The sequence below is a fragment of the Zootoca vivipara genome, chromosome 5 (genome assembly GCF_965207765.1).
Source record: "Zootoca vivipara chromosome 5, rZooViv2.hap1.1, whole genome shotgun sequence".
NCBI classification, from domain to species: Eukaryota; Metazoa; Chordata; class Lepidosauria; order Squamata; family Lacertidae; genus Zootoca; species Zootoca vivipara.
In genome coordinates, this window is record NC_142588.1 from 84,403,997 (window position 1) to 85,557,429 (window position 1,153,433).

At 44.0% G+C, this 1,153,433-nt stretch overlaps 1 protein-coding gene and 1 long non-coding RNA gene across 5 annotated transcripts; both read left to right on the plus strand.

The window, feature by feature from the left end:
* Positions 1-28,299: 28,299 nt before the first annotated feature.
* NAALADL2 (N-acetylated alpha-linked acidic dipeptidase like 2) lies at positions 28,300-813,162 on the plus strand. 4 transcript variants are annotated; one of them, XM_035134128.3, is made up of 16 exons: positions 28,300-28,357; positions 70,348-70,411; positions 204,895-204,975; positions 435,269-435,767; positions 499,156-499,426; positions 510,154-510,273; positions 554,641-554,791; positions 620,678-620,821; positions 630,752-630,844; positions 633,789-633,994; positions 638,789-638,917; positions 666,752-666,898; positions 706,617-706,712; positions 763,998-764,091; positions 770,398-770,596; positions 803,644-813,162. In XM_035134128.3, the coding sequence occupies exons 4-16, from the start codon at positions 435,277-435,279 to the stop codon at positions 803,840-803,842; spliced, it is 2,340 nt and encodes a 779-aa protein (XP_034990019.3). In that variant the 5' UTR covers positions 28,300-28,357; positions 70,348-70,411; positions 204,895-204,975; positions 435,269-435,276; the 3' UTR covers positions 803,843-813,162. The 4 variants fall into 4 exon arrangements, with proteins under 4 accessions (XP_034990019.3, XP_034990018.3, XP_034990015.3 ...); XM_035134127.3 differs by lacking the exons at positions 28,300-28,357; positions 70,348-70,411 and adding an exon at positions 196,765-196,836; XM_035134124.3 differs by lacking the exons at positions 28,300-28,357; positions 70,348-70,411; positions 204,895-204,975 and adding an exon at positions 282,287-282,983.
* Positions 363,284-376,960, plus strand: LOC148685761 (uncharacterized). Its single transcript, XR_015949898.1, has 2 exons — positions 363,284-364,378; positions 364,426-376,960. It is a non-coding gene; the product is annotated as an uncharacterized LOC148685761 (long non-coding RNA).
* Positions 813,163-1,153,433: the final 340,271 nt, after the last annotated feature.

Below are 1,153,433 nucleotides of genomic sequence, written 5' to 3' on the forward strand. Positions count from 1 at the left end.
AATTGGAAGAATAGCCACCATTTAAATTTAGAAAGGAGAATTCTGAGTTGCACTTTTAGAGCAAGTTTGACTTGGCTGTTTAAATTTTGTGCATAGACGATGCAGTCAGCAGATTGCAGCCCATGGAAAGTGGATTTTAAAAGATTTCAAACCTGTGACCTTCCAGATGTTATTGGATGCCCTAGTTGGGCTTTGCATAGCATTCCCACAGTGGTGTCCAAACTTTTTTCAGAGACGGCCAGATTTGATGAAGTGAAGTGGGGGCCGACCAAATTTGTTGACCTTTTTTTTAGGACTGAAGTTGTTGAGCTTCTTTTAGGATTGAAGTTATTGTGTGGGTTGTTTTTTTTAAAAGGATTTTTACCCCAGGAAATAAACTCCCACAGGGGCCAAATTAAACCAACCGGTGGGCCGGATTGGGCCCCCGAAACGGACTATGGACATGCCTGCTAGAACCATGAATCCATCTGCACCCTTGTTGTGCACAATGGCTAGGACAGAAGGCCTGGGGGTTAAGCAAATCACTCTATTATCCACATCATCAATTCAAATGAAAGAAGCCCGAATGAGCTGTTCAAGCTAACCAACAAAGTGGCCTGGATGAATCCCATAATATTTGCAACAGCACAGCAGAGTGGGCCCTTCTCTGAGTGCAGCCTTGCTCTCAAAAACCACAAATTGAAGACTTCAGGGACCTTCAAAGCTTATAGTGATCATTTACCTCATAGTGACTGGGTACAGTAGTTAGTTTCTATTATAACATTTCAGAGTCTATTTTCTCTCATCAAGGTTGCTTCAGGCAACACACAGGTGGTAGGTACTCCTTTTCCCTGCTCCCATTGGAACAGTTTAGCTTCTTTTCTAGTCCATAACAGCTCATTCCCAAAGTGTTGTTCATCTCAGTTACGTGCTCTGGCTGTCATACTAGAACACAGTTGGAATTGAATTTCAGGCGGGTCCCATATCACCCACACAGTTTCCTCGGGCAGCTGTGCCTGTTGGGGCCCAATTGGCCCCTGTCTGATCTTTAGGCCTATTTCTCCCATTTCAGACCGCCATTTTAATTCCCACAATGCCCCGGAGTGACAGTACATTGGTGCCACTGTGAACAACTAAAATAGAAGCTGCTTGGCACCAGTCAGGGTTGTGAGGTGTGGTACCAGACTGCAATATGCAGAGAGAAATATGAAGTGTACAGTTGGCCCTGCAATCAGGAATATATTTGTTTGTGAAATATATTTGTGGAAAATATTGTGAAAGTTCTGTGAAAACTGGGGCATTTCTGAGAGCTGTGTTCCCATTCAGTTCCCCCCCTGGGGGGGGGAGTAGCTAGGCAGCAATGTTTTGAGGAGTGCCCTGGCTTCTGCCAAGTTCGGCGGGCGGCAAGGCCAAAGTAGCAGAAGTGGATGATGGCAGGGGGTGGAGCAGGAGGCGGTAATTCCAATTTCACCTCAGGTGGCAATACGGAATGGGATGCCCCTGTGAATGACATGAAAGGCTTGGTTTTCAGTATCACACATGCCCCCCCCCCCCGCATGCCCGCCGGGAGATAGGTTAGGCTGAGGGAAAGCAACTCTGATCCTGCGGCTGCACTACATCAGCCATTGGCCTGATCCAGCAAGCTCTTCTCATGTTCATATGTTCTCACTTTGATGTGTGCTCCTACTACACTATATGCAAAATTGAAGCTAGTCAGATCTCTATAGCTTCCTTTCCTTGCTGGTGTCACCCAGAACTGATTTCTAAATCACGGTGATGCCTGCTTACATTACAGAACTATCTGTAACTCCCAATGGAGATATCTAAACTCTTTCTCTTTCTCTCTCAAATTCTACAAGGTTAATCAATGCCCATGCATTAAATTTTCAAGTAATATATATGTGGCACAATGTATCATGATTGCTGGTATTTCATTTGTATCTGGGCTTCTGCCTGTTTGTTTGTTTTTAGAAGTAATATTTTTTTAAAAAAAGAAAATTATCCTCTCACGTTTTGCAGGACTTGTCAGACTTGCTTCCAATGCTACTTAGGGGGAAATTTCTGTGCTCTGATTCTCAAGGGCTGCAGCCTACAATTCATTTGTCTGCATTTGTCAAATATATGTTGTCCAGAGAAATAAGGATGTCCCAAATCTTTGGATTTCCACTCCAAGGTGACTGTAATTGGGGAGTGGGGAGGAACAGCCATGTGAGGCTATCATCAGTGAGCAATTCATACTTGGTGAAACTTTACATCTTCAGCTTAAGGTCTATGACTCATGGAAGCCTCGTGAAAAAGGCATCTGAAATGTTCCAGCCTTGCACTGTCTGTTTGCAAACTAGGCCATGAAAATCACACGGAGGAATGAGTTGTCACCGTCTTTCCCCTTCACTCCTAATATTGCACTAAAACAGCTTCTTGGGTTTTTGCTTCTTTTGGTAGATTAACAAGACTTCCCTGGGATCTATTAATGTGTCATATGGCATTATTTTCCTTCATTGTCTGATGCACCTTAACTCTCCACTATATTCTATTGACAGAAGCTCCAGGGCGCTTTCCCGTTTTACTGCAGCCCATATACCACTGCGATGGCCATCCAGATATCAGCACAGCTTGGGATTCCATAAACTCTATTACCCATGATTTACTTGGTGTGCTTGGAAGTTTGGTAGGCAGGAAATGGAGGAAGGTAAAGCGGAGTGGCAAAACGGTGCTGCGACCATGCTCTCCACCCTCTAGAAAATCTAGATGAGTGAGAGGGACCTGCAACAAAATGTTCATGTTTAGAGTTCCAGCCAGCCATACTGTTATGTACTGAGCTGAATCCTAGAACAATAGGATTCAGAATCAGCAGTCTGATTGGTCCGCAGGAGCTACCCAATCCAACTCCAGGTGGAAGTGAATCTGCAACCTGATTGGCCTGCAGGAGCAGCCAATCAGGCGGCTGGCAGAAGTGAATCTGCAACCTGATTGGCCTGTAGGAGCAGCCAATCAGGCTGCAGGCAGAAGTCAATCCACAACCTGATTGGCCCACAGGTGTAGCCCTGAAGTAGCCAATCACGCAAGGCCCATTGTGTAAATAATGTATATAAGCAGATGGTTTTTGGGAAAAGAACCATTCTTCTCCTCTTCTCCTTGATGACTACCGGTATGAGCTGAATAAAGAGCATGGAATTCACTCTCGACTCCCGAGTATATTTCAATTCTATTCCACCTTTATCCAACATAACATATATGTAGCGTTCTGTGGCCACTGAGAATGTCCAGTTCTCACTGGGCTTTATTTTTTTTCCGGAGGGGGGGGGCTTTTCAGTTTCCCCCCAATATTGTTTCTACCACTGAAAACCTCCCTTGTTTCTTCGCAGTAGCCCAATTTGGGTGATGCATCCATCACATTTGGCCACTGTTGAGAACAGGATGGTGGACTAGGTGGGCTATTGGACTCTTATGTACAGACCATCTGTGTTTAGGGGACCTCCTTCTCATTCTGTTGAGCGAGGCTCTGAAGTTGTGTCTCAGTCCCTTCTGGACAACACCACTGAATCAACTCAGGAAGAGTTTGGGCTGAGAACAGATGCTACGTCTCTAGTGCCATTTTGATGAAGCATTCACCATGCCTCCATTTCCCCTCAAGACTGAAGAGAGATTACAAAATTGGCATGTTGAATTCTCCTGCCCCCCCTCCGCCTTCATTCCCCACCCCCTCCCATCCCCAATTGATTTCTTTACGAGTTAATATATCTGGCTATAGCTAAGCACTGCAACTAATTTCTCATATGTTTCTTTCCTTTCCTTTTCTGCTTTTCATTTTCACCTTCAAAAGAATATTCCCTTTGCCCGCACAATGGAGATAATTAATCAGTCAGCTGCCTATTTTGGAGAGAACAATAGCTTTTGCTAAAAATAGGCAACTTTCCGGTGAGCAGAGGAAATTGCAAAAATCTTTACATTTGCCTTTCACAGAGCTCAAGTGAGAGTGGGCAAAGCCATTTTGCAAAGCTGACACCTAACTTTAAAATCCTCATTTGAACTCATGCAGGGGGTAGAGGTTGGTTGAAAATTGCTTCTTCTGATGGAACATTATTTATTTCATCACACATGTGATCTTCAATTTTGCTTCTGAGTTGATTAAATTGTGATTTTTCTCCCTTTCTTTCACCAACCTGGCACAATCCCCACGGCATAGGCAGCTGTATAAAGCCAGTAATTATTTTTTCTTATAACCATTCTCATGAAAGGTTTAGTCTAAGAAAGAACTTTATTGTCTCTTTGAAAAAGGGATGGGTAATTCTGACAATTTCAGTTTCTCTCAGTTTCTCATTTTTTCCCAATCTCATGTTCAGTTGCCTGCATTTCCATTTCTTCTTCTTCCTCCTCCTTAAAAAAAAGTTCCCCTGAAAATTAATCAGCCTTTTGGTGTGAATTTCTCCTGTTATGTGCAAATGTTTGTATGCAATTTTGAGTAATATGCACACATTTGTAAAGCAATTTCCACCATACCTGCCAAGTTCCGGCCTGAGAAATAAGGGACTGGACCAGAAGTAGCAGACCGGAAGTAGCGCTGCCGCCATTTTGGAACTGGGCGGAGCATGCTCAGAAGCGACTTTTGATGCTGCTTTGCCCTGTTCCAAAATGGCCGCCACACCAGAAGTCGCGCTGCAGCCATTTTGGAACTGGGTGGAGCATGCTCAGAAGCGACTTTTGCTGCTGCTCTGCCCTGTTCCAAAATGGCCGCCACACCAGAAGTCGCGCTGCAGCCATTTTGGAACTGGGCAAAGCAGCATCAAAAGTCGCTTCTGAGCATGCTCCACCCAGTTCCAAAATGGCTGTCGCGCCAGAATAAACCGCGAAAAAACAAAAAAAAATCTGTTTTTTTTTCGGCTGGGGACAGCCGGAAAAATGGGGGTTTCCCGGGGAATACGGGAGACTTGGCATCTATGATTTCCACTCACAGCGCTACAGTTCCCAGAGTGGTTTGACAGTTGAGCCCTCTTCCCAGAGAACTATGGAAATTATAGCTTTGTGAGGGAAATATGGGGGTCTCTCAATAACATTGAACTGCAGTTCCCAGGATCTTTGGGGGCAAACCACGACTGCTTAAAGTGGTATGATAGTGCTTTAATTGTACAGTGCAGATGGGGCCAGACTGCGAAGACCTGAGTTCACATCTCCAATATGGCCCGATTGCAATATTACCCAGCTTGGCTGAACTATATATATACAACTGAGAGCATAAGTGTAATGAAACACAACCTTTAGCTTTACATTAGAGATGCAAACCATCTTAGAAGGAAGTGGTGCCTCTACTAGCATGAGCTAGAAACCAATAAGAACATGATGTGTCAGACCAAAGGCCAATTAACTCCAGCATCCTGTTCTCATAGTGGCCAACCAGATGCTTATGGGAAGGCAATATGTGGGACCTGAGCACAACAGTGCTCCCCCCACTTGTGATCCCCATCACCAAAACCCATCAAAGGAAAGAAGCATCCAGCCTCTGCATGATTGCTTCTTCTCTGACTTCTGTGCTAATCTGTCACAAACAGAAGCAAAACCTGAAAGTTTCGCCAGCACCTCACTCCCCTGCCAGAGTAAGGAGGGTCTGTGAGTTGCCCTGGGGTTCCAACAGATTATATCAACAATCCTGCTCGGGGGGGGGGGGATCCTGGGGAGGATGGAAAAGGAACTGGGAGCAGCCCATTGCGTGCCATTCTAAGGGGAAGGACCATAACTCATGCGGAAGGTGTGAGGTAGGGATGGAAGAGGACTCTGCCCATAGCTGCCAAGTACCCCGTTTCCCCCGGGAAACCCCGTATTTTCTTCCCATTTCCCGTAGGTGTCCTGAATGGCAAAATATCCCGTATTCCCCCGGATTACAGAGCTTCCGGACATGTGTAGAAGCACTTCTGGTGCTGTGGACATTTTGGAAATGGGCACAGCGGCATCGGAAGTCGCTTCTATGCATGTCCGGAAGTGCGTAGAAGCGACTTCTGGTGCCGCAGCGCTGCTGATCCCGGATTTTTCAATCCGGAACTTGGCACCTATAGTTGCTTTCCATTAACATAGACAATGCTAAGCATGGATGGTCCCACCCATGACAAGGTGAGGCAACTGCCTCAGGTGGCAGGATCCATGGGGGCAGCAGATCTGGCCTCCAAAGAATGTATTGCCCGCTACTGCAGCCACTGTCACGGTGACAGCAACAGCTGTGGCACACTCCTTCGAGGATGGACCTGCCGCCTCCTTGGCAGCCTCCTGGCCCAATGCCCCCTCTACAATAGCCTCTTGGTGAATAGGAGGCACCGCTGGTCTCCTCCCACCCTTGTTTCCAGTGTAGATCTTCACTCAGCCATTCTTCCCTAGAGGGTGGGGAGAGCGGTGCCATTTTGTGATTCATCTCCAGTGCAAAAACATGTCTTGGGCCACCTCTGATGCTAAGCTAGATGGACCAGTGGTCTGACTCAGTATAAGGCAGCTTCCTATACACCTATGGTCTGTTCGGCTCTGGTACCAAGAGCACTGGTGAACTACCGTGCAGTAATGGGGTTGTTTGGCAGGGGCTGGGGGTTAAATTTGGTGACTGCATTTGAGGGTTTAAGATCATCGATGTTCCTCTGCTCAGTTTTTCAGTATTTAAGATAACAAAGATAGGTCTGTGATTGTTGCCTGCAAGTGGACTTCAGGTGTGCTTTATTGAGTAAATTGAGGATTTAAAGACCATAGGATCATAAGAAGTGCCTGGTACTGAGTAGGTCTCATTATTAGTCGAACCAACTCTGTATGTCTGAACTGACTAGCAGTGGTTCTCTAGGATCTCTCCCAGGGTGGGACCTGGGACCTTCTGCATGTACTGAGCTACGGTCCTTCACCATAGAAGATGATTGGGGGAACAGCTTTGGGAGAGTATATTCATATGTGAACATCAGCAGGATGCTGGGTGTATTTTACAAAAACAGGTCAGGGATGAGAATGGCAGAGCACATCCAAGTTATTCCAGCAGAACTCTTCAAGTAATATCACCACACTGAAGACTGGAGCAAAACAATCATGATATTATTATTACTGCTCACTAACCTGACATTATTCATCCATCACTCCGTGTGTATGGACCATTGCTAAGTACAGAAATCACAACAGAATATGCAATGTGGTGGGAAATTACTTGACGACATCACAGGGCAAATTTCATTGCACGGAAAGAGACATCAGCATGTAAACAACTGCCTCAGCTGTAAATTAGAGCAAGACCTGGCTTGTTCGCTACTCAATGATTCCTCAAATAATTCTAATTTAGCCAAGAAAATATTCCAGATGACATCCTCTCTCTTTTAACACATTTCAGATTGAAAATGAGGAAAACTAAACAAATGAATGGAAATGGCTTTGCTCCATCATACAGAGTTCATATTCATTTTTTTCTTTTGGAAAATGATTCTGAATGCAGCTCCTTCCCCAAGCAGTGAAGAATTTAAGTTTGCTTTGTTTACATACCATTTTCGTGCAAATTATCTCACAGTTTAAACCAGGTTTCCTGCACACAGACATGCGCGTGCACACACACACACACACACACACACACACACACACACACATGGATGTTGTTTGACTCCAACTTCCATCAGCCCCAACCAGCATGTGTGATCAGAGTTAAGAGTCCAACATCTTGGGATGCCATTGGTTTAAAATAATGGTTCTCAGTTAAATAGAGAAATGGCAAATGATAAATAAAACTAGCAAGTGAAGGAACTATATATGGCCACTGGAAGAGGCAGTTCCGGCAGAGGAGGTCCCAAATAGCACTCATTCCTGGGTGAGCTGGTCACTATCTCACCACTTCTCGAAATAGCAATTCTTATAGGATTAGATAAATTAATGGGCAATAAGACTACCAATGGCTACTAGCCGCCACGTCTATGTACAACTTCCATTGTTGGAGGGAGTGTGTCACCGTTTACAAGTAGCACAAGTGGCATTTTTGTGCTTGCCAGTTTCCCACAGGCATTTGGTTGTCCACTGTGAGAATAGAGTGCTGGACCAGATGGGTTTTGGCTCTAATGCCTTTGCCCTAAGACTTGGTGGTGGAGGGAAGAGGGCACATGCCCAGAGCTGGCTCTACCATTAGGCATGCTGAGGCAAACAACTCCATCCCTCCTCAGCAGGAGAAAAACTGAGATCCTTGGAAGTCTTGCCTTGTTCACCAGAGCTCAAGGTCCTGAGAGATCACCCTCTCCATATATAACAAGAGCCTACCGAGTGGTCTTCAGAGGTCTTCCTGTCCCCTTGTCCGCCTTCTTCTCCCGAACTGCTTTGACGGCAGAGCGTTGCACAGGATTTTCCTGACAACACTTCCCAACTTGCGGTGATGGACGGGAAAGGGGTTTTAATGATAAGCCTCAGCCCACACAGAGCAGCACTTCTTTTCTTCTGACATGTTTCGCTAGTCTGTGGAGCAGCCCTGGACCTGAGCCAGCTTTGTCTAAGCTGCCATTAAGTTAGATATTGAAAGTTCTGACAGACACTTTAGACATGATATGAAGGATAAGGATCAAGGAAGGCTTGTGCTTATTAGGTGTGTAATAGAGAATGAACGGCTTGATGGGAAGTAAGAGGGCAGTAAATGACATGCTGCAGAGTTTATAAGAAGACTTCCTTGGGAGGGAACTTTCCCCATTTATCTGATTCTTTTTCATGTTTAAAGGTACCCCTGACCGTTAGGTCCAGTCATGGATGACTCGGGGGTTGCGGCGCTCATCTCGCTATACTGGCCGAGGGAGCCGGCGTACAGCTTCCGGGTCATGTAGCCAGCATGACAAAGCCGCTTCTGGCGAACCAGAGCAGTGCACAGAAATGCCATTTACCTTCCCGCCGGAGCGGTACCTATTTATCTACTTGCACTTTGATGTGCTTTCAAACTGCTGGGTTGACAGGAGCAGGGACCGAGCAACGGGAGCTCACCCCATCGCGGGGATTCGAACCACCGACCTTCTGATCGGCAAGCCCTAGGCTCTGTGGTTTAACCCACAGCGCCACCCGCGTTCCTCTTTTTCATGTTTATGTAGTTCTAATCATAATAGACATGATCCAGGCAAAATTAAACACACCACTACTGACTTGTTGGGTCTTAACCCTATGATTGTCTAAGATAAGAAGATGAGCCTGCTGGATCAGGCCAATGGTATGTCTACTCCAGCATCCTGTTCCCACAATGACCAGCCGGATACCTATGGGGAGCCCCAAAACAGGATCTGAGCACAGCACCTCTCTCCTCACTTGTGATTCCCAGCCACTGGCATTAGAGGAATATGCTCTCCCACTGAAGTTGATGGGGCTTCTAAAAGTGCTTAACTCAGGATTGGGTGTGCTTGAGGCTATTACAATATTAAAGTGCGTTACCTGACATAAATGGGGTAGCCTTCATGCATTCATCAGGGCCCTGCAGAGCTCTGGGCCACAGCTAAAATGTGGCAATCAGCTCTTACAGTGTTACTGAAATAGACATGCAGAATGAAAGGGCAAATGAGAAAGGAGGAGGAGGACATTTTGGCAGTTCCAGAGAATGAAAAAACAAGAATAAAGAGGCAAGTCTCAAAGTGCTGCTGGGGCAAACGTTCATTCCATCTCTTCACTTACTCTCAGGCAGAGCTTTCCAAATTGTGTGTCGCGACACACAGTGTGTCGGCTGCGGTTAACCTCCGGTTTGCTAGCAAAACTGAATTACTGTGTTGCAAAGTGATGCATGTCTAAAAAGTGTCTCATCAACATGAAAGGTGTGGAAAACTCTGCTTTAAGGCTTGCCTCTTCTAATATTAAAGGCAAAGAATGCTGCAGCAGTAACTCTAAGTAGTACAGACTTCTTTGAGGGACATTTATACATGTCAGGATCTGAAATTTTGGAGCTGGGAGTACTTTGGGAACAACCAGGGCCGTCTTAAGCGCCCCTGGCGCTGTGGAGCAACGGATCCCTCCGGCGCCCCCTCGCCCCGTTTCCCAGCACGGTGGGCGGGCGGGTGCATCGTGGGCGCGCAGGCACAGCACGGTTGTCGAACCGGCAGACCAGGCGGGCGCAGCTCGCGGCGCCCTCCTGGCGGGCCGGCGCTGTAGTGCCCTGCACCACCGGGGGTCTACCTAGAACCGGCCTGGGAACAACGTATTCCCTTCAGTTTCCCACTCTTGCAGATGAAATGACACCTGCATTGCCCTTTGGCAATGAAAACACCCTCTAAACTGGTATTTTATAGTTTGGGACCCCAATATATACTTCCTCACTCTTAGATCTTCTTTGGAGGTCCTTCTCCAGGAGGCCTGGAGAGTGGTGACAAGGGAGATGGCCTTTTCAGCAGTGATTCCCCATCAGTGGAATGCACTCCCCAGTAAGGTCTGCCTGGCACCTTCACAAACGATTCCTGTGGCTGTTATATAGTAGAGGAGTTGTGTTGTTTTTATTATGGTATAATGCAGAAGTGACTAAAAAGGATTAATAATAGCAGCAGCAGCAATAATAATAATAATATCCAAAACATTAATCTAGAAAAATAGACATCCTAAAGTAATTTGTAAATAGCTTACATATGAACCTGGGCATGCATTGACCAGTGTGGTGCAGAGCAGTGGACTCGTAATCTGGTGAACTGGGTTCGATTCCCCGCTCCTCCACATGCAGCTGCTGGGTGACCTTGGGCTAGTCACACTTCTCTGAAGTCTCTCAGCCTCACTCACCTCACAGAGTGTTTGTTGTGGGGGAGGAAGGGAAAGGAGAATGTTAGCCGCTTTGAGACTCCTTCGGGTAGTGCTAAAGCGGGATATCAAATCCAAACTCTTCTTCTTCACCAGATCTCATCTCCACAGGTTCTGTATTTCATAGGGCTTCATACAGGCTTCAGTGTATAAATTTAAGTACACCGGGCAAAATTAAAAAGGACCACATCAAACGTACTTATTCTTTTCATTGAAGACACCAATTGGGTTCTCAGATTTTGTTGGTGCCCTATTTACATTTCAAAGAGACACAGTGTATCCAAGCAACAAGACGATCCCTAATTAGGACCCCCATAAAGTTTCCTTCCTCCATTTGTGCTTCACTTTCCAGGCTGAATCGGGCTGGTAAGAAAACTTTCCTTCCTTCTGGCACATTTCCTGTGACCTCCAACTTTGAGCTGCTACTCCTCTTAATGCCTTCATGCGATCCTAGGGAATTTGTCTAAAAATATTCCCTTCCTTCCCAAATCTTCCTCTAATGGTTTTGTTATACTAATGAAGCGATTAGGTCTCCTTCTCCTTGCTGTGGATGCTATTAAACCAAGTGGAGATATAAAGCCTGCAGGGAGTACCCTTCGGGCAAAACACAAAATGGCCATTTCATGGGGGCAGTTGACTTTCTTCATCCTTGGTAATTTCGCAACTAATTTGAAAGCCAGGCCTGAACCGCATGTGATCCACCAGGCCAAACATGCCTCTGGTTATAAACCAGCTTGCAACCTGCTAATCCCACTGGCTCCTTGGTGCTTTGCAGAATTGATCTCCAGCCAATAATGGCCTACCACCCTGCAGCTATTTTGGAATTGCGCGAGAAGTGCATGTATCTCATGCAATAAACAACACGTCAAGATGAATTCAGTTTCCTTTGTGATACAAGAAGTGACTTCCAGATGTAAGGACGCCAACACAGATCTGTGGCTTTTCGTTCCTTAAGCAAAACCCAAATTGCAGCTACAGATTCAATGTCCTGAATAAAACAGCACGCTTCCAAAGAGTTACAGAGAACCTTGGGGGGGGGGGGAACAGATAAACAGATGCAACACCTTGTTGCAACACTTAGGAACATTGTAAACTACCATATACTGAGCCAGATCCATCTTGTTCAGTATTGCCTGCACTGACTGGCAGCAGTGCTTCAGAGTTTCAGGCATGGATTACCCCCAGCCCTACCAGGAGAGGCCAGAGGTTGAGCTTTTTGGATGCAAAGGAGGCACCCTACCACTGAGCTACAACCCTTCCCCTAAACATGCAAAAGATCTTTTGGAATTAAACATAGTCTACTGTAGTGGGGTAGGAGAACTGAAAATAATGCCAGTATATTTCACACTTGGCAACCAACACACCCCTTTGGTTTCAGATAGTACAAGTAAAGGGTAAAGGTAAAGGGACCCTTGACCATTAGGTCCAGTCGTGACCGACTCTGGGGTTGCGCGCTCATCTCGCATTATTGGCCGAGGGAGCCGGCGTATAGCTTCCAGGTCATGTGGCCAGCATGACAAAGCCGCTTCTGGCAAACCAGAGCAGCACATGGAAACGCCGTTTACCTTCCCGCTGTAGCGGTTCCTATTTATCTACTTGCATTTTGACGAGCTTTCGAACTGCTAGGTTGGCAGGAGCTGGGACCAAGCAACGGGAGCTCACCCCGTCACAGGGATTTGAACCGCCGACCTTCTGATCAGCAAGCCCTAGGCTCAGTGGTTTAACCACAGCGCCACCTGGGTCCCTACAAGTAAAGGGACCCCTGACCATTAGGTCCAGTCATGACCGACTCTGGGGTTGCGATGCTCATCTCGCTATATTGGCCGAGGGAGCCGGCGTACAACTTCCAGGTCATGTGGCCAGCATGACAAAGCCGCTTCTGGCGAACCAGAGCAGCACACGGAAACGCCATTTACCTTCCCGCCGTAGCGTTACCTATTTATCTACTTGCACTTTGACGTGCTTTCAAACTGCTAGGTTGGCAGGAGCTGGGACCGAGCAACAGGAGTTCACCCTGGTTGGTGTGCCGCGGGACGCTGGTTGGTGTGCTGGGAGACGCTGGCGACGAGAAGGGCGATTTGCTGCCCTGTCATGTGACTGGCGACCGCCATTAGGGGCGCTGACCCGCCGGAAAGGAAGCCGGCCAGGTCACGACGGGGGCGGGGCGAGCGCAGCTCTCAACAGCCACCACCGCGGCTGTTTGTCTCGCTCTCGCTCCTCTTGCTGGCGGCGCCCGGGAGTTTTTGGGTCGGCGCGGGAGTGAGCGGCCTCTTCGGCAAGGAGTCCTGCAGAAGGTGAGGTGCTCTTCTTGCTAGCCCAGGGGTTGGCAACCCGCGGCTCCGGAGCCGCATGTGGGAGCCTCAAAAGGGAGCCTCACCAAGATGCCCCAGCCCACACAGACAGGGACCGATCGGAGGTTGGTCCGTCGTTTGTTCCCTTCTGCTGCAGAAACTCCGCCGCCGGGGCTGCGCGCACGGGGAGAAGGCGGCGAGTGGCTCCGCCAAGGACATAATGCAGAACAGACCCGCAAAGGAACCCCTCAACAGTCTTTTGCCATTAAACTCCAACTTTTACACCATGCACTTTTTGCACCTGTGTGTGTAATGATTACGTCTCCCCTCCAAACTAAACTAAATATAGGGCGGCACAGAGTTGGTGTGCCGCGGGATTTTTTTTCATAGAACAAGTGTGCCGTGGCCCAAAAAAGGTTGAGAAACACTGCTCTAGGCTCTGTGGTTTAACATACATGGGTAGATGAGTCTGAAAAGCCTGGGACACAAATTTACCAAAAGTAATATATCTACCATTAACTCTGGAATTATATACTTGATTCTGTCCAAACTAAGCTTCACAGGAGGCTTTTGCTCTAGAAATGCCAGTAACAGCTAGAGGAGCACCTGAGCAGTACTTGGATCACGGCGAGTAGAAGTAGACGTAAAGAATCCCTATTTTGCACCAGGGGGAAAGGACTGCCTCTCACAATATGAACCGACCCAGACTCCGCGATCATCATCTGAGGCCCTTCTTGATTTGCCTCCTCTATGAGAGGTCCAGAGGATGGCAACAAGAGAAGAGGACTTTCCGGTGGTGGCTCCCTGATGGTGGAATGCTCTTCCCAGTGAGGATCGACAGGCACCTTTGTTACACATCTTCAGGCACAGACCTTCCAAGTGCCCCTATTTATCAGGGACAGTCCCAGATTTACAGAAGCCATCCTGGTTTCTGATTTGATCCTGGAATGTTCCGCTTTCCCTCAGGACCCCCTATTTTCATTGGATGATTGTTGGATGGTATGGTAGGGTGTCCCTATTTTCATCAGAGAAATGTTGGAGGGTATATTGGCACCAGGCAAAAATACCCCCTTTATCCCAGGCCTTTAGGTAATTAGCTAATCTATGGCCTTTCAAACTGTGTTTTTGTTTGTTACTATGTTCTGGGAGTGAATTTCACAGGGACAACAACCTCCTGCCCAAACCCCATGGACTTGATACTACTCACACAATGTCCACAACTGTAAGTTACTTTTAAAAGGGGACAAATTAAAAGCATTCGCAGAATTAACAACATATCTAGTGTGGACCTATATATTTTTAAATCTTAGAATAGAAAATGCATATGCACAATTGTGTTTCCATAGAAATGAATAAATAAATAAACCAAAACATTGGAAATAAAATGAATTTTCTGGACTTTTAAATGATCAGGAAACTATGTTAGGAGTCGAATGAACAAATCAGAAATTCAGCCCTCATGAGAACCACACCTCCACTTGGGCAGATAAATGTCCCACTAAATGTGAAAATAACAAGCAAGGCTTTTCCATGTTCCTAGTAAAGGACTGGCGTCTCTGTCAAAAACCTGTACTGGAAGCAAGATAAAATGCCTTCTCCACCACAATGGTAAATCAAATTATGGGACACAGCGATTATGTCTAAATTGACAAACTATGTGCAGGTTAAGGAAGACAGAAAACGAACTTTTTATTTGAAAAATGGGCACCTTTTATTCAATACTAGGATGCCACATTGTAAATGGATATAGGACAAGACAACTGTTTTGTCATGTTATAAGATTGATTAGCTGATATATTTTTTATTTTCCTTCTGTTGTCAGAAAATTGCAAGCAGGGTATATATGCATGTTAACTCTGAAGAAAACCCTGCTGTGTTCACAGCAACTTGCTCTCTCAGATATGTGTGCCTGAGATTGTAGCCTGAGCCTATGAATAGTTACTCGAAAGGAAAAAATAGATGAATCTGTCAAATTTGGTTTCTCTCGGTTTCTCCAAGTTTCTATACCAGTTTGTGACTTTTATTTTTTACAAGGTCCTCATGAAAACCCGTCAGTGCTTTAGTGCCCATTTATACTCTCACACACTTTTCTTCATGCAATTTTCCCTAATATATATTAGTTATAGAAATATTTACATGCTGCTATAACAAAAAAAAACTATCAGAGTGGTTTGAAATGGTGATATATCTATGTATAATAAAAAATGTACAATTTTTGAATCAGGCACCATTAGCTAAGTATTATAGAATATTGTCTTAATCGCCTGCATAAGCTTGGTGGCATAGAAAAGTTTTCAACATGAATTTAAATGTCAAAACATAAAATGCCAGCTGAAATTCTCCTGGCAGATTATTCCACAACACTGGGAGAATGACACATAAGGCTTGGTTTCTTGTTGCTGTCAGATGACCCTCAGCAACTCAAGGGATGACCAGTGATGCTCCTTCTGATGATCTCAGTAATATAAGATTTCAGGTGGTCCTTAAGGCACCCTAGACCAGGCATCCCCAAACTTTGGCCCTCCAGATGTTTTGGACTACGATTCCCATCTTCCCTGACCACTGGTCCTGTTAGCTAGGGATCATGGGAGTTGTAGGCCAAAACATCTGGAGGGCCGCAGTTTGGGGATGCCTGCCCTAGACCTAAGTTGCTGAGGACTTTGTAAATCAATACAAAGATATCAAACAGAAGTGACAGGGTCACATTTCCTGTCCCTCTCCTTCTCCTTCTTATTAGAATTTATATACCACCCTATACCCTGGGGTCTCAGGGTGGTTCACAGAATAAAATCAAGATATAAAACCACAAAATACCTAATAATAATAATAACAATAATAAACCCAATAGCCCCTCCCCCAAAAGAACACATTTTCAAAGGGCATAGGATGTAAATCGGAACAGCCAAAGGCCTGGTTAAAAAGGAATGTTTTTGCCTGGCGCCAAAAGGTGTATAATGAAGGCACAAGGTGAACTTCTCTGGGGAGGGCATTCCACAGATGGGGAGCCACTGGAAAGAAGGCCCAGTCTCGTGTTGCCACCCTCTGGACATCTTGAGGAGGGGGAACACGAAGGAAGGCCTCAGAAGGTGATCTCAGGGTCCGGGTAGGTTCATATGGAAAGAGGCGGTCCTTGAGGTATTGCGGTGCTGAGCCGTTTAAGGCTTTATAGGTCAAAACTAGCACTCCGAATTGGGCCCAGAAACTTATTGGTAGCTAGTGCAGTTGGACCAGGATCGGTGTAATATGCTCAGACCATCATAGTAAGGGTCATCTTGTGCACATTCAGCATTACACACTTGGGGGGGTATTAAAAAAATTAAAAAGGGGGAGGAAAAGAGTTGAGCGTCTGTCAAAAAAAGACTTTGTCAATCCCACCCACCACTGAACCCAATGTGTTTTGATTTTACACAATTTTAGCTTTAGGCACGATCGCTGGAACAAACCCCCAATGTTAGTACTAAAATGTCACCAGAAAATTCCCAGCTACTCTCTGTGTACTTTATGACTCTGTGTACTTAATACTTTTTTTCAAAAGCAATTCACTGCTTGATAAATTGTTGTCTTGTACTGCACACTCTCGCCCATTATATAAACGAATCAAACAATTTAATAAGCTCTTCAGCACACAAAGGCTTCCTGTATGAATTAAGCTACAAACATCTCTTGTTGGAACCAAGAAAGAGTCTTAATGTACAATAGCAACACTCTTCTATAACCCATTCACCTTTGCAGTAGTCTTAGACACAGGAAATAAAATAACACTATAACAAAAATGAATTGAGGATGCTGGAAATTACTAAATGACCCTCATTACCAACCAGTATCAGACTTGAAGAAGAGATTAACTCCCTATGGGTTTGTCACAGAACCCTCCTGCTTCTCTGTTTATCTCAGCTCATTTTCAAGTTTCATTCCAGCCATCTGGAATCACAGTATGTCTCCAGTTACCAGCCCCAGATCTCATTTAAGACCACCATTTTGAAAGGAAGAGGAAGAGAGAGGACGATGAGATGGGAAAAGGATTCACCTTAGAACAGATATCATTTCCCCTTCCCAGCTCAGCTTCAGCCTTGCAAACATTTTATTTATTTTGATGGTTATGTAAAATATGTTTTCTGCCAAGGCCAGTGCTAAAGAAATCACGTGGGACTCAGACTCTGCCATGCTCATCTAAATAGCAATCACCAAAGTGTGTTTGAAATTATAAGGCTTTAATAATAGCTCAATTGCTTTAGACTGCATTAGGATGAATGAGTCAGACTTGGAAGCGTTCGGGGAAAAGAAAACCCCAGCAGATTAAATCGGCTAAGCTGGCTTTTAATTTTGGCTGGGAAAGGGAGGAGTAGGGGAGGGAGCAAATTGAGACCTGACACGAACAGATGCAACTCTAATAAAGTTGACAGAACTGGAGTCACTTCTACCAGGCTGGCCTCCTAGGTCTTTCCAGGAAGTGATTATGCATGCCACCTAAGCGGTGTAAGTGCCAATATTTGTTCCCTGATGCATGCAAATATCTCTGGCTGGTGTTTAAAAAGAGAGACTTGAACCAATCCATTTGCCCCAAGGAATTTGTAAACGCTTATGATGCAGTTCGTTTCATGTAAATTACTCTGAATTGAGAGAGAGAGAGAGCAAAATGCCAACAAGAAAGTGGGGAAGTGAGAGGGGATTTTATGAATATGTGGTGGGGATGCCGGATGGTCAAAGACTTTTGGAATATAGTATATGAAGAAATGAAAAAGATTTTCAGATTAACCTTCCAAAAGAGACCAGAGGCTTTTCTGCTCAGAATCCTGAACAAAGACTTACCTGTTAAATATAGGAAGATCTTCTTATACGCATCAGCTGCAGCCCGGTTACTAATAGCAGCCAGGTGGAAAGGGGACACAGTCCCAACACTCAAAGAGTGGCAAAATAAATTGTCAGACATGATAGATTTGGCTCAATTAACAGATAATTTAAGGGGAATCACAAAACAGACGTTTGAAAAAAAAAGGGGGATGTGTTTAGGAGATACCTGCAAGAGAGTAACAGTTATGACGCAATTTCCATGGCAGCCTTAGAATGACTGGCTTATAATGTAATATCACAGTGTACAAGAGTTGTTGGTATGATTGGTTTTATTGACGTACAAAAGAGATCATAAGAAGATGAGGAAAGTATGTACTTTGCAAAAAAAAGACGAGTTGTGCTACGGGAGGTGACGGGAAGTCAACAGTATAATAACAATATAAATTAATCTGTTATTTTTGGTTTGATGGTTAACTTTCATTTTAGTTATTTGGTTTTTGAGCTAATTGTCTTGTTAGCTTGAAATATTTGTTTTGTTTGTCTTGCTTTTTAATATCAATAAAGTTTATTTTTTTAAAAAGAGAGAGAGAGCGAGAGAGCAAAATGCAAAGACTCGGAACCTAGGAAACTACAGGAGAGAGAGAGAGAGAGAGAGAGAGAGACTCATAAAAAAACAATCTGCTGCCTTACCAGGAAAATCTAGTCTTGTCCCAGGTTATCAAAAATAGTCCAAGGCAATATGAGTCTGACTGACATAAGAGCAGAAGTAAAGCCTTGCTAGAGCAGACCTTTGGTCCAGCTATTCTCACAGTGGCCATAAGAAGCCAAGAGTCACTATTCTCACAGTTGCCTATAAGAAGCCAAGAGTCACGACCTCACCCCACAGAAAGTAGTATTCAGAGGCATGCTGACCCTGATCAAAGCAAGCACCTTTTCTTTTCTTCTAGTCCTTTCCCCGTGAAAACCTGCTCTTTAAAGCTGGATCGGAGTTAACGGTAATCTGTGGAAAAATTGAATTGATGCTTACTCTGATTAAGTGCTAAAGAGTGGTTTTTGACAGGCAAACCTCAGATCAAAAAACAACAATGCTCCGACATGCAGCTTTAAAGAGTAAAAAAAGCATGGTGTCAGTGTGATAAGCCCTTACTAATGACAAATTTGAAGACAAGCACATTTCCCAATTATAGTTTGCGGGGGGCTGCAATTCTAAACAGATGTAAGTCCTATTGAATTTAGTGGGGCTCACTTCCAGGTAGGTGAGATTAGAACTGCAGTCTAAGGCCATATCCACCCTTACCTTTTGACCGTCTGCTCTGTGCTTTAAAGCTCCATCTCTGAGCACCTTTTTTAAAAAAAAATTGCTACGGAGCTTCCCCCACAAAAACCTGCTCTTTATAGTTGAATCGGAGCAAATGGCAATTTGGTTTTTCCATGGATTGCTGTTTGCTTTGATGGAGCTTTAAAGAGTGGGTTTTCATGGGAAAGCTCTAGAGCAAAAAATAAAACAAAAGATTAGTGCTCAGACGTGGAGCTTTAATGTGTGGACCATGCCTGGAAATTGCAGAAGAAAGGTAAATGTGAATAAGCCATAAGCCAAGAGAACTGGAAAGTTGTCAACTGGTTGGATTTCAATGTCCCTTCTGACTCATATACAAAATATTGAAACAAGCTGTTTTTGGTTAATAGCTTCTTACATCCATTTTGTGTGGCACCATATGGATTGCTTTCTCCTCCCCTCTCCTGGTTGCCACAAGAGAAGGATATAAGCAGAATGGGTTAAGTCCACTTAGATGTGATACAAAATCAGTGTCTGAGCCCTTTAATCAACGAAGAGGATTTTGTTTTACCCAAATAAAACCATAATGGCTACTCATAATATTAAAAGAACTGGCACTTGAGGAATGAAGGAGTCCGTTTGCGCAACCCAGCTGCAAAATAGTAACTAAATTATTAAATCATTGTTGAGATCCCACATCTAAGTGCACCTTGCAAATGTTACATATGGATGAAACCAGGCACTCAAGTTTTCTTTGAAGGCTGCAGTCCAAAGCATGTTTTCTTGGAAGTAAATCCCACTAAAACCAATAGGCCTGTTCTTCCAAGGCTGCACTTCCGCTTGTTAGAGTAAGGTAAACAAAGAAGCAATTTGTCAGGGAATATGAAGAATATATTTTGCAAACTTTAAGAAAAGGGGTTTCAGTAAAAGGTAAAGGTAAAGGACTCCTGGACGGTTAAGTACAGTCAAGGGTGACCATGGGGTTGCGGCACTTATCTCACTTTTCAAACCGAGTGTTTGTCTACAGACAGCTTTCCGGGTCATGTGGTCAGCATGACTAAACCGCTTCTGGCACAATGGGACACCGTGACGAAAGCCAGAGTGCATGGAAACGCTGTTCACCTTCCTGCCACAGAGGTACCTATTTATCTACTAGTCTGCTTACAAACTGCTATGTTTGTAGAAGCTGGGACAGAGCAACAGGAGCTCACCACCGTCACACGAATTTGAACTACTGACCTCCCAATTGGCAAGCTCAAGAGGCTCTGTGGTTTAGACCATAGCGCCATCCACATTCCTTAAAGGTTTTCCGTATCCATTGCTAAAGTGTGTGTGTGTGTGTGTGTGTGTGTGTGTGTGTGCAAGGGAGAGAGAGACAGAATAGGGGAAAGGTGTTCCATGATTAGTAACAGGAGACTGACACGAAGGTCTTACCTCCCAACAGGAGACAAATATATACAAAATGAGAATCTTTCCAGTACACCTGGAATGAGATGGAAAGTATTAAAGGCTACATTTTCTGAGATTATGGTTGCACAATCTACATGGCATAAACTCTTGAAGGACTAGAACAGGCATCCCCAAACTTCGGCCCTCCAGATGTTTTAGACTACAATTCCCATCTTCCCCGACCACTGGTCCTGTTAGCTTGGGATCATGGGAGTTGTAGGCCAAAACATCTGGGGGGCCACAGTTTGGGGATGCCTGGACTAGAACATATTTAAGTCATTAGACTTCTGCTGCTGCTTCTGCACCTGTCTTTTCCAGTAGGCCTATGTGTCACTACGTAATATCCAACCTCTGTCTCTCGCTCTAGTTCGAGAGCTTCAGTCATGGCATTTTCCTCCTGTCCTCTCTCTCCAGCATTCACACTTCCATGTTGTTGTTTAAAATATGGATGGTTCTCTCCATTAGATTTCCCCACACATCAAAACTGATTTGGGTCCCTGCCGCCAGTGATATTGGCATAGCTGCAAAGTACCCTGTTTTCCCCGGGAAACCCCCGTTTTTACTTACCTTTTCCTGGTGGTCCCCCGTATCACTTCGTCTCCCGTTTTTCTCTGTTATTTTCTCCTGCCAGCGGCCATTTTTTTTCTTTCTGATTTGCCCTTCTATGGGCACAAAAAATGGCCACCACCGGCTTCAAAAGTCGCATCTACGCATGTCCGGAAGTGCATAGACGCGACATCCGGTGTCAGCAGCGGCCATTTTTGGTGCCCATAGATGGGCAGAGCGACACGGGAAGTTGCGTCGACGCACTTCCTGACATGCGTAGAAGCGACTTTCGAAGCCGGCGGCGGCCATTTTTGGTGCCCATAGAAGGGCAAAACGACACCAGAAGTTACGTTGACGCAACTTCCGGTGTCACACGGCTGCCGGTCCCGGATTCTGCAGTCCGGGACTTGGAAGGTAAGGATATTGGACTTCCAACTTTCATGCTTGAATGCTGGAAAAGAGAATGTAAGTGTGAAATGACAACACTTTCTACTCCTAGCAGAGGCTGTTAGTGGACCCTACCTTTCTCTCACAGAGACCAAGACCAGTGTGTCACCATGCAGGTTAAAGGACTGCAGCTTCAGGAGGCCCCCTTCTAACCCCAAAGCAACAAAAACTGTGGTGCAAAGTTCAGGTTCTGCATTGTCAAGGAGAGAGAGAGAGAGAGAGAGAGAGAGAGAGAGAGGAATTTAAAAACAACTATCAAAATTAAGTCTCTTTGTTCCTGAACCTTTCTTGTAAAATCCACATTGTTTTTTCATACCAAAATAACACCACAGGTCATACCAGGACTATTCTCCTCAACTTCATTCCCTAGTGCTAAAACAAGACAGCATTTTTCTTTTTTTCAGGGGAACTTGAAAAGGGGTGAAAACATTCACAGGTGGTGTTTCTGTTGCTGAAGCAACTGAACTGAGGTATTCCAGTTTGCTAGTACAGTTGCCTTGGCAATAGAGACGTACACCACACACACTGAATTAAAGCAAGTTCACAAGTTTAACTAAGGCTTTCGTTTGGGCTCACCTGCAGCGGCAATACTATTTTGGCCAAAATCTGGTTGGCCACATAGTTCTGTGACATCTTCACATTCACTATATGATCCCCAACTGGTTGGGAAAAGCTAGGGAAGAAGCAAGCCATGGTGATCTGGAAAAAGCAGTAGCAGAGAGGGAAGCAAGAGCCATCAATAGCTAAGAGCCGTAGCCAAAACAGGAGCGGGAGATATTGTCAAGTGTTTTGAAGTTTGGTAAATATTTAATTGACCAAATTGAATTAAATGATTTAATTTCAGCTACAAGCCAACTGCAAGTGACCAAGAATTACCTCGTGAGCTGCAGGTGTGATGAGCATTTTCAACAACTTTTGATAGATGCAACTGAGTTTGCAAAGGTATTAGAAATGCAACACAACTTTTGAGACAGATCAAGTTAGAAAAAGGGAAAAGGGGAGGAACAGCAGTTTGACTATGAGGCCCAAGAAAAGGCACCACAAGGTCTAAAGTAGAAATTCAAAGTCGGTTTCTGTTATGATATTTTGGTCATACCATCTGTTGAAGAGAAATTTCAACAACTACAATATAGTTCCTTAGCTTCCTGTATACAGTATCAACAACAACAAAAAACTACTGAAGATGTACTTAAGGCCTGCAAGAATTTGGAGAAATCATTGCTGCACAATGGATACAAAATACTGATGCTGAAGATATGTGCTATGAACTTATAGTAACAGCTTGAAGACTCCCAAAGTCTATGCCAGGGGTCTGCAAACTTTTTCAGCAGGGGACCGGTCCACTGTCCTTCAGAACTTGGGGGGGGGTTATATTTTTTGGGGAAAATGAACAAATTCCTGTGCCCCACAAATAACTCAGAGATGCATTTTAAATAAAAACACACATTCTACTCATGTAAAAACACCAGGCAGGCCCCACAAATAATCCAGAGATGCATTTTAAATAAAAGGACATATTCTTCTCATGTAAAAACACACTGATTCCTGGACTGTCTGCGGGCCGGATTTAGAAGGTGATTGGGCTGGATCCGGCCCCCGGGCCTTAGTTTATCTACCCGTGGTCTATGCTGCCACGAGGAGGGGTGTGTGCAAGTAGTTAGTTTTGCCTATGGCACAAATAGCCTGGCATTGGCATTCTCAGTATTGCTACCTATATTTATGGTACATCTAGACTCTAGAGAATTAGGAGAAAGGTACAAAATGTGTTGGATTCAGACTTAGTGGGACTACTCTAAGTGTGACTGACTTTAGCATGTTGACTCTTAAGTATTACTAAGCCTGGCTCCAACCCAATGCTTTTTTTTAAATCATAACTAACTTAAACCCTATTTATTTCAGTGGGTCTACCCTCAACATTACCAAGTCTGGATCCAGCTCAGTGAAACAGGATCAATGTGCCTTGACACTGTGCCAGTTAATCTTGCACTCCTGTGATGTAAATGTCCACAATTATATATGCATGTGTAGATCCAACAATTAGAAAAGACCTTCTAAAAACTCTAAAATTCAGCATGCATCAATAGCAATTAATTAAGTCAGCAACAAGATTGCCCAGCCACCCAAGGCTGTATGGATTATGGCATGCCTTTATGCTATGAAATGTTGCACTTTTATTGCTTAGCCACAACTTTCTTAATGTCAGTATGTAAAATTTGATCTTGAATCCAATGAGCCCCATTATAATACAGTCCACTTGTATGAAAAGGGTTTCCTCAAGGCAGATTAATGACTTAGTTCTACTTGAAAGCATTTTGTCATTCACTCTGTCCTGAGTCTGCAATTCATTCTCCACACAAGCCAGAGTTCAGCAAGTCACAGAAAAGAGAAAGAATTATCAGTTTAGCTTCCCTTCACTCAAGCGATGGTTAGGATTATTGACCTTATGAGGACTAGTAAGTTATGTCATAAAACCAACCCAAAATGAATTTGGAAGCTTCTCCTGTATGTCTCCCTTTCCTTAGCAACACCCCTTCCCCAATGATTAATAAGGAATCTGTCTCTTGCGCACGTTTCAACAAAGGAAGCCCAGAAATCACTTAACTGAGCAACTACTGCTGCAGAGACCTCATAAAACAAAGCCCTTTGCAGAGTATTGTGCATGCCTCTTCCCTGCTGGCCCTCGCTCAATGGTAGAAAGCACATAATTTGCATGCAAAATGTCCCAGGTTCAATCCTAGAAAGCAAGCGCCCATCAGTGTTGATAATACGGAAGTAGATGGGCCAGTGCTCTGAAATGCTATGAAGCAACTTCCTATAAACCTGTGTAATTGCCTGATCGTTGTTAACTTTGATTTTACGCAAGCGCTGAATCGAGAGAATCAACAACACTGCTTAGCAAAGACTGGATATAGTCTGACCTCCGTGAAAACTTTGTGCAAGCAGCCCATGATAAATGCCCAATAAACAGGTCACCAGGAGGAGCCTGGGAGTTTCAAACAGCTCTGCCTTCCTTAACAGATATGATCTTATTTATTTGTGCAGTAAGCGATTGGGAGAGCCCAACAGCTAATCAGGATACAAGAGAGAACTCAGTTTCCTCTACTTCTTCATATTAAAAAAATATTTAAGGTACCAAAAAAGGAGAAGGAACTAGGGAAGAAGTGTTAAAAACCCAACTAGACTGCAAGCAATCAATCGACATCTGGCAGGCTCCATGTTAACAGCTAATAGTGCAGGTAGGGTAGCTTCCCTATTAGCATTTGTAGGGTTTTTGTGTGTGTTTTCAAATCTATGTCTATCCTCATTATCAACTGGATGGCTAATTGGTTCCAGATGAAAAAAGAAACACTGTCTTTCTTGTTGGCATTCAAAGATATTGTAGGGGAGACAAATTACAACACTTTGCAACTCAACTTAGCGATCCACCAGCTGGTGGATTCTCTCCAGCTGTTTTTGGGAACAGGGACAGATAAATATTGTAAAAGCACAAAGGGAAGTTACATAATTGACTTGTTTCACCAAGAAGTTGCCAAGACTTATGGAGCCATTTAGGATTCGATGGGAAACAAGGCTCGCTCTGCCACTACAGGTGTTCGCTTAACATCATTCAGCTAGGAAAACTGTGTTCCCACCAATTCAGAACAGGCATTTTGCTTCCTGAGTCAGACAAGATTTGTCCTTCCCCATTCCACATGCAGAAGCCAACCAGAATGGCATCCTCCACCACATCTGAATCAGCAGGCTAGTTTAGAGGGCCCAGGACATGCCATCTACCATATAGTTTTCTCCAACAGTGGGGGACAGCCAGGGGGCATTATTGCCCAATGGACAGAGAGCAGCTGTTTCTTCAATTCTCACAATACACAGGTTATCCAATGAAATTGAATTGTGTCACATTCAGGACAGGCAAAAGGAAATAAAAGTCCAAAGTTAAGCCTATGGAACTTGCTACCACAAGATGTGGTGATGCCCAACATCTTAGATGGCTTAAATAGGGGGCTAGGGCAAATAGGATGACGTTATCAATGGCCACTAGTCAACAAGGTTGCATGCTAACTCCGGTATCAGAGCCTGTATGCCTCTGAAAACCAGTTGCTGAGGAAGAACAGCAGCAGGCTGTTGCACTCATGATTGGCTTGTGAATGTACCATGGGCTTCTGTTTGGCCATGGTCACTGTGGGAAACACTGGCCCATTGACAGCTATGAGTCAAGAGAAAAAAGCCAAGGATCACAAACTAAGGAGGTAACCACACCATACATGTTTGCTACCTGGTCCGACCCAGAAGACCTTATAATTCTTCATCAAGAGGATCCAATGGGCATAGGGTTGCCAGACTCAATAGAGGACAGCACTTCTGTGCCTTTAATTGCCATGCTCTCTTTTGAGTCTGGAAACCTTAAAGAGAAACCAGCAGACCCTTTGCTTGGAAATTAAACAAAGGGTCTGCTGGTTTCTCTTTAAGGTTTCCAGACTCAAAAGAGAGCAGGGCAATTAATAATAATAATAATTTATTATTTATACCCCGCCCATCTGGCTGGGCTTCCCCTGCCACTCTGGGCGGCTTCCAACAAACATTAAAATACATCAAATATCACAGATTAAAAACTTCCCTAAACAGGGCTGCCTTTAGCTATTTTCTAAATGTCAGGTAGTTGTTTATCTCTCTGACCTCTGATGGGAGGGTGTTCCACAGGGCGGGAGCCACTACCGAGAAGGCCCTCTGCCTGGTTCCCTGTAGCTTTGCTTCTCGCAGTGAGGGAACCGCTAGAAGGCCCTCAGCGCTGGACCTTAGTGTCCGGGCAGAACAATGGGGGTGGAGATGCTCCTTCAGGTATTAAAGGCACAGAAGTCCTGTCCGCTATTGAGTCTGGCAACCCTACATGGGCAGCCAGGATAGACAGAACCCAAGAAACATTTATTGCCTAGGGCAGGTTCCACCTGTAACCCTTGCATCCTTAGCACAAAGGAGCAGTGTTACAATTCTCAGTGGGTTAATGATACAAGACAATGTTCCTTCAACGTTCTTAATTTGGCCTGCTTGGGGACTAAAATGGCAATTCTTGTCTCAGTTGGCCACTGACTGTAGGTGATGTACAGTCCCACCAGCAAAGAAGATGCACACAAAGAGTTGCTCCCAAACTGGGTGAATGTTTTATTTAAAAGCTTACATGGCTTGCTAAGGAAAAGGCTAGAATGTCCCAATGGCTCCATTCTCTGTGTTAAAAAGACAATGACCTGCAAAGTCTGTAGGGTGTAATTTACTTCAGAGGACAGATAAGATGCGGTGCTTGTAGCCTGTGATTTTAATGATTGCCTAAGAATGGGTCATTTTGACAAGTAGCAAACAAACCCAGTTCAACTAAACATTATCCTCCGGTTCTCAAAGCCAGGCAGCATTTCATCTGATTATTTCAGAGGCTGCATTTGCCATTTAAGAGATCATGGGCAGGCAAACTAAGGCTCATGGGCCGGATCTGGCCCAATCGCCTTCTAAATCCTGCCTGCGGATGGGCCGGGAATCAGCGTGTTTTTACATGAGTAGAATGTGTGCTTTTATTTAAAATGCATCTCTGGGTTATTTGTGGGGCATAGGAATTCGTTCATTCCCCCCCCCCCAAAAAAATAGTCTGGCCCCCTCAAGGTCTGAAGGACAGTGCCCCTGCTGAACAAGTTTGCTGACCCCTGCTTAAGATGAAAAGGGGCTGTATACCTGTTTTAAAACCAAAGGCTTTTTGACATGCAGATAAGATGTGAACAGACAACAGAATTATCTGTTTGTTCACTTAACTGTTTATGCAGCATATTATTCATTTATCCCAAATGCATTTCAAAGATCCACAGACCATTAGAACAGTTAGTATGATCTAGACTTGGTAGAAGGCAGCTTTCTCTATCCCTAGGTGGAAGGCCTTCCTTAAGCTTTCCTCATGTCCTCAGGGGGAAACAAAGGCCCCCACAGCTCAGTGGCCAAAGACCCGCCTTGCCTCATGCTCAATCCCAATCTCCGAAAAGATTTGCCTGCCTGAAACCCCGAGAAGCCGCTGCCAGTCAGTGCAGGGAATACTGCTTAACATGGGCCAATGGTCTGATTCAGTACTGCATAAGGCAGCTCCTAAAGCAGAACCTCTTTTTGGCAGGCACCTGGTTAAGGGCGCAGGAGCAGCAGCAAGAACAACAACAAAAAAACTCCCCTTTCTCAGAAAGAAAAGGAGTACAAATGTAATTTCTTTCTGAGAACCTGGCATATAGAATACTATTCAAATTACTGTTTGTATCCTTTGAACCATTTTGTGTACGTGACTCATTCTTTTTCGTTTTTATTATTTATCATTGCTTTATTCCTTTTTATTTTTTCCTTATTTTTGAATATTTTTCTTATTTTCTTACTTTTGAATATTTGGAAGTAACGTTTAATTCATGCTTTCTCTGTTAATTTTTAAAAATGCAATAAATATAATAATATAAATAAAAATTAATAATAAAAAACTCCTCTCGCTTTCCCTTTCTTCCGCAGCTTATGTTTTCCTCATTCCTTCCCTCTTTTTTTCAAACCGGTCCCGTTCTTCGCCCTCTGCCCTCTTGGCACCGAGATGTCACCATCTCGACCCGCTCTCGCTCCTCTCCGCGCCCTCCCTCGCCCTTTGCCGGGCCGCTAATGCCAAACTGGGCGCTTGATCCCTTGTAATAAGCACAAATCAGCTACCGGGAGGATGGAGGGAGCGAGGGAGGGAGACCGAGGGAAAGCCGCCCGCTTCTCTCTCACGCCGCTTTACGGCTGCTGAAAACCCCCCCGAGAGAGCTCAGCGCCGCCGTACAGCGCCCAGGCTCCCTCCTCTCCCAAGGTAAATGGATCCGCCGCCGAGAGTGGGGGGGGGGAGGGAAGGAGGAGCGCAGGCGAGAGCTGGTGGGCAGAAAAGTTGGCCAAGTCGCGGCAAGGCAAGGCAGGCGCGCGGGGGCGCGCGCGCAGGTAGCGGCTCGCGAGCTGCGAGGCGCCAACCCGGCAGCGGAGAGCGAGAGCGCGCGAGGAGGGAGCGCGCGTAGGCGCCGCCGCCGCCACTCTTCCAGCCCAGCTGCCGTTCTCCCAACACTAAGCGCTCCCCTCTCCCCTCCTTCCTGTTATCCCACACACACACCCATCTTTGCCTCGCTTTCTCCCGCCCTGCCCGTGGCCGCAATGAGCTTGACCCGGCTGTTCCAAGTAAAACGGGGGTGGGGTGGGGGGCGGTAGGAAGGAGGTTGCGGTCAGAGTTCAGGGCAGCCACGGCAGCAGCGGGAGCTGTTTTGCAGTTGGGAAAAGGAGAGGCTTTATTATTTGCAACAAAAAAGGGGGGGGGAGGCTCTGGCCGGCTTCCTGCAGCTAGAGCGAAAGGGGACCACGATGCAGGCGAAGGAAATGTAAAAGGAGGGGTCCCTCCCCCCAGAATAACCCCTTAGGGTCCCCATGTCGCCTCTCTTGAGACTCGATCAGTGAAGCGCGCTGCAAAATGCCATGCCCGTTTTGCAACGCTGTTGGCAAACCCGCGTGCGGTTGTGTAATAACCCGGAGAAGGCTGCGGACGGCACCGATCGGCTCTGGACAGCAGTTGGTTGAGTTCCCTTTGCAAACAAAAGTCGCTCCCGTAGGCAAGAGCTAGGGGATGACGGCAGGAGGAGGGGCGCGCGCGCGCGCGCGTGTGGAGCTTTTTGTTGTTGTTGTTTAGTCGTTTAGTCGTGTCCGACACTTCGTGACCCCATGGACCATAGCACGCCAGGCACTCCTGTCTTCCACTGCCTCCCGTAGTTTGGTCAAACTCATGTTCGTAGCTTCGAGAACACTGTCCAACCATCTTGTCCTCTGTCGTCCCCTTCTCCTAGTGCCCTCAATCTTTCCCAACATCAGGGTCTTTTCCAAGGATTCTTCTCTTCTCATGAGGTGGCCAAAGTATTGGAGCCTCAGCTTCACGATCTGTCCTTCCAGGGAGCACTCAGGGCTGATTTCCTTAAGAATGGATAGGTTTGATCTTCTAGCAGTCCATGGGACTCTCAAGAGTCTCCTCCAGCACCATAATTCAAAAGCATCAATTCTTCGGCGATCAGCCTTCTTTATGGTCCAGCTCTCACTTCCATACATCACTACTGGGAAAACCATAGCTTTAACTATACGGACCTTTGTCGGCAAGGTGATGTCTCTGCTTTTTAAGATGCTGTCTAGGTTTGTCATTGCTTTTCTCCCAAGAAGCAGGCGTCTTTTAATTTCGTGACTGCTGTCACCATCTGCAGTGATCAAGGAGCCCAAGAAAGTAAAATCTCTCACTGCCTCCATTTCTTCCCCTTCTATTTGCCAGGAGGTGATGGGACCAGTGGCCATGATCTTGGTTTTTTTGATGTTGAGCTTCAGACCATATTTTGCGCTCTCCTCTTTCACCCTCATTAAAAGGTTCTTTAATTCCTCCTCACTTTCTGCCATCAAGGTTGTGTCATCTGCATATCTGAGGTTGTTGATATTTCTTCCGGCAATCTTAATTCCTGCTTGGGATTCATCTAGTCCAGCCTTTCGCATGATGAATTCTGCATATAAGTTAAATAAGCAGGGAGACAATATACAACCTTGTCGTACTCCTTTCCCAATTTTGAACCAATCCGTTGTTCCATATCCAGTTCTAACTGTAGCTTCTTGTCCCACATAGAGATTTCTCAGGAGACAGATGAGGTGATCAGGCACTCCCATTTCTTTAAGAACTTGCCATAGTTTGCTGTGGTCGACACAGTCAAAGGCTTTTGCATAGTCAATGAAGCAGAAGTAGACGTTTTTCTGGAACTCTCTAGCTTTCTCCATAATCCAGCGCATGTTTGCTATTTGGTCTCTGGTTCCTCTGCCCTTTCGAAATCCAGCTTGCACTTCTGGGAGTTCTCGGTCCACATACTGCCTAAGCCTGCCTTGTAGAATTTTAAGCATAACCGTGCTAGCGTGTGAAATGAGGGCAATTGTGCGGTAGTTGGAGCATTCTTTGGCACTGCCCTTCTTTGGAATTGGGATGTAGACTGATCTTCTCCAATCCTCTGGCCATTGCTGAGTTTTCCAAACTTGCTGGCATATTGGGTGTAGCACCTTAACAGCATCATGTGGAGCTTTGGGCGCTGTTAAACCGGCCGGAGCAGCATCCCAACGTGGGCTGGGATATCCCAGCAGAAACAGTCTTCGCTTGCGACGATGTTGAAACTTTGGCGTGGAGCACTTGACTCCCAACCTCGAAAAGCCCAGCAAAACTTCACGGCAGGAAGGGCGGAGACTGGAATAGGATACATGCGCCCTGTCCGAACCAGCGTGAGGTTAGACTAGCCACTTGTGCGTCAGCAACAGGGGAGGGAAAAAAGAACACAGACTTGCTTGCGCTAGTAGTTTAAAAATTGGAGAAACCTCTGCAATGTAAATAGAAATACGGGGCACTTCACCATAGTGGGAAAGGCTGTGTGCCTGCTCAGTCTGCTGTCCAAACCCCTGGATCTCAGATTTTATGCTTTCTTGCACCAAACAGCTCTTCAAATCCTCTGTCAGCTATGACACATAGCAGTCCTCCTAAGCACAAACATATAAAGAGTGCTCAGAAGTAAGCCCTGTTACATCCAGTTTATGCCCAGGCAAGCCTGTACAGGATTGCAGCCACAGTGCCAATTAAGGACATAATAAGAGCCTGCTGGATCAGGCCAGTGACCCATCTGGTCCAGCATCCTGTTCTCACAGTTGTTTGACCTGTGGAAAACCTGCAAGCAGGAACTGAGCACAGGAACACAGGTTCCTCCTCTGGTTTGCAGCACCCAGTATTCAGGTGCATGCTACCTGAGCCCCTGGAGGCAGAGCACAGCCATCGGTGAACTTCGGAGTAAACTTACATGGGCTCAGGTAGTAGGGGTCATGCTAAGGATGCTTATAGTTCCACCCTATGCTAAGTGCTCAGAAGTAAGGCCCACTGAGTTTCACTTCCCAAGTCAGTGTACAAAGTATTGCAGCCAACTTTTGAATGAACATGTAGGGCTGTGGAACTTGAGGGTCGTTTAGTCCACCCCCCTGCAATGCAGGAATCTCAGCTAAAGCAACCATGGCAGATGGCCATACAGCCTCTGCTTTAAAACCTCCAAGGAAGGCGAGTCCACCACCTTCTGAGGGAGTCCCATTCCACCGTTGAACAGCTCTTACCACCAGAAAGTTCTTCCTGATGTTTAGTTGGAATCTCCTTTCTTACTTGACGGCAAGTAAGTCTGTGTATTTGGAGGAACAGCAAGTAATTATAAAGCCCCTATAATAATAATATAATAAATTTTTATTTATACCCCGCCCTCCCCAGTCAAAAACCGGGCTCAGGGCGGCTGACACCAACAGAACCACAATAAAACATAAAAACAATTAATTAAAATACAGATTAAAATACAGTATTAAAATTTAAAGTGCAGCCTCATTTCAAGTAGGCCATAAATCCAAGCCATGAGGGAGAAAAACACAGGGGTCAGGCTGAGTCTAACCCAAAGGCCAGGCGGGACAGCTCTGTCTTGCAGGCCCTGCGGAAAGATGATAAATCCCGCAGGGCCCTGGTCTCCTGGGAAAGAGCGTTCCATCAGGTTGGGGCCAGTACTGAAAAGGCCCTGGCTCTAGTAGAGGCCAATCTAGCCATCTTATGACTCAGGATCTCCAGAATATTATTATTTGTGGACCTTAAGGTCCTCCGCGGGGCATACCAGGAGAGGCGGTCTCGTAGGTACGAGGGTCCCAAGTCGCATAGGGCTTTAAAGGTCAAAACCAGTTCCACCCTAGCACCTTAAACCTGATCCACCCAGCACCTTAAACCTGATCCTGTACTCCACCGGGAGCCAGTGCAGCTGGTAAAGCACTGGATGAATGTGATCCCGCGGCCGGGACCTGTAACACACCTGAAGCACAGTAACTTGGAAGTAAGTGCCATTGAACTTGGTGAGGTTTGTCTCTGAGCAAATGTTCATAGGATCATGCTCTGGGCATGCTTACATTGGAGTAAAAACCATTGAAATAGATTGAGTTTGCTTCCTAGGACTGGGGTGTATAGCATGATCTGTGTCTTTCTACAGCACAGGTAACCCTTAGAACCCCATTTGTGATGGGGGTGGCAGTTATTTCTGTAAACAAAATCCCATTACTTGTGAGCCATGTGCTTATGTTGATTAAGTTGGTTATACATGCTGCCTTTTTATTGGTTTTATGAGGGCTTGGAGTGGCTTGGCCCAGTAGCATTGACCTTAGAGAAGCTGAACATAGATGGTCAAAAATGATGTTGTACACAATGTGAGAGGAATAGCAAGGTTTCCAATCCGATGCAAGATTACTTGGAATGTCTCATTGAGTTTCATGGAGTTGTTCCTTAAAAGGGTATCCATAAGACTACAGCCTTGGGGATAATCCTAGGGACTGATCCCTGGGGTGAAGCTTAAGATGCAGTGGGTCTCCAGTTTAGCTGGTGTTCCGCCTCTAATACTAGCTTAGCCAAAGATACAGCAGCTAGCTGAACCAATGCCCGTGTAAGTCCCCAAAAAGTATGTACTGGGGAGGTACAGAGTGGGGGCTTAGGCTGGATTCTAAGGCAGTTTAGTTCAGCCAAGTGACCTGGCAACCCAGCACAGAACACTATTTTAAAAGCTTGTTTTCCCTCTGCCAAGCTTAGAGCAGCAGCATTGCTGTTGATCAGAATTTGACTCCGTTATATTAAGTTTTATACCAGCTTAATTTACACCTGCTATGCTTCATGTGCATAGGATTGCTCCCTAAAAAGTGCTTAACTCTGGATCATGCTCATAATTGTTTGAAACCTCCATATCCGAACCCTATTTACTGCTAAATTTGTTTGCCAATTACACCAACTCAGCAAACTGCTTGTCTGGTTCTCACTGTTGCATGCTATATTAGATTCAGATAAAACTGGAAATTAATTGTTGTGACATTTTTATCTGCATAATGTAAATAAATGGTGATTCATCCTACACAAAGGCGTGTTACTCCTTTTTCAAAAATCAGCTTGATTTCCTTATTTTTCACTGGATCTTAAATGCTGTCCTGAATTCATTAAAATATTGCAACATCGCCGGTAATCTACAAATAGTCTCTATGTTAATATGATTGGTGGGGCTGTCAGCGTGGTTTTTGCTTTATTTTTTATCCTCCAGGCCTTCAGTTATTCATCCAGAAAGGTATTTAATTATTTGTTTTCAGCATGTTAGGGCTGTAGCTTTTAAATGTATGTGCAATTAACGGTGAATAGATAATGAAGGCTTTTTCAATTGAAGATTTTGTCGTGAATGTGAATAAATTGAACTGTCCAATACCTTTTTTTCGGAATTAGATGAATAGCCTGCCTTAACCTAGTGGCACGGGGAATGTAATGAGAGTTCATATTGTAATGCATAAAGGCTTGTTTCTTAAACTGTGGTAATGAATAGCTTGCATATTGCAAGAAAGCAGGGTAGGTGGAATGGTCTAAGCCACGGGGGAACAGAAGAGGCTGGTGCCCAGAAAGAGAGGGGAACTAAGGAACTGAGAAGGCAGCATGCTAAAAAAAAGCAAAGGAAAGAGTATCAAAATGTGGGGTAGATCATGGAGGGCTGCATAGGAATTATAGTGAGGGGAGGAGACTTGAGAAGAGATCGAAGGATTATAGTTGACTGATCAAGCATCTGCATTGTATTAGAAAGTTCTTGTTTCAATCCTGGGCGTGTTTAAGTAGGGCTAGGAAAGACTCCCTTTCTGAAACCCCAGAAAGCTGCAGCTCCTTATTGTACTAAGCTAAATGGGCTAATGTATACGTATACTACATGATATCAACAGTAGACATACACAGAGTAGATCTATTTAAATCAGTGAATATTTAAATTACTGCAATCTATTAATTTCAATGGGTCCACTCTGACCAGTGCCGAATATCACCCAATCTTTCATGTGTTGAATAATAGTTAAAATCTGCCTATCCATCTTCCAACTTTCCAATATATATCTTTCCAATATATAGATTGGAAAGTCGTTTGTTCATTTTTTTTCTATGCACTTGGACACCCCTTAATATATTGTCACCAGATTTCACATGGTGCTTCCTGATACTGAGAAACATCTATTGGCCTGTTTAGATACCATCACATGCCATTTTCAATCAAGATGTTGGACTGGAAAGAGTTACTTTAGGGCTAGACTAGAGATGAATTTTGCAATCTGCACAGGTGCAGACTGTTGGTGTCTCGTTAATAACGTTAGCCAGCTTCATTGCATTTAGTCCTTACATTGCAACTTAACTGAAGCCAGGAGTGAGAGTCACAATTACCAGACACACCTGGGCTTTATTCACTCACTGATGTGGGTGATACCAAAATGATTCAACTGCTTTCATAACGAACAGAAAGCTGACATTTGGTATGTGTTTGGATTCTCAAGCAACTCTGAAAAGGGGGTGTTTTATACGGTATCTTTTGCCCAAGACTTAAAACATGGCTTTTACCACTTTAAAGAATTCCCTTTCCCACGTTTTACCATTCCTTTTAGGTAAAGGGTAAAGGGACCCCTGACCATTAGGTCCAGTCGTGGATGACTCTGGGGTTGCGGCACTCATCTTGCTTTACTGGTTGAGGCAGCCGGCATATAGCTTCCGGGTCATGTGGCCAGCACGACTAAGCTGCTTCTGGCGAACCAGAGCAGCGCACGGAAACGCTGTTTACCTTCCCGCCGAAGTGCTACCTATTTATCTATTTGCACTTTGTGTTTTCGAACTGCTAGGTTGGCAGGAGCAGGGACCGAGCAACGGGAGCTCACCCCATCACGGGGATTCGAACCCCTGACCTTCTGATCGGCAAGCCCTAGGCTCTGTGGTTTAACCCACAGCGCCACCTGCTCCCTACCATTCCCTTTACCACGTTTTAAATTCACGGAAACCTTTTTCATCCCAAGAGTCACATTCCCTCTGGGGGAGCTTTCTAGGAGCTACATTCCACTATCCCACATCCAAGCAAGCAATATGAAGACAAAGTCTTAAAAGTCTAAAGACAAAAAACGCAAAAGAACTTGAGGAAGACATTGAACAGGGCGAGGGAGGGGTGTGGCCCGGAAAGAGAATGTGTGGCCAGAGCAGGGAGTGCATGTAAGTAAGAAGGTGGGCAGGTGAGGGCTGACCCAAGGCAGAGTGAGCTTGGTGGGGGTATCCACTCTAAAAGACCAGCCTCCACAATTGGTGATCTGCTGAAACCTATGGTTTGTGAAGGCCCATGAACATAGATGGAACTCCATAATAGCAACCCAGACTGCATCAGGGACCATATGAGTGCAACAGTTCCCCGCTTCCCAACCAAACTCTTGGACTGGTGAAGATGATGTTATCCAGGACTGCCTTTATGCTTTCAAAATGCAAACTATATGTTGCCAGCGAGTGGGGGGGGGGGGAGAGAAAAAATATATAGTGTGCCAATATCAGTCTGTCATACACAGCAGCAAGTGCCTTCCTTGTGGCTAAGGTACTTATAGCAGGTTTAGATAAACTTTATCCGCAGCATGAATTTCCAAAGCAATGTTAGTGTTTATTTACATATACATATATATAATTTAATACATGTAGGCAATCCAGAATTTCTAGGAAATGTCCTCACCCCCCTCCCACTGTAGTCTCATCTACTGGAACAAACATTTGAAAACACAGCAATATTACTTTGAGATGCATCTTGCATCAAGAAGACAGATTATATATATATATATTGCCCTTGTAAATGCCTCCCACTTACAGGAAGTCTGGGTGTTCAATTGCGATTTTTGGTACTTTCTACAAAAAAATGCATGATGCAAACTCAGGTGTAGTTTTTGGGTTGCTTTTTTTAAGGATTAGGGATGGCAGTAGCTTATGCATGTTTACTCAGAAGTATTTCCCACATTTTCAGTGGGAGCTACTGACATTGTGTGTACAGAACTGCAGCATTATTCTTGCATTGTGAATAAACACGTTTGCCAGTATTTACTGCCTGACAGAAGAATTCATGTGGGCAGTGAAAGATAATGAGAAGGGAATGTCAAGGTGAAGACAGCTTGTTGTTGTTTAGTCATTTAGTCATGCCCAACTCTTCGTGACTCCATGGACCAGAGCACGACAGGCACTCCTGTCTTCCACTGCCTCCCGCAGTTTGGTCAAGCTCATGTTCGTAGCTTCAAGAACACTGTCCAGCCATCTCGTCCTCTGTCGTCCCCTTCTCCTTGTGCCCTCAATCTTTCCCAACATCAGGGTCTTTTCCATAGAGTCTTCTCTTCTCATGAGGTGGCCAAAGTATTAGAGCCTCAGCTTCAGGATCTGTCCTTCCAGTGAACCCTCAGGGCTGATTTCCTTCAGAATGGATAGGTTTGATCTTCTTGCAGTCCATGGGACTCTCAAGAGTCTCCTTCAGCACCAAAATTCAAAAGCATCAATTCTACGGCGATCAGCCTTCTTTATGGTCCAGCTCTCACTTCCATACATCACTACTGGGAAAACTATAGCTTTAACTATACGGACCTTTGTCGGCAAGGTGATGTCTCTGCTTTTTTAAGATGCTATCTAGGTTTGTCATCACTTTTGTCCTAAGAAGCAGGTGTCTTTTAATTTCGTGACTGCTGTCACCATCTGCAGTGATCGTGGAGCCCAAGTCAGCTAAGTTACTGCAAAGGATGATATATTATTCCAGATAGATAGATAGATAGATAGATAGATAGATAGATGTGTGGGGTTTTTTTTTTGGCGGGGGTGAGTCTACACGATGCCTGAGTCCCCTCTAATTCCTGACATCCTGGATCCAGCAAAGATTAGCATCTAATGGAGGATTCAATTGTTGAAGGCAAGTTTCTTTGTGAGATAGTTGCGGCCTAAGTACCACCTAACTATGTCCGTTAGCATAATGGAATTCCAGCTGACGCAGCATGATTGTTCTGTTTCAGGCTGAAAGCGACTTTATAAATGGCTTGTTCTTGCTGTGTTGAAATGTAAACATAGGGGATGGTGGAATGGTTCATTTGTCTGTTAACTATGTTTTTCATGCAAGTTGTAAGCATGAAGCTCCCAGATTGCTGGTGTCTAACACGAAGATGGACAGGTGTTCCAAATGTGTTTGAGGACAAAGTAACAGGGGAGACAGTATGAGTATCCTGCAAAGGCACCCTATTGGTGACAGTGTTTTTGATGGTAAAGAAACAGAGTCAGTGTCAGGAAAGGTTTCTGATGGGAACTGTGACAAGATAAACCCGGAAAAAGCCAGGATGCCAATGGATGGGTCTGACATGTGGGTTGAAACATCACGAGGCAGGGAGCATAGATTTTTCCTGGGGCAATGCTTGCACATAGTACTGAGGCCTGATGCCAAGGTGATTTTACTCACTATAGATGTTGAGTGCAGTGCAGTATGGGAGGAAAATAAAGGTATTTTCCAGGGCTACCCCACTGCAGAAGGCTCTGATACGGAGTCTGCTGGTGATGCTAACACTGAGGTGAGTTCCACTGATACAGTGGAGGAAATGTACCAGATGTGCAGATCAGGAGGAGCTACAAAGGGTGAAATTTCTACCAGGTATGTTCAGGAGTTTGCTAACACAGCTGTTGCAGATTTAGCTGTGGTTAGTGGCTCAACACAGGTCTTGAAACCCGGAGTCTTGAAAGGGGTACAGGGTTTGTCCTCAAGGGACGGGAAACCAAGCCCAATGGCTGTAAGGGTAGACAGTGATTCATCAGAGAGAAACGAGGCTAGGGTTCGAGCCCCAACAAAGCCAGATGTGAGACTTCATGATAGTCAGAGGGGTCATGACACCAATACTAGTCAGAAGTGCAAGATGGGAAGGCCCAAGGCTAATCCAGTTGCAGGTAGTTCCAAGGGTGGAATGGGAGATACAGGAGTATACCGTGTGTATGACATCTGTATGGTTGTTGCAGTTACACTGATGACTGCAACACAGTTCATGAATCAAGGGGAGGATGTTGGAGATTCATTCCCCGTGTCTGCAGTCATGGGATTGTTGTCTATCATATGACGGTGTATGTTTTCATTCCACAGAGTGGGAAGTGACGGAGACAGGATGTTTGTGTTACTGTGTTCCGTGAAATGAGATTATTGTCCTTTTTTGTTTTTTGTGGGGTTTTTTTGCTGTCTGATGCTAGAGAGAGTGGGAGCCATGTTGCAGTGCTCCGTGTGTGTTTATATGTAAATAAAGTAGATTAGCCAAATGCTGAGTTGCTGAGGTCTGTTACGCAAACTGCGAACACTCTGCGGATCCCTGAGTGTGCTGATGTCTGTTGGCATAAGTCGCTGTGATGTTCAGGCAGAAGAAAGCTTTTAAAGCTCCTGAACGATTGACCAGGAGGGAGAGAACATGCCAGTCGGGTATGTGTCTCTGCCAGGGTCCTACTCGTGTGTAGGACGACTCCTAACGAGCATAACAAAGGAGGTTGTTCTGTGCTTCCCTCACCTGGCTGGAACTGAGGAAGAGAAAAAGGAGGTGTGAGAGAGAAAGCTGGGCTAGAAGCAGGAAGAAGCCATAGAATGAAAGCCGTGCTTGATTTTTGCTTGATTTCAAGGCTGTGACTATGGGAGAAGCAAGACCTCTTGGGCCGTTAATGCCCCTCCTACTTAGGCTCAGGTTGTATATATGTGTAAATAAACCATATATCCTAAAGACACCACAGTCTCCGCTCTCCTTCATTCAGGAGACTGAACCCTGGGTAAGTGTCTGGAACCCCTGGAATCTCTCACCGATCAGAGATTGGGGTGGCAGGCAACAACACACACACACATTCTTCTGTGTATAGAGTAAAGCAGTTAAGTGCATGCTTAATTTTAAATATGTTGCTCTGTTGAGGATTATTGCTTATTAAAATTTCACCACACTGAAAATGGCCATCCGTTGACTGACATGAATTGAGGGAACGGTGAGGAGCACTTTGCAAAATACAGTACTTGCAGGTGCTGATAAAAAAAACCAAATGATTACAGTCGATAAAGGAGGACACAGAAGGTGTTATTTGTTATTTGTTTTTTGTTTTTTAAGCCAGCAGGGAGTTGTTTTTCTTATGGAAAAGACATATGGACTGGCATGGGCATAGAATGTGAAGGAATTAATACCGGCTTGTAACTTATATGATTCCCATCAGGCTCTTACAGGAAGAATGAGCACTGGCAATGTGTCCAGATGGAACCCAGGAAAGAAGGGTAAAAAAAAATCCCGAAAGACACTCAGTGGGATAAGGAGCTAGGACCTTACACTGAGTTTGATGACTTCATCTAGCCATGGGTGTGATAAGCATAGCTGTCAACCCTCCCCTTTTTTTTGCGGGAAACTTCCTTATTCCAAGCCACAGCTGTCAACTTTCCCTTTTTTGGGGCTGGGAATTCCCTTATTCCAGCGCCGTTTCCCACTGCTATCCTGGATTGTTAGATATACCGTAGACTGTCCCTGGGACAGGTGAGACTGCAGATCCCTTATTTTCAAATCCAAAACTGGACAGGTGAGACTGCTGATCCCTTTTTTTTCAAATCCGAAAGTTGACAGCTATGGATAAGTATTCTGAATGCGCCAACCAACCTTGTGTAAGGTTGGCAATAACTGGTAAGAGGTTCCACAGCCCCAGTTAGGTGGGTAGGTAGAACAGTCCTTAGATCTACCTTGCAGGTGTTTTTTTTAAGTTGCAGATTCATGTGATCCTTTTCATAACACAAAGTTCTCATGCAGTAGGTAAAGTTGGCCCTGTGAAATTAGAGAAACGTGTTTTGTTCATGACTCAGTGTATCTTGGAATGGCATCATATTGTGAGCTGAGCCAAGATAGAATCATAGAATCATAGAATCATAGAGTTGGAAGAGACCACAAGGGCCATCCAGTCCAACCCCCTGCCAAGCAGGAAACACCATCAAAGCATTCCTGACAGATGGCTGTCAAGCCTCTGCTTAAAGACCTCCAAAGAAGGAGACTCCACCACACTCCTTGGCAGCAAATTCCACTGCCGAACAGCTCTTACTGTCAGGAAGTTCTTCCTAATGTTTAGGTGGAATTTTCTTTCTTGTAGTTTGAATCCGTTGCTCCGTGTCCGCTTCTCTGGAGCAGCAGAAAACAACCTTTCTCCCTCCTTTATATGACATCCTTTTATATATTTGAACATGGTTATCATATCACCCCTTAACTTTCTCTTCTCCAGGCTAAACATACCCAGCTCCCTAAGCCGTTCCTCATAAGATATGTGTAGGGATATGTGTAGGGATATGTGTAGGGATATGTGTAGGGATATGTTCCTCATAAGATATGTGTAGGGATGTGAACATGGGCTGGTCACTCAAAGCATCCACAAAACCATGCTTAAATCCGCTACCTTATATAATACAATTTAACATAGGAGTGACAATAGAATATTTGTCAGCTTGTTGACTAATTTGTTGATCCAAATTACAGTGCTACTCACTCTTTGCACTTTGGCTACTGGCATCTTGAGCTTAGTTGCCCATGCAGTATTCTTTCAAAGACTGATAAAATACAGGAAGGCGAGAAGTGGGGAACCACAGTACATTCTGCTTTATTTCATAAAGCGATAAGTTACAGGACAGAAAAGGAAAGCACTGTTTCAAACCAGGGCTTACAAGCAGGGCAAGGCAGTTTTCCGCTCAACGGCCCTGATTCGTATTTTCTTCTGAGGTCAAGCTGAACCCAGCACTTTCAAGCACTGCGGCAAATAAGTTACTGGAATATACTTTTGTTTTTCTATCCATTTTTATGTGTCCTCGGCAGACTATTTGGAATGTCTTTGGCTAGGTGGAAATGCAAGCAGCATTAGGGAGGAATGAGAGAGCTATGAATAAGAATCACGAAACTGCTTCTTGACATATACTTTTGACAAGCCGAGCAGAAATCAAGTTGAAAGGTGAACTCAGATAAGCTGTTAGGTGCCTCGTATGAATTCCTCACCTCCTCTCTGGAGAGGGTTTTTAGCAGCCATAGTAAAACAGAAGGAGAAGGTCACTGAGATAAATGAAATGTGCCGGGGTCATCCCAGATTGCTAAGTGATGCTGACATTTTTGTGTTCTGAGCTCTTAAGATCATGAGGTGGTGATTGGAGAGGGCTGATTGTACAGGGACGTTATGCAGAAGACGGCTGAAACGAGCAATGGGAATGACTTTTCAAAATGGGATTGACGAGGGCTAGTTGGCACATTGCGTTCAAACGAAAAGTGAAAAGAATTCTTGCTGAAAGACTAGAGATGGAACATGCTAAATGGGTTGGGGAAGAATCCTTTGTAAACAGATCAGTTCTGACTCTGGGTTAGGGTCACTGTGCTCCCAAGGTCTGGACACCTGAGCTTCTGCTGTAGCTGTCTCTGCTGCTTTGTACGACCTGTTATACACCTGGGTGTTTTGTTTCTGTTCTGAAAGTTCAAGTCCTGGGTATTGCTGCACAGGCACAGCATAACCAGGGAGCCTGGGAACAGGAGTGGACCTTGGCAATATGCTGCCCTGACCACTGAACGATGGCCACTCCCACGAGCCTCATAAAAATGTTTAGATTATTGTGAAGACAGTATGGGACAGATGTTATGAGTGGCACGACCCAAAAATTTGCCTATCTCTGGCTAGGATGCTGGCATCTGTTACGCAGCAAACTTCAAGCCTGGACTATGAGGTACAAGCATTTCCCATTACCAGTTTCTTCTTACTTCCTTCACCAAGTTTCTCTGGAGAAATAGCTAAAATGTCTGTGATTCAGATTTCTGTAGCAATTGGTATGTCTTGGGTTACTTTATGCCAATCTCTGGGGGTCCCCTATGCTATTTTGGGGTACAATAGAATCCCCCGTTTTAATGGGGAAGGATACTAATATTTCCTTTTCTAATTTTTTGTTACACGGGCGGCTTTATGTTGTATTTTTGCCCATTTCCAGTTCTCTAGTTCAGCAGGACATGCCGTGCTAATTTCAGTCCCCTTGCGAGTGAATTGGTGAGACTTCAGCATCTTAATATTATAATACAATGCAATGATATGAAAAGGAGGTAAAATCCTAGCTGTTAGGATGCAGCTTGTGTCCTCCTCCCCACTGCAAAAGGAGCTGTGCAAGGCATCCATTAGAAAGACAAAATTTTAAACCCCCTGCTGAATAGTTAGTGGTTAGGAAGGGATTACTCTGACAAACCTCTAACTAGATATCTACCGACATAATATAATTAGTGAGGAATGGGATTCCCATTTGAAGAAAAACCACATGTGTATTAGTAGTCTTCATGTGGAGTCGAGCATATTTTAGCTGTCTCTTCTCTGTGCTTGTTTAAAGGTGTGGTTGCTTTGCTAAGAACAGTGCAAGAGAAAGTTTATTTCACCATATGTTCCTGTCTTTACCGTATTCACCATGCAAACTGTATCGTTTTGTTCCAGTAGCAGCATTTTTGTGTAAGGAGGCGGCTAGGGAAGATATACACAATACATAAAAAAAATTGTTCAGAGAGCAAAAGACAACAGATGGTTTTGCAGAGAACCCTTCAGCTGTGTGTGTTTGTTTGTGTGTGTGTGGTTGTGTGTTCAGATTGGTGAAGTTGTACAGGTATCATTTTCCTTTCATAAGTACCTGCTGAGTTTCTGGTATGGGTGGTGTGGAGACTTATGGCATACATACAAAACAATCACACTTCTCTGAATTTTTCATTGAATATATGGAAGCAAAATTGATTTATACTCCCAGTTTTTGCCCTGATGGTACTCAAAGCAGCTTGGAGATAAAAAACAAGAGCCACTAAAAAACAACAACAGAAAAATCAAACATTAAAATGCAATTAAACATTGATTGAATTAAAACTATAAAATATATAAGATTTGTTTAAAACATACCAATAAGTACAATACAAACAGTACGGCACCAGCCCTTTAATTAAAAACAGTCCTCCCCCCCCCCAAACCTGTTGGAGCCAGTGTGGTGTAGTGCAGGCATCTCCAAACTTCGGCCCTCCAGATGTTTTGGACTACAATTCCCATCTTCCCCAACCACTGGTCCTGTTAGCTAGGGATCATGGGAGTTGTAGGCCAAAACATCTGGAGGGCCGCAGTTTGGGGATGCCTGGTGTAGTGGTTAAGAGCGGTAGACTCATAATCTGGGGAACCGCGTCTCCGCTCCTCCACATGCAGCTGCTGGGTGACCTTGGGCTAGTCACACTTCTTTGAAGTCTCTCAGCCCCACCCACCTTACAGGGTGTTTGTTGTGGGGGAGGAAGGGAAAGGAGATTGTTAGCCGCTTTGAGACTCCTTCGGGTAGTGATAAAGCGGGATATCAAATCCAAATTCTTCTTCTTTCTTCAACATCCAAACCTAGAGATTCTAGGGCAGGCATCCCCAAACTTCGCCCCTCCAGATGTTTTGGACTACAGTTCCTATCTTCCCCGACCACTGGTCCTGTTAGCTAGGGATCATGGGAGTTGTAGGCCAAAACATCTGGAGGGCCGCAGTTTGGGGATGCCTATTCTTAGGGCTTGGACCTTCTGGTGCCTTCTGGATGCAACACAGATGCTCTAGCACTGAGCTACAGCCCAACAGTCAAAAGAACAGTCAGCAGAAGGGGACACGGAGTGACTCCCAAGCCACACTGAGATTCCTCTCCAGGAGGACTATTGTTGACTATTGATCTCCATTTTTTAAAAAAAGATTCAGAGAGTATTTAGGTGTGTGCAGGGCCAAGCTGCAAGGGAAGCACAACCTTTGTCATCCATTTAGTCAGGCCAGCCTGGCTTTGAAACACTTAAAATATTAAGCCTGCCTTTTGCTTCTGGAAAACCAGGCTGATGGATTGACACCCGCAAATTGCAAAACATCACACTAACAACGATTTGCATTGAACCGCTGCCTACATTAAGTTTAATTGGCTTTACAGAGTACTCCTTTCTTTTCTTTTTTTTTAAAAAATAACAATGCACCAAGAAGTTGAGCTGTAGGGGAGACTTGTTCAGCATAGTTTAGCTTCTTCAGTCATTATGAGCGGAACAAGATATTAGGCTGGCAAAGGAGGATATCTGGAGGCAGCCAATATGATAGGAGGGGTGAGACTAGCATTTTTCTACATATGATAAGCCTCAGTAATAGGGAAGGATGGTGAGAGGTATTCTATGGACAGAGGCAATCCTGTAAGACCCATTATAAGGGAGCCACAATAATACACAACTAGGAATCTAGAGAAAACAGATTTATTTCATATCAGGAAACCAAGAAATAAATTGGCCAGGAATTGCTTTGTTGGTTGGTGTTGAAGTAAATGGGAGTACCTGTGTGCCCTTGTGTTCCATTCATATTAATGGCCCTCTTGAAGGCCATTAATATGGCCAGGTGAGTTGTAGGGCTCTTGTGCACAGGGTGGTTATTTGTGCAAAAAAGAGGACACAGATTTGCATGCAAGTTGCAAATGCTAGGCAGTGTGGTGCTAAGTACAAAGGATTCTGCTTGCACAATGGGACTTCCCCCTTCTTCTCCCCTGCCACCCTATAACCCTCCCTAGACGGTTGGAGGAACCTCCAAGAAAAGTTTTAGAGAATGCACTTGCTGTATTCAAATTGAGCACCATGTCCACAAGAGCAGAAAAACCCAGAAAATGGTTCAGGTGCATCTTTCTCCCCACCCCACCCCAGTTGATGGAATAAAAAATGTACATACATCAGCGACTGCTGTGCTTACTCAGAGAGAAGGTCTTTGCACCTCTGTTCAGAATGGAAGGAAGGGGGCCGCACATCCAGTCATAGGAGCTAATTCCTAGGGGCCAAAGTCCCTTCAACCTCCCCAATAAAATATTTGAGCTCCCCCCACAATTGTTGGGCATCGATTCAAATTGTATGCACATGTATGCAGGGTGGGGGGTTAGCTGCCTCCCCAGTACAGTGGTACCTCGGTTTAAGTACACAATTGGTTCCGGAAGTCTGTAGTTAACTTGAAGCGTACTTAACCTGAAGCGAACCTTCCCATTGAAAATAATGGAAAGTGGATTAATCCATTCCAGATGGGTCTGCGGAGTACTCAACCTGAAGCGTACTTAACCCGAAGTATGAGTGTAATTGGTTCTGGAAGTCCGTACTTAACCTGAAGCGTACTTAACTTGAAGCGAACTTTCCCATTGAATGTAATGGAAAGTGGATTAATCCGTTCCAGATGGGTCCGTGGAGTACTTAAACTGAAAGTACTCAAACCGAAGCGTACTTAAACCGAGGTATGACTGCATTTTAGATTCAGGTAGGTAGCCGTGTCTCTCAGGTGCTACTGGACAATTTTTAATTTTTTTAATTTATTTCCCCAGTATTTTATTCAAGTTGGCACCCCTGCATCCAGTGAAATGTGGGTGTATATGAACTCTGTTTGTTTTTTTCAGTGTAGGAGTGGCAGAGCCGGTGCAAAAAGGAACTGAATGTGGGGAGCAAACCATGCTGATTTTGAGGATTTTAAAATAGGGATGTTATACGGGTGACATAGGAGGAATTGACAGACGGGTGCACGGGTGGCCATGCGGGTCATGTTAGTACCACATGTGGACATATTTATTTGTTTACTTTTTGCATTTATATCCCATCTTTTTTTCAAAGGAGCTCAAGGTCCCTCCTCCCACTTCTCACTTAGTCTTCACAACAACCCTGTGAGGTAGGTTAGGCTGAGAGGCCATGACAAGCCCAAGGTCACCCAGTGAGCTTTAGGTCTGAGTGGGGATTTGAACTCTGGTCTCCCAGGTCCTAGCCTAATGCTCTAACCCAGGCATCCCCAAACTGTGGCCCTCCAGATGTTTTGGCCTACAACTCCCATGATCCCTAGCTAACAGAACCAGTGGTCGGGGAAGATGGGAATTGTAGTCCAAAACATCTGGAGGGCCGAAGTTTGGGGATGCCTGCTCTAACCACTACACCACATGGGCTCTTGTAAATGAACAAAGAAATGGGCCCCCAAATCATTACAATGTTAGTGGTTTGCCTTTGCAATTGCTAGAGATGAACTGCAGCTTTATTTCAGGAGCTATTATTTCGTTCCCCCAGCACACACACCTTTCGGAAGAATTTTTTTTCTTTGCCGACATCCCTTCGAGAGTTTCCCCTCCCCTAGAAATCATGAGAAAGTTGGGTGTGCTTTTCTCTTTGTAAATCATTGTCCTCCTTCTCAAACCATACATTTTTATGAGTAAATGTATTTTAAATGAGTTTCCCTCCTTGTAAATAAATATTGAAGTCCATTCACTACTGTGCTGTAATATCTAGATGCTTATATAACTTTTTAAAAAAGGCAAAAAGTAACCACTTCACTTTGGCCTTGCTTTGTAGTCAGGCATGGAGATTTTGAAAATATAAATTTGTATTAAATTGGGCCATTAGCTTTGAAGTTATGAATATTTAAACTTGGCAATTTTGCACATGCATATTACATGGGCTGGTTTTTTTTAAAAAGACACATTTTTCTAATACAGCCTCTTTTACTTCTAATGCTCCTAAGATACATTTAAAGAAAACATTAAATAGAAATGAATGTTGGCTGGAAAAGCTGCTATTAATGCTGCAATTAGTCACTGCAAACTAAAATGACAAACAATAATTTCAACAGAAACAGAACCTATATTTGGGGATTACTGAACGATGTATTTTTTTCATTTGGTTTTCTTTATTGGAAGGAGCAAACAAACACTTGAGCAACTGGATGTATTTGGACATCATGATAAATCATGGTTTATTGTGGCAATAATGTACCCAGGTGAGCCTCAGGGCCACAGACTCCTTGCTCTTTTTTCCAACTTAACTGACACAGCTGCACGGAGATGTTCAGAAGCTTCCCTTATTATTATTATTATTATTATTATTATTATTATTATTATTATTATTATTATTTTAAACTGCTACTTGTCATGTCATCTGTGTTAGAAAAACACTGGGGCCTAATTTGAATAGTAGAGTGTCTGGCATCTGGTGGGTGGGGCTTTTGTGTTCTGCTCCGGAATCGACCCCTCCCTTTGGGTGTTCAGTTTAATTCAGTTAGAGAGACCAACTATCATTCATGTGGTTTTAATTTCTCTCAGACAGTATGCTACTGTGTTACAACTTTCTTTATTATTAAAGCTTTGTTTGACATATACTTGAGCCACTTACTTGGCTGAATGAAAAGAAACTCAACTGAAGAATGCTGGAATATTCTAAACTGGGCAAATGGGGGGATATTATCAGTCTGACAAAATCACCCCACCCTCCACAACAATCTGAACCCAAGAAACCATGGTCAGTACTAACTGTGGCTGCTTCAAATGGGGGCAGAGCTTCCGTCAGCACTGATGCAGGATTCCTGTTTCCCCACAGAATGGCCCTATAGGTTTGATGTGGTGTCATGATGTGGTGTCATTCCCTTGCTGTCATTGCTGAGTAAAAACAGGCTGTGAAGAGTGGACTGATTAACCTAGACATTAATATAATAACATATTGCCCAATACCTACAGGTCTCAGGGCAGTTCACAGGATAAAAATGGGATACAAAACCACAAAGTACATAGAAAAACAACAACCCAATAACCCCCCCTAACACCCCCAACATAGGATAGGGCATAGGTTGTCAATCAAATCAACCAAAGGAATGTTTTCGCCTGGTGCCTAAAAGTGTGTAGGACTTCCGGCGATGCCGCCATGGTGAACAGCGGATCCCACGATAGCAGAACAGCGGATCCCAAGCATGCAGTTAATTAAGGATAATCTGGGAGTTATTATCCTTGCAAGCCCCCCCCCCCCCAGGTTGGGAGGGAGAGCTTTCACTCGCAGATCATCCGATAACTGCCTCTCACTCCGATGAAATGCAGGGGCAGGGACGCAGAGTGCCTAGCACTGTACGTATTAGAAACTCCCCAATGTGGTCGCCGTGAGTGGAGGTACTTCTGTTTCTTTTCAGATGGATCTGCATTTGAACTTAAGAAACAGACGTGGTCTGGATAAAGGAGAAAGATGACCTGCTAAATGAATCAGCCACTGAGTGCCAAGGTTTTGATCTGGAGAGGACTCTCGTCAGAATTGGATTGCTATGTAAGTGAAGGGGAGCTCCAATAAACAAGAGGGGAAGATTCGAGAGCAACAGAAGCAGACCTCAGAACACCCCAAGCAGGCTTTAGAAGGCACAGTCCATAGAATGATTTCTGCTAGTCCCCAGAGGAGGAGGAGATGCGTGGTGGTGATAGGTAATTCCCTACTGAGGGGAACAGAGGGAGGACAAGAATGTTTTTATAGCAGGTGCTGAAAAGAGTACAGTGAAGAGTATAGCCTGCTGGATCTCAATAGGCAAGAAGTTCCAAAGTGCTGGTGCTGCCACAGTAAGTGACTGAGTTCTTACCTGTTCATTCCACATAGCTCAGTTGTAGAGCATCTTCTTTCCTTGACATCTCCAGACAGGGCTGAGAGGTACACCTGTCTGAAATCCTGGAGAGACCCTGCCAGTCAATGTAGACTATATTGGCTAGATGGACTTGGTAAAAGGTAGCTTTCTATATACCTAGGTAAAGGGACCCCTGACCATTAGGTCCAGTCGTGACCGACTCTGGGGTAGCGCACTCATCTTGCATTATTGGCCGAGGGAGCCGGCGTATAGCTTCCAGGTCATGTGGCCAGCATGACAAAGCCGCTTCTGGCAAACCAGAGCAGCACATGGAAACACCGTTTACCTTCCTGCTATAGCGGTTCCTATTTATCTACTTGCATTTTGATGTGCTTTCGAACTGCTTGGTTGGCAGGAGCTGGGACCAAGCAACGGGAGCTCACCCCGTCACAGGGATTCGAACCGCCGACCTTCTGATCAGCAGCCCAGGGAGTATTTCTATATACCTAGAAATATACCTAGGTATATTTCTATATACCTAGAAATACTTAAACAGTTCCCTTCCATCTCTGTTCAATCTGTATATTTGTAAATAATCCCAATTACTCCGAAACCTCTGTAACAACAACAACAACAACAACAACAACAACAACAACAACAACAACAACAACAAGAAAAATAGTCTCTTTGTAGTAAGCACCACCGCTGGAACTTCTCATTGATTGAAGAAGTGGGAAGCACACAACACTTCTGATTTTTTCACAGTGCCAAAGGGTGTGCTGTATTTGAGAGATGGGATTTCCCTGCAAATTTCACCAGCTGAGCACACTTCCCCCCTCCCTCCAATTTAAGTCAATCTGACAGGGAGAGTTTTAAAAAATGAATTGGATAAAAATGACAAACTGTCAAGATATGTAGATACTCAGAGCTAAGCTTCCCTATAATGTATGCATGCACTCAGTTGGAAATAAGGGAGTATTATTCTATGTTAGCGAGTTTTATTTTACTTTATCCCACTAGTTATGAAAAGCGCAGAACTGCTAGTCAATGGCTGCAATAATCTTAGACCCGTAACATTGAAAGACTCCTGTTCTGTATAGTGTTCTCATTTCCTCTATTTTTAGGCTCTTTTAAAAAAGTGATTCCTACTTCCATGCCTAGTTGAAATATTTTTCTATGTTGTGAGAAGCTTGACATGCGGCAATGCAGGATAGAGCCTTTTGGGTGCCCCATCTTTGGGATGACCTACTCTTACAAACCTGAGTGGTGCTCACCTGTGGAGACATCTGGGCAGGGCTGGTCAGCAGAGGAGGATGACTGGGACGGGGCTGTGGAATTAGATTTTGGGGAGGGGCCCAGTGGCTTGGGAGATGTTGGTCTAGATTACAGTCTCCAGCTGTTTTTGGACTACAACTCCCATCTACCCTAGCTAGCAGGACCAGTGGTCAGGGATGATGAGAGTTGGAGTCCCCAAACTGCTGAAGACCCCAAGTTTGGGACACTCTGATCTAGATGCTGATGAGGGGCCAAGTTGGTTTTCAAGCAAAAGGCCTATCTCTGTATCATCGAGTGTCCTGATAGCTGTTTCTGTATCACACCCTGATATCTGTATTGAGATTGAAATATATGCATTAGAATGGCCTTTACCTGCTTGATATTGCCATAGTTTGTAGGTGAGAGTAATATGAATCAGTTTCAACTGGCCTTGTGGTTGGAGAGGACTTGTGCCGTCAGATGTCATGATAGTGGGTGATGTGGTGGGGTTGCAACGCTCGCCGAATCTCCCAATAGCTGAGTCACCAATGCTTACTGGGAAGGGGAGGGATGCATTAGCAAGGAGTTTTGTACAGTGCAGATGCCAATCAAGTGCTCCTAATGGTGTGATTGCACCACGGTGACCATGCTGATAGTTCTTCCTCATCCATTGAGTTGGGACCAGTAAATTAGGGTGGGGAACCTTCTTTTCAGCCCAAGGGCCTCGTTTTCTCATGAGCAACCTGGGGCCCAGTTGCTATTGGTGAGTGGGGCCAGATGCAAAAGTGGGTGGAGCAATGAATGCAACTCTTACCTTTGAACAGCTACACTCCATCTGCGCAAAAAACGAGATGCTTCTGCAGGCTTGACTTGCACATATCCAGGCAAGCAAAGGGCACCATTAAAATTCCAGGATGAATTCCAACCACACAAAAGATCTCGAAGAAGGTGCAGAGGGTTTACCTGGGCGAGAGGTTCCCTACTCCTGCATTAAGAAGGTAAAGTGTCCTTTAGAAACCCCCCTTCCACAATAGGCCACAGTTTAGGCTATGTTACAGAGGCTTTGGATTGCAAGCTGGGTATCTAAATTCAATGCCAGCCATCTTCCCAGGGAGGGTGTCTGTCTGATGTGAATCCCCTAGGAGAAGATGTGATAATTCCATGCATAAATAATAATTTGCAATTAGCTTTTTAAAAACAAAAACGAGGATTCATTGATCTGAACATGGATGCCATAGTTGTAAGCAGGCCCTGGAGGATGCTAACGATTTTATAGCACTCTTCTCATGCTGGGAATATAAAAAAACAAAAGCAAAAACGAGTCCCCTCTGACATGCTCATCTTTTGTTTTATACCATGAAAGTTGTCTCCTGCGTTCTTGCTTCGGGATTTACTGGCACCAAATAAAAGTTTGGAGATTTGGAGAGCTGGATTTAGGGTTCAGCTGCTGGAAAGGGATAAGACGTAGGAGCGTTAGGCAATGAAATAAACCCCCGAGGGGGTGAAACAATAAATGTCTTTTTCTACAGACACCTGCCTGGAAGCACAGAAACAGCAGGGTGGTTTTTAATACTGTATGGGGAATGTAAGGCCCAAAGTCAGGTGCGCTTGGGGATGGAGGAGATAATCTGGTTTGGTTCTCGTCTTGAACCTAGCTAATTTCACATTCCAGAAACGGTATGCAAAGCGAGAGGCAGCTGTCAATCAACATTTGCACTAGACTGAATTTTGCAGTGCAGTTCTCCAACCAAATGATGTGTACAGATAACGCATATATTCAGGGGAAGTGTGCATTAACGTGCATACATTGGTAGAAAATAACATACGAAAATGCTTTATATTAGCAAAAACAGCTTGCAAAAAGTGTATCTATTCTGAGAAGCACATACCAAAATGCTGATGAAATTTTCTGATGGTCACAGACTGGTGCAGAAATGTGACAAACTGATTGGAACGTGTCCTTGAGCTGTGATAAAGCCTCTTGCTTATCTTGATGGAGGTAGGTGGGGTGTGTGCATGCACGCACACACACACACTTTTCTGAGATTTGCATGGCTGGAATGTAGCCTACTCAACAAAGGTTGAAAGGAGAGAGGGCTTGGTAGAATCAAAACTATTGGTGATTAATTTATGTTTATCCTAATGCGATGGAATGAACGAAAGTTCGAAAGAGGCGATGGAAAAACGTGGCTGTCACCATCTGTATAATCTACAATCTACAACTTTTTTCAGTATCCTATTTGGCTCTGATATTTGTGCTGGCTGCTATGGCGTCTTACAGACCCACATTTGATTTTTATTTATTTTTTCATTCCTTCATGAAATACTGGTGATTCCACTCTGTTCACAGTCCATGCCATGAATGGAATGACCTCATAATAAATTGCCAATCAGATTGGACTGTGCAATTGTAAAAAGAAAAAGACAAAGACAATGCTTTGGCAAGAACCTGGCAGAGGTAGGGGAAGGGCACAGCCAGGAATATTAATTGCAGGTAGTTTACAGCCAGATACTGTGGATGGGATGCAGCATTTCCGTGCACTCTGGCTTCCATCACGGTGTCCCGCTGCGCCAGAAGCAGTTTAGTCCTGCTGGCCACAGGGCCGGCTCATCGTAGACCCCCGGTGGCGCAGGGCACCATGGCGCTGGCCCGCCAGGAGGGCGCCGCGAGCTGCGCCCACCCGCTGGCTGACCGGTCCGCCGCGCAGCAGCGCCTGTTGCACCCGCGCGGCGCCCACCCGCCCATCCGCCCATCGCGCTGGGAAACGGGGCAGGAGGGCGCTGGAGTGATCCGGCGCACCACGGCTCCAGGGGCGCTTAAGACGGCGCTGGCTGGCCACATGACCTGGAAAACTGTCTGTGGACAAACGCCGGCTCCCGCGGCCTGAAAGCAAGATGAGTGCCACAACCCCATAGTCGCCTTTGACTGGACTTAACCATCCAGGGATCCTTTACCTTTACCTTTTTACTGTGGGTGGTTACCAAGAATAAAACTACTTGATACTTTAAATGTGTGATTGCACATAATATGACTTGTTTTGTTGTTGCTGTTGTTTAAATAGGAGCTATGGGAAACATGATCAACATTAGGACCTTAGGGAGGGAGAGTTAGCCCTATTTACCTACATGCAAAATTTGCACAGAACAGAAATGGTTCACCCTTAGGACACACAGAGCCTTGTTCCTCTGTGAGTGAATGTTAGCTGGTGGGAGTAATCTGCATTCTTGATTTTTGATGATACTTTGATTTTCACGATTCAGACTCAGCAATGCCCAAGGACAGTTTTAACTTTCCCAGTTGATCCCGATATACCCAGCTGATGACCCATACATTAAAGAGAAACGCTTTTGTATTTTTATCCTGATTTGACAGAATGAAAAGGTGGAAAGAACCCTCGGTAAAAAAAATTCACCATCACCACTATCTCCATAATCTCTACTTCAGTGAGCTTCATCCAAGTGCGAAAATGAAAAATTTTAAGCTGCCAAGCATCAGTGGCAGGCTAAAATGAAAAAATTGCAAGTTACTAATGGCAGTGCCTCCTAAAAAAATTGCTAGCCAATTTAGCATTGTTTTGTCCAAGGTCACGCTTAGGTGTGTTGTTTGTTTATTTTATTTTAGGCATGAAGAGCTGAGAGTAAAGAATTGGCAGCAAAGGTTTAACACTCAAGGTTATCTAATGTCTAAGATAAATGCTGCTTCTTGGTTTATTTGCTTAAAATTGGGCACGGGGATCCTTTCCCCAGCAATGGAGAGTCTGTGCTATTCTTTATGGTAATGATAAAGTCAATGGAACATAAAATCTGAAAGGGAGGGCAAGGAGGGAAAGAGAAGGGAAAAAATCTGACTTATGCCTCCTAAAGCAATATTTCACCTTCACAATGGACATCTGATAATATATAACTGATCACATCATGTAGAAAGTGCTGCTCTTTGAGCCAGTGGAGAAAGTGATGGCCCACTCAAAATAACAAAACAGATCCCGGCAGGCTTTTGCTAGCTAAGTGCTTGAGTACCTAACTCTGCCTATCAACAGTGCTCCTGGTGCAATTGAAAATGCTTAGTTTACCCTATAAAACCTCAAGTTGCTTTGATGCTGTGTGCTTTTGGAAATCACCGTCCTCACCGTCTCATCAGAATCACCAAGATCAGCCTTTTGCAGTGGGCTCCAGGATCCAGGCAGGCACACACACCAGAGATTTGTCTCCAGCAATCACTCCCCAGATTTGGAATTCAATTTCTTTCAGAAACCCACATCTGATTTTCATTTTTTGGCAATGCTAATATAGTCTTTATTTTGTGCATTGACATCCACAGGGGTGCAGACATCCCCCCCTCCAAACCACAGATTTTCAGCCTTCATTTTAAAGGTTCAGGCCCAGAACATTTCTCTCATCCAGGTATGAGTGAAGCCCACAGCTGCTTAGCTCAGAAATACATTCTAACCTCATCAGAAGAGATTATTGTTGGGTGTCTTCCCTGACCATTTTGTCCGGAAGATGTCTTCCATCATCTGGTCACCTCACCTCATAAATGATGTTGTAAAGCTGGAAAAGGTTAAGAAAAGGGCAACCACAATGCTCAAGGGAGTGGAGAAACTCCTCTTTGAGGAAAGGTTATATCATTTGGAGCTTTTTAGTTTACAGAAAAGCTGTCTCAGAAGCAACATGACAGTGGTGTATTCACCTATGCAGGGTTTGCACAAAGTGGATACAGAAATGTCCCCCCCCCCCCACAAACATTTTTCTTAACACTAGAATGTTGGAAGATTCACAGTGCATAGTTGAAGTAGGGAAATTTGCTTGCATGAGAAGTAGTGATGGCCACCAATTTGGATTACTGAGAGGATTAGAGAAATCCATGAAGGAAAAGGCTAAGTTCTCCCTCCACTGTTGGAGCCAGTGTGCCTAATGCCAGTTGCTGAGAGATACAAGTGGAGAGAGCACTGGTGTTCTCAGGTCCTCCTTGTAGGCTTCCCATAAACATCTGGATATCCACTGTATGAACAGGATGCTGAACTAGATGGACCACTGGCTGGATGCAACAACTTATGTTCTGTGGGACAAAGAGACTTGTCCTATATACAGGTGAAACTCGGAGAATTATAATATCATCGAAATTTGCATTTATTTCCGTAATGCAACTTATTATTATTTATTTTTCTTTTAATTTTTACCAATGCTTTCTTTTGGAAATTCCACAGTAATAAAACAAATAGTTACAATAATACAAAAATAAACAAAAATAAACATTGCTATTGCATTTCATTAATTACATTCCATTTATAATTGACCTGCCTAACGACAAATAATTACAATTACAACAAATAAAGGCTTGACATATCTTGCTTTGCATGTCATGCGTCTATCTCATATATTGGTTTCACCTTTTAAGTTGCATTACTGAAATAAGTGCACTTTTCAACGATATTCTAATTTTCCAAGTTTCACCTGTAGCTTGAGAGCACCATCTGGGGAAGGCTGCTTTCTATTATGGCAACCTATATAGGTGAAACTCGGAAAATTAGCCTTTGTTTGTTGTAATTATTTGTCATTAGGCGGATCAATTATAAATGGAATGTAATTAATGAAATGCAATAGCAATGTTTATTTTTGTTTATTTTTGTATTACTGTAACTATTTGTTTTATTACTGTGGAATTTCCAAAAGAAAGTGTTTGTAAAAATAAAAATAAAAAAATAATAAGTTGCATTACTGAAATAAATGCACTTTTCGACGATATTCTAATTTTCCGAGTTTCACCTGTACATGCAATCTCAACAAGTCTTTGTTTTTGACTGGCTAATTTGAAATGGAGAGCTGTCTCTCTTTTCTTCTGCATCACCTGCGCCTGTAAACAACTTCCCCACTCCGTTACTAACATGGTTTTGACTTCTAAGATCCGATGAGATCACAGCTTGAGGGCTTTTAATTTTCCTAGCTGTCATATAATATAGCATATCAAGTCAGTTCAGCAGCCCTAATCTAATGTGCACTGCAATGAAACTTTCAACACATCAATCAATATGTATTAAAGTATATTTAAAACTGGTGTGTGTGTGTGTGTGTGTGTGTGTGTGTGTGTGTGTGTGTGAAGCAACCTCCCAGGTAGTACTGGTCTCTTGACAACTTCTGTCCTTTCCTTTCCATGTTATTTTATCTTGGACCAAAACTATCTCTTAAAAGTTTTCCACATTTCTTCAGACTTGCGTAACTTGTCTTCAGTCGTTAGATCATCTGGATGCCAGCAGCTTTCTTCCTTGCCAAGGAAAGTCCTCGCCAGTTCGTTAGGTTAATCGGCTGTTGCCCTCGTGGAAGAATAAAATCATGTATCCACTGACCCAGCAAGGCACATAGAGAAGGCTGAGCAGACAAGAGAATATGAGAGTTCAACCTCCATTCACTTCCTGTCCTGTCCTTTCAGTACTTTTTGATTTCCTCCATGTCCCCATCATTGTTACATAGTGTTAACCCAAACCTCTTCCTCGCGGTTCATCTAATACTGTACATAGATCTTCCTGCAATCTTGTTCACACTTGCTTTACTATGTAGATTCTACATGCTGTAGAACTTGCAAGGTCCCCATTGACTATCAGTTGTATTACTGTGAGCAGAGACCCCCTCCACACCCCTGTTCCAAAATGGCTTTGTAAATAATGTTGCATAACAGAATTACAGAAAAATGTCATGCGTTGTCACTACAAAATATGACATTGGCCTAACTGCACTGGCTACCGATTAGTTTCTGGGCCCAATTCAAAGTGCTGGTTTTGATCTCAGATTGATGAGCCCCATCTGCCCCAGGGTAAAATCTGCATTTGCCGCTCTGCTTGCCTTTGCCTCTGGCCCCACCCACAGTGACATGAGGCCCCCAGAAGGCTTCACCAGAAGGAAGTGTGGCCCATCAGCTGAAAAAGGCCACAAGCCCCAGTACTACACTCTGTTTTCTTGCAGTCTCATTTTCCAGATGGTTCTTCATGAAGCCTGCAGCCAAAAAAACCAAAAACCCCTCCGCATTCTTTTAAAGAGGTCTATCAAGCACATCATTTGACGAGCCCTTGACTGCCACACATTTGAGGCAGAGAGACAGAAAACTGTGTCTACAGAGAGCGAAGTAGAGAGAATTAATAGGAGGGAATATATGGTGTCGAGGGAAAAGGTTAAGCAGATTCATGAATGCAAAACCAGAAGGAGAAAAACGAAAGAAAACACCCCCACATTCTTCTTAAGCTAAAGCCAGCCATGTAAGTTAAATCGCATACAAGCATGACTTTTTCTCTGAGACGTCTCATGGATGGGCATGTCAGAAATTTAGATGTGTCCTTTGTTAAGATAAATGGTTTCAGTCCCATTCGGAAGCAAAACATTTGGCTATGTTGAAGAAGCCTGTAATCTTTCTGTGCGGAGGAGCTTTCACCAACCTGTTGTCCTAGGGTCAAACATGACTTCAGATCTGGGAGTTTGGCCGTGACATAATTACTAGCCCAAGGTGAAAACCTTTCTTAGTACCTGGCAATGTAGACACTTGTAACTTAGGACTGATGTAGTGTAATGGAAACATTTAGAGACTTATGAATTTGGGGAAACAGAGATGGTGTCAGCAGGTATTGGTATCGTCAGGCATCTGCTGAAGGGCCGGGTGCTCAGAAGGGCCCACGGCCAACCACTCTGGGTCCACAATTATTGGGGCACCAGCTGACCCTGCTTGCCCCTTTCCTCCCTTCACGCATCACAGCCATGGCATGGCATTGCATCTGTGACTCACTTCCAACCCGGAAATAAGCTGCTGAGCATTCCACAGAGGTTGGTCACCATGTTGATACTACTACTAACCCGACAATATTTTATTTTGATATGATGCTGATACTGCTAGTCTATTCAGCAAAGCCCCACTGAAATTAATGGCCCATGATTTTCAGTGGGCCTACTCTGAGAATGGTTTAATGCAAACCATGACAATGAATTTTTTATTATTATTATAAGATTTCGTATCCGCTCTTCACTATAAGGTCCCAAGATGGGTTACAACAATGTAAGAATACAATATTCAATTTAGTTAAAATCTGTTAAAATCCGTTAAAATTTACAATAAGAATAATAGGATGGGTCCTAAAATATAGGATATTAGAGTTGGAAGGGATCTAGTCCAACTCTGCAATGCTAAAGCATCCATGACAGATGGCCACCCAAACTCTGCTTTCAAATCTCCAATGTTAAGTTTGTGGTCTATTAAGACCAGGGGTCCCCAAAGGCCCAATCGCCTTCTAAATTTGGCATGTGGATGGTCCGGGAATCAGCATGTTTTTTACATAAGTAGAATCTTTTTATTTAAAATGCATCTCTGGGTTATATGTGGGGCATAGGAATTCGTTCATATTTTTTTCTCAAAATATAATCCGGCCCCCCACAAGGTCTGAGGGACAGTGGACTGGCCCCCTGCTGAAAAGGTTTGCTGGCCCCTGATTATGACTCTTAGATCAGGTTTCCACAACCTCGGCCCTCCAGATGTTTTTGGGCTGCAACTCCCATAATCCCTAGCTAGCAGGACCAGTGGTCAGGGGTGATGGGAATTGTAGTCTCAAAACATCTGGTGGTCCTGACTTAGATCCTTTTCAGATGTACTGCTAGTAAGCCAGATGTCACCCATCTTATATTTGCCCATCTGGTTCTTCCTGCCTACGTGCAAAACCTTTCATTTGTCCCTGTTAAATTTCATTTTGTTAGTTTGGGCCCAGTTCTCCAATTTGTTAAGGTCATTTGAATCCTGATTCTGCCTTCTGGGGCATCAGATACCCCTCCCAGTTTGGTGTCTTCTGCAAATTTGATGAGCATCTGCTCAATTCCTTCACCCGAGTCATTTATAGAGATGTTGAAAAACAATGGGCCCAGGACAGAACCCTGCGACACCCCACTTGTCACTTCCCCCCTGGATGCTGGAGAACCATTAGTGAGCATTCTTTAGGTTCGATTAGTGAACCAGCTACACATCCACCTAACAGTTACCTCATCCAGCCCACATTTTACCAGCTTCTCTGCAGAAATATCATTTACCTCTGGTCCCAAAGACCAGAGTAAAGGGGGGTGCACCTTCAGCTTAACTCAGGGTACAATGAAGATGCCCAACACCCTTCTGTGGGGAGAAATTCCTAGTGATGCCATCTAACATCCGCCCTGGGTAACTTGCTCCCTAAAAAGGCAGAAATCATGCAGTCATAAATCTCTTATAACACCATTGTGTTCTAAGTGAAGTGCAATACTTACTGTAGCAGCTACAGTAAGTGGAATCAGATCATCTGTCAGTAAAAAAAAGAACTACTTTCCCCCTTTTCAGATGTCTGCTGTTTTATGTCTGTTTTTCTGTGTTTAACATATAATGAGATGGTAGAACACACAACAGTTTTTTATATTAGTTGTTTTCTCATTTTAAGCTGTGGCGAGATAGTGAGGGATGTGTATATAGTTTTTTCTCGTGTGTGGAAAGATGCAAATAAATGGGTGAAGGAACTAAAAGCTGCAGCAAATTCTCCTTGTTGAGCTTGGAATCAGGAAGAGTGAAACATTCATTTATATAAACATGGAGGACAAAGTATAGGAGTGGAAGCAGGGTAAACAGCTCATGTCTATGCAGAATTTATCTTATGGCAAATGTTTCCATCCCAGTGCTCTGATGCAGGTAGCTTGCAGTGGTGTTTAGTAGATATTTGCTGCCCTCAGTGGAATTAAAGTTAGCTACCATGTGAACCTCCCAGGAAGAAAACAGGACAGTTGCTTGGTTAGACTGCATCCTTTTCTATATTTCCACTTTCTTTCCTCTCATTATTAGTCTCATGAAAGAATCCCTGTTATCCAACCTTTAACAGTGGTGACTTCCCCCAAATACTCCTGGGAATTAGAGTTAAGGGTGCTGGGAATTGCAGCCCTGCCTTAAGAAACTACAATTCCCAAGATTCTTTGGGGGAAGCCAAAAGATTTAAAGTGCTTTAAATGTATAATGTAGATATGACCTAGATACCCAAACAGAAGCACTCCATGAAGCAATCTGTTGCAGGATTCTTCTTCTTCTTCTTCTTCTTCTTCTTCTTCTTCTTCTTCTTCTTCTTCTTCTTCTTCTTCTTCTTCTTCTTCTTCTTCTTCTTCTTCTTCTTCTTCTTCTTCTTCTTCAGAATCACAGCCACTGGTCCCCTGTAAGAAAGTGACTAGACTATTTCTGAAAATTGTCCTTATGGGTAAAGCAACCCACCAAAATCTCACTTGTGGAATACCGCAAGGCTCTGTCCTCTTGCCCCATGCTTTTCAACATCTATATGAAACCACTGGGAGAAATAATCAAGGGTGTTCATCAGTATGCGGATGATACCCAGCTCTACCTCTAATTTAATTTGGAACCAGTGAAGGCGGTGAATGCCCTGTGTGAGTGTCTGAAGGACGGCTAACAGACTGAGATAGAATCCCAACAAGACAGAAGTATTGTTTCTGGGGGGACAGAGGGCTTAGGGACTGCTTGGACCTGAATGGAGCAACTGTACCCTTAAGGGACCAGGTGCACAGCCTGGGAGTCATTTTGGACTCACAGCTGTCCATGGAGGCTCAGGTTAATTCTGTGTCCAGAGGAGAGCTCTATCTTGTATGCCAGCTGAGATCCTACCTGCCTGCGCCCTGCCTTGCCACAGTGGTACATGTTCTGGTTATCCCCCGCTTGGACTACTGCAATGCACCCTACGTAGGGCTACCTTTGAAGGTGATTTGGAAACTCTAATCCAGAATGCAGGAGCTAGACTGGTGACTGGGAGTGGTCATTGGGGCCATATAACACCTGTCCTAAAAGACCTACGTTGGCTCCGAGTGCATTTCCAAGCACAGTTCAAAGTGTTAGTGCTGACCTTCAAAGCCCTAAATGGCCTTGGTCCTGTATACCTGAAGGAGCATCTCCACCCCTATCAATTAGCCCAGACACTGATGTCCTCCTCCCAGGGTCTTCTGCTGGTTCCCTCACTGTGAGAAGCAAAGTTACAGGGGACCACGCAGAGGGCCTTCTTGGTAGTGGCACCCTCTCTGTGGAATGCCCTCCCTTCAGATGTCAAGGAAGTAAAGAACTACACAACTTTTAGAAGACATCTGAAGGCAGCCATGTATGGGGAATCTTTTATTGTGTAATGTTTTATTATGTTTTTATATACGTTGGAAGCCGCCCAGAGTGGCCGGGTCAACCTAGTCAGAGGGGCTGTAATGTGAGCTGGAAGCCTCACAGATGAGAGAGGCAGTGTCTTTCGTATCCCATTGCAACCTTCCTGCTTTGCTTTATGATGTTTACATTGAAAACAGGTTTTGGGGACAGAGATATGAAATCATCAGATTTCGAGGAAAGGATAATAGAGTTCTGGCTTTCTCTCCCGAGACATGTTTTAAGCAAACCCTTTACGTTCCTCCTGAGCTTTTGATGATGGAGTTAGGAGATGGTGTTACATTTGGAAGCAAGGACCAAATGGCAACAATAGCATCACGTCATCAAGATTGACTACACCGAACGTGCTGGATGGGGAGAAAACAGATAAAATACTAATCCTATCTCATGGGATTTCACTCCCTGCTGGAACTAATCTCATTAAGTTAAAACCACCTGAGGCTTAAAAGAGAGACATACAGTGCAGTGAGAAATTATATTTATCCCAACCCAGAGGAGGAGGGAGAAGGGTGCAATTTATACCTTCGTTTTGACATTGCCAGTCTTGAATTATCAGGTCGTTTGTATCCCTTGGGAAAGTTATTGTATCATCAAACTGCACAATTATGTATCTTATCTAAACGTTGGTTACCTGCCTGCTCAATTTCATGGCTTTTCTTTTTCTTCAACCTCCTTTGAATTGATTTCTTAAAGAAAATAAATGATTGGGAACCTAACGCAAGCAAATGGCAATTGATGTCTTGGAAATAAACAAGGCCCTTCTTTCAGAGTTAGAGGTAACCTTTCCTCAAGTGCAGACACTAGTGCGAGAAACGCTTTCTCACTGGATGGCAAGTCCTTGAGAGAAAAGAGAGGATGGAGGGAAAGGAAATGCCCTGCAATATGCAATTATAATGAGCTTTTAGACATTTTTTAAAAGGAAATGGAACAGTAACCTGTAGTTTGCATTCATTATTTAACATGTGTTATCATAGAATCATAGAACTGTAGATTTGGAAGGGACGCCAAGGCTCATCTAGTCCAACCACAGCAATGCAGAAATCTCAACTAGATTATCCATGACAGATGGCCACCCAACCTCTGCCAAATCTTCAATGAAGTAATCTTTACCCAATCTCCAATGAAGGAGTCTTGCAGTCTTCCACTGTTGAGCACCTCTTGCTGCCAGAAAGTTCTTCCTGGTGTTTGGTTGGAATCTCCTTTCTTGTAACTTGAAGCCATTGTTTCGGGCCCTAGCCTCCAGAGCAGGAGAAAACAAGCTTGTTCCATCTTCCATGTGGTAGCCCTTAAGATATTTGAAGATGGCTATTGTATTTTTTTCTCAGTCTCCTCTTTCCCAGGTTAAACAATGCCCAATTATGTCAACCATTCCTCATAAGAGTTGGTTTCCAGACCCTTGATCACCTTGGTTGCCCTCCTCTGCACACGTTCCAGCTTGTCAACTTCCTCCTTAAATGGTGGTGCCCAGAATTGGTATTCAAAGTGTGGTCTGACCAAGGGAGAAAAGAGCGGGACTATTACTTCCCTTGACTGGGATACTATACTTCTGTTGCTGCACCCTGGAATAGCACTAGCCTTTTTGCTGCTGCACCACACTGTGGACTCATGTCAAGCTCGTGGTCTGATATTTCTGTTCTGTAGTACTTGGAGGCCCAATTTCCTTCATTTTTATTTTATTTTATTTGGTAGGATTTCTGTCTTCTGATGAGCAGGATATACATAATGGTAGTTGTTGTTGTTTAGTCGTGTCCAACTCTTCATGACCCCATGAACCAGAGCACACCAGGCACCATAGCTGCCAAGTTATCCCTTTTTTAAAGGGATTTTCCCTTATGCTGAATAGGCTTCCTCGCGAGAAAAGGGAAAACTTGGCAGCTATGCCAGGCACTCCTGTCTTCCACTGCCTCCCGCAGTTTGGTCAAACTCATATTCGTAGCTTCGAGAACACCGTCCAACCATCTCGTCCTCTGTCGTCCCCTTCTCCTAGTGCCCTCAATCTTTCCCAAATCAGAGTCTTTTCCAGGGAGTCTTCTCTTCTTATGAGGTGGCCAAAGTATTGGAGCCTCAGCTTCAGGATCTGTCCTTCCAGTGAGCGCTCAGGGCTGATTTGGTAGTAAGTATTGATTATTTATGTTGCACCATCAACATACATGATCCTTTACAAAGACGAAAGGTCTGAGGAGCTTATAGATTCCAGTTCAACACTGGTAATGATGGAAATAATTTCCACCTCCCTTTCCCTGATCCAGTTCAATTATTTTCCAGCCAATGGAGGCTGGTACATTAAGGCATATGGTCCCCTGCTCCACCAACCCTTGCCCTCTGTGTGCCTCCCAACTACTCACCTTCTTTCTTAAAAAAACCAATCCATGGGGTGGAACTGCACATCAGGTGCCACATCCTCAGTCTTAGAGTTGACCTTGTAGGACTCAGCAGGGAGGAGGATGGGGGAGAAAATAGTGTTATTTGGCTCTGCCTTCCTTGGCTTTGGCTCCAGCTGCTGTTGACCTCATTGTCTTCTGCCCCACTGGTCCCAGTGGGCACCAGCCACCACTGTTTCCAGCTCAGCCACATTCCAGTTTCTGGAGTTCTCCATCAAAGGGCTTCCTCCCTTTCTCCATTACTGCTCCGTATCCTTCGACCCGAGTGATGCCATTTCTCTCTCCTCATTAAATCCCTAACCATCTTTTCCATATAGCCTTGGGCACAAGGTACTAGTTCTTACATCCCATTGCAGGGTTGGCCAGCATGGTGGCCTCAAGATGTTTTGCACTACAGTTCCCACCACCCCGACTATTTGCCATACTTGTGGGGCTAATGGGAGTTGAGTTTCAGCAATGAATTAAGGTCACCATGTTGGCTTCTCCTGTCCTATTATAACTAACGAGAACTAACAAGTGCAGCCTTCCACAACAGCCGTTCCACAACAGCCGTTCAGCTTGTTTGGACTAAAACTGCCAACAGCCCTGGTGGTCACGGTGAATGGGACTGATGTAAGTTGTAGTCAAAATGTCAGGTTGTGGAAGGATGGAAAATTGCTTCTATGTCTCATCCACTATGTTTCATTTTCTTCTTTCTTTTTCCTGTGTCTAATTTTAGGGTGGGTCACCTCCCCACCATAGGCTTTTTAAAGAGAAGACCTGTTGAAATTAATGAGCATCTCTTAGGGCACATTCTTAATGCTAGAACTGCGGGGATGAGCATGTTTGGATGTGATGGATCTTTGGCTGCATCAGCCAGGCGTTGCCAGTGTAAGTCCCTAGCTCAGCTGGAGATATGCTGGCCCTCATCCCAGCTCAGCCTGGGCTCACAGGCTGAGCTGATCCAAGCCTGGAAGACCTGAGGCTGCTAAAAGCCCTGAAAGAGGGCTTTCTGGAGGAGTGGCAGGGGTAGGACCATAGATGAGACTTAAGCTGGATCCTGTCTGTTCAGCTTGGCAATGTGCCCTGGCAACCCTTTGTTACGGTAGTTAAGCACATGAAAAGGGTGCTGCAACTCTTATTTTCAAGGCTCGTTCTTTCCTCTGCCAAGCTTAGGCTCACTCCTGAATGGAGTTTTGTGCAGTCGTACCTTGGTTCTTGAACAGCTCAGTTGCCAAACAAATAGGCTCTCGAATACCACAAACCCAGAAGTAAGTGTTTGCGAACGTTTTTCAGAAGCTGAATGTCCGACGCAGCTTCCGTTGAGTGCAGGAAGCTCCTGCAGCCAATTGGAAACTGTGCCTTGGTTTCAGGAGTCGGGCAGACTCCCGGAAGAGATTAAGTTTGAGAACCAAGGTACCACTGTATCCCATGCTTAGGATTGCTTCTTAAGTTAGGTCTATTAATTTCAGTGGGTCTATGCTAAGTAAAATCTAGCTGAATAACACCCTTAGACTGTTAGCTTGTTTTGGGCTTTGTAAGCACTATGAAGAGTTATGGCACTATAATGAACAATTCTGTGGTACAAACGATAGTTTGCAATTACATATGAACTGACAAACAATGGTTTGTTCTTGTTCTCCAAACAAGGAACTACAAGCAGGGTTTGTTCAAGTAGTGCCAAACAATTAGTTGGCATGGGTTTCTGAAAAATAAGTCATGTCAGACTAATCTGATCTCATTTTTTGACAGAATTACAAGCCTGGTAGATGAAGGGAATGCTGTGGATGTAGCCTATCTTGATTTCAGCAAGGCCTTTGACAAGGTGCCCCATGATATTCTTGTAAAGAAGCTGGTAAAATGTGGGCTAGACAATGCTACCATTCAGTGGATTTGTAACTGGCTGACTGACCGTACCCAAAGGGTGCTCATCAATGGCTCCTCTTCATCCTGGAGAGTAGTGACTAGTGGGGTGCCACAGGGTTCTGTCTTGGGCCCAGTCTTATTCAACATCTTTATCAATGACTTGGATGATGGGCTTGAGGGCATCCTGATCAAGTTTGCAGATGACACCAAATTGGGAGGGGTGGCTAATACCCCAGAGGACAGGATCACACTTCAAAATGACCTTAACAGATTAGACAACTGGGCCAAAGCAAACAAGATGAATTTTAACAGGGAGAAATGTAAAGTACTACACTTGGGCAAAAAAAATGAAAGGCACAAATACAGGATGGGTGACACCTGGCTTGAGAGCAGTGCACGTGAAAAGGATCTAGGAGTCTTGGTAGACCACAAACTTGACATGAGTCAACAGTGTGATGCAGCAGCTAAAAAATCCAATGCAATTCTGGGCTGCATCAATAGGAGTATAGCATCTAGTTCAAAGGAAATAATAGTACCACTCTATTCCGCTCTGGTCAGACCTCACCTGGTGTACTCTGTCCAGTTTTGGGCACCACAGTTCAAGAAGGATACTGACAAGCTGGAGCGTGTCCAGAGGAGGGCAACCAAAATGGTCAAAGGCCTGGAAATGATGCCTTATGAGGAACGGCTTAGGGAGCTGGGTATGTTTAGCCTGGAGAAGAGAAGGTTAAGGGGTGATATGATGGCCATGTTCAAATATATAAAAGGATGTCATATAGAGGAGGGAGAAAGGTTGTTTTCTGCTGCTTCAGAGAAGCGGACACGGAGCAATGGATTAAAACTACAAGAAAGAAGATTTCACCTAAACATTAGGAAGAACTTCCTGACAGTAAGAGCTCTTCAACAGTGGAATTTGCTGCCAAGGAGTGTGGTGGAGTCTCATTTGGAGGTCTTTAAGTGGAGGCTTGACAGCCATATGTCAAGAATGCTTTGATGGTGTTTCCTGCTTGGCAGGGGGTTGGACTGGATGGCCCTTGTGGTCTCTTCCAACTCTACGATTCTATGATTACAAATGGACTGCACCATAGCCTTGGATGGAGGGGGAAGAGAGAAAGCATGAAAGATTAATAGTAATGGAACCTCGTTACTGCAAAGTAACTTTTTCAAAGCAATCCCCTTTAAAACACACTGAGTTAATAGTTGGCCTGTAGGGGCAATAATTAGTCAGGAGCAATTGTAGACCAATTAAAGTAATGATAAATGAGAACTTGAAACCCATCCTTCTTGTCTCAGCTTGATGGCTTGCAAATTTATTGCTGAAAAGGGGGGGATGTTAAGTCAACCCACTGAAGCATTATTACTGAGTTACTAGAGTAAAAGGCTGAATAAAGCATAATTTGACTGCTTGGAGAACTAATCTTTCTTTTGATGCCAGAAGAATGTCATCTCGGTATGGTTCAAGCAGTTTGGGATGGGGCACCTGGCATATTCAGCAAATGTTCTGTAATTTGAAGGGCATAAAATCGCAGTCCTTGGAAGGAGCCTGGAGTCTAAAGGCGTTGCAATTAAAAGCCGCTTTGGAAGTCACCATTGTGCCAGAGCATTTGAACTTCCAAGTGCAGTGGTTTTGAGAGCTTCCCATCTTTTTGGGAGTCCTTTCCTCAGCATTGCATCTGCAGAGGAACCCTGACATGCTGCAGAAGGCTCTGTAACACCTTCAGTATACCTGAAGGAGCGTCTCCACCCCCACCATTCTGCTCGGACACTGAGGTCCAGCGCCAAGGGCCTTCTGGCGGTTCCCTCGCTACAAGGAGCCAAGTTACAGGGAACCAGGCAGAGGGCCTTCTCGGTAGTGGCACCCACCCTGTGGAATGCCCTCCCACCAGAGGTGAAAGAGAACAACAATTACCAGACCTTTAGAAGGCATCTCAAGGCAGCCCTGTTTAGGGAAGCTTTTAATGATGGATTTCTGTATTTTAATTTTAATATTTTGCTGGAAGCCGCCCAGAGTGGCCCAGAGTGGCTGGGGGAACCCGGCCAGATGGGCGGGGTATAAATAAATAATAATTATTATTATTATTATTATTATTATTATTATTATTATTATTATTATTATAACACACTCTGTATTCCTGGTAGCCACCTCTCCCCTTACATCCCACCCCAGTAGCAATGCACTACTTGAACATTTTGATTTCCCTCAGATCCTCATTTTCCCCCAATCTTAAGTCCAGTCCTCTTAAGTCCAGCGTGCCACCAAAGCTGCCTAATGGTATAATGCAGGCACATCCAACAGGTAGATCATGATCTACTGGTAGATCACTGAACATCTGTGGTAGATCACTGGGTTCCCCCAAAGAAGCTCACCAAGTTTTGCTCCCCTCAAAAAAGCTCAACATTTTTTCCTCTTCCTAAAAAGCTCAACAACTTTGACCTGAACCCCTAAAAAAATGGGCCTTCCCCTTCCTTAAAAACTCAACAACTTTGACCTGAACCCCTAAAAATGGGCCTTCCCCCCTTCCTTAAAAAAAAAACTCGGAACTTTGACCTGAACCCCCCAAGAGCTGGTAGATCACTGCCAGTCTTTAACTCTGTGAGTAGATCACAGTCCCTTGGGAGTTGGCCACCCCTGGTATAATGTATGTATTTAACTGTGCATTTAACTGTGTTTTAAGTTACTTGTAGACCTCCAAGTAACAAGCAACTAATTATAAAAACAATAATAATACATTGTTATTATTATTATTATTATTATTATTATTATTATTATTATTATTCACAATAAATTAAATTGTAGCCTGTGGTGCAATGGTCAATGCATCTGGCTGTTAACCAGAAGCCTGGTGGTTTGAGCCCACCCTGGGACAGCTGAATTGCAGGAGGTTGGACTGCATGACTCCAGGGTTCCTTCCAACTCTACAGTTCTATGGTTCTATTGACTAAATTATTTTTCATTTCATTTAAAAACACTTACTAAAATCCACCAGGGTTTCATTGCATTCCCCCTCCCCCCAATATTCTTGTTTTTATATGCAATATCTCAGAATACACACATTTTTGCAAATAATTTCCCCCTAGTATAATAGATTTTCTTTTCTTTTTTACTATTTTAATGGATTTAAGGCTCTACTCTGGTGCAATGGTTAAGAGTGTCATACTAGGACCTTGAAGACCAGAGTTCAAATCCACACTCAGCCATAAAGCTCACCCGGGTGACCTTGGGCCAGTCATTGCCTCTCAGTCTAACCTCCTCACAGGGTTGTTGTGAGAATTCAGTGAGATGGGGGTGGGTGGGTTAGCCATGTATGTCAGGGGGGGGGTCTGTCTGGAAGGTGAAATGTGATCAAGTCTCTCTCTGGCCTGGGTGGAGAGAGGTATGTGCAGAAACCTCTGATTTTTTCCATGGCTGGAATGTAGGTGAGCATTCAAAGGTAATAATCATAGAGTTGGAAGAGACCACAAGGGCCATCCAGTCCAACCCCCTGCCAAGCAGGAAACACCATAAAAGAATTCTTGACATATGCCTGTCAAGCCTCTGCTTAAAGACCTCCAAAGAAGGAGACTCCACCACACTCCTTGGTAGCAAATTCCACTGCCGAACAGCTCTTACTGTCAGGAAGTTCTTCCTAATGTTTAGGTGGAATTAAAACCATTAAATGTCACTTTTGCTTCCAGCACCACCCACCAATGGCATGCAATGCCTAGAAGTTTCCCAGTGAGGAAAAGGGTCTATTTCCACAGCTAATAATTTGGATTTGTAAATCAAAGATACTTTGCCGTAGGAAGCATACCAGACTAGTGTTTCAAGGACTGCCACCATACCACCTCTAGATTAGGCATCCCCAAACGCGGCCCTCCAGATGTTTGGGGACTACAACTCCCATCATTCCTAGCTAACGGGACCAGTGGCCAGGGATGATGGGAACTGTAGTCCCAAAGCATATGGAGGGCCGAGTTTGGGGATGCCTGCCCTAGATGGTTGTATACTACAGAATGTCCACCTGATCACACAGCAACCTGCAATTTCTCTCTGTGTGACAGAGTATGGACCACTAGAATCACAGTGCATCGAAGGCTGTTCTTGTTGTGTGGATTTGCTCTCAGTAATCACTCATAAAAACAATTCCAGGTGGAAATATAAGCTCCCCCGATAACAAGCGAGAACAATGAAAACCCACATACTCCATCATAGCCAAACGGTTTTGGCAGGCAGTTTAGGAATCATGATAATACCCAAAGTGGCTAGGGAGAAGGAGGCTCAAACACCGATTATTCTTCAAGGAAGGCTGTCCATTCCTTGCAAATTCTGAGCAGCAGGTCAAAGATCTCATTTCCTGCAGCAAAATTGCTTGCTGAGTAAGATAACTTACACCCTAGCAAAATTGGTGGAATTGGGCCAGAAGATAATCAATGTCCGGTACTATTTACCTTTTTTTTTTTTTTACATATTGCTTTGCGATTTATTTATTTATTAGGGAAGGAGGAGATGGGCTTAGAAGTAGGACACAATGAACTAGGAATGGAAATTGACAAAAGGGCAAGGTGGGGTTTTTTCCCTACATCAAATGCTTCCTCCCCCTCCCATAAATTAGGGGTATGGGAGACTAAGAGTGAACGAACAGAAGGGGGGGGAGAAAAAGTGTTAGAGTGATCTTAACGCAGAATCTCATTAAAGCGGCTGTCAAGAGTCCTTCTATTTTGCCATCACCTCCTCGATTCCGTAAGAGGCAACTGTCGTCTTGAGTGAGTGTCCTGCCAAGGAGGCATTTACAAATAAATGAAAAATGTCACAATTGATTTGGCTCCTTTTGGAGTACTTTGTGTCAGCTTTGTCACAAACTGTCTTTGTTACTTTCCCTTTTCAGATTTCTCAGGTGGACGTGGGAAAACAGCGGATGATGGTTCCGGACCTTTGCCATCCGGCCCAGGGTAAGATCTGTGTGCCTGACTTTTTGCTCCCGTCTGTGTAACTGTTTGGGGACATTGTTCAGCCTTTCTCCTGCTTTCCCTCGACTCCTCCGGAAGCAACCAAAGAAAAGCAATATTGTCTGTAACGATGTTAGTGCGACATTCCCTAGCAGAATGTGACCAAAAGGGAATGGTGATCATGTTTCATAACATTCCCCGCTCCAATTTTGAAGTGTTACAGGTAATATTTAGGGGACGCTACAAACAGCAGCTGTTTTGTTACAAGAAATAATAGAACAGGCTTTCATATTCCTGTACGTGTAATTTCCAGATCCTCAAATCTAATCCTTGGTAATTCTTTTTATGGTGCATTTTCCTATAGAAAATTTTTCTGTATGTTTAATTCCTTGGAAATAATGCAAAAAGCGCACACTGCAACTTTCTTGTTCTTTTTCTTTTAAAAAGTTCTTTGATAAAAAAGGGGAAAATATTATTACATAATTGGTAAATTGGCTTTTACTTCTGTAAGGCATCTCAGGAACTAATCCGTTAGGCTTTAAACATAAATAATAAAAAATCCATGATATAATAGCATTGCAATGTAAATGAAATGCCCTCAATATCAAGACATTTCCAATAAAACAGGGTTGGTGAACCTTTTTCAGCCCAGGGCCAAATTGCCTTGTTGTCAGTCTTTTGGGGGCCACATACCTACAGTAAGCGTGTGAAGTAATGGATGTGACTTTGACATACAGTAGGCTATATTCCAGCCACATATATCAGAGGCTTCAATACACTACACACAGACACCTCTTCATCCAGGCAAATGAAAAAGACATCATTGCAGTTTAGGGATACATTCCAGCCAGGCAAAAGCACCCAGAATATGTTGATTTCTTTTTGATAACATTGAAGTAAGTTGCCCAGACGGATCTCCCTAAGAACACAACTGTCTAGACTTGTCAAATTTCAGAGGATGGCGTGACCTATGGAGACCCTCTACTGGTGACCTCACGGTCTCAGGGAGGGCACTTGTTTGGATATGTAGAGACAGATCATTATTTTAGGTCCTTAAATTTCAAGAACATGAATTAGAGCTGCGTGCCCATTTCTTTGAAACGGAGAAGATCAGAAATCGTTGGGGGTTTTTTGTGTGGGGAGAGAATAAAATCTTTGAGAAATTTTGGCCTGTAGTTCTGCTTTGAATTGAGCTTGGAAAGGAGTACAGGTCCTCAAGGAGAAATGCTTGCCAGCAGCCTGAGCTCCACATTGGGAGACCAAAACTAGTTTCTGAACACTTTTCACAAGCTGCTCCACCTGTGCCCTGAGATCTTCTGGCTAAGGTTGGATGGAGAAAACAGGAGTGGTGGCTGCTTTCTTACTCCCTGGGTGCTGACACCATTTGAATCACTGTGAAACGCTGACCTGGGGTTTTTTTTTGGGGGGGGGTTGTGTCAGGTTTCCTTTACATTGATAAGAATAAGGTTGTCAATGGCTACTAGCCATGATGGTTGTGTCCTTCCTCCATGCTCAGAGGTAACATTCTTCTGAATACCAGTTTGCTAGAAATGGTAGGAGGGAGAGTGCATCTGGTTGGCTACAGGTAATTTTGCTAAATTGGGTCCTTCCTAACAAGAGGGCACACATTGCGGTGTGACCTGGCAACCAGACCCTGTGTTGTGGGTGGGAACATTTGGATGGCCACAACACCCTATTGGAGGTCCCTCGATGCTGGGTGCAATTAGACCAATGGGATGCCAGCTAAATTCTATCGAGGGACCTCTATATAAGCCCATGCACGTGTCCCTGAGCTTCCTCTTTTGGGCCAGTGCATCAGAACACCCACCCACCTCTCACTATGTTTAGGGCTTGCATGCTTGACCTTGCTATGCCATCGTCTGCCATCTGTCATTGGGACACGGACACAGCAAGAATTTCCCCCTCTTGACTGAATGGCTGGTGCCATTTGGGTTTTGCCTGCCGCGTAGCAAATCGTCACAACTTGTAAGGTTGCGAATAGGCTCTGGTTCAGGTGATAGGGATGGGGGAAAGCTCTCGCTATCCCTATGCGATGGGTATTCCATTAAAGGAATCCAGGGACTCTTACCGAGGGCCTTCTCGGTAGTGGCACCCACCCTGTGGAATGCCCTCCCACTAGAGGTCAAAGAGAACAACAATTACCAGACCTTTAGAAGGCATCTCAAGGCAGCCCTGTTTAGGGAAGCTTTTAATGTTTGATGTATTTCTGTATTTTAGTGTTTTGTTGGAAGCCGCCCAGAGTGGCTGGGGGAACCCGGACAGATGGGCAGGGTATAAATAATAAATTATTATTATTATTATTATTATTATTATTATTATTATTATTATAGGTTGGTCAACCCTGAGAGGGGTTGTGCCCTGAGTCTGAGTCCAGGGGGACATCTGGCCGGTGGACTGGCTTAATCCTGCTTTTCACTATGCCGGGTGTTTACCCAAGGCTGACCTATGGTGTGCCGTGGGTCAGTGCTGCCTGCAAGGGTTCAGGGAGCTAGTCGAACCAGAGCCTATGCAACCACTCACTTGATTGTAATCAATAAAGTTGTGGCTTGTTGTTGTTTAGTCGTTTAGTTGTGTCCGACTCTTCGTGACCCCATGGACCATAGCACGCCAGGCACTCCTGTCTTCCACTGCCTCCCGCAGTTTGGTCAAACTCATGTTCGTAGCTTCGAGAACACTGTCCAACCATCTCGTCCTCTGTCGTCCCCTTCTCCTAGTGCCCTCCATCTTTCCCAACATCAAGGTCTTTTCCAAGGATTCTTCTCTTCTCATGAGGTGGCCAAAGTATTGGAGCCTCAGCTTCATGATCTGTCCTTCCAGTGAGCACTTGGGGCTGATTTCCTTAAGAATGGATAGGTTTGATCTTCTTGCAGTCCATGGGACTCTCAAGAGTCTCCTCCAGCACCAGAATTCAAAGGCATCAATTCTTCAGCGATCAGTCTTCTTTATGGTCCAGCTCATCACTACTGGGAAAACCATTCATGGATCACTGCCTTGTCGTGGCGAAGGGGCTTAAATAACTTAGAGAAGTTATGTTTTGACCAAACGTGATCCACCTGGAGAAGGAATTGGCAAGCCACTCCAGTATCCCTGCCAAGAAAACTCTATGGACAAGTTGTGGCTTAAATTCTGCCAAAAACCAAACCAAAAATTTGAGTCTTGTCTGAAATTATTTAGGGGTGGTTAAAAGGTCTACACACGCAACTCCCAGATACTTGCAAATATTACATGTGTTTCCTTGAAAGCTGCTTTGAGCAACTCCTTTGTGGAGGGGGAAGTGTGATCTAATGTTTTAAAATGAAACAGATATCGCTGTTCCACATGAGAGCCTGGATATTCAATTACCTATTCTGTGTTCTCCCTTTTTTGGATGGGAAAATTTGAAAATTACGGCTGCATTACTATATGTTCATTTACCTGAATTCATTCCGTATTCAAAAGCACATTCTGTTTCAGTTGTAAAATGGAGATTGAATCAGCGCATGGTCAGTGGGTTTAATTAGACGACACTTTAAGCAATTAAGATACTGCCTTTCCATAGATAAGTTGAAAATATTCTTATGTATCCAGTCTCAGCATGGGGAATATGTGGAGCGGAAAGACATGGATATTGTGATCCATACTTTTGAGAATGGGCTTTCTATAACTTTAATGTAATCATATGCCTTTTGCATCAAACCAGATTGTTGTAAGGAGGCGTGGTCTTCGTTGTGTAGTTTGTTGTTTCCACGTAAAGTGCCTTGTGCAGAAGGGTGGCAAACAAATTAAAAATGAAATGAAATGAATTCCATCAATTTAAATTTTCTGAAGAGCCTAAAATATGCTCCCATTGATATTAGCAATGTAGTAGCAACAGTGTGTGATTTATTTCTGCATGTTGGGTGGATTAACTCATCTGGGAAATAGTGCAAGATTTTATTAAAGATATCCACTTCTGTGGAAACTGGATTTTCTTTACTTTTCCTCTTCCTTCTCCATAAGCTTTTCTCTTTATATCTGTTGAATTGCAAGCCTGTGAGCAGGGCCTGTGTTGTCGATGAAAGCTCACGCCAATAATGCATTTTTTAGGGGTCAGCCACACTTCTGCTTGACCCATGCTTAGAAAGCACATGTCCAATTAGTTTTCCACTTGAACCACATTTCCTAGGTATGAATCTGAGTGGTTTTGCCTGCTCTTTCATGCTAAATTGGAACAAACTGCAATCCATGAAAAGCCTGCTTACCATTTGTTCTGATTCACCATTAAAGATCGGATTTCCTTGCAGGAAGGTGGCAGGACCAATGGAGGTGTGGAGAAGCCTTTCTGGCCCTGACAGAAGGTGCTGCAAGACTTTCTGGCCCTGCTGGCACAATACATGTCTAACCAGGGCACTGACCTGGCCCTCGGATTATGGGTGCTCAATGGCACCCATGATTAATGTGATGTCATGGCACTTCCAAGGCTTTGCGGGGCCTTGGAAGTCATGTCTGAGGTCTTGTGAGACCTCCAATGCAACTTCGCAGAGCCTTGGACGTCACCTCGGAGGTCATGTCAGAGCCCTGCGGTGCGGGTGCCGAGCACACACAAAAATACAGTTGGCGCCAGTGTTTATAACACTATGATAGCACTTTAAACAGTCATAGCTTCCCCCAAGGAAACCTGGGAACTGTCATTTGTTAAGTATGCTGAGAGTTGGTAGGAGACCCCTGTTCCCCTCACAGAGCTACAGTTCCCAGGTTCCCCTTGGAAAGAGGTTTGATTGTTAAACCACTCAAGAAATTGTAGCTCTGTGAAGTTTAAGGTGGTAAGATATTGCTTTAAATTTATAGTGCATATGGGGTCTGTGCTGGTTTTGAAGCAGTAGACTAGCACGGCTACCCCTTTAGAAATATTGATGATGATGATGATGATGATGATGATAAATAGTTGTTGTTGTTCAATATTATTAATTCATCTAAGCTTTTAGAGATGAGGAGAGAAGAACCTCTGTAGCATGAGCAAGATAGTGCAATCCTATATTTGACTGGACTTGTGCTTGCTTGGAAGGAAATTTTATTGAGATAAATGGGATTTTGCTTTCAAGCCCCTCTGCTTGGGACTTGCGTAGCGGGGTGCAAGCCGTTGCCGCAATTGCTGAATTTTTAGATTGCTTATTTGATCTTCTCAATTAATGCTCATTTTAAAATGCTTGTTCAAGTATAATTTTTAATTGCTCATAAAATGAAGTTTAAATGCTTTTATGGCAACAATTTGGATTTAACAGTCAATTATTGCCTCCAAATAAAGTGTTAATAGGTTAGAGAGAACCACTGGAATGCTTCTCGGTAGCTTGAAAAAGACTGTTTGGAAGAGGATTCCCTTGGTAGTCAGAGCGCATCTCTTGCAGAGAACGATGCCCTAAGTGGCATGTGCTATAAATCTGTTGTGTCTACTTTCTTGTTTTATTTTTTGGGAAAGGCAGCACTCACAAAATTTCAGGGATGAGAGCCACGCCTATCAAATGGAACCTTTTCAATTGTGGTGAGTAGAAGATGACCAGAACAATGCAAAGGGGCTGGAAAATATTTAGGCATTGTGTAAGCAAAACTGCCCAATTGAAAGTAATGTGTATAGACTCCAGAGGGCCTTTTGGCAGAGCCTCCCTAAATCCCAAAACATGTCCAGGTTGCCAAATGTAAGGAAATCTTATTACCTTCTTAATTCAGTTCCTTGTCAGTTCTGACTGCATTTCTGCATCATAATCCACTGGCGCCCTTGTTCCCTTTACCCTTCTCAATGAGACTAAACATATGGAAGCCATCTCCAGCTGCCTCTCCTGTCCCATGATTTCCATGTGTCTGGGACAGGGCGGATAGAACAGGCTGCAGGCAGCAGGTTGACCTCAAAGGGATAACCTGAAGGGTATTTCCCTCACTTTGGGTTGCCGTAAGGACAAGGACAATGGCCTCGGTCCAGTATACCTGAAGGAGCGTCTCCACCTCCATCATTCTGCCCGGACACTGAGGTCCAGCACCGAGGGCCTTCTGGCGGTTCCCTCGTTGCGAGAAGTCAAGTTGCAGGGAACTAGGCAGAGGGCCTTCTCGGTGGTGACACCCGCCCTGTGGAACGCCCTCCCAACAGATGTCAAAGAGGAAAACAACTACCAGACATTTAGAAGACATCTGAAGGCAGCCCTGTTCAGGGAGGCTTTTAATGTTTAATAGATTATTGTGTTTTATTTTTCTGTTGGAAGCCACCCAGAGTGGCTGAGGAAGCCCGGCCAGATGGGTGGGGTATAAATAATAAATTATTATTATTATTATTATTATTATTATTATTATTATTATTATTATTATTATCCCCTCTAGTTGTTGTGGATACTTGAGTGTGGAACTGAGTTGACTTGAGTGTTGGGTGAACTAACATTCCCCATGCATGGGGGAAATTGTGGTTCTCCAGCTGTTGTTGAACTCCAACCTCCATCAGCCCCAGCCAACATAGTCAATTGTCACCATTGATGGGAGTGGTAGTCTAACAATGTCTGAAGGGCTGCAGGTTCTGTACTTCCGTTCTTTGCCAATGACCTAGGTGGAAACTGGGTATTTGGGTCAGCCAGGTGATGCGAGAGCCTAGGTGGTGACTATCAGCTGATGAGTGCTAAGTGGGTGTGTGGGCTGAAACTGTTTTTGTGAGGGTCGGTTGGTGCCAGAATGTAGACCAGGCATCCCCAAACTGCGGCCCTCCAGATGGGGATGCCTGATGTAGATCATACTGCCTGGAGTTGTAAGACTGCTGGTGCATGGAAATGGTATGTGTGCACATACCCAGGAAATGATTATGAGCTGGTCATCAGCTAGGTGGCTAGGGGTGGGGGTGGGGGGCTGGAAAAGGCTCTGGTCAGAAACTCTGAAAAGTCAGTGCTGTTGCAAACAGCCCTGAGCTAGATGGTCCAATGGTCCTTCTCAGTATAAAACAACTTCCTATGTTCCATGATAGACAGCATGAAGATGGAAGGCACAGAAGGTTATAAAACTACTGTTGTGCTCTGCCTGACTACAAAACTGCCTCAACAAGCTACAGTTGGTTTTTTAAGAGTTGTGATTTCATTCTTTTTAAGGGACTGCCAAATTTCAAGTTATAAAGATAAGATTTGTTTCTGACGTTGAGTCTTGGAACTTAATGTGGAGCTCAGCATTGGGTATGTAGCGCATTTGTTTTCTCCAAAGCCAATTTATTTTAAATCTCAAGAGATCGGCGTTTTCCTTGTCGCACATTAACAAGGCATGTCCAAAAAGCTTACCTAAAGACCATTAAGATAGGCATTAATCCACTTTATTTAAATGTGGTATATTTGTCAATATTGAATGTTGGTTTTAACCAGTGAAGGTTTTTTATGCAAAGTTTATTAGGGTTTTCACAATATTACCAAAAAACAAAAAACCCTCCACAGTTCCTTATTCCCCCTTGCCCTCATACATTGTTGTTGTTGTTGTTATTATTATTATTATTATTATTATTATTATTATTATCGTATTTTCATTTCTGATCTTCCGTTGTTTGGGATGTTATACAGTGCAGGTTCATGTGCTCAAATAAGGGTTAGTATAAATGAGTGTCAGTGCTCTGCTTGGGTCCCAGAGTAGCAAGCATTAGTGGTGTTTAATTAATACTGCCAAGTTACAGATTGTGCCCCACTGGATACACTTGCAGACCTTGGTACTCAAATGTCAGTGGCACCCTGTGCAATGCCAAAATCTGGCACCGCCACCTCTCACCTTCTATTGGACAAATCGGTCGTCTTCCCCTACGTCTGCCTTTGCTGGGTAGACTCCAAAGGACCACGTCTGAAAGGATGGCAAGGGAAAATTTGTGATCTGGCTCTTTCCAACCATCTAACCCAGCACAGCAGGCTTGTTAGAAGTCAAACTAACCATTATCATTTTTATAAGGTATGGTTCCCCATATATCAACTGGTGTCAGGGACTGGCCCGAAGAGAAGGAATGGTGGAGAAGAGGGAGAAAGTATAGATTTAGAACAGTGGTTTGCAGAAGGTCGTAATTCAAAAGCTGCAGAGGGAAGAAGCTGGGAAATATTGGGGGGGGGGGTTTGAACAGGAGCAGGAAGAGGAAGCACCAGGGGGGAGACAGCTGACAGACTCAGTGTCTTTAGGCAGCATTCCTGACCCCCCCTCTCCCAGCACACGGTGTGTATTGAGAGTAGTAGAACAGAAAGCTCAGAGGCAGAAAGTGCGATTAGCCAGCGCAGGGATGAGGTAGAATAGATGATATGGAGGGGGTGGGACTTTACTTGGAGCAATGCCATTATCTAAGAGAGACACCATTTCTACGTCTCTCTCTCTCTGTGAATATTGAATAAAAGACTGGTAAGAACTCTTCTTGTTTTTCTACTTATTGGCTGCCCCCATGGGAGAGACCAGATTCCCCGAAGTCTTGACAACTATGCAAATAGAAGTGAAGTTAATGTAAGACCTCTTTCCCCTCATGCTTACTTATAGAGAGGCTATGTCATGGATAGTTGATGCCTCGGTGATGTATTCAATGATTTAGGTACTTGACAGTGTCCTCACTCAATTATTTATTATTATTATTTGTGCGTGACATAAGCATGTAACACTCCATAGGTTTCATTGCTATTGGTCAATGTTATTTCACTACAAAATTAATAAAATATTCAAAAAGAAAAAAGAACAACCATGAATCTGGAGAAATCCCCATTCCTTTTTTCCCCATATAATTTTTATTAATTTCTTTTTTAACACAATATTTCCAACATACCAATAACAAACAAATAAACTCTTTGTTCTGCTGAGCTCATGATTTCCCTCCATCCCTTTAACCAGTTTTTGTTTTCAAGTCTTTATATTGCACTTTCTATCTCCAACCTCTGACCTTTATATCCTTATAGCACACTCTATCTCAGGCATAGGCAACCTTGGCTCTCCAGATGTTTTGGAACTACAACTCCCATGATCCCTGACCACTGGCCCTGTTAGCTAGGGATCATGGGAGTTGTAGTTCCAAAACATCTGGAGAGCCAAGGTTGCCTATGCCTGCTCTATCTCATTGGTCTAGAAAGTTTTAAAGTTTTTAAAGTTTTTCATTGCAGGATTTATTTCAATCCCACTAGTGTCTTCACATTTTTTCAATAATTATTCATATACTCAATAAATTTACTCCAGTCTCTTTGAAATTTTTGGTTGTCTTGGTTCCGGATTCTGCCTGTCAGCTTGGCAAGTTCCACATAGTCCATCATCTTTGTCTGCCACTCCTCAATCATTGGTAATTCCTGTACTTTCCACCTTCGGGCTAATAAAGTTTTTGCCGTACACAAATATTCTTTGATCTGTCTTTTCAATGAGAAATCCCCATTCCTGCATCATGTGTCTCACTTGTTATAGGGTATTACTAGTGGGAGGCATGGGTACTAATTGGTTCCAAAGTAATTGGATATTACTTGGTTATTACTTGACCCCAAAAATGCACTCCAAATCTCTTGGAAGCTTGTCTTTTTATGCAGTTAATAGAGCAGGGTTTGAAGGTTTGAACATGCAGAGCCCCAATTCACCGAGACAGCTTTTTGTATTGCCTCCCATCACTCAAGGCTGCCCATTTTCTTCCCCATGTCCACTCATGATCTCTGAGATCAAACACCTTCTCAACCCATGCACCGTTTTATTTCCAGCACCCAAAGTACCATATAGTAACAAACTCAAGAACCTGAACACCAAAACAGGAAAACAACCAAAAAGAAGAAAAAAGCCATAGCCAAACAGAATTAAAAGCTTTGTTATAGACTAGAGTGCTCAGTCTCTAGATAACCTATTGTATTTTCCAGTTAGGAATTCAGCTCCCATAAATGTTACTCTGCCATGGGCAGCAGAACATCTGTATCTCTTTTAATTCAGCCACTGTTGCAACATGCCTGTAACCATGCTAGATATTTCTAGAGGTGTTAGTTGGGAAAGATAAATTGCTATATCACAGGTTTAACTGATCAACACATCTTCTCGTTACTGCCTTTAGTCATCATTGCACATTCAATAATGTCCAAAAACATTATCCATAAAATAGCAGTGTGTGATGCCACTTATAGTTGCAACAGCAGCAGCAGCAACAACAACTAAAAAAGGAGTTGGAGAACAAACGAATGCCCTCATGCTTAATTTAATAAGGCCAATTTTGTAAAACGTGGCTTTAAACGCCATGCACTACTGTAGGTTCAGACAAGCCTCAAGCCTGTTGGCATCCATTTGTCTCGGGAGACAATGGACGAGTGCACTTTTGAGAGTGAAGTCAAATCATCAGAGAGTTACAGCGCCTGCTGTGGCTGTAGAGACCATTATGTTTTGTTGCAGCTGGGGCAGATGAAAGTGTCCGATTGTTCTGCTGCAGATGCACTCTCTGCGCTTCTACCAGTGCTCATTCCTCCTCTGGTCACAGCTGTGGATGCATGACATAACTGTTTTATCTCCGGGCCTTCCGGTCTACCGCCAGTGCTGATCGGCGAGGAATCCTTGAGCTCCGAGGTTCCTGGCACTGTGAGGGAGGGGGAGCCGCAAGAGCACCACGGATTCCCAATAAAAAACCCCAGATTGAGCTTTCTGGGGATGTGAGAGCTCGGCTGCTCCCAAAAGTGACTCCTCTGCTCTTTTAAGAGCCCCGAGAGTGAGTGAAGTGCAGAGTCACGGGCGCCATTTTTGAGCAAATCGCTACCCTCATAGAGCAAAGCTCTGATGCCTAAAATCTTCCTGATGCAGCACATGTAGAAGATGTTGAGGTGTTGCTCCTGGTGGTTGTAATTTGCCCATGACTGATTTCCATAAAGTAGCATGGAAGGAGACTATCATTTTGTGAAGCACAGGTGGGCATTGGATCATTTTGAGCTGTGTGAAGAGTCCTTTTCAGCTGATGAGATCAAAGGCCTTCATCAGGTCTATGAAGGTGATGTACAACAGGGGTCTCTGCTCTTAGCATTTCTCCTGCAGCTGGTGCAGTGGGAAAACCATGTTGACCTCTGAGCTCTAAAGCTGCATTATGACTCAGGATAGACCCAGTTAACAAGTGACTGTAATCTGTGGAGAACTGCAAGGGCAAAGGCTTTCCTCAGGTACTCAGCAGGGAGATTCCATGGTAGTTGTTTCAGTCATGGCAGTCACCTTTGTCCTTGCAGATGATCACACTGCTGTAGTCATGCATGTCTTGCAGCACAGCTCCTCGTTCCCAACACTGCAAAAGGAGGCCATGGAGGTGTGTCTTGAGGGAGGAATTGAAGCCAGCTTTCAGAACTTCTATTGGGGCTTTACCACATGGCTGAGAGTTGATGGTGTTCTTCAGTTTGTTAAGGGAGGGTGGGGGACACCCAGCTCTTCCAAGATGAGCAGAGTCTCGAAGCTGTTGGTTGCTGTGTCAGAGACCATGTTTCCCTACAAGGACTTGATAGTGCTCTGCCTATACCGGTAGCTACATCTGCTTGCTGCGGTCTATGATGATTCTCCCAATGAGGTTTTCAGCGGGGCAGTTTTTCTGACACCTGGTCCAAAAGCTTTCTTCATGCCTTCGTTCATTTTTGCAAGTGTAAGGAGCAAGCTCTGTCACAGCTTTAGCCAGTAGTCATTGGCCCATCATCTGGCAACCACTGGGCTCCTTGCCTTTCTCTGTGCAACGAGCATCTTTTCATATGGCACACACTTGTAGTTCACAAGAACATCATGCCTTTCAGCAATAACAGACTCCACGTCCTTTATGCCGGCTCAAACCAATTGAGGATCTGTTGCTCAAGACATAGCTGTCTTGTAGTTGCCTCTTTGATGCAGTTCCACCTTGCTTTGACACTATTCCCGAGGCAGTCCAGTAGAACTTGCTCAACAGAATGAGAGAAGCACTCACAAAAGCTCAGGTATGACTGTTCTGGCAGTGTTGATTCAAGGCTGCACTTTCTGCTTTGTGCATAAATGATGTTTTGGGTGTGGACTAGCTACAACAGCTCTCTGTAATAATGCCTCTACCTCCTAGCAGTCTGCTCTTCTGGGCTTATCACTTCAAAGGAGCACAATCCATCACAGGTAGTTCAAAGCTTCTGTGATAATCTGACAGTTCATTCTTCCCCATCACTAGAATCAATGTGTTGGAGGGCATCCTCCCCCCTGGAGCTGAAAAAAAGCACCTGCCTGGTGAGATGTGGTGGTAATTCACATCTTGCCTTTTGCCTGGACAGAATAACATAGTAAGAAAATCAGGAGAACTCTGCTGAGTCAAACTGAAGGCACATCTAGTCCAGCAGTCTCTCTTCACAGTGCCTACCTAGATGCCTAGGGGGAAGCCCACAAGGAAGACATGAGCACAATAGCACTCTCTCGGTCACGTTCTGCTCCTTTCTCCTTTCCTCTTATTCCTTCTCCCACCTCTTCCATGTATCACCCACCCTACACCATCAGGTTTCAGCGCTGGTTACAACAACTTACAATTCAATGTTAAAACCACTTAAAACAAATCACAGGCACAGGAATAGGAATAGGCATACTGCCTCTGAAACGAGGAAGAGTGGTGGGCATCACCCGCCCAGGAACCCCCCCTCCCCAAGGCTTGGAGGAAGAAGAGTTAGACCCAGGAGAGTGGTGGTGGGATACTGGAGACCGGTAGGAGAAGGGAACAGGCTGGGAGGTGGTAGAAGCAGGAAGCGTGAGAGTCAGAGAGTTGGAAGAAGAAAGCTGTTCAAGGACAGGATATGTGTGCTGAGGGTCTCAGTGTGAGCACAGACTCTGAAAGAGAGGAAAGGACAGGGAGAAATCAGACGGTTTCAGTTTCATAGCAGCGGGCCAGTCACTCCAGAGTGAGCTGTTCTCCTCCTCTCACACAGGGAACACAAAGAGCATTGCACATTCCTGAGCAATGGACCAGACAGGCCCAGAAGGTTTTTCCTTCTTGTCATATCTTATATCTGCTTGGGAGAAGAGGGCTAGAGACAGCAGTCCCAACAACGTCTTCACCAAGGGCAGTTTAGTCTAGATCAGGCATCCCCAAACTGCGGCCCTCCAGATGTTTTGGCCTGCAACTCCCATGATCCCTAGCTAACAGGACCAGTGGTCAGGGATGATGGGAATTGTAGTCCAAAACATCTGGAGGGCCAAAGTTTGGGGATGCCTGGTCTAGATGAACTCTCTTGTGTTCTGCTTTTTCTGTATATAAAAAAAGCTGATTGCACTTTGACCTGTGGATGAACCTGCTTTTCTGACAGCCCTGACAGAATGAATCACAGTAGAGGCTAGAACTGCCTCAGAGATCACCGGTCTAGAGCCTAATTGTTTGCAGGTGTATCAATATAGATATATTCAACAGTTGCTGTAGAACATTGAGAACAGAGTTGGACTAGATGGGGCCTTTGGCAGCATGTTCTTATGTTCTTTAAAAGGTAAAGGGACCCCTGACCATTAGGTCCAGTCGTGACCGACTCTGGGGTTGTGGCGCTCATCTCGCTTTATTGGCCGAGGGAGCCGGCGTACAACTTCCAGGTCATGTGGCCAGCATGACTAAGCCGCTTCTGGCGAACCAGAGCAGCACACGGAAACGCCATTTACCTTCCCACCAGAGCTGTACCTATTTATCTACTTGCACTTTGACGTGCTTTCGAACTGCTAGGTTGGCAGGAGCAGGGACCGAGCAACGGGAGCTCATCCCGTCGCGGGGATTTGAACCGCTGACCTTCTGATCACCAAGCTCTAGGCTCTGTGGTTTAGTGAAACACAAATGCCATGACGTGTTGTTACTTGAATTAACATTTTCAAAAGTGATACATAGACAGGCTTACTTAAAAAATAAAATTGTGGAAGGCTGCAGTTCTAAAGACACCACAATGCATCATCTTAAAAGGGCCTATAAGGCAACACAATATTTTCCTCAAAAGAGGTAGCTATTTATTTTGCTGTAGAGCATCACAAGTAATTAAAAGGAACCCTAACGTAATCCTTTAGCATTGCATATTAATTCCAAAGAGGGGTGAATTAATCTTCTCTGATTGCATGGTAATTCACAGCTCACCATGGTAATACTAGAAGACTATAAATTAATCTTGTACAATAATGTAGGGTCTGCTCACACCCAGCTCTTTAGATCGCAAATAAATAAAACTCTAAAGGGTGGAATGCTATGCATGCTTGTCTAGGAGTAAGAACTATTACACTCTGTAGGGTTTACTTCTGTGTAGACATTTGTAGGACTGCACTGCAAATGGACTGCTGGTTAATGGACTGGTGGTGATCCTGGCAGAATCATAGTTCATAGAATCATAGAGTTGAAAGAGACCACAAGGGCCATCCAGTCCAACCCCCTGCCAAGCAGGAAACACCGTCAAAGCATTCTTGACATGTGCCTGTCAAGCCTCTGCTTAAAGACCTCCAAAGGAGGAGACTCCACCACACTCCTTGGTAGCAAATTCCACTGCCGAACAGCTCTTACTGTCAGGAAGTTCTTCTTAATGTTTAGGTGGAATCTTCTTTCTTGTAGTTTGAATCCATTGCTCCGTGTCCGCTTCTCTGGAGCAGCAGAAAACAACCTTTCTCCCTCCTCCATATGACATCCTTTCATATATTTGAACATGGCTATCATATCACCCCTTAACCTTCTCTTCTCCAGGCTAAACATACCCAGCTCCCTAAGCCATTCCTCATAAGGCATCATTTCCAGGCCTTTGACCATTTTGGTTGCCCTCCTCTGGACACGTTCCAACTTATCTGTATCCTTCTTGAACTGTGGTGCCCAGAACTGGACACAGTACTCCAGGTGAGGTCTGACCAGAGCAGAATACAGTGGTACTATTACTTCCCTAGATCTAGATGCTATACTCCTATTGATGCAGCCCAGAATTGCATTGGCTTTTTTAGCTGCTGCATCACACTGTTGACTCATATCAAGTTTGTGGTCTACCAAGACTCCTAGATTCTTTTCACATGTCTGCTCTCAAGCCAGGTGTCACCCATCCTGTATTTGTGCCTTTCATTTTTTATTTCTTTTTTTGCCCAAGTGTAGGACTTTACATTTCTCCCTGTTAAAATTCATCTTGTTTGGCCCAGTTGTCTAATCTGTTAAGGTCATTTTGAAGTGTGGTCCTGTCCTCTGGGGTATTAGCCACCCCTCCCAATTTGGTGTCATCTGCAAACTTGCTCAGGATGCCCTCAAGCCCATCATCCAATTCATTGATAAAGATGTTGAATAAGACTGGGCCCAAGACAGAACCCTGTGGCACCCCACTAGTCACTTCTCTCCAGGATGAAGAGGAGCCATTGATGAGCACCCTTTGGGTACGGTCAGTCAGCCAGTTACAAATCCACTGAATGGTAGCATTGTCTAGACCGCATTTTACCAGCTTCTTTACAAGAATATCATGGGGCACCTTGTCAAAGCCTTGCTGAAATCAAGATAGGCCACATCCACAGCGTTCCCTTCATCTACCAGGCTTGTAATTCTGTCAAAAAATGAGATCAGATTAGTCTGACATGACCGATTTTTCAGAAACCCATGCTGACTTTTAGTGATCACAGCGTCCCTTTCTAGGTGCTCATAGACCGTTTGCTTAATGATCTACTCTAGAATCTTTCCTGGTATTGATGTCAGGCATCTTGTTTGTTTTGGCCCAATTGTCTAATCTGTTAAGGTCATTTTGAAGTGTGATTCTGTCCTCTGGGGTATTAGCCACCCCTCCCAATTTGGTGTCATCTGCAGACTTGCTCAGGATGCCCTCAAGCCCATCATCCAAGTCATTGATAAAGATGTTGAATAAGACTGGGCCCAAGACAGAAGCCTGTGGCACCCCACTAGTCACTAGTTGAAGTGACAATATTTATCTGTAATGGTTCTCATAAACAAGCATCCTTGCAACTATAACCCCTTGGAGAAACATTTTAAAGTAAAGGCTTAGACCATCTGGCCATCATGACAGATAAATTCTAAATTAAAGTCAATGGGACTCACAGCTACTGGTGATTTAGAGGCATGGTGCCTTCATTCCTGGAGGCAGCTTAGAAACCTTTCCTTGTTATAGGATTTGCTCAACTCCATGATCATTTTGGTTCTCCTTTCTAACTACACAATATCCTTTACAACATGTGGTGGCCAGAACTGTACATAGAATTTCAAGGGTGGTGTTTGTTTGTTTTTACTATTGATTTGCATAAAGGCAATCCAATAGGCATCATCTACCCTTACCCACAAAATCCCTTCCCTAATGATTCCTAATTTGGAGTTCACTTTTTCCACTGAGCTATTTACTGTAACCTCGAGGCCTCTTTCCTGGTTAGTCACCACCAACTCAGACTCCATTAGTGAATTTAGAATTTCTCTGACCCAAGAGAGAGAGAGAGAGAGAGAGAGAGAGAGAGAGAGAGAGAGAGAGAGAGAGAGAGAGAGATTCTACTTCAAACATCCTTTCATTATTAAAACTGTACATTTATTATTATTTTCTACTTACTCTTCTTCAGACAATTACTGATCCATAAAAACCAGATGCAAGATGGTGATTCAGGGTGTGGAACAAATTGCTGCATACTGTATATTACCTGCATACTGTAGGCAATTACAACTTTATACCCGGGTTACTGCATATCAGGGATTACCTTCCTTCCTATGCTGTCAAACAATTAGGAATCAGAAAAATCTAGTAGTATTACCAGCAACCTTTTGGTTTGCCTTTAAAAAATAAAATCCTTTAATATTTTATCTGATTTTTATTATAACCTGAAGATGAACTTCCAGATTGTGTTGAGTTATATCCAGTGAAGTTGTCCCATTAGCACAAAGACCTCTGCCTGCACACAATGGGACTCTCTCTACCCCCTGTGTTGCCCAAAATTTCTCTGGGTCTTTCCCCAACCGGGCATATTTGAAGAGCACACAGGAAGAGGAGATAGAGAGGAAGTCCTGTGGCGGAGGCAGAAGTCCTTGACTAATGGGACAAATTTGATGGATACAACTCTCAGACTTTTGTCTTCTGTGAAATCCAATTACAGCCTGAGGATATGTGGGCACCCCAAGAAACATTGCTTATTGTATCGAAACTCTTCATTTCCTTGCTGCAGGACACCTTGCCCCTAATCCACAGTTTCCATAGCAGCTTTTGCTCCATACATAAATTTCTGTTGTTGAGAATAGGCTTGTGAAACATGGTCTCTTCTGCTGATCTTAAAAAGGCCTGTGCATCTATGAGGCAAAACAAGTTACCTAAACAGGATTTGATGTAAGCTTTTTAAGGCAGGTTGAAGAGTGATGTAGCTGAGTCTAAGGACATTCTAGGCATCTCTACTGGCAGGCTGATGCAGTAGCGCCTATGGGTTTCCAGAGATATTTTGGGTTGCCCTTGTGGACCCTGCTTAGGAGAAGCAGGATCTTCTGTATAGGCCATTGGCCTTCAGTTGTGGGTCAAGACAAGTGGGTCACACAGCATCCTAAGGTGGGTCTCACCAGTAGCATTATCATGTTGCTGCTGGTGGCAGTGGTGGCGGTGGCAATGGTGATGAATCTTGTAAGCAAAAGGAAAGGGGATGGGAAAAAATAGTGGAGGAAAGTTAAGGAGAAAGGTGGATCTCATCTTTGAGTTTGGAGGAAAAGGTGGGTGCCATCTTAAAGTCCCCTAAAGGGACCCCTGACCATTAGGTCCAGTCGTGATCGACTCTGGGGTTGCGGCGCTTATCTCGCGTTATTGGCCGAGGGAGCTGGCGTACAGCTTCCAGGTCATGTGGCCAGCATGACAAAGCCGCTTCTGGCGAACCAGAGCAGCACACAGAAACACCGTTTACCTTCCCGCTGGAGCGGTACCTATTTATCTACTTGCACTTTGACGTGCTTTCGAACTGCTAGGTTGGCAGGAGCTGGGACCAAGCAACGGGAGCTCACCCCGTTGCGGAGATTCAAACCGCCGAACTTCTGATCAGCAAGTCCTAGGCTGTGTGGTTTAACCTACAGCATCACCCGGGTCCCTTAAAGTTGAGATATAGTTGAGATTATTTATAAATAATAATAAATAAATAAATAAATAAATAATCTCAACTAAAGTCCCCTAGTTGAGATTATTTATTTCATTTGCATTCCGCCTTTCCTCCAGTGAACTTCAGGATGTATACAGAACATGACAGCATAAGTTATGCCCACAGACAATGATAGGGAACATGCAACTACCACTATCCATGCACATTGGCCATCAAATGGAGCTGATAGGAGCTGAAGTCCAGAAGAACGTGGGAGGAAGGCAAGCACCTTATCTCTGTTGTATTGTAAGGGCTCCTTCGTTTACCCAGAGCTTGGTATCAGGAGCCCTTCAGCAATAAATACAAATAATAATTACTGTCTAATTAGACAAGCCTGGCTAAACAATTAGAAGGCTCGATATTTTCAAACAAAAGGCACCCAGTTAAGGAATTGAGAGGGGGGGGGAGAGAGAGGCTAGCTTTGGTGTTGAATTTGGCTCATAAGAATTTCTCGAGAGAAGACATTGGGGAAATGAATGAATGAAGAACTTCTCTTTATTAAAAAAGATGTGCCTGATGAAGTTAGTTGTGTGGAGTAGTGTGTATGCATGTGAGGGATGTGGGAACAGATGTTGGAAAGAAGGCAGATGTACTGGTTGTCTCTTTCCTGTCCTTCTGGAAAAAAAATCCCCCCATCTTCTGCTTGAAAATAAAAACCAACCATATGTCACAGTAGGAAGCGAGAGGAAACAGCTGTTAATCCCTGCAGATTTGCCTCTCACAGCATTGCCCAGAGTCGGGGGGGGGGTTGTGTTCTAGTGTAATAGAAGTCTTCTGTGTAGGAGATAGCTGGTTCATATTAAGAAATGAGAACTGTTAAAAGTAGAAGTTCTTGCCCTTTAAAAGTCAGATTATGGATGCTCCAAATTGGGATTTAAGTACATTAACGGATTGACTTGGAAGAAACCCAGTGATTGTACAGTCTTATCACCTTGATGTATAACACATTTCATAACACAGGGCGTAAAGCAAAATGCCCAGGGAACTCGTAGAACTTTCTAGGAGTCTCCAATGTGACTAATAACATCCCTTCTGCAGCACACAAATTGCTGCTGTTGTTAAAATTTATATATCGCCCTTCCTCCAAAGATCACAGGATTGTTTGCAGCATAAACCACATTTGGGACTGGGGTCCAGGTGCCTTGACCAGCCTGCTTCTTCTTTATGGGGGTGGTACTCAGGCGCATACGAAGTAGCCTTAATATTGAGTCAAACCAATGCTCCATCTAGCTTGGTATCAATACTGGCAGCAGCTTTCCAGAGTTAGAGAAGACTGAATTGAGGTGGAATCGATACCTTTCAGCAAGGGGGGGGGAGGATGAACACAACCCTTTGACATCTGCTTGGAGGATCTGGCTGACCAACCCAGTGCTGGATTTGTGTATAAGCTAAACAAGCTATAGCTTAGGGCCCCACTCTTGGGGGGGATTTAAAGGGGGGGAACCTGTATTAATTGTTACCGGTAGGTAGCCATGTTGGTCTGACGTAGTCGTGAAAAATAATAATTCCTTCCAGTAGCACCTTAGAGACCAACTAAGTTTGTCATAGGTATGAGCTTTCGTGTGCATGCACGCTTCTTCAGTGTATCTGAAGAAGTGTGCATGCACATGAAAGCTCATACCTATGACAAAGTTAGTTGGTCTCTAAGGTGCTACTGGAAGGAATTATTATTTTTCAAGGAATTATTCAAGGAATTATTTCAAGGAATTATTATTTTTCAAGGAATTATTATTCTTCAGTGTAGCTGAAGAAGTGTGCATGCACACGAAAGCTCATACCTATGACAAACTTAGTTGGTCTCTAAGGTGCTACTGGAAGGATTTTTTTCTCTCGACTGTATTAATTGTATCCCCCCCCCCGGACTGTATTAATTGTATTTCAGTTCAACAATTACTTTGATAAAACACATATTTTGTTATATGCAGATGGCTTTAGACACCTATTAGGTCCATAAATTACCATATACATGTAGCATATATTCAACACAAAAAACCAGCGACAATTTGTTGTTGACAAAGGGCAGCTGGACATATAAAGGGCCCCATCACCTTCAGTAGCTTAGGGCGTCATCAAACCTAAATCCGGCCCTGGACCAACCCCTTTCTTCATACATGTGGTTACAGTGGTTAGGATGGTGGAATCTACTAGTTTCTCTAATTTTCTCATGGATGCAGTCTTCAGTTGAGTTGCCACATTTCCACATCAGTTCTGCTAAGTCATAAAGCGCTGGTATTAGCACAACTGTACCAACAACCTCTATGTTTCTAGGCCCAATTCAAGGTGCTAGGTTTAATGCCTGCATTTATTTATTTAAATGTTTATAGTCTGCACCTCATAAAAGTATCTCTGCATGCAAGATACAATAAAAGCAGTAAACACATGCATAAAATAATAATGATTAAAACCGTCAGTAAAACACCAGTACATACTGGTTGATTGAAAATAGAAATTCAGATTGTGAAGGCCTGCCTAAACAATACAGTTTTCAGAAACTTTCTTTTTTAAAAAAGGCAGGGATGGTTTCTGCCAAAGCTCTGCTGCCGGGGAATCCAACAGGGCAGGACTCTAACTCCTATCATCCAGCATGACTGAGGAACAGGGATGATGGGCCTTGTAGTTCAGCATCATATGGAGGTCCAGAGGTTCCCCAGTCTTCCTCTAGAGGGATACTGCTGGTGAACTGGTCTGGTGGTCTAAAAGAACCATAGATGCCAGACGATTGAACACTCGCGTGTGGAAGGAGATTGCTCTAGCAAAACTGGGATTCAGTTTTACTGTCTTGCTTTAAAACAAACAAACAAACAAAAAACCCACGATTGAGCTCATTTTGTTGTTAAGCAGTGAGAAAGCAATAAAAAGCTTTATAACCATTTTCAAATTGCATTTGAACCCAGCTGGAATTAACCCGAGACCCAGCCGGGAAGTTAAGGTGATGGTCCATTTTTGCAAAAGCCTAATTAAAAGGCCTTTAGGGGTGTGCAAATGTGTGTTCAGTCTGGAGAGTATGCCATTCCCTCCGTCAATCTCACGTAAAGCCAAGGGTGCCTTGAATATTCCCATTAGAAGATCGCATTGGGGGCTGCTGCAGAAGAGACGTTTTATATGAATTAACTGTGAGCAATTTATAGGTGGCATCTGTGCATTAGTTCATTGGACTGATGTCAGTCCTGGTCTGGAAGGAATAGTTTATGGCAAGCTACGCTGCAGAGCCAGCACAGAATATTGAAACTGTAATTTTTGTGAAGGGTTTTTCTTCTTCTTCTTCCCCTTGGCAAATGCAGCACTGAGCTGAGAAACGGACACTAAGAAACTCTGCTTCAGTTCTCCCTGCCTTGAGCATCGGGAAAGCTCTCTCTCTCTCTCTCTCTCTCTCTCTCTCTCTCTCTCTCTCTCTCTCTCTCTCTCTCTCTCTCTCTGCTTTTTAGACTGAAGACTTATGGTGCCTTAGTGCAAATCTATTCTTTATCCAGAATGATAGGGAAGGAAGAGTTAGCAAGCTGAATTGGTTCCCAAACATAACCTGTTCAGATCTCAGAGTAAAGGGTTAGTTCACACATACATGTCTATCCCTTCATTTCCACCTGCCTGATAGCTTAGCAGTTGAATGTGTGCATTGACTCCATTGAATAAGATTTCATTGGAGCTGACACTGGGTGATATAAAAGGATTTGTCTGCAGCATTAGGTGTGTGATAGTCAAGTCACTACTTGATGGTGGACGTGCATGTCTGAACCCGTCACGAGTGTCCTCATTAAGTTGCTTCTTCGAGTCTCTTTGTCGTCGTCACAAATCTAATGCCACAGGCAGACCTTTCATATCACCTCTAGTGCCTTAAACCAGCGTTTCTCAACCACTGTTCCGCGGCACACTAGTGTGCCGCGAGACGCTGGCTGGTGTGCCGCGACGTGCCGCGATGAGAAGGGCGATTTGCATTGTCACGCTGACCCGCCGGAAAGCAATATTTCTCCTCCTCTTTCCCAAAGCTCAGTGCAAACAACTGAAGGGTGGTTTTAGACAAACTTAAAGAAGCTGGCTGGATGAGCTCAACCTGAAACTTGCTGAGCAAAGGATTGTGCTGGCAGAGAAATCAGCGGCTTGTGAAGCCTTATTACAGGAGATTGCAACCAACACAGCAATTGGCAAGTGTTTCTTACAGTCATAATTATATAGTCAATATAGGGCGGCACAGAGTTAATTTTTTTAAACTTTTTTAATGGTGGTGTGCCTCGTGATTTTTTTCATGGAACAAGTGTGCCGTGGCCCAAAAAAGGTTGAGAAACACTGCCTTAAACATAAAAGACAGTCCACACATTCAAGTTGCCTGCGCTCAAGGAAAAAAGCAAATATGGTGTGAATCAGCCCCTTAAGCTTCACCATCCAACTCAGCCAGTATAGTCAGTTAACCAAAGGTGAGGAATTGTTTTGTTTTTGCAATGTGGATGCCCAGAGCTAATTTAGTTCTACAATAAAACTAAGCGTTAGGCAGTGCAACGAGTCATTAATAACAATATAAATTCATTATTGGCCTGGGCCAGAATGAACTGACCCAATGAAAAGCTTTTAATCCAATTACCAGCCATCCAAATGCTCTATTCCCTTGTGGTACAGTCATTTTTTAGTTGATTCGTGGCAATTCTGGTTAAAGTGATAGAGCTGAATGGTTAATGAGTCCTTTTAAATGTCACACCATCAATTTCCTTCCCAGAAGGGTAAACTGAAAATTCTGAGCTACCACAGAACCACAGTGTAATTTGGTGTCCGTGAATGTCTTGCTTCTACTGTGGAATTTACGTAACCCAAAGTACTTTAAAAAATGTGCAGGACATTTTAGATGTCAGACCAGATTACATCTGAAGGAGCAGGAAAAAGGGAAAGAAAGACTGCTTTTAAAAGTAGGTGAAGTAATAACTCTTCAAATTGTCACAAAATGGATAATGACTGCACACCAAAGCTTTTGCATGTGTAATTTATGGGAACGAATCTACCAGAGTCAATTTAAGGAGTCTCATGGCAAATACACAACTAAGTAGAGAATTTATTACTGAGAAGAAGAAGAAAAAGCCTTCATAAATGTTGCAGATTGGTTCAGGAAGTGTACGAGGAATCATGGGCCAGAGCCAAAGTTGGCTGAATCACATCCTACCATTATAATGAGAAATCAGAAGGAGTGGTATCCTTGTTTGATGGTTAGAAAATGTCCTAAATGATGCGTTTGTAAAGGGTGTGGCCCTTAACAGCTGAGCAACATTTTGGAACTTGAGTGAAAATAATGCATATTAAACTGAAAAAGTTTTTGGTTTCTTGGACAGGGTCAAGGTAGTTATAGAGATTTCCATATTGCAAACTACGATGCTGCTGTTGTAGATAGGGCTATTGCCTTCATTGACATTATGTACCGTTTGTGACTCGGAGCGGCCACCGGGACCACATAACACCGGTCCTGAGAGATCTACACTGGCTCCCAGTACGTTTCCGGGCACAATTCAAAGTGTTGGTGTTGACCTTTAAAGCCCTAAACGGCCTCGGTCCTGTATACCTGAAGGAGCGTATCCACCCCCGCCGTTCAGCCCGGACACTGAGATCCAGCGCCGAGGGCCTTCTGGTAGTTCCGTCGCTACGAGAAGCCAAGTTACAGGGAACCAGGCAGAGGGCCTTCTCGGTAGTGGCACCCACCCTGTGGAATGCCCTCCCATCAGAGGTGAAAGAGATCAACAATTACCAGACCTTTAGAAGGCATCTCAAGGCAGCCCTGTTTAGGGAAGCTTTAAATTTTTGATGGATTTCTGTATTTTAGTATTTTGTTGGAAGCCGCCCAGAGTGGCTGGGGGAACCTGGCCAGATGGACGGGGTATAAATAATAATTATTATTATTATTATTATTATTATTATTATTATTATTATTATTATTATGCCTCCTTATTCCCCCCCCCCCCCGTCCTTACTTCGTTGAAAGAATTTGTAATCAGTTTTCAAGTCATGGAAATGTGTGGCTTTCCGTTTGTACGCATGTGGCAAATGATGCTCCAGCACATCATCCTGGGTGATGAAGGTTAGGGGTACCTGAGACCCCTCTTGATGTTGTTTGACCTTGGCTCCTATCAACATCAGCTGGCATGACCCAATGGTCAAGGGATGGGATAATGGTTCTTGCATATCAGAATAGGGGACAAAGAGGGATGTGCAAGCATGTATAGAAGGTTGCCTATTGAAAAAGTTAAAACTGATATTCATTGTTCTGCCCACTTTTGCCTTAGGCCATGCCCGCCACTGATATGAAGCCCTTGGGTTGTTCCTCAGAAGAGAATGTGGCCCCTTGCTCTGTGAAAAAGATTCCCCACCCATTTGCCTGAAGACAGTGTTGCAGAATGTGTAGGGAAAAGGACCTTGCAAGCCCTCCTCCTTCTTGGCAGCGGCGCGAAGTGTAGAAAAAGTCTCTCTAAGTGACACAACAGATGACATACATTATTCAAATATAAAATTCCACTGGTGTCTCGCTGCTTGGGTTTTTATTCTGTTATTTTTTATGAGCAGGGTATGAAGAGGAAAGTGTAATAAACGTTTGTGCCTGTGTGGAGGAAAGGCAGCTTAAAAATTCACACTTAAAGGAAAATAAAAATAAATAGATCAACTGGACCTTAGTTTTTGCTTCCCGCTGTTGTTCCCACAGGGAAGAGGTGCTGTTGTCACATAAGACAACCATGAAAGCATTTTTTTTGTGTGTGTGTGTGGAGGGGGGGGGACCATTCTCCTAAAGTGCTATTCGAAAGTTTCTTTGGCACGGTTGCTTGAAAAGTGTTCTTTTTTTTTTTTTAAATAATTTTTTATTAGATTATTATACAAACAAAACAAACAAGACATACAGTATATTTTCTGTCCCTTCAAATACCCCCCACCCACGAGTCCACCTCTGCCACCTGTGGCACCCGCTGGTGTTGAGAATCAAAGGGGTCCATTATAAGACTGGGTTTGACCTCCCCCCTCCTCCCTCCCCCTCGTCCCCCCCCTGCCACTGAGAGGACAAGGACGGAGGGGTTCTGGGGGCAGGTTTCCCCACAGCTGCTCCTTTAAACACAGTACCCATAAAAAATACAAACGAAAAAAAAAAAAAGAGAAAAACAAACAAACAAAAATTTAAAAAAAATTCCCCATTCTTATATTCATCACATTGTAATTATGACTTCCTCAGATCTCCTCTTCCTGGTTTTCCTGACTACTCTAATTATTTATGGCGTGTTTTCTAATCCAGTTCCAAATCTTATCCTTATAATACTAACTTAATCCTCCTCCTTCTTCATGCTGCCCCCCCCACAAGTCCCCTCCTGCCACAAGAGGAACCTGCGAGGCGCAGCACTTCAAAGGTTCCACTTTTGTGTCTGGGCTTCCCTCCACCCCCCCCTCTCCTCCCCAGAGCACCCCCTGCCACCAGGTGCTTCTGAGCCAAGAGAGGGGGAAGGCGGCCCTCCATCCAAACACTTATCTGAACGCAATCATATTAATACAAATCTAAAAATTGTTTCCTAAGCCATTCTTCTACCTCCCTCCAGAAAACTAAAGTTTAAAATCTATTCGCTCCCCCTTCTCCTCCCGATGTCCTTCCCCCCCTTGAATCAGCAGTCCTTTATCAAGCCAAGATTTCAGAAACCGTTAATCAATCACCAAAATACTTTTTAACTAAAACATTTTTACCCCACACCCATTCTTTCCCATTTCCAGATCCAGGCCTCTGTCCCCCCCTCCCTCTGCCTTTCCTTTCCCTCGGTTACCCATGCCCAATTTTTAGCCCCTCCAAAAGCCCTCTTTTCTTCAGTCTTTAATTCATTTTGTTGTTCTTGACAGCTGTCACTTTCCTTTTCAAGTCCTTGTTGTTCTTCCTCCAGGTCACCTTTTTTATAATCCACCTCAGTTTTTGCAAAGTCCAATTCTTGTTCTTTACTTTCAGGTAGGCTTTTCACCTTGTCCTCTATGTCCTGCTCTTGAATCAAAGTCTCTGAACATATTAAACTGGAGTGTTGCAATGTCCTGTGAATGTCCTTCAAAATCTCTAAATAGTTCAGAACTGACTCTTGGAAGCTTGATGAATACATTGTTTTCATTCCTTCTAACCACAAACTAGCAGGAGATTAGGAGGTAGAGCACACTGGAAATTTCCATTCTCACACGCTTTCCTCCATCTTGGTTATTCCATCCATTGTCTTTAACTTTTCCACAAAAAATCGACTCTTAGGTCCAAATGCTTATCTTTTAATAAAATCTTACAGCCAATAAAACTTTGAACAAATTTTTACAAATTTCCTTGTCTTTTAGCAATTTTGACAGCTTTGACAGCTGTCAAATGAAATCTTCCCTTTGTGCACTTACTGATCCTCGGGAGGTAGCGGCACCGGGATTTGTAAAGGGATACAAAGTCTTTGTTTCTTTCAGGTACTAGAGACAAAGTATCTTTTTCGGCTTTGGCATGTTTAATGCGCCTCTTATTCAGCCATTAGGAAGAGATCGACTCCCGTTTTTAAATCTCTTCCGATATTCCAAAATTATTAAATTTAGAGTCCAACAAGTCCCCACGAAGATTTCACTTACTTTACGGATGTCTTTTAAATTCTTGGGAGAATCTGCCGCTGCCCGGTAGAAGACTCGGGGCTTCGCTCTGTGGAGGTTCCGATGTTGACCAAAATGGCTCCCGCGACTCCAACTCCGCTGACTCTCGGGGACTCTACTGGGTCCCCGGGCAGCAGAGGAATCGCAAAAACGGAGCCCGCCGGTCTCGGAGCCTTCGGGACGCTCGACCCGAAGTTCTTGTGGGGAATCCGCGCGCCCCGCGGAATTCCCCCCCCTCCGCGATGCCAGGGACTGCGGAGCTCACAGTCCCTGCGTCTTCTTTGTCCGACGCGGCAGACCGGAAGCCGAAAAGTGTTCTTTTCATTCTTCTGCACTTTTGCCAAAGTCTGTTTCCCAGCTGGTGATCACAGGTGGATGCATTGCTTTGTGGGCAAAGAAACCCCAGAGGCATTTTGCCGTTTGGAAAGTGAAAATATGTGTTTCTTCCACTGCTGCCTTATGATTCATAATCCACATCATCACACAGGAACATAGCAAACTGCCTGATACAGAGACCGATCATTGGTTCGGTCTGTTTTCCGTACCAGAGCTCAGCAAACTGATTTTTGACGCAAGCTCATGTGAGCAGCCCAGTTTAGGAGAGGGGAGGTAGCCTTCCTGAGGATGATGTTAAACATTTGGGAGTCAGAATTCTTGCTGATCTACTACAAGTTACTCAGAGATTGACTAGTAAATCCTGACTTACATTGTGCACCTCACACCCCTATTTTAAGGTAATTTGTCTCCAGGAAAGAGAGCTGCTGTTGATTGCAACCAAAGTATGAAATATAAACAGACCAGTAGCTGAGTTCTATGGGCCACTTCATTAAATTCAAACATAAACAGAACATGAAGAGGAGAAGCTATTGATGTGGGAGCTAAATAACTGAATATCAAATGTCTGCAGCTGCCAGCGCCTGCTTGGATAGGGGAGGCAATTTCTCTTGCCCTCCCAACCCCAGCCTATTTCTGAAGGTTAGTGGAGGTGCCTTGCTGCATCACCGAGAGCCCTCAAATTCCAAGTGGATGATGAGGCAAGCTCACAAAGGTGACCATTATGCTGCTCCCTTCAAACCCTGATCTGCAGGCCTTCTGTTGGCTTCAAAGTGGCTTTTCTGTGTGTATAAAGTAGTTCATGTTCTAGGTTGGCCTAAATCTGCTTTATTGTCACAATTTACTTTTCTGTTTGTTTTACATTGCCACAAAACACTTCGATTGCCACTTTGGGGGCACCAAAGACTGTGGCATGCATTTTTTTATTTTTTTGCAGGAATAGTGATTGCCTCGCAAACATCATAGGCTTTGATACATGGTTGTCGGACTTATTTGGAGATTTTGTTAAGGCTTAATCCTTAACGTTTTTTTTTTTTACAAGTTAATGGCAAAACTCCCATGGATTTCATTGGGACTATGATTTGCTCCGCTGAGATTTTAAAAAGTAAACACTTATTGGTGCTTAAAGCGAAATTGTCGTTCCATCCTACTATGAGCATTTTAATTGCTTTACTTCTCCATGCATCAAGAAAGGAAAGCTCATCTCCAGTGAAGCAAATATTTTGCACCTGCTTTTATTTTCTCAAAGTTAATTGGAGTGGTACCAACTTATTCTTGGGGGGGGGGTGGAATCATAAACAAGAAACATTGACCCAATATATTTCTGTTTATTAACTATATATCTATATTAACTGTGCTGTGCAGTTAGCAAATAATTGAGATTTAAGAGTACAATTTGCATTAAAGGAGATCTGTTAAAACCTGGGAGGAAATATAACGACTGACTCTATTATTGCTGTAGATAGAACAACATAAAAGATAAAAATTAGCCCAATCAGTTGCACATTTACCAATCTTAATACAGAGTAGGTTTTGGTCTATCTGAATGTGCACTTGCGTGGCGATACCCCGATCCCTCCCGAAGTAATAAAGACACAGGACACGGTGAATAAGGTTAATGGGCATAAAAAGGCCACAACTTTATTGGTTATGGATGTAGAGAGGTATTGGCTTAGGCATTGGATCTAACCAACTATATCCGACTCCAGCCCGATGTGCTGGCTGTCTGGGAAGGGTTAACCACCGTTGGGTGAGCCCTGCGATGCAGATCAACTAGGAACTCACCCTGGGGCAACCGATAGGGGCTGTGCCTTAGGCCCTCACCTACCACGGCTTCAGACATGGCCACGCCTCCGGACTCCTTAAGGGAGTACCCTTCAGCATTTTGGGGGAGGTGATGGCAGCAACCTCCCCCTCACCGGTAACCTTTCAGAGATAATCTGGGGGGCAGGAAGCAAGAGACTGAGCCCCGGCCACACGCTCATTCAAATCAGTGAGCCATGCCCCCCCATGACGTCCAGATTGGACGCACCAAGGAGTGCCGTGCCCGGGGCACAGCCAATGGCAAGGGGGATGGCAGCCATCCCCACAGCGTGTGAAGGGCTTGTGGTTGCCCGCAACCTCCCCTCCTGCTATGCTGGAAGGGACTTTGTAATTCAACCTTGTATTCCCCCCCCCCCATCCTCCAGTAATTTATGGTGAGACGTTTTATCCCCATCCACTGTTATCCTCAGAGCAATACTGTGGCATAGGCTATGCTGGATTCAAGTGACTAACTCAGTGTCACTTGGTATCTTCCCCTGCTTACCCCCACCCAAATCTATTCTTTACCTTTGACATTTCCCTCTCTTGAATGTTCACTTTACATATATAATGTGCATTCAGTAGAGAAAGCAACAGAAGGAGGATTTTACCAAAAAAGAAAAGAAAAAAGTGGGGGGAGGAAAATGTAATGGTATAATTACATGAAGAAATAAAATGAATGCAAGAAAGGGAAATTGTTCTCTTAATAGTTTGGGTTACATAGTTACATAATGGCTCACTTGCTTTTAAAAGGATGGAAGAAGACGAGTGTCTGCTTGATAATAAGAGTGCTCATTTTGCAACTTGACAAAATGCCCCCAATGATACTGTTCTGTTCTGGAATGAAATAAATAGAGCCTATTCCAATGAGCTTGAAATGTAATCAGCAATCCACGGAATAAAATGTGTTGTGCTTGTGTGAAAGTGAAAGAAACAGAGAGGGAGGGAGGGAGGCATAGTGACAACATTCCAGCTGACTGTTTCTTTCAGGCAACTAATGAGGAAAACTAAATGTGGGTCTACCACCACTGCAGGGATGGAGGAGAAATTAGTTTCAGTTAACATCTGAGTGCACACCTATCTGATTCACGTTTCCAGAAAGGAGATGCAGATTGAAACACAAGCTATCCTTCAAAGTTAGCCTGTATCTAAATTTTGTGATGCAGCTCTCCGACCAAAGAGCGTGTATAAAAATAAACATATTAGGGGAAAGAACGGGTAAAAGTGCATATAAAAGTGAGTGTAACATACAAAAAATGCATTGTTTGGGGAAATAGCTTGCAAAAGAAAGTGTATATTAGGCAAAACTGCATACAGAAATGTGCATATTAGAGGAGAAAGGCACACTAAAATGCTGTCAAAGTTGCAAGAGGACATATTTTGTAAAAATAAACAAATCGCAAACTGATGCAGCATTGTTGCAAACTGAATTTAGGGTTGGGAAGAAAATTAGAAACCAAGAAAGAAAGGGGTGGCAGGAGAAAGAGAGAAGGGGTGACTTGGCCACCTTTATCTCTGACCTCACTCACTACTGCTCACCATCAACATACCGCAAGGGAGGGATGGGATGGGATGAGCAGCTAATTCTTCGTTTTGGTCTCGCTAGCACCTAATCATAGAGTCCATTTTATTCCATTGTGTCCCATTCCATGGTATCCCAATCAACTGTATGTATTTTGTGCACACTTTTTCAAAAAAAATATTATTGTAATCACCAGTAAAATATGCATTCTTTATGCTTTATTTAAAAAAAAACCATTCATGTATTCCAAAATCCAGAAAAGTGTATTAATTCATCTGGGCATTGTGTTTTGATTTCCAGGCAAGTTTGAGAGTGTCAAATCAGGCTGTTTGGCTATGAAAATTAGACACACACCCCCAAAAAAACCCTTCCCTATATCTACATACATCAGATTTTTCCTGATGAATGCTGTCCCACCCCACAAAAATTAGTTTCCTAATCCTGCCATAGAAGGACATAGTGGGCTGGATTCAACAGTTGTGCTAGTGGGAGCTAGCACTATAAGTCCCGCTAGTGCAGTGGGACTTACCCCCTCTCTTCCTCTTGAGCTCTCCCCAATTCAGCCCTTGGGAGGTTCAAGAACCCCAGAACAGTGTTTGGGGAGAGGAGAGGAGGGGAGAAGGGAAGGGAGGGCCGTCCACCTGGCAAGCAGAAATGCTTGCACTGATGGAAAAGAAGAAGAAGAGGAGGAGGAGGAGGAGGAGGAGGAGTTTGGATTTGATATCCTGCTTTATCGCTACCCTAAGGAGTCTCAAAGGGACGCGGGTGGCGCTGTGGTCTAAACCACAGAGCCTAGGACTTGCCGATCAGAAGGTTGGCGGTTCGAATCCCCACAACGGGGTGAGCTCCCGTTGTTTGGTCCTAGCTCCTGCCAACCTAGCAGTTCAAAAGCACTTCAAAGTGCAAGTAGATAAATAGGTACCACTACGGTGGGAAGGTAAACGGCTGTGTGCTGCTCTGGTTCGCCAGAAGCGGCTTAGTCATGCTGGCCACATGACCCGGAAGCTGTCTGCAGACAAACGCTGACTCCCTCGGCCTATAGAGCGAGATGAGCGCCACAACCCCAGAGTCATCCGCAACTGGACATAACGGCCAGGGGTACCTTTACCTTTAAGGAGTCTCAAAGCAGCTAACAATCTCCTTTCCCTTCCTCCCCCACAACAAACACTCTGTGAGGTGAGTGAGGCTGAGAGGATTCAGAGAGGTGTGACTAGCCCAAGGTCACCCAGCAGCTGCATGGGGAGGAGTGGGAAGCGAACCCGGTTCACCAGATTACGAGTCCACTGCTCTTAACCACTACACCACACTGGCTCTCCTTATGATGGAAGGACCATAGTAATGTGAGATTCAATTCTTCCACTACCTGGACCCCCCTCCATGACACATGCTCTTGTGCCCTCGGAGATGTTGACTGTGACATTTCTTTATGTGGAAAAGGAAGCATAATATGCATATTTCTGACCTCACTAATGAGAGTTGAAAAAAAATCTATTTTTAAGATGTAACAGAGGTGCTGTTTGTAAGGTGAAGAAAGCGGCCAGCTGGAAGAATGGTTTAACGGCAAGTGAAGCAGGTTAACTGGACTGTATATAAGAAATGATGTGGCTATGCGAGGAAATGATGATGATCAAATATTCGGAACAGGAGCCTTTACCTTGACCTATTAAATTAATTTAGTTTGATATGTAATAATTTGGAAAATTAATAAAAATAATTTGAAATATATATATAAGAAAATAGGAAATATCCTTAAAATGAGTCACATCATTGGTCCACCTAGCTCAGCCATTGAAAACTGTTCGCCAGGGTTTCAGACAGGGGATGTTTCCCAGCCCTATATGGGCTTGTTGGGGATTGAACCTGAGACCTCCTGCAATACGAAGCAGATTCCCCAACCACTCTGCTGTGGTGCTTCCAAGAAAGTGACTTTACTTTTATTTTTTTAAAATATATTTTTATTGAGAAATTTTTTATAAAGAAAAAGAAGAACAATAACAATAACATATCTTACCATATTCAAACATTCAAAACATCCACACAAGAAAAAAGAAAACAAAAAATATTTACAAATCAAAATAATAATTAAATCTAACTTCATTTCACTCATGGACTTCCTCGTGCCCCCCTATTTAGCGATTCATTGCATATCCTTTCTCGCAGGTTCTATTCATATTTTATGTCCATCATTACCATTATCCCCTTTTCTTTAAACTTTAACATCCATTATGTAATTCTAATCTATATTTTAAAAATCTATCCCTTAATTCTCAACCTGCAACATGCACAATTGCTTATATTTCTCTTCATATATCAATTTTACAATATTTTTTATAATACATTCTAAATTTCTTCCATTTTTCTTCCGTCTTCTCCTCTCCTTGGTCGCGTAGTCTTCCGGTCAGGTCAGCAAGTTCCATATAGTCCAACATTTTCATTTGCCATTCCTCTACTGTAGGTATCTTCGGTGTCTTCCAGTATTTTGCTAACAATATTCTAGCTGCAGTTGTAGCATATAGAAACAGATTGGTATCTTTAATAGGTAATTCTTTTACCACCATGCCCAATAGAAAGGATTCTGGTTTCTTAATAAACGTGTTTTTTAACACCCTTTTCAATTCATTATAAATCATTTCCCAGAAATCCTTAACCAATGGGCAGGTCCACCACATGTGATGAAATGTCCCTTCTGCTTTTTTACATTTCCAGCACTTATTATCATAGTTATGGTAAATCTTAGCAAGTTTTACTGGTGTCAAATGCCATCTATAAAACATTTTCATCATATTTTCTCTTAAAACTGTACATGCAGTAAATTTCATGTTCTTCTTCCATAACCATTCCCAATCCTCCATCATAATATTGTGCCCCACATCTTTTGCCCAATCTATCATAACTTTCTTTGTCTGCTCATCTTTCAATTGCCACTGTAGCAACAAAGTGACTTTACTTTAGGGAGGCATACTCAGATTTTATGTCACTGGAAGCCTGACACTTGTAAGAACCTTAACATTTTATTCCCAGGCCATTGATACTGGGGAAATATAATCTATCCCCTCCTTTTGCAGTAAGAAATATCTTTTCAAACATTTCTATTGCTTCTTTTATGAGAGGCAAATTTTCGGATGCCTGCTGCAAAATAAATAAAGCTGTCCTCCTAAATTAAAGGCACTATTTAAACAAGGAAGAAGAAGAAACTTTGCTGCAGTAGAGATGATGATTGGCTGTCATAGCCAAGGAGATGGCATCCCATTGAAATGAAACAATAATCATTTCTACCTTTCTTGGGACTTGGAAACTATTACTTTAACCTCTCCACAGATGTATTATCACTAACAAGGTCTCCTGAGAGAGATGGCAAAACTGCTAAGCTATCAACTCAAGAGCTGAATGGCTACAGTCCCAAAGGCTTGCTTTCCTTTGAAATTAGATGGGGAAGAGTTGAAGAAATATAACGCAATCTGGGGAAGGAACTGCAACATAATTCCAGTGGTCTTGGGAGCAGTCACATGTAAGTAGAAAAAGACAGAACATTAACCCAGAGCGTCGGTCAAATCATAAAACACTTGCACCCAAGTTCACTGGCTTTATGTTTTCACTACATATATGTTGCTCCAGAGTCTGCCTTGTCCTGATCGGTTTATTGCGCTCCTCAACTGCAAGGTAGGCTTCCTAACAATGGCAATCTTCTCCCTGCAATTTGGTGGTGGCAGCAGCAAGAGATGCAAGCTCCCTGATCTGTTTCTTTGGATTACCGCAGATAATGTATGATGCACAGTTGAAATGTGGGGTTATATTTACATGAGCAGTTTTTTTATTATGCATCTCTCTCTACAGAGAGAGAGAGAGAGAGAGAGAGAGAGAGAGAGAGAGAGAGAGAGAGAGAGAGAGAGAGAGAGAGAGAGAGAGAATGGAACCTCGGTTTACGCCTACTTCCGTTTACAAACGCTGCGGACCCGGAAGTGTTTACATCCAGGTTCTGCAGTGTTGGATGCGCAGAAGCGTTCTGCACAGCTTGCGCATGCACAGAAGCAATCTGCGCAGCGCGTGCATGCGCAGAAGCGTGCCTTCGGCGAGCGAACGCCTCCACAGAACAGATTGCGCTCGAAAACCGAGGTACCACTGTACTGCCTCCACCATTACAAGCTCAAAACAAAGGCTGGGATAATTACAGGACTGGAGGGGATTGCAAAACATCTTTTTTCCAAACCATCGACCATGGCTGTAAAGAACATTGAGCTGCCAAGGGCAATGGTCCCATCCATCAAATGTATGAAGTGCACTGATCAGATTAGGAGGTGCAACAGACTTTGAGCTCTCAAATTTCAGCAGGACCCTATGGGATGCTAAAATTTGGCACTCCCACCACCTCTCACGCTTCGTTCTACAACATTGTTGTGGCGCCTCCTGCAGGGCAGCACTCAGTGTGGTCAAACTGGGTCATGCTACCCTAAAACCGCCTCTGCAACAAAAGATAACCCAAGTTAACACGCTGGATTCCAGGAGCCCAGCGGCTAGAGGGAAGATGTCCTACATGCTACATCCCTTAGGATGCTTCTCCTTTGTCAACTGAATCACAAATAGGTTCAAAGTGGAGGTGTGCTACATGCTGACAATAGGTTGCTGCAACCCTAGTGGCTGCGTGGTACTTGGCTGCAGCAGCTTTAAGGGCAGCCCCACCTAGAATGCATTGCACTACTCCAGTCTTGAGGTTGCCAGTGCCTGAACACTGTTGTTCAGTCCAGGGACAGTCATAGCTGGGTTTGTTCTTATCATGTAACACCCACCTTGTTAACTCAGTTCCTCCTCTGCGGTATCGTTCAACCCACACTTAACTAGGCCTGACGAAATGGGTCCTTGCCTCAGAAGCTCATGAGTTAGGTTCCACGGAATGATTTTTTTTTTTTTTACCACCACCCCCGGCCTCAGTAAGATCTGATAGCCCCTTTCAAAGATGACAAAGCTTAGCAAATGATTGTACATTTCAGCACCTATAGAAATTAGCTACTTGATGCCATTAACCTTGGTTTGCATTCCCAGTTCTAATAACTATCTATGTACACACATGAGGCTGCAATTTAATCAATGTGCCTTAAAAAGGCAATGGACTCCTCTCCTCTTGGCAGCTGTGGCTTTGCCTGGCTGTCAGAATCTTTCAAGAAGGATTAGACAAATTTACACCGCTGGGGGCAGCAGTGCTGCTGTAAATTGCAGAAGGGGCAGGGGCTCCTGTGCTCAAGGCTCGCTTGTTAGTTTCCCATAGTGTGATGGTTGGTGTGTGCTCTTCGCAATAGGCACCGTCTGCTTACTCAGAGAGATAGTTACAGTTCTTTATTTTACATATGTACAACAGCACAATACAACTTATGCATCCGAATCCTCCAGTGTCGTATTCGGGGAGTGGCTTCTTCCTGCTTCTCCTCCAACGTAAGAGACGAGGAAACCTCATGGGATGTCTCTGATCGCTCCTCTTTAACCCTCTCCTTTGCTGGGCCGAAGGCACAGGCACAGGCTCTCTGTGCTCCTGCTCTTTCCCCCTCTCCCTCTTCCATCATTTCCTGCCCGTCCCCTTCTGACTGTTCCCGTTCTGACTCTTTTCCTCCCTCCGACTCAAAGGTGTTCCTTGACAGTCCCGTGACACACAGGCACCTGTAAGAACAGAATGCTGGACTTGATGGCCCATTGGTCTGATCCAGCAGGCACCATTTTCATTTCCTTTACAGGAGCAATGGGCTAAGTCATGGTGTTTCCACTGAGGTCGTGGTCATTTGCCAATGTTGTTTGGGCAAACAGCATTTAACAAGACTCAAATGACCTGTCAAGTTGCTCAAGTTAGGCCAAAATCAAAGATTAGTTTTCAGTCAAACATCCACAAAGCCTGTTATGTTACACTGGTGAATGAAAGACTCAGTTCCAATCCTTCCCCCAATGTATGCCTGAGCTGGTTAGTAGACCACTTGGGTGTAATCTGTTATTGCTCTAATAGTGTGCCCACAGACAACAGGAGACTTGCTGCTATTAGCAAGCCACTGCATTCTCTTTTTTATGTCAAGGCCTGTGTTTATGGACCTGGAGAAACTGAATTTCCCTAGGTATATGGCTGTGTGTGTGATTTATGCAGTCGTTGGTCCTGCTATTGGCATCTCACTGAATTTGGCTTGCTGCAGCCACCCAGCCTGATGAGAGCTGCTAGTTCCTTGCCCTCCAACACCTGAGACAGGAAAATAAATAACATGTGTTTTATGCTGGGCGTGCAACACTATGCTAAACCACCTCTATGAAAATGGTGGTGGTCTTCAGGAATACTGTCTGAAATTCAGTAAAAAAAGGGGGGGCAGAGAAGCAGTTTCTCAGCAATGTTTCAAAAGCCCATTTTGAGATGTCTTTGATATTAAATTTCAAAGACCACTGCATTTTAAAGAATGCCCCTTGCAGTTTCCCAAAGAAACTCTAGCATGGTTCTAGATTCAGGTAGGTAGCTGTGTTGGTCTGATGCAGTTGAAATAAAAATTCCTAATGTTTAGGTGGAATCTTTTTTCCTGTAGCTTGAATTCATTGCTCCGTGTCCGCTTCTCTGGAGCAGCAGAAAACAACCTTTCTCCCTCCTCTATATGACATCCTTTAATATATTTGAACATGGCTATCATATCACCCCTTAACCTTCTCTTCTCCAGGCTAAATATGCCCAGCTCCCTAAGCCGTTCCTAATAAGGCATCGTTTCCAGGCCTTTGACCATTTTGGTTGCAGCAGATGGGTGATTGACTCAATGGATATGGTAAACCTGTTGACGACTGTTAATGACTGCAATTAGTCCTACAGGAAAAAGCAAGGGATAGTACCATATGCAGATGACCAAAAATAGCTTTAGCATTCGTGCTACTGGACATTTTTTTAAATGGCATGGTTATTGAAACAAGCAGGGTTTTTTTTTAATAAAGCAAAAAGGATGTTTCCAGTCGTGTGCATGTCTGCAACATGAATCATTATCTGCAGGGGTAGCCTGACCAGTATTTAGCAGCAAGTGAAAAGTATAAGTGACTTGGCCCCATTTGTTTCATTCATAGCTAGTAAATAAATGAGTGACATGAGTTCCAAATGTTATACATTCATTTGCTGTTACTTATTTGAAACTTCTATAGTTTCTCTTAGCAACCATGCGTAAGTAACAGAGGCCATGCGTAAGTAACAGAGAGAATAGGTGTGTGGGAGAAGCATGGAAAAGGAGATTGACAAGGCAAACTCTCCAATCGCCAACTTAAAATGCATTTTGGCAAAGCGGCCAACATTCTGATAAGATGTCTTTCCACATAGAACCTTTCAAACACAGTAGCAAAAGAGATGCTTATTGAAATACTGAAAAGTGGAAGATTAAGGCTTGTTGTGAGTTCTTAGAGCACGTCTATACTCTGTGTTCCTGGATGCCTGTGTTTCAATTAAAGTTGAGAGGAAGGTGTCATAAAGTAGCTCCTCCCACATGGCTTTTTCAAATCAGGAAGCCTGCTCAGTGTTGTAGAAATTGCTTCCTGGCAAGAAAAGGAAAGAAACACACCAACCACAACCCTCTTACTACAATAAGGCAAGCTCAAGATGGGAACCCACAAAAATTCTAAAGAAATTCTCACACCCCCTGAGAATGAGATAGAAAAATGAAAGCTTCTTTCACATAGAAAAATCAATATTTTTAAAAAAATGGAGGGTGGATTTTGACACAGCATCAGCTTGCAGCTTTGCAGGGTTCAAGCATAGTGTTACTCAACATGCTTTTGTACACAAATTTTTCTACTAAACTGTTTGCTCTTGAACCACTAATGAAATTATTAGGTGCGCATGCGCACATCACAGTCCTTTGAACTGTATGGACCCCCCTCACCTATTCTCTACTTTTCCTTTGCTCTTTTGTTCCTGGAGTTCTATTGTTCAAGTTCTCTTTTATTTCTCACAATCAACACATTCAATTTCTTTTTTTTGCCTGACTCTTTCATGTCCCTTGTGTTTTTAATTAACATTTCAAAATCTCAGCTTCTTTCGCTTATTTTGAATAATCCAAACTCATCTGCATTTCAATAGCACACCTCTAAAATTGTGCAGGTTTCATATTAAACACCAATTAACATTTTTTCTTTCTGTGCCTGGAAATGGCTTAGACTCCCTGAAAAAGTTTAATCACAACTCTTACATTCATATGGCACTTAAAATATTTAAACAAAGGGCATTATAGGTGGAAGAAATTAAAGCCAAATAGCTAGTCTGTGCAAGGAGTAATAAATGTGTTATGTTAAGCATAGCTGTATTATTTATAATGACATAGTCCAACTATAGTACATTCTTTAGGCAGATATACTGCGATTCTCTGAATTTTTTTTCTAAGCGTATCCAATATCTTAAAAATATAAACTTTGGGATGAATCATCTTAAACTAATTAAGGGATTAATTTTAATTCGGGAAGAAGGAAAGAAAGAAATATAATGTACACCTCCAAGCCTATTTCATTTCAACTACCTTGTAGGTGGTAGCCTTAACTATTATATTCTTGGCAAATGAAGACTCTTGGGCTAAGACAATAGCTTTAAAATATTGCCTTTTTTTGGCAGTGGTTGGAATGAGTGGATGCTGGACAAATATGTAAGATAAGAGAGGAAGGAGAGAGGGGAAGGTGGCATTCCAAACATTGCCTTCTCCATCCTGTAACCCTTAGTTTATTTATGACTTTGATCCTAATTACCTGCAGCATCATTCGGTAGCAGGATGATGGGACACCACAGGGTACTTGGTATACTTGCACAGAACCATGTAAATTCCTTAGTTCCCATTCAAAGCATTGTGGTCAGAATGAGAGGAGGCAATAAAACTAGACAGTCCAAAACACCAGGTTGTAGCCTCCCCTTCCCCATCTTGCACCATCAGTTCCAGAGAAAAAGGAACACACAGATCAAGGGACAAGCTTACTGTCAGGAATCGCTGACCGCTGCCCCATGTGGCAAAGCATATAACTACAGTTTTGTGCTGGTTCTGCCTGGCCATTCACTCCTCCTGGACAGGAAAGAAGAAGAAGAGTTTGGATTTGATATCCTGCTTTATCACTACCCGAAGGAGTCTCAAAGCAGCTAACATTCTCCTTTCCCTTCCCCCCCCCACAACAAACACTCTATGAGATGAGGGGGGCTGAGAGACTTCAGAGAAGTGTGACTAACCCAAGGTCACCCAACAGCTGCATGTGGAGGAGCGGAGATGTGAACCTGGTTCCCCAGATTATGAGTCTACCGCTCTTAACCAGTACACCACACAGAGTATTACATGGCTTCCTGTCTGTGGTGCTTTGCTCAAGTAGCAAGGTCTGTTGATCAGAGTCTTCTGTTTCTAGTCTTGTTCTTTGTCCTAGATTGTTCTCTGGCCCTGCCTTGTGCTTTGTGCTCCAAAGACCGACTGGAGAGATGGTTGGCAGGAGCCCTCTCTACGTGGTCCTTGCTCCGCCCTCCAGCCAGCAGTCGATTGGCTAGCCCAGGAGAGGGTGGAGCAATGGCCAGCAAGCAAAAAGGGGGTGTCACCCGGGCTAGGGAAGCCTGCGCCGTGTCACAAACCCTGCCCGCCGCTTTAATGGGTGAGCAGTAATTCTGATCCTAATTGTTATTTGGTACTGACTCCTAGTTCCCGGTTTGCTATGGGCAGCTAACCACAGCCCAGCCTTGAGACTTTTCAAGAATACAGAATTCTTCTTCAAACTTAGATATTCAGGGCAAAGCAAATGAATAATAAATGTTGTACAGTGGTACCTCAGTTTAAGTACACAATTGGTTCCGGAAGTCTGTACTTAACCTGAAGCATACTTAACTTGAAACGAATTCTCCCATTGAAAGTAATGGAAGGTAGATTAATCTGTTCCAGACGGGTCCGCGGGTACTTAAACTGAAGCGTACTTAACCTGAAGCGAACTTTCCCATTGAAAGTAATGGAAAGTGGATTAATCCATTCCAGATGGATCCGCGGAGTACTCAACCTGAAGCGTACTTAACCCGAAGTATGAGTGTAATTCAATTCTCTATGTGGGACAAGAAGCTACAGTTAGAACTGGATATGGAACAACTGAGTGGTTCAAAATTGGGAAAGAAGTACGACAAGGTTGTATATTGTCTCCCTGCTTATTTAACTTATATGCAGAATTCATCATGCGAAAGGCTGGACTAGATGAATCCCAAAACGGAATTAAGATTGCTGGAAGAAATATCAACAACCTCAGGTATGCAGATGACACAACCTTGATGGCAGAAAGTGAGGAGGAATTAAAGAACCTTTTAATGAGGGTGAAAGAGGAGGGCGCAAAATATGGTCTGAAGCTCAACATCAAAAAAACCAAGATCATGGCCACTGGTCCCATCACCTCCTGGCAAATAGAAGGGGAAGAAATGGAGGCAGTGAGAGATTTTACCTTCTTGGGCTCCTTGATCACGGCAGATGGTGACAGCAGTCACGAAATTAAAAGACGCCTGCTTCTTGGGAGAAAAGCAATGACAAACCTAGACAGCATCTTAAAAAGCAGAGACATCACCTTGCCTACAAAGGTCCGTATAGTTAAAGCTATGGTTTTCCCAGTAGTGATGTATGGAAGTGAGAGCTGGACCATAAAGAAGGCTGATCGCCGAAGAATTGATGCTTTTGAATTATGGTGCTGGAGGAGACTCTTGAGAGTCCCATGGACTGCAAGAAGATCAAACCTATCCATTCTGAAGGAAATCAGCCCTGAGTGTTCACCGGAAGGACAGGTCGTGAAGCTGAGGCTCCAATACTTTGGCCACCTCATGAGAAGAGAAGACTCCCTGGAAAAGACCCTGATGTTGGGAAATATTGAGGGCACTAGGAGAAGGGGACGAAGGGGGCGAGGTGGTTGGACAGTGTTCTCTAAGCTACGAGCATGAGTTTGACCAAACTGCGGGAGGCAGTGCAAGACAGGAGTGCCTGGCATGCTATGGTCTATGGGGTCACGAAGAGTCGGACACGACTAAACGACTAAACAACAACAACAACATGAGTGTAATTGGTTCTGGAAGTCCGTACTTAACCTGAAGCGTACTTAACCTGAAGCGAACTTTCCCATTGAAAATAATGGAAAGTTGATTAATCTGTTCCAGACAGGTCTGCGGAGTACTTAAACTGAAAGTACTCAAACCGAAGCGTACTTAAACCAAGGTTTGACTGTATAGCTAGTGTGATGTTAAACAAACAGGGTACTAGTAGGGCAGAGATTGCCAGGCACTACATTACAAGTTTGCAAATGTGTAGTCTTATCACACACAAAAATCAAAATGCAAAGCTCAACCTCCCAACTTTCAGGATCAGGTGGGCACAACAGGCAGTCTGTTGCATGAGCAAAGCCTATTCGGCTGTTGGGCTTACATCATTGGATGCCAGCTGGGGCATGTGGGTGGCACCACATATTGAATTGCTGGCATCTGTCTCTCTCAGGAGACGGTGGAGCAGTGCATATTTAGAGTTGAAGTCAAACTTCTGTGACGGTAGAGATCGATATGGGAGAGAGTTGTTTTGTTGCAGCTGGGGCAGATGAAGGTGTCTAGTAGGGCTGGGCGATACCTGGTTTTCAAGATCACGATATATCAGCAGCTAAACATCACAATAGCTTGATATCTTGATAGGGTCCCACTGTACCTCCCTGCAGCAGAGGAGGGTGCATCGTGTTTCCCTGTAGCTGCAGAGGGAGGGCCTTGCCATGCCTCCCTGCAGCACAGAGGATCTCATCACACTTCTTCACAGCAGAGCGCCTTGCCACACCTCCCCATGGTGGCAGAGGGTCCTGCCATACCTTCCTGCAGTGGCGGAGGGTGCATCGTGCTTCCCCGCAGCAGCAGAGGGCCTTGACAGGGCTCCCCATAGTAGTGGAAGACCTTAACATGTAAGGAAGTAGTAGATTTAATTTAAAAAAAAATAAACTTCCATTTAATATATTTAATATATTTTCAACTAATTCAAGAGTAGTTTAAATGATTTGCTAGTCAAGTTTCACCTGCTTTCCCACTCTTACGAGGAATCTATGCATGCATAAGCTCCACTGAGTTCAACCAAAGTTACTTCTACTTTCCTGGGAGTAAGCCTAATTGAATTTAGTAGAGCTTGCTTGTGAGTAGACATGCAATTGCTCGCACTGACAAACACCCTCCCCATCATTCTCACATAGTACCCAACCTCCCATTTCAGCATAAGGCAGCCAGATATATCTTCTCCCCTCCATGCCCCCCCACCACAGAAGCCCCCCCCCCAAGCCCTCAACTCACCAGTCTCTCCCTTTTTTTATCAAAGGGAGGGAGGGAGGACAAGAGAAAGTATGAATCTGCTTCCTTTGTTTCTAGATGTACACCCAGAAAATTGTTTCCGTTTGATTCAGTGCACTCCTCATTTTGCACTTCTGACACCATGTTTTGAGGCAAGAACTGTGTCTGAACATTTGAGAATCATGAAGTCCAATGGATAATGCCATAGCTGCCAAGTTTTCGCTTTTCTCACGAGGAAGCCTATTCAGCATAAGGGAAAATCCCTGTAAAAAGGGGATAACTTGGCAGCTATGATAATGCACTTCCGATCCCCTTTTGGCTTGAGAGGAGCAGAACTGAAAAGTTGGTGTCACAATTCACAAACAAATCAAATTCCTCCAGCATACCTGCTGCCTAGCAAGTGCTCATTGGATTGCAGCCTGAGCAGTCTTACTAGTTTAGGGAATTCATAAAAAAAAGAAGAAGCCCGCAGTAAGCAAAGCCTAGCACAGTGAGTATTGCACTAAGCATTAAGAGTCTGCTTCCAGTTAATTATAGATAATGCTTAAGGGCCTTGATAAGTGATGGTTTTGTTGTTGTTGTTGTTGTTTTGCTTCTTTTGCATATGTACATCTGTCTTTCCATATACCATCTACGCCGCAGCAGAGAACAGCAGACATCACTGTTTCATTAAGAAATAGGGAACAACGAAAGCAAAACTCTTTGCCTTCTGCTGATTTCCATTCCTCAAGGCCTTAGCAAGATGAATCGGAGTTCCAGGTTGCAAATCACAGGGGTGGGCCAGGCTGAATAAGAAAGTTGTAAATAATCGTCCACTCTTAACAGGGCTGATTAAAATAGTGTCACCTTTCTACCCTGACCTGCTCTTGTCCTAAATCACTGTGATTGTTTTCTGTTTGTGTGTGTTTCCTTTTTTTCTTTCTTTCTTTTTTTTAAAAAAAGACCCAAGTTAAAGCAACATCCTCATGCTTGCAGCAAATGCCTGAGCTGTAGGGGAGCCATGCCAGCTAGTTCCACCTCAGTCGTGTGGCATCTTTATCCCTGCAGACATTTGCATTGTAGGTGTGCATATCAGAGCGATTTGACCTAGGCCTTCTCCCAGCTCATTCATTGATTGGACACTGAAACTACTCTTCCTTTTTTTGTGAACCTATCTGACAGTGCCATAACCCTGAAGTCCAGCAATGACCAGGGCCACTGGCTGCAAAGCATGGCCTGTATCCCTGCTTTCAGCCTTGTATTTGTGATCAGGGGACCACTGAACCTGAGGCTGACTGGCAGGAGGCTGCTGAATTGCATCCCAGAATACTAGGGCCTACAGAACCAGCAATGGATACTTCCCCCTGGACCCGAGGAACCAGGCATTTTGCAGACTACCAAGCCAGTCCAGTGGTGAAGGGAGCACACCTGGTAGGAGGTAAGGGAGCAAAAGAGAAGTATCTATCTTTACGACACAGAATTATCCAACAAAGAGAGTATAGTGTGGGAGAAGTGAACTGGAAGTCGAGACTTGAAAGGTTTCAGTTCACCTCCAGCCCCATCACAGCAAGTTACTCACTGGGAGCTCTCCATGGTGCTGGAACAAGCAAGCTGTATTTTTTATGCTACAGTATTTCCTATGCCTAATGGACTCCTTTCCAGCTTCTTCCCACACCAGAACAGAACATGCAGTGTTGATAAATGTCTCTCTATTCTGGTGGCTTTTTGGTACTCAATAATAAGAAGAATGCTTGCTTATTCCTTTGGTTGGATAAGTAGCATTATGAAGTTGCTTCAACAAAGCCTGGGACAAAACTCTGAACTTGCAAAGTTCTGGCTGAATTTCTGGGGTGTCTTGGATAAGACAAAGGGAGGAATATTTCACTTGACCTTTGCAGCTGCAATGGTAATAGCAAGGCTACTTCAGAAAGTGTTGGATTCTCCTTCATTGCAAGTTTTTTAACAGGGGTTTGATGGTCATCTGTCAAGGATTCTATAGCTGTGACTCCTACATCACAGGAGGTTGAACTAGATGACCCTTGGCGTCCCTTCGAACTTTACGGTTCTATAAAAATTCTAAAAGTTTCTGCTGACCCAAAATGTTTGGTGACACTTCACATAATGGTTAGTATAATATGCAGTTTGAAAATGTGGGGAGTTGGACTTTAGAAAACCCTATAACACTCAAATTGAAATCTGAGCTGAGCACAGCTTTAGACAATAATTTGTGCTGTGATTTAATGGTCATTGCTACCAAAGAAAAAGACATGTAAATCTCAATCTGAAACACTTGATGAAAAGATGCACGACTGCTCACAAGGAAACGCCAACTACTACTGTTTCCCCTCATCCTTTGAAATATGCAAAGTTATTAGAAAAGAACTTCTAATAGATTTCAAGAACTGGGGTAAAGAGAGGCTGGTGGAAGTATATAATTATGCCAGATAGTTAAACTGAATGGTTTTGTGATGCTGATGAACAAATTGCTTGCTCTGTAGACATGCTTAAGGACAACTGATTATCCTGGATTCATTAATATTCTTGTCAAACTTGCTGAGATGTATAATATTGATAATCTCATCACATGCCTGCATTTTGTATCAGTTCCTTGAAGACAATGCATCATGCCTTATGCCATAATAAATGTTAGCCTTTAATGTGCCACAGTAATCCGAGTTGCTTTTCTCCCAAGGCAGAACTTACACTTTAAACCTGAAGCTCGCCTGGTGCCTTCATTCCATATCTTTAGGCATCAGGCAAAAACATCCCTCTTCTCCCAAGCCTTCGGCTAATTAAAAAAATCTATGGCCTTTTAAACTGTGGGGAGTATTGTTTCTGTTTGCTATTATATATTTTTTGTGTTGTTATGTTGTACACTGCCCTGTGAACTTCAGATGAAGGGCAGTATAGAAATTTAGTAAAGCAAGCAAGCTAATGACCTTTTTTTGTGATCTCTGAATTCAGCAGAGGAGGAAATGAATCAATAAAAAACACAGGGTGGGATCCAGTGTTGATTGTCTACTGATGAAAAGGAAACCACCAGCGGAATGGGGGAAAGAGGCCACTTCCAGAAAGCCCCAGATTGAGGCCTCGCTATGGGCTTGAGTCCTGCTGGGAGTGAGATTAAAAGCATGCTAAATAAATAATAGCTGTGACACTTGCAAGCTCCGAAGCCCTGCTAAAGTAGAATGCAATGATGTAGATATTCTGCTTTAAGAAATCCATATATGAACTCTAAAAGGAAGAGTTTCTTTCTTTTTCTGCTTTTTATTTTTGCACTTTTGATAATGGGCTACCCCCCACGCCACCAAATCAGTATGTGGTAAAAGGTCTTTGATTTATTTCATTTTATTGCACATGAACATATGACACTTTTTAAAGCAACCACAAGCCTCATATGGCCCAGTACTGCTTCTTCTGACTGACAACGCTTCTCAAGATCTCAGACAGAATGTAGAGGGTGAACCTGGGACCTCCTGTTTGCAAAGCATGTGTTCTGTGTCTGAGTTATGGCTCCTCCACTTGGTGAAGCATACATTGTTTTCAGTGCTAAGGTGAATGTTGAAAGGTTTCTCTCCCCACCCCAGTTTTAATTTTGGCATGGTTATTAAGGGATTTAATGTTCCCTATGTGTGTTTTTTTGTAGTTGCCATGGTAGTGCATTTTATCAGCCTCTTTCTTCCTGTGACTGTCTGTTTGTGTATGGGCATGCACACACATGGTTTCCCTTCCTGAACCACACTTACTAGAGCTCAGGCTTAGGTGACTGGCTGATCTACTGTCCCTTCTGGACTGCTTGTATTCTGCACATGCTCAGAGGTGCTGTTTTCTCTGCTGAAACACACAGGGTAGAATCTCGATCTGTGACTAAATTCATAGATGGATCTTTATCTCCCTACATCCATAGCACACACACAATACAGGGAATGCAGAGTATTAAGAAAGAAGGAGAAGAAAATGCACCACACATATTTTGCATATACTCCAGCCTTCCTGAGATAGCTGCCCTGGTGAGTTATACACCAACAACAATGGGGTCATGAATTCAAGATACAGTCATACCTCGGTTTAAGTACGCCTCGGTTTGAGTATTTTCAGTTTAAGTACTCCGCGGACCGGTCTGGAACGGATAAATCCACTTTCCATTACTTTCAGTGGGAAAGTTCGCTTCAGGTTAAGTACGCTTCAGGTTAAGTACGGACTTCTGGAACCAATTACACTCATACCTCGGGTTAAGTACGCTTCAGGTCGAGTACTCTGCGGACCCATCTGGAACGGATTAATCCACTTTCCATTACTTTCAATGGGAAAGTTCGCTTCAGGTTAAGTACGCTTCAGTTTAAGTACAGACTTCCGGAACCAATTGTGTTTGTAAACCGAGGTACCACTGTATGTGTGGCAACAGCCTACTGATATCACCTGTCACGAGCTTATATTCACTAAAGAGCTCTCTCAGGGCCAATGATTGCACACAGTGATCAGTTGCACATAGCTTGTCCCTGATTTTTCTTTTCTTTTCCAAAATAATGCAGCCCAAGGCAGAAGTCTTCTACCCTTATTATGCCTCCACCCCACCCCACCCCCATTCTTATTCCCCACTCCTTCCATTTGACCTCCTTTGCTCCATCTCCTATGCACCCAATTACATGCACAGAGCATCCTCTGATACAGTCATGAACGGAGACACAAAGATCTACTGAAGCTGTCTACAGACATATTTAGGTTTTGCAAAAGTGCTGCATTTACAGATGTAGCAAGGAACCTGTGACCCTGCGGATGTGGATGCACTCAAACTCACGTCATCCCTGACAAATTGGCCAAGCTTTGCCAAGGCTCATGGGAGTTGAAGTCCAGCATCCTCTGGAGGGGGAACAGGCTCTCCATCTCTGGTATGAGAATGCACCTGCCTGCTTCTTCTGTGGATCATTGTTTGAGCTAAGGAGGCTGAACTTTGTGGCAGAGTGCGGAACTGAAACTGGGATGCTCAGAGTCCACTGTATTATACTGGTCCTTCTGGAAGGCTACTCAGAGAAACAGAACTCAACAACTTGAAGTCTTCACTTAAATTTGCATGATTCCCCAGCAGACCGCTATGTAATCACCGAACTCTGCTGTGTAATCTCCGAGAGGTGTCCTAATCTTAATCACTGACTTTCTCTGCCTGTTTTGGAAGACTTAGACTGTGTGTGATAGGGAGGGGAGGAGGAAGAAAAGAAACGAGCACAAGTGAATTGGATTTAAGCATTGGCGACCTTTTCTGACTGGCATATCAGATTCATTTTTTCTCTCCTGGTTTCTGCATTGTGCTACGTTTAATTTCACATTGCATATTCTTTCTTCATTATATAGCCCTGGTAATAATGCAAAATTACATTTTTAATTCCCAGTGATACCTTAATCTAACATTGCATTTACCTCTCTCCTTAACTAATCTTCTGCCCTCCTGAGCAGACTTGATTAAAATTGTTGCATTTATTAAAAAAGAAATGGCCCAAAATAGATCAACTTGAATATTGCTATGCATAGGACCAAGCCGCCCTTATTAAGGTTTGCTCAGCATGCAGAAGGGTCTATAAGCACATCATCCTGCGTTACCTGCCTGCAGAGAGCACCAATTCGCACATAATTTGTGTGTGTGTGGTTTTATGTACTTAATGGATGATTTACAAGGATCCTGTTACAGCCAGACTGCACAATCACAGGGACTGCCTGAATGCTTAAACTTGCCAATTCAAATATGCATCGACTATGGGGGTCCAGATGAAAACTAGAAGCAGCACGGTTTGAAACAGGTTGTCCTGTAGAAAAATATGCAGCCATTGTTCATTTTTTAATGGTTACTACTTCCTGTGTATGGAAACAAGTGCAGAATTTTAGGGCAGAACCACACCATATATTTAAAGCACATCCAATGCACATTTAATAATAATAGTAATAATAATAATAATAATAATAATAATAATAATAATAATAATAACTGCTCCCTACATCAAATGGGGGGTGCCTTTTGCATGGTCGCATGCAGCCCCCCGGATCCCAGTGCGGCTCCTGGTAGTTTGGGCTGGCTTCATCCTCCCCAGGCTGGATACCTGGAGGTCTCCAGCCAATCACCCAATCCCACCTGGGGAGGTGTTTCCAGGGGATCAGCCAGGTAAGGGGAGGGACCGCCCTGCCCACACAACAGAAGGTGAACCTCACCTGCGAAGCGGCAGTTGGCTCCAGAGCTTCTCCCACCCTGCCCTCCCTCAGTTAAGTCTTCTTTTGCAGGTTAACCTCTTCTCCACAGGTATGCAGGCGCTGCTACATCATGGTCATTGTTGAAGGGCCAGAAAGGAATTTTCCTGCATTGGCAGGTTTTGCCTTTCCTGTAGCAAAATGTCACAACTTTGGCGGTTTCAGGCCTTGGGCGGAATCCTTTACTCTATCTCCCTAAATGGGGGGGGCGTGAAGCAGTGAGCCACGCCCCCTTTGCGGTGGTGATCTCGGGTTCCCCGTTAAAGGGGTCTTGAAGGAAAGCATTGGCCATATGCTGAGAGGTTGTCATTGCTCTCCCCTCCAATGGCGGCAAAACCGGGGGGGGGGGCTCTCTGCTTGAACATATGTTCTCCAGAGCCAGCCCAATCCCCACACATTCTGGATAACCCTGATGTCTCTCAGATCCCTGGCTGGGGACTGCAAAGGTTAAACGCCCAATGCCTGAGCCAAGGTCTCCCTACATCTGAATCTTAATAAATTTGTGGCCAATTTTAATCCCATAGCACGTTGTCTTGTGTCATTATTCCACTCAGGGGTCGCCTGGGGTTTGGGGGACTCCGCCTGTCCTAATAATAATAATAATTCCTTCAGTAGCACCTTAAAGACCAACTAAGTTTTTATTTTGGTATGAGCTTTCGTGTGCATGCACACTTCTTCAGATACAGTACAGTACAGCACAGTACAGATTCAGGTACTGTATCTGAAGAAGTGTGCATGCACACGAAAGCTCATACCAAAATAAAAACTTAGTTGGTCTTTAAGGTGCTACTGAAGGATTTTTTAAATTTTGCTTCGACTCAGACCAACACGGCTACCTACCTGTAACTAATAATATGCCACAATCTGACTGGGTTGTTCCTCTGGGCGGCTCCCAACAAAACATTAAAAACACAATAAAACATCAATCATTAAAAACCTCTCTGAACAGGGATGCCTTCAGATGTCTTCTAAAAGTCAAATTGTTGTTTATCTGTTTGACATCTGATGGGAAGTGGTCCGGGGGGGGGGGTCCACTACCAAGAAGACCCTCTGCCTGTTTCCTCAAAGAACCCTAGGAACTGCAGCTTGCTAAGGGTGCTGAGAATTGGAGCTCTGTGAGGGGTAAATTACAGTTCTCAGGTTTCTTTGGGGAAAGTCATATGCTTTCGGTGTGCATTGTATGTGCTTTAAATGTATTGGTTAGATCTGGCCATCACTGTATCCAATATTAATAGTAAACACTCTAGGTGAGTGCAGCCTTCCCCAACCCAATTCTCTCCAGGACCACAAATCCTGTTATGCTGGATGATGGGATGATGAGAACCAGAGTACAAAATGTCTGGAGCACACCAGGGTGTGAAAAACTGGACCGTGTTTCCCAGCCCAATTTTCCTTTGAGGGGGGATTGAAATTTGAGGCTCATTTCACTCTTGACACTTCATAAACAAAGAAACAAAACGTATAGTCTGAGTCAATCCCCACATTACGTGCAGAATCCTTCTTGTCAAAATGGAATAACCCAGTTGAAAATGTCTTGCAATGCCCTCCTTTCACCTTTGCTAAATCAGTCAGTGCTCAGAGATGGGCCTGCAGGTTATAGACAATGATGATGCTTGTGGAATTCCCCTGCAGCCAGCCTATCACATGGACTTTGCTCCATACGTCAATATGGTTTTAATGCCCTATTATTAGCAGAAAGATAAATGCTGTCTAGATCCTCTCTGCTCTGAGGGCCATAGAATACTGGGTGCATCCAACATTGTGACTTAGGCTCAAGGGCAGGTGGGATTCGATTGAGTGAAAATGTTGCTGAGTTTACTTCTAACAGCAAACCTTCTGCATGCTGCTGAATATAGGGGAATGTGGGAGATCCACTGGTGTTATCCCTGCCAGTGGAAAATGTCAGAAAGCCCCCAAACAGGGAATGTGAGGACCGAGCTGAACCAGCCTGGGTTCCTCTGATTTCTGAGTTGGCCTCACAGAGGGTGCCCTATTGCTGTGCCAGCCTAAAGTTGATGCAGGGATCAGGCCCAATCTGCCTGCCCTCACCTTCCATCATTGTGACAGCAGCAGGGAATTTAGACTGCTCTGTTAATTAACCAAGGCACACTTGAGCCTCTCTCACATTTGTGAATTACTCCTATAGATAACAGGTTTAGGCCATCATGATTGAAAAAAATAGAACAGTAACAAGCAGCTTTCAAATTGGCAAGATCAAGTAAGTGAAGTAAAATCCTCATGCAAACTCTCATTTATATCGATGTAGAAAATGGTGCCAAGTTTAATTTGTACTGCTTTGCCCTGCAGTTGGAGTTCTGCTTCCTATCTTTCTAAAAAAAATTGGTCTAAAATGTGCTAAAACATTTAAGTGGATCATCAAAATAGCAGCAGGAGCAGGTGTTTATGGAGTTGCACATTCGGAGCAGTGCAACAGGGTGCCAGTTTCAGAGGTCTAGTATACTGGAGGTGATGGAGTTTGGTTTGGGGTTGCAGCTAATAAATCCTGCAGACCATTGTAGCCATGGATATTGCATGCAAAGTGCATTGAGGCTCAAGTAAATTTTTAGCCAGATTTCCAGCCTTCTTGATTCTAAAAGAATTTGTGTGTGGAATAGCCTCCAGAGATGGGCTTAGCAAAGCCTGCAGTTACCATGGTTAATGTTGAATATTTGCAATTTCCAGTCCTTGTCTGGAAACCTGCATGGCAAAAGCATAGAACATTCCGAAAAAACTTGAGACTCCCAGAATGGGGGGGGGGGGGATGTCAATGCAGCCAGCAACTGAGACAAGGGAAATAAATGGCTTCAGGACTTTGGATAGCTCCAAGGCTGGTAAAAAAAGGTAAAGGTTAAATACCCCTGACAGTTAAGTCCAGTCATGAACGACTCTGGGGTTGTGGCGCTCATCTCGCTTTACTGGCCGAGGGAGCCGACATTTGTCCACAGACAGTTTTTCTGGGTCATGTGGCCAGCATAACTAAGGCAAACTCTGGTTGTGCTCTTATCGGATGGGATCCTTGCCTTTGGCAGTTGCCTTTGGAAATCCCCACAGTGGACCATTCTGAGGAGAAAGGCTAAGTGACCTCCTGGATTGTGTGTGGCCCCACTGTGGTCACTTGATCCAAACTATATCATTGCGCCAGTTCCAGACTGATGCAGCAATTTGCCTGCCCTCGCTTCCCACCTTGAGCAACGTGGCTGCTGATGCGGTGGCAGTTCTACAGATCCACCATGCTCCGTCACTTCCCAGCTGAGATTTGAATCATCCTGACAGAGGTATACAGTCATAACCCATTCTCTCCTAGTGTATGTGTGCATGCCAACTGGGCAAAGTTTTCTCTACTCACACTGGGTATTTCCCATTCCCCACATTGTTCAAAGAGGCCTTCTCCCTAGTAATTGTGTTTGGGATTGCTGCCTCGGGCCTCGACCTCTGTGGTTGTTGCCTTGGCAGGTAATATTCCAGCTCCCTCTTACCTGTGTCCACCGCACAGCTGTACCTTGCACACGATTTCACATTTCTCAGCCTGTAGTATTGCTACTGTCATCCTTAATCCTTTTCTTTTTTTTAAGAGAAATGGTATCAAAAGAGAATGTGTAAATAGAGCTCATGAACACATGGCAGGTTAGCTATTTACTGCCTGCACTACCTTGTCCGTCCCTATAAGCCCATTTAGAGACACAACAGCCTGCCATTCCCATAGCCTGCGCACACACTGTTTGCCCTGAGTATCCACAATGTAATAACGCAGCCTGTCCACACGCTCAGCCTAACAACAGATCCCGTCTCTAGCAAGGTGGGTCTTCCTTTCTCTGTGCCGCGTCTTCCCCCATCAACATGCAACAGCACACAGGCCTTCTTGTCCTCAGGCTCCTTGCACTGCCAGGAAGTTAATGTTTATGAGTATTCAATTACATCATAGTAGTTCAGGAAGTGGCCTGGCAGGGGGTGGGGCCATCATTGCAACTCAGCCAGTGGCTGGAATGGGTAGGGACTCTGCACTGTTGAATACTTGTTGGTTTTGAACTATTTGTTTTTATTACATTTACATCCCCCTTTCCCCCTAAGGAGCAGAAGTTGGAAAACACCCGCTTCTCATTTTATCTTCACAACAAGCTTCTTGTGCTAGGATGAGAGAGAGAGAGAGTGGCAGAAGTATTTGTATCATTACCAAATTAGTATAATGGCTGAGCGGGGATTCGAATCATGGTCTCCCAGGACCCAGGCCGAAACCGTAGCCTAGAGGTCACTGGCATGGCACATGTGGTTCCCACAGAATCCCCGCCCCACCACCTCTGAACTTAGGCTTCAAACAAGTGTTCTGTTGTAGCTAATAGGTTGTGTCATGTTATGGGGGGGGGGGTGAGAGAGAGAGCAAATGTGCTCACAAGCCTAGAAAGGTTGGCTCCAGCCACTAACTGTTGCTCAGCGCTGCAACCTAACAGCAGCAGCAGCAACAACAACAATTTTATTATTTATACCCTGCCCATCTGGCTGGGTTTTCCCAACTACTCTGGGCAGTTTACAGCAGGGGTCAGCAAACTTTCAGCAGGGGGCCGGTCCACTGTCCCTCAGACCTTGTAGGGGGCTGGACTATATTTTTGGGGGGAAATGAACAAATTCCTACGTTCCACAAATAATCCAGAGATGCAGTTTAAATAAAAGTGCACCTTCTACTCATGTTAAAACACGCTGATTCCCAGACCGTCTGCGGGCCAGATTTAGAAGGCACATGGTTTGGATCCTTGTGGAATGCCCTCCCTCCAGATATCTTCTAAAAGTTGTGTAGTTATTTGTCTCCTTGGCATTTGAAGGGAGGACATTCCACAAGGAGGGCACCACTACCGAGAAGGCCCTCTGCCTGGTTCCCTGTAACTTTGCTTCTTGTGGTGAGGGAATCAGCGAAGACCCTCAGAGGAGGACCTCAGTGTCCAGGTCAAGCGATGGGGGTGGATATTCTCCTTCATATGTATTTTTGACAAATACTTATGGCCCCTCCTTTAATTCATCCTTCCTGTTCATGAAAGCCACACAAGGAACTCAAGCAACTGCTTGACTAAAGGCCAGTGCCTTAAAGGAGTTGTGTGGCTTGTCTGCTGTATTTATACAGTTGTTGTTGTTGTTGTTAACATAAAAAAATGTGGATTTTGTTACACAAATTGTGGGGGTTTATTTTGCTCTGAATGTAAACTCTGGATTATTTTGCTAAGTGAGGGAGAAGGAAAACCCAAACACTTACATCTCTTCACAATTTAATTAGGAAACAGTGCTCATTTCAAACCATTTAGTACATTTAGTACAATTACCAGAATTAATTCTGGGACAAAGCCTAACAAACAGATAAACAACATAAAAAGGAAACAAAAGAAGAAAAGAGTGTGGAATTAATGAGATCAGCGCTAAAGATAGTTTCCATTTTGTCTTGGGCTTTCTTCGTCTTTGTCTTCCCTCTGTCACTCTCAGTTTGGGTGACGGAATGAAAAGGTACCCCTTAGAATTTAATTCAGGGAAGTTAATGCAATATGGTCAGAATCTCTATACTTTAACCTATATCCATTAATTTCCCTGCATTTTCAGGGTCTTGGTCAATGGAATTATATTTTGCTCCACGGATTTTGATGTGGGGTTCTTGTGGAATTTAGTGTTATGGAAACCCACTCTGGCTTTGGGCTTCCTTTGTTGTTGTTTAGTCGTTTAGTCGTGTCCGACTCTTCGTGACCCCATGGACCAGAGCACGCCAGGCACTCCTGTCTTCCACTGCCTCCCGCAGTTTGGTCAAACTCATGTTCGTAGCTTCAAGAACACTGTCCAGCCATCTCATCCTCAGTCGTCCCCTTCTCCTTGTGCCCTCCATCTTTCCCAACATCAGGGTCTTTTCCAGGGAGTCTTCTCTCCTCATGAGGTGGCCAAAGTATCTGATTTCCTTCAGAATGGATAGGGCTTCCTTTAGATAACATCAATAAAGCCTGAATCACCCAACTGACCTATCAGAATACGCAAATTTCTCATGAAAATGGGGCTCCCAAAATCGAGCCCCAAGAGTCCAAGGACATCTGGAGGACCACAGGTCCTCTACCCCTGGAGGAGAGACATGAAACTGTATACATAGGTGGTATGGCTCTGTTGCAGCGATGATGCTGTTGCCCCACACTAAATAAACACTTCGTTTTCCTGATGGCTTAGCAATCACTTGTGCAATGCTTGAACTTCATTTTGCAGTCCAGGCCCATCTCAAGTCTAAATGATCAGGAGAGGAATAATACGGCCCTGGATTCTGGGATTTCATGACATTGTGTTATCTTCCCTTCTAAGGCAGAGGTGGGGAAATGTTTGCACTCCACGGGCCACTCAAAGATGGGTTGGGGGGGGGGGACTGCTACTCATCAGCCACCTAATAGCACAATGACATTCAGCAACTGGGCACTTTGAAGTTCTTGTGTTGAGATTTCAAAGCGCCACACAAAGCTAATCCAGGAGGATCCATCTCTGCCACTCATCAGCTGAAGAGCTTGCTTTCTGCAAGCATTTGGGGCAGGGGGGAGTTCTTCACCTGATCCAGCAAGCTTTGGCTCTACCACCCATCAGTGGGTGCCTACTTTCCCGTAACCAATGGACAATCAGCATTGCATTTTAATGTTCCTGTTTGTGCCTTGGCAGCTACATTTCTACCTGCCCTACACCTGGCATGACATGCAATGTGTGGTGTCAGGCAGGTGGGTGTGGTTTGAACCCCGGTGGGACATGTTTGGCCTGCAGACCAGAGTTTCTCTTCCCACCCCTTGCTCTAAACTAGCACATGCATCTGCAAAAAATGTATCACTTGAATATAACCAGCACTGTTTGGCTTTGTGGTTTCATGAACAACACACCCTTTTCAGTTCTTGCATGCGAGTATGTTTTCAGTGCAAATTTAAAAAGTAAGAAATGGGATAGATACCGTGTTTCTCACATTTTAAGACATGCCTATAAAAGAAGCCATGGCACGATTTTCATGTGTTGAAAAAATATAAGACATACCCCGAAAATAAGCCGTAGTGCTAAGTGCAGTTCTGGAGGGCCTTGCCAAAACACCCAGCAGCGCGCGCCGCGTGGAGCCCCGAGCCAGAGGGACCCAGCAATGCCCAGCAGCGTGTGCTGTGTGGAGCCCCAAGGCAGCGGGACCCAGCAACGTCCGCAGCGTGTGCCGTGTGGAGCCCCGAGCCAGCGGGACCCAGCTGAAGCACCGACAAAGCGCCCGGCAGCGCCGCACAGAGCACCCCGAGCTGCAGGAGGAGGATTCAAAGTGCTACAGAGCACTGCTGGGTCCTGCTGGCTCGGGGTGCTCTGCGTGGCGCTGCTGGGCACTTTGTTGGTGCTTGAGCAGCAGCAGCAACTTACCGGTTAGTAAAAAAAAAAAAAGACACCCCCCCAAAATAAGCCATAGGCTTATTTTCTTGAGTAAAATAAATATAAGACGGTGTCTTAAAATGTGAGAAACACGGTACTTCTATTCATCCAAGGGAGTTGTTTCCTGGGAAAAGAATGCATATGAATTGGATCGGGGGGAATTTAATTAAATAAGTCAGCAGAGGCATCACTAGGGGTTGGGGCGCACTGGACGCCACACCGCGAGGGCGGCACTTACCGCGGGGTCTGCAGTGCGCTTGAGCCATGCATCTCTCCTGGGAATGGCAGCGTGGGGCTTGCGTTTGCCTGCCGCCTCCCCCTCAGCTGCTCTAAAGCTGAGGGAGAGGCAGGGGGGGTGGACTCCCTGCAGGTTCGGTGCTGCTCGAAAAAGCAATGAAGGCCTTCAGAGTACCAGAGCAGAGCACGGCTCGGGCACTGGGATTCTGGCACTGGGTTTCTGGCGCACCCTGCCCTGCGGTGTCTCGTCCCGCCCCCGCAGGTGCCCATGTGGCTAGCTGTGCCACTGTAAGTCAGCTAGTCACTGTTCTTTTGCGTCTTAAGCATTTGCACTCTTTCCCCACCCCCACCCGCATTCAACCATTTTCTTCCCCCCCCCTGCTTTTTTATCAAGCAAACAATAATTTGACACATTACCATGATGGTCAGGTAATCAGAGGCTGCTACGTGAGTCGTTTGTCAGACGGCAATCAGAGCAATGTTTAGTTTAAATATTCAGGAAGTAGCAATCAAACATAAAATAGGCAAGGATAAAAGAGAATATGCATCAGGCAATTTCCAGCTAAACTTTCAGGTAGCAAAATGGGATTTCTCAATAACTGCAGCAATCTGGAAACAAAGTTTTCAATTGTAAGGTAACTCAGTGATGTTATGAAGCAGAAGATGCTCCCCGACATGTCATACATTTATTTCATGTTGTTTAGTTGGGAGTAATAGGGGATCAGAATAAAGGGCAGGCTTCATGCATGCTTCTTTTCTCTATAATTCCATCACTCTGTCTCATCTGAAGGTTTGAGAAGCGGTAGGAAATTGCCTTCTGCATCCCAAAGCATAAGGGGAAAGCATATCTTTGGGGAAGAGTGATGTGCATCTTCCAATAAGAAGACTGAGTATGGTGAGAAGTAGGGGTGTTTGAAAAATATAGTTCTGTGAGTTCGAATGTAAATGGACCTGACTTGCACCTCCTGAATTAACGTGAGGATTGGAACATAATTCTGAACTGGATTTTGCTCATCTCAGAATTTTGCAGTATGGTTCTCAGCTCAAGAAAAGTACCATGAATGCATTTTGATCACAAAGTATACTATTTAAATATGTATTTTATCTCAATATATATTTAGATAGTGTACTGTGTGATTAAACTATGTATATAAATATGATTTTAATGCACATTTGTTAAAAAAAAGAAAAAAGTAACATGTTAAAGCAGGAAGGGATAGACTTATAAATAAGCATGTGCAAGATTTACCCTGACCAGAAAAATACCAACCTGTCCATTCCTAGGTGAGAGGAAGCACAGGGTCTGCATGTGTCCAATCTGTGTAACATCTGAAGCCACTCAGAGTGAGTTGTTGTCTTGGAGGTGGAAGAAGAAGAAGAAGAAGAAGAAGAAGAAGAAGAAGAAGAAGAAGAAGAAGAAGAAGAAGAAGAAGAAGAAGAAGAAGAAGAAGAAGAAGAAGAAGAAGAAGAAGAAGATTATTTATATGCTGCCCTTCTGACTGAGTTGTAATGACCTTTCCTGCTACACCCCACACTGGGACGCTAAGGGTGTCACAAAACGGTGGTGACTTGGTTCTTTTGAACTGTCCCATCAGTGCAGGGATTTCTCATTCTGCAATGGAACATTATTCCCCTCTCCTCTCTCCGTGTGTCTCCTAAATTTGTTCTGCGGGATTCCCCCAACCTTCCGGAGCAGAAGTTCTGGCAGCATAGGGTGCACCTGGGGGAGTGAAGAGGAGGAACGTTCCATTGTGCTAACAGTAATCCTTGCATGAGCACAATTATTTAGTTGACTTAGTCCCAAGTGGGCCATAAAATGCAAAACCAATGTTTTTCACAAAGGTTGCCGTGCTAATTGCATTAAGGGTTCATCAGGTCTCAGCAGCAAGAATGGCTCAGATAACAAAAAAGAAAAAGAAACTCTTAACCCTGTCATTACATTAAACTAAGCTGAGGATTAATTTGCAAAATACACAAAGTGGAGAATCAATTCAAACATATTAGCCAGAAGTGAGAATATTAGGTTTCAGCAGGGTCATCACCATACATTCCACCTATCATAATTGTTTCAGGGTTGGATGGCACCATTCTATAAAATTCCCATTTGGATGGAAAACGTGTTGTCCTTAAAAGACTTGCCATGCCACAGTCTTAAACAGCACTGAGTAGGTGTAGGTATCAAGGGTAGGTCTTTAAGTGTGGGTTTTGCTGACAATTATCTAGGCTTAGCAACCGACAGAGTGTTTATTTGAAGAACAAAGGGAAAAACAAACCAAATTTACTGTAAACTGGAGTCTGGACTGAAGCAATTAGAGATGGTAGTCTCCTAAGCACACTCTCACCTAGCTCATTCCCTCTACTCTCCATGCTCTTCCTTCTCCTTTCTCCAACTGGCAGAATGACCCCCGTTCCCCACTGCCATTTATTGATTTTATGAATTGCTTCCTAGGAAACATCTCAGTTATTTAACACTAAAAGCACAAGTAAAACTATTTCACATACGATAACAATTTCACGTCCAACACAGATACAGGTTAAGATTAAAAAAACCCCTCCTTCACTTAAAAAATAAGAGCCTGGTGGATCAAGTCAATGGTCCATCCACTTCAGCATCCTGTTCTCACAGTGGCTACCCAGATGCCTATGGTAAACCCACAAGCGGGACCTGAGCACAAGAAGTCTCCTCTCCTGTGCTTTCCAGCAACATATTAACATATTCAGGATCATGCTGCCTCTGATAGAGCACAGTCATCATGTCTAGTAGCCTCTGACAGCCCGATCTTCCATAAATTTGCCCAATTCTATTTTAAAGCCATCTAAGTTAATGGCCAACAATAAGTTGGTGGCTATCACTGCATCCCAAAGGAGCAAATTCCATTGACTATGCACTGCATGCAGAAATATTTTCTTTTATCTGTCACAAGAAGCAGTGTTGGCCACCAACTGGGATGGCTTCAAAAGAGAGTTAGACAAATCCATGGAGGATAAGGCTATCAGCAGCTACTAGCAAGGATGGCTATCTTCTGTCGAAGTAGTGCAGTGGAATCACAGCTAAAAAGCTTAAATCATATATATGACTTAAAAAAAAAAGTCCAGTAGCACCTTAGAGACCAACTAAGTTTGTTCTGGGTATAAGATTTCGTGCGCATGCACACTTCTTCAAATACACAGAAACAGAAGTCACCAGACCCTTATATATAGTGGGAGGGTGGGGTGGGGTTTTCCTCAGAAGGGTAGTGGGAGAGGGGTGATTGACTCATCGGGTATGGTAAACCTGTTGACGACTGTTAACGACTGATTAGTCCTACAAGAAAAGCAAGGGATAGTATGCAGATGACTTCAGCATATGTAATGAGACAAAAATCCAATAACTCAGACAAGGTCTCTCCATAGTTTTCAGTTTAGTAATAAGTTGTAATTCAGCAACTTCTCTTTCAAGTCTATTTCTGAAATTCTCTTGTAATAAGACAGCTGCTTTGAGATCCTGTATTGAATGTCCTGGGAGATTGAAGTGTTGTCCTACTGGCTTCTCTGTCTTGTGATTCCTGATGTCAGGTTTGTGTCCATTTCTCCTTTGGCGTACGGTTTGGCCTGTTTGTCCAATATCGGAAGCTGAAGGGCACTGCTGGCATTTGATGGCATACACAATGTTAGGAGATGAACAATTAAATAGGCCTGACATATATATATATGACTGACACTCTTCTTTGGAAATTAAACCAATGTCCAGCTTTTAACATTCAAAAACTTTACTTGCAGAAACTTGTAGTTATAGATGAATCAAAACATAATATTTACAGTCACATGTTCATCCAAGCAGGGGCTTACAGCCTCTTCTTCTAACTTCCAAACAACTGTATTTTCCTCTCTTTCCAGAGCTCAGCACTCAACCTTCTGTATCTCAATTAGGCCATGTTTTGCAGCTCCAATGAGAGATTTCCACTTTTACCTTCTCCTGCAGCTTTGTTCTCTTTCTTTCAAGCAGAGAAGATGCACTCCAACACTCTATTCAACTTACCAGTGTTCACAGTGGATTCTGAAACACAGCCACCTTGTTTCACATAAAATGGAGTCTCTCCTTAGAAACACCCAGTATGACCAATGACAGCCAATCACATGAGAACTACTAGACAGCTCTCTTGAATTCAGTTACTAACCAATCAAATTTAAGCACATCATAATGCATATAAGCATTTACAATTTCAGTGAATTAAATAAATATACTTAACATGTTCTACCTCCACTGTTGAAGACAATATGCCTCTGAATACCAGGTGCTGGGAATCAAAAATAGGGAGAGTTCTGCTGTATTCAGGTCCTTCTTGCAGTCTTCCCATAGACATCGCACTGATCACAGTGAAAACAGGAGTCTGAACAAGATGGGCCTGATCCAGTAGACTGCTATTATGATTTTATCTGGAAAGATTTAGGGACATGTTATAATTAGAAGGAGTGGTGCATGGCAAAAAAGTGCTTGTGCAAAACACCCTTCCCTGCCTTGGCAACTGCTTTTGCTACTGTCTATAAAAAATTAGCATTGTCCTTTCATGAAGCAAGGCAGAGGAAGAGCAAAAGAAATGAAAGCAAATGATGGAAGGCATCAGCAGACTTTTTCTTCTTCTTAAGGGAGGGGGTAATGCCATAAAACCTGACACTTGTTAATTACCTAGTTGAAGAGTGTTTAACAAATGGGTAGCCAACATTCTTAATGGGTGCTTGACAAAGGATTCTGAAATGCCATTGCAGGCAGTACAAAATCCCATAAGAATGAGTTTCCAGGAATAGGTCTAATAGCCGAGGAACAGTAACAGACACTTTCAATTCAATTAATCATCTAAACAATGGGAAGGAGGATGGGATGGGGGAAGAGAAGATAAAATAGAAGTTAATGTTTCAGCAGAAAACTGCCTGCATAGAGCTACAACCCTGAAAGAGAGCCATTGTGAAATCTGCCAGCCATTGAGGGCGAGGGTTTCCCCCCCCCCCCGGGAGAAAAGCAGCCAATTGGTTAATCATGTGACCTCATACTTCTCAGCAAATATCATTAACTAAATTGACCCACAACAATAACAGAAGAGAGAGAGAGAGAGAGGAGTAAGTGGCAGACTCCAGATTACATCAAAACCCAAGCAGGCAATGACAACAGAGATAAAAACTTGGGCAACGCACTCATTTGGGCTGTGCACTTGTAATCTTCGACAATTATGTAAACCTAATGTCAGATGATGGGGCAGCAATTCTTTACAGGGAGCTGCAAATATATTGTTGTTGTTTAGTCATTCCGGCTTGGGATTCATCTAGTCCAGCCTTTCGCATGATGAATTCTGCATATAAGTTAAATAAGCAGGGAGACAATATACAACCTTGTCGTACTCCTTTCCCAATTTTGAACCAATCAGTTGTTCCATATCCAGTTCTAACTGTAGCTTCTTGTCCCACATAGAGATTTCTCAGGAGACAGATGAGGTGATCAGGCACTCCCATTTCTTTAAGAACTTGCCATAGTTTGCTGTGGTCGACACAGTCAAAGGCTTTTGCATAGTCAATGAAGCAGAAGTAGACGTTTTTCTGGAACTCTCTAGCTTTCTCCATAATCCAGCGCATGTTTGCTATTTGGTCTCTGGTTCCTCTGCCCCTTCGAAATCCAGCTTGCACTTCTGGGAGTTCTCAGTCCACATACTGCCTAAGCCTGCCTTGTAGAATTTTAAGCATAACCTTGCTAGCTGGAACTCCATGGACAAAGACAACAGGCAAATATATTAAAGTAATTCAAAAAATGGATTTCTGAGAAATGCCATTCTTCATGTGAGGTTATCCAATGAAGCTGAACAATGGAAGTTCCAGGACAGACAAAATGAAGAACTTCTTTTCTGAAGTGCATAGCATGATGACTACCGAGTTGGATGCCTTCAAAAGAGGGTTAGAAAAATCATGGAGGAGAAGGCTGTTAATGATGGCTTCTAGCTGCAATGGCTCTATTCTACTTCAGCAGCAATATGCCTCTGGATAGCAATTGCTAGGGTTTATGTGGGGAGAAAGCTCTTGCACTCAGATCCTGCTTTGAGGCTTCCCGTGGGCATGTGTTTGGCCACTGAGAGAGAGAACAGGGTACTGGATTATTATCCTTACTATTACAATTGATTACCCACCTTTCACCCTAAGATCCCAAGGTAAAGGGACCCCTGACCATTGGGTCCAGTCGTGACCGACTCTGGGGTTGCAGCGCTCATCTCGCGTTATTGGCCGAGGGAGCCAGCGTACAGCTTCCAGGTTATGTGGCCAGCATGACTAAGCTGCTTCTGGCAAACCAGAGCAGCATACGAAAACGCTGTTTACCTTCCCACCGTGTTGTTGTTGTTTAGTCGTTTAGTCGTGTCCGACTCTTCGTGACCCCATGGACCATAGCACGCCAGGCACTCCTGTCTTGCACTGCCTCCCGTAATTTGGTCAAACTCATGTTCGTAGCTTCGAGAACACTGTCCAACCATCTTGTCCTCTGTCGTCCCCTTCTCCTAGTGCCCTCAATCTTTCCCAACATCAGGGTCTTTTCCAAGGATTCTTCTCTTCTCATGAGGTGGCCAAAGTATTGGAGCCTCAGCTTCAGGATCTGTCCTTACAGTGAGCACTCAGGGCTGATTTCCTTAAGAATGGATAGGTTTGATCTTCTTGCAGTCCATGGGACTCTCAAGAGTCTCCTCCAGCACCATAATTCAAAAGCATCAATTCTTCGGCGATCAGCCTTCTTTATGGTCCAGCTCTCACTTCCATACATCACTACTGGGAAAACCATAGCTTTAACTATACGGACCTTTGTCGGCAAGGTGATGTCTCTGCTTTTTAAGATGCTGTCTAGGTTTGTCATTGCTTTTCTCCCAAGAAGCAGGCGTCTTTTAATTTCGTGACTGCTGTCACCATCTGCAGTGATCAAGGAGCCCAAGAAAGTAAAATCTCTCACTGCCTCCATTTCTTCCCCTTCTATTTGCCAGGAGGTGATGGGACCAGTGGCCATGATCTTGGTTTTTTTGATGTTGAGCTTCAGACCATATTTTGCGCTCTCCTCTTTCACCCTCATTAAAAGGTTCTTTAATTCCTCCTCGCTTTCTGCCATCAAGGTTGTGTCATCTGCATATCTGAGGTTGTTGATATTTCTTCCGGCAATCTTAATTCCGGCTTGGGATTCATCTAGTCCAGCCTTTCGCATGATGAATTCTGCATATAAGTTAAATAAGCAGGGAGACAATATACAACCTTGTCGTACTCCTTTCCCAATTTTGAACCACTCAGTTGTTCCATATCCAGTTCTAACTGTAGCTTCTTGTCCCACATAGAGATTTCTCAGGAGACAGATGAGGTGATCAGGCACTCCCATTTCTTTAAGAACTTGCCATAGTTTGCTGTGGTCGACACAGTCAAAGGCTTTTGCATAGTCAATGAAGCAGAAGTAGACGTTTTTCTGGAACTCTCTAGCTTTCTCCATAATCCAGCGCATGTTTGCTATTTGGTCTCTGGTTCCTCTGCCCTTTCGAAATCCAGCTTGCACTTCTGGGAGTTCTCGGTCCACATACTGCCTAAGCCTGCCTTGTAGAATTTTAAGCATAACCTTGCTAGCGTGTGAAATGAGCGCAATTGTGCGGTAGTTGGAGCATTCTTTGGCACTGCCCTTCTTTGGAATTGGGATGTAGACTGATCTTCTCCAATCCTCTGGCCATTGCTGAGTTTTCCAAACTTGCTGGCATATTGGGTGTAGCACCTTAACAGCATCATCTTTTAAAATTTTAAATAGTTCAGCTGGAATATCATCACTTCCACTGGCCTTGTTATTAGCAGTGCTTTCTAAGGCCCATTTGACTTCACTCTCCAAGATGTCTGGCTCAAGGTCAGCAACCACACTACCTGGGGTGTACGAGACCTCCATATCTTTCTGGTATAATTCCTCTGTGTATTCCTGCCACCTCTTCTTGATGTCTTCTGCTTCTGTTAGGTCCTTACCACTTTTGTCCTTGATTATGGTAATCTTTGTACAAAATGTTCCTTTCATATCTCCAATTTTCTTGAACAGATCTCTGGTTTTCCCCATTCTATTGTTTTCCTCTATTTCTTTGCATTGCTCATTTAAGAAGACCCTCTTGTCTCTCCTTGCTGTTTTTTGGAAATCTGCATTCAGTTTCCTGTATCTTTCCCTATCTCCCTTGCATTTTGCTTGCCTCCTCTCCTCCGCTATTTGTAAGGCCTCGTTGGACAGCCATTTTGCTTTCTTGCATTTCCTTTTCCTTGGGATGGTTTTCGTTGCTGCCTCCTGTATAATGTTACGAGCCTCCATCCATAGTTCTTCAGGCACTCTGTCCACCAAATCTAAATCCTTAAACCTGTTCCTCACTTCCACTGTGTATTCATAAGGGATTTGATTCAGATTGTATCTTACTGGCCCAGTGCTTTTTCCTACTTTCTTCAGTTTAAGCTGGAATTTTGCTATAAGAAGCTGATGATCTGAGTTACAGTCAGCTCCAGGTCTTGTTTTTGCTGACTGTATAGAGCTTCTCCATCTTTGGCTGCAGAGAATATAATCAATCTGATTTCGATGCTGCCCATTTGGTGATATCCATGTGTAGAGTCGTCTCTTGTGTTGTTGGAAGAGAGTGTTTGTGATGACCAGCTTGTTCTCTTGACAGAACTCTATTAGCCTTTGCCCTGCTTCATTTTGAACTCCAAGGCCAAACTTGCCAGTTGTTCCTTTTATCTCTTGATTCCCTACTTTAGCATTCCAATCCCCTGTAATGAGAAGAACATCCTTCTTTGGTGTCATTTCTAGAAGTTGTTGTAGGTCTTCATAGAATTGGTCAATTTCACTTTCTTCAGCACCGGTAGTTGGTGCATAAACTTGGATTACTGTGATGTTAAAAGGTCTGCCTTGGATTCGTATCGAGATCATTCTGTCATTTTTGAGATTGCATCCCATTACAGCTTTTGCCACTCTTTTGTTGACTATGAGGGCCACTCCATTTCTGCTACAGGATTCTTGCCCACAGTAGTAGATATGATAGTCACCCGAACTGAATTCGCCCATTCCCTTCCATTTTAGTTCACTGATGCCCAGGATGTCGATATTTATTCTTGTCATCTCATTTTTGACCACATCCAGCTTACCTCCACTCATGGTTCTTACATTCCAGGTTCCTATGCAATATTTTTCTTTACAGCATCGGACTTTCCTTTCGCTTCCAGGCATATCCGCAACTGAGCGTCCTTTCGGCTTTGGCCCAGCCGCTTCATCAGCTCTGAATCTACTTGTACTTGTCCTCCGCTCTTCCTCAGTAGCATGTTGGACGCCTTCCGACCTGAGGGGCTCATCTTCCAGCGTCATAACTTTTATATGCCTGTTGTCTTTGTCCATGGAGTTTTCTTGGCAGGGATACTGGAGTGGCTTGCCAGTTCCTTCTCCAGGTGGATCACGTTTAGTCAAAACTCTCCACTATGACCTGTCCATCTTGGGTGGCCCTGCATGGCATAGCTCATAGCTTCTCCGAGTTATTCAAGCCCCTTCGCCACGACAAGGCATTGATCCGTAGCGGTATCTATTTATCTACTTGCACTTTGACATGCTTTCGAACTGCTAGGTTGGCAGGAGCAGGGATCAAGAAACGGGAGCTCACCCCGTCGCGGGGATTCGAACCGCCGACCTTCTGATCGGCAAGCTCTAGGCTTTGTGGTTTAACCCACAGTGCCACCCACGTCCCAAGGTATGTTGCAAGCTAAGTGGGCCTTTGGTCTGATCCAGTGAGGCTTTTCTTAGGTTATTATATTGTATGTTCTCCAGATGGTTCTTTTACTTGTGAAATGTATAGTGTTGGGGAGAGCTTGTTGATGTCTCATGAGGTTCCCACCTTAAGCTCATGTCTTATCCTCCATCACAACATGTGCCTCAGGTGCATCAAGTTAGTGTTTCCAATAAGAATAAATGCAGCCATTAACTTACATGGGAGGAATGTAAAGCAATGCATTCAGGGACAGGGATAACTCTCTTCCTTGGCTCTTGTGACCTCAGTTGTTAATAATCCAGCCTGCTCCTGATTCTGCAGAGTCTCATCTTTACATAATCTACTTTAGTTTATTAAATTCATTGACCACAACCAGCAGAAATCCGGGAATGCTTTATAGAACAAGAAGTGAAATAGAATGAAGAAAATACAACTCTTGGTTCAGTTTCTTCAGGGGAAAAAAAAAAAGATTAAACTGTTGAGAGCTGACTGTTTGTTAACTGGAGAAATCGTCTGCTTCAACCACAGTCCCGGTCCTCCCACACTGCTACGATTGCTGCAGAACAAGTAGAAACCTCTTGATGAAGGCAAACTGTCCCCTTCTCCAGGATCATCTCAGCTCCCAGGCCCATCCGAGGTGACAATTATTTCAGGAAAGAAACCTGGGGCTATTCAAGGCAGAAGAGGGCTTTATTCTGATCTAAGTAACACACAGGGTCATTTTACATCGTTGTGAATGTTGCTCACAGAAATTAAATGCAATCAAATGATTGGCTATTTGAAGGTAAAGGGACCCCTGACCTTTTAGGTCCAGTCATGACCGACTCTGGGGTTGCGCGCTCATCTCGCATTATTGGCCGAGGGAGCCGGCGTATAGCTTCCAGGTCATGTGTCCAGCATGACAAAGCCGCTTCTGGCAAACCAGAGCAGCACATGGAAACGCCGTTTACCTTCCCGCTGTAGCGGTTCCTATTTATCTACTTGCATTTTGACATGCTTTCGAACTGCTAGGTTGGCAGGAGCTGGGACCAAGCAACGGGAGCTCACCCTGTCACAGGGATTCGAACCGCCGACCTTCTGATCAGCAAGCCCTAGGCTCAGTGGTTTAACCACAGCACCACCTGGGTCCCGCAATTGGCTATTTAATTCCACATAATTAATAGCATCATGTGCATTTTGGACATGAAGGGTTTTTTTTCCCCTGAAAGGAAGGGTGCCTGTACTTGTGTTCTTTAGTAATTGGGTGCCTGGAGGCCTTGGATTCATTACAGTGGGACTGAAGACACAACACTCCATCATTCTTTCACTGGGTGTACAAGAAAGCATAAGATCACAGCCTTTTGCTACCCAGGGAAAAGGAAGACACTTGAGAATTCAGAGCTCTGCCTTTGTTTCTTACAAGACCACTTTACAACCGAAGGTGCCTCATTTTATATCAGCTGTAACCAGTATACTTTCTTTTTTCAAAAAAAACAAACCACCAAACAACCGCAGGAACAAAATCTTGAGGCTGAAGTCTGTCTCAGTGAAAAACTGGTGGTGGATGTTGTAGCAGAAGCATCTGATACACCCAGCTGAATCACATACTTGTTTGAAAGGAAACCTGAAGGACAAAGAAACGAGGAAAAAATTACAAAGCTACTCCGCTTCTTTAGTTTCATACTCATGTTATTCTCCAGTCTGCAAAACAAAATCAAAGGGAAGGAGAGTGTCTCATTTAGAATGTGGCAGTGAAGGGTGAATCGTTTATTTTTTACTTACCGTAGCTCAGTGGTAAGCTCATCTGTTAGCTCATCTGTTTTGCATGCAGGTTCGATCCCCAATATCTCAAGGTGGATAGAGGTCCCTATCTGAAACCCTGGAGAGCTTCTGCCAGTTATCATGGAGAATTCTGAGCTAGATGGTCCAATGGTCTGACTCGGCTTCCTACGAAGGCTATAAGGCAGCTTACCATTGACAGACAAAGGAAAAAGATGGGACAAAGGATAGCAATTTGGCTGGAAAGGGGAGGTGGGTGGGGAAATTTTAAAAAATTTATCTTAAAAACCACTGTAAACAGTTAAAAACGTTAGTAGGATTGGAATAACACTTGTAGTTTAAGGGTGAATTTTGGATATAATGGAGATGTAAAAGATTATAAAAGATGCAGGAGGAAATGTTTAAAAATAGGACCCACAAAGGGGAGGAGGGACGTCCAGGAGATTCTTTGAAATCTTGTTTTTATGTTGTATGTTGGATATGTGATTGTAAAATTCTAATTTGAAAAACCAAATAAATAAATTCATTAGGAAAGGGGAGGTGGAGCTCTTGGTGAAAGAATAGCTTGTTTCTCAATGAACACTAGTTCGCAATACTTGTTGAGTTGTGATCTTTCTCTTTCATAAGAACACAGTGACACCTCCCAGCAATACCTCTCACGTAAGGAAGAGAGGATGTTCCCTATCTTGTTCCTTGACCATTCCATGGCTTTGATCTGCTGTGCATTCCATTCTGGTCCAAACTGGAGAAACTTGCAGGCTTCACATAGGGGCACTGTGAGAAGAGGGTGCTGAGCTAGATGAAGGGCTCTTCTCACTGTCCTAATGTAAGAAGTAGTTCTAGAATCAGAGCAAGTACAGGTTGCTTTGGACTTTGGTCCATCTTCATCTCTCTCACGTCCTTCACCTTAGATGCACATGTAAACATTGACTGATGTGATCATATAGATGATTGCCTCAGGATTATTTTCATGCAGTGTCTTATTGATGGGCACATCTGCTCCTGCACATAAGTAAAACAACACAACAATGAATCATGATACAGGGCATCTCTATCTCTATCTCTATCTCTCTATGCAAACACTAGCATGACATTTGATTTTTTGGGTATGTTGTTTTAGCACTGCATATGATGATGCAAGCACTGCCGTAAAACACTACTAAAAAGAATTTTGGTCCAATTTTGCCTGCAATCAAATCAAGATGGTTTGCTTTTCTTCTCCCTGAGCGGGGAAAAATCTACACACCAAAAAAAAGGGTTCTCTTCTTTAGTTTCCCAGTTTTATTCCCCTGTCTGCAAAATGAAATCAAAAGGAGGTAAGCAGAGGGCAGAAAAGTTATGAAATAAATGAAAGAATGGAAAGCAGCAGCAAACTTCACATGCACAGTGATTTATAAAAGATGAAGAAATACAAAGGCGCATTCCTCATGCATCATCAATTCCACTTCAGAAACAAACCAGGTTTTTTTGAGACTCCAAAACCTGGAGAGATATTCCAATGAATAGAATTGCAGAAGCTAGTTTGGACCATCCTTTTGCTTCAATGCTCTAACTAAATCTGCAGCAAAGAGCCATCAACACCTCTCCATTTGCAGATTTAATAGAGGGCTTACTGTATCTACATTTACTTTTCCTCCATGCTTTCCAGGCACAGTCCATGCTTTAAAGTGTGCCTGAGTGCCCCCACTTCTTCTTTTTTGCTCTGAAGTTTTCCCCTCAAACACCCACTCTTTAAATTGAATTGAGGCAAACAGCAATCTGCAGGAAACTTAAATGGTCATTTGCGCCGATTCAGCTTTAAAGAGCAGGTTTTCACAGTGATACTCCAGAGCAAAAAAAACCCACCAGTGTGCTTGAACACAGAACTTTAAACCACAGGCCTATGCCTGGAAAAAGCGGGGCAAAAGATAAGTGTGGATGAGCCCAGAAAAACAAATAAGAGAGTGGCTATTGCATTCCCTGTATTAACAAAGTACCTTGCTTTCCATTCCATCCTACCCAAGGACATTTTCAGTATTTCAGTGCAAGAAATAAATAACAGCAAAGACTCAGCTCAGAGAAGGTACAAAAGCTGGTCTCTTTAAAACAACTGAGAGGAACAGATTTATTTTATTTTTACCTTGTTGAGAGATGAATACTGTTTTCTCTTGCCTGTCCCCCTTTGAATGTCTTATCAATAAAACCCACCCTGAGGAAACAAAGGTAAAATTGAATTACCTTGGAATAAATGGATTAATTTCTCAAGCAGAGTAAAGGACTGATGGGAGGGTGGTAACGATGAATATTTGTTTTCCATGGAATTGCATCATCACTGCAAATACATACAGAGTGACTCCATAATAAAGCCCCCTAATGGTGAACAGTTGTCCTTTTGAAAATTCAAGTTCCATGTGCATTTCTTTGGTGGAGCAACAAGCTGGTTCCCTAAATCAGCCTCCTCCAAACTGGTGCCTTCTAGGAGTTTTGGACTACATCTCCCATCAGCCCCAACCAGCACAGTCAGTGGCCAGGGATGATATGATTTATAGTCCAGCAACATCTGGGGCACAGATTTGAAGAATGTGTAGGTAGAGAACAGACGATGAAACATCCTGAGATAATTTGAAGGTTGCCTTTTCGGTACGTGTTAAGACAGGGTGGGTTTTATTGTGGGTGGCTGTTTTTCTTATGTGAAAATGTTGCAGTGTTCTATCATGTTGAACCTTATGGTTGTGATGAAGTCCAAATAGAAGATGCCCCCAAGTACAGGCCATGGCCCACACCCCTCAAATTAGGTCAATTTGAAAGGCGGGTAGAATATAATAGATCTCCTGCACCATCCAGTGCTTTTTACAATATAAAACATGCATAGCTTTTAAACTCATCTCATCTTATGGGAAACTAGGGCCACCAATGAGAATGAAAGATGATCTTTTCACTAAATCTACCCAAGTATATTGAAGTTCCACATGGTTCCCGAGGTCACCCAAGCTCAGGTTTTATACAAGCCAGTTCTTTGTAGGGGGTGTTGGGTGGCCTGCATTCAGACCAATATGGTATTATTACATTTCGGTCCATACATGGCCTCTTTATGTGGGGGGACACATAGCTACTTACCTTTCTTCAAATGTACACTTAAAACATTTTCTTACATAGGCATGTGCATAAAGGGTCAATTTGGTCCATCTCCATCACCTCATTTTCCAGGGAAAATAGATATGCAAATCAGGCATTTGTGCACATGGCTAAACACGTGGAACCATTGTAGATATGCAGCATGGTGGAGGCAGACTTTATTTGTGTATTTATTCAATGGAATTTGTATACCACTTAAATGTAAAAAAAACTCAAAAAACCACTGGGAGGTTTTCATGTGATATGCTTTAAAACCAGTGATACAAATCGGAGTTAAACATAAAGTCACTAGGTTGGAGAAGAGTGGCTAAAATCCTCAAGCTCTTGTGACACTGCCACTCAGAATTCAAAATTCCTGCAAATTGTGGGAGGTCCTAAGCGTTGATCTGTTCCAACAGACACCAAGTACTGTAGTGGCTGGGCCTGTCTTCTCTCCTGGTGAGGGCCTGATCAATCCTATATAATAAAGTCCCTGTGTCTCTGCGTCCAGTCCCTGTGTCCCTGTGTCCGCGCTAATGCACATGTGCTCCACGGACACAGGGACTGGACAAAGAGGCGGGACGTACACACACACGCTCTCTCTTCCCCCCCCCCTCAACCCTCTGCCTCCCGTTCCCCTGCGGCGGCGGACCAAGATGGCGGCATCGGGCTCCGGGGCCGTGGCGGCAGGAGCCCGGTCCAGCTCCCGCCACCGCCACCACAGGCCGTGGCCCCGGAGCCCGCCGCCGCCATCTTGGTCCGCCGCCGCCGCCTCCTGACAACCCTACCTGGCCCATGGGAGGAGCGGCGGGGCCGCGGCCTTCCCTCCCTCTCTGCTCTCAGCTGTGGGACATAACGGGAGAGCGCTTTGTTTAATTGCGTTCCCAGCGCACCCCGCGGCCGAGCGTAGAAAGGGGGGGAAGGCCGCGGCCCCGTTGCACCTCTAGCGCCCATTTTCTAAACGGGCTGAATGAGACTAGTAACTTATAAAACCCCAATAAGATCCCTGTTGAATCAAACCAAAGGCCAATGCTTTAACGAGGGGTGGGTGGGTAAACTAAACTTAGCATCCATGTTTCAGTGTGTGCTAGTATTCTATTTCCAACATTGTACAATGTACACACCACCGTCAGTTGGCATTTGGCAACATATGGCTGCAACACCATGCACTGTGCTACAAGTTTCTTATCTAGTGTTGTGTGACAAATAATTCTGCACAGCTTGTCAACGATGACAGTTGAGGTGGGTTTTTTTCTTTTTTCTTAGATGCCTTGACAGTGCTTGTATTAAACAGCCAGAGCCCTACACTCCATTAATTTTTTGTAAAATGAACTGCCTGTAACTTGTGGTTTCCCTGATAGTGGCAGCAGTGGCGATGGTTGCAGGCTAATCCTCCGCAGTTGGTTGGTTTGGTTTAGTGGGAGCCTTCAGTCGTACGACAGGTAGCAGATCTTTCTCAACAGCTAGCGCAGGGACTTCAGGGCTAAAAATTAACTGTGATAAGCAAGAAGTAATTTTCCTAGAACAGAGTTGTTGTTGTTTTTAAGAACAGCAGTGAACTCTAAACTGGTTTATTAAATAGAAAGGCCACTGTGGGCTTTGTTTATTTTTTGCAAACAGCCTGGGTAATTGATCTTTCCCAGTGGAGCATAATCCATCATATATACCAACAGCAAACTCATCCACTGACTGAGGATCCTCATGTAGCCAAAAGAGCACCATCAATGCTCAAAGGTAGGAATCATAGAATCATAGAGTTGGAAGAGACCACAAGGGCCATCCAGTCCAACCCCTTGCCAAGCAGGAAACACCATCAAAGCATTCCTGACAGATGGCTGTCAAGCCTCCGCTTAAAGACCTCCAAAGAAGGAGACTCCACCACACTCCTTGGTAGCAAATTCCACTGCCGAACAGCTCTTACTGTCAGGAAGTTCTTCCTAATGTTTAGGTGGAATCTTCTTTCTTGTAGCTTGAATTCATTGCTCCATGTCTGCTTCTCTGGAGCAGCAGAAAACAACCTTTCTCCCTCCTCTATATGACATCCTTTTATATATTTGAACATGGTTATCATATCACCCCTTAACCTTCTCTTCTCCAGGCTAAACATACCTAGCTCCCTAAGCTGTTCCTCATAAGGCATCATTTCCAGGCCTTTGACCATTTTGGTTGCCCTCCTCTGGACACGCTCCAGCTTGTCAGTATCCTTCTTGAACTGTGGTGCCCAGAACTGGACACAGTATTCTAGGTGAGGTCTGACCAGAGCAGAATACAGTGGTACTATTACTTCCCTTGAACTAGATGCTATACTCCTATTGATGCATCCCAGAATTGCATTGGCTTTTTTAGCTGCTGCATCACACTGTTGACTCATGTCAAGTTTGTGGTCTACCAAGACTCCTAGATCCTTTTCACATGTACTGCTCTCAAGCCAGGTGTCTCCCATCCTGTATTTGTGCCTTTCATTTTTATTTGCCCAAGTGTAGTACTTTACATTTCTCCTGTTAAAATTCATCTTGTTTGCTTTGGCCTAGTTATCTAATCTGTTAAGGTAATTTTGAAGTGTGATCCTGTCCTCTGGGGTATTAGCCACCCCTCCCTATTTGGTGTCATCTGCAAACTTGCTCAGCATGCCCTCAAGCCCATCATCCAAGTCATTGATAAAGATGTTGAATAAGACTGCAGGCCTGAAAGAACTCCAAGTTTGGCAGAAGCATCTGGAGGGTGCAGTGTGGTGGGGAAAGATACAGAATTGCCCTCCTGACACCAGCGTCTGGTCGGGGCTGGGTCAGGACAGGGTAGTAGTGATGTAGTGGCTGCACAGATTTATCAGTGGAGCCGATGCAGCACAGCTGCCCATCTATCTGCACAAACCTGACCTTGCCACCTGCTCACCCTGCCCCATCCCTATCAGTGGCAACATTAGGGCAGCCAACATTGGCTGATCGCCAAAGAATTGATGCTTTTGAATTATGGTTCTGGAGGAGACTCTTGAGATTCCCATGGACTGCAAGAAGATCAAACCTATCCATTCTGAAGGAAATCAGCCCTGGGTGCTCAGTGGAAGGACAGATCCTGAAGCTGAGGCTCCAATACTTTGGCCACCTCATGAGAAGAGAAGAATCCTTGGAAAAGACCCTGACGTTGGGAAAGATGGAGGGCACTAGGAGAAGGGGATGACAGAGGACGAGATGGTTGGACAGTGTTCTCGAAGCTATGAACATGAGTTTGACCAAACTGCGGGAGGCAGTGCAAGATGGGAGTGCCTGGCATGCTCTGGTCCATGGGGTCATGAAGAGTCGGACATGACTAAATGACTAAACAACAACAACATTGGCTGCCAAGTTCATTTCTGGGCCAAATTCAAGGTGCTCACATTAAAGCCCTAAATGACTTGAATCCCAAATATATGAAAGATTGCCTCCTTCACTACAGACCCTCCCACGACCACCAGAGGCCTTGGTAGTTCCACCTCACTACAAATTTTGAGATGGTGGTAGCCCAGGAGAGAGCATTCTCTGAGGCCGAACCTAAGTTGTGGAATCCCCTCCCTGCAGAGGAGTGTTTGGCTTCTTAACTCTGCAGCTTTTGGCAAATGCTGAAGACATAGCTCTTTATCCTGGCCTTTGACACCCGAGATGTGTTTTTTCCAGAGCCCACTCTATTCCTGTGATAGTAATCTGTTTTAACTGTATTTAAATTGGAATTTTAAATGGTTGTAATCTGCCCTAGGATCTGAGTTCTGGTGAGTTCTGGCTGAAAAAAGAAGCCCTGGAAATAACCCGTAAGGAAACTGCAGCAATTTAGGTATAAAACGCAGCAGGATAAGGGGAAACAAGGAAACCGGGGAGGGGTGGAGGGGAAGTTTACATTTGTTAAAAATATTGGGGGAAACCATATATGTAATTAACTGATGAAAATCAAAATAAAAATTTTAAAAAGAGGAAACTGTAGCAATTTACTTGAGTGTAGCTTGTTCTACAAATGGTGCATTATAAATGTAGAATGAGAGTAACTTATCATGGATTTCCCCATGGTTTCCCCCAGGACTACTGCTCCCTTCATCCCTGACTACCCATTCTTCCTGGGGCTGATGGGAGTTGGAGTCCAACAACAGCTGGGGGAAACCATGTTGACTACAGCTGAACATCCTCATAATCTGCTTTGTGTCCACCTTCTACTTTTCTTCTCTGTAGAGAATTCTGACAAGATATTCATAGCCTAGGAAATACGAAATAACAGTCACATGGAGTGTATGTCTTACGCATTGGTATGTTTATCATACCAGATTTTACAAACTTCAAAGAGTTTCTTCCTTCAGGATGTCAGGTCTTCTTCTGTTGCTGCCCAGTTTCCATGGAAACACGGAAGTGGTAGCTGTGCCCACAGCTGAAGCAGAACTTTGTTTTCTAAAAATATTCTAGGCAAATCTGTAGATTCTGTTTAAAATATTAAGTACTGAACATTAAATTCCTAGCATTTTTTAAAAAAAATAATGCAAAAAATCTCTGATGAGATGTAAAGACTGTTAGTCTGTTGCAACAACAACAACAAGAAATCTGCCAGCAGTTCAAAGACCTACAAATTAATTACACTCCCCCTCCCTAGAGATGTATATTTCATCTCTTTTGTCTCCAAAGTAGGTGGCCGAGGCTGGGTTTTCCTACAAGAGGCCATGATGGTCACCACCTCGGGTGACTTTAAAAGAGGATTAGACAAATTCTTGAAGGAGAAGGCTATCATAGGCTACTAACCGGAATGGCTACATTCTGTTTCCACTGTTGGAAGTTTCTCAGGACAGTACTAGTTGCTGGGAATCACAGGTGGGCAGAGTGCTGTTGCATCCAGGTCCTGCTTGCTGGGTTCCCATAGACATCTGGTTGACCATTGTGAGAACATGATGCTCTACTAAATGGACCACTGGACTGATCCAGCAGGACATTCTTATGTGTTTCACTTGTTGTTGTTGTTGTTGTTGTTGTTGTTAAGGCATCCCCAAACTGCAGCCCTCCAGATGTTTTGGCCTACAACTCCTGAAATATACTCGGTCCCATGATCCTTAGCTAACAGGACCAGTGGTCGGGGAAGATGGGAATTGTAGTCCAAAACATCTGGAGGGCCGAAGTTTGGGGATGCCTGTTGTAGTTGTTGTTGTAAGATGGAGCTCATTTGGATTCATTTTAGTAAATGTTGCACTTAATGAACAAGGCTGTTTTACATGGATTTTGTCTTTTGGTCCATCTAGCACAGGCATAGGCAACCTTGGCTCTCCAGATGTTTTGGAACTACAACTCCCATGATCCCTAGCTAACAGGGCCAGTGGTCAAGGATCATGGGAGTTGTAGTTCCAAAACATCTGGAGAGCCAAGGTTGCCTATGCCTGATCTAGCATCACTGCAGTGACTGGGAGAGGCTCTCTTAGTTTTCAGACATGGGGCATTTTCAGTCCTACGTAGAGATGCCAGAGATTGAACCTAGGAATTCTGCATGCAAGACACAGTTTCTCTACCACTGAGCTACGAGCCTTCTTGTGACTTTCTTAAATGGAATATAAATGGTTTTAAAAATAAAACAGAATAGATATCTCTTCCTGAAAATGCAAGTATGGAGTTATGCAGAACTATCTACTAGGCTTGTAGAAAGATAGCATTGAAAATGAAGAAGAGCCCACTACCCTGTGAAGTAGAGAGAAGGCATGTGCAAGAGTGACCTAAGAATTGGGCTCTTGTGGATCCTAAATTACTTAGGTGCTCTTGATATTTTTACATGAAGTCTCATAAATTAACTCATTAATCAAGCATTAATGGCCTAGTCAAGGCAGATGTTGAATCCAGCTGCTAAACATGGTTTTAATGGGCTTTCTCTCTCTTTTTTATAGAGCCAATTAATTCCAGTATGATGTTATACTCTTAAGGGGGGAGAAATGTATAGTGTTTGTCAGCCGGGGAAGACAACAGAAGCAATTTCTGAACAAGTATTATTTAATGACTTAAGGTTTGTTAGATTGCCTATTAATTCTTGCATTATTCTCAGAGAACAGGAATGTAAGTCCTTAGAGCGGGCCTACCAGGCAACCCTCATGTATAATTATCACAAGTTTGCTACCAACTTACTCTATGGAATTCACACTCATTCCTAAACATTCACTGTAAGCTGTTTAACACATTCTCAAGTAGTCATGAGGCTTATTGCCTTGAGCATGCAATGCAACAATTCATACTGAAATGCAGTTGTTGACAGCATGGCGGGGTGGTGGTGCTCACCTGATCTCCTGACAGCAGAGTCACAGCTGCTTACTGGAAGATAGAGGGGAGAGGTGTTGGGGAGGTTGGCATGGTGCAAACACACCAGCAGGAACACTGAAGTGGCTCCGCTGGTGTGTTTGAGCCACACCAACCTCACCACTGCCTCACCCCTTCTCCTCTCTCTCCTGATTAGCAGCAGCAGCAGCAACTCAGATGTTGGGAGGTCAGGGAAGTGCTGGTGCCCCTCTGTGTTGTTCGCTGATGCCAAAATGCCTTTACTTTCCCTCAGGCTTCTTACTGTACATATGCTTTATCTGCTCTGGAGAACTCTGCCCAGAAATTAATAGGCTTTACAGTGGTACCTTGGTTTACAAACACAATTGGTTCTGGAAGTCTGTACTTAACCTGAAGCGTACTTAACCTGAAGTGAACTTTCCCATTGAAAGTAATGGAAAGTGGATTAATCTGTTCCAGACAGGTCCGCGGAGTACTTAAACTGAAAATACTCAAACCGAGGCGTACTTAAACCGAGGTATGACTGTATAAGGACTAGAGAATGTGGTGAAGAACTTATGGTGAGTTTTCAGTAACTTTGTATTTCAAAATATGCCACAAAAAACATATAACATTTGGGTCAAATAACACGGTGCAAGGAGCTCACTTTAAAGCAAACATTGTTTCATAGCTTAGTTGATAGCTCCACTGTTGAGATTCTGTTACTTGATGAACCGTTGTTGTTGTTGTTGTTGTTGTTGCTTTTAAAAACTAAACCAATGGTTTTATTTGCAAATTTTGTTAAAAATAATAATTACCAGCCAAATGCTTGTTTCCTCCTCCCTTCTGGCATAGCTAAATATGCAATATGGTGCCCACACCCACATTTTGTGTGAAGTGTTAGGGAAGAATTACAGCTCAGTGGTAAGGGACATGCTTTGAATGCAACAGTTCCAAGTTCAATGCCTGGCATCTCCAGATAGGGCTAGGGGGAAAAACAACAACACATGCCTGAAACCCTGGAGGACTTGCTGCCAATCCTGATTTGCTTGCAAGGTTTTTATACATACACCATCCAGTTAATCCCACTTTTTTCCAGTGTGTTTCCAGAACGCTTTGCTAACCGCAAAAGGTCTGGTTTGGTTGTTGCAGTTGATTTTAGAAAGTGGTGTGCTGCGCTAGGGCAGTGGTTATCAAAGGGTGTGGCATACCACACTGATGTGGCAGGAGAGGATGGCAAAGCGTGGCAGGAATTTTCAAGACCAATCAATATTTTATTTCAGGAATCATTCATGTTCTTATATACCTGCATTGCTTAATACTTTCTGGGTGCCCCATGATCATGTTATAAAGTAGTTGTGTTTCGTTAGCTGTTTGTTTTTGTTTCCCAATGTATTTCTTATCCATAAAAAAAAGTTCAGTGTGGGTGAGCGAATTTTTATTCTGAAAGTGTGACCCAGAGCAAAAAGTTTGAGAACCTCCGTGCTAGGGTAACTAAGCCCTTTGATTCACATTGTTATTATTTATTCACCCTTCACCCACAAAGTCCCGGGGTGTGTAGTACCGATTTAAAATGCAGCATTAAAACAGCTAAAGCAAATTACAATCACAGGGATATGTTGAGTCTTAAAAATATACATCTCCACTTCCAAAGGCCAGGGTTAAGAGGTACATCTTTAGCAAATGACAAAAATTGTATACAGTGGAACCTCGGTTTATGAACACCTTGGTTTACGAATTTTCGGTTTACGAACGGCGCGTACCCATCTGGAACGGATTAATTCACTTTCCATTACTTTCAATGGGAAAGTTCGCTTCAGTTTATGAACGCTTCAGTTTAAGTACTCCGCGGACCGTCTGGAACAGATTAATCCACTTTCTATTACTTTCAGTGGGAAAGTTCGCTTCAGTTTATGAACGCTTCAGTTTATGAACAGACTTCCGGAACCAATTGTGTTCATAAACCGAGGTACCACTGTAGTTGCATACTCTCCGACATTTATCCAATGAAAATAGGGGTGTCCATAATAATAATAATAATAATAATAATAATAATAATAATAATAATAATAAATACCCCACATTGTTTTACTGTGCAAACCTCCAGCATAAGCTTTGATCCGTCATGCAGAATAGTGAGTGCTGAAGGCAACCATAGTAAACAGATGACAGCAACAGACAGCAAGCAGAGAAAGTTGAACGGGATTGGGACCTTTCACTTATGCAAGCTGCAATCTTGACAATTTCATGAGGATAGGACTCATTCAGCAGCCTGTGGGGCTTGGGACAAATTCATCTGGGCCCAGGTGGACAGAGCAACTTAATTAGGCATTCATATTAGGGCAACAATGGATGGAAATAAAATGGAAAGAATTACACTTTCCTCCCTATGGAGCAGTCTAGTAAAACCGTTGAATTGTATAGGTCTTTGATTAGCCTTAATGGCCCATTACTGGCTCGGGAAGGGAGGCATAATCGCAAATACACTGAACTGAACAGGCCTGATCAAAGGGCAAGAACACAGCAAAAGATTGTTAAACGAATCTGCATTTACATTTCTGGTGCGGAAGATCAAAGGCAAAGGCATAGATTACGGGAACCTGTCAGGCTTGCAGGCTTTCGGGCTGAAATAAGCCAAACAGAAGAGGCCAAAAGCTCTGCTACAGCTACACAGAGCAGAGCTGCAGACATTCATAGCAACCTAATTATAAGTCCATTTTCACCACATGGGCATATTCAAACGAAATGTGTGTGCTGTATGGAATGGGCTTGGACGAAGTTGCCTGGCGGTTGCTCTCTCCTTTGGCTTCTGAGGTGAGAATCAGGCCTGTTGTGCATTGCAGAGGACTGGACCATAAGATTCTTGGGGTCCCGTCCAACCTTACACTTCTAAGTGAGAGGAATGGCATGTAAATGGCTTGTGGGTGTCAGACCTATGTCACCTATGGAAGCTGTCAGTAAGTACGTCTTCAAAAATCAATAATAATAATAATAATAATAATAATAATAATAATAATAATAATTTATTATTGATACCCCGCCCATCTGGCCGGGTTCCCCCAGCCACTCTGGGCGGCTTCCAACAAAACATTAAAATACAGAAATCAAACATTAAAAGCTTCCCTAAACAGGGCTGCCTTGAGATGCCTTCTAAAGGTCTGGTAATTGTTGTTCTCTTTGACCTCTGGTGGGAGGGCATTCCACAGGGTGGGTGCCACTACCGAGAAGGCCCTCTGCCTGGTTCCCTGTAACTTGGCTTCTCGTAGCGAGGGAACCGCCAGAAGACCCTCGGCGCTGGACCACAACACATGAGGGATTGTTTGATCTTCCTGTTCACTTGCTTTTTTCACTAGCCTAACCACTCCTACAGTGAACATCCCCTCCTCTTCAACATGCTCACTCCCCCCCCCTTTTCTCTCAGGATTGGAGAAGGGCAGGGGCGGGCCGGCCCTGGTATTACCACTGAGGGGGGTGACAAAATGCCGGGTGGCACTCACCACAGGGCGTGCAGCGTGCTCAAGCCACGTGTCTCCCCTGGGAGTGATGCGGTGACTTGGGCACACACAGGCTCCACGCTGCCCCAAACAGTCCACCCACTGCCTCCCCCTCAGCTGTAGGGTGGCTGAGTGGAAGGAGGCAGGCAGACTCATTGGAAGCCCCGTGGAGCATCCTGCCCCGGCTTGCTCTGCCCTGCAGGCAGCTGGCTCTGCCCCTGCGGGTGGCTGGCCCCGCGCCATCCCAGGCGCCCAACTGGCTTGCTCTGCCCCTGGAGAAGGGAACTCCATAAATTGGAGAGGGGTGTCACTACTGAAGAAACCCTGTCCTATGTGCCCATAAGTTTAATAATGGGCCCGTAAGCAGGGCCTCTGAAGCTGATCGCAAGGTCTGGGCACTTCATATTGGTGCGAGTCAACTTTCAAGTAACTTGGTCCCAACTCATCAAGGGCTTTAAAAGTCATAACCAATAGTTTCAATCATGCATGGGAATTAACTGGCAACCAGTGCGACTGATACAATATTGGAGCAACGTGCTCTGAGTCCTCTCCACAACTTCTGCATTAGCAGCCGCATTTTTCAAGAGCTGACGTTTCCAAACCATCTTCAAAGGCATTCTCACCCAGAACACATTGCCATAGTCTCGTTCTACTAGTGCCCGGGTAGCTGATCAAAGATCCAGTGTAGCAAGACTGGGCCGATGCTGTGTGCCGGCAGAAGCTTTTAAAAGGCACTGCAGCTGCATTAAATGAAATCTACAGTGGTACCTCGGTTTATGAACACAATTGGTTCCGGAAGTCTGTTCATAAACTGAAGCGTTCATAAACTGAAGCGAACTTTCCCATTGAAAGTAATAGAAAGTGAATTAATCTGTTCCAGACAGTCCGCGGAGTACTTAAACTGAAGCGTTCATAAACTGAAGCAAACTTTCCCATTGAAAGTAATGGAAAGTGAATTAATCCGTTCCAGGCGTTCGTAAACCGAAAATTCGTAAACCGAGGTTCCACTGTACAGCAGCACCGTCCTTTCCCTGGCAGTGCGATGATGACTTTAGGGGTTGCCCACCTAGTTGGTTTCAAGCAGCTCTACTTTTAAAGTAGGGGGGGGGAAGGAGAGGTGATCATTCAATGCTAAGAGGATTTTGTTGAGTAGAAAAAAGACTGTTAATGCACATGTTGCTTTCAAAGAAAAAAGAAAATAAGGAGTCAAAGTGAGGCTAGATCATTTACTGCAAGATTAAAGTGGTTACCATAGGACCTGCTCCTATTATATGTTAGGGTTCAGGCATACTAGCCTTTATCGCTTTTGACTACACTCCTCACAATAAGACGTGGGAGGTCAGAGTGTGTTCGCCATCCTTTGAATCAGAATGTTTCATTACTCTGGGCCATTCTTTGCCAAAGTGTGGAAATGGGTTTACCTTAATGCTAAACACGCCAGGGGTGCAATTCATCTTTCAGCCGATGTCAGCAGCAAGAACTGGCTCTCAAGTTAGACTCTTAATGTATAGGTCACGGGTTCAAGTAGCTACTATGGAGGTGCACTGCTCAAGCTGCAGGCTTCCTCTTAAGAGTGCTGCTGCCCACTCACCACCATCATGGCAACCTCTTCTTTTCTTCATAGACGGGACAAGAATGTTGTGATTTCCTTGACTGTTTGCTTTCCTTGCTCGTTCTAGCTTCAGACACTCTTGACTGTAGCTGCAAAATGTGTGAGGGAGAGCAGGAATGAGCAGCTGGTACCTTAGCCATCATTCTCAACAGTTCTTCTTCTTGTTGTTCATTGAATCATAGAATTATACAGCGGTACCTCGGTTTATGAACCCAATTGGTTCCGGAAGTCTGTTCATAAACTGAAGCGTTCATAAACTGAAGTGAACTTTCCCATTGAAAGTAATGGAAAGTGGATTAATCTGTTCCAGACGGTCCGCGGAGTACTTAAACTGAAGGGGAAGTGAACAACTGGCTTCGCAAATGGTGCAAACAGGAACGATTTGGATTCTTAGATCACGGTCTGCAGTTTCTTGAAGATGGACTTCTGGCAAGTGATGGGCTGCACCTCACAAAATTTGGGAGGAATGTTTTTGCCATGAAACTCAAAAACCTCATCAGGAGGGCTTTAAACTGACTTATGTGGGGGAGGGAGACAGTGGTCCTGAAGGTAGAAGTCTATCAAGTTCTGAAGATGATCATCCAAATGTCAAGGACCAAATGGAGCAAAAAGCACGCAGACCTAGTGGTGAGAAGAAAATATCCTTAAATAAGAGACATGGGGGAATGATAAATGGTCTTCAATGTCTGTATACTAATGCACAGAGCATGGGAAATAAACAAGATGAACTTGAGCTCTTGGTACAGCAAACTGTTGTTGTTGTTTAGTTGTTTAGTCGTGTCCGACTCTTCGTGACCCCATGGACCAGAGCACGCCAGGCACTCCTGTCTTGCACTGCCTCCCGCAGTTTGGTCAAACTCATGTTCGTAGCTTCGAGAACACTGTCCAACCATCTCGTCCTCTGACGTCCCCTTCTCCTAGTGCCCTCAATCTTTCCCAACATCAAGGTCTTTTCCAAGGATTCTTCTCTTCTCATGAGGTGGCCAAAGTATTGGAGCCTCAGCTTCACGACCTGTCCTTCCAGGGAGCACTCAGGGCTGATTTCCTTAAGAATGGATAGGTTTGATCTTCTTGCAGTCCATGGGACTCTCAAGAGTCTCCTCCAGCACCACAATTCAAAAGCATTAATTCTTCGGCGATCAGCCTTCTTTATGGTCCAGCTCTCACTTCCATACATCACTACTGGGAAAACCATAGCTTTAACCATACGGACCTTTGTCGGCAAGGTGATGTCTCTGCTTTTTAAGATGCTGTCTAGATATGACATAATACTAAATATGACATAATAGGCATTACTGAAACCTGGTGGGATGAGTCTCATGATTGGAATGTACAAATAGAGGGATACAATCTATTTCAGAGAAATAGACCAAACAGGAGAGGAGGAGGAGGAGCGTTATATGTCAGGGATGTGTATACCTGTGAAGAGATCCAGGATTTAAAACTTCAAAGCCAAGTTGAGAGTATCTGGGTCAAAATTAAGGGAGAGAAAAATAACAGTGATATCATTGTGGGAGTTTACTATAGAAGCCCAAGCCAAACTGAGGACACAGATGATGCCTTCCTGGAACAGATGACCAGGCATTCAAAAGGAGGTGAGATAGTAGTAATGGGGGATGTCAACTATCCTGATATTTGTTGGATGTCAAACTCAGCCAAGAGCATAAGGTCTCACTGGCCTTGCAGACAATTTCATTGTCCAGAAAGTGGGAGAAGCAACAAGAGGATCAGCCATTTTAGATCTGGTCCTAACCAATAGTGATGACCTGGTTAGTGGGGTAGAAGTGGCAGGATCATTAGGTGGGAGTGATCATGCTCTTCTGGAGTTTATTGTTCAGCGGAAAGGAGCAAGCAAGCATACTAAGACTCAAATCCTAGACTTTAAGAAAGCCGATTTCGGAAAACTTAGGGAAACGCTGGGTGAGATCCCATGGACAGAAATACTAAAAGGGAAGGGAATTCATGATGGTTGGGAGTTTGTTAAAAGAGAGATATTAAAAGCACAACTTCAGGCAATACCAATGAGACGGAAACATGGAAGGTGCCCAAAGAAGCCAGGGTGGCTATCTAAAGAACTTTTAACTGAGTTAAGATTTAAAAGGGATATGTACAAAAAAAATGGAAAAGGGGGGAAATCACCAGAGAGGAATTCAAACATATAGCCAGCACGTGTAGAAACAAAGTCAGAAAAGCTAAAGCACAGAATGAACTCAGGCTCGCCAGAGAGGTTAAAAGCAACAAAAAGGGCTTTTATGGGTATGTCCGTAGCAAAAGGAAGAACAAGGAAACAGTGGGGTCACTTAGAGGAGAAGATGGTGAAATGCAAACAGGGGACAGAGAAAGGGCAGAACTCCTCAATGCCTTCTTTGCCTCAGTCTTCTCCAAAAAAGAAAACAATTCCCGACCTGAAGAATATGGAGCAGATGATTCAGCAGGGGAAACACAGCCCAGAATAAGTAAGGAGGTAGTACAAGAATACTTGGCTAGTTTAGATGTATTCAAGTCTCCAGGGCCAGATGAACTACATCCAAGAGTATTAAAAGAACTGGCAGAGGTGATTTCAGAACCACTGGCAATAATCTTTGAAAATTCCTGGAGAACAGGTGAAGTTCCAGTAGACTGGAGGAGGGCAAATGTTGTCCCTATTTTCAAAAAGGGGGAAAGAGAGGACCCAAACAATTACCGCCCAGTCAGCCTGACATCAATACCAGGAAAGATTCTAGAGCAGATCATTAAGCAAACGGTCTGTGAGCACCTAGAAAGGAACGCTGTGACCACTAAAAGTCAGCATGGGTTTCTGAAAAATAAGTCATGTCAGACTAATCTGATCTCATTTTTTGACAGAATTACAAGCCTGGTAGATGAAGGGAACGCTGTGGATGTAGCCTATCTTGATTTCAGCAAGGCCTTTGACAAGGTGCCCCATGATATTCTTGTAAAGAAGCTGGTAAAATGCGGGCTAGACAATGCTACCATTCAGTGGATTTGTAACTGGCTTACTGACCGAACCCAAAGGGTGCTCATCAATGGCTCCTCCTCATCCTGGAGAGTAGTGACTAGTGGGGTACCACAGGGTTCTGTCTTGGGCCCAGTCTTATTCAACATCTTTATCAATGACTTGGATGATGGGCTTGAGGGCATCCTGAGCAAGTTTGCAGACGACACCAAATTGGGAGGGGTGGCTAATACCCCAGAGGACAGGATCACACTTCAAAATGACCTTAACAGATTAGACAACTGGGCCAAAGCAAACAAGATGAATTTTAACAAGGAGAAATGTAAGGCACTACACTTGGGCAAAAAAATGAAAGGCACAAATACAGGATGGGTGACACCTGGCTTGAGAGCAGTACATGTGAAAAGGACCTAGGAGTCTTGGTAGACAGACTTGACATGAGTCAGCAGTGTGATGCAGCAGCTAAAAAAGCCAATGCAATTCTGGGCTGCATCAATAGGAGTATAGCATCTAGATCTAGGGAAGTAATAGTACCACTGTATTCTGCTCTGGTCAGACCTCACCTGGAGTACTGTGTCCAGTTCTGGGCACCACAGTTCAAGAAGGATACTGACAAGCTGGAACGTGTCCAGAAGAGGGCAACCAAAATGGTCAAAGGCCTGGAAACGATGCCTTATGAGGAATGGCTTAGGGAGCTGGGTATGTTTAGCCTGGAGAAGAGAAGGTTAAGGGGTGATATGATAGCCATGTTCAAATATATGAAAGGATGTCATATGGAGGAGGGAGAAAGATTGTTTTCTGCTGCTCCAGAGAAGCGGACACAGAGCAATGGATTCAAACTTCAAGAAAGAAGATTCCACCTAAACATTAGGAAGAACTTCCTGACAGTAAGAGCTGTTCGGCAGTGGAATTTGCTACCAAGGAGTGTGGTGGAGTCTCCTTCTTTGGAGGTCTTTAAGCAGAGGCTTGACAGGCATATGTCAAGAATGCATGACAGATGGCCAGCCAACCTCTGCTTAAAAACCTCCAAGGAAGGAAAGTCTACAACCTCCTGAAGTAGTCTGTTCCACTGTCAAGCAGTTCATACAGTCAGAAAGTTTTTCTGTATGTTTAGTCGGAATCTCCTTTCTTGTAAGTTGGAGCCATTGGTTTGAGTCCTTACCTTCCAGAGCAAGAGAAAACAAGCTTGTTCCCTCTCCCATGTGACCACCCTTAATATATTTGAAGATGTTGTTGTTGCTGCTATAATTTATATCCCACATTGTCCCTAGAATGGGACTCAAGGCGCTGGGCTCTCAGGGGTGCCAGGTTGAGAGTCCGGGGCCCAAGAGTTGAGTCTGGGGAAGAGCCCACCCATTGGTTGGACTGCTGCGCCGGGCTCTTCTGCTCTGGGTGGCTCTGTGCTGTGAGTTTGGGGGTGACCAAACCAGCAAGACACTGAGGCAATCGGCCGGCTCTGCCCTCCTGCACGCCTCGGACTAGCCAACCTGGAGGGGGGGGCACCAGGCAGAAGTTTGCACCCTTGCGCCGCATATGCTTAAGACAGCCCTGCATGTATAGAAACTCATCTTCTGTACACCCATTGCTCCACCCAATGTCTACCTCTGGCTTTTCCCACTGGCATGTGGCCCTCAGAAGGCTGCCCAGATGGGAATGTGGCCTTAGGCTGAGAAAAAAAAATCATCAACCCATTATAGAGTATTTGCATAGTTGAGGTTGTTCCAGAGATGAGTATATTCAGTGGCTGTTCATGGATTCTTTCCTAAATTAGTGTGGGGATGTATGATTTCACATATTTGGCAATCATTGCAGATTGCCTCATAGCAAACACCGACCAGCTGTCAGAAGCATAGTTTGAGGAATAACTTTGTTACACCGCTGACAAGTATCAGATGAGGAAAGCGCACTATTACTGTAATGTGCCTCTCCTGATGTGTGTCAGCAGTGAGTCAAAACAGCTTTGCAGATTATTTTGCTAACATGATGAGAGGGGTCTTGAGTCACCAGTGTGACCAGCGTTTGATTTGCCAGGAGCAGCACAAGTTGCTTTGATGCGGGTTGCCGGTGGGATATGTAAAACACATATACGGCACATCAGATTCTCTGTATGAAGGTTTCTCTTCTTGGACAGCTGGCTTTTGCTCTGACACAGGGCAGACACACTTAAACAGCTTTCTTGGGAGATGGAAAATAGAGATTCAAAAATGGTTTGTCGCAGAGAAGAGCTGCTGAGAGTGTGAAGCGCAGAAGAGATAAATAGGTTGAGTTGGAGGAAGAAGTATTTTGGATGTAAAAGCAGCAGAAGGAGGAAAGTCTTTTAAGAGGGCAGGATAACTGCATAACCCCTAAAGGATTGATTTTTTTGCAGAGCCAGAGAAGGCTGTATTGCCATCTCTTGGTAGAAGCAGAGAACTGCTGGATTTGGCTGGGATTAGTAATTTGCCCATGGCCCCAGGAGTCTGTTTGCATGTTGGGATTGCCATAGGTAAAAAGGTAAAGGACCCCTGGGCGGTTAAGTCCAGTCAAAGGCGACTATGGGGTTGCGGTGCTCATCTCACATTCAAGCCAAGGGCGCCGACATTTGTCCAGACAGCTTTCCAGGCCATGTGGGCAACATGACTAAACCACTTCTGGTGCAATGGGACACCGTGACTGAAGCCAGAGCGGTACCTATTTATCTACTTGCGCTGGCGTGCTTTTGAACTGCTAGGTTGGCAGGAGCTGGGACAGAGCAATGGGAGTGCACCCCATCACACGGATTTGAACCGCTGACCTTCCCATCAGCAAGCCCAAGAGGATCAGTGGTTTAGACCACAGCGCCACCTCCTCCCGCGATTGCCACAGCAGCCGAAGGACAGCCTACTGTAGTAACCCTGAACTATTCTACTACAGAAGGTGCTACTGAAGGAATTTTTTTATTTTATTCTACTACAGTCTGCCTGAACTATCAAGCAACAGCAGGAGTCCTTGATCTGGGTTCATGTTGATCTAAGAAAACATGGCCTAACCTCATTCAGGCTACAATCCTGAACTGGTGTCTGCCCAGATATTACTGAACTCCCAAATTGTCTTGCAGTCCCACAATGACTTTTGATGCTAAAAACAGGTCCTTAGGCTTAACTCTGCTCAAATAGAATGCCTGAAGCCTGTTGATTGCTGTAGGCTGTGCCATAAATAGATATTAAAATGCACCCACCTTGAATCAGAACTGGAATTATTTCCTTATATGGTAGAAGATGAACTTTAGTCAACATTTTGTACCCTCTAATGGTTTAATAACCCACTGAACGTTAAAAGAAATGCAAGGAAGTAAAATAGTTTTGCTGGTGGACTCATTTCCTGAAACAACTTGCAGCCTACAGCACATTTTGAGTGGCTTAGTTATAAACCTCAAGAGATACGGATCCAGTCTTAACTACTCAGTACAAACTGTGCCACGCTCTAATAAGTGCAAAGGTACTGTATGTTTGTTGTACACTTTTTCCATTCACTACTCCTTTTGCAGCTTTCTCAGTTGGTAGCAACTTTTTCTTTCTGTGCCTTCCCAGTCCCAGGAAAAGAACTGTGGAAAAAGAAGGAACTACTAGGATGCTAATTATTATCCAGATTTGAAAACTGGCCTTTTAGGGTCACACAAAAGCATTGTTCATGTTGACTTTCATTAGTTGCACACTAATCTCTTTCAGTGATTGGGGTGGCGGGAGGAAGTAAAACACTGTCTTTGAATTTTTGCATGTGAAATGATATAATTATAGTTTTATAATTATAGTGATTATTATAGAGCCAAGGGGGGGGGGGAGAAATGATTTTTGTCTCCTCCATTTTTCTTAATGATCTCCGAGTACAACAATAATAAAAAGAAAGCATGATTTCCTGCATCTTGAGGAACATGAGAAGTGATGCATTTTCGCCCATTTCAAATATTTATCAGTCTTTCCTAGACATGTTGTATATAAAAGTAATGAATAAAACACGAGAACAGCAAAAGGGCCATGTTTTAATGCATTACACATGAATGCTCACAGTTGCAGGAAGAAATAACTGGGCCCTGCATTATTTAAGGAGATTCCCCCCCCCCTTTCCCAGGGATGGATCATGTCGGATTTGCTCCATTTATGAGTCAACTTCCTGTGGCCGGGAGCTATTTTGCAACTGCTTTAAGATGAGATTCTCTTTGGCTTTGCAGTAGGAAGCTGTATTTTTAATAGCCAATGAGAAAGCATGCTTATATTCAAAACAAGATGCAGCCAGGTAGAGCTGAGTGCTAGAATTGAGGTCAGCTAGAATTATATTGTACTGTATATAGACACTCTGCTGATAATCATGTAGCACAGGGCCTTAGGCGCAGCAGTAGAGCACACACAAGCCTACAGCCCCAGGTCCAATTCCTCACATATCCAGTTGAAAGGATCAGGTAGATCAGTGCTTCTCAACCTTTTTTGGGCCAAGGCACACTTGTTACATGAAAAAAATCACGAGGCACACCTGGAAGAAAGTTCCCCTCTGCCGCTCATTCCGGCGCCCCTAGAAGCAGCGGCTGCGGCTCCAGCGCGCTCGTCTCCGCTAGCCTGAAAGGGAGAGGGGCTTCGGAGGATCCACCACTTACGGAGCTTCCGGACGAACGGCGACAAGGACAGCTCCGTCGGAGGAGACGACGAGGCAGTGGAGCGCGCTGCCATCGCCGCCACCGCCCCACATTCAACCACCGCACCGCAAGCGAGCGCGAACTTGCGAGAGGTGGGGTTGGGGAACAGAGCAGCGCCGGGCCATCTCGCGAGAGCAAGCGGCGAGAACAGTTGCCCAAAAGGAGCCCCTGGGAACTGTAGTCCTTTCTCTGGCTCCCTTTCCCTCAACGGCGTGCGGGGGTGGCGGAAGTGGAGCTTTCTCTCGTCAGCCAGGTTTGCGCTCTCGCGAGCCTTGAGCCGAGGCTTCCGGCTGGTGAGGGTTTGCCATTGCCCGGGAAACAAGCCGCACGTCACGGCACACCAGCCAGCGTCTCGCGGCACAGTAGTGTGCCGCGGAACAGCGGTTGAGAAATGCTGAGGTAGATGATAGGAAAGACTGTTGCCCGAGATCCTTGTTACCAGTTGCTAGTCAGTCAGCTGCTGCCGAGAAGGCCTATGCGCCGAACCCCCTCGCCGGCGTTGCCAATAGATTATGAGATGAAAGGGTACAGGGGTAAAGCAATCCCCACTCAATTCCTTACGCCTTAAAATAAGCCCCTCAATTCTGGGCTTCTCAGTAAAGAGAGTCCAGCTTTTGAGCTTTCGTGGCCTGATCTCACAAACACTTAGGGCTATTTGAATGAACAACCTCTTGCCTACAGAACAGCGACTCCCTCAGAGATCCCCACTGTATCAGTCTGCCATATCACTCTGGCAAACTTGTGGCACTCTAGGTTTTCACCATACTGCCCTTCCTGTGTGACTCTAGGACACAAACTATCCCTTTTTCCTTAGGTACGTTTTGCCCTTTTCTGAGTCTCCACCTCTGTGAGTTTTAATACGCTGCTGGAATAACCAAGACGATACTCTTTGGCACAAAAAGAAGATGAATTTTATTTTCTTGAGAACATAGGTTTTTCTTTTCTTAACGATGCATAAGTTTACAATCTTAGTTACAGTTATACATTAACTCTGCCAGACTTTAACTTCAAGTTATCCTAAGCCTAGCCTAAACCACCACTATCCTGGCCCCACACCCTTCTTCTTCCCTCTTCGTCACCACACTCCCCCTCTTCTAACTGCCAAACCTTTTTAAACCGGGCACCGTCCCGCCTCCTAAAGATGTGCTCTCAATGAAGCTGGAGGTGGATTAACTCTTTCTAATCCAGGGTGTAATAAATCTTCCATCCTGGGGCCAATCCATTACAGCCTATTCTATGCATACCCCTTACTTACCTTCAGTGCCTGAGCATTCTAATGGAAGCCCTTCTTTGCAGTTTCAAGAACCCGGGTACAAGTTTACCATTTCAGTGAGAACTAGACCTAGGGCCTAATGCTACCATTCTAGACCTGAGACTTTATTGCCCATTCCTCCCTCTACAATGGAGAATGGAATAGGTTTGATGGGAGAACACTCTGGCACTCATGTGGAACATAATAGATTCTCAGTTTGCCTGACTGCTGGGCATGCAACACCTCTTGATCTGCATTGGGTTAAGCTGCCATACTTCTGGTGGGGGGCAAAATGATTGACAAGACATTATGGGCTGTAAGTGCATAGCTGCCAAGTTTTCCCTTTTCTCGCGAGGAAGCCTATTCAGCATAAGGGAAAATCCCTTAAAAAAAGGGATAACTTGGCAGCTATGTGTAAGTGTAATACTTTTGCAAAGTGCTTCTTTCTTTCTTTCTTTCTTTCTTTCTTTTTTACAAGTAAGTGGTATATAGATTTTGTTAAACAAACAAGCATATAATTGCTTTAGAAATTAGTAAAGGATTCAGGGTGAAATCTGTCGCCACACCAGTGGTTGCAACACAATTGCAACAGGTTTCGGCTTCCTGTCCTCCCCACTGCATCTTCCTGAACCCACCCCACCAATCTGATCTAGAAGGAAGAAAATCCCATGTGTGCAACTGGAAGTCTGTTGTCCAAGGGGGATGTCGATATGCAATATCACCCTCGGCGCTTGCACCGATGGTGCTAATACTCTCATTCCTTCATGTAGCTGTTTGATCCTGCAGCTGCAAATAGCAGTCGAGTTTCGCAGGATGGCTGGAAGCTTTCGGTTCCTCTCGGTATTTAAGGACAACTTCTCTCTGGGCACAAATCAAAGATTAGTCATAGTCAGTGCTTATCAGCCATTCTACAAGCTTATCTACAATCCTGCCAGTTAGACTTGGAATAATTCTCTGTTTCTCTCTCCTTCCCGTAACATTTGAGAAGACCCTATTTTGTGTAGTTCTGCCATTTCCATCATGTCAGAATAGAAATTTAGTGAAGGTTAACGGTAAGGAAAAGAAAAGAAAAGGAAGGAATTTCAGCTTCTGAATCCCAGGACAGCCTTCTGCCATTAAATCAGCGATTATTTACATTACAATGCAGTAAAAGAAAGAAAGTTGTTATGCACTCTGTCCCAGCTCAATTTTCGCTATTACAGCTTTTCTTTTTCCGTACGCAAATGCAAATATAATGATCCCACACTAGCAATTAAGCTTACCACTTCAACCAAGTACACATCTTCTCCGTGAAGCGAAAACTGGGTTTACGTATTCACTGCTACCAAAGAAAAAGGGGAGATACAAAACTTTCACCCATCCATCTTAGATAACTTTTTTTTAAAGTGTGTGAATCTGTATTTATTGCAAGCTCATATATTATGTATAGCAGCTGTGCTCTGATCATGATGAAGGGAGGGCTATAAAAACTCTGACATATATAAAGGAAATAAATGCTTTTGTGGTATTGGAATCTTCCTCCAGTTATTTGGCAGTATTATTTTCTACATGGTATACAAATGGTACCCATGTACATTTTCCTGATTTTATGTGTCCTCCCACCAATTTTTTTTTAGATGCCTTCACTGCCAGAGGAAGCAGGCTTCTGAATACTGTTTGCTGGGAACTGAGTGGGGAGAAGATTGCTACACTCAGGTCCTGCTTGTGAACTTTTCAGGGGCATCTGGTCAGCTGCTGTATGAACAGGATGCTGAATGCTGGATTAATAATGCTGGATTTGATTAGAGTTTATTAAATACTTACCTTTCCTCCTGTCTTTCCAGGCATGCCCTGTGCTTTAAAGCTCTGTGCCAGAACACCTTTTGGTCTGGTTTGGTTTTGTTTTGTTCCAGAGCTCTCCCCATGAAAAACTGCTCCTTAAAGCTCAATTGGAGCAAACAACAATCTGTGTAAAACCTGAATTGACATTTGCCCCGACTGAGCGTTAAAGAACAGGAATTCCACTCCGATTTCCATACAATAATAATCTGGTGGTCATGCTGATAAATACTTTGACCTTCTGCCACACACACCAGAGGTAAGGGAGTTGTGACATATAGCAGTATGGATTTGGAGGTTTTCTATCTTAATAATGTTGCATTATTATTATTATAAACAATTGAACTTCGTCAACTGTATCTCTCTCTCTCTCTTTTAAAGCAACAGTTTAAACATTCTTTATTCTGTAAGCAAAAAGAAAAAGAAAAAAAGCCACATTTTCTTGGGATAAATTTTAAATTGGGCATTTAGTAAACAGCTCAGTCATCTGGTTGAGCCGCTCACAATACCTTGTTTGTTTCTTTCCCTTTCAGAACTGTAGGTCTTTGGTTCTTTCATAAGAGCTGTTTGCCAAGTGGCCCGAAGCCATGGAGAAATTACTTTTCTGTGAAAGCTGCACCTTTGCAAATAGCATGTGAAATTACTAAGATGTATTTAGTTAAAACAAGTGCAGCAACAGCAAAAAGTGACGGGAATAAATGAGAAGGGAAAGAAACTCTCCCTTTCATTTCCTATAGGATAAGAACAGAAAATTGTTCCAAATTTTCTTCTTCCTTCCTGCATTTTTCCATTAAAATGATGTTCAAACGTTTGGCCAGATTTGCCACCCAATTTTCACCCTTTACTCTTGCTTTTAGCCTTCATACCTTCAACTCTTTGGGAATCAATTGCACAGCATGTAAAATAGGACTTAATGGGGCAGAGAAATAGGTCCACACCCGCCATAATCCCAATTAAGGGGGATTTCATCATAACCTGCATTTCATCTTGTTCCTAAATAGGCTTTTTAAGGCTTTGAGGCCATGCCGGTCACTGCAGAAATGTTTCATCTGCTTAACAAGATCCCCCTCCCCCCCGCCCTTGATATTTTAGCAATTTGACATTGGAACATTACATGGAAATGTGCTTCCATCTTTGATTCTGTCAAAGGAAATGTAGAATTGGAGGGGGGGCAACTGGATGGAATGGGAAATCCTTTTTAAAGTAGTCATGCTTAAAAGAAATGAAGTGGCTTAGGAATCAAATTAGCCCCTTTTTGGCATAAGGTTTTCTTCTTCTTTTTCCTTCCAAGGAACAATTCTGCATTCAGGACTTTCCATTACCTTGCTTGGAGGGAAGTGAACAGCATAATGTTGTTGGCAACTTTATCTGCCCTCTCCCCTCTACCCCCCACTCTCTGAGTACACTGATGATACTTCTCCTCAAATCTCCAAAGGTATCTGACAAGGCAGATTCAGGTTGTATAGGGGTGTATTTAGACATAGAATCATAGAATCATAGAGTTGGAAGAGACCACGAGGGCCATCCAGTCCAACCCCCTGCCAAGCAGGAAACACCATCAAAGCATTCTTAACATATGGCTGTCAAGCCTCTGCTTAAAGACCTCCAAAGAAGGAGACTCCACCACACTCCTTGGTAGCAAATTCCACTGCCGAACAGCTCTTACTGTCAGGAAGTTCTTCCTAATGTTTAGGTGGAATCTTCTTTCTTGAAGTTTGAATCCATTGCTCCGTGTCCGCTTCTCTGGAGCAGCAGAAAACAATCTTTCTCCCTCCTCCATATGACATCCTTTCATATATTTGAACATGGCTATCATATCACCCCTTAACCTTCTCTTCTCCAGGCTAAACATACCCAGCTCCCTAAGCCGTTCCTCATAAGGCATCGTTTCCAGGCCTTCGACCATTTTGGTTGCCCTCTTCTGAACACGTTCCAGCTTGTCAGTATCCTTCTTGAATTGTGGTGCCCAGAACTGGACACAGTACTCCAGGTGAGGTCTGACCAGAGCAGAATACAGTGGTACTATTACTTCCCTAGATCTAGATGCTATACTCCTATTGATGCAGCCCAGAATTGCATTGGCTTTTTTAGCTGCTGCATCACACTGTTGACTCATGTCAAGTCTGTGGTCTACCAAGACTCCTAGATCCTTTTCACATGTACTGCTCTCAAGCCAGGTGTCCCCCATCCTGTATTTGTGCCTTTCATTTTTTTTTTTTTTGCCCAAGTGTAGTACCTTACATTTATCCTTGTTAAAATTCATCTTGTTTGCTTTGGCCCAGTTGTCTAATCTGTTAAGGTCATTTTGAAGTGTGATCCTGTCCTCTGGGGTATTAGCCAACCCTCCCAATTTGGTGTCATCTGCAAACTTGATGGGGGATATTGCATGGGGGATATTGCATTGATATTACATGGGGGATATTGCATTGATTTTCTTGAACAGGGCTTCTTCCCTGTTTTCTGAGGTTCCTGTCATGCTCCCTGTTGTGTTATGGAAGTATAGCTTTTTGACTGATATATCAGCACATCGTACCGTACCATAGCTGCCAAGTCTCCCGTATTCCCCGGGAAACCCCCGTTTTCCAGCCGTTTCCCGCTGGCAGCTCGGATTTTAAAAAACCCCGTAAATCCCCGGGATTCTTACCGGCCCGGGGAGGCTCCTTCTGCGCATGTCTGGAGTCTCTGGACATGCGCAGAAGCGTTTTCTGGCGCTGCGGCCATTTTGGAAATGGGCAGAGAATGCGTAGAAGCGACTTCCGGCGCTGCTCTGCCCAGCTCCAAAACGGCCGCAGCGTGACTTCCGGTGCCGACCCCGGATTTTTTTCAGTCTGGGAGTTGGCACCTATGTACTGTACTAAATTTCATTTGCACCAGTGGGCATGGTGTGAGTCGAGTGCTGGATTTATGTATAAGCTAAGCAAGCTATAGCTTAGGGCCCCACTCTCTTGCCCCCCCCCACTGGATGTACATTTCAAAAATATAAGATAAAAAACAATTAAAATAAAACCTACATACTGTACAACAACAGTGTTTTGTGTTGTGTTGTGTAGGCTCCTATTTGTTATGTGCCAATGGCTTTAGATACCTATTAGGTCCATAAATTATCATATAGCGTATCTTCAACCCAAAAAACAGTGACAATTTGTTGTTGACAAAGGACAGCTGGACATTACCTTCAGTAGCTTAGGGCCTCATGAAACCTAAATCCGGCCCTGGGTGTGACACAACAATGAATGCCATTGGTTTAGCTGCCAAGTATCCCATTTTTTGCGGGAAACCCCCAGATTTTAATCTGTTTCCCGCTGTTCTCCCAAATGGAGAGAAAAATCCCAGAAATCCCCCAGATTTCCTAGAAACCAGCTGTCTGCTGGAGTAGATAAGCATTGGGCTGTACCAGGGAGAGCCAAAATTGGGCTCTCTAGGTGATGTTGGACTACACTTTCCATCAGCCTCAGCCACCATGGTCAATGGTTAAAGATTACGGGAACTGTAGCCCAAGAATATCACACTGGCTACCCCTAGGCTAGATTACTTAGTGACTTAGTGATTTAGGATAAAGCAGCTCCATTATTCTAAAATATGTTCACATTTTATTATGCTAGTAAGCTAGTACGTTAACACTACTTATTCTATTGATGTAAAGAGACCCTCAAATGTGGGAGTGCTGGAAATGTGGCTCTTGAAAAGAGTACTGAGCATTCACTTTGTTTCCCCTTCAAGATTTCACATTGAAAATTTTTGCGTCCTGTCTCCCAGCTTAATCCTTTCCCTCTGTTGTTTCCTTATGATAATAGATACTGATGTAGCTCTTCAAATGAACACGAGTCTCGTATGTTCTATCAATAATATGAGCTCCGGTGCTTGAAATCCAGATATTAATCGATAAGGTTTTTTCGGTGGTAGATTCCCTACGTATTTGTCAGGTTGTATTAGCTAAGGTGTGCATGGAATGAAAACTGTATTCTGAGATACAACCCCAAATCCCCCCTACACCCCCCCCCAGGTTAACAGGGTTGCAAATTGATTTATTTTCCCTGGGAGCAATGATCACAGAAACAAGTACTAAACCTCCACTAGATTCTGCTCGATTTCCAGAAGTGCATTCTACGTCATGTGAAATGTTACATAAAACGCAAAAAAAGATGATCAGGTAGGGTAACATCAGGAAAATGGCATAGTGTTGTCTCAATGCAGCCCATATGTGTGTGTAGAGCAGGCATCCCCAAACTTCGGCCCTCCAGATGTTTTGGACTACAATTCCCATCTTCCCCGACCCCTGGTCCTGTTAGCTAGGGATCGTGGGAGTTGTAGGCCAAAACATCTGGAGGGCCGCAGTTTGGGGATGCCTGGTGTAGAGAGTGAAAGAAGCAGACTTACAGCAACCATCTCAGGAAGGAGAAGATAAATGAGACTTTTCTCCACTTCTCCTTGGCAGGGAGAAAGCTTAAGTTTGAAAATAACTTGGGGTCTAGCAGACTTGTCTCCTTCAAAGAACACCCTGTTAAAAGAGAGCCTTACATCTGTGAGAGCAATTGCAGAAAACGTTGAGATGTTTCTTTCTTGTGTGTGGTAAAATCAAGTGAAGAAGCTGGTTGCTTTCTTTTCTTTTTTCTTTTTATCAGTGTAAAAGGATTTTTTTGCTTTTATTTAAAGCCCCCCCCCCACCCACTGCCTTTCTTCCCTCGCTGTTTCAAAACATTTCAGACAGGCACTGTTTGTTCTTTGCATCACTTAGAACAATGTGTCTTAGGCATCACTTTGTGTATTTGTGAAGAAGTCTTTATTATACAGCGCTGTGCTAAGTAGACAGTCCATTAAGAAATGTGCGTCAAATTCAAGCATATAGCTGATGAAATAACAGAACGGTGGAACTCGCTCAAGGACACCCATCACAAAGACAAATGCAAGGGTGCAGAGTGAAGTAAACTGTCGTAGTAAAAATACCGCAGGAAATGATGTACTTCATAGATCTATTTTCCACCTCACCACCCAATGAGCAGAGAGAGCTCTGAACACACAACTTAATGGAGCCAATGAGCTCCAGTCAGTTCTATGGGAGCCAAGATGGGGCTTGCCATCAGGAGATGTCTTGAGAAGGCTGTGAATGGTTCTGTGTATATAAGGAGTTGTTTGAATGTGTGCGACAGACCTGAGTGGAGACCGAAGTGAGGTGCATATAATTTGTGTTTGGATGTGAATGTGGGCAGGTACGAATGGAGAGGGAACCACAAGGAATGAAGGAATGAAGCACTTTTGAATGTGTTCTTACTTATGCAAAGTTTGCTTTCTGTTGAGACATTGGGTTATTTAGAGCAGCAATTCCCAACCTTTTGGGGCCCAAGGCCACATTTGGAATTCAGAGGAACTGCCATGGGAACCACCACAAAATGGCTGCCATGGCTGCCCAGCATACTCTCAAAATGGCTGCACTTTAAACTTGCCTAATGATGGGAGTTTTGATGCGCCATGGGTGCCAGCACAAAATGGCTGCAATAAGACCGCCCTCAAAAAAAAAGAGGTAACAGTATTGTGTAGCATGGACTACCATCACACACCAAAATGACTAGGAAGCAATTATGTGAAGCTGATGAAGAAGTATTTGTGATAATATACATTTGTACAATGTACATGTGAATCCTTAGAAGGACTAACATGGAAAAGGGACATGGTAAAATGAGAAATCTCTGCCTAGATGTGGAAACGAATGCAATGCCTGGCTCTGTTGTGTTCAGATATTGCACAAACTATTAGAGGGACTGACAGAACTACCGTACTGATGAATGTCTGCTTTCAGTGGCATTAAAGAAAATTTATGTTAGAGCAACTGTCACTAAAAACATTCATTAATCAAAGGAACTTACTTACTGGTCTCTAATTTCTATTAGTGAGCTATCAATACCACATTAGCTAATCCATGTGCGTAATGACAATCACGATTTCCCCCCAAACCCAGTAAACTTTCAAATTTATCTTCTTATTATGACTTGTCTTGGATTTTTATGGCATTCCTACAAAATGATATTTATCAGCCCTGATCAGTTTATACCTGTAACTGTCTAATGTGATGTTCTATGCTGAGCCCAAATCTAATTGTGCAGGTCAAAAATCTCTCATCTTCTCAAAGCTCTGATTCTCCAAGTGAATTTCCCCTCTTGTCTGGATCAGAAAGCTACCCACAGATTCACCCTTCCTCACAGCTTGAAAATCTGAGTTTAACAAGTCAGTCTGTTTAGAATTTTGATAGGATACTTTGGTGTAATTTGTTCGAGGCTGAAAGGATTGACACTGGCCTTTGTGAAGTTGGTGGGGTGGAGGAAATAGCTGATCATGGTGTATGTGATTGTTTGAGAGACTGGGATGAAAAAGAACCTCTCCTTCACAAACATAAGAACTTGGGCACTACAAATTTGTATTTTGGGTCTGTCCTTTGTGTGGGAATGTTAAGGATAGTAGGAAAGGATATATTGAATAAGTATTATCCTTCCTTCACGCAGTGATGTAGCAGAGCAAATGCCCCTTGATATAGCGGGAAGCTAGTTTGCAGATTCGTTTAAATCTGTTAGTTAAGATTACTTCCTGGTGTCCCCTTTTATCCGTCCTAAAAGAATGAAGAAACGAGAGCCTTTCTAAGTAAAGTAACAAGGAGTTTACTCACATTTCAGTTCACAATTTGATCCCTGAAAGGCAGGCTTTTCTTAGTAGTTACATAAACAAACAGTGTGAGTTGATCTCATATGGAGATTGAACTCATGTGCTGCTGGCTGAGAGCCAGCAGACAGCAAAATTACATTACGACAAAATGGCTGCAGAAGAGCAGCATGGCAGCAGAAGAGCAGCAACAAGACAACTGCAACTGAGAAAATGGCTGCATGACTCGCTCTTTTCTGGAGTCAGCCAGAGCCACACCCATCTCCCGGGTCACATACAGAGGGAGGAAGCTCCAGACCAGTGGAAGAGGAAGTTACACTGACTGGATGACACCCTGCCTTTGTCCAGTCTAGGGAAATAAGGAATGTTGCATTTGACTGCACCAATGGATTACTCTGGGACTAAAATTAATATCATGGGGTCCATAGTTCAATATTTTATGAAAGCTCTTTATGAAAGGTTTCCTGAATCATTATAATCAAGTGGGTAATAAAGTAAAGTTGAGGGTTCCTTATTCGGGTCCCGATTGCTCCCAATACCAGTTTTTAAGGGAACATGTCACACAGCAAAGTGCAATATGTTTTCCATTTTACCATGTGAATGCACATTTACATCTCTATATGCACCCCCACGGGCAAATGCCCCTGTTTTGTTTCCCGAGGCTATCAGAAAGATGGCAGGAAAAGGTCTTTTCTGCATACCTTCCAACATTTCTCTGATGAAAATAGGGATGTCCTATTCCACCATCTTCATAATAAAATATTATTTATACCCTGCCTATCTGACTGGGTTGCCCCAGCTACTCTGGGTGGTTTCCAACATATATGAAAACATAAGCATTTAACATTTTTTTAAAAAAAGTCCCCATACAAAGCTGCATTCAGATGGTGAATGGCACCTGTCCTGTATAGTTGCATCTTCCAGTGATAATGAAATAAGATTTGACAACGAACATCTGGTGGTGAAGGACCAATGCGGTGATGGGTCACTTCATTGGTAGTGCCAGCCGTATACTAGTGGTAAACTGCAAATGCAAACTATATTGACATATTCCCTGCTGTACTAGATTCCTTCCTCAGCAAACGTGCTGTTGATTTCATTTCATTACCTCCAATCAGTTCTACTGATGATGCCACTGTCCAATGTAATAGCATTTCAATATTGATTTTCCAGACAGTCCTAAATAATGCTGTCATATTAATAACCTCCAAGGCACTCTTGGGGTGAGGCTTTGTGTATCTTCCTTAAGATAACACAATTGCAATGATCACCATTCTTTAGGGGTCTCCAGGTCAACAACACATTTTTTTTTTAACCTGACAGATGATTGCATGAATTGCTTGTTCCTGGGAGAGGGAGGGACATCAATATATTTGTTTAGTTTAATAATAAAATGTTGCTGCTGCTGTTGCTGCTTTTTAAGGAATTGGTATGTGTTGTGATCTGTTATTATGCTTACCGTGCAGCATTAATGTGATGGATACACCCACAATGGCACCTTTCTCACACTTGCCTCTGGTTTCCTTACATTACCTGAAGCATTTACCCCTGTGGTTGCTTCCATGCTGTATCCACTTGTGATTTGGGTGGAGAATGCCAGGAGCTGCCCATGAGGTGGTGTGGAGCTTCAGAACAACCCTCCTGACGTGGACATCTCCGCTGATTGCCTCGATGGGGCAGGGCAAGGTGGCAGCAATGGCAGATTGGCTCCACCGGCGCAACTGTGTAGCCCCTGTGGGATGTAATCCATTGGAACAGTCAAATGTAACATTCCTTATTTCCCTAGAGTGGGCACAGGCAGGTGGATGTTACTCCAGTCAGTATAACTTCCCGTTCCACTGGTTTGGAGTGTCCTCCCGCTGCATGTGACCAGGCAGATGGGTGTGACCCTGGCTGAATCCATAAAAGATCTGAGTCACGCAGCCATTCCCCCCCCCCCTTACCTCTCTATTGCTTGATGCTCTTTTGCTGCCATGCTGCTCTCCAGCAGCCATTTTGTTCTCTTAATGTAATTTTGCTGTCTGCTGGCTCTCAGCCAGCAGCACATGAACTCAATCTCCATATGAGATTAACTCACACTGTTTGTTTATGTAACTACCAAGTAAAGTCTGCCTTTCAGGGATCAAATCATGAACTGAAATGTGAGTAAACTTCTTGTTACTTTTAAGGAAATACTCTTGTGTTTTTATTCTTTTAGGAGGGATAAAAGGGGACACCAAGAATAATCCACCTGGGCAAGCCAGATTGGATTACTTAACTAAAGAGATTCAAACGAATCTGCAAACTAGCTTCCTGCTATATTAAGGGGAATCTACTCTGCTACATCACTCAGTAGTGTGAGTGAAGGAAGGATAATACTTATTCAATATATCCTTTCCGACTATCCTTAACATTCCCACTGCCACAACCTTGCTACCATTCTCCCTAACCTGAGCCTCATCCAGGTAAGCGGGAACAAGGCCAGAGGGTGCCTCCACAGCTCTGCCCCACCACGTAGGCCACTACTGAATAGGGTGCCTGTCAGCCTCTCAGTTTGTGATTTTCAGGTTGTGGGGTTTGTTGCTTATATAGCTAAAAAAAGAATCACCCACATAGGCGAAGGGAGGTACCAGCAGGATTGGATGAACTTTGAGGTTTAGAGAAGTACAATTAAAGCAAAAAACAAAAACCCCTAAGGGCAGAACTGCCTACAACATAGGACTCAGTGAGTGGCCCTGTTTTATGTATTATAACATCTAGATGCCTACTACTGTGCCAAAGATACATAGCCTCATTCTTAAAAAAGAAAAGAACTCAAGAAAAAACAAAACCAACACTGCAAAAACAGAGCAAAACAGCAACAAAAGAAACAGAAGTATATATATAAAAAAACAAGGCAAAGAAGAAGAATCCCTTCTACATTCAGGCAGATCCCAGGCACTCTCTAAAACCAGCACAAAGTTTGCCTGATGTTGGAAGGCTAACAGTGAAGGGATAGAATGAACCCCGGGAGGAGCTCAAAACAGATGAATGATCAAAGATGGTGGGAGTTATGGTCTGGCAACCTCTGGTGAACATTAGATAGGCCACCTTTGTTTTATAGCATAAGTGCCGCTGGAGAAACAGCTAATTTCACATGGAAAGGAGATTCAAAGCAGGGTTTCTGAGGAAGATCTTCAGGAACAGATAAGTAGGTACACGTGACAGAAAGTTGGGGAACCTCAGGCTCAGGGGCAAATGGAGTCCTCCAGGCCTCTCTGTCTGGTCCTTGGGAGTCTCCTCACACCCCATCTCCCCAGGCACAACCACTCTCCCAGGTCCCACCCCTCACTGGCCATGATTCATATCCTCCTGGAGTGTGGACTTGAGTGCAGACAATGACTATATTTCTTCCAGACAAGCAGGTGAGATGGGTATGGAAGTGTGTGTACAACAGGTAACATTTGCAGTCATGTTCCACTCACTTTTGGTTCTTCATTGCACCTACCATGGGCATGTCACCTCCAGAGGGTTGCCAAGAAGGAAACGTAGACCTCAGGCTGAAGGGGGAAAAGGTCCCATTTTGATTTAGTATTTCCGATTCCAATTCCCAATATACTTGCCCCACAATTGCAGGTTTGGACTTTTGCTTTTCTCTTACTAAATGCTTATTTTGCTCAATGTGTGTTACACCTGCATAAATCCTGATGGTATACAGTTCCTTCACTGTCTTTGCATTATCACTGCCATGCTTCTTCCAAGTGGTTCGCTCCATAGCAATGTGTGAACTGGTTAATGTGTTCTCCAAGCACGTTTTATCATTTGCACGATGCTCCCACAAGTTCCACTAAGCCAGCAAGAATGTTGTTTAGTCATTTAGTCGTGTCCGACTCTTTGTGACCCCATGGACCAGAGCACGCCAGACACTCCTGTCTTCCACAGCTTGGTCAAACTCATGTTAGTAGCTTCGAGAACACTGTCCAACCATCCCGTCCTCTGTTGTCCCCTTCTCCGTGTGCCCTGAATCTTTCCCAACATCAGGGTCTTTTCCAGGGAGTCTTCTCTTCTCATGAGGTGGCCAAAGTATTAGAGGATCAGTATTCAGGATCTGTCCTTCCAGTGAGCACTCAGGGCTGATTTCCTTCAGAATGGACAGGTTTGATCTTCTTGCAGTCCATGGGACTCTCAAAAGTCTCCTCCAGCACCATAATTCAAAAGCATTAATTCTTCGGCGATCAGCCTTCTTTATGGTCCAGCTCTCACTTCCATACATCACTACTGGGAAAACCATAGCTTTAACTATATGGACCTTTGTCAGCAAGGTGATTTCTCTGCTTTTTAATATGCTGTCTAGGTTTGTCATTGCTTTTTTCCCAAGAAGCAGGCGTCTTTGGATAATTGCTTCCCCCCCCCCAGCCTTATAAAACACTGCATTTTAAGTGCTCAGAAAATGTGAGGTTGGGAAACGCACCTTCATGGGAAAAAGTTGTAGGCTGCATGGAACCAATGGGGGCAAAGGTGATCTGCAAATAGGTATCAACTCAGGAAACATATCCCAAAAATGTAACAGTTTCCTTTAATCACGAATGCTTGATAATGATCAGAGGTAAAAAACAAAATAAAAGTGTTGTCTCAGTTACTTTAATTATTTTCACGCCCACAAAGAAACTTAACAACAGTTTAATTAGAAATATTAGTTGATGGGATTGCATCTCCAGCAGACATTGTGTCTGTTCAGAGAGAAGTAAAGAAGGCTGGGGTTAGAGATCTGAGCAAATCACTGCAAATAAGTTATTTGTGTATGTATTATAAACTTGTAGGACCATTTATAGTGTGTAATAAAAATGCAACGATCACCCCCCACAAAATAATGTCTATAAAAGAGAGGCAATGCCTGAAAGAAAAGATAACAGCATTAAAACTGCTTGAAATGCCAGTGCTTTGTTTGTTGACCATTCCATCTGTCAATTTTGTTTTTTTGCACTTTTCTCCATGAATTTGAAATTTTGTCTTTTAAAAATTGGCCTAATCCAGCAGGCTATTCTTGTGTTCTTATGTTCTTGATCATTTCTGTCCTAAAATATTCTGCTAGTATGGCGAATCTTCATCAGAATTCTTCTTGTGCTGTAAAGGACATAAAAATGAGTGCAGGGCATATTTGTGTTTCCCTGAAAAACAAGAGCATTTCACCTGGAAGGGAAGTGGTTGCTGATCCCCACACTAAGCAAATAGCTCAATTTTGGCAGGAACATGACTCACATTGGTAATTGTCCTCATGATAAATATTGGGCTTTGGGGAACATGTTCCTGGAAAAAAAGACAACTTTGTGCCAGCCAACCATGACAGCTTGCTTTGCTGTTCCCAGCAAATTGATGGGTTCAACCCTGTCTTCTTGATGTTTATGCATTTCCACCCACTGCTACTGGTCCCAGCCACAGTTCTGCACCAGAATACCTCCCACCTCACTTGAGATTATTGGAAACTCAACCTCTTCACAGTTCTGTGATGCATTTCTTTCTCCCCCTCCACCCACAACATGAATTTTTGTAGATGTGAAATAGAGGTGTTGAAGGAGCGTCTCCACCCCCATCGTTCTGCCCGGACACTGACGTCCAGTACCGAGGGCCTTATGGCGGTTCCCTCGTTGCAAGAAGCCAAGTTGCACGGAACCAGGCAGAGGGCCTTCTCGGTAGTGGCACCCGCCCTGTGGAATGCCCTCCCACCAGATGTCAAAGAGAAAAACAGCCAGCAGATTTTTAGAAGACATCTGAAGGCAGCCCTGTTTAGGGAGGCTTTTAATCTTTAATCGATTATTTTATTCTTCTGTTGGAAGCCACCCAGAGTGGATGGGGAAACCCAGCCAGATGGGCGGGGTATAAATAATAAATTATTATTATTATTATTATTATTATTATTATGAAACTGATGGGCATTTTCACTTGCCAGGTTTGTCTGAGGCTAAGTGCCAGGGCCTGCAGAAGACATTTTGGCACTTGGGGTGGGCCCCCCTAAATGGTGCTTCCCTCCCTGCCAGGAAAGAGGGGTGAGGGAAGATCAAGGAACAAGGGAGGAAGAAAGATTGACATTGGGATCTGCTGCCCTGGAGGATCCTGCTTTACCCGGCTTCAGGGGTGGGCCAGCCCTGCTAAGATCTCTATGCAGTGCTTAATAATTGTATTTGCAGGGGCTGGTGGAGGCATGCAAGTGGTCCTGCAGGAATGGATATCCCAAGAGCTCCTCAGTCTGTGCCCAATTGACAAGATGCTCAGATTGAGGAGGCAAGAGTCAGCAGTTTTATCAGACCAGGTGGAACTTGGTTGGATTTGGGAAATGACCCCTGTCTGCGATTGTAGCTGCAATAACCACCCTCTGCCAGTCTGTAGGGGGTGCTGCTGCAGCACAGCTGACCAGCAGCTTCCTCCCCTGGCGAGTTGCTAGAGGAAGGGTGGGTAACTTTCGACCCTGCAAATATCGCTGGACTACAGCTCCTATCATCCATGGTTATTGACCATGCTGTTGCGGGCTCATGGGAGTTGGAGGATAGCAACATGTGCAGGGCCGCAGGCTCCCCACCATTGCATTAGAGGAGGCTTCCTCAAACATGACCCTCCAGATGGTTTGAGACTACAATTCCCATTATCCCTGACCACTGGTCCTGCTAGTTGTAGGGCAAAAACATCTGGAGGGCTGAGTTTGAGGAAGCCTGCATTAGAGGGTAGGCACAAAAGGCAAAAGCATCTTGATCCACCTGGATCTAGACTTCCCTGTTCAAGTTCCCTGGAACTTTCCACAAACAGTTTCTGAGTGTTTGAAGCACTTTGGAGTATCTTTCCAGGCACAGAGTATTCTGGATCCACCATAGATAGGGCATCCCTTTTCTCTCCCTGCCACCTAGTTTCTTTCTCTGCCATCCCATGCCTCTGCCCCATTTCCTCATTCGTTACCACTGAAATGAAAATTAGGTCAAAAATCCCCATTCTTCCTTTAAAATACAGAGCACAATCAACTCCAACTGACTCAGGGGTCCTTCTGGTTAGGCAACCATTGCAGCTTGTCAATGAATGCTTTAGTAAGTTACAGGTAGGTAGCCGTGTTGGTCTGACGTAGTTGAAACAAAATGAAAAAAATTCTTTCCAGTAGCACCTTAGAGACCAACTAAGTTTGTCATTGGTGAGTTTGTCATTTCGTGTGCATGCACACGAAAGCTCATACCAATGACAAACTTAGTTGGTCTCTAAGGTGCTACTGGAAGGAATTCTTTTATTTTGCTTTAGTAAGGTAGCTGTATAAGGTTTATGGCCCTTATTTTAAGCAGATCTGAAGACGACTCCCTCCTGGTTTTGTGTTAGCCTGCAGAAATCAATCTGGTGCGTACCAGGGGGAGGGACTTCTGTTACGCTGCCTAGCTAGTGGAGTCATCCCCGCCACCTCTTAAAAAAAAAGCAAGCCAACCAAAAGGAAGTCACCAACTTAACTGAGTTTTTAGCACCTCTTGAAGACCGAGCAGTTCACCCAAGCCTTTGCTGGTCACTGACACTAATGTCACTGAGAACTATCTGGCTATTGTGATCATTACCATTTTCACTGGCTTTATTAGATCTTAATGGGCTGGTTTTATCGCTACATCATGGTGTCTTTGTGTGTGTGTGTGTGTTGCTGTTGTTGTTGTTGTTTTAAAGATGGGAAATATAAAAATATTCCAAATAAATAAACAAATAATTTCAGGTTGGTAAAATTTACAGCATGTGAGGTGTGCTTAATTCTCTCTTTCCGCTTCTCCAAAATGCCCTGTGTCGCCAGTCTCAAAGCTGGAGGTGATGAGATGAATCTGTCTCCAAATGGGGTCCCGTAGGCAAAACTGTTGCAGATGCGCTGACATCTATAATATGCATTGGGCCGAGACTTTTAAAACTCCTCATTTATCAGTCAATAAGTACATTGCATAACTTGGCTTGGGAGCCTCTTTCATACAGATGAATGAAACCCACATGGTTTGGTTTATGTGATAATTCTACTTAGTTCGGTGCCTTGGTTTCATTTATAGACATCCGCTTGGCTGGAAAGGCTGGTTCAATCAGTTTGCATATCCTCTACTCCCCCCCCCCCCCGTTTTTACAGCAGTAAGACTTCTGGGGAGAGTTACCAGCATATTTTATTAAGAGTACATACTCTAGGCTCTGAGTTTCCACTCAACAGTAAACAGGAGAGAGAGAGAGAGAGAGAGAGAGAGATGATTTCATTAAATACGAAGGTCTGACCCCCGTGATGCATTCAACCAGTTTAGCATTAGAAAGGTTAGAACAAATTGAGATGGAAATAAATGAGAGGTGGGCCAGACAATTAATACTGGGAGTGTGGAGACCCAGTTCATATAAAATTGCCACTTCAACCTTTTGAAATTATGGGCAGTCCAGCCATACACTGTGTTAGTGCGACAAAAAAAAAAGGGCCTCAAGGGGCTTATTGGAATCACATGTTTTAATTTATTTCATTTTTAGGACGAAATCCTATGGAAAGAGTCACTGGGGTTAGCAGTTTAGTCCCCCAAACTAGCTCAGCCAAAGATACACAGGTATGGGACTCAGCTGAGTCTGGTTTAAGCACTGGCAGAGGAAGAGGGGGGCGAGGGGAGTGCCATCGCTGCTGCTCCCTCCGTGCTGGGTGCCACATCCCCACAGGTGGCCCGCCACATCCCCAGGACGTGTGCCACGCCCCCGTGCCATGCGCCAGCCACGCCCCTGCCTGCTCTCTGCCCCCAGTGCTGGAGCATGAAGCTCTGCCACTGGGTTTAAGCCCTGTAAAAGGAGCATTCTGGGGAAGTGCCAAGGGTGAGACTAGGGAGGGGGACTTGGGCTGGATGCTAAGCCCATTTAGCTCATTCACGTGACTCAGGAACCTGGTGCAGAACCCTATTTTAAAGGCTTGTTTCCCCTTTGCCAGGCTTAGGCAAAGCAGTAGCAGCAGCCCCACTGCTGAACAGGGTTTGGATCTGGAATACTTTTAGGCTGGCTTAATTTACAGTGGCTTGCTTTACACCGTCTTATGCACAGGATTGCTGCCTTAATTATAAAGTTGAGAGGCAGCTTAAGCATTCCATCACAGTCACTCACAGAAGTCATTCTGCCTCTCCAAGCAGGCAATTGTGAAATTCAAGGCAGGAATGAGATTTATGGAGATACAGTGGTATCTTGGTTTGCGAATGCAATCCGTTCCGCGGAGGCGTTCACTCGACGAAGGCACGCTTCTGCACATGCGTGAAGCACCGATAGAGCGCTTCTGCGCACGCACGCGCTGCACAGATCGCTTCTGCGCACGCGCGAGCTGCGCAGATCGCTTCGGCGCATCCGAGCACTGCGGAACCCGGATGTAAACACTTCCGGGTCTGCGGCATTCGTAAACGGAAGCGTTCATAAACAGAGGTAGGCGTACACCGAGGTTCCACTGTACACAAATTTGCCTTCACTGAAAGCATGTGACAACTCTGTCCACAATACATTTCCTTCTTTTTTGTGAACGGAAAGTGTGTGCAATCCGCAAAGCTTCAGCAGTGGCAATAATAGATTCACATGCCACTGTGGAACTAGCCATGTTCAGGTATAGACAAATTATTTCTAGGGCGGAGGTGGAAGGCCGAGATCACTAAACTGGTGTTGACTTAAATGTATGGGGGTTTTTTTTCTGTTGAGAGAGAGAGAGAGAGAGAGAGAGAGAGACTTTTATGGTTGAAGCTTCTTAAGGCAGGTTCCAACAACATGTCAAATGTATATAATTGATAATAAACATAAAGCACAGTAACAAGAAAAAAAAAATACAACAGTGACCAGAAATAACCTCAAAGCAGCAGTAGTCAATGTGATGCCTTTGGAATGTTTTGGACTACAACTCCCATGATCCCTGACCATGTGCCATACTAACTAGGGCTGTTGAGAGTAATCCAAAACATCTGCAGGACATCATATTGGCTGTCCCTGCCTTAAAGCAGCCCCTTGTCCAGTAAAGCTACAAAGGTGCGTAAGCATCAACTGACAATAATGACAGCAACATTTCAGTGAGATCTGGAAAAAAAAGAGGCGATACTATATTTATTACACTGACAATATCCTCAAAGAAAAACTTTGAGCTTCTTAGCATAAGATAATACCCACCTTAATTTAGAATAATTGCTTTGATTGGTATTATTGAGTCTGTGAAATGGACTAAACAGGCAAATCCAGTCTGCTTTCTAGATACAGCAAATGTGGATTAATTAAGCATCAGATCTTGGCCTCTTTATGGCATTCCAAAGTGTTGGAAGGAGGGATAGATCAATCATCATGCCAAATACATGATAGAGTAGGGCCTGAGCCAAACGTGGCTATAAATACAATAATTATCTGGGAGCATTCCTGTGCAGAGTGAAGTTCTGCCCTGGGATCCACCATTGCTTCAGAGGAGAATATTTGCTGTATTTCTAGTGGCAAAGAAGCTTGTGCTAGCTCGCTTGACAATGACAATCAATGTTGTAATCCTCTATAGAAAATGACGCAGATCGGTCCATTATAATTTTCTTTGGTAAGATGGCTTTGGGGGCATTCTTCTGTTCTCTTGATTATACTTATATTTTGCTTTTCTCTCACAATCCAGCATGGTATAGTGGCTAGTGCAGGCACCCCCAAACTTCACCCCTCCAGGTGTTTTGGACTACAATCCCCATCATCCCTGATCACTGGTCCTGTTAGCTAGGGATCATGGGAGTTGTAGGCCAAAACATCTGGAGGGCCGCTGTTTGGGGATGCCTGGGCTAGTGTATTGGATTGTGACCTGGGAGACCTGGGTTTGAAGCTTACAGCCATGATGCTCACTGGGTGGCCTTGGGTGAATTATTGTCTCTCAGCCTGTCCTACCTCACAGGGTTGTTGTGAAGAGGGGAGAACCATGCAGAACACATTGCGTTCCTCAGAAGAAACAGTAGTGTATAAATTTAATAACTACAGTGGTACCTCGGAAGTTGAATGGAATCTGTTCTGGAAGTCCGTTTGACTTCCAAAATGAGCACTCACACTTTACATTGTGGGTACCCTTTGCGAGATTGCATGCGGTGCTACAGTTCCCAGGGAACTTTATGTCAATCAGGGGCTGGCCTGCCTCTCAGTGTTATTATTTGGAGGTTCACACCCAGCCTCAGTAGTCAAGTTTCATTGCTGGGAGGTGGGACCAGCCCCATTTATATAGGGGGTGGAGACGAAGGTAGCCAGGCAGTCGGCTCTGAAGATTCACCCTCCCCACCTTCCCTTAGTTTAATGTTTTCTTGTTTGCAGGTTACCTTTTCTTTCTGTTTAGCAGGCACTGCTACAGTCTATCACTGGTTGCTGTTGAAGGACCAGGAAGAAATTTCCCTGCAGTGGCAGGTTTTGTCTTCCCTGTAGCAATTCGTCGCAACTTTGGCAGTTTATGGCCTTGAATCCTTTAGTCTTTTCTTCCCTATAATGGGGGGGGGCATGAAGTGGTGACTCACCCCCCTGTGGCGGTGATTCCAGGGTCCCCTCTTAAAAGCAGTTATATAATGGTTATATAAAAGGGCTGGAAATACTTAGAACAGGCTTCCTCAACCTCGGCCCTCCAGATGTTTTTGGCCTACAACTCCCATGATCCCTAGCTAGCAGGACCAGTGGTGGGAATTGTAGTCTCAAAACATCTGGAGGGCCAAGGTTGAGGAAGCCTGCCTTAGAATGTATCTATGATTTCCATGAATTTAAGGAATGAATATATCTTATTGCTGCAAGGAGTGTGTGTGTGTGTGTGAGAGAGTTATATCCTTAAATGTTTGTCCACTTTTCTGCAACACACTTTTCCTGATCCAATAAAACCCAGTGAAAGAAGTTAAATCATGAATTTCTCCTCTGGGCCTTAACTGAAAGAATGGGAAGCTTGGGAGGGTGGTTCCCCGGTGCCTGAAGAAGCTGCTCTCACTCATTTTGCTTTTAAAGGAAGATCTTCCTTTTATTAACTTTTCAAGAAAATCTGTCTACATTGATTTCTTGAAAAGAAAACAATACTTCATTTTCAATATAACTAAATGCACAAGTGCCAGGTGCATGGCATGCAACCTCCCTGCATTCCCATGCTTGCAGAAAAAGCTCAGCTGGGGCATGATTGCATTTTCAGGAAGTACAGGCACCTGGGAAGTCAGCAGAAGGCAGACACCATTGAGAAGAAAGAAAGGAAGGAAGGAAGGAAGGAAGGAAGGAAGGAAGGAAGGAAGGAAGGAAGGAAGGAAGTCATTCACAAGGTTATTGGTCACCTCAGAAGTGAGGTAAGTGCAACCATCGCCACCACATTCCACATGAGAATTTCACCCAAATTTTCCTTTCCGAATTTTAAAGTGCATTTTATTTTCTCATTAACGTATGGTTTGGTGGTAGGCGATGGTGGTGCAGAATTTTTTAGACACAGCAATAAGTCTAGTTGCATGCCTAGACCAGGGCAGGAATGTCCTTCCAGACAAACCTAGAGAAGGTGCTCAGGACATTAGTGTGTCACATTGAAGGGGGACTGCCATACCATAAAGGGGGCCTCTAGAAGAAGCTCATCTTGCACAACATGCAAGTTTTAATCTCATGTTTTCTCCTAGATGTGGTGTGAAATTCTTTCAAAGCCTAGATATGAGGCATCTTCTATTACTTACCTACTTACTTACTTACTTACTTGCAACCTTCATATTCCAAAAACTAGTTCTAAAATTGCCCTTGCCTTGTCTCAAGATCCATTAAAAAAGACCACATAAAAACGACACACAAGAAACAAAAAATGGGATGGGAGAGAGGAGGGCGTGTGTGGTCTTCAAATACCTGTAATACTTCATGGATGTGAAAGAACCTCTTATCTTTGTAGCCAATGAGTGTTCAGTTACAAGCTTTGGGACCAAACTCTTGGAAGGAAACTCTTCCTCCCAAAAAGAAAAAAGAAAGAGAGCTCTAACTGATGAGTGATACTGGTTGCAGCACATCTATTTTGCATATCAGCTCTGCAATGCTGCAATTTGCATTGAGCACCTGAGGGAGGAAGTCTTATTTTTATCCTGCTGTTTCCCAAAGAGGTCAAGGAAACACAGTGGGAAGAGCTGTGTTTGCAAAAGGAAGATCTAGCTCTGTTGTCAAGGAGGCCAGACCCTGGAGCAGGGGTAGGCAACCTAAGGCCTGTGGGCTGGATACGGCCCAATCACCTTCTAAATCCTGCCCGCAGACAGTCCGGGAATCAGTGTGCTTTTACATTAGTAGAATGTGTCCTTTTATTTAAAATGCATCTCTGGATTATTTATTTAAATTAATTTGAGAGTGGCAGCACTGAAAGTTTGTAGATATTGATCACTAGCAGTGCATTCATGAGAGCAGAGTATATCAGAAGGTCCAGACACTTTTTGGTGACTCAAAGTGGCAGAGGTGAGAAAGTTCAGAATTAGAGAAGACTCTTGGTTGGAGTTGAAAATCCATTGATGTGATGTTTCCTCCCAGAAAACCCAAATCGCTAAAGTGTATTAAATGTAATCCCCCCTCCAGAAAAACACTTTTCTGAGTGCCAAGGAGATGCCATTAAAGCAACAGCCTGTGCATAAGGAGCAGGGCTTAAAACAAGAAGGGAAGCGGAAAGCCGATTGCCAAACATTAATGGGTCAGTAAGAACAGCACTTTGATATGCCTGTTGTCTTTGTCCATGTTGTCTTTGTCACCTTGCCGACAAAGGTCCGTATAGTTAAAGCTATGGTTTTCCCAGTAGTGATGTATGGAAGTGAGAGCTGGACCATAAAGAAGGCTGATCGCCGAAGAATTGATGCCTTTGAATTATGGTGCTGGAGGAGACTCTTGAGAGTCCCATGGACTGCTAGAAGATCAAACCTATCCATTCTTAAGGAAATCAGCCCTGAGTGCTCCCTGGAAGGACAGATCGTGAAGCTGAGGCTCCAATACTTTGGCCACCTCATGAGAAGAGAAGAATCCTTGGAAAAGACCCTGATGTTGGGAAAGATTGAGGGCACTAGGAGAAGGGGACGACAGAGGACAAGATGGTTGGACAGTGTTCTCGAAGCTACGAACATGAGTTTGACCAAACTGCGGGAGGCAGTGCAAGACAGGAGTGCCTGGCGTGCTATGGTCCATGGGGTCACGAAGAGTCGGACACGACTAAACGACTAAACAACAACAAGAACAGCACGTAGAAGTCTTGCTCCTTAAAACCAGCCAAGAAGTTATAGTCAATTGGCAATGGGTTTGCAGATACTAAAATAATTGCTGAGTTAATTGTCTAGGACTAGGGCAGCAGGGAGGGCAACCTTTGAAATTCCATTTTGAAACTCTGGATTATGTGAAATTATGAAAGTGCCTCAAAGAGAGATGAGATAAAGATTGGAGCAATGGCTCTTTCCAAAAGGCCTTACAGTACTTAAGTTGGAATTAAATTATTCTTTGCAGAGGCAAAGTCTCCTGACTTGAAATCTGTCAATGCACAGATGTTCAGAATGAAGATAGTAATGTCATAGACATGCCCTCCCCCCCTCTCTCTCCCTCTCTCTCCCTCCCTCCCTCCCCCCCAAAAGCTATTTCAAAGAAGTTGCAATTGCCTCATTAGTTGCCGACCAGAGCTCTTGAACATCATTGTACATGATGTTCTTGAACATATACCGGTACAAATGACTTCCTGGAGATATACTAGATTTTGGGCAGGTTGTTGAAAATAAGTGAATTGGCAGGGCTAATGAATAGCCCAAATACAGTATGCTGTTTGCATTTATTTTCACAGCACTTTTAAGCACTGTTCCAATGACTAAAGTTAGCCATGGAATCATAGAATTATAGAGTTGGAAGGGACCCCAAGGGTCCTTGAGTCCAACCCTCTGCAATTCAAGAATCACAGCTAAATAATTTCCCTTAAATGACCACCCAACATCTGCTTGAAAACCTCCAGCGAAGGAGAGTCCACCACCTTCTGAGGGTGTCCATTCCACTGTCAAGTAGCTCTTACCACCAGAAATTTCTTCCTAATATTTAGTCAGAATCTCCATCCTTGTCACTTGAATTCATTGGTTCAGGTCCTATCCTCTGGAGCTACACTGATTCTGTGAGTTTCACTGGGCTTTTTGTTTTCTCTTCCATACAATGATAGCCCATTGGGATAGGTCTGTTTTTCCACAGCAGAGAAGAGGGCATACTGGGAGGAATAATGACTTATCAGGACTTGGTCTATCGCATTTCCATGCATGCTTTGTTAAATTTGGCTTTGTGTGTTTGAGGTTCCTCCACCAACCGCAGGATAACTTTCCCATAAAGATAGATCACAGCTGACAGTTTTCTGGCAGAATGATTGCTTATGTGGTAAGATCAAATGGCCACCACTGGGCCCTTAAATTAAGTTGTACCCCATCCCAGAAAACAATAAAGATGTTTGTTTTGTTTAGGGCAAGTTGCCGACTTGTAAAGAATGATTCTGAAAATTCTGGTTTCCAGTCTTGTTTATCCATTTGTCACATTGATCCACTTCAGTCTAATATGAAAAGACAGCTTTGGTGAGCCTTGCTGTTGAAAAACATGGTGCCGTGCTTGTGAGTAATCAGGAATGCCAAACACCCACCGCCCCACACAAAGAACAAGAAGTCAATAATGGAAAGAGCAATGCTTCTCTTGAATTGCTTTGCACCCAAGGGTGAAACAACAGGCTCCAATCAATAAGAGACTGGTTGCAACATCTCTTGAATGCTCTCTTCCCTCTGAACGCAAACCATCGCTCAGCGCTATCCGCTTACGCCCGCTGAGGGGATTGAAGAAGTCTGACTTGGGCTTTAATGAGAGAGGTCCTCCTGACTTCCCCTCTGTCTTGCAAGCATTCAAAGTGCAGGTCCACCTGTGCATACAACCTCTCTCCAGCTGTGCTTTGCAAGGAGGGTGGCGCCAGCTTTGATGTCGCCTTCCATCCAACTGGCATAGGTTAGCACTGCTATGGGGCTGTTAGCCAGGCTCCTCATCTCTCGCATTGGACCCCTCTTTGAAACCTTGCAATTTGTGCTTGTAGAATACAGTCATGCACTTCAGGTTGAGTACTTTCAAGTTAAGTACTCCGCGGACCCGTCTGGAACAGATTAATCCACATTCCATTACTTTCAATGGAAAAGTTCGCTTCAGGTTAAGTACGCTTCAAGTTAAGTACGGATTTCCAAAACCAATTAAGTACTTAACCTGAGGTACCACTGTACATTGATTATTGCCTTCATTTTATGGATCAATGGTCTCATTAGACAGTAAAATTCGTGTGTTAAATTGCTGTTTTAGGGGGTGTTTTTCATTGCCTGGAACGGATTAATCCACTTTCCATTACTTTCAATGGGAAAGTTTGCTTCAGGTTAAGTACGCTTCGGGTTAAGTATGGACTTCCAGAACTGATTAAGTACTTAACCTGAGGTACCACTGTACAAGTAGATCTGAGGATGCCATAGAAGCCGTCCCAACTCAGTACATGTGAAGTGCTTGTTTTTGTTTTTAATATATAACATATCCATAGTTGCCATGCTCATATTTCATTTTAGGATAATAAAAATGAACTTGGCGCAGGGCATTTCCTGGGGATTAATGGCTGGCTGAGGTTAATGGGCCTTGGCTGTGCTGTGGGCCATCAACTCCTCCCAGCTGGTCATTAATCCGCAAGAAATACCCGGCACCAAGATGATTATATACCTTTATGTGGGTTCTTCTTTCCGAGCAGAATTCAGGAGCCCTCGGCGCCTGCTGCTTTTAGCCACAGTTAGAGCTTGCAGCACTTACAGGCTTCACATGTTTGCTGGCATTTCTGCTTAGTGGCAGCCCAAGAATGCTGTGCTTCAGAGCTTTTTCAAAGAGCACCTACAGAACGGGTAGAGAACGAGCACTCAGCCTGCCGGGCTGCTAGGTGACCTGCTGATTGAGGCAGCTTTACCAGCATGGACAACATCTGGGTAGGATAGCCTGTGGACCGGAGTTCTGCTTCCTCTGCACGGCACACAAGCGAGCTCAAAAGAGCACACTGAGATGTGTTTTCTTTTGCAAGGAGAGAGTGAGCAGTCCTGGGTTTTAGATCTTTGGGAGACTTTTGAATGTTATGGAGATCTGATGGGAGCAGGGAGGAAATGGAGGTGCCTTACAACCCATTATGAAAAAGGGGAAGAAGAAAGTGTATCTAAGATATACAAAGTCCAACTGATGGATTTTTTAAAAAAATATTTATTGCGTTTATATTCCGCCTTTACTCCAAGGTGGCATACATGGTTTTCTTCTCTGGTGGGTGGGGTATAAATAAATAAATAAATTATAGAATCATAGAATCATAGAGTTGGAAGAGACCCCAAGGGCCATCCAGTCCAACCCCCTGCCAAGCAGGAAACACCATCAAAGCATTCTTGACATATGCCTGTCAAGCCTCTGCTTAAAGACCTCCAAAGAAGGAGACTCCACCACACTCATTGGTAGCAAATTCCACTGCCGAACAGTTCTTACTGTCAGGAAGTTCTTCCTAATGTTTAGGTGGAATCTTCTTTCTTGTAGTTTGAATCCATTGCTCTGTGTCCGCTTCTCTGGAGCAGCAGAAGACAACCTTTCTCCCTCCTCTATATAACATCCTTTTATATATTTGAATATGGCTATCATATCACCCCTTAACCTTCTCTTCTCCAGGCTAAAGATACCCAGCTCCCTAAGCCGTTCCTCATAAGGCATTGTTTCCAGGCCTCTTTTTGGTTGCCCTCTTCTGGACACTTTCCAGTTTGTCAGTATCCTTCTTGCACTGTGGTGCCCTCCTCCTTATTGCCAGTCCTTGAATCTTGAAACAAATGTTTATGTGCACTGGTGAGACTGGTAATTCTGGACCCTGGTTTCCCGTTACCAGAACATGCCACAGTTAACCTCAACCTTGCACACTTGCCTTCCCTTCCTGAAAGGAGACGATCAATTTCCAGCCATCTTTTGCAACAAGCAAAAGTTTGCCATGTTGATGGAACATGGAAAAGTGGTTCATGCAAGCCACAGTTGCCTGTTTTGGGGTGGGAAACTGCAGCTTTGTAGACTCATGGTGGAGATGGGGTGGGCGAGTCCATTGACTTCTCCCTTTCTGTTACATCACAGCTACAGTTTTGTACATGTTGCAGAGACAACTTGAGAAGCAGGGATCTTGCCATCCTCAGAGCTGTGGTACAGTGGTTGCTGCAGGACAAGTGAGCTCGTCCCCACTCTCTCCACCCTAGCAATTTCCATAGCATGCTTTTAAATGCCTGAACAGAGCTTATGGATTTGTTACAAATTGTGGCCGGAAGCTTCAGATTTCCTCCACTTACATGCAAAGGGAGAGAGGGGCATGTAAGCCTGAGGCTGGCCATGACATAGTCATACAATACTAAATCATGGCTTTGTGTTCTGTCTGAATTTAACACACACACACACACACACACACACACACACCATCTTTAAAACCAACAAATCTGAATAAAGCCTGAATTCTTGTCTAGAAGCACAGAAATGGAATAATGCTTTTTTTAATCCAATTTTTTACACCAGGGTTTAGCAACCCTTTTCTATTAATGCTTTTACTGCTGCACACTTTCAGTCAGTAGCATGGTTTGTGTGTGTGTGTGTGTGTGTGTGTGTGTGTGTGTGTGTGAGGTGTGCTTTGAACTGGCAAACCGAAAAGGGGAAAGTTGCTTTTTTATATTTTTACCTCTCTTATGATCAAGCATTATTCTATTAAGACATAATATTTGTAAACGAGTGGATGAATGCACAGCCTCAGAAACGGCAGGCTTTTTCCTCAGCTACAGAAGTTTCTGGTGATGTGATAAAATGATCCATTGTCACCCCTAGGCTAAGCAAGCAGGACAGAAGAAGGGCAATGTCTTTCTTCTCTAAATGCTTGTGTTCACCAATGTCATGGTCCTCACTATGAAATCAAGGCCTTGGAAAAACATCCGCCCAAACAAGGTTGCTTTAACTTGGGCCCCATCGTGCCACTTTTAACAGTCATGGATTCCCCTCAAGAATCCTAGGGAGCATAGTTTGTTATGAGTGTTGAAAGTTGTTAGAAAAGCCATATTCCCCTCACAGACCTACGGTACTATTCCCAGAGTTCCCTGGGAGAAGGAATTGATAGATTCCCATTTTGAGAAACAGATGCTGAACTTGGTGGATCTTTAGTCCTTTTAGCAGGACTCTTCTTAAGTTGTTTTTGACCCTCCCAGTTTTTTAAAAAATGCAGACACAGAAGGATGGAAGCCTTTTTCAGACTACTTAAAGAAACATTATGGTATGGTGAATTCGTGAGCAGGATGTGAACTATGAGCAACAACAGGAATTGGAGATTACTGTATCATTGTCATGATATAAAAGAGATAAGATAGGGTGCAGCAACAGGGAGAAATGAAAAAAACACCATTGAAAATGGGATGGTAGGTTGAACCCCAAAGAGAAAACTCTATTATGTATTGGAATGTTTTTGTTGTTGTTGAAAATGCAATGAAATATAATGGGGAGATGGATGCAGACACAACAATGATGCAATCCATTTAATGGAAGGATTTTTTAAATAAAAAAAATAGCTTTTGTTTTGTTTTAAAGCATAGAAAATTCAAAAACGTTTAATCTTGCCTTAGATCACCTATCTTGACTAGCGTTGAGGAAGAAACCCATAAGCTGGTTCAAGGAAGGAAGATGTGTGAATGACTTGCCATCTCTAAAAGGAGAATTATAAACAGAACCTGAGGCTAGAAAGGTCTTGTTTTCCTCAAGTTATCTATAATTTAGGATCCTCCTCCAATTCCCACCAGGTCCCTCGGAACATATTTATTTAGCTACGCCAAGCTTGGCTGGTAGGTAATAAACACTGCAGTTCAGGTTTGTGAACTGTGGATGTCAGAGGCTCAGATCTCCGAATAAAGAACACTTCCTCTTGTAATTAAACTTCAGATGGGTCAGTTTACCTTCCTGGCCTTGTAAGCAGTGCAACTTGACTTCTGTCACACTCCACATCTTTCTAAAGAATGACCTTTTGTTCTTGCTGGCGTTTAATGAACTGTTAAAATAAGACCTGGCATAAAGGGGGCAGTTGTATAACATTGTGCATCTGGGCAGCATTTAATAACAGCCTATTTGAGAAAAACAAATACGGAACCCATCACCTGCCTTGTTTTCACACAGGTTCACAACATATAAGAAACAATAACTCTTCACATCCGTTTAGGCATCCATGGCTCACACGGTTGTAGTCACTCTAGTCTAGAGTGTGTCTCTTTTCCGTAAAAAAAATACTCCGTTATGAAATGACTAACCCACATCACAAAATGACAGACTCGTATTTACTTGTTTGCCATATTAAAGAAATGATCACTAAATATTTCAGTTGTCAAATATGATTCATAATGAATATGTGCGGGAAAGGGTGCCAAATTTCTAATAATGAGAAACATTCACACAGTCACTCCAAATTTTGAGTAAGTTCAATTCAAGGCTCAGCCGTCTGGACCTGGGGAAATGGGCAAGTGAGCCACACTATTGGCCACTCACAATTGGCCTCAGGGGTGAAGAACACCAGGCCTGGGGCCCAAATGCACCTCTAGATCATTCTTGGGACTCTCTCCAGGGTGCACACCCCCTAAAGCCACTACCGCCACCCCTTGGTGGTCCTATTTTGCACCACCCTTGGGTTTTTTTTTGCCCTGCTGGGATGGATTCTTGAACTCTCACAATACATCTTTCTAGTCAGGAAGGAAGGCAAATAGGTTTGTGTGTTGCTGTAGAAACTAACCTACTGTACAAAGGTAAATTTTACGGTTGTTGATCCACCCACTTTTTGTCTCTGGCTCCTCCTATCGCTGACATATTGCCCACAAGGAAGCACAGCTGCGCCATAGCCCGGGGCATCTCACTTTACCCTGCAGCATAACGTAAGCAGGGAAGCCGGTTTTAGCATTCTGGCACAGCTTCCCACCCCCCTCTCCTCTCCGTCAAATCCAATCCAAATGTTTTTCCTTTGCTTATACTCTTGAGCTCTTTATATCTGTCATTCATGGCTGTGCCGATTTCTCTGTTTAGCAGCAACATGCTGTGGGCCTTCCTTGGGTCAATAAGAAAGCCTCTGATCTTTGAAGTGCCACTGAGCGTAAGATCTGAATGCAGCAACCAGCACAGCAGAAGCTGGCAGGTCTGGGGAGACCCTGTTATAGGTGTGTGTGTGTGTGTGTGTGTGAGAGAGAGAGAGAGAGAGAGAGAGAGAGAGAGAGAGAGAGAGAGAGAGAGAGAGAGAGAGAGACTTATGCACACTTCCATGTGCATAAGGGTCATTGGTTCCAGGAACAATCCATAAACTCAGAGGCATAGCCACACTCTGGTACTGCTGGCAGTGATTTGAAACATTAACTCAAGCAGAGAAAGCAACATCTCATTGCCTTGCTATAGTTTATAGGTAAAGGACCCCTGGACGGTTAAGTCCAGTCAAAGGCAACTATGGGGTTGCGGTGCTCATCTCGCTTTCAGGCCGAGGGAGCTGGCGTTTGTCCACAGACAGTTTTCCGGGTCATGTGGCCAGCAGGACTAAACCGCTTCTGGCACAACGGAACACTGTGATGGAAGCCGGAGTGCAAGGAAACACCATTTACCTTCCTGCCGCAGTGGTAACTATTTATCTACTTGCACTGGAGTGCTTTCGAACTGCTGGGTTGGCAGGAGCTGGGACAGAGCAACGGGAGCTCACCCTGTCGTGCGGATTCAAACTTCCAACCTTCTGATCGACAAGCCCAAGAGGCTCAGTGGTTTAGACCATTCCAGAAGGTGCAGGGAGATTAGGAGAGGCTGTTCTGTGTGATGGCCCCACAAGGCTAGAGAGGGCTGCAGGCCATAGGAGCTGATCAGTCCCCACAATGCAGGGAATCAGTACTTCCACGTGATGCTTTTTCAACCCGAGGGGTGCATTTGCCCATGGAGAACCTTCCAAAGGCCACACAATGGTGGGCACATCTAAAGACAAAGATGTGCAGAGAGATTCTGCATTCCAGCCTCACAAAAGTCAGAGGAGGATGTATATGTTTGTGTGTTTAAGGATATATTCCAGCCACTCAAAAGCAGAGACTCCAAGTCAAAATGTGGCAGCAGGTGCCCTTACTTGTAAATAAATATGCCTGGAAAAGAGGAGACTGAGAGGAGATACGATAGCTGTCGTATGGAAGATGGAGCAAGCTTGTTTTTTCCTGCCCCGGAGGGTAGGACTTGAACCAATGGCTTCAATTTATAAAAAAGGAGATTCTGACTAAACATATGGAGAAACTTTCTGGCAGTAAGAGCTGTTTGATAGTGGAACAGTCTCCCTCGGAAGGTTTTGTCCCTCCTTCCTTGGAGGTTTTTAAGCAGAGGTTGGATGGCCATCTGTCCTGGATGCTTTTGCTGAGATGCCTACATTGCAGGGGGGTTGGACTAGAAAGATGACCCTTGGGGTCCCTTCCAACGATTCTATGATTCTATATTTTTCAAAGCAGATTAAAGGTACAGACTCAACAGCTCAGGGGCAATTACATGGTGGAGAGTTGACGTGGATGAACCCAGCCTAGGAGCAAGGCCAAAGTTCACAAGGCTAGCATTGGTAACAAGGAATTCAAGATTGTCCAGTAGCAGTAGAGCTGTCCCAACCGGTTTCCACGCCCACCCGCCAAGCTTTTAACCAGATGTGGGGAACGTTCACCTACTCACTTGAATTTCTATTGCTGTGTGTGAATTGACATAACTCCCCTTCTGAATTTGACCATAACTATGTTCCTCCACCCATTTATCCTCATAGCAAGGCCACTGACCCATCCATTTTATGAGTACAGTGGTACCTCGGGTTTAGAACTTAATTTGTTCTGGAGGTCTGTTCTTAACCTAAAACTGTTCTTAACCTAAGGTACCACTTTAGCTAATGAGGCCTCTTGCTGCCGCCGCGCCACTGCCGCACGATTTCTGTTCCCATCCTGAACAAAGCTAGAACTTCAAAAATACAGGTGTTTTTTTTTTTTAAAGTGATTTGGTTTCAAAAAAGAGGATTCCAAGTGAACCTTCCTGGTTCTTGCTAATGTTGTTTGCTTTGCTTTGCATTGCTTCATTTCCCCCACCCCCCTTTTTGTTTTAATGTTTAAGCTGCCAGTTCCCAAAGAGCCTCATTAAGGGGTTGGAGCCTTGGAAGAACAAATTAATTCAGAAAGGTGATATTCTAGTTTTGGTGTCTGTCTTTGAGAGCGTGATGGCATGGCAGCAGTAACAGGAGAGCAGGAGAGGGAGGGAGAGAGGAGGCAGGGAAAAGACCCTTCATACAAACCTCCAGAGATGCACAAAGAGAGGGCAGAGGCATGCATTCATCAGCGAGAAGCCAAAGCCTAATTAGCAGCCACGAAATTGGCAAAGATGAAGTGAATAATCTGCCAGGGAAGTACAGTAAAAGTCCATTCTGTAAACATATGCTGGCGATTCTCAACGTAGGTGGCAATCTACATTAGGACAGCGAAGTGGGGAGTTCTTCTTGGAAATTCCCATTCATTTGTTGATTGAAACAATAAGTAGAAAGAACATTAACTTATCACCATACAAGCAGCGCCGTCTTAGGTGCCCCCGGTGTCGTGGTGCGCCGGATCCCTCCGGAGCCCTCCCGCCCCGTTTTGGCACCCTCCCACCCCGTTTCCCAGCGCGGTGGGAGGGTGAGCACTGCGCGGGTGCAACAGGCGCAGCTGCGCGACAGGCGGGCGGGCAGGCGCAGCTGCGCGGCAGACCGGTCGGCCAGCGGGTGGGCGCAGCTCGCGGCGCCCTCCTGGCGGGCCACCGCCATTGTCCATTCTTTGCTTGATTCCCAGTGTATGGAGTCATTGTGGAAAGTCTGATTTCCCTTAGGGTTTCCTAAGTATACAACTTGGATCAAAATGTACACTTACACCAAACAAAATAATCTACTAAAACTGCAGGAAGCTGTATCAAAAGCTGCATATTTATCTATATATAAATGTAAAAGGGGCATGTGGGTGTCCACTTTTCTCCGAAACCGCTTGACCGATTGCGTTCAAATTTTGACACAACGTCCAAAGCGAATATGAGAGTGACCATATACAGGTTGCGTAGACAGATGTCACACCTGGGCCACGTAAAAAAACCCAAACCCCGTGTCCCAGAACTCACAAATCACCCTCAGGTGCATGCTGGGAGCACAGGAGATGTTGCAAAACAGCGCCCTCTGGTGACGGCTACACTGGTACTGCAGCTAGGAAAGCTTTCCTCTCGACAACATCTCGCCTCCCGAGGGCAGGGCCAAATCATGCCATCACCCCCAGACATGCTATAACCGCCAAAAAGGCCAATACCATCAAAGGAGAGAGCTCAAACCCCACCGCCACCCCACCCACCCCACGAGCCAACCCCCCCGTTTCCGCCGCCACTAAAACAATGGCCGCCACTGCCGCAGCCCGCAGCCAAAAGTCAGGCCGCGGCTGACATACAGGCTGGGGTGCGCCGACACCAGCAACAGGGGAGTCACAGGGATGACGCGGGGGGGCACGGAGGGGAGTAGGGGGAAGTCATAGGTATGAACCGAAGGGTGGGGGGAGGAGTGGGTTGCTGTTGCTTTTTAAAAGAAATAGGCAATAGAAAGGGAGCCAGACAAATAAAAAATGTAAATGGATTTTTCTTTCTAATGTTGGCAGATAAATCTTTGGCCTTATTGGGGTGGTGGGTGGGTGACAAAGTACAACAGCATAGTCTCTGCATACCTGAACACCTGCGAAACCCACACAAATACACCAAAGTGCCAAGATTTTTATCTTTTCAGCAGCAGGTGAAGACCTCAGGCTTTGCCCACGCTTTTCAGCTTTTCTTAGTTTGTGTTCCTATCCTCCCGCCTCTTGCATTTTTAGAAGTACGTGGGGTTTTGATGTTTAACGCAGGTATAAATAGTAGGAAGAGAAGGAAAGGCAGGCAGGCAGGCACATTTTGAGGCCCGATCTGTGTGTATAACTAGCAATCTCCATGTAATTTGAAGAAAATGATCTTAAATCATAGACAAGTTTGAGTAAGTTATTGATATTGCCAGAGAAAGAGAAGTGGGGAAGAGGCTGTGATTTGCCGACATGTTCCCACTTGGTGGGCTCTTTTTTTTGCAAGATGTTTTCTATTTGTCTGAATCCCACTGTTGGGGAATCAAACATGGTGCTTGATTCCTTTTGGTTTTCATTCATTTTGGAAAGCACAGAGTCCAATAGATGAATCTCCTGGTGGTGGTGGCTGATTTTTTGTATGTGTGTGTCTGTTCAAGTCCCACAATATGAAGAGATCTTGGTTTGCAAACCTTAAGGAGCAATAGCAGAGTTGGGGGTGGGAATCGAGAGTGGACAGAGAAAAATGGTCCCAAGCAAGATACATATTAATGAAAAATATTTGTCCTCCTGCAAGCAGGAGTATTGGGATGCAAATGAGACAGCTGCATTCTTTAATTGCAGCTGGATTAATAAAATGTAATTTTTACAACCCATTTGCAACAGACCGCTGGGGAATACATTTTATTACCACTCTGGGTGTCTTCTAGTTAATAAATTCGTGTCTTCTGAGCATAAGCGTTTGGCTTCAAATCCCAGATACAAGTTTATTAAAATTGTAATAGTTCTTGGAGACTATAAAATGAAATGAAGTGCACAAAATGTACATTTCCAGCACATGGCTCTCAAGCCATTTTTTACATGACTAATTCCCGCATTTCTGGCCTTGGCAGTGTGGCGTGGTTGAATTTAAATAATAAATATTTAACCAGCCACAGATATTGGTCTACGTGCATTTCAAACGTGGGCTGTTTTAGCCCCCTTTGCAATCTTATTTAAGGTTTACATTTCATAGAATCAGAGAATTGTAGAGTTGGAAGAAATTTGAGGGTTATCTAGTCCAAACCCCTGCAATGCAGGAATCTTAGGATGTGGTGGTTCTCTGGTTCAGCCAGCATAAATCCCCAAGCCCTGACTCAACCAGAGATATGCTGCCCCAAATCCTTCATCCTGGCTTAGCTGAAACGCAGGGGGCTGAGTTGTGCCCTGGAAAAGGAGTGTTCTAGGGGAGTCGTTGAGCCAGGACCAGAGGACGGAAACTTAAGTTGGTTGGATACTGTGTGCATTAAGTTTGGTTATGCTGGTATAAGTTAAGCTGGCAATGTTTGGGAAGCAGAAGCAGCTTCATCTTCACTCAGTAGAACAACGTTGGCAAAGTGTTTCCTAAGTTTTATTGACAGAAGTCTGATAGAGCATCATGTTGAACACATGGAAATGTTCACTGCCTTCTGCCCTGGTAGATTTCTGCAGTGCATATGCTTTCTTCCGCACATGCACAGTATCTGTCATAAAGATGAGCCTTTACCTAATAATGGATATGTTCTTGTTCGATATTTGCAGAGCTTTAGACTTTAAAGTACATCTTGGTGTACAAACCTAATTAGTGCTTTCCTACTGACAGAGGAAGAAGATAGCTATAGTTTGCTAATTTCTTCAAGATGAGCCAGTCAATAGTTTCTTCATATTGATTGACACACATCTCCTCTAACCTTTACTCAGGAGCTCACTTCAATTAATTATAGCAACTTGGTGTTATTTTGTCCTTTGCGAAATTCTTGCCAATGATTCTTTTGCATTCAACCCTTGATCCTGATGTTTACTGGTATTCAGGCAATACTGGTATTCATTTCCTGGTATTTGAACAGAAACTGTTCATAGTCCAGTTCCCGGCATTGCCTGCTGGTCTGGGGAAAACTCCTGTCTGAAACTCTGAAACCCTGTGAATCAGTGTGGGCAGTACTAAGCTAGGTAGGTGGATCAATGGTCTGGCTTTGTAGAAGATATCTTCTTGTAGTGGTCTTTTGTGTTCCAACCAAATGGAAATTGGACAGTGTCGGTATGTGCAGGAGAATTTAATACCCCACTTAGAAGGTACTACTATGTTTTGATGTGAGGAGAAGGTGGGTGGACTTGCCTCCTGTGACTAGGTAGTTCTTTTGTTTATGAGATTCAGAGGCACTACAAATAGAAGTGAGTGAGATGATTAAAGATTTTATTCTAAACAGCAAGCATTACATACATTGCCAAGCAAGCATTGCAGTCTGCCACTTGGAAGCCCTCAAGAAGCGACCCCCCCCCAGGTAGCCTTAGTTTGCATAGCCCTGCGATCGATCAGTCTGTGCACGAGCTTCTCAAAAACTATGCCCAACACCATCCGATTTATAGATAGCTAACCTGTTTGGTTTGTGTCACAGTGGCCGGAGTGGACTACTTCAGAGTAACGACGCTACGCAGCTCTGCATTTTATTCTTTTATTGGTGCTGCGTATTTACAGTGCTCAAGTCATTGCTATTTACACGGAGCGATGTTGTCAGTCGGTTTCAGAACCTCCTAATGGCTTTTGGCGCGTCTTTCTCCAACACAAAAGCTTTGGCAGACCCATCCTCTTGCCCCTCCTCTTCCTGCGTAATTCTGGAGTTGGGGGGATGGGTCTTCCCCCCTTACTTGCCCCTTCCTGTCCCACCTGGGACCCTGGCTCCTCTACCTTGCCTGAGCCTCGGACACGACTTCCTGCTTCCCCACTGGAATCGGAACTCTCCCTGCTTTCCCCTTTGCTCGGGGACGGGCTTGAACTCAGGAGGGGAGGGACTTCGCGATATCCCCTGTCCCTCACATCCACCCCCCTCCCAAGCTCTCCTTCACCCCTCCCCAGGCCCCCCCCATGTGTCGGTGACGACTGGAAGCCTAAAAACTCGGTGCTCTCCGAGCCCGTTGGTGTGAACACCTCCCCCCAGTCCTGCGAGCCCCCCCCTTCCGCCTGGGAGGACGGGAATCCCAAAAAGTCCGTGGCGTCAGAGCTGGTGGGGGTAAAAATGTTTTGCCAATCTGCTCCTTCCTCTGACTGGGTGGATCTTGGCGACACCCATACCTCATCCTCTGGTTCCTCAAACTCCGCTTCCCAGCGCCATGGTGAGCTGTTCTCCCGTGCCTCCTCCTCCTCCCCCTCCCTTTCCATGTGCCAGGGCTTGGGTCTGTGGGGAAAGAGGGCGTGAAATTCTTCCACCAAGAATTCCTCCTGTATCTGAGTGGCGGGAACCCATTCATTCTGGGACGGTGGAGCATCCTCCCATGCCATGAGGTACTCCAGGCCCCCCACCCCCCACCTTGAATCCAGGATGGCCGTGGCCTCATTGAGTTGCTCCCTGCTTTCCCTCTCCCCCCCTCCCTCGGGGGTTTGTTCGCTGTCTCTGAGCCTGCTGCTTTCCCTGTACGGCGACAGCAGCGATCTATGAAACACTGGATGCACCCTCATGTCCTCTGGCAGTGCCAGCCTGTATGCCACCGGGTTGACCTGTTGCGTGACCGTGAAGGGGCCCAGCCATTTGGGTGCCAGCTTTTTGCACCTCCCTCTGGTGGGAAGGCCCTCCGAGGACAACCACACCTTGTCCCCCACCCTGATGACCTCCCCTTGTCGCCTGTGGCGATCTGCCCCCTTTTTGTACGCTTCCTTGGCCCTCTCCAAGTGTTCTCTGAGCTGCTGGTGCACCGTCTCCAGTTCCTCTGCCCAATCCTCAGCCTGTGGGCCCTCCTCCTCCTCCTCCCTCTCCCTCTCTGGGAAAGATCTGAGGTCGCGCCCGTAATTGGCCTTAAAGGGCGACACCCCTGTGGAGACGTGCACTGCATTGTTGTAGGCAAATTCTGCTAGTGGCAAGCGATCCACCCAGTCCGTTTGCCGCTGGCTGACGTAGCATCTCAGGTACTGCTGCAGAATGGCGTTGACCCTCTCCGCTTGTCCGTTGGTCTGCGGGTGTCTAGCCGTCGACAAGCTGACCTCCACCTGCAGGAGGTTCATGAGCCGCCGCCAGAACCTGGAAACAAATTGGCGGCCACGATCCGAAATAACCCTTAAAGGTAATCCATGCAGTCTGAAAATGTGATCAACAAACAGTTTGGCTGTCTCTTCTGCCGAGACTGCCCTGGCACACGGTATAAAGTGACACATTTTGGACATGAGGTCCACCACCACCAACACTGCAGTCTTACCCCTGGACGAAGGCAGATCTGTGATGAAGTCCATGGACACCACTTCCCACGGCCTGTGTGGTGTGGCTAAGGGCTCCAGCAACCCTGGTGGCGCTGCTCTGACCACCTTCGCCCGCTGGCAGGTGGTACAGCCCCTTACATAGTCTCGAACATCTTCCCTCACCCCTGGCCACCAGAAGTGTCTCATGACTAGGTGAGTGGTCTTGTCCCTTCCAAAATGCCCCGCTGTAGGGTTGTCGTGCATCTGCTTGAGGACCGTACGTCGAAGCTGGGTGGTGGGTAGGTACAGCGCACCCTTGTAGAAAAGCAGCCCTCTGCGTTCTGCAAAGTCTTTTGCCTGCTCCCTCCCCCCTCTCAGTTCTCTGAAGATGCGGTTGGCAAATTCATCCGCTGCCGTCAGTGCTGTGCGTTCTGCCTCGCTCACCACTGCTGCTCCGCAGGACCATGCCGACGGGGGGAAAATGTGCCTTGGGGCTGGTGGCGCCTCCTCCTCCATGTACTCTGGCTTGCGGGAGAGGGCATCCGCCCTGACATTCTGCTCTCCTGGGATGTAGTGTATGGAGAAGTTGAAGTTCGAGAAGAACTCCGCCCACCGTATCTGCCGCTGGTTGAGCACCCTGGCAGTTCTCCAGAACTCCAGGTTCTTGTGGTCTGTGCACACCTGGATGGGGTGCTTGGCGCCCACCAGGAAGTGTCTCCAGTGCTGGAACGCCGCGTGGATCGCAAGAAGTTCCCGATCAAAAACTGTGTAGTTTCGCTCGGGCTGGGTCAACTTCCTGGAGAAGAAGGCACAGGGTCTCCACTCTCTGTTGGCGTCCAGTTGCAACAAAATGGCGCCCACAGCCTTATCAGAAGCATCTGTTTCAATGCGTAGGGGCGCGTCCTGAACCACGTGGAACAGGTTCTGGTCTGAGGCGAACACCCTCTTGAGGCTTTCGAACGCTGCTTGCGCCTCTGGTGTCCACCTGAACTTCTGCTTGCCTCTCAGGCAGTCAGTGATGGGAGCCGTAACTCGAGAGAAGTTCTTGATGAACTTCCTGTAGAAGTTGGCAAAGCCTAGTAGGCGTTGGGCATCTTTGCGCGTCCTGGGGCTGTGCCAGTCCAGGATGGTCTGCACCTTGTCCTTGTCCATTGCCAGCCCCTTGTCTGACAGCTTGTAGCCCAGGAAGTCCACCTCCTTGGTGTGAAACTTGCACTTCTCCAGCTTCACATACAGGTGGTTCTCCTTCAGGCGCTGTAACACCTCCCTGACGTCCTTCACGTGCTGCACTGGGTCGTTGGAGTAAATAAGGATGTCATCCAGAAAGACCAAGCATTTCCTGAAGAGTAGGGACCCCAGGACGTGGTGCATGAAGGCCTGGAAGCATGCTGAGCCCCCTTGCAACCCGAAGGGCATCACCAGATATTCAAAAGAGCCCAGAGGCGTGAACATCGTGGTTTTCCACTCATCGCCTTCCCGGATCCTGATCAAGTTGTACGCCCCCCTCAGGTCTAGCTTGGTGAAAATCTTGCCTCTGCGTGCCGCTGTCAGGAGATCATCCACTCTGGGCATGGGGAAAGCCACTGGCTCTGTCACCGAATTCAGCCGTCTAAAATCCACCACAAGACGGCGCTGTTGCGTGTCTTTCTTGTCCACCCAGAAGACCGGGCTGCCCCCTGCTGCCTTGCTTTCTCTGATGAACCCCCGCTTGAGGTTCTTGTCGATAAAAGCGCGCAGATCCTCCAGTTCCTGGTCTGACATGGCGTACAGCTTGGCTGGGGGTATAGTTGCCCCAGGCACCAGGTTGATCTGGCAGTCAAAAGGCCTGTGTGGGGGCAGGTGGTCGGACTCCGCTTCACTGAAGACCTCCTGCAGGTCCCAGTATGGTTTGGGTATCGCCTCACCCCCTTTGACGTGCATGGTGGCCACCGTGGCTATCGGAGGCCCCTCCCCTGGTTGGTGCTGCATGCAATGTTCCAGGCAAAAGTCCGATCCAAAAGTGATGCATCTCTGATGCCAACTTATGGAGGGGTCGTGGCGCGCCAGCCAGCTCATGCCCAAAACGATTGGGGGGTCTGAGATGGTGGTGACGTTGAATGCCAGTGTCTCTGAGTGCCTTCCAACCGTCATTCTCATGGGGGGGGTTTGATGAGTGATGGCCCCTCCCAGCAGCTCTCTGCCGTCAATGGTTGCCACGTGCAGAGGAAAATCCAGCTGCAGAAGCTGGATCTGGTGCTCTTCTGCAAAGTTTCTCGAGAAGAAGTTGGCTGAGGCACCACTGTCAATTAGGGCGAGGACCGTCAATGGATAGCCATTTGGGAGCGTGAGCGTCACTTCTAGAACCACTCCTGCTCTGGGAGGGGTGGGCTGGCTCTGCTCCTCTCTGTGCGGGTGGGTGGGCTGGGGCTGTTGTCTGCTGACTGTGCCTGGCTGCCGCCCCTTGTCTCCTGCAGCCAGGCTTTCCCGTTTCCCTGCTGTGGTGCTGCGTCAGTGGGGGAGGGCACAACCGTTCCCGCCTTTCCTTGCCACTCCCTGCGATGTGGGCAGTCTCTGACGAGATGCTGGGGGGAGTTGCAGAGAAAGCAATTCCCACCCCTTCCCTCCTTGCGTCTTGGCGCCGCTGGGGTTTGAAAAGCCCGCGCGCGCGCGCTATCAATCTGCATGGGTTCCTGGTCCTGACTGGCCCCAGGCGTGGCTTGAAAGGGTTGTTGAGGGAGTGGCTTCTCCTGCGACCGTGGGAACCAAGCCCGCTTTGCGCGCGTTGCTTGCTTGTCGCTCCATCTGGATTCCTGCCTCACCCCCACCGCCAGAGCCGCTTTGCTCAGTTGATCCATATTACTGGGCTTTGGACCTCTCGAGAGCTCATCCTTCACCTCCTCATGCAACCCCAAGTAAAACGCCGCTTGCATTGGGGCAGACTCCAGATCCCACCCCAATCTGTGCACCAGCATGGTGAATTTCGCCCAATACGCGCGAACTGTCATATTTCCTTGGCGTAAATTATGAAGTTCCTCCTTAGTCTGGTCCATATGACTATCGGACGAATACATCGTTTTCAAACCTTCTAGAAATAGTTTGACATTCTTCATGCAAGGATTCCTTGTTGCAATTAACGGTCTTAGCCACTCCCTGGCCGCCCCTGTAAGGTGCTCCACAATAAACGCTACTCTGTGCTCATCATCAGGGAACTCATCGTGGTGCAGCTCAAGAGCATACACAATCTCAGTCTCAAAGCCCTGAAACTCCTTCGGGTCTCCATTGAACTTGCTTACTAGGGTCCCGGCTCTCCTTCCTGGCAGCACTTGGACTTGGGGTGCCCCTCCCGCCTCGTTTTTCTCTGCATCCAGCTTGTTTTGGAGGTCTACCGCCACCGCCCTTAAATGCTGCTCTTTTTCCTGGAGCTCTCTCACCTGTTCCGCAAGTTGTAGCCGGTCGTCCTGGACCTTCTTAGTCTCCTCTTTAGCTGCCTTCAATTCTCCCTGCGCCTGCAGCGACAGCTGTTGCAGTTCTAGCTGGGCTTGCTCAGCGATCTGCCGCCACTTCTCCGCCTCTGACACGCTCATCCCGGCAACTCCAAAGTAGCCCAAAAATGATTAGGAGGTTGCTGTCACAGTGGCCGGAGTGGACTACTTCAGAGTAACGACGCTACGCAGCTCTGCATTTTATTCTTTTATTGGTGCTGCGTATTTACAGTGCTCAAGTCATTGCTATTTACACGGAGCGATGTTGTCAGTCGGTTTCAGAACCTCCTAATGGCTTTTGGCGCGTCTTTCTCCAACACAAAAGCTTTGGCAGACCCATCCTCTTGCCCCTCCTCTTCCTGCGTAATTCTGGAGTTGGGGGGATGGGTCTTCCCCCCTTACTTGCCCCTTCCTGTCCCACCTGGGACCCTGGCTCCTCTACCTTGCCTGAGCCTCGGACACGACTTCCTGCTTCCCCACTGGAATCGGAACTCTCCCTGCTTTCCCCTTTGCTCGGGGACGGGCTTGAACTCAGGAGGGGAGGGACTTCGCGATATCCCCTGTCCCTCACAGTTTGCCTGACTGCCTACATGCTACTAGCTACATACAGATAAGCCACCTTTCCCAATGCTTCCCTTTCTTCAAACAATGTCCAACATCAAAAGAAGGTGCCCAGCAATATCACTTCCTTCCAGCTGATTAGAGGCATTAAAGGCTGCTCTTCAGCCATCAAAGAACTTAAAAAGAGACAGAGATGGGGAAGCAAACAGAGGCAGGAAAGCCAGGAAACCATGTTAGAACACTATCTCCTCGAAATACAAATATCTTCTGGATAAATTGCCCATACAGTCTGGAAGGCACTGCTTGACACAACAAGGATGATACAGTGAAGGGCTTCAGGCACCATGCTTGGAGAGGACCTACCAATGCTACGTGTTAGCTTATCATGTCCATTGGCTTGTAAAGGTAAAGAAAGGTAAAGGACCCTTGACAGTTAAGTCCAGCTGCGAACGACTCTGGGGTTGCGGTGCTCATCTCACTTTACAGGCCAAGGGAGACGGCATTTTTCCGCTTCCGCAAACAGTTTTTTGCGTGGCAGTGTGGGTCATGTGGCAAGCATGACTAAGCCACTCCTGGCGTAACCAGCAGTGCACGGAAATTCCGTTTACCTTCCCATCGGAGCGATACCTGTTTATCTACTTGCACTTTGGGGGCATGCTTTCGAACTACTAGGTTGGCAGGAGCTGGGAAAGAGCAATGGGAGCTCACCCCATTGCGGGGATGTGAACTGCCGACCTTCCGATTGGCAAGCCCAAGCAGTCACAGTGGTTTAAACCACAGCACAACCCGCACCCCCCATTGGCTTGTAGGGATTGGCAAATCTGTCAAATTCCAGTTTCTCTTGGTTTCTTACTTTTTCCTCCCTTTGGTCCTTCACAATTTCAATCACTTCGCAATTTTCAGAATTGTAGTGCAAATTTCTCCCAATGCAGTTTTGCCGTATGAATTTGTTATTCATTACTATTTCATTATTGAATTTATACCCCAGCCTTCCTCCCCAAGAAGGAAGTATTTGCACAGCTTCCATTAGTATGTTCATTTTTTTCCATGCATTACAAAATGTGTACAAAACTGCATGACAAAATTCAGAGAGGTGCAAAGGACGGCCATGCTTCATTTCCCATCATGTTTCGGAATGTCTGAATTAGATACATTTACATTTAAATATGAACTAAATTAGGTTTGTGCTGCATCCCTTTTAGGTTTAGTTAGCCATCTCCCATGCATTGCAACTTGCACTGTGCCTTTGTCACCATCAACAATGGCACCTAGCACTAGCCAGTGGCTCAGGAAGCCGCTTGGATGCCTGGGGCGCGAGGGCAGGGTGAACCACCCTTTGGGGCGGGGTGAGGGCGGGGCAAGCCGCCCATAGGGGCAGGGTGCATGGCGGGGCTTCTAGAGTCTGCCTGCCTCCTCCCACTCAGTTGCCATATAGCTCGGAGGGAGGCAGCGGGTGGACTCTGCGCATGCCTAAGCCTCCGCGTCTTTCCCAGGAGAGACACGCTGCAGGCCCTGCGGTGAGTGTCGCCTGGCATTTTGGCAATAGCATGTCCCTGCTGCTGGCAGGTTGATCCTTCTCAGGTTAACTACATATGCAAAAAACAGTTAAAACATTTGCAAATAGAAAAGCACTTTCAAAAAAAAACTTCATGCTTAAAAAAATAACAACGATTGTATGTATAAAAGAATTGCAAATAAATCCATATAGGAGCCCCCACTTAGGGATAAAAAAGTCTCTTTTGAAGGCTTGTTGAAAGAGCCAAGGTCAAATTCCTCAAGAAGTCAGCACAACACTCACTTCCCCTATCATCTCATTCACAGACAATGCTGCTTATCCTTGAGATACTTGGAGGACATGGATTGGCCTGAACTAGTGCTTTGCAGAAGAGGCCTCTAAGTAAGGTAATGGTGGAGCTAAGGCTCATTATATAAGTGGTATGTTGGGGCTCACTCCTACTTGAATCCTGTGCTAAACATGGGCCATGCTTGATGTGGAACACTCTTGCATAATGAGAAACATGGCACCCCCATTAACCTCTTTAGGTAAGATCTTATCTCTTCTCCCAGGCATTTATGTTTATTTGCTTTGCTGGATTTTGATGCAACTTATGTCTATTTAACTCATTTCCATTCAGCTTTATGCGCTTGGGGGGGGGGAATTAAAGGGGGGTGGAAAGGGGCTTGGCATCCAGGAATACAGTGGTACCTCGGTTTACAACCACAATTGGTTCCGGAAGTCTGTACTTAAACTGAAGCGTACGTAACCTGAAGCAAACTTTCCCATTGAAAATAATGGCAAGTAGATTAATCTGTTCCAGACGGGTCCGTGGAATACTCAACCTGAAGCGTACTTAACCCAAAGTATGAGTGTAATTGGTTCTGGAAGTCTGTACTTAAACTGAAGCATACTTAACCTGAAGCGAACTTTCCCATTGAAAGTAATGGAAAGTGAATTAATCTGTTCCAGATGGGTCCACCGTGTTTGTAAACCGAGGTGGTTGTAAACTGAGGTATGACTGTAAAGATATTGGCTATGCTACCCACCATTGAACTGAATTAGTTTTGATTTTATGTGATTTTGGTTTCACACATTATCCCCGGATGTAGCCTCTGTGTAAGTTGAGAGTCACCTGCTGTTTGATTGGGTTTGTTTTATATGTTATTGTGTGGCTTTTATTGAAATGTGCTGTCTTTTTCTGATTTTATGTCATGCTTTATGCTTTTAAAATTTTGTCAGTCCCTTGGAGAGTTGCTTGAATAATAATAATAATAAATTATATGATAACAATAACAACAACAACAACAACAACAACAACAACAACAACAACAATTGACAATGAATTTTAGAGACATTTATTACTTCTCATATTGTGGGGTGGAAACTTATAAGGCAGAAAGCTAAGCTCTGATGATATTTGGTGATCCTTGGTTCAAAAGTTCTGAATCTATGCTCTTCAATACAGAAGGTCTGAACACCCCACACAGATGTTTATGGCGCCTTTTTAGTGAGGCAAATGCACTCTCTGTATGTTCAGAGGCATTGTGTTCTACAACTAGCTTGTGGAGATACCCCACCACCACCACCAAAATGACCCCAAGAAACCCTTGATATAAGAATGAGCCCAGGCTGATGGGAAGCCCCTTTTGAACAAGACATTAGTTTATACACTGGTCTCAGATTGGAAGATTTATTGCAATTGGTACCAAGTATATGTTAAACCATGTGGCATAACCGTGTGATTTCAAGATACTGCAGATTGTGCAGACACTTTGGGGCAATTGTGGTTGTCTTAGACACAGGGGAAACCGCAAGTCTCTCTGTCCTTCTTGATGATGCAAGACATTCCTTCTCTGTGTGCAGCATGCTGCAAAATTTCAGACTGGCTGATGTAGCTTGGCTTTTGGTCCATCTCAGCCCGTCATTGGACTTGTTCTTAGATGGCTACCTTCCCAAGAGAACAGATGCTCTTTGTTGCCTGCATTGCTCTGAAGCACCATGTACTGCATGACAAATGCCAGTGGAGACAGTAACTGTTTCCATGTATCCTGAACAGAGATGTTCCTTAGAGTCTAATGCAGTTTGTAAACTGCTCCTCTACATCCTGCTATAGCAGAGTTTGTACATTGCCCTAACCCAGGCATCCCCAAACTGCGGCCCTCCAGATGTTTTGGCCTACAACTCCCATGATCCCTAGCTAACAGGACCAGTGGCCAGGGATGATGGAAATTGTAGTCCAAAACATCTGGAGGGCCGAAGTTTGGGGATGCCTGCCCTAACCCATGGGTAGGCAAACTAAGGCCCGGGGGCTGGATCCAGCCCAATCACCTTCTAAATCTGCCCCGTGGATGGTCTGGGAATCAGCGTGTTTTTACATGAGTAGAATGTGTGCTTTTATTTAAAATGCCTCTCCGGGTTATTTGTGGGGCATAGGAATTCGTTCACCCCCCAAAAAAGAATATAGTCTGCCCCCCCCACAAAGTCTGAGGGACAGTGGACCGCCCCCCCTGCTGAAAAAGTTTGCTGACCCCTGCCTAGCCCATGTTGTGGAACTCCCAGCGTATGAAAGTTCACCAAATTACCCCTTCCCTGCCTTTTAGGATGCTCATTTTCAGGGGATAGGCTAGTTTCTGGGATCAGAGATCTGAACACACTTTCTTCCCAGTTTTTCAGTTGCATGTTTCAATTGGATGGTTTCAAGGTCTTTGGACAGCATGTTTGGATGGAATAGTTTGAACAGGTTTGATGAATTGATTGCATTTTATTATTTTAGTCAATGCGGTTGAAATCCAGTGAGAAGGTAGGTACTTTTCTTTGCAATTTTCAGAGTGATAGCACCATACCGGTGCTGTATCTTTTGGGATGTTTAGAACCAGGTCCACGCAATCGAATTACAATCGAACAATTGATTGTAATAAGGATTTTTGTTGTTGTTGTTGTTCTGCCCCTTTCTGGATTCCCCTGGTGGCAGGGGGATGTCTGGGAGGGGTATAGGATTTTGAAATAAAGGGTAGTAAAATGAAAACGATTAAAGAATTAGGAGAAAGGAAAATTGTTAAAGAGGAGAATAAAATTGGAAATCAGAAAGGGGGGGAGTCCAAAAGACAATTATTAGGAAATTGAGATTAAAATTATGTTTTTGTTGTTTTGTTTTTGTATGTGTGTGCTTTACAAACACCGAATAAAAATTATTTTTTTTAAAAAAAAATAGAACCAGGTCCATGCAGAGCTTGTCTGATGCCCAGGGTGGGAGTCTTGTTAGAATAAAGTTATAAACTAAAACAACATAAGTCTGCCAGGCCCATGGCAGCTCCCCCCCCGCCGCCGATTTAGCCCTTCAAGGCCCGAGACAAGAGTACCTAGCTCCCCTCACCCTCTCTGCACAGGCCTGGTTAGAATACTGATGTTTCAAGTTAGTTGCCACTCACAACAGCCTTAATCAGCAATACAAACCCAGTGCAGGTTTGGGTTTTAGCCAGAACAGCTCCACACCAGCAAATTGCACCATTGAAAGTTCTGATTGGCTTTCGGTGCATTACTGAGCTGAGTTCAAGGAGCGATCCTGTTCCCCCAAGAAGCCAGCATGAAGCAAGCTGGTGTAAATTAAGCCAGCATATTGTCTCCCTGCTTATTTAACTCATATGCAGAATTCATCATGCGGAAAGGCTGGACTAGATGAATCCCAAACCGGAATTAAGATTGCCGGAATTAATATCAACAACTTCAGATATGCAGATGACACAACCTTGATGGCAGAAAGTGAGGAGGAATTAAAGAACCTTTTAATGAGGGTGAAAGAGGAGAGCGCAAAATATGGTCTGAAGCTCAACATCAAAAAAACCAAGATCATGGCCACTGGTCCCATCACCTCCTGGCAAATAGAAGGGGAAGAAATGGAGGCAGTGAGAGATTTTACTTTCTTGGGCTCCTTGATCACTGCAGATGGTGACAGCAGTCACGAAATTAAAAGACGACTGCTTCTTGGGAGAAAAGCAATGAAAAACCTAGACAGCATCTTAAAAAGCAGAGACATCACCTTGCCAACAAAGGTCCATATAGTTAAAGCTATGGTTTTCCCAGTAGTGATGTATGGAAGTGAGAGCTGGACCATAAAGAAGGCTGATCGCCGAAGAATTGATGCTTTTGAATTATGGTGCTGGAAGAGACTCTTGAGAGTCCCATGGACTGCAAGAAGATCAAACCTATCAATTCTGAAGGAAATCAACCCTGGGTGCTCACTGGAAGGACAGATCCTGAAGCTGAGGCTCCAATACTTTGGCCACCTCATGAGAAGAGAAGACTCCCTGGAAAAGACCCTGATGTTGGGAAAGATTGAGGGCACAAGGAAAAGGGGACAACAGAGGAAGAGATGGCTGGACAGTGTTCTCGAAGCTACTAACTGGAATCTGACCAAACTGCGGGAGGCAGTGGAAGACAGGAGTGTCTGGCATGCTATGGTCCATGGGGTCACGAAGAGTCAGACACGACTAAACGACTAAACAACAACAAATGTTACACCCGATCCAAACCCTGTTCAGCAAGGGGATGGCTGTTGCTACTGCTGCTACTGCATTGCCCAAGCCTGGTAGAGGGGAAACAAGCATTTAAAATAGGGTTTTGTGCCAGGTTTCCAGGTCACATGACTGAGTTGAATGAGCTTAAGATGCTCCTATCCCGAAAATGCCTTTTCTTGGGTTGGGGGGGGGGCTTACAGCAGCCTTGGCTCAGCTAACTAAGCCCTGGCTCACCTGGAATGACCAAGTTATGGTGGTCCAAGGCTGGGGACTTAACACTGGCTGAGCCTGGCCGGGCAGGGAATCGATTGGCCTGAGACACAGATCCACTACATCTATACTGCTCATTCCAGCAGATTGTACTTTAGGAATTCTCTCTTAGTCAATAAAGCCCTAAATCATGCATCCCCAAACTGCGGCCCTCCAGATGTTTTGGCCTACAACTCCCATAATCCCTAGCTAACAGGACCAGTGGTCAGGGAAGATGGGAATTGTAGTCCAAATCATCTGGAGGGCCGAAGTTTGGGGATGCCTACCCTAAACAGCTGAAGACCAGGTTACCTATAGCAGTGGTCCTCAACCTTGGGCCTCCAGATGTTTTGAGACTACAATTCCCATCATCCCTGACCACTGGTCCTACTAGCTAGGGATCATGGGAGTTGTAGGCCAAAAACATCTGGAGGCCCAATGTTGAGGACCACTGACCTATAGGACCAACATGCCCCTTATACACCAGCCAGATCACTCAAACCATCTGGAGAAGCCCACCTGGCTGTCCCACAGTTGTTTCAGATTTGTTTAGCATCTATGCAGATCAAGGTCTTTAGGACACTGTTCCTATTGAAATCAGGCACCCATAACTCTGATATTTTGCCACCTGTTGAAAACATTTCTGCCTTGCCAAGCAATTTTAAAGCATTGGTGTGGTTTTGCATCTATCATTTGTTTTGTCTTTTGTGATTTCACAGTATAAATCCATTTTAATGTTTGTGTTTCACATCACCATGCTATTATTATTAATTTTTTGAATGAGCAAATACTCCTATGAATAAAAATAAAACGAATCATCTGGGCCGAGGTAATGATGCCAATTCCCGTCACCAGATAAGTAAGTGTAAAAAACAAACTAGGTTCGGCACTGAGCTGTGAAGATGACATAGAGTTAATTCTGGAGTGAGTCTGCAAAAAATTTACTCAAGTCCCATTATCAGCATGTCAGTAAGGGATGCTTAAGGGGTTCAATATTTGCTACTTTTGATATGAAGTGATCTGCACCTTAGCCGCAAAATCTATGTGTGCATCAAATTTTATAATTTTCCATTGGTTGCAACACAACTCTTGCTGGAGGCGGAATCTCAGCATCCATTCAAAAATACAGATTTTGAGATAGAACACTTTTGGAGAAAATATACTCAAAAATTTAATTGTGAATCTTGGTGTAGTGTGTGTGTGTGTGTGTAGGTAGGTAGGTAGGCAGATCAGCATGATAACAGGTTGGAAATGAGCTATGAGCAGGCATGCAAAAATTGCCTAGTCCGAAAATAGACTGCTTGGACCACCCTACATATCAGTTTTGTTCATCATATAGACTGGCTGTAGGAGATTCCTGCATGCAAAGGATTCCTATATGCAATGTTTTTTCATGTATTTTGTAGTAGCTGTTAAATTCAATGAAAGGAGATAAAACTCAGGAGACCATTTGGTTATAGCCACATTAAGAGGAAAAACACACACAACTATATTAAATCCAATTTGATTCTTGCTTTAAAACACATGTAAAGAAATGACAATCTTTGTGGAAGCTTAAATTACTGCTAACTAATCAACACCACTTAGTGACTTGCTAACACTGTGTGTGATTTCTAATTACTTCTGTAGTTTTGTCATTGTTTAACACAATCAAAGCTAATTGACCAGAAATATTTTTTTAGGTGATATTGTTGTAGGCTACAGCAATGTTTTTAGTGTTATTGTTCCACTTTCTTTTAAGCACCCCAACCTTCTCTGCATCATTAAATCTTAAATTGGACTTTGAAAAGAAGTGTATTTTATTACAATTATCAAATGGAAAGGAATGTTCATTCCATGGTAAAAAAAAAAAAATCCACCAGAAGGGTCTTTATTGCCATTCTTTGCAGGTCAACGGTTTTTAAAAAGGGAAATTTGATTCAAAACGACATATTCTCATTTATACTACAGTAGTTATAGAAGTCAAAGGCAAGAGCAGGAACTACCGGTAGTGTTAAGTGGGCACTGCTGCTTTTCCCTTTTAGTGGAAAATCTTAATGTCTGAGAGTAAAATTAATGATAATGTAGAACTATTAGTGGATTGTGCAAATATGTCTTTGGTGAGTAATCTGTAGTCATTTTATCTTGTCCTACCTGTTATGAAATATGAAATCTATTTTTTCTGCATTTACCTATTTTTTTTAAAAATTCTTTCTTTCTCTTCCTTTCACTTCTTCCTATGTGGAAATAGAGTTCAATGGAGCTGGGGTATAAGTGGACATGTAATATCTGGAATGGAGGGAAGGACTACAGTACAGTGTTAGAGCATATGCACACCATGCAGAAAATCCCAGCTTCATTCCCAGGTGTTTGCCAGGTGTTGAGAAAGATCCTGGAGATTCTCATAGCTGCCAAGTCTCCAGTTTTCCCCGGGAAATCCCCATTTTTCCAGCTGTTCCTAGCTGAAAAAACCGATTTTTTTTGTTTCCCCCCGGTTTATTCTGGCACAGCGGCCTTTTTGGAACTGCTCAGAAGCGACTTTTGATGCTGCTCCACCCAGTTCCAAAATGGCGGCAGCGCTACTTCCGGTCTGCTATTTCCGGCCTGGTCCCTTATTTCTCTGACAGCAACTTGGCAGGTATGGGAGATTCTGTGCCAGCCAGAGTTAACCCAACTGAGTTAGATGGACAAAAGGCAGTTTCATGCCCTGGATCAATTGTTCTTCAAGCACAGAGCCATTGAGCTTAGTGGCTGGGACAAACACAGTAGGCAGAAGGTGCACTCTATTGACCGGTGAAAAGCAGCAGGTGTTGGCAAAGCAGAGTGGTGTGCTGTGGTTCATCTGGTTTCCCAGCAAGGTGTGGATGGCACTGCTGGTAACCAAGATGGAGTAGGGTGAAAAGCCAGGGAGGTTAGTGTGGTGAGGGTGCAGTGGCAGAGCTAATCCAATATCCCTGCCACTGCAGCCACACAGCACTGACCTCCGCGCTGTGTTTACTCTTCCACTCAGTTGCTGGCAGTGACCTCTGCACTGGGATGCCAGGTGAGCAACGCTGCCCCACCCTTACCTGCCTGCTGGCCATTACCGGTCAAGAGTTAACGTACCTTATGAACCTTGATGGCTGGGATAGCTCAGTCGGTAGAGCATGAGATGCTGGATCTTAGAGTCGTGGGCTTAAGGCCCACGTTGGGCAAAAGATTCCTGCATTGCAGGGGGTTGGATTAGATGACTCTCGTGGTCCCTTCCAACTCTACAATTCTATGGTTCTATGATTCTATGGCTACCTGACTCTGTATGCTCGATGCTGATCACTGATGGGGCACTTTTGGGAGTTCCCCATGCCCCTGAAGTTTGGTTGGCCTTCACTAGGGACCAATATTTTAGTGTGGAAATCCTCATTGGAGGAGGTCTGACAGGAACCACCCCTGCCTTCTTGTAGGCATCTTTTGAAAACTGCATTGTTTAGATAGGCCTTTGGAATACGAATTTCCTTTTCTTGTTTGTTGTTTATTAATGTTTCAATGGTGTTTTCGTGGATCCTTTTGCTGACTTTATATTAACTCTGTATGTTGCATACCACCTTGATATGTTTCTAGGAAAAGTGCAGATTACAAGTACTTCAGAAACCAGACTCCTAGTATTTGATCTAAGCCAGGCCAAACCAGAAGTTTCACACTCTCTGCCAAGTGCAACATGATTTTCCTTTAGTGCCTTAAGATGCCTCTAGGGCCTGAATGCATGCTATCTATGATAGGTTGAGGTCTCAACTTCAAACCATGAAGTTAGTGGTGCAATCCATGGCAGGACTGAACAACAAATACATGTCATACTCTGGATTAGAAATAGGTTCAAAATATTTATTGCCGGTATTTTTTTTTACATGTACTTGGCTCTGGAAGTTCTATGGGACAAGGAAACACAGAGAGATGAATTTGATGAAAAGCTTTGGCAATTTTTGCACCAATGCAAGCATTTTAGCTTCCCAGATGGAACGATCCTCTGTCTCCTTCCCTAGGAAACTATTCTGGGGGTTATCCATATGCCCTCAGAGCTAGACTTTGGGGGGGGGGTTCACAAGGGGAGGAGAGGGATGAAAGTGCTATTGAACTACCAGAAGTCACTGCATGAGTTTCTGCTACCAGGACTCATTAGTTGAATCTGGCCTATACTATAGGATCCCTTTACTGAAAGCTGGTGGTCTAATGCATTCCATCTGTTCATCTGTCAATAGGCACAATTATCTTGCATGTGACTCAATAGGAACATATTCTCTTCTGGCCAGCTGAATTCTGGCCAATAGCCTGCCTCAGGGTTGTGGCTTTGAGCCCTGTGTTGGGCAACAGATTTTTGAATTGCAGGGAGACCCTCATGGTCTCTTCCAACTCTACAATTCTGTGATTCTATGATCAGCAGAGCATAGTGCTATTATAAGAGGACCCTGCAACAAAATCTGATTTGGTATTGATTTTATGCAAGTGTTCCTACATGTGCAATGGTTTTAACTGTTTTGCATAGGTTATTATATTGTAAATCTCTTCAAGGTGCTTTATGGGATGCAAATAATAAATAATAAATAAAATAGGGTTCTTTCTCATTAAACTCATTAAACAATGCCTTATGTAAAGCAAGATACACAGGAACTGTATAGGTTTGCAACCCCTTGAGTTTATTATTAGAGAGAATGATACTGTAGATTAGGACCTTAAGGCTGGAATAAAGTCGATTTCTTGATAGCGGCTTGCAAATTGATAGCAGAGGCAAGATTTGGACTGGGACATTAGCTACTACACCACCATGCAGAATCTCTTGTTTTGCACCATTTTTATTTAGGAACCCCAGAGAACAGGCAGAAGCTGCCCATATTTTTCACAGCCGCAGCACTCTTGAATTATTAGAACATTCAAAAATACAAGGCCAAAGTCTTGACTGGTGTAAATTGTCACCGCTCAACTGGAATCAATTTTACATCTGCAGAGAATCTGGTGAGAAGCCCTTTAAGGTTACTTGATTAATACTTTAGCAGAGCTGGAAAATTATTAGAACATTCAGGGGCCTCTTCTGTCATTGCATGAAGCCCTTGACATTTATTGTAATTAAAAATCAAAATGCCTACAAAACATTTCTCTTGTTTAAATGGTAAAGAAGTGGTGCTCTCGTCACTTGAAAACACCCATTCATCTTGACCCTGAGTGTGGGAGTTTAATTCATCTAAGAAGGGAGTCGGAGGATTTAGTGATGAACTGGGCATGGAGTGAATGTTACATTCCTCACCTTCTTCCTCTCCAGTATTTTGTTCAGGGTCATACACCCATTTTTGTTGTATTTTGTTATCATCTAATTAAACTGTGGCTACGTACTGAGAATATGCAACTGAGAGATAAACTAGCTTTAGGGTACAAGCCAAACTCCTTCACTTCTAACTGTCAGGCTGGAAGGTGGGGTGGCAAGGAAATTCTGGGTTTGGATAGGACTGATTCCACACCTTGCTGGGAGCTGCACAGGTTGAAGATCCAGAGAATTCTTGGCTGATCCAGCTCTGCTCCCTCCCTCCTCATCCTGATGCTCATTTTTTTATGGTATGTAAGTGCCACAAGTTGTGAAGATACCACTGACAGTAGCTTCACCCGCTCACGATTTAGGTGGGTGCAGTCAAGAGCTCTGCAGTTTCCATTGGTGGAGCCCACCCACCCACTCCTGCAGGTAGGGCTGGGCAGTGGAAAACCCCTGCTTCACCCATACTCTTTCCAGCATGGTAGATCAGGGGGTTGGATTGCCCTGGCCAGCAGCAATCTTCTGCCTGGAAATTGTTGGGATCCGTCTGTCTTGAGAGACAATGGAAGAGTATGCCATCAGGGGTAAAGTCAAGCCATTGGAGAGCTGAAGCACCTGCTATGGCTGTAGAGACCGATATGGGAAAGACATGTTTTATTGCAGCTGGGGCAGATGAACGTGTCTGATTTTGCTGGCATTTCTTCTCTCAGTGCCCCTTCCAGCGGTCATTCCTCCTCTGGTCACTACTGTGGATACACAACCTGACTTTTTTGGGAGTAAGTCTCATTGAAATCTGTGGGGCTTACATCTGAGCATATATACATAGAAACTGTGCCAAGTTTCCAGAACAGGCATAGGCAAACTCGGCCCTCCAGATGTTTTGAGGCTACAATTCCCATCGTCCTTGACCACTGGTCCTGTTAGCTATGGATGATGGGAGTTGTAGTCCCAAAACATCTGGACGGCCGAGTTTGCCCATGCCTGTTCCAGAACCTTTTCCTAAAGCAAAATGACAAGCAGATTAGAGCCTTCCCCCCCAAACACATCTGAGAAAGGTGAATGCTTTCTAAGGCTGGTGGAAGTATCTCTTGAACATTTTGAACATCCTTAGCTACTGCTTCATTACCAGTAGTTTTTTTTTGTTTTGTTTTTTTGTAACCCACCCTGGAACCTGGACAGGTAATAAATTATAATATTAAGAATAAGAATAATCTGTCTTGCTTCATGCCAGTTACTTGTGCATAGGGTTACTCCTTTAGTGTCAGAACTGGGGCTCAGAAGTTATTCTCAGTGTTTATAAAAATAACATGTAAATCTGCCCTCTGATAGCAAACTATTAGAGCACAGCGCATTTAACGTCAACCTCTGATGTTCTGACTTCACACATCCGCAGGGGCAAATCCCCCGTGCTGCAGAGAGGGTGCGATCCTGTAAGGAAGGTTTGTTACTGTTCTTTTAACACATCTTCACTCCCCTCCCCCCCCCTTGAATCTCTGTCCACTTGATCAGGAAACACATTCATCCAGAGTGCATGCCACATGCAGCACTGCTTCTTCGCCTTCGTGATTGTGAGAATACGCTTGGGCAATTAATCTAGAATAGACACAGTATTTATGAAGGCAATATAAATGTTAATATCAACGTGAATTTTGTGTGCACAAGACAAAAAGGTCATGTTCCCGCCCCCCCCCATCATCATCACTTGGGACAGTTTGATAATGAACGTTTAATAATGTCAAAATCGTATTGCTTATTCAGCAGAGATGAGATATCATATATGGAAGTCTATCACCAATGATGAAATCATTACCTGAGCTGAATGGGAAGAAAGCCAGCCAGTCATCTGGGAGGATTTATTTAGATAGCTTCTAACACAAGGAGGACCTTGATTTAAATCACTTCGTAATGCCTTTTTTGTCTCTGCCTCTTCATCCCCTTTCCTTTCCAAGCTTTACAAACAGAGTAGATCTGAATGACAATCGAGGAAATTTTCTTGGTTTCCTATTTTACGCTGTTTCACCCCAAGTGCTTGAGAGAGGCACTAATCCTTTGAAAAAGAGAGCAGCCTTCTAACAAATTAACATTAAATGCATTCCCTTTGAACCACCAGAAGGCAAGGCAAATTAGGATTATCTTTTCATTTTTTTTAAAAAAAATCTTAAGAAGAACACAGGAAGCTGCCTTATACCAAGTTGATCAGTTGGTCCATTGGATTCAATATTGTCTACACCGACCGGAAGCATCTGTCAAGCATTTTGAGCAGGTTTCTTTATCTGCCTGGAGAGATCAGGAATTGAACCCGCAACCTTCTGTACGCAAAGCATGTGGTGTGTATTTGGCCCTTTCCCGACCTTCAGCTTCCGAGTGAATTTTCTAGGAGAGGGGTAGCCAACATAGGACTTATCCACACATACCTTTACTCCCAATTTCCAGGCACAGCCCGTGCTTTCAAGCTTCAGGTTTGACCACCATTGAATCAGAGCAAACAGCAAGCCTCAGAAAGCCCCAAATGGTCATTTGTTGTGCTTCAGCTTTATAGAGCAAGTTTTCAAGGAGAAAGCTCTAGGGCGAAAGAAAAAGCACTCAAGAGACTGAGCTTTCCATTGCAGACCTGTGACTAGAAGCCACAGGGGAAAATGTCAGTGGCTAATAATTTAATAATAATTTTATTATTTATACCTCACCCATCTGGCTGGGTTGCTCCAGCCCCATGTTCATTATTTTCATGTTCATTGTTTTCCATGGGTCCATGTCGTTCATTGCCACGCAGTGTTTTCAATACTGACTGAGACTCCAGAATTTCAGGCAGGAATCTCTCCACCCTTATCTGAAGATGCTGAAGACTGAACCTGGGACACATGCTACAGCCCTTCCCTATCAGGACAGGTCAAACTTTTGGGCGCGTCCTTTATGAGTACGCCCTATGCCCAGGCTATCTGAAGGACTGTATTCTCCCATACAGTCTTTGAGCTCCAAGATCTTCAGGAGAGGCTCATCTCTCATTCTTGCCACCCTCACAGGTGGTAGGGACTCAGGAGAGGGCCTTCTTGGTGGCTGCTCCCAGACGTCCCTTTCTAGTGAGGCTAGACTAGCTCCCTCATTGTCTCTCCTTTGGCAGGTGAAGGCTGTTTTATTCCAGGAGGCTTTGGTGAACCAAAGGAAAGGGCTTTGAATGGAGTTGTGTTGTGCGATCTCATTTTAACATACTTGTTTTGACATTGTTTTAAATTCCATTATAGCTTAATTCCTTTTTAACTATTATCTTTTATGCATTTTTAGCAATCTGTGTCCCCCCCTTCTTTTAATTTTTACGAGGTGCTTTGAGTCCTAGTTCTGAGCGAAAGGCAGGACTTAAATGAATAAACCCAGTGTGGTGTAGTGGTTAAGAGCGGTGGACTCGTAATCTGGTGAACCGGGTTCGCTTCCACACTCCTCCACATGCAGCTGCTGGGTGACCTTGGGCTAGTCACACTTCTTTGAAGTCTCACAGCCTCACCCACCTCACAGAGTATTTGTTGTGGGGGAGGAAGGGAAAGGAGATTGTTAGCCACTTTGAGACTCCTTAGGGTAGTGATAAAGCGGGATATCAAATCCTAACTCTTCCTCCTCCCCCTTCTTCTCCTCCTCCTCCTTCTTCCTCCTTCTTCCTCCTCCTCCTTCCTCCTCCTCCTCCTCCTCCTCCTCCTCTTCAAACAATGCTCTCAAAATTCCTACCTAGTGATGCTGGGAATTGAACATGAGACCTTCTGCATTACGGACCTGCTTTCTGAAAATTCATCAAGACCCTCAAGGTATTGCAGTACTTGCTCAGTGGCAGAGCATGTGCCAGTCATGCAGAAGGTCCCAATAGGTGATGGAGGTGGGTCAAATGAACAGTTTTACGGACCTGCTTTCCCCCAAATGCCCCCAAGGTATTGCAAGCACTCAAAGGGAGAAAGTTTGCCCATCCCTTTGTCAAGTATAGCTTAGGTGCTGATGTGTCATAGTGAGGAGAAAAGGATGCAAAGCCGCTTTTGCTTGCCATTATTTTACAGGCAAGCAATAATGGTTCATCTAATGGCTGTCGTGAGAAGCTGCTGCATATCACCTGCCAAATTTGCATTTGCAAACACAGGGATATTTTTATTCAATTCTGCATATGAACAATGCCAAGTGGATGTCATTGCTCCCCCTCAACTCTCCCAGATACATTAATACATTTTCATAACTAATTACATAACTTCCCATAGCATTCCAGATCAGCAGTGCATGATAATTTGCTCCTTTTCAGTGACTGATGTTGAACAGCAATGATTTCAATTTTTTTTAAAAAAAATGAAGTAAATTGAAGTGTGTGTGTGTGTGTGTGTGGTTAAAACTGTGTTTCCTTCTGTAGTAGATTATTTAATGACTTACTGAAATGATAGATTGTTTTACTTTAACGAAGAACTGTTTCTTAACTAGACTTATCATTTATCTGTGGCTGTCAGAAATCATTCAAAATTCTCGGTGTTCCCCCCTCTTTATAATGGAGAGAGATGCCTTTTTCCCTCTCAACTTTTTTGCTCAGTAAAAAGAGAAATGACCGTCAAATTCTGCACAAACCTGTAGGCACCCTCCTTCTTGTAAGTGAACAACCCACCTACAAATTTCCAAATTAATCAAAGCCCGTCTAAAGTTAAGTGCATCTAAGATCTGTTCGTTCAACTGGAAGAAGTTTAAGGCATGTAGTTAATTCTCCAGTTGAAATCAATTGGAAATTAAGAGTCCTTAACTGGTTAGATTGTGCCTATAGGTTCCCCTCCCCCTTCCTAAATAAATTAGTCTCAAATCAATTGATCATATATGTTCACTTTGCTTATTCTCCAGCTGACTTAGTTTCTGATGTGAAAATTCATCCTTATGTAGCTTGAGAGAGCAATCCTATGCCCAAGCAGCTAGCATAAAGCAAGCCAGTGTAAGTTGAGCTGGTGCAAAGTTATACAACGTCCAAACTACTGGGGCAACTGCTTCTGCTCTGCCTAAACCTGGCAGAGGGGGGAAAAAACCCTTGTCTTTAAAATAGTGGGTTCCAGGTCACATGACTGAACTGAACAAGTTTAGGATCCAACCTAAGCCCCTTCTGCCTGGCTCCACCCCCTGCCACAGCCCTGGAATGCCCTTAGGGGGCTTACTTCAGCTCAGCCAGTTTGGCTCAGCTGGGATGAACAAATTATGTTGGCATATCTTCCCCTAAACCAGGGTTATGTACCTTGGCATCTCAGTTTTCAGTGCAACACCAAAATCCAGCATTCTTCCATCTCTCGCCTTCCACTGGGTGCCACTGTTGTGGTGCCTGCTATGGCACTCCAGAAGCACTGTGCCTAGTGCGACCAAACCGGTTGCACTACCCACTAGTTTCACCTTGGTTAACACCAGCTGGACATGGCTGAGTCAAGCTGAACTGGAGATCCGCTGCATCCTAAGCTGCTCACCCGGGCAGATCTTGCCATAGGTCTGACCCCTTAGTTGTGTTTTCATGATGGAACTTACACCGGACTCCAGTTCCACTGTAACATTGATCACACCTTGAACCATCTTTTTAATGGAGCCTTGAGTGCAGAAGGCACCAGGTTCAAACCTTTCTCATCTCCAGGTAAAGGATGGAATGTCCTCTGCCTGGAATCTGAAGAGCCATTGCCAATCAGAGTAGACAATTGTGAGCTAGATGGATCAAGGATCTGACTCATAAAGTTGCTCAAGAGATTATGAGGTTCAGTCCACAGGGGCTAATTCGGAAAACACAAATGGCACTTCCAGAAAACACAGAAATTGGCTAGCCATTAAATCGCAATTCATCTGAATCAGCGAGTAGTTGTCCATTCTATGGGTGATGCTAAAATCTCATCAGTAGAAGTTGTATGGACACTAAAGATTAGTAACGATCTGGCACTTTCCTCCTACAAATCAAGTGTCAGGGAGGGTATTGGGAGTGCAGGTCAGCAATAACTCACAAGGTGTCAGTGAAGCTAAGGCAATCTCATAGGTAAAGTGGTCCCAAGTTGTTATGGGGTTTGTATGCTAATAGTAACACTTTGAACATGGCTCAGTAGCATATTGTCAACCAGTGATCTCTGAGCACAAGGTGTTATATGCTGACAAGGCCTCACTCCTGTTGGCAACCATGCTGCAACTTTCTGAATCAAATGCAAGGGTAGCCAAGTTTCCCTATTTCCCAGGGACAGTCCCGAATTTACAGAAGCTGCCTCGGTTTCTGATTTAATCTTGGAATGTCCCACTTTTTCTTAGGACGTCCCTGTTTTCATTGAAGAAATGTTGGAGAGCATGGCACTGCGGTTATCCCATCTTGAAGCAATCAGCACATGAACTATTGTGCAATGTTTTCCCCTTCCAGAAATGGTCACAGCTGTCAAACCATCCGCCGTTGGTAAAACACACTTCTAGCCAGTGACCGAGCTGAATCCAGAAGCTGGGAAACAGCTCCTTCAAAAGGAATAATAGAATCATAGAGTTGGAAGAGACCACAAGGGCCATCCAGTCCAACCCCCTGCCGAGCAGGAAACACCATCAAAGCATTCTTGACATATGCCTGTCAAGCCTCTGCTTAAAGACCTCCAAAGAAGGAGACTCCACCACACTCCTTGGCAGCAAATTCCACTGCCAAACAGCTCTTACTGTCAGGAAGTTATTCCTAATGTTTAGGTGGAATCTTCTTTCTTGTAGTTTGAATCCATTGCTCTGTGTCCGCTTCTCTGGAGCAGCAGAAAACAACCTTTCTCCCTTTCTCCCTCCTGTATATGACATCCTTTTAAATATTTGAACATGGCTATCATATCACCCCTTAACCTTAATCCCATCCAGGAAAGGCAAGTGGCCAATTTCTTGGACACAGGAGTTGCTCACCCACAGTGCCTGCATGTTGCCAGAATTCAAGCTCAGCTTCAGTTCTACCCTAACAAACTCACACACCTACCTTCTCATATATGCCAACTTTATATCCTTTTTTAAAAAAAAATGTGTGGCTGCCTTTAATGCTTCATCGCAGCTTTGGTGAAAGCAGTGTAAATAGGAGCAAATCCACTTGCATTTACACCACTCCTGACAGCGGCTTGACCCTACAAGTTGGTGCCTCTGTTGTTACATATGCAGGGCTTATTAGCAAGACACCCACAGACTTCTGTATTGATCAGCCGCATAACAAATTGCACATCAGGCAATCACAGTTTGTGAAAGGATCAGGGAAAGAAAGGGGGGGAGAGAACCACACACACACATTATTATCAGCAGGAGCCGGGAGTCATTATGCAGTTAGCGTCTGGCTTTGATCTGAAATCTCGTTTCTACCAAATTTACGCCAGTGACTTTAAGGAAAATTGTCCTTTAATTAGGCTGGTGTAAATGAGAGGTGGAAGCGGACCCTTTTGCCTATACTTCACTCTGCAAAATGATTATAACTCACTCTTCCGTAGCCTTTTAACAAGTCAAATTACATTCAGTGTCTAGTTAAATACAAATGTTTCTGCACAGAATTGGGTTGGATGGAAGGCGCCTAAGGATGTTTGTGTATCCAAGTAATGTTGTTAAACATTACACATTGCTCGTTCTCAGTCCTGTATCTCTGTTATGTGGAGTTTATTCTCTCTCCCACCCACCCTGTTTTTATGTGGTATGCTGTTTTGATGTCATGTCTGCTCCACCTACTGGAATATTGATTCTGAAACCCCCCCTCCCTCTGGGCTTACTCTTAAAAAAAATCAATATGATTTATATTGGCACTTGCTGGTGACATTATAATTTCGAAGTCTGCCAGCAGCTGGTTTCTAGCAAACCTCAAAATAATGCTAATGCATTGATGGAAGCTCATGAATTAGAACTAAAGCTATGGATGGCTAAAATAGTGATGTGACTCTCTCCGTGTGTGTGTCTGTCTCTGTCTGACCTACTTTTTGAGGTTGTTGTAAAGATAAAATTAGTGAGACGGTCAAAGCCCAGGCTCATCTGGCAGCTAGGATTGAGATGCAGTGGATGAGGAAGGGGCAATTGAATCAAGGTTGCTCCAATCCCTGGCCAACCAGCAAGCCCTGGACCTTGATACTGAGCCCAACTCCGGCAAGCCTGAAGCACCCTGAACCAGGACTGTCAGATGCAACTCCTCCTAAGTTAGACTCCCCCCCAAGGGGCTCAGCCCCCTACACCAAACACCTCACTGATACATGAGATGCACTAGTTGGAATTAAGTCACAGAGACAAAATGGAGGGCTCAGCTCCATAGTTCTCTATTCCCCAAGCCGTATGGTAAGCTCAGAGGGGAGATGGGATAAAATAGCAGATAATTAGGTTGCAGTCATTTGCTCATGCCCAATGAGCTGTCCATGGTTCTGCAAGCCTTGCGGTTAACCATCCTTATATCCCCTAGGTCAGGGTTTCCTAAATGTGGATGTCCAGCTGTTTTTGCACTACAGTTCCCATCATCCCTGACCATGGGTCCTGCTAGTTAGGGATGGTGGAAGTTGGTGATCTCAGATCTCTCTACTAACTGGTCATGCCAGCCTTTGAACGTGGGTTCTGCCTCTGCTGAGATCAAATGGTGGACCGAACAACATTGCAGCACTCTGAATGCCTTGGATAAAGGGATAGGAATGAATGAATGAATGAATGAATGAATGCACCTTTTAAAAATAGTGCTAATAAAAATTAGATAGAGCAGATTCCTTTGGGATGTCAACCTTGCCCATTCCAGAAAGTTACAGGCTGGCATTGCTACATTAAAATCCTATATAAAATAACCAATTGAAATAATTGAAATAGATAAAACATAACAAGCTTAAACCCTCCCCCATTTATTCTGGATTTCTTCTAGGCCATCCACCCCCAAGGAAACAATAAAAATGCAAAGAGCACAATAAAATGTCCAATTAACAAAACCCAATAAAAGTGTGCAATTACAAATCCTATGAAATAAAACATGCTAAACAAGTGATGTCCTGCTAAAAGGCTCTTCCTGCCAAAAGCCAGATCATTGTGTCCACCACACAAGTAGAGCTAGCTAGACAAGGGGGCACAGGGGGCACACAGCTCTGTCCTCCAGGACCCCACCGACATCCTCAACATCCTTAAGGAGGCTGCTTCGCTGTGGCGACTTCTACATCATACATTTAAGGTACTCTTCTACCACTTTAAAAATCATAGCTTCCCCCAAAGAATCCTGGGAACTGTTAAGGGTGCTGAGAGCTGTTAGGAGACCCCTGTTCCTCCCACAGAAACTCTAATTCCCAGAGTAATTTAACAACCAGCCCCTTTTCCCAGGGAATTGAAAATCTTAGTGCCTGCACCCAACCCAAACCTGAAATGGTCCCCCTGTTGAGAACAACCGCCTTTCATGCATTCACCTTGCCCGATTGCTCTTGCCACTTTCTGACTTAAAGTAGCTTATTCTCAGGTCGCATTGCTCTAAACCTCCAAATCCTTTCTTTTTTACCTTTGAATCAAAGGCTAGATTGTGACAAGAAACAGCCTGAGATTGTCGCTGGCCTTTTGAAACCAACAAGAAAGAAACCTTATGGGGTTCTATTAGGCACGGAAATGATCAGTAATAAAGTTTCTTTCGTGTCTGTTTTTCTTTTTTTCCCCTCCTGCAGAACAATATTATTCAACTTCTTGACACTAGGCACCTGTTTTTTTTTTCTATCCAAGGAGCTAATAATGTTATTTTTGTCCTTGCGTTATCGAGGCGAGACAGAGATATTTGTCCCTTTGATTCGTTAGATATCACATTATCCATTCCTCCACCCCATTATGATTTGGCAGGTGCTATCTCAAAGACCAAAGGGACAGTGTAAACATAGGTTCAAGTTGTCTTCTAGCACAAGGACTGTTTGTGCATTCAAAAAACATCAAGTAGTGGAACTGTCCCTGGACTCTGCCACTTTGGATAGATATTATTATTATATTATTATTATTATTATTAGATTATTATTATTATTATTACCCCGCCCATCTGGCCGGGTTCTCCCAGCCACTCTGGGCGGCTTCCAACAAAATATTAAAATACAGAAATCTGCCAAACCTTAAAAGCTTCCCTAAACAGGGCTGCCTTGATATGCCTTCTAAAGGTCTGGTAATTGTTGTTCTCTTTGATCATTGGTGGGAGGGCGTTCCACCGGGTGGGTGCCACTACCGAGAAGATGGCAGGAGTCACAATTTTTAAATGTTCCTCTATGGTGGAAGGGAAAGCCTCTTTACCCTGGATGGGGGAGACATTTAGTTCAATTCACATTCGAAGACAAACTTATGTAATTCAAACTTCCTGAAACACCACACAAACTAGAATGCATCTGTCCTTCAAAATTCACACTTCTCCGGATTTTGTAATGCAGATTTCCTACCATGTATCTTCTTCTTGTTTCGTCGTTTAGTCATGTCCAACTCTTCGTGACCCCATGGACCAGAGCACGCCAGGCACTCCTGTCTTGCACTGCCTCCCGCAGTTTGGTCAAACTCATGTTAGTAGCTTTGAGAACACTGTCCAACAATCTCATCCTGTATCTTAGGGGGAAGCATTTATGAAAATGATTATAATAATGAAAATGGCACCCAAAATATATTATATTAGGAGAATTGTAGAATTGGAAGGCTAGTCCAACCCCGTGCAAGGCAGGAATCACAACACATGCACACAAACACATATACACAAACACACACACATACACACACACACAATGTATATTAGGAGAAATGCATATTAAAATGCTAATAATTCATGCTGAATTTCAAAAGTAAGAAATTGAGGCGGGAAGTAACAGTATTGTTCATATCAACATATTTGCAGATGAAACACTAGCATGCCAAGGACAAGCTTGACCCCTTCTCCCTGACATGCTACGTTTCTGTGTGCAGGAATTTTCGTTTGTAAGAGTCAACAGTGTGATGCAGCAGCTAAAAAAGTCCATGCAATTCTGGGCTGCATCAATAGGAGTATAGCATCTAGATCAAGGGAAGTAATAGTACCACTGTATTCTGCTCTGGTCAGACCTCACCTGGAGTACTGTGTCCAGTTCTGGGCACCACAGTTCAAGAAGGATACTGACAAGCTGGAACGTGTCCAGAGGAGGGCAACCAAAATGGTCAAAGGCCTGGAAATGATGCCTTATGAGGAACAGCTTAGGGAGCTGGGCATGTTTAGCCTGGAGAAGAGAAGGTTAAGGGGTGATATGATAGCCATGTTCAAATATATTAAAGGATGCCATATAGAGGAGGGAGAAAGGTTGTTTTCTGCTGCTCCAGAGAAGCGGACACGGAGCAATGGATTCAAACTACAAGAAAGAAGATTCCACCTAAACATTAGGAAGAACTTCCTGACAGTAAGAGCTGTTTGGCAGTGGAATTTGCTGCCAAGGAGTGTGGTGGAGTCTCCTTCTTTGGAGGTCTTTAAGCAGAGGCTTGACAGCCATATGTCAAGAATGCTTTGATGGTGTTTCCTGCTTGGCAGGGGGTTGGACTGGATGACCCTTGTGGTCTCTTCCAACTCTATGATTCTGTGATTCTAAGAGCACAAAAACTCATATATGCCAGACCAAATTGCTTGTCTGTCTGGCACAATATGCACAAGGGACTCATTTCAATACGCGGAAGAGGCATCAGTTAAAAGGATCACCTAACAGATGATGGAAAAGTATCTGGAGAGTCCTTTCTGCAGGCAGGATTTTTGTTTGTAAGAGTACAAAAACTCCTATAGGCCAGATCAGTTTCCTTGTCCATCCAGCACAGTATGATCTTTTTAACTTCTGCCTCTTCCGAGTATTAAAATGAGTTCCTTGTGCTTACACACTACAGGTATGTGCTCTACCACTGAGCCATGCTCCCTTCCCAACAGGAGACCATTCATTCATACACCCAAGACCCGGAAAGTTCAAATGCAGGTCAAAATGGTGAAATCCAGAATAAGGTTTTGCCTCTCGAGATGAGTCCTTCAAGTGGCTTTCAAACTGTGTCATGGGGAACCCTGGGGTGTCTTGGAAGTTTATCTAGCATTCTTAAAAGAAAAGATTGTCCAACAAGTTTCCCAGAGAGAAAGCTTTTCCATTCATCTTCCTCTTCTATTTAGGTGCCTAGGGCACATTTTCAGTTCATGCAGGAGAACAGTGGATCCCTTTAGAGTTAGACAACCCCTGAGGTGGGGAACCTCAAGCCCAGAGGCCAAATGTGGTGCAGTGAGTGGCCCTATCCCAGGGCCAGACCCTGCTTCCTTGTCAGCTTTTTAAACAGCATGTCTTTGAAGCTTCCTCTGATGGCATTTCCATTTTCTTCCTGTGCAATTTTCCTCCTCCTCTGCAAAAACTTTCCTTTGCTAAGCCATGACTCTCTGAATGTTATTCTGTCCACGCCTGAGATAATAACACATCAAAGTCAGAAAATGGAATTTGGCAGACAAAAAAAAAAAGAGGAGGAGCTTTCATGTGAAGATTCATAGGGCCGAAACTACATTTCCCCTTCTAATAACAGTGGAGCTTATTAGGACTCTAGGACTCAAAAATGCAATTTACATTTTCCCCTTCTATTTTTAGCTTTTTTTCAAGCATTACTTCAGAAAGAAATGCAGACTAATCAGGTTCGCTTTGGTTCAGTCATTCTTTCATTCTCTCCTCACTCTCTTGCTGTGGGGAAAACGTTTTGTCGGTTTTGGATATTTTATGCGGACACAGAATTGACCATGCTGGAGACCGTTTCTGTTTCTCTGTCCCCAAAGCAATTTTTATGTCCAAATTTAATCTGACCATGTCCCTTTTAGAAAGCAAATTTTGTCATGAACTGAAAATCCATTGTCAGATGGTCACAGCCATGGCTGTTATTTTCGTCCACTCTTAAGCCCTGCATTAGGTCATATCAGCAAGAGTGTAAAGCACTTAGATAAGCTGCCAAGCCGTTCAATCTTTTATCCCCCCCCCCAAACCAGATCACTTATTTTATTTTTATTCTCTCTCTCTCTTCTTTGCCAGCTATCTAAGCCTTGCACTTTCACACATGTAGCCTAGTTGAAAGAATTGTTAGCTTCAGGGACCTTTTCTCAGAGCTGGCAAAGTGCATGCTTACCATGTCTATATGGTCCCAAGTTATATCAGAAGAAGAAGAAGAAGAAGAAGAAGAAGAAGAAGAAGAAGAAGAAGAAGAGAAGAAGAAGCCACCCAATCTGAGTGCCGCAGCTACTCTGGGCAGCTCCCAATAGAATATTTAAAACACAATAAAACACTAAACTTCCCAATACAGGGCTACCTTCAGAAAACATCTTGTATAGCTACTCATCTCTTTGAAATCTGATGGGAGGGCATTCCACAGGGCAGGTGCCACCACCAAGAAGGCCCTCTGTAACATCACTTCTCAAGGTGGGGGAATCACCAGAAGGCCCTCAGAGCTGGACCGCAGTGTCCAGGCTGGACGATGGGGGTGGAGAGGCTCCTTCAGGCATACAGGGCCGAGGTAAGTACCTACACTTGGAATCGTGCTTGGAAATGTACTGGGAGCCAATGTAGATCCTTTAGGACCAACGTTATATGGTCCCAGTGGCCAACGTGATTCAAGAATCTCATGGAATAAAGCAATTTTTGAGGCATCTTTAGGAGCTCCAGGAAGGTAAAAGGAACAGAGGAACAAGGCCAGCCTAAGACATTTTGTTGCCAGAAGCAAATGCCAAGATGGCACCGTCTCCTTATTTCACATAATAAGATGACTAGGCTTGGCAGTTGAATCTTACTTCAACACTGGTGATGGGACGTTGTCTTCCACAACATCCGGGGCTAGGATTTTGATGTTTATTTCGGGTGGTGGTGAGATACGCTGTGTGACATACACAACTCTGTCCTTTAACAGAGGCCTTAGGACAAGACAGGGAACCTGTGGCTGAGGCCCTTCAACTCTCAACTAAACTCCAACAGGACTACAAATCCCATCATTCCTGACTATTGCCCATCCTGGCTGGGGCTGGTGGGAGTTGGTTCACTTGCCAGCACTCAGCATCCGAGGCAGCTGTTGTCTTATGATAGGGCTGGCCTTGGTGTGGAATTTAAAGGGAAATTGATGCATTTAAAATAAGCTATGAACTTATTAGGAGAAGGGGATGACAGAGGACGAGATGGTTGGACAGTGTTCTCGAAGCTACGAACATGAGTTTGACCAAACTGCGGGAGGCAGTGGAAGACAGGAGTGCCTGGCGTGCTATGGTCCATGGGGTCACGAAGAGTCGGACACGACTAAACGACTAAACAACAATGAACTTTCTTGGACAGGGGGTTCCACACACTCATCCCCGAAATTTTTATTTCTGTCGTACATCAGCCTCAATTGCAAACATCCATACTACAAAAGAAACTTTGCTTATACTCTCAGTTACATAATTTGCAGGTGTGTGGGCTTCCACCCAGTCTCCCGTGGTGGAGGAATAAGTGTCACTTGATTACATTTCTATTGCTGTTCAGAAACCTGTAATCTTTAGGCTCTGGCAATGTTTTCATGCATACGAGAAGGTGAGCTTGTGTCTGCGGCTCTGAATAAGCTGAATATAAAAGGGGCCAATATTTGTCAAGGAGAATTCCTCACGTGACTCGAGAGGAAGAATACAGCAGCAAGCCACAAAAGGGTTTAACTTCTCTTGTGAATACATATTGATTCAAATGGAGTGAAAGGGACGTCAATTAGTGTTCGGAGGTGTTTTGTATGGTCTATAATTAAGAAAGAAAAGGGGGTGGTGGTGTTTTGCATCACCGAGTACTGAAATAAAACGTCTGTTACATTAAAACCACTTGCCATAATTCCGTCGCACGCTGTTTGCAGGGCTTGGAATGAATTAGTTCAGAGGAACGGAGTTCACTGAACTGGTTGAAAAGTTTCTGAGCTATATCTGAAAGTACGGTAGTTCCTATAATTGCCGGGTGAACTAAAGATGAATTGGGTTCATTTTGGGGTAGACATTTGAATGGCTTCTTGTTCATTTTCACATTTATTCCCTCTCCTTCCCCCAAGCAGACAATAACACACACACACACACCCCAACCCTGATAATTCTGAATGCAATCTCACATCATTTCCACCTAGTATGGTCGGCAGTCAGAGGTGATGGTTGTTACAGTCTTGAAACATCTGGAGGGCCACGGCTTTGCCACCGCTGCCACAGAGCGAGGGTATGGTAGAGTGGTCATAGCATGTGCTGCCCTCCAGATGCACAAATCCCTTCATCCCAGACCCATTGGCCTTTATGTGGACAAACACAACCCTCAGTGTTGCAAAATGTAACAATCAACAATGAGCAAACGCAACACGTTGGCTAATAACTGGTAGTGGATATATAACTAATTACAATGTCATTCAAAATATACTAATACGCCACTTCAAACTAATGTATATATCATACAGTACATCTCACAAAATATACAAGTGACTGTAAGTTGTTGTATATACTGTATAAGAGTCAAATGAGGAGTCGAACAAGTCAATTAATGGCGAGGAACGCCAAGCCGTCTCTTAAAGGAAGACATCCTATAAAAGTCTCAAAGGAAGATGTCTCTCAGAAATCGTAAAAGGAAATCTCAAGAGGACAGTGTGTCCGGAATAGTCCACTGTTTTGGAATACAATAAAGTCTTCATCAGCTGAAAATGGAATAGAAGGCATTGCTGGCAATGAATGACACCAAAACTGAGCAACCTGCATGTATGTTATACAGTAAACCAAATTATATAAAGAGGTAATATAATAATATAATAATAATAATAATTTATTGTTTATACCCCGCCCATCTGGCCGGGCCTCCCCAGCCACTCTGGGCGGCTTCCAACAGAAATATTAAAATACAATAATTAATAATATTAAAATACAATTTAATTAATAACATTTAAATACAATACAATACAATGATTTATTAAACATTAAAAGCTCCCCTAAACAGGTACATGTGCTTGCATTTGTGTCCATTGGCCTTTATGGCTGGTGCTGATGAGAGTCAGTTCAGTTACATCCAGACATTGTTGGCTATCCCTGTTCCTTTATATTGTCACTGCAATCAGAGGCATGACATAGTACCATTTAACGTATTTGTTATAGCAACCGTTATTTCTGTTATTTCTTTTTAAAAAAATATTATTGGTGTTATTTACTTGTTCTCCTGTTACTGCTTTTCTGATTCAATTGAGATTGTTGATTTTGTGTTGCGTTGTCTACGAGCAAGTTGCTGGGGACATTTATTATTATTTTGTCGAGGAGGATGTAGTGAAGGCTGCATGCAAATAAATTGGCAGTGGGCGTGGGTGCGGGGAACTAAAATAGCTGCCAGAATTCTCTGCAAAATCTTGCCCGATGGCCTGTTGCCAAGCTGTATGTTCAACCCATCCCTCCAAAGACCTGCTCCTTCACACAATCTGAATGCCTCCCATTACAAATCACTAAACTAATCTGTGTCCTGTCATCCTTGAAATGCGCTACTCCGTAAACTGCATATTCATAACCAGAGACGCTGTTGTGATGGATTGTTAGTGACAGGTGATCTGAGCTGTCATCCATTCCATTCTCTCCCTTCTGCCTTCTTGAGTACCCACCAGTGGATTGACATTTACACACTTGTTGTCTTGATGGTACAGAGTTCACTAAGTTAGAGCACCGAAATCAGTGGAGATATTCTTTCTTCGGTGCCCATAGGCAGAGTAAAGACACACAGAAACCAACCTTTAGTCTACGCTTGCAATAAAGTGTTCCCTTAGTTCAAGGAAGGTGCTAAGAAAAAGTTGAACAAAGACACATGAAGTTATTTTATACTGAATATGCCTATTCTGACAGGCAGACGTTCTCCAGGGTTTTAGGCATAGGGCTAGATGAGAACCTTTCTAGGAGGAGAAGCTGGGGATTGAACTAGGAACCTTCTGCATGAAGGGTTGTGTTGATGAGAGGCAGATTTCAGACCAGGGTATGGCTCCATCTTCAGAGGTGCAGTTGCCAGAGAACTCTGTCTCCAACGAGCTTGGGACCATGACAGACCTCTGTGAATGCCATACCTAATCTTGCAAACAGGGCTGCCCTTTTTCCTTGCTGAGACGGAGCAGTCAAAGGAGCCCTGATAGTTCAGTTGTTAAAGCACTCTTAATCTGGGGGTTGTGGGTTTGAGTCCCACCTTGGGCAAAGAGATTCCTGCATTGCAGATGATCCTCGTGGCCCCTTCCAACTCTGCAATTCTGTGATTCTATACCAGGGGTCAAGAAACTTTTAAAGGAGGGGGCCAGTTCACCGCCCCTCAGACCTTGTGGCAGGTCGGACTGGGCACGCGTGCACACAGGCATGTGGCAGACAGGGGGTTCTCTTTCTCCCCCTCTCCCCCCGGCTCCTCCCCTCCCCCTGCTTTCCTACCTCCTTTGCCTCTCTGCCTGCATTTGGGCTCCAGAGGTGGTGGAAGCACCTCTCCTTTCTGGGCCAGCTTTCCCAGGCACCAGGCCAGCAGGTGCACCAAGCTCCAGCCGAAGCCCCGTGATGTGCCTGTCATGATACCCACAGCTTGACAGTGGACAGAGAGGCCGGTGGGCAGGTGGTGAGTCTGGGCTGCGCCTCAGCGCACAGGCGGCGAGGCTTCGGATTGGCTGGCACCAATCAAAGCCCAGCCCCCTTCCTCTACAGGGCAGGGGGAAGCCAGAAGGAGGGAGGGAGGGAGGGAGGAGGTGCCGCTACAGGGTGGGTGGGTGGGAAATGGCACCCGAAAAAAGAAATTGCAAAATAATAATAATGGTGCAGCCTGAATGATCACGCCAATCCAAGTGGCAATTCCAGGACAGGCCACAGGCTGGATCCAGTGAGCAATTGGGCTTGATCCGGCCCATGGACCTTAGTCTGCTGACCCATGTTCTAAACTGCCCCATTCTAAGGTGCATACCCAAGGCTAGCTAAATTATTATGGTCTTTAGGCAGAGAATTTCACACGTGCCTCTTCCTGGCAAGTAAAAATACAACAACAATACATTAAACAACTAACAATTTACTGCCCTTTCATGACCACCACCCCAAATCAGCTGTTTGCAGCTGCCTAATGGTAGGGCCAGCTCTTTGCACAGCACAAAGGATTCTAGTTTCAGTCCCTATCATCACCACTTAACAATGGCTTTCAGGTAGCCTGTTACGTGTTCATATATCATCTCACTTGGAAACTTTTTCTTCCTTCCTTTTTACAAGTAGCCTAGGAGAAAGATGAAGAGCAGAATAATCAGGATGTTTAGACCAAAGCCATATAAAGGAGGAATATACCCCGGGGGAGCAAACAAGGTTGCTAAAGGAAAGTCGGAGAGGGCTTTTAACCGGTGACTCTTAACTAATTTAACTGATTAAAACATTCCTACTGAAAAGCGACATTCAGAATTGACCACCAGCGCATCTCCCCAACACTACTACTTCTTAATAAAGAAAAAGAAAAGAAAGAAAAAGAAAAAGGACTGGAGCTCAGTCCCAGCTGTGGCTAATTAGTTTGCACACTGAGCTAGTTTCAGATGAGCAGATTCATCTGATAGGGTGTCCTGCGGCTGTAAGAGATGACCAGCTGCACAACAGCAGAAAAATAGCCAGAGGTCTGATTGTGATGCAGAAATAGAACACTGTGGAGAGGGATGGTTGAGGGTGGAACCAGGTGCCGCATGAGAAATTTCTAGCTATGGTTCCTACTCCCCTCCCACCCACCCCAAAAGCCCATTTTCCTGATGCTGAGATGCTGATATATATATATAAAATATATTTATGACAATCCACATTTAAATATGCATTTTTAAACATATTTTCTTACAAAATACACATTTGAAATGCACATTTGAAATGCATTTGGAAACTCGTACCTACGGGACCGCCTCTCCTGGTATGCCCCGCGGAGGACCTTAAGGTCCACTAACAACAATATTCTGGAGATCCCGAGCCATAAGGTGGCTAGATTGGCCTCAACTAGGGCCAGGGCCTTTTCAGTATTGGCCCCAACTTGGTGGAACGCTCTTTCACAGGAGACCAGGGCCCTGCGGGATTTGTCATCTTTCCGCAGGGCCTGCAAGACAGAGCTGTTCCACCTGGCCTTTGGGTTGGATTCAGTCTGACCCCTGTGTTTTCCTCCCTCATGGTTTGGATTCATGTACTACTTAAAATGAGGCTGCACTTTAAATTTTAATATTGTATTTTAATCTGTATTTTAATTAATTGTTTTTTTTTTAATGTCTTATTGTGGTTTTATTGGTGTTAGCCACCCTGAGCCCGGTTTTGACTGGGGAGGGCAGGGTATAAATAAAAATGTATTATTATTATTATTATTATTATTATTATTATTATTATTATTATGCATTTGTTTTGGAGCCAATATCTGTGTCAGAACATTCAGGAAGTGTGAAATTGATGGGTAACTGATGGGTAACTGAGATCTGATCTGTGCATTCATTCAGGAAAGACCGATCAGGTCAGTTTGCACTGGAATCCACAATGAACAAGTTCCTCAGTAAGCCCTACCTTGAAGTGCATATAAATTGTGTCCCTACTTTTTTTGGTCTTTTGGAGCCACACACTTACATGGAACTTCAGCACTTGCATTTCCTTGATGGCATATCTGAATCTGGATTGTGTTGGCCCTGCTGTGGTCCACTATTTCATGCAGCTAGATTGCCAGACTCCTCCCCACCCTCTCAAGCTCAGGAATACACCGATTTCCATTTCTGAAACGTTGAAGGGTCCAGAACGGTAGTTTAGCTCTGAAGATTAATCTTCCTGGGAGTTGAAAAGCCACACAACAACAAAAGCATCTTCCACAGCTGTTCCTGCTGGGGATTTGCTTATGCTGCAATGTGGAAACTTCTGTTGGTGTTGGATCAAGGTGTTTTTAGAAGATGCCTTCTTTCAAATTCATATCACTCCAGATGCACTGGAAGAAGAATCAATATGATATGTTCCTCCTTCCCAAGTGGGGAAGCTGCAGTATACCAGTGACAAAGCGGTTTGCTCTATTCAAGCTGGCAAACAGGCAATACGCAGAATAACAAATGGCCCTGACTGGGTACAAGGTTACTCGTGCATATATCAAGAGGAGGTACTCCTGAATACCCATTTTCAAAAACGGAAGGACTTTCAAAGAGAGTCTGAGAAATATCCTCCTCTGCAAACACACACAAAAGCACACACTTTGTAAACTGGGACATGTAAACTGTTGGCATTCCATATGGAATATAGAACCATGGCATGGGAGGAAATAAAATGTCTTTTGGCTCTCATTTCACAAATCATCACTATCATTTTGCTATTACCATAATTATTTGTTGCAGTTATTGACGGCTTACTACGAAAATGTACCCAAAGGTCTCACAATTATGAAAGCATACATGTTCCAAAGTTTAAAATGCATCAGAAGGATAAAAGAACATTAATTGGCTAAAAAGTGTTCATCCTGCAATTCCATAGAAAGGACAAATGCCACCACAGCCCTGATGAACACCAATTCAGGCTTGCATATCATTAAACCCTATGTCCCCTCTTAAGATCCAAAAGGAATGCTGTATCTTTGCCCAGCATCCAAAAGTTGATAGGGGGAGGGTATCAAGCAGCCAGGGGTGAGGATGTACAGGTGGAGAAGGAGGAGCCAGGGGGCTGACCTCCAACCTGTCACCAATAATTTGCTGCCACCTCAGTGATTGAAAACAGTTCCAGACCTATCTAAGAAGTGTGTGTCTCCAAGCACACCAGTCCCAAAAGTCTACAAGAGGGGCGTAACCATTTTTTGAGACATCTTCACACCATTTGTCTTGTCTCAGACTCTTGGTGCCATTCTTAAACTCTTAAACTTCTTAAACTAGCCGTGCCTGTAGTGATCTTTACTTGTAGCCTGACCTTGTTGATTATAATTGCTTAATTGACACTGAAATGGGAATGCCTGTGTATTGCTAAAAGGTTTAACATAGGGAAATTCCCCTGGAGTATGCTAAGTGGTCTCTGAACTCCTTGATGGGTTGATAAAAGAGCCTGTCATAGCATTTGGGATGGGAGCCTCAACAGTACCTTTGCTGTAGATGATACAGCTTTGGTTGTTTATCTGTTCTTTTTTCCCCTTTTGTTTTTCGTTTCCTGGAAGCGGATGAGCTCAAGAGAATCATTTAGAAACCAGTAGCTGTTTTTAATAGTCTCATAGTATCAAATAGTTATACCAAAGATGAGCATTGCAAGTGGAAAGCATGCTTGCTTAACGATTATGTGTCCCTCGGTAGACACGTTGAAACCCTTGTTGTGTTAGTGGCTTCCCAGCCCGCCAGCCTCCAGGCTCCTAATATCCGCCACGGATGTCCAATTCCAAGTTCTTGCGAGGGAGCCATATTCTGAATATTTCACAAGTGCTTAGCAGGAAGGCGGTGTTAACCGGATCCTTCAACTTTTGCAGCCGGGGAAGGGGGGTGGGACGGGAAGCAGAAAAACTGTTCAAATGTGCAACTTTAATCTTCATTATAGTGAGCAATGAAAACGGCTGACAGCTCAGAGAAAGGACTGTATGCGTTGTAACCCCACCTCCCAACTGGCTGGCACGAAAGCAAACACTAATGTGATGTGTGTTCCTACAAACATTACCATTTCAAAGTCCTCCTGTTTTTTAAGGAGAAAAATAATAATAAAAGGAAAGCAAACTGTACAGGAGCTTGTTTGTGGCTGTCATGGAATTTTCCCCTTGCCAAATGAAACGTACCTCCGCCTTCAGCATTTTAAAAGTCCTTTTGCTTTGATTTTTATTGTCACCTTAATTGTCTTCCAGTTGTAAGGGTCCATGTGCTTTGAAGGGCAAAATAAAATTTAGCTATTGCTTTGCCTTGCGCTTTCACTTTTCGAGAACACTGCCGTATTTTATATTACAGGTTGCCTTGCTTGGCTGATCTCCCCTCTAATGAAAGTACCTGATGATTGAGCAGTGCTTCACTCTGCTACCGTACCTGGCTACTTCATTTTTTCCATGCTTTAGGGTTGCTTTTGAACTATGTATTGAGGGGAGAAGGGGAAAAAAATATCTCGGTGTCTGATAGAAGGGGCTGCAGCTGATGACTAGGTTATATTCTCCTACAAACATGCCTCACAGTTAGAGTTGGGGAGGATTCAAGTTCAGTCCACGGACCCCCATTTTCCCTCCCTTGTACCGTTAAACAATCCTCAATTGCACAATCAGTGAACCTTGGTAGCGTTACAAGGACATTTTCCATTAAAAAGATGGTTGCCACTATAGGAACATGGGGGCAGCCATCTTTTTCTCCATGCAATTCCCCAGGAAGGGATTGCAGGTTATGACATACAGTTATTCCTGGGGAGTATTTTAAGAGAGGTGTTTGTTTGGTTGGTTGGTTTGTTGGGTTGGTTTTGTTTTAAACTGTATAGCTGCAGAACACCTCTAAGCAGCTTCATAGGTTAAAGCAGGCATCCCCAAACTGCGGCCCTCCAGATGTTTTGGCCTACAACTCCCATGATCCCTAGCTAACAGGACCAGTAGTCAGGGAAGATGGGAATTGTAGTCCAAAACATCTGGAGGGCCGAAGTTTGGGGATGCCTGGGTTAAAGGCTTCAGACCACCACATAAGTACCCTTTTGCTGTTGAAAAAAGTATATGGATTTTGTTTAGGAAATGGTTTTTTTAAACTTTTTTATTGTTTCTATTAAAAGAAAAAAGAAAAACCAGCATAAGACTCAAATACAATGATCCACCCACCCCTACTCCCAAACCAAGGGTACACATGGATTTTACCCTTTCAAAAGAAATCTGTTAATTTTCACAGGAGAGTCCTAATAAAGATGTAGGCTTACATCCACCATTCCATACCTACTTTGCCTCAGTGTGCCCACATATGGCACTGTGGTCTAAAACACTGAGCCTCTTGGGCTTGCCGATCAGAAGGTTGGCGGTTTGAATCCCCACGACGGGGGTGAGCTCCTGTTGCTCTGTCTCATCTTCTGCCAACCTAGCAGTTCAAAAACATACCAGCGTGAGTAGATAAATAGTTACCACTGGGCCGGGAAGGTAAATGGTGTTTCTATGCGCTCTGGCGCTCGTCACAGCGTTCCGTTGCACCAGAAGCAGTTTAGTCCTACTGGCCACATGACCTGGAAAAGCTGTCTGTGGACAAACATCGGCTCCCTCGGCCTGAAGCAAGATGAGCTCCACACCCCATAGTCAAATTCGACTGGACTTAACTGTCCAGGGGTCCTTTACCTATACTGAAGTGAACAAGCATTCAAGTTAGTAAGGTTTGTTTTGAATTGTTGGTAATGTGTTGTAGGATAATCATGTTCCACTCTGATATATCTTTAGCCAAAGTGGGGGCGGGAGAGAGAAAAATAGCCTCTTTGCTCTTAAAGCTGTGAAGAGCAGGCCGGTGCAAACAAAATAAGCTGGTAGAGAGATGCCTTTAACATTATGCAATGAGAAAAGAAATTGCTTTTGAAAATGGTCAAAGAGGAGAGGAAATTTATCTGAAATTCTCACAGGTGGGGTATAGGTTTTTGTTTGTTTCAACTACCTTACTTTTAAGGTGCCTGAGGGGTGATTGTGAGTTCATTCTACAAATCAACTCGCCAGTGGTCTGCACTCTGCAGCTTTCCTAGGTGCCCATATCCTTTTTCATATCAGGAATATGCCCTAGGCAGCCAGAGAAGCTGCAGAGTGCTGGTGGGCCGTTTACTGGAAAGAAACACACACACACACACCAGCGTTGACCACCTTGCAATGAGAAAGTCAGCTCAAAAACACTGAGCCCACCAAAATTCTAAAGTGTCCTGAGAATGAGATATAGAAATGGGGGATTCCGTAGCAGGGGAATAAAATGTTTTGGGGATGGACAATAGGAGGACTGATATCAGCATAGTACCGAGTACAGCATAAGAGCGTTTCTATTTGTATCTGTGAAATATTGACCAAATATTTACCCAAAGAAGACCTTTTGTTTCTCTCTTGCAACACCATGTTTTGTGTGAAAAACAGGAACGAGTAATGCTCTTCTAATTTACATAAGGTTTAAAGAGTGGGGAGATGTCATCAGGATTGTTGATGTCTACATGAGCATGGGAATCTGCCCTTGCTCCAGCAATTGTGGGGGATGTTTTAGACAGATGGCAGCTGAAAATGCAAATTTAATTAAAATACGATGTGTGGAATATTAGAGGAAGTTATTCGCGTACTTAACTAGCTGTTGATCTGCAATGGCATGTGAGTTGCTGGCATGCTGAAGTGTAGAACAAATTGTTTCTGAAGAAAAAGCCCTGTCCTCACTTTTATTTTTAAGTCATTATAAGAAGGAGTGTTTCGTGTCATGAGGCTGGAGCACACAGTACTTTTTAAAATTGCTCCACTCTCACTCTGTCTGCACACCCACCCCATCTCTGATTCCACCAGACATTCATGCAAGAGTGCAACATATGAAAGGAGCCTACATGATCACAATGCAACATCTGCAAGCTCAGACAGCACAATCAAATAGGGCTGGAGTCCAGTTTTGTTTAGTGGGCTGCCCAAATCAAAGGGATTTCCTCCATGGACGTATTAAATTTGTCATGTAAGGAGACAATTGCTTATACAAGCAGATAAGCCTTCCAAACACTCTGGAATCCATTTTTAGAATTTGTTGGCAAAATACTTGGCTGTTGAAATCCCTTCTCAGCCAACAGGGGACTTTTCTATGAGTTATCCTTTTCCCATTTGTGTGTGTATGACACCCTCCTTGACACCTTCTCTCTCTCTCTCTCTCTCTCTCATGTATCCTTTAAAATAATGTGTGGGTGATGAAAATGAACATGTTGGACATATGGATACTGTTTCGACCTTTTGTAATAGAAAGGAAGGAGTTGTCATATAAAGAATTCTGTCTTTGCTTATTTCAATGTGTATTCATAGCTGCCAAGTCTCCCGTCCCCCCCCAGAAATCCCCATTTTTCCAGCTGTTCCTAGCTGAAAAAACGGATCCCCCCCCCGGTTTATTCTGGCACGGTGGCCATTTTGGAACTGGGGGAGCATGCTCAGAAGTGACTTTTGATGCTGTTCTGCCCAGTTCCAAAATGGCGGCAGCACTACTTCCGGTCTGCTATTTCTGGCCTGGTACCTTATTTCTCTGACAGCAACTTGGCAGGTATGTGTGTATTTGATTAGTTCATATCCAATGTGGCAATCATGAGGAGAAAATCACTCCCTATTGTCACTGTTATCAGGCAGCAAGCCTTTGGTGGTTTGCTAAATAGCTCGCCACCCAGGTATGGCAATCTTGATGACCTGGATAAAATAATTCAAATGCTATTGTGTACTGTCTAGCATTGGTCCAGTTTGGACGTCATGCTAAACCACGGTTTGGCATGACAAGAATGAGTGGCAGCAAGTGTCAGGATTCCCCTCACCCTCGTCTCATGCCTGAGAGGAGAAGTTAAGAAGCTTTTCCTTCCAGTTTAGATTAGTAACAGCTTGCTGCACCGTTCAAGCCCAACAAACTGTGGCTAATGTAAAAGATAGTTTTTATTTTTTAAAAATCAACTTCACACCATAGGTTATGAGATGGTCTTGTTTAGACAAAACATGTTGTTGTTTAGTCGTTTAGTTGTGTCCGACTCTTCGTGACCCCATGGACCAGAGCACGCCAGGCACTCCTGTCTTCCACTGCCTCCCACAGTTTGGTCAGACTCATGTTGGTGGCTTTGAAAACACTGTCCAACCATCTCATCCTCTGTCGTCCCCTTCTCCTTGTGCCCTCCATCTTTCCCAACATCAGGGTCTTTTCCAGGGAGTCTTCTCTTTTCATGAGGTGGCCAAAGTATTGGAGTCCCAGCTTCTGGATCTGTCCTTCCAGTTAGCACTCATGGCTGATTAACTTCAGAATGGATAGGTTTGATCTTCTTGCAGTCCATGGGACTCTCAAGAGTCTCCTCCAGCACCATAATTCAAAAGCATCAATTCTTCAGTGATTGGCCTTCTTTATGGTCCAGCTCTCACTTCCATACATCAGTATTGGGGAAACCATAGCTTTAACTATACGGACCTTTGTCGGCAAGGTGATGTCTCTGCTTTTTAAGATGCTGTCTAGGTTTGTCATTGCTTTTCTCCCAAGAAGCAGGTGTCTTTTGATTTCGGGACTGCTGTCACCATCTGCAGTGATCATGAAACCCAAGAAAGTAAAATCTCTCACTGCCTCCATTTCTTCCCCTTCTATTTGCCAGGAGGTGATGGGAACAGTGGCCATGATCTTAGTTTTTTTGATGTTGAGCTTCAGACCATATTTTGCGCTCTCCTCTTTCACGCTCATTAAAAGGTTCTTTAATTCCTCCTCACTTTCTGCCATCAAGGTTGTGTCATCTGCATATCTGAGGTTGTTGATATTTCTTCCGGCAATCTTAATTCCGGCTTGGGATTCATCCGGTCCAGCCTTTCACATGATGAATTCTGCATATTAGTTAAATAAGCAGGGAGACAGTATCCAGCCTTGTCATACTCCTTTCCCAATTTTGAACCAATCAGTTATTCCATGTCAAGTTCTAACTGTAGCTTCTTGCCCACATAGAGATTTCTCAGGAGACAGATGAGGTGATCAGGCACTCCCATTTCTTTAAGAACTTGCCATAGTTTGCTGTGGTCGACACAGTCAAAACATAGGTAACACAAAACATAAGTAACACAAAACATAGGTAACACTAACAGCAGTTTAGGCATCAGGCAACCTTGTAAACCTTGGTTTACAGAAATCAGAAGCAAACACTTCCAAAATCCTCCTCACAGTGACAGAAGGAGAGAGGAGCACATGAAATCAGAGCTGACTGTTTTTTCATGATATTGAACTCTGGTTTTGTGGGATCATAGAATCATAGAATTGTAGAGTTGGAGGGGACACCAAGGGTTATCTAGTCCAACACCTTGCAATGCAGGAAACTCAGCTAAAGCATCAATGACAGATGGCCACCCACCCTTTGCTTAAAAACCTCCAAGGAAGGAGAGTCCACAACCAACCAGGGGAGACTGTTCTACTGTCAAACAGCACTGTCACAAAGTTTTTCCTGATGTTTAGTGAGGATCTACTTTTTTGTAACTTGAAGCCATTGGTTTGAGTCCTGCCCTCCAGAGCAGGAGAAAACAAGCCAGCTCCATCTTCCATGAGACAGCCCTTGAGATATTTGAAGATGGCTATCATATCTCCTCTCAGTCTCCTCTTTTCCAAGGTAAACATACCCAGATCCTTCAACCATTCCTCATAAGGCTTGGCTTCCCTCCTCTGCACACGTTCCAGTTTGTCAACATCCTTCTTAAATTTTCATGCCCAGAATTGGACATAGTATTCCAAGTGTGGTCGGACCAAGGCACAATAGAGCGGTACTATTACTTCCCTTCATCTGGACCCTATACTTCTGTTGATGCAGCCTAGAATAGCACTCACTTCTGAATGCACCCATTATCAGTATGGTATGTGACAAGAGCTGCCATGTAGGCAGTGAGAAGGAACGTCCCAATTGCTTTACCAATCCAGCTAGGGATTACGGTTACATCCAATCAGACACTCCTTTGCAAATGCATGCATGCAATCTCTCTGCTCAATCCAGCAGCTAGAGCTGCAAATATCTAGCCCAATGAAAAAAGCTGAAGTCCTACCAAATTCAGTCTCATTTCCCCATCTGTGGAATAGGTAAAATAGGTGTCGCAGTGACCCTTGACGTTGTAAAGATTATTATGGCAACATCCTGTGCCATGTGAGCAGATTCCTACTAAATATGTGATTTCCCCTCCCTGGAAAGCCTCCTACAATCTACCGTGTTTCTCATATTTTAAGGCATCCCTACAAAATAAGGCATGGCAGGATTTCCAAGGGTTGGTGAAATATAAGGCATACCTTGAAAATAAGCCGTACCGGCTTGTGGTGGGAGGAAAAGGAAGATGTCTCCTCAGAACCAGATGCTGCTGCCACGTGCAGCTCCGTCCGAGTGGGAGCCGGCAAGAGCTGCAGCACACCCGGCTGGACCCACAGCTCAAGCCACGAAAAGCCCCGGCAGCTGGCTGGCAGCTGCACCAAAAGGGCGCCAAAGGGGCACGTAATGGCTGGTGTCCAGCTGAGCGCGGCAGCCAGGAGCTCCATGCAAGGCGGCAAAAGCTTCCTCTCCTCCTCTTCTTGCAGAACCAGCGAGACTATTGCCTAGAGTGGCAGCAGGCGTGTGGTGCCACTCTAGGCAGGCGTCTTGCTGGTTCTGCAAGAAGAGGAGGAGAGCTCCATCCCCGGGAGCTCTCTGCCTCCTGCTAGCTTGACCTGGGGGCTCCTTGGGGACACATGGAGCCATGGGAGGAGGAGGGGGGAGAGAGAAAGAGCCCAAGGAAATGGAGGTGATGATAGAGGAGGAGGAGGAGTGGTGGTGGGGCTGCGAGAAAAGAAAAGAGGCACGAGGTTGTGCCGGGGTTATCTGTTTTCACTGGAGAGGAGCAGGGAGGCTGGTGGTGGGAGTGGGAGTGAAATGGAAATCAGGGGGGGGGAGATCGCGACTGTTTTCCAACAACCCAAGAAGAAAGTGGGGAGGTGTGTGCGCGCGTTTTTTGTGGTGATGGTGGGGGAGAGACATTCCCCAGGCAGCTTGGATTGGGGCCGGTGGCGGAAGCGATAGCAGTAGCAGCAACAACAACATACAGTAATAAGAGACTTAACACCACAGACCAAGTCTGCTTCTCTCTCTCGTGTGTGTGTGTGTGTGTGTGTGTCTTCTCCCCTGCTGGGCGATCTCTTCCTTTCACCTTCTCTGTCTTTTCCCCTGATCAGAGTGGGTCGCTGAGAAGGTCTCCCTGGTGGCCCTAGTTTGTTTCCCCCCCTCCCTTCCCGAAACCAAGGCGATTTTGAGGGTGAGCGGAAAAGGTGGTTTGAGGCGGATCCCAGCCAAGGCAAGGCGGCCGTGCTGAGCATTCAGCTGCCCGAGCAGCCGGCCAGGGTTTCTGTTTTCTGGTTTTGCCTCCCTTTTTGGGTGTGTGCGGGATCTTGCCCGCTGCGCCTTCCGAGAAGGCTGTTTACCAAAGGGAAAAGGGGGAGCTGCACCTGACGAGCTGCTGCCTGCAATTGCAGCAGATGAAGATGCAGGCACTCAGTGCAGGGTCCGAGAGTGAAAATGGAAGTCCCAAGCTGGCAGGGGGGCGCTGGAGGGATCCTTGAACCAAGGCGCCAGAAAGGCTTAAGACGGCCCTGCTGGCAGGAGCTGTGGCGCGCGAAGTTCAAGGCTTGTTGGGCTGAAAACATTGAGCTTGCACGGTATGCATGCAATGCTATTCTGTGATGCAGGAAAAGTTTGTGAAAAGCATGCTTTTATCATGCTTGTTTGGGCTCTGTTCTGCTGCTTTTGATCTCAGAAAACTTTCACTTTGTGCATGTTTAATGCAAGCTTTAATTGCATGCAATTGCTCCCCCTCAGTGTGCTTTTGCTTGGTGCAAAAGTACAATATTTATGCATGGTTTACCATACTTAATTAAAAAATAAGACATCCCTTGAAAATAAGCCATGGTGTGTTTTTTTGAGGAAAAAATAAATATAAGACATGTCTTATAATATGAGAAACACGGTATATTCGCTCCAAAGGCTCCCCAAAACACACAGAGCATGCAAGGGGGCATGCAAGGAGCTTCAAGGTGAAGTTGAAATCCATTCCACCAACAGCGGCTGTTTCACTGTCCAATGGGCATGGTTGGCTTTCACCCTCTACCAATAAGCAGGGCTCGCCCCCCCCCCGCCAGAACTCACCAGAACTCAGTTCCGGCACCTCTCAAGTGGGTGCCATTGCCATTCTGAGAGAATGAGGGAGGTGTTCGTGGTGAGTTCTGGCACCTCTCTTTCTAGAAAAGTAGCACTGCCAATAAGCATGAGGTAATGTGGTTTTCCTTAACAATAGTTTCCCAGACATGAAAAAAGTTTTGGATACATACCTTCCTAGTGCAATTTTCCAAGCAGCTTAATGCAATTCCAATAGTCAAAGTTAATAACTAAGCCTTTCAGAAATATCTCACAGATTTCTGTTAGGAAGACTTTTATTCCCCCCCTCGCTTTTTTTGTTGCAGCTTCTCAAAAAGAATTTGCAACTTGTAATCTCACTGTATCCTCCCCCTACACAGCAATTACATGAGTTGTGTGGGCTGCCTGAGAAACTTTGGCCATTAATTATTATTTTTAAAGGGAAAGGGGGGGAAAACACACCTTGATATTACTTTTGATCAGAATGGAAATCATCTTGTTTCCCACTATGGCTGCTTATATATAACCCAGGGAAATAAACCTTGATGGCTGTTAATGTCTAACGCGTAGGCCTAACAATGCAGTCGCTGTTGCCTGGCAACGGGAGAAGATATACTGAAGTCCCAGAAGAATAAATAGAAGATTCAACAACCGTGGGGTCATCTTCAGAGCAGATGATAAAGAAACCGTTTTAAGTAACGTTTTAATAGCCTAATGGCAGATGTGTTAATTTTATATCTTGCACATTTTCTAGTTTTCGAGAAAAGTGATATGTATGGCAGCATATCCAGTGATATTTAGAGTAGGGGTGGGGGAAGAACTCTTGGCTTGCATCTCCAGACTGAAGGGGGGGGGGAACACACTGCTTTTCATAAGAATAGCCCTGCTGAATCAGGTCAGTGGCACATTAGTCCAGCTTCCTGTTCTCATAGTAGCCAACTACAGATGCTTATGGGAAGCCCACATGCAGAATCTGAGTTTAACAGCGCTCTCAAAGATTATTTGTCCATCCTTCTGCTGATGCAGGAAACGGGATAGCGCACCTCTAGTAAAAGGTAAAGGGACCCCTGACCATTAGGTCCAGTCGTGACCGACTCTGGGGTTGCAGCGCTCATCTTGTGTTATTGGCCAAGGGAGCCGGCGTACAGCTTCCAGGTCATATGGCCAGCATGACAAAGCCACTTCTGGCGAACCAGAGCAGCACACGGAAATGCCGTTTACCTTCCCGCTGTAGCGGTTCCTATTTATCTACTTGTACTTTGACGTGCTTTCGAACTGCTAGGTTGGCAGGAGCAGGGACCGAGCAACGGGAGCTCACCCCGTCGCGGGGATTCGAACCGCCGACCTTCTGATCGGCAAGCCCTAGGCTCTGTGGGAATTTCACAGCCTCAGAGAAAGTCCCACCACCTCCCAAATTCCCAAAGGCAGTGTACCTACTGCTCATTTGTTGAGGTCTTTGAGGGAGTCACTGTTAGTAGTCCAACATGGCTCAGATGCATGCCTTATATCCACCATGAGCTGTCCGTACAGTATTTGTGGGGTCAAGTTTGTGAACTCCCCTGCAGTCGAGGTCAGACAGTCCCACTTCCTGTTGAAATTCCAGCTCTTGGTGAAGACTTTTTATTATTATTATTATTATTATTCCATCAGCCTTTTAAATTGAATTCTGATATTATAGTTTTAACTGCTGTTGTATTCAGTCAAATCCAAACTCTTCTTCAGTCACTTGTACACCACTTAGAAGCTACTGTGGTTAAGAGTCATACAAATGGTTGAAATGAATAAAATAAAGGGAAAGTCAAGTAAATCTTAACACCTAAGACGGTCTGCAGGGAACCCATTCATCTGAACCCATTTGTCATAGCCGCCAAGTACCCCATTTTCCCCTGGAAACCCCCATTTTTACTTACCTTTTCCCGGTGGTCCCCTGTATCACTTCGTCTCCCGTTTTTCTCCGTTATTTTCTCCTGCCGGCAGCCATTTTTTCTTTCCGATTTGCCCTTCTATGGGCACCAAAAATGGCCACCGCCGGCTTCAAAAGTCGCATCTACGCATGTCCGGAAGTGCATAGAAGCGATTTCCGGTGTCGGCGGTGGCCATTTTTGGTGCCCATAGATGGGCGGAGTGACACCGGAAGTTGCGTCAACGCACTTCCTGACATACGTACAAGCGACTTTCGAAGCCGGCAGCGGCCATTTTTGGTGCCCATAGAAGGGCAAAGCGACACCGGAAGTTACGTCGACGCAACTTCCGGTGTCACACGGCTGCCGGTCCCGGATTCTGCAGTCCGGGACTTGGAAGGTAAGCCATTTGTGTGTGTTCTATCTTCTTGGATCAACACAAAATACCCCCCCCCCCAATCATCTATGTGGCAGGCATTCATATATTGCAATCTTAATCATCTCTCCTCTAGGCTAAGCATACCAACTCCTTTCTTGGAATATTCTCACTGTGGAATATTCTCATGTGACTTCATTAGTCAGGATCCTCCTTATGAGGGTTGTGCATCAATTGCTTATGAGAATAAAATAAAAAAGAGAAGGTACGTCCATAGTCCTAAAAAGATCTCTATGGAAGATTTAAGTTTGAATACAGGTGCAAACTTTCTCTACACATATGCGAAAGAGTGTACAGTTGCTGATTTGTACAGCTCAAGTCACTGAATACCACTTGCTGGGAATTGCAAGTGAGTGGAGTGCTGTTGTGCTCATGTCTAGCTTGCCGGCATCTGGTCGGCCCGTGTGAGAACAGGATGCTGGACTAGATAGGCCATTCACATGATCCAGCTGAGTCATTTTATGTTCTTGCGTACACAGATCGTACACTCATTGAATGTGATGTGTGAACCCCCCCTGCGCCTGATGTGCCTTTACTTGGTACTCTGAAGAGTGTCCCTGCATTTTGAATAGGAAATGCAGATGTTTCCTTCTGCATCATCAGAAAAAACCTTTAAAAAGCAGGATTCCCAATCACAGATGGTGATAATCTCATTAGATGTTCAAATGAAGAAGTGTAGGTCAGGCTCAGACTCTGCTTCTGTCATCTAGCTCCCATTTGCATGTTCATTCAAACACCTGAAAGGGATTTGCATGTCCCTCCAGGTGGAAGCGGTCTTGGAGACAGATTAGGTTTTAAAAGGGGCAAAAAGTTAAATCGAATCGTATCACCTAATTGTCTGCAGAAGTAAAACTACAGAAAAACCAAACAAACTTAGATCGCTTCTCTTCAGAAACAATTGATTTGCTGTTTATAAACGAAAACAAAAGGAAGACTTTATAAGACCCATAAACAACACCATGGAAAATTCAAATACGGCATCATTTATCAATTTCCATGGAGCACTATACAGCCATATACTTCAGATCAATAGGCAGAGCAGCTATTAAAAGAGCTGATCGTGTTTCTGTTCGCCATAATGAAATTTAAGTTTAATGTAAAATATCTACAAAACAGTTCCCCGGTAAGGTATAGAATAGGCAATTACCACAAGCTGGCGCAGAAATATAGAAGAGGGGCTCAGTGTCGGTGCTAAAATACCTTTTTATTGGCATCTTTTATCATATTCATTGCCTAAAGAATGTTAACAAAAATAAGTGTATAAAATAGCCATGAAACACAATGAAGTTCAGTGTAAACAAACTTATGCCTTGGTTCAATGAGCAAAACAAGCTTTTAAGTCCCCAATCCTGTTATGGCCAGGTACATTTGTTCAAGGTCATTTATTTATTTGACACAAAAAAGGGGTAGTCCTGTTGAACTCCACTACCCATCAATCCCAGCCAGCATGTCCAATGGTCAGGGACTAAAAGTGTTGCAGTCCAGAAGCATCTAGAGTGGACCATATTGGCTACCCTGCCCTAGAACATAAGAGGAGTGCTTCTGGATCAGACCAGGGGTTCATTTAATCCCAATACTGTTTTTTCTACAGTGGCTGACCAGATGCCCTAGTAAAGTTTATAGTAGGGTGTTATCTTTTTCCACTTCCGTGTGCCCCCCAAAATTGGCACCAGAATTTCCAACCCATTGGTATTTTACCAGTTTCATCACTGAAGCACAATCTGCCACATCACCAGCATGGGACTATGGAAATGAAAAGTCATCTCTGTCTTCCCCCATCTTGGTGCTCCAGAGTTAAACTGGTCACATAGTACCTTGTGATCGTAATGTTGTGAATGGGGGCTTCTTACTGAGAAAGTGTAGGATGCCTGGAACCCAATAATCAGGAGTAGGACTCTAACTAGATTAGTGAAGATATGGCTTGTTATTTCATTAAAAATAGGCATTCGACTTGGCTGGAGTAAACCTGAGTCCACAAGGTAATAGGGCTAAAGAAAAGGAGAGAGCAGAGCGAATGTCACTTTGAGCATTTTGACATCCCCCCCCCAGTGCAATCCTTAACACATTTCCTGGGCCAGGGGTGGGAAGCTGGATCTGGAGAACAGGTCAGATCCTGAACTCCTCCAACTCTCATGGGCCACATGGGGGCTGGACCGCCTACTTGTCCCAGCATCAAGCCAAGTGATAGAACTTCAAAGGAAAGAATCAGAAGAGCACTCACATATTCTCCCTCCCTTTGGTTTCACCCAGGACACAGGTGGCGCTGTGGGTTAAACCACAGAGCCTAGGGCTTGCCGATCAGAAGGTCAGTGGTTCAAATCCCCGCGACGGGGTGAGCTCCTGCTGCTCGGTCCCAGCTCCTGCCAACCTAGCAGTTCGAAAGCACGTTGAAGTGCAAGTAGATAAATAGGTACCGCTACAGCGGGAAGGTAAACAACGTTTCCGTGTGCTGCTCTGAATCGCCAGAAGCGGCTTTGTCATGCTGGCCACATGAACTGGAAGCTGTACACCGGCTCCCTCGGCCAATAACCCGAGATGAGCGCCACAACCCCAGAGTCGTCTGCGATGGTCAGGGGTCCCTTTACCTTTTACCTTGGTTTCAAAGGAGCACTTTGACACACCACTCTATCCTCCTGAGACGAGGATAAGGGATTGCCAGAGTTAAGAGAGACAATCAGGTCAGGCAAAAACATTAAATGAGAGTATGAAGGAGGGCAGGTGGTGCATGTGGCCTGGGGAGAGGCTGTGTAGGGGGTGTGAAGGAAGTCCTGGGGACTAGGTAGAGAGTTTTTCAGGGTTGCATTGGGTTTCTGGGGCTGAGGTTCCCCAGCTCTGATCTGGGCAGTCTGTTGCATAGAAACATCCATCTGTGCAATTGGAAGGATCCTTTTGAGCAGGGGTAAGCAAACTAAGGCCTGGGAGCTGGATCTGGCCCAATCACGTTCTAAATCCGGCCTACGGACAATCCAGGAATTTTTACATGAGTAGAATGTGTGCTTTTATTTAAAATGCATATCTGGGTTATTTGTGGGGCACAGGAATTTGTTCATTTTTTTCTTTCTTTCCAAAATATAGTCTACCCCCCCCCCCACAAGGTCTGAGGGACAGTGGACTGGCCCCCTGCTGAAAAGGTTTGCTGACCCCTGCTTTTGAGTCTTCCCAAATAGCTTCCCAAATAAAGGATGAGCAGGGGGAAAAAACATAGCATAAAGCATATCGAAACACAATATTGCTTAGATTGCCTAGGCATTTTATCACTGCTTGGCTGGGACATAATTACCAGGCAGAGCTCAAAATGTGCAGGTTCTGCAATACTTTATTCAAGAGAAGTATTCACAGAGTACAAAGCAGTGCAAACTGCCTGGTTCCCAGGCTAGCCTGACCTGGAACAACTTCAGTCAAGCTGTGTCTCTTAATGTAGGCATCAGATTGCACCCCGAGAGGGGAGAAAGAGCGCTGCCAGTCTTGCCTCTTCTTAAAATCTAAAAACATTGCAATCAGAGAAAGAGTAGCTTATCCCCCTATTGTGATGGAGCCTGACTAGCACCTGAGCCTAACCAACAAGTCAAGTATTGCATGAGTTTGGGAAAGAAAGAATCATAGAATCGTAGAGTTGGAAGAGACCACAAGGGCCATCCAGTCCAACCCCCTGCCAAGCAGGAAACACCATCAAAGTATTCTTGACATATGCCTGTCAAGCCTCTGCTTAAAGACCTCCAAAGAAGGAGACTCCACCACACTCCTTGGTAGCAAATTCCACTGCCGAACAGCTCTTACTGTCAGGAAGTTCTTCCTAATGTTTAGGTGGAATCTTCTTTCTTGTAGTTTGAATCCATTGCTCTGTGTCTGCTTCTCTAGAGCAGCAGAAAACAACCTTTCTCCCTCCTCTATATGACATCCTTTCATATATTTGAACATGGCTATCATATCACCCCTTAACGTTCTCTTCTCCAGGCTAAACATACCCAGCTCCCTAAGCCGTTCCTCATAAGGCATCGTTTCCAGGCCTTTGACCATTTTCGTTGCCCTCTTCTGGACACGTTCCAGCTTGTCAAAAAGCAACTATCTAGACCAGTGGTTCCCAATTAGCTAATTACTGAGGACCCCCTATTTTTCAAAAGCCAAGCCACAGACCCCATACTTTTGAAAATTGGGATAACTCTATGGTAGTTACCTGTGCAAAGCATTTTTTTGAAGAAAATGTGGGGTGGCCCCTATTAAACAAATGATTTTAAGTATACTAAAAAACAGACCATGAATTTGGTGATATTACCACAAATTTCCTATCCCCAGATAGTAGGAAAAACTTGTCTCCATTGCTCCACTACAACTGTTTTTTTAAAAAAACGGTTGTGTCCCTAACTTGCAAGTGTTCTATATGCAGAAGGCTATTTATATGAGAGAGTATTCAAACATGTCATTCCTTACTTCTGATCTGAGATGGTACATCTTAGCAAAACTTTGCAGCATATGGCTCTACTAACTGAGGAATCTTGCACCTTCAAGACAATAGGAAGGCTTGGTCAGGACTTGATAAAGTATTGGTAAAGACTGAGTAGAAAACAGCAGGAAACCTGATTTTAAGAAACTGTATTAAATTAAAGTCATTTGGTTTGATTTGTAATAATTTGAAAAATTAATAGAAATATTTGGTTGTTTTTTTTTTAAAAAAACCCCTAGCTCATTCACAATACAGGTGCTTAAAGTTGTTCAGTGGAACTTTGGTTTACGACTACCTCCGTTTACGAAAACCTCTGTTTATGAACGCCGCGGACCTGGAAGTGTTTACATCCGGGTTCCGTGGTGTCGGATGCGCCAATGCGATCTGCTCAGCTCACGCAATATGCAGAAGCGTGCCTTCGGCGAGTGAATACCTTGGCGAGCGAACGCCTCCGCGGATCGGATTGCGTTCGCAAACCGAGGTACCACTGTATTGGAAACCATGTTTTGCTTTTTAAAGAGTAGCCAAGAACAGGAATCCCCAAACTGTGGCCCTCCAGATGTTCTGGCCTACAACTCCCATGATCCCTAGCTAAGAGGACCAGTGGTCAGGGAAGATGGGAATTGTAGTCCAAAACATCTGGAGGGCCAAAGTTTGGGGGTGCCTGGTCAAGAAGAACAGAGAGGGAGAACTGGTCTCTCTCTAAATCAGTGGTTCTAGAAGTCCACCTCCCCCCCCCCCCCCGGACTTCTTGAAAATTGCTGGTGGACTCCTTAATTATTCTTCTGCCTGTTGCAGGAATTGTAAAGGGCGTTGCTGGATGCCGTGTGATTTTTTAAAATCATATTTCTGTGCTTCTTTTATATTGCATTTAGAATTCCACAGAAGTCACACTATAAGACAATACGAAAAAACACAAAAGAAGCAATAAATATACAATAAAAATGAATATGAAAATATATTGTGGAATGCCGCAGACCAGCTGAATGAAGCTCATAGACAACTGGTGGTCAGCGGAGCACAATTTGGGCCACCCTTATGCTATACTATTATTAATATTCATTTAATGTGTTAATATACCACTTTTGCCACAAATCACAAAACACAAGATAATAGTAAAATATAAGCAACATCAGTAATAAAACCACACTATATAAACTATAATATACCAACAATATCATTAATAAGGCCACTGTCGGTACTATAAAATAGGAAAAAACTCCTTGCAGGGTACTTAGAGGGGAGGCAAAATGTGACCATTTTGATATTGCACAGTTCCTTTTTATACGTTTTAGTATTAAAATAGTGCATAATGTAGACTCGCAGCAATGCATGCTTCCCAATGGTGAAGGCAATTGGTTTCTCTGTGATTCCCTTCGTTTCCAAGTATATTAGGCACTTGTGCTTGGGACTTCTGCACAGGTATAATCTTTTAGCAATATGCCTAGCCGAATGATAACACTTTCATTGGCATTGTTACAACTGAAATAAGTGCTCCACATAATTGTTGCGATTTGTTCCCCATGTCAATTAATTTTGTTTAAATGCTGCCTTTTTCGAAAAGCCGAAAAGCATATTCTAAAAACAACCAAGGCCACCAAAAGCTAGAAAAACCAAGTCAGCTGTCAGAAAGTCCTTTCTGGTGCTTTATCAGAATCTCCTTTCTTGTAACATGAAGTCATTGGTTCGGGTCCTAGTCTCCGCAGCAAGAGAAAACAAGCTAGTTCCATCTTCCATGTGACAGCCCTTGGAATATTTGAAGATGACTATCAAATATCTCCTCTCTTCCAGGCTGGGGAGGTGGGAGAAGAAGCAAAAGAACATTCTCAGTTGCAGTCAGCTGAGACTCTTCCAGACAGCAGACAAATAGAAGACATAACAATTATTGTTGTTGTTGTTGTTGTTGTTTAGTCGTGTCCGACTCTTCGTGACCCCATGGACCAGAGCACGCCAGGCACTCCTGTCTTCCACTGCCTCCCGCAGTTTGGTCAAGCTCATGTTAGTAGCTTCGAGAAGACTGTCCAACCATCTTGTCCTCTGTCGTCCCCTTCTCCTTGTGCCCTCCATCTTTCCCAACATCAAGGTCTTTTCCAGGGAGTCCTCTCTTCTCATGATGTGGCCAAAGTATTGGAACCTCAGCTTCACGATCTGTCCTTCCAGTGAGCACTCAGGGCCCATTTCCTTCAGAATGGATAAGTTTGATCTCCTTGCAGTCCATGGGACTCTCAAGGGTCTCCTCCAGCACCATAATTCAAAAGCATCAATTCTTCGACAATCAGCCTTCTTTATGATCCAGCTCTCACTTCCATACATACTGGGAAAATTAGAACTGGTGAATAGTACCCACTTCCATAGCAGAGTTTGGGCACTTTAAAATGCCACAATTCTTATCGGATGGGCCAGAATCAAGACTAAGATACATGTGAAATGGTTTCATATTTCCAACTCTGCAATTCTATGAAACACATGACTGCTGGTTTGAACACCCATTTTGGATTCACATCCAGCAAACTGTCCATATCCAGTTTCTTAATCTTCTGCAGATTTAGATATGGATCACTGACCTATGTTCAAACTGTATTTTAAATCAGCCAGAGCTGATTGTGAAAAAGAAAGAAAAGGACTCAAAAGTGAAGCAGCTTATGAGAGAGTATCAGCACGAATGTGCAGACATTAAATTACTAATTATGTTTTTATACCTTTTTAGCAAGCTGGACTCCTCCCTCCCCCCCCCAATTTAAGTACAAGAAAAGTATATATCAACTATAATGGGGCTCTGCGGTAATTGAACAATCAGCTGTCTGTCATATCAGCATTCCTTAATCTTGAATTTGTGGCATAAAATAAAAGTGTTGCTCTTGCAACAGAAAGACATTTATGTAATATTTCCAGTCCGATAATGTATTATGTGGAGCTTGCATTATACCCTGGCGGGATTGTATTCTGCTCTGCTGTAGGTAAATATACAACATTGTTTCTCTACTCTCAATAGAGTAGAGACCTATCAATATCCCACCCTCAAAATTCTTCAGATGGAGATTTCAAGGGCTTTGTGGGTGATCTGAATCCCCCTGCAAACAAGTAAGCAGATCTCTCTTGGCTTTCCTCACATTTTTGCATCAATAGAGGACCCTGAGGTGTTTCAAATCTCACTTTTGGTGAGATGGTGGTGGCAACTCTACTCCACAGTGGGTAAGAACTTTTTTTCTAAGAAAGCTCATAACAAATGAGTCAATTCAAAATCAAGCCAAGGGTGATTAGTTCCTCACTACTTAGGTTCAGGCATGTGGATTCCAGTGAATCCGATCATTCGTTAGCCCAGGAGTGGGGTCTTGGGTTTTAAAAATAAAATTGTTTGGCTTATAGTTTGTAGCAGTTAAAAACTTGGGAGCTGGATCTACCCAGTCCCTCCACCTGCAGTTCTGTCTCATTCACGCCTCACTAGCATTATGAAACACAAAGAGGCTCCATTGGTGAAGGGCTGGGGGCATTTTTTTGTTTTGTTTAATAATAATAAAAAGTTACCCAAAGAATGATGAACTTGCCATTGGTAACAACAGGACAAGTGGCTAATAAAATGTCCTTTATGTGGCCAGTTCTTGATGATCTCCCGCTCTCTGTAACAATATCAGAAATATGGAGAATATCCTTTTGCGTTCTTCCCAGATTTCCCCCCATCTTGTATTCCAGTTTATCAGCTGCTAAGGCGGTGTATTGACTAGGGCATAAAAAGCAAGAAAAGAAAAATGTGACGGAGCATATGTATTTGATATCTCGTTTTCTCTGTGTTAGCTTTACATCTGAAAAAACAACAACACCACACCAAATATATAGGAAGCTATTTAATCAACAGTGTGCATCTATGCTAGAAATACACATGGCAAACAGCTGTGCTGTGGGAAAATATAAAATTCTTGAAAATGGGATGAGTGAGATGTTTTCCTGCAGCTTGGGGGGATGGGGAAAGAATGGCAGATCTATGGCTATCTATAGTTAGGTCCCCACCCCCCTGGTCTAGTTGCAAGGCAGTAAACTTTAACTCTTTTGAAATTATATATTGATTCGTTCTCAGGGAGATTGCACACTCTTCTGTAATCCTTTAAGAGATACAATGGAGAAAAGAGAATATTAATCCATACCTTTAGTGGTAGTCATATTCGTTTAAGAAGCTTGATTGCCATCTAGGGATTTTTTTAAAGGGGATATTGGGGGAAGGTTCCCTTTTTATCTCAGACCTTTCGAAGAACAATGAAACACTGGTGACTAGGGCTAGTTTTGTCCAGTCAGTGTATACTTGTGGTTGTATCCATTGGTAGTTTTGTACTAGTGGGAAGTACTTCTATTTCTAAAGAAAAGGCGAGTGAGAGGAGACAAGATAGAGGTGTATAAAATTATGCATGGTTTGAAGAAAGTGCATAGAGACTAGTTTTTCTTCCTCTCTCATAACACTAGAACTTGGAGACAACCAATGGGGATGAGTATTGGAAGAGTCAGGACAGACAAAAGAATGCTTTTCCACACATAGCAAATTATGGCATTTACTCCCACAAGAAGTAATGATGGGCACCAATTTGGGTGGTTTGGATAGTAGATTAGACAAATCCACTGTTTCTGAATGCCAGTTACTGGGCATCCTATGTGGGGAGAGGGTTGTTGCATTCAGGCTTCCCATAGGCATCTGGTGCACCACTGAGAGAACATGATGCTGGAATTGACAGATCACTGGCCATTGTTCTTTTCTGTGTGGTGCATATTAGGTTAATAGTCACCTGTGCCCTACACAGCCCTATGGAGAATTTCTGGATGTAAGGGAAAGCCTTAAAGAAGTGTTCAAGGAGGTAATAAAAGCAGTGCCATGGCAGGCCAAAACTTGGTACAGCCATGGTCTGGATGAATTGCAGGCATTATGTTCAAATTGTCAAACTCTGTGTGCATGCTGGTCTGCGCTGCAGAGGCTCACAAAGTTCCAGGGCTGGAGAGTGCGACTTGCAATGTATCAACAGCAATTCTGTTCCCACGACAATCTGGTGCTTCTGCTTCTTTCCGGCAGCTTGGCGGGTGAAATATAGCACAGAAATCCCACACGGAACATCGTTTGTGCAATTTGCTACAGCAATATCTGCGCTGTCTTATCTGCAATACGTCCTAACATGTTCCACTCGTGATTGATAGGCTCACCCTTTTGATACACACTACGCTCTCCACCCGCTTGTCTTGGCAGAAATCGAAATTTAGGGATGAACATCTAGATGGAGAGTAGACTTTCTCTGAAGTTGACTGAACACTGGCTAGTGCACATAATTGTGCCTACTATGTCTCAGTGCAGGTGACAATGAAGATGCCCTTCTCAGCCTGTGTTGCATCCTCAAGCAACCAACAGATGGAGCTCTTTTTGGTGGTCCAGAAACGATTGGCCCCCTTGGGTGGGAAGGTCCTCATGAGCCCTCCAAGACTTTTTCTGACCAACTGGCTGCACATTTTGAGAATAAAGTTGCTTGGTTTCATTGGGGCTTTGATTATGCAGTAGTTGCAGTCCCAGCCAACGTGCCCATGTTGTTCTGGGATAACTTGTGCAGTCTGATGACTGGAATAAGGTCATTGCAGCTCTATACCCATGTGCCCTCGATTGCTGCACCCAGTAAGTTGAACTGGTTGGGTCCAGAGGATGGTTAATGCTTCACTTCATGAACAGGTGGCCTCTTAACCCTTTGGTTTGCACTAACTACCAACCAGATGCAGACACCCCCTGTTTGGGGAAGATGTCAGGGAAACTGCAGGCATTCAAGGAGGATATGAATTACCTGGACCTGCTTATGTCTGGGTTCAGGAATGAGAGAAAATGAGGAGAAATGATAGCAATCTTCAAATATCTCAAGGGCTATCACATGGAAGATGGAGCAAGCTTGTTTTCTCCTGCTCTGGAGGGTAGGGCTCGAACCAGTGGCTTCAAGTTGCAAGACAGGAGATTCCGATTCAACATACAGAAAAAAATTCTGACAGTAAGAGCTGCTTGACAGTGAAACAGTCTCCCTCGGGAGGTTGTGGACTCTCCTTCCTTGGAGGTTTTTAAGCAGAGGTTGTGTGGCCATCTGTCATGGATGCTTTAGTTGAGATTCCTGCATTGCAGGGGGCTGGACCAGATGACCCTCGGGGTCCCTTCCAACTCTACAATTCTACGATCCTAAGATGAGCTTGAGTCATGGCAAGATGGAGACTGTGGTTGAGTGGTTCTTGTGTTCCAAAATTGGCCAGTTGCCAATCCTCAACTCCCTCATCAAAGGAGCTGGTATGTACCCTATGGTACTCCTAGAGACAGCCTTGTCACTGGGACCACATTTTTCCAGGTTAATAATAATAATTTATTTATACCCCGCCTATCTGGCTGGGTTTGGCTGGCATCACAGCTGTGACCATTCCTGGACTATGAGAGATTGACCACAGTAGCCCAGGCATTGTATCTCATGTGGGGCTTCCCTGGCAGCTGATCAAGAAGTTGCAATTCATCCAGAATGCTGAAAACTGAGGCATATGGTGTTGTTGTGTATATTACTCTTTTTACTGGCATTATAGTGACAATTATTCTATGTGCACTTCTTAATAGTTTGCTGGTGTTTCTATGTTTTATTGATAATTTTGAATCAATGATGTTTTGCTGGTAATTTTATAACAACCACTGCTTAAAGCATTAAAAGCACTGACTATTACAATTATTGCAGAGGGGCTGGACTAGATGACCCTTGGGTACCTTCCAACGCTAAGATTCTATGATTCTATTGTTCTATTGATTACCCACTCTTCATCCGAAGTTCCCAGATTTGGTAATGACATTAAAGACAACATTAAAAACAATTCAAAGCAACTTTCAGTTCTAAACAAACAAACAGCTTCCTTGCTAAACTTAACCACATTCACATTCACTTTCCTTTCTTTCTAGTAACTTCTTCACTGCTTTTCATTTTTCTTTCTATCGATGGACCTAATTAAAATGTTCCATATGAGAGAGTTTCTTTACAACCTTAAGTCTTGTTAAATATATTTGAGTTATCCCTTTCTTCTTCTTCTTCTTCTTCTTCTTCTTCTTCTTCTTCTTCTTCTTCTTCTTCTTCTTCTTCTTCTTCTTCTTCTTCTTCGAAATAATTGAATCAGCCCCAGAGTGGCATTTCTCTCCCAGAGAGTGTGAAAAAATGTGTTGCAATTGAGTTGCATATATTAAGAGAACAACATAGTGCCCTTTAATACAGCCACATAGTATGTATATTGTGAGCTGTCATGGAGCTGGAACCTCACAGGCTGTTTTCAGTGTGTATAGATAATTGCTGGGGGGGAATGTATTGCAAATGCCAGTTTATATGTGAGCGCATGAAACTTTAATGCCTTTCAACGCAGCGTGTGATACCAAAGCAAAACCTAGACATTTCTTATTGGCCTTGTACCTCTCAGCTCAGGCTGTTGTTGTTGTAGGATCTATGGTGGGCCCACCGGATTTCAAAATGAAATGGGGAGGGCGGGAATAAAAAATACTGGCAGTCTGCTCTGTGGAAAGGAAAGTTATGCATTAAATAACTTTGCCAAAACCACACTGCAATTGAATTGTGAAAGTCGCAGCGGGTGCCAAATTGGCTGTCATTCATCCTATTTTCTACGCATACCGTCTCTGGAGCCATCGAAAACTCGGAATCAGCGTACACCTTTACTGAGCAATTGGATAGAGAACTAGGAATGAGATTCTATGTTGGGGATCCCCCCTGCTCCTTCTGAGGAGGGGAGGTGCAGGTGTTTGGGGGCTTAATCTGTGAGAATATAAATGAGTGTAATTTTTTCTGCCATTTGCAAAGTTGGGCTGGGGGAACCCAGATTGGGAGGGTTTGGAATAGGTAGGTTAATTTTTTTTGGGGGGGGGGTGATCATTTTGATCATGCCTATTTTGTCTGAAAGACTGAAGTTGGTGTTGTTCCATCTCTTCAGGTCTCTGTTGTGGAGGTATAATGCTGACACAACCCCCTCCCCCTAAGTAGAACAATAGAAGCGTAACCACCCCACCCCACTCACCATTCCCCCTCTTCTTCTTCTTCTTCTTCTTCTTCTTCTTCTTCTTCCTAATTGTTTAAACCAAGTCGTGAACCAAGAACTTATACATTGACCACTAATAATGAAACATATGTTGTAGATATTTTTTTTCCACATCTATTATGCTATTTTTGTGATATACAAATGACATGAGAAAATTTGGTATACTTAGTATTTGTATAACATTATTCTTGTTTATAAAGGTAAAGGGACCCCTGACCATTAGGTCCAGTCGTGACCGACTCTGGGGTTGCGCGCTCATCTCGCATTATTGGCCGAGGGAGCCGGCGTATAGCTTCCAGGTCATGTGGCCAGCATGACAAAGCCGCTTCTGGCAAACCAGAGCAACACATGGAAATGCCGTTTACCTTCCCGCTGTAGCGGTTCCTATTTATCTACTTGCATTTTGACTTGCTTTCGAACTGCTAGGTTGGCAGGAGCTGGGACCAAGCAACGGGAGCTCACCCCGTCACAGGGATTCGAACCGCCGACCTTCTGATCAGCAAGCCCTAGGCTCAGTGATTTAACCCACAGCGCCACCTGGGTCCCTTTTATTCTTGTTTATAACTCCCTGCAAAAAAAATTCTATGAATGCTAGAGATTTAGCGTGCAATCGAAACAGATTCACATCAACACAACCCACCAGGTTCCATAGAGAGCATAGCTGCCAAGTTATCCCTTTTTTAAAGGGATTTCCCCTTATGCTGAATAGGCTTCCTCGCGAGAAAAGGGAAAACTTGGCAGCTATGATAGAGAGTAATGACCATTAGGCTCACTGACCCCCTCTCTTTCTCTCAACTGTCTTTTGGGTATTGGAAAGGCATGCATGCAGCAAATTTCACTTACTATCGTTAACAGCAGAAGATACCTATGGGTGAGGAGAAGATGAACTACTAGCCAATTTCCAGTGAATTCACCCAGCAGCTGCAGGTTTCTGAGGTTTGTGCAAAGAACATTTGAGCAGGATTCGACCTTTATCAAAGCCACTAACAGCCACTAAAGTATTTCTGTTCACTTAAAAGTCAGTCATCATGAGCACTGATAATAATAATTTATTTATACCCTGCCCACCCACTCTGGGCAGCTCCCAACAGAATATTAAACACAATAAAACATCAAAAAAAATTCATTCCAGTAGCACCTTAGAGACCAACTAAGTTTGTTATTGGTATGAGCTTTCGGGTGCATGCACACTTCGTCAGATATCTGAAGGTATCTCCCACACAGAGTCCAATGCAGTTACTAAACGTGTTGATCTCTATGGCCAGGCTGCCTCTGTCCAGCAATGGTTGGAGCAGGCAAAAGAGCCAGAACCGGCAACAGACACTCTGATATCAATACCCAAGAGACAGAGGCAGAAAGGTTGTTTTCTGCTGCTCCAGAGAAGCGGACATGGAGCAATGGATTCAAACTACAAGAAAGAAGATTCCACCTAAACATTAGGAAGAACTTCCTGACAGTAAGAGCTGTTCGGCAGTGGAATTTGCTCCCAAGGAGTGTGGTGGAGTCTCCTTCTTTGGAGGTCTTTAAGCAGAGGCTTGAAAGGCATATGTCAAGAATGCTTTGATGGTGTTTCCTGCTTGGCAGGGGGTTGGACTGGATGGCCCTTGTGGTCTCTTCCAACTCTATGATTCTATTCTATTCTATTCTATTCTATTAAATGTAGGTCTTTCAGGAGCAGTGCTACATGGTCTCGGCAATGATACATTGATGCCACTTGTGCTTCCAGTGACAAAGGGGTGTCCTCCCCAATCACACACCTGTTCGGTCAGAGGGAGTGCAACCTTGTTCACAACAATCTGCCTATCCAGTTCACAGACATGAGAACCACCTTCCCACAGGAATCTGGTTTCAGATGACGGGCCTTCCTCTAACCCACTAGTGTCTCCAGACATGGATGAAGAGCTGCATAGCCTCTCCAGATGCAGATGATATGGAGAGAAAGAGCATACTGACAATAGCGTTGAGGATTACTGAACATTTGACTTCAACATTTGAAGGGTGCAAATGTGGTTTTTTGGGGGTACCCATCCGACATGAGATATAACTCTTATAAGTCCAGTGGGGGGGAAGCAGGAGGTTTAGGAACAGGAAACACCATATTTAGTGTTTATAATAGTGTTTATTAGTAAAATAATAATAATTATTATATTGATTATATATTGATTATATATTGATGCATTGGTGAAAGAAAGAAAAGAAATGTGACGGCAGATTACATTTTAAATGCAAATAATGGAGAACATTTTTTTTAAGCATAAAAGATTAGTGGTGGTGGGAGATTATCCAACTAAAGATTTTCACTTGCTCTAGGACAGGGGTGGCCAACTCCCAAGAGACTGCTATCTACTCACAGAGTTAAAAAGAGGCAGTGATCTACCCCATTTTGGGGGGTTCAGGTTGTTGAGCTTTTTTTAGGGAGGAAAGCCCATTTTTAGGGGTTCAGTGATCTACCACAGACGTCCAGTGATCTACTGGTAGATCATGATCTACCTGTTGGACGTGCCTGCTCTAGGACATTAAGCTCCACATTGGATCTTCCCAGCCCTCTCCTTCCTCCGTGTGACTCCCTAAATGTGTTCCAGGCATTCCCTCAACCATCCAGAACAGATTTACAGGACATGCAGAGAGAGGAGAGGGTGAGGAAGTTTCACGGCAGCTCTAAACGTCATTGTGCGCTAGTGGAACTGTTTTGTTGGACACCAGCCTAAATGAAAAAAAAACCACTATATTACTATGCCAAGAGCATTTATTGCAGCTGCATTATTTGTGTCGTAATAACCAAAGACACAGGTGTGCAGTTGAAGAATTAGCACATGCAATCTAAAACACAGGTGAGGCTTGGCTGCTTTTCTCCCCAGTTCCAGCCTCTTAAAGTGGTACCTCTGATTATTACCAGGGAAGGGTTCCAAAATATTTCTGCTCCGCGAAAACCGGGTCTGGGTGGTGAGAGGTGGATCTTTTCTAAGGGTGGCAGCCTTCCTTTCAAAATCAGAGAATCGGCAAGGTCGCCTGGCCTTGATTCAGTGAGAGACTGCTTGGCCTGATTGTTGGTACATCCATAACATGTTTGGAAATGTCTGTGTGCATCACACTAATATGGGCTCCTTACACAAAGTAACATGAATTACCTTGCGGACGAGTGGCATATGTAAATGCAGGGTGGGGGGAGAGAGTGAAAGTAAAGTGAAGCCATCTTGTCTGAAAACCAAAGTCCTAAATTACTGCTTTAATGGGGGTTGTTTTATTGCAAGCAATATAACTAGTTGTTAGCAACTCCAGAGTACAGCTCGGAAGCAGTGCGTTTTAATTGTTCTACATGTTACTTGGATCTTTCTGCCGATCCTCAACCCAGCCTCCATCTATTACAAGTGCTACAGCAGTGAATTATCCAGGGCCCAAAGAGCTCTGATAATGACACACAAGGTGTTTGCATCGCTAGTTCAGTTGTAGCCAAGATTAAGAGTGAAACAGATTGCTTATATAGTGGACCTTTTCTCTGAAGTGTCAATAATTGGGGGGGGGGAGGAATCATTGACAGACAGATACTACCGTCACCTGTGTGAGAATGGAAAGCACTATTTGGAAATACATTTAAAACACGCCAAACATTTTTTTTAAAGGCTTCTGATGTAAAATACCAGTTGTCTCTTTGGTACCAATGAGAAGATCACCGTTTTAATATCTGAATCACTTTCCACATGTCTCAGTGTGTCATACAGCAGTTATAAAAGAACAGGAAAAAAAAATCTAAAATATCGTTATTTTCCCACTTTTTCATAAAAGTGATTGAAAGTGACCTTCAGCATAAAATGGACATTAAAACCAAGCAGAACAAGAAAAAAAAATGGAAAAAAATGGTTTGTAACAATGAAAATAAACACCAAGGCAGAGACCTAGCACATTTTTAATGGCATGGGATCAAGCGCATGGAGTCCCTGCCCCATTTCTCAGGGTCCATGTGCTTCACAAGCAGCTGTGACTCAGACTGAAGGTTGGCCCTACCATTAGACAAAGTGAGGTGGCTGCCTCAGGTAGCAGCTGCTGGTGGATGGGGAACATCCATTAAGTTAGTCTGTGTCCCTTAGGACTATTGGGGGACAATGCCCCCCCCTACTTATAGAGGAAGTAAATCTGTGGTCCGGCCAGTGAGAGAAAGACTTCAGCATCTCTGTAGGGGCAAGGCATTAGATGGCTACATGACAGAGCTGAACCCTTCTCCACGTATTGCTGCTGTCCAAACTTGGTGGAGAAACCAAGAAGGTGCTCCTGGATGGCTGGAGAGCTGAGTTGGGAACAGAACGTTTGTGGTGGAGCCTTTCATTTCCCCAAATGACGCTGAAAATATCAGGATGCTCAAAGATTTGATGAAATAAAGATGGCCACTGTCCAGATGCAATTGTATTTTATTTTTTATTATTATAAATACGCATATGCCACTTGATTGTAAAAAGAGCATTTTCGTTTTTTAAAAAAGGTAAAAAATGAAACAATGAAATTATTGGGGCATCTGAGAAAAACAATTATTTGAAACAATCAAAAATAATTAAAATCAACAATAAGCTAAAAAGCAGATTTAAACTATATATCTGGATAAAGGTAAAGGGACACCTGACCATTAGGTCCAGTCGTGACTGACTCTGGGGTTGCGGCGCTCATCTCGCATTATTGGCCGAGGGAGCCGGCATACAGCATACCTGACCATTAGGTCCAGTCGTGACCGACTCTGGGGTTGCGGCGCTCATCTCGCATTATTGGCCGAGGGAGCCGGCATACAGCTTCCAGGTCATGTGGCCAGCATGACAAAGCCGCTTCTGGCGAACCAGAGCAGCACACGGAAACGACGTTTACCTTCCTGCTGTAGCGGTACCTATTTATCTACTTGCAGTTTGACGTGCTTTCGAACTGCTAGGTTGGCAGGAGCTGGGACCGAGCAACGGGAGCTCATCCCGTTGCGGGGATTCGAACTGCCTATGGGAATGTTAGGGATGTGGATTAGGATATATTATTAGATAGATCCTATCCAAGCTTGTGTTAGCAAGCTTCCAATATCAGCAGAGTGACATTCCCCTTTTGTGCGCAGCAAAGCATGTGCGTTAGATTCGCTAGAATCTCTATAACAATATTACACTTTATAGTTCAATATTACACTTCCTGGCAAAGGTCCCCTTTGTCCCTCTTAAAAGAAATACACAACACAGTGTTTATAAAATAAGATAGAGTTTACTTACAGTTTCATCCTGAGTTACAGCATAATCTCAGAAAGGCAGGCTTGCTTAGAAAAGTTACAAGTACATATATATCTAGAGACTACTTAGTAAAGTAAGACTCCATTTGGTCTCACTCTTGGCTGCAGGCCTAGAGTGAGAACCATGCTAACTGGAGATTCTCTGGAGATGTGTCCTCATCGAGGGAGGAAGTAGCTAAGAGAGAGAGTGATTGCAGGCTAGGGCTTTTGTCTAATCCAACTCATTTGCATGTCTGAGGGAACAGGAACTGACCTGTAGTCAGGTGTCCCTCCAGGTGAGTTCCTGTTAGTGGACACTCTAGGAACTGTTGTGACTTGTCTGCCCCAGTGTTCCATCCCACAAACCCCTTCTCAGGCAATTCACAACATTCATTACATACAAAACAAAACATAAGCAACTTTATTCAACCACCCAAGAGTCCCAGCTTGACACGCAGGTTCTGGAAACTCTGTCTTGGCAGGGGTTTTGTCAGGATGTCTGCTGTCATCTCCGATGTGCAGCAGTACGACAGTTCGACAAGTCCATCTTGTATCATCTGGCGAACGTAGTGGTACCTGACCCCAATGTGTTTTGAGCGTGCTAGGAACTTCTCATTCTGCGCCAGCTTTAGACAGCTTTGGTTGTCCTCCAGCAGGCTTATAGGTTCCTTTCTCTCCACGCCAAAGTCTGTTAGGAGTTGGTCCAGCCAGGAAATCTCTCTGCACGCTTCTGTAGCCGCAACATATTCCGATTCTGTAGACGATAAAGCTATACATTTCTGTTTATAACTGCCCCATGTAATAGCTCCGCCCCCATACATAAAGACATGCCCGCTTGTGGATTTATAATCAGAATTATCACCCGCCCAGTCAGCATCAGTGTACCCAATGAGCTTAGGGTCACTGACAGCTGGTAACTTTAATTTACAATCCATTGTACCCTTAAGATATCGAACCACCCTCTTCACACCAACCCAATCATGCTCAGTGGGACTACTCACTTTCCTGCTGAGAATCCCTACTGCATTGGCTAAATCAGGTCTGCATGTGGTAACTAAATACAAAAGTTTACCAATTGCTGAACGATACTCTGTGTTGTTTGGCAGCAGCTTCGAATCCTCTTGGTTCTTTAAGAAGTCTGTAGCCATCGGGGTGTCGACGGGTTTTGCATCCTGCAATTGCATACTCTCCAACAGTTCAATTATCTTTTGCTTCTGATTAAGTAGAAATGAACCATCCTGTTCTCTTTCCACTTGAATCCCGAGGTAATACTCAACTGGTCCTAATTCCTTCACTTGCACTTCCTTATTGAGGTGCTGGACTACATTTTTATAATCCCTGTCATTTGACGTTGCGATTAAAAGGTCGTCAACGAAGGCAAGAATATAAGAAAATTGTCCATTACTCTGCTTAGTGTACAAACACTTGTCAGCTTCACCTTGCTTGTACCCAAGTTTCACCAGCATTCCATGCAATTTCAAGTTCCAGGCTCTGGCTGCTTGTTTTAAACCATACAGTCCCTTTTGAAGCTTGCAAACCAAATGTGCCTCATTTGGCTTTATAAAACCTTTAGGCTGCTTCATGTAAATTTCTTCAGAAATTTCCCCATGCAAAAACGCAGTAGCTATATCGATGTGTTTCACCTCCATCCCTTTTGATGCTGCGATGCTTAAAAGTAATCTTACGCTACTGTATCTCACTGTCGGTGCAAAGACTTGGTCATAGTCGTGGCCATATTGCTGTGAAAAACCTTGTGCCACTAGTCTTGCTTTGTAACGTTGCACCTCCCCTTCTGAACCCCTTTTAACCTTGAACACCCATTTGCTCCCAATTGCTTTCTTACCAGCAGGCAATTCTGTGAGTGTCCAGGTCTTGTTCTTGTGCAGTGCGTCAATCTCCTCCTGCGCGGCTTTCCTCCAGAGACTGGCTTCGGTGGCTGGCATCTGCTCTACCTCTTCCCAAGTGGAAGGTTCTGGTGGAGACGCCGACCCTGCAAAGTAGGACAGTCGTAGTGGCGGAACGCCCTTGTTGGTTCTGGATGAGCATCTGACCTCTGGTTGTGCAACCGCATCAGCATCCTCATCCTCCTCCAACGCTGGCATGTCCACGTACAGCTCCTCCTCTTCGTCTCTGGTGCCGCCAGGGGTCTGGACCTCTGCGTCTTCTGGGGTGTCGCCTGTAGGGGGTGTTGTGACACTAGGAGGTATATTAGTTCCTTGTGCTAAAGGAAAACTTATAAACTCTTCATCTGGTGACTCTCTAGAACAGTCAATAACTGTGTTCTTTGTATCAAACTTTCCCTGTTCATCAAAATGAACCACATGGTATGGGTCTACTCTGCCACTCTTTGGATCTAGAACTCTATATCCCTTACCTCCAGGAGCATATCCAACCAGGATACCTGCTTTTGCTCTGGAGTCAAGCTTGTGTCTGCGCTCTTTGGGCACGTGGTAATAACAGACACTTCCAAACACACGTATGTGCTGCAGACTTGGGACTCTCCCGTGCCAAAGTTCAAATGGTGTGCGTTCTGCACCCTTTGTAGGCAATCTGTTTTGCAAATAAATCGCCGTATTCGCCGCTTCACCCCATAGCTTCTGTGACAAGTTGGCCTCTTTTAACATGCACCTTGTCATCTCCATAATAGACCTAAACTTTCTCTCAGCAATGGAGTTCTGTTGAGGCGTGTAAGCAACTGTAGTTACATGTGCTATGCCTTCTTGTGCCATGATGGCCTTCAGCTGCCGTGAGCAAAACTCTCCACCATTATCCGAAATTAAGGTGGAAGGAGCTCTCTGGAATTTGTTCTTCACCATGTTTAAGTACAGTTTGAACAATTCCGGTGTCTGACTCTTTTCCTCTAGAAAATATCCAACACAATATCTTGAGAAGTCATCTATAAATATCAGAATGTACTTATTGTTTCCTAGGGAAGGTACATTCAGCGGACCACATAGGTCAGTATGAACAGTGTCCATGACTTTTGTGCTTCTCTTCTCTGTACAACGTGGGAAGGAAGGCTTGACTGCCTTTTCAGTTATGCAAGTTGTACAGTTTGGCACTGGTGTACTGCAATTCTTTACCTGTAGACCTTTTACCAGATTTTCCTTCTGCATTTTCAGGATAACGTTGGTGTCCCTGTGTCCAAGCCTTTTGTGCCAGAGTTCCAGATCTGGTTGATCCTTTCTGCTGGGTTGTGCAACCCTTGCAGACTCATTCTCTGAAATATCAATCTCATACACATCATTGATTAGTTTGGCTTGAATAAACACTTCACCATCTTTTATCACATTGCACTGTCCATTTTTAAATATAATTTCAAAACCTTTCTTGTCCAAGCTAGACACACTTATTAGATTACAGTTCAGCTTTGGTGCATACTTAACATTACTCACTGTAGTATCAAAAGACTCATTGTTCACTTTGAAATTCAAGTTCAAAGATCCTGCACCTATTGACTTTATAACATTTCCATCAGCAATTTCAATCTCAGACTGTTTATTATTGTCTATTTCATTGAAATATTCCCTTTTATAACAGAAATGGCTGCTTGCTGCACTGTCCAGAAGCCACTTATTGCGCTTTCCTTCACAGCTCTGGAAAGCTACATTTCTTTCTTGCAATATCGTTGCACGCCCACGCCCCCCCTTCTTTTCGCCTTTTGGTGGAAAGGGGCGGGATTTATTCCTAGGTGCCCGGCATTCCTTTGCCATGTGCCCTTTTAAATTGCAGTTAAAGCAAATTATTTCCTTTGGCGTTTGTCTGGACCTTTGGAAATGCTTGGAAGCATAATTAGTGTCCTTTCTCCCTGTATTCCTTTCTGAAGAATCAAGGTAATCTCTGCATTCCTCTCTCAAATGATCAATCAGTTCTTCAAAAGTCAGGTCCTTTTTGTGATCCATGCAACTCTTGAATGAACTGAAGCTTGGTCCTAGAGATGCTATCAAAAATGAAACCTTTGTTTCTTCATCAAGGGCTTTAGGAGTAAGATCAATCCTCTGAACAATTTCACTAAATTTGCTGATATGGTCAGTGAATTCTTCTCTTGAATTCATCCTCAGCGCAGTTAATTTGCTCATCAAATTCCTGTAGGAGTTCTTAGTAGATGCTCCATACCTGCGCTCAATATCTTTTAAGATTTTAGCTGCATCATCTTTGCTATTAACTGATGTTAGATGCCTGTTGCGAAGTCCACTCAAAATTATGTATCTGGCCTCGCTGTTCATGCGTTTCCAATTTGCTATCTTGGCTAAATCCTCTGCTGTTGTGCCAGTAGGCATAGGATTTTCAATGGCATCCAAAACATTCCTTGCATCTAAAAATGCTATCAGGCGTTGTTTCCAAAATACATAATTGTCATCATCTAGAGCCATGAATCCTGGCTTAACTCCACTATCAAAATCTGCAAAAGCCATCTTGGAATCTCAAAATTCTAAAAATTTCTCAAAATTCAAAAATTTGCCAAAAATTCCAAAATCAAAATCTCTAAAAATATCTCAAAATGCAAAATAATCTTCACTGCCTCTGAGTTCTCAGTGCTGTAAACTCTGAGGGAGGGGAGGGGTAGCTAATCCCCTAGGCACACTGGAGAACAATAGACCATGTGCTCACCAGGAAGTTCTAACTAAAAAAATCCTACTCAGTTCAAAATCACAATCCAAAGCAATCCTTCAAAAATACACAAAAATACGCAGTCCTGGGCCGTAATAACCCTTTATGGGAATGTTAGGGATGTGGATTAGGATATATTATTAGATAGATCCTATCCAAGCTTGTGTTAGCAAGCTTCCAATATCAGCAGAGTGACATTCCCCTTTTGTGCGCAGCAAAGCATGTGCGTTAGATTCGCTAGAATCTCTATAACAATATTACACTTTATAGTTCAATATTACACTTCCTGGCAAAGGTCCCCTTTGTCCCTCTTAAAAGAAATACACAACACAGTGTTTATAAAATAAGATAGAGTTTACTTACAGTTTCATCCTGAGTTACAGCATAATCTCAGAAAGGCAGGCTTGCTTAGAAAAGTTACAAGTACATATATATCTAGAGACTACTTAGTAAAGTAAGACTCCATTTGGTCTCACTCTTGGCTGCAGGCCTAGAGTGAGAACCATGCTAACTGGAGATTCTCTGGAGATGTGTCCTCATCGAGGGAGGAAGTAGCTAAGAGAGAGAGTGATTGCAGGCTAGGGCTTTTGTCTAATCCAACTCATTTGCATGTCTGAGGGAACAGGAACTGACCTGTAGTCAGGTGTCCCTCCAGGTGAGTTCCTGTTAGTGGACACTCTAGGAACTGTTGTGACTTGTCTGCCCCAGTGTTCCATCCCACACTGCCGACCTTCTGATCGGCAAGCCCTAGGCTCTGTGGTTTAACCCACAGCACCACCCACGTCCCAGTATATATCTGGATAGGCTTGTCTAAATGAGAATGCTTTTAGCAAGCACTGAAATTAGGATAGGGAAGGCACCTGCCTGATGTCAGGTGCTAGGCGAGGGGACCTAGAAGATTCCATCAGGCAGAAATGTTTCACCATCTGAGGTCTGCACAATGATGACTGTTCTGTGCTTGATGGGTTTTGGATTGCACCAGCAGAGTCATGCAGAGTATGAAAACAAAGCATTTCTGTGCTGTCAACCCTGCTGGAAGAGGTCTTAAGGGGCTGGAAGCGACACTCCTCTTCTGGGTGAGAATATCAGCTCTTCTCAGCCGATTTCCCATTCTGGCTCGCCGTCAGCGAGGCAGAGCTTGCCAAAGGACAGGATTCAATTCCAAAGTTCTGGGAGGTCAGCCCAAATGTTGAGACCCCTTCACAAATCACACTTCGCAGCTCATGCATATTATAACACAATTTCATGGGGCGGCTAGCACGATCCAGCCTCCCTGTCGCTGGAGAGCGAGTCCCTCAAACCAGACCTTTTCCACCTCCCATCCAAATTAAGGGTCCTCATGCCAGGAATTAGTTGCTTACTTTGCATTCATACTTGTAACATCGTGGTTTTCCTGATTCTCGCTTGCCAAAGAAAAAAGCCTTGCTGTTTTAAAGAACATAAAGCAGGTATATAAAAACTTGCCAAACATGAAAGTTTTTTAAATACTACATAGACGTCCATCAGGCACAATGCACAGCAAACATTAGCTCTGGCTTTGACTTGCTCCAGGGCAGGTGGGCACATGTGGGGAATAATAATAATAATAATAATAATAATAATAATAATAATAATATTGTTTTTTTCTTTAAAAAAAGTTTTGGGGTACTCTCATTTTCCTACTCATATTGAAATACTGCCCCTCAATGAGGCCAAACTTCGAATCACAAAATGTTTAGGGGGTACGCGTACCCCTGCATCCCCCCAGAAAACAAGCACTGATAATATTTATTTATTTATACCCCACCCAGCCACTCTGGGTGGCTTCCAACTGAATACAGTCATACCTTGCTTTAAGTACGCTTCGGTTTGAGTACTTTCAGTTTAAGTACTCCGCAGACCCATCTGGAACGGATGAATCCCCTTTCTATTACTTTCAATGGGAAAGTTCGCTTCAGGTTAAGTATGCTTCAGGTTAAGTACAGACTTCCGGAACCAATTGTGTACTTAAACCGAGGTACCACTGTATTAAATACACGACAAAACATCAAACATTAAAAACTTCCCTAAGCAGGCTTGCCTTCAGATGTCTTCTAAAAGTCAGGTAGTTGTTTATTTCCTTGACATCTGCTGGGAGGGCGTTCTACAGGGTGGGTGCCACTACCGAGAAGGCCCTCTGCCTGGTTCCCTGTAACCTCGCTTCTCGCAGGGAGGGAACCGCCAGAAGGCCCTCAGAGCTCATTACTGCGATCTCAGAGGTAAACTGGTCCTAAGGATTGAGCCAGCCTTCCCTGATGCTGCTTTCAGGTAACAAGGCACATTCAGGGCCAATATTCTATCCACAATCTGGTTAGGTCAGTCTGCAGAGCCCTGAAACAAGAAGAGCCTGCTGGATCAGGCCAATGGCCCATCTAGTCCTCACAGTGGCCAACCAGATGCTTGTGGGAAGCTTGCAGGCAGAACCCCATGTACAACAGCACTCTCCCCACTTACAATTCACAAGAACTATTATTCATCAATAGATGTTGCAATCATAGCCCTGGTAGTGTGCTCCACACCCAGTGATGCATGGAACCTGTTGAAACTCCTGTGCACTTGGGTGACTGCAGCCTTGAGAAATAAAACCTTCCTTTGTTGGCATGAAAGATGTGCCCCACTTCTTTTTCCATACTCAGTTTATTAATAGCTTTTTAATTTAGTGGAAACATAAGTATTAGCACATTTAGCTCCCATAAAGACCACTTTTTAATAGCTTACTTAGTTCCACAGACTCTGGCTGCAAACATCTGTCCAAAATGTCATGTATGTGTTACCTGTTAGCATTTTTCAATATGGCCTCCTTCAGGAATGACGAACCTTTGGTCTTTCCTCCAGATGCTGTACGACTGCAAAATCTATTCAGCCTCAGCCAGCTTGGCCAATGGTCAGGGATGGTGAGAGTTGGCATCCCTGTTCCCTGTGACTGATATTTACTATTTCAGACTGTAGGTGCCATTCATGGGACTGAATGTGCTTCTGTGTGAAAACCTTTCCATTCACATAGGAAAACTAGGCTCATGTCTAACCACTAGACTCTTACCTAGTGGTGTATATTTGGGGGCAGTTAGTCTTCATGATGCTCGTGAATCCCTAAGAAACCTGTGACCTTGCATTTGTGATGTTTGGATTTGATATCCCGCTTTATCACTACCCGAAGGAGTCTCAAAGCGACTAACATTCTCCTTTCCCTTCCTCCCCCACAACAAACACTCTGTGAGGTGGGTGGGGCTGAGAGACTTCAAAGAAGTGTGACTAGCCCAAGGTCATGTGCATGTGCAAGCAGCTGCATGTGGAGGAGCGGAGACGCGAACCCAGTTCCCCAGATTACGAGTCTACCGCTCTTAACCACTACACCACACTGGCTCTAATCTATGAGAGGAAACCTGCTGAACTAGTATGTCATGTTTCTTTGTAAGATAATTACCTTAGCTGACCAGTTATGTACTGCCATTTACATGTCTAGAGAAGCTGCCACAGAGACAAATGGGTGTTCACAGGCACAAAGCAATCAAGGTCAAGGTATTGGGCATGGACTTATCTCAAATTCAAAGATAGTTACATTATCTGGAAGGAGTTGCTGTGCAGGGACAGCACCACAGGGAAGTCTCCACCAGGGCCAGCCCAAGACATTTTGGCACCTGAGGCAAACCACAAAATGGCGTCTCCCTCTGTGCTCAGGAAGAAGGGGTGAGTGAAGATTTGAATCAGGAACAAGCAGGGAATATAGATCTTCATTGCGATCTGCTGCCTTTGTGGATCCTGCCACCTGAGGCGGTCACCTCACCCTGCCTCATGGATGGGCCGACCCATCCCATGGTAAAAAGTCCCCCGACTGTTTTCTTGCTCCTGAAATGGCATTTCTCCCATTTTGGAAAGGGTCTTCCCCACTCCACCCCAAAATTAGGCAAATCCTGAAATGCGAGGGTAGGCACCAGCCATAATTCAATGCGTAAAAAAGAATAATAATAAAATATAGAGGTATTTTCCATCATGTGAACCTGTGTGTATCTATGTAGAAGGGAAGGACACTACAGATGGAGCAGGGTGTGATAACTTCTCACATATCAATTGATTCCATTACACATATTTATTTATTTTTCTGTGTCACTTCAGGTGTTCCCCTCTCAGACTTCCACCAAGTGCACAGCCAGCTCACACTTGCTTGAGATGCATTTTGGCATATGTTGGGTGTGCTTAGTAGGCAAAATCTCCTTCACACATTCAGTAAACGTGTGTGTTGCCTCTGGACATCCCTATTGTGTGGAGACTGCTTCCAGTGGCATCTACCTAGCACCTGCAAAATGTATTAAAGGAGAGAAGACAGCTGCTTTGGGGTAGGAGACGTGTGAAAAAGCTTTCAGACTCACACTTCCATCATAGGTTTTCCAAAGTAGTAGCAGAGGAAGACTTAAGTTCCAGCACAGCACATCAGCAGCCCTTTAAAAGCACTCAAACGCAAGTGAAAATAAATAAAATAAGTCAATGGAAGGTAATGTGGTGAAGTTTTGGAGAGTTAAAAAGCCACAGAGCGCATTAGTAGGTGCTAAAAGCTTCAAGTTCAAGATGCTGTTTAATATGGAAAGTCAGCATTCAACAGCTGCACATTTATGTTCCCCATTGTTGCTGGAGACACTTTTTTGCACTGCCTGGGGGGAAACAGCAACAACCAAACAACGACCCCCTCTGTTCTTATTTTGCACAGATATATATACGGTATATATTGTTGCAGGTTGTTAAAAGGAAAGCATGAAGCACTCCTCCTCAAATTGCATTCCAAAACCATGTTGGAAAGCAGAATTAAAATCTTTTAGCTTGATAGGGTTGTGTTTTTTTTTTTTAAAAAAGTATTATTATGGGAGGCAGATGCACGATTCTCTCCTGTCACATGCATGCACAAGTTAATTGCAAAATAGTTCATGCATGCTCTGCAATGGGAAAATTAATTTGGATCCAAGAGTTAATTGTTTTTCAGTGATACTATCTTTAACACCAATCAAGTATTAATTGTGAAGCGAGCCATGTACAATTTTGTTGTCAGAAGCAACTCCTTAGCTTATTCTCTGTGGAAAGGCAGAATGTGGTTAGATGTTGCATTATATTGTCCACACCCCAAAAAAATGACCTTAAGATGACTGTCCTGCCTACGGCATGAAGCAGAGAAGGAGACAGTGGAGGGATAATTGACTACAGTTAGGAATGTATGGAGGCAGTGAGAGATTTTACTTTCTTGGGCTCCTTGATCACTGCAGATGGTGACAGCAGTCACAAAATTAAAAGACGCCTGCTTCTTGGGAGAAAAGCAATGACAAACCTAGACAGCATCTTAAAAAGCAGAGACATCACCTTGCCGACAAAGGTCCGTATAGTTAAAGCTATGGTTTTCCCAGTAGTGATGTATGGAAGTGAGAGCTGGACCATAAAGAAGGCTGATCGCCGAAGAATTGATGCTTTTGAATTATGGTGCTGGAGGAGACTCTTGAGAGTCCCATGGACTGCTAGAAGATCAAACCTATCCATTCTTAAGGAAATCAGCCCTGAGTGCTCCCTGGAAGGACAGATCGTGAAGCTGAGGCTCCAATACTTTGGCCACCTCATGAGAAGAGAAGAATTCTTGGAAAAGACCCTGATGTTAGGAAAGATTGAGGGCACTCAGAGAAGGGGACGTCAGAGGACAAGATGGTTGGACAGTGTTCTCGAAGCTACGAACATGAGTTTGACCAAACTACGGGAGGCAGTGCAAGACAGGAGTGCCTGGCGTGCTATGGTCCATGGGGTCACGAAGAGTCGGACACGACTAAACGACTAAACAACAACAACAACAACAAGGAATGTATGGAGCATGTTTATGGAACGACATGACTTTGATCCTTTTTCCTTGGAACATGCGGATTAATTTAGTTGGCAAATCCTTTCTCCCCTCCACTAGTGGGCATTTTGGTGCAAAATCCCACCTTAGCATTACTATAAAGACTCCATGATACTTCTGTTCTGCCTTGACACTGCCTTTGTAGATTTATCTTTGTAGAGTTTCTGAAGCTGGTGCATCTGTGGGCATTTGTGATCTGCAAGGAACCAACACAAGACCACAGAACCAATTTTTGTTCCATGAGAATATCTTCGTAAAAGAGCAGAGACATGCTGCCACTGAATCTGGAAGTAATGTATAGCAATTATGCCCAGTAACCATGAGGTAAAAAAAGGGTGAAGGACCCCTAGACAGTTAAGTCCAGTCCAAGGCGACTATGGGGTTGTGGCGCTCATCTCGCTTTCAGGCCGAGAGAGCTGGCATTTGTCCACAGACAGCTTTCCGGGACATGTGGCCAGCAGGACTAAAATGCTTCTGGCGCAGCGGAACACCATGACGGAAACCAGAGCGCACGGGAACGCTGTTTACCTTCCTGCCACAGTGGTACCTATTTTATCTACTTGCACTGGCGTGCTTTCAAACTGCTAGGTAGGCAGGAACTGGGACAGAGACACAGGAGCTCACTCCGTCATGGGGATTCGAACCGCCGACCTTCTGATCACGAAGCCCAATAGGCTCAGTGGTTTAGACCACCTGTATCCCTATAACCATGAATATGAGCATCAACAGCTAAATTTAAGCTATGGAATCTAAAGGACATTTCAGTTGTAAGGTGTAGGACCAAAAGAAACAACAACAACAACAATTTATTATTTATACCCCGCCCATCTGGCTGGGTTCCCCTAGCCATTCTGGGTGGCTTCCAACAAAACATTAAAACACAGAAATCCATCAAACATTAAAAACTTCCCTAAACAGGGCTGCCTTAAGATGTAATTGTTATTCTCTTTGACCTCTGGTGGGAGGGCGTTCCACAGAGTGGATGCCACTACCGAGAAGGCCCTCTGCCTGATCCCTGTAACTTGGCTTCTCATAGTGAGGGAACCGCCAGAAGGCCCTCACCGCTGGACCTCAGTGTCCAGGTAGAACAATGGGGGTGGAGACGCTCCTTCAGGTATACTGGACCGAGGCCGTTTAGGGTTGTATCCAAGCACAGAGTTCCATATGTGCAGCAGCATTTCAAAATCTGCTCCAGAGGGTCCTCCGATCCTCTAGAACAGACATTGAGGGTATGCAGGGGGCTGCAGAGGAAAAGAGGAGAAAGTTATGTTGCATTAGCAGATATCTGTTGCGCTGGTGGATCAGCAGCGCTGGCTACGACCCAAAGGATTGTTTGCTTATCAGTTACATTTCCAGCACATCCTTCCTCTAAGCTGCAGTGCAAAATGGGATTTTTCTATTTGATCTTCACACACACACACACACATCTCTGTGCTGTGCATATTAAGCTATGAGACACTGTCAAGCGCGAGGAGCATAGAAGAAGGTGAGCTGCTGTTACGGTGGGGCCTTTGAGTCATACTTGCACCACTTGTACCTTGATGGGATTTTGAGGACAGATCTGACTCCCACTAGCCTAGTAGGGGAGCCAGTAGGTAAGCACCCTTCCGGGAGAGATCGGGGCAGGGGCCACGCCCTTGACCTCACCTTCAGATGCTCCCTGAGGCTCAAGCGTGGCCCTGGTCCCTGGTGGGGATACACAGACTACATGTATAGCCCCAGGATTCCTTTAAAGGAATACCCCTAAAGGCAGCAGCAACCATGAGGGGCAGGCCCAACCAAAATCCATACCCCTCAACCATCCAATTTGAACCAATGCCTAACTTCCAACCTTACAAGTTGTGACTTATTGCAGCACAGTAGGCAAAAACCACCTGGCACCAGCCAATCAGCCAAGTGGCAAAATTCCTACCAGGCCCCTGATCCAAAACAGGCGGCCCCATGAGAGGTGCAGCAAGGTCAATGCAAAACACCTAAAATTAGAGGAGGGCGGGCGGGAGATTCGTTGCAAGCAGCAAAGGTGGAACTGAAAGCTGCTCTTTAAGCATATATAGGGTAAGGCTGTCAATCAATTATTTGCTACAAGCAAATTTCCCCAGCAACAGCACACCCACCAATCACACATGTGGCCATCCAAACTGACCCGCCTCTCCCACCCTGGGATGTCTTGTTAACCCTTCCGCAACCCATGTTCTCCTTTAGGGGGAGGACCTGCTTTGTGGGTGGGTGTTTTCTGGAGGTCTGCTGTGTTAGATTTGGGTGTGAGGGGTCTAGAATCAACATCCTACTTATCCCAAAGCTAACTGGGACATTTGGGGCTTGTCAAATCTTTCTCTGCCTCCTCCATATATCACTGAGATAAACAGGATCAGGCCCATAAACCGCTTTCTGCATAGGGAAATGTGAATACGGTAGTTGAGCAACATCGATTCTATGATTCCATGGCTCTCACAGTGGCCCATCAGATGCTTGTGGGAAGTCTGCAAGCCAGTCACAAGCTCAACAACACTGTGCCCACTGGAAATTCCCAGCAACTGGCATTCCAAGGCCTAAGTTTAAAAAAAGGGTAAAGGACCCCTGGACGGTTAAGTCCAGTCAAAGGCGACTATGGGGTGCAAGGCTCATTTCGCTTTCAGGCTGAGGGAGCTGGCATTTGTCCACATACAGCTTTCAGGGTCATGTAGCCAGCATGACTAAACCACTTCTGGCGCAACAGGACACTGTGACGGAAACCAGCGCGCGCGGAAATGCCGTTTCCCGTCGCAGCGGTACCTATTTATCTGCTTGCACTGATATGCTTTCAAACTGCTAGGTTGGCAGGAGCTGGGACAGAGCAACAGGAGCTCACTCCATCACAGGGATTCGAACCGCCGACCTTCCGATCGGCAAGCCCAAGAGGTTCAGTGGTTTAGACTACAGTGCCACCCGCTTATACTGCCTCTGACAGTGAAGGTAGAACATAGATTGTCTCTATCAGTGCACTTGCACAACCCTGATGCCCTGCTCATGTCTGGAGGGCTGCCCTGTACTTCTGCGTAGTAAGTCCAGCCAACCTATCTCAGTATTGCCTGCAATGACTGGCAGTGGTTCTCCAGAGTTTCAGAGCCCTACGTGGAGAAGCTCACAATGAAACCAGGGACCTTTTGCTCGCAGAGCAGATGCTGTGCAACTGAGCTAGCAGCTCCTCTGCAAGATTCATGGTTGAGTGGGGATCCCCATCCCAAGTTCGGCTCCGTACCATCAGAACTAGTCTGACTCCCAGAGCAGAATAATAACCGAGGCACCTTCCTGTACTGTAGAGCAGCTGTATGAGTCCCGGCTTTTCCACATTATTCACAGTAAACCAATATGACAGAGACGAGCTATTCTCTCTTGTTCGAACCTGCTCAGGTGTGGTCTATACTGGCTGTGTCAGATGAAAGATTAAATTCTATCTTGAAATCAGATCCCGACGCAAAGAATTTGTCTCTCGGAACTATGAAGTGGCTGCTATGTAAAAAAAGAAGAAGTAAAAAGGCTGCTACCTAGACTGTGGGAAACACGCGAGGGAGATTGAGAGTGCATTTCCCACAGTGGATTCACCTGTGAAGGGGGCAAAATTGCCATGGAAATATCTGCGGCAAACTGATACCAGGTTTAATGCCCCCCCCCGCCCCCTATAAGCAGCATGCAAAATCCAGCCAAATCCAGCACTTCCAAGTTCTATTAGAGATAGTTTTCAGGGCAGAGGGATTTCAGCATCTACTTCACTCTCACGCTGATTTTGGGATGAGATTTGGGGGACGACGACATTTTTTTAAAAGTACTTTTTCCCCCAGGTGAGCCACCACCTGACTCTTTGTTTCACTGTGAAATATTTCGATTACTTAACAAAATTAAGAAAAGTTTAGCAAGGGGAAAAAAGTTTATGTGATTGTTGCTTGCCTTGTCAGTAAATCACACTGGGACATTGAGTTTTGTGGAAAACAATGTATAAATTGAATGAACCTAACCAAAACCTTGTACAGTGGTACCTCAACTTACGAACGGCTCGACAACTGAATTTTTCAACTTACGAATGGGGCAAATGGCCGCGCACTTACGAATGTCTCGACATCCGAAAGGAACCTGTAGTGGTTTTAGATAGGGATTTTTTTGACTTACGAATTTATAGATATGGTTGCTTCGACTTACGAATTTTTCCGTTTCCAATGCATTCCTATGGGAAATCACGTATCCAATGGCGTTTTTCGACTTAGGAATTTTTTGACCTATGAAGGTGCCTTCAGAACGGATTAAATTCGTAAGTCAAGGCACCACTGTATATGGTAATTAGTTGCCCTTCTCTAGGGAATGTTTATCTGCTGGATTTACAGCTTTATTTGGTTGTGGGACATTATTGGATCCCATCCCCATAACAGAGATCCTTTGAGGGAGCTGGTGTGGCATAGTTGGTATAATGCCATGGTGAGGCGGACAGGCTGAGGTTCCATGCTCCTCTCAGCTTCAAAGCTTGCTGGGTAACATTCTGGCGGTTGGAGGATGGATGGCGGCTAACAGATTGAGGTTGAATCTTGACAAGACAGAAGTACTGTTTTGAGGGGACAGGAGGCGGGCAAGTGTGGAGGACTCCCTGGTCCTGGGTGGGGTAATTGTGCCCCTGAATGACCAGGTGCGCAGCCTGGGAGTCATTTTGGACTCACAGCTATCCATTTAGGCGCAGGTCAATTCTGTGTCCAGGGCAGCTGTCTGCCGGCTCCATCCGGTACGCAGGCTGAGACCCTACCTGCCCACGGACTGTCTTGCCAGAATGGTGCATGCTCTGGTTATCCCCTGCTTGAACTACTGCAATGCGCTCTACGTGGGGATACCTTTGAAGGTGACCTGAAAACTACGTGGCAGCTAGACTGGTGACTGGGAGCAGTCACCGAGACCACATAACTCTGGTCTTGAAAGACCTACATTGGCTCCCAGCACGTTTCCAAGCAGAATTCAAAGTGTTGGTGCTGACTTTAAAGCTCTAAATGGCCTCGGCCCAGTATACCTGAAGAAATGTCTCCAACCCCATTGTTCAGCCCGGACACTGAGATCCAGCGCCGAGGGCCTTCTGGTGGTTCCCTCACTGCGAGAAGCAAAGTTACAGGAAACCAGGCAGAGGGCCTTCTCGGTAGTGGCTCCCACCCTGTGGAACACCTTCCCACCACATGTCAAAGGAAAAAAACCCCAAGTTTTAGAAGACATCTGAAGGCAGCCCTGTTTAGGGAAGCTTTTAATGTCTGAAGGGCTATTGCATTTTAAATTTTTGTTGGAACCCTCCCAGAGTGGCTGGGGAAACCCAGCCAGATGGGTGGGGTATAAATATATTATTATTATTATTATTATTATTATTATTATTATTATTATTATTGCCTGTCAGTCTAATCTACTAGTTTCAGAATAGCCATCAGAGTAAAAGAGAGGGGGGAGGAATGTGAATGTTACCTTGAGATCCTTCAGGAAAGGTGGGAAATAAACAAAAAAAGCAAAGTTCCCTTTTCTGCAGTGGGCTCAAAATGATATAAATGTGTTTTTGCATGCGTGAAAAAAGGGAATGTCACTGCATATATATACCATGCTTTGGGGTAAAATACATTTAGAAATGCATACATTTCAATAAAAAAACACATCTTGAAATACTTATTTTGGGATTGATTTGAAAATAAAATTTCATATTAATGCAGATTAGTTAATTTTTGATTAATACAGAAGATGGGAACAGATTTTTTAAAAAATATGATTTGTGAATGAGTGCATGCAAAATTGACCCAAATTGTCAATCGGTGGATCCATGTCTCCTGTAGACAACTCAGGGAGAAAGAGGGATGTCCCCCATTCTCCTGTCTCTGTGGAGGTTCATCAAAGCATGGAAATCCTTTCTGCAAATAAAAACAAACAAGCAAGCCCTAGAATAGTCTTGCTTCTTCCTTCACAGCATATAAGGGCATCATAACACTCAGCCTTCTTAATTAGATGACATTTTACAGAGTGCTCTAAATGGGAACAAATGACTATTGGCACACATGCCGCGCTGTATTTTACTACGTGTATTAGTTTAATATGCAGGGTATTTGCACAATAAGGTTGTAACTCTGTTTGCATTGCTCCAGTTGATAGCTCTGTAAACGCCAGAATAAAATAAATCGTAAGGTTTCATTTCTTCGTATTTTTTCTTGTTGTTGTTGTTGTTGGGGAATCCAATTGTTCATTACCAATTTACTGCAGAATTACATTTCAACATGCTTGCTATTCCTTCAATGCATGTGGGGAGGGGGAAAGTAAATATTTCCTCAGACAACAAACTTGTGGCTCAGATAAGATTATCTTTGCAATTCTGCCCTTGGGCTGAAAGGAGAAGGGTATAAGAACATTGCTCAGTCTTGCAATCCTTGCTTTCCTCTAATACTAAGAGTCCAAACAATCTCATAACCAGTGCTGGCCATACCTTTAGCCAGTTTGTGGCAACCACCTCAGGTGGTAGATGCTGGAAAGTGGGCAGCACTTGAAGGCCATTGCTGTGTGTACCACATGAGCTGCCCTGCATCTCCTAGTGGGGCAGCAGTAAACTACTAGGACATTTGAAAAAGCTAAGCAGGGTCTGGTATAGTTTCAAATTGGATGGGGAAACTGCGTGTTGAGATGACTCTCGGAGTCCCTTCCAACTCACAGTTGCCCCATTTTAACCTCTCATGGCAGGAGGCATTATATATATGGCCCTGCTTGCAATTGAAGTACAGAACTTACAATGCAATCCTTAACAATGTCTTCTCAGAAGTAAAGCTTTTTGAATTCACTGGGGTTTACTCCCAGTAAGTGGGCTTAGGATTGCAACTGAAACTATTCTTCTGTGAGAATAATACTAAACAAGCCCCAATGTGCAAGCAGAACTTGATTTATGCAGCATTGACTACAATCCCTTCATTCTGTTTTAGGTCGTTCTCCATGTTCCCTTAGCATTCACACCTGTGCTTTTACACCCATATGCATCTAGAGACAAGATGAATGCCCTGTGAGAGGTTTTGCTTCTCAAAACTAAGTACAGGGGTCAGCAAACTTTTTCAGCAGGGGGTCAGTTCACTGTCCCTCGGACCTTGTGGGGGGGCAGACTATTTTTTTGGGGGGGATGAACAAATTCCTATGCCCCACAAATAACCGAGATGCATTTTAAATAAAAGCACACATTCTACTCATGTAAAAACATGCTGATTCCTGGACTGCCCGTGGGCCGGATTTAGAAAGCGATTGGGCCGGTTCCAGCCCCCAGGCCTTAGTCTGCCTACCCATGGACTCAGAGGAGGGGTGTGAAACCAGAAGCATGACAAGTTGCAAAAAGTCAGTTCAAAAAGGCCTGCCACAAATCTTTACTGATTTATCAAGGAGAGTTGCCAGAAAATGTTGGCCTTTTCCTTGCAGATAGAGACAGCTGGAGGTGTGCTTTTAAAGCTCAATCAGGCTGGAATGTGGCTAAGGCTGGGCCTTTTTAAACTTTCCTAAGAACCTTTCCTTATTTCTATGGAATTTTTTTGGCTTGCCCACTGAACCCTGAAGCAACTTTCCAGATATTAGCCAACTGACTTTACTTGCTCAGTTGTTCTCCCCAAGTCTCCACCTCTCCTGCAATCAGGTGCACACAAAAAAAAGAAACAGACACTAGCAACCCCAAGCCTTCGGTGTTGTGACTCGTCACAATAGCAGCCAACAGCGTACATCGCTCAAGCAGCTTTCTGCCTAGAAGTGAAAGTAACAGAGGAGTGATTAAAAAGAGAGAGTGAATAAGAGAGTCCAAAGTTAGACAGCTGCCGTGTTGTCCGAAGCACATGGTAATTCAGCAGAGGAGATCAAAGGATGTGATGTCACTTCATAGAGAACAGAGAAACAGGTCAGGCGAGCCCAGGTAACTCGGGAAGGCAGGTTGCTAATTATTCCCAGAAGAAAGTAAGGTGTACGGTTACATTGCTACAGTAGGAAGTCAGGAGGTCAAACTTTCCCAGTCACCGACTCAGCTGGGCACTGCCTGGTTTCTCGGCAAAGATCCTGCTGTTTTCTTCCCCACACTCCACAATCCTTAGAACATGGGAGAGAAGGAAAAGAGCTTCGCAAATCCCCCCTTGCAAGGTAAGTGCGTGCAAACGGTGAGATCACCTTTGTTGTCTGTGAAGAACAGGGATTAGGTCTGAGGCGGTTAATGTTTAGCTCTCAGCAGCTACAGGCAGCAGCTGTCTGTCATCCCTGGTGGAGCTTTGCGCCTGCACGTGGATGTGTTCTCTGGGAAAGAGGGGAAAAACCTGCTCCCTTCCTGCAATCCTTTTATGTTCTCTTTTTTCTTGGAAATGCCACCTCGATTCCGAGGAGTTCTGCTGAGTTGGGCTGTGTTTTAAAAGGACTGGGAAATGTGCCATTCTCGGATGAAAGTCAGCACTTAGCTTCCGGTTCCATGTGGTTGTTGGAGGTTATATTTTGCGGTTTGCGTTTCCTTGAGTTGGAGGACTATCTTAAGTTTGCAATGAGGAAAAAGTTAACTTTGAGGACATGGCGTATCAAAATCCAGGAACATATAATGCACTTGCAAATTTACTGGGGCTCCTATCGGCGGAAGAACTAATTTGACTTGTAACAGTTATTTTGCAGAGCCAGCTAGACCAGTTCTAAACATGTTTACTTAGTTGCAGTCCCTGTTAAAATTCAATAGGACCTGCTTACCGGCAAATAGGCTTTTGTATGTTGCTGTACAACGTACGTTATCAAACTTGGCGGTGACTTATGAAACAATGGTTTATATTCATGACAGATGATTCTGGGTAGGTATGTACATAGCCAACTGTATGATAATCCCTGGCGAATACAAATTATTCCTTGGCAACCAGGCAAACTTTGCACATATTGCTGTGCTTCTATCTACCCCCCCATCCCTCATTTTTGGCCCCCAAATGACTAAGATCCATACCTGTGGGCAGGTAAGCAAATGGCCCAGTAATGTGTCTGGGGAAGCTGTTTCATAACAAAGCCTTGCTGAATGCCATCTCAATGGACCGGGGTGGTGGTGGTGGTAAAAGTGGGAAAACTCCCTAGCTCCATTAAATTATTGTGGCATTTTTTTAAAAAAAAAACAAAGAGCACAGATTTCGTTTTAAAAATGCTTCTCACTCAGGTTTGACTATACCTGCAGATCAGAGCAATGAAGCCGGTTAGGTGACATGATGGCCGAGACGGTTCCCTCTTTTTAGTGTCTCCTTCACTTCAGGATGAAGAGTGGAAGCACGGCTAAGGAAACTGCAGGGTAAATTAAGTAAGAGAATGCCTCAGAATTCCTTAAGCCAGGAAAGTTGAGATAGCATACAGAATTTGTTCAGGGCGAAACAAAAGGCAAGTTGGCTAGGCCAAGGGCCAAGTAAGAGCCAAGATGGCAGCTCTAGCAGATTGCTCCAGATGATGATGATGATGATAATGATGTTGATAATAATAATAATAATAATAATAATAATAATTCTACCCCAGCCACTTTGGGTGGCTTTCAACAGAACATTAAAAACAAAATAAATCTTCAAACATTAAAAACTGCCCTAAACAGGGCTGCCTTCAGATGTCTCCTAAAAGTCAGATAGTTTTTTATTTCCTTGACATCTTATGGGAGGGCGTTGCACAAGGCTGGTGACACTACTAAGAAGAGAGACCTACCGAACCTCTTGGTGTGAAGATTAGCAGAGGGGGCCTGCTTGGTAGTTCTACCATCCATCTTCTTAACTTTTTGGGGGGGGCTGGGGGCTGGGAGAGGTTATTATCTGTGGTGGTCCGTAAGCTGTGGAACTGTCTCTTACAGAGGTGCACCTGGGACCCTCATTGCATAGTATATGCCTTTGACACCTGATATATATTGTGGGACATGGGTCGTCAAAACCAGTGAGCCTTGGGCTTGCCGATCAGAAGGTCGGCAGTTCGAATCCCCGCAACGGGGTGAGCTCCCGTTTTTTGGTCCCAGGTCCTGCCAACCTAGCAGTTCAAAAGCATGTCAGTTCAAGTAGATAAATAGGTACCGTTCCGGCGGGAAAGTAAATAGCATTTCCGTGCGCTGCTCCGGTTCGCCAGAATTGGCTTAGTCATGCTGGCCACCTGACCCGGAAGCTGTACGCCGGCTCCTTCGGCCAGTAAAGCGAGATGAGCGCTGCAACCCCAGAGCCGTCCATGACTGGACCGAACGGTCAGGGGTCCTTTACCTTTTTAATATATTTTTTGGATTTTACCCTATCCTTTGGATTGTAATCTGTCTTTTTAAATTGTCATAACCTGCCCTGGGACCTTATGGTGAAAGGTGGGTACGAAATAAATAATAAAATAGTATGACATGCAAAATTATTAAAGAAAAAATGGTAGAGGGAGGGGAAAGAGAGGAAAAAAAACAACAAGAAGAGAACAACCAGCTCACAGCAACACTCTAAACACCAGTACAGTAAAAAAAAAAATTCCTTCCAGTAGCACCTTAGTAACCAACTAAGTTTGTTATTGTTATGAGCTTTCAGATATCAGTACAGTGGAACCTCGGTTTATGAACACCTCGGTTTACGAATTTTCGGTTTACGAATGCCGTGGACCCGTCTGGAACGGATTAATCCACTTTCCATTACTTTCAATAGGAAAGTTCGCTTCAGTTTATGAACGCTTCAGTTTAAGTACTCCACGGACCGTCTGGAACAGATTAATCCGCTTTCCATTACTTTCAATGGGAAAGTTCGCTTCAGTTTATGAACGCTTCAGTTTATGAACAGACTTCCGAAACCAATTGTGTTCATAAACTGAGGTACCACTGTACAGTATTATTGGTTTGCACATACTGATGGATGCATGCCATCCAAATGTTTGACTAGGTATCCAAGGGAAGCTGGTGTTTATAAAAAGTGCATTCAAATGTAGCTAGAGTGTTACGATCTGCAGACCATTTCAAAATGGTGGGTATTTATCCTTCCAGACCATTTCAAGATGGTGGGTATTTATCCTTCCAGGTTCAAAGTATTTTATCAACCTTAAAGGGCTCACAAAATCAAATTTTTGTTGCTATGTTGTTAATTCTCACACCATGGGAATATAATTTAAAAGCACACCCACACAAACACCTGTGAATATCAAGGATTTCACCAATGCAAAATGGAAATGGACAAGAAGTTGAGAACCACACAAAACATCCCTGGATGGATCCTCCAGCATCTATCTAAAGAGATGTTGTGTTGAGTCCATTCTACTCAGATTATCAATATTTGAAACTTCAATGTCTGTTTTAAATCTGATGATGATGATGATGATGATGATGATAAAAGCATTTTTGCAAAGCATTTCCCTAACATAAAGCATTTTTACACTTTACTTACACACACACACACACACACACACACACACACACACACACATTTGTGACACTTTGCCTTAATACACTCATTTTTGAATGCCTTTTTTAGTTGGCGTACTGCATCACATATTTCAGAGAGATGTGAATCTTAAAAGACAGCCGCACATCACTTTGCATATTGGTTTGGGAAAAGGGAATCGAATCATCGCCCTCCCCTAGGGTTCACTTGCTGCGGATGTGTTTATCCAGGTAATGTAACTTTAGAGGGAGACTTTTGCCTTTTTGGTTTTTTGCTCGCCTTATCTCTTCACCTCCTTGAGCAGCATTTCAGATTGTGATGGTGAAATATGCAGATGCTCGTTTTCATGTGGATTAACGTGAAGCCTAAAGCAAGCAGGGTGTGGTTTTTGGAACAGGTACAAAGTAAGCACCAAATAATAGGCCTTTTGATGGCTGCTTGTTTCAAATTGGCACTTAATTCAAAGACTTTATGTATCTGAGGAAGTTTGAGGTAATTTATTGTACAGTGGTACCTCGCTAGACGAATGCCCTGCTAGACGAATTTTCCGCTAGACAAACGGGTTTTACGATCGGAGGTTGCCTCGCAAGACAAATTCGTTTTGTGAAAAATTCATCTAGTGAATCGCGCTTTCCCATAGGGATGCATTGAAATTCAATTAATGCGTTCCTATGGGCAAAATAATAATAATAATAATAATAATAATAATAATAATAATAATAATAATAATAATTCAATGCATTCCTATGGGATTCGCAAGGCGAATTTTTCGCAAAACGAATTGACTCTCAGAACGAATTAAATTTGTCTTGCGAGGCACCACTGTATTTATATCCTTTCTTTCTCCCATCATGAAGTCTAAAGGCACTGGTAAGGCACATTTAGACATTGTGGAAGCTCAGACCTGTTTAGCATCAGACAGTTTCCTATGCCTTCCGATCACACCCCAGAACTTAATATACATATTAGGGTGTGGAACCAGATTTCCACACATATTCATTGTCTCTATTTTCCTGGGGTGTGCTTCTTCTTCTTCTTCTCTTCTTCTTCTTCTTCTTCTTCTTCTTCTTCTTCTTCTTCTTCTTCTTCTTCTTCTTCTTCTTCTTCCCATCACTTATTTATTATAGCTATAAATAAATTAATTAATAAAAAACCCCAGCTGGTAGTTAAAATCCATTCAGAAGTACAATAGAATTAAGAATGTGTAGAGTCCATATGGCATTCCTCCCTGATTATTTGACGGCACATGATGCAATGCTGTGGGACCCCACCACAATATTGGTCCTAACTCCAGCATCACACACTTCTTTGATAACTCAGCGGTCAGTTTGACATTCGAAAGGAAAGCCATTGGTTTGTACCCAGTGCTGCCATTCTTCTTTTGCTTGTGCAACAGAACACGCGTCTTGTCTCTCCCATGCAGTCCCCCCCCCCTGGAAATCTGCATTATGTAACATTATCAGGTGCTTTCTGAGAAGAAAGCTGTGTGTGCCACATGAGCTGCCTTGCACCCTTAAGTGAGTGTGCTGCCATCGGTGGAGGGCACCTTCCCATCGCCACTGTTAAGTGAGATTGAAATGCTAGTCTGTTGGCGATCATACATAGAATGTGGTGCATGTCTGGGGGATGGTAGGCTAGCCTAACTTCAGTTTCTCATTTCTCCAGTCTTTAATTCAGTTCACCCCATTTCTGCAGCAGTTGAAATTGCGAAAATTCACCAGCCTTTTAGTGCAAACTTCTCCTAATGAATACGTTTTTGTATGCAGTTTTATATGCCCCCCTTTTTTTGCTACTTTAATGTTTTCTTATGCAACTTTCACTGGTATATTGATTTTTATGGAGAACTGCATCACAAAATTTGGATAAGTGTAAATTTCGGTTCTCATATTATTTCAAAATGTGTGAATTTGAGAGATTTGCTTTTATAAATGCAAACAGAATTGGATTTCCCCCCGGTCGGAGTGTTGGCAGTGAGGCAATGCCATGTCCATCACCTCGGGCCGCACCAAAGCCGACTTGAAAGGCACCCCTGCCCAGCTACTGCCAAACGGATGTTTCCTGCCCTTCAGAAATAGATGGCATGAGTTTTCTCACCCGCTTCAGAGCAGCTGTAAAGCCTCTGCTTAGCATATGCATTTGCATTGTCATTGTCGCAAACTTTTTAATTGGATGCAACGACAGATGCACAAAGCGCTCGACGAACAGGATTGGCCTGTCACCGTGGTGCCGCTACGAATGAAACAAACACAGCCTAATTGACAAATCATACTGCAGCCTGCAAATATTGATTTTACGGTGCGTGGGGGGTGGGGAAGAGCTAAAGTACAGCAAGGTTAACTGTTTTGCCCAGAGTGGTATACCATGTCAGCTGCGAAGGAACCGAAATAGAACCGAGAGCTCCAGCTTTCCATCCTTCTGCTCCTGTGCTCACTTGGATTTAGGAGCCTTTCCAACATTCACAGGTGTGCCGGCCTGATTGTCTCTTAGCATTAGCATGCCTGCTAATGCAGTGTGAGCTGAAGGGAAGACCATCCCAGTGCAATGAAAGGAAGGAGAGAAGGGGAAGGAAAAGAGTGAAATGAATGGATTTGGGGGTCTAGTTGAAAAACATACCCAACAAATTTAGGGTGCAAACTTTATCATTGCGGGGAGGTGTATAGCTTAGAGCAGGGGGTCCCCAAACTACGGCCCCCGGGCCGGATGCGGCCCAATCGGCCTCCCAATCCGGCCCGCGATGACCCCCGCTGCCCGCTGCTGCCGCCCGCTCTTCCGGCGCGCAGCGCGGCGATGATCTTAAAAATCGGCAAAAATCGCCGAAAATCCTTTGTGCGCATGCGTATGGGCCTCTCCCAACCCAGAAGAGGTCATTTCCGATGCACTTCCGGGTCGGGGGAGGCCCATACGCATGCGCACAAGCGATTTTCGGTGTTTTTTTCCCGACCGTGTGCGTGTGCGCATGCGCACGGGCACGCACTCCCCCGCCCTCTGGCCCGCTGTGCGCGCACTCCCCTGCCCTCCGGCCCGCCGCGCGGTCGGCGCGGCGGGCACCGGCCCGCTGCGCGGTAAGTCTGGGGACCCCTGGCTTAGAGGGAGAGCATCTGCATTGCAAGCAGAAGGTCCTAGGTTTAATCCTCAGTATCTCCAGGTAGGGATGGGAAAGATTCTTGTCTGAACCTGTGGAGAGCCACTGCCTAGACAGTACTGAAATAATAATAATATTTATTTATTTATTTATTTATTTATTTATTTATACCCTGCCCATCTGGCTGGGTTTCCCCAGTCACTCTGGGCGGCTCCCAACAGAACATTAAAAACATGGTAAAAGATCAAACATTTTAAACTTCCCTAAACAGGGCTGCTTTCAGATGTCTTCTAAAAGTCAGATGGATGTTTATTTCCTTGACATCTGATGGGAGGGCATTCCACACGGCAGGCGCCACTACCGAGAAGGCCCTCTGCCCGGTTCCCTGTAACCTCACGTCCTGCAGCGAGGGAACCGCCAGAAGGCCCTCATTTCTAGACCTCAGTGTCTGGGCTGAACGATGGGGGTGGAGACGCTCCTTCAGGTATACTGGTCCAAGGCCGTTTAGGGCTTTACAGGTCAGCGCCAACACTTTGACTTGCACTCGGAAACATACTGGCTAATGTCGGTCTTTCAGGACCAGTGTTATATGTTCTTGGCAACCACTCCCAGTCACCAGTCTAGCTGCCGCATTCTCTATTAAGTTGTAGTTTCTGGGCCACCATCAAAGGTAGCCTCACGTAGAGTGCATTGCAGTAGTCCAAACAGGAGATAACCATAGTATGCACCACTCTGGCAAGACAGCTGCCCTGGACACAGAATTGACCTGCACCTCCATGGACAGCTGTGAGTCCAAAATGACTCCCAGGCTGCTCACCTGGTCCTTCAGGGGCACAGTTACCCCATTCAGGATGAGGGAGTCCTCCACACCCGCCCCCACCTGTCCCCCCAAAACAGTACTTCTGTCTTGTCAGGATTCAATCTGTTAGCTGCCATCCATCCTCCAACCGCCTAGATGGACCAATGGTCCAACTTGATATAAGGCAGATTCCTATGTTCCTATGTTCAGAAGTAAGAATTGGTGTCCTGTGCTGAAACAGTCTTGCACCGGGAATTCTGCACCAGCTGAAGTTTCCAAACTGTTTCCAAAGGCATTGCAGCGATCTAACTCAGAGATTACCAGAGTATAGACAACAAAGGTTATGCTATCACCATCCAGATAGGGGCGCAGCTGGGCCACCAGCAGAAGTTGTTAGAAGGCAGTGCATGCCACTGAGGCCACCTGGCACTGATGGATCGTGAAGTACCCCCAAGCTGTGTACCTGTTCCTTCAAGAGCAGGCAACCTCCTATTCTAGGAATCCCAGGTGGTCTAGGAAACCACCCACTAACAATGCCTCAGTCTTATCTGGATCTAAGTTAGGGAGCAATCCTTAACGCTGGCACAAAGTACAACAGATTCAAGTCCAGGAGGGAGGCTACTGTTGGTGGAACCAGCCCAAGCCTGGTACACTTGGAATTGGATTTACTCCACCATTTATCCTGGTGTAAGTTCTGCTGGTTTTCCAGGTCATGTGATGGAGTACCCAGTGTAAGTTTCTCCCTCTGTTCAGTCCATAGCTGCCAAGTCTCCCGTATTCCCTGGGAAACCCCCGTTTTTCTAGCTGTTCTCAGCTGAAAAAAACGGGGTTTTTTGTTTTTCCCCGGTTTATTCTGGCGCAGCGGCCATTTTGGAACTGGGCGGAGCATGCTCAGAAGCGACTTTTGATGCAGCTCCGCCCAGTTCCAAAATGGCTGCAGTGCGACTTCTGGCACGACGGCCATTTTGGAACTGGGCAAAGCAGCATCAAAAGTCGCTTCTGAGCATGCTCCGCCCAGTTCCAAAATGGCGCCAGCGCTACTTCCGGTCTGCTACTTCCGGTCCGGTCCCTTATTTCTCCCACAGAAACTTGGTAGGTATGGTTCAGTCCCTCTCATGCCACACTTCCAGAATGCCCCTTTTGGGGAACTTACACCAGCCTCAGCTGAACCAATAAGGGATGAGGGGGTTCCTCCTGCACAGCCCCAGATGAGTCAGAGACCCATAACTCCCTCATCCTGTTGGATCTTGTGCTCGGCTTGTCCCCTTGGTTATGTCCATTTACTTCAATGAGTCTACTCAGAGTAAGACTAGCATTGAGTACCACCACAGATTTATGGGTGGTGCCTTACACCAGGGATAGCGGAGGAATATGATCTTTGCTAAGTCTAATACAAACTAACCTGATCTACACCTCCTGTTCAGAGCAGAACATAATTTTCCTTTGGAATTTATAATTCTCCAAATTGTGAGGGCAATTCTCTCCTTTAAAAAAGAATGTACAGTATCAAAATGAGTGTTAAAATATGTTTTGAAATGTGTTGTTTTATGAGAAATTGGATTCAAAATGTGCATTTAAATGCTAGTTAGGTGTACATTTCCATGCAGTGTTTTTAAATGCAGGTTGATGCCAAAAGGGGGGGGGCGTGTTCTGCATGTAAAGCATATTCTTTGCTAGTGAGCTATCATCTGCCTACACCTGTGTTATGCTTATTCCCAGCTGTGCTGTCTGAAATCCTTTTTAAACTGGGAGGTACCTTTCAGCTATGGACCCTCCAGGTGTTTAAATGGATTAACTCTCTACACTCCCTAGCCTCGGATATAGTGCGACTAATCCCTGATTAAACAAGCCATCATCCTCTCCCCTGCATTCATTGGGGAAAGCTCCCATTGGTGTAAATAGTAACTCCCCCCCCCCTCCACACAAGGTTAAGTACAAACATGAATGAGATATTAATAATAATAATAATAATAATAATAATAATAATAATAATAATAATAATAATTTATTTATACCCTGTCCATCTGGCATGTTTCCCCAGCCACTCCGGGCGGCTCCCAAGAGATTAAAAACAGAATAAAACATCAAACATTAAAAACTTCCCTAAACAGGGCTGCCTTCAGATGTCTTCTAAAAGTCAGATGGTTATTTATTTCCTTGACATCTGATGGGGGAAAAAAAAGGACAGGCACCACTGCTAAAAAGGCCCTCTGCACACACAGTTGCTAATGAAATATTTAGCATATGCCTAATTGTCTTTTAAAAACAAGTGGATTATTTCCTTTTCATAGAAGTGTACTGGAGCAGGCCACTTAGTCTAGCACCCTGTCCTCACAGACCCCTAGCAAAACACACACACACACACACACACACACAAACCAGTGAAAGCATGATCTTTAATACTGACCACTGCTGGGTGGATTGTGCCGTGATGGAATGGATAAAGAGACCAGTTTCTTAGCTATAGTTTGTTAGCGACTTTCTCAATAAAGTTGGCTAGACACTCCCTCCCCAAATGCAAAAGCCTAGAGGGAAATGGTTATTCCTGCCCAAGTGGCTCATGTCCTATCAGTCTTCAGGAGTCTAGTGGATACCTGCAACTTGCATTCAATACAGACAACCTGCCAAGTCAGGGTTTGTGCTTCGTCTGGAACGAATGGCGGGTTCAGTTACATGGAACCAATCACTGACCTATGATGGAGATGAGGGACCTGGGGCCCACCAGATGGTGTTGGACTACAACTCCCATCATCATCATTGACCATGCTGGATGGGGCTTATGAGAGATATAGTCCAGAAGCATCCCTTGGCCTACATGGGGTGGTCCACAGAAATCATAAAACTTTGTTGTTGTTTAGACATTTAGTTGTGTCCGACTCTTCATGACCCCATGGACCATAGCACGCCAGGCACTCCTGTCTTCCACTGCCTCCCGCAGTCTGGTCAGACTCATGTTCGTGGCTTCGAGAACACTGTCCAACCATCTCGTCCTCTGTCGTCCCCTTCTCCTTGTGCCCTCCATCTTTCCCAACATCAGGGTCTTTTCCAGGGAGCCTCAACTTCACAATCTGTCCTTCCAGTGAGCACTCAGGGCTGATTTCCTTAAGAATGGATAGGTTTGATCTTCTTGCAGTCCATGGGAAACTTTATTTCCAAGTAATGTGGAACCATGGGAAGATGCCAAGGAGTCAGACCACTGGTCCATCTAATGGTCTTTCCTGAGTGGAAGGGGCTCTCCAAGCTGGTGCTGATGTTTGAACCAGGGACTTTTTGCATGCAAACTGCATGCTATACCACTGAGCCATATTCTAGCTTGAAATTGGTATTTGCTTCATCACTTACTGAACTAGCTGGTGTCTATACCCATATTTGAAAGGGGGGGGGTTTCCATAGTCCTGCCAGTTAGCACACATGTGATATAGGCTTGCTAAGATAGTCCCACAGCTAGCTACACTTTTTCAAATTGCTGTTGCTACCTGACTTGACTAGCAGGTATCTCCAAAGCTTTTCTCAGCTTTGAAGAATAGTAAGTGCAATAGCCGTTACTAATATCCATTAGTTTCAACCTCTCCTTTTGAAGATTGACGCATAACCAACCACTTTTTTCGGTTGGGGAGATTCCAGTTTCAGCGGGCTGTATACCATTAAAATTTTACAAGAATGTGTTTGGTTGTGAGCACGTGGTGTTCCTTGCTTTATTTTATATAGTCCCCCCCCCCATTTCACTGCTTCAAAGCATAAGGGTACATTGTAAACTTTTATTCCAGACTTTTAAATAATTCAACTGGTGGACCCAAGCCAAAGCATTGCCAGATTTTGCCGCCTCCACCCCGCCCCCTCAGTAATACATGAAGATGCCCTATGGCAGGTTTCTGATCTGCCCACATTTTTTACCATATAAAAGTTGTGTAGGTTTTATGAGCTTGGCACTGCTGTTTTTGCACACCCCCTTGATGGCTTATGATCCTACTCAACCCCTATGGTCTCCATCCTGTCCACTGTGGATGTGGGGTCCACATGTTGGAGAGATACCCAGAAGGCATACCCCATTCCTTCCTCCATCCAAGTATAATAGAGCCCTGCATTTAGACACACAGCACCAGGCTATGGCCAGGAATGGGAAGCAGTAACAAGAGATCTGGGTTATTACAGTGCTACCTTGGTCCCCAAAGGCCGAAAACCCTGAAGTAAGTGTTCCGGTTTCCAAACATTTATTGGCACCTGAACATCTGATGTGATTGTTGGCTATTGTTTCCGGGGTGCCTGAGTTAATTTCCAGTTAATTTGTTTTTGTGACTGTGTGGATGATAATTTTTATCATCTACAATAATATCTTATTTATTTTATAGTACAGGACATTGATTGTTGCTTTCATTTCATGGATCAGTGGTCTCGTTAGATAGTAAAATCCATGTTAAATTGCTGTTTTGTGGTTGTTGTTGTTTAGTCGTTTAGTCGTGTCCGACTCTTCGTGACCCCATGGACCAGAGCACGCCAGACAATTGCTGTTTTAGGGGTTGTTTTTAAAAGTCTGGAACGGGTTAATTCGTTTTGCATTACTTTCTATGGGAAAGCACGCCTTGGTTTTGGAACGCTTTGGCTTTGGAAGGAACTTCCAGAATGGATTAAGGTTGAGAACCAAGGTACCACTGTACCTTGTTTGTGGGCATCTCAGAGACATTCGGTTGGGCAGTTGGGGGGGGGGATTCTGGATTATTTGAACTTTCGTTGTGATCCAGCAGCAGTTAAAAAACACACACATATTGGGTTAGTTTTCTTGGAAGAGCCCGTGCTGTAGTTCCTAGTTCTATGGCCTGCCACCTTTATACAGAAATGCCAAGGACTGACTATGCAGCCTTAGCTTGTCTACAGCTGGACCCTACACATTATATAGACATTTTATGAACTTAGTAAGCAAACACAGCAGAAAAGGAGCTGGGAGGGCAACATTGTAAGTGGATTGTCACATGAGTGGTGGTGGCACGATCATAAAAAACCACAGGAAAACTCCCCCAGTTTTCCAAGTTGAAACAACATAGAAATGAGTGCTAAACTTCTCCTAGATCAGGATCCCCAAACTAAGGCCCGGGCCGACCCGCGGACGGTCTGGGAATCAGCATGTTTTTACATGAGTAGAATGTGTCCTTTTATTTAAAATGCATCTCTGGGTTATTTGTGGGGCCTGCCTGGTGTTTTTATATGAGTAGAAAAGTGTCCTTTTTATTTAAAATGCATCTCTGGGTTATTTGTGGGCATGTAGGAATTCGTTCATTTTTTTCCCCTTCAAAATATAGTCCGGCCCCCCACAAGGTCTGAGGGCCAGTGGACCGGCTCCCTGCTGAAAAAGTTTGCTGACCCCTGTCCTAGATTCCACTAGATTCCCAAAAGTAGTTTTCAGGTTGTGTGAAAGATCACATAAAATGTGAAAACGAGCAAGAAAACATCAGGGGAATGGAATAAAGTGCCATCTAAATGCAGCAGTTGAGGCACATTAAAATAATTGTTCTGTCCCCTTAAGTACAATTCAGCTTCCACCCCCCTAATTGCTTCCCCTTGCTTCAAACCAGTAAAGTCATTCTCTCTGTTCCGTAGTCTAGGCTCGATACATAACACACGAGAGACGGTTTCTGAATAACTGACTTTTATATATTGAAAGGGCAAGTAGCCATTTTAGCTTTATTCTGGCATTCCTGGGAGTATGCCATTGTGCTCTAATGCACGGGCACAATCAAACCCTGAACAGTTCGCAAAGAGTTTCCTGAATCACTGTCATCAGCCTGTAACATAACACAGAAAGGTTCCCCACCGTACCATTCCCCTATCAGCAACTGCTTTCCTCCTCCCTTTCTCCTTTTGTTGTTTTTTGTTTAAATCAAACCCAAAGGAGAGTTATGTGAAGCTTGAAAGCCAGCTCACTAGAACTCTGTGCTTTTATTTGCTCAAAATTAGGTGCAAACCCTTCTGCCCATCTCAGATCAATGTCAGTGAGCAGCAGCTGCTTCTTAGCGGCAATCTGGAAGCAGCACAGAAGACTGAATTGCTCCTAGAGTAACAGTGTGCATGTTTTGCTTTGTGCAAAACCCAAGGCATACATTCCTAGATCGCCTCCTCGCATTCCTCTGGGCTAGTTTTGATTTGAAATTTCAAGCTACCGGACTGAGGTCTTTGAGTGCCTGTCAAATGTCTGAAATTAGAGATGCGATCTAGGTACACCTGGAGAAGATCAGTGGGTGTTTTTTTTTCATGTTCTACCACCAGCTTTTGGCAGAATCCAAAGATTAAGCTCCAAGGGCTCTCTCTAAATCCCAGCTATTCCCTTTATGCTAATTGTCTTCTCTGCCATTGGGGCTGATGTTTGCCAAAGAATTTGCTTGATGCCATTTCATGGGTGAGTCAGAATTTGGTGCCCTGCTACTTCACTCCTTGCACATGGTGGGGTCAGGAAACGGTGTGTGTGCATCCTGGATGCCACTGGGCTTGCCTGATTGTGGATGGGCTGCAGTCGTAAGATAAGGTCTATAGCTTTGCGGCGGAGGATATATGCATTTGCAAAGACCCAGGTGTCATCCTTGGCATCTTTCGTTGAAGAACCTCAAGTCAAACAGCTGAGCTGGGGAAAGCTTCCATCTGAACCCTGGAGAACTGGTGGGCAAGCAGTGGCTAGAAAAGTCTCAGTGGGCACTATGGTGTATAAGCACATAACAGCCTCTTCTACCCTCTCATAATCGTGTTCCCTTTTATTCTTTTGAGGTTGCTTTCATGATGTCCTCGCAATATATTTGTCAATATCCTTATTAAATTGTGGCACCCAGAACTGGACACAGTACTCTAGGTGGGGTCTGACCAAGGCAGAATAGAGCAGAACTGTTGCTTCCCTTGATTGGGACACTATACTTCTGCAACCTTGAATAGTGTTCACTTTCCCCCCTGCTGCATCACACTGTTGACTCATGTTAAGCTTGTGGTCTACTTAGATCGTTTTAACATGTACTGCAGACAAGCCTAGACTATATTTGTGCAGCTGATTCTTCCTGTCTGAGTGTAGAACCTTACAATTGTCCCCACAGTTGGTACCTCGGGTTACAAACGCTTCAGGTTACAAACTCCGCTAACCCAGAAATAGTACCTCGGGTTAAGAACTTTGCTTCAGGATGAGAACAGAAATCGTGCTCCCGGCGGCACGGCGGCAGCAGGAGGCCCCATTAGCTAAAGTGGTGCTTCAGGTTAAGAACAGTTTCAGGTTAAGAATGGTCCTCTGTAACGAATTAAGTTCTTAAGCAGAGGTACCACTGTATTGACATTCATTTTGTTAGTCTTGTCCAGTTCTCCAAGCTGTTAAGGTCATATTGAATCCTGATTCTGCGGCGCTGGTACCCCTCCCAGTTTGGTGTCATCTGCAAATTGGGTGAGCAAGTCCTTCATCCAAGTCATTTATAAAGATGTTGAACAACAATGGGCCCAGGACAGAATCCTGTGGCACCTCACTTGCCACCTTCCCCCCCAAGATGGTTAGGAACCACTAGTGAGCACGCTTTGAGGTCGGTCGCCAACCATTCTGCAAATCCACCTAACAGTTACCGTATTGACCTGAATAGAAGCTGCACTTTCTCCCCAAATTCCAACTGTGAAGAGTTAAAGTGCATCTAATATTCGCAACCTTACGGTATGCAGCCAGGAGCATGGGGCAAACAGTGCCAGGAGCGCGGTGAAGCGGTGCCCGTCCTGTGCATAGTCCCCCGTCCTCTTCCCTAAGGCCGGGAAGGGAGAGAGAGCAAGGAAGGGGAAAGGCCGCTGGCAACACGGCGCCGTCCCCCCCCCAAGTATGCAGCTAGGAACAGCGAGGAATGAAGCAGCTTATATTCAGGTATTTTCTCTTTCCCCCCCCCTCAAATTTTGAAGATGTGGCTTATATTCGGGTGTGGCTTATATTCGGGCCAATACGGTACCTCATCCAGCCCACATTTTACCAGCTTCTTTGCAAGAATACCATGGAGAACTTTTTCAAAAAGCCTTACAGAAATCAAGATACACTTCAGCCACAGCATTCCACTGAAGCTTGTAACTGTCAAAAAAGAAAGAAAAGAAAAGAAATGGGGGGTGTTTTTCTCTGGTGGTATTCTGTGGGTGGTTCACTAGGGAAGAGCTGGGCAACCCAAATCTTATCCCATTTCAGTTTGACTGGCGCTCAATGATATGTCTGCCCCATTCTGTTTTATGACAAATTTTTTTAAGTGTACCTGAGTTTGTACACAAATTTTGTGTAAAATATGAATTTTCAATGCATTCATCATCTGTAAAATATGTGTTTTATATTATTTTAATGTGGAAATGTTCCTTTCTGTGCAGTGAAAGTGCTTTTCAAAATCTGGCGTAGTGCACAATTTGACTAGGGATTGTGTTTCAATCCACAAGGAAGTTCAGAGCATTGAGTCTGACCCAACTAATTTCTCCCACAGACCTTCTGTTGTACATGGGGGGGGGGAATCTTTGAGAAGACTTGGGCCTTTTATTGATGATGCGTGTTGAATGGCATTGCCAGGCAGTGAGAGGGGCCAAGGCGAGCTGGTGGATCAGATATCCTAAAGCAAATGCACTGATATGCTCCACTCTTGAACACTGGTGATTATTTATGATTTGACATCAGCAAATGGGGCGGGGGAATCTGCAGGACTAGGACAGAAAAGCAATCTTTTCTGCTCATGCTCTGGGTAATTTGATCTGAAAGTCACTGAGGTACAAAAACACAAAATAACTCAATTGTGCTTCCACAGTGCACATTGTAGAGCTGAATCAATTTTTTCCCCTGCCTGTTCTCTTCAAGCTACCAATTTCTGAATCTTTTCCTCTATTGCTGAGCTTTTATTTTCCCTGTTTCGTTTTCCTTTCCATTTTGGACCTCTGCCCACCTCGCCATCTCCTTGTCCGTTAAGATGCAATGGTATTTTGCAGTTTTGCACTTAAAATAGAGGTGTCATTGGAGCAGCTTGGTCCTGCTATTTAGGCTGTTGAAAAACTTTATAACTCCCTACCTTAATGGCCGTGCAGTAAGCTGTAGAGCTCAAATCAAGCCCTGCTACTATACGGTTAAATCATAAGCACATCATTCTCCAGCAAGTCTTAAGAAAATAAGAAGACACTTGCTGGATTCAACCGTCCATCATCCAGCAGCCCATTTCTATCAGCAGCCAATAAGGGGGGGGGGAGAGTTGATTCCATTTGCATTTAAAGGTGAACCCATGTACCTAATTCACACTTCATGTGAGAATCAAACCACAGCCATTCTTCAAAGTCCACATCACTATGAATTTTGTGGTGCCGTTCTCAAACCAACCACTGTTTTTTTTTTTTTTTTTAAAAAAAAAATGCATTTATTGGGGAATTGTGTGTTTAGAAATGAAAATATTAATAAAAAGAACATAGAAAAAATGCATTATATTAGGGGAACTGCTTGGGGGAAGAGTGTACATTAGTCAAAAGAGCAAGTCACACTAAAATGTGGATGAATTTTCCTGAGGATTAAAAAAAAAAGAACTGCAGAAATGTAAAGAATGTAACTAAATATTGGAAAAAAATTAGAAACTGGAACAGTCAACAGTGACAAATCTGACCGCTCTTGCTCACCACGGTTGTTGTTTAGTCATTTAGTCGTGTCCGACTCTTCGTGACCCCATGGACCATAGCACGCTAGGCACTCCTGTCTTGCACTGCCTCCCGCAGTTTGGTCAGACTCATGTTCGTAGCTTCGAGAACACTGTCCAACCGTCTTGTCCTCTGTCGTCCCCTTCTCCTTGTGTCCTGAATCTTTCCCAACATCAGGGTCTTTTCCAGGGAGTCTTTTCTTCCCATGAGGTGGCCAAAGTATTGGAGCCTCAGCTTCAGGATCTGTCCTTCCAGTGAGCACTCAGGGCTGATTTCCTTCAGAATGGATAAGTTTGATCTTCTTGCAGTCCATGGGACTCTCAAGAGTCTCCTCCAACACCATAATTCAAAAGCATCCATTCTTCAGCGATCAGCCTTCGTTATGGTCCAGCTCTCACTTCCATACATCACTACTGGGAAAACCATAGCTTTAACTATATGGACCTTTGTCGGCAAGGTGATGTCTCTGCTTTTTAAGATGCTGTCTAGGTTTGTCATTGCTTTTCTCCCAAGAAGCAGGCGTCTTTTAATTTCGTGACTGCTGTCACCATCTGCAGTGATCAAGGAGCCCAAGAAAGTAAAATCTCTCACTGCCTCCATTTCTTCCCCTTCTATTTGCCAGGAGGTGATGGGACCAGTGGCCATGATCTTAGTTTTTTTTTTTTTGATGTTGAGCTTCAGACCATATTTGCTTACCTATATTTAGTATTCAGTAGCATGATGCCTTTTTTGAGTACTGATTTCATTTATCCATTGCTGCATAGAATCTGGACAACAGTGTGCCAGTGGTGGATAGGGTGGTGAGGGACTCACCTGGATTCAGATGATCACGTTGTTACTGCTTACAGGGAGTTAAAGGAGGAGAGGCAAGGTGGAAGTGACGTTGGTGCTATGCAAATGCACCAACAGGAGCACCAAATTGGCAACACTCCACCATGCCTCCCCCTACTGCCAGAACAGACCATCCTTTAAGGATGCTCATGAGATGACTCTCCAAGTTGTCACATGACCAAATGGGCATCTTACGATGACCATCGGTGGACAGGAAGGAAGGAAGGAAGGCCTTCTTATTAGAGACATGCACACTCCGACACATACACCCATCAGAATGCAAAACCTCTCTTCTGCTGATACAGCGGCTTATTCCCCTGGTTGTTCCTTAGCTTACGAAATTACATGTAAAAGCCATAAACTCTTTTTGTATCATTCATAAACATAACAAAAAAATGCATTATTTCACATAACTTTGACTTGTCAATAATTCTCTCCTTAGCCTGAAGGGTTGGGGAAGAAAATTATTCCTGTTCCACATTTTAATTATGCCATAAACTTTGGGAAATAACTATTGATCTTCTACATACGGCATAAAAAGATTGCTTTCTTCTTGTCATATAAAGACATTCTGAAACATATTAAAGAGATTGAAGCACATGCGGTGAACACTCAAATTATTTTCTTCTGTTAAGAAGTGACCCCCCCCCAAATGTAACCAAATACTTTCATCTCGGAGGGATGCATTTTAACTAGTTATCTGCAGCCAAAGATTTGGCTGGTCAGTTAATACCAATAGATAACTATTATTTCTTTATCTATGTACTGATTTTCATAGAAAAAACTAAAGCAGCAAACAAAACAAAAACGTAAAACCAATAGCATACAAATTAGTTACACTTAAAACGTTATATACCAATTATGGTGTGACTAGTGATAAACTATGCATTGAATTATTTTCCCCAAGGGGAAGAACCTGAGGTTATCTTTAAAATCAAAGAGGGTTGTTTATATATGTATTTGCTATTGTTAGGTGCTTTTCTCACAAGGGGAGCCAAAGTGGCTTATGTTAAAACCAATAAAAATCTAAAAACGCAGCTAAGAGATCGGGACTTATTCTTCCCTCCCCACTAAATGAGGCCACAAAGCCATCCTTCATATTTAGTGCCAAAAGCCCAAGTAAAGAGAAAAGTATTTGCATGGCACCTAAGAATGGATAAAGATGGCGACAGGAGAAAACACCACTGAGTAGGCTTGGTCTTATGCAGGGCCATCTTAGGCCGTGGTATAAAGCTCCCTCCAGCGCCCCCCCCCCCGTTTCCCAGAGTTGTCCACCTTTTTTTAGGGAGGACGGCGCTGCCGGCGGGGCTGGAGGAGGCTGGCAGCGGCTGGAGGGCAGCTTCTCTGGTGGGGAAGAGGCGGAGGCTGGACACGGTGCTTCCTGGCTCAGCTGGCTGCTTCGTGCTGTGGTGGCCACAGCAGATGGAGGCGCCGGGCGCAGCGCTGCTTCGGTGCGGCATGGCGGAGGTGGGCGAGGGCGGCAAGCTGATGCCGGGAGGCGCCGCGTCCAGCCTCCTCCTCGTCCCTGGTGCCTTCCAGAACTTGACGCCCTGGTGCCCAGCGCCACTAACCTCAATGGGTAAGACTCCCCTGGTCTCATGATGCCACCTAAAGCTCCTATGTTCCCAACAGCCCCAAATTGACATTATGATCAAACACCTCCCTGGCATTTGTTCTCCACATTTCCCCTTCCAAATAGTCCAAAACTGTGTGCAGTCAATGCATGGGGATGCGTGCAGGATGATACCTTCTGTCCCCAGCCACCTAACCTTCATGCGTTCATTTTTATTTTATTTATTAAAAGTAATATACCAACTTTCATCACAAGATCGTGGGGCTGTTTAGAAACATAAAAGCACAAAACGTGTGACATAACACCATCACCTCTGTGTTCACAGAGCTTAGGGAACAATGGGGTCAAGGACACCAGTTACTCCCATTCGCATTGCCACCCACAAGTTGGAGGATCACTGTCCGAAGCTCGGAGCCTTTTGGAACTGTGGAGTATATCTCTGCGGGTTTTTGAAGCGTGGGAAATCAGGATCCAAAGATGCTGGTAGAGGCTCACAAGCACAGAGGCTCCCCATGTCACTCTCCAAATTGTGCATAGTAATGGGAATGGCATGGCGGTTGTAGAGCTATTGCAGTCGTGGCCATTGTCACACTTGTGTGTTTTTTTTTAATGGGGTGTTTGTGAACCTGGTATTTTTATCCTGTGTGTGTGTGTGTGTGTGTGTGTGTGTGTGTGTATTTGTATACTGTATTACTTTTTACATGGAGTGCCAAAGTGTTGTGCCACAGATCTCAAAGTAGCTGTCTTATTACAAAAGTATTTCAGAAAGAGACTGGAATGAGAAGTTGCTGAATTGCAACTTATTACCAAACTTAAAACCACGGAGAGACCTGATCTGAATAGAGACATTGGATTCTTATCTCATTATACACAATAAAGCTATTTTTAGCCATCTCACCCCTTGCTTTTTCCTGTAAGATCAATTGCAGTTGTTAACAGTTGTCAACAGGTTTACCACACCTATCAGCCAATCACCCATTCCCACCACCCTTCTGAGTAATACCCCTCCCCACCCTCTCACTATATATAAGGGTCTGGTGACTTTTGTTTCAGTGTATCTAAAGAAGTGTGCACGCACACGAAAGCCCATACTAACAACATTCCTAAACATTAGGAAGAACTTCCTGACAGTAAGAGCTATTCGACAGTGGAATTTGCTGCCAAGGAGTGTGGTGGAGTCTCCTTCTTTGGAGGTCTTTAAGCAGAGGCTTGACAGCCATTTGTCAGGAATGCTTTGATGGTGTTTCATGCTTGGCAGGGGGTTGGACTGGATGGCCCTTGTGGTCTCTTCCAACTCTATGATTCTATGATTCTACAACAAACTTAGTTGGTCTCTAATATGCTACTGGAATGATTTTTTAAAAATTTGTTAGGATTAAAGCAATATGACAAGAGAACAAATCAACTTATACAGAGGAAACAAACTGCAGAAAATAAAATGTAAGCATTGCTAGTCTTGTGTGAAGATCCTTTCAAATTTTTCAAATTTTGCCCTAGAAGAAGCTATACCTTTTGGTGAAATTTTGGTGGCAAATCTACACTCTGCTTGCTACAGGTACTAATAATACTAATACTAATACTAATACTAATACTAATAATAATAATAATAATAATTTATTTATACCTCACCCATCTGGCTGAGTTTCCCAAGCTACTCTGGGTGGCTTCCAACAGAATACAGTGGTAATTTGGGTTACAAACGCTCCGGGTTACAAGTGCTTCGGGTTACAAACTCCGCTAACCCGGAAGCAGTTGCTCCGGGTTGTGAACTTTGCCCCAGGATGAGAACGGAAATCGTGTGCTGTTGGCGCAGCAGCAGCGGGAGGCCCCATTAGCGAAAGTGCACCTCAGGTTAAGAACGGCTTTGGGTTAAGAATGGACCTCCGGAATGAATTAAGTTTTTAACCTGTGGGTTAAACCACTGAGCCTAGGGCTTGCCAATCAGAAGGTCGGCGGTTCGAATCCCTGCGACGGGGTGAGCTCCCGTTGCTCGGTCCCTGCTCCTGCCAACCTAGCAGTTCGAAAGCACGTCAAAGTGCAAGTAGACCTTTACCTTTACCACTGTCTTAAAAACACGATAAAACACGATAAAACATCAAACATTAAAAACCTCCCTAAACAGGTTGACTCCTGCTGGCTCTTGGACCCTGCGTGTGGTTGAAAAGGAAGTGAAACTGCTCTTTCATCAACCAGAACAATTGGAGCATTTGTGAAAAGTCTGTGGCATTGCAGCAGCTCTGGCAATGGTGAGGCAGAACCAGGCTCACAAAGTTGCATGAATATACCATGTTTATGAAATGAGGGGGGGGGTATTGCATTTCTTTAAACATCTTAAGGAACAAAACTACCGAACTATAGTTGCTGGGAAATAAAGACGAATAATGCAAAAATGTGAATAGAAGGACAATTTGACATCTCCGATTTGGGCTCTTTTGTATGTTCTGAAACACCTGCATTATAGCAAATGGCTGCCTCTGAAGAATGTTTGTATTATGCTTCTTGCGACATTCTGTATTGGCCACTTGGTATGACATGTTTTATTGGTGAAAAATATGCAGGTAATTATGGCCACAGTTGCAATTTAGTGAAATTAAATGGTCAGATGCCTGCCAAGAATTCCAGGACTCAAAGAAAAGCAAGAAGAAACCAGTCCATGCCTTTCTTCTCGAAACTGGGCTTCTAGACAAAAAATGAATAATGATGCATTGAGCAGAAACATCAAGATCTTTTGATTCAGTCTAATTATCCCATGCACTCTGCTGCTTTCCACTGTGAAGGCAGCACTGAGGGAGTGTGGTTGAAAGCCACAGAGATCTCACAGATGACCTTTCTGATTGCCTTACTGTTGAAGTGCCCACCTGGATCCATCATGGCTGACTGTGCTTGACCTCACCTTCAATTCAGTACTCCACTTTCAACTGTGAAGGTGGCATTGGTGGAATGGTGGCTAGTGGCTATGGTGGCCCCACTAGTTGCCTTGCCTTGTACTAGTGAGGTGCCCACTGTGCCAATTGTGATTGTCCATGCTTGGAAGTGATGGCACCAGGTGCATAGTCTGATTGTGGACCAACCCAGAAGTGGAAGGTGAGACCAGTACATAGCTGCCAAGTTTTTCCTTTTCTCGCGAGGAAGCCTATTCAGCATAAGGAAAAATCCCTTTAAAAAAGGGATAACTTGGCAGCTATGGACCAGTACGTGGTGGGGCTGTGAAGGGCAACCCCAGAAGAATAGGCCTTGGCCAAGGAAGCACTCATAATTAGGGCTTGTGAGAAGAACACACACACACACACATCTCGTGGCTTCCTTCCACCTGCTGGGGCAAGGTGAGAAGGGAACTGGAAATACTTGGGGGCTGAGACAGAACCTGAAGGGGGGCAGAGTCCTTGTTGTGTTTTCTTCTCCCCAGTCATAGGCAGCCTATCTGCTAAGAAGAGATAAGTAGTAGGCAGGCAAGCAAGGAGAAAGGAGAAAGAATCAAACCAACAGAAAGGTTCTAACTTCCATTTTCTGGTAATATTCTCAAGAGAATGCAGCCCTATAGCATGGAGCTTCCACCTTCTCTAACCAATATCAAAAGTTGACTTTTGAGGGTTGAATTCTCTCATGGGCAGCCTTCCATGGTCCACAGGCCACTGGTGCATGTGGCCAGAGACAAAATAGATGGGGCAATGGATGTCACTCATACTTTTGTACAGTAAGCTATATTCCAGCTGAGCAAAGGTCAGAGATTTCTCCATGCACACACACACACACACACACACACACACACACACACACAATCACAATCTCCATCCTCAGGACAGCAAGAGGCATCACTATAGTGCAATGATGTCTCCCATTCAGGGATGTAGGAAGGGGGGCAGAGGGGGCGGTCTGCCCCGGGTGCCACTTTGGGAGGGGTGACAAGATGGCTCCTGCCTCTCCCAGCTGTAGAGCGGCCGAGGGCGCTCATGCAACATCGATACGGCCTGCCCCCCCCTCGCCATCTGTATGGGTGTCCATACGGCCTGCCACTCTCTCACGCCGTCCATACGGGTGTCCGTACAGGCTGCTGCACGAGCAGCGTACCGTACGGACTGTGCATGTGCAGCCCATATGGACTGCTCCTAGGCTAGAGGTTCCCTGTGGTTTTCATATATAATTGCCGGCATGTGATTTATTTATTTCTTCAGCTGGTCGGTGGGTGGAACCAGTTGAAAGTTGGAGCTATAATTGTGTAGAATCATAGAGTTGGAAGAGACCACAAGGGCCATCCAGTCCAACCCCCTGCCAATCAGGAAACACCATCAAATATTGGCTGTCAAGCCTCTGCTTAAAGACCCCCAAAGGAGACTCTACCACACTCCTTGGCAGCAAATTCCACTGTTGAACAGCTCTTACTGTGTGTGTTTTCTGAAGAGCATGTGGTAATGACCAGCAATGATGGGCATCTTTAAAGCCTGAGTTACACATTGAGCTTCCATAGCTTGTTTTGTAATACCAGTATGTTCTTTTGTGCTTTGGTGTGATTGGGGGGGGGGCTTAATTTGGTGGCCCTAATGGGGGGGGTGAGGTGGAGGCCAGATTCACACTAGTCTGATAATATTTCTGACACTGAGCAGCATGTGAAAGAATCACTCAGCTCTTCTATAGGAAGCCCCCCCCCCCCCGCTTTTCTCCTTTCCACTCTGCCAGGTAAGGCTTGAAGTATAAATCCTGGCAATGAGAATTCCCTTTTCCCTTTGAATGCAAGGAGAAGGCAGCTGAACTCTCACAAGTGTCTGAGGTTGCCAAGACCCGTAGGCTGCATTCCAGCAGGTACACAATGAACCAATTAGAAACATGCAGGGTGACAAAATGTGCCGTACGGGGGCAGTCAGTCAATTTGGATGAAGTTCCACCTCGAACAATGCCTTTGGAATGCTACCTCATGTAAGCAACGGAATGCCAAGAACACCCACGCCCAAACACATTTAGAAAGGAAGAAAGTTAGAAGGTCTACCTAAGAAAGTGGAATTAATTCTGTTAATTCTGATGGCAGCATGAAAAAGAGAACACACTGGGGAGAAATGATTCAAACTTATTTTTTCTTTTAGTTACAGTCATACCTTGGTTTAAGTATACCTCGGTTTTAGTATTTTAAGTTTAAGTACTCCGTGGACCTGTCTGGAACGGATTAATCCACTTTCCATTACTTTCAATGGGAAAGTTCGCTTCAGGTTAAGTACGCTTCAGGTTAAGTACAGACCTCCGGAACCAATTGTGTTTGTAAACCGACGTACCACTGTATTAGGAAACACACACACACACACACACACACACACACACACCCTCCTGGATCAAACCAAATGCCTATCAATTCCAGCACCCTGTTCTTGCAGTAGCCAGCCAAATGCCAACCTAGCAGTTAGAAACCACGCAGGTGCAAGTAGATAAATAGGTACCACTGCAGTGGGAAGGTAAACAGCATTTCCATGCGCTCTGGTTTCCGCCATGGTGTTCTGTTGCACGAGAAGCATTTTAGTCATGCTGGCCACATGACGCGGAAAGCTGTCTGTGGACAAACACCAGCTCCCTGGGGCTGAAGTAAGATGAGTGCTGCATCCCATAGTCGCCTTTGACTGGACTTAACCGTCCAGGGGTCCTTTGCCTTTTCTCTTTTTTTTACCTTAATGGGAAGCTGAGAGTGACAATACTCTCCCCACTTCTGATTCCCTGAAGACAGAGGCATATGGACAGCAGAGGTTGCACTTTTTATGGTTGTTAGTTGCTTTAAATAGTTTTTAATATTGTTTTAATGCTGTAATCTTTCCTGGGACCTTAGGGTGAAGGGAGGGTTAATAATAATAATAATAATAATAATAATAATAATAATAATAATAATAAATTGCCATCATGGCTCATAGCCATCCTCCTGTCAGATGTCAAGGAGTTAAACAACTTCACAACTTTTATTGAAGTTTTAAATGTTCGATGTTTTACTACATTTTCCTCTTTTGTTGAAAGCAGCCCAGAGGGGCTGGGGCAACCCAGTCACATGGGCGCGGTACAAATAATAAAATTATCACCATCATGCTTGGTCTGACCCTTTCTTAAAGCTACCCAAGTTAGTGACCATCTCTGCATTTTGTGGAAGTGAACTACTTAGTTTAGCTAGTGGAGAAGTATTTTTCTATTGTCTGTACTGAATCTTCCAACATTCAGCTTCATTAGAATTCATGACTTCTAGTATTATAAGGGTGGGGTGGGGGACTTCTCCCCATCCACTCTCTCCACTCTATGCATATGTTTATATGCTTCAGTCCAACCTTAACACGCACATATAATATATAGCAGGAAAAATTCAATATATTGAATTACTTGAGTCTGAAGGCAACTTCACTCTGTTTTAAGTGTTCACATGAGGATGTGAGCCTTTCAAGTGAGACTAAAAGTGGCCTTTGGACATGCACTTACAATGTAAAAGGTCTGTAGTATTTGGGATTCATAATTCATATTCTGCCCACTGTTCCTACAAGTGCATCCTCAGGCTGCCTTGCAGTGGTACAAAACGTCTTCAGCGTGCTTTAAATATGGTTGCGTGCATGGAGGAATGCACTCGGCATTTTGAAAAAGTGAAATCAGAAGTGGACTCAATGCACGATGCCTCCAATAAATACATCAGAGCCGCTTCATTACGATACGTTAGTGCTGCGGTCTTCTAGCAGTTGCTCCAGGAATGTAGGGTTTCTTTTGGAAATGAGCGAAACTGTTTATTCTGAAAACAAGAGGAATGCATCGGTTATCGGGCTCTTCCCATTCAAGTAATGAGAAAAATCCTTGACAGCTTCATTTCGCTTTATTAACCACTTTTGTGATGGGGGCCCACAATTACATTTTGCCAACGCTATCCTGTCTGTGTCTGACATTTCTGAGCTTACTCCGAGTTCATCCAACTCCAGCTTTGATCAGCTTTGGTTTCACGTCTGTTGGCAATCTGGACTTCCCGCTGGAGGCGATGGGTGCAGATGGAACAAGGCATGCTTTACTTCCTGCTTTTCAGATCAGATCGCTATGTTCTTAGAGGATCAAGAAAGAAGGATCAAGGAGTTGTAATGGCAGCATATATGGAGTCCCCACCTAAGATTTACCACAATCTTAGGCAAAAGTCTTTTTCATCACATGTAACCTGATCTTTTAACTGAAGAACCTGGGACGGTCTGGATCATACCTGCCAAGTCTACCGCTGAAAAATGCAGGATCAGCAGCGGCGTGGCACCGGAGGTTGCGTAGAAGCAACTTCCGGGGCCGTTCTTCCCATGTGTGGGTACTGGAATCAGGCAGAGTGGCACCAGAAGTCACTTCTACAGATGCCCGGTGGCCATCTTGGTGATGGCCTCCGCCATGCGGCCACCACCAAGATTGCTGTCGGGAATGCGTAGAAGTGACTTCCGGTGCCGCTCTGCCCGATTTCCGGTGCCCACACATGGGAAGAGCGTCACCCAAAACGGAGGCTCCCTGGCAGGTAGGAAATCCAGGGGATTTCCGGGATTTTTCTCCATTCGAGAGAACAGCGGGAAACGGATTAAAATCCGGGGGTTTCCTGAGAAAAACGGGATATTTGGCAGCTAAGTTCTGGATGCAAGCATACGTTCCAGTACTGAGCTATACCCCCCCCCAACCCCAAGGGAAATCTTTAGAATAAATTAGACCAGCTTGCTTTCCCAAGGCATCCCAATAGAAGTCATTGCAGGGTGTATTTCTGTGTGTATCAGAGGAGCCAACTCCTAGGGGCCGTGGGGGCTTTGGCCCCTACAAAAAGATGGACATTGTCATTCAAATGGACATTGATGGACATTGTCATTCAAATGGTGTGTGTGCACTGCATCATGTGATCGATTATGTGGGGGCAGGGCTTACCTGGGCCCCCACAGTGTATTATTCAATTTGTGTATCATCATCATAATCTTCATCATCACCATCACCATCACCATCAATGAATGAATGAAAATAGAATTATTACCCACCCTTCAAACTAAGGTCTCAGGCTAGGTTGCAACAATTTAAATTACAACATTTTAAATCAACTCTGCCCTCTAGAAAATTGCAGAGAGCCTATGTTTGGCAGCCATTCTGAATAGATGTTGTCTCAAAGATCACTCTAAAACGCTTGTTGACTACCTGGGTATGCATTTCTGTGTACACATTTTTAAAATAAATAAAAATACATTTAAGATTCCAACCCCCTTTGTTCTCTTCCCATGGACACCCATGAAACTTATTTCCAGCTTTAAGCATTCCCCATGTTTTTTGAGCTAGCATTTGAACTGGGTCACTCCTGGATATCTGACACCACACATGTGGCCATATCAATGTTCCTGTAAAACATCCCTGATACATTGTAACATGGAAGGTTTTGCTCCTTTCCAGATCACATTTCCTGCGTAGTAGCTTTTCCATTCACGGGCTGCGAACTTTTAGTCTAATTTCTTTCTAATTTAAATGTTAATGATCCCTCTTTTGAGATGAAAGAGGGATATTTCTATTTGTTTAACATTCAATCACTTTGAGAAAATGAAGATTTATTTTATTCCCCCCGAAAAATGATCACAGCAGCTATAATGTCTCAAGGATTCTCATTGAATAATTTAGTCCTCGCTGTGTGAGAGAACTATTTGCTTAGAACAGTATTTACAACAGCCAACTTTATAAGTGTATCTCCTACATTGCCTTGCCCTTCACAAGCAATGCATTCTGCTATATTACTGCTTTGACACTTTTTATTACGGCCTTTTGATTGCCTTTTTAAAATTAAAATTGTGGTGATTGTGTATACGTGTGAGTGTGTGTGTGTGTCTGTGTGTGTGTATGCTATTCAGAAAAAAAAACAAATTTAAATGCTCATAGCTTATCTTGTTTTGCATTTTTGGGTGGTGGTAGCAATTTTAATTGCAAATTTATAAATGGGGAAATGTTAGCTGTCATGTTTTATTTGAGGACAGGCATCAAGCAATCCTAGTTCAGTCAGCATGGACTGTTTGCAAGAAACAGTTTGAGGGTTACAGCTGTGGGGAACAGTGAAGGCACACAGCCATTATGAAACAGATGTAACTACTTCATACATGCCCTGATTGTGACAATTATGTGATCATTCTGGACTCACACATGTTTAATTTATGTTCACAAAGCGCCTACAATTTACTAAGACTGAAATCTTATATCCAGTTACTTCAAAGTAAGCCCCATTGAACTTAATAAGTCTTACTTCTGAATAGAAAGAAGAGGATTGCAAGAAGGCACATTTTCCCTGTTCTGCCCTGTAATTGTTGCATGCACCACTGTTTCTTTCCCACTGCATTTCATCCACCACCCAAAACTACATGGTTCAACCTGCTGTCCGCTACAGCAAAACTATGCAACTTACATAATTATGTAATTTACATACATTGTCATTATATCATCCCACTCCATTAATTGCAGTACTGAGGAAACACAATGCAAATAGGGAAAACATAGTTAATTGTGTATCATTTGCAGACAGTAACAGTGAATATTGATTGTATTTATTGGATTGGTTCCCATTCTGGGTGTTGCATGAATAAGCAAACATTGGCAATTTCCATTTCGGTTTCGGTTTTTATTAGAATCCAGCTCCCTGCCCTCAGGCTTATACTCAGAAGGACTCAACATAAAATAATATTTGAAAATGGAGTAGGGTGAATAAACAAATTTAGATACCATTTATTTAAAGTAAGGTCCCCAGCCCTTACTCAGCCAAAGATACACCAGTATAACCTGTTCATCCCAGTTTAGCTGGATCTTAGCCACCTGAGCCTATGCTGGCTGAGCCAAGGCCAGTGTAAGTCCCAAAGAGGGATGGGAAGGAGCCAGAGACAGTAAACTTAAGATGGATCTTCCCATTCAGTGCAGTCACGTGACCTGGCAGTCACGTGACCTGACTCTTGTTTCCCCTCTTGCGGGCTTAGGTACCACAGCAGCAACAACCCCACTGCTGAATGACCTTTGGATATGGCATAACTTTGCACTGGCTTAATTTACACTGGCTTGCTTTATGCTGGCTTCTTGCGGATAGGATTGGTCCCTCTGTTAATCTTATTTACCCTGCTTGCACCATCTTTAGTATGTCGTCAGACTCCAGTGCCCCTCAGACAGAGTGAATGGTCAGGGGGTGATGGGAGTTGGAGTCCAACAACCTCTGAAAGGACCATGGGCTTCTTGCCAGACATCAAGAATCCTCGGACACATTGGTTGCGTGTGGAGACCTTTTAACCACCCCCTAGAAATAAATTCAGACAAGACTCAAATTTTGGTTTGGTTTTTGGCAAAATTTAGGCCACAACTTTATTGATTGCAGTCAAGTGAGTGGTTGCATAGGCTCTGGTTCGACTAGCTCCCTGCACCCTTGCAGGTAGCGCTGACTCTGGGCACCAACCATAGGTCAGCCTTGGGTGAACACCTGGGACAGTGGCAAGCAGGAGCCCTGCTAAGCCTCCACCCAGATGAGCCCTGGACTCAGGCTCGGGGCACAACTCCTCACAGGGAAGACCAACCATGAGTCTGTGGATTCCTTTTAGAGGAATACCCAAGGCATAGGGATGGCTAGGCATCCTGCCACCCCTATCACCTGAACCAGAGCCTATCTGCAACCTTACAAGTTGTGACGATTTGCTACGTGGCAGACGAAACCCAAGTGGCACCAGCCAATCAGCCAAGTGGGGAAAATTTCTCCCGTGCCCCTGTCCCAACGACAGACGACACATGACGGCATAGCAAGGTCAAGCGCAAGTCCTAAATATAGGGAGAGGTGGGAGGGTGTTCCGATGCACAGAACCCAAAAGAGGAAGCTCAGGGACACGTGCAGGGGCTTAAATAGGGTCCCTCAATCACTTTGACTGATGTCCCTCTGGCCCAATTGCACCCAGGATCGAGGGACCACCAATAGGGTGTTGTGTCTATCCAAACGTGCCCACCCACAACATAGGGTCTGGTTGCCAGGCCACACCGCAACACGTGCCCTCTTGTTAGGGAGGACCCGGTTTACTGTTTGGGTCATCTCTACTGAGCTTTTTCTCACTACTGGGAATTTATTTAGTTTGTCAACTAAATTTGCATCCCACCTCTCATTCAAAACAAAGCGCAGGGAAGCTTACAGGCATGAAAATATCATATCATTATCATAATAAAGCAAAACCAACAAAATGAAATACAGTGAATGGCAGCGAAAAAACTCTCTGCCAAGACCAGGCCACAAATAATGCTATAGAATCTAAATGCCTAGATTAATAAAAATGTCCTCAACTGTATCTTAAAATATTTCCACTGGGACAGACCAACTATGGGTGATATGATAGTCAACCATCATAAGTCCCACAGATTTCAATGGAGAATAATTAAGCACATAACAGGACTGATGGCATTTAAGAGGGTTTAACTTTGGCTGAATCATGCCCATCACTGCAGCATACATACATTTCTTTGGGTGGTGGCAGTCTGGTGCGGGGGGAGGACATGGGAGAGAAGGACCTCCTAATTCTGCATTAAATAAGAACCGGCTAATAATCTTATATATGGTGCCATAAAATGGCATCCCATAAACCACAGTAATGGCTTTTATTCTGAAAATGCTCCTCGCATCCTAAGTGAAGAAGCATAAATGTGGCTTCCCTTTCGAATGGGGAAGCTGACGCTTCTGTTTATGGCAACAGCTGGAGCTGCCGTTATATTTTATTTTGTCATCCCCGCCCTCTTTATGGCTCCAGGTAATGAAGCAGTCCATTTATGTGAAATAGTTGCATCACTAGTTTTTGCACCTCTTATCATTCTACTTCGTTTTGTTTTAGAGGGTTTTAATTGCTATTCATCTCCATACTGGGTTATGCTGGGCTAAGCACTTCTTGTCTGTTGTTGCTGCTGCAAGATTCACTATTAGGCAGGGAGAACCAAAATTATTCGATTCAATCCTTATATTAAAAAGTGTGACTGGACTGTTGGACTATCTCAAGTCACCTTTGCAGCCATGAAGCTCACTAGGTCACCCTGGAGCAACTGCAACCATTCAGGGTCATCCTATTTCTGTCCCATGGCAGTTTTATATGCATTCAATGTTAGGTACACATCTCATCCCATTTTCTGCAGATTTTGCTAAAAACACACTGTATTTGAATTGTATACATTTTTGTCTTCTCTTCTCTTCTCTTTGGTGATCACTCGTAGCTGAGTAAGATTGTCTTCCATAAACATGGTTTTAACAGTGAGTCCATAAGTGACTGCAGGGGCCAATTCTGGATCCGCACGTCCTCCCACAGTGGGGACATAGGCTTCCGGGTGGGAGTTTATCACAGTGAGGGTTTGCCAAGTGTTTCTCCCTTGTGTCCTGAGTTCGAGCCTCTTCAAAACCCATGACACATTTGGTAAAGGCTGTTCTCCAACTGGAGCGCTTGCGGGCCAGTGTTTCCCAGTTGTCGGTGTTTATACTACATTTTTAAAGATTTGCCTTGAGAGAGTCTTTAAACCTCTTTTGTTGACCACCAGCATTACACTTTCCATTTTTAAGTTCGGAATTGTTGCTTTGGAAGATGATAATCAGGCATCTGCACAATGTGACCAGCCCAACGAAGTTGATGTTGAAGAATCATTGCTTCGACACTGGTGATATTTGTATGCATTACTCCCCCAAATATGCATTTTGTTTGAATTTCCCTCCTTAATCTGCATTTCTCTGCTTTCTGTGCAATTCTGCCCAAAAAGACAGGCACATTTCCCCATGAAATAAATAGGTTTTTAATGAACTTTTTGAGCTGAAACCGCACCACAGAAATTCAAAGAAATTGAATAATTGCTTTATATTGAGCAAGACCATGTAGCTCAGTATTGTCCATATTGATTGGAAGAGGTTCTCCCATGTTTCAGAGAGGGGGGGGCATTCTCAACCTACCTATAGATGCCAGCGATTGAACTTGAGATCTTCTTTCCAAAACTACTGCTGTACCATTGAGCAACCTCCCTTCCCGAATGAGCTGTGTTCTATCCTACTATCCACATATTAGATCAGTTTGCTTGATAACGTGGATTGAATGAAATTGTCCTCCAGCCCTACCTCCTAGCCTGAAATAAGGAGTGGGGAGGAGGGAGAGAGAGACAAAACAGGTAGGAAACCTTGAGATCCTTGGAGGAAAGATGAAATATAATTGCTGCTGCATAGCCATCGCGGCAACTGGCACATCCTCAATGAAACAGAGAGAACTTGTGGATTTCTGAATGTGCTTGAGTACAACCCTCATCATCCCTGACCTTGGCCATGCTGGTTTAGACTGACTCCACCCCGTCCTATACATTGACAGCTAGGTCATTTTCCAACCCTGGCTCCTTTCCTGTAGCCAAAACAGCATAACTTTGTCACAAGAGGGAAGTAATCAGCAGGTTCAGGAAACTCCCAAGGCTGCAGAACTAACAAAAATATTGAGAGGAGATCCCACTCTCACAAAAATATATAGCCAGTGTGGACTGAGCGTGATCAATAGCCACAAGCTGATGATTATTCCAGGGGGACAGAAACTGGATGTGGATGTGGAATGGAGTATCCTGGAAATGGGTGCAGTTTTGCTGGCTGGAATTGGATCTCTCCATATTGCAGAGTTTTGTTAAAGGTCCCTCTTGTAGGTAATGATAAGGCAATTATATCCACTGAACTGAATATAACACTGAATGCAAGCAAAGACAGCATTTATGCTTAACGTTGAGAGAAGCAAGGAAGTGTTGGCGATGCATGCCAGGAAGCATTAATCTTCTGCCTTTCCTTTAAAGGCTGTGATCAAACCTCAATTGTTGTGAGGGAGGCAGTAGAAAAATCGGCCCTTCAAGGCAGAAAGGTCAGAGTTCCCTGTCTCTTAAGAATGCCAGAATTCCTTTTTTAAAAGGCTGGTTCAGCCATCAGTCAGGAATAAACGATGCCTCAAATAATCGGGAGGCTTGACTAAAAATGGCCTAGTAGCTGAACTGTGGAGGTAATTATCGCTGGCCTGCTTTGGTGGTTTCCTCTGGCAGAATGAAAGAGAGAAGAGGTTCAAAGGAATGGATGACTTAGGTGCTCTTTAAGGAAGAGGGAGAAAGGCATCTCGGAGGATAAGAGAGCCTTGAAAGGCAACTAACTGCTGTTTTTGTCAAGTTCAATCAATCCTCCCCAAACCTGCATAAGTCAGATTGGCCCTGCGCAACCTAGGGCTGTCCAGGCTGAAGACCTACAGGCCACCCCCCCCCCATGTCTTAGGCCCACCGCTTGCTTCTCAGTTTCCCTGTTTTCAGAGTCCCAGACAGTCAGCAAAAAACACAAAGCTTATTGAGCTTTGGTGGACATGTTTGCATGTTGCTGGGCTGTGTTTGACATTTGTAGGTCACTTGTGAGACTTTCATAGAGACCCTCACCAAAAATAATAAGATACATGCATTAATTGTTGTAATTCCAACACATATTGGAATGGCTCTCTGGAATTCTGGCCGCCATACTTAACCATTTGATGGATCCACTAGACCCTCCAAGTGTCCCTATTTTCCAGATTTACAGAAGCCGTCCCGGTTTCTGATTTGATCTCAGAATGTCCCACTTTTCCTTAGGACGTTCCTATTTTTATTGGAGAAATGTTTGAGGGTATGAAGTTATGTGACCTCTGAGCCAAGGCGATAAGTAACTATACAACCTTTATATTGTCATCATTGAATTCACACTTGAATTTTTACATACAGTATGAATAGAAATGTATAATATAGCAAAAGTAGTGCTCAACCCATCCAATTTATGAACAAAATATCATTAACATGGCTTAACAACCATCATCAATTTTATTTTTTTAAAGAAAAATAGTTAGTAGATTTATTCAGTTTATGCTAGCTTTGGGTCTCTTTCCAAGCTTATTCTCTTCAATGCCTCAGAAGTAGTATTTGACACAAATACATGTGATATTAACATGTACATGAGGAGATATTTTTTCTTTTAGGAAAGAGGGAGAAAAAAAAGCTCTGCAGCTTAGAGATAAAATGTAATATGGCTATTGCTAAGGGAGCTACTTATTTCTTTGAATAGCAAAACAAATTATGTGAGCAAGACAGCTGTGCCTCGTCAATATATAAGTTAGTGTTACCTTTGGGCTGAAAAAGTTAACTTGATGTTTGCTAGATTTCTGATGGTTGAAGCCCCTTTCGTTGCCAACAGAAAATTGTTGGCACAATTCAGGCTGACAATGAAACGTGAGCATTTTAGAGTGTAAAAGTGGGACAAACTATCTGGTGTGAAAATTCATCTGGGCCAGATTTGAAAAGGTTCAGGGTATGGCACAGAATCTCATTGATTTCCAAGTCTCTGTGATGCTCAGCAGGTGATCTGTGAGATTTTCAGACATTTTGTAGGCTCGGGAGAATAGCAAAACAACAACACCACAAACTGGCTAGTCAATATAAAACCAAATTTGCTAGAATAATAGCTAGAATAGAGATAGGCTAGTAACCATGCAAAGAACAAACATATTCAGGTGCCATGTGCAAGTCAAGACCTGGAAATACTACGAACATGGAATGGATAAAAGTACAACTGTATCTAAACAAATACATGCACAGTAAACGTTATATAGACTGGATTAATAAACCGTTCAACAAGTGGCATGAGTCCAAACACGAAACGGCAACCCCGTGCTGCACAACTGTGAGAGTAGCTCAAAGGAGAATATGAAAAATGTTCAAAGCCGCTTATCAAAGATGAACTGGGTGGAATGTTCTTCAATGGGTCTTGAGTTGGAAACATAAAGCCATGTGCATGGCATAGCTGCCAAGTTATCCCTTTTTTACAGGGATTTCCCCTTATGCTGAATAGGCTTCCTCGCGAGAAAAGCGAAAACATGGCAGCTATGGTGCATGGATCAATCAATCAATCATGGGAAGGCGAATCAAGGCCACCACCCTGATGGGAATAACACAGGTGGGCGAAAGAAGGTGCAACTCTTTGGACTGATGAAGCATGTAGTGAAACCTGTAATATATCCAGAAAACAGGTCTTCTTTCGCCCACCTGTTTCCGTGTTTGGACTCACACCTCTTGTTGAATGGTTAAACTCACCAGAATGAAAATGCACCCATCAATGGCAAGATGCCAGCACATCTGTGAGCATGTTGCAGATAGATAGAGACAGACAGACAGACAGACAATTTCAGGTTAGCTTCTTCATGGCTGATGCTAACCACTCTGAAAGCAGCAATACTGGCCTCGGTCCAGTATACCTGAAGGAGCGTCTCCACACCCATCGTTCTGCCCGGACACTGAGGTCCAGTGCCAAGGGCCTTCTGGCGGTTCCCTCACTATGAGAAGCCAAGTTACAGGGAACCAGGCAGAGGGACTTCTCGGTAGTGGCACCCGCCCTGTGGAACGCCCTCCCACCAGATGTCAAAGAGAAAAATGACTACCAGACTTTTAGAGGACATCTGTTTTGTTTTTTTTTAATTTTTTAAACATACTTTTTATTAATTTTACAAAATACAAAAAAAAAACGGTACATACATAAACACCTTTTCCACCTCCTTTCTACCCACCCACATGGGTCCTCCCCTGCCACAGAAGTATCCCATGTATGTGAACAGTCAGAGATGGTCCATTTTATGCTTGGATTTCTGTCCTCCTCCCCCTCCCCTGACCCCAAAGCCCCCCCTGCCACCAGGGAGCTCCAGCAAACCAGGGCAGTACGCAGGAGGCCATCCATCCAACCATCTATTGTCATACCAAAAAAAGAGAAAAATAGAAATAGGAAAAAAGAGAAAAAAGAAAGGGCAAAAAAAGAGAAAAAAACAATACAAAACAGAAAAAATTTTCTTACATTCATAATTGTAAAACCATATTTTGTGGGCTTCCCCTCCCCCCCTTCCCCGGTTTTCATCCCTTTTTTATCATCTGCAACAGTTTCTTACTTTATAAAAATACACCTTTGTATCTTATACAACTTATAAATCAATTGTTAACATTTTCATCTAATATTCAAATCACTGAAAAATCAAACTCCCATTTTATCTTCCCGTGCCTAATTTTTACTCCCTCTATAAGCCTCCATATTTTCACATTTTTCCAAAATCCATTCACTTTTAAAACTATAACTATTCTCAATTTAACCTTACATCCCCGATTACCGGCTCCACCCCCCCAATCCAGCAAATTCCATAATCAGCAGACCAGTTATAAACCTGTTAATCCATCCTTATAATCACAACATCACTTTCCCTTCACCCCACCCCCTGTTTACAGTCTTTTGCCATCCAGGCCACCATACGGGACCCCTGAATTTCTTCTCTTCTCTGCATATTTTTTCCTTCTTCCCTGTGGGCGTTCTGGAGTTCCAGTAATACCAATCGTGCCCCCCTCAAAGGCAGGGCACTCCATCCAACTTTTTGCAGAGTAAAGTCATCATTTTTTTCGTGGTGTGCTTCATTTTGTGTTGAATCATCACAGTCCTCATCTTCCTCTTTTCCTTCCAAATCACAGTCACCATCATTGTCATTCTCACATTCATCTTTTTCAGTGTCAAAAGCTTCATCTTCTAAAAAATCATATTCTGCCATCACCATCTGAAATTGTTGCTGTAACTCTTGCCGTCGTGTCTCCTCTTGACATAATTCTATTCTTGTTTCCCACATTAAGGTCAAAACAGACCGCTGGAACTCAGGGGAACACTTTTTTGTTGACATAGTTCAATCCTGCCAAGGTCAAAACTTGTCACGTGGGGTGGAATATGATCACAGTTTATTTTCTCGACTCCATTTTAACAAACTGGCTGCATTCTTCAAGTCTTATTAACAATAAAGTTCGAACTCACATTTCACAAACATTTAAACCAAAAAAGAAATTCCACAAAGTCCAGAAATACAAAGTGAAATAAAAATTGACTTATAAATCCTGATCAACTCACTGGGTTGTCTGGGCTGCCGGCTCCCGAGGAAAAGAAAGGTTTTTCTTAGTCTTTACCTCTTGCTGCAGGGCACTCACAACCACAGTCTCTCTCCCCTTTCACCCTGCATCAAAGGGGAGATTCTCTTTGATGCCTTTGAGGGATCCTTTTGAATTGCAAATCTTCTGTTTACGGCTTCGGGTTTCTATTTACTGTCTCTTTTGTTGCCGTGGGGGGGGGGGTGGCTTCCTCTTTTCTCCCCTCTCTCCCAGATCCAAATTGTTTTATAATCCAAATCGTGAGGTTACTTACAGTCTGTTTCCAATCGTTTTATTTTCAGAAGAATCCAGCGCTCTCCGCCTGCGGCTTGAAGCTTCTCCCTGCTAGAATAACGTTGCCGCTCAAAATGGCCCCCGCGACTTCTACCCTCCTCGCTCCGGAGCTCTTATTAGAGCTAGCCGAAGGGTTGGGGAGTCCGGATTGGGGCTGTGCCGAGCAAATTTGCCCCCGGGACGCCCTTCCCGAGGTTCTAAGGGGCGCAGCGTTGCTCTCGCTGCCCTCCCCACTCCTAGCAGGGACGGGCCGTCTCGGAGACGAGACGAAACCCCGCCGATCGGCGCTGGCGCTGAACCCGGAAGCCCTTTTAGAGGACATCTGAAGGCAGCCCTGTTTAGGGAAGCTTTTAATATTTAAGAAATTAGTGTATTTATATTTATGGTGCTGGAGGAGACTCTTGAGAGTCCCATGGACTGCAAGAAGATCAAACCTATCCATTCTTAAGGAAATCAGCCCTGAGCCCTGATCAGATCGTGAAGCTGAGGCTCCAATACTTTGGCCACCTCATGAGAAGAGAAGACTCCCTGGAAAAGACCCTGATGTTGGGAAAGATTGAGGGCACAAGGAGAAGGGGACGACAGAGGACGAGATGGTTGGACAGTGTTCTCGAAGCTACGAACATGAGTTTGACCAAACTGCGGGAGGCAGTGGAAGACAGGAGTGCCTGGCGTGCTATGGTCCATGGGGTCACGAAGAGTCGGACACGACTAAACGACTAAACAACAACAATAATATTTCTGTTGGAAGCTACCCAGCCACATGGGCAGGGTATATATAATAAATTATTATTATTATTATTATCATTATTATTATTAACCATCAAAGTAATATATACTCTTATTGTGGAGGGTTTTTTTTTAACTTTACACTTTTTATATATGGAGATTAAAGGCTAGTTCACTTTTAAGTTCTTATAATGTTCCAGGAAGTGTGAACTAGGAAGATTTGCATCAAAAACCAAAGCAAGCGGAATTTCTCACCCATCCCTCGGTCCCAGCCCCAATAGTCAATGAGAGTAGCATTCCTTTGGCAATGGAGCAACTCCCAGCACCATCCTGCCTGCTTTTCCCCCCACTACTCTAATGGTGGGCCCACTTTCTGCTTTCTCATTGTGTAGAGAATTTTGTGCTATGTTGCTGCTGTGGTGGTGGGGGTGGTGGTTGTGATTCTTATTATTACCCTCACATTTGTGCTAGGCCTCAAAAGTGATCACGGTACTTCTGAATCTCAGCATGGTACCGTAAACATGATTCTGCCCTTTGCCTTTTGGGGAAGCACAGGGCCCCTTTCTAATACAAATTTTGGCTGACTACCAAGGCTGGCCAAAATTTACAAACTGAAGGATGTAATGATGGGGCTCGTGCTTTGGAAGTAAGAGGTTCCTGGCTTATTAACCAGGATGTCCAGGTTGAGCTGTGAAAACCACTTGTTTGAAACCCCAAAGGCTGGTCAGTGTTGTGTAGGAAATGCTGAGCTAGGTAGACTAATGGCCTGACTCAATATTAGAGAGCATGCTATATATTAGTAAGCTGAAGTCTCTCTGTGTGTTCATAGATATATTTTTTAGTTTGACACTTGAAAATAACATCAAAAATGATGCATTTTCTCCACAAGGCCATTGTTGTTTTTTACTGATGCTGTGTAAAAAAACAAATGACATAATGATCCATTCAGGAAAAATGGAATGATAGTGTCAGTGCATCCGATCAACATTTCAAAGTAGTCCAGAGTATGAAATTCTCATAGACTTTATTTGCTGCAAGCATTGAAATTAAATTTGAGACATTGTGTTGACAGGCATACATTTATCACCATGTGTGTGTGTGTTCAGACTACCAAGTTGTGTATGGTGGCAGCCTTCAAAGCCCTGATTACGTCTGGCTAGACTTCATTTCTCTGGAACTTATCAAGGAACCAAGGAGTTTACACCAAGGCACAATCGGGGGGCATGAATCTGATCACTACCAATATCCTGTTTATCATCATGGCTTTGTGAATGGTATTGCACACACATAGAAAAAAACGAATGTGATGTGTGCGTGCGTGGGGGGGGGGGAGAGAATATATAGATATAAAATGAAGTCCAACACTGCTAACACAGATACATTAAGAGGGATCCACACCCATGGCATGCATCTGATTTTATATAGTCATACAGTGGTACCTCAGTTTAAGTACACAACTGGTTCCGGAAGTCTGTACTTAACCTGAAGCGAACTTAACCTGAAGCGAACTTTCCTATTGAAAGTAATGGAAAGTGGATTAATCTGTTCCAGACGGGTCTGCGGAGTACTTAAACTGAAGCGTACTTAACCTGAAGCGAACATTCCCATTGAACGTAATGGAAAGTAGATTAATCCGTTCCAGACGGGTCTGCGGAGTACTCATCCTGAAGCATACTTCACCCAAAGTATGAGTGTAATTGGTTCTGGAAGTCCGTACTTAACCTGAAGCGTACTTAACCTGAAGCGAACTTTCCCATTGAAAGTAATGGAAAGTGGATTAATCCGTTCCAGTTGGATCCGTGGAGTACTTAAACTGAAAGTACTCAAACCGAAGCGTACTTAAACCGAGGTATGACTGTATTTGCAATCTTATGAGGCATATAGCCCCCATTGAGGTAGTTTCCCAGCACCAAACCCACAAGATGTCATTACCATCATTACTGCCCCACCTTTTTTTTTACCCCTATCCAATGAGACAATATGAAATCATTGCAATTGTTAATGGGAGCCACTAATCTGCAGTAATAGTGTTTCCTCTCAGCCTCCCTTATATCCTGTACTCATTCTGCCACTGAAACACCTTGCAATGCTTAGCATCTTATCTTAAGGGCTGAAATAGTTTCCCAGCATCTGTGCTCACTTATAAAGAGGTGAGGATGAGAATTGATGGAATTGCATGAAACCCCACATGAAGAGGAAGACGACGAAGAAAAGCTACACACACAGACACTGTGGGTATTTGTTAAATGGACTGGAATCTTGGTCTGAAAAGCAATTTTGATCACTGACTGGCTTTTGGGGAAACCAGAGGGTGGGGGGTAGGAAAGGGAAAAGGAAGGTGGTGAATTGGATGAGCTAGGAAAATTGAGGGGCGGGTAGAGCTATTGCTCTATCAGTGTAATTTTTTGCTATTTCCAAAGCCTTTAAGGGTCTAGCTGTAGGCTTCAATTCCAGACACAGCTGGTTGCATCTGAGAATGTCACCGAGGCCTGATTGTAGTAACCATCATGCAAAAAGTCTGGGGGAACCAGAGGAGAATCCTCAATTGTCATAACTGGCAAAACACAATGAAAAGAGAGTGTTGTGTTGTGTTATAGTCTTGATGTATTGTTTTCCTGACTCCCCTGTACCAGGGACTCATAGAAGCAAGACAGGCGGGTGGTTACAGCACCACGGATAGCTCTGAGAGATTAACTTTCTCTGGAAAAGGCCAGAGACATACCCTCCAAATGTCCTGATTTTCCAGGGATAGTCCCGGAATTCCAGAAGCCATCTCCATTTCTGATTTGATCCTGGAATGTCTCTGTTTTCATTTTCCCTCATCTCCGCCTTTCAAAGAACAATTAAAAGTGGTGGAGATCAGCCTCCAGCCCTCCTGTCATTTTTGGAAACAGGAGCCTTTGCTCTGTGCCTGTGTGTGTGTGTGCGTGCGCACATGCACGCAAAAACGGGGTCCTATTTATGCTGAAAATAAAATACCTGCACCAAATGAACAGAATGGTGAAGCTGACATACAAAGCCCTTCCTATAATTTTGAAGGGAAATGTAACCAATCCACTTTAAATTCTTTAATTGCAATGCTTCCACAGACAGCATTTTTAAGGAAATGTGTAGAGTGTTTATTCCTTTATTTCAAATGGAGCCTTACACTGCAAGCCTTTACATGTCTATTCAGAAGTAAGATCCACTGTATTCAGTGGAGCTTGCTCCCATGTAACTGGGCAAAGCATTTTTACTCAGAATTAAGTCCCACTTAGTTCAATAGGATTTACTCTCTGGCATGTTCCTGATCATTCTCAGTTTCGTTGTTGTTGTTGTTGTTGTTGTTGTTGTTGTTGTTGTTGTTGTTGTTGTTGTTGTATCCCACCTTTTCCCTTGACAAGGACTCAAGGCAGCTTACAGCTAAAATTCCATTTATCTGTTGAAGTTGTTGTCCATGATGCCTTCCCTCGCACAATTTTTCTTTACAACAATCCTGTGAGGTAGGCTAGGCAGAGAGGTTGTAATTGGCTCAAGGTGACCAATGTAGATGTGCATATGACATTTGTGTGTGTGTGGGAGATCAAACACAGGAGAAGCTTCCTGATGTAGAATAGAATGTCCCTATTTTCAATTGACAATTGTGGTGGCGCTGTGGTCTAAACTACTGAGCCTAGAGCTTGCCAATCGGAAGGTCAGCGGTTCGAATCCGTGTGATGGGGTGAGCTCCCATTGCTCGGTCCCAGCTCCTGCCAACCTAGCAGTTTGAAAGCATGCCAGTGCAAGTATATAAATAGGTATACCACTGAGGTGGGAAGGTGTGACAAATTGAAGCACTTTTAAAATGTTTATTTCTGCCCGGCTGGCAAAGAGTTAACCCACCTCCAGCCTGACTGGCATAGAACTCTGATGGGGGCGGGACTGTGCCCGGTTTGAAAGGAGGGAGTGTCGGTTTTGGTGAGTTAGGAGGGAGAGGGAGGAAGGTGTGGTGTGGTGTTATGAGGTGGCTTGTTTGTAGACAGTGAAGAGGCTAGGAAAACTTTAGTTAAATGTTTGACTGAGTTTATTCTGTACAACTGGAACAAAGCTAATTAATAAATGACACGTTAAAGAAACACTTATGTTTTTAATACAATAAAACTTCATCTCTGTTTTTGCCAACAAGAGGTCCGTCTGTATTTTTCCAGCGAGGTACCAGGACTCATAACCGTGGTGGCTCAAGAGAGGGCAAAACTCACCTCAGGCAGGGAGGTGGCAGTTTGTGTCCTGAAGTTACACGGAGGAGGCTTAGACGGGTAACCTGAGGAGCCAAGGAGTTGCCAGAGTGCATAGGGCAAACTTCTACAGTGGGGGAATCCAACTGAGGGAGACCCTTTACTGGAGGCAAGAGGTTATTCCTGGGGGACAGCCTAGAGTTTCTTAAGGTACCAGGCCACGCAAGCTGGAAGGCTCTCCTTACTAAGAAACCCATTAGCAAAAGGGGTTTAGTTTTGAGGCGGCAGGAGAAGAGGGTGGGTGTTTTCCCCTCTGGATTCCTGTGTCGCAGTGATAGTAAGGGAGAGTGGGACACGGGTCGTCACATTTTTGGTGGCAGCGTCGTGATCGAAATTCAAAGCTCACGCGCCTAGTTTGGTTTGAGTCTGTCAGGATTTTCCTGTGAGGAAAATGACTCACGTAAGAAAACCCAGAGAGACAAAAGGAGATGAAAGAACGGAAGGGGCTGAGGGAAGCCCAGGTTCTGAGGTAGAACTGATGAAACTACGAATTGAGATGGCCCGAATTGAAGCTGAGAGGGAAAAGATAGCAGCTGAAAGTGAGAGGGAAAAAGCCAGAATTGAAAGTGAGAGAGAAAAAGCCAGAATTGAAGCTGAGAGGGAAAAGATAGCAGCTGAAAGTGAGAGAGAAAAAGCTAGGATTGAAGCTGAAAGTGAGAGGGAAAAAGCTAGAATTGAAAGTGAGAGAGAAAGAGCTAGGATTGAAGCTGAAAGTGAGAGGGAAAAAGCTAGAATGGAAGCTGAGGAGAGAATGCAGTCCGAGAGGTTAAGGGTTCAATTAGAACAGGACAGAATGAAGCTTGAAGAGATACGTTTGCGATCAGAATTAACTCAGAGTCCAGTTAATAATGATAGTACCGCAATTAATTTAAAAAGATTCCCCAAATTTGGAAAAGACGATAATGTCGAATCGTTTCTATTTACCTTCGAACGCGTTTGTGTGGAATTTCAAATACCTGAGGAGAACTGGATGCTTTATTTAAGACCTCAAATTTGTGGGATACTAAGCGAAATTTATGCTGACCTGAGGGAAGAAGAGCTGTCAAGTTACCAAGTATTTAAGCAAAGGGTCAGGGTTCGATGTGGACTCACGGCTGAACAAAGCAGAAAGGCTTTTCGTGAGGCAAAAAAGGAACATAAAGAGACTTATGCCCAACTAGCTAGCCGCTTAGATAAATTACTTGACAGATGGATTCAAGGGAGTGGAGTGAAGGACTTTGATGAGTTAAAACAATTAATTTGTTTAGAACAATTTTTTAAGCAAATCCCTAGCAATTTACGTTGGTTCTTGAGGGATAAAAAACTGAAAACTGTGGCAGGGGTTGCTGAGGTCTTAGACGAACTACAAGGAGATTTCAATGAAATAGCATTCCCAAAACACTCACAGAAGGGTAATCCATGGAGAAACAGAGAAAATAAAGACAGGCAAGAAAATTTTCCTGTCAGGGAATCAGTTTCTGACAAGACAGGGTCTAAGAAAATCACTTGTTTTTTCTGTAATCGTGAGGGCCATGTACGTGCCAGGTGCCCCCTGCTGGTTAAGTCGCAAACTACACCTACTGCAGCTAAACAAGTAAAACTGGTAATGCAGTCACAGGAAAATAGCTCGCCTCAGACAGAAGGCTCAGAGAAATCAGACAGTCCAGCTGAGACTACTTCTAAGGTCTTACAGGTCTGGAGGGCTGAGCAGGAGTGCAACCAAGATTACATGGAGCCAATTGAATTAAATGGTCAGTCTTGTTTAGGTTTGAGGGACACTGGAGCAGAAGTCTCACTGGTCAAATCACAATTTGTTCCAAAGGAGCAGTACCTCAAGGGTCAGTCCTATAGTCTAAAAGGCATATGGGGCCCACATTTTGAAGTACCATTAGCTGAAGTTGATATTACCTACAAAGGATTTTGTGGCAAATGGAGAGTAGGAATCCTAAATGAATTGGAGGTGCCCTTTTTAATAGGGAATGACCTAGCTAGTCAGAAGCACCGTATTCAAGTGATAACTAGGTCACAGTCTCAAGTCACTGAGAGTAATCCTCCTGCAGTTATAGAGTCACCCATAGATCCTAGTGAGGATGAAGGGCTGATTAGCGTGCCAGTGGTCCAGGAGCACGGTGCCCAATTCTTGAGTGATCAAAAAGAGGATGAAACTATAAAAGAGCTGTGGGGTAAAGCACAAAGTCCTACTGCAGAAGTAACTGTGGAGAACCCCTGCTTATTTACCACCATTGAGGGAAGACTGTATAGAATTTCTAGGAGGAGGAAAACTGCTGCTGTTTGGGAAAGGAAGAAACAGTTAGTGTTGCCAAGAGCATACCGGTTGCAAGTGCTACAAATGGCACACGACGCACCCTCAGCAGCGCATCTAGGCATTAGAAAGACTAGTGATAGAATCCAAGCAAGATTTTACTGGCCTGGGATGGGCAAAGACATCAAAGAGTATTGCAAGTCCTGTGTGATCTGCCAAAAAGCAGGCAAAAGAGCGGACAAAACGCGAGGCTTGTTACAGTCTATTCCCGTAATTACTGAGCCCTTTTCCAGAGTAGGAGTGGACATCCTCGGGCCTATCTCCAGAGTTACTAAAAGGGGGAATAAGTTTATTTTATGCCTAGTGGATTATGCTACGCGCTATCCAGAAGCAATACCTCTAAAGGACATTGACTCAAAGACTGTAGCAAAAGCCCTCATGTCGGTGTTCTTAAGGCTGGGATTCCCCAAGGAAATTATAACAGATTTAGGGACATCCTTCACGTCCAAGACCATGGAAGAGCTTTTAACTCTTTGTGGAATTAAGCATGTTAAAACTACGGCTTATCATCCACAGTCGAATGGCTTGACGGAGAAATTTAATTCGACCCTGAGCCGGATGCTAAAAACCTATTCCATCAATCATCCTAACGACTGGGATGAGAGGCTGCAACACTTCCTATTTGGTTATCGCGAAGTGCCGCAGGAGAGCACAGGGTTCAGTCCTTTTGAACTCCTATTTGGTCGACAGCCACGAGGACCCCTAGACTTGATGAAAGCAGCGTGGTCAGGGGAGGAGCAGATCGACAGCCCTGATGTTGTGACGTATCTACAGGAGCTGCAGAGCGACCTTCAAGAGCTACGGGAGCAAGCTGCTCACAACTTGCAGCAGGCACAGCGTCGACAGAAGCAGTGGTATGATGCACACGCAAGAGACAGAACTTTCCAGCCTGGTGACAGTGTGCTCGTGTTAAGAACAAGACGTCGAAAGAAGTTGGAGATGTCGTGGGACGGTCCCTTCAAAGTGGTCGAGAGGATATCTGCGGTGAACTATTTGGTAGAGTTAGATGGGGAAGGGAACCGATGTAAAAACTTTCATGTAAATTTACTTAAGCCTTATTTTGACAGAAATAAGTTGGTGTTACAAGTAAAGGGGAAGGTGACCCAAGGGATTCATTTAACTGGGTGGGGAGAGCTAAGTAAGGGCACAACTCTAGCAGAGGTGTCATTCGACGAAGGTCTGACCCCAGAGCAAAAGGAGCAGTTAAAAATAGTCCTTGCTCAGTTTGCTCAGATCTTCTCAAACATCCCAGGGAGGACCAACCTAGCAACTCATAAAATAGATACGGGGGAAGCAAGACCCATAGCTACCCCTCCTTACAGAGTGACGGGGGAGCACGCCGACTTGGTCTCTTCAGAGATCAGGGAGATGCTTGCACTGGGATTGATTGAGCCCTCTTACAGCCCCTGGTCATCGCCCCTGCTCTTGGTCGGGAAGCCAGACAATACCTTTCGTCCCTGTGTAGACTTCAGAAAGTTGAACCAGGTGACCGTGCCGGACGTTTACCCCATGCCACGGGTGGACGACTTGGTTGAGACCATAGGAAAAGCGAATTATATATCTACACTTGACTTAACAAAAGGGTACTGGCAAGTGGAAATGGATCCCTTAGACAAGCCCAAAACCGCTTTCATCACTAGAGATGGGTTGTTTGAATTTAAAGTGTTGCCTTTTGGATTAAAGAACGCGGCAGCCACGTTCCAGCGACTCATCGATAGGATGCTAAGGGGTCTGCAAACGTTCGCCCTTGCTTACATTGACGACATAGCGGTATTTAGCCCATCGTGGAGAGATCACTTACAACACCTAAGTGTGGTCTTCCAGAGGATAAAAGCGGCAGGTTTAACAGTAAAAGCGGCTAAGTGTCAGATGGGGAAAAGACAGGTAAAATACTTAGGCCATGTTCTCGGAGGGGGAGTGATCAGGCCAGATACTAACAAAGTGGAAGCCATCAGAAGCTGGCCGGCTCCCAAAACTAAGAAGCAGGTGCGTGCCTTTATAGGAGCTATAGGTTATTATAGGCGTTTTATCCCCCAGTTCAGCACTCACGCGGCTGTGTTGAGTGACTGTACGAAGAAAAGCCGCCCGGACAAAATTATCTGGACATCACAGTGTCAACAAGCTTTTGAACTTTTAAAGGCTGCTCTGATGACAGAGCCCATTTTAAAAGCACCTGATTTCTTTTGCCCTTTTAATTTAATGACGGACGCTTCAGGTGTTGGTTTAGGTGCAGTGCTGGCACAGGAGGGAGAAGGAGGTTTTTTACACCCAGTGTTATATATCAGCCGGAAGCTGTTAGAGAGGGAAAAGCACCTCTCTACCATAGAACTCGAATGCCTAGCGATTTTGTGGTCCGTAGGTAAACTGAAGCCTTACCTGTGGGGCCGAAAGTTTACCCTATATACCGATCACTCACCACTGAAATGGTTAAACCAAATGAAGGGTAACAACAGCAAGTTAATCAGGTGGAGCATGCAGTTACAGGATTACACCTTTGATGTCAAGCACATAAGTGGGAAGGAAAACATCATAGCGGACGCTTTATCCAGGTATTTTTGAGAGGTATAGAATGGTGCAAATGATTATATGAAACGGTGATAACCCTAGCAGAACATTTGTGCTTAGGCGTTATAATCTGACACATGCCAAACATGGTTTATCTGTGTACAAGTTTATGAGATGTTAATTTAGTTGACTTTGTAATATGAATGTTATAGAATGCATTGAAGTATTTTGGACCCCAAGCCCATTGCTTTGGCATTGCTCTAGTTAATTAAGAGCAAGCCGACGCAATGTCTTTGTGGTGGGGGAGATATGTGACAAATTGAAGCACTTTTAAAATGTTTATTTCTGCCCGGCTGGCAAAGAGTTAACCCACCTCCAGCCTGACTGGCATAGAACTCTGATGGGGGCGGGACTGTGCCCGGTTTGAAAGGAGGGAGTGTCGGTTTTGGTGAGTTAGGAGGGAGAGGGAGGAAGGTGTGGTGTGGTGTTATGAGGTGGCTTGTTTGTAGACAGTGAAGAGGCTAGGAAAACTTTAGTTAAATGTTTGACTGAGTTTATTCTGTACAACTGGAACAAAGCTAATTAATAAATGACACGTTAAAGAAACACTTATGTTTTTAATACAATAAAACTTCATCTCTGTTTTTGCCAACAAGAGGTCCGTCTGTATTTTTCCAGCGAGGTACCAGGACTCATAACCGTGGTGGCTCAAGAGAGGGCAAAACTCACCTCAGGCAGGGAGGTGGCAGTTTGTGTCCTGAAGTTACACGGAGGAGGCTTAGACGGGTAACCTGAGGAGCCAAGGAGTTGCCAGAGTGCATAGGGCAAACTTCTACAGTGGGGGAATCCAACTGAGGGAGACCCTTTACTGGAGGCAAGAGGTTATTCCTGGGGGACAGCCTAGAGTTTCTTAAGGTACCAGGCCACGCAAGCTGGAAGGCTCTCCTTACTAAGAAACCCATTAGCAAAAGGGGTTTAGTTTTGAGGCGGCAGGAGAAGAGGGTGGGTGTTTTCCCCTCTGGATTCCTGTGTCGCAGTGATAGTAAGGGAGAGTGGGACACGGGTCGTCACAGAAGGTAAACGACGTTTCCGTGTGCTGCTCTGGTTTTGCCAGAAGCGGCTTAGTCATGCTGGCCACAGGACCCGGAAAAACTGTCTGCAGACAAACGTCGGCTTCCTCAGTCAGTAAAGCGAGATGAGCATCGCAAACCCAGAGTCATCTGCAACTGGACTTAACTGTCAGGGCTCCTTTAACCATAGCTGCCAAGTTTTCCCTTTTCTCGCGAGGAAGCCTATTCAGCATAATGGAAAATCCCTTTAAAAAAGGGATAACTTGGCAGCTATGCCTTTAACTTTACTTTTTATTTTCATCTGAGTAATGTTGGAGGGTATGCAGAGGTGAATGGAGGCCTTGTAAGTCTCTTCCTGCAGCCGAACCTCCCCAAGCTTCACGCCCATCGCCTAAAAACGGGGGCCTTTACAAGGCTAAATCTCTGGCTTGTAGACAAGCATTCCTTTGCTTTTCTGTGGCCTCCCACCTTGCATGCTCTGTTGGACAGGTGCTGCAACACTGGAGGCAACTTCAGTGCTCTGAGGAGTCAGGCTCAGTTCTCCTGTTGTTTTGGCATCTTTCCCAAACAGTAGGAGAACAGAGAGACAGCCATTGCTCGAAATTTTGCATTTCTCTGAATTATGCAACATGGTGCTCCAGCCAAGTGCTGCGTACAAAAATGCATATGCTAGATGAATGTGTGCATGAAGAGCACATATTGGTGAAAATAACATGCGAAAAATGCCTCATATTAGGGGAAATTGCTTTGGAAAAAAATATGTATATGATAGCCAAAATTGCATACACAGAGATGTTTAATCGTAGAAATGCACACTAAAAAATACTGTTGCGATTTCAGGATAACTTTTTTATAGTCAGAAAGATTGCAAACTGATATGGAAATTTAGAGAAGTCAATTTAAAATTGGAGGAATGGGAAGGAGACAAAATTGACAGATTCACACATTCCTTTTTTTTATATAAAAAAAAACCCAGGATAATGCCTTCCCTCCCCCCCTCCCCCCCCCAACCTCATGTCTCTTTGCTATCTGTTCTAGCTAAAATTGCTCTGGAGAAGAAGATGGACAGAGGTGAAGGACATTATTATACAAGATTAGAGGGCAGAGTCCTGGCATTGCAAAAGGGTTGGGGGCTAAGACCTGTCAAGGTCTAGTTGGCTCAAATGAATCCCATGTCAGAGTCATGACAATTTTCAGTCCCTGGAGCTTTTCTGTGAGTTTCTACTCTATTACGGTGGTTAGCATTAGCTGCTGTCACTTGAGCAAAAAAGAAAGAAGCGGGGGGGGGGGAGCTAGCTCAGCAGAATGTGAAACAGATAAAAAGAGAAATTACAGAGGCCCAAAGACAGTGGGAATCAAAACAGTACTGCTTAGAAGGCTTAGGTGTTTCAAAATGACAAGGTCATTGAACTCCTACATGACTTAGAGATGTGCTTTTATGCTGCTGGGAGCTTGCTTCATTCGGAGCAGTCTGGATATTATCCACTCTCTTCCACATGGAGAGATCATGTTGCAAACAGGGTCCTGCATACAAATGCGCTGCAAGCCTCCCCTGCCATTTCCAACCCACTTCAAATGCACCACTAGGAGCCACAACTATGTTCTGCTTCCTTCCATGGTTGGAGGCAGCCTGCCTCTGAACATCAGTCACTGAGAACTGCAAATGAAGACAACACTGTTGCACTCAGCTCTTGTCTGTGGCTTTCCCACAGGCAACCCCACAGCCGCCTATTCCTGCATTACAGGAGGCTGGGCTAGATGACCCTCATGGTTCCTTCCAACTCTACAATTCTTCGGTTCTTTGATTCTGGTGGGCCACTGTGGGAGCAAGATATTGGAGTAGTATCCAGCAGGTTATGTTCTTGTAACAGCCATCTTCAAATATCTGAAGGGCTGTCCCATGGAAGATGGAGCATAGCTTGTTTTCTCCTGCTTCCGAGGGAAGGACCTGAATCAATGGTTTCAAGTTACAAGAAAGGAGATTCCGACTAAACATCAGAAAGACCTTTCTGGTGGTAAGAGAAGTCTGACAGTGGAACGGACTTCCTCGGGAGGTGGTGGGCTCTTCTTCCTTGGAGGTTTTTAAGCAGAGGTTGAATGACCATCTGTCTCGGTCATACTTTAGTTGAAATTCCTGCATTACAGGGGTTGAAAGATGACTCTCAGGATCCTTTCCAACTCTACAATTCTAGGATTCTATTCTATGATTATTTACCACTGGGCTGAGCTGGTGCCAATATGCTCAAATATTGATGGTATAGTTGCCCTTGAGGGTCTTAATTGTCCATGAATGGTTGGTTGGTTGGTTGGTTGGGGGGCAAGGCCACTGCTGTGCCCTATGTTTTGAAGCAAGATTGAGTTGCCAGTCTGCACCCTGTTATCAACATATGGATGGGCTGAAGTATACTCTTGGTAATGAGGAAGAATCTAGTTGGGAGATACTTTGTGAAAAAATTGCATTTCCTTCCCTGTAAGTGTCAACGGATGTAATGGTCTGAGCTGAGCAATCATAGTTTGTGATTAGCTAGAAGCACAAATGTGTGGTTTGAAGTGGGTTTTCAGCCTACAGTCTGAACTTACAATGATTTGGCCTGATCCTTGGCAGACCTGCGTTGGCAGACCTTCATTAGAGCCATTGTTGTACAGGAAGGGGTCAGTGCACCTGGTATTGTTATGAGGAGATGGGATGGAGAAAACAGTTAAGCTGCTCTAAGCCATCGTCTGCCCAGTTGATTGAAAGTTCCAACTATAGTTGGGTTCCAAACAATGGTTAATACAAGCAGGGGCTTGTAGTGATGTCTAAATTGAGCTTATCATTGTAAAAGAAATGTGGAACTACAAACCCTCTTTTATTATTTTTCATTGGATGTGTTTATTTATTACATTTGTATCTTGCACTTGAGGTGACTTACACAGGGTGATCTATCTATCTCCTCCTTGCTTTACTTTGATAGGACCAAAGGCAGCTTATTCCAGATTCCTCTTGTGTGCTCTCTCCCTGCTGAGGATGAATCAAAATTGAATCACTGAGGTGGTAGCCATAAAAATGGGTGGTAGAGAATAGGCATCTAAGAAGGCATCAGTTTCTGTTCCATCTTGCATTTGTCTCATGCAGCAACAATTCCATTTCCACCAAAACCTGTGTTATTCATCACAGTTTCCACTTTGGTGAAATTATGCAACTTGTGCAATTTGCATAATTAAGTAGTTAATTAGTTGAGCAAATTGCATAATTTGAATTGCCGTTACATGATTCCACCCTGTTCATATCGGTGTAAAGAAAACACTATGCAAATGTGAGGGGGGGGCACGAGTAATTTTGTATTCATTGCAGACTGAAAGCAACAGCAGCAAATACCAATTGAATTTGCTGGATTGATTTCTGTTACAGACAAGGAACAAATAAGTGAACGTCAGCAATTTCCATTCCTGATTCTGTTTCCATTGGAGTTCTCTGACATCCCTAGAGCGGCACCGTTGTCTTCATACCCCAACCCAGTTTGCTTCAGAATCTTCTGTATCTAGAAGCTGGGACATAACCTGATGAACTTTATCTCTGAAACTGCATGTGCTCAGTCAAGTCCCAGTTAGACCCACCAGGGATCAAGAGACCCTCATATATCTGAATGTGCACCACAGGGCTATTGTGCGGATATGAAAGGATAAGGATATATTGCTGCTAAGCCCTTAGCATTTGGCGAGGGACAAATCTAGAGAGACAACAAGTGAAACTGATTTAAGGCACAATCCAAACTCTGGTTGCCACCTGGTTTAACAGAGACATGGGGTTACCACCACATCTGTAGCCCAGCCAAAGATACTTGCCAGGCTAGAAGAGGCTAGCAGTTTAACCGCTTTGCCAGCCTGGATATCTCAGAGTCCAATGGATCCTCGGCTGTCTCAGTCCCTCCCTATCATGGAACAATCCATTTCAGAGATTTTCAGTGGCTGCCACCAGTGGGGATCCCACCATTCAGTGGGCTATAATGGGGAGCTCCACACTGGCAGAGTGGCATTAGTTTCACTCTACAGGCAGAGGCTGGCACAAAGGAGCACCTTTACCCATCCCAACTCACTCCCCAGCCCAGTGCAAAGACAAGAAAAGGCCATATCTAGCCTATCTCCAGGTTCAAGTAGATGTTCCATACAGTCCTGCTACCAAATACAGTGATGCCCCGACTTACGAATTTAATCCATTCCGAAGGCACCTTCGTAGGTTGAAAAATTCATAAGTCGAAAAGCACCATTGGAAACACGATTTCCCATAGGAATGCATTGGAAACGGACAAATTCATGAGTTGAAGCAACCCCATCTAAAAATCCGTAAGTCGAAAAAACCCTATCTAAAACCGCCACGGTTTCCGTTCGGATGTCGAGAAATTCGTAAGCGTGTGACCATTTGCCCCACTCGTAAGTCGAAAAATTCGGTTGTCAAGTTGTTCGTAAGTTGAAGTACCACTGTAGCCTTTCCAGGATCCCAGGAATTGAACTAGGAACCTTGGCAATTCATTCAAGCCAAGGACATGTCCTCCTCTCATAAGACAAATGAACACAAATCAATTAATGCAAAAAAATACATTTGCTGATGATCTGTTGTTTTAATTAGGTCTGGGAGGACTTGTGACCCTCCAGATATTGTTGACCTACAACTCCCACCATCCTTGACCACTAACCATGCTGGTAGGCCCGGGGGGGACGGGGACGGGGGGCAGCACATGTTCCTCAACTCTAATTTTCAGAATGACCTCTCTTTCTGCAGTTGGAGTTTGACATTGGCTCCATAGGTCCTGGCGAGTCATGTCGCTTTATGAACTTCCCATTTTCTTTCTCCCGAACTTTCTCTCGCCTTCAGTTGTCTTCTAGAAATACCCTTAATTATAATCCTGTGCACCTTTAGTCATTAAACAATACCAACAGAGCTTCAGAGGGAGATAAATCCTGTCAGTTCATGGCAAAAGCTGACACCTGCCTAATTTCCATTCCCTTTTAAGAAGAAGGATGACTAATTTTCAAAGAATCATCTTGGAGCCTTCCTGGAAATGTGTTCATGTCATTGGACTCAAATAGGAAGATGTAGCTTACAAATAGCTGTCAATCTAAAATAAGTACCTCTGGAGCTTTTCCAGCTTAGGTGGGTTTTTACCTTATTAAACGGAATATATGGTTGTGTTATGAAAGGAATTTCCATCACAGATTGCAAAGTTTTGTCAGGCGAGGCAAACCTCCACGATGACTTTACAAATTCACTTCTAGCTGATGGCATGTGGATAAATGGTAGGTCTGTGGACGAACCGTACCGTAGATAGTCAGGTCATAATAACTTCTTACTGCTGAGGAATGAATTGTCTCAGTTAAGCTTTGTTGTGGAAGTACTTTCCTCTCTCATTTCCCTGAAAAGCAGTGTTGGAAACAAGGGGACAGCACTACCGAAAGGGAGAAGGGAGTATTGTCACCATAGATGTCATTCCTGGTATCACTAGCTTTAAGCTAACTTCTGATTTTAAAAGCAAAAAAATCAAAACCCTGTGATTGATCAAATAGTTTTATTCAATATATTGCCTCCTCGTGCAGTGGTACCCAGTTGTTTTGTTTCTATGTTACAATAATATTCATAAGAAAAACAACCACCCAGTGGAATACTTTTCCTCAGAATATTTTTTGCTGTACTAGCAGTCCTACCTCGAAGATGCCATTTCCAGTGTTTCTATATGCAGTAAATAACGCAATAAAAACACAGCTGTGATAGAAGTTGTACAAAATGAATGGTGTTGATTTGCAGTTAAGCAAAATCCGCATCTGGCCACAACTCATTTTACAGAGAGAAAATGTTTGTGTTTTGGACTACACTAGATCACCCGAGAAAATCACTTGGTTACATTTAGTAGAACAGTTTCTCGTTTATATACAGGTTTCAAAGGTCATAGTAAGACCTGCACTATTAAAAGGCACTTCCGTATCAGTTAACATTTTACGTCCCCTTGACAGTCACTATTTGGTGCAGACCACAACACAACAATGCAGAAACTTGTATCAAGTAAAACACTCCTTTTCTTCTTTATGGAGTTCCATTGGATCACACCATCTTCCACACAAACATTGCTATTCACTTCGAAATGGTCTGTGCACCTGAGACAGCAATCGCCCCAGCACATAACACAGATACCAGCTTCATGAAAGGAGGGCTGATGGGGGTGGCAGGGAAACCAAAAAGGCCCTGCACAACAGGTGAAAACATCCCCACCCACTTTGTGATGTGAAACAACACCGTGCAAACACAACTCGAAACACCGCAGTGAGAAATAACTTTGCTGTGTTTTAAGCCACGAATGTGACCATACCCTAAAAAACATCACCAGCTTTCGTGGACCAGAAAGTCAGTCTTGGGTCTGATGAAGTTGGCTGCCTAGTCCGTGAAAGCTTTTACCATACTATAATATTGGTTAACCCTTTCTTTTTCAACAAGCCTTTTAAGTGGAGAACAAACTTCTCCCAGTCTCTGCCTGTATTGGATTTGAGGCTGATTTAGATATGTCTGCACTGTTCATTGCTTATGGGTGTTTCATCCACACACAAATAGTAGTAGTAATAACAGTGGTGGGGAAAATGTGGATTCGGAATTCCCATCAGTCCCAGGCAGCGTGTTCCGGGATGAGGAACTGTAGTACATCAACATCTGAAGAACCACAGTTTCTCCACCCCTTGTCTATCAGTGCTGCAAAACACTCTCTGTTGTTTTTCAATCCGCCCATATAATGGTACCCCCCTCCCTGCCCCCACAATCCGTGTTTGAAAAACGCTTACTGAACGAAATAAAAGGTCTTTGTGGGTGGTAAAAGGAAGAACCATTCATGGTAAATGTCTCTCTCTGGACAGGAAGGTTTGCTAATGTGATTAGTAACATCTACAACTCATCAATTATCCTAAGCCTGCACTCTTTGCTTTGTTGTCACCATTATCACTCACCTCAAATCCTCACCTCTGACAGATACCCTGTAATCTTTGGTTGATCTGTGGTGCCCCTTAAGGGACATAATTGGTTGATGTAGAACCTGGTGGGTATTGAAACCCTTACGGCGAAGTGCAGATCACAAGGAGGGTCAACAATCAAATTACCCTTGCTGCAAGGATTATTTTGCTCTTTGTGTTGCCATTAGTCTGGGCCAGGCACAGGTTAAAGTCAGCACCCCAAACCATTATTGGCTCTTGTGACAACATGTGACCTATCTGCTGGCTTAGCAAATATCTCCTCCAATGCAAAGCACAATTAAATGTTGGTCAGATGAAATCAGCCCCAAGAAGGGGGCTGTGGTAGGAGGATTTACAAGGTTTAGTAGCAAACCAAGGTCTCAGATTGCTGTTTTATAGTTTTTCTCGTGTAAAATTTATAGGAGTAATCTGAATATGACCTTCCTCTAAGAATAGTAGTTCCTCCTTTAAATGCTTATCAAGGTAAGGGACAAGCAGTGTTTGAGTACAGATTCTTTTTCTCTCTTAATTCCCCGTTCTGTTTGTACAATTTCAAGGACACTTTTCAAAGACAGAATCTGATGCTTCTCATTCAATATTCTTTTTCGCTTTCAAAGTTCTAATGAAAATGAACTAAGGTAGTAATTGCCAATGCTTGGTTTCCTTTCATTTTTCACATGGCTTGGTGGGTTTCCAACAAACATTTCTTTTCAGCACACTGCGGATTTCTGTAGAGCTGCCATTAATCCTAACCTGGCTACGTACGGCCTATCTCAATGTAAACCCCCGGAAAATCACATCCCTGCTTATCTGTGCCTTAGCTTTAAAGTTCAATGTAATTGCAAGAGCACTGACAAATGTTTTGTGCCAGTGCAACCACACTTCAGTGAGGATTACAAAGAGAGCAATGTGGCCTAATAGGCCCATGCACTTTTCACAATAGGGACTCTGATCCGACCACAAGAGTCAGTATTCTCCAGTGTTTAGCGGAGCCAGCCCTACAAATAGGGGTGGCCAGCTGAGGTGGCAGGTGTTGGGGGCTACAGTAATAGCCCCCAGTTGTTCTGAAGTTGAGCCCCCATCAGTCATTCTGCTTTGTTGTCACATGACCTGTCCTAGGGCCCCTAATTTGTCTTGTTGCTTCAGGTGCAGTATGTCAGTGGTCCCCTCTCCACAGACCACTTGAAAATTGCAGTCAGTTTTGTTGACCACTTAATTACTTTTTTCTGTTGGGTGTAAGAATCATAATGCACTGTGCTAGGGGCTGGATTTTTATGGTTTCTTTTATTTCTTATGTATTGCATTTTACAGTATTGTTCCACGGAATTTAAATTGTAATACAATAAGATACAGGATATTGAAGAAACAATAACAATACAACAAAAAACCAGTATGAATAGTTAACACAATGGGTTTTCAACCACAAATTCACAGACATGCTGCAGACCACCGGAGGGAAGCTTGTGGACTAACGGTGGTCCACAGGTCACAGTTTGAGCAGCCCTACAGTACAGAATACTATCCCATCTCCACGGTTGAAGTAATATTCAACTTCAACTATAAGACTGAAGCTGATTCAGGACTGCCCTAATGGTAAGCATGGTGGACTTAAATAGGGAGACCCAGGTTTTTTGACTATGCTTAGGGGGTTGCCTTAATTTGCTATTAGATGTCTGTGGCAACCTTCCGTATTGCTACTCCCAGGGGTTGCTAACCATTCCATAAAGCAATTGGAATAATAAAGGAATAAAGGTCCTCACTTAAACATCAGGGCAGGTTAAAGCATGGAATCAAAACATCAGAATTAAACATGGGATACTGGCCAAAGTTTAAAAGCACTGGCATTAAAAAAAAACCCCATTTGCCTGGTGCCAGCAAGACATAAGAGTATATGCCATGTATATCCCATGGCATCCCAACTGAGACGGTCTTCTTCCCATTACTACCTTCCTGACCTAGATATATGGCAGGGGTACCTGGAAAAGAGTATTCAAAGATGATCACAGTGTACAACAAGGATAGAGAACCATTTTCAGCCTAAATGCTAGATCCAGAACTCGCTCGCCCTTTGGTGGGTGAGCAAGGCCACCCACCTGTCAATCACCTAATATCATTTGACATCAGATGAGAACAGATATAAGTTCATCTCCAATCTTAGCACTGCAGTCCCCCAGCACTAAGATCGGAGATACGCTTCTGCTTCTGCTTGCTTATTAAAAAGTAGAAGAAAAAGCTCGTCTCTGATCTGTTGGATTTCTAATAGCAAAATAGCTTCTTTATGGTAAAAGTTAGGAGCGGAGACTTATATCTGATCTTAGTGCTAAGATAAGAATAATGCTACCTTCTCATTGAACTTATCTCCAGTCTTAGTGCTGTGGTCATAGCTGTCAAGTTTTCCCTTTTCTCGTGAGGAAGTCTATTCAGCATAAGGGAATTTCCCTTTTAAAAAGGGAGAACTTGACAGCTATGGCTATGTTAGCTATGGCTAACAGCTATAGTGTTATGATCAGAGATCCTTTACCTTTAATATTAGCTGTTCGTGCTTTGTTTGAAAATCAAACAGATCTCAGTGCCTAATGTCATATGATGCCAAGTGGGCATGTTTTGCCCAAAATGACTTCATGGGCCAAATTCAAAGGCCAGGTGGGCATAATTAAGGTTGGAGGTTGGAGGTTCCACACCTCTGGCATATAGGGAGATTTTTGTGGCGAAAAGCACTCCTTCAGTGGATGTGCTGCAGGCCATTGAGATAAATTCATTGACTCCGCAGTGTGTGTGCCTGATTCCCATCAATGACCATTCAGTAAGATCAAGAGGGGTGTTTCCAAAACAATCGATTTCCTGTGTTTGCTGGAAAGTGGACATTGACAGACTCCCATCACTTTTCTCACAGCAGCTGCAGTTATCCTCTCCTTTGAATCTATTTCTCTTTCCTCTGAAGAGTCATTTCAGTCTACAGCCACTTTAAATGATGGCTTGTGCTATTAATAATCCTAGTAATTACAGGCCCTTGCTGCAACTCTGCCTTATTGGGAAGAGGCTATTTTTACAGAGTGCCAGCTTGAGAGGCCCATGCCCTTTGATCAAATCCTAAGCTTTCCAGTGCATGCTTCCAGCAGAAATGATAAATTAGCAATGAGGGCACACCTACCCTATGGACTTCACACTGGTCTAACATTAATTCCCTCAATTTAGAAAAGCCTGGCAATTGTACTTCTGGGTTGGTTGGTTTTCTCAGTCCTCTGTTTCTCCCAAAACTTCAGTTCCCAAAATTCTTTGGCAGGGGGGAGCCAATGGTATACACCTGCTTAGAGTTTGTAATGTGTGTGCCAGTCTCCCATCAAGAAGAAGAGGAGGAGGAGGAGGAGTTTGGACTTGATATCCCGCCTTTCACTCCCCTTAAGGAGCCTCAAAGCGGCTAACACTCTCCTTTCCCTTTCTCTCCCACAACAAACACTCTGTGAGGTGAGTGAGGCTGAGAGACTTCAGAGAAGTATGACTAGCCCAAGGTCACCTAGCAGCTGCATGTGGAGGAGCGGGGAAGCGAACCCAGTTCACCAGATTACGAGTCTACTGCTCTTTAACCACTACACCGTGCTGGCTCTCCATGCTGGATCAATCATATCATTCATTGCCACCCTAAGTGCCTTTGGGAGAAAGGGCAGGCTAGATATTTTAAAAAATGTTGCAAACTTATCAACTGTTTCCTTTAACACGCACTTCACTGCATTGCTTTCTTTCTCCATCATTACTCAGTGCTGATGAATATATTTGTCAACCTTTCGACTGAGTAGTTTATATTAAGGCCATCTCCCTGATGAAGTGGATCCTTGAACTTGTGACTTCTCGTTCATAGAAGCCATCCCCAGCTCCTTTTCACCAGATGGTTGGGTATCCCTTCTGTAAGCTGTATAATTCTCAGTTTCAGTCGGGGTCGCTGGGCTGTTTTCCCCAAACCGTGCCCCACCTGCTGTACCCCTGATGTCACATGCCATGTCAGATGAGGGGCAGGTGGAGATGCAGCTATCAGTGTACAATTTGGAGCCTTAAAGGGAGCCTTGCTGCCATCACCAGTCAGCAAAGAGAGCAAGCTACTTGGGATTGGCTGTGCTAAAGAATTGCCTATGGAGAAGTCAGTGGTGCAGCCTATCCCAGCAGAAAGCAGAGCTTAAAGTCACCAGCTAATAGGTGCTGACTTCACAAGTCGTGTAGAACCAACTGGGCTATGGAGTTCCCCGTAGGGAACTTCACAGCTACCTGATCCAAGAAGGGCCTTGCAAGCTCCTTCTTTCAAGGAGACCGACTCACCACTTTGAAGTGTCAGCTTCAGAGCACAAAGTAGGGCTCTTTGCAAGCCATAAGCAAAGAGTGCTTGGAAGCACCTGCGACCTGCTGGTCAAAGCACTGCGCACAGATCTCTGGAAGCCCTGTGTGGTGCTTTGAAGTCCTGACAATTGTGAGGACTTGTTCCATCAATGGACGCCACTGTGAAGTCAGATGATTGGCAGGTGTGTGGCCAACCCTACACCTTAAATTTCATCTGTGAGGGTTTGGGGAGATAAGGATCTGGCCTACTGGTTGCATCAAGTTCCACATCCTTCCATAGCTGCCAAGTTTTCCCTTTTCTCGCGAGGAAGCCTATTCAGCATGAAGGAATTTCCCTTTAAAAAAGGGAGAACTTGGCAGCTATGCATCCTTCCTGTCTAAGGGGGAGTAGCAGGCAGGGGTATTCCTAGGGCTGGACACTGGGCGTAGTTCCAGAGCTCTATGAGGGGCATAACCATCCCCGTTTCTTTTGGAAGAATGAAATAAAATGGGACCCATTCTGCCAAATCTTTCTTGGAAGGTAAGGAGGGTGAAGGGATGGGGGGGATGGGCCCATTTTCCTTTTACTAATCAGATTAAAAGGAACTCATCCCACTCCCTGGTTGCTACCTAGACGTTAAGGAGCACCACTGATAGCAGGCTTCTCCTAGTTCCTAAGATGTGGTTTCCTAACCCTGTAAATGATGTACCCATACAAACAGCTTACTGTGGCTCCTTTACTTGCACCATACTTTCCTCCCTTTTCTAAAATCTGAATAACTTGATCATTAGCACATAGGTATTTAAGAAAGAGTCGGACACGAAGAGTCGGACACAACTAAACAACAACAACATTTAAGAAAGAAGCTGCAGAGAAAAGGCCTTTCATCTAGATCAGGGGTCCCCAGACTACTATGGCCTGCCAATCCGGCCCGCGACGGCGCCCGCCGCCCGCTCTTACGGCACGCAGCGTGGCAGCGCTCTTCCAGGTCGGGAAAAAAGTGCCGAAAATCCTTTGTGCGCATGCGTATGGGCCTCTCCCGACCCGGAAGAGGTCATTTCTGGTGCACTTCCGGGTCGGGGGAGGCCCATACGCATGCGCACAACGGATTTTCAGCGCCTTTTCCACCCTGGAAGCGCGCCGCCGCGCCAGTAAGCGCCCGTGCGCGCACTCCCCCGCCCGCCGGCCCGCACAGGCGCGCGCTCCCCCGTCCTCCGGCCCGCCGCGCGATCAGTGTGGTGGGAACCGGCCCAAACGCCAGTAAGTCTGGGGACCCCTGATCTAGATAGATAGATAGATAGGCCAAATGTTTCCAACAAAGCAGCTTGCTTGATTAAGAGAGCAACACCTTTGGCCATGCTCATTCATGATCTTCCAAGTTTTCTTTGGGCTATCTTCAGAAAAGTGGTAATCTGAGATTTCCTGCACGCAACTCCCTGGGCTTTTGATGGCTTCTGATGGTCCTTTTCCTTAACAGGAATGGCTTTGTGCCAAACCTGGCTAGATGCTTCGTGTCTTTTACTCCCAACATATTTCCCCGGGATATTATTCCACGTGACCTTTCCTGCAGCTTTCCACTGAACCTAGTCATTTTGAGTGCATTTATAAGCTTCCTGCAGTCTCTATCTTTTGCCTTTGTGATGTGGGTTATCGTTTTTATGCAGATGATAACCAGACTTATGTATCTCTCTTGGCCAGCTTTCCCTAGTACTCTCTGTTATCAGTCTGCCTCACTGGTGATGATGAACATGGGGAGGCCTAGAACTTTAAATCCAGCTTACTACTTAGAGCTTGCCTTATCAGTTTCCCAAGTATGTTAGCGTGTGTATTACACATAGTGTGTGCATATGAGCATGCAAGGATATTTAATCATCTTGAAAATATAGTTTAAGTCTTCACAAGCAGAAGTGGAATATTATTATTATTATTATTATTATTATCATCATTATTATTCCAGGCCATTAACCCACTGTCACCATACTGTACTATATTAAGACGGTTGTTCTAATCTGATTTAGGATTCAAACATTCCCTAAGCAGTTTGCTACTGTACAAACACTTGGAGTATTCAGATGAAACAGCAGCAGCTGCAGCATGTCTGATAAACTAAACTTAAATGTCCACAGTGTATTCTAACACTACTCCTGCGGTGCCAACAGTTTTTGTACAGGCATTATTCCAAGGAGCCTCATCAAATAAAAGTTTCTCTGCTTATAGTAGAGAACTCTAGTGACTTCTTAACTCAGGTTGCAAGTTTGTCTCCCGTTTTTACCAAAATAGAGGTGGCAGATGTCTCTGGCCACTGATTTTGGGTGTCCAGGAAGGGCAGCAGATAGTTATTTAATTATTTGTGATTTCTATTGCCTGAGAGAGAAGATCAGCTGATGGGGGTTTCCTGCCTCAGGTATCAAAAAAAGTTGATCATTCTTTGTGTTTCGCACTTTGACCAGAAGGAATGGGTGCCACTTTCTGCCTGCCTCTGGAAGTAAACTGTATTTGACTAGACCGGAATGGGGCACACTCAGACAGAGTGTCCGCCCCAAACAGCAGTTCACCATCCACAGTTCAGCACCCCCAGCCCCTGGTCTGACCAGGCAGCTTGCAGCCCTTCTCTTCCCTCCTCTTGACTCAACAACTGCCGCTCCTCGCTCTGACATGGTTCTGCTTCTCTCTCTGACACAACTTCCTCCGACAAGGCTCTGCCGCCCTCCCATTGTGCTCCAGTCCTCATGCAATTCCTCTGCCAAATGTCCACCCAGAGAAGTTGGGTGTCCAGTCTCCTTATGCCTGAAGTAGCCCTTCCACTACTGGGTGTGCCTTGCATCTAGTGGGCTACAGGTGCGGAAGCCACGCTCCCTTTATCTGCTGCTTGCCTGCCCAACTGCAAGGCTGCACTCAGTTGTCAGTGTGCTGCTGCTCCTGTGAGGCCAGACCCTCACTGTGTCTCTGGGGCAACTGGTGTTGCTCCTCCCTCCTTGCCCACCAGCATCCTTGTGTGGTGGTGGGAAAGGTGCAAAGGGTTTTCCAGCCTGATCAGCTTCTGATGGCAGCTCCCACTAGCCTCCTCCTCCTCCTTTTCCAGAACTTTCCACTTGTTGTGAGGCACCCCATCCTGTGATCTCAGCACTGGGTTCTTGCTTACCTACTTGCCCATTTCTCCCCGATCTCTTGGGGGACTGCCCCATGGACCCTCTCCAGTGTTCTTGCCCTCGGATCAGGCATGTAGTGCGAGGTGTTCCACGATACTACGTGAAAGGGAACAGAGCATTTCAACATGCACAATGCCTAAGGCCAGACACATTATCATCAGCTAATGTAGCAGATCTCTCCTCTACCCTGGCTGTAAAATATAGCAATACGAATAATTGCAAGATTACTCACTTGCTCTTTCAGTATAAGAGTTCTGTTTAGGCTTAATGTAGCCTCATTCACTGCGGGGTTCTGGTGATTCCTTTATTCCTCCCTGAGAAAGTTCAAGACTCTTCTTCTCATCACAGCATTGTGCTTGTCTATCCCTTTCTAGTAACTGGGCCCCTCACTATTCTTTCTTGTATCTAAGGAATTAAGTTTACTCTTCTTATCGGAGAAATATCCCACGTACCTTGTAATCACTTCCCTCCTGAAGGTTAATTTACGGGTCTGATATGTTACAACATCTTCCTCCTTTTGCCTCCAAAGTCCATTGCCAGTGTGGTGTAGTGGTTAAGAGTGGTAGACTCGTAATCTGGTGAACCGGGTTCGCGTCTCCGTTCCACCACATGCAGCTGCTGGGTGCCCCACTCACTTCACAGAGTGTTTGTTGTGGGAGAGGAAGGGAAAGGAGAATGTTAGCCACTTTGAGACTCCTTAAGGGGAGTGAAAGGTGGGATATCAAATCCAAACTCCTCCTCCTCCTCCTCTTCCTCCTCCTCTTCCTCTTCCTCTTCCTCTTCTGTCACGCTTTCAGCCTGGGTCTCTCCCTCTCCCAGCCGTACCTTCCCCTTACATGTTCAGGGGAGAACAGAGCATGGTCAGGCCTCAGCCAGTTTATAACAACAGCAGCAAACAATTTGCACCCCAAAGCAGCTGCCCGAGGCACTTGCCTCACTCTGCCTAATGTTAGGGACAGCCCAGGCTGCCATTGCTGTGGAATTAACACCCTAGAGTAGGCCTGCAAGAATATTCCATCATCAAGTTTACCAGGAAAGGGCAGAAGAATGAGATTTTATGAGACTCTGGGAGCATCAAGTCTGTACTCCAGATAGCAGAATTAGTCTGCAAATGAAAAGCTTCCTTCACATCAGTTTGCAGGTCATAGGGAATGGTGAGTAATTAATATGCATTCTTCAGAGCTCTGAACACCCCTCCCCCAATTTCCTGAGCCAATATTTCTTGCTTATTCTCCAATAGTTCCTTTACAAGCCCACTTTTCACTCTTCCTATACGGCACTACTTGCTGGCCTAATGATCATAGCTTATGTAGTGCCATTTCTGCCTTGGGGAAATTATGAATTGATTATTGTGTCTGGAGGATGGCAGCACACTTGGCTGTTGTTTTATAAACTGTCCTCCTTCAGAGCAACCAGTTTTGCCTACCACTTTTTGTTAGGGAAGTGATCAGATCCTAGAAGCTTGAAACAAGCATCTCAGCTAACTGAACTGAATGAGATGGCCAGGCCTTCAAAGTTCTGAAGAATGTGTGGATTCAACATGATGAGAGAAGTTCAGTTTTGCTTTGACTTTCTCCTGCTTCGGTGGTTCCTTGCGGTGGGCAAAACTCATTATGGGGGATACCCAGAAACTTGATTATTACAGGAGGCCGAGGCGAGGGGAGAGGGGCAGACTGCAAGGCCAAGGAGACCATTGTGTTGGGTTATCTTTCCCCACATCGGGATATTTAGAGGTAATGGGTGGAATTCAACATCATGCTAATAAGATTGTTCCATCAGCGGAAACATTTCTGCTCACCAGATGGAACAATCTCTTCACTCCTCTCTCCATGCTCTATGATTCTGTGATTCTGTGATTCTATTATGGGGGTTCTACATACCCTCCAAAGTGGATTTGCGGGAGGTGGGGAAATCCAAACTACACTAGCAGGACTCCTTCCACTGGTTTCCACTACTGCACCAAGTTAGTTGAATCCTGCCCATAGTTTGAATCCAACAATGATATTTAATGCAATTGCTGAAAGAATCAATTTCAAGTGAAAGCTCATGACCCTCATACGGTGTTTCCACTGCCTTTTCTTGAAGGTGAATAATTATGCTTGTTGAGTCTCTGCAGATGGGACACCTTCACACGGGACACCCACATTCTGTTAGCAAGGTCACTTAAATCAGACATCTTCAGCAGTTTCAGACCCATGGCCCACTTTTAACCCAAAAATGCATTTGGCAATGTATTTATTAATATTTTACAATATACTTGCATGATGGAAGTGCTCCTCTTGTGACCCGACTTCGATCAGGCTGTGACCCACCACTTGAAAGCCAGAGCAAAACACAGTGTATCATTTCAGGTACAGAGAGGTTTTTGTCTTCAGGCCTTGTTCATGGCAGGAAAACATTCAACAAACATACATGGGGACAAAACTCCCTCATAACTACACAGCCAATCAGAACATGTGCCACCTCAGTTAAGATCATGCTGTTCTGACTGGTTGCTAAGCAACGCATTCTCCATCACCACCCTCTTGGTTAGCTGACCAAAACTGAGAAGAGAATTAACCCCTTAAGTTGCAAACTGAATGATCCCTGCTGCTGCACTTCTAACACAACACACATTACATTAGGTATGTGGTAGAAGGGAGGGGACATGTTTCACCCATTTTCAGATTTTGGATGACCCCTGAGGGGCCCTTAGCTGTGTGGGTCCAGCACCTCCACACTTCAGTTCCTGCTGCCCATTCACTTCCTCTCTTTGGACCCAATCGATGCAACCACCCAGAAGGAGGTCACAAAAAGCAAATGAAGGACACCGCTGAAACTTCTCACTCGGTTCATGTTTTGCATGCCTGGAACACTGAAACCAGAGCAGCGCACGGAAACGCCATTTACCTTCCCTCTGGAGCAGTACCTATTTATCTACTTGCACTTTTTGGTGTTCTTTCGAACTGTTAGGTTGGCAGGAGCTGGGACCGAGCAATGGGAGCTCACCCCATCATGGGGATTCGAACCGCCAGCCTTCCGATCGGCAAGCCCAAGAGGCTCAGTAGTTTAGACCACAGCGCCACCAGTGTCCCTTAGAATCATCTTATAAAACAATTATAATTAGGGATACATTGCACAATGGCTAAAAAGTTCCCCTTTCATGCTGACACAATCCTAACCTCCCCTCTCTGCTGCTGGGGCTTTGAGAGATTTTGCGGCTTTGCTGCTTATTATGGTCACAGTGGAAGATGGGTGAGTAGGTGCAGGATGATGAGACCTGATTGAGTTCCGACGCCACCATGTGATCACTGTGAGACCAACTTGGGATCAAATGGATACAGTGAGATGGCTCAGCCCTGCCCTCCTACCCACAGAATGCCCCAGCTGGGGTGGGGTGGGGTTCACTGGCTCTTTCCAGAATGGTTCTCGCTAGCAGGGCTTCCATCTATTCAGCAGTCAGTGGGAGCAGTTAGATGGAAGAGCTGGGTGGAGGGATACCTCCATTCCTTCCAAACACACACACACTCAGCCTGGCGTAATCCTGGGGGGGGGCATAGGTTGCTCTGCCCAATGGCCTCGAAAAGGATTAAACCATTTAAAAAGTACTCTGGCTGTGCCAAAGAACATGTTTGTCGATTGAACAAATGCCTAAAAGATAGGTCTATTTCAATGATTATTTGTAGAACTCAATCGGATCAGCTGTTTTTTCTCCGAACGAAAGGAGTAGGATGATGGGGAGGAGGGAGAAAGGACTAATGCAGGGGTGATCATAGGAGAAAATTGCTGCTCCATTAAAGTCTAGTGTTGTTGTTGTTGTTGTTGTTTAGTCGATTAGTCGTGTTCGACTCTTTGTGACCCCATGGACCAAAAGTCCAGAGTTAATAAATGCTAAATAAGTATGTATAGCTGCATTATGTATGGTGGAAATCCAAGGACTAACTTAGCTTGCACTTATATGCACTTATATGATCCATTACACATGTCAGTTGTTGCAGGGAAATTCCCCCGTATGAAAGCCACGACAGCTTGCATTTTTCTGTAGGCACCTCTTATGGGTTTGCCTAGAAAGCACTGGGATTGGTCCTCTCCTGTAGACATTGCAAGCTTTATCCAAACTGTTGCCTCTTCCCTTATTCAGCTACTAGCAGACCTAAATTCATTGTGACAGCAGAAAAGGTTCTAAGCAGATTGAAGGAAAATAAATAGTTTATACATAATATATGCTACCCGACACAAATGTGTTTTATAGTCCTGTGACACAGGAAGCCTTGGGAAATCTTACACTCACAGGTGAATCTGCCATTACATTTTTCCTACGTGGAGCCACTCTTCAACCCAGCCACTATTTTTAAGCACAAAACCTCCAAGGCACCATACACTAAGATCTTCTTTACCTATTTAATCCATCCTTAAAATATGCACACATCAAAACAGCTTGGGGCATCGCGGTGCCATTCCGAGTGAGAAAAGCTGGGTGAAAAAAATGTCCCAGCGGGGCCGAATCCCTGCTTGCATCCTTGTAGTTTCACAGCAGAGGTCAAAGAGCATTCATTAATAATAATAATAATAGGTAATAATAATATTAGGTAATAATAATATTAGGTAATAATAGCAACGTGTATTTATAGTTACTTTTCAAGTCTATTCCCTGCAGTGCTATTGGAAAGGCTGTACACCATAAGGGCCATAAGACACTGCAGATCTCCCTCTCCACACATGGAATGACAGCAGCTCCCAGGATTTTAATGAAAGATTTCCCTAGTGCTGCTCCCCTCATGATCTTTTTACCTACCATTCCCAAGGATTGAACTTGGGATCTTGTGGAGGGTATACCAGGCAAACTAATTGTTGGGAGATTCATTCCCCGTGTGCAGTCATAGGTTTATTGTGTATCATATGACTGTGTGTGTTTTCATTCCACAGAGTGGATGTGACGTAGACAGGATGTTTGTCTTACGTGTTCTTGAAGTGGAACTGTTGTTCCTTTGTTCACTCTCTTTACTGCCTGTGATGCTAGAGAGAGGGAGCCACAATGAAGAGCTCCGAGCCTGTTTATATGTAAATATACTAGCTTAGCCAGAATGCTGTGCTACTGAGTCTGTCACGCAACTGCGCAAACCTCTGTGGATCCCTAAAGTGTGCTGGTGCTTCACATCACCAGTCACTGTGATGTTCGGGCTGAAGAACGCTCAAGAATCTCCCAAACGATCTCCAAGGAGGGAGGCAGCATGCCAGTCGGGTATGTGTCTCTGCCATGGCCTTACTCACAAGTAGGCACCCTCCTGGGCATGCTGACACTAATACCAGTGTACTGGAAGAAGCAAAGACCACCAGTGTTGAAGCAATGATTCTTCAACATCAACTTCGTTGGACTGGTCATGTTGTGCGGATGCCTGATGAACGTCTTCCAAAGCAACTACTCTATTCCAAACTTAAAAATGGAAAGTGCAATGCTGGTGGTTAACAAAATAGGTTCAAAGACCTTCTCAAGGCAATTTTTTTTTTAAAAAAAATGTAGTATAAACACTGACAACTGGGAGACACTGGGCTGTGAGAGCTCCAGTTGGAAAACAGCCTTTACCAAAGGTGTAATGGGCTTTGAAGACACTCGAACTCAGGACGCATGGGATAAATGTGCAAAGAGGAAGGCACACTTGGCAAATCCACACCATGATCAACTCCCGTCAGGAAACCAATATCCCCACTGTGGAAGGACGTGTGGATCTAGAATTGGCCTCCACTGTCACTTATGGACTCATTGTTAAAACCGTGTTTATGAAAGACATTCTTACTTGGCTACGAGTGATCGCCAAAGAATAAGGTTATCTGCCAGTGATCTATGGGAACATCCCCTCCAGGATGGGCCAATGAGAACAGGCAAACTCAAAATTGTGTTGAGCGTAAGCTTCTAACTGTTGCAGTCATTCCAGTAAACCGAAGGCCAATTTGCATAGATCTAAAAGTGGAGGTGAACCTTGATTCCGGATAGCCAGTCTTCAGATAATAGGATTCTTTTGCACTATTCATTAACCTCAAAGAACTCCCAGACATATTCATAAGCCTCCAAGTCCAGTGCAGAAGATAATGTGATTACCATTGTAATTAATTGGAAATAATACTCAGACTTTAATTCCCTTTGCCATATGCTTCCCTGCATGCTAGAGTGCGAGGTGCTCAGAATCTATTTATGCTCCAGCTAGTGAATGGCGCATGCTGCATTGTTAAGCTAACTGTACTGCTGATGTTTAATGTCGTTTAGAATATAATTAACGTCAGATAAGTACCTAGCTGGACAAAGCATAATCTGGTCAAATCTCCATTTATAGATGGCTATGGCAAAACAAGGCGTAATGATGCAACGTGGGCTGTTCGAGGTTTCATTATATGGGAAAGACAAGGGGGTTGCATTCAGAAGTCCTCAGCTTCCATCTCCAGCACTGCCAGGTAGGGCTGGGGAGAAACCTCTATCTTGAAACCCTGGAGAGCCACTGCCAGTCCGTGTAGAGCAGGTATCTTCAACCTTTTCAGACTCAGGATCCACTTCTAACCCAAACATGCATTTATGGACTCATTTCTTAACATTTTACTACATGCAATGCTCCTGTTGAGATCCACCTTGGATCAGTCTGCAACACACCAGTTGAAGATCAGTGATGTAGACAATATTGAGCTAGATGACTCAATATAAGGCAGCTTCCTAGTGTCCCCGGAAGACGAAAGATCTCATTTAGCAACAGAAAGGAAGAAGGAAAATCTCTTTTACTCTGTTTCAGTGACTTAAAGTTGTTAATCTGGTCCAAGATGATCAACTTCTTATTAATCATAATAATTAGAGACAGATTTACTGAGCATTAGTGCAATTTTCAATCATGCTAATAGTTGTGCAATCCACTGTTCATTAATATAAATGAGGTAAATTAGGACCATGACATTATAAAGAAGAGGAAGGAGCTGCTGGAACTTTCACTGATCCTCCCCAAACTCCATCAGTTTAATTGTGATATGTTGTTGCTCAGTAGCCTTTTCTCTCTCCCTCTGTAACTACCATCTGGGTGGTGTTTTTTTGTTTTTGTTTTTAAGCATAGATTGTTCCACAGTAATTGATGGGAGCCATTGAAAGAGCTGGATTCACTGTGTGATCTTAAGAGCTGTCTGCACCAAAGGGTGGTCCACTGCTCTGTTCTCCAGAGACTGATCAGCAGTGCATTTTATCCACAGCCTGGCAGCCTGGCCATCATCTTGCATTGTCCCCAGTTCCCCAGACTTAGCATTGTTCCAGGGCAGTGGGTGGTAGAGTAATGGTGGGTGCAAATATTATTACTATTATTAATGGTGAAGAGGATTCAGAGACAATTCTGCAATGTGGCTTTCTTTTCCTAGGAGGGTGAGAAAAAGAATCTTAGCATTCCCCTGTCCCAGGAAAATGTCTTCTGGTGTTTTGGCTGAACTCTTACACCTCTTAAACCTTCTCCTCCCACCTTTTCCTTAACAAGTGTAAACCTTCCCCCCCCCTTAATGCACCTTGATTAAAGTTTGATAGAGTCAAGCAAGCTAAGTAACACTGCTGTGTTTAGGGAGGGCTTTCAGACTGACAAATCATCCTTTGCTTATCTCAAAAGTCTACTGATCCAGCTGTCAAGTAAGGACATATTCTGAAGGCATATTGTTCTTATCAATGGGGCCCACAACATTTTACACAACATTGAAAACCACCTGTTTTCTAATTAGTATTTTAAAACAAATTCTATAACTTTTTTTTTTTAAAAAACCCATTATTTTAGCAGAATTAATATTCTGGCACATAGACCGAATCTATCAGGCATTAGCTTTGACAACCACGCATGCCACTTTAGGAGGTGTAAATTGATGTAGTAATTTTTGCCTCTCTCTCTCTTTTTGCCCAGATCATGTTTTTGAATAACGTTTTATTTGTGAAATGATTCCCTTGCCTCTCTGCACTAATAATCTATGCTTGCGTTGGTTTCAAAAAGCATTGCTTTGCCCTTGGCTACTGCGGGGAAACAGCTGCGATTTGAGATGTCAACTTTGCCATTAACATCAAGTGCTGTGAATCACTTTCCATGAATGTGTTTTGACACAGCATTGTTGGGTGTGGATAGATGAATATCTGGGAGACTGACTGCCTTGTCAACTTGAGCAAAAACATTTGCTTTCTTTCCCCTCTGATCCAGATTTTCTCTTGTTGGTTACAAAGACTCCACCCTCCTCCATATTTAATTAAACTTTGAATGGATTGGTATCAGAAGCAGCTCACCAGGTGGGGGGCAGAACTGGTGCCAAGCTAGCTTCCTGACAGCTGGGTCGCTGTTGCTCATTGGAGAGAGAGGGGCAAGGTGATGTGGTACCCAATGAGCTGCAAATAGACCCGCAGAACCTAGTTAGAATGTGCCCTTGAACTCTGATAAGATCTGGGTGGAGGGTTGAGAGGTATGTGTGTAAGAACTAGTCTGCTGTAGAAAGCTACCTCCTACATTCAGTATTGCACCCACCTTTGCTTTTAGGCCTGCCTACCACCGCCCCCTGTGTTGTAAGAAAAAAATGCTCTCTTTATCCCTTATGGGGTATCCAAGAGCCCGTATAGAGTCCCTTTGTAGGTTTTCTATTGATAGGAGAAAATAACAGAGGCCAACCAGAGAATATTGAGAAGCAAAGCAGCTAGTGAGCCTGGTCTTTATTAAACTGTTGCAACAGGGTCCCCCACTCACCCCACACAGGGAGGGAGGAGAGGAACCCAGAACAATGGTGTGCAAGCTCTTATACATATAGACTTTTGAAATTGCCTACCCTGTAGCTCAAGGACCCGCCCGCCCCCCAAAAAACCATCATACATACATCACAGAAAGAGGTGGTCCCCAGCGGAAATTAGAGTGTGTTGCTTCTCTCTTGTCTGCCTGGATACCTGATAATGCCTTACTCTCTGATTGCCTTTTCTGAGCAGCCTAGCCATTCCTTTGAGATGGTAAATACTTAGTTCCTGAATCTACTCTTACCCATATTGATAGTGTGCTCAACTTAACAGATACTTGCCAGACTGTATTTACAGGGAGGTAGAAGCCCCTACAGCCCAAAGACAATTGGAAAGCTTTTCCCATTTCCTTCCACCTTGCAGAGAAATATTTGAGGACAATTTGGGAAAGTCAAAATGGCTTCAGGATTGTTCTCCTGTACTATTTCAGACATGTGGTTTATATACTTACGTATGTGTTTGCCTTGTACATTTATGAACATTTATATATCTTGTTGTTGTTTAGTCGTTTAGTCGTGTCCGACTCTTCGTGACGCCAGGCACTCCTGTCTTGCACTGCCTCCTGCAGTTTGGTCAAACTCATGTTCGTAGCTTCGAGAACACTGTCCAACCATCTCGTTCTCTGTCGTCCCCTTCTCCTAGTGCCCTCAATCTTTCCCAACACCAGGGTCTTTTCCAATGATTCTTCTCATCTCATGAGGTGGCCAAAGTATTGGAGCCTCAGCTTCAGGATCTGTCCTTCCAGTGAGCACTCAGGGCTGATTTCCTTAAGAATGGAGAGGTTTGATCTTCTTGCAGTCCATGGGACTCTCAAGAGTCTCCTCCAGCACCATAATTCAAAAGCATCCATTCTTCGGTGATCAGCCTTCTTTATGGTCCATAAAGAATTCCCATAACACCTGGAAGGTTACCCAGAATGGAATGTGACCCTCTATCTGAAAATGGTTCTTCATCATAGAGGTGGATGTTCAAATTTCAGTAGTGCCCTGTGTGTTGCCAACATTAGGCACCCCCCTCACCTCTCACCTTCCGTTCTTCTCAATTCACTATGCCATAGTTGTGGTGTCCTGCGGTATCCCCCAGACTTGGCTCCCCCAGTGCAGCAGAACCAGTCATGCTGCCTTAAATTGACCTCTATCCACCACCGCCTTAAAGCCTGTCACAACCAGGCGGTGGCATGCAAAGGGAAAGGGAAGGAGGGTATTTTTCTCCCCCCTTGCCCATTGCGCTGGCTTCTGGCTTAGTAGCAGTTGTTGTTTAGTCGTTTAGTCGTGTCCGACTCTTCGTGACCCCATGGACCATAGCACGCCAGGCACTCCTGTCTTGCACTGCCTCCCGCAGTTTGGTCAAACTCATGTTCGTAGCTTCGAGAACACTGTCCAACCATCTCGTCCTCTGTCGTCCCCTTCTCCTAGTGCCCTCAATCTTTCCCAACATCAGGGTCTTTTCCAAGGATTCTTCTCTTCTCATGAGGTGGCCAAAGTATTGGAGCCTCAGCTTCTCAATCTGTCCTTCCAGGGAGCACTCAGGGCTGATTTCCTTAAGAATGGATAGGTTTGATCTTCTTGCAGTCCATGGGACTCTCAAGAGTCTCCTCCAGCACCATAATTCAAAAGCATCAATTCTTCGGCGATCAGCCTTCTTCTTCCAGCGTCATAACTTTTATATGCCTGTTGTCTTTGTCCATGGAGTTTTCTTGGCAGGGATACTGGAGTGGCTTGCCAGTTCCTTCTCCAGGTGGATCACGTTTAGTCAAAACTCTCCACTATGACCTGTCCATCTTGGGTGGCCCTGCATGGCATAGCTCATAGCTTCTCTGAGTTATTCAAGCCCCTTCGCCACGACAAGGCATTGATCCATGAAGGGATCAATGATCCATGAAGGTAGCAGTACTAAGATACAAATAAATTAGGAGGAAGCCACTTTCAATGCAGGAGGACTTGTTGTCTCAGTAGATGTTGCTGTTTTTTATATCACCACTAGCCTTATGGTGAAACACAGCAGTTAAAACAGCTGCTAGATGAGCGGTTAATAAGGATCTGGGGAAGAAATGGAAACCAAAGGAGATGTTGTGTGAGACGTTGCAAAGGGGGCATATTTGCCTAGTCTAAACCTTGTACAAATGCCAGCCAGGAAGCACTTTGATGATGCTCTATAGAAGCACTTGAAAGCTGGTGAGAACGTTCAAGGGGAAGTATGATAAGCAGCAGTAAGCAAGTCAGCACTTTGATTGGAACCACGATAAGCAACGTTTCAACACAATGCCCGATTGAAAGCCAGCTTTGAACAGGAATGATGACTCCGTAATAGGGAACCGGCCAACTGGAAAATCCCATGCATGCTAAAATTCCACCGTGGCTTGTGTGAAAACATTTCTTGGACATGCGGTGCCACCTTTATGAGAGGTGGCAACATCTGAGGAAATGTAGAGGAGGAAAATACCAAGGCTGTGCTGCTCCACACACAAAAACCACATCTGCTAGCACAAAAACAGAGAACAGATGTAGTATCAACGAAAGAAGCGTGGCACCTTAAAATGTTGGAATTTGCAGGATTAGCAGGAATGACCAGTAGAATAAGAAATCAGGATGGAAAAAAAGTTTAAGGAGGATTGGATAATATATATATAGATTACATGAAAATATATCATAAACAGATAATTACCTTAGCAGGTTGTTAGAGATAAGGAGAGTCAAAGACAAAGGACTGGAAAACCAAGAAGACAAGAAAGCAGAGTATAAAAGGAGCCGTGGAAGGAGAGTAAGGGAGGTCCATTAATGTTTGTATCTGAAAGCAAATGAATGGGTAACAATTCTGAATTGTCTTTGAAATGCAAATAAATAAAATATAAATAAAAAAGAACTCAGTGGGGCTTACTTCTGAGTAGACTGTGCCGGGCTCCATTTACAAAAAAGGAATGAGCAATCTGCGCCAGGAGGGCCAGCTTCTGGGGGCTGAGCCTTTATGTCTCCCCCCCTCCATATTTTTGGGGTGGGGGTTGGACCCCACAATGTCCCCAAAACGCAGAGGTGCTTTAGGGTGGAATGTTGTCCCCAAGGAGGTTTGCCTAGTGCCTTCATTACATATATTTATGCGCCGGGCCAAAACATAGCGCTTCAACCAGGTTTTCAGCTACCGGTACATAGCCTTTAAAATGTTCCTGTGGGAGGGGTGTTATTGGTTCCCCCCCCCTTGTTTTGTTATGCATTTTGCATTTTGCATTTTGCATTTTCATGTTGTGAATCGCCCTGTGATGTTCGGATGAAGGGATTAAATTCGGATTAAATACAAATTTAATAAATAATAATAAAATAATTTAAAATTATAATTCTTAAGTGGAGGCTGCACAGCCTTCTTCCAGGGATGCTGTGGTTGCATCCTGCATTGCAGGTACTGTGTGGAGTGGGGGTTCAACTAAATGGCCTCTAGTGACCCTCCCAAATCCATTATAGTTCAAGCTGGAAAGAGCTGCAGAAATAATTGGAATGATTCTGCTCACTGGAATTCCTTGTAGGAGTGTGCTCCTCTGTCTGTAAAGCAGATATTAAGTTATTGGGTTGTTCTTTGCACAAATGCCAAATAGAAGATTTTAAAATATCCGAGCCCTAAAAATATGAGCAGCCTGCATAATTTTATAACTGATACTTTCTGTATGGAACAAATAGATAAGGAGATACCTGGATGATTGCAAACTTCAAGGACAGCCTGCATTTTCAGAAGTCTTCCATATTGCACATTCAATTCTCTATAAAGGCATTTTGACCCCGGTACACAAAGCCTATAAAAAAATTAACTGTCTTCACTACCGTCTTTCAGCAAGGCCACATTATTCCGTTATTCTCCTATCAGAAAATGAAGGTGAAGAACTTATGTTTGATTGCAAATTTCCTGAATATAAATGGCAGTTGAGATGCTAATAAACATTTACAGTATACCCCAGAACAAATTGTGAACATCACCATAAATCTCTAGGAAAGATACCTCGGCCTATTAAAATACCTGATAAATCATCTTTACAAGGATGTGCTTGAGAAAACACTGTCTTTCGTTAACAAGCTTCCTTTAACAAAATTATGAACTCAGGAGTGTCAGAACTTGTCGGAACTCCAAAGAAGACTCCAAAGAATCTAGAATTCTACTTTGAAAGTTACCTTGACATTCACATTAGCATGGCTGAAAGGCATGTATTCCCAAGGTCAATTAACTTTAGACTATTGCATGTTGGTATGGTTGCTCAGACCATCAGTCTTTAGTCTGCTCTCATTGCTGTGGACATATGTGGCTGGTAAAGTCATACCCATCCATGCCCACATAGAGTCATCTTCTTCCACCACCCCAGAGCCGGAGTCTCTGATGTTTTTTGCTAGAGAGTTTGAGCCTCCATCTAGAAGCAATCCACCCAGAAGACTCTACCCTGAGGACCAAGCAAAGACAGGCGATAAAAGCCTTTGTATTCATGTTTAGCAGCTTGCAGCTTTATACTGACTGCCAGTCACAATGCTGTTTGTTTCCAAATGTGGCTGAAGAGAGATCAGGTGCTGTATTCCCAGTCAATGGCTAGGCTAGATTCTAGCTTCCGCACATGGAATTCAATGCCCTGGTAGAAAGGACTTGGTGGGCTAATTCTGGCCTCATTTCTGTTGTAAGTGAACAAGCCCTAGTCTTCATCACTGACGTTTCAGCCGTGACAGCTTATAAGTGCAGAACACACACACAGCAAGAAGCTACACTGAAAAAGCAGTCACACAATTCCCATAGGATAAGCACTGTCCGTATATTTGCAAAGGATGTTTTGGGTTCTTGGGGCAAGAAGGAAGCCTGTGACTGGAAAGATGTCTTAGACTCTGCATTGGTGTAATTGTGCCATTGTATCAGCTCATGCCCATCTAATTAAGTATTCTTTTTTCCAGTGGGGATAAGTCAGTTTCCATTGGAAAGCTCAAAAGCAAGGCATGGGAGATGATAGCCTTCATGGCTTATTTGTCCCCAGATATACGGCCCATGTATTTGGAGGCGCCATGCACCTTCAGACCACAGCATTTCATCCCATTCACTTTGATAATTTTCATAGAATCATGGAACTGAAGAGTTAGAAGGGACCCTGAGGATCACCTAAGACCAGGGGTCTGCAACCTTTAAGACAAAAAGAGCCACTTGGACCCGTTTCCGAAGAAAAAAAATAAACTGGGAGCCGCAAAACAGGGACATAATTAGAAATCAGAGGGCCCCATAGCAAAATTTGCTATGCCCAATAATCAATGCCCCAAAATGCCATAGAAAATTAATCAGGGCCCCAGTGTACCATAAATCATAATCAGTGCCTGATGTAAATAATAATTAATAATGAGGGCCCAATGTCATCCTCGTCATTATAAAAATAACTTTGAGTTTGGGCTGCCTTGATTACTGGGAATGGGCACCAGCAACCACTGCCTTATGAGTTTGGGCTGCCTTGATTACTGGGAACATAGCTGCCAAGTTCTCCCTTTTTTTAAGGGAAATTCCCTTATGCTGAATAGGCTTCCTCGTGAGAAAAGGGAAAACTTGGCAGCTATGACTGGGAATGGGCACCAGCAACCACTGCCTTATGAGTTTGGGCTGCCTTGATTACTGGGAATGGGCAAAACTCTGACTCCCTTATTAGGACACCTGTATGGTTTCATGTGTGTTGCTCCCATCAAGTGAACTTATAAAATTTCCTCATATTGAATCAACCCATTGATTAATACATCTACCTCTATCTCCTGACCAGTCCGGCAGGAGGCCACAGGCAGGCCGCAGGCAGGAGCAGCAGCAGCAAACACGTGCTCCGAGCCCGCAAGCCTTTTCTGCTGCTGGGCGGGAAGAAGCGCGCCTGTTTAAAAAAATGAATAACTCCGCCCCCGCCCCCGTGAGCCTATTGGCTGCAGAAATGCGGCGGGGAGGGGCTGATGCAGGGAGGGGGCCGACCACGCTCCCCGGGCTGCTAACGTCACCTTGCGTCCTTTTTGCACAGCGCACACGCACAACGGAGTTGTGGACTCCGGCGGGCGCCGTGCGGGGCGCAGGCGCACAGCGTGCCGTCGCAGCTGTGTGCTCCGGCAGCGGTGGGCACCGCGAGAGTGTCTGGCGGGCGTGGCGTGCGCCGCCGCATGGCTCAGGCGGCGCATGGCTCGGACGCCTCCTCCCCTCGTATCCGCTCCAGAGCCGCAGCAAATGTGTAAAAGAGCCACATGCGGCTCCGGAGCCGCAGGTTGCAGACCCCTGACCTAAGACCAACCCCTTGCAAAGCAGGAATTTGCAGCTCCCCCATACAGGGATCGAACCTGCAGCCATGGCATCATCAGCACCGTGCTCTAACCAACTGAGCTATCCAGGCTGTTCCCCAATGAACCGAAAGTGACTGACTGGTTGGCCATCTTAGGGACATAGGAAGGTGTCTTCTACTTAATTAGACCACTGGTCCATCTAGCTTAGTTTTGCCTGCACTCACTGGCAGTGGCTCAACAGAGTTCTAGATAGGGGGCATTCCCAGCCCGATCTGTAAAAGCCTTAGATTGAACTTAGGACCCTCTGTAGATGCTGTACTGTACCATAAGCTCTTTCTAAGGGTTCTTCTTTCTCCCCCTCCTCCTCCAGTTGATGGTTGAGTGATGAAAACATTGTGAGGCTTCTAATTCACCTGAACACTTTCATGGCTATAACAAACTATTTTCACCCTATCTAAGTAAAGCGAGTGTGTCATCTGAGTTAATACCAATTTTGTAGTTCTGGAACAACAATTCCCTTGGTACGCTGGTATTTTTCAGAGCCGTGTAATGAAATGACAAGGAATACATTGTGGGCTAAAAGTAGGCAGAGGTGGAGGCTGTTTCTCGATTTCAGGGTGATTCAGAACAAAGAGCACTCAAATGTTTCTCTTCACCTTATAAAACAAGTAATAGCAAGTATGTACATCTCAGAATCATAGAGTCATAGAGTTGGAAGAGACCACAAGGGCCATCCAGTCCAACCCCCTGCCAAGCAGGAAACACCATCAAAGCATTCTTGACATATGCCTGTCAAGCCTCTGCTTAAAGACCTCCAAAGAAGGAGACTCCACCACACTCCTTGGTAGCAAATTCCACTGCTGAACAGCTTTTACTGTCAGGAAGTTCTTCCTAATGTTTAGGTGGAATCTTCTTTCTTGTAGTTTGAATCCATTGCTCCGTGTCCGCTTCTCTGGAGCAGCAGAAAACAACCTTTCTCCCTCCTCTATATGACATCCTTTTATATATTTGAACATGGCTATCATATCACCCCTTAACCTTTAATATACGACCCTTTAATATACACCAAAATGTACAGATGAGAGATAAGGTTGATTATTTGGAATCTTATTATTTGGAATTCCATAAGTTGATTCCTCAGATAATGGACATTTGCAGCCTAGCTGATGGACAGAGGAGCTGGGATGAACACATCAGTCCTATTCCTAGCTCTTGACATGTTTGCATCCCCTCCTGCCACTTCAGCTCCCTGATATAGAGCAAGGAGAGACTACAAATATTATGAATGTAGTAATAAAGGCGATGAGCCCAACCTCAGCGTTTTCAGAGATATGCAATGGAAGTTCTTTTAGTGTACCTTCTTAGAGCTCCTCCTGGAGATTCTCCTCCATTCAGGAAAAGGCTAATATGTGTTGAACCTTTTGCACATGGCCTGGGATTTAGCTGCATCTGTTGCAGGCAGGGGGAGAAGGCTGCTTGTTTGGCAATTGAGCGTCTCTGTGAACTGAGAACTATGCATGGATTGATTGATTAATTGACAGGTGCAATATTTTGCTCATGTTCAACCAAGTAATGGAAAACTTGCCTTAATACATTTCATGCCCATAGTAGCCTTTTCTCCCATTTTCCTAACTTATATCACTTTTAGCAACACTTGTTGCTTTCAGTTGACACACCAGCAGGTCATATAAGTTTCAGCATTTTCATGTTTGGGTGAGTAAATGCCTCTGAGGAGGACTTGCCAGGTTTCAATGAATGTAGATTTTCTAAAGCTTAACCTAAAATTGTGACAACTTCCATAATACTACATGTGAAGTGATGGGTGGGTCAGGGTGGGATGGGGGACAATGTAATTTATCTTGTTATTCCATCCTTCTCCCTTTATATGCTACCAGTACTTAGGACTTACACCAGGAGCAGCCAGCATGGTTCCTGCTTGTTGTTGGATTCCAAGTCTCCAGGATGGGAGACACCTGGCTTGAGAGCAGTGCATGTGAAAAGGATCTACCGTGTTTCTCATATTATAAGACAAGTCTTATATTTATTTTTTCCTCAAAAAACACACCATGGCTTATTTTCAGGGGGTGTCTTATTTTTCCCCTCCTCCTCCTGCCGCGGCCGGCATTGCTGCTGCACCTATCACTATGTCTTATTTTCAGGGTATGGCTTATATTCCTTGAATGCTTAAAAATCCTGCTATGGCTTATTTTATGGGTATGTCTTAAAATATGAGAAACAGGGGGTAGGAGTCTTGGTAGACCACAAACTTGACATGAGTCAACAGTGTGATGCAGCAGCTAAAAATGCCAGTGCAATTCTGGGCTGTATCAATAGGAGTATAGCATCTAGATCAAGGTAGTAATAGTACCACTGTATTCTGCTCTGGTCAGACCTCACCTGGAGTACTGTGTCCAGTTCTGGGCACCACAGTTCAAGAAGGATACAGACAAGCTGGGACGTGTCCAGAAGAGGGCAACCAAAATGGTCAAAGGCCTGGAAACGATGCCTTATGAGGAACGGCTTAGGGAGCTGGGTATGTTTAGCCTGGAGAAGAGAAGGTTAAGGGGTGATGTGATAGCCATGTTCAAATATATGAAAGGATGTCATATGGAGGAGGGAGAAAGGTTGTTTTCTGCTGCTCCAGAGAAGCGGACACAGAGCAATGGATTCAAACTTCAAGAAAGAAGATTCCACCTAAACATTAGGAAGAACTTCCTGACAGTAAGAGCTGTTCGGCAGTGGAATTTGCTGCCAAGGAGTGTGGTGGAGTCTCCTCCTTTGGAGGTCTTTAAGCAGAGGCTTGACAGGCATATGTCAAGAATGCTTTGATGGTGTTTCCTGCTTGACAGGGAGTTGGACTGGATGGCCCTTGTGGTCTCTTCCAACTCTATGATTCTATGATTCTAAGTGCATCAGCCCCAACCAGCAAAACCAGTCTTTAGGAATGATGAGAGTTATAATCTTTAATAACCCCAGAAGCACCACAGTTGAGATATTGCTGTCTTGGGCTATAGGGTTTCATTTTGCTTAGAATTATCATCATTCTTCTTGATTCTGACAAGGTAGATATGGGCCTAAGATCTAAGAAGTCTTTAACAGGTCACCCAAAGTATGAATCCTATGCTCTGCTGATTTTTAAATAGTTATTCCTTGATTTACATCCCATCTTTTTCTCTCTCCAAGGAGCTCAAGTTAGCACATTTATTATCATTTATTCCCCACATTTATTCCCCACAACAACACCATCCAGTGAGCTTCATGGCCAAGTGGTGTTTTTGAACCCTGCTCTCCAAGATCTTGGCCTGGCACTCCAACCACTGCACTACACTGGCTCCGTAGTGGGAGGTTAATATCAAATATAACAATACAGAACAGTTGCCTTGTTGCTTTTATAACTTATCTAATGGCTTCCTTTATGATTTCCTTCTGGCTATGTTCAACAGTTTCAAAGCTGTGGGCATCTTGTTAAGGTCCCCCTTTTTAAGGTGAATGTGTTCTGAGCAAAAACAGAATAAGGTTGTATAAATTATTGCATGGTCAGTGGCAATGGTTAGTCACCAGGGTGTTCTGAGAACTTAGGAGGTGGCCTGAGCAATCCAGAAGGGTTTAACTGCTCTGTCTATGGAATTATATATCTTTTACCTAATGGAAATAAAATCTGTCTTCGGCTTTTTGCCCTCTAGCTATGGTTCGCCCATTCACATAAGGAGGACAATGCCCTTTATTTCATGTTTCTAAAAGCTTAAGCGCTTTCAGGTCTGGGAAATGAAAGGAAAGGTTATTTGAGAAATAGACACTTGTAAGTTCCACTTCAACCATTTTGGAGGGTTTTTATGCACATGCCTCACTTAAAGGGCACGGCTCCATCAATCAGATTTATTTGAAAGGTAGTAGATTTTTGTGTACTTGGTATACTGAGTTACAGCTTATCCCTAGGAATGATTAGTCATAAATCCTGCAATTATTCAAAGAATGGCCTCTTGATTAGTGGCATTGACTGTGTTATCCTCCGATATTACAACGGTATGGTAGCATTTTCATAATAGCAAGGGATTTAATTGCTATGAAGATTTATTTGCCGAATACTAAACACTGTTGTAAGCAAGGTGTTTGAATTGTACCTTACAAGAGCCCAGAGTATTATCAGCTAATTAGGTACTGAAAGTGCATATGTAATGTTAGCCAAGAGTGCTCAACCTTCTGACACAAGCTTTTTTATAAAAGGGGGGGGGGAGAAAAATTAAAACTATTACAGCAACTGTGATACATTTGGCATCGTTCTTTTGCCAGACTGAATCATCTCTTGGAAGTGAATTGCAAGTGGGATTTCAAATTGTGACTGAAAGTTGTTGTTGTTATTTATTTATTTATTTGGAGCATTTGCACCCCCAAAAAGCTCCCAGAGCAGTTTACACACAATCAAGGCAAGACAATCTCTAACTGCAAGCTTACCATTTAAAAAGAAAGAAAGAAAAGACCCACAAAGGGAAAGGGACAAAGAGGGAAGAGGAAAATGAAATTATTATTTGCTCAAGGGGCAATTTCTCTAAATACCCTAGGAACAGCATTAAGGAAAACTCTCTCAGAGCACAGTTAGGGACAATTATGACATCAATACGGTAGCAATAAACCAATCCTTCTGCTTGTTTGAAAACTCTAAGCTAGGTCATGCTTAAGGGTGGGGGAGCATTGCAATTCAGTTCCCATTTAAAGGCAAAGCGATCTAGTTTGCAGTTCCCAAAACAATATGTGAACCGAAACACAATCATCCTTCAAAATTTGCACTTGTAATGCAGTTTCCTAGCCAAATAAGGTGTACAAAAATGCAAATACTAGAGTCAGTATTAATTAAACAGTAAAATATTTGGGGAGTTCCTTGTAAAATCATGTATATTATGCAAAATATGTATATTAACAGAAATACACACTAAAATTTTGATCAAATTTCATGAAAACCTTTTAAAGTAAAAATCAGAAACTTAAGACAAAAAAAAAATGAGAAGCTGAGAGAAAAGGGAATTGGCAGATTTTCCTACCTGTACGTATGTTGTGTGTTCTATAACTGTGTAGTTATTTCCTAGGCAGAGAAAATGAGTGATGCCGTATATTTGAGAGCCAGAATCCCATTCACAAGCCTTGCAGGTAACAGCAATGTCACTATGCTCTATGTACAGACCAAGAGACTGTAAGCTCACTTTTCATGACACTGTTTGGTGGGCATGCTAGTAAGATCTAAATTTTAAAATCGATAAATAATTATTGGGGGGGATACTGCCTGTACTATCACAGGTAGCCACCTAAATGTCTAGTACTCTCACCTGCTGCCAAATAGTTCACATATAACACGCTTCAAGGCAGCCCAAGAAAAGAATATGAAAGAGGTAACCTCAAATGGATGGAGCTGCTAGCCTTTTCTGTATCAAGAGCGGGAGGATCCAATTTGTTGCAACAGCTGGTCTTGAGACAAGTTAATATGTCACTAACAATCCCCTAGCCATGATCTTCAAAGTGTTGCTTATGATCCTTAAACCTCAACAGTACTTCTCCAGAGTAAGTGGTTCTGGGACAGCAGCCGAAGCCTTTCAGAATAACTTGCCAATCATCACTTTTTAAAAAAGGAAAGAAAAATACAAAGATTGAATAAGGCAGCATTCTTCTATGTGTGCCATATCCCCAGAGCCCTCTAGCTTTCACTCCTCTTAAAACCTTTCATCCAGTTTCCCTCCAGCTCACGCCTTTTATTTAATTCCACATGGGAGATGCCAGCATAGAAACAATCAAAACGTCTGTAGATCTGACCACCTGAACAACAAAAGACAGAGGGCCATGATCAGAATGTAGTTTCTTTCTTCACCCCCTCCCTCTGCTGAAAGGTGAAGTTTCTTCTTCTGTTAGGAAGAATACCATTCTCTTGCATTCGTCACGTGATGGATTATTCCTCCTTTGGTCATCAGTGCTGCACAATAATCATTGACAAAATAGAGCCAGCTGACACAGTTTCACGGACCCATCCCAAACAGCTATTTTCCAGAAGGGTGCCTCAAGTTGGTGCTCCCACACTGCATCCCCATGTGAAGAATGTCACAACTGACAGCAGCATGTGCATCTATGCACATAGCGCTTTGTTGCTTGGGATGGTGTACCTATTGGATCATATTCAACCATTCCAGCCCACCTATCACCTTAAAGGGGCTCCTTTGGGTGCCTCCACTATCTGGTCCTGGTGAGGATGACCCCATAGAGGAAGCAGGCCAGTTAGAAGTTTGGAGCAGATAGCCAGAGCAGGGAACCGACACAAAATATTCTTGTATCAGAAAGCAGAAGTGAGATAGAAAGTTCTTTCAGTACCATGGACAGGTCCTAAGGAAGAGACAAGTTGTTCTGGCAAGAGCCTTAACCCAGTAGAGCTCCTGTGATGGAAGTATGGATTAGGATGTTTCAATTAGGATGTTTAAAGGATGCAAAAGGCTTTAGGAAAGAGTAACAAAATAATTTTTAAGGTGATCCCCCTACAAACAACTACTTTAACATATTTAATTGAAAATATTGTGTTTGATTTCAATGGGATGGTTGTTTAAGACCACAAGCCTTTATTTTTGTCCAGGTCTGATATATCATTTGCTGGGATGGCAAAATGTTGTAGAGTGTATCCAGCATTGAAAGTTCACAAGAGATGCTAGTCTGGGAGCTCATTTCTTTGCTCAGTAAGGCTCTGCTGCTGCCCTCCAAGAAGAAGGTGATGTGGAGCACAGATTGGGGATTTATTTGTATTTGAAGGAAATGCTTGGCAAGCCATGAATCTTTAGCTGGCTTTCCTGACATGAGTATCAAAGCTTACTGCAGAGAAGTTCCTAGAGGAGAAAGGAATCTCTGCATGGAGGTTGTTAGGGAGTGTCTGGCAACTTGCTGTATGGTTGCCCTGTTGCTCTCCAGGAGTTGCTGTCAGGAAAGTGCCATGGTTTACACACACACTGTCTCTCTTTCTCCTACGCATACACATCTTACCATTCCATAGGGAAACTATGAATTCCTGTGCATGACAGCTAAGAATGGGTGATTCTGTCCCTTTCAATTTCTCAGATTCTCTCCCCCCCCCCCCCGTTTTCAGTTTCCCACATTTACCCTAGTATATGCCTCTATGTACACATTAGCTGACTTGAGAACTGCATTGCAAAATTCAGAGAATTGCAGATTTTGAAGAGTGCCCATTGTCTCAGCCTGTGTTTTCTTTGGGAAAATGCAAAGAAGGTAGGTTTGCTTTTAAATGCAAACCAAATCAAATTTCTCACCCATTTCTAATGACAACCTAAACCTTCTGACCTATGCTGGTGCTGCACTGAGTATCCAGGTGGACAAACTTGGGTCAGATCATCAATCCAGGTCTAGGTAATGCATGCCGGAAGAGAGTTGTTTGATTGCAAACTGGCATACTGACCAGCTCTCCTACCTTGTGGTTCTGGTGACAATCCAAATACTGATGGGCAGGGGATTCTCAGGAAAGAGCAGTTTCCTTTATAGATCTCCCATTGCTTCTCCACCACTGGAGGTGGAGAACATTGCCTACTGCCATTCATCCCTGTATTAATGGGTGCCCCCAATGAACTGCTCCTCATCTTCCCTCCTCACTGCAAAAATATTGCCTGTAAGAAACGTGGACCACAAATTCACTAGCTGCAGGATGGAAACAATCCAGGTACGCCCTGGACCATGAGGGAGAAGTTAACAGGCTCGATCTGTCCTGCAAGTAGGACCTGTGCAAGCGCAGACAACAGCTACTGGCTTCAGTCTTGATGGCACTCTATTCTGGATTCCATCCATCCTGTGTTGCACCATTGCACTCCATTCTAAGAACACAGAAACACAAGAAGAGTCCTGCTGGAACAGGCCAATGGCTCATCTAGTTCAGCATACGTTTATCATGGTGGCCAACCTATGGGAAACCCACAAGAAGGCTTGGAGCACAAGAGCGCTCTCCCCTTCTGAGGTTTCCGGCTGCTGGTATTCAGAAGCATTACTGCCTTTAACCATAGCGTCAGAGCATAGCCATCATTGCTAATAGCCATTGCTAGCCCTTCCTTCCCTCCATGGATTTGTCCAATCCTCTTTAAAGCCGCCAAGGTTGCTGGCCATCACTACTACAGTACCTCCTGTGGGACTTAGTTCCATAGTTCAGCTATGTGCTTCCTCCCCCTTCCATCCCATTCTGTCCCATGCCTGTTGTGCTCATTTTGTGCCTATTTCTCTGCAAACTTTCCATGTAAAACACAGCGATACCTTGGTCCTCAAAGACCTTGGTACTCAAACAACTAGGGAACCAAGCACTGCAAACCTGGAAGTAAGTGTTCCGGTTTGCGAACTTTTTTTGGAAGCCGAATGTGCTCCGCTTTGAGTGTTACACTGAGGTCTGTTTTTGCTATTTATTTTGCGTTTTTGTTTTTGCGCCTCTTTTTTTGTGTGACTGTGTGGAACCCAGTTCAGCTACTGATTGATTGATTGATTGATTGATTGTGTGACTGCAGTACATTGTTTATTGCTTTCACTTTATGGATCAATGCTCTCGTTAGATAGTAAAATTCATGTTAAATTGCTGTTTTAGGGGTTGTTTTTAAAAGTCAGATTAATCAATTTTGCATTACTTTCTATGGGAAAGCATGCCTTGGTTTTGGAACACTTTGGTTTTGGAACGGACTTCTGGGACGGATTAAATTTGAGAACCAAGGTACCATTGTATGCACTTTCTGTGTAAAATATATCATTTTCATTCACCGTTAATATATGCATTCTGTAAGCATCTTTTATGTAAAGCACATATTTTTACGCACACATTTTGCACACTGAAAATGTGTCGCAATGTTCAGATAAGTGTGTTGGGGTGGAACCTCAAGCAAGTTTTGGAATGTCGGGTTGGCATGGGCTGTGGTGAAAGGCACATTAAACAACTTTCTCCTGCATCCCTACTTACAATGCCTCTTGACAAACTACTACTACTACTACTACTACTACTACTACTACTGGTAGCCAGGATTTGAAAACACAGAGTGATGATGGGCTGTGTGCTTCCTCCCTTATCTATATTAAGTCCTCCTGAGAATAATAGATTGTGATAAGATGTTGGGGAGGCGGTGTGATTTCAAAAAGAGTGCTCAGATGCAATTGTTTCGCACATCACCTACACGTGTGTCTCAGGGCTTCCGTTCTCTCCCAGAGATCTATAACCTATTTATCACAATGAGCTAGGTGCTCACTAACTGCCTAGTTCCCCCCCCTCCTTTAGTACCTTCCAGAAGCAAAGCTGAAGATAAATTATTGACAATGTGTCTTAACCTTGATAAGTCATAGTGCTTGAAGGCTTCATTAAGGAGAGATCAGTCAAGTTTAACTTCGTCATACTTTTTCCGGCAATTGGCGTTCTGAACCTTTTGGAGCTTTGTGATGCAATTTGCATATATAATGAGTATAATGAATACATCCGAGGGTGGCATCCTTTCATGATATGAATTACCAAGAGAAAATTTAGATTACTTTTATATGAAGTATTTATATAGCCAGAATATTCTGGGAGACGGTGTGTCAAAGAAGAGGGGAATAGGATTCAGAGAAGCAGCATTTAAGAAGGTTGATGGACTTTATAACGTCACCTTGTGACTTCAATCCTCCTTTCCTTCTATCCCACAATCCCTGGGAACAGTTGAGCCACCAAACACAAGCCCCATTTGCCAAGGAACAATCAGGAGCACTTTTAAAGCCTCTATATGGATCCTTTTCAGCTGCGTCTTTACCTGTTCCACTCCTGATGTCACACAGGAAATCAGGTGTGTGACAAGTGGGTGTGGCTTGGGGTAAATGGCCCGATGGTTCAAATTAGGACCCTTGCCAGGGTTTCCCACTGCTGGTATGAGAGGATGGGCATTGCTATCTTTGTCAGTTGTCAAAGAGGCCCCTGTCAGGATACTAGAGCCCAGGTGGGGGAAAAAAATCTGATTGGAAAAGCAAAGATCTCACAAACAAGCCTGCCCTTAGTAAATAATTAATCTACAGTCTTTTCCTTTCCTCCTCTTTCTCTCTCACTCCCCCCCTCCTCCCTCCCTCCCCGCCCGCCCGCCTGCATAAGCACTGCACAATGAAGTAAATAAACTGCTGACTTCTCACAACGGTAATGAACTCTCAGAAGAACTAGAGGACCGCAAAATAGATCTGGGATATTTAGAAAGACAGATCAAAGGGGTTTGCCTTAGAAGCGGAATGCAAACAGGATGCAAAAGGACCTGGGGGCTTCTACCCGTCAGTGGAGGAGTGTTTCAGAGAAGTAGATTTATTTTTCAGCTCAGTGAACACCACCACATTGCTTTGTTTAGCAGGTGTTTCATGATGCTGTAACTGAATGATTGTGGCACACTTTTTCTCTACATTCCTGGGTAGCCATGGATCCTGAAGAGTTGAGGGGGGTACAGCCATGCACATTGGTCCTAACCCCCCACACGCGCACACACACAATGGCCACATGCACACACTTTCCACCTGCTCAACCTCAAACCAAGTTGGGAAGGTTTAAAAATGTATCGTAAGTGCATTTGGTGGAATGCACTTACAATTCTCTTGGTTAGAGCAAACTGAATATACTTGCAATCCCAATTCTGCCTGATGTCAGGAACTGAATGCACTTTCAAACACCCACCCCCATCATATATCTCCATTCAGTGGAGGAAGACTTCTGAAGGGGGTGTGGACATTGCAGGAAGGGCTTATAGATATGGCCCAACACCACCCATTTCAATCTCTGTCTTTTGTGTGTGTCATTGTTTGTAAGTATCCAAGTGGTTGTTTGTAAGTATCTAAGTGTACCCATGTGTGTGGATAGGTTTGCATGTGCATGTTGGCCCCCACATGCATGTTCATCATTGGCTACGGTATCTAGAACAGGGTTTTCCAAACTTGGGTCTCCAGTTGTTTTTGGACTACAATTCCCATCATCCATGATCACTGGTCCTGCTAGCTAGGGTTGATGGAAGTTGTAGTCCACAAACAGCTGGAGACCCAAGTTTGGGAAACCCTGATCTAGAATGACTTGTGTATGTGAATGGTTAGGTCAACATAGGTGCAGCACAATGGGTAGAAATGTAGTGCCTCAACGGCCAGCACTTCATCTGGTAGTCGTGAGAAGATCAGTATCATTTTACCTCTGCTGAAAATAGTTTCTTTGGAATCCAGTTACCTAGCAACTTCTCTTGATCCTGACTCTATCCTGACTCTATCAACATTCCTGCCATTTCCCATGCCTTTACTTTTAAACGACCTATTCCAATTTTGCGAGGCGTGCATTTAGTTTGATCTGTGAGTAAATATGTGGGTGTTTTGCTTTTCTCCCTGGGAAACTGGTCCATGCCATCCATGAAATAAATAAGAATGCATCTCCCTGTTATTTTATAGCGGCGGGGGGGGGGGGAACCCAACCCTGTAGCGGAATTTGAACTAGATCAGAGATGTGTAACCTCTGGCCTGCAGGCCAACCCTGGCCTGCCAGCCTTCCCCATTTTGTCAGAGAATCTATTTTGGGCAGGCAATACAATCCTAAAATTGTAGAGTTGGAAAGTACTCCAAGGGTCATCTAGTCCACCCCCAGCACTGCAGGAATCACAGCTAAATAATCCCTGATAGATGGACATCCAATCTCTGTTTAAAAGGCTCCCGTGAAGGAGAGTCCAACATCTTCCAAGGTAGTCTGTTCCACTGTTAGAATCACAGAACTGTAGAGTTGGAAGGGACCCTGAGGGTCATCTAGTCCAACCCCCTCCAATGCAGGAATCTCAGCTAAAGCATCCATGACAGATGGCCATCCAACCTCTGCTTAAAACTCTCCAAGGAAGGAGAGTCCACAACCTCTCAAGGGGGACCATTCCACTGTCAATCAGCTCTTACTGTCAGAAAGTCCCTCCTGATGTCTAGACGGAATCTCCTTACTCATAACTTGAAGCCATTGGTTCGAGTCCTACCCTTCAGGGCAGGAGAAAACCATCTTGCTCCCTCCTCTATATGGCAGCCCATGAGATATTTGAAGATGGCTATCATATCTCCTCTCAGTCTCCTCTTTTCCAGGCTAAACATACTCAGCTCCTTCAACTGTTCCTCATTAGGCTTGGTTTCCAGACCCTTGATCATCTTGGTTGCCCTCCTTTGCACTCGTTCTAGCTTGCAGGAATGCATGAGCATCCACGCTGAAAGCTGTCAGTCATTGTTATTGTTCCCAGTTGCTGCCTCTGGTTTTCGATGGCATTCCCAGATACCACGGAGATCTACTGGGTGACATCTTTTCTCATGCAAGGAATCCTCATGTTGTCAAGCCTGCTACATAAAATGTCCATCAACATCACTGGAGAAAGCAATAAAACTGTCTTTGTCAGAATCTGGGACCTGGGAATGTGCCTGAGTGTGTTTTCTATCTGAAAAGACTGCTATAAGAGATTATTTGTCAAACACTCTGCTGGTTTTTGCTGACATAACAAGCAGCTTCCTACAACAGGTTGTAACATCTCACACTTGCTTTCCATGAACTGGAACTGATCAGGAGTCACAAAGCTGCCGTCTGCCATGCTGAGTTCATTTTGCTGAGAATCGCACATGCAATGTTTTTCTACACTTCAATGATTTATAGACCGAGCAAAAAAGCAGAAAACCTTGGGTGGCTACTTGCTGGTTTAATTTGCCGATAGACCCTCAGAAACATTTGCTGTTGAGCATGCCTGCTAAAACAAATAGCATTTTAAGCATTTCTCCCTCCCCCCCTCTTTTTTATCTCCTCAGCTATTCTCAAGTCACAAGTTCTGCCACAGTGTTGCAAAACAGAACATATATATCACCCTGTCATGATTTACAGAACAGTCATGGGCTATGCATGCTGCTGTATTCTGCAGCATTTTGAGTGACAATAAATGGATTGCTTATCTCTTTATAAGCAAACGGCCAAAGCAGCAAAGGGTCAGATTCAGAGAAACTGTCTGATATACCTTGAAGAAGTCCCTTGTGTACAATGAAAGCCAGCAATTTCCATTCCATCCATATGTGTCATAATCAGTGCTGTTTCCATTTTGCTGCAGTTTGATTTCTGCCCAATGCAACAGCATTTGTCTCGCTGTTCACTGTTTATTGCAAGTTACTTAACTTGCATAACCTTTATGCCTTGCCTCGTGATGACATTGTGTGTGCATGCCACCACATACTGTATGTTTGGGGTGGCCCAGCCCTCTAATTTTGAATGGGAGGGGGATATTGCCCTCCATGACCCCCCCCCCATTATCGTTGCCAGTGCTTGAGGGTTTCCATGTCTGCTTTATGGCAGGCATCCCCAAACTGCGGCCCTCCAGATGTTTTGGCCTACAACTCCCATGATCTCTAGCTAAGAGGACCAGTGGTCAGGGGTGGTCAGGGATGATGGGAACTGTAGTCCAAAACATCTGGAGGGCCGAAGTTTGGGGATGCCTGATTTATGGGAATAAATTATAGCAAATTAGAAATCTGTTCTTCAAAATAAGTTATGCAATTTCCAAAGCTTAAGAGATTTTCTTGCTTTTGGAGATACTACATAAAAAAGAAGGTTTCACAAAGGGTGATAATCCATTAGGAAACTGTTTTTCACTGTTTTGCCATATTGCATGGGCGGAGGTGGGAAGATGGAGCATTGCACGCAGTCGAAATATTCCAAGGCATTTTGATTTTCATAGTTCATATAAGTTTGTATAATGCGTAAGGTTCACTGAAGAAAGGTTTGGGCAGATACTAATCAGTAATATGCCACAGAACATTGGGCATGCACTTACCCATGTTCCCAGGGAACTAATTGAATCATTAAGAAAGGCCTTAGAAAATTGACCACATCACGTGGAGCTCAATTATGAGTTTGCCGGCAATCTAATTTCGCTTTAGTTGTCATTTTGGGTGTCAGGCAATTGTGGGGCATTAAGCAGCTTGCAAAATCTAAAGTCTCTTGTATTTCCTAAGTGGTGGCAGCAAAGCCGTTTCCTCGGACAGGTTGAGATTAACGGATTGAGCCCCCCCCCCCAATCATTTAACAAATGAAATGGCTCCCATCCACCCCCAGTTATGTGCAGAGCTGCATGCAACAACTGGGTTGTCTACTGAGCCTTGACTAATGAATTCAGGCTCTACTACTTTATTAACAGGGCTCTGTCTGCACAGCTTTCTGCTAGGCCAAGGAAGGAGAGGGAGTGTGGTCTGGAGGCTGGTTTCTGCTTAAGGGAACAGGAACAGTCAGCTCACCGTGCCCCAAAGGAAAACAGCAGCCAAGTGTCCTTGTTTTATGCAGATGCTCCACTCCAACCACATCAAGAGATACAGCCAGACAATTTGCTCTGAAACAGAGCTTATCCACTCTTACCTTTTGTCCTGCTCTTTCCAAGCAAAGGTCCATGCTCGGACAAGGAGCTTTAAATTGTTGACTATGTCTGGAAGGAGCAGATGAATGTGGATAAATCCAAAGCCAGGCATTAAGATGCAGGTGAGAATGTTGAGACTTTTAATACATGTTTATTTTTGAATCTTGTGTGCACATGAAATGTTATGCTAGAATCAATGGAGACTGAGGACTATTTTTTCTATGTGGTCCACACACAACCTAGATCAGGCATCCCCAAACTCGACCCTCCAGATGTTTTGGAACTACAACTCCCATGATCCCTAGCTAACAGGGCCAGTGGTCAGGGATCATGGGAGCTGTAGTTCCAAAACATCTGGAGAGCCAAGGTTGCCTATGCCTGTCCTAGATTTACTGCATTATTATTATTATTATTATTGCCACTGAAAAGTGAAAAGCAGTTCCTGAAAAACTTGTTGTTGTTTAGTCGTGTCCGACTCTTCGTGACCCCATGGACCAGAGCACGCCAGGCACTCCTGTCTTGCACTGCCTCCCGCAGTTTGGTCAAACTCATGTTCGTAGCTTCGAGAACACTGTCCAACCATCTCATCCTCTGTTGTCCCCTTCTCCTTGTGCCCTCCATCTTTCCCAACATCAGGGTCTTTTCCAGGGAGTCTTCTCTTCTCATGAGGTGGCCAAAGTATTGGAGCCTCAAGCTTCACAATCTGTCCTTCCAGTGAGCACACAGGGCTGATTTCCTTCAGAATGGATAGGTTTGATCTTCTTGCAGTCCATGGGACTCTCAAGAGTCTCCCCCAGCACCATAATTCAAAAGCATCAATTGTTTGGCGATCAGCCTTCTTTATGGAAAAAACTTACCTTGTGCTGAAGTTAAATGCTCATTGCCAATGGATTCTGTATTCCCCTGTCCACTTGAAGACAGATGAAAATAGTTGTAGGTGGTCGCAGAAATGGGAGTGGGGGTTATCTACACCTGCCCCATTGAAGTTGTGGGTGGACATATACCAAGATTGCAATCACTACTTCCTTCTTCTTTTTCCTGCATTATGTCCAAGGAGCAAAGAGTGTGAATAACTTAACAAAGGGGAGGTTTTTTGAATACATATCAAACAACCGCACCTACCCTTGTGGACAGCTGTATCTAGAATCATTCTAGACTGAAAGCAGCATGTTGAGGACAAGCATGTATGATGCAAGGTTGTGGAAAGCTACTTTTGTTTCCTTCAAATGGATTAGTCTGTATGCATGCTCAATCTTACTCCGTCTCTTTCCCAACCCCCTTTTCTTTTAAAAGAAAACTGCAACATGTTGCCTTAGCAATTACATACATTGCAGTAGAAAACTCTGGCTTTTAGTTGTCAGAGCAACCTATGTATTCTGGAACGATATGGATTGAGGATAGATCCACAGAGATTTCTAAAAAAAAAATTAAAAAAAAAGGTAACAATAAACGAGCTGCATGCCTGGTTTGTTATCACCACCCACACTAGACATACAAATGGGTCTGTGCAAAACAAACCATTTTTCCCCACAAAGAAAACTGAAGGAAATGGAGGTGTCTTGCCTAAAAGCTTGATTCGTCAGCGACGATGATTTAAGTCAGAGGCTTTAAAAGCTGCATTTCAGAAATTGCCTGTGAATTCTATTCTCGAACTTCTCACCGCCTCCTTTCTCCCCCTTCCCCACCTCTTTCCGTAGCAATTGTGTATAATTCCCTCCTCCTCACTTTCAAAAGCTGTTTAGAATTCACATGGGGAACTTTACTGACATATGACAGGCCTACACCATTGGTAAGGAAACAAAATTTAAAAATAAAAATAAAGAACCCTCACAGGCTTTTTGGGGGGGGGGGTGTTGTTGTTCTTTAAAGATGCTGGGGTCAGAAGTCAACATTCAAAAGCCAGTGATGGCTCCAGTTCTATTTTTTTTAAAAAATAATTTTTTATTCATTTTATAAAAATAAAAATAAAATAAAAAACAGAAAATTAGCATAGTTCTTACAATTCATAACTTTTTCTAAACATTATTACATGACTTCCCCTGCTCCCCCCCATCTGAATTTCAATTCTAATCATCGTTGGCAATTTTCAGAATTTAATACATCTTCAAAATTTAACCTTTAAACACCCTAAAATTTACCTACATCTTACCATTCATGTCAAACGCCTATAACAGCTTCCCTAAGGAATATAATATATTAAATATTACAATATTTTTTCAAATATAATTTAAATTCCTTCCAATCTTCTTCCACCATCTCTTCTTCCTGGTCGTGGAGTCTCCCAGTCAGTTCGGCAAGTTCCATAAAGTCTATCATCTTCATTTGCCATTCATCTATGGTCGGTATCTCTTGAATCTTCCAATTCTTGGGAGATGGCTCCAGTTCTAAGCCAACTGGTGTTCTCATTTTGCAGGGTGCTCTAGAAGAAGCACTTGGTATCCTTGCCACCACCAGGTTTGGGGAGAGGGCTGAGGCAAGATGCACATTTCACTCTTGTCTGAGCAAGCCATCTCTCTCATCACTGTGGTCATTGCCTCGCCATCCAATCATTGCCGCAGCCTAGAGAGCAGAAGGGCACAGATGCACAAAGTTGCAGATCCTCCTCCTTAACCAGAATTGACCTTATGTCCTACTTCACAAAACATGTCCTTCTCTTTGTTGGGCTGTCCAAGGTCACATCCACACCATGCATTAAAAGCACCCTTCTACCACTGTAACAGTTGTGGATAATCCTGGGGGCTGTTGATTGCTAAGGGTTGTCGGAATGGTCACTCTGAGAGTCCCCAGGATTCTCTTGGAGGGAAGGCATAGCTGTTAAAAGTGGTATAAAGAGTGCTTTGGTTTAGAGAAAAAGGGTCCTAAGAGGAGGAAGCAGGGGGCTTGAAATTGGCCCCCCACCTCTCAGCATTTGGAGAGCAGGCTGAGCAAACACACAGGTCCACCACTTCTCCTTGGAGGGTGGATCCAGCCCAAACGCTGCTTATTTTTCATTGGCTGGTGATGTCGCATTGCTTCACTTCTTCCTTTGGGATGGGATGAGAACGATCATGAGTTGCTCCATTTGAAGCTGCTTCTTTGCCTGCTGCTGCGTTGATCTTGTGTGTTTTAAGGATGTTCTGATTGCGGTGCAATTTTCAGTTATTGTTGTACTGAAAAGTATTTATTTATAGTTATTAAATTTGTATACTGCCCTTCATCCATAGATCTCAGGGCAACGTACAGCATAAAAATACTACATATCTCCCCATAACAAGAATGAAAACAAAAGAAACCAATAAAAAAAAACCCTCCCCACCCACTGAACTGTTGTTGTTTAAACACTCAATTGCTGGCTAGGGATGGCATCGAGGACAACATTTGTGCCATGCCTAATTGTGTGGGGGGTTTAAAGGCCATCTCCAGGTATGGCTGGGGGAGAACCCAGTCTGAAATCCTGGAAAGCCCCTGCCAGTCAGTGTAGACAATGCTAGATAGATCAGTGGCCTGATTCAGTATAAGGCAGCTGCTTCTGTGATTCCTCGGATTCTCAGGTGTCCCTACGGAAGTGTCCATTTGGGGGGTACGGACCAAAAAACCTGGCCTTTACATTTTGAAATGTCTCCTTAATTTGGATTTTTGTGGAGGTTTCTTCCAGTTCTGACATATCTAGGTAAACCAAGGAGGAGGGGAAGCCTGAGTGCACCCAGCAATGCAACACAGCCTCATGAGCAAGAACATAGCCAGATGATGATATTTGTATTCAAATATTAAGTTCAAATACAAAAGGCGAGGAGCATATTAGCTGTAAAAATGAGACCTGTCATGTAGCATAATGAAAACGAGCCAATATGGAAGAAATTATGATCTGTACAGCGGGAAGTCAGATAATAACAAACATATTTAACAAACACAGCGGAGGGGGAACCTGTCAGAAGCCAGGAAATTAAAATATATCCAATTGTTAAAGCAGAAGACGGCCGACTTGCTTAGGCCCGGTCCTGCAGGCGGAGACCTAAAGTAGGAAGCTTTCAAGCGTTCATCCGTGAGAGATGAAATTGTGAAATCTGCAATTTCCTATTTCCACCCTATGCTGGGTGGTCCCAAAGGAAAGCATGAGTAGTACCCCCCACCCCCACCCCCTTCACCACAAAGCTCTGCCTGATGTTTCTTGGTTACTTGGGAGTGAGGAAGGAAGTGAAGGTCGTTGACATAGATCAACACAATGGGGGGGGGGAACATGCAAAAATTACATTAAAAGTACCAGTTGGAGTGCAGATCTCTAAGCTGGCAGGGTCCCACTCCTGTCAGCAGTTGTGCTCCAGCATTTTTCACTAAGTGCAGCTTCCAAATCAAGTGCAAGGGAAGCCCCGCATAAAGTGCATTGCAGTCATTCTGTCTTGATATATTATATATCAATGCCTGATACATAAGTGGAGCTGATGTCCTTTAGCATCGAGCTTACTCCATGGAATCACCAAAAGCTAAAGCTCTGGGTAGGTAGTGAGCACCTCTTGTCTCCAGTGCACATGTTTGCAAAAGTATGTGCATATAAATACTCAGGAATCAGGCAGTGCCCACCTGCCTCTTCACACACTGCAGCTGCTGGGATGTGTTTTAAACTGCTGACAGTATCCAATTCTAGACCAGTTATAGATCCCCTAGTATATGTTTAACCAAAAGAGTGAACATGGCCCTGGTGTTTAAGTCAGTGGAGGCCTGGTGATTGCTGACTCGGTGAATACTAGTGCTAAAGGCAGAATAGAGTCCTCGGGAATGGGTTGCTGTGAGTGGGGTCCTGGATATGAGAACTGGGATGTTACAGTTCTGTCTCTATTTTAATCTCTGACATTTTGGAGGAGGAAACTGGGTCCACCCATCTATTATTTCTCTGATAACATCATGCAAGGAAAGGAGAGTGTTGGACTACAACCTGGGAGACCAGGGTTTGAATCCTTACTCAGCCATGAAGCTCATTGAGTGGCCTTGGGTGTCTCTCAGTCTAACCTATCTGACTGTCAGGGACTGTGCTGAGGAGGGCTGCACTGAGGAGGAATAGTGGGAGCCTCCCCCTCCCCCTGCTCTTGATCAGGGTCCTGAATCTTCACAGGAGCAGGAGGACAGTATAGATTTGGAACAGTGGTTTGCAGAGGGACATAATTCAGAAGGCAGAAGCTGGGAAATAGTGGATGGGGAACAGCTAGGAGAAAAAACACCGGGAGAGAGAGGGTTAACAGATTCACTGTCTCTGGAAAGCACTCATTCACTCTCCCCAAGGTCAAGAAGAGCTGAGAAAGTGGCAGAACAGAAAGCACAGAGGGTAAAAGCTCAAGTTACAAGATGTAGGAGTGACGCGGATGGCTAGGGACATAATGGGGTGGAGCTCTTAATTGGTAGCACTGCCTTTCCTAAGAGATGGGTTCTTTGTTCTCTTGCTGTGATCATTAAAGTTTCTAACTGGTAAGAAGACTCATTTTCCTTTGTTCTGCTTATCTCCTGCCATTGAGGAAGGAAGCCGTTTCCCTGAAACCTGACACTGATAGGTATTGTTGAGGGGATAAAATGGGGAGATGAGAACTGCACACACCACCTCATGCTCCCCAGAGGGAAAAGGTGTATATAAGTGTAATAAACAATGTTTTGCCCAAGCCTGCATGGAGTTTGGTCTATCCACCAGCTTGTTGAAGACAAGCTGGGTCAGGACATCGCCAGCCTCCATGCACTGGTGACCACATGCTTGAGGGGGTAGATGATTTTGTGTAGCTGGGCTCCACAATAGCCAGCCAACTCTTCATCGACACTGAGTTCGGAAGCGTATCAGCAAGGCAGCTATGGTAATGGCTCACCTCTACAAGAGTGTATGAGAGAATGTGATGCTAACTACCAATAGCAAGATGAAGGTCTGCCAGGTTTGCATGTTGAGCACGTTGCTTTAAGGTAGTGAGACATGGGCAACTTACACCACACCTCAGTGCCTTCCTTGTGTCAGGAAGATTTTTGCAATCACGTGGCAGAAACAAAGATGTGTTCTCCCAAGCCTGCATTCCTAGCATGCCTACGCTGGCTTGGTCCCGTCCGCAGAACGGAAGATGGCAGGAATCCCAAGGATGTGCTTGATGGGGAGCAGGCTTCAAGCACCAGGCCCATTGGCAGACTCACTCTGCATGCTCTGGTTATCTCCTGCTTGGACTACTGCAATGCGCTCAACGTGGGGCTACCTTTGAAGGTGACCCGGAAACTACAACTAATCCAGAATGCGGCAGCTAGACTGGTGACTGGGAGCCACCACCGAGACAACATAACACCGGTCTTGAAAGATCTACATTGGCTCCCTGTACGTTTCCGAGGACAGTTCAAAGTGTTGGTGCTGACCTTTAAAGCCCTAAATGGCCTCAGTCCAGTATATCTGAAGGAGCGTCTCCACCCCCATCATTCTGCCCAGACACTGAGGTCCAGTACCGAGGGCCTTCTGGTGGCTCCCTCGTTGCGAGAAGCCAAGTTGCAGGGAACCAGGCAGAGGGCCTTCTCGGTGGTGGCGCCCGCCCTGTGGAACGCCCTCCCACCAGATGTCAAAGAGAAAAACAGCTACCAGATTTTTAGAAGACATCTGAAGGCAGCCCTGTTTAGGGAGGCTTTAAATGTTTAATAGATTATTTTATTTCATTTTGCTGTTGAAAGCAGCCCAGAGTGGCTGGGGAAACCCAGCCAGATGGGTGGGGTATAAATAAATAAATAAATAAATAAATAAATAATACCCCACCCATCTGGCTGGGTTTCCCCAGCCACTCTGGGTGGCTTCCAACAGAAAAATAAAACAGGGACGGGCAGAACTGGAGCTAGCAGCGGTGCACATTCTGTGGGGTACGCCAGCGGCGGGGAGCATCCCGGGGGGGGGGGACCAGAGGTGATGTCACCCCCCTCAGGGATGACACCCGCACCCACCTTGCTCCGCTTCTGCTGCCAATGTTCATTCAAGTGTTCCTACATACCTCTCTGTTTCCTCTCCCACCGCCCAATGCCTTCCATTGCCTCTCCCCTAAGCGTTCATGACTGCATATGTTGGAAAGCAAAAGGCATTCTGTCTTCCTGCTCTTGCCTCCCGGCACACCTGGGGCAAATGATTTTGTTACAATAAGGCAGGCATTCCTTGTGCCTTTTCGCTGAAAGGATGTTCAGGTAAACATCAAGAGGCTCTTTTATTCACGCCTGGCATATAAAGGCAGAAGGAGGGGGTGGGGGAGAGATGTCTACAAGATGTCAGGGAAGCAAATGTAGAACCCTGTGATTCTACACACACACACACCCCTCCCGCTTTTCTTTTTATGCTTCGTTATGTTAAAGCAATATTTATTTTATCAGCTAAGAGTCTTGCCTCTCTAGGATGTTATTCCCATTGTGAGTGTCAAGAAGCTTTTCCTCAGTCCATGTCTTTAAAGGGCTCCCTTTGATAAAGCACCTTTTTATTTTTGGTCAGGGAACATATAGATATATAATATTCAGAATCCATGTCTCCTTCAGCCCCACACCTTGACACTGAGCATAATTGAGGAGGTTAGCGTTGGCGTGCTCCTACCTATTACCTGTCGTTTGAAATATGACAGTGCTGTAACTGCAGGACCTGGGGGACGCGAGCACTTGGGCTGTGCCATCTGATTTGCCTGACAGCCTCTTACTGACTTCGACCCTAAGATAATTAACATGGCCCTGGGGGCCTCTGCTGCCTTGCCTTTGCCTGCTTGCTTAATAAGGTGTTTGTTGCTTTCCTCTCTCTCTCTCGGTGTGCGAAGAGCCTTCTGATTGTTGCCGCAATAAGGAGTTTCAGCCATGACTGTCTGCTGGTTAACGGTGGCTGGGACTTCTGTTTTATCATTTTTTAAAAAAATCAGATTAAAATTCCACAACATGTTAGCCAGCTATTTTGCAGGGTGCTACTCATTTAGTTCTGCGGAGAAAGCATCTTAAGAATAGACAACCAGGAGGTAACAAGAAAAGAGATGTATCTCAGTGGTACAGCATCTATCTTGCATACAGAAGATGCTGAGTTCAATCCCTAGCACCTCCAGTCTAAGCTGGGGGAAGACATTGTGTGCAGATGGTCCCAGGTTCAATCCCCAAATCTCCAGATCGGAATCATCATCATCATCATCATCATCATCATCAATTACTTATACCCCGCCCAACTGGCTGGGTTTCTCCAACTACTCTGGGCAGCTCCCAACAGAATATTAAAAACACGATAAAACATTAAACATTAAATACTTTCCTAAACAGGGCTGCCTTCAGATGTCTTCTAAAAGTCAGATAGTTGCTTATTTCCTTGACATCTGATGGGAGGGCTTTCCACAGGGCAGGTGCCACTACTGAGAAGGCCCTCTGACTGGTTCCCTGTAACCTCACTTCTCGCAGTGAGGAAACTGCCAGAAGTCCCTCGGAGGTGGACCTCAGTGTCTGGGCTGAATGATGGGAGTGGAGATGCTCCTTCAGATATATTGGGCCAAGGCTGTTTAGGGCTTTAAACGTCAGCACCAACACTATGAATTGTGCTCGGAAACATACTGGGAGCCAATGTAGGTCTTTCAGTACATGGGCGTACCCAGGATCAAAACTAGGAGGGGGGGCCGGCAAGCCATGGGGCCGGGCCACGCACCCCAGCCACCCGATTGGCTGGCTGGCATTGACATGGCTGGGACCCCCCCAGGAGGCGTGGGCAACGTCCACACACCCCAGAAGGGAGGGGGTGGTCACTCCAAGAGAGAGACTGAGAGAGAGAGGTGGAGAAGAGCCTGGCGAAGGTGGCAGGGAGGAGGAAACGTGTGTGCGCTCTCCCTCTCACACAACACAACTCAAGTGCTTTCTCTCCCTCCCTTGCCGTCGCTCCTCAGACTCACTCCGCTCCGCTCCTGCTGCGACCACTGATTGCTGCTGAACTTGCCCGCAAGTACAAGGGCGAAGAGGGCGAGAGGAGCCTGATCCTGTGGTGGAGGCAACCATGGCAAAGCACGCACACACACACACTTCCCCGCCGAAGCAGCTCAGGAGCCGGGTGGGAGGGGAAAGAGGCGGGAACGCGTGCCGCCTCCTCGTGCGATTGGCTGGCTATCACGCCCCCCGGAGGGGAGGCAGCAGTCACGCGGTTCTCCGCAACCACTTTTCCCCGCCAGCCACTTTTGCACTGAAAAAAACCCAGTGCGATGCTACAGCTCGCAGTGTGAGCTGTAATTTATACCTCCCCCCCCTTCCTTTTTAGCTTCTGGGGAGGCAGCTGCCCCCTGCGCCCCCCCCCCCGGGTATGCCCATGTTTCAGTACCAGTGTTATATGGTCTTGGTGGGAAAAGCCTCCCTGTCTGAAACCCTGGAGGGCCACTGCCAGTTGGTGTATAGAGTACTGAGCTAAATGGACACACTGCTGGTCTATGGCCATAATAAACTGATTGATTGAGCTAAATGCCCCAATGGGCTGATTCAGTCTAAGGCAGCTTCCTTTTGTTCCGGAGAAGCAGGTAGATGGTTAAGATGCAAATGATATCAAGGACAGGAGAGCAGCAAGTCAAATGGCTGTGTTTTATTGTATTTCCTTTGGTTCCAGAGTTAGAAGCTCCTGAACAAACGCGCTGCTTAACCACAAATAGGGAATTATATATAGCACATATCAAGAATGCAAACACAGCTTACCAGACGGGGAGACATTCAACTGGTTAGCTCATAAACACCAATAAATTCAAGCTTCATTATATGGGCACTAAGGAAATTAGAAAGACAAATCAATGGAGCTTGTCACACCCATATGGCAGAAAACCTTTTAAATCTATATTCCTTGCTGTGAACATTATGCAAATTGGGAATTAGGAGCAAAATGGAAAATATACCATTCAATATTATTTGGTCATTTGAGAGGAGATATCTTCAAAGAGCAGATTTCAAGGAAAGAAACATGGGAGGAGGGGGAGACACCCACAAATACCAGAAGACAAAGCTGGAAAATAGGGTTTTTTTAATGCAAGCATAGTAGAAATTGGGATGGAAATAGCTTGGGTTTATTAAGGACTTACTGGGAACAGTTGGTTGTATTTCAGAATAGAACCCCTTCAAATTGTGCCCGACCCATTTTATTTCAGCCGCTTCCTATGGGGTGGAGAGATTGGGGCTGGAGAAGGGCAAGGAGACAGCAACACTAAGGTTATGTGGGTGCAAGGGATTGGCTCCACCTCCGCACCCATACAGCCCTGACCTTGCTGCCACCCTGACCCACCCCAGCCCCACCAGGTAAGCAGCAGTGACCCTCCAGGTCACTACTGAGTGCCGCATAAGAATATAAGACGATCCTGTTGGTTTGGGATATGACCCATCTTGTAGCAACCTTTTCTCACAGTGGCCAATGTCAACCAGATAACCAAGTGCAGGAGCACCATTCCCTGCTGCAGTTTCCAGCAACTGGCATTTAGAGGCAGACTGCCTCCAAGCGTGTAAGGAGAACATAGCCACCAAGACTAGTAGACTTATCATCCATGAATTTGTTGATGATGCCACTCAAGTTGGTGACTGTCGCTGCCTATTGTAGGAGCAAACTCCTTGAGTGCAACTTAAGTGCTATGTGAAGTACTTTCTTTTCTCCGTCATGAATCTTCCAGCTTCAGCCAACAGTATTAAGGACGGACATAAGGAGAGCCTTGCTGCATCAGACCAGAGGCACATCTGGTCCGATATCCTGTTCTCACATTGGCCAACCGGGTGCCTCTAGGAAGGAGAACCTGAGAGCAATGGTCTCTGCCAACTTGTGATGCCCAACTCCTGGCATTCAGAAGCCTGCTGCCTCAGCTATGCTATAATAGGAAGTGTTAGTAGCTGTTTTACTACTTTAAAGGTAAAGGAACCCCTGACCATTAGGTCCAGTCGTGACCGACTCTGGAGTTGCACGCTCATCTCGCATTATTGGCCGAGGGAGCCGGCGTATAGCTTCCAGGTCATGTGGCCAGCATGACAAAGCCGCTTCTGGCGAACCAGAGCAGCACATGGAAACAGCGTTTACCTTCCCGCTGTAGCGGTTCATATTTATCTACTTGCATTTTGACGTGCTTTCGAACTGCTAGGTTGGCAGGAGCTGGGACCAAGCAACAGGAGCTCACCCCGTCACAGGGATTCAAACCGCCGACCTTCTGATCAGCAAGCCCTAGGCTCAGTGGTTTAACTACAGCGCCACCTGGGTCATGGGCGTAGGCAGGGGGGCAGGAGGGGGCAATTGCCCCCCTAGAAGGTCCCTTACTACTTTACTATTTTACTGAACAACAAAAACAATATGGCCTCCCTGTGGCCTCACCAGCATCCAAGATGGAATGCGTGCAGAGGAGGGCCACCAAGATGGTAAAGGGCCTAGAAACCAAACTGGTTGAGTGTGTGGGGCATGTTTTGCCTGCAGAATTTTAATTAGTAATTATTGGGGGGGTGTCCATTCATGCAGGACAGTTGTTTACGGTGGAGGTTTGAAGGTAATTGTTTTGACCTCCTCATCTGAAGTTTCATACGCAAGAATCAAAGCCTATCGATTTCCCATGTTTACTTTCGTTGATTAGTTTTGTCAGCATCAGCTCACTTTTTTAAAATAATGCTATTTATTCATTTTACAAGCCAAAACAAACAAACAAACAAACAAACACAAATATTACTTATAAATTCATTTTTTTTCTTAAACAGTGGTATGTGACTCCCCCCCCAATCCCCTCCATCTGAATTTCATATCAAATCATATTTGGCAGTTCCAAAATTCAATACCTTCAAGATCTACCTATACCCTGTTTCTCCAAAAAAATAAGCCGTAGCCATAAAATAAGCCATAGCAGGATTTTTAAGCATTAAAGGAATATAAGCCATACCCTGAAAATAAGGCATAGTGATAGGCACAGCAGCAATGCCGGCCGCGGCTGGAGGAGGAGGAAAAAAATAAGACATCCCCTAAAAATAAGCCATAGTGTGTGTTTTTTGAGGAAAAATAAATATAAGACGGTGTCTTATTTTCGGAGAAACACACTATATAAAAGGGGGGAAAACTTCTTTAAACTTAACCTATTCTCAACATTTACACCGGCAGCCTCTAACACTTTCACTAAAGGTTATTAAATATTACAATATTTTCCAAGATATAACTTAAATTTCTTCCAATCTTCTTCCACCTCCTCTTCTTCCCGGTCGCGGAGTCTCCCAGTCAGTTTGGCAGGTTCCATAAAGTCCATCATCTTCATTTGCCTGTCATCTATTGTTGGAATGTCTTGACTCTTCCAATTCTTCGCAAGTAGTAGCCTCGCTGCAGTTGTGGCATACAGCATCAGCTCACTTTTGTATTGAAATATATTTGCTGTGTGTTGAAATATTCCACGGAAGATGAGGCCTGTTAAGAATATAATTTTGGAAGTTTTGTGCATATGGTAAATATTTTACTGAGGTAAAGAACTCAGTATTCTTAAATAAAGTTAAGAGGAGTGTGTGATATTGGTTGATAGGGTTTTTGTTTAGGACAGTGATGGGCAACCTTTTGAGCTTGGTGTGTCAAAAATCGGGAAAAAACCGAGCATAACTTGGGTGGTGTGTCACTTTGAGAAAAACCCCCATAATTTCATGATATTTATAGTTTAAATAACAAAAATGTATAATTGTAATATATAACTATATATATATATATATATATATATATATATATATATATATATACACACACACACACACACACACACACACACACACACACACACCAAAAACTAATTATTTAACCAAACCAAACCAAAACCCCTAATTTATCACAAAGTGCCCAGAGTTGTTGAGGTTTTGGGGGGAGCTGCTAACCAAAGTTTTGGAGGTTTTTTTGGGGTGTGTGTGCAAAAGTTGCTTTGCTCTTTTGGGGGGGATGCCCCAAAGCTGATGCGCTTTTGGGGGGGGGGAGAGAACAGAAATAAATGACGAATAATACCTTCGCTGGAATTAACACGCAGCACCGACATAGTCTGCCAAAACGCCAAAAAACCAGCACAGAACGGGTTAAAAAACGAACGCTGTTACACCCAATCATAGTCTGCCAAAGCGCCAGAAAAAACAGCACATAAAGGGTTAAAAACCAATCTCTGGCTACCAGCAACAGCGAGAGACAAAGCGTAGGGGGAGCGGGAGAACAAATGGGGGGGGGAACCAACAACAACAGCTCGAATGGGCCGATGGGGCACATGCCAGCAGTGAGGGCTCTGTGTGTCATGTCTGACATGTGTGTCATAGGTTCACTGGTTTAGGACCATTCAGTTGTTTGCATATGAAACACTAGATTGCCACTTGGGGTAAGGGAGATTCCCGAGGAGCCGGTTGTAACATATGGCACCTTTCACAGAATCACAGAATTGTAGAGTTGAAAGTGACCATGAGGATCATATAGTCTAACCCTCTGCAGTGCATGAATATATCACCCAACCTGGGGCTTGAACCCACAACCCTGAGATTAACAGTCTCATGTTCTACCAACTGAGTCCAAATGCTGTCCTGCTTTGAACCCAGTTGCTGAAACTCTTCTGAAGCTCTCATCTAGGAGCCACTATGTAAGATGGCACTCACACCTGGCAGGCTCTGGAAAAAATAGGTGGCACAAGTGGCTCTGATTTCACACACACACACACAGAGAGAGAGAGAGAGAGAGAGAGAGAGAGAGAGAGAGAGAGAGAGAGAGAGAGAGAGAGAGAGAGAGAGAGAGAGATTTGGTGCCACCTGGTGGGTTTACCAGCCATAAAAGCAGTTCTCCAATCTGCAGTAGACAACCAGACTTCCTCATCCCTCCAATACAGGATTGGGGAACCTGTGGCCACTCTAGATATGATTGGGCTACATCTCCCATCATTCCTGATCACTGCCCATGCTGTCTGGGGCTGATGGCATGGCAAGTTCAACAACACCAGGAGTGCATGGCCCTCCAGACCATCTTGGACTCCAGCTCCCATCAGCTCCAGCCAGCATGGACAATGGGCAGGAATTGCAGGTATTGTTGTCCAGCAACGTCTGGGATGCCCCAGCTTCCCCCTCCCTACCCTGGAAGCCATAAAAGGCTGCTCACTAGTTTCAGCAACGAAGTCTTTCTTCTGGGATGTTCCCCATAATGAATTGCCTCCTTAGCATGAGAAGGTGTTTCTGCTAAAGAGTTAGATCTGTAGGTCAGTCTAGGGTTCCACCTGCGAAGCAGTGGCATACTGCTTTAGACAGTCTCGGCTTCCCCCAAAGAATCCTGGGAACTGTAGTTTGTCAGGGGATTGTTGCAGCTACTCTCGAGTAAAGACACTCCAGTCCGCTTTGTCTTTAAGGGTTTTATTGTGCATACTATTTACAATGCAGAGATAGCAGAAAACATGACCTCCTAGTCACTCGCAGAATCTGGTAATGGCGCCCTTCTGCTTTGGGGCCGGCATAATAGCTTAGGCACCCCAAAACTCCACCCTCTCACCCTACGTTTGGGTGCACGCCTCAATTTGGGTGCCAGAAGCGGCTGTGCTCCCTCCTCCAGCTGTGGGCTAGGGTGGTGCAGGGGCTCTGATACATCGCTGAGCCTTTCCTCCATTCCGCTTCCCTCCTCACTCCCCCCGCCTGACCCACTGCTACCACTCTCGCTGGGCGAAGTGCTGGTCAGGATGACAGGGGGAGGCTCCCTGTAGGGAGTCCCCCTGACAGATGCTGAGAGGTGTTAAGAAACCTGTTTTCCATTAAGATCAGCAGTTCCCAGAGTGGTTTAACCATTAGCCCAGGAAACCCCGAGGAAGCCCCACTGCTAAACAGGATTAACTTTAAGCCAGATTCCTATGCATATTTAACTCTGGAGTCAGCCCGGTGAAAACAATGGGAAATACTTCTGAGAAGACATGCATAGGATTGCTATTAATCACGATAGCAAGCCAAAGGATTTCAAACCCTTTGTTTTGTTTTATTTTGTATTTTTTTTTGGCTGTTTGATATGAGCTCAGCTGAAGTCAACACCGCAGCAGCAGAAAAATGTCAGCATACTGAAGACTCAGCATCCAGTCTCCTCCTTTCTTCGCATAATGGCCTTCTCAACTGCACACAAGTGGTTCAAGACCAATTCCCTTCCCATGGCACATTCCATCATTAGATGTTAAAGCTCCTGAAAAATGCTATTCCTCCATATTTCTGGCCATTTTAAATGTGCATCGACTTATAAATCCCGAACACTGCCATCAGCATCTTCTCAGAATAAAAGCGCTCTCTCTCTCTCTCTCACACACACACACACACCCTTCATAAAAGTGCGGAAACCATATCCGTAACTCGCACGGTCTTCTTTAGCTGTAGAAGTGCAGGCAATTTGTTGCAACGCAGCTGCGAAATGGCATTCTATACATAGCAAGTGGAAGAAAGACCATCATCCTTAAAAGTTTCTGCTGTGCCTGGCTTGTATCCAATATTGTATGCTATTTATTAAACCTATGAATCACTTGTTATCTAAAGGGTCCCCAAATGGCTTACATCAGTCGGTAGAGCATTGGGCTAAACCACTGAGCTTCTTGGGCTTGCTGATCAGAAGGTCGGTGGTTCGAATCCCCATGACGGGGTGAGCTCACATTGCTCTGCCCCAGCTCCTGCCAACCTAGCTGTTCAAAAGCATGCCAAATAGGTACCGCTGCAGTGGGAAGGTAAACGGCATTTCCGTGTGCTCTGGCACTCGTCATGGTCCTCCGTGCGCCAGTAGTGGTTTAGTCATGTTGGCCACATGACCTGGAAAACTGTCTGTGGACAAATGCTGGTTCCCTCGGCCTGAAAGCGAGATGAGCACCGCAACCCCATAGTTGCCTTTGACTGGACTGAACCGTCCAGGGGTCCTTTACCTTTACCTTTTACCTGGGCAAAAAGATTCCTGCATTTCAGGGAGTTGGACTAAGTGATCCAAACACTGACACACACACCTCCTTAGCCCAGAAGTCAGTCATGTCACCCAACAATCTTTTGATATGCAAGCTGTAATTTGTTAAGGGTTCCGTGAATTGTCAGAAGACCCTTATTCCCCCTCACAGAACTACAATTCCCAAAGTTCCCTCTGAAGAGGGATTGGTTGTTAAACCCAGAAATTGTAGCTCCGTGAGGGGAATAGGGGTCTCAGCACCCTTAACAAACTACAGCTCCCAGAATTCTTTGAGACAAAGCCTTGTTTTAAAATGGTATGATAGCGCTTCAACTCTATGGTGCAAAAGTAGGCAAAGGCACAGCAAGCTGCAACTCTACAGCCTCAGCTCAAAGAACCACGACGTAAAATCAAGAGTTTGCAAAACGTTTCTTTGCAAAAGTGTTTGATATTTTAAGAAGTAAGTTACAGCCCACGACCAAATCAATCTGTTTCTGATGGGACGAATAAAAAAATATCATAGCACAGTTTTCAAAACACTTTGCAGTGGCTCCCCTGTCCCTTTTTTAAAAGGGGTGTTTTTATTGGGGTGCTGCAGTTATTCAGCTGCACCAAACAATAAGATATAAAAATTGAGATGGTAAGTTTTTAAAATAAAGTTCCCGGTTGAAATTTGTCACGGAGCGATGAAAGAAGCTTCAAATGAATGTAGCATTTCAAATTAACATAACAGAATTATAAAGCAATAAGCAAAAACTTACACATTCTGTCAGTCTTCCATCTAATTGGTGTAATTTGCATTGTAGCACTGGGAAGCATCGCAGGAAATGTGATTCTTCTTCTGCAGCAGACACTAAAGAAGAATTGTAATTAAGGTTGTGTGCAGGGCACATAGTTTATTTCTGAGTTCTCCCTATTTGCATTTATTTGTATTGTAATTGTTTTTTATGGGGATATTATTATGACTCTTGTCATTTTATCAGGATTGTAAGACAAGAAAATCACTGTTGTTAACTTACAACAGCTGCCTATTATCTTTCGCTAGTTATTTTCAGTGTACAAAGGTTACCCTTCTCAAATATTCTCTGAGGAACTTTAAGCTGAGAGGTAGCAATTTAGCAAAAGTGACCAGCAAGCTATTTGAATGACTAGGGAAGTGGAGAACCTTGCAATGAGCATCAGAAAACCACAATTTAGATTTAGATAATGCTCACAAAATTCATAGAGGCAGGGCCTTTCCAATAGTGGCCCCATATCTTTCATACTATTTTTTGAGATATATTTTATTTAGTATATATAGCTGCATCTTTGTTTTTAAACAAAACTTTAACATGTATTGCTTCAAAGTGTGTTCTGTTGATAGCATCGTTAGCTGGGCTTTGTATTGTTTAAATGGCTGCTGGTTTTAGGGATAATTTGGTGATTAGATTGTTTTCTTCATTTTTTTAAAGGTTTTATTTCATAGCTGCCAAGTTTTCCCTTTTCTCACGAGGAAGCCTATTCAGCATAAGGGAAAATCCCTTTAAAAAAGGGATAACTTGGCAGCTATGTTTTATTTATAGTTTTAACAGAATTTTCAGGGCTTTAATGATCTTTTGTAAGCTGTTTTGGCAAGGCCTTGCCCTAAAGGCAGCATTTTTGTATTGCAAATAAATAAATAAATTAGTATTGTAAATAAATAAGTAAATACTCATGAATCCATACCAGAAGACAATCTTGAAGAATGTGAGATGTTATACTAGTTGTAACCAAAATCTTCCTTGCTACTCTCAAAAATCTTTCTTGCCTTCTTCTGAATTTATGAGTATGAGCTGCAGCAAACTTTAGGCTCATATATTTGTTTGTTTGTTTATTATTTCAGGCTTAATACTCAAAGTTTCTTAGCAATGTAGAAATTGTGAATGAAGTGTGCTCCCTTCTCTATCTTCACACGAGGAGAAGATATTGGAAGCTTCCACTTTTTGCTATTGATTAAGCCACAGTTTCCCGATATGTCAGCTTAGGAAACTGTGGCATTATTAACAACCCAAAAGTACAGTAGTAGGGTATTACATCGCACCATATAAGAAGCAAGTGTCAATAAAAAGATAGTATATTAAAAATAAATTATGCAAGTTACCATATATACTTGAGTATAAGCCTACTTTTTCAGCACCAAAAATGTGCTGAAAAAGCCGCCCTCGGCTTATATTTGAGTGAGGCGGGCAGGGGCAGAGAAAGGCACAGGACCAGGGGTTCAGAGAAGCGCTATGCTGCGACTCTCCGAACCCCCGTCCTATGCCTGCTCTGTGCGAGACGACAGGGAGGGAGAAGCGGCGAGGAAGGGATCGTTCCTCGCCGCTTCTCCCCCCCCCCCCCGCCGCCAACAGGTGGGAAAGGCATAGGATGGTCTTTATTTTTATTTTTGAAATTTACCAGTAGCTGCTGCATTTCCTACCCTCGGCTTATATTCGAGTCAATAAGTTTTCCCAGTGTTTTTTTTTTTTTTTGAGGTAAAATTAGTTGCCTCAGCTTATATTCGGGTTGGCTTATACTCGAGTATATAGGTGCCTAATTGAGGCACAGTGGGCAGCAAGATGAATAGCGGAGTTTTTGAGGAAGATGAACTGCAGTGGAGTAGAAACAGTGCTGCGTGGAGCAAATGCAGGGTGGGATGGAGAAAAGATGCCCTCTTATATAACTAGCTGTGACTATTTGAGATTTGCGGCAGTAAAGCAAAGATCTGGGGGGGTGGGCCCTATTTCTTTTCTGTACCTGCCTAAATCTCCTAGAAAACAATACGGTAAGCTAAATCAAAGTTTAAGTGGCCCGCAGCCCAGTGAAGTTGATGGGATTATCATGCATGCACACACACATTTAGTTAAGATCTGACTGAGATTTTGTATTAGTTCTCTTGTTACAGTTTTTTCTCATTTCCATGACGCAATCTGACTAGAATCGTTCTAAATCCAAAGCAAGGCTTGAAGAAACGCCGTTAAGACACCAAGGGACCTCAGACGTACATGGTGTGTGAAATATAAAATATTCATTGCACATAGAAGTGTCTGGAAAACTCTCGGGCGCTTTCACAGCTGAGAGTGGAAAATTGAAAGAAATTTGAATTAAATGAGAAAAATTAACAGTTATAAAATTAGAAGTGCATGAAATTAAAATGTGATTGCAATTTTGTTTTAAACAGCTAGCTTGACAAAGAAAGAAAAGATACCAGAAATAATTTATTTAAACATCATAAATTCTTCCAGGAATAATGTGTACTAATTTTAGGATTGATAGCACCTTCAAGTGCAAGAGGTGGAGCTAGCTGCTCTGGCACCCGGAGCGGTACACATGCTGTGCACCCGGGGGCGGGGCGAGTGGCCCGGGGGGGGCCGATGTCACCCCCCTCAGGGATGACACCCAGGGCGGACAAGACCCACCACACCCAACGTCCACCGCCAGTGAGCACCTTTTGACTGGAGATGTAAAAATAACTTTAGAAATATTACATCAGTTCTGCTTCATTCCATCCCTAACTTGGGATGCTCCACCCTCACACGTCCAAAAGCACACCACACCACAAGAAATGTGCATGAAAAGCGCACATCAGGATGGTTTCAAGAGGCAGATTCCAAATGTTTCTAGACACTGACATATGCACCACACAGCAAGAGAAGGAGAAGTGTTCATTATTATGGTATATGTTTTTTGTTTTGTTTTAATATTGTAAACCACCCTATGATCTTTGGATGAATGGTAGTATAGTATTGTTGTTGTTGTTGTTGTTGAAAGGCACAAATACAGGATGGGAGACACCTGGCTTGAGAGCAGTACATGTGAAAAGGATCTAGGAGTCCTGTTAGATCACAAACTTGACATGAGTCAACAGTGTGATGCAGCAGCTAAAAAAGCCAATGCAATTCTGGGCTGCATCAATAGGAGTATAGTGTCTAGATCGAGGGAAGTAATAGTACCACTGTATTCTGCTCTGGTCAGACCTCACTTGGAGTACTGTGTCCAGTTCTGGGCACCACAGTTCAAGAAGGATACTGACAAGCTGGAACGTGTCCAGAGGGGGGCAACCAAAATGGTCAAAGGCCTGGAAATGATGCCTTATGAGGAACAGCTTAGGGAGCTAGGTATGTTTAGCCTGGAGAAGAGAAGGTTAAAGGGTGCCATGTTCAAATATAGCCATGTTCAAATATATAAGAGGATGTCATATAGAGGAGGGAGAAAGGTTGTTTTCTGCTGCTCCAGAGAAGCGGACACAAAGAAATGGATTCAAACTAGAATCTTTTAACACACACCATCTAGATCTAGGGAAGTAATAGTACCTCTGTATTCTGCTCTGGTCAGACCTCACCTGGAGTACTGTGTCCAGTTCTGGGCACCAAAGTTCAAGAAGGATACTGACAAGCTGGAATGTGTCCAGAAGAGGGCAACCAAAATGGTCAAAGGCCTGGAAACGATGCCTTATGAGGAACGGCTTAGGGAGCTGGGTATGTTTAGCCTGGAGAAGAGAAGGTTAAGGGGTGATATGATAGCCATGTTCAAATATATGAAAGGATGTCATATGGAGGAGGGAGAAAGGTTGTTTTCTGCTGCTCCAGAGTAGCGGACACGGAGCAATGGATTCAAACTACAAGAAAGAAGATTCCACCTAAACATTAGGAAGAACTTCCTGACAGTAAGAGCTGTTCGGCATTGGAATTTGCTGCCAAGAAGTGTGGTGGAGTCTCCTTCTTTGGAGGTCTTTAAGCAGAGGCTTGACAGCCATATGTCAAGAATGCTTTGGTGGTGTTTCCTGCTTGGCAGGGGGTTGAACTGGATGGTCTTTGTGGTCTCTTCCAACTCTATGATTCTATGATTATTATTATTAATGTGGCAAGGGACTCTCCCTATTTTTCTACACGAAATAATAATAATTGCAGGTGTTCACTGCAGCTACAAGGCTCTCCATAGCCAGCCTGTGTTTTCCAGTATTTTTTTAACAGAAAAAAATGGGCTTTTAACACACACCACATTTCCTGGTATGTCCAGGAAAAGTTTTGATAGCCAGGTCAGCCTGGAGCAGCTGCCCAAATCAGAAATGAATTGTTACAAGTGGAAGTAACCCTAGGTCTGGTAGGTTCAAAAGCATCCTTAGCATTTGATCCTGGCTTGCAGCCATGGCCAGGATTAATCGCTGCAAAAAGGGGGTTAAGGGCTGTGTGACAACAATGTTTATATTTTAAAAGAGAACAGTGATTTCTTGCCCATTTGGTTTCAGAGGAAAGCTTCAAAACTGAGCCCCGTAGCATGCAAAAAGCTTTGAAGCCATGAAAAGCTTAGAAGTCACTTAAGAAACAAAACAAAAAAATAACTTCAGTGTTTCTTTTTTTTCCCTCCCCCAGACTAATGTTCTGCCCTATCTTGGTTTTGAAGGCTTAGTGTGCTTTTAAAACATTTGGAACTACCGGTAGCATTCAGAAGTGTGTAACCAAAATCATAACAACTCTGTCCCTTCTCCTTCTCTTTTTCTCCCCGTGAAATGACAAAAAAATAATAATCTTCATTAAAATGCAAATAGGCACATCCCATAAACATTTAGATGAAGAGGGTATTGGAGAGTTTGCAATTTTAATAAACTGTTAATATGAAAGCTGTGGCTTTCTGGCTAAATTAGAATTTGCATTCTCTTGAGAGTTGGTGTGCTGCTTAGAATGCTCTGCTTTATTTGTTGGGCTGTTAAACAATGCTAGCATATGGGCCCAGTTTCAGATTGAAGGGGAAGAGCAGATAAAAGTTTCCAGCTAATCTTGAAGCTTGAAAGTGGATCCTGGGAGCCTGTATGATTGCAAAGAGACTGACATTTCAAGGCTGGAAGGATGAATGCAGCCCATAACGTCCGCCACCACACATCCACGTCCTCTTATCCCAGAATCCTCTGCAAGGGCTTTCCCCCCAAACTCACAATGCCATTTGCTGGACTCTTGATGGCCTTGTCAGGTAACCTGTCATACTGAACTTAAGCACACTGGCTTGTCTTGGTTTCTGAGATTTAGCTTTGAAATGCTATAATCCACCCCTTTCCACCTAACATGCCAGGCCACATGGGGATCATATAACCATGAAATAACAACGGAGAGGGAAGTATGTTTTCCCTCTGGATTATTACTAATATATCTATCTATCTATCTATTAGTAATAATATGGGGCGCAGGTGGCGCTGTGGGTTAAACCACAGACCCTAGGGCTTGCTGATCAGAAGGTCGGCGGTTCGAATCCCTGCGACAGGGTGAGCTCCCGTTGCTCGGTCCCAGCTCCTGCCAACCTAGCAGTTCGAAAGCACCTCAAATTGCAAGTAGATAAATAGGTACCACTCTGGCAGGAAGGTAAATGGTGTTTCCGTGTGCTGCTCTGGTTCGCCAGAAGCGGCTTATGCATGCTGGCCACATGACCTGGAAGCTGTACGCTGGCTCCCTCGGCCAGTAAAGCGAGCCGCACCGCAACCCCAGAGTCAGTCACGACTGGACCTAATGGTCAGGGGTCCTTTTACACACACACACACACACACACACACACACACACACACACATATGATATAAATACTTTATATACTATTTTTATATATCTTGGTTAAATCAGATCAGTGACGCAAACCCTGTCAAGTTCTTTTGTTCAAGAACTAGCATGAGTAATTTATTATGCAGCTCAGCTGACTTTAGGCTCCTGCCTGTGACGTTCCATTGGGGACCAGGTAAAAGAAACAGGAGCTGGATTTGCTAGACAGCTACTGTTTTCATGCAAGGAACACAGAGAACGCTTAAGCAACCAGGGCTTTTTCAGTTGCTGATGCTTTACTTGGAAAACAAAGAAATTACCGGTACCCCCCCTCTCTTTTTTTTATTTATTTTTTTACAATATTTTTTATTGAACATTTTATAACATGAAAACATAAAATACCAAAGAATACAAAAATACATCAATACATCAATACAAACAAAACAAAACAAAAACATATCATCTTAATCAACTTTTTTTGAGTCATTGTCTTTTTGGCTTCCCCAGTTCCCCACTATCTGATTTTCTTTTTAGATACATCTGTAGCAGTTTCTATTTCATCACTTTTACTTTCATTCATAATAGTCCCTTTGATTCTTCTTATTCTCATCTTTCTATTTATGTATCAGTTTTTCTACGTTTTAAACTCCTCTTTTCTCCCTATTGCCTTAACTTCTGAATTTCCCTAGATGTTCAAACTTTCTACTTTCAAAAATAATTCCCTAGGTATATTTTAAATTTCCTCCAATCTTTCTCAACTCTTTCACTTGCTTGATCTCGGAGTCTTCCTGTCAGTTCTGCCAATTCCATAAAGTCCAGCATTTTCATTTGCCATTCCTCTCTCTGTGGGTGTGTTAGAATCTGAAAAGTGCTACTTCCTATTTACACAGCTGAATATGGATGGGTTCTTTCCCACCCCCTTTGAAAAGGACAAACCAGAACATCAAACTGAAAAACCCAAATTACAGTGTGTTCCTGTTTGAACTCATCCAAATGCTTCCATCATTAATAGTAGCGGCTGAGCTCCCTAGCTCAGCCTGGAAAGCATTTGACTTCACACCCATCCATGTTGGTGTTCACCTTTATTGGGAAGACAATGGAAGAATGTGCCTTCGAGGGTGAAGTCAAACAGTTGGAAAGCAGCACCTCTTGTGACTGTAGAGACCGATACTGGAGAGGCATCCACCCTCAGAACCTTGTCATTTTCTCCAGAGCCTTTTCTGGGAAAGTTTTTTTGGGGGAAGGGAGGGGGGATTTGTTTGTTTGTTTGTTTATTAAATTTATACCCCACCCTTTCATCCAAGGATGTAAATCTAAGGGCTATTACCCCCATCTGTCTGACAGTAAGAATTTTCGACAGTGGAATGGTCTCTCTCAGGAGGTTGTGGACTCTCTTTCCTTGGAGGTTTTTAAACAAAGGTTGGAGGGACATCTGTCAAGGATGCTTTAGCTGAGATTCCTGCATTGCAGGTGGTTGGAATGGACAACCCTCAAGTTCCCTTCCAACTCTACAATTCCTTGTCTCTATGATGCCTCTACCATGATTAATCAATGATTCCCCCTACACAGAAAACAAAAAGAGCCTGCTGGATCAGGCCAATGGCCCACTTAGTACAGCATCCTGTTCTCACAGTGGCCAGCCAGATGCCTGTGGGAAATGTGCAAACAGGATCCAAGCATAAGAGCAACACTCTCTCCTCTTATGGTTTCCAGTGACTGGTATTCAGAAGCATCGCTGACTCATGTGGAGGCAGAACGTGGCCATGGTGGTTAGTGGCCATTGATAACCTTCCCCTCAGTGAACTTGTCCAATCCTCTTTTAAAGCCATCAAAATGTGGGAGAGAGTTTGCCTATGCACTGAAGAAGCACACGCCAGCCCTCTACTGTGTCACTCAACCTCTCTTCTGCTTATTTTACACAAGGCTCAAAGCATGTGCAGCCTTCCTTGCTATCTGAATCAGCAGTAGATACAAGGTGGGAAGAGAGGGAAGCCTCTCCATGCCTCCCTGTGGGACAATCAGAGTGCTGATCTGTGGTGGTCCCAGCACAAGTGCTCCTGGGAAATGTAGTATCCCCAATAGTGACTGGCATTGCCCTTGGGGAAACTACATTTCCAAGTTTGGAAGAGAGGCAGTGTGGTGTAGTGGTTAAGAGCTTGTAATCTGGTGAACCGGGTTTGTGTCTTTGCTCCTCCACATGCAGCTGCTGGGTGACCTTGGGCTAGTCACACTTCTCTGAAGTCTCTCAGCCCCACTCACCTCACAGAGTGTTTGTTGTGGGGGAGGAAGGGAAAGGAGAATGTTAGCCGCTTTAAGACTCCTTCGGGTAGTGATAAAGTGGGATATCAAATCCAAACTCCTCCTCCTCCTCTTTGACTTCTGCTTAGGTGATTGTACAACAGCGGCATATGGAACTGAGGGAAGGATAGGAGCCACATCCAGGGAAGGAGATTTAGGAAATAGGGTGCTGGTTTTAATAGAAGCTGGAAAAGAATTATGGCGCTACAGTGCTCTCCTAAAACACAACTACCCATAGTTTATATTTCTGAGCCAGGTTCTATCACAACGGCTGCTCCTGAAATTTCACAAAAGCTGAAATCCAGAGGTCTACAAGGGGGTAAGCATGCCTACTTGCCTACAATGGCAAGTTAAATCATAAGGCCTTCCTCAGAGAGCCTTCCTCAGGCAAACTGTTTGGAGATGGTTGAAGGAAGCTGTGTAAGTTTTGCACAAGAGAGGGTTTTTCGTATCTTCAGTTTCATCTCAAAAACACTTTGAAACGTATCGCATCAACCCCACTTTTGCACCAAGAACACAGTTTGTTCAGCGAAGAGAAAACAAAAATATGGTTTGGGGGGTGGGGGTAAAGATGGAAGTTTTTAAAAACCCTGTTTATGTCACTGGGAAATAAAATACCTATGGCTTTTTGAAATAATACCAGCCCAAGCGACTACCCTATTCATAAATTCACCACAGGCAAATGCCTGGTTTTAAATAATACGCTTGTGTCTGACCTTTTAAGGAAATTACTAATGTCTTTGTTTAGAGTGCAGAGGGCATGGATGTGGCAGACTTGTTTTTCTGCTAAATCAAATATATTCTCCCAATATTACTGCCAAGTTGTCAAAAAAAATGGCACTTCATTAAGTTAATGTGACCTTTTAGAATAATACCTTTCAACCCTTTTGGTTGTGTGGATTTGTGGTTGTAGATTTTCTGAGGTGGGGAAAAAATAGTGTAACAGTAACCAATTTCTTACTTCTCTTGAGGTAGACATTTGTCTGTGCCTCTGTACTGTGACAAAAATGCAATTTGAAAGACTCGGAGGATAATGTGAAGAGAAGCTTTGCTTACTTGGTACTTTTGCCTTGTTTTCTTTAAGACTTTCCATATCAAGGAAAAGCCAGGAAAGAAACAATAAAACCTCAGAGTATCTATACCTATGCATTTGGTTCATACCTGCCAAGTCTCCCGCTGAAAAATGTGGGATCAGCAGTGGCGCGGCACCGGATGTTGCGTAGAAGCAACTTCCGGGGCCGCTCTTCCCATGTGTGGGCATTGGAAATCAGGCAGAGCGGCACCGGAAGTCGCTTCTACGCATGCCCAGCGGCCATCTTGGTGGTGGTCACCAAGATGGCCACCGCCATGCTGCCACCGCCAAGATGGCCGCCACCATGCTGCCACCATCAAGATGGCCGCCGGGCATGCATAGAAGCGACTTCCGGTGCCGCTCTGCCTGATTTCCAGTGCCCACACAAAATGGAGGCTCCCTGGCAGGTGGGAAATCCGGGGGATTTCCGGGATTTTTCTCCATTTGGGAGAACAGCGGGAAATTGATTAAAATCCGGGGGTTTCCCGTGAAAAACGGGATACTTGGCAGCTAAGATTTGGTTACAGCTTGGGAACAGTTTACTTGTGGGATCACTTTACCCCATGTAGCCCACTTAACCCTTTCAATCTGCAAAATCTGCACTGTTACTTGTGCCACACAATACTCATTCCACATCTGCTCAGACTAGCAACCATCCCAAATCCAAAAGACACAAGCCCACTCTCTTCAGTCTCCTCCCAACCCATTGCAGACTCCCCTGTTTACAAGTCCTGGTCACAGGCTCACAGAGCCTGCCAGCAGCTTTTGCCTAAAATAAGACTAGCTTCTCAATGATTCATTTTCTGGTCTAATCTACCTTTGAGGAAAGATTAGCAGCTGATTTTTTTCCCTTGCTTTTTCCTGTGATTAGGTGTTCTAGAGGTTTCCAGAACTGGAAAAACCAGGAAAAAACAATGCCAATGGTTCTCATAAATGGAGCCAGGCCCTTGCTCCTGCCATCATATGTAATCGCCCTTCCCCACTCCCATTACTCCTCTAATGAGACTAGCAAAAGCAAGATGGATTTCCTGAATGTCAAAAGCACATCTGGGCATTACGTTCCCAATTGGATAGGAACGTAATAGCTAAGTACACCTGCTCATCTATATTAATACGTCCTCCTTGTAGGAAGGTAAATTGCCTGTGGCATCATCAGTCCAGTTGAGTTGCTAATCTTTGTGCATGTTGATAACATGACAAGCAGCTACACTGCATACTGTCTGTGCTTCTTAAAGTCTTGGAAATCATACTGAAGTTGCCTTGGCAGTACAAGAGGATGAGGTGGTGACAGAATGTCTTAGTGCTGCAAACCGCTGCACCAGAAGTCTCCTGTGACAATCCAAAAAACAGTCTTAACTAGTTAACTGGCCCTCTTCTGAAGATTTCTCCTGCATTCTGCAAGGTTCAGAAAAAGGCAAGCGAAATAATCAAGGGGATGGAGCGACTCCACTGAATCAATGGCTTCAAGTTACAAGAAAGGAGATGCCAACTAAACACCAGAAAGAACTTTCTGGTGGTAAGAGCTGTTTGATAGTGGGACAGGCTCCCCCAGAAGGTGGTGGACTCTCCTTCCTTGGAGGTTTTTAAAGCAGAGGTTGGTTGGCCAACTGCCATGGATGCTTTAGCTGAGATTCCTGCATTGAAGGAGGATTTACTAGAGGATGGACTAGTTGACCCTACAATTCTATGGAACTCGCTCCTGATGGGCACTGATCTAGATACGTAGCTTTAAAAGAGAACTGGACAAATTCCTTGAGGACAAGGCTACACCAATGGCTTCTAGCCACAATGGCTATGTTCCACCTCCACTTTCAGAGGCATCAAGCCTCTGAATACCAGTTTTTGGGAATCACAGGTATGCAGAGTGTCATTGTGCTCATGCCCAGCTTGCTGGTTTCCCACATGCAACCAGCTGACCACTGTAAGAACAGGATGCTGGCCTGATCCAGAACATCTTATGTTCTTATGGGGGTGGGCTTGAATGAATGTGGTTTTTTTTTTGTTTGTTTCTGAGCCTGCTGCCCCAAACTTTGTTTCATAGAAGACAGACTTAAGCACAGGAGGCAGATTTTTCGTCCCAGTTAAATGCCGGCACGACTTTCCGTTGGTTGTTTGACATGGTTTGTCATTTGGACAGGTGCCTCAGGGTTAAGCTGCTCTCGTTTAATTAAAGCCAATTCCAGGAACCAGGCTAATGAATGCATCATTTGTGGTGTGAAAAAGCAGTACACATATACAGGTAGGCTAGCAGCAGGGGGTAAATTGGCTGTGGACAAATAACTAGCCTCTTTCAAACAACCCTAGAGGGTTCTGGAAGTAGTGGATGGTTTTAACCTGCTCTGTTATTTGCTTGGTGGTTTGTTTGTAGTATGCATTGTTGTTCTTTTTTTTTTTAACTCTTTGATGGGTTGCTTTTATTGCATGTTCTGCAGTCCATCCTGCTGTCTGTATTGAATGAAGGACAGGTTGCAAATATCTTAAATGCATAAACATAGTGGCTCAGAAATGAAGATTTGACTGCGTATTTCTTTATGTATTATTTGGACTTACTGCATTGGCCCGAATATAAAGGTAAAGGGACCCCTGACCATTAGGTCCAGTCATGACCGACTCTGGGGTTGCGCGCTCATCTCGCATTATTGGCCAAGGGAGCCAGCGTATAGCTTCCATGTCATGTGGCCAGCATGACAAAGCCGCTTCTGGCAAACCAGAGCAGCACATGGAAACGCTGTTTACCTTCCCGCTATTTATCTACTTGCACTTTGATGTGCTTTCGAACTGCTAGGTTGGCAGGAGCTGGGACCAAGCAACGGGAGCTCACCCCGTCGCGGGGATTCGAACCGCCGACCTTCTGGTCAGCAAGCCCTAGGCTCAGTGGTTTAGCCCACAGCGCCACCTGGCCCGAATTTAAGCCTCACCCAAATATAAGCCACAGCTTTAAAATTGGGGGGGAAAGGGAAAAGGGGGGGAACATACCCAAATATAAGCAGCTACATTCCTTGCACCACCATTGGGACTGATTTCCAGCAAGATCTTGTGGAGAACATGAGATCTCACTGGAAATCAGCACTGATGCTGCCCACCAATTCTCCCTCAGCAGTGGACCTGGCAGGATGGGAAATTCAGGTGGCAGCAGCAGCAAGACAGGGTGGCACTTTGGGTTTTGCCCGAAGCAACAAACTGGGATGCATTATCCCTGGGAGTGTGGGATCAGAATCACTTGCTTGGTCTCAAGGGGGATATACTCTAGTGCATCTCCAGTTGAGCCAAGGGGGGCTATAGCTCAGCGGCAGAGTGTCTTCCTTGAAAGCAGAAGATTCCATGTTCAATTCCCCACATCTCCAAGTAGGGTTGGGAGAGACCCCTGCCTGAAATCCTGGAAAACCACTGCTCATCAGTGTAAAAGGTAAAAGACCCCCTGGATGGTTAAGTCCAGGTCAAAGTCGACTATGGGGTTGTGTTGCTCATCTCGTTTTCAGGCCGAGGGAGCCGGCGTTTGTCCACAGACAGCTTTCCAGGTCATGCGGCCAGCAGGACTCAACTGCTTCTGGTGCAACAGAACACTGTGATGGAAACGCCCCCCCACACACACACAGCAGTACCTATTTATCTACTTGCACTGGCTTTCAAACTGCTAAATTGGCAGAAGCTGGGACAGAGCAATGGGAGCTCACTCCATCATGGGGATTTGAACTGCCAACCTTCTGATCAGCAAGCCCAAGAGGCTCAGTGGTTTAGACCACAGTGCCACCCACGTCCCTCATCAATGTAGACAATGCTGAGCCTCCTATGTCCCTGTGAAGGAATTATGCCAGTGTAGCCCAGCTGAATTGGGAACCTCCCAGCTCAGCCAGAGATCTGCTGGATCCTAACCACACTCACACTGGTGGATCTGGCCTTAGGATTGTGCCCTTAACTGCCCGTGTGGAATGCAGTGTTTAAATTATTACTGGGTTTTTTGCACTCAAATATTTCATCTCTTTCACCTGACTTGCAAGTGAACTATGGGAAGGTCTCGTGAAGGGTTACTTACCATATTTGATGTGGGGAGGGACTTGTTGGTTGCGATCCTGAAGCACGTTGGACCATTTTGTACAAAAACAATCCACCCATTTTGCCCACTTTGATGTGACAGAAAATATCAACTTCTAGAAGAGATAACTTCAAGAAATAAAGCTTCTTAAGTGATTAAGCTATGTCCTGTAAAAGGGGGGGGGCACTCTAATTCTTGACACTTATCCAGTTAGCAGTAGAATAACTTGGCTTATTTTGAGAGATTACTTGGCAAACAAAAGGGGTAGGGTTATTTATATCAGTGTTAATCTGGATGTGATCTTTATTCTTTGGTGGGTAAGAAAATGTGGCGGTGTTTGATTCTTTCATTCTGTGACCCAAGGGCTTCCTCTGAAAGTAAGTGAAATTCCCTGGAAGATGGATGTTCAGTACAGGAATGGCCTTTTGCTCAGTCTCTGCTGAGGTCAAGTACAGACAGAGTGAGGGATTGTGTACTTCCATTTCACAAAGGTCTTGCATGCTTTGATTTCATCTGGAGTGGGGCTGAAAAGGTCTTGTGTATTTTATAAAAAAAAAAGCTGTCTTGTTGAAGACAGGTGTTTTGAGCTACTTATTTTAGAAATCGCCTTAAAAGGGTGTTTAGGCAAATGCATTGAGGCTAGGCTCACGAATGGATACTAGCCATGGCTCTGCTTATTATGGGGTCGCTAACCTGCCAGATGTTGCTGGTTTATTATTTAACCTGCCCAAAGGAGCCCAGAACGGCAAACACATAAGTAGTAAAGAAATACATTTTAAAATGTCATTGAAACATACTTGAAAACAGTTAAAAACGTCAAACACATTTATGAAAAGATGTAACCATTATGTAAAAGATGTCCCTTTGTGCTTGTGTAGGCTCACCCAAATGGAAAAGTGTTCAGCTGGCGCCTTGTAAGAAAGTACAGTGTTAATGTCAATAGGCAGGGAATTCCAAAATACACACAAAAGCAGTGTTTCCCAAACTTAGGTCACCATCTGTTTTTGGACTACAACTCCCATCATCCCTAGCTAGCAGGAACAGTGGTCCTGGATGATGGGAATTGGAGTCCCCCCAAAAATCTAGAGACCCAGTTTGGGGAAACACTGCGCTAAAGGGATAACTCCTTACGATCACAGAATGCCTACTGCATGGCATTTGTACACATGCAAAGTTCTCCAGACTGACGTGATCAGGTCAGCCTGTATGGGCACATCTCTCATCAGCCTCAGCCAGCAGGAAGACGGCATCTTCCCCAACCCTGGTGTGGAGCGACAGTTGGGAGAGGGCAATTGCGTCCATGTCCTGGTTGGCATGCATTTGCCCACCAGATGGAAAAAAGATGCTGGATCTGACTTGATCCTGCAGGGCTTTAAATGTGTTCTTATTAAAGTCAGTGCTACTACTAGAGAATTGGTGCCTTGAAGAGAACAATATTAAAATGTGGGAAGTTGCTGAACCCGATTTGAGCGGGGAATCCTAGAATTATGGATGCCACCCCAGCTTCTGATTAGATCACAGGAGTCACTTGGTTCCTGTGAGAGTACAGCCCCGAAAAACATGCACCCCGATTTTCCTCTGCAGGATGTTGGAGGGTATTTAGCACACACATAAAGCATGCCAGTAATTCTTAGCCGCCTCCACACAGTTCTTCTCCAGCTGTGGTTATAATTTGATCTTCAAAAGAATCCCATATGCAGCTGGTTACCTGACAGAAGAAGCCTTTATTCACCTCTCTAGCTTCCCCTCCCTGGTGATTACAATGTTTTTCTGGTAATGCGGTGGCTCTGCGTCTGTGCTCTGTGCCCCAACTCTGTATTCATTCAGATGTCAGGTAAAAATCCACCTTTTGAGCTGAGATCTTAGTGACTGATGAGACAAGTCATTTTTACACTTTTTTGAGAATTATTTTAATGCTTTTGCGTATGTTGTATTATGCACTTCTCTTTTCAACTTCTTATTTGTAAATTGACCTTTTTTCGATGAACGTTGATGCACAAATATCTTAATGAATAAAATACTGCAAAATGTAGCTTTCACCCTGGGAATCGGGCTCAGAATTAATCATTTCCCCATTTGTTTGCTTCTGCCAATTCTAAATTGAACCAGGTGTGGGGTTTGGGTGTGTATTGCTTGTCATTAATTAATATGCTAAAAGCAGAGTTGCCATTTTTTGTCTGAAAGAAAATACTGGCGCCATTGTTGGAGGCAGGCGATTATTTTCTAACGTGGGCCAAGAGGCCAGTTCTCACTCACCAGGGTGCAATTTTGGAAGAACTTGCTGGGAAGGTGCTGAGGAAGAATGAAATTTAGCAGGCGAGGGCAATAGACATAAAATAACATAACATAAAAAATAGGCTATATCTGACATTTTACTAGCTTCTCACACCTTACTCCGATCGCTTATCAAAATGTGGCTTTACTGAATTGATGAGTAAAATGGATAGCAAGCCTAGTTAAAACAGACACTCTTGTTTCTGCTCTCAGCCTTTTTAGCACAGCTTCATAAAATACCCATTGTGAGAAAAAATTAAGGTTGTGGGAGGTATCAAGAATTTGTTGAGATGAATATTTTTAGTGGTAGCGAGCCTGCGTACCACTTAAGGAGTGCCTCCCAGATGCTAAAGGAATCATTAAAACTTCATTTTATAACCACTGGACCCAGCCTTAAAGGCTTTTGAACTGCTGGGGCCTCCTAATCATACAGTATTGCTCTCGTTTGCCGGTGAAGCAGATCCGATGGCTCTTTTCAGCATATGGTCTATTTCTGCTAATGAACGGGCAATTTATTCACTTTAACATATAGACTGTAAAACTAATCCTCCTGCAGAAACATTATGCTTGCCTGCCCGCTTTAACTCTCATGCTTCTTTGGCACGGGGTTGGGGGTGGGGGGAAATTGGTGGTCTCAGGAGATACCTTTCATAATTAGAACTATGGTCACAATTCATGCCAGCTATGGGGCCGAGTTCATTACCTCTGTTTCCTTTCCAGCAAAAGCTTGTAAAATTAAATGGAGTCACACCACTGAAGAACTGGATCAACTGCATTCTCAAGGGGGTAGTTTCAACTACCTGTCTAAAATTGTGGATCAGTGGCATTTATTTTAAATGGGTTTAATGTGCATGCAGACCTTTTAAATGTAGCCAGCCATCCAAATTCAAATATCTTCTGCATACGTAACAGATTGGCTTCTTCTCATTACTCAGAGGGAGCTCCCAACTATAATCTCTATGTACTGTGCCTGTACAATAAGGACACACAGAGATGCCATCAAAGCAGCAGCCTCTCATCTACCTATGATTTAACTCCCTCCCAGTGCCAGATTTACGTATAAGCTAAACAAGCTATAGCTTAGGGCCCCACTCTCTTGGGGGCCCTCAAAAAAATTAAAGGAAAAAACAACAACCTGGATGTACATTTCCGAAATATAAAATAAAATAAAAACCTACCTACAGCAACAGTGTTTTGTGGTGTATAGGCTCCTATGATATAAGTAATGGGCACCGCCTGCTAGCCTGCTGCCTAAAATATCACTGGTTGGCTCATTTCTATATATAGGGATCTGCGGGTGGCGCTGTGGTCTAAACCACAGAGCCTAGGGCTTGCCGATCAGAAGGTCGGCGGTTCGAATCCCCGCGACGGGGTGAGCTCCCGTTGCTCGGTCCCAGCTCCTGCCAACCTAGCAGTTTGAAAGCACGTCAAAGTGCAAGTAGATAAATAGGTACCGCTCTGGCAGGAAGGTAAACGGCATTTCCGTGCGCTGCTCTGGTTCGCCAGAAGTGGCTTAGTCTGTGGACAAACGCCGGCTCCCTCAGCCTATAGAGCGAGATGAGTGCCGCAACCCCAGAGTTGTCTGCCGCTGGACCTAATGGTCAGGGGTACCTTTACCTTTTTACACATAGAGTTCCTACATTATTCATGGACGGGTTGTATGGCAACATGTGCAAATGGCTTTAGGTCCATAAATTACCATATACGGTAGCATATAGTATATTCAACACAAAAAAACCAGCGACAATTTGTTGTTGACAAAGGACAGCTGGACATATAAAGGGCCCCATTACCTTCAGTAGCTTAGGGCCTCATCAAACCTAAATCCGGCCCTGGTCATTTGCCTATGATTTAACTCCCTCCCACTGGAGATCTGCCAGAAGATAAACCGAAGAAGAAGAAGAAGAAGAAGAAGAAGAAGAAGAAGAAGAAGAAGAAGAAGAAGAAGAAGAAGAAGAAGAAGAAGAAGAAGAAGAAGAAGAAGAAGAGTTTGGATTTGATATCCCACTTTATCACTACCCTAAGGATTCTCAAAGCAGCTAACATTCACCTTTCCCTTCCTCCCCCATAACAAACACTCTGTGAGGTGAGTGAGGCTGAGAGACTTCAGAGAAGTGTGACTAGCCCAAGCAGCTGCATGTGGAGGAGCGGAGACGCGAACCCGGTTCACCAGATTATGAGTCTACCGCTTTTAACCACTGCACCACGCTGGCTCTCTCAGGTCCCTCTCCCAGAAACATTTTAGGCCTAACAAAATAAAAAAAATCCTTCCAGTATTAGAGATCTACTAAGTTTGTCATTGGTACGAGTGTTTGTGTGCATGCACATGTCTTCATTTTAGGCCTGTTATGGGATGACTTTGAGGAACTGGTGTTAAGCTGGGGATATTTGGACCATGCTGATACTGCACAAAGTTCCTCATCTTTAAGATCCCTCACCTCCTAGTGCCAGTCAGGCAATGCACCCCATCCATCCTTCCTGCCCTATCAGAATCACCAGTCTTCTTTGGAGCACAGCACTCATGGGTAGGGACCATGGATTCAGACTTATCAGGGGGCCTGCTCCACCTTATTCATTCTGATGCTCTTGCATGATGCAAGCTGGAAGTGAGGATACGGATGATGGGAAAATATGGGCCCCATAAGATTCCGTGGTACTCTACACTGCACCTTGTTTCTTAGCAGGAATTAGAGAGTTACACAGTATTTTAACAAATGTCATGTTTAATGCATCCTCACGGGGCATTATCATGAAATGTCAGTCACTCTTTGTTGAAAGAAGAAGGTGCCAAAATACCAGTAAGTGGATGGAGTAGATTATGCACATAGCCCTATAATCATTTTGTTCTCATTTGTGGGCTTTACTATACACAGTGCAAATGCTGCAAGCAAAACCCAGCTGTGCTTAATGCAGTCCACAGAGCTATCCTGTTGCACGATGGTATTACTTTTAATGAGGAGCAGCCGTCACAATTCAGACCATGAAATAGAAAGATTGGAAGTGACCAAAGAAGGTCATCTTAGCATAGCAACAGGTGGTAATCATGAACTGTAGGACGCATATTGCTGGGGACGTTGTAGCCGGTATATGTTTTCCCTCCTTGGAATTTTTACAATTGGTAGAGATGAGAATCTCTAGAGTCACGGATCCTCATCTTCCTGTGCCCCCCCAAATTTTACATCCAGATCTTTATTGCATTCATAAACATAGAATCATAGAATCATAAAGTTGGAAGAGACCACAAGGGCCATCCAGTCCAACCCCCTGCCAAGCAGGAAACACCATCAAAGCATTCTTGACATATGGCTGTCAAGCCTCTGCTTAAAGACCTCCAAAGAAGGAGACTCCACCACACTCCTTGGTAGCAAATTCCACTGCCGAACAGCTCTTACTGTCAGGAAGTTCTTCCTAATGTTTAGGTGGAATCTTCTTTCTTGAAGTTTGAATCCATTGCTCCGTGTTCGCTTCTCTGGAGCAGCAGAAAACAACCTTTCTCCCTCCTCCATATGACATCCTTTCATATAATTGAACATGGCTATCATATCACCCCTTAACCTTCTCTTCTCCAGGCTAAACATACCTAGCTCCCTAAGCCGTTCCTCATAAGGCATCGTTTCCAGGCCTTTGACCATTTTGGTTGCCCTCTTCTGGACACGTTCCAGCCTGTCAGTATCCTTCTTGAACTGTGGTGCCCAGAACTGGACACAGTACTCCAGGTGAGGTCTGACCAGAGCAGAATACAGCGGTACTATTACTTCCCTTGATCCTATTGATGCAGCCCAGAATTGCATTGGCTTTTTCTATACAACTTCCTCTATACAACTCAAGACAGCTAGCACGATCTTACCAAGGAGTCTCTTTTTCCAATTCTGACCAGACCCAAGCCTGCTGAGCTTCAGCAGTGCTGGTGCATTATGGATCTTCAGATCATAGCCCTCACCATAAGTCGCAAGTTCAGTCCCCATCCTACTGAGGCAGCTCATGCAACCTCATTACTGTTGAACGATAGTCTGCAAACACAGTCGAGCCACTATATATACATTAGAAAAACCTCAGTAGGTGTCTCCTTGCATAATTATGGGCAGGATGTAGCATAGATTACAGTCCCTGCTAAAGCAACATCATGAGGAACATTTTTAAGGGGTGCTCTCTCAGTCAGAAAACCAGGGAAATTTCAAGGGAAGCTGAAATAATTTTGATAAGACCAGCAGAAATACAAAAGAAGAGATTCCTCACATCTGTCAACTTAGGCTGTTTTTTTAAAATGTATTTTTATTAAAGATTTTCTTGGTTTACAAAAGTATGTGCAATGTCTCTCTTTTTTCAAGTTACATTTTTACAGATCAGTTTCATTTGTTGAGACATTAGGAAGAAAAGGGGGAAAGAGGTGGAGGGGGAAAAGGTGAGTGGGGGCGGGGTCGGTTGCCGATGTTTCTATTTTACTTAATATATGTGGGGGTTTGTGTCAGCGTCGCTTGTGCAGGTTCTCTGCTATTCACTTGTGTTCCTTTAGTGATGAGAGAGGTTGGGGTTGGCCTAGGGTGTGGTTGTTCATTTGTGATTGGCTGTGGTGATCTTTCTTTTCATGTGTGAGTAGGGTGGTTGGGTGTTTTGGATCAGGTTAGCCATATTGATTTGTATGCTGTTGGTGGATTTTTGTCATTGTCTTGTTGGTTTTTGTCATTGTCTTGTTGGGCTGTGTATGTGATGAAGGGGAGCCATACCAGGGTGAAGGCGTCTTCTTCTATTTGTCCCCATGTCAGCTTCAGTTTATTGGTTAATTTTTCTAGTAAGGCTGTTTCCCATACTATTTGGTACCATTGGTCCATGCTTACTCCTGACAGGTCTCTCCAGTGTCTGGTTATGATGTTTCTGGCTGCTGAAAGTAGGTGGGTTATGTTGACAGAGAAGATCTGGACACTTTTTGGGACAGCTACTTTTTTTATAGAAGGATACATAGAAGAGAGATTGATTCATCAAAAATATGTTCAAAAATGTGTATTTTAGAATAAAATAAGCACAGAATACATATTAAGATAAAATACATATTCTGATATGCATGTTGTTATAAATTATGTGTTTAAATACCTATTCAAATATGAATCACATGGATTTATTCATTTTTTAAATCACAAATTAATGTTGAAACAGTTGAAATGCACTTATGAATGCATGGAGAATTGACAAGGATTGGAAATAGATTGATCCATTCATACTTATCACAGAATCAACCAAGCAGCTCAGATTTTTCAGCCCGTATATTAAGGCTTGGATAGCTGGTTGCTGGGCATGGAAAAATCCAGCCCATGATAGATTTGATGCCGTAGCTAATGAGATACGCTGACTTTTGTCTCTCAACAAGACTCAGGGGAGGCTCAATAAAAAGGAAAATTAAAGCTTCATTAACATGATGTTCAGTTTTCAAAATCAGCTTGTCTTGGAGTGGTGAGCACTTCACCAGCCTACAAGCTGTTGTCGAATTGATTAAGATCTTGATTTGTACTGTGTCTGCAAGTGACAAATATTTATCTGGATGCGGGCTCATTATGAGGATTTTCCTAATAAACTTTCACAGTTTATTTAGCATTTCAAGCTACAAACGTGCAAGACATGGCTATAGAAAAACACATGAGATCTTTTTGATGTTTCCACATCCAAGTGACCTTTCGTTATGCTTTTGCTTAATGATCTGCTATTTCAAAAGGAAAGCAATCTACAATAACAATGAAATTAGTACAAAACAGCTGCAATTTTCATTCCCTCCCCCTCTTTTCCTTCTTCAGCCCTGCACTCTTTATTTGTACTGGTTCTCCACTGCATCTAATAAACATGATGGTGGTGGCACTTTAATAAACTGCACTGTTTTGTCTTTCTCACTTTCCCACAAGCAAATCATCTACCCATCTGGACCTTAAGGAGCCACCTCATTAGAATAAATGTGAGGCAGGAGGTTTACCTATACAGCTTAACAGCTTAGTGTCAGGGATATATAATGACACGTAGATATAACTGACAGATAAATTCTGGGCTCTTTGTGACAGATGTAATCAGAGCATGATATACACCAGTGATTTTCGAGCTCGCTAACTTTCCCATTGACTTGTATTGCAAGCCCACCACAGAATCCCTGTGCATACCAGAGGACTTTGTTGTGCATTTGGGGAAGGACCAAAGCTCTGCCTTGTTAAGTATAATTGTTTAATTGTACATTGAAATGGAAAATAACTCTGAATGTGTAAAGGGGTCATGGGAAATTCCATTGAAGCTAAGAAGAGCTCTCTGGATAAGTCTTAGCAGGTTGATAATTAACTGTTGGTGTGTCTCTCTGCTAGCTCTCATGTGGTGTTTAACCTTAGGTCACATGAGTAAGGCGTTCAGTTGCAAATCACTCCTTTGAGAGAGTCTTTTGTTCTCTAGCTAGTGAAGACAAAGGTGTGGAAATGAGTCTCTCCTGGGGAGAAAGCAGCCTCCAGGCTAATGGAGTCTGTGGGAGAGAAAGGGCTCTGTTTGTCAGCTCTGATTATAAATAGTATTTCATATTTGTAGGAAGCAGAACCTGTGCATGGAAAGCACATCATTTCGTACAACTATTTGGATGTCTCATTATTTGTTTTTCAATCTGTTTGAAGAAAATTCTGTTAGTAAATCTTGAAAAATTGGATCTGGGAAATTTTAATTTTAATTTAATTTTATTTCTTGGTATGAGACAGCTTCCTATATTTGTTCCTATGTTCTAGGGTGCACACTAAGTTTATGTGCAGTGCTTCCTACAGCTCTCCAAGAAGTTGTTGATGGACTCCAACTCCTATCAGCCACAGCTGTCAGAGATGATAGGAGTTATATACCAACAACATCAAGAGGGCAACAGGATCCCCAACTCTGCCCTTTGAAGTTTGGGCTCACTTTTCTCACATGATCTGAAGGTGTAGCCTAAAACGCACACAACACTCCCCTATGGCTTGACATTGCAAGGTGATGTCTATCCTTGAAACTTCTCTGCCAATCATAGAATCATAGAGTTGGAAGAGACCACAAGGGCCATCCAGTCCAACCCCCTGCCAAGCAGGAAACACCATCAAAGCTTTCCTGACAGATGGCTGTCAAGCCTCAGCTTAAAGATAATAATGAAGAAGCCCTGATAATTTCCGAGGAATTCCATGGTTCTCCAGATTTTATTTTATTTTTTGACTACTGATATAGATCCATCCATAACTTGTAGTCTACAGACATACCCAAAGGAGAGTGATCACAGCTTCTTTGGATTGACTGGTAATTCCTGGTTAACAATGCCACATAGGAGCCAAGCTCAAACAGGAGACCAAGAGCTTATAAAATTATGAATGGTGGGGAAGTATTTTCTCTCTCTCCTCATATAATATCAGAATTCGAGATTGCCTGCCCAATAAAGTTTTTTTATCATCATCATCATTATTGTAATAAAATATATATCATGCCCTTCAAAAAGATTTTCACCAGGGCGGCTTACAGTTATCAATAAAACAGAATCCATAAAAATACAACATTAAATCTACATAATAAAAAGCGACATAAAACCAATTTCAGGGTGAAGTTAATAAGCAAAATGTTCAATTCTGGAACGAGGGAAAGATTAGTTCATCACACAACATGGAATTAGCTTAGGGAATCCACTAGTGACAAGAAGTGGTGGCCACTAGGTTACTGGGGGAACATTAACTGCATGAAAATCTCCTTAATTGGTTGAAATCAGACTATTTTAATGTCTCGGCTGCAGAATTTGGAGTGATGGCAGCTTGGAGGAGAATGTGCATCCCATTAGATATGTGCTGCATGAGGACAGGTCTAGACATTACACCCACTGCGGGGCTCAGCAAACCCTTCCTTCCCTGCTAGATGGAGCTTATTGGGTCATCATCTCATCAATCCACCTGCCCAAAGCACCTGAAAGGCAAGGGAGAGCTTTATCACAGTGGTAGACCTCCTGCTTTGCATGCAGATAGTCTTGAATCAGTATAAGGCAGCTTCATTTGAAAACAATATTGACTGCCTGGTGATATCATGGCTTTAAATTATATCACGGGAGGTTAGGATCCCTTTCCCTAAAAATGCATTTCCAGTTTAAACAGTCATAATCGTTTCCTCCATATGGGATGCCTCAATCTATATCTTCCAGCTATTTCACCACCCAGGCAAACTCCTATCCCAGATTTTGGCCTGCTTTATAATACATTGTATTCCTCCTGGATGCAAGTATATAATGTTGCCTTATCTTTGGTGCAATTTCTTCACACTCTGGGAGGTGTTTTTTGTTGTTTGTTTTTTAAGTAAATGATTACCTGCTGAATTGCCATCTGTTTATGAGCTTTGGGAATGCTATTTGTAACTTCTTTTTAGGTGGGTCTTCTGAATGTGAAGAAAGTACAAAAAAAGCCTTAGCAGATGGACTGGGCACCCAGGTCCTCTAAGCAGCCAAGCTTGATGGTTTACTTTAGAGTATCATTGAGTCTAATTTTTGTACAGATTAAGTCATTCTTTCTCTCAAAAGATGGCAGCCAGGTATTTATATCTGTAATCAATCTACTACTTCTGGGAGGAAGGCTTAAAGAAGGATAGACAAACATGATGTGCATTAGGTCATTTTAAAAAACCAATCAGCTGAAACATTTTCCTTTGTGGGGAAGGAGAGGGAATTTTATGTCCCATTATTGCTTCTACTGCATTCAGCAAAAATAGTTTACAGGTTCCTAAGATTGCTGTGACTGCAGCTGATTATTTTATCACTTGGCCCCATTAAATTTAGTGTTGTTGTTTAGTCATTTAGTTGTGTCTGACAGTCCGTGACCCCATGGACCAGAGCACGCCAGGCACTCCTGTCTTCCACTGCCTCCTGCAGTTTGGTCAGACTCATGTTGGTGGCTTCAAGAACACTGTCCAACCATCTCGTCCTCTGTCGTCCCCTTCTCCTTGTGCCCTCCATCTTTCCCAACATCAGGGTCTTTTCCAGGGAGTCTTCTCTTCTCATGAGGTGGCCAAAGTATTGGAGCTACTTTAGAGTAATCCATGCATGGAATGAGGCTAGGGTTGCCAGACTCAATAGAAGACGGGACTTCTGTGCCTTTCATTGCCCTGCTCTCTTTTGAGTCTGGAAACCTTAAAGAGAAACCAGTGGACCCTTTGTTTAATTTCCAAACAACTAGGAGTCAAAATCCATTGGTGAATTGATGCTGATTACCTAGAGATCTACCAGCACATCCCAGTTTAACTCCCAGCCCCCCCTGTTTTATTTGATTATCCAATTGGGAAAATATTTGACTGTTTGGGAGCCAAAATGGTTGATGTCGAAATGGCTTTAATATTAAGGAGAATCGTCCTTTCTACACACTGTTGAAAGAGATGGCATTGTGGATTTCGCAAATAAATTACGACCTGAATAATTGAGGTGTTTATTTCGTGCAGCAGATGGTGGGTTAGAAATAGGTAATTCCATCCCTTGCAATTATTTTGGTTTAAATTTTCATAAAGGAGCAATATTAAGGGGGGGGGTGAAACAGGAGCCTACAACCATGTCCTATATTTATAATATGTAATTATTATCTATAAGAAGAGAAGTTGAATTTATAAGGGCTTCCAGAACTGGAGGCAGCATAAGACAATTTTGACCAGTTGTCTCCCTCCTTTTTTTAATGTGTTTTAATTTGGAAAGTCTTAACTGACTCATGTGGGCTTGTCTTTCAAGCAGTCTTCACCAACTACCATTCCCATGAGTCACTGGTGCTACAGTTAATGCTGATTAGGACTGATGGAAGCTGTCGTCCGAAACATCTGGATGGCACCTGATTGGCAATGGATGCTGTAAGGTTTTGAGATGGCTCCTCGTGAAACTGATTTCTGCAAGTTATGTGGGCTTCACCATAGACGAGAGGATTTCTTTTACGGTGGAGCTATAACTTTTTAAACATAGTTTAAAAGAAATAAACACGACTCCCGAAGTATATTGGCTGAGAGCAGGGTTGAGCAACCGGAGGCCCAGTGGCCAAATATGGATCTCCAGACCTCTCTGTCTGGTCCAGGCCACACACCTAGGCAACCCACATAACTCACTGGAAATACTTTGTACCCTCCTTGAGGGTTCTTGCCTGGCTGGAATATGTCCTTAAACTCTGTCAATGCCTCCTGCTTGCTAAGCTAGAGAGGATTGTGTGAATCTGTGTAGAAACTAGCCTAGAGGTAAATTTTAGATTTGTTACTCTGACCACTTTTGCCTCTGGTACCACCCACCAAAGTTCCCAGAGCCCCCCCAAAATGTGTTTTGGGGCTCCATACCATCAGGTGGGTCATGTGACTTTCCCGGCCCAGAAGACACATGTCCCAGTTTTTGGCTCCAACATGTTGGAGGGTGTACTGACATGTGTCACCCCATCCCCACCCTACTCCCCAGAAGGCTTTGAAGGAGGAAATGAAGCCCTCAGGTCGATACTGCTTCCACATGCCTGATGTGAGGGCAATGACCCAGGAGGCCATGGGCTCATATACCCCAACAGTCATAACTCACCTTTAGCTGTTGTTGCGTAGGTTCTCCCCACAATGCTCAAGCAATGTTGGAAGCTCCAGGTCATGTGGGAGAATATTGTGAATCACAAACTGTTGAGTTGGAAGGGACCCCAAGGCTCATCAAGTCCAACCCCCAGGGATCTTCAGATAGATAGAGGTTCACAAATGGAAATCATCTTCATCGCCACCAGGGCTGCTTTAATAGGTTGGCATCTGAGGTTTACAGCCCATGAAGTAGCTGCTTCCTCTTGCTTTTGTTATTTATTTTGGGAACCTTGCCTGAGCACTTGGGAGAGGTGATCCTGCTAAGCTTTAAAGTCCTTTACTGCTGAGGACCCAGGTGCCTGAAGGAACACCTGCTTTCATGCCAACCTTTCTGTGTATTGAGGTAATATTCTGAGGCTTTTCTCCAGGTGCCGCCACAATCTGAGATAAGGTGGGTGGTGACCGGAGGCAGAGCCTTCTTAGGGGAGGCCCCCCTCCTGTTGACATATCTTCCAAGAGGGGCTCATCTGATGCCAACCTTGTTGTTATCTTTTTGGTGAGAAGCCAGATTGTCGTCCCCCCCCCCCACAATCCAAGTTATGCCCGTCTGCTGATCCAGCAAGACTCTTCTTATGTTCTTGAGCTTTTGCCTCAACAAGGTGCCAATCTTTCATGAAAAAAAAAAGAATGAAAGAATTACGAATTACATCTGCAATTGACACAGATGTAATAACTATGCTTGCATTAATATAATAAACACAGTTGTTTAGGGTGGTACCCTGATAATGTAATGCTCCTAAGATAACTACTTCTATTTTATGACTCTCTGAATATTACATTTTCATGCCATTTGCCTGACATTTAAACTCATAACAGCATTACTTTTATGTGCCATTGGAGATCTTTTATTTTTAATAATGTCCCTGTTCATAAATAAAGCATTGAAGCTATGTGGAACACTTAAAACTAGTGCATGGAAGCTTTCTTAATAGTTTTAATTCCTCTGGAAACTATAAATATACCTGAGCTTGTAAGTTCAGTGTTTGCTGTTGTTTAAACATGATGTTCGACAAGCTCCATGAATGAAAAATTTAACTCTTGATGCTACAGCAACACACCTTGGTTCCTAAGGCATTTATTTTAACAAAAATGACACAACTCTCTCACTGCAGTTCAGTCACTGAGTTTTTAATGTTTTATTAGCCTGGGATATATATTGCATTATACACCCTGGACCTCAATCTCCCCCCGCCCCAACTTCATAGAAAACTTGCTGTGTGCTAGTTTCAAATATATTCTAGCATTGGTCTTGTTTGTCTCGTTTTGACTTTTTCATATCAAAATCTGCATTTTTGACACGAAATGTCAAAGGGCCATGGGCTTGGGGTGGACTTAGAGAGAGAACATTATTTGTTAGTATGTTCATTGAAGGGGTTGCTTTCCATTAAAAACACCCTGAAGCAATTTAACAACAGGCAGAATTTCAAGTCCAATACAGATACAGACCATGATGAAAACAACCGCAAAGGGACATTGACAATGGGCACCAAAAACATGGCAAAGATGGTACTTGTCCTGGTTTCAAGCTGTATAGGGTTTTGTTTCTTTTTGTTTTTGCACTGGTACCAGCACCTTGAACTTAGCCAGGTAGCTAATTGGCAGCTAATTAGAATTTAGATCTATTCAAATTTGTTTCCCTCGTGGTTGTGCTTCTTCAATTGATCTCCCAGAATATCAGCGTAATCATATAGGAATCTAGGTATATGTTTTGTTCCAGAGTTACGTATTTCCAAAGACGTCGCCAAACCAAGAGCTCTGTTTACCACAGGAAATGATCATATTATTTTGACACACTGACCACAAGTTGTAACCAAACAAGCATTTGGAAAGAGACAAACCACAAGCTCGGATTGCAATGTAATGTGAAGCTAGACTATGACTCTCAGTAGAACATCAGCAGAGAACTGGGAGATGAGTGAAGCCACCATGATTTTTTCTCTGTGCACCAGCTTGCTTGTTCATGTTAAACCATAGTTTGGCTTAGCATTATGGGTGAACATGATAATTGAGTGGAGGGCCTGGATGGGTTTCTGTGAAAGGAGATGCTCTTTTAGCTTACATGGCCCATTAAAGGATTAACCATCACTAGCTATGTGAATGGAGATGCAGGAGTTCTGGGATGGTCTACTGAATCTGGATTTATACATGCCCTCGTATCATATGGTTGCACAGCACCCCGATCTCCAAATGGTGTGAGATTCCAGGGGTTCCTGGCACTTAACCAGAGTTTGTGTTTCCTTTTGTGAATGAGGCACAGTGGAGACCGTGATGTCATTATGATGTATGGTTTATTTACACATATATACAGCCTGTGATGGACGGATTCACAGCATTACCACCCCAAGGGGGTTTTGTTTCTCCCGCATTGCTCTAAAATGTGGCTCTGACCTTCTCTCCAGCTTGCTGTGTTTTCATCACTCCAAAACTCAACTCTAAAGTCTGGCTTTTGTTCTTCCCACTATTACCTGCGAATTGAGGGAGGGCCCGTGTCCATTTCCCATTTCCCACAAAGCTGCTTCCTTTGCTCTCCTTAAAGCTCACCAGAAGGCCAGCCTGGCCATTTCCCAGAATTGGAAGGTTTGATTAGCTTTTAACACTTCCTAGATCCAGGGATTAGGGGAGCCTGGCAACCAGTTTAATGTTGTTGTTTAGTTGTGTCCGACAGTTCGTGACCCCATGGACCAGAGCATGCCAGGCACTCCTGTCTTCCACTGCCTCCCGCAGTTTGGTCAGACTCATGTTGGTGGCTTCAAGAACACTGTCCAACCATATCATCCTCTGTCGTCCCCTTCTCCTTGTGTCCTCAATCTTTCCCACCATCAGGGTCTTTTCCAGGGAGTCTTCTCTTCTCATGAGGTGGCCAAAGTATTGGAGCCTCAGCTTCAAGATCTTTCCTTCCAATGAACACTCAGGGCTGATTTCCTTCAGAATGGATAGGTTAGATCTTCTTGCAGTCCATGGGACTGCAAGCTTAATACACACATCCAAAACTCATAACAACATTTATTTATCTGTTAATTTACCCTGCCTGGGGTTCTATTGCACAACTACAAATGCACAAAGGAGGGGAACTTTGCTCATGAATGCTGTTTTGAATCCCCCTCAAAAACTCTCTCTCCATCTCTGCCCCTTGTAGTATCTGCCAGCTGCCTTTTTTTGAATAGCAAACAATTAAATGTGTTTCTGTTAGCTGAGCAAAACCTCCTTGCCGGACCACATCCTTATGTTGTACAGAGCAGGCTTTGTTAAATTGGCAGGCTGTTTATGGAGGGATGGGGGCGACATGAAAGAGGAGCAGCTTCCGTGCCATGTTAAGGACTCTGCATGTCCTTGCATGAGAAAAGGGATGAAAGAGGCTTGTGAATGGATTCAGCTGATAGTTAATCCCTGTGGGAATATCTGTATGAACCAATAAAGGCCCTTGCATAGGAATTATGTATAATCGGCATTGTGATTTATTTTCCCTTGCTGACACGGAGGGAAAGAAGGCAGGGAGAGAAGAGTTGGGGGGAAATAACATTCCGTATCATGATATTTATGATGTACCTATCGTGGTTACACAACTTGAGTCATAGGCTGTGCCTGCATATTAACAAAGTAAAGGATGCCTCGTTTCTTTCAATGGTTCATGAAACCCACCGCGTTAATGCACTCCAAGGGTTACAAGTCAAGCACAGAGCGGTTGTTAGCAAACTGCCAATCTGCTTGCTCTGCCGTACTCTTACAGTTTGCTGCTGTCTCGAGAGTATACAGTGAATGCTCATACCAGGTGATTAACACGGTTCATGGACCGGGGTCTCTGGCCTGGGGACTGCCATCTCCCACTAATGGAAATAAATTTTATATGCCAAAGCCACTAAACATGATTGTTAGTCTGTTTCTTCTCTCTTGCCCACTTCTCCGCTGCCAGGCACTTTAAGCAAGAATCCTTGCCGCTGCCTTTGATGATTAGCTATATTTAAAATGCTTCAAATGTGCAATTTTCCCTTTGTCGTTTTTAATTTCGGGATGCATTTGTCTAACGAGGAGCCATGAGCACCTCACCTAAATGGAAGCTATTGTGCCTCTCTACATATGTGCAAGCGTGGGTGGGAAGATATATATCTTGAAAAATGAAATGTCATTTTGCATTTTAATTGCCACGTGGAAGAGGGGGCCTTGTTTGAAGACGTAGACTGGTGAGGAGCACAGAAATAAGAATCTGGGTTCATTAGACCTGGTGTTTTTACAGCCATGCTGAATAGCCCCTATTTAAATTTTGGGGTGGAAACTTCTGGGCTTTTGGATGTGGTGGACATTTTCTACACACACACACACACACACACACACACACACACACACACAGGGCCGTCTTGAGCAGATTGCGCGCCCTGGTGCTGAGGGGCGGAGATCGCTCCGCCGCCCGCCCCGCCCTCGCAGGGCGCAATTGGTTTCCGCGCGACTTCGCCGCGCGGCACCCTCCTTGCCAGGTCGGCGCCCAGCTTACCAGCCCCCCGCCATGGTGCACTGCGCCACCGGGGGTCTATGTAGAGCCGGCCCTGCACGCACACACACACACACACGCACGCACACACACACACACACACGTCATGCAACCATGGCCGTGAGAATGTTAATAAGATAAGATAAGATATCTTTATTGTCATTGTCCCCTTGCGGGAACAACGAAATTACTCGGTTGCTACATCCACTTAAATAAAGCATTCCACATAATCCAAAATTACAAAACCTAATTAAAAATAGTAAATATAATACAAATAACAAGTAAAATAATAAAAAAAATTCCTTCAGTAGCACCTTAAAGACCAACTAAGTTTATATTTTGGTATGAGCTTTCGTGTGCATGCACACTTCTTCAGATACACTAGAAACAGAAGTGTCAGACCCTATATAAGAATCCGATTCTAACATTGTGTATGCCATCAAATTCTAACATTGTGTATGCCATCAAATGCCAACGGTGCCCTTCAGCTCTCTATATTGGACAAACAGGCCAAACCCTACGCCAAAGGATAAATGGACATAAATCTGACATCAGGAACCATAAGACTGAAAAACCAGTAGGAGAACACTTCAATCTCCCAGGACATTCTATACAAGATCTCAAAGCAGCTGTTTTATTACAGAGAAATTTCAGGAACAGACTGGAAAGAGAAGTTGCTGAATTGGAAATCATTACCAAGCTTAAAACCATGGAAGCACCTGGGATGAATAGAGACATCGGATTCTTATCTCATTATGCATGATCAAGCTTTCTTTAGCACCTCAGCCCAGGACTAATTGCAGCCATCAGCAGCCATTAACAGCCATCTACAGGTTTACCACTCCCATCAGCCCATCACCCATTCCCACCCACCCCCACCACCCTCTGTATATATATAGGGTCTGACACTTCTGTTTCTAGTGTATCTGAAGTGTGCATGCACACAAAAGCTCATACCAAAATATAAACTTAGTTGGTCTTTAAGGTGCTACTGAAGGAATTTTTTTATTTTGCTTCCACTCAGACCAACACGGCTACCTACCTGTAAGTAAAATAATGATTGGGTTAATAGCCCAATGCTGGAAAGGAGATAATATACTGAGAAAAATGTAATGGCAGATGAAATTATTCAAGATTAACAGGGAAAATTAGGAATAATCATGACCAAAAGTTTAACAGCGAGCGGGACAAATATAGACAAAACCTAAAAGATCACTGTAAACACCAGAAATCTTTGGCAGGGCTTGAATGACTCCGGCAATGTGACATAACTTATGGAAATAATGGATAAATAAAAATGAGATATTATTTAATATGCAGTTAATACAGAAATGTAGAGGACCCATGTTGGGGTGGAGGGTAGTCTCAATACTTCATTATACAGCTTTACTTTATTTCCAACACTTCAGTATCTCTTTTGTGTATATTTCTGATGGAGAAGGATAACTGTGATGTGTTTTAAAGATAAAAACGCCAAAAAAAAGGTCATAAGGTGATGTCTCAGGTTAGGTACTGTATATTTGTCCTGAACCGTAAGTTGAATTGATCAGTTGAGTTTAGGAGCAATTTGTGGTCCTTGTATGTTTGTGGATGAAATCCACAAACTACACCTTGACTGCTCTCAATTATACCCCCAAGGGGACATCACAAGAGGGCATTTCCACACACACACACACACACCGACCTGGAAATTTTGAGCACAGTTAAGGAGGCAACAAAGAACCCACAGGCAGAAGCGTGCATGTATGAGTAACCCTGATCACTTTTCTGAACAAAGGTGAAACTTACAAGGAATAATAATAATAATTTAATTAACAGTTTTGCTTCACCTTTTCCAAACATGCCCTCCTATTTAGATCACAGCGAGTTTGCTTTGTTTATACTCTGGTGAAGAGATTTGTGAGCTGGAGGTCAGGATAATTTTGAGGAAAGGACATTGCATTGCTGCACAGGATCTCCTTAGAAATGATAAAGGGAATCAGATTAGTTTTGACACTGGGTGGACTGCTGGCTGATTGATTGTTTTCCTTCCCATCAAGATTAGCTGTTGTGGCTGTTTTAATAAGAAAATTTCATTCTTTCTTTTTAAAAAAAGGAAGGATAGAAAAAGATCAAACTGCTTCCCTTTGCAACATTCTGAATCCTGTTGCAAATGTCAGTGTTGGCCAGTGGTGTGGTCTGGGTACCAATTTGGGATAGAAGCCCATGGCTCCACTTAACTGGATGAGCAGGAGGACCCCCACAAAACATGAGGGCAAATTTATCATATTTTGATACTAAGAGAGCCTCCTATAGGACCATTAACTCCTGGGCCTAAATTTACCTAAGGACACCACTGGTAGCCTCATTGATGGTTTTCCATTGCTGTGCTAAGATAAATATTTGCAGCCATTTAACAAACTAAGGTGTGAAGTTTTTTAATCTCCTGAATGCATTAGTTTTTAATTGGTTCGTCTTCCTTTACAATTAGCCAGGATTTTATTATTTTAATTATTTGTTACATTGCAAGCTGCCTTGATCAATTTTAATTAATAGAAGAGAGGGTGTGGGGAGATTGTAATGAAATATCCATTGCCTCTGGTATCTTTTCTTTAGTATCTCTGAGCACATACAGAATTTATTTTAAATGAGTTCTCCCCAATCCAAATTTTGATTGTGCATGAGAAGGCTGACCTGACTTATATTGCCAAGACTTGGTAGGGTGAGCAAGGTGAAGTCTTAGCCCCCCCCCCCCCCCCCCGGGTATTTGCTGCAGCATCAGAGCAGGCCTGAGGATCCGGGAGTGGGATCACTGTACGTAGTGGGAATTCAATCTCTCAGTCTTCTAGAGTGTTTGTGCCTTACGCTGGGCATTCAGGACAGATTAAGGATTCTACTGGTTTACTTACTACTTAGCAGTCTTCCTTGCCTGAGCTGACTGTGGGGGTCTCGGCTGCGGTGTTGAAAACGGCTAGGTTGTTGGCAGTTGTATTTTTCTAGAAAAAGATGTGCCAGAACTCACCATGAACTTCTCCCTTGTTCTCCTAGAATGGCAATGGTGCCCACCTGAGAGGTGCCGGAACTGAGCTCTGGGGATTTCTGGCTGGGGGGGGGGGGAGCTCTGGTTGTTGGTCTTGGGGGATTTCAATGTTCTTGCTGAGGTCACCAAATCTGAGGTGGCTAAATATTTGCTATATATTTTGGAAAGCAGTCTGTTGGTTCGCTATGCGTTACGACACTTCTTAAAATATTTTAAGCACATTTTGCACAACGCTTCTTCTTCTTCTTCTTCTTCTTCTTCTTCTTCTTCTTCTTCTTCTTCTTCTTCTTCTCATTTATTAAATTTGTATATTGTCCTTCATCCGAAGATCGCAGGGCAGTTCACAACATAAAAATACAAAATACATAATAAAACCAACCAATAAACCCCACCACCACCACCCACCACCACATTTAAAAAGTCATAGCTTGTTCAATCAACCAAAGGCCTAGTTACAGAGAAACATTTTCGCTTGGCGCCTAAAGATATTTAATGAAGACGCCAGGTGAGCTTCCCTAGATAGAGCATGAAATAAAAGAGCAGGTTTTGTTGCTGCTGTTGTTGAATCCCATTTTGAATCAAGATGGTGGACTGAACCTCTCAGAGCTTTTTTTAAGGAGCGGGGATTTTCTTTTTCTTTCTATCTCTGCATACAGTTTGATTCTCTTTAGAATCAAGATGGTGGACTAAAACCTTCAAGAACTTCACTGACTTTAACCAGCCATTGCATAACAAGCAGTTTTTGTCTACGTTAGCATACATTCGGACACCATTTTCAATTAAGATGGCCGACGGAAGCTTTCAAAACTGCACTGAGTTTTTGGGTTTCTTTTAATTCCTCAGCGACGCCGGGTTATGAGGCTGCTAGTAAATAATAATAGGAATCTGGAGTCAAATATCTGATATTCTGTATCACCCTTGACATTCTGGACCTCAGCCCACAACTTGTCCAGTCTCTCCCTTTCCTATCAACAGCGCACATCCTCTTTGTCTGTACGAGGTTTCCTTCCCAGGTCAGATTTAAAAAAGAAACCACAAGAATAGACTGAACCTGAAGTGTTTGAACTGAAGCCCTGAGAAGGATTCATGGATGGAAGGAAGAACACACTTCACAGGAAAATCAATGCGGCCATGAGAAAGCCACTTCAAACAACCGAGTTTCTATAATTGTCAATACAGATCCACTTAAATACATTTTGTCTACTTCCACGGGTGTAACATCTGCCGAAAGAGAGCATTTAGCAAGATGCCAGGCTCTTCACACGCATCCTAATGGGGGTTATGCATTTAGGATGCATGCTTGTGTATGCACATACATTGTGAAAATAAATATACTTGCCTTAGTTTCCACCCACAGCAGTTGTCATAGCAACCTGCTGTACCTACTTCAGCTGTCACACACCAGTACTCACTGAGAAATATATTGTCTAATGGGGCACAAGTGTGGCTTGCGTTAGTCATGTGTGGATATCATGCATGCCTGTAGATCACGAAATAAAGAAAATGATCACTACCGGCACACAATGGCTTCAAAATTAAGAAAACATAAATTTTGTCGATTAGAGTTAAAATTTAGATATATTTTTAATGTATTCTGACAGTAGTTTTTTTGGGGGGGGGCAGGGGAACACCACAAGTAGTACTTTGTCTCCTTTGCACAACCTCAGCTTTTGCAAATCCCCGAAATTTAAAATAACCTACGGTATATCCATGTGTTTAGATAGCATCTCTGTCCTTCCTCCCATGGGTGGGAATGGATCGCTAGGAGCCATTGATACCTTTGCCCTCCATGAATTTGTCAAATTTAAAGCCGTCCAAGTTGTTGGCCATCACAGCTTCCAGTGGGAGAGAGTTCCACAGTTTAACTACGCACTGCATGAAGAAGCGCTCTCTTTTATCTGTCGCGAATCTTCCAACATTTAGCTGTTACGTGAAAGGGATTGAAACTTTTCTCTATCCGCTTTCTCCATGCTATGAATAATTTTATAGACTTCTATCATGTCACCTCTTCGCTTTTATCTAAATTAAAAAGACCTTTCTTCACCGGGGTGGGGTGGGGGGTCACTCCATTCCTTTGATAATTTGGGTTGAACCTTTTCCAGTTCTAGAATACTCCTTTTGATGTGAGGTGACACAAAGCATGCCAATGGTGGTTTATTTTTTCGCCCTTATGAGGTGATTTCAGTCTTTGTATGTGTTAAACGGTATGCTTGCTTACATGGCCAGCTTGATATTTTGTGATTTGGTGGCATGGAAATACTTTTTATAAATAAATAATAATACAATTTGCATTGCTTTCTCACTCTGGCTTGGATTTTAGGGTTGAGCTGATCGTATTTTGGCGTGTTTGTTTAATGCTGTATTTCACTTAGAGAAATCAGTTTTATTAGCCGACTAATAAAGATGCACAAATAGTGACATTTCTCAGAGAGGCTTTGTAAATGCCCATCCAGGACCGACCTGAGTCATTTCGCTGCCTGAGGTGGAATGGCTAAGGTCCATAGTCAAATGTCACATTCATACTTTACATTTAAAGCATTATTAAATGACCTGAACAGTCATGGCTTCCCCCAAAGAATCTCAGGAACTGTAGTTCGTTAACAACAACAACAACAACAACAACAACAACAACAACAACAACAACAACAACCCATCTGGCTGGGCCACACTGGGTGGCTCCCAACAGAATATTACAAACACACAGGTGTTTCTTTGGTGGGGGGAAATGTTGTAATACAGTGGAACCTCGGTTTATGAACACCTTGGTTTATGAATTTTCGGTTTACGAACGCCGCGGACCCATCTGGAACGGATTAATTCACTTTCCATTACTTTCAATGGGAAAGTTCGCTTCAGTTCATGAACACTTACTCCGCGGACCGTCTGGAACGGATTAATTCACTTTCCATTACTTTCAATGGGAAAGTTCGCTTCAGTTTATGAACACTTACTCCGCGGACCGTCTGGAACGGATTAATTCACTTTCCATTACTTTCAATGGGAAAGTTCACTTCAGTTTATGAACGCTTCAGTTTATTAACAGACTTCTGGAACCAATTACACCCATGTTTCAGGCTAAGTACGCTTCAGGTTGAGTACTCCGCGGACCCGTCTGGAACGGATTAATCCACTTTCCATTACTTTCAATGGGAAAGTTCGCTTCAGTTTATGAACACTTACTCCGCGGACCGTCTGGAACGGATTAATTCACTTTCCATTACTTTCAATGGGAAAGTTCACTTCAGTTTATGAACGCTTCAGTTTATGAACCAATTGTGTTCATAAACCGAGGTACCACTGTGCTGTAATGAATTAACTCACTGGAAAAGACCCCCAGTGCCCTTTTATCCTACCATCTCAGTCTGCCTAATGTAGGTCCTATTCTGTATCTACACAATTGTGAAGCTCTCCTGAAAGCGTTTTTGTTAGTGCAGGAATTTCCCATGAGAAAATGAATGCTCCTTAGGAAATCTTGATCTTATTTAGAGAACCCTTTCCAATTAAAGGAGGAAAAAACCCTCCTTTGAGTACTCCCTTTCAGTGGGAAATAGCTGCGATATGCAACATAGAAAAATGGTTATTGCTTATTCAGAGGAGCAGCCATTAAATGCAATTTTATACCATTTTTATGATATGCTTACGTGGACAGATACTTAAGCATTCTTGATTAGCATGCATCCTCCTGACCAATAATATTCCTTTAAAACTGTTGTAAATGCAGAGTGCTTGGACGCTTTTGATATGCGTTGGCTTCTGTGTTTGTTTGTTTGTGTGTGTTGTTTTATTTTTTGCTTTTGTTTTGCTAAGAGTCAGCACTTACAACCATTTGATTTGACATGCTGCCGCTGCGTTCTGTTTTATATGCAGACTAGTATGAAGGCAGCTGTGAGGGAATGCTGACTTCTTACTTCCAGTGCCATAAAAATAAGCATCTTAGAGCCTTCCATGTTTGGCTTGCTTTTGCTGTAGCATGTACGCAAAACATTGTTTCGGAGGGCTGTCTATACATTCCATGTGGTGTCATGTTATGCTTTTTGAAATAGTAGTGTGTAACCTGCGGCCCTCCTTGAATCTCACTGGACAACAAGTCCCATCAGATTCAGCCAGCATGGCCAATGGTCAGAGATAATGTGACTTGTCAGTAAACAACAGCTTGAGGGATACCCGTTCCTTACTGCTGTTTTAAGTGGAGGCAATCCACACAAATATTGGCATCTGGGTGATCAAGGACCATACCTGCCAAGTTCCTCTCTGAAACATAAGGGACCGGACCGGAAGTAGCATACCGGAAGTAGCGTGGCGGCCATTTTGGAACTGGGCGGAGCATGCTCAGAAGTGACTTTTGATGCTGCTGTGCCCAGTTCCAAAATGGCTGCCGCACCAGAAGTCGCGCTGCAGCCATTTTGGAACTGGGCAGAGCAGCATCAAAAGTCGCTTCTGAGCATGCTCCGCCCAGTTCCAAAATGGCCGCCACGCCAGAATAAACCGGGGAAAAACAAAAAAATCCGTTTTTTCGGCTAGGGACAGCTGGAAAAACGGGGGTTTCCCGGGGAAAACAGGAGACTTGGCAGCTATGTCAAGGACTTCTGTGCTTTGCAGCTGACTGGATAGAAAACACATGATGGCCAGGGTGCTATTTCACATAACCGTGGTACTACTTTTTGGCTCCATCTGTTAAAAAACACATTTAAACACCATACCACTTTAAACAGTCTTGGCTTCCCCCAAAGAATTCTGGGAACTGTCATGTGTTAAAGGTGCTGAGAGTGGTTTCGAAAAATCCTGGTTCCCTTTCAAAGAGCTTCAGTTCATAGAGTGAATTAACAATAGAATCATAGAATTGCAAAGTGGGAAGTTCCACGGAGGGTCATCTAGTCCACCCGCCAATGCAGGAATCTTTTGCCCAACATGGGGCTCGAACTCATGACCCTGAGATTAAGAGTCTCATGCTCTATCGGCTGAGCTATCCCAGATTGTCGCTGGATCCCTGTAAAAGGGAACTCTGGTAATTCTAGTTATGCGAGGAAAATAAGTGTCTCGTTGCAACTCTAAGAACCCTTAAGCAACTACAGTTCCCAATATTCTTTGGGGGAAACCACGGCTGCTTAAATTATTATGATACTGCTTTAAATGTATAGCACAGATGGGGCCGTTTGCAAATTGATGTTTCCAGTGCTCTATTTAATCCACATAAACTCTACATAAATGATTTATAAAGCACCTGAAAACTATTGGTTCCTGTTAACTAGGTCATTCTTGTATGGCTTGGAGATTCTACTATAAGAATATGTTTACTATAGGAATATAAAGCAGGTCAGTTCATATGGGGAGATGCGTCCCTTTAGTTATTGCAGTCCTGAGCCATTTAAGGCTTTATAGATCAAAACCAGCACTTTGAATTCAGCCCAGAAACCAATTGGCAGCCAGTGCAGTTGGACCAGGATCAGTGTCTTGCTCCGATGAGCAACCCGCCCGCTGAATTCTGCACCAGCTGAAGTTTCTGAACCACCACCAGAGGCAGCCCCATTGCAGTAATCTAACCTATGGGTTACCATAGCATAGACGACAGAAGTTAGGTTATCCCTGTCCAGATAGGTCACTGAGCCTCAAGTGACAGCAAAGGGTCCAGAAGCACCCCCAAACAGTTTACCTGCTCCTTCAGAGGGAGTGTAACTCCATCAAGAACAGGCAACCTCCCATCCATCCGATCTAGGGAACCATCCACTAACAGTGCCACAGTCTCGTCCGGATTGAGCTTCTGTTTGTTGGCTCTCATTCAGTCCATTACTAAGACAAGACATCAGTTCAGTATATACACTGCCTCACCTGCAGACATAAAGGAAAACTGGAACTGTGTGTCATCAGCATGTTGCTGACAACATACTCCAAAACTCTGGATGACCCCACTCTGCAGTTTCATGTAGATGTTAAACAGCACGTGGGATAAAATCAAGACTTCAAGAACCCCACATTGAAGGCTCCACAGGGCTGAAGAGCATGCCCCAAACATCATCCTTTAGAAACAACCATCCAAGTAGGTCTGGAACCACTGCCACCCACCCCCAACTTGGATAGCTGCTCTGGAAGGATACCATAGTCCAGGGATCCCCAAACTTCGGCCCTCCAGATGTTTTGGCCTACAACTCCCATGATCCCTAGCTAACAGGACCAGTGGTCAGGGAAGATGGGAATTGTAGTCCAAAACATCTGGAGGGCCGAAGTTTGGGGATGCCTGCCATAGTCAATGTTTATTGAAAGTCAATGAGAGGTTGAGGAGAATTAACATAAACACATTTCCCCCATCTCTCTCCCAACCAAAGCAGTTTCTGTGCCAAAACTGGGCCTAAACTCCAATGGAGATGGATCTAGAAAATCAGTTTCCTTCAAGAGTGTCTGGATCTGGTCCACAACCACCACTCAAGTACCTTGTATAGAGCTTTAGTACCATCACCTTGAATTTGGCCAGGTAGCAGATTGGCAGCCCGTGCAACTTCTACAAGGAAGGTGTTTTATGCTGGCAGAAGTTTGGCCCCACAAGCAACCTAGCTGCCACATTCTGCACCAGCTGCAACCTCCGGACCAACTCCAAGGGTAGCCCAACATAGAGCACATTGTAGTAATCCAACTGTGAGGTTAATGTAGTACCAAGCCATATAGGCCCTGGCACCGTGGGGTCTAGCTCAACCACTTCCTGCTTGCTAGCCTTGGATTCAATGAGTCCCTGATCACCACTATCATGCTTAAAGCCAAACCTGGTTCACCACCTCTGCCTCTGATTCAGTGACCTGCTCACTGCTGGACTCTAGGGTGATGGCAATTACAATAACATTAGGTGATTATTTTTTTCTGGCGTATGTCTCCTAACACTGGTAGAGCCCCATACCTGCCAAGTCTCTTGCGGAGAAATCCGGGAGCGGCAGCCGCGATGGGTGTCGCTTTGCCCATCTATGGGCACCGAAAATGGCCAGCACTGGCGCCGGAAGTTGTGTCTACGCATGTCCGGAAGTGCGTAGACGCAACTTCCAGTGTCGCTTTGCCCATCTATGGGCACCAGAAAATGGTCAGCGCCAGCACTGGAAGTCACGTCTACACATGTCTGGAAGTGCGTAGATTCAACTTCCGGTGTCGGCGCTGGCCATTTTCGGTGCCCATAGATGGGCAAAGCGACACCAGAAGTTGTGTCTACACACTTCCGGACATGCGTAGACGCGACTTCCAACACCGGCGGCGGCCATTTTCTGGTGCCCATGGATGGGCAAAGTGGCACCAGAAAAATGGCCGCCAACAGGAACCAAAATAAGGGAAATTAACGGGAGAGGAGCTGGAACGGGAGACCTCTGGGAAACGGTAAGGGAAAATGGGGGTTTCCCGGGAAATACGGGGTACTTGGCAGCTATGGTAGAGCCCAGATGTTTGCAGTGTTGATAGAACCACTTTATGAGCAACAGCAACTGGACATGAGAGCAACTAAGAGTGTGTGCTAGGCTTACAAAACATGTTATCATTGAAGCGTTGTGGCAAGTCTATTAGCAATGTCATTTGGGGCACCGTCAGTGGGCCAGGACCTCCAAATGGCTAATCCTTTGTGAGGAAATAGGATTTGCAAATTAGGAGCAGTGTATATCTAGATAGGGTGCCCTTTCTCTCTTTCTATCTCTCGTTAACATACAGTGGGCTGTATCTGCATTTTGGAGTATTTTGTAATCTCCTTTCTCCACTTTTCAAATATGATTGCTCAACTCCCTCTCTGTGCTGCCGCATATAAGCAGGTTCATCCAATATGTGACCCAGAAAACGCTATCTGGAAGATGGATCTTAGATAAAGAAAATTTATTAATGTGTAACAGGGAGTGGGAGGAGGCCGCAATGTGGGTGTCAGTCAGATACCCGTCACATTGAGGAGTTAATATCTGTATCTGCATTTCATTCTAATTGATGGGTCTGTCTGCTGTTTGAAAAGCGTTAAATTGCCGCTGCTTATGTGATGGAATGTCTATTGTCAAAGTATGAATGAAAACGATGTCTCGTCCCTGCAGTCAGTTTAGAAAATGATTTGTAGGGAATTGACTTTGAATGTTTAGATTAGAGGTCAGAGTTCTACTTCGAGGGTGCGCGTGTTGAGATAGAAATATGCCTGGAACTGCCACTGTCATACTTTGCCATTAAAGAAAACCATTTTGCTAAGAATACCAACCAGGCAGTGACTTTGATTCATTTAAAATGGGAGAGAGAAGAACGAGGGGGGGAACCCAACAAGTAACTGGAGGAGATTAAATCAGATCAGCAGGACAAATTCCAAGTAAATTAACGAGACATTCAAGAACTGTGCATTTATATACAGGTAACGAATAAAGCATTCTGTCCAGATGGAAGGCTTTTGTTGACCAATTAAAGAGAACAAAATGTCACCCTGGAAGTTTCAACATAAGCCAGCACTTCCTTACTTGGGTAGATGACTGGTAAAATGCTTTTTTATCCTCCCTGAATCATTCTTTTTACTGAGAAGCACTAGAAGCAACAACTTGCGTCATTGGTCATGCCTGCCAGGGCTGATGGGAGTTAGAGTCCAAAAACGTTTGAAGGGGACCAGATACAATAGAATAGCATCTAGATCTAGGGAAGTAATAGTACCACTGTATTCTGCTCTGGTCAGACCTCACCTGGAGTACTGTGTCCAGTTCTGGGCACCAAAGTTCAAGAAGGATACTGACAAGCTGGAATGTGTCCAGAAGAGGACAACCAAAATGATCAAAGGCCTGGAAACGATGCCTTATGAGGAACGGCTTAGGGAGCTGGGTATGTTTAGCCTGGAGAAGAGAAGGTTAAGGGGTGATATGATAGCCATGTTCAAATATATGAAAGGATGTCATATGGAGGAGGGAGAAAGATTGTTTTCTGCTGCTCCAGAGAAGCGGACATGGAGCAATGGATTCAAACTACAAGAAAGAAGATTCCACCTAAACATTAGGAAGAACTTCCTGACAGTAAGAGCTGTTCGGCAGTGGAATTTGCTACCAAGGAGTGTGGTGGAGTCTCCTTCTTTGGAGGTCTTTAAGCAGAGGCTTGACAGGCATATGTCAAGAATGCTTTGATGGTGTTTCCTGCTTGGCAGGGGGTTGGACTGGATGGCCCTTGTGGTCTCTTCCAACTCTATGATTCTATGTTTCTATGACAAGACAGTGGGACCTTAGTTGGGGCTCATCCTCACTTCCATTTGCACTGCTGCTTTCACCCAGGAAAACCCACAGAGAAAACCAACTGAGTTTTCCCTGGATCAACATTTACTCTAATTTAGCACTAAAGAGTGGATTTTTTCAGGAGAAAGCGGGGGGGGGAGGCAAAACCATTTGGAATCATGTCTAGAAAGCATGGGGCAAGCAGAAAACCACTTGGACTACTAACGCTCTCTAGGCATGGGGCGAGCAGAGGTGTGGGTGAGCTCTCAGATTCATAATTTCACTTATTCCCCAAAAGGAGGAAGTCAGGCATAAAAAGGGATTCCCTTCTGGACGCTTCACTATTAGTATTTTCAAACTAAGCAGGAATTTCAAATAGCGTTTCAAATGCTTGTAAGGCATGCCAGTGGTCTTGACCTGATTGGCAAGCATACCTGGCAGCTGGGAGCTGATTGGCATCTTAACAACCCCAGGATAAGAGAAGACCTGACCCTGCACATTTTTAAATAGGGTCTTCACTTCCTCTGCTTTCCTTTGGCAGACCTCAGCCAGAGATCCACCTTTTCTGAACTCCACTCAGTCTTGGGTTTGGGTTTACTTTCTAAGCAGCATACAAATCCTGATTAATAAATGAACAATACAGACTGGACTCTCCACTGAAAAGCTTTGCTGAAAAAGGAAAGCCTTCAAATAAGCAACAAAAAGGACACAGAGATGTAACAGAGGGGGGGGGGGTTTCCAAATAAATCAAGTTACACAGTTTAGAGATTTTTTTTTAAAAAAAATGAAAGCTACTTATAAAAGAGGATAGAATACCAGATCATAACAAATCTCCTGACATTTATGAATCTGCATCTGATCAATGTATTAAAGAACAACTTAGAGCTCTGTTTAAAACAATTCATTGTCTTTGGGTTGACTTTATCCTTTTAACCCACAGGTAAAAAGATGGCGTACCACAAAGTCGGCGCAGACCAGAGGGCACAATATCTAGATAGTGATGACCTCCAAGCCACTTCCCTGGAGCTAGAATGGGATATGGAGAAAGAACTGGAGGAGCCCGGCTTTGACCATTTCCGGCTGGATGGGACAATCCATCAACAAGTGGGAATTACTCAAAACACGGACCCGGACCTGGACCTGGAGCCCATCCAGCCATCGGCATCTCCCAAAGGGAGGTTCCAGAGGCTTCAGGAAGATCCAGATTACGTCTCCCATTATACAAGGCCTCCACCAAAGAGCAACCGCTACAGCTTTTGCTGGATATTTAAGCTATTTTGCACTGCTTTGAGTCTATTTATTTTGGGGGTTTTGATAGGCTACTATGGACACGTACGGTGCCCTCCTTCCCCACCACCGCCTCCAAAACCAAGTGATCCTCACCTCAGCCAGGGGATTCTGAAAGAAATCCAAGCGAAGGATGTTGCACAGATTTACAGGTACGTGTTTGGTTTAAAAGCAATTGTATGATGTTGTCAAATGTCAGTATTTTCATTAGCTGATTATAAGGAGTGGATATACTCTCTTGGTAGCTCCGCCACCCTCAGAAGCTTGGAGTGCTGGTGGCCCTGGAGAGGGCATTCTCAGTGGTAGACTTAAGTTGTGGAACTGCGTCCCCATAGAGGTGTGTTTAGCACCTTCATGATACAACTTCTCGAGAAGGCTGGATGCACCTCGGCCTCGGCCCAGTATACCTGAAGGAGCGTCTCCACCTCCATCGTTCAGCTGGACACTGAGGTCCAGAGCCGAGGGCCTTCTGGCAGTTCCCTCACTCTGAGAAGTGAGGTTACAGGGGACCAGACAGAGGGCCTTCTTGGTAGTAGCACCCACTCTGTGGAACGCCCTCCCATCAGATGTCAAGGAAGTAAACAGCTACCTGACTTTTAGAAGACATCTGAAGGCAGTCCTGTTTAGGGAAGTTTTTAGTGTTTGATGTTTTATCGTGTTTTTAATATTCTGTTGGGAGCCACCCGGAGTGACTGGGGAAACCCAGCCAGATGGGTGAGGTATTATTATTATTATTATTATTATTATTACTACTACTACTACTACTACTACTACACCTCTTTACTCTGGCTTTTGGCACTTGAGATTAATATTTGTAGCAAGTTTTTTTTTTTAATGTTGTAACCTGCCCTTGGACCTTATTATTATTATTATTATTATTATTATTATTATTATTATTATTATATTTAAAAGTGCATTCAAAATGTGTGTCCCCTCCTCCCGTTAGCCTCAGTTGGTATTGCCCCAGGAAAAACCATTACCAACTGATCCTGCTGAACATATAAACTGTCTAAATGTAATTTTACATGCTCCAGGTCTGTGCAGCGATATCATGCCTGCTGACATTATACATATTCAGATGTTTTCATACTCTTGTATAACATGACTACTGTGCAGGGGAAGTTTTCTTTCCAGAAGGAAAGTAGAGATGTTGCTTCTCTTTGAGAAATAAATTTAACATAAATGATAATCAACATATGTTACATAGGAACATAGAAACACTCACCCACAAGATTATTTGAATCAAATACAGTGGAACCTCGGTTTATGAATTTTCGGTTTATGAACGCCGCGGACCCATCTGGAACGGATTAATTCATTTTCCATTACTTTCAATGGGAAAGTTCGCTTCAGTTTATGAACGCTTCAGTTTATGAACAGACTTCCGGAACCAATTACACCCATGCTTCAGTTTATGAACATTTCTGTTTAAGTACTCCGCGGACCCGTCTGGAATGGATTAATCCATTTTCCATTACTTTCAATGGGAAAGTTCGCTTCAGTTTATGAACGCTTCAGTTTAAGTACTCCGCGGACTGTCTGGAACAGATTAATTCACTTTCCATTACTTTCAATGGGAAAGTTCGCTTCACTTTATGAACGCTTCAGTTTATGAACAGACTTCCGGAACCAATTGTGTTCATAAACTGAGGTACCACTGTACCCACATTTCTAGAACTTTATCACTCAGATTTTTTCATAGTGTCTCTTTAACCCCCTATTCCCTCAGCATCAACCATATTCAGAAGGTGTTTTTATTTTATTTTAAGTTGTTTTCTATTTACTTGTGTAAGTTCTCTTGGTCAATTCCCTCCCTGAGGCTCTGCTTTGGACTGAAATGGTTAACTCCAGATACTCCCGTGGACTTTAAGCACTGTGTGGAACTGCCATGGGGCATCAAGGCCTGTTTCAGATCATCAGTGATACTAATTGTTCCTCCTACTCCTTGGTTAACACACTGAATGGCTATGGTTAAAAAAAAAGGTTTAGGGAGCAATCCTATACACAAGAAGCAAGCATATAGCAAGATAGACTGAATTAAACTGGTATATAGTACACCAAATCCAAACTGCATTCCGGCTGAGCCAGACTGAGCCTGGCAGAAGGAAAACAAGACTTCTTCTTCTTCGGCGATCACCCATAGCCAAGTAAGGTTGTCTTCCATAAACACGGTTTTAAAAGTGAGTCCGTAGGTGACTGTGGAGGCCAATTCTGGATCCACACGTCCTCCCACAGTGGGGACATAGGTTTCCCAAACTTAACTTCCTCTTAGTACGTTTTTCCCTTTCACCCTGAGTTCGAGCGTCTTCAAACACCTTTGGTAAAGGCTGTTCTCCAATTGGAGCACTTGCGGGCCAGCATTTCCCAGTTGTCGGTGTTTATACTACTTTTTTTAAAGATTTGCATTGAGAGAGTCTTTGAACCTCTTTTGTTGACCACCAGCATTACACTTAACATTTATAAGTTTGGAATAGAGTAGTTGCTTTGGAAGACAATAATCAGGCATCTGCACAACATGACCAGTCCAATGAAGTTGATGTTGAAGAATCAACTTCCAGTACACTGGCATTAGTTTGCCTGTCTTCTCAGGTGAAGTGTAAATTGTTTCGGAACACCGTTGATGGAATCTTTCGATGATCCAGTGAGTGAGCTTTGAATTACAGCACTGTTTTTACAATACTACCTTACACTGAGTTGTCAGGTCATGGGACTGATCTGAACGGGTTTTGGATCAAGCCTAAATCTCTCCCCTTTTGGTCCCAAGCCTGCCACACCCTTGGAATGCCCCTTATACCACCTTAGATCTACAGGGCTTGGCTGAGCCAGTTGGGGATGGGAGAGATATCCTGGTATCTCCAGCTGAGCTGAGGGTGGGGACTTATGACCTCAGCCAGTGATCCAGTGGATCCCGCTCATCTTGGTAGATCTTGGTATCAGAACTGCTATGGCTCTTCTTAGTAATATAAAGTAAACACCGCTAACTCTCTTAAAATGCATAACTTTCCCACAGTCCAGTTTGTGAATCAAGATATTTTGCCCCCTCTCAAAATTGTTCTGCCCGCTTTACACTGAGATCTAAAATGATGCCCCTTTAATGCACAGGCAATGTATTTCGGCAAGTGCAGTGCCATCTTGGCATTTGCTCCTGGCAAACCGTGTTTCTTCTGAAGCACTGCCCCTGCAGAAATGCTTAATACTAGCGTTCTAATTATTGGCTTGTGTTGAGTTTGCTAATTAGTCTGAAACCATAGGCAGAGATGATTGCTTTTGTGTATTTAAGACGCCCAGAAGAGGAATTTTGAGAAAGGAGCACCCAAAAAGGGACAGTAATAGAGCTAGTCAGGCTTCGGAACAACAGGGCTGAATATCACCAGAGCTGTCTGAAATGCATTAAAAATCCAAAAGAAATGAAGAGCCTTTTGTCTCCATAGGCACGGGATTTTTCTGTCTGGTATTGCAAATGCCACACTGAAAATTACTGAGGCAGAAGGTGGGGCAGATGTTCTACTTAACTATGTGTTAATTGTTTGAATCTCTGCTACCCCTAAACACAGAGCTAATCATTGTATAGCTACAAGTGGGATCATCAACACAATGTTCAGGGTTCCAATAAGACACACCCTTTCCCAGGAAACTCCATTGTGTTCCACTCCTATCCCTTTCCTGGTTTTCCACTACCACCATCAACAGTATTCAATGGCCACTGAGAATGATGAGTTCTTATTGGGCTGCTTTGGGCGGCGGGAGATCCCTTAAGGAAGGAGATTTCACAAAGAGAGCTTTCATTTTGTAGTCATCAGTAATGCTTCCAACAATAACACTGAAAGAAACTTATCTTCCAGTAAATGTACATGTAGATTGCCATTTATATGCTAAGAAATCAACAGTGGTGTACATGGATCTAAATTTATGAGCGGGTTGTCCCTATTACTCTGTCAACAGTGGAGGAGAAATATTGGCAGACTGGAAGCTGCCATCTATGGCAGCCACTCCTGCAGCCAATCGGACGCTGCAGAAGCTCCATTGGACGTTCAGGTTCTAAAGAACGTTTGCAAACTGGAACACTCACTTCTGGGTTTGCAGCGTTCGGGAGCCAAAATGTCCGAATACCAAGGCGTTCGGAATCCAAGGTACGAATGTGTTGAGAAGCAGTAGTTCTCCAGGATTTCAGAGAGGGGACATTCCCAGCCCGACTTGGAGATGTCAGGGATTGAACCTGGGACCTTTTGCACAGCCAGGCACTCTGTGACTGAGCTTCAGCCCTTCTCCAGCAGATATGTGGGGTAAAATGATGTCCATGTCATCAGTTTCTTTGTATCCGACTTTTCTGTGGTAAATGATGCTCAAGCCAGCTCATGGTATCAAAAGAGTTCACATTATAAAACATGGCAACATTTCAAGATAATCCACTCACAATTACAAAACATACTAACAAAACTTAAATAGTCCTATAGATATTAATAGGCTGATCAAAATAATAAATACACACAATAATTAAATCAGAACCAGTGAATGCGGTGAAGGTCCTGTGTGTGTCTGGAGGCGGTTGGAGGATGGATGGCGGCTAACAGATTGAGGTTGAATCCTGACGAGACAGAAGTACTATTTGTGGGGGACAGGAGGCAGGCAGGTGTGGAGGACTCCCTGGTCCTGAATGGGGTAGCTGTGCCCCTGAAGGACCAGGCGCACAGCCTGGGAGTCATTTTGGACTCACAGCTGTCCATAGAGGCGCAGGTCAATTCTGTGTCCAGGTCAGCTCCATCTGGTATGCAGGCTGAGACCCTACCTGCCTGCAGACTGTCTCGCCAGAGTGGTGCATGCTCTAGTTATCTCTCGCTTGGACTACTGCAATGCGCTCTACGTGGGGCTACCTTTGAAGGTGACACGGAAACTACAATTAATCCAGAATGCGGCAGCTAGACTGGTGACTGGGAGTGGCCGCTGAGACCACATAACACCGGTCCTGAAAGACCTACATTGGCTCCCAGTACGTTTCCGAGCACAGTTCAAAGTGTTGGTGCTGACCTTTAAAGCCCTAAACGGCCTCGGTCCAGTATACCTGAAGGAGTGTCTCCACCTCCATCATTCTGCCCGGACACTGAGGTCCAGCACCGAGGGCCTTCTGGCGGTTCCCTCGTTGCGTGAAGCCAAGTTACAGGGAACCAGGCAGAGGGCCTTCCCGGTAGTGGCTGTCACGGTCCGGTCGGCGGGCGTCAGGACCAGAGGCAAGATGGTGGTGTAGAAGCAGGAACAGGTGCCGGGCTGAGGGTCCAGCCGCAGGCAGTTGCAGGGTCAAGGAGCAAGGCAGAGACGAAGGTCCAAGGAGCAAGAAGCAAGGCGAAGGCTCAAGGAACAATAAGCAAGGCGAAGATCCAAGGGTCGAGGAGCAAGGCGAAGGCAAAGCAAGGGTCCACGGAGCAAGGATCAAGATGTCGGCAAGGCAAGGGTCCAAGGAGCAAGGATCAAGACGTTGGCAAGGCAAGGGTCCACGGAGCAAGGATCAAGACGTCGGCAAGGCAAGGGTCCACGGAGCAAGAATCAAGAGGCCAGATGCAACCAGGCACGGATAGTGTTGCTGTGGCCAAGAGCTGAAGGGAAATGCTGGGCTTTTATCCCTCCCAGCCCCTGCCACCAGGTGCAGTGAGATAACAAGTGGCCTCACCTGAGAGACTACTCCTTGCCTCTCCAGCACAAGCTGAGGTCTTCACCTGTGTGGCCACGCCTTGCTTCTCCAGCACAAGCTGAGGCAGGCCCCAGTCCTGCAAAGCACTACAGGCCCCAGAGCCTGACTCCTGCCCATACTCCTGACAGTGGCCCCCACCCTGTGAAACGCCCTCCCACCAGAGGTCAAAGAGAACAACAATTACCAGACCTTTAGAAGGCATCTTAAGGCAGCCCTGTTTATGGAAGCTTTTAATGTTTGATGGATTTCTGTTCTGTATTTTAATGTTTTGTTGGAAGCCACCCAACTACTACTACTACTACTATTATTATTATTAGTAGTAGTAGTATTCACTAATAAGTCATGCCAATATGGAAGCAGAATCCAAACAATAGGAAAAATGGTTCATCTTATCCGAAACTACCTGCTAAACCATTCTGCTGCCCTACTGGTCCAAAGACAAGAGTAGTGTGAAAATACAGCTGAGCCATGCAAAATTTACTAGGTTCAATACCCGTTATCTCCACGTACGTGTTTCAGAACCCCCTGTCTAAAATTCCGGATAGCTCCCACCAGTCACTGCAGAAAGCCATAGCCACTGCAGAAAGCCATAGCCAATGTGATGCCCTCCAGATGTTGTTAGAGTACAAATCCTAACATTCCTAGTCAGTATGGCCAGTGGGCAGAGATAGGGATGGATGGATTCGTCCGCTTTGACTTTCTCCATACCTAACTCCTCTGATCTTAAATTCAGTTTTCCACATTTCTGCAGCAATTTGAATTAAAATTAATTCCTTATGAAAATGAGTGTTTTAGTGCGCGCTTCTTTTATTAAGCACTTTTTGAATAATTTTTGCCTAAAATGCATATTTTTGCAAAGCAAATGCAATATAATGAATGTGTGTACATTATTTTCACAAATGTATACCTTTTTATGCACACACCCACCCACACACCCGGCGCATATGCATTTCTGTACACATTAGTAGGCTGGTTAACTCCGAATGCAAAATTTGGAGATTTGTGATGGTTTTGATTTGTGTATTATTTTAGAATGTGCAGATTTCTCTCCCCCCCCCCCGTCAGAAATGGTGGTAATGATAGTCCAGCAATATTTGGAGGGCATCCCGTTTGCTATCCGACCAAACAAATGCATCCCTGCAGGTCTCTAGGGGTGTATGATTTTGTGTTCATCAGCGTGATAGATTTACTTTGTCCTTCATTCGGTATTTTCTTGCAGCAGGGAATTAGTGAAAATCCTAAAACAGTATGCGCGTATATACATTTCTCCAGCACTTAACACAATGCACTGAAATAATTCCTGAAGGCCATAAAACACCTGTTTGTAGGTAAGAAGGAATTAGTAGGCTGTCCCTTGTGTGTGCATCACAACGGTGAGAGGCTTATAATGAACAGTGTAGGTTGAAGCCCAGGTGTTTCCTTCCATAATGTGATCGCATATAGAAATTGCTCCAAAGCTAAAGAGGCAAGTCAGCATAAAATGTACAGCACTTGCAACTGCATTCCACCAACCCATAAAAATGACGTCGCCTAACAGCAATGTGCAACATAAGAATAGGGGTTCTTTTAATTATTACTGTGATTATTTGATTAATTTATGAATCGCTCTTCATGTGGGTCTCTAAGGGAGCAATCCTACGTGCACAAAAATGGGTGTAAAGCAAGCCAGCATAAGGTTACACTGGACCCAAACCCTGTTCAGCCATTGGCTTGGCAAAGGGAAAACAAGCCTTTAAAATAGTGTTTTGCACTGGTTTGTCATGAGGCTGAGCTAAACATGCTTAGCATTCAGCCTATTTCCTCCTTCTCTACTCCCTGGCTAGGAGACTTGGCACTTGCAGTCTTAGCAGCATAGTTTTTATTCCCATTGGTTGTTTTAGAAACTGTACTCGACCTTGCCCTGTTTTGTTTTGTTTTTCATTTTTTCTATTCCTTCCCTCCCACTTTTTTTTTTGGGCCATAAATTGTTACTTTTAAATTCCTACTTTGCAGGCAACTTCTGGGGGAAAAAACAGTTCTGTGTAAGGTAAAAGTATGCACTTTTCAGCATTTTGGATCTAGTGGTTATCTTTCCTTGTTCTGTTGCTCCACCTTGCCCTTGCTATTAATCAAAGACATTCTGCGGCCTGATCCTATGACGGTTGTGAGAGAGTCAGCAGTTTTGCCCCTATCCCTGGGGCATCCTTTGAGGAAAGGTTTTGAAGCAAACCTTTCAGAGCGAAAAACCTCAACAGTTTAATTAGCAGCCCCTGGTAATTGCTTCGACAATCATCAGGGTTTTGCTGCTACTGAATTAAATGTATCAGCTTTCATTAACCATCCTGTGGATCTTCGGGGAAGTGGGCAGGATAGCCTCTCAGTTGTGGGAGCTGATGAGGCTGCCAGCATTTTTACATATTGACTTAGAGAGCTGACACAGCGTACAGTAGAGACTTAAGTTTGCAATGCAAGTTTGCAATGCAATGCACACTTAACCTGGTATTGACATGCCCTACTATTTGAAGCGCAGTCCTCCAGATGTTGTGTACAATAACTCCCATCACCCCTGACCATTGGCCCATACCTGCCAAGTTGCTGTCAGAGAAATAAGGGACCGGGCCGGAAATAGCAGACTGGAAGTAGCGCTGCCGCCATTTTGGAACTGGGCGGAGCATGCTCAGAAGTGACTTTTGATGCTGCTTTGCCCAGTTCCAAAATGGCCACTGCGCCAGAAGTCGCACTGCAGCCATTTTGGAACTGGGCAGAGCAGCATCAAAAGTCGCTTCTGAGCATGCTCCGCCCAGTTCCAAAATGGCCGCCGCGCCAGAATAAACCAGGGAAAAACAATAAAATCCGTTTTTTCAGCTAGGAACAGCTGGAAATACGGGGATTTCCCGGGGAAAACGGGAGACTTGGCAGCTATGCATTGGCCATGCTGTGTGCAGGAATCTCAGCTAAAGCATCCATGACCAATAGCCATCCAGCCTCTGCTTAAAAACCTCCAATGAAGGAGAGTCCACCATCTCTCAAGAGAGTCATTCCACAACTCTTACTGTTTTTTTTCTGTATGTTTAGTTGGAATCTCCTTTCCTGTAACTTGAAGCCATTGGTTTGAGTCCTACCTTCCAGAGCAGGAGAAAACAAGCTTGTTCCCTCTTCCATGTGACAGCCCTTGAGATATTTGAAACCCAGCCAGATGGGCAGGGTATAAATAATAAATTATTATTATTTGAAGATGGCTATTTACTCTCAGTTTCCTCTTTTCCTGGACTAAGCATGCCCAACTCATTCAACCATTCCCCATAAGGCTTTGTTCATTTGGTATGATGCGAATTGTACCCTACAACATCTATAAGCCACCACGTTGTTTACCCCTGTACTAGACTATAATAGCAATACCAGGGCAAGATTATTGAGATAATATATGTGAAATGCTTTGCAGTGTGCATTAAAGTGATGAGGGAAAGGCTGTGGCGAAGAGGTGGAGCACATGGACCAATAGATAGATCTAGGTGGATCAATGTAGGCAAGTTCCTACATCCCTACGGTATATACAGTACGTATAAATGCTAAGTATGTATGTATGAATGAATGTATGTATGTGGGGACACGGGTGGCGCTGTGGGTTAAACCACAGAGCCTAGGGCTTGCCGATCAGAAGGTCGGCAGTTCGAATCCCCACAACGGGATGAGCTCCCGTTGCTCTGTCCCTGCTCCTGCCAACCTAGCAGTTCAAAAGCACGTCAAAGTGCAAGTAGATAAATAGGTACTGCTACAGTGGGAAGGTAAACAGCATTTCCGTGTGCTGCTCTGGTTCGCCAGAAGCGGCTTTGTCATGCTGGCCACATGACCCGGAAGCTGTACCCCGGCTCCCTCGGCCAATAATGCGAGATGAGCACTGCAACCCCAGAGTCGGTCACGACTGGACAAAATGGTCAGGGGTCTCTTTACCTTTATGTATGTATGTATGTATGTATGTATGTATGTATGTATGTATGTATGTATGTACAACCTTTTCCCAGATGGGACTCGAAGCAGTTTACAGATGAAATTAAGAACTGCTAAAAACAATTGTTAAAAAGCACACAATTAAACATTGTTAGGAGTAAAACTACATACAGTACAAATATAAAATGTATTAAAACAGCATGGCACGAGCCCTTCCATTAAAAGCTGTCAGTTCCCAAAAGCCTGCTGGATCAGGAAAGTCTTCACCTCCTGTCGGAAGGACAAGGACAGAGCAAGTCTAGGAATGACATTCTGAAGTCTAGGAGCAGTTTCCAGAAAGGCCCTCTCCCACATCCCTTCCAAGTGTGCTGTGGGACTGAGAGAAGGGTGTCCCTTGAAGATCTCAGAACCCAGGCAATTTCGTATGAGGTGATATTATCTTTCAGATAGCTTGGACCTAATCTGTGTAGGGCTTTATAGGCAGTGCTTTCTTTTCCCGATGGCCCACAGGTCCGAGAGCAAGGGAGGCAGGGGCACATTTATTTGACCTGCACCAGAACCTGAAGCAACTCCAAACTAGCTAGGGAGACAGTTTAGCACTTCCGCAGGCAGTGAACATGGCTGTTGTCAAACTAGCATCTGGTCAGGGCCGCCCCAAGTCACTCAGTGACTTACTGTAACAACTTCGTGGTGAGTTCTGGCACCTATTTTTCTTGGGGGGGGGAAGCACTGTTTATAGGTCATAACCAGCGACAGACCAGTAACCAGCAGAGCTGTTGCAGCAAAGGACTCATATTCTCCCTAGAGCCCATATTGTTGTTACACTAGAAATTCTCAAGCGCTTAGATGTTGTTAGAGACGGAAACTAGGTTTCTCTTGATGTATGGTGCTGTTAAATATGTTACTGCAGCTCTGCGGCATGTGTCCGCCACAATTAGCAATTAGCTTCCTGCCTTGTGTACACAAATCAAATTGCACAACCCTCCAGGGAGATGAGTCTTCCTCCGCTTGCTTCTCGCGGGACTTCTCCTCCAAGTCATCAATCCTGCAAGCAGCCATTTACCTAAGGGGTGCTAATAAGACAGGCCAGGCAGCTCCCAATTCTGCAGAGAATCGCCAGTCTGCAGGTCCGTTGTACTGAATTGAACTATTGTTCATTCCGTGCTCACAACAGGAGTGACAAGAATGAAGGCCGTTAAGGAGTGAGGGTTATTTTATTTATTTTATTTTATTTTTTGTTCTCTGGGAATCGATCGGGGATAATGAAATTGATGTTGTCGGAATAGTAATCAGTTTCAATGAGCGGCAGGTTCCAGTGGCCTTACTGAAAGGAGACGGCTCGTCACAGTTCATTTCATATGGAAAGCTGATGAGTTTCCTGGGGTACTTCAGCATCAGGCTGAAATAATCACAACCAAAATTGATTTTATTCAAAGGCAAATAACTTCTTTTTTAACAATATGTTCCTTAGCTTTGAAATGGGAGTGTGATGACTTTCAAACAAGGAGAATGTGTGTGTGTGGAGAGAGCGGGGAGGTTGTGGGGAAGAGTGTTCACTCTCCATGCAAAACATCATGCTAGTCTCATTGTGCTGTTATGTAATGCTTTCCGATTGACAGCCAGATAGTAGGGATGCTTGAAGAAGCTTGAAGAAGTTGAGTTTCAAAATGGGCCGACGTGTTCCACCCCTCCTGGGCAAATATACAAATTGGAGCTTAGTAATTCACCGGCTTTCTGAATTTTCTGAAATATAAAATGCGTATTTTGAGAGATGACATGCTTAGGAATTCATTTTTTGTTAGAATATTGAGATTTAAATGGGGATCTCTCTCTCTCTCTCTCTCTCTCTCTCTCTGTGTGTGTGTGTGTGTGTGTTAAAAAATTAAGAGTAAGGCAGAAATGAGATGCAGCAGACTTAGTGGGGAACACATATAAAAGTGCCATATTCAGGAAATAAATTAACTCCCCCATCCTTATTGGGCACATGAGCTGTGTCTACTGAAAAGTAGCAGGAATACTGGTGCATGTGCATCCTGGTTAGTTCCCCCTCATGGTCAGTGGCTACCTTCTGGCACTACATATCACACAATTTTGTTTCTCTACTCCAGGTGTGTAAGGGCCTTTGACCCTCCAGTTGTTGGATGAACTACAACTCTAATCAACCCTAGACATTGACCATGTTCCATATCTGGAGGTCCAAAGGTTCATCTCACCTACTGTAGTTCATCAGTGCCATCAGCGCCACCACTGATATGGAGCTGGAACAAGGAAACTTGCTACGTGAGGATTGTTAGAGATTCATTCCCCGTGTCTGCATTCTTGGGATTGTTGTCTATCACATGATGGTATATGTTTTCATTCCACAGTGGGAAGTGACGAAGACAGGATGTTACTGTGTTTCCTAAAGTGGGACTATTGCATAGCTGTCAACCCTCACTTTTTTTTTTGCGGGAAACTCCCTTATTCCAAGCCACAGCTGTCAGCCTTCCCTTTTTTGTTGTTGGGAATTCCCTTATTCCAGCGCCGTTTCACCGTAGACTGTCCCCGGGACAGGTGAGGCTGCTGCTGATCCCTTATTTTCAAATCCGAAAGTTGACAGCTATGGACTATTGTCCTTTGTTCTTTCTCTTTGCTGTCAGATGCTAGAGAGAAAGGGAGCCATGTTGCAGTGCTCCGTGTGTGTTTATATGTAAATAAACGTAGATTAGCCAAATGCTGTGCTAATGAGCTCTATTACGCAATTGTGCAAACTCTGCGGATCCGTAAGTGTGCTGATGTCAGTTGGCATCAGTCGCTGTGATGTTCGGGCTGAAGAATGCTTTTGAAGCTCCTGAACGATCGGCCAGGAGGGAGAGAACATGCCTGACTCTGCCAGGGTCCTACTTGCAAGTAAGAGATCCTAACAAGGATGTCCCATGACATGCTACTCTTTGTACCTATTACATGATGAGCTGGAAGGATGCTGGCGGGCACTGAAACTGGTGTTGTGTACATCTATGACACCTGAGATGATTATTCATCGTCATGCTTGAAATAGTATTAGTCTCAAAAAAATAATACAACAACAACAACAATACTGTGGACTTGGAAAGGGTGCAGAAGAGGACACCCAAGATGTTCCAGGAGCAAGATCAACTCACCAAGGTGATGAAAGGTCTCTTAGCTCCTTCCAAAAGTTGGGAAAGTGCTAGCTAGGCTTCCAGAAGGAGGAGAGAGGACTCTAGGACCCTGTCAGAGTCTCACGCCTCTTTCTCAAAGCCCAGCACCATGTTTACCAGGCTTTGAGACAGCGCCCTCTCCCGTTTGCACAGCACCCAGTGCTACTTGCACAAACCAATATCTGGCCCTGCCTCAAGTGTCAAAAACCAGGGTAAATAAATGTGTCGCTAGCATTCTCTGAAAACTGTACAACGAAGCAGCCAGACACACCTCTGCGGGGAGCAAATTCCACAACTTATTGTTAGGGGGGGTTCTGCCCTGTGCCCCACCCTGCTTTCCTTGTTCTTTAGCTTGAGAGAGGATCAAAATTAATTCTGGAAATGACAAATATTTGCTGTAGTTTTCAGATTGACTGCCTGACCTTAATATGTTCCCCCCCCCCAAAAAAAAATGTATATTCTGCTTTGCTTGATTGTGATAAAACCAGAGTGGTTTTCAATAATAATAAAAATGTAAGTAAAAGTAGTTAAAAACCATTGTTTAAAACATTCAAAATACAATTAAAATCAATTATCAGCCAAAAAAACACACGTTAAAATCTGTGCTAATATTCTATACATCTGGAGAGGCTCGCCTAAACAAAAATGTTTTTGCCGAGAAGAACAAAGTGAAGTTGCTTGCCTGGTTCCAATAGGCAGGGAGTTCCAAAGTATGGATGTGGCCACACTAAAAGATCTGTTTCTTGCGAATGCAGAATGAGTGTTATGAGATGCCTGTAATAGGCTCCAAGGCATATGCCTACAGATGAGATCACAGCACCAAAATGAGTCCTGACGTGATTGTGGAATCAGGTGACACTTTCTTTTCCCACTGGAATTTAATCAGTGGACACATGTGCCGAACTGGAGGCAACCCGTATGTAAGAACAAAATGCAAACCAAAGAAAGTGACAAAACTGTGCATTCTCTGTGGTTGAATAATGTCTGGTTATCAAAATGAAAAATTGGCAAAACATTATCACATCTGTGCTGTTCCAGGAAGAAGATCAGGTATCTCCGCCCCACCCCAAACCCTAAAACCCAGGGAGAAATTCAGGTAGGGATAATTTTGTAAGCACTCCTAAATGACACTGCTCATCTTAGTCACCTGCAGTGATAAAGTTAATCTTTTTTCTCACACTCCCATGGACACTCTCTCATAAGCATTCAATTAGGAATGCTCGTTAGAAATCTATTCAGCCTCTCTTTTGTTTCTCCAGATCGCTAAGAATGAAATGTCAAGCAGCTCTTTAAAATTTCCATTCATCTTATTAACGATTTCTTAGTACTGGATAAACAATCATTTTCCCAAAGTCTCAAACATGACCAGCAATTTGTACATTATTATATTTTAAATTAATAAAAAAGAAACACCACACACACACACACACCACACCTGTGCACTGACTCCCACGCAGTGGTTTAAAGAGCAAGGGCAACTGCAAAGTGCCTAACATTGTATGGCTGCATCCTTTTGCATCTACTGGTATTTTCATCGGGGTAATATATCTGCAGATGACCGAAGAACTTAAGAAGGTCCCTGCTGGGTTGAGACCAAAGGCCCATCTAGTTCTAGCATGTTGTTCTCTCGGTGGGAAGCCTGAAAACAGCACCCAAGCACAACAACACTCCTCCCCCTTGCCATTTCCAGAAATTGGTAGTCAGTAGGGTTGCCAGACTCAACAGAGGACAGGACTTCTGTGCCTTTAATTGCCCTGCTCTCTTTTAAGTCTGGAAACCTTAAAGAGAAACCAGCAGACCATTTGCTTGGAAATTAAACAGTTGGCCTGCTGGTTTCTCTTTAAGGTTTCCAGACTCAAAAGAGAGCAGGGCAATTAAAGGCACAGAAGTCCTGTCCTCTGTTGAGTCGGGCAACCCTAGTAGTCAGAGGCATACCAAGTCGAACCCTTGGTCCACCTAGCTCAGTATTATAGAGGCTATTCAACATTTCAAAGAAGAGAATTTTGTTCTCCTCCCAGACGTGCCTGGGGGTGAACACGGGCCTTTTTTCCTGCATTCAAAGCAGTTTCCCTACCGCAGAGCTGCAGCTCTTCCCAACATGCACTTTTAATTCTAACCACCTTGCCCTTTTTCCTGCGCTACAGCTGAAACGCCCATCTTCATCACCCAGAAGTGATCATGTCTAAACCTGCTGGATGCACTCTGATGTGTCCTAGCGCTCCCTGCACCCCGTACCGCTCCTGTTCCTCTTAGTTAGATTTGCATTTTGCAATGCACTTCCAGACATTGGATCACTGCGAGCCACCTGCATCTGCTGACATATTCAAATATTTTGGGATGGAGGCCAGTTCTGTGCAGGGCCTGTGCCCACTGCTTACGTGCTTGACAGTAACATCTGGCAACACAGATGTTGAATTGGAGAGAGCCGTAATTATTTAGAGAGGAGGAGGAAAGTTGTCACGGACAATTATTATCACTCTCTCATTGCAGGTATTAAAAACCGGGGAGCTAATTCTGTTCTTAGATGGCAGCATATGTTTTTCTTTCTTTCTTGGGGGGGGGATATCAGCATTTTGTTTTCTTCATTGCATCTTTGAGGTCAAGCTCGCTTGATGCTGGGTGCTATCTACAGCCTTAAAAATGAACACAGGCACCCTGAAAAGAGAGGAGCAGAGGTTTCAAAAAAACAAGGGAACAGAGAACGGTGGGTGTTTTCTTTTCTTGGAACACTGACACAATAGCCATTGTGAGGGCTGCCAAGCTATGCAGGGGAGTCCATTCGAAGTGGAGGCACATAACAAGGTCTGCCATTGGTTATAAGCCATGTTCCCAAGCCAGTCGTCAACAAAAGCTGTTGGATTCGGTCCCAGTGAAAGGACTGTGCTTCTGCCTTGCTTTTCTCAGCTGGGGTGACCTTTGGATTCCCCCACCCCTTTAGTCTTTTTCTCCCCCTTCAGCATCTTCTCTGCTTCTTGTCTTCTCCCACTACCTCCCTTTGTCCCTTGCAGGTTATTAATAGAATATGACAGGTGTGATTGAACGTGCATGTGTATTTGCAGAGTTATCGTGAAGCAAATATTTAGACTGTCTGGTAAGGCAAGCAAATCAGGGGCTGTGGTGTGTGTGTGTGTGTGTGTGTGTGTGTGTGTGTGTGTGTGTTATAATTAGAAGAGGCAGTTGAATACCCAGAGTCTGCACCTGCATTGCAAAGACACTGTTTCATTGCAGACAGGTTGAAAACCACTGGACTTGTCTTTTGTTTCAATGATATAATTTTGGAGAACAGGAGTACTAAAAAGAAAAATGGAAATGCCACCCTACGGAATATATTTAGTTCAGAATGCTGGGAACCTGAATGTCAGCATGTTTGGACCTTGTTGGTTTTCTTGTAAGAGCAATGTCATCGTCAACAACGAAATTGCTGTTGTTGTTTCCCTTTATTTCTGACATGTATACCCAGCCTTTCTATATGGAACATTATGGGCTGAGCAATTCTATGCAAAGTACCTCTATTCTGAACTCTGCTTAAGAGGTTCTGGGAGGCGCCGCTACCTGCTGAGTCTGCAGGTGAGCATGCTGCCAAGCTTTGAGGATTGGTCCCTAGGTCACATGACAGGAGGGTGGAATAGGTGTAAATATCTCCTTGTCCCATCCTGCTCTCACCACACACCCAGAACACCTTGGTGCCTAGTACAAACTGTCAGGATCTTGCAGGGCCAGCACATCCCATTTTGCTGCCTAAGGTGGAATGGGAATGTGGCGTCATGCTGTCCCCCACTGTGCTGTCATGCTGCCGCCATGCCCTGCTGAAGCCTCCCTTACCTGTGGCGGCGGCGATGTCTGGTGAGATCTCACCAAAATCTCACGAGATTTAATGTGTCCCATGAGATCTCATGCAATCTCTCCGGCAACCAGTCCCAGCTTCTCTGTTGGTGGTGGAATGAGCAGGGTGCTCTTTGGCTGGGTGGGATAACCAGATGGTACCTCTTTGACTTCTGTTGCCCAAGGCAGCTGCTTCACCCTGTCTCATGGGCAGGCCGGCCCTGACATCTAACAACACAATGATATAAATAGTGATATGTAGGTCATATGCTAAACCCAGTATCCCCCTGTTGTGTCGTTGGCATAGGGGTGCTGGAGGAATTTGATTCAGTTCATGTTTAAAAGTGAATCTAGCCAATCCACACTTTCTGAAACAACGCATAAATTCTCACATGGGCAGTCTTTGAAATTTGCGCATCTCTGAATTTTGCAATGCAGTTCTGAAACCAGGTAATCCTGCACCATGGATAAATTGCATAAAATGAAGATATCAGTGAAAATAGCACACAGCATTCGATATATGGGGACAAATATGAATATTAGGGAAAACATGCTTTGCAAAATGTGCATATCAGGCAGAAATGTATTAACAAACTGTATACAGTGATACCTTGGGTTACAGATGCTTCAGGTTACAGACTCTGCTAACCCAGAAATAGTACCTCGGGTTAAGAACTTTGCTTCAGGGTGAGAACAGAAATTGCGCTGCAGCGGCATGGCGGCAGCGGGAGGCCCCATTAGCTAAAGTGGTACCTCAGGTTAAGAACAGTTTCAGGTTAAGAACGGACCTCCAGAACGAATTAAGTTCTTAACCCGAGGTACCACTGTATTACCAAAAATAAAAATAAAAAAATGCACTAAAATGTTGGTAAATTCTCATGAGGGCTTTTTAAAATGGAAATGTGGAAAAATGATAAACCGGGAGAAACTAAAATTAGTTTTACAGTTTTACAGAGGACTAAATGACCCATTGGGTCCCTTCAAGCTCTACAATTCAATGATTACATGACAGATTTTCCCTTCCCTACTTATGAGGCAGGAACTGCTAGGCTTAACATCTGGATGGAAACTGCAGCCTGCCTTACACCATTAAAAACACACCATATGGTTTTTAAGTGGACTTCACACAGTTAAACAGGTGCCTGTTCCCTCTCACAGTTAATTTTCCTGTACACGTGACGTTCATTATATGTGGCAAGAAATGTCTTATTGGGACTAATGTATGACACAGCCTTTCATGCAATGCCTCCGGTGATTAATGTTCCTTATTATTTTCAACATTTCTTTTCTCTTTGACTAAGACATTCAAATCATCCTTCTCACTGGTTCAGAAGATTGGAGGGTGGGGGAGGAGTGCTGAGAAAAGGATTATCTTTGTCGAAACTGTGCTGCCTTCTCCTGGCTTTTGGTGGCATATTAATTCTTGAGTCAATATTGCTGGTCAAGAGAGAGAGAGAGAGAGAGAGAGAGAGAGAGAGAGAGAGAGAGAGAGAGAGAGAGAGAGACTACTATTATGTGGTTTGGCTTAATGAAATATTGCTGAACTGTAACAAAATGGAAAGAGTAGAATAACCTTTGCAGCTTTTAAGAACAGCACATCAAATTGCCTCGCTAATTATATTTGATCCATGTGCCTTGCGGTTCCTTTTCTTTTCTACACTCTGTTCTGAAAAGTTTGCAACTGTGCAGCTGGCTATAATGAGATCCTGTTATGAGGGGAAGAGGACGTTAAGTGGTACAGGGGGAGAGGAGCTGGGGTGTGGGGATGCAGAGATAGGGGGGAAGCTTAAGATTGTGGCAGAGTTTTATTTTTATTAAAAGCAAAATTTGGAACTGTCCAATGTTATGTGCATCCCTGCAACATGGCCATGCTTTTTCCATGTGTGTGCACATCCATTCTTTCTTGCTTAAATTCTTTGGAAAATCCCCAGAACTGGGAAGTTGACCACAGTTAATGTCCTAAGCGTGTCCCTATAAAGAATGTCATTGTGGATGTTTCTGGCATCACAGCCTTTGCCATAACATTAACAACTACACATGACTTCTTAAAACAGGGGTCTCCATATTTTATAAGATTAGAATTACTGGTGTGGGTGGCACTGTGGGTTAAACCACAGAGCCTAGGGCTTGCCAATCAGAAGGTCGGTGGTTCGAATCCCCGTGACGGGGTGAGCTTCTGTTGCTCGGTCCCAGCTCCTGCCAACCTAGCAGTTCGAAAGCACATCAAAGTGCAAGTAGATAAATAGGTACCGCTCTGGCAGGAAGGTAAACGGTGTTTCCGTGTGCTGCTCTGGTTCGCCAGAAGCGGCTTAGTCATGCTGGCTATATGACCTGGAAGCTGTACGCCGGGTCCCTCGGCCAATAACACGAGATGATCGCCGCAACCCCAGAGTCGGTCATGACTGGACCTAATGGTCAGGGATCCCTTTACCTTTACTATTCTGTGGGGAGTAGCAATGGAAACAGGTAAGCTGGAGACCATGATCTGTGGTTCTAGGAGAGTGTGGGCTATTTTACTTTTTGCATTGCTGCCAGACACCTTTTTTTTTTTTACATCACCTGTCATCACACAACATTCTTGTGACTTGGGTTTTTGAATTGCCCTGATGTTCTTGTTGAATTGCCCATTCCACCCTCCCCCTGTATCTGCCCATTTTGACTCTGGCTTTGCATTTTTAAAAAGGCCTGAGTTGTCGGTAGTTCTCCTCCACCAGATCTATAAACTGTGAATCAAGTTGTAGTCTTCTCAATCAACACATCTCTATATGGAGTCAGAGGTAAATTTGGATAACCTTTTGGGCCACTGACTGTAGATATGGAGTCACCAATGATGTCTGAAATGAATTTTGCAGTCTTTTGCATGTTTTGTCAGAAGTAAATCAGCCAGAGCTAATGACAGGTCCTTTAGTCTTTATCCTCCAACCCAATATACTCTGCAAGGGTAAAAGTGAGACTAAGGAGGAGGAAGGCAGGCAGGCAGGGCCACACTCCAGAATAGTTTTAAACAACAATTTTTCACGTCACCCACCATGATGGCAGGCATTTCATTAATATGTAACACTGGTGTTGCAAGTTAGCATTTCTGTTCTATGAGCTGCGGACAATTCTCCCTTTTCAGTACAGGTAAAATGAAGGCAGTTCTGAAGTTATTTCCAGCGATATTGATGTATACGGGATGAATTAGAAAGTGGCACTGACATGAAGATGACTTCGGTCCATAAAGGTCTTTATGGTTGACAGCTCTCAAAGGAAAAGTAAAGTGAGTCCTCACAAAAGAAAATGGAACATACAGAGGAAAGATGCTGGCAAGCATCACCTCATGGAATAAAGGAACTACACTAGATAGGTAGGTAGAAAGGTAGGTAGATGATAGATAGATGGATAGATAGATGGATAGATAGATAGATAGATAGATAGATAGATAGATAGATGATAGATAGATAGATAGAAGATGATAGATAGATAGATAGATAGATAGATAGATAGATAGATAGATAGATAGATATAGATAGATGATAGACAGACAGAATATAGATAGATAGATGATAGATAATAGATAGATAGATGAAAGTTTTCTGTACCCCAGGAGTCAGGTAACCTGTGGACCCAGAGATGGAACATGTCCCCTTGCTGCCCAGGGAGGATGCTTGTGTGTATGCAGCCACACACCCATGCTAGGGACAGGGGGCGGAGGAAAAATGGAGCCCACTGTGCATGCCCAGGCAGATGGGTGGGGTATAAATAATAATAAATAATAATAAAATTATTACTATTACTACTACTCCTGCTGCTGCTACCACACCGGTCTTGAGCAGCATGGCCATCTTAGCGCCACCCCGGGACCTGAGCATTGCACGACCACTAGGGAAGGGTGGTGTGGGGACACGGCAGCCACATACCCCTCGATCCCTTCCTTGCATGAAAAAGAGCCTTAGACAGATGCAGTTGGGAGTGAAGAGCACCCTGCGGGAGGGGGCAGCCTATTTCACCTTTCCCCTTCCTTCAAATCCCTCCTGTCTTTAGATGCTTTCCTTCCCATGGGATTTTTTTTGGGGGGGAGGAGGGAAGGTACAAATGGCAGGAAGGGGGGTGGATTAAACATCCCTCCCATCCCTCTGCTCCCATTCACAGCCCCCAAGGCAGCTTTCCATTTAGGAAAAACAAATGTCAGGGGGCAAGAGGCATGGGACCCCAGGTGTCACCTGTGACTTGACCTGAGAGCTTTGACAGTGTGGAAAGAACAGAGGGGAGGGGGAAGCGAAGGTGACAGGTTTCTGAAGGAGCGATGTTTAGTGCTGGAAGAGGGACAGCTAGGAGGAGAAATGTGAAGATTTCCTACACAGTTTATTGCTAATGGATTAGTCCTGGTTGTCCTTTTTGAAAAATGACCAGTCCCTTCCCCGGCATTTTTGTGCTTTCGTTTCACTAGCATTCCTCTCCCTTAAGGTCTGTTAAGGTAAGGTTTATGGCAAGGCACACTATATTCTTCCAATGCTTTACAGTGCACAGCATATTGTGTTTTCTTTTCTGTGACAATAAGACAGTAACTTACTCTGGTGTTAAATAAGGGTTCGGCCCCTTGGGTTTGTCAGTGTGGGTTTTTGGATGGTGAAGGCTTTGATGCAGAGTAGAGAGCTTTTCTTTCAGACAGGTCCACAATTCCGTCAGGGGAAAGTGGTCAGGGGCCATGTACTGGCGGTGGAGAAGGGATTGGGGCCAGAAGTTGGTGGGGCCAAAGCTAAAAACTGGATGCGGACACACACACATTCACACTCATGTGTACACAGACATTCACATTCTCCATTAACACTCAGTCATCCAGCCACACAATCCCATACAAGGGAGCATGATACTACCTGGCCCCTCCATATTCTGTTCTCTCTGACCATGGGGGGGGGGGGCGGTCAGCATCATAGCTGCCAAGTTTTCCCTTTTCTCACGAGGAGGCCTATTCAGCATAAGGGAAAATCCCTTTAAAAAAGGGATAACTTGGCAGCTATGGTCAGCATTTCTGGCTGCCCAGGGGAGATGAATGCAGCTGACAGGATGTGTGATGTATTATTTTGGGAGGGATGAAGCCTGCTTGGATGCTGCCCAGCAAGGTTGGCCTGGCTTCCCCTTTGCAGACATTCTGCTGGTGTGTGGGCAGCATGGAACACACTACACAGGGGAATATGGGGGTGGAGCCAACACCCATGGCAACATTACCTCTCCAGACAGTGTGAATAACATGCAAAAAAGAAAATCCAACCAGGGATGTGGTGGTCATGCCCTAACCCAGGCACCCCAAACTTCGGCCCGCCAGATGTTTTGGACTACAATTCCCATCTTCCCCAACCACTGGTCCTGTTAGCTAGGGATCATGGGAGTTGTAGGCCAAAACATCTGGAGGGCCGCAGTTTGGGGATGCCTGCCCTAACCAATTGAAATATACAATAATAAAACCATGTTGTTTAGTTGTTTAGTCGTGTCCGACTCTTCGTGACCCCATGGACCAGAGCATGCCAGGGACTCCTGTCTTGCGCTGCCTCCCATAGTTTGGTCAGACTCATGTTCGTAGCTTTGAGAGCACTGTCCAACCATCTTGTCCTCTGTCGTCCCCTTCTCCTTGTGCCCTCCATCTTTCCCAGCATAAGGGTCTTTTCCAGGGAGTCTTCTCTTCTCATGAGGTGGCCAAAGTATTGGAGCCTCAGCTTCACGATCTGTCCTTCCAGTGAGCACTCAGGGCTGATTTCATTCAGAATGGATAGGTTTGACCTTCTTGCAGTCCATGGGACTCTCAAGAGTCTCCTCCAGCACCATAATTCAAAAGCATCAATTCTTCGGCGATCAGCCTTCCTTATGGTCCAGCTCTCACTTCCGTACATCGCTAAATGAAACCATCAGCATTACTAAAAACAAATTTAACAGTACAGCAAAATGCCATTGCTGCTGCCTAAATACCCAGGCCATAAAAATGCATTTGGTGCACACACACAAAAAGGATGGCAAGGATGGTGCCAGGTGGGCCTCCTTAGAGAGAGCATTCCATAAACAGGGGGCTACTACAGGGAAAGTTTGAGATGGCAGTGGTGTAGCATGGGGAGCATGGGGGCAGCTGCCATTGGCACAAAATTGTTAGAGGTGCAAATTTTCAACACCCAGTGTTGCCTCAATACAGCTGTGTGTTTCCATTGCCGGGCTCCGTTGAAAACAACTTCTCCATGTACATCAGGAGCAGTGCCAGATTTATATATAAGCTAAACAAGCTATAGCTTGGGGCCGCGACTCTCTTGGGCCCCCCCCCCCAAATTTTTTTTTTCTTCCCTCCTTGATTCCTCACCAAGCTGCTGCAGTCTTCAGTCAAGGTCATAAATGTGCTTTGGTTGGTGCGTTTTTTAAAAGCCGTACTGCATGCACATTCAATAAGAATAACTGGGTAAAAGTTAAATGCAGCACTTTGTCTTTCTATATAAAATGGCATTTTGCACCATTATGTGTCCCTGAATGTATTGCATGCCTTTGGATCTGATTTAAATATGATTGTTCCTTTTTGCATTTGCGTGGCTGTTCTTAGAAGGCAGTCTTCTTATAGCTTGCGCCTGGATATGGCGAAATGAGCTTTTCTTTTTATTAACTGAAAAATAAATTGCACTGTCTCCTATCTGGATGCAATAAAAATGCACTGTATGTTCTTGTTTAATGCCAAGGCACATAGTTTTTTAAACCGTACATCAGGTTGCATTGAAGACTAGTTTTGCTAAAGCTTTCATTGTGATTTACAACTATGGGAGCTGCTGCATTTCTCCTCATTGGAATTTCTTCCTGTGTTTCCTGGGCTTGTTTTTACAGTAAAACCAATGCATTAGGAATCCTTCATTGCTCTGTTTTTATTTCCAAGTTTTATACAGAGCATTTGGCATGCACTCTTTGCCTACCAAGCCTTCAATTCCTTTATGCCAGCCTCAGTTTATTTACATGACCCTTTTCCATGGTAAGCCATGGTCATTGTCTTGATCTCAAGTCACAAACCATAGTTAAACTATGAATTAAAGTTGAATGTGAGTGGCTGTCCTCCCTCATGCCTGCTGCTGTCATCATAGTCTAGCTTCATGCTATGACCACACTGGGGCTTATTTTTATTTTTTCTCAAGCAAACCAACTAAAAACCTTGGTTACAGTTTATGGTTTGTTTGGAAAGAAACAACACGTGAGCCTGGATGTAGATGACATGATAACACAGGTCATGGCTTGCTTCCTTGTATTGCAGAAGTAAAGGTAAAGAAGGGTAAAGAAACCCGGCCTAGATGGTTAAAGGTAAAGGTAAAGGGACCCCTGACCATTAGGTCCAGTCATGATCGACTCTGGGGTTGCGGCGCTCATCTCGCGTTATTGGCCGAGGGAGACGGCGTACAGCTTCCAGGTCATGTGGCCAGCATGACTAAGCTGCTTCTGGCGAACCAGAGCAGCACACAGAAATGCCATTTACCTTCCCGCTGTAATGGTACCTATTTATCTACTTGCACTTTGATGTGCTTTCAAACTATTAGGTGGGCAGGAGCTGGGACCGAGCAACGGGAGCTCACCCCGTCGTGGGGATTCAAACCGCCAACCTTCTGATCGGCGAGCCCTAGGCTCTGTGGTTTAACCCACAGCACCACCTGCATCCCTCCTAGATGGTTAAGTCCAGTCAAAGGTAACTATGGGGTGTGACACTCACCTTACTTTTCAGGCCAAGGGAGCTGGTGTTTGTCCACAGACAGCTTTTCAGGTTATGTGGCCAGCATGGCTAAACCGCTTCTGGCACAATGGGACACCGTGACGAGTGCCAGAGTGCATGGAAATGCCATTTACCTTCCCGCCGCAGTGGTACCTATTTATCTACTTGCACTGGTGTGCTTTTGAACTGCTAGGTTGGCAGGAGCTGGGGCAGAGCAATGGGAGCTCACCCCGTCACGCAGATTCAAACTGTCAACCTTCCAATTGGCTAGCCCAAGAGGCTCAGTGGTTAAGAACCAAAAGACACAGCAAACCGTCTATGCGCCAATTCTGGAATTAATAGAACAGGTTATTAGTTAGATTTCTGTTCCTGACCAAAGGCGAGCATGTGGAACTGCATCAATTTCGATTGATGCAGTGGATCTTTGGGTTTTAGCGAAAATCCAAGGCGCTCCCACAGTCCTAAAGTCTGCCTGCCCCTCCCATAGAGGACTGGGGGAACCCGGCTTTCTCTGTTTGTTGTACTTTCACTTGTCATACTCTGCTTTCACTCCTGAAGCATCTTGCACATCATTACATCCTTTATACTCCCCCCTCCGCCCCACCTCCTTCCTGCCCTCCTCCTGCTTCATGTGCCCCTTCCCTTTTTACCCTCTCTTCTTTGTGTAATTGTTCCCCCGTTGTTTCGCAGTCACCTTCCCACGGTGAATCATTAGGTAGGATCAACTTGACTTTGATGCTCTGCCTTTTATTGTTTCCTTGCGCGCTGCATAGGAATGGATACCAGGAGACACATATCTTTGTAACTTCCTGTTAGGCTTTCTTGATGCAACGAGCTTAAGTGGTTTTTGGAAGACAGGCTCTCTCTCTTCAGTTATTGCCTGGTGTGTGTTTTTGACAGCTCAGCTGCAGCATCATCTGTGTAAGTTTCAGGGAGAGCGGGGAACATTCATAAAGTGTGCCTTCTATCAAGGGGAATGGAATGAGGAAGAGAAACTGTGCCAATTTGTGAAAAAGGGAGGGAGGGGCCAGTGCTTGGAATGGATATTTGCCTTTGTACATTTGCTTCTCCAGCACAATTGTTTATGATGTCATGTGCCAAAAGGTGCATTTTCTTCTTTTCCCTTGACAACACCTCTTTCCAAACGTAAAAATAAAATGAAATAATAAAAGTTTCTGCTTACTTGTTTTCTGTGGATTTTCAGTCCATGCAAACCACAATCGATGGATGTATTCATTATAGCAGAGATAGGGAAATTGTGGCTCTCTGGATATTGTTAGGACTTCAACTTCCTTTGTTCCTGTTGGTCATTCTGATTGATCCCAGCTGATCCAAAGAGCCACAGGCTCCCAGGACTGCGTTAACAAACTCTCATTGTGTTCACGGCAAAGGCATCACCTTTTTGTGTAATAAACTAACCTTTCTCATTGCTTATTTTAATTTTACTGAGCTTTCCCTGCTCCTTGCCCCCACCTCAAGTAAGCATTTCTTTAGAAGCAGCTTTTTTATTTTGGCAGATATCTTAAGACATGAGTCTGAAGGCCTATGCCAGAATTGCTCTTTTGATGTATTAAATACATCCATTTCATGTCATTTCCATTAGAGATAGATGAGTGTGTCCCCTGCTCACCTTGGATTGACTTGAAAATAAACAGAATTATTTTAAAATCAGAAATAACTTGTTTCATTCTAAAGTCGATTCAAGAATTAGGAAAATGACCTGCCCCCTGCCATTCCTCCCTAATCCCCAAACGACCAATCTGCCCATCCCAGTTCTCCCTGAAATACTATCCTCCCCTTCCCCTTGTTGGAAGTACAATAGCAGGGGTTATTTAGGTGGTAACCTAAGGGGCAGTTATGTTGACAATCAGCCAACCAAGATGGTGGCGGTGGCCTTGTTGCTGCCTAGCAACCAGTCAGAATGGCATGATCTTTGCTGAGGGGCCATTACAAAAAATCAGGCCTGGCTATTCCAACAGTAGAATCCTTACTGGATCCTGGAATTAGAAGGCATACAGGAGGCATCCCCAAACTTCGGCCCTCCAGATGTTTTGGACTACAATTCCCATCTTCCCCGACCACTGGTCCTGTCAGCTAGGGATCATGGGAGTTGTAGGCCAAAATATCTGGAGGGGCAAGTTTGGCCAGCCATGCCTCCCCAAGGCGGCTTGCAAGGAGGAAAGGTTTGCATCATTTCAAACATAAGTCTGGGAGTTTGGGAGTGCCTGACATACAACCTAACCTCCCCTCACCTAAACTCACAATGTTGTTATCTGTTTCTCTTCTTTTCTCTGGACTCCATTTGTTTTATTCAAGTGATTGAGTTACCAACCCTTATAGCAGACTCTCTCAAACTTGGGTCCCCAGATGTTGTTGGACTAAAACTCCCATCATCCCTAGCTACCAGGGGTCAGGGATGGTGGGAGTCATAGTCTAACAATGTATTTCAACCCAATTTGAAAAAGGCTGCCTTTAGGCATCACTTAACAGCAAGGGGGAGTTCTTTTCCTTCCCTTCTGAAATCCTGGTGCTTTGGGGTCCTAGGCTGTCCTGACTTTTCTGAGTGACTTATAGGAGATGTAGTTCTCCAATTATTTTAGGAGTGGCACTGCTCTGAACTGATTGCTTTCATGGGGCTTTGGAAATTAGGCTGAGGACAGGGGTGCCAACTAGAAAAAAATATTGGGGGGGGGGAGAAAAGCTGTACCCCGCATAATCACATGACGCGGTGCATGCACACCATTTGAATGACAATGCTCATCAACTTTTTTGGGGGGCACGGCCCCTTCAAATAGTTTAGGGGGGATGAAGACCCCTCAACCCCTAGGAGTTGGCTCCTATGGCTGAGGACTTTAGCTCCATACAACACATACATTTCCTGTTTCAGTTTTTTTTTTAAATGCAAACCCCTCAGTGATTCTTTAGTAGCAATGCTGTGTGTGCAAGCTCTCTCTCTCTCTCTCTCTCTCTCTCTCTCTCTCTCTCTCTCTCTCTCTCTCTCTCTCTCTCCCCTCTCCCTCTCCCTCCCCCTCTCTCTCCCTCCTCCCCCTCTCTCTCTGTGTGTATACACACACACACACATAGTGGTAGCTCGGGTTACAAACACTTCGGGTTACAAACATTTTGGGTTACAAACTCCGCTAACCTGGAAGTAGTTGCTCTGGGTTGTGAACTTTGCCCCAGGATGAGAACAGAAATCGTGCGCTGGCAGCATGCCGGCAGTAGGAGACCCCATTAGTGAAAGCACGCCTCAGGTTAAGAATGTATTTGGGTTAAGAACAGACCTCCGAAATGGTACCCGAGGTACCATTGTATATGCATAAATAAAACAAAACATTTCTGGCTCATTTTTTTAAAAAATAAATAAATAAATAAGATGCTAAAATTTTATCTCTAGCTATGTCATCTTTTGCTACACTAAACTTTATAACACTGCATTGGAGTTTGTGCTTCTGGGCTCCAACTACCTATTACATATTACAACAGCTTCTTTATTCTGTTTTGTTATGCCCTGGTCTTGATTTGCTTAATGCATTTTGAAATGTTTTATTTGGCACAATGGAAGACCAAAGGGGGAGGGAGGGGTGGGTGGGTGGGTGGGAAAGCGAGAGCAGATGAAACAATACAAATGATACCTTGCTAGTAAATGGAGGAGAAACACATCATTGGCTATACATCAGTCCATTTTAATTTGGCTGCAGAACTGTGTTTCTTATTTCCCTGCTGTCTCGCGCCGAAATGTAGCAGCATTACAGAATCACCCTGGGCAGCAAGTCTTCCGATTGCTTAGAATGGAGAAGCCTTTATTGTGGTGTTTTGATCGCTGCTCATTTGCCACAGCCAACAAATTAAAGGCTTGGAACACTCTCGAGCCTAAATTTATGGATTTGGTGCCTCGTGTGGCTGTTTTTTGCCATTATCGGTGATCCTTCCTTCCTTGCCAGGCCTCTGCAATTCCAATTTACTAGCATCTGGGCAACTAAATGATATTTTTAAGCACACACACACACACACACACACATTCAAAGAGAATTTGTTTTAGGATGCCTCTTAATGTCTTGCTGACATTTGTCAAACAAATACGATTTGCCGGCTCATGACTGCCTCCCCTTCGTACTTTGCATGCCAAGCGCTAAATGAGAGAGTTTTTTTTAAGATTCGTTTTTGCCAGCCCTTCTGCAGTGGAGACACTGTTTTCTCAGTTGGCCTGTCTCAGGGGTGTGATTGCCAGATGCTCTCCAGCACTCATTAAACTAGAATCAACACCCTTTCAAAAACCAGGAAGATACTGGAAGATGGACCTCTCTGACACCATTTCATTGAATTATCTATAATCAGCTCAAAGAACTTTGAGAGTGTACAATATACCGCCAGAAGACATCTTGAGTGCATCTGTCCCCTCTGATATATATGCTAAGGAGACTAATAAAGAAATTGGAGAGCGGTTTTTCAAATGCTGAAAACATTTAGCCATGTAAATCACTTATGCCGAGACTAAGCGATGACGGCATTGCTGAATCTTTAGCAGAAATCATGCTTAGCAGCACTTAGTAATGTGGCAGTTTTTCATATGTAACCCGTGTTTTTATATCTAGCAGAAATGTCAAAAACACTAGCTCTTCAACATTTGTCTCTGGTTTTTAATTGGGTCAGTTCACATATGGTTTGGCCATCCCAACCTCATGTTTGTATGGGCCCAGCTTGTGTATATGTATATGCACACCTGAGCTGATGCTATTTATGTTTTAGCTTGCTTTGTAATTTGCTTCATGCTTAAGGTTGTGGCGCATTGCATGGTCTTTAGTTTTGGCCTCATTTCGAGTCTGTTGACCATAATAAATGGTTAGTGATTTGAATGGAATGGTAAGGTTAGGTTTCTCTGAACCACGTCCTCAGGGAGAGGAATGGAGAGAGTGAGAGCATACAGTCTTCAGGATTCCAAGAGTAGACATTTGCATGTGAACCAAATCATTGCGATGTCTCTTGGTCACAGTTTTAAGATTCACTGGCTTAGGTATGTCTAAAAAAAAAGCCTCATGACTGACCAAGTCATACAGAGTGCACCAGCCATGTATTTTGACTTATCGGGATCTTGAAAAATTGCCTATTTTTTCCCTGGACTTTAAAATCAAGGGTGGGCTGTTATGCATAAGACAGGGCCTAATAAATAACCATTGAGCTGTTTCCTACCTAGTGAGTCAAACCTTATGCAGACCTGGTTTAGGTCAACTCTAAAAGGTAAAGGGGCTCCTGACCATCAGGTCCAGTCATGTCCAACTCTGTGGTTGTGGCGCTCATCTCGCTCTATAGGCCGAGGGAGCCAGCGTTTGTCTGCAGAGAGCTTCCGGGTCATGTGACCAGCATGACAAAGCTGCTTCTGGCAAACCAGAGCAGCGCACGGAAACACCGTTTACCTTCCCGCCAGAGCGGTCCCTATTTATCTACTTGCACTTTGATGTGCTTTCGAACTGCTAGGTGGGCAGGAGCTGGGACAGAACAACGGGAGCTCACCCCGTTGCAGGGATTTGAACCGCCGACCTTTTGATCAGCAAGCCCTAGAGGCTCAGTGGTTTAACCCACAGTGCTACCTAGTTTTTAGGTCAACTCTAAATATAGTTAAATACTGTATATCTACTAAATGGGATCCCCACATAATATATTTTAAGTGTTCCACGTGTATAGGTCAAAATGCAAGCAACATGTATTTTCACATGCGTGTCCTATAGACAGAAGGGGGTTCAGCTCTCTATGCTGAAAAATGGCATATGGGTTACGGTGGGAACACCAAGTCAACACACTCAGTGTCCATGCCCATCTCATGCATTTGGGGGCCATGTGGCCACACTTCAAACCAGTTGTTCTCAAACTTTTTTCCTCTGGGCTACACTTTCAGAATAAAAATTTGCTCATACCACATCAAATTCTTTACTGATAAGAAATACATTGGAAAATAAAAAAGAAACAACTCCTAGCAGTGCTTGATTTATAACATAGAACACAACTACTTTAGAATATGATCAGGGGACACCCAGAAAGTATAAAACAACTCAGCTACATAAGAAGGTGAAGCATTCCCGAAATATAATTATAAATGAGCCTGTTGCATGTCTACCTTAGGTATGTATATAAACTCAGTGAGAGGTGTGAGCTTGCTTTTGCCAATGTCAAATAATTGAGACAAACTCCTGTCTTCTCATCTCTTTTCTGATCTTTAATATTTGTCAGAGTTGAAAAATCCCTGTTCGCAACAATACCGCATGTTGTGGAGAACTGCAGAAGAATAACCAACACTCTTGAAGAGAGGCATGGATACTGTTTCTGGTTGTATATCCAATATAGCAATAGCTATGATATGATACAATACAACACTACCCTGAAATATTAAAATTTCATTGTCCTGGAATCTTCCTGCCACAGCAGCCATTCTCTCCTGCCTCATCAGCGTGGCATACCACACACTTTGAGAACATCTGTTTTACACATTTGAAGCTTTCCTATGCAAGTGGTGGGGCGGGAGAACTTTGGTCCAAAGAGGATCCCATTCCTCAGGAAGAAGTTCCACAGGTACATCTTTATGTATGTGGATATGCTCTGACTTCATGTGCTAGGTCTGATGCTTTCAGGCATGCCGGTAGAGGCAGGATCTATCTACTTCAAGGTTTTCTCCAGTGAGTGGCATTAACTTCCCAATTTTTAACAGGGGGGGGCATTCCCAGCCCTACCTAGAGATGCTGGGGATTGAACCTGGGACTTTCTGCATGCAAAGAGGATGCTCTGCCACTGAGCTACAGCCCCCTCCCGAAACCACCTATAAACCCATCTCAATGGTCACAAGGAAGCCCTGATAAGTATACACTTAACAAGGAGTTACTGCCAGAGGCAAGCCCAGAGTTGCCTCTGCATAATGTAAGAACTATGAGGACAGAGAATAATGTATGAGGGCAAGGAACATGAACTGTTTGAATCCTGCTAGGAAAATGTACTGATATAATCATCCCGGCTTGAACCTTTCCCAAAGAACGATGGAAAGGCTCGATTCTGAAAGGTTGTTGCAAAGGAGTGTGCAAGGCTATTTTTATGAGTCTGGCTGTCTACAGGGAGACTCTGTGTTGTTGTTCCCTGACCAGCAAGAACAAAGTGATAAGAGGAAAGTTCTTCTTGGAATCGCTCAACTTTAAATAACTTAATGTTACTGACAGATTTCTTGAAGGTTTGTTCCAGGCAGTCCTCCAATGCATTTTCCCTCTGGAGCTCAGTTATTTACAGCTTTTCTGGCTTAATTAAAACTGTTCCAGCATTTCCCTTACCTACGGCATGTACTGAAAAAAAAACAAAAATAAAACAGATCTTTGCAAATTACCCATTGTATGCTTAGATTGTGTGTGGATAGATACATACATAGATAGATAGACAGATAGATGAGAGAGAGAGAGAGAGAGAGAGAGAGAGAGAGAGAGAGAGAGAGAGAGAGAGAGAGAGAGAGAGAGAGAGAGAGAGATAGATAGTCCCTGCACCTGAGAATAAATGCCATGGGAGAAATCACCAGAGTATCCTCTTGCTAGACCTTGGGTGCTGAAAGGGTGTTGGAAAGGATAAAGTTGGAGGAAGGAAACCAAGAGACCAGTCTCTATTCATTAGATCACATCATCAGTTTAATGGACCTCAAGAATGAGATGGTTATGTTACCACTAGGCCACAAAGAATGTTAGGGCTCTCATGTCTGGGAAGGACCATAGTTCACTGGCAGAGCATCTCCTTTACAAGCAGGAGGTATCACTTTCGATCCTCAGCAACTCCAGGGACGGTTGACAATATACACTGTCTAAAACTGATGCTAGTCACTGTGGACCAGGAGTGGGGAACCTCCAGCCCACAGGCCAAATTAGACCTTATGAATCTCCATTGTGATGTGGGTCTCCTCTCCCGTCAAAAAATTCATGTCATGGTTTCAAAGTAAACCCTGAAAATTTATTGTGGTGTGCCATAAAGGATCCAGTTCCAGGGTTGGCGTGGGGTGTTAGCAACATAACAGAATTAAGAAAATCATTATTTCCAGCACACCATTTTTCAAAACTTTTTTTTTAACTCTAGTCAAGACCTCTGAAAGTCTGCCCTGACAGATAGCTTAAAATGTGTCCCGATAGACACTTTAAGTAAACAGGTGAAAAAACTTTTATGCTGACAAACCTTTTTATGTTGAGATTTTTCTTTTTTCTTTTTATCTTTCTAGCTGAGGCTCTAACTGGATTTAAATGCAGGCTCTATTGATTTTGAGCATCTTTTTTATTGTGTGCCAATTCTGGTGTTCATGCTTTTTGCTGCTGTTGTTTAGGGTAAAAACATAAACAAAAAACAAATGCAAAAAAGCTGTATTAAATTGAGGCTGCAGTCCTACATACACTTGCCTAGGTGTAAGTGCCATGGAACTCAATGGGCTTACATCTGAGTAGAGTAGATGGTGCTCTAAGTTTGAAAATGAATCGCATGCTGAATTCTCACCCTTAAGGGGCAGCCTTGCTACAGCGGAAGTGCTTTCTCCAACTTTCTCCTTGCCATGTATAATTCTATCATGTTGCCCCCTACTCACCTCTTCTATAAACTAAAAAACAACAGCAGTGTCCTAAATGGTGTAACTTATAGGTGAGGTTCTCCACCCCCTTTATAATTTGGGTTGCTCTTTTTCCAAACCTTTTCCAACTCTACAACACCCTTGGTGAGGCGCATTTACTACCATGTTTCTCGAGCGTTTAACCTAAACGCTGGGAGTGTCAGAATGGGTATATATGCATGGAATGACGACATCATCCATGTGCAACCCACTTGAGCATTAAAACGCTGCCCTGGACATCTTAGACTTGACAGTTTCCTCATGCGCATTCACCAAACACATTGAAAAGATTTGCTCGGTATCCACAAACTATAGAAAAACACGCACTGGTAAATTATGCACTTTGGCATACTGGATTGCCACCTCTAGATGTCTAGTAAAGCCTCTTCCCGGCTCAAAGGGAGGAGGGGTTGTGGGCCACACACGGGCTTCACGTGGTGGGGGAATGGCTAGCATTCCCCCCAGCCCATTGGTCATCCTCCCGCCGCGGCACGCCTGCGGTGCGTCCAATCCGGGCGCACCGGGAGGGCGTGGCTTGCCAATAAAGGTGAGCCCGCGGCGGGAGCTCGTCCTCTTGCCTTTCGGACTCACCTCACCTTTTGATATCAGCTTTTAATTCGCAGATTTACATGTAGCAAGAGAATAATCCAAACCACCAAGACTGCTTATTTTTATGATTATACTTTGTTCAAATGTCTCAGGTATGGTCCATTTTAATGAGGAAGTGTCTGCCCACCTACATTTCCAAGCCACGTGTGAGAGTGAGTCAGCAACATCTAAAATATAAATGCACTTGTCTCTGAAGAAAGTTTGCTCTTGACTCCTGCCTTTGGCCACAGCCTAGTCTGCATTGGAACACTGCAAGGAGACCTTGGAAAGACCGTATATTACAACTGTACATAACCTATAAGCTGTGGAACTGCTTTATACTGCCAGTAAAGGAACCGAACCTACCCAAACTGTCTGGTGTTTTTCTCTTCCATTGACACACTCTGTTGGCATGTTGAATGGGCACTCTGCACATGCCCCAACACTGATTGCTCAGGTCTGCACTCTGGTGGGAGAGGGAATCCATAAGGCCACATCTTTTTGTGCTCATTTTTTCCTGAAAATTTGTATCATAGAGAGAGCAATGTTAACAGACCACAAGAGGGAAGCTAAGTGGCATGAGATTATAACGTTCTTCATCTGTAGCGGTTTGCTTTTGAAACCGGTTCAACATTATGATTAAGAGCTTGTGGGTTGTGCTGTGGGTGGCACTTCAGAAACATGTCTTTGAGTACTGATGCAACCATCGTCTATACCACCTGACCTTCCAGAACCAACGCCTCTACCAAAGAACAGCTGGTGATGGTGTCAGAAAAAGCAGAATAGTGACTGGCGGAGTCGTCCTTACCTGTGGAAAGCAGAGTCTTGCTCTTTCTAGATTCATTTTCTGAAATTAGTAACTGATGGAACTAATTTCAATCCAGAACATACTGGAGGTTACAATACAGGACATTCAAAAAACCTTCCTGAAAAGCTAATGTGTATGTTTTAGAAAACTGTTGCATTCTTAGCAGTCTGCACAGTTTCAAGTCCAGTTAGATGTACCGTGATTCACACACCAGATGTACTTAGTACTAAAGTTGTGGAGAAGTAATCAGACAAGTTGATTTTTTAAGAAGTGAAACTGTCTAGAGAAGAATGATAACTTTTGCATTTATCTGGAGTGAAGGAAAAACACATGGCTGGATCTGATGAGACAGAAGAAAGGTAAAGTGGAAACATTGGTTCATTAGAAGGGAATTTCAGTTTCAAATATTAGTAAAAAGCATTTTTTATAGCATGCTAGCATTTTTTATAGCATGCTCCTTCATGGATCACTGCCTTGTCATGGCGAAGGGGCTTGAATAACTCAGAGAACTCAGAGAATAACTCAGAGAAGCATTGAGCTATGCCATGCAGGGCCACCCAAGACGGACAGGTCATAGTGGAGAGTTTTGACCAAACGTGATCCACCTGGAGCAGGAACCGGCAAGCCACTCCAGTATCCCTGCCAAGAAAACTCCATGGACAAAGACAACAGGCATATAAAAGTTATGACGCTGGAAGATGAGCCCCTCAGGTCGGAAGGCGTCCAACATGCTACTGAGGAAGAGCGGAGGTCAAGGACAAGTAGATTCAGAGCTGATGAAGCGGCCGGGCCAAAGCCGAAAGGTCGCTCAGTTGTGGATATGCCTGGAAGCGAAAGGAAAATCCAGTGCTGTAAAGAAAAATATTGCATAGGAACCTGGAATGTAAGAACCATGAACCTTGGTAAACTGGAGGTGGTCAAAAAGGAGATGGCAAGAATAAATATTGACATCCTGGGCATCAGTGAACTAAAATGGACGGGAATGGGTGAATTCAGTTCAGACGACCATCATATCTACTACTGTGGGCAAGAATCCCGTAATCCCTCATAGTCAACAAAAGAGTGGCAAAAGCTGTATTGGGATGCAATCTCAAAAATGATAGAATGATCTCGATACGAATCCAAGGCAGACCTTTTAACATCACAGTAATCCAAGTTTATGCATCAAATACCGGTGCTGAAGAAAGTGAAATTGACCAATTCTATGAAGACTTACAACACGTTCTAGAAATGACAACAAAGAAGGATATTCTTCTCATTATAGGGGATTGGAATGCTAAAGTAGGGAGTCCAGAGATAAAAGGAACAATTGGCAAGTTTGGCCTTGGAGTTCAAAATGAAGCAGGGCAGAGGCTAATAGAGTTTTGTCAAGAGAACAAGCTGGTCATCACAAACACTCTTTTCCAACACAAGAGACGACTCTATACATGGACATCACCAGATGGGCAGCATCAAAATCAGATTGATTATATTCTCTGCAACCAAAGATGGAGAAGCTCTATACAGTCAGCAAAAACAAGACCTGGAGCTGACTGTGGCTCAGATCATCAGCTTCTTATAGCAAAATTCAAGCTTAAACTGAAGAGTAGGAAAAACCACTGGTCCAGTAAGATACAATCTGAATCAAATCCCTTACGAATACACAGTGGAAGTGAGGAACAGGTTTAAGGATTTAGATTTGGTGGACAGAGTGCCTGAAGAACTATGGATGGAGGCTCGTAGCATTATACAGGAGGCAGCAACGAAAACCATCCCAATGAAAAGGAAGGACAGATCCTGAAGCTGAGGCTCCAGTACTTTGGCCACCTCGTGAGAAGAGAAGACTCCTTGGAAAAGACCCTGATGCTGGGAAAGACTGAGGGCGCAAGGAGAAGGGGACGACAGAGGACGAGATGGTTGGACAGTGTTCTCAAAGCTACCAACATGAGTTTGACCAAGCTGTGGGAGGCAGTGGAAGACAGGAGTGCCTGGCGTGCTCTGGTCCATGGGGTCACGAAGAGTCGGACACTACTAAACGACTAAACAACAACAAAAGCTTAGTATAGACTCTAACCTTCTACTATAGAGGAACTACACTGGTTATTAATTAGATTGGGCATGGGAACATATTTTCTTCTAAATGCTGTTGGACTCCCATGAGCCACAGATAGCATGCCAAATGGTTGGGGACAGAGCTGGCCTCAGGCAGTAGAAGTACAAGAGGTGGCACTCTACCATATAACCTTGTGTTCTAACCAGTGCTATTTTACTAGAAAAAAAGAGGTGCCAGAACTCACCATAAGTTCTTGTTCTTATAATGGCAATGGTGCCCACCTGAGAGGTGCTGTAACTGAGTTCCAGTGAGTTCCAGCTGAAAAAGGCATTGGTTCTGACCATATTCAACACTTTTAAAATGGTTCTTGAGATAGGCTTACTCTCTTGCACCTGTGTCCATATTTGATGGTATCTGGCAATGTCCTGCCTATCCTTCAGGTACTGTACTAGGTCAGGCATAGGCAAACTCGGCCCTCCAGATGTTTTGGGACTACAACTCCCATCATCCCTAGCTAACAGGACCAGTGGTCAGGGATGATGGGAGTTGTAGTCCCAAAACATCTGGAGGGCCGAGTTTGCCTGTGCCTGTTTTTTGCATGTTTATCTCATGGAGGGGAAGTCTGTAACCCCCCCCCCCAATGTTTACAAATACTTGATAATCACCTGTTCCATGCCTAAATCCAGCAGCAATTTCTCACTTTTCTCTTTTGGTCCTTTGTACCGTTTCTAAGGAGCTGCCTGCCTTTCCTTCCGCAGACAACCTCTTCACCCAAATCTTGAACATTATTTACTGGAGTCATACACCTGCAACATTCACCTCAGTGCTTTGCATTGCATTTGCTAATTGTGCCCATTGTGATCCCTTCCACCTTCCCAGTTCACACTTTGCTCAGTTCAAAGGCAGAGTGGCAACGTGTTAGAATTACGAGAAAGAAAAGAAAGAAAACAACAACCCACCAACTACACACACACACCAGCAATTAGGAAAGATTTCCCCTGGTGCCAAAGAAATAATACTGAATAAGCAATTCATAAAGATATCCCAGTTCGAGTTTGCATCAATGCTATATTCAAAAGGCCAACTGGAGCTTTGCCGGCAACAGAGCGGCAGGTCAGGGCTTTTGAACAAGTGAGCCTTTGTTGTGGATAATTAAGCAATACTCTCAACACAGGAGAGCTCATTTGAATTCCCTTCCCTTCCCACAATAAATTCATTCATATAATTCTTATCATTTTTACATGACCCTTGCAGTTTTCTCTTTGTCTCTCCCCTCTCTGTTCCCTACCCATCCTAACCGCCATTAAAATATTTTCATCCATTGGAAACACCTGAATCCCTGATAGGTTGGGCTGGCTTACCCATTACACTAAGGGTGTGTCCACCTAAGTACTGGCTCTGGAGCAGGTAGGGTGATGAGCTACAAAAGAGGACTGTCAGGGACTGTGCTGAAGAGGAATGGTGGAAGCTGCTCCCTCCCCCTGCTCCTGCTCCTGAATCTTCCCAGGGCAGTATAGATTTGGAACAGTGGTTTGCAGAGGGGCATAGTTCAGAAGGCAGAAGCTGGGGAATACTGGTTGGGAACAGCTAGGAGAAGAAACACTGGAAGAGAGTGTGTTAACAGATTCACATTCTCTGGACAGCGTTCACCGCCCTTCTCCAAAGCCACAGAGAGCTCAGAAAGTGTTAGAACAGAAAGCGCAGAGGGTACAAACTCAGATTACAAGATGTAGGAGTGATGTATATTAATAGGACAGAGGGGGGGTAGTGATCCTTAATTGGGAGCACCGCCATTTCTAGGAGACCTGTTCTTTGTTCTCTCGCTGTGATTATTAAACATTCTAACTGGTAAGACGTTCCTTTTGTTTGATCTTTTGTTTACTGCCACGGGGGAGGAAACCGATTTCCCAAAGCCTGACAAGGACTGAAACCCCCATCACATATCATTGATGTTTTTGTTGGGAATGCAATAGAAGCTGAAGGCTTACTGTTCCTCCTTGATCCCCAACTCTCCCTGTGAAGCCCCAAGTCACAGGTCATCAATGTGGTGCCCCCAAATAGTACTGGACAACACCGCCCATCACCCATGGCAATTGGACGTGCTGACTGGGGCTAATGGAAGTTGGAGACCCAGCAGCTTCTGGAGAGTATTGTTTTGTCTACCTCTGTTCTGGGCCTGGCATCTTGGAAAACTATTCTTCTCAGGGGCTTATGAGTTGACGTTGCTGCTATTGCAACTTTTTAGGTGCCAAGATGGAGACAGGTCCCCAGAGAGAACTTGGCACTGTTTCCCCACTGCTGCAAGTGGATAAGTTTGTGGAAAGGCAATGGGGCAACAGGGAGGAGGGAGAGTGGGCTGGCAGAGGTGGCTGGGGCATAGCCTTCAACTGAATTTGACAGTGTTACAGTCCAATACTGTATATAAATTATGCACATCAGATCTTGGTCAGCTGGCTGCATTTTATATGTATTTTGACAGCTATTTTCTGTTTCTGAATTCTGCACAGCTGGGAGTCCAGTACTATGATTATTGTTGATACGTTAACAGAAATCATAGCAAGAGATGAACTCCATCTGGTGGTAACATTTTAGTTACAAAGGAGAGGGTGGGGGAACCAAAGGATTAATAATATCTAGCGGCAGATATAAAAGCCTGCCACTGACTGTAGAATTAACAAGGTAATATGTCTATTGAGAAATTAAATTGCTAGCCTTAAGGTGTTTTTTGTTACTACTTTCTTTTTCTTTTTTTCTTCTTTAGAGAGAGGGAGAGATCAGTTCCTTTGCTGTTAGGAATATGATTCTTTACAGCTAAGAATAAATGATGCTTTAAAATCTGCTTAAGCCCTTTCCCTCTTATTCATGGAAATCAAAGGATTTTTTCCCTTCAAAAGTTTCATTATTCCCACCCTTCTGGTTATTTGCAACAAAACATAAGCAGCAGTCATCTAGCTACAAGATGAAAGGAAACAACCTGGATAGGGATATCAGTTGTCAATCTGGGCACATAGGAACATAAAAAAGACCCCCTGCTGGATCAGGCCAGTGACCCATCTAGTTCAGGATCTTGTTCCAACAGTGGACAACCAGATGCCCATGGGCAGGACCTGAACACAACAGCACCCTTCCCACTTGTGATTCCCAGCAGCTGGCATTCAGGGGCACCCACATACTCACTTGGCTGCCAAAGCAAAGTTTTAAGTGAAGTTGGGTCTGAGCCAGGGTTGACTGTACAGCCAGACAAAGTGATGCAGCCGGATGACCTTGGACCAGCCTCAGGCAGCTAATTTTTGGTGTCAACATCAGACGTCCTAAGAATTTAAGAATAAACATGTTGAATAAGGCCAAAGTTGCCACCTAATCCAGCATTTTATTCTCTCAGCGGCCAACCAGATGCCTATTGGAAGCCCAAAGGCAAGACCTCCTTGTGACAACGACAACAACTACGACAACAGATGTATGCCTCTGAAATAGCTCTCTTGCACTCTCTCTCTCTCTCTCTGTGTGTGTGTGTGTGTGTGTGTGTTAAGGGTTTGTATATATGTAGGGGTCTGAGCTGGGGCTGCCCACTACTTGAATATGACTCCTGACAACTTTCCAGTAGTAATATGGCTGGTTGGATCAAAAAGCTCCCCATCCCCTGGTCTAGATTGAGCACTTTAGCTCAGGTTGGCAATTTGTCTGGGGGAAGGCAACTTTGCCCACAAATCATTCAGTTTAATCTCATCTGAGAAGCCACAAAATCTAAGCAACCACTTGCATTGATAATGACCATAGACATCATGTCAACAGGAAAGCAAGAGGGGTCATCAACCCCATTTCATGGATCAGCAGCAGCTCAAGTGATTTTTTTTGACGGTCTTCAGGCCAAGCATGGCCAAACTTGGCCCTCCAGCTGGACTACAATTCCCACCATCCCTGACCACTGGTCCTATTAGCTAGGGATGGTGGGAGTTGTAGTCCCAAAACAGCTGGAGGGCCAAGTTTGCCCATGCCTGGCCTAGGCAAATCAAGGCTGCCCTTAAAAAACAACAACCCAATTATAAATTTAGTGCCATAATCCTGGTATTGAACTCTGAAGCAGAATTTCTGAAAAAGCTTTCAGCAAACATTTAGGAGGTTATGGATCGTGCCATTCACCAGCTGAAGAAAACTTTATTCCTATCCTCCACAAGAAGGCACAATTCATCTGAATAACTGCTGCTGCTGTTACCACGAATTTCTGTAGAAACACATTTCATTTCAGGCAGTAGACTTGTGAGCCAACCTTCTGCTTTGCCACTGAACTCTTCTCCTTCTTTGAATACAAGGTAGGCCACATTTGCTTCACATTTGATTTTATGCCAAACCAATAACTAGAACAACAAAAATTCACCTCACTGAACATTCATTCTCTTTTCATGCCCTTTTGTTCCCCAAGCTGTAGCTTCTTCTTAGCACCACATTCCTCCTTGGTTTATTTCCCCTCTTTTGCCATTCTGACATTTCATCAAATCAACTTTTGGCAACCCACTTGGTTTTGTGGATGAGTTCCTTTAGCTATGTGTGGTGCTGGGATGTCATTAATATGACATGATCATATGGGCCACCACAGGGTCACAAAAACAATAAAGGGGGGGGGGAACCAAGAGATGTCCGCTTATTCCTAATTAGGGATTATTATTATTTTGTTTCATTGTAATTGCTATGTGTGATGTTGACATCATCAGTTGCCTTGAGCATAGTAACGGAGAGGTCGGATATATAAGTCAATAGGCGGATAATTTGAGTTTCTGTCCTCCATGTGAGCTAGTATGGAAATCATTGAGTCCATTACAGGACAAGAAGCCTGAGAACTACAGGCCTCTATCACTGTAATTGCATTTCACTTTCTGAGACATCAATTTAGAAATATTTGCTATGGGCTTATGGAAGGGAGGGGCAGAATCAAATCACAGTTCATTTGTCCATCTGTGCCTCAGAGGGATTGTAGAAGTTGACTTCCAATTTGTTCCTGAAGTGCCTTTTGTTGTTTCGCAAATTAACACTTCAATTCATTTCAACCGCTCGGAGAATGTATGCTTTGCACAATAAAGTGTTAGGATGAGAGATGATGGAATGGCAATATTTGTAGAATATATACTGTATATATTGATTCAGGTGGTCTTGGTCATAACAAATATGCATGAGTTTGTTCTTGAAAAAACAGGCATAACTTAAAGCTAATCCATTAACATTTTGATGTTGTTTTCATTCATTAATCTGGCACATAGCAATGCTGCCCCTTGCAAGAAATCCTCACTTCCTTTCATGATAGCCCATTTACTGCACCACCAACATCCCCCTCTTTGCTTGGATGAAGGTTTTAAAGGCAACTGTAAGGTCAATAACTCTTCCTTGGCCCAATATGTCTTTCTCTCTCTCCTCCAACTTTACCAAAGCCAGTGAAGAGGGATCAATTTTTATTTTTATTTGACAAATAAGTTTTTATTAGTTTTCCAATATTCTAGAGGGATTCATTGTTAAGCCACTCTGGGAATTGTAGTTCTGGGAGAGGAACAGAGGTCCCCTGGAAGCTCGCAGCTCCCATAACAAGCTACAGCCCCTAGAATATTTTTTTTTTGGGGGGGGAGCCATAGCTGTTTAGAATGGCATCATACAGCCACTCTAAAGTATGGTGTGATTGCAGCCACAACATCACCATCTTTCCATTTCTGTTGACAGATACAGCTGATGTTTATTTTGGCCACTTTGGGGTCAAGGATATTTATTTATTTGCCCATTTGTGCATTGGCCCTGTGGGAAGGATTTTTTTTGGGGGGGGGTGTTCTGATGACACTGGAGCAGTTGGTGGAGGTGGTGTCTTTCATTATTAATTGGGCACAGTAGCAGGATGAGGACACTGTAGTCATCTTTGAGGGTGGTAGGCATTACCCAAAGCTCACCCCCGTGGGCTGTAAGACCTATGGGGTGGATACAGAACACCTCTGAGACTATCCCAAGTATCCCAACCCGAATGTTGGGGCCCTGGGAAAGCTTTCCTGCTCAACATGAAGGGTGAGGCAGAGGGAGAGAAGCAAGCTTAACTGCTAACCCTCTCTTTCAGCAAGCAGGGCCTATTCACCTGATACAGGTAAGTCTTTGCAAGCACCAGAATAGTTTCCCACCCTGCCATTACCCTCTACATTTTATAGTTGGGAAATTAATGTGACATTGGTACTAACCATATCGATGTATCTCAACTCTTTTCTTCCTCCTCTGGTCACAACTAGTTATATATCTTTAAAGTTCTGGTTCCCAGTAATACACCTGGCGTGGGATGGGTTTTACCAGAAGGAGGTTCTTCTGACATGTCCTGGGGTCTAGCTGTATTACGGAGACCCTCGCTGCAATGAAGAATTAGAGATTAATATTTCATACTGCTACTGCAGTTAAGTCTCACCCACTGTTTGCACACCATCTCATTCTAGCAGTCTTCATACATAGTAAGCATAAGGTCTTGCCCAGACTTATTCATTGCCTTCCCCTTTTAGAGATGTGCCGTACCGTATGACAGATTCCATAGCTGTAGCAGGAATGACATCTTAGAGCAGCTGGACTCAGTGCACACTGGCGCTGTCACTTATCAGAGTGCTGATTTTTCCAAGAGAAGCAGAGTACAGTTTAAGAAATGTTAAGCCTGCGTGTCAGTAAGAAACGAGGAGCTACAAGATTTGGAAAATTGCAGCCCTATGTTGAGCTCCTGTCCTTGCATTGTCGCGCATGGCAAACTTTGCTCAATGCTCTGATACCCACTAGTTCCGATCCTTGCTCCTCTCTCCCCCCCCCCCCGGCATGTGGCCCTCGAAAGTTTGCCCAGAAGGGAATGCAGCCCTTGGGAAACTTTTCCCAAGAGAGAAAAAAAGATTATCCTAGTTATGTATAAGAAATCAAGTGTGGAAACATTCCTTCCATTGAGAGACAGCAACAGCCTTGCCTTGCCTTGCTTCCATTTGCCAGTTTGCTGTAAACAAGTTCAATTTGTTCTCCGCCTTCCATTCAGCATTCCTGTAGTTTTGACAGCTTCAGCAGTGCAGCCTTAAAACAGGGGTTTTTTTTAATCAAGAATCCTGATGGAGCAGATGGATGTGTAGGCCTAGCAAGACAGCCTCATTTTCTCCCTACACCTCCTTTAACGTCAAAAAGGAAGAAAAAGAGAGAAGAGAAGCAATCTGGGTCTAACAGCAGATGAAAACCATTACAGACCCCTTTTCGGCTGGCTCTGTTGAATGACACTGAGTGCAGAATGATTCCCAGTTCAGGGAAGAACACCATGGCAGCCACGTCTCGTGGGGTTCATGCTTCACCTAGCAAGAGACAAGCTGAACTCTAGCTAGACATGCCCAAGCATAGGGAAAGCAGGTTGTGTTCCAAACATCTTGTTTATTATGCTGTCATCAAGAGCTGCTTGGAGTTTTTGCAAGATTTCCTGCACTCAGCCGCTCAGATGCTAGAGCAGCAAATGCAGATTAAACCGTTGTCCAGTTATTTATGGTCACCGAAGGTTCGCGATGGCAAGCATTAAGCACTTTTTCTTTTTTAAAGGAGAAGATTGAACTATGTGCAATTTATTTCGGGTGTGATTGCTACTCTCAAACAGCAGGAGATTTTAGGGTGGACGGCACCAATACATCCCTGAAACAGAGGGCATGAGATTTGCATATGGTAATCTATGTGCAAATTTAGAAATAATTACTATTAATTTAAATAGAAGTGCATTGCATTTCATCACAGTGGGGAATGCTATGAACAGGCGTCCGCTGTCCGTGTGTTAACTGATGATGGGCACAAGGCCCCAACTCTCCCCTCTTATGTCTATTTGTATTTATATTTTTCTACAGTGGTGCCTCGACTTACGAATTTAACCCGTTCTGAAGGCACCTTCGTAGGTCGAAAAATTCGTAAGTCGAAAGCGCCATTGGAAACGCGATTTCCCATAGGAATGCATGGGAAACGAAAAAATTCGTAAATCAAAGCAGCCCCATCTAAAAATTCGTAAGTCGAAAAAATAACTACCACTTCCTCACATTTATGAAGATGTGTGTGTGTGTGTGTGTGTGTGTGTGTTTGAGAAGACAGTAGGGATGTTCGGGATTTGTACAAGGTCCGGAAGGGCAGCATTTGAAGTAGGCCAGAAACATTTAGAAAGAACTACAGAGATGTTGGTTTTCAAACCAGCTTGATGGCGGGAGGTGGGGGGTGGCAGAGGGAACCACACAAAGATATAAAGGAGGCTCGTCACAGATCAAAGTGAGACTGAAAAGAATGTGGAATGCGAGGAATCTGTGACTGGCACTCACCTGTCACAGGTACGGAGTATTTTGAAAGCTGCAGTGATTGACATTTGGGACAATGCCAGATGGAAAGGTCAGCTTTTCATGAAGCTTGGACTTTCTGATTCAGATTGATACCCGACATTTGTTTTGTGTTCTGTGTGCATATTTTGGGATCTCTATGGCAACATTAATCATTGTCAGATGGAAAGAATGTGATGAGGAGATACAAGGAGGAAGGAAAGGCATAAATTTATATGTTGAGGCTTCCTCTTAAATTGGAGTGGAACAAAATATTATATACATATATTAATTTTCATGCAGTTTTCTTTCTTTCTTTCCTTCTTTTTCCTTTCTTTCTTTAAAAAAATGCAAATTGTAATGGAATAAATTGTTACATTTCAGGAAGTCTGATCTATCCATTCCTACCTACTTCTGGCCCAGAGCTATATAGCCAGTCCAGAAGATTCATCACCATCACATTTCACCTTAAAATTCTATGATTCTGTGACGCACTGATCTTTTTCATGTCTGCAGCTAAAAATATATTAACATAGTGCTTATCCATACTTCTTCTCTCACTTCTTTTGCCTGGGGAAAACCACTCCTTAGCACTCATTTGGAGCAAATGGCATTTTGGGTTTTCTCTGGATTGATGTTTACTCTGATTTAGATTTAAAGAGTGGGTTTTCCATAAGAAAAGGGAAAGGGGAAAACTGTTCATACCTGTGCTTTCTAGGCATGGGACAAGTGGAAGTGTGGCTCAGCCCTAACTTAACTCTAAAGGCATGGTAGGATAGATTACAGAACAGAGCTCTTATGGAGAAACTAATTAAGCATCTTAGAGAGTTCAGAAACACAAAGACCAGTGATGGTTCTGAAAATCTATGTTACATGTTTATTCTATACACTGAAAATGACAATGTTGTCCCCTGGCTATCAGCTATCCATGGCTCGCTTTGGGGCATCTGTATATATGGAGAGTAGAAGACACTTAGCTAATATAATCAACCCTAAGCTATTATACAAACCTGCTTAATGCTTGACTATATCATTTCTTGGTGGGTAGTGAGTGGTACATGGCAATTATTTTTCAGTTTTGAAAATACTTATAATAAACTATGTTCAAAAAAGGTTCAAAGAAACTAAGTAGTTCTGAAACTATTATTTTTAATCACATTTGAAATAAAGCTGCAGGTGGCTATTTGTGAAAACCATTCTAAAATCATAATTACACATTAATTAGATGCCAATTTTAAGAGTGATTAGACATGCTATTAGCAGTTCATTATGCTATACTTGCATGTTAGCAAGTTGCTAGTTAATGGAACATGCCATTTGGCAAATATTAGACTTTACTGAAACAAAATGAAAGTATATTAGCAATTTGGGTTACCATTGACCTCTGCACAATATGACAGTTCATTTTGCCTGTAGGGTACTTATTTGCAAGATCATCAAACTGATGAAATAAGTGGACTGCTTTGATATTAGCTTCATGGTACCATCTAGACTCAACACGGACAGTGATATTCATTCCTCCAATGGTAGATATAATCTCCATCTATACTCAGTATGGAACAACGTTTATAAGAATTGTACTTTAAAGTCAGTTGATGGATATTGACAGGCTAGTTTCCTTGTGTTACTAATCATACAGGTTGGATGTACTTATAGCAGATATTAATATGTGCAGTTTAAAGTGACTAGAAGCCTAAAAACTGGCTCCTTTTGAAAATAAAACATTGTTTTACTTGCAAAACTTTATTCAAAAAAGATTTACTTGCAGAACTTTCTTCAAAAAACATAACACAAACATCAAAGGTACATCCACATAATTGCATACAATATCTTACACAAATCCAGCACAGGTTCATCTTTTTAGGAATATAATATAATTCCAAACAGACCTAGAATCAAAGATCTATTTTCTTACAGCCTCCCGAGGCTGTGTGTTTCTGGAGAGCTTCATATACATCCTACTTCTGCAGAGGCTGGGAACAAAGACTCAGCCACCACCCTTCCAAGATGTCAAATTTGCAACAAAATACCTTTGTCACCTGATCTAAGGTTAAACACTCACATGTTAGCTAGCAGAAAACAACAAAAGTTAATTATCAACCCATCAAGGAGTTCAGAGACCATTTAGTATACTCCAGTGGAATTTTCCCACATTAAAACCTTCAGTGCTACACATTATGCATTCTTAATTTCAGTGTCAATTAATCAATTATACTTAACAGTTCTGTTTCAGGGAGGCCTTTTTATGTTGAAAACCTGCCTCCAGAATGGAATATAGCTAAACCTTCTTTGGCTGCCCTTGCCCCATCGGCTTCACTTTCCCAACAGCCACTGCCAAAAGAAATAGGAAAGTCTGTTCTGTTTTTGCCTATCTAGATTAGGAAATCTTCTTTCCTTGTCACCTCTGTCACCCTCTCCCTGAGCCTGCTACCCACTCTGCCAGCCCATTCCTATCCAAGTTTACAGTGGTACATCGGTTTAAGTACACAATTGGTTCCGGAAGTCTGTACTTAACCTGAAGCGTACTTAACCTGAAGCGAACTTTCCCATTGAAAGTAATGAAAAGTGGATTAATCCATTCCAGATGGGTCCGCAGTGTACTTAAACTGAAAGTACTCAAACCGAAGTGTACTTAAACCAAGGTATGACTGTACTCAGATCTCTTTACTTACTCCAAGGCATGTTTGCAGAGGCTTGCATCCTGAAACTTTGTTCTCAACTGGTTTCCTTCTCCCCTGCTTGTCCACCTTGGTATCCTAACCTTTGGATTGAACCAGATCCTATTACTTTGATGGTGTTTCCTGCTTGGCAGGGGGTTGGACTGGATGGCCCTCGTGGTCTCTTCCAACTCTATGATTCTATTTGCTCAATTCCTATTATTCACACCTAGCCCTGCCAAGACTTAAGCTCATGAGAACATAAGAAGCCAGTCTAGTCCAGCACCCTGTTCTTACAGTGAGCAGTCTGCAAGAAGGCACTGAGCACAAGGGCACTCTCCCCTCCTTCAGTTTGCAACTGCTATACAGAAGCATACTACTCCTGACCATAGAGCCAGAATATAGCCTCCATTAGGGCTAGTAGGTGCCATCCTCTAGGATACCTGTTTTTTCTTGGGGGAGGACAGCACCCATTTTGGGTGCCGTGATCTCACATGATTTTGTGCCTTGATTCTCTCTCTGTAAAAAAACAAAACTTTTTTTTTCAGGCATAGAACCCAAAAACACGTGTTTAGGGGCACCACACGATACCACATGCTTTCTTCGGTGGGAAACCACAGAGCAAAATTGTGAGAGATCATGCTGCCCAAAATGGCCCACCATCCTCTCATGTGGGAAAAAAAAATGGCATGTCCCGGTTTTTCCAGGATACTTGTGGGGTATGATAGCCTTATCCTCCATGAAGTTGTCTAATTGTGTTTTAAAGCCATCTGAGTTGATGGCAGTCACTGCTTCCTGCGGGAACAAATGCTTTTTAACAATACGTTGTGTGTGAAGAAGTACTTTCTTTTGCTTGCCTTCAGTTGTCAAATCGGCCCTGACTTTCTGGGTGGTTGTGGCAGGGAGTAAGCACTAGGATGAGGACGTCTGGAACTTGTTAGATAAATCTACCTTAGAGTGTGTGAACCCTGCCTCTGCAGGCCCACACCTCCATTTTTTCCTCTTCACTTCCCACCTCTCTCTCTCTCTCTCTCTCTCTCTCTCTCTCTCTCTCTCTCTCTCTGAAATACTGTACCATTTATTTGTTTTACAGCCTTGCTCTTTATCCTCTGACCTTGGAGGGACAGGAAATGTTTCTGAGGCTTCTAGAAATGTGGAGCTAACATATAACAATGCCAGTATCCTTGTCCTTCACTGTTTGGTATTCAGAATAGAATGGTCATTAATGCTAATAACTAATGACATACTGCTTCCCAGACCCCATCTGCTTCCCAGCTAGCTGGTAGATGACTTCTCCGCCTCAGGGAATGTGCAGAGGCAATAAAAAGTGGACCAGGCCAATGTTTCGTGCTTTCTGCAATGAGGCAATACAGCTCCCTTGTAAATCTGTACTCCCCAGTGCAGTTCTGAGTACCACTTTTATGGATGTCCCTGGTTTCCCTCTCCTTTCCTCTCTCCTGATTTGTTTTCAAAGTGTCACTGCAAGCACAAACTAACACTCATGATTTCTTTGTTCAGACAGAATGAGCCATAGGAGTAAAGTGAAGTTTAACTCTGGCAAGTAATGGCTTTGCTTTAGTTTTGCACAGCTTAATTGATGCTGCAGTTTCTCAGTAGCTCAGCTTCCTCTTTAATGCCTAGCAACAGCCACCGCCATCTGGCCTTTAAGATTAAACATTCACATTCTACTCTGGCCCATTTCTTCTTTAGATAAAGCAATTCAGGTGATTGCACATTAAAGCACCCTTAATACTACAGGGGCATCTTGAAAATCTTAATTCAGAGTCCCAAACATCTGCATGCTGCTGTTCACTTATCTCTGCACTTCCTCTTACTGCAGTGTTATCTAATCAAACTTTGCCTTAAGATTCTAATTTTGTGTACGCAGCTGGCGCTTTGGAGGAACCTTTCCAATGTTGTCCTTAACTTTTGCTTTGCAACTAAATGTATGCATTCAGCCCAGGTGTGAAGAAGAGGGAAACAAAAGGCTATGCCCAATTGATCCTTCTATTGGAGAGTCTGCTTATAGAACGGTGGTGCTGTGGTTAAACCACTGAGCCTAGGGCTTGCTGATCAGAAGGTAGTCGGTTCGAATCCCTGTGACGGGGTGAGCTCCCGTTGCTTGGTTCCAGCTCCTGCCAACCTAGCAGTTTGAAAGCACGTCAAAATACAAGTAGATAAATAGGAACCGCTACAGCGGGAAGGTAAACGGCGTTTCCATGTGCTGCTCTGGTTTGCCAGAAGCGGCTTTGTCATGCTGGCCACATGACCTGGAAGCTATACGCCGGCTCCCTCGGCCAATAATGCGAGATGAGCGTGCAACCCCAGAGTCAGTCACGACTGGACCTAATGGTGAGGGGTCCCTTTACCTTTACCTTACTTGTAGCTTTGAACAGAGGCAATGCAATTTGATCTCTTAACTACAGTTAGGAGTGCAGGATTGGGGTTGTGGTGGGTAAAATATCAACAAAGTCTATGGCTGCTCAGAAAAAGGCAATATCCACGTGTGCAACCAGGAAACTAGGAAACCCAGTCAAATGGGCAGGGTACAAATTAAACACATACACACCACACACACACACACACACACACACACACACACACACACACACACCATACACCGACTGGATGGTTTATATATTTATAAAAACCGACTGGACAGTTAAGTCCAGTCAAAGGCAACTGGGGTGCAGCGCTCATCTCACTCTCAGGCCAAGGGAGCCAGTGTTTGTCCACAGGTCATGTGCCAGCATGACTAAACCTCTTCTGATGCAATGGCACACTGTGATGGAAGCCGGAGCACATGGAAATGTTGTTTACCTTCCCGCCACAGTGGTACCTATTTATCTACTTGCATTGGTTTGATTTCGGACTGAAGCTGGGACAGAGCAATGGGAGCTCAGTCCACCATGTGGATTTGAACTGCCAAGCTTCTGATCAGCAAGCCCAAGAGGCTCAGTGCTTTAGACCACTGTGCCACATCCACACACACCCTTTTATCCCTTTTTAATTTACACCTAAAAATATAAAGTAAGAATGCAGCAAACTTTGCAAATACCCATATTGCACAGACATACGATACTTAACAGGCAGCAAATTACATTCAGTCATTACAGGAAATACTCGTTTTGTGGAGGAATTACATTCCAGGCCCCAGCACGCATCAGAGGGGCCTGTTCCACCTTTTCAGTGGCATCTTTGTGGCATTTTCAGGTCACTTCCAAGTGTCATGTTTGCACACATCAAACAGTCATTGCCTTTGTTTGCCAAGGTTCATTCCTCTTTTAGAAATATTCTCTGTTTCTGGCGTGCTGAACCTCAGGCCTGGGAGCCAAATGTGGCTCTCAAACTCCTATATCTGGCTCTCAGGAATTTCCCAGGCTGCTGTCCTCTCCTGGGCTATGCCCCAACTCCCTTCTTGAGTGCTCTTGCCAGGCAGGAATAAGTCACTGAAGTGGGATAATACCTCTTGCTTTCCTGGATAAAGATCTGAGACATATGTGCAGAACCTCTGACTTTTGTGTAGCTAGAATGTAGCCTACTGCACAATGGGAAAAGTCATACCTGTTGTTCTGCTTCCTTTTGCCTCTGGCCCTGCCCACCAGAGGCATGAGGGTCGCCCTGAAAGAAGGTCCCCCCACCCCTGATCTAATGCACATGGAGGTCAATCACATGGACATGGAGACGAAAAGACTATGTTGTGCTCACACAGCCTTCCATTTGACACACGCCCTGCAGCTGCTGAGGTATATTTCCAAACTGTTGATAATATAGTGCGAGACAATGATATTGTTTCTAGTACGTCTTTACCAAAAGAACAATCACCCTCTTGGGTTTTAAATTACTGGAAGACAAGCTATTGTAGTGTAGATGAATTCAGCTTGCAGCTGGCAGTGAATAGCCAACAGCAACATGTAATAGTGAAGGGGAGGGGAGAGACTCAAAGAGAAACCAGTGGTTTGAGACTGGGGACTTGACAAGCGTGATTCTGCTTTCGCCTGTAGAGTGATGGGAGGTTATGCCCCAGATAAGGCTCATCTTCTTACGCAATATGCTTAATAGTGTATTGCCCCATTGGCTGAAAATGAAATTATTTTGAATTGCAGGCACACAAATCTAAAATATGTATCTGAGCAGCTATTCACTCTTCTAAAAAACAAAAGGCAACCCCAAACCCTGAGATCATCGTGATTTCCGAAGATTTGCATAGATTCAGCTGTTTTTCTCTCTCAAGGACTTCAATTACTGAGCTGCACTTCTGAATTCCATTGCTGTTTGCCAGAAACCAAGGCCATTTTTAAAAGGAGTTAAATCATACAATTTAAACCAAAAAAATAAAAAATGCCATTAGCTGTGAGCATAACCCCACAAGCATTCTGACTTAGCAATGCAATCTAATCAGTTCCTCAATTCAAGGGGATGAGGAATGATTAGGAATTGAAAGGGACAAAAGCAAAAGGATACCACCAGCTGGGCTAACAGGGTTCAGGGCTTTTATGATCAGAGGCCATGCATGTGTGTGTGTTTCTGTCTCTCTCCCTCCCAGTAAAAAGCTGCAGGAAAAGCCTTCAACTCCTATTCAGATATATGCAGTGTCCTTTCCTGTATCTGAACTAATGAAACTGACTCAGGAAGCCAAGGATGCCGACTGGACTTGCTTACTTTGCTAGTAACTTTCATTGAGGAATCATAGAATTGTAGAGTTAGCATGTTACCTATGGTCTTCCAGGAAAGCAAAAGTGGGCGAATTGGGGAGAGGGAGAGAGAGAGAAGTGCCTGGCGTGCTATGGTCCATGGGGTCACGAAGAGTCGGACACGACTAAACGACTAAACAACAACAACAACAGAGAGAGAGAGAGAAAACCAATGTTTTTGAAGGCTGTGTGAGTCAGTGCTTTAACTAAGAAGAGGAGGAGGAGGAGGAGGAGGAGGAGGAGGAGACTACTCCCTCTTTCTTTCCACTAAGACATTTGCCCTGCAACATTTCATTCGGTGACATACAGCAAACACATTCCATCAATGCAATGATTTCTCCTTATGTAATGGAACTCCTTGCCCCTAGTTCCTCTCTCTCTGCCCTCACCAAATCTGCTTTGAAGGGCTGAGGGGTGGGGACCAGAACAAGATATGGGGAGTGTTGCAGGAAGACAGAAGGGGAAATTCCATTGCATAAGCAGAAATTCTTGCACTGATGGAACAAATTAGTTGGATACTGCTCCTTGCCTCTGGTTCACTGCCTGTGTGTGGTGGGGAGGGAGGGCTGTGTTTCAGTGGTTGTCAGGGAGAATTCAGAGGAGGAAGTGACAGAAAAGGCGGAGAAGGGACTCAGGGATGCTGTGGAGCCTTCCAACCGCCCAGAGGCCTAGGAAGCGGAAGAGCGGGAGGAGATTAGCCAGGAGGATGAAGGGCTCAGGGATGTTGCAGAGGCCCAGAGGCCCAGGAAGGGAGCTCAGACTCTGGAAGGGAGGGGGCTTTCAAACCAGCACAGACAAGGAGGGAAATGAAATGTAAGGGTCAAATATGTCTCATGTGATTCCCCCGCCTATTTTGTTGGCGCGGGAATCGAAGAAAGCCACTCCCCGAATCTGACTCAACGGTCTCAGACGCATCATCCTGAACTGTAGCTTTTTCTTGTAACATATGTAATAAAGACAGTAAATATCAAGCTGACTGTGCCAGGGAGACGTCACCTTTACAGTGGTAGAGCATGCAAAAGGTCTCAGGTTCAACCCACAGGATCTCAAGGGAGGACTAGGAGATTTCCCTGGAGACCCACTGCCAGACAGTGTGGAAAATATTGAGCTAGATGGACAAAAGGCAGCTTTATAGCCATCATTTTAGCCCACCATCCTTGCTCAGACCCTTGCCATGGTTGTTGACCGGGGTATCAGAATGCTTTAAGTGTTTGGGGTGAGTGTGGCCAGCCTCTTTGGAGTGTACTTTAAAAAAGTAGAAGTGGGAATGTTTCCCTTCTTCCAACAAAAAGCAACCCATTTATCAAAACCCCTAAGATATATGAAAAATGACTGCGAGCGCCCCCTAACTCCCAATATACTGTCCTTACTCTGGTGTGAATAATTCAAAGGTTCTCTCATTTTGCTGCTTTTTGATAGCCAAAGTTGAACAATTTCACAGTCTGTGAAATAATGGAAGCAACAAATGTGGGAACTATTCTTGTTATCTACTGTAGTATGATCTTGCAGTTGCTGTTCTGAAGTCAATTTAAAAAAAAGAGTACAGTACTGTCTTTGGTGAACCGTGGGAGAGAAATACCATCTCACAAGGATTGTCAACTTCTACTGCACTAGATAATTAAGCAAGCAGTGAGACAGTCAGTTAGCTTTGCGCTTTGGATCATCATTGAGAGAGAGAATTTTTTTTTGAAGGATCAAAGGTTAAGGATGCTTTAAATAAAATGCTTTAAATAAAAGGAGAAGAGAGAGAGTCTGATGACTAAAGCAAACAGCCAGTTTTGAAGCAGATACCAAAGTGAATCTAGGCTTGGTGAGAGGTTGCCTCTAATCCTAAACCAAGGTCATGGATGTAGAACCTCTTGTGTGTGGTTTTTTTTAAGAAAGAAAATTCTTTGTAAAAGTTCCTCGGTTTGGCAGTGAGCCAGAATTGAACACACAATCTGCCCCAACAAAGCGTTCATTTCAAAGGTACAAGGGTATTGTACTTTTGCAGGGAGAGGGAAACCATAGAGCTTTCTCTCTCAGGTGCCCAAGTAACTTGGCTGGCCATGGGCACTCTAAACCAGGTGTCCCCGGGCTGCGGCCCTCCGGATGTTTTGGCCTGCAGCTCCCATGATCCCTAGCTAACAGGACCAGTGGTCGGGGAGGATGGGAGTTGTGGTCCGGGGCATCTGGGGGGCTGAGGTTTGGGGATGCCTGCTCTAAACCTTGTTTAATGCTGATACAGGGTTCAGAAAGATAAACAAATGGAACCAGGTTAGCTTTGCCATGGTTTAATGTATTTTTAATCTCTGTATTAAATGTATGTCACGAAATTAAAAGACGCCTGCTTCTTGGGAGAAAAGCAATGACAAACCTAGACAGCATCTTAAAAAGCAGAGACATTACCTTGCCGACAAAGGTCCGTATAGTTAAAGCTATGGTTTTCCGAGTAGCGATGTATGGAAGTGAGAGCTGGACCATAAAGAAGGCTGATCGCCGAAGAATTGATGCTTTTGAATTATGGTGCTGGAGGAGACTCTTGAGAGTCCCATGGACTGCAAGAAGATCAAACCTATCCATTCTTAAGGAAATCAGCCCTGAGTGCTCCCTGGAAGGACAGATCGTGAAGCTGAGGCTCCAATACTTTGGCCACCTCATGAGAAGAGAAGAATCCTTGGAAAAGACCCTGATGTTGGGAAAGATTGAGGGCACTAGGAGAAGGAGACGACAGAGGACGAGATGGTTGGACAGTGTTCTCGAAGCTACGAACATGAGTTTGACCAAACTGTGGGAGGCAGTGGAAGACAGGAGTGCCTGGCGTGCTATGGTCCATGGGGTCACGAAGAGTCGGACACGACTAAACGACTAAACAACAACAATGTAGTTTTAATCTCTGTTGGAAGCCGCCCAGAGTGGGCGGGGTACAAATAATATGTTGTTATTATTATTATTATTATTATTATTATTATTATTATTATTATTATTATTATTATCCTAGTGCAAATCTCAGCAGAATTTGGACCTTTAAGATTGTGCGTTTTACTAGAAATGAGCAACTGCCTAGTAATGGCTCAATGGGGAACGATGGTGGAGGCAGGAATAAAATGGTGGCTCAGGACACAAGGCCAATTTAAGACATCTTGGAATATGCCTTATGCTGTCTCAGGTAATTTGTCTAGCTCAGCATTATCTACAATGGCTGTCAATGGCTTTCCAGGGTTTCAGGCAGGAGACATTTGCAGCCATACCTGGAGATGGTGGGGATTGAACCTGGAGCCATTTAAGTGCAAAGCAGATGCTTTGTCACCAAGCTATGGACCTTGCCCACCTTTAATGCCAAAGTCTCAAATTACCTAGCTACACCACTGCAGGTCTTACCATGTTGCCCAGAATTATTATCATTTTTAGAGGCCACTGGGCAAACTGGATAGGTCTGCCTCTCTTTCTGAGGGCAGGAAGGCTGCTGGCATTCAGGACTTAAAGGTAAAGGTAAATGGACCCCTGGCCATTAGGTCCAGTTGTGACCGACTCTGGGGTTGCGGCACTCATCTCGTGTTATTGGCCGAGGGAGCCGGCGTACAGCTTCCAGGTCATGTGGCCAGCATGACAAAGCCGCTTCTGGCGAACCAGAGCAGCACACGGAAATGCCGAATACCTTCCCGCTGTAGCGGTACCTATTTATCTACTTGCATTTTGATGTGCTTTCGAACTGCTAGGTTGACAGGAGCTAGGACCGAGCAATGGGAGCTCACCCCGCCGCGGGGATTCGAACCGCCAACCTTCTGATCAGTAAGCCCTAGGCTCTGTGGTTTAACCCACAGCGCCACCCGCGTCCCTTAGACCCCACATATTCCCTACAGACCCTCGCAAATGTTACGACCAGAAGAGGGACCCTCTCTGTAGTTCTACCTCCTTCAGAAGCTAGAAGGGTAACCCAGAAAAGGGTGTTCTCTGTGGCAGCCCCTGAATCGAAGAATTCCCTCTCCACAATGGTGTGTCTGGCTTCTCCACTTTACAGCTTTGGACAAATACTGATGACACACCTCCTTAGTCTGGGATGTGTGTTTTCCAGGTTCACTCTTTTTCTGTAATCTGTTTTAAATATTATATTGTAACCTGGCCTCGAACCTGCTGGTGAAGAGCAGGAATTATTATTATTATTATACTTGTTGTGGCACAATCCTATATTTTTGCAATTATTTACAGACAAAGCAGCCTTTGGTAGGATAGGACTGCTTGTGTATTTAGGATCACAGCCTTTTAAAGCACAGAAAATGATTGAGATCAGGGGTTGAGCACTGAGGAATCAAAGTAGCTATATTTAGATTAAGAGTCTCTATGGCCTCATGCCATCATTTGTAGCCCAGATTATGCTACTTTCCTGAAAGGGGGCAGAGTAGGGGGCTGACAGCGGGGAGTGGGTAGGGGGAGAGTAGCGTATTTTCACAGAAAATACGCTACTCAGTATCAATTTTCACAGTATCAATTTTCACATTGATAGAGATTTATCTTTCTAAATGGTGACACCGTGGATTAATTGAGGTGCTTTGTGCAAATGTCAGTTACTGGCTTTTTGATGGATCAAGCTGTGTACTTTTTTTGTGTTGGAGGAGAGTTAAGATATTGCTTATCATCTGTCTTGTGTATCTTTCCCCTGGAAAGGGGGGGGGGGAAAACTGTACGAGGCAGTGTATTGAGGCAGTGTGGGTAGAGTGTGTGTGAGAGAGCTGTGCTTTCTGGCTCCAGAGGGGCTTGAGAAGATGGGAATGAGTACACAGTATATTTACGGTCTCTCTTCCCATTCCAACATGCTGTCATTTCCCTCCTAAATAAAGATCAGTTCATTTGCAACACACATGCACACAAACTCCCTACTGTTATTTCTTGAACAATTAGACTCGAGGAAAAGCTAAACCGAAATGTCAGTTCAAACATGGATCACGTCAAGTGAAAGGAGAAAATAATTTAAAACACACACACACACACACACCCAAAACAAGTAGTATTTGAAAAGCAGGAACAGAATTGCACAAGCATATTTCACTCCTGGGTGACAGTTTTTGATGGAATTTCTGCCCATAAGGCACCTTTATAGAAAAACAATAGCTCTATGGAAGTGTTTTCAGCAAGGTCTCTTCCTGCTCCAGTCAGACAGAAATCCATATGAATAAATGCCCTTTAATAGCAGTGTTGCGGCCTCTGGGAGCCTTACAGGGTCCACACAGTCATTAGGCATGGTTAAAAGCAACAACAACCCTGATTTTCATCACTTGGTGGCTTCCATGTGCAAATGGATTTTCACAGCTCAAAAAATGCCTTTGGTCAGGAGTACAGAATTGGTGGCTCAGCAGGTGCTATTGGGCTACAACTACCATCATTCCTGACCATCAGCCATGCTGGCTCTGTTTGATGTGAGTTGGAGTCCCTAAGCCTCTCCAGGTTTTCATCCCTACCAACACACCAACACCTTAGCTGGAATTTTCAGCTTACATTCCAGCACCTCAAGAGGATTTTATCCTTCACCCACTTCAGAAATGGTTGGAAGCTGATGCTCCATAAACTATTCAGTTCAAGCTTAGAGCTTCTACAGGAGCTGGAGGCTCCATCCCCTTCTTGGTTCTGTACCTGGCCTTGATCCAGGAAGAAGTTCACGTGAGCTTCTCCTTTCTATTCACGTGTGGTGAGCTGGACACTTTGCCAGCAGCCCTGAAACTCCTGGCTAGCATACCACATCTTCTGTTCCTGTGGACCTGGAAGTCAAGGGGAAGCATGAGAGCTCCTTCATGAATTTATCTTTTAAAGCTGTCTGAATCGGTGGCCACCACTGCCTTCTGTGGGAGTGGGCTCTATAGCCTCATAATTTTTGGATGCCAAAGGAGGTACTCGCTGACACACTGGTGCCTTGGGACATCTCATTAAAAACTCTTGTAGTCAGTTACTGGTGTTGGGATAGGATTCTCAGCCCTCTGAATGGCTATTCTGAGAGCCACTTTGGAGCATCTTCCTAGATACGCCTTAGGAAGTGTCCCCACAATTTAGATTCTGCCCATGCTGGCTGGCCATTGTTTCCCCATGATGGGAATGGCTATGAAGCCCTCCGTTTAAATGCTTGGCCAGTGGAATTCTTTTTGTCTCTGGCTCCAGCCTCATGGGCTGCCTCTTGCTCAGTTCTGATGCATCCTGGCTCCACATCTGGTCTGCTTTATTCTGTCTTTTAGTCACCAGGTTCTGCCATTGGTTCAGCTTACCCCAACCTAGGAATGAGGTTGCATTTCTCCCAATGGAAAAAGTGGGAGCCTTATCCCCAGTTTTAAAAAGCAGACCACAGCCCCCATCTGACCACTTTCCTTTGGTCAGTTTCATTTGTATGTTTTATGAAACATGAGTTAGAAAAGATCCAGCGACAGCAAATTATTCCTCGCTGCATGCCAGGCATGCTGGTTCAGCCAATTCCCTCCCTCCATTAATGCCTATTTTATATCAAAATGCCTGGGTACTGTAAGTGTTCATTTTTCTTCAGGGACAAGCCATATCCCTCCACCTTTTGGGGCTGTCACGCTGCTGTGCTGGCAGGGAATCCTAGCCTTATAACTGTTGAGCGCTGATGAGCTGTACAGACAAATTGTTCTATCCCCTTCAGGATGCTTCCAGCCTCTTTACTGCTTTACACAATAGCATTCAGATTGCCGAAGCTTTATGGTGTAGATTGTGAACTATAATCCTTTGTGGTTCATCTCTGGGTAGCTTAAACCAATGGTTTTCAAACTTTCTACCTCCAGGAAACATGTTCCGTGTAAACTTACTGGCCAAGGAACCTCTCTGGGTGGCAACAGATTATGAGGTGCACATTGTCATGAATCCTTTGACACAACCACAAGTGAATTTTGAATGTGATTTACTCATCCTAATCAAGAACCCCAGAATTCCCTAGAACACAATTTTGACAGCCATTGGGTTAAACAACACAATATTCTGCAGAAGAGAATGCAAAGTGTATTATTTCCATGCAGGAATAATGCTTGAATTTAATATTTACTTGGCATTATAGTGATACAAAGGAAAAGAAATCCATTCTTTCTTTCTTCCTTCCTTCCTTCCTTCCTTCCTTCCTTCCTTCCTTCCTTCCTTCCTTCCTTCCTTCCTAACAATATGGTGTCCTTCAGATGTTGCTGGACAATTCCCAACAAACTTGACTTTTGGCAATGTAAACTGGGGCTGATGGAACTTTTAGTTCACCATCTTCTGGAACTCACCATGCTAGGTCATGTAGATGGGAATTCCCAATCTCCTTCCATCCTTTAGTTAAATGTTGGCTGGGGGGGATTTACGTTGTGAATTTGCATCTTCACATTGACTGGCCATTGTTTCCCCATGATAGGAATGACTATGAAGCCCTCCGTTTAAATGCTTGGCCAGTGGTGTAGTGGTTAAGAGTGGTAGACTCATAATCTGGTGGACCAGGTTCGCGTCTCCGCTCCTCCACATGCAACTGCTGGGTGGCCTTGGGCTTGTCACGCTTCTTTGAAGTCTCTCAGCCCCACTCACCTCACAGAGGGTTTGTTGTGGGGGAGGAAGGGAAAGGAGAATGTTAGCCGCTTTGAGACTTCTTAGGGTAGTGATAAAGCGGGATATCAAATCCAAACAACTCCACTTCTTCTTCTTCTTCTTCTTCTTCTTCTTCTTCTTCTTCTTCTTCTTCTTCTTCTTCGTCTTCGTCTTCGTCTTCTTCTTCGTCTTCTTCGTCTTCTTCACAAAGGGTTGCCATAGGTCCTCTTTTCCCAGGACACTTCCCCCTTTTCATGGATAGAGTTGTCATAGTGATCCATAGTTAAAAGTAGAAGTTGGTAAATGTGTCCTCTTTTTTGCTCTTCAAAATATGGCTACCCTAGTCATGCAATGGTTCGTTGTATCAAACCTGTATAACAAAGATTGAATCACACTGGGAAGTTATTCGCTTGATCACTGCAGAATCAAGGGATGACTTGCATATGTGAGAATGAGTCATTATTGTTCTACCACTACAGTGGAACATGCTCACATGTTCGAATCCTATCACTGAGTGCCGAGTACTCAGGCAATGAGAAATCAAGATGTATGTATGTGATCAACCAGCCTATAAAGATCAAATGAACACCATGGGCACCAATGCGGCTAAATGCTGCTATTCTTACGCCCCATTGAAAAGAATGGGTTAAATTGAAATTGCAATTAACTGAATTTCTATAGCTTACAATAGAACAGAGTGAGGGCTCACTTTTTATTTTACATTATTATTATTATTATTATTATTATTATTATTATTATTATTATTATTAAAATTTCTTAGTCGCTTTATCTTGCCCAAGGCAACCCAAACCCAACTTTAGCTAAACTGGGTCCTCATTCAGTATAATGATCATGTTGTGCTCTGGATGCTGGATCCACAGGGCAAGGCAGCAGGCCTTTTAAACCCCTGCCTCCAAATTACCTCTTCTAGACTCCATCCCCTTGTGGAGAACTTAAGGTTCTGAAAGGTCCAACCTTCTGACCTGAAAATGGACACCTTTTCTCCATTCCATTCCCTGCCACCCGGTGTGTGTCCTGCTGGATTTATTTACTGTGAAAGGCATTGGTTCCTCAGGCACAAGGGAAGGCACCTGTGAGGGTCTTGGCCATGGTCCTACAGGTCCTTGTGGTATGGGAGGTTCTTCTGAGGGCTCCTATCTGATGGCCCCAGGCACAGCAGCTGGCTCAGAGCCCTTTGTTGATGCCTCTGTAGCCCCTGACTCTGATTCTGGATTGCTGCATGGTTCAAAGGCTGTGACAAATCACTTTTAAACTTCAAGAACAGTGAAGTTGATGTTGTTTTTTAGTCGTTTAGTTGTGTCCGACTCTTCGTGACCCCACGAAGTTGAAGTACGTGGGCCATTTACAGCTCAGTGCTCCTGAACATATTTGCTTGGAAGTATGTTCAACTTCATCTAAAGGGATATATCCTTCTCAGTAAAAAGGCTTAGGATCACAGCCTTAGCCTTACTAGTAGAACTTCAGAAGAGTTTGTTTGCTAGATTAAAATATTCCCAAGAGTCATTAAAACACTTAATACCTGCTGATTTGTTTTAATAAAGCTTAGAACACGATTTGCATCAGGATTTTTAAAATATTCTGTAAAAGGAATTATGAAATAAATAAGGAATGCACTTGTGTTGCTTTAATTCAATCAAGGATATTGTCACTAAAGTTTCAATAGCGTATTGATTTAATTACAGAGTGGAAAGCATCGTTCATTTCATAGTGAAAGGAACAATTTCATAATTGTGCTCTTCATTTAAAACTACCTCCCTCGCTGAAGCAAAGTGCAGGCTGGTGGGAAGTGCGTCAATCTTATTTGTATGGGATGAGTTCACTTCCATTATTTATTCTATTAATGCTTCCAATACCTGTGGGAAATGTGGGTCTTCAAGTAGCAATTGTGTTAATCAAACGACTTTGTGCGTTTTGGGACTGTCCAAGTTTGTGTCATTGCCTTAAAGGGCATAGCTGATGAAATCACTAGCTTGTAATGTACTAGTGATTGGATTAACTTGTCTATTTTGTGCAGTCTGTTTGAAGACTTATTGGAGATAAAGTGGAAAAGATTAAATCCAAAGAGTTGACCTTTGACTATTATTCCTCTTGAAAAGAGCTCGCAAGTCTTTAACATAAGCCCACTTCATTTCAAACATGTGTGTGTGTGTGTGTGTGTGTGTGTGTGTTATTTGGTATTAAAATAGACCACAGATGGTGAATGTCATTCTCATTTGTTTAAAATGGTTTTCTGGCTATTGGGCTGGAACAAGATAGGATCTGTTGTGTTCTCTCATATATGCTGTGTGTACATGGTGGATAATATCCTAAGGGTCCCATGTGCCCCCATGCTCCCATATGCGTATAGTTTCTCTGCGTTTCTCATTAAATCAGCCCTTCCTCGTGCTCTCTTAAAGACCATTCTGAAGGTTCTCCCAACTCTCAGAGCTCATATGACCTGAACCATGGGCAAAAGTTCATTGTGTGATTCCTCCAAGAGACAGTGGTCTCCAGGAAGAGATGTAGAAGGAACTAGAACTTCTCCTGCTTTAAATGCAAGTTTGTTGGTACAATAAGAACTTAAAGGGGGAATCATTGCTAAGTCCTAATGTTAGGAGCTTCAGATAAATGTTTCTTGAGATCTTTGTATAAAGGACATTTTTCTAAGAAGTGTACCAACCACATTCTCCTCCTTAAGGCAGCTGACTGGGCGGTGTCTACCCACCCCATTCTGACCCTTCACTTCCATCAGCTGCAGAGAATTTCAGCTACATTTAGTCAAAAGGCATCTCCACTCTTAATAAGAGAAAATCGGGGAGGAAACCTTTAACAACAACAACAACAACAACAACAACAACAACAACAACAAATTATTTTGTTATCTTAATTCTAGGAACAAAACACAGCTTTCCCCAACCCAGTGCCTCCCGTTGGTTATGCTGGTTGGGACTGATGGCAGTTGTAGTCCCAAACATCAGGAGAGTACCAGGAGCAGTGGTGTAGCGTGGGTTGCTGGCGCCCTGGGCAGGCAAGCTGATGATGCTACTGGAGCACTCCCCCACCAGAGCCAAGCAGGGCTGTGCTGCACTGCCTACAGGGGGAGAGCCCGTCTGGCTGACACAACCCTTGGTGTGGGCATATCCCCCTTATGCCAGTGGGGAAGAGCACCACACTATCACTGGCGAAGGAAGAGGGGGTGGGGGAGCGCACCACCCCCAGCACCACGATCCTGGTGGGGTGCCATTGTGGCTGCCCACCCCCGTGCTGGGCCCCAGGACGCATGCCATGCCCCTGCGGGCGGCACGGCACACCCCCAGGACGTGCACAATGCCCCCAGGGTGTGCACCACGCCCCTGTGGCCTGCGTGCCACACTCCCGGGGTGTGTGCCAGCCACGCCCCCACCTAAGCTCCGCCACTGCACACTATGCTGTCTGCCTTGCTTTGTTCATGTCCGCTCACTGTGGACCTGAGCTGTTCTGCTGCCTTTGCTAGGGTGGGGATTCCTATGAATTTTTGCACCCATGCTATGCCACTGACCAGGAGGGCAGCTTCCTAAAAGCATCCATGTCTGAACCAGTCCCTTGTCTTCCTCGTAGATGATGTTAGGTTTTGTTTGTCCTATATTCTTGGAAGACTAGCCTCAAGTTTTACAAAACAACCAGAAGACGGGGCTAACACAATGGGCCTCCTGAAATTCTTAATGCGATATATCCACCTGCTTCTTGTGATAAGATGGTTGGAGAATTAGGTACAATACATTTTCTAGATCAGGCATCCCCAAACTTCGGCCCTCCAAATGTTTTGGACTACAATTCCCATCTTCACCGACCACTGGTCCTGTTAGCTAGGGATCATGGGAGTTGTAGGCCAAAACATCTGGAGGGCCGCAGTTTGGGGATGCCTGTTCTAGATTCTAGTCATCATAACAAATAAAATCAGAGGCTTCTTATTAGAAAAGTGAAGAGGCATTGGGGAAAGCCAATGTGTTAATCGAGTACTTCTGTTGTTGTTTCTTTGTTGTCAGAGATTTGATACAGCTGCGTGGGAAAGAAGATAGAGATATTGCAATGAAGCTGCTGGCTCAGTGGACATCCTATGGCCTTGAAGATGTCCAGCTCGTAAATTACTCTGTCCTCCTTGACCTGCCGGGCGCTTCTCCAAATACAGTGACTCTGAACAGCACTGGTGAATGCTTTTATCCTAATGGACAGCTGTGTAGCAAAGAGACCAAAAAGCTTCACAGTCAAGACCTTCTCTACTCCTATGCTGCTTACTCTGCCAAAGGAACTCTCACGGTAATGTAACCATTTGTCTCTGTCATTTTGGTGGGGGGAGGAAATAGAAAGAAACAGCTTCCATCTAGATTTAAACCAATGGGATGATGTATTGTTTGCAAGGCTCGAAAGAAGCCAAGTAGGTGTGGGTTTAAGATATAGTATGCTTTATTACTCAGTTTTTGGCATGCTCCATCTCGGTTTATGTTTTATACCTTTTTAAGTGGAAGTTGGAATTCTTCATGTTTTTTGGTGTGTCTACTGCCTTCTTTTAGATACATGTCAATAGCTTTTGATGGATTTTTTAAATTCTTCGTTTAGTTGATGAGGCAGCTCTGCTAAGCACCAACATAGCTTTCAAAAGATTCCTTTAATATGAAGTTTTTGAGGACCACGGGATAGTTGCTGGGTTGCAACCTGAAAGTGGAGGAATCATTAATAATAATAATAATAATAATAATAATAATAATAATAATAATAATATTTATACCCCGCCCTCCCCAGTCAAAACTGGGCACAGGGTGGCTGACACCAGTAAAATTACAATAAGACGTAAAAGAAAGAAAAACAATTAATTAAAATACGTGTTAAAATACAGTTTAAATTTAAAATTTTAAAAAGCAGCCTCATTTTAAAGTAGCCCAAATCAAAACCATAAGGGAGGAAAACATAGGGGTCAGACTGAGTCCAGCCCAAAGGCCAGGCGGAACAGCTCCATCTTGCAGGCCCTGCGGAAAGATGTCAAATCCCGCAGGGCCCTGGTCTCCTGTGAGAGAGCGTTCCACCAAGTCGGGGCAAGTACTGAAAAGGCCCTGGCCCTAGTTGAGGACAATCTAACCACCTTATGGCTTGGGATCTCCAATATGTTGTTATTTGTGGACCTTAAGGTCCTCCGCAGGGCATACCAGGAGAGGCGATCCCGTAGGTATGAGGGTCCTAAACCGCATAGGGCTTTGAAGGTCAAAATCAATGGCACAACACCTGTGTGCAAAGCTCTCAGTCTTCAGTTTCCCCCCTACCATTTTGTCCAGCAGGACAGGTAACAAACCTGTCTCTCATTAGGTAGAAATGATGTTCTTGATTTCATTTATTATTATTATGAATTAAATTTATTACCTGCCCTTCACCACTGAACTATGGCCAATTGCCATTGCTCACTTACGCTTCCCCTTTTGCTCTTAAAATGGAACTCTTGAGACCCACCTCCTTCCTACATGATTGAGCCAGTCCATATTTAACAACGTGAAACTTCTGCAATCTCATCTAGTTAGGAGTGCAGAACTAAGATGGTTGTTGATGCATCCACAGACCTGGATTAGGCAGAAGCCCAAACTTGAAACATCAGAAACATTTGGTTTACATGATGTTATCATTTGCTCTAGGGGAGTGATTTTCTCAACTGGGCACATCTGCAGGTACTGCACAACTTCACACACATGGCAAACTCTGCTTCTGCTATTTAACATTTATTTAGTGTTAGGTGCGGAGCAGAGCATCGGAATGAACAGTCCAAGCCCAGAGGGTTTGTAATCCTCATCTGGTACATAGACGAGGAGCTTGGGGAAAATATAAATTTATAAGCACCCACACCTGCTCTTGGGAAATGTGTGTTCCAAATCTCTGTAGGCCTCCAGAACTGAAGATCCATCTGGTAAGCATGCTGCATAAAAGCCTCCTGGAAGTTTACGGAGAATTATGGCTTTCAGCAGATAAAAGTCCTACCACTTCAGTTTACTTAATTACACACCCGTACCATCTGAATCAAGGCAGTTAATGTTGTGTTGGTTTTTTACATGTCGGTTGCACAGAGATGCTCAGGCAAACCTACTAAGACCAATAATTCATAAAATTGGTTGGTTCGCCAGTAGAGTCACACCTTGCTCTAATCTTGCAAGACAATGATCCTCATACAACCTTGCAGGTGGCAAGGTTTTTAAACTCTGTTCTTTCCCAAAAAAGGTGAATTGGTCAATTACACGACTATTAAAGGCTTCTGTTATCCTTCCGACTGTTGCCTTCATATTCCTGTGTTTATGGTTATTTTTGATGGCCGTGGTACGGTCTTCTGCTGTTGCGTTCCTTGTGAATTTTGTGCTTTTATGCTTTTTGCTCTGTGCTTTTATGCTTTATGTTTTTATGATTATATGGGCCTATAGCTACAATAAACTTTGAATTGAATTGTGTTGGTTCAAGCTACTCTACAAGCTGCCAAAGCTGCTTAGATCTTGGAGATCAGGGCATTAGTCAGATCAAAGAGTTATTTTGAAGTCTATGGAAAAGTCTGCATATAATTTGCAATCCTTGTATCACAGCAGCATCAATGGCTGGTGGACTCTCCTGCATTGGAGGTTTTTAAACAGAGACTGGGTGGCCGTTGTCCATGGATTCTTTAGCTGTGATTCCTGCATTGCAGGAGCTTGGACGAGGGAGCTCTTGGGGTCCCTCCCAATGCTACAATTTTCTGATTCTATGATTCTATGCAAGGTAGGTTAGGCCAGGGGTCCCCAAACTACAGCCCGGGGGCTGCATACAGCCCACGAAGCTCTTTTATGCGGCCCCCGGCGGCCCCTGCCGCCGCCCTCTCTTATCGGTGCGGTGTGGCGCAGCGGCTCACTCCGACCCGGAAAAGCGACGGAAATATCTTGTGCGTGTGCGCAAGCGTGTCATTTCCGGTGTACTTCCAGGTTGGAGGAGGCTCCTGCACATGCGCAGAAGCTATTTCCGGTGCTTCCCAGGTTGGAAGTGTGCCAGAAATAGCATTTGCACATGCCCCTGGGCGCGCCCGGCCGTGCACTCCCCCGCCTTCCGGCCCACTGCGCAATCGGCGTGGCGGGCATCCGGCCCAAAGCCAGGTAAGAGACAATGACTAGCCCAAGGTCATCCAGTGAGTTTCACTCAATGAGTAGAGGTTTGAACTCTCAGGTCCTGGTCTAACACTGTAACCACTACCACACTGACTCTAACCTAGACACAGACATACACAAATGCACACACATACACATCCAGTTGCATGTAATTGATTTATCCCCCTTGCTGTTGTCTTTTTCTTCACTTGAACTACCAGCAGAAAGAGCTATTAATGGCTGTACAAAATGTGGCTCACTGCCAGACACTCACGGCAGGACTGCTTTGGTTTCTGACAATGTTATTTGTAGAACAGCCGCACTCTGCTTCTTTGAAAGCCTGTCATGTCCATTCATCTTGTGGCCATATTGTACCTGAATCTCCCAATTTGTGCTTTCTAGTAAGAGTCTGAACGGCAGGTATGGTATATGAAATCTTCTTTTTGAAAACAAACTTAGTGCCAGTGATGGATGGCCCACTTTTGCTACCTTTGTGTAATTTGCTGTAGGCTGGGAAAGTGACAGTGTTTACCCCATTATAATAACAGGTGGGGTCAGTGTATGATTTCGCAGATCGTGGCCCTGTTGCTTGTGAAATGCACATTAAAATAGACGATTCATCATATTTCAGGTCCGTGGGAGGGAAAAGAATTACTTCTTGGTGCGTTGTGTTTGTGACTAGAAAGCCTTATGAATTATAACTCAATAGTAAGGGAGTTTAGAAAAATCTTTCTTTTCTCCAGACTCCCAGTATAGAAAGCATTTTCCTCTAAAAAACGCTTTCTGAATTTTCTGCGACACAACTTTTCGGCGATATCTTTCATCACATTGCCAGAAGTGCATATTTTGTGTGGTATTTTGCATCATGTTTATCAAATAGCAAACAAAGCCAAGCTCTTAAAAAATAAACTTCTGGCAGCCTCAAACATGAGTCCACAAAGCCACTCAGCGGGTAGCCATTTCCAAAGAGGAGTTTCCAATTGAACGGTGCAGAAATTAATTTGGAACGGAAACAGAATAGCCCTAGTTTTCTTTATGGTAATATAAAAACAGCTGCATTTTTCCTGCACCTACAAAAGCAGTAAGCATGGGGACCTTTCTGAGACCACATCACCATACCATGGATTCCTGCTCAGCCCTGGCCTGAAGACCTTTTCATACCAAAGTGGGACAACTTAGCTGTTAGCACTAACACCAAATGGGCTGGTGGAACTCTGGTCCATAAATTGAATGTCACCCTCTTGGTCTCTCCATCCAACCTTTGAGATCCTCCCTAGTGCTTTTCCCTGAATGGAATGTTTTCTAGAACTATGAAAAGGCCTTTTGCTTGCCTAGTTGGAGGGGTGGGTGTGTTGTGTTGTAGTGTGTTGTGTTGTGGTGTGGTGTGTTGTGTACATTCACATGGAAGTGAAGCACAGTGGAAGCACAGAGAGAATCTGGAGATGGAAGGGCACGTTAAGAGGAGGCCGAAACCCTCACTCTATATAGGAACATGCTGATTTAAATATTGTATAGAGGTGGTTAATCTCCATTGTTGCTTATCTATAAAAAAGTAAAATGTTAAAGTCCATTAATGGGATCACTCTATATATCCAACATGGTAAGTTTAGGTGCCTTCTTGTTTTAGGGGAGAGAATAAACTGAAAGATAATAGAGAACCACATCTTCCTTTTCTAGCAGCTTCTAGGCCAATGAAAAATGGCCAGGTTTGTTATCTAGGAGATATAAGACCCAATAAGACTTTGTCTGTGGGAGGGAAATTGCTTTTGCTATGTTTCCTTTACATTTTTGGCACCATTTACATTTTACTTCAGATATATTTATTTGCTAACAACTCTTTTTATGGGGTTTTCCCTCTTATGTATCCCCCCCCTCTAAGCTTTGTATCTTGTCAAATCTTAAAGAAAATGTAAATATATTTCCCTGAGCTTTCAATGAATTCTGTCAGATACTGTGAAACAAAGAGCACGGCAATCTCAGACATACTAGGTTTAACCTCTGAAAGGATATGAGCCTCTGAAATGCACATTAAAAGCTGAGGGATGATGGGGGGAGACTCAGGAAAATGCTCCAGTTGAAATAAAAACACAAATTTCTGTGCCAGAACTTTGTCAGCCCCCCTTCTCCCTGATGAAATCATAAGCGCATTGATTTTCAAGATCAGGTAAAATACGAGACAAAATCAGCCAGTAAATAAACTTGGTGGATTCAAAATAGCAAGTGCCTTCAAATGACTGTCATAATAGCACACTTCATCAAGTCCCAGACATAATGCAGTGCAAAGAGCATTGCAGATATTTTTCACCCCCAGCAAATTTCCCCACTTTGTACTGTATGGTGCCTTTAAGACTGAGGCTGAATATATAAGCTCCTGGTTTGAATCTTGGAACTCCCCTGTGAAGAAAGATTGCAGAATTTTGGACTTTTTAGTCTAGAGAGTGATGTATGGAAGTGAGAGCTGGACCATAAAGAAGGCTGATCGCCGAAGAATTGATGCTTCTGAATTATGGTGCTGGAGGAGACTCTTGAGAGTCCCATGGACTGCTAGAAGATCAAACCTATCCATTCTGAAGGAAATCAGCCCTGAGTGCTCACTGGAAGGACAGATCCTGAAGCTGAGGCTCCAATACTTTGGCCACCTCATGAGAAGCGAAGACTACCTGGAAAAGACCCTGATGTTGGGAAAGACTGAGGGCACTAGGAGAAGGGGACGACAGAGGACGAGATGGTTGGACAGTGTTCTTGAAGCTACCAACCTTAGTTTGACCAAACTGCGGGAGGCAGTGCAAGACAGGAGTGCCTGGCGTGCTATGGTCCATGGGGTCACAAAGAGTCGGGCACAACTAAATGACTAAACAACAACAACAACAAGTCTAGAGAAAAGGCATGATAGAATTTTATAAAAAAATGATTCAGGCAGGATCTGGGGGGGGGCAGGGGGCAAGGAGTACATCATGCAGCAAATAGTTAAGATAAGTAACTCACTCCCACAAGAAACAGTGATGGCCACCAACTTGGAATGACTTTGGAAGAGGATTGGACAAATTCTTGGAGGAGAAAGCAATCAATGGATAAACATTGGGGATGGCATGGAATGCACATAGAGTGAAACCCATTTCACTAGTGCTAATGCTTGCACTAGCATATCTATTTAGTTGTATTGCAGACCCTCAATCAACTTGGTCACCCTCTTTTGCACGTATTCCAGTTCGTCAATAGCCTTCTAAAACTATGGTGGGACTCCAGGTGTGGTCTGACTGAGGCAGAATAGTGGTACTATGACTTCACTTGATCGGGGCACTAGACTTCTGTTGATGCAGCCTAGGATAGCACTAACTCTTTTTTTGCTGTGTCACACTGTTGACTCTTGTTTAATTTGTGGTCTACAATCATGTTTAATTTGTGGCCTAGATAATTTTCACATGCATTACTGGCAAGCCTGGTGTGCCCCATCTTATATTTGTGCATCTGGTTCTTCCTGCCTAAATGCAGAACCTTACATCTGTCCATATTGAAATTCATTTTGTTCATTCAGACCCAGTTCTCCCATCTGTTAAGATAATAGTGAATCCTGATTCTGTCTTCTGCAGCATTAGCTATGCCTCCCAGTATGGTGTCATCTGCAAATTTGATGAACATTCCTTCAATTCCTTCCTTCAAGTCATTTAGAGATATGTTGAACAATAATGGGCCCAGGACAGAACCCTCTGTCATCCCACTTGTCACTTTTTTCTAGGATGATGACAAACCATTAATGAGCACTGTTTGGGTTTGGTCACTCAACCAGCTACAAATCCAATGAACAGTTATCTTATCCAGTCCACCTTTTACCAGCTTTTCCAGATGAATATCATGAGGGACGTTGTCAAAAGCCTTAGTGAAATCAACATACACTACATTCACAGCATTCCCCTGATTCACCGAACTTGTAACTCTGTCCAAAAAAAAAAGAAATGAGATTTGTCTGACATGACATGTTTTTTGATAAACCCATGCTGGGTCTTAGTAATCACAGCATTCTTTTTTCTAAGTACTCACATAAAAAGGTAAAGGTAAAGGGACCCCTGACCATTAGGTTCAGTTGTGACCGATTCTGGGGTTGCGGTGCTCATCTCACGTTATTGGCCGAGGGAGCCGGCGTACAGCTTCCAGGTCATGTGGCCAGCATGACAAAGCTGCTTCTGGCGAACCAGAGCAGCACACAGAAACGTCGTTTACCTTCCCGCTGTAGCGGTACCTATTTATCTACTTGCACTTTGACGTGCTTTCGAACTGCTAGGTTGGCAGGAGCAACGGGAGCTCACCCCGTTGTGGGGATTTGAACCGCCGACCTTCTGATCGGCACGGCCTAGCCTCTGTGGTTTAACCCACAACGCCAACTATTTAATCATCTGTTCTAGGATCTTTCCTGGTATCTACGTCAAGATCATTTGTCAGTAGATACCTGGGTCATATTTCCCCCAGTTTTTTAAGGTGGAGTCAACATCTGCCCATCTCCAGCCTGCAGGGACCTTACTTGTTCTCCAATAATTTTCAAAGATTATAGACAGAGGTTGTGGGATGGCATCCACAAGGTCCTTTAATACTCTTAGATGCAGCTCATCAGGCCCTGCATATTTGAATTCATTTAAATAGCTAGGTACTCCCTTACCACCTCTTTTCCTATCGTGGGCTGTAGCTTTCTCCTGGAGTACAGGATCAGGTTTAAGGTGCTGGTTTTGACCTTTAAAGCCCTATGCGACTTGGGACCCTCGTACCTACGGGACCGCCTCTCCTGGTATGCCCCGCGGAGGACCTTAAGGTCCACAAATAATAATATTCTGGAGATCCCGAGTCATAAGATGGCTAGACTGGCCTCTACTAGAGCCAGGGCCTTTTCAGTACTGGCCCCAACCTGGTGGAACGCTCTTTCCCATGAGACCAGGGCCCTGCGGGATTTGTCATCTTTCCGCAGGGCCTGCAAGACAGAGCTGTTCCGCCTGGCCTTTGGGTTAGACTCAGCCTGACCCCTGTGTTTTTCTCCCTCATGGCTTGGATTTATGGCCTACTTGAAATGAGGCTGCACTTTAAATTTTAATACTGTATTTTAATCTGTATTTTAATTAATTGTTTTTATGTTTTATTGTGGTTCTGTTGGTGTCAGCCGCCCTGAGCCCGGTTTTTGACTGGGGAGGGCGGGGTATAAATAAAAATTTATTATTATTATTATTATTATTATTATTATTATTATTATTATATCATTTATTCTGTTATCACCAGGTTGAGCACTATTTTCCTTTTGAGTGAAGACAGAGGCAAAGTTGGTGTTGAGCAGTTCTGCCTCCTCTTTGGCACCAAATAGCATGCACACTACATGGAGGAGAGAGATTGTGAGACAATATTGTTAACAAGTAGCAATTTTGTTTTCCTGGAGAGGAACTTTGAACTTTGAACCAGAGTTAAGATGTAGGGGGCATGACACTCCTAGCAGAAATCAGACCAATCCCAGAGGTTCTCAAATTACATGGAAGGATGCAACAAAATAATTTTACAAATATAAAGGTGTCCTAGCTATATCTTCAGAAAAGTATGGGAGCACCCCTATTAATCCATTTTCCGATCAAAGCTTTTGTTCTGATTCTAAGAATGTCATTTATTTATTCATTCTATCTAGTGCAAAGCTGGATTTTGCTGGAGATACATATGCTTTTCAGTCCACAGATTGCATTTTAGAGAGTAAGCACCCCATTTGAATGGATGAATCAAAGTGTTTAGCAGCGCTACAGTTTTAGGTATAAGAGGATTTACCTTGGCATATCTAAAGCAAACACACAAGTGTTCTTTTTTCTGCAGCTGATAAAAGGCTGTGTTCCTCTTTGTTTTTCAAACAGCATTATTTTCCCCCTCAAGGAAAGCAATGTATAAAGATCAGGATTATACCATTTTAACATCAGCAGAAATGAAAGCTAAAAGCATTACAGAACCCACTCCATTCATTATGGTTGGATTATTTTATTTTATTGTACAAAAGTACACACACTACAAAAGTGCCTTAGCACCATGTGTACTGTAAGTGTGAGATACATTATTAACAGGACTAACACCCTGTCTCCAGGAAACACTTGCTCCATACATATGCATTTTTAGGTTTTTCCATTACTGCGTCTTGTATAGACCACAACCCACCTGAGAATCGTTTAAGGACCAGAAATATCAGTCCTTGTTTTCTCACACCTACCAATGTACTGAAAGGGGCACTAGATGAATACAACAAAAATCTTGTACTGTACCTTAAAGACTAAAACATTTGCTGCAGCATAAGCATTCGATTACTAGAGTCTGCTTCTTTGGAAATCTTGGCAGCAGCCCTTTTTGAAGGAAATCCAGCTTCATATAACTAGCATGTTTAGCTCTAGTTAAATGCATAAAGGGGTTAAGACCATAGAGTATGGTGTTTTTCTAGACTGGATCAGGTCACACCCCCTCATGTCTGGTGACGGACAGTTGAGAAAGTTCTTTTGTTCGCCTTCATTCCGCTGTTTGCTCTCTTCCACTACATGAACTTGATCAGAGAGGATGTCTGAGTTTGACTGCTCCAAGCTCACACTGTGTGTTCAGAAATTTTTACCATAATTTGTAAACTCATCTGCCATTCATGCTGCCGTGGTTGCGTAAAGAAATAGATTTATCTGTTTTTCTGCTCTAGTTATCCCTAGTAAAAAAAAAAAACCAATCTTTTGGGATAGTTGCCTTAAATATCTATTTCAACTCATTATAAATCATCTCCCCAAAGTCCTTAGCTACTTTGCATGTCCATGACATGTGATAAAATGAGCCTTCTGCTTCGTTACATTTCCAGCAAAGATTTGACGTTGATTTATACATTTTTGCTAATTTACTTTGTCTTAGGTCCCATCTACACATCATTTTCATAAAATTCTCTCTCGGGGTATAACATGCTGTGAATTTCAACCCAAATTTCCATAACTTTCCCCATGATTCTAATTCTATGTTACGCTCCACATCCCTAACCCAATGGATCACAGCAGATTTAACCTTTTCATCTTTGGTTTCGCGTTCTAACAATATCCTACACCTCCTTGAAATCAGTTTTCCACATCAGCATTTCTCAGCATCTCAATAGGCCAAGTAGGAATGTTTTTAGCAGGCACCGAAAATAGTACAGTGAAGGAGCCGACTTGATCTCAATCGGCTGGGAGTTCCAAAGTGTATGTGCTGCCACATTAAATGATTGTGGTCTTATATATGTGGAACAGGTATTATGTGGCACTTGCAGTTGTGCCAATTTCCCCAATCGAAGTGGTCGAGTGGGCACATGTGGTGCAAGGGTGCAAGGTGATCTCATAGGTAAACTGGTCCCAAGTTGTTAAGTTGCTATGACAAAACACAGCTGGCAGGCTAGGTAAAGAACTATTGCTGGCTTTAGACTTCTTTAGACTATCGTGGAGACAAATACTGAAATCAGATGAGTACGGGACTGTAATCCAAGGCAGCAGACAGCACTAGTGAGCAAAAGTGTCTGCACTACTAACGGCAGGGTGGCACCCAAGATTTTGCTCCCCCTAAGTCTGTGGCTAATTACACCACTGCTTCTCACTGAATGCTGCTACACGCATTGCTTTTTGGCTCTCTGTCTATATTTAGGCTCTTTGTCTATATTTATATAAATGTTGCACATACAAATGAAATATTTGTGTTTGCAAACACCTACGGACTGGTGCAGATACCCTGTAGGCGTGTTTAGCCACATGTAAATCAAACAGCAAATATGATTGTCACTGTGTAATAACATGATTGCCACCCTATACTGCTTGTGAATTGCCTCTTGGTAGCTACCATCTGTCTGATCCTCAACGTGTTGGGAAAGAGTACACTAATAAATAGCATCTATTTCTGTTTATACAGGCTGAAGTCTTTGATGTGCAGTACGGGACTGCAGAAGATTTGCTCAGGATCCAAAAGACTGCAAATGTCTCCAGGAAAATTGCGCTTCTGAAGCTAGGACGTTTGCCTTTGCTGTATAAGGTAAGCTGTGGGGTGAATGCAATTTTGCCCTAATTAATTGTTCCTTTTTCTGGTTTTCAAATTGCAACCATTATGATGACACCTTGTTGTGACTTGCTCACCTAAAGTTGTATTTAATTGGTTCTTTGCAGCAATCACCTCCTGCGGTTTTTGGCTTTATTTTTGTTACCTGTGTTCCATTCCCAGTTTTTCTCACATGATTATGATGCAGTGTGACTGGCTAGCTCCCTTTCTCTTTCTCTTTTTGCAAAGGCAAAATAAATGTTTAACACATTTCAGTTTGATGACAAGGTGGATGCTGAAAAAAGTTTGATGCATACTGTGCTTCTGGGAGAAAATTGTTTTAAGAAAACAACACTAAGAGTGAAGAAGATAAGATAAACCCATTTATGGCTGGTTTAAAAGACAAGCTTGTGGGGATGGTTTATAATATTTGTGCACACTGATCTGGGTGTAATCAGGTGGTAAGGTAAAGGTAAAGGGACCCCTGACCATTAGGTCCAGTCGTGACCAACTCTGGGGTTGCGCGCTCATCTTGCATTATTGGCCAAGGGAGCCAGCGTATAGCTTCCAGGTCATGTGGCCAGCATGACAAAGCCGCTTCTGGCAAACCAGAGCAGCACATGGAAACACCAATTACCTTCCTGCTGTAGCAGTTCCTATTTATCTACTTTCATTTTGACATGCTTTCGAACTGCTAGGTTGGCAGGAGCTGGAACCAAGCAACGGGAGCTCACCCCGTCACAGGGATTCGAACCGCCAACCTTCTGATCAGCAAGCCCTAGGCTCAGTGGTTTAACCACAGCGCCACCTGGGTCCCAAACAGGTGGTACTGTGGTCTAAACCACTTAGCCACTTGGGCTTGCCGATCCAAAGGTTAGCAGTTTGAATCCCCATGATGCGGTGAGCTCCCGTTGCTCAGTCCCAGCTCCTGCCAAACTAGCAGTTCGAAAGCACCCCAGTGCAATTAGGTAAACAGTGTTTCTGTGCACTCTGGTTTCCATCACAGTGTTCCATTGCGTCAGAAGCGGTTTAGTCCTGTTGGGCACATGACCTGGAAAGCTGTCTGCGGACAAACGCCAGCTCCCTTGGCCTGAAAGTGAGATGAACGCCGCAACCCCATAATTGCCTTCGACTGGACTTAACCATCCAGAGATCTTTTACCTTTTCACCTTTTAATCCATTTGAACACAATGTGACTTGCTTCTGAGTACAGTGGAACCTCGGGTTACAGCGGGGATCTGTTCCAGAGGCCCCACTGCACCCCGAAAACGATGCAACCCAAAGTGTTGCGTCTGTGCACACGCGCGGCACATGTAGTGCTTCTGGGCATGCACAGACACGATTTGGCACTTCTGCATGTGTGCAAATGGTGTGAACCCGGAAGTAACCCATTCCGGTACTTCCGGGTTTGCGCCGGTCATAAGCCGAGGGTGACGTAAGCCGGAGTCAACGTTACCCGAGGCTCCGCTGCATACATGTACAGGATCACTTATATTAGATATCATCTGAACTCTGTTCAGACATTGTCCTGAACATGCAATGTTTAAAAGCAAGTGTGGGGGCAACCAAGCTCTGTCCCAATGGAAGCCCTTTGACAAATGTTGGCCTCACCTGTTCATCTCACCTTCAGCTGTTCTCGGTCCCTGACATCCCTGCATTGAACAGGGAAGGTCTGCATGGAGATTTTACTCAGGTTTGCTCGAACACACCTAGAACTGCCTGGGAAATGTGATAAAATTAAGACCCTGATTGCATAGAGGGCTGTACACATGTTCAAGCAAATATGAACAAAAGTCTCCCTCCATAACTTTTCCTGCTTGTTATAGGAAAGCTGGCTCCAGTGCGCACAGGGATGTTGGAGGCGGGCCTTGTTTGAGCACCCCTGCCCACCCCTGCTGTGGGGTGCTTTCAGTTGAATGCTTGAACCTGTCTATATTGTGGCGTTAGGTCCAGTTAGCCTGAGAATCAGATAACTGGAGCTACTTCATATTGAAACAGACCAGCCCGTCCAGTTTACAAGCCCGGACAATCATCTGATTGTTAGTGCCTCTGGCATCATTCCTGGTTCACTCCAGGCTGGGGAAATCTAAGCAACGGGGTGCTTTTCTAGACACTTAGGCAGTTAGCTGTGTCCTTTAGAACCCCGATTTTCCTGAAGAGGGCTTTGCAGAGAACTGCACCCTCTGACAGATGCTGCTTTACAGCAGCCGTACTAAGAATTGCATGGTGTTAAGCAAAATCTGTGTGTTCCACACTTCAGTCTCCTGTGGCATCATTTTTACAAAGTTTGCAGCAGCAGCAGATATTACAAGGAGGGAAAGGGCAAAGAGCCAGAGCCAGGGAAATGAACTGAGAGCAGTAGTAGCTGGAGATGGCTGTCTCCTATTGTCATGTGTTCTGACATCAGAAATCTCAATCTCAGACATCATTACTTGTCCTGTTGGAGATTCAGACATGCCCTGAGGTGAAGCTCAGCATAACACATTGCCTGTCTAACCTCGAGCTTTTGGGATCTTACCAGCTCTGTTGGACTCTCTCCAAAATCTGAGGCTTCCAGCTGCATTGATACACTGTGGGTGTCTCAGGCACGGAAACTCAGTACTGCAATGGAATGGAATATAGCACAAAAAGGAATAGCCACTTGAGAACTCTGGGGGGATCCAGAAAGCATAACCAGCGCTGGCATTCAGGCTGACAATTTCCATTGATTCCAGGAGGTGGGGGCAAGGGGGAGATTTTTGCAATCCTTCTTAGTCTGTCAGCTTTGGAACGAAAAGCAAAGGTGCTCCTGGGAAAACGACAGCATCATAACATGGTGTCATTGGCCCTTTCTTTCTAAAACTGTCCCAGAAACTCCAGCGGGTGCAGAATGCTGCAACGAGGCTCCTCACGGGGTCCTGGCCATGGGAGCATATTCACCCAGTGCTGTACCAGCTGCACTGGCTCCCGGTGGAGTATCGGGTCAGGTTTAAGGTTCTGGTTTTGACCTTTAAAGACCTATGTGGCTTAGGACCCTCATACGTATGGGTCCACTTCTCCTGGTATGTCCCGCAGAGGACCCTAAGGTCCATGAGTAATAATAGTTTAAAGGTCCCAGGCCCTAAAGAAACTAGACTATCCTCTATCAGAGCCAGCACTCTTTCAGTGATGGCTCCGACCTGGTGGAATGCTCTGTTCCACGACACTACGGCCCTGCAGGACTTGATCTCCTTCCGCAAGGCCTGTAAGACAGAGCTATTCTGCCTGGCCTTCAATTTGAATTAGCCTGACCCTCTATTCCCTTTCCTTTTCTATGAAGAAATCCTTCTGGGACCCTACATTTAAACTCTTCCCTGGTCTCCTTGCTGGCCCTAGTAGGACCAACTTGGCCAGTTAGCCCTGGTGATCATTTGATGATTACTGACTGAAGGTTTCCCCACCCCACCCCCCAAAAAACGACCCCTGAATTTTTGAATTGTATTGACATTGATGCTGCATTTATGTTGTATTTTATGCTGTTTTTATGCTGTTCTTAAGTCACATTTTAATCAGTGTTTTATATTTGCTGTTAGCTGCCCTGAGTCCAGTTTTTAACCCGGGAAGGGTGGGGTATAAATAAAAATTTATTATTATTATTATTATTATTATTTATTATTAAATCCTTTCTGGTCCCGCCCCCCCAGCAACACTCCAGAGCAGATTTGGTGAGGGCTCGGGGGGGGGGGCACACAGGGAAAGGAGAGGAGGAAGTTCTGTTGCACAAATGGAAATCCTTGTGCTGACTAAATGCATAGCTGCCAAGTCTCCCGTTTTCCCCGGGAAACCCCCGTTTTTCCAGCCGTTCCTAGCTGAAAAAACAGATTTCTTTGTTTTTCCCCAGTTTATTCTGGCGCGGTGGCCATTTTGGAACTGGGCGGAGCATGCTCAGAAGCGACTTTTGGTGCTGCTCTGCCCAGTTCCAAAATGGCTGCAGTGCGACGTCTGGCGCGGCGTCCATTTTGGAACTGGGCAAAGCAGCATCAAGTCACTTCTGAGCATGCTCCGCCCAGTTCCAAAATGGCGGCAGCGCTACTTCCGGTCTGCTATTTTCAGCCCGGTCCCTTATTTCTCTGACAGCAACTTGGCAGGTATGTAAATGAGCTAGTTGGATACTACCCAATATATCTAAAACGTCATTGCAGACAATGAGTAACATGATAACCAAGGGCCTTGGATAGTTTGGGTAGTATCAGTGCCAGATTAAGCCCTGTGGAGGCTCCCAGGCAGTCAAAACCTCAGGGCCCCCTCACACTGAACTAAGAAAGCTTGATTGCAATTTTCTTTCAAGATCAAATCAATATTATTTTGATCTGTTGTCACAGGGTCCCTAAAAGGCATGGAGCCCATAGGCCAATACCTACTCTGCCTACTTGGTAATCTGACACTGGGTGGTATTCAACTATGTTCTTCGGAATTGTTGAGTGGTACTGGTTTTAATGTTTTCCTGCTCTTGTTTAAATCTCTAGCAATGAAATGTGAAATGTGCACTGTCAGTGGACTTAATTGTATTTTGTAGAGATGGGGAGGAATTGGGTTTGTTTTCCATTTCCATACAAACCTCCCTAACTTGCATTTCCCAAAACAACAGCCAAGCTGAAATGTAGCTATCCTTCAAAATTCAAACTTCTCTGAATTTTGTGATATAGTTCTCCAATTCCCTCCTCCTCCTCCTCCCAAATGCATATATCAGGGAAATTGTACCTAACAATGTGTCTATTAGCAAAATATAGCATACAAAAAAATATTATATTGGGGAAATGCTTGCCAAATTTTGTATATCTCAAATTTGGATTTGTTATTAAGGCAACATAATGCCAAATAGAAACATATAGACATAAATAATACATAAAAATCATACGTAAAGGTAAAAATTTGACCTGTACAATAAATATACATTAAAAAACCAGAGTCTGAAGGTCTCAATGGAGGTCACATGACTTTGTCTAAGTTGAATAGCCTTCACTGCAAATTTGGCTGAATTAAATGCACATATGTGTTTATTAGGTAAAATCACACACAAAAATCCTAATGAATATTAGTGGACACTTAAAACAAACAAACAACACACACAAACATATTGCAACTTCAAGTGGATATGTAGCAAACTGTAGACTAGGAGTATGAGAAACTGGAGCCAAAACTGACAGATAGTATTTTAGAGTTTTCCCTTCATCGTATGGAATCACGTATTTGCTGTCTGTGGACTGTTAATAAACTTGAATTGAACTGAGCAATACAGTGAACAGGAGAGGGAAAAAAAACAATTTAAAACAAAAGTACTGTTGTCCAGGAGAGCCAACCAAAACCATTTAAGCAGCAGAGCAGAACAAATTCGGCCAGGAAAAGCAGACATAGAAGAATAACTAGTACTGGAAAATTATATCTCTAACAATCAAAGCTGGAATAAACAAGGCATACTTCACCAGTCTCAAAAACAACAACTATCATTACTTTTGTTTAAGTGCGAAGCAGTCATAACTATGACTTGCTGCTCAAAACACTCACTTTGGTAGTTAAGTTTCAGAGCTGATTTATCATAGATGAACACGTGCATTTGAGAGGGAAATGGACTTTCCATTCCTGAAAGGGACCCTGATAGTTGTGTAAAACCATATTTCGAAATGCAGTACTTAAAAAAGTAACCAAGGCGTTAGTAACATTTCAATGTTAGCAGCCGGTACATCAATCCAAATCCCCAGAGCTCTCAGATGAAATGCCAGACAGTGAGAAAATTAACCAGGCATCGCAGAGTAATCTTAGAAAATGAATTCCCAAACTTGGCATCACCACCAAGTAGGCCCTATACCAGGCACCCCCAAACTTCGGCCCTCCAGATGTTTTGGCCTACAACTGCCATGATCCCTAGCTAACAAGACCAGTGGCCAGGGATGATGGGAATTGTAGTCCGAAACATCTGGAGGGCCGAAGTTTGGGGATGCCTGCCCTATACTCACATGTAACCCAATCCAATGCAGAGCTTCTACTGGAGACTTGGCGTAGACCAAGACATTCATTTAGATAAGGGAAGATGAACCTGTGGTCTTTCAGATGTTGTTGGACTATAACTCCCATCATGCCTGAACATAGGCTATGCCATCTCGGGCTGATGGGAACTGGAATGCAGCAATATTCAGGTCTTGTATCCCTACATTAGATATAGGGTCCCAAAATATTTAGAGCTTTGAAGGTAAGAGCAATCATTTGAATTGACCTGGAAATGAAAATGGGAGTTGGGAACTTTTCTTATACAGGAGAGCAGTAGATAGCAACTGTGTGTGCGTTTAAATATATATATAGGCCTTAGTCCTGAAGGGGGGGAAATATGAATTGATATAAAGCGATTAAGTGTTAGTCACCATTGCAATGTGAGTCAAGTAGATTAGGCCTCCAGAATGCATTATCCAACTAACTTTAGCAAATGCTGATAAATATGCATGAACTTCTTATTAGGATAGATTGCATTGTTATATTCCCAGTGATTTTTCAAAAATGCTTGAATTCTTGTAGACAATTTTCCATTGTGATCAACTTATATGCAAGTACTGTTTGGGAACTGGATAGATTGTGCCGCTGGTGCTGCTGTTAGCTTGTTTTATTTATTACTTGTTGACCCAGCCACTCTGGGCAGCTTCCAACAGAATATAAAAACACAATAGAAACATCACACATTAAAAACTTTCCAATACAGGGCTGCCTTCAGTTGTCTATGGAAAGTCATATACTTGCTTGTTTCTTTGGCATGTGATGGGAGGGCATTCCATAGGGCAGGCACCACTACCAAGAAGGCCCCCTGTCTGGTTCGTCTATGTTTCAGCACCTTGAAGTCATGTTGATTTCAGTGGGAGAAATTTACAGGGCAAGACATGTATGCTCATTTATTTCTATGGATCTTACTCTCAGGTAAGCAGATATAGGGTTGCAACCTTAAACAAGTGCTGAACCCTCCCCCCAACATCAGCAGGACTTGAAAGAACAGGCAGTGACCAACATGGGTGTGTGTGTTTCCATTCCCAGCCCCCACACATGTTGGTGGAGCACCCATAAGTGCACCCTGCCCCATTTTGCCCTGACCCACCCCATTCTGCCCCCTTTTCCACTCCCGTTCTGCGCTCTTCCAGGTCCAAAAGGACCCGCGTGTTGGTGACTGAGAATCATTTGGACACTCCTAAAATGGTCACTGCCTAAACAGTATGGCTGGATTGTGCCCGTTGTCTTCAGTCCACAGAAGCAATTATAAAATAGAAGAAACTTTGGATTTTGCAGTTAAATTTACTCTGAGTTGCTCTACTAGCCAAAGAAAGTCCTCTCGTTTTAAAGTTCAAAGGTGGTGGGTGAGAGAAAGACTTTGTTTTGAATAGAAACCATCTAGGTCTCAAATATTGTTTTCGGCTCTGAAAACTGTGCTGTGTATCTAAATGATTTGGATCCAAACTCATTATGTACATGAAAGGTCAGTAATCATTGCTAGGATTTGATGCGTCTTCAGCAGCCTGTTGTGTTCCTCTTGCGCTGCAGTTCTCCGTTAAATGCCAGACATAATGAAATAGCAATCAGTGTGTATTGGTGTGTATTATCTAGGTCCTGAATAGGATGCAAAGGTAACAATGCACTGATTACTGCAGCGTGCAATGCGCTGTTCAAGGAGAAAGTTACAAAGATTAAGCCCTCCAGACATTTCATATGAATGCTTGGTTTTCAAAGTGTTTCATCAATAAGAAGAGAGGAGCTTGGACTAGACTAGGAATGATCTACATTTGCATCCAGCGGCTGATTCCCAGGAACCTCACATTATATTCTAACAAAAATCCCTGAGAGGTGGTGATTGGGACTGAGGCAGGGTTAGGCAGTAAGAAGCATGGCTGAGGTCTACGCCAGACAGACTCCCTTAGCGGTTCATTACAGCAGTGGTCCTTGTGTGCTAGCATTCAGGTACGGAATTCACTCATTTACTGGGGACTTGCATTGAAAATGGGTAGCTCTTCAAAGCAGGAATATGCATACAAATGTATGTATCATTTGGAATGACTGGGGGCGCGGGGGGGGGCATGCACACATCAGATTTGTGTTCCAAAGGGGCACTGAGTTAGGGTGTCGGGTTTCCCCCCCAGCCAAGATCTGAAATAAGACACAGAAATGGAGCAGGTGAAGGAAAAAAATCAGCAAAACAGCCACAAGCTCAACCTCAGAGTAACCACATCAATCACACTATGAAAAAAGGAGGGAGTCAGATAAGGCAGAAGGAGAAATATGGGCTTAAATAAACTGCTCAGCCCCACCCCCTGCATCATGGAGATATCATAGCTGCCAAGTTTTCCCTTTTCTCGCGAGGAAGCCTTTTCAGCATAAGGGAAAATTCCTTAAAAAAAGGGATAACTTGGCAGCTATGGGAGATATGCCAGTCAGGCACACAAACTTCCACAATAAAGATGGTGGCTGTGGCTTCAGCCTATAGAGACAACCTCTCCTGCAGCCTAACTCATGCTTGGGATACAGAACTGTGAATATTTAGAGAGAAGTACAAGCATATTCCAGTCTTTTCTCTTAGCAGTTTTCATTGGTTTGCCAACTCAAATCAGTTGCTTAGAAATCTGCTGTATATTTACAGTGAGGGCATGCAGTTTCCAAATTACATTGGCTGGACCTACATTGATCTTTTAAACGTTATTAGAATGATACGAGATATAACGTTCTATAACATTTAATGCAGTTTCCCTTTGCTCTGCAGCACCTTCTGGCGCCACAATTTTAATAATGGATTATTAACGTTATAAAACACGAGTGTAGATCTGCCCGTTGTCTGGTCAACTTGCTATAAAACATAAGTTGTCATATGGTTGTGCTTCTCTAATTATGGATATTTTACAGTGTTGGGCTACGATGTGATCTATTGATTCAGTAGGCTGATAGCATTTGCAACTTCTATGATATCTTCAGTTTCAGCGATGAGCGGTATCTGAACTGAAGTAAAGTTGATAAATCCTTTTTGCCAAGTGTCAGGGGGACTCCCTACAGAGAGCCTCCCCGCCCCCCTGTCATCCTGACCAGCACTTCACCCAGCGACAGCATGAGCAGCGAGCCAGGAGGAGGGAATGAGGAAAGGAGAGGAATGGAGAGAGGGCTCAGTGAAGCGTCTGAGCCCTGGCAACGCTATGGGGAACAGAGCATGCAGGAGGGGCTCAGAGACGCGTCAGAGCCTTGGCACTGCTCTGGTCGAGGGTCAGCAGATGAGCATAGCTGCCAAGTTATCCCTTTTTTTAAGGGAAATTCCCTTATGCTGAATAGACTTCCTCGTGAGAAAAGGGAAAACTTGGCAGCTATGCAGATGAGGTGCTCAGCGAGACATCAGAGCCCAGGTGCCGCCCCAACCAGCAAGAGGGGAGACCTTTCCTTCCAGCGCCCGAATAGAGGCGCACGCCCACACGTAGGGCGAAGGGGCGGCGTTTTGGGGTGCCCAGGCTTTTATGCTGGCCGAAAAGCAGACGGAAGCCATTGCCGGGTTCTGAAAGTGACTAGGCAATCATGTTTTCTGATATCTCTGCACTGTAAATAGTATGCACAATAAAACTCTTAAAGACAGTGCGGACTGGACCGTCGTTACCCGAGAGTAGCCGCAATAACCCCCTGACACCAAGTACCATTGTTTTCTTTTCTAAACCAAGTTCTTTTTGGGGGGGGGGTTTACTGAGATTCCATCCTATTGGGGGTGCTCCTTGAACCAGCTCTCCTGTGCGGGTGGCATATCTGGCACCATTGGGATGGGGTCACAGAAGAAGGCAATCTAGGGATGCTTCAGAACCATGCCTTACTGGCAGACTCCCCTTTTTTTTTTTGCTTCTGTCAATATCAGAGTTCAATCATCATTAAGTAGAGAGCCATGTTGAGGCAGGTATGGCCTCCATCTCTGAGGGTGTGAACCTCTTCCAGCGCCTTCAGACACAGCAATCCAAAAAGTCATAGGACTGCAGCATTGATAAATCATAAATGTCACTATGACGATTTCTAACAGTTTCCTTATGAGAATATCTGCTGTTCTGCTTCTGTTCCGGAAAACAAAGATGGAAAAGTACCTACAAATTTCGACATTTTAAATTCCTGTGTCCAAGTTAATCATTGCAGTCCAGGCCATCTTATAGGTTGGTGTGGGATTCAAAAAAACAGTCCATAGATTCAGGAAGGGGAACTGAGGATCATTTAGTTCAACCCAAATATGCAGTTGTCCCTTACAGGGATTGAACCTGCAACCTTGGCATTATCAGAACCATGCTCTAACCAACTGAGCTTCGTTGGGGGCATGTAAAGTACTAGCATAACTTCCAAGTATAGCTTCACGTAATCTTTTAGATTAGGTTAGAATAACATCTTCACTAGTAATACGTTGCTTATGGCACTCTTTCTCAGGTTATTGTGCTTGTGTTATGAGAAGCCTTCCCTATAAAGCTAGCAACCTTCGTTTGTCCTAGAAAGGCACTGCTATACACCCTCCCCCCTAATTTCCTAAGCATGTCTTTTATTTCTAAGGCAGTCAGGCTTTCTCTGTTTGGATGTTGTTTGTGTTGCTTATTTTCGGCAGCGTTCAGTTATAGGTTGGTCCCCCCCCCAAAAAAAATATATAGTATCTGTAAGGGAAGTGAATTAAAAAAACTGCTTGGGAGTTTGTTGAGTCATTTCTCTGCCAGATAGTTTATATCATGGTCTCCAAGGAGAAAAGATAACATTTAATTCACTTTACTACTTGACCTTGTCTTCTGTCATATAGCACTGGCTGTGAAATGCTCAGCAAGTTCAAAATGTGCTGATTCATGAGATACTCAGATCCTTTTTTTTTTTAAAAGGAGTCTTTATGACAAATTGGAGATTAATTAGCACTGGGCAACTGACGGCTGAAGGAATTGCTCTTCTTCTCTAATAACCATGTTTATTAACTTAATGTCAAATTTACTCCCAGCTATTTAGTTGATTGCATAAATGTGTGATGAACTGGACCTGCCGCTTTTGAAATCAGATAAATTGTGAGGTTTGTAGAGATCTTCCTTTCAGTCAGGATCCGTTCTTCAAAGGAAGAGACTACAAGTAAGATGTATTGGAGGAGGAGAAGAAATCATAAAGCTGCTGCTCATGGTTTAGTTTCCTTAACCGTAAGCAAGTGTTGCGGAAGAATACCAAAACCATGATAATTTAAAAATTGTTACCAACCATGATTCATCAAACCATAGCTATGTATTACACCTGTACCAGGCAAACCATGACTACGGCATGTTTGCATACATACTTACTTACTCAGAAGTAATTCCCACTGTGTTTAAAAGGACTTAACTAGTAAGGGACCCAGGTGGTGCTGTGGGTGAAACCACTGAGCCTAGGGCTTGCTGATCAGAAGGTCGGCGGTTCAAATCCCTGTGATGGAGTGAGCTCCCATTGCTTGGTCCCAGCAAAATGCAAGTAGATAAATAGGAACCGCTACAGCGGGAAGGTAAACGGCGTATCCATGTGCTGCTCTGGTTTGCCAGAAGTGGCTTTGTCATGCTGGCCACATGACCTGGAAGCTATACGCCGGCTCCCTCGGCCAATAATGCAAGATGGTCAGGGTCCCTTTACCCTTTTAACTAGTAAGGGAGTTTAGAATCACACCTTCAGCATAGTTTTCCTGCCTCTTCACTCTTGCTTCATACCCTCCCTCATTTCTCTGATGAAAATAGGGATGCCCTAGCATACCCTCACACATTTCTCCGATAAAATAGGAGTGTCCTAAGGAAAAGTGGGACATTCTGGGATCAAATCAGAAACCGGGACAGCTTCTGTAAATCTGGGACTGTCCCTGAGAAATGGGGATACTTGGAGAGTCTAGCATAATTGAGGGAGGAAGGGGCCTTCCATATATACCAAAATACAGTCCATGTGAGGGTCCTGGGCCTCTGTGGGTGGAGAAGCATGCCTCAGTTTCTGTGTAGGCCCCCTTACATATGTAGGGGAGTTCTGCACTGACAGTGTTGGCATCAGGAGGCTGAGCTGGTTAAGTTGAGGGATGTCCCTGCTCAATCCTGTGTCTACTCTCAAAAGCCCAGCATAAAATAGTGGTGGTATTTGGATTCCCGCCTCTATTACTTTGGCCAATAGCTGGTTGTTTAGCTTTTTCAGTTTTGTTTAGACCTGCTCCTGTTATCTGTGCTTGTCTTGACAACATGTTCTGGTTTTTGTTTTTTTAATAATTATTATTGTGCCACACCCTGATACCAAGCGTTGATGGAGGTAGGGTTAAAAATATTTTGAATGAATGAATGAAAGACAGCCTGGATAGCTCAGTTGGTTAGAGCATGGTGCTGATAATGGCAAGGCTGCAGGTTTGATCCCTGCATGGGACAATTGCATATTCCTGTATTGCAGGGGGTTGGACTAGATGATCCTCATGGTCCCCTCCAACTCTATTATTCTATGAAGTGAAAGTGGCACACACAAGAAAATGACAATTTTTTTTTTAAAGAATCCACCAATTTATTAATTCAGGACATATTTTTAGTCTTATCATTTTTAATCAATCAGCCTTGTTGATTTAATCAATTCAGTGCTGCAGTTCTAGTATATATACTTTTGAATTGCATGTTAAGTGGCATTGCTGGGTTTGCTTTTTTTTTTTCTGTGGGACTGAAAGATTGACATTTTTCTCATTAGGCTTCCAAATGTACATATTCTCATGTTATCCTGTGTAATTGCTTCACCGCCTCTCTCTTAAAGAAAATTATGTATTGATTTTGTTTCTTTGCAAATAGCTGTGGCTCAGATGCCCACACGAAGGGCAGTTTATGTGCATATGTGAGCGACAGATTGATTGAACGCTGCAGTGAGTAAATTTAGTGCCACTTGCTCAGTGATCTAAGCTTTATTTTCTCTGAAGATGAAGTTCTTCCAAGGGACTTTTCTAGACATAAATTTCCTCCTTTCCTTCCATCGGGCCTCATAAGCCCTAAACGTGAGGCTCGGATAAGGAAGGGGAAGAGATGTTTCAAAAGACATAAAACAAATATTCTGGCTTCTGTGGGTTTTTCTTACTGATTTTCTTAACATCCTGAAATTCTGCTGCAATATCCCCCCCCCCCCAGTCTAGATTGTAACTGCAGCCATTTACTCTGTGCAGGAGCCATTAATTCTGTTCTAGTGATTGGAGAGAAATTTGGTTTGGTTTGCATTTTTATGTGAACCTAATTGATCTACATTTACATTTCCTGCAACTATATAGAATCATTGGATCGCAGAGTTGGAAGAGACCATGAGGGTCATTTAGTCCAACCCCCTGCAATGCAGGAATCTTTTGCCTAACATGGGGCTCGAGCCCACGACTCTGAGATTAAGAGTGTCATATCCACCAGGCTATTTTTATATATAATAAAATGCAGCTGTCTTTTGAAATTCACACTTCTCCAGATTTTGTGGCGCACTTACCCAAACCTGAATATATTAGGGCACAGGTAGACAAGTGGATCTTGTTGGCAGGCCACATCGCTATCTCCTGCACACACACATCATGGGCCAACTTTGACGCATGGGAAGCACCTCCCACCTGTCAATCACCTGACAGCCACAATGATGGCTAATACCCCAGAGGACAGAATCACACTTCAGAATGACCTTAACAGATTAGACAACTGGGCCAAAGCAAACAAGATGAATATCTGAAGAAGTGTGCATGCACACGAAAGCTTATACCAAAATAAAAACTTAGTTGGTCTTTAAGGTGCTACTGAAGGAATTTTTTTATTTTAACAAGGAGAAATGTAAAGTACTACACTTGGGCAGAAAAAATGAAAGGCACAAATACAGGATGTAAGACACCTGGCTTGAGGTGAAAAGGATCTATATGTGAAAAGGATCTAGGAGTCCTGGTAGACCACAAACTTGACATGAGTCAACAGTGTGATGCAGCAGCTAAAAAAGCCAATGCAATTCTGGGCTGGGCAACCAAAGTGGTCAAAGGCCTGGAAACGATGCCTTATGAGGAACAGCTTAGGGAGCTGGGTATGTTTAGGTTAAGGGGTGATATGATAGCCATGTTCAAATATATAAAAGGATGTCATATAGAGGAGGGTGAAAGATTGTTTTCTGCTGCTCCAGAGAAGCGGACACGGAGCAATGGATTCAAACTACAAGAAAGAAGATTCCACCTAAACATTAGGAAGAACTTCCTGACAGTAAGAGCTGTTCGACAGTGGAATTTGCTGCCAAGAAGTGTGCTGGAGTCTCCTTCTTTGGAGGTCTTTAAGCAGAGGCTTGACAGGCATATGTCAAGAATGCTTTGATGGTTTTTCCTGCTTGGCAGTGGGTTGGACTGGATGGCCCTTGTGGTCTCTTCTAACTCTATGATTCTATGATTCTATATCACATTGATCCCAGGTGACCCATTTTCACCTGGGCAGGGATAGCCTGACCATTGTAAGTCCAGGCGCTGATATCTTTGAGGATAGATAATGGTTACCAGATGTCGCTGTTTCCTGGGGAAAGTCCCTGGATTTACAAATCTCTCCCCGGACAAAATCCGTCTACGGAATGTCCCTGGATTTCATTTAATGTCCCTGGATTTATATTTTAAGAAGTGGCTTAGTCATGCTGGCCACATGGCCCGGAAGCTGTATGCCGGCTCCCTCTGCCATTAAAGCAAGATGAGCGCCGAAACCCCAGAGTAGTCCGCAACTGAAACTAATGGTCAGGAGTCCCTTTACCTTCAGCTAATTGGGATATAACCCAAAGTTTCCCATAGAAAAGTAAAAGAGCACAACTTGTTTAAGGAATGGATAGGCAATGCTGGAAAATGATAGCCCTGAAAAAATGACCGCCTAATTAAATTCATGGGCATGCAAGCGAAAGAAAGTACTCTTTAACACAGTGCGTAATTATCGTATGGAATTTGCTGTCAACAGATGTGATTATGGCTGCAGCTTAGATTGCTTTAAAGGGGAATTAGACAAATTCTATGTTCCATAGCTGTTATCCAGGACAGTTAAGCTGAACTACCATATCCAGAGGTTGTGTGCTTCTACATCAATCCAACATTCAAGACCGAGTCCAGAGAGCAGCATTGGGAGATGGCCTTTCAGCCATCTAATTATGCCACCTAATTTCCAGTGCTGTTTAATGGTCTACACCAGGCACCCCCAAACTTTGGCCCTCTAGATGTTTTGGACTACAATTCCCATCTTCCCCGACCATTGGTCCTGTTAGCTAGGGATCATGGGAGTTGTAGGCCAAAACATCTGGAGGGCCACAGTTTGGGGATGCCTGGTCTACACAAAGCCACTAGGAGTGGTCATTAGGTGTTTTGGGGTGAGGGGCCATCAGTATGCTGATGACACTTGGCTCTGTTTCTCTGTAACAGGCAGCGCCGTCTTAAGTGCTCCCGGCGCCGTGGTGTGCCGGATCCTCCGGTGCCCACCGGATCCCTTCAGCGCCCTCCCGCCCCGTTCCGGCGCCCTCCCACCCCATTTCCCAGCGCGGTGGGCGGGTGGGCGCCGCGCGCAGCGCGGGTGCAACAGGCGCTGCTGCGCGGCAGGCGGGCGGGCAGGCCCAGCTGCACGGTGGCCCGGTCGGCCAGCGGGTGGGCGCAGCTCGCGGCGCCCTCCCGGCGGGCCGGCGCCATGGTGCCCTGCGCCACCCAGCCTGCACGTAGGGCCGGGCCTGATAACAGAGGTGGCCAGCTCCCAAGAGACTGTGATCTACTTACAGAATAAAAAACTGGCAGGTCAAAGTTGTTGAGTTTTTTTTAGGGAGGAGGAAAGCCCTGTTTTTAAGGGTTGTGGGGGGGGGGAGGAACAGCCACTCAGCAACAAATTGCTGGGGAAACAAACTGACTAAACTCCGCCTTCTGTTCTGCAGGTCGTGCAACAATGGAGGGTGGGGCGAGGGGGCAGGGCTGGATATGCTTTTACCAATGCTAAGAAAAGGGGGCCAGTGATCGACCGCGATCTACCAAAACCTCCCGGGGATCTACCAGTAAATCACAATCGACCTGTTGGACATCCCTGCTCTGTAACATTTGAATCAGGAGAGGCCATGCGGTGGCTGGGGCATGGCCTGGATGCAGTGGAGAGATGGATGAGGAGAAACAAGCTGAGCTTGAATCCTAGCAAGATGGAGTAGTAGGAATAATAATAATAATAATAATAATAATAATAATAATAATAATAATAATGTAGCCGTATTTGCTAATAAGGGTCCTTAAGTTGCGCCCAGGCAGGGACGAAGACAGTCAATAACGACACCGAGGGTTGAATTCAGAGAAAGAATTTAATTCTTAAATTTAAGAGACTCTTGGTGATCACCTTCACGACAAGAGCAAAGAAAGACAGTTTGCAAAGATTCTTATACACTTCTGGGTCTCCTTCCCCCTCCTCGGGAATCCACTCTGTAAGAGGGTCAAAGGTTACAAATACACATCCAGGAAGACCCGTGTCCTGTTCTTATCATAAACACATGCTGACTCAGCAATGCTACCCCGGTACCAGCCTCAAGCAGCCTTGAGTGTGGGGGCTTGAGTTCCCGTCTATCTTGCCTCTTGTGCCTGATATATGCGTCATCTCCTGGTGTAGACCTTGAGCATCTCCTGATGCAGACTGCAGACCTTGTGCTCTCTGGCAAGGCCATCCTGTCTAGCTGCCAAATGTTTTCATTACACTTTGACACAGTGGCACTGAAATGCACAGAGGCAATGAAAGCACCCAGGAATAAGGATGAATTCATACAATGCAGGCAATGCAAACTACAGGAGCAGATTTAGCTCAATAACACAATTGGCAAATCTCTCCCTTCAATAATAATAATAATAATAATAATAATAATAATAAATTATTTATACCTGCACATCTGGCTGGGTTTCTAAAGCCACTCTGGGCGGCTTCCAACATAATATTGAAAACATGATAAACATCAAACATTAAAAACTTCCCTAAACAGGGCTGCCTTCAGATGTCTTCTTAAAGTAAGATAGTTGCTTATCTCCTTGACATCTGGTGGGAGGGCATTCCACAGGGTGGGCGCCACTACCAAGAAGGCCCTCTGCCTGGTTCCCTGTAACTTGGCTTCTGCAGTGAGGGAACCACCAGAAGGCCCTCAGAGCTGGACCTCAGTGTCCAGGCAGAACGAAGGAGGTGGAGACGCTCTTTCAGGTATACTGGGCCGAGGCCATTTAGGGCTTTAAAGGTCAGCACCAACACTTTGAATTGTGCTCAGAAACGTACTGGGAGCCAATGTAGGTCTTTAAGGACCGGAGTTATATGGTCTCGGCGGCTGCTCCCAGTCACCAGTCTAGCTGCCACATTCTGGGTTAATTATAGTTTCTGGGTCACCTTCAAAGGTAGCTCCTGTGTCTGAGAAATTGGTCAGCTGCCTAGCCTGCGTGGGGTTGCTCTCCTGCTGAAGGTGCAGATTTACAGCTTTTGGGTCCAGCTCTGTCACTAGAGGCTCAGATACCCATAGTGTCAAGAAGTACCTTTTACCAACTCCTTATTTAAATACCAGGGAACTAACCATAAGAGAAGACTAATAGCGTTCTTATCCTATTTGGCAGTTTCCTCCTTCTTTCCCCCATGAAATTTGTGTATATCATTACGCTGCTGACTCCAGCTTTGCATTTTGTTAATGAAAAATATACATAAACACTTAAAACAAAAGATAAGGAGAATTATATGATTGGAATTGTAAAGCAGGATGCAAGGAGACGTGAATCGGTTGATTGCCCATCCATGTCCGTTTCGGGTGAGTTCACCCATAAGCCGATTACACTTTGTTCGACATTATTATTATTATTTAGATAGGAACGAATGAAACATACACAAAAATTCACATTTTAAAAATGCATTGTTTTGAAAAGCATTTTCTCTCACTTCTGAATATATTTTCTCTCAAAATATGCATTTTAAAATGCATTTTGATACTTCCTTTCATTTTTTTTGAGCTGAGAACTGTGTTGGAACATTAAAAGGTAAAGGACTCCTGACCTTTTCAGTGCTCATCTCGCTTTATTGGCTGAGGGAGCCGGCGTTTGTCCGCAGACAGCTTCCAGGTCATGTGGCCAGCATGACTAAGCCACTTCTGGCAAAACCAGAGAAGCGCACTGAAATGCCGTTTACCTTCCCGCCAGAGTGGTACCTATTTATCTACTTGCACTTTGGGGCATGCTTTTGAACTGCTAGGTTGGCAGGAGCTGGGACCGAGCAACGGGAGCTCACCCCATTGTGGGGATTCGAACCACCAACTTTCTGATCGGCAAGGCCAAGAGGCTCAGTGGTTTAGACCCGCATTCCTTGTTGGAACATAAGGGAGGTACTAAAGCCAGTGAATTACTTAAGTCCACATGTTGTTCTGGGAGGTATGGAATCGGGGTTTGACTTCCACAGACTTCCCTACCTGAATGTTCTGGTGACTTTTTCTCTGTTATGCTAGTCAGTATGGCATAGAAACCCTTGGGAAAGGTCTAGTCCTGTCAACTCAATGTAAGGCAGGGTGTCTCTCTCCCCTGCCACCTTATTAACATTGCAAGTGTATTATTCTTTCAGAATCACTGCATATGTTTTTGAAAACAGTTCCCTAGCTCTCCCTTCTCCTCATTTTCCTGGGGTTTTCTTTCTCTTTCTTCTATCTCTCTCTCTCTCTTTGCGAGTGTGAAAAGTTATATATTATGTCTCTTGTAATCTCTGTGCTTTAATCTCCTAGCTCAAACCATCTGGGCTTTTTATACTGATGGATATTACACAGGGTATTTTATTACTCTGTGAATTTTTAGAGAGGGAAGGATGATCTGGAGTGATAATGTCAGCAGGGACCAGCATGATAAAATACGGCTCTGAATTTTACTACAATCTCTGAATATCTTTCCAATGCATATTAGTAGATTTATGTGTCGTAAATAAAGTTGAACAACAACAAGCTGCATATGGACATTGGAAACATATGGATATGGAAATTAATTGCAGAATAAATAAGCAATATTTGAGTGGCTTTGGAAGCAGAAAAGAAGAGCAAGTTTAGGGGGGGTGAATGTGAGACTTTCCACTCCCCTCTATCACAGAGCTTCGCAAATAAACTTGGTTTTGTCCTCTAGTGTCTGTTTCAGTTGTAGCTTAGGGCCATCTTGGCTGTGAGTCCTGGCAGAGCTGCTCTCTGACTTGCATGCCTTTTCCACCTGCCTTGGGATGGCATTGCCTGGACTGACTCCAGCTGCCAAAGCTTAGGCTGCTGAACAGGAACTTTGTGTGGAGCATTACTTAGGGGGCTTTGTTGTGTGGTGGGGACAGTTGTTGCTGTTAATTTTGTTGTATCTTTCTTTTGGATCTCAAGATTTATGTGGAAGTCGCTGGATTTGGTTGTGTACTTTTTGATGTTTGGTTTCTTGTTTATGACTACGTTCTATATATTTTTTCCTATGTTGTAAGCCTCTTCAACTACGGTTTTGGCTTTGGAAAGGCAGCATATTAAATAAAATGATAGATACCGGTAGATTGATTGAACTTAACACATTACATATTTAGTTGTGTACTTAAAAAAAAAAGAGGGCACACAACAAACATCAGCATCATACAAGTATACCCACCAGGAATTAGCTCCTGTGGAATGTACTAATGTACTTTCAGCAGCAAAGTCAGGTTTTCATTGCATAAAGTGTGAAATACTCATCCATTTTCCTGGTACAGAACTTAGGGTGCAGTTATTGCAGGTATTAATATTGTGCAGCTTGAAGCAATAGGATGAATAAAAATGGACTCCTCTTGGAATACAAATGGTCCAGGCCAAAAAATATGAGTCATTCTGCAATACTGATAATATTATTTACATCCTATTTGCTTTTAAAACGTGGTGGCTTTTTGGGGGGGGCTATTGGGTTGTTTTTTATTTTATTATGTATTTTGTGGTTTTTATATCTTGTTTTTATTCTGAGACCCCCAGGTATATGGCAGGAATTTTTTTAAAATAATAATAATAATAATAATAATAATAATAATAATAATAATAATGATGATGATGATGATGTTGTAACCGCCCTGGAGCCCTTTGGGGAAGGAATGGTAAGACATCTTTCAAATACATCCATCCATCCATCCATCCATCCATACACACACTTTCCACTACTACAGCAGCAATTGTATGCAGTTACTTGTGAATCAATGGGACCCAGGTGGCGTTGTGGGTTAAACCACAGAGTCTAGGGCTTGCTGATCAGAAGGTCAGCGGTTTGAATCCCTGCGACGGGGTGAGCTCCTGTTGTTCGGTCCATAGCTGCCAAGTTTTCCCTTTTCTCATGAGGAAGCCTATTTAGCATAAGGGAATTTCCCTTAAAAAAGGGATAACTTGGCAGCTATGGTTCGGTCCCTGCTCCTGCCCACCTAGCAGTTCGAAAGCACATCAAAGTGCAAGTAGATAAATAGGAACCGCTCCGGCGGGAAGGTAAATGGCGTTTCTGTGTGCTGCTCTGGTTCCTCCAGAAGCAGCTTAGTCATGCTGGCCACATGACCCGGAAGCTGTCTGCGGACAAACGCCAGCTCCCTCGGCCTATAGAGCGAGATGAGCACCGCAACCCCAGAGTCGGACACGACTGGACCTGATGGTCAGGGGCCCCTTTACCTTTACCTTTTTACTTGTGAGTCAACTCAAACTGAATGGGACTTCTAAGTAAACATGCAAGGAATTGTGCTGTGGTTACTTTAAATGCAATTGACCCACAAATTTAAATACTCTGCCTTTTTCTCATTGGGTGCAGAAACATCCATTTATTATGGTTCTACCCCCACCCCCACCCCCACTGAAGCATGGAAGAAGATTTTGCCTGCAGGGTATTTTGCCTGAATTATGTATAGGGATGAATAACATAAAGTTGATCATCGGGGGTGGAGACACACACACACACACACACACACACACACACACACACACACACAGCTGATATCCATAGCATAAGGAAAATCAGTGTTATATTATTATCTGAAAGACTCTTTGCATTTTCTTGTTTTGTGTAGAGCTATAGGTGTGAGTAGTGTTTCAATGCTAAACCCACTTTGTGAGGAATAAGCCCAACTGAAATCAGGAGTATTTCTGAATAAACATGTTTGGCATTGCAGTGTAAGCTTCTTTTATGGCGCCTGCGGTGCCCACACAGCAGTTTTGTGTGGTTTGTTGTGGAGCAAGAGAATTCACAGCACACAGAATCTGTTGTCCTGAGCCACTGAAGATGACAGTGAGTCTTGGAGCACCTTCAAAACTAACAATTTTATTATTGCATAAGCTTCCATGGACATGTCATCAGGCTCATGAAGTGCTATTCCGAGTTACAGCAAAATAGACGAATGGTGTGTGTGTGTGTGTGTGTGTGTGTGTGTGTGTGTGTAAAAAGTGAGATGAGAGGAAGATGAAATGAAGAAAAGTACAGGCAGGAATAATTACATACTTAAGAATGGTAATCAGATAACAGTTTTTGATTGCACTGACATCCTGGCATCGGTGAGCCAATTAACACCTATAATGTGCTAAAACTCCTTTGGGTGGCTTCAACATGGCAAGTGATAGCATAGAAACTTGACATATTGTAAGTTGCTGATTTCGTGTTGCAGTTCTTCTTTGAAGTTCCATTGCTCCAGGATGGCCACTTTAAGGTGATTTAGCATTCACAGAGTGCCTTGAAATGACCCCGAATATTCTGAATATTTCATTTTCGGATGTCAGGTTTTTGCTAATTCATTTTGTGTGTGGAGAGGCTGACCTGTTAGTAGAATGAAGAAGGGCTTTGTTGGCAGATGATGGCATATCTCATATTGGTAAATGAGCAGGTCGATGAACCCCTGATCCTGTGTTTGACATGGTTAGGTTCTGTAATCGCATTGCCAGAACAGATATGTAAAGACAACAGTGGCAAGACATGGACCGATGAAAAATGAGGGCATAAATGTATATCTTTATGTATATCTTTATAAGTTGCAGCGAAACACTATTCAATAGTACAGTCCATATAGTATCAAAATAAAATTCATCCAGTGATATAATTTGAATGCTTAGCAATATTTGTCGATGCAAATAATAGCAAATAATATACAGTGGTCTGTTTCGATGTGGTCTACTTCAGTATTCGACTCAGAAATGTATACAGTCAACTTCTAAGGAGCAGTGGTCATAAAACTATGTAAGCAGTGAGCAGTTGTTACATCCAGACTAAAGGATGCCGAGAAACAAAATATTGTGGCAGCTGTAAACAAAATTTGCTCCCCTATATTCTATGATTTAAATATCCTAGATAGCGGAGCCAATTACGTCACTAAGTTAATAATCCCAGCCCAACGTAGGGCTTTCATGTTGGCCCGTCTAAATGTTTTTCCCTCGGCATTTGTCAGGGGAAGATATCAAAACATTCCTAGAAACAAGAGATTCTGCAGATGTTCTATGAATGTCCCGGACACTGTAGAGCATATTCTCTTTCATTGTCCATTGTATAATACGCTCCGACAATGTGTGCTGTCCACTCTTTTGGGTGGTCTGGAACCCCAGCAAGGTGAAAAAGTGGGATTCTGCGTATCTGATGTTGACCTAAGGGTAACGGCGGGGGTAGCCAAGTTTTTAGTAGCAGTTCTCCAAGGAGCAGGTTAACAGGGAAAACCACAGATTCTACACACACACACACACACACACACACACACACACACACACACACACAATCAGTCTATGTAGCCAACTGCTGCCTTTTTTATATAGATTTCAAGGCTCTTATATGTGATTTTCTCTTTTATGGTTTTATTTGTAAAATGCCTAATAAAGGTTTGATAAGTATAAGTATGTGATTTTGTTTCTTCACAAAGAACTGTATGCTGGTATACTAGTCCAAATTTCATCATTTTACCCCTGCGGTTTTCTAGGTTAGAGTAGAAGTGCTGCAACCACATTTAATTCTGGAATCAAATAATATGGAGATGAGCACTAAACATGCAGTATTTTTCCGTTAGTGTTCCAGAAGTGGCTTTTATGTTGTGTGAAAGCTCAGACATAATGTGGGAATTAACAGTTAGGGGAACGCTGGGGAAATTGAATAAACTGTGGTTTGAGTGCAGACATATTCAAAACTGTGTTGAAATGTATCGTATCTGCATCCTTCTCTTTGCGTGTGGAGACCCTTTAACCTGGCCTAGAAATAAATTCAGACAGGACTCAAATCTTGGTTTGGTTTTTGGCAGAATTTAGGCCACAACTTTATTGATTACAAATCAAGTGAGTGGTTGCATAGGCTTCGGTTCGGCTAGCTCCTGCAGGACACGCTGATGGTTAGCAACCATAAGTCAGACTCGGGTGAAAACCTGGGACAGAGGCAGGCAGGGGTGTCTGCCAAATCTCCACCAGATGAGCCCTGAACTCAGGCTTAGGGCACAACCCAACTCAGGGAAGGCCAACCATGAGTCCTTGGATTCCTGTTACAGGAATACCCATGCATAGGGATGGCTAGGAATCCTGCCACCCCTATCGACAAGAACCAGAGCCTATCTGCCAACCTTACAAGTTGTGACGATCCACTGATATCTAAATTCACTATGCCCCCCCCCTCTCTCTGTTCATGAGCATAGCAGGAATTTGGAATAGATGGCACGCAGTTTGTCGCTAAGATTTTTATTTGGAACAATTTAGAAGAAAAAAACAGCTACTGTACCAGACTTTTAGAGGACATCTGTAGGCAGCCCTGTTTAGGGAAGCTTTTAATGTTTAATAAATTACTGTATTTTAATACTTCTGTTGGAAGCCGCCCAGCCAGATGGGCGGGGTATAAATAATAAATTATTATATTATTATTGCTACGCGGCAGGTGAAACCCAAGTGGCACCAGCCAATCAGCCAAATGGGGAAAATTCCTGCCGTGCCCCTGTCCCAAAGACAGGTGACATATGATGGCATAGCAAGGTCAAGCACAAGCCCTAAAATTAGGGAGAGGTGGGCGGGTGTTCTGGTGCACTGTGACCCGAAAAGAGGATCTCTAGGTCACGTGCAGGGAATATATAGTAGTCCCTCTATCTCTTTGACTGGCATGCCCATAGCCCAATTGCTCCCCGTTAGAGGGACCACCAGTAGGGTGTTGTGGCTGCTCCAATTGTCCCCGCCCCAACGCCTGATTGCCGGGACCCACCGCAACGCGAGCCCTCTCTTGCAGGGAGGACCCGAATTCTCCAAAGTTGGCCATGACAAGAGTCCCATTTTATCTTCACGATGACATGAGGAAAAGAGAGGTCTAGCTGCCGCATTCTGGATTAGTTGTAGTTTCTGAGTCACCTTCAAGGGTAGCCCCACGTAGAGTGCATTGCAGTAGTCCAAGTGAGAGATAACTAGAGCATGCACCACTCTGGCGAGACAGTCCGCGGGCAGGTAGGGACTCAGCCTGCATACCAGATGGAGCTGATAGACAGCTGCCCTGGACACAGAATTGACCTGCGCCTCCATGGACAGCTGTGAGTCCAAAATGACTCCCAGGCTGCGCACCTGGTCTTTCAGGGGCACAGTTACCCCGTTCAGAACCAGGGAATCCTCCACACCTGCCCGCCTCCTGTCCCCCACGAACAGTACTTCTGTCTTGTCAGGATTCAACCTCAATCTGTTAGCCACCATCTCACCATCTCTCTCTCTCTCTCTCTCTCTCTCTCTCTCTCTCTCTCTCTCTCTCTCTCTCTCTCTGTGTGTGTGTGTGTGTGTGTGTGTTCATGAGCATAGCAGGAATTTGGAATAGATGGCACACACTTTGTCGCTAAGATTTTTCTTTGGAACAATTTAGAAGTTGCTCCTGCAACTTTCTTTGTTTCCTGCAATAAACAAGCCTTTAACACTCCCCACCCTCTGCCACACCATTTTCCTGAGACGCCCCACTGAAACTTGCACCCATTTTATCAATTTACACTGTATGTAATTGGAAAAATAAGGAACATTCAGCGGATTCCTAGATCACGGTCTGCAGTTTCTTGATGATGGACTTCTGGCAAGTGATGGACTGCACCTCACAAAAGTTGGGAGGAATGTTTTTGCCACAAAACTCAAAAACCTCATCAGGAGGGCTTTAAACTGACTTATGTGGGGGAGGGAGACAGTGGTCCTGAAGGTAGGAGTCTATCAAATGCTGAAGATGATCATCCAAATGTCAAGGACCAAATGGAGCAAGCAGCATGCAGACCTAGTGGTGGGACGAAAATATCCTTAAATAAGAGACATGGGGGAATGATCAACGGTCTTCAATGTCTGTATACTAATGCACAGAGCATGGGAAATAAACAAGATGAACTTGAGCTCTTGGTACAGCAAACTAAATATGACATAATAGGCATCACTGAAACCTGGTGGGATGAGTCTCATGACTGGAATGTAGTAATAGAGGGATACAATCTATTTAAGAGAAATAGACCAAACAGGAAAGGAGGAGGAGTAGCTTTATATGTTAGGGATATGTATACCTGTGAAGAGATCCAGGATTTAAAACTTCAAAGCCAAATTGAGAGTATCTGGGTCAAAATTAAGGGAGAGAAAAACAACAGTGATCTCATTGTGGGAGTTTACTATAGATCCCCAAGCCAAACTGAGGACACAGATGATGCCTTCCTGGAACAGATGGCCAAGCATTCCAAAGGAAGTGAGATAGTAGTAATGGGGGATTTCAACTATCCTGATATTTGTTGGATGTCAAACTCAGCCAAGAGCATAAGGTCGAACAGATTCCTCACTGGCCTTGCAGACAACTTCATTGTCCAGAAAGTGGGAGAAGCAACAAGAGGATCAGCCATTTTAGATCTGGTCCTAACCAATAGTGATGACTTGGTTAGTGGGGTAGAAGTGGCAGGATCATTAGGTGGGAGTGACCATGCTCTTCTGGAGTTTATTATCCAGCGGAAAGGAGCAACCAAGCATACTAAGGTCCAAATTCTAGACTTTAAGAAAGCCGACTTCAGAAAACTTAGGGAAACGCTGGGTGAAATCCCATGGACAGTAATACTAAAAGGGAAGGGAGTTCATGATGGTTGGGAGTTTGTTAAAAGGGAGATATTAAAAGCACAACTTCAGGCAATACCAATGAGACGGAAACATGGAAGGTGCCTAAAGAAGCCAGGCTGGCTATCTAAAGAACTTTTGACTGAGTTAAGATTTAAAAGGGATATGTACAAAAAATGGAAAAGGGGGGAAATCTCCAGAGAGGAATTCAAACATATAGCCAGCACGTGTAGAGACAAAGTCAGAAAAGCTAAAGCACAGAATGAACTCAGGCTCGCCAGAGAGGTTAAAAGCAACAAAAAGGGCTTTTATGGGTATGTCCGTAGCAAAAGGAAAAACAAGGAAACAGTGGGGTCACTCAGAGGAGAAGATGGTGAAATGCAAACAGGGGACAGAGAAAGGGCAGAACTCCTCAATGCCTTCTTTGCCTCAGTCTTCTCCAAGAAAGAAAACAACGCCCGACCTGAAGAATATGGAGCAGATGATTCAGCAGGGGAAACACAGCCCAGAATAAGTAAGGAGGTAGTACAAGAATACTTGGCTAGTTTAGATGTATTCAAGTCTCCAGGGCCAGATGAACTACATCCAAGAGTATTAAAAGAACTGGCAGAGGTGATTTCAGAACCACTGGCAATAATCTTTGAAAATTCCTGGAGAACAGGCGAAGTTCCAGCAGACTGGAGGAGGGCAAATGTTGTCCCTATTTTCAAAAAGGGGAAAAGAGAGGACCCAAACAATTACCGCCCAGTCAGCCTGACATCAATACCAGGAAAGATTCTAGAGCAGATCATTAAGCAAACAGTCTGTGAGCACCTAGAAAGAAACTCTGTGATCACTAAAAGTCAGCATGGGTTCCTGAAAAATAAGTCATGTCAGACTAATCTGATCTCATTTTTTGACAGAATTACAAGCCTGGTAGATGAAGGGAACGCTGTGGATGTAGCCTATCTTGATTTCAGCAAGGCCTTTGACAAGGTGCCCCATGATATTCTTGTAAAGAAGCTGGTAAAATGTGGGCTAGACAATGCTACCATTCAGTGGATTTGTAGCTGGATTACTGACCGAACCCAAAGGGTGCTCATCAATGGCTCCTCCTCATCCTGGAGAGTAGTGACTAGTGGGGTGCCACAGGGTTCTGTCTTGGGCCCAGTCTTGTTCAACATCTTTATCAATGACTTGGATGATGGGCTTGAGGGAATCCTGAGCAAGTTTGCAGATGACACCAAGTTGGGAGGGGTGGCTAACACCCCAGAGGACAGGATCACACTTCAGAATGACCTTAACAGATTAGACAACTGGGCCAAAGCAAACAAGATGAATTTTAACAAGGAGAAATGTAAAGTGCTACACTTGGGCAAAAAAAATGAAAGGCACAGATACAGGATGGGAGACACCTGGCTTGAGAGCAGTACATGTGAAAAGGATCTAGGAGTTTTGGTTGACCACAAACTTGACATGAGTCAGCAGTGTGATGCAGCAGCTAAAAAAGCCAATGCAATTCTGGGCTGCATCAATAGGAGTATAGCATCTAGATCAAGGGAAGTAATAGTACCACTGTATTCTGCTCTGGTCAGACCTCACCTGGAGTATTGTGTCCAGTTCTGGGCACCACAGTTCAAGAAGGATACTGATAAGCTGGAACGTGTCCAGAAGAGGGCAACCAAAATGGTCAAAGGCCTGGAAACGATGCCTTATGAGGAACGGCTTAGGGAGCTGGGTATGTTTAGCCTGGAGAAGAGAAGGTTAAGGGGTGATATGATAACCATGTTCAAATATATAAAAGGATGTCATATAAAGGAGGGAGAAAGGTTGTTTTCTGCTGCTCCAGAGAAGCGGACACGGAGCAACGGATTCAAACTACAAGAAAGAAAATTCCACCTAAACATTAGGAAGAACTTCCTGACAGTAAGAGCTGTTCGGCAGTGGAATTTGCTGCCAAGGAGTGTGGTGGAGTCTCCTTCTTTGGAGGTCTTTAAGCAGAGGCTTGACAGCCATCTGTCAGGAATGCTTTGATGGTGTTTCCTGCTTGGCAGGGGGTTGGACTGGATGGCCCTTGTGGTCTCTTCCAACTCTATGATTCTATGACGTCTACAGGGAGGAAAGCAGGCAGGAGTGTAGTCACTGATGTGTGAATGCAAGTAACACTTTTTCAATACACTTTTTGCCATTATAGAGGACGTGATCTCTCTCTCTCTCTCTTTCTGTGTGTGTGTGTGTTCTATACCTAGAATCCTGAATCATATTATCAGAAACATTAGTTAAAATATAACAGCCATTACCATTTCAAACCTTTAGAGAGTTGCAGTACATGAATCGGTGCTAAGTGTGCAGCCTGAATAATATACGCTCTCTTGTAAATCTACGGTAAAAAATCTACGGTAAAATAAAGCCGTTACTAGAATTACCAACTTCTGGTTTTCAAAAGTTTCCTTCTTCAGGAAAACTGTTTTGTCAATTCAACTTCTAATCAAATCAAACCTTCCAGGCCACTCCAGTGCATTGTAAAATATTTGGGCGCAGGCTCATCAAGCGGTTTAGTGTTGCCTCGCAGGAATGGAGAAAGTCACCGAAAACACCCACGGTGGCTGAGCATAAAGCTTATCGCTTGAATTAAATTGCTTCTTGGTCTGTAAGTTTCCTTTTAGGGGAGGAACTGCAGCTCAGTAGTAAAGAATATGCTTTTCACCCAGAAGGTCCCATATTCAACCTCTAGTTGAAGGGATCTCCTGTTCTACCAGGTAACGTGAAAGGCCTCTGCCTGAGACCCTGGAAAAGAGCTGCCAGTCAGAGTAAGCAATATTGAGCTGGTTGGACAAAAATCTGACCTGGAATTCTGTGTTCCTAATTGCCTTCTGTGTTCCTAATTGCCAAACTGATGTGTCCAGTTTTCATTAAGAAAATTTACCCGCCTCCAAGTGTCCCTATTTTCTGGGACAGTCCCAGATTTACAGGAGCTATCCCAGTTTCTGATTTGATCCCGGAATGTCCCACTTTCTCCAAGGACATCCCTATTTTCACTGGAGAAATGTTGGAGGGTGTGGATTTATGTAACCCCTGAGCCAAGGAGATAAGTAACTATACAACCTTTGGAAGACATCTGAAGGCAGCCCTATATAGGGAAGATTTTTTTAAAAAATTGTTTAATGTTTTATTATGGGGAAACCCAGTCAGATGGGCAGGGTGTGTGTGTGTGTGTGTGTGTGTGTGTGTGTGAGAGAGAGAGAGAGAGAGAGAGAGAGAGAGAGAGAGAGAGAGAGAGAGAGAGAGAGAGAGAGAGAGAAGGGCTGTCTTGACCTGGGGGTGCAAGGGGTGTGGGGCACCCAGGTGCCAAATTTTGTGGGGTGCCAAATGTATACTACCAGTCCCTCATGATTGGCGGCAGTGAAAAGCAAAGGAGCAATTTCCCCTCCTGAATTTTTGGGGTGGCTGAACTAAATTTGGGGGCCCTGGGCAGATTTTTGCACCCTGGCAGTGCATATGCTAAAGACGGTTGCGTGTGTTTGTGTGTGTGTGTGTGTGTGTGTGTGTGTGTGTGTGTGTGTGATCAAATAGGACACCCCTATTTTCATTGGAGAAATGTTGGAGGGTATGAGAGAAGATTGTAAGCAGTGAGCAGCAGATGAAAAAAAGCTGAAGCAAGTCAGTCTTTTCAGGGTACTGCTCTTTGTAGGGATTTCTTCAAGCTTGGAAGGACCGGCAGTGACATTTCTGAGGTGTGTGGGATGGGACCATGCAGTCTCTGAGACAAGGGGATGAAAAGGAACTTCTCCTTTGCAAATAAAATGATTTGAACATTACATATTTGTCTGGATTTCAGGACTGAAATCTTTGGGGTCCAGTGTCTGCTGTTTTGTGGAAGTTCTTGAAAGACACTGGATGCTATTAACAGTTGCGATGGAGAAGTCAATTCAATTCAATTTTTATTACAGCAAAAGCCAGCAATACAAAATATCATAATTCCAAACAAAAGAAAATCAGCAATAACATCACCAGAAATAAAACAATTACACAAAAGGAATTTGCAATGTGTCATTCAATAGAAGGGATTTACGTTTCTTGATAGCTAAAGTGCAGAATTTAGCCACGTCATATGACACTGGGCTTGAGGAATCTTCCAGAAGCAATTTTCGTAAGAGTTCGGGGGGAAATTCCAAATAATATTGCAAGGGTGTAAATTTTGATAAAAGGGGTAAAATAAGTCGACAACGGAGAAGTAATAATGTGAAGAAGGAGAAAAGTTTAAATCGTTAAGGTTTGACAAAGGATGGTATCATATTTTTTAAAGATCACTGTATTGTATCCATTGCACCTCTCGCACAAGGATGATACTTCAAGGGGAATTGTCTTTCCCTTTCTCCTTACTGCAGACCCCACTAAACCTATTATGAGAACTGAAGCACTTCTCAACAAAGGCCTTGGATATGGAGCAGGAATTTACAATGGGAGGGAAGACTGGGGGGGGCAGTTTGCACGATCTGGTCAGTCAGGAGAAATTGGAATTTCTTGCTTCTAAATGTCAATAATGGGCTTGAACAATGGTGTTGGTTGCTGTGAAATGTCATCAACATTTCTTGATGACCATGTAATTGACTATAAATTGGATGTATGTCTTATTTGATGTTGGTTTACGTGCGCTGCGAATTGTTTTCTACCCAATTTTTTTCATTTATGCTATTTTAGAGTAATTATTTCATTGTTGCGGTCCATGGGTGAAACCAATTATGAACAAAATTATATACTGAACGTAAGTTTGGAAAACACGGTTAACCATAGTTCATGCTAGTTTTCCAGAGAACTCTTTGTGTTCGTTTAGCCCAGTGCTGAGGAAAATACATCTTTTATTATATCAGTTATGAGGTAGAACAACACACAGCAATACACAATGTACCATATGGTAAACATGGAAATGAAATGAAGAACACAGTCAAGTCGGTATCCTGCTTTCATACATTTTTCTGTATATGTGTCCTTTGCATAGAACAGCACTTCTGCATGAAAGTGAAAAAGATTTTCCCACTGTTTTACTCTAGACGTTCTGTGTATATGGCTGTGGAAATAGTTGCATGGCAAACGACAGCTAAGGGAATGAAGAAAAAAAAAGATATGCTAGTCGTCATTCTCATTTTATAGATAGCGAACTGAAAATGACAGTGTGAGTGTATAGTGTGATACACTACAACACCGCCCAGTGTGGCTGGGGAAACCCAGCCAAATGGGCAGGGTATAAATAATAAGTTATTATTGTTGTTGTTTAGTTGTATAGTCATGTCCGACTCTTCATGACCCCATGGACCAGAGCACGCCAGGCACTCCTGTCTTCCACTGCCTCCCGCAGTTTGGTCAGACTCATGTTGGTAGCTTCGAGAACACTGTCCAACCATCTTGTCCTCTGTTGTCCCCTTCTCCTTGTGCACTCCATCTTTCCCAACATCAGGGTCTTTTTCAGGGAGTCTTCTCTTCTCATGAGGTGTCCAAAGTATTGGAGTCTCAGCTTCAGGATCTGTCCTTTCAGTGAGCACTCAGGGCTCATTTCCTTCAGAATGGATAGGTTTGATCTTCTGGCAGTCCATTGGACTCTCAAGAGTCTCCTCCAGCACCATAATTCAAAAGCATCAATTCTTCGGCGATCAGCCTTCTTTATGGTTCAGCTCTCACTTCCATACATCACTACTGGGAAAACCATAGCTTTAACTATACGGACCTTTGTTGGCAAGGTAATGTCTCTGCTTTTTAAGATGCTGTCTAGGTTCGTCATTGCTTTTCTCCCAAGAAGCAGGTGTCTTTTAATTTCGGGACTGCTGTCACCATCTGCAGTGATCAAGGAGCCCAAGAAAGTAAAATCTCTCACTGCCTCCATTTCTTCCCCTTCTATTTGCCAGGAGGTGATGGGACCAGTGGCCATGATCTTGGTTTTTTTGATGTTGAGCTTCAGACCATATCTTGTGCTCTCCACTTTCACCCTCATTAAAAGGTTCTTTAAGCACCAACTACCAGTGCTGAAGAAAGGGAAATTGACCAGTTCTATGAAGACTTACAACACCTTCTAGAAATGACACCAAAAAGTTATTATTATAAAGGTCCAAAGCAGAGGCTCCCCCCCCCCCCGCCCATTTTGGGAGTGATGTGTAAGGCACAGCGCACTATCCTCCGGCCTAAAAGAAACACAAATTCTCACTTAAGACAAATATGATGTGTGTGAATACAAGCAGTACAAGAAGCTCACATTCGGTATATTTATGCATATCATTAATGTCCAAAGCGGCACGTTACTAGGTTTGTTTCAGCGTTAAATGGTAATTACACGCAGAATGCTCCATTGCCTGGTTATTTTAAAATATATAGTATTTCATGAAGCAATAGCTATGTAAAAGATATGGTGTTATGTACTGATAAAATAATGCAAAGTTTTTTTGGGTTTTTTCCTGGACTGTAAGCAATTCAATTATTTTGTTGCTGAAATAAATTAAGTAAAGCTTATTGAGTCCAATCTACTTCTCTTTCCAGGGAGTTGTAGTTCAATTTCATTTTTAATTGGAATTGAACATTGTGGACTTCTTAGCACTGGTAAGCAAGATCTGGCAATAAAATAAGCTCTCCAATTTATAATAAAAGTTCATGAAATCTAGAAGAGGGAGCTAGCAGTATATCTTCTTTAAATAAAAATATCCACAAAACCTGTAGGAAAAATAATAACAAACCCCTTTTAGGAAGCTGCTGTTGTGTTACAAATTGCTTTTTCTCGTATGAGACTTAGGTTACTTTGAGAATGGACAATAAATTGGTGGGGGCAGAAACGGGCAATGCAAAGATGAAAAAATGTGACCCCCCCAACAATTTGTGGCTGAAGGGGCTTTTCATCTGCCTTGCTGGCAACCTGGAACTTGAATTGTCTCCCAGAGTGGCGAAACGCTGGTCACCTACTCAAAGAGCTTTTCTCCTGAAAAGGCTTTAGCAATATGAGCCAGACAGCTATTCTAACCTGCTGCTGGAACACAAGGCAGAAGTGCAATCCATTACTTTGATACAAGTTGCCAGCAAGAAAGGTGCAAAACATGCCTTTATTCTTTCCAAGGGAAGAGTTTCAAAACTCAAAGGCAGACTTGGGAACGGGTGAGACTGTAGGACAGGCTAGCTCAGTGTTTCCCAAAGGGGGCAATACTGCCCCCCCGTGGGGGGCGCTGGTATGATCCAGGGGGCGGTAGTAGCTTCAGGTGCAATGGGGGGGGGGCATTGAAAACATAAAGAATGAAGGGAAGGGAAGAGAAATTTGAAAAAAAACCTTTCGTACATTTGTTACATCTGTTGTGTAATGACAATGCCAGATCGGGCACCATTGTGGGGCGGCTACAGTGCCCCCCCCCTGAATCTGGTGTTCGTGCAGTGGCGTAGGAAGGGGGTGCTGGGGCTGCAGTTCGCCCTGCGTGTCATCACTGAGGGGGGGGTGACAAAATGGAAAAAAATGTGTGTTTTTAAATTAAAATTTAAAAAATTGGGCTCACAATACTTTTTGGAAAAAAATGTGCCACTGGTAGCTAGGTGAGGTGGGGGGGGGTGTCACTGGGCGCCACACCGCGGGGCCTGCAGAGTTCCTGAGCCACATGTCTCTCCTGAGGGGGAGGCGGCAGGCGGACTGCCTGCAAGCTCCGCGCTGCTTTTTTGAGCAGTGCAGGGCTTGTGTCTGTCCACTGCCTTGACCGCCCTACAGCTGATGGGGAGGCTGCAGAGAGACTCTGCGCAGCGCATCCTGACCCATGGGTGGCTCACCCCGCCCCCAGCTGCACGATGCATGTGCCGCATTGGGCACCCAAGCAGCTAGTTATGCCACGGCATTCATGCTGGAGGTGAGGGGTTTTCCCAGGCTTGAGTGAATCCTTTTTGGCTTCACCCAAGCTCAGGAAGTAGACCGGAGCTTGCCTGCCTATTTGGTCAATGGCAGGTGGGTTGTGGCACCTTTCTGCTTGTTCGTTTAAAGAAGGTATATTTCGATGGAGGGCCTGAGTATTATTGTTTTTTTCTGAAAAGGGGCCAGTGGGCCAAATAAGTTTGGGAACCTCTGTTTTCAGCCAGCAGTAGCCCCACATCAGAATGGATTTCGAATCTGCTGTACTTAATTATGGCTTAACATATATGCCATATAGGATTGCTGTAGGATTGCTCACGGTCTCACCTAGGCTTTCTTTTTTGGAGGGGGGGCACTGCATAACCTGCCAAAGAAATGCTGACATATTAGCTTTGAAACTTCCAACCACAGAAATCATAAGGGGGGATGGGACTGCTGTAAAAAAGCATACTATGCAAGCATTTTCAGAATCTTAAAATGCAAGCAAGCTTTTTTGATATCTGGTTTCTAATTGGAAAAAATTAGGCCATTGTGACCCACAGAGTTAGACAAAAAAGCCCCAGAGCGTGTTAGATAGAAAGTTGATATTTATGATTTGCAAGCCAATTTATCTATAGGCTGAGTGAAGCAGGAAACTCTAGTGGCTTATAATGAAAGCTGTAGAAAACTCCTAGTTCAGATCACATAGTAGCCTATAGCAAGCTTCACCCTCTTCTCATTTGCAATTTGGTATGATTTGTTTGTTTGTCTGTCTATAACAAATATTTTCACTGCCTCTACAGAACTCAGGGCAAATTACACCAATTTAAAATCAAAGTATCATATAAAACAATAACAATACATTGACAAAGTAGCATTAAAGAATACTACTACTACAAAATATATAGTAAAAATTTAAGGAAGACAGATCCCACACATAGCATTAAAATGAGACAGGATATACTTGGCAGGAAACAGCCTACCATGTTGTTGTTGTTGTTGTTGTTGTTGTTACAAACCAGTGAGATACAGCCAGTGCTTTTTTTCCCTGGGGGTATGCAGGGGGACGCATACCCCTAAACATTTTGTAAAGAAAATTAAGGTGGTTCCCCACTCCCGGGCCCCGAGAGGGAGAGAGAAGAAAGCACCCTTTTTATTTTGACAATGGCCCATTTTTCTCATTTGGAGAAAAAAGCACGGCAAGGAACTTTCAAGGAAAGATTTAATTTAATCTTAGTGATTAAATTAAATGTCATCTAATGAGAGTGTATCTATACAGAACTGAAAACTTTATTATGCTTCTTTATTTACATAAGCAACAGCAGTAGCAGGTCTTTGGTAGAGTTTGCCTTCCTGAGAAGAAAGCTAGAGAACCATTTCAATTAATGCAGAAGATAATTTCTGTTCTATTCAGACTAAGTGCATTTTCTACCTTGTTAAGTCTTTATAGAAACAGCCTATCATTTCACAAGATTGCCTTCTGTGCTTGATTCCATCTATGTTTCTGGGGTTTTTTTTTTACACGTGGCTCCTGATTTCTTTCGAGTTTCTGTTGCTTAATATCATGATTCTACAGCAGGCATCCCCAAACTGCGGCCCTCCAGATGTTTTGGCCTACAACTCCCATGATCCCTAGCTAAGAGGACCAGTGGTCAGGGATGATGGGAATTGTAGTCCAAAACATCTGGAGGGCCAAAGTTTGGGGATGCCTGTTCTACAGCATCCTTTTTTAGCTGCAAGAGGAGAGCAGGATCACATCACAGGTATCAGACCATACCTGGAGTCCAGTGTCCAATCTGGGTGCCACAATTTAAGAAGGATATTGACAAGCTGGAACATGGTCAGATGAGGGCATCTAAGATTATCAAGGGTCTGGAAACCAAGCCTTATGAGGAATGGTTGACAGAGCTGGGTATGTTTAGCCTGGGAAAGAGGAGACTGAGAGGAGATATGATAGCCACCTTCAAATATCTAAAGGGCTATCCCATGGAATATGGAGCAAGCTTGTTTTCTCCTGCCCTGGAGGGTAAGACCCAAACCAATGACTTCAAGTTACAAGAAGGGAGATTCCGACTAAACTTTCTGAGGGTTCGAGCTGTTCAACAGTGGAGCAGACTCCCACGAGTGTTGGTGGATTCTTCTTCCTTCGAGGTTTTAAAGCAGAGGTCAGATGGCCATCTGCCATATATGATCTAGTTCAGATTCCTGCATTGCAGGGGGTTGGACCAGGTGACCCTCAAGGTCTCGTCCAACTCTACAATTCTATGATTTTGTGATTCTATGATCCTGCAGCACTTAAACATTTTAATGCATGTGTCCTATTACATTTGGGGTAGAGAGAGATCATTAAATGCCTCAGTCTTATTTTCTGCAATAAAAGAAGCTCCTATTGAACTATGTCCTTTTGACATCCTTTGACTTCCATAATGACATCCATAATGACTTCCATAATGACATCCATAATGACTTCCATAATGACATCCTTTGACATCCATAATGGCAAAAGTAGAAGCATAATTAAGTATTTAATGTAGTGCTATATATATATATATAATGTATAATGTAGTGCTATATATATATATAGTGGTACCTCATATATATATATATAGTGGTACCTCAAGTTTGCCAGAAGCGGCTTTGTCATGCTGGCCACATGACCTGGAAGCTATACGCCGGCTACCTCGGCCAATAATGCGAGATGAGCGCGCAACCCCAGAGTCAGTCACGACTGGACCTAATGGTCAGGGGTCCCTTTACCTTTTTACCTCAAGTTACGAAGGCAATCCGTTCCGCGGCGCTCTTCGGAAGTAGAAAACTTATGAAGTCGAAGCATCCATTTTGCACATGCGCAAAGCGCGCGCGGTGAAAATACTTCCAGGTTAGCAGACTTCGGAAGTCGAAACCATCGGAAGTCGAAACCTTCGGAAGTCGAGGCATTCGGAAGTCGAGGTACCACTGTATGTGTGTATATATATATATATATAGAGAGAGAGAGAGAGAGAGAGAGAGAGAGAGAGGTGTACACTGCTTTGCTCTCATTCTAGCTCTGTTGATATAAAAGCTCTCACGCACGCTGTCTTGTAGCAAAGGAACAAGAGGAGGCTGACATCTAATTAAATTCTTGCAATGCAAAGTAGTTATTCCTCTTCTTCTTCTTTTTGCCAATGGTTTAAATGGCACTTTGCTTCCCGTCAGTGATTTTATGCATTGCCAATTAGTACACTGAAAAAAAGGGATTGCTCACAGATCCTTATGACTCTAATTGGGACTTCAGCATGAAAGGCCCATCAGAATAAATATCCAGTAACTCATCCTTTGTCCAGCTAAGAACAGATAGGTCTCTGGTTCATTAGTATGGGCCATGCAAGTACCATACCTTGCACTGTGAACTTAGAAGAGCTTTCAGTCCATACTCTGTAGGATTACCTAGTGTGGGGGTTAATTGGCATTGTTCCTAATCCTGCAATAATTTCCATGCATGCACTTCGTTTTAATGCATGCTGAATTAATATAACATTCAGGAATGTCAACACTGGAAAATGAGAATACCTTCGAAGAGGAGGGCCAGCTTACATTGTTACGCTCACATCCCATATTTTCTTCCAGGACATCAGGCTTGCATGTTTGAAGGTTAACCAATTTATCCCATGCCAAGTATGAATTTATTTGGTTCCATTTATTCCCACAACGTTGCAAGTTGCACCACAGTGGGCCTTATAGTAGGGACTGGTACTCAGTTCTCCCCTTTTGCTAAGGTGTTAGAATACCTGCCTCCTGACCAACCAAACCCTTCCTCATGCTACCTCCCTAGCACAGCAACATGTGCCCTCAAAGCCATTGCTTTTGGAAACAGAGCAGGAACCTAGGCTGTATTCACACAACAATTTATTCCGTTCCCCTGACATTTCACTAACTGCTCATTTCTCCATTATATTTGAGCCTTTGTACTGTGTACTAGCCAGTTCCAGAAATCTAGCGGAATCTAGCGGAAGCTTCAGCACTCATTTCCATGTTCATTGTTTCTAGGGGAAAAAATAATGTGCAACCCCATTAATCCAGAAAATTGTGGGAGTATAGTGATGAACTGTGGCATGGTACAGTGGTACCTCGACTTACAAAGACGATCCGTTCTGCGGCTGTCTTCGTAAGTTGAGGTTTTTGGAAGTCAAAGCTCCCGTTCTGCGCATGCATGCGCGAAGCGCAATTTCTCGCTTTTGCACATGCGCCGACTGCACACGCTGCTCTGCGCAGGCGCAGAACGCGCTTGGCAAAAAGACCTCCGGGGTTGTCGACTTCGGAAGTTGAAACCTGTGGAAGTTGATGCGTTTGGATGTTGAGGTATGACTGTATACAGGCATATGGTAGTTATTTCCTGCCATTTCCATGTGGGGGGTGGAATTATGGGGGACAGAAACATGCATGTGCTGAAAGAATCAGGGAGTAGTGATTGGACAAAGCCTTTGTTTTGTTGCACCATGCCTACTGGTGTGAGTGAAATTTAGCACAATATGCCGGAATATCAAGAAGAAGAAGAAGAAGAAGAAGAAGAAGAAGAAGAAGAAGAAGAAGAAGAAGAAGAAGAAGAAGAAGAAGAAGAAGAAGAAGAAGAAGAAGAAGCCGCCACAGTTCCATAGCTCAACAGGTACTATAGCTTGAAATGAACATTAAAAAATAGGCCAGAAGTACTAACATTACAATCTATAAAACTAATGCAAGATTCCTCACTTCCCTTACTGCTCTGCCTTGCAAGGTGAGATTGGAAAGGAAAGGAGGGAGAGCAGTGAAACTGACGGCTAAGGCGACTAGGAGCAGCTTGCACTGATGTCAGCTAATTATGAGCGAAGGCAAACTTTCAAGGGGAGTTTCAACTCAGCTCATAATTGGTGGGGCTTTCTTGAACTGCGGAAGTTTATTTTCAAATCCCCCCAAGTTCTAGAAGTTTGGCACCACTCCTAATGGCCGGATGCTAACGTGAACTGAGTGAGAGATCTTCACAATGTTTCTGCACCACACATCCAGGTTAGAAGTATGTCGTCCTTCCACACTGCATTTTTAATACAATAATGCGCCCAGCTGTGAATATACCAATTAGAGGACACTGGACTCTTAATCACACTGTCTCTTAGACTCGGAGTGTAAACAGGCCTGCAGGTCAGTGTAGATGTGCATATTGCATGTATTTTTTTATTTCAAGGCCCCAAGGAGCAGCTATAGAGATAAGAACTGACCACCGTACAAATGAGCATTGCAGCCATTAGTTTCTACATGCTGTGGCTTTGTCATTGAAGTCAGCACACTGAGAATTATATACCCAGCCCTTTCAGGCTTTACATGAAATTCGGGGAAACTAAATCAAAGTGTCTGTGATTAAATTGGAACAAGGAGTCTTCAGAGATTTAGGGAAAGGCCATTGCTCTGGAATGATGGGAGTGGAACCAAATCTTGCATTTGAAAGTAATCCAAGATTGTAATCATGAAACAACTCTGTGGTTTGATTGATGGGACAAAATGGTAATCAGCATCTTTTGGGGGAGGGGGGAAGAGAGCAGGAAAGAGAGATGCCTTCTTCATTCGTGCAAATCTGTTGGAGTTGCTTCTCCATGTTACTGTCCCACATGGCTGTGGCTATGTATTAAATTATAGCCTGCCTTTTGATTGGCACATTCAAGGTGGCTAACAAAACTCAAAATGGAAGAAAGGATTTACGCTAAATCAGTGGTTCCCAACTGGGGGTCCGCGAGCTATGCCAGAGGGGTCCTCAAGATGCCAAGCCTCTGGCCCGCCGGAACCGGCGGAACTGCCGCGGGCGCCAAGTGAGCCCGGTGGATCAACCAGGGAGCCGCTGAAGGCCCCCCCGGCGACCCTACCGGACCGAGGCTGAGTGCGCCCGGCCGGAGACTCGGCGGAACCCCTGGGCCTAGAGGCCCGAAACCGCCTTCCAGGCCGCGGACCCCGCGGCGACCGTGTGGGTGTCGGAAACGTCCGGCGGAGCAAGTGAGGAGCCGCTGAGGCCCCCTGCAGGCCCACCGGGCCGAAGCCCAGGGCGCCTGGCCGACGGCCGAGCGGAGCTCCGTTGCCCGAGACCTCCCACCGCGCAACGATCCTGGGGGGCCTGCCTCGCGACTGCAGTCGCCATCACCCCTAGCTGCCCAAGAGGGGGAAGGAGCCCCCCCAAGTGAAGGGCCCCGATCCCGCAGCTCCTGCGCGCCACACGGGGGGCCTCGTGGGGACCCGAAGAACAAAGGCCGCACCGAACCTGCTGGCGCTGGCGCTGCTACCGCCACAAATACAGCCACCCCCAGAGGAGGAGAAAAGAAGAGGGGAGGACAGGGAAGAGAGGGCCCCACCACCACCCTCAACCCAGGTGAAAGGGTAGAAACCTCCCCCCCTCCAGAGGGAAACCCCCTGACCCCCGGACGGCCATCACACCGCCACCACCACAGCCACCACCACACCAACGCCCCCCCCCCAAGAAGGATAAAGAAAAGAGGAAAACAACTGAAAAATAAATAAAACCACTTTTTAATTTTAGGATTAGGAATTAATGGGGGTCCTTGTCACAATAGCGGCTCGATGAGGGGTCCTCGAGAAAATTTTGTTGGGAACCCCTGCGCTAAATCAATAAAAAATCAGTACACTATGTGGCATCGTCACAACCTTGTGGGCCTGTCCATGTGGCTGTTTCATTTGCAGACAGACAGTTGAGAGCACACTGATTCCCAGATGGTGGATCACAAGACAGACGTCTTGGGTAATCTTGGAAGAAGGAAATGTTAATCTGAAGACAGGTTTCAGAATGACATGGTCTCCAGCAATATGGTCTCTGCAGTACACATCTAGGGATGGATAGAAATTTTTCATTTGGTCCACATTTTTTAAGCAAACCAACTGCATTTTAATATTTTGTTGGAAGCTGCCCAGAGTGGCTGGGGAAACCCAGCCAGATGGGCGGGGTATAAATATTATATTATTATTATTATTCACACCTCCTGAGCTAACACACAGCCTGGGATGGATGCAATTATCTTTAGGATTTCACAATTCTCCAAATTTTGTGATACAACATCAGCTCAATGCACTGAAATGCTACAGACATAGCCGGAATTGCATCTGCAGTGATGAGTAGGTAATAACAGTTTAAATAAATAAATACTGTTTTGTGATCCAAGCGCTATTTAAATGTGTAATGAAATGTGAATTGCTGTACAGTTTCTTAAATAAATTAATAAACCACAGATTAATGGAATGAACTAGAATGGAATGGAGTTGTGTGAATGAATGCATGGAACATTGATACTGACCAGAAATAGTCTGATCAGCCTCTGGACATCAAAGGTGTAATAGTTAATGAAAGGAGTGGGAAGAGAGATTGGGGTGTGTGTGTGTGTGTGTGTGTGTGTGTGTGTGTGTGTGTGTGTTCATTCAAGTATCAACAGATACAACAGGTACAGTTTGTCCTTCCAATTTTACACAACAGGTTTACCTGTTTCAGAGAGTGTGAATTAAGTAAGTTTGCTGTGAATCAAACATGATGCAAATGAAATTTCACCTCCATCTCTATTTCTCAATAGTGGATTTTGCCTTATCCATCATATGCAATGCCCTCTGTCATCAGCAGAGTGCATGCAGAATACTTTGGAGTATGTAAGTTTATGCTTGCAGAGAAAAAGCCAAGCCATGGCTAATTAAGGTCACTAGCTCAAGCATCCTATGAGGCAAGAGTCAGATCCAGGTGTGCTGCTGGCTTGAACTTAGCCTTCCTGTGCTGCATCTCTGCTGGAACAGTGCTTTAGTGGAAAGGCTGTCTATTCTGTAAGCTGTCTGCCTTGAATGAGAGGCAGACAGAGGCAGCATCACTTTATACTCGTACATAGTTGTTCTTCTACCTGTCAGTAAATTATACAGTTGCTGACCTTACTGAACCGCCTGGCATATTTCTCCTACAAACAATGTCCTAGATTCAATTGCACACTCCGCTGGCAAGCTGACTTCACTCTGCAGACAGTCTATGGTGCTTTCAACCCTTTATGCCGCATGCGACCATGCTTTTGCAAGGAATATTACTTACAAATTTCAGGACACGTTTAAATTCTGAGCAAGGCAGTTCTTGAGTCATCCTGCCCCCTCCTGCCTTACGCATTCCGGATAAAGACTGGGACAGCTTTCATTCAGCGACAAACCTCATAAGGAACACATCTCAGGGAAGGAAAAACACTGTGTGGGTAGATGGCTTGCACCATTAATTCTCTGAACAATGCCACGAGCACTTCTTGTGGGATTGCACTCCCTACGTTAATAATGCTCTGTGTGGAGAAGTCACTCCTTTTGTAAATCATGAGCCTAGAAATAATGAGCTTGGAGAGAAAACATGGTGTGTTTTCTAGCAAGTGATAACTGTGCCACCTGGGGAGCGTAGCTCTACCCTTCCTGGAAATTTGGCTCCCAGTTCCTGCTTATAATGAGTTTCCACTGATTGGCCTGGAGTCATTTCTAGCAGTTGGGAAACTGCATTTATAAATGCAAAAATCCGGGATAAGTTATTTGACTGGGGTGTTTGGTTGGAGGAATGCTGACATATTGGTTCCCAAGAAACAGGGATTGTGTTTTAGGCCATGCTATACCGTTTTAGCAATTGTACACCTTCTCCCATGAATGGCATGTGTAACCATGGCAGCAGGACCAGGCACTTGCTGTATTCTGTATCTAAGTTCCCTGAAGCCTATCAAAATAAAACAACAGAGAATATATATATATATATTGTGTTCATTCTTTCCTATTTCTAATGTGCATTGCCACATTATTAGGACAAAGCAGCTTTGGGGCAGAGAAGTGATGGGGGGAAAGAGAGTTGAGTGGGGAATTGATACCCAAGATAACTGAATAAGTAATCAGCAACAGTAAGACGTATTGGTTTGTGTTGATTAAGGCCACATCTGCTCTATACATTTAAAGCAGTATCCTACGATTTTAAATGGGCATGGCTTCCTCCTGAGAACTCTAGTTTGACAAGAGTGTTGAGTATGGAGAACTTATGAAACAGCAATGAGATACTAGCTCCACCCAAGGTATGATGGAGAACAGCAACAACTGACAAAAGATATACATAATATAGTACAAGGGCAGGAAGAAACATCACAGGCAGAATAATAGCCACACACAAGAAGAACAAAGAGAGAGTTTGAAGGCTTCGCTTGTAGGAGTTTGAAGGCTTCGCTTGTAAATTATTTGATGTGTTAATGCGAATGGAAGTCGTTAAAACTGCAGCTGAGGTATATGGGTTTGTTATTCTGACTGGTGTGTAATTGGAATTTATAATAAAAAAAATTCCTTCCAGTAGCACCTTAGAGACCAACTAAGTTTGTCATTGGTATGAGCTTTCGTGTGCATGCACATGAAAACCCATGCCAATGACAAAGTTAGTTGGTCTCTAAGGTGCTACTGGAAGGAATTTTTTTATTTTGTTTTGACTATGTCAGACCAACACGGCTACCTACCTGTAACTGGAATTTATATGTTTTATAAATGCAGAGTTAAAGTAAATTAATCAAATCATCAATTCTAGCATGTGGGGGCCCAGCAAAATAATATAATTTGGCATCTGAACAATTGGCATTATCAATTGTATTATAATTTGGTATTGACAATGAGGCTTTTATTGGGTTATTGCAATTGAAAACTAATAAAAAATCTTACACTGAGAAGGGTGCTGAGTTAGGAGACCCCTTTTCCTCTCACAGACCTACAATTCCCAGAATTGTTTAACAACCAGTTGCTTCTCTTGGAGGGTCCTGAAGATTTTAACTCTGGCTGGTGGCAGGGGGTCTCCTAACAACTCTCAGCACCCTTCACAAACTAGAGTTGCTAGTTTATTGGAGTTTTTTTTTTAAAAAAAAATGTTTAGTGCTTTAAATGTTTAAATGGTGCGCATGTGCCCAAAGTCAGACCACAAACAATTTATGTTGTGATTTAGCTCTTCGGTAGGCTGCATAAGAACATCCCCTGTGATAATTCAGAAAGGAGTGCATTGATTTTGCGCTCAACACTAGGATCTTAATCAATTAATTCTCTTTTGAAAATTCGCTCCACATTTGTTCCAAACATCTTCCTAGCTTTAGTTGTTGTGGTTCTGTTTTTGAAACTACATTTCGCTGTCTCCACGAGATGTTTGTAAATCATCTTAAGACTAATTGACAAGGCAACTCAAGCCTTAATAACAACAAGAAATATACTTCATTGATTAGCAATGAATTTATTTAATCCTGCAAACCATCTCTCTGGCAGTCTGCGTTCTGCCCACAAGGCAATGGGATCCCCGGGGTGAAAAATATTACTTACACTTGTCCCAGGGCATGGTCTAAAAGCTCATGAAGCCACTGCCTTGCTGAAGCTAAGCAGGTTTGGTTCTGCAGGAGTGACCACCTACGAACCACATGTATTGTATATCCTGCCTTGGATTCCAAGATGGAAGGAAGGTGGAATATAAATGTGAGAAGATGAAGGGGAAAATAATGTTAACAAACTAATGCTAATGTTTAACTTTTACTTGTGTGTCTTCCCAGCTTTCTCTGCTGGAAGAGGCAGGTTTTGGAGGTGCCCTTCTTTATGTCGATCCTTGCGATTTACCGAAGACTCAGAACCTGAGCGAGAAAGCATTTATGGTGTCCTTGAACGGTGGAGGTGATCCTTCTACACCAGGGTACCCAAGTATTGGTGAGTATTACAAAGGGTATTTCCCCACTGCATACTGCTGTTTTGTTAAGCTGTTGGTTGAAAACTGGTGCATTAGAAGCATGGGGTAATGGTGGCCCGTAGGCCCTGCTGCTTGCTTATATTTATTTTGCTCCCCTTCGGTATGTGCACCCCAGGCTGACAGGGGCAAGCCCAGTCCATTTCACCACCTGAGGCTCTTGTGTTTCTGCCCCCTGAGGTGGCTGCCTTACGCTGCCTCATCTGTGGGGTGGCTCTGCAGACTCCTGAGATGTTGCTGGAAGCTGCTGCTGCCACTTCTCCACCAGCGACAGAGGCAGTGGGGTGGGAAGAGGGTGCCACCCAAGGCAGCTGCCTCAGGGACAAACCAGCCCTGTCTGGATGTTACCCAGACTGCATGATTGTACATGCACACCTGGGAGGGAATTCCGGGTGCTAATTTTAGCTGAATGGGTCTTACCTCTGGGAAGATATGCATAGGGTTTTGACTGCATGAGATGAATTTATGTAAGAAATTGAATCTTCTCCAGGGAATGGGAAAGTCCTGAAGTCCTGAATATATGTACGGCTGCTCAGTGTTACTAGCTGAAACAAGTGGAATTTGCTACCAAGGAGTGTGGTGGAGTCTCCTTCTTTGGAGGTCTTTAAGCAGAGGCTTGACAGGCATATGTCAAGAATGCTTTGATGGTGTTTCCTGCTTGGCAGGGGGTTGGACTGGATGGCCCTTGTGGTCTCTTCCAACTCTATGATTCTATGATTCTAAGTGGCTTAGAAATTCTCTCTGTGTGTTTCTCTCTGCCTCAATCTGTCTCACTTTCTAGGTGCAATAAAAATTAAAGTTTTGTTCTCCTGCAATTCAGACCATCTCTCACCCATGTTGTCGGAATCCTACGAAGCTTTCCTTTTGTGCAATGCCCTTTTTATCACCTGTGCCTGGGAGTTTCATGGTGGTTTGGTGAAAGAGATCACTTTGAACCTTGTAAAAACAGCAGCAGCACCTGGAATCCAGAGTTGCCATTGCATTTAACAACATGGAAAATGCCCAGCACTGATTATCCCTGGACTCTGACTGGAGAGGCAGGTGGCCGCCTTAAAAAAAAAAAAAGCAGCAATCTGTGGCTAATTGGGAGGGGACAGGGAGCAAGTGACACGTCAGCTTTTTTGCAGAGAGAAAAGCAAAGTGTAGTTGATAGTGAATTATGCCAGCACCTACCACTGAGTATTGGCAGCTGGTGAATGCTCCTGTTCTGATAGAATATTGGCAAAAGCCCTGGTTGGAGAAAAGCTTCAAACTGCTGCTTCCCTTGTTCCTATTATGAGTCAAGCACCTGGATCCTCAAAATAGGGAATTATTTCACAGTAGCTTATATTCCATGCTGGGCTAAGCGGGCAACCAAGTTCAGAAAACTTGACCTTAGTGTGAGATCGTCTACTGGTCTTCAGAGAGCCAGCGTTAAGAGCCAGTGGTTAAGAGGGGTGGACTCGTAATCTGGTGAACTGGGTTCGATTCCCCGCTCCTCCACATGCAGCTGCTGGGTGACCTTGGGCTAGTCACACTTCTCTGAAGTCTCTCAGCCTCACTCACTTCACAGAGTGTTTGTTGTGGGGGAGGAAGGGAAAGGAGAATGTTAGCTGCTTTGAGACTCCTTAAGGGGAGTGAAAGGCGGAATATCAAGTCCAAACACCTCCTCCTCCGCTTCTTCTTCTTCTTCTTCTTCTTCTTCTTCTTCTTCTTCTTCTTCTTCTTCTTCTTCTTCTTCTTCTTCTTCTTCTTCTTCTTCTTCTTCTTCTTCTTCTTCAACTGGTAGGTCAGGACCCACTTGATCCAAGGTCAGTCACAACTACCACTGTGCAAATATATGGCAGTAGATCAAGGGATGGGTCCCCAGGTGCATGTTTGGGTTAAAAGTGGGACCCCAAAAGTTTGAAGATACCTGGTCTACTTGGGTATATTGTCTTCCTGTTCCAACTTCTCTTCGCAGGCACTTTTGTCTGCTCAAATTACAAGGCCTGTGGATTTGGGGAGCTTGATAATTTCAGTCTTCACAGTTTCCTATACAAAATTCAACTTCTCTGCACCTCTTGGACTAATGTTTGGAACACAACTATATTTTAAATGTTGCAGCCCAGCTCTCAGAAGTTAAAACATATCAAGCCAGGCATTTATATGTGTCTCTGAATATGGATGTTTGTGCCTGGCAGTTCCAGACTGACCTCAGTTTGTGCATTTAGTGTGGGGGGGGGCACCAGGATTGTGGGACTCTTTACATAGTGAAATCAAATTGGCATTATTTGTCCTGAGTTTCAGTATGTTTAATGGCAATGACGCCCACCTGAGAGGTGCCAGAACTGAGTCCCGGCGAGTTCTGACTAGGTATAGGTATGTAAGTGTGTGTGACATGTTCCTCTGTAGCACAGCTCTCCTCTGTTGAGCCCAAGGCAGGATTACATGGCTAGGCTGAGAGCTGGTGGTTGGCCAAAGGTCACCCCAGGGAATTTCATGGATTAACAGGGAATTAAATCTGGGTCTGTCCATCTGTCCCCAGCCTGCCACCCCCACCCTGCTGGTCCTAGTCCAGCACTCAAACCAATATACCATGCCTAGATTAATGAAAAAAATAGAATGCAACAGAATTGCAGGCAAAAAAAGCGTGTTGAAGTTAATGCAGGCCAGAGGTAGGTTCATCCACCTGTATTTCTAACCCTGCTGTAGCTGCAGCAGAAGCTTGAGACTGTGTCCCCATCCCTGCTAGGGTTGCCAGTCTCATTAGTGGACAGGACTTCTGTGCCTTTAATTGCCCTGCTCTCTTTTGAGTCTGGAAACCTTAAAGAGAAATCAGCAGACCCCTTGTTTAATTTCCAAGCAAAGGGTCTGCTGGTTTCTCTTTAAGGTTTCCAGACTCAAAAGAGAGCAGGGCAATTAAAGGCACAGAAGTCCTGTCCTCTATTGAGTCTGGCAACCCTAATCCCTGCTATGTGAGCCAGTTTCAGACTCAAGGTGCCTGTTACATGGTGGGATGTGTTTCGCCCGTCTTGCTCTTTTCTCAATGTTTTCCTCTAACTGTTTGGTGGCAGCGGTAGCGGGGAGGGAGGGAAGGACCATTATGATCCCCACTGTGAAATTGTAACAAGGTTCCATCAAGAATATTTGGTGTGGTTACTTGTCCAGACACCGGAGATCTGACTTGAATTGGCACTAAATCAGCCGAAGCAACAGTGCTGTGACGCTGCATGACTGGAATGGCAAAGGAAGATGTGTGTGTGTGTTGAGGGAGGGGGAGGGGGGAGGACAGTCAAGAGAAATATTTGCCTCGTTGTCATCGAAGGGTGTTAGCTATTCACAGCATGAAATGCTATGACAGCGCAGTGGGAAGGCATTGAGCAATTTCTCGGCATCTCAGCCTACCTGACCTGGTGTTCTTAAGCACTGCCCTGGGGAGTGACAGAAGTAAATGTGGCAGCCTCCAGCTTTTCCTCTTGTTCATTTCACGAGGAACGTTTGAAGAATGGCTTGCTGTTTATCTGTTCACTTGACCTCACAACGTTTTATGTAGCTGCCATGAAAAGTAAAGTTAATTGAAACGGTTACACCACCTCTAGGACTAAGGGTCTACGGGTCCAGACCGTATGCACTGATTTTTATTTTTTTTTTTTTTTATGGATGCATCAAATGCTCTTTGGGGGGGTTCATAGAATACAACCAGAGATTTTGCAGGAGGGAAAACTGCATAGGCATGTGTGTGTATTTGTGTGTGTGTGTGTGTGTGTGTGTGTGTGTGTGTGTGAGTGAAATGGATGGTTCGTGCCAAGCCTTTAACATTGTTTGCACATCTTTACAAGTCTGTAAATATGAGCTCTTGCCTCTTAAAGTCAAAGTCTTTTTTTTTCACCCCATCTAGAAACACAGCAGGGAATTCTTTTTTGCCTTCCTGGCTGCTTGTTAAAAGTTTGTCACAAGAACAGTGCAAATCACTTGACCCCCTCTGCTCATCGGATGCATTTATCCTTTATTTCTTGTATTTATATTCCGCCTTCCTATGCAATATGTTGCCAATGGAGGTTTACTGGCATTCGTCCCTCAGTGAAGGCTGCCAGAATAAAAACAGAAGGAAAAAAAATCCCAAATCTGTCTGTATTCTTAATAAAAGGGCAGACTTATCAGGATTCAGCTACAGGGAATTGCAGAATGAATAAACACTCATATGTTTATTGTGGGTTGCCCGTGGCCACTGGGAGAAAGGGACAATGGGCTAGATGGGCCTCTGGTCTGATCCAGCTGAGTTCTTCTTATGTACACCCCTGGCCCTGTAGGAATTCCTTATGGTAGGGTTGCCATATCCTGGACATACCCAGAATACTGTAGTCGGAAGTAGTGTCTGGTTGGAAATCAGTAAAATGTCTGGGGAAATCTGGACATATGGCAGGCCATGTCGGCAGTGTCGGTTCTGCCAATTTCCTTCAGAAAATAGCTCAACAATTTTGCTTTTGTGTCCGAATTTTCACTTTTTGAAATATGGCAACCCTACCGTACGGAAGCTCAGTTTTTGCTGAAATCGCACAGTTGTTTCTAATGAGCAAACTTGCCTTTAAATGTGTCAGGGACAGGGCAGAGGAGGAATGGAGACCGCCTCCCCATCCTGACCCTCCCAGGGAGGAGGAAGAGGAAGACGGTATAGATTTACAACAGGGGATTGAAGGAGGTCGCAACTCAGAGGCAGATGAGGGGGAAAACTTGGGAAATCATGGGAGAGCCAGAACAACAATTGGCTGACACGTTGTTAGAAAGCATTCCAGACCACCCTTCCATCTCCCAGAACCTGGGGTGCCTTGAAAGTAGCAAAGGGGTCAAAGATAGAGAGCAGGTAGCAGCACCCGTAGAAGTGACAAATGAGGAAGTGGGGGAGACTTACTCAGGACAACGCCATTATCCAAGAGGCTTGGTTCTATAGCCTCTCTCTGAAATTGCTGCATAAAAAAGGATGTTAAGAATCCTTCCTTTTATATTCTGCCAGCCTCCTGACAAAATGCTTGGTTTAGGAAAACCCTACGACTAAGATTTGATACAGGAATCAGCCCACTGCCTCCTGTTTGAGAAAAGTTGCTAGACTTAAAGGAACATAGGAAGCTTCCTCTTACTAGGTCAGACCATTGGTTCATCTATAGCTCAGTATCATCTTTACCACACACACTCTGGCCATGACCACCAGTGTGGCATGCAGCCCCCAGGAGGTGGCCCTTGAGGGAATGCATACCTTGGACTGAAAAGGGGTCCCCAACCCTGGTGTATGGGATGAGGAAGGAGAAAGGATGAGGCCCAGAAGAGAAAAATGGCTGGCCATGAGGCCTTCTTCAGACTCGGAAATGCAGCGGAACAAGAGACCCTCCAAGTGCTCCTATTTTCCAGATTTATTTAAAAAAACCCACCCCAGTTTCTGATTTGATCCCAGAATGTCCCGCTTGTTGTTAGGATGTCCCTATTTTCATCAGAGAAATGTTGGAGGTTTTGGAATTATCTGACCCCAGAGCCATCTGAAGGCAGCCCTGTACAGGGAAGATTTTTAATGTTTAATGTTTTTGTATATGTTGGAAGCTACCCAGAGTGGCTGGGGCACCCAGTCAGATGGGCAGGGAATAATAATAATAATAAGATAAGATAAGATATGATATCTTTATTGTCATTGTCCCCTTGCGGGAACAACGAAATTACTCGGTTGCTACATCCACTCAGATAAAGCATTCCGCATAATCCAAAATTACAAAACCTAATTAAAAACAGTAAATATAATACAAAATAACAAGTAAAATAAGATGACTTCAAAGTCCAGGCTTTCCATTTAAGGCCAGAATCGCTCTAGAGAAGAAACTGTTCCTGAGACAGCTCGTTCTTGCCTGCATTGTTCTATATCTCCGTCCCGATGGCAGGAGCTCAAAGAAATGGTGACCAGGGTGCATTGGATCTCTTGATATGTCTATAATAATAAATAATAATAATAATAATAATAATAATAATAATAATAATAGAATAAAGGTAAAGGGACCCCTGACCATTAGGTCCAGTCGTGACCGACTCTGGGGTTGCGCGCTCATCTCGCATTATTGGCCGAGGGAGCTGGCGTACAGCTTCCAGGTCATGTGGCCAGCATGACAAAGCCGCTTCTGGCAAACCAGAGCAGCACACGGAAACGCCGTTTACCTTCCCGCTGTAGCGGTTCCTATTTATCTACTTGCATTTTGATGTGCTTTCGAACTGTTAGGTTGGCAGGAGCTGGGACCAAGCAACGGGAGCTCACCCCGTCGCAGGGATTCGAACCGCCGACCTTCTGATCAGCAAGCCCTAGGCTCAGTGGTTTAGCCCACAGCGCCACCTGGGTCCCCAGTAATAGAATAGGATGTCCCTATTTTCATCGGAGAAATGTTGGAGGGTGTGGAACAATAAGGAAGGGGGCCCCCACCCAAGGTCCAAGAGTGGCCCATCTGAATAATGATAGGAAGATCCGTAGGGTGAGTCTTTCCTATGTGGGTTTTTCTTGCCTGCACTGTTTTCAGTCACTTGGGCTGTTGCTGTTTTATCCGAGTGCTGTAATTCAGAGCATTCTCCTAAGCTGAAATCTCTCATCAGGTATATATATATATATATATATAACTCAGTAAATGAAGATATTGAGAAAAGCTATTTACCAGGCTTCCTGTGTAAATAGCAAGACATCACTACTACAAGGAGTAAGAACCCCATTCCTGAGATAAGCCACTCGGTAATGGGATTTCTATCTCTGCCATTGGGTGGAGGGAGAGCGAAACAAACAAACAAAATATCATAAGGAAATGCTGAGAAAGCATCAGCGGTGAGATGGCTGCTATCTGTTTCTGAAATGCTGAAATACAACAGCTTAGTTCAGTAAATACCTTACGCTCTTGACAGAAGTTTCTAGAGAAATGCCCTTCTAAAAAATTTATCGGGCAAGTTATAGCAGTAGCAAAACCATGCTTTATATACGTGTTACTCTATGACAGCATGCATTGCACTGAGCTGTCCCATCATTTATTTGAGAACCACAGTTTGTTGGTTTACATTATGATGTCTCTCTCTCTCTCTCTCTCTCTCTCTCTCTCTCTCTCTGTGTGTGTGTGTGTGTGTGTGTTACACACAGCATTTGTAGTACCGTGGTTAGAGTGTAAGACTAGAAGCTAGGAGACCAGGGTTGAAATCTCCAAGCTCATTTGGTGACCTTGGGCCAGCCACTGTCTCTGAACCTAACCTTTCTCACAGGTTTTTTTTTGGTGGTGATTAAATGAGGAGGGGAAGAACCATCTATGCCACCTTGAGCTCCTTTGAAAAGAAGGTGGGATATAGAATCTCAACTAAAGCATCCATGGTAGTTGGTCATCCAACCTCTGCCTATAAATCACCAAGAATGGAGAGTCCACCACCTCTCATGGGGGACCGTTCTACTGCTGAACAGCTCTTAACCTTCAGAACCTTCAGAAAGCTCTTCCTGATGTTCCTTTCTTGTAACTTGAAGCCATTGGTCCAGGTCCTACCACCTGGAGCAGGAGAAAAGAAGCTTGCTCCATCCTCTAAGTGACAGTCCTTCAGGTATTTGAAGGTGGCTATCCTATGTTCTCTCAGTCTTCTTGTCCCCAGGCTAAACATACCCAACTCCTCATAAGGCTTGGTTTCCACACCCTTGATCATCTGGTCTCCCTCCTCTGCATATATGGATAGATGAATATATATTTTTTCATCAAGTCACCCACTGTTCTCTCTCTCTCTCTCCCTCTCCCCCCTCTCTCCCTCCTGTTTGTTTCCTTTTTTCAAAAACAAGAATTTGGGGCAAAAACAGCCAACTTTGTGAAACTGTAGCAAAAGCCAGCAGAACGCTCAAGAGGGATTCACGAAAAGCCCTTGACACTTACTGCTTTAGTAGTGTGGCATTGTTTAATTGAGCATAGTCAATTATTCTGCAGTATTTACAGAGGATCATTTAGAATATGCATAAGCACACAGACTGTGATTGAAATTTATGCCAATTTATTTGTAGTGAGAACAAGAATCCCATACTCTTCGTTGGCTGTTGTTTTTTAATCTGAGGTTTCTTCTTGCCTTCCTCTGCTTTTCTGATATTTCATTCCCTTGGAGACATAGAGATGAACAGGCAAAAATAACTGGAAAAATCTGCAAAATCTAGCAGTTTCAATCACACATATGCATCGTGGCATAAGGTGTTTCCTTGTAAATCATCTCAACTTTCACAAGATTTCTATAGCCCTTACTTGTATGGTCCTTCAAGGAGATATATAGCATAGAACTTGGAATTTAAATAGCCACATAATTCCCACCCCGCTTGCATATTTGCCTTTGCAGCTGTGAGAGCAATCTGGTAAAAACACTCCGCTTTTAGTTTGTTTTTGTTCCTTTTTTATATTGAATCCTTTCATAACAAACTCTCAAAACCATTTCATATACAGAGACCACTCTCCCAGTATGTGTGATCAAAATGGAAGTAATAGTATTTGCATGTTGTTAAGATGATGAGATCCCACTTCCTGTGCTGCCTAGCCGCATAGTCCAAACACAGCGGTGAAGAATTTCTGCAAGTAGGACAGGATAGGAACAGAAGAAGGAAAAGGCAAACTTTGCACCTTAGAAAAATGTATGATGCTTTCAAGTGCTGCTTGTCAATGGTTGTGTGCAAGTGAAACAAAAGCAGGGTGTGATTAGTGTATTTAGACCACCTGTGCTCAAAATATTTGTTATGCCCACCAAAAAAGTTTTCTGTGTAACTTTTGACTCAGATAGAACCTTAAACCTTGTCATGCTGAAATTTCCCCTGGTCTTCAGGCAGAAAGGAAACTCAGTTCTGATATTCTGTTTGGTCTTTGCAGAGGAAGAGGAGCTAATTCTTATGTAGATCAGAAGACCAGGTTAAGGACAAGAGCTTCAGCAGTCAAATAGCAGCAGCTCCTCTTTAATTTTGGCAACAGGTGCCTGCAGATTGACAGCTTGCAACATTTCTGATTTATGGTCAATGTGATCCTTACAGCTGCAGCACAAAGCTGCTTTTAATCGTATCACATGGTGGCCTTTGTTTACCACATAGGGAGATGTGCATCCATAATGGTTTGCCTCCCAGGGCAGCAGAACAAATTCCACAGTGCTTCACACATAGTGCGGGCTGGGCTGGGCTGGGGACTCTGTGCTGGAAACCAATTCCCCAGCTGTACTTTTGTTGGGCTTCCGTCAATCAGCTTCCCCCACCTTTCCATGCCCTCCCTTGCCTACCCTCCAGACACCCATACTATATTTTCTCATTTTACCTGTCTAAAACCCAATTAAACTGATATTCCCCCTGAGCTTCCACCGGCCTGCATGAAGCAATGAGATATCAGTGCCATTCATGCATGGGGGGAAATAACACTCCAAAAAGTAAAAAAAAAAAAAAATGATGGAAGGGGAGGGGCATGGAACACAGCGGGGGGAGGGGAAAGCAAAGGCACATCTATTTGTTCTTTTCTCATTCTTTCCTTCCTATAGCATTCTGTTTGGCTTCTTTAGACCATGCAAAGTTGTCACCTGAAAGTCAAATAGATTTTGTATATGCTTCTCTATGTGTGCTTTTGAGGGGGATTATAAGAATTTGCCTGGAACCAGGTTGTTGTTCACCCCCCCCCCTTCCCTTCCTCCCATCTCACTTCTAGAAATTACAAGCTGATCATCTCTGTTATTAGAGCGCTTGCTTATTAATGCTGTGTAATGAGCTAATCAGGGGATACTTTTTTCCTTTCGTGATGAAGATCAAGACTGAGGGTGGTTGGGAGGGAGTTGGTGATTTGGCTCAGAAGATCAGGCTCATGCTGGAAAATCCTCCTGGGAGTCATGGAATAAGACTAGCACCTAACGCCCAACATTTTTAGAGGAAAATGGGGGGCACCATCTTGGTGACCCCATCACTCACCCCCTTCATTGCTGCTGACCTCTTCCTTGTTCACCACAGCAACCCACTCACTCGCTTCTCTCCTCTCTCCCCCTCTTACCTTTGTCTGCCATGTTCGCCTCCTGCTCTGCAGCCTCGGGAGATGCCATGTGGTCCAGAGTGGCCTGGGGAAGGTCGCCCCGAACACAGAAGCAAAAGCGGGGCATCCAACATTGAGATCAGAAGCAGGGGTGGCTCAATCCTGGATGTCCCGGTGAAATCGGGACACTTGAGGGGTATGCTAGTCCACTAAATAACAGGAAGTGATGGGTAGGAATAAATGGCATGAAAGGGGGATGAGATAGATTCATGGAGGCATTGTGCAACATAGCCCAATGGTCCATCTACTCCAGCATCCTCACAGTGGCCAACCAGATGCTTGTGGGAACCCACAAGCAGGATACAAGCCCAAGAGCACTCTTCCCCTCCTGTGGTTGCCAGCAACTGCTATTCAGAAGCATTGCTGTCTCCAGCTGGTGGAGGCAGAGCATAGCCATCATGACTGGAAGCGATTGATAGCCATCTCCTCCATGGATTTGTCTAACCCTCTTTTAAAGCCATCTAGGTAGGAGGTCCGTATAGTTAAAGCTATGGTTTTCCCAGTAGTGATGTATGGAAGTGAGAGCTGGACCATAAAGAAGGCTGATCACTGAAGAATTGATGCTTTTGAATTATGGTGCTGGAGGAGACTCTTGAGAGTCCCATGAACTGCAAGAAGATCAAACCTATCCATTCTTAAGGAAATCAGCCCTGAGTGCTCACTGGAAGGACAGATACTGAAGCTGAGGCTCCTCCAATACTTTGGCCACCTCATGAGAAGAGAAGACTCCCTGGAAAAGACCCTGATGTTGGGAAAGATGGAGGGCACTAGGAGAAGGGGACGACAGAGGACGAGATGGTTGGACAGTGTTCTCGAAGCTACGAACATGAGTTTGACCAAACTGCAGGAGGCAGTGCAAGACAGGAGTGCCTGGCGTGCTCTGGTCCATGGGGTCACGAAGAGTCGGACACGACTAAATGACTAAATAACAACAACAACAAAGGTAGGAGGCTAACACTGCCTCCTGGGGGAGTGAGTCGAACTATGCACTGTATGAAGGAGTACTTATCTGTCAATCTTCCAACATTCAACTGCAATGGATGTCAACAAGATGTGGCTTCAGCAGAGAGGTAGAAAAACTTTGTTCTATCCACTTTCTCCACTTGTATAATGTCGCCTCTTGTTCAACTTTTCTCTAAACTTAAACGCTGCAACCTTTTTTCACAGGGGAATACAGAGGTGGGGTAGCATCCAGAGGGGCACAGCCCCACTGTTCCAAGACCCATCCCTGCTATTCGTCACCTTGCCATTGATGCAGCCAACTGGCTGATTGCCCGCCCATGGTGATGGTGATAGTGGCTGTCACTGGAGCCCTGAGCAAACCCTGCAAACTCTCTGCTGACTTTATTATTCAGGTCCAGTCCCTAATGAGGCAATGGGGAGTTGGGGAATGTGTGTGCAACCCAGAGGCCCCTGATAAGCATTGCTGCTGGTCTCCTTCATCCAGTACTTGTCACAAGACTAGAATATAAACAGCACTGGTCAGGTGCAGCATGGCTTAACTTGCTTGAAGAATGAGCGAGGTGGAAAGACGGACACAGAATACAAAAAAGGAAGTTGGAGTGGCATGCGTTGCCTTGCTTAGAGTGAAGAGGAGAACAGATTCTTCTTCGGGCATGCAGAATGATCATCTCAGGTGCAAGGCTGCTAGAGTAGTCTGTTGATGGGTGACTAGGGAACTGTAGACCCTTGCCGATTCCGGAAGCTTGGACCTGGTTTAACTTTATGCTGAGTTAATAGACACTGGCTTGCTTTATGCCACCTTGCTGTGCTTAGGATTGCTGCCTAAGTGGATCAAATCAGATGTGCTGGGGATTGCTTTATTTGGTAGAAAGATAAAGGTATCTGAATGTCCTGGAGGTCTTATGTGGGCATGCATATAAATACAATCGTACCTTGGTTGACGAATGCCTTGCGACTCGAACGTTTTGGCTCCCGAACGCCGCAAACCAGGAAGTGAGTGTTCCAGTTTGTGAACGTTCTTTTGAACTCAAAAGTCCAACATGGCTTACACGACTTTTGATTCACTGCTGGAACTTCCTGTAGTGAGGATTTCTCTCATTGATCAACCTTGCAGTGCCTAGGCTTAAGTTTCTGCTTTGCACGCTGTCCCAAGCATTTTTGGAGCTGAGATGCTTGGGGTATATTTAAAATAACAACAAGGCTGTGCTCAGTAGCAAATTCATCAGAGCTGGTGTTTATGAGAGGCAAATGCTGGGAGCTTCCAAAGCCTGCCCACCTGCAAGCTTCCCAAAATTTATTCTCCTGGCTCTGCAGGTGAATCTGAGAGCAGCTTTAGGAAGCTCACTCACCTCTAGCAAACATCTAACACTCTTGCTGTAACTGCAGATAAAAGTTTTGAAACAGCTGATATGTGGATTCTCCCTGTAAATTATATAGTATCTTTATGTCCTTCCGTTTTTAATCTTCCGTTCTGTGTGGGGGTTTTTTGTGTGCTTTTTCTCAACTGACTTGTGATAAAGTTCAGTATCTGTTTCACCTGATATGGAATTGTGTGCATCCCGAGGCATGTAGTGCTAGGAGGCTGGGACCACACACCGCGGCTCCCAAAAGCTGCCATGCAAACACCTGCGTGTGCACCTGCATCCAAATCAGCAGGCTGATTGTTTAAGCAATTAAAGGTGTAATTAGGTTTATAATTGAACTTTTGCCTGGCGTGTATTCTGAATCTGGCAAGCAAGGATAAACCCACCAGTCTTTAGCCCAGCTTGATATCTGTTCAAGCTCATTGCTAGCCAGGCTTAGCAGATATATGCATTTGACTAGTGGGGGTGGGGGTAAGCCTCAGGTTTTATTTATATGCAGGCACACATTTTGTGGTCCCGCCATCTTAGGCAATGGAGACTTCTTTGCAGCTATTTTTACCCTGCTACTTATATTGCTATTTTACCTGCTACAATCACAACCGTTTCCCTCTCCCTTCTCCTCTTTATTTGGATAAGTTATGATTAAAATGGATTTCTTTTGCAAGTCTCTCTATAGGATACTGTACTTGTAAAAGAAACCAAAAAAGGTATTAAATCTGTAAGTAAAATAAGTTCCCAACTACATTTTCTCGAAAGCAATTTGTTTCTGAGTGATTCGAGATAAAAACTGTTGCATTATGATCTTTGTCAGTAACCGTATGAAGGGGAGTTCAAAAGAAAATGGGACCATCATTCTCATTTGTTTACTGCCATGTTTTCAGGAACTGAGTCTTAGATTTGCCATTTATTAAGCCAGCAAGGCCACCCTCCCCAGTTTCTTTAAAAAAAAAAAAAAGGCTATGCAGGCTGATTAGATAGAGAGGAGCAGATATTTGCCTCTCCTGTGTAGCATCCAGGCTAACCACACATTAAGGTGGCTCTCTCCGGATCCCCAATTTCTGCTTGCTTTGGCGTTCTATTTCTGCTCTAAACGTGTCCATGTTAACTTGTATAAAAGTAAGGCACCTGACATCACTATATAGGAAGGTGCCTTATCTTGAGGAAGCTCATTTGTCTGTCTAGTCAAGTCTTATCTACACTGCCTGGCCATGGTCCTTCGGGGGTTTAGATAGATGTTTCTCCCAACTCTGCCTGGAGATACCAAGCATCATACCTGGGACATTCTGCATGCAAAGCAGATAGTCTGTGACTGAGCCGCTGCCTTGCCCATCATCCCTTAGTACCAGAGTTTTATCGACTCTTGAAGTACGGGCACCAGAACCTTCCTGTGTTCAGAAATGGGCACCTGACCAAAATGACTGATAGTCAAGTGGGTGGGAGGGAGAGAGAGAGAGGTGCCATTCAAAACTTTACTCTATGAATTTTGCAATGCAGTTCTCCTACCAAGTAATGTGTACAGAAATGCATATACTTAAGTAAAAATGCATTTTTGTTGTTTAGTTGTCTTAGTCATGTCCAGAGCATGCCTTGGAAACTCTCACTTTCTTCTCAAAGCTTCTCCTTTTTTATGAAAAACCCAGCCCGATGGGCGGGGTATAAATAATAATAAATATATTATTATTATTATTATTATTATTATTATTATTATTATTATTATTATTATGTCCGTGGAGTTATCCTGGCAAGATACTGGAGTGGTTTGCCAGTTCCTTCTCTAGGTGGATCACATTTAGTCTAAACTATGACCAGTCCATTTTGGGTGGCCCTGTACGGCATAGCTCATAGCTTCTCTGAGTTATTCAAGCCCCTTTGCCACGACAAGGCAGTGGGAAATTGCATATACCAATCACATGTCTATATTAAACAAACTTGCATGTAAAAATGTGTATATTAGCTAAAGCTGCATGCAAAAATGCATACATTAGGAAAAATTCACACTAAAGAGTTTTCGTGAGGACTTTCCCCCTCTTCAATCACAAACTGATGCAGAAATCTGGAGAACCGAACATATGGTTGGAAAAGGAAAAAAAAAAGGAAATGGAAATTGACCAATTCATCCAACCCTCCTAAAGGGCCTTCCAAGATCTGGATCTGGCATTGCTGAATGGTGCAGTAATCACCACTACCTTTAGCATGGGAGTCGTGTAAATTGTTGCTCCCCTGCTGGCAATGAAATCCCTGGGCTGTTCTTCTGCACCTATCCTGTGGGAGAGATGTCAGCATGTCACTCACTGCTTCACCGTGGAATGGGCACGATCACCATTCAGTTTGTTTTGTTTTATTTGCTGCAAAAGTATCTATCCTCTATCCTAAAGCCGGATGAGAAGGGCAGTGTGGAGAAATGGAAGCTTGTTTGGTCTTGGCACAGAGCAGCACCTCAGCGTCGATTGAGTGAATCATACAGATCACTTTCCCTGTGGCAGTCCCATTCGAGTAAGTGGCCTGCTTCTCACCAGCTGGCACCGCCGCTCCTGTGACTGTAGCTACTTTTTATATATCTTCGCAAAGTGCTGACAGCTAGAATTGCCACTGAATGGTGTCCTAAGTGGAATTTGAAGTGAATTTGGGAAGGTCTGCTCAGGAAGAGCTTCCAGGGAAGGAACCTGATAAAGATTGCTGAAACTTCCTCCCAGAGGGAGGGAAGGAGTATCCGCAGTGTCTGAACACAGAGCATAGGAATGAAGAGATCCACACACACACATACCACACCCCAGTTGTCATTTTTTACTGCGCATTCATGATGATTTGTGCTCCCAGTGGTATCAGAGCAGTTGTACATGATCCTGCTTTCGATACTGTTGGCACCTCCAAATGAGGGCATGTCCTGTAGCTTCATGCCAACGTCCTGTCAGTTTTAAAGGCACAAATGTTTTGGTTTCTGTTTTTTCTACTGCTTTGGCTGTGCCATAGTTGCAAGAGCATCCCCTCCCCGTGGCAAGAAGCCAATGGCGTTTGGAAAGTGTCACAGAACAACTGATAAAGTGAAAAGGCATATGGCCCAGGTTAAATGCACCCCTAACACAATATTATTGCATCGACAACATTTTACAGAATGAAAAAAATAGCAACATCCCCTCACTAGTCTCCACCACTGGTGGAAAAGTGGCTCTGGGAACAGTGCCTGCTTCTGCTCAGACCTCACCAAAATATTGTGAGATCTTTTGGAGTGCATGAGATCTCGTGAGATTTCGGTGACATCTTGAGGGATCTTACTGGAACCCACTGTTGTCAATGCCACTTTGCCTCAGGGGACAAAATGGAACACACCACCCCTGTTCTCAACCTTATCTGGAGATGCCACGGATTAATTCTGGGACTTCTTGCTTACAAGGTAGACTCTCTACCACTGAGCAATGACCCTTCCCCAAATGTTGCCAAATGTCTTTGTTTCCTAGCCTATTGGGTTCTCTCTCTCTCTCTCTCTCTCTCTCTCTCTCTCTCTCTCTGTGTGTGTGTGTGTGTGTGTTTGTGTGTGAATCTAGACCACCATGTTTGTTTGAAAATAGTGATTCTGTACCTCTGGACTGAGCTAAGGTTGCTGTTTTATTCTCTATTAGGGAAACAAGTTTTGCTTCAAATGCTTCTTCCATGTTGATGGTGGCATTGACAAGTGCATCTGTTCAGCGTATTTAGAAGAAAAAACCCTTCCCAAAGCCCCTTGTGTTCTGTGAAAAAAACTGCATTGAAGTAACTAGTATCTCAGAGTAATGCAAAGTAAGGATTTGCATATTTATTGAAAGCTGTGTGCTGCAGAGACCACACAGCTCAAAATGTGGAATGAACAAAAGTTTATGCTCTCAGTTGAGATTTCCCCCTCCTAATAGGTGTCGGCAAAAGGGCCCATTTTCCTGATGCCCATTCTCTCCTGATGTAATACTGGTAGGAAGGAGATCAATTTTTAAGAAATTTGAAGTGCCTCCTGTTGGTATTGAACGTACAGAGGCCATGCCAGTTTAAAATTTGCTTTGGAAGTGATTTCCCAATTCTCCTTATTTTTTTCCAGCAAGAGATTTTAATAATATTCTGTCCACTTAACTATAACGGAAGCAATATTGAAAGGCTATTAATGGTTAGGAGAGAGGCAGCTGTAATTTTTGCATGCTGTTAAGGTATTATGTAAAAGCTATTTTTACCTTTGTTATAACAATGGCACATTTGGGAAATGGGGTAGGGGAGCAAAATGGATAATGACTCAAAACTCCTTGTACCACTCAGACTCACGCCCCTCTGGGGAACATTAACAGAAGCAAGAAGTGTAAGTGGTATTTGAGCTCTACTTTCAGCTAACTAGGAAACAACAAGAAGAAGTTGTCTTGTAGAGCAATTTGCAGACCTGCCTTTGGGCAAGATGGATAACATGTTTATGGAAATCTGGGAGGACAGTTGCCTCTGTGTCAGAGCCCACAAACCTTTTGGGGATGGTTTCAGTTTTGAAGAGGTGCTGTGGGTGCTAGTAATAAAATGGCAGATGCTATGGTGTGGCCTAAACACAAAATGACTAAAGGAGCAGAAAAAGAGACATGCATACCCACCAACATTTCTCTGATGAAAATAGGGACATCCTGTTCCATACCCTCCAACATTTCTCCAATGAAAATGGGGTGTCCTATTCCATATCATCCAACACTTCTCCAATGAAAATAGGGGCGTCCTACCATACTCTCCAGTATTTCTCTGATTAAATTAGGGGCATTCTAAGGAAAAGTAGTGATGTATGGAAGTGAGAGCTGGACCATAAAGAAGGCTGATCGTCGAAGAATTGATGCTTTTGAATTATGGCGCTGGAGGAGACTCTTGAGAGTCCCATGGACTGCAAGAAGATCAAACCTATCCATTCTGAAGGAAATCAGCCCTAAGTGCTCACTGGAAGGACAGATCGTGAAGCTGAGGTTCCAATACTTTGGCCACCTCATTAGAAGAGAAGAATCCTTGGAAAAGACCCTGATGTTGGGAAAGATTGAGGGCACTAGGAGAAGGGGATGACAGAGGACGAGATGGTTGGACAGTGTTCTCGAAGCTACGAACATGAGTTTGACCAAACTGCGGGAGGCAGTGCAAGACAGGAGTGCCTGGCGTGCTATGGTCCATGGGGTCACAAAGAGTCAGACACGACTAAACGACTAAACAACAACAACAAGGAAAAGTGGGACATTCCAGGATCAAATCAGAAACTGGAATAGCTTATGTAAAATTGGGACTGTCCCTGGAAAATGGACACTTGGAGGGTCTGGCATGACCACAAAATAGTGTAAGCAACCCCCCCCCCCACACACACACGCACACATGAACCGTCAGTGGAGAAAACGGTGCTTGCATCAGTTTGCTCACAGAGAGAAGAATTTTGCACTTCTCAGTTCAATGTGGAAGGGGAGGTGGATGTCCAATCCTGGCATCAATGAAATGAAAGCATATTCAGGGTTAGGGTTTCAGTGTCGGAGAGGCCAAGCTAGTGTAAATAGCAACTAAGCAGAAAGAGCAAGCAGTCTCTCATCCATTGTAGCTTCTACTGAGAAGCCATGAAGTGCCATTCATAAACAGTAGGGTCTGGGGTCAGTAGTGCTACCAAAGACACATATCCAACAGTCTAATGGCAAACTGATTGTTCTGGTGTGGATCTTTATGCAGCCCAAGCTTCACCGTGCACACTCAAGAGGGAGGTGTTAGGCTCAGGGGGACTCCAAGGCATGCAGAAAACAATAATAAGGAAAACACTGAGGGTTGAGAAACCCAGCAATTGCTCAGTAGAGATTGATCATGCTCACCAGGCCTAGAATGCTAACTGACCATTGCTGGGTGGAGATTTTGGGAGGAGAAATGGAATGGAAACTCTCCCAGCATGGGAGAGTTGTGCCACCAAATAATTTTGGTGCTTAGATGTCATGGTAGGTGGACCATTCAAATATTCTGTTCCATGTGTGGGTATCTAGAAGGACCTTGAATCATTGACTAGGAAGGCAAGAGAAGTATTCAGCAGGTAACAAATGAAATATACAAAGATGCCCTATACTGAGCCAGACCACTGGGTTCAATGCTGTCTATGCCAACAGGCAGTGTTTCTCCAGGTTTCAGACAAGGGACACTCCCAGCCCTATCTGGAGATGACTTGGATTTAACCAGAGGGACTTTCTGCATGCAAATATGCTCTACCACTAAGCTAAATCCATCCCATTAAGCATAACTGCACAAATTTTGGGAAGAGACCTAGTGTAAGAGGCCTTCTCTAGCCTACTGGTCTGGTACATTAAAAAAAAAACATGGATAAAAAGTCATTTTGGGGCAGTGCAACAGAGAAGGAGCGGTGTGTGATTTGACTTGCATGTCTGGAACACAGCTGATGTCTGAGGATGACACTATGGATCAATGTTTTCATTAATGGGGCTGAAAGAGTAATTAAGGCAAGAAGAGGAATTAGTGCCCCGGTATTAGACCAACATTCATTAAGAATTGATAATATGCATTTAACTGCTAATGACTTTAAGCATGCTAATGTTACAATTGCTTCCACCATTGATTTTCTGGGACACAATAATGTGTCCTTAGCTATTGTGTATGCTTTGTGTGATGATTGTATTGTTGATTCCGGGATGCTGATCTTCATCCAAATGAGGTGTTTCCAGAAGCCACACTTGTTAAATAGGACAGCCCTGCTAGGATGACTACAGAAGGAAGCAAGAGAATGGATAGGCCTGGGGATGTTGAAGTTCATTGCATGAAATCAAACTGCACATTCACAAGGTGGCAATTGCTGTTATGCTGAAGGTGATCTTCCAGGGATCCATTCTTCCACTGATATTTGCTATGAAAATGCTAGGAGAATTTTTGCTAATGTGATTTGCATACACCCAAATAAATAAATGCCTTTCTTGTAACTAGAGTAGGCTGCAAATTTAATCCAAAGCTACTCAAGGAAAAGACGCGACAATTTCAAAACGTATTTATTAACTAATAAATTTATATATTGCTTGTACACCAAAATGGCTTGTAAATGGTTCACAACTATAAAATCAATACAAATGTAAAATGCACAGTAACAGCTCCATCGGGGCACTAAAACATCCTTAATTAAAATATAAATCAATCAATTTAAAAGCATGACAATTAAAAGCATGACAATTAAAACACTTTAAAAAATCCACCCAGTTAAAACAATAAAATCAGAAATTCAGTTCAGAGGAATGTTCACCTAAACAAGCATGTCTTCAGCAGCCGGCAGAATGCCAATACTGATGGGGCGTCTCATATTTCAGTAGGGAGGGTATTCCACAATATTAGTGCCACTGGTGAAAAAAAGAAAAAAGAAGCCCACCTCCTTGTTATCACATTCACTGAATAGGAGGAGAGGATGAAGGAGTTGCGGGAAGCATTGAACTGGGGGCAAATATTGGTTGTCATGCCTCTTATTCTTGGTATTGGGGAGGACCAAAGAGTAGGGAGGATGCCTTGTCATGCAAGACAATGTTCTCATCATGTATATGCAGCCGACTTGCATACAGTTTGTTCATTTATACAAGTTGCGTGTGTAGACCTTTTAACCACCACCACCCCTAAATAAATTCAGACAAGACTCAAATTTTACTTTGGTTTTTGGCAGAATTTAGGCCACAAGTTTATTGATTACAATCAAGTGAGTGGTTGCATAGGCTCTGGTTCGACTAGCTCCCTGCACCCTTGCAGGTAGCACTGATCCTGGGCACCAACCATAGGTCAGCCTTGGATGAACACCTGGGACAGTGGCAAGCAGGAGCTCTGCTAGGCCTCCACCCAGATGTCCCCTGGGCTCAGGCTCTGGGCACAACCCCTCACAGGGAAGACCAACCATGAGTCCGTGGATTCCTTTAGCAGAATACACAATGCATAGGGATGGCTAGGCATCCTGCCACCCCTATCACCTGAACCAGAGCCTATCCACAACCTTACAAGTTGTGATGATTTGCTATGCGGAAGGCGAAACCCAAATGGCACCAGCCAATCAGCCAAGTGGGGGGAAATCCTGCCGTGCCCCTGTCCCAACGACAGGTGACACATAGAATCATAGAATCATAGAGTTGGAAGAGACCACAAGGGCCATCCAGTCCAACCCCCTGCCAAGCAGGAGACACCATCAAAGCATGATGGCAAACAAGGTCAAGCGCAAACCCTAAATATAGGGAGAGGTGGGCGGGTGTTCCGATGCACTGAGCCCAAAAGAAGAAGCTCAGGGACACGTGCATGGGCTTAAATAGAGGTCCCTCAATCGGTTTGACTGGCGCCCCTCTGGCCCAATTGCACCCAAGATCGAGGGACCTCTAATAGGGTGTTGTGGCTATCCAAACGTTCCCACCCACAACACAGGATCTGGTTGCCAGGTCACACCGCAACACGTGCCCTCTGGTTAGGGAGGACCCAATTTAGCATGAATGAAAAAAGAAGAGGGAAGAACCCATGTACACAATCCCATTCACTCTCTTGACATCTTTAATGTGTTTGTAGACCTACAGACCTGACAAAAAGCAGAGGAATTTTGAGGGTTCCCCTCACCCTGATCTACAAACTTATCAAGCTTTCTGATATAATTCTGAACAAGTGAGGCTTGGGCTAACGAGAGAGCCTACTCTTTTGCCACTTAACTAGTCATAGGCCCCGATTCAGCATCAATATCTTGGTCACCATATGTATATGATAGGAGTAGAAGGGAAGGGAAAGCCTTTCTGGGTGGAAAGCTGTGTTTAACAGATTCTGATTTTGTTTTTGGTCCATTTCACTCCAGTGGAAGCCAATGAGGTTGTGGGTTGTGGCAGAGCTATGATAGAGGTTTACAATACTCTGCATGGCATTGAAAAAGTGCAGATGTAGCTGCTGATCTAGTTGGATTTCTGAAGACAGCTAATATTTCATTCGCTTGGAATTCGCCTTAAGTTGACGACCTAAAGAGACCGTTTCCCCCCCCCTAAACTCACAACTCTCCAAATAAATCTCAGATTTATTTATTTTATTTTATTTTTAAAAAAATACATCCAGTGTCAGCTTTGCAGGGGAGAATGGGAGAGAGCTCATGTGGAAAAGTTTTAAATAGCTGAAGTGTCCCTTTAGTTCTTTTTTTATTTATTTTTAAAAAGTATGTTTTATTTGCATTTTTAATACAAAAACAAAACACACACATCCTCTTCCCTCCACCCACCAATTATGCAACTTTCATACCAATCATGACATACAACTAAATACCTAGTGACTCCCCTTCCACCCTTTTCCTGGTCTATTTGCTTTTCTACTAAATCACGTATTCCAATCTTCAAATTTCTTCCTCTGTTAAATTCTGTTAGCTCCTAGAAGTGTCCATTAGTTCTACTTTAGATGCAAAAGCTCTTACTTTTTTATTTCTTTTTGAATGAGACACAAGTGGTTTTCAACCATGGTATTTAATAGATGTTCTTCAAAGTATAGTAAATATCACCCATTTCAGGTGTGGCGCAAAAAAAAGGGCTCCCAGAGGATTGCCATATATTTAATGTTAGGTACTCTGATAGGAGTGCCGTGTTCTTGAAATATTTCCAGTTCTTAGGTCTACATTAGTCAATCATTCTTTCGCTTGCTATTGTTGAGTGATGGATCCACTTTGTTCCCTGTGGAGATTCAGCCTTTAAACATTTTTATATCCTCTCCATGCTATTCCCCCACCCCCACGAAATCCACCTGATTTATTTTAATAGCTGTATTTCATTCACAGGTAATCTATTTTCTCTCTGCTAGAATGAAGCAAGCAACCTGTAGCAAAGTGTAGGGGTCTTTTCAAGAACAACCAAGAGGTTCCACATAGCATTTAGTAGCCAATCCAGCTTTCTTGCTTTTAAATATGATTTGCCTAGGTAATATTCCATGGTAATACTTACTTTTTTGGAATCTACAAAACACACAGCTGAAGCTAATGCTGTTCCAGATTTTCATGGTTTTCGGATAAAATAAAATTACCCAGTGTATTGTTGAGAAATCATCTGCAGCATCAAAAAGTGCCCCCCCCTCTTATATTTGTGTGTGTGTGTCTCTGTGTATGCAAACTTCAGATAAAATGACAATGTATGCTGGAGTTTGGCTACTACTGGGACGAAGCCTTAAGTCTTGTCACTGCCAACCATACTTCCAACATAGCCAGGACACAGAGAAGGGCCTCTCCATATGTACCTATGCCATTTAAGGGCTTAAATTCAACACTTTTAATTGTGCCTGGAAACAAATTGGCAATTGGTGTGCCTGGTGCAGGATAGGTGCCAATAGCATCTTTGCAGCCACATTCTGGACCAACTGCAGTTTCCCAAAGACTCTTCATATATAACACATTGTGATAATCCAAACTAGATGTAACCAAGGCACAGGTTCTTGTTGCCCTATAATGAAGCTTCCTTAATCTGCTTCCAAGTAGCTATTATCTCTTGTGAACAGGCACATTGAGATATCACCATCCCTGCGTCCTGCCCAGTGCATTCCTTATGGTTCTACTCCTGTGATTTATGGCTCTTTTCATTCACTATTCTAGCCGTGCTGGGAGAGATGACCCCTGTCACAGTCTGAGGATCAAGAAACAGAGATGATGACAGTAGAAGGAGGGGGGGTATTGTTATACAACCCCATAGTATCGATTCCTTTCTTCATACTATTTTCTCTCTTTTTTGGAAGATTGTTAAATTATTTACAGGGACGTGATTGCATGGCATTGCGAAATGTAGCAAAACACTTTATATTTTTTGCAGTTTAGACCAGAATCTCAGATTCCATTAAATTAAGCTCCTTGGTTCTACGGAGGTTACATTTCTTAGACTTTCCTCAGCAGCAAGCCCTTGTATTACAACTGAATGTAGAATGCACAGGAAATGTCAAATTTCAGGGACTCTTCACTCAGCCTCTCAAAGTTTGCACCAACTGCTGTTACCTGTTCTGCGAGAAACTCACCAGCGATGTTTCACTGCATATTTTATCCCAGTTCTTAGCGACTGATGTAAGAGCAGTAGGAAGGTTGTGTTCTATTTTGCCAGAGAGGAAGAGGATAGCTTTGCTCTTGTTCGCTGCTGTGATCAAAGATCCTGCTAGGCAGTCAGTTGTGTACGTGATGGCGATGGAAGTCTGTGACATGACTGAACAGGGAAGATCCCAAAACTGAACTGCTAATCCCATTCCATCACTCTGGCTCAAAGTTGTGTTCATGATTTCTCCACAACCACCTGCCATGCAGCAATATGAGGATGAATGCATTCCCTGGAGGAAATAGCATGCTGCCTTAGGAAAACAAGACTTGCTCGCTTGGAAAATGTGGCTTCTACAATGTAGTTGAGTGAAGCCATAAGCCCTGTGTTAATCATAGAATAACAGAATCATAGAGTTGGAAGAGACCACAAGGGCCATCCAGTCCAACCCCCTGCCAAGCAGGAAACACCATCAAAGCATTCTTGACATATACCTGTCAGGCCTCTGCTTAAAGACCTCCAAAGAAGGAGACTCCACCACACTCCTTGGTAGCAAATTCCACTGCCGAACAGCTCTTACTGTCAGGAAGTTCCTCCTAATGTTTAGGTGGAATCTTCTTTCTTGTAGTTTGAATCCATTGCTCCGTGTCCGCTTCTCTGGAGCAGCAGAAAACAACCTTTCTCCCTCCTCTATATGGCATCATTTTATATATTTGAACATGGCTATCATATCACCCCTTAACCCAGGCATCCCCAAACTTCGGCCCTCCAGATGTTTTGGACTACAATCCGCATCATCCCTGACCACTGGTCCTGTTAGCTAGGGATCATGGGAGTTGTAGGCCAAAACATCTGGAGGGCCGCAGTTTGGGGATGCCTGCCTTAACCTTCTCTTCTCCAGGCTAAACATACCCAGCTCCCTAAAGCCGTTCCTCATAAGGCATCGTTTCCAGGCCTTTGACCATTTTCATTGCCCTCCTCTGGACACGTTCCAGCTTGTCAGTATCCTTCTTGAACTGTGGTGCCCAGAACTGGACACAGTACTCCAGGTGAGGTCTGACCAGAGCGGAATACAGTGGTACTATTAACTTCCCTTGATCTAGATGCTATACTCCTATTGATGCAGCCCAGAATTGCATTGGCTTTTTTAGCTGCTGCATCACACTGTTGACTCACATCAAGTCTGTGGTCTACCAAGACTCCTAGATCCTTTTCACATGCACTGCTCTCAAGCCAGGTGTCTCCCATCCTGTATTTGTGCCTTTCATTTTTTATTTTTTATTTTTTTTGCCCAAGTGTAGTACTTTACATTTCTCCCTGTTAAAATTCATCTTGTTTGCTTTGGCCCAGTTGTCTAATCTGTTAAGGTCATTTTGAAGTGTGATCCTGTCCTCTGGGGTATTAGCCACCCCTCCCAATTTGGTGTCATCTGCAAACTTGATCAGGATGCCCTCAAGCAATTTATCGGGGGAGGGTTATGTGTGATAGCTCTGCCCCTAAATTTCCACTGGTTGCTGCCTCACCTTTGAATGATGATTAGAGGATCTGAAGGAAGGAACGTTTGAGCATTTGGCCAAGATGTGACCTGGAACACTGGAAGATCAGGGTTCACAACAGCATGGAGGATTCTAGGAATTCTTTTTCTTTCCTGTGAACTGCCCTGAGACTACCGGGTATGGGCAGTATGTAAATTCAAATAATAATAGTAATAATAATAATAATAATAATAATAATTTCTGACACACATACCACTACCACTAACATCCTCTAGTGCCTTCTCAACATAATTTAGCATGCAGCCTGGCTGGAATTTTCCAGTGTGGAACCCACATTATACTGTTCTGGTGGCACATTTTGATAAGGCAAAATTGTGACAACTGTATTTGTTTTTTCTCTCTACATAGGATTTTTCTCAAGTGACAACTCAGAGCATACGAGACCTTTTTATTTTTTTTGGGGGGGGGGGAGTTGCCCTTTAATTTCAAAGAAAAATAATATAATTCTTTGAGAATGTAAGTTACAAGACTGAAGCCAAATGCCAAAGCAATATTAGCTCTTCTGCTTGCGTAGGAGCTGATCAGTTAATGTATCTCAGCCGCCCTTTAAAATTCATCAGATAACTACTTGGACTGAAAAATCCCTCATCCTCCCCATATTCTGCAATACCTGGAAGAGCCCTGTGACCTTTAAAATACTGAGTGTGCACAAAAAAATTGCTCAACGGCATTTCACAGTTTGTTTCAAGGAAGGGATGGTTCTGCATATCTGATGGATCCAGGCAGGGAGGCCTGGTAGTGCCTATCAAATTAGCAATGCAATTCACTTTGTTGGTATTATCCTTAAGGATGACTGAACAGGGTCTAGATAAAACAGCCTGAAACTGGGGCTCTTTCACTGAATTTAATATGAAACGACTCTTTCAGATTATTTATTCAGTTATTTGCTTGCTCAAAACATCAGGTCAGTGAGAAATAGCTGGATGTTTGGATCAACTTGCAGCCGGATCAGACCAAGGCTAATCTAGTCCAGCATTCTGTTCTCGGAGTGGCCAGCTGGATGGTTGCAAACAGGAACTGAGCACTGGATCCAGGCATCATTTGAGTCATGTTGAGACAGCTCCAAATCACTGTGTCTTGTGTTGGGTGGCACAGAATGATCTGGGGCTGTTGGGGACTGGGACATCAAGCAGGGAGGAGAGGTAGGCGTCATATGGGAAACCATGGAAAGGCCAAGAGGGACCCACATGACCGGCTGCATATTTGCGGGAGAAGGCAGGAGCTTCTGCCTGGCATCTCCTTCCTAGAATCATAGAATTGTAGAGTTGGAAGGGACCCCAGGGGTCATCTACTCCAACCCTCTACAATGCAGGAATATCAGCTAAAGCACCCATGACCAATGGCCATCCAACCTCTGTTTTAAAACCTCCAAGGAAGAAGAGTCCACAACCTTCTGAGTGAGGTTCCACTGTCAAACAGGAACTTCTTCCTGCTGTTTAGCCAGAATCTCCTTTCTTGTAACTTAAAGCCAGCGGTTCAAGTCCTGCCCTCCGGAGCAGCAGAAAACAAGCTTGCTCCATCTTCCATGTGGCAGCCCTTAACATATTTGAAGATGGCTATCATATTTCTCTCTCTCTCTCTCTCTCAGTCTCTTCTTTTCCAGGCTAAACACACCCAACTCCCTCAACTGTTCCTCATAAGTCTTCGTTTCCAGGCCCTTCATCATCTTGGACACCCTCCTCTGCACACATGCCAGCTTGTCAACATCCTTCTGAGATTGGGGTGCCCAGAATTGGACATAATATTCCAGGTGTTGTCTGACCAAGGCAGAATAGAGCAGTATTATTAGGCCCCTTGATCAGAACACTATACTTCTATTGATGCAGCCTAGAATGGTATTATATTTTTTTTGCTGCTGCGTCACACTGTTGACACATGTTCAGCTTGTGGCCTACTAAGACCCCCTAGATCTTTTTCACATGTACTACTGTTGAGCCAGTTGTCCCAGCTCCTTCAGCTGCTCCTCATAAGGCTTGGCTTCCAGACCCTTGATCATCTTTCAGTACCTTTCAGTAATATCACACAATACTGTGTCCTAGGTTCTAATCAGAGTTATTTTTTCACACTACAGTCATACCTTGGTTTAAGTACGCTTCAGTTTTAGTACTTTCACTTTAAGTACTCCGCGGACCCGTCTGGAACGGATTAATCCACTTTCCATTACTTTCAATGGGAAAGTTCGCTTCAGGTTAAGTACGCTTCAGGTTAAGTACAGACTTCCGGAACCAATTGTGTACTTAAACCAATTGTGTACTTTTTTGGAGAAGTGGGGCAATTTTCGGCATGTTGTCATTTGCATAGGAACTCAGGGACGCTATCCACAGTGTAGAAGGATTTCTTTCTTTTTATTGCACTGACTGTGGAATCAGATCAGTAGGGACAAAACCTGCAAGCTGCTGAACGGTTCAGCCCATTTTAAAAGAAAGCAAAAAGCTTTTTGGCCTGTGGCTGCACTGCTAATATTAGTCATAGCACCTGCCTCCTCTTTGTTCCAATATGTTTTGATGGAGGCCTTTATGAAAGATTGTGTCATGATCTCCATGAATCTTATTTTATGCACAGGTATTTCCATTTTTAGCAATTTGTCATGTGTTGGAAGATGACAGCTATCAGGAATTTGCCCTTTTCATGGGGAGGAGTATCCCAGATACTTCTGCTTTTTTAAAACACTCCCTTTAAAGCTCTTTGTTCTAAAAGTGGTTGTCTGTCACTTTAGAGAACTGAAGCTCCCTGAAAGGCCTTCATCCCATTAAGCCGCAAAAGCCACCCTCCTCAAATAATACAAGAAAGTCCTGAAATCTGCAAAAGCATCATTCCTCGTGTCTTCATTCTGGGGAAGATGAAGACATACCAGAGTTTACAAATCTGAAGCTTCCATTTTTCTGTCTCATCCATAGTCTCTTTATGCTGTCTTTGTGATTTGGGGGTGTGAGGGGTTGAACTCAGCTCATTGTTGCAACATGTTCAAGGGTGTTGTGTGTTTGTGTGCTTTCGGTCTATTAAACATTTATTCAGTGCTAGGGATGTTGGAATATTCTGAGGAAATTGGAAATGGGAGTGAAAATTACGGAGCTTCTTTGTTGCATCCTCCGGAACAGAAACCAACCCAGCAAATATGATTGGTAAACTGCTCTGTGATGAAGGACAGTGTAGATGATGATGATGTGATGATGATGATTTGTGTTCACTGTTCTTGCTGCTTTCATTCCTCAGACGATATCTAATTGATGACACCCACCCCACCCACATTTGTATCGATTACTTTGCATTCTGATGAATGTGGTGGAATAGCATAATGATAATGTAACTATGTAAGTTAAATAATTTCAGTGGACAGTGGGATGAAGTTTTTGGCAGAAGACAAACAGCAGTGGAACAGATACGGTGCTGCATGTGACAAGTCTAGGGTGGAATGGAAAATTGTATCCTACATGAAGCTTCCTTGGCTGCCCAGGCTTCCTGATCTTGGAGGAGTTACTTCTTGATAACTTCACCAAAGCTTTAATTGAAGCATAGCAAGGTGAGAAGGCTGGCTATCAGACACATGAGATTGGAGGCTCACTGGACAGATGATCTGAGTCCTGTCCCAAGTGGACAGATGATGTGAGTCCTGTCCCCGAGTGGAGCAGATGAATATGGTCCTTCTCAGAGGTTAACCAAAAGCCTCAGCCAAACTCGAAATTATAATTGTATTTAAATAAAGTTGTGGCCAAAATTAATGCCAAAAACCCAAACCTAAAATATTGTGTCTGTTGTGAGTTATTGGGGGGGGGGTTCTGTTAGCCTCGTCACACAATCAGCCTTCTTTATGGTTCAGGTCTCACTTCCATACATCACTACTGGGAATTTAGCCACACTAAATGTAGGTTTGACAAATCCAAATCCGAGCAGAACTCAGCCCAGATTGAAACATATGAAGCTGCCTTAGCATAGTGAGTCAGACCATCTATTGATGTTTTAATCTTCATCAGAGGAATTGATATGGGCACAGATCCTTGATGAAATGAATAGCACATGAATCTGGCACTCTTTGCAAATAATGATGCTGCTGCTGCTGCTGCTGCTGCTACTATAACAACACCAGTGGCATTTCCTATGTATATAGCTTTTAATACCAATGGCACAACATCATCTAATGCATTGCTCTGGTTTCTGTATATTTACCCGTTGCACAGACACTTCGGGCAGGAGGGAAGGTTGTGTGCTGCATAATGCCATTGTTTGGCCATAGTTCTGAGTGAGAACAGCAATGAGTGTGGGGCCTGCAAGAATAGCAGCTGTCAGTGCCCTAAATCCCCTTGCCACCTGTCTATTATTTGATCAGATTACTCTGCTTTGATGTGCTCCCTGCAGCTCCCCTCATTTTCCGATTAACCCACTTTCTACCATATTGCTCCCAAGCCCTCCTCTTGATCCGACCGCTGTGCTTTGCCCTGCATCTGATGTGGCATCTCAAAACGCTTTCGGAAGAGCCTTTTTAATTTAGGATGTCAGCGCCGCAGGAGGAGGGCAATTTAGAGGATTGAAAAGCTGCTATATTTTCCACCCTCCAGGATAAAAACATGTTGTTTTGGTAAAAGCTGAAAATGGTTCAAGGGAAGACTCTGGGATAAAAATAATCCCATCCCTGGGGAGTCCTTCAGAAATGTTTTATGAAGCCTTGTGGGATGAAGCTATTTCTTCTTCCCCCTCCTGCTGACTGAAATGGTTGAAGGGCAAAATGTATGCCAGTTGGTTGATGTGGAGCACCCCAATATATTTTCTGCAAAGTACCCATAATGGATTCTTTTTTCCTGATCTTGGTTGTTGGAGTGACTCAGTACAAGAGTTGTTGCAGTGAATGCTTTGAAGTGCTCCTTCTGAAACTGTTTCAGCATTTGGCAGCCGAGCTTTCCTTTTGTTGACCACTGACAGGAAGCCAAGGAAGACGTCTTTCTTGCCAATTGGCCTTGGTGGCTGGTTGGTGGGGTGGAAGGCATGGAGACTAAGATTAGGTGGAGTGAGAGCAAATGACAAGCAGAACCAAACAATTCAAGTTTTGTCCCCGTCTTCCTCCCTGCTGATGTTGTGCAAGTTTGACACAGCCTGTTCAGGGTTGTGGGCCAGTATTATTATTATTAGTAGTAGTAGTAGTAGTAGTAGTAGTAATAAATTTTATTTATACCCCACCCTCCCCAGTCAAAACCGGGCTCAGGGCAGCTGACACAGTAAAATTACAATAAGACATAAAAGGGGGGAAAACAATTAATTAAAATACAGGTTAAGATACAATTTAAGTTTAAAATTTTAAAAATGCAGCCTCATTTTAAAATAGCCCAAATCAAAACCATTGGGAGGAAAACATAGGGGTCAGACTGAGTCCTGCCCAAAGGCCAGACGGAACATCTCCATCTTGCAGGCTCTGCTCAAATATGTCAAATCCCGCAGGGCCCTGGTCTCCTGTGAGAGAGCATTCCACCAAGTTGGGGCCAGTACTGAAAAGGCCCTGGCCCTAGTTGAGGCCAATCTAACCACCTTATGGCTTGGGAGCTCCAAAATGTTGTTATTTGAGGACCTTAAGGTCCTCCGCAGGGCATACCAGGAGAGGCGGTCCCGTACGTACGAGGGTCCTAAGCCGTATAGGGCTTTAAAGGTCAAAACCAGAACCTTAAATCTGATTCTGTACTGTATTTATTTCCTTCAAAGCATTACAGTGGTACCTTGGTTTAAGAACAGCTTACTTTATTAACAACTTGGATTAAGAACGCTGCAAACCCGGAAGTAGGTGTTTTGGTTTGTGAACTTTGCTTTGGAAGCAGAACATGTTCCGCTTCCTGTCGAGTGTGTTCCATTTGCAAATTGCGTCCCCCGCTCCTATGGGAAAGCATGCCTTGGTTTAAGAATGCTTTGGTTTAAGAACGGACTTCCGGATCGGATTAAATTCGTAAACCAAGGTACCACTGTATAACAGTCCACAGGCGTAATTTCAGTGTTTATCTTCTAATGTTTTGCTTAATGTTCCAGTGGATTTTTTTATTGCATTTTGATATTGTGTACTGATTATTATCTGACAGGCTGACATGCAGTGCCACCCCCTGGACTGGTTGTAAACAAGTAAGCAGGCAGGTGGGGGTTGACTGAGGGCAGGTTGAGGTTGGTGGGATTGTGCCCTATTTGCTCTTATAGGTCAGTGTCCACTGCATCCCCTCTTCTAACACCACCATATGTATGCATACAAAGAAGGGAATCACAGCTTGAATTTCTACTTCGATTTTTTCCAGTGATGGGCTGGCACACATTGCAGCATTCCAGACATGCAGCAACTGACAAGCTTGTAGACTCAAGGGCCTTTTTAAGGCCAAGTACTGTCTTTTCCAGTCCCAAAAAAGTAAATTGAATGTGACTATGGGCAGAGGCAGGGAATTGAATGAAGTAGGGAGCAGGGGCAAGAAACACGTTTGATCAGACTCAGATTTTTTCGCTGCAAATCATTCTGCAGAATCTCCCAGTTGTAGGGTCACACACAGGGAGGGGGGGGGACTCAACCTAGAATATCAGTCAAAACATTTGCCATGGAGTCAAATGTTGCAATTACCATCCTAGGCAAAATTGAAACCCAGTTGGAATGCTTAAATAACCTGGCTAGTGGCAATGTCTGCCCTGGTTGTTCAGAAAGGGCTTCCGGAGCACATTTTCAATAGAGCTGCCATTGGAATTTCAGCTAAAGCAGAATTTGAAGAAAATTTAGGTGTGCTTCCCTAGAGAACACGTTTAAGGAACTTCAAGGAAAAGCCAAAGTAGCTTTGATAGGACTTGTGAAAGACACTACATGGGCTTTCACATAAATGCATATATAGCAGGTCCCTCCTCATGGCAACTGCTTCATTGGGGCAGGACCTACAGGGAAGGGTTGCTGTGACCACTAGGCTTGACTGTTTTGTTTCTCTGACTAAAGAGTTAACTTCAGTGACACCGGGTATTGTTTTGTTGCTGACCTCCACCTAACTCCAGCTCCTGACACAACCTTGGGTTGTTCTTGTTTTTTCTTTTGATTAAGTACTATGATTGTTTTGATTATATATATTGAAATAATAATATACTACAGCACTGCCCTGCTCATAGCCTTTTGGCAGGCTCTCTGCCAATCCTCGGCTTAAACCAGAAATCCAGCTCTTTTAGGGACAGGCTATACTTCCAGACATATGAAGCTTCTCCAATAACCTCTTGCCCATTTTCTACCAGACTCAGCTCAAGACTAAATACTTCCTCTCTTTTCCTCTTCAGCGATCTCCACCGATCTCACTATCCTTTACCAGTGGTACAAATGACTATTTATGTTCCAGCCAGCCTACCCTTCAACCAATCAGATTTGAGTAGCATAGATTTCCCCATCCCCATGAGTAGCCAAGAATTGCTACCAAACCAGCCAATCAGAAGTGAAAATTCACAAGCCTCTAATGTGGTATGAAAAGAACCAGGCCAAACGTATTTGACTAAATAACTGACAATTCCCAGTTACAGGCAGGTGGCTGTGTTGGTCTGCCATAGTTGAAACAAAATAAATAAATAAAATTCTTCCAGTAGCACCTTAGAGACCAACTAAGTTTGTCATTGGTATGAGCTTTCGTGTGCATGCACACTTATCTGAAGAAGTGTGCATGCACACGGAAGCTCATACCAATGACAAACTCAGTTGGTCTCTGACAATTTCCAGTCACCAACAGATGATGAAGATAACAAATTTAACCCTTCACATAATACCATGTACACAGTAAACTCTTACACTTTATACATAAAATGAACAATCTCAGAAAACACATTTTAAATGTTGATTTCTCCACAGTAACTAAGGAGCATTCTGGGCTTTGATGCGTCAGTGAGGGGGAAATCTACACACACACACACACACACACACACACACAAACACAAGTCTCATTTTCTTTGGGTGCTACATCGGGGAATCTGTCACACCTCCATTGTGTTCCTGCATTTCACTGCATTATGAATAATCTCTGCCTGCCCTGTTAGACATTTTTAGAATTACTTTCAATAAATCTGTGCTTTGCCACCCTTGTAGATGTTTTGTTGTTCTTAAGAATAATGCAGGTTTAATTATGTGGATAATCTGGGTGGACTTCAGTTTTAGCCCTTTGGTGTTAATAGCTTGCCAGATTTCCCCCCCCCCCTTTTCTCTTATCAGACTTTGAAAATAGGATTTGCTGAACTGGTAATGATGTTTTTGTATTGTCTGGCCATGCAGCTCAACACCCTTTTCTTTTCTTCTTCCTTCCCTTTTTGGTCTCTCTCTCTCTCTCTCTGCCAAGTTATTATTGAATCAGATAAACTGTGATTAGTATAAACCCATAATGAAGAAATAATCGTATTTAGGCTTAGCACACTCGTCTTACAGCTTCTGCTTGTTTGGCTTGCTTACACAATGTGGCTATTTTGGGAGCCTGTGTTATTAGATATCATTTTGCCTCTCTTTCAAGTTGTACAACAAATTAAAGTCCACACTGATGGCATAAATCTGGGCCAGGGCTTCTTTTTCTGCTGCTGCAAACATTTCCAACACTGGAACAAAAATCTTGGATCTCATACACCTGTCTACACCACCCATGTTGCATCCAGCTGCTGGGTTTCTTAAGAACGTAAGAAATCTGGGCTGCTGTTTGTTGTTGTTTAGTCGTGTCCAACTCTTCGTGACCCCATGGACCATAGCACACCAGGCACTCCTGTGATCAGCCTTCTTTATGGTCCAGCTCTCACTTCCATACATCACTACTGGGAAAACCATAGCTTTAACTATACGGACCTTTGTCGGCAAGGTGATGTCTCTGCTTTTTAAGATGTTGCTGTTTAAATTGCATTAAATATGCATTCTTATTTTTACAAAATATTTCCTTGCCATGAGTTCATGTGACTTTGTCTTTTTGTTACCACTAGTAGCCACTGACAACCTTTTCCTTCATAAATTTACCCAATCTTCTTTTGAAGCCACTCAAAGTGGCAACCATCATATAATAATAATAATAATAATAATAATAATAATAATAATAATAATAATAATATATTTATTCCCCGCCCATCTGGCTGGGCTTCCCCTGCCACTCTGCTTGGCTTCCAACAAACATTAAAATACATCAAATATCACAGATTAAAAACTTCCCTAAACAGGGCTGCCTTTAGGTATTTTCTAAATGTCAGGTAGTTGTTTATCTCTCTGACCTCTGATGGGAGGGTGTTCCACAGGGCGGGTGCCACTACCGGGAAGGCCCTCTGCCTGGTTCCCTATAGCTTTGCTTCTTGCAGTGAGGGAACCACCAGAAGGCCCTCAGCACTGGATCTCAGTGTCCGGACTGAACGATGGGGGTGGATACTCTCCTTCAGGTATATTGGACCGAGGCCGTTTTGTCTTGCGGCAGTGAAGTTCATAGTTTAACTATGCACAGCATAAAAAAGAACATTCTTTTGACTGCACATGGACTGGGAGAATAAGGAGAACGTCTGGGGGTTGTTGGTCCAGTACTTCATCAGTTTTGAGCTGTAGGGCATCCTGGCCAACATTGCCATCAGAATGAACAACATGGAGCAACTGCACTCACACCCAGAATGTTGCTCCTTCGGCCACAGTGTACCCTGAACATGCTGTGTAACTGGGAGACCCCCAACATTCTCATCTGCTTTGTGGACAGGTTATTTCCCCCATATTGTCAATATCTTCTTAAATTGAGGTGCCCAGAACTGGGTTCTGACCAAGGCAGAATAGAGTGGTACTGTTACTTCCCTTGAACCCTGTACTTGGGCACTATACTTCTGCTGATGCAGCCTAGAATAGCATGAACTTTTTTCTTTCATTATTTCTTTCTTTGCTACTGCATCACACGTGGACTCATGTTAAACTTGTCGTCTACAAAGAACCTTAGATCCTTTTCAAATGTACTACTGCCAAGCCAGGTGACCCCACCCCCCACCCCAAATATTTGTGCAGATTCTGCCTAAGTGTACAACCTTAAATTTGTCCCTGTTGAAATGTGTTTTATTAGTTTGGGCCCAGTTCTCTATACAGTTATGGTCATCTTGAATACAGATTCTATCTTCTGTGGCATTAGCTTTGGCTCCCAGTTTGATTAGCATCCTCTCAGTTCCTTCATCTAAGCGATTTATAAAGATGTTGAACAACAATGGGCCCAGGACAGAACCCTGAAGCTCCCCGCTCATAATCCCCCCCCCAGGATGATGAGGAACTGTTGGTGAGCACTCTTTTGGTTTGGTCAGCCAGCTAGCTACCATTTCACTTAACATTAACACCATCTATTCCACATTTTACCAGCTTCTCCCAAGGATGCCCTGTAACCGTCAGCAGCTGATAAGCTTTGAGGTCAATTGGACTGGCAAAGACCAGTCCCAGATACCCTTGAGCTGGGAATCCACACATAAGTAGGTTTAGATAAGCCTCCTTGGATACCTCAGTTGGATACCCACATCTCTGCTTGCCTCCTAGTTGCATTTTGTAATTCCATTGTGTGCCAGAATCCCCAAGCCTAAATAGGCCACATTAATTGGCCCATTTTACTCCAATGGAGCAGAATGGGGAGAAAAAAGTTTCCATTCTACCCGTTTATCTATTTATTTAAATAATCTTTCTTTCATCCTACATGTCCACAAAGCAAAACAAAACAAAAAACACAAAACAAAACAAAACAAGACTCCAATGGCTGGGAGAAGAGAAACTAACAAGATCTTGGACAAAAAGACTGGCCTGTGAAAAAAACTAATTGACAGGCTTCCTTTAGTGGTGTGTTTTCTTTACTCTCTGACACAACTATCAGTCTCTCGGCTGCCTTTCATCTTTATCCCATGGAAGAAAGCCATTTCCTTTGAGGTGGAAACATAAGATCCCGTGCCAGCTTCACACATTTTCCTTAGCTTGAGCCATTGCCCCAGTCTCCCGAGGTCTAGATGGGTGAGCAATCTGGTACTCCCTCTTCTTCAGTTTATTTTTGGGTCTTCCATCATTTCTCTTAACTTGTGCATCAAAGACTTCTCTGTTGGAACCACAAAAGAGTGTAAATGTCTAGGTGAAAGGTGAATTGATCAGTCTTTACTCCTACAACAAACATTGAAGCAAATGCATATAACAAAACTTCCATAAAGGTCAATGTGCCTTTTTCCTTCCTTTTCTTGTTCTGATTCAATCAGTGGAGGTGTTTTTTTTTGGGGGGGGGGGGCTTTTATAGATTTTCATGCAGCAGAAAACATTTTCAGTTTGGCACATCTAACTGAATTACCTGGTCAACAAGATCTTCAGATGAAGTGCTCCTAATCTGTCCCCTCTGGCAATTAATTTTATAATTTTATAGCTTCATAATCACTGCCTTAATGTGCTCATTATGAATGCTGATGTTATGCATAAATAAAATAGAGGAAAATATGGTCCATTAAATACCAATACAAGTACATACAGATCTAGTCCGTTAGGGCAGTAGTTTTCTGAATGGGTTCTAGGGAACCCGGTGGTTCTTCAAAAACTTCTCAATAAATGAGAGGTGCAAGAGCTTCTTTCTGTGAGAAAGTGGGGTGGTGGCTGTTATAGGTGCTTTGTCCTCCATTGTTAGAGCATCTTATATGTGTGCGGGGATGCCCTCGAAGTTTTGTGCTCCTCTCCCTTTTTCTGCTATTTTTCTTTTTGCCCCCCACGGCATCCATTTTGTGACTGGCACCTATCCTGCATCAATATACATCATGGAAATCCCCCTGCCCACAACTTTTCAATATGATCAAAGCTTGCTAGTGAATTTGGTCTGGGCTGAACTGCTCGACACACATGTGTTCAGTTGAAGCTGATGGAAAATGTTGTCCCAGTGCTGCAAATCACAATTTACACTGCTTGAAATTATTGTTTGTTTTCTAAGCTGCAACAACATGGGTTTAGCTGGTGGTGAAAGAAGCACATCTGACAAGTTAGGAAATAATCCCTTTCAAGATTTCATTAGGATGCAGTTTAACGAAAAAGACATTCTGTTTCTGCAGTTTTTCTGGGTGCAAAATTTGCAACTTCCATCTTGCTCTGCCCTCAATCAGTCGGTAAAATTCCAGTTGCTACCGAACTGTTATCCCACCTCTGATACCATTTTTGGCATTGCTGATGATTATATTCTTGCTCACTTTTCTAAGCACCATCAGGTGCGCTGTGTAGGCCTATCACATTGGTTTCATTATGTTACAGCTCATAACAGTAACACATTGGGTGATATGGCTGTGTATAGTAGCTTGTCTTGTCATATGAAAAGGAAAAAAAAATCTCTCCCAAATATTTTAAAAGATGGGGCAAAAGAACTGTTTTGGAGAGGGCGGAAGCCCTTAATGACACTGTGCACATACAGAACCTGAAATAGTTTAGCAGGCCAACATTCAGAAAGTGTGTGGTCTTGAGGCCAGGTCCTTAGCTGCCACTGGGACCACGGAGCAAATCAAAATCTGGATGGGAAGAAACAGACTCTTCAATTTCATGTGCTGAGCTCAGTAAAACCAATCTCGGCGAGAAGACAAATCAAGCATTGGTATAATAGGTTGTTGAACAGAGAATTGCTCCAGTGCACCAGAGTCCTGCAGGACTGTTCTAAATTAAAAGGAAAAAGTGGAGGACCGAGAGTCACCTGTATATCATTACTTCGTGCAACTCCAAAATGGGAAAAGAAGAAGAGAGAATACCATCAAAGATGAAATGGAGTCCCTTTAAAGCAGAGCGCTGCATTTCCCCATCTAAATGTGAAGTAATAGATGTGTACTCCATGCCTGGACTTTGGGCGGGTGGGGTGGGGGGAGCCAGCCAAATTCACACAATAGCTTGTCGAAAAATAAATGCTGGTGTGAACGAGCAACAGAATGAGGTGGGACTGAGGTAGTAGAAATATGGTAGACTGAGCTGGACCACTTCAGATTAAGGTAGCAGATTGGGCTATACTATTTCAGACTGGAGGTGGGGGGGGGGTCAGTCTCCTAAGTTGTTGTTTTTCAGTGGGAGTGTTCAGAAATTCTGAATTGGTAGAGTCCACTCTGCCACCTCACCTTTATGCCTCTTCATTCTGCGGCAGGATATTTGTGACTGGCTCTCCCACGGTTTTGTGGTGGGGTAGTTGGATAGTTGGATCAGTTCCATGAGATTGGGGTTTAAACCCTTTTCTGCTGCAGTCAGGTTTGTTTCTTTTTTGACTTTATTTTATTTATTTGTACATATATGTTGCATATTCAAATACTATAAGGTAAAGGTAAAGGGACCCCTGACCGTTAAGTCCGGTCGCAAACGACTCTGGGGTTGTGGCGCTCATCTCGCTTTACTGGTGTTTGTCCACAGACAGCTTCCGGGTCATGTAGCCAGCATGACTAAGCTGCTTCTGGCGAACCAGAGCAGCACCGGAAATGCCGTTTACCTTCCCACCACAGCAGTACCTATTTATCTACTTGCACTTTGACGTGCTTTGGAACTGCTAGGTGGGCAGGAGCTTGGACCGAACAATGGGAGCTCACCCCATTGTGGGGATTCGAACTGCCAACCTTCTGATCAGCAAGCCCTAGGCTCAGTGGTTTAGACCACAGCTCAAATCCCTCAAATACTGTAGGTTTTTTAAATAAAACACATCATGTATTCTTCAATTTTAACATTACAAATTATATACTCACATTCGTCACCGGTCCTTCAAAGTTCCTTTTTAGTAAATCAAGCAGGTTGATAAAATACTATTGCCTTTTGAATCTAGTTATTTATCTCATGGCACATGTTCCTAGATTGTAATTAGGTTTGTATGGGGCAACCTACAGTCCCCGATTCAAATACCCTTTTTTTCTGGTTTATATGTGGCCCAATTTCAGACCGTGAATGCCTAAACCTCTATCCAAAAGCCCAATAAAGTTTCCTTATCAATATTAGGGGAGAAGCAGTTGGAGTTCCTTCATTATTACAGGGCTAATACATCACTAACCTCATATTACTTTCCATTCTATGGGATATTATTTCTTCTGTATGAAATCCCACTGGGAGCAATGGTTATTAGAACAGGTAGATTGAACTGCGCATCACCAAAATAATTCTCTCTCCGCCCCACCCCCACCCACCCCCGCCTCTCTCGCCTAAATCCCACAGCAAATGTTGTCATGCTTCAGGGAAACTCTAAATCCAGGTCTGTGATTACATTTGTTTGTTCTCTGCTGCCTTTTTGACACAAGCATTTTATACCTGCAAGCAACAATGGTGTTTTAACATATTAATGGGAGGATTGTGAGATTAAAGCATTTGTCATGTCATTGCTTTGAAGAGAAATAAGGGCAAACACTCACTAAGGACTTGAAATTGAAGGGGGAGATTTCATACCAAATCTGACATCTTTTCTATATTTATGAGATCCACTTTTCTGCTCCTGCAGGAGTTGATTAGCTTCTATAATTTGGCTAATCAGGCTTTAATACTCTTTGTCACTGCCTCTCAAATGCTCAATTCATCCAACACATTTCCTAAACCACCCCCCACCCGGCTGCCACAGGCCCATTCTGGAAATGAAGTTGGCATATTGATTATTTTATAGGCTGGGCAGACTAAGGGACGAGATACCAGTGATTGAATACATATGCATTGTTCCACTTGAATTTGTGACTTTCGGTTGAATGGCTTTGCCTGCATTGATTTGTTTTTTTGTAGCTTTCATTTGTAGGCAACAAATTTTCTATCGAGCTGAGCCAAATTATGCACCATTGAAATCTGAACTTCTGAAGCAACCCTGCTCCATATTTTAATGAAAGTGTACTTTGCAATTATAGAAATAGAGCCCAGAACATCCATATAGGTGTGTGCATGTGTGGAATTACTTACATTGGCAGTTTGCATTAGCATACTAAATTGATTCATTTATTGTGCTATCGAAGCCTATATAAATATTTTAGCAAGGTCAGGTACCCATTCTGTATTCCACCTTGGGCAACAGAATGAAGAGGAGGCATTGTTTTATAATATTGCATCCTCTTCAAACGTCCCTTTGATGAAATGTTAATTCTTTCTTTCTTTGATCATCTCCTGTGCTTTTCCACCTCTCTTACCTCTGCCCCCTCTGGTTTAAGTAAACTGACCTTCCCACTGAGCTCTGCTGAATGACTATTTTAATTTTATAAATAATTGTATTGGTCTTACATATAATCACATTACGTAACATCATACAGTGGTACCTCAACATCCGAATGACTCAACTTCTGAAGGTTTCGACTTCCGAAGTCGGCAAACCCAGAAGTCTTTTTTGCCGCGCACGCGTTCTGCACCTGTGCACACGGTCGGCGCATGTGCAGAAGTGCAAAATCGCGCTTCGTGCATGCGCAAAACAGGTGCTTCGACAAACAAAGACTTCAACTTATGAAGAGCGCCGCGGAACGAATCGCCTTCGTAAGTCGAGGTACCACTGTGCCTTCTTATTTTATCTCTTTGGCTCGACTGAGCCTAACGATTCCACCCTCCCTTCTGATGGTTTACAAAATTAAACTTTTCATCTTTACATTTTGCTTCGTTTCCTATCCTTGTTATATCATTACCTAAAATACTATATTACTCAACCTGAATAGGTAGCAATTTCATCTTACAGATCTTTAGATAACCCTGCGAGTGATGTTAATTGCTTACAGTTGTTTTTAAAATATAATATAAATTTATTCCAGTCCTTTTAGAATGCTTGGTCTCGCTGGTTCCAGATTCTTCCCATCAGTTTCAGCAGTTCTGCAAAGTTAATCCTTTTCATCTGCCACTCTTCTTTTGTTGGTAACTCCTGCTGTTTCCATCTTTGGGCTAACAAAATTCTTGCCACAGTTGTTGCTTATAAGAACGATTTTTCATCTTGTTTCGGTATCTCTCTACCCACTATACCCAATAAAAAAATCTTCTGGGTTTTTTTTTTTTTAACAAAGGTGTTTTAAAACATTTTCTTTAACTCATTATATATCATTTCCCAGAAAGCTCTTACCTCTTTACATGTCCGCCACATATGGTAAAAAGTACCTTCCTTTTCCTTACATGTCCAACATTCATTTTTTGTTCTATACATTTTGGCCTGTTTAACTGGTGTTAAATACCACCTATACATCATTTTCAGCTGAATGACTATTTTAATACATGGTTACAAGCAGACCAATCACTGTTCTTGTAATAATCCCTTCATTATGTAGCACATATATTCTGTTGGACATATGTCTTATACACATATTATAGACATGTTGACTAATTTGATTTGATGATAATACTACTACCACTACCTTAAGAAAACACAAAAAACTACTGTGCAATGTTATAAACACTTCACCACTTCTAAACTACTTTACCATATAAAGTGATAAAATGATTAACCAACATGCAACATTTTTTTTTGAGGGCAATTAATCTGTGAATGGCAAAAACCAGTGCCATTTTCCTCATTCATGACTGAACCACCTCGGCACAGTTGCAAAAATATCGAAACACAATAAAACAGTTTCAATGAAAACATTCTATGACATATTTGCTTTCAGCACCATGGCCAGTTCCTCCACCGCATATTCAGGCCGCTGAACTCAGAAATGTATTTAATGGATGTATTTGCATTCTGCCTTTTTCAGTTTGAGCTGAATTGCATTCGCCTTCATAACACTCCGTGACACAGGCCCAAACTGGTTTGTATCCAGTGAGGTCTCTTTGCTTGTGGAGGGTACTTTGATCCAGTGAAGGATTCTATCAGCATAATGGAGAGGGAGGCTGGTATTAATATTAGTATTAGTATTAGTATTAATAGCTGATTTCCCCTTCCCATTCAGCCCCACTATACCCATTGGACCAAAGAGCTTTAAAATAAAATAAAATAAAATTTCAGCAGTGTAGATCCCATGCTTTCCCATCTGCAATGCCAAATTCACCAACTCCCATGGTGTTAACACCTTACCCTTCCACTCTCATTCTCTTCACAACTTTGGCAGTAAAATATCTGACATGCCAAACCTAGAGGTAAGGATCTTTATTTTATTTTTACTAGCCCAATGCTACTGTTTAAAGATGTGAATGAAACTCTTGCTGGACCCTCTTTCCTGTTATTTGTGGGGAAATTCATCAATAGCTGGTGTCTGATTTTTGGGCACGGACATGATGCATCCTTTCAAATACTATTGGCTCTTCCCACTCAATTCCTGTTTGCATTGGCTTAGCCTCTGCTAACTTGAGTGCCCCTCTCTTAAACATGCCCATATATCGTTGTGTGTGATTGGATGCCCACCTTCCCATCTGTTCTGAACAAATGAGGGGTGCAGGAAATTCTCTCTGTGAGAAAGTGGTGTGTGTGGCTGATGTAGGTGCCATCTGTTGGCACATCTAATGTGTGGGGTTGGGGGAATGCCTTCAATGTTTTGTGCTCCTCTCTCTTTTCCTGCTTTTTCCCCTTTCCATTTTCGCTCCCCGTGGCCGCCATTTTGTGACTGGCACTCATGGAACCTTCTCAAAATTCCAGATGTGCCCACTGGCTCATAAAGGTCAGTGACTTCTACATTTTTTGAACCCCAGGCTGGGTCAAGCAACCATGAAACGTGATAATACCAACTAAACTGAAACACTCATCTCACACTTCCCATTTCTGAACGCAGTAGTGATCATTGGTGGGCTGTTATCATTACGCCAGCCTATGACTATCATTTCCAAAGGTCATATGAGTCATACCTAGATGAGGCAAAGGATAGAACCCTCAAAGGCTTTTCTTTGTCACAGTAAAAATAGTTCCATTGTACTGTGCTCTCTTCTTGAGCTGATTATTAAATGGATAATAACTGCCTAACTGTCAAACTATCCCTAGCTTGAAGTCATTATTTTGTAACATATTTTCAGGCATCTTGTGTTGAGAACGAGCTGTATAAAATTAAATGTGGTTTTATTTTATTTTTAGGCTATGGGGTTTTTTCCTTCTTCTTCAGTCACTCTGCTTCTGGAAGAAGTGAAATAATGCAATGAAGTACCTATAATAATATATCTACATAATGAGGTCAATAAATGTGGGGGAAATAATGTATTGTTATAATTTTAGATTAATGTTAGATTGTTAAGGATTCTGCTGGAAGAAAGTTAATTATATTTAATGCAGATTGTATCAGGATGCCTCTATGTGGAGCACTGTAAAAATTTAACACATCTAATTTATTCAGTAAACCTGTCACCGTACATTACATAAAAATGATTATTTTGGGAAGATATTGAAATGCAGTCATTATACAGCAGTTGTTTTAAATTAGTCTCAACAGAGCAATTGTACTGTTTCTTATTGTGATCCAGATACTGTGGTGCTTAGCTAAGGGTGCCGTCCGATGCACACAAAGATTTACACATGACTAGGAACTGCCTTTTTCTCTTCGCTGTTGAGAATATGCCATGCATAGAAAATGGGGATCCCCCACATGTCCAAAGGTCCACAGGTACAAGAAAGTTCAGTAAGGATTCCATTTGTTCTCCGAGACCAGTGGTCTTTGTCTGATCCACGGCTTGGAGTAAAGTAGCTCAGTTGAATGAAGTTTGCTGAACTACTTCAAAAATCTCTGAGCTACATGTGAAAGTGGTTTGGATCATTGCTGGGTGAACTAAAGGTGAACTAAGCTCATTTAGGGGGTAGAACCTTGAATGTTTTTTTTGGTTCATCTTCATGTCCATCCCCCAATCCCCAAACAGGAGACACGGACTCTTAGCTTTCATTAAGAAAAAAGTCAGACAACCTGTAAAAAAATTTGAAAACAAAATAATGACTGCAACATAATTAGGCAGATATGGAAGTGCTGCTCAGGTCACTTTCTGAAGGAAGGAATGTGAGGCATTTCTTGTGTATTCTAAGCCAAAGAGATCCACTCTCTGACTAGAGCAGCTTTCAGTGAGAACTACACATAGAACGCAAATGACAGCTATGTGGCTAGCAGAAATTGAACACAGTAAGCTTTTCTAGCATGGAAATACAATTCTGGGGAAAGCTTCACCAGTTGACATTTTGTCTGTCAGGTATCTTATTACTTTTGTGTGGCCCCTGGTTTTCTTTTGCATCATCTACTTCAGCACAGCAGCTTGTGGCATCCTGAATACTTTTGGGGGGGGGGAGTTGCCAAAGATTCATTTTGGATGAATCTGAAACAGGGGTCGGTCCCCAAACTAAGGCCCGAGGGCCGGATGCAGTCCAATCACCGTCTCAATCTGGCCCCCAGACAGTCCAGGAATCAGCATGTTTTTACATGAGTAGAATGTGTCCTTTTATTTAAAATGTATATCTGGGTTATTTGTGGGGCCTGCCTGGTGTTTTTACATTAGTAGAACGTGTGCTTTTATTTAAAATGCATCTCTGGGGTGGGGCATAGGAATTCATTCATATATTTTTTCAAAATATAGTCTGGCGCCCCACAAGGTCTGAGGGACAGTGGACCGGCCCCCTGCTGAAAAAGTTTGCTGACCCCTGATCTGAAAGAACTACTCTGTAATTTAAAAGGACAAACTGGAACTGGAACTGGTTCCTTTTTAGAGAGGACGAACTTGAACTAAAACAGTTAAAAACAAACGTTCCAAGCACTGGAAAAATCTATCAAGTCAATACTTTGTAAGGTATGAAGAAAGTAAGTCAGAATAGAGATGCAAATATTCACAGCATGGCTTCACCACATGACAACCTCTGTGTGCTTCTCTTTGTGCTAATTTGACCACTTGACTTGGCCATCAGCATGTGAATTTTTCCAAGAAACCTAGAGCTGTGCACTCATTTTATGCATCCCAAATAGTTCTAGCTGCACTTTTAAAAAAAAGCCAAGAATTTTAACACTTTAATAAACTTTTAATGTAGATAGTTACAGGTAGGTAGCGGTGTTGGTCTGCCGTAGTCAAAAAAATAAATAAATTCCTTAGAGTAGCACCTTAGAGACGAACTAAGTTTGTCATTGGTTTGAGCTTTTGTGTGCATGCACACTTCTTCAGATACACTGAAACAGAAGTCACCAGACCCTTATATATAGTGAGAGGGTGGGGAGGGGTATTACTCAGAAGGGTGGTGGGAATGGGTGATTGGCTGATAGGTTTGGCAAACCTGTTGACGACTGTTAACGACTGCAATTGGTCTTACAGGAAAAATGTATCTGAGTCCATAGTGTTGAATCAGACAGCGGGATGAAGTGGGTGGTAACTGATCACTACCAAAGCATCCCAAGAAAATAGCCACCCATACTCACATTATGCAGAATTTAAACTTTATGTTGCAGGATCGATCGGTTAATACAACTGTGACTCATTTAGAATCCAGGACTTGTGCCTTGCGTCTTCATTCCTAGACTCAACCGTAATTTGATTTTTTGCTAGTGTACCTTGCTACACCTCCATTGCAACTAGTACACATTCATCCTTCTGGGTAATAATTATCAAGCATTAAAGCAATTTAATTGCTATAAAGATTTCAGTTCCAGTATATGATTAGAGGAGTGATTAATCAATTATTAACCAATCTCCTGTTGGGATAATTGGCATATTTTGAAGGAACGTTTTTCAGGACCATCTCAAGCTATATATTTTCCTCAGAGGGATTTTGGTGCCATAGCATGTTTCCATGGTTAGCATAACTGTCTGATGGAAAAAATTTTCCAACGAATTGAGAGAAATGGTTTGAGGAAGATCTGTTCAAGGAAATGAATCGGGCTATTTTTTTTTTTTTTTGCACCCTGTAATTTTGTTTAGGGATTCCCTCCCCTCTTTACGTTATTGCCTACTGCATCACGGGGATTCATGACAGTGGGCATAAAAGGCATTGATATCAGGCACCACCAAGCTTATGATCTGGCTGCCCATTCTTATGAGATAAGACTCCATTGATGGCATGCAAAGTAAGAGATAATAAGGACATCACTTCTACAGCTTCTTTCTTATGATTCAAATGTTTTTTTGTATCCATCCTCTCTTTCTGACAAAATTAGCAATATGAGAACATAATATGAGAACCTGCTGGATCAGAACAATGGCCCACTTAGTTCAGCATCCTGTTCTTACTGTGGCCAGTCAGATGCCTGTGGGAAACTCTCAAGAGCACCCTCTTCCCACCATGCTTCCCAGAAACTGCAGTAGTATTCAGAAACATTCCTACCTATTGCCTTGGAGGCAGAGCATAGCCATCATGGGTAGCACATGAATAGGATGACAAATTTATCACCAAACTGTGGTAACTTGGTTCTTCTGAATCCAGAGAGAGAAGTGTTATCCCTTATGCTATAGGACTTTCAATAAGACACATTGGAGACCAGATCTGGGTTTACACCTTTCATGTAACATTTATTTCATATAGTCAAATATACATTAATACATTGGTACCAAGAGGTTCAAACACTCACACATTCATTCATCCATACTCACAAGGCCCTTCACGTAAGTTGATCATGCCTCACGCAAGAGCTGTCGGTGTCGAGCTGTAGAATCATAGAATCATAGAGTTGGAAGAGACCCCAAGGGCCATCCAGTCCAACCCCCTGCCAAGCAGGAAACACGATCAAAGCATTCTTGACATATGCCTGTCAAGCCTCTGCTTAAAGACCTCCAAAGAAGGAGACTCCACCACACTCCTTGGTAGCAAATTCCACTGCCGAACAGCTCTTACTGTCAGGAAGTTCTTCCTAATGTTTAGGTGGAATCTTCTTTATTGTAGTTTGAATCCATTGCTCTGTGTCCGCTTCTCTGGAGCAGTAGAAAACAATCTTTCTCCCTCCTCCATATGACATCCTTTCATATATTTGAACATGGCTATCATATCACCCCTTAACCTTCTCTTCTCCAGGCTAAACATACCCAGCTCCCTAAGCCGTTCCTCATAAGGCATTGTTTCCAGGCCTTTGACCATTTTGGTTGCCCTCCTCTGGACACGTTCCAGCTTGTCAGTATCCTTCTTGAACTGTGGTGCCCAGAACTGGACACAGTACTCCAGGTGAGGTCTGACCAGAGCAGAATACAGTGGTACTATTACTTCCCTTGATCTAGATGCTATACTCCTATTGATGCAGCCCAGAATTGCATTGGCTTTTTTACCTGCTGCATCACACTGCTGACTCTGTAGTGCTAGTTTGGCACACTGAGGGCATGCAAAGGGGTCCTTTTTATAGTCTTCTTTCCCATTGCCGGCCATGGGCTGTCTGCAGAAGGGCTGTCTCCACGGCTCTTCTCCTGCCCTCCTCCTGGACCATCATCAAGAAAACACTTTCCAGTCGTACCTCAGAGCAGACAGACAGTATGTACCGGACCTTTATCTCATACCCATTGCCAGTTCCTCCCTGTTTTTGTCTGGGGTCTTTTTGCTTTCTGTAAACAACAGCCTAAGACAACACCACAGTCATACATTCCTCTTTGATAAAACTAGTTTCTTGCTTGGCTTGCCAGCATATCATGCCTTGCGAATTCTCCATCTTCTTTTGGGCCTAGCATTCATACTATTCATGGCATACAATAGCCTTAGCTCTCATGAATTTACCCACTCCATCTAGGTTGGTGAACATATCTCACTAGCAGCTTCAAAATAGCGCAATGACAAATGTTTCCTCTGCATTTTTTCAAGTATTCTCCATCAATTACGGACAAACGGAATCAAATCCCATGGGGAGCGAATATTGCTGGCAAGCCTGACTTTTGAGATGGCAAGGGGCCATGTGAGTGCCCCTTCTTTCAATCTACAAGTCATTTCTACGGTAGTCCGTATTCTTCAGCCATCTTAGTACTGCCAGTAGTTTTCCCTGAAAACTTTATGGCAATCACAACTGGACTTCCCTGTAAATGTGACGAGACGGGGAAGCTGCTCACCACCACCCAACAATGTCCACTGCTATCTTTAAACAAGTAAAGTCTTCTTTACTTTCAAAGGAATTGTGAAAAGATCTATTTTTAAGGTAAAAGGAATAACTTTCCTTAAAAACAAAATGAGGGGAGCACACTGCATGCAGGGCAGGTGTTCAGCCACTGAACTACAGCCCTTCTGGAGACTTTAGATCAGGCATCCCAAAACTGCGGCCCTCCAGATGTTTTGGCCTACAACTCCCATGAACCCTAGCTAACAGGACCAGTGGTCAGGGATGATGGGAATTGTAGTCCAAAACATCTGGAGGGCCAAAGTTTGGGGGTGCCTGCTGTAGAGCATAGGAGACATGGTTAATGAAAAACGAGAACACACATCACTCTCAGCCTTTTCTCAATGATACACTGAGCTCATCCCCGAGCCACTGACATTCTAAAGGAATTCTACAGCACCCTGTGAATCAGGCAGAAAATGGAAGCCTTTCCCAGAGGAATAAAACTTTTTGGGAAACGGTACAGGTTTCAGTCCAGCACTACCTCAGGAAAAAGCCAGAAGGAACATGAATAATATTCAGAAGAAAGCCTCACTCCTATTTCAACTTTGCCACACCGTCAAATGTGCTAAGAAGAGGTTAAGAAACTAATTATATCAAGAAAGTTACTTAGAAGTGAGAGACAGCATATTATTGAACAAACTTTGAAGTGGCCGTAATGAGTCCAATTAATCTCACACAATACCTTATTCTGTTCGATAGTAGGCTGCAGAGAAAAATAATTACATTAACAATCAGGTCTGCATTCCCTAACTCAATCTTATTGTGGCAAAGGACTGTAGGTTCATAACTTTATTTGTTCCAGTGAAATGTAGGTTAGATCCTCTATTTATTTAAAAAGGAGGAAAGATTTGAGCCTAGGGGCTGATCTATAGCTAGTTAAAATGCAAATCCTGCATACTTTTACTCTTTCGGGAGGTGGGTGAATCAAGTGGTGCGATTTGACTTCCCCCTGTAATTCTGATAAAAAGTTCTGCCCCAAAGGCAGCGTCAGTGTCTAAAGATCATGGTGAGTAAGCCAGTGTTAAACCAAGTTTCGCATTTCATACATAATGGGGGACGGAAATGTAAGCCAACCACTGTCAGCACGCCAAAGTCAGCACACAGAGGAGAGAAGGCAAGTGGGAGACTGAGCAGGACATAAAATGGGAAATGTTATATCCACACTGGACTGCTGTAAAATGTCTATCAGTTATATTGTTCATCCCATCTCGTGGGTTACATTTTGTGGGTTTGGGATGTAAAAAGGGAATGAAAAGGTTATGGGAGACGTGTGTCTTCAGCAAACTTGAATAAAGTATCATGGTTGCCCAGGTAAGCCCCACCCTGCATAATCGATCACATGACAGTGCACACACATCATTTGAATGGGAATGCCCATCAATGTAGCGGCCCCTAGGAGTTGGCTCCTATGCTTCAGCATATGGTGAAAGCTGTGTGCACTAAATGTGCCTCTTTGGGAGAGAGTTCCACAATTTATGAGATGCCAAAGAGGAAGCCAGGGATCAGGAAACTTTGATGAGGGGCCAAATGCAGCCCTCAGGCCTATTGACTCCTCAGGCCACACACCCTTCCTAACCATAGCTCTCACCAGTCCTGCTTTCCATTCTTCCTGGGTGGTGTTTTTGCCTGGCTGGAATTTGTCCCTGACTTCTGATACTGCTTCTAGCTTGCCTGGATAGAGGATAGAGAAGGGAGTGTAGGTGTGAAGAAGCTAACCTACTCCATAAAAGGTAACATTCAATTATTATTATTTTGCTCTGCCCACTTTTGCCTCTTGCAAAATGGCATGTGGTCCCTGAAAGGTTACCTAGAAAGAAATGTGGCCCACCACGGCTTTAGGCTTTCCCCATGGGGAAAATGTTCCAGTGCTTGCTCATTTCAGTGGCATTTTTATCCAATCTCCCTTCCGAAATTTACCATTTAAATTTTACTATTTGTGTACAATGAACAAGAAGAGGATGTACCGTATAGGGAGAAAGAATTAAGACTGACTCAGTACTTTGGTTCATTGAGTAATGCCACCAGATGAATGGGAGAGAGGCACAAGGTGGTTCTGCTTTTACTGCAAAGACCACTGCTTCTGAAATGGAGTTTGGAAGCAGGAAAGCCTTGTGATGAGTAGCAAATGCTGGAACCAAGCTGTGTTCCTTCGGAGGAACGTTGACTTACTCCAAATGATCAAGTTAATCTAAAGTAAACCCCCCTCCACCCCCCAGAAACAGGCCACACTTCCTCAATTCAAGGAGATTTAATTCTTAAAATGAAACAGAATATTTATTAGCACATTCAATGGATAGTGCCTGCACTCCCTAGGAAGTATCAACAACCAAGTCAACGAGATGCTTCCTGGTAGCTCAGATCACTCTGGAAAATAATTTTGTTGCTCACTGCTGGGCAAATCCAGCCCTGTAAAATAAATGTTGGCCAATGATATGCAGGAGATGAGGCTTAATCCAGAACGTCTTTTTCGATTTCCAGCTGTAGAAACAACTTCCAGCAAATATTATAGACCTTGCCTGAAGCCAAGGGCAAGGATGCTATTAGATATGTATCAGAAGACTTTATGCATATTTGTGTGAATCCTGTTTGCTATGTTAGAAATGTTTTCCTCAACATTTCCTTTCTTCTTGTCTCTCTCTGTCCTCAAATTATTGATGTTCTGTGCATTTTGAAGGTCACAATTTTTTTTTTATCTCCAGTATATTAGGCATTGAGAAACTGGGTGCGGGCTACAGAAAATTACTAGATAGGCTAAAGCAAAAGGGCAAGGAAGTGACATCAGTGAAAGAGCACACAACAAGGCTTCAGAAGGACCACTGCAGGACATTGTTCAGTCTTCTGTTCACCACTTAGCAAATTATTAGGGCCGGCCCTCCCATGAGGCGGGTGAGGCATTCATGACTGTAATGAACTCTCGCTCCCAGGGACACTCCAAACAAGCGACTTCAGCATTTTGAAGGAGGGAAAATGTCTTTTAAGTTTAGTGAGCGTTCCGGGGGAAGAGGGGGGTTGTTCCTACATCTATAGCGCTTTCTATGGATTCTTTCCTTGCATTCTTGTAATCCCTCTGTTCTTGATTACAAAACAAAACAAAACCCAAAAGAGAATGTATCTTGAGCTGCTGATAAAATGCAGATTTTCTTTTCCAAATAGCCCAGTTGTGTTTAAAAGCTTTATTCAGGGTTTAATTTTTTTAAAAAAAGCAGCCTGCAGTGACCTCCAATTCAATTCAATTTTTGCTTTCTCTTTTGTTTTGGGGTTCGTTTTGGATCCAGTTTTTGCATTTTTGTTCTGGAATAGAAATCATTCTCTTTTGCCATCAGTTGGTGCAGTTTACCTCTTATTCACCATCAGTTTCCCCTGCAAAAAAAAAATGAATAAAAAGAACACACATTTCCTATATTTCCAAACAGAATTGTGAGGTATCTCTATTATAATTTAGAGATATGGAACAGTATGGAGAACAGTGGCTTGCTTGCATTGTCCCAATGTACCTCCCATGCTTACTAGCTGAATAACTGCAATTTCTTTGACTCAGACTTGCAATGCCCTGCACTCCATTACATTCTGAATTACCCCACCCCACCCTTTTTTTTTATTTCAACACTACCTTTCTCATCCTGTCATTCTTGGCTGCTTCAATTTTGTTGTTGTGCATGGTCTTTCCCATTTATTACAAGCACAGTTCACTTTTTACGGGTTTGGGATCACAAAGCTCCACTAAGCAGGTTCTGCCAGTGGACACATTAGCTTTTATGTGAATAAATTACCTGCTCAAAGAATGTAGGCTAAGGCATGAAAGCAGAGGGGTGGGGGAGCTAAGAGCCAGAATGTTAACCATATATAATGTGAGATCATAGCTGTAGGGGAGTCCCCCCCCCCTCCTTTTTTAAGACACAAGAGAGAGGGGGAGGACGACAATATGTCATTGTTGTTTCCTGTGTCTCAGTCTCTAACTTTTGCAAATTTAAATTTGGTTTTCCACATTTCTCCTTCATGCAGACTTGAAACCTGATCCCCCTGGCAATAAAATAGGATGATAAGCTGGGCTTTCTTTCAGCTGGAGCTCAGTAGAGCTCGGCTCTGGTGCATCTCAGGTGGTTGCCATTGCCATTCTTAGATAACAAGGGGGAAGTTATGGTGAGCTGCAGCACCTCTTTTTCTAGAAAAATAGGACTGATGATAAAAGTCTGGTTTTGGTAGCTAACTACTGAGATAAGGAGGTTCCTATCAATGAAGCTGAGAGACGGAACATTCAGGACAGGTACAGGGAAATTATGGAATGTTCTTCCACTGGGGACAGTGATGGTCACCAACCTGTTGTTGTTGTTTAGTCATTTAGTTGTGTCTGACTCTTCATGACCCCATGGACCAGAGCAAGCCAGGCACTCCTGTCTTCTACTGCCTCCCGCAGTTTGGTCAGACTCATGTTGGTAGCTTCAAGAACGCTGTCCAACCATCTTGTCCTCTGTCGTCCCCTTCTCCTTGTGCCCTCAATCTTTCCCAGCATCAGGGTCTTTTCCAGGGAGTCTTCTCTTCTCATGAGGTGGCCAAAGTATTGGAGCCTCAGCTTCACGATCTGTCTTTCCAGTGAGCACTCAGGGCTGATTTCCTTCAGAATGGATAGCTTTGATCTTCTTGCAGTCCATGGGACTCTCAAGAGTCTCCTCCAGCACCATAATTCAAAAGCATCAATTCTTCAGCAATCAGCCTTCATGGTCCAGCTCTCACTTCCATACATCACTACTGGGTCACCAACCTAGATGGCTTTAAAAGAGCATTAGACAAATTCATGCAAGAGAGGGCTTTTGATGCCTACTAACCGTGATGGTCATGCTCTGTCTTCACAGTTGGAGGCAATGATGCTTCCGAATACCAGTTGCTGTAAACCACAGGAGTGGGGGAGTACTCTAGGGCTTGAATCCTGCTTCCAGATTTCCCACAGACATATGGCAGCCACTGTGAAAACAGGATGCTGGACTGGATGGGACGTTGTCCCGATCGAATTAATAATTCTTATTAATTATATCCTCTTGAACTTAAGGGCAGAACTACTATAAACAAGCTTGGCATTAGTCAAAGATGAGGAAAGATAAGTATTGGCAGGGGATACTTTAAATTTTAACTGCTCTCTCAGTGGATCACTTATTATTCGCGTTGGTAACTAATTTCACAGGTGGTTGTCACATGTGCTTTTATTGGTACTCCACAAGCAATTTAAAATTAGTCTGGGAACTGTTTCAGAAAAGCAACACCAATAGACCTACGTTGTAACTAGAGTCACCCTGATCTCTTGTAAAAATTACTTTGACTTTAATATTGCATGGTTCTGAAATGAAGGTTATGCTTTTCCTGTAATTTATTTTTACGTTGCTGGAAATTCTGTGAACAGTGAGGCATATATTTTCATACTGGATTTTTGTGTGTGCATGGTTTAAAATTATTTGAAACTTGTTCTTCATCCGAGAACTTCCATTAATAAACTAATAAATGTTTACAATTCACATGCACATGCAAGTGCGCGCGCACACATGAACGCATATAAGGAGAGGAGGGGATGGCTGAATTTAGAGACCATTTTTTTGATATGTTTGTACTTGTTCATGGAAGGATATAAAACAGGGTCGGGAGACCTGTGGCCCTCCAGAGGTTTCTGGACTACAACTCAAGTTATCAGCATCTGTTGTCTGTACGGGATGGGACTGAAGGTTGCTGAAATTTAACAAGCATCTGGGTAGTTACCCCTGATATAGAAGCAGCATGGATGTGCTTTGCATGTGCCTGGTCACACTCGAAAACCAAACGAAACCTACAATTCTGCCATTTAGCACACCACAATGAGAAGAAGAATGTATCTGTCCCTGAACTGTTTGCTCCAGTGGTAACCAACATGGTTTGCTGTAATCAGGGTTTTTGGACTACAGTTCCCATCATCCCTGACCCCTGGTCCTGCTAGCTAGAGGATGATGGGAGTTGTAGTCCAAAAACAGCTAAGTTGGCAAACCTTGCTCTACCGTAGGTGGAGATGGGTCCCAACTGCCATGAGCCCCAGCCCTCAACATGGTCAGGGATAATTGGAGTTGTAGTTCAGCAACAACTGGGTGGGTACCATGTTAGTTCCCCCTGGTCTACTCTAACTAAAAGCAACTGTGCAAGGTCTTGGGGACCTTGATCCTTATAACTGCCACCGAATCCTTATAACTCCAGGTGACCAAAATGGAATGTGGGACCTTCTGTTTGCAAATAATCGTGGCCTACCGCTGAGATATGGTCACTCCCATTTAAAAAAACAACAGTCCTTGTGATTTGGAATGACAGTTCCTCCATGCCAATGTTCTTTAAATTGTATTTTGGGGGAATCCTGGAGCTCCATGGAGGTTTATTTGCAGGTCTTCAATGCGATGATCATTCAAAGTATCTGAAAGACAGCCCAAATATTTCCTTTTAGTTGTGCAGTTGCAGAAGGGCGTTTGGTGTGTCCTTGTCTGCCGTCTCAGGTCATGCAGGTCAATAGGAAGACCCAGCAACGAGTTGCACCTCAATCTTGTGTAACTTACTGGGGCTTGCTTCATGGCATGCTTAATGGATAACTGGACAAATAGATAGCTGTGGAATGGGTTTTCTGAATCCAGAAAGTCTGAAAGCCACTACACTACAGCTTGTGCTATGCTATTGTGGCCGTTCCTATTTTCTCTTCATCTATAATATAACAACCTGGGGTCATTCAATGAAGCTGTATGGTGGGAGTCAGGACAGAAAAAAGGAAGATAAACTATGGCATTCACTACCCCCCAAAATATGGTGGCAGTCACCAAAATACCAAATCATGGAGGAGAAAGCTACCTCTGGTTGCCAGTTGTTGTGTGCTTCCTAGAGACATCTAGTTAACCACTGTAGGAACAGACTACTGTAAGGGGTCTTTCTCATAGCAGGCAGCTGGACGAGATGATCCTTGAGATCTCTCCCAACTCTATCACTGTAACCGGATCAATGGTTTAACCCAGGACAGTTTCCATAATGTTCTCCTGTCACAGTCAAGGCTGAGGGACAAAATAAATCTCATGTTCTGGTGCCACCAGGAAATCGATTACAAGTGTAATGTCAGTTTATGGCCATAAGAACATCATAAGGCAAAATTTATATGCTTCCGCAGAAACAAATTATGCATGGCATGTGATTATTTTCCACTTTCTTTTCAGGATACAGACAGAGTAGCATTCGTAGCCCCTGCAACTCCATTTTGTGTTGGCTGCAAGCTGTGCCCTCTTTGTGATGTTCTGAATCCCTGCAGTGTTTACTGCATGCTATAAACAAAATAATTGCTATCCTAAAGCTGTCACAATCAGTGTTTTCTTAGAGATTTTCTATTTCCATTTCATCTCCTTGCAGTATATTCTAAGGTTTTTATTATTTTTAATAATAATAAATCTCATTATTATGGGCACGTAAGATTGCCTGCTTGTACATAACATAGTGCTGGCTTTAGAGGTGTCAGAATGCACCCGCCATAGGTTTCAGCTACTACCTGAACTTTTAGGGTGCTTCGTGTTTCTGTACTGTAGCTGTACACATCAGGAATGTGTAGTAGCTTCCAATGGCTTAACAAAGCTTCCTGCTCATTATGCACCACATCAACCAATTTATTATTTGCCCTTGGGTAAAGGTCACCATGCATTTCTACCCAGTGGCCCTAGGTTGAAAGCTATTACAAATTTCCTAGAAACATCCTTATGTAAGAGGGAGAGAGAACGTTGCTAAGGTTGCTGACTTGAAGGGATCACGGCCACCTTGACCTCAGATGTGTGAGATCATCACTCGGGACAATTTGCTACTATTTATGGAAACTCAACTTTTCTTTGGAATTGCTGATTTATTTTGCCTGAGCAGGAGCCTCCAGACTTCCCTTGATTTTTGTGAAGTGAACTTATGCAGCAATATGGGAAGGTTTTCAATTCCAAAATTTCCGTTAATAGCATCTTTTTCACCAAAAGTAAATTTATAATTTCAAGTAACGACAGAAGAGAGTGGGGGGAAGGAGATTCCAGTTTCTGATGACATTTCCCTGTAAAGAAATGTCTGTATAACCTCCCCTCAACATAATATAAACATGCCGTTTTACAGGCAATACATACACAAACATTTCTGAACCCAGTGCTTTTTTTCTGGGAGGACTCGGGGGTACGCATACCCCTAAACATTTTGTGAATCTTTGTACTTTTGTCCATTTATTGTATTTATTTTTTCTGATTTGAACTATAAAATTGTGGTTTTCTTGAGTCAAAATGAGAGTACCCCTAAACATTTTGCCTGGACACTGAGGTTCCCTCACTGTGAGAAGCAAAGCTACAGGGAACCAGGCAGAGGGCCTTCTTGGTAGTGGTGCCCGCCCTGTGGAATGACCTCCCATCAGAGGTCAAAGAGATAAACAACTACCAAACATTTAGAAAACATCTGAAGGCAGCCCTGTTTAGGGAAGTTTTTAATTTGTGACATTTTATTGTATTTTAATCTTTGCTGGAAGCCGCCCAGAGTGGCTGGGGAGACCCAGCCGGATGGGCAGAGTAAAAGGTAAAGGTAAAGGGGCCCCTGACCATCAGGTCCAGTCATGTCCAACTCTGTGGTTGTGGCGCTCATCTCGCTCTATAGGCCGAGGGAGCCGGCGTTTGTCCGCAGACAGCTTCCGGGTCATGTGGCCAGTATGACAAAGCTGCTTCTGGCGAACCAGAGCAGCGCACGGAAACGCCGTTTACCTTCCTGCTGGAGCGGTCCCTATTTATCTACTTGCACTTTGACGTGCTTTCGAACTGCTTAGGTTGGCAGGAGCTGGGACCGAGCAACGGGAGCTCACCCCGTTGCAGGGATTCGAACCGCCGACCTTCTGATCAGCAAGCCCTAGACTCTGTGGTTTAACCATTATTATTATCAGGGGGGAAAGCACTGTCTGAACCTATACAGACTTAAAAACGTGTGTATACAAATTTATAATAGTCTAGTGTAATGAGTGCAACTGCAGCTGAACAATCTATAAAAAGCACCAAAATGTACCATCAAGTCCTTTAAAGCACTTTCTGAAGACAATGTGTGTACAATTAGCACAAACCATTAAAACATCATGGAAGTGGAGCCTGCAAATAAAGGAGCCTTATTCAGTCTTACATTTGCATCTGTGGAGGGGGCCTCTGCTTTCTCCTTTTCCAACCCCACCTTCCCACTAGGGGCAATTTCGCTTTGCCTACATTTTCAAGTGAACCAACTTAATTTGCACCTCTGCTTGGAAACATAATCATCCATTGGATTTCACGCTTTGCTGAATTTTACAGTACAATCCTCAACTCAAACAACTTACCAAATTGTGTGTGCACATTGAAGCAAAGCGCATTTAGAAGTGGGTACATTAAAATAAAATACAAATTTAAGGGTTGCACCCAACTAACTTTGTCTCGGAGTAGCTCCGTTGAAATTAATGGCCATGACAAACTGAGGCCCATTCGTTTCCATGTGTCTACTCTGAGTAAACATTAGTTGAATAAAACCATTTGGATACGTGTGAATTTCAAAGGATGGCTGTTTCAATCTCTTTATCTTTTCAGAAAGTGCAAATTAGGTAGATTTAAATTTAAATGCCACCAGAATCAAATTCACCCCAACTCTTAGTAGGCGAAGTTTGTTAGGCCAAATTCTACTGCTGAAATCCCCTGTTCTGCAGTGAAGATGGTCCCCCTTCTTGAGCATCGCCCTAGATGTTGTTCTTCTGCTCTAATTGCAGGAAAAGAAACTTCACAGACAGTCTTCCTTAAACTGATAATTCCAGCAGGTGTGTGTGTGTGTGTGTGTGTGTGAGAGAGAGAGAGAGAGAGAGAGAGAGAGAGAGAGAGAGAGAGAGAGAGAAGCAACTTTTGGATCTAGCCTTCTTTCAATGATTCTTATAAACCAAACTAGACATATAGAAAGCAAAAAATTCAAGGTTCAACAGAAACTGCAGTATCTAAGCAATCCACTATTCATATGCCATCTGAATATGTGTATCATCTGTGGGCAAACTCAGAGCCACATTTCATATTGTTTCAAAAGCTATATACTGGACCAGTTGAGATGTTTGTTTTTGCAGGGTAAGGGAGTTTTCCTTCACCCTGAACAGTTTCATGGGAATAAAATGGTACAGTATAATACGTTGTCACAGGCATCAGTTTACATGTCAGGACTGGGCCATAGTCTGAGGTGAACCAGGGACCATTGGCAGGACCAAAGGAGAGCCCAGGAAGCAGGCTTAAGGAGCAGGCCAGAATTCAGGACTCCAGAAGAACGAAGGACAAAGCATTTCTTCTTGTTCAAATCTAGTTCAACACCCAAAGGAAACTGAACCGCTCAGGGGAGTCTTTAGCCCCCAAGTCTGACAAGCACCGCTGTTTTGAATGACAAGTGCCGCCGCCACCGGCGCAGCACGTCTTTGATAAATGAGCACACAAAGTCGAAAGTCCTTTAATGAAACAGTAGGTATACATTTCCGTAATACCTAGGTATATATGTATTTTGTTTTTCTAGTTTGATCAAAATTACTTATTATTTCATAACAGGTAGGTAGTTAAGAGCTTAGGTGGCTTCAGCGGCGGGTGCCTGGCGCCCCCCCCAAAAAAATTGGTGCCCAGACGCCCTTCACCCCTTGCACCCCTGGGTAAAGACGGCCCTGGAACCACTCCCTGTTCAGGAGGTTCCAGTGTCCAAACTTAGTGGGCTTTTGCAGTAGAGAAACGGTTTAAGATTGTGCTTCATCCCTCATACTGCAATTTGCTTTCCTCTGAACCCGTCCCCCCCCCCAATGATTTACTGTAGCCAAGCACAGGCCAGGACAATCGGCTCCAAGCTGCAGTGGTATACCCTCCAGAGTGCAAGGCTGGCCCAATACATGTTGGCATCAGACCCCAATATGGTGCCACACTTCCCTGCCAGGGAAGAATGGATGAGGGAAGATCTATATCAGCAACGGGAGGGGGGGGGGTTAGAAAGATTAACATCTGGATCTGCTGCCTCAGTGAATCACGCTGTTTGTGGTGCTTGCCTCATCTTGTCTCATGGGTGGGTTGGCACTGTTTGGGTGGAGGGCCAAGGCCAGGGCCAGGGGGGAATAGGCTGGATCTTGATTCCATTCACATATCCTGTTGATATGGGGTAAAATAAGATCACAAAAGGGTGTTGCAGCTCAAAATCTGTTTTCAAGCCTTGTTTTCTTCCAGGCTTAGGCCAGTTTAGCCAGCAGTAGAATTGCTTCCTTGCAGAATTTAAGTCTGGGGTGCTTTACACTGCTTTAATTTAAGACAGTGTAATTTATGCTGGGAAGTGAGAGCTGGACCATAAAGAAGGCTGATCGCCGAAGAATTGATGCTTTTGAATTATGGTGCTGGAGGAGACTCTTGAGAGTCCCATGGACTGCAAGAAGATCAAACCTATCCATTCTAAAGGAAATCAGCCCTGAGTGCTGGAAGGACAGATCGTGAAGCTGAGGCTCCAATACTTTGGCCACCTCATGAGAAGAGAAGAATCCTTGGAAAAGACCCTGATGTGGGGAAAGATTGAGGGCACTAGGAGAAGGGGACGTCAGAGGACAAGATGGTTGGACAGTGTTCTCGAAGCTACGAACATGAGTTTGACCAAACTGTGGGAGGCAGTGCAAGACAGGAGTGCCTGGTGTGCTATGGTCCATGGGGTCACGAAGAGTCGGACACGACTAAATGACTAAACAACAACAATTTATGCTGGTTTCCTATTCTTAGGATTGCTACCTAAGCACTCACAGGATGCCAATCTTTCCCTGAAATTCCCTCCTTTCTTCTCCTACACTTGCTTTAACTGCATGATGCATATGTAGAAATCATAGGTTATAATGCTTATCTCCTGTATGCGTAGTGAGAGGCATCATTTTCTGAATTGTTTGCTTGCATCAATCTTCTTGTTTCACTTTCTATACAATGGCCATGCGGGGTCCTTTTTAAAAATCATAAAAACAAACCTGCACCTCTTTGCTTCTAACTGCTTGATATTTAGTTAGCATTTAGCTTGCAAATGATTACTAAAACAATCCCCTTACTTCCACTTCTTACTGCCATCTGCTGAGCATCTCCTTAGAGAAATTAACTGCATTCCATACTGGAACTGTGAATGACAAATTTGTCACCGTATGCAAGGCATAAAGGGAAGGGGGGGAGCCCTTTTAGGCAGTGGTCTAATTGCAAATAAAACAAGCTATACCAGAGCTGCTTGAAAAAGCAAAGACTACTGGGCCAAGGAGGTGGTCCTGCTTGTGGTTTCTCCCTACAAATCTCACAGGCCACTTTTAAGAATCGGCTGCTGAACTATATGGGCCTTTGGTTCAATCCATCAAGGGTTTTCTCATGTTCTTGTGGGTCTCTTCTATTAGATTGTCTGCCATTGATGCTGCCTTACAACACAATCCAAACCCAAGGTCCGCAAGGATGAGCGAGTTTGGAATAAGGTAGATCTGGCCCAGCTAGGGCTCAGCCAGCAGTGAGGGAACATCCTGTTGCCTCTTCTCTTCGGTAGCCTCCTCCCTTGGGCAGGTTGCAGCAGGTTGCTGGAGAGCAGGCAAGGAGGAGAAGAGGTTACGGCCGCCGAGGCCCAGCCCTGTGTGATGCACTGGCTTTCAGGCACAGGCAGATGGCAGGACTGCCCTGCGTGGGAAGAAAGGGGTTAGTGGAGCAGAGCACGAGAAGTCTTGTTTTGTTTTTAAACAAACTGTGTCTATGTCTAATCTTGCCCCTTTCTAAAATTTACTGGTGTGTGCTTTTCTTTTTGTAACGATACCAAAGAATAAAATAAAATTGGGATTAGGGGTTTTCTCAGGACAGTGGTGTGTGTGTGTGTGTGTGTGTGTGTGTGTGTGTGTGTGTGTGTGTGGTGTTCCATTGGTGTCATGGTGGTTGATAAGAAATGTTCTGAGATGCGGAGGCCGGGGGACAAAAAAATGGCGGCAAAGAAGCATTGAAGAAGGTCAGTTGGGGAGAGTGAGAAATGCCCCTGTTTTAATCTGATGTATGTTGGAGGGTATTAAGTAGATCAGACCTTGGAAGAATAGAATTGTAGAGTTGGAAAGAATCTGGAGAAGATCTAGTCACTAGTGCAACCTCCTGCAATTCAGGAATGCTGCCCACAGCCATGGGCTCAAATCACCTTATCATGGCCGCTTTACAGATGTGGGGACCAGTTTTGCCTGAGGGCACCTCAGGAGATACCTGATTGTTGCCTCTTAGTAACTGCCATTTAGTTACTTCTTGCTGTGTGTTTAATGGATTGCATGTTTTTAATGGGTTTTTGTGTATTCTTATTTACTCATTTTGTTCCAAACCGCCTGTGGATTCCACAGATAAGTAAATAATCAATTCTTGGTAGAGGCTCAAATTTTGGAACTTTTTTCATTCACGGCTCACATGCCTAGCCAATATGCTGCCATAACTCTTCATTTTATTTACTTGACAGAATTTATATACCACTTTTTTAAAAAAAAATGCTTTAAGCTGTTTACATGAAAGAATATAAAGTATTCACAAGCAAATATTGATAAAATCCATTGACTTTAAAAGCAGAAAACATATCAGAAAACACAGGTAAAATCAGCAGCCTTTTTGAAAAAAAGAAAAAAGAAAATACATAATAAAATTTCCTGTCTAAGTATCCTTGCCAGAACTAAAACATTTTTAGCAGGCATCATAAACAGCACACAGAAGGTGCACTGCCTGTTGTTAATAGGCATTTGTCTCACTAAAGTGAAGGAAATGTCAAAGGAAAATAGGGATGAATGAATTGAATGCTTTTTAAACAAAGTGGGTTTATTTTTTTTATTTTTTTTAAAAAAAATCTTTTGGGCTACTTTGTCTTCCAACTGTGTACTAAACACTCTGGCTGCCATAAAAGCAGGTAACACCCCAGGAAAGATGCCCATTTCACTCTCTGCCATGCCTCAAATCAATATGTGGTTTTTAAATGTGCCCTTTTTAAAACCACATGTCGTACCAGCTCCCATCTCAGTGCCATTACAGTGGGCCAAGCAGCTCGTTTCAGCTTCCAGGAAAAACAAAAAAAGAGAAGCCTCTTTGAAAGTATATTTAGAAAGGCAGCTGCAAAACGGAGGTCCCTTCTTTCAGCCCATGGAGGGATTGGTTATAGATTAAGATTTACATTATGTCTCATTTGCATTTTTCATCTCCCCCCTTTTTGCACTGAAACCTAGGGATGTTCTCACATTTGCTTATTAACGACACCCGTTACCTAAAGATGCACGTAGCAAGCTGGCAGATGGCCATGCCTCTGCTTACTGGTGCCGTGGCAACAGAGCAGAATGTTTGAGTTTAACTTTATCCATGTTGTCATTTCCTAACGTGCATGTTTCTCCATTTTGCTCTTTACTCCACGCAAACTCAAGGGTTTCCATTTGCACACTCCTACATTCCTTCCTTCTGCTTTGCTGAAAGTGCCACCCACTCGCTATCCATCAACTTATACTTGAAACTCTCTCCCTCGCTCTCAGCTGAAATCTTTTACAGTCTTTTGAGGACCACAGCCGCCTTGCCCATGCTGGATCCAGTTAACCTTTCCCAAACAATCTCTGCAAAACCATATGCCATTTCTTTGCCCCTTTGACAAAGGAGTGAGGAATTAGTAGCTCACTATTTCGCCAGTGGTGTCATGTGGAGTGTTTTACAGTGGCGTGTTAAAGTGGCTCTAGATCAGTATATTGGATAGTTGCAGATTACTAAAACAGGAGGTTGAGTGTTCCTCCTCAACCAGGCCTTTGGCTGGCATTCGTCTGGCTCAGAGACATTGGAGGAATGTGCCTTTGGGGGTGAAGTAGAACTGTAGAACTGCTGTGTTTGTAGAGACCATTACAGGGGTCTTTTGTCAGAGGCTACCGGCTGGTTGCCCAGGAAAGTATAAAGACAAGGAAAGGCTTCTTACAGTCCATTTTTTCCCTTCAAACTTTACAGAGAGAGGCTATAGCACCCAAGCTCTTGGATAATGGTGTTGTCCCGAGTTAATATTAACCTCCCGTCTCTCCCACTTCCTCATTCATCGTCATCATCATCACCTCCTCCACGGGTGCTGCTAAGTGCCCCCTGTCTTTGAGTCTTTGTTCTCCTACTTTTAAGGCTCGCCAGGTTCTGGGAGATGGTGGGTCTGGAATGCTTTCTAGGGACAATGTGTCAGCCAGCCTGCTGCTCCGGCTGTGCCTGCTCCTCCTCTCCCATTACTTCCCAACTTTCCCCCTCATCTGCCTCTCAGCTGTGACCTCCCTCAAACCCCTGTTGTAAATCTATACTGTCTTCCTCTTCCTCCTCCCTGGAAGGGTCAGGATGGGGAGGTGGTCTCCACCATTACTTCTCCTCTGCCCAGCCCCTGAAACCTTCGGCTGATTAGCATTTTGTTGTTGTTTAGTCGTTTAGTCGTGTCCGACTCTTCGTGACCCCATGGACCATAGCACGCCAGGCACTCCTGTCTCGTAGCTTCGAGAACACTGTCCAACGATCTCGTCCTCTGTCGTCCCCTTCTCCTAGTGCCCTCAATCTTTCCCAACATCAGGGTCTTTTCCAAGGATTCTTCTCTTCTCATGAGGTGGCCAAAGTATTGGAGCCTCAGCTTCACAATCTGTCCTTCCAGTGAACACTCAGGGCTGATTTCCTTAAGAATGGATAGGTTTGATCTTCTTGCAGTCCATGGGACTCTCAAGAGTCTCCTCCAGCACCATAATTCAAGAGCATCAATTCTTCGGCAATCAGCCTTCTTTATGGTCCAGCTCTCACTTCCATACATCACTACTGGGAAAACCATAGCTTTAAGCTTTTAGCATTTTACATCCTTTTAAATGTGTTTGGGGTGTGTGTATGTTACTGCTTTGCTTTGTTTTTGTTCTTGGTTTTTTTTATGTATTTTGAGTTTTTATTCTGTATTTTTTATGCTGTGGCATGCCCTGAGATCTTCGGATGAAGGGAGGTATAGACATTTAATAAATAATAAATTTAGTAAATAGACAAATTCAATAAATATAAATACCCTATGCCTATGATAATGCACTGGTCATGTAGAGTACCTGCAATGTAAAAATCCAAAGAAGGCTTAGAATCCAAACTAAGTCATCCCGTCCCCCCAGCCTGGCTGCACCCCCTGCCACGCCCCTGAAGCATCCCTTTTGGGGTACTTACAAGGCTATTGGCTCAACCGTCTTTGGCTTAACCAACTGAGTGGGAATTAACCGACTGAGCCAGAGATCTGCTGCATCCTATGCTGCTCTTCCCAGTGGATATTGCCACAATATCCCTGTCTCTGTTCGATTGTATACTGAGCTCATTTTGCAGCCAGGGTGACTAAGCCAAAATCTTGATCAAGCACAAACATCCTTTTTTTCCCCTTTTCTGTTGTAATTTATAATTTCCTAGAAGACAACACGGCCCTCCTTGCAGTGTCTGTTCACAGCATAAAACCGTCAAATTCCCATTAAGCTTAAGGTGAAAAATTAATGAACCATTCAGTTCAGTTATTTCAAAACTAATACAATTCTATTAGCTTTGTAGCTGAAAGTCAAAGAAGTGGTATGCACAATTACAGTTCAGTGTCGTGTCAAACTTTCCCTTATCTAAAGAAAGAAAACAAAAGGGAAGATCATAAAAATGCTGTTTTAGGCCACAATAGGAACACACACACACATTTCCTCAGACGTCTGGATACATGTTTGGCTTTATTCATCACTGACAAAACATGACTTTCCTGTGCAATAATTTGGCTGGGCGTAGGTTGCCAATAGGAATGCAGAAAGTTGTCTTATGCTGAATCAGACCAGTGAGCCATCTAGCTCAGTATGGCTTACCTTGACTGGCAGCAGTATTCTTGGGTTTCAGTGGGGACCTTTCTGGCTCTACATGGAAATGCCAGGGACTTTACCTTCTGCATGTAAAGCAGATGCTCCGTTACTGAGCTCCGACCCTTCATAAAAAATCTGGGTTAAATGTTTATGAGGAGGGACGATATAAAGGTCAACACTGGTTCAAGGACCACCATGCAATACAGAGACCCTCTTAGAATCCCTTACCGAAACATCGGCCGTGACATTTGTTTGGTATCTAGCCCCCCAGTAGAATTTGATAATGGTGTGGGATGCCAACAGAAAGAAACATTGTGAATTTGGTTCCAGAAAGAGGTCTTGGAGGAGTTTCGTTTCTGCTCCATGGTTACAAGGGGACTAGACTTTTTCCAGGACACATCCTCTATAGGATATAAATTAACATCCTTGCAAATCCAGTATTCCCCCCAGTACATCACTGGGAGCCTCCTTCTCTCATAAGGGTAAAGGTAAAAGTAAAGGGACTCCAGTCGCGGACGACTCTGGGGTTGCGGCACTCATCTCGCTTTACTGGCCGAGGGAGCCGGCGTACAGCTTCTAGGTCATGTGGCCAGCATGACTAAGCCACTTTTGGCGAACCAGAACAGCACATGGAAACGCCGTTTACCTTCCCGCTGTAGCGGTTCCTATTTTTCTACTTGCATTTTGACGTGCTTTTGAACTGCTAGGTTGGCAGAAGCTGGGACCAAGCAATGGGAGCTCACCCCATCACAGGGATTCGAACTGCCGACCTTCTGATCAGCAAGCCCTAGGCTCAGTGGTTTAACCAATGCGCCACCTGGGTCCCTTCATATTCATAGCTATTCATAGGTAAAGGCTATGAATAGCTATGATGGCTGTGCTCTGCCTCCACGGTAGGAGGCTGTATGCTTCTGATTACCAGTTGCTTACAGGCTTCCTACAGGCATCTGATTAGAATCATAGAATTGTAAACTTGGAAGGGACCTCAAGGGTCATCCAGTTGAGCCCCCTGCAATGCAGTTCAATCTCAGCACCCATGAAAGATGTCCACCCAACCTCTGCTTAAAAACCTCCAAGGATCGAGAGTCCACCACCCCCCGAGGGGAGACGTGGAATCAGAGTGGCGTGTTCTGTTCGTGAACTGTTCAAATGCACTGATCTAGAGAAAGGTTTTATTGTCGTGTACTAAGTTGTTCTCTTTACCCCCTCAACTCTCCTTGAAGATGGAAGCTATAAACAGAACCGATCGAACCTCACTTCTCTATTAGTCCAGCCTATTTGTGCGGCATTGGCGAGGAAGCTGTTCCCTTCCTCCGAGAAGGCTGGTGGAAATGAAGATTGCGAACCCCTGGAATTGCTGGCTACAGGTAACATCCCCCCCCCCCCAGAATGACTATCCTCTTTAAATTCAGAAGGTTCCGTAAGCCCTTGAAATTGCATTACACATAATTGTGTATAATTGGGGGGCTTTGACCAATTGCAGGTACATTCCTTTAGCAGCACTTTAAGAAGAGGCGAGGAGATAGAGAAAATATATATCAATTACACTCTGAAGAGCTTGCTGCGATCGAGCTCAGAATGTTCTGAAGAGCCGCTGATAAGAAGAGTGATGTTAAGGGGGGTGGGGAGGAAGTATTTCATAAACTCGTTTAAAAATACACAAAAATTCACAAAGCTTACACATACAGTGGAACCTCGGTTTATGAACACCTCAGTTTATGAATTTTCAGTTTATGAACACCGCGGACCCATCTGGAACGGATTAATTCATTTTCCATTACTTCCAATGGGAAAGTTCGCTTCAGTTTATGAACGCTTCAGTTTATGAACAGACTTCCGGAACCAATTACACCCATGCTTCAGTCTATGAACGCTTCAGTTTAAGTACTCCGCGGACCCATCTGGAACGGATTAATCCACTTTCCATTACTTTCAATGGGAAAGTTCGCTTCAGTTTATGAACGCTTCAGTTTAAGTACCCCGCGGACCGTCTGGAACAGATTAATCCACTTTCCATTACTTTCAATGGGAAAGTTTGCTTCAGTTTATGAACGCTTCAGTTTATGAACAGACTTCCGGAACCAATTGTGTTCATAAACCGAGGTACCACTGTACCTGTCTCATTGTTTGTTGCATCTGCCAAAATCTAACTGATGCAAGCCAGATATCAGGAGTACCACGTCTCTCAGCACATGGAATTAAAGTCTAATTCATGCTATTGACTGAGACGATCCCTCCGACTCACCCAAGGGAGGCTTCTGTAGCTGCAGTGCCGTTTGTTAGGCCTTGTTGGACAACATATGATATTAGGGAAGCATTTAAGGCACCAGAAGAGCATTAAAGAGTTGGCTTTCCTCACGATTCTCTCCCCCCCCACCCCCGAGTGTGTGCCTCCAGTATATCTACTAAGCTCTCTACAAATAGTTTTGTTTGTGTATCCTTTCATTTGTATCACATTGCAGGAAATAGAGTGCTGTGCTTGCGCCTCTGTGTGTGTTTTGTACATCATAAGGGGCCATTTTTCGCTTAGGGTAAAAATAATAATCTGACAACAAAGAGGCAGAAATGCAATTTGGTGAAAGGTGTTCTCATCTGAATGTTTTGGAAAGCATCATACGCTCAAGGTAAGGCAGCAGATAGAATCACAGCATTTTAAAGTTGGAAGGCATCTGATCAGAAACATAGAATTGTAGACTTGGGAAGGACCTCAAGGGTCATCCAGTTCAATCCCCTGCAATGCAGTTCAATCTCAGCATCCATGGCAGATGGCCATCCAGCCTCTGCTTTAAAATCTCCAAGGAAGGAGGGCCCACAACCTCCCGAGGGAGACCATTCCACTGTCAAACAGCTCTTACTGTCAGAAAGTTATTCCTGATGTTTAGTCAAAATTTCTTTCTTATAACTTGAAACCATTGGTTTGGGTCATGCCCTCCAGAGCAGCAGAAAACAAGCTTTCTCCGTTGCCCATGTGGCAGGGCTTTGGATATTTGAAGACAGCTCTCATACCTCCTCTCAGTCTCCACTTATCCAGGCTACTGGCCTGGTGGAAAGGATTCTAGCAAGGATATATGGCGATGTTACATTCCGTCTGATACATCTACCCATACCCTGAGATGGCACCAACGTGCTTCAGATATATCCAGAATGGTAGCCAAGAAACTGAAAGATACAGGTTTGGGGGAAGATGAAGTACCTTTTGCCAGTGGGTGGGTGGTTCCCATAGAGACTGGTGGGGTAGAAATCAGTGAGGCCAATGACTGGTGGCGTCTCAGCCAATGATAGCCAGAGCGAACCAATTAGAGTCCCCAGACAAGGGGACTGAGGAAGTGCAGTTCTGTTTTGCAGAGCCATGCAGAGCCTCATGTCTTTCAGTAATCACATAATTTCGTGAGGTTGGTGTTTTTTGGGGGGGAGGGGGGGTAGTGTGGTATCATCAATTTCTGTCCAGCACGAAAGGAATGTATATTATATTAATGATGAAAACCACACCAGCTCATGCTGTTGAATAGCTAAAGGTCTTAAAAATCAATCCAGCTTTATTTAGAGGCGGGTGCAAAACAGTTACATCAGATTAAACAAACAGTGTCCAAGGGATCAATCACTTCCGTGCAAAAGGTGACAGAAGAGCAAGTTTGTTCTGCAGCAACTTCCAGTCGTTCATCAGCTGTGCTAAATAAGGCATTGCATGAGAAAGTTTACAGTATATTCACCACTCTGTCTGCAGCCATTGATTCACAATTAACTTTCTTCATAGACTATTTGATACAGTGCTAAGCAAGAATTAATTTTGCAGAGATAAATGCACTGTATTAATGATGTAGTGTAGAATATTTCCCTATCAGGCTGGCCTGCTACATAGATAGCATCCCTTTTAGACTGCACATTTCTCTTTTACAAAACCTCGTGTTACAAATTCTTTCCGGATTTGAGTCAAAATGTGGATGGGATCAATTTCCGAGATGAAAAAGGTACCAGGAAAAAGCAACGGAAACTAATTTAGTAAAGTTGTTCGTGTATTTTCAACGGTGTAAGAGACCATTTATTAGTAGCATTAGTTATTCCTAAAAGAAACCCCTGCTATTAAAAAGCATTTGAAATTGATACACTTTTAACTTATTGAATTGGAAGATTTAATACATAGATTAAAAAAATATATCTATCCTTATGAGGGGACACGGGTGGCCCTGTGGTCTAAACCACAGAGCCTAGGGCTTGCCGATCAGAAGGTTGGCAGTTCGAATCCCCGTGATGGGGTGAGCTCCCATTGCTTGGTCCCAGTTCCTGCCAACCTAGCAGTTCAAAAGCACGTCAAAGTGCAAGTAGAGAAATAGGTACCGCTACAGCGGGATGGTAAACGACGTTTCCATGTGCTGCTCTGGTTCGCCAAAAGCGGCTTAGTCATGCTGGCCGCATGACCTGGAAGCTGTACGCCAGCTCCCTCGGCCAGTAAAGCGAGATGAGTGCTGCAACCCCAGAGTTGTCCGCGACTGGAGTCCCTTTACCTTTACCTTTATCCTTATGAGAGAAGGAGGCTCCCAGTGATGTACTGGGGGGAATACTGGATTTGCAATGATGTTAATTTATATCCTTGCTCAGTCATAAATTTCCCTAAACTACACACTGGGTGAGATGCAACAACAAATGGTTTATGCAGCAGAAATCCACTCGCACAATAAGACTTCCAGTTTATCAGCTACCCGCATGCCCCCCCAATCTGCTCCAGATGGTCCCCCAATCCTCCTGAGCATATTTTGCGGGCATATAGTAGCTGCCGGGGAGAGTAGAACCCCCCACTGCATGAGAAGACACCCAGTCAAGCTACATTGAATCTCACCAAATCATGGAGTTTTGCACTGTGGGTGCTTGTCTGTTTATCACCTGTAAACGGCTGCTCAGTTTGAGGTAGTCCTGAGCATCATTTGGTCTTGTGGGACTCCTCCCCTGTCAGTGGTTCCCAGCAGTGGGTTCTCTGGCTGTGGTGGCACTGGGCAGTCAGGTCTAAGGACACATTTAATTTCCCACCATGTTCCACAGCACTAGAAAACTAGCTATTATTATTATTATTATTATTATTATTATTATTATTATTATTATTATTATTATTGCAGGCTACAGCCTGTGCTGCCCCACTGCACTGCCACAAACCCACAGTAAGAGACCACATTTATAGGAGCAACTACATGATAAGATGTGTGCATGAAACAGCCACATGGTTTGGAACAATTTGAACCATATATAGGCACATAAAGGACATGCCCCATCAACAGACAACCTGACGTTTCTGAGTGTCTGTTCCCATTAGCTGAGCAAATGTGGTCAATAATAAGGGATGATGGGAGTTGTAGTCCAGCATTTGGAGACCCACCTCTGACATATCACATGATACGTTTTCTACACAATTTGGGCCCTCAGTGCTATCTATGTGCGGCCACAGATATGCACTGTGTACAACAGTGACAAAGGAACATGAGGCCACGAGTGTTCATTATGCACCGGCTAATGGTTTTCAAAGTTAAAAGGGCTCAGGAAGATGGGGCCAAACTGGAACTGTTAATGATGAGAGTAATCCCTTTCTGTTCTTTTAGTCGTGAAGTAGCTTTATGGCTTAGATAAAGTTTAGAGAATATTTCAAGCCGCATTAAGCTAAAGTCTCCCTGTCACTTTCCAGAGCATAAAGTAGAAAGAGATAAAGTTGTCAAGACCTTTAAAGTCTTTCATCGGACGTCTAACAGTGGAAAGTGAGATTTGTTGTCAGAACTGTTTAAGGGAAATTAAATTTTACTCCTTTTCCATACTCCATTGAGAGCTCTTTGAGCCTTTTGTTAGGCGCACTAAGCCTTTAAACCAAGCAGTGTTACAGTGTTACTGTACAATGTGCCCATTCATTTTATTATCTGATTCCAGAACATACTGCTTGCCGGTGGAGAACACTCTCTTTCATTACTACCCATTTAAGGATGAAATGACCATTGAAGAAGCCATGGTGTGGCCACCAAAAATGGGTTCTATTTCCCCTCTTCTTCTGTAACTGTTGTAGCAATAGGGACGGGGGAGAAATTTGAGGAATTCAGTTTCGAAAGTGGACTCATCTCATCTACACATCCCAACCAATTTGTGGACTGGAGATGGATGCAAAATTTTTGTTCTTCTTACAGAAAGCTACTCCCTGGTGCAGCTAGTCAATCAACTGATTTTCAGTGCTTGCAAAGCTCTGTGTACAGCTCTCTGCAAGCCATGGCAATTGTCTGATTGCAAAGAGTTGTGCACCCAGCTATGATATGGGGTAAGGCTGCAACCTTGCTTTTGGCCCAGCCACATTTTTACCTGCCCCAGGTGCAGAGAAGATAGGTCTGGCCTGACCATACTGTAATGGCTTTCCAGGCCAAATGAGTAATTCTGGTGGGTCTACTTAGCTAAATCATCTTGCTGTGCCTATTTAAAATGCCACTGATATTCCCATACCGTGATTGTATGGGGGGATCATTGCCCCTTAGATCCATGGGGAGCAGCCACCCCCCCCCAAAAAAAATCATCTGGACAGTGATAATGCAACATCAGTTCTCATCACTCTCAGGGGGAACTGCCCACACCAGGAAAATTGTTTGCAAAGTTTGTGAATCAGGCAAAATCCCATTTAAAAATGTATATATTAGGGTAAATGTTGCTGATGAATTTTGATATATTTTCCTTTAAAAAAATTGAATATTGACATGGAAATGTTCAGAGCTTCACTTAAATGAGACCCTTGTTCCCCTCACGGAACTACAGTTCTCATAATGGTTTATCCATTACTCCATACCCTCTAACATTTTTCTGATGAAAATAGGGACGTCCTATTCAACAACAGCAACAACAATTTTATTATTTATACCCCGCCCATCTGACTGGGTTGCCCCAGCTACTTTGGTGGCTTCCAATATATATAAAAACATAAAAAGGTAAAGGTAAAGGACCCCTGACAGTTAAGTCCAGTCGCAGACGACTCTGGGGTTGCAGCGCTCATCTCACTTTCCAATCCGAGGCAGCCGCTGTTTGTCCACAGACAGTTTTTCCAGGTCATGTGGCCAGCATGACTAAGCCGCTTCTGGCGAAACCAGAGCAGTGCACAGAAATGCCATTTACCTTCCCACCGGAGCAGTACCTATGTATCTACTTGCACAGATAGAAGGCTTCTGTTCTTAATTCAGGTTCTGCACACAAACATGGCTCTCAGAGTCATGGTGTAGCCGCCTAGGATACCTAACGGACCCCATTAAAACCTTCAAGGGAGTGAGGCAAGGGTGCCTTTTTTTGCCCCTCTACTATTCAATTTTTATTTAAATAACTTAGTATCCGCACTCAGTGACTTAGAATTCCACTCCCCGAAGCTCACAAATTGGCATATTTTGGTTCTGGTATATGCCGATGACGCTGTAATCCTATCTCGAACCCCTATTGGACTCAAAAGAGCAGCATATTGTGAAATTGAATGTCTCAAAATTAATTATCAAAAAACTAAGATACTCGCTTTCGGGGGGAGGGAAACCAAAGCTTAGAAGCTGGGAACTTCAAGGCCATAAAGTAGAACAAGTCACAAATTATAAGTACCTAGGAATGGTGGTACAGGCTTCAGGAACCAACAAACTTCACATAAACTCCATCAGGAGCTCTGTGGGGAACAAACACAAACTGTATTCTTAAATTCTTCAGAGCCCAAGGGGGCTTCTTCGTCCCTGCAGCCCTAAAATTATACAAAGCCAAAACAATGGCACAGCTCCTCTATGGATCCTTTCTGGGCCCGCCTTCCTCTGCTTTCTCCCCCCCTTGAGAGAGTTCAATCCAAACTTCTTAGAGCTCTCCTACAAGTCCCCAGATGCGTTTCAAATGTATGGGTCAGACTAGAAATGGGGATGATGAGAGTGGAGGCTTATATCTGCCTAACATCAATCTACAAATGGCTGTCATTGAATCTGCTCCCCCGAGGAATAGCTCCACTGATCCTCTGTGACCAGTTCCAGTCAGGCTGGCAGACATCAGTCCCGAACACCCTTCAGAAACTGGGTTTTGCCCCTCAAGCCCTTCTAAGTCTGGGGTTGAACCAAGCAAAAGCTATGGTTAGGCAAAGAATCATAGACACTGAGAGACAACAGGTTTGCTCAAGGTGCCCCGACTATAAAACTGGAGAAATCGAGAGAGAGATAGCTGCGCCAGTAGCATATCTCTTCTTTCTAGTATCCAAAAATGCAAGAAGGGCTTTTACTCTTGCCAGAAGCTTGGCTTTGCCCTCACCGGTCCTGGAAGGATTCTTTTTTAAAGTCCCATATGCTCAGAGAATTTGTGCCTGTTCATTGGGGGAGATAGGAAGTGCAAAGCACTTATTTTTTTAGATGTCCCTTTTATGAAGAGGCATGTAGTGAGACCATTGATCCCCTGCTGGTGAGGCTCGCCGACCTCCTGGAAAAGCAAAAATTCGATCTTCTCCTGTTAGGCAAAGATCAAAAGATGACCCGGATGGCCGTCAGATTCTGTGTACAGATCTGTAGGCGCAGACCATCCCCCGATCCAAACTAGTTTGTCAAGAAAACCCCCAAACTTGGTCCCTCGGGTGATTCTGGGTCATGTCTCTGCGGTAGCTTATCTTAAAGTTTTTAGTGTCGATACGCTTATCACATTTATAAATTTAAAATTTACTGTTGTTCAATGTTTTAAATGTTTGTGTTCCTTTTGGGATTCTACCCCCAAGTGTGTTTTATATGCTGGTCTCTGACCGTACTATGTTATCTATCTACTTGCACTTTTTGGCGTGCTTTCAAAGTACTAGGTTGGCAGGAGCTGGGACCGAGCAATGGGAGCTCACCCCATCGCGGGGATTCGAACCGCCGACCTTCTGCTTGGCAAGCCCAAGAGGCTCAGTGGTTTAGACCACAGCGCCACCATGTCCCTTATATAAAAAAATATACAGGGCTGCCTTTAGATGTCTTCTAAAAGTTGTATAGTTACTTCTTTCCTTGGCTCGGGGGCTGCTTAACTCCATACCCTCCAACATTTCTCCAATGAAAAGAGGGACACCCCACCATACCTTCCAACATTTATTTGATGAAAATAGGGACCTCTTTAGGAATTGAATCAGAAACAGGGGCAGCTTCTGTAAATCCAGGAAAATAGGGAGACTCGGAGGCTCTGTCAGTCTGAAGTGCAGCGCTGTGAGGGAAATAGGGGACTCCTAACAAATCTCAGCATCCTTAGCAAACTACAGTTTTCGGGATTGTTTGGGGGAAGCCACGACTGCTCTAAGTTGTACGATACTGCTTTGAATGTATAGTGAAGATGGGACCATATACTGTGCTTGTACCATTTTTAATGGTTTTATATAGCTGCACACTACCCTGGTGTTTTGTAAGAGGGCGGTATATTTTATAAAAATAAATAAATAAATGCACAACCGTGCACACAGGCAAATCTGTACCACAAGATTGATTATCTTTGTCTCACCCCATCCAAACCCCAGGCTTGGTGGAGTGAATCTGTGTGCGTAGTGAATCTATGCGCAGGCGAAATCCCTACTAACATTATTGGCATTAACGCTAAGAACTTCAGTATCGTGGCTTGCACTGTGTTGTATTATTATTAACATTTTGCTGAAAGGGGAAAAAAAAGGAAAAGTCTATTTGCTATTGCTCCCGTTTCAGCCCGTAATGAGGTCATTTGTTTTCTCAGCCCGAGAGGTAAAAGGAAGGGGGGGGGAAGATATTAGTTTTAATTAATTTTTAAAACAAACTCATTAGTCAAATGCTGGGAACATGAACTTGAAAGCCCTTTTGACAAAGACAGAGGGACGGGTTATTTTCCTTGTTGCAATATTCTCTCGGTGGAAACATTTCTGTGTGCTTGTGGAACGAGACCAGAAAAACGAGCTGACTGGGGTTGGGTGAGGAGGAACAACCAACAAAATAATCGTCTCTGATCCTCCCCACATCTTCCCATTGGTTCCATGACTTTTGATACATACACCATCCTACATTCCAATTCCAATTCTCTTCTCTCGACTGCCAAACTGGCGACAGCCATGTTTGAAAAGGGAGGTATTACTAGGCTTGGGTAGCCCTGAGGTTTGCAGGGGAACATTAAATTTTGGAGTTTTAAAGTGGCAGGGGGCTTGTTGCAGAATAGGTTCTGTGTCTCACCTCAAGGAAGACAGAGGTGACTATATAGTGCAATACTTAACACCATCAGCTAATACTGGTTGCAGCAGGAGGGGAAAGAGAAACTACATTTATTATTTAAGAAGGAAACCCCTTCCCAGAAGCCCCATTGTGGCTCTTTTCTTCCTCTTAGTAAAGTGGGTATTAATTAAACATTGCTGCTTGTTTGAACAAAACGGAGGAGGAGGAACCCCAGAAGAGCAGCACAAACTGAGCATGCTCAATATCTATGGGACATTGGGTTGGCTGGAAAGAAGAGGCATCTAGATATAAAAGGCCTTGAGATAACCTCATTCTCTGGGTAGGCCACTTCCTGGATCATACTGGGTGTGGTGGAGCCACTGTGCTATCTTCCTAGCTAGTGGGTCACTGCTAGTTACTGGGAGGAAGCGAGGAAGTCAGCATGGTGCAAATGCATTGGCAGGAGCCCAGATTGGCTGTGCTGGCATGTTTTCCTTGCCCTAATCCCCCTATTGCCTCACTTTTCCCTCTCCCTCCCAGTAAGCAACATCAATAGGGTTGCCAGACTCAGTAGAGGACAGGACTTCTGTGCCTTTAATTACCCTGCACTCTTTTGAGTCTGGAAACCTTAAAGAGAAACCAGCAGACCCTTTGCTTGCAAATTAAACAATTAAAGGGCAATTAAAGGCACAGAAGTCCTGTCTTCTATTGAGTCTGGCAACCCTAAACATCAAGCCAGCGAAGTGAGTGTAGCAGCTCTACCGCATGTGACAAGACGCTTCTGGAGAATAGGCTGTAGAAAACAATGTGGAAATCTGAGATTTTAATATACTTGGATTGGGCAGGGTGTTCAGCACAATGATAACAACAAAAAACCAAAATGAAAAACTGCAGAGTCTAAGAAACATACATAGTGGACCCAGAATGCTGATTGACTGGGGAGCAGGTGGGAGTGGCTGGGACCCCGAAAAGAAGCGCTTCACACTGCAACGTTTTGTTGCAGGCGTTCCTTTGCTCCTTGTCATATTTCTCATATTCAGGGTGCCGTTGCTTATGTAGCCAAAATGGAACCACTCAAACAAAGAAGGTTTTTCTAAGCGTTTTGTGGCTGGATGCGTCATAATCTCAAACATATGTTTTTTTTCTCTCTTGCAGAAGGAAGAACTGTGACACTGAAAGTTCAAACACAACCAATGTACAAAACCATGTCCAACGTCATTGCATACTTAAAAGGAGCCACAATTCCTGGTACGTATATCTTTAGTCTGTCACCTGGAGTGGCTGAAAATAAGAAGGCAGTTGGGCGGGGAATGACTGGGGGCAGACTGAGCTTGACAGGGCAGGGCCTCACTGAGTGCTCCATGTTCTCTAAATTCCATTACTTTGTTTTTCATTTTCTTAAAAATAAGATTTTATTAAAGCTTTTCCATAATAAAATGAAGTAAAAAACAACAACAATCTAAAGAAAAAGAAAAAGAAAAGAAAACACCACAGAAAAACCAAAAAAGAGAAGAAAAGAAATAAAAGGGAAGAAAAGTAAAAAGGACTTCCCATTTTCCCTTTGTCAGTTACATAAAAGAAATTATTTAAAATAATCACTATAGAATGACCCCAGTGGACCTACTTTCTGTTAGGCAATATTTCCCCAATCTTCTGACCCAAATAGGTTAATTCATTTTCCTTCCTACACTAGAAGTCCAAAAATGGTTGTTGTTGTTGTTGTTATTATTATTATTATATTATTATTATTATTATTATTATTATTATTATTTACCAGTGATATATATTTTCTTAAAATAATAATAATAATAATAATAATAATAATAATAATAATAATAATAATTTTATTTATACCCCGCCCTCCCCAGTGAGAGCTCAGGGTGGCTGACATCAATAAAATTACAATAAAACGTAAAAGAAAGAAAAACAATTGATTAAAATGTAATTTAGATTTTAAAATTGTTTTAAAATGCAGCCTCATTTTAAAATGGCCCAAATCAATATATTCAAACACATCAACTTTGTCTCCAACCATTCCTTCATATTGAACAATAATAAGTATTTCCATTTTGGTTCCATCTTTTTTTCCCTCTTCAGATTGGTGTATTTCAGGCAGCCCTCAGCTAAGTTTTATACTCAGAGCAGAGCCACTGAAATTAATAGACCTAACTTAGTCACGTTCATTTATTTTGACAGGTCCACTCTGAATGAAACTTAGCTGAATGGCACCGAAACTCTTGTTTCTGTTCTCTCGCCAACCTTTGCAGCCTAGACATTATGGGGGGAAATATAGACACCTACACTCTGTTAGTTTCATATATTATATAAAGCAACAACAACAACAACAACAAAATCCTCTGAACTCCAGCCTATTGATTCTTGAACCAGTTAAAGCTCATTGCAGAGTGTGTCTAAAATTCTTCTACAGTCTTATTGCAGTGAAGAAAAGTGCCAGGGAAATTTGTCAATCTGACTGTGTGTGCCCAATTAAAAAATGTTCATAAGTAATAATCGCAGGGGGGTAAAAAAAACCCTGAGGAATATGTAATTTCATAGACAATTTAATGCACAGACAATTTGCTATACATACTTCCCCAGCACACGCCAACTATGTTGCCAGCAGGGATGTGTAACTTCAGATAAGAATAAAAATAAGAATACCCTTTAACTTTTCTTTATTTAAGAGAGGGGCTTTTTATGCTAAACTGTTGTTAGACTAGAATCATCTTGACAGACATAAATATTATGTTTCCGAGCAAATGTACGAGAGCAATTTGAGGCTGGGCAGGGGCTGTTTGAGTTGTTCCTTTTTGATGTGCTTTAAAGCTACAGTTGCCACCTACAGTCTCTTGAAGTGACAGCTTGACATTGCCTGCTGAGGTGACAACTCTGAGGGATTTCTGAAGGAACCAAAGGGTTTTGACAAGACTAATGAGTTTTACCAGGCTGTAGTTCTATAGACTGTGGGCTCTGAATTTTCAGCGGTACCCTGTGTGATGCTAAAATTCAGCACCCCCGCTCCCCGTGCTCTGCTCAGACGACATCTGGGGGCCAAAGATTCTCCACATAACGGCTCTTTTTATGCTCTTATGACACCTTAGTGCCTTTAGAGCAGGCACCCCAACCTTCGGCCCTCCAGATGTTTTGGACTACAATTCCCATTATCCCTGACCACTGGTTCTGTTAAATAATAATAATAATAATAATAATAATAATAATAATAATAATAATAATAATTTTTTATTTATACCCCGCCCATCTGGCCGGGTTCCCCCAGCCACTCTGGGCGGCTTCCAACAAAATATTAAAATACAGAAATCCATCAAACATTAAAAGCTTCCCTGAACAGGGCTGCCTTGAGATGCCTTCTAAAGGTTTGGTAGTTGTTGTTCTCTTTGACCTCTAGTGGGAGGGCATTCCACAGGGTGGGTGCCACTACCGAGAAGGCCCTCTGCCTGGTTCCCTGTAACTTGGCTTCTCATAGCGAGGGAACCACCAGAAGGCCCTCGGCGCTGGACCTCAGTGTCCGGGCAGAACGATGGGGGAGGAGACGCTCCTTCAGGTATACTGGACCAAGGCCGTTTAGGGCTTTAAAGGTCAGCACCAACACTTTGAATTGTGCTCGGAAATGTACTGTTAGCTAGAGATCATGGGAGTTGTAGGCCAAAACATCTGGAGGGCCACTTTAGAGCAAAGAAGGCAACAGCCCACATTGTCACATAGAGTTCGGATATGCCCATTTCGGTTCACTCCCCGAGGCACAGCCATGAATTTAAGTGTAATCGCTTACTCCAGTTTTACCAGTTCCAGTCGTTTCTGAAACCTGCTCAATCTTCAGCGACGGCAGATAGGTTCTGAAGACGAGGCACTCGGAAGAGTTCTGTACCGAGAACTACAACATTAGCTGGCACTTCCGTGCAAATATGTTTGCATCTCTGGTTAGGATCAGGGCACCAAGTAGCCAATATCTAACTAAGGCTTAACAGGTCTGAAGCTTTTGCTTTCTCGTGAACAGACACCTTGAAGCCGGCTGATTTCAGTGGTGCACAGCAGATGCAATGGGGGAAAATGGGAAAGATCACCAATACAATTAATGCTTAAAAGTAGCTGATTTCTCTGGCTGCTTAATTAACAACAACAACAAAAATTGCTTGGTTTTTTCCTCTCTTCTTCTTCTTCTCCCCATCCCCAGATAGATATGTAATAGTTGGCAGCCACCACAGCACTTTAGGTGCCTACAGTAGGCAGCAGTGGGCTCATGGAACTGCCGTGATGACTGCATTCATCCAAGCCTTGATGAGGAAAGTGAAGAAAGGATGGATACCTGACCGGACCATCATTTTCTGCTCATGGGGAGAAACTGTGTTTGGCAAGATCGGCTCCTATGAGTGGGCAGAGGTAAGAAATCTTAGAATTTTGATGTGTCAGGCATAGCTCTAGTGGCTTTAGCCCAAACGTAGCAGAGTTTTCCTGCACAGCGCAGAAGCTAGTTGAGGTGGAAATGACTAGTCGGCTAGACGCAGAATAACTATTTACAGGATTTATTAAAAGAAAATAAAACCAGCAGAGTTTCTGCATACAAAGCAAAGCAAAATAAATCCTCTCTGTCTCTCTCTCTCTCCAACCACATGCAGCACTCCTACTCCTAACACCCAACAAGAAACAACTGTGCTAGCATTCCTAGATAACAGAGTTCAGTGCTGGTCGTTAACCAATCAGAGAGTAGTTTCCAGGCCAGGCAGACCTTGGCTTTCTGCCAAGAGTAAATTGACACTGCCTTGAGTTAATTGTGTGAAGCAAGAATCTGTAAGTTTCCCATGAGAACCAATTAACAGAAACTGAACAAGAAAATGCTGCCTTTTACCAATCTCCTTAACCCAAGGGAAGCTGGGATTGCCAGAAGGATCAGCACCATCAGCCAGAAGCTAGTGGTACTTCTGATTACGAACTTAATTCGTTCCGGAGGTCCGTTCTTAACCTGAAACTGTTCTTAACCTGAGGTACCACTTTAGCTCATGGGGCCTCCTGCTGCCGCCGTGCTACCGGCGCGCAATTTCTGTTCTCATCTTGAGGTAAAGTTTTTAACCCAAGGTACTACTTCCGGGTTAGCGGAGTCTGTAACCCGAAGTGTTTGTAACCTGAGGTACTGCTGTACTGGTACCCTCGTTAGAAAGTATAGAGTTGGAAGGGACTGTGAGGGTTATCTGGTCCAACCCACTACATACAGGAATCTTTTGTCCGACATGGGCCCAGTGCATTGCTGTGAGGGCTTTAATTGCAAATTAATGGGGAGAACAACTTAAAAGTGGAAAAAATTAGAATCTGAAAGAAACTCAAAGGTTTAAAGATGGGTCATGGGTTCAAACCGCACGTTGGGCAAAAGATTCCTGCTTTGCAGAGGGTTGGACTTGTTGTTGTTTAGTCGTTTAGTCGTGTCCGACTCTTCGTGACCCCATGGACCATAGCACGCCAGGCACTCCTGTCTTCCACTGCCTCCCGCAGTTTGGTCAAACTCATGCTGGTAGCTTCGAGAACACTGTCCAACCATCTCGTCCTCTGTCGTCCCCTTCTCCTAGTGCCCTCCATCTTTCCCAACATCAGGGTCTTTTCCAGGGAGTCTTCTCTTCTCATGAGGTGGCCAAAGTAGTGGAGCCTCAGCTTCACGATCTGTCCTTCCAGTGAGCATTTCCTTAAGAATGGATAGGTTTGATCTTCTTGCAGTCCATGGGACTCTCAAGAGTCTCCTCCAGCACCATAATTCAAAAGCATCAATTTTTCGGCGTTCAGCCTTCTTTATGGTCCAGCTCTCACTTCCATACATCACTACTGGGAAAACCATAGCTTTAACTATACAGACCTTTGTTGGCAAGGTGATGTCTCTGCTTTTTAAGGTGCTGTCTAGGTTTGTCATTGCTTTTCTCCCAAGAAGCAGGGTTGGACTAGATGATCCTTTTCTTCCAACTCTTCCGTTCTATTATTCTAAGCAGCTCAGCCCCTTGGAATGTCGACTGAAATGTTTGCAAGGTTTCTGGCAGGCCTACCAAAGAGCTTTATTGACTAAAATGAAGATGGTCTCATTTGCGTGTTCAGACCCAGAGACCTCCCCCCTAAAGAAATTCACACATGACTCAAATGTTTGTATTTTTTTTTTTTTGCAGAATTTAGGCCACAACTTTATTGATTACAGAAAGTGAGTGGTTGCGTAGGCTTTGGTTCGACTAGCTCACTGCATCCTTACAGGTAGTGCTGACCCAGGGTACCAGCATAGGTCAGCCATGAGTGAACACCTGGATAGGCAGAAAGCCAGGAACAGGCTATGTCCACCACCCAGATGTCCCCCTCACAGGGGTCCCTGGATTCCTTTAACAGAATACCCTTCAGATAGGGATGGTGAGAGCGTTCCCCCATCCCTATCACCTGAACCAGTGCCTATCCGCATCCACAACCTTACAAGTTGTGACAATTTGCTACGCGGCAGGCGAAACCCAAATGGCAACAGCCAATCAGCCAAGTGGGGGAAATTCCTGCTGTGCCCCTGTCCCAACGACAGACGACACACGACGGCATAGCAAGGTCAAGCGCAAAATGCCCTAAAAATAGGGAGAGGTGGGCGGGTGTTCCAAATGCATGAGCCAAAAGAGGAAGCTCTGGGTCATGTGCATGGGTATATATTGGTGCCGCGATCCGTTTGGACTGCGTCCCATTGGCCAGATTGAACCCAACATCGAGGTGTTGTGGCTGACCAATCTTACTCACCCACAACACAGGAGGTTGGTCTCCAGGTCTCACCACAACACGTGCCCTCTTTTAGGGAGGACACGTTTTTAAAAAAATGCACTACAGACTCATATTTATTTGGTGGTGACTGATGAGTCAGCAGCAAGGTAAATAAGGTGAATGAGATGCCTAAAAATAGTAGAAGGGAACTGAGCACTGTCTGCTATTAGTTCACATCAATGCAAGCAATTAATCACAAGTGCTTTTCAGAGTTCCCCCCGCAATTTGTAGACAATTAAAGTGTTCCTCCGTGGCAAACAAAAGCTAAGCAGAGTCAACTGAATGGTGAGCCTACCAGATGAAAATAATTTTCTAGAGGTATGTCAGAATCCATTGAGGGCACAAGAAGTGTTAATGAGACAATCTGTCAATCTGGTAGAAGTCCCTACCTTTCTCAGTCAATCAGCGACCGTGGAGGAAACTGGGTAAATAAGCAGTAAGGACAATCTAGGTGGGTGGTTAATTGGTACATGCCTGTCTGTCAGATCAGACAACAAAGCAAGGCAGAAGGAAAAGATGGATGGGGAAATGTTAAAACTTAGGATAAACACATACCAGCACATTTAATCAGAGCACTTGAATAAGATGGATCAGAACAGGTACATGTTTTACCTGGCCTCTTGTGATCCCCTGTATCTGAAACAATGAAGAAGATGAAACTGTAATTTTTGAATTGTTGCATTATCAGCTTGATTCAACTGCGGTGAATTACTGTGCTTCAGTTTATGATTCCCAATTTACCATTCCCAGCTATTTAAAATCAAACAGCCCACGAAGGTAAAAACAGTTGCTCTCAGACTTGTGCTTTCTATTTGCAGCATGCGTAAGTGTATTGAATAATGTTGCAACGTGCCATTCTTGAGCTACAGCATGCTGATTGGCTTAACACACACACACACACACACAACAAATGTGAAGGGGGCTTCCGCAGCACTGCTGAGCAAAGTGTCAACAATGCTGTTATCTCTACAGATTACCACTGGGCATTCAAAATGAATGGGTCCAAGGGACGTGGGAAGTGAAATCCTAGGAAACTCATTTGGGAGGACGAGATCTCACATGGGTACAGCAGTGCACACACATAGGGCCCTTTCACACGAACACCAGATTTGCAGCCGGTGAGAGGAATGCAAATCAAGGGGGGGCGCACTTCATGCCCAACCGTACCTCTGTGAGCTTTATCAATGTTTCCAGAGCCTGTGGTCATATCATCAAATGGGCTTCAAGGGTTATAGCATCTGGTAGTCAAAGTTGTGTCTAGCTACAAATGTAGCTCATCTTTGAATGTGTGAAGGTGGGAGCCCTAGCTGCTGGGAATCACAGGTAGGGAGGAGGTTGTTGTACTCACGTCCTGCTTGCAAGCTCCCCATAAGTATATGGTTGGCCGCTGTGGGAACGGGATGCTGAACTGGCTAGGCCTCATGTTCTTATAACTGGCATTCTGGTGGAGAGGGAAGAGGGTGGAAAAAGCAACTTTAGGCCTGGCTCTTTTCAGGTGCTTTATGAAGTCAGCAGCAGCTGTAAAACTCTAATGGAGAGATTTAACAAGGGATGCCGCCGTAACAAAGTTGAAGTGTGCTGAAATTATAGCTAAATGGAAAGGGGTGTGATTTGCTTGGGATCATGTATAAGCAATGCACGGAAATCCCCCCCCCCAAAAAAAAGCCTCTTCCTTGCAACGGAGTGATGTTTTTAGAATGAGCTGTGGGAGGTGGGGGCGAAGTACCAAAAGGGCCCCTTGTAACTGACTGGAAGCAAAATTTGTTTAGTTCCACTTCAAATCATCTTTACATCAGACATAATTGTGTTACACCCCTTCTGCTTGGTGTAAAGAGCCTCTTCATAGAACAAGCGGCTCATTACTGGGAAGGCAAATGGGAAATAATTGAAATGTGGCTCATGCGGATCCCTTAAAAAACATAATAAAGTGACAACACTGGAGAAAGGATGCAATTCAAATCTAAAATAATAGTTGCCTGGTCTGAAACATCAAGTGCGTTGAGAGTGTGTCAATGATTGCATTAAGTTTGGTGTCTTGTCAGAAGCAAGTTTAAGATCCCCCCCCTTCTTAAATATAACAGCTTCCTGTTATTTTGCAGTATGTAATGTTTTCATTCTCAGCTTTAGAACTGTAAAGATTCTTAATTCCTTCAGGCCCTGTTTTTCATTTTGTTTCAGACGATGTGAGAAAAGGAATTATAACCTTGCTAGAGAGAAATTAAACAAAGGCGTTCTTTGAAGTTCCTAAAATGATATTATAGAGGGTGGGAGCAATGAGTTAATTATTACTTAGGGAATTGGAGTGGGTAGTAAAACACAACACACAACACACACACACACACCTTTTCAAGGGACTAAATGAATATTATACATCTTAAATTTGATCCTCTCATTCAGTATGATCCCTTGTTTCAGGATCTCAAGGAAGTTCTCCTGAGGAACGCTGTGGCGTATGTGAGTCTCCATGATCCGGTAAGGGGCAAAGCAGTTTTGCATACCATCGCATCTCCTTGTCTTCAGCAACTGTCAACTGAGGTTAGAAAGGTGAGAACCTTATTCAATTCTTTGCGATGTTTAATCAGGGGTAATGCAAAAATTCATATTTGACATTTGCAAATATCATGACGGTGTGCAATAAAAACCATTGCAATATCATATACCGTAACATAAAATACAGGGGGGAAAGGACAACATTCAATCAAATCCATCTTCTTAAAAACACCATGGCAATAGGCGACGAAATGTCAGAATTGTGGGCGCTTGTCTCGTTTCAACGGCAGCAATGCCCCAAACTCTATGGAAAAACAATATAGTTCATGTAGAAACTAAATATATGGGAGATAAGTGTAGGAGTCTACCCCAGATCATCACAGTGATCAGGCATTTTATATTTCAGCATTATATATATATATATATATATATATATATATATATATATATATTCCTTCTGGAGGTTTCAGTCTTTGAGAGCTTGAATGATCAAAAGTGCCAAAAGCTGCAGAATTCCTGATATATATAAGCATAGATTTGTAGAGTTGGAAAGAACCCCAAATCCCTGCAGTGCAGGAATCTCAGCTAAAGCATCCATGACAGATGGCCACCCAACCTCTGCTTACAAACCTCCAAGGAAGGAGAGTTCACCACCTGCCGAGGGCATCCGTGTAAAGTCTTACGTGCATGTTGGGTTGCCAGACCTCCGGGTCTGACTTGAAGTCTCCAGGTTTGCCTGGCCTCCTCCAGCTGGTAGGCAGAGGGCTTGACTCTCCAGGTGGGTAAGAGTGCTTTTAATAATAATAAAAAATATTTTAAAAATTATTAAGAAGACCATGCATGCAGCTTGCAAACTTCAGCCCAGCACAGGCTTCGTGACTACGGGCACTCAGGGTCATGGATGCCACCCAGTGTGCATGGCCCTGGCACTGAAATTTGTGGGTGCCTGACCACAGGGAATTTTGTGGGTGCTTGTACACCCAGGGCCCCACGGAGTTGGCACCTATGGCCCAGCAGGAGCTGGCTGCAAATTATAGCATAGTTAGACACTCTGGGGAGGTCTATCTACCTCTGCTCTGCTCTGCTCTCCTAATTATTTTCCATCACCAGGGGCCATTCCTAGGTCTCAGATTTGGCTCTTGGAATCTCAGGGATTGAGATGCTCCTGACCTACCAAGTCTATGTGAATGTCGTTTTAGAAGGTCAGGGCCTACCTAAAAATTTCAGACCACTAGCCAGTGTGGTGTAGTGGTTAAGAGTGGTCGACTCGTAATCTGGTTAACCAGGTTACCGTCTCCGCTCCTCCACATGCAGCTGCTGGGTGACCTTGGGCTAGTCACACTTCTTTGAAGTCTCTCAGCCTCACTCATCTCACAGAGTGTTTGTTGTGGGGGAGGAAGGGAAAGGAGAATGTTAGCCGCTTTGAAACTCCTTTGGGTAGTGATAAAGCAGGATATCAAATCCAAACTACTACTACTACTACTACTACTACTACTACTCTTCTTCTTCTTCTTCTTCTTCTTCTTCTTCTTCTTCTTCTTCTTCTTCTTCTTCTTCTTCTTCTTCTTCTTCTCCTCCTCCTCCTCCTCCTCCTCCTCCTCCTCCTCCTCCTCCTCCTCCTCCTCCTTCTCCTTCTCCTTCTCCTTCTCACAGAGCAGTTTTATTGTTTGGGCAGGTTGCCGTTTCTACCTATTAAATGATTGTCATTAGAAAGAGTTAAGTGGGCTGATGCTATATAAATAAATGAGGAAAATGAGAACTCTGCACTCAGCTTTGAATAATGTGCAGAAGCACATTTCTTGCTCAGACGTGTTACTTGGGGGGGAGGAGATGCTGATCTTCATTTCTTTAATTGGTTGCAGGGGATGTTGTTGCTTGGCACATAAACAACATGCAAGCACTCATTTTATTTGCCTGTCATGGGGATTCTGGCTGATATACTGAATTAAAAAGAAGAAGGCTGATTTAAATATTTGGATTATTAAGCCAAAGAGGAATTCAAACAATTCGAGACCTTTGGAAATCAAGAGTGAACTTTGTTCAGCCATGCTAATTATTGTCCACATTCATGGCAGGAGGAGTCTGCCAAGTTACATTTGTGCCTCTGACTGTTTTGTGAGGGAAGTTGCCATTTGTTGGCTCGCTGTGCTAATGAATCACCATTTATTTGGCAGACTGTCACTGAAAACTCAGAGTGGGTTGGTACGGAAATTAAATCTCCCAAATAAGACCATTAATTCATTAGTCTTGAATTTACATTTCACATGCACAGAAGTTATCCTTGACGGATCAATTAGTTGACATTCCCCAGGGCTTGCCTTGTTAGTGTGTTGCAGCTAAAACAACAAAGAACTTTGTGGCACCTCGGAGGCCAAACAAATAGATTGTGGCGTAAGATTTTGTGAGCAACTGAAAGAGTGCTGGTCAGCTCCTCATACATGCAATGAATGAATATCTCCTCGTGCAGTCTCTCCCACTTATAAAGCTTCACACTTTGTATTGTATGCTATCCGGAATCTGTGCAATTTTATGTTTTTTGAGATCCTTTCTTTAGATTATGGATGTATTTTATTTATTTTTACTATATTTGGGAAGAAGAAATCTTTCTCATTTACACCACTTCATAAACATTTTTTGGGAAGCAGTTTATAAATGAGGATTTAGGAATGTAAGAAGGCATTGATTTCTGCTCCAAACTGTATTCGCCACCTGCTCTGCTGTTTCTTTTCTATTGCAGTTCAGCTTCCGAAAAAGCTATGGTATTTGAGTTGGCTGTCTGCTGTGGTAGAGTATTATATAAGAAGTCACACCGTTGTTGCATTGTTATGTTATTCTGCACCATTCATTTCAGTGCAAAGGAAATATAATGCAAATGTGTGTGGGTGTGGGTGTGTCATCAATCATGTATCGTTTGTGGACTGAAAAGCACCACAACCATGAACAGCAATTATGAATGAACCACAACCATGAATAATGATCACTTCAGAGGCCCCTAGTTCAGGGCATTTGAGAGAGACCCCACTTGGCCTCGCGCAAGTCCCGGACCTTTCTAAAACAGCCTGCTTCATTTTGAGATGCAAGATTCATTCAAATTCACTGCACGTCCCTAGTAAAGGGGAATTAGCAGGGGAGAGTCAATGTTGTAAAATTATTGTTGGATTACAGTATAACTATTGGTCATGTTGGCTTGGGCTGAAGGAATCATAGAATCATAGAGTTGGAAGGGACCTCAAGGGTCATCTAGTCCAACCCCCTGCAATGCAATGCAATGGAAGTTGCAGCCCAACGATATTATGACAATTTCATGCTGGCTACCCCTGATAAATAAGCTCTCCTAATCTGTTGGGTGTGCATTTCAACAGCACTCAACAGGCCAGCCATGTGCCACATATCCATGCCATCTATTACTAGCAAAAAGAGGGAGGGGGGAGGAACATCAATACCGAAATGAAGTTTAGGACAGGGTTACCTTGCCAGTGCAACTGAACTTTATCCTTTCAACCTTAGTTTTTAGCATCTTAAGAATTGTTAGGAGGATTGGGAGAGGGGCTAAGACTTCGATGATAAAGAGTCTGCGTGAGCACAGATACTACCTGCTCTTCATTATTTTGCTGTGATTCCAATATTGCAGGGGGTTGGACTAGATGGGCCTTGGAGGACCCTTCCCAATCTATGATTCTATTATATGGAAGCCTCTGGGTTTGGGATTCCCAAGTACGAGGGGAGGTTTTGTGTTTGTGTCGGCTGCATCTGCTGGGCCCTTGAGTATGTCACATTCTGGGGGCAGGTGGTCCTTTAAATATCCTGGTCGTCGGATTTTGAATATCAAAACAATTGCCTTGAATTGAACTCAGAAATGAAATGTGAACCAGTAAATTACCAGTGTGATATGCAATCTTTAAAAAAGAAAGAAAGAAAAAGGTTGCACTTAAGATTCTGGCAGTCTGGTCTCACACCAGTTTGTAGTTTCCAAATTATTTCCAAGGACAGCCTCTTGAATCCAATCTGAATTGTTACCAAAGCTTGCATGGTGTTTGCCTGACCAGTTGTGTTATTGTACATGTAATAAGAACGAGAGAGCAGAAAGACTCAAAGATGAGCAGCTCCATGTCTCTTATAAAGCCTCGTTACACTCTGGAAGAGGAGGAAGAGTACCCTACGGGACTTTTTGATCAAATCCATTATGTGCAATACAAAAGATTAGCAGTAATAAAAAAACAATGTGTTATGACAATATATGTGGCATCATAAAAAAAAATCCATTGTAGATTCATATTAAAGGTTCCCTAACGTGAATTTGGACTATAAAGTCACTGGGTAAATTTATTCTGTAGTCTTCTGCTTAAATCTATAATTGTATAAAGTGTGCATGAAGTGAAATCATTATCTCTACTGTTGATAAAACAGTAATTGTGTCCTCGTTGTTGCTGTTGTTTGTCCTTATCTTGAATGCAGGCTTTGAGTCATTTAGCATTCTGCAAAGCAGAATTCTTGGGCTTCCTCATAAAAGAAGGCATTTGCATCTGTCAATCAAACTTTTTAATTAACCAGAAGAGCAAACCCAAAATCATAGATCATATTTACAAGATATCTGCCAGTAATCATGTACAATGAGTTATCTCTGCAACTGAAATATCATTGCATCCCGGCGTCCATACATCCATACAAAAACAAGATGCCAAAGATGAGCATTGAATAAATATGTTAATCATAGCCTCTCCAACAGCTAGGTCAGCTTTCCACTTTTGTTATCTCTCTTGGTCTCTTTTTCTGCCCAGCCTGCCAGCATATGGGACACTCACCTAAAGGAGCGTCTCCACCCCCATCGTTCTGCCCGGACACTGAGGTCCAGCTCCGAGGGCCTTCTTGCGGTTCCCTCATTGCGAGAAGCCAAGTTGCAGGGAACCAGGCAGAGGGCCTTCTCGGTGGTGGCGCCTGCCCTCCCATCAGATGTCAAAAAGGAAAACAGCTACCAGATTTTTAGAAGACATCTGAAGGCAGCCCTGTTTAGGGAGGCTTTTAATGTTTAAGAAATTAGTGTATTTTAATGTTTCTGTTGGAAGCTGCCCAGAGTGGCTGGGGAAACCCAGCCAGATGGGTGGGGTATAAATAAATTATTATTATTATTATTATTATTATTATTATTATTATTATTACTCACTTTACTAACAGGGAGGTGATAGCCCTATATTCCATGAATTTGGGAAAGGTCCCTAGCTTAGTGGTAGAGAACATTTGCTGCATCAGAAGGTCCCAGGTTCAACCTCTGGGATCTCCTCATGTCTGAAACCCCAGAAAACCACTCCTGACTGGAATCCAGTGCTCACCAACTTTTGGGGGATGGTGAGCACATTTGGATTGGGCACCAGTAACAAAACGGCTGCAGTGGGGACATGACATAACACACAAAATGATCTCTGGCAGGCAATCAAGCCCCAATATGAAGTAATGACCCTCCAGCAGTTTTATGTACGTGGTGCTGTGGTCTAAACCATTGAGCCTCTTGGGCTTGCCAATCAGAAGGTCGGTGGTTCGAATCCCTGCGATGGGGTGAGCTCCCATTGCTCGGTCCCAGCTCCTACCAACCTAGTAGTTCGAAAGCACATCAAAGTGCTAGTAGATTAATAGGTAGTACTCTGGCGGGAAGGTAAACAGTGTTTCTGTGCACTGCTCTGGTTTCGGTGTTCCTTTGCGCCAGAAGCGGCTTAGTAATTCTGGCCACATGACCGGGAAAAACTGTTTGTGGACAGACACCCGCTCCCTCAGCCTGTAAAGCGAGATGAGCACCACAACCCCAGAGTCATTTGTGACTTTACTTAACTGTCAGGGGTCCTTTACCTTTTACCTTTTACCTTTTTTATTTTACAAAAAGACACATCCCATCCAGAGCCCGGCATCTTGCCTGCTCGCATTTACATTTGTTGGTCAGTCTGAAGTTTCGCCCTTCCCACAGCAGGAAGGATGCCAGACTCCCACCTTTCCCTCTTGCCCTTCCATTGCCTTCTGATTTTATCCAGATGCCTGGATTGGAGACTGAGAGGCTGACCTCCCCCCTCCTCCTACTCCCACTTGACCCAGACTCAGACCTCTGCTTATCTGCTGATTGCCTTGCAACACTCTGGCTGCCTTCCAACTCTTCCTCTCCTTGAGAGCTAATAGAGTCTTCTCTAGGAAGGGGAGGGGGTCAAACCGCCCTTTCTTGATTCTGACAGCCAGTTCTTATTTGCAGAGCTGGACCCTTGTTCATTGAGTTCAATCTCTGAGTCTAACTCATCCCCTGAGCTCGGGGGGGGGGGGGAGAGGGGACACACGTTCCCGACAACACAAAATGCTTGCCACGTTGAAAAGAGCAGGAAAAGAGTAGGGGTATTATTGGGCTGTACTTTTTTATTTATATTATGTGCTTTATAGTTTTATATTATGATTTTATCTTGCAAACCTCCCTGAGACCTGCGGGTATGGGGTGGTATACGGTTTTAATAAATGATATTAATAAATAATAAGAGACAGGGCCAGAGAATGGGGCAGGAATGCCCCACCACTTCAGTCCCCCTCACCATCAATGGAAAAGGGCACCTACATCGTTCACCACCACGTTCACCCACAGAAAGAAGCTCTTTGCACCTCTCTTCATACCAGAATGGAATGGAAAGTGTCCAATCTAGGTATGCACTGAAATACGACATGTTTAAGGGAGTGTTCAATGCAGGCATGGATTTTAAGGAAAATACTCAAGAGTAGGAGCTGGTAGGGAGGACAATAATGTAAAATCCATGTGGATTTTGTGTTTTGAGCTTCTTCTTTTTTAAGAGAAGAAGAAGAAGAAGAAGAAGAAGAAGAAGAAGAAGAAGAAGAAGAAGAAGAAGAAGAAGAAGAAGAAGAAGAAGAAGAAGAAGAAGAATGGAAATGCCATAATATTCCATTTTTCTGGAATGATTTCTTTGAGATTCTTCTACCTTTTGCTTCTGCATGCATGACTAAGCCGCTCTCTGCTCCACCCACAGATCTTAAATATGAGATTTCACCCAGCTTCAGTAGAATTAACCCAACAAGCCGCTTCTGATCATCAGAGGTTGGGAACTGTTGACAGGCATTGCAGGCTTCAGATGAAAAGCAAAGAGGTGACACCTTCTCTTATAAACCAAATGTCAGTTTCTCGGAGAATCAGTGCCACTGCATAGATGTAAGCGTGAAGTTTAATGTTTCAAATGGATTAATTCAGCTCAAGTAACTAAGAGATCATGCCTCATTAACGGCGGCTTTTGGGAGTATTACTACTTCAGGCACATCAGTCTCCAAGTAACTTTTGCCCCACCAAACTTACAGTGTCATGAAAATGTAGAGAGGAGGAGAGGTGATGCTGGGTGAGGAACCACATTAGAAACGCAGGCAGAGATAAAGCCCTTTCTATTGTGGCTTCCTGCATATGGAATTTGCTTAAGAACAGAGGGCACTGCCTTGTGCTGAATGAGGCAATTGTTCCATTGCATTGAGTTCTGTCTACTGGGACTGAGATCACCGGGATCTCAGAAAGGGGACATGCCAAGCCTCATCTGAAGATGCCAGGGATTGCAAAGTAGAGATGCTCTACCACTGAGCTATGGTCCTACCCTGGGTCCTCAATGGGTTTCTGCCAAGAAGTAAAACCATTGATGTTCTCCCTGGTACTAGGGGTTAATGGATGATATCTCCCATTGTTATTGGTCACTGGACTGCTGTGGTGATGGTTTGACTCTTATTGGTTGCTTTTTTTGTTGGTTGGTTGGTTTTGTAAATATTGTAAGGTTAAAATAGGGAGGAAATGAGCTCCTTGGGGGGTTGTGTGAGATGACTGGTCATGTTGTGTGAATGTCTGATGATCGTCTTCCAAAGCAACTACTCTATTCCGAACTTAAAAATGGAAAGTGTAATGCTGGTGGTCAACAAAACAGGTTTAAAGACTGTCTCAAGGCAAATCTTTAAAAATGTACTATAGACACCAACAACTGGGAAACACTGGACTGCGAGCGCTCCAATTGGAGAACAGCCTTTACCAAAGGTATCATGGGCTTTGAAGACGCTCAAACTGAGGATGCAAGGGAGAAATGTGCTAAGAGGAAGGAATGTTTGGGAAACCCTCACCATGATCAACTGCCGCCTAGAAACCTATGTCTCCACTGTGAAAGGACGAGTGGATCCAGAATTGGCCTCCACAGTCGCTTACGGACTCATTGTTAAAACCGTGTTTATGGAAGACAATCTTACTTGACTATGAATGATAGAGGAAGGAGAAGGAGAAGGAGAAGGAGAAGGAGAAGGAGAAGGAGAAGGAGAAGGAGAAGGAGGAGGAGAAGAAGAAGAAGAAGAAGAAGAAGAAGAAGAAGAAGAAGAAGAAGAAGAAGAAGAAGAAGAAGAAGAAGAAGAAGAAGAAGAAGAAGAAGAAGAAATGCAATGGAATGGAATGCTATCAATCAATCAATTAGTCTAGGTTCTTCCAAACTTGGATCTCCAGCTGTTGTAGAACTACAACTCCTATCATCCCCAGCTACCAGGAACAGGGATGATGGGAGTTGTAGTGCAACAACAGCTGGAGACCCAAGTTTGGAAAACTCTGAATTAGTCAATCAAGATGAATAAAGATGGCTGGCTCAGGGTCACTGTGTGCTTCAGCCTCCTTGGAGCCTTGCTGTTGTGATCTAATGACAACAACAACAACAACAACAACAACAAAAATACTTATACCCTGCCCATCTGGCTGGGCCTCCTAAGCCACTCTGGGTGGCTTCCAACAGGATCTTAAAAACACAATAAAATATCAAACATAAAAACTTCCCTAAACAGGGCTGCCTTCAGGTGTCTTCTAAAAGTCAGATAGTTGTTTATTTCCATGATACCTGATGGGAGGGTGTTCCACAGGGTGGGCACCACTACCGAAAAGCCTGGTTCCCTGTAACTTTGCTTCTTACAGTGACGGAACTGCCAGAAGGCCCTCAGCGCTGGACCTCAGAGTCCAGGCTGAACAATGGGGGTGGAGATGCTCCTTCAGGTATACTGGGCCGAGGCCGTTTAGGGTTTTAAAGATCAGCACCAACACTTTGAATTGTGCTCGTAAATGTACTGGGAGCCAGTGTAGATCTTTCAGGACAGTAGAATCCTTAGATCAAGGGTTGCCGGGGCCATTTGGAATTTTGAGAAAGCGACGTGGGTGCCAGTCACAAAATGCTGTGAGGGTGGGGCTTAACACAAGATGGCTGCCACAGGGGTGCATAGGAGGGGTTGAATCAGTGCAAAACAGAACAAAGCAGGAAGAGCAAACCATCTCATGCGCACTGTGGATTTTCACTGCAGTCACCGTAGGAGGTAGTGGTAGACATCCCTGCATTAGATGATCCTTGAAGCTCTTTATTCTCTTTGGACAGAATACAACAGGCGGGATGGATAAAGGGGAGAAATGCATGTCCAATATTGTACTTCGTTGTGCCAGCAGACATAATTCCAGCTTCCTAGGAGGCTTTTGTGAACTGTAAAAAAAATAAGGCAAACAAACTTGTACAAAAGGTACCCCATTTAGCACATGGCATGTGTTCAAAAGAATGCTTGGCATTAAAAAAAAATCATTTAATGTTCTTAAATGGAATTTTTCCTTACCCTTAATGAAATATGATGCTGTTTGTCTCTTTATGGTAATCTCTGCCTCAGAAGCTTCCCCCTGCACCCCCCCCCCAGACTCCCCACCAGCACACTCACACACTCCTTTTAGTTCAGCGTGGCTGGCTCCAATTGCAGGGTGTTCCTCAGCGATTTGAGAAGTCAATCAGACTTCACTGAAACGTGTTGAAAACAGGGACCTTGATGTAGACGTTTCGGCCCAGAGAGGTGGACTGCAGCCTGAGCACCTTCCTGTGCCTGATCGCCGCGTTTGAAGACAAAGCTGAAGGGGGGGGAGCTTTAGAAGTGACAGGCTTTGAAAAACAGAGGATTAATAATTCAAAATACAATTTGTCACCCGGCGTCGTTTGACAAGCAGGGAAACGCTACTGTAATGTGCAGTAATTATCTATTCCCCCACCCGCCCGGCATGTTGGATCAACAGTACAGGTGCCTGGAACAGCACAGTTCAAAGCATACAGTTGTGGTTGCAATGCTTTACAGCCTGTGTAAAAACCGTGAGCAGATTTTGCCCTCCTGCGTAGTGCCTTCCCTGAATGTTGCACACTGACACACCTTCATCTCCGATCATCTCCGATCTTTGCAAACCCACCCAAATAAAGAGAACAGATGGTCATTACATGGAGGGTAGGGGGTAGAGTGTATTTGAATCTACCCACAAAGCACTTCAGGGGAAGGAAAGAGAGCGAACTAGTATAATTTCTACAGTTCACACTTGAGAAACACAGAATTCTGGGTACTGAAGTTTGTTGAGAGTTGCTGGGAACTATAACTTTGCGCAAGGCAAACTATAGTGCCCAGAACTCTTTGAGGGGAAGAATGTGCTTTGAGTGTACCGTGGTGCCTCAGACGTCGAACGGAATCCGTTTCGGAACTCCATTCGACTTCCAAAACCTTCGGAAACCAAGGCGCGGCTTCTGATTGGCTGCAAGAAGCTCTTGCAGCCAATCAGAAGCCATGGAAGCCATGTCGGACATTCGGGTTCCAAAGAACGTTCGCAAACCGGAACACTCACTTCCGGGTTGGCGACGTTCGGGAGCCAAAACGTTCGACTCACAAGGTGTTTGGGATCCAAGGTATGACTGTGCTTTAAAGGTATAGTTTGTATGCAGCCATATTAAATACCCTGGGAAAATAAAAGAGTCTTTACCTGATGCCAAAAAATTTCCTGATGTGAATTTGCAGATGGGGTGGCACTACTGAAGAGGTCTTTTTTGTGGAACATTGTCTTTCTCTGTTATTGGGGGAACTGCCTTATGGTTATAGAAATTTGTACATTATTTTACCATTTCCACCAGCTATATGGTATTCTGTCTCTGAAATGATGGAGTGTTTTCATGAAATTGCTCCTTTCATTAATGACTGAAGCCTGGATCAAACTCCCAAAAGCATCGTGACATTGTGTAGCACTCATAATTTAGAAGCTCTGTGGAACCCGAAAAAACTTTGCAGTGTTTTGTCAAATCCTTCAGCTATGCTGATTACTTCTACAAAAGAGGTCTTCATCTACAGAACTCCATTGCTCCCTGAAAGGGATAAGAAGAAAAGGCCTTTGCTTGCCACTGTTCTATTGATTTTATCTTCTGCGGCATCTTCCAAACATTTTTGTCTTGAAGATGCAGTGTGCACATCATTTTCGCTGCCAAAGTTCAGCTTTCACTCTGCAAGTTTTGAAGGTCACCTTGCAATGGAAGGAAGGAGAGAGAGAGGAGAAAAAACACACCTCTGAAATTTATTGTAATTTGTATTCATACCAGATTATACTGCGCAACTTTTTTTGAAACTATCAGCTTTCAGTCTTTAAAGATCTGATCTCATAAATTCTGAGATAAGTCCCAGGAAAAGTGTTTTATCAGGTTGTTGTTATTGTTGGGAGGAGAGAAGGAACTCCTAGACAAGTAGCTTTAGAAATCTGTATACTGTAAAGCCTGCTGTTTCTCCATAACAGGTTTTGTATTTAATTTCAGTTATGCTGCACTTGCTGTAATAATAAATAGAAAGAAAGAATGTCGCACAACACACATATGTTTTAGAAGGACAAATCTAGCAGTTTAGTCTCCTGAGGCACAAATTGTACAGGTGGTAGTTCCACACTGCAGGTGAAATCACAGTATACATTCTTGGGCAGGGGTCGGCAAAGTTTTTGTGGCTTGGGCCGGTTCACGGTCCCGCAGACGCCACGGTGGACCGGAGTGTGTGTGTGTGTGTGTGTGTGCATGCGCATGCATGCGCAAACGCTATTCCCAGTGCTCCTTCTGGCGTGGAGAAGGCGTGCGCAACTTCCCATTGGCTGCAGGAGCTGGCCAGTGTCGCAGAAGGCGGTCCCAGCTCTGCTCCGTGCTGGTTTAGCGTGGCACACGGGAGCCAACCAAGCGGGCGGTGCGGGTCCCCGAGCAGGCGGCAGGGGTCCATGGGTCGGTTAAACGACCCCCATGGCTGCTTGTGGCCCATGGGCCTTAGGTTGCCGACCCCTATTCTTGGGTATATCTGCGTAAGCAACTTTGCAGGCCTCCAGCCAGTAGAAGGCAGGGTTGATAGGGAAAATACACTTTGCTATTTCCCACTGGCACCTATATTCTGTCCCTTCCTCCTGTTCGCTTGCTCTCTTCTCCCTCTTTTCTTGCATGAGGATCCCATGAAGGCAGCTCAAGTCATGTAGTGTAGAACCGGTGGGGACACGTGTGTGTGTGTGTGTGCGTGCGTGCACGCGCTTTCCCTTTTTAGCAATGCTTGTGATGTATAAATGAGACAGAATGGCTGGTAGGACTGAGTAACTCCTTGCTCCAGGGACTGTCCCAGATTTACAGAAGCCGTCCTGGTTTCTGATTCGACCCTGAAATGTCCTGCTTTTCCTTAGGACTTCCCTATTTACATCTGAGAAATGTTGGAGGGCATGCACTCAGCTCCAGCTTCCAAGCTTTTAAGATGACTCCTTTCTCTCTCTCAACCCACAATCATATGCTTGTTCATTTTAGCTTAATTAATTAGGCCCACATTTATTGCTGCTGCTGTAATTTACTTGCCCTTCACCCTAAGGTCACAGGGTGAGTTGCAGCAATTAAAACACAATGTTAAAAGCAGTTTTAAACAACTTGCAATCACAGAAATAAGGCAGGTACTAAAATATGCATCCCATCTGCCAAAAGCCTGGGTAAGGATGTCATCTTCAGCATTCCTGAAAAGTTGTGTAATGAAGATGCCAGACAAACCTCTGTGTGAGGAGGGAGTTCCAAAACTTTGGGGTTGCCAGAGAATGTGAGTGTGTGGGTGTTTGGGAGTGAATCACATAGCAGAGGAGCCTCCACTTCAGGACTGGCGTAGTTCCCCTCACTTTACCATAGTGTGTCAGGGAAATCTGGTACTTTGCGTCCTGTGGTTCCAAAGGCCTCCCAGAACCCATCACCATCCCATTCCCATCCTATTCAGTCCTGCTGCTTCCAGAATAGCACTAGCAATGCCAGGGCACCTGGGGTGTAGGGTGGGCAAGCAGAGTCCAGCGCAAGAACAGTCAAGCCTGAGGCGGAGGCGGCGGTGGCGGCTAAGCAAAGCCTGGTGCCTTGTGTGAGCAGCAGCTGCTGGGCGGGCCTCTCAACGGCCCACCAATCCCAGGCGTGCATGAGGGCGGAGCCGGCCGGTTGCCTCAGCGCCTCGCTCGCCCGCAGCAGAAGAGCTGCGCCGCTCCGGCGGACTCTGCTCCACTCGGCAGCAGCTGTTGGCTCTTCCCAATCCCCCAGACTCCAAATCTCGGCCCCAGACACTCGGCCTGGCACCCCTGAGAGCCCAGCATCTGGGTGCCCCGCACCCCTAGCACCTATGGGTAAGACGGCTGTGAGCAATGCATCTATGCCAGCAGAACATTCTGCAATTATACCAGATGCTTCTTCCAAAGGCAAAAGCATTTTCCCAGGATAGAGCAGCACTTAAACCATATCCTGAGGTTCCTTCAGCTTGTCCTTGGTTGGCTTTAGGATGGCAGCTTCCGTTGCCCTTCAGTGTGCCCTTTCCACAGTAAGCTTTCAAAAAAAAAAAAAAAACCCTACCTGGCCCATTCATATTTGATGTTTATGAGTTAGTATTTTGAAGTGTTTCCATTAGTTTTGTATTCTTCCAATTACAATAGACTAGTTGAATTCAGTTCATAGCAATGCTCTCAAAGTGTGTTTTATGCTGTTGCATTAATGGGTAATGACAACTAGCTTCCTTCAGTAGTACAGTAGAGCCATTGTGTGCTTTGTGGTTGACTATTAGTCACCCCCAGATCTCTGCTCCAAAAAAATATGTACCTTGTGTGATGACTTCACCACGTGATCCACCTCCTTACAAATGATTGTCTAAATTAGGCCAACAGTGTCTAGAGCTTCTACTTATCTCAAATGGAGGCATGTATGTTCAATAATCTGGCAAAGTAAGGAAGCGAAAATGTGAGACAACCAGAAATATCTCTAAATATCCCATAAAGCTTTGGCCTTCATACTGTGCATTCCCATATTAAATGGTACTGCCTCACACCTACCTCACAAGGGCATTATGAATCTCAATTAAGGCTTGCTAAGTGCTTTGGCTGAAAGGCAGGTTTCATAAATATTACAGCACTGTAATTATCCTGTGCAGCGGGCTGTTGAAAGAGATAAGAAGTTCCTCATCGGATGTGGTGTTTTGGAGAAAACACTGGAGGGTTGAAATTTATGATTTCTGCTCTTATACGTGCAGGATGGCGAAACTGTGTAATAATTCAGATGGTGAAAAGTGTAACTCAGTGACATCTTCTGGGCCACTTGATTCATCCCCCTGCACCTCCAGCTGCAGGACAACGTTCATCCTTTGTGTGGCTGTGTTTTGTTTTGTTTTACAATAGGACTTCTTCCGTCTCCTTCTTTGTAGAAGGCGATCTCTTACCAATATCATTCACAGGCATGTGAATTGGAAAAGTCCAGTATCACTGCACTGTCACTGACATTACTTCCAGTTCAGCACAGGAGCTTTGGATATGATTCACAGGGGGATCAAAACCCTTGTGCCTGTGAACATCAAGTTGAGAGAGAAGGCAACATTCGCCTTACCAAAGATTAAACCAGCAAAAGGCGGTGGCGGGGGGGGGGGAATGAACAGCCCCAGCAATGACTCATTCAAAGGCTCACAGTAAGGGAAGTTGGGTGGTATTTGTATGAGAAGGTATCTTTTCAAGTTTTGTTTTTGTGGATGTGATTAAATAGCTGGGCAAATAGTTACACACACAATACCCTTACACTATAGTAGTTGGTTTGTATTGACAGCCACATATGAGTACCGAGAATTACCACACAAAGAACTACAGATGCATAATAGTGGGTGGTGACAATAACTTCAACGTTCGTATTTGGTTATCTATATCCACTACAGTTTTAGAATTTACAAAATTCATCTGCAGAGCAATTTTACAGTCCCCACCAAGGAAAGCAGATGAGGTGCCATAGGATCCTGCTGACTACAAGCCAAGTCTTCTTATATGTCATTCTTTCATCCTGATGTAATTCATTTCATTCTCACATTGAGCCTCATTTTTTAATTTATTTTCCCATCTTCAGTATCATGTGATATTATTTAATTCCTTGTTGTTGTGTCATTTTGTTTTGTTTTGTATGAGCCACCTTGCTGCAGTTAATGTTGAGGGGAAATAAATTTTCACTGTCCCTCATTTCTCCCCACCAATGGCATTTCCATCAATATTCTTTTTTACATGTTGAAAAGACATTCATTGCTAGCGTCACACTAGTTTTTATGTCAGCCTCCTTGTTGTTATGCCAAAAGTGTGTGAAACGTTGATTCTTTGCCTGCAGATTTTATCCACTTGTGTAAAAAGTGGTGGTGGTGGGGGGGGGGTGTTATGGCCATTTCTATATTCCCCATTATACCCAAAGTGGGTGGGGAGCAGACTTTCAGATTTAGCAGGTCCTGTTCAGGCCAGAATAACCAACTGAATCAAAACAGATTGAGTTGTTTCTCAGTGCTAAAGATACAAAGCCAATGTTGTGGCTGGTTCACCCCTTAATATGAACTTTTTCATATATTTTCTCCAGAGGGGAGTATATTATTATTACTATTGTTATGTTATTTATTTATGCACACCAGCTGTCAAATACTGTTTAGTGAATATTTGGCATTCTGATCCACGGGGGATAATTTTTACGGAAATATTCTGGGGCAATATTTTTCAGCACCGGTTTCCAAATTACACGAAAAAAAATTCCGTTTACATATAAAATCATTCAAACAAAGAAAAGCCAAAAACACTGCTCTTGTGATATGACCCACATATTCTGAAAATGCCAAAAGTGCTTTCCATTGGTCTAGGTAAAAGGTAAAGGGACCACTGACCATTAAGGTCCAGTCGTGACTGACTCTGGGGTTGCGCACTCATCTCGCATTATTGGCCGAGGGAGCCGGCGTATAGCTTCCAGGTCATGTGGCCAGCATGACAAAGCCGCTTCTGGCAAACCAGAGCAGCACATGGAAACGCCGTTTACCTTCCCGCTGTAGCGGTTCCTATTTATCTACTTGCATTTTGACATGCTCTCGAACTGCTAGGTTGGCAGGAGCTGGGACCGAGCAACGGGAGCTCACCCCGTCGCAGGGATTCGAACTGCTGACCTTCTGATCAGCAAGCCCTAGGCCAAAAACACTGCTCTTGTGATATGACCCACATATTCTGAAAATGCCAAAAGTGCTTTCCATTGGTCTAAGTCCAGCACAAATTCATTCACTTTGCATTGAAGAACAGGTTTTCCTAGAGGCTTTACAAGGCAGAGGAGGAATTTTGAACATCCATTGTTCTTTCTGTTATCACCTAGGTTGCGATGAGTGCACTAAGTGGCCAGTTTCTAGCTGCCTCAGCATGGCTTTTCCAGCCTACTGAGAGGATAAAAGAGCAATAGATTGACATTTGCTTGACTTCTGACACTTTAGCCATTCCAGGTCAGGTTTATGAAAAATCTCAGCTTGATGTCTTTGGTCTGCTGATTTGCACTTCCTCCTGGGTAAGAGTGCCAACTCTGCAGGTAGCAGTACAGGAGACCAATCTGTCTTTTTTTCAGTGAGGGCAGATGGGGAGGGGCTTGCACAGTGCTACTGATGAATTTGAGAAGGAGAGGTTAGGGTAGTGCTTGGATAAGAGGAGGCACCAGCAAGAAAATGCAATGCAGGGGTGGGCAGACTTCAGGTTTGTCAGACTTCTATCTTTTCTTCCTTTTTCTTTTTTTACTGGATTGCTGAGATCTACCAGTCAGAGCCAGGTGCAAAAAAAATGCAGATAGTGTTCAAGGACAGGATGTCTCTGAGCACATTCTAAGCAAAGGGATTTGTTTTCAATAACAGAACTTCTCTCACCTCACAGTCCATTCACATAAAAGTCCACCCTGGTTAGCTTTGTTAATTTCAGCTCCTTAATTTTAGTGGAGAAATTTTGTTCTTGCTACTGGTAAACAATTGGGAGTCAGAAGCCCATGCTGATTTACTGCCGATGAATTACAGTACTGTATATATTTGCCATTAGATCTCAGTTTGCCCATTCCTGTCCTAATGCATCCATTTATTTTATATTGCCCTCTCCACCCAGCTAGTGTTTTTTAAAAGCTTGGAGTGGTGTGATTTAGCTGAAATCGAGGTGGTGGTGATGGTCAGTGGATGGGACTTCATATTGCACGCCAACCCACTGGTGGAGGAACGGGAGTGCGGAGGGATTCTGGTAGGGTGCCATCGCGATGCCCCCCAACACACGCCACACAAACCCCCACGCGCTGGGTGCCACGCCCCCAGAACATGTGCCACACCCTCACAGGTGGCGTACCACACCCCTGGGGTGTGCGCCACATCCCCAGGGCACCAGCCATGCCCCTGCCTGCTCTCCACCCCCGTTAGCAGAGCATGCAGCTTCACCACTGCCCCCACCCATCTTTTCTCCTTGTGGTCAAGAGCATTCATTCACCAAACAATGATGACTTTGCAAATTTGCAAAACCCTAAGAGGCTTTGCAAGAATTGTGTCAGGGCACAGTAGCATTCCACATTTTTTAAAAAGCTAGTGAACCAGTATTTTCAGATACAGGACTAAGAAACGTCCTGTTCAGGCATCCAATGGACATTTGTGGGAATGAGGTGTTGGAGAGGTTGTGTGGCTACGTGTGGCCATGATTGCAGGAAAAGTTGTAGCCCTGATCAGAGCAATAGACTTTTGCGTGAACAGTTATTTCCTACAGGGAATCAGAGCAAATATTATCTGAACCCTCTCTAGGGCTCTGCTTCAAATTGAAGACACACAGGGAACCCTAACCCCAACAATATTTAAGCACTATTTTTAAAGTAGAAGTTGATATTAGCACAGCATCTTTGCTGCTTACCTTGCCCTGCAGCAGGCTTACATTTTAACAAGGAGCTTTGCAACTGTTCTGTGTGCATCTGATAGCTAGCTTGGCTCCTTATTGTAGTGCAAAGTGTGTTGAGGAAATCACACAGCGATATTCATTCAAGACAGATCAGTGGGATTCAGTCCACAGGGAGGTCTTGTTGTCTGGGCAGCCTAGGACCTCCAGACATACTGCTCAGGCTTGCACCCTGGATAGATTGCTTTGGTGCTGCTAATGCAGCAAAATAAACACAGGAGGCAGCAGTTGTGAGCTACCGGTCTCTGCAGCCCCAAAGCAGGTGCTTTGACTGTCTTCACCCCTGAAGGCACACTCCATTGTCTCTCGAGACAGATGTATGCCAACAATGATTACAATGGAACTCTAACTCTTGTCCTAAAACCCACAGAAGTGGCTCCCGCAACCACCCACTAATTTTATCCTATGTAGGACTTCAGCAAATATATATCCAATGTCAGATACAGTGGTACCTCTGGTTGCGGACATGATCCGTTCCAGGGTGCCGTTCACACCCCGAAAAGTCCGCAACCAGAGCGGCGCTTCTGCGCACACGTGAAACGCAATAGAGCACTTCTGCGAGTGCGCGCATGGCAAAACCCAGAAGTAAACACTTCCGGGTTTGCCGCATTTGCAAGTTGAAAAGATGCAACCTGAAGTGAGGTATGACTGTATATGGGTTTCTTTAAAAATGAAAATCCTTATTTACCGTACTTTTATTATGAAGCATTTGAAAACCCTAGAGTCAGGGGATCTAGTGGGTGTTAACTTTAATCTGTTCTGTTATTGATGCTTTGTCTTTGCTGAAATTATTTTCTCCTTACGCCACTGCAGAGTGGTTTTTATCAAGAGTGGCTTCAAGCTGCCCTCAAAATTAACCCAAGCAGTATTAATATTCTAGTTATTTTTAGTAAACTGAATATATCATATACTGTATGTAGATTCAAATTATGATGTGCATAAGTTGAAATGAGAATACAATTGCTTAAGAATCTAAGGAGTTGGGGGGGACATGTTTACTAACAAATTCATTCAGCATAGAGATAAACTTGGTTGTTTAAATCGTGACCGACTCTGGGGTTGCGCGCTCATCTCGCATTATTGGCCGAGGGAGCCGGTGTACAGCTTCCAGGTCATGTGGCCAGCATGACAAAGCTACTTCTTGCAAACCAGAGCAGCACATGGAAACGCCGTTTACCTTCCCGCTGTAGCGGTTCCTATTTATCTACTTGCATTTTGACGTGCTTTCGAACTGCTAGGTTGGCAGGAGCTGGGACCAAGCAACGGGAGCTCACCCCGTCACAGGGATTCGAACCGCCGACCTTCTGATCAGCATGCCCTAGGCTCAGTGGTTTAACCCACAGTGCCACCTGGGTCCCTTTGAATGATATATTTATGATGGACTGTTTCTTTGAATGTAAGGTGGACTAACTTAATAGATGATGGATGTCGTTTAAGCTGCTCTGTCACAGTGTAAGCACTTGATGCTCAAATCTGAGACGTATGTTCTTTTGTCTTTCTCGAATCTTGCAACATTCAGCTTCATTGGAAGTTCCATGCTGATTTTGACAGCACAGCTTCCTTGACTGCCTGATCAGCTGAACGTTGAATGCACATGGTCAAACTCTCATTTTACATTCTCAGCTAGAGATGTGAATTGGACTGGAAGTGTGCTTGGCTAATCCATGTGTTTGATTACGAAGGTCAGCAACTTCTCTAATCATTGGTGTTACTAAATGCATAGTGTCGTTGGCATTCTAGGACCTTTGTGCTGTTGGCTTACATTCTGCAGTGCGACGAAGCCAAGAGGGCAGTAATGTGCAATGCAGACCTTTGTAACTCAGCTGAAATGCTCAGGGATCCAGAAGATAGCCCATACCCCTGCTTAGAAAAGCACAGTCCGCTGTAGGTGGGGCAGTCTCAAACATGTTGCTTTCTAGATGGCTTGGCAGCTGGCTGGCTTGTCTCACCAGCTTTTCCCATCTGCACGAGAAACAGATGCTAAGACAGCCTGGTGTTGTGGTAGATTAACCCAATTTCCACTCCAGAGTTGGTGGGGAGTATTCTGTTCCTCTATACCCACTGAGAAGCACAGATTCCATCTGTTCATGAGTTGGCATTAACACTCTAGGGAATATCAAGGAGCTCCTTGGATGCTGCTTGCAAAAGAACACCAGAAGCTACAGTGTAGGCACATCCAAAGATGGCTTCCATTCCAGAATCTCTGCATGGACTAGAGTGAATGTAAAAAGAGATTGTCAGCGTATAGTAAGGTGGAGATGGAGGGAGGGAGATACCTTTCCATTTTAATAACATCAAGTCAGGAACAGGTTCAGCAAAATTGGCTTCTCAGGCCATGCCATAGCAAAGGCTCGTAGAGCATTTGCACTGCATAAAGAAGGTCCCAGGTTCAAGCTCTGGCATCTCCAGGTAGGGCTGAGACCCTTCTCTGAAATCCAGGGAGAGACCCTTGTCTGAAATCAAGGACACCTTCTGCCAGTAGGACAATACTTAACAAGATGGATCAATGGTCTGACCCAATATAAGATAGCTTCTTGTGTCCCTGTGGTTCAAGGGCAGATGTGCTGTCTGAATCTGGAGCCAAATGGGCTACACTCAGGCAAGGTAGTGCCACTAAATATTGCCAGATGCTCCAAGATGAAGGCTTGGTCACAGTCTGCCAACACTAGGAGGCAAGAAACCTGCTGAGCAAAGCTGCTGATAAGTTGTCAGTTAAGCTGTGGCCAGAGGCAGGCAAATGTTTGTAGTCACTGGACTTCAGGTGTACATTTGCTAGAGCAAGAAGAGTTCTCACTGGATGCAGTCCTAAAGTAGCCATCAGGGTATGAACAGTAAATGTCTTCCAGAGTAAGACAGAGTCAGTTTTACCCTTGATTAGGAAAGCCAATGAAGGGACCCAGGTGGCGCTGTGGTTAAACCACTGAGCCTAGGGCTTGCTGATCAGAAGGTCGGCGGTTCGAATCCCTGTGACGGGGTGAGCTCCCGTTGCTTGGTCCCAGCTCCTGCCAACCTAGCAGTTCGAAAGCACGTCAAAATGCAAGTAGATAAATAGGAACCGCTACAGTGGGAAGGTAAACGGTGTTTCCATGTGCTGCTCTGGTTTGCCAGAAGCGGCTTTGTCATGCTGGCCACATGACCTGGAAGCTATACGCCGGCTCCCTCGGCCAATAATGCGAGATGAGCGCGCAACCCCAGAGTTGGTCACAACTGGACCTAATGGTCAGGGGTCCCTTTACCTTTTAGGAAAGCCAAGGGAGGTCGCAAGAAGGCCTTAACCAGTTCCTGCACACTTGACAGTATTCATCATAGATATTTGCTGTTAATGATAGAGAAGTTGTAGCCCCTAATCACTTCTTTACTATGGGATGTGACCACAATCCCATTCATTTCAGCAGCAGCGTCTCTAGCCCCCATTTGGATGTGGTGTTTCTCAAAAAATGGTGCCATTTAATGCAAGGCTGGAGAATAGCAATGCCTATCATCCTTGAACATTGGCCATGTTGGCTAAAGCTGGTGGGAGCTAACAACAACAGGAAGGCCCCAAGTTGCTCGGTCCTGAATTAATGAATATTGTCAGGCAATGACCCAAAGGTTCTCCTTTGTGGGGAGATGACCTGGTAATGCTCCTTTTTTGTGTGCATACCATTTCCCCCCAGCCGGTGTCCTGTGTGGTGGACCTACACTGTTGGGGTCCTGAAGCCTGAATTGTTATGGGGGGCCCCTTCGCAACCAGCAATAAGGTCTGGGTAACCACTGTTATCTTTTTTTCAATGGGATTGTAGCACCACACCTTTACAATGTCTGTGCTGCTGACTCTCAAACTTTGGGATTGCTGAACTATATACAAAAAAGATTAATCAGTTTGACTCAAATCAATGTAACTCAAACTAGGTCTACTAGACACCCCCCTTTTTTTAAGCAATGTGGACTAAAGTCAATTCTGGGGTCTCTCCTAGTTTCATAGTAGATCTGCCCTGGGGTGTCCTCCTGATATTTTGGAGCACACAACTCCCATCTGCCTCAACAAGGAAGGCTGTGTTGGGAACTGAAACCCAGGGCCGGCCCACTCATGAGACACAGGGAGGCAATCACCTCGGGCTGCAGGATTCACATGGGTAGCAGATGCAGCCTGCAAGGAATGCATCGCCTGCTGCTGCCGTAGCAACAGCTGTGGTGTACTCCTTGGAGGCTGGATCTGCCCCCTCCTCAGCAGTTCCTCCACCCCATGCACCCTCTTGGTGAATAGCAGGCATTGCTGGTCTCCTCCCACCCCTGAGGAGGAAAAGGGGGCTGTTTTCTGAGGTTTCCTGGGCTCTGGATCCTTCCAGCATGACCCAGAGTGGGCCCCTCCCCACCTTTACCTCTTTTGATTCTCTCTTCAACCATCATGAAAGGCTGATTTGATTCCCCCACCTTGTTCCTGATGTAGATCTTCATTCACTCCTCCTTCCCTGGTGGGGGGGCTACCATTTTGTGGTTCGCCTCAGGTGCCAAAATGTCTTGAACAGGCCCTCCCGGAGTCCAGAACATCTGGGAGACACCAAGTGATTGGTGTATATGAGCAGAATATTTCACAGCACTGTCTCTCCTCCAATATTGGAGCCTTCTAATTGACTTTTCCCTCTGACCCCTGAATTTATTCTTTACTTCTATGTAAATGTCCTCAGAACTAAGGAGTCAAGGCTTCTATAACCAAAGTTAAATAGTATTTCTCAGGTTTATGTTTTTACAGGGCCATTTATATTCTGATACTTAGTGCAATAAAAAGTTGAACTAAGCAGTTAGGCATTGAGATACAAGTACTATTGATCTTGTACACCAATGTCACAAATTCATCAATATTGCGTACATGAGGGATGATGCTATTTAATAAAAATACTGCTCAGCACTACATAATTACATTATAAAATTTTAAACACCCCTTGTTGCTATTGGAAATTCATTTTCCATATTATAAAATACTTTATCTCGTTACTCATAAGCAGTATTTTGTTCATCAGCCAGAGATGAGAAAAACCCCTTAACATTTTTTGGAGAAAGATGCAAGCCCTTAGGCATCATCTTGAAAATTATGTCTCGTTTGTACCTCACCTTCTTCTACATTCAAGACAACTTTTACATAGTGCATAAAAATGTGAAAATATATTTAGAGACTGGAGAACCCTCCAAGTTTCTCCTCCAATTGGATGGGGGGGGGGGTTCCAATCCTTCCACGCCAAATCTGAAATGTCTCTCTCCCTCTCCTCTCCATCCATCAGCCCAAAAGAAGGGATCCTGGGCACAATGCATTCTGGGAACAGTAGTTCTTTCAGCACTCCCTGCAGTTAAAACTAGAGTTGCCATATTTCAAAAGATAAAAGCCAGGACACCCAGAAAGTTGTTGAGCTTTTCTTAGGAAGACCTCAAAATTGTAGAGCTTTTTTTTTAGAACCCATGACAAAGCGCCACCTTTCAGAATCCCCACCCCACCCCGATGTCAAGTCTGCCTTTCAAATCCTGGTAATGTCTGGGAAAATCCTAATTAAAAGTCTTCCTCTGGGTGGGGAATTCTTTGGCCTTCCAGATGTTGTTAGACTCCACCTCCCATCAGCCTCACCAAGCAGTGCCAAAGCTCGGGGCTGATGGGAGTCATAGTCCAAACCCCCCGGAAGGTGCCAAAGCTGGGGAAGGCTACTGGTACTTGTTCTCTTGCTACTGAACAATCATTTGAGGGCCAGAGCATGCAGCTGAAGCTGGCCAGATTGCTGACAAGGGGGGAATTGCAAGTGGCAACATCTAATTGAAATGAATTCCTCCCGCATTACCATTCCCTCTGAACGTATCCTTTAAAAGATGCTGTGCGCAGTGTAGCAAACAGGAATGCCATACGGTGTGCCTGATAAAATCTGGCAGCATTACAATAATCAGAACGCCGAGCAGCAAAAGCTAGAGAAACCGGCTTGAAAAAGTGAGCTAAATGCATTGGCAAATTAATTAATGTTAACAATCCATCTTCTCTCTTCTTGCCCCTGGAATTTCCCGGTGTGCTTAGAATTTTTCAGAGAAGAGAATGTGCTTGAACAGCTGATGCCAAGATGTTAAACTGATCCCCAAGCAAATACCTTCGCCTCCTCGGATCGCTGTGTTTGTCACTGTCTCCTGCATTAAGGAAAGATGTAAAGTTCCTTATATAGGGCTGCTTCCCACTTTATCAACCGCTCCCGCCCCCACTCTGGGTTTGAGTTGGTTTGAGTCCCATCTGAAATGAGAGGGTTTTTTAAGCAAAAGGACGTAGCTCGGTGGTAGAGTATCTGCTTTGCATGAACGAAAGATTCATGTTCAGTTCCTGGTATCACCTGGTGAGGTTGGAAATGTCCTCTCTCTAACATCCTGGAAATCCTCAGTGAATCAAGATGAATAACACTGAGCTGGACAGACCAGCTATCTGCCTTGGAATGAGGACCAGATGGCAGCATCACGAGAACAGGCCTTTTCTGTGGTTGTTCCCCATTTGTAGAACGCTCTCCCCAGAGAGGCCCGCCCAGTGCCTTAGTTACGTATTGTTAGGTGCCAGGCAAAAGCATTCCTCTTCTTCCAGGCCTTCGGCTAATTAAACAATCAATGACCTTTTAAACTGTTGCAGGGGGTGGGTGCTGGTACAGTGGTGCCTCGACATACGAATTTAATCTGTTCTGAAGGCAACATCGTAGGTCGAAAAATTCGTAAGTCGAAAAGCGCCATTGGAAACGTGATTTCCCATAGGAATGCATTGGAAACGAAAAAATCTGTAAGTCAAAGCAAAGCAAAGTCGGAAAAACCCTATCGCCGCGGTTTCCATTGGGGTGTCGAGAAATTCGTAAGCGTGCGGCCATTTGCCCCACTTGTAAGTCGAATAATTCAGTTGTCGAGTCGTTCGTAAGTCGAGGTACCACTGAATTTATTTTTGTGGTTTTTTTAATTGTTAACTTTGGCCACCTCATGAGAAGAGAAGACTCCCTGGAAAAGACCCTGATGTTGGGAAAGATTGAGGGCACTAGGAGAAGGGGACGACAGAGGACGAGATGGTTGGACAGTGTTCTCGAAGCTACGAAAATGAGTTTGACCAAACTGCGGGAGGCAGTGCAAGACAGGAGTGCCTGGCGTGCTATGGTCCATGGGGTCACAAAGAGTCGGACACGACTAAACGACTAAACAACAACAACAACAATTGTTAACTGCCCTTTGATCTTCAGGGTAGTGTAGAAGTTAAGTAAAGAAGTAAATAAAAAAATAAATATTAGGGTTATGGAAACTTTAGAGTGTCTCTGTGTGTGATGTAATAAGTAAAGTACTGAATGGGTGTGGTGGGGACATATTCTTGATGCCATATCAAACTTGGCATAAGTTTGAGGGCAAGTCAGACTCAAGGTAAGTACTTAGAAATTGTGTGGCTATTCTAAAGTATATCTAGTGAAGGACTGCAACATTTCTTTAAAATAAAGTAGTTTAATTCTTCTCTTTCAGTGACTGCTTAAGTGATTTAGCATGCCACTATCCCCATTAACCAACAGATCAGTTTTCTCTGTGCCACAATACAAGGCATGCATGTTTCTATAACAGGATTGAGGGAGTGTAAGTTTTTTAAAAAGAAAAAGAAAAAAAGGGAAGGAATCTGCATTTCTAAACTGGCACACAGTGTGAGGTTGTTAAATATATTTCGGAAGTGTTTGTAAACTCTGATTCAAGAAAGCTCAAGAGGGTAAAGATAAATTAAGAACCAAGGAGTGAGGGGTTTGGTTGAACAGGAATCCGCTGCTATCTGAAGCAGTTTGCTAAGTTTGATTGCGTGCTTTAACAGCAAGTCTGTGGAACTGGTGACCCACCAACCCAAACACCTCTGGGAGGTCCTTTCCCAATTCTACGTATCCAGTATACCAAGGGCACTGTAAACCAGCCTTACTTGAACTGCAAAAACAGGGACACTGTCAAGTGTCCGGCAAGCCATGTGACTTATTTTTCAGGCTATTTTTAGGCTTGGTGGGCCACAACTTGTGAAGACTGGCCTGAGGTCACTTGCTGCCTTCTGGGCTCTGCTGTCTGTTCAACACAACAGCAGTACATATGATTTTTAATTTTGTGAAAGTTTCAAACAGCTGGCTTTGCCTTCTTTTTTTGCCCATAATTTTATTGCTTTCTTCTTTCTGGAAACCTCTTTGCTTTCTTTTCATGATCAGACAAGATAGAATTTAATGAAATAAATGAACAATAAATAACTGCAGGGTGCTCAAGCAGCTGGGCGGGAGGGCACTATGTCAACCATGATAAGTGGCCATGCAGATGTTGCAGCTGTGCATGGATGGTATGCTGGAACCCCTCCTGAAATCTCCAGCTTGTATTAATCTTTTACACCTTGACACCAAGGTATGATAAGAGATGTCTATGCATTGGCACAGGTATAGGCAAACTCCAACCCTCCAGATGTTTGGGACTACAATTCCCATCATTCCTAGCTAACAGGACCAGTGGTCGGGGATTATGGGAATTGTAGTCCCAAACATCTGGAGGGCCAGAGTTTGTCTATGCCTGCACTTGCAGATGTATGCATGTAGGTGCGATGTAGAATTGGAAAATGTGCATATTCAGGTTTCCCATGTACCTACCATGTACATCTGTAGATACATAATACATGGGTGACACTGTGGTCTAAACCACTGAGCCTCTTGGGCTTGCTGATCAGAAAGCGGGCAGTTTGAATCCCTGTGACGGGGTGGAAGGGACATTACTCTGCCCCAGTTCTCGCCAACATAGCAGTTCGAGAGCATGCCAGCGCAAGTAGATAAATAGGTACCACTGTGGCGGGAAGGTAAACGGCGTTTCCGTGTGCTCTGGCTTCTGTCACGGTGTTCCGTTGCACCAGAAGTGGTTCAGTCATGTTGGGCACATGACCTGGAAAGCTGTTTGTGGGCAAAGGCCAGCTCTCTCGGCCTGAAAGCGAGATGAGTGCCACTCCCCATAGTCGTCTTTGACGGGACTTAACTGCCCAGGGGTCCTTTACCTTTTTACATAATACCATATCAACTGAAAGGTCTACAGACCTTCTGTTTAGACATTAAGCTAAGGGTGGGAACACTGGGTATGGTCCCACTCCCTCTTCCACATATTTCAGGTGGAGGGAACTTGTGTTTTGCATTGACCTTTGGGGCACCCTATTTTCTAGCTGTTCAGCGGTCTCCCTCAGGAGGTTGTGGAGTCTCCTTCCTTGGAGGTTTTGAAGCAAAAGTTAGATGGCCATCTGCCATGTATGATCTAGCTGAGGCTGCTGCATTGTAGGGGGTTGAAATAGATGGCTCTTAGGGTCCCTTCCAACTCTACAATTCTATGATTCTATGAGATCTTGACTACAACATTTCTGACCATAGGGTCTGCAGACTATAGGCATCTGTATGAAAAACCGAGGCACACTAAGTGTACGTAACGTGTACACTCCAAAAGTAGGATGATTTTGCACAGCCTGATCACATCCATGTTTCCAGGGGCCCTTGGAATGCCCACCCCTCCCCCAATTATCACTATCATTACTATTAATTTCTATACCGGTTTATATTTTTGAGAAACCAACTCAAAGTGGTTTACAACACGCTAAAACATCAAATAAGACAGTGCAGAATGAAGCATTACTAAAGAAAGACATGTACATTTTTTAAATACATTCATTTAAATTATAGAATTGCTGACCAAATCTGTAGGCATGCTGGTGGTTAATGCGCTTAGGAAAATATCACCTACATTTGCTGTAGTTTTGATAAACTTAATATAGCTGTACGTGCAACTCTCCAAACTAACCTTGAATCTAATTTTATGTGTTTCAGAGGCACAACTTCACCTGTCTTGGGCAAGACAAATGTGCAGAATCTAATGTCAGTTCCGTGCAAATGCAAGGCGATTCTGATTATTTCATCAACCATCTGGGGGTCCCGGCTCTGCAATTTTCATACCAAGATTCGACAGCATTAGAGGTAATTGCTAATGAAATCACCAGATAGGATAGGCTAATCAGAAAGCCAAATCTGGCTTCCCTCAGCAATTTCTGCCCCTATCAAGTAGATGGCTTGTCAGAAGCTGCTGGCTCATTTGTTTGCTTCTCTTGAAAGGTATGGATGTATCCTGCAGAATACTAGGTCTCATCAGCTCTCTCGAAGTGCATGTCATGTTCCATTGGAAAGGGAAATATGTGCTGTCTTTTGCATTTTCACGCAGGCAATCATAACAAGGAAATTGCTGCAGCAGGATTAACATCGGAACATAATTGTAATATTCACAGCAACATGGGATGTGCAATGTGGGTTTTTTGTGGGTTTTTTTTTTTTGCTGTTTTACACTGAAAGATGGGCTTGTGTGCTGTCCCTGATATTAAACACAAGAGGATTATATGTATACAAAGCATTCCTTGCCTAGGAAATATTGGGACAGGAGAGGAATATATGAGTGAGTGGAGAGAAGAAAAATGATACCAGTATTTCTAGGGAGCTTAAATATGTTAAAGGATTATTATCACCACCCCCATCACCATAATTTATTGCCACAATGATTTCTTTTACCTCCCTTCCAAGTTTTACGAGCAAACTGTTGCAGCACCAGGAGTTCCGAGATATCAGCCTATGCACTTTAATAGCAACCCTGGTGTGTGTGTGTGTGTGTGTGTGTGTGTGTGTGTGAGAGAGAGAGAGAGAGAGAGAGAGAGAGAGAGAGAGAGAGAGAGAGAGATTTTGGATCGGGACAGCAGCACTGGGAGAGAGTTAACCCCTTCTGCAACTCCAAAAACACACTCTCTTTTTTTACAGTCTGAAGTGCCCCCTCCCCCTTCTGATTTGCCCTGCAGGAAAAACACGTAGGTACAATTCAGCTCAGCCCTCCCTGCTCCAGTCCCAATCTGAATAATCCAATTTCACCAGTCTGCCCTCTGTGCGCCCCACTCCCACCTGCCCTTAGATGCTATTAGCATTTTCTTTTAAAGGCAAGTGAGTGCTGGTCAAGGGGCTCCCAAACTACTCTGGCCTAAACTGGAACCAAATTGAGTTTGGAGGATTTTTGTTTCTTGTCTTTTTTTTTTAAATAAAAAAATAAGAAAGAAAAGAAATGAGAGCAGATGACATGACATAATTTATTGTTATAAATGATAGATGCTGTTGGATGTAGAGCATTTGGAGGGAAATGAAGTTGGCAATCCCTATCCCTATTTAGGGTTTTTAATGTTTGCAAGATAGTACAATTTCAAAGTGAAATGTGAAGATGTTTCACATTTACAAACGACAACAAGGGTAACTTTGTCTTGGCTCCGAGTTTACAACAATGCCCCCAGCACAACGGGCATCTGGCAGAGGAGGCACTCCTGTATATGTTCTAGAGAGCCAGCATGGTGTAGCGGTTAAGAGCGGTGAACTCGTAATCTGGTGAACCGGGTTCCCGTCTCTGCTCCTCCACATGCAGCTGCTGGGTGACCTTGGGCTACTCACACTTCTCTGAAGTCTCTCAGCCTCACTCGCCTCACAGAGTGTTTGTGGGAGTGGAAGGGAAAGGAGATTGTTAGCCACTTTGAGACTCCTTAAGGGGAGTGAAGGGACGCGGGTGGCGCTGTGGGTTAAACCACAGAGCCTAGGGCTTGCCGATCAGAAGGTCGGCGGTTTGAATCCCCGCGACAGGGTGAACTCCCGTTGCTCGGTTCCAGCTCCTGCCAACCTAGCAGTTCGAAAGCATGTCAAAGTGCAAGTAGATAAATAGGTACCGCTACAGCGGGAAGGTAAACAGTGTTTCCATGCACTGCTCTGGTTCACCAGAAGCGGCTTTGTCATGCTGGCCACATGACCTGGAAGCTGTATGCCGGTTCCCTTGTCCAATAACACGAGATGAGCACCTCAGCCCCAGAGTCGGTCACGACTGGACCTAATGGTCAGGGGTCCCTTTACCTTTACCTTTAAGGGGAGTGAAAGGCGGGATATCATGTTCAAACTCCTCCTCCTCTTCTTCTTGCTACACTAGAATGCACTAGAATGCTGAATGTTGGAAGATTCAGGGCAGATAAAAGAAGGCACATTTACACAGTGCATAGTTGAAAGATGGAATTCCCTCCCACATGAGGCAGTCATAGCCACCAACGTACATGACTGTAAAAGATAATTCGACAAATTCATGGAGGAAAGGGCTATGCTCTGACTCTATAGTCAAAGGCAGTAATGCAGGCATCCCCAAACTTCAGCCCTCCAGATGTTTTGGACTACAATTCCCATCTTCCCTGACCACTGGTCCTCTTAGCTAGGGATCATAGGAATTGTAGGCCAAAACATCTGGAGGGCCGCAGTTTGGGGATGCCTGCAGTAATGCATCTGAATGCCTGTTGCTAGAAATCACAGGAGGGGCGGGGGAACAATTCCTCTTGTGCTCAAATCTTGCTTGTGGATCCCACAGTCATCTGGTTGGCCACTGTGAGAACACAGCCATTCACCTGATCCATCAAGCTCCTCGTATGTCCTTATGCGCATATGAAAGCAGAATACTTGGGAAAAGATGGATCTGCATCTGTGGTAACATACCCAATATTTTAAATGTGTTTACTGTCATTGTCCTTTCGGAGAAGTTGCATTTTTTAAAAAAAATAATTATTATTTCTTCCATGCACATTCCATTACCCGCCTAAATGGAAAGCTCAAATCGAGTAGCGGGAGCTTGGAACCCGTTGTGCATTGGCATCTGCACCACTAATTTGCCCATAATTAAATTTCCGCGAATGCAGAGCAATCTCTGGGTTTGCCAAATGGCGGAGTCATTTCTTCCACCCTGCCCAAGCCCCCCCCCCCACTCCACACAGAGACATTTTATAAGAAATGGTTGCGTTAATTGAAACGTCTGTAGATGGTATCCTTTCTTTTTAGCAAGGAGGCTTTTCAATTTGTAAAACACTGTTGCACCTTATTAGGAAAATCATTCTGTTTCAGATTAAGTATAAGGCAGAGGTTGTCGTAAAAAGAAATGGAAAAGCAGATGTTCTTTGATTAAGAGTGCAATGTTTATGACAGGCTTGTGGTCCAATGCTCATTTCTTTTGTCACTTAACAGCTGTTCTATGTAACTTCCGTTCCAGAGCTGTGTGTTCACTAATCTATATAAGAATCTATGGGCTCCGATGACATCAAAGCATGCACAGAAGCCATTTTTCTTTCAGTCATCTATGAGAGAGAGAGCGAAACAGACAGACAGACAGACAGACAGACAGACTTAACCTTTCTGAAGTACAAGAACTCAGGGCAGTAGACAAACTTAAAAACAACAACAACACAACATTATTTCATACAATTGCAATTGATTAATAGAGAAACTCTGCCATTTTGAATTAACTTTTTTTGGGGGGGGGGAACAGGGCCAGATTTAGGTTTGATGAGGCCCTAAGCTACTGAAGGTAATGGGGCCCTTTATGCGTCCAGCTGTCCTTTGTCAACAACAATTTCTCGCTGTTTTTTGTGTTGAATATATACTATATGGTAATTTATGGACCTAATAGGTATCTAAAGCCATTTGCATATAACAAAATATGTATTTTATCAAAGTAATTGTTGAACTGAAATACAATTAAGAATGGGAAACCGCAATTCGCAAGACGAATTTTTCGCAAAACGAATTCGTCTTGCGAGTCACCATCAGATCGCAAGACGCATTCGTTTTGTGAAAAATTCGTCTTGCAGGGCATTCGTCTTGCGAGGTACCACCGTATATGTCTTTGATTATACATATGTGTACTGTTTAGGTACACTCAACCACTCTGATCAGCAGAACTGGCCCTGTTGCATTTGCCATACAATACTCATTCTGCACTTGAGGAGTGGGAATCACTTGTTTAGTGGGGTAGCACTGTGGTCTAAACTACTGAGCCTCTTGGACTTGCCGATCGGAATGTTGGCGGTTCGAATCCCCACGACGGGGTGGGCTCCCGTTGCTCTGTCCCAGCTCCTGCCAACCTAGCAGTTTGAAAACACGTCAAAGTGCCAGTAGATAAATTCCAATTGATTTCTCAGATAAAATGTCTCCATCAGCAATATGTTTTGAACCTGTGTATAAGACTATGTGGTCAGGCCTCCTTGAAATATTACACACTGCCATGAATAGCCAGAGGCAGATGTGATAGCGGGGCAGGGAAGCATAGCCAAATCTTCCTTCCCACCATAGTGGAGGAATCAGAAAGGGTATTGTTCAGCCTGAATGGGAGACCTGCCGCCGATCATAAATTGTAAGGCAGACGGGCCAAACCTCATCTCCTTTTAAGTAGTTAAACCATTGTTGCAACCGATGACAAAACGGGAACATTTTCTCTGGTCCCCAATTAAGTCTTTAAAAAGGCTAATCTTAAAGAGAATATTATTGGCATAATTGTCCCCAAAGACCTGGTATAGATCTTTTTGGAAAAGACTGATGATTATCCATTGCTTTTATTGCATTAAAAAAATTGACCTTGACTTATCACTGCAAAAATGAATTAAGGCAAGGCGTCAAATTTAAGTTGCCAAGGAGGATATAGTGCTTCTGTTGATTTTCTTAGGGAGGGGAGGTGCTCTGAGCTTCATTTAACGGCCTTTTCCTCATGACCTCCTACATAAAACCTCCCTCAAAGCTGCCTTTTATATCTATTGATTATATGCCCCCCAATTAATTATGAATGAGAACACCTCTACTAATCTTTGGTTTGTAATTATAATTTTAATTCCTTTGTAGTTAATCTTTTATATATGTTTGACTATTCTTACTTTATGCATAACAATTAAAATTAAGAGCCAGATCATTGGCTCTCGGTGCAGTTACATCTCCCCTGTGCCAAGTTCATAAGCGGCTTCCACTCTACAAGAAGTCATCCCGGTCTGTCTGAGTAGGGTTTCAAGCACCAGGCAAGGTAAAAGGTAAAGGACCCCTGGAGGGTTAAGTCCAGTCAAAGGCGACTATGGGGTTGCGGTGCTCATTTCGCTTTCAGTCCGAGAGAGCCGGCGTTTGTCTGGGTCATGTGGCCAGCATGACTGAACCACTTCTGGCGCAACGGAATACTGTGATGGAAGCCAGAGCACATGGAAATGACATTTACCTTCCTGCCGGAGTGGTACCTATTTATCTACTTGCACTGGCGTGCTTTTGAACTGCTAGGTTGGCAGGAGCTGGGACCGAGCAACGGGAGCTCACTCCGTCGCGGGGATTCGAACCACCAACCTTCCGATCGGCAATCCCAAGAGGTTTAGACCACACTGCCACCTGTGTCCAAGCAGCATGTGGCTCTTTCCTTTATCCATACAGGTCATCAAACACAGGTGCCCTTCTTCTCAAAGGAAAGGAACATGAAGCATAATAAATCTGGGGCAGATGGCATGATAGCGTGCAGAGCCTATACTGCACAATTGTAAATCTCTGTGCTAACAGAGCAAATTCATGGGATGCCACCCGTTTTCCCTCTCTCTTTACTTTCCTTAACAATACTGGTCCCTGAACCTGAAAAATAATTAAAAGGAGAGCAAGAAAGTGTCACATTAAGCAGAACGTGCAGTTTGGCACTATGTCCTGTGTTTTTGCTGGGTGGCCGCTCCTTATCAGTATCTGACACCTGACATGATGGAGCCTTGGAGCACTAGGCCTGGTGCTCAGAAGTTGCTGCCCCAGTCTCCCACCTCTGTTCGGCTGCTGCATTTAACCTGAACTGTGCAGAATCTGGAGGCGGAAGAAAGCTAAATGCTTAACAAAATGCCTGTGTAGGCAGGCGGATGGGTTTTTTACTTAAGAGCAAACTTGCTAGTGGCCATTAGATTCTGATTAGCTTTATTATTGAGTATATTATAGGTCATGTGGACAGTTAATCTTGGATAATCTCCACACAGTTTTCAATTATTAATTAACATTTCCCCCTGAAAATGGCTTGGTGGCTCAGAGCTTATGCTATATGCTGTCACGCAGTGTCACAAATTATCCCCAGTAATGATTTGAGGAGGCTAAATGGCTTTTCTTGAGACTATGAGGCCTCTCCTTAACGTCTTTCTAATACTCATGCACCGGTGTAGTTTCATACCTTGGGGAGGTGGGGGAGTATAGAACTTAGGCAGTCCAAAAAACAAACTTACTTCCTCCCCATCCATTTTTTTTCCTAGTTACATCCCCCCCCCGTTTGACTCAGTGCAAAAATATTATACTGCTAATACAGTGTGTGTGTGTGTGTGTGTGTGTGTGTGTGTGTGTGTGTAGCATTCCTATGCATTATAAATGCATGGATTGTAAGTTCGGCAGTGTGTCTGGATGTCCTAGGCTGCTCAGATGACAAGACTCCCCTCTTGGCCTTGTGCTACAGGAAAGCAGAACAATATGTTTGGTTCCTGCTTGGCTGCCCGAGTTGTCAGAAGAAGATGTAAAACCACCTTAGGGTTTACACCAACCATAGCCTTTTCTTGTTCTGCAAGGAAGCAGAGGTTTAGGACAAGTTTTCCTTCATCTACAGAAGCCACCTTCCCAGGTTGACAGGCCCCATCCTTTGCTATAACTGTTGTTATTTCTCTCTCTCTCCCTCTCCCTCTCCTGCTCTCTTTCTCTCCAGGGTATCCTTTTCCCTTCCTTCCTTCCTTCCTTCCTTCCTTCCTTCCTTCCTTCCTTCCTTCCTTCCTTCCTTCCTAGCTTTTACACCATCCTCATTGCCATGGCGACTGAGTTTACAAAGCCACCAGTAAACAGATTTCTCTTTTGCTTGTGCATTGATTCAAGCTATTGCTATAAGAGATTAACAAAATGTTGAGAATGTAGTTCAAAACAAAGAATGGAATTAAACACTCTAACTATTACGGACGTTCCATCTTTTATAAACCTCTATCATTTATATCTCCTTTGCCTCTGAGTTATCTTAACAACAGCAACCCAAATCCTTTAGCCTTTATTCATATAGAAAACGACCCAAACTCACTCCTAAACCTGAGTGTTTTATAATAATAATATAATAATATATTATTTATACCCCGCCCATCTGGCTGTGTTTCCCCATCCACTCTGGGCCGCTCCCAACAGAATATTAAAAATACAATAAAAAAGCAAACATTAAAAAATTCCCTAAACAGGGCTGCCTTCAAATGTCTTCTAAAAGTCAGATAGTTGTTTATGTCCTTGACATCTGGTGGGAGGGCGTTCCACAGGGCAAACGCCCTCTGCCTGGTTCCCTGTAACTTGGCTTCTCGCAGCGAGGGAACCGCCAGACAGCCCTCGGCACTGGACCTCAGTGTCCGGGCAGAACGATGGGGGTGGAGATGCTCCTTCAGGTATACTGAGCCGAGGGCACTTAGGGCTTTAAAGATCAGCAGCAACACTTTGAATTGTGCTCAGAAACATTTTTTGTTTTATTAATGGGCCATGGCCCCAAGTGGAAGTCCTGACTCTAACCTTGACAGCCCTAAAGAGTCTGGATTCAGGAAAGACACTCGTACCCTCGAGAAGTTCTTCCTTGTCATTTGAACTCATTCACTCCATCATCCACATAACAGCAGTTTAAACATTCCAGTAATGCTTGAAATTGTGCAGGCAATGCATGGTTAAATCTCAGAGGCAGTATACGCATTACAGTTAGTGAGCTAGAGGAGATGGAGTCTTCCTGTTGGTGCCTTCATAGATCTTTCAGTACCAAATTACTATTACATATGCAAAATGTGTGTGGTTTTGTTTTTTTTAATGCAAATTGTCATGGCTTGTACATGCCACAGAATTTAACTTATCTTGATGTAGATTTCTTTGTCCCCCTTTCTCTTCCACATTGCCCTGGGCGAAGTTTGATTGAGCCACAGAAGAAAGCCTTCTGCAATGAGAGTGATTCCCCGATAGTTTCCGCATTTACTACAACAGCCTAGGATGGAGAGGATGATTGGCATTTATTAAAAGTGGAAAATAGAGCACAGCCATAATCATCCTTTTCGCTTTTATGCTCTTCCATAATCTAGAGGCATATCCAGCTCTCAAAATAACCAATAGCCATTCTAAAACATTATCTATTTGTTGTTCAACCCTTTCATTCTGACCGTTTCTGATAGCGTTTAGCTTGTAACGTGATGTGCTTTCTTCTGCTGCGATAATAAGGCAGGTAGATCAAGATTATGGCTGGTGTTATTAGTTTGTTTCAGAAAATAATGTGATGTACATTATTAAAAACCAACCTGGATATTTCTCTCTCTCTCTCTCTCTCTCTCTCTCTCTCTCTCTCTCTCTCTCTCTCTCTCTCTCTCCTTATTTATTGATGGATGTAAATTTAGCATGAAGTATTTTATGCTAGCTGTCCAAATTCTGGCGATGTAAGGCTTCCAGGACATTTATTTTTACCACCTAAGTCATAAAAGTTGTTTTCCATATCTTCAGTCAAACGCAAGTACAGGCCAAAAGAAGAAGAAGAAGATGGGGGGAAGCATAAAAAATTCCTTGTTGCGTTACTCCTAGCCTATGCAGAGATACAGTAATATCATGGTCCACAAAGCAAATTAGGTGGGTAAGGGGAGGGAGGGTGGAGATTCAAAGAGGTGTTCGGTTAAAATACACTGAAGAGTCTTGACAGTTGGAAATTGTATCGTCTTTGGAGGGAATGCATAATGATTTTTATTTCATTTGAAATATGCAGAACTTTCTGAAGGTAACTTTCACCCTCTGTTATTACTTTCAAAGCATCCTCTCTCAATAGATACAGGTAGATGATGATAAATAGATATAGATAGATAGATAGATAGATAGAGGTATACATAGATACACTCACAGTTATAATTGCTAAGTGAGCAATTGCTGACATTCTCACTGTTTCCCCACTGATTTACTTTTGTAAAATTTATTTTGCATTATCTTATTTTAATGTTTAGATTCCTTGCTATCTGTACTATGTGACGAATGAGCTGACACAAAGACTCAATCGTACATCTCTGTAAACACTGAAGACATTCCTCAGGGAAGGGAGCATCCTGTTCACGCAGTGCAGGATTTACGTATAAGCTAAACAAGCTGTAGTTTAGGGCCCCACTCTCTTGGGGGCCCCCCAAAAAAAATAAAGAAAAAAAACGACTGGATGTACATTTCCAAAATATAGGATAAAAAACAAATAAAATAAAACATACAGCAACAGTGTTTTGTGTTGTGTAGGCTCCTACGATGCAAGTAATGGCCCCTGCCTGCTAGCCTGCTCCCTAAAATATCACTGGTTTGCTCTTTTCTATATAGAGTCATACCTTGGTTCTCAAACTTAATCCCTTCCGGAATTCTGTTCCAAAACCAAAGCGTTCTGAAACCAAGGTGTGCTTTCCCATAGATAGTAATGCAAAACGGATTAATCCATTCCAGACTTTTAAAAACAACCCCTAAAACATTGTGTTTCACTACTAATATACTTCTTCTTATGGTAATTGTATTTCAGTTCAACAATAACTTTGATTAAATACATATTTTGTTATGGGCCAATGGGTTTAGATACCTATTAGGTCCATAAATAACCATATAGCATATATTCAACACAAAAAACAGGGACAATTTGTTGTTGACAAAGGACAGCTGGACATATAAAGGGTTGCATTACCTTCAGTAGCTTAGGGGCCTCATCAACCTAAATCCGGCCCTGTGTTCACCCCATACTCTCCCCCTTCCCCTGTTATTGGTGTTTTGCACACTTGGGCTATACTGCATCATTTATTTATTTATTTATTTATTTATAACCCCTCCTTTTTAGTTTTATTCCCTTTTGGAGGTGGTTCCTTGTCGTCTGAAAGGAGAAGCCCGTGTGGTGTAGTGGTTAGAGAATTGGACCAGGACCTGGGAGGCCAGGATTCAAATCCCCACTCAACCACAAAGCTCACAGGGTGACCTTGGACCAGTCACTCTCTCTCAACCTAGCCTACCTGACAGGGTTGTTGTGAGCATAAAATGGAGAGGAAGAGAACTGTGTTCACCACCTTGAGGTGCTGGGAGGAAAGGTGGCATATAAATGCAAAGAAAGAAAGAAAGAAAGAAAGAAAGAAAGAAAGAAAGAAAGAAAGAAAGAAAGAAAGAAAAGGATGTTTTACAGCACTAATGTTTTAAAATAAAAAGGCTGCAGGTCAGATGTGACCACTAAATAAAGAAATAAATCTGTTTATTCAAAGCATTTCAAAAGGCTGCCACAACAGCTTACTACTATCAGTGATTAGACCACCCCTGGATTCAAGATTTTAATTTGAAAATACACGTCACAAAAGGAAGGAGGACTGGGGAGGAGGAAGAAAAAATAAATCTCAAGACCCATTCTTAATTACAAAGCTATTGTAAGAAGCAGCTGAGTTCAAGGAAAGTACAAGAGAAATGTTGCTGGTATAGTCATACCTCGCGTTGCGTTAGGTTCATGTCGCGTTAGGTTCATGTTATAATTTTGGCTTGCACACTTCGCACATGTGCGGAAGTGCTCTATTGCGCCACGTGCGTGCGCAGAAGCGGTGCTCTAGTAGCGGACTTTTCGGGGTGCGGACGGCACCCCAGAACGGATCGAGTCCATAACTAGAGGTACTACTGTATTTCAACCAAGCTCTTGAAGTCCTGCACTCTGATCTCTCTCCCTCTCCTATAGCCTGACAGAATGTCTGCTGTAGTTTGCAGCTGAAGGAGGATCCAGAAGATGGTAGTCTTTCAACAGAGGAGAAAAGAGAGGCTGCACAGTCCCATCTCTCTCCATCTCCGAATGTGAAAGTAATATAAAAACAATCTCCAAATATCAATAAAACTTAATTAAGAAATACAGTACAACAGTTACACCTAGAGACTTGACAAAACACGGCAAAGCAGAGAATGACTAATAACCGGCTGAATTAAAGTAGCAATCTGCTTTGCCCTCTGAACACCGACTGAATTAAAAATGTCTCTCAACAAAATTGGCGGGAGTTGAGGAGAGAGAGGTGACCTGTTGGGGGCTCCCGGGGAAGGAATTCCAGAGAGACGGAACAATTACTGAGATGGCTTTTGTGCCCCATCACTCTTATCATGAAGGGACGTGGAGTAACATCTCTTTTGAGGACCTTTTTAAAGAAAGAACGTTTATTTGCAAATATAACAAAGAAAGAGAGAGAGAGAAAACACTGCCAGCTGTCATTAGCCATACAGCCTAAGCTGAGGTTTTTTAAAGGTGGTTCTCAAAACTTTTGGAGCCACTGCCCCCTTGGTTATATGAACTCATCACCAGTGCCCCCTTCTCTCTCTCTCTCTCTCTCTCTCTGTATGTGTGTGTGTGTGTGTATATATATATATATATATATATATATATATATATATATATATATATATATGGTTAAAGCTATGGTTTTCCCAGTAGTGATGTATGGAAGTGAGAGCTGGACCATAAAGAAGGCTGATCGCCGAAGAATTGATGCTTTTGAATTATGGTGCTGGAGGAGACTCTTGAGAGTCCCATGGACTGCAAGAAGATCAAACCTATCCATTCTTAAGGAAATCAGCCCTGAGTGCTCACTGGAAGGACAGATCGTGAAGCTGAGGCTCCAATACTTTGGCCACCTCATGAGAAGAGAAGACTCCCTGGAAAAGACCCTGGTGCTGGGAAAGATTGAGGGCACTAGGAGAAGGGGACAACAGAGGATGAGATGGTTGGACAGTGTTCTTGAAGCCACGAACATGAGTTTGACCAAACTGTGGGAGGCAAGTGCCTGGCGTGCTATGGTCCATGGGGTCACAAAGAGTCGGACACGACTAAACGACTAAACAACAACATATATATATATATATATATATATTCCCCCAGCCACTCTGGGTGGCTTCCAACAAAATATTAAAATACAGTAGTCCGTCAAACATTAAAAGCTTCCCTAAACAGGGCTGCTTTCAGATTTCTTCTAAAAATCTGGTAGTTTTTCTCTCTCTTTGACATCTGGTGGGAGGCCTCTTAAAAAGCATTATTCAAAAAGCAGTTTGCATGATGCAGTCTGTTGGCATCTGTCTGTCTTGGGAGACAATGGAGAGGTGCACCTTTGTTTGTTTAAGTCAAACTGTTGCAAGGTTGTAGCGCTTGCTGTGGCTGTATATACCGATATAGGAGACACATGTTTTGTTGCAGCTAGGGCAGATGAAGGCGTCCATTTGTCCTCTTGCAGATTCAGCATGGTGTTTCCCATGCCAGGAACTTTTACGCACTTCCAGCTCTGGTTTGCCAAATCATTTAACGCTTCAGTTTTGCATAGGTGCCATAGCCGCTTTTCCTGTTACCCTTATCAAAAATGACAAGTTCTCCATCCAAGGCAGGAAACTCATGCACAGAGGTCCAAGGAGCTGCTACAGGCATGGCCTCATGTTATCCATATTGATCCTTCATTGCAGTTCTACTATGAGCCTAAAACATACAAAGACTGCTGAGTGTGATGAATATTATATTAGGCCTAGCGAGGCCCAGATTAACAGCAACAAGTTACCAGTGTGACTTCATGGTAGGGTTGGTTTTTATTTCCTTGTCAAGAGCAGGCCCTTGCCCACCAAGTGACAAGCCAAGCTCGGTGTAGGCTACCCTCCAACATTTTTCTGAGGAAAATAGGGATGTCCTAATGAAAAGCAAGGTATTCTGGGAATAGAAACTGGGCCAGCTATTGTAAATCTGGGACTGTCCCTGGAGAATAGGGACATTTGGAGGGTCTGAGGTTCAGCTTGGACAAACACACAAAGTTTTGCGAGTCTGAGCCAGGCAGGTATGGATTGTATGGAGACGTTCTTTATTTTTGATCCTCAAAAGTGCTTCGGCTTTTGAACTGGCCTATACAGACCACGAAAGATACTAATAATAGAAGGATGTCTGCTACCCCCTTGAGCAAAGGCAAAGAAATAAACAAAAGCTCTACTTGCATTCATCACCTGGGGCTTTTTCAGAATAGATTCAGAGCAGGGAGCTAAATGGGTAAGTACCTCTGCATGACCGATGGCTCATGCCAGCTGACTATCTGCAAGCAAGCTAAATAAATAGAACTTTTCTTTTCTTTACCTCTGTGGATCATGGGATTTGTGAATGACACCTAAGCTAGCTCACTTAGAGGTCTGTGTTATAATGGCCCTCCAGAATGACAGAGGGGAAACGAACTTTGCTGTTAGGACCACAGCCAGTCATTAAAATGTGCCCCATTGACATTATTGCTTCCTAGTGGGCATTTTTGCTCCAGCGTTCTATTTAAAGGATATGTATAAAATCCCTGTCGTTTTCTGGATTTCAGATACAAAGGCATGGAACCATAATGGGATGAAGGGAAAATCCAGGGCCAGCTAGCAGCTAGTTGCTCCAATCTCTTTGGCAGTTTCTACTGCCCTGCTGTTAATATTTCTTTTGAGAGGTGAGCTTTTTCTTTCTCTGATCTAAGATGGGCTGAATTCAGAAACCTGGTTATAGCCAGGAGCTGCATGGGAGAGTCAACACTCTCCCAAAGCAAAGTTGCACTCCTGCTAATACTTCTCTGGTGGTTTACTTGACTGCACAATGTTTGTAGTCATTTCTTGATATATCAGGTGTACTGAGAGGGTACTGGAGTAAAAAAGCACATGGGCTCTATTCTGTACCCAGCTTGTTTGTTTCCAACAAGGAAAGAAAGACTCAGAGGAATGCAGAATGCTCCTTATACTAGATCAGACTGCTTGTCTCAATGGACTTTTCTGGAATGATGTTGTAATGTTGTTTCAGCCACAGAGGTGATATGGTTGTTGTTGTTGTTGTTGTTGTTTAGTCGTTTAGTCGTGTCCGACTTTTCGTGACCCCATGGACCATAGTACGCCAGGCACTCCTGTCTTGCACTGCCTCCCCCAGTTTGGTCAAACTCATGTTCGTAGCTTCAAGAACACTGTCCAACCATCTTGTCCTCTGTCGTCCCCTTCTCCTTGTGCCCTACATCTTTCCCAACATCAGGGTCTTTTCCAGGGAGTCTTCTCTCCTCATGAGGTGGCCAAAGTATTGTAGCCTCAGCTTCAGTATCTGTCCTTCCAGTGAGCACTCGGGGCTGATTTCCTTAAGAATGGATAAGTTTGATCTTCTTGCAGTCCACGGGACTCTCAAGAGTCTCCTCCAGCACCATAATTCAAAAGCATCAATTCTTCGGCGATCAGCCTTCTTTATGGTCCAGCTCTCACTTCCATACATCACTACTGGGAAAACCATAGCTTTAACTATACAGACATTTGTTGGCAAGGTGATGTCTCTGCTTTTTAAGATGTTGTCTAGGTTTGTCATTGTTTTTCTCCCAAGAAGTGGCCATGATCTTAGTTTTTTTGATGTTGAGCTTCAGACCATATTTTGCGCTCTCCTCTTCCACCCTCATTAAAAGGTTCTTTAATTCCTCCTCACTTTCTGCCATCAAGGTTGTGTCATCTGCATATGTGAGGTTGTTGATATTGGTGATATGATAGCAATCATCAAATATCTCAAGGGCTGTCACATGGAAGATGGAGCAAGATTGTTTTCTCCTGATCTGGAGGGTAGAACTTGAACCAATGGAGTCAAGTTACAAGAAGTGAGATCCCAACTAAGCTTCAGGAAGAACTTTCTGACATTAAGAGCTGTTTGACAGTGGAATGGACTCCCTCGGGAGGTTAATGTGGACTCTCCTTCATTGGAGGTTTTTAAGCAGAGGTTGGGTGGCTATCTGTCATGGATGCTTCAGTTGAAATTACTACGTTGCAGCAGGATCAGTTGAAGGAACTGGATATGTTTAGCCTGGAAAAGAGGAGATATGACCCTCATCTTAAAATATCTCAAGGGCTGTCACATGGAAGATGGGGCAAGCTTGTTTTCTCTTGCTTCAGAAGGTAGGACCCGAACATGGGGGGTTGGACTAGATGACCCTCAGAGTCCCTTCGAACTCTATAATTCTATAATTTTATGTCAATGTAACTTACAGCCTTTGGTTGGAAGACAAACTGCGGTGGAAGAGAGACAGAGCTGCGTGTGACAAATACAGTGGTACCTCTGGTTAAGAACTTAATTTGTTCCAGAGGTCCATTCTTAACCTGAAACTGTTCTTAACCTGGAGCACCACTTTAGCTGATAGGCATGAACACGAGTTGAAAAAATACAGAAAAATACAAAAATAAAACATACAAAGGGGTTACATATGTGTATGACCCCTGTTCCGCAGATTGTATACAAACACTAAGGTATGTTTTATTTTTGTATTTTTCTGTATTTTTTCAATGTTAAGATATTATGGACCATATAGACTCATGTTCATGCTGGCCATTGGCCTTAATATAATGTATGACATAATTACATAATTAATGATATGTATTTACTTGATTTATTTTTTGTAGTTAAAAAACTGAAGAAGACCAAACCGAAAGAGTATGATTACTTTGGATCACTGTCTCTCATGTCGTTATAGTTTATAAAGATAAAAATAGATATATTTCACCCGTTGGAATTGGTCGACGTGTTGCCTTTTTTTTTTTTTGTATTTTGACTCAAGTCTGCAACACAGGGGTTGTTTCATTAATACAGAGCGAGATGAGTGCACAACCTTGACAGCTTATCAGGACTGTGAGGTTTCAGGCTGGGGAGAGGTTGGGGCACTTCAGGCACGGCGGTGATCCTGTCACTGTACCCAAACTGCTCTGAACTTGCCATTGCCCTGCTCCCTCAACAACTGGCAGTAGAATCATAGAATCGTAGAGTTGGAAGAGACCACAAGGGCCATCCAGTCCAACCCCCTGCCAAGCAGGAAACACCATCAAAGCATTCTTGACATATGCCTGTCAAGCCTCTGCTTAAAGACCTCCAAAGAAGGAGACTCCACCACGCTCCCTGGTAACAAATTCCACTGCTGAACAGCTCTTACTGTCAGGAAGTTCTTCCTAATGTTTAGGTGGAATCTTCTTTCTTGTAGTTTGAATCCATTGCTCCGTGTCCGCTTCTCTGGTAATTGGGGTGCTGTTGCCAAAGGCTCTATGGCTGGATTTATGTATAAGATAAACAAGCTTAGGGGCCCACTCTCTTAGGGGCCCCCAAAAAAATTAAAGGAAAAAAACTTGATGTACATTTCTAAAAATATAAGATAAGAAACAAATAAAACAAAACCTACATACAGCAACAGTGTTTTGTGTTGTTTAGGCTCCTATGATGTAAGCAATGGGCCCCGCCTGCTAGCCTGCTGCCTAAAATATCACTGGTTTGCTCATTTCTATATATAGGGTGCCTATATGCTGTATGTGCAAATGGCTTTAGATACCTATTAGGTCCATAAATTACCATATAGCATGTATTCAACACAAAAAACAGGGACAATTTGTTGTTGACAAAGGACAGCTGGACATATAAAGGGCCCCATTACCTTCAGTAGCTTAGGGCCTCATCAAACCTAAATCCGGCCCTGTCATAGAGGCCTCATTGTCATTTCAGTCATTTGTGGTCTTTCCCCGCTTCCACACCAAAGGGGGTACATGCCTTTTCTTAATCCTTCTTTAGTTTCATTAAAACTCACAAACATCATGGTAACAAACAGATGCTATTGAGTTATAGATTTTCTTTTCTTTCTTTTTTTGCATTTTTAGAAAATGCAAAAAATAGGATTCACCATGAAGCATCTTCAAAGCTGTAAATGCATATTTCCTCCCCCAAAACAACCATCACTTTAGATATATGGCAGTTCTGCAGCCCATTCCATTTCAAGCTTGTTAATTAGTTTGTCCTCATCTGCATACGATTTTTGCGCACTGTGTGTAACTTTATTCCGGCTCGCAAATATTGCTGTAGTCTTCTCACATTTTGCGTTGTCACTGTTTTATTGGTTTTCATACTTAGCTTCATATTTAATGACCTCAAGTTACAAGAATGCCTATTTTATTCTGATTATTTTTAGCCATGAGGATGTTTGAAAAATGCACTTATGGTAAATGAGTCATTACACTTCCCATCCCTAGGTTTGTGCTTGGTAAGCAAAGCAGCATAACTGAGCATGGCTCTGGGAGAATTATGTGAAACATTAAAACATGGGAATTGCCTTGCTGGGCTCAGGTAGAGCTGGTCTGCTTCCAGTTGTAGCCAACCAGATGTATCTGGAAGCTTACAAGAAGCTGAGCTTATGATCACTACCCTGGTGATGGTTATCCCAGTGTTTATCCCCAGCATCTGGTCATCAGTGATATACCCAGTTCATCCTGGTTCCCAGGGCCGTCTTAAGCCCATCCAGCGCCCTGGCGCTAAGGTCCCTCCAGCGCCCCCCTCCAAGGACCTGGGAGTGCCAAGCGGACTGCGGCAGCAGTGGGAGGCCACCTCCGAGGACTCCACGCTGTGCCTCCTTCTCGTTTCCCCAGCGCTGGGTTCCGCTCAGTCAAGCTTCGCCACCAGCGCGTGCACCGCGGGACCAGCAAGAGCTGCTTGGGCGCTGTGCGCGCGCTGGTGGCAAAGCTCGACTGAGCGGAACCCAGCACTGGGGAAACGAGAAGGAGGCGCAGCGCGGAGTCCTCGGAGAAGGAGAGAGACACGGCGCAGCCTCTCATCTTGTGGAGCCCAGTCCTGGCCAGATCGCCGGAACCCTGCACTCACTTGGCGCCCTTCCAGCGCCCTCCAGTGCCCTCCAGTGCTCGGCGCCGTGGTTCTCCGCACCACTAGCCTCTATGGCTAGGACGGGCCTGCTGGTTCCCACTCAGACCCTTGGCACAATTATTACCTATTCCAATATTCAGCACAATCTAAACACAGATGAGTTTTCAAGGTGCACTCAGCGGGTTAATACAACATGGCTAGGCACATGCTATGATGTGGTACCAACACTTGACATGTCACCCGAGTTCTCCTTTTGAAGAGTGAAGTGGGCAGAGTCCTGTCCCAAGACACCTGTCCCAAGGGACGTGGGTGGCGCTGTGGTCTAAACCACAGAGCCAAGAGCTTGTCGATCGGAAGGTCGGCGGTTCGAATCCCCGTGATGGGGTGAGCTCCCATTGCTCGGTCCCAGCTCCTGCCCACCTAGTAGTTTGAAAGCACGTCAAAGTGCCAGTAGATAAATAGGTACAACTCCGGCGGGAAGGTAAACAGTGTCTCCGTGCGCTGCCCTGGTTCGCCAGAAGCTGCTTATCATGCTGGCCGCATGACCCGGAAGCTGTACGCTGGCTCCCTTGGCCAGTAAAGCAAGATGAGTGCCGCAACCCCAGAGTCGTCCATGACTGGACCTAATGGTCAGGGGTCCCTTTACCTTTAGACACATGCTATGATGCAGTACCAATACTTGACATGTCCCCTAAGTTCTCCTTTCGCAGAGTGAAGTGGGCAGAGTCCTGTCCCAAGACACGGGATCGCACAAGCAAGGGAGCACTCCCAAGAATAAGCTTGGTCTGTTCACACACCTCCACAACCAGCATCTTGGCCATGGAGATGTTGGTGGAGTCAGTGACTCAAGATCACTGCCCAACCTAGGCTCGGCTCCCTCCCTGAAGGGAGGGAGCACATCACTAGCAGGAGGTAGGACTGGGGTCCATTGGGGCCTTTTCCCTGGAAAAGGCCCCAATGGACCCAGTACTTTCATGGGGTACTTCAAGGCATGCAGAGATCACAAGCTATATGTGAGAACATCATGATGTTACATCATATATAGTTATGTGACAATATCAGAGAGCCAGTGAAATCTCCCTCCCCAAATTGCCCAGAGCAGGGGTGATTTTTTAAAAAAAACTACTGAAAGTTTATGTGGAAAGCATTCCCTCCTTCCAGCAATTTAAGATGACAGAGGGTTTGTTGTTGATTTTGTTACAACCTTTGGCTATCTTGGCTACTTCTGTTCTGATGTGAGAGATGGGGCAGAATTGAGATTCTGTTCATGTTTTAGTGAGAAATTGCCAAATCCTTTCCCAGCTGGATAAATGGGCCTTTACCATGAGTGCCCACTTTTTAAGGTTATATATGGTCTTGTTGTAAATGTGTTTGTTGTGTTTGCATTTTTAACTGTTTTTAATTGTAAATCACCTTGATATGGTGATCAGTAAATTAACTGTAACAACAACAATTCTCACTTTTCAAACCAATATACAAATTGAAACGCAGGTATCTTTTGAAATTCACACTTCTTTGAATTTTGTGATGCACTTCTCAAACCAAAGCAATGTGTACAGAAATGCATATATTAAGGGAAGATACGTGGATACTCATGGAAATAATGTGCAAGAATTAATTATATTAAGCAGAACTGCTTGCAAAATGTCTATATTAGGAAAAAAAAATGCATTACAACATGTGTATTAGGGGAAATGTACACAAAAATGTGGGAAGTCTTTGTAAGGATTTTTAAAAACAAACATACAAAAAAACCCCTAAATTTCTTCAGAAATGTGGAGAAGTGAATTTAGGATTGGGAGGATGAGAAACTAAGCGAAACTGAATTGGGCAGATTAATCCATCCCTCTGCCAAACTGGCCACTCTTGTGCAATTCGGCCATGTCTACATAGGAAAGGCAGAGAGTTCGTTGCTAGACCATCTGTTCTGGAAGGTAGGTTTTTATAGTGTGCATTTAAGTAAGCCCGCCTGTAATTAGCTTGCCTCACATTTTATACTTCTACATAGGTAAAATGGGGACGAGTGAGTTCTAATTAATGTAGTGAATGGATGGCTAAATCTAGGGAGCAGGTGGAGTACATATACATGAGAGGGAGAGAGATGCGACGTTATTGTCTTTGCTGCCAATTTTATGGCTGCTTTGGGAAAATCAGGCTCTATATTGTCTTTCTGGGACCAATCGCAATAAATACTTTATGGCTATTAATCATGAGACCAATCATTTGGCATCATTAAAAAGTTATCAGACTTCCTCTGTTAGACCTTTTGTTTTGTTTTGTTGATGAAGTACAAAGGACTTATCATGACAAATGTTGCTGTTAACCTGAGGTTCTGCGGATTCAGAGGCAGGGGTGTAGGTAGGGGGAGGCAGGAAGGGGTGGGCTGCCCAGGTGTCTTCGCTGAGGGGGGGGGTGACATTTGGCACACTACCTGCCCATGACTCCCAAGCCTACCCCGAGCCATCGATGTGGGGGGGACAGGACAAAAAAATTCTGCACCGGGTACCACCTGACCTTGCTATGCCTCTGTTCAGAGGCCCAAGGGGAGAGGCCTAGGGGTTCAAAGGTGGAACCTAGCCGAGCTGAGCAACGGTAGAGCTTGACATGCCTTGGTATTTTGTTAGACAAGTTTGAAACTTCTTTCAGCTGATCTCCAGCACAATTTTGTTTCTCTCTTTCCATTGTTCTAGTTACAGGTAGGTAGCCGTGTTGGTCTGAGTCGAAGCAAAATAAAAAAAAAATCCATCAGTAGCACCTTAAAGACCAACTAAGTTTTTATTTTGGTATACCAAAATAAAAACTTAGTTGGTCTTTAAGGTGCTACTGAAGGAATTTTTTTATCTTCCCATTGTGTTTTCAGTACACTGCTACTACTACTACTATCAACAACTTCCTTATTTTATTATTTATACCCCAGTCACTTTGGGTGGCTTCCAAGACATAAAAATGCAATGAAACATCAATCATTTAAAACTTCCCTACACAGGGCTGCCTTCAGATGTCTTCTAAAAGTTGTGTAGTTATTTATTTCCTTGACATATGATGGGAGGGCGTTCTACAGGGCGGGTGCAACTGGCGAGAAGGCCCTCTGCCTGGTTCCCTGTAACTTCATGTCTCACAGTGAGGGAACGCCCAAAATTTCCACTCGGAGCTGGAGTGGAAATTGCAACCGTTCACAGATTCATCTCATGTCTGGAATGGAAATGAATAGAATTGGTATTTGCTGTTCATTTTGCAAACGATGTAAAAATGATTATGCTTTTTCTCCCTTTGTACTGCATTTCCTTTGCATTGAAACGAACAGGATGGGACAACGTCGAGACAGGATGATCTGTGTAATATACACTATTAATTCAGTCAATCACATGAGATACATAATTTTGCAGTGAGATGAATGGCACAGTTTGGGGAGGATGCCAAGCTGCAGAGGAACAGAAACAGTGCTGCAGGTGATAAACAGGGTGGAACAGAAAGCAATGCCTTCTTACATTCCTGTTTGGCAGGGCATTTCACTGGCTGTGCCAAGGGTTTGCAATTCTTCTACTAATCTCCCTTCTTGGAGCCTTCCAATGTGGTTTGTTTTTCTTGGATGCTTAAACAAACAAACAAACAAAAACCACCAAACTGCTTTTGCTTTTATTTTCTCCTCTTTTGATTGTGCTGTTATTGTTTTTAATATCAGCTTTGATAGAATCATAGAATCATAGAGTTGGAAGAGACCACCAGGGCCATTCAATCCAACCCCCTTCCATGCAGGAAACACCATCAAAGCATTCTTGACATATGCCTGATATTGTGTCAGTATGTGACCACTGTGAGTCGTCTTGGTTGTAGCAGGTAATGGCAGTTGTGGGAAGGCAGGGTATGCATTCAAAATCAGGAATGGGGAATCTTCACCCCACCAAATGTTGCTGGACTTCAACTCTCATGAGCCTTGGCCAGTGATGCTGGGAGGATGATGGTGGGATGATGAAAGCTGTAGTCCAGGCATCCCCAAACTTCGGCCCTCCAGATGTTTTGGACTACAGTTCCCATCATCCCTGACCACTGGTCCTGTTAGCTAGGGATCATGGGAGTTGTAAGCCAAAACATCTGGAGGGCCGCAGTTTGGGGATGCCTTCTGTAGTCTAACAATGTCTGGAGAGTCAGAGGGTTTCCACCAGCACTGTGTATAATAAACATACCCTGTCATTGTGAGACAAACCATGAGACCAAGGAACCCTTGTTAATGGGTAAGGGGGAGTTGGATCAATACAGTAGGATTATGGTTGGGGGATGAATCCAATTCACTTTGCATTTATAGATGAACTTCCCTATTTTACACATTCTGGAGCAATATGCAAACCAAAGCAAACCCATCCTTTAAAATTCGTGTGTGTCCAGATTCTGAAATGCAGCTCTCCAGCGAAGTAATGTGTACAAAAAATGCATATACTGTAGTAAGGTTTCGTGTGTATATAAATGCATATATCAGTGAAAATGGCACGCAAAATTGCTTCGAAAAAATGTGGATATTAAAGAAGTTGCATAAGAATGGATATTACACTAAAATTGTACTGAATTTTCAGAAGGATTTTTACAAAATCAAATCACAAACTGATGTGGAAAAACAGAGAATGGAACTTACAACCAGAAAATGAGAGATTTTTTTGGGGGGGGGGGGCGTGGAATCCTGAAATTGATATATTCACCCAACCCTAATTAAGAGACAGGACTCGGATCATTCTTTAATGCTGCTGAACTGAAGATCATGGGAACAAACCATATCATTAGTGTAGCAGTGCTGCAAATCCGTTAGGCGGGGGTCTCAGAGTGCTCTGATATGTGCATCATTCTCCTGCATGAGCAATTCCACCTCTTCATTCTAATGGAGAAGATCCATATAGGCTTCCATTTACCTGTCAAGAACGGCTCCCTCCCCAGTCCAACAAAGGGAAGCGTAACTGAGCACCCAACTATTTGGGCAGGTGTTCAATCAGGACCCATCATTTTAATTAAGTAACCCCCCCCCCATTTTTTTTAATGAAGTAGCCATTGGCATACAAAAATTCAAATTCAACGTTCCACTGACTCCTCATTTAAGCTGTGCAAGGCTTTCGCGCTGATGCAGGCATTATTCCCACATCTGCATACACAGGAAAATGTGAGAATTGCTAATACAGGAGGCTGACAGATTGGTGAAGCCTGTAGCTCCAGAAATTACAGTATGACACTACACTGGTGTGCTTCATTTCAAGCTACTTTAGAATAACTGCTGCATTTCAAAATGGTTGCATCTCATTTTGCCCCTCTGCTTGCTGAAGTTCAAAAACTATGTTTAATATTCCCTTTTCTTTTATACATTTATACTTGTTTACACATGTTCCCCATCAAAATCTTGAACGGGAAACGTCAGGAGCATAGTAAGCAGGTCAGTTATTATTAGCTTTCACTTTATCGGCCTAATAATATCTCCTAAATATTTATACAACTGGCGAGGTAAGTTAAATTCTGCACAGAGAAGAGGGCTTCCATTGTCTCATCAGTTTCATTTAGATGCTTTTGTAGGCGGTAGTGGAGAAGAGAGGGTTTGTCTACAATTATATAGACCTGAGGAGTTATTTTTATGGACCTAACCCCTGTAAATATAAATGTCACCAACTATAAAGCATGTTGCTTGTTAAAGTCGAAATATAAAGCAAGGTTAAAAAACACAAGTAAACATGGCAACAAAAGTGCTCTCTGTCTATCTGAACAATGCTTCTGGTACATTCCAGCTGAGTTATAAACTCACATTAATATTTCCTGAGAGAATTGGCAGAGTTTGCCATTTTGAAATACTACTACCCCCACCCACCCACACCTTTAAAAAGTCATAGAGCGATTGAGCACAAGGAATGAATCATCCTCTCACCCACACCAATTATTTACTCTTCTGGCGGAGAAAAAACAACAGACATGAAGTCAGTTGGCATTGCAGAGGGAAAGCATTCGCCTACACACTGTCTGGTCTTGGGATAAACATAACGGCTTTGTTTCTCCCCTTGTAGAGAAGGAGCCATTCAACTTTGTTTCAGGACCTTCTTCCAAGAACTGGAGAGGGCAGAGCTTAATTCTGATGAGGTAGGAACTTTAGTCTCTGTCTCACCCAAAAGTACTGTTTGGGCATTATCCAAATGCAGAACGTATGTAAGGAAGAGTTGGTAGGTTGTCCTAGGCTGGCCCTGACATCTTGCATGCATGTCAGCAAAGGCAAAGCCTACGCAGGAGTAGCTTCTTACACATCTGATTTGCCTCTGCAGACATGCACACTGATGCATGGACTTCCAGGAGGAGTGGCCGGCGCCACTCAAGGTTTCAGGGGTGGGACCTAGAGCAAATTACTGCTACCATCTTCTTCATGCATAGGTTTTGCACATGGAGAATGCCCAAACAGATTAAGGGGTTTCCTCCACCACAGAGGATGCAGTGTGAGGATTCAACAAGGTTCACCTTCTTATTTTCACATCCACAAGGCAAGTTCTAGTTAAAACAGGAGTCAGTGGGCTCCATGGAGAAGGGATACTCTTGCCCATAACGGGGGAAGCCACTCTCTTTTCTGACATAACTATGGACCTTGCTACTGTATTAACAGCTGGTCACCTTGCAGATGATGCAGTGTTTTGCCATCATTTTAGATACTTTATCCATGGTGGCTCAAATTTCAGCAGCACTCTGTGTGGTGCCAAAATTCGGAGCTCCTCCACCCCTCATGCTCCATTCTAAATCATAGTTGTGACGTCCCCAGCATGAGGCTACATGCCCAGTGAGACTGAACTGGTCATGCTCCCCTAAATCCATCTCTGACTTTACCCTCTATCCTTTTCAGATATTCTGAAGGTGTGCAAAAGATACTCCACATTCCTTAATCTTAAAACAAACTGATCCCAGGGAATAAACCCTTTAAAAGGTTCCCCACCCTAGTGTTACGGGAGAAACCAAGGCTAAAAAAAACCTCAGGCTGCTTCCCCAGTTCCTTACAGAATATATCTCACCTCACTATTCAACCTTTCCCATAATCTCCCATCAAGGTGGTGGTAGTCAGAGTTTGAATGCTTAGAGTTTGCTCCTCAGAGGATGTTAGCATGGATCTGAAGTTTCATAATGCACATGCCTCAGTAGCTAGCCTCCATTTTAACTGATTCTGTGGAGGTCCCTTCTGTTCAAAACACAAGCAGCATTTGGTGTGAGACTGAGACCTACCTTGGCCTTCTGAGCCTCTTCCACTTCTGCTGTCTTTTCCTAAGAAATTTCATTGTGGGCCAAAGAGCTTGCCACTTCAACTAGCTCTCTGAAAAGTTGACCAAGTATTGTCACAGAAAGCTATCCCTAACTTCCATCTTTAGATGCTACATGTGCAGAGGTGTCTGCTTTTGCAGTTGTGGCAGAGATTTTTGAGGAAATTCTACCCATTCAGAAAATGACATACCCCTTGTAGTTCTGGCTCCAGGAGGTGGGGTGTAGCCAAATAATGAATGACCTCCTGTCTAAAAGGAGTGAAGAAATTCACCAGGTGAGATTCCATGACCACCCTTCCTGTCAAACAGTGAGTGCTGTTTGTAAACACTGAAGAATTAAATGCTAATGCTCCAGAGCATTTGGGGATTTCAAGTGCATAGGCATTGGTGGCATTGCAGACACAGACAGGCTTCCTAACATGCTATTCTCAACTGTTGAAAGAAAATGTAAAAATCAATAGTGTAATGAAGCAATATAATGCAATAGATGTAAAATAAATTATAAATAGCCAATGGGAGAAAAGGAAAGGCCAGCCTACAATCTGCATTTCCTAAAGCAGCAGTAGTAATAAGTGATAGTGGGGCATTTACTAGGCACAGAGAACAAGGATGCGTAATCACATACTGCTAGTCCCAATTCAGCATCCAGTAAGCAAAATCAGGTCGAGACAAGATCAGGTTCCAGCAGGGCAATGCCAGACTTGCCAAGGTCAGGCAAAACAGACAACAGGTGTCAACAAGAGAGTCAAAACAGGTCCAGATAAGCAAAGTAAGGTGAAAAAAAGGCAAGTGAGCAAAGCACTCTGAATTGAGGTTGCCTGGAGGTCAAACAAAGCATGCTTGGAGGTTGCTCCAAGAACCACCACGCCCAGGTTGATCCTTAGGTAGCACTGCCGCGTCCTCTGGCAAACTAGCCCCATCCCTAGTGAGTGAGGGCTGCTTTTAGCCACAATTGACTCTGGCAGCATGTGAGACACTGGGAATCAACTTGGCCAGGGTGAAGAAGCGAGGGCCAAATGTGGCCCTCCAAGTGTCTCCTTCTGACCCTTAGGACTCCTTCCAGGCCACACACCCAGACCCTACAAGTGTCCCTATTTTCGAGAGAGTGTCCCGGATTTACAGGAGACATCCTGGATTCTGATTTGATCCCGGAATGTCCCGCTTTTCCTTAGGACGTCCCTATTTTCATTGGAGAAATGTTGGAGGGTATTGAGTTATGCGACACGCCCCCCCCCCAGCCAAGGAGATAAGTAACTATGCAACCTTTAGAAGAAATCTTGAAGGCAGCCCTGTATAGGGATTTTTTTTTATGTTAAATGTTTTATTATGTTTTTCTATATGTTGGAAGCTGCCCAGAGTGGCTGGGGCAACCCAGTCAGATGGGGTATAATTATCACCATCATCATCATTATTTCTCTCTATTTTCATCAGAGAAATGTTGGAGGGTGTGCGCACACACACACACCGGGCCACACCCCTCGCCGGTCTTGTTTCACATCCTCGTTGAGTGTTTTTGTGTGGCTGGAGAGTTTCCTGGAACTCTGAGAATGCCCCTTGCTTGCCTCTGTGTGAAGAAACTAGTCTACTGTGCCAAACTTTATAGGCCAGTGTTTAAGTGGTACCCCACCTCTGTACAGGCCTCTGTGCTGGAGTCCTGGCTTGTGTTATGTTCGGTAATATATATAATGGATGATGATAGGTAATGATGCCTCTGAAAGGTTCCTCAATGCTGCACCTCATTGGCTTTTTATATTTTAAAAAAGGCAAAGCTCACATTCGTATCTCTTTTCCTCCTTTTCACAATCATTTGTTGATTGAAAAAGAAAAGAAAGAAAACGATGACTTCTTACTTGCTTTTTTTTAAAAAAAATAGAAACCCATTTCTGATTTCTGCATGGTTTACTATGTTCTCAAGGGATGCTTGCAATTTTTTTTAGGATTATGCAGTTTTATTGCTGCTTTTTTATGATATTGTAAAGCCAACGCAAACAGTGGGAGAGGTTAGATGAAAATAAATAAAATGCTGCCCACACCTGTAGCAGTGTTGCTGTGAAGCTCTTAGTCTATCTTTTATATGGGCATTATGTTGTTAGAGCTGTTGGGTCAGCTTTCCAGCTTCTTGAGACAGTTCAATTTGTCTAGGTCATTCAGATCATACATGAAGTTTAGAGTGGATTTCAAAATAAATTCAGAGCTCATGATTTCAGTGGTCTGTCTTGAGACTCTACAGCTTAAAAGCACTTGTAACATTGTGTGAAACTCACTCGGCTTTCTTAGACTATCCTGGATTATTTAAAAATAAGCAAAGTTTAAAATGTACCATAAGTACAGTAGCAACGGTGTAATGATCCACAGCTCTTAACTGTTGGAGTTTTGACCGTCAGAGTATGAAGGAAAGCCACTTAAGAGCAGCATGGTTGGGGAACTTCTGGCCTGCCATTGGACTCCAACTTCCACCAGTCCCAGTAAGCAAAGTCAATGGCCAGGAATGATGGGAGTTGGAGTCCAATGACACCTGAAAGTCCACAGGTCCCCCTGCCCTGATACAAGACAAGTGTATGCATGAAGATCACTTCTGTTACCTGGGTCTCTACTTCAGTTGTTTTGTGGCAACAGGTTGGTTGCCTGTTGCTGACATGAGTCAGCAGTGTGATGCAGCAGCTAAAAAAGCCAATGCAATTCTGGGCTGCATCAATAGGAGTATAGCATCTAGATCAAGGGAAGTAATAGTACCACTGTATTCTGCTCTGGTCAGACCTCACCTGGAGTACTGTGTCCAGTTCTGGGCACCACAGTTCAAGAAGGATACTGACAAGCTGGAACGTGTCCAGAGGTGGGCAACGAAAATGGTCAAAGGCCTGGAAACGATGCCTTATGAGGAACGGCTTAGGGAGCTGGGTATGTATAGCCTGGAGAAGAGAAGGTTAAGGGGTGATATGATAGCCATGTTCAAATATATGAAAGGATGTCATATAGAGGAGGGAGAAAGGTTGTTTTCTGCTGCTCCAGAGAAGCGGACACGGAGCAATGGATTCAAACTACAAGAAAGAAGATTCCACCTAAACATTAGGAAGAACTTCCTGACAGTAAGAGCTGTTCAGCAGTGGAATTTGCTACTAAGGAGTGTGATGGAGTCTCCTTCTTTGGAGGTCTTTAAGCAGAGGCTTGACAGGCATATGTCAAGAATGCTTTGATGGTGTTTCCTGCTCGGCAGGGGGTTGGACTGGATGGCCCTTGTGGTCTCTTCCAACTCTACGATTCTATGATTCTATGGTGTGGGAGGAATTGAAAAATATTACATTTCTTTCACTGTACAAGGAAATTTAGCCTCCATTTCGACAGCTGCATTTGTGATTCCTTAAATTGTATGGAAGTGATTATAGTGCAGTGTCTCCTATCTCCATGTGCTCTTGAGTAGGTCAGTTCTTATTCATTTCTTTCATCTTATGCCGTTTCTTTTATTTGTTTTGGGGTGGTTCCACAAGGACACTCCATGCATATCATCGGCAACAAGTAAACAGAAAAGAAGGCTTTTCATGTGAGCTGTGAAAGTTGGTTTATCACCATGCTGCACATTCCATTATATATGCAATCATATCTAACATGCCTGGTCTTGCATTTAAGTAGGAACCACATAAGGTTCAGTTCATGTGGCATATCAGGGATTTTGGGGGGCAGGAGCAGAGAGAATATGAACTTTTCCTCAGTGCTGCAGTCTTGATGAAAATCACCCTCCCTCGAATCTGTGTGGTGTATTTTGCTGAGTGTGAAAAGGGTTGCACATTTCATATCCCTCTAAAATGAAGTTAATTACATGGGAAAGGGTTAGAAAATCTAAAGAATGGATGGATGGAAGAAAGGAGATGTACATTCTGACACATGCCATAAATAAAATCAAAGGGAATGTTTTTTTGTATGTGTGTTCCCATTTAGAGGCCAAATGTAATTGATTCATGAATCAATTAATCACTGTGTCAAGAGACCAGAGGGCAGCAGAAAATGGTGCCCAAATTAAAATGAAAAGGAGGCAATTCTCTTTTAAGATTGGAAGTCGGATGCTCAATCGAAGTCTAATCAGAAGTGACCCACTGTTGTGAAAGGGGGAGCATTAATATCTTTCTAATTTCACAAAACACGTCATTAAACAGAGGCTCAAATGATCAGGAGAACTGATCATTCTTAAGGGAAGATGAGGGAGTGATCTTGTCCGAGGACATTTTGGTTGACTGCAAGTGTGATGGACACAGTAGTGACACGAGAGCAGCCTGATCAAAGGAGTGGAGGAATGACAAGGACCATTATCAAGTTTGCTGTTGGGATACATCCAACCTGGAACATCAGGATATTGTTCTGAAAAATCAGATAAACTTTACAAAGTCCACAATACCTGAAGGAGCGTCTCCGCCCCCATCGTGCACTGAGGTCCAGCTCCAAGGGCCTTCTGGCGGTTCCCTCACTTGGAGAAGTGAGGTTGCAGAGAACCAGGCAGAGGGCCTTCTTGGTAGTGGTGCCTCCCTGTGGAACTCCCTCCCATCAGATGTCAAGGAAATAAACTATCTGACTTTTAGAACACCTCTGAAGGCAGCCCTGTTTAGGAAAGTTTTTAATGTTTGATGTCTTATTTTGTTTTGAATATTCTGTTGGGAGACACCCAGAGTGGCTGGGGAAACCCAGCCAGATGGGTGGGGTGTAAATAATAAATTATTAGTATTATTATTAGTATTATTAGGCTGTTACTGCAACTGCTGCAGCATCTGGTTGGCCACTGTGAGAACAGGATGCTGGACCAGACTGGCCTGATCGCAGTCTCTCAATACATTCTTAAGTACTTATGGTGGGTGGTGGTGGAATTAATTAGCTGGAACTTTCTGTTTCTGCCTGGCTGTTGAAATAATCTGTTTGTTTTCTTAATACCAACTCTCCTTACCCTCTCCAGAGGGCAAGGGAACAGCAGAAGACAACATCTGATGGGAATGCTTTGTAGCTGTTGTAGTCCTTGAATAGTGAAAGAGGCAGATCAACGACACAGCTTTGTCTGTCAAGACAAATGTAGATGTAAAGGCAGAGCAAAAGTGAGCATCTCACGTATGGCAATATGACATTCCTTTATTATCTGTTCAGTCCTCAAGGCGTTAACGCATTGCATTAGTGTCGGCTAACTAGCACATGTTCAGTTATTATGCATATGAGGGAGAGAGAGCATTGCTATTGTTGACTCTATTGAATAAATCAATGGGAAGACTCATTCATTTGTCTGTGTGTGAGAGAGAGCACTGCTGGATAATGCTGCCCTTACTAAGTACTGAGATGTGCTTCTAAAAGTATCTGGGCTGCACACTGTTCATTGGGATAAAGAGAGGTTGTTTCCTGCTAAGGCAGTTCAGGCTGCCTCTTGGTCAGCAAAGGACTTGAAGGACAATGACACTGTTGCTGCAATTGTAAGGCACCAAGAATAAAGGAAAGACTTTCCCCTTTAGTTCCTGATGTTGCATTGCATGACCAATCCGTGGATGACACAATATCCTTTTTATTTTGCTCTGTGAAATGGAGTTTTAGCACTTCCCACCATTCAGGTATTTACCTATTTATTTCATTTTCTAGCCCATGAGATTTTGATGGCTCAATGTCAGGTCATCAGTGCAGTGCCCTCTTCCCAAATGTCTAACTCCAGGAATTGCAGAATATCCTCTGTTCTAGTAGGAATATGTTCTAGAGCACGCACAGTGTAGGATTGGGGGGGGGGGGCGACACACAGCAGGCCTGTCGAGTTCCATTGTCACCTTGTGTGAACTGAGAATATGTCCTAAATCTGGCAACGGACGTTGCTGCTCTTTTGCCTAACCGTATTCAGAACCTGTTGTTCAACAAAGATCAGCTCTCAAAACAGCATGCAACAATTAGAATTGGCCAGAAAGGCATTCCATAAGATTATAGAAATCATTTGGGGAGTGTCTGGTCATATGTCCTCACCACAACTCTATAAGGTAGGTTAGACTGAGAGACAGTGACTAGACCAATATCACCCAGTGAGCTTCATGGCTGAGTGAAGATCTGAACCCTGGTCTCTCATGCCACACACTCTAACCACTACACCACACTGTTTGACAACCTGGGAGAAAGCAACCATGCCACTGACATTGCACAGGCCTTGGAATAGGGGGTGAATTTGATTCAGTTCACATTCAAAGCCACATCTATCATATCAGCATTTCCCCCCCAAAAAATGAGAACCAGAACATACAGAAAAGGTACCCTTATCTGAATTTTGCAATGAATGCAGTTCTCCAACCAATTTTCACAAATATACAGATATATGGGGGAGGTGTGCATGAAAATGAATATATTTGTAAAAAACAACATACAAAAATGGATTATATTAGGAGAAACTGCTTACAAAAATGTGTGCATTAGTCAAAACTGCACACAAACATGGTAACTAGAAGAAATTCACATTAAAAGGCTGAAGAACTTTCAATACTAAAAAATAAATAAATCACAGGTTGCTCCAGAAATGTGGAGAGCTGAATTTAAGACTGGAAAAGGAAGTGAAATCGACAGATCCTTCCACATTCCATCTATGCCCGCCCCTGTAACCTGTGCATATAGCATAAACACCCATAGCGATGAACCCATCACACGTACAGCTGTTTATGCGAAGTCTTCTCCAGGATCTAGAATCCTGATTGCTCAGTGTTCCATATTTCAAAGACCTTCAAAAGCACAACTAGATGTGCAAAGTCCCCCTCAAAAAAATTGGTGCTGTACATGCAGGTGCCAGGGGGAAAGTAGACAATGTCTGTGTTGTTGACCTTGGGAGCAAATAACAAAACTGAAGGGCTGTCCAGTGAATTTGTGTACATTAGGGGCAACCATAAATCTGCTCACCCTGGCCCCATGGAATGATGGGAGTTGTAGTTTAACAACATTTGGAGGGCAATGTTTTCCCACACCTGCGTTACGAACCAATGCAACCAACCGAAACCTAAGAGAATAAGAAGAGCCTACTGGATCAAACCAGTGGCTCATCTCACCAGCATCCTGTTCTCACAGTGGCCAACCACATGCCTATGGGAACCCCCAAAGCAAGATCCAATCACAAGAGCATTCTGCCCTCCTGTGGTTTCCAGCATGTGGTATTTACAGTGGTACCTCTACTTACGGATTTAATGCGTTCCGAACGCACATTTGTAAGTCGAAAAAAATTGTAAGTCGAATCCCATAGGAATGCATTGGGAGAAAAAATTCGTAAGTCGAAGCAACCCTATCTAAAAATTCGTAAGTAGGAAAAATCCTATCTAAGCCGCATCCAAGATGGCGGACGGAGCTCCGTTCGTAAGTAGAAAAATTCGTAAGTAGAGTTATTTGTAAGTAGAGGTACCATTGTATTTATTTATTCATTTACTTATTTATTTAATATACCGCGCTATACCTGGAGGTCTCAGGGCGGTTCACAAAAAAGATCACAATATATAAAATAAAAATAAAAACAATTACCCCCCCCCAAGAGCCATTTTTTAAAAGGGCATAGGATGTCAATTAGATCAACCAAAGGGCTGGTTTAAAAGGAATGTTTTTGCCTGGCGCCAGGTGAACGTCCCTGGGAAGAGAGGGAGCCACTGAAGAGAAGGTCCGTTCTTGTGTTGCTACCCTCTGGACCTCTCAAGGGGGAGGCACACAAAGGAGGGCCTCAGATTATGATCTCAGGGTCCGGGTCTGTTCATATGGAAAGAGGCACTCCTTGAGATATTGAGGTCCTGAGCCATTTAAGGCTTTATAGGTCAAAACCAGCACTTTGAATTGGGCCCAGAAACTAATTGGTAGCCAGTGCAGTTGGACCAGGATTGATGTAATGTGCTCAAACTGTCTTGCTCTGGTGAGCAACGTGGCCTCTGAATTCTGCACCAGCTGAAGTTTCCAAACCGTCTTCAGAGGCAGCCCTACATATAGCACATTGCAGTAATCTAACCTTGAGGTTACCAGAGTAAGACAACAGTAGTTAGGCTACCCCTCCAGTGGTGGCTCATGAACCTTTACAATAATGGTAATGGTTGGATAGTTTGGACTCAACCCAAATGAGGCAAGGCCTTTTTCAGCATGCAAAGTCAGTCCGGATGAGCAATTCATTCAGAGTTTCAGAAAACACTCAGAGACAGGAGGGCTATTGGGGAATTAATTCAGAACAGGCAGTGTGGGTCAAGTGAATTGGTTCAGGGCCATGAAACAGATTTGCTCGAGCAATGCATTTCACAGTGTGATTTAAAACAGGGTTGAGACAAAGCCTGGTGGTAGCTAAGTAGAAGGGCAACTGCTTGGCATGTAGGTTCAATCTCCGACATGTCCTTTCTCTGAAACCTTGGAGAGCACCTGTCATTCAGTGTAGACTATACTGAGCTAGACGGACCAATGGTTTGAGTCAGTATAAGGCAGCTTCTTGTGTTCTCTACATTCCTGTTTAAGAATACTAGGATACACTCCATATCTGATTATCAGTCTTTGCCCAACTTGTCATCCCTGCCTTAATCCTGCTTGTGTTAAAGTTGTGCCTTATCAACAAGGCAAAGTGGGTGGCTCAGCTTCCAGGACTCTCGTCATATGTATGTGAATTGCTCAGAGCCTCTTCCATCAATCATGCAGTCCTACAGTGTTCCAGTTCAGCTGTGATGTGACAGAAGGTTATTTTCAGGAATTCGGTTGAAGAGAAGAAAGTTGATTGATGGCTGCTGATCAAAAGATGCCACCCCATCAACCGGGAGCATGGAAGGGAGGGGCTTTTTGCCTTGGCAGGTAGATCTGATGGTTTTTCAGTGGTGGTCGGCTCTTTATCCCATAACGAGAACCTTTGGAGTGTTTCCAAAGCTGCATTTAAAAAGTTGGGAAATAATGTGGGCAATGTTCAACAAGGGGGAGTGCAAAAATTGTACTATCCTGCCGTGACACACTTTGCACCTACTTTCTGCAAGCAAAATTATTTACAAGTTACTAAGCATTAAAATACCGGGATAGTGTGTGTTTTAACATTTGAAAGCATGTACAACATAAAATATGCGGTGGGGGTGGGTATTCAGTAGTATGGGCAAGATGGTAGGGTCACACTACAGAGACAGTCTGTGTGAATGAGAAAGCTTTAAGCCCATGTCTAAAGCATCGCACCATAGACACTCGTTTGGGAGGGTGTTTTGTAAAAATAAGTGCAACAATCACCCAGTGCTTGCTTAGCGTGGTCACGGAACAGACCTTAGGGGGCATGTAGCACAGTGAAAAGGTTCTCTCCTGAAGACATAATAATGATAAGAAGAAGAAGAAGAATTAATAATAATTTCATTATTTGTACTTTGAATGAGCTTTAACGTATAGTATGTACACAGCCTTATTTGTTTCAAGTGCAAGAATCACCACTTAGTTCTTTTAAGCGGGAGGGTGCTGGTTCAAGCGCTTTATTGATTTGTTACCTATCCATTGTTGGCAATTTGTGTGTGTTATTCGTGCAGCAGCATATTGGGCTCTGCTCCTCTCCACTTAAATGTACTGATCTGTTCAGTCTCCCTGCATAAACATCTAAAATAAAGATGAATCGTTACTGTCAATCATGGCTCTCTTATGCACTGTCATCCTAATAATGAATGACTGGAGTGGTTCTCTTCCTGGAGATATTTGGTGTGTGTGTGTGGCAGGGTGAGCGTGGAAGACAAACAAGTGCTGAGCTCTCATAGATGAAAATACAGTGGTAAGGAATCTATTATCTCATCAATTCTTCTGAGAATAATTGATTATGCAACATGCAGATCTTGCGGGTTTCTTTAATGTTTCATCCAGCGAGAAGCAAGGAGGTCTACCACTTCGTCTTTTCTGATTATTATTTTTATATAATGTATTGGAAAGATTGCATATGGTTTATTTCTTTCCACATTGCTATATAGATTTGTAAGGTATAGTGTTCGTGGGTCTGATTTTCTCAGTACTGGGACCATATAGATATAAGCTTCACACAAGACCCTTTCCAGCCATGCCCATCACACTGCTGTTGATATAAACCTTTTTAGATTTGCAGTGCCAATTAAAGCCCTACTTATTTATCCAGGCCTTTGGCTGTGCCTTATTGTCCTCTATTTTTCTGCTGCTACAATAGCTCAGTGGTAGAGCATCTGCTTTGCATGAAGAAACCCCCAGGTTTGATCCCTGACAGTTCTGGGTAGACAGGGGAATGTTCCTTATCTGAAACCTTGGAGACCTGCTGCCAGTCAGTGTAGGTCATACTGAGCAAGGGTCTAACTCAGTAGAAGGCATCTTCTTATGGTCCATATATTCTATCAGTGATAGGACCGGTCCGGGGTCTCTTTAGCCACTGGGAACCAGGATATTTGCATAGCCACTCCCTTCACCTGCCTTTTTCCATCTGAGATTCTGTTTCTTGCTCACTAGACTTCACATTTTCTTCTCTGTTCATTTTGTGCATAGAAGAGGGATTCTGCCACTGTCTCCACTTGCAGGTCCAAAGCCGCATGGGTGTTCCATATACAGTGGTACCTCGACTTACGAAGACGATCCGTTCTGCGGCCGTCTTCGTAAGTCAAGGTTTTCAGTTCTCAAAGCACTGCTACGGCGCATGCGCGAAGCACAATTTCGCGCTTCTGCGCATGCACCGACCGCATGCGCCGCTCTGCGCAGGCGCAGAACGTGCGCACCGGGCACGCGGGGCCAAAGGACTTCCGGGGGTTATCAACTTCAGAAGTCGAAACCTTCGGAAGTCGAAGTGTTCAGATGTCAAGGTATGGCTGTACTCAAGAGCATTGTACAATTAAGGTTCATGTTTTAGCGGAATTCCAGCAGAGAACTTATGGAAGAGGAGGTTGGAAGGGAGCTTAGACTGGGGCTGGATCTTGGAAGAATAGAAAGGATCATTGGCCACTGCCTTTTATATGCGCAGATTGCTCGTAGGAGAGGGAAGTCAGTTTGCACCTTATATGAGAATGGTGATTATCGTATGTGGTGGACTTGTGGCAAGGCAATGGATTTCTGGGAAATGATTTACAATGAATTGAAAAAGATGTATAAATTGACCACAAACCTGAAGCATTTTGTTGGGGATAATAGGCATGGAAATTCCCCAAAAGCTGACTAACCTTTTTATGTATGCAGCAACTGCAGCTAGAACTTTATATGCACAGAAATGGAAAGACGAAGAGACTACAACTAAGGAAGAATGGATTATAAAACTGGTGAACTATGCAGAAATGGTGAAACTGACTGTTAAGAGGACAAAATGATGGTATTGTCATAGAAGAATGGAGGCCATTGGAGGACTACCTATTGAATTATCATTCCTATATGAAATCACATGCAGGATTTGAGATATGAGCAATGGAAGAATGTAGAGAATGGATTCTGGGGGCTTAGAAAATAAATGTAGATGTGTTTTAATGCAACTATTAAGGGGAATATAAAAAAAAACAGGGAAGGAAGGACAGGAAGCCAAGAAGAAAATGTGCAACAAAAAGATATACTGCATATGATTGGAATTATGTAATAGTTTGGAAGATTTAATAAAAAATCATTATACAATGAGAGAGAATTGTGAGAAAAATTGCTAGAAGCATTTGCCAAATTTATTTCGCATGAAATGCCACTGACATCTAAACTTGTTTAAGTGAAACAGCCAAGCTCGGTTCTTTGTAGAACAGGAGCACACTGAAGTTTAAAACAACCAGAGACCCTGAGAGCAGTGTCCTAGCTGTCAGAAACAAGCTAGGAAAGTTGCAAAATGCATGGCATGGCAAATCAATCCTGTTAAATCTTCCAGCAGCATTAACACCACTTCCAAAGCATAGGTTTCAATTTCAACACTTCACAGTAATGTATGGTCTCTAAAAGGAAAACTTTCTGGCAAGTCAGAAATGGATTAATCACGCTTTTGATACTAACCATTCCAAAATTCAGGACTCTACTATTTCAAAACATACAGGTGCTTATCACCTATGGCCAAACACAGCTAGAGGAACATTTAAAAACAGAATCTCCAGCAGAATTGCATTCAGAGTTCATCAAACGTGCCATTATCTGCCCTGGCTCACACTCAGATGCTAAATCAGAAATGAGGGACCTTCTTTCAGCCAGAGGGCTATATTCTGTCCTGGTCAACAGCTCCAAGGACCACTTGCTAATGCTGGGTGGGGACAGAAGCAAAACTGGGTGCCCAGTCAGGCTTATATTATGGACACTGATAACTGTGATGTGATGAAGCAGCAGCACAACCTCCGTAGTGCAAATTGGTTGCTCTCAGATCAGGGGTTCCCAAACTAAGGCCCGGGGGCCGGATGCGGCCCAATCGCCTTCTCAATCTGGCCCGCTCCCAGTCCGGGAATCAGCATGTTTTTACATGAGTAGAATGTGTCCTTTTATTTAAAATGCATCTCTGGGTTATTTGTGGTGCTTGCCTGGTGTTTTTACATGAGTAGAATGTGTCCTTTTATTTAAAATGCATCTCTGGGTTATTTGTGAGGCATAGGAATTTGTTCATATATTTTTTCCAAAATATAGTCCGGCCCCCCATAAGGTCTGAGGGACAGTGGACCGGCCCCCAGCTGAAAAAGTTTGCTGACCCCTGCTCTCAGATCCTTGAATTCTTTCCATATGTACCGAAAACCACATTTGTTCTTCCTCATTTGGGCAAGATACACATGGAGGTCCTTTCCTTAAGTTGAAGATTAGCAGAAGCTACCAATGGGATTTGAGCAGTAAGGTTCAACAAGGAGCTTCTGCCAGCAGTATATGTGAAAGGGATCTAGAGGTCTTAGCAGACAACGAGCTTAACACGAGTCAACAGTGTGATGCAGCGGCAGTTTTAAAAAAAGAGCTCATGCTATTCTAGGCTGCATCAACAGAAATCTAGTGAGAATAAGCAAGGAAAATAATAGTCCTACTCTATTCTGCCTTGGTCAGACCACACCTGGAGTACTGCATCCAGTTCTGGGCACCATGATTTGAGAAGCATATGGATAAGCTGGGACGTGTTCAGAGAAGGGCAATCAAGATGATCAAGGGTCTGGAAACCAAGCTTTGTGAGTAAAGGTTGCCTGGAAAAGTGGAGACTGAGAGGAGCTGTGACAGCCATCTTCAAGGGCTGTCACTTGGAAGATGGAGTAAGCTTGTTTTCTCCTGCTCCAGAGCTTCAAGTTACAAGAAATAAGATTCTGACTAAGCACCGGAAACAACTTTATGACGGTAGGAGCTTTTCAACAGTGGAATGGACTCCCTCAGGAGGTGGTGCACTCTCCTTCACTGGAGGTTTTAAAGCAGAGGTTGGATGGCCATCTGTCAGGGGTGCTCTTGTTGAGATTCCTGCATTACAGGGTTGGACTAGATGATCCTCTGGGCCCCTTCCAACTCTACAACCCTCTGATTGTGTAGAGCTGACCAGGACTGGCTCATAGGAAACCAGCAGAAGGCCTTTGTTAGCTGGTAGTGGTGAGAAGTGGGCGACTGGGGGAGGGGAGATACTAATTGCCATGTAAGTTTGATAGGGATAGGAGTTACGTGTCACAATTCAGTCTTATAAAAGTTTCTGTATTTGCTAGCAACTGCCTCTTATATTGACGCTGTGCTTATAAATGCAAGTGCAAGACTTAAAGAAGCAGCAACCATTTAAGTACCTTATTTTACCTTTATAGTTAATAAATAAATAGTAATTTGTGCCTTGTTGTTTATTGTTTTTTGCCTACAAGCAGTATAGTATAGATGGCGGTAGTGTTTAGAAGGTTTTGAAATGTAAGTAAAATGGCAGAAGTTGGAGTTAATTCACCTTCTTTTGGCAAATTGGTGTTGGGAAAGAAAAAGCTCGTTCTCTCCATGTGGTAACTCTCCACATGTTGGTTAAAAGGGTTTTCATCCATTAAATTCTTAGCTGGTTTAGCTTTGTGCTTATCTGATGGCTGCTTTAGAATTGTTGCATTTGTTTTAGCTTTATGTTCCTATTATTTTTGCTATTATTAGTTCTTAATTTGTATGCTGCTGTTTTGGGTGTGTGATTTGGTTTAAGTTTGAAATTATATTATATTATTTATTTATTTTATTGTTCTGTTATTGATTTGTTAGCTGCCTTAGTTTGCTTGGAAATATTGATGGGATAGATTAAAAACAAAAAAAGCCCAAACCAAATGCATAAAGCGTGAAATAGTGAGCACCTGATAACAAGAAGTGTTAATTTACTACTGTTAATCTCGGGAACTCAGTAATAAACAATGGTCCATTTTTGAAAACTATCTACTACCAGTTCTTCAAATAAACTAGCTCTTTTTAAAATGAAGTTAACTGTTTTTGCACTTTAGCACAACATCCTGAATGACAAAAGGAAAAAAAACCCAAGGGTAAATGGATGAACCTGAATTGAACTGTGAACTGAACTAGTTCAATTTCTAAATGGATGTACATGAACAGGAATTAGTTCATTTTCATAATTAACATTCTAAGCTATACCTACTATTGAAGGGGAGGGAAGCAGTTCCTCTTGAATAAATAGTTTTGTGTTTTATAGCTCTAATTGTCATGCATATATAATTTCTGACAAGCCAATTAGTCATTTCAAGTTTTGGAATTACTAGCAATGCACATATGAAATCAGTATGGATTTTTCTCCCCTTAGGCGTAATAATGCATTGAACGGGGAAGTACATTTTCTAAGATAGACGTCATTTCAGGAGAACACTTTTTTTTTTACAGTAAAGATAACTGTATCCCTTTTTTCTGTTCCAGAGTTTGGAACAAGTAAATTAGATCACTAAAATGAAGTCTAATCATCAGCACAAAGGACCTAGAACAATTTGAGGTCCTTTGAACCTTCAGATAGAATCCAATAAGGCATTTGAAGAAGGAAATCAATAAGAAGTCTTAAATGTTCTCTCCCTCTCCTTTTCTCTTTTTTGTCACACAGACAGCAAGTTTTCTCTCTGAAGCCCTTTTCCCTCTACATTCAACAATATCCAATGAACTGGTGTCTTCCTTCAGCCTGCATGAATCCATCGCAAAGGTAGAGGAAATTTAAGATGTCTCGCTCAGTAATACAAGCATTCCTTTCATGTTAACCAATTATGAATGAATCAATTTATGTTTCAAAGGGGTTTCAAAAATATTTGTATATGCCAGCCTGGCTGGTTATTTAAATGCATTAGAGTGTATTTCACATTCTCAATATTCAGAATACGAAAGCTTCAGAATCTGTTTATATTTAAAATATTTGGGCCTCACTGACATACTGATTGTCCCGGGGTTTGGTTTGGTTTTTATAAAATAAAATAAAATAAAATGTTCAGGTACTTCTACAATAGATCATGTCCTGAAATTTGGTATACACAGAGATATTCAATGGTGTTCATCATGCTGACTAAAGATGATGTTAGCTTCTGTTTGTCTTGGTAGACAGTCCTATATTCTTGGTAGAGTACTCTCAAGTTTTTCCATCTCCAGGTTTTCCCTTTTAACCTCCTCTTCCTTCACCAAAAATCTCTTATCTCCTACAAGAATATAGAAATGTACTACACATATTTGATTCACGAACGTCTTATGAACTTACTCAGTTTCTTACAATTTATATCCCCTTCCTTCCATCATGGAACCCAAGGTGCTATAACTGAGGTTCCCATTCACTGACCAGAACTAAACCTGCTTATCTTCAGGCAAAGTAGTGACCTCATGTGCCTTCAGGTCATAGGCTGGGATGGTATACCAGGGATGGGGACCTTGTGGAACACCAGATGTCGCTGAATCACAGCTCCCATCATCCCTGGTCTTGAACCATGTTGAACGGAGCTGATGTGAGTTGGAGTCCAACCACATCTGGAAAGCCACAGGTTTTCCCAACTTCTTATACCTTCAAAAGAGCAATAACCCAACAAAGAAGGCAAGCTCCTTTCTTCTCACCTCTGAAGCCCTTTTTATTGACCAAGGCAGCTTCCATCAGAGAGAAGGAAAAGGAAATCCATGGAGAGGGTTCGTTTGTGGAACTAGCAGGTAGACCTGGCAACTGCTGTGCAAAGGCTGCCACTATGTAGGAAAGAGTAGAGAGAAGACTTCTTGTCATGGCCTGTTGGAGTTTTTATGAAGCCTTAAGCTGGGAATGCTGCAAATTAAAGAACATTCGTTGTGCAAGATTCCTCTTTCACCTTTCTTGGCAAACAAGGCAGCTGCTTTGACACGCGTCCTTGATACTAAAAGGATTTCAAAGGGGCTCCCTGTCACTCTATCCTTGGACCCTGAGGTCTGGAGAATGCACAATTCATCAATCCTGTTTACAGGAAGAATTACAGTCACCGTTAAATCATCTGCATTTGAACAGTCCCGTGGTATGTGCTGGAACGATTAGCAATGACAGAAGTGCTTTTGGATAGGGAGATGGCAGTTTCTTTGAGATAATTATCACATGAAATGTTGATGCGGTGGCGGTGGTAAGGAAACTAATTTGTTACCTCTTTCTCAAACGCCTCCATTGGCCTCCACCCACCTCAGTTGAGCAGGATGACAACTCTCACATTTAGCTATGTACTCCAGCACTGATGTACTAGGTAATTATAGATGCTGGACTTAATGATCTTATGGGTAATAGTCTTAGCTGGTAATGCATTTCATTTCACCAACTTGAAATGGTCCCCTATCGAGATGGCAATCATATTACTTTGCTTGCTCCAAAATGTGGTAAGCTGCTGTGTTTGAGGAGTGTGGTGGAGTCTCCTTCTTTGGAGGTCTTTAAGCGGAGGCTTGACAGCCATCTGTCAGGAATGCTTTGATGGTGTTTCCTGCTTGGCAGGGGGTTGGACTGGATGGCCCTTGTGGTCTCTTCCAACTCTAAGATTCTATGATTCTAGGTTCCTCCTGCTCATTCTGCTAAGTGGGACCCTAGACATCTGCTCCCAAATTCTACTGGACTCCAGAGTCCATCCCCCTCAGGTAACATTTGAGCCAGGGCCAAGATGAACCTCCAGGGAAGGAAGGGCTAAAAATGTCAGCTGCCTCTGCCTGACTATGGCTTAGCTTGACTAGAATTGGAGCTCAGCCTGGAAGCCTTGGTTAAATGTTTGGGGTCTCTTGCCCCCACCTCCACAATTCCCTGACAGCTCCAACCTTCCCTGTGGGAAAATGCCTTACCTTTAGACAGAAGGAGCAGGTCACAGGGAGCTCCCTTTGAAGGTATCCTCAGCTGCAAATAATGATAATGTTTGGATTGTCATTTCCATCTGGGGTTATGAGGTTTGTAACCTATGATTCCTCGCAGGAAATGTCATTCAGCAGCCTGTTGTTCCATCGTACTCTCCCAAAGTAAGGCAGTTCTCTCTCTCTCTCTCTCTCTCTCTCTCTCTCTCTCTCTCTCTCTCTCTCTCTCTCTCTCTCTCTCTTGTTTAGGAAAGCAGAGCAAAGAAGGGAGTAAGCAGCAACAAAAGATTAATTTCGGGTTTTTTCAAGTGTTCGGATCAGATACTTGGGGGGTGGGGTGGGATATGAGGTGGGAATTTTTTTCTAGTACTTGACTGGAAGCCCCCAGAACATAATTTGTCACTGTAAAGAGGGTGGGTTTCCATGCACGTCCAGTTTCAATCCAGTTTCAAGCCGAACAAATCCAGGTCAAATCCTGAAATGGACTGCTTGGCCTTGAGAATTATTTTACGGTTTTTAATAGGTAGGCACACTCTGAAAAATACTTTTCCTCTTTCCAGATTTCAGTTAATACCATCCACAGTGCTTGAAGGGAGATATCCCAGTGCTCTTTAGCATCTGCAATGATGGGGAAATTGGGGATTTGCCACACAGTATGAACCCTTACATACATTAGTATGAGCCTTTGGCAAAGCAAGACAAATGTTAAAGATGCATGTGCGCTTGACACGTTAGTAAAATAAATTATTTTTCTGGGATGTGAATTCATAATTTTGAACTTGTAATTGCATACAGTTTATCTTGTCGCATGGACGTTTTAATTTATTAAACACATTTATGTAGACCTGTTGTGGCTTTTGGCAGGACCAAATGCATTTGAAGTCAACAGTCTGTAAAGTAAAATGAGTTTGGTGTTATCCCAGCAGGCTTAAGGGCTTTGTGTTGCTCTGGGAAAGTGCCAGATCCACTGAGGTGCCCAGCACCTTTTGAAACCCTGCATAATTGGGGTTCTAAAAAAGTTTATGGGTGCAGAAGTTCTTCCACTTCAGAACTTGACCTTCCATGAGTCAGAATGTGGCAGAAAGTGTGATGTAGCAGGTCAGAGCTAGAAGACTCACTCCTGGCATCCTCTGTGTGTTTACTTTAATGTCTGGAGAGGGTGTTAATTACTGGTGGAACTGAGCCAAATTTCTACAAGTTTCATTTTTCGTGTCAGAATTTACCCGTTCAAGGGGAGAAAACATTTAATCAAATATTAGGTTAGGTTTATCCCTTAGGTTAGGGTTGTTGAATATCTACATCACCTCCAAACCTAAAAAAGTAAAAGTAACCAAAGTGAAAAATGAAGCAAATTAAATACTTTTTTAAAACTAATGGCACAATCACAAAGCTAGATCTGCTGGGGTGAGCAAGTTAGGATGTGGAAGGTCTCTAGTTATGCTGGCGTAAGTCCCCAACTTTGGCTCAGCCATCCCTCATCCCAGCTCAGCTGGTGCTCAATAGCTCTATTGTGTGACCTGACAACATGGTATAAGCCCAAAAGGGCTGTGTAATTTAAAGGCTTCCCCCCCTTCGGCTGGGCTTAGCCTGGCTCAGGTAGCAGTAGACTGACTCCTGAATGGAGTTTGGATCTGGCTTAAACTTTACTTAATTCACTCTGACTTTTGTGTTTGCTCCCTAAGTTTTTGAGAGAACCAGAGCTTAGAGACAGAGCTTTTCCAAAGTCCCCCAAGACTGATTTACAGCTCCAGCAAATTGTGCAGACCCTGAACCACCCCATAAGACCAGTGCTTTCCCCCCCAAAAAGTGTTTAGGGGTACTCTCATTTTCCTACTCATATTGAAATACTGCCCTTCAATGAGAACATGGCGAGGTGGGGGAGTTTAACCTTTTGCCTTTCTATCATAGCCTTAATGACTAGGAGGAAGCTCAGAAAGGTGTGTATGGTTTGTTTTTTTCCTGGTTCTGCAGAAGGGAGAGAAGGGGTTAAACTCCACACTGTCCCTGTGGTCCTAATCCTGCATCTCTCTGCCCCCAATAGCTTCTACTTTGGCCTTTAAAAATAGTCATACTCAATCCAAAAATGTGTTTCACACAATACAGTGGTACCTCGGTTTACAAACACAATTGGTTCCGGAAGTTTGTACTTAACCTGAAGCGTACTTGACCTGAAGCAAACTTTTCCATTGAAAGTAATGGAAAGTGGATTAATCTGTTCCAGACAGTCCGTGGAGTACTTAAACTGAAGCGTACTTAACCTGAAGTGAACTTTCCAATTAAAAGTAATGGAAAGTGGATTAATCTGTTCCTGACGGGTCCGCGGAGTACTCAACCTGAAGCGTACTTAACCCAAAGTATGAGTGTAATTGGTTCCAGAAGTCCGTACTTAACCTGAAGCGAACTTTTCCATTGAAAGTAATGGAAAGTGGATTAATCCGTTCCAGACAGGTCCACGGAGTACTTAAACTGAAAATACTCAAACCGAGGTGTACTTAATCCGAGGTATGACTGTATCATGTTTGGCCCCACACGATAGCACAAGACAAGACCTGCTGGGTCAGGTCAATGGCCCACCTAGACTAGCACCCTGTTCTCACAGTGGTCAACAAGACACTTATAGAAAACATGAAAGCAGAAATTGAGCACAATAGCATTCTGCCTTCCTGAGGTTTCCAGTGTCCAAGCAGATGCCTGTGGGAAGCCCAGAATGCAACAGCACATGCTTCAAACCCCCAGTTGCACTAGTAAGTTTTATTTAAGGTGTTGAGGACCAGGTTGTGCTTAACATGTACTTGCAATTTTCTTTTTACATTACCAGCCACTTGAAGAATCCAAACTGCTTATTATACATATCCTTCCTCTTTATTTCAGACAGATGAGAGTTGCTCGTTTTAGTGGATGGTTTCTTTTGCTTCATCTTTCTCCACGTTCTTAAATTACTGAGGCAGCTCAGGAGTTGGGAACTGTTCGGAGAAGAAGGAAATATTGATGCAATCTAATATTTTTTAGCGCGTGTTGTTAAGGTTCTTCCATCTTTCCAATTGTCTATTAGACTGCAGCAGAACAGAATCCTTCTGTAGGACTTCACCTATATGATTCAGAGTCTAAAAATACCATCTGTATACCATCTGCACATTGATCTTCGGTATAGTCCCCCAGAGGAAGAGAGAGCTCAATAAAGTTTTATTTACTTTAAATGGAGTGTAGGGGAGGAGGCGGGGTAATTTAATTTCACCTGTAATGGAAATGTCTGAGATGGTACATGAAAGGGAACTGCAGCTATAGAGGGGAGAACGTAATTTATCTGATGAGTTCTGTAGTTAAGCATAAATAGTAACACATCAGTTATCCATAGTCAATCTATGAATGGTGGTAGAATTATTATGTTCCACACACCGAGACATTGTGTGTGAGAGCAGGCGTTTCTTTCTTCATTGATTGATTCTGTATGTGGGTCCCAAACCAAAGCTCAGGGAAGTGCCTGTCGCTCATTGTTAAAACACATGCTTTGGACACAAGAGCGCTGTATGATAATTATACTCAGAGTAGACCCACTGAAAGCAGCACACTTAAGGTAGTCATAGCTGCCAAGTTATCCCTTATTTAAAGGGATTTTCCCTTATGCTGAATAGGCTTACTCGCGAGAAAAGGGAAAACTTGGCAGCTATGAAGGTAGTCAAACCCATCAATTTCATTACGTCTCATCAGCTTCAGCCCACGCTGTTCAAGTTTCAATCCCTGACGTGTAGCTAAAGGATTTGAGGGTTATTGGTCTGATCCAGTCTGGGCTTTTAAGATTTCTTTTTAGGAATAAATAAATCTATCAATTTCTGTTCTCGAAGTTTCTCATTTTCCCAATCTTAAATTAAGTTTTCCACATTTGCTTTCCTTCATGAAAATTCACCAGCATTTTAGCGGAAATTTCAAATACGAAACACATTTTTTTGCAATAAAATAAAAAAAATCCTTCCAGCAGCACCTTAAAGACCAACTAAGTTTTTATTTTGGTATGAGCTTTTGTGTGCATGCACACTTCTTCAATGTACACATTTTTTTCAAGTAATTTCCCCAAATGCAAAGTATTTTGAATGCTATATCCACCATTATAGGCATTTAACACAGATTTTGCGTATGTGCATTGTTGTACATAATACTTGCTTAGAGAACTGCAACGTAAAATCTAAAGAAATGCAAATTTCAAAGGGCAGCTGTGTTTCAGTTCGCATGTTGGTTCAAGAAGTTTGAATTAGGCAGGTTCTCATCCAAATGCAAATGAAACCAAATTTTCACTCAGTTATTCTGCCTGACACCTTGGAGAGCCAGAAATCACCTTGCAACACAGATTATTTTTTTGAACCTTGAACAACTGTTCATTCTAAAAAGTCTATGCTCCAATACATGTCATGGTTGGAAGGTGATTAATATCTAAAAATAAAGAATTTCATGCCTAAGAAGGTATACAGGACAATCCTATTCGGTTAAATACTCAGAAGTAAGTCCCATTCACTTCATGTGGCACATTTGTAACTAAGGGCATATAGAAACACTCTCTTAAGTTACTTAACATTGTTGTAAGTTGAGCATTAAACATTTTAATCATAAGAGTTATTAGTTTATATTTTCTCTTACATTTTTCTGCAGGGTGGGGACAAAATAGAGGCATTTTTTTCCATTTTTGTTCTTTTGTAAAGGTGGATTCAGCTGCTCTGGTAATAGTGTCAGCTGATCTGAGCTTGGATGTTTGTGGAGGGAAGGAAGGAAGGAAAATTCATCTAAAGAGGAGGGAAGGGGCAGACTTTCCCTCAAGGATTTTGGTGTGTTTGTGGGATGGCTTGCCTTAGACTTTCATTTTGTTGTGTTTTACAAAAAAAAAAAAACCTGATTGCATGATGGTGGTGGTGATATGTTTTTGGAAAATAAGAAACTTCCCCTCTTGGGCACCTTATTTAAAGGTAGCCCAACCCCACTCTTGCATGGTAGGTGATAATGTCAGCAGCTCAAGAGCCAGTGCGGTTCCCCCTATTCCTAAAAACCACCCCATCCAGAAAACTGTGGTGAATTGTTGCTGTCTCATCCCACAGTTTAAGGGTCCTAGGCCCTAAAGAAGCCAGACGTTCCTCCACAAGGGCCAGAGCCTTTTCAGTGATGGCACCGACCTGGTGGAATGCTCTGTCCCATGAGACTAGGCCCCTGCTGGACGTGATCTCCTTCCGCAGGGCCTGTATGACAGAGTTATTCCACCTGGCCTTCAATTCAACCTAAGCTTCCATTCCTTTTTCCCTTCCCCTGGCGATGCTATATTGATGTTGTGTTTTATGCTGTTTTTAAGTTGTTTTTAATCAATGTTTTTCTATCTGTTGTTAGCCACTCTGAGCCCAGTTTTTAAACTGGGAAGGGCGGGGTATAAATAAAATTATTATTATTATTATTACTATTATTATTACTATTATTAGAGAAGTGGCTCCCACAAAAGAATAGGGTTATACTTTTTTGCATGTTCAGACCCAGAGACCTCTCCCCCCCCCCCCCCAAATAAAAACACATTTGACTCAAATTTTAGTTTTGGTTTTTGGCATAATTTAGGCCACAACTCTATTGATTACAGAAAAGTGAGTGGTTGCATAGGCTCTGGTTCGACTAGGTCTCTACATCCTTGCAGGTAGCACTGACCCAGAGCTCTCTCATAGGTCAGCCAAGGGTGAACACCTGAGGAAGGTGAAAAGCCTGGGAACAGACTCTGTCCACTCCCCCAGATGCTCCCCTGGACTCAGGCACGGGCACAACCCCCCTCTTGGGGGCTGACCAAACCAAGTTAAGTCCCTGGGTTCCTTTAACGGAATACCCTTCCCATCGGGATGGCGAGACTGTTCTCCCATCCCTATCACCTGAACCAGTGCCTATCTGCAACCTTACAAGTTGTGACGATTTGCTATGTGGCAGGCGAAACCCAAATGGCAACAGCCAATCAGCCAAGTGGGGGAAATTCCTGCCGTGCCCCTGTCCCAATGACAGATGCCACACAACGGCATAGCAAGGTCAAACGCAAAATGCCCCAAAAATAGGGAGAGGTGGGCAGTTGTTCCGTTTGCACAAGCCAAAAGAGAAGCTCTGGGTCACGTGCAAGGGATAAAATAGGTCCCTCGAACCATTTAGGCTGCACCCCATTGGTCAGATTACACCCAGCAACGAGGGACCTACCAATCAGGCATTGTGGCTATCCAATAGACCCCACCCACAACCAGGAGGTCGGTCTCCAGGTCTCAGCGCAACACGTGCCCTCTTTTAGGGAGGACATGCTTTTCAGGACAGCATTGCTTCATGGAGCCATGTCAGTTCTAAACTTGTTCCTGAGTTGAAAGCCTGTAAGACATGAGCAGCGCCTTGTTGGATCAGACAAGAAGGTTCAATCATGTTCATAATATTGTGCTCTCGGTGGGAAGAGGGGATTTGATTCAGTTCACATTTTTAAAGCTGAACTCACAAAATCCGCATTTTCCCAAATGATACGTGAACTGAAGCACACCCGGCCTTCCAAATCTGTGCATTATCTGAACACTCAGGAGGGAAAGACTAGCACCTTTTCCTATTCCTATTCCAGAATTCTATCTCTCTGAACACAGCTTGTGAATTTCCTAAGGAACAACCCTTGCTTGTATCTAGTCATTGCCCGCAACCCTCCCTGTGTGCATCCCTCCTTTTTTGTGGCATATTAAAGTTGGGGGGGGGGGGGCAGTGCCTGCATACCTTTGTAACAGAGAGAAAAGATTCCAGCGTCTCATACAATGCAGACTTTCAAACTGCCATCAACGGGGGTCTGTCCTTGAGTTGATGGGGCTTCAAAGTGTAGCATTTCTTCCAGTGTGGAATGTTCACAGACGTGCGCTTCCTTTTTGCCATTCATAGATGCATAATTAAAGTCAACAAAGGGGAAAAAATATTTACTGAAAGTGAGGTTTTATATTTACCTTATATTTTGTGGGCATGCTTTACAATTTCTCAGTATATTGCTCTCCCCCAACCCACCACTCTCTCTGTGTGTAGACAGATAAGCTAGGCCTTACAGAGTTAGTGACCTTTACTACTAGGCTCTAAGCTGATCACTGTCCGATTCTTATGTGTCATTCAAGACCAAGCACTTTCTAAGCCTATCTGACTAGGATCCAAACAATAATGAAGACTGCTACCTCCACCTTGGAGACCCTCAAGCCAAGTTTGGTGACAATATCACAAGCGGTAGCCAAACATGTAAAAATAACGGTCAAAGTCACAGTGAAGTCACATTTTGGTCCACCATCTTGATTCAAAATAGTGCCTGGCATACCAATGGTGACTCTCTGCTGCCCCCATCTTGGTAACTCTTTTGGCAATGACCTGGGCCTCTATAGCAGAGATTAGAATAACACATGGATTAAGTTGTAGTGGATGACCTTCAGCAAGACAGAGCCCACTTGCCAGCTGTTTAAAAAGCAAATATAGGGATACAACTAAGTACTAACTTGTTTTGTGAGTATAAGGAGATAAAGAAAATGTTAGGAATCTATTCAACAGAGTTAAAGGAGTTAAATATTTCAGTATCCACCCTTACCTAATTTAGAAGCAGGCTGGTATGTAATGATGCTGTTTTAGCTTTCACTACTTCTTCTCTCTCTTTTTTGGTATATCTTTTTCAATTGTCTGGCATCTTCACAGCTGGGCCTGAATAAATAAATTCCGATTTAGCAAAGTAAATATTGCTTTTATGATGATCAGTACCTAGCACAAATGTGCCATTATTGCTGTAAATTCAACATGTTCTCTCCATTTTGAGATGATAAAGCTTACACTGGCTTTAAGGAATGTGTCCTATAATACCAATTACTGTTAATCTTTCGAGGGACATAAGATCGTTCAAACCGAGCCCAAGCTGGTTGCTTGAAGGGTCATGGTTGTAATTTAAACTATATGTTTTCTCACGCACGAGCAGTAGAAGAATCTACAAATTCAGGGCCAATTCTGCTGTGGCCAAGGGAGGGCTCAACCTTCAGATATTTTATGCTTTCCCAGCCAAAGCTTCGTAAGATTTGTCTTGAGGGTTGGGGAAGGCAAAGATTATGCGGTGATGCAAAAGAGAAACATTTAAATAATTTGCCTCAGCAGCTGATGGGCACCATGTTTAAATGACTGGCTACTGGGATTAGGTTCATTACAGCTAAGTATATAATCATAGTTAATCATTCCCTGGTTTTAGGCTGGCAGAGGACCAGGCAAAATAGCCTGGTTTGGCCTTGAACAATCCAGGACCACCCATATTTGAATTCTGCAGCCCATCTGCCAAATATATGCAGGCAGGATTGGACACCATTCCAGTAAACACTGTCTTTGGCATTGTGGCTGAGGGTGTCCCAACCAAAATCGTGGTCAGCATTTTCAAACTAGAGAATGTTGTGATAAGCATAAGATCCATGCTGAAACAGTCTATCCCATGTTGTCCCTGTTCTTACAGAGCTCCTGTTCAGAATCCAAGACAAGCCATGCCCTTTCCTCACATCTCTCTCTCTTCTTTGTCCTGCCCAGCCATCCCCACCCCTAAGAGACGTTCAGCATACCATGTTGATTGAACTTACTCAGTTCTCATTGAGCTATTGGAGGAGAGCATTTTCATTTCTAAATAATGATAAATGTTTCTTTTTGGTGCCTGCTGAAGACAATCTTATTTAGACACGCCCACCCAGATGTTTAATAGGGTGTATGAATTTTATTTTTATTTATTTTTAATTTTTGACTGTTTGAGATTATGGTTGTAAATTGGCGATAATTTTATTTTATCTTTCTTGGTAAACCATTTTGAGGATTTTTCCTAAAATAAATTTTATGAAATAAATGAATAAGTATTTTTTGCATCTTTGCGAACGTCAGAGTTTCACCATGCCTTCTGATACCTCCCTCTTGCGAGTGGATGGTGAAGTTATGGCTATGTATAGGGATCCATGCTATGAGGATGTGTTTACTATTTAATATACCTCTGAAATCTGGAGGCATCATAGAATTGTAGAGTTGGAAGGGACCATGAGAGTCCTCTAGTCAAACCCCCTACAATGCAGAAATCTTTTGCCCCACAAGATTAAGATTAAGAGTACCATGCTCTACCGACTAAACTATGTCATACAAACATCTACCGGTAATAAGCCTAGGTAAAGGTAAAGGGACCCCTGACCATTAGGTCCAGTCATGACCGACTCTGGGGTTTTGGTGCTCATCTCGCTCTATTGGCTGAGGGAGCCGGTGTACAGCTTCCAGGTCATGTGGACAGCATGACAAAGCCGCTTCTGGCGAACCAGAGCAGCACAAACCAGAGCAGCACACGGGTGGTGCTGTGGGTTAAACCACAGAGCCTAGGGCGGTTCGAATCCCGACGGGGTGAGCTCCTGTTGCTCAGTCCCAGCTCCTGCCAACCTAGCAGTTTGAAAGCACGTCAAAGTGCAAGTAGATAAATAGGTACCACTACAGCGGGAAGGTAACCGGCATTTCTAATAAGCCTAGACAGAGCCATATTCCACGAACTTTTCTAATTCCCCTTTAAAAGTCATCTAAACTGGTGGCAGTAGCTACATCATTTTGTTACATAAATTACTGTTGTCTGCCCTGGACTTACTGTCAACCTTGATGTGAAGGTAGAGCTCATTGGTAGAGCACAGCCTTTACATGCAGGAGGACCAAAGTTCAATCCTTAGCATCTCCAGGAGAAGACCACTTTCTGAAATCCTGGAGAGTTGCTAACGACCTCTGTAAGCAATACTGAGCTGGATGTGCCAGTGGTTTGTTTTGGTAAAACACAGCTTTCTGTGATCCTACATTTTAGTCTTACAGAAAAGGGAAGAACATTAAGCTCTATACAGTTCCACCATAGCATGCATAATTCTATAAATCTATAACATTTTCCCTAGGAAAGGGGCTGCAGTCCTATGATCATCTTGGTTGCTCCTGAAGAAACATCAGGGTCCTGTCTGTTCTGTATACTCTTTGTTGATGTTGTTGTTGTTTAGTTGTTTCCAACTCTTCATGACCCCATGGACCATAGCACTTCAGGCACTCCTGTCTTTCACTGCCTCCCACAGTTTGGTCAAACTCATGTTCGTAGCTTCGAGAACACTGTCCAACCATCTCATCCTCTGTCGTCTCCTTCTCCTAGTGCCCTCAATCTTTCCCAACATCAGGGTCTTTTCCAGGGAGTAGCATTCAATGAGAACCAACCCAACCAGTAGCTGCCTTTATCTTGTCAACTTCTTGTCATATATGCAAGTGACCTTGAGCCATCATGGGAACTTATTCTTCTTCTTATTATTATTATTTTATTTATCCCAGGCACTCTGGGCAGCTTCCAACACATATAAAAACATAATAAAACATCAAATATTAATATTAACAATTGGGTCCAATATTTTTAAAGTCCAAAAAAAATATTTGAAATAAACAACATATATCAAATAAAGCAATATTCAATAATCCATTCGAATCTAATATAAACAGTAGCATTAAACATCAGCAAATAAAAATTAAACAGTTTACACTCATCAATTACAATAAAGAATTACTAATTAGTAAAAATAACAGCAAATCACAAAGCATAATATACCGCAAAACATACAAATAAATGGATCCAATTGAGAAACAAGGACACACAACTTATTTTTGAAAAAATATCCCTGAACTCTTCTCTTCCCAGCTGCTTCTGCTGTTCTCAAAGTCAGGCAATCAAAGGCCCAGATTTTCTGTCCTGGATTCCTTGGCACATGGAGGACCTGAAACAAAGAGTTTAAAAGCCTGTAGTTTTGCATTTGTTTTGCCTTTGCTGGAATGAGGTTTTCATCTCTGATGCCAGTCAGTTGCTCCAAATACAGCGAGTCCTGTGGCACTTGAAGGTGGGCCTGTTTCTAAGATTTATACCTGCCCTTTCCTCCGGGGAGCTCAAGGTAGTATTCATAAGAGTTCCTAGGAAGTCTCCCCTCCAGGCATTGACCAGATCCAAGCCTGCTTAGCTTCAGCAAGGTTATTGTGGCATGAACTTCCACAGGCCCGGGAGATCTTACTTCATCAGATGTAAGACAGAACAAAGCAAAGAGCTTTTTGCAGCCAAAGAGAAGGTGTGCAAAATTCAAAGTAACAAGCTGGAGCAGAAGGCTGCAGGGTGGGGAGGGGGGAGGCAAGCAGGGAGCAAAAGAATGGCATTCAATAGGGTAGGGAGAAACAGCTGCAAACTTCTGTATAGGAAAAAGGCAGTATCTTTTATTCCCGGTTCATTTCAGCAAGTCGTTTCTTTCAAGTTAACTCGGAGCAGGTCTGCTGTTATGATTGAAAAAACATAAATTTGGGGGGACTGCAAATATCAGATGGAATTGTGAGGACCAGTTCTGTGGCAAAGAGTAAATCTCAAATTGCATTGTGAGTCAAGAATACTGAGTTTAAAAATCACCACCACCTTATCTCTGTGTCATTGGGCTGGATTCCATGAGAGCCAGCACAATGATTCCCAGTAGCACTGACAGGACAGTCATAATAGTGCAACACTGAAATTCCTCTCTCTGCTTCCCCCCTGTTGAAATCCCACTTCTCTTTTAATCTAGGTCCACTATTTATGTGTCAGGAATTTTGCCAAAGATGCCCTAACTCAGCTCTGCATATTAAATGAAGACCCTTTCTGTGACCCATTCTCGGCTGGAGAGTCCTGCTGCACAATAAGAAATCAGTCTTCTGGTGTACTTAAGAGCTGGTGTGCTTGGACACCAGTTTATTTACAAGAAAACACATCCAGAGCATAGCCTTCCCACCTGTTGTCATTAACAGTAGTTGCTCGTCCCTCCCCCAACAGGAAGAACGCCAAAATCCCGCCTTCTCCTTCCTTTCCATTGTTCTCTGAGCTTCTCCAGTCTCCTTAGTAATGGGGACTGAGCGGCTGGCCTGTCTCCTCCCCACTCCCAGAAGACACAGCCTCAGCCTCTGGCTTATCTGCTGGTTGCCTGGCAATGCTCGGGCTGACTTCCAACTCTTCCTCTCCTTGGGAGCTAACAGCTTCTTCCCTGGGAAGGAGGGTGCTGGGCTGTCTTCTCTAAACTCTGACGAACAGCTCTCATCTGCAGAGTCAGCCCCTTGCTCGCTTTGCTCAATTTCTGAGGCTGGCACTTGTGCTGCAACTGGATGGGGTGGGGGGAGGCATGTTCCTGACACCAGATTTTAGCCCAAATTATCTTCTGCTGGGCTGGGAGAGCATTCAAAAATATGATCTCCTCAAACTGCAAACCAAAATGGTACAGTTCATTATATCATCTCAGATCTCTTTCTGCTATGTGTGTATAGCAGTCTTGAATGTATCTCGTATTTGTGTCCCATTACAGAGGGTGGTGACCAAACAAGCCTAGATGCTACCAGCAGAATACTGTAGCAGTGAATGAATTTCAATTTATGAAATATCCGTTGATGAGAATTACTAATGGGTAGAGCGCTGTTGCATGCAGGAAGCCCACTGGAATGTTTTGAAAATTCAGAGCTAATGACACATGTCTAATGCCAGCAGGGAGGTCATGCCACATATTGGGTGCCACTACCCTAAAGGTCCTGTTCTTTGCCCCTACAGATTAGATGGCAGGAACAGCTTTAGAGCTTTGTCTATACCAGAAGAGGGGGTCCATAGTAATCACAAATTCCAGATCACAGCACTGAAGAATCAACCAGCATTGTTATTTCCATACTGTCAGAGGGTCGTCGTGGCTACTCTAGAGTAACTCCGCTTGAGTCCAGTTTGTCTTCAAAGACGTTTATTGTGCTAATTATTTACAGTGTAGACAGCTTAAAACATGACCTCTCATCCCGAATCAGAATCCGGCAATGGCGTACGTCTGTTCCTACGCCAGCAAAGTAGTCTGGGCACCCCAAAACGCTGCCCCCTTGACCTGCGTTGCAGTGCTCTCTTCATTTCTGGCACGATGCCTTTTCAGTTTCCTCCCTCAGCAGTTGGTTCCCTGGCTCTGCAGTATTCCCAAGTGTCTGTCTGCCTCCGAGCTTTCCCATTGTTCCTCACTCTGATTTCTCTCCCTCTCCTAGTCTCCTCCTCCCCCTCTGGCTGCTTCAGAACCACTGCTGCTCTCTGTACTTGATGAGGTGGACGTTTAGGATGATGGGGGCTAGCTCCCTGTAGTGAGTCCCCCTTACTGGCATGTGTGTGCTGCTGGTGAGGTTGTAAGAATACTAGCTTTCCTACATGCTTATGTTTTGACCGAGGCAAGATTAGAACTGAGAACGTCAAAGTTCTTGCCCTCTTTGATTCTCTCCTTTCTCAAACATACAGCAAACAGCTCCATTTGACCACATCTCAGACCAAATGGCTTCTTCTGCCATTCTCCCAAGGGAGAGACTTGGTGAGAAGTGTCAACTGTGCTGCCCCTTCACCTCTCGTGAAATCCCCAAATGTGGGCCCTGTTTAAAAAAATTAGCCACAGTCTTGGAGGAAATGAATTATGCCTCGTTAAGAAGCTGCGGACACATGCATAAAGCTTAAAAGATCATGAATATAAGCACTTGAGTCTCTTGTCATAATCTGTGGCCATGTGAATTATCACACCGGTTAATGATTCAAAGTGCTACGGAGAATGGTTAGCTTTTCATAAGGGTAGTTCAAAAGATCACAGTGAAATGCAGCCATATGTAAAACTACACACTCATTAGCGCTGAGATATAGGCAAGGAGCCAAATTAACATTCTTGCACTGTCGTTCCTGATTCGAAGGCAGCCACTTTCTGGTTATAAACAAATGGAGCGAGCTATCAGATTTACAGCCCCTCCTTCCTGTGAACCTCCAGGTTTATTTATTATGTCTGCATTATGTGAATTTCTTCATTTCCCCGGGAGGAAGAATAATCAATTATTCCAGTATCTGTGTATTTCACTTACCACTGTACGGAACGGGGGGGGGGGGGGCATCAACTCTGTTAATGCTCATCTCCTCCTGCTTTGAGAAATTGCACAACCCTCTTTGGAAAATTACCAAAACATTCACACACAAAAAATCCACCAGCCGCCACTCCTCGGCATCCCATAACTTTTTAGACCTAGCAACAACAATAAGTTGAAGATCAGCTTCTCCCCACCCCTTCTGTCCAATAAATTGTGCATCTCTGAAATTGCATTGTAAGAGCCAAACTAGATGAGATATTGGCAATCTGTGAGCTGGGAAGGGGAGGGGGGTGCTAGCCTCTCACCCCACCACAGTATCATTTTCTCAAATCAAATACCTTCCCCCAAATGCTGTTGGCTTCATTAGAAAAAAAAAGATACATCAGGAATGTAGGAACACATTGGTCTATCTCTGCCAGTGTGTTCTACACTGGCTGGCAGGATTTCAGTGTAAATATGGTAGGCTCACATTAAAAGACAAAATCAAACAAATTTATCCCACATCCTAAACCCCAGGGGAATAGGATTGCAGTCTGTAAGTGTTGGAAGCATTTGCAATCCTTACAGCAACCATCTAAGGTGGATCAGTTTTATCAGCCCTATACTGCAAACTGGGGGAAATTCTTGCTGAATGATAACAACTTGAATCATTCCAGCTATTGACAGCTGAGGTGAGATTTTGAACCAGTGGCCCACCCACATTTTTGTATTTGTTGTTGCATTTTTCTCGAAATTTCCCATCAAGCATGGTGGCATACGTGGTTTTCTCCCTCACCAATTTATCCTCACAAACGACCCTGACAGGTAGATTAGATGGAGAAACTGCCCCATGGTTACCCTGTGAGCTTCATGGCTGAGTGAGGTTTTAAACTCTGGTCTGCCAGTTCCTAGTCCAGCAGATCTCGAAGGGTGAGGCACATCGCACCAGTGTGGCAGGAAGATTTAAGGACATTTAAACATTTCAGTATGGTATCCTATGGTATGGTATCAAATTATTTTTAATTTGCAGAATATGGATACAGTACATATCTTTTCAAAATGAGAGCAAGAACATTGGCTATTCTTCTGCAGTTCTCCGTGACATATTGTTGTGTTTCACCTCTGACAATTATGAAAGATCAGAAAAGAGAAAAGCTTCTTTGTGCTGATGAGGAGATGAGTGTTTTGTTTGTATTAGACCTCATATAGAAGAGATTACCCGGCAAAAGCAAGATCACACTTCTCATTGAGTTTGTGTAAATACTCAAAGTACGTATGTAAGAGGCTCGTTCATAACTGTTGAATGATTGTGTAAAAGTGTCATTATTGTTTCACTGTACCTTTAAGAGTCAGGAAAGATTTAATGACTGGGGCTCTGCAGCTGTGGAGCAGCTCTACAGGTGTTGCTGTGAAGCTGATGATGCAGGGTATATCAGGGGTGTTGTGTGTTGCCTCTGTGCTGGGCGTTTTCCCAGTGTGCTCTTGGTGGGTGGTTTGGTTGTGTGGGTATTTTGTGTAAGCCTAATTTAATTTTTGTAATTTTTCCTTTCTCCATTAAACCAAGCATTTGTTTAAGTCTTGGTCTCTATGTGTAAGTTTCTCAACCAGTTTCTGCTGATTTTGCTTTTAACCCCAACATCTTGGTTATGGGCCCAGTGGTTGAGCGTGGAACTGCACGTTAGTTTTTGGAGAAAGGTTTAGAAAGGTTTTTTTTCTTCTTTTTGCTGCAACGGTTTTGTGGGCTGGTGGTTGAAAAGTTCCAGCATGGCAGACCGTGTTGCTGAGGCTGAGAAGGCTTTAACATTCCCGCAACTAACGGCCGAGAACTACAGTCTATGGTCCTTTCGAATGGAAGCACTTCTAACTTCCCGTGATGTGTGGAAGTACGTGACCGAGGACCCTCCTGCTCCTGTGACCGAAGCCTGGTCGAAAGGTGATGCTAAAGCAAGGGCATTAATTAACTTGTCTGTTAGTGATCAGCAAGTTGTGTATATAAGAAATAAGAAAACTGCCAAAGAAATGTGGGACAGTCTTACGGCAGTGCACATTAGAAAGGAGTCAGCGTCTGCTCTAACATTTTTTAAACGCCTGTACCAGACAAGGCTGCAGCCTGGAGGCGACCTGGCAGCACATTTAAGACGTCTGGAGGCGATACGCGGCGAACTAATTCAAAGAGACGTAGATATAACTGACATTCAATATGTGTTTATTATTCTTTGTTCTCTTGGTGAAGACTATGATGCCATAGCTAGTCAGATATCTGCTGTACCTCCAGCAAAATTAACTGTGGAAGGGGTAACAGCAAGATTGATGGGCGAGCTGGACAGAAGGGAGGCTTGTGGGATTAGCACTCCTATTTCTAAAAATAATGAGGAACGCCGTATGCAAGTCTGTGGTGATTCATCTGCTTTCAAAACTTCCAAGCATTGCTGGTTTTGTAAAAAGCAGGGGCACCTTGCGAGGGACTGCAGATTTAAAAAGCAAAATGCTTCAGGGTCCGTTCCAGTTCGTAAATCACAGACAGCAACCCAGCAGTCGGCAGCACATCGTAAAGATGGACGTGAGCCGCGAGCATTCCATGTTCGTGAATTAGGTCGTAAAGTAATTAAAGATGACACGTGGAAATCGTTTGTAGTAGATTCCGGGGCGTCGATTCATCTTTGTAACGACCGAAGTCTGTTTATTTCTTTCGAAGAGGAAATTGGCACCATTCATCTGGCCAACTCCGACGTTCTACAGTCGCTTGGCAGAGGTACTGTGAAACTTGACTCCTTAAACATCACAATAGCAAATTGCACTTACTGCCCATCAGTGGACAATTTATTATCAGTAAGTTGCTTTGCACGCCAAGGAGTAACTGTATGCTTCACAAAATCACTATGTGAGTTCTACAAAGAGGGAAAGTGTGTATTGTATGCCAGAGAGTCTGAAGGTTTATATAGACTATATTTTAAAACGCATTCACAGCCACCTGCGAACTGTAGAGTAACCCAGCCAAGTCAAGGGTTGAGAAAAAGTCAGGGGCTGAGAAATGTAAAACCTCACTCCGGATGTATTCATGAGGCGCATAGACTTTTGGGACATTTAAATTTCACAGATGTGATAAAGACAGAGAAGATTGTTGATGGACTAAACTTGAAGCCATGTAAATACTATATGCAATGTGTATCTTGTTGTAAGAATAAGATAAAAGTTGCAAGAAAGGGTAAATGCTCAGGCAGGAAAGTAACAGAGCCATTTGAACGTGTGCATTGTGATTTAGTAGGGCCACTCCCTCCTTCTTTAGGAAATTCAAAATATTGGCTTACTCTTATTGATCAATACAGCAGATATTGTTTTGTTTACACCATTGCTGAAAAGTCACAAGCACTTGAGAAGTACAAGATTTTTTGCAACTGGGTAAAAACCCACTTTAACAAACCTATAAAGCATTTGTTTTCTGACAGGGGGGGAGAATTTGTTTCTGAGGAATTTTCACATTTCCTGGAAGCGCAGGGGACTGTTCACGAGTTGTCCTGCCCTAGAAGTCCTTGGCAGAATGGGATTGTAGAAGTAGTGCAACGTGATTTGCAGGCAGGTGTTAAAACTTACTTGCATGATGCCAATTTGGGGAAAGAATATTGGGTGGAATCTCTTCATGCCTATCTTTTTGTTAAAAACAGATCCTATCATTCTAGTTTAAATGTTACACCCTATGAAATGTTGTTTAAAAAACGCCCTAATTTAAAATACCTGCGAATTTGGGGTTCAGATGTTATTATTCACTACCCTGCTAGACACAAGTTGGATGAGCGTAGTGTTCAAGGAAAGTTTATGGGCTACCAGCAGGGGGCGTACAGAGTTTATGTACCAGCAACTGGCAAATTTCATATTACCAGAAGCATGATTGAAACTGTAAATTGGAATAGAGTTGCTATTTTTCAAGATAGTGATGGTTTAGATAATGCTGATGAGGAGGAAGTAGAAGTAGAAGAGGAAGAAGCTGGAGCAGGGGATACTAGTGAATCTGAAGACGAAAAGCCTGTTGTGTCTGGTGATTTGTTTGAAAATTTAAAGACACAGACACCTAAAGAAAGGTTAAGTTCTTCTGAGTTTTCTGAAAGTAAGAAAAGCCCACAAGAGTCTCATCAGTCTGATGATAGCAATTTACAGTCTGAAGCTAGAAGTCCAAATAGTTCTACTGATTCTGAAGGGCCTAACTCTTCTTCAGGACTAAGACGTTCAGACAGAAAGAGACAGGAACCAAGACGGTTTTCAAAAGAGCAGTTATATACTGTGTATGCCAATAAAGCAGTTTTTGAGCCAAAATGCTACAACGATGTTCAAAAATTACCTTTGCATGAAGCTGCAAATTGGTACAAAGCTATGGATGATGAAATAGCTTCTTTAAAAGAGCATAACACTTGGTCTCTTGTACCACAAACCCCAGACATGAGAGTTATTGATTCAAAATGGGTTTATAAAGTGAAAATGAATGATAAAAACGAAGTTGTAAGGTACAAGGCTAGGTTAGTAGCCAGAGGTTTCCAGCAAATCCCAGGTGAAGACTATGATTTGTGTTACTCACCGAGCGTAAAATATGAATCTGTTAAGCTTTTGTTAAAAGATGCATCCCAGCGTGGACATTCTGTCTATCATGTAGATATAAAAACTGCCTATTTGTTTGCAGATTTAGAAGAACAAATTTTTATGCGTGTCCCTGATGGCGTAATCGCCACTAAAGGAGTAGTGTGCAAACTAAATAAATCTCTTTATGGTTTGCATCAGAGTGGTAAAAACTGGCATCAGACTTTAGTGAAGGAATTGCTGAATTTTGGTTTTACACAAGGCAAGGCAGATAACTGTGTATTTACAAAAGAAAATGGAAATTCTGTGACCAAATTATGTGTGTTTGTAGATGATTTACTAATTTCTACAAGAACTAAACATGAATATACAAAGATAGTGTCACTGTTACAAGAAAAATTTGATGTGGTAGAATTAGGCAAAGCTAAAAACTATATATCCATGCAAATTGAAGAAGGCAAAAATGGTTCTTATCTGATTCATCAAACTGCAAAAATAGACGATCTTGTTGAAATGTTATGTTTAAAGAATGCAAATGGGAAAGAAACACCTATGGTATGTGGTTTCACTTTTACAGATGGCAATAACACGTTCTCTGACAAAACTTTGTATCGCTCTGCCATAGGCAAGCTCAATTTTATTCAAAGAGTTTCAAGGCCAGATGTAACTTATGCTTTTCATTTTCTGGCAAAATTTGTAGAAAAACCCACTACCCAATGCTTCAAAGCTCTTAAGAGAGTGGTGATGTACCTCAAACACACAAAACATTATAGGTTGGAATTTACACCATCTATTGACAAAGGTTTTGAAATATATTGTGATGCATCTCATGCTGTAGAGCAAAATAATTACAAAGGTACATCTGGTATGGTTTATTTTTATAATGGGTGTCCTTTTGAATGGAAAGCACAGAATCAAAGGATTAATTGTCTTTCTTCAACTGAAAGTGAGTTATATGCCTGTACTCAGGCCATCCGTGATATAGAGTGGTATTTACAAATATTTGAAGACTTAAAGATGCCAGGATCACTCCCAGTAAAAGTTTATCTCGATTCCCAGAGTGGACTTGCTATCCTGTGCTCAGAAACCAACACACAGCGCACTAGAGTGTTGAGATTACGTTTACAATTTGTAAAGAATTTGATTGCTGACAAAACAATTGTTTTTGAATATGTCCCCGGTGACAGACAAGTTGCAGACATCTTTACTAAAGCACTTCCAAAAGTTGCGCATGAAAGACATGTACAAAGTTTGTCTCTGTTTCACAATAATGAACTGCAGGGGATATGTTGAATGATTGTGTAAAAGTGTCATTATTGTTTCACTGTACCTTTAAGAGTCAGGAAAGATTTAATGACTGGGGCTCTGCAGCTGTGGAGCAGCTCTACAGGTGTTGCTGTGAAGCTGATGATGCAGGGTATATCAGGGGTGTTGTGTGTTGCCTCTGTGCTGGGCGTTTTCCCAGTGTGCTCTTGGTGGGTGGTTTGGTTGTGTGGGTATTTTGTGTAAGCCTAATTTAATTTTTGTAATTTTTCCTTTCTCCATTAAACCAAGCATTTGTTTAAGTCTTGGTCTCTATGTGTAAGTTTCTCAACCAGTTTCTGCTGATTTTGCTTTTAACCCCAACAATAACATGTATTTTGAGAAAAAAATTCATGTTCTTATGTAGCTGCATTGTTTTAGACCAGGAGTTCCCAAACTAAGGCCCGGGGGCCAGATGCGGCCCAATCACCTTCTAAATCCGGCCCGCGGGCGGTCTGGGAATCAGCATGTTTTTACATGAGTAGAATGTGTCCTTTTATTTAAAATGCATCTCTGGGTTATTTGTGGGGCCTGCCTGGTGTTTTTTACATAAGTAGAATATGTCCTTTTATTTAAAATGCATCTCTGGGTTATTTGTGGGGCATAGGAATTCATTCCTATTTTTTTTCAAAATATAGTCCGGCCCCCCACAAGGTCTGAGGGACAGTGGACCGGCCCCCAGCTGAAAAAGTTTGCTGACCCCTGTTTTAGACTTTCTGGACGTCCCGTTATCATATTATAAAGTACCTGTGTTCTATGTTATAAATCAAGCACTGCTAGTTGTTGTTTTCCCCCATTGTATTTCTTATCAGTATAAAAGTTGGTGTGGCTTGAGCAAACTTTGGTTCCGGCCCAGGGAAAAATGTTTGAGAACCACTGTCTTACTCCATTGCTACAACCACTAGGCCATGCTCTTCCTTTTGGGTCCTGCTTGCAGGTTTCCCACCGCCCTTGCGGGTATCTCTTCCGCCCTTGTTAAGAACTGGCTGCTAGTCTGCTCCAGCTTGTTCTTCTTGAGCTCTTATGATACATGTTCATATTCTCAGATTTATTTTGTCTACCTCCACTCTATTTTCTGCAAACATGGAATTTATATCCATGTTTGTTGCTCTTTCCACATAACATGTATGGTGTTTAAAATTGTTCACTGGAGTGTGGTGTCTTGTAGCAGAAGAAAACTGATATTTGAATTTAAAATTCCATGCTGGGGGGTAGGGCACACAACTTACAGGCTTTGGTTTTCTAAAGGGAATATGTTGCATCGTTAAAGGCAGGATTAAAGCGGCAATTAATGAATAACCCTCTAATTCCCCAACAAGGCAAACAAACTGACCCCAAGGTGCTGCTTTTAAAGTGGAAGTTTCATTGCAATATACTTGGCTTTGTAATAAACAAAAACACCACGATTAAAAAGTGCAATCTGGAGTCACGCTTCTTTGTAGCTGCTGCTGAAAGCTCATCTAGCTAATTAGCTCTTCCAGTCCAGTTTCTGCTAATGTAGTTCTTACAGTGTGTCATGAAAATGTATATTAATGCCATTTAGAATCTAAACAGCTTGAAATTTCCCTCGCCGCTCAGCAGAGGTCAGAAATGTTTGCAAGAGAATAAGTTTTAAGAGAGAGGGGGGAGGGAGAGAGAGAGAGAGAGCTGGTTCTCAGGACAAAAGAAGAATGAATTCAAGCCAGCCAAAGTCCCCTGATTTCAATGGGAACGCATTAATTATGTGCATAATGCTGTGCCATTGAAATCAGTGAGACTGTAATGTGCTTAAATTTGCCTGTATCGTATTCACACGCCCAATCTCCAGTATACATTTAAGGCAATGCCATGCCTCTTTAAGCAGTCATGACTTCCCAAAAAGAATCCTAGAAACTGTAGTTGCAAGGCCCTGAGAGTTGTTAGGAGACCGCCATTCCCTTCGCAGAACTACAATTCCCAGAGTGGTTCAGCAATCAATAGCACTTCCCAGGGAACTCTGGGAATGCGGGGAAGGCCTGTGGCTCCGTGGTAGAACATGTGCTTTGCATGCAGAAGGTTCCAGGTTCGATCCAGGTAGGTCTGGGATGGACTCCTGTCCGAAACCTTGGAGAGCCACTTCCAATCAGTGCTGACAACTCTGACTTACATGGACTAATGATTCGGCTTGGCATAAGGCAGCTTGCTCTGGTCCTAATTGTCCACGTGAGTTGTTAGGGGGGTTCTGTGCCGTGTTTGATGTGCAGCAGCTCACTCGGCAAGGTAATCCTGTGCCATGCTGCTGATGTGTACATAGCCTTCCTCAGAACCTAATGACTAAGTTACTGAGAATGTCATTTTTTGTGAGCCTTTCGTATTAATGTTTTATTGGAAAGTTTTCAAATATAAAGAAACAAAGTGATGCGAAGAAGAAATAAAAAGGCTCAAAAATGGGTAAAAAGAAGCAATATATGAATACAGTGGTACCTCGAGTTACAAACGCTTCAGGTTACAAACTCCGCTAACCTTGAAGAGTTACCTCGAGTTGAGAACTTTGCCCCAGGATGAGAATGGAAATCATGTGCTAGAGGCACAGTGGCAGCAAGAGGCCCCATTAGCGAAAGCACGCCTCTAGTTAAGACCAGTTTCAGGTTAAGAACAGACCTCCGGAACGAATTAAGTTCGTAACTAGAGGTACCACTGTATATCCAATGTATGAAAAATACCCTAACCCATACATTCTTATATAAATTCCATATTATTATCCTAATACATATGTAAATATTAATACCCTACTACATTATGTATAAACCCATTCCAAATCGTGTCATATTTATCCAATGTTACTGCAAAAGTAACAGGACTGGCAGGGATAAATGTAAGACATGATCTAAGAATGTTCAGGCCGGGATGTATTGAGATCCTCCATCAATGGCATGGGAATCTCCTGTCACACATAGAGAATCTCGGAGCCCATCATATATGTAATGAATATCCACATGGTGGTTTTTTTGTTTGTTTGCTTGCTTGCTTGCTTTTCAGCGGACAACACCAGTACAGTATAGAACTTCTTAAAACACATGGAAGGAACTGATGATCTGATTGGCTATAATTGACAATGTCAGATTAAAAGGGGTTGAGTGGGAAATGGCAAGCTCCAATAGTCAAAGGGGACAGCTAGTTCTTTGCATCTTGGAGACATGACTTGCATTTTCTCCCGCAGTGCCAGACTCCTTGATTCCCCATGAGCTTTCCCTCATCCGAATTAATGCAAGCTCTTTTTTTTCCTGAGCTCCCCTTCACTAATTTCTTTTGACACCACGGAATTCTCCTCCTCTGCTTCAATGACCCCCTTTTAACTTGTGCTTTCGTCACCAGGGTAATGCAACTGACAAGCGCCTATATGAAAGCTGACACAACTCATTGATATATATTGTGCTTGCAGAGAGCAATTTGCCCAAAGATCATAGCCTGCTTAGCTATTTGTCTCACACCTACCTGGACAGACAGGGCTGTAAAGCTCATCCATCAACATTCACAATGAAAGCTCCATGGGATTTTGGAAAATGTACAATGAGAAAATGAGAGCTTGTGTAATCAAGATAAGATAAAAGGTGACAAGCAGGAGAGCTGATACAAGTCCATGTTTCTTGGGAATGAAAGCTCATCTCGCAACTTTAGATTAAGCACAGGTTTATTCATGTACAGTTAGATCCCAAAAGACATCCCCAAAAAATGATTTTGGACTCATCAGGAGCTTTAAACTTTTCAGCAGCAGAGGGTGCATATGATGACAATGCAGTTGCCCATCAAACAGTAAGATGAGCAGAGCCTGCAATTGCTTTCGAGTACAATGAGCAAAGCTGGTTTGGATATACTTCTGGAACGTGCAGATACTTAACCTAAATCTCATTTTGTGTTATATTTGCAGTTCTGTGGGAAAGAAAATTGGAGCTATATGCTCCGAAAATCACAATGTGTTTCTGAACGGTTATTCTGGTACCCTGTTGCAGTTTAAGACCAGTTCACACTAGTGAACTGCCATAGCTTTGCCTCCGGATCATGATTAAGGATGCACTCCTAACCCTGGCCACTGCCTGGCAGGGCTTAACAGGACGACTGAGCCATTAACACTCCTGCAGCCCTGCTGAGCATCCTGACCAGGGTAGAAGGTTGTAGGGCAAGCCAGTCTCTGTGTCCGTCTTGAGCTGGCAGAGAGACAGGGCCTGATGCCATCACGTGAGAGAGCAGTGGGTCTGGATTTAAATTAGAAGGGGCATTCAAATCTCCAAATGCTCCTTTTTAGCAGTTAATGGTGATTCAGATCCCCAACTTCTTCTCGGTCTCCTGGCTCTGACTGAAGCAGGATTCACTATCTTAAACTAAATCTGTTTTGTTTAAAGATGTGAAACAGATTGGAAACCCATAAGAAATGCGGAGGTGTCCAACATGGGATGTGACAAGGGAAGTAGCAGTTTTTATTTCAAATGAAAATTCCTATGGGGTCATCACATTTGAGTCATCTTATACATATTTCCCTTTCCCATTTTGGGAACAGATGTGGATTTAAAAACATGCATTACCCATCACCAACTTTGCTATAATATAGTATCTGAAGTCTTATTCCCCAGCTTCTGCTGTAGAAAGTAAGTGCATGATACTTAAAAGATGCAAAATTGTTTGCATTGCAAAGTGTAACCTTATCAGTGGGCCCATTGAGAGAGCCATACTGCCCTGGAATGAGTTTTTTTCCCCTGAAGTAGCTTGGACACACCTTCTGTCAGTACTGGGCCGTTGGCTGCAGTCTGTGGTGAAGCAGGGATCATGGACAACCCAGCAGGAGTTATGGACCAGCTCCAGGAAACAGCTCAGTGGTACAGCACTTGCATGCAGAGGGTCTCTGCTTCCATCTCTGGTATCTTCAGGTCTGTCACAGTCTGGTTTACAGGTGGTCAAAGTTCTGGCTGAGGACATCGGGACCGGGACATCGGGGTGGGAGCAGGAGCAGGAACAGGAGTCCAGAACCAGGAGTCAGAAAGCCAAGAGTCTGAGGATCAGGAAGCAAGGAGTCAAGAAGCCCAAGGCAGGAAGCATGTTGGTGTGGCAAAGAGCCAAAGGGAAATGCTGACCTTATATCCCTTCCCAGCTCTTGCCACCAGGTGCTGTGTGTTACCAATCGGCCTCACCTGTGCGGCCGCGCCTTGCCTCTTCAGAACAAACTTAGGAAAGCCCCAGTCCTGCGAAGCCCTACTGGTCACAGGGCCTGGCTCCTGCACACACTCCTGACAAGGTCAGGCTGAAGAGCTGCTGCCAATCAGAGTGGACACTACTGAGCTGGATGAAGCAATGGTCTACCTCGGTAGAAGGCAGTTTTTGATATTTTGCTATAGTCAGCATCACAGAGCATGTCAGGGCTGAAAGGCAAAATAGAAGGATATCCAGGAACAAGGCAGAAGGCAGCACCGAAGGGCAAGCCAAAGGAACGCAGCCGAGATCAGGAAGACCTTGTGGAGCAAGGAAGGCTCAACTGGAATTATTGGTGCTAGCAAAGCAAGACTTTGCGGTGGAATCTCACTGAGCAGAATGAAGAGGACAATCCCTAAATGCAACAGGGCTAACTTACCTCATTTTGAAATAATTCACATTATCTTATAAAGACTGGGGCAGATAAAACCATTATGTCCAGATTCTAAAGTCATGTAACTGCACTTCTCCACTGTGGCCAGAAACAGGAAGCTCTCTTATCGTTCTTCCTGTCTAAGAGGTTCCAACAGCCAGCCTGGGTGGGTTGCATTAGCACAGGGATGAAGGCCATAAATTGCCTGGGCAGGATGCTACAACATGCAGTTCAGTGGTTCGTCACATGAGGCAGCCGCACAAAAAAACAACAACAAAAAACCATGGTCTCCTGACTTCTTGCCGTGTAGAAAGGAAGAAAGCATCACACACACCAGGTATTTCTCTGCATGATCTCCTTGTTCTGTCATTTCTTGCAGTGCTAATGTTAAGAAGATGCCGTCTGCTGCATGATCATGAAACAAATGCCCTTTCTTCCTTTGTGGATATTGTTTCACTTTGTGCAGGTATATCACTGTATGGCACAGGGCTTCCCATTTTAAACAGCATACTACATTAAGGGCTGGGCTTGGGAGATGAGCTCTTGAACAAAGCCTTTTGATAGCACAGCACACGTTTAAGGTTTTATGAAACTGTCTGAAACCAAGGCGGGGGAGAGCGAGAGAGCTCACTGTAGCTATTTTTTAATAAGCAATGGAGCACAGCTATAAATCTGGGGAGGCTTTATGAGGTTTTATTTGCTACATTATTTGTGCAAAGATAGCCTGATGAACACTGTTATAATTTCCCTTTTATGTGTTTGGCCCTATGTCATTTAAGGCTGTTTGAATAATTCAGTGTATAGGGAAGATTCAGATAAGGTATGAAAATGCACGGGGATGCACATTTAGGGATGTACAGAGGTGACACTCTTGGTTCATGATTTACCCCACAATTTAGCATTGCTTCTCACTTTTCTTCCATGTAACACAAGGAACTCATGGAAATTATGCCTTCTTATGAGGAACGGCTTAGGGAGCTGGGTATGTTTAGCCTGGAGAAGAGAAGGTTAAGGGGTGATATGATAGCTATGTTCAAATATATAAAAGGATGTCATATAGAGGAGGGAGAAAGGTTGTTTTTTGCTTCTCCAGAGAAGCGGACATGGAGCAATGGATTCAAACTACAAGAAAGAAGATTCCACCTCAACATTAGGAAGAACTTCCTGACAGTAAGAGCTGTTCGGCAGTGGAATTTGCTACCAAGGAGTGTGGTGGAGTCTCCTTCTTTGGAGGTCTTTAAGCAGAGGCTTAACAGGCGTATGCCAAGAATGCTTTGATGGTGTTTTCTGCTCGGCAGGGGGTAGGACTGGATGGCCCTTGTGGTCTCTTCCAACTCTATGATCCTATGATTCTCTATGATTCTATGATTCAAGGAAGCCTCCATAGAGTTTCTTCTTAGTCTCCTATCCAGATACTGCTTATCTTAGGAACATTAGAACCTGCCTTACACCAAGTCAGAGCAGTGGTCCATAAGTGTCATCTAAAATGACTGGTAGTGGGTGTACAAGGTTTCAGGGAGAGTTCTGTCCTGGTCCTCCATGGAGATCCCAACCCTTGGACCATCAGGTCCATTTCCCCTTTGTTAACATTCGCAGGGAAACCGAAATGCTTGTTTACAAAGCTATTGTACTACCAACCTTACTATATGCTTGTGAAACATGGACCACTTATAAACGCCATCTCTAACTCCTCGAAAGATTCCATCAACGGTGTCTCCGAAATTTTTTACACATCACTTGGGAAGACAGGCGAACTAATATCAGTGTACTGGAAGAAGCAAAGATCACCAGTGTTGAATCAATGATTCTTCAACATCAACTTCGTTGGACTGGTCATGTTGTGCGGATGCCTGATGATCGTCTTCCAAAGCTTATTACGAACTTAAAAATGGAAAGCATGATGCTGGTTGTCAACAAAAGAGGTTTAAAGACTGTCTCAAGGCAAATCTTTAAAAATGTAGTATAAACACTCACAACTGGGAAACCCTGGTCTGCGAGCACTCCAGTTGGAGAACAGCCTTTACCAAAGGTGTCATGGGCTTTGAAGAAACTCGATCTCAGGACGCAAGGGAGAAACATGCTAAGAGGAAGGCACGCTTGGCAAATCCACACCGTGATTAAATCCCGCCTGGAAACCAATGTCCCCACTGTGGAAGGATGTGTGGATCCAGAATTGGCCTCCACAGTCACTTACGGACTCATTGCTAAAACTGTGTTTATGAAAGACAATCTTAATCAGCTACAAGTGATCGCCAAAGAAGAAGAAGAAGTTAACACCTCCCAAGAAAGGGAGTGGTATTCAATACTAAGGATAGCAAAGGCAGGACGGTTGTGTTGTATCTAGGGCTGAGTGAAAAGGACCTCTCAGCATTCTTCACACAGTGTGTGTGTGTGTGTGTGTGTGTGTGTGTTTGCTGAATATTCCCCAGGGGGAAACTGAAATTTTGTTGTTAGTTCATATTGGCAAGTGAAGAAAGGAACAGGCTAAGAAAGGAAGACTGGAAGGTAAACTCATTGCTTCCTTCAACAATAATAAAATATTATTAAACAACTGTAAGAGTGTATCATCAGTGGATAGTGAAATGGGGGGGGGAGGGCTGGTTTGATAAACTTTCAGGGTGGGGGATGAAAATTCGAAACATTTCGGGAGCAGTTTGAAAAGGCAAAGAAATTCTCATAAAATTATTTTCTGTGAAATTTTGACATATCAGTGGTGTTGTTAATAGTCGCAGACAACCAAAATGATCAAAGGGACGAAGTAACTCCTCTATGAGGAAAGGTTGCAGTGTTTGGGACTTTTTTTTAGCTTAGAGAAAAGTTGAGTAAGGGGAGACATGATATCACTGTGTGAAAATAGGCATGACATGGCGAAACTGGCTAGCGAAAAGTTTTTCTCCCTCTCTCATAACAGATGAATGCTGGAAGACTCAGGAGGGTATAGCCAAACTATGGAAGTCATTCCCACGGGAGGCAATGATGGCCCCCAGCCTAGGTGGCTTTAATAGAGGATTAGACAAGTTTTGTGGATGAGAGGGCTATCAATGGCTGCTAGCCAGGATGGCTATTCTCTGCTTCCACAATTGGAGGCTGTCAATGCTTCTGAATACCAGTCGCTAGAAGCCACAGGAGGAGAGAGTGCTCCTGCGCTTGGATCTTGCTTGTGGATTCCCCACAGGCATCCATTTGGCCATTGTGAGAAGAGGACTCTGGACTAGATGGGCTGTTGGTCTGATCCAGCAGGGTTTTCTTATGTTCTTAAAGTTATCTTGTGCCGATACATGAGAGAATGGACACATCGATTTAGCCCAACTGTAATCTGTCTCTCTCTCTCTCTCTCTCTCTCTCTCTCTCTCTCTCTCTCTCTCTCTCTCTCTCTCTCTCTCTCTCCATGTGAACATACATTTGTGCCACATTCAAGTGATACTTTATGCTAACAAATCTGTTAGTCTTATATGGCAGGGGTAGGTAACATGAGAGCCTAGAGATGTTGTTGGGATACAACTCTTCCCTAACAGTTGACTATGCTGACTGGGGCTGATGGAAGCACCACATTGACTACTTTTGCTTTTGGGATAACAAGACTCTCCTCCTTTGCACTTTTTTTTATGTGCTTCTTATTTTATTTTTTTATTTCCCCCGCCATGAAATTTCACAGCTACCATGCTAGTCATCATGTGATAATTAGGAAATCACATTTTGTCCCCCACTTCAAATCAATATTCTTGTAAACCAAATAGTAATTTCCAGCTCATAAGGAATGTCTTGTATAATTGCAACACGGCTCAGGCAGTCCCTGATGCATCTTTGATTTGCCATTAATTGTGGCTTGTTAAAAAATTGTTTTTGAGTGCTGTACGTGGCAGCCTCTTGTTTGGGAGGGGAGAATGTTGGAAAGGAAAGGCGGCTTGTTTTGAGTTCCCGAAACTTTAATACTAACATTTCGTCTGATGATTGCATAGAACTTGGCAGGTTTTTTTTTATTTCTTACATCTCTGTTACTAAAGATAGCAGCAACTGGATATCAGTGTATATATATATATATATATATATATATATATATATATATATATATATATATATATATACAATGGAATTGGTACCTGATCACATCCACACCATACTTAAAGGACATGGCTTCCCCCAGAGAATCCTAGGAACTGTAATTTGTTGAGGGTGCTGGGAAATGTAGCTCTGTGAGGCAATGTGCAATTCCCAAGATTCTTTGGGGAAAGCCATGTGCTTTAAATCCACTTTAAATGTACAGTGTGGATATGACCCATGTGTGTGTGTGCACAGACCCACAGTATTTTCCTTGCTTAGTCCCTTCTCATCACTAACCTAAGGATACATCCTCGCCAACATTATTTTTTCATGTGATTTGTTCCATTGCACATGGGTTGTTTGAGGCAGCCTCCAGGCTTTGCCCTCTCCACTGATAAGCCGTGGCCTCGTTAAGGAAAGATGCTGATATAGAGAAGAAGCAGTTGTAAGAATTACGAATCTTACACAGCTTTGGTGTTTGTTCTACAGATATAGGGTTTTTTTGTGGTGAAGGATGTGATAAAAATGAAGCAGATAAACAAATATAAACAAACAAACAAACAACTGGACTAGGAAAAAGGCCTGCAAATGGAGCCCATATAGTACTTCCCCCCCCCCCAGGTTAATTGTAGCAGAGAAGAGTCACATTTGAGGAATCATTGCAGCTGGAGAGGGGGAAGTTAACTCTCCCCTCCCCAGCAGCAACCCCCTCAACCACTGCAGTTAGCCTTGGGGGGAAAAGTTATAGTAGTAGCCTTGGTTATGGTACTATAATTATTTTAGAACCTAATTGAGGGGTGCATGCAGTGCTGTTTTTCTAGAAAAAAAGAGTTGCCGGAACTCACCACGAACGCCTCTCTTGTTCTCTTAGAATGGCAATGGGGCTGTCAAGTACAGTTCACCTCTCCCTTCTTGTGGCTCAACGATAAGAATTAACGAGCATCTGGCAGATTTATAGTCCTTTTTATTTCAGCATTATGTTACAAGCACAGACAGGCATCCCGCCACAAGGATATCAGTTGCCTACTCTGACTCATCCCCACTTCTGCAGCAAGAATCATGCCAACAGGAAGTCCCCCTCCCATCTCTCGATCAATGTATCGCCCAGCTGCTCCCTCCCTTCTGGTTGCTTAGCTACTATCTCATAGCTGGGTAGTTCCTCTCTCAACTGTGCGGCTTCTGTGTCTGCCTGTCTCTCTGCCTCTGGAAACACTGGACTCTTCTGTTAGGAGCTGATCTCCCTGCAATTGCATTCCCCAATCTTCCGATCCAGACAGGCCCCTGACAGGTGCCCATCTGAGAGGTGCCGGAACTGAGTTTCAGTGTGTTCCAGCTGGGGGGGGGGGGAAGCCCTGTGTGCATGTACTGATCATCCTCCACAGCTGAACTCTGGAGGAAGATCCCATTAGGCCTGGTGGGGGGAGTGACAACATGTTTTTCAAGCTTAATTGCAGGCAGGGAGGAAAGTGAGTGAGTGTTTGCACACATATACAACTGGTGTGTGTGTGTGTGTGTGTGTGTGTGTGGCACCCTTCACAGTTTTATCCAGTTTGCTAATATGATCATGGCTGGGATTGCCATATGTCCAGAATGGACATATGTCCGGAATACTGTTGTCTCTAAAAAAAAAATTCAACAACTTATCTGTCTGGATTTTCACTGTTTGAAATATGCCAACCCTATCATGGGCCCCAAAAAGATTGGTGACCCCTGGCCAGATGCAGTGACATGGAAGAAGGGCACACATTATCTATCCAGTCCCCCCCCCTTAGAGCTCTTTTTGGGGGGGTATTATCACAAAAAGAAGTGATGCTATGAAGTTTGGGGAAGGTTCCCCCTGAAACCTGCTCATCTGAAGCAGGAAAAAAGTAGTCTTCTATTTTGACATCTTACAGTGCAATCCCATGCATTTCTACTCAGAAAAAAAGTGGCAGGTAAGTTAGGGTGGTGAATCTGTCAAATTCAGTTTCTCATTTGTTTCCTGTCTGTAGTGCCACTCTCCACATTTCTACATAAGTTTGCAATAATAATAATAATAATAATAATAATAATAATAATAATAATAATAATTAATACCTCTGTGAAAATTCATTAGCATTTTAGTGCAAACTTCTCTTCATATATACATTTTGGTAAAGCAATTTGCCTCCAATACAGCATACCTTTGCATGTTATTTTCACTAATATATGCATTTCAGTGCAAACATCAACCTGGTTCATACATTTTAATACATATTAACTTGGCTGGAAGACTGCATTACAAGTGTACGGAACAGTGAATTTCAAAGGATTTGTGCGTTTCAGTTTGTGGCTTGTGGAAATTAGATAGGTTCAACTTCAGATGTAAAGCCGAATGGAGTTTCTCCCCCCTTTTTAAGGTATAGGACTGCAACTTTCCCCTGTAAAAAACGAAAACAGGCCAAGGACCACCGTCTGTCTCTAGAAAGTGCTTACATGCACACTTTCTCCCACTTACATATTCTGTACTAAGCACAATGTAAATATGATTTGGATCCTGGCCTTCTGATTAAATCTGACAAAATACAGAGTAGCGTTACTAGCTGATGCAGTCAAGATGCGATCCGAGGAAAGGCATGCTTGAGAGAGCAATAGGTAAAACAAATTGCATAACCTTCAAAGAGCTCATTACTAAATCTGAACTTTAAAGGGGTAGCAGGAACCAAACCTGACGAGGATTCTAAAAGACAGACTTTAGAGTGGGTGGGGAAATGGGTTTGCATTCTTGAAAATTAATGACCCAGCAACAGATTTTGTGAACGAACAAACAAAGCTGGTCCTTTGTCCTCACTGCAAGAATTTTGTACACAACAACAACAACAAAATTCATTGCCACGACTTGTAAACTTGTTGCAAAGCTTATAAATCTCCTACTTGGTGTGTAAATATGTTCCGGATTGCTGAAATCCTTTTTTTTAGTGGGGCAGGATATTTGCTGTAAATCTATTCCGTAAGTCCTGAAGACGTTTAAGGGTATTTAAAAAGAGAGGAAGCAGCAGCTAAGCCCTATATCATTTTTAAAACGGGATTTTAAAATCAGACCTCCGACTTGCAACCCCAGCTTTTCCTCTGTATCGATTTTGGCTTTTTCTTATCATTCTAGGAAAATATAACATACTTTAAAGGACCCCTGACCATTAAGTCCAGTCGTGACCGACTCTGGGGTTGCGCGCTCATCTCGCATTATTGGCCGAGGGAGCCGGCGTATAGCTTCCAGGTCATGTGGCCAGCATGACAAAGCCGCTTCTGGCAAACCAGAGCAGCACACGGAAACGCCGTTTACCTTCCCGCTGTAGCGGTTCCTATTTATCTACTTGCATTTTGACGTGCTTTCGAACTGCTAGGTTGGCAGGAGCTGGGACCAAGCAACGGGAGCTCACCCTGTCACAGGGATTCGAACCGCCGACCTTCTGATCAGCAAGCCCTAGGCTCAGTGGTTTAACCACAGTGCCACCTGGGTCCCCCACAGTGCCACATACTTTACTGTCATCCAATTTGAAAGTTCACTTCGGGGCGGTGTGCTTGGAACAGCTGTTTTCCGCTGCTCCCTGTAGCAGCTGCCTCTGTGCTGCAAGCTGTTTCTGAGCCACAGCTCACCCTGCAGATTGTGTGATTTTTTTCCCCCTCTGTGCCGCTACAGGCCTGAAAGATGGTTCAGCAGAGGGTCCTCCTCCCGGTCTTTAATTGGGGTTGACAACATTTGGTTTTAGTAGTAGCCGTTTTCACATGGTCTGAACATGTGTTGACTGAGGATCTGGAGAGGGGAAGTGGGGGTGTGTGTGTAGTTGTTATCCTGTCCCCGGTGTCTACATGTTCATTTGCATTAGGGAGGAGGTCACACAAATGCTTTGAAAGCACATGCAATCACAAGGCATGCCCACCACTCCTGTGTAAGGGTTACCCATGTCCAGCACCACCGCCGAACACTTTCTCCAATGTCTACATGTTCACATGTTTTGCACTAGGGATGGGGGAGAATTTTGCGTTCAAAGGCAAACACGTCTACATCGCATTTTTGGAAACTATGCAAGAGTCGGAAACACAGCCATCCTTCGAATCTCTGAATTTTGCAGTGCAGAGCTGCAGCTAAACAATGTGCACAAAAATGCTCAAAATGTCCATCTAAATGTGGACATCGCAAACTAATAATAATAATAATAATAATAATAATAATTTATTTATACCCCGCCCATCTGGCTGGGTTTCCCCAGTGGTTTAAACATTAAAAGCCTCCCTAAACATGGCTGCCTTCAGATGTCTTCTAAAAATCTGGTAGCTGTTTTTCTCTTTGACATCTGATGGGTGGGCGTTCCACAGGACAGGCGCCACCACCGAGAAGGCCCTCTGCCTGGTTCCCTGCAACTTGGCTTCTCGCAGCGAGGGAACCATCAGAAGGCCCTCGGTACTGTACCTCAGTGTCCGGGCAGAACGATGGGGGGGGGTGGAGGCGCTCCTTCAGGTATACTGGACGGAGGCTGGACTGATGTGGAAACATGAAGAGCCAAACTTAAGATTGGAAAGATGAGAAACTGAGAGAAGCTGTAAATGACAGATTGTTCCATTCCTATCTCACGCACACAGAGAGATGTACGTGGGTCGACCTCTTCCATGCAAGGAGAAGCCCCATCCAATCAGGCAGCCAGGAATAAAAACAAGGCTCTGAACTTCCATGATCCTCAACATTCATTTTGCTGACACAGCTAAATCTAGACCAAAGACTGGGTCACCAGCTCCTAAGTAACGGCATGAGCAGATCCCATGTCTTGTAGCAAATAACTACTTTACCAAGTGGATCCCAAAAAGAGGGGTTCCAATGTAGATTTTGTGAGGTTGGAGAAAAAAGCAAGAGTTCATCTTCACCCCACCATGTGTTCAGCTTTGAGAAAAAACATTAATGGCAATCCTAAAGTTGTAGATACAAGATTAAAGGTGGTAATTCATAGCACTGGGCAACATTCGTTTCATCAGGTCCTAATGAGAAATATATCAACATAACAAGCAGAGCAATATTTTACTGCAGCTTGAATTCCTTTGGGAGAAACGAGTGAAGCAGGCATGGGTTGTGTGTCCACCCGCATCCCAATTTACCTGACAAGGATGTGCATTCAAGTGTTTAATATGAGAGAGTCATTCATTGAGTCAATTAGGGCATAGGGCTCAGTGTGCGTTGCGAGGTTTCTGAGTGTCCTTTTGCTGTGTGGTACTTTGCTAAACAGGGGGAAAGGTTTAACCAAGAATGGTGGGGGTGGGGGTGGAATTGGCCCAGGGGTTGCATTCACTCTTGACCAGCCTTCCAGCGGCCACGTTTCATCAGTGCCCAAAATGAGTGTGGCTACCCTAGACCATCTGCATGCATGTGGACACGCACTGGCAGAATCACAGGTACATGCATATTCCCACTCAGTGGGGTCTCAGTGTCATATTTTCACCTCTTCTTAATTTACTGCTGATTTTAATTGTGGAGTCAAATATTTTTGTGGGCACCCCTTTAGTGACCCCTGGCATATGACAGGATGCTTGAACAAGGCTTTACACGATTATAAAAGTAAAACTTTTCAGGGTTGTAAAAAGTGTTTTGCCTCGTTTTCAGCTATGATAAAACAGGGTCCCTCAGCTGATTTAAAAGAGGATTAGATGACTATGTGGGGGAGATGGAGGAATCCATGATTAAATAATACCTCCACTGTCAGAGGCAATATGCCTCTGAATACTAGTTTCTGGGAGTCACAACTGGGAAGAGTGCTGTTGTAAAAGGTAAAGGTAAAGGACCCCTGGATGGTGAAGTCCAGTCAAAGGCAACTATGGGGTTGTGGCGCTCATCTTGCTTTCAGGCCAAGGGAGCTGGCATTTGTCCACAGAGAGCTTTCCGGGTCATGTGGCCAGCATGACTAAACCACTTCTGGTGCAGTAGAACACCGTGACAGAAGCCAGAGTGAACGGAAACGCTGTTTACCTTCCCGCCGCAGCGGTACCTATTTATCTACTTGCACTGGTGTGCTTTCGAACTGCTAGGTTGGCAGGAGTTGAGACAGAGCAATGGGAGCTCACCCCGTCACAGGGATTCAGCAGGCCCAAGAGGCTCAGTGGTTTAGACCACAGCGCCACCCGCATCCCTTTAATGCTGTTGTCCTCGGTTCCTGTTTGTGGGCTTCCTGTAGATTACAATTTGTTTGGAAATATTTGTTTTAAATACACCATTAGAAGACCATTGAATGCATTTTGCTTTATGAAATACCGATTGCTTGGAATCACCTCTGAAAATGCAGGAGAGGAAAGTCCTGTTCTGCTCAGTTCTAGCTTTTGGACTTACCTTGGGGATCTGGTTGGCCACCATGAGATGCTGGACTTGATGGACTCTTGTCTTAATCCAGCAGAATGTGGGGTACCGTGTGTGTGTGTGTGTGTGTGTGTGTGTGTGTGTGTGTGTGTGTGTGTGTACATCACTACTTTTATTGTCCTTTAGAACTGCAAGAAAATAGAGTGCAATATAAACTGACAGGCCGGTGTCTAACGAGCACCACACGGCAGAAGGTGAAGTGCCATTTCTTTCCTTGGAGATGCAGGACTTGCTGTTTTAAACCCGAATGAAATAGTGCTGCTTTGGTTTGGCTGGTTGAAGCCAGATGCCTCTTTGCTGCCGGCGACCGTTGCACTGAAGCTGAATCCTGACCTTAGGTGGCTGATACTCATCTCTGGCTGTGATTAACAGGATGCTCAAAAACATTTTCCAGGCATTGCCATTACCAGTTACCCTACCTTGATTGCAAAAATGTGTCATCTGTATATATGTAAACTGTACAGCACAGGAGAGGGAAATGTTATGAAGACTTGGAGACAGAGGGAGAGATTAAAATTACATGAATGCATGGAAGACAATGATCTCGGTCCAAAATTTAATGGAATACTCTTTGTAATGAAAGCAGCACGACATCTGCATTATATGTGGAAATCTTTTAAGAGAAAAAGGGATCGAAATCAATGTTTCCCTCTGGTGTTTCTTTCCCTGATTCAAACAAATAAGTTTGGCCCAATTGAAGTTTTCTTTCTTAAGTTGAATGAGAAGAATAAAAAATAAATAAATAAACCAGTTTTTGCTTATCATAGAATTGTGGAGTTGAAAGGGTCCCCAAGGCTCATCTATTCCAACCTCCTGCAATGCAGGAATCACAGCTAAATTATCACTGACAGATGTCCATGCAATCCTCTTTAAAAACCTCCAAAGAAGGAGAGTCCACCACCTTCTGAGGGAGGAGGAACGTTCCGTGGTCAAATTTTTAACATACACCTGAATTTTTGGAGACAAAAGCATATTGAGATACAATTAAAAGTCCAAATAGCCAGTTGAAAACTCTGAATTTTGAAACACAAAAAGGGAAACTAGTAACAGCAGAAGTTGTGCTAAGTCTTTTCTGCATGCACTTTTTATTTAATTAGAAATTCCCCACTGTATATCATCTCAATGGGGATGCCAGGTTCAATAGCTGAAATCAACTTCAGGAGTATTCATGGAAAATTATTTGTATACAGTGGTACCTCAGGTTACAGACGCTTCAGGTTACAGGCGCTTCAGGTTACAGACTCCGCCAACCCAGAAATAATACCTTGGGTTAAGAACTTTACTTCAGGATGAGAACAGAAATCGTGTGGTGGTGGTGCGGCAGCAGCGGGAGGCCCCATTAGGCTCCATAAGTGGTACCTCAAGTTAAGAACGGTTTCAGGTTAAGAACGGACCTCAGGAACGAATTAAGTTTTTAACCTGAGGTACCACTGTATAATTTTTTTCTGTGCAGATTTTAAAATATATTTACAGTGGTACCTCAGTTTATGAACACAATTGGTTCCGGAAGTCTGTTCATAAACTGAAGCGTTCATAAACTGAAGCGAACTTTCCCATTGAAAGTAATGGAAAGTGGATTAATCCGTTCCAGACGGGTCCGTGGAGTACTCAACCTGAAGCGTACTTAACCCGAAGCATGGATGTAATTGGTTCTGGAAGTCTGTTCATAAACTGAAGCGTTCATAAACTGAAGCAAACTTTCCCATTGAAAGTAATGGAAAGTGAATTAGTCCATTCCAGATGGGTCTGCGGCGTTCGTAAACCGAAAATTCGTAAACCGAGGTGTTCATAAACCGAGGTTCCACTGTAGTTCCTTTCCCTCTTAAAAACCTGCATGGGAACAGGAGGGGATGAATTTTAGTCCCATCCTCAGATGAACCAGCCCAGCAATGATTTTGGTTTGGGGCCCATCCTGAAGCACAACCTCTTTTTAACTCACCTTCTGAAACCACCTTAATCTCTTGCACCTGTCTTCTCTTGCATCCTCTTTTTCCACCTCTTGCCTGGCCCTTACCCAATTTTTGGAGTGCCCACTCCTGAAATAAACGGCAAACTCCCTGAGCTCCCGACACACTGCTATTTCCTCCCAAGAAATAGGCAAGAATATTTTCTGAATGTCAATGCAGAAATCCCTTTTTGATTGACCTGGTGTCTTATGTGTTTGTGTGTGTTTTTAATAAACTCTCCTTCTCCATTTTCTGTTCTTTGCAGTTCTGGAAATAGATTAAATCATGGCATTACGGATGAAAACTAATAAAATAATTCGAGAGAAAAGAATATATTGTACTATTTCTCTCTAACCCCACTCGCTGTCACTATTGGAAGCCTGCAGAGGTAGAACTCTCATTACACAGACAGGATACATGGTGTGCATTTTAGCTAGAGATGTATGAGGAATTCGATTCAATTTGATCTGCACCAGTTGGACTAATGTTTGCATGGAAACTTATAATGTAGTTCCCAGCAGCCTAAGCATATGAGAATGTGTCGAGAAATGTGTGTTTTGAGAGAAGCCAGGATGGCTATGCTCTGCTTCCACAGTTCAAGGAAACTATACTTCTGAGTATCAGTTGCTGGAAACCACAGGAGGGGGGAAAGTGGTCTTCTTCTTGAATTATCCTTGTGGGTTACAAGAAAGGAGATTCCAACTAAACATAATTTCTGACTGTAAGAGCTGTTCAACGGTGGAACAGACTCCCATGAAAAGTGATGGACTCTCCTTCCTTGGAGGTTTTTAAGCAGAGGTTAGGTGGCTGCCATGTATGATCTCTGTTGAGATTCCTTCATTGCAGGGGATTAGACTAGATGACCCTTGGTGTCCCTTCCAACTCTACAATTCTATGATTTCTAGAGCAATCAACCATGCATATTAACCAGACCATCCTTAGGACTGTTCTGTATGAAACCTTTCTGCACATTAAAAAACAAACACTTGTAAGTTTCGCTTTTAAACATTATTTTGTCCATTATTTATGTGTTTGAAATATTTATAGACCTCTAAAATTAACCAAATATCAATGCAGTGTACGACAGCAATTAAAGCCTTTTTTTTCCAAAGAAAATTTGGGTGCTGCTGCCTGTGAGCCAGCTTTTAAAATGAACCTTTATGCCTGGCAGGCTGCTTTCCATTGGCACAGACCTTTTTGAAGTGGTTAGTATTCAAATATGCAATCTCTTATCAGCGCTCTGAAATGATACAGACCTGGGAGGAATGCCCCGCATCATTTTCCTGAATGTGTAGATAGATCTTCATTCTGTCTCTCACCAATTGCTTCAAAAGCTGTGCTGAGCCAGATTATATGACACGAAACTTTATTTTTTTTTATTTTTTTTGGAACGTTTAGTTCTTAAGTTTTATTCCAGCTCCTAGTCAAAACATTGGCCTCATAAGGATGTGATGCAGACTGCGACTGCTCCCTCACATATGAGGCTTACCAGAGAGAGAGAGAGAGAGAGAGAGAGAGATTTCAACTGTTGGGGAGGACAATGAGAGAACCTCTTTGGCAAGCATGAAGCTGAATCATGCCCAGAATGTTTATCTTACATGCGGTCCAATGACTCCCAACACCCCACAGAGGCATCTACCGTAGTTGGCTACTGTGAGATCGGGATCCTGGACTAGATGGGCCATTACCCTGATCCAGCAGCTCTTCTCATGTTTGCACATTTGCACATGTGGCTGGTGTCTAAAGGAGCCTGTGCATAGACATGTTCATGGCCAGAGCTCTCCAATGCAAAGAGGGATTCTGCTTAATCATGCCCCCCGCCCTACACAAATGTAGGAGATCTGTGTGCCTGCATCACAAATTGAGTCCCTTCAGATGCTGGCTGACTGTGCAGATGGTGGGCCCCATGGTGATGTGGGGTGGGAGTGTTGATGCCCCTGCAATCCCATCACACTTCTGTCTAACGCATGGAGTTCAGCTGCACTGCCATATTGACACTTCTCATATTATAACAGACCACAATCAACAGAAGTGTACTGCAATAGTCCTACTCTAGTCTGCCTTGGTCAAACCACACCTGGAATACTGTGTCCAATTCTGGGCACCCCACAATTTAAGAAGTATGTTGGTAAGCTGGAACTTGTGCAGAGGAGGGCAACCAAGATGATCAAGGGTCTGGAAAGCAAGCCTTATGAGGAACGGTTGAAGGAGCTAGGTATGTTTAGAGGAGACTGAGAGGAGATATGATATCCATCTTCAAATACCTCAAGGGCTGGCACATGGAAGAGGGAACCAGCTTGTTTTCTCCTGCTCTGGAGGGTAGGACTTGAACCCATGGCTTCAAGTTACGATAAAGGAGATTCCGACTATGAACTTTCTGACAGTAAGAGCTCTTTGACAGTCTCCCTTGGGGGGTTGTGGACTTTCCTTCCTTGGGGATTTTTAAGCAGCTGTTGGATGGCTATCTGTCATGGATGCTTTAGCTGAGATTCCTGCATTGCATATGACCCCTGGGGTCCCTTCCAAGTCTACAACTCTATGATTCTATGACATTAAATGGTGTCACATAGGACATCTCTGTGTTTTTAAGCAGGTGGATGGGAGCATTTTAGCCGGGGGGGGGGATAGTTAGCCCTTTCCACCCATACCGTTACCCCAGAGCTGCAAGAGGGAAGCTGCTATTTGGTGCCAATATGTAGCTTGGATTTAAGTGAACCATATTTTCACCGTGTGGGACAGCACCGTTTCAAAATAGCTGGGCATATGCTCATTTCACTGCTGACATGCATATGCAAGAAAACCCCAGAAGCCATTTGGCCAAATATGTGTGATGGCAGTAAAAGAGACAGAAGAAGAGGAATATGTGTCCAAAAGCTAATTGCATACTGACTCTGTGCATTTTTATTTTTATTTTTGCAGATTTTGCATGTCCAGGCTGCTACATGTGCAGGTGGTACTGTGAATTGCTTTAAACCCTTTAATTGTTTATCTTTTGTTCTTGTCTCTAGCTCTTTCTTAGCTCCCTGGTTTCTTACCTCTTTACTTAACCCTTTAAGTCTTGTACTGCTTCCAGAGACTGCTGTGAGCAGTAGCACCACAGCAGTGTCTGTAAAGAGATTGCACTACAGGCAGAATCCCCCTGCATGACGACCTTGTGCACAATATGTTTCCTGATATATGAAGCAATGATCTCTGGGCATCTAGGAAGAAAAAATGTTTGGGGTTGCAGGGGTGGGCAACTCCCATGAGACTGCAATCTACTTACAGAATTAAAAACTGGCAGTGATCTACCCCCATTTTTGGGGAGTTCAGGTTAAAGTTGTTGAGCTTTTTTTAGGGAGGAGGAAAGCCCCATTTTTAGGGGTACAGGGCTAAGGAAAGGGACCCAGTGATTGACCGCAATCTACCAAAACCTCCTGAGGATCTAGATTGTGATGGACCTTTTGGACATCCCTAGGATAGAGCATATTCTAAAGCAGTGGTCTAAAGCAGTGATGGCCAAACTTGGCCCTCCAGCTGTTTTGGAACTACAGCTCCCATCATCACTAGCTAACAGGACCAGCGGTCAGGGATGATGGGAATTGTAGTCCCAAAACAGCTGGAGGATTGGCCATCACTTGTCTAAAGGCATCAGGTTCAGTCTTCACAAAAAAATGCCAGCATGTTAGTGTGGCTTTATTACAAATGTACAGGACGCGGGTGGCGCTGTGGGTTAAACCACAGAGCCTAGGGCTTGCCGATCAGACGGACGGCAGTTCGAATCCCTGCGACGGGGTGAGCTCACATTGCTTGGTCCCAGCTCCTGCCCACCTAGCAGTTCCGTCAAAGTGCAAGTAGATAAATAGGTACTGCTCTGGCAGGAAGGTAAACGACGTTTCCATGTGCTGCTCTGGTTTGCCAGAAGTGGCTTTGTCATGCTGGCCACATGACCCGGAAGCTGTACGCCAGCTCCCTCAGCCAGTAAAGCGAGATGAGCGCCGCAACCCCAGAGTCGGTCACGACTGGACCTAATGGTCAGGGGTCCCTTTACCTTTACCTATTACAAATGTATTTATCACAGATGTATTTCCATATGCAGTTTTGGATAATATACACTCCCCCCCCCTAATATGCACCTTTTGTACATTCTCTTCAGTAATATATGCATTATCAAGCACATTTTACCACAACATATGCATTTTTCTGAATATTACTTGGTGGAGAACTGCATTGCAAAATTCGGATAAGTCTTAATTTTGAAGCATCTCTCTGTTTCAGTTCATATATTGTTTCAAAAACTGCAGATTTTGTAGATTTCCCTTTAAATGCAAATTGAATTGAATACCTCTTCCATGGCTACTTGTGTGTAGGGAGTGCTGAGAACAAAGAAGGAAGAGATGAGGAGAAGCCTGATAGGATTCCTACACACAGCTGGGGCTCTGGATTGTTCGTGGGAAGGAGTGCATTGAGAGGGGCAGGAATGAAATTTCTTTAACATGTTGATTCAGAAGAGTGAAATCTTTGGCAGGGGATGAAGGAGGATGGTGGGTCAAGAAGCCGAATGAGAAGGGCAAACAAAACAAAAAGTCACAGGGCAGCAGAATGCCGAATGCAAATGTGAAGTAGGCAGTCAATTCTTTGGCTGCAGGTCTCCAGCTAATTTCTTGGGCTGCAACCCAGAGCTCCTTAGCAGAAGCAGCTCACACAAAAACATCCACAAGGAAAATCAAGTGGAATCCCCATGGAGAAGGCTTCTCATACAGTTAGTGGCCCATACAACTTGCAGAAATGATTGTACATCCATGCACAAAAAATTCATTAACCGTGTTTTTATCCGTGGTCCTGCAGTTTGGCCATTGCGGAGGACCTGCTGCCAGGTAATAGGATCAAAGGCTATGTGCTATAATGCAGAGATGGGTCATTGTTTTGCAGGGCATGTGCAACTGGCATGCAGATCAATCTTACCAGGTCTGGGGAGATGGAAAAATGGCCAAAACCAAAACCCTGCTGGGATCTCACCAGTAGGAAAGATGAGGGGATGGCAGCTATTGTTTTCATTTCTATATTCTAGCCCAGTGTTTCCCAAACTTGGATCTCCAGCTGTTTTCGGACTACAACTCCCATCATCCCTAGCTAGCAGGACCGGTGGTCAGGGATGATGGGAATTGTAGTTCAAAAACTGTTCTAGCCCCGCAGCCTGTGTTCCAGGAGCATGTTGGAAGAACAGGATCCATACCCACCATGCCTCCTTTCTGCCCTGCCTGCCATCAGAGCTCCAACAGCAGGGAAATACCAGTGTTGGTTCATCCAGACTGCCTGGAATGGGGTTTCCAAGCACAGATCTCCCTTCCTAGGCATTGGCACTGAGAGCAGAAAATCATAGAATCCACGACCTCTGTCCTCTGAATTATAGCCCTAGTTCTTTCTCATTTCAGTTTTACTTCTTTTTAATTCTAACAATGGAACTTAATATTTCCACATTTCCATAATTTCACCTGAAATGAAACTTTTATTTCAAGATCAAAGAGTTCTTCTTTGCATTAGCACTTTCATTTTGGTGGGAAGCACTGGGAGTTAAAACAAAAAAAAAACTCTTTCCATGAACGTGTTTAATGATGGTAAGATTGACAATTAAAAGGAGCTTAAGTTTTCATTGCTTGGAGCGTATCCTACAATATAGCCATTCTTTCAAGGGGATATAATATATTATTGATAGGTGGCCTGCCTCAGAATATATTAATTCAGGCTAAGTAAAACACTGCTTTTGCATAGCCTCTTGCAGAAGGCAGCAATCTGATCACAAAGGCTGCAATCTTGCACACAGTTAGGCTGCTTAACAGGGCAATTGTCAGGAAGATGCAAGAGCATAGGATGTTGCCTTCTTCCAAGTCAGATTACTTGGTCCATCTTGCTCAGTAATGCCTACACTGTCTGGCAGCAGTGTTTCATTCAGCCAAGAGTCTCTCTGCAGTCCTACCTTGAGATGCTGGCAACTGAGCCTGGGACCACCTGTATGCAAAGCCCAGGTTCTTCCACGGAACTATGACCCCTTCCTGCTGAGTTCAGTGGTGTGTTTATCTGCAAAGCACCATTGGTGTGCACACAGGGCCGCCTTTACCCAGGGGTGCAAGAGGTGTGGGGCACCCGGGCATCAAATTCTGGGAGGTGCTGGGTGCCCACCGCTGAAGCCGTCTAAGCTCTTAACTATCTAGCTGTTATGTTGATAATATTTTCTGCTGAGACGAGGATTCTAATGGCTAAGTTGATTTCCTTGAGAATATTGGCTCTCCATTGTGCAGATGTGGGGAAGCCTCTATATTTGAAGAGGGGAAGGAAGACAAGTTTATGTTTGATTAGGATTAGAGTCCAACTATTTCGGACTATTTTGTCGTGAGCCTTTTTGGGTAGATTTTTTTTTAATTTTTTTTAATTTTTTTTTAAATGACTTTATTGATATCTTCATTAAAAACATACATAAAAAATGAAAGAAAAAGAAAAGAAAAGAAAAACATACATAAACACATACATAAATAATATAAATAGTGTGAATAACCTAATATAACTGAAAACTTAACATAACATAACACAACTGAGGTTAAGAATGATGAAAATGTTAAATCATAATATTAAATGATAATAAAGTAAAGAACAACTTAAAATAAGACAAACAGTTAAGACAAGATTAATGACATACCCCCGTTTCCCACACACCCCTTCACCATTTGTGACTTCCAGCCTTTCCTATATGCTGATCTATATTACCTTGTTCAATTGCATACTTATACTTTCAACCTTTCCTTTTGGTCTTTTTTTGTGCCCTTCATACTTCTGCTAAAAGATTCGCTGCGACATCTGTCACCCCATTGATCGCCAGGGTTGATTCGGCTATCTGGCTCGCTAGGCGGGTGTCCCCTCCTTCTCTCACCGCTCCATGTGTGTCCCTCCCGAAGTTGTGCGCTCGGTGGAAGAGGACAACCATCCCAGATAGAAGGAGCGTACCATTCTTCGGTCAAGGGTATACGATAGCTGCGCTCCCCTGCTAGAATCTCCAAACTAGCTCAAGGTACATTTGTAGGAGAGCATAGGGTACCTACCTGTTATGAAATAATAAATAATTTTGATCAAGCTGATATTCAAAGCTGGCCGCCTCTGCCGCCTCCACCCTGGCCACTTTCTCCTCCACAGAGTCCCGCTCTGCATGGAGAGGTGTTGCTCTCTCGCCCGCCGTCGGCGTGGCTGCTGTGTCCCTCTTCTTCTCCTTCCTCCTCCTGGGGAGCTTTAAAAAATGCCTAGATGTGTGAAGCTGTGCACCTTTGCGGAGCTCGGGTGCCCGGTTCTTGAGGGGCGATGGCAGGGAGACTTGGAAGAGCAGGATGGTGACGACACTGCCGCCGCCGCCATGGCCTCGCCTGCAACCACGGAAAAGTATATCTTGGGTGTAGACATGGGCAGCACTAAATTTGGGGGCGCTGGGCAGATCTTTGCACCCCGGCGGCGCATATGCTAAAGACAGCCCTGTGTGCACAACACTTTTACGTGGTATAGGAGGGCAGGTCCCTGCTCAGAAGAGCTTACATTCCTATGTTAGGTGCAGAGGAAGCGTCAAATGGAGGGGAGGGAATGCTGCTGCAGTGTGATGCAGCAGCTAAAAAAACCAATGCAATTCTGGGCTGCATCAATAGGAGTATAGCATCTAGATCTAGGGAAGTAATAGTACCACTGTATTCTGCTCTGGTCAGACCTCACCTGGAATACTGTGTCCAGTTCTGGGCACCACAGTTCAAGAAGGATACTGACAAGCTGGAACGTGTCCAGAAGAGGGCAACCAAAATGGTCAAAGGCCTGGAAACGATGCCTTATGAGGACCGGCTTAGGGAGCTGGGTATGTTTAGCCTGGAGAAGAGAAGGTTAAGGGGTGATATGATAGCCATGTTCAAATATATGAGAGGATGTCATATGGAGGATGGAGAAAGATTGTTTTCTGCTGCTCCAGAAAAGCAGACACGGAGCAATGGAGTCAAACTACAAGAAAGAAGATTCCACCTAAACATTAGGAAGAACTTCCTGACAGTAAGAGGTGTTCGGCAGTGGAATTTGCTGCCAAGGAGCGTGGTGGAGTCTCCTTCTTTGGAGGTCTTTAAGCAGAGGCTTGACAGGCATATGTCAAGAATGCTTTGATGGTGTTTCCTGCTTGGCAGGGGGTTGGACTGAATGGCCCTTGTGGTCTCTTCCAACTATGATTCTATGATTCTTCCTCTTCTAGACATGATGTGTTGTTTTAGAAAGTAACCAAAAAGAAGTTATTCACATGCACTGGTTGGGAGCTGTTGTTTTTTTGCAGTCTAACCGTGACTGACATATTCAGCACTTAAAAACACAGAGCATCCATTAAAAAAAGCAAGAGGTTAGAATGTATATTGACCCGAGAAACCAGTATCTCCATTGTCTTTGCCAAGGCCAGGAACTGTAATTCCCAAGTCCATCTTTGAAAGGACAAGGATCAAGAGGTCAGAGGAGAAGCAGTCATGTTGAGAGAAATGCTTGCCCCCCTGGTGTCAAGTTTTTCTTGTCCACAAAAAAAAAATTCCCCATCCGATTATGTCTCATATTTTCAAAGAATGCTTGGTTTCACCTATGTAGTTACCATTGGAAACAGCATGTAGTTACCACTGAAAACCAACACTGGGGATTTTATATTTCTGCTGACTACTACTGTCATGGACTGGGTAGAAAGGGTAGTGCTTGTATTCCAATGTAGATATTTCACCTCATGATTTCCTTTGCCTGGTTGACAGGGTGCCTTAGGCCTCGGGATCATTCATACACTGCACCAGATAGATGAATCACAAACAAACTGTGCATCTGTTTGCATTTGCAAATGTCTGGCTCATTCGTGACAGTACTCACATGATACCAGATTTGTGTGTTCTCAGAACCTAGATTTATTCCTTACTGCATGAGTAATACATGAACTAATAATTGCTTTAAGCCAATAGGAGGGCTCCCTTAGGTGATCCAATAAGTTGTGGTTGGAGAATTTGATTCTCCCTTTTCCTATTTGCAACCAAGATAACAGACACCTCATTTTTTTACTCTTGAGGATACACAAACCCCAACTGTGAACATACCATAATGAAATCCATTATCAAATATATAGAGACATCTATTAAGTATTGTGATGAATTAGATTTTTTACAATGAAAGCTACAGCACACATACAAAAATGTACTATGCTTATACACAACATGTCATTTTATTATATTTATTTTCGAACTTCCATTTTCAGCATGTTTCAAGTATTCAGTTTGCACTGCCGAGCATATCTCATGTACCTGCTCAGCTAATCCATCATTCCTCAATTATGACTTTTTATAACGATATATATATATATATATATGGGACGCGTGTGGCGCTGTGGTCTAAAGCACAGAGCCTAGGGCTTGCCGATCAGAAGGTCGGCAGTTCGAATCCCCGTGACGGGGTGAGCTCCCCTTGTTTGGTTCCAGCTCCTGCCAACCTAGCAGTTCAAAATCACGTCAAAGTGCAAATAGATAAATAGGTACCGCTACGGTGGGAAGGTAAACGGTGTTTCTGTGCACTGCTCTGGTTTCGCCACATGACCCGGAAAAACTGTCTGCTGACAAACACCAGCTCCCTCAGCCTATAGAGTGATATGAGCGCCGCAACTGGACCTAACGGCCAGGGGTACCTTTACCATATATATATATATATATATATATATATATATATATATATATATATATATATATGAATCACAAACAAATTGTGATTATATATATAGAGAGAGAGAGAAAGGCTTGATCCTGTTTTCCCCTATTTCTCCTCCTTAAGTCTGCTACAGATCATGCATAAGCAGGAATTCAAAAATGTCATTTGCCTTACAACCATGACACCCTGATTTGTGGGAAGAAGATTATGCATAATTGCTAGAGTTTAAAAAATATTATTCTATAGCTGTCACTCTGAGGGCTGCACATAGTAACCAAGAATACATGGCTCTAGAGTTGGGTGGACAAAATGATATAGAGATCCCTTTGGCACAAACATTGCGTGGAAGAATGCCTGGTTTTAGACCACATTTCAAAATCACCTCCATGTACTAGCTCCTTTCAGAAGTGCCTTCACACATTTATGGAAGAGCTGGAGTGGGCACAGGGCTGTGTTGTGGTCCAAGGGGCTGGAGTCGCAGTCCAAGGAGGTAAAAGCCTTTGACCAAAACACTCGTGCAAGAGAACAGGGTTCAAGGTGCACTATTGTCTCAAAGCCAATGTCTAGGTCCCAGGCGTGATCCAGCAACAAGGTCAGGAAATGGGGTGCCAACTTCAATAAGGGGGGGTCAGGTAAGCCCCACCCCACATAATCAAGCATATGACAGGGCACACCCATCCCATTTGAATGGTAATGCCCATCAACCTTTGGTGTATAGCAGGGAGGAGAAACTATACACAGGAGCAAAGAACAAGGAGATGGAGATGTTGTTTATAGTAACTGGAAGGTTTGGAGACCTCTCCAGACCATATCCTAGCCCCAGCTAGGTAGTAAAGGATTCCAAGGGGTTGCTTACTTATGAGTTGTGTGTTGATACTTGGTCCATAGATACATGCTGTGTCAATACTCTTTGGCCTAGACCAGGCATCCCCAAACTGCAGCCCTCCAGATGTTTTGGCCTACAACTCCCATGATCCCTAGCTAACAGGACCAGTGGTCGGGGGAGATGGGAATTGTAGTCCAAAACATCTGGAGGGCCGAAGTTTGGGGATGCCTGGCCTAGACCTAAGCCTTTGGAATGAGGAGAGGTTTCACCCCATCCTCTGACAGCTCCATGGGTTCTTTAGCTGATCTTCCACTAGAAGGCCCCTCAAGGAGTTCCTCAGAGCTGGTTCCAGGAGACCCTGCCTGCTCTCCAAGATCCTCAACCTACAGAGTTTCTCGTCCATCCTCCAAGAACTTTATGTCTGGCACCAGGTTAGGGCAAGGCATGACAAGCTGCTGTGCTGGTCCTGTTCCCAAGTCAAAGACCATTAGCTTTATTCTGTGTTCAGTGGATGGTCTGAATGAGGAGCCCATATGTGTGTGGCATTGTTCTCAGCTGTAGTATTCAGTGAAATCATGGCTCTCCTAGTCAGGCCTTTATAATGTGAAGGGAATCCAAACTGTTTTTGATATGTTCCAGTTCACCAGAGTCAGGAATAATTCCAGTCCAAAACCACTAGAGGCTCGACAGAGGTAGTTGAAAAGAGAGGTTTTTAGTGGGGTTTTCTCCTGCCTAATGTGTTTTTGAATTTCTGATAAATAAAGTTAAAGAGTTACAGGTAGTTAGCCGTGTTGGTCTGACGTAGTCGAAACAAAAAATAATAAAAAATCCTTCCAGTAGCACCTTAGAGACCAAGTAAGTTTGTCATTAGTATGAGCTTTCGTGTGCATGCACACTTCTTCAGATACTCTTCAGATAAAGAGTACATCTTGCAGTGATCCCTTGTTGCTGAAGGCCAATCTGATAGACAAGGAAGTTTCTGAATTTGGTGCATGACTTTCTATACATGCCAATATCTAACCTTTTTGTTGATCTTCAGTCCCACTTAAAAATACAGGGCACTCCTTTTTCATTAATGCATCTATTTCCCGATCAATATTTCCCAAAGCATGAATAAAATATATGAAGTGCTTTCCTTTTAGAGAAATACACATCGTATTTGTAGCATTTATTGAAATGATTAATCCTACCTTGTATAGAAACAGCTATATCTTTTGTGAATTATTATGCTCTACTTCATCCGTAGCAGCTTTTGAATTACTCTAGTCTTCTCTCAGAGAGCCCTCTGCTGACCCAAAATGTATCCTGTCAGATTAGATGTTTGTTGAGCTGTTTGTTTAAACACAGAAATACATCCTACTACTTAACCTTTGAGTGTCAATAGTGTCAAAGAAGAAATGTGAAACTGGAAGGTTATATAGCATTATAGAAAGCTTGAGGAAATGTGTACAATGTGTACAGAGTACCATTTTTCACAGACATTTCGGGCAGTCCCAAAAATTCCTGTATATTTTGGCTGTTTCCTCAAACTTAGCAGGAAACTGTTTTGCATTGCCCTCACTTGCCCTCATCATGACGTACCTGAATCTTAATGGCCAAGTAACCCTCTTTACTGTGTGATTGGGTGGGGTTGCCCATGGGACCAATCCAGAAAGCAGGGGAAACAGTACAGTCAGGGAAAATAATGGCAGCAAACAGAACTGAAGTGCATATTCACACTATTTATGTACTGGGAGCAAACTAGCGAAATTGCTAGTTTTCGCTTAAAAATCCAAAGTGGTAAACATTCACTCCTTTCATCCCACACCCCCAAGAAAACAGGGAGTTTCTGCAGCTTTCATTGTTTCATGAGTAATTTCCCCAAACATTTGTGGCTTGGGGCATTGTCCCAAGTTAAGGTGGGATAATGTTTATTTTTTTTTCAGTTCAGTTAAAATGTTAATGTAAACTTAACCAGACCTTCCTTCCTTCCTTCCTTCCTTCCTTCCTTCCTTCCTTCCTTCCTTCCTTCCTTCCTTCCTTCCTTCCTTCCTTCCTTTTTCTCTTTTCACTTTAATGTGAGTTTCACCACTCTCTTTAGTTTATCAGCCCTATTTCTGCCACACGTTCCCATGGACTTCCTAGGAAATGTGACATTTCCTGGCGTGTCTATGGAAATATGTTGCTCCAGGAAATGTGATGAGCCTGAGAAACTACTGTATTTTAAAGTGTAAAAGGGGAAAGCTATGGACCACTTACCTCCCGGGGGGGGGGGCACACCTAAACACAACATTTTGCATGCAATTTATTTTACTGCTCTGGAAAAATCATTTTTGGACCCATATTCATGGATCCCCCCAAAAACCTTCCATTGACCTCTTTGGATACCTTGAAAATGTCCAGAAATAGTTTGGTCCTATCACATGGTGGTTGTCTGTTTTTCAAAGTGGAAGACTTGATAATCTCAATGTGTGTGTTGAAGTTCTTGGATGGACCTAAAGTATCTCTTTGGATTCAAGCCATTATGCTCAATGATTAGGACATTAAGTTCAGGCCATGTAATTTGGAATATGCAGAAAATATAAAAATAAATTTAAGGAACCGCAAAAAGAGGAGGAAGGAAGTTGAGTTTCGAAATGTTAAAATGATTGTAAAATGATTGAAATAAAATTGGAAATCATACATTTATTTATTTTTTAAGTTTAGGCTGTGTTTCAAAGGGTTGTCTTTGGAGCGCTGTGTCTATTTTGCATGTATGTTCAGTGCTGTGCTCCTAGGATGGCATGGCCAAATATAAGACCATAAATAAGAAATCAGTGGCCTTTTCTGTCTTGCTGCATTATGCGGGCTTGATGCACGTTTCTGCAAAGTTATTACTCACCCTGCTCAAAATCAATGCTCCAAGCTTTCCTCCCCATGATTGATTTCTCCAGGTTAACGTTCCACATACGTGATTTAATAAACTCTATGATTACCCCATTAACACACATATAAACTGCCTGTGACATAATGCAAAAGGAAAGACAGAGAGGGAGGGAGATCACAAGATTTGTAAATTGCTTTACTGATAAGGTTCTCTCCCCACCCCCCCGCAGCTACCTTTTTATTTCATCACTTCTAAATTTAACTGTTGGGAGCCAACTCTTCCTCCCCCCCAAGTTACTTTTATTTATTTATTTCATTCCATTTATGAATCATAGAATTGTAGAGTTGGAAAATACCCCGAGGGTCATCTAGTCCAACCCCCTGCAATGCAGGAATCTCAATTAAGCCATCTATGATAGATGGCCACCCAATAGATGCTTTTAAAATCTCCAAGGAAGGAGAGCCCACAATCTCCCGAGGGAGACCGTTCCACTGCCAAAGAGCTCTTACTGTCAGAAAGTTATTCCTGATGCTTAGTCGGAATCTCCTTTCTTGCAACTTGAAACCATTGGTTCGGGTCCTAGCCTGCGGAAAGCAAGCTTGCTCCATCTTGTTGAAAAAGGAAGGTTTTCAATAAGCACCAGAAAGGCAATAGAGATGGTACGTGTCTGATACAGCTATATCTATATATCGGGGGGGGGGGTTATAAGAAAATATTCGTGCGGGTGGCTCAAGTTCAGGTTTGGGCTCGGGAGCGGTGGCCCGGGCTCTGTATGGGTGCTGGTATAGGTATGGACAGCTCCTTTATTTGGTTGGGGGTGTGTGGATTTTTTTGTGTGCCGGCGCTTTTGGTTCGGGTTCGAGAGCAAATGGCAGGGCTCGGGCTTTGTATCGGGGTCTGGCACAAGCGGTCGATCACGTGAAAGAAGCTCAACACCCACCCTCCCTCCCTGTCCACCTCTTCCCCCCTCTTTCTTCCCAATGTCTCAACAAATGAGTTTCCTTTTGCATTGAAATGCATGAGGTGGAATAACACAATGACAATGTAACTGGTGTGATTTAAATAATAAAAATATGCAACTTATTCAAGGGACAAAATTTTGCCACATTGGACAGAGTGGTTTTTGGCAGAAGGTGAACTGCAGTGGAATGGGAAGAGTACTGCATGCAATGGATACAATCTGGAACAGAAAAATATCTTCTTCCATCCCTAGCTACCCCCCCCCCCCCCATGGATATTTTTTTTTTAAAAAAAAATCTAATTTAACTTTCCAGTTTCTTTCTTGGTCCCTTGGGATATCATTAACTTTGTTCTTCTGCAGAGCTTCCTTTCACCTCCTTGTTCTTCCTTCACAGAAGATGACAGCTCTTTTTCACAGCAGCCTCCCTGGCATTTTCTCCCCTTTAGGTAGAAATCTTTACAGCTTCAGATCTTGCCCCTGCTTGGAAGTGGGTTTCAAGCTGATCTATAGTGTGCTCTCTGTCTCCATGTACTATGGATGCGTCTTGCCCCAAATTTCTTTGCAGGCTTTTAAGATATCCTGCTGGGATATCTTTCCTTTCCTTTCCCGTCTCCAGAAATCCTGGATGTTTGATAATATTCCAACAACATCTTTTCTGGGTGTCAACAATTGTTCTTTCTCAAATATCAGATAGTGCAGAGTAATTTGCGTGCCAAGGCCCCATGACCCAGTCGCTCCCTACGTAATGAAATAACCAGACCAGACAACAGCTCATAGAGTTTTGGGGTTCAAATAGGCCACAACTTTATTGGTTACAGATGTGAGGTTTGGGCATAGGCATTGGGTGAAGCCATTTATTTATTTAACTCCAGCATGTCCGTTGGGAGTGCATCTAAGGGTAAACCACACTATGGCCTATGACCTACATCAAATAGGGGTACACCCTGAAGGGTCCCCGCTGGAGGAGTTCTATGGCCCTAGCCCCCACCGGGGCATGGGACAGATGCAACACCTCACAGATCCCTTTAACAGTATATTCTTAACCAGGCATAGGCAAACTTGGCTCTCCAGATCTTTTGAGACTACAATTCCCATCATCCCTGACCACTGGTCCTGTTAGCTAGGGATGGTGGGAGTTGTAGTCCCAAAACATCTGGAGGAGCAGGCAAAGGCTACAACCTCCCCTCTAGCCAAAGCCTAACTGCTAGTTGGTCCAGGGAAGGAAAACCGGGGGGCGGAACCAAGCAATGCTCATCAGCCGGGAAGTCCTGCCCCCTGGGGAATGCCCGTGCCCAGGCCTGCCTACTATTGGCCAATCCACAGGACAGCCTCAAGTCCCCCTCAAGTGGCCTTCAAATCACTGACATGGGGCTGTGGCCAAGCAAAGGTCTGAACTTTAAAGTTCCAAATTTGCCCCAGATCTTTCCCCATGAATGAGATCCTGCTCTTTAAAGCTGAATTGCAACAAACAGCAGTTTGGTTTTTCTGTGGGTTGCTGTTTGCTCCGTAAAAAAGTGCATGGGTTGCACTTTTAAGCTTTATTTTATTTATTTTTCCTCTGGGGTTTTCCTCACACAAACCTGCTCTTTATCACTAGATCAGAGCAAACATCAATGAGTGAGCCTCATTGAACTCAACAGGGTTTTCTTCTGAGTAGACTGGTAGAAGATTGTGCTGCAAGAGACTTTTCAAGGCAGCTTATCTTCATGAAGCAATGTCTGTTTGTATATAATGTCAAATGTAGCACACCTGAGAATTAAAACCGAACCCTAAAGCAGATAACACAGTACGGTATAAAATACAAAAACCCCAAAATCAGGAGTTAATAAAATAATGAGTCAAGTTTAAAAGACCTGGGAAACCTCCCCTGTTTTTTAACCTGGCGCCTGAACTTCATATGTGGGTCTTCCCCTAGAAGCTGCATCTTGTGCAGGATGCAGGAACTATATTGTTGAAAGAAAGAATGAGAGAAGGAAGGTAAGAGAAAAAGAAAGGCAGATGTTTGTGTGAAATCAGTTTGTTGATAGATTAGTCAACTACATGTGGTTGATTAATTGGCAGAAGCTCATTGTAATCAGTGAGAGCAACTATTGATGCAATATTCTTTATATTGTGGTTCCAATGTATTACTGTAATGTAATATGGAATGATAATTAAAAAGCACACCCGTATGTTAATGCTCCCCATTCTTTCTATTGTTGGGTGGTGGAGCTTTTGTTTATTAAGCGGTGAAATACCTTACCTTGCAGTGCCTTTGGATAATATGCAAAATGCATTTAAAGTTAATTGACTAGTCGGTGAAAAGACAGAACATTAATCAAGGGCAAAACCCTTCATACGGTTGACAGCACTAATGGCAATAAGTAAAGGCAAATAGTTTGGGTTGAAAAAAATGATAAGTGAGAACATTGAAAGTGATACTGTATATCAGGCTGGAATTAATGGTGGATCCTGGAACTGGTCAAGTTGAAGGCCACTGTTCTAAATCAGACATTCCCCCTGATCCAATTATTCTCTGTGAACGTGAGTAATCTGCTGTGCTCTCTGGGATGTCAAGATCTGCATAGGGGCCTCAAAAGGCAGCCCATGAATTGTGGAACTCCCTCCCCATACCACTGTGTGTGTACATCTTTTGCCATATTCTGAAGATGCAAATGCTCATTACCCTTTGGCAGGTAAGGTATTTTGCTTTGTGGGATCCTCCTCCTCTGTCAAATATATACTGCTCTGTTTCGGTTGGAACAGTTTCGTCTGTGTTTATGATTGCATAATATATTGTTTTATGGTGAAGGGCAGGTAAGAGATCTTATAAATCAAGACGTTCATTTTGATAGAGGGGGGGGGGCTATGTGAAACACACATGATTTTGCTCATACCATGCCACTTCTGCCATTGAAATGAATGGAGAGGACTGCTTGCACAAGAGGCCTGATTGTGTGCATTGAAGCATATGGTGAATACTGTACTTAGGTATAATACTGTTGGCATCTGTCTGTTTCGGAAGACAATGGAAGAATGCACCCTTGAATGTGAAGTCAAACCGGTGGAGAGTTATGGCGCCTGCTGTGGCTGTAGAGACCAAATTAAAACTTATTTGATCTCCATTTATTTGTTTCCTCTCTCTCTCTTCTTTTTTCCTTCCAGCTGACAGGCGAAGTAATTTTGCAAATTGCCAACAACCCAGTACTGCCCTTTAATGCCCTGGATATTGCATTAGAAGTTCAGAAGAGCTTTAGAGGTAATTTGTTCCATGGTCCAAAGATTTTTGGTGAATGTGTTTCTTATCTCCCTTTGCTTTTTGATGGTGAGCATTTGCTTTTCATCACTGTAAACAAACAGTATGTGCCTATTTCATTGGACCAAATTTTTGTGTGTGTTGTATGCATACACAGGATATGGTCTGAAGGAACTTGATTGCTGCTCAGCAGGTCTGGGTGTGATCAGTGTCTAGGTGGTGACTGCTTGAGGAAACCCATGTAGGCTCCTTTGGCTCCATGTTGCAAGAAAAGTGGGGCATAACATGTAAGCCAATAAAGAAAAAAGTGTGTAGGCATTTGCGTGTTATAAATTACAGCAGCAGTTCCAGGGCCGGATTTAGGTTTGATGAGGCCCTAAGCTACTGAAGGTAATGGGGCCCTTTATATGCCCAGCTGTCCTTTGTCAACATTTGTTGAATATATGTGTATATATTGATGTTGGGAAAGATGGAGGGCACTTGATGTTGGGAAAGATGGAGGGCACTAGGAGAAGGGGACGACAGAGGACGAGATGGTTGGACAGTGTTCTCGAAGCTACGAACATGAGTTTGACCAAACTGCGGGAGGCAGTGGAAGACAGGAGTGCCTGGCGTGCTATGGTCCATGGGGTCACGAAGAGTCGGACACGACTAAACGACTAAACAACAACAACATGTGTATATATATTTGTGTTCAATACATGCTGTATGGTAATTTATGGACCTACCCATAGGTATCTAAAGCTATTTGCACATGTTGCCATGCAACCGAATGTAGGTACTCTATATATAGAAATGAGCAAACTATTTATATTTTAGGGAGCAGGCTAGCAGGCGGGGCCCATGACTTACATCATAGGAGCCTACACCACACAAAACACTGCGTATGTAGGTTTTATTTCATTTGTGTTTTTTTTATCTTATATTTTGGAAATGTACACAGTATCCAGGTTCCCCCCCTTAATTTCTTTGGGGCCCCGCAAGAGAGTGGGGCCCTAAGAAATAGCTTCTGTAGCTTAGGCTATACATAAATCCCGACCTGAGCAGTCCTATACATCAGGAATAGCTATATATTTTTGGTCTGGGGACCACATTAAGGGTTGGCTACTTCTTCAGGAGCTCTATGCATGGGGATTGGAAAAAAAAACAGGAGAATGTGAAGCCCTCTTATCCTTAAAAAAGGGATACTTCTCGTTTCTAAAGGTAGGAAGGGGTTCCCAACATGTGAAGACCAAGCAATGACTGCATGGAAAAAGAACAAGCAGAAAATAGACATAATAAGATAAGTGAATTGTTGTATTAAAGGCCGGAATATAGCATATAAATTCGTGATTCTATGAATTTGGAGCAGGAATCTTAGGAGCGCACATGGAAACAGTATGACCAAACTTGCTATAATAATAATAATAATAATAATAATAATAATAATAATAATAATTTCTTTGTATCCTTCCCTCCCCAGCTTTAAAATAAGGAATCTACAGTCATTAAAGGTAAAGGGTAAAGGGACCCCTGACCATTAGGTCCAGTCGTGACCGACTCTGGGGTTGCGCGCTCATCTCGCATTATTGGCCGAGGGAGCCGGTGTATAGCTTCCAGGTCATGTGGCCAGCATGACAAAGCCGCTTCTGGCAAACCAGAGCAGCACATGGAAACGCCGTTTACCTTCCCGCTGTAGCGGTTCCTATTTATCTACTTGCATTTTGACGTGCTTTCGAACTGCTAGGTTGGCAGGAGCTGGGACCAAGCAACGGGAGCTCACCCCGTCACAGGGATTCGAACCGCCGACCTTCTGATCAGCAAGCTCTAGGCTCTGTGGTTTAACCACAGCGCCACCTGGGTCATTAGGATAGTATAATAATTAGTCATTAGGATAGTATAATAATATCACCATATAAAAATTAAACAGAAATCCACTCAACAGTTACAATAAATAATTTCTAAACTACATAATAATAAATGCTACACATTTACTTAGGAGTAAGTTTCAGTGAAGTCAGTACACAATAGAATTGTGTATAATTTTTAATAGAAGTCACACCAGTGACTAGTAACCAGTATTTAAATCACAATCAAGGATAAATACCATTTTAGGGCCAAACTGTGAGGGTGTTTCTCCCCAGCTCCTTGTAGGGCAACCACAAATGGAGGAAAGGGAAAGGGGAAAGAGCACTGAACCCCCATGGCTCTTCGGTTTGAAGACTGGCCACCTTGCTTATTTATTGCCGCAGTTCACGTTGGCAGCAGATCACTCCTGCTCGCCTCTCTCCTTGCAGCCACTAGGAAGCGGGATAATTTAATGCCGAATAAGTTGCTTGAGTTGATTTATCAGCCAGTTCTTGAAAGCTCTGTGTTAGAAATGAATGACCTTGATCTGTGTGTTTGGATGAGAGGGAGGGAAAAAAGAAGACAGTTCCGCCTCCGGAAAGGCAAATAGAGAAACCCAGGCTCTTGGAAATAACACAGCTGGCCGTTGGCACCTACAATATGTGCAGCAGCTTTGCTCCTTCAGTGTTTGGGAGGGTCAGCCTTACCCGTAGAGCAGGAATCTCAAGAATGGTGGCCAAATACAACCACCCCCAGGCAGTGGCGAACTGTGCCACTTAGCTGCCCAGGGTAGCAAACGTGGAGGCGCCCCCTGGGGGCGAGGTGTCGCTTCACAGCACGCATGTGTCATGACATCACGACGCACGCGTCAGGATGAACGGTCGATGTGCAGTCCGTCCAGGCTGGCGCTGCTGCTTCCGCGGCAACCTTACAATACACCGAGCAAGCGGCAACTCGTAAGGCTGCTGTGCATGAACAGCGCGCGTAAGGCTGCCCCGTCCGTGCTGCTTTTCCGTTGCCGCTCGTAAGGTTGCCGTGGGAGCCACAGCGCCAGCCCAGCAGCGCATACTGACTGCGCATGTGCATGTGCCAGGATGCTGCACATGTGCAGGCAGGATGCACTGCTGCTGGTGCACGGCAGCCCCACCAGCCACTGCTCACACACAGCTGCCGCTCGTGGGACAGCCGACACGAACCACATATGTCTGTACGGCGTGCGCAGGCGGAGCGAGGGGCGGGGCGGGGTGCCCCAAGTGGAGACCCCCCCAGAGTGGAACCCGGGGCGACCCGCCCCCACCGCTCCCCCTTTCTACGCTACTGCCCCCAGGCCTCTCTATCTGTTCCCTGGGACTCTCTCTGGGCCACACCCTCTCCCCAATACTACCGAATAATACTAACAGGCCACACCCTCTCTCCAGGCCACACCCCTCCCCGGGCCTGCTTCACAACTTCCTGAATTGCTTTTGCCTAGCTGGAATCATAGAACTGTAGAGTTGGAAGGGACCATTAGCATCATCTAGTCCACCCCCTGTAATGCAGGAATCTTTCACCCAACATGGGGCTTGAACCCACAACCCTCAGATTAAGGGTCTTACGCTCTACCAGCTGAGCTATCCTTGAACTGGGACAGTGCCTCTTGCTTGCCTGGATGGACAGTGGAGAGATGTCTGTGTGCAGGAGTGAGAGCAGAGATCTCTGACTTGTGCATGGCTAGAATGCAGCCTGCTGTACAAAGGTAAGAGTCATGAGATTGGAGGTTCGATCCCTGTGTGGGGCAGCTGCATATTCCTGTATTACAGAGGGTTGGACTAGATGATCCTCAGGATCCCTTCCAACTCTATGATTCTATTATATATTGCCCCCTTGGCTCCATCCACTATGGGTATGCGGCCCCCAGGATGTTCCCCAGGAGGGAATGTGGCCCTTGGGCTCAGAAACGTTCCCCACCCCTGCCCTACAGTTTACACCTTAAAACCTGACTAATTCAGTAGCTGCAATAAATGTATGCCTTGGACTGCATAAATGCAAGAGCAACGAACCCTTGTGACAACTTTACAAACCTTAGCTTTATGAGATCAGACAAAGAAGTGGACGATGTAATGAAACTGATCTTAGAGACAGAAGAGCTGCGGGGAATTTCATTAAACAAAATTGCAAAGTTAACAGAAATGAGAAAGCTTATCTTACTAGTATTAGTGCCATGAAAATAATCCTCCTTTCCTTGAAGTGAAGTGACTGAAACTAATGAATTAAACGAAGCTAAGGAAAATGCCAGATTAAATCAACAAACCCTGTTGTATACTTTAAAAAATTACAGCCGCTTGGCAGGTACTTTTCAATGACAGTGATTTCCTGCATGGGATGTTGTGTCTCTATCCCAAACCCAAGACTGAATCATGCATCTCCCTCCTCCGGTGGAATTTATGAACATGAGTTCCATGGGATATATGAAATTGCCTGATATGGGGTCAGTGAATTGTCTACACTGACTGGAAGCAGCTTTCCAGAGGTTCTCAGACAGAATTTTTCTCTATCCTTTCCTAGAGATGTAAGGAATTGAATGTGGGAACTTTTGCATTCAAATCATGTGCTCTACTGCTGAGCAACAACCAATCCGCAAAAGAATAGCCCCCTGTCTTCCAGCAACAGATAGGGATTCGGTTCACCTTTAAAGGCAGGTTTATCTAATCTAAACTTTCTGAAACAACATGTTAACCAGTTACAGCCATCCTTCCTAATTTGCTCTATTCTGAATTTTACGGTGCGGTTCTCCAGCCAAGTAACATATACAAAAATGTATATACTAGGCCAAAGTGGGCCTAAAATGCATTTATTGGTGATAACTGTGTCCTAGTCAGAAAAACTGCTTTGAAAAAATGTGCATGTTAGTGGTCAGTGGGTGAAATGATTATTCAGGTGTCCTTGTCTCAAGCTGTCTATGGCTTTGTGCACCAGAACCAGGTCCTTGATCTTAGCCTGACATCAAATTGGCAGCTGACCAGAATATAGATTTTTTTTTTAATTTCCCCTTTCCAGGATTGTCCTTTTTAAATTAATGGTTTGCATACCAGAATATCAGTCTAGTCGCTTAGCAATCTAGCTATATGAATTGTTCTTGAGTAGTGGCTTTCAAAGACGTTAGCAAGCCTACGGCTATGTTCACCTCCAGATATAAATAGTATTATTTTAAGTGCAGTTGCATTCCTATTATCATAGCATCCTGGACATGGCTGCCTTGAAGTGACAGCGACACGTGTGATTTATCCCTTGGATAAACACAGTGGTTGCAACGGGTAGGCTGTGCAATTCGGAAGTGCCTGCTAGTTTTATCTTAAACATCTTTCGACACCACTCCTAAGGAGAAGAAGGAGGGAAAAATTACAAATGTTATCTCACTCAAGGGGAAACAGCAACACTTTTATTATCCCGCATTTCCAATTTGTTATGCAACCCTCCCCAGCTTGAATCAGGATGAATGATCTCATCTGGTTATTTTAAGTTGTTAAATAAATACAATTGGAGGCACCAGAAAAAGGGAACTTGGGAGATGCGTACCGCTGATTGCTGAATTATACGGCAGGTTTTTTCATTGCACAGGCTGCATGTAACTGGATTTTATTCAAAGTCATGTTATGCCGGATGGATATTTATTCTCCAGACTTGGATTGAATGCAGTAACATTTCTCTGCGTAACCAATTGCTTTCCATAATGGGCACCAGTGGATTTTTAACGCTTGTAAATTATGCTTCTGCCCTGAAGCATTCATGTACTCAAGCTGCCTCACTTGCTACGGTAGAATGAAACAGGGGTAGCTTTGGCATGAGTAAAATGTTTCACACTTAGTTTATCACTGGGAGGGGAAAGGGTAACTGCCCTTTAACCCAACAGTGGGCAGACATCAGGTTCTGATTCATGTTAATTTACAAGGCGCTTACCAACTTGAATCTAGGATACCTTAAAGACTGCCTGATTCCTTATAACCCTGCCCTGGCCTATCACTGAGGTTTTCCATGGAATCATTTCTGGTGGCATCACAGGGCTCAGATGCATGACTTATAGCCATAGCTGCCAAGTTTTCCCTTTTCTCACGAGGAAGCCTATTCAGCATAAGGGAAAATCCCTTTAAAAAAGGGATAACTTGGCAGCTATGCTTATAGCCACCAGGAGACAGTCCCCTCTGTGTTGAGTTTCTGGTGCTTGGCCAAGACCTTTTCATTTCAGCAGCAAGTAAGTTTTTTTTTTCATGGTTAATTTTAACCAATTATCTGAATTTGGAATCTTATTGCACACTGCTTAAAGACTAGGCATTAAGCAGCGTGTAAATATTTGGAACAAATAAACTACAACCCCAAAGGCCCACTGGTCAGAGCCAAGTGTTTAAGTGTGACTCAGAAGTGTGTTCTACCACGAGCAAGCACGTCAATCTGCCAGACAGCCTCAACACATTTTTACTTATAGTGTGTTTCTCTTACTGCTCTCAGATGAACATCTAAATCTTGACCGCTTGCTGACAATAGCCAACGCCCTGAGGGACAGTGCCCAGTTGTTCCAGTCGGATGAGATGCGTCCAGCGAACGACCCGAAGGAGAGAGCTCCCACCCGAGTGAGAATGCTGAACGACGTCTTGCAAAGCCTTGAAAGAAACTTCTTAGTTCCACAGGCCCCTCCGGGATTTTACAGGTAAAAGATTCTCTCCGCTCATTTGCGCCAACCGCTATGGTAATCTTGTTTGTTTTGGCTTTCAGAGCTGCCTTGCCATGCTTGTGTATCTCAGCGAGAAGGCAAGATAAAAGCTCATTTTTCACATTTTCCTAAACAAGAACAATCATTTCAGGGGGGGGGGGGTGGCGGGGGAATGAAATTGAAATTAAAGCCGTGTCATGGGAAGAGGTGTGATTAGAATGCAATTTGTAACATTTCTGTCGTGGCATCAGTGTTGAGCAGATATACTCCACTAAAGACACCCAAGGCTTCATGACAGTCTTTTGGAGCAACATAAGGCTTCTCTTGATGAATGTAACCAAATAGTCAATAGATAATATTCATCATCACAGCTGTGTTTTCCTTCTGCTCTCGGATGCAGCATCCTTCTGGGAACTGCAGGTGCTACTGCACTCATCTCCAACTTGCAGGATCGTCATGTTTACTTTATTCTCCCCACCAGCCAAGGCTCACCAGATACACATAGGCAACTCATATGTAGGACATGATTTTGTATTTTACCTTTGTTAGACACTTTGAGTAGCATTGGAAAGGCAGGATACAAATACAAATTAACAAAGCGCAAGTGTGTGTGTGTGTGTGTGTGTGTGTGTGTGTATTATGGGCATTTGGCCATTGTATGGTTAAAAACCATAAGGGGCGCGGGTGGTGCTGGGGTCTAAACCACTGAGCCCCTTGGGCTTGCCGATCAGACGGTCAGCGGTTCAAATCCCCAAGATGGGGTGAGCTCCCGTTGCTCTGTCCCAACTCCTGCCAACCTAGCAGTTCGAAAGCACGCCAAAAAGTGCAAGTAGATAAATAGGTATCACTCTGGCAGGAAGGTAAATGGTGTTTCCGTGCACTGCTCTGATTTCAATGTCCCATTGCACCAGAAGTGGCTTAGTCATGCTGGCCACATGACCCGGAAAAAAAACTGCGGACAAACGCCAGCTCCCTCGGCCTGTAAAGCAAGATAAGCGCCACAACCCCAGAGTCGTCTGTGACTGCACTTAACTGTTAGGGGACCTTTACCTATGGTTATAAAAAGCGCATGTATACATTTATCTTCATTTTGTGTGTGCGCGCTCCTATTTCTTAGCAGATCCATTTTGCTATCGTGGTGAATCACCATTACCGAGGAATAAATAGTCCTATAAATATGTCGCGCCAAATTCAAAGTTCTCAATACTGCCTTGCTTCTATTTTGCCTTTCAAGAAGTGGGGGGATTGTGTGGGTGGGGGTTGCACTCCCAGGCAGTGCCTTCACCTGGCTGTCATTTTTATTTTTCCAACAACGAGCCTAGAACCAGGGGTGGAGAAATGGGTCCAGATAATTATCTCGTCCACCCACTGTAGCACCGGTCAGCTGTCAATCACCTGATATCTCTATGGCAAAAATAGCAGGAGCATGTAAAACATACTAAAGAGTTCACAAACTGAAAACACTGTATAATGGGTCACTCTTAATAGCAGCCGCCTGGGCATGATGTAATGGAGAGCTGTCTTGTTTTCCCCAATAGTGATAAAAACAGCACCAGGGAAGACAATGCTGTGTGGGTTAAACTACCGTACCTTTCCGCCAGAGTCACTGCCCCAGTCTAATTTAAACCCATGGCAGCAACTACTTTTAAGATGTTTTAAATGTATATACAATGTGGAACAATTCAGCTATAGATCTTCGGAGTCACCTGTATTCTGGCCTTAACAGCTCATGCGCATAACAATGAGATTCAGATCCAAAGCCACAAACTATGTGTGTCTTAGAGAAGCCATTGGGATTTTTTTTCCCTTAACACCAATATGTACACAATACTGATCATGGGAATAATAATACTGATATACCTTTCCCTGTTGTAAGAACTGTGGAGATGATGTGGTATAAAACAATCATGAAAAACACTGTATATAAAAATATATATCATTTCAATAATAATTTCAGAGGCCATAAAGTATTTATGGGAGAAAGCACCCTTCGTTTTATTTCTCTTGTAATTCTGAAAACTTACCAAATAGCCCTGCATTTCTATTTACACAAAATGTGTGATCTGTTGAGTCTAATAAGAGTTGGCAGTGCTTTTTGCATATTTACCTTTTTAAAAACAAAAACAAAAAACAAAACAATTTTGGTAAAGCAAACAAGGAAGAATTGGTGGGGAGGGGGAGAGAAATCTCTCTCCCACAGTAGAGACCTTGTTTTGCACTGTGTTTCAGCCCGAAGTAGAGATTTACGAGTGAGTTATAAACCTCTGAAATAGTGGTTTATAATGGAAACGCTGGCAGACCTTTAACTATAGCAGCACAAACAGTGCTGCAATAAATACTCGACTTCATCTGTAAACAGAAATTTAGGATGCAGTTTGCAGCCTTGACCTTCAGGCTCCAACTGTGTTTAGATAATTAAGATTCCATAAATACTGTAATTTACTGCCTTCTGAAGGAAGAATATGTGCCCATAATAAAGCACATATTCTCCAGGGTGGGGGATGAGGATTGCTTCCCGTATATTCATTGGGACTTATGTTCTCCAGTTCAGTCACGGTGCTTGACAAAAGTGTAGGCATTGTTTCTCAATCAACATCAGCAACCCCAGTCGCCATCATCTGTTTCCAGCATCATGGAGCTGCCACTTTCAGTTCAGACAGCAAATCCATTTGAGAAAGAAGGAAGATTTGGTTTGGTGCAATGCTGGATTTGCTGCATCAGTGATGGCCAGAAGACATTGTTTCATCTTCCTTTGGCTAATTCGCTGGAATTATTTAGCTAAACGGCTTATACACTGCTTAACTACGGTAGTATTTAAATGGTTTACAAAGATAAAATACCAAAAATATAAAAAAACCAGTTAGAACTATAAAATTGAAGTACAAGTAAAATGCCAGAGGTGACAGAGGTCCAGTAGGTAGGGCAGGGCATGTTTGACCTTGACCGGAAAGGAGGTACTTAAAATTGGGCTGCAATTGGGCACCCAGTTTGTGGTGAATATGGGCTCTGCATCTGAGCCACATAGACTCCCCTGAATACTTCAGTGATTGGGCAGGGATCATAGAATCACAGAATCATAGAATTGGAAGAGACCACAAGGGCCATCCAGTCCAACCCCATGCCAAGCAGGAAACACCATCATATAAGGAGTTATATAAGGGATATAAGGAGTTAGGGATATAAGGAGTTAGGTGGGCCAAATTGTTAAGGGCTTTGTAAATTAATACAGTGGTCCCTCGACTTACGAATTACTTGACATCCGAAGTTTCCGACTTACGAACGGGACAAATGGCCGCATGCTTACGGATTTTTCTACATCCGAACGGAAACCGTTGGCGGTTTTAAATGCAGGTTTCCTCGACTTACGAATTTTTAAATGCAGTTTCCTCGACTTACAAATTTTTCTGAATATTTTTTTTCCTATGGGAATCCGCTTTTCGACTTACGAAATTTTCGACCTATGAGTGTGCATTTGGAACGGATTACGTTCGTAAATCGAGGGACCACTGTACAAGAAACCTGAACCTGGTTTGGTAGTATATAAGTAGTCAGTGCACTAGAATTATATGCTGCCCATAGTCTGCCCCCATCAGTGGTCTAGCTGTAATGCTTTGCACCAGCTGGAGCCTCTGGGCCAGGCCCAAGAAAGGCTCACAATTTAGGGTTATCACTTTTGTTCTGGATTTATTTATTTTTTCAATCTGGCGCTGAAGTGACTTCAAAGCAATCCATTACAATCTAATCCAGGCTAACAGGATGGCCCCTCTGGAATTCGTCACATGTGCACACACATACTCATGAATTTGTAAATCTGTGCATGGCTACCCAGAGCTTAAATACATGACCTTTCAGACACCCTTTCAAACACACGCATTTTGAGAGGACCAGAGAGAGAGAGAGAAAGAGAGAAGACCTGAATACATGGCAAATTGTCTCAGTACAGGATGTAGCATTTTATATTGAAATACAGCACAATCCTGTATTGTACAGGACAGGTGGCAACCCTTGGTCACTTCTTAAAATAACTGAGCACCGCAGAAGACACTTCCATATGGTTGACTCCCACATGGCTCCTGCAATAGTTACTTCCCAAATCAACATTGCTCCACTGGTATTTCAATTGTGCAGCCAATGTGATTATTCGAAACAGCCCTCGGTCATTGAAAAGTTGAGGTGAATCAATCTGGACATGAGGTAAAAGAGTACTCCCATGCAGTGGTCCCAATCAGGTGGTGCTGTGGTCTAAACCACTGAGCCTCTTGGGCTTGTCAATCAGAAGCTTGGCGGTTCGAACCCCTGTGGCGGAGTGAGCTCCCGTTGCTCTGTCCCAGCTCCTGCCAACCTAGCAGTTCGAAAGCATGCCAGTCCAAGTAGATAAATAGGTACTGTGGCGGCGGGAAGGTAAACGGCGTTTCCGTGCATTCTGGTTTCCATCATGGTGTCCCGTTGCGCCAGAATCAGTTTAATCATGCTGGCCACATGACCCGGAAAGCTGTCTGTGGACAAACGCCAGCTCTTCGGTCTGAAAGCAAGATGAGCGCCACAACCCCATAGCTGCCTTTGACTGGACTTCACCATCCAGGGGTCCTTTAACTTTTACGTTAGTCTAGTTTGAAATGTCTCGGTGCCAGAGTTACTCAATGAAATCTAGCTAAGCCATAAATGCTGGAAGTCAACAGCAGTATCAGGCAGTCAGCACAGGGGACCACAGTGTGGAGAGAGCTCAAGAGGCCTATTTCTTACTGAGGGAATCAACCTGTGTCTAGGTAACGGGAAGATTTTGGTTTCTCACCCCCCACATTTCTAATTCACTTAGGAAATATGTTACTTGTTAGCATTTCACTCTTACGTTGCTGATGTGTGATTGTTACATCACATGTCTGTGATTACTATCCCTTTAAGCAAAACTAAGTAGGACTCTGGGGAAATGGGGGGAAATGGGGGCTTCTGAAGCAATTGAGAAGGAGTTCTAGAACTTCTAGAGTTCTTTTTCGGGCCTCTGTTAAACGGAGTGAATAATTCTGTCAGAAAATAAAAGTTAACTTGTTCACTGGAGTGTAACCGATACAGGAATCTTAAACTAATTAATGAATACGTAAATATAGAAGAGCCTCTGTTTGCTACTGTATTTTGCTGCTGACAGTGCAACAGAAAGGCACCAGAAGTTTACCCCATATATATATATATATATAGAGAGAGAGAGAGAGAGAGAGAGAATAAGTTTATGTTGTGTTCCAAATTACAATCAAATAGTCAAATAACTTTGGAGTTTCCCGGTTAATGCTGCATATTATAGTCTCCACACTTACGTTCTCCACATTGTTTTCAGACATAAATTTTCCTGCTGTTCATATTCTGAAGCTACTTGCATTTTACTATATTTGCAATATATTTTTAAAAATAATCTACAAAGATTTTCCAACATTTCCCCCCGCTCTGGGCCATTATCTCCTAAGAATGTAACAGGGGAGAAAGTTTAGCTGGAAACATTCAAATCCACCATATTCCTATTTTATTTATTTATTTATTGCATTATTCAACCACTCTTTCTTAATCAAGTGATCCCAGGGCACAATGCACTGCATATAAAAATCGAAGTGACAACAAAAGCATTGTTCCAATAAAAGCATTAGAGCAATATAAAATCAATTAACAGAACCTCTACTCTTCCCAAAGTCAGTTGCAATGGTGTCTTCAAAGGCCTGACTTACAGGCTGAATGTCAGTCTGATGGAACTTGTTTTGTTTGCTTGCTTCAGGTAGGCATGAGTTTCATCCAGCCCTTTTGTGCATGTTGTTTTTGATATCACGTTCTCATGAATTTCCAACTTTTTCCCCATGGACATTATTTTGAGGTCCACTTTCCCCTTAAATGAATCCAAGTCTTATTAGCCGTTTTCGCTGGCATATTGGCAGACTGGAGCTTCCAAGAATTCTTGGCCATGTTTCTTAACTGATCCTGTTTATTCCACAAAGTGTGTGTTTTCTGTGGGTTGACACTGTTTCTTTGCCTGGAGACAAGGTGACCTGGCATACTCTGAAAAGAATGCTTGGTGTGTGAATTGAGAAGAAGAGAAGTACATCAGCAAAATAAGGAACAACATGTCACCTCAATCCCAACCATTTGAGCTTACATACTTTCCTGTGGCGCCACCATTGCGCTCCTAAACTATCATGTTTGATGTTGCATTGTAATCCTTGATGCTGGTAGTTATGATGTGGCTGTAGGGTTGCCAGACTCAATAGAGGACAGGACTTCTGTGCCTTTAATTGCCCTGCTCTCTTTTGAGTCTGGAAAGCTTAAAGAGAAACCAGCAGAGCCTTTGTTTAATTTCCAAGCAAATGGTCTGCTGGTTTCTCTTTAAGCTTTCCAGACTCGAAAGACAGCAGGGCAATTAAAGGCACAGAAGTCCTGTCCTCTATTGAGTCTGGCAGCCCTATGTGGCTGTTGATCAGTAGGCTGGCTGCAAGTGGCAAGTCAAGCATTTGATGGACTCCCAAGTCTGAGGAAAGGCCATCTCCCCAATACTTCCAACTCCATCCATACTCAGTTCTACTCAGGTGTGCTGCGTGGCAGGTTGGATATTGAGGCAGCCAAATGGACTGAAAGAAATGGGTAGAAGGATGTACTTCTTCTTCCCTCTGGAAGATTTAAAGATATGTTAACAGTGTTCAGATTGCTCCAGTTTATGGTTGAACATAGCAGAGGAAGCAGTCTCACGTAACACAATCCTGCATATGTCTACTCAAATGTTACTTTCATTGACTTAAAGGCAACTTACACTCAGGTTGTTTTCTGCTGCTCCAGAGAAGTGGACACAGAGCAATGGATTCAAACTACAAGAAAGAAGATTCCACCTAAACATTAGGAAGAACTTCCTGACAGTAAGAGCTGTTCGGCAGTGGAATTTGCTACCAAGGAGTGTGGTGGAGTCTCCTTCTTTGGAGGAGAGGCTTGACAGGCATATGTCAAGAATGCTTTGATGGTGTTTCCTGCTTGGCAGGGGGGTTGGACTGGATGGCCCTTGTGGTCTCTTCCAACTCTATGATTCTATGAGTCTAGGTAGATGTGTGCACAGTTCCATCCTAAAGTATGTAGTATGGATGGTTGATGATTACGATTCATTTATTAGTAGCCATATATTATTCTCCTTTCACAAGCTTCTTTAAGTGATGCACAATTTTAAAAGAAGAAAAACAGTTAAAAGCAAAACAATACAATACAAAATAGGCACCTATGGCAGAGACAAAAATCAGCCGATGGAGGTAGCCTTTCAGAACAAGTTTCTAGAAAGTGCTAATAGCAGACACGTGTCGTATCTCAACAAGAATATTATTCCACAGAGTAGGGGCAGAGTGGAATCCTGATGCATTTGGAACTTGAAGGAGAAGTTCTCCTGCAAACCACAGTGACAGACTGGGTTTATAAGGGATAAGGCAGTCTCTCAAGTAACCTGGTCCTGAGTTGTATAGGGATTTATACATTAGTACCATCACCTTGAATTTGGTCAGGCAGCAGATAGGCAGCCAGTGCAAATCCTGAAAGGAAGGTGTTTTATGCTGGCAGAAGTTTGCTCCCACAGTCAACCTAGCTGTCACATTCTGCACCAGCTGCAGCCTCTAGACCAGGCATCCCCAAACTGCGGCCCTCCGGATGTTTTGGCCTACAACTCCCATGATCCCTAGCTAACAGGACCAGTGGTCGGGGAGGATGGGAACTGTAGTCCAAAACATCTGGAGGGCCGAAGTTTGGGGATGCCTGCTCTAGACCAACCTCAAGGGTAGCCCCACAAAGTGCATATTGCAGTAATCCAACTGCGAGGTTAATGTGGTGCCCTCCAGATGTTGTTGGATTACAGCTCCCATGGTCCTTGATCATTGACTGTGCTGGTTAAAATGATGAAAATTGTAGTCCGGCAACATCTGACGCACACCGTGTTGGCTACTCCTGGTATGTAGGGACTAAGACATTTGGGTAAGTGGGTGGGCATGATGATTTCATACTAGCACCACGAATTATGCCTGAAACTCATGACATTTGACTTAACAATGAACTGAGAAGCAATAGGTACAGTTGTACACATTATTGCTTTACTTTAAACCACCATTGTGGCTTCAGTGTACATTTTCAACAGCTCCAGGCTGCAAAAATGTAGTGTCAATGCTGCTGTTTTCCATGGAATTTGGCACATTGTGTTCTGTGACTAAAATATTACCTACAAGCCCCATCTGTGAAAAACGAAAGTGTTGTTATTGTTTTAACGTGCACTGGGTGTTCTTTCTGTGTTGTGACATGAAAGTGCAACAATTTCACAAAGTGCAAACTGACCTCCTAGGTTTAAACGTAGTTGCCATCACATCTTCCGCCTCCTAAAGCTAAGCTGACATTTTCCAGAAGAAGAAAAAAAATCACCCCACCCGACTGTTTCAGATATTTCTCTTTTCCTTTTCATCCTGTCATCCTGCAATTCGGACACTTAGCAGAATCTTCTTTAAATGTTCTCCATCAGTTTCTCTGTGGCAGTCACCATCTTACACACACACAATGCCTGGGAACAACAGTAAGGAAACAATCCCATGCACAAGAAGCTGGCGCAAAGCAAACCCTTGTAAATTAAGCAGATATAAAGTTAACATGAGTCTTGCTGCTCCACTCTTGCCTTCCTCTGTCCCCCTAAGTCCCACCTAAAACAACTGCATGGCAAGGGCTGTCCTTGCCTGTCCTGTTTCCCTGCCCCTTCCTTAAGGTGCAAAGAAAGAGAGAGACCTGAGCCCCTGTGCCTTTAAATTTCCATGGTAGGATTTAATAGAACAGGGAATGTAAAACAGCTGCCTCTTGTCATGCTGATGTCTACCTGCCAGAACACTCTATCCTTCTGCAACTCTTAAGGTAATGGGACCTGCCTTGGATCCATTAAGATGCAGAGGAGGACAGGATATAAATCAAGTATGCAAAAAAAAAAAAATACAGAAGGCCTTTCCTCCTGTAACTCAGTGTTTGCCTTCATACATCCTCTGTTGCTTTCCAGCCATGCTGACAAGAGAATGAATCTTAGTGCTCTTCAGCATTCAAACCTCACACAGTGAAGGGCAGAATGGGGATAAACCCATTGGCCCCATCCCTTCTTGTATCCTTGGGTCTCCATCCCCATTCTTCAGCCAGACACTTAGGTCCAGCTCTGAGGGCCTTCTGGTGGTTCCCTTCCTATGAGAAGTGAGGTTACAGGGAACCAGGCAAAGGGCCTTCTCGGTAGTGGTGCCCACCCTGCGGAATGCCCTCCCATCAGATGTCAAGGAAATAAACAACTATCTGACTTTTGGAAGACATCTGAAGGCAGCCCTGTTTAGGGAAGTTTTTAATGTTTGAAGTTTTATTGCGTTTTTAATATTCTGTTGGAAGCCATCCAGAGTGGCTGGGGAAACCCAGACAGATGGGCGGGGTATAAAGAATTAATTACTATTATTATTATTAGCTTCACCATCTCTCTCTGGTTGGGAAAGCGGTTTCCGCACAGGAGAAAGTGGCTTCCCTATACATCCAGGCTAGCCACATGATTTAGAACCCTGTAAAAACAGTGTTCTGAATCAGGGATGTCATGGCGGTAGTGGCATGGGCAAAAGTGGGTAAAACAACTAGTGTGAGCTTCACCTTTGAACAGTTGTTATTTGTTGGCACCTGTCTGTCTCGGGAGACACTGGAGGAGTGCACCTTTGGGGGTGAGGTCAAACTGCTGGAAGGTTGCAGCGCCTGCTGTGGCTGTAGAGACTGATATGGGAGAGAAATGTTTTGTTGCAGCTGGGGCAGGTGAAGACGTCCAGTTGTGCTGCTGCAAATGCACCATGACATTTCTTCTCTCTGCGCTCCTCTCAGCAGTCATTCCTTCTCTGGTCACTGCTATGCATGCATGACCTGACTGTCTGTCTCCATGCGCAGCGATCGCCTGCCATCTTCCACTCCGCGGACATGACCAAAAAGGCATAAACTTCGCTGAGACAAACAAACTAGGAATGCCCTTTGGGGAGAGCACATCTGTGTTTGAAACTCTGCCTTGCCACATGATACCCAAAATTTTCCTGACACAGTACATATGAAAGGCATTGGTGCATGCACACGAAAGCTCATACCAATAACAAACTTAGTTGGTCTCTAAGGTGCTACTGGGATGCGGGTGGCACTGTGGGTTAAACCACAGAGTCTAGGGCTTGCCGATCAGAAGGTCGGCGGTGCGAATCCCCGCGACAGGGTGAACTCCCATCGCTCGGTCCCTGCTCCTGCCAGCCTAGCAGTTTGAAAGCACGTCAAAGTGCAAGTAGATAAATAGGGACCGCTACAGTGGGAAGGTAAATGGTGTTTCCGTGTGCTGCTCTGGTTCGCCAGAAGTGGCTTTGTCATGCTGGCCACATGACCTGGAAGCTGTACGTCGGCTCCCTCAGCCAATAACGCGAGATGAGCGCCCTAACCCCAGAGTCGGTTACGACTGGACCTAATGGCCAGGGGTCCCTTTACTAAGGTGCTACTGGAAGGAATTTTTATTATTATTTTGTTTCGGCTACGGCAGACCAACACTGCTACCTACCTGTTCCTAAAGGTTGTAAGTTGCCAATAGGCACATTCTTGCATGCATTCACCCACCTCTCTCTCCTTGACCCATCCACTCAAGGAAGAGGCATCATCAGAGTTCAATGACACATTCCAGCCAAGCAGAGGGTGCAAAGTGGAGCTGGTGAGGGGAGTGGCCTCAAGAGTGGGGGAGTGGCCTGGTAAGAGATGCAAGGGTGAGACAGTGAGGCATGGAAAGCCGCATTGGGTTCCTAGACCTGACATTCACCATCCTTGTTATAAATCATCGAGGGAACCTACATAGGTAGACAAGTTCAGCCCCCAATGCATGTGATGTGAGAGAAATGAGGGAGCCAGAGGTTCAGAGAGGCCCAGGCTTTTGAGGCCTTAGCCGCAATAAGAATTAAAATGACAACACATGAAAACAAGACATTAAAAAACAGAGTGAGACTTATTTTTAATTTAACCAATGCTTTCCTTTCAGTTTCCTATCTTAGGGGTTAAGTCACATTTTGGTCTGGTTTGCATAAGAGCGGGTGGTGAAACTTAGCAGATCGCAGAATCAATTAACAATTGTTGTAATCGGAGGTCCCCTTTCAGCTGCAGACCGCAGACCTAATGGCCTCTCCCCACTTAAAAAAGAGGGGGGGGCTACATATGAGTACAACAGGGCCAGTAGAGGCTTTTGCATGGCTAGAGAATTCATTGAGCTGAGTGGATCTTACTCCCAGGCAAGTGGGAATTGCATGATACCTTAAATATCTGTAAGAAAGGAGCGGTGGGTTCTATCCATATTTCACAACTCCTTGCTCAAATAGTGATTCAGCTTTAGAAACTTTTTAAAGCATTTGTTTGTACTCATGACGGAGTGATAGCTAGTTGCACGTATCTTGTATTTTCCCTGCATACTTGCATAGGGGTGGCTACCCTTTGGGGGCCTGTAGGAGCACATGTGAAGCAAAGAAGCTCTCAGTAGGACCCTGCGAACCCAACAAACAAGCACACACTGCAGTCTAGTCTATTGGCTACAACAGAATAGCCCCCCCCCAAAGCCTAGTTTCAGTGAATGGAGGGGTGAAGAGGAAATCCTGTGGCTACCAAAGAAGGCATTTGTGGGCATCTGTGTGCCCCTAGGCACCACGTTGGTGACTCCTGATTATAGGATGCAGCTCTCAATTCTTTGTTTGGGAACAGCCATGAATCGCACACCCACCTGTTATTAGAGGCTGGACATAAACACAGCCATTTTGATGCGCTGGTATTTAAAACTCTGTTCGGTTCTGCACTTTAATATTCATCGCTCTTCAAAGAAACAAATTCAGCGCAGAGTCCCTGAGTAATATCGGCTAATCTGATAATGCTCTTACAAATTCTTGCTGTGGTTTTGATCTTTCCTCATTATCACTAATCATGCTGAATCATGCCCTCGCCTAATAAATCCTAGGAAGGAAGAAATTGAGCATAACCTAGTTGAAATGACCCAGAGGTTTTGTACCCAGAAAAGATGCTGAGGGCGAATGAGAGGGAAAGGTCCATAATGAAGCTCAACAGTTTCTTCATGGCAAACGTTATGCTTATGTGAAAACAGCTTCTTTCTTTGTGAACCACAAATTTTTAATGAAACGACACACGGAAGAGAATTAAACCAGTTTTGTCTCTCCATGAGTTTTCCTCGCCTTGCTACTTATTCACAATTCCAATTTTCTGCAAATCTGAACATTAGATCGATTGAATATTAGGGTATAATTAGAATAGAGGTGTGTGTGTGTGTGTGTGTGTGCGCGCGCGCGTGTTGTGTGTTATTATTTCTATTGTTTTTCTCCTCTCTTTTATTTCTTCCCTTCCCTTTCTTTTCTTTTGTTTCTTCTTTCTTCCTTGTTGGATATTTCTTACTTCATTGGTTCTAGATGCAATTTTATTGTATTGCAAAAACTTTAATAAAAATCTTGGGGGCCGGGGGTAGAACATCAGAAAGCAGCAGTGACCCAGTGAGGGTTGATTTTGAAGCTTTTCTGTATGGGAACATATATAGAGAAAAATCCATATATATAGAAAAATCCATATATAAAAGACAATTCCATATATAAAACAATTAAAAGAATATAGCAATACCACTGCTTCTCATGATTTGAACCCTGGGTGGTTCTTAGAATTTGGAAGTGTCAGGCATAGCTCTAGTGGCTCTAGCCCAAACGTAGCAGAGTTTTCCTGCACAACGCAGAAGCTAGTTGAGGTGGAATTGACTAGTCGGCTAGACGCAGAATAACTATTTACAGGATTTATTAAAAGAAAATTAAAGCAGCAGACTTTCTGCATACAAAGCAAAGCAAAATAAATCCTCTCTGTCTCTCTCTCTTCAACCATACACAGCACTCCTACTCCTAACACCCAACAAGAAACAACTGTGCTAGCATTCCTAGATAACAGAGTTCAGTGCTGGTCATTAACCAATCAGAGCGCTGTTGCCAGGCCAGGCAGGCCTTGGCTTTCTGCCAAGAGTAAATTGACACTGCCTTGAGTTAATTGTGTGAAGCAAGAATCTGTAAGTTTCCCATGAGAACCAATTATCAGAAACCGAACAATTCAACTCAGGAGTTATTCTAGTGCAATGACTTTTGGATGTGCAGTGCAAGTTCCCCACGTCCTCCTCACCCAGCATGCCCCCCTGTGCCCCCCAATCTTCTCCAGAGGGTTGGGGAAACCCACAGAACAGATTTAGGCAGGAGTGGGGTGGGAGGGAGCTGGGAATTCACATTGCAAAGCTAAGCCGTTGCACTGGTATAACTCTTTAGTTGAATAACACCCTTTACTGAGAGCCAGTGTGGTGTAGTGGTTAAGAGCGGTAGACTCATAATGTGGGGGACTGGGTTCGCGTCTCCGCTCCTCCACAGGGCCGGCTCTAGGGGAAGGCTGGGGGGCACCAGGGCGCAGCGCACACTGCACCCGCCCACCAGCTGCTGCAAGAAACGGGGCAGGGCGGGGGCGCCGGAGCGATCTCTGCACCACGGCAGGGCGCCCGACATGCTTAAGACAGCCCTGCTCCTCCACATGCAGCTGCTGGGTGACCTTGGGCTAGTCACACTTCTCTGAAGTCTCTCAGCCCCACTCATCTCACAGAGTGTTTGTTGTGGGGGAGGAAGGGAAAGGAGAATGTTAGCCGCTTTGAGACTCCTTAGGGTAGTGATAAGGCGGGATATCAAATTCAAACTCTTCTTATTATTATTTATTTTTAAACATTTTTATGCTGCTTGATTGTAATAAAAACCTCAGAGAGGCTTACCAAAAAAAGTGGTTTACAGTCCATTGATGTGGCCTAGAATTTCACATTACAGTGGTACTTCTACTTACGAATTTAATGTATTCTGAATGCACATTTGTAAGTCGAAAAAAAATTGTAAGTCGAATCCCATAGGAATGCATTGGGAGAAAAAAATCATAAGTAGAAGCAACCCTATCTAAAAATCCGTAAGTAAAAAAAAATCCTATCTAAACCGCATCCAAGATGGCGAATGGAGCTCCGTTCGTGAGTAGAAACATTTGTAAATAGAGTTATTCGTAAGTAGAGGTACCACTGTACATTGTTGACATGTAAGACTCGAGAGTGGCTTTGCCTACCTAGGGTGGTTAGGTTTTTCTCCTTTCTTGACAGGCAGTTGTTCAACTGATAGAGCTTTCTTCCCCAATTCTCTCTCCGAACTGAAGAACTGTACTTGCTGGATTGTTGCCTTCCATGCAGCTACTGCCTTGTCATTGAGATTTGGGAGCTGGCTGGGAGGTGTTTTGAAACTTTGAACTGGAGAAGGGTGGGGGACATATTTTAATATTGTAGGTGCATTGCTTTAAATGGTTTCCCACTGGAATTTTGAAGGCATTAAGTGCATTTTTACCCACTGTAAATCGTACCTCACAAGACTTGTAACAATACCTGCTTGGAACTGCAACATCCTGGCTTGCGGCGTTAATACCTGGGACTAGATGTTTTATGTAGTGGTAGGTATGGAATATACTGCAAAGAAACAGCAAGCCTATATCAAAGCAATGGCTAGGGATAATTTACCAAAAGTAAGGAGAATTCTACTTGAGGAAAACTGTAGTTTTACACTAAAAAGTATGGGTAGTATTTCAAAAATTGAAGTTCTCCCCCCCTCCCCTTTCTCTAAAGACACCACCATTCTCTCTGTGTTTGATGTTCAGGCACCTCTCGGGTGGGTGCCATGGCCTCAGAAAGGTGATTTCTTTGCCTAGCACTGCATTTTGTGTGTGTGTCCCCACCTGTATTCCTGAAGAATTATGGCATTTCTATTCAAGAATATCAGTATGCTACCCACCCAAGATAGGGACCCAGGTGGCGCTGTGGGTTAAACCACAGAGTCTAGGGCTTGCTGATCAGAAGGTCGGCGGTTCGAATCCCTGCAACGGAGTGAGCTCCCATTGCTCGGTCTGAGCTCCTGCCCACCTAGCAGTTCGAAAGCACATCAAAGTGCAAGTAGATAAATAGGGACCGCTCCGGCGGGAAGATAAACGGCGTTTCCGTGCTCTGCTCTGGTTTGCCAGAAGCAGCTTTGTCATGCTGGCCACATGACCCGGAAGCTATCTGTGGACAAACGCCGGCTCCCTCGGCCTATAGAGCGAGATGAGCGCCGCAACCCCAGAGTCGGACACGACTGGACCTGATGGTCAGGGGCCCCTTTACCTTTACCTTACCCACCCAAGATAAGATATGTTGGAAATGTAAGGAAAAGGGTGGGAATTTCTTTCATATGTGATGGACTTGTGCTTAGATTAAAGCCTTCTGGGACATGATATATAATGAACTGAAAAAAGGTCTTTAAAAATACTTTTATTAAAAAATCAGAGGCGTTTTTACTGGATATAATAGGAGAAGAAATTCCTTAAAAGGACATAACTATATTTATGTATGCTACTACGGCTGCGAGGAAACTTTTAGCACAGGAATGGAAGCATCAGGAACTTCCAACTTTGGAAGAATGGCAAACTAAAATGACTGAATATGTAGAACTGGCAAAGCTGACAGGGAAGATCCGAAACCAGCAGGATGAGCTGTTTGAAAAGGACTGGAGTAAATTTATACAATATATGAAAGAACACTGTAAACATCTGAAAACGTTTGCAGGTCTTAAAATATTTTCTAATGTTGGTATGTGGAACTGGTTTACAAAAGAAGAAGTAAATTTCTTTAAGGATAAAAAGAAGGTAAATCGGGTGAGATAGGAATGCTAAGACGAAAGGGTATGCCTATGAAAGCCAGGGAGTGGGGGGGGGGGGAGTCGAGGCTCAGAATGAGCAAAGATGTAAGTGATGTTATGATTTCGTTGGTATGTGACAAAGTATAAAATGAAAATTAAATGAAAATTATGTTCAAAAGAGCTGGAACCATAAAGAAGGCTGATCGCCGAAGAATTGATGCTTTTGAATTATGGTGCTGGAGGAGACTCTTGAGAGTCCCATGGACTACAAGAAGATCAAACCTATCCATTCTGAAAGAAATCAGCCCTGAGTGCTCACTGGAAGGACAGATCCTGAAGCTGAGGCTCCAATACTTTGGCCATCTAATGAGAAGAGAAGACTCCCTGGAAAAGACCCTGATGTTGGGAAAGATTGAGGGCACTAGAAGAAGGGGACGACAGAGGGCGAGATGGTTGGACAGTGTTCTCGAAGCTACGAACATGAGTTTGACCAAACTGCAGGAGGCAGTGCAAGACAGGAGTGCCTGGCATGCTATGGTCCATGGGGTCACGAAGAGTTGGACACGACTAAATGACTAAACAACAACATGTTCAAAAGAAAGAATGCTACCCAGCTTGAGGGGTACCTAGAGTGCCCTTCACAGTCCCCTTATACCACCCTCCTGACTACTATTTTCCTCTACTGGTTTCTCCAACCACTTCCATGATCTGTTTTACCATTTTCCTGCTCCCACTTGCTCCATCTGCCACCACCCCCAGCCCCGATCTCATTAGGCTGTAGCAGGAAGGAGTTCCTTTCTCTTTTCATTCTTAAAAAGATTTATAGCCAGTTTCAGAGGCACCCTGGTGAACCAAAGATGCCAGGTGTGCCTGGAGCCTGCTCCCAGCTATGAATGTTAACAAAGGGGGAGGGGAGGAAGATGTTTCAGTGATTAGCATCCATGCTAGTATTTCCCTGGCGGGTGCCTTGCTTTCTGCTTCATGAGGGCACTTTTAATCTGCTGCCTTCTCTGGCAGTCACACGGGGCCCTTCAAGGTCCCAGATTTACAACCTCAAGTCCACCCCTAATGGTGTCACTGTCTTATAAGTAATGCCAACAAAATATCCCATAACTGACAGGTGGTTAAATAGGACAAAGAGTAGAGGAATATCAGTCAGTATTAGTGAATTTCATTGAGCCCATGGCACAGAGGGTGGTCAAAATCGTGTTTTCTAGTTACATTTTGGTGCTACCCGAGATCCAGACATCACCAGAGAGGTGGGGAGGGGGAGAGAGAAACTGGTGCTATTCTTTCTCCAGTCTAGTGTTTATTGATTTTTTATTTTTATTTTTTGAGAAATATATTGCTTCTTGTTTGTATTTTGACATTGGTGAGGTTGGAGATTCAACTGTAAATATATTTTCTATTAAAGAAACTGTGTCGTTGCTGCTACCATCTGTATCAACAGATAATGCAAGAAGCATCGCTTGAGTAACAGTATTAATGGCATTCAAATAGCCTGATGAATGTTAGCAGGAATGTGATATGGATAAAAAGGAAACTTTATTCACAGCAGAATCGAGAAGCTGTTTCGGCAGCCAGCCTAACCTAGGCAATATTTAAAGGAAGAAAATATAAATAGCTTGTTAATCTGCATGCACAGTTTACGTTGGGTGCTAAATAACTGTTCAGTAGTAGCAGAAGTAACATATTTGTCTAGATTTAGAAAGCTATGTAAAATACAATGCAACCTTATTAAAAATCCAGGTGCCATGGGTGAGGGGGATGGAACTGAAGCTTCCAGATATATCAGAATCAATAGGATCTTCCATGAGGCAGCCCTTTAGATCAGACATAGGCAAACTTCAGCCCTCCAGATGTTTGGGACTACAATTCCCATCATCCCTAGCTAACAGGACCAGTGGTCAGGGATTATGGGAACTGTAGCCCCAAGCATTTGGAGGGCCAGAGTTGGCCTATGCCTGCTTTAGATGGTTGAAGATGGCGATCGTATTTCCTCTCAGTCTCGTTTTTTCCCAGGTTAAACATGTCCATCTCCTTCAACTGTTCCTCATAAGGCTCAGTTTCCAGACCCTTTGTCATTTTGATTGCCCTCCTCTACCCACATTGCAGCTTGTCAATACTTTCTTAAATTGTGGTGCCCAGACCTGGACACGGTACTCCAGGTGTGGTCTGACCAAGGCAGAATAGAGAGGGACTATGACTTCCCTTGATTGGGGATTCAGCTACATTGGTAAAGAAAAATCACTTTATATGTGTTGTAACACTGTGACACCAGATGGCCCTGTGGAGTCTCGTCTTTTGCCAACATGATTTCCCTTTGTGAAGTTTAGAACGCGTTTTCCTGAAACGCTTTTTTGATGTGTCTAGAGATCCAGCCTATGACACTATACTTCTGTTGATGCCGCCTAGAGTAATATTTGCTCTTTTTGGCTGTTGCATCTCACTGTTGACTCATGTTAAACTTGTGGTCTACAAAAACACCTAGATACTTTTCACATGTACAATCCAGGTGTCCCTCATCTTACATTTGTGTAGGGCTAATACTCTTTTTTCTTCTTTGGCGACCACTCGAAGCCAAGTATGATTGTCTTCCAAAACAGGGTTTTAGCAGTGAGTCCGTAAGTGATCGTGGAGGCCAGTTCTGGATCCACACGTCCTTCCACAGTGGGGACATAGGTTTCCAGGTGGGAGTTGATCATGGTGAGGGTTTGCCAAACGTGCCTTACTCTTAGCACGTTTCTCCCTTTCATCCTAAGTTTGAGTGTCTTCAAAACCCGTGACACCTTTCCTAAAGGCTGCTCTCTACTTCTGTCAAGTGTTGTGCTGTAGCAGGGCTGAATCTAAACATGGTGCAGACTGGGTCAGAAACCTGGATGGGAGAATAATCAAAATCCCTTTTTAAGATTGGAAATAAATATATTTTATTTGTGTGTGTAAATTTTGTTTATACTTTATTCTAACTCTTTGTAAGCCACCTCTCTGAGAGATTGAGGTGATAAATACCAGTAATAGAAACTATCAGACAAAATGCCCGCAGTAAAGAATATAAACCAGAATACAATAAAAACAACCAACAGTAGGATGACTGACTGCCCAAAGTCAACCCAAAATATGTGCTTTGCATTCCTTTCTCGAGGAGTGAGATACATATTTGAACCTCTCCTGGTAAACTATTTCAGAGCCTTGGAAGAACCACAAGGAAGGCCTGAGATTATCTGTGTGCAACATGCGGGTTACAAATACGTTAGCTTCATCAAATGTGAATTTGCATTACCATTAATGCAATGGCATAGCATGGACCAAGGAAGGAGAGGAGAGGCTCCTAACTTCTGTTGAAAGGGAAGAGCTACGTGGTGGGAGAGTAGGTTGCCAGGTTACGATGGAGGAAAAATTGGATTTCGTTTGTATTTTAATGAGGAACTACCTAATCCACAATCCTTGAACCAAAATACAAACTGAAACATAACCGCCCACTGAAATTTGCACTTCTCTTAATTTTTCAGTGAGCACCCCCCTACACACACACAAAATTATGTTTGCAAGAATACAAATATCAGGAGAAAGCAAGCACAAAAGTGTATCTATTACAGAAAGTTACATAGAAAAAATGTATTCTATTGATTGCTAGCAAAAAAATGTGTATGTTATGAGTTATACTAAGGTTCTAGTGCTTTCTGCAGCATTGTCAAACTGAACTGAATTTAAAATGGGGGGGGGTGAGATACCATAATTCACAGATTTGTCAAATCCTTACTTACAATCTGAAGACAGGGCACTGTCCACTTAAAACAGGCTAACATTTTTGTTTTATTTACTTATTTATTTATTGCTCAAAGCCCCTCCCCCTTACCTTTGGTGTGGCCACCCACATTCTTGCAGACATGCACTCAAACAGGCACACAGTCTCCACTCCTTTGTTACATAGGCAGATTAGGGGAACCTGACCGGATCTGTCACACCGTGCTCTGAGCCTAGGGGGCGCCACAGGGCGCCACAACTATGACAGAATGGAAGGCGAGGGGCAGGGACAGAATTTTGGCCTTGCACAGGGTGCCTCTGAAATATGAAAGAACAAAATCTGCTTGTGGTTGCTGGTCCATGCCAATAAGCTGAGGTGTGGGGTTATTCCCCTGTTCCCTCTCAGCAACTGATTCCTCTGATGACCAGGAAGGATGAACTTGATAGAGAGGTCTAAACTACTCTGCTCTGCTTAATTTTAAATAGGTGGGCTCTTTAAATAGGTGGGAGTGGTCATTAACCCCCCCCCATCTCAAAACCAGGCTTTAGCCACCCCTGCTTTGAAACAGGAATCAAGAACCTGTGATGCTCCAGATCAGTGGCTTAGCGTGGGTTGCCAGCTCCCAGGGCCATGCAGAGAGGTGGGAGGGTGGGAGGGAAAGGGATGGAGTACACATGAACATTCAACCGCCTAACAGTGTCCATGTCACTCAGGAGATGCAAGCCACAGAGATGATAAGAGTCATTCTGATGTCTGGAGAGGTCACTTCCTGATTCTCATGGAGAAGCCATTTTCTAGGGTTGCCGTATTTCAAAAAGTGACAATCCGGACCTGATGGGAACAGTAGTTCCCATCTGCACCTGGAGGGCCGCAGGTTACCTACAACCTGTTAGGTTTCTATTCCTCCCACTGTGCAGTCACAAGACTGTGTTTCCACATTCCAGCAAAGTTTGTTGGAATCACGGGAGCAGATGTGATGCTGCATTCTGTTTCCGTTTGTTGTTGTTTATTCTTCCTCGGACTTCTCTCAGCGAGAGGAGACATGCTTTCTTTTGCTCTGCTTAATTCTTAGCAATAAAGTAGCTTAGCGCACACACCTCTGCCTCAGTCCATCTGTGCTTTACTCTGCAAGATTTATGGAACATGTGCCCGGTGTCAAAAGCAAGGCGTGGGTCATGAAGGAGTCAGAGTGAAGGCTGTTTTCATTCCTGTGCCAGTTCCCAACACAGCCTGCAGCCCAACTGCAGATGCAGCAAGGGGAAGCCATTGTTGGCTTATCTTCTCCATTCCTTTCCCGGCCCTTTCATCTGTTTCTCTCACACACCTGCTCTGCAGCACACAGTCAGCAGGACAGAGAAGCAGGTAAAGAAGCTGGGGAACATGCAGGCTGGAGGAGGAGGCAGCTCTACCTCATTTCTCAAAACAAAATGCACTGTTTTAAAGGGACAGAAGAAAGCTGCAGATTTCACCCTGGCAACTGCAAAGGAGACTGCTGTAAGCTCAGCCGGCTGAATGTTCTAATGTCACTATGTGAGCTGCTTCAATAGACTTACAGAGTATTTTCGCCCTGCTGATGGCTATGACAAGGCTCTCATTGATTTCAATGAGGCGAGGTGAGGTTCAAGTGCTTTGCTAGTGCATAATCCCATTCAAATCAATACTATCTGCTCCAGTTTTCTCAGATTGCCTCTTGATAGCTCCTGCTCCCAAATGTAGGTGTAAAATATGTGGCTGGGACCAGCTCCCTTATTAAGGCTTTCTCTTTTCTTTCTCTACCATTTGAAAGCCGGGGCTTAAGAAACAGTGAAAAGATGGAGTGTATAATTACAAGAAAGTGCTTTTCTGCTAGGCATAGAATTTGGCATTCTGCAGATCATGGCTTCTTGGGGGTTTTTTGTTTGTTTTTTACATGATTTTACAGGAGTTCACAGTTAGGCTTTTAAACAATTTATTATATATTTTATATTTCTTAAATATCTATTTTTATTGTAATAATAGTGCTCAGTCGCTCTGCTAAATAGATGGAAGGGAGATTTTAGCAAAGGCAGCTGTGCAAATACCCTCTACTAACCAGTGACCCTAGTAGCAATCATCTCCCTTATGCTCTAGAGTGCCATTTTATATAGGCAACCCCTGATTTGTGTGGGGGTTGCATTCCAGATCATCATGTGCATCAGTGAAGTGTTTATAAGTCCCCCCCATCACATTGGTCCAAAGGTGGCCTGCACATGCACAGTCATGCATTCTTTGAATGTGCCCAAAACAGGAGTTGCCTGTACTTCAGTTTTACTGACGAGCTGCAAGATTGAGGGCAGGAAGCATTGCCCTCACTCTGATTTGGCTTCAGGGGTTATCATGTATGGATTTTGTGTTGTTGTTGTAGTTGTAGTTGTAGTTGTAGTAGAAAATGTGATTGATTTATTCTTGTTCTGAAAGGCACTTGAAACTAATCTGGTGTAAAGCAACTCATAATGTAGACTAATATCCTAGGTTGAGTGTTTTATAAAGCCTAAACAGAGGGAGGTCAAAAAAGCAATGGTAACTTCTGGATAAAAATAAAGGGGAAAATGACCCCACTAGTGCTGCCACTGCTAGAACACAACAACAACAACAACAACAACAACAACAACAACAACAACAACAACAACAACAATAACAACAACAACTTTATTATTTCTACCCCGTCCATCTGGCTGGGTCTCCTCAGCCACTCTGGGCGGCTCCCAATCGAATATCAAAACAATACAGCATTAAATATTAAAAACTTCCCTAAACACTGAAAACTTCCCAATACAGGGCTGCCTTCAGATGTCTTCTAAAAGTTGTATAGTTCTTTATCTCCTTGGCATCTGAAGGGAGGCTGTTCCACAGGGAGGGGGCCACTACCGAGAAGGCCCTCTGCCTGGTTCTTTGCAGTGAGGGAACCAGCAGAAGACCCTCGGAGGAGGACTTCAGTGTTTGGGCTGAGCGATGGAGGTGGAGACACTCCTTCAGGTATACTGGACCAAGTCTGTTTAGGGCTTTAAAGTTCAGCATCAACACTTTGAATTGTGCTTGGAAACGCACTGGGAGCCAATAAAGATCCTTTATCAAATCCAAACTCTTCTTTAGGACTGATGTTATATCATCCCGACTGCAACTCCCAGTCACCAGTCTAGCTGCCGCATTCAGGATTAGTTGTAGTTTCTGGGTTACCTTCAAAGGTAGCCCCACGTAGAGTGCATTGCAGTAGTCCAAGCGGGAGATAACCAGAGCATGCACCACTCAGGTGAGACAGTGGGGTCTCAGCCTGCGTACCAGATGGAGCTGGTAGACAGGTGCCCTGGATACAAAATTGACCTGCGCCTCTATGGATAGCTTGAGTCCAAAATGGCTCCCAGGCTGCACACTTGGTTCTTCAGGTGCACAGTTACCCCATTCAGGGCCGAGTCCCCCCACACCTGCCCGTCCCCTGCCCCCCCAAAACAGTACTTCTGTCTTGTCAGGATTCACCCTCAATCTGTTAGCCGCCATTCATCCTATGTACTGCTTAATGCCAAGATAGGCAGAAATGAAAAAGGTGAAAAGACACTGAGATGTAGGAAACATCCTTTCTGCCCATCACAGCTTTCAAACGAAAACCATTATTTCTGTCCCATGCAATCCTGTGCAGGCTGCCTCAGACGTAATATTTGCATGAAAGCTTCTCCCAAGTAAGTATGCATAGGATTGCGGCCGTAAGAATTTTAATCTCTGCGCTATTTTACTGATAGCATTTTAATGTTTCTCTGTGTGGAATAATACTTGTTCATTCAACACCACAAGCTAGTTTGGTATGTGCAAAGTTTATTATATATGCTGTGAAGCATTTGCTTCCCCCACTTGCAGAGTGAAATGGTTCGCTCTAGCAACTGACATAATGGTATTGTGCTGTAGCTCTGGATCTTGGTCACACAGAAGCAGAAGGGAGGAACCATTTCATAGGGGGAGAGCTCTACCAACATCTCTTTTAGTCTTCGTGCATAATAATAACCTAATAACCATCTGGCATTTGCCTGCATTTCCTGAGGAAACACCATCCTATTTGTGCCTTGTGTATATTTCAAGTGTATATTTAGCAAAAGGCTATTTAGCATACAGTCTTAATAACCTCTCATTTTTGTGGCTGATTTGTTTCATTAAGTAGGGTAAGCCAATGAGCTAAAGAAAGAGGGAGAATTAATTTAAATATATGAACATATTTGACTTTTGAACAAATATAGCTATAGTCATGGGAAGCAGAACAGCATGTGCCATAATTGTACCTGGTTTTGACAAGCATTTCAGTGTTTTTCACATTTCTGTGTCAAGCGGTTGTCAATAGCATCTAACCATAACTTGTAATTCATTGATATATTTTTTAAAATCACTGGTTCACAAATGTTTTAGGGTTGCAGGGGAAGAGCAGAGTAGTTTTTATATTCTGTAAGTAGCTTTTATATTAGAATATAAAATAATTCCTTTTAAATCTACATTAATAATAATAATAATAATAATAATAATAATAATAATAATAATAATAATAATAATTTATTTATACTCCGCCCATCTGGCTGGGTTCCCCCAGCCACTCTGGGCGGCTTCCAACAAAACATTAAAATACAGAAATCCATCAAACATTAAAAGCTTCCCTAAACAGGGCTGGCTTGAGATGCCTTCTAAAGGTCTGGTAATTGTTGTTCTCTTTGACCTCTGGTGGGAGGGCATTCCACAGGGCGGGTGCCACTACTGAGAAGGCCCTCTGCCTGGTTCCCTGTAACTTGGCTTCTCGTAGTGAGGGAACCGCCAGAAGACCCTCGGCGTTGTACCTCAGTGTCCGGGCAGAACGATGGGGGTGAAGACGATACATAATTACACTAAGCTATTTACACATGCAAGATACTTAAAGTTAAGTTGTTCAGGATTTTGTTTTGTGGCTTGGTGGAAAACGTTCTCTTTGAATCATCTGGGCTGCTTCAGTATGGCCAAGTCCTATGCCTCTCCAGATATCTTTAAGAGGCAAGGGCTGTAGCTCAGTTTGTAGAACATCTGTTTTGCATGCAGATGGTACCAGGCCCCATCTCTGCCATCTCAAGAAGGATTAATACATGCCCCTGTAGAGAAACCCTGTAGAGCCCATGGCCAATCAGTGAAGGCACTATTGAGCTAGAGGACCCAATGGTCTGATTCATTACAAGGCAGCTTCCTGTGTACCATAACAAAGGACAACAGTCCTCTTTTCATCACACTCCACGAAAAATACAGTATAGTGGTGCCTCACTTAACGAATGCCCTGCTTAACAAAATTTCCGCTTAACGAAAGGATTTTTCGAGTGGAGGTTGCCTCGCTAGACGAATCCGTTTTACGAAAAATTTGTCTAGCGAATCGCGGTTTCCCATAGGAATGCATTGGAATTCAATTAATGCATTCCTATGGGCAAAGAAAATAAAAAAAAATTCAATGCATTCCTATGGGATTCACTAGACGAATTTTTCGTTATAAGAAAAGACCCGTGGAACGAATTAAATTTGTATTTTAATAAAGTGATGCCGTTTAATGATCCCCAATAATTAATTCAACACCTGTGTGCAGAAACTGTGGGCAGGGCACCAAACATGTCTAACCCACCCCTCAATACCAGCAGAGTCAAGGGTGCAGGAAGGCTTCGCTCTTTTGAATGCTGTTCAGCTGGGGAATGTGAAGCAATCGGGCACTCCATTTGCTTGCCTTTTCGTGAGTTCCAGCAGAAGCAGATAGGGGCGGAATTAGCTGTCTGGCCCATTCCCTAAAGTGTGAACGCAACACCCACTTCCTTTTGCACCCATTGTTGAATCCAGCACCTGTTTCCCTTCTGGTCCTTTTCCATTCCGGAGGAGCATGTAAACTCCAGACTGCCCCCACTGCTGCCTCAGCTTAACCCCTGAAATAGTTCAACCTCATTATCAAAAAAAAAAAGAGTTCTTGCATTATGGAATATTACAGTTTAAGCCATTTGCAAAGGCTTGGCATTATCTCATTTGATTTATTTAAGACGTGGCATAATACAAGTTACTTTCTAGCTGGTATGGGTCTTATTCCATGCCCATTTCAGCTAATGAGAAACAATGTTTGAATAGAAGGCCATTATTTCTATCACCAAACGAGCACATTTTTCAGTCACAGAAATGGCTCATAAAGACAGTGGAAGGTTCCCCCCCCCCATCTTTTAATAACATTCCTTTTGTATGTACCTTTGCCTTAGTTTATTAAGGCTGATTTGTCAGCTCCATGAAGAGGTTTTTATCTCCTTCAGAATTGCTGCCTGGCGTTATTAATTACTTTTCCCAGTTTGGCGCTGTACTTTTCGGGTTGGTATGATGTGTCATTGAAATGGACCCATTAAGGATGAGTGATGTGTGTAGTAATTTCATTAGTGTCATCAATAATGCATTGCACTTTCCTTTTAAGAATCCCTTTGTGCGGGTTGCAGTGACTCTGTGTATTATGCGATCAAAATGGTTACGTTTGAAGGGAGGTATTTTGAAGTGATTAGGCAAAGGGATTGGACTGATGTCATTTTAATCACGTAAATATCAAAGAATTATGGCCATCAAACTACTGTGGTCAACAGAAAGAGGACTGTGGCTTTCTGGTGTCTCAAATTCTTCTATTATTTTCTGCTAAGACACAGTGAAAATGGCAAGTACGTTGTTGTTGTTGTTGTTGTTGTTGTTGTTGTTGTTGTTGTATTTCTGCCTTTTTCCTTGGGGGTTGCTAGGAGTATTTCCCCCAGAGTTTCCTACTACTCCCATCTAGTGGACAACTCAGCATTGCCACTTTCTGGGAACTGCAGGTGGGCAGAGTGCTGTTGTTCTCCACGTCCATCTTGGACTTCTCACAGGCATCTGGTCTGCCACTGTAAAAGCAGGATTGCTGGACTAGAAGGGCCATTATGTGGAGCTCCAGTGGCCGGCTCCAATTAGCCACTCAGAAGAACAGAAAGGGCCTGCAGATCACTGGCAAAGCCGATTATATGCATGCAGAGAGAGCCATGTTCAGTTCCTGGCATCTGCAGTTAAAAGGAACTTAAGAATGCAGGTCAGTGAATGACCTCTGTCCGAGACCTTGAAGAACCATGGCTATTTGGAGCAGATGGTGCTGAACTAGGTGGACTAATGATCTGATTCATTAGACGGCAGCTTGATATATTCCCATGCTCTAAATTCATGTCCTATGCCCCTCAGTTTCTTAAATCTTTCTTCTGCCTTTTAGCTTTGCCCTTTTTGGAATTCTTGGTACTGTGCTCTTTCTTCTGGGCACTTGCAATAATGCAGGCAGGATTGTAGCTGTAAACTAAAGCAGAGCCAATTTTTGGCAGCGCTGAGAAACATGCCCTGCTTTCCGTCGATTTGTTCACATTCCTTGTCAAGCGTTTTGCCCATTTATTTCCATTGCCCTTGCTTTCCACCGCCTTCGTTTGCAGTAAGCCACAATGATGTCATCCTGTCATCTTTTCTGATTGCTACCCGATGCACAACATTGTGAAGTCACATAACATTGTGAATCAGATAAGAAATGGATGTTTGCAGAAAGCATCTGCACAAACCTCTGTCCCACCAAACAGGGGCTTTCTATGAAAACCCCAAATTTGAACAACTCTAAACAAAGGGGTGGGGAAACTCACGTCTCAGGGCCAAATGTGGCCCTCTGAGCATCTTTATTTGGCTCCTGGGACTCCTTGCAGGCCTAACGCACTCTCAAGCCAGACTCCCTACTGTCTCTAGTGATCACATCAACTCTTCCCAGTAGGTCTTGCCCCAATGAGGTGGTTGTGTGGATGGAAGGTCCTGGCCTTCCACCTCTCTCTAAGACTCCTTCTCCCTGGGCCCTTCCCAAGCCATCTAAGGCTCCTTTGTCTAGTGTCCCATTGCTCTCCCCTCCTCATTTTTCTCTGGTTCTGGGAGACAGGAGGGGAAGACTCCCTGGACTCCAGCAACCAACCCTTACCTTCCAAGTCCCGGACTGCAGAATCTGGGACCGGCAGCCGTGTGACACCGGACGTTGCGTCGACGTAACTTCCGGTGTCGCTTTGCCCTTCTATGGGCACCAAAATGGCCACCGCTGACACCGGAAGTCGCGTCTATGCACTTCCGGACATGCGTAGATGCGACTTTTGAAGCCGGCGGCGGCCATTTTTGGTGCCCATAGAAGGGCAAATCAGAAAGGAAAAAAATGGCAGCCGGCAAGAGAAAATAATAGAGAAAAACGGGAGACGAAGTGATACGGGGGGCCACCGGGAGAAGGTAAGTAAAAACGGGGTTTCCTGGGGAAAACGGGGTACTTGGCAGCTATGAACCAACCTCATCTCTGTCTCCTGGTCCCATCCTCTCCTGCCTCTGATTCTGGTCTGCTTCTCTGCTCCAGCCTCTTTGTGCTCATTAATCAACTTACGACTTCTCCTGCTGCTGCTCCTCCTCCCCCCAGTCTGTTCCCTCTTCTCCTTCTGACCACTCATCGTTGTCCCACCACCAATGCCCCTGGCTCTGAGCCTTCTTCCCTTGGGGGTTCCCCAGTTGGTGCCTCCCACCAGTCTTCTGCATCCAGCCAGCCCATGACACCAGAGGACAGAGGGATGTGTGTAGAAACTACCCCTGCTGTACCAACATAACACTGTGATGTCGGAAACAGCACGATGGCAACATTACTGCTGAGTTGTCGCCATGCTGTTCCCGTCACAACAGTAATTAATTATTGCAAAGACTTCAAAGAGTTGCGGGAGGCAGGCAATCCCCTGCTGGACGTTTTGGAGCTTTTTGTTGCTTAAATAATAGAATCATAGAGTTGGAAGGGACCCCGAGGGTCCTCTAGTCCAACCCCCTGCAATGCAGGAAACTAAACTAAAGCATCCATGACAGATGGCCATCCAGTCTCTGCTTCAAAGCCCCCAAGGAAGGAGAGTCCACAACCTTCCGAAGGAGACCATTCCACTGTTGAACAGCTCTTACTGTGTCAGTATTCGTTGACACACGCTGGCATTTCAGCTGCTCATAAAGCAAAAGATTGACCCTGGTACCTGGTTGCCTAATCTTGCTGAAAGAATTCTGAGGAAGGGAGAGCATTGGTCAGACTTTCCATCGCTGTCCTATATGTTTTCCAGCGCCTAGCTGCAATGATGTATTCACACCCAACCACGGTTTAGAGGCAGCGAAGAATTTAAAAGGTTTCCGTTATGCTGGTTTTAGTGTCTTTGTGGGGTAAGTTATGGCCTTTACACAAAGGAGACTCTAAAGGAAGCATTTCAAAGTGCACTTTCTAAGTTGCCATTTAACCTGTCACTTTTTTTTTTTTAGCCAATCCCTCTCTTCGAATAGTAATTAGACATCTCCGATAGTGATCTGCAGAAAATACTCTCTGGTAGTCTTCTGGGTGACTATCGCTGGCAGTTTTATTACTAATTTGGAGTTGCCACTGGGCCTGTCATGTAATTAAGTTACTAATGGAGTGTCTTGGCTGAGCTGCTTTCTTTTGTTATTTTTTCCCCTCCTCTGTCCGTTCATTTTATGAATTCCTTTGTATGTGTGTTTGATGATAAACTCCTGCCTGCAATCACTCACCAACCTCTCCCCCCCCAGGCCATTATTTTCCAATATCACACAATATAGTTTACAATCAAAGGTGCTCCCCGGGTAGAGATTTATGATATTTACATACTGCTCTAATTGGGATAATGATTACACCTGCTTTAAGATAACATTTATTACCTGCTCTAACAGACCCACCAAAGCCTAGTGGAAACCAACTGAGTAGGGGTTTTTTTTGGGGGGTTGGTCCCTCCCCAAAAGAAATGCCTTTGCTGTGCTTACAACAAGAGACATATAATAGCTTTGCTTTGAAGAATAACAGTGGAGCCATTCAACTGGGAGCCCTTTCCTGTTCTCCATCTCCTTGCTGCTTTCTCACCCTCTCAAGCAGTGTTCTTCAGCTTACCTTGCTTTTCTATCTCTATAATCCAGGCTGCCTTCAGTTAGGGCACCTGGGACTTCCTGCAGAATGCCTTGAAGTGGTTTGCATCACTGACAGGGACTGGCAGGTCTACACACCTGACATCTAGCTATAAGTTCTCTTGCTTTCCAGGGGAAAAGGTCTTGTGGCTTTTCCTGCTTCGGCTTCTGTGATTCAAGTTGCTGTTGGACTACAGTTCCCATCATCTCTGGCCGTTGGCTGAGCTGCCTGGGAATGACTGGAGTAATAGTCCAACGGCATCTGGGGACACATGGCTGAATGCTCCATGCCCCACCCCCTTTCATGCACACAAAGAATCTGAGTCACAAGGCAGCTGCTTCTCCACACCTTTGTTTGTTTGTACCCTGCCTTTCCCCCAGAACTGGAACTCAAGAAGCCTCACAAAAATTAAAACAAACACAAATAAAACACCAAAAGCCAAAAAACATTAGAATCATAGAATTGTAGAGTTGGAAGGGAACCCAAAGGGTATCTATTCCCTTTTTAAAGAAAATATTTTTTATTGGTTTTTCCATGTATACCTTCTCTAACAATATTTCTCTAACCATTTTACATATTCCCCCCCCCTCCTCCCCTGGACTTCCCTCATATTCCCATTTGCTCACCCTGCGTGTTGTTTCTTAAAATTTTCCCCATATATATAATCTTACTTTTTGTTATATTCAATTGTGTTTGTTTATTCAAACCCTGCCAGTGAGTCCAATTCTTTATGTTGTTTCTTCATATATGTTGTAAGTGGTTCCCATTCTCTCTTAAAGTCTTTGTTATCCTTTTCATGTAATTTATCTGTTAATTTTGCCAGTTCTGCGTATTCCATAAGTTTCCCTTGCCATTGTTCTTTCGTTGGCATTTCTTCTGTCTTCCAAGCTTGTGGTAATATAATTCTTGCCGCTGTTGTTGCTTACATAAATAATTACTAATTTTCTTTTTTAAAATCTTTAAAAAGGGGGATATTTATTCCTAACCCCAGCAATGCAGGAATCTCAATGAGATATCCATGACAGATGACCATCCAACCTCTGCTTAAAAACCTCCCAGGAAGGAGAGTCCACCGCCTCCCGAGGGAGTCTGTTCCACCACTGAACAACTCTTACTGTCAGAAAGTTCTTCCAGATCTTTCTTTGGAATCTCCTTTCTTGCCACATGAATCCATGGTTCGGGTCCTCTCTCATAATACTAGAACTCAGGGACACCAAATGAAGTTGAATGTTGTAGATTCAGGACAGACAAAAGAAAGTATTTCTTCACATGGTCATGTGGCACAGCATGATTAAACCTCTTCTGGCGCAACCGTGACGGAAACCAAAGCGCACTAAAACGTTGTTTACCTTCCTGGTGCAGCGGTACCTATTTATCTCCTCGCACTGGCGTGCTTTCGGACTGCAAGGTTGGCAGAAGCTGGGACAGAGCAACAGGAGCTCACCCCGTTGCACAGATTTGAACCGCCAACCTTCCGATGAGCTAGCCCAAGATGCTCAGTGGTTTAGACCACAGTGCCACCCGCCATAGCTGCCACGTACCCCGTATTTCCTGGGGAACCCCCATTTTTCCTTACCGTTTCCCGGAGGTCTCCTGTTCCAGCTCTTCTCCTATTAATTTCCCTTTTTTTGGTTCCTGTCAGCGGCCATTTTTCTGGTGCTGCTCTGCCCATCTATGGGCACCAGAAAATGGTCGGCGCCAGCACTGGAAGTCGCGTCTACACATGTCCAGAAGTGCGTAGACGCAACTTCCGGTGTCACTTTGCCCATCTATGGGCACCAAAAATGGCCGGTGCCAACACTGGAAGTTGCATCTACGCGTAGACATGCGTAGACGCGACTTCCGGCGCCGGCCATTTTCTGGTGCCCATAGATTGTCAAAGCAACACTGGAAGTTGTGTCTACAGTGGTACCTCGGTTTACAAACACAATTGGTTCCAGAATTCTGTACTTAACCTGAAGCGTACTTAGCCTGAAGCGACCTTTCCCATTGAAAGTAATGGAAAGTGGATTAATCTGTTCCAGACGGGTCCACAGAGTACTCAACCTGAAGCGTACTTAACCCGAGGTATGAGTGTAATTGGTTCCGGAAGTCCGTACTTAACCTGAAGCGTAATTAACCTGAAGCGAACTTCCCCATTGAAAGTAATGGAAAGTGGATTAATCCATTCCAGACGGGTCCGCGGAGTACTTAAACTTAAAATACTCAAACCGAGGCGTACTTAAACCGAGGTATGACTGTACGCAACTTCCGGTGTTGCGCGGCTGCCGATCCCGGAGAAGAAGAGAAGAAGAGTTTGGATTTGATATCCTGCTTTATCACTACCCGAAGGAGTCTCAAAGCGGCTAACAATCTCCTTTCCCTTCCTCCCCCACAACAAACACTCTGTCACCCAGCAGCTGCATGTGGAGGAGCGGAGACCCAGTTCCCCAGATTATGAGTCTACCGCTCTTAACCACTACACCACACTTGGCAGGTATGCCACCCGCTCCCCTGTTTCTTCACACACAGTGCATAGCTAAATTGTGGAAGTCACTCTTGCAAGACGTAGCGATGGCCACCAACTTGGATGGCTTTAAAGATGCTTAGACAAATTAATAGTGGAAAAGGATGCCTATGTTCTATCTCCATTCTCCAGCTGCTGGAGAGCTCAAGTGCAGAGAACCCTGTTGCTCTTTGTTCCAACTTGTGAGCTTCCCATAGGCATCTGGTTGGCCAAAGCGAGACAAGAATGCTGAACTAGATGAGCCTCTGGCTCTGCGGACCCAACAGGGTTTTTCTTACACTCTTCTGAGAACAGAAATTCTTTGAATACTTTATCACGCACTGTGGCTGAAGAAGCTAAAGCGCTATTTCTGGTCTTGCAGTTATTCTGAGTTTTCTCTATCAAAACACTTTATTACAAGTCAGTCGTCCATTTGATTTGGAATGGGGAACTCCATTCAGAAACAACCCTGCTCTGTATGTGCATTATCCACGAACCAAACTATCACATAAACTAACATTTCAGAAAATCCTCCCTTTGTGAAAATTATGTATCCAATTTTGTGGTTCACTGTCCCAAACACGCAGTATTACTTTTTGACGTGGCAATAATATTTGGGAAAATCTTTGGGGAGGTGTTGCATGGCTGTACTTACAGCCGTGTAAGATTTACATTAGTTCCTTGGGGATGGGGAACACCCCGGTGAGATGAAAGAACTATTGAGTATGGGGATCAGGCTGTTATTCTTCTCAATGAGAAAATGTTAGTGGGATGTCGTGGGGCTGGGGCTGTGATATATATTTCATCCTGATTGACGATGTTTCCTTTGATAAGATTTGTAGATGTACGCTCCTGGAGCGATGAAGGGGCACACTTCTGGGAAGGCAGATAAAATATACACAGTCGACTTCTGAGCTTGCCGCGGGTTAATGTTACAGTAGGTAATGTGTATCATTTGTAAAACGTGGCTGCCACCTGGGGGCATCATCGATGATTTCAGATGATTTCAGATACCTGTTTTCATCTGTTTGAGTCAAGCATTTACTGTTTCTTATTGTTCTTTTTCAGAAACATCCTTTACAGGCTGGATGAAAGGACACACCAATTTTCAGTACTGCTAGAGGCAGTGGAACACTGCAAGCTACATCAGTCAAATGAGACTCTTCAAGCAGCATTGTCGAAAGTGCTCAGCAGCCTCAATTCAGCTCAGGTTTCTTTCAAAGCAGGACTTGATGTCTTTCAGGCTGCCTTACTGGGAAGCAAATGAAGATTCTGTCTTTTTCACATGTACACACACACACACACACACACACACACACACACACAGAGGAAGAGCTTTGTTTACATTTTGCAAAGGAAAACTCTGAGCTGGACCAGAAATTGTATGTGGTTGAAACCTTTCCTTTCTTTTGTTTTTTGACTCTTTAAAAGAGTCCGTTTCACGGCACCATTTTGTACAGTTAGATAAATCTGAAGCAGCCTTTTGCACTGTTGACAATTTATCATGTACTTCAATTTCCGAATGATATATGGAGGAAAGCTAACTCTTTGGAATGTGTTGGTACACACAAAATCAGCCTTGTAAATGAGCCCACGAAAGCCAGTAGGCTGCAAAGCAAAGGACTAGCTTGCTGTGACTGTCAGGAGAGGACAAAGGGCTGTGTACTCCTTGCAGAAGCCCTCTCGTTCACCTTCATGGAAGTCCATGTACTCACTAGGTGGGTGCTTAGATATAAGGTGGAATATCTCTGAAAATTTCATCTGCTTTATTGAAAAGATGGGGGTGGAGATTAAGACTCAATTTCATCATAAATGGGGGGGAATAGATCTTCGGATTTAGAAGATCAGATTTGGACTCAAATAACAAATTGAATCGGGGTGAAACAGAACGGATCTGAAACATATTGGGCAGCTTCCAAATACTAAAGATACAAAGCAAATCTTGTTTCTACAAGATATCCCGTGTGTGTGGATACACACACATACAGCCTTGTATTAAAGCCCTTGCCTATACTCCCGGGTATAGGGCGGTATAATAATAATAATAATAATAATAATAATAATAATAATAATAATAATAGCATTGATTTCTGTGAAGGCAATGAGTGGGCTGGTGCAGGAGAGATGAAGCTGACAACCAGTGCATGTCTTTAGTGGGCTGAATTTACATGCATCCATAGTCTTTCACTTTCTCAGTTGAACTGCGGCCCGCCCTCCATTCTGTATCACAAACTTCTGGTGAAATTATCTGTTTCAACAGTGGTTTGCCAAGTAGCATTAGGGACTGCTGTTCAATGAAAAGAGTCAACAGCAGAGCAAGTTGACACAGAATTAGTAGATCTTGGTCATGAAACCTTACAGAGTGATGAGGGCACTTTGCAAGGGCCACTATGCTGATTACAGGCACCTGTATGCATATTGTAAAACTTCCATCATAAATATCTTCAGGTTTCACTGATTAACCCCTTATTTATAAACACACTTTACCCTTAACTAGCAGCAAGCCAGGTCTGGCTGTCGAATTACACCAGCAATACTGAACAATCCCTTCTTTGTATTCTCAGACCATTCTCAAGCTGCTTACGTTTTATAGACATTTAGCATTAAGAATTAAGCTTTCCTCACCTTGAGGTGGCTAGTGAGTCAATCGTGTCTCCTGTGGATGACAAGGTTAGTCAGAGTCATAAAACAGTGTTGCTAGTATTGTTCTCCGATAAGAAAGAGATGTTTATGGACTATAGCTGTCACTGTCTTATCTTCATGCTTATGCACCATGGCTGTGCTGCCCAGGAGACATAACGCTGGCAATATTGGATGTGGTTACATTTCTCATTCTTAATCTCTGGCTACAACCAAGATGGCAACATACATACGGCATTGTGAGGTATATCCCGGTGTTTGCTTGAACTGCCAAGTTCAAGAGATGTGCATGCAAGCCCAAGCCCAACATAATTGTGTGTACCCACCCCCAACCTAGTCACTGTCATTTCCTGTCCTGCCACAGGGAAATTCTTGCTTGAGTATGAGTACCGCTCACCACGTGATTGGAGGCCCTGAAAATGCACAATAACCAACTGGACTGAGAATTCTATCTAGGTTTGAGTGAACACAAGTAGGAATCCCATGCAGACCTTCCCTTTGCAGATCAGGCATGCTCTGTGCAAGGGCATTGAAGGTGGAGTTTGCACGCATGCCACAGCCCCACCCCTGGCAGAGTTTCATACTCATGCTCAGGCAAACACCTGAACACACCTATGGCTACTGTCGTATCACATACAACTGGGGATGCAAAGTACTGCTGTTGTATATAGCAGAAATTCACCCCCTGAATTGTTGGCTGGCCTCTCAATATGAGTCAAGTGTTAGGCAAGATATTCCCAGTGGAATCAAAACTGGCACCAGCAGAGTCGGACTATCAGGGGGAATGCAACTGAAAATGGCAAATCCACAGTGAGTGCCATGGGTATCCTGAATTCAGTTTCCTAACAGGGAGAGATTTCTGCTTTCCTGTCAAGAACCAGTACATATTCAGAAACCAATGGCTTTGAGTTTCATTGTATTACAAGTATGGCCATACTGCACTAAGAGTTCACCATTCAGCAGCTTGAAGGTGGGCTGCAATATTTGTAGACATTATTTGCTCATATAGATGTAGATCAATTTACTCAGGGACCTGAGACTTTCACTGTGAGCTCACCTTGCTTCATGGGTGAGCCAGCCCTGAATAAAGAGTGACGTCAGGATTTGCTGCCCCTTTGGATCCTGCCATCTGAGGCGGTCACCTCACATTGCCTTGTGAGTGGGCTGGCCCTGATGTGAGGTCTTGTCTAATATGTGATTCTCAGTGAGAACTTAAATATGCTCCTCTTGTATCCCTGTTAGGTTTGTTGACACACATACACCCTTTTCAAATGCTGTCCATGGCTCTAGCATTTATTATTTGGAAATTTCATAAGCTCATGATTATTCCCTAACTACGTTCCTTAAGTATTTGATCTATTTTTAAGCAACATTTTCTAGTTTGATCCATCAGAATCCATATTAGGTCAATACCTTTATTAGGTCAACAAAGAATGTCATAAAATAGTGTGCAAACTTCTGAGTTCTGCACTCTTCATCAGGCTAGATGGTATATAAGTGGGGAGAAGAGGGAGGGGAAGAGAGAGAGAGAGAGAGAGAAGAGAGAGAGAGATGGAAAAGCCATCTGTGTTTGTGTTGGGAGGAGTCTTAAGGTGGAAGGCGGAAGAAGGAAGCAGGCGTTCAGCTGAGTGCCTGTGAGGCACTATGCAAGTTTCAGGTTGTACCACAGTCTACTGTGGCTGAATGTTTATGTGCTGAGAATGAACCTAGCCTCCCCAGAGCTCTTATCCTCCTTTCCTGCCCCTCCCTCTGGTTCAGCTGTGAGGAGATTTGAAGCATTGACTTCCAGTTTCAATTAACCACAGTTTAGTGCTCTGTCCAAAATTGTGGTTAATTTCAAGCATGGTTTGTTTCGACTCTCCACCTTTGTAAAACTCAGTTTCAGACTGGCTTGTTTCAAATGAATCATAATTAAGATTAGCCACACCTTGTGTGGATTCACACAAAATTGGATTCAAGAAATCGGGAGTGAAAGATTCCCAACTCCTTTTGAAGGCCATCAAGGGGCAAAGAGAAGATAAGATTGTGGAAGCATAATGCCTGGCAATATGAAAAGCTCCATCTCATATTGCTCCAGGGCAATATGAAAAGCTCCATCTATGATGCCTGATGACCTGTGGTGGCTGGTGAATTCTCCTTACCCACCAGAGTGGGAGGCAGCCAAACTTGAAGGTGGCCTCCAAAGAGAATATCACAAGCACCCACAAACCCGTGGTACTCTTTTCTTAAGCGTGGATGGGTGAAGTGAGCTCTCAAAGATCATTTTTAAGCACTTGCAAAAGGTCATCGTGAGCTACATTCCAACACTGATTGCTACCTTCAAGTGCCCGTAAGCTCAATATGAGGCCTTGGCTAGATTGATAACAGGACATGGCTCCAAATAAGTTGTGACCTATATTTAATAGAGGAGAGTGGCTGATAACTGGATTAGCTGCCGGGGCAAATGTAAAAGCTGTTATTGAGGTTTGGGGCTGGTGTCTCCTCCTCTTCCAATCTGTGAAGCTCTCTCTCATGAAAGACATTTATTACAGAAGGTCATATCTCTCTATCTCTCTCAGCCTCCCATTACAAACTAGAGAAGGTGACCAGCTTCCTCTTTCCTGCTCTTTTGCCAGACTCCTATGTTTAATCTATTCATGTAATGTCAGAGCCTGCAAGGGAATTGGGGCCGTCAGTTAGTGCCAGCAAACCAGCTGGCATCTATACACATCCCCCCATCTCCAGCAGCTCACCCACAACCCAAACCCGTTTGTTCAGAAGAAAGTCCCATTGATTTCAATGAGTTCTTTCACCTAAGTAAGTATGCTATAGACTGTATCCATTGATAGGACATGTCCTCTGGGGCCTTTGAGGAGCATCAATAAAGTAAGGTGCCAGTAAATCATAACAGGCAATGTCATCAGGATTAATTTTGGTATTGACCAGCAATAAATTAAATTTTCTCTTAAAAGTAATAATTCAACAGGCACCACCAGACTGCTGAGGCATTCTTTGCTAGTCATTTGCCAGTATCCAGTCTATAACAAACAGTGTTGAATGATCCCACAGCCAGAAAACTTTATGGCTTATATATTTGTGTGTTTAAGGTGGATGAAAATGAAATGATAATGAATAAGCTAACATGATTTTATTTGTGCATATTTTAGTGCCCCCATAAAGAAGATAAAATACAATCAAGGCAGGCAAGTAATAAGAATACGGGGGAACTGGGATTTGGGTACTAAGTTCATGATGGGCTGTAAATTGTTTTTAACGTCTTAGGGGATAAAACCGTAAAATCTATAGTATGTGCGTGTTAAGCAGATGTATATACAATCACAAAGCACACACAAAACTGCCTAGTGCCTTAAGCCCTCTTCAAGCATTCTGTATTCACGTTAAGTAAACTTGTGAGGGTGGGTAGCAGGAATGAGTGTGATAGCTCTGCACCCACGGCTATCCTGATCACTCACCTGGAGAATAATCTCCTGAAGTGAGGAATTGCCTCTACTTGTAGAGGTTCGCTGGAACCCTATCAAAGTAAAAATACAACAAGTGCAAGGAAACTTTTGCCTTCTGGACGTGACTGAACTACAGTTCCCATCATCCCTGCCTTTGGCCATGCTTGTTGGGGCTAACAGGAGTTGTAGTTCAGCAACGTTTGGAGGACCAAAGCTTTCGCACTCATAGAAAATGGATTTCCCAACCTCCTCTCTTCTGCAGCCCCATGTGTCCTTCCAAAGCCACTCCTCAGGGTTGGGTGGGGGCTCTGATTCTGAAACAGTATGAAACATGGCACAGGTTTGAGCAGGAAGCTATCAAACCAGAGGAGGTGCCTTGCAGACGTGCGAGTGCCTTTGACTACCGTAAGCAACCTATTGGATATAAGCCATAATGTTGAAGGTACGGAAACCAAGCGTTGCGAGTCAACTCACAGCATCACATCAGTTGGCCTGGAAACTGTCCTGTATTGATGCTTACTGCATTCATTCACAGTGGCTGACTATGTGAAAGGGGACAAATACACAAGGTGGTTTGAAAGCAGCCTGGATCCTGCATCCATGTTGTGCAAAAGGCTGTGAGTCCCCTTTGCTGTCTTCACTGGGGTAGAGCAGGAAATGGTGCAGCTTGAGAACTTGGCCATGAAGCACATTTCACGAAGGCAGCGTTCACACTTTCAAATTGTTTAGATGTCCCGACTTCAAATCTCACTTTGCTCTTCTTCATTTTAAAGACTGCATGCTGCCTGTTATCTGATGCCTTCAATGTCTGTGACAGGCAGAAGTGAAACGACGGCAGTATTGTACTGAGTATTGTACAAGTCTCTCTCTGGAAGGAGATTCTAAAGTGCATTTTATATAATGCACCGGGGTGACTGTCTTTACTATGTCTTTATTATAGTCACTCTAGGTATGCAAGGCACTAAATGGAGGGAGTAGAATGGGGTTTTTGTAATAGCATTCCAAAGACACAATAAATCTGCCTGTTTGGAATGTACTGTGGGGAGAACTGTTCAGCTTAGAGTTCATTCTGGGTCTTGCCTTTTTCTTTTTTTAAAAAAACAGCAGCTTTTTGTTGCACCCTGGATGTTTTAGCCATTTAGACTCGGGTAGAATTAGGACTACTTTTAATATATATAAAAAATGCTGCTTTGAAAATGCGGTGCATAGTAGGTTGAGCATCCCTCCTTCCACGAGTAAAGAAGCTATGAATTTAGTCATTTAGTTTAGCCATTTTATTCACAATCTGAGATGTAGTAATGTATCTGTCATAGAAAAACCCCATTGAAGAAGATTACAGTGGTTACCCAGACCTCATTGATGGTTGTGAAGGGGCCTAAAAATGTAGGTCCACTTGCAGTTAACTGCACATTTTTAGAAACTTGCTTAGAACCTGTCCCTGTCTTCTTCTTTTTCTCCAGAAAAAGCGGCTGTGCAGGACTTAGATTCAGATCCGGGCTGAGGTGTGTGGAGAGAAGAGGGCATTAGTATCTACCTCTGGTTATTAGGAGGGATAAGTAGCATTGCAGTGTGGAGTGTTCATCTTCAGTATGCCAGCCAGCCAGCCAGCCATGCCCCCTTCATAATGCTCCATTCTGACCCCCCACCCCAGCCACCCACTCCCAAAAACCAACCAGCGTTCCATGGCCAATGGGCACGTTCATCCCTTGCTACAGATGTTTTGCAGGACATTGTCTCCTTAGCGGTTTTCATAGAATCATAGCATCTTACAGTTGGTAGATGACCCCATGGGTCATCTAGTCCAACCACCTGCAGTGCAGGAATCTCATCTAAAGCATCCATGACAGATAGCCACCCAACGTCAGTTTGAAAACCTCCAAGGAAGAAGAGTCCACCACCTCTTGTGGGAGTCAGTTCCACTGCTGAACAGCTCTACACTTCTGGAAACCCCTGAAGTTCCCCCAAGCATGCTAATACCCACGTCTTATTTCAGCATAGCCACATTTTGGGTACATAGCCATCATCATAATTCGTCACCCGAGTTTTCTATTTGCATATATGATGGTAAGATAGCAGGCCCAGCAAATGCTCTTAAGAGGCATGCTCTGCTTAACCTCGGTTTTCTAGAGGAGGCCTTTGAATCTGATGTGCAAGGTTGCTTCCATCATGAACATAGAAATCATTTCTTCTCCAGCCACCTGAAATTGTGCCCCTGGCATAGTCCAACGTAGTATGTACTGCCAGTGCAGGATGTACTTACAGAGCTGCGAATCCAGCACAATGCATGCTGCGCTGGTTTGCTTTCTGAGTGCTACTGCAAGGTATCAAGAAGTCCCACTTACGAAGGCATTCTGAAATCCAGTTCTTGCAGTGCTTTGCCATTGATAATCGCATGTCCACTTCATTTCGTGCTAACAAGTCAGTGTTGGTAACCAGGTTAGAGGCAACAACCACACGAAGCTGTGAATGTTGGGAGATAAAGGGCAGAGAAAAGAATGCACTCATTCACACAGCGCATAGCCAAACTATAGAATTCGGTGCTACAAAATGTAGCAATGGCCACCAACTCAGATGGTCTTAAAAGATCTTGAGATAAATTCAGAGAGGATTGTTGAATAGTGAGTAAGAAGGATGAAGACGCAGCTCTCAAAACAACCAGCTCTTTATTCTAGCTCTGAGTCCCAGACTGAACAGTAGCTTAGCCAACTGGCTTATATAGTACTCAGTAACTTGCAACAGTAACAAACTTCCCCTAGCTACCCAATCCGTGAACAGCACTCCCAATCCTCCATTTGCATGTTGTGGACCTGAGTGAGAACTGCAGCCACGGTGGCCAGAAGGAGTACTGCAGTTAACTTAATATATAACAAGGATAAAGCTGCCAATGGTTACTGGTCATGATGGCTGTGTTGTACCTCCAGCTGTTGTCCTCAGGTCCTGCTTGCAGGCTTCCCATAGACATCTGGTTGGCCACTGTGAGAATAGGAAGCTGAACTAGGTGGGCCATCGTTGGCTTGATCCAGCAGGGGTTCTTCTTCTGTTCTTCTGGCTCGATCCTCATTCCCCTGTTACGGGAGCCCCAAAGGGACTTCAGTGGGTCTTGCCATCAAATCTTGCAGGCTCCTGTTGGATAGCTCACTCGGTAGAGCACGAGACTCTTAATCCCAGGGCCATAGGTTTGAGCCCTACATTGGGTGAAAGCTTCCTGCATTACTGTGGGTTGGGCTAGGTGACCCCTTCCAGCTCTACAATTCTATTATTCTATGTCCCCAAAATATAATATAGGATAACAAATCTATCCGGAAAAAAAACAAACCAGGTTTGTATCCAAGTGGCAATATAGGAGGGGGAGGGCTGTTTTTTGACTAGAGAGGATTAAATAATTTTTCATTGCTGCCTGTCTGTGCAATAATGCCACGTAGTAATTGCCTTAAAGGTAAAGGTAAAGGACTCCGACAGTTAAGTCCAGTTGCGAACGACTCAGGGGTTGCGGCGCTCATCTCGCTTTACTGGCCGAAGGAGCTGACGTTTGTCCGCAGACAGTTTTTCCAGGTCATGTGGCCAGCATGACTGAGCCACTTCTGGCGAAACCAGAGCAGCACACTGAAATGCTGTTTACCTTCCTGCTGGAAGATTGATTTATCTACTTGCACTTTGACGTGCTTTCGAACTGCTAGGTTGGCAGGAGCAGGGAGCGAACAACGGGAGCTCACCCCGCTGCGGGGATTCGAACCGCTGACCTTCCGATCGGCAAGCCCTAGGCTCAGTGGTTTACACCACAGCGCCACCAAATAAATTCAAATGTTCATCCCATGGTGGGTCCACCATTTTCCGTGGTGGGTCTTGTTACAAATCTCGGCTTGGTACAAAATGGTGTGAACCAAAGTGAGGCTGCACCAGTTCACAGGATAACATCTGTCTGCTGAGTTGTTTGAATTAAAGCCACACATTTCCCTGAAGAATCATTCCCAAAACAATGCTAATGTATCCCGTATCCCCTACTACACCCTCAAGTTAATAAGCAACCCATGCTAGAGTTGAAAAAGGTGGCTTGTGTCACAGAAGCCATAGTTTTGATATAGTGAAACTAGGAAAGCAATAAATTTCACATGATGTGGAAAGTGTGCAATGAAAGATTGATTTTATAACCTCCTAAAATATGGGTTTAGAGTCTGGGTATCACACTATATATATATATATATATATATATATATATATATATATATTCCTTTCTCAGAATATGTATTTTTTAAAAAATTAAATATATTAATTCAGAAAGACACTGAGAACTGAAATATACACAATAAATGACAGCAGTTTTGATTGTAAAATTAATATTTTTTCTTCCCCTGAATAATGTATTTCTTTTCTAGAGATTAAACTGGATTATGAAGATCTGAATATAATGTACATTGCACTGATGAATGCTGTGGAGATCTTTTTAATTTGCTGTATTTTAATATACTGTTTAATTTTATCAATAAATTAGTCTGTAAACACCTCAAAATGCTGGCTCAGCCTAATGACAAATACGGAAGAAAATACTCCAATTAACTGCACTTGGTAAAATATGAATGGCAGCCTGAGAATATCAAATCAATTTATAAATCACTGAAACCAACACATTGGTAATGGCATGTTGGTTGACTGATAAATCCTGGCAGCAGTTTGTGAAGTGAATGAAGTCTGGGGTACAATGACAGTTTGAATCCACAGTCACAAAGCTCAACGTCATGTGAAGTTTTATTGGATAGCGCCACCGAAGCCTAGAAATGGAAGAAGCAATGGCTGAATGCTCAAATACTCCCATACAAAAATCTCCCTGTTCATACAATGCTAGCTGGGAGAAAGGCTCTAGCATAGACTGCTCTCTGACATACTAGCTTTGATTAGGGATTTGCTAGCATTTGTTCCAGCTTTGCTGGGGTGCCAATGCTCCAGTTGGTCGTGTCATTGATGCTTACCAGCAGGTAAAAGGAGTGACAAGGCAGAGAGGTTGGCAGAGTGCAAATGCACTGGCAGGAAAGCCAGAATGACTGTGCTGGTGCACTTGCACTGCGCTGACCTCCCTGTCATTTCACTGATCCTCCACTGCCTTCTAGCAAGCAGCAACAATGCAACTGACTGGAGGTCAGCTGTGTGCCCTATGATGCTACTGATCCAAAGGCCCCCAGTCCTCCATGGGGGTCTGATCCATAGACCCCTCACCTATATTTGCTCGGAGCTGGCATAGCAAAAGACACACAGGGAGGGAGGGAGGGAGGGAGGGAGGGAGGAAGGGAGGGAGTTGACAGAACTGGCCCTCATCTCACATTTTGGCTGGAGTGAGCCAGCAAAGCCACATACTGTAAAGTCAAACTGGAGAAGAATACAAGGGACATTTGCATTCTTTAAACACATTAAACTATATTCACTTTCAACTGACCTGATCCCATTTTAGTCATCTCCATGAGTATAATTTTTAAAATAATATTTCAATTCCACATTGTCTCCATCACGGAACTCAAGGTGTTGTTGTTGTTGTCATCATCAATTAATTAAAATATGAATCACCTAGTCTCTAGGTGACTTACCATAAAAAGTAATTTTAAAAATCCAGTATAGACAAACTATGGAATAAATCTAGCAATGTATGGAATATGATCTAGCAAATGAACAGGCGAAAAGAACAGAAACCCTTCCTTTGTCATGAGCGCAGTTACTATCAAACTAATCCAACATTTGGAGATAACAAAGGTCTTAAATTGTCACCCAAAGGATGTTAAGAGGGTATCAGCTGGGCCTCTTTAGGGGAACTGCATTCCACAACCCCCTCTCTTGTTGCCGTTGGAAGGGTCATGCAGAGATGGGTCTCTATGGATTATTTTAGGGATCTTAGTGGAATCATCTAGAAAGAGGTGCTCCTTCAGGTACTGGGATCCCAAGACAGAAGTGGCTCACATGGCCAGGACTGTCTTAAGCATATGCGGTGCCAGGATGAAAAGATCCGACGGGCGCCCCCCCCCCCCCGGTTGCCCAGTCCCAGGCATTCAGGAGGGCAGAGCTGGCCAGCCACCTCAGCATCTTGCTGGCTTGGTTGCCCCCCAAACTCGCAGCGCAGAGCAGGAGAGCCCAGCGCAGTGCTCCAACCGACGGGCGGGCTCTTCCCCAGACTCAACTCTCGAGCCCCAGACTCTCGGCCTGGCGCCCTGAGAGCCTAGCGCCTGGGTGCCTTGCACCCCTAGCACCTATGGGTAAGACGGCCCTGCACCTGGCAGTGCAGAGTCACACTAGTGTCTTCTTCCCAGGCAGATTGCGATTGCTTACTAGGAGGGAGAGGGGGAGGAACAAGTCAGCAAGTAGGTTGGTATGGTGCAGACACAGCAGCGGGAGCACAGAATTGGCACCATACATCAGGCTTTATAGGTTTGCAGCTTAAATTGGGCCCAGCCATATACTGGCAGCCAGGGTGCCTTGGCAACCTCCTATTCTTAGGCTCGGTGTATAATCCCTTGCCTGCTTAGGTTCAGGAAGCTTGCTGTGTCATGTGATTTTGGATTATACGCAGATACCCACCCCCAATATGGCTGCAGGTGAAGTAGTTCTGCAGTACCCTCTACGTCAAACAATCTGTCCAGTCAGTTCAATAGTACTGAGACTTACATTATGCTGTGGATGGAAATAGTTTTCACATTTGCATCCATGTCAGTGGGCCACTTGTGAGACTTTTGCTGTTTCCTTTTCTGGACTGGGGTCTCTTTGTTGTTGCTTTAATTATTCCTCCTGGTGTTGCAGAAAGGAGGGACGGTGGTTGGAATGAATTCTTACTAAGATGCTCCATTATTATTATTATTATTATTATTATTATTATTATTATTATTATTCGTTTATTTAAAAGTTCCCATAGGCTTTCTTGAAAACAAGTGGCTAGACTAGAGATAAACCTACACTTTAAGTTGTGTTTACAGTCCCACTGAGATAGATGACCAAGAAAAGGGTCATTAGCACTTATCAAGAATGCAAGCTTTTGTAGAAACCTTCACATCCAAAATTGCTCTTTTTTCTGCTTCAGTGCTTAAACTGCACCACTGGCAAGAATAATCAAGGACAAGATAACCCCTTTTAATTAGTGCAATTAACTAGAATCTCTACAATGCTCATTTGGCTTATAATAACCAAGTAATTTAAAATTAGTCTTCTCCTAGATAGAAGTTATAATTGCCCCCTACAGTTTCTTTTTCAGTAAAGTCAATCCATTAAGAGAAGAGTGGGGAGAGTGATCCCCATGTGGTACAAAAAGGCGAGGGGGAAAAAGGAAAGGAGAAGTAAGGCTATGGTGCGTTGTGCCAGCGTACCACTCATCAACCAAAAATATTAAGAAATAATCCTGTATCATAGCTTTTAACATTGGTGATGTAATTCAAGAGCTGTATCAATGCAATTCAACCACACAATTTTGGATTAAGTTGTATTTAAGGCTGCAGTACAGCTTCCATATATAAAAACAGAAGAGTGCTGCTAGATCAGCTCACAGGCTGATGTAGCCCAGCATCCTGTTCTCACAGTGGCCAACCAGATGCCTAAGGGAAGCCCACAAACAAGGCCCAAGCACAAGAGCCCTCTCCCCCTCCAGCCATAGCTGCCAAGTTATCCCTTTTTTACAGGGATTTTCCCTTATGCTGAATAGGCTTCCTCGCAAGAAAAGGGAAAACTTGGCAGCTATGCCTCCAGCGGTTTCCAGCAGCTGGTCTTCAGAAGCATGGCTGCCTCCAGTTCTGAAAGCAGAGCATAGCCCTCATGGCTAACAGCCATTGATAGTCCTCTTCTCCATGAATTTGTCCAATCCTCTCTATAAATCATCTACAGTATGTTGGTGGCCATCACTGGCTCCTGTGGGAGTGAGCTCATAGTTTAACGATGCACTGTGTGAACAAGCACGTTATCTGTCCTGAAACCGTCCAATATTTAGCATTGATGGCTGTCTATGAGTTCTGAGGCTATAAGAGTGGGAGACAAACTTTTCATTATGCCAGGCACAATTTTATAAAAAGCTTTATTTTTCAAGTCACCACTTACTCACTCTCCTTTTCTCTAAACTAGCACCACTTACTCACTCTCCTTTTCTCTAAACTAGAGAGTCCCAAACGTTGCAACCTTTCCTCATTCAGGAGTTAACTCCATCCCTTTGATCATTTGAGTTGCCCATTTCAGAACCTTTTCAAACTCTGTGATATCCTTTTCGAGGTCAGGCAACCAGAACCGTACACAACTCCTCCCCATTTGCACCAGGGTTGCATTCCCAGACACTGTGCATGTTGGCAGGACATGCATAAGCCCGTCCTGCCCCTCCCAGTTCCACTTTGCCCCCATTCTGCTCTCTTCCAGGGCCAAAAACTTGTGTGTGTGAATGTGGCCACACTAAAGTGATGTACAACAACAGCATTATGATGTCGGCACTTCTTCTTGGCAGAAACATGCATAGGGTAGTGCCTCAGCGTGGTCCAGTTAGCAATTAGGTAAAGGGACCCCTGACCATTAGGTCCAGTCGTGACTCTGGGGTTGTGGTGCTCATCTCACGTTATTGGTCGAGGGAGCCGGCGTACAGCTTTCAGGTCATGTGGCCAGCATGACAGAGCCGCTTCTGGCGAACCAGAGCAGCACACAGAAACACCGTTTACCTTCCTGCTGTAGCGGTACCTATTTATCTACTTGCACTTTGACATGCTTTCAAACTGCTAGGTTGGCAGGAGCTGGGTCCGAGCAACGGGAGCTCACCCCGTCGCGGGGTTTCGAACCGCCGACCTTCTGATCGGCAAGCCCTCTAAATTAGCTTTCCCCAACCTGGTGCCCAGACACACCCATTATCCCCAGTACATACATGGTGGCTGTGGGTGATCAGAAGCGTTGACCAAAGCTTCTAGAGTGTATCGGGTTAGGGAAAGTTGATCTAGAACTTGTTATCCTTGATGAACAAGAAAAAACAAACTATTTACCCTTCACTTCAAGGTGTAGCATTGATGGACCGACTCTGTCCATCCCATACATCTTTGGACAATGCCAGTGCAAAGTGGACTCCAACCAATGGAAGTAGCAATGGGGAAGGGTCGAGGTTCAGTGATAGAGCATCCACATTGCATATAGAGTATCCCAGTTTCAATCTCTAGAAATGTCAGCTGAGCTGGGAAAGACTCTTGCCTGAAGTCCTAGAGAACGACTCCCAGGCGACATAGACAATACTGAGCCAGACAGACCAATTGTCTGCCTTGGTACAAGGCTTGGTCCTAATGAGTCAAAAAGGTTGTTGTCAACCATCTGCAGAGCTATCAGATACCAGCATGTACCAGCAGTGGGAAAGCCCACTGATTCCCTGAGATTTCTGAATTTGAGCCAATGAAAGGATAGTTTCATTGAAATAGAAATGTGCAGAAGGTAGATCCCTGCAGCTTGGGACCCTCGTACCTACGGGACCGCCTCTCCTGGTATGCCCCGCAGAGGACCTTAAGGTCCACAAACAACAATATTCTGGAGATCCTGAGCCATAAGGTGGCTAGATTGGCCTCAACTAGGGCCAGGGCCTTTTCAGTATTGGCCCCAACTTGGTGGAATGCTCTCTCACAGGAGACTAGGGCCCTGCGGGATTTGTCATCTTTCCGCAGGGCCTGCAAGACAGAGTTGTTCTGCCTGGCCTTTGGGTTGGATTCAGTCTGACCCCTGTGTTTTCCTCCCTCATAGTTTGGATTTATGGACTACTTAAAATGAGGCTGCATTTTAAATTTTAATATTGTATTTTAATTAATTGTTTTCTTTTCTTTTCTGTCTTATTGTAATTTTATTGATGTTAGCCGCCCTGAGCCTGGTTTTGACTGGGGAGGGTGGGGTATAAATAAAATATTATTATTATTATTATTATTATTATTATTATTATTATTATTATTATTATATCTAGCAGCATGTGTCTCTGCTGTAATGTGGCCATGCCGAATTGTTTTAAAACAGTAACAACTAAGAAGCTTTATTTTCTCATAGGCTGATAAAATTAATTAGGATTTGGGGGAAGAAGCAGGAGTGGTTCTCCATGATTTTAGACAAGGGTCTCCCCCAGCCCCATTTGGAGAGGCTGGGGATTCAGCCTAGTTTAACTTTTTAGTTAAAAAGAACATGCTGGAAGTTACAATGTTCCTTAATTCTCAGTGTACATTAAATTCACATTTCCCTGAATTTTACACTACGGTTCTCCAGCTAAGTAACGTGTAGAAACATTGGTATACTAAAAGTACTGTATTTCCATCAGCAAATATGTTTCAACATAGACAGGAGTTCAATGAGAATAATTTTAGCAGAAACGTCGTGCCGTGGGTAGGTAATGTAAAATGCTTTTTAAAAAGAAAAATAAGAAAGTAATCATAATAGACTTCCAAAAAGCAAGGAATGCTTTATTTCAACCAGGTCTTCACTGACTATCTGTTTGGTGAATCTTTAGATGCAACAGTAAGGGGGAGGGGGACCCTAAGAAATATATCATATTTGAACTGGGCAAGCATAAATCACTTTTTCTTGATATACCATTCATAACTTGATTCATTGATTCATCTTTCAACAAGACAAGGTCAGTAGAAATAAAATGATTCAGTTTCTTGCCTGCTGGAAGAAGGAACTTAAACAACAAATTCATCTTCACATCTAACCTCATGGAATTTCACATACACATACAGGCTGAGCATAGAAATAGACTTTAGAATAGATCTGTGCACTCCGTAATATTAGCAGGCACTGCAGAATGGCATGGGCATGAAAATGAAGTGCGGAAATTACCTAGGCCAGCAGAACTTTGCTACCATATCATATCATATCATATCATGCTAGAGCTCTGCAGCTAAAGTTTTGGATGATAAATTGAAGCACACAAGTCTTTCACTAACCCAGTGGTGTTGTCAGGGCTGGGCTTTGTGCAAACCAACTTTTGTAGAATCCAAACAGTATGTATTGCCATCTAAATAAACGTCTGTCTTCCTTGACCATTAAATCTGGAGTCTGAAGGACCAGGACTTGGGGATGTCCAAAGAAGCTGAATTTTGCAAAAACTCAGAACAGGAAAAGGAATAACTTTTTTTACAGAGTATATTGTTAAACTATGGAATTCAATCCCATATGCTGTAGTGATGGCGACCAACTTGGATGGCTTGAACAGAGGATTAGATCAATTTACGAAGGATAAGACCATCAATTTCTTCTATGCATAATAGCTATATATTATTACTGCCACTGTCAGAAGCAGTATCTCTTTGAATATCACTTGTTGGGAATCCCAGATGGGAAGAGTCAACTTGTGAGCTTCCCATAGACACCTGGTTGGTCACTCTGAGGACAGGATATTAGACTAGTTGGGTCTTTGACCAGATCCAGGAGGTTTCTTCTCATGCTCTTACCCGGTTGCGCTATTGCCACAATCTGTGGATCGTTTGAGATCTTCTCTCTTGCTTTCCCTACCATTTTCGGCCAGAGGGAGCTTTGTGATGGGCCATTAGTCCCTTCATTAACTTTGTCTTTCGGGTATTGGGGGGACGGAGACGGAATAAAGATTTGTGCAAAATAAAACCAATGGAAGTGGAACAGAAAATACCGGTTGAAAATGCAAATGCATGTCAGAATGGATTGATGTACATCCCTAGTCTCAGGGCAGAGCAGTCAGACACCGGTCTTGTGCATATCTCAACTTAATAAGCTGAGATATGTACATTCAAAGCAGGCCAGTATATCATCGTAGCACCTTTGCTAAATAATTTGGTACTGATGAAATGTGAACACTTCCAGCACTCAGTAACCTTTAAAACCTCTCATTTCTTTGGTCTGTAACTGTGCTCTAGGCAAAGACATAAAGAACTGGTTCAAAGGTTTCTAATGGTTATATAGAAAGAGCTCACATCAGAGTCTTTTCTTTTCTTTTCTTTTTTGTTGCCAAACAGACATACGGTGTTTTACAGGGAGAAGAAATTTACCTGTAACAACTTAATGGTCACCCCAAAACCAAAGTAATCCCCCAAAAGAGGTCATTTCATTTGAAACCCACAGACTGGGACTATGTTAAATTGAATTAATGTATCAACATAGGTGGAGGGCCATGTTTGATGTGATCAGATTTCTCAATGCCTTTTTCTTTGCTAAAATACAGTTTTCAGGAAGAGGAGTGGGAGCCATGGCAAGCAAAGAGAAGAGTGAACTTTTCCATTGGGTCACTTCCCTGAATTGAAACACCCCTCCCCAAAATGCTCTTAGCCCCTATTGGAAGAGAGGTGGAGAAGAAACAGATATCGTGTGTGTGTGTGTGTGCGTGTGTGTGTGTGTGTGTTTGCACATGTATGACCCAACATGTTAGCACTGTCATGTCTACTAACCCTGATGGTTATGGCCGAAGGCAATATGCTTCTGAATACCCGTTTCTGGAAACTGCAGAATGGCAGAGTGCTATTGTGCTCACGTTCTGCTTGCATGTTTCCCGTAATTATCTTGTTGACCATCATCAGAACAGGATGGTGAACTAGATGGGCAACTGATCTGATCTAGCAGGGTCTTCCTATTCTCATGTTGCAGTGGGGAGTGCTGCTGCTCAGGATCCCACCCAGTTTGTTCCATCATCCTGATTTTCTCATTTTGTCTCTTCTAGCAATCAAGTAACATTCCTAGCAACTGTGTACCCTCAATCCTCATTGGATTGTTTCTGCAGTGTTCCAGTCTGAGGGTTTCATCAGCTAAATAGTTTGTTTGTTTGTTTGTCTATTTGTTTGTTACTTCTGCAAACTTCAGGGTATCCCCAAAATGCTGGCTGCTCCCTTTTGTGTGGTGGAAGCATTGCTTTGGCTACAAAAGCAGTGGCACTCGCAGCCTGAACAGCAGAAATTAACAGAATGGTTGAGGGCAGAGATTTTTCATTGCCTGCCCATTCAGCTTCCTTTCAGGTCCACTTACTGTGTGCATAACATTAGTGAACACCATATCCCCACCTCCATGAATTGTTTTCAAGATAGGTAACTCAATCATTTTGGGGGTAGAGGGAGTCATAGCTCAGTAGTGGAGAACATGCTTTGCACGGAAAAGGTCACAAGTTCTATCCCTACCATGTCCAGGTAGGGATGGGCAAGACCCATATATGAAAACTTGGATAGCCATTGCCAATCAGTATCCACCAGGCACTGGTACCAACTTTAGGGGGCCATGGGGGCCCAGGCTCTTACACCGCAGAGCCTTCAACACAATTTCTGGTACTTCATGAGGCCCCAGAAGTAACATCCGAGGCCTCCCAGGCACCGCTGTGGTGTGCACGATGTAAAGCGATATCATGATGTCACAACGTCATGATGTCACATGAGATCACGGGTGTCGTTCAGCACCCATAAGATGTGGCCCAAGCCGGCACCCCTGGCATCAGGGAGAGCAACCTGCCAAAAATGGTTGCACTTCAGCCCCAGCCAGCCTGGCCAATGTTTAGTGCTTATTTTTCTGAGTCATGCAGAGTGCTGCAACGGTTTTGCTATCAAAGCCCTATTGATTAAGACTCCACAAACAAGACTTTGAAGATGACTCTTTACTTGCAGGATGTCAATTATTAGCAAGCAGTAATATTCATGCCAGGTGGCACTGTGGGCTAAACCACAGAGCCTAGGGCTTGCTGATCAGAAGGTTGGTGGTTCGAATCCCTGCGATGGGGTGAGCTCCCGTTGCTCGGTCCCAGCTCCTGCCAACCTAGCAGTTCAAAAGCACGTCAAAGTGCAAGTAGATAAATAGGTACCACTACAGCGGGAAGGCAAACGGCGTTTCCGTGTGCTGCTCTGGTTCACCAGAAGCGGCTTTGTCATGCTGGCCACATGACCTGGAAGCTGTACGCCGGCTCCCTCGGCCAGTAAAGCGAGGTGAGCGCCGTAAACCCAGAGTCGGTCACGACTGGACCTTTACCTTTTAATATTCACGCATATCAAGTCGAATGCAGGGTGTTTCCTCTCCCTTAAGCACAAGAGAGGGTCTTCTTGCTTCTTGCTTCTAAAACCCCTTTGAAGCAGGCCACAAATTATAGCTTGTCTGTCCGCAGCAACTTCTCCAGGCAGTGTGTTCTTGGAGTCTCCACATTCGGAAAAACAATGGCGGAAGCAACCAGGCAACCTCCAATTGCCACCCCTTCTGTCTAAGGCACACGCACTTAGTCAGTCAGTCATTTTTAAAGGGAGTTAACCAATTAACAAAGGGATGATTCATCATTTCGGTGACCTTAATTGGAGTCACAAGATTTTGCAGCTGTTTTACATTACATCGGTTCTCTTTTCCCCAGTACAACTTATTCTTTGTAAAATACATTTCCTAACAAATACAGTACCAGGACAAATATTAACTTATGGGAGTTATAGTCTGCAGAGCCACAGGCCAAGCAACCCTTGTATATACAATACAGAGCTAGGTGAAGAATTGGCCGGGCTCAGTACAGAACTATTTCTTATGTTCCTGTGATGGTCCCGTCCCCCTCAACTCAGCCATGTTTTCTGCGCCTAATTTAGAGCTTGTGTTTAATATTTGTTGTTTGTATCTGGTATGGCATGCTCAATAAAACTAACGCAGCAACCATCTGGCTGTTATTTCATTCTTTGTATGAAAGAGCTGTTCTGTTCTTCATTATCCAGCATGGAAAATTTCCCTGTACAAACAGCAGAAAGGATAATAATTGCTAGTAAATATTTGGTGCTAAATCCACATGAGCTCCACCCCCCTCCTTCTCCCACAGGAAGAAGAAGAAGTGGAGTCATCGAAACTAAATCGCAACTAAATCGCAATTTGGAGCAAGTGTGAATATGAGGAGCTTTTAGCTAGATCAGGGGAATTTCAGGAATAAACTGCTATATTCCTTAGGGGAAATGCAAAACAATGTTCCGTTCCTAGATTTTCACTGGCTTATGTCTGATGCAAAAATCATAGCAAATTTGGAGGGGGATTTTTTTCAGGTGGAGTGTAAGGAAGTGATCCTGTAGTAAAACCCACCACAATGAGCAGAGTTAGGATCCAGTGGATCTCTGGCTGATGTGGGAAGTTAAGCTGAGGCAGAAGTGGCAGAGGGTTTAGAGAAAGAAGTAACAGCAGTTGGGTATATTTGCATTTTTTCCTGTACAAAACTAAAGCATTTATTGTTGAACATTCCACAAATATACCAAATAGTACCCTATTATTTTCTAGCTGGTAAGTTATAAATGATACTCCAATGAACCCCAATGTCAGCAAGGCTAGGATGGTGGAGGTTTCTATAGTGGCAGGGTGAGTCCCTATGGACTTTCTACAAGGGTGGACATCACTTTCTGGATTTGGAAAGAGGGAGCCAAAATGTCAAATGGCCCCTGGGACACCCTCTCAGTGACCATAGGATTGCAGGACCAAAGCTGTTAAATCAGGAAGAATGTAAGTAGCTTGGTAAGGCGAGAGTAAAGAGGCTAGAGTAAAAAGATATTGTCAGGCTTCAGCAAATCGACTTCCTCCCTGGTGGCAGTAGATAAACAGAACAAAGGAAAAGGAGTCTTCTTACCAGTTAGAAACTTTAATAATCACAGAGAGAGAACAACAAACACATCTCCTAGAAATGGTGGTCCTCCCAATTAAGGCTTACACTCCCTCTGTCCCTATTAATCTATGGCACTCCTACGCCTTGTGATCTGAGCTTGTAATCTCTGCACTTTCTGTTCTGACACTTTCTGAGCTCTACTCGACCGTGGGCTGGGCGGAAGAATGCTGTCCAGAGACTGTGAATCTGTTAACCCTCTCTCCCCCGTTTTTCTTCTCCTAGCTGTTACCCATCCAGTATTTCCCAGCTTCTGCCTTCTGAACTATGTCCCTCTGCAAACCGCTGTTCCAAATCTATACTGTCCTCTTGCTCCTGGGAAGATTCAGGACCCTGATCAAGAGCAGGGGGAGGCTCCCGCTATTCCTCCTCAGTGCAGCCCTCCTCAGGATGGTCTATGACAGATATTATTCCTGGCAACCTTGAAAATATTCGCTGTGGAGGTATGGATTTTATTTTAATAATAATAATAATAATAATAATAATAATAATAATAATAATAAGTTTTCATTTTATTTTCATTGCAGCTGTACTGGGATCCTTTGGGCAGGATAGAAATAATAGTAATAGTAATAGTAATAGTAGTAATAATAATAATAATAATAATAATAATAATAATAAATAAAGATTAGTAAAATAGTTTTCTTCCAATGCCTGAAAACATTTCCCATCCCATCTCTCTCTCCCCCACAAAGCATCATCTTTGTATATGTTTACAATTCATAGAAGATAAATTATGCGACAGTGGACCTATTTCATTGCCACTATTCCTTGATGTGCCATCGTCTTGAAGGAGGGTGGGTGGAAATCCTCCAGGCTACGCTCAGAAATATGTGTGCTAACATTGTCGTCCAATTATAACACATAGTGGGGTAGTAAGATTAAACAAAAAAGGAAATTAACTGTTCAATTAATTCACAAATCATCTGCACAGTCTTCTATTTAAAATGAATTTTATTACCGCCTCCTTCTGTGTTTAATTTCATTGTAATAAATAGCCACCTCTCAAACACTGCGAAAGGAGAAACGTTTTAAGAAATGCAGCACCAATTGCTGGATCCAACGGAAGATCAGTGAAAAGGGAAGGGCAGGGATTTAGAAGGGATAAAAACCACAAACTATTGGTTGTGTCCAGCAAAGTCATCCCGTTTGCACAGTCCCTGATGAACAGATTTATTGGGGGGTGGGGGTCACAGAGAAGGGAGAGGGAGAGAGATTGCCGATGCCCCACATCAATTGCTTGGATGCCACAAGTGAAAATGGCCCTGTCTTCAGTGACATGGTAGGATGTTCTGCCCTGCACCCATCTCAAATCAGCTCAACATGGTAGGGAGAGCCTCCGGAACAGAGTGCAGGAGCAGAAGAGAGGAGATTGTTCCATCTAGTAAGCAGAAATGCTTGTAGTGATGGAATAATAATAATAATAATAATAATAATAATAATAATAATAATAATAATAATACAGTGGTACCTCGGGTTAAGTACTTAATTGGTTCCGGAAGTCCGTACTTAACCTGAAGCGTACTTAAACTGAAGCAAACTTTCTCATTGAAAGTAATGGAAAGTGGATTAATCCATTCCAGACGATGAAAAACACCCCCTAAAACAGCAATTTAACACAATTTTTACTGTCTAACAAGACCATTGATCCATAAAATGAAGGCAATAATCAATGTACTGTACTATAAAATAAATAAGGCAGTATTGTAGATGAAAAGAATTAACATTTACAGTGGTACCTCTGATTAAGTACTTAATTGGTTCTGGGGTGCCATTCATACCCCGAAAAGTACTTAACCCGAGCGGCGATAGCGCGCATGCGTGAAGCACCGATAGAGTGTTTCTGTGCATGCGCAAAGCGCACAGATCTCTTCTGCGCATGTGCGAAGCACACAGATCTCTTCTGCGCATGCGTGCGTGGCGGAAGGTCCGCAGAGTACTTAACCTGAAAGTACTCAACCTGAAGTGTACTTAACCCGAGGTATGACTGTAATAATAATAATAAATAATTTATTATTTATACCCCACCCATCTGGCTGGGTATCCCCAGCCACTCTGGGCGGCTTCCAACCGAATATTAAAAACAATACAGCATCAAACATTAAAAACTTCCCCATCCACCCCCTGAGGTCCAGCGCCGAGGGCCTTCTGGCGGTTTCCTCATTGTGAGAAGTGAGGCAGGGCATTCCACAGGGCAGGTGGCACTACCGAAAAGGCCCTCTGCCTGGTTCCCTGTAACCCCGCAGCGAGGAAACCGTCAGAAGGCCCTCGGCGCTGGACCTCAGGGGGTGGATGGGGGTGGAGACGCTCCTTCAGGTATACAGGTATATCACTTTAGTACAATGCTGAACTCCGCCCAGAGTCATCATTTCTAAATTTGCAGGTAGCAAATTTTGGCTGCTTCTTTGGCTTAGGAACCGCATCAACAAATAAAAGACATAATTTGCAATTACCATGCAAACTTTAGTTATCTTTTCTCCTCTTTTTTGGAGATGCAAAAGTGGCCACCCAAAGCCAAATGAATAGCCCTTATGCATCCAGCCAGATGTTTTGTCCAGATTTAGTTCTTCTTTCGATGTTCAATCCCAGGCACAGTCAGTTCATTCCTTGGCTTCAATGAAACACAAGCCAGCCCCTTTTAATTTACGATTATCTAGCACTTTTTATTTATATATAAAAAGCAAATCCCTTCGGCTAAAAGAATTAAAAACAGCCAGCGTACCCCATGCTTTATAAGAAACAAGTGACTAATAATAAAAAAAGCTGTGCAATGAGCAGAATGGCAATTTCCTTGTGGAGGGGGGCGGCGAGCGGGTCCTTCCGTTTTCGGCAAGCAAGGCTCAGCGATGCCAACAGAGAATATAAATAAGGAAAATCAAATCCCCCCCCCATACACACGAGGAAAGTTGGCCTTATCAGATAATGAACTGGCTTTTAGTGATGAGAATGGTAATAGTGCCATTAGCAATGCTGATAACACTGACAATAGCCGTTTGCTGGAGACTGAGCCTCGCTTGCTTTGCAGCTGGTAGGAGAAAAGGCAAATACATGGCAAATGTAGTCATGAACTGTTGAGCTTTTATTAAGGACCTGATTTTGAAGTAGCTGCTAGCAGCAGTGTAGCAGAAGAGGGACGGGAGGAGGGACAGCTCAGTTCTAGTATAAGCAATGATGTCATTTGCTTGAGCGCAAGGATAATTGATGATGATGATGATGATGATGATGATATATTATTTATACCCTGCCTGTCCCTTGCTCTGGCAAACAGATGAGGTGATATAAATTAAATAAATATAATTAAATTGTCCAGTATAATATAAATAAATTGTCCAGTAGCACCTTACAGACCAACAATGTTTGTTCTGGGTATAAGCTTTCGCGTACATGCACACTTCTTCACAGGGGCGTAGGAAGATAGGGACAGTGGGGGAGGGGCGCCCCAAGTGGCGCGATCCCAGGGGTGCCATCGTGGCTGCCCGCCCTGCCCCCAAAACGCCCGCCCTGCCCTTGTGCACGGCGCGCCCCACCCCCAAAATGAGTGCCCCACCCCGCCCCCAGAACACGCGCCACGTCCCTGGGGGCAGCGTGCCTGCTCTCCGCCCCCGGTGGCGGAACATGAAGCTCCTCCGCTGCTTTTTCAGATTTTGAGCATGCACATGGAAACTTATACCCAGAACAAACTTAGTTGGACCCTAAGGTGCTACTGGGCAATTTTTTTAAAAAAATATTTATTTTGATTGCGTCAGAGCAACACGGCTACCTACCTGGATGAAGTGATAGTGAGGCCTCCAAGGGTTACTTTATACTTCTATATCTCCTGCCCAAGGGTAGAAGATTAAAGAGGTGCTGGCCTGGGTGTGAATCGTTTGCAGCCTTCAGAGTACCTGTAATCCTCTGTTTGTATACTATTCACAAGTGTATCCAATTTGCTGATGAAGCCAGAGATGGCGAAACAGGGATAGTTCAATCCGGATATCCTTGTCTTGTTACTTCTCTCGTTTGGATTGATACTGAACTCCATGTAATATCAACAGTCTACGATTTGTTAACTCATGGAATTGTCATATCCTATGTTTGGACTCGATGAACCTTTATATGAACCTTACATGTACTATGGACTTTTGTGTTTGGCTCTACACATTGATTTATTTTGCGCCTAATATTCCATATATATGGCTTGGACTTTAAAAGACTTTAAAAGACCTTTATATTATGTGACTGATTTGGGCGTTATGTGTGTCTCATGTTAAGGTGATTACAGAATATGATATATTAGTACAGTATTGTGATAATCAGCCGGTTACATTTAGTGTGGTGTGAAAATATTGTGTACAGTGGTGCCTCGACTTACGAATTTAATCCGTTCCAAAGGCACCTTCGTAAGTCGAAAAATTCGTAAGTCGAAAAGCGCCATTGGAAATGTGATTTCCCATAGGAATGCATTGGAAACGGAAAAATTCAGAAGTCGAAGCAACCCCATCTAAAAATTCGTAAGTCGAAAAAAACCCTATCTAAAACCGCTGCGGTTTCCGTTCGGATATCGTGAAATTCGTAAGCGTGTGGCCATTTGCCCCATTCGTAAGTCAAAAAATTCGGTTGTCGAGTCGAGGTACCACTGTACGTAGCCCAGATTCATTGTTGTGCATTGAGTGAATCCAAGGGACAACAAAGCCATTGAACTGGAGATAGTCATTCATCTCTATTTCTTTTCTACCATTTCACTGAATTGCACTTAAGCAAATCATATCAGGAGCCTGTTAGGTCTTAATAGCATTGTCTTCTCTACCGAGATTAGTTATTTATTAACTATTCTGTGGTACCATCTTTGTAAATCATAATTTGTCATAATCTTGCCTCTAGCCTCAGTTATCAACAGATTTAACAGAGGCAGCTCTGTTGGTGTAAGGAACACTATTATCTGCTGACATTTACCTACCGCCCTGCCACACAAAGATACAGCCCCATTAATTTATAATCTATGACACATAAAATATACATGCAAAGAATAAATGATGGGCTTTAAAGGCTGGCGTTATAATTTACAGGTGCTGCTAGGTTAATCAAAGCCAGAGTCTTTTTATTTATTTATTTTTCATTACTTAAAAGTTCTTTGGGAAGGGCCCTTGATCATTCATAAACTGAAGAATTAAGAGAAATGCCATAGCCCAGTCAGAGAACATTTCCAGTTAGAGCTGGGATGGAGCCAACCAGTATGGATATTACTGAGCTAGAGGAACCATTGGTCTTGCTCTGAATGCGTCATGTAATTCGATTCAATATTGATCCAGAGTAGATCCAATGTATAGTTAGCAGAGTAAAAACTTAAACACATTGTAGGATTCCCAAATAATAGACCAGAGGTAATTGTATTTCATCCAGCAGAGCTTTACTGCTACTGAAGGCAAATGAGCATAATGGTTACAAATTCAATACATTCAGGATTGGCACTGTCCATAAGAAATCCAGTTGCAGCAGACTTAAATTTACAATAACTTATAATAAGTCTAAACCTTAACACTATACAGTGGTACTTTGGTTTAAGAGCAGCTCAGTTTATGAACAACTTGGAATAAGAACGCTGCAAACCCAGAAGTACTGTAGGTGTTTTGGTTTGTGAACTTTGCCTTGGAAAGAGAACATGTTCTGCTTCCTGTTGAGTGGGTTCTGTTTGTAAATTGAGTCCCCCGCTGCTAATCAGAGGCTTCCTGTTGAGTCTGTCGGCTGTTGAGTCCCGAGCACCCACACAACACAGAGGTGATATTTGGAGCTTTTGTTTTTGTTTGTGTGGCTTTTTTCGTCTTTTTGACTGTGACTTGTTCTTCATTTTATGGGACTGACTTGTGACTGCGGCTTGTTACTTCATTTTTGTGACTTGTTTTTGTGACTGTGTGGAACCCAGTTCAGCTACTGGTTGATTGTGTGGCTGCAGAAATGGATAAAAGCCCCCCATCCAAACAATGACTATTATCAGTGCACGTAAGAAAAAATAACAATTTTAATGTTTATCATCTACAATACTGACTTATTTATTTTATAGTACAGTGCATTGATTATTGCCTTCATTTTATGGATCAATGGTCTCGTTAGATAGTAAAATTGCTGTTTTAGGGGTTGTTTGTCATCGTCTGGAAAGGATTAATCCATTTTCCATTACTTTCTATGGGAAAGCACGCCTTGGTTTAAGAACGGACTTCCGGAACGGATTAAGTTGATACACCGAGGTACCACTGTATACAGAACACCACACCAGAAGGAAAAGAGATAGAAAGAGAAAGTGAAACCCAGGCTCCTTCTGGTCTTACTTTTATAGTCAGTGTGACCTTGATAACAGAACCAGTTTAAGCCAGCTGTACTCAGCATCTCTGAAGGAATAACCTAAACACCATGAACCTTCTGCTTGCTTCTTTCACGCAGAGAAGCTTCCAGAACCCTCTTGAATTCATTGTTGTTGTTTAGTCGTTTAGTCGTGTCCGACTCTTCGTGACCCCATGGACCAGAGCACGCCAGGCACTCCTGTCTTCCACTGCCTCCCGCAGTTTGGTCAAACTCATGTTCTTAGCTTCGAGAACACTGTCCAACCATCTCGTCCTCTGCCGTCCCCTTCTCCTAGTGCCCACCATCTTTCCCAACATCAGGGTCTTTTCCAAGGATTCTTCTCTTCTCATGAGGTGGCCAAAGTATTGGAGCCTCAGCTTCATGATCTGTCCTTCCATTAGAACAGGAAATATCTCTACACATCAGATCAATACTTTCTGCACTAAGAAATGCAACAGAATGAACTAGGTGCCTACATTCTTAATTCAAGGCCTCAAGCCTGCCTAATGAAATTATATATATATATATATATATATATATATATATATATATATATATATATATATATATTCCTTCCAGTAGCACCTTAGAGACCAACTAAGTTCGTCATAGTTGGTCTTAGTTGGTCTCTAAGGTGCTACTGGAAGGATTTATTATTATTATTTTTTGACTACGTCGGACCAACACGGCTACCTACCTGTAACTAATGATATTATAAGAGTGGTGCAGAATAATTGTTCCCAAACACACACACCCCTTTAAGGACTACTTAAAAGTTGTTCAGGGTATTTGAAGACTGCTTAATTCTTTAATTATTTTCTCCTGCTGTGGATTCTGCAGCCTGAGGCAGTTGCCTCACCTTGCTTCATGAGTGGGCTAGTCCCGGACACACTGCACTCATGTGGGATTTTAGAGCACTCTTGGGGGACCATCTAGTGGAAGGAAGGCAGATACTTAGGATAATCCTACAGGCTTAACACCATGCATGGATATTTATTACTCATAAAATACAGAATCCATTGATTTCTTGAATGGGTGGCACCATCCCCAATAGAATGTCTGTCATGTCATCCAAACTTCAACTTGATTTCCAGTTGAGACAGTCCATTCAGTCATCTGCAAACCGTCATAGGTCAAGGAAACTGAAATCAATAGTGGTGAGATCCCATGAGATCTTGCCTGAACCTGCTGCCGCTGCTGCTTTGAGAACACCACCATGGAATCCAGGTAAAGGAGGTTTTAGTGGCAGTGTGATGGAACATATTGTTGTTGTTGTTGTTTAGTTGTTTAATCGTGTCCAACTCTTTGTGACCCCATGGACCAATAGCACACCAGGCACTCCTGTCTTGCACTGCCTCCTGCAGTTTGGTCAAACTCATGTTCGTAGCTTCGAGAACACTGTCCAACCATCTCATCCTCTGTCGTCCCCTTCTCCTTGTGCCCTCCATCTTTCCCAACATCAGGGTCTTTTCCAGGGAGTCTTCTCTTCTCATGAGGTGGCCAAAGTATTGGAGCCTCAGCTTCACGATCTGATGGAACATATTACATTCCTGTTTTGCCTCAGGCAACAAAACAGGATGTGCTGCCCCTGGTTGCAGAAACTGACCAGTTTAAAGTGTCTCTTAAAAAAAACCAAAACCAGAATTAGTTTACAGTACGTCCACACAAAGACTTGGAAAGTTGCTAGTGCTTCAAAAAGGAGAAGAATTAATTATGCAATAAAACAACCAGGGGGAAGTCTAGTACAGATGGAAATCATAGCTTGCATGCAAAGATGTAAAAGACCTACTGAGTGGTAAATTTTCAGAATATTTTTATTACATCGCCTCTCTTGGGCGCAAACAGCTTGCCTCCTTATGACATCAAAGAATGAGGACATTAAAGAAGACCTTCTGGGGCTATCAAGTGATAAACCCCTTCCAGCAGCAGGTGGCCTACCTAAACCACCTTTGTTGTAGGGGAAAAAAAGCAACTCAACCCTTGTGTCTAGTGATCAAGATCTTTGGAAACAGGACTGGAAGTGACCTTCAAAGACTTTCCCACTACTTTGCCTGCAAATGCAAGACACATTTGAAGGGAGCGGAGATAAAGAATGCAAGATTTAATCCATCTTAATCTTGTTAAGGTAGCAGGGTGCACCACTTCAACGAGGGCAGGCCGCCCTGTCTGGAACTGCAAGCACACCTTCCCCAATTGCCACTGCACAAAATGTTCTTAATTTTATTAGCCTCCAAGCTCGATTCAAAATCCCGAACCTGTGGAGATCCATGACAACGCTTCCTGTAAAAGAGATGTGCAGGTTGATTGTGAATACCCCAAAGAACCATTTGAACTTGATTGGCGGTACAATGCGGAAGCCATTGTTTAAGAGAGTCATTACAACAGGCACCTGGAGAAATTCAAGGGGGAGCTTCATTCCTCTTGTTCTTGTTCCTTTGAACATCTCCCCTTAGATTTTTATTTTCCATCTAATTTGCACATAGAACAAGTCAAGCTCCAGTACATGGAATGATGGGTGCGGCAACTCATCCCTTGCCTCGGTCGGACTGCTAACACCAACCCTGTGGAGTTTCGCACTTGCTAATTTGGAAGTGCATTTCCTACTAGGGTAGCTGTGCCCAAATAGCAACAGAGAACCGAGGAACAGCCCTTCGTTTCCATTCAGAACAATGATTTACATTCGGTTTCTAGCCATTTGGAACTTTTACTATCTAGTAAGAACACTCCATTTCCATCCCAAATTGTGATTTAAGATAATACATATAAAACACTAGCAGGTTAAGACCGTTTAATTAGCACTAAAAACTGGAGACATTAAGCACTAAAAACATCAAACTGCCTTTCCAGGTAGATGAGGGTAACTTGACTATTAAAATTATATATTCTGCACCCTGCACCTTAACAAGATTAAAATGGATTAAATCTTACATTCTTTATCTCTGCTCCCTTTATTGTGCATTTACATATATAAACAATTATGATGGCTGCCACAGCTGTAATAAAAATACTGTTTGTGAATGAAAGCCCAGCACTTCTCTGCAGAAAAAGGCAGCTACTAGAGATCCGAGGGCTGGGTTGGAGAAATATCTTCTATATTAATGAAGCTAATTTACATGGCAAACAGTTTTATTTTCTGTTTTCCTTTTGGAATTTCTTATCTCCGTCTTTCATTTGCAGAATAAACAGTCAGCCGTGAATTTGAATTCCCCTTCCCCCGTTTCCTGTGGAAGAGCAGCTTTATTTAAGGGCATTAAAGATCAAAGTGCTAACTTTTTCGTGGATTTCCTCTCCCCCCACCCACCCACCCAAAATGCTGATGCTCATATTTATATATAGAACAGAGATAAAAGGAACCTAGCACGGGTATATTATAAGGTTTGGAAAGGTGGGAGAAGAAGAACTAGTTTATGATCTCATGCCCAATTTCTTGGAAGGATGCCCAGTGTTTGAAACTCTTTCCTTTGAAGGAAATAATTTAACCAAGGATGTTGTTAGACCTCCACTGCTAAGGGTGGATTAAGTAAAGGCATGCAATAGTGGGCGGGCGGTTTCACATTTCATTTTCATTTTTAAAGCCACATTCATTTCATTTTATCTTCATTGATTTCAATTTTATTTCCGCCTTTATTTTTGTCCATTGATTTCAACAGAAACTCCCCCCCCTTTGCTCTCTGTGTTGGCATTTTCCACCCAAGCACCGGGAAATTTTGCAGGGATTCAAACATTTCTCCAGTTCACAAGAACTGCCAAATTTCAGACTGTTTAGGCAAAGGGTCCCCATGAAAGGGTGAAACATGAAAGGGCTGCCCAGCACCCTTTTAAAAGGAGAGAGTCCAGAGCCCTCTGGCAAATTTGCGAGGCACTTTAAGGAACACTGGTTCTTAAAGACCTGCAGACCTTGAGAAGCTCTTCTGGTGTTACCAGTGTTGACTGAGATAATTAGATCTTCAACCTGGTAGTAATACACCCCAGTTGTGTACCGCTTTCAGGCTTACATGGCTGGCACCAATTTTGCCTATCTTTTGACACCAACTGAAGACACTTCTCTTCTGCCAGGCACTCTGAATAGGCAGTGTATGTTTCTGCAGTTGCGTGTTAAGATCCCAAGACCTCCCCCAATGAATAAAGACACAATTGACACAGAATTTAGTTTAAGGTTATTGGCGTAACTTTGGCCACAACTTTCTTGATTACAGATTGTGAGTGGTTTGCTTAGGCCTTGGTTCCCAACTAGCTGCACCTGGCCTTAGCAGGGCAGCACTGACGCCTGGACTCCGGCAGTAAGGGAAAACATCCTCGGGGAGCATTGGACCAGGTTCAGACTCAAAATCACCCCAAATACTCCCAGGGGCACTGGCGTGGCCCTAACCCAGGCATCCCGAAACTGCAGCCCTCCAGATGTTTTGGCCTACAACTCCCATGATCCCCAGCTAACAGGACCAGTGGCTGGGGAAGATGGGAATTGTAGTCCTAAACATCTGGAAGGCCGAAGTTTGGGGATGCCTGCCCTAACCCCTGGAGGGGCATCGGACAAAAGAAGGTGGGCCCCTAGATTCCTTTAATGGAATACCTTTTCGCACATTGGAGGGGCAGGTGTGACAAACTCCCATCCCCTCCACATTGAACCAATGCCTAACTGCCAAACCTTACAAAGTTGTGATGATTTGCTACGCGGCAGATGAAACCCAAGTGGCACCAGCCAATCAGCCAAATGGGAAAATTCCCACTGGGCCCTTGTCCCAAGAACAGATGAGCCACGATGGCATAGCAAGGTCATAATGAACCCTAAATATAGGGAGGGTGGGAGGGTGATCTGATGCATGAGGCGAAAAGAGGAAGCTCAACACAACGTGCAGCGGTACATATATGTCCCTCGGTTAAGGCATGAAACAATCCCATTGGCCAGACTTACCCCAGCCACCGAAGGACCACCAATCGGGTTGTTGTGGCTATCCAATCACTCCCACCCACAACAGCAGTGAGGTTTGTCTTGGTGATCTCACCGGAGGACACGATTTGTCATGTACATGGCAATATGGGATACTGAATGTAATACTTAACTATCTTTTAATTTCTGTGTTTATTGATTGCTGCATTTTAAATTTCCACGATGTGTTCCAAGACCTGAGGACTCGTTCCTTGATTTTATATCATATCTTCGCATGGTAATAGTGCTGCTGTTGCAATCCACCTCAGATCAGGCCACAACATGCTAGTGGACTCCTAGCTCAACAGTTGAAGGCCAATGCGCACCTGTCCAGCCTCTCTGCTTGAAGACCTCCAGTCAGGGAGAGCCCTCTAGGTATTCGCATCCATTGTCATACTTCTCTTCCTATCAAAAGATTGCTCCTAATGTTCAGCTGAAATCTATCCTCCTATAACTTAAGCTGGTTCTCTCTCATCTAGCAGAGAACAGGTCTTTGACCTCTTCTGTGTGACAGGCCTTCTGGCACTTGAAGATTCATGTCCCACAGCTCAGCCTCCAATTCTCCAACCCAAACTTGGCTGAGTTCTTCCACCTTTTCGTCAGAGATTCCTTTGAAGGAATCCAACATTTCATTGCATACCTCTGATACTGTTCCCATCAAGATTGCAGGGTTCTTTTGTTTTGTTTTGTTTTTTCATTCAGTTTGCAGATGTGCACCCGTTATGTGGTGGAGATGGAGAGAGAGAGAAATAAATGGAAGGGAACTGAAACAAGAGGCAATGCCATGCACACACACTACTTCACTATGGCTTCGGCCTAGGGCTGCAATTGAGCCTTGAAATGAAAACCATCAAAAACCTAAGACTCCCCGCCTCCTCCGCTCAAAGTTTTGTCTACTTCTTCAGACTCAAGGACCTTCAGCAGAAAGTGCGTGGCTCATTTATCTTCTAATGTACATTGCATTTGCTAGTTTCTTTCCGACGCTGGCAATGCAAATGGGCTCACGTGACCCTCCTCCTCCCCTCATTCTAGGATGTGAGCCCTTCTGGGGTGCATATTAGAAAGATGACCTCCTGCATATAAAAGATAAGTGAGTTAATAAAAATCTAAACTACATGAGAGGCAAGAGTAAATGGGGCATATAATTTTTTCATGAACTGGTCCCTTAAGTTTTGTCTTGCTGAAGCATCCTGGATTTTTCTACATATTTATGAAAACAGAACGTCGCTGCCCTGATATACTTATGTGCAACCTGCTTAAGAGTTTCCTGTACGATTCCCTCTCTCGAAATGCCCAGTGTTGATTATCAGTGTTAACACAAAAGGCAGAACAATAATCTGCTTTTGACTCTCTACTTTCCCTGGCAAGCTTTTCTTAAGAAACCACTCAGCTTTGAAATGGTGTTTTGCTGTTTGCCCACATTTACTCGGAGCTGTTTTTGAGACACCCATCAAGGATAGCAAGCAACAACAGCAGCTACAGTACTTAAAGGGGGGGGATGCATATTCTAATTGGCCTTCAATGGAAGAGAGACTTAAAATACATTTGCTTGTGATCCGTCTGTACTATTTGGATTATGCAAATGCATTGAAGAATGTGGCTTTGGATTATAGGATAGTAGTTGTAAAAAATGTGTGGATGCACGCAACCCCACAGCCTGATCCCTTGTTTATTGGTGGAAAGGTGGCTGTAATATTTTGAAATCTTGCCCATCTGTATTTTTGTATTAACTTTAGCATAGAATCTGTTCCAAACCAAGCTCTGTTTGCAGCACTTTGTGAGTGAAGGCAAACATGGATGATAACATAATAAGAACTCTGCTGGATCAAGCCAAAGACCAATCTAGACCAGCATATTGTTCTGTAGCATACCGATCCATAGGTGCTGACTCTTAGGGGCCAAGGTAGTTCAGCCCCCCAATATATATTTTTGAGGGGACCTGGGCCCCTCGATGTTCAAAGGACATCGTGTGATGTCACATTTGTTGTTGTTTAGTTGTTTAGTCATGTCCGACTCTTCGTGACCCCATGGACCATAGCAGGCCAGGCACTCCTGTCTTGCACTGCCTCCCGCAGTTTGGTCAAACTCATGTTCGTAGCTTCGAGAACACTGTCCAACCATCTCGTCCTCTGTCGTCCCCTTCTCCTAGTGCCCTCCATCTTTCCCAACATCAGGGTCTTTTCCAAGGATTCTTCTCTTCTCATGAGGTGGCCAAAGTATTGGAGCCTCAGCTTCACGATCTGTCCTTCCAGGGAGCACTCAGGGCTGATTTCCTTAAGAATGGATAGGTTTGATCTTCTTGCAGTCCATGGGACTCTCAAGAGTCTCCTCCAGCACCATAATTCAAAAGCATCAATTCTTCGGCGATCAGCTTTCTTTATGGTTCTTTGATGTCACATTGCAGCCCTCCAATTGACTGGAGAAGCTGGCGTCTCTGTACCCATCAACCACCCTGATTTGTCCAGAACATCCTGGAATTACAGAAGCCATCCTGGTTTCTGATTGGATCCTGGAATGAATGTCCTGTTTTCAGTGCTGCGCTCTCGCATGAGTCAGCTGGGTCCTGCAAGAGCTTGGCACTGAAATATGCACATTTTTCATGCGAAAGAAGGCAGCCCTCCTAACCAGAGCCCATGGAGGGGGCTGGCTCGCATGGGAACCCAGCAACAAAAGATGCATGTCCCAATTTTAATTGGCAGAATGTTTAATTGGCAGGTGGTATGCCATAGGAGCCGGTGAGATGTCTCTAGAAAGTCCACAAGGATAAGTACAATAGGACTTTCCCAACTCTTGATTCCCAGCAACCAGCATTCAGGAGCATACTGTCTCCTATGAGGAAGGGAGAACGTAGTCATCATATCTAGTAGCCATTGGGCAAGCTAGCTCTGCCTGCCCCTTCCATTGCTGTCCCCATTGCCCTCCATATTGGGGAAGGTTCTTTAGAATCCTGAAAGAGGCAGGTTTCAAAATTATGCAGGGAGCCTCCCCAAGTTTCCAGCTCCCCACTATAGACATTCACCCTCCAGTTCATGAAGGGTAAATTAGAGGATACCTGGCAATGCTACAGACTGAGCTTGGGATCATCTGCATGCAAAGCAAATGATCTACCACTGAGTGATTTTGGGCACGCGGGCTCCCTTCTAGGGTTGTCACCTGTTGTCCCTTATTTCTATGTAAAATGCTACGTCCTGTATTCATTCAATACAGGTCACAGTTTGTCCTGTATTTCTGCACTGCTCTTTCTTATTCCCTCTCCCTCTCCCTCTCTCTCCCTCTCCCTCTCTCTCTCTCTCTCTCTGTCTCCCAAATTAGGGATCCCTTCCAAATGCATGTGTGTGAAAGTTCATGTATTTAAGCTCTGGGTAGCCAAGCACAAACAGATTTACAAATTCATGCACATGTCTCTCTGTGTGACAAATTCCAGTGGGGCCATCATGTTAGGCTGCAGTGTAATAGATGGTAATGGATTGCTTTGAAATAATATCAGCACCAGTTGAAGAAAGAAAATTCACCCGCCCCACCGTGTCCTGTATTTTGCCAGAACAAAGGTGGCAACCCTAGTCCCTTCCAATGCTACAATTTTATGATTCTATGCAGGGGTGAAGAACCTGTGGCTCTCCAGATGTTGTTGGATTCCATCTCCTATCAGTTCAATCCATCATGACCAAGGGTCAGGGATGATGGGAGTTGTAGTCCAGCAACATCCGGAGACCCAGAGCTTCTGGAATAATTTGTCTATATGAGCAGAGCATTGTTGTTGTTTAAATTTATATCCCAGCTGCCCCTACCAAATGAGTCCAGGGAGGCAAACAGAAACAAGTTAAAACAATGCAATTAATAACAACATAAATACATATTTAAAAACATTTAGAAACAACACAGGAAGAGAATCTGCTTACATTCCTCATAAAAAAAGTATAATGATGAAGACAGACACACCTCGCCAGGGAGGGCAATCATCCACAGACAGGGAACTACCACTGAGAAGGCCTTGCCATGGGTCATTGCCAACTAGGCAGCAGCCATAAAGTGCTGCACTTCTTGCCCTGGGGGGTCCTTGCTATATTCAGCCCCACCACCCAAATATCAGGTACGTTGCTGAGGCACAATGAACAATGACGAAACAATGTGCATGGTCTGGTTATTGGAACATGGGCATAGTATCAAAAAACAAGTGTTTTCCAAACTTAATAGCAACACTGATAACACTGTTTGCGCACTGTAAGGTTGCGGCAACAAGATCCTCTTGCTGTTTGCTTTTCTTCACACTGGTAAACTGCTAGCATATACATTGCTCCAGCACAACATCACTCCTTTGCCATTCACCTTTCCAGGCCTCCATCTGAAAAGGGTTTAATCTGTGTGGAGTACTAACAAACTGAAGCATGGTGAATTTATTCATTTAAGAGAATTATTCATTTAAATTTTTTGCCACTTAGCATTTAGGCTTATTTACTATTCATTTATTCTCTCCATTGATATTCATTTATGCATTTATCAAATATTCATTTAGATGGGTTTCGTCCTAACCACAGTAACTATAGGGACAAATTTGCAGTATTTTTTGTTCCTTAAGTAGGCTAATTCTTGGAAAGACTATAGAGGAAGGAGAGGACAGTTGGCTGTCAAGTCCATTTACCAACAAAATATTTCCAGTCCGTTCTCCCTCCCTGATATGTGCCAATACTTGAAAATGAAGGACTCCTCAGTTAATGTGTTAACTGTGCGCACACACTTAATGTGCATGACACCTTTAAATGATCTTGGACCGAGCCCAAATTCCTGAAGATTTTGGACCCAGAGCATAGTTTCTGGTGCCAACATGGGTCCCTCCCACCAGAACAAGGAAGAAGAACTCCAGTTTCACCACATTTCTGTAGCATTCCTGCAGACCTCTGTGTAGTTTTCTGCATATGAAGGCCCCTTCCATCTTCTGAGCCAAGATTCCACCAATTTTACAGAATACAGGCTTCAGGGGCCATCTAAATCTTGCTTGCACACATGGCCAGAACAAGAAATTTATCTGCTCACATCAAACCCATGGATGTTCCCTGACATTTGTTTAATTGTTGGATGTGATAAGATGAAGGTCCCTCAGGTGATGCAGTGGGTCAGTGCATCTCTGGCTGTTAACCAGAAGGTTGGTGGTTTGATTTCTATGACCTCTCCATTGACATTGCAAAACATGTACCAGGAAAGAGAAAACATTAACCATGCCTTGCTAGCCTCCAGTTCCTGTATACCAATGTTACACCATCCTGAAATGTTGGGGATCATTCCAGAAACCCTATTTGAAGGCCTGGAGGAAGTAAAAGTTGCTGGTGTCCCAGCAGAGCAGATGTACAAGCCATGGAATCCCATCTGTGCTGCTGCTAGATGGCAACTAAGGGAAGAGTTGTTTTTCTTAGCAGAGAGGATATTCAGACCCACCAAGGCAGCTCTTAATATCCAAACATATTCTGGTGCCATTTCTTCTATTTTTACAAAGGACTCTTCAAAACTGATTATTTCAACAAGGTCTCTCCATCAACTTTTCTCCATATTACCTTAAAGTCCACAATGCTTCACTTTACCCAATGGAAGATGTCCATTAGCTACCAAGCCAAGTTTAAGGCTGTGGCTTACATTGGCTTACAAGACCTTAAACACCTTGGGGCCAGTGCCCCAAGAAAGAACTCCTACTTCTGTGGTATCTGAACAAGTGTGCATGCACACAAAAGCTTATACCAAGAACAAGCTTAGTTGGTCTCTAAGGTGCTACTGGACAATTTTTTTAATTTTTTAATATATTTTGACTGTGTCAGACCAACACGGCTACCTACCTGAATCTACCTCTGAATACTTCAGCCCAATCACCACAATCTTCAGAGGCTGTTAATACCTCCAACACTCTTGTTCTAGTCATGGTTTGAATAAATAAAGAATAAACATCTATCTATCTATCATCTATCTATATCTATCATCTATCTATCTATCTATCTATCTATCTATCATCTATCTATCATCTATCTATCATCTATCTATCATCTCATTGTCTTGGCAGATAACCGCTTTCTTTTCTTCCCTTTCTACCACCCCTTTCAGTTTTCATTCAGACTATAAGCACTTTGGACTGGGGTCTTTTTCTTTGATCATAGAATCATGGAATTGTAAAGTTGGAAGGGACTCTGAGGGCCATCTAGTCTAACCCCCTGCAATGCATGAATCTCTTTTTTTTTTTTTTTTGAACATACTTTTTATTAATTTTACAAAATACAAAAAAGCAAAAAAAAAAAGGTACATACTTAAACCCCTTTTCCACCTCCTTCCTACCCACCCACATGGGTCCTCCCCTGCCACAGAAGTATCCCATGTATGTGAACAGTCAGAGATGGTCCATTTTATGCTTGGGTTTCTGTCCTCCCCCCCCTCCCCTGACCCCAAAGCCCCCCCCCTGCCACCAGGGAGCTCCAGCAAACCAGGGCAGTACGCAGGAGGACATCCATCCAACCATCTATTGTCATACCAAAAAAAAAAAAAAGAGAAAAATAGAAATAGGAAAAAAGGGGGGAAAAAAAAGAAAGGGCGAAAAAAGAAAAAAGAAAAAACAATACAAAACAAAAATTTTTTCTTGCATTCATAGTTGTAAAACCATATTTTGTGGGCTTCCCCTCCCCCCCCCTTCCCCGGTTTTCATCCCTTTTTTATCATCTGCAACAGTTTCTTACTTTATAAAAATACACCTTTGCATCTTATACAACTTATAAATCAATTGTTAACATTTTCATCTAATATTCAAATCACTGAGAAATCAAACTCCCATTTTCTCTTCCCGTGCCTAATTTTTTGTTTTTTCTCCCTCTATAAGCCTCCATATTTTCACATTTTCCAAAATCCATTCACTTTTAAAACTATAACTATTCTCAATTTAACCTTACATCCCCGATTGCCGGCTTCCCCCCCCAATCCAGCAAATTCCAAAATCAGCAGACCAGTTATAAACCTGTTAATCCATCCTTAATCACAACATCACTTTCCCTTCACCCCACCCCCTGTTTACAGTCTTTTGTCATCCAGGCCACCATACAGGACCCCTGAATTTCTTCTCTTCTCTGCATATTTTTTCCTTCTTCCCTGTGGGCGTTCTGGAGTTCCAATGATACCAATCGTGCCCCCCTCAAAAGCAGGGCACTCCATCCAACTTTTTGTAGAGTAGAGTCATCATTTTTTTCGTGGTGTGCTTCATTTTGTGTTGAATCATCACAATCCTCATCTTCTTCTTTTCCTTCCCCATCATTGTCATTCTCACATTCATCTTTTTCAGTGTCAAAAGCTTCATCTCCTAAAAAATCATATTCCGCCATCACCTCCTGGAATTTTTCCTGTAACTCTTGCCGTCGTGTCTCCTCTTGACATAGCTCTATTCTTGTTTCCCACATTAAGGTCAAAACAGACCGCTGGAACTCAGGGGAACACTTTTTTGTTGACATATTTCAGTCCTGCCAAGGTCAAAACTTGTCACGTGGGGTGGAATATGATCACAGTTTATTTTTCGACTCCATTTTAACAAGCTGGCTGCATTCTTCAAGTCTTATTGACAATAAAGTTCGAACTCACATTTCACAAACACTTAAGCCAAAAAAGAAATTCCACAAAGTCCAGAAATACAAAGTGAAGTAAAATTTGACTTATAAATCCTGACAACTCACTGGGTTGTCTGGGCTGCCGGCTCCCGAGTGGAAAGGTTTTTTCTTAAGCTGTACCTTTATTGCAGGGCAGTCATAAACCGCAGTCTCTCTCCCCTTTTCACCCTGCATCAAAGGGGAGATTCTCTTTGATGCCTTTGAGGGATCCTTTGAATTGTAAATCTTCTGTTTATGGCTTCGGGTTTCTATTTACTGTCTCTTTTGTTGCCGTGGGGGGGGGTGGCTTCCTCTTTTCTCCCCTCTCTCCCAGATCCAAATTGTTTTATAATAATCCAAATCATGAGGTTACTTACAGTCTTTTCCAATCGTTTTATTTTCGGAAGAATCCAGCGCTCTCCGCCTTCGGCTTGAAGCTTCTCCCTGCTAGAATAACGTTGCCGCTCAAAATGGCCCCCGCGACTTCTACCCTCCTCGCTCCGGAGCTCTTATTAGAGCTAACCGAAGAGTTGGGGAGTCCGGATTGGGTCTGTGCCGAGCAAATTGCCCTCGGGACGCCCTTCCCGAGGTTCTAAGGGGCGCAGCGTCGCTCTCGCTGCCCTCCCCACTCCTAGCAGAGACGGGCCGTCTCGGAGACGAGACGAAGCCCCGCCGATCGACGATGGCGCTGAACCCGGAAGCCCCTGCAATGCATGAATCTCAACTAAAGCATCCATGACAGATGGCCACCCAATTGTTGTTTTAAAACCTCCAATGCAGGGGAGTCCACAACCCCCCGAGGGAATCTGTTCCACTGTTGAACAGCTCTTACGTTCAAAAAGTTCTTCCTGATGTTTGGTCAGAATCTCCTTTCTTGTAACTTGAAAGCCATTGGTTTGAGTCCTATCCTCAGGAGCAGGAAAAAGCAAGGGAAAGCCCTTTAGATATTTCAAAAAATATGGCTACTATATCTTCTCTCTGTCTTCGTACAAAGTCATCATACAAATGCAGTGGAGATCTAGCACTGTCTTCTTTCTCTCTTTTTAAGCCACAGTGCATATTTAAGGATTCTCAATTTGAGTTTTATTGCTGCTTCTCAACAGGGTTACCCTCTTCCGTCAAAAGCCACCTATGATCCTTGATGGAGTTTCATTTAATTTTTCAGCAATATTATCCAGCTTTGTTATTGGGTTTTCTTTTAAACCCTGCTGGGATCCAGTGTCTTCTGCTACTCTATTTCCCCTTAAATATCTGAAGTGGAATTTTTTTTAAAAAATTGTTGTTGCTTAGTGATGACCTGCTGTGCAATATTTTTGATTACCTCTTTTTGACTTCCAGATAATTGCTGTATCCTCTCTCAATCTCAGAACAGCCTCTCTCCTTTAGATCATTAAACTGCTGCGCTCCGTTTCTTGTTTCTATTGAGCAGTCCGGTTTTACCCTAGAGAACCTCCTGAAAACAAGGTTGGGTGGGGGAGGATGTCCATTGTGGGTCAGGGTGTGTGAGGGTGGGTTCATTGTGGGGTGGGGTTCATCTGGGGGCAGGTTGGCTGCGTATTGGGCTGTGAATTTCACAGTCTCACATACTGACTACCATGTTCAAACAAAGCAAATATATAATGTGCACATATTTGCATCATTTAATGCACATTGATTTGGGGAGCAATCCTGTCACAAGATCTGCTGGGTTGAGTGTCTGTCTGTCTCAAAATGTGTCTATTTGCCATCCAGTCCTAATTGTAATTATTTCTCTCTGTCATCGTAATTGTGTGTGTATCACTGTTATTGTGTCTGGCTTTTCCAAATGCCTTCTTGTCGTGTCTGTTATTTTTATGAACTACTTTGGGTGTTTATTTCTGACAGAAAAGTAGATACACATGCTTTAACTGTAATACATAAAACACAAAGGAAAGCAATGATTTAGAATTATTAGTACTAATTATTAGCTTGTAGTCCTTTGCGTCTATGTGTTTTGCTTAAGCAGCTGTTGTGAATATGGCCTCGGCAAATTGATCAGTGGAGCCCCAATTGCTTCACCCTGTTTGCTTTCTCCCTAGATAGAGCTTTATCCTGGCAGCAATTTTTTTATTGCTGATTCATACTCATTTCACAAATATTCTATAAAAAAAAACCCAGGAAGGACAAAGAGGAAGCAATTTATATTTTTATTCAATTGCCTGAGACTGGATTTCTTTTAAATTCCTATTTGAATTCATCTTATCATTACATAAATAAAACCTTTTGAAGACTTACTTGAAATTCATCTTCCTCCTGGCCCGAGTTCTTGCAATTTACTGTTTATTTCTGGACTTCACCAAGAACTCCAATTTCTACTGGATTTCTTTTAAAGGCATTGACAGTGTCTTAAATAGTCAACCCAAGTTAAAAAGTCCAAGAACTAAGTCTGCAGTTCTCTCCCCTTTATCACTTCCTTCTCACAAACTGGCTTTAATCAATGTAAATGCCCTTGGATTTAGTAAGTACACTCATCTGATTGAGGTTACACCCATCTTCTCTTGCCCCATGGTGCACAGAAGGTGTTGCAGGAGCTGGACACTGTGCATAGGCCCTTAATTGAGGCCTGATTACATGGTATCTCTCCAACTCACAAACGGAGATCACTTGCATGAATTAAACCTATGGTCTCCCAGGCCTCTGCGTAGATCATCTTATTTCAGTGCCTTGTACACAGCACGAGAAGACGGTTCTCAGTGCCATGCCCCTCTCCACTCCCCTCTTCTTCTAAATAAGTGCTGGCGATCACAGTGTTGGGAAGCTAGGAGAGCAACTTTGCCTCACCTACACCACCTCAACAGCCACTATTGATATATCCCCCACTCGTAATCTGGTGAACCGGGTTCGCGTCTCCGCTGCTCCACATGCAGCTGCTGGGTGACCTTGGGCTAGTCACACTTCTTTGAAGTCTCTCAGCCTCACTCACCTCACAGCGTGTTTGTTGTGGGGGAGGAAGGGAAATGAGAATGTTAGCCACTTTGAGATTCCCTCAGGTAGTGATAAAGTGGGATATTAAATCCAAACTACTCTCCTCCTCCTCCTCCTCCTCCTCTTCCTCTTCCTCCTCACCCTAACCCTACCATAATGCAACCCTAATCATAACTGTAGCTATAATCCTACCACATTGCAACCCTGACCCTATCCCAACTCTAACCCTAACCACTACCCCTTCCCTTACCCCTACGCCAATCCACTATCACACTAACTGAAACCTAGGTTTAGGGCTGGGTTAGAGTAGATTAGGGTTAAGGTTTAGGGTTAGGAAGCATGCTCTTGGACTCTGATAATGCCTCTTGCTTGCCAGGATGGAGGTCAGAGTGTGAGCCAGCCTCTGGCACAATAGTAAATTTCAAATTAATTGCTCCTCCAACTCTTGCCTCTGTCCCTGATCACCACTGGCCCCTGGAATCAACAGAAGAATGTGGCCCTCATTCTGAAATGTTGAATCAACCAGCCATTTCTTGTCAAAAAGCAATGGTGGGAAAACCTGTCTGGGTGGAGAAATTTGACAGAGCTTCATTTCCTCCTTTTTCAGTAGGCCTCTCATTCATTGAAGTACAATTTCCCCACGTATGTTAAGTTTTTATTTATGTAAATGATCCTATTGAAATCCCTGGGCTTATTTACATAAATAAGGACGCCGGGACCAAGCCTCTGGAGAGCAATATGCCCAACAGGGTTATTTAGAAGCGAGTACAATGTGTTTCTCAGTAACCCAACTTGCATTTCAATGGGCCACAAGAACCCTTGGGAAGCCTTTTAAAATGTGTTTTCTATTAAAACTCCTTCCTCGAACTTTGCCAGATTATTTAATTTTGGATCTTGAGGCTAAGAGGTTATTATTACCTGTGATGAACACTGTGTACAAGTTGAAACAGCTTGGCTCCCCCAGTTATTTCACACATTAAGGCTCTGTAATTGATTTGATGTTAGTTGTGCACACTTGATTTGGTTTAATAAGCTGTGCTGACTTGTAGGGCATTATTACGAATTAGAACTGGATAGATGTACACATGCCTCTTCCTATTTAACACTCGGTTCCCTTGAGAGGCAGCCTTATTGCCTTCCTCACTTGTCCTCTCTGAACTCTGTGCACACTTCTTATCTGGGTTCACATTGGAGGTGAACCTGCATCCCCATTAGATCTACATGCAGTGTGTGTGTGGGGGGGGAATGACTGTACAGAAATAACTCCCTTTCCAGACTGGACTTCTTGCCTTGTACTACTTTACCATTGTAACGTGGTTGGTTTTCTTATTCTGCCACAGAGATTGGCTCAGCTCAGACAAAGCAGGAAAGCACAGTTTCCTGATGTGTAAATGAACCTCATGTGTTCCCCCCTTCCTTCTTCTTTTTTGTAACAATGAATAAGAGTTCAGAACTGTCAGGGTTTGTTGTGACTACTCTTGAGTAACGGCTGTACACATGCTTGTCTTTCAGACAGTTTTATTTGGTGCACATTATTTACAGAGTAACGGATTGCTCATTTCATGTCTACCCGCTCGAGTCAGATTCCTGCACTACTCCCTTCCGTGTTCGGGACCAGCATAAAAGCCTCGGAACTGAGAAGCGCCTCCCTTTCCTCCTCCTTCTCAATTCCAGCGTTGAGGGGACGGGTCTTTTGTCTGACCTATTCCTGTCCACTCTTTCCGCCTCCCTCTCTTCCTGCCTATGGAGCAGGGGCTCTTTGATGTTGCCAGAGCCCTGGCACTCCCTCTCCGTTTCCTGACTCACCCCTTCAGACCCCTCGCTCTCATGACTGCTTGGAGACGGGCTGCTTCTGATGATGGGGGAGGGTTCTCTATAATCCCTCCCCCTTACAAGAACCAATCATTTCCACTGTTAAACGAACCATAGTTCTCCATAATGTACAAAAAAACCAAAAAAAACCAGGGAACTGTGTTTTCTTTAAAACAGAAATCCAGGAGGGACTCCAATTGTCCCTGTTTTCCAGGGACAGTCTTGGATTTACAGAAGCCACCCCAGTTTCTGATTTGATCCCAGAATGTCCTGCTTTTTCTTAGCAGGATGTCCTTATTTTCATTGCAGAAATGTCAGAAGGTGTGGAGTTATCCAACCCCCAATCCAAAGAGAAAAGTAACTATACATACAGCCTCTGAAGCCAGCCTTGTATAGGAAAGTTTTTTTAAAAAAAATGTTTAATGTATTATGTTTTTATATTTGTTGGAAGCTGCCCAGAATGACCGCTCCACACATCAATGGGGGGGGGGTGTTTTTTTGCGTGGACGCGCGCAGCCCCTGATCCCAGAGGGCAGCTCCATGGAAGTTCAGGTCTGGCACCACCTTCCCAGGTAGGATGCCAGGGGTTTCCGCCTACCCAAGCCTGGCATCCAATCCTGCCTGGGGAGGTGTTGCCAGGGGATGGCCAGGTAAGGGGAGGGACAAACTGGCTTGGAAAATAGCATTTGAATCTTACCTCCAAGCACCAGTTGGTTCCAGAGCTTCTCCCACCCTCCACACCCTTCTTTCATGTTCTTTTGCAGGTTAACCTTTTCTCTACAGGTTCTCAGGTGCTGATACGTCAAGGCCGCTGTTGAAGGGTCGGAAAGGAATTTCCCTGCATTGGCAGGTTTCGCCTTTCCCATAGCAATACGTCACAACTTGGCAGTGTCAGGCCTTGGGCGGAATTCTTTGGCGATTTTCCTAGAGGGAGGGGTGTGAGGCAGAGACCTCACCCCCTTTGCGCCGACAAGATCGGGGTATTGGGGGGAAGCCTGGACCATGCCAATAGGTGTCATCACTTCCCCCTACCAGCGGCGGCGAACAGGGGGCGGGCTCTCTCTGCTTGAACATATGTTTTCCAGAGCCAGCCCCAACCCCCATACATGTGGATGACCCTGAAGCCTCCCAGAACCCCGGCTGGGGACTGGGAAGGATAACGCCCAATGCCTGAAGCCAAGATCTCCCTACATCTGGATTTGAATAAAGTTGTGGCCAATTTGAATCCCATAGCACATTGTCTCGTGTATTTATTCTGCTCGGGGGGTTGCCTGTGGGTTTGGGGGACTCTGCCTGTCCACGCAATGGTTGGGGCAGCCCAACCAGATGGCTGGGGTATAAAGAATATCATCATCATCATCATCATCATCATCATCATCATCAAGGATGTCCCTGTTTTCATCAGAGAAATGCTGGAGGTTATGTTAGCTCGCTCCAGATTTTGAAGCAGCTCCAGTTGGCTATTGTACATAGGGTTAACATTTTGCTTCGGGTAGCAAAATGTCTTGCGCCAGTCCTTTCTCAAGTCAAGAAACCCCCATTTTAAATCTGCCACAACACACTGTGGCGTATCTGATGTGCTGATGAACACTGGGGGAAAGTTTCCAGTGGTGGCTCCCCCAACCAGCCGCCCAACATCCAGGTCCCAATCCTGGCATCGATATTAGTGGATTTTACTAGGACACTGGCTCCCAGGCAGTAGTCCTAGGGTGCTGGGGCCTCGGGCAACAACCTGTTCAGCTTCCTGGGTCACAAGTCTTCCAGGCTCAGACTAGATGGAACTTGCTGTGACCCAGCAAAGCAATTCTCATGCTTTTACTATCTTAGTCACGCTTATTTATGGACCAACAAAAAGACATCAGCATAGGACAGTCTGTCAAGAGCAACAAAAAAAAGGGGGGGGAGATTATATGTTTGAGTGAGAAAATATCTCAATTCCCTGCCCCTAAAAGGTGTTCTGATTCTGAATATAAATTAAATTGCGAGACATGCAAAGACATGCAGAAATTCTGCTGGTGCAAATTCTATATGGATCGTATTGCCTTGAAGACTCAGAGTGCGTTAATAACTTCCTGAAAGCTGTGAATCCCAAATCATGCCGGATTGTGCCATGGCATTCCTAATGTCATTGAGGTTTGTTCTCTTTTGATAGGCAATGCCGCAACAAGACAAAACAGAGCTTCTGTTGCAGTGGAAATGCGCCTGCCCTCTAAAATACTCTTCTGTGTATATTAACAGGATACTGAACATAATAGGCATTCAGTACATTTTCAATAGCAGCCAGCATGCCTGAAAAAAATTGTCTCACTCCTTATATACCCAACTGATCACTGCATTCTAAAGGAGAGGGCCTCCTGCAGATACCAGCTTATCAAGAAGCCCATTGCACACAATGTTGGACAATAATAGCAATAGTAGTAGTAATAATAATAATAGCAATAGCAAAAAAGAATAATTTGACCAGTATCTTGCATGTAGCAAACAACATCTGAGAGGAGCTGGTAGCTGATGTGCTAAACATCAAGATTTCCTGGTTTATTTTAAACTACGTCTGCTCTCAAAAAGAGCAATGTTCTGACTAAACAAGTCAGTAGCTCTTAGCCTTAGTTCTGTGCCAAATATATGGGGATATTGAAACTGGCTTACTGCACATATGTGTGACTTTAATGTCCTGGGGCAGGTTGCAACAATCAGAACACAAACAATGTATATAATACAGTAACTGTGTAATGTATGTTGTTGTAATTTTTTGTGGGGGCAAAAAAAACCCCTAGGAATTAGCAAATGCTAGGATTTTGATTATTTGGGATATGAATGAAAATACATGTTGCAGACCTGGGCCAGACAAGGAATCCCTGGGTTGGCTTGTGCAAACCGGCGTGGCCAAGCAGAGGTGTTAACATGGCAAAAGGGGTTGATGGCCCATCTAAGAGGAATCCTTGGGCTGGGCAGATAGAGGTTGCCAAGGTGATTGTCTCTCTGTGTTGGTGCTGACCTTTAAAGCCCTAAACGGCCTCGGTCCAGTATACCTGAAGAAGCATCTCCACTTCAATCACTCTGCCCGGACACTGAGGTCCAGTGCCGAGGGCCTTCTGGCAGTTCCCGCGCTGCGAGAAGCCAAGTTACAGGGAACCAGGCAGAGGGCCTTCTCGGTAGTGGCACCCACCCTGTGGAACGCCCTACCACCAGATGTCAAAAAGAAAAACAACTACCAGACTTTTAGAGGACATCTGAAGGCAGCCCTGTTTGTTGTTGTTTGTTGTTTAGTCGTTTAGTCGTGTCCGACTCTTCGTGACCCCATGGACCATAGCACGCCAGGCACTCCTGTCTTGCACTGCCTCCCGCAGTTTGGTCAAACTCATGTTCGTAGCTTCGAGAACACTGTCCAACCATCTTGTCCTCTGTCGTCCCCTTCTCCTAGTGCCCTCCATCTTTCCCAACATCAGGGTCTTTTCCAAGGATTCTTCTCTTCTCATGAGGTGGCCAAAGTATTGGAGCCTCAGCTTCACGATCTGTCCTTCCAGGGAGCACTCAGGGCTGATTTCCTTAAGAATGGATAGGTTTGATCTTCTTGCAGTCCATGGGACTCTCAAGAGTCTCCTCCAGCACCATAATTCGAAAGCATCAATTCTTCGGCGATCAGCCTTCTTTATGGTCCAACTCTCACTTCCATACATCACTACTGGGAAAACCATAGCTTTAACTATACGGGCCTTTGTCGGCAAGGTGATGTCTCTGCTTTTTAAGATGCTGTCTAGGTTTGTCATTGCTTTTCTCCCAAGAAGCAGGCGTCTTTTAATTTCGTGACTGCTGTCACCATCTGCAGTGATCAAGGAGCCAAAGAAAGTAAAATCTCTCACTGCCTCCATTTCTTCCCCTTCTATTTGCCAGGAGGTGATGGGACCAGTGGCCATGATCTTGGTTTTTTTGATGTTGAGCTTCAGACCATATTTTGCGCTCTCCTCTTTCACCCTCATTAAAAGGTTCTTTAATTCCTCCTCGCTTTCTGCCATCAAGGTTGTGTCATCTGCATATCTGAGGTTGTTGATATTTCTTCCAGCAATCTTAATTCCGGCTTGGGATTCATCTAGTCCAGCCTTTCGCATGATGAATTCTGCATATAAGTTAAATAAGCAGGGAGACAATATACAACCTTGTCGTACTCCTTTCCCAATTTTGAACCAATCAGTTGTTCCATATCCAGTTCTAACTGTAGCTTCTTGTCCCACATAGAGATTTCTCAGGAGACAGATGAGGTGATCAGGCACTCCCATTTCTTTAAGAACTTGCCATAGTTTGCTGTGGTCGACACAGTCAAAGGCTTTTGCATAGTCAATGAAGCAGAAGTAGACATTTTTCTGGAACTCTCTAGCTTTCTCCATAATCCAGCGCATGTTTGCTATTTGGTCTCTGGTTCCTCTGCCCTTTCGAAATCCAGCTTGCACTTCTGGGAGTTCTCGGTCCACATACTGCCTAAGCCTGCCTTGTAGAATTTTAAGCATAACCTTGCTAGCGTGTGAAATGAGCGCAATTGTGCGGTAGTTGCAGCATTCTTTGGCACTGCCCTTCTTTGGAATTGGGATGTAGACTGATCTTCTCCAATCCTCTGGCCATTGCTGAGTTTTCCAAACTTGCTGGCATATTGGGTGTAGCACCTTAACAGCATCATCTTTTAAAATTTTAAACAGTTCAGCTGGAATATCATCACTTCCACTGGCCTTGTTATTAGCAATGCTTTCTAAGGCCCATTTGACTTCACTCTCCAAGATGTCTGGCTCAAGGTCAGCAACCACACTACCTGAGGTGTACGAGACCTCCATATCTTTCTGGTATAATTCCTCTGTGTATTCTTGCCACCTCTTCTTGATGTCTTCTGCTTCTGTTAGGTCCTTACCAGTTTTGTCCTTGATTATGGTAATCTTTGTACGAAATGTTCCTTTCATATCTCCAATTTTCTTGAACAGATCTCTGGTTTTCCCCATTCTATTGTTTTCCTCTATTTCTTTGCATTGTTCATTTAAGAAGACCCTCTTGTCTCTCCTTGCTGTTTTTTGGAAATCTGCATTCAGTTTCCTGTATCTTTCCCTATCTCCCTTGCATTTTGCTTGCCTCCTCTCCTCCGCTATTTGTAAGGCCTCGTTGGACAGCCATTTTGCTTTCTTGCATTTCCTTTTCCTTGGGATGGTTTTCATTGCTGCCTCCTGTATAATGTTACGAGCCTCCATCCATAGTTCTTCAGGCACTCTGTCCACCAAATCTAAATCCTTAAACCTGTTCCTCACTTCCACTGTGTATTCATAAGGGATTTGATTCAGATTGTATCTTACTGGCCCAGTGCTTTTTCCTACTTTCTTCAGTTTAAGCTGGAATTTTGCTATAAGAAGCTGATGATCTGAGTTACAGTCAGCTCCAGGTCTTGTTTTTGCTGACAGTATAGAGCTTCTCCATCTTTGGCTGCAGAGAATATAATCAATCTGATTTCGATGCTGTCCATTTGGTGATATCCATGTGTAGAGTCGTCTCTTGTGTTGTTGGAATAGAGTGTTTGTGATGACCAGCTTGTTCTCTTGACAGAACTCTATTAGCCTTTGCCCTGCTTCATTTTGAACTCCAAGGCCAAACTTGCCAGTTGTTCCTTTTATCTCTTGATTCCCTACTTTAGCATTCCAGTCCCCTGTAATGAGAAGAACATCCTTCTTTGGTGTCATTTCTAGAAGGTGTTGTAGGTCTTCATAGAATTGGTCAATTTCACTTTCTTCAGCACCAGTAGTTGGTGCATAAACTTGGATTACTGTGATGTTAAAAGGTCTGCCTTGGATTCGTATTGAGATCATTCTGTCATTTTTGAGATTGCATCCCATTACAGCCCTGTTTAGGGAAGCTTTTAATCTTTAAGAAATTAGTGTATTTTAATATTTCTGTTGGAAGCCGCCCAGAGTGGCTGGGGAAACCCAGCCAGATGGGCGGGGAATAAATTATTATTATTATTATTATTATTATTATTATTATTATTATTATTATTATTATTATCTGTGTGAGAGGTTGCAGGAAAAGGTGTGCTAGGAAGAAGAAGGAAAAGAACAAAGGGAAGGATCCATCTTGTGGCATCTAGTTAGAAGAGATGCCTTTGACTCCAGTGCTGTACTGCTGTGGGGTACAATCCCGTCTTGAAATGACCTTGTTGTAAGATCTCGGCTCCCTCCATGCAGACAGAAGGTGTAAATATGTGAATACAATGGTACCTCGGTTTAAGTACACAATTGGTTCCAGAAGTCCATACCTAACCTGAAGCTAACTTAACCTGAAGCGAACTTTCCCATTGAAAGTAATGGAAAGTGGATTAATCCGTTCTAGACGGGTCCACGGAGTACTCAACCTGAAGCGTACTTAACCCGAAGTATGCGTGTAATTTGTTCTGGAAGTCTGTACTTAACCTGAAGCGTACTTAACCTGAAGCGAACTTTCCTATTGAAAGTAATGGAAACTGGATTAATCTGTTCCAGACGGGTCCATGGAGTACTTAAACTGAAAGTACTCAAACCGAAGCGTACTTAAACCGAGGTATGACTGTAAATCATATTTCTTAAAGCTATGGCAGTCTCCATTGTGTCTTCAGTTCTCCAGTGGAGCACCCCCTATAATCTTGCTACCGCTCAGATATCATTATTAAGCATATGTCCCCCTTCTTCCCAAAGGATCCCATATATATTGTTTAGGAAGCAATGAATGAGAATTGCTTTGAATGTTCTAAAGCACTATAAAAAAAATTCCTTCAGTAGCACCTTAAAGACCAACTAAGTTTATATTTTGGTATGAGCTTTCGTGTGCATGCACACTTCTTCAGATACTAAAGCACTATATTTAAGATGTTTCCTGAACCTGCTAATGTATCCTCTGAAGCTGTTCCATACTAGGGAAGCAACGTTCTTTTCAGCTATATTAAGAAGACATTTGCAATTATTTATTTCTATTGATACTCACAAGCATTGCTTTGTTGCAGACTTTTGTTTTAGGTGTTTATAATCACTGGGCACCACAGTCTTTTCTCAATCAGTTCTGCGCAGTGCATACCCAGAATGGAATGCCGGCCCATCTTCTTAATGTCATGTACTACATAAATAGTGCGAGATTTGTAGTCTCCCAAATCCTTTATCAGCTGGTAGCACAATTCTTTGGAAATCCTTTCCCTGGCTTACGGTAACACACTACTTTTATGATGAAGCCATTCAGGGCTTTACTAACAGCTTTGAGGTGAGAGAGAAGCCCTGAATACAGTACAAGAATTGGAAATGTAACGGCTATGGATTAAATCTGTCCTCCAGGAAAAAAAGAGAGATCACTGTGCGAGGATGAGGCAGGCAGGAATGAAAGGAGAAATGATTTTGTGTCAAAATAATCGTGTCCCCAAGTGATGGGGTTTACCCTTGCCAAGTTGTAGCGGCCTGGGCAGCAGACAATGATGAACTGGTATAAATTCGCAAGTCGCCGATGCTCTTCCACATCACCTCAATGAAAAAGAGACTGGTTGCCAATAGAAATGGAAACAAATATGTCTGAAATGCCGGGAACTGTAATTAAAACCACATTCACAGCATACATTTAAAGCACTTTTAAAAGCCATGGCCTCCCCAAAATAACTCTTCGTGCTGTTGTTTGAATGGGGAGAGCGTATGTACAAATTCAACAGGGCTTTGTTTGTTTGTTTCGTTTTGTTGCTATTTTGTTAATATTGTTAATGTTGTTTTATAGATAGGAATGCTGTCATACTTTGTGAATCCTATACAGTCATACCTCGGGTTGCGTCCGCTGCGGGTTGTGTTTTTCTGGGTTGCGAGTAGCGGACCCAGAAGGGTTTATTTCTGGGTTTCGCTGTGCGCACATGCACAGAAGCGCTCTATCGCACTTTCGCGCATGCGTGAAAGCATCGCTCGGGTTGCTGACTTTTCGGGGTGCAAATGGCACCCCGGAACAGATCGGATCCGCAACCCAAGCTACCATTGTAATATGATTTTGGGTTTAACTGTGATGTTTAGCTTATCTTTTAGTTGTTTTGTTAATAGTGTTACATAGATGGTGATAGTTTTATTCGGGATTGTTTTACTGATTATTTGTTAAGTATTCTATTTGATTTATGCTGTATTTGTGATGTTCCATTATGTTATTTATTTTTCTTTTGTTTGTAAGCCGTTTTGAGATTTATTCGAATAAAAAGTGGCATAGAAATAGAACAATAATAAAAAAAAGAGTGCCGAGACCCCACTATTCCCCTCGCATAACTACAATTCCCAGAATAGTTTAACAGGCAACCCCTCTTCATAGGAAAATAATACTCTGTGGTAGGAATAGGAACCTCCTAACCACCACAGCAAACTACAGCTCCCAGAAGCCTTTGAGGGAAGCCATGGCTGTAGTATCATAGGACTTTAAATGTATTGTGGGAATGCGGCCTACAAATTAGTACCTGAGCCAGCATTTTTCCTCCTCACTCCCAGTCCAGACTGATTGTCTTAGACTGGGAACCTGTGAACAGGGACTGTCACCTCACTGATACTTGCAGGCTGCTTGGGGAACCTTTGCCAGCTGATAAATATGCCAATACTGGTGATAACTGGCAGTTGTTGTTGTTTAGTCGTTTAGTCGTGTCCGACTCTTCGTGACCCCATGGACCAGAGCACGCCAGGCACTCCTGTCTTGCACTGCCTCCCGCAGTTTGGTCAAACTCATGTCCGTAGCTTCGAGAACACTGTCCAACCATCTTGTCCTCTGTCGTCCCCTTCTCCTAGTGCCCTCCATCTTTCCCAACATCAGGGTCTTTTCCAAGGATTCTTCTCTTCTCATGAGGTGGCCAAAGTATTGGAGCCTCAGCTTCACGATCTGTCCTTCCAGTGAGCACTCAGGGCTGATTTCCTTAAGAATGGATAGGTTTGATCTACTTGCAGTCCATGGGACTCTCAAGAGTCTCCTCCAGCACCACAATTCAAAAGCATCAATTCTTCGGCGATCAGCCTTCTTTATGGCCCAGCTCTCACTTCCATACATCACTACTGGGAAAACCATAGCTTTTACTATACGGACCTTCGTAGGCAAGGTGATGTCTTTGCTTTTTAAGATGCTGTCTAGGTTTAACTGGCAGTATCCAATGTTAATTACGCTTAAAGTAGACTCAGGGTAGACACTGCCCCCTGTCCACCGGGAGGAGTGTGAAGAGTCTGCAAGCTGTCCATAAATCTGGGTCTTGAGGAATCATGCTATTTGATCTGAAACCAACCGCTCCCATCCTAAATGATACCCCAGGTCATATGGCTGGAACACAACAGCAGGCACTTAAAATCATATTCCAAGCAGTAAATTGCCATCTTTCTCAACAGTGACTATGCACCAGTAAACTGTTATAGAATAACTAGATTCTATCATGTTGAATATACATTTAATGACCTCAGAAATGAATTTTAGTGAATGGGCCAATAGACCAAAGAAGGCTCAGAACTCATTCCATCCATTATGTCAATGCATATTTAGGGAGCTTGAAAAATGCAGATTATCGACTCTATTATTGATGCAAAGAAGCCATTAAAGCCTATCAGGTAATTAAATACCCTCCCATAAAGAGCCTACCTACTATATGCAATCTAAATTTATAGACATGATCAAAATTAATGACATCTCTGGAGCCATTATATCAGCTTTCAGGCACCATTTTATTGTTGTATTTTTATTTATTTCCTTCCATTTTCATACTGGAGTAATAAGAAAGTCGGGGATCTTGCAGTACAATACAAATCATCTACATTCTGATTGCAAGTTTTTAATGGTCACCATAAAATGGCCAGGTTCACTCCCACTCCCAATCTTTTTGTATCTAAAAAAAGAAGAAGTATGATTGGCTTTCTCAGCACAATGTAGCAATTTTTGCAATTATAGTAATAATTCTACCCTGATCACCGGGGGGGGGGGGTGGAGAAAAATCTAGCCAGATAGGGTGGTCCTGCATCATACTTTGCAGAGGACAATCCTCTGAATGACCTGAAAGCCCCAAACATCTGAAAGAACGTCTCCTTCCCTACTGACCCTCTCAGGTGCTGAGATCTGCAGAAGGGTCCCTCTTGGTCAGGCACCCCAAAACTTGGCCCTCCAGCTGTTTTGGGACTACAGTTCCCATCATCCCTGACCACTGGTCCTGTTAGCTAGGGATGATGGGAGTTGTAGTCCCAAAACATCTGGAGGGCTGAGTTTGGGGGTGCCTGCCTTTGGTAGTTCCTTCACCTCCAGGAGCTTGGTGGGTGGGTGGGATGGGTCAGGAAAAGACATTCTCTGTGACAGCCCCCCAACCTGTGGAACACGCTCCCTACAAAGTTGCATCTAGTACCTTCATTATACTGCTTCCAAAGGATGTCGAAGACAAATCTATTTATCCTGGCCTTTGGCATTTGAGGTGTATATATATATTTTTTTTTTTATTATTTTTTTTATTGAGCATCAATCTTTATACAACTCAACATAAACAATAAACAAATAATCTGTAAACCAATGAGCATAAAGAATAATCCGTAATATCCATAAATAATAATAATAACGATAAAAGCAAACAAACAAACAAGCAAACAAAAAAAACAAAAAAAAGAAAAAAAATATATATACAGAGTTTCACCAAATACCAATCACCCCCCAACACCTACCCGCCCCCACAAGCTTCCCTCCTTTATTTACCCGACTTCTATTTTCACTTCGGCTTCAATTTCTAAATATAATCCATCACTTATGTATTTTCTCTGCATGCATTCTGTCTTTCCTGTATTCCTCTATTTTTAAGGGCCAACATTGATGCTGAAATTCAGCATCACCTGAGCTCTGAGAGTGCAGCTTTCTCCCGATTGAAGTGCAGAGGACATGGACATTTGTAGGAAAACCAAAATGCTTGTTTACAACGCTATCGTACTACCAACCTTACTATAGGCCTGTGAAACATGAACCACTTATAAACGCCATCTCCAACTCCTCGAAAGATTCCATCAACGGTGTCTCCGGAAATTTTTACACATCACTTGGGAAGACAGACAAACTAATACCAGTGTACTGGAAGAAGCAAAGATCACCAGTGTGAAGCAATGATTCTTCAACATCAACTTCGTTGGACTGGTCATGTTGTGCGGATGCCTGATTATCATCTTCCAAAGCAACTACTCTATTCCGAACTTAAAAATGGAAAGCGTAATGCTGGTGGTCAACAAAAGACGTTTAAAGACTGTCTCAAGGCAAATTGCTAGTTTTTTTTAGTATAAACACCAACAATTGGGAAACACTTGCCTGTGAGCACTCCAATTGGAGAACAGCCTTTACCAAAGGTGTCATGGGCTTTGAAGACACTTGAATTCAGGACACGAGGGAGAAACGTGCTAAGAGGAAGGCAGGTTTGGCAAACCCTCACCGTGATCAACTCCCTCCCAGAAACCAATGTTCCCACTGTGGAAGGACGTGTGGATCCAGAATTGGCTTCCACAGTTACTTACGGACTCATTGTTAAAACTGTGTTTATGGAAGACAATTGGCTATGAGTGATAGAAGAAGAAGAAATTTTAAAGACTCACCTTATCTTTTATTATTGTAGATGGTTTTGAACTGGTTTTTAATGTTGTGTAACCCGCCCTGGGACCTTAGTTTGAAGGGCAGGTAGACGTTTGATGTTCAGAACCCATGAACAGATTCACCAACTGTTTTGCACCCAGTGTGTGTGGTTCTGACGAAAACCAAATTTCTCCAGGATTTTATGAACTCTGGCCTCGATCCAGCACAGCATTAAATGAGCTTAAGTGCTATTGAGATCAATGGGACTTTGGCATGCTTAACTACAGTACATGCTGCAATGGAGCCAATGTTGCGAATTCTTTCTGTTGATTGTCCTTTTATGAGTTGCATTCATATGCAAAAAGGCAGCCATATAATTTTGGCTTAGGTGGCTGATTTTTACAGTGTGCTAAGTCAGTGGCAAAAAAAAGAAAAGGAAAAGGAAAGAGGAATTATTTGCAAATGGTGGCATGGTTGAAAAGAAAAGCTTGAAAATATTGGGCCACGTAGCAACAGGGTGTTTTGTACATTCTCTGCAATATCTACTGCCTTGACTCACGCCATCACATTATGACAGTGGGAACAGCTGTTTGCAAAGAAACTCAAGAAAAGTGAATTAATGCAGATAAGATAGATCTATAAATCAAAATGAGCTTCAAATCACCCCACATTCATTTATATCTTTTGTTTCTCTGCAAAAGGGTGATAGATTTCAGTGCCAACTTTCTTTAATGCATTTCTAACTTGATTGAATTCTGCAAAGGCAATCGGTTTCCTATTAAAAACAAGTGGGACCTGCGACAAAATGTTGCAGTGTGGAATCCTCTTGTTTATGGTTCCAAGCCGCCATCCACACTCCTTTCTAGGGCACTCCATTCCGTTTCCTTCCCCTCCATCTTCTGTCTCTTAATTCCATATCAATGGTTAGTCAACATTTCATGCCAACTGAGCAAATAGGTCTAACTCATTGGATTGTTTGAGGGTGTCATTTCCCCTGCTTAGGGCCCCAGCCAATTTTTGTGTACCTTTTTTGGTACATGTTATTTATTTATTTTGTTTATTGAAACTGTTTCCCACCCTACTGGTTCCTACACTTCATTCGGGGGTGGGGTAGCAACAATCAAAACTGAAATACAATAACACCCCACAAAAAATTAGGAAGCAGTCGTCTACTGAGTCAGACATTTTGATCCATGTTGTCTACATTGACTGTCAGCGCTGTCAGAAGGGGGCAGCTAGACCACATAGCACCGGTCCTGAAAGACCTACATTGGCTCCCAGTACGTTTCCAAGCACAATTCAAAGTATTGGTGCTAACCTTTAAAGCCCTAAATGGCCTCGGCCCAGTATACCTGAAGGAGCATCTCCACCCCACCCCCCACCCCATCGTTCAGCCTGGACACTGAGGTCCAGCTCCGAGGGCCTTCTGGCGGTTCCCTCTCTGCGAGAAGTGAGGTTACAGGGAACAAGGCAGAGGGCCTTCTCGGTTGTGGCACCCGCCCTGTGGAACACCCTTCCATCAGATGTCAAGGAAATAAACAATTATCTGACTTTTAGAGGACATCTGAAGGCAACCCTGTTTAGGGAAGTTTTTAATGTTGGATGTTTTATTGCATCTTTAATATTTTGTTGGGAGCCGCCCAGAGTGGCTTGGGAAACCCAGCCAGTTCTACCTTTCTACCTGGAGGTGCTGGGTATAGATCCTGGGACATGCAAGAGAGGTAATCAACCATTGAACAATGGCTTCTCCCCAACTTTGCACTTCTTTAATTTAAAGCTATGGTTTTCCCAGTGGTGATGTATGGAAGTGAGAGCTGGACCATAAAGAAGGCTGATCGCCGAAGAATTGATGCTTTTGAATTATGGTGCTGGAGGAGACTCTTGAGAGTCCCATGGACTGCTAGAAGATCATAGAATCATAGAGTTGGAAGAGACCACAAGGGCCATCCAGTCCAACCCCCTGCCAAGCAGGAAACACCATCAAAGCATTCTTGACATATGCCTGTCAAGCCTCTGCTTAAAGACCTCCAAAGAAGGAGACTCCACCACTTGGTAGCAAATTCCTTTTTTTAAAATTATATTTATTGAGGTTTTTAACAGTAAAAAAATACAGCACAAAAATACAAAAGCTTGAAAAATAAAAGAAGAAAAATTAAGAAAAAAACAGAAAAAAAATGAAAAAAAGAAAGAAAAAATAGTATCTCTAACAATATCTTGTCCCCGACTTCCCCGTCCCTCCCCTCCCGGGTCAATTCCATATCCAACTTCACAACTTCTTTTTTATACCCCACACAATAAATTCTATTAGGTTTTGAACTATATTAGTCTTAACTATTTCTAATAATTTCCTTTAGCCTATAATTTCCCCCTAAAAAGATATACCTTTGCCTAGTTCAGATTCTATCCAATCTTTTAACTAAACCTCCAAACCCACCCCCTCCCTCCCCAGGTAGCAGTTTCCCTTTTTCCCCGGCCAGCGTCTTCATATCATCCAATTTCAAACATTTTAATCCATCCATTCCTCTACCTTATATTCCTTCTTTACCCCACTCCCACTCTCAACCAATCTAAACCATCCCATTCCTCCTTCTTCCCCTTCCATTGTTTTAATTCTTCCACCAGCCTCCCACCCTCATATTTATTTCCACTGTCCCCTATTTCCAATCTTCTGTCTGGCCTGCGTCCCCTCACTCTCACTGGGGGGGCAAAGGCCAGACTCTTTCCTCCCTCCTCAGTTTGTTTGTTTCCTTCTGGGATCTGGTCGCCCTCTCTCACTGAGCAGACCAGATCCCAGGGTCCATCTTGGTCCTTAGCGTCCAAAATCACATAGGTGATCAATGCTTCCTCTCTCACAGGTTGCATTGATTTCTCAGTCCGTTGCTCCTTATTTTCTGCCTGTTGTTCAATGATTTCTTCTTGTTGCAATTCTAAAGTCTCCATTGGATATATCTGTTGCTGGTCTTCTTTTAAAGTCTGAATATTTCCTTTACCGTGACGTATTTCCTCTGTCATTTATTTAATAAAGTCTAGAATATACTGCAGTTCGACCTCCTCCATTTGTAAGAGGGTTGTTTTGGCTGGCAGCCTTCTTTGTCCTTCTGTGTTCCCGTGGGAATTATAACTTGATCCGCCAGAGATGGTGCTATAATGTCCAGACTAGTTCCTTTGTTTATTTCCAACCATATTTATCCTTTATAATTTAAATTCTTAGTCCAACTTTTCCAGTTCTCCTCTTTATTACATCGGTCAACTTAGATATAATCCAAAAAAAATATCACAGAGTCACAGCAGTTACTCTTTGTAAATCCTTATATTTGTCAGCTGGTCGCGGCTTTAGGTTCCTGCCCCCGGTTTCCGGGGGGGGGGTTCTTTGTCACAATAATATGATTATCGATGCAGTCTAAAGCATATATTTCCCCCCCCTTAGTTCTGCCTTCTAAGGGGGTACACAAGTTCAATTTTTCAGGGGGATCCTCACCCCTTCTCTTCGATCGGCTGCAGGCAAGTTAGTTGTGTCGCAGCCTTCCGGGTAGGGGGGGGAAACGACCTCCGTTTTATATTACCCTCCCAGGTCCAAATTCTTATTTTTAAATCCAATAAAGTTGTCTTACTCACAGTCCGAATCTTAATTTGAAGGTATCTGCTGCTCCTCTGTCTCCGGCTCGGAGCTTTCCGCTACCGAGGTAGCAATGGACCCAAGGCTCCGCCATGTACAGCCTGCTCTCGGAGGCTCCGACGGGGACTCTCCGGGCAGTTTCCATGGCTTTCTGGAGCCCGCTGGGTATCCCAGCCCTCAGAACGCACAATCTGAGGCTTCTCCGGGGGGTCGCGGTGCCCACGCGACCCCCCCCCCTCCTCGGTAGCGGTGGGTGTCTCGGGAGCCGAGACGAACCCCGCCGGCGGCTGATGGCGGCAGACCGGAAGTCCTCCACTTGGTAGCAAATTCCACTGCCGAACAGCTCTTACTGTCAGGAAGTTCTTCCTAATGTTTAGGTGGAATCTTCTTTCTTGTAGTTTGAATCCATTGCTCCGTTTCCGCTTCCCTGGAGCAGCAGAAAACAACCTTTCACCCTCCTCCATATGATATCCTTTTATATATTTGAACATGGCTATCATATCATATCAAACCTATCCATTCTGAAGGAAATCAGCCCTGAGTGCTCACTGGAAGGACAGATCGTGAAGCTGAGGCTCCAATACTTTGGCCACCTTGGAATCCTTGGAAAAGACCCTGATGTTGGGAAAGATGGAGGGCACAAGGAGAAGGGGGCGACAGAGGATGAGATGGTTGGACAGTGTTCTCGAAGCTACGAACATGAGTTTGACCAAACTGCGGGAGGCAGTGCAAGACAGGAGTGCCTGGCCTGCTATGGTCCATGGGGTCACGAAGAGTCGGACACGACTAAACGACTAAACAACAACAATTTAAAGGCAAATGCCTGAACTCATTGTTTGACATTTGGTTGGCATCGTGTCCAGAAGAGGGCAACCAAAATGGTCAAAGGCCTGGAAACGATGCCTTATGAAGAACGGCTTAGGGAGCTGGGTATGTTTAGCCTGGAGAAGAGAAGGTTAAGGGGTGATATGATAGCCATGTTCAAATATATGAAAGGATGTCATATGGAGGAGGGAGAAAGGTTGTTTTCTGCTGCTCCAGAGAAGCGGACACGGAGCAATGGATTCAAACTACAAGAAAGAAGATTCCACCTCAACATTAGGAAGAACTTCCTGACAGTAAGAGCTGTTCGGCAGTGGAATTTGCTGCCAAGAAGTGTGGTGGAGTCTCCTTCTTTGGAGGTCTTTAAGCAGAGGCTTGACAGCCATATGTCAAGAATGCTTTGATGGTGTTTCCTGCTTGGCAGGGGGTTGGACTGGATGGCCCTTGTGGTCTCTTCCGACTCTATGAGTCTATGATTCTATGGTTGATGTCTATGCTCTGCTGTCTGCTCTGCCTCCATGGTCAGGGCAACAGTGCTACTGAACACCAGTTGCAGGAACCTGCAAGGGAATGAGAATGCTCTTGTGCTCAGGTTCTACTTGTGGGTTTCCCATTGGGGCATCTGGTTGGCCAATGTGAGAACAGGATGCTGGACTAGATGGGCCATTGGCCTGACCCAGCAGGCTAGTCCTACGTTCTTATCCCACAATCCTGAAGTTTGCCCTTCACCGCTTTAGCCAATAAGCGGGTGGCTTGGCTTGATGGGGAAGGTGAAAAGCTCAGATGGGGAACTTCTCCCATCAAAAAGTTTCTTTGCAGGATGCCGATGTGGCAAATGCAACAATGGAAGTGGGTTTGCCCTCTGCAGAATTCATGGCATGAGGAGGATAATAAGGCCCTCCAAGGCAATAATTGCTTCACCATAGGGTGCTCCTGCATCTCAAATTGCTTGGCATCTGGGCATTAAATCATCCGTGCTCCTGGTGGTTAATGCTGCTAGCTAAGCAGGCAGGCAGTCAAGGAGCATTGTTAATCTTACCCAGCACGATTCTGGTGTGTTTGCAGTGAGGGTTCAGCTTATGATCATCAGGATTCATTATCCAAACCAAATATCAAAATAGATTGTATGTGATGATGCTTTCATAGAGTCCATCTGTCTTTGTTCAGCAGCAAAGTCGTTCAGTGTGCCTTTTATCAACAGGGTTTGCTCTGTATTCTCCCCTCGATGCGATAGAAGCCCACATGCGAGTGTTATTCAGCAACCCAGAAGTTCCCTTATTAATTTCACAGTCTGGGCATGCTAGGATCGGCTGGTGTCGTTCCTAACTACATTTTACGCTAAATGGAATGAATGTTGTAAATAAAGGAGAGTTGAGTGGCTTAAAAGGCGAATGCCATGCTAACAAGTGACGAGCAGGAAGATTATGGCAGTTTGTATACCTTGATGTGATTTTTATTTTTTGAGTTTAAGTGTGGCGTTGTTGTATACTTAAGTATAAGTGTATTGTAAATAAATGAGCAAATAAAAAAAAAGTTTGTTTCTTTTTCCTCCCTTCTTTCGTAAACAAGAGATAAGGCTAAATAAAAAATTCCTTCCAGTAGCACCTTAGAGACCAACTAAGTTTGTCATAGGTATGAGCTTTCGTGTGCATGCACACTGTGCATGTACACGAAAGCTCATACCTATGACAAACTTAGTTGGTCTCTAAGGTGCTACTGGAAGGAATTTTTTATTTTGATTTGACTGTGTATCTTGCCTTCCCCACAAAGATGTGATTCATTTCTTCACAGGAGGGCGGTGCAAGGGCCAGCTGAGGTCGGGGACTTACCTTTGAAATAACTTCCACTTTTTATATATATTTAAAACAACAACAACAACCTATATTGGTCTAAAGCCATTAATCAATAAGCAAGGATACCAGATGAAAACATATGGTCTTTGATATTTAATAAATGCATTAACAGAGCCAACCACTTAATATTCAGCTTCTGCCTTAGGAGTATAAATTAATAAGCATTAGGTCCTATCTAATGAGGAATTTCCCTTTTAAAACCTGCATGAATTATCAAAAAGAGCCTTGGCAGGATTTCAAAGACATTTTCTGACCTTCTCGTATTCTGGCCTGCATGAATTTTTAACAAGATGCTATATATCTTGAAAGTCTATTACAATTCATCTGCGTCTATTTCCCCATGCCCCTCCCCCAAGCCCCCTCCTGCTCTTTAATCAGACCACTGAAGCAGAGAAAGGAAACATATCTAAAACAGCAAGGGAATATTTAATTTATGCAAATGAAGTTTAAAAAAGAGTCCTTATGCAAGTTAATAAAACCTCACACACCGCTTTTAAATATTAATAGCAGCCGACGAGAGCCTTTATTTATTGTAACATATTCATTTAGATTCATTTTTGTGTTTTTTTGTTTTTGATAGTATCAACGGCGTACTGTAAAGTGGTCCAAAGATCAGTACGGAAATCCATATTTTGTGGCATATGACATCCAGCAGGGACAATTAAAGGCACATGGCCAGGACTCCATTATAGTACCGGAATGTTATATTCTGAAGTTGTATAAAGGAGAGAGATGGGCTGATTCTGGGTAGTGTTTAATGGCAGGAGATGGTTCTCTTCTTGAGAGGCAAGAAGCTACCTGAGGAACTTGTGGGATTTTCTTCGGGAAAAGATTGGACAGATCGCCGGATTATTTTAAAAACAGGTTACCCTGCCTTTCTCTCGAGTCCATTGTGTCAATAAGTTCTTTCGAGAATTAACTTAGCTGCATTCACACAACCGTTCATTCCATTCCCATAACTTCCCCCCAACTCTTAAGTTGCTGTTGTTGTTGTTTACTGAATTTATATACCACTCTATACTAAGGTTAGGGAAGTGGGTGGCGCTGTGGGTTAAACCACAGAGCCCAAAGGCTTGCTGATCAGAAGGTCGGCGGTTTGAATCCCTGCTATGGTGAGCTCCCGTTGCTTGGTCCCTGCTCCTGCAGTTCGAAAGCACATCAAAGTGCAAGAAGTTAAATAGGTACTGGTATAGCAGGAAGGTAAACGGTGTTTCCGTGTGCTGCTCTGGTTCGCTAGAAGCGGCTTTTTCATGCTGGCCACATGACCTGGAAGCTGTATGCCTGCTCCCTCGGCCAATAATGTGAGATGAGCGCCGCAACCCCAGAATCGGTCACGACTGGACCTAATGGTCTGGGGTCCCTTTACCTTTACCCTATACTAAGGTTACCATATTTTTTTTCTGCACGGACACTTTTCAACTTCAATGGATTTTGTATGGGGACTGATTTGTAAATCTGAATTTTGTATGGGGACTGATTTGTAAATCTGGGGACTGTCCCCGGGAAACGGGGACATCTGGTAACCTTACTACACCCGGAAGTCTCAGGTCAGGGCAGTTCACAGAAAAGTTCCACCTTATATCTGAGCTTCCGCATGGTGTAAGAGTCACTTCTGGGACTATTGTGGAATAGAGCAATTTATTTGCAGACAGATTATTTCTGGAAGCAAATAACATGGAAACGAGCACTAAACCTGCCTTGTATTCCCTTATAGTTCCAGAAATGGCCTATAATATCATGTGAAAATTCAAATAGAATGTGGAATTTAACAGCTGAGGAAAAGAATGGAATGAATTGCAATGTGGATGCAGCCTTGATGTTCAACACAGGGTGGTAATTAATCCTAAAGCAGTATCATGGAATTGTGGAGTTGGGAGGGAACCCAAGGGTCATCTAGTCCAACCTGCTGCAATGCAGGAATTTTGTCCACAACTGGTACTGGGTGGTCTTGAACCACCAAGCTTTTGGTTACCAGCCAGACGCACTGACCCATTGCACCACAGGCTCCCAAGTTGTTCACTCATATGTATGTCAACTTATTTAATGAAAGCTCTACCCAGCTTTACATATTATTACCATGTTGCTTCTTTTCCCTTAGGGCATTTGTATACCTCCAAAAGAGGCATACGTTCCATTTTAGTAAACCGATTATTAGGAAAGGATTGTCTGGAGCCAGCTGATCAATAAAGGCTGCAGACACTAATAGCATTTCTATGCTACTGAGTGTTTCACAAGCGCTTTCCCCTTGGAATTAATCTCAGCATCCCAACAATATTCATGGACCCTGATGAAAAACCACAGCAATCTATCGATCGCCCTGTGAAATGGATCCAGTAATTATTAAATGGAGAAATGTGGTGAGCTCTTGGCACATTCAACGTCCTACCGGGCTCTTCCAAAGTGCAGCTTTCTATTTTAATCCCCTAGAATTAAAATTGGTAATTTAAAACCATTGTAATAGAAGTGCAGATAAAACGTAGACCACAGATTAGAAAAGGTATGGCAGTCCCAAGGGGATGGTTAACAAGCAGCGTTAAAGAAGCTGTAAAAGGTAAGGAGGCATCCTTAAAGAAAAAGCAGAAGAAAGGAAATAAACAAGAGTATAACCTATGGCAAAATAAATGTAAATTGACAAGAAGGCAAGCAAAAGAAGAAGAACTTGAGCAGCATTTTTTTAAACCCATTAACAGCATTTTAAAAAGTCTTCCAAGACTCAAAAGCAGGAAATTTGCTAAGCTAGTGGTTGGGCCTCTGGTGAACAAAATTGTGGAAATTTTGTTATGAGGGGGAGATTTCGAAAGAAGCCGAATGGAAGCTTATTTATTCTTACTTATTTTATACTGCTTTATAACTGACGTTCTCTAAGTGGTTCACAATAAAATAAAATAAAAAACAGCAGCAACGCACTCAATAAAAAAGCAACAAAGCCCACTTTTAACTTTCCCAAAGTAAACATGACAGGAGTTGAACTTGTAGTCCTTTTGGTTTAAAACTGACTCAGTAAAAAAGCTTTTTGAGATAAAGAATTTATTACTTTCTTCCTAATGTTTAATAGCACGATCAAGTGAGTCTCACTGGACAGTGAGTTTCAGTAGAAGTGTGGCATTACTAGGAAGGTTCTAGATCGGTCTTCCCCAACCTGGCTCCCTTCAGATATTTTGGACTACAACTCCCATCAGCCCGATCCAGCATGGGGTGGATGGCTTTTATCCAAGACTTCTGGAGGGCATCAATTGGGGAAAGCTGCTCCAGGCTAATTAGCTACCCCCTGAATTTCAGATGGAAGGGCACTCATGGAAGATCCTGCTTGGACCTTCTCAATTCACAAGAGGAGGGATTTCTTTGCATAAAATTGGACCCAACTGTGTAGGTCTTAATTAGAAATCAAAGCCAGAACCTTGAAATGAACTTGAGTTGAAACCCACCTGTAGCCAATGTAGAGTTGATTTAGTACAGGTATTACACACCCTATTGGCTGATGCATTTAGGTCTAATTAAAACTTCCAAACCACCTTTGATGTATATGCAATGTCCTACATGGAAGTGATATCTAACTAAGAAAAGAATCATATCTGAATGTGACAATGTTCCCAACGGACACTGCAATCAATCCCTCCCATCCTTGTTTTCCCTGCTCCATCATGTCACTCATTGATTGTATAATCGAACAGTTTCTCAGCAAACAAAGGCCAAACATACTCATAAGCTTGTCGTTGGAGGGAGGGCGTAATGGGAGAGGGTGATTGCTTTGCCCTAACCAGGTAAGCAGAAATGGTTGGGGGCTTGCAGCAGGCCCCAACAGAGGCCCTGTGGCAGAGGTGCAGGCCCTGGCCCAGTCGCTGCCGGGGGGCTGAAGCTCCAGAGGCAAGGCAGTGGCCAGTCGTGGCAGCAGGTGGACGGAGCCTGGATTCCCACAGAATTTTTTTTGTGGGTGCCCAGGCACCCAGGGCACCCTGGAGTTGGTGCCCCTGACCCTAACCATCTAGCAGCAGCACCCACTCCATTAGTGTGTGTGTCACTAGCGCAATATATTCACACAAGACCCACCCTAATCACAGGAGAAGACATTACAGAGAGCGGTTTGTGGGCCTCATGATGAACATAAGAATAATCACAGAATGTTGAGCTTTGGAGTGAGAGAGTTAAGCCCAAATCCATCCTTAATCACATGGGCCCTCTAGGGAGGTCACGATATCTCACTCTAATTATCAGGAGAACTGCAAAGCATTTCACATACTGATTGTTCATCACTGCACAGTATGTGGAGCTACTTTTAGATATGCATATCTTCAGAAGGAAGGTGCCGGGCTATCTTTAAGCCAGTCTGTTCAGTTCTGGTTTCAAAAATACGTCATTTCATATTTTCTCAGCAATACCGAGAGTCAAAGGAGGTCCCCTCCCCACAGCTCCAACTGCCATCCTGGATTCCCATTTCCTATGACATTAAATAAAGGTGCTTTGGCAAAGTCCCCCTGAGTGATGCAGGAGCTCATCAAAGCAGTTCATCCTTGTAGCCCAAGGCTCTACGTTGAGCATAATTAGGGTTGGGTGAATCTGTCAATTTTGGTTTCCCTGAGTTGCTCATTTCTCCAGTCTTAAGTTCAGTGCGCTACATTTCCACATCAGTTTCCAATGTGTGTGTGTGTGTGTGTGTGTGTGTTCCTTATGAAAATGCAGCAGCATTCTACTGTGAATTTCTCCCAATATACACAATTCTGCTTAATAAACACACTTTCCCCAAGCAGTTTCCCCTAAAGTAATGCATTTTGTATGTTTGTTTGTTTTTTACTAGCATTTAGATGCACAATACATATTAATTATTTATATGCACAATTTACTCTAGCATATGCAATATTTTTGCACATTACTTGGTTGGCAAGCTGCATTTCAAAATTCAGAGAAGTGTAAATTCCTTAACTTAACAAACACACAATTAATTCAATATTGAAATGCTGCAAAGGTAAAGGGTAAAGGACTCCTAGACCGTTAAGTCCACTCAAAGGTGACTATTGGCTTGCAGTGCTCATCTCGCTTTCAGGCCAAGGGAGCCGGAATTTGTTCACAGACAGCTTTCTGGGTCATGTGGCCACCAGGACTAAACCACTTCTGGCACAACGGAACACTATGATGGAAACCAGAGTGCATGGAAATGCTGTTTACCTTCCCGCTGCAGTGGTACCTATTTATCTACTTGCACTGGTGTGTTTTCAAACTGCTGGGTTGGCAGGAGCTCGGATAGAGCAACGGGAGCTCACTCCGTTGTGGGGATTCGAATTGCCGACCTTCTGATCGGCAAGCCCAAGAGGCTCAGACCACAGCGGCACAGCTGTAAGCCGATTTGAATCCCAACTTGGGGGGAAATGTGATATATAAATACATTAAGTAACAACAACAACAACAACAACAACAACAACAGTACTGAGGGGAAGGGAGGGAGGGAGGGAGGGACAATGTAGGTGCAGTTGCTGGTGCAGGTCTTATTGCACTCCAAGTAGCCTCAGCAGCTTGGCCTAAATATAGTTCAGAGGAGGAGGCGGAGGAGGAGGAAGAAGAAGAAGAAGGAAGAAGAAGGAGAAGGATGATGAGGATGATGATGATGATAATGAGGAGACGGAGTTTGGATCTGATATCCCGCTTTATCACTACCTGAAGGAGTCTCAAAGCGGCTAACATTCTCCTTTCCCTTCCTCCCCCACAACAAACACGCTGTGAGGTGAGTGAGGCTGAGAGACTTCAAAGAAGTGTGACTTAGACGAAGGTCACCCAGCAGCTGCATGTGGACGAGCGAAGACGTGAACCCGGTCCCCCAGATTATGAGTCTACCGCTCTTAACCACTACCCCACAGAGGTCTTCTCCCCAGACTAGATGCCGTTCAGATGACCTAGATGACCTTCATCTTTTCTCCAGAGAAGGCTAAGAGCAGCAAAATAAAAATGGCTGGGGAAGGCAATGGTGGTAAGAATTCTTCTCCAGCTTCCTGAAGTTTCAAATGCTGGTGCTGTTCTCACTGGATGGCTTTACCATTCGCATTTGGGAAAATATGAATGAGGTAGGCTCACCTCTGAATGCAAACAGAATCAACATTCTCACCTATCGCTAGCCATGTGCAAACTCAAAGAAGCGGTTAATCCTTATACTGTCAAGATTCTGCCCAAACCTGAATGGAGCAACAGTTGCTAACTTCGACCACCCATCCTGAGCAACAGTTGCCACAGCAAACAGCAAATTCCAGTGAGATTTCACATGCAGCTTTGTGATTTAAAGTGACTTTCCGGAACCCATGGAGGTATTTTGATAAAAGCCACAGGAATATGAAAGGAAATAAATATGAGAAGACCACAGAATGGCGCCTCTCTTTCTCTCTCCTCATTCCATTGTTCGATAGCCCAACAACGGTTGCTGATCAATCAATGGGTAATGTTTTACAGAACCTTTGTTTGGCACGCACACAAATTTGGGCATTCTTTGAAGGCGTCTTCCATTTTGATCGATTTTACATTTTTGCCATTTCCAGAAATGACGGGCATTGAGCATCTTCGCCTGATTCGTATTGATTTACATGGGTGGAATTGCAGGAAATCAGGGCAATTACTGCTTTAGTGACTGTGGGGGTGGCATGCCCCCCCCAAAAGAAAGCATTGTTATCATAAACTGTTGAAATACAGGTTGACAATGGCCCATGGATAAGCAGGCAAGATAAATATAAAATCATTCTTGCCGTTACAGTCTGATATTTTAGTAGAGTTAGAAATGGTTGATTATACTAAGTTCATTACTTCAAGTTACAGGTAGGTAGCCGTGTTGGTCTGACGTAGTCGAAACAAAATAAACAAAATTCTTTCCAGTAGCACTTTAGAGACCAATGAAGTTTGTCATTGGTATGAGCTTTCGTGTGCATGTATCTGAAGAAATATGCATGCAAACGAAAGCTCATACCGACGACAAACTTAGTTGACAAGCTTGAACGTGTCCAGAAGAGGGCAACCAAAATGGTCAAAGGCCTGGAAACTATGCCTTATGAGGAACGGCTTAGGGAGCTGGGTATGTTTAGCCTGGAGAAGAGAAGGTTAAGGGGTGATATGATAGCCTTGTTCAAATATATGAAAGGATGTCATATGGAGGAGGGAGAAAGGTTGTTTTCTGCTGCTCCAGAGAAGCGGACATGGAGCAATGGATTCAAACTTCAAGAAAAAAGATTCCACCTAAACATTAGGAAGAACTTCCTGACAGTAAGAGCTGTTCGGCAGTAGAATTTGCTGCCAAGGAGTGTGGTGGAGTCTCCTTCTTTGGAGGTCTTTAAGCAGAGGCTTGACAGCCATATGTCAAGAATGCTTTGATGGTGTTTCCTGCTTGGCAGGGGGGTTGGACTGGATGGCCCTTGTGGTCTCTTCCAACTCTATGATTCTATGATTCTAAGGTGCTACTGGAAGGAATTTTTAAATTTTGTTTCATTACTTCAGTCATTGCTCATTTTAAGTACTGGGCACATCAGGAGCTGCTTCTACCTGAAGCATTCTAGAAGCAGAGGAAGACTGGAGTCTTCACACCAGGGTTGTGGAACTTCCGGGCTTTTCTGTCTTGGCCTTGAAACTCTCCCCAGTGGTAGGGTTGCCATAAGTCCATTTTCCCCCAGACATGTCTGGGATTCCAATAGCAAAATTACCACCCAGGGGGGATTTTTTAAAATCGGCAAAAAATGTCCAGGTTTTTGCAAACAGAACCAGGAAGTGGGTGATTTCCAGGGGAACAAGCTCAACATTTTTTGTGTGTCCGGATTTTTACTTCTTGAAAGATGGCAACCTTATGAAATGGAAACATAAAATGTTCAAGCTGCTAATTCTCCTCCTCAAAAAAACAAAAACAAAAACAACCCAAAACCTTTGACATTTCTTTTAGGGATAATAGGGTCAGAGACCGTGTACCAAAGCTGATTAACTTATTTATGTATGCAACAACAGCAGCCAGAATCTTGTACAGGCAGAACTGGAAAGAAGAGAAAACACCAACAAAAGAAGAATAGGTTTTTAAGCTGGTGAAACTAACAGTAAAAATAAGAAACCAAGATGATGGACTATTTGTGGAAGGGTGGAAGCCCTTTTTTGGAATAACTAAAGAAAATACCGTAATCAGATGAAATCGTGAGCAGGATTTGTAATATGAACAATGGTAGAAGGTGGAAAATATATGAAATAGAAGAATATGTCTTAGATAAAATGTTTATCATGTAAATAGGATGGGATTAAGGACAGCATGGAGGGAAAGGAGGGAAGTCAGAGTTTAAAGAGAAATGTATAACAAATTTGGAATCTGTAATTTTAAAGTTTAATTAAAAAATTGACTGGGGGGGGGAACACTTCCCAGGTCACACAAGGAGTCTTTTTGTCTGGCTGGAATGTGGCCTTCAGCTTTGAACTTTGATCACAACTCTTAATTATGTGTACAAAGAAAGTCTGCTGTGCCAAGGTGAAATTTAAATTCAGTGCTCTAACCACTGGCCCTTGGAAGGTTTCCCAGATGGTAATGTGGCCCTTGGATTGTTTTATGCTTTGGCTGTGGGCTTCCTGAGGGCATCTGCCTTTCTGCTGCTTGAGGCAGGGATGGGGGACCTGTGGTCCTCCAGATTTTTGCTGGGCTACAGGTCCCATAAGTCCCAAACATCACGGCTAAGCATAGCCTCCAACATCACAAAATGGTCACTCCAATCCTCAATCCCATATCACCGTCATGTTGGCTGGTCGAATATCCTAAATAGGAACCCAACTACCGATCTGGTTGGCTAGACATTTTCAATCAATGTATCCGCTCCACAGGCGCCTCTGTGGTGATGATGGCATGAAAATATCCTGTTGGTGCAGGTCATGTCAAAGGTATCTTTTTTGGAGATGCCTTTGATTAGTCACTGATGCTGTGTGAGGTGTTCTGATAGAGCAATGCTCCAGGTGTGTGTGTGTGTGTGTGTGTGTGTGTGTGTGTGTGTGTGTGTATATATATATATATATATATATATATATATATATATATATATAACATTTGTAAATTTCCCTATACTGGGCTTCCTTCAGATGGCATAGGGGTCAGAGAACTCCATACCCTCCTACATTTCTTCAATGAATAGGGATGTTCTAAGGAACAGTGGGACATTCCAGGATCAAATCAGAAACCGGGGCGGCTTCTGTAAATCCGGAACTGTCCCTGGAAAATAGGGACACTTGGAGGGTCTGAAGAAGGTCAAGGATGGTGGGAGTTGTTGTCCCACACAGCCATTGATTTATTGTGTGGCTGGCTTCTCTGGCATGTTGCATCCTGCCCTGTTCTCTTATGAGTGAAGAGTGAGCCATAAATTTGTTTTAATAATTAGAATTTGAATGAACACTGAAGCGGAAAGAATGCTGGGCTACATGGCAGGGCTGAAATGTTGCTTGCTGATGGATGGATATTCACCTATTTTGTGCAGAACTCTAAACTAGTGTGGCATAATGGTTAGAGTGTTTGACTAGGACCTGGGAGAGCAGGGTTCGAATCCTCACTCCGCCATGAAGCTCACTGGGTGACCTTGGGCCAGTCACCATCATTTAGCCTAACCTACCTCACAGGGTTGTTTGTCAGGATGAAATGGGGAGGAAGAGAACCACACACAGCACCTTGAGCTCATTGGAAGATAATGGGTGTATTTAAATGTAATGGATAAATAAATTCACAATCAAAGACTGCTGAAGTGGTGTACAATCAGATAAAATAACAAAAGGTTACAGACTCAGGGAAGAAAAAGCAATGAAACTGTTTATACAATTGTGCAATTAATATTCCATGAAACGACTGAGCCACATTTCAGGGAAAGCCTTCAAAAAAGTCTTCAATAGCTGCCTAGTGAAAATAATAACACTCAAACAACAGCCCCTGGAAACACTCAATGACACTCATTTGCGACAGGCCCTGTGACAAGTGACAGGCCTTGCAAGAGAACTTCTGTTGTTGCAGGGCAGGGTGGTAGTGTTCCCTTGGAAAAAAGAAGCTTGTGAAAGAATTACTGCAATAAGTTGACAACAATTCCTCCCCCCCCCCGCCCCCACAACATAAACACCCAAACTTACATCTCGGCAGGAGAATTTTGAGGCAAAAGAGGGAAAGAAAGGGAGGGAAAGATGTGATGGAAACCAGCTGGAAGAGGAGAGAAAAAAGAGAGTGCTATCTAATCATCTGGCTTTATGACTTCCCCAGTGGAAAGCCAGCTCTCTCCCTCAAAGAAATAGATTTGAAGGAAATTCTGTACTCTAACTTTGCTTTGTTGTACCCTGCAGCCTATGGGAGTACTCCTTAGTTTGGCTAAGTTCCTGGAAGCTTGAAAAAAAGAAAAGAAAAATCACTTGCACCATCAATCTCTCTCAAGGACATCCTTAATCAGATGTACTCAGGAAGTATAAGCTGCATTCTCTGGAGCTTTGTAGTGAATTCTCAGGTAAGACAAGAAGCTCATTCCCCTCACTGGTTAACAGCATCTCTTCTGCCTGAAGGCATATCGACAAATTCCAGGTGATATTCAAAGGTGCTTTGATAAATACATTTCTTGAATTTCCTCTGCTACTAGCACTATTTTGTTGTGTGTGTGTGTGTGTGTGTGTGTGTGTGTGTGTGTGTGTAAGAAGCTTTGGTGAACCACTTTTTCCAAATTGGAAAAAGGCTCCATGCCATTTGCATGTTCAGACCTTTAAACCTCACCCTATAAATAAATTCAGACAAGACTCAAATTTTGGTTTGGTTTTTGGCAGAATTTAGGTCACAACTTTATTGATTACATCAGGTGAGTGGTTGCATAGGCTCTGGTTCGACTAGCTCCCTGCACCGTTGCAGGTAGTGCTGACCCAGGGCACCAGCATAGGTCAGCCTAGGGTGAACACCTGGAATGGCGGAAAGCTGGGAACAGGCTATGTCCACCACTCAGATGTCCCCCTGAACTCAGGCACGGGCACAACCCCTCGCAGGGTTGATCGAACCATTGAGTCCCTGGATTCCTTTAACAGAATACCCTTCACATAGGGATGGTGAGAGGGTTCCCCATCCCTATCACCTGAACCAGTGCCTATCCGCAACCTTACAAGTTGTGACAATTCGCTACGCGGAAGGTGAAACCCAAGTGGCACCAGCCAATCAGCCAAGTGGGGAAAATTCCTGCCGTGCCCCTGTCCCAACAACAGGCGACATACGACGGCATAGCAAGGTCAAGCGTACAAGACCTAAATATAGGGAGATGTGGGCGGGTGTTCCGATGCACTGACCAAAAGAGGAGGCTCTGAGTCACGTGCATGGGATATATAGGTCTCTTGATCACTTTGGCTAGCGTCCCATTGGCCTGATTCAATCCAGCATCAAGGGACCTACCAATAGGGTGTTGTGGCTATCCAATCAAACCCACCCAGAACACAGGGTTCAGTTGCCAGGTTGCACCTCTTTGAGGGAGGACACGATTTGCCTTTTTAGGTTTGTTCATGATGAATTTCCATTATAAACAACTAGGCTCCAAATTAGGCCCCTTTCCCTGCTGCCTCCTGTTAGCAAGCATCACTACAGGGAGCGTGAGTGATTTTGTGTATCCCTTTCTTGCGATATGTTCTATATCAGGCTGTTTTTTAAGACGTACTGGTTGACATTCCCTGTAGCAGGGTGGTGCAGGACACTTTGTTGCCCTATATACAAGACCCCCCCTGCCTTTGCCAGTTCCAAGGACAAAAGCCTACTAGGTCCTATCTGTACTACATATTTAAAACATTATTATACCTTTATAAACAGTCATGGCTTCCTCTAAAGACTTCCGGGAACTGTAGTTGTTTAAGGGTGCTGAGAGTGGGTAAGAAATCCCATGTCCCTTCACAGAGCTACAGTTTCCAGAGTTCCCGGGCCTAGGAAGAGGGATTGGTTGCTAAACCACTCTGGGAATTGTAGGTTTGTGAGGAGAATTGGCATCCCCTAACGACTCTCAGCACACATAAGAATCAATGCTACTTCCCATCTTCTAAAATTGCACCAGGCATGTCATGTGTACAACACACCGAACAATATGGCTTATAAGGACGTTTTGGAAATCATAAGGGTTAGGAACTCAGCCAATACCGCCTTTGGTTAGGTTTTTCCTCACACTCTGGAGGAATTGCAGCTGAAGTAGAAGCTCCCTTCCTTTATGTTCCAAATGGAGCCGTCACTAGTGGAGCTGAGTGAATGAGAGAATGGTCTTTTTCACAGTATTTAAATTATTTTACATTGATCAGGATACAGTTTATCGGTTTAGGGTAAGGCAGGGGTGTCAAACTCAAATTCATCGGGGGCCGCATCAGCAGTTTGGTCACCCTCAAAGGGCCGGTTGTATCTGTAGGACTGTGTCCACTCTTTATTATCATAAATTATTGTCACTGCATTCAATTATTACTGTAATAACTAACATAGTCAGAATAATGGCAAGTAGATATTCAAATGTACAATTATTGTACAATTTATTGAAAAATGATTTTTGGTAACTGCACTGGGTGGTGGAGGCTCGCTAGGGTTTTATGCAGGAACTTTGCAGAGCTACTGGTACCTGGAGATGCTGGGGTCCTTCTGCATGCAGGACAGATGTTCTGCCAGTGAGCCACCACCCTTCACCAAAGGGCCAGTCTTGACTCACTGGAGCTGCTCTCCTGGTTCCAGGGTTTAAGGGCCAGAAGTATAAAGCAGCATCCTATGTTTCTGAGGAGAGGGAGAGGGAGGGGAGGGGAGGGAGGGAGGGAGGAAGAAAAGAGGGAGTGGGAGGGAGAGAGGAAGGAAGGAAGGAAAGAGGGGAGAGAAAGAAGAGTAGAAAATAAGGAAGGGAATAAAGAAGGAAAGAAAAAGAAAGAGGGAGAGAAGACAGAGATAAAGAAGGAAGGAAGGAGAGGGAAAGAAAGAATAAGAATGAGGGAGAGGAAGAAAGATGGGAAGGATGGAAGGAAGGAAGGAAGGAAGGAAGGAAGGAAGAAAAGAGGGAGCAGGAGGGAGAGAGGAAGGAAAGAGGGGAGAGAATGAAGAGTAGAAAGGAAGGAAGGGAATAAAGAAGGAAAGAAAAAGAGGGAGAGAAGACAGAGATAAAGAAGGAAGGAATGAGAGGGAAAGAAAGAATAAGAACGAGAGAGAGGAAGAAAGAAAGGGAAGGGGGGGTCGCCGCCTTGATTCAGCGCCAGAAAAGAGCGTGAAGGGACCCAGGGGGGAAAAGCATTTCCCGTGCAGCGTGAGGGAGCGGGTGTCCGTTTTAGGAGACGTGCGTAAAGCCTCAGAGTTGCACATTCGTGAGGCTGAGCCGCTGCTGAGCTCACGTTCATGAGGCTGAGCCGCGGCAGGAGGAGGAGGAGGAAGCGGCTTGCCGGGTCGGTGTCCGTCAGCGCCGTATGGAGAGTCCCGAGCCTCTGGCAGTGCTCTGTAGCACTTTGAATCCTCCTCCTCCTCCACGCGGCGCTGCTGGGTGCTTTGTCTGTGCTTCAGCAGCAGCAGCAGCAGCCGTTTCCAGACGCCGAGTCATGGCAGCAGGAGGAGGATTCAAAGTGCTACAGAGCACTGCTGCATCGCAGAGGCTCGGGACTCTACGTGCGGCGCTGCTGGGCGCTGACCCAGCAAGCTGCCTCCTCCTTCTGCTGTGGCTTGGGGTGCTCCACGCAGCGCTGCTCCGGCCGCCTTTCTACCCCCCCAGGCCCCAGCTGTTTGTCGGCGCTTTGTTGGCGCGGCGCTTCAGCAGCAAGGTCCCACTGCTGGGTCCCGCTGGCTGGGACGCTTGGCGGGCCACATGACGAGGTCTGGCGGGCCGGATTTGGCCCCCGGGCCTTGTGTTTGACACCCGTGGGGTAAGGGGATACAGGCAGAATCAGTCATAGCTCTCTGTGGTATTCATGATTCAGCAATTTCGCTGGGATTGCCTTCAGAAACCTCAAGTGCCACTCCCCTTCTGGTTTGGTCTTCCTCTTCATTTATGTATTTCCTCTGGGCGCTGTATTTTGCAGGAATGATCTTTGCTATTACCTGTAGGCTGGCACTAGCTAGGCATTATTTATCAGCAGCTCTGACTTTTCCTATATTAAACTGTTTCTAGTCAGGCCCAGCTCTTACCAGTTATTGAACTTCGGGTGCTGGCTAATGCTCGACACGTTCCTCAAATAAAACAGAATTAATTCGGGTTAGTTTGTAGACTCCCCTCCTCCCCCCCCAAAAAAAAAAATAGGTAGAGGGAAGGGAGAGAAAGTTGTCTTTTCCCATCAGCCCATTAACTCTTTTTCATAGTTGACCCTGAGCTTCCCATTGAGAGTCGTGTCATCTCTGCCGAGAGGCTTATTCTGTCTTTTAATATTAGAAGCTCACCAGAGCCACCCATTAGGGAATAATATTCACGATTTATGCTTTTTATAAACCCCTGACTGGGCTGTTGTAAAGCAAACAGCAGATACTCCACACCAATTTCAAGCTGTAGATCAGTCAGCCGCTAAAATGCTCAGCTAGCATTTGCTACAGTAAACACCACAGGTCTGACATTAGGGCTGATATCAACGGTTTTAAAGACATGGTTGGTTAGGTTCCGTGAGATAAAACGTGGCCTAGAGGATAAGATGCTCGATTTGAGTAAAAGAAAAAAAGAAAAAAGTGATTCCCTGATCAATTGTCAATTTAGCAGGTGTTTTTTTAGATAAACCCATTTCATTTACGACCAAAGCATGGTGAGAAACATTACATGTTTCTTGAGTACTAATATATCTGTACTGAATCATCTGATAGGTGGATTTTGGTTAAACTCAAACTCTGGCTGTTCAAATGACTGGATCGGGATGTACTTTCCCTTCCACATCAGATTGGCTTTAGTGACCTTGGGGTTAGGCAAATCAAACTATTCACAGTCCATTGTCACATGTATTCACTCGAAGGCCATTTATTTAAGTGCAAAAGAAAGTAACTGCAAATGGAGGAAAAAATCATCAATTGCTTATCATATGTGAACTGAAAGCAACAACGGCGAATAACGACCCACTGCACTGGTTTCCATTCCAGATCTGGGAAAATTAAGCAAAAAGCGGCAATTTCAACTCCCGTTTCTGTTGAAATTCTGCAACCTCCCTACTGATTTGATCTTTTCTAATGTTAAGTGGTCCAGAAATGTCTAAAATAAATATAATCAGAGACCACATTTGCTTCCATTTGGAATGGGTAGGGTGGGATTTGCACTAGAATCTCAAAAAATTGGATATGAGGACAGAGGAAACTGCAAATATATAATAAGCAGCTGCCCATCTGACTGGGTTGCCCCAGCCACTCTGGGTGGTAACTCTGGTCCATCTTGTTCAGTGATGTCTACACTGACAGGCAGAAGCCCTCCAGGATTTCGGACAGGGATCTCTCTCCTGGTCATACCTGGAATGGCCAGAGATTGAACCAGGGACCTTCTGCTGTTAGCCAGTCAGGTTACTGATAACAAATTACAATGGTACCTCTACTTACGAATAACTCTACTTACGAATGTTTCTACTTACGAATGGAGCTCCGTCCGCCATCTTGGATGCGGTTTAGATAGGATTTTTTCTACTTACGAATTTTTAGATAGGATTTTTTCTACTTACGATTTTTTTCTCCCAATGCATTCCTATGGGATTCGACTTACAATTTTTTTCTACTTACAAATGTGCGTTTGGAACACATTAAATTCATAAGTAGAGGTACCACTGTATTGATTATATTGCTTTTGTGAATTCTCATAATTTTTCAGCTGGAGTGCCTGTTGTGTTTAAAAAGAGGTGTTATAAGTTCCATTAATATTCCTTTAGTATCCACCCAAGAGAACTCTGACAGAAAATTTCTTCTTAATGCTATATTCACTCTTATATTGATTAATCCAACTCTTATAAGCAATACATCACTTTAAAGCACATCACTTGTTCTAATAATCTAGTACCCTAAGTATGTAGTTGGTATACTACCCCAACAACAGCATGAACCTTGCTTACTGGCCAGGACCAGTTAGTAGGTAATAATCTTAGCAAGCCAGAAGATACTGTGCTCAGATGAGATGGGGGGGCCCTTTTTCAAAAGTATGTGGCGGTTTCCCAAACACTGACTTTTGTTGGGAAACTGAGATCAGATACACACACGGCAGAAGTTTCCCCCAGTTCTGGTCACCACACAGAGGCATTTTAAGGTCCAAAAGAGTTTACTGATGGAGACGATCAGGCTTTGGTAACACAGTTCTGTACATTGATATATAGATACAGCTTGTAGGCTTAGCTGATACAGATACAGATATATACAAGAAGGAAGTATTTCTGCTGCCCCAGCAATTCACAACATAACACAGTCTCCGACTCACTTCACGAGTCTCATTGATTGACTGAGGAGCTGATATGCCTTAATCACTTATATAGAGAGTACTAGGCCATTGCCATAGCAACTGGCTGACTGTGCACTTGTTGGCTTATCACATAAGTGAGGTGATTTGTGCCCATGAAAGAAATTAACCCCTTCTTCCATGTCCAGTTCCTCCAACAGCCTTTTATGTGTCTTAAAATTCCCCCATCTGGGTGGATCCCACCTTATGCCATGTTAAAGGTTTGTCCTCAACTCATGTCACCCTTTTATGCCCTACCTTTGGTGCTAGGCTGTTTGTCCAGTATACCTGAAGGAGCATCTCCACCCCCATCGTTCTGCCTGGACACTGAGGTCCAGGGCCGAGGGCCTTCTGGCGGTTCCCTTGTTGCAAGAAGCCAAGTTGCAGGGAACCAGGCAAGAGGGCCTTCTCGGTAGTGGCACCCGCCCTGTGGAACGCCCTCCCACCAGATGTCAAAGAGAAAAACAACTACCAGACTTTTAGAAGACATCTGAAGGCAGTCCTGTTTAGGGAAGCTTTTAATGTTTAATACATTTTGTATTTTAATATTCTGTTGAAAGCTGCCCAGAGTGGGTGGGGAAACCCAGCCAGATGGGTGGGGTATAAATAATAAATTATTATTATTATTTGTTTGCCATCACCTTTCTCTATATCACTTCAATACAAATCCTTAACATGTTTCCTGTTTCTACTGTCTCTGCTCAGCACTCGATGTTGCACTCAGCCTGCTAATTCCACTATTAGCTCTTCAATATGTTCTGCTTCACTTAACCTAACCTAACCTATCTTAGCTATTGCACCATCTAAATTCCCCTCTTCTGCATTAATATAATTCTGTATTCCTTAGCTTAACCTATTTTCTTAGCTCAGCTTAGAAGCATTTCTCTCATGTTATGAAAGTTCTTCCCTATAGCTGGTGTTATACCCATCTTATTTACTTAAAGAGTTCCTATCAAAGGATTTCTGGGGTACTTTCTTTCAAAGTTTCTCCCAAATGTATCAATGCATGCAGAGCAGATGCTCTCCTATTGTGCTACAGACCTTCGCCACCAGCTGATAAAGTTCCTAAACTTCATGAATCTACAGCTTTCAACTTTTATTGTTTGACAGGGTGAGCAAAGCAGCTCTTTGAGAGCCCGAGCTGCCCCATTCATCTCAGTGGCAGGCTGTCTCTGCAGCCTGCCTGTGACAGTTTTAAATTATATAAATGGCTCCACTGCTAATCGTTTTTTGTAGGCACTTCTAGCTGATGTACTCTGGGCATGGAAGTTGGACCCCTTTGAAGGAAATTGATTTTAAACACATTTTGAGAGAAATTTGGTATTTAAAGATATTGGACGATCTCTTAGACCCAGCTGAGACGTTACAGGGATGAGTTTCCGGTGGTTCAAACGCAGCATGGCAAGCCTTTGGAATCCGCACTCCATTCCTTTTTCATCCCATGAGAAGGAAAGGTGCTTAAATCTCCCTAGTGCAGTGTGGAACAAACCACAGATTCTGATAATGTCTGAATATGGAAATAGTCGCTTCTTCAAACAACAGTTACTTATTACAAACCAGGGTCTGAAACAAGAGTTATATCCTATTTTATGCAAACCTAGAGAGGCTTCGATGGTTAAATGGTAAATAAATTCTGTTAAATAAATAATAAATTCTAATTTCTTATGAATCGTGTCCTCCAAATAATGGAGAGCCACGTGTTGCGGTGAGATCACCCAACTGCCTTCTTGTTGCTGGGGCGGGCCAGTTTGGATGACCTCCTCACCTCATTGGTTGCCCCATTGTTGCTGGGGAAATTTTTTCTGTCGGTTGGGGTTTGATTGGCAACTAAGGGGCTGCACGAGGCGAAGTACTTTCTCCCTCCCTCCCTATAATTTAAGGTTGTGTTTTTGACCTTGCTATGCCTGTCTAGGGGTTGTCTGTTTTTGGAGCAGGGGCCTGGTAGGAATTTTGCCACTTGGCTGATTGGCTGGTGCCATTTGGTTTTTGCCTACCATGTAGCAAATCATCACAACTTTGGCGGTTAGACACTGGTTCATTCTTGGGTGGAGGGGATTATGGATTGGCTGTGCCCGCCCCTCATTTTTTGTTGCTGCTACTAGGGAATTCTGTTAAAGGAATCCAGGGGCCTGATGTGCTCTGTCCGATCTCCTCTTAAGGGTAGGGCCATCCCAGAGTTCCTGGGAGCATCTGGGGTGATCTAAAAGGCGGAAATCCACCTCTGTGCTACCCCGGTATGTTTCCCCTTACTCACCTCTGGAGGTTCCAGTTGTCAATCTTGTTCCTGCTGGTGCAGGAACAAATGGCTAAGCAACCACTCACAAATTAATGCCAAAAATCTTAAACAAATATTCTGTGTCCTGTGTGATTTATTTTGGAGGGGGTTTGGGGGTCTTCACAGGCAACTGACTATCACAATGGTTTCTTCCCATTATGTCTGGCTTGGAAATTGCTGTGAGTAGAGATAGTGGAGGAATTGATTCACTTCATGTTTCAATACGAACCCACCTAATTGGTCATTCTCAAACCATTAAAGAAAGCAAAACACAGCTGCTTATTCTTCAAAGCTTGCAATACTTTGAATTGTGAGATGTTGTTTCTCTGAATGAAAAGTGTCCCCAGAAAAGCTTATATTAGTGTAAACAATCCACAAAACTACATTTAATGAAGAAAAATTCATTGCCAAAAAAATGTGTGCATTAGGGGAAATTTGCATGGAAATGCATGTGCAGAAATGATACAGAAATGGGGCAAACAGAACTTCAGGTTGGAAGAATGAGAAATGGAGAAAAATCAAAATTGTTAGATATGTCTATCCTTTACTGAACCCGGAAGTGATGGAAAACATCGCAAAAAGTGTCCCGACAAGCGCAGGACAGAACAGGACAGAACCTATACTAGCAATGTCGAAGTGCGCAGGAGCCGGGAACAGAACCCCCGCGTGAAATGGTTGTCAGCTATATTTCACATACTCTCCAACTGACCCAAATTGAGATGCTTGTTTTTTGGTCCCCAGCTCTCACGGGAGGTAGCTGATTCGTGTGAGAGCGTGAGACCAAAAAATGAGTGTCTTTTGGTCTGGCATGAACCAGCTGACTCACACCATAGCGCCAGACCAAAAAAAGAGGGGACTTTCCAGGATCCAATCAGAAGCTGACGCAGCTTCTGTAATTATGGGATGTCCCGCTCAAATCGGGATAGTTGAAGGGCATGACTTCATTGACTTCAAATGTAAAGCACAGAATGAATGCTATTGCCTCCACACATAGTTCAACCTTCATGTTCCTTCAGAAATGAACCCCACTCTGTTCACCAGACATTTGCCTGGGCATTAGCACCATTTTGCTGTAGAAATAGATAATGTGGGGGTTTTTTATTTAAAAAAGGACAAAATGTAAAAAGAGGAACTGCAATATGTACATGTTTCCCCATGGAAACTTGTAAACCCCAGTTGAGGCGAGACTGAATTGCATTAATGGAAGGCAGAAGAAAATACACTTTGCACATGTTCAGGGGCACTCATCTTATTCCTTGACAAGTCCCACTGAAGTCAGAAAAGCTTACTTCTGAATGAAAAACGCATCAGATCTAGCTGTAGCAGAAGGAAAAGGAGTGTGTAGAAGGAATGAAAAACACAAAATTAAGAGAAGAGGGAGAGAATGATGCCAAAGGTTTGAGCAGTAAGAGAGGAAAGGGGAAGAAGGGAAAACAAGAAGAAAAAATGCATTAGCAAAAACTAAACTAACACAAAGTAAATGTTGCAGTGCAGTGTGCAATCCTCTGCACGCTTTAAGGAGGGAGATTCACATTATGATTTACAACATGACTTCCTTTAGATCACGAACAATGCTGGGAGCCTTGGGAAACCACATTTCCCTTATTTCTCAGCAGCTCTGGGCAACTATTGGACTTGTTGAGAGATGCCAGGTACCTGGGCAAAATGAGAGCCACAGGTTGTATTTGGATCACCAAATGAATGCATAAAGAAGTAACTTGCTTAATCATTTCCATCCACAAAACATGGGTTTTCTGGTTACAGAACACTGGCTTTAATAGGCTGCTGTACTATTTGTAACATTCCAAGAGTCCCAAATGGAAGGAAAACACACTGAGCTATTTTGTTCTCCATTCTATTTTAAATTAATTTAATTTCCTGAATGAGTAGGGGACCATCACAGGTACGGGGCTCTGCAAATTCCTTTGCCCATCACCTTTTAATAGGTGTGATACCTTTCCACTTTTCTTCATATGGGGATTTCAAGCTTGATTTGATTTATAATATTTCACTGCAAGATCCCTGCTTAACCAGGGATTTTATGCTGCTAGAAATCAATGGAAATGAAAGTTTAATTTTATAAGAAGATTACAACTTCTGTTCTTGGAAATATTTATGTATGTATATTAAAATATGCCTTGGGTGATATTCATCTGTCGTATGGGGAGATCAAACTGATGCTCTAGAGTAAATTAACCTTGTTGAGCTTGGTTTATCCTTAGCCACTGGACAGAAGAGAGCGTTTTCTTAACTCGGTTGACACACTGAGCTTAGTACTACTGTTTAAGTTGATTATTCGGTTCAGTTCTGATCATTAGAGTCTAAGCATCTGGGTTCCCTACTTTGCAAAATGAAACAACAAACTCTGCCAATAAAGAGGCTTGGGATGTGTTAGCAGGCTGTTTATCTTTTCAAAAAGAGCTTGTGTGTGTGCAGCAGAGGGACAGAGGAACCTGCCTTGTACTGGATCAGGACATTGGTCCAGCTAGGTATTCATTCTCCACATTGACATGCAGAAGCTTTCCAGGGCTTCAGATAGGAGATGTCCCCAGCCCTACCTGGAGATGACAGGGATTGAACATTTCACCCTCTGCATGCATATCATAGAAGCAAAAAAATTGTGGCGTTGGAAGGGACCCCAAGGGTCATCTAATCCAACTCTCCGCAATGTTGGAATTTTTCATCCAACATGGGGTTCGAACACACAAACTTTAGGTTAAGAGTCTCATGCTCTACTGACCGAGCTTTCCAGATGCTCTACAACTGAGCTACAACCCTTCCCTTTGAAAACAAAAGGAATCATAGAGTGAAACACCAGTTGAGCTGGATTCTTTTAACCAGGGGTTGGCAAGGTTTACCTCGCCTGGGCCGGTTCACTCCAGCAGAGATCCCTCCATGGACAGGATCATAGGCGTCTGCACAGACACCAGAAATCACGCCTGTGATTTCTGGTGTCTGTGCAGACGCAATTTCTGGTGCCGCGGAAGCGAGTCTCCGCGTGTGCTGCACCGGTTTAGCGCATTGCACAGGGACTCACCAAGCAGGCAGTTCGGTTCAGGGGTGGCTCGTGGGCCAGTTAAACAACCCCCGTGGACTGCTTGTGGCCTGTGGGCCTTAGGTTGCCACACCTGCTATTAACTCTGTGTGCTAGCAAAAGCCAGAGAAAGGATTCCCACTAACAGAGTGGCCCATCTAGGCCAGCATCCTGTTCTCACATTGAACCAATTCTAGGTTTTCTGTAGACTCTGGGCAGTGAGAATCCCTAAGCTGAGAGCCCACCATCCACAGAAAGAAACACTTGGATGGTAAAATACCTGTTGCCAGCTCCTTCATAGCACCTTTCTACACATGGCATGGTGAAGAGGAGAACCTCAAAGCCGGCACTGCAAATGTGCACTGAGCGCCATTTCCCCACAATATTTGCACTAGTACAGTGGCAACCTATCCGAAATGGTAAGCACTGTGCTAAGCACAAATAATCATGAATGCACAATAAAAAGGATGTCGCCAGGGGCCCTTAGCTGATCTAAAAGTGCAGTATCGTTTTCCCCACAAGGTGTCTTGCTTGGCTGCATCGACTGTTATCTGAAAAGGGTGTCTATCAAAAGCCAGAACAAAGCGGCTGGGATCATCTCTCTTCTAAAGTGCAGCCTGTGACTAAAGCATCCCCGTTTATGAGCCCATGAATCTATACCCATCCTTCCCAAGCCCATCTCTTTTGTGTTATTTACGAAGTGGCATTGGCATTTGAAACAAGATAAGGTTAAATGGGTAGATCGCTTCTCCATGCTGGGGAAGGGAAGGAAATAATAAAAAAGGAATGCTCCCAGGTTTTAGACTACCCGCTTGCGCATGATAATTAAATTGGGTTCACTTCATCGAGAGGTGACTGCACTGGCAAAGGTCTTAAAGTCAACGCTCTCAATGAATTTTTGCCGGCGACTCTCAGAAGGCGAATGGCAGCACTTCAGCGATAAGTGAGCCTGTTGTCAGTGTGAAAACAGAACCTCCCTAACACCACTGTGGCATGTAATTTTCTTTGTGGGGAGGGGAACCGCACTGCAATTTGCCATTTAGTGCTCTTCCAGCATCTGCATATGTGGCTAAGACGTACAGTGGGGCAGAACAGATTGACAGGCTCTCTGTCCTTTTGGCTGAGAAGCAAACGCTCGCTGCAGCTCCCCTCAAGGAAATAAGTCGCAGACTAGAAAACAACAGACGGCACTAAGTTTTACTGCCTGCCCCCAAATTACAATATTAAATTATGTGTTAAAAAGGTATTAGCAGCACAGTCTTCTGGAAGAGCCAGCCTTGCATCCAGCTTGAATTAGCATATAGATGAACAGAAGTTTCAGATGAAGTGAAGCTCAGATGAGTTTCCTACCTTTAATATTTCTTGCCTTGAAAGAAGCTGCCGTCAAAATGACCAGCTTATGTGGAGTGTTTTGTACCCTCCGTGGCAGCATCAGGGAGAGTTTTAGCAACTAATGCAGAGGAGGGATTTGTAGGTCTCACGAGAGAAGCGAAAGGATCTCGCCACCGTTTGGTGACTTGTCTGTGTGAGGAAAAAGAAAAGAAAGAAATTAAGATGGTCTTATAGCTGACTGCATCTGAAGCTGGAAGACGTGGAAATATATGATGGGTTAGCCAAAGTGGTGCCCTCCATGTGTTCTCTATAACAACAGAAGCAAGAGTGGTTAACCTTTGGCCCTCTCAATTTTACTGAACTTCAATTTCCATCAGTCATGGCAAGCATGGCCAATGATCAGGCATGATGCTCAGTAACATATGGAGGGCAATGTTGCCCACCCCACATTTGATCTAGCAGATGCTACACATGATATAAAAATTAGGAAGGAAGAACTTTCTGACAGTAAGAGCTGTTTGACCGCGGAATGGACTCTTTCAGAAGGCAGTAGACTCTCCTTCATTTGAGGTTTTTATCAGAGGTTGGATGGCCATCTGTCATGAATGCTTCAGTTGAGATTCCTGCATTGCAGGGGGTTCGACTCGATGACCCTTGGGGACCCTTCCAAGTCTACAATTCTATTATTCTGTTCTGTAGTAGGGATGGGGGACCTGTATCACTCCAAATGTTGTTGGACTCCAACAACTCCCATCAGTTCCAGCAATCATAGCCAGTAGTCAGGGATGATGGGAGTTACAAACTGTTGTTGTTGTTGTTGTCAAATAAAAAATAAAGATTTTATGAAACAAAGGAAGTTTATGACTCAAGTGGGTAAAACATAGGATACTTCAGATTACAATGCTATTTCACTTCAGTTCTTTCTCAGTTGTTGAACAGCTGTTGCCGCTTAATACTTTGGTTTTTAAACAAGTGGTACTTCCTGCCAGTTACACACCCTTAGACAACCCTACTACTGAGGTACTCCTAGTAACAGACCCCAGGGATCTCTACACCCCTCTTAACTGGTTTAGGAGTCTCCTATTTTTGTAGAAGAATCTCTCCCCTCTTGACTGGAATGAGTCCTAAGCAAACTGTATTCTCACAGCTTCTACTTCTCCTGGCTCAGGCTCAGCCTCCCAGTTAATTCCTGGCCTAATTACTCTTACAGGACACCACACACTGTCCTTCACGTGAAGCTCAGAGACTCCTTTCTCTAGCTTGTGATATATTCCTCAGAGTGGATGTTTCTACCCAGAATCGACTCTTTCTCTTCTCGCTCCTGATCTCCTGTTACAGGGAGTTACAAACTGAGAATACCTGAAAGGATACAGGTTCACCATCCCTGTGCAGTGTTGGACTTCTGGCTCTCAAATTTCAGTGCTAAAATTTGGTGCCCCCAGCCTCTCACACTCCATTCTACAGCATGGTTGGGGTGTCTCCTGTAGCATGCTGCCCAGCGCAACAGCACCAGTTGCACTACCCTAAAACCACCTCCACCTTGTGCTATAGGCTCACTGAACAAAAGAAGAGTCTTGGGATGGTGGAGGAGCTATCACATGCAGGGACTGGGACATCAGATCCCAAATTTTCTAGGAGGAAACTGACAAACAAAAGTCTCACATACCACAGAGGTGGAGCACCCGGAGTGGCGCACATGCTGTGCACCCAGGGGTGGGGTTAGCCACCTGCAGGGGTGGGGCGAGGATCCTAGGGGGGCTGGGCAGTGATGTCACCCCCCTCAGGGATGACACCCAGGGCGGGCTGCACCTACCACACCCCCTTCCTCCGCCAGTGACATACCATCAGTTTTCCACCAGGGATCCTGGGCTCTGTCATTCAGGCTCTAGTCGGAAAAGATGCTCAACCAATTCAGCGGTTCAAATGATGCACATTTATGTCCTTTGCTGAATGCAAGCATATTCGGCACATAACTTGCGGAGCTGCTCTAATGGCTGAAGGATAAGCTATGTACTAGTCTAGGCTTGTGACTAGATTGGATTGAAAATCTAAATAAATGAATGAAGTGGAAGACTAATTGAAAATTAGGTCTTATCCGAACTCCCCAAAGTCGATAAGAAGCTAACCCATTCTGAATGCTTCCTTCCTTTGAGACGGTTGTGGCTTATTAAGGTTCCCTGAAAGTTATAATACTTTTTCCATTGCAGTTATAACTGTATGCATCCAAATCCTATTATGGAAGTGCACGACTAAAATCAATCTTTTGATCAATTAAATTCCCCCAAGATCACTGGAAAAGACACTCGCTCACTCACCAACTCCCAAACATGCAACACACACAAAAAGACGTTTCAAAGCTGGTGCTAATTCAATGGAAATTAAAACCAAAGGCCTTGGCTCACTGGCTTCAGGCAGCGCCCCGGACAAATGCTGCCATGCTTTATCTTCCAAGCTGCTGAAACATGGAATGCAATTTCACACACAAAACCACATTGGCCAGAAGTCACGAGAAGCCATGACAGCAGAAACTATGGCAAGGAGCAGTGGAAAGGAAACCATGCCAAGGCATAGCGTCCAGCTGAATGATCCCAAAAGCTAATGCACCAGTCCTTTTTGATAGCCACAGTTGCTGAATGAATACCTAAAATGGCAGCTTTGGCAATAGGTAGCAGAAAGTACTGCCTTTTGTTTGTTCTTTTGGTATTTACAATGATGAGGATGATCGCACCTTGGATTTCAAATCTGACTCATAATTAGTGTACCAAGGTTGAAATATGGTCTAACTGACCTCTCTACCCATCCCTCAAGCCCTTCCCTGGGGAAGGTGGGAGAGCTTCTGGAACAATGTCTTGCTGCCACGCTGTGTCTTGAGCCTGATCTTCTGCTTACCTTGGACTGCCCCTTGACTTCCTTCTAGGCTCTTGCCTGAGCCCTTGTTAGCACTACTGCATGCTCAAAATGGGAGCTTCAATGGGCCTTGGATGTGGCTGCTGTCTGTACCCAGGATAGCTTTGGCTGTTTGGAAGGTCCCCTGCAACCTGTGACCTTTGAATCTCCCAGTGACCCGAGCAAGTGGACAGATGACTACTTTTGGTAGCAGATGCAGAAGTGAGAGGCACTAACATGTGAAAAGGGATGGGAGGCGGGTCTGCTTAGACTTTCTAGCGCTGCTATATTACTTCTTAAAAATTCCTAGAAGGCCTTGTCAAGAGGATTCTGAACCTCCTTGAAGCCTTCTTTACATGAAGGTAATTTTTGCAACTAGCTCACAAGTAAAAGATTTGACATACTGATGGCTTTGAGATCTAATGGTAGGCATGAATTATAACAGCTTGCTACATCGGTGTATCCTCATGCCAAGGAGAGGTGGACCTGTTGAATTTTTGCCTACTGTGAGGTTGTCAAAGACACCGGAGACCTGCCAGAATCCAAGGTGACTGTGTGCCAAGGCACAGTTATACACAGCGAAATGAGCTCTTTTTATTCAAACAAAATTTCAGTTTGATGGCCAGGTTTGGAGGGTTAAATGCCTCTTTGTTTGCCTGCACACAGGAGAAACATCTAGTAATTAAATACACATTGCCCAGACAAAAGTGTTAATTGCAAACAGCTTCTTTGACTGAGAATCTGGAAAGAAAGCCTTTTTGGCTATCTCCTGAAGAGATGCTTGTGTAATTATCATCAATCAGACCTTGGCTATTACGGAGGGTCCTTTGTGAATCACAAAAGAAATATTGAGGCAGGCACAATGATAAAAGACCCCTGCTTTGCTAATTGCTAGTACACAGCCTAAGCAGGTTTGATCTACTTGGAATAAAGGCTTTTGACTTCACGTAGCTTCACCCAGCCAATCGAATGCTACAGACCTTGGCAGGAAGAGATATGCATCCTCTCTGCTCTGTACCCTGGGTAGGGCTGCCAGACCTTTTTTTAAAAAAAAAATTGCAAATGTTAGTACTTTGACTAAAATAAAGGATTGTCTACGGAGAATGAAGATAGAAAATAATACATTATATTCCATTCTGTGGCCCTGCTTGTTGCTTGCTGAAGATGCAATGTTTGACTTCTGAAACTTGGAAAGTGTCCTCAGTGCCTTCCCCCCCCCCATATATGGAGTGATTCCTACGGAGCAGGGGTCGGCAAACTAAGGCCCGCGGACCAGATCAGGTCCAATTGCCTTCAGGATCCGGCCTGTGAACTGTCTGTGGATCAGCATGGGGAGTCTGTTTGTTCGTGCTGTGCCATCCCCCCCCCGTGCCATCCCACCCCCCCTCTCCCTCACACACGCCACGGTGGTGCCTCCTTCCTCCCTCCTCCTGGCTTCTCCCTGCCCTGCCTAAAGAGGAAGGGGGCTGGGCTGAGCTGACTGAGCGCCCTTTCACATCACTCACCTTCCCTCTGCTGCCGCTGCCACCCTAGTGCTCCTGTGGGCCAGAGAGCGGAGCGGACGAGCTCGCTCTGCCTACCCACGAGAAGCAGCAGCAGTGGCAGCAGTAATAGTGGTGGCAGTGGCGGCGGTGACCCCAGGGAAGGCAAGCACAGTGGCTGGGGCTGGGGGGGTGGGGAGGAGGACTATTTGCCCCCCTTGCTTTTTCTTCCAGCTCCCCCCCCCCGGTGCTGCTGCTTCTCTGGTCCGCCACAAGTTCTGAGGGACAGTGGACCAGCCCGCGGCTAAAAAAAATTGCCGACCCCTGCCATGGAGCCTCTTGAAGGGATTTCACAATACTGCAATGCACTCTACATGGGGCTACCCTTGAAGGTGACCCAGAAACTGCAATTAATCCAGAATGCGGCAGCCAGACTGGTGACTGGGAGCGGCCGCCGGGACCACATAACACCGGTCCTGAGAGATCTACATTGGCTCCCAGTACGTTTTCGAGCACAATTCAAAGTGTTGGTGCTGACCTTTAAAGCCCTAAACGGCCTTGGCCCAGTATACCTGAAGGAGCGTCTCCAACCCCATCGTTCAGCCCGGACACTGAGATCCAGCGCCGAGGGCCTTCTGGCAGTTCCCTCACTGCGAGAAGCAAAGCTACAGGGAACCAGGCAGAGGGCCTTCTCGGGCGCCATGTAGAACACCCTCCCATCAGAGGTCACAGAGATAAGCAACTACCCGACATTTAGAAAATACCTAAAGGCAGCTCTGTTTAGGGAAGTCTTTAATCTGTGATATTTTGATGTATTTTAATGTGTGTTGAAAGCCGCCCAGAGTGGCGGGGGAGGGGCGGCCAGATGGGCGGGGTATAAATAATATATTATTATTATTATTATTATTATTATTATTATTATTATTACTGTAAAATGTATGTAAAACCGCACAATATGTAAAATCAATTACAAATCCAATGCAGATAATGATTTGTGTATTCCCCCCCCCAAAAAAAACCCTTCATTTACAAGGCTCTTTGAAAAAGGAACGTCTTCAATAGGAGCTGAAAAGACAGCAGAGATGGTGCCTACCAGGTATGCAATGAGAAGGAGTTCCAAAGGGTAGATGCCACCATGCCCCAGTTCCAACGTTGTGTGGAATGAACTTGATGCGATGGTACCTGCAGGGAGCCCTCTGCTGCAGAGTGCAGGGAACAGTTGGTTATATAAGGGAACTGCTCCTTTGGGAGTCCTGATCCCTGATCCCAAGCTGTATAGGGCTTTGCATATCAGTACAAACACCTAGAGAACTGAGGCCAGTAGCTAATTTGGCCCACTCCAAAACTCCATAATATTTCATGATTTTTAATATGTTGTGGTTCTTTTCTTTGCTTCAAAAGTTATTCGTTGTGTTTTTGTAACCTGCCCTGGGATCTTACGGTGAAGGGTGGGGAATAGATCAATTCTCCAACATTTGGGTTTGGGGAATGCATTTAAAGTGGGGAAAGCTAGGGGCGTATGAAATCACACACGGTATGTAGAAAGCGGATATGGCTCTCTCATAATATGGAATGGTCTTCCAACAAAGCTGAACGATGGGGGATTCCAGGTGAGATTTTTTTTAAAAAGTACTTCTTCACACAGCCACACAGCAGTGTGTAGTTAAACTATGGGATTTGCTCCTGCAAGATGTAGTGGAGGCCACCAACTAAATTCATAGAGGATAGGGCTATCGCTATTGGCCGAGATTGCTATATGCTAACTTCCGCATTAGAGCATCATTGCACAGTGGAGTTGCATGACAACAAGGCAGAATACTAAGTGTATGAGAGAGAGTTCAGGAAAAGGGGGAGCAAAATAGTGGTAGATTCCAAGCAGATTTCCAGAGGGCATTATATTGCATCACCTCTCCCTCTGATGGAGCAATGGACAAATGGAGTTTGGATCACCTGACCTAATGCTCTCTTGCCTGCAGACCATCAGCAGATAACTCCCTCCTCCTCCTCCTCCTCCTCCTCCTCCTCCTCCTCCTCCTCCTCCTCCTCCTCCTCCTCCTCCTCCTCCTCCCCCATTCATTGGAGCCATTTCAATCATAAAACCATCCCAACGCAGAAGGGAAAGAAACTTTTTTTTAAAAAAAAAAAGACTTGTGAGCCCAGGGCTTTTGAAATTCTTCAGATCCCTACTTTCCAAGGTATCCTTTAAAGTCTCTGTGGATTCTGGATGCTGCCCTGCTGAAACGTCGACGACTCCTGATTTTTTAAGACAAATGAACTGTGCAGCCAACCTTAAAAAGTCAGGTCACTGTCACCCCTGATAATTGTTGACATTTTTAAAAAATTCAGTTGGACAACAACGATTTGAGTTGAAGCTGGTACAATCGTGCAAGGGAAACTTCATGTTTTGAATTGACAACGGGTGAATTATTTAATGCCTCCCTTCAGAGCCTTGCCCTGGGGGTTATGCTGATATAATTGTACTTGGTACATTAGCAGGAATGAAAAATGCTGAAAGGTGAGTGGTAGGCTTCTTCCCCTCCCCGCCCCATTAACTTTGTTTCCCAACTCCAGTCCAATAGGTGACACCGTTTACCAGTGCATCTAGGCATTCCACTAAAATCCTTTATTTGGAGCAGGACAGACATTGAGAGGAACCTGTGGGGGAACGTTTCAAGCAAGGCAAGGCACATAGCTTTTGACGCAGCGATATACAAAATAGATTGATTCTGCGGAGGAGATCTACCATATGCATAGTACGAAAGAAATGCCAGTGGATCTCCACGGACCGTAAGGAGGCCTTGGTCTTCTCAGGCTGCTGATGACACTGTGAATGCCAGAGCAGGCCAAGGGTGCAATCCAATCCAATTTCAACAAACCTCTAAGGAGAATGTTTCCAAAATGAAGAACTGAGACATGCTGCATTTGGTTAAATTGAAATGAGGACATTTATGATAAGCAGAGGCATCTTCACGATGGTGCATAGGTCTCTTGAGGAAAATGCTCTAACCTAGCGACTAACATTATCCCTCAATCATTTCTCAGCCATTTCCACAGAGACTGCAGTATTCCAATAGTTCAGCCAGCTGTTTGAGGATACTGGTCTAACTCATTGGAAATCCATGTGTTTGAGAAGAATCTCACCATATGTGGAGTTGAAGAACCTGAGATGGGATTGCAGGGCCTCACCATTGTCCTGCTGAAAGATAATCATCTATTCCTTAAGCACCATCTATCTGCAGCCATTCCATCAATGGATTCAAGAAAGGAGATTCTGACTAAATGTCAAGAAGAACTTTCTGATGGGAATTCAACAGTGGAACGGACTCCCTTGGGAGGCTGTGATCTCTCCTTCCTTGGAGGTTTTTAAGCAGTGGTTTGATGGTCATCTATTATGGATGCTTTAGTTCAGATCCCTGCAATGCAGAGGATTGGACTAGATGACCCTCAGGATCCCTTCCAACACCACAATCCTACTATTCTGTGATCATGTACAGTAAGGTGGGATCGTAGAGCCTCTCTCTTGGCTCCGCTGAAAGACAACACATTTTTACTCCTCCTCTCCCAATTATCCAATTCTGAAGAAGAAGAAGAAGAAGAAGAAGAAGAAGAAGAAGAAGAAGAAGAAGAGAAGAAGAAGAAGAGTTTGGATTTGATATTCCGCTTTATCACTACCCGAAGGAGTCTCAAAGCGGCTAACAATCTCCTTTCCCCTCCTCCCCCACAATAGACACCCTGTGAGGTGGGTGGGGCTGAGAGACTTCAGAGAAGTGTGACTAGCCCAAGGTCACCCAGCAGCTGCATGTGGAGGAGCGGAGACGCGAACCCGGTTCCCCAGATTACGAGTCTACCGCTTTTAACCACTGCACCACACTGGCTCTCTGAGTCATTATAGATAAGAATAAGTACCTGCACTGACTTTTTTCCTCCACCCTCCGAACACTTGTAAGCCTAAAGGCAAGGACAGTCTTAGCACTGGCATTTGTAAGCCACACTCTTTTTCAGCTGATAAGCAGGATTTTTTAATGCTTTAAATAAATAATTGTTAAATATGTGGAATTTGGTAACCCTACCCAAACACTGTTGAGAACTGGAGGGGGAGTTCTGAATAGTTGTTATTATTAGTAGTATTAATAATATACATACATACATACATACATACATACATACATACATACATAAAATTAATAATAACCCCTCTGCACTAATTGCATATTGGGCTCGGACCATGCAGTCATGGGTTCCAATTCTACCTCAATCATAGAAGTCAGCATACCCATTGAGCCAATCACCCATCTCCTACTACCCTCCTGAGAAAAACCCCACCCCACCCTCTCACTTCTGTTTCAGTGTATCTGAAGAAGTGTGTATGCACACGAAAGCTTATACCCAGAACAAACCTAGTTGGTCTATAAGGTGCTAATGGGTGTGTGTGTGTGTGTGTGTGTGTGTGTGTGTGTGTGTGTCAGAAGTTGCTATCAATTATTCGGAGCAGGAAAATCTTCTGGTCTAGACACACCCCTAATATTTATTCACTTTTTACGTATTTAAATTTTAGAACTTTGCATTTTTGCGTTAACTCATTCTGGGACCTCAGAGTGAAGGGCGGGCAACCAATTTAATAAACAAATAACTAACATTAATTTTCCGTAATTCCCAATGTTGCTTTGGGCAACTTTCATCATGTACTGTTATCTTATCTGCCATGCCATGCTGGCTCTCTTGAGCTAGCAAAGAGGGAACGTCTGAGAAACACGAGTATCAGGTCGTATTTGATCCATTTCTGTGTTCAGTATGATTGCTTGAATCAGTGTCTTGCTTTTTTTTTTTTTTTGGTGCAAAGCACAATTTATCTCCCACTGTAATTCATAACTGTTGCTTTTATTTCCTTAGCATCAGCAGATTGCTTAACCTTGAGGTTAGCTTCTGTGAGATTGCCGGTATCTAATGTGTAAATGCGGGATTTTGGAATGCAGAGTCCGTGCTTGCAGTGGGCTACCTTCCAGATTACAATATATTACTGAAGAGATCAAGCAGAGTGTTCGCCTCCGTTTGAGAGACACACCATGTTCCAGAAAAGACTAGGAATTTCAGAATCTGTGGCGTCAAAAGAAATAGTAGCATTATGAGTGTGGGCTTCTGTTAGGCAGAATACAGGCTAATGGCTTAGGATGATTAGGGAAATGTCTCTTAATGGGAACCAATGACTAGAAAATAGCTGGCAATTTCTTCAGAATATTCTGATGAGAGAGAGCCAACCATTTTACACCGCCTCCAGTCAAAAGGAAGGGATGGGGTGAATTAGGCATGAAAAAGTCCATCAACTTTGGTTTCACTCAGTTTTTTGGTTTTCAGATCATAAAATCAGTTCTCCAGATTTCCACAGAATTTTGCATTTTACGAAATCCTCATGAAAATTCGCCATCATTTTAGGGCGAATTTACCCCAATGCACACGTTTTTGTATCCCACTTTGGCTAATACACACATCCTTGCAAACAGTTTCCCCAGATACAATGCATTTTTATATTATTCTCACCCTCTCTTATACTTTTTGTTTGCCTGAAGAGTTGCATTGCAAAATTCAGAGAAGTCCAACTTTTAGAAGGATAGTTGTGCTTTGGTTTGTTCAAGAAGTGCAAAATAGGTAGTTTCTCGTTAAAATACACATGAAACAGAATTTCTGCCCCATCCCAAGTGTTTGTGTGATGGGGGGGGGCAAGGGTAAAGTTACAGTAGAAGTAGTTTTGGAAAAGAGGGAAAGACATACCCTCTTCACACACACACACACACACACACACACACACCTGCCTGGCTCATACCATTGTGTGAGCAGGGGAAGTGAGCCTCATCTTGGCCCCTCCCATACATTTGCATTGCTATTCCTGCTCTCTGCTACAATTCAGAATCCTAAGAGATCAGACTCCTAGTTTGTGTGAGATAACTGCTCACATAAAGCAGATTCCTCACTGCAGAGATTAACCCCTGCCTGACACATCTGGGTGGGGAGAGATAATAGGAATGAGGATGCCTGAGGCTCGTTTTCCACTCTACATTTAAAGCGGTACTGTCCCACTTTACACAGTCATGGCTTCCTCCAATGAAGCCAGGGAACTGTCATTTGTTAGGGGTGCTGAGAGCTGCTAGCCTCTTCCCCTCAAAGAACTAAAATTGTCAGTACGGTTTAACAATCAGCCCCTCTTCCCTCTGTGAACTGTAGCTCTGTGAGAGGAATGGGGGTTTCCTAATAGCTCCCAGGACCCTTGAGAACCTACAGTTCATCTTCATTATTCCTGCTTGGCAAGGGGTTGGACTAGATGACCCTTGGGGTCCCATCTCTACAATTCTATGATTCTATTATTCACCTCACCTTGACAGTGCTGTATGTGCAGGCATTCCAAAGGCCTGTGGAGCTTGTCAACACTTCCCTTTGTCTCACAATTTCTTCCATTTGTCCTGGGATTTCTGGATATGGGCCTGAAAGGGTCTTCTTCTTTTTTCTGCCACTTTCCCTGGGGAAGTCCACAGTTTACTGCTGAATTGACAAGAATCAATCCACAGAAAACCCTATTGACATTTGCTCCATTTCAGCCCTACAACAGCTTGGTCCTTTATTCATTTCATTTGTGAATCACTTCCCACAAAAAAAAATCTACAATACACACACACACACACACACACACACACACACCAGTTTCAAGTCCAATACAGACAGGGATAAAAAAGATCTCTACTTTAAAGGTTTGTGGGAAAAGGAATGTATTCAATAGGCACTGAAAAGATAATTGAGAGGAGGCCTGTCTGATATGTAAAGAAGAATGTAGAAGCAGAGGAAATGAGAAGAGGGAGAGGACAGGTCCTACAAAAAGTGTCATGCAGAAAGAGGCAGAGGAGAAGCTTGCATGTCTTCAACACATGCCCATTGCCAGACTCAATTTTGCACACCGAGACTTTTCAAACATGAAAACAGGACCATTTGAAGGCTGCTAAATCCCTCCACCCTCCCTCCCTCCCCCTACTTGCACAGAACTGGTGTTCTTCGCCTGCTATGTGCTGAACTCATTCCCTCAGCAAACTGCCTGTCTTGCTCCGGTGTCTAGAGCAGGATGTGTTGGCAAACCAATGAGAACAGTTTACCCGTAAAGGATCCGGTTATGCAAAATATCTGCAGCTTAGAGATGCTCTTAAAATGCAAAAGATTTAACAGGGAGACAGACTGCAGCTGTTGTGGAGAGAAGGGGCTGTTCCAGTCTAATCTCTCAGAGCAAAGAAGCTCCTTTCCCTCTCAAGTGTTGTTCCCATTATCTATTTGATAGTGTGCCCATGGGCGTAGGCGGGGGGCAGGAGGGGGCAATTGCCCCCCCTAGAAGCAGAAGGCTGAGGGTCACGCAGGCGCGGCAGCCCCAGGCTCCCACTCCCAGCGCGAAGCTCCAGAGGTGCGCGGGGAGCATAAGCGGAGGAACTCTAAGCAGGAGTGGGGAGCATAAGCGGAGGAGGCAGCCACAGGCTCACGTTCACTGCGTGCCTCTGGAGCTTCACTTCGGGAGCAGGAGCCTGGGGCCCCTCCTCGGAAGACCGGGGAGGCGCGGAGGAGGCAGCCACAGGCTCGCGTTCCCCGCGCACCTCTGGGGCTTCGCACCGGGAGCGGGAGCCTGGGGCCGCCTCCTCGGAAGACCGGAGAGGCGCAGGCAACGTAGCCCCGCCCACATTCGCACTGTGGCACCTCCCCTCCCGCCCCTTGCCCCCCTAATTTTTATCCTGGGTACGCCCCTGAGTGTGCCCCTTATATTTGTGCAGTAATTCGCTCGTTTGAATTTACAACCTGTGAATGCCCATACACAGCAGTGGTAGTGGTATGTGTTGCTTGGGAAATATTAATTGCTTGGTGACTATATAAATATTATAATCATCACCACCGCCAATAATACAGATATATAAGACTCCAGCTACCCTGAAAATGCCAGAATACCCTTCTGCCACCATAGCTTCTCACTGAGTCCCGAACTCTGCATGAGTGGGGAAGGGCATGGGTAGGAGAAGGTGGCAGCCCGGCCCCTCATGTTGGCTCAACGGGAACTGCTCTCCTCAGCTCCGCCAGCTGGTCGCACTCAACACATCCAACTACAGTGATAGTGATGGCAGAAGTGGCCTAAGGGGGCCTGGCTCATGTAGACACACAGAGGCCCCTCATTGTCATAGCCACTGATCATAGAGACTACACTGCTAGCCGAAGTGTGGCGTTATAAACATCTGGCACAGGTGCCTCCTTTGACGCTCAAGGCGGGCTGATGGAAGCCATATGGTTTTACCATATGTCATCTAAGGCTCCCGCATATAACCAAGATGTTTTGTTGGTGAAGAAAGCCCTGCCCTTTCCCCATATTCCATTCCATTCACAGTGCACATAAATATAGGAGTAGAGGCGGGGGACTATGTGGAATAGTAGACTGTCCTTGTTTTCATCTGAGGAATGTTGAGGAGGTATGATTCCTCTCAGTTTGGGGCTCGAAATGGTATTATCTGAAGGACCCCCGGACAGTTAAGCCCAATCAAAGGCGACTATGCGTTTGTGGCGCTCATCTTGCTTTCAGGCCGAGGGAGCCGGTATTTGTCCACAGACAGCTTTCCGGGTCATGTGGCCAGCATGCCTAAACTGCTACTGTTGCACCAAGGACCGTGATGGAAACCAGAACACACAGAAACACCGTTTACCTTCCTGCTGCAGCGGTACCTATTTCTCTACTTGCACAGGCGTGCTTTCAAACTGCTAGGTTGGCAGAGCTGGGACAGAGCAATGGGAGCTCACCCTGTCGCAGGGAGTCGAACAGCCAACCTTCTAATTGGCAAGCCCAAGAGGCTCAGTGGTTTAGACCACAGCGCCTCCTGCATTCTGGGGGTGGGGCTAATGTTTGATTATGTTTTTAACCCCTATGGTTTTCTCACTCTGTTTCCAAGAAATGTTCCGTGCATTATCAAGTATAAGCATGAGGAGGGAATTCGTGTACAGAAGCAGTTCATAATATATTTGCTTTCCTAAGCAGTTGCCTTCAATAGCATGTAGTGTGTTGTGTGTGTGATTTTATTTTATTTTTAAGTCCAAGACACTTTTCTTTTCAATTGCTCATGATGGTTAATCAGTAGATCAAGAGACTGCCTTCATCTCTAATTGGAGCACAACAGAAAACATATTGTAAAAAGGATAATCGGTGCAGGGACAAGCAATCATCTTATGTTTATTCCCCCAAAAGCTGCATTATATGGCAATGTTTATCGCACATTTCCATTCAGTGTCACATATACTCCTCATTTCTAGTGTGTCTCTTATTCTGAGCTCTAATAATTAGCTTGCATGTAATTAAAAGCTGAATAAGGAAAAGGGAGTCTTGTTCAGATTATGCCAGGTTGTCACTGTCCCTTCTTCATTCTCCACAGGAAACAGATATTCCTTTTTTTCTGTTCAAATTAATCCACAGGCGCTTATTTACATTCCAAAGCGGAGTCAGATTTATTGCCCTAAATGCTAATTCTTCATTTCCTGTTTATTCAAGAGTCACGCGCGGGGGGGGGGGGGACAACAACCTCCTGTTGGAAATTGAAGTCTCTATTCCTGAACATATTTCTATATACATACTAGCCAGTGTCATCTGCAGACTGTATGCTCATTTTTTGGTATAGAATCATAGTCTCCACTTTGATATAAATCTGAATTTGACTGGAAAAAGTTGATTGAGCAACCCTTGAGCAACTGCCAGGACATATTCTTTCCCCCACTGTTTCATTCATTTATTTGCTTTTAGAAAAGCATGCTTTGGGGCTGGAAATTCCAACCCAAACAAAATAACCATTTTAAATGCACCAAAACTAGAGGATGCAAGTGGAACCTGCAACACAGAATCATAGAATGGTAGAGTTGGAATGAACCCTGAAGATCATCTAGTCCAGGGTTTCCCAACCTTGGATCTCCAGCTGTTTTTTAGACTACAACTCTCATCATCCCTGGCTGGCAGGACCAGTGGTCAGGGATGATGGGAGTTGTAGTCCAAAAACAACTGGAGACCCAAGGTTGGGAAACAATCTAGTCCAATCCCAGGCACATGCAGCTGTTCCATAGGGGGATCGAACCTGCAACCTTGGTGTTATCAGCACCACACTTTAACATGTTTATGGAAGACAATCTTACTCGGCTATGAGTGGCCGCCAAAGAAATAAAAGAAGAAGACTTTAACCAACTGAGCTATCCAGACTGACAACATGTTGCAGTGTGAAGTGACTCTAGCCAGGATATGAAATTCCATTCTCCATCCCTCCCATTTTTCTGTCATTCCCGCTCCCAGCAGACAGTCAGTAGCCCATGGCCGCTGAGCATGCTCAGTAGTCAATGGAGTGATTTAGAGGGGCTCCCCCCTCCCTTTTCCTTTTGCAAACATTGATGTTTCCCCAAGTCTGCTGACATATTGGTGGCATACGCAACGGCACGCAAAACCTGGAAACAGATCTGTGTGCAGCGAGCTCTCCCAAGCTATTCAGTGAAATGCTATCAATTTGCATCTAGAAGGGTAATAATTTTTTGGGAGAAAACAGTTCCCTACAATTTGTCACTCTTGTTAATTGCTTGCGGGCTATTTTTCAAGCAAATATTCTTAAAGCAAATCTCAGATCCCCCAGTTTTCAAACCCACACATTTTCAGGAAACACAGTTGTGAAGTTGGAAGAGATGCAAGAACTTGATGTGGTTTGCTCAATAATGCAATATTCTTACAGAAGTTGGATCAAATTGTTTGGCAGGATATCTGCGCTGCAAAATTAAGAGTCTCCATATGTCAAATTTTGAATACAGTATTGTGTTTCAGATCTCGTTATAAACTTCCTGATCTATTACTTTCCCCCAGAATTCAATTATAACCTTAGGGGTGGGGAGATTTATCAAAGTGGCTCCTGATTTCTCAATGAGAGCCATAGACCCTGTTATGGGTGTGTGTGGATGCCATCAGATTACAGAATATTACAGAGGAGGGAGAAAGGTTGTTTTCTGCTGCTCCAGAGAAGCGGACATGGAGCAATGGATTCAAACTACAAGAAAGAAGTTTCCACCTAAACATTAGGAAGAACTTCCTGACAGTAAGAGCTGTTTGGCAGTGGAATTTGCTACCAAGGAGTGTGGTGGAGTCTCCTTCTTTGGAGGTCTTTAAGCAGAGGCTTGACAGGCATATGTCAAGAATGCTTTGATGGTGTTTCCTGCTTGGCAGGGGGTTGGACTGGATGGCCCTTGTGGTCTCTTCCAACTCTACGATTCTATGATTAAAAAAACCTGTTTGAAAACTGACTGGAGAGCAGCCTGACTACCGCCACTTGAATTGTCCATAAACCAAACTATTTTGGAAGGGACTTACTGATTGTGCATAAATCAATGGGCATAGTGGAAGACTATGGGCATAGTGGAAGACCATAGGTGGTCAACTGATGCCCCAGTGGGCAAACTCAGCATCAGAACCAACTTTATCTGGCTCTGAACTGACAACATGTTAGATGGGGCCTCCTCAGAAGGGCCCCACTGATCCCACCTAACTGAAAATGGCTTCCTCAGTCACAGACAATGATGCCAAGGTCTGTGAAGCCATTCAGCATTTTAATTTTATTGAAATGACCCAGAGTTTCGCTATATCAGATGGAAGAATCAATAAGGGAAGTGGCTCCTCAGATCTTGCCACCATAAGTTCATGGCCCAGGGGTCAGGTGGATAGAAGGAAAAAAACACCTCTCTCCATATGAACTTACCTGTGATCATCATCTGAGACCCTTCTTGATGTGCCTCCTCCATGAGAGGAACAGAGGGTGGCAATATGAGAATGGGCCTTTTCTGCAGTGGCTCCCCATTGGTGTAATGCAGGGGTCCCCAGACTATGGCCCGGGGGCCACATATGGGCCCTGAGGCTTTTTATGCGGCCCCCGGGGACCCCCTCCGCCCGCTGCTGCCGCCCACTCTCACCCGCGCGGTGCGGTGCGGCTGCTGACTTCCGACCCGGAAAAGTGACGGAAATAGCTTGTGTGCATGCGCAAGCATCATTTCTGGTGTACTTCCGGGTCGGAGGAGGCTTCTGCACATGAGCACAAGCTATTTCCGGCGTTTTCCAGGTGGGGAGTGTGCCAGAAATAGCTTTTGCGCATGCGCATGGGCGCGCACTGCTCCACCCTCCGGCCCACCACGCAATCAGCGCGGCAGGCATCCGGCCCAAAGCCGGGTAAGTTTGGGGACCCCTGGTGTAATGCACTTCCCAGGGATGTTTGGCTGCCACAATTATTGTACACCTTTAGGCACCAAGCAAAAATGTTCCTCTTCAACCAGGCCTCGGGCTGATCGACATCTCATGCCCTTTTAAAGGTGTTGTGGGAAGGGGGATTTTTGGTTTGTTTCGTTCTTATTTTTCTTAGGTATTTTGTGTGTGTTTTTCTGAGATCTAATAGCAGCAGCAGCAACAAAACCAAAAACAACAATTCCCGAGAAGGGGATCTGGGCACCGGTCTGCAGATGCTGAGCTCTGCATTGTAATATTTCTCTTTGGGGGTTTGTAGGTACACACATCCTTCACAATTGCGACGTTCCCACAGCTAGGTGTTTCCATCTTTATTTTGGAACCAAACCACCTAAGACTATGTGGGTGTCAGATTGTATGAGAAATGCACTTCCAGTCCCTAGGTAACTCTCAGGAAAATACAATGCCTCTCTCTAAGAATTGGTTGGTTATTTGTATTAGAAAGCTGTTGAGGTTTTTTTTATACCAAATAGCTGCCAGAACTCACCACCGAGGTGAGTTCTGGTGAGTTCTGGCCTTGCCTCCAAAGATAAGATAGTTCAAAACACTGTTTTACTGGCACATTTTATAACATTGGAATGAGAAAATATGGCTTATGAAATATCTATAATAAGGGACAGGAAATTATATTATAGCAATTGACTGGGATACAATCAAATCTTCTTCTTTTTTAACAATCCCATGTGGCTTTATGTATTTTTCTAGTCTATTTTAAGCCATGCAACTGCTGTTAGGAGCAAGGCTTCTAATCAAAATGGGACTCTATTTTATTCAGACCTTGAAGACTAAATAGGTAGCGTTAATTGGCTTATGTCTGACCTGCTTGAACAATTCACAATCAGCCATTCCTTTGAAACATTAGCATTATTTGACCAGGTGGGGGTGGGGAGCATGTCAGATTTCCAAAGGCATATAGTTTAAACAATTCCCATCGTATATTTTCTAAAAAGCAAAAGTGGAGCATGCTCATACTATTAAATTATTGGAGTATAAAGAATGCCTCGCTGGAACTTACAATATTTGTGGCCTTTCCTGATACTGAATATGCCTAATATCCAACTGGGAGGGGACAAAAGAAATGACCCGTAACCACTTTTGGTTATAGTTCTTAATTGTAAAGCTAAGCTGGTCAAAAGTACTGTCCTAAAGCAAATATATTCTGAGTGCTCACTGGAAGGACAGATCGTGAAGCTGAGGCTCCAATACTTTGGCCACCTCATGAGAAGAATAGACTCCCTGGAAAAGACCCTGATGTTGGGAAAGATTGAGGGCACTAAGAGAAGGGGACGACAGAGGACGAGATGGTTGGGCAGTGTTCTCAAAGCTACCAAGAGTTTGACCAAACTGCGGGAGGCAGTGCAAGACAGGAGTGCCTGGCGTGCTATGGTCCATGGGGTCACGAAGAGTCGGACATGACTGAACGACTAAACAACAACATTCTGCTTTGGACTCCTTGCTAAGGGTGAGCAACAAATTAATAAATGTGAGGGGTTGGTCAGAAGTCCTGATGTTGTTCCATCAGGACATAATGTTGGCAGTGCAGAAATGGGCAAGAGACTAGGCATCCGAGTCGTACCAACCACTCTAAAAATTAGATGTGGCAAAGCAGGGTAGTATATTGGTTAGAATGTTGCATTGGGACCTGGGAGACAAGAATTCAAATCCCCACTCAGCCTTGAAGCTCTTTGGGGGACCTTGGACCTTGGACCAGGCACTGACTCTTGTGAGGATAAAATGAGGAGGTGGGAAATCATGTATGCCACCTTGAGCTCCTTGGAGGAAAGATGGGATAGCAGTCAATCAGATAAATTGGTGAAGAATAAACATCTGGCTTCCTGGCTATTGTTGAACTACAACTCCCATCAGTCCCAACAAGCATGATGCCAATGGCCAAGGATGATGGGAGTTGTAGTCCAACAGCATCTGCAGGGCTCAAAGTTCCTCTCTCCGGCTATACATGATATGGGAAAGATAGGTGGAAGGGAACAATGAAGAGTGGAAGGGAACAATGAAGAGTAAAGGCTGGAAGTCTGTATGGCAAGAACTAACAAGAGCCAAGGCAAGGTAGGCTTTCTGGGAAGTGGGTGGTAGAGGGATTATTGGGTGGGGAAACGGGCATCTTGGATGCTTTGATCTCTGTGAAGTTAGCCCTCCCAAAGCCACAGAGATGATGATGATGAGGAGGAGGAGGAGGAGGAATACCCCACCCATCTGGTTGGGTTTCCCGAGCCACTCTGGACAGCTGCCAACAGAATATTACACACTAAAACATGAAACATTAAGAACTTTCCTAAACAGGGCTGCCTTCAGATGTCTTCTAAAAGTCAGATAGATGTTTATTTCTTTGACATCTGATGGGAGGGCGTTCCACAGGGAAGGTGCCACTACCGAGAAGGCCCTCTGCCTTCTCTTGAGGATTGCAGAGACACTCGATAGGCTCTGAGCATCTTGCAAGAAAAGTAAACATTTATTCCCTACAATTTCTCCAAAGAGCTCAGACCAGATTATATATGGCTCCCAGGAGTTTCCCCCTCAAGGCAGCATACAGGATCAAACTTGCTGAAATTTAGCAGCAGAACGGAGAGTGTGTCAAATCAAGAAGTGAAACATAGACCCCCTTCTGTTCAGACTAGCCTTCCCAATTATGAGCACAGCCCCTACAAAGCTCTTAAAATATGATAGTCAATGTGGAACTCTTGAGAGGTGATTTTTATGTTGTTTTTCTCCCTGTCTGCATATATGGTTGGGGTTCTTCCTTTAAAAATAATTTTAATGGTGTCTGAGATGATATTTGCATGTTTTATATGAATCCTTGTAAAAAAGAGTCTTTATCTGATTCATTCATTCATTTCTACACACACACACACACACACACACACACACACACACACACACACACTAGACCACAGGACAGTTTACAATGTCAATTGCAAATTACAACACTCCATAAAATATAACTTTTCCAGTTATTTATTTATTTTAAAAACACAACCTAGGCTAATTTCTTCACACGTTCACACACACAACTCTCTATCCAGAGAGGCAACAGGCATGTTCAGAGATCACAGATGCATTTAACCTAGGAAAATAAACTCAAGGAGGATGTGAAACAGGGTAAGTAGTGGGTGCAGCTGGGGTGTGTGTATGGTATGAAGAGGGTTCCATGAGCTAGAGATGCATTTAGACCAGGGGTCCCCAGACTACGGCCTGAGGGCCACATATGGCCCCTGAGGCTTTTTTATGCGGCCCCCGGGGACCCCCTCCGCCCGCTGCTGCTGCCGCCCGCTCTTACCAGCGCGGTGCGGTGTGGCTGCCGACTTCCGACCCAGAAAAGTGATGGAAATAGCTTGTGTGCATGCGCAAGCGTCATTTCTGGTGTACTTCCGGGTCGGAGGAGGCTTCTGCACATGCGCACAAGCTATTTCCGGCGTTTTCCAGGTCGGGAGTGTGCCAGAAATAGCTTTTGCGCATGCACATGGGCGCGCATAGCCGCATGCTCCCACGCCTGTGCGGCCCACCACGCAATCGGCGCGGCACTCACCCACCCTCCGGCCTACCACGCAATCGGCACGGCAGGCATCCGGCCCAAAGCCGGGTAAGTTTGGGGACCCCTGATTTAGACGCCTGGACCTAAGGTTCCCCACCTCTGTTCCAGAGGAAGCCCTTCAGTCAAGTCATTGTTGAAAATCTGAGGCAGCAGTGATTGATGGACCAAGGGGAAGACTTCAGCAGAAGCCTGAAGTTAGAGATGGTTAGACCTGATTGAAAATTGCAGTCACAGTATTCAGTGCCTAGTTAATGATGAGTGTTAACTGGAGAAGAGGACTATGTGGAAATTGGCTTATGTTTGGATATGGGGCAGCTCTGAACTTCTCAAAGTGGCAGAAACCCTGTGCTGTGCTTTATATACTACTTAAAGTGCCAGAGACCTAATAGTTTATACATCTTTATTCAAAGCAACTGTAACTGTAAATTAACCACTTAAAGTTAGTTAAGTAACCAGGCGTAAAAACATCGCCATCTGTTTCTATGAATATCAATTTAAAACAAAATGGACCATACTCCGTTTTTAATTTGTTTTTGGATATCTGTACTGTTTAGCCCTGTGCATAATCATAGCTACTGGTGGGTACAGTGGAGGAAAGAAAGACAGGGGAATTGAAATGGGGTAGCCAAGGAAATGAGAAATAGGTCGCAGCAGGGGAAAACAGAAGCATGAGATACCCTTCAACAATAGAGGAATATGGCATTCTTCACAGTGAACATGATGGGATTGGCTGTAAGAAGAAAGTTTCAAAGGGTTTTGTTTTGTTTTGTTTTTTGCTGTGGAGCTTGGTTCAATTGGAAACATGGTTTTGCTGAATCAAAGCAACCGTAGTTGTAACCATTGCCCCCGTCCACAATCCCCACTAGTCCCAGTATTGCCAATCACTGAGGTGATGAGAGTTGTGGTTCAGCAACATCAAGAAGGCACCATGTTTAGCTGTGATTCCTGCACAGCAGAGGTTCATACTATATGACGCTATGGGTCCCTTCCAGCTCTACAATTAATTCTAAGATTCTGTGGCTATCCCTGACTTGGATTTTCCTGAATTCTTACTGAACAGGCACCTCTGGGACATCTTTGCCCTTGTTTTTATTTTGCATTTAATAATTTCTATATCTCGATTGTATTTGTACAATAACACAGCATTTGTTGTTGCTTCTGTGTCTGTTTGCTTAAATATTTATAATTTGGTCATGAATATTGGTCACGAAGAGCCTTTCATCTTGGTACAATTGCATGTAAAATGACATCTTTGCTGTGCTTTGTTAGCTAGACCAATTAAATCCTTTGGTATAATGGGCCTTTCAACACCAATCTATTTTTAGTACCGCAGTGTGTGAGAGAAAATAAAGTGTGTGTGTGTGTGCGGAGGGAATCTTGGCATTTTAATTTACAGGTATATTCAATCTTGGTCAACAATGATTTTAATAATGGGCTTTCTTATTTTAAGCATACCTTCTAATACTTAAGGAAGTTGAGGCTGAAAGATACTGAGCTGGACCCAACTAAGTCCTGCTCAGAGTAGACCCTCTGAAAACAACGTGAGTTAGTCGTGTTCACTAAGTCCAATAGGTCTAAGTATGCCTTAGCAGGATTCAAACCAGTGGCTTTGCCCAAGGACTTGACAGGGGAGAAGTCTTCATTCCATATCTTCAATATATTAATTTTTGTGTTGTATCTACTCACACACTGACAAATTATATATTTGCATATCTGGACTGTTTTTCTGCTTTCAAGAGAGCCGGTGTTTCCTATTCCTAAAAATAGAACAGCGGCTGAAAAATACTATTCGCCATTATTATTCATAGTAGTATTTTTTAGGGTTTCACACAGCCTCCCGAACCCAACCCCAGGGAAATGTCTGACCCAGATCAATTTAGGTGATAGGACTAATGCTCAATTAGGGTTTCAAAAACCTAAATCAACATAAGGGCAGGAGAGGGCAGTGGTTAAGAGCGGTAGACTCGTAATCTGGGGAACCGGGTTCGCATCTCGCAGCTGCTGGGTGACCTTGGGCTAGGCACACTTCTCTGAAGTCTCTCAGCCCCACCCACCTCCCTCTGTTGTGGGGGAGGAAGGGAAAGGAGATTGTTAGCTGCTTTGAGACTCCTTCGGGTAGTGATAAAATGGGATATTAAATCCAAACTCTTCTTCTTCTCTCCTACCAGTCTACTGGTTTCTGCTTCACCAACACATTCCCTGCAGGAAACACACTTGAGAAGCAGACCCTGCAGCCAGCAGGGTTGAATTCCCTGTGCAATCCTGCTCCATGCTGCTTTGCAAGAATGTTCCCTGCAAGGAATGCATTTGTCAAGAAGGACCCTCTATTCAGCAGGATTGAATGCTCTTGAGCAGAGGAGTCAATCCTGCTGGCGTCTGCTCCCTGTGCTCCCTGCGAGGAACCCACTGGTGAATCCGAGCCGTGCAGCCAGCAAGAATGAACCCTTCACACACCAGGAGAGGGTTAAATGCTGCTCCATTTAACTGCTTGTATCTGTTCTCCTACTGGAAAGAGGTTCCTTGCTGGGTACAGGTGCACCACTGCCAAAATGCAGTGCAGGGCTTGGAGGTCCTCTTGCAAACAGCCCTTTCTCCTTCTTTCCTTCACTGGGTCACCCCGGGTGGTCGGTGCCTGTCTCCACCCAGCTTTGTCAAAGCATGTATCCCCCTGAATCACATAGCTGCCAAGTTCTCCCTTTTTTAAAGGGAAATTCCCTTATGCTGAATAGGCTTCCTCGCGAGAAAAGGGAAAACTTGGCAGCTATGCTGAATCAATTCCGTTTCGACTTCAGCTGAATCCAGTGCACAGCCCTAGAAGTTATCTCCTCCTCCTCCTCTCCTACCCGTCTTCCAGTGAAGTCAGGGTTTTATACATGGATGGGGATTACCCCATTTTTATCCTCAAAAAACAAACAAACAGTGACGTGGTTCATGCCCAGAATGCCCCTGCCCCTGTGGCATCCAGTGAATTTCCTGGATGAATGGGGATTTGTATTCTGTTGTCTCTGGGCAAAGTCCGCCATGCTAATCACTGCACCGTACTGGCTCTCCTAATGCAAAACAAGATGGCACATATATAAAATTGAATCGACTAGCAGCACATCCATTCTGATATGTTGCATAGCGCATGCTGGCTCTTGAGGAAAAGGGATAGGGACACCAAGTGCTTTAACTGGAGTGATTGCACTTTTCCCAGCACTCAAAAAAGAAGAAGAAGCGAAAAGCCATTTTTAAAGGTAAGCCATCAGAGGAAGAGAGAAGATAACAACATTTCATCATTAGTCTAATCAAGGTAGCAATCTAGTTCCATGGGGTGAGCCTGATTACTAAGGTGATGAAAGAACGGTGGTGGTGTCCATGAAGCAATTGTCCCTGGACTGGGAATTATTTAATTATGTCCTATAGCTAATCAGTGTATGTGAGAAGAGGGCTAAGCCATAAAGTGTTTTGTGTTGGGAGGGGCATTTTTCACCAAAGATACCTTGGGGTGAATTGCATTGCATTGCATTGCTCCTTGCTTGTGCTTTTAGGGTGTTTTTTTTATTTTAAGAAATACTGCGAAGAGAGCTAAAAATATTTGCTCATACAGAGTGAAGGTAAGAAGAACACCCTCACTCTGAGGTAGCTTTATGACATCATCATTTAGCTAAATGTGCCCCCTCTCCCTAAAATGGAAGGGAATGGGCGAATTCAGTTCGGATGACTATCATATCTACTACTGTGGGCAAGAATCCTGTAGCAGAAATGGAGTGGCCCTCATAGTCAACAAAAGAGTGGCAAAAGCTGTAATGGGATGCAATCTCAAAAATGACAGAATGATCTCGATACGAATCCAAGGCAGACCTTTTAACATCACAGTAATCCAAGTTTATGCACCAACTACCGGTGCTGAAGAAAGTGAAATTGACCAATTCTATGAAGACCTACAACACCTTCTAGAAATGACACCAAAGAAGGATGTTCTTCTCATTACAGGGGACTGGAATGCTAAAGTAGGGAATCAAGAGATAAAAGGAACAACTGGCAAGTTTGGCCTTGGAGTTCAAAATGAAGCAGGGCAAAGGCTAATAGAGTTCTGTCAAGAGAACAAGCTGGTCATCACAAACACTCTATTCCAACAACACAAGAGACGACTCTACACATGGATATCACCAAATGGACAGCATCGAAATCAGATTGATTATATTCTCTGCAGCCAAAGATGGAGAAGCTCTATACAGTCAGCAAAAACAAGACCTGGAGCTGACTGTAACTCAGATCATCAGCTTCTTATAGCAAAATTCCAGCTTAAACTGAAGAAAGTAGGAAAAACCACTGGGCCAGTAAGATACAATCTGAATCAAATCCCTTATGAATACACAGTGGAAGTGAGGAACAGGTTTAAGGATTTAGATTTGGTGGACCGAGTGCCTGAAGAACTATGGATGGAGGCTCGTAACATTATACAGGAGGCAGCAATGAAAACCATCCCAAGGAAAAGGAAATGCAAGAAAGCAAAATGGCTGTCCAACGAGGCCTTACAAATAGCGGAGGAGAGGAGGCAAGCAAAATGCAAGGGAGATAGGGAAAGATACAGGAAACTGAATGCAGATTTCCAAAAAACAGCAAGGAGAGACAAGAGGGTCTTCTTAAATGAGCAATGCAAAGAAATAGAGGAAAACAATAGAATGGGGAAAACCAGAGATCTGTTCAAGAAAATTGGAGATATGAAAGGAACATTTCGTACAAAGATTACCATAATCAAGGACAAAAGTGGTAAGGACCTAACAGAAGCAGAAGACATCAAGAAGAGGTGGCAAGAATACACAGAGGAATTATACCAGAAAGATATGGAGGTCTCGTACACCTCAGGTAGTGTGGTTGCTGACCTTGAGCCAGACATCTTGGAGAGTGAAGTCAAATGGGCCTTAGAAAGCACTGCTAATAACAAGGCCAGTGGAAGTGATGATATTCCAGCTGAACTATTTAAAATTTTAAAAGATGATGCTGTTAAGGTGCTACACCCAATATGCCAGCAAGTTTGGAAAACTCAGCAATGGCCAGAGGATTGGAGAAGATCAGTCTACATCCCAATTCCAAAGAAGGGCAGTGCCAAAGAATGCTGCAACTACCGCACAATTGCGCTCATTTCACACGCTAGCAAGGTTATGCTTAAAATTCTACAAGGCAGGCTTAGGCAGTATGTGGACCGAGAACTCCCAGAAGTGCAAGCTGGATTTCGAAAGGGCAGAGGAACCAGAGACCAAATAGCAAACATGCGCTGGATTATGGAGAAAGCTAGAGAGTTCCAGAAAAATGTCTACTTCTGCTTCATTGACTATGCAAAAGCCTTTGACTGTGTCGACCACAGCAAACTATGGCAAGTTCTTAAAGAAATGGGAGTGCCTGATCACCTCATCTGTCTCCTGAGAAATCTCTATGTGGGACAAGAAGCTACAGTTAGAACTGGATATGGAACAACTGATTGGTTCAAAATTGGGAAAGGAGTACGACAAGGTTGTATATTGTCTCCCTGCTTATTTAACTTATATGCAGAATTCATCATGCGAAAGGCTGGACTAGATGAATCCCAAGCCGGAATTAAGATTGCTGGAAGAAATATCAACAACCTCAGATATGCAGATGACACAACCTTGATGGCAGAAAGCGAGGAGGAATTAAAGAACCTTTTAATGAGGGTGAAAGAGGAGAGCGCAAAATATGGTCTGAAGCTCAACATCAAAAAAACCAAGATCATGGCCACTGGTCCCATCACCTCCTGGCAAATAGAAGGGGAAGAAATGGAGGCAGTGAGAGATTTTACTTTCTTGGGCTCCTTGATCACTGCAGATGGTGACAGCAGTCACGAAATTAAAAGACGCCTGCTTCTTGGGAGAAAAGCAATGACAAACCTAGACAGCATCTTAAAAAGCAGAGACATCACCTTGCCGACAAAGGTCCGTATAGTTAAAGCTATGGTTTTCCCAGTAGTGATGTATGGAAGTGAGAGTTGGACCATAAAGAAGGCTGATCGCCGAAGAATTGATGCTTTTGAATTATGGTGCTGGAGGAGACTCTTGAGAGTCCCATGGACTGCAAGAAGATCAAACCTATCCATTCTTAAGGAAATCAGCCCTGAGTGCTCCCTGGAAGGACAGATCGTGAAGCTGAGGCTCCAATACTTTGGCCACCTCATGAGAAGAGAAGAATCCTTGGAAAAGACCCTGATGTTGGGAAAGATTGAGGGCACTAGGAGAAGGGGACGACAGAGGACAAGATGGTTGGACAGTGTTCTCGAAGCTACGAACATGAGTTTGACCAAACTGCGGGAGGCAGTGCAAGACAGGAGTGCCTGGCGTGCTCTGGTCCATGGGGTCACGAAGAGTCGGACACGACTAAACGACTAAACAACAACAACAACAAGCCCCCTCTCCCTATTACTGGCTAGCTTAGCTTTTTTAAAAGAAAACTCTGGTACTCAGAGACTTTTTTGTTGTTGTTTAGTCGTTTAGTTGTGTCCGACTCTTCGTGACCCCATGGACCAGAGCAAGCCGGGCACTCCTGTCTTCCACTGCCTCCCACAGTTTCAACAAATTAATGTTGGTAGTTTCAAAAACACTGTCCAACCATCTCGTCCTCTGTCATCCCCTTCAGAGACTCAAAGACTTAGGGAAGTTAAAAAGGAAAAAAAAAATTATTTTACAACAAAACTGGTAAAACAAAAGATGCATCGGAAGATTCTTGAAAAGAAACAGTAAACATAAATATATAGTAAATTCAGTGGATGTCACAGGCTTCTAAACGAGATGATAAATGTACAGCTTATATTCACTTCAGTTCCTTAAGCTAATTACAGAGGTGTATCTGAAGAAGTGTGCATGCACACAAAAGCTCATACCAAAATAAAAACTTAGTTGGTCTTTAAGGTGCTACTGAAGGAATTTTTTAATTGCAGAGGTGTTGCAGCTTAGGTCTTCTTACCTGGGTTTTGAAACAAGTTGGTTCTTCCTGTCAGTTTCCCAACCATCTATAAATCTCACTCCTGAGGCTCCTCTTTTAATATACCAGACCAGGGGATCACCACACCCCTTTTGACTGGTTTGGGATTATTCTTCTCTCTCTAGAACAGGCATCTCCAAACTTCGGCCCTCCAGATGTTTCGGACTACAATTCCCATCATCCCTGACCACTGCTTCTGTTAGCTAGGGATCATGGGAGTTGTAGGCCAAAACATCTGGAGGGCCGCAGTTTGGGGATGCCTGCTCTAGAAGATCTATCCCCGAGATCCAAGTAGAACATTCCCTAACAACTCTACTTCTCCTTTCTCAAATTCTGCTTCCTAGTTCTCACTTGTCTGTTATAGTATTGCAAAAGACACCATCCACTGTCTTTAAATCTAATCCACCAGCTCAGAGACTTCCTTCTCTGGCTGTATAGCTTCCTTGTGGCGAATTACATAAAGCTAAGAGGCTATACTCCTGTCCCGCTGAATGCCAGGAAACCCCCCCCCTCGTCACTGCTTCCCCCCACCCATCCCATACTCCACCCTGCTCTGACAAGCTGTACCCACAGCCAATCAGAGTGCGTCTCCAGCCCCGCACTCCGAGAGCTACACCAATCTGGTGGAATTCTGTGGCACTGCATCATTCTGGGCTGCCTAGATAGGTTGTGTGGTGGTGTCATCCCCGAAATGTGGCTGGGACCATGTCATAATGGAGCAATGTGTTTCGATATCATAAACAGCATCAAGCACAAGTTAGTGCCCTATGGCACCCCACAGCACAACTACTAGGAGGTGGACACATAAACCCAGCCTCATAAGTAGAGGTGTAACCACTGTAACACATAGCTTACCTGTTCCAACACCTGGAGACATAGTCCAGCGATAGATCAAGCATTTCGAAATTCCTGTGCATGCCTCAGAGCACGCTAGGCCCACACCAAAGATTAGCACTTAGTTGCAAACACCCTCCACTCTAGTCAATTTCTTCCTGTCACCCAGTGAACATCAATAATATAATTTTCAGCATGATTACTAATTGATCTGCAAGCTGTGAAATTAATTCATTTGAACCAGGGATTCAAAATTTCAGATGATTAAAACAAAACAAAAAAGACCAAAGCCAAAAGCGCTTTATGGAATGATTGATTATAAGCAGCAGCAACTCTAACAACAGAGACATTGGAATTAGTTGTCCTAATTCAGAGGGGAGGGTTTGTTTGTTTTTGTTTATAAAAGCTGTGCTATTGCGTTTGAAGCTATTAAACGACAGTTACACGCTGTTATTTATTTTTAAAAACAGCTTTTTGGGGTGCTTTGACCCGCTAAGCAAATATGTTACCCAGCAGGTGTTAAGGAAGAGCAAGTCTAATCATTACCATTTTGACTGTTCAAGGAGCCATTTCAGAAAACGACTTCTTAAATGGTAGAGAAACTTGAATAGGTAAGGGCTTTCCTCCATTCATGATATTTTTTTCCCTTATTGCTTTTTTTCGGTGGTGGGATGTTCTAATTAAAGGTGGGCTTTGGCTTTTTATCGTGGTTAATTTGAGAGGATTAATTTATCATGGTTAATTTGAGAGAGTTGTGAGAGACCATGGGGATCCAACCCCCTGCAATGCAAGAATCTTTCGCCCAACATGGGACTTGAACCCACGACCTTGAGATTAAGAGTCTCATGCTCTACCGACTGAGCTATCCCTCAAGATGGATCAGTACTCTACCCTCTGCCTGCCCTCTGCCAACCACCAGTTGCTTGCCTTCTTCCAACCAGTCAGGGTTGCATTTGCCTGCCATTGGTTCTGGCTGCCTTCTGCCCTACCAATGGGCAGCAGGTGCCACCGGTCAATTTCTAAAAGGAGTGGTGGTGGACCTGCTTGCCTGTCTCATTTTGGAAACCTCCTTCCCCCTTCCCTGATTTTGTCAAAGAACTTCCAGATCTTTCTGAACCTTTCCTGAGAAAGCTCAGTAAACACCAAGCTCAGGTCATATTGCCAACCCTGCCAGTCCCCTGCTCTTCCTAGGAAATGCATTGAATTGGAGGTGGTGGTGGTGCCATAATAATAATAATAATAATAATAATAATAATAATAATAATAATAATAATAATTTTATACCCCACCCTTCCCAGTCAAGAACGGGCTCAGGGCGGCTAACAACAAGAATATCAAAGCGAGCATAAAAGAAATAATTCAATTAAAATGCAGATTAAATACAATTTTAAAATTCTATTTTAATATTAGGAATCTACAAGTGCAATCCCATTTAAATATCTGTAGGATAAAGCCTTAGGGGAGGGTAACACCGGGGTCAGACTGAGTCAGTCCAAAGCCCAAGCGGAACAGCTCCATCTTGCAGGCCCTACGAAAAGATGACAACTCCCGCTGGGCCCTAGTCTTCTGAGAGAGAGTGTTCCACCAGGTCGGTGCTAGTACTGAGAAGGCCCTGGTTCTGGTCAAGGCCAGTCTAACCACCCTGTGTCTTGGGATCTCCAGTATGTTATTATTTGTGGACCTTAATGTCCTCTGCGGGGCATACCGAGAGAGGTGGTCCTGTAGGTCAAACTACAAATCCATAGAACCCTGGCAGGAAACGACACTCCTGGTCATCGAGACTGTTGTAAGAGAGGCCTGCAAGAGAATCTCTACTGCCAATTCATTAAATAAATTCGGTAGAGGGGCAAAATTGGCAGAGAGAAGGGGGGGCTACTGAAAGATAGAAAACAGGATTATGAGCTGGGCCAAAGGGGCTGAATGTTAGGAAGGAAGGAAGGAAGGAAGGAAGGAAGGAAGGAAGGAAGGAAGGAAGGAAGGAAGGAAGGGGTCACAATTTTCATAATCTCTTCACCAAAGTGGCAGTAAGTGAGGGGAAGTCCCAAGGTTTAATGTGCACCAGAGTTCCTAGGGCAACATGTTGGTGGTTCCTGCCCTATAAAGGTAAAGGTAAAGGGACCTCTGACCATTAGGTCCAGTCGTGACCGACTCTGGGGTTGCAGCACTCATCTTGCATTATTGGCCGAGGGAGCCGGCGTATAGCTTCCAGGTCATGTGGCCAGCATGACAAAGCCACTTCTGGCGAACCAGAGCAGCACATATAGCGGTACCTATTTATCTACTTGCACTTTGACGTGCTTTCGAATTGCTAGGTTGGCAGGAGCAAGCAACGGGAGCTCACCCCGTCACGGGGATTCGAACCTCTGACCTTCTGATCAGCAAGCCCTAGGCTCTGTGCTTTAACCCACAGCACCCTATAGTCCTGCCCTATGGTGATGCTGAGGCACAATCGAGAGCTGGGAGGCAGGCAGGCTGCCATAGCAGCTCACAGATTGAGGCATCTAGATCCCACTACAAGAGTCTTATGGAACGCTGCATTCTTCAACCTTGAGTCCCCATATGTTTGTTCGACTACAATTCCTATCATGCGGAACCCTGGTTAAATTGGCTGTGGATAATGGGAGTTGTAGTCCAACAACAACTGGGGGGGGGGCAAGGCTGAAGAGCACGCTGTGATTCTCTGGTGAGATAGAATGGCTCCCTGCTCAGGCTCAGAGGTATTCTTCTCAATGTGTGTTTTAACATCCGCTAGATATTTTTTACAACATGGGTATTTATTTTTGAAGTAAGCATCTTTTTTCTTTACCCGGAAGAGCTCTGGAAGTTCTGCCTTCGAAACCGTGCCACGTGCCTGAACAGTTTTCTTCACTTTTCAGTCCCCACTGGGGTTAATGCAGATGCAATCTTTATTTTACTGCCACTAAACACTAGAGAGAAGGATTTAGAGAGATATCTGCCTTTACCTCCTTGGCCTGCTGCTGTGTGTTTTGCTGCATATTACGATAATAAAGGATATAGTCCATTTTCGGGTGTTTTGTTCCAGCCTCATTACCTTACATATTCCTGATATTGAATTTCATAAAGCATCCACCAGCAGACTCCTAGTTGATCAAATCATGAATTTTATCGCCCTCTCCTTTCATAATGATTCAACTTTCCACTCTCATCTTCCCTTAATGAAAAAAATGCCGTCACCAGCTGGGGATGCATTCTAATATTCTTCTACCTTTTTTTTCTCTGGTGCTAATGTGGTCTCTATTTTCATGGCTGTTGAACATTATAAGAATTTTCAAACTTAACTCTCACGGCGTCAGGACGGGAAGGATTGCTGCCTCCACTTTAAAGATGGGGCGGAGGGCAAATTTGCTGACGATTCCCTAGAAGAAGGTTTCTGTCAAATGTTTCAAAAGTAGGGGGGGATCGGGCCCCAAGTCTGTAGAATACCTAAAAGCAGTGCTACATTTAAAAGACACTTACATTACATGTTCCTTTTACAAAATATGTATCCTAGAAAAGGGAAGATCACAACTAGGAAAACAAAACAATTATTCACACAATTATACCCAATATAAAACAAATGCAAACTGTCTTAAAGCAGCCAGATAATGCAGGGATCCAGAAATTACCCCACCTATGAATATGGGATGCGGGTTAAACCACAGAGCCTAGGGCTTGCTGATCAGAAGGTTGGCAGTTCAAATCCCCACGACAGGGTGAGCTCCTGTTGCTCAGTCCCAGCTCCTGCCAACCTAGCAGTTTGAAAGCACATCAAAGTGCAAGTGGATAAATAGGTACCGCTCCAAGTGGGAAGGTAAATGGTGTTTCTGTGTGCTGCTCTGGTTCGCCAGAAGCAGCTTTGTCATGCTGGCCACATGACCTGGAAGCTGTACGCTGGCTCCCTCAGCCAATAACGCGAGATGAGTGCCACAACCTCAGAGTCGGTCACGACTGGACCTAATGGTCAGGGGTCCCTTTACCATTATCAATATCATGTATTGTAAAGAGCTTGAAAGCACTGATGCAGAAACACGCAACTTAAACAAAATATTGCAACAAACAAACAAACAAACACATACATATAAAAATGTCACATTAATGCAAATATACATATGATACTGCTTTAAACAATCATAGCTTCCCCCCCCCCCAAAGAATTATGTAGTTTGTTAAGGGTGCATATTGAGACTTGTTAATAGAATGTCTGAAAAGTTTGAATCACAGTCATACCTTGGGTTACGGCCTCTTCAAGTTCCACGCTTTTGGGTTGTGCACTGCGCCGAACCCGGAAGTCCCGGAACGGGTTACTTCCAAGTTTTGGTGCTCGCGCCCGCACATGCACAGAAGCGCCAAATCGTGACCCGTGCATGTGCAGATGCAGCGCTGTGGGTTGCGAACGCTGCGGGTTGCGAATGTGCCTCCTGCATGGATCACGTTCGCAACCTGAGTGTCCACTGTACTACATTTCATTATGCAACAGATTTCTGGGGTAGAAGGCAGGGAAGCCAGAGACAATGAGAGGCTGAGCCAACTAATTTTTGTCCCCATACTCCACCCAGCTGAGATCTACAAGGGCAACACTAAGACTAAGCTGCAAGAAGTAAATAGACAAAGCCACCCCCCTGGACTGGTTGGGATTAAGAAGGGAGGTGGGCTTTGGAAGAATCAAGTCTGAGGTTGGTGGGTCTAGGGACAAAACTTCGCTGGGTATAGCCCCCTACAGGTTTATCCTGTCAATGTAGAATAAACCAAAGAAACATTTTTTTCCTCAAGTGGAATCTGCATGCGTAGGTTAGGGCTGACAAATTCACTGGGACATCCTTCCGAGTGAATATGCATAGGATCCGGCCTCATATCAATTGCCCACGTATTTCAGACATGCCACTGTATGCGTCTGCGTGATATAGCGGTTGCCATGGTAGGTACAGATTTTTCTATTAACCAGGAGGGTGAATAGACTCGTAAAACTCAGGCAACTGTTTAGCAAATGAATTTCAAATGAGAAATGTCTCGATTTGACCCTGATAAATAGAAATCTAATATTTTCATAAAAGTGCCATAAAATCTCCTCCTGGAATATAGATCAACAATCCTTTTTATTAAAAAAAAGTGTTGATGCCTGTCCAAATATAAGAAAATGTATGATTTCTGGTATTCCCTTCATTTGAGGAGACAATCTGGGGGAATGTATCACACTGCTAAAAATATGGATAAGGAGGCGGAATACTACAGCCATACCATTCGTAATTACGCAGGCGAGGCTGTTCAGGTTATAACATCCTCATTAGATTTTAGACCTCTGACATCAGGCAGAATGTCTGAAAAGTTTAAATTACTACATTTTATTATGTGACAGATTTGCATGCCGAGTTTTTAATAGATGGCTTTTGCTGCTTCCCTGCAGAGAACACCAATGGCATCATTTGCTCTAGAGCCATTTGGGCTCTCCAAGGAGTGCCTACTTTATATGCATCCCAACATTCTCATGTGTCCATCCCATTGGTTGCTGTGAGATTAAAATGTTTGTCTCGCTGCATGGCCAAAGGAGTTACTGGGAACTGGAGGTTCTTAGGCAGAGCACAATGAGCACTCACTTTACATTGTGGGTGCCCTTTGCGGGATCGCGCGCGGTGCTACAGTTCCCAGGGAACTTGCTGGCAAACAGGGGCTGGCCTGCCTCTCCGTGTTATTATTTGGAGGTTCACGCCCAGCCTCAGTAGTCAAGTTTCATTGCTGGGAGGTGGGGCCAGCCCCATTTATGCAGGGGGTGGAGCCGACAGTAGCCAGGCAGTCGGCTCCGGAGATTCACCCTCCCTACCCTCCCTTAGTTTAATGTTTTCTTGTTTGCAGGTCAACTTTTTCTTCCTGTTTAGCAGGTGCTGCTACAGTCTATGACTGGTTGCTGCTGAAGGACCGGGAAGAATTTTTTTCTGCAATGGCAGATTTTGTCTTCCCCATAGCAATTTGTCACAATTTTGGTGGTTTATGGCCTTGGGTGGAATCCTTTAGTCTTTTCTTCCCTATAATGGGGGGGGGGGATGAAGTGGTGACTCACCCCCCTGTGGCGGCAATTCCCGGATCCCCTCTTAAAAGGGGTTACAGTGGTACCTTGGTTTACGATCGCTGCGGTTTGCGATCGATCGGTTTGTGAACGCCGCGGAAGTGCTTACATCTGGGTTCCGCAGCATGCGGATGCGCAGAAGCGATCCGCGCAGCGTGCGCATGCACAAAAGCGCTCTATCAGTGCTTTGTGCATGCACAGAAGAGGCGCTCCATTTACGGACTGCTCGGGGAGCAACCAGCATGCGGGGATATGGGCTGGGCTGCCTACGTATACATACGTCTCGCAGTGCACACTTATATCCCATTTACCGTGATGTGCCCCAGTTCCCCCAGCTGGGGGGCTGGGACGGATACACACCCAAGGCCTAAGCCAAGGTCTTCTTACATTCAGAAGTTTAATAAAGTTGTGGCCTAATTTTAATTCCATAACACCATAGCTGCCAAGTTATCCCTTTTTTTAAGGGATTTTCCCTTATGCTGAATAGGCTTCCTCGCGAGAAAAGGGAAAACTTGGCAGCTATGCATAACACGTTGTCAGAGTCTTTATTCCTTCTTTCTGATCCCTGGGGGCTGGGGCTGTCGTGGCCTGGTCACGCAATGTGAACAGTCGAAATAGCGAGTTCTTGTCCTTTGTCATAAAGCACCATTCTCTTCTGAGCAATGTTCCGAGTGCCACACACAAGTGGTGGTAGAGGCTGGGGTGGAGCAATGAATGCAAAGTTTACTTTTGATTGGCAATGCACATAAAGTTCACCTTTCATTCATTGGTGTATTGGTAAATTGGTAAGTGCAGGAGCTCATTACAATTGAAATTTACTGCGTGTTATACATTAAAAGAAAACTACATGAAAATGATGTATCGCCGGTATTTAACCCTGAGCAAAATAGCAAAAATGTGCAGGGCGAGTTCAAATGTTTGTTGGAAATGTAAGGGAAAGGAAGGCACCTTTTATCATATGTGGTGGAACTGTAAAGTGATAAAGGAATTCTGGGAAATGATAGACAATGAATTGAAAAAAAATGTTTAAAATAACTTTGTTAAAACAAAACCAGAATCCTTTTTGCTAGGAATTGTCGGTGCAGAGAAACCAAAGGAACTGCAGCAAGAATGCTTCTTTCCCAGAGCTGGGAAGATGACAAGATACCTACCGGGGCAGACTGGCAGATGAAATTATTGGACTACGCAGAGATGGCAAGATTAACCGGGAAAATCAGAAACCAGTAGGATCAAAACTTCAACAAAGAATGGGACAAATTTGTATCATATTTGAAGACCACAGTAAGCACTTGAACTCTTTGGCAGGTTTTAAATAACTCTTGCAATGATACATAGATTTTGGATATAATGGAGGATGGTAAATTAGATGGACTTATAATAATATGCAGTTTTAAAAGTTTCCTAAAGAACCCACAGAGGGGAGGAGGGAAGTCTTAAGATTCGGAATTATGAATGTGAAAGAATTTGCAAAATCAAATAAAAACTATTTTAAAAAGGAGAGTTCCTGGGAACTTCAGGGCAGAAGAGTGCTCTGGTGCTCAGGTCCTGGCTTGTTTCCCACAGGTGTCTGTGTCATGGGTCAGGAATCAGCTTTGCCTGCTGAACAGCAGCCTGAAGGGGGAGAGGGCGGAATGACTCCACCTGCAGCTGATCAGCCATCGCAGAGGAGAAGGCCCTGAAGAGAACCAGTTGGCTCTGCATACCTTCCAACATCTCTCCGATGAAAATAGGGACGTCTCATTCCATAATGATAATTTCACTATTAAACTATTACACATCTTACTGGGTTCCCCAGCCAAACTGGGCAGCTTCCAACATATATAAAAGCATTCAACATATTAAAAAAACACATTCGCTATACAGGATTGCATTCAGACATCTTGGGGGTTGGATAACTCCATACCCTCCAACATTTCTCCAATGAAAATAAGGATGTCCTAAGGAAAAGCAGGACATTCCGGGATCAAATCAGAAACTGGGACGGCTTCTCCATATCAGAGACATCCCTGGAAAATAGGGACACTCGGAGGGTCGGGCACTGGCCTTCTTAAACAGAGGTCTCATTAGGGTGAATAGAAGCAGCAGTTCCTGTATAGGGTTGCCAGACTCAATAGGGGACAGGACTTCTGACTTCTGTGCCCTGCTCTCTTTTGAGTCTGGAAACCTTAAAGAGAAACCAGCAGACCCTTTGCTTGGAAATTAAACAAAGGGTCTGCTGGTTTCTCTTTAAGGTTTCCAGACTCAAAAGAGAGCAGGGCAATTAGAGGCACAGAAGTCCTGTCCTCTATTGAGTCTGGCAACCCTAGATCCTGACGTAGATCTTTGCTCACCCCTTCTTCCCTGCAAGGGAGGAAGGTGCTATTTTGTGGTTTGCCTCAGGTACCAAAATGTCTTGGGCTGGTTTTACCAGGATGCTAAAACATGCAATCACAGTGACCATTGTAACTAGTTTATATTATCAACAACAATATTATTTTTATAAAGAATAATCAGGAAACTTCCTGGTTGGAAGTTCGAAATGCTTATTGCTTAGCATGTTTCTTGAATGTTAGATTTTATGTCTGTGTTGAATGCATTCAGGTATCCTGCGTTTTATGGATTGCAAGATAATTGTACACAGTGCTAATAAACCTTGCTTTGAATTGAAGCTTCTCTATTTCATTTCCCCCAACAGGCCTTAATTGTAATGGGTGTGCCTTCCTTCAGGGTGAAATAGTAATCTTATAAATGAAGGTTACGTTAGCAAATTGGTTACAACAGGTGCTGGAAATCTCCATCTTTCCATCTTAATCAGTTAGCCATCTCCTGCGCTGTAGACAGTTGCTTTGGGGAAATTAACAATATTGCTTTCTACAAGCCAAGGCATATTCCTCTGTCATTCATTCACTTATTTCTGGGTTAGCACAAAATTAAAAGTGTATTTTACAGGGGAAACTCAATTACCAAAGCCCCGGTAGGAACAAGTAGTAGTAAATAAACTAAATATGAACCAAGTGTAAAGCAATGAAAAATAAAATAAAATAACTGCAGAGCAAATACACAGTGGGTTTTTTTAAATAATAAAAACCCACCCACCCCCCACCCACAGATTACGTGGGGAAAGCTCTTCACTGTTCTCCATCCCCAGATGAGGACCAGATAGCATAACATCATATTTTGGTTAAAATCTGCACATTGTGATGTGTATCAAAGTATTGCATTACTCATATGCGATGCAAAAGGCTGCAATAAATTATTGTGCTGAAAAGCAAGCTATATTCCACCCCTCACTTGCATTTTAGAACAGCTGAGTTCCAGTAGCTGAGCAAGGTGGGGGCGGTTCGCTCTGAGTGTCATCCCTGAGGGAGGGTGACATTGCTGCAGGTGGCGCGTCCCCTCAGGATGCTCGGTGGCAGCGCACCCCCCCTGGGACGCACACCGGCACACCCCCACAGGTGGCTAGCCCCGCCCCACGAGCCGCTCGGGTTGCCAGAGCAGCTAGCACAAATGTCTGCCATCACATAATTGTACAGTTGGAAGGGACCCTGAGGAACATCTAGTCCAATCCCTGCAATGCAGGAATAGGTGGCTGTCCCATATAGGGATCGAACCTACAACCTTGGCATTATCAGCATCAACTAAGCCAGTGGTTCCCAACAGGTGGTCCGGGGACCCCCAGGGGTCCGCGAGCTATGCCAGAGGGGTCCGCAAGATGCTATTAGAATAAAAAAATATATTAAATATATTTTGTATGATAACAGATTTTTTGTTTTGGTTGCTTCCTGCATGAGCAGAGTCTAGCGCAAAACTAGAATTAGATAGAGGCAGTAGTTCTGCTGTATGCCGTTAGGTGGCGCTTTACGAACACTACTGTTTTGCAAAGAGGCAGCGCGCGCATTCTACTAACGCTCACTTCCCCAAGATGCTTTGCGCGCGTCGGCTTCATTTGTGCGCTACTGCGCAGGTACCCTGTCTTCTCCATTCCCCTCCCTCCTCCCTGGCGCGCGCTGCCTCTTTGCAAAACAGTAGTGTTTGTAAACAAAGCGTTGTTTTTCGTGGAAGCTACAGTTCGCGTAGTTAAAAATGGACCGTTGGTTAAAAAGTGGTTCATCTCATTAAGAACTGAAAATTAAAACTAACTATATACTGATGGAGTACTCTGTTGTAACTGTAAAAAATGTAAAAATATAAAGTATAAAAGACTCTTAATTTAGCTCTCACTTTTTAATTTTAGGATTAGGAATTAATGGGGGTCCTTGTCACAATAGCGGCTCGATGAGGGGTCCTCGAGAAAATTTTGTTGGGAACCCCTGAACTAAGCTATCCAAGCAGCGATCAATTTATTTGTATGTGGATGGGTGTCACATTTACATAATGAATACACACGAGAGAATTTATAAAACATTGCAACCCCCTTTAAAAAAAACCAAAATAAAATAAAATAAAGGAATAACACAAAGGCAGTCTTATTCCTTTATCCCTTTGGAACATGAGGAAGCCACTTTATACCAAGCCAGACCAGTGCCAACGGTCTACACTGATTCTCAGACTGATCAGAGGTAAAACCTGGGCTTTGCAGCATGAGAGCTCCACCTTTGAGCCTTTCCCTTCTCTGCCTAAAGTTGTGATCTGCCACCTCCCTCCTGGTTTTAACAAGAGGCTGAGCAGCTGTAGGTTCGCCCATCCCCAACCCCTTCTAGCATCCTCCTTGCTCCCTGCTGGGTGAATGACATGGCTGTAGTCCTGCTAACCGAAGCAGGTAAGAGAGAAAGACAGAAGAAAGGGCTGGAGGAGAACATGTGGCAGGTAAGCCTCGCTGGCTGCCAAATCTCCTCCTTCATCAGACATCTTAAACGGTGGGACTTGAAAGCGATGCTCGAAAAACTTATCGCCTTTCCAAAATTTGAATCTAAATTGGTCTGCGCTTTCCAGATGTATGTAGAGATCAGACCTTCCGCTGTTCACCACCTTTAACACTTCATGAATGTTCCAGTGCAGTTCTCAGCTAAAAAAAAGAGAAAAGATAATAGTACATGGTGCATATTTTAAGGGAAATCAGGTCTGAAGGTCTTCTGTAAAATGCATATTTATATTCACAGAATCATGTGAAAATAGGACAGTGGCATGAGCCAGAAATGGACAGATTTCTCTATCCCTACAACCTATCTAGCCTCAAACCTCTTTAGCTTTTGTACGACTTGAGAGCTTGGCCCCAGTATTTTAAAGACCAGCCTTGCACCTGTGTAGGCCTTGTGTCCTACACAATGGCAGCAGTGTCCTAAACAGTCATCTGTTACTGTCGCCCAACTCCCGTGCTTCCCCACCCCCACCCCAAAGAGCCGAGGTCTGAGAAATCTTGAGAGCCATCTGTACACAGCAGTAAACATAAATCAATTCCGGTTCTCAGCTAGCTACTTAACTTGTTTGAGTACGCCATCCACGCACCATCTTTCCTGGAACTGTCAGCGGAACAGATGGAGGAAGCCGCCCCGTCTGCCAGCTTAGAGACCGCCCCGTGCAGGAACAAGGCAGGTAACACACTTTGATTCGCCTCGCCGATACAGAGCACTTTAGAAAGGATTTACAAATGTCGAGACAAAGTTTATCTGACTTAACACCTCGAAACCTCAGGCACTGGTGATCACAAGACGGTCTGCAAGCGGGATGAATGCCACTTGCTTTAACAGGAGAACGTTCTCCTCTCTTATGCAGCTTCTTGGGAATAAACAGATGTCCTTTAAAACTACCACAGCTGGTCACCTAACCTTTTTATGTCATAGGCAGGCACCACACATCTTTGCTGCCCTCCACCAGCCCATTATTCATTCATTCATTTGCTTATTTATTTATTTATTTGGGAAATCTGTCCACAGGAATTCTGCAGACTTGGTATTTTCCTCACGTACTCTGACAACTCCTACAGAGAGGCCATACATAATGGCTGTTCCCAGGCTATAGCAGATTATAAAAATTAAGGAGCCACAAAGGAAAATGTGGAAATGCCATTAAAAATAAGCTTGATGTTATTGACTGGGATGGTGATTCCAGCAAACCACGGATCATGCAGCATAGAGGAGAGGAACCTTTTTCTCTCTCTTTTTTGGCCAAGGAATGCCTTGCCCCAATAGAAGATTTTTGGGGACTGCACTCTACTAGCCATGGGTAAGATCACCCTTAACATGCAAGCATATTCACATGAACACACAGAGAGAGTCAACTGCAACCAGACACACACCAGTTTCCTTCTATTTATTTATTTACATCTATTTCAATTTGCATAATAAACCCATTCATCGTCCTATCATTATCTTGCATAGACTTTCTGACTTATCTTTCATTGACATCCTATTTCATATTCTTTGGTTTGCTACCTCTCCTTATGCTTATTCGTTGTTGTTTTTTCATTCCTTCTGATCCAACACCATTTGGTAGAGTTGCTTTTGTTAATGGATCTTCTCAGTAGGTACCCATATAAATATAGGCATCACCATCATTGTCATCCTTTTGTACCTCCTTGGCATGGTGCCCTGTATGGGGGAACTGTCCTCACCACTCTAAATCCAGGGCTGGTGGATGGGGACTCTGAGGGCAAGATAAAATCCAGCTGTTGGCTATATGTGACCTGCAGGTTGAGAATTACCCACCCCTAACATAGTGAGTGTGATCATATCAGGGTGCTACAGAGCCAATCAGATTCGGCTGCATTATGATGCCATTGAAGGTAAATGAACCCAACTGAGAGTGAGGCCGGTGTTTTCTGCACTGTACTTCATTTCTTCTGAATGGGTAGGGCCATTGGCTTACTTAGGACATTATGTACACACACACCCCTCCTGAAAAATAATAACCACAGTGTCGTGTACATAAAACAAACAGTTCTCAACTTCCCAAGGAAACATTTAATTAATGCTGGAGGCAAATAGCTTTTGCTAATTGAAAAAGAACCAAGCATAACGTGTGTCTGCTTAAATAATTATATTTATGAGAAAGGAGAGGGAAGCAGAGGTGCTGTTGGGCAGTCAGTAATAAAAAGGGCAGTGTCGTGGTGGACCACGATTCATTCTGTCACAGGGAATAATTTGTTTTGCAATAAAGATCTACCGGTATGTGGGCTTTGCGATATGTTACATTATGTTGAATGCGTGTCACAGTCCTTGAGTTCTGACACAGAGGGCTGCAACTCTTTTTCAATGCAATCTCCCAAGTTTATCACTTATTTTTCTATTAGAATGACATCAACATCAGCCTCTTTATAACCACAGCAGGTAAGCATGGCAAGCTCTATGTTTATTTTTTTGCGTAGTTCATGCATCGTTTTAGAACTGTCATTTCCTCGGCCCAGCCCCTATCTACTGCAAAGGCGTTTTATCTGGTCTTCTTTCTCCCTTCTTCAGTTTCATTTTATTTTATTTTTAAAAAATATTTTTATTAATTTTCCAATTAAAACCAATTATATCACATTCAATATTTCAAATTATACACATATATATATATCAATCAAACCGAATGTTATGCCAAATCATCTAAAGAATTTTTTATTTGGGTTCCCATGCTTCAAGAAATTGGGAATTCCTCGCCACTGTCCACTGCCGTCTTTTTTCTAAAGTTCAAATCGTCCTCCAAGTTCATAATAATCCAGATCTTCCCCTTACAGTCACATAGATGTTTTCCACTTTCATCCGATTGTTTCCCAGCTGCTGAGATAAATATCAAACAAAGTTTCACAGATGTTCTTTCTCCTGTGTGAGTTAATCAGTCCAGCCTCCCCATAAATCTTCTTAATGGAGCTCCCTGTTGCGTCGAAGCAGCTCGAAGTAGCGCCATCTTAAAAAGCTCAAATCACTTTCGTTTTCTCTCATAGCCATGAAGATTTACGATCATTATAGAATTTACAGCTTTTCCAGGCAGGAGACCCAAACATCAAACCATAAACTCTTGGTAAATTAATGGATCTCCTTGCCCTATAGCTGAACTTAGCTTCAGGTCGCTGCTCCAATTTAAAGTGCGTCACAGCTCATAAATCCTCCGAACGCGTCCAGAACTCCTTCCGTCCGACTAGGGGGGGGCTTTTCTCATCGGCAACTCCACATCTTTAAAAAATATGCTCAGTAACAACAGTTATAAAGTTCAACTCACACAGTCTTTTGCTTCTCTTTCACTCCAAACAAGCCAGGACATCGCGTCCGGGAAGGTACGAGGCAACAATATGAAGAAAAATAAATAAAAACTCACTTCCCTTATCGCTCCGTCCCCATCAATCCTTCTTCCAAATGCAGTACAGTCTTTGACTCCTCTCCCTCAGCAGCATAAATTTCTCAGCAGTAAACAGCGCTTCTTCCCCTCCTTCTGAAGTATGTCCATAGATTTAAGCCTAATTATCTTCTTTAACCATGGAAATCCCCGCCATGCAGATTAGCGTCCGGGAGTCCTGGCCCTCGTAAGTGCTCAGCCCAAGCTCCCCCCACTCCAAAAACAGTCAGAGTGGGTCTGGGGGCATCGCGGGCCAGCGGCCCCTCTCCGTAACCCACGGAGAGGGTAGGGGGTTGCCATTTACTCCCCTAGCAACCGCCAAATTCCTTACGAAGGTCAGAGAGATGGAAAACAGGTCCGCCATTCCTGCAGGCGGAAACCGGAACCGCTCTTCAGTTTCATTTTAAGAGATTCTCCCTCTCAACACAAAGACAAAATACAATTTTTGTTCAGGAATCCATCAAGCCAGTTCATTCGTTTAAGGCAGGCATGGCCAAACTTGGCCCTCCAGCTGTTTTGGGACTACAATTCCCACCATCCCTGACCACTGGTCCTATTAGCTAGGGATGATGGGAGTTGTAGTCCCAAAACAGCTGGAGCGCCAAGTTTGGCCATGCCTGGTCTAAGACATCAATTGGCCATATGTTCCAAATGGATCTGCTGGGACCACTTCAGGGAAGCAAAGTGGATCTGAAGACTCTTTGACTAGCGGTCAGTTTTGAAGAGAAGAGGAAACAGGAGCTGAAGCATGGAGAAAGAGGGGGATTTGGAATTAATTTTGGGTATGCTGGGGGGCAGGGAGATGGCTCTTAGGCGAAGTAAAGAGAAGGTTTTTAAATGGTGACCTGCAGCTTCCTTTGCACAGCCTGAGGAAAATCAATGACAGTACCATCAGGCAAAATTGCTCCTGCCAATTACCAGTTTATCTTTACAGCTTCCTGAGGTCAAATCAAACCGTCAAGTCAAATTGAACAGCTAAAATCAACCCCCAGAGCTGGGGTTGGGGACCTGTGGTTCTCCATATGCTTTTTGGACTGCAGCTTCCATCATTCCAGGCAGATGGCCATGCTGGCTGAGGCTAATGGGAGTTGGAGTCCAAGAACAGCTGGAGGGCCACGGGTTTCCCCACCTCAGCTTAACACTCAATACCTCTTTCCAGGAACCTCTTGGAATTGTCGCTCTGTGACAAAAACAGCGGGTCTCCTAATAGCTCCCAGCACTCTTAAGAAACAACAATTCCTAGGATTCTTTGGGGGAAACCATGGTTGTTTAAACTGGCATGATACTGCCTTAAATGTATAGTGCGGATGGTATAAACACCAACAACTGGGAAACACTTGCCTGCGAGCACTCCAATTGGAAAACAGCCTTTACCAAAGGTGTCAGGGGCTTTGAAGACACTCGAACTCAGGACGCAAGGGAGAAATGTGCTAAGAGGAAGGCACGCTTGGCAAATCCACACCGTGATCAACTCCTGCCCGGAAACCAGTTTCTGCACTGTGGAAGGGCGTGTGGATCCAGAATTAGCCTCCACAGTCACCTACGGAATCACTGTTAAAACCGTGTTTATGGAAGATAAATCTTACTTGGCTACGAGTGATCGCCAAAGAAGAAGAAGCAGATGGGGCAAAAATGTTTATGGAGCTGATGGAACATACATACATACATACATACATACATACATACATACATTTACACGCTACCTTTCCGTAGTTAAAATGATGCTCAAGGCAGCTTACAACTTAAAAAGAGCATGACTACAACATAACCAAAGTAGTCCTAAAAAATAAGTCAATTGTCAAAACACACACCGCCAAATTGCACAATTTCCACAAAAATCATAATAGGATCTGAAATTAAGATACAAAAAATGGATAACAATAACAGCAGCCCCCTCCCCCCAACCCCCCCCCAAGCCAGGCATAGGCAAACTCGGCGCTCCGGGTGTTTTGGGACTACAACACACATCATCCCTGACCACTGGTCCTGTTAGCTAATGATGATGGAAGTTGTAGTCCCAAAACATCTGGAAGGCCGAGTTTGCCTATGGCTGCCCTAAGCAATACCCCAGCCCAAGAGTCTGTTCAGCAGCATCAGCTTTTATAGCTGGAGTCAGTCAGAGCCCTGCCCTCCCAGGCCAGTTGGGGAAAGGCCTGCAAGCTGGGGAGCAGGTCTTCTGGGACTCACATATATAGCAATCTGCCTTGCTTCAAGTTAGACCATCAATCCATGCCTCTTAGTACCATCGACCTTGGCTAGCAATGGTTCTCCAAGTTTAGATCATGGATCTCTCCCAACCCTACCTAGAGATTGATTGGACAAATTCATGGAGGAGGCAGCTATCACTGGCTACGAGCCACAATAGCTTTGCTCTGCCACCACAGTTGGAGGCACCAATCCTCCAGAATGCCAGTTGCTAGAAACCACGGAAGCATACCTGCCAATGTGACACCCCACTTCTTCACGTGAGATACTCTTGCACTGCACTCTCACCCCCCAAAAGATGCTTTCTTCAGGGTGAGAGTTAGGCACGGGTCACGTGACTCAGCTGGGGAAAACATCGTGTAAAATGTGTGCCCTGGTTTTGATCTCGAAAAGGTTGGATGGTGTTTTGCTAGCCCCAAAATGGAAAATGAGCGAGGTCCCGACCAAAGAAGAATGGCAACTTAAACGGATGTACAGCTTGCAGATTTAACCTATAGAATAAGATAACAAGAAGAACACACGTTTAAAGAAGATTGAGAAACGTTTATTGAATATATGGGTGAAAATTTTGTACGTTTGAAAACACTGGTAGCATTGAGATAAATTCAACAGTGCAAATAAGTTTTGATGAATGTAATACTGGAATACTGAATGGTTTGGGTTATGTAAAATATGCAGGGATGTTTGATATACAACTTGAACCACAAAATAAGAAGAAGAAGGGAAGTCATCGATTTAAGATTGCTTAAAAGAATATTTTTAAATGTAAATTAGAAAATTAATTAAAAAATTATTATAAAAAAGAAAAAGTTGGATGGTATGCGCCAGGGGAGAGCCCTCTTGTGCTCCCTGGTTTCCCACAACCATCTCATTGGCCACTATCAGAACAGGATTCTGGACTAGATAGGACAATGGCCTGATCCTGCATGCTACTCTTATGTAAGGATTGAACCTGAGACCTTCTGCAAGCAAAGCAGAAGCTCCACTTTGCCCAGCTTGTTTAAACCTCAAGACTATTAGCGAAGAAAGTTCTGTTGCTCACGCTCCATCCCTTTCTTTATTATTTTGCTCATTGCTTTTTCTAAAGGACAAAAGGAAGTGGCAATCTCTCCCCCCCCCCCCACTGTGGATGACAAAAAGTAGAGACAGTGGTATGTTTAACACTGAGCAGAGTCCTTTGCCAATCTCTGAAATGTCACTGCCTGGGCAGCCTGCTGGGCTCCGTGTGGAGTCCTGGTGCCAAGACTGCTAATAAAAAAGAAGAAAGGTTAATGAAGGCATTGGGTTATTTATTAGCTGGAATAAAATCGCCTGTTTTTTGTCTGTATTGTTTGTTCAAGGCAGAAGGTCTCGCCTTTGATTTTGAACACTATTTTATCCTTCTGTAGCATTTGGGGCTCCATTACTGGCTAAGACATGATGTTCTTTCAATATTTTACACACACAAACACACACACACCCTTCCCCACAAGATGCATGGATTGATTATGGTTGGTCACCTTGAGAGATGATACTTCACAAGCCACCATGACTCCAGCAGAGAGAAGGAGGAGGTGTTTGTTGTTGTTTTTTGATCAGGCTAGCCGCCAGTAGATTGGGAAAGACAGCCAGGCTGACTGGCCCAGGACTGGTTCTCACATTCCGCTTTCTTCAAAATATGAGCATCTTGGCAGTCAGAGCACAGCAACACAGGCTGGTTCTGGGCCCATGGCATGGAAGCTGCAACAGTGTTGATGATTCCCTTGTGCAAAGCACAAATAGAGGTTGTGATGGCACATTTGTGCTACAGAGCCTCACCCATGCTCTCTTTCATACACTTTGAAGTGTGTGTGTGTGTGTGTGTGTGTGTGTGTGTGTGTGTGTGCAGGGGCGTCACTAGCCTTCTGGTTGCCCGGATCCAGGCGCTGGAGCACCGCTGCTGGCAACCCGCTCCGTAGCGCAGCATGTGCTTCTTCTTACTCAGGCAGAGCGGTGAGGAGCCTCCGCCTGAGCAGGAAGAAGACAAAGCGTACTATGGATCGGCTTGCCACATGCTTTGTCTTCTTCCTACTCAGGTGGAGGCGGAGTGGTGAGGGGCGTCAGTGGAGGCTGCACTCTTACCCGCCCTTTGCCTCCGCTCCACCAGGAAGAAGCGAGGGGCGAGGCCAGAAACATCGGGGGCTCCGCGATGGCGGTCACACCTATTCCGATGCCCATGTGTGTGGCTTTTTCAGTCTGTGGACAACCTTCTGCAAGCCACGTGTCTAGGGAGGCAAAAATAGGCATGGTGGCTGCAGCAATGGCCTTTGCTTTTACCATTGTCCAGTAGGCTATATTCCATGCCAAAGTCAGAAGTTTCTGTGCACACACTCCTACCTCCTTATTCCCACCCAGGTAAGCAAGAGGCAATATCATGTTTCCAGGACAAATTCCAGCCAGGTAAAAGCTCTTGAGCAGAATGTGCAGCAGGGTCAGCTTCTACTTCTCCTGGCTCAGCCTCAGCCTCCCAGTAAATTCCTGGCCTAATTACTCTTACAGGACACCACACACTGTCCTTCAAACTAAGCTCAGAGACTCCTTTCTCTAGCATTTGATATATTCCTCAGAGTGGATGTTTCTACCCAGAACCAACTCTCTCTCCTCTCTCCCTATCGCCCAACCTATTCTCCCAACCTATTCTCCCAACCTAAAAAACTGTCTCTCCAAATCCTCTCCTTTTCAACCCCCTCCCCTGGAACCCCGGCCAATCAGCGGCTGCCATTCATTGACCGTTTGCTGGCAGGGAAAAAGAAAAAGGAAACACTTGGGGACTCAACCTGCCCCAAACTTTTCTGCCACAGCTTGCTCCTTTCCCAGGGAAAACCTGCTCTCTCCAAATCAGAACAAACAGCAATCCATGTAAGACCCAATCACTGTTTGCTCCGATTAAGTGCTAAAGAGCAGCTTTCCCTGGAGGGAGGAGGGGAAGCAGCAGAACAAGAGGAAGTGTGGATAAGCCCAAAGAGTAACAGGAAAAGTCGAATTAATGCTCAAAGCAGGGGGTGCTATATTGGTCCTGAGCAATGAGTTTGTAGTCACTAAGGTACTTCAAAGCCAAATGCAGTGTGTACATATTGTAACGTAAAAAGAATAAAGAATAATAAAAAGAATTTGGGATTTCTAATTGCCAAACTGGGAATTTATCAAAGTCTAGTTCCACTCCCACTTTCTTCCCATTGAACTTTAAACACTAAAACCTGGATGTACTCCAGCTGCCTCTAAGAACGTTTTTCTACATCAAAATCCATCTCAAGGAGAATTGGGACAATGAAAGATGTGATCTAGAGGCTGATACAAATATAATATAGTGTGTGCAAGATAATGTTGTGGAGACTCAGGGGATACAGTAAAGGTTTTGAGAGATGTATGAGTGAGATATTTCTGCAACGACTCAGAAGAGATAACAGAAAATGAAAGGATAATCTGATATCAAACTAGAAAAGTGAAGTAAGAAACTGCATTGTGAGGAACTGGATTGAGGAGATTGAGGAGCAAAAGTCAGAGACACTGCCTGGACATGCCCTCCTGCCACATTTGTTTCACATAAGTTTATTTTATTTTAGTTTATTAGATTTCTTATATTCCTGTTGCTTAAAAACATAGACAACTTACATCAGCTTAAAACATACAAGGGAATAATACGAAACAATATGAATGCCATAGCATAATCACCAAACCACCCTAGTAGACAAAACGTCAGAGGTAATCAAATATAAAAGGTATAAAAACAACTACCGTACCGCATTCCATCAACTGAGCATATTAACCCAGCATTGAAAAGCTGGCATAGTGGGTGACAGGCAGTCCTTGCTGGGGAGAGCCTTCCACATATGGGAGGCCGTTACTGAAAAGGTCCTCTTCTCACCCTCCGAACATTCCTTGGAAGGTGGAGCTGCAGTTGGATATTCATTGAATATTCTGGTGCAACTTTCAGGGAAGGGCGGCAGCTCAGTGGCAGAGCATCTGCTTTGCATGCAGAAGGTCAGATTTCAATCTCTGGTATCTCCAGGTAGAGTGGTGATTATTCCCTCTCTGGAACCCTGCCGATTTCCTGCCAGTTAGCTAATAGTGCGCTGGGTAGACGAATGGTCTCAGTATAAGGCAGCTTCCTACACAGGAAAAACACATACCAAAAACTCATACCAAAATAAAAACTTAGTTGGTCTTTAAGGTGCTACTGAAGGAATTTTTTATTTTTGCTTCGACTCAGACCAACACGGCTACCTACCTGTAACTAGGAAAAACACACTTATTTATTAAAGTTGTATGCTGCCTTTCATTTGAAACACCAAGGTGGTTTATGGAGCAAGAAAACAACAACAGTAACAACAACAGTATATAGCAATAAAAACCATGGAGTTGTATCCAATTCAGTTATACCAAAGCAGGCCCACTGAAATTAATGAACTCCTGTATGTTAATTTCAATAGGTCTTTTTTTAAAAAGGAAAAAAAGTAAGACTAACATATTAATCAGCAATGCTACAACCTCAGTTTCAATTACAGTAGCTAGAGATGTCAGGAGCCAGTGTTGACAATCTTGAAAAATGTGGCTTAAGAGGTATGTTTTTAATTGCTGGCTGAATCACCCTGCAAGAGGTGCCTAGATGATCTCCTAAGGGAGATCATTTTGTGTTTGATTGTTCAAATACAAAATATACTTTTAGATTTCTTCTCCCCTATCCCCTATCCAATGCACATTAATGTGGGAACAAGATGGAATGCGGTAATGAGTGGACCCATGTGCCTTCTTTTTTGTGATCACTCGTAGTCTATTTAGTGTGGGTGAGGGAGACAATAACAAACATCTTGCTTCTCAGAAGTTCAAAATTATATCCTTGTTACTTTCTTCTTCTTCTTCTTCGGCAATCACTCGTAGCCAAGTAAGATCTGTCTTCCAGGAACATGGTCTTAACGGTGAGTCCGTAAATGACTGTGGAGGCCAATTCTGGATCCACACGTCCTTCCACAGCGGGGACATAGGCTTCCGGGTGTGAATGAATCATGGTGAGGGTTTGTCAAATGTGCCTTCCTCTTAGCTGGCTTCTTGCTTTCGCCCTGAGTTCGTGTTTCTTCAAAGACCATGATGCCTTTGGTAGAAGTTATTCTCCAACTGGAACGCTTGCAGACCAGTGTTTCCCAATTATATGTGCTTATACTGCATTTTTAAAAATATATATTTGCCTTGAGAGCGTCTTTAAACCATGTGAAAGTGGTTTGGACCAGAAAGATCTGATTTGCCGCTACATTGTTTTCCAGTGGTATCAGAGACAGGGCAGGTGTGTCATATGGGTTAGGAAGAAAGGCATACTTACTTCTCATGTGTAAGGAGCAAACAGTGGATCTCAAAGTTTTCTGAATTCTGTGCACTCCCTCAGCAAAACTTTACTCTCTCCTTCTACACATTTTTATTTTATTTTATTTTTTGCTTTGTGTTAACATTCATGCACACAAAGTCAATACCCCACAGATACAGAATGTTCTGCCACTGGTGTATATATAAAAATGACTGATGTAACTCTTCGTTGCAGCAGATAAGTTACTAACTTCAAGTTCGTGTTAGCTCAAACATTCATTGATCACCAAATCGAGATGACAATACTGCCCCAGCAGCAGCACAGAATGGATTGTGCTTTTATAACCACACACTCAATAATCATTTCCTGCTTTTACAGGCATGGAAGATAATTATTTGCACAGGAGTTAGCAGATACCTTGGTGGCTAACTTCAAGGGGAAATATTAACTCTTGCCAGGGTATAAGACTTTGGGTTGCCATATCTTGGAAATCCTAAATACCAGGAGCTGGGAGGGTTCTGAAAGTGGGTCTCTCTCAGTCAGGGGAAAGACCCACAGCTGATCCAACAGGTATTACAACAGTGGTTTGCAGAAGGGCACAGTTCAGAGGCTGTAGAGGGGAGAAGCTGGGAAATATTGGGAGAGGAGCAGGAATAATAATAATAATAATAATAATTTATTGTTTATGCCTGGGCGGCTTCCAACAAAATATTAAAATACAGAAATCAATCAAACATTAAAAGCTTCCCTAAACAGGGCTGCCTTAAGATGCCTTCTAAAGGTCTGGTAATTGTTATTCTCTTTGACCTCTGGTGGGAGGGCATTCCACAGGGTGGGCGCCACTACCGAGAAGGCCCTCTGCCTGGTTCCCTGTAACTTGGCTTCTCGTAGTGACGGAACCGCCAGAAGGCCCTCGGCGCTGGATCTCAGTGTCCGGGCAGAACGATGGGGGAGGAGACACTCCTTCAGGTATACTGGACCAAGGCCGTTTAGGGCTTTAAAGGTCAGCACCAACACTTTGAATTGTGCTCGGAAACGTACTGGGAGCCAATGTAGGTCTTTCAGGACCGGTGTTATGTGGTCTCGGCGGCCACTCCCAGTCACCAGTCTAGCTGCCGCATTCTGGATTAATTGCAGTTTCCGGGTCACCTTCAAAGGTAGCCCCACGTAGAGCGCATTACAGTAGTCCAAGCGGGAGATAACCAGAGCATGCACTACTCTGGTGAGACAGTCTGCAGGCAGGTAGGGTCTCAGCCTGCGTACCAGATGAAGCTGATAAACAGCTGCCCTGGACACAGAATTGACCTGCGCCTCCATGGACAGCTGTGAGTCCAAAATAACTCCCAGGCTGCGCACCTGGTCCTTCAGGGGCACTGAATGGGACCAGGGAGTCCTCCACGCCTGCCCGCCTCCTATCCCCCAAGAACAGTACTTCTGTCTTGTCAGGATTCAACCTCCATCTGTTAGCCGCCAGAAGAAGAAGAAGAAGAAGAAGAAGAAGAAGAAGAAGAAGAAGAAGAAGAAGAAGAAGAAGAAGAAGAAAGGGTGAGACAGCTGACACAGTGTCTTTAGAAAGCATTGCAGACTCCCCTTCTCCCAGAACCCAGCGGGCATGGAAAGTAGGAGAACAGAAAGCTCAGAGGCAGAAAGCACAGATCAGCCAAAGCAGGGATGGTGTATAATAGGAGAGACAGAGGGGGCCAAGGCTTTACTCAGAGCAACACCATTACTGCAAGAGAGGCACTTTTCAATGTCCTAATGGGCACCAATTGCCAATGTCTGAGGGAAAAGCAAGATGTCTTGAAGAAGGAACTCATCTCCGAAAGGTGTAATTTATGTTATTTAAAAAAATTCCCCAAAATAAAAATCGGAAGCAACACAAGGCCTTAGGGGATCCAGGAGAGACTACCAGTGTGGTGTAGTAGTTAAGAGTGCTAGTCTCATAATCTGGGGAACCGGGTGACCTTGGGCTACCGTAGTCACGCTTCTTTGAAATCTCTCAGCCTCACTCACCTCACAGAGTGTTTGTTGTGGGGGAGGAAGGGAAAGGAGAATGTTAGCCGCTTTGAGACTCCTTAGGGTAGTGATAAAGCGGGATATCAAATCCAAACTTCTTCTTCTTCTTCTTCTTCTTCTTCTTCTTCTTCTTCTTCTTCTTCTTCTTCTTCTTCTTCTTCCACGCTGCCCATATTTGTGACCACTATCCTGCCAAGCCTCTTAAATTTTATTGGAGACCACTTCCAGAAGTCAGTATAAGATACACCCTACACACCTGTCCCACATATCATCTGGAACTATATTTTGGTAACCACCATTTTTTTTGCAGAGAGAACGTCACAGCTTCCTCAAGTCTGTCTCCAGAAACTCAGAACCTTTTCTGCTTTAGATTCAACATGGATTTCCCCCTTTTTGTTTAGCTGTCAAAATTAGATCTCATTAGAATTTGGAGAGAGTTTGGAAGGCAATCCCTTCCCCATCCACCCCTCAGGTCTCCTATTTCCAAATGGCTGGTAACTACAAATAGCAGCGTTGTGTTGCTTTTTTGTACAGGTTTCACATTGCCGGTGACAACATGAAGGTTACAGTTGTTATTGCTTCAGTTTCCAGCAGCGAAAGGAAGATCAGTCACTATTATACTCAAACAGGAAATTGTATATAATAATAATTATTAGATGTAGTTTTCTGAACACAGTAACTAAACTACAGCAAGCACCCAATAATAGCTATTAAAAGAACTTTCCCAACACTCTCATTTCCCTTTTTTTATTTTTATTTTGAATGGTCAGACCTAATAAAGCTTTGTGCTTGCATTCAGATAAATGCCCTTGATCGAAATCCCTAGAGAAGTCTGTGCCTCAGGTTGACCCAGAAGACCTCGCAATGGTTTTGCCCCTCAAACCCATTTCTTTTTTTCTTTTTTTTCAAATTTTTAAGTAATCTTTATTTTGATATCACAGAATAAAACATTATTTCACACAATAAAATACAATAAATTGATTTAAGAATAATCTGTACAGAAAAGAAAAAGGAAAAAAAGATCAAAAAGATCAAAAGTAAAAATATTACCGCATAGCTATACCAAAACGAAGAAACAAAAAACAACAATAAAAGATTCTTTATATGCTTCCACCACCTTCTACACAGAAGTATTGTATTTCATTATTCCGCTGATCTGTACTTTGATAATAAATTGTCATTTTTCCTTTATATACAATAATTTTTTGCCTTAATTTTTTCCTCCTATTTTCATATCCTGCTGGGTTAGTCTAAACATAACCACGTGTTATTTCCCATACCTGATTTTCTTAAATACTCATTTAAACACTCCCATTTCTTGTGCTAGGTCTTAGCCTTGAGAAATACAAAATAATATCAATACAATGCAAAATAATCAATACAAAATACAAAATAGTTCTAAGCATGGAAAGACCCCTTCAACGTTAACTATATCTAGACACCACATGTAAGGTCCCACCAGACTAGGGTGGGAATTTGGCATTCTGCAACAGGTCATTGATGGCAGCAATAACTTATTAGTGGTGGATTTATACTGGACTGCCCACATTTCATTCTGCTTTGTTACTTGTTATGCGATCCTTCCCCATTAATATCATTGCTTTATTGCTATCTGAAGGACTCTCTTGCACTGTGGGGCAACAAAAGAGGAACAAAGAACCTTGGAATGTTTGAGGTATAAAAAGCTGCAGGATTTCAGCTGGAAATTGCAGGGAATGCCTGATTAGAAATAAACCAGTATGTCTATCCCAGAACCTTTGCAGTATAACCACCCTGATACCATTTGCTTTTGTTTTAGTGTGTATTTTTTAAAATTCTTTATTTGGATTTTTCCTGTTGTGAACTGCCCTGTAATCTTTGGATAAAGGGTGGTATTCAAACTTTAACAGCAACAACAACCACCAGTCCCAAAGGGTACCAGCCAGCCATGCATAGCACGACACAACAACTGATTTCATCTTCTCCCTCTCTTGTCCTCTATCTCTCTTAATACTACGCTCCTTATTGACTTACTAATATATGTGGCCATTTAAAAAAGAAAGAAAGAAAGAAAGAACGATTTGGCTCTCCCTCAAAATGATGGATAATCTCACTGGAAAAGTTTGACAATGACAGACAGATACATCGCATGTGAAGAGGTAATAGGAAAAGCAGAGGCGTTGATCGACAATGTGATGGATAAGCCCTTAAAAGCTTATCCAGATTAGCACAAGAATCTCACACTCTCTTAAGCGGTGTGCCATCTCCCCTACATGTGTTATGTTGTCCTACATCCAGCTGAAAATTTTCTCAAGACTCTGACCTTGGGGGTCCGGCATTAAAGGAAAGGCTCAGATGACAGATAGAGGGTTGTTTTCATAAAGGTAAGTACAGTGGTACCTTGGTTTACAAACACAATTGGTTCCGGAAGTCTGTACTTAACCTGAAGCGTACTTAACCTGAAGCGAACTTTCCCATTGAAAGTAATGGAAAGTGGATTAATCCATTCCAGACAGGTCCGCTGAGTACTTAAACTGAAAATACTCAAACCGAGGCGTACTTAAACCGAGGAATGAGTGTATTTACTTCAGGGTTTCAGAGTTTCTTAGGTCAAAATTGGGATGGGCAAAATCTCTTGGTACCAGCTATTCTCCATTCCTCTTTTTCCTAGACTTAAATTCAGTTCTCTGCATTTTCACATCTGTTTGCATTTTTAAAATGTCCTCACAAAAATTCATCAGCGTTTTAGTGTGATATCGTCTAATGTGTGCATGCACTCTCCCCCTATATAATGTATGTCTGTACATTGGTTTTCACCAATGCATGCATTCTTATGCACACTTTCTCCTAACATATGTACACATTTTGGGTTGGAGAAATATATCGCAAAATTCAGAGAAATGCAAATTTCAAAGGATAGCTGTGGTCTGGCTCTTGCATTGTTTTGGGAACTGCAAATTAGGTTGGTTCACATTAGAATGAAAGTTAATACCGAGCACAGCACAAGGATGGCAAATTAGTTCAGACTTCTCCCTTCAAACGTGGTTGAAGAAAAAAGCTCTGCGTGCCACCACGTCTGAAAAGCTAACCCACTCATTAAGAGTATCAAGAGGCAAAACTAAACAAACAGATTATGCAGACACATAGTCTGTGGCCGCTTCCCACTAAGTTTGAATTTATTTGGTATTGATCATGTATGGATATCCATTTCTACCCACTTCCCACTCTCTTGTCAAGCATATTCATACTTTGAGCTGACATTATTGAAGGGAGGGGTTTGCCAATCGTATTATTGAGCTAAATCTGATCATATAGTTGCATTGTACAAGTCTGATTGTATGGCTTAGCCCCCCCCCCCCATATCCCTGGGATGTCTTGCTTAAAATGCTTTTTTTCTTTGCCTCTCTCTGTGTGCCAAAGGGTAAAGTAAGCAAGACAGAATGCCCTGCTAAGCTATCAAGGCCGGATGACTGTCTTGTCTGACACTATCAGTCTGACGCACAGAACAGGCACTCAAGGCTGCTGGAGGATGCTACCGGGGTAGCATTGCTGAGTCAGCATGTGTTTATGACAGGATACGGATCTTCCTTATATGGATATGTACTTGTGACCCCCTTGCGTGCGCACATTTACAGAGGAGGGGGGAAGGAGCCCAAGAAGTGTATAAGAAGCTTTGCAAATTTGTGTAACTTTACTCTTGTCATGAAGCTTGATCACAGAGAGTCTCTTAAATTTAAGAATTAAACTCTTTCTCTGGATTCAACCCCCGGTGTCATTATTGGCTGTCTCTGTCCCTGCCTGGGCGCAACTTAAAGGACCCTTAGTAGCTGATAAGGCTACATTATTACATACTGTTTCTTCGGCAGTCATATGTCACAGTTAACGTTTGTTGTCTGCTGAAATGATTAATGCAATGTTGTCTTAGGGTTGGTGGCTGGGTTCCATTGGGATTTGATTTGAACATTCAATAAAACTTAAAAATAAAATATTTTTTTTTCAGCTGATCAACTCTCATGAGGATTTTTTAAATAAAAAAAAAAAAACCCCACAAATTGCTGCAGAAATGCGCAGAACTGAATTTGAGACTGGAAAAAAAATGAAACAGAGAGAACCGAAACTGACAGATACTTTCGCTCCTAGTTCAGACAAAATCTGTTTTTCTGCTTTTCCACACAGGTTCTAGTTCCATATTCTGCATGAGGAACCTCCAGATATTTGAAGACTGCTATCATCACACATTCTGTGCTACTCTCTTAGTTTCTGTTAAGTCCATTGAAAATGTGTGTGTGTGTGTGTGTGTGTGTGTGTGTGTGAAAGTAGCATCCACACAACCTATACCAACACAACAACCTCCTATAGCTGCTGAAATCACTTAAATAAGCCTACTTTTCATCTTCCGTTTCCCCCAAACAATAGCAGGATTTCAAAAAAAATAGTTGTTTATTTGAGAAGCTTGTAAGTGAGCTTTTGATTAATGTGAGCAAGCTGTTTTGTAAAGGCTGGTCAGGAAGAGGAAATAAACAAAAAAAATCTTCCACGGGATGGCCCCCTATTCAAAGATAGTAAGATGTTTTTTCAATTATTTTACTGTATTTTACTTTTACTTTTTTAATAGGGAAGGGTCCAGTTCTCACAATTTGTAATAATCCTTTCATGCTTTGGATCGCCCTCCCCCCCCCCAACTTTCTCACCAGAATCCTATAATTTTATAAACTTGTAAAATGTGGGCATTTTAAAGGAGAGGCCCATTAGAGGTTAAGGACAACAGACCTGCCTGTTACTCTTTATTTTGATAAAAGACAACAACCAAACATCATCTGGGTACTGACGCCCATAAAAAGACACATTTCACAACAGGGGACTGCTAATAATGCTAGAACAGCTTTCAGTGCAAGCACTGCTTATCTTGCCAACTGCCAATTTGCGGTATGTATTTTCTTATGCCTACCACCCACAAAATTTTACCTATAATTTCTCTTTGCAGCCGGCATTTGCTTCCAAAATAGGACACAGGATGGCAGTTGCCAGCGTCATTTATTTTAATTGAAAGAATGGGAGGGGACATACTTTTTACATATCACTGCCAAATAACATCTGGATAGAGGTGTTTCTCTCTCTCTCTCTCTCTCTCTCTCTCTCTCTCTGTGTGTGTGTGTGTGTGTGTGTGAGAGAGAGAGAGAGAGAGAGAGAGAAGTCCAGCTGAATCACCACCTCCTCCATTCATTTGAATATCAAAGAAAAATCAGCCTTCCAATTTTGCTTCCTCTTTCCCACAACCTTTTTTTAAAAAATAATTTTTATTGGATTTTATAGACAGAGAAAAAGAAGAAGAAAAAAACACATGGGAAAATTCAAAAAAGGAAAAATATAAGGCAATTTCAACAAATCTTATTCCCCAAAATTCTTCACATATCAATAACAATAAAATAGAAAAAGAAAGAAAGAAAAAGATAAAAATAAAAGTAAAAAATTCAACTCTATAACTTCAAATCTAAACATTTCGGACTTCCTCATTCCCCCTTCTTGAGTTCTAAATATTACACTAACTCTTGCAGTTCCCAATTCTAAAATCACATTCTTTTTTCTAGGTTGTAACTTCTTCATTGCTAATAACCCTTCACACTTCACATTACTATTATATTTAACTACGAATCTACCCTTTACCCAAAAATATTCCAATTTATCTATCAAAATCTTTTACCCCCTATTATTCCCACCCACAAAACAAAATCTGTCCCCCTTTCCAGCAGCCCACTTCTGCAAACTGAACTGCAAACTTCTACCAAACACATACCCCGTAAGTGTCCTGGGAGGAAATGGGACATCGTGCTTTTTCTCACGAGAGGACGGCGGCTGTTTTGGGCAATGTGATTTCATGCCACAATTCCCCCCCCCCCCCAAAAAAAGCACTTTTTCAGCACCAAAATCTTACACGGTGCCCCAAAATGCCTGTTTTAGGGAGCTGTAGCAGAAAAGGCACTTTTTAAAGGGGAAATCACCATGTGAAATCTCATGGCACCACAGCGCCCAAAATTGCTGCCCTCATCTCGTGAGAAAAAATAGGAAGGTGGCATCCCAGAAGGTGGCATCCCAGTTGGATAGTATGCAAACAGTGTATAGGATTAGGCTCCATTGGCTGGTCTTTTATCACACACTGTAGGCCAACAATGGGGAACCTGTGACTTGTCAAACATTGTTGACTACAACTCCCATCATCCCCAACCACCGGCCATTCTGGCTGGGCTAATAGTAGTTGGAGTGAAACATCATCTGGAAGACTGAAGAATATTATGGATTCTTAAGTCAAAACTCATAACAGAAGGAAAGAAAACCTAAAATAGTTTTTTTAAAATAAAAAAAACAAGAAAAGCAATGAACAGACTCTCCAATACTTTTCCTAAATAACTAGGAAGTCTATTTTATCCTTTTAAAATATGTTCACTAGGAACATTATTTTGATGTCTTTATTGTTCTTTCACCAACACACACACACACACATTCCACATTAATCCTGCATACTTTAAAGAAGAATCCGAGGTGTGACTGGAATTCTAAGTGAAATATCTATTTATATACTTTTTAACTGCTAGGTAGATTTCTCAAACACAGACAGAGGGTATTTTGTCATTTGCGTATGAAAATTAATTCATAAATCTTTTTAATATTTACAGCTGCCCTGGCAGAGCTTATATAAAAAAATTGACTTTCTTTATGGAACCATCTGATCTCATATTCATGACACAGGAGAGACAAATGTAAATGGCAAGACAACTTCATCTTTTTTAGTGCAAAAGAAATGCTGCTTTTTTCTTCTTCATAACTTTTCCTTGTAGATTTTGTTTTCTCATTTCATAACTGCTTTAACAAAAGGACTGTGCCATCAATTTTACAACACTGCATTATTCATGCCAACCATAGTCAAAGCAAACGGCAGAGAGAAAGAAACAAAAATAGGCGACTGTCGAGATGAAAGCTAGAAGTCTCGTGGCCTTGTTTTAACCTGGTAAATACATGGTCCAGGAATTTGCCTAAGTTTTACAAAATCCAGAGTGCCTCAACAGGTTTAGCTGCTGCTCCAGTCCTCAAAGTTCAGGTCCTCGTCCACTAAAGGACAGAAGACTCTGCTCTGGGCTTTCACAAAGAAGGATTTGGCCAAGTGCACACTAAGGTTGTAGCTTGGTGGAGCTTCTGCTTTGCATGCAGAAGGTCCCAAATTTAACCCCCAACATCTCCAAGGGGCCTTGGGGTCCCTTCAAACGCTGCAATTCTTTGAGACTGTGATTCTATGAAACAGAACATATGGGCCTGCAATAGGCTTGAGCCTGTTCTGATCTTAAGGCCACATCTCTCTTACAGTGTAAAAAAGGAAGTTAGTATGAAGGTAGGAGAGGAGGTGAAAGAATGAAGAATTGACTCCAGCAATGCTGTTTTTCCTGTATAGCTACTTTCTTGTAGTTTCTTATTAGTGAGGTTGCGACAACTTTGCGTGTTCAGACCCAGAGACCTCCCCCCTAAATAAATTCACACTTGACTCAAATTTTAGTTTGGTTTTTGGCGGAATTTAGGCCACAACTTTATTGATTACAGAAATTGAGTGGTTGCATAGGCTCTGGTTCGACTAGCTCCCTGCATCCTTGCAGGTAGCGCTGACCCAGGGCACCAGCATAGGTCAGCCAAGGGTGAACACCTGGATAGGCGGAAAGCCGGGAACAGGCTATGTCCACCACCCAGATGTCCCCCTGGACTCAGGCATGGGCACAACCCCCTCACAGGGGTTGACCAAACCATTTGAGTCCCTGGATTCCATAGAATCATAGAATCGTGGAGTTGGAAGAGACCACAAGGGCCATCCAGTCCAACCCCCTGCCAAGCAGGAAACACCATCAAAGCATTCTTGACATATGCCTGTCAAGCCTCTGCTTAAAGACCTCCAAAGAAGGAGACTCCACCACACTCCTTGGTAGCAAATTCCACTGCCGAACAGCTCTTACTGTCAGGAAGTTCTTTCTAATGTTTAGGTGGAATCTTCTTTCTTGTAGTTTGAATCCATTGCTCCATGTCCGCTTCTCTGGAGCAGCAGAATACCCTTCACATAGGGATGGCGAGACCGTTCTCCCATCCCTATCACCTGAACCAGTGCCTATCCGCAACCTTACAAGGTGTGACGATTTGCTGTGCGGCAGGCAAAACCCAAATGGCAACAGCCAATCAGCCAAGTGGGGAAAATTCCTGCTGTGGCCCTGTCCCAACGACAGACGACACACGACAGCATTGCAAGATCAAGCGCAACAAAAACCCCAAAAGCAGGGAGAGGTGGGCGGGTGTTCCGAATGCACACACCAAAAGAGGAAGCTCTGGGTCATGTGCATTGGTCCCTCAATCCGTTTGGACTGCGCCTCATTGGCCAGATTGAACCCAACATTGAAGAACCTACCAATTGGGTGTTGTGGCTGATCAATCTTACCCACCCACAACACAGGAGGTCAGTCTCCAGGTCTCACCACAACATGTGCCCTCTTTTAGGGAGGACATGATTTGCCATCCCTGTAAGAAGCACAGCTCATTGACCTGTCTGGGTGCGTTGCCTATTTCGGCGTCGAGGGTAGCAGAGGTATGTATGCAAATCCCATCTTACAAATAGCTAGGCTTTGCTAGCAGGATTTAGGTTACAAAAAAGCTTTTTCAACAAAAGGAGCTTGGCATTGAATTCATGTCTGCTTTGCATTGATCACTGCTATCGCCAAGCCTGATCTGGTACCTGATTTCGATACAGACACACCAGATCAACTGAGAGATAGAAGCAGTGGAGACTAATTAGACAGATAGAGCTGCATGCTGATTGTTTTCTTTTTATGTGCAAATGGAATGTTGGAAGCTTCTTGTACTGTGCCAGACCACTGGTACCCTAAGCTCATCACTGTCTGCACTAACTGGCAGTGTTCTGTCCATCAAAAGAAGGGCCCCATCAGCATCTATGGAACTCCAGCAGGGGCCCATTAGACCTTTTCTTTTTTTATTTTATGCTTTTTCTGTTTTCTTGTGAGTTTAACTAATGGAGAATGAATAGCCAGGCATCCAGAAGGTTGCATTGGGCTTGATGAGATGTTTCTTTTGTTTACCCACTTTTTGATCTAGAAGGATGCCTATGGATTTGCTTGCTTGCTGTTAAAGCCTGCTCAGTACTCACTGGACAGTTTCAAGGTTTTCCCCACTCTTTCCTGCCTAGAGCTGTTATGTATTTCTACAAGGTTCCCACAAGCTTTTGATCAAGGGTAGCTTGGTGGGCAGAATCCCTCTGATAGATTCCCAGGCTTACCAGAAAGGAGGAAGCGAAGGACCAGGCACCAGGGAGGTCGGTGCAGTGCAAACACCTAGCATTTCTTTTACACTTCCCCGCGTCCTCTTCCTCCCAGTAAGGAACAGTGACTCATCTGCCAGGAAGCTGGCATAGTGGCTCTCCCTCACCCAGTGATCCACTTCTGCTTCTGATACCATCCTCTTGTGCATGTCTGGTCCCTCACTGGCTACTTAAGTAACATCACCCCCAGCCTGAATACTGGAAATTTGGGGGGGGGTGATTCTTCAAAGTCTTGGGTCTTTCAGAACTGTATAGGATCTCCTCTAGTGCAGTAGAGCAGTAGTAGACTGGCAGTAGAAGGGATTGAATCCACATGCAAAACATGTACTCTGCAGTCATTCCTATAATCTTTAAGGTGTTCCCTGTTGCTTTTCAATGCGAGAAATATCACACATATCCTCTTCCCCATCCTCTAAAGGTGAGCCACCTCTATTCCTGCATCCCACTAATTTTTTCTCTCCAGTACTGGTGTTTCCTTGTTTTTCATGACTTGTGGAAAGCTTTCAGTTCTCATTGCTCTTTGATGCATTTGAATAAGTACCATCACATGCTGTAAGGGCTCATCCGCACTTCTGCTTGTCCCACCTCTTGGCTTTAGGGGAAACCTACTCTTTACAGCTGATTCGAAACAAACATAAGCCAGATTTCCCACAGATTGATGATTGCTCCGATTTAGCGGCAGAGGCCAGGTTTTCCCAGGGAAAGCAGCAGGTCCAATGGGAAACTGATATGTACGTGGCAAGCGGAAAACCTCTTAGACCTGTGTTTTCTAGCCCCAAGTCCACCCAATTCCTCCAGATGTGCTGATCCTCCAGATGCAATTGGAGAAGAATGCAAACAGTGGTGGATTAGAGTCAGGGTGTGCTGTTCCACAGCAGCCATCCCATATCTGTGTCCATATCTGTTTCAACCACCATACAATGCCCTAATATCTGCACGTCATCATAAGGCAGCACTATTTATAACCATGGATGAATGAATTTTCCCTAACAATTAATGGGAGAGAATCAGACGGGAACAATCAGATGGGTGCTTCTTTTCTATATACCCCACATGCAAAGCAGTCAAGTTTGTAACAAAAATATGCACCAGCAATACTTTACTATCTGTAGCATCTCCCTGCAAGAGATCATTCAATACAGTTTCACAATAGATACTTAACAAAACATAACAGCATACACATCAATATGAAAGCACGGGGAAGGGCTTGCTCTGCACTCAGAAGGCCTCTGGTTCAATCCCTGGCATCTCCAGGTAAGACTGGGAAGCTCAGAGAAACCACAGTCTGAAACCTCGGATGGCTGCTGTTGCAAACCAGTGTAGACCATACTAAGCTACATTGACCCAATGGCTTGGCTCAGTATAAGGCAGCTTGCTATGTTCCGAGTCCAGGCTTCCTCAACCTCGGCCCTCCAGATGTTTTGAGTCTACAATTCCCATCATCCTTGACCACTGGTCCTGCTAGCTAGGGATCATGGGAGTTGTAGGCCAAAACCATCTGGAGGGCCGAGGTTGAGGAAGCCTGTCCTAGTCGATGTGAGTGGACTGATCAGAAGGGGCCGTCCTCTCGGCAGTGCAGCAGCTCCACCCATGGCTTGGTCCTACAGTTTCATGCCCTCCAACATTCCACTGGTGAAAATTGGGGCACATGTCTTTTGGTGCCATGGGAGCCAGCTGACTCATAGAATCATAGAGTTGGAAGAGACCACAAGGGCCATCCAGTCCAACCCCCTGCCAAGCAGGAAACACCATCAAAGCATTCCTGACAGATGGCTGTCAAGCCTCTGCTTAAAGACCTCCAAAGAAGGAGACTCCACCACACTCCTTGGTAGCAAATTCCACTGCCGAACAGCTCTTACTTTCAGGAAGTTCTTCCTAAGGTTTAGGTGGAATCTTCTTTCTTGTAGCTTGAATCCATTGCTCCGTGTCCGCTTTTCTGGAGCAGCAGAAAACAACCTTTCTCCCTCCTCTATGTGACATCCTTTTATGGCTATCATATCACCCCTTAACCTTCTCTTCTCCAGGCTAAACATACCCAGCTCCCTAAGCCATTCCTCATAAGGCATCGTTTCCAGGCCTTTGACCATTTTGGTTGCCCTCTTCTGGACACGTTCCAGCTTGTCAGTATCCTTCTTGAACTGTGGTGCCCAGAACTGGACACAGTACTCCAGGTGAGGTCTGAGCGCAGCACCACCACAAGGGCCAGCAGCAACTGAAAGTGCCTCCTCATCCTCTTCCTTAAGCTCAGTGGTGGCAGCGCTGGAGGGGGGGGTGGACAGGATCAAAGCCAGGGTGGCCTCTGTAATTCCGGGATGTCCCAAGAAAATCAGGACGCTTGAAGAGTATGCAGTTTGGAACTAGTCAGTGTTGGGTGCTCCCCACCACTAAAACAAAAAGTATATCTGCAATGTATCTCCCTCCATGGGAATTCTGCTTTGTGACTTTTCTTTTTTAAAGCATCCGTATTGTAAATTGTATTTTTTTGTCCATGTGAACCATTCAGAGTACTTGGTTGGATAAGCGGCAAATAAACACAATAAATAAATTATGGGTTTAAAAGGAACATTCGTTTTTGGCCACCCAAGGCCCTTTGGAAGGTACAAAATGTTTTAGGCAGCTACCTGAAAACCAAATAAGTTGCTTGCTAGGCCTCTTTGGGCAGAGCATTTCCCCGCCATGATGGTGTAAAAGATGAAAAGGTGTAAAACTGAGTTCACCACCCACCCCATCAAGCCATCATCTAAACCCTGTGCCTCTCCATGGAGCCTTTGAAAGGAGAAAACAGGCCCGAGCATCTCTAGAACTTAACCCAAAGCAATTGTCACTAATTCAACCCTGGCTGATTTATTTTATTTTGGAGTGGGAGGAGAGTTCGGTCACAACGGATCACTTCTGAAAATGCCACGCTATGAATGTCAGCGAACATTTTCCAGCCCAGTTACGACTGGAGAACTGACATAACACATTTCCATTAGTTCCAAGAATTTCCCCTCTTCCCCTGTACTTACGAATCACCAAATTAATCTTCATCAGTGCTTATTCCTCCTATTGTTTGTTTTAGTCCTGTTCTTTATTTTGCAGAAAATATTTGTTCTCTTCCCCATGTTATTTATTTGGCTTTGCTGGCTGTCTCATTTGCTATTTATCTTATTTCCATTTCTTATTACTGGCAATACAGGCACTTTTTTCCACCCTAGAGTGCTGTCTTGGAACCATATTCATTTTATTCCCCCTGTTCTTAAATTCCTCCATGTTAATCATTTATCAGCCCCTTGCAGACAGGGAGAGGGGAAACCGGGCAGATTCCCTTCAAAAAATAAATTACTACGTGGCTTCACTTTGATCACTACAGTAAGTTAGGGAAGCATCATTGCACCCATTATGCTGCCTTCGCATCACATCCCTTTCCGTTAGTGAACCAAACAAGTAAACCAGCTCAAAATAGGCCATCCCTCATACATCTGTTAGAGCTAAGAAGATTTAGCTCTGTGCACACAAATGCAGTTGCTTGGCAATTCCCATATGCACCAACCTCATCTTGTCCAGGGTCAATGTTCATTTCAGGATGTAATTTGAAGTTTGTTCTGCTTGGGCTTCTTGCCATCTTTTCAGAAAACATTCATGGAAGGAAGCCCTCCTGGTGGGATTCACTGCTGAAGCGAAGCACACCGAAAACCGTTGCTTAATAGCTGAGCCTAGACTCCAGTTTTTTGTGGTCAAAACGTCCTGGGGTGCCGGCACCCAGCAATGTCTTATGGGGGCAAGAATTCTGATTTGCATGGATCTCACCTCCCTGCAGGAGCTTCCCCACTCATTGCAATAGAAGGAGTAAGATAGCTAATGTGTTGCCTTCCAGCTGCTTTCAGGGCTGGCCCACTCATGAGGCAAGGTGAGACGACTGCCTTGGGCAGCAGGATCCATGGGGGCAGCAGAACAGGCCTCCCAGGAATGCACCACCTGCTGCCATGGTGGCAGCAACAGCTGCAGCGCACTCCTTGGAGGTTAAATCTACTTCCTCCTCGGCACACAGTCCATGCCACATCTACAGCGACCTCTTTACAAACAGGGGGAGCTGCTGGTCTCCTCCCACTGTTGTTCTCAATGTAGATCTTTATTCTCCCCCCCCCTTGTTTCTGATGTAGATCTTCACTCAACCCTTCATCCTTGGTGGGAGGGACACCATTTCATGGTTTGCCTCAGGTGTTAAAAAGCATGAGTGTAGATCCGCCCCTGATCTCATAGAATCATAGAGAAACCCATGCTGGGTCTTAGTAATCACAGCATCTTTTCCTAAATGCTCACAGAATGACTGTTGATTTATCTGTTCTAGGACCTTCCCTGGTAACAATGTCAAGCTCACTGGTCAGTAGTTACCATCAATATTTCTCCTTTTAGAAACTCCCATTCTTCTTGGACTCTCTTCTCATTGGGAATCTCCTTGGATTCTTCAGCAGCCTGCCTCATCTCTGCCTCTCATGGCCCCTCTCCTCTCCTTCCTCTGAATCTGGATGGTCCTTCCTCTCCCCCCGCCCCCAGCTTCTTCCTGCTCTCTAAACCCTGGCTGGATCTAGACACATCAAAGAAGTGTTACAGTTAAATGCATTGCAAATTTTGTATGAGAAACTGGGTTGGCAAAAACGGAACTCTGGTGTCATATTGTTAGAATGCATAAACAATGCATATAAAGTACTTTTTCTTTGCCAGTGTAGCTGAGTCCCCTGTCACCTCTCCAGCTTCTGACACCTCTTCCTCCCAGTCTAATCCTTCTTCTCCCTCTGACCGCTCATTGTTGTCCCACCACCAATCCCTGGACTCTGAGTCTTCTTCCCTTGGGGGTTCCCCAGCTTGTGCCTCCCACCATTTCTCTGTGTCCAGCCAGTTCATGACACCTGGGACATTCCACATGCAAAGTGCCTTCTATCACTGAGTTACATCACTTCCTGAATACACAGTCTGACTGGGTATAAGGCAGCTACCTGCATACCTAACTATAACTCAGTTGCACCACGAAATCTTTCTTCAAGCCCCTGCTCACACTCCCTCCTTCAGTATGGCACTGGCATTTGGCAGTTTGGGAGGGTTTTTACAGATAGGAGGCACTCTTCAACCCTCATGAAAACAAAGGCGAAATGAGGCAAATCGTATCAGCTCATCTCTTCCTCCAAGCCTCTTACGCTGCAATCGCTCCATTTCCCAGTTGCATGCCGGGAGATAACTAACAAGACAAATGGGATGATGTTAGCTGTCTTATTCCTGATGCTGTCTGATACTAGCTTGCATCGTTCAAATTAATTAATGCCACATCATTAACTTTAGATGGCAGGCAGATGTTGGGGTTATGCTTGTTGTGAACCTTGAACACTTCTACTTCACAGATCAAGAGCAGTTGCTTTATAACAGAGAAATCAAGGTCTAGGCCTACTGGCAGTGATTTGGTTTTGTAATTATCTTAGTAATAGGCCTCCGTTATTATGCAGTGAAGGTCCTCTTTCCTCTGCTGATGGGTCATGGCAAACCCGCGGGATCCATATATGGTCCAGTTCTAATTTCTCCCCTGTAAATGACTTGCCATCTGTCAGCCGTTCAAGTTCACCTATTGCCATTCCAGAAACACCAATAAATTAATTGCAGACTTGCAGGTTCAACTAAGATCATAGAATTGATTTAGGCTGTGATTTTTTTTGTACTCCTCTCACCATCACCAAAAAAGAGAGGTGAAACTGAGCTGCTAAAAATAATCAAGCATATTTGGCCAGGAAATGAAGTTAATAACATTTTATATTGGTTTGCAATCGAGGTGGGTTCTATTTTGATATAAAGTCTGGTTTGATGAGTAAATCTGATGCCCATCCAATTTGCAGGATCTTAATCCTTCTGCTATCTTTTCTTTTGCTGAGTGAAGTTGGAGATGTCTGGAGAATGCATGTGGAAGTCGTTTAAGTGGTATCTTGTTGTTTTCTGTATTTGGGTTGCTGTCAGTGAAGGGTTGGAGATTCATTCCCCGTGTCTGCAGTCATGGGATTGTTGTCTCTCACATGACGGTGTATGTTTTCATTCCACAGAGTGGGAAGTGACGGAGACAGGATGTTTGTGTTATTGTGTTCCCTGAAGTGGGACTATTGTCCTTTGTTCTTTCTCTTTGCTGCCTGATGCTAGAGAGAGAGGGAGCCATGTTGCAGTGTTTCGTGTGTGTTTATATGTAAATAAAAGTAGATTAGCCAAAATGCTGAGTTGCTGAGTTCTGTTATGCAAACTCTGCGGATCCGTAAGTGTGCGATGTTTCTTGGCATTAGTCTCTGTGATGTTCAGGCTGAGGAACATGTGTGTGTGTTTGCAATGAATTTACAACATATACACAACACATATATTTACAACATATACCACAAAGCCAGCACTTTCCTTCTTTCGTCCCATCCCTTAGTGGTGTTTACTTAGCAGGCTACGCTGCTAATATAGAATTGTAAAGTTAACAAAAAACTGATAATATCATCACTTGCTCTTTCTGTGCTAAAATGGCCTCGCTGTAATTGGTGCTGTTTTGCACAAAATTACCATATAAATTATGCCACTGAATTCTGCAACTGAAATAACAGTCGTTTGCCACAAACGGCAAATCTCAGTTAATTATTGATAGTCTAATAAACAAGGCATTCCAATCCATCGTATTATTCATTATTAATACATTAACAAGAAGGCTTAGTTTGCATTTGTTAAAGCGGGATCAGTTATGATTAACTTTTATGAAATGAGTGGGCAGTGCAAATATTCCTAGGGCATTTTCTTCTAATGGCCAGAAATGCTAGGAATCCACATTACATTCCAATGCCGGGAACCCGTATTATATTAATCACATCTTTCTTTTTCACTTAGGCAGGTCCCCCCCCCCCTGAATATTGTTGTCTATGTTAGTTTGAAATTTGCATATGTGACTTGGTGGTCCAATTAGTGACAGAAGACACTTCATCAGGATGTAGATGCCTGTCATAATTGCACTGGAGATTTAGAGGGAAGTTAGAATACATCAGGCCATCTCTTTAGCGGAGGCAAAGCTTCTCATAGTATCTGCTGCTTCATATGCAGATATTGGCAAGCATGGCTTCTCATGCATGGCTGAGGGAGATGTTTGAACCTTCCACAAGATTGATGCCACCACTTGGCATGGCTCCAGAAGCTACACAGTCATCTCAATAAAACACGCACATCACAATCCATATACAGTGGTACCTTGGGTTACAAATGCTTCAGGTTACAAATGCTTCAGGTTACAAACTCCGCTAACCCCAAAGGGTTGCCAGACTCAATAGAGGACAGGACTTCTGTGCCTTTAATTGCCCTGCTCTCTTTTGAGTCTGGAAACCTTGAAGAGAAACCAGCAGACCCTTTGCTTGGAAATTAAACAAAGGGCCTGCTGGTTTCTCTTTAAGGTTTCCAGACTCAAAAGAGAGCAGGGCAATTAAAGGTACAGAAGTCCTGTCCTCTATTGAGTCTGGCAACCCTACCCAGAAATAGTACCTCAGGTTAATAACTGCTTCAGGCTGAGAACAGAAATCGTGCTCTGGTGGCACGGCGGCAGCAGGAGACCCCATTAGCTAAAGTGGTGCTCCAGGTTAAGAACAGTTTCAGGTTAAGAACGGACCTCCGGAACGAATTAAGTTCTTAACCAGAGGTACCACTGTATCATCACAGGCCTCTAAATGATTTCTCTCAATGGCATCTTATCAGGACTGCTCGTACTACTGAACACTTAGCTAGCACCTTCTGCTTGCTAATATGAACAGGGATCAATCTTACTGTTGATTCGCAGAAATGCGCTCATCACAGCAACTTGTGACAACAAACTTTGGGCAGCATCTTGCATCCAACGGGGACATGTGGAGGGCATGTAGAAAAACCCTGTGCGCTTGGCAGCTCACCAGCAGACCACAAAGTGCTCATTTCCCCCCGCTAATCAAAATGAGCAAACACTCAGCACACTTCCAATCCATTCTAGTTATCAACCACTTGTTTTACACCAGGGTGAGGAAATTAAAGCATCATTTTGCAATTTGGAGGCTACATAAGCGAGGTGGCGTATTATTTGGCCATTAAATAACCCATTAGTATTGCACACTTTTTGATATGTGCACACACACACACACATTTGACAATTAACCCACCAGTTAATTCCATCTCAGTATCTTAGCAAAGGAAAGAGCTTTTCCTTTCCTTTCTAAAGATTTCATTTGAGTAGATTTCAATAACTCATTGAAGCAGAACTGTATAAAATGAGAATGTCTTGTCAAAATAACTGCAGTCAGGGCCATATTTGCGAGATACTTATTGCCCTGACAAGTTCAAGGAACCAAGTCAGATTCCTGACAAGGCAAGATACTTGATTTGACTCCGATGAATGACAAATCAATAGGCTTTTTAATCAGGATTTTAGGGCACACGTTAAAGATGGATCACTTAGCAATGAAATAAAAATATCCAGGGTACCAAGATCCTGAGAACTGCACCATGTTGGAAGTATTATTCAAACAGAGACTTGGTTTAAGGTTTCTGGAGTACAAATGTACGGAGAGCGGGCAATCCTGATTGTCAGTGAGGAACCAAGAGAAAGAAGATGATGATCCAAAATGTGTCTGCCCCAATTGCAATGATTAACAGAATTAATCTACAAAATTTGGATCGAGATCAGGACATTTGTTTGTCACACATGATAGACTAGCTTCATTATTAATAGTTTACATTATAATTGTTTCTCCATTTACAACATTGTGTTGTACTAATTGCGTACTTTTGCAATTGGGCATGCCCCATAGGCAAACAAGCACCGTCAAGCCTCAGTGCTTTCAATGAGATAGATTTAAGAATAGAGGACAGCACTTTCGTTGAAGTCAATGGGTCCTAAACATGCTGGCTCACAGTCATTTAAAAAAATGCCATGGGGTTTTTGGTGCTATATCGAGAGCTTATTGCCACATCAGACAATTTGGACAGTTGCATATAAAATGGAATTTTGGGGGAGGGGAGGGGGCAGAAAAGCTGTTCTTTAAAAAGAAATCACATATCTTGGATGAAGAAAATGTTCCATCATATAACTCTGAAAGAAAGGCAGAACGACACACAGCAAATATTTACATACATCCCAAGGCTCCTGAACACCCACCAGAAATATTAATTGTATTCCTTGTCAGGATCGCAAGAGGCTGAGCAAACTGTGATCTATCCCTTCTTGGGACATTTCATTTTGTCACTTGCTTTACCTGTTCATGGGGAATGTCTGAGCATTCTTATGCCTTGTCAGGGAGGAGAGGCTTACAGCCTAGGCTTTGAACACATTGAGGGATCAATTGTTTCCCCACAAATCTATATCCCCCTTTATTTTTATTTTATCTTAGGAAGGATTAGTTGATTGCTAGACTCCGGAAAGTTACCTAGTGCATTCCGGTTGCTGAATCCATAAAAAAAGAATCACAGGAGAGCAAACACCTTGCAGACACTGAGAGCAATGGGTAAGGGCATTCTAACAAACTGGAATATAAATAAATATGAACTAAATAATTCAGGCAGTCGTGTAGCTATTTACTTTCTACTGCCAGATGAGAGCTTTTTTATCTCTCGAGTGACAAAACCAAAAGAACAGCAATGGTTTAGAAAGAGGATTGCGCGGGGGGGGGACCCACACCAAATGTATATTTAAACATAGACCTTTTTTGTTTCAAGGAGTAACAGATTCAGATGATAGATGAATAGGGGCAATGTACTCTGTTTGATCAAAACTACTCTTTTTAAAATGAGAACATTTACTCAGGAGATGCTGGATCTCAACATGTAATGCTTTTGCTCCCAAGGAGTTAAAAAGCCAAGGTGTTCTGAGTCACGGGTGACCAAGTGCTGTTTCCAGGTTGTTGTTGTTGTTGTTTGCTGTTGTTGCTGCTGCTGCTTTGAGGGAGTGGGGGGCAAGAGAGGACAAGACACAGTAGGGTGAGTTATCCTTGTCCACTTGGAATAGGAGGTGAACAAGCAATAATGGCAAAAGGAGAAGAGGAGAAGAAGTGTAGGGCAAAGAGCCTCCTGGAATTGACAGTGGACATCCTACTGGGGCATTGGTGTTGAACAGTGCCCAGTGAGGCTGACCCCTACCTAACACACCCTCTGGTGTTAACCCAACAAATGGTTGTCCAGAATCGGCCCTTTTCAACATGCATTGGAATTCAGACTCCCTGTTGTCCCAGGGCTCCTGGCATCACTCATTATCAAAAGTATCCTGAACATCTGTCAAGGTGGTGGCAACTCTTCACAACAATCACCCTCTTCTCACTCAGAGTGATATTTACAGTCCTTTATTTTACATATATACAAACAGCACAGTTACAACTCCTACGTCTGAGTTTGATTATTCAGATTCGAGGAGTGGCTTTCTCCGACTTCTTCCCCAGTATAGCAAGTGTGGAAATCTCGCGAGACATCTCTGATCTCTACATTTTAACCTTCTCCTTTCCTGTGCCGAATGCACCGTCCCTCCCTCAGCCCCTGAACTGCCTGTGTGGTGCTGAGGGTCTACTTCAGCATTGGAGAGCCTCTTGGCTAACCGCAGTCTAACTTCTCTTAACAGTAAGCCAGAACAGGGATTTAAAGATCTATCTTAAAGCTCAGCAGGGTTATAATATCATAGAATGGTAGAATTATAGAGTTGGGTGGTCCATAGGGTCATCTAGTCCAACCCTTTGCTATGCAGGAATTCCACAGGGATCTTGTATCTTGGGGTAGTTCATATGGTGCCCTCCAGATCTTGTTGGATGACAGCTCTCATCACCTCTGGCCACTGTCCAGGCTGTGTGGGGCTGGTGGGGTTTGGAGTCCAACAGGTGGCAGAATAGCTAGTCCTGCACCCTGATGAATGTGGTGGTGTGGCTGATGTACTTGTGTGATGCGGTGGTGTGGTTGTCTAAGAGTACATTGGAGGAGATTGTTATGGATTTATTATTATTATTATTATTATTATTATTATTATTATTATTATTACTATTTAATAGGGTGGGGGTACTTTTTCAGCCTGTATTCCCTCATAGGGGCCACCTGCTATGAGTTGCTGGGGCTAGTGGCGAAAGTGGCTGCAAAGTAACCTACATTCAATTCATGCAATGTAGGAGAGAAGCAGGACTAGTGAGCAGCCTGGTCTCAGAAGAGTTTGTGGCCCAGGCAGAATCCAAAAGGCCAGATAAAGAGGCCCAGAGAATGGCATTTGGCATATATTGCCATGTGATCCTTGTATATTTCCTCCCTGGTTTTGTCTGTTTGTTGACCACTTGTCTGGCTGCGTTCCACTCTCTCCCCGTCTTCCCTTCCCTCAGAAAGATTGACTACAGAGGCTGAGGCCTAGAGGGTCTACTTCCTGAAAAAAGGCCAGCCAATCTCCCTGGACCAAGCCATTATCTGTGGGGTACTAGGAAAAAATGGGAGGGGGGCAGGCACAAAAGAGGCAAAATGCATTTCTACGTTGGCGAGTTGCGTCCTACATCTTAAGATTTCGGAAAGGAAAATAACAGTCTATGGAGGGCACAATGCTCTAAATCATGCAGGAAGTTAGACATGTCCAGGAGTCTCACCCCTGCAGAACTTTGCCCTTCAGCTCATGACGGGCTGCAAACAAGGGAGAAGTGATGCTTGGAGAATGTGAACAGAAGTCCAGCAATGGGGGGCACCCTCCTGGTTTGGTGGGTATCTTGCCTCCCTACTCTCCTCTGGTACCAGCCATGACCATTATGCATAGCATATGGCTTTCCGAAGAATTCTGGATGCTTTATTTATGCAATTTGATGTCGGGGGACGCCTTTCACTTTTAGTAGTTTGGAACTAGCATTTCAAGCTCTCTTTTTTCCCCCTTTTTGAGCTTGAGGTGGAAGATGAGTCAGAGGTCGGGAGGTGGGATTGACAAAACACAAGGCTCAGCAGCTGTCTTGCGAAGTAATGCTAAGCGGCATTGACTTCAACACCATGAAACATTTATTATTAGCTAAATAGTTAATGAGCTCGACAGGTTTGTATGGAACATAGCAGTCTATTTGCCCAAAAGCTCAAGCTTAAAGATGCTTAAGATGCACAAACAAACAATAGACAACAAACTTGTGACTCCTGTATGCAAACATGAGTTTGAACACTAAAGAAATTCCCTTCAGTGTTGAGGACATGGCTCCTTCTCCCTTGTTTATGTGCCCAGGTAGAAAGAAGGTCAGCTTAAACAACAGACAACTAGAAAAAGGAAAGAAATATAGAAGCCATTGGGAGGAATCTACCAAAACAGGAAAGGCTGTTATTCTAGTACAGAGGTAGCCAATCCATACCTCAATGGACTTCAGTAGACTGAGAGGAGATAGAAAACCCAGCTTCAAATATTGACAGGGCTGTTATACAGAAGAGGGAGCAAGCTTGTTTTCTCCTGCTCTGGAGGGTAGGACCTGAACCGATGGCTTCAAGTTACAAGAAAAGAGATTCGGACTCAACATCATAAAGAACTTTATGACGGTAAGAGATATTTGACAGTGGAATGGTCTCCCTCAGAGGGTGATGGACTCTCTTTCATTGGAGATGAAAGAGGTTGGGTGCTTATCTTCCACGAACACTTGAGCTGAGTTCCATCCAACCCTACACCTCTATGGTTCTATGATTCCTGACCATTGGGCCATGTTGGTTAGGGCAGGTTGACTGCTGGATTCCAATGACATCTGAAGTACTGACAGATGAAACCAGCTTTCTCCAACCCATGTCCCTTGCCCATGAGTAAACCGCTAAGCTTGTTCCTTCCCAGATTTGCATTCAGAGAAATTCATTTTAAAAACATTTAAAACTGCTACAACACTTTCAACAGATTGAAATAGTTTTGGAAGCACTTACCAAGGTAGTCTAAGGGCTTATTCCCCAGGTTCTTTTCTTTCTTTCTTCTAAACCATTTCCAGCAGCTTGCAGCAGCAACTTGAAAGCGTAGCACTTGCTGAAAACTATTGAAAACAAAGTCCTGTGAAGTGGTGCCGTTTCCCTGTAAGGCCCCTGAACTGGATGTCATGTCCCTGTAAGGCCACCAGGGACATCATACAGTGGGGAAAAAGGCTGTCCCAATAAGTACATAGGGCCGCCATATTTTCCTCTATACAGTTACCCAGGAAGGGGTGGCATATCACTTCCAGATGCTTCCTCCCCTCCCTTGTTCACATTAAACTATAGTTTGTTTAAAACTATGGTTTAATGTGATGTGGAAATTAGGTCATTACGGTAGAACCAAGCAAAAGCACTCTAGGAGGGGATACTAGGAGTAGAGAGAGCGGTTTGCCTTAGTGAGAGGTAAGGAGTGGGGAGAGAGGAGTGGGCTCCCTGAGCTTAGCGGTTTGCCCCCTGTCCTCTGTCCCATGCCCCCGAACTGGACTGTGAACTAGTGAGCTCTATCAGAGTGTTATTCCTTTGGTTTGCTCAGCCAAAATTTATGCTTCAGGAGAGTTTCCAAGCTTAGTCAGCTGCTACTGGATATATCAAGTTTTTAGATCATGGTGTTGTTGTTTCCCTGATATGGCTGTATGTAACATATCTCTCCTAAGGGACCAGATCCACGGCCATCCACGGCAGAAGCAAATAATAATGAAAGAGTTATCAAACCCATCCACCACCTTGTGGCGTTCAAGACGGATTCTCTAGAGCTGAAAACATGAGCTGAATAAAACTTGTGTTAAAGCTGTCTTTGTAACCATGCAGGAGGATGATATTCTTTCAGCTTCGGTGCGATGAGACCATTGTTCTTATGTACACTTAATTGTCAACATAATTGTTTAAACAGAAGCCCCTGTGAGTCATTTGTGTGTCTAAACTATCACCTTGATTCCAACATTTGGAAAAGTTAAACAATCGTTTATGACAATCATGTCGAACAGTTTGGTATGATGCCTTATAAGAGGGAGTTTGGGGTTTGGGGACTTTGTTAGCACATCATACCAGGCTGTTAAATCTGCTGTGATCCTGTCAAAGTCACCAGCTCGATTAGCAAAATGAGCTGGTTAATACAGTCATCCCATATGCTGCATGCAGCTTTGGTCTGTCGTGTTGAAAGACAGTTCCCCTTGCCAGTAAACACGCCCCCCCCCAATCATAAAATAAATCATCCTAAATGCAGCATTGTTTGTGTGCTCAGATATGTGTTTGATGGTGCTGAATACAAATGACCCCAAACCAAGCCATAGTCAAGTACCCCAGAATCATCTAACAGGAAATGCATAGACAACCGAACTAAGGCTGTCCTCAGTTCTATTTTTCTAGAAAAAGGGGTGCCAAAACTTACAACGAACTCCTTCCTCATTCTCTTAGAATGGCAATGGCTGCCACCTGAGAGGTGCCGGAACTGAAGTCCGGCGAGTTCCAGCTGAAGAAAAGCCCCTCTTGTCCCTATCCGAGCCAACAAGGGCATCATCTGAGGCAAATATTTCTTCTGGAAGCATAATCTTGTTCACTAGAGATGCTGGAGACTGAAATATGGCTTTCTGAATGCAAATCATGTGCTCAGCCACTCTCACCATAGCCCCTCCTCCCCACATGCCAATGCCACACGACATACCTGAACAGGTAACAAACAGGCCTATGGTGCGCAACAGAGCAGTGTGCAGCTGACTAGTTGAAATAACCATTTCGGTGAAGTGGAAAATGTATTCCTCTTACTTTTAAGATTCAGTAAATGTTTCCTCAAAGATTATTATGGATCGCAAATTTCCTGCGAGGTTCCGGAAGTGGGGTTTAATGTATCCCCCTAGGGCTTTTGTTTGATGCCCTAAGCTCTTGATATCAGGATAATAATGAGAAGTGTGGCCTTTGTGGGTGGGTATTATAGAGATAGGGGAAGCTTAATAAATTACACTAAATTGGTTCTTTGGCAACCATGTACCATTTCCCCCAAGATGTCCTATAAGCTCTGGAAGTGGCAATGCAGATCAGCTTAGAAGTGGGTTTGGCATGTCTCCACTGGCGTTAAAAGGATTAAAAAGGTGATGAATTGCTCCATAGGAGGTTTCCCTACCTGGGCATGTCAGAAAGCCTGACAACCTCTGTGTGATATCTGCAGGCTTGTTTCACCTACAGAAGCCACAACTGCAAAAAAGAGGGGGGGGGAGTGGGATGGGGTGGGAAGGCAACAAAAAAATTGTATCAGACCCACCATATTTTGGATTGATGATGCCCCATTCGTTTGCTTTCAGGCCTGATTGCGATGTCATAAAAAAGGAGAAAATGCTGGCATGGAAACCATCTGATAATCATATCTGAAAAAGCAAAGAAATATCCCAGTGCTTCCTGTATGATTTTGCTTACCAGGCGTTTCACAGATTTAGAGATGAAGCTTCAACGCGCAGAAATTAGATGGGTACTTTGTCATTCCACAGTAGTCTTTATTCAAAGATCTCAAACAGCTTGAGCAGCAGTAAATCAAGCTTTAGACAGAGCGGCACCATCCTGGTCTCCTTCTATAGCTTCTCTCCAGAGACCAAGGAATTCAGAAAGACCGGAATCTCTGTAACAGGAGGTGATTCCACACTAGGCCTTTTAGTGCTGCTGAGGCACTAGACTTAATCAGGCATTCCTCATCTGATAAAGTCAGGGAGAGATTGGGGGGGGGAGGTGGTTCCGGCAAGCCCCACCCTCTCCAAGCATCACTTTCCCTTTGAGCTGAAGGGCAGAGTTTTGGAGGGGCGAGTCTCCCGGACTTGCCCAACTCCTTGCATGATTTAGAGCAGCAACAGCCAACACGGTGCCTCCAGCTGTAACTCCCAGTATCCCTGACCATTGGTCAAACTGGATGAGGTTGATGGGAGTTGGAGTCCATCAACATCTGGATGACAACATGTTGGCTACTCCTGGTTATGCAGGGTCCTAAACTCAGAAAAGCCTCTCTGAGTGCAGGAGGTTTGGCCTTCAAATCACAGACTCTTGTTAAGCAAGGGGAATATGAGGCCAGAGCTATCACCATGCTCTCCCTCATGTAATTTTAACTGTGTGTGGGAAAGGAACACCTGGATAGACTTATTGTTTCCCCTCAGATAGCCAACCACTGCAGTGAAACAGGGGCTCCACACAGCATTTAATATAGTGCCATGTAAACAAGTACAGTACTGTCCTTCCCCATAGCTGAGACCTTTCTAGAATGCCTACTCACAAGTTAAGCCTCGTTCAGCAACGATCCCTGGCCAGCGTCAAATAAAAGTTAAATGCTTGCCAGTTCAGCCATTTTGTCGCTTCCTGATCATCCCAAGTGAAGGATTGGCACATTAACTTCCCTTTGAACACCCTCCCCGTGAATAATTGCCAAATGTAGCTTTGATTTCCCATGAGGGGGCTATTAATTCAAGAGTCTCTCTCATTTTTATTATTATTTTTAAATGAGTAATATAGCTATTGAAAAATATTGCTGGCAGAAGTCCCATCAAAGCAACACTGTGTTGTTGTTGTTGTTGTTGTTGTTGTTGTTGTTGTTAAAATCAGTCAGCCACCACAGCAACTTCACCACCTGTGAATGAACTAGCAAAATTGGGGTTGTGACATTTCAATCCAGCTTTTAATTCTTAAAATAATAATAATCTCATTAATTGGGGCGCCTCAATGGTTGTTGTTTTTGTAAAATCAAGTAAACACTTGAGCCCCAAAATGTTGCCCGTCCAGGAAACAACAGAAGGAGGGGAAAGAGGGGTTAGTTACCTGTGCCCAGAATCTGTTTCAATACTCCTTTTTCTCACTCTCTCTCCCTTTGAAAGAAACTGCCAACTGTCAGGCTATAAACCATCCCAAGAATACATGTTGTCTTTTCAAGAATGAAACCTCCTTAGAAAAATCCACCAGGTAGAAATCTTCAAATGACCTCTAAGGCTGACAAATCATCTGAGAGGAAGAGAGAGGCGATACAATGAGAGCTGCCTGCTGTTTCTTGTGCCGAAGTCAGAAGAAAATGCCAAGTGAGGAAGAATACTAACTCCCCGAGACTATTTAAAATTCCAGCAGGACGACTCTGCCTGCATTCCAATTTCCTCCCCTAAATGCACACACAAAAAAGCATCTGAATGTCAGAAAATCACCACATGCAACCAGATTCTTTGACAAGCGGCAATTTATTTAGACTGCCCTCCAGAAGTTGAAAAGCTATTCTTCTTTCCAAATGTTGCTACTGCTCTAATTGAAAGATTACATAAGGATCACAGATTTTCCTTTCAGTGAAATACAGTTCCAAGCATCTATGAAAAGGACTTACTGGATTCTATTATGTGTCGTGCCAGGAAGGCACCCAGAAAATGAGAATTGCTCCTTAAGTTAGGTGTACTCTGAGTAAAACTCAGTTGAATAGAGGCATACACACCCCATGTTTATGATGCAACACATGTTTATGATGATTATCATTTGGCTGTGTTGGGTCTCCACTGCTCTGCTAGGGTTCCTGTCCTTCGCGATCTCATTCTTAAAGGTCATTGCTGGAAATCAGATAAGAAGAATGTAGCTGCCATGGTGCTCATTTGTCTGGACTGAGCAATATACCTGGAGGGAAGCACGTGGGTGAGTCATCTTGCCCTGCACTTTCTCATCCACCAAGACATTTCCACTGCCCTTTCTGTCTTGTCACAACTCTGGACGATGCTGTTCTGCTGCATCTGGAAATAGTGGGCTTTAGTAGAACGTCCTTCAGCATACGTGTAGCAATGCTGGCACAACACCGAAGAGTGTGACAGCACACTTTTGCGACACAACTGAACCCTAAGAGGTGTTTGTGCACACTAGCATTTCCGTTCAGCTTTAAAAGGCACGCTGCCTAGATGTCTAAAGTCTACCCGACAGTGACACCAAGAGGAGAAAGAAACACATACTGTAACATTTTGCTGAATGCAGCCTAGAGATGCCTATGTTGTTTGCATTTGACTTTGCACAGTTATAGGATGCTTCTTTGTGCTTTGATGGTTTTTTCTGGTCTCCCTCCGCCTTCTTCTTTCCACACTCTGCAGAGTACAGTGGTTACCTCTAGTTACGAACTTAATTCTTAACCAGAGGCGTGTTATCGCTCATAGGGACCTCTTGCTGCCGCTGCGCCGCCGGCACACAATTTCCATTCTCATCCTGGGTCAAAGTTCTCAACTCGAGGTAACTCTTCCAGGTTAGCGGAGTTTGTAACCTGAAGCGTTTGTAACCTGAGGCCTTTGTAACTCGAGGTACCATTGTACATACTTTGCATGCAGAAATTCCCAGGGGTGGGAGAGATATGTACCAAAGATCCTGGAGCAGAGGCGAAGCATGGGAGGGGGGCTTGGGGGCCATTGCCACAGGCACAGGTCTTTTTGAGGGGGGGGCACATTCCTCACAGCTGCCCTGATTGGCTGGAGAAACCCAGGCAGGATGGGTGGGGTATAAATAATAAAATTATTATTACTATTAACAGCTGGAGGGTGCCGTGAGAAGGACGCAACAGCTCACGGTGCCCCGTGAACCCAGTGCCATTTCAACCTTGCCCTCTAGTGTCCTTTGTACCAGCCTTCCATCTGGAGGGAGGCTTGAGAAGGACACAACAGGCATGTGCCCTGCCAGCCCCACGGCATTTTTGTGAGTCTCAAAAAGCGGCGCTGGGCTCTCAGGGAGCTGTGGGTGCACCCTTCAAAGCTGGGTGGAGTCAGCCAGACGGGCTCCCCACTGTGCCGCCAGGCAGACACCGCAGTGTGGAGCTGCTTAGCTCCAGTGAGCGGGGGGTCACCCTGGCAGCGCACCCCACCCCCACGGCACAGAGTGTCCCCTCGATGCAGTGCATACACCCTGTTACGTGTGGGGAATGCTCTGCCACAGCCCTGGATTGCTGCAGCTAGTCAGAGTGGACCACACTAGATGGGCAGAGCTTGATCTAGGAAATAGCCTCTTTAGCACATTACTGCAGTGTTTCTCAACCTTTTTTGGGCCAAGGCACACTTGTTCCATGAAAAAAATCACGAGGCACACCACCGTTAAAAAAGTTAAAAAAATTAACTCTGAGAGAGAGAGAGAGAGAGAGAGAGAGAGAGAGAGAGAGAGAGAGAGAGAGAGAGAGAGCTAAGTCCTAAATCTCAGTGAATTATGACTGTAAGAAACACTTGCCAATTGCTGTGTTGGTTGCAATCTCCTGTAATAAGGCTTCACAAGCCGCTGATTTCTCTGTCAGCACGTGCTCCTCGCCGAAGAGGCCGCTCACTCCCTCGTAGACGCTGCTGGCTGCCCTCCGGAGGCTGTTCCGCTTGTCGGCCCGCGGCCTCGCACCGATCAAGCCCCGGGCGCCGCCAGCAAGAGCAGCGAGAGCGAGACAAACAGCAGCAGCAGCACCCGCCGGCCGCCTCTCACGTCCGAGGCCGTGATGGTGGCTGTTGAGAGCTGCGCTCGCCCCGCGTCGTGACCCGGCCAGCTTCCTTTCTGGCGGGTCAGTGTTGTCTATTGGCGGCCGCCAGGCACGTGACAATGCAAATCACCCTTCTCGTCGCCGCACGTCGCGGCACACCAGCCAGCGTCTCGCGGCACACTCAACAGCGGTTGAGAAACGCTGTATTACTGGACCACTGTTGATCAGAGTGCCAGAGTAGATGAGCCTTTGGCCTGATCTATTTGGGCAATTCTTGAGTTTCTTACATCCATGCAAGTTTGCCTTTTCATCCTCTGCAGGCTACTTGTCCCTGTTCCTTGACACACTGCGTGGAAACATAAGAAGCGGCCCATTGGGCCATTTAGCCCAGTATTGTTGGCAATGACAGGCAATGGCTCTCCATGGTTTCAGACAGAAGCCTTTTCCCATCTGCAGATGCTGGGGATCCAACATGGGACCTTCTACATGCAAAGCAGATGCTCTATCACTGAGCCACAGCCCTTCCTCTTTTGCTGCTGGGGGTGGAAATGCAGCTTGCACCCCCTGCATGGCAGAAATCATGGACCGAATCCTCAAGGGGGCAGGCGGAAGCAGCTGCTTTCTCAAGGTACCAACTTTTTTGCCCCTCTTCTCCTTTCGCCCAGTTTAGCTCACCAGCTGCCTCCTGGATATGGTTGAGGAGGAAGCCCTTCGAACCGGAATGCGGAGCGCCGAACGCACAGTGAATCGTTTAGCACTTCTTCTTCAGAAACATGAGTACGGGCCTTTAAAACATCTGAGTGAAACAAAAAACAAAAACAAAAAACCTGTCACTCCAACAGCGATCACCCTGTCAAAATGCCCCAGAGCAGAATTCCTTCCCCTGGTTTCTGAACAGCAGTGGGAGCGGAGGCAGTGAGTGCTATAGTTGTTAGACAGCAAGTATTTTTGGAAAGATGACAGCTGGCTTGTCAGATGTTAATGCTGAAGTACTCGGCGTTTGTGTGTTACAACAATAATGTGGCAAGCATTTATTCCTGCATTAGCGTATGCAGGGCCATGAAACTGCCGCCTGAAGACTGTAGGGGAAATGAGGCCAGGCTGTGCCACTTCCATTCATGTTACCAGATTCCCACTGAATATAAATTACTGTTGCGCTTATTTTTGTGCTTCCTCACACAAGGTAGTATCAGTGCCAACATCTGCCACTGGGAAAAAAAATTATCACCCTCTTAACATCTCTGGGGCAAAATTATCCCACGTAAAGAAGGTGTTTACTGGCTGGTTACAGTAAGAGCTTTGATGAGATTTCTGAAGATTTACCAGTAGAAGAAAAAAACACACAACTGGGGTTAATTAATCTCCAGTCATTATTCCATACCTTACACCAGAGCTTTCCAAACTGTGTGTTGTGGCATGTTAGTGTGTGGGCTGCAGTGTGCAGGTGTGTCGCACAAACACTCCCCGCGTTCCTCCTGGGGCTGGAAAGGGGTGAGCTTAACCTCCGGTTTGCTAGTAGAAGTGAATTACTGTGTCACGAAATGATGCATGTCTACAAAAGTGTGTCATCACCAACATGAACAGTTGGGAAAGCGCTGCCTTACACACTGCTTGATAAAAACTATTGCCTGGTGACACTGAAGCCATTTAGATATGTTAGACCTAAAGCTAGTTTACAAGTTTTTGTTTCTTGTTTTTTTTTTTTTTGCCTTCTGAGACTACATCATCTGCCAAGGAATCACCATGTTTCCTGCAGACCCCGCTATGCATTGTAGAGAAAGAATTTTGAGGATGGGGGAGGATTTTGTGTTTCGCACTCTGGCCTAGTTCATGTAAAGGTAAAGGGGTAAAGGGACCCCTGACCATTAGGTCCAGTCATGACCTACTCTGGGGTTGCACGCTCATCTCGCATTATTGGCCGAGGGAGCCGGCGTATAGCTTCCAGGTCATGTGGCCAGCATGACTAAGCCGCTTCTGGCAAACCAGAGCAGCACACGGAAACGCCGTTTACCTTCCCGCTGTAGCGGTTCCTATTTATCTACTTGCATTTTGACGTGCTTTCGAACTGCTAGGTTGGCAGGAGCTGGGACCAAGCAACGGGAGCTCACCCCGTCACAGGGATTCAAACCGCTGACCTTCTGATCAGCAAGCCCTAGGCTCAGTGGTTTAACCCACAGCACCACCTGGGTCCCTGGCCTAGTTCATAGGCCTGCTCTATACATGCAGCAGAATGGAGAGAGTATTAGGTGGTACAGTCCTGAGGCAGCAGAAGCTGGTGGTCCCTAAGGGCAAATGGAGCACTGGCCAATCAACTTCCCTGCTTACAAATGGTCCAGGAGGTAGCATTGCCTGTCAGCTTTCTCCTCTGTAGTTTTGATGTCTCCATCAGGGAAGAAGATGGGGACAAAACTAGAGAGTTGGCTATGCCTGTGGTTCTCTCTGGCTCCACCTAGTGTTGGTCTCCTTGCCTTCTGTCCTACCAGGCCCAGCAGGCTCCAGTCACTTCTGTCCTGTGGTGCAGGGGTTGGGGAGGGAATAATATTTTTGAATTATATATACAGTATATATATTAAAAACACCCGTGCTAGTAAAACAAGAAACCCAACACAATAGAATTCGAACTCTTTCTCCTTGATGAGCTAGGGTTATTGTTTTTCTTCTTCTTGCCAAGAAATGGTTACCTACAGAATTTAAAAGATCACTTCAGAATTCCACAGCCGTATTTGGGAGACTTCTACATGTGTAGAACACTTTTTGCATAAGAGCAGCTATGGTGGCAAACCTGTTTCATATATAGTGGTACCTCGGTTTAAGTACACAATTGGTTCCGGAAGTCTGTACTTAACCTGAAGCGTACTTAACCTGAAGCGAACTTTCCCATTGAAAGTAATGGAAAGTGGATTAATCCGTTCCAGACGGTCCGCAGGGTACTTAAACTGAAGCCTACTTAACCTGAAATGAACTTTCCCATTGAAAGTAATGGAAAGTGGATTAATCTGTTCCAGACGGGTCCGTGGAGTACTCAACCTGAAGCGTACTTAACCCGAAGTATAAGTGCAATTGGTTCTGGAAGTCCGTACTTAACCTGAAGCGTACTTAACCTGAAGCAAACTTTCCCATTGAAAGTAATAGAAAGTGGATTAATCTGTTCTAGACAGGTCTGTGGAGTACTTAAACTGAAAGTACTCAAACCGAGGCATACTTAAACCAAGGTATGACTGTAGAGTGCATTTTTTTCCAGACGGCCAATGGAAGCTCACATAAGGATGAAGACATGGAAGCAAAACAACTCCAGCCCTGATGTTGGTGCCATGTTGCTTTATTCTGCCACTCAACATGGCTCAACTGGGTCAACAGGTATTAACCATGTGTGTTCAGTGCCAAAATGTTGCTGCTGGCTTTGCTGGGGTGGGGTGGGGTGGGGTGAGGGTGTGACAGCTTTTCCTCACCTTCAAAATAAGCAATAGAATAAAAATAAAAACCAGACAACTAGGCCAAATGTCTGAGTTTTAAAAGGGTGGGGGGAGATTTTGACAAGTAGCCAAATAAATTAGGTCAACAAATAGCTGGGCCTTGTTGTTTGCCAACTCGTTGAACTCTGGAAAGCCACAACAATTGACTGTTCATTACAATGTGGTTAAATGGCTGGCCTGCTCCTTGGCAAGTGAGCTGATCGGCAGAGACAACAAGCCCAAGTAGAACTGACTGCGTGCCCACTTTGCTGTGTTCGTTGCGGCATTGCTTTGATGTCAAGTGATTGACAGGTGGGTGGTCCAGCACACCCATCAAACAGCCTGGGTTTTTCTGTCAGGAGAAAGTCGACTGGCTAGCTTCTGCTCCCCACCCCTGATCAAGAGCGCAACCCTCTTCCATTACTTACATTGGAACAGATCAAATAATTGACAACAAAATCTATTTCAGGAGGGTAGCTCAGAACAGCATCCATGATGCAGGCGATCAAATATTTACCAACCTGATTATTCAGATAATTAAGCCTTTTCTTCACTTTTCGGGGGGGGGAGGGGGCGCAAGCCGAGAAATCTGAAGGCAAAGCGCTGGAAGGGTCCATTCAATATTTAGCACTTCGTTATCCAAAGAGTCATTAGACATTAAGATCTATGTGACAGGGTGACAAGGCAGTCTGTGGTAGTGAAACAAAACTGAGAGGTTTTCAGGTTGTTAGATATCTATTTCCCTTTCCAAGATTTCAGGCAGACATAGCCACTTGTGGAGAATACAGTGGTACCTAGGGGTGCAGACCCGATCTGTTCTGGGGTGCCGTTCGCACCCCGAAAAGTCCGCAACCTGAGCGGCACTTTTGGGCACGCACGAAAGTGTGATAGAGTGCTTCTGCGCATGCTTGAAGCACGCAGAACGCTTCTGCGCATGCGTGAAGTTCACAGGACGCTTCTGCACATGTGCGCACGTCGAAACCCGGAGGTAAGCACTTCCGGGTCCCCCGTGTTCGCAACATGAAAAAAACGCAACCCGCAGCGGACGCAACACAAGGTATTACTGTATGGGAAAAGCACGTTGGGCCAGTAATGGTAGTTCAATATAAAAAATGGCAAAACATTTCCCCTTCTTTGAATAATTTCCTTGGCTATGGGATGAAGCATCTTCATGCAATCTTTCCAGCCCCATCTGCTTAAAGGGCTTAGAATCATAGAATCATAGAATCATAGAGTTGGAAGAGACCACAAGGGCCATCCAGTCCAACCCCCTGCCAAGCAGGAAACACCATCAAAGCATTCTTGACATATGGCTGTCAAGCCTCTGCTTAATTCACTCCCCCGTGCACTCAAAAAGAGGAGCCCCATAAGTATTTTCAGTGCTTTTTTTCTGGGGGAACGCAGGGGTACGCATACCCCTAAGCATTTTGTGAATCTAAGTTTGACCTCATTGTGGGGCAGTATTTCAATATGAGTAGGAAAATAAGAGTACCCCTATATATATATATATATATATATATATATATATATATATATATATATGGAAAAAAGCACAGAGTATTTTACAGTGGAACCTCAGTTTACAACTACCTCCGTTTACGAAAACCTCCGTTTATGAACGCCGCTGACCCGGAAGTGTTTACATCCAGGTTCCGCAGCGTTGGATGTGCAGGCGCGATCTGCACAGCTCGTGCATGCGCAGAAGCAACCTGCGCAGTGCATGCGTGCACAGAAGTGCTCTATCAGCGCTTCGCGCACTCGCAGAAGTGAACGCCTCCGTGGAACGGATTGCGTTCGCAAAATGAGGTACCACTGTACTCACTCCCCTTTATGCACTGTGGATTAACATGCAGTGTGGGCACTGCTAATTATACATGGCTTCCATTGTTTCACAGGAAGCTTCCTTATAACAGAGGCAGTCCAATGATCACGGATAATGGGAGATGTAATACAGTAATACGGTATCAGGAAGGCCATCGTTTCCATATTTCTGGTCTGCAGTGGCTGGCAGGAGCTATCCAGGGTTTTGATTTCTCAGTTTCTGTTTTCTGCTGAGTCACAGCCCTTCCTCTGTCACATACAAATATTCAATAGTCACCAACAGACTCCCACAAGAGGTGGTGCACTCTCCTTCCTTGGGAGTTTTAAAGCAGATGTTGGGTGGTCATCTCTCATGGATGCATTAGCTGAGATTCCTGCATTGCAGGGGGTTGGACTAGATGACATGTGGGTCCCTTCCAACTCAATGATTCTAATAATAATATTATTATTTTTTATAACCCCAACACCCCCTCCCAATCTGGCTGGGTTTCCCTGGCCACTCTGGGTGGCTTCCTGCAGAATATTAAAATACAATGATTTCTATGATTCTATGATCTCTAGATGACTGCTAAGTATAATGGTTTAATTGTACATTGAAATGGAAAATGACTCTGTATGTGTAAAAGGAACATGTAAATTTCCACTGGAGCCAAGTAAGAGCTGTCCAAGTTCCTATCAGGTTAATGATTAACTGTCAATGTATCTCTGCTGCTTTCTCGTGTGGTGCTTAACTTTAGATCACATGGGAGAGGCATGCAATTTCCAAATCTCCATTTTGAGGGAGTTGTCTTTGTTCTCAAGCCAACGTAGAAGAAAGGTGTGCTAATAATGATGCCTCTCTCCTGGAGAAAACAGCCTCAGGCTGGAATGCAGGCTAATGGAGTCTCTGTGTGGAGAGAATGATCTTTGATTCCTGTTTGGTGTAATTTTATATTTCTAAAGCTGTAGCTATGCTTGGACAAGCAAACAATATTGTGCAACTATTTGGATGTATCATTATTATTGTAAGGCTTGGGTCTCTCCCACACATACGAGATGACTCCGGCAGTTAATTAATTAAGATTTTTTGGTTCAACAAAAACCCATTCCTCAGTTGCCGGGACTGAACTCCGCCCCCTTCTCCGCAAACAGGAAAAATGCCACCTTCTCTTCCTGTTAGTTTCACGCTTCTCATTTAATCTTGTGAGCCTGCGAGATCAGGGAGATTCTCTCCCACTATTTCTCTGTCTGGTCACTCTCTGAATCTTGCAGCTGCATTTCTGCTCTCTGTGTCTCTTGGTGTTCAAAGGTCGAATTTCCGTGGCTAGCTGCTTCTCCCCCCTCTCTTAGGAATTCTCCCCCTCCTTCCGCTGCATCTTTCTCGACTCAGCCTGTCGGAGAGTCCAGTTCTGTGACAATTGTTTTGTGTCTGTTTCAAAGAAAGTTCTGTTACTAAAGCTTTGAAAACATATTTTAGGTCTGGACAGTTTTTATTCCAAGAGGAGTCAGTTTTTATTCATCCTATTGCTTCCAAATGCACAATATTAATAACCACAATAATGACTATGTGAAGCGTTAGAGCAGGCATCCGCAAACTTTGGCCCACCAGATGTTTTGGACTACAATTCCCATCATCCCTGACCACTGGTCCTCTTAACTAGGGATCATGGGAGTTGTAGGCCAAAACATCTGGAGGGCCGCAGTTTGGGGATGCCTGAGTTAGAGAACTCCACATTATCTACCATGGCTAGGTGTGTTCCATTTCTATGGGTGCACATGTAGCTCATTGCAGCAATGCCTTATGGAGATCCCCTTTGTATATGGCACTGCATGTTTTAGGAAAGAGATTTGACTTTGTCCTTAAGAAATAAATGAGTATTCTGCAGCATAAACCTGCAAATCTGGAGCTGTCTTATAATCAGGTGTGCACAGGACATGGCATCTTTTAAAATCAGAATAGGATTGTATGCTGATTATAAGGCTCCCATTATTTGAAATCTGGTTTTGCCATTGGCCCGCTTGGTTTCACTGTCACTCAGTTTGCCCAAGCACTGCTATCTGCCATGAAGATCAACTTTCCAAGCAGGCTGTGTTGCGTATCAGAACAAAGCACTTTGTGTGACAGCTCAATTGCTCTGCGAAAGAAGAGATCAGAATTCAACGTGGGAGGTAGAAAAGGGAGATGCTTGGAGCTGGTATATCTGCCTTAGTCACAGGCTAAGAACACACATTGTAACCTCTAGGATGCTCAATTAAGAATTGTCAACCAACAAGTATTTTACGTGCCTGACCAGGTAAGCAGCTGTGGAATTTTGTGATGTCATCTGGTGGTGCGGCTTTTGAGGCAGCAGTGGGCGATCTGCCTTTCTATTGGATGCTGCTGGAGTCTTCAGAGCTTCTGCTGGTGACGTCTAACTTGGGTGCCACTTTTTGTGTTTAATCATTATTTTAGGTATGAAAGGTTTGCAATTTTGGAAAGAAATTTATGCCAGATCCCTCACTGATAGGCATGGAACATTGTGGCCAAATTTGTTACATTACAGTTCAGCGGTTACGGAGAAAGGCTGTGACCTCTGCGCACGCAATGCCTGCATTTATATATATATAGATGCATCTCTGGGTTATATGTGGGGCATAGGATTTTGTTTAATCCCCCCCCCCAAAAAAAATAGAGTCCGGCCCCCCACCAAGGTTTGAGGAACAGTGGACCGGCCGCCTGCTGAAAAAGTTTGCTGACCCTCGGTGTGGATCTATGATTCAGTGTTTGAGAAAATGAAATGGGACAACTGTAGACTGATCTCCCCATTCCTAGACACTTCCCTGGTTTTTTATTCCTGCTTCCATCTTGGGGTTGCCTTTTTCTTTAAACTCCACACTTGTTAGACAACTGTATTTATAATTCTCCAGTTCTCCACCACTGGTGTTGGAGATCCATCTTCGTACACTCCCCAAGTGTCTGAAGTATTTGTTTATAAAAAATATTTGAATATTGCAATTTAATTTTAAAAGTGGTTTTATTTATCACATTGGCTTTTTAGAATAAAAAGTTTCAAAGCGACTTGACAAAACAAAATACAACACACAAGAGCAATTTAAAAGGCAAAGCAACGACAACACAATGCACAAATTTAAAAGGCAAAGCAACAACAATACAATGCACAACAAAACTTGCTCATCCAGCAACGTATTAATAAGGACAAAGTCCTACCCACCCTAAAAACAGGAACAACCACCCTGGGAGGCACTTATTAACTAAGCAAAAGTCTGCGTAAGCAGAAAAGGTTTTAGCCTAGCACCTAAAACTGTCAAAGTTGGTGGCATGCACTTCTCCTTGTAAAGAACATTTGGGAAAAGGGGCCACTACTGAAAATGCCTATTCTTGTGTGGCCACTCTCCACACCTCCCTTGAATGCAGCATATAGAAAAGGGCCTCTGATGAAGACACAGGGTATATAGCAAATTAAAACAGATCTCCTGCTGACTATTAAAAAAATGTTTTTTTTAATTAATTGTCTGCATAAGCCTGGTTGATGAGGGCCATGTGAGACAAGACCTTACTGCTTTTATTGATGGATTTCTTAAAATTCTATACTGCCCATACTCCCAAAGGAGCTCAGGGCAGCAAACATCAAAATGTTGAAGCAACGTAACTTACAACGTAATCTATTTTAAAATGTTTTTTTAAAAAAATAAAATAAAAATAAAAACACTTTTAAGATTTAGAATATCCGTTGTTGGCATCTGTCTGTCTAAGGAAACAAGGGGAGAATGCAACTTCAGGGGCAAAGTCAAACTGTTGGAGAGTTATTGCACTCGTGGCTGTAGAGACCAAAATGGGAGAGACATGTTTTGTTGCAGCTGGGGCAGATGATGGTGTTTCTTCTCCACATGCTTCTCCCAGCGGTCATTCCTCCTCTGGTCATTGCTGTGGGTACACAACCTGACTGTCTCCATTGTCTGCAAGGGATTCCCACACAGTGGGATTGATGTTTCCTGTCTTCCTGTAACATTTGCAGACATCTTTGGAACATAGAGTTGGTCTGCCAACAGGCCTAGTACCTTGGAGATCCTGCCATCTTCCATTTTGTGGACATGACCAACCCAGAAAAAAAAAACCCAGTTGTTGAGGGTTTGTTTTTTGGTGTGTGTGTTTTTTGTTTTTGTGGGGGGTTTTCTGTTTTGTTTTTTGTTTTTTGCAAAATCGCAAAATTGCCATTTTTGAGCTATTTTTATGGGGAAATGGGCAAAAACGGCACTGCCGGCATGGCTTACCATACATCCAGATTTGCCCAGATATTTTGATGATAGTTGCCTGAACACTACTGCCGACTGCAGCATTCAAGATATGTCTGGGAAATTCTGGATGTATGGCAACCCTATCACTGATAGAGGAATATGTAAACTTGGGAGAGCACAACTTTCTTTGAGACTGTCCTGTCATGTGATGCCCCAAATCTTCCTGATGCAGTGCATATGGAGGTGCCAAAGGCAGGCTGGGATAGAAACATTTCTTCAGTGTGTAAACTCTGAATGTGCTCGGAGCCCCAAGTATGAAGACATCTGGGGTACCTAGTCATAAGAATAGTTGCAGAATGAAAATAAAAAGATAAGTATCTGATTTAGGCTCCTTATTACACAGAATGTATTCATGCTTTTGGAGTAATGAGCTGAACTGCAGATGTTGAAAAGCATTACAATACAATAAATTCCTAGCTGATGTCTAATATAGTGAAAAGCAGGATGATGGGGAGGGGGAGGGGGTGCCACAAGCATCGATCTACCCCTGGGAGAATAATCATAATCAGAAACAAACATGAGGTTTTATGCTGCCTTTATGTGGCAAGACTCCAACTCCTGTTTTCATGCTGTATTATATACAGTGGTACCTCTACTTACGAATTTAATGCGTTCTGAATGCACATTTGTAAGTCGGAAAAAATTGTAAGTCTAATCCCATAGGAATGCATTGGTAGAAAAAAATCGTAAGTCGAAGCAACCCTATCTAAAAATTCGTAAGTAGTAAAAATCCTATCTAAACCGCATCCAAGATGGCGGACAGAGCTCCGTTCGTAAATAGAAACATTCATAAGTAGACTTCTTCGTAAGTAGAGGTACCACTGTATACACAATCACCTCCAAATAGTTACAATATAAGCTAAGACCATAACAAGAGCATTGTTAGATCAGACCAACAGTCTACATACTCCAGCCTCCTGTTTTAGACATCGGCCAACCAGATATTTCTGGGAAGCAATTTCCTTCACTCAATGTCACCCCGCCCACCAACAGTTGGTATTAAAAATAGAGCGCAAACCTGTGAACACTGAGGTTTTCTGTAGAGCCAGCTGGATAAATGTTATCCATCAACTTCTAAAGCCATCTAGAGAAGCGAAGAGAAGGAACGATGCTCAGCTCACCTTCTTCCCTCTAAGCAGCAGTGTGAAATGGGGAGGGGCAAAGGAACAGAGCCAGTGAATGGGTGGCATTAGTGTTAGCAGTGTAAGTGAGTGAGGTAGAACTTCAGCAGAACCCTTATCAGTAAGGCCAGTGCCATGTACGCAATGTTGGCATTTGACCACCCGGGACCAGTTGTGAGACGGGCCCCAGGGCTAGGACAAAGCCTGTGTGCTCATTCCTGGCTACGATGAGTCCAGTGGCACAGAAAATATGTGATTGTTCCCAGCATGAAGAACAACACACACACAAACCATGAAGTAGAACTGAACTTCTTTATTGTGGCAAGATGCAGAGTGCCTCTCTGCTTGCCCGGCTCAGATAGTCAGAGCTGCATGTAAAATGCGTCCGGCATTACTGCAGCCAGAACAGAAAGTAAAGTACAGTGAAAACATCATATGGCGAGGAAGGGTGATAAGGTACATTCCTTTCTCCTGGGAAACAGACACACATCATACCAGCTTCGCTGCTTGAGTAGCTCGGCATGAACAAAAATCCCAACATGCAAGAGTGCGGCCTGACTACGAAACGGGTAAGAACCAGGTTAGGAGGATCCTAACGCTGACCGCTAGAGTGAAAAGCAACTCCAAATAAGATGCATGTACAGCAACAACAACAACAACAACACCTTTAAGTGTTTTCAAGAACTGTGGTAGGATGAAGAGATGGAGAGGTGGTAGCAGGTGGCTGGCCAGAGCAGGGGTCAGCAACCTACCGGTAAGGCCCATGGGCCAAAAGTGGCCCATGGACCCCTGCTGCCCGCTCTGGGAACCCTGCCGCCCGCTCGGTCAGCTCCCATGCACCGTTCTAAACAGGCGTGGAGCAGAGCGGGGACCGCCTTCCGCGATGCTGGTCGGCTTCCCATTGACTGCGGGAAACTCCTGCAGCCAATAGGAAGCTGCACACGCCTCCTCCGTGCCGGAAGGAGCATTGGAAATAGTGTTTGTGTGTGCGTGCGCATGCATGCATGCACTCTGGCCCACCGTGGCGCCTGCAGGACCGTGAACTGGGCCAAGCCACAAAAACTTTGCTGACCCCTGAGCTAGAGGATGATGTATTTTTGCTACCGACAGTGTGTGTTAATGGAAAGCTCTCGCAGACTCTTTTGGACTCTGTTAATGCATTCAGCGGCATAGCTAGCTGCTCGGGTGCCTGGTGCGGGGCGTGTTCTGCAGCCAGGGGCGGGGCAATCCGTGTCCATGGGGGCGGGGCAAGCCTCTCCAATGCTTAGAGCCTCTCCGCCACCTCCCCCTCAGCTGTAACACAGCTGAGGGAGAGGCAGTAGGCAGATGCAAGTCCCACACTGCCGTTTCAGGCAGCACGGAACCTGTAGGCACCTGAGCCACCACATCACTCCTAAAAAAAATTGTGAGACCATTAAAAAACAACAACTCATTTTATCAAAAAAACCAAAAACCACAAAACCCTCAGTGATGACACGCGGGGCGGCCCGCAGGCCCTGCACACACTTCCTCTGCCACTGAATGCATTACTGAATAGACATCTGACTAATAGGGAATCTGGTTTGAGCCTCCGCATTGAATCCCCAAAGAGAATTTGCTCCAACAGGATGGAAGCACTGGAGTTCTAATGGAAAGGGAGAAAAACTCTGTCTGCTTTCTCTACACCGTGCATCATTTTATAAGCCTCTAGTGTTACCTATCCTTATTTTCTTTTTTCTTACCCTAGGCTAAAAATCCTCAACCTTCCTCAAACTGGTTGTCCTCCAGGTGTCGTTGGAATACGATTCCCGTGAGCCCCAGCCAGCAAGGCCAGTGGCCAAAGTTAATGGGGAGCTATAGCCTAGGAGGCTGCCTAGGCGTTCCCACTTAAGAGTGGTAGATGGTGGCCTAATTTTTCATGACTCATCTCAGTTCTTCTAGAGGCAAGCTCCTGTGTTCCACCCCACAGTTTGGGAATCACTGTAGTAGAGAGGCTGTGAATGCATAAAGACTTTAAGAGCAGGAGAGTACATGTGTAGGATATATCAATATTCAAGCTTTGCCTTTCCAGGAGTCCCCACCCCCCACCCCTCTCTTTCTGATACGTCAATCTCAAATGAAAAGATTGCCCAGATACAAAGAAATCAAGGAGAAATGGGACAATTGGGAGACATTAAAGCGAGTCATTTCCCCCTTCATTTTCGCTGCATTTTTTTTGCAACCCTTCAAAAGAAGTGAAAGACGTGACCTCACTGTGTTCATTTCCTTAGACAATGATTTTCCATTCAGATGGAGAGAATCTAGTATTTCTATTAAGCCTAAACAAAGTGCTAATATAATTCTTCAAGCAGTATATAAAAAATTCATTATCCCTTTGAAGGCCAAACAAGTTGGAGCGCCAGCAGAATAATGCACTGGATCTTACTTACGATCAGCATCTCTCCTGAATTGTGTGTGCTTCGTGCACAGATGGTATTTATTGACAACAAAACTTAAGAAAATGCCTGGCTGGTGTTCAGTGTTTATTAAAGTGGACCCTGGAGGCATAAAAGCAGAGATCGCTGTCCTTTATAGGAGAGAAAATGCATTATTGCATACATTGCATAACATTAATTTTGTAAATCTGTTTCCTCGGATGCCGGGCCCCCAGAACGATTAGGATATATATTTTCATAATACAAGGAATACCACGTCAGGTTTCACTGCAATGTGATGGAACCCCTACTGTGCATGAAATGAAGGATCCCAAAGTCTATAGTAGTTTTCGGCAGTCGTATTCAGATGGCAAAATGAAATTAATCGCCTCTGAAGGGGGGGTGGCCTACAGCAGTTTCTCCGCTGTTGAAAACCGTAGCGTTTGCTTCATGGTCTAAAATGCACATGCAACCCCTACATATTTTATGAGAGGTACTGGCATTTATTTACAGTATTTATTTTTTTAAAAAAAATCACATCCTCCTCTTCATCACAGGTGATCTCAAGGCAGGTGGCATTAAAATAAAAATAATATGAACGCTTAAAATATAAATAAGTCACTTAAAAAAACAAAACAATCTCACACCTAAATCCTGTAAGGGGTGTTCATAGATACTTCAGTCATGCATTTGTACAGGTATTCTGAGGTAAAATTCATGTAATGGGGGCCACATAATGGGGAGCTGTATAAATCAATTAACTCTACTACATTTATAAAGCCAATTTAATACACATCTACACCAGTCATTTGGAGGGAGGTATCAGTTTTCAACTGGGACCAAAAGCTGAACAAGGTTGGCACCAGGCACACCTTATGGAGGATAGTGCTCCATTATTGAGGTGCCACCACAGAGAAGGCCCTGTCTGAAGCCAAAGCGAACCAGGCTATGCTCAGTACTCAAACTACAAGGGCCTCTCAGGTACATATTAAATTCCAAGCATGGAAATGTTCAAAAGGTATTTAAAATGCAGGCGGGAGACCCATGGCCATAGGTGCCAAATCCCTGGGGCCCTGAGCACCCATAAAATTCCCTATGAAGGAGCGAGGCACCCACAAATTTCAGTGCCAGGGCCATGCACACTGCATGGCACCCATGGCCCCGGGCACCATGGTTGTGGGGCCATGCTGGCACTCCTGCTTGTGGCCCAGGGCTATCTGTGTGGCCCTCACCCTATAGAGGAAGAGAGAGAATGAATGGAAGAAAGTAAATTGATGGTGGATGAAGGAGAGGGGGGAAGGAAAGCAGGAAGGAAGAAGTTCTACAGATTCCCACATCATTTTGTGATTTTTTTTAAATCATAGATTTTTTGCAAAGTAATTGCATTTGTTATACAGTCATACCTCAGTTTAAGTACGCTTCGGTTTGAGTACTTTCAGTTTAAGTACTCCACGGACCCGTCTGGAACAGATTAATCCCCTTTCTATTACTTTCAATGGGAAAGTTCACTTCAGGTTAAATACGCTTCAGGTTAAGTACGGACTTCCAGAACCAATTACACTCATACTTCGGGTTAAGTACACTTCAGGTTGAGTACTCCACGGACCCGTCTGGAATGGATTAATCCACTTTCCATTACTTTCAATGGGAAAGTTCGCTTCAGGTTAAGTACGCTTCAGTTTAAGTACTCCGTGGATCGTCTGAACGGATAATAATAATAATTTATTATTTATACCCCGCCCATCTGGCTGGGTTCCCCCAGCCACTCTAGGCAGCTTCCAACAAAATATTAAAATACAGAAATCCATCAAACATTAAAAGCTTCCCTAAAAAGGGCTGCCTTAAGATGCCTTCTAAAGGTCTGGTAGTTGTTTTTCTCTTTGACCTCTGGTGGGAGGGCATTCCACAGGGTGGGTGCCACTACTGAGAAGGCCCTCTGCCTGGTTCCCTGTAACTTGGCTTCTCGTAGCGAGGGAACCGCCAGAAGGCCCTCAGCGCTGGACCTCAGTGTCCGGGCAGAACGATGAGGGTGGAGACGCTCCTTCAGATATACTGGACCGACTCCATTTAGGGCTTTAAAGGTCAACACCAACACTTTTAATTGTGCTCGGAAAGTTCGCTTCAGGTTAAGTACGCTTCAGGTTAAGTACAGACTTCCGGAACCAATTGTGTACTTAAACCGAGGTACCACTGTAATGCACTTTTGCATGCTATTTTCACTAATGTGCATTTTATACACATTACTTGGATGGAGAACTGCATTACAAAATTCGGGTCAGGGATATTTTGCATTCCAAAATCCGGGCAACTGAAATCAGGGGTAGGGCTCTACTCATTGGTCAACATAAAGTTGCCCTACACACAACTAATGCTGAAACAGGGCTCAAGTTTCAGGGCATAGTGCTCTTCCTCTTTGATAGAACAGGGCTGGGCATGACAATTACCATGCAATTTTTTACTAGGCCTTCAGAAGAGGCATAAAACAGAAGAGCCAGTTAGTTGAGTCTCCTATCAGAAAACACATAGCATTTTGTTGGTGTTATTTCATTTAACAAAAAGTCATCTTTATTGTTCGTAAATGCATGTTTAAAAAGCTAAGCACTGAGCTCTAGAACAGAGGTTGACCTAGAGAAACCACTGAGCATTGCTTTTTATAGTGTTGTATCAGTGCAATTTATTTACTGTGAAATGCCCATCTTATTGAATATTTTTTCTGAGCTATTCATACAATGAAATGCAAGGCATCTTAATGAAAAAGCAGGATGCAATTGTCTCTATAAGGCAAAATGTTTCTTATAGGGACAGTGTCAGTATGAAGGCAATAGTTATTTCATGGATAAATGGAATTTATGGGTTCATATAACGGTCAAGAGAATTGTCCAATAACCTCTTCTTACATTGTCCTATTCCTTCAATTTACTACCATTGCTATCGCTCTTGTTTCCGCAAGGCATACTGGAGATGTTGTTGACTTGGAGATTTCTTAACCTCCCTCTTCCAAAGTTCAACATTTATGTAATTCAGGGGAAAGATCAACAATGTTTTGCAGTGGAGAGTTACTTCACCATTACTGTTCTAAGCAGGTGTTAACAACAACCACTGAGATACTATCCAATATGGTATCCCTGGGACAATTTTGCCGCACGCTCTATCATACTTAGCAGCTTTCACCACATGGTGAGCAACCACCATGTCCATCCATCCTCAGCAGTGGTTGCAATCGACATGAAACGGGAGTGAAGATGCTCCCAGTGTAGAGCGTCCGTAGGGTGCATCCAATGGGTTGTTTCATCAGTAGCGTCCATGAAGGATAGGGGTTGCCAATCTGGCACTAGTGGGCATCATTCTGCCTTTCAGGACTCCCTATAGCACCCACAAAAGTAAATGCAGTGGTACCTCTACTTACGAATAACTCTACTTACGAATGTTTCTACTTACGAACGGAGCTCCGTCCGCCATCTTGGATGCGGTTTAGATAGGATTTTTTCAACTTACAAATTTTTAGATAGGGTTGCTTCGACTTACAACTTTTTTTCTCCCAATGCATTCCTATGGGATTCGACTTACAATTTTTTTCGACTTACGAATATGCGTTCAGAACGCATTAAATTCGTAAGTAGAGGTATCACTGTACATATCCCCTCAAAAATCCACAGCATATAAGAGATTGTTTGCTCTTTCTGATCGGTTCCACCCACTCCTTTATTTCACTGGATTCCAAAACTGAACAAATGAAAAGTTCAAAGAGAGGAGGAGGAGGAGGAGGAGGAGGAGGAGGAGGAGGAGGAGGAGGAGGGGGAGAAGAAGAAGAAGAAGAAGAAGGAGAAGAAGAAGAAGAAGAAGAAGAAGAAGAAGAAGAAGAAGAAGAAGAAGAAGAAGAAGAAGAAGAAGAAGAAGAAGAAGAAGAAGTTATTTATACCCCGTCCCCCGGGCACTCTGGGCAGCTTTCAACAGAACATTAAAAACAGAATAAAACTTCAAACATTAAAAACGTCCCTAAACAGGGTTGCCTTAAGATGTCTTCTAAAAGTCAGAGAGTTGTTTATTTCCTTGATATTTGATGGGATGGTGTTCCACAGAGCGGGGGCCACTACCAAGAAGGCCCTCAGAGCTGGACCTCAGTGTCTGGGCTGAACAATGCGAGCCATTTTGTGACAGGTGGCCATGGCACTTCCTCCAGATTCCAAATGTGCTCCCTGTTCAGTAAATGTTGTTGACCCCTGCTGTAGCAAATAATACATCTGCTGGTATTCCAAAGATAAGGTAAAAGAAGAGAGAATGGGTTGACAGTGGGCTAACACAGGGATTTTGTGAATATCCACTCAACAAATGTACATCAATTTTATGCCTACATATAATGGTCATTGATCTAGTATTATAGTTTGCTGAGGGTGTTCAGGGTTTCCTTTAAGAGAACCCTGTATGTCAGTACAATGCCTCAGCTCCCAGAGTTCCCTGGAGGAAAGAATAACCATTAAATCATTTTAAGCCTCCAGTGTTAAAGCTTGCCCTTTGTAAAATAAATGGGTTTGAGGAGGGATTTAATGCAGGTCAGAGAGATGGTTTGATGGATAGACCTATAGGCATTGAGCTGGCTAGCCAGAAAGCCATCTTAAGTCTAATCTCCTGCTGCAAGAGCGAACCATTTACACATCTGGATGTGTACCACAAATCAGCCTACAGACTCCTGACTGCAATATGTGGCCAAAACATGCCTTGCTAAATTGAGTCCAAATCCTCAGGTGAACTTCTTACTGCAGTCTCAGCCATGCAATGAAGCCCTAGCGAGTGCTTTGAGAAAGAGATGCAACTTCCAAAGGGCATATATTGAGCATCACAAATACACATTTGGAACTCTGCAGCAGGAAAATTCAGAGCTAAAAAGGACTAGTACAGTGGTACCTCGGTTTACAAACACAATTGGTTCCGGAATTCTGTACTTAACCTGAAGCATACTTAACCTGAAGCGAACTTTCCCATTGAAAGTAATGGAAAGGGGATTAATCCGTTTCAAACAGGTCTGCGGAGTACTTAAACTGAAAGTACTCAAACAGAGGCATACTTAAACTGAGGCATGACTGTACACACACACACACACACACACACACACACACACACACACACACCATGTCACTCAAAATCTCCCCTCTGGAAGTCACTTTCTTTACAAAAAGCAACCATCAGAACTTTGTAACACATATTTGCATTTATTAATGTGCCACATGGCCCTCATCTATTTGAAGTGCCGATCAGAAAGAGAAAATGAGTGTGGGATCCAGATATAGGCATTTTCACGGTTCCATCACACACAGCCTTACCAGCACAGACACTCAGCGAGAAGCTATCAACAGCTACCCAGTGCTACACATTCCTTTTATTCCTTGATGTAAGAATTTTCTCAATGGCAGCACAATTTAATCTCCTCAGATCCATGTCACCAGTTGCAGTCTTGTTACAACTCCACAGTCTCAGCTGCCAATAAAATGAAAACCCAAAGCTATAAGACTCAGTAGTAATCACAAGTGGAATCAAAAAAGCAAATGACCACATTCACCATTCAGAATTATCCTACTTTGTGGTGTGTGTATCTTCCTATATAAATAAAAATGTAAGGCTGTTGTCATGCTGTTTAGTTCATGCACCTGCTGATTGCCAAAGGGGTAGAGGGAGTTGACACCCCTAGTGTATGTGTATGAAATATGTGTGTGTATTCCTTCTGATGCTTTATTTCCCCCCCTTTATTGTCAATGTACAACCTGTGTACAATGAAATTAACCAAGCCTCCCCCCCCACAAACACTCAACTCATTGCATGCTTTGTGCTTATCACACAACACACCAACCCCGAAAGTCAGTTGCACTATATTATTTTCCGTTCAGCAGCCTAACAGCCCATGGTTAGAAACTGTTTTTTAGCCTGTTGGTACAACTGATTATACTTCTATATCTCCTGCCCAAGGGTAGATTAAAGAGGTGCTGCCCAGGGTGTAAATCGTCCCTGAGAATTTTCCTTGCTCTCCTAGGGCAACGATCCCTTGCGATATCATCTAGCGGGCTCAGAGGACAGCCCATGATATCATGTGCTGTGTTCACCATCCTCGGTAAAGACTTTCTGTCCATGGCTGTCAAGCCAACATACCACACTGAGATACAATATGAGAGGACACTTTCTATTGTGGACTGGTAGAAGGAGGTCATAAATTGTTGTTTAACATTGTTCTTTCGCAAGACCCTGAGGAAATGGAGTCTCTGTTGGGCCTTCCTAACCAAATGAGTTATATTGTTTTTCCAAGTGAGGTCTTCACTAAGGTAAACTCCCAGGAATTTAAAGGAAGAGACTCTTTACACACACACACACACACACACACACACACACACACACACACACCATATACAACTGGGCTAGTTCACCTCTCTTCCTCCGAAAGTCCAACACCATCTCCTTTTTCTTGCTAATATTTAGGTGCAAGTTATTCTCTAAGCACCATGTATATATTTTTTAAACCTCCCCCCTGTACGCTGATTCATCTCCACCTGTAATTAGACCCATTATGGTAGTATCATCTGCAAACTTAATAATTACAATGGATGGATCAGATGAAATGCAGTCATATGTATACAACGAGTACAGGTAGGGACTCAGCACACATCCCTGTGGGTTGCCAGTGCTGAGCCTCAGGGAGGTAGATGTAACAGGCCCAATTTAGATATACTCTATCCATTGGTTTCCAGTCATTGCATGTTATACTGGTCAAAATCCATTATTTACAGTTAGGGGGCCCTCCTGACAACCTTTCTACTGTGTAAAGTGCATTGATGATGATTTGTGATCATGATTGTATCAGGAAAGTTATATATGATTCCACTTACAATACTGTTTACATCTGCAAAGGTTTCAGGGTGGACATACAGAGTACTGCTTTGTTTCTAGTCAGTGTATGTCTTATAACTTCCAGGTGAGACTTCCTGTAACTTTTTATGTCACAAGTGTTCAATGGGTTGTTGGGTTTTTTTGGTCCCACATTTGTTGTGTTATAGTAGAAGATAGCCCCTTTGGATGACATTATTGGATATTGATGTGTAGACAGTATAAATCTATCACTAATGCACTGCTGTTGTGTCAATACACACAATATTGTGTCAATATTACACAACACACACACACACACACACAAACCACCACTCTTGCAGGCTCCCAGCACTGATTCTGGTGCAATTATTTTCTCCCACATCCCACACAGAATGCTCAGAGGCAAATCTGCAGCATAGGCTATCTCCGAGAGATTTCACCCCTTCTGTAGGGTTACCATGAACATGCGATCTTTGTGATCTTCCTTTCAAATAAACCACTTGTTCCTCTTGGTGAACAGAAATAAACTTACCTAAAGTGGCTGAGGGAAGTTATTCCATGACTAAAAAGGAAGTAGAAAGGATTAGAGGACTGGTTTCCTGTTGGTAGTAGACTGAAGTCCCATGTCTTCCAGAACACCCAACAGGTTTGATCTCTGAATTTATCACAGCAACAAGGATGCGACTCAAATTCTTCATAGGCTCTTAGTCAGAACGGACAGCATCTGAGTTCTGAATTTACTGAATCTTCTTCAGGTGCTACTCATGTGCAGTGGGAGATCATGGCCAAAAAGGACTGTAGAATCCAGCTTATCCCTTTGTATGTGCAGCTTGAAGATCTACTGAGTGAATTGTTTTTATATATATACCGGTAGCACTTTGTCCAATCTACCGCTGCTTTAAATGTCTCCAGTGAGAGGGGGAAAACATTTTCTCACCACTTGCTGGGAAGGGAAAGTGTGTCAGCTTTAAACTAATAAATGTCTGGGTTTGAGCTGTGACATTTACAAGTCGCCTGTTCCTCTGTGCAGAGCACTCGGGCTGACGGCGTACATTTGAAATCCGTGTCTTAATTGTCATGCCATTCTCCCCGCAGATTTGTCGGGAAGCTTTCTGATGAGATGCCAGGCAGACAAGACCACCATGACAGAAAAGCAGCATGTAGATTTTTGACAACGGGGGTAGGTGGGTGTGAGGGAAGGGGTGCAATACTAAGTCTCCTGAGCAGGGATGGTGACTCAGCATATAATGTCATTTCAAAAGGTCTATCTGACATTTGCTTCATTATGGGAGGACTGGCTTTCTTATCGTGCATGTCTGAAAAAGGAAAACAACGGTGGAGAGTCCTTCCATTTAATAGGTTTGTGTATCGCACCAGACAGTTTGGGGTGGCGTACGCAAAAAGTGAGGAAATGACTCCAAATACAAAAAGGGCAAGGCAAAGTGTAAGAATAATAGCTTTTCCACATTATGAAGGAGAAAAACATCCTCAAATAAAATAATATCTTGACGATAATAGTTTAAGAGCCAGGAACCTCTTTGCTCAGCTGGAGATCCAGTGGATCATCCTGGCTGATTTAGCCTTAGTAATAGTACCCACAGTCATGGCTGCTCATTTTAGTTGGTCTGCTATGAGGACGACTAATATCAGAGGCAGCTCATAGTAGCTATGATTTTCCTTTCTTTCCCTTTTATTTATTTCCTACGTGTCCCTTTCAATCCAATTTGCAGATCTTATCTTTAAAACACTGAAAGGTAGGATAGGCAAGGATTTGCACCACTAAGACTGAATAAGCAAAATGTTTATCATTAGGAACTTCTGTCTAATTCATCCTTTGCATAATTTAAATGTCACTTCTGATGCCGGATTTGTTGAGGGCATGGTGGGGCATACCAATTTTATTTAATCTCAAAACAGCTGTGGAAAGCAATCTGGCTTGATTATATATTTTTTTTGTTTTTATTATGAACCAACATCAGGTGCCTTAAAATGCAACTCTTTTGTCTGTGATAAGTTTTTAATTTACTTAACATAAGACTTCTGCACAAAAATAATCTGCAGTTTGAGCCATTGTACTTATCAGCTACATTTGCATACAGAGATGGATTTCTGTTTTGGTCCTGTAATATATTTGTGGGCAGATACAAGACATTGCGGTGTCTGAGCCAGAAAACCCAGATGGCACTCTCTACCCACCATGGTGGCAAAAAAACCCCCATCTTAATAAGCCAAAGCATGGATCATTTGTTTTTCCTTAATAGCACCAAAACATTTACTCATGAGTAGGCTGATTAAATAAGAACATAAGAAGAGGCTGTTGAAGCAAGTCAATGGCCTTTCTAGTCCAGCATCCTGTTCTCACAGTGCCCAACCAGATACCAGTGAGTGGCAAACAGGACATGAGCAAAACTGCACTCTGCCCACCTCTAATTCCCAGTGACTGGTATTAAGAGAGGTATGAAGACAGAGTAGGTAGAACATACCCACTGTCAAGGAGCTGACAAGCAAGCCAGGTCAACCACAGGGCAGGCACACACACGGGATGCATGAAACACAATTAACTTGTTATTAACAGAAAATAACAACACAGTAGAGTCCTCTGGTCTGTCTTAAGCCAGCTGAGATGTTGCTGAAACTGACTACTATCTCCGTCCTTCCCCCTCTAGCCTTCCACTTTAGATCCCTCCCAAGCGGATGAAGGATGCATCAAGCAGGTGAGCTTCTCTTCTGGCCAGCGTAGGACGCTCCTCAGACAGGATGCCGGAGCAGGGAGGAGAGCCAGCAGGCCTTGGGACTGTGCTGCTGCTGTGTAGAAGGAGCAATATCTGACTCCTCCTCGTCTGAGTCTACACTCACTCTGTGACTCTCAGCTTCTAATCCTGTCCTAGAAGGCCCTCTTTCCCCTGATCTCCCTTGATCACTCAACCTCCCTGCTTCTAGCACCTCCCAGCTCCTCCCTTCTGTAGACTGCTTTTCAGTGTCCCGCCACCGGGTTCCAGGATCTAAGTCATCATCTTCTGTGCCCTCCCTGGGGGGCTCCTGGGCAAGCATCTCACACCACTCTTCCTCATCCAGCCAGTCCCTGACAGCCATCAAGGCTAGTAGCCACTGATTGTCTTATCCTCAGTAATGTCTTATCCTTAAACAACTCAGGACCACAATAACCCAAGGACCGCTTTCCCCCACATGAACCAACCCAGACCCTGTGATCATTACCTGAGGCCCTTCTTCCTGTGCCTCCTCCACAAGAGGTCTGGAAGGAGGCAACATGAGAATGGGCTTGCCAGGCGCCTTCGTTACATATCTTTAGACACCAGAGGAAAAACATTCCTCTTCTCTCAGCCCTTTCTGGCTAATTAAACACTCAGTGTCCGTCCCCTGTCCCCCGTCCCTGAGATGATTTGTGGGCTGCAGACTAGCAAATGGCAATGCTAGTGATGATGGAAAGTTCAACCATAGTGTGATGTTGAATTCCACCTCTTCTGTTTATTTCCAGCTGTGTGTGTGTGGGGGGGTCCTTTCTGGACACTTCAGCAAATACAGAGGCAGGGCTAGTGCTGCAGGCCCTGTACAATCCCAACTGGCTATGAACTTTCCAAGTACATTTGAGGCAACTTTAGAGGGAAGGAGAGACCCCAAATTGAATGACCTTATAGTGGTGTCAATAACTGGAGGGCAGTGACATGGTCAGAGCTATTCCATCTGGCATGGAACTAGAGGCCTAGCCTGGAACAACATGTCAGCGCTATTACAGATCGGTAAGTAATGACAGGTTTATTGGCCTTGTAAGCGAGCAACCCCCATTGCCATGGCAACCAGAAAGAATAGGTATGAAGCAGGCCAGCAGCAAGGAAGAGGGAAGCGGAGCTAAGGCAGAATTTAATGTATTTATGATAACACATTGCAGCTTGCTTTTCTGTCCCATCAACAGGACCTTCAAATCAACCAGCAATCACAACCATAAGATTAAATCTGAGCTGGGGAAAAAATAAACAAAAATTAATTGCTGAAGGTGTAATGAGGCTGGACAAGGGTGAAATGGACCCGTCCACCCACCTACCCCCAAAACCAGGGGAAATTAATTTTCTTTAATTTTCAGGGTGGGATTGCTTCTTGCCTAACCTCATTTTATGAGATGGACAGAAGGTTTTCTTTTCCCCATTGCTTTCTTAAGATTCTCATTCCTCGGCTTAAGGCTGACCACACCTCCTGGAATCCATTTGGAGCAAATGGTAATATCACGCCACATTGCATTGTGTCACTCCCAAGGCCTGCGGAAAGTGGCGAGAGGTTCTTTCCATGGCTCCCAGTCAGAAATAGCAGGGAGGGAAAGGTGAAGTTACATCCATGGCATAGAAAATGACCACCTCAAATGCCGAACCTTCTCCAACGCAACCATTTCCTTTTTGAGGTGAAGCAACCAGAACTGTACACAGATTCCAGATGTGCTCGCACAATAGTTTTGTATAATGGCACTATGATATGGACACGTTTATTATCAGTTCCTTTCTTAATGACCCCAAGCTTGGGATTTGCCTGTTTCACTATGCTGACATCTTCATTGTTTGATCTACTATGACCCCTAAGTCTTGTTTCTGCTCATTCACAGCCTGTTCAGACCCCATGGGTATGCATGCAAAATTAAGATTATTACTATTTGCCTTTGTTACAAATATGTGTATTAGATATAAAGGACATGTATACAGTATAATGATATGGATATTATAGTAGTATTTAAAATCAAAGTTGCTGTCTATGCTTAGAGTCAAAAATGCTTGTCCAAAGCAGTGCAGGTGAGTAGCAAGAACCTTGCTGTCAGCAACAGGAGATTAATAACGGACCAGATAAGAGGAAAACATATTGAATTGTAATAATAAGGGTTAGCACAAACAAGGAGAATTGCCAAAGACAAGTCAGAATGTGCAGCTGAAAACCTGCTGGAAAGGAATGATTGAGGATGACACCTTGATAGGATAAATGGAGTTTCTAAGTGGAAAATGACTCCAACTATGGGATGTCCAATTGGAAGGCCAAGTAGGGTGTCGACCAGCTGTTCACACATTGCTGTAGTCAATAATGCTGCATACATGATACAGGCACAAGGATTTCATGTATTTACCTGATAGAAGAAGAGCATGTAAGAAGAGCCTGAGGGCATGTACCATTGTCAGGCCATGCTTGTGGCAATAGCCTTATGGCTGACCAGGACGTGGGTGGCACTGTGGTCTAAACCACTGAGAATCTTGGGCTTGCTGTTTGGAAGGTTGGTGGTTCGAATCCCCGCAACGGGGTGAGCTATCGTTGCTCTGTCCCAGCTCCTGCCATCCTAGGAATTCAAAAGCACACCAGTACAAGTAGATAATTAGGTACTGCTGCGACGAGAAGGTAAATGGCGTCTCCATCCACTCTGCTTTCCGTCATGGTGTTCTGTGCACCAGAAGCGGTTTAGTAATGCTGCCCACATGACCTGGAAAGCTGTCTGAGGACAAACGGCGGCTCCCTCGGCCTGAAAGCGAGATGAGCGTCACACCCCATAGTCACCTTTGACTGGACTTAACCATCCAGGGTCCTTTACCTTTTCTTTTTTAACCGTGGCTGACCATTCAGCACTGTCTTAAGGATTAATAAATCTCTGTTGAGCCTACCTTGTGTACCTGACTCCTCTTTCCTTAGAGGCTTTCAGCAGTCTACTCCAAGGAAGGAATCCTAGGATTTTTCCTAACAGCCTTGAAATGCGTCACTTTACACTTGTTTACATTGCATTTGCCACTTTAGCATCCTGTCTTAATGCAGTTTTGTCCCTCTCTTTGCTACTAGTATAGACACCACTTCTGTTTCCTACTTGAGCAGAGGTTGTAGGAAAGGAACAGCCCACAGTGCAATGTAGAGGCCTTCTAGTTACCGCTCTTAGCACAGCAGCTTTTGTCCACAACAGGGAAAAACTCATGAACAAATGCTGTCTGTAATCATTGTTGTTGCTCCCTGCAATAAAGCAATAGAAGAACTAAGGTAAAAGCCATTGAATGCCAAGAGATAACGCCAATAGAATGTACATTTGCAGTTGCCTTCTGAAATATGCCTACCATTTTAATGCTCAGGAATAGGTTGTAGTTCTCTCCGAGGCAAAGCTATCGTCATTTATACCCTGCCTAAATCAAGGGCGGTCCAGCAACTATTTATGTTATATTCTCCAGTGGTTTATGCTGTATGTGCTACATCAGGGTTGCAATTTAAAATTCTGGGCTCTTGCCAAAGGGGGGAGCAAGTTAAAAGCTCTGGTGTGAGCCCATAGGGTGTTCTCTAGATGTCAAGTAAGACCAACAAATCAGAGAGTGACCCCTTCCTCTATAGCCTTGCCCTTAATAAACAGGCAGAACAATTCAGCCCATTGAGCAAAATTTAGTGTAGATACACACCATCACTTTAAGTGGTGGAGGAATCACGGTCCTGCCTTTTCAAACGTTGAGCACTTGCATTCGACACTCCATCAATATTATAGCTTGCTCAATTTTATTTTTTTAAGGGCTCAGGATAGTGACATATATGCATCTTTGCTTGTTGGTGCAATGACTCATGGAGTTTTATTACAATTGCAAAATAATAATAATATAAAAACCTATCCTTGCACTCTGCACCTGATCACTTCTGCCTTCCCCCATCCCAGACCTCCAGCTAGTTCTGGGAGGTGGGAGGGAGCCCACCTCTTGGACACGGTACTCATGGCTCTCGACTCGAGGAAACCTGAAGGTTTTGTTTAAGAAATCAGAGCATGGTTATATAGTATAGGACACATGATTCATAAGACTGACCAAGCTCCAAGAAGTAGCTAAGCCATTGGCCCAATACCACTCCACTTTTAAAGAGTGTGGCAGGACCAGTCAGTTGCATGGTTCTCACCCGTAGTGAGATCATAGAATCGTAGAGTTGGAAGGGACCCCAAGGGTCATCTAGTCCAACCCCCTGCAATTCAAGAATCTCAACTAAAGCATCCATGACAGATGACTGTGCTTGCAAGTGTGCAGTCCTATGGGTGTGTGAGTGGCCAAGTCTGTTTGCACCAGTGCAGACAAAGACATGTCCTTGAGACCTGAGTCCAACACTCTAACTCTCCTTCCACTTCCGGTTTGGCTGGCCCTACTGTTTTGCCACTGGCTTATATTGGGTACCATGGATACCTCACTCTCAGAGGGCAGAATGGAGACTGACTGAGACAGCTCCCCTCTGCTCCTGTGCAATGCAGTGGGACCCTCTCCTAAGTTCTCCTCACACCCAACTTCTTGTTCCTCTTCCTCTGACAGATCTTGCCATCTCCTTCTCATCATGGTTAGTGCCACAGGACCTGCAACAGCCAGGACCCTCCACCATCATCTAGAAGGAGAACATTTGATCTCCCCAGGACTGCTGCATCACCACTTAGACAACCGTAGGCAGGAGATGGCTAGCAGTGACCTGGTCATGGGCATCAGCAATGGGTGTGTGGACCTTATGGTGACAAGAGGAGACAGAAGGAGGAGACAGACTGATGGAGCGAACTGGGCATTCTCTACCGGGCTGCTCAAGTCTGCCTCTCTGGTGGTATCTTACTTTTGGACCATCAACGTAGAAATCTCTCCTCTATGGTGATCCTGGAGGCAAAGACATTTTGTCACCAGGTGGACCAGCTGTCATTTCTGATATTTCTGTTCCCTGAGGTCTGCAATATATCAGATTATCCTGTATTTTGTGTCTCTAAGCCTTAAGTGAAAAACACACATACAAAATCCTCCCCAAATTAACTCTGGCTCACCAGATCTTGTTGGACTCCATCACCCCCATCCAGCAGGAGAGCGATGATGGGAGCGTTCGTCTTGCAATATCTTGAGGGTCACAGAATTCCCTCCCCTTATGTAGCACCAGGGCATAATGGGAAATGTTAAATTGAGGTTTGTAGTTAGTTGCCTACCATCTGGAGACCAGAGTCAGGTCAAAGCATCAACGTAGTAGCTTCCTGAGCTGATGAAAGCTACTATACAGTATATGTCTGATGAACTGGGGTCAGTTTGATGGGTCTACACCTAGTACAGAGCAGCCCTGAACTAAACTAGCTGCCTGTAACAATGTCTTCTCATGCTCCAAGTGCATGATGGAAGACGAAGACCAGGAAAGAAGGTCAAGCCTTAAATAAACAAACAAACACTACTCCAAATACTAAACAATACTTTTGTGGAAGGAACATCACACTCATTCCAGCACTCCTGGCCCCAAGACGAAAAGCTGATAATTAAAATGCTTAGCAAGTTTAAATAGCTTTTATTCACTTATTGATCATTCATATTCATTGTTACCTCCCTGCTCACAAGCAGGGGTAGAAATATCAATATCCTGCACACATGCAACTCTTTTCGTGCTTGCGAGGTGGTAATAAATTCACTTGCTAAGTAATGCGTTCAAATTAATACAAAATAAATCAGCGCCTTCACTATAAACAGAGCCTTTCTCACTTTAAAAGCTCGAGGAATGGGGAAAGAGAAGGCACAATATATTATGCGGGGCTTTATTAGCGAGGTAATTCATTTCTATAGCACTCTTCAATGGACAGGGATTTGGTTTATACTTCTTTTCCTTTACTATAACAATAACCTCGTGAGGAAAGGTGAGAGGAAGAGACAGTGGGCCGGTTCCCTTGACAATCTAAGCCAACAACAGTCTTAGTGTGATGACACAAGGGTGCGTGGTTGAACAATGGCATTAAGTCGCGCAAGAGGTAGGGTTAGCCACCAACTTGGATGGCAGTGAAAGACGACTGAGCAAATTCACAGAGGAGAAGGCTAAAAATGGCTACCAGTCATTGCACAGAGGTGGTTTTAGGGTAGTGTGACCAGTTTGGTTGCGCTGCACTGCAGGGATCGCCACAACAATGCTGTAGCATTGAGTATGAAAGGCCGGGGACACACACACACGGAATTTTAGCGTTGCACCGCTTCAGTTTGAGAGCCCAAAGTCTGCCTCTGTGTCGTGACTATGCTCTGCTTCCATTTTTGGTAGCAGCATGTCCCTGAACACTGGCTGCTGGGAACTGCAAGCAGGGGGAGTGCTGTTGCATGGGTATCTGGTTGGGCACTGTGAGAACTAATATTGGCAAAGCAGAAGTCACCAATCATTCACACACACACACACACACACACACACACACACACACACACCAGTCAGATATTAGCACTGTTTGCGTGGGAGCCATATGGCCGCCATGCTGTATTTCTCAAAATGCACTACCTAACATAGACATGGCGGGTTAGCAAGTGATCTCGGTGCCTCAAGTAGTCATTTCAAACCATTCCCAGGTCAGCCTGACATAAGCGGAGGAGCCGACCCTTTAAAAAATACCCTTCGCTGAACAGTAATATCTCACGGAAATCAGAACTGAAACCACCAAGGCTTTTGCCTATGGGGGAAAGGGGAGTGTAAACTGCAAATAGAAAGTGAGGTGCTTATTAAGAAATCAACTCAATCTATTTGCCTTTTATAACAAGCACAGCAGCCTTCCAGGCTCAGAGATTATTCTTTGAAATACGTTTTAGAGCGTGTGAAGGGTATATATTTGCAAATAACCTCATATAAATCCACATACTTGCAGCTCATTCTCAGCATAATTTAATCTTTTTACCAAAACAACCAAATAAATATTTTTTAAAAGGAACAGCCAGCTATTAACAACCAAGTCGATACTAACCTAATTTTCCAAAACTCATTTTGAAGAGCAGTTTTCAGGAAACTTACTGGTAGCTCTAACTCTCAGCAAACTCCAGTAGAAATGCAATTTTCTTTATTTAAGAGCTGTAATTGAGGGCCTCCCCCCCCTTCATGGTCTTGGTTTTTCATTTCCATTTGACTGGAGTAAAATATTACAGTTTGTGGCTCATGCTTTGTTTCTTTTTTAGGCTAAAATCTCCCCCATTTAAAAAACACTGATTGATATATTTTGCAGAGTTGTAAGCCACCTTGTAATAACTAGAAATATAAACAAGACTTAGCCCTTTCTGTTACGAGGAGGAAAATAAGCATGCAGCATAAATCTAATCTGATTGCCTGCCTAGCAGATGGAGGAGGAAGCATGGCCAGTTTCCTGCGAAGGCAACTGTTTAATCACATCAGCTTGCACTTGGCTAACATTTATATTTGAACACTCTTTCGCTTTAATTATTTGGAATGCTTAAAAAGCTTCTTCTGTATTCCTCGAAGACAAGCAATTAAAAACCGAACATTTCTAATAGCTTGGCCTATGGTCTATTGCTCTAGGAGTGAACGATCTGGAATCAGACTTAAGGTGAGGCTGAGCCAAAAACAGGGGGAGCATCATGGGAAGATTTTCATCAACATTTCATCAGCATCAATCATTTTCTTCAAGTGATTTCCCCCCCCCCCCCAGGGACTGCTGCTGAGGCTACAGGGTTTCCAACTTGATCGCCCTCGCTCTGAGGAGGGTTTCTTTGCCCTCTGAAATGTCATCACCTTTTAAATGCTTTGCTCCTTTCCAATTTGTGGCTATTGATACTCTTGCTGCCATTAAGAAGTAGCCAATTAAATGTATAATGTAAAATGGTATAATGTAATTTGAGAGATAGCACTTTATGGGGTGGGGGCACAATGACCTTTCAAGACTTTCAGGGTGGTCATTTGTCCAGCACACAAAGGCCCCATCCCCCAATATATGGCTGTGTTAATGCCTTCTTGATCATTGACATTAGCAAATTTTGAGGATCTCTCCACTTCAGTGTTGCTTTTGTTGTTTTTTGTTGTTGTTGTTTAGATCTGAACCTTCAGGTTGGGTTAGTAGATGGATGAGGGGGGTGCATTTTTCTTTTGTCAATAAGCAATTCAAAGGACTTTTTGCAGCTGTAAAAGTATCTCTCTCTCCCTCTGAAATGTCACATTCTCCGTGTGATCCCTAATTGGCTGGGGTCATACTAAGACATAAGGAAAGAAGTGATAACCAGGGAAATGGTGCAAAGAAGCAGAAGATTAGAAAGTGGATGGAGTGGGGAGGGATTGGCAGCTTCTAATATTGAGCCGTAGCGGTTGGCAGAGTAGTGCTAGCATCGCTGCATTGCTTACTTGCCTTCCCAATGCTGAGAGTCCCTGCTGGTTACCAAGAAGGGGAGGGGGAAAGTGGTGGGGAGCTCAGCACAGTGTGGTTGCAGTGGTTGGAGAGTTGGATCCGCTCCTCTGCCACGCCCCAGCACCTCCTTCCCTCCCCTCTCAGCAACTCTCAAGTGTTGGGGAGTCAAGCGAGCAACACCACCCACATTGTCAGCTGCTACTGGTTTTGAGAGAGAGAGAAAAGAAGATTGGCATTCACATACAGTGGTACCTCGACTTACGAACGACTTGACAACTGAATTTTTCGACTTACGAATGGGGCAAATGGCCGCACGCTTACGAATTTCTCGACATCCGAACGGAAACCGTGGTGGCTTTAGATAGGGTTTTTCCGACTTAAGAATTTTTAGATGGGGTTGCTTTGACTTACAAATTTTCCCATTTCCAATGCATTCCTATGGGAAATCATGTTTCCAATGGCGCTTTTCGACTTACGAATTTTTCGACCTACGAAGGTGCCTTCGGAACGGATTAAATTTGTAAGTCGAGGCACCACTGTACTGTATATAGGGTGGACTTCGCCAGTGGAGCCCCATCAGCAGAAGCCCTATGCAAGGACTTCCTCTTGCACAATGGGGCTTTCTCCCCAACTCCTCCAGTCTTGCCCCCTGGGCCCCCTAAAATTAGCTCTGTGGGGAGGTTGGAAGAAACCACCATTGCCCCTGAACACTGCCTGTGGGGGAGAGAAGAGAGGAGATCTTCCACCTGGCAGAATCCTCCACCCAGTAACACTGCTTTTGCCTCAAATTTGAAATGGCTGATCCTTCACTGGAGCTCTGACTTATGGGTCCAAATGTCAACATGGCACTATGGGTGCTTTTACACCCATGAGGTATAAACTACAGCCAGGGTGAAATGTCATCAAGATCAGAGAAAGGCTGGCAATCTGTCTGAAGCGTCATTCATGCAAGCATATTCTCCAGGGAGGAAGCTATTTGCCTCTGCTATGTCTGATCAGCAACCAGCTTTCCTTGTGATGCCATAAGTCACAGATGGCTCTGGTGTGCCTAATGCCGGTTAGCATTAGGAACAACATTATCAGCCCAGTTCAGGACATTGGGTGAGCTTGGTGAGATCCGGGCATTTTATCTGGGCTGTGGATTGGTCAGTTTCAGTCTAGCTATGCTGCAAGAAATGTATTTCCACAACACTGCATGCCTAAGGGTCATTGCAGGAGCAACCTATTTGGGTGCTTCAATTGTTTATAGCATTGCACTATGTGTCAGCTTTAGTTGTCCCTACTCAGAACAGGAGAATACACAGAGGAATTATACCAGAAAGATATGGAGGTCTCGTACACCCCAGGTAGTGTGGTTGCTGACCTTGAGCCAGACAACTTGGAGAGTGAAGTCAAATGGGCCTTAGAAAGCACTGCTAATAACAAGGCCAGTGGAAGTGATGATATTCCAGCTGAACTATTTAAAATTTTAAAAGATGATGCTGTTAAGGTGCTACACCCAATATGCCAGCAAGTTTGGAAAACTCAGCAATGGCCAGAGGATTGGAGAAGATCAGTCTACATCCCAATTCCAAAGAAGGGCAGTGCCAAAGAATGCTCCAACTACCGCACAATTGCGCTCATTTCACATGCTAGCAAGGTTATGCTTAAAATTCTACAAGGCAGGCTTAGGCAGTATGTGAACCGAGAACTCCCAGAAGTGCAAGCTGGATTTCGAAGGGGCAGAGGAACCAGAGACCAAATAGCAAACATGTGCTGGATTATGGAGAAAGCTAGAGAGTTCCAGAAAAACGTCTACTTCTGCTTCATTGACTATGCAAAAGCCTTTGACTGTGTCGACCACAGCAAACTATGGCAAGTTCTTAAAGAAATGGGAGTGCCTGATCACCTCATCTGTCTCCTGAGAAATCTCTATGTGGGACAAGAAGCTACAGTTAGAACAACTGATTGGTTCAAAATTGGGAAAGGAGTACGACAAGGTTGTATATTGTCTCCCTGCTTATTTAACTTATATGCAGAATTCATCATGCGAAAGGCTGTACTAGATGAATCCCAAGCCGGAATTAAGATTGCCGGAAGAAATATCAACAACCTCAGATATGCAGATGACACAACCTTGATGGCAGAAAGTGAGGAGGAATTAAAGAACCTTTTAATGAGGGTGAAAGAGGAGAGCGCAAAATATGGTCTGAAGCTCAACATCAAAAAAACCAAGATCATGGCCACTGGTCCCATCACCTCCTTGCAAATAGAAGGGGAAGAAATGGAGGCAGTGAGAGATTTTACTTTCTTGGGCTCCTTGATCACTGCAGATGGTGACAGCAGTCACGAAATTAAAAGACACCTGCTTCTTGGGAGAAAAGCAATGACAAGCCTAGACAGCATCTTAAAAAGCAGAGACATCACCTTGCCGACAAAGGTCCGTATAGTTAAAGCTATGGTTTTCCCAGTAGTGATGTATGGAAGTGAGAGCTGGACCATAAAGAAGGCTGATCGCCAAAGAATTGATTCTTTTGAATTATGGTGCTGGAGGAGACTGTTGAGAGTCCCATGGACTGCAAGAAGATCAAACCTATCCATTCTTAAGGAAATCAGCCCTGAGTGCTCCCTGGAAGGACAGATCCTGAAGCTGAGGCTCAAATACTTTGGCCACCTCATGAGAAGAGAAGAATCCTTGGAAAAGACCCTGATGTTGGGAAAGATTGAGGGCACTAGGAGAAGGGGACGACAGAGGACAAGATGGTTGGACAGTGTTCTCGAAGCTACGAACATGAGTTTGACCAAACTGCGGGAGGCAGTGCAAGACAGGAGTGCCTGGCGTGCTATGGTCCATGGGGTCACGAAGAGTCGGACACGACTAAATGACTAAACAACAACAACAACTCAGAACAGGCAGTATGCCCTGGGTTCACTCACGGGTTACTACTTGTAGAGCTCAAATATAACAAATACACAGTGCATGTGCATTTAATGTTGCTACTGGTCCTATTTATCAGTGGTTTGGCAGGCTTTATCCACTCTGGAAGGGCTAAAATGCCTGAAAATGTTTTCCAAAGTGTGTGTGTGGGGGGGGGGAATAGGAGTCATTTTTAAATTTGCCAGTAGAGAAGAGTAACCCAAGAGAGGATGAAGCAGACTCAAAACCCTGAGCCAAAACAGACACTCTGATACCATGATAAACAGCCATGGCTCTCCGCAAAGAATTATGTAATTTGTTAAGAGTGCTGAGAATTGTTTGGAAACCCCTATGTTTCAATTCTCAATATAGTTTAACAGCCAGTCTCTGCGAATTGTAGCACTGTCTGGGGAATTGGGGTCTCCGAGCAACTCTCAGCATCTTTAATGCACCACAGCTCCCAGAATTCTTTGGGGGAAGCCATGACTGTTTAACATGGTATCATAATGCTTTAAATGTATGGTACGAACGTGGCCAGAGACTTGATAATCTTTTATTCACCGTGGAAGCCAGAAATACATGTTTCAGTTGGACGAACCAGATTGTGGCATACCTGAAGGATACAGAGATACAATGAACTCCATATCTAATATTTGAAAATCAGGATTCTTTCCCCCCAACACTGGGGAAATCATCTTTTTTTCTTAAGTTACGGGTAGAACAGCCCTCACCGCATCATGTAGCCTGTAGCATTGTTAAGTGTACAAAGCTAGGGAGAGGCTAATCAGCTTGTTAGCTGGAGTGGCTTCCTAATGGCAAAGAGCCCTGGTTCTTTTGTTGTTATCATTAGGAAGGAGCTTTTCATGTTCGGAATACTCCACAAACCCGAGATGCTTAATTAATCTGTGCAACAACATTTGATTCCCCCGCCCCTCTTACTGGAGAGTGAGTATTTACCAAGCACACTCAAAAAGAACACAGCGCACCAATGTTGACAGCGGGCTTGAAAGATTGATCTACAGCTGCATGCTGTACTCAGCTGCTAATTTGTTTCGCTAAGCAAAACAAATACTTCCCGTAGGGTCTACTGTTGCTCTTCAGGTGGCAGCGGTGGCAGCTTCCACAGTACATAAGTATGGCAGCAAACATATTATCATCCTAGTGAGAGTGAGACAACATGCAACTGGAAGGTACAGAGTCTACTGGGAATGTCTATCAAGCCGCCATCCTAAATTATCGATGTAATTACAAACCTGCTCACATAGAGTCAGGGCATTCCGTTCCATTCGAGCAAATGATTGAGGACTGGAATGCCTACCGGACATTTTTATTTTGCAGAGCATGGGGATGACAAATGGGCAGTATGCAGTGTTGCATTTAGCCCAAGCCTGCACAATTTGCAATCCATCAAGGCGGATGCAGCCCATTGGCCCTGTATTGGGGCCTGCCACACAAATAAAACACACACACACACACACACAGTTTTAACTTTGCAAATAGGTGGCAAAATCAAGGAGGCCATGCGCAGCTGGTGAAACGAGCTTCAGCTTGGTAGATCAGGTTGTGCAGGCCAGCTTCACACTTTCTTCTCAGGAAAACAAGTCCCAATTTTATCAGCATGATTTGCTACTAACTTTGGTTCCATTGATGATATTGCCTTTGGTGTCATTGGCCCAGTCCTGTGGAATACTCTGCCAAGAGAAATTCAGCAGGCTTCCTCTTGTTTCAACTTGTTAAATGGCTGCTGAAAACTTTTCTAATTCCACCCGGCTTATGCAGGCAATTAAAACTGCATCTCCCCACAATAGCCATCTGATTTTTGATTTTAACTTTTTATACGGTTTCTTTTATTGTATGGCTTTTTGTTCAGTTGTTGTGAACTGCTTGAATGTTTTCTTTATGAAATAGCGGTGTATGAATATTTTCATAAATAAGTTAATAAACAAATGCACAGTACCTGAGAACAAAAGAAGCATGCACAAGGTTGGGATCAGTAACTGAAAACCATTGCTTTCACTCATATAAGTGATGCTATCCTCTGCGGTCTGATTGTCATAAGTTGCCAAGCTCATGTTGAAGCTGTCCAGTGCTGAAATAACTATAGGCATTACCTGCAATGGAATTAGTCCAGTTTTCCCCCTGGTACCTGCCTGATGTAGTTTGGTGCAACTGGGTGTGGTTCTAATTTGATCTACATCTGCATCTTTATCTCTATTTATCGGCTGCATGTTGAAGTTCATGTAAGGCTGTATGAGATGCTGTCTTGTTGTGAGAAACAGTCGTACCCTGGAAGTCGAATGTTTTGCTGGTCACATGTTTTGGCTCCTGAACGTCACAAACCCAGAAGTGGTTATTCTGGTTAGCTAATGTTATTTGGAACCCTAATGTCCGTCACAGCTTCCATGGCTTTTGATGGGCTGCAGGAGCTTCCTGCAGCCCATCGGAAGCCACGCCTTGGTTCCCAAATGTTTTGGAAATCGAATGGACTTCTGGAACGGATTCCATTCGACTTCCAGGGTACCACTGTAGTTGTATTCCTTTGTCTTATTTCTAACAAACGGAATGCTATTTTACCATCTGACTTAAGAGCCAAACCTACTTAGGGCATTGAGCTTTAGGACAAGTGGATACCAGGCCAGTGTGCCAAGATACTGAACCAAATTGAGTTGACTCAGGTCGACCAGGGATTGGGCTGAGACAATCCCAGATTGCTGCAGATTAGACAGGGTCTACCTGGGGTGATTCAGGGCTGTCAAAATTTGGGGCAGTCTCGCAGAAAGGAGAGGCGGGAAGGAGAAGATGTGCAAGCAGCCTGCATGCATATCCTTCCCTCATCCCAACAACTTGGTGCTTAATTAGGGTTTGAAACCCTAAATAAACACTGGGCTGGACCCCATATCTGTTTGAGGACTGGATCAGGCCCCTGATTGACCCAGGATTGGACAAAGCCATTCGAAAGCACTAGATATGGCCCCTAATTGGATCGGGTAGCATGTACACTCCTACTTCCCTGTGAGCCACAGGCAAAGAGAAATAATAAAGATTGATTAATGATAATTATTTATTTAATTAACATAATCCATAATTAATATTATAGAGCAAATATTATTCAGTTTACACACAAAGTGAGACACACAAAAAGCCAAAATTTCCATATTTCTGGATTTTCTTGTTTAAATGAGCTTGCGTCATAATTTTGTGACTCTTGATATTTGAATATTTTAATGACAATTTCATCTATGTGAAATGTGAGAGCTCACGAAAAGCTCTATTGTTGGAAGCCGGACAGTATTTGATAGTTGGCAGGCTATGACATATGAGATTTGGCACTTGGTATTTGATATATGACAGTATTTGAAAGGCAGTGGTTTTTTTTTTTTTAGCTACTTGACTTGTGTTTGATTTCAAACATTGGGTTTTATATTTTATAGTGAATATTCATTTGCTATCCTCTAAATAAAATTTGATTTGCTGCTTGATCCATTAATATTATTAAAAATTGAGAGATCCCCTAGGTGACTCATCCATAGATAGAAAAAACAGATAGGCTTAGGTTTAAAATCAAAACTTTTTTCGATGTTGGAATACAAGGAAGCACTGGGGTCTTCCTAGCGAAACACTGACAAGGCACTGATAATACACTCTTTGGCTTCCACAAGGTTGTTATACAGAGTGTCCTCAGAATATGACCTGGAATTTCAAATATATATATACCAAAAAAATGAAAGGGGTTTTTTAACTAAAAAAATTCCATGTGCTTGCAGACTAAGGTATCAAAAAAGAAAGCTGTGAGATTTTATTTATCACAGCTGCCACAAAAAGACATGTGGGTCTTCCAGTGTCAAGGAGGTTAATGCTGCTTTCTGTTCATCTGTTTTCATATACCTTTTCCCAGAGGTGAAAAGGCTTCCAACTTGGGAAGCAAAGCCAGAACCATACAGTAATTGGTGCTTTCTGATACCCTCCAGTAGTATCCAAGCAAGCTTTTAAAGGCTACTTCTTGCAATAGCATCCACGAGAACAGCTGTGATTCACAGAATATGACAAAAAGGCTGAGGGAGGAAGAAAAAGAGGCATTTGTCTACCTTTCTCTGCCGGTTGTTGTTGTTGTTTAGTCGTTTAGTCGTGTCCGACTCTTCGTGACCCCATGGACCATAGCACGCCAGGCACTCCTGTCTTCCACTGCCTCCCGCAGTTTGGTCAAACTCATGTTCGTAGCTTCAAGAACACTGTCCAACCATCTTGTCCTCTGTCGTCCCCTTCTCCTAGTGCCCTCCATCTTTCCCAACATCAGGGTCTTTTCCAAGGATTCTTCTCTTCTCATGAGGTGGCCAAAGTATTGAAGCCTCAGCTTCACGATCTGTCCTTCCAGTGAGCACTCAGGGCTGATTTCCTTAAGAATGGATAGGTTTGATCTTCTAGCAGTCCATGGGACTCTCAAGAGTCTCCTCCAGCACCATAATTCAAAAGCATCAATTCTTCGGCGATCAGCCTTCTTTATGGTCCAGCTCTCACTTCCATACATCACTACTGGGAAAACCATAGCTTTAACTATACGGACCTTTGTCGGCAAGGTGATGTCTCTGCTTTTTAAGATGCTGTCTAGGTTTGTCATTGCTTTTCTCCCAAGAAGCAGGCGTCTTTTAATTTCGTGACTGCTGTCACCACCTGCAGTGATCAAGGAGCCCAAGAAAGTAAAATCTCTCACTGCCTCCATTTCTTCCCCTTCTATTTGCCAGGAGGTGATGGGACCAGTGGCCATGATCTTGGTTTTTTTGATGTTGAGCTTCAGACCATATTTTGCGCTCTCCTCTTTCACCCTCATTAAAAGGTTCTTTAATTCCTCCTCACTTTCTGCCATCAAGGTTGTGTCATCTGCATATCTGAGGTTGTTGATATTTCTTCCGGCAATCTTAATTCCGGCTTGGGATTCATCTAGTCCAGCCTTTCGCATGATGAATTCTGCATATAAATTAAATAAGCAGGGAGACAATATACAACCTTGTCGTACTCCTTTCCCAATTTTGAACCAATCAGTTGTTCCATATCCAGTTCTAACTGTAGCTTCTTGTCCCACATAGAGATTTCTCAGGAGACAGATGAGGTGATCAGGCACTCCCATTTCTTTAAGAACTTGTCATAGTTTGCTGTGGTCGACACAGTCAAAGGCTTTTGCATAGTCAATGAAGCAGAAGTAGAAGTTTTTCTGGAACTCTCTAGCTTTCTCCATAATCCAGCGCATGTTTGCTATTTGGTCTCTGGTTCCTCTGCCCCTTCGAAATCCAGCTTGCACTTCTGGGAGTTCTCGGTCCACATACTGCCTAAGCCTGCCTTGTAGAATTTTATGCATAACCTTGCTAGCGTGTGAAATGAGCGCAATTGTGCGGTAGTTGGAGCATTCTTTGGCACTGCCCTTCTTTGGAATTGGGATGTAGACTGATCTTCTCCAATCCTCTGGCCATTGCTGAGTTTTCCAAACTTGCTGGCATATTGGGTGTAACACCTTAACAGCATCATCTTTTAAAATTTTAAATAGTTCAGCTGGAATATCATCACTTCCACTGGCCTTGTTATTAGCAATGCTTTCTAAGGCCCATTTGACTTCACTCTCAAAGATGTCTGGCTCAAGATGTCTTCTGCTTCTGTTAGGTCCTTACCACTTTTGTCCTTTATTACGGTAATCTTTGTACGAAATGTTCCTTTCATATCTCCAATTTCCTTGAACAGATCTCTGGTTTTCCCCATTCTATTGTTTTCCTCTATTTCTTTGCATTGCTCATTTAAGAAGACCCTCTTGTCTCTCCTTGCTATTTTTTGGAAATCTGCATTCAGTTTCCTGTATCTTTCCCTATCTCCCTTGCATTTTGCTTGCCTCCTCTCCTCCGCTATTTGTAAGGCCTCGTTGGACAGCCATTTTGCTTTCTAGCATTTCCTTTTCCTTGGGATTGTTTTCGTTGCTGCCTCCTGTATAATGTTACGAGCCTCCATCCATAGTTCTTCAGGCATTCTGTCCACCAAATCTAAATCCTTAAACCTGTTCCTCACTTCCACTGTGTATTCATAAGGGATTTGATTTAGATTGTATCTTACTGGCCCAGTGGTTTTTCCTACTTCCTTCAGTTTAAGCTGGAATTTTGCTATAAGAAGCTGATGATCTGAGTTACAGTCAGCTCCAGGTCTTGTTTTTGCTGACTGTATAGAGCTTCTCCATCTTTGGCTGCAGAGAATATAATCAATCTGATTTCGATGCTGCCCATTTGGTGATATCCATGTGTAGAGTCGTCTCTTGTGTTGTTGGAAAAGAGTGTTTGTGATGACCAGCTTGTTCTCTTGACAGAACTCTATTAGCCTTTGCCCTGCCGGTAGCGGTACTGATTTTGCTCTTCCTACCAGTAGAGATCCAGAGAAGAGATACTGAAGTGAAATAGACTTAAACAAGGATCTTGACAATGTGCAAAGTCTTGATTGAGACCCATTCTTAAATGTTCACGCCACTGGCAGTGGGACAACTATCTTTGGTTTCTTGTTCCTAATATAAAAGCTGGGCTTTGAGCATTACTGATCAAGTCAGGGCCCTTTGTTTGAGACTATTTCGCAGTTAAATAAGCAGCAGCTGGGAGTGCAAGATGATGGGTTATTAAGACTATCACACACTGTCCATTCATTTCAGTTTAGTTTGTCATTTTATTGAACTGAGGGAGAATTGTCTCCCTCAACTGAATGTCCTGAAGTGATTTGCAAGAATACTGTAATTTTCAAGAATAATTTCCAAGAAACAAATGCACCAATGCACATAAACATCTTTTTAAAAATAAAAATAAAAAATGGAATCAGAGTAAATACATAAAATCATTTGGACTCTGAGGCAGAACAAAACCATCTTAGTTTGAGCCTAGCATCAGAATAATGACAAATTTGAAAATTGGTGCCAGGCAGGCCTCTCAGGAGAGAGTGTTCCATAGATGGGAAGCTACTACCGTACAAAAGAAACAACAACCCAACAACAACAGTTGTGTTTTTGCCACCTTCTGGTCCTCCCTTAGAGGTAGCATGCGGTGAAGGGTCTCAGTTAAGCTAATTGTGTGTATGATCTGCACTATTAAGAGCAGCATCTGTGTTTCTGGATACAGAACCTGGTGTCCGGTCGGTGCTTGAAATGCTTTGATTTAACAAAGTTCACTGAATTAGTTCGAAGTTCAAAAATCTCTAAACTACACCTGAACAAAGTTCCCATAATTGCAGGGTAAACTGGATAGGAATGAATTTTGATGTAGAACTTTGAATGATTTCTTGTTCATCTTCCAGTTGAATCTTTTGCATGCAGTTTTTACTCTTCAGATTCTTGGGAGTCTTTGAACTTGGAGATCGTAATTGTTGGACGGAATAAATTAAAGAATTCACTAAAGCACAGAATGAACTCAGGCTCGCCAGAGAGGTTAAAAGCAACAAAAAGGGCTTTTATGGGTATGTCCGTAGCAAAAGGAAAAACAAGGAAACAGTGGGGTCACTCAGAGGAGAAGATGGTGAAATGCAAACAGGGGACAGAGAAAGGGCAGAACTCCTCAATGCCTTCTTTGCCTCAGTCTTCTCCAAGAAAGAAAAAAACGCCCGACCTGAAGAATATGGAGCAGATGATTCAGCAGGGGAAACACAGCCCAGAATAAGTAAGGAGGTAGTACAAGAATACTTGGCTAGTTTAGATGTATTCAAGTCTCCAGGGCCAGATGAACTACATCCAAGAGTATTAAAAGAACTGGCAGAGGTGATTTCAGAACCACTGGCAATAATCTTTGAAAATTCCTGGAGAACAGGCGAAGTTCCAGCAGACTGGAGGAGGGCAAATGTTGTCCCTATTTTCAAAAAGGGGAAAAGAGAGGACCCAAACAATTACCGCCCAGTCAGCCTGACATCAATACCAGGAAAGATTCTAGAGCAGATCATTAAGCAAACAGTCTGTGAGCACCTAGAAAGAAACTCTGTGATCACTAAAAGTCAGCATGGGTTCCTGAAAAATAAGTCATGTCAGACTAATCTGATCTCATTTTTTGACAGAATTACAAGCCTGGTAGATGAAGGGAACGCTGTGGATGTAGCCTATCTTGATTTCAGCAAGGCCTTTGACAAAGTGCCCCATGGTATTCTTGTAAAGAAGCTGGTAAAATGTGGGCTAGACAATGCTACCATTCAGTGGATTTGTAGCTGGCTTACTGACCGAACCCAAAGGGTGCTCATCAATGGCTCCTCCTCATCCTGGAGAGTAGTGACTAGTGGGGTGCCACAGGGTTCTGTCTTGGGCCCAGTCTTGTTCAACATCTTTATCAATGACTTGGATGATGGGCTTGAGGGAATCCTGAGCAAGTTTGCAGATGACACCAAATTGGGAGGGGTGGCTAACACCCCAGAGGACAGGATCACACTTCAGAATGACCTTAACAGATTAGACAACTGGGCCAAAGCAAACAAGATGAATTTTAACAAGGAGAAATGTAAAGTACTACACTTGGGCAAAAAAAATGAAAGGCACAAATACAGGATGGGAGACACCTGGCTTGAGAGCAGTACATGTGAAAAGGATCTAGGAGTTTTGGTTGACCACAAACTTGACATGAGTCAGCAGTGTGATGCAGCAGCTAAAAAAGCCAATGCAATTCTGGGCTGCATCAATAGGAGTATAGCATCTAGATCAAGGGAAGTAATAGTACCACTGTATTCTGCTCTGGTCAGACCTCACCTGGAGTATTGTGTCCAGTTCTGGGCACCACAGTTCAAGAAGGATACTGATAAGCTGGAACGTGTCCAGAAGAGGGCAACCAAAATGGTCAAAGGCCTGGAAACGATGCCTTATGAGGAACGGCTTAGGGAGCTGGGTATGTTTAGCCTGGAGAAGAGAAGGTTAAGGGGTGATATGATAACCATGTTCAAATATATAAAAGGATGTCATATAGAGGAGGGAGAACGGTTGTTTTCTGCTGCTCCAGAGAAGCGGACACGGAGCAACGGATTCAAACTACAAGAAAGAAAATTCCACCTAAACATTAGGAAGAACTTCCTGACAGTAAGAGCTGTTCGGCAGTGGAATTTGCTGCCAAGGAGTGTGGTGGAGTCTCCTTCTTTGGAGGTCTTTAAGCAGAGGCTTGACAGCCATCTGTCAGGAATGCTTTGATGGTGTTTCCTGCTTGGCAGGGGGTTGGACTGGATGGCCCTTGTGGTCTCTTCCAACTCTATGATTCTATGATTCTATGATTCTATGATTTCACTGCGAGTCCATTTTGATGTTTTCTTTGAAGCTTGTAACATTCTGAATGCTGAACTGTTGCTCTCTTTTTTTGCCAAGGGTAATTTGAATGAACTTGAATTGAACTGCGAAATGAACTAGTTTTGCAAAGGGATAAACATGAACTGAAATTAGCTTCCTTTTATACATACTGAACTTGAACTAGTTCGCTTTTTTAAAAAAATCAACTTTCAAAACTCTCTGCACAGTTAATATGCTGTGGATGGTACCATGCATGGAAAAAGAAACAACTTCCATTGGGCTCAGTACACATCTACTTTGTGTATAAGTGTCCCAAACATGCAGTGTGTAGTAAGGCAGCAACCATCTGAAGAGGGGCAACGTTCATTACATCCACAGGCAGCAGAATCAAACAAATCAGCAGTGCAAAAACCGGTGTGTATTTTAAGTACAACTTGCTTTGACAGTCTCCAAAACTTCACAGAAGCCGATAATATCCTTGGGCACCGGTTGCCCCCACTTCTAATATGGAGATATCAATATTAAGTGGTGGCTGATGTGATGAGTTGGTTTGATGCCATCCTCCCCAAGGAAGCATTGACCTCATTATACATGCTTTGCTATCTCTCATGGCGGGGCTTAGGGAATTCATGCTTGCATCACCCATTGCAATCAAAGCACAAAAGGTTCCATCTCACCAGTTTCTGCATATTTCAGAAGCTTCCTACAGATACTTTAGGCAGACAAAGAGAAGCCTTCCTCCTGAGGTGGTATTATCACCCTTCTCCATCTATATTTGGTTAAAAGAGGAATACGCAAAAGCAATAACAAATTCCTCTGTCACCTCCTCTACAGCGAGCGGCTTAAGACTTCCTCGGAGATAATGAAACATTATGTGATAATACACATAAAAAGGTTTTTGACACTTCATTCATTGCAGCTCAGGTACAATAGAGCTCTTCTCCAAAGAGAAAGAACAACACAACGACTCTGTCTTTAAAGAACGAGGAGCATCTTTTGCAACTCCGGAATCACAAGTGATACTAATGAAGATTGGATTCCTGTGCCACCCACTTTAACTGCCTAATTCCCATAGAAATGAATGGAATTGATAGTAGCTTCAGTCGCACAGAGAATTATTTCCGCCAGTTTTAGGCTTGATATTGAAACCTGCAATGAAGATTGTTGAGAGCTAAACATTCTTTAATGGGGCATCATTCTACCTGGATCCACCAGGATGAAATCTAGAATCTCAAAGCCCAGGCAGTTCCATTGTCCTACTCAGGGCCTGCACAGAGACACAGTTAGGATGATTAACTGGGAGATCAAAATAAATTTATGTTGGGTGGATTCCACAGATGGTACCATGAAAATATTAATGGGGGTGAAACAATTTCTGTACAACCCATGTTACTGTCTCTTTATGACTGGCTATCAATTTGTTTGCTTTTTAGTGAAAGTTAAGGGGGGGAAGAAAGTTGTGAGATATGATTTTTGCCAGTTTGTACTGAAGGGAAGGGTTTGCCAATTGTGTTATTGAGCTAAATCTGATCATTTGGTTGCATTGTATAATTCTGATTGTATGGCTTAGCCCCCCATATCCCTGGGATGTCTTGCTTAAAATGCTTTTTTCTTTGCCTCTCTCTGTGTGCCAAAGTGGAACAGCAAAAAGAACAGGATGCTGACCTTGTCTGACGCTATCGGTCTGACGCACAGAACAGGCACTCAAGGCTGCTGGAGGATGCTACCGGGGCAGCATTGCTGAGTCAGCATGTGTTTATGACAGGATACGGATCTTCCTGATATGGATATGTACTTGTGACCCCCTTGCGTGCGCACAATTACGGAGGAGGGGGAAGGAGCCCAAGAAGTGTATAAGAATGTTTGCAAATTTGTGTTTCTTTACTCTTGTTGTGAACTGATCACCAAGAGTCTCTTAAATTTAAGAATTAAACTCTTTCTCTGAATGGAACTCAACCCCAGTGTCGTTATGGACTGTCTCTGTCCCTGCCTGGGCGCAACTTAAAAACCCTTAGTAGCTAATAAGGCTACAGTACTCAGGAATGGAAACATCACAAAGAATTAAGAGTCTCATGCTCTGCCAACTGAGCTAGGGTTTTGTAGTACACCTATTGAAACTCTGACTCCAAAGAGGAATGCATCTGGCTCAAGTCAGTGACAGTGGGTGGTATAGAAATGATCAAGGTCAACTATGACAATGGATTAAAGCTAGCAGAAGGATGTGGAGGTGAGTAAAAGAAGAAGGAATGTAGCAGCCAACAGGAGGAACTGGACCTATGTTTGCAACAGGAGTGGGAAACCTAATTATTATTATTTTAAAAAATGTATAAAATCTAAATAATCTGGATCGATTTGTTAAAATTTGGAAAATTAATAAAAATTCAAAACAAAACAAAGGGGTTTGGGGAAATTCATGGAGAAAAAAAGGCCATCAAAGGCTACAGACTGTGATGACTTTGCAACTACCTCCAGAGTCCAAGGTTGCATGACTCTGAAGACCAGATGCTACAGAGCAGGGGTGGCCAACTCCCAAGAGACTGTGATCTACTCGCAGAGTTAAAAACTGGCAGTGATCTATCCCCTTTTGGGGGGTTCAGGTCAAAGTTGTTGAGCTTCCTTTTATGGGTAAAGGGGCTGCAGGGCTAAAATGTTTAGCTTTTTTCGGGGAGCCAAAGTTCTTGGGCTTCTTTGGGGGGAGCCAGTGATCTACCAGTCATCTACTGCAGACGTCCAGTGATCTACTGGTAGATCACGATCTACCTGTTGGACGTGCCTGCTACAGCGCATAAGAGTTGAGAGGACTACTGCACTCAGGTCTTGCACGCAGGTGTCCCATAGGCATCTGGTTGGCCATCATGAGAAAAGGATGGTGGTCTAGGTGGGCCTTTGGTCTGATCCCACAGCTTATATTCTTACCATACATCCAGTTTCCAACAGATCCAATACTGAATTGTTTAGGGATGAGGACACATTCTAGTCAGTCCCACAGAACTCAAGATTAAGTAATGGATGTCGTGTCTTCCCTTAAATCATTTACCAAGCATGGTTTTGTGCCCCAGTTTATTTTTCTGATACAGTACATGTTTATGGAGTCTCCTCTCTCCAATGCCAAGCAATGTGTGGTTCTGTTTCTGCATTTGAGGGAAGACACTGTAGGGGCTGAGGAACAATTAGCACTTGGCCTCATTGAAATGCATAAGAGGATGGACCAAGGAAAGCATCAAAATAGGAAACATGCCTTTTCTTGCATCTCACAATGAGGGGCCCCAATGCTTTTTAGGTCACAGCTGGTTGAAGCTGATTGGTGCCAACTCCCAGCAGGCTCTTTCTTTATAATATGTGCTTTCCCTATTCCAAATTCCACCGGGCTGAACATTTATGAATATTTCTAAACATAAAGAGCCACAAAACAGAGTAGATAGTTGGTGCTTTGAAGTGATCTGTGCTGGCTTTCAAACTAAGCTGACAGAGGATCAGAGGGTTTAGCACTTGTTATGTTTTAGCTATTTTTTATTGGATATTTTATCTTCTTAATTTTGTTAACCCACCCTGAACATTCAGGATTGAACAGGACAAATGGGTGTTAGGAGCAGGCAAAATACCAATGAGAGTTGCATGGACAGAAAGATAAGCCCTTACCTGTCTGTGCACTGTCTTGTCAGTATGGTACCTGTGCTGGTTATCTCCTGCTTGGACTATAGCAATGCACTCGGTGTGGGGCTATCTTTGAAGGTGACTCAGAAACTACAACTAATCCAGAATGCGGCAGCTGGACTGGTGACTGGGAGTGGTCACTGGGACCATATAATACTGGTCCTGACATATAAGAACAATTGTTCTTATATGTTTCTGTTATTATTTCTCATTTTTCTGTATTTTTTTTGTAACATTTTAAAGAATCTAAATAAAAACTGTTTTTTAAAAAATTAAAAAAAAAATACTGGTCCTAACATATAGAAGAAGAAGAAGAGTTTGGATTTGATATCCCGCTTTATCACTACCCGAAGGAGTCTCAAAGCGGCTAACAATCTCCTTTCCCCTCCTCCCCCACAACAGACACCCTGTGAGGTAGGTGGGGCTGAGAGACTTGAGAGACTTGAGAGAAGTGTGACTAGCCCAAGGTCACCCAGCAGCTGCATGTGGAGGAGCGGAGACGCGAACCCGGTCCCCCAGATTACGAGTCTACCACTCTTAACCACTACACCACACTGGCTCCCGGTATAACACCCGGTATGTTTCCAAGCACTATTTAAAGGAGCTGACCTTTAAAGCCCTAAGCAGCCTCAGCCCTGTATACCTGAAGGAGCATCTCCACCACCATCATTCAGCCTGGACACCTAGCGCCTTCTAGTGGTTCCGTCACTGCGAGAAGTGAAGTTACAGGGAACGAGGCAGAGGGTGTTCTTGGTAATGGCACCCTCCCTTTGGAATGCCCTCCCATCAGATGTCAAGGAGATAGGTAACTACAGTGGTCCCTTGGTTCTCAAACTTAATCCATTCTGGGAGTCCGTTTGACTCCCAAAACCATTCAAAACCCAAGCTGCAGCTCCCGATTGGCTGCAAGAGCTTCCTGCACTCAAGCAGAAGCTGCATCAGACATTCGGCTTCCGAAAAAATGTTCACAAACCAGAACACTTACTTCCGGATTTGTGGCATTTGGGAGCTGATTTGGTTAGGAGCCAAGGCATTCAAGTACCAAGGTACCACTGTATATGACTTTTAGAAGACATCCCAAGGCCGTCCTGTATAGGGTAGTTTTTAATTGTTGAAGATTTATTATGCTTTTACAGTGCTACCTCGGTTTAAGTACGCAATTGGTTCCGGACGTCTGTACTTAACCTGAAGCGTACTTAACCTGAAGCGAACTTTCCCGTTGAAAGTAATGGAAAGTAGATTAATCCGTTCCAGACGGGTCCGCGGAGTACTAAAACTGAAAGTACTCAAACTGAAGCGTACTTAAACTGAGGTATGGCTGTATATTTGTTGGAAGCCGCCCAGAGTGACTGGGGCAACCCAGTCAGATGGCCAGGGTACAAATAAAATAAAATAAAATAATTATTATTAATAATAATAGACATCCTAGCTAGTGGAGGGAGGCCCTGGCTGTCTTCATGAAAGAAGTGCCATCCTACAGATATACACTTCCATGGACTGCAAAGACAACACACAGAGAGATTGCTCAATAAACAAAAACTAAAGGTACATTGCATCAGGATTGAGGAACCTGTGATTCTCTAGATGTTGCTAGACTACAACTCCCATCAACCCTGGCCTTTGGGCCATGCTGTCTAGGGCTGATGAGAGTTGGAGTTCAGCAACATCTGGAGGGCCACAAGTTCCCCATCCGTGCATTACCTGGAGGATGCAACCAGCTTGAGCTGAAGCCTTCTGCAGATATTCATCCTGTCGAGCTGTGAACGTAGGCCATAAAGAAAGCAACAAGAGTTAAAATGTAGAATGGTGTCTTCTCGTACCAGAAAATGTGTGCGTGGGGGAATGCAATTTAAGGCACTGGATACATAAAACAGGAGTGAGTAAACACATTCAAATTGGCTACCGGTAGCATCTTTCAAAAGATATACAATGGCAAGACACCGGCTCCTCAGTAGCTCAAGGGACTTACAGTCAATAAATTTAATAGGCTGCAACCAAAAAGTCAACGCTAAAGTAGTGTATGTAAATGGAAGCTCAGAGAGCACTCGTCTTCCAAACCTTAGGACAGAGTTAATAGAGGGGAAATGACAAAATACATAAAAAGGAATATATAGGATTTGACAGTGTGTGGTTTTTTCCTTTTAACTTCAAGGCAAACCACCAGTCTATTTTGGCCTGGGGAGATAAATCAAATGAAGAACTTTTATCAGTTTGTATATATATACAGAAAACAACCCAACTACCTTATTTCCAGTGTGGAGAAGAATAAGCAGTGGCGTTGTTATAGCGTGCAGGCCCTCGCTTGGGTGGGATGTCGGAGTCGAGTGCTGTAAATAATGACCCTGTCAAACTGAGATTAACTTCAATGAACATATGGTAAAACCTAGTTATGCTTTTCACCTTCCCGGTTTAAAATATTCATTGCAGGTTGCTGCTTCTGCTGGAAAAGTTTGTCTCTGCTCTTGAAGGGGTTGGGCCAGCCTTTCTGATTCAGAGGCAACCTCCTGTCCACAAAGATTAGCAAAGTCGGTGCCCAGATCTAGAATACTGATCCCAGTGAAGTAGATTGTTGGGAAAGGGGTGAGGATGGTACATTCAACATAAAAGCACAGGGAGAGCCCATTGGAACAAACCAAAGACCTGTGTAATCCTGTACCAGATGCCTGTAGGAAACCTTCAAGTGGGACCTGAGCACAAGATCATTTTTTAAAAAATGAAGACTCCTCCACTTCACTTTGCTCCACCTCTCTTCCCACCCAGGGAGGCCCTGCCCCCTGCCTGTCCCTCAGAGGCGGCACGTCACATGCTCTCCACGCAACCGCTATGAGCTGCCCAAAGGAGGAGGCTGGCAAGGGCAGCCATGGACAGGCAATGGGATGCTCCTTTATAGCCGCTGCATGTGGGATGTGATACATAAGCAGCAGTCAAGTACAACATTCCTTGTTTTCCTAGAGTGGTCATGTGGGGGAATGTTTGGTCCAGCCAGTCAGAACTTCCTGTTTCCTCCTGTGCTGGGACATACTTCCTTTGCATGTGACTAGAGGTGGGTGTGACCTTACCTGTCCAGGTAACAAAAGGACAGATCACACACACACACCTCTCTCTCTCTCTCTCTCTGACTTCCTCCATCAATAATAATAATAATAATAATAATAATAATAATAATAATAATAATAATACTTTATTATTTATAACCATCTGGCTGAGTTTCCCCAACCACTCTGGGCGGCTCCCAATCAAGTGTTAAAAACAATACAGCATTAAATATTAAAAACTTCCCTAAACAGGGCTGCCTTCAGATGTCTTTTAAAAATAGGATAGCTGCTTATTTCCTTGACATCTGATGGGAGGGCGTTCCACAGGGCGGGTGCCACTACCGAGAAGTAACCTCACTTCTTGCAATGAGGGAACTGCCAGAAGGCCCTCAGCACTGGATCTCAGTGTCCGGGCTGAACAATGGGGGTGGAGACGCTCATTCAGGTATACAGGACCGAGGCCGTTTAGGGCTTTAAAGGTCAGCACCAACACTTTGAATTGTGCTTGGAAATGTACTGGGAGCCAATGCAGATCTCTCAGGACCAGTGTTATGTGGTCCCGGCGGCCGCCCCAAGTCACCAGTCTAGCTGCTGCATTCTGGATTAATTGAAGTTTCCAGGTCACCTTCAAAGGTAGCCCCACGTAGAGCACATTGCAGTAGTTCAAGCGGGAGATAACTAGAGCATGCACCACTCTGGCGAGACAGTCTGCGGGCAGGTAGGGTCTCAGCCTGTGTACCAGATGCAGCTGGTAGACAGCCGCCCTGGACACAGAATTAACCTGCGCCGCCATGGACAGCTGTGAGTCCAAATGACTCCCAGGCTGCGCACCTGGTCCTTCAGGGACACAGTTAACCCATTCAGGACCAGGGAGTCCTCCACACCCGCTAGCCCCCTGTCCCCCCAAAACAGTACTTCTATCTTGTCAGGATTCAACCTCAATCTATTAGCCGCCATCCATCCAATGTATGATAGTATCCAATGTATGATAGTGAGAGGCTTAAACAAGCCTGCAACCAGCTACCCGCTATGCGTTAAAAGGGGATTGTAAACTCTGCTAAGTAGAGGAACTTGCTAGTGCAAGTTAGGAAGGATATTAATAAATAATATATTCTCTCCTGCCTCCCTGAACATCCCCACGCTGCAGCCACACCCACCATCACTTGGGACAAGCGCTCACTCATCCTCCTCCCAGAGCTTGGCAGCAGGGGCACTTGGGGGGGTAGGAACGTCCCAGGGTCAAATCAGAAGCTGGGATGGTTTTCATGATGGAAAATCGGGACATTTGGAGGCTATGCTTCCTTGTCAGCATTGATGATAAAGGAGGTCTGGGTAGGTGAGTGAGCATGCAGTGGCGGACCTCAGCGCCGCGCGGGGATGCTGCCGCCTGGGATTCTCCGCTCGTGGCTACAGCAGCTTCATCCACATGCAGGATCCCTATGTTTGCCGGCAGCTCCACTGTGTAGCGGGGTGGTCGGTGGAGGTGGGGAGAGGGCGCTGCCCCCTCCCCAGAGTGGAGCCTAGGGTGGAGCACCCCTATCACCCCTCCCTTCCTACGCCCCTGTGAGCATGTCAAAACTAGCCTAAATGTATAAATGTGGCCCTTGGGCTTGAATATTCTCCCCTTTTGTTTTAGCAAACAAGCATTAAAGGAGAGCAAAAGAAGCAGCCAAGCCAAGGATTACTCCAGTTCTCAGAAACGGCTGCTTTCGTTCGATACAAAAGGAGCCAAAACTACAGGCTCTTTTTGCGCCAGCTCTTCGCATATGGAGAGCTTTCCTGCTCATTAAACATGGGGAAATTGCTGATTCAAGTGGAAGTCGCTGTGGCCAAGCCTTCCAAAAAGATCAGGGTGGCGAGGCAAAGTTGACTTCGAGAGACTACTATGGTGCTAGTGAGAGCCATGCCAAGAAGACAGATGGCCCCAATAATTGGTAAGAAGAAGAAATAATAGAGTTGGCGAACTAGCCGTCCCCATAATGCTCTTTTTTATTCACCTCAGGATGCTTTCCCTCTCTCTCTACATGTGTTGTCCTTTCAGATTTGGCTTTTGATGTTCCTGTTAAAGCTAAGAAGAGTCACACAGGTGAGATGAAACAAGTGGCGGAAATTAGGGAAGGCATCTATCTAGCAACAAAGAAATTACCCCCCCGTCCAACCCCAGTCCGTTCTCTGCATTTCAGAAGGTTCTCCAAGAGTACAGTAATTTGGAAGTGATAGGCCCGATGTGACCATTTCATCTATTCGGGGGGGGGGGGGGAATCCAACCTACCCTTCCAACCTAACAAAATGCTTGAGGCAGTTTGTAAAGATTAATAGAATGTGAAATCAGAGTTCAAGCCATTCCGCCAAAAGCCACAGGGTAAAAATATAAGGACAGAGCGAGTGCTCTTCCCTCATTGGTTTAAGAGACAGAAATCTTTGGCTAGAACAGCACCTTCATTTGGGTTCTAAAGAGATCTAGCCTGGTGAGCATCTCTGGAAAGGGATCTTGTGGTCACTTCTGAGAACACAAGGCTCTTCCTCGGTCTCATGTAGAGTTAGGCAACTCTCTCAATCTCAGTTTCTCTCTGTATCCCTTTTTCCCCAGTCTTAAATTCAGCTCCCCACATTTCTGCATCAGTTGGTGATTAAAACCACTCTGAGAACTATAGCCCTGTGAAGGACCTTCCTAAACAAACTGCAATGCCCAGAATTCTTTGTGAGAAGTCGTGATTGTTTAAAATGTATCACTGTGTTTTAAATGTATGACAGTTTTATTTAATGGGGTCTTCTTCTTCTTCTTCTTCTTCTTCTTCTTCTTCTTCTTCTTCTTCTTCTTCTTCTTCTTCGCCCCACCCTTTTCGCTGATTCTAGGCACCTTACAGATAAGAATAGCTAAACATATACAGAAAAAGCCTTTAAAATAATTAAACATTAATAGAATTTAAACCATTTTTTATTTATTCACTTTCATAAAATTTATACACTGCTTGATTGTAAAAAAAAAAAAACAACAACCTCGAAGTGGTTTGTTGTTGTTGTTTAGTCGTTTAGTCGTGTTCGACTCTTCGTAACCCCATGAACCAGAGCACGCCAGGCACTCCTGTCTTCCACCGCCTCCCGCAGTTTGCTCAAACTCATGTTCGGAGCTTCGAGTGGTTTACAAAAGATCAAAAAGTAAAATCAAGAAGAAAAAAATACAATCCTACATTATACCTAACATGCAGAAGCGAAAATACTCAAACAGATTAAAATTAGCTGAACTTTCTAAGTAAACTGGGTAGGCCTGTCTAAACAGGAACGTTTTTAGCAGGCACTGAAAGTAATATAGTGAAGGTGCCTGATTGATCTCAACATTATATACAATATCTATCTCTATATTGGACAAACAGGCCAAACCCTACGCTAAAGGATAAATGGACATAAATCTGACATCAGGAATTACAAGACAGAGAAACCAGAAGGAGAACACTTCAATCTCCCAGGACATTCTATACAAGATCTCAAAGCAGCTGTTTTCTTACAGAAAATTTTCAGAAACAGACTTGAAAGAGAAGTTGCTGAATTGCAACTCATTACCAAGCTTAAAACCATGGAGCCATCTGGAATGAACAGAGACATAGGATTCTTATCTCATTATACATGATCAAGCTTTCCTTAGCACCTCAGCCCTTGCTTTCCCCCCGCAAGACCAATTGCAGTCATTAACAGTCGTTAACAGTCATCTACAGGTTTACCACTCCTATCAGCCCATCACCCATTCCCATCACCCCCACCCCCACCCTCTGAATATACATAAGGGTCTGGTGACTTCTGTTTCAGTGTATCTGATGAAGTGTGCATGCACACGAAAGCTCATAACAAAATAAAAACTTAGTTGGTCTTTAAGGTGCTACTGAATGAATTTTTTTATTTTATCTCTATAAGATCTATTAGAAATATACAGATGATTATAATAGAAACAGCACCAGCACTTTCATTAAAAGCAGTCAGTTCCTGAAAGCCTGTTGGAATAAGGTGGTGTTCGCTCCCAGCAGAATGATAACAAGGAAGGAGACAGTCTTAACCTCTCTAGGAAGGGAGTTCCCAAAGTCTGGGAGTAGCCACCCAGAAGGCCCCCCAAGTGTGCCTGAGAGTGGGGCCTCCACTGAAGATCTCAAAACCCAGGAGGATTTCTATGATGGACTATAGAAAGATTGGACCTAAGCCGTATAGGACCTCATAGCAGGGTTGCCATACATCCAGAAGTTCCTGGACATACCTAGAATACTGTATCCGAAAGCAGTGTCTGGGCTAAATGTCCAATTTCTTTGCGATTTTGCAAAAAGAGAGAAAAGCTCAACAACTTTTCTGTCCAGATTTTCGCTTTTTGAAATATGGCGACCCAACTTCACAGGTCCAGCACTTTGAATTGGGCCAGTGAAGCTGTTGTGCCTGGGGCTGGGCAGAGGAGGAGGAGGGAGGAGGAAGAGGAAGACAGTATAGATTTACAACAGTGCTTTGCGGGAGATCACAGCTCAGAGGCAGATGAGGGGGGAAGTTGGGAAGTAATGGGAGAAGAGGAGCAGGCAGAGCCGGAGCAGCAGGCTGGCTGACACATTGTCACTAGAAAGCATTCCAGACCCACCATCTCCCAGAACCTGGTGAGCCTTAAAAGTAGGAGAGCAAAGAGCTTGAAGACAGAGGGCACTTAGCAGCACCTGTAGAGGAGGTGATGGTGATGACAGATGAGGAAGTGGGAGAGCCATTATTCAAAAGGCTGGGTTCTATAACCTCTCTCTTTAAAGATTGAAATAAAAAAAAGACTGTTAGAAACCTTCCTTGTCTTTATACTTTCCTAGGCAACCAGCTGGGTTGAGTTTTATGAGTTTTATGCTCCCTATAACCTATAATGCAGATGGTGACAGCAGTCACGAAATTAAAAGACACCTGCTTCTTGGGAGAAAAGCAATGACAAACCTAGACAGCATCTTAAAAAGCAGAGACATCAACCTTGCCGACAAAGGTCCGTATAGTTAAAGCTATGGTTTTCCCAGTAGTGATGTATGGAAGTGAGAGCTGGACCATAAAGAAGGCTGATCGCCGAAGAATGGATGCTTTTGAATTATGGTGCTGGAGGAGACTCTTGAGAGTCCCATGAACTGCAAGAAGATCAAACCTATCCATTCTGAAGGAAATCAGCCCTGAGTGCTCACTGGAAGGACAGATCGTGAAGCTGAGGCTCCAATACTTTGGCCACCTCATGAGAAGAGAAGAATCCTTGGAAAAGACCCTGATGTTGGGAAAGATTGAGGGCACTAGGAGAAGGGGACGACAGAGGACAAGATGGTTGGACAGTGTTCTCGAAGCTACGAACATGAGTTTGACCAAACTGTGGGAGGCAGTGGAAGACAGGAGTGCCTGGCGTGCTATGGTCCATGGGGTCATGAAGAGTCGGACACGACTAAATGACTAAACAACAACAATAACCTATAATGAGGTTCTATGAGGTTCTATACAGCTTTCTGGCACCTTAACACTGGCCTTAGTCGGGTTTTCTCCTAGTCCAAAGGAAGGCACGGTGTCTGGAAACTGAAAGGAAACAGTGTGCCATAGATTCACTCTCCCTGAATACAGCACAGCTGCGATGCAGACTCATACATCTTGCCCTTGCAAGGCGGAGTCAAAACAAAGCAAAACAAAACAAAAATACCCGAAGCTCTCCATTGTTTTCATATACAGGAAGTTAGGATAATAAGAAAATATAATTATACATCCGATCCTCTTGTCTCAAATATATATTTAGCTTGGCTGCCAGAGAATCAGCTAGGAATCTGCTGATTTCATAATTGCCGGGAGAACTGTGAAAGAAACGAATGTTTTGGGGCTAGGAAATTTCACATGGTTATAATCAAAGCCATTGTTCACAGGCGCTGATTTGGGATGATTTCCCTCTTCACTGCTTTCCTTCTCCCCTCCACCTTCTAGTTTTTGCTGCTGCCGTTGCCTTTGCCACTTTCTCCTCCGTTATCTTCACATTACCATTGCAAAGTACTTGCATCGGCAGAGCTTCTGTTAGGGCAGGAAGGATCTAATGAATTTTTCAGACTTGTATCTGCTTTTTATTATGCCCCTATACAAATTTTATGATACTTCTATAAAATTCTTTTTTTATGGTTCTATCAGACTGTGGGATAAGGATGCCTTTTGTTTCCTTTGAATATCCTTCCTTCCTTCCTTCCTTCCTTCCTTCCTTCCTTCCTTCCTTCCTTCCTTCCTTCCTTCCTTTTTAACAACTTCATAATTCAGTGGTTTAACTTCATAGCTGCCCAGTAGGAATCCTATATAATAAAGTCCCTGTGTCTCTGTGTCCAGTCCCTGTGTCCCTGTGTCTGCGCTACTGCGCATGTGTCCCACGGACACAGGGATTGGACACAGAGACTGGACGCGCGCGCACACACACACTCCCCAACCCCATCCCTCTGCCTCCTCCAACCGCCGCTCCCGGCCGGACAGCGCCTCACTGCAGGGCGCGTCGGGGAAGTGAGGGTGGAGGCCGGCGGAGGTGAATGGGGGGAGGAAGGGTGCCTTTGAGGAGCCCAGTCTGGCTCCCGCCGCTGCCGTGGGCCCGGAGCCCGATGCCGCCATCTTGGTCCGCTGCCGCCTCCTCCGCCTCCTCCTCACAACCCTCCCTGACCCGTGAGAGGAGCAGTGGGGCCGCGGCGACTGCTGGAGGCCGCAAAGCAGTGGCGGTGAGGTAGGTGTTTGTGTCCCACGAAGAAATGGGGCTTCCCGCCTTGCCAATGCAGGGCTCGCGGCTGGCCACGGTGCCGCCTCCAGCCAAGCCAGGCCAGGCCAGGGTGGGGAAGGAGCCTCTCCTCCCCGGCGTAGCGCATTGGCACCGGCTGAGGGAGGCAGGGCCCGGGCAGGGTGCATCGGGGAAGTGAGGGTGGAGGCCGCTGTTTTCATCCCTTACAAAGTTTGTAAGGGTGCTCACTTTCCCACTGCCCCTCGCGGGCTTTTCGGGGGGACAAGGAGGGGAGCGGGGAAGCGGAGCGGTGCCTTCACCAGAAGCGTTACTGGCACCCGCTGTTGGAGGAGCGTCTGAGCCACAGGCAGACGGCGCAGGAGGCCCGCTCGCTGCTGCGCTGCCGGCGGGCAGGTGGGGCACCTCAAGGCTGGACTGCACGGGGAGGGAGGGTGTGCGGGCAGGGATCCTGGGTCCTTTAAATTGCATGAGTGTGCGGTTGGGAATTGCAAGCAAAGCAAGGATTGCAAGCAAAGCAGGCACGCAGCTCGATTCCAGTCGTACGTTTTTACTGACCGAAACTAATCCCCCCCTTTGCTATAGGCAAGCAAGCTGAAGACTGCTTATTGAAGGCGGTGGCCTAAGCTAGCACCCGTTAATTTAACGGGCTAAATGATACTAGTTGTCAATAAGCAACTAGAATCCTAACACCTTGGATGAACTTCAATTTCTGCTGTTCTTGTTTGGATCAAGGCAGAGCCTAATGATCTGGAGCTTCTGGTTGTATTTACCAGACTAAGCACCCGAAAAAGCCAGACAGACAAGACTGGTAGGGAAGGGAGAGCCCTTATACAAGGATGTGCGTGTTGTATATGAAATCCCACCTGCTGAACAAAACGTATTGATAGAACCAGCTCCTGAATTCTTCCTTTTTGTCACATTCAAGTTACATTGTTATCGTTGCAATTTATATTTCACTCCATATTTCCCGGGGGGGGGGGACTCTAAGCAGTTTAAAGCACCCTAAAAATACCAGAAATAATAATAGTAATAAAAATGTAATAAGAATTCCACATTTTAGAACGGCACAGATTTTACTATATTTACTTAATTTTGTAGCCCGTGCTTCCACCAAAAGGAGCCCAGGGCAGGTAATGCATCTGTCATCAAACAGTACCATTAAAAAAAACCCTATTTAATACATTAAGAAAAACAGTTAAAAGCACCTGAGAACATTTAGATAAGTTAATCATTAGATAAGATATCCTCCTAAACATAAACTGTACCAAGTAATATAATAAAATAATAATAATAATAATTTATTATTTATACCCCACCCATCTGGCTGGGTTTCCCCAGCCACTCTGGGCGGCTTCCAACAGAAAAATGAAATAAAATAATCTATTAAACATTAAAAGCCTCCCTAAACAGGGCTGCCTTCAGATGTCTTCTAAAAATCTGGTAGCTGTTTTTTTTCCCTTTGACATCTGATGGGAGGGCATTCCACAGGGCGGGCGCCACCACCAAGAAGGCCCTCTGCCTGGTTCCCTGCAACTTGGCTTCTCGCAACGAGGGAACCGCCAGAAGGCCCTCGGTACTGGAACCTCAGTGTCCAGGGAGACTCAAGCGATCCAGCGTATGCAGGGGAACTGCTGGTAAAGGTGTTGAATGCAATGCCTGAGATGGGCCTCTGATTACCCTTTTGGAAGGTAGAACAAGACTTGGATTCTGTTTAATAGGCATCGTGATTTTGACAATCAAATAAAATTGGCAAAACTACAGAATAAAATTCAATAGTACTGCGCTGTTAAAATGCCTCTTCCGCCAAAACAAGATGGCGCCCACGCCGAAATTAAGATGGCGCTCCCGCCCAAAATGCCGATAGCGACGTCCCCTACAAGAAGGTACAGAAATGGCAAGCGCATTGGCGCAAAAAGTGGCGAAATTCCCCACAGCCCCAGACACTAATTTCAAGCGGCCGCTAGGAGAGGGGACTCTCCGCATTCTCTTACTCGGCATCAAGCAAATTCAAACCCCTGATGCTACAGCTGCAGGTTGGGGAAAGGAGCAAGCTGCTACACACAGCCGTCCGGCCAGCGAGGCAGCGGCGAGCTCTGGCTCAAGGGTCCGAAGCCCCGTGGGGCAAAGCCCCTTGGGGGGGGAAAGGGGAAAGAAAGGGAAAGGCAAGGTAGGGAATCAACAGGGGGAATAAATGACTAAAGGAGATGACAGGGAAAATGAAGGGAATACAGTGGTACCTTGCAAGACGAATTCAATTCGTTCCACGGGTCAATTCGTTTTACAAAACAATTGTCTTGTGAATCACAGTTTCCCATAGGAATGCATTGAAACTTAATTAATACGTTCCTATGGGCTTTCTCCCTCTCTCCTTGGGGGCGGAGCTGAGGCAGCCGATCCCGGGCCGGCCTGAGGGCGAGCGCAGCGCGTGGGGCAAGCAGGAGAAAGCGCGCTCTCTTAGCAGCTATCACTAGGGATTCATTTGCCTTCTCTTCATGGCAAGAAAGGGCCAGGAAAGGGCATGAAACCAGGCAGCAATAGCAGAGAGGGCCCTGTGGGTCAAAAGTGGACCTCCTGCCAGAGTGTAGGCCTTGGCATGTGCCCGGTGTTGCCAACCCTTGATGCCAGCCTTGTGTCCTTTAAATCTATTCATTCCAAGTTGTGTGTATATATGTGTCTATATCAAAGACGACTGGTAAAAATAAAGCATCACTTCCCCCAGTTTCCCTGTCAGTTTGCTCCTTCTTGTTTGTTACCGGCGCATATTTTGGGCTTTCAGACAAACCAACAAAATGCATGTTTTCCTCACCCAAACTCTCTCTTCCAGTGATGATTTTTTTCATCCACCTGACATGTTGAATTCAACAGTAGCACTTCTCCAATTTTAAATAATATCACAGTTTCTGCAATCCTGCCCACTCCCCAAAAGCTATTTGCAGTGGTAATTTTTTTATATATTAAAAAAGCAAAAAAAGAGGATTATACACAATGATTAGCAATAACCTGCAGAATTCAAGGATAAGGAGCAGTAATGGAGCAATATGAAAATGGAGTGTTCAGGCATCACTCATAGAAGATGGTGCTTGTTTTGCTTCCCGGCAGAAGACTTAAACGGGTGTTGCGTAGCTAGATTAACACTACTGAAGATCACCATTGCCATCTTCTGGTACATAAAACCCTTCACTACCTTCCTTCCATGGTCTTTTATTCCCATGAAAAGCCATCTAGCACTGAGCAACTATACGGGGGGGGGGGGGGGGAATGCAATGAAATTGGTAAGGTATTTGGAAACAATCTTTATGCCTCCTGATAATACACATGTTGAAGATATCCCATATATATCTCCAAACCACTACTTCTTTAAATCTGAATACCTTTTTTTAAAAAATTCAGACGAATGGGGAGGATATATTACCAAGGTGGAAAATACTGCCAAGTATATCCTGCTCCCAATCAGATAAAGCAAAGGAAAATAGAATATTACTTCTTTGCATATTCTGGGGTGGGACGAATACAGACAAGCATTAGACTTATGATGGTGTGCATGTAGTTCAAGTATTCACTGGCTCGGTGTAAATTGCAAAGTAAATATGGCTGATTCAGGCTCCCTATGCCTGCAAATTTCATCCACTTGTGAAAATATGGGTGGGGGGGGGCCCATTATAGTCATTTTTAGATTTCCCATTGTAGTAAATGAGCAGGGAAAGGGCTTTGTTTTTTAACAGATCTAGTAAGGTCAAACTGGGAAGACACAAATTGGCTCTGAAGCATTGGGCGCTTCAGATAAGTATTTTTCACAGATAAGTATTTTTCAGACTGAGAGGATTGTGCCCAAACATAAACCCAATGCTCTCCTCATCCATCAAGGATTCCATCATTGCAGGGAGGCAACAACTTAAGCAGGTATCTGTGCAGGACAGGTACAGGGACTCTACAGGTACTGGCCCAGAGATTCCCCTCCCTCCCCTAGTTATTTCTGAACCATAGCTGTAGTTGGGGAATGGTGGACGTCTTAGTCCAACAACATATGGAGGGCACCATGTTGCCATCCCTCACCTAAGGTTAGAGGAAAGTTACTTTAGCTTGTATCCAACTGAGCCTCATAAAGCACTTTGATATCACTTCCAGCAGTCATGGCTTCCCCCAAAGAATCCTGGGAACTCTACCTTCTTATGGATGATGAGCATTCTTAGGAGACCCCTAGTCCCCTTTCCATCAGGCAGATTGTGGTTGCCTACCCCGAGAGCAGATTTCAGGATTCTATCAAAGGAAAGCAATTGGTCAATTGCTAGGTTTATAAATGTATTTTACCTTCATGGTGTGAGGAGGGCGCCTTCTGAAATTCTGCAACAGGCCTCTTTATTCATCCAGAAAGACATGATGAATTTTTAAGCATGTTAGTCTGATAAACAACTCTTATTATTTTGGTGCACTGGTACATAAACTGCGGTGAAATTACTAATGGCACTTTCCTATTTGGAATAGTTGCCCACAGATTTACCACACACAAAAACCACCTCATAGAAACATGTCCTGTTTATCTGCACCTTCTATCTCCCTTCTTCACTTCATACCTATTTCTCTTCTCCTTTTCAGCCGGTGTCTGATATCCTCTCCATTTAGAAAGGGCAGCCGGTTACAACCGTCCTCCATTTTGAATTGCTGGTGGAACTGGTGATGGCTTCAGAGCTAATATCTCTTTCCCCCCGAACCTCCCTCCTCCCTCCGCCACCTTCCCACCCTGCAACTATCATTTCTTAGTCACATGAGGGAGGTGAATGAGATCTGGCTACAATTCATCTCCCCGCTTCTGGACTGGGAGCACAGCATTCAATGCAATGCGGAGTCTTGATAAATCACCCTTTCAATCAAATTGGTATACAGAAAGGAATGCTATCTAACATGCAATAAATCCCATAGATGCTCAGCTGGGAGTGACAGATTAAACTAATGGACTATAACAGACGGTCCAGCACTTGTGCATTATTTCGCATTGCTTTCTCTCTCTCTCTCTCTCTCTCTCTCCCTTGACAAAGCATTGAACATTTCATATATAATTCCAAGCAAGATCCGCCATGGATCATCTACTCCAACCACCTTTCAGGGGTGGGTGGGAGGGAGCAACCCAAGACATTATAATCATAACAAGTTCATTTAATGTTGTTATGACTTTTTGTGTGTGGAGAAGGGTTTGGCGTTTCTCCCGCAAGGACCTCGGTGGAAGGATGGGCAATGCATCTTTCTACATACAGGAAGACGGGTTGCACTCACTCTGGGATCCCTGCCCATCAGGGCCAAGATATCCAGTGTTTTCATTTACAGGTAGGTAGCCGTCTTGGTCTGCCATAGTCAAAACAAAACAAAAAAATTCCTTCCATTAGCACCTTAGAGACCAACTAAGTTTACCTTTCATTAAGAAAAATTTTTTAAATTAATTTTACAGAATTGATTACAAAAACAAACACAACAACACCCGAGACAACAATACAATACAAGACGAAACAAACAAACAAACAAAAATAACAATCTAATATAAATTCAAGTTTTATCATTGTCATGTGGACTTCCCCGTATCCCCCCTGATTTCCATTTCCAATCCTCTTTAGCAATTTATTCTATCATATTTATATACATTATATTATCTCTTAACCCTATTTATGAATTCTTCACTTTCCTGCCTCACCCCCCCCCCCCCCGGGACCTCCCCCTGCCACCAGAAGACCCCAGAGTGAGGAAAAGAGAAGGACAGCACTTTATATCTATATCTCTCCCCCTCCCCTCCACCCTAAAGTCCCCTTTTCCTAGTGCCCTCCATCTTTCCCAACATCAGGGTCTTTTCCAGGGAGTCTTCTCTTCTCATGAGGTGGCCAAAGTATTGGAGCCTTGGCTTCAGGATCTGTCCTTCCAGTGAGCACTCAGGGCTGATTTCCTTAAGAATGGATAGGTTTGATCTTCTTGCAGTCCATGGGACTCTCAAGAGTCTCCTTCAACACCATAATTCAAAAGCATCAATTCTTCAGCAATCAGCCTTCTTTATGGTCCAGCTCTCAGTTCCATACATCACTACTGGGAAAACCATAGCTTTATCTATACGGACCATTGTAAAATCTCTCACTGCCTCCATTTCTTCCCCTTCTATTTGCCAGGAGGTGATGGGACCAGTGCCCATTATCTTAGTTTTTTTGAAGTTCAACATAGCCTGGTAAAAATCCTGTTATGTCTTCCATCTCTCTGGTTTGAAGGTCGTGACAGGCAAAAAACAGGAAATGGGGGAGGAGGCTTCTCTCCAACTCAGAATCGAAAGTTATTTCGCAGCTGGAGAGGGAGCTGAAGTTGAAAATATCCTCTCATTGTGATGTCACAATGCTTTTCCGCAGCATTGAACCAGGGTGTTACTTTGAAATCAAATTCAGCACTTTTGCAGGGCTTTAAAATCCACTTAAATTTCTTTCCCCCTTCCCCTGCTTCTGAGGGGAAGATCAAAGTCAGATCTTTAGAAGTTCTTGCTTTTAAAAGAATATGTTCCTGGCTTCGGTGCTCATCCTTGCTTCCCAAGTCTCTCAGTGGGTAGGGACTGACTTCCGTTTTAAATCCCTCCCGTGGCCAAATTCTCCCCCCCCCCAAATTAGATCCAATAATTCAGTACTCACGGTACATTCTTTTTAGCAATTTTCTTTGGGAAAAATTGAGCGCTCAATCCTCGCAGTCCTGCAGCTTCGCGCTGTCAAAGGTAACATTCTGAGTCCGAAATGCGCTGCTGCTTTGACCCCCTCGCTCTTGGGGGCTCTAAACAGAGCCTTGCCAGGGAGGGGGGAGCAGCTTTACACTCAGCCAGACAACTATGCCCCCAGAAAGCTTGATCTGGGTTTTTGGGGGGTCCGCTGCGCTGGAGCTGTTTCCCCCCACCTTTGACACACCGAGGTCCGCGGAGCTCACAGACCTTCGACCGCTATGGCTGGCGCTCAATCCGGAAGTGAGACCAACTAAGTTTGTCATTGGTATGAGCTTTTGTGTGCATGAACACTTCTTCAGATACACTGAAACAGAAGTCACCAGAGGGTGGGGAGGGGTATTACTCAGAAGCATGGTGGGAATGGGTGATTGGCTGATAGGTGTGGTAAACCTGTAGTCCGTAGCAAAAGGAAGAACAAGGAAACAGTGGGGTCACTTAAGGAGAAGATGGTGAAATGCAAACAGGGGACAGAGAAAGGGCAGAACTCCTCAATGCCTTCTTTGCCTCAGTCTTCTCCAAAAAAGAAAACAATGCCCGACCTGAAGAATATGGAGCAGATGATTCAGCAGGGGAAACACAGCCCAGAATAAGTAAGGAGGTAGTACAAGAATACTTGGCTAGTTTAGATGTATTCAAGTCTCCAGGGCCAGATGAACTACATCCAAGAGTATTAAAAGAACTGGCAGAGGTGATTTCAGAACCACTGGCAATAATCTTTGAAAATTCCTGGAGAACAGGCGAGGTTCCAGCAGACTGGAGGAGGGCAAATGTTGTCCCTATTTTCAAAAAGGGGGAAAGAGAGGACCCAAACAATTACCGCCCAGTCAGCCTGACATCAATACCAGGAAAGATTCTAGAGCAGATCATTAAGCAAACAGTCTGTGAGCACCTAGAAAGAAACTCTGTGATCACTAAAAGTCAGCATGGGTTTCTGAAAAATAAGTCATGTCAGACTAATCTGATCTCATTTTTTGACAGAATTACAAGCCTGGTAGATGAAGGGAACGCTGTGGATGTAGCCTATCTTGATTTCAGCAAGGCCTTTGACAAGGAGCCCCATGATATTCTTGTAAAGAAGCTGGTAAAATGTGGGCTAGACAATGCTACCATTCAGTGGATTTGTAACAGTGGATTTGTAACTGGCTTACTGACCGAACCCAAAGGGTGCTCATCAATGGCTCCTCCTCATCCTGGAGAGTAGTGACTAGTGGGGTGCCACAGGGTTCTGTCTTGGGCCCAGTCTTATTCAACATCTTTATCAATGACTTGGATGATGGGCTTGAGGGCATCCTGAGCAAGTTTGCAGACGACACCAAATTGGGAGGGGTGGATAATACCCCAGAGGACAGGATCACACTTCAAAATGACCTTAACAGATTAGACAACTGGGCCAAAGCAAACAAGATGAATTTTAACAAGGAGAAATGTAAGGTACTACACTTGGGCAAAAAAAATGAAAGGCACAAATACAGGATGGGTGACACCTGGCTTGAGAGCAGTACATGTGAAAAGGATCTAGGAGTCTTGGTAGACCACAAACTTGACATGAGTCAGCAGTGTGATGCAGCAGCTTAAAAAGCCAATGCAATTCTGGGTTGCATCAATAGGAGTATAGCATCTAGATCTAGGGAAGTAATAGTACCACTGTATTCTGCTCTGGTCAGACCTCACCTGGAGAACGTGTCCAGCAGGGGGCAACCAAAATGGTCAAAGGCCTGGAAACGATGTGTGAGGGACAGGGGATATCGCGAAGTCCCTCCCCTCCTGAGTTCAAGCCCAGCACCGACCACAGGGGAAAGCAGAGGGAGCTCTGATTCCAGTGGGGAAGCAGGAAGTCGGGTCCGAGGCTCAGGCAAGGTAGCGGAGCCAGGGCTCCAGGTGGGACAGGAAGGGGCAAGTAAGGGGGGGAGACCCATCCCTCCAACGCCTGAATTACGCAGAAAGAGGAGGGGCAAGAGGATGGGGCTTCCAAGGCTTTTGTGCTGGGGAAAGACGCGCCAAAAGTCATTCGGAGGTTCTGATACCGACTGACCACATCACTCCGTGTATATAGCAATGACTTCAGCACTGTAAATACGCAGCACCAATAAAAGAATAAAATGCAGAGCTGCGTAGCGTCGTTACTCTGAAGTAGCCTACTCCGGCCACTGTGACACGATGCCTTATGAGGAACGGCTTAGGGAGCTGGGTATGTTTAGCCTGGAGTGTTCATAATTGTGTTCATAAACCAAGGTACCACTATAAAATGTATATGTTGGGAGAGATTCTGAATAAAATGCCAATGAATGTTCATTTGCAAACTGAAGTGGAAATGTGGAGAACTGTCCTTAAGATTGGAAAAATGAGTGGCCACAATTGAAAGATTCACTCACCTTTAGCAACCATTTTACTTACTTTTGACAAAGGAAACTGAGGTGCATTCAGGAACGCCATTAAAATGGTTAGTTCTCCCTGCCATTGGCAACCCCAGAAATTGAGGATTAAGCCTGCTCCTATGTGCATAGAACCATCTGGGGTTCTGTTTCTTCATCATACAAAGAGTAGCAGTTTCTGATTTCCCCCAATCTTAAATTCTTCCCATTTCCATATCAAGTTTGTGAATTTATTTTTAAGCCCTCGTGGCAATTCATCAGCCTGGTCTCTCACACTAAACTTGCTTTTACGTACAGGCACTAAGCTCAATGGAATAATAATAATAATAATAATAATAATAATAATAATAATAATAATAATAATTACTACTACGCCCCATTCGGGACTCAGTCAGCTGCGCTGCAGGCACCCAATTCAAGGCTCCAGCAGGTTTGGAGTAGTCAATTCCCCAGGGGGTCCAAAGAATGGCAAATAGGACATCCATCCTCTCAGAATTCATTCTCTGGCCTCTGCATGCCTCTCCTCTTCCACCTGCCCTGCCACCTCAGCAACAAGGGATGCTTAAAAGAAGCACCCTAAAAGTTGGAGGGATTTATAGCAGAATCAACAGTATATTCAGGGAATAAAGGGGGGGGGGCAAGTCCACCTAGCACCGACTGTACTCTCTAACAAGACTATATAGTGAGATTGCATTTGATGGCTTACAAGAGTATTGATCTGTGTGTAGTTCTCAGTGGTGCTACATTCGTTTTAACATTGATCTCGGTTTCATTACACCACTGCATCATGCACCCTTGGTGTCATCTCGGTGCCCCCTCTATAAAACCAAAGTGCTTTTTTGTTGCTGGCCAGATATACAGACGTTTTGTGTATCTTGTAATTCAAAACAAATCAATTCCAAGCCTATTTAGCCACAGTTGCGCATGCGGGGAGAAGGACCCCATTCTGAAAATATTGACCTTCAATGACTTAAATCCAGAAAAGCAAGGGAACTTTGAGAATAAGTTGTGTGACATGTGTGTGTGTGTGTGTGTTTTTTTTTTAAAACATAAGGTATGGTTTTGTTTGGGTCGCTTGGTTTTTTTGTGTGGTGGTTATGCTTCTACATTATTTGTGCTGCCTTTTGCAGACAATTGAAAGACCATTTCTTTCCCTAATGGACTTCCACATCCCCCCCATTCATTTGGAAAACATTGATTTTTTTTCCTCCCCCAAACGCCTCCCCCCTGTGATTCTGTTTATTATATGAACACGTCTGTGTAATGCCACCAAGAAATATTTAACTATAGCTCTGGGAGAGAAAGTTGGTTTTCCTAGTGGAGGTGAAGGCAGCTTCAACAAGGTGGGCTCTATATCTCAAAGTGGCAGTTGCTACGGTCTCGTATTCTGCTTCCTATATTTGTTGTATTTGTCTCAGCAAGTTAAGCCAAAAGGCAACCAGATACTGTTTTTGCCTTGTGCTTAGCAAATTATTCATATCTTGTGCATACAGTCTCAATGAATTCCTTTAACGCAAATTTGCTGCAGCATTTTTCTCCTTGTTTGTCTTGCAATATTGGACACAGGTGCATGGGCGTACCCAGGATCAAAACTAGGGGGGGCAAGGGGAGGGGTCAAGGCACGGAAGGGGAGGGGCCACAAAGTGGGCGGGAACTGCGAACTCGCGCTCCGCCGGGCTGTGCCCCTCCCTAGAAGCAGGGCTGGTGGGCGGAGGCGGAGCCCAGCCCAGCGGAGCGCGAGTTCAGCGTTCCCGCCCGCCGCGCCGCGTTCTCTGGTTCCCCGCCGCGCTTGGCCTTGCCTGAGGGCGCGCCGGGGAGCTGGAGGGAGGGTGCGGCGCGGCGGGAATGGCGAACTCGCCCACCAGCCCTGCTTCTAGAGTAGGGCAGCTGCCCTAACTTGCCCCGTGGTGGGTACGCCCTTGCACAGGTGGGACATCACTTCAGCAGAGTGTGTCATGGCATATGAGGGTACTTTATGCTATTGAGTCAGGAAGTTAGTCCACCAAGCCTGCTCCATCTTCCCTGGATCCATCTCCTCAATGGGACTTTCCCTCCCTCCACCCTCTCACTAGTAACTGCCTCTTTGCTATCACCCACTATGTCTGTTGGTGGCGTCCCAGGCAGTCCATAGGCAATGGCAACAGCTCAGGAAGCATCTGCATATCCTCCCATTATACACTGGGGAAGGGGGAAGGTGTAATGAACACAAATTTAATGGTAGGTGTCTTTAGAAAGGCATTTATATAGAAATAGAAGGAGGCATGCTTAAGCCCTGCTGTTCTCTTCATTCCTTTCATGGGTGGCCTCAGGAAAAGCTTTGCCAGACATCCCTGAAATGCAAATTGTCAGGAGTCCAGGTTCCCAGCTTGATAACACAGTAAGCATCGCTAATTGAAAAGGAGGATTTATTGCAAAAACAAACAGATAGCTCCGGACAGCTCTAACAAAGCCTCCAGCATCCTTACTCAAGATGACCCTTCTGAAGACTCCTTCCAGAGTCTCCAGCAGATATTGAACTTACAACCTTTACGTCTCTTGTTTTGCTTCCTGTCTAACAACCCTCCCATTCACTGACTTCTCAGACTTACTGGATCAGCTCCAACCTCTTCCGGTTCTGAGAGGCTGTAACTGAGTCTATTGTGCTTCCAGCAAGCTTTGGCTGTGTTCTAGCCTGCTCTCAGCTACTGCCTTATCAGCCTCTCCGTCAACGTCAGGAAGAGCTGAAGTCTGCAGCTGCCGGCCCTCCCCTGTTTGACTAACATCAAAGCCTCTCTGTTCCTGGCTGCTTTCTGCAGTTGATTGCAAACCTTCACTTGGAGCTGGCTCATTCCTGACACAAATTCAGGTCCAGTGAGTGGGATGCCTACCATCCAACAGCATCCACTGGTTTCTGCCTGGCAATTTCCTCCCTAACTTGCCAACTTCCACTGCTTCTACCCATGACTATCCACTGGTTCATCCATTCCTCCTGCATTTGGAGGGAGACACCACCACCCTTGAGCATATTATTCCCAGGCATGGTGTATCTGGAGGGCAACCTCACCTGGGTGAATGCACCCAGACACACACCATTCACCTCAATCACGTTTGAAACATCCCAGCCACAGAAAAAGGCACACACCAGCTGACACCCATGAAGAATGCCATTGGGCACACTCACCAGCCACTCTCCATTCATTCGCATACACACCTCAGCTTCACTCCACAAATATCCACAGAGTTTCTGTCCACCAGCTTCCAAAGATGTTTACATCGGCCAGTTTACATCAACAAGCACCAGCCTACTTCAGCCTTACGGGACCCACCAGCTTCCAAATGCAAACTCCACCAACTTTCACTCCCCAGCACCTGCCAGCTTGCACCAGGCCCATTGTCAGACATCAGCGACCTTCTGACTATGCACACCAGCCACCTTTAACCCACAATGCCCCTCAGCAAGTGAACTTAGCCCAGGGATAGGGATACTCAGCCTTCCAGATGTTTTGGGACTACAACTCCCATCATTCCTAGCTAAAAGCTTCCCTATACAGGGCTGTTTTCAGATGTCTTCTGAAGGTTATATAATTACTCATCTCCTTGATATCAGATGAAAGGGCATTTGACAGGGTTGGTGCCCCTGCCAGGTAGGCCCTCTGCTTGGTTCCCAGTAGCTTCACTTCTCGCAATGCCAATGAAGGAACCATGAGTGAAATCTTCACTGGATCTCAGTGTCCAGGCTGAACAATGGGGATAGAGGCGCTCCTTCGGGTATATAGGGCTGAGGCCATTTAGGGCTTTAAAGCTCACCACCAACACTTTGGATTGTGCTTGTAAACATACCCCTAAAAGCCACCTAAGCTTTAATTTGGTCATTACCAAAGCTTCTGGTAGCAAATTCCAGCATTCCAATATGTGCAATGCCATAGTTTAAATATATTTTACCTATGCCATTTTTTAAACTCTGAGAACCTGGGAAATGAGCATTCACCAGAAGGTCAAGGCATAGCTTCCAAGTCTCCCGTTTTTCCCTAGGAAATCCCCATTTTTCCAGCTGTTCCTAGCTGAAAAAATGGATTTTTTTGTTTTTTCCCGGTTTATTCTGGCGCGGCGGCCATTTTGGAACTGGGCGGAGCATGCTCAGAAGCGACTTTTGATGCTGCTCTGCCCAGTTCCAAAATGGCGGCAGTGCGACTTCTGGCGCGGTGGCCATTTTGGAACTGGGCAAAGCAGCATCAAAAGTCACTTCTGAGCATGCTCTGCCCAGTTCCAAAATGGTGGCAGCGCTACTTCCGGTCTGCTATTTCCGGCCCGGCCCCTTATTTCTCTGACAGCAACTTGGCAGGTATGGGTCAAGGGCTGCTCCCAAGTGGCGACTTGACCACCAGTTTGTGGATTCCTAATTATCACCTTCACCTGTTCCACCATCTATGACCTAAACCAGTGGTAGCCAATGTCGTGCCCTCCAGATGTTGTTGGACTACAACATCCATAATCTCTGACCGCAGATGGGAGTTGTAGTCCAGCAATATCTGGAGGGGCACCCCGTTGGCTACTGCTGATAGAATCCATGGTTGGGGAAAACAAATTGTGATTTGCTTGTCAGAAGGGGAAGACTGCAATGGCTAGTGGAAATGGATAAAGCTGAAAAACAATTACACCACTGCCTATCATTGATGCTATATAAAATATCATGTCAGTGTTTTCATTGTAAACCCATAATTTTGGGGATTTATATCACTTATTGCACTTAAGATGACTATTCTGCTGAAGCAACAAATACAAACGATAATAAGAACAAAAAGTATCATTTAAGTACCGTGCTGAGCAATAACTATGCATCACCCCTCAAGCACTGAACAACAACTATACATCACTTTATTCGAGGAAAGGGAAATTGTAGTGAGGTCAAGGCATTAGGTACAAATCTCAGTCTCTGCAGAATATAATAGTTGGGAAGAACATCAATTTCCACGTGGGGTGTCTTCCCTGGGAAGTAAAATAGATAATTCCAGCCTACAATTTGATGACTCCTTAAACATTTCCTTGTCAAGCACCCAATTTTAATGAAGTTTGTTTCTGCCTTTCTTCTGGCTCTCCAACAAGGCAGCCATTCAAAAAGCCGGCCCCTTCAAATATGGGGCTGGCCATTACTGGTGGCTGGGTCCCATTGGGTTTAGTAGGGCAGAAGGCAGGGAACCCAATATTAGGTGGGGCCAGAGCCAATGACGGGCAGAGCTGATGAATTCTTGTTTTGTCCACAACCTTCTCACTGCTGAGTTCTGTAAGGGCAACACTGAAACTCAGGAGGGGAAAGCTGGCAGCGAAGGGCACACCTGGATTGATTGGTTGGTTGGTTGGTTGGTTGGTTGGTTGTAAGGAAGGAAACAGGCAGGTGGGGGCTGGCTGAGGGCAAAATGAGTTTATTGGGGCAATGCCCCATTCATCTTAAGAGAGCAGTCTCCACTGCTTGCCTCTGACAGCCTTCCAACTAGAGGACTCTACTTGGTGAAGCAGGACACATCCCACTCCTCAAGAGAGACCAATTATGAATGATGTCCAAAGAGATATATTGTAACATGAAATAACACCCTAAATCTATGTCTCTCCCCTCCCCCCCCCCGAGAAAAAATTGCATGAAATTAACTTTGTAATAGGATCAGCAAGTCAGGAATATGTCAAAATGTTTAGAAGCCATCATAGTGTTCAGATATGTATATATATGGTTGACTATTGGTACCTTTTAGGAATAGAATAATAATAATAATAATAATAATATAATAATAATAATAATAATAATAATAATAAACTTTTATTTATATCCCGCCCTCCCTGGCCGAAGTTGGGCTCAGGGCAGCTAACATCAGATATATAACATTGGTATAAAATCAAACAATAATTAAATTACCTCCTAAAAAGAGGTCAAAATCAAATTAAAGTCTAATTAGATGGCTTTCTGCAGGGTTAGGGTTGGGAACAGTAAGTGCTCATGGGCCCAACTGTTTACGCTGATCTTATTTGGGCCTGTGAGAATGCTGGGAGGCCTCATTTATATTACTGGTAGGTAAGGAGTCAGGCTGAGCCCTGACCAAAGGCCTGGCGGAACAACTCTGTCTTGCAGGCCCTGATCTCTTGTGGCAGAGCGTTCCACCAGGCTGGGGCCAAGGCCAAAAAAGCCCTGGCCCTGGTTGAGGCCAGCCTAATCTCTATGGGGCCCGGGATCTCCGTAAGGTCCTCCTTGGGGCGTACCAGGAGAGGCAGTCCCGTAGGTACGAGGGTCCTAGGCTGTATAGGGCTTTAAAGGTTAAAACCAGCACCTTAAACCTGATCCTATACTCCACCGGGAGCCAGTGCAGCTGGTATAGCACTGGGTGAATGTGATCCCACGGCGAAGATCCCGTAAGGAGTCTCACTGCGGCATTCTGCACCCACTGGAGTTTCTGGGTCAGTTTCAAGTGCAGCCCCACTTAGACCGAGTTACAGTAATCAAGCCTGGAGGTGACCATTGGATCACAGTGGCGAAATCAGGGCGAGAGAGGTAAGGGGAAAACTGCTTAGCACGGCAGAGAAGCCCATTTCATTGAGGAACCTCTCGAACGAATGATTAGATAATCACTTTGATGTGCCTGAATTATGTAATTTGTATTGATGGTACTGAAACGCCACATTCAGTAAACGAATTTGTCTGGGTTGACTTTATTTTGACTATACTTGTCTACTCAAACATGATTTTGTCCCCGTGAGATCTTCTCTGGCTTGCAATATTGAATAAGATTTTGCACATGCATGTTCAGCATTCATAGCCAAAGACTCATAGCCAAAGCCAGCTGCTTTGGGTGGAGGAGGTGGGGGGGGGGCTTATCACATTGAAATAAATTCTTTACACTTAACCCATTGCTTCCTAATGAAAGCATCACTAATTTTTGTGTGAAACTGGAGTACTTTGCATTCATTACTTGCATGAAGGAGCAACACAACTACAAAAGGTTTGCGTTGACCTCATCACCACATCTATTTTCATGCAGCTCCTTCTGGCTTCCCACATATTCGGAAAACCATTTGCATACAGGGATCCTGCTGTACTGCTTGTATATGCTTCTCACTTGATCAAGAACCCTGCTGCAGACATCTGCCCAGAACACAAGTAGTCCTTAGATGACCAAATCCACTTGCCTGGCAATCTTTTGTTGGGAAAGTCTTCTCCATTTGGGTCAGTTCTTTTGATTGCAAAACATTTCCTTGCAAATGTTTTATGAGATTGTTGTCCCTCATCCAGCTGCATAACCTGCCATATCTTTCTTTGGGGTCGAAATCTTTCACATTCCCAAGAGTTGCTACACCTAGACTTGTGATATGGAATAAGTGCAGGGCAAATGATGCCAACTTCAGTTTCCAGGGGGGAAATATGATACTATCCATGCATGTTATGCATCAACATTATGAGCTCTGGTGGGAAAGGATGAGGTTGTTGTCACCCCTCCCTCAAGGTTCATTAATCACCCATATAATTCCTGGGTCGACTGCAAATCAAGGTGATGGAAGCCCATTCATTCTATCACCAGACATTATGAGGATCCTACATGGCAGAACTGGATATGGAATAACTGATTGGTTTAAAATTGGGAAAGGAGTACGACAAGGCTGTATATTGTCTCCCTGCTTATTTAACTTATATGCAGAATTCATCATGCGAAAGGCTGGACTAGATGAATCCCAAGTCAGAATTAAGATTGCCAGAAGAAATATCAACAACCTCAGATATGCAGATGACACAACCTTGATGGCAGAAAGTGAGGAGGAATTAAAGAACCTTTTAATGAGGGTGAAAGAGGAGAGCGCAAAATATGGTCTGAAGCTCAACATTAAAAAAACCAAGATCATGGCCACTGGTCCCATCACCTCCTGGCAAAAAGAAGGGGAAGAAATGGAGGCAGTGAGAGATTTTAATTTCTTGGGTTCCATGATCACTGCAGATGGTGACAGCAGTCACGAAATTAAAAGACGCCTGCTTCTTGGGAGAAAAGCAATGGCAAACCTAGACAAACCCATCAGAGGTCAGAGAGATAAACAACTTACCTGACATTTAGAAAACACTTAAAGGCAGCCGTGTTGAGGGAAGTTTTTAATCTGTGATTTGATGTATTTTAATGTTTGTTGGAAGCTGCCCAGAGTAGCAGGGGAAGCCCAGCCAGATGGGCGGGGTATAAATAATAATAAATTATTATTATTGTTGTTATTGTTATTGTTATTATTATTAAATAGACAGCATCTTAAAAAGCAGAGACATCACCTTGCCGACAAAGGTCCGTATAGTTCAAGCCATGGTTTTCCCAGTAGTGATGTATGGAAGTGAGAGCTGGACCATAAAGAAGGCTGTTCACTGAAGAATTGATGCTTTTGAATTATGGTGCTGGAGGAGACTCTTGAGAGTCCCATGGACTGCAAGAAGATCAAACCTATCCATTTTGAAGGAAATCAGCCCTGAGTGCTCACTGGAAGGACAGATCCTGAAGCTGGGGCTCCAATACTTTGGCCACCTTATGAGAAGAGAAGACTCCCTGGAAAAGACCCTGATGTTGGGGGAAATGACTAAAGAACAACAACATGGCATTCTCTGGTATCATTGGATCACAAGTCCCATCACCCCCAGCCAGCATGCCCAAGGGTCAGGTATGCTGGGAGCTGTAGTCCAGCAACATTTAGAGAACATCACATTGACTATACCCATTTAGATGCATTTTGCTGGTAAAAGCTGCTGGGGGGAGGAGATTTTCAATAGAGAAACCGTATGCCAAGAAAGAGTTAAGCAGTTACTCTCCTCCTGTGCTAGCCTTCTACATCAAACGTCAACCTCAGTTTGGCACATTGTTGTGTTTTTTAAAAAAGGAAGAAGAAACAAAAACAAGTAACCGCGTAATTACACATACCCTGCAGTCCTGCCCTCTGTCCTACTGAGTAATAAACTGGAACTAAATTTTACAGCTCTGACTGCTGCTCAGCAAAAGGGAGACAAGGATTTACAGCTGGAAGTGAGTGATCAAGGATGACCAAAGGAACATAAAAAGCTGCCACACACCAAGGCAAACCAATGGTCCAGGCAGCTCTGTATTGTCTACACTGACAGCGTTTGCACTTTGTGGCAAAACTCAGTGATTATTGTACTATGAATACTCCAGTAGTCCCCTCTCTGCTAGTGTGGGGAAATCTGACCACAACCCCCAGCATAACATTGCACCCAATCCTTACCGGTAGTACCCATTTTACAGGTAGGATAAACGGAAGATCCGATGTGTTCACATTCCCATAGATCGTGTAGCCGTGCAGAGCTTTAGCCATTGTTGTTCCTGTTTTTTGTTAAACTATCAGGAGTTAGACACCTCTTGTCATGGACTGGCTGGATGTAGAGGAGTGGTGGGAGGTACCAGTTGGGGAACCCCCAAGGGAACCCCAAGGGGGAAAAGGCTCAGAGCCAGGGGATTGGTGGTGGGGTGACGATGAGTGGTCAGAGGGGAAAGAAGGAATAGACGTGTGTGTGTGTGTGTGTGTGTGTGTGTGTGTGTGTGTGTGTAAAGCTGAAGAGGCAACAGTGTTTAGTGAGCAGGAAGAAACTGGGGCTCCTAGAATCAGTCCTGATTCAGACACTGGAGGGGGGGGGGACAGGAGACAGAGATGAAGCCAGCTGCTGAAGAAGCCAGGGAGTCACCCCCTCCTGCTGTGAATCAGCTTTCCACTCCTCTGGTCTCCCAGAACACACAGAGAAATGAAAAGAGTAGAAGAGAGATTGGTTGCACACAGACTCAGTCTCTGATTGCTTGGGATAAAAAATAATAATCTAAAGAGGAGCAGAATTAAGCAGCTATGGGAAGGTGGGGACCTTCAATCCTGGCAACTGCCTGCCTCATTGGGGCAAGACCTACTGAAAAGAGTTCCTGGGATCACTAGGCCTGCACTGTTTTGGTTTCTTTGAATAAAGAGGTAACTTCACTGACACCTGTGCTTGTTTATTGCTGAGCTGCACCTCCTGACATCTTTTATATTCTTCTGACAATCATCCAAAGATCTACCAGGAGATGCTGATTGCGTCCACTTGTTCCGTGGAGCACTGAAATTCAAACCTGGATCTCTAGGTTTTGTTGGACTATGACTCCCATGATCTTCAGCCAATTTAGCTAATGGTCAAGAATGACGGGAGTTGTAGTCCAGCAACATATGGAGACCCAATGTTGAAGAACACTCTCCTAGAACACAGCTGAAATCAGTGCCACTCTGTCTTCTAAATCTTTCCAAGTCTTTCATGACACTGACAGATCTTGAACTTGTTTATTTCAAGCCATGTCAGTGTCTAACATAATATTGAATATTCCTTGTCCCCAAATGTGACAAAGAAGGAAATGTGACAGACGGCCTTCCCTTCTAGCAATGAGCTGGAACTTTTGCTTATTGAAATTTGTTATCTTATGAAACAGTCTCTTTTCATCAGAATCATCACAAAAGGAGCATTTGTTGAGATTTTGCAATCTGTACATTTATTTAAATTTAATTGAGTAATTAATCAGTTAAAAGCCAGTTAATTCATCAACATAATAAAACTGTTGACAGCCCTTCTCAGATTAATAAGTCTGTGATTCTCTCCCCTTTAAAGCATGTAAGCAGTGAAGCAAGCTGTTAGCTTCCGGCCTTTGCAGAGTCTATTCTCTCTCTAATATTAATAACCTCTGAGTGAAAGAAAGGGAGACCAAACACAATCCAGTCCTTCACTCCATCACCTCACCCCCTTCCCTGCACTACAGTCTTTTGCCTCACGCTTCATGAGGCTAGTATTAATTCAGAACCTAGTATGGCCTTCACTGCACTTGAGCCATTCAGATTTATGAGTAGGACAAAATTAAACTGGGTTGAAAGAGGACATTCATCTCCTCCTTCACTTATTTATTACATTTGTATTCCACCCTTCCTCCAGGGAAATTAGGTGTGTGCACCAAGCCGGCTCCAGAGGTTGGTGAGGTCAGGTATATGCTGGGTCCACTAGACTGGCAAAGAGTTTCCAGCACCGCCAGCAGGTCAGCAATACCATCATGGAGAGGGCCAGAAGCAGGGCGAGAAAACTCTTGGTTTATATTGTACCACCTCTTAATGGGTGACTCACGAAGACCTGGTCTACATATGGAGGAGAACCAAGTGGTAGGATGGTGTCGAGGTAATTACATGGGCTGTTCCGCTTCAGACTGCTGGCGCAGAATTCCAGTTCTGAATGCAGAAACCAAAATTAAAGAGCGATCGTGGAATCATAGTGTTAGAAAGGTTTCTAGCCTAGACCCTTGCCAATCCAGGAAACCTCTCTGTATATTTTTATACCCTGACATAGCAAGGAGGAAGGTTCTCATTACCTTCTGTGCTGGGTTTTCTATTGCCAATAAGATTTTGACACATGGGGGGGGATTTAAAATGTGGTCATTCACCTGATGTCTGAAACAACACCATCTATTCTGCAATCTCTGCATGATGGACGAAGTGTTTCAGCACCTCAATCATTTGGCCCTGACCCTGCAGTTTGAGAATGGCTGGCTGGGTTTCCCCAGCCACTCTGGGAGGCTCCCAACAGAATATGAAAAGCACAATAAAACATCAACATCCCCTAAACAGGGCTGCCTTCAGATCAAGGTCATGACATTTTGAAATATTTGAACCCTATCTCTTCCAGCTCTCTCGGCTGATCTACACTACAAGCCTATGTGGGTTTTGTGCCAGTATGAGTAATGTGGCTTCCCCTCAAGACTCCTGTGAATTGTCATTTGCTTAGTCTGCTAGGAATTTTCTGCTAGAGAAACATAGTTTTTATCAAAGAACTATGATTCCCCGGATAGTGTATGTCTTTTAAATCTGATTAAGGCTGCAATCTGTCCCATTAAATGTGCCTTCTCCTGTCCCTCTATGATCATTCGCTTATTCCCTCCATTACTTAATGGTGCTGGCATTTCTCCCCAAGCCTGCCAAACTCTTGAGGAAGTTCTATTTAAAGCCCCATCATCAATAGTGGCTTTATTACACAGCCAGCTGTTACATGCATCCAATATGTTGCTTATTGAATTATACATGCATTTGTTGTTGTTGTTGTTAAGCTCCTCTATATTTTTGTTAAAAGACCAGTCTATAGGAATAAGAGGACAGATTCCTTTGTTATTACTGAGCCCCATCTCTACAAACCGAGGGGGTTGTGGCTGGTTGTGGTTGTTGTTCTGTTTGTTTTTGCATTAAAGATGGAGCCATCTGTTCCTGTGAAAATGTGCCAGATAAGTGAGAAACAATTAATTCGGGTATTTAGTGAACTGTGAAACCTGTCTTCTTGACAATGTTCAGCGTTTTTGGCTCTGGACAACAAAGTCAGTGCACAGTCAGGAAGAGATCATGGCCACAGAACAATTGATTGAAAGTCAATTCACCCGTAATAGTGTATCAATCTTTTTATTATTTTTTTATTTTTTTAAAAAAACTCCCATTGTTTGATTGACATGATGAGTCGGGGCTGGATGGAGGAAACAACTGATAAACATTTGCTCCAATCCTGCTAAAGAAAGATGGGACTAGGGACTCAGCTATACAGCTGCAAATATAACGTTTTCAGTATGTTTTAAGTGTATTATACAAATGTGACACTAGATGGCGAAGGTAAGCTTAATGGCAAATTCAATATATTTTTAAAACCTTTTTTTTTAAAAAAAACATTTTCACAGTGTTCTTTATATGTGTTTAGATTTCACCCAGGGGAGGGAAACTCAGACCCCGTGGGCAAAATGTGGCCCTCCAGGTCTCACTATGTGACCCACAGGTATCTTCCATAGGCTCACTAGCCATGCCTCTCTCCCTAGGCCCCAACTCTCATTGGCCTTGCTGTTGCAGATATTAATATTGTATAGCTTGAAGCAACAGGATGAATAAAAACTGACTCCTCTGGGGGGGGGTTGTCTAGACCCAAAATATGGTTTCAAAGCTTTACTAACAGAACTTTCTTCAAAACAGAACATACAACAATCAATTCTACATCCAGATACTTGTATAATATCATGCACATTTCAATAGGGATTCCTTTTCTTGTAATTTGAAATAACTCCAAACAGACCTAAAATCAAAGGTCTGTCTCTCCCCAGAGTCTCCATTAACCTGAAGCTATTTTCTCTACAGGAGAGACCTCATTATCACATCCTTTGTTCTCTGTGGCTTCCAGAAAAAGACTCAAATGCAACTCCCTTCAAAATGGTGATTTGCAACTGCATACCTTTCACATGTAGCTTCTTGTCCCACATAGAGATAACGTGCATCAAAGCTTATGTGATATTTTCAGTGGCGAACATTGCAGCTTGGCTGCCCGGGGCGGCACTGCTGGGGGCGGGGCATTGCTCCGCACATGCACAGTCCATCCGGGTGGCCGGCGATCTCTGAAGCAGAGCACGCTACAGAGCGCTTTGCTGCTGCCACCCAGCAACCCGCTCCGTAGTGCACTCTTTTTCTTCCTGCTCGGGCGGAGGAGGTGAGGGGCGGTCCAGGGGCCGGGGCGCTGCCCCATGCGCTGCCCCCGCACGATTGGAGCTAGTATGGAGCTAGGGGCGGCCCGCCCCCTGCGCCCCTCCCTTGCTATGCGCCTGGATATTTTAACACTTCTGGTGTTTTGTTTTTGTTTGTTTTTTAAATGCTCATAGTTTTGTTGCCAATGTGGAATGATTAGAGAGGTTTTCAGGCAGAGAGGTAGACTCCCAAACACATAGGAATAGACAGGGGACACAGCCATTTGCCACAATGCCATCCATCCACTGCTGCCCGAACATAGGATTGGTGAAGCCATGCTTGGAATCCTGTGTGCAGTTCTGGCCACATCACCTCAAAAAGGATATTGTAGGGGAGGCAAAAGGTTGTTTGCTTATATATTTGTATTCCACACTTTCATCAAGCATATTGAGGTGTCATGCAACATAAAAAATATAAGAACATCAGTCCAAAACATCTACTGTCAGGCTTCGAGGAATCAGCTTCCTACACCCCACCCCTGTGGCAGTAGATAAGAAATAAAACAAAAGGAACCCCTTACCAGTTAGAATATTTAATAATCACAGCAAGAGGACAAAGAACACATCTCCTAGAAATGGCGGTGCTCCCAATTAAGGGATACTCCTCCCTACGTCCTTATTAATCTACATCACTCCTACACCTTGTAATCTGAACTTGTAGCCTCTGTGCTTTCTGTTCTGAGACTTTCTGAGCTCTCTGAGACTTTGGAGAAGGGGGGGTGAATGTTATCCAGAGACTGTGAATCTGTTAACCCTCTCTCCTCCAGTGTTTCTTCTCCTAGCTGTTCCCCATCCAGTATTTCCCAGCTTCTGCCTTCTGAACTATGTTCCTCTGCAAACCATTGTTCCAAATCTATACTTTCCTCCTGCTCCTGGGAAGATTTAGGATCAGCAGTAGGAGCAGGGGGAGGGGGTGGCTTCCACCATTCCTCCTCAGTACAGTCCTCTTTAGCATCTACACCAGGCATGTCAAACCTGCGGCCCTCCAGATGTTTTGGCCTACAACTCCCATGATCCCTAGCTAGCAGGACCAGTGGTTGGGGAAGATGGGAATTGTAGTCCAAAACATCTGGAGGGCCGCAGGTTTGACATGCCTGATCTACACCATTGTGGTTACCCCTGCCTTAGATGATGCCTGGTGGCCTGTTCTTGAAGTTCAGAAGGAAATAAAACCTTGCAAGCTTTTTATTAGTAAGAGTAGTGTCAACTTCTTTTGAAAGCGTTCAAAGGTTTGAAATGTATGAAACACCACAGACAGAGACAGATTGCAAGGTAGAAGGCAGCTGATGTGATCAAAGGGGGAAGCTAAATAGAATTTATCACATTGTTCAGTAATTTATTTTGTGGATGACACCACTGCCATGACTGGTACATTGTATACAATATAGATGTTTTAAGAAATGTGACCTCCTTGCTCTTCCGTTGCTGACATAGTGGCATCACTTTTGTTGAATTAATTTATACCTTCTGCTGTTAATGAGTTGGGAGTGATCTGTTCCATTGAACATCAACTGCCGGGATTTTATAAGGAATCTTCAAATTCGTGGTAATATTTACTCTTAGATCTTGAGCAGGGAGGACTAGAAATTCCAGTCCACTTCTAAACTAGACTAAATTTCTCATTCTCACATGTGCAAGGATGCAACTTTCAAAAAATAAAAATAAAAATCTCAATTCCAAATTTATCTGCACAGATTTTTTTCTAAATGCAAATCTCACTCCTTGATCTCAATCATCGGTGAGGGATTTGTTTCTTTTACCAGTTCTGTATTATTATCCACTCTAAGTCTCCATAAGTCACCAGAAGATAAACATATGCATATAACTGTACAATAAAGTTCCACATATAATTCTGCAGAAATATAGTACTGCATGGGGCTTGATGCTTTCATATGTGTTATGCATGTACCTTTTCGTATAACTTCATATAATTTAGTGTGTGTGTGTGTGTGTATATATATATATATATATATATATATATATATATATATATAACCTGGCAATGCATAAGCAGGTTGGACAAAAAGCCCTGTGAAGATAGGCATCGCCTCAGACTCCCCAACATCCTTAACAAACTACAGTTCCCAGGGTTATTTGGGGGGGGGAGCCATGATTGCATAAAGTGGTATGGTACTGCTTTGAACATATACCGGTAGTCCAGATAGAACCTTTGTTTTACTCACAGCAGACATAGTGGAATCAATGAACATGACGGAGGTGGTCCATCAATTTCATCAGCTCTGAGGCTCCAATACTTTGGCCACCTCATGAGAAGAGAAGACTCCCTGGAAAAGACCCTGATGTTGGGAAAGATTGAGGGCACAAGGAGAAGGGGACGACAGAGGACGAGATGGTTGGACAGTGCTGTCGAAGCTACGAACATGAGTTTGACCAAACTGCGGGAGGCAGTGCAAGACAGGAGTGCCTGGCGTGCTATGGTCCATGGGGTCACGAAGAGTCGGACACGACTAAACGACTAAAGAAGAACAACACTCTAAGCAAAACTTAGTTAAATACCACATACTGTTTTGGCCTGGTTCTTCAAAACAGACAATGATTTGCTTCCCTGGGGAACACATTCCACCAAAAGGGAGCTACCTCTGAATAGACCTATACTTGTATCAGCACCCTCTGCACCTCCCTCAGGTGAGGGGTGCAGAGAAGGGCATCTGAAGATGAATACAATGCCTGGGTTGGTTCAGGTGGGGAGACTCTATGTGGGGCTGCTCTTGAAACTGACCCAGAAACTCCAGCGGGTGCAGAATGCTGCAGTGAAACTCCTTACGGGGTTGGAGATTCATTCCCTGTGTCTGCATTCATGGGATTGTTGTCTATCACATGACAGTATGTTTTTTTCATTCCAGAGAGTGGGAAGTGACAAAGACAGGATGTTTGTGATACTGTGTTCCCTGAAGTGGGACTATTGTCCTTTGTTCATTCTCTTTGCTGTCTGATGCTAGAGAGAGAGGGAGCCATGTTACAGTGCTCCGTGTGTGTTTATATGTAAATAAAATAAATTAGCCAAATGCTGAGTTGCTGAGGTCTGTTACGCAACTGTGCAAACTCTGCAGATCCGTAAGTCAGTTAGCAATGTCAGTTGGCATCAGTCGCTGTGATGTTCGGGCTGGAGAAAGCTTTTGAAGCTCCTGAACAATCAACCAGGAGTGGAGTACAGGATCAGGTTTAAGGTGCTGGTTTTAAGCTTTAAAGCCCTATACAGCCTAGGAACTTTGTACCTACGGGACCACCTCTATTGGTATGCCCCATGCAGGACCTTATGGTCTGCAAATAACGACATCCTAAAGATTCCGGGCCCCAGAGAGATCAGACTGGCCTCAACCAGAGCCAGGGCCTTTTCGGCTATGTCCCCAGCCTGGTGGAACGCTCTCTCACAAGAAACCAGGGCCCTGCGAGATTTGGCATCTTTCTGCAGGGTCTGCAAGACGGAGCTGTTCCACCAGGTCTTTGGTCAGGGTTCAGTCTAACTCATTTTCTCCTTGTATAAGAACAAGCACGAAGGAGGTTTCCCAGCCCACTCACAGGTGCATATAATATCAGTGGAAACAGTTGGTAACCGCCTTTAATTTTAACCCGAAGATTGCCACTTGTCCAGTTTTAATTTTTATTTGTTTGAATTAATTGTGGGATGTGTCTTAATTTATTGATCGCTTGTTTTTATGCATTGTATTACTTGTATGATGTTAGCCACTCTGAGCTCGGCTTTGGCTGGGGAGGGCGGGATATAAATAATTTATTATTATTATTATTATTATTATTATTATTATTATTATTATTATTATTATATGTGGGGTGAGGCAATTCACACGTGGTCTAGGAAGAATGGATCAGATCAATTCTTTCCAGAATTCATAAAGAGCTGTTCAACAGTGGAACAGACTACCTCAGAAGGTGCTGGGCTCTCCTTCACTGGAGGTTTTTAAACACAAGTTGGATGGTTATCTGTCAGGGATTTTCAAGCTGTGATGCCTGCATATATAACCCTTGGGATCTTTTCCAACTCTACAATTCTATGATAAAATCAAATTTCTCAAGCATCCCTGCTTATGACCCCTCACTCTCATCTTTACAATACAACTCATATGAGTTCAACCCTCCAACATTTCTCTGATGAAAATAGGGACATCCCATTCCATAATGATAATTTTACTATTTATAGCCCACACATCTTACTGGGTTGCCCCAGCTACTCTGGGCAGCTACTAGCATACAGCGGTGCCTCGCTTAACGAATGCCCTGCTTAACGAATTTTTCGCTTAACGAAAGGTTTTTTCTAGCGGAGGTTGCCTTGCTAGACGAATTCGTTTTACCAAAAATTCATCTAGCGAATCGCAGTTTCCCATAGGAATGCATTGAAATTCAATTAATGCGTTCCTATGGGCAAAAAATATTCAAAAAAAATTCAATGCATTCCTATGGGATTCACTAGACTAATTTTTCATTATAAGAAAAGACCCGTGGAACGAATTAAATTCGTCTAGCGAGGCACCACTGTATATAAAAACACAGGTAAAGGTAAAGGACCCCTGGACGATTAAGTCCAGTCAAAGGCGACTATGGGGTGTGGTGCTCGTCTTGCTTTCAGGCTGAGGGAGCCGGCATTTGTCCACAGACAGCATTCCTGGTCATGTGGCCAGCAGGATTATACTGCTTCTGGTGCAACGGAACACCATGACAAAAACCAGAGTGCACAGAAATGCCATTTACCTTCCTGCCGCAGTGGTACCTATTTGTCTACTTGCAATGGTATGCTCTCAAACTGCTAGGTTGGCAGAAGCCAGACAGAGCAATGGGAGCTCACCCCGTTGCGTGGATTCGAACTGCTGACATAATAAAACATTAAACATTAAAAAGCTTCCCTAAACAGGATTGCTTTTGGACGGCCTGGGGGGTCAGATAACTCCACACCGTCCAACATTTCTCCAATGAAAATAGGGACGTCCTAAGGAAAAGTGGGACATTCCAGGATCAAATCAGAAAGTGGGATGGGTTCTCTAAATCAGGGACGTCCCTGGAAAATAGGGACACTTGGAGGAGCTGTGAGTTACGGTGATTGGTGCCAAACAGCTATCTGCTTTCTCTGATAGCAGAAACATCACCAAAAGTATTATAAAACGTATTCCTGGCCTTAAGATATTGGACTGCTTGTACATGAAAGAAAAATATTTACAATTAAGCATGAAAATAAATCCCACACAGACATGCAGATTAAACATCTGGCCGTCAGTTCTGCAAAGAGTTTGCTTCCTTACAAGAAAGTGGCCAATATTTTGAGGCTTAATAATTTATGAAAGTTTAAAAGAGCAAAAAATGAATCAGTATCTAAAAAACAGCAACAGCAATGCGCACACACAATAGCTTTTTCTTCCATTTCATCTATAACTTTAAAAATTCATCATGAATCTCTTTGAGTTCGTGGCTGGCAATGTTACTTACATCTCTACTTATAAAACCTTTGAAGAGATACAGTTACACCCCCCACCCCACCCCAAAAAACACAACAACTCTTGGGTCTTAGAATTTGGGTTTTGTATGGTTTCTGTAGTCAGCTGAATCTCTATAAAATGCTATGCTTTGCCCCCCCCCTTTTTTTTGATTTGGAAACAAAATGTTGGCTTCAGAACATTAACCTTTACTACGTTTCTCTCATTATTATATTTTTTTTAAAAAGAAGCTGCATAAAATTTCCGGGAGTGACTACATGCTAGGAATTAATGCCCGTGGATCATAATCACAATTTTAAAAAATATGACCCAATTAATTTGGTTTGCATAGCGTACATAGCCACTCCCAGCTGTATGCTCACAATTCACTCAGCCTGGAGTCTATTGCTGGCTTATAACAACACTTAGCAGCTGTTAGACAGGGTGATCACCTGTTGTTAGCCACAGGTAGCCTTAATTCTGATGCTAATTGCTCATAGTGTTCTGCTCATTAAGCTGCCCCCAGTGTCAGGATGTGACTGCTCAATGGCAGATGGATGGCAGAGTGAAATGCCTGAGCTATCTTCTCATGTGAAAAACAAGATTGCTTTTTAATACATGGAAAAGACCCATTTGTCCCGCATCACACTACACATTTATTTTAAATATCTAAACTCTTAAGGTATAGCCCCCGGAAGACAGCCTGCAAGTAAAGAAGCTCCATGTGAGATATGTTTGGATGGCTTTTTTGTTTTGTTTTTTAAACAACAACAACAACCCTGTAAGAATCCAGAACTACAAGAACTCACCAAGTCCCAGGGATCAGTGACATAGAGAAAACTTGCTTTTTCCCCCCAGGACCAATTGCAGTCATCAACAGTCGTTAACAGCCATCTACAGTCTTTAAGGTGCTACTGAAGGAATTTTTTTATAGCCATCTACAGGTTTACCACTCCCATCAGCCCCACCCTCTGAATATACATAAGGGTCTGGTGGATTCTGTTTCAGTGTATCTGACGAAGTGTGCATGCACACGAAAGCTCATACCAAAATAAAAACTTAGTTGGTCTTCAAGGTGCTACTGAAGGAATTTTTTTATAGAGAAAAATTGTTAAGTAGAGACAGACTAGAACTAACAAGTCTTCAAGGCATGTATGAAAGCTCCTTCTGAATGGGTCTTTCCTAGTTCTGTACAATGGGGGATCCACAACTGCGGGACCACCACTGTGAAGGCCCCATCTATTGTGCTTGGCAACCTAACTGGGGGCATTCGAGGAAGGCCTTTGCCGTTTGTATTAATAAATGAGCAGGATCATATGATCACAGTCAGAATTGCACCGTAATGGGTAAATAATGGTAGTTTAGTTAGCAGGAAGAAGCTGTGGCAGAGGGCAGCCCAGAATCAGAGGCAGAAATGGAGGCTGGAGAGGGGGGGGAGCCAAGAGGCAGAGATGAGTTGGGTTGATGAAGAATCCAGGGTGTCTCCCTATCGTGCTGTGATCAGCTTCCCTTCTCCCTAATCTCCCAGAACCAGAAGAGGGATGAAGAGAGAGGAGCAGAGACAGACTGTTACAGAGTCTCATATTGCTTGAGAAGGACCCAGAGTAGGAGGAGATTTAGGCAACCGTGGGAATCTGGGGTCTTCAGTCCTGGCAACTGCCTCATAGGGGCAGGATCTACTGGGATGAGTTGCTGTGCTCACTGGGCCTGGCCTCCTGAGCTGACCTTGTGTCCATGGGAAAAAATTACTTGTACTGATAATAATAATAATAATAATAATAATAATAATAATAATAATAATTTATTATTTATACCCCGCCCATCTGGCCGGGTTCCCCCAGCCACTCTGGGCGGCTTCCAACAAAACAGAAATTCTAAAATACAGAAATCCATCAAACATTAAAAGCTTCCCTAAACAGGGCTGCCTTGAGATGCCTAATTGTTGTTCTCTTTGACCTCTAGTGGGAGGGCATTCCACAGGGTGGGTGCCACTACTGAGAAGGCCCTCTGCCTGGTTCCCTGTAACTTGGTTTTTCGTAGTGAGGGAACAGCCAGAAGGCCCTCGGAGCTGGACCTCAGTGTCCGGGCAGAACGATGGGGGTGGAGACGCTCCTTCAGGTATACCGGACCGAGGCCGTTTAGGGCTTTAAAGGTCAACACCAACACTTTGAATTGTGCTCAGAAACATACTGGGAGCCAATGTAGGTCTTTCAGGACCGGTGTTATGTGGTCTCGGCGGCCGCTCCCAGTCACCAGTCTAGCTGCCGTGTGATTTATTGCTGTCCTGTCCCTGGCACCTGCTCCTAACATCCAGGCTTCCAGAAAGCTACATAATAATCTGAAATACAAAATCTTCAGATTTCCTGAACTTCTGTGGAGGGTAGAAAAACCCAGGTATTCATTAACCTCTTGGATCCAAGCCATTATAAACTTGGCTTCTTGAAATGGACTCTGTATGGAGGAGGATGCCATTAGCATATACTGTTGTCCTCCTGCGGCTGGTTTTATTTCTGCTAAATCAATTATTTCAGCAACGCAGAGCAAATAATGCTTTGTTTCTTCTGATAGTAATTTGAGTCAAATTAGGATAGACCCCTATGGAGTATTTGGATTCGTTTTCATGACTACTCCCCACTATATTCTGCGTAAGTGGAGAAAAGCAATTAAAAGTTTCCTACTGATAGGAACAAACACGAATGAGATTTCTTCCCCTTTTCTTGTAGAGTTTAGTTGCAAATGTGGTCTGCCCAACAACTTGTATACAAAGGGGGGGGGGGGGAGAAGGAATGAAAGAAAGACTAATTCCTACACACAACAAGATAAACCTAATGAGATAAAAAGGCTGGCTGGGAAAGGCTTAAAAAAAAATTAGCAACAACTTTCAGCAAGCTTAGCTCTGATCTTGGTCAATGTGTCTCTGCATGAGCCAACTTTTATTTTGCTGTCTTAAGCTGTGAAAAACAGAGTAGGTTGAAATTGTTCTATCAGGCGCACAGCCTGACATGAAACACGCTCAACGTGGGTCAGGGACAAAGGACAAACCAAAATAAAAAGGAGAGCAGCTTCTTTGATATAATCTGGGAGCAGAAAAATTAGAGTCAACCGGGAGATGGAAGATCAGTGCCTGGCTGGTTTTTCTGTTTTTTGTTTTTAATTGAGGCCATTGTCATTAGGCATGTGGGAGAATTTCAGTCCGATTCACATTTGCATGTGGACCTACCTAATTTGCACTTACCGAACTAAAAATTCATGGACTGAAATGCAACCGTCCTTCCGAATTTGCACTTTTATGAATCTTGCAATGCAGTTCTCTAACCCTTCAACAGTGTGTACCGAAATTCATAATTGGAGTCATTGTAATATATAAATGTATATATTACTGGAAACGACATGCAAATGACACGCAAAACAGCTTTGTATTAAGCAAGATGGCTTGTATATATTAGGGGGAAAGGCATTGTAAATGTATTTGTAGACTCATAGCAGCTGTCCTATAGGGAGATCGAACCTACAACCTTGACATTATCAGCACGACACTCTAATCAATGATGATTTTCAAAAGCCACAATGATGATTTTTTGGGGGGGGGGCTATCTGCTATCATTTAACTTCTGTATAATTAGTTTTTAAAGGGTTCTGCATTTTGTCTCTGGGCAACTAATCATTGCAGCTTTTGATGCCATTTCAGTTGGCTGACAAGTAGGAGATAATTTTGTTTACTAATTTACCTGTAAATCCAGCTCAAGAAAGACTGAAAAGCACAAAATGAAATGAAGTATTGAAATCTAGGAAGAAAAGAATTCTAGGCAAACTGTTCTGAAACTCTCCCCTTTTTAATTTCTTGCTTTCCCCCAACACCAGCCACTGGATTTTTTCTCTTTTTGCAGACCACCTGAAAATTGCTGTGAGTCTTGGTGGACCACTTAATAACTTTTTTGTTCTACATAGAAAAATGCATGCATAACTCATGTTTTAATCGCTTTCTTCTTATTCAGTGTCAGGAACATTGTAAAAAAACTTGTACTATTAAAATCACAAGCCCTAGGCCAGGCTGCTAAAATAGGGCACTTTTCACTGTTACTTTTTAAAAAAGGGATAAATTAGTAGATTGTACCAGGATCAGATTATTGAAATCACAGAGCCTGTTTGACAATCAACAGCCTTGTTGGCTGAAATCAAAAAAATAAATAAAGCAGTGGGTAAACACTAGAACACAAAAATATGACAGCTTTCTACATGCAAGGAGGTTATATATCTTATTATATACAGTCATACCTCATTTTACTTCCGCTTCAGGATGCGTCTTTTCAGGTTACGGACGCGCTGAACCCGGAAGTCCCGGAATGGGTTACTTCTGGGTTTGGCACGTCCGTAACCTGTGCACATGCGCTAAGCGCTAAATCACACTTTGTGCATGTGCAGAGGCACCACATTGCATCATGCACATGCACAGATGAGGCACTTCATGTTGTGGCCTTTTCATGTTGCGAACGGGACACCGGAACGGATCCCATTTGCAACATGAGGTACCACTGAATGTCATATATCTTATTCTTAGATCCTCAAGTCTAGGAAAGAGTCCAGGCTCGAACACCATTGCCAATCCCACTTAGCATAAAGTTAGAAGCAGATGTTTGAATCAAGTTAGGATAGAAACTTATGAAGTGTTTGGATTCATTTTCATGACTGTTCCCTTCTATAGGAAACCTCACTATACGGGACCTCACTATGAAAACAGGGGTTGGTATAGCAAAAGAAATGGGAGGGGGGACAGAACTGAGGTGGGGTCCTGCCCACAGCAGGCTGTGCATCCATTGGTTTTATTCGCAATTGGTTCCGCTCACTTATTTATTAAGTTTATATCCCATATTTATTTGTTTGCAGCTAAATGCCAATGAAGGTTATCACTCTGTCCTCATCTTCTCATTGAATGACTCCAGGTAAGCTTAAGAGAGACCCAAGAGTTTCCCATGGCACACTTTGAAAAACCATCGCCAGCTGCTTATTAATGTTCAGGATTCCCACATGGCCGTGTTTCATAATTTGCCTGCCTAATAAGTTCAGTGTGTAGGATTTCAAAGAAGCCCCTCCTGCTTACACTTGGAGGCATTGTAAGAACAATTCAGAGTGTGTTTTGCAAGGGAACGAGTATGTGTTTATCTGTACCGTTCATTTGGCAGACTGATGCCTGAAATTGGCAAGTAGCTCTTTTAAAATAAAAAAACACGGATAGAATGAAGTTGTCAAATTTCATTTTTTGCCTTTCACAAGTCATAATAGAATCACCATATCTGCTAGATGTGTCTAAATGTAATGGAGATGATATCCGGCGCCAGGTGGGTGACGTCCATTGAGGTGTTAATTAAAGAAAGAGGCTGGGGTCTGCAATTTTCACTTTGCCTCCATGGCTATGACTACCTAAAGAAAAATAGTTTTCATCCTTGCGAATGCTAATGCATTTTATCCGCACTTGCCTTGTAAGGCTCCACTGATCCAACTTTCTGAGCTTCTAATATCCAAATCCGTGGTATGCATGTACGCAATAATGTTATTTACATTAGATGACCGAAATCATTTGTGGTATTTCACTGATTCTGTTTGCGTGCGTAGACCTTTTAACCACCCCAATTCAGACAAGACTCAAAATTTTGGTTTGGTTTTTGGCAGAATTTAGGCCACAGCTTTATTGATTACAATCAAGTAAGTGGTTGCATAGGCTCTGGTTCAACTAGCTCCCTGCACCCTTGCAGGTAGCACTGACCTAGGGCACACCATAGGTCAGCCTTGGGTGAATACCCGGCAAAGTGGAAAGTGGGGTCAAGCCAGTCCACCAGGCAGATGCCCCCCCTTGGACTCTGGCTCAGGGCACAACCCCTCTCAGGTTTGACCAACCAAGAGTCCCTGGATTCCTTTAACGGAATACCCAAGCCCGCATGCCACCCCTATCACCTGAACCAGAGCCTATCCCCAACCTTACAAGTTGTGACGATTTGCTACATGGCAGGTGAAACCCAAATGGCACCAACCAATCAGCCAAGTGGAGGAAATTCCTGCCATACCCCTGTCCCAATGACAGGTGACACACAATGGCATAGCAAGGTCAAGCGCAAGCCCTAAATATAGGGAGAGGTGGGCGGGTGTTTTGATGCACTGAGCCCCAAAGAGGAAGCTCAGGGACACGTGCATGGGCTTAAATAGAGGTCTCTCGATTGCTTTGACTGGCGTCCCTCTGGCCCAACTGCACCCAGGTTCGAGGGACCTCCAATAGGGTGTTTTGGCTAGCCAAACGTTCCCACCCACAACACAGGGTCTGGTTGCCAGGTCGCACCACAACATGTGCCCTCTTGTTAGGGAGGACCCAATTTGTCCACTCCAGATGCTCAGCCCTAGTTTGAGCAACTTCTCTGTCATGTTGTTCCCCACTCCTCATACTTTTTTGACAGGAAGTTATCTATGAAGAAACCCAAAGTGTGAAGTTCCTGGTGTCTAATCTCCTTCTCTCCCCTCAAGAGCAGAATTCCCAAATGTCAAGGGCTACACATATCCTGCGTTCGTAACTCCAACATTTACTGGCTTGAGGAACAGGGGAGTGGACGAGCCACACAACTTTGCTTAGTCCAAACACATCCCATCATTGCTGTGGATGGGGAAAAGTACAGTCATCAGCCTGGATAGCTCAGCTGGTTACAGCATGGTGCTAATAAAACCAATACAAGGTATCAGGTTCAATTCTCATATAGGACAGCTTCATATTTCCACATTACAAGACTATGTTCTATGATCTATGGCCACCAAAAACATTGGCGCAAACTGTAGTTCTAGCACTATAAACAGTATAAACAAGGCCCAGATATAGGATCATGCAGCTAGTATTTTTCTTGGGAAACTGGGATAGCTTCCATAAAAGCTGTTTATTTATCATTCATCCTGATATGTTCACGGGGAGATGACAGCATTGCCAGAGAATGGTTGTTCTCCCACACTTTCCACTGCAGTTTTCTGCCACTTTTCTTATTGGATTCTCCCCACCCAGTTTACAAAGTGACCAGATAATTGCACTGTGAGGTATTGGATTAACAAATAGCCCATGCTCTACCAAGTGCAGGATCCCAAGAAAATGTGTGTTGTGTCAGCAAGGGCCCAGCTAAACCACAGATCAGAGGGCTCACTTTGCTTATGATCATTTAAATGAAGAGGCACCAAGCAATGGATGTTGACCTCTCCTTGGGTACTAAAATAAAGCCTATTTTGATGGTTCACCTTCTGTGTAAACATTCCAAAGTAATCATCTTCCAACAGATTCCAATACTGACTTTTCCTAAAGCAGCAGAAAACTTGTTAGCTGTCAGAGCGTTTAACAGATGTATTTAAAACATTTCATAGGCAGCAATTACTGATAAGTGCTCTTGGAATAAAGTACTCCTGAAGAACTGGTGTGAATCAGGGAATGTCTTTCATGCCTCTCAGTAAGTGATTCCCCCACCCTCCTTCCAATAGGAAGATCAGATTTCTTATCAGGGTTGGTAGTCTACATTAAAAAATAAAACCGTTCCACTTACCACGCTTTCCATCATTTCTGTTAAAAGCTCATTTATTATGGGTCTGCTCCAAACTTTTTGGGACCTTACAACAGCAAGAGCAAGCTTGGGGGCTAAGTTAGACATGATGCACAGAGATCACTGATTAAGATCTCCTGCAGTTTTTATTTTACTAATGAGCAGCCCCACGAGGCTGCTTTGAATATCAAGGAAGTGGCACTCTGGGAGAAGACAGTTAACCCTTTCCTCTGTGCACTGATGTATTTTATTACATGGCCACCCAAGACCCCATCTTCCCCAGGTAGCTCACAAAGCATAAATAAATTACAACAGTAAAATACAAGATAACAATTAAAAGCAAAAACAAAAGCAATAAAATGCAGCATTCCTCCCTTTTCTTTTTTTGGCAGAGAGTAACATGTTAAGTTAGCAGCAGCTCATCTGAAATAAAATGCAGTTTGCACAAGGAAAGCCCCAATTTTGTTTTATTAGAACAGAGGATGAGGCACATTTTTCAACCCAATGGGCACATTCCCTTGCATGAAAGGAGATTCCAACAAAACTTCAGGAATACCATCCTGACGGCAATGGAACAGACTCCCTTGGGAGGAGGTGGACTCTCTTTCCTTGGAGGTTTTTAAGCAGAGGTTGGATGGCCATCTGTCATGGATGCTTTAGTTGAGATTTCTGCATTGCAGGGGGTTGGACTAGATGACTCTCGGGTCCCTTCCAACTCCTCAACTCTATGGTTCTGTGATTGCAGGGTTTCCCCACCCCTGATTTAGGTGGTCTACCTGGAGGCACCAGGCAAACCTAGAATTGCCATATTATGATTGTCACAGAAATGCACTAGATTATGTCTGAACTCATTATAGCCTTCATCACAAAACTGCTTTTCTTCTGTGTATAGCAGATGGGTTTTTTCCTCCTTTTTTTGCAGGGGTGGGGTTCCCTTTGCTGGCTAAGGCAATGGCGAAACCAACCCATCCTTGCAACAGATAGAGTACCGAATTGACATCCATCTGCCTTGTTCAGACCAAGGGCCATATTTCCTTCTGGGTACCCTTCTGGTGGGACATATCCCAGTGGGGGATGGGGTGGTGAGCAGAGCAATTTATACAAATGCTGTACAGCAAGCTATTTTCTGCACACACTCCGACATCCAGACAGACAAGTGACATGCATTATGGGAGCTCAGTGACACATTTCAGCCAGGCAAAATCATTGAAAGCTAGTGAAGGCTTTGTCTTGGGACCCGTGCACTGCAATAATAATAATAATAATAATAATAATAATAATACCACCTTTATTGTTATTGCACAACCTGTGAACAATGAAATTAAACGAGCCTCCCCCCTCCAAAAACGCAATCTGTTATCAAGCAACACACCACCCTACAAGTCAATTTCACTATGTTATTTTCCGTTCAACAGCCTAACAGACCACGGATAGAAGCTATTTTTTAGCCTGTTGGTAAGGCTGATTATACTTCTATATCTCCTGCCCGAGGGTAGAAGATTAAAGAGGTGGTGGCCAGGGTATGGTCCCTCAATCATCCCTGAGAATTTTTCTTGCTCTCCTAAGGCAATGATCCCTTGTGATGTCACCTAGCAGACTCAAGGGACAGCCCATGATATCATGTGCTGTATTCACCACCCTCTGTAGAGACTTTCTGTCCTTCCTCCTGTGATTGAAGGAGCTGGGGCTGCACATGGTGCAGGGTGTGCTGATGTCTGTGTGGACGTCCTGTGGTATGTGAGGCATGGCCACTGCGGAACTTTGAGTGGCCCAGTGTCAGGGACCGTGCTGACGAGGGCTGCACTGAGTAGGAATGGTAGGAGCCACCCCCTCCCCCTGATCCTGAATCTTCCCAGGAGCAGGAAGACAATATAGATTCAGAACAGTGGTTTGCAGAGGGGCACAGTTCAGAAGGCAGAAGCTGGGAAATACTGGATGGGGAACAGCTAGGAGAAGAAACACTGGAAGAGAGAGGGTTAACAGATTCAGAGTTGTTGGACAGCATTCCTCCACCACCCTCCACAAAGTCACGAAGAGCTCAGAAAGTCTCAGAACAGAAAGCGCAGAGGGTACAAACTCAGATTACAAGACGTAGGAGTGGCATAGATTAATAGGGATTGTTGTAGGGATGAGGGGGGTGTAAGCCTTAATTGGGAGCACTGTTATTTATAGCAGACGTATTCTTTGTTCTCTCACTGTGATTATTAAAGATTCTAACTGGTAAGGTGTTCCTTTTGTTTGATCTCTTATCTACTGCCACAAGGGGGAAGAAGCCAATTCCTCAAAGTCTGACACCCAAACCCTTCATTATATATGGGAGTCCTCCCCCCTACTTGGCACCGCTGTCTTGGGAAGAGCAGTAGTAGCTAAGGAGAATTAACCTGTGGAAAGTCCTGAGGGCCAGGTAGAGATGGAGGATGGAGGGCTGCATTTGGCCCACAGGCCTGGGATTCCTCAGCCTATTCAAAAGATAGGATCTTCCCCAAATAAGACATGACTGAGGTAGGCCCAGGTTTAAACAAACCACCTCTGCCTCCTCCACTTTGGGTCTGCATAACACCATGCCGTTATGGGAAAGAATGTTTTACATGATAACCAATCAGCTACAAGGTGTTCTTTCTTTTTTTAAATCACTTCCCATACTGACTAAGCAAGCTGTTGCTCCCACTGGGTATTCTGGCATATTGCAGTCATAGCTCACCCCTTCCATGTAAGATAATATTACAGCGACAAGCAGATTATAAAAATGCACTTGATTAAAGATTCAGCCATTTTGCAACGAATCACCACTGAGATAAAATATTCAGCGGCATGATTTCCAGACGATATAATTTCCACACTGTGACTTATGCCTGATCAAGCACAAAAAGCTGAATAATTGCCAAATATCACCTCCACAATTTTAACGGAACAATGATCTCCTTTGATGCCTCCATTGCAAGATGTGTGTGGCAGTGGTTGTTTTAAGAAATAAATAATAATAAAGAGTAAATGATACCTGTGCTTAGCAAGAACAAAATAGCATGTTTTATTTCCTTATGCCATTGTAATCATCTAGCTTTTTTAAAAAAAAGGAGCTTCAATTTATTATTCATTTTCCTAAGAACAATAAATGTACTAAGATGGCAATCTTATGTCAATTTGCCTGAAGGGGATCTCAGCATGTAAGAAGTCCTCAATTTCCATTCCATCCATGTTACTCGCATGCTGTGCTGTTTCCATTTTGCTGCAGTTCGGCTTCCGACAGAAACGACATTATTCATCTCACTGCAACAATTACACAATCAATTCCATACTTAATTAGAGGATTATGTTATTCCACAGCATTCTTTTCAATGCAAAGGAAACAGTATGCAAGTAGTGAGCTATCAATTGCATATAATTCGTGGACAGAAAACAGCAGCAGCAGCAACATCAAATACCAATTACATTAACTGGATTGATTTCCATTCCAGCCATGTGACAGATAAGCGAAGATTGACAACTTCTGCTCCCATTTCCATCAGAGTTCTCTGGTGTTGCTAGAGTAAGCACCTTTGGACTGAATGGGTCTAGATGAATAACGGGTCGAGTGCGCTCGCAAATTCAAACGTAATTATTGATCCACTATGAGGATGAGCACAGCCTTGATCACACCCTCATGTGACCCTGCAAATCTGTGCTGTGTTCTCTACCACTGCCTCCTCCCAACTTTCTCTGTCCCATGGAAAATATATCTTAGGCAGGGAGAGGGAGAGCTGAGCAAGTCATCTGCCAGGGACCCCATGGCAGAGAAGAGACAGAAGTGAGACTTAGGGTGGATCTACACACAGGGGGGAAGCGCTATAAATAAGTCAGAAATTAAGTTGTTATAACAAAAGGGGGGACGCTATGATTATTATTATTATTATTATTATTGCTCTGCAGCGCTATCTGGTGTTGCATGTTTATAACGCATTCAAAAGACAAATTTTCTTGTTTTTCTTTTTACTAATGTAGCTAAGTCCTTAAATTCAAAACAATGAAAAGGTAAACAACTGTGAAGTGCAAATATTTAAATGTATATGCACCAACAACCTTCACATATACAAAAAGATTCAAAAATGTGTACAAAATCTCATGCTCGAAGGCTTAAAAGTCCAGTATAAAGTGCAATAATCAAGTCCGATAATAAAGTGCTACGATGTATCATGCGTTCTTATCTCTTCCGACGGGCGGCTAGCTTCTTCCCCATTTCACAGGAATGGTTTGCTCAGGGGGCGGACTCTTTCTTAAGTAATACATTTGTATAAATTTATATGATGCACCATAAATACTTATACATTTCTTTAAAACATTGTACAGAACTTATACATTTCTTTAAAACATTGTACAGCTCACAATTCTTAAAGATTGATGAAATGCAACAGTTACTTACAAGGTTAAATACAAGGTCCAATCAGTAAGTCATTTCAAATCAACCAATCCTTGCAAGAAGTACAACACCAGCAACTCTTAAAGATATAGGTAAAGGTAAAGGGGCCCCTGACCATCAGGTCCAGTCGTGTCCGACTCTGGGGTTGTGGTGCTCATCTCGCTCTATAGGCCAAGGGAGCCAGCGTTTGTCCGCAGACAGCTTCCGGGTCATGTGGCCAGCATGACAAAGCTGCTTCTGGCGAACCAGAGCAGCGCACAGAAACGCTGTTTACCTTCCTGCCAGAGCGGTCCCTATTTATCTACTTACACTTTGATGTGCTTTCGAACTGCTAGGTGGGCAGGAGCTGGGACCGAGCAACGGGAGCTCACCCCATTGCAGGGATTCGAACCGCCGACCTTCTGATCAGCAAGCCCTAGACTCTGTGGTTTAACCCACAGCGCCACCTGGGTCCCTGTTCTTAAAGATATACAACTGTTAATAATCTCATGAATAGGATAAAAATGTTCCCCACCAAGTCCTTAAATTCAGCCTCTGAGCTTTAAAAAATGGTTCAATTAATGCTCTTCCAGGAACACAGGAGGAAGCTGCCTCATACTTGATCATACTGTCTAGCCCGGACAGCCTTCTGGCATTGTCTCTCTAGGGTCTCAGGCACTAGGAACTGAACCTGGGACCCTCTGCAGGAAAAATTGGTGCAGACCTGCTGCACTATGATCTCTCTCTTCTTTCATTTTTTTTAATCAGTTGCCTAACTTTATATGCTACCAACATGAGTTTGACCAAACTGCGGGAGGCAGTGGAAGACAGGAGTGCCTGGCGTGCTCTGGTCCATGGGTTCACGAAGAGTTGGACACGACTAAACGACTAAACAACAACAACTTTATATACTTATTAATGTTTCTGCAGCACAGAAAGAGAAGAGAAACTTAAATTACACACACAACTGAAGAATCCTGGTTGTGGTCCTCTCCATTAGCCTTTTTGGAGGGGCGGGGGAGAGAAATTCAATTCAGTTCATATTTGAACCTACCTAACAGACACTTTCCAAAACAAGATGAAAGACAGCCATCCTTCGAAATTTACACTTCTGTGAATTTTGCAGTACAGTTCTCCAGCCAAGCAATGCGTAAAAAGCATATACTGAGGTATGGAATACATAGAAATGTGTGCTTTAGTAGTGAAAATATTATGCAGAAATGCATTATATATTTATTAAAGATTTTCATGAACTACAAAAGAACATGCAATGTCTCTCTTTTTTTTGTTCAGATTATAAATGCATTATATTAAGGGAAATTGCTTTGTAAAAGTGTGTATATTAAGCAAAATTGCATACAAGTATAAGTAGATGCACTGAAATGCACTGAAATGTTGATCAACTATTGAGAGGATTTAAAAAAAATATAATTTTATTAGATTTTACTATTCTATCATCATCACAGTCATTATTTCCAGAAACAACAACAACAAAAAGTGTAGATCCCCCTAGCCCCCCTCCCCCGGGTGACTTCCCTCAATTATCTCTCCCTGCTTATTGGTTATTTCTTATTCATTAAGATTTTTAAAATAATTATTATTATTCTCTTATCATTCTAACATCATATTTCTATTTCTACATTTGTTTTGTTGATTGCAAATGTTTAATCAAACCCTGCAAGTGAGTCCATTTCTTTACGTTGATTCTGTAGATAGAACATAAATGCTTCCCAGTCTTTCTTAAAATCTCTATTGTCTTTTGTCTGTTAAAAAAGTCCTCTCAAAAAAGTCCTCACTTGAAAAGTGTTCTCTGATTCATTGGGGGGGGGGGAATCTGGTAACCTTACTCTACTCTACAGCGCCATCTAGTGTCACATTTCTATAACGCACTTATAACGTTATAATTGCAGCTGTGTAGCTGAGTCCCCAAACTGATGGATTTCTCCATCCCTATCATCCCTATCAGTGAGTTCTAATGTTGAAGCAAACAACCAACACTGGAGCAAATCTAATTCACAGAATGAATGACACTTAGGGATGTATGAAACTATCATGTTTTAAATCAGACCATTGGTATTTCCAGGACAGAATAGTTCCTTGATCCCAGTGGAAGACAATCTAAATGTCAATGCTTTGTGTGTGTGTGTGTGTGTGTGTGTGTGTGTGTGTGTGTTTAGTACCAGGATGAAATAAGTGACCACAAGAAGAAACAGAGATAATACTTGCTAATGTATTATCAACCTTGATTTCAGCATAAGAAAAAAGAGACTCCTTTACATTTAATGCAGAGCAATTGTTTCCAGTGCTGGACTGAGAAGTTATAAAATGGTGAGCGCAAAATGAAAGGAGGGATGCTGGGAAGACAAATGCTTTGTTCTTCTTTATCCAGGTGTGTCTGCAAGCCACACAGCAAGATGAATTGCCAGCTGGTGTGCCTTGTATGCACAGCCCAAGAATACTAACCAGCAGAAAACAAAATGGGAGACTTGTGCTTCTTATTTTAAAAGTCAGAACAAATTAACGAAACAAGAAATGATCTACCACTCCGAAGTAAAATGAGCACTGCAGCTAAAATTAGTAGCGAGTTTGGAGCATCTTCTTTGCCCGAGGACAAGCGAAAGATGATAAATGGTGACAGTGAGAGGAATCATCACTGCAGTGCCAGGCTACTAAATAAATAATCTCATTAATCTTCTCACCACCACTCACCTACTTTTTCTGCTACATTTCCACCAGCTTTATGGATTCCCCCCCCCTCCCTGCAGAACCAATGATGGCTTCATTTATGATGCCAACATGATTTGCTAACAGCTGGAACTAACAGTATTCAACCTTTAGCAGCCAATGAATAAATCACAAAACATTTGCCAGCTTCTAGTTGAGTTCCTTGGTTTCATCTTCCTCAGTTCTCTAATGCGAATTCATGTGATATTTTGGTTGGTCGTACCATCCATAGCGATTAGGATTTTAGAGGCTAATGCTTCCAAATACCAGTTGCTAGGAATTGCAATTGGCAGAGTGTGCTGTCGCATTCAGGTTCTGCTGGCGGGGTTCCCAGAAGCATCTGAGAACATGATGTTGGACTAGATGCGTCTTTGGCCTAATCCAGTAGGCTCTTCTTGTGTTACTTAAGGTCTTTGGAGGATGTTTGCTACTGTGGTCTGAGAGTGACCAGACCCAAAACCTCCTTGGTACTGGTGTTATATTTCATGTAGTGCAGTTAAACTCGCTCCCATAACAGGCAGTGGTGGCCTCCAAAATGGAAGGCTTTAAAAGAGGATTGGACATGGGAAATGATATAAAATGAATTGAAAAAAATGTTTAAAATAACTTTTGTAAAAAAACAAACAAAAAACCCCAACAACCAGAAGCTTTTTTAATTAAAATAAAAATAAAAAATCCTTCCAGCAGCACCTTAGAGACCAACTAAGTTTGTCATAGGTATGAGCTTTCGTGTGCATGCACACTTCTTCAGATACACTGAAACTGCAATTGGTCTTGCAAGAAAAAGCAAGGGCTGAGGTGCTAAAGAAAGCTTGATCATGTATAATGAGATAAGAATCCTATGTCTCTGTTCATACCAGGGCTCTCCATAGTTTTAAGCTTGGTAAAGACCAATTGCAGTCATTAACAGTCGTTAACAGTCATCAACAGGTTTACCACTCCTATCAGCCCATCACCCATTCCCATCACCCCCACCCACCCTCTGACTATACATAAGGGTCTGGTGGCTTCTGTTTCAGTGTATCTGAAGAAGTGTGCATGCACACGAAAGCTTATACATATGACAAACTTAGTTGGTCTCTAAGGTGCTACTGGAAGGATTTTTTATTTTTATTTTGACTGTGTCAGACCAACACGGCTACCTACCTGTAACTTTTTTTATTAGGCATTCTAGGTACTGACATACCAAAGGAACAGAAAAAACTCTTTATGTATGTGACAACAGTTGTACAGATGTTATTAGCCCAAAGATGGAAAGAAGACAAAGTCATAGCTGCCAACTTTCGGATTTGAAAATAGGGGATCAGCAGTTTCACCTGTCCCGGGGACAGCCTACGGTATATCTAACAATCCAGGATAGCAGCGGGAAATGGTGCTGGAATAAGGGAATTTCCAGCAAAAAAGGGGGTGGGAGGTTGGCAGCTGTGGCTTTGAATAAGGGAGTTTCCTGCAAAAAAAAAAGGGAGGGTTGACGCTATGGACAAAGTCCCTACTGGAGAGGAATGGCAAATTAAGCTGTTGGAGTGCGCCAGAATGGCAAAACTGACGGGAAAGCTCAGGAACCAAGAAGACAAAAACTTTAAGAAAGAATGGGGGAAATGTTACAATTTATTCAGGAGACCACTGTAAGCAAATAAAAACATTAGCAGGATTTTGATAACACTTGTAATGTAAAAAACACTGTTGACAAATATGGAGAGATATAATATATGGATTGTGAAACATGACGTAGCTGAAGATGTTTGAGAACTGGATCCACGGAGGGGAGGGGGGAAGTTGGGAGATTCAGAGAAATCTCAATAGATGGTTATCTATTTGGCATTGTTATAACTTTGTGTTTGTAAAATCAAATAAAAAATTTAAAAAATAAAAGAGGATTAGGCAAATTAATAGAGGAGAGAGCCATCAATGCCTACTAGCCATGCCGGCTGCAGTTGCAGAAAGCAATACTTCTGAATACCAGTTGCTGGAAACCACAGGAGAGGGGAGGGCTTGTGGGCTTGACTCCTACTTGTCAGTTTCCCACATAAAATTATTATTATTATTATTATTATTATTAAGCTCCCAGTACGTTTCCAAACGCAATTCAAAGTGTTGGTGCTGACCCCTTTAAAGCCCTAAATGGACTCGGCCCAGTATACCTGAAGGAGTGTCTTCACCCCCATTTCTCAGCCCAGACACTGAGGTCCACCTCCGAAGGTCTTCTTCTGGTTCCCTCGCTGCGAGAAGTGAAGTTACAAGGCACCAGGCAGAGGGCCTTCTCGGTAGTGGCACCCTCCCTTCGAATGTCAAAAAGAAAGAACTATGCAACTTTTAGAAGACATCTGAAGGCAGCTCTGTATTGTCAAGGTTTAAATGTTTGATGTTTTACTACGTTTTTATGTATGCTGTAAGCTGTCCAGAGTGGCTGGGGAAACCCAACCAGATGCGTGGGGTATAAATAATAAAATTATTATTATTATTTATTATTACTATTATCTGGTCAGTCACAGAGAAAAAAAGGATGCTGGATAATATGGGCCATTGGCCTGATCCAGCAGGCTCTTCTTATGTCTGTAGCTCTTTGCCCATAGAAAATTGCATCAGCTACTGTTTTGTTTTGTTTTTACTGTTATTTAAAGAGGATTTTTGCACCAATCTGCGCAACTGACCTAGAGCTTCATTTAAAGTGCTTCTGATTTTGTCTTTCTCTGTTTCCTGTTTTTCCCCATAATTGCATGCTTTTTAATGCTGGGATGTATCAGAAACTTCTTTTTAACATGTATTTTCTTATAAAGTTTTGCTTGTGAGCTGCACCTGAAGCTGAGAATATGCATCTCCCCAAATGACTGAATGGATTGGTATTTTGGATATCCAAATTGGCAGGTGATTGATATGCAAAAGGAGTAGCTTGAACAGCTAGGGAGATGGATCATCAAAGTATAAAGAAATATTTTGAATTGGTAGAATTTTACCATATTGGCTTTGTTCACATTGCTTTTGATGTGATGCGTTTCGAAGTCATATTAGGCATAAACATTTCCCCTCTGCATAATAATGATTCATATGGGTCTGGACTACATCAATTGATTCATCATCTTCATTAAGGATGCAATCCTATGGTCTGAAACACTGCAAAGCCACTGCTGGTCTATGCAGGGATCTGACCTGGTATCAGGTATTTTTCTGTGTCCCTAGGAGTTCTGTGTTCTGTGGCAGGCAGAGAAGGAGTTTTAGCCTTATAAGCCTTCCCACTATGGGCACAGAAAGCTTTTGCCCCCTTGCTTGCCAGGCCATCAATGTTTCAATGGTGGTAATGGCAAAAAAGTGGCAGGCCAAGGCAGATCAGAGGAGACTCCTGCCCCCAACATCCCCCCAGAATGGAAGAAAAATTATACCCACCTTGGACCTGACGAACTTATTTTCCTTCCTTCTGCCCTGGCATGCATAAGATTGTCAGGGCTTTGGATTGGGAAGTTTCTCAGTCTTGGTTTCTCCCTCCTTCCTTCCTGTTGAATATCTCCCTGAGGAAACCCTGGTGTTGGTATTGCCCTGCCACAAGGTGAGGGCTCAGTCTTATCACCATGGAAAGGAACACTTTCACTCACCACTAGGAGAAGCCAGTCCCCGTCTACCCAAATCCTGGGGTATATTCATTCAGACTCTGTGGGGCAAACCTTCGATACTTCCACCTGGGAGGCTTCAGGCCGAGGTGCTGACAGGGAACATCTCTGTGTGGTGAAGGCAGAGTTACAACTAACCAAAAGAACCACCCAGGGCCGTCCTTCCCATTGGGCTGACTGGCACGGTGCGCCAGGGCGCCTGCCCAGCAGGGGGCGCATCAAGGAGGCATGCGGAGCCGCCCGCGCCTCCGCCTCGCCCGCTTCGCTCCTTTCCTGACAGAAGTGGCTGAAGTGAGGTAGCAGCAGCAGCGGCGGCGGCAGCAGCAGCAGCAGCAGCAGAGCTGCCTCTGTCGAGGCGCAGCAGGGAAGAGGAACAGGGCTACCTTCCGCCTACACTCCTTCAAGTCACAGCGAGCACAGACAGCACTGCCCCACAATGCTCTGTGGCACCTCATTTGCATGCATGCAAATGAGGTGCCACGGAGCATTGTGGGGCAGCCCTGTCTGTGCTCACTGTGACTTGAAGCAGTGTGGGCAGGCGCTGCCCCACAATGCTCTGCCGGCAAACCTTCTGTCGGGGTGGCAGCTAGGGCTTTCTGGACTGCAGCGCTGCTGCGCCGCTTTGGCCGAGCAGGCAGAGGCAGAGCACAGCTGGCAGCATCCCTGCCTGTCACACTGCGCCCTGCCCAGCAGAGCACAAGGGGCGCCAGAGGGATCATTGTGCCATGGCGCCCGATACACTTAAGACGGCCCTGGAAGAACCACAACCACTCTAAATAACTTGAGTACTATTGACTCTTCTCCCACAAGTATCCAATAGTATCTTGAGCATCTACAGTTTCTGATGTGGAGAGGTGGAGTCTAAGTACCTAGATAAATAGGTATTGCTGTGATAGTACCTGGATCAATAAGTATTCCTACAATACCTGTATGGAACTTCCATGAGGTGGTTTTCAGCTAGGTTTTGCTCAGAATAGATCCACTGAAATTAATTAGCATGACTAAACTAGATCCAACCACCCTCATAGCTTCCCACTGGTCATTGAAGATAACCATTGTTGTTTAGTCATTTAGTCGTGTCCGACTCTTCGTGACCCCATGGACCATAGCACGCCAGGCACGCCTGTCTTGCACTGCCTCCCGCAGTTTGGTCAAACTCATGTTCATAGCTTCGAGAACAAGATAACCATAAGTTGAGCTAGATGGACCATTGGTCTGATCCAGCACAAGTCTTCTGATGTTCTTATTGCTTTCCTTTTCTTCCTCTAATTAACTAATAATAATCCATTTCAGAGAAGTTTCCCTCCTTTGGAATGGAATATGACCACGTTGTTGGAGCTTCTGGGTCATTTTCAGAGTTTGTACCAGAGTTTGGTACAATGTATTTGTGTCTCTCTTCAGTTCTCAGTAACAATGATGACAAATAAGTCACCATCAGGTTTCTCTTTATCAGTGGAGTATCTGAGATGCTGGTTCTAACTCCACATGAAGCAATTTTCAGCTGCCAAGCCCCACATCTACCAGGCACAATCTCCTCATCTCCTTGGTCTAATGTTCTCAAATGTGCCAAGGCACTGAAACAGTGCTATTTTTATGGTTTGTTTGTGTTAACGGGATAAATATGCACTTACGTTCAACTTTGAAATGACTTCTTAGGGCTTTCTCTCTCTCTTTCTTTTGCTTAAACTGCCTGAGAGATACACTGCACAAAGCCAGTTATTCCCCTCACATTCCCCTTTTAAAGGCGTTTCCTTGGCAACAGAAGCCCCAGAACAGTACCCAAGCATTTTCCGTAGTTTTCCTTCAGCTGAACTTTCTTGGGTTCACAAGGCTGAATGGAATGTTAGATTCCTACATTCTCCCCACCAATGATTGGATTTACATATCTGTGAGTTAGTTCTGTTAAGTGATGCATTGGCCTCATGAAATGTCATCATATTGAAGGGAGAGCGGCTTAAAACCCTCAATGTTCCATTGTTTGTCTCCTCCATTTCTTTAGTACTGGAACACAAATGTTTCCTTTTTTAAGATTTTGGTTTTAAAAGATGTGAAGGGGGTTCTTGCTTTTCCTTCGTCATTGCCTACCGTTGTATAAGACAACTTCCTACACTCCTCCTTTTTTCAGGCATTAAGGAGCCATGCTCACTATTTCGCTGGTTGCTATATGACAGACAGCTCATTGCATGTAGCTCTTTCCTCGGTGCCCAGCACCCACTTCCTCTGCTGAGATGATACTGGCAGGGTAGGTGATGGCACCTTAGTAATGGCATTTGGGGTCTGTTGCACTGTCACTCTGTCCTTTGCACAGGTCCTTTGCTCTGCAACAGAACTAGGAGCAAACCCAAGGGAAACAGAGCTTTAAAGCATGAACCCACGCCTAGAAAAAGTGAGGCAAAAGGTAAGTGTGGATAAGCTCTGGGGTGGCCCCACCCAAAGAGGCTGGCCTTTGACCCATCCCAACGGGAAGAGCTGCAAAAGACTTCCTGTTTGAGGTGGATCTTTGCCTGAGCAACAATAATCCTCCAGCTATTACTTTGTTCCTTGACCTAACCTCCCAGCTCTGACCCCTTGAACAACCTCCTACACCTCAGCCTTGACAATACATTACAGGGAAGGAGCAGCATGTGTTTTGCATGCAGAAGGAAGCAGGTTTAATCCCTCGCATCTCTAAGTTGGGCTGGAAATGCCCCCTGTGCAAAACCTAGGAGAACTGCTGCCAGTCAGTGTTGGCAATGCCAAGTTAGATGCTCCATTCACTACCTTGCTCCATTCACTGCACACATCAAGAGTAAGACTGATTCGCAGCTCTAAGCAACCGTCTTTGGCTTGTGCTAATTCTGAACTCCTGTAACTTTAGTGACTGAAACAGAATGAGGTCCCTGTTCTGAAAAAGCAATTGATTGGGTCTCCTTTCATGCATAAAGAACACTGCTAAACCAAGCCATTAATCTTAATTTGCAGAAGGAGAGGCAAGTGAGATCTTCAAAGTTCTATGAGAATGTTAAAAGGAGCTGGTAAGACTCGAGACACAGTCTTTTCAAAACCCCAGCCTTTTAAAATCTTACAGATGTTTAAACGACTGTTCATTCAACTGACGGCTGGTGGATCTCCTCCTCTCTCTCATAATACTAAAACTTGGGCTCATGCAATGGAGCTGAATATTTGAAGATCCAGGGCAGACAAAAGAAAATGCTTCTTCAAACAATGCTTGGTAAATTATGGAATTCACTCGCGCAAAATGTAATTATGGTCACCGACTTGGATGACTTTAAATGAAGATTAGACAAATCAATGCAGGATAAGGCTATCAATGGATACTAGCCACAACAGCTCTGCTGTACCTTCATTGTTGGAGGCAATGGGCCTCTGGATGCTAGATGCAGGGAATTGTAACAGAACTATTGCATTAAGGTCCTGCTTAGGGGCCTGCTTAGGCACCATAGCTGCCAAGTCTCCCGTATTCCCCGGGAAAACCCTGTTTTTCCAGCCGTTCCCAGCTGAAAAATTTGATTTTTTTGTTTTCCCCCGGCCGGGGGAGGCTCCTTCTGTGCATGTCTGGAGTCTCTGGACACGCACAGAAATGATTTCTGGTGCGGTGGCCATTTTGGAACTGGGCGGAGCATGCTCAGAATGCATGCACAAAACTGGGCGGAGCATGCTCAGAAGTGACTTTTGATGCTGCTCTGCTCAGTTCCAAAATGGCCGCAGCGCGACTTCCGGCGTGGTGGCCATTTTGGAACTGGGCAGAGCAGCATCAAAAGTCGCTTCTGAGCATGCTCTGCCCAGTTCCAAAATGGCGGCAGCGCTACCGATCCCTTATTTTTCCAGCAGGAACTTGGCAGGTATGTTAGGCACCTGGCTGGCCCCTGTGAAAGCCAAATGTAGGACTAGGTAGACCATTGGCCTGACTCCACAGGGTCCCTCTGATGTTCTTCCACCATCTCCTTAGCTTAAGAATGGGGTAGGTTTGGGATGATAAGGTTTTTGCAAGCATTCTTCTTGACATTTGTGTGAAAAAAGTTATGCTTAAGGATGCTTAAGGCTTAAGGCAAAAGGATGCTTAACAACCCACTCCCCTTCAGTTGTTCCCCAGGCAAACAGGAGGACATTCACCATCTCAGCTTTCTTCCACTCCATGCCTCTCCATCATTCATGTTTTCATTTTCAATGTGATGCTCAGTCTTTCCTGTTTCATCCTTAACACTGGTAGAGACCAGAAACAACCGAGACATCGTGAGTTCTCCTTGAGGAAGGGCCATAGCTTAATAGCAGAGCATGTTCCTTGCGCTCAGAAGGTCCCAAATTCAATCCATGGCATCTCCAGGGATGACTGGAAGAGACCCCTTGTCTGAAACCCTGGAGAGCCACTGCCAGTCAGTGTAGACAGTACTGAGCAAGATGGACCAATGTTCTAACTCTGTATAAAGCACCTTCCCATGTTCAGATTAACCTTCTCTTATAAGTGCCTTCTCGTCTCCATTTTATTTTATTTTTCCCAAGTGTTCTTCATCACACAACCTTCCCCCAAGTCCTCATTTTTCAGTCCTAACCTGCACTCTTCCTTCACAGTGCAAGCCTGTACATGTCTCTGAGAAGTAAGCTCTACCAAAACTGGTATAGGATTGCAGTCTCGGTCATCTTGTTTCTGGGCTCTCTGCTCTTCAAGTATCCTTTGTGTCTCTCTGAGGTTTTAGGCCCAGCAAGACTGACAATTTCCCCTTGCCTCAGACAAACTGGACTGTCAAAATTCCACAAATCTTTTTGTTGGGAAGCTGGGACATTCCATGTGAACATTCCATTCCATCACCACTTGCTCAGCCAATTGGAATTAGAGACTTCCCAGCAGAAAAGGAACACAATATAGAAATATCATTGATCATCCTCTTCCAGAACTTACTGGCTAGATTTTATCATCTTCAAAGTAGGCTGTCAAAGAATCGTCTTATAAAAAGGGGAGGTGATTATGCAACTGAGCCATTCTATATTTTGTGGACAACAGTGCCAATCTTTGATATGTTTTGAGAAAAGATTCCTGCTACCCACTCAAACTATTTTGCCAATACCAATACTTTTCTTTGAAACGTAAAACTAAAGTGAGTGTTGCCGGAAAGCATATTTTCCATTTATTAAAAGGCTGAAACAGGAGAACTTACCCACAGGCTGAAACTGTCAAAGCGTCTCCTACAATCTGTTTTTTTGGGAGCGCCGAGTTTACTTTTTAGCATATTCCATGTGTTCTTCCTTTCAGAAGTTATCATTTTCAGAAAGCTGGAAGATGCACATGTATCAATAATCACACTCAGTTGCGCCTTGCTAGCTGTCAGTATTGCATTTCTTCCCCCAAGGTCTGAAGGCAGAGAGCATAATGCCGGTCTTAAAAATTCATGCGTCATAGTAATGCTGTAGTCCTTGAATTCGTTATGCAATCATTATTGCACATTAACATCTCATTCTGTTGACAGGCATTACAATTCGCACAGAGAATGAAGATGCTGTTCTCTCCTCCGCCCCAAGGTGCTTCCAATAAAACTTGCAGGCACATTCCATGTAGATACTTTATGGTATCTATATCGTGAGAATATATATCATTGTCTTGGGGCACCCATTACTACTATTTGTTATTATGAATTGCATTTATTAGTTCCTTTTTAAAAAGAAGATGAAGATGGAGGAGGAGGAGGAGGAGGAGGAGGAGGAGGAGGAGGAGGAGGAGGAGGAGCACATATTTAAAGGACATAATTTCCCCTGAAAGAATCCTGGGAACTGCAGTTTCACACTCACAAAGCTACCATTCCCAGAACCCTTAACAAACTACAGTTCCTGGAATTTTTGGTGTGTGTGTGTGTGTGTGTGTGTGTGTACGCGCTTCGAATGAATGGTGTGGATCTGCCCAAAGCATAAACGTGACTTGATACAACAAAAACAAGAGAAAATAGAAAACTGAAAACAATGTATGTATCTAAACTGCCGATCCAATAAGATACTGTAATAAGGACAAGTCCTACCCCCCTCACTAAAAATACACCTCATGTATCTCTACCAGAAGCAAAACAGTCCTGAAATATTTGAGTTGTGAATAAGGACAGGGATCAAAAGCAAAAATTCAGATACTTGCTCTGTTCAGAGATAACGGACATAAGTTTGCGGTTCCACTGGAAATGATGGTCACTGTTGACTGCCAACAAACTGGGATCTGGATGTCCAAATAAAATAATGCAAACTGGTGTCATGAAATTACTTTATGTCACAAGTAGAAACAAATGCAAGCAAACATTTGTTGCAGTTCAGCACAGAGCAGCAGGTGGCATAGTCAATGTGACTTGCCAGAGCTCAGGAATTACAGTCATTGGGCCAGAGCCAACTACTCTTCTGGACTATGTGTTTAGAATTTGATATATGTTGGGATGTTATTATACTCTTAAGATTAAAATTATATTGTGAGTTTTTGGAAATAATTGAGTGAAAAAGGATTAAGAGTACTATTTAAAGGGTAAAGATAAAGGGGACTCCTGACCATTAGGTCCAGTCGTGACTGACTCTGGGGTTGCGACGCTCATCTCGCATTATTGGCCGAGGGAGCCGGCATATAGCTTCCAGGTCATGTGGCCAGCATGACAAAGCCACTTCTGGCGAACCAGAGCAGCACACGGAAACGCCGTTTACCTTCCAGCTATAGCGTTCCTATTTATCTACTTGCATTTTGATGTGCTTTCGAACTGCTAGGTTGGCAGGAGCTGGGACCGAGCAAAGGGAGCTCACCCCGTCGCAGGGATTCGAACCGCTGACCTTCTGATCAGCAAGCCCTAGGCTCAGTGGTTTAACCCACAGCGCCACCTGGGTCCCTTAAGTAATATTTAGATTTGATAATTAAGAAATAGAATGTTTTTAAGATTTAGAAAGTGCTAAGTAAGTGATATTTAGAAACATAGAAGGAAAGGAATGGAGGAAGTCGACATAGATATGGAATATAAGACTGGGTGACGTTTTTGTTTTCTTTTATTTTTTGATGTTTTTTGATTTTTTTAATGTTTTTGTGAAATGTATAAGATATGTCAGTTGTTTGTTTTATTTTTTGTATATATATATATATATATATATATATATATATATATACATACATACACACACACACACGCACGCACACACACACACTAATCTTCCGGACTAGATGATGTGATGTGGCAGCGGTATTCTTATTTCTACATGGAAGAGGGTTAAGCACAGACACGGGCACAAACCGGTAAACGCGTTCTCTCATGGCTGGAGCAATCAAGTCATAGAGTATGTCTCTCATCGCAGGGTTCAGCAAAAAATCAAATTCATGAAAACACACAGCAATTTACTGAAGCGGCAACACCCCAGCAACATGAGAATTAGCACGCAAAGGCGTTAGCAGCATGGGAATTGCGGTCTAATTAGAACCGCTCCAAGTCAAGTGTCAGCAAGTTAATCAGCCTAAGATCCCTGAAATGGCACCAACTAGACGTACGTTATGGTTGTTGTTTTTTTAAAGTAAAATTGCAGCAAACACTTTTTTAAAAAGCTATGTTTTAGAACCCTACTGAATTCTTTCTGCTGGATCAGGCCAATGGCCAATCTTACCCAGCATCCTGTTCTCACAGCAGCCGACCAGTTGTCAACGGGACAGCAGCAAGCAGGACGTGAGCATACAAGCACTCTCTCTTCCTTTGGTTTCCAGAAACTGGTATTCAGAAGCATTGCTGTCTTCAACTGTGGAGGCAGAGCACAGACATCATGGCTAACAGCCATCCATAGCACTCCCCTCCACAAACAAAACTTCCCCCAGTGTGGTATGTGTACCCCGCCCCCGGGGCTATGCAAAAGCGTTTCAAAGGGTGCACAGCAAAATTTGCTCTAAACTAGTTTAAAAATATATTATTAAAACTAGTTCCAAATATCTTCACCCAAGAAGGGGCACAACAATAAGGCTAAACTCTCAAAAGGACTATGTGATTATTGTAAGTTTGGGAAACACTGTTTCAGGGAGCCCAATGGACAGGAGCCAATCCTAATAGTACCAAGTTACCTGGGCAGTTATCCTTCACATCGATGCCGAAATCCAACATCACCTGAGCTCTGCAAGTGCAGCTTTCTCCTGATAGAAGTGCAGAGTGTTGAGGGCTGGGACATTTTGCAGGGAAACCAAAATGCTAATTTACAAAGCTATTGTACAACCAACTTTACTGTATGCTTCTGAAACATGGACCACTTATAAATGCCATCTCTAACTCCGTGAAAGAGCCCATCAACGGTGTCTCAAAATTTTTTTACACATCACTTGGGAAGACAGATGAAATAATGCCAGTGTAACTGAAAGAAGCAAAGATCCACAGTGTCGAAGAAATGGTTCTTCAACATCAACTATGTTGGGCTGGTCATGTTGTTCAGATGCCTGATTATCACCTTCCAAAGCAACTACTCTATTCCCAACTCAAGAATGGAAAGCGAAATACCAGTGGACAACAAAAGAGGTTTAAAGACTCTCTCAAGGCAAACCTTTTTTTAAAAAAATGTAGCATAAGCACTGATAACTGGGAAACACTGGCCTGTGAGAACTGCAATTGGAGAACAGCCTTTACCAAAGGTGTCATGGACTTTGAAGAAGCACAAACTCAGGGTGAAAAGGAGAAATGAGCTAAGAGGAACGCATGTTTGGCAAACCCTCACCGTGATCAACTCCCTTCCGGAAACCTATGTCCACACTGTGGAAGGACGTGTGGATCCAGAATTGACCTCCCCAGTCATTTATGGACCTACTGTTAAGACCATGTTCCTGGAAGACAATCTTACTCGGCTATGAGTGATTTCCATAAAAAAGAAGAAAGGAGTAACAAGGATATAATTTTGAACTTCTGAGAAGCTTGTTGTCCCTTATTGTCTTCCCCACCCACACTAAATAGACATCCCGTCAAAACATGTTGGGACTCTCCATTTTGTGAAGAAACTCCCCTAAAATAATTATGCTACTGGAATGACAGCTAGATTTTTATTCATCCATTCATTTGAACGTTTGTAAACTCCCCTTCTTCACAACAAATCCCAGGCAGGGTACAGAGTGCAGATGACATGAAATCACATTAAAATGGCCATAAAACCAGTTTAAATAACAAGAGCAGCAGAAGCTACTGAGAATTCCATTACTCAGCCTACATCAATCAACACACCAAGGCTGCAGTTTGAAGGTGTGAGGGAATCCAAAGGTGCTGCAACTCCCATATTCAAGGCCCTGCCTTGCTCAAGCCACTAGGCAGAGCCGGCCCGGCCATGAGGTGGGTTGAAGCAACTGCCTCAGGCAGCAAGAGACAGCATTCCACTCACCCCACCTCTTCCACCACAGAGAGGAAGGTGTTCTGGCATGCAGAGTTACTGCTGGGCAGAGAATCCAAGTGACAACGCTTTGAGGAACGCCCAGGCTCCCGCCAAGTTCAGGATGTAAATAAATAAAATAAGAATAAGTGGGAGGCTTGTGAGAGGGTCCAAGGAACATGCTAAAGAAGACTATCACTGAAAACCAAGTTTTATCATTTGAAGAAAAGGGCCTCCATGAGAGAGAAAACTAAACACTTTTCCTTGCAAAATGCCCATATTAGATTTCACTTCGGGACCTGAAGCAGAGGGCAATTGAAACCTGTTGTGTGTATTTTTAACATTAATTTTAGAAACGCTGGTTGAAATTTGAAACAGCAAGGGAAGAAATGAGCTAGAGAACCATTGTAACAAGAGGGTTGAAATGACTTGTTCTTGCCCACTGCCCACCTATCAAACGCCTTCCTTCCTGACATTAGTATAAATGTAGCTTTCAAACCCACCACAGTCTGTGATAATGTATCTGAAATAATGTTAGGGCTAATCTGACCAGTCTTTAAATATACCCCCATTTGAGCCAAATGTAATTAGAGGATTTCTTTTTGTGTTCTCCTTTCATATCTAACCAATGACTGAAGTACCTGTATAAAGAACTCTATTATTAAGGTCCGGTAGGATTTTCTTTGATTGCGGGGAAGGGGTGTGCTTTGCCATTGCTATGGGGAAATGATAAAATAATGGCCTTGTGAATGACCCCCCACCCTAGCTGTAGCCCAAAAGTGGACAACCTGGTGTTGTTGACCTCTCATCAACCCCAGCAGGCATGGCCAATAGCCAAGAATGATGGGAGTCGATGAGTCCAACCATAGAGTCTTCATCCCTGATGCAGCAGGTTCAGGTAAATAAGGCAACCACCACCTGATGAACAGATAAAGCTCCATAGCACAAGATATGTGCCCCTTAGCTTAGATGGTTTTTAAAAGGGCAGGAGGAGACATGAAGAATACATCCATCCAGGGCCGGAGATCACCTTCTGGCGCCCCGCCCCACCCCACCCCCATTTCCCAGGGCTGTTGACCTTTTTTAGAGAAAAATAAAAGTGGAATAAAAAATAAAATAAATAGAAATAGAAAATAGAAAAATAGAAAATAGAAAAAAATTAAAAAGTAGAAAAAATAAAAATAAAATAAAAAACAGCTGAGAGGCGCTGAGAGGTGGCCCCAGGTTCGCGCTCCCCGCGCGCCTCCGGAGCTTCGCGCGGGGAGCACGAGCCTGGGGCCACCTCCACTGCGCCTGTCAGCTGTTGAGCGGCTTCAGGCCGCTCTCCGGAGGCACGTGTGTCTCGGGATAGCGGCCTGAAGCCGCTCAACAGCTGACAGGCGCAGTGGAGGCGGCCCCACGCAGAACCAAGGGGGGCAGCGGTGGGCAGCAGGCAGGCTGGCCAGCACCCCCTCCATTTTGGCACCCTAGGCAGCTGCCTATTTCGCCTTAATGGACGCACCGGCCCTGCATCCATCAGCCACTATTGCCACAATAGCCAAAGGAAAGCTTCAAGCTCCTTTTCAAACAGAGAGTCTTGAAGGAGGAGCTTAGGAGTGGGATGCTTAGAGACTACAGAATAATGACAGCTGGTTTTCCATAGATAAGGACGAAAGGTGCATTGGATGATGCTAATAATCTCAAAGTGCCCGGGAATGGTACAGAGTTAGCAACTTTGTCCAGACTTGCCCGCTAAATGTAACAGCCAAAGCAGCAGTAAAAGAAAGTCATTACTTAGAACTCCGGGAGCCAAGAGAGCTACGCAGGGTGTTAATTAATTTCACATTTGTAACATTCAGGAATAATTTGCCTTCAGGGTGGACAGAAGGAACACCCTCAAAGGTCATTAAAATACATATCTCCATATCTCTTGGTACACAAATGTTATAGTATGAATATTTATCTTTAAGGATCCCTCCCCCCCCCCAATGTCAACATCTATGTCTTTGGCTATATTTGTCTGTCTCTCTGTGTGTATACATGCATTGGCGAGAGAGATTTTAATATGTATAATGTTTTCCACTCTGGATATTTTGTTCCTTCCGCTTCACTGAATCGTCCACAGATGCTGATCAGGGGGTGTGAGTTCATCTCACCTTAGGGAACCAAACACGCTGCAAATCCATGCAGGAAAATGAAGCTAGCAGTGGGGAAGAAATATGAAATCCACAGGAGGAATAGGAAAAACCCAAGTGGTGATGGGGAGGAGAAGGCGGAGAAGGGAAAGAATGTCCATTGTCTATGAGCAACAGAGGACTACAAAAGTTTCTTTAACAAATTAAAGGCTTACCAGTCACGAGGCCTTCTTCAGAAATAGCCATGGAAGGACAGAAGAAGAAGAAGAGTTATCTGTTCCTCCACAATTACGAAACAAGTTGGTGTTCTTGCAGCGTTACAGCCAGTTAGGTAGCTGTACTGAACATGAATGCATTGGCCCGGTTGAATGAGGCATACATTTGCATGGTCATCTGAACATAGGAAGGCACCCTGGGCCGTTGAACAGGCTGAGGAGAGGATATTTTAAAAAGAGGTCCCTTGCAGCCCTCACTCAGTTATATACAGTGCTACCTCTGGGACCCAGGTGGCGCTGTGGTTAAACCACTGAGCCTAGGGCTTGCTGATCAGAAGGTCGGCGGTTCGAATCCCCGTGACGGGGTGAGCTCCTGTTGCTCGGTCCCAGCTCCTGCCAACCTAGCAGTTCGAAAGCACGTCAAAATGCAAGTAGATAAATAGGAACCGCTACAGCGGGAAGGTAAACGGCGTTTCCATGTGCTGCTCTGGTTTGTCAGAAGCGGCTTTGTCGTGCTGGCCACATGACCTGGAAGCTATACGCTGGCTCCCTCGGCCAATAATGCGAGATGAGCGCGCAACCCCAGAGTCGGTCACGACTGGACCTAATGGTCAGGGGTCCCTTTACCTTTACCTTTACCTCTGGTTACAAACTTAATTCGTTCCAGAGGCCCGTTCTTAACCTGAAACTATTCTTAACCTGAGGTACCACTTTAGCTAATGGGGCCTCCTGCTGCCGCTGCACCTCTGCTGCGTAATTTCTGTTCTCATCCTGAGGTAAAGTTCTTAACCCGAAGTGTTTGTAACCCAAGGTGTTTGTAACCTGAGGTACCACTGTATTCAGTGGTCTGTGCTTACCTGAGCATTAAGTCTGGACTAAGGATTCTGAGCCCCTGTGTTCTGATTCAATACATGATATCCAACCACAGAACATTTCAGGATTTGGGCCTCTGCCATTGGTCCTTAAACTCTTAGTTATGATTCGCAGCTTGGAAGTTTAGACAGCCAATCATTTTTGGGAGTGGGAGTGACTCAGGCCTCCAGAAATGTATATAAGCAGTTGCTTTGATGCTGTTGTCCAGTTCTATTAGTTCAATAAAGATTCTTGCTGTTATCACTGTGTCTTGCCTTGTGGGAACTCACCTACACTTCACCTGGGTTTCTGTAGCAGCGCAGAGGAACAAGGATGAGCCAGAGAAAGAGAGTTGGCATCACTTTTACTGTTCCTACCTGCTGCAACAATAAGTAAGGCATGCAAGAGGACAGCAGTGCCAAGATAGGACTAGAAACGGGCTCACAGTGAGTGACTGTATTAGCTGTGAGAAAACCACTGCCGCTCTCACGACCCCTCCACGTGCACGGGGTACGTGTGGTCAGCCCCGTGCAATTGGGGGATTCCCGGCTGTGTCACTGGCCAGGCCGACCAATCTGGTTGGTCTGGAGGTATGGTCTGCTCAATATAGGCAGGACGCAGCCAGGAGCAAGCCCCTTTTCAGCTTCCAGCTGCTATAAACAGGCTCACAGGGAGTGCCTGTATTGGCTGTGAGAACAGATAGCTGCTACAGTCACTCTGAGAAGTCTTGCCACGGGAAGGCTGCTTGCTGGGCTCCAAAGTAAACTGGCCCTAATTTAATTTAATTTAATTAGCTGAAGGTTTGAAGTTTAATGCAAGAAAGAAACCAAAAGCGTATTACTTAACCAGGAACACACACTTGCAAAAGGGTACTAAAATGGCAATGATATGCAACATTGCTTGTTTGGTGTTGTGGATGAGGCCAAGCACCAGAGATGTGGGTGTGATAACTCTGTAGTCTTCAAGGCTCTGAGGAAGGGCATTTGGAATGTCAGACGGAGAGAAGCTACATTTTGCCTGCAGTTTTAATAATTGCATATGCCCCTGAATTTCTCACCACAAGTGCATTCAAATTACTCGGGAAGAAGCTACAAGCACAACACAGTAAAGAAGTGATTGGTGCTGACGCCTATTTATAGATGTTCTTCCAAAGAAAATGAATTAAATATATTTGTTTTCTGACAGCTATTTGGCCTTAGCAACATGCAGTGCCTAGAATTTAAAGGAAAAACATTGCCTTGAAAATCACTTTTCCTTCAGGACATTTCGCAGCTATACTGAACATAAATAAAAGTCCCCTTCCCCACAGTTTATATTTCCTTCCTTCCTTCCTTCCTTCCTTCCTTCCTTCCTTCCTTCCTTCCCCTGTTAGTTGCCCGTATGCATTTGCCCCACTTTAAAAAATTGTATGTATGAGTGTGAGCTTTGAGCCAAGAATTCATTGACTCTATACACACCATACATTTAAAGGTTGCATGCCTCAGTGGACATTAGTGCATTTGTGGGCACTGCCAGAGTGCCGGGACCCAGGCTGTAGTCCCAATCCAAGGATAATGTTTGCTGCCACAGGACCTGGTATCATCTTTCCATCTGTAATACAAGGCTTATGATACTGCCCTACCTTACAGCGTTGTAAGAATTACAGCCAGGTGCGGGTGGCGCTGTGGTCTAAACCACTGAGCCTAGGGCTTGCCGATCAGAAGGTCGGCGGTTCGAATCCCCGCGACGGGGTGAGCTCCCGTTGTTCGGTCCCAGCTCCTGCCAATCTAGCAGTTCGAAAGCACATCAAAGTACAAGTAGATAAATAGGTACCGCTGCAGCAGGAAGGTAAACGGTGTTTTCTTAGTCATTTTGGCCACATGACCCAGAAGCTGTCTGTGGACAAACGCCGGCACCCTCAGCCTGTAGAGCGAGATGAGCGCTGCAACCCCAGAGTCGTCCGTGACTGGACCTAACAGTCAGGGGTACCTTTACATGTTCACATGGAAGCAAGTCCCACTGAATTAATGTGATTTTCTCTCAAGTAAACATACTTAGGTTAGTTGCTTTAGCATGAGATCATATGCATATACCTGTAAACCCCATCTAAATATATGGGGATTACTTCAGAGTAAACATGTAATGGATGAGGACGCACTTCAGATAACGTATGTATTGTGATTACAACATTTTTAAATATTGGAAAGATTTCTCGATGATGAAGTTGATGATGATGAAGTATACCCGAAGGAGCATCTCCACCCCCATCGTTCTGCCCGGACACTGAGGTCCAGTACCGAGGGCCTTCTGGCAGTTCCCTCGTTGCGAGAAGCCAAGTTGCAGGGAACCAGTCAGAGGGCCTTCTCGGTGGTGGCGCCCGCCCTGTGGAATGCCCTCCCATCAGATGTCACAGAAAAAAAAAACAGCTACCAGATTTTTAGAAGACATCTGAAGGCAGCTCTGTTTAGGGAGGCTTTTAATGTTTAATAGATTATTTTATTTCATTTTTCTGTTGTAAGCCGCCCAGAGTGGCTGGGGAAACGCAGCCAGATGGGCGGGGTATAAATAATAAATTATTATTATTATTATTACTACTACTACTACTACTATCTTTATCATGATCATCTCATCGATAGCCAGAAGCACTGTCCTAAGAACATTATATTCACTATGCAGGATACTTTCAAAGATTCATATCCATTTGCCTTTGACTTTTAAACTATTGAAACAAAAGTGAGGAGAAGATAAAATTTACAGCGAGAGAAGATTGCTTCTGTATAAAATAATTTGGGAAACATTCTGTTTTTAAGGTTGCATTAAGCAAGGAAGTTCTTGAAAAACAGAGGAGGCCGGGAGTCAAGGAGAGCAGGTTTGAGTCTTAGCCGCGCTGAGGAAAGCTTTTAATCATCACGGCAGGCTAGAAGGTCCTTGAGAAATGGGGACTTCAAATTGAATGGACTCTCTTCCATCGGGTATGATTTGCAAGTGCATCCCCTGCTTACATATATAATGAAGGCTTGATTGTGTTTTTCCCTCTTCAGTGCCAAGCAAAACGTTCTGCAAATCACAGGCAGGAAAGAAGAAAGTGAAATATGAAACAGAAAACAGAAAAGGATAGTGTTTCTCAAGGAAATGCATAACACAGAACTTCAACTTTGATACAGGCAATTTCTGACCATTCTCAGGAATGTGTTCTGTATGTGGCCCAGTGATAGAGCATCTGCTTTGCATCCAGAAGGTCCCAGGTTCAACCCATAGCTTCCCCAGGTAGGGCATGGAGAAAATCCTGTCTGAAACCCTGAAGAAATGCTGTCTGTCAGTGTAGACAATACTGAGCGAGATGGACCTATGATCTGACTCAGAATCAGCAGTTTCCGAGGTTGCTAATTTGCTAGAAACCTTGTCCACGATCTCCAGTTCATATTGTTGCGAGTTTGCAGGGCCAGCCTGTATGACGCCCTTCTCATTCCCGGAGTCCTGTTCTGACATAGCTGCCAAGTTATCCCTTATTTTAAGGGATTTTCCCTTATGCTGAATAGGCTTCCTCGCGAGAAAAGGGAAAACTTGGCAGCTATGCCTGTTCTAGCAAGGGTCAAAAGCTAATGGAGGGTTCCATTGTTGAATTAGCCAGGAAAGCCAGATGAGTTAATGAGCTTGACCATGATCATTAGTATAACAAAGCTAGTGGCTTTGTCCCAAATGAGTGGGCTACGCACCCTCCCCTGGCTGGTAGTAGGTAGGAGAAGAGCCAGAGCTGAGTGTGTGAGAGATGGGCTGAAAGCAGGTAGAAGCAAGAGAGCGAAAGCCATGTGTAAGGGGAAGGGAATACAGAGATCCCCTTCCCATAATCAAGAGCAGCTCCTCAAACAGCAGCAATGTCAGCGGGGAGGGGGAGGAGTCCAGTGAGGAAGGAGGAAGAGGGATGCAGGGCTCTGGCAACATAGAAGAGCCCCTGCTACGCATGAGGGAGGAAGTAAGAGAGGGGGAAAGGGGGGAGAAGGAAACATGGAGAGGAGACCGTTTTTTCCTCCGGTTCCGGAATTACGCAGAAGAAGGCGTGGAAGGAGGTTTGCCGTTCCGAGACTCTTATGCTGGGAGAAGATGAGGAGCCCGCCATTCCTGGGTTCTGGCTCAGACTAAGCAGACATGTTTCTGCACACCCCAATTCACTGTAAATAGACTGCACCAAATAAAGCTGTATGAAGGCAAGAATGTGGAGCGTCGTTACTCTAGAGTAGTCGCAACAACAATCTCTGACACCATGCTTGAATCCAGGGCTATGGGAGAAGCAAGACCTTCTGGGGTGTTAAAGCGCTGTAGGCCCCTCCATTATAGGCTCAGCTGCATATGTGTATAAATAAACCATATATCATAAAGGTACCACTTGCTCTAAGGGAGGTCCGGCTGGCGCCTTCATTATACACCTTTAGGTGCCAGGCAAAAACGTCCCTCTTCAACCAGGTCTTTGGCCGATTGACATCTAATGCCATTTTAAAATGTGTTTTGGATGTGGGGGTGATTGGGTTTTCTTTGTTTTTGATATTGTAATTTTATGTTGTGAACTGCCCTGAGATCTATGGGTATAGGGTGGTATATTATTATTATTATTATTATTATTATTATTATTATTATTATTATTATTCGAAAGAAACCAAATACCTTGAAACCCTGGGATCTAGCACTGCTCTGAGATTGGTGTGTTGTGCAACGACATGTTAAGCATCAAGTTCAAAAATCAGAAAAGAAAAAGAAAGGCATTAACTAAAAAACTGGATTATTATTTTTTTAAGGCTCAGCATGTTTGGGTTTCTACTTCATAGGGGCAACATTATGCAAAAAACCCAGCAAGTCACCATTACAGCTCATTTCCTCCCACCAGTGGAAGACGGAACAATCCACTTGATAAACACACCGAATATGCAAAGGAGTTGAAAACTTATATTCAAACTTAAAGCCAAACTGTTTTCCTGACTCGCTTCCTCAGCCATTGTATAATACAGGTGTTTTCTTTTCCTGTCTCCTTCATCTTGCCTGCCTCCCTTACATCTTCAAGCCCTATAATTTACATTTCAACCACCTACCAGCCCAGATGGATATGTTGACTATATTGTTTCATAGCTCTCTGGTTGTTGCTGATGAATAAAACACTTATTTACAAGGAGAGGTGGGCGAGAGTGGGATGCCAGTTTGTGGGTTTTCTTTTTTTTCTGATTTAACAGGCTTTGCGGTAAATATGTCGGAACATTAAGAGCGATTATGCCAAGTACTTGCACGAGTGCCAAGTTTGCGTCTGCCAAGCAAATGACATGCTTTAGATAGTTGACTCTGAATCCACCACAAAACAGAATTCAGCCTCGGATTATTATCATTTTCTGCAGAGTTCAGAATTGAGGGGAATCCGCGGGCGTTCCAGAACTTCAGCTGTTAAGTCAGTCCTTGAAGGTGCATTCTGTATACAGTGGTACCTTGGTTTACAACCATAATCCGTTCTGGAGGTCCATTTGTAAACCAAAACAGGTTGTAATCCAAGGCACGCTTTCGCCAATGGGGCCTCAAAAAAAAATGTCCATAATCCCCCCCAAAAAGGGTTGTAATAAAAAAAAAAGGTTGCAAACCAGGAAACTCACTTCTGGGTTTGACACGTTTGTAATCCAAAATGTATGCAAACCAAGGTGCCACTGCATCATGCAAAGTTTGAAAACTACTGGTGCTTGCTAACTCCTTGATCTTAAAGGCAACAGCCCCATGTAGGGCAAAAGATTCCTGCATTGAGGGGGTTGGCCTAGATGACCCTCATGGTCCCTTCCAGCTCTACAATTCTATGATTCTACCTGGAGATGTCAGTGAGTGAACCTGGGAGGTGCTCTGCTACGGAGCTATGGCACAGCCTCAAAAGTAGGAGACTCAAAGTGCACCCCTAATGTATTCCATAGAATTGTAGAGGTGGAAGGGACCCCAAGGGACATCTGGTCCATCCCCCCTGCAATACAGGAATATGTAGGTGGCCCATATGGGGATCGAACCCGCGACCTTAAGTGTTACCCGCACCACCCTCTAAGCAACTGAGCAGAATTGTTCAAACCGGTTTTGCAGGTTTCTGAAATGTGACGTGAGCAGTGGGATGAGATTAGCACAGACATCGCAAGTAACTAGGTTTGGTACAGGAGCCTTGCTAGATTGTGGTGATAGTTCATAAGGGGTGAGTGGTAGTATGGAAACACCTTTACAGTGGTACCTTGGTTCTCAAACGCCTTGGTTCTCAAACGCTTTGGTCCTCAAACTCCAAAAACCCGAAAGTAAGTGTTCCGGTTTTCGAATGTTTTTCGGAAGCCGAACATCCAATGTGGCTGTTGGCAATTGTTTCCGGGGCACCTGCACCAATCAGAACCTGTGCCTTTGTTTTTGAACATTTCGGAAGTCAAATGGACTTCTGGAACTGATTAAGTTTGGCACTTTTGTTTTTGCTATTTATATTGTGTTTTTGTTTTTGAGGCTTTTTCGATTAATTTGTTTTTATGACTGTGTGGAATTCAGCTACTGATTGTTTGATTGTGTGACTGTGGAAATGGATAAAAGCCCCCCATCCAAACAATGACTATCATCAGTGCAGGTAAGAAAAAAAATTAATTTTAATTTTTATCATCTTCAATACTGTCTTATTTATTTTATAGTACAGTACATTGATTATTGCTTTCATTTTACGGATCAATGGTCTCATTAGATTGTAAAATCCATGTTTTAGGGGTTGTTTTTAAAAATCTAGAACAGATTGATTCGTTTTGCATTGCTTTCTATGGGAAAGCGCACCTTGGTTTTGGAATGGACTTCTGGAACGGATTAGGTTTGAGAACCAAGGTACTACTATATTAGGTTGCAAGAACTGTTCATCAGGCTGGAGAAAAATCTAGGCATGGTAGTCTAGTCTGTCGTTTGCACTGATTCAAAAGCCACTGATTCACATATTCAGGTACTAGTATATTTGGAGTACCAGTGCAAACAAGTCTCTCCAGGAGACTGAGTAAGAACACATTGAATGTGCAAATTATGTGCTGTGAATTATTCTCCTACACAGTATACATACAGTGGTACCTCTACTTACGAATTTAATGCTTTCTGAACACACATTCGTAAGTCAAAAAAATTTGTAAGTCGAATCCCATAGGAATGCACTGGGAGAAAAAATCCGTAAGTCAAAGAAACCCTATCTAAAAATTCGTAAGTAGAAAAATCCTATCTAAACCGCATCCAAGATGGCGGACGGAGCTCCGTTTGTAAGTAGAAACATTCGTAAGTAGAGTTATTCGTAAGTAGAGGTACCACTGTATATATTTCACATTCTTAGTATGATATTCAAGAGCATGACAATGACTAGAATGACTAGATTCTTGGGCTCATTGTGGGAATCATTGATCTCTAGCCTAATCTGCTCTTGGAAATGAATTGCTTGGTGGTGCTATCACTAACCATCATTGTTGCTTAAAGCGTATTATTGTTGCTACTATGAGAATAACATTCAGTCTCATTACTGAATAACATGAGTTCAGCAACATGAAGTACTATGTAATTGTTTAGATGAAATACAATGTGAGTGTTTGGATGTGACTTGTTTTGAACCATATCTTGTTATGCACAGTGCAATAACATTTGTTTGTCTGTGGTGCTCAGTCAAGGTTGATGTGTGAATATTTTCCAGCTACTATATAGACCATCATAAGTGTAACTTTTGACTGCTGGTGCTTCTTGTCAAGGAAAATGGGGCGGGGGGGGAGTTCCTTGGGCTTGATGTAGGTTAGCCTATCAATGGAATTGCATTTTTTTTTTTTAGAAAGAAAGAAAGATCGTCCAAATTCTACAAACAACATTTTATCAATTCTCTCTATCGTTCTTTCCTCTAAGAGTGGTGCAATCTCTGGCAAAAATCCATTTATTTTTCTTTGGGAGGGGTGGAGAAAAAACTTTCTTAACATCAGAATTATTCTAATTTTAACTTGAGTCTATTTAGCATGATTGAAAGGGAGGCTGCTGTTACAGGGAGCTGCGTTGCTTTTCTAAGAAAAAATTGTAATTCGAGAAGATCAGAGCTGATTAGATAACACAATGGGAGCCTTGAAGGAGTTCCTTCCAACATCTTACCCACCCACTCACCTTCCTTATACATGTAATATTCTTGAAAAGAAACCATCCTCTACTTACAGATTTAATGCTGCTGCCTTCCATAATGCCCTTTCAATCTAAGCAGGACTCTGCAGATCTAAAAGTCGTTCTTGATTTTCTATCTTTCTTCTTTTAATCAGGGGAATACTTTCAACTTTGATGCACTCATATTCTTGGATTCCATTTAGGTAAATCTTTGGTTCATTCATCCATCCAACGTTGTTTCAAGCTGTTTTTAGCCAGGTAATTTTAGCATTTGTTTCATAAATATAATCCATATGAAGGTTTGTGCTTCGAATAGGATGAAGAAGCTGCAGGGTTGTTCTCACAATGGCTAATGTCTGTGTGCAAACACATAGCCATGCATGGAGGACTCATGCACAGGTGCTGAGATCCTTTTTTAACTGGGTTCCTGATGCTGGTCCATTTGAAAATGGAATCAGTGACCTGCCAACCCTGCTGAGTTTCTTCTTCACTGAATTTTGTGGTCTTCCAGATCTAATCACTAATTGGACAGGAGTCAAATTAACCAGAGTTTTTCATATGGGCAAGTTGAGTTACTGAACAACTGGGCCAAAATTTGGAATGCAGAGGTTACTCTTGGCTTACCCAAAAAGTCTCCCAGGGTTGTATCCAAATGAGCACTGTGTGGATGTTCTGTCAGCGTGAGAATTTCTGCTTGTACAATGGAATGTTCTTCCACCCAATTAATCTGCTCAAGGGGTACCCCTAACTTTCTGGAGTAGATTTGGGGAGGGCACAGGGAACACCACAGAAGGAGGAGGAAATTCCTGCTGCATAAATGGAAATCATTGTGGTGATGGGACGTATTAGTTGAATATCGTCCCAAGTGGAATGCTCCTTGCACCTGTAGTGGTCATTGGTTCAGACAGCCACTACAGGCAGTTGTGTCTTGAAAAACTTCTCCAAGCTCTTTCCTTGTTCTGTAGCCTTATCAGCCAGTAAAGGGTCCTTTAGTTGCCCCAAGCAGGACAGAGATAGTCAAAACGACACCGGGGGTTCAGTTTCAGAGAAAGAGTTTTAATCTCTATATAGAGAGACTCCTGATGACAAGAGTAAAGCAACACAAATTGCAAAGCTTTTTTATACCCTTCTTTTGGGCTCTTTCCCCATCCTCTGTAAGAGTGCGTACGCAAGGGGGTCACACATGCAAGGGGGTGTGCACATCTTCCTGTGTCCAGTTGTTCTCATAAACACATATTACGCCATGTGCGTAAACTCATGCTGACTAATGCTGCCCCGGTGCTTGCCTCAAGCAGCCTTGGCTTATCTTGCCTGTTCTGCGCATCAGACTGCACGTCAGACAAAGCCAGCCATCATCCAGCCTTGAGCTGGCCGTCCTGTTCCTTTTTGCTTTGCCCTTTGACACACTTTGGTGCAGAGACACAGAGGCACTGAAAGCATTCTAAACAAGACATCCCAGGGCTACAGCCACACAGTCAGAATTCATACAATGCAAGCAATGCAAACTATAGGATCCGATTTGGCACAATAATACAATTAGCAAATCACTCCTCCACAGTTCCAGGTTCACAGAAAGTCCCCTGCAAACTCATTATCATGACAGCATCTTGCTTCCCTTCACCCTACGAAAACAGCAATTAAACCACTGCCCTGATTCTCATAGAATCATAGAGTTGGAAGAGACCACAAGGGCCATCCAGTCCAACCCCCTGCCAAGCAGAAAACACCATCAAAGCATTCTTGACATATGGCTGTCAAGCCTCTGCTTAAAGACCTCCAAAGAAGGAGACTCCACCACACTCCTTGGCAGCAAATTCCACTGTTGAACAGCTCTTACTGTCAGGAAGTTCTTCCTAATGTTTAGATGGAATCTTCTTTCTTGTAGTTTGAATCCATTGCTCCGTGTCTGCTTCTCTGGAGCAGCAGAAAACAACCTTTCTCCCTCCTCTATATATCATCCTTTTATATACAGTATTTGAACATGGCTATCACATCACCCCTTGACCTTCTCTTCTCCAGGCTCAACATACCCAGCTCCCTAAGCCATTCCTCATAAGGCATTCTCCTTTTGTTATGGATATTTCTGGTAATATAGCTTTTATTCCTCCCCCTACCCAGCATAAGACAAACTGCAGTAGTGTAGTTGCTTGCCTGAACTTCTGCAGGAGATACTCTAAAATGCAGTATGCAGAAAACCTGCCTTTGAAATGGTTTCATAGGTCTCACAGTTTAAATGCCATGTGTCTACTTTGGCCATACTCATTCATAGTGAGACTCAAATGAAATTACTATGTTCCACATCAATTAAATGTGAACTCAATAAATCTTGCAAGAGCCTAATTTTTCTAAGAAGTATCCTGTGGGTACTGAAGCAATGGCTGTGTTGCTCAGATAGAAGGCCCAACAACCCGAAATTTCTTAACGTTGCAGTTTCTCCTTCAACTGCTACCTCTCTTGGGACTATGATTAATTCCACCAATTGAAAGCAGTTGTGCACGGTGTGCTTCACTGTTCATCTTCTATCCTGCTGAGAGAATATGCAGTGATCATATGAACCACTAGAGTCCTCCTTGCCAAGGAGTAGCTCAACGAGCTGAAGCTCACTAGTGGTCTGTTGCAATGTGGTGACCTTCAGATGTATCATCAGTAACCAGCCAATGTGGCGAATGGTCAGGGCTGGTGGCAGTTGGAGTCTAACCACATTTGGATCTACATTGGCTCCCAATACGTTTCCGTGGCCTCGGTCCAGTATACCTGAAGGACTGTCTCCACCATCGTTCTGCCCGGACACTGAGGTCCAGTACCGAGGGCCTTCTGACGGTTCCCTCGTTGCGAGAAGCTAAGTTGCAGGGAACCAGGCAGAGGGCCTTCTCGGTGGTGGCGCCTGCCCTGTGGAACGCCCTCCCATCAGATGTCAAAGAGAAAAACAGCTACCAGATTTTTAGAAGACATCTGAAGGCAGCCCTGTTTAGGGAGGCTTTTAATGTTTAAATGTTTCATTTCATTTTTATGTTGTAAGCCACCCAGAGTGGCTGGGGAAACCCAGCCAGATGGGTGGGGTATAAATAATAAATTATTATTATTATTATTATTATTATTATTATTATTATTATTATATTATCTACTTCATTAGATAGAGCCCAACTCTTTAGCCCAGTACTGTGAAGAATCTTGCATTTAACTTACACCATTTTTATGCCACATTCAAGATCATATTGCTTGTACCTGCTGTCATCTGTAAGAAATGTAATGATCCAGATGTGGCTTTAAGTTTCCAAATGCCTGGGTGCTAATGAAGTCAACGTGAACAAATCCACAGGTGTGCATTCCAATACAAACCCTTCCAGCATCTCCCCTCACCTTGTTTCCAGGAGAGGGGCAGCCTTACATATTGTTGCTGCTGTGAACTCTAAGATTAACCACATCTTGTCTTTGTAACCAATGAGTTTTATTTATTTCCAGTGTCTCACATTGGACTCTGAAGGTTACACAAAGATGGAGATTAACTCCTGCTGTTTGTCTGCATGTTTGGATGATAGCATATCTTTTTATCATTCCAGGATTCTCAGGACAAGGCAGGTAAGCTTTGCCTAGCCTGCTTTGAATCAGATCAGACATTATCCTTATGTCAACTGCTGAAAGCTGGCTGCTTTCATACCTCCGCTTCTCACCATGGGCTTCCAGTCTCCAACAGCCTCCACTTGCTGCAGAAATCCCACTGCTAAGGTTACCTTGCTTTTATATTCTGCATCAGGTTGTTATAAATATCCAGAACTTCCTGATGTGTGTATGTGATTATATATATAGATATATAGATTAGATATAGATATAGATATACTATAGATATAGATATGCAGAGTTATTCTGATAATTAGAATCCAATAGACTACCTCTGCATAGTTATTTTCATCTTTAATGTTGGACTGCAAAAGATGATAAGAAACTTTATTCCAAGATTAATGATGGGGTGACAACATTGGGTTGTAATAATAATAATAATAATAATTTATACCCCGCCCATCTGGCTGGGTTTCCCCAGCCACTCTTGGTGGCTTCCAACAGAAATATGACCCTTCTGAAGACTGCTTCCGGCCATGACAGAAGATATTGAACTTATGGCTCTTGTTTTGCTTCCTGTCTAGCAGCCCTACCATTCGTCGACTCCTTGGACTTAGTGGATCAGCTCCAACCCCTTCCTGGTCTGAGAGGCTGAGTCGATTCTCTCCTATTTGTGCTTCCTGTGAGTTTTGGCTGTGTTCTAGCCTGCTCTCAGCTACTGCCTTATCAGTCTACCCGTCAAGGTCAGGAAGAGCCAAAGTCTGCAGCTGCCGGCTCTCCCCTGCCTGACTAACATCTAAGCCTCTCTGTTCCTGCTTTCTACAGTTGGCTGCAAACCTTCGCTAGGAGCTGGCTCATTCCTTATACCCAAATTTAGTGAGCCAGGGGAGGGGGTTTGAACTTGTATTGTGTTGTTTCCTTTGTTATATCTAACCACTCTAATTAAAAAGAGATGTGATGGCAAGTATAGGCAGAGGCAATTTGGAAAGGCAGAAAGCACCATACATAGAATCAAACCCCAGGACCAAACTGGATGTGACACTGATTGCATGGACGCAATTCATTTGCAGCCTTATTTGTAATTAATAGTTCATTCAAGTTTTTGCATACTCTTGTTATACAGTATCACAATTCCGCTTCCCCACAACAACCCTCCTCTTATTATCCCAGCAATGGAGCAGCTTGTCTCCTTCTCATCCCACCGAGGTACGAGGTAACAGAATCAGACTGTGGCCCTTCAAACATCAATGTTGAATGGCAAAAGCAAGTCCAAAAGAATTCTCCTGTTTTGTAGTCAGTGATTCCTGAGTGACAGTGGCAAACCCCTTCAGAAAAGAGACTCATTTCCAGTCCTCTTTTTGAAGGGGTGGCAGGGTGGTCTATTTGCAGTGACTCCCTTAAAACACACATGCAACACAGTGGTACCTCGGGTTACAGACGCTTCAGGTTACAGACTCCGCTAACCCAGAAATAGTACCTTGGGTTAAGAACTTTGCTTCAGGATGAGGACAGAAATCGCGCAGCGGCAGCGGGAGGCCCCATTAGCTAAAGTGGTATCTCAGGTTAAGAACAATTTCAGGTTCAGAGCGGACCTCCAGAACGAATTAAGTTCTTAACCCGAGGTACCACTAAATATGGAATTACTCTTTGGATCACAAACAGTCTTGAGGTAACCCCTTAAAAATTGAATTCATTCATTATTCAAAAACCAATCAACTGATGATTTATGCAAATATATCCCAGATTGCTGAATATCTTTTTTTATTTTTGCCAGTGCAGTGCAGTTATTTTGAGCTGTTGTCTTTTTTTCCTTTTTTTTCAGTAGCAGGACTCCTATGGAATTTGAAACAGGGTTGCGGGAGGTAGGGTAGAGTTGGAAAGGAAATGGGCATTCTATATTTGACTTCCTTTGGCAATGTTTTCTTCTGAAATGATTAGGATAGGGTTGTTGTTGTTCTTAGCCACGTTAAATGTGCACTCTGCACTTGACCTCTTTTGTAACATTTTATTTTGAAATCTTTAAAATAATATTTTAGTTTTCTGTTAACTAGGTATCTTTGAATGTATAATTGACTTTCTTCAGTAATATTTTATTCTGAATTGTTTGATTTGATTTTTAATGTAGACTTTAAACTGCTTTGAGATTCCCCTCCTTAAAAAAAAGAAATAAACAAATAATAGTGGGGTTTTTCCAACTGGAACTAATCAGAACTCAGTTTTGACACCTCTCAGGTGGACCCCATTGTTATTATTAAGAGAGAGCATAGGAGGCGTTCATGGTGAATTCTGGCACCTCTTTTTCTAGAAAAATAGCTGCTCTTCTTCTTCTTCTTCTTCTTCTTCTTCTTCTTCTTCTTCTTCTTCATACGCCCAGGTGAATCTACCATTCCATAGGAATCTGCATGTGCGAAAGAATGAGTCTATTAAGATCACAAGCCTCAGGCTTGGAACATCCCCAGTCTGAGATTCTAGAGAGCTGTTGCTGGCCAGTATGGACAATGCTGGGTGGATCAATTGCCTGGATGTCCCTATTTTCATCACAGAAATGCTGGAAGGTTATGGACTCGGAAGATGGCAACTTCCTATGTTTCTATGAGAAAAATGCCTGAATAGGACCATTGAAATCTAGTCTGGTATAGTGGTTGAGCAGGTGTGGGGAATCTGTCGCCTTCTTGGTGTTGCTGGACTACAACTCCCAGCACACCTGGCTATTGGTCATGCTCTCTGGGGATTCTGGGAGTTGAAGTTCAACAACATCAGAAGGGCTGCAGGTTCCGCACCCCTGAGTTCAAGTGTTGGACTACGGCTGGAGAGAATCAGGTTCACATTCCAAAAGAGCTTATCAAGTGCCCAACCAGTTGCTAACTCTCACCCTAGCCTGCATCCCAAGGTTGGTGTGAGCTTAAAGTGGTGGAGAATTTAGCCCTGGGCTTCCTGGGAAAAGGTGAGCTAAAAATGTAATAAAGAAATACATAAATAATAGCACTCACAAAAACTATGAAAACGTGATTTTGGTACACTCTCAGTCTGGGACTGGAAAAAGGGTGTCAGCTGCACCTTCTTGCATTTTTGCAAGCCTTACAAAAAAGACAACCGTTCCCAGGGTTGCATAAGGTTCCAGTCTACATAGAGCTTGGAGAATGAGGACTGTGTTCATTGTTTGCAGGTTCTAGAAAACACAGACTGGAATGCACAGAATAGGCCGTGGAGCTCAATTTTTTACACCATAAATTTGAAAAGTGTGGTCGGTGATCTAGCTTTAAGTCTAGGGGTCACAGAAGTGAATTCTTTCCTGTACAGCGTGTTTCTCACCTTTCTGCCCTTGTTATTAGCAGACGGTGAATTTACCTGCACCACTCAGAGCGGTGCTATTAAAGATGGCCTGCAAAGTAAAGGAAAACCAACAGTTCCAGCAACCCTGGGAAATGAAAACAATAGACCTTTTCCACCCTTCCATGTACATCTCTCTATTAGTACATACCAGGTGAGCCAGGTTTGGGATATGACTGCTCAGTTTGCTAATATTTTCTTGCATGGCATTCCCCCCCGCCCCCCAGAAGCTGCACCTTCAAACAGCATTAATGGATCTCGCCCTCCCCACAAACATTAGACATTAGAGGAAGACATTGTGATATGTGAATTCTTGCCAGGTTTCTCCGTCATCAGTGGAACAGTGCCATCTTCAGGATGCTAAACTCAAACTCTCCATTGTGCAAAGCCCCAAATTTGCAATCAAGAACTAGAAACCACTGAAGTTGAAAATGTAAGTGTCAAAAATTAGCCCTGGTCGATCAGTCTGACAAACTGTGCTATTTTACAAATTGTCCAATATCATGGCTCACCAACAAAAATATTATATTAAACCAGCTGCTAGTGGTGATTAGAGTTGGCTCATCTCTCATTTCAGGGAGCTACAAAGCACACGGGGTTCCTCTTTGTTGCAATGCAATTATGTGAGTCCTTGTACTTTGTCAGACCGTGAGGCCACATCGTAGGATGAAGCGCATGAGAAGCTTGCATGGTGCCTGTGACTGCCTGGGCATCTTCCTTGACTGTGCAAGGTTCGATGTGAGCAAGAAGGCTTCTTCACACAATACATGTGTGTAGAAAAAAATGCAATTGGGCAGAGGGGAAGAAGAGAGCTATTATGCCCACTCTTCTGCTGGCCTCTATGCAGTCCAACTATCCCTATCTATCAGAGGTAGTCCCCATTTCCTGGTACCTGAACCTGGAAAATCCCTTTGTTGTTGTTGTTTAGTCGTTTAGTCGTGTCCGACTCTTCGTGACCCCATGGACCATAGCACGCCAGGCACTCCTGTCTTGCACTGCCTCCCGCAGTTTGGTCAAACTCATGTTCGTAGCTTCGAGAACACTGTCCAACCATCTTGTCCTCTGACGTCCCCTTCTCCTAGTGCCCTCAATCTTTCCCAACATCAGGGTCTTTTCCAAGGATTCTTCTCTTCTCATGAGGTGGCCAAAGTATTGGAGCCTCAGCTTCACGATCTGTCCTTCCAGGGAGCACTCAGGGCTGATTTCCTTAAGAATGGATAGGTTTGATCTTCTTGCAGTCCATGGGACTCTCAACAGTCTCCTCCAGCACCATAATTCAAAAAATCCCTATTATCCTGCTTATGGCTCCATTGTTGCCTTTTGCAGGATGTCCTGTTACTTGCAAATGCACCGTGCAAGTGCTATGGAGAGATTTTTTAAAAGCAATGTGTTTGCACCATGCTGACCTCCCCAGCACCAGACCCCTTTGCCTCCCCTTCCCTGTAAGCAACAGCAACCCACCTGCTGGGAAGCTAGCATCATGGCTCTGAACCACACAGCAAGTTGCTTCTGCTAGAGTCCCTTCATCAGCTGCACTTTTTAGCAGCAACATATTATGTATTTACAAAAGCCACGGCCTTTTCTAAAGTGGCTCCCCGATATGGGATTCCCTCTCCAAACAGATGGATCTGGTGTTGACATAGCAACCATTTTGGTGCCAGATAAAGACTTTCCTCTTTGTCCAGGCATATAAGTTGACAGTTTAGTTGGGATTTTGTCCTACTCTGGTCTTTGGTTTGATGTTTGTGGTCTGATTTTCTTTTTTTCATTTGGCTGTATAATGCTGATGGGTTTTTTGTGTTTATTTATTTGCTACATATATTTCTGTGGTGCCTCTCATTAAAATAATACCAAGGCAGAGCACAATAAAACAATTTGATGTAGCACGGCAAGTCTAAAACAATTCAACATACAATAAAAACTATTCAATTTAAAACAAAAACACACATAACCCAATTACAGTGACCAGGAATCATTCAACCAGTATCAGAGGCCAGGGAAAGCTTGAGTAAATTGTTATGTTTTAGCAGCCACTGTAATTCTAAGAAGTTTTATTCACACCTTTGTAGGATGCCTTGGAATCATTCCAACATCTGAGATACTGTTTGTTTGTTTGTTTGTTTGTTTGAATAAATTAAACCAAAAGGACAAGCACCTTCCTGGCTTTTAAAGCAATTCCCACCAGTCTACTGCAAAGTAACTGAGCAGAGCAAGCAGCAAAAATATTGGAGCCTTCAGAAACAGAAGGGGATGCAGACATTTGTAATATATATAAAGCTTCATTATACTGAGCAAGATCATTCATCCATCTAGACAGGCCTGGTCGTTCCAGGGACTAAACCTGGGACCTGATGCTCTAGCTGGCTTCAGGCACCAGACCCGTCGACAGCCCAGCTCTGCATTACAAAAATGTCTGCAAACGTGACATGAAGGCTGGCAACATCAACCGCACCATGTGGAAATCCTTTGCAGATGTCCACAGTGCCTAGAGACAGACAGTCAGGTTGTGCATCCATTGCAGTGACCAGATGCGTTCATCTGCTCCCGAGACAGGTGGATGCTAACTTGCCAACTTTGCAGCTACTGAGCTACAGCCCTTCCTTATCTGAGCATTGCAAGCGTGTCCCTATTTTCATCTGTGAAATATTGGCAGGCATGGCCTTCACGCACATGCAGAGCTCTGCAGCCTATGTGCATAAACATTGCATGCAGGCGATCCCTTTGCTTCGACAGTTGAAGGAAGAACTTTTATGAATACCAGTTGCTGGAAACCACAGCAGGACAGAGCTCAGATCAGGATGCTGGACTAGATGGGCCATTGGCCTGATCCAGCAGGCTCCACTATTGTCCTTGTGCTCCCTTTATGTGATGGGAGACCCACGGGCAAGCTCTTCAGTCTTGTGTATATTTGCAGGTTCAGAAATTCTGTTCTGATGCCCTCTGGATCAATGTACAGCAGACAGGGAGAGGATGCAGAATCCCACAGACCTTGCATTCATGTTGCACGATTCAGTGTGTAAACTTCTAGATTCCCCCCCCCCCCGCTCTCCAAAGGCATACAGAGATATGGTCTTGAAAGAGGTTGAAAACTCTGAAGAAATGAGAGCTGTTGAAGTTTAAGAGTGGTGGAAATTACAGCTGGGGGTGGGCAGGAGACCAATGGAGAAGCACTTTCTGGGGGTAGCAGAGAGGAAGTAAGTTCCCTGTAGTCAGACTGGCCTCCGTCATGCTATGGGGTGCCTTTGATGCTCTGGGTAAGAGTGGGCAATTCAAGGGGGGGAAGAGCAGAAAGATGCATGGGCTAATGAGCTTGTTGCTGGGAAAAGTAGGATCAAAGCTCAGTAGAGTACGCCAGAGGCAAACAGAAGGCAGAATGGGATCTACTGATAAATCTCTGGGTGATTTGCGAGAGATTGGCAAGGGTTCTGTTTTTTTAACTCCCAGTTGTTTCACATTAACAATAATAAAAGGTACCCCTCCAAAAAATGCTAGGTTGCTGATTCACAGAAAGCTTGTGGGCAATCAGGAGTGCCATTTTGGGGGGAAAGCTCATTAATGGTAAAAATATTTAAAACAAAAACCCTCAGCTGAGCATGTACTCACCCCATTCCTAAATTCTTAGTGCTTGGGCACTCTCTTGAGACTTTTTATTTTGCAACTGGTTTTGAACAATGGATCTCAGGGTTATAAGGGTGGTTTAAAAAAAGCAGTTCCCACAAGGCTGTGTAAAGTATAATGGACAAAATAATATCAACTGCTGACCGAGAAGGAAACAGCCCAATATATTCTGTTATTTTGGCATTCCAGAATTAGATGTGAAATGGGTTTCATTTCATTTCAGTTAGTTTTAATATTCAAGCTGTGTGTGTGTGTGTGTGTGTGTGTGTGAAGTTTGCAAAGTTCAAATGCAATGTCAAGTGAGTTAAAAGCTTGAGAGAAATTATTCAGTGTTCCATCTGCAGTGAAAAATTATCAACATGCATCAGTGGCTGCAGAAGCAGGGACACGCGGCTGAAGTGAAGTTTTTGACTTTGATAAAGAGACAGAACAAGAGAAATTACGGAGTTATCAAGGAAGCATTTCTAGGGAGAGTGGAGTGGCAGGGCAGGGGTGGAGAGAGAGAGAGAGAGAGAGAGAGAGAAAGTCAGAGGGTGAAGTAATCAGATTGAATATGTGACCTTTGCTTCTTCATGAGGTAACATGCTGAGTGAAAATCAAGGAAGAGAATAAAACATTATTTGGACATAATTGTCACTCTGAATCCATACAAAATATTTTGGAGAAGTGGGAAGCACCAGCACCAAGAAAAGTGTTGAGGACACTGGGTGTTGTTTTTCTTAAAAAGGGTTCTCCCAGCCCCCTCCCCGCTGCATCCCAGTTGTATGGGGGGGGTTCCTCAATGTTTCATTTATTTCAAACACTTTCATCCACAATATCCAGAGCAGTGTACAACACCGGCAAAACATAACAGCACAATCATAAATACCTTATGAAAACCAATTCAACAATTACATTAAAAGTGTATTAGTATGCTCAATCATATCCTGCAGGTAGTACGTTCAATAATTAGGAAAGTCGTGGGTAAATGGATGGGCTTTTCACATGTGTGGAAAGCACAATACAGATGACCTATACCATATTTCATGGGATGACTGTGCCACATGATCGGTGCCACCACTGCACTGCAAACACCCCTTTTCTGCCAATCTGCAACTGAATTTCCAAAGGCCATGGTACCACCAGAAAGGCCTTATCTGCACATTTCTGTGCACAGGCAGATCTACATGGGAGGAAACATTCCTTTGGGTGACCTGGTCCCAAACCTCCTGTCGCGGTCTCACAGACCTGCACATCACCCCCGGACGTTTGACGGTCTATTGGTGATGTGCCAACGACAAACAAAAACTCTCAATCACTCACACACTTCAGACCAGGATATAGTAAAATAAAACAGAATAGTTTATTGAATACTCTTATGCGTATTGGTTACTGTACAAAGCTTAAACGGTTTCAAAATCACAGATGGTTCCTATACCGGCCTAATACCTCTAAATATGATTTACCGGCCTATTACCTCTAAATAATACTAATAATAATTATCACTAAACTCCTAACACTATATCCTGTCAATCTCGCTATTTAACAGCCACCACAATATTAACCAGCTCTATTCTTCACACCAGCTCCTCTCATCTATCTCTCTCTCCTCACATCTAACTCTCTCTCAACTCTCTCCTCATCTGCCTGCCTGCTTCACTCTATATACACCCTGCTTCTGGCTGGAGAGCTCCCATTGGTCGTTTCCCTCCCTGGCAACTTAACCCCTTCTAGGCCTTCTAGAGGTGAAACGCCACACCTCCTTTTAAGGCTCTGAGTACAGGCTTAGAATTCTCCCATTGGTCCTTCTCATGGTTGAGGCTCAGATCTGGAATTAAAATAGGTTCCTGGGGATGAAGTCTGGTTCAAACCAATGGTTGGAAATAACAGGCTGTCCTTCTCCAAGATGACCCGCAACAAAATTTAGTCCAACTACCCAAGGTGTCAAATTCCCAGTTTGGGCTGATCTGATCTGACATAGAATTTGATGGTCATGATTGTGTGGTTCAGTTAAGAACATCAGAAGACTTCAAGGCTTCATCTAGTCCATCATCACGTTCCCCCGGTGGCCAACCAGATGACTCCAGGAAACCAGCAAGCAGGACCTGAGCACAAGAGCCCTCTTCCCTCCTGTTGCTTCCAGCCACTGGTATTCAGAAGCATTCAGAAGTCAAGTTAATTTAAGAAGCTGAAGAGCAGAGTAATTGGAAAAAAAATCAGAGTAGAGCAAGTGCCAGATTATCTAAGTAACATTAGAGTAATTACCAGTGCTTGCAAAATCTGTCTCTGCTGGATTCCACCTTGGATATTGGGAGCCTACTTTGCCACATCCCAGTAGTGATGTATGGAAGTGAGAGCTGGACCATGAAGAAGGCTGATGGCCGAAGAATTGATGCTTTAGACTTATGGTGCTGGAGGAGACTCTTGAGAGTCCCATGGACTGCAAGAAGATCAAACCTATCCATTCTGAAGGAAATCAGCCCTGAGTGCTCACTGGAAGGACAGATCGTGAAGCTGAGGCTCCAATACTTTGGCCACCTCATGAGAAACGAGAAGACTTCCTGGAAAAGACCCTGATGTTGGGAAAGATTGAGGGCACTAGGAGAAGGGAACAACAGAGGACGAGATGGTTGGACAGTGTTCTTGAAGCTACAAACATGAGTTTGACCAAACTGCGGGAGGCAGTGCAAGACAGGAGTGCCTGGCGTGCTATGGTTCATGGCGTCACAAAGAGTCGGACAGGACTAAACGACTAAAAAACAACAACAACAACTTTGCCACATATTTTCAGTTACTGCTCTGGTGAACATGTTTGAATATTCTGTTCTTCTAGAGACATATGCCTGGACTTCTGTATGGAAAGTGAAGTGTGATTCATATTTTTAAAAGGAAGCTAAAGGAAACTTCCCAATCCCAACAAGCTAGTTTTGGGTTTTTTTCTTCCAAGCAGCCGTCAATGCTGCCCACTCTGTAAAAAATCTGCAGCTAGCCAAACCCTGCAATCCTCTCATCTATGAAGACATCCCACAGACAATGAGTTGACAAATAGCCCTGCTGTTCTCGTCTCCTTCTTCTGGATTTGTAAGCAGCTGTTGTTCCACAGGACAATAAAGCAAATGGATCTTCTTGCTTCTGTTGTATTGAGAATTTTGACAAGCATTTATTCAGAGAGTGCTCTTCAAGTGGAACCCCAGGAGCTCCAGCAGAGACTTCGGCATGCATCACTAAAACATCTGTGGCTATGACGCCGAGAGAAATGACATTCGTGACACTTCTGAAAGTAGGCAGCCCAGCACTGGGTTTGGCGCAATAAAAATCGACATGCCTGGCTTGTAGAAAACCTGGGCGTGAGCCGTGCTAAAACAACGGCGCATTTACCATAACCAAATGAAGGTCCACAGAAAAGACCTCATTGGGATTTTGAAACTAAAACGGTCACACAACTTGTCTAAAGGCATCCAAACATCATCATCATCATCATCATTATCATCATCATTTATTATTTATACCCCGCCCATCTGGCTGGGTTTCCCCAGCCACTGTGGGCGGCTTCCAACAAAATATTAAAATACAACATTAAAAGCTTCCCTAAACAAGGGGCCCAGGTGGCGCTGTGGGTTAAACCACAGAGTCTAGGGCTTGCTGATCAGACGGTCGGCGGTTCGAATCCCTGCAACGGGGTGAGCTCCCGTTGCTTGGTCCCTGCTCCTGCCAACCTAGCAGTAGATAAATAGGTAGATAAATAGGTACTGCTCCAAGCGGGAAGGTAAACGGTGTTTCCGTGCGCTGCTCTGGTTCGCCAGAAGCAGCTTTGTCATGCTGGCCACATGATCCGGAAGCTGTCTGCGGACGAACGCCAGCTCCCTCGGCCTATACAGCGAGATGAGCGCCGCAACCCCAGAGTCGGACACGACTGGACCTGATGGTCAGGGGCCCCTTTACCTTTACCAAACAAGGCTGCCTTCAGATGTCTTCTAAAAGTCTGGTAGTTGTTTTTCTCTTTGACATCTGGTGGGAGGGCGTTCCAGATTCTAAAAATAGCAAGGAAATGAAACCCTAACCCAAAAGCTTGGGAAATGATTGTGTTTTTCCACTGCTCACTGAAAGGCAAATCCTGATAGATCCAGGAGGACCTCCCTTTGACTATGTGCATTCCATAGTTTTGCCACCATGACCCAAAAGGATCTGTCTTGCATGCCCACCCACATCACTTTACATGGAAATAAAAGGTGGTGTGTAGTGGTGGTTGTTGGATCTGGACTGGGTGACCCAGGTTCAAATCCCTGCTCAGTCATGAAGCTCATTGGGTGACCATGAGCTAGTCACTATCTCTTCACCTGTCAGAGACTGGCCTGAAGAAGAAGAGGGCTGGGAGATGGTCCCTCCTTCCCCTTTGCTTCTTTCGGAAGAGAATCACTCCCCCCCATGCTGGAATTATTTAAGACAGGACAGAGAACTACCAAGTTTTGAGGTAATGGGTGAAGAAGGGGGAGTCGGAGAACAGGTAACAGACACATCCTTAGAGAGCCTGGGAATTCCTCATACTCCAAAGACACGTCGGTCAAGCAGGACCCAGGAATAGAGAATGCAAAGTTGTGGGACTCCGGGGACTTTACATAAGGACACAGGATGTTGCTGAGGATGGAAAAGGAGGGGCTCAGAGTAGGCAACGTCCTGCTAGCATCCAGGGCTAGATCTCTTGTCTCGTTCCAAGATTGCTGAAGAAACCCGTAAATAAAAGCTTTCTGTGTTTCTTCTTTGATCCTGGAGGCTGCCGGGGGGGAGGAGAGAATCCCTCGAGTCTGGCATCACCTAACCTGCCTTACAAGGTTGTTGTGATGATAAAAGGAGAGGGACTATGCATTCTGCCTTAAGGCCTTTGGAGAAAAGGCAGAATATAAATATAATAAATAAATAAAATAATGGTAATTATGAGGCAAGATGACTTCAGACATTGACCTGACCTTACAGGGAGACACATATGGGATGAGGTAATGCTATATTATTTGAAAATTCTAAAGGTCAACATTTTATTATTACTTTACTTGTGATAAAGAGTTATGCTCCTTCTAGGACGTTATCAAGGCAGCTTACAATACAAAAATTTAAAATACCACAAAATAGCTAAATAAATAAAAACAACCAAACAGCACACATACGCATACATACATAAATATAACATCAAAAGAAGCAGAATAAATCAGACATTCTCTTTTGCTGTGTATTATCATCGTCTTTTTTTCTTTTTCTTTTGATGAGAGTTTCCTTTGGTGCAGTTCTGCAGGAAACATACAAATGGATTGAGTCATCTAAAGTGTTGGCAAAGGTTTGGGCTGATTGATCAACCAGCATGTAGAACCTGCGGAAAAGACTCTTTAAAGCGACAGTCCAAATCCCTTGGGACAGTGGAATTAATGAACAGATGGATAGAGGTACTGCAGCTGTTCAACATAGAATGAGCATAATTGGCATCCCTTTGCATCACGATTGGGATCTGGAATTATGCTATTAGTTGTGTACATTTCTTTTATTTGAAAATTCACCAGTTGGTGCAGGAAGTGAAGCTGCAACGGCAGCAGTGGCTGCTATTTAGTTAGTTAGTTACCGTACTTTTCCATTTACAGGTAGGTAGCCGTGTTGGTCTGAGTCGAAGCAAAATAAAAAAATTCCTTCAGTAGCACCTTAAAGACCAACTAAGTTTATATTTTGGTATGAGCTTTCGTGTGCATGCACACTTCTTCAGATACACTAGAAACAGAAGTGTCAGACCCTATATATATACAGAGGGTGGTGGGGGTGGGTGGGAATGGGTGATGGGCTGATGGGAGTGGTAAACCTGTAGATGGCTGTTAATGGCTGCTGATGGCTGCAATTAGTCCTGGGGGGGAAAGCAAGGGCTGAGGTGCTAAAGAAAGCTTGATCGTGCATAATGAGATAAGAATCCGATGTCTCTATTCATCCCAGGTGCTTCCATGGTTTTAAGCTTGGTAATGATTTCCAATTCAGCAACTTCTCTTTCCAGTCTGTTCCTGAAATTTCTCTGTAATAAAACAGCTGCTTTGAGATCTTGTATAGAATGTCCTGGGAGATTGAAGTGTTCTCCTACTGGTTTTTCAGTCTTATGGTTCCTTGACATCAGCCCATCACCCATTCCCACCCACCCCCACCACCCTCTGTATATATATAGGGTCTGACACTTCCGTTTCTAGTGTATCTGAAGAAGTGTGCATGCACACGAAAGCTCATACCAAAATATAAACTTAGTTGGTCTTTAAGGTGCTACTGAAAGAATTTTTTTTATTTTGCTTCGTACTTTTCCATGTATAAGACTAGGGGGTTTTTATACTAAAAATACTGTTTAAAAAGTGGTTACAGGTAGGTAGCCGTGTTGGTCTGGGTCGAAGTAAAATAAAAAAATTCCTTCAGTAGCACCTTAAAGACCAACTAAGTTTTTATTTTGGTATGAGCTTTCGTGTGCATGCACACTTCTTCAGATACAGTGAAATAGAAGTCCCCAGGCACTTATGTAGAGAAGGGGTGGGGAGGGGTGGGGATGGGGAGGGGAGGTCCAATATAGAGAGCTGAAGGGCACTGTTGGCATTTGATGGCATACACAATGTTAGAAGATGAGCAATTAAATAGTCCTGAGATGGTATGTTGGATGTTGTTGGGGCCAGTAATGATGTTGTCCGGGTGTATGTGGCAGCAAAGTTGGCATCTGGGTTTATTGCAGGCTCTGGTACCAGTGTCCATGTTAAGTCTGGTGGTTGTATTATTGTGGGTGAGGAGTTGTTTAAGATTGGGTGGCTGTCTGTAGGCAATGAAAGGTCTTCCTCCCAGAGCTTGAGAAAGGGAGCTGTCATTGTCCAGGAGGGGACAAACAGGCCAAACCCTACGCCAAAGGATAAATGGACATAAATCTGACATCAGGAACCAGAAGACAGAAAAACCAGTAGGAGAACACTTCAATCTCCCAGGACATTCTATACAAGATCTCAAAGTAGCTGTCTTACTACAAAAGAATTTCACAAATAGACTGGAAAGAGAAGTTGCTGAATTACAACTTATCACCAAGCTCAAAACCATGGAGGGACCTGGTTTGAACAGAGATATCGGATTCTTATCTCATTATACTTTTTTTTGTTTAAAAAGTGGGTAGTCTTATACACAGGGGTAATCTCCCCCCCCGTTTTCTTAATTTTGAGTCCCCCAAAATAGGAGGCGTCTTATACACGGGGGCATGTTATGCACGGGAAAATATGTTAGTTAGTTAGTTAGTTAGTTAGTTAGTTAGTTAGTTAGTTACTTTATATATGGCCCTTGATCAGAAGATCCCAGGGTGGTGTGCAACATTAAAAACACATTACAGAACACCAGTGATAAAAACATAATAAAAATATACTGACAGCCAATAAAAAACAGTCATCATAATAACAGACCACTTGCAATAGCAAGGTTGGAGTGGAAATTGCAAGTTTAAGGCTTGGCAACTGTATTCTTTCAATAGTGCATGGATGCTTTTAACAGCAAATTATGGCATTCACTGAGCAGCACTGAATTATCTGTAGGGATTCACATATGCAAAGAGAAAGCATCGCACATCATATACAGTAACAATGCACAAAATGTTAATGCATGAGCAAGGGTGAATTTCAATGAATGCCTGAAACTATATTTAGGTGGAAATTTAGACAGGTATACAGTTAGAGGTCTCAAATTGCTAATTAATAGCTTGACTATTCCTACCCCCCACACACGCACACACACACCATTTCGGAGTGTGGGGCACAAATCTACCAAGAATCCCTCTTCCCCATGGATTCTGTCCTTTAATTTGTTATTTTAAAATTAGCTTCGATGTTGAACAAGGGGCAATTTAAGCTTCTCATCTGTTTCCATGAATGCATAGGCCAATGAACAAATGCCATCTTAAGAGCATCCCAGGTCCCGACAGGCATTAAAATTTGCCGCAGGGCACATTAAAGCCAAAGCCAAAAATACCCCCAAGAACATAAAAGTGTTCTGCTTAAGAAGTTTATTGATGGCATTCAACGTTCCTTTAAAATCCATTTCTGAATTTAGAAATTTGTTTACGGTCTAACTGTAGACTGAGATTTGTCAAGTAAATTATTCATTCTGGTGTGTGTGTGTGCTTTTTTTTCTGAGTAAGCATCTAAGCACTGCAGCCTTGACTTGTTCTGCCAATGACAACTTTTGTTTTTTAAATGCTTCATCGTGAAGTGCCCAAGAACCCAAGCATGACCTCGGACAAATCCTGCCAGTGAATAAAGAGGACTGTCGGCTCCAGCCTCATTTGTTTCCACTGTGCTACTTTTAAGTGCAACGTGTAGTGAGACAGATTTCTGGGCGAGGCTTCCTATCCTGTCCCTCTGATGATCCATTTCTTTCCTTTCCTTTGCCTAGCTGTCAGAAACAGCCCTACTTGGGAGGCTGCCTTATCCCTTAGAAACCCGGTTAGGTCACAGCCATCTGCAAGAGAGCTTCTCCTTCCAAACATATCAGAAGCCCACTCCAAGAAGCAACTCCAAGCAGAGCTTTTATGGTGGCTGCCCCTGTTCTGCGGAATAGCCTTCCTGTCAAGATACGACAGGTGGCCATTACCTTCGCTTTCTAGAAACGACTGAGGACCATATTTGTTCTGACAAGATAGACTGGGAGTCTGCCAGGTGTGTCCATTTTGCATTGCTTTAAAATTCATTTTCCATTTGATTTTTTTGTGCTGCTTTTTAATTGTTTTTGTTATATTGCCCTGAAAGACCATCTTGGCTGTAAGAAACCTGGAAGACCATCCCCCTGCCTTGCGGGCCACTTCACCTAATGCTTCACTTCTCAGCACTGGGCAGAGTGCAGGCACACCAACCAGGGAGGGCTGGAGGGAGGGAGGCAAGCCCCCCCCCCAAAAAAAAAAATCAAGGAAGGGCCCCCCTCAAAATTCCTTGGGTATGCAAGTCATGGGGCATGCACACAACCTATCAGTGCATGAGTGGTGTCAGCATGCCCTGCAGCATGTGTGTGGGGCGTGCTAACATTGCGCAGCCCCAGACCCCTCAATCACGGGGCAGGGCAGTGCGCTAGGCTAAGTGCAAACTCCTCCTGCTGCTGCCCTCTCCCCCACCCCCAGTCCTTGATGAGCTTCCTTTGATGGGAGGTGTGTCAGGGATTGTGAGTTTCATGGGTGCATAACTTTCTCAAAACTTGCTCGCAGCTGTTTATCTGGTTAGTCTGTGAGTCTGTGAGACTCAGGGTCAATGGTCGGAGGCGGGTAATATATCTTCCTGGTTCTGAGCAGTTCTGTATCTTTCTCTGTACATTCTGTCTATCCTGTCTGTTCTTCACTTCTGTGAAGCTGAAGCTGAAGTTTTGAACCTTTCTGGGAGTCCAGTAAGATCTTGGACTTTTCAACCTCAGTTGACTATTACTGAAGAATTCTGCTGCCAGTGTGTGGCAGAAAGAGAAATGCACTTCAGGCATCTCCTCCTCTGCTACGCAATGGGACGCGGGTAGCGCTGAAGTCTAAACCAATGAGCCTCTTGGGCTTGCCAATCAGAAGGTTGGCAGTTTGAATCCGTTAGATGGGGTGAACTCCCATTGCTTTGTCCCAGCTCCTGCCAACCTAGCAGTTCAAAAGCACACCAGAGCAAGTAGATAAATAGGTACTGCTGTGGCAGTAAGGTAAATAGCGTTTCCGTGCGCTCTGGTTTCCGTCACAATGTTGCATTGCACCAGAAGCAGTTTAGTCATGCTGGCCACATGACCCGGAAAGCTGTCTGTGGACAAAAACCAGCTCCCTCGGCCTGAAAGCAAGATGAGTGTCACAACCCCATAGTCGCCTTTGACCGGGATTAACCATCCAGGGGTCCTTTACCCTTTACCCTTTTTTTACCTCCAGGGTGACTGGATTTGCACCAGCCGTGTCAGGGGAAATCACCAGGGCGGTGCTGGGAGGGTAGATTCTAAAGGAGACCCTTGCTCCATCTAGCTCAGTATTGCATACACTGGCTAGAACATGGGTAGGCAAACTAAGGCCTGGGGGCCAGATCAGGCCCAATCACCTTCTAAATCTGGCCCGTGGACAGTCTGGGAATCAGCATGTTTTTACATGAGTGGAATGTGTCCTTTTATTTTAAATGCATCTCTGGGTTATTTGTGGGGCATAGGAATCCGTTCATATTTTTTCCCTTCAAAATATAGTCCGGCCCCCCACAAGGTGTGAGGGACAGTGGACCGGCCCCCTGCTGAAAATGTTTGCTGACCCCTGGGCTTTGTTTCATACAAAGGACATTCCCAACCTTGCCACAAGATGCTGAGTTTTGAACCTGAGGCAAGGCAACTGCTCTTCCAGCTAACTACAATATATTTCCCTTGAGTGTGCTTTGCCCAGCCCTTCCTCCAAACCTGGAACCAACTCTGCCTCTGACCGATATAATACCATCTTCTCCCATCACCTCTGGCTGGCCTCTTCCAATGCAGCGCAGTGGGAGACTGGAATCACATTGTCAAAGCTGCCTCCCTGTTGTTTGCAGAGATAACAGCCACCCTGACATTTGATCACCCAAAGCTGAAGCGACGGTAGTCCTGCCATGGCTAACTAGGTGATGCATGATTTTTGCATTGCGCTTGTGGCATTTTATGCTATATCTGGATGAATTACTTTGAAGGGATGACATTTAGCAAAACGGTTGCTGGAAACTCGAGAGAGAAATTGGTCATCATTAAAGAAGAAAAGGTCTTAAAGTGCAACTGAGCAGCCATCAGGTCTAATGGCTCTTTGTTCAAAAAGTAGTAGTGGTTCTCAAAAGATGCTGAGAGAGAGAGGGAGGGAGAGAAGCTAATTTTGATCCACATTATGTTCCAAGGTGCAAGAGCCTGGTGCTTAAAACTGCCACTTCAAACACACGCAAAATTTACATTTAAAAGAAATCAAGAATTTGTTTTTTTGCATTTAAAGACATCAATAAGTCATGGTTATGAATCAACAAGTCATAATTAGGTCCTGCAGCAATGTCAATATTAACTATATATGGAGAGGAGAAGGAAAAATACAAGATTAATAGTTTTCATGAGAGCCTTTAAAAATGTTTGGAACTTCAGAAATATCCATTTATGGCAAATAATTAAAATTAACTTAGTTTATCAGACACTTCTCATTAATTTCTTCTCATACATTAATTACATTTTACACACACACACACAAAAACCCTTATTGTCAAGGGCACTCCCCAGCCAAAGGGATGCACGTGTCAGATAGCTAACTCTTTATTGTCAAAGGTCACTTCTACAGCTCTGGATCCTACACACACACACACACACACACACACACACACACACACACACACACACCATCTAGCATCTAGGTAGGTATTCCCAGGTCCACATCGTTTGGAGCAGTTGCAGCAACAGGGGACCACTCCCCTCTCCACCAGTTTATGTATCTTCTCCAGACGGGCTGTGCACATGCAGCTGGAGACTACACCCGCATGGCAACTTCCTCTGCTCATCCTGTTTCAATCCCCTCCTAGTTCTGCAGGAGAGCATGATGAAGTGCCTGGCCCTTCACTTGCCTGACTTCTCCTTCTCCTTCTCCTTCTCCTTCTCCTTCTCCTTCTCCTTCTCCTTCTCCTTCTCCTTCTTCTCCTCCTCCTCCTCCTCCTCCTCCTCCTCCTCCTCCTCCTCCTCCTTCTGACCCATCCTGTGCTCCACGCTCCAGTTCTGAACCTCCCCCAGCCCCCAACTCTTGCCTCCTGGTTAGAACAATTTTCCCCAAATCATTGATCCCCTCTTCCCCGGTGCCCACTTGTCAGTGTCCTGCCAGTCCATGACATTTATATACACATGCATATTTCCTGGAGTTTCAGCCCAGGTTTGGACTGTGTCTATATGGCCCCAATGCTAACATCTAGGAAATCTCTTCAATGTGTTGCACAAGGTCATCTTAAGCCCATCTGGCGCCGTGGCGCAAAGATCCCTCCGGTGCCCCCTCACTTTCCCAGAATTTAGAACTCGGGGCCCAACTTGCGGACCACCTTGTAACCCCAGGAGCCGCCGCCCACAGAAGATGCCACCAATGTGCTGGCCACGGTGTGGCTGGCCAGACCACCAGAACCCCGCTCGCTCGCTTGCAAGGCTCCGGGGCGCGTCCTCGACTGCCTGACAATGACAGCCCACTGCCGGCACTCTTGCTGCTGCCCAGCGGCTCGAGGAGCAGGAGGCGGTTGCCACGCTGCTGCCTGTGTCCCAGGGAGTGGTGGTGGTGGGGTGGTGGGCACCGGTAACGCGGAGGAGGCCCCTCAGGAGCCGCTGCCACCACTGCTGCTCCCATCGCTCCCTCAGATGACAGTAGCTCAGCGGGCAGCGGCTAGGGGATTCCCGCAGCTGAGGGAGAAGAGGCGGCAGAGGAGGAGGAGCCATAGGGTTTAGTGGCCCCTTGCGCCCTGCCAACCATCTGGCAGCATGCAGGGTAAGGGGAGGCCACCGGCAAAGCTGCGCAGCTCCCCCACTCACTGGGGCGCCCCTGGGCGGGCGGCGCCCTGGCGCAATGAGCCACTAAGCCCTCTGGAAAAGACGCCTCTGGTGTTGCAGTTAGATGAGTTTTCAGGTCATTTGGGAAATATTTAGAAGGTGGAGATGGAATGAGCATGTACCAAGTGTTCCCATGATGCTCTTAGTGAAGCCTTCACTTGGTTCATTGCTGTGTTGAGTACATAACCAATGGGGTAACTGCTTTTCGGTGCTCTCCTTTTCTTTTGACATTTCCCCTTACTTGCAAGGCGGATGTTGCAGGAATCCCTAAAAAGACAGGATTGTGATGATGAGAATAAGGAAACCATTTGAAGGTCAAAATGGTTGCAGAGACTCTGTCTCCGAACTACAGGTGGCAAATGTGTGTTTCACTTAGGTGCCACCTGAAGGATGAGTAGAACAACAGAAGCTCATCCAAGATATCCTGTCCAACCAGGAAAGAATATGCAAAACACTGTTTACAAGTCGACATTCTATTCAAGGGGTACCTTAGAGAGATAAGCCACATATATTTCAGACACAACCTTTCAGGTGTAAACTGGATTTTCTCGCCATTTCCCCCACAAAGACTATTTTCTCCCCTGAGACACACCCACCCATACCTCATAAAACACCTCCTTTATTCATCATTAATTCCCCTTACTACATACCCACCAAGAGAATTGAAAAACCTGTTTAAGAACCCCTCCTTTTTTTCCTGTGTTCCATCAGTTCCAATAATTTCCTGTTCCCTCTATGTCACTCTCAAGGACCAGCCGTAACATGTGGTGCTAAGACTGTTCTAATGAGATCAAGGTAAAACTTTGCTGCCAATCTCCATCCTCTTGGGCTAGCAAGACAAACGGTTATGCTCATACCATTTTGCTTCCTTTGGTAGAATAAGTCTTCTTATTCTCTTCAGATTAATTGTGCATGTATTTCTTCATCCATTGCTCTCATAGAAAGGTATATTAAGGGATCATATGTGGGTGGACATACAGGTGATTTCCAGGTACTGTATGTGTTTAACATATTCTCTACTTCTTTTTCCTTTGACCATGAGGATTAAGGAAGGAAATTAGAGTTGAATTTCTCATGATCCCAGGTTTTTAACGAGATCACACACTTTCCCAGAAACCAGGGTGCTTGTTCGATCAATGTAGATACTAGATGCAGTCAAATTCTAAGCACCTGTTTTACTGCCTGCCTGGTTGGTCTTGATTTTAATTGTATTTGAATATTTTTGCCTTAAGAACATAAAAGGAGCTTACTGGATCAGATCAATTCTTTTCTCAAAATGGACAAATAGATGCCTATTGGAAGCCTGCAAACAGGACCTGAGTATAACAGGACTGTGTTTTTACTCATTTTTGTTGGAAGCCACCCAAAGTGGCTGGGGCAACCCAGTCAGATGGGTTTCATATAAATACATTATTATTATTATTATTATTATTATTATTATTATTATTATTATTATTATATCAGTGGGGCAGTGTGGGGCACAGGGGGTTGCCCCAGGCACAAAATTGTTAGGGGCACAAAATTTTGACACCCAGTACTGTCTTGATATGGCTGCACGCTTCCGTCACTGGGCTCCATTGAAAACGGCTTCTCCATGCGAACTAGGAAGTGACCTTTCCAGGCAACAGAATGGCTCTTTTTTTCTTACCTCTGCATCTCCTATCTCCTGGTTGACGCAGATGCCGTTAGGCAGTTGAATGTGCATGCATACTCTGTCCACTTCCCTAAACCTCCTCTGTTTGGCCCCGGACACTGGCAACCCATGCTACACCACTGGCAGGCCTCTCCCCGCTTATGGCGCTCTGGAACTGCTATTCAGAAGCACTACTGCCCTCAACATTGTAGTTGGAGCATAGCCATCAAGGCTAAAAAGAGGTAAAGGACTCCTGCCAGTTAAGTCCAGTCATGAACGGCTCTGGGGTTGCGGCACTCATCTCGCTTTACTTGCCAAGGGAGCTGATGTTTCCGCAGACAGTTCTACCTCTTCTGGCAAAACCATTTACCTTCCCGCCGGAGCGGTACCTACTTGCACTGGTGTGCTTTCAAACTGCTAGGTTGGCAGGAGCTGGGACTGAGCAACGGGAGCTCACTCCGTCGCAGGGGTTCAAACCACTGACCTTCCGATCGGCAAGCCCAAGAGGCTCAGTGGTTTAGACCACACCACCACCTGTGTCCCACCATCAAGGCTAGTAGCCATCAATAGCCACAAATTTGTCTAATCCTCTTTCAAAGTCATCTAAGCTGATAGTCATCCTGTGGGAGCAAGTTCCATAGTCCAGTTATGTGCTGCATTTTACCTGTCCTGAATCTTGTACTTCATAACACTGCTGTACACTTGCTTGAAATGCCTGCACAAGGCCGTCTATAAATAACAAATAAAGAGATGCATTTCACTGGAGCCTTATCAAAAAGGGTTAATATACAATCCATTTTATGCAGCCTCCTCTCATTATTTGCAAAGGGCTCTTCTTTCTGCGGATCCAGTGCAGAACTTAAAAGTCAGACCTTTGCATCCAGAAACCACATTAAATCGAGCTAGTGTGCATTATACATTCCCATGTTTTAATCTGAAGAATCAAGTGGTGTTTTGTGAGCAAGAAAGGCAAAGAAAGTCCTCTGGGCTTCATTGATCCTTATTCTAATTCCCCTCACTTCAGATTACGCCAGCGAGTGAATCTGACCCTCTGTAACATATCTATCACTCGACTGACTACAGAGAGAGTATCTTGTTCTGCAGACAAATTATGCTGTAGTGTAAAAAGCACTCAGTCCCCCAGCACACTCCTGCCTCAATAGAGTTGCCGTGTCAAGAGCTAAATCTCCAATATACCAGAGTTCCTAGCTTGCCTACTCTATGATATAATATGCATGAAGGTCAAGGGAAAAAGCTGTCACCTCCGATGTGTGTTTTTCACACAGTTATCTTTCTGGTCTAGAGGAAATTTCACTGATGTCAACCTTACTGATCTGAGGGAAAATAGCATGAGAAAAATCGGAAGAACCCATGCAAAAGAGAAATAAGACAGGGGCCATCCATGCAAACGGATGTTTCCGGTTTACACCACTCCAGCTCTCCAGCAGACTCACTTCAGATGCATTTTCATCTTTAAACAGCATTAAGAAGTGGAAATTAGCTTTATAAATATAAATCAGTTAAGAACAATGCAATATTTATGCCCAAGAATCAGATGCTTTTAGTTCCCCTTGGGAGCTCATTTAAAAGGGAAATGAGAAAGTTGTTTCTTAATGGCTTCAGAAAACAAACGGGTAGGCAATTTTGATGGATAGATTAAGCCCTTGTGTGATTTGATGATGCAGGATAAGGAAATCTGAAACACACACACACACACACACACACACACACACAGAGAGAGAGAGAGAGAGAGAGAGAGAGAGAGAGAGAGAGAGAGAGAGAGAGAGAGAGAGGATTTAACATGGATACTGGTACCAGATTTAACATGGATACTGGTACCAGAGCCTGCAATAAACCCAGATGCCAACTTTGCTGCCACATACACCCGAACAACACCATTACTGGCCCCAACATCATCCAACATACCATCTCAGGACTATTTAATTGCTCATCTTCTAACATTGTGTATGCCATCAAATGCCAACAGTGCCCTTCAGCTCTCCATATTGGACAAACAGGTCAAACCCTATGCCAAAGGATAAATGGACATAAAACTGACATCAGGAATTACAAGACAGAGAAACCAGTAGGAGGAACACTTCGATCTCCCAGGATATTCTATACAAGATCTCAAAGTAGCCGTCTTATTACAAAAGAATTTCAGAAATAGACTGGAAAGAGAAGTTGCTGAATTGCAACTTATCACCAAGCTAAAAACCATGGAGAGACCTGGTTTGAACAGAGACGTTGGATTCTTATCTCATTATACATGATAAAGCGATCCTCAGCCACCTCACCCCTTGCTTTTTCATGCAAGTCCATTTGCAGTCGTTTGCAGTCGTCAACAGCTATCAGACAGTCTATTACCCATTTCCACCACCCCTCCCCACCCTTTCTTTACATATAAGCGTCTGGGGACTTCTAATTCAGTGTATCTGAAGAAGTGTGCATGCACACGAAAGCTCATACCATCATAAAAACTTAGTTGGTCTTTAAGGTGCTGCTGGAATGAATTTTTTTATTTTGTTTCGACACACAGAGAGAGAGAGAGATCCCAAATTATGCAAGATATCTGCTCATAAGGCCAGCATAAACCCGTTAGTCACATCTATGCAACATCTGTATGCTATTTAATTCTGTATCAGTGTCATTGTTCTCTTGGGGCAGGCTTTGCAAACCTGGGCTGCACTCACACTCATTTTTAATCTGTGTCCACAAAACATTATCCAAAATGCATACGTCTCCTGTACTACTGTTTAATCCACTGTTTCTCAAACCAGCTTCACATAGTTCTTAAGCTATTCCTAGTTTGTCTCTGGCCAAGATATGAACACCTTTGCATAGGGGAAAGACATTGCCTCCCCATCAACGCCCCTTAGTGCATACCTGCCAAATTGCTGTCAGAGAAATAAGGGACCGGGCCAGAAATAGCAGACCGGAAGTAGCGCTGCCGCCATTTTGGAACTGGGTGGAGCATGCTCAGAAGTGACTTTTGATGCTGCTTTGCCCAGTTCTAAAATGGCCGCCGCGCCAGAAGTCGCACTGCAGCCATTTTGGAACTGGGCAGAGCAGCATCAAAAGTCGCTTCTGAGCATGCTCTGCCCAGTTCCAAAAAGGCCGCCGTGCCAGAATAAACCGGGGAAAAACAAAAAAAATCCGTTTTTTCAGCTAGGAACAGCTGGAAAAACGGGGATTTCCCGGGGAAAATGGGAGACTTGGCAGCTATGCCTTAGTGTGTTCACGAACAGAAATGAATCTCACTCTATTTAAGCCATGCTGACTGTCCCCACATCATTCCCCTGCATTTATTGTTTTTGCAACATTTCCTCAACGTTGCTGTATTATTGCTGCCTGGAATGGTGCCTTTGCACAACAAAACTGTGGAACGGTCTCCCTTGGGAGATTGTGGACTCTTCTTCCATGGAAGTTTTTAAGCAGAGGTTGGATGGCCATCTGCCATGGATGCTTTAGCTGAGATTCCTGCATTGCAGGGGGTTGGAGAGGACCCTGGGGGTCCCTTCCAGCTCTGTGATTCTATGATTCCATGATTCTCCAAACATTTATAGTAGGATAAAGTACAGGATTCCAGCAGGAAACGATGGGACGCACACCGGCTTGAAACGAAGCTGTAGGCCTGCCCTGCAACCTTTGCAGATGTCAACAGTATTGAAAGCAATATTACCTATAACTGACACTGTATGGTCATGAGTGCAAATCGCCGCAAATGCACACACACAAAAAAGGATGCATTGAAAGGCCCCCTGTCAAATATTTAAAAAAATCGTATTTTCTGCTCAGCTTCAGCTTTGACTCGTGGCATTGACTGCTGTAATTATCAAAGCATGGTCAATGATAGTGAGGGTGTACTCCAAACACAGGGAGGGCACCAGTTTGGGGAAGGCTGTGCTAGACCAATGAAATAAGGTTACATTCCCTTGATAGTAGGTATATAGATCATCTCCATTAAAAACATTCCTTTCATTGATTGTGAGACATGGCTCTGGCAGCCACAAAACTCACACTCAAACCTGAAATAGAGGCACAAATAGTCATTCAAAGCTGCTGGCTTTCCATTCCCATGTTCCGCTCTCATGCCGCTGCTGTAATTAATGATTCACTTGGGCCTTTTGCATTAAGAACAGATTAGCACAACTCAGATTCATGGCCTAAAGAAGCAATTTTCTATTCTTGGAGCTGCATAAACCAGTGCAAACCTTCCAAAAATTATTTCAACAGAAGGTAGGGTTGCCAGACTCAATAGAGGACAGCACTTCTGTGCCTTTAGTTGCCCTGCTCTCTTTTGAGTCTGGAAACCTTAAAGAGAAACCAGCAGACCCTTTGTTTAATTTCCAAGCAAAGGGTCTGTTGGTTTCTCTTTAAGGTTTCCAGGCTCAAAAGAGAGCAGGGCAATTAAAGGCACAGAAGTCCTGTCCTCTATTGAGTCTGGCAACCCTATCTCACATGGAGCTTCTTTACTTGCAGGCTAACAGAAGGAGATGAACTGAAGAGAAGTGGCCCTTCTGCCACTTAACCTCCAGTAACATCTACCATAAAAACGCTGTATGGTGACTTTTGAGTATACAAAGCACTTGTTCACATGTATTTCACCCCTAGTAATCCTTCCCAAATCCTGGGGAGAGAGAGAGAGGGAGAGAGAGAGGGAGAGAGAGAGAGAGAGAGAGAGAGAGAGAGAGAGAGAGAGAGAGAGAGAGAGAGAGAGAGAGAGAGAGATTATTGCTACCCCTGTACTGGAAGAGGTACGGTGACACCCAACCATCTCGTCCTCTGTCGTCCCCTTCTCCTAGTGCCCTCAATCTTTCCCAACATCAGGGTCTTTCCCAAGGATTCTTCTCTTCTCATGAGGTGGCCAAAGTATTGGAGCCTCAGCTTCAGGATCTGTCCTTCCAGGGAGCACTCAGGGCTGATTTCCTTCAGAATGGATAGGTTTGATCTTCTTGCAGTCCATGGGACTCTCAAGAGTCTCCTCCAGCACCATAATTCAAAAGCATCCATTCTTCGGCGATCAGCCTTCTTCATGGTCCAGCTCTCACTTCCATACATCACTACTGGGAAAACCATAGCTTTAACTATACGGACCTTTGTTGGCATAAATCTGCTTTTTAAGATGCTGTCTAGGTTTGTCATTGCTTTTCTCCCAAGAAGCAGGCGTCTTTTAATTTCGTGGCTGCTGTCACCATCTGCAGTGATCAAGGAGCCCAAGAAAGTAAAATCTCTCACTGCCTCCATTTCTTCCCCTTCTATTTGCCAGGAGGTGATGGGACCAGTGGCCATGATCTTGGGTTTTTTTTATGTTGAGCTTCAGACCATATTTTGCACTCTCCTCTTTCACCCTCATGAAAAGGTTCTTTAATTCCTCCTCACTTTCTGTTATGAAAGTTGTGTCATCTGCATATCTGAGGTTGTTGATATTTCTTCCGACAATCTTAATTCTGGCTTGGGTTTCATCCAGTCCAGCCTTTCACAAACCTCCTCTCTCTAGTCATGTTTATAGCTAGCAAGAGCTTACTGTTCTGCAAAAGAACAGAAGATGAGCCTGCTGGATCAGGCCGATGGCCCCTCTAGTGCGGCATTCTGTTCTCCCAATGGCCAACCAGATGCCAGTGGGGAACCTGAAGATCTTAAGATGAATTTAAGAAGAGCCTGCTGAGTCAGGCCAATGGCCCACCCAGTCCCACTTCCTGTTCTCACAGTGGACACATGGCTTAAGCAGAAGAGCACCTCCCTCGACCCATGGCTTTCAGCCATGAATCATTACTGCCTCCGACTATGGAAGCGACATCCAGCTTAGACAGAGCCAGTCCTATTATTAGGCTGAGTGAGACAGCTGCCTCAGGTGGCAGAATCTGGGTGTCAGCTTTTTAATTTATTATGGTTGTGTTTTTATTCCCAGGGAGAGGCACTTGTGGGTTTTTCTGCCTCAGGTGTCAAAATAAATTGACCAGTTTTGCCCACTATGCACCTTGTTTGTTTGTTTGTTTGTTTGTTTGTTTGTTTGTTTGTTTTGCGGGGGAGGCATTTGGTACATTGCCTCAGGCAGCAAAGCGATTTGAGCCAGCCCTGGCTTTAGGAGAAACAGACCACAGTCAAGTGTTTAAGGAAGCAGCAACTATCCTTTTCTCTTGTGAAGTGATCTATGCCAATTGAAGGTGGGAGGAATCCTAATTTGTAGTGAAAGGCAATTATTTTTGGAGGGAGCACTGCTCTCTTAGAGTGTTTCGAGAGATCCAATCCTTTATCCTCCCTGAAATATATTTTCCTACAAAATTCAAACTCGGGGAGCATTTGTCTCTGCTGAGAAACGAATTAATGGCATCATACGCTTGGGCAGTTGAAAGAGCTTTGGTTTTCTTAATAATTGCACTAAAACAGAGCCATTTTAATGCAATAAATGGAGCCTTTTGGATGCTTTACAGTTAATGTTATCCATTTCTGAGCTATTCCGGACAAAAGGGGAGGGAGTCTATGCAGCTCTCTATATTCCCAAATGCTGATCTGAAGCAAAAGGGATTGTGCTACTAATCTTGGCTGACAGGAGGATAACGGAAGCTCTAATGCCTTGTAGTATTTATACACCTTTGTTATAGTCATCTCCCAGGTTTTGTCTCTCTGTACTTTCCTGTAGAATCAATATCTGGTGCTTTTCAGCAGCCATTGTGCCTTATAAGCTGAGACAGGATGTAGGGGTGCTTATACTCCAAGATTTCATGCTATGTGATAGTAAACGGCTCACCTGCTGCACCAGGGAGGAATGTAATGTTACCTTTCAGAATCTGATGCATCAATAAACTATGCTTCTGAGTCTAACAGATATTTGGTCTTCCCCGTGATTAAGCAATGAAAAGTGGATTTCATTGTGCCATTTTCTAGACAAAGGGCTGTACATCATGCATTGTTTATTGCAGCCTGCCAGGGGGTTGAGGAACGTTTTATAGAGATGTCATGTATGGACCAAGGGTAAATGTATGTGTTTGAATGTGTACTGCTAAAGGTTTAACATGGGAAATTCCATTGGGCTATACTTAGGGCAAAGAAGAGCTCTCTGAGCACCTAAATGGGTTGATAATTAACTAAGGATGTTCTCTGCTCTCTCATGCAGTGTTTAACTTTAGATCTTGTGAGAGGCTGCTCAGTTGCAAATTTCCATTTTGAAGGGTGCTGCCTTTGAGTTTTTCTCTGGAAACTACAGGGGAGAATGGATGTGATGATGAGGTCTCTCCTAAAGAGAAAACAGCCCCAGGCTATTGCAGTCTGTGTTTCAAGAGACAAGCCTTTTATTTTAGGTCTGTGTGGAGTTATTTCACATTTGAAAGCCAACAAACCTGTGCTGGACATGCTCATGATAGCATACAAGTATTTGGATGTAACATTGACTGTTTTATGTTCTGTTTCGAAGAAAGTTCTGTGAGTAAAGCTTTTGAATCATATTTACAGGTCTGGGCAATTTTTATTCCAAGAGGAGTCAGTTTTTATTCATCCTATTGCTTCAAGCTGCACAATATTAATACCTGCAATACAGTGGGTGTACAGCAACCATGCTTTGGTGCTATAGTTATGGTCAAGTGCTATTTTTCTAGAAAAAAAGAGGCGCCAAAACTCACCATGAACACCTCCCTTGTTCTCTTATACTGTAATGGCAATGACATCCACCTAAGAGGTAAGTTCTGGTTGAAAAAAACTCCTGGTTATCGTTCTATGAAGGAATGGAATTATTCAGCCACTTTGTGTTATGAAATGGTTGGCTTCTTTCTGAATTATTTGAAGGCCATATCTAGGACTGTAGGGAGCTGCCTTACACTGAGTCGGACCATTTGTTGGCAGTGGCTCTCCACAATTTCAGGCAGGGATCTCTCCCATCCCAATCTAGAGATGCTGGAAATTGAACCTGGGACCTTCTGTAGGCAAAGCAGATGCTCTACCACCAGGCATCCCCAAACTGCGGCCCTCCAGATGTTTTGGCCTACAACTCCCATGATCCCTAGCGAACAGGACCAGTGGTCAGGGAGGATGGGAATTGTAGTCCAAAACATCTGGAGGGCCGAAGTTTGGGGATGCCTGCTCTACCACTGACCAGGAGAAGTCCTTCTTGCCAGAAGTTCAAAAAGAAGCTTTTTCAGAATAAGCCATTGCTTTCAGAAGAACACCAATCAAAGGATGGGAATGGAAACTGAGAAGATGGGAGAGTCTGATCTGGAGGCACATGAAACTACTACGCCAGTGTGGTGTAGTGGTTAAGAGCGGTAGACTCGTAATCTGGGGAACTGGGTTCGTGTCTCCGCTCCTCCACATGCAGCTGCCGGGTGACCTTGGGCTAGTCACACTTCTTTGAAGTCTCTCAGCCCCACTCACCTCACAGAGTGTTTGTTGTGGGGGAGGAAGGGAAAGGAGATTGTTAGCCGCTTTGAGACTCCCTTGGGTAGTGATAAAGCGGGATATCAAATCCAAACTCTTCTTCCTCTTCTTTCTGAAGCTAAGCAAATTTGAGTCTGGTTGGTGGCTGAATGGGGAGGGATCTGCCTGGAAGCTACATCTAGACTTCCTTGACTTCCCTTATGGAAGAAAGGTGGGATGTAAATGCAAGGTACTGGCTGATGGTGAATTCAACCTCAGTCTCACCCCAGTGTATGTCTAAAACTTTCTCTCACTTAATACAACTCTGGAAGCTAACAAAGAGAAACGGAGATTTGTTCTAAAGAGCTGTTCGGCAGTGGAACGGTCTCCCTCGGGAGGTTGTGGACTCTCCTTCCTTGGAGGTTTTTAAGCAGAGGCTGGGTGGCCATCTGTCATGGATGCTTTCGTTGAGATTCCTGCACTGCACAAGATTGGACTGGATGACCCTTGAGATCCCTTCCAACTCTACAACTCTATGATTCTATGGTTTTAGCCAGTTTAGTGGATTTTTTCAAAGTCAGCTGAAAATTATCATCCCCAGTGTTTTTTCTCTAAATAAAAAAAAATGTTTAGGGGTACTCTCATTTTGACTCATGAAAAAAATCACCATTTTATAGTTCAAATCAGGAAAAATAAATACAGTAAATGGACAAAAGTACAAAGATTCACAAAATGTTTGGGGGTAGGTGTAACCCTGCGTCCCCCCGGGAAAAAAAGCACTGATCATCTCAATAAGCCAAACATCTGGTTTAAGACCAAAATTAAAAAGCAAGTGGGGGGACAGGGGCAGAGAAAATAATAATAATAATAATAATAATAATAATAATAATAATAATAATAATAATATCCCACCTTCCCCCAGACTGGGGTTCAAGGCAGCTTGCGCAAATTTATACAACAGAGAGAGAAAATACATGAAGCTAAAAACATATTTAAAATAGCTGTTTAAAAGCCTTCCTCTTTAAATGAATCTATAGCCTAGCCATCAACCATTTTCCTGCTGTGTTCTGAATTATAGATCAAGCAGGGGGGGAAATTAATAGATAAATGCTGGAATCATTAAAGGAGCCTCCGAGTGAAGGAAGAAGAGCACATCCCAGGTCATCAAAAGAATTGGTTTTCGTCTCATGTTCACTGCCAACGTTCCCATGAGTCTGCAGAAATCTTTTCCATCTACCTTTCTGTCATCTTCTTGTCAAGTGAAATCTCCCAATCACCTTCCCCCTCCCACATTGCAGAAACAATCCGTTTTAAAATTTCATCACAGGCTTTGGGGTGGTTTTTGTTTTAACGCTGTGAAGCCCTTGTCAGCTGTGGGAATTCTATTTCTGAAACAAAACCCACCCTTTACATAACAATGGCTGGCAGAAGTGATGAAATGACATATCTCACCAAGTGCCCTGCATTTGTTCCACCCCATTTCTATAAAAAAAAGTATAAATTTAACCCACCCACCCCAAAAAGCCCCAATGCAACTAGAAAATTGTAAGAGTGGGAAGCATCCTTTGATTGGTTGATTGATTGATTGATTGGCTTGCTGAATCAATTATGCCTGCTTTTTCTGTTCCGCATGCATGATCAAGAGCCCTGCCTGGCTGCATGGACAGTACATTCAAGTTATTCTGAGTGCGCAGAGACGTTAGGAGTATGGGCAGCTGGAACAGTCCTGTAGCTTGCCCTCCATAAATATCTACCGTAAGATGTGAAGAGGGATGAAAAAGAAAGAACGTTGAATATAGTCCCAGGTATGATCAACTGATTGTTTCTAGAATGGATAATTGGCTGGATTCAGGGGGGGGGGACAATGGAAGATGAAACAAGTTTCTTTCCTCCTCCTCTAGAGAGTAGGAACCGAACCTATCAATTCAAGTTACAAGAAAGGAGATTCCGATTAAACATCAGGAAGAACTTTCTGATGTTAAGAGCTGTTCAACAATGAGTGGTTCCTTGGGAATTTTTAAGCAGAGGTTGGATGGCCATCTGTCATGTAGGATCAGGCTGAGATTCCTGTGTTGCAGGGGTCAGACTAGATGAATCTCAGGGTTCCTTGCAACTCTGCAATTCTATGATTGCTATATAGGAAGCTGGCATATGCTGAGTCAGATCACTGATCCCTATCACAGAGTATTGTCTACTCTGACTGGCAGCAGCACTCCAAGTTTTCAAATAGGTCTCTCCCAGCGCCACCTGGAGATGCTGGGGATTGGACCTGGGGCCTTGCGAAACAAATATTCTACCACCGAGCTGCGTCCCTTCCCTCTTTGTTGCATGTGGAGACATTAGTTGCAATTCTCAATACACAGGTGTCCAGCAAGACCCATAGAAGCCAATCAAACCCAATAATGGTTTATTAAATGATTGTGAATAGTCAATCTGCATCAGGCATAGGCAAACTTGGCCCTCCAGATGTTGTTTTGGGACTACAACACCCATAATCTCTGACCACTGGTCCTGTTAGCTAGGGATGATAGGAGTTGTAGTCACAAAACATCTGGAGGGCCAAGTTTGCCTATGCCTGATCTGCATCCTAGATCATTGAGCTGAGGTTTGGTTCAATGCTCTCAGCTTCAATCAGGATGCCTCTTAGTCTGACATATTTCAGCCTGGCATATTTCAGCTATAAAGTTATCAAAGGACTTGAGGACAGGGCTAATATTACAGCTCTTCTTTTCTTGCCAGGCTGTTTTTACAGTGAAAAATGACAACACTTTCTCATTGTCTCCGCCCCGCAGAAATTGGCTGCTTTGGAAGAAGAAGAAGAAGAAGAAGAAGAAGAAGAAGAAGAAGAAGAAGAAGAAGAAGAAGAAGAAGAAGAAGAAGAAGAAGAAGAAGAAGAAGAAGTAATAATGATTGCTGCAGCAACTTCACTGGGCTTCAGGACTGTTTTCTATCTGCCAAAACTCAGAGGTGGGAATAAATGGATAATGATACACCTCCCCCCTCCTCCCCCCCCCTTTTCCATCTGCAAACCTGCAAGGAAAAAAAGTTTGCTTTCAATGAATTGATTTTGCAAAAGCATTTGATTAAATCCTGGATTTACAGGAGGAAGATGGGGAGGTAGCAAATCTTTTACAAATACTAATCAAGTCTAAGCCTCTTTTAAATGCTTCCAAGCTGCTGACTTTTGAGGTTTCCTGGAATGTTCAACCCCTCCCATGACTCAAATCCATGCGATAATATTCATTATACCTGCACTTAGCATTTGAAAAAAACCTCTGGGGTGCAATCCTAAACTAGATCTGCTGGGATGAGCAAGGTTAGGATCCAGCAGATATATGGCTGTGCAAGGAGGCTTCCAGCTGATCCAGGCTATGCTGGCATAACTCCCTCATCCCAACTCTGCCAGTATGGTCTCCCGCAGTATATGCTAGTTTATCTCTTCCATCCTGGATCAGTCAGGACCCAGCTAGCGGAGCTGAATCTGGCTGATCTTGGATGTGAGCCCTGAAAAGGGGGATATTCTGGGAGTGTGGCAGGGAGGGAACAAGAAGGAGACCACCTAGGCCGAATCCCACCCTCATTCAACATGGTTATTTGACCCAGGAACCTGGCGTAAATTAATCTGGGGGGAAAGGGTGGTGTAACTCAAAACTCTATTTTAACGGCTTGCTTTCCCTTTGCAAGGCTTAGGCAAACTCAGCAATAGCCCCAACTTGGAAATGCAGTTTGAGTCTCCAGGTGTTATTGGACTACAGCAGCCATCCCTGATCATCATCTATGCTTGCTGGGAGAGAACCAGGGCTCCCTAAATCTTATAGGGCCTGCTGAGTCCAGGAGAGCCAAGTCCATGGTGGACTGAACAAGCTCCACAAGGAATATTGCATTTTCTATTGCTTTATCTTAATTATGGCGCCGCAGGGGTGGAAAACTATCCTACACAGCAGTTCTGCAATGTGAATGGCAACGAAATTAGCAGCATTTTTCGTTATATTTACACACACACACACACACACACACACACACACACACACTGCTTCTCATTTTTATTTTTCCCCAAGTACTAGTTTTGTACTGTTTACAGAAACTTTTTTTATTCCTCCCTCAAAAATGTAATTTAGAAGACCCTGCCCATGAAGATAGTCCACACACAGAGAATCTTCACTAACATACTGGCAAACTCCGTCTGTTGTCACAGAATCATAGAGTTGGAAGGTACCCTGAGGGTCATCTAGTCCAACCCCCTGCAATGCAAGAATAGAAAGCTGTCCCTTGCGGGGATCGAACCTGCGACCTTGGTGTTATCAGCACCATGCTCTATCTAACTCGCTCTAACCAGCTGAGCTATCCAGCAGTAGTTAGTAGTTTTCAAGTTGTATTCAAAAGTGGGGCTTCCAAAATACAAAGTTTCCAGGAAAATTAGGAATGGGTGGAAACCCTAACCAGGTAAAGGTAGTCCAGCAGCAATGTATGGATTACATGGTACATGCTTGACAAACCCCCTACTATTGCAATCCTTGGGAGGTGACATAACCAAGAGGCTTACTCCAGTGAAAATGGTTGGTGAACTGTGGGGGTCACTTCTAAAGGAGGAGGAGGAGGAGGAGGAGGAGGAGGAGGAGGAGGAGGAGGAGGAGGAGGAGGAGGAGGAGGAGGATTAGTTGCAAGTCTTCAAGCAATGTGGAAAGAGCTGGGTACAGCTCAGAACAAAACTATTACGCTGAAGCTATTGCTTGAGATGAGATCTCCTGCAAGAAACACACTGCAGAGTTCTTTCAGAGTCAAATTAATATGCATAAGACACAAACTCAGGAATAGATTGATTGTCTACATCATGGCAAGCAAGAAGAAGTGAAGCAGGAACGGTTTAAATCTCTGTGTATACCGCTTGGCTGTGCTGTGACAGTTTGAAATTAAACATGCAAACCGCTTTCTGTGGGGACTTTCCAGGCTGTGTTTGTATTCCATCAAAGTAGCCTGGCTTTATCATGCAGCTCTTAGACAGTGCTGCAAAATAGGCAGATAACTGTTAAATCGGAGGTGGTCCAAGTGAAGCCCCTATCAGGAATTCAATGGCATCGCTGAATATAGGGTTGCAGCTGAAATGAAAGGAGGGTGGGAGGAGGCAAGGCCCACTGAAACATTGCAAACTTCAGATGACTCCGCTGGAACCATCAAATTCTTCCAGACAGGAATGGAATCATAGTGAGATGCTCTTCGCAAATGTCATCAGGCGATGTGTGTGAGAGTGTCCGCATGCACACATCACCTTATTACCCTGGGACATCATCTGGGACTCTGCAGACTGAATGGCAATTTGCAGCATTCTGACCTTGAGTATCATTGTTGCATTACTGCAGTCCACTCAGTAGAGCAGGGAAAGAGCAGACTCTGTTCTGAGAGCAAAGGGTGGATTGTTTGCGTAGTCAAAGTTTCAGTGCCTTTGATAAATTATGGAACAGCACAGAACCTAAAGAAAATGGCCCAGCAATTGACACAGGACAACATTAAAGAGGAAATCATGATGAGGTCGGTTTTACTGATCAAGTCTTGTAAACACTTTGGACGGCTTTGGAACGTGGCACAGAGCACGGGGAGAGGAAGCATGATTCACTCATGCTTCCTTTCTGCGTCAGTGTCCAAAGGTGCCACACAAGTGGTCCTCCCACTGGTACAGTATGTGCATATTCTCATTGTAACAAACTGGAGGACAAGCAAATTGGTTCCCCACGAAGCAAATTGTATTAAGTGAGTAACAAAGCAAAGGAAAAGAAAGAAGAAAAAGAAAAGGCCTTAACAACGGAAAATGCCGAGTTCAACATTCATTCCGAAGAAACCGCTCTGAAATTCTCAAATAGTTCTTTAGCGGTGTGAGTTTGGTGGCACGTAGCTTGATTATCTCCTAAAGCTTTGTTTCCCTCCCCCACCCTTACATTTTTACTGACGTCTGCAAACAATACTGGAGTTCTCTCTGGGTTGAGGATCATTAAGTCAAAGTACTCAAGCACAATGGGCAATGAAAGATTGGATTTGTTCATACTCATAACAGTTGACAAAGACACTCATATGCATGAGGACTTTATTGAATTTTATGCTGCAGTTTTCAGCATCTGGAAAGCTTCCCACAGAATCTGATTTTGTCGGTATAAAACTTTAAATACATGCTTCAGGGCACATATACTTTTAAATACATATTTAGAGCTTGATGGGCTTTAGCAGGAACAGCTCAAAATCCCCAGCACATCAACGAGATGTTGCAGCTTACAGAATGGTTTATACACAAATGGAAAGCAATCAAAAGTGGGACTGAACTAGGGTTGGTATACTGGCCTGTGTCTTCAGATCCAGGCTAGCTCTCTGAGGGGCACCTGCAAGAGTCCAAGGTAATGAGCAGTCGGTTAGCACCATGGAGAGCTCAGTATTGGATTTAAGATAAAACCAGATGCAAGACCAGGCCAATTGACAAAACAGAGAGATTAGATTGGGGTGGGGTGGGGTGGGAAACCATTTTCCCCCTCCCACTTCTAGGGCCACATTCACACAAGAGCAAGCTTCTTGTGTATGGCCCATTGCAAAAGTGTGTGCAGACAAAGGCAAAAAAGGGGGCAGAACCATTGCTGTGTAGAGTAGGGTGCACTCTAGGCATGCACTAGTCAGGTTTCTACATGTACACCTGTCTCCAGTCTCCATCCATACATCCATCCATACATCCAAGCAAGCAAATACGAGGCATTAGAGCATTTCAAGGACACAAGTCAACCAGGCAAATGAACTTGAAGTGAGTTTGAAGAAGCGCTGGTGAGACCTGTGGCCTGGAGAGAGGGTGGAGGCTGGAAGACAGTCCTTAGGACCAGCTGGAGAATTGTGTGTTTTCAGGCTTTTTCTGTGGTGTTTCAAATATACATAATTTCACTTACATGTGTGGTGCCCTCAGAATGTAACCCTCAAGTAAATGGGGAGTTGTCTGTACAGGTTATCTGGGGTGTGCTGTTGTAGTTAACTGTGGTAAGTATAGCACAAAGTGGATTCAAACTGCCCTCAGGATTCATGACAGCCACAGTTTCGCAACCCACCCCATGCTCACCTTCACCCAAGCTGCCAAAAAGCTCTCCTACTTCCATTGAAATGAGTGGGGCAACCTGATCACCAAGGTGCCTAGGGCTCTAGACTGGGGTGCAGGATTAGAAATGACAGAAGATCCACCTTTCCAAAATGAAATTAAAAGCAAATTTAGTGGCTGTTCAAATTTCATCCATGGAATTTCAAGGGAATCCTAAAAATAAAATAAAATAAAATGATGAGGTTAATGCAATTGCTCAGCAAATACTTTGTTCACATCCCTAATAAGAGAAACAACATTGCATTATGTTCAGTGTTCTAAAAGGCCCTTACCCATGATGGTTTCTTTTTAATCCCATTGTTTTAAATTTCTCGAACCTCCTGTGGTTTTTAATCCACTTTCAAAATCACAGATTTGCAGCCTCTCGGTTGTTATCCACTTCAGAAACCAAGCATTCTGGAGCTGTGTGGTAATTTCCCATGGAGAGACAATTGCTTTGGCTCTTTTGTTTTCACCCGCATCCCTCTTTAAGTGAGACATCGTTCTTTTCAAATCCCACCCCAACGCTGAGAAATAAAACAGAGGCATAGTGCCAATCACAAGAGATTCTCATGGGGAAAGCATCGGTGACAACCAGCATCATAATTAGGGACCAAGAAGACTTTCATTTGGTCCACATTTTAAAGAGAACCAAACTAATTCATAGTTCATGAATTTTTAGATGCACGCAAAAATCCATATGGGTGTGGGCGTGGGGTAATCCATTAAAAATGTGACTTTAAGGGGAGGTATGTGCACTGTAAATGGAATGGAATGGGTTTATGGAACAATCTGAGGGCTAGAACCACAGGGTAAGGTAATATAGGTAAGGATCTAGCAGATCTCTGGCTAAGCTGAGAGGTTCAGCTACCCTGATTTAACAGGGAGCTGCCCTGGCTTAACACTCTCCTTCTGGTTTAGCTGGAGATATGACAGCATGGCGAGGAAGGCTGTAGTTGCTGGGATTTCAACCTGTGGTCTTCTGAATGCAAAGAACCAGTTGGATATTGTCTCTTCCCAGCCATTACATTAAGCTTTACATCTACAGTGGTACCTCTGGTTAAGAACTTAATTCATTCCGGAGGTCCGTTCTTAACCTGAAACTGTTCTTAACCTGAGGTACCACTTTAGCTAATGGGGCCTCCCACTGCCACTGCGCCGCCACCGCACAATTTCTGTTCTCATCCTGAGGTAAAGTTCTTAACCCAAGGTACTATTTCTGAGTTAGCAAGGTCTGTAACCTGAAGCGTCTGTAACCTGAAGCGTCTGTAACCCGAAGTACCACTGTATTGGGAGCCAAAGGGAGTATAACTGAGAACCTTTCAGTGTACCATGTGTTGGTGTAATGTGAAGGATGGGTTAAATTACACAGTGCTCTCTTGTGTATTGATGAGCACATCCCCCCATGTCTGGGTATTCTGAGATAAGGATGCCAGGTGCAGTGGGTTACCATAGCAACACTAGCGAGGTTGAGTGTTTGACTTGCCAAGTCATTCAGCCTCCCATTGGTTCACGAATGTCTCTAGGGCATTTCTTTCCTTATGTCTTCATTCCGGTTCCGGTGCTTTGTCTTCTCCATATCTTGAACCTGATTGCCTGATTGTGTTAGAGGATCTCTCTGTGCATATGTCTCTTCACTTCAAAGACCAGAAGAGGGTTAGGGTTAGTAGTACAGTAGATAGTGGTGTTTAGCTTTTCATTCTGTCTGAAGGCAATAACACTTTGTTACTTTGAACTGCACAGGAGAGGAGATTTTCCCTTCACCGAGGACTCTGGAAGAAGTTGTGCTGCTGGGAGGAGGAAATCGCTGATGTCTCTTCTGGGGCTCCATGTACTCTGCTGATACAACACGTTGGTTGAAGTGTGATGAACTACCAACTGACTTCCACAAGTCACCAACACCATGCAGTGAGCTGAATACATGGAGGGGGCAAGTGAGATGAGAGTGGCACCATCTCAGCAACCCCTCTATGCAGAATCTACCTGCTTACAACTTGTATGTATGCTGGCAGGCTGCAAAGAGCAGAAGTAGCCTACAAATGTACAAGATATGCATGCATTATCCACTATGTAAAGAAGTGTTTTGACTCATCTTGCCCTTCGCACATTCTGTTTATGCAGTCTAGGAATGTTAGAATCTGTTTCTCTTTGTCTCTTTTTTCTTCAAATCCAGCTTCTGCTCTCCGTAGTTCCATATTTGCTTGCAATGTTTTAAAAAAGAAAAAGTCCTGAAAATTCACCAGCATTTTAGTGAGAATTTCTCCTAATATGCATACTTTTGCACTGAATTTTGCCTAATATTTTGCAAAGCACATTTTACCCATCTTTGGTATGTTATTTTCTTGAAGACATGCATTTTTATGTACACTTTCCCCCAGATATGTCTATTTTTGTGCACATTACTTAGCTGGAGAACTGCATTGCAAAATTAGGAGAAGTGCAAATTCAGAAAGACTGCTGCATTTCAGTTTGTGTATTGTTTTGGGAAGTACAAATCAAGTAGGTTCTCATTTAAATTGATTCAAATTTCATCCCCATCCCTAACTTCTCAGTTGCTAGAACACGGGATAGTTTTCTTTTAATCTACACAGAGTTCTGCACGCTCTCTCGCTCTCTCTAGCTTGTTCCTCTCCCAAGCCTAACAAATGTCATGCTAGATTATACAGCTCAGCTACATCTGTCCTCTCCCTTGTTTTGTAGATATTACACTCATTGTATTTCACAGCATGAGCTCTGCAACAAGATCCTGGCTACTGCATCATGATGAAATGTCACAGATGAAGAAATGTTCCCAGGCCAATATCATTATCCCATCTCCTTCAACAACGCCATTTAGTGTGTTGCTTGCACAAAGCAGCAGAAAACAAGGTACCAAATTCGAGCACTTTCTGGCCATATTTGAATAAACCATTCCAGAATAGCTTTAACACAGCATTTCCTTTACTCTTCCTAACAGTTATCTTCCTCCTCAAGGATAATGAGGCATTGGTTACAAAGAACTTAAACTTTTCTCATGGACCAACGAGGAGAAGGTGTGATTCATTATTAGTGAGCTATTTTAGTTATGTATTTATTTAGATTTATTCAAACACCCAGGAGGCTCATGATATTTAAAGCACGGGGACTGAATTGGTCCATGGGAAGATGTACCACTTCCAGAAAATTCCATCTAGGGCCATACAAATGTGATTAAACCTTACATAGGTTTAAGGACGTGAGAATTCTAATGTTGTTGTTTAGTCGTTTAGTCGTGTCCGACTCTTCGTGACCCCATGGACCATAGCACGCCAGGCACTCCTGTCTTGCACTTCCTCCTGCAGTTTGGTCAAACTCATGTTCGTAGCTTCGAGAACACTGTCCAACCATCTCGTCCCCTGTCATCCCCTTCTCCTAGTGCCCTCAATCTTTCCCAACATCAGGGTCTTTTCCAGGGATTCTTCTCTTCTCATGAGGTGGCCAAAGTATTGTAGCCTCAGCTTCATGATCTGTCCTTCCAGGGAGCACTCAGGGCTGATTTCCTTAAGAATGGATAGGTTTGATCTTCTTGCAGTCCATGGGACTCTCAAGAGTCTCCTCCAGCACCATAATTCAAAAGCATCAATTCTAATAGTAATGTTCAAAGAGAAGTCTCATATTTGTAGCATCTTTCCTCTGTTTGAAAGCAGCAGTAGCTAGGTTCTAAATTCAATCAACTTCTCCAGGAGATGCAACTTATATAGGATTGCTTATGACACTGGTTTTCCTCAGAAGCTTTTCAGTGGAGTTCTTTAGGAGGTTCATCAGTGGAAGATCAGTGATGGCTGCAAGGTCCCAAAAATACTGTTGGCATGTCCAGGAGGGTGCCTACTCGTGAGTAAGGCCATGGCAGAGACACATACCCGACTGGCATGTTCCCTCCCTCCTGGGAGAGCGTTCGGGAGCTTCTGTGACGTTCTTCAGCCCAAACATCACCAGCACACCTTCCACATCTGTAGAGGGTTGTTCAGTTGCGTTAACAGACTCAGCAGCACAGCATTCTGGCTAAGCTAGTTTATTTACATATCAACAGACTCGGAGCTTTTCATTATGGCTCCCTCTCTCTAGCATCACAGGCAGTAAAGAGAGAGAACAAAGGAGACAACAGTCCCACTTCAGGAGCAGGACAGTAAGACAAACATCCTGTCTACGTCACATCCACTTTGTGGGAACAAAACACATACAGTCATATGATATACAATAAACCTATGACTGCAGACGGGGAATGAATCTCCCAACAACTACATCTTCCTCACCTCTTGTGGACTCTCCTTGGGACACACAGTCACAGTGAAGTGTTTGGTGTGTTATTGAGAGACAGTGAAGGGTGCCCGCTCAGCTCCCCATATGGATTAAGAGGGTGACCTACAACCTTAGCTGTCAAGTTCTCCCTTTTTTAAAGGGAAATTCCCTTATGCTGAATAGGCTTCCTCACGAGAAAAGGGAAAACTTGAGAACAAATGTTCTCAAACAATGGCTTATGGACCAGGGGTGGTCTAAAGGCTCCATCCAGAGGTGGGAGAGACAAGATTAGATGTGATTGGCTCTGCACTTGAATTGTTTCTCCCCCATGATGGAACTAAGGGCTAGGGGGCATGATTTTCGTAACAGCAGCAGTGAAGTATATCATTTCCCCCTAAAAACTGATCACTAAAAGAGACCCATGATTCTTGGCACAAGTTTTGAAGATGATGCCAGTGCTGAAATAAAATAAAATACGGCTTGTGTATGTGCTTTGATGTGTAGAACAGAAAGAAAGAAAATGAGGTTTATTAATTAGTTCATCATGATTCCTAGCAATTTTCAAGTGGTCTATGGGGAAACATGTCTTATTGAGATGCAACGACCTAGAAGCTTGCAGGCACACAAACAAACAAACAAACAAACACACACACAAATGTTCTGCAATGTACATTGGTCAATGAGGTTCATATTTTGAATATTAGGATGCAATCAGGGCATCTAGCTAGTGACTTCTGGACTGAACATTTGTCAGATGGACTTCCTAGCTGTGCAGATTCAACCTCAAATCTGTCACAAATATTCAGACACTGCTGTTGTTTTAAAGAGAGAAATAAGTAGGTTTCGTTCATGGCCATTTAATTCCATCATACTCCCAGAAAGCTGATATTCAAGGGCGATGATCCCTCAAGGCTTGGTTACAACTTAAACCTTATCTCAAACTGCTAGATAAAATTTCTGGGAAACACTCTCAGTGGATATCCAAGCCTGAAACAAATCAGCTGCAATTTCTGTATCAGCTGATTTTTGTTTTTCTTTAAGGTTACGGGTGGCTGCTGCTATCATTATCATTTGACTCATTGTGTAACAAATATGAGAACTGGTAACATGACATGCCTTGGAGACAGAGCACAGGGTTTAACTTCAGTGTAGATGTCACTACAAAGCCATGCATACATATATTCCACCCTGATGAGCTAGCTTCTTCCACCTCCTCGTAGTGCCCTACAGTTGGAATGCTGCCGTTAAATTATCTTAGCAGACTATGCTCCCTGGACCCTTCATCTCCTTGTCTGCCCAGAAAGCCTTCCCATTCTATTACAATTGTCTCGCAAGAAGCTGCGAGGAAAAGCAACAGAGAATCATAGATGGGTTCACCTTTTTGACCCAAGGCAAAAGGGTTGCATCCACTGCACTAGCTGCCAATTAACTACTAGGCTAATTCCAATGTGCTGGTTTTGGTGTATAAAGTAGGGTTGCCAGACCCTTGGAAATTAAACAAAGGGTCTGCTGGTTTCTCTTTAAGGTTTCCAGACTCAAAAGAGAGCAGGGCAATTAAAGGCACAGAAGTCCTGTCCTCTATTGAGTCTGGCAACCCTAGTATAAAGCCTTATACAGCTTGTGACCAGGATACCTGAAACACCACCTCACCTGTTATATACCCAATCAATCACTGTGTGTTGCAGGTGAGGACCTCCTGCAGGTACCAACTTATCAGGAAGTCTGTTTTCTTCATAATGTAGGAAATGGGGTTTTACTGTCCTGCTACCCATGCTTTATGGTTTGCTCCCATTAAATATTAGACAAGTGCAATCTCAGCTGCCTTTTGGGTGTCTTCTGAAGACCATTCTCTTCCAACCTGACTTTCAAGCAATATCTCAATGCAACAACAATCTCCCCACTTGTCATTCCCAGCAACTTGGGTGGAGGAACTTCAAGGACCTGGCATAAGGTGGTTGGGACCATAAGGCCAATTTTTATGTGGCTTCTGATCCTATTCATTTCTGTACTGCAGGCCAGTCTTGACCTGACATTTAACAGTATTTCTTCTATCTCTCAATGTATCTCAATAAATACCAGACTTTTAGAGGACATCTGAAGGCAGCCCTGTTTAGGGAAGCTTTTAATCTTTAAGAAATTAGTGTATTCTAATATTTCTGTTGGAAGCCGCCCAGAGTGGCTGGGGAAACCCAGCCAGATGGGCGGGATATAAATAAATTATTATTATTATTTTATTTTCTACAGTCATACCTCGGTTTAAGTACGCCTTGGTTTGAGTATTTTCAGTTTAAGTACTCCGCGGACCCGTCTGGAACAGATTAATCCACTTTCCATTACTTTCAATTGGGAAGTTCACTTCAGGTTAAGTACGCTTCAGGTTAAGTACAGACTTACAGAACCAATTGTGTTTGCAAACCGAGGCACCACTGTATTAAGAATTCCCTGGTCTTATTTAGGGCCTGGTAAAATTCTTTAAGACTTCAGTACCATTCCTTCTTCTGCATTTGCTCCGAAACATTCATTTGTGCATTGAAAACCTTCTTCCCCTTCCTCTCTTTCTGGGCCCATTGTCTCTTTATCACTTCTGTGTCATGATGTAATTGCCTATTCTTCAGAAGGTTCTTAGCAGGGAGGGAAGGAGTCAAACAAAGTGTCATGTACAGGAAACCCGTCAGCCAGTTAGTAGGTGTTCTCATTTTCCAGGGAAAGACAGATTCATTCCGATGTTTCGAAGTTGCTGGAAAGAGGAGGGGGAAGCCACCATGAAGAAAGCCCATCTTGCAGATGAAACCCACTACCTAATTAAACAAATCTATTTAAAAAGTTTCTCCTCTTCCCCCCCCTTCTTTTTTTGGACAAGGAAGATGCTGTTGTCCTCTGTAGCATCTTGTGAATTAAGTTGCTGTCTTTCATTATCCCCAAAGATTATTACTACTCTTGTTTCAGAGAAGTGCAGCGAGCTAGAAAAGCAGAGATAATAGGTTATTATGGAAAAATTTGGCTTTGACATTTATATGATAAATTGGGAGTCAATTAGATGAAAAATACTCCATTAGATAAAGTGAGTGTACCAATTACTGCAGTGAAGAGCCACTGTTAATATAATTGAAATTTATAGAGTGTTGGGTGCAGCCCTGCAGGAGTAGATTGTATAAATGGCGGAGAGAGGAATGTAAACAGTTTCAGCTGCATCCCTCTACACACTTACCTGGGAGTAAGCCCTACTGGACTCAATGAGACTTTCTTCTGAGTAGGCATGCATAGGATCACCCAGTTAGTTTCCTGTCATTTTCAGACTGTCTGGGGCATTTTCTGCCCTCATTAGGAAGCCATTTTCACGAAGATTTAAAAAGGCAAAAAACCACCAAGCCATCAGAAGCTTGCAGATAGTTTTTCTTCTGCTTCTTCTTTTAAAAAATAAAAAAATGCTTTAATTGGGTTTCATAAACTACAATGTAATGTATCACACAAAGTGTTGCAAATAAGATCACAAAGGGACTGGGTGAGAAAACAAAACAACATTGCAATGACTGCCATGGATTAATAATCTCATCTTTCACGCCAGGTGTGTGCGTGTTCAAATAATTTACAATGTGTCCTTTATTCCAGACATTCATTAAGCTGCCGCCACCACCAAAACAACAACCCAGGAATGAAAACATGAGCCTTGGAATGGGATAAATGGGCAATAGTTGAACCCCCTGCAGATAGCATCTCATCTGGAAGTCTGTACAATGTAGAAAATGGGTCTTTAGGTGGTGGCATCTATCCTCAGGAATTCCCTCCTGTTGTAGCTTCCTCCTGTGCAATCTCTATTGTCCTTCCATTCCCCATTCCTTTTTCAATAAGGCTTTTAAGTGGAAATTCTTATCCCAGTCTGTATCTGTACTGAATTTGAAATTGTTTTTCTATGCATTCATTGTTGATGCTTTTATTGCTAATCTCTTTCGGATGTTTCATGGAAACGGTTGAGGGAGATGGGTATGTTTAGCCTGGAAAAGTGAAGGCAGGGAGGTGATATGATAGCCGTCTTCAAATATCTCAAGGGCTATCACATGGAAGGTGGAGCAAGCTTGTTTCCTGCTGCTCCAGAGGGGAGGACCCAAACCAAGGGATTCCAGTTACAAGAAAAGAGATTCTGACTTTTGGATGGTAAGAGCTGTTCAACAGTGGAACAGGCTTCCTTGGAAAGTGGTAGACTGTCCTTCATTCAAGGCTTTTAAATAGAGATTGGAAGGTTGGATGGGCATCTGCCAGGCATTATTTAGTTGGTTATTCCTTTCAGCATTTCACTCCTCCGTTGCTGGATGTGTAATTGCTATATCACATGTTTGTGTTTACTTTCCAGGCTTGCAAAGTGTGAGAACGGAAGCCAGTCTTATCTCTTCCACTTCTACTGTACTTCAGTACAGTGGAACCTCTACTTACGTAATCAGTTCTGGAGGTCCATCCAGAGGTCGATCCATGTCGCTGGTAGAAGCGCCGTTGTGTGCAGGTGCATTTGGCAGCGCGCTTCTGCGCATGTCCAGACGGTGGCAGTCGCCGAATGCACCTGCGCAAATGGCAGAAGCCGCTTCTGTGCGTGCACGAATCGCGGCAAATCCGGTATTTACTTCCGGTTTGCAGCGGTTGCAATTTGGATCGCTCCCAAATAGAGGTGGTCGTAAGTAGAGGTTCTACTGTACTTTGCTCTCTCAAAGAAGAAGATGTGAAAGGGCGCCATGATTGCTTTGTCCTGTATATATTGCTTAATAAATACTTAGAATGCACACATCTATGCTCCACAATCATTTCTGCTATATTCTGCTGATAGAGTGTGCACATGTCTTTTGATTTGTGTCACTGGTATGCACCGGGACTGATTTGTGAACGTCCCAGGCTGCACTTCATCAGGAAGATGCCCAGAGAGGTCTGTCTCATTCCGGGGGCTGTGTATGCCCCCAGGTGTGTTCCGACAATTCCTTCATTGCAGGGAGCTGGACTAAATGACAGCTGGGACCATTCCAAATCCACAATTCTAAGAAATTCACAAAGTTCAAAAAGCACAAACACTCCAGAAACCAGTTTAAAATCCCTCAACATTGGTTGCAAGCACTTGATCATGTCACATAGAATCACAGAACTGCAGAATTGTAGACCCAAGTCCTGTCCCTTACTCTTTTGCATTTTGAAATTGCCAGAATTATTAAAAAGCTAATGCAATCCTAGGCTGCATCAACAGAAGTGCAGTGTCCAGGTCAAGGGAAGTTATAACATATCTATGTGGTCAGAACCCAAATGGAGTCCTCTTCCCAGTTTGGGCACCACGTTAGCTAGGGGCTGATGAGCGTTGTAGGCCTGTAGTCCCAATTCTCTTTCCTCGCCCTGGCCTCCCTTCCCCACACGTTGACAAATACAAGATGATGAAAAAGCTCGTTCAGCAAATCAGTTCATAAAAATAAGTTGGGAAAGAGGCTAAATTGTGTCTGAAGTTATTTTCTTTTCACAACTGGCAGTAAGTCAACATGAGGAACCATAAATAGGAAGGTGGCACACCGCTAAAGTTAAAGGGCTGCCTTTGCTTTCATGACAGGAGCGGTTTCCTTTTTAAATCCTGCTGAAAGGAAAGAATAGAGCAGGAAAATTTAACTGTAAAGCAAGATACAAAGGAGTATCTCTCGCCACCCCCACAGCATTCATGTAGGATTAGGAGTTTTTAAAACGGTCTCCAAGGTCCATTGGGAGGAGGGGTTATTAGCTCGCTTACTTTAGTCCTTTTGCTCCCAACAGTAAAAAGAAACAACTTCTATAAAGTGTTGTTGCACCCAATTCTTATTCAACTGACTGAGCTTGCTGGGCCTGTGAGCCGAAGGCACAATACAGGTATTTGCAGTAATTTTTTTCTTAAAAAAATGTTTAGGGGTACTCTCATTTTCCTACTCATATTGAAATACTGCCCCTCAATGAGGCCACATTTAGGTTCACAAGATGTTTAGGGGTATGCGTACCCCTGCGTACCCCTGGGGGGGGAGCACCGGGTATTTGTCTTTCCCTCCAGCAGTAGGTTAACCACAGCTTGGGAGGGAAGCAAATTTGACTGGGGAAAGGGGGTTAAATCTATTTCTTAGAATGGTTCCTCTGTTTGACCTCACTTGAAGCTCTTTAAACTTAAAAAAAACCAGGAGACCCTATCCTCCCTGGTAACAGCATCTGGAACCTTTGGGCAGCTGCCAGAGCCTAGTCCTAGACCCACAGCTGCAAACTTACCTGGTGATATTCTAACAAATAATGGGGAAACGGCTGCCTGCTCCTACTACTGCCTTGCCTCCTGCCCCGAACATGCAGAAAAGGTTGTTGCCTTCAAGTATGAAAGATATGTTTATTCGAGCAAGTAATGGTACAAGAGCAGAGTTCAGGGGTCACGATTCAGGAGTTCAGGAATCAGGCAAGATTTATGGGCTAGACAGATGCAGCAAAGATGCCCCAACAGTTTGCACACCCTGCCTGCCGAGCTTTTAAAGATGCGATGCTCCCACTTGCGAGAATCACTCACTTTGTCAGAATGTTGAGACTGTTGAGATGTGCTCCTCTGGGGTGGTTAGGTCTGCTCCCTTGAGCTGAGGTGATGCTTCCCCACTCAGCCCTCCCCAGCCTCTTCTCTCTGCCAGGAGGTGTCAGGGAGAGAAGTTGGCATTGCTGTTCCTTTGAAGTCAAGGCACGATGGGAAGAGCCCATCTCCTCCAGTCCTGGTTCCCACCAATCAGGCCTCCCTCTGTTTCTTCTTCCTGCAGCCTGCCAAGTCAGGGCTGATCCCCACAGCACTGCAGCACTCAGGGCACCTGCCAGCACCAAGTCAGCCTGTTATGTATTAAGTTAACTGCAGTACTCCTTCTGGCCAACGTGGCTGCAGTTCTTACCCTGCCCACTGTGGCTGCAGTTCTCACTCAGGTCCACAACATGCAAATGAAGGATTGAGAGTGCTGTTCACAGATTGGGTAGCTAGGGGAAGTTTGTTACTGTTGCAAGTTACTGAGTACTATATAAGCCAGTCGGCTAAGCTGCTGTTCAGTCTGGACTGAGAGCTAGAATAAAGAGCTGGTTGTTTTAAGAGCTGTGTCTTCATCCTTCTTACCCACTATTCTACACAACCTACAACTTGGCATGTACCAGAAGCTACTTTAGCCAAGAGCTACTTCTAATCTTGAACTGGCCCTGTAAGCAAGGATAATAATAATAATAATAATATAATATATTATTTATACCCCGCCCATCTGGCTGGGCTTCCCCTGCCACTCTGGGTGGCTTCCAACAAACCTTAAAATACATCAAGTATCACAGATTAAAAACTTCCCTAAACAAGGCTGCCTTTACGTATTTTCTAAATGTCAGGTACTTGTTTATCTCTCTGACCTCTGATGGGAGGGTGTTCCACAGGGCGGGTGCCACTACCGAGAAGGCCCTCTGCCTGGTTCCCTGTAGCTTTGCTTCTCGCAGTGAGGCCCTCGGTGCTGGACCTCAGTGTCCGGGCAGAATGATGGGGGTGGAGACGCTCCTTCAGGTATACTGGACCGAGGCCGATTAGGGCCGTTTAGGGCTCCTGGAGACACCTAGCTTGGTTGTCTTAGGGGATTTCAACATCCATGCCGACACGACCTTACAAGGGGCTGCTCGGGACTTCGTGGAAAGCATGGTGTCAGGGGGCCTGATATGGCTACTCTAGAGTAACGACTCCAGCATAGGCTTTTATTAAGTGCTGATTATTTACAGTGTTCAGAGCGGTAAATATGCATCCTTAAGGTGAGGTGTCAGAACCTCCGAATGGCGATTGGCGCGTTTTCTTCCAGCACAGAAGCTTTGGGAGACCCAACCTCTTCCCCCTACGTTTGCGTCGCAATTCGGGAGTTGGGGGGATTGGCCTTCCCCCCGGGCCCCCCACTTCCTGTCCCACCTGGTGCATGGGCTCCGCAACCTTGCCTGAGCCTCGGACCCCACTTCCTGACTCTCCGCTAGAGGCAGAGCTCTCCCTACTCTCTCCAGCGCTTGGGGATGGGCTGGAACTTAAGATGGGAGGGACTTCCCTGTATCCCTTGTCCCTCACATCCACCCCCCTCCCAGGCTCCTCTCCCCCCCCTCCCTAAGGGCTCTCCGCTTGCTGGGGACGAGTGAAACCCCAAGAAGTCCGTGGTGTCAGAGCCTGTGGGTGTGAAAATTTCCCCCCAATCTGGCGATCTTTCCCTCTCCCCCTGAGAAGACTGGAATCCCAAAAAGTCTGTGGCGTCAGAGCTGGTGGGAGTAAAAATGTTCTGCCAGTCTTCTCCTGCCTCTGACGTAGTCGACCTTGGTGAAACCCACACCTCTTCTTCCGTATCCTCAAATTCCGCTTCCCATCTCCATGGAGAGCTGCTGCCTGCTCTCCCTTCCTCCCGCCCCTCCCCTTCCTCCTCCCTTTCCATGTGCCAGGGCTTGGGTCTGTGGAGGGAAAGGGCGTGGAACTCTTCCACTAAAAATTCCTCAGGTACTTCCGTGGCCGGTATCCACTCATTGTGGGACGGCGGAGTATCCTCCCATGCCATAAGGTACTCCAGCCCTCTCACCCCTCTCCGTGAGTCTAAAATCTCCGTTGCCTCATTGAGTCGTCGGGCGTCTCCCGTCTCCCCCCCTCCCTCTGGAGGCTGATCACTGTCCCGCAACCTGGTGCTTTCTCTGTACGGCGACAGCAGGGATCTATGAAACACTGGGTGCACTCTCATGTCCTCAGGCAGTGCTAGCCTGAAGGCTACTGGGTTGACCTGTTGCGTGACCGTGAAGGGGCCCAGCCTCCTGGGTGCTAACTTCTTGCATCACCCCCTGGTGGGAAGACCTTCCGAGGACAACCAAACCTTGTCCCCCACCCTGATGACCTCCCCCGGTCGCCTGTGGCGATCTGCCCCCTTCTTGTACGCTTCCTTGGCCATCTCCAAGTGTTCTCTGAGCTGCTGGTGCACCGTCTCCAGGTCCTCTGCCCAATCCTCTGCCTGCGGGCCCTCCTCCTCCTCCTCCCCCTCCCTCTCCGGGAAAGATCTGAGGTCGTGCCCGTAGTTGGCCTTAAAGGGCGACACCCCTGTGGAGACGTGCACCGCATTGTTGTAGGCAAATTCTGCCAGTGGCAGACGATCCACCCAGTCCGTTTGCCTCTGGCTGACGTAGCATCTCAGGTACTGCTGCAGAATGGCGTTGACTCGCTCCGCCTGTCCATTGGTCTGCGGGTGCCGAGCCGTAGACAAGCTGACCTCCACCTGCAGGAGGTTCATTAGCCGCCGCCAGAACCTGGAAACAAATTGGCGGCCACGATCCGAAATAACTCTTAAAGGCAATCCATGCAGTCTGAATATGTGGTCAACAAACAGTTTGGCCGTCTCTTCTGCCGAGACCGCCCTGGCACACGGTATAAAATGGCACATTTTGGACATGAGGTCCACCACCACCAACACTGCGGTCTTGCCCCTGGACGACGGCAGGTCTGTGATGAAGTCCATGGACACTACTTCCCACGGCCTGTGCGGTGTGGCTAATGGCTCCAGCAAACCTGCTGGTGGCGCTCTGACCACCTTTGCTCGCTGGCAGGTGTCACAGCCCCTTACATAATCCCGAACATCCTCCCGCACTCCTGGCCACCAGAAGTGTCTCATGACTAGGTGAGTGGTTTTGTCCCTTCCGAAATGACCTGCCATCGGGTTGTCGTGCATCTGCTTGAGGACCTTACCTCTTAGCTGTTTGGTGGGCAGGTACAGGGCTCCCCTGTAAAAAAGCAAACCCCTCCTTTCCTCAAAGTCTTTTGCCCGCTCCCTCCCCCCTCGCAGCTCTCTGAAGATGCGGGTGGCGAACTCATCTGCTGCCGTCAGTGCTGTGAGCTCTGTCTCGCTTACCACTGCTGCTCCGCAGGCCCATGCGGACTGGGGGAAAATGTGCCGGGGTGCTGGTGGCAACTCCTCCTCCATGTATTCCGGCTTGCGGGAGAGGGCATCCGCCCTGACGTTCTGCTCCCCAGGTATGTAGTGGATGGAGAAGTTGAAGTGCGAGAAGAACTCTGCCCATCGTATCTGCCGCTGGTTGAGCACCCTGGCCGTTCTCCAGAACTCCAGGTTCTTGTGGTCCGTGCACACCTGAATGGGATGCTTGGCGCCCACAAGGAAGTGTCTCCAATGCTGGAACGCAGCGTGGATTGCGAGAAGCTCCTTATCAAACACCGTGTAATTGCGTTCTGGCTGGGTCAGCTTTCTGGAGAAGAAGGCACAGGGCCTCCACTCTCTGTTGGCATCCAGTTGCAACAGGATCGCTCCCAAAGCCCTGTCTGAAGCGTCGGTTTCCACGCGTAGGGGCGCATCCTGCACCACGTGGAACAGGTTCTGGTCGGAAGCGAACACCCTCTTGAGGCTTTCGAACGCTGCTTGCGCCTCTGGAGTCCACCTGAACTTCTGCTTGCCTCTTAGGCAGTCCGTGATGGGAGCCGTAACGCGAGAGAAGTTCTTGATGAACTTCCTGTAAAAGTTGGCGAAGCCTAGTAGGCGTTGGGCATCTTTGCGCGTCCTGGGGCTGTGCCAGTCCAGGATGGCCTGCACCTTGTCCTTATCCATTGCTAGCCCCTCGTCTGACAGCTTGTAACCTAGGAAGTCCACCTCCCTGGTGTGAAACTTGCATTTCTCCAGCTTCACATACAGGTGGTTCTCTTTCAGGCGCTGCAACACCTCCCTGACATCCTGCACATGCTGCTCTGGGTCATTGGAGTAAATAAGGATGTCATCCAGGAAGACCAGGCATTTCTTGAAGAGGAGGGACCCCAGGACGTGGTGCATGAAGGCCTGGAAGCATGCTGAGCCTCCTTGCAAACCGAAGGGCATGACCAGATATTCAAAAGAGCCCAGTGGCGTGAACATCGTGGTTTTCCACTCATCGCCTTCCCGGATCCTGATCAAGTTGTACGCCCCCCTCAGGTCTAGCTTGGTGAAAATCTTGCCCCTGCGTGCCGCTGTCAGCAGATCATCCACTCTGGGCATTGGGAAAGCCACCGGTTCCGTCATGGAATTGAGCCGTCTAAAATCCACCACCAGACGGCGCTGTTGCGTGTCTTTCTTGTCCACCCAGAAGACCGGGCTGTCCCCTGCTGCCTTGCTTTCTCTGATGAACCCCCGCTTGAGGTTCTTGTCGATGAACTCCCTCAGATCCTCCAGTTCCTGATCTGACATGGAGTACAGCTTGGCTGGGGGTAGCGTGGCCCCTGGCACCAGGTTGATTTGACAGTCAAAGGACCTGTGTGGGGGTAGGTGGTCGGACTCCGCTTCGCTGAAGACCTCCTGTAGGTCCCAGTACGGTTTGGGTATTGCCTCACCCCCCTTGACGTGCATGGTGGCCACTGTGGCGATGGGAGGCCCCTCCCCAGGTTGGCGCTGCATGCAATGCTCCAGACAAAAGTCCGATCCAAACGTGATGCATCTCTGGTGCCAACTGATGGAGGGGTCATGGCGCGCCAGCCAGCTCATGCCTAAGACGATGGGGGGGTCGGAGATGGTGGTGACGTTGAATGCCAGTGTCTCTGAGTGTCTTCCCACCGTCATTCTCATGGGGGGGGGTCTGGTGGGTGATGGCCCCCCCAGCAACTCCCTGCCGTCAATGGTGGAGACGTGCAGGGGGAAATCCAGCTGCAGAAGTTGGATCTGGTGCTCTTCTGCAAAGTTTCTCGAGAAGAAGTTGGCTGATGCACCACTGTCAATTAACGCGAGTACCGTCAGGGGATAGCCATTTGGGAGCGTTAGCGTCACTTCTAGAACCACCCCTGCTCTGGGGGGGGTGGGCTGTCGCTGCTCCTCGCTGTGCGGGTGGGTGGGTTGGGGCCGGTTTGTGCTAACTGTGCCTGGCTGCTGCCCCTTGTCTCCTGCAGCCAGGCTGTCTCGTTTCCCTGCTGTGGTGCTGCTTCAGTGGGGGAAGGTACAACCGTTCCCGCCTTTCCTTGCCACTCCCTGCGATGAGGGCAGTCTCTGACGCGATGCCGGGGGGAGTTGCAGAGAAAGCAATTCCCGCCTCTTCCCTCCTTGCGTCTTGGCGCCGCCGGGGTTTGAAAAGCCCGCGCGCGCGCTCCACCGATCTCCATCGGTTCCGGCTCTGGGCTTGGTCTGGGCGGGTCTGGGGGCGGGCCCTGGGGTGGGGTTTGGTGATGTGGTCTGTCCTGGGAGCGTGGGAACCAAGGCTTTACTGCGCGCGTCGCTTGTTTGTCATTCCATCTGGATTCCTGTCTCACCCCCACCGCTAGCGCCGCTTTGCTTAACTCATCCATAGTTCGCGGTTTAGGACCTCTCGCCAGCTCATCCTTAACGTCTGCGTGCAAACCCAGGTAGAAGGCTGATTTCACTGGCTCACTTTGCAGATCCCACCCCAGTTTGTGCACCAGCATGGTGAATCTCGCCCAGTAGTCCCTAACTGTCGATTTTCCTTGTGTTAAGTTATGAAGCTCCTGTTTAGTGGCCTCCATTTCACTGTCACTAGCGTACATTATTTTTAAAGCTTCTAGAAATAGTTTTGCGTTCTTCATGCAAGGATTTTTTTGCGCGATGAGCGGTCTTACCCATTCTCGGGCGGCCCCCGTCAAATGCTCTATGATAAAGGAGACTCTGTGCGCGTCATCTGGGAATTCTGCTGCATGCAATTCCAGCGCATAATTTATTTCTGTCTCAAATCCTAGGTACTCCCTAGGGTCGCCGCTAAACTTGGTGACTAGGCTCTGTCCCCTTCTCACTTGGACTAGCTGCGGCTGGGGCGCCCCCCCCACTTCTAGCGGCTTTCTCCTCTTCCAACTTCTTCTGCAGGTCTAATACCATCACCCTTAGCTGTTTCTCAGTCTCCTCTTTTGTCCTCACCTGGTCCACCAGCTTGTTCAGCTCCTCCTGCGCCCCGCGCGCTTCCTCCTGAGCGGCATGCAATTGCTGCTGTGCCTGCGCTGTAAGGTTCCGTAGCTCCTGCTTCGCTGCTTCAGCCTCCAGCCTCCAATGCTCAGCCTCTTGCGCGCTCATCGCGGCACTCCAAAGTAGCCAAAAAAAGATTCGGAGGTTGCTGTCAGGGGGCCTGATATGGCTACTCTAGAGTAACGACTCCAGCATGGTCTTTTTAGGCTTTTATTAAGTGCTGATTATTTACAGTGTTCAGAGCGGTAAATATGCATCCTTAAGGTGAGGTGTCAGAACCTCCGAATGGCGATTGGCGCGTTTTCTTCCAGCACAGAAGCTTTGGGAGACCCAACCTCTTCCCCCTACGTTTGCGTCGCAATTCGGGAGTTGGGGGGATTGGCCTTCCCCCCGGGCCCCCCACTTCCTGTCCCACCTGGTGCATGGGCTCCGCAACCTTGCCTGAGCCTCGGACCCCACTTCCTGACTCTCCGCTAGAGGCAGAGCTCTCCCTACTCTCTCCAGCGCTTGGGGATGGGCTGGAACTTAAGATGGGAGGGACTTCCCTGTATCCCTTGTCCCTCACACATGGTGTCTCTGGTGTCACATTTATTTTGGCCCTGAGATGAGACCGAAGAGGTTTAGTTAATACCCTGAGTGTGCGCCTTAGAATACACACCCCAGAAACATCAGCAAAGTGCCAGGGTTCCTCACCAAGAAAATCCAACATGGAAAGCATTCTCTCAAAGTAGAAAGTCTGAAACTCATAGCTTTCACTCGTTATTGTAAGAATTACCTCTGAAAGCCATAAAATGTTGCCAAAATGGATGTTGCTAGTAGAGAAGCTTACTTCTCTGGTCGCCATGTTGGGATTGGTGTTTCTTGTTTTGAGGTTTTTGGGAGAAAGACCATTTTAAATATGCCAAGAGTTTCCAGATCACCAAGGCACAATATTCGGAGGCCCTCCGTCCCCACCAGTCATTCGCCATGATGACTGTGTGAATGCCAAGTCAGAAAGATTTCTATCATCCAAGTTAATGTTGCTTAAAAGGAAATATAATATTTTTTTATTGATGTCAGAGCAACAGAGTAACTGGAGATTTTCTAGAAATATGACTCAGGAGTCCCAAAAGATATTAGGGCAGCAGGTTAGGAAGAAATTAAATTCTATTTTCTACCGCACTATATTAAGATAGAAGGGAAAGCAGAATGTTATTCACTTAGTGCTGGATTTATAGCCCAGCTGAAAATATAAAGAAGAAATAATGCAAAGGCACACAGATTTCATTGGTCTTTAAGGCTCAGCTTGTTGACTTTGTCCTCTAGAAACTGACAAGTGTGTGTGTGTGTGTGTGTGTGTGTGTGCTCTAGTAACTAGAAATTCAGTTTATTACACAATGGTTGTCTTTTGAGATAAGCGCTTAAAAGCTAAGGACTTGTCTGCATTCTGTTGACATTAAAGTCCCATGATGCTTTTCAGAATGGGAGCATTAATGGCTAACATTTCCCTTTCCTCACGCTGTGCTGCATCCATCTGGCCCATCTGAATTAATATTTTATAACTCCCAAAGTCACATTGGGATCCTTCCAGAAGGAAAGGGCAGCCTTATGTGAAGGAAGCAATGAAACGCCATCAAACTACTTCAGACTGTTACGGAAGGTCCCGATTCTCAGAATGAGTCAAACACACACTTGGGTTTTCCCCTCAAAAGGGACCTTTATATAAGACGGGGGCAGTAAAATGTTGCAGCGTGAAGTGCTCCTGCTCAGAAGTACTGCCAGCTAGCCTTTTATGACTTTTCCCAGTATATTTGCCTACCCCACCCCCTCCATTTTATCCAACAGACAATAATCAGACAACCATGTTCTATCCTTACTGGATTACACTGGGCTCCCTACTGGGGGGTTTCTCTCTGTAAATCAAAAACGGGGAACCAGTGGCCCATTTGGAACAGAGGAAAAGTTGATCTGAGGCAAGCCCCCTCCTCAGTTAAGCCCACCCCCATTCTTTTGGAGGTTTGAATAGAGCAGGGGTCAGCAAACTTTTTCAGTAGGGGGCCGGTCCACTGTCCCTCAGACCTTGTGGGGGGCCAGACTATATTTGGGGGGGTGATGCAAGAGCACCACGAGCCCCGATAGCTGCTTACCTGTGCCTTGTGAGCAGCAGGAACTGGCGGTGACGGAGGGATGATGAGCGGCGCGCGAAAGGGCTCCAGAGAGGGGCTGCTTAAAATGGGGGCCGCTCGAGCACTGCTGCTGCTGGCACCAACAAAGCACACACCCCTTCCTCCTCTAGGCAGGGCAGGGAGAAGCTAGGAGGAGGGAGGAGGTGCCGATGCCGTGTGAGGGAGAGGGAGGGAGAGGGAGGGAGAGGGGGAAAACATGTTCGCTGGTGATCCATGCGGCGATTCCCAGACCATCCGTGGGCCGGATCCAGATGGCAATAGGGCCTGATCCGGCCCACAGGTCTTAGTTTGCCGACCCATGGATTGGGCTTTAGAATGCAGTCCTGCCCTTCCACCACAGGGAAAATGCTGGGGACCAGCTGCATTGCTTGCATGTTAGATGCATGGAAAATCTTCCGGAGAGCACCTACTCATTGGACTGATACCCTGTGTTGTGCTTTAACCTGAGATACCAGCTATTTGGGCTGCGATGTTTATTTAGAGGGAACGTTAAGGCCACAGTCAATACCGTCTTTAAGTGAGCATAGAGGAATTTCTACAGGCAATCCTTAGTTATAAAGCAGGGTAAGAAGATGGTGTGGTAATAAAATATTGGCTTAACCTGCTCTTTTGGAGGATCAAGAGTCATCCAGCCAAGAAAATGCTCGACATGTCATTTTATATTATCTCCGACAACGGTGCAGATGCTTGGATTCATTTTCAGGTCCACTAAGGGACAGCAATTGGAGATGTGATTTCCATCCATGCTTATATAAACCAAGTACGCTCTAGCCTTGCATTTACCTAGGAAACCTCTGCAATACAGACCTATATTGGTTTTATATCATTTTAGCTGTCATGGCTTTCCTTCTGAGAACTGTAATTTGATGAAGTGGAGATCTGTAGACTCTCCTCACAGAGCTGCAATTCCAGTGTTTCCCCCGGGGAAGATGAAATGGCTCTTGATTCGGACTTGAGGCACCACGGAAGATGGCTGAAAATTCCATCGCTCTGGCTCCCATGTGGTAATTAGAGGCTGAGATGGAAGTAATCAGCCTCCCAAAATCTTCCCGGGGGGTACGGGAAGACACAGTCTCATCCGCAGATGCCCAACATCCCAGTCCCAAATTTGGAAGGAAGGGGAGGGCTGGGGGACACTGGATGGAAAGCCCCCTGGACGCTGTCTCAGTGAGCGAATCAAGTTCTATTTCTTAAGATGAAAAAATGGATTAAAGTTTTGGACATGCTTCGAGCGAGGAGGGAGGAATTACTT

What these genes read in the sequence shown, in the direction of transcription:
- NAALADL2 (XM_035134124.3), top strand. Translation starts at nt 282,941, where the DNA reads ATGGGAGAGAAGGAAAAGAGCTTCGCAAATCCCCCCTTGCAAG. An exon ending in GTTTGCCTTTGCTGTATAAG is followed by an intron (nt 510,274 to 554,640) that starts GTAAGCTGTGGG and finishes GTGTCTTCCCAG; the next exon opens with CTTTCTCTGCTGGAAGAGGC. An exon ending in GCTCCTATGAGTGGGCAGAG is followed by an intron (nt 633,995 to 638,788) that starts GTAAGAAATCTT and finishes CCCTTGTTTCAG; the next exon opens with GATCTCAAGGAAGTTCTCCT.